General features: G+C 41.9%; 12 protein-coding genes, 3 long non-coding RNA genes and 1 other non-coding gene across 113 annotated transcripts; 9 read left to right on the top strand and 7 right to left on the bottom strand.

Annotated features, from left to right (window-relative positions):
* Nucleotides 1–295,936: 295,936 nt before the first annotated feature.
* MEX3C (mex-3 RNA binding family member C) lies at nucleotides 295,937–318,857 on the top strand. Its single transcript, XM_021093297.2, has 2 exons — nucleotides 295,937–297,041; nucleotides 315,826–318,857. Exons 1-2 carry the CDS (start codon nucleotides 296,300–296,302, stop codon nucleotides 317,049–317,051), a joined length of 1,968 nt encoding a protein of 655 aa, XP_020948956.1. The 5' UTR covers nucleotides 295,937–296,299; the 3' UTR covers nucleotides 317,052–318,857.
* Nucleotides 313,078–356,224, bottom strand: LOC106506676 (uncharacterized). Of its 2 annotated transcripts, none has more exons than XR_014808976.1 (4): nucleotides 355,974–356,224; nucleotides 331,214–331,435; nucleotides 319,923–320,022; nucleotides 313,078–316,978 (listed from the first exon to the last, which is right to left on the bottom strand). It is a non-coding gene; the product is annotated as an uncharacterized LOC106506676 (long non-coding RNA). The 2 variants fall into 2 exon arrangements; XR_014808977.1 differs by having other exon boundaries at nucleotides 331,214–331,439; nucleotides 355,974–356,175.
* Nucleotides 356,225–367,489: 11,265 nt separating this feature from the next.
* Nucleotides 367,490–1,018,564, bottom strand: SMAD4 (SMAD family member 4). Of its 6 annotated transcripts, none has more exons than XR_014836516.1 (13): nucleotides 420,676–420,794; nucleotides 405,300–405,677; nucleotides 404,037–404,211; nucleotides 403,287–403,316; nucleotides 397,852–398,064; nucleotides 393,982–394,101; nucleotides 393,769–393,885; nucleotides 392,284–392,334; nucleotides 383,507–383,690; nucleotides 382,345–382,513; nucleotides 370,527–370,665; nucleotides 369,865–370,032; nucleotides 367,490–369,019 (listed from the first exon to the last, which is right to left on the bottom strand). XR_014836516.1 is itself a non-coding variant. In XM_005654429.4 (12 exons), exons 2-12 carry the CDS (start codon nucleotides 405,546–405,548, stop codon nucleotides 368,808–368,810), a joined length of 1,659 nt encoding a protein of 552 aa, XP_005654486.1. In that variant the 5' UTR covers nucleotides 405,549–405,677; nucleotides 420,676–420,793; the 3' UTR covers nucleotides 367,490–368,807.
* LOC146406293 (uncharacterized) lies at nucleotides 398,490–403,134 on the top strand. The gene is made up of 2 exons (XR_014808981.1): nucleotides 398,490–399,245; nucleotides 400,330–403,134. It is a non-coding gene; the product is annotated as an uncharacterized LOC146406293 (long non-coding RNA).
* Nucleotides 421,000–456,663, top strand: LOC102159046 (uncharacterized). Its single transcript, XM_084966274.1, has 3 exons — nucleotides 421,000–421,453; nucleotides 453,718–453,848; nucleotides 456,325–456,663. Exons 1-3 carry the CDS (start codon nucleotides 421,009–421,011, stop codon nucleotides 456,379–456,381), a joined length of 633 nt encoding a protein of 210 aa, XP_084822400.1. The 5' UTR covers nucleotides 421,000–421,008; the 3' UTR covers nucleotides 456,382–456,663.
* LOC146406292 (U2 spliceosomal RNA) lies at nucleotides 434,999–435,180 on the bottom strand. The gene has a single exon (XR_014832728.1). It is a non-coding gene; the product is annotated as a U2 spliceosomal RNA (small nuclear RNA).
* On the bottom strand, nucleotides 435,695–480,748 carry ELAC1 (elaC ribonuclease Z 1). 5 transcript variants are annotated; one of them, XM_084966224.1, is made up of 5 exons: nucleotides 480,665–480,748; nucleotides 473,554–473,718; nucleotides 466,336–466,803; nucleotides 464,251–464,575; nucleotides 435,695–435,879 (listed from the first exon to the last, which is right to left on the bottom strand). In XM_084966224.1, the coding sequence occupies exons 2-5, from the start codon at nucleotides 473,708–473,710 to the stop codon at nucleotides 435,864–435,866; spliced, it is 966 nt and encodes a 321-aa protein (XP_084822350.1). In that variant the 5' UTR covers nucleotides 473,711–473,718; nucleotides 480,665–480,748; the 3' UTR covers nucleotides 435,695–435,863. The 5 variants fall into 5 exon arrangements, with proteins under 5 accessions (XP_084822350.1, XP_084822339.1, XP_084822372.1 ...); XM_084966213.1 differs by lacking the exon at nucleotides 435,695–435,879 and having other exon boundaries at nucleotides 463,028–464,575; nucleotides 473,554–476,301; nucleotides 479,976–480,748; XM_084966246.1 differs by lacking the exon at nucleotides 435,695–435,879 and having other exon boundaries at nucleotides 463,028–464,575; nucleotides 466,336–468,195.
* ME2 (malic enzyme 2) lies at nucleotides 519,794–575,803 on the bottom strand. 4 transcript variants are annotated; one of them, XM_021093292.2, is made up of 16 exons: nucleotides 575,225–575,803; nucleotides 568,259–568,378; nucleotides 557,710–557,843; nucleotides 553,636–553,785; nucleotides 551,425–551,500; nucleotides 549,617–549,778; nucleotides 548,948–549,051; nucleotides 545,734–545,843; nucleotides 545,545–545,642; nucleotides 545,137–545,250; nucleotides 541,123–541,237; nucleotides 538,747–538,889; nucleotides 532,602–532,704; nucleotides 525,433–525,503; nucleotides 524,828–524,926; nucleotides 519,794–520,647 (listed from the first exon to the last, which is right to left on the bottom strand). In XM_021093292.2, exons 2-16 carry the CDS (start codon nucleotides 568,367–568,369, stop codon nucleotides 520,480–520,482), a joined length of 1,758 nt encoding a protein of 585 aa, XP_020948951.1. In that variant the 5' UTR covers nucleotides 568,370–568,378; nucleotides 575,225–575,803; the 3' UTR covers nucleotides 519,794–520,479. The 4 variants fall into 4 exon arrangements, with proteins under 4 accessions (XP_020948951.1, XP_020948944.1, XP_084822315.1 ...); XM_021093285.2 differs by having other exon boundaries at nucleotides 575,619–575,803; XM_084966189.1 differs by lacking the exon at nucleotides 551,425–551,500 and having other exon boundaries at nucleotides 575,619–575,803.
* On the top strand, nucleotides 574,781–578,748 carry LOC146406291 (uncharacterized). The gene is made up of 2 exons (XM_084966282.1): nucleotides 574,781–576,635; nucleotides 577,717–578,748. Exon 1 carries the CDS (start codon nucleotides 575,250–575,252, stop codon nucleotides 575,703–575,705), a length of 456 nt encoding a protein of 151 aa, XP_084822408.1. The 5' UTR covers nucleotides 574,781–575,249; the 3' UTR covers nucleotides 575,706–576,635; nucleotides 577,717–578,748.
* Nucleotides 627,207–653,557, top strand: MRO (maestro). Of its 4 annotated transcripts, none has more exons than XM_021100314.1 (8): nucleotides 627,207–627,265; nucleotides 633,255–633,382; nucleotides 641,724–641,820; nucleotides 643,383–643,529; nucleotides 644,537–644,719; nucleotides 649,526–649,681; nucleotides 650,697–650,804; nucleotides 651,138–653,557. In XM_021100314.1, exons 3-8 carry the CDS (start codon nucleotides 641,728–641,730, stop codon nucleotides 651,189–651,191), a joined length of 741 nt encoding a protein of 246 aa, XP_020955973.1. In that variant the 5' UTR covers nucleotides 627,207–627,265; nucleotides 633,255–633,382; nucleotides 641,724–641,727; the 3' UTR covers nucleotides 651,192–653,557. The 4 variants fall into 4 exon arrangements, with proteins under 4 accessions (XP_020955973.1, XP_020955918.1, NP_001177103.1 ...); XM_021100259.2 differs by lacking the exon at nucleotides 627,207–627,265 and adding an exon at nucleotides 632,859–632,982; NM_001190174.1 differs by lacking the exons at nucleotides 627,207–627,265; nucleotides 633,255–633,382 and having other exon boundaries at nucleotides 651,138–651,375.
* MAPK4 (mitogen-activated protein kinase 4) lies at nucleotides 704,014–888,134 on the bottom strand. Of its 23 annotated transcripts, none has more exons than XM_084966107.1 (8): nucleotides 887,515–887,685; nucleotides 868,025–868,193; nucleotides 801,821–801,926; nucleotides 775,176–776,611; nucleotides 716,912–717,056; nucleotides 715,379–715,540; nucleotides 709,624–709,825; nucleotides 704,014–706,680 (listed from the first exon to the last, which is right to left on the bottom strand). In XM_084966107.1, exons 4-8 carry the CDS (start codon nucleotides 775,719–775,721, stop codon nucleotides 705,975–705,977), a joined length of 1,761 nt encoding a protein of 586 aa, XP_084822233.1. In that variant the 5' UTR covers nucleotides 775,722–776,611; nucleotides 801,821–801,926; nucleotides 868,025–868,193; nucleotides 887,515–887,685; the 3' UTR covers nucleotides 704,014–705,974. The 23 variants fall into 23 exon arrangements, with proteins under 23 accessions (XP_084822233.1, XP_084822231.1, XP_084822256.1 ...); XM_084966105.1 differs by lacking the exon at nucleotides 868,025–868,193 and adding an exon at nucleotides 808,708–808,852; XM_084966130.1 differs by lacking the exons at nucleotides 868,025–868,193; nucleotides 887,515–887,685 and adding exons at nucleotides 808,708–808,852; nucleotides 814,835–815,070.
* LOC146406290 (uncharacterized) lies at nucleotides 853,476–861,337 on the top strand. Its single transcript, XR_014808988.1, has 3 exons — nucleotides 853,476–859,396; nucleotides 860,365–860,872; nucleotides 861,160–861,337. It is a non-coding gene; the product is annotated as an uncharacterized LOC146406290 (long non-coding RNA).
* Nucleotides 1,002,143–1,019,180, bottom strand: SKA1 (spindle and kinetochore associated complex subunit 1). 4 transcript variants are annotated; one of them, XM_001926548.8, is made up of 7 exons: nucleotides 1,018,968–1,019,180; nucleotides 1,017,939–1,018,037; nucleotides 1,013,678–1,013,802; nucleotides 1,010,546–1,010,643; nucleotides 1,007,133–1,007,270; nucleotides 1,003,372–1,003,541; nucleotides 1,002,143–1,002,460 (listed from the first exon to the last, which is right to left on the bottom strand). In XM_001926548.8, exons 2-7 carry the CDS (start codon nucleotides 1,018,024–1,018,026, stop codon nucleotides 1,002,312–1,002,314), a joined length of 768 nt encoding a protein of 255 aa, XP_001926583.4. In that variant the 5' UTR covers nucleotides 1,018,027–1,018,037; nucleotides 1,018,968–1,019,180; the 3' UTR covers nucleotides 1,002,143–1,002,311. The 4 variants fall into 4 exon arrangements, with proteins under 4 accessions (XP_001926583.4, XP_005654482.1, XP_003480376.1 ...); XM_005654425.4 differs by having other exon boundaries at nucleotides 1,019,095–1,019,180; XM_003480328.5 differs by having other exon boundaries at nucleotides 1,019,125–1,019,180.
* A 36,461-nt stretch (nucleotides 1,019,181–1,055,641) lies between these two features.
* CXXC1 (CXXC finger protein 1) lies at nucleotides 1,055,642–1,061,127 on the top strand. Of its 4 annotated transcripts, none has more exons than XM_003121437.5 (15): nucleotides 1,055,642–1,055,731; nucleotides 1,056,530–1,056,648; nucleotides 1,056,753–1,056,853; nucleotides 1,057,165–1,057,400; nucleotides 1,057,492–1,057,686; nucleotides 1,058,075–1,058,101; nucleotides 1,058,178–1,058,423; nucleotides 1,058,592–1,058,699; nucleotides 1,058,832–1,059,016; nucleotides 1,059,322–1,059,529; nucleotides 1,059,609–1,059,719; nucleotides 1,059,848–1,059,897; nucleotides 1,060,040–1,060,136; nucleotides 1,060,450–1,060,602; nucleotides 1,060,685–1,061,127. In XM_003121437.5, the coding sequence occupies exons 1-15, from the start codon at nucleotides 1,055,729–1,055,731 to the stop codon at nucleotides 1,060,829–1,060,831; spliced, it is 1,986 nt and encodes a 661-aa protein (XP_003121485.1). In that variant the 5' UTR covers nucleotides 1,055,642–1,055,728; the 3' UTR covers nucleotides 1,060,832–1,061,127. The 4 variants fall into 4 exon arrangements, with proteins under 4 accessions (XP_003121485.1, XP_084822130.1, XP_005654484.1 ...); XM_084966004.1 differs by having other exon boundaries at nucleotides 1,058,178–1,058,507; XM_005654427.4 differs by lacking the exon at nucleotides 1,058,075–1,058,101.
* Nucleotides 1,061,128–1,078,316: 17,189 nt separating this feature from the next.
* Nucleotides 1,078,317–1,097,450, top strand: MBD1 (methyl-CpG binding domain protein 1). Of its 50 annotated transcripts, none has more exons than XM_084965781.1 (17): nucleotides 1,078,317–1,078,471; nucleotides 1,079,747–1,079,881; nucleotides 1,085,335–1,085,449; nucleotides 1,085,546–1,085,712; nucleotides 1,085,798–1,085,880; nucleotides 1,086,055–1,086,095; nucleotides 1,086,454–1,086,600; nucleotides 1,086,696–1,086,824; nucleotides 1,086,997–1,087,071; nucleotides 1,087,210–1,087,326; nucleotides 1,087,410–1,087,478; nucleotides 1,088,045–1,088,209; nucleotides 1,088,561–1,088,860; nucleotides 1,088,999–1,089,091; nucleotides 1,089,442–1,089,573; nucleotides 1,089,658–1,089,719; nucleotides 1,094,401–1,097,450. In XM_084965781.1, exons 2-17 carry the CDS (start codon nucleotides 1,079,772–1,079,774, stop codon nucleotides 1,094,471–1,094,473), a joined length of 1,878 nt encoding a protein of 625 aa, XP_084821907.1. In that variant the 5' UTR covers nucleotides 1,078,317–1,078,471; nucleotides 1,079,747–1,079,771; the 3' UTR covers nucleotides 1,094,474–1,097,450. The 50 variants fall into 50 exon arrangements, with proteins under 50 accessions (XP_084821907.1, XP_084821883.1, XP_020948767.1 ...); XM_084965757.1 differs by having other exon boundaries at nucleotides 1,088,954–1,089,091; XM_021093108.2 differs by having other exon boundaries at nucleotides 1,088,042–1,088,209.
* Nucleotides 1,095,642–1,147,460, top strand: CFAP53 (cilia and flagella associated protein 53). Of its 5 annotated transcripts, none has more exons than XR_014808891.1 (8): nucleotides 1,095,642–1,095,776; nucleotides 1,099,275–1,099,504; nucleotides 1,100,000–1,100,173; nucleotides 1,113,837–1,114,757; nucleotides 1,118,873–1,119,091; nucleotides 1,142,071–1,142,287; nucleotides 1,143,903–1,144,005; nucleotides 1,144,725–1,147,460. XR_014808891.1 is itself a non-coding variant. In XM_005654423.4 (8 exons), the coding sequence occupies exons 1-8, from the start codon at nucleotides 1,095,708–1,095,710 to the stop codon at nucleotides 1,144,951–1,144,953; spliced, it is 1,545 nt and encodes a 514-aa protein (XP_005654480.2). In that variant the 5' UTR covers nucleotides 1,095,642–1,095,707; the 3' UTR covers nucleotides 1,144,954–1,147,460. The 5 variants fall into 5 exon arrangements, 4 of the variants coding, with proteins under 4 accessions (XP_005654480.2, XP_084822149.1, XP_084822153.1 ...); XM_005654423.4 differs by having other exon boundaries at nucleotides 1,113,837–1,114,140; XM_084966023.1 differs by having other exon boundaries at nucleotides 1,095,642–1,097,004; nucleotides 1,113,837–1,114,140.
* Nucleotides 1,147,461–1,153,433: the final 5,973 nt, after the last annotated feature.

Below are 1,153,433 nucleotides of genomic sequence, written 5' to 3'. Positions count from 1 at the left end.
CTGCTTAATTGTAGCAAACCGGGAAGACATTTCCTTGCCCACCTCCGAGCCACAGAAACAATTTTATAAACCTTGTGCAGAGGAGATGGCAGTGGGGAGAGGAAAATGGTGGGCAGGAAGCATTGAACTGGGTGAGGATAACTCTCTGGGGAAGTCAGGGACTGAGAAAAGCTGTGAATGGGGTTGACAGAGGTGGCAGGGGAGAGAGGGAAGGAGAGAAGGAAGACGGGAAGAGGAGGGAGAGAAAGGGGTGGGGATGGAGAGAGAGAGGGAGGAAGGGAGGAAGAGAGTGGGAGGGAGGGAGACAAGAGGAGGGGAGAGGGAGAAAGAAGGTACACAGTATGCATAGGAAGGAGACCTACAGCAGTTCCTATCACTGCTGGGACCTCCCTCATCTGGTAGAATTGGCTCAGAAAATGGAGAAGATCCAGAAACATCCTAAGGGCGCCTGGAAATTATAGCCAGTGTCCATGACTGTTGATGAGACAGACAGACAGACGTGGATAGGAATGGGAGGGAAAGTAGAGTAAGATGCATATTCACCTCCTCTTTCTCCTGTGTGTCTGCTGCCCACACCTCCTGTGTGAGCACGTGTATCCTGTGCTGGCTCTTCTGCACCCATTTTGCTTCTCTGTCTCCCTCCCCCACAAGAGGGTCTCTTCTGTGCCTCAAGGCCTCAAAATTCAGACCCTTATCAAGTGGTCACTACTGTGGGAGATAAACATAAGGGATCCAATACCTGCCCTTAAAGAGCTCATGGTCTTGTGGTAGCAGCATTATAAAAAGAATAGCAGTTATATTACACATCACCCAGCATTCTTTCTGCTGCAAGGGGTAGAAACCCAACTCAAAATGGCCTAAATCTGGACTTCTAATACACAGAACTATGAGACAATAAATGTGTGTTATTTCAAGCTGTTAAACCTGTGGTCATTTATTATGGCAACAATAGGAAACTAATCCTTGCACCCAGCCAGCTCTAGAGGGGAAAAAAAATGGTAATTCCACAACGTCTTCAAGTTCTCTGAGGAACTGGGAGAAATTAAGGCACAACTAGGCTTATGGCTACAATAGTAGCTCCTGTCATTGATGGGGCCTCCAGGATCTGATCTAAACAGGCCCAAGAAGGAGAGACGTTCCAGAAAGGCAAGAGCTAATAGTCTAGGTGGTGCCTGGAGATTTTAGCCAGGTGCCCACTGCTGTTAGTTAAATCAGGAGATGGCAAACTACATGCCAAATTTGGCCTGCTCTCTACGTCCCAAGAGCTAAGTACTGTTTTTACATTTTTAAATAGCTTTTTTTAAAGCAAAAGATGAATATTTTATAACACATGGAAATTGCATGAAATTCAAATTTCTGGGCCCATAAATAAAGTTTTATGGGAACACGACCCCACTCATTCATTTACGTGTTCTCTAAGGCTGTCTTCATAAGACAATGACAGAGTTAAGCAGTTGCAACCGAGACCCTACAGCCTGCAAACCCTTTAAGAGAACAGCTTGCCGACCCCTATGCTAGCAAATACTACAACGTAAACACCCCTGGGAACCTTGACACACCTGAACATGCACCAGTTTTGCTTACAGGCATGGGAGGAGGTAGGGGGTTCAGGTACATTCCATTCCCAAGAAGGGTGCGGGCCTTGAGGTACCCAGGGACATATGACCAAGGTCTCGCTCTCCTGATGCCATAACTATGTCCAGGGCAGACCCACAGAGGGGGCCCACAAAGAGCTGTGCTCTCAGCTCCTGCCATGTGACGTCAGAGCTCTGAGAAAAGACCAGGAAGAGTGAACTTCCCCTTTTGGGTGGATGGGGGGTGGAGGGGGGGTCCTTCTGATTTCTGCCACATTATCCCCTGTGTTGAACTGAGTGGGCAGCCATGAGGCAACCTGGCTTTGCAGGGCTCAGGTGGGTCCAGATACAGTCCCTAAGCAGAGGGGCAAGAATGGCACCATTTAGAATAAATAAGCAGAGTGAAAGCAAGAAACACAGGGCTCAAGACCAAAGGCTGGGATGACAGAGAAGCACCAATGTCACCACCCAAAAGTAAGAGTTAGACGAGCCTAGGGAGGTTCTGAGTGCCATTGGGACAGGACAGAAATTTCCCCAGGCTGATGGCTTTTCTTCCTGGAGTGTGGTCCCGTTAGCCAGGGCAGCTCCAGCATGTTCAAGGCATTAACCCTATAATTAAGAATTCTGCCCTATTAAGAAACAGGTTTACCTTTACCTGGGAAGAGGCCTCTGGCATGTGTCAAATGGTGGAATTAAGACTGATATGAGGCAGGCAACAAGATAACTTATTAAGTGGAGCCCCTTAGAAATTCCCAGGGTTTCACAGGGTCAGGTTGTCTGCATGTGGTTTCACTTTCTACTATTTCTTCTTAATTTATTTTTTTAGGGGTGCAGGCTAGAGGCTGAATTAGAGCTGCAGCTACTGGGCTACACCACAGCCACAGCAATGCCCGATCCAAGCCGTGTTTGCAACCTACACACAGCTCACAGCAACACAGGATTCTTAACCGACTGAATGAGGCCAGGGATAGAACCCGCATCCTCATGGATACCAGTACAGTTCATTTCTGCTGAACCACAATGAAAACTATTGTTTCCTCTTCTCATTTCTCAGACTTTCTTTCCTTCTCTCCCCAAGCTAGAATGGGGACTAGCTCCTTGCCAGTCACCAAGAGGATTTGTTCTTTTAAAGCTTTGGAAGAGAGTAGACAGTTTGTCAAATTCACCCACAGCCCCGAAGCAGAACTACAGTCATTCCCAGCTGACCCAACCTCCTTATAAATATTAACGTGAAAACGATGGCCTCTGCACCACAGATCATCTTGTGCTACAACTGGTGCAAACAGAATACTTTAACTATAATCCAGCAGGCCACGTGGGGGGTAGGGAACACTTCAGAGAAGACGGTGTTATTGAAGAATAGCAGCCAGGTCAAAGAAAGTCTCACTGTACTCTCTCCCCCAGCCAAACTCCATCTGAAGGGTTTGATCAGTCCTGGTGTTTTAAGAGCAGAGGGTCTGGATCTAGAAAGAATAGCACGTGAAAAAGTTTAACCTATTCAGGAGAACACTATGGGGAGAGGTGGACACTGACTCCAATTTTTTTATTTTAATCGGTGATAAGAAAGACCAGAGTTTCACAGAAACCTGGACATGTGAGAGACGGAAAGATCATAGCATCTCACTGGGGCCCAGGAGGGGACATTTCCAGTGGTCTGGAAGAATCCGGGCCTCCAGATTCTCAGCCTGTGCTTCTTGCCAGATAATAAATACTTTAGGGTTTGCAGGCCATTGTGGAGAACCACAAGCGCCACGGTGGTTTCTCCCACTGAGCTTCTGAGCCTGTCCTGGGGCCCTGTCCTGGAGAGAAAAGCAGAGCTCCACTCTTGGCTGACTTCCATCAGCCCCAGCCGTCCGTGTCAAGCTGACCCAGCAACTCACCTTTCCAGGCCAACCTGTAGGTATTCCCCTGAGCAAGGCCCTTCACCACAGACAAGAACGAGGCTGACAAATTCAGGGTACAATTTTCCTAATGAACTCACAAATTCCTCCTTCAGCACTACAGGGAGGTCAAGTCAGATGACAATGATTCCACAGCTTAGCATTACACAACAACGCTCACAGTTTTTATTAGAAAAGAAAGTTTATGTCATTTCGTCCCAGAAAGTTGATGTCGCAGCTAGCGATTTTAAAAAGTAGAATTTCTTAGAGGAGTCCAGGAAAAGCAGGGCAAGATGTGGGGGATGGAGGTGGGCAGAGCTTTAGGAGGCATGGAAGACTTCAAAGCAGGGGCACCCTGGTTAAAATCCTGGCTCCTCTTATTAACAGTGTCCTCTATCCTTCTTCTAAGCCTCTGTCCTTACCTGCAAGACAGGGGCTAAGACCTGAGAGGGGCAATGTGTCTGAGAACACCACTCAGGGAAGGACTGCTAACTGCATATACACATGAAGTGTGTGGCCATCACTAGGCAACACAAGTGGCTCAGCAGTGTCAAAGGAATCTAGTGCTGTTTGCCCCTCTACTCAACATCAGCCACATCAGGAGCTGATCACTTTTGCCAAGTTGCTGTCTTCTCCCTTTTGGTTCTTCTGATGTAAGAACAGCTCTAGTTCTTGCAAGAATTATAGTCTAGTTCTTGCAAAACAGAACTAGACTCAGAAAGACAAGCATCATTGCTATCACTTCTATGTTGAATCTAATAAAAATGATACAAAAGAACGTATTCGTAAAACAGCGACAAACTCGGATTTCAAAATCAAACTTACGGTTACCAGAGGGAAAACTGTGAGTGGAGGGATAAATTGGGAGATGGAATTAACACATAAACACTACTGCATATAAAATAGATGTTAACAAAGACCTACTATAGGGCACAGGGAAAATCTACTCAATACTGTATAATAACCTATATGGGAAAAGAATCTGAAAAGGAATGGATGTATGCATATGTACAACCTATTCACTTTGCTGTATACATGAAATTCACAAAATGTTGTAAATAAACTATACTCCAATAAAATTTTTAAGAAGAAAGAAGGTCTTAGAGTTTCTGTTGTGGCTCAGTGGGTTATGAATTCGACTAGTATTCATGAGGATGTGGGTTCAATCCCCGGCCTCATTCAGTGGGTTAAGAATCCAGCATTACCGTAAACCTGTGGTATATGTCATAGACACAGCATGGATCCCACATTGCTGTGGCCATGGTGTAGGCTGGCAGCCTGGGAACTTCCAGATGCTGCAGGTGTAACCCTAAAAAGAAAAGAGAGAAAAAAAAAAAAAAAAGAGTGGGTCTGCTTAGAAAAGGGACATCAGCAAAACAGGCAGTATTCCAGTGAGTCAGCTGGGTAAACAGGCTTGACTCTGGAAGGGTTAAGTACTCGTCATTCACACAACCCAAGGAATTACTCCAGTCACAGAATCCACCCAATCATGCAGCTGAGAGCTGCTCATCTGGGGAAAAATAAAAGTTCTGACCCAAGACACAAGTTTCAGAGGAATAAATGGCATTTGGGCATCTAAAACTTGAAAGAAGTAAGGCTGGCCAGGTGGACACAGCCCCTGGGCATTCAGACCCTAGGGACAGTAGGAGGAAAGTGAGAGAGGGAACCAGATAATGATAAATGAAGCAAGGCTTGGAAAAAGCAAGACAAAGAGACCAAAGGAAATCATAGCCCAAATTTTTCCTTGGCTAAGGGCCCTGGTGACCATCCTTTGTAACCCAGCATTGGTGTGAGTGAAGGTTTAGATTGACTGTGAACCCCAAGATGCCCTGCAGAAGCCATCGTGAGGTCACTGCTGGACTGGATAACTTACGCTATGTCAAACCAGAAGACCCAGTTTTGACCACTGTTTTCACTTCTTGCTGGTTTTGGGACCCTGAGTAAGTCATGATTCTTCCTTTGCACCTTCATGTCTGTTTGTAAAAATGAAGGTTAGACCGGGTGAACTCAAAGTTTCCTTCAGGCTCTGATTCTAAAGTACATGTGACGAGAGAGAAAGCTTCCCTCCCACCCAGAGTCTGGGTGTCCTTTGTTTATATTTCTCTGGGGGAGGGGACAACGAATTTCTCTAAAATTCTCCCTGAGTCAAGAAAACGATGATGTACCTGAGTCCTGATGGCCAAGGAATTCAGGCCATGAATTTGGTCCAGAGACTGTTCTGTAACAGATTCTTCAGATTCTCAGTAGAACAGAATATTTGCTTCAGCTGCTCTGAGGTGTATGAGGAAGGCAGGAGAGTCAGGAGGGAGGGAGATAGCCAGCCTCCCAACACACGGTCTTGCAGTTCAGTGCATCTGTGTCCCCAGGCACCTCCAACATGTGCCTGTCCCATGCTTGCCAATTTCCATGCCTTTCAAGCACACGTTCTCAGTTCCTGGACTGTTTCATGTCCCAGCTGGTGTTCTTTTCTCCCACAGGCTGCCTCAGAACACACGGCCCTGCTGTCTGTCCACCCACCTCCCCCAAAGCTGCATTCTATCCCAAGAAGTGCCATGCCACCCAGCCCGGGGGAACCATGAGCCCACTGTCAGTGAGGACCAAAGAGCATGCAGCCAGCCAATCCTTTTTCCCTGGCTCTCCCTTTCATTTCCACACACACACACACAGATGGGTTCACACAGCCTCTATTACAGCCTTTCCTATTTCCTTGAAATACGTCTTTTTATGTGGATTCTCCTTCCGAATGGATTCAGTTGGTTGTAAAGCTGGAATGAAAGCCTGGATGTCTCCCTTCTATACAAATGGCAAGTCCGTGCATTCACTCAATGCAAATTTGTAATAAGCCCACCATGCCTCAGGCATCAGGCTGGATGAAATGAGTACAACAGTGAATCTGACACAGCCCAGAGTGTTAAGGAGCAAATCACTGATAAGTAAGTCATCCAGAAACTGCTCCTTTAACAATTAACCAATGCATTCAAAGTAATGATCTTCTCAAGGGAGTCTTGTCTTTAGCTCAATTCTGCTGCTGTCCGAATTGCAAACTTGCTCTCCATAGCATTTCTGCTAAATTCCCCTTCTGCTCACCATTCTGATACAGCAGGAAGTGTGTAATCTGAGGGTCAGCCTGTGGACTTACGGAAGGGGTACTGGGTGGACACCTGGAGCCTTACAACCTATCCCCAGCCATGCCACTTATGTCACCTCGGTACAGCTACGTGTCACTATATGACCCAGCATTTTCAGTGTCCCCATTATCTGCTGCATGCAGTTCAGTACAGAATGAGAGAAAGGCAAAGTTTGAAATCACGAAGAAGGGGAAATGACAGAGGAAGTGACTCTCATGGGGGAAGAGGGCCAAAGGGAGGTCTGTGCTATTCAAAGGGATCAAGGTAACTGTGGCTCCCTAGGGAGAGGAGTCTGCAGCCTCTCCCTAGGGAGAGGCTGCAGACAGGAGAAATTAACAGCAGAGAAACCCTGCCTGGGGACTTGGATTGACAGCAAGAATGACATCATCATCTTGCCCCAGGAAAAGCCTAATGAAAATATGGCTTCTAAAGACAACAGAGTCCTTCATTAAAGGGGTGTGGGTGTGGGTGTATGTGAGTGGGTGTGTATTTCTCCCCTGACTACTTGCAAGTGCAGGTTACTGCTCCTTATCCAGACCCAGATAATCCTCTTAAGGCTCTTGTCTTTGCTTTCTAATTGTCCTCCACTCTATGCTACCTTTCTTTCTTCTCCCTCCTTCCTCCCTTCCTTTTCCTTCCCTCTGTTCCTTCCTCCATCTTTTTCTCTCTCTTTGATAAGCATACATGATTTTTTTAATTTTTTTATTATGGTTGATTTACAACATTCTGTCAATTTCTGCTATACAGCAAAGTAACCCAGTCATACATACATACATATATATATGTATGTATATATATATACATTATATATATATTTTTTTCACATTATCTTCCATCATGCTCCCTCACAAGTAACTAGATATAGTTCCCAGTGCTATACAGCAGGATCTCGTTGCTTATCCACTCCAAATGCAACAGTTTGCATCTACTAACCCCAAACTCCCAGTCCATCCCAGTCCCTCCCCCTCACACATGATTTGTTTTTTAATTTAGCATAAAATAGTATAAAGTGCAATGTCTCCCTTTCTTCCATCCCCCTGACTTCTGCAGTCTCCCTTCTATAGAGACGGTCACTATTACCAATTTCTTAAATAAACTTCAAAAAGTGTTATCTGCACAGACCTATACTTATGTATTTACAGTGCCCCTTTCATAGGAAAGTTCTGCATCTTCATTTTTGTTTTTTCAGCCTCAGTATAACTAGTTTAAACAATTTACATGTCTCCGAAAGCTGTATAAATCAAATTTTATTGTGAAGGGTATAAATAGGAAAAAAAAAGTTATTAAAGTTATTTATAAAGAGGAGTTCCTGAAGTTCCCATTGTGGTGCAGCGGAGGCAAATCTAACTAACAACCATGAGGTTACAGGTTTGATCCCTGGCCTCGGTCAGTGGGTCAAGGATCCAGCGTTGCCATGAGCTGTGGTGTAGGTCACAGACACAGCTTGGATCTCATGTTGCTGTGGCTGTGGCATAGGCTGGCAGCTATAGCTCCAATTAGACCCCCAGCCTGGGAAGCTCCATATGCCGTGGGTGTGGCCCTAGAAAAGAAAAAAAAAAAAAGACAAAGAAAAAAGAGTTCCTACTGTGGCATAGTGGGTTAAGAATCCCACTGCAGTGGCTCGGGTCACTACAGAGGCGTGGGTTCAATCCCTGGTCTGGGAAATTACATATGTCATGAATGTGGCCATAAAAATCTTAAAAAGAAAAAAGAAAATTAAAAGAAAAATGTTCATTTAATCAGTTATGTGTGTACTTTGGTATTAAGGGATTTCTTTAAGTTAGGCATTCCTATATTTGAATTGTTCTCATAATGAAAAAAAATACATTGTGACTTTTTGGATGATGTGCATTTGATACTTTTCCATAATGAGCCGAGAAAGCCTATCAGCATTCAAACCCCAGCAGGACAGTGGTGCCCCAGAAAAGCTCACTGCTAGTGACCTAAATGAGGATCAAGTTTAGACACTGTTCCGTAACTGCCAGCAAGAGATTCACAAGCAGTGGGCGAGCGCCTGCCAGATGCCCTGCACAGCCTAAGGCAGTGTCAGAAAAGTAAGATGCTTACACCTCAGGTGAAGACAAATCTTGAATCAATATGAAGGAAATCATAAAACATATTGGAATTTAATGCTAAAATCATGCATAATTGTACCAGACTTCCAGTGTAGCTGGAATTCAGAGAACAGAGAACGAAGGCAGTGAAGGTCAGTGCTGCCAGGGAAAGGAAAGGCTTGCTGGAGACCCTGGGAGTTGAGTGGGGCTTTAAAGGATGGGGGCTTTAAAGAATGGGCAACCTTGGACCAGAGGGGAAGAATGCATAATAGTAGCATTCTAGGACTGTTGTAACAAAGCAGCCCCAACTAGGTGGCTTAAAACTATAGAAATTTACTCTCTCACAGCCCTGGAGGGTAACACCTGAAATCAAGGTGTCAGCAGGGCCATGCTCCCTCTGAAGCCTGTGGAGGGTGGGGGACTCCTTCTTGGCCTCTTCCAGTCCTGGTTGCAGTTAGCCATCTAGGTGTCCATTGTTTTGTGGATGCATCATAGTCTCTGCCTCTGTCATGTGGCCTTCTTCTTTCTCCCCACGTGTCTGTTTTCACATGGCATTTTCCTCTCTTATAAGGACAACAGTCATATTGGATTGAGGGCCCACCCTACTCCAGTATGACCTCACCTTAATATCTGCAGTGACCCTATTTCCAATAAGGTCACCTTCTGATATTCTGGGGGCTAGGGATTCAACAAACCTTTCATAAGGGGACAATTTGAACCCTAATAAATGACAAGAATTTGCCCTGTGATTCCATTTCTGGTCCACTTCACTTCCTTCCACCACCCAGACCAAGTCAACATGCACAGAATTCAGCCTCTTCTTCTCCAAGGATCTTTCCCTCTTCAAGTAGCCTATCCATACAACCTCATCTTGGAATTTCTCATCACCCAGAACTCCAGCTCCTGCAGAAGAGCAAACTCAGATGCTCTTGTGTTCGCTCAGTTTCCTGCCCTTTTGCTTTCTTAATCCTAACTCAGTGGACTTCAGAACATCTTAACCAGCACGTAGATGCTGCAGAACAGAGTCCTCCCCTCAGAAGGGCCCTCTGTAAGCACAAGGACCCCCAGCATTGAGGAATAAAATAAAAAGCTAGGGCAGAGAAGCAGAGGAAGATGGAGGAAGGGGAGATGAAGACACTTGCCAATTTAACTTCTTACCTGCTTGTGATGAAGGCTGGTGGGGACTGTGACCTGCTAAAATGGTTTCTTGAGGCTCAGTCATTCCACTTACTTTGCACCAGACCCAGAAGGATTGATTGGAATTGTCGTCCTTTGCAGACCTTTTTTAAAACAGAACCAGACTCAAAGACTCCCCAGTAAGAAATGGCACGTGGGTCAGTGGGAGTGTGTCACCAAATGGGTCACATGTCCTGCCCCAAATCATTCCAGCAGTTCAGTTCTAACCAAATATATGGGTTTGAAGCTGAGACAAATGAGATTTGGGCAGAAAAGCCAAAGAGACTCTGATCCCCCAGACTGCCCTATAGCATTTCTGACCCTAGGTGGATTACAGAAAAGTTCTAGGAAATACCTGGGCCTTCTTCAGCAGAAGCAGAGGTCCAGGCTGGTGACATGCAATTGTGTGGACTTCACCCTGGAAGCCAAGACATGAGGCAAGCAGCTGTCCACAAGTCATGGTTCTCCACAACAAAGAAATTAACTCATTCGAATGAACTTTCCACTCTCTGTGACAATACCCACTTCCTGCATGGCTACAGATATCTAGAAAGTACGTTGGCCACGGGGAGGGCTACATTCCAGTGTTTCTCAAAGTCTGGCACCCTAGCTACCTACATCAAAGTCAATCAGAAAGTGTGTTTAAAACGTGTGCTAAAAAAGCAGTCACACCCAGTCTAAGTAAATCAATCCCAATGTGATAAGGACCAAGTATCTGATTCTTTTCAATGACATTGTAGGCGATTCTTACCCACACTGATTTGAAGGCCAGACTGACCTAGGTTCAAACCCAGCCCTGTTACTTCTAGACAGTGTGATCTTAAGCAAGTTATTTAGCCTCTTCTACCTTGCCAAAATAGGGAAAATAAAGCCCACCTGATGGGGTTTGGTATGAGAATCAATATGATGACATGTAAAAAAGAGGCTGAGTCCACTGTATGTGTTCACACAGTATGAACTTAATAATTACAGGTGCTGTTGCTGTCACCATAGTTTTGTAGAATTTAGCCAAATGATCAAACCAGCTGCTAGTCCTTGGAGCAGGTGAATCTTTCTGGAAACTTCTAGCTACAGCTATACTTCTGCTGCAGATTACAACAGCCAAAACTGGGAGGTCTGTGTTATCTGGGATCACTGTTACCCTCCACTGGAAACTCTGAGGCCCCAGGAACCTAGAAGAACTTTTAACCCAGCAGAACTCTGGGAAGGAAAGCCAGATAGATGGCTGGGGAGAAAGCCCCTGCTAACCTATTCACTCCCATTTGTGTGTGTGTGTGTGTGTGTGTGTGTGTGTGTGTGTGTGTGTGTGTGTGTGTGTGTGTGTGTGTTTAGGGCCACACCTGAGGCATATGAAAGTTCCCAGGATAGGGGTCAAATAGAAGCTGCAGCTCCCAGCCTACACCACAGCCACAGCAACACTGGATCCAAGCCACATCTACAGCCTACACCACAGCTCACGGCAATGCTGGATCCCTGACCCACTGAGCAAGGCCAGGGATTGAACTCGCATCCTCATCTAGTGTGGTTCATTATCACTGAGCCATAACAGGAACTCCCCTATGCACTCCTTTTTAAACCCTCAAGCCCCAGGATTTCTAAACACCCTGATGTTGGCAACACACACATCACACTGAACCAGCCTTGCTGGCAACTCCACATGCCAGGGCGGAAGCACACAACACAACTGACAGGCACAGTGTGATAAGCAGGCTATTTTTCTGAGTCTGCACAAGGGATGTTTAATATTCCAGAGCTCGTACAAATCGAAGAGGCTGCTAAACAGCAGTGTCAGAGAGTTCTGCATAAGAGCATTATGCCTTTTGCAAGGAAATTATTTTTAAAAAGCTTTTCCCCTGACAGTTCCTTCGAAGAGAGACAATTGTTCCTTTCAGAATTCCCTGTGTTTTAACACAGAGGAGCAGCTCAGACCTACTTAGGGGGTGACTAAATGCTCCTGTACATTCTTATTTCTGCCCTGGGTTATTCCAAGCCCTCAGATTCAGAGAGAAATCACGTCCCCAGCTTGGGCACTTGGTAGGAAGTCTCCTGACTGCCAAGTTCTGAGATGAAAGAACAAGATTCTGTTTTAGAAAGATTTCTCCAGGTAGATATTCTTTGGACTAATCTTTATTTCACAGCTTTCTCACCCGTCACCATCCTCATTCACCCCCGGGGCCTGCAAGTGTTAAGGGGCTGATAGAGACTGAATGTCAGTGCCCCCATCCCGCAAACTCGTATGTTGAAACAATTTCTAATGACATGATATTGGGAGGTGGGGCCTTTGGAGGTGATGAGGTCATGAAGGTGGAGCCCACAATAATGTGATTAGCACCCTTATAAAAGAAACCCCAAAGGACTCCCTCACTTCTCACCATGTGAGGACACAGGAAGAAGACGGTCAGCTACCTATGAACCTGGAAGAAGGCCCTCCCTAGACACTGAACCTACAGGCACCTTGTTCTTGGACTTTCCCACTTCCAGAACTGCAAGAGATACATTTCTGTTGTTTATAAGCCACCCAGTCTACGGGTATTGTACAACAGCAGCCCAGACCAAGACAGGTCCAACAAGAAGTCTGCCCAGCTAGGATATTTTTATTTAAAGCCATCAAATCATTTTATTTTTATTATTATTATTTTTTTGGCTGTACCCACAGCATGCAGAAGATCCTGGGCCAGAGCTCAAACCCACACCATGTAAGTGACAATGTTGGATCCTTAACCAACAGGCCATCAGGGAACTCTCCCAGCTAGGATTTTAAAGATTTATTGAAATAACTCAGGAATTTCAAACATATAGGACTTCATCTGTGGTACTGATTTTTCTTTCTTAATTTGGGATATCCATGGATAGGCATTATTTCATCCTTTAAAAATTTTTATGTTTGAAATATTTCATTAAAAATAATGATTTCTAGAGTTCCTGTCATGGCTCGGTGGAAAGGAATCTGATTAGTATCCATGAGGATGCAGGTTCGATCCCTGGCATTGCTCAGTGGATTAAGAACCCAGTACTGCCATGAGCTGTGGTGTACGTCACAGACTCAGCTCAGATATGGCATTTCCATGGCTATGGTGTAGGCCAACGGCTACAGCTTGATTCAATGCCTAGACTGGGAACCTCCATATGCCACGAGTATGGCCCTAAAAAGACAAATAATAATAATAATAATTTCAGATATGCAGTGAATATGCCTTAGAAAATATCTTGCCAATAGTCCCTAATCAATCCAGGTAACACTCAGACTGCGACATATATTCTGGCTCCATCTCCACTGATCAACCCAGCACATGGTAGCCATGAACCTGTAACCGGGCAACATCTTTGGAGAACAGAGATCTTTGTTTTTGTGTTGGTTTTGTCCATACCCATGGAATGAAAAAGTTCCCAGGCCAGGAACTGCACCACAGTAGCAACCCAAGCCACAGCAATAACAACAACATATCCTTAACCCACTCAGCCACCAGGGAACTCTGACAGCAGAGATCTTTGAATTTCCAACATATTGCACAGCGATGGATACCTGGTAGGTATTGTTTTCTGAACTTTTTGTTCATTGAGAATTTTTTTTTTTTTTGTCTTTTTGTCCTTTTTGTTGTTGTTGTTGTTGTTGTTGCTGTTTCTTGGGCCGCTCCCACGGCATATGGAGGTTCCCAGGCTAGGGGTTGAATCAGAGCTGTAGCCACCGGCCTATGCCAGAGCCACAGCAACGCGGGATCCGAGCCGCGTCTGCAACCTACACCACAGCTCACGGCAACGCTGGATCGTTAACCCACTGAGCAAGGGCAGGGACCGAACCCACAACCTCATGGTTCCTAGTCGGATTCGTTAACCACTGTGCCACGACGGGAACTCCCATTGAGAATTTTTAAACCTCTTATAACTACACCTTTTCCTTTTCTCTCTTCTTCCCAAACAGATCCACCACATGATGTCTGAGGCCATTCCAGTATACATATAATTTATGACAGTGTGATGGAATCTTGAGTTTTACAAAATGAATTTTATAAATTGCATATATACATGCTCATATTAATTGAGTCAGTTTGCCATGAATTTAAAGCATAACTCATTTTCCAAAAGAGTTATTATTATTCTCATGTTCCCTTCAGTTATCCCTCTGGCTTTTTCTCTAGCCTAGACCTTTTAATAATACTTCTTTTTTCAAGGTCGCTCCACTTCCATCTTCCATTTCAAAAAGCACCCTTGAACTCTGATCAAAGAAATGTCCTGCCTGGCCTTCCTCCTGTTCATGGCTCACAGCATCCCCTCCCAATTTCCCTGAACAGACAATCTCACCCAAAGTTCCTGAATTACCCATTACTCCTTTTCTCTCCCTCCCTATTCTCAGCCCATGGATCCTTGCAAAGTCCAGGTTCCCTCCCAACGTCCTTCCCCAGCTCCACTGTCGAGGCTTTCCCACCCCAAGCCCTTCCTACTCCTATGCCTTCCTTCATCCAGAACTAGAGGCCACCTCTGGGATCATACCTCCTGGTCACTGCTCCTCCTTGTACTCTACTTCCTCCAGCTGTGACAATAAATGAGCTGAGCCAGAATTCTGCAGGCAAGAGGTTCTCCTGGACTTCAAAGACATCTCTACAAGTGGAGCCACAATGTTCCCACTGGTCTCCTCAAATCCAGGTATAGTCCATGATGCTCTTGACTATGCATAAGGACACTGCTCTTTCATCTGACTTATGGGTACTTAAAATGGGAAGTGGGGTATAGGCACAGAAGTCTTGCAGGAAAACCACAATGCTATCAACTTCCTTCATTCAACTTATACACAATGAGGGTCCATGGGCCCACAGGTACCATGAACGTAGCTGGATAGGGATGGCTTAACTGACATCCTGCCCTAACCAACCACTCTTCCTCTCTGACCCACAGGCTTTATTGCAGGCTCTGGCTTACCTGCCAGCACAGTTTCTTCCTTTAGTATAAATTTTCTCTAGAGGACACTGTATTTCCTTCCAGCCATCCTGTGTGTGCAACGCCCCTCCGCTTCCATGCCCCCATTCCCCTCCCACATCCAACAGAAGGGTCTATCTGTATCAACATCCCAAATTGTGGACAGAGCTTCTGTTATCATTGTTTATCCAGGAGGCTACTCAGTGAATTTAATCAGATATGTGGAACTAGGAAATGTCTCCTAGATCTGCAACCCACATATACCCAAGCCCAGCTGAGATACTGTATCATGCTATCATTGGCCTTGTTGAAAGTGATTGCACATCACTTCTCAATCACCTCTCACTCCCAGGACCTCAGCCAAGAAACTGTGTCCTCCAAATCCAAAGTCATCTAAGTAAATTGGTTTTCTTCTCAAGGGTGGATTAAAATAAACTTCAGAAAATAATATCCTTAATCATCTGACTCTTATTTGACCCTAGATTGGGTATTACTCTTCAAGGACTGGGAATCAGAGCCAAGCATTTTTCTGGAAATAAATTCACTTGTAGATTTTCCCAATTTTAAGCTAGAGTATCTCATGTTTGATCATTTTTCATCCCTGAGAGAGAAAGCAATCTCAGTAAGGGCTCAAGTCAATAGCTTCACATCCCCCTCCTCTCAAGGCCAGATGCTCATCACTAATACTGACTCTACATGGGAATACGTTCAACTCTATGAACAATAATCATCATTTCCCTAAGAGCTTTGTCACTGTCAAACTGATCTTTAACTGATGGCCACCCAGTCTTAAGAACCAGAGTCAAGGGATTAAGATGGCAGAACAGAAGGATTGGAGCTCACCTGCTCTCATAAAAACAACAAAACTACAACCAAATGCTGAACAACCTTCAACCAAATGGACTGGAAACTTTCAAAAAGATATCCTACTCCAGAAGACAAAGAGGAGGCCACATCAAGAGGTAGGAGAGGTGATTACATGAAATAAGCAACTCCATAACTCCTGGGTGGGAAGCCCCACAGACTGGAAAGTAACTATATCACAGAGAATCACATACAGGAGTGAGAGTTCTGAGCCCCACATCAAACTCTCACGTGTGGGGATCTGGCACTGGGAGAAAGAGCCCCTGGCACTTCTGGCATTGAAGGCCAGTGGGGCTTGGGTGCAGGAGCTCCAAAGGACTGGGGGAAATGGAGACCCCATTCTTGAATAATACAAACAGACATTCATGTGCACTGGGTCCCAGGGCAAAGCAAAGTCTCCATAGGAATCTGGGTCGGACTTGATTACAGTTTTTGGTGGACCTCCTGGGAAAACAGGGGGGGAAAGGGGCTTATTTTTGGGGAAAAACATTGAAGGAAAAGCTCTTGGGAATATTCATCAGTATGCATTTCTCCAGAGGTGGCCATTTTGGGAAAATCTGGCCCTACCCATCAGTCAGTGCTGAGAAGCCCCAGGGCAAACAACAATCCAGGTGGGATCAAAGCCCCACCCCTCAGTAAACAGGCTGCCTAAAGACCCCCCCCAGGCACAAGCCACCACTAATCTCACCCAGAGACAAAGCCCCACCCACCAGAGGGAAAGAAATCAACCCCAACTACCACTGCACAGGCACCAATCCCTCCCAACAGGAAGCCTACAGTAAGCCCCCATACCAACTTCAGCCACAAGGGGGGCAGACACCAGAACTAAGAGAGGCTACAACTCTATTGTCTGCAAAAAAGTCACCACACCAAAAGCCTATAAAAATGAAAAGACAGGGAACTATAACTCAGATAACAGAGAAAGAAAAAAAACAGAAAAACAGCTAAGTGATCAGGAGATTCTCAGCCTCCAGGAAAAAGACTTTAGACTGTTGATGCTGAAGATGATGCAAGACATTGGAAATAAACTGGAGGCAAAGATGGATAATTTACAGGAAAAAAAGAGATACAAGATATAAAACTTAAACAAGAAGAGATGCAAAATACAATAACTGAAGTAAAAAATTCATTAGAAGCAGCCAACAGCAGAATACAGGAGGCAGAACAAATAAGCAAGGTGGAGGACAGATTGGCGGAAATCATGGAAATCACGGATGTGGAACAGAAAAGAGAAAAAAGATTGAAAACAAATGAAGAGACTCTCAAAAAACTCTGGGACAACGTTAAATGCACCAACATCTGTATTATAGGGGTGCCAGAAGGAGGAGAGAGAGAGAAGGGGACAGAAAAAATATTCCAAGAGATAATAGCCGAAAACTTCCCTAATATGGGAAAGGAACCACTCACTCAAATCCAGGAAGAGCAACGAGTACCATATAAAATAAGCCCAAGGAGGAATACCCCGAGACACATATCAATCAAACTGACCAAAATTAAAGACAAAGAGAAAATAGTGAAAGCAGCTAGGGAAAAGAAACAAATAACATACAAGGGAACCCCGATAAGGTTGTCAGCAGATTTTTCAGCAGAAACTCTGCAGGCCAGAAGGGAGTGGCATGATATACTTAATGTGATGAAAGGAAAAAACCTCCAACCAAGATTACTGTACCCAGCAAGGTCTTCATTCAGATTTGAAGGAGAAATCTAAAGCTTCGCAGATAAGCAAAAGTTAAGAGGGTTCAGCAACACTAAACCAGTTTTACAACAAATGCTAAAGGAACTTCTCTAGGCAGAGAAGAAAAGGCCGCAACCAGAAATAAAAACACCACGAATGACAAGTCTCACCAGTGAAGGTATTATACAGTAAAGATACAAAATCATCCATGCACAATTATGCTACCAAAATCAGAAATTGTGAGAAGAGGAGGGTACACAAGCAGGACACCGGAGATGAGCTTGCAATTAAGAAACCACCAACTTAAAACAGTCTCTCATATATATATATATATATATATATATATATATATGCGTGTGTGTGTGTATATATATATACATATAGAGAGAGAGAGAGAGAGAGAGACTCTTATATCAAAACTTCAGAATAACTGCAAACCAAAAATCTGCAATTGATACACAAACAAATAAGAAAAATCAACTCAAATGCAACACTAAAGATAGTCATCAAAGCACAAGAGGAGTGAACAAGAGAAGAAGGGAAGAAAAAAGAGCAACAAAAACAAATCCAAAGCAATTAATAAAATGGCAATAAGAACATACATATCAATAATTACCTTAAATGTGAATGGACTAAATGCCCCAACCAAAAGATATAGACCAGCTGAATGGATCCAAAAACAAGACCCATATATATGCTGTCTTTGAGAGACCCACTTCACTTCTAGGGACACGTACAAATTGAAAGTGAGAGAATGGAAGAAAATATCCCATGCAAACGGGAATCAAAAGAAAGCTGGAATAGCAATACTCATATCAGACAGAATAGACCTTAAAATGAAGAATATTTTAAGAGACAAGGAAGGACACTACATAATGATAAGAGAATCAATCCAAGAAGAAGATATAACAATTTTAAATATCTACGCACCCAGCATAGGTTCACCACAATATATAAGGCAACTGCTAACAACCTTAAAAGGACAAATCGACAATAACACAATAATAGTCGGGGAATTTAATACCCCATTTATAAGCAATAGACAGGTCATCCAGACAGAAAATCAATAAGGAAACATAGGCCCTGAATGAAGAATTAGTCCAGATGGACTTAATAGATATTTATAGGACATTCCATCCAAAAGCAACAGAATACATATTCTTCTCAAGTGCACATGGAACATTCTCTAAGATTGATCACATCCTGGGCTACAAATACAACCTCAGTAACCTTAAGAAAATTGAAATCATATCAAGCATCTTTTCCTACCACAATGCTATATGACTGGAGATCAACAACAAGAAAAAAACTGCAAAAACACAAACACGTGGAGACTCAACAACACACTGCTAAACAACCAATGGATCACTGAAGAAATCAAAGAGGAAATTAAAAAATACCTAGAAGCAAATGGCAACAAAGATATAACACTCCAAAACTTATGGGATGTAGCAAAGGAGTTCTGAGGGAAGTTTATAGCAATACAAGCCCACCTCAGGAAACAAGAAAAAGCTCAAATAAACAAGCTAACTTTACATCTAAAGCAGCTCGAGAGAGAAGAACAGACAAGACCTAAATTTAGCAGGAGGAAAAAAATCATAAAGATCAGAGCAGAAATCAATGAAATAGAAATGAAGAAAACCATAGAAAAGATCAATGAAATGAAAAGCTTGTTCTTTGAAAAGATCCACAAAATTGATAAACCCTTAGCCAGACTTATCAAGTAAAAAAGAGAGGATACCAATCAATAAAATTAGAAATGAAAACGGAGAAGTAACAATGGACATCACAGAAATACAAAGGATCATAAGAGACTACTATATGCAACTATATACCAATAAAACGGAAAACCTAGAAGAAATGGACACATTCTTATAAAGGTACAATCTTCCAAGACTAAACCAAGATGAAATAGAAAAGATGAACAGACCAATCACAAGTACTGAAACTGAAACTGTGAGTAAAAAACTTCCAACAAACACAAGTCCAGGACCAGATGGCTTCACAGGCAAATTCTATCAAACATTCAGAGAACTTACACCTATCCTTCTGAAACTGCTCCAAAAAATTGCAGAGGAAGGAACATTCCCAAACTCATTTTATGAGGCCACCTTCACCCTCATACCAAAACCAGACAAAGATACCATAAAAAAAGAAAACTACATGCCAATTTCACTGATGAACATAGATGCAAAAATCCTCAACAAAATACTAGCAAACCAAATCCAGCAATACATTAAAAGGATTGTAAATCATGATCAAGTTGGATTTATCCCAGGGATGCAATGGTTCTTCAATATCTGCAAATCAATTAGTGTGATACACCACAATAACAAACTGAAGAACAAAAACCATAGGATCCTCTCAATAGATGCAGGAAAAGCCTCTGAGAATATCCAACACCCATTTCTGCTAAAAAAAAAAAAAAAAAAAAAAAAAAAAAAAAAAAAAAAAAAAAAAACCTTCAGAACATGGGCATAAAAGGAACCTACCTCAATACAACAAAGGCCATATATGACAAACCCACAGCTAACACTATTCTCAATGGTGAAAACCTAAAAGAATTCCCACTGAGATCAGGAACAAGACAAGGATGTCTGCTCTCACCACTACTCTTCAACATAGTTTTGGAAGTCCTAGCCACAGCAATCAGAGAGGTAAAAGAGATAAAAGGAATCCAAATTGGAAAGGAAGAAGTAAAACACTCTTTGCAAATGACATGACACTATACCTAGAGAAGCCTAAAGACTCTACCAGAAAACTGTTAGAGCTCATCCATGAATATGGCAAATTCACAGAATACAAAATTAATACACAGAAATTAACAGCATTTCTATATACTAATAATGAAAGATCAGAAAGATAAATTAGGGAAATAACCCCATTTGCCATCATATTAAAAATAATAAAATACTTAGAAATAAAGCTACCTAAAGTGACAAAAGACATGTATTCTGAAAATTATAAGATGCTCATAAAAGAAATCAAAGATGACACAAATAGATGGAAAGACATACCATGCTCTTGGATTGGAAGAGTCAATATTATCAAAATGACTATACTACCCAAGGCAATCTACATATTCATGGCACTCCCCATCAAATTACCAAGCACAGTCTTCACAGAACTCGAACAAAATATTTTAAAGTTTGTTTGGAAGCAAAAAGGACCCAGAATAGTCAAAGACATCCTGAATAAGAAAAATGGAGCTGGAGGAATCAGGCTCCCTGACTTCAGACTACACTACAAAGTCACAGTCATCAAAACCATATGGTACTAGCACAAAGACAGAAATATAGACCGGTGGAACAGGATAGAAAACCCAGAATTAAACCCACGCACCTACAGCCAACTTATCTATGACAAAGGAGGCAAGAATATACAATGGAGAAAAGACAGCCTGTTCAATAAGTGGTGCTGGGAAAACTGGACAACCACATGGAAAATGTTGGAGACCATGGAACAGCAGAACACTGCAGAAGGCAAATATCTTGGACTCAGATTTCTAAAGTACAGAGTTCCTTCAAAGATAAGATGAAGGACTTATGCATTACCTATATTATTCTATAAACAGCTGCACTATGTCCTAAGAATACCTACCCCCTTTGATATTACTAAGATGATAATCTCCTTACTGCCTATGCCTGTCCCTGCCCACTAATCCCATAAATAATAATCTCATCACCTTCCTTAATAAAAAGATATGGGCTAAAGCCTAGGGCCATTGTTCTACAGAACAGAGTATCTCCCGGTCCCCCACTTTCTAAGAGTCTTGTGTGTTCTGTTATACTGTGCCATCCTTCTTCCAGGATTCCCCATTTCCCTGAAGCCTGGTTGAGTCAGTAAAAGAATGAAATTAGATCATTTCCTAACACCACACACACAAATAAACTCAAAATGGATTAAAGACCTAGATATAAGACCAGACACTATAAAACTCTTAGAGGAAAACAGAGGCCAAACACTCTGACATAAATGACAGCAACATATTCTCAGATCCACCTCTTAGAGTAATGACAATAAAAACAAAAATAAACAAATGGGACTTAATTAAACTTAAAAGTTTCTGTACAGCAAAGGAAACCCTAAATAAAATGAAAAGACAACTCACAGAATGGGAGAAAATATTTGCAAATGAATTGACCTACAAGAGATTAATCTCCAAATTTTATAAACACTTCATATAGCTCAATACCAAAAAAACAAACAACCCCATCAAAAAATGGGCAGAACTGGAGTTCCCGCCATGGCACAGTAGTTAACGAATCCGACTAGGAATCATGAGGTTGCGGGTTTGATCCCTAGGGTTGCTCAAGGATCAATGTTGGTCAAGGATCTGGTGTTGCCGTGAGCTATGGTGTAGGTCACAGATGCGGCTTGGATCCGGTGTTGCTGCAGCTCTGGCATAGCCCAGTGGCTACAGCTCCAATTAGACCTCTAGCCTGGGAACCTCCATATGCCATGGGAGTGGCCCAAGAAAAGGCAAGAAGACAAAAAAAGAAAAAATGGGCAGAAGATATAAACAGACAATTCTCCAAAGAAGACATACAGATGGCCAAAAAAAAACATGAAAAGATGTTCGACATCACTCATTATTAGAGAAATGCAAATCAAAACCACTATGAGGTACCACCTTACACTAGCCAGAATGTCCATCATCAAAAAGTCTACAAACAGTAAGTGTTAGAGATGGTGTGGAGAAAAAGGAACCCTATTACACTGTTCGTGGGAATGTAAATTGGTACAACCACTGTGGAAAACAGTATGGAGATTCCTCAGAAAACTACAAATAAAACTACCATTTGATCCAGCAATTCCACTCCTGGGCATCCATCCAGAGAGAACCATGACTTGAAAAGACACATGTACTCCAGTGTTCATTGCAGCACTCTATGTAATAGCCAAGACATGGAAACAACCTAAATGTCCATCAACAGAGGAGTGGATCAAGAAGAGGTGGTATATATACACAATGGAATATTACTCAGCCATTAAAAGGAAAGAAATAATGGCATTTGTGGCAACATGGATGGACCTAGAAATTATCATGCTAAGTGAAGTCAGTCAGGCAATGAGACACCAACATCAAATGCTATCACTAACAAGTGGAATCTAAAAAAAGGACACAATGAACTTCTTGGCTGAACAGATATTGACTCACAGACTTTGAAAAACTTATGGTTTCCAAATGAGACAGGTTGGAGGATGGGGGGATGCACTGAGGGATTCAAATGGAAATGGTGTAAAATTTGGCTTTGATGATAGTTGTACACCTATAAATGTAATAAAATTCATTAAGTAATAAAAAAACAAAAAAACTTCTATTGTAAATAAGGAACAATCGTCTGTTAAAATGTGTTTCTGCTGTTAAATGATGAACTCTGGAAGGTCAGGGACTGTAATGTTTTATACAGAGATAAAATCTCCAGATGTATGATTAAGGTTCAATAAATGTGCTCAAGCCTCACCTATTGGTAGCAATATAAAACCAGCAAAAATGAATATTTCAAAAAATGAACCATGACACTAATGGTTAATTCTGTAACAAGCACTTATGGAATATCTGTCTTGTTCCAAGTATGTGCCAGACACTAGAGCAAAAATATAAAATGATGAACAATAGAGAAAAAAGATAGAATTAAGGTCTAATCTAGGATATCCAAAAATTTAATCCTAGAAATTATGAAGAGATGGAACAAAGAAAATAGAGAGGAGAAACTCATCAACAAAATAATTCAAGAAAATTTTCCAGAACTGAAAAGACACTGAATTATCTTATCAAAAAGTTTCAGTTTTTGAATTTTGAATTTCTAATGCAATAGATGAAACTAGACCATAGCACTGGGACAGAGGCAAAGATTCTACAAGCCTCCAGAGAGAAAAGCAAATTACATACAAAGTTTAAGAGATAAGCATGGCTTCAGGCTTTTCAGAAGAACACTAGAAGCAAGAAGATACTGGAGCAAAGTCTTCAAAATTATGAAAGAAAGTTATCTCCAACCTACAATTGTCTACTCAGCAAAACTATCAATGAGATAAACCATCAGTCATATATGAAGATATAAAATAAAAATATTGAGGAGAGGACAAGATGGCGGAGGAGTAGGGGGACACGCTCGCCCTCTCCCACAAACACAACAAAAAAAGCACATCTACAGAAGAAATGACTCGCACAGAACAACAACCAATCGCTGGCAGAGGAACCTAAACTCCAATAACGGCAAGAAATTCGTGACATTATTGGGCAGAACGGGAGAAAAGAGGAGAGTGAGAGAAGGTGAATCCGAGCGGGACGGGCGCTCCCGAAAGGGAACTGCGGAGGAGAAAGGGATCCCGCACCCTGGAAAGTCTCCTACCGGGGAAAGATCAAACCAACCGGAGGAATCTCCAGATGCAGAGAAGAGTGTAGCAGTAAGTCGGAGTACGGAAAAACGATCAAGAACCCAACGGACCATCTGAACTACGGGCACAGTCACCAAAAATTGAGACGCCTGGGTGGGGGCTGGGCACCGAATCCTCGGCTCCAGAGATTAGTCCCCGGGCTAGGGGGGCGGGGAAGAGCGGAAACTGCTTGGGAGGTCTCTAAACCATTTGACGGGGCAGAGACTGCCTGGGAGACTAGAAAACAAAGCTGTCGCAGAGGAAGGGAGCAATACTCTAGGGGCGGGGAAGTGGAAAGCCGCCTCAGAGGGAACCTGGGAGAAGAGCCTGGTCTGCGCCCGTGCTGGGGAGGGGAGAGAAGAAGGGGTGGGTCCCCATAGAATACCCCCCACGCCACAACAAGCTTACAGGCCCGCTAGCTAGCAGAAAGCTGTGCTTCCCAGTGCATTCCCTCCCCCCACCCCCGCCACCCCCTACGCTCTCGCCGAACCTGGGGCTGCCTGCCATCCAGGAGGGCTGGCCTCAACAATTGCCTGAAGCCTACCACCGCAGGGGCTCTCCCTGCACAGGCCTGCTTGCCCTTTGGAGGGGCTACACTTCCACAGAGCAGCACCAAACACCACCAGCCCCCTAAAAAAGGCCTGCAGCCCAGAAAAGCTAGAACAAGCCTAGCCAGGCCGTGAATAGATCGACCTAATTCTCCGACGGTTTTTCTGAGACGGGCTCCCCCGGGGAGGAGCCTCTTGAGTCTCCAAGGGCCTTGCTACACGCCCAAGACCCCAGGGGGTGCTAAGACCTAGTGGACCAGCTGCATAGGACTGCCAGCTCCAGGCAGGACCCCCTGCACCCCAGAAAAGCTGCAACAAGCCTGGCCGAATTGGGAAAAGATCTCAGACGGTCTTTCGGAGTCGGGCTGTCCTGGGGAGGAGCCTCTCGAGTCTCCAAGGGCCCTGCTACCCGCCCAAGACCCCAGGGGGTGCTGAGACCTAGTGGACCAGCTGCATAGGACTGCCAGCTCCAGGCAGGACCCCCTGCAGCCCAGAAAAGCTGCAACAAGCCTGGCCGACTTGGGAAAAGATCTCAGACGGTCTTTCTGAGTCGGGCTGTCCTGGGGAGGAGCCTCTTGAGCCTCCAAGGGCCCTGCTACCCGCCCAAGACCCCAGGGGGTGCTGAGACCTAGTGGACCAGCTGCATAGGACTGCCAGCTCCAGGCAGGACCCCCTGCAGCCCAGAAAAGCTGCAACAAGCCTGGCCGAATCGAGAAAAGATCTCAAACGGTCGTTCTGAATCGGGCTGCCCTGGGGAGGAGCCTCTTGAGCCTCCAAGGGCCCTGCTACCCGCCCAAGACCCCAAGGGGTGCTGAGACCTAGTGGACCAGCTGCATAGGACTGCCAGCTCCAGGCAGGACCCCCTGCAGCCCAGAAAAGCTGCAACAAGCCTGGCCGACTTGGGAAAAGATCTCAGACGGTCTTTCTGAGTCAGGCTGTCCTGGGGAGGAGCCTCTTGAGTCTCCAAGGGCCCTGCTACCCGCCCAAGACCCCAGGGGGTGCTGAGACCTAGTGGACCAGCTGCATAGGACTGCCAGCTCCAGGCAGGACCCCCTGCAGCCCAGAAAAGCTGCAACAAGCCTGGCCGACTTGGGAAAAGATCTCAGACGGTCTTTCTGAGTCGGGCTGTTCTGGGGAGGAGCCTCTCGAGTCTCCAAGGGCCCTGCTACCCGCCCAAGACCCCAGGGGGTGCTGAGACCTAGTGGACCAGCTGCATAGGACTGCCAGCTCCAGGCAGGACCCCCTGCACCCCAGAAAAGCTGCAACAAGCCTGGCCGACTTGGGAAAAGATCTCAGACGGTCTTTCTGAGTCGGGCTGTCCTGGGGAGGAGCCTCTTGAGCCTCCAAGGGCCCTGCTACCCGCCCAAGACCCCAGGGGGTGCTGAGACCTAGTGGACCAGCTGCATAGGACTGCCAGCTCCAGGCAGGACCCCCTGCAGCCCAGAAAAGCTGCAACAAGCCTGGCCGAATCGAGAAAAGATCTCAAACGGTCGTTCTGAATCGGGCTGCCCTGGGGAGGAGCCTCTTGAGCCTCCAAGGGCCCTGCTACCCGCCCAAGACCCCAAGGGGTGCTGAGACCTAGTGGACCAGCTGCATAGGACTGCCAGCTCCAGGCAGGACCCCCTGCAGCCCAGAAAAGCTGCAACAAGCCTGGCCGACTTGGGAAAAGATCTCAGACGGTCTTTCTGAGTCAGGCTGTCCTGGGGAGGAGCCTCTTGAGTCTCCAAGGGCCCTGCTACCCGCCCAAGACCCCAGGGGGTGCTGAGACCTAGTGGACCAGCTGCATAGGACTGCCAGCTCCAGGCAGGACCCCCTGCAGCCCAGAAAAGCTGCAACAAGCCTGGCCGACTTGGGAAAAGATCTCAGACGGTCTTTCTGAGTCGGGCTGTTCTGGGGAGGAGCCTCTTGAGTCTCCAAAGGCCCTGCTACCCGCCCAAGACCCCAGGGGGTGCTGAGAACCAAGTGAAATCTGCTACCATCGTGGGGTGGACCTCCCAGTCCTGTCTGCCCTCAGGAAGTCCTCCTTTGCTTCAAAGAAACACTGTTAGTCCCATCAACACTCCAGAAAAGCCACACTGTCTCAAAAAAAGATTGACCAACAACGACAGCCCTCAGGAAATATTCCAGGGCAGTGACAAGGCAAACACTACCCGATAACGGAGAGTACAACTCCCTCAGGAGAAAGAAGACAACAAGCAAGATGAAGAAGCTGAGAAACCACCCCCAGTCAAACCAACAGGAGAACTCACCTAAAACAGTCAACAATGAAACTGATCTCTGCAGTCTGACAGACCTGGAGTTCAAAAGAGAAATAGTGAAAATACTGAAGGAATTAAGAGAAGATATGAACAGCAATGCAGATACCCTCAGAAAGGAGCTAGAAAATATAAGGAGGAGCCAAGAAAAACTAGAACATTCATTTGCAGAGATGCAAACTGAACTAGGGGCAGTAAAAACCAGAATGAATAATGCAGAAGAACGAATCAGTGATATGGAAGATAGAATAATGGAAATCACTCAATCTGGTCAACAGACAGAAAACCGAATCAAAAAACTGGAAAGCAATATAAGAGACCTATGGGATAATATAAAGCGGGCCAATCTACGCATAATAGGAATTCCAGAAGGAGTAGAAAAAGATAAAGGAATGGAAAATATATTTGAAGAAATTATCGCTGGAAACTTCCCAAATCTAAAGGATACTGGATTCAAGATACAAGAAGCACAGAGGGCCCCAAACAAACTGAACCCAAACAGACCCACACCAAGACACATCATAATAAAAATGGCAAAAGTTAGTGATAAAGAGAGGATCCTAAAGGCAGCAAGAGAAAAACAGAATGTTACCTACAAGGGAACCCCCATAAGAATATCAGCTGATTTCTCTACAGAAACACTACAGGCCAGGAGGGAATGGCAAGAGATATTTAAAGTGCTCAAAGGAAAAAATATGCAACCTAGAATACTTTATCCAGCAAGAATATCATTTAAAATAGAAGGGGAAATAAAAATTTTTCCCAACAAACAAAAACTTAAAGAATACAGCAACACAAAACCCAGGTTAAAGGAAATATTGAAAGGGCTTCTCTAAACCAAAAAGAAAGGAAGGAAAGGGAAGAAAAAAGAAAAGAAAAAAAAAAAAAAAAAGAAGAAGAAGAAGAAGAGGAAGAACTAGGACTGAGGAAGATACAATCAGAGAGCAGTCACTCAAATAAGCCAGCATACAGATTTAATCATGAACATGCTTCAAACAAAATAAAATTAAAAAGAAAAAAATAAAAGAGTCATCAAAACCATAAAATGTGGGCAAGGGATGTTAGGAGGTAAATAATCCTTTTTGTTTGTATGTATGTCTCTCTTCTTAATTTTAATATAATAATGAAGTGTTTGAACTTACAGGACCATCAGGCTAAAACACACAATTATGGGAAGGGGTTAGCATACTTAAAAAACAGGGCAACCACAAGCCAAAACCAAATATTGCATTTGCAAAAAATGAAAAAAAAAAAAATACACTCAAGCAGATAATAACAGGAGACCATCCAACCAAAAAAAAAAAAAAAAAAAAAAAAAAAGAAGAATGGAGAACCATAGAATCAACTGGAACACGAGGATCAAATGGCAATAAATAATCATCTATCAATTATCACCTTAAATGTCAATGGACTGAATGCCCCAATCAAAAGACACAGAATGGCTGAGTGGATAAAACGGCAAAAACCTTCAATATGCTGCCTACAAGAAACTCACCTTAGGACAAAAGATACATATAGATTGAAAGTGAAAGGCTGGGGAAAAGTATTTCATGCCAATAGACATGACAGAAAAGCAGGAGTTGCAACGCTCATATCAGACAAAATAGACTTTAAAACAAAAGACATAAAGAAAGACAAAGAAGGACACTATTTAATGATTAAGGGATCCATCCAAGGAGAGGATGTTACTATCATCAACATATATGCCCCAAACATAGGAGCACCCAGATACATACAACAAATATTAACAGACATAAAGGGAGATATTGATGAGAATACAATCATAGTAGGAGACCTAAATACCCCCCTCACATCAATGGACAGATCCTCTAGACAGAAAACCAATAAAGCAACAGAGATCCTAAAGGAAACAATAGAAAAGTTAGACTTAATTGATATCTTCAGGACACTACATCCAAAAAAATCAGAATACACATTCTTCTCAAATGCTCATGGAACATTCTCAAGAATCGACCACATATTGGGACATAAAGCGAATCTCAATAAATTTAGGAGCATAGAAATTATCTCAAGTATCTTCTCTGACCACAATGCCATGAAATTAGAAATCAACCATGGGAAAAGCAAAGAGAAAAAACCTACTGCATGGAGACTAAACAACATGCTACTAAAAAACCAATGGGTCAATGAGGAAATCAAGAAGGAAATTAAAAACTATCTTGAAACAAATGATAATGAAGACACAACCTCTCAAAATCTATGGGATGCTGCGAAAGCAGTGCTCAGAGGGAAATTTATAGCAATCCAGGCCTTTCTCAAAAAAGAAGAAAGATCCCAAATTGACAACTTAACCCTCCACCTAAATGAATTAGAAAAAGAAGAACAAAGAAGTCCTAAAGTCAGCAGAAGGAAGGAAATTGTAAAGATCAAAGAAGAAATCAATAAAATAGAGACTCAAAAAACAATAGAGAAAATTAATAAAACCAAGAGCTGGTTCTTTGAAAAGGTGAACAAAATTGATAAACCCCTGGCCAGACTCACTAAAAAGAGGAGAGAAAGAACCCAAATCACCAAAATTATAAATGAAAAAGGAGAAATCACAACGGATACAGCAGAAATACAAAAAACCATAAGAGAATACTATGAACAACTATATGGCAATAAGTTTGACAATCTGGAAGAAATGGACAATTTTCTAGAATCTTACAGCCTGCCAAAACTGAATCAAGCAGAAACAGACCAACTGAACAGACCAATCACTAGAAATGAAATTGAAGAGGTCATAAAATCACTCCCTACAAATAAAAGCCCAGGACCAGATGGCTTCACAGGTGAATTCTATCAAACATATAAAGAGGAATTGGTGCCCATCCTCCTTAAACTCTTTCAAAAGGTTGAAGAAGAAGGAATACTCCCAAAGACATTCTATGAGGCCACCATCACCCTCATTCCAAAACCAGGCAGAGATACCACCAAAAAAGAAAACTATCGCCCAATATCATTGATGAATATAGATGCAAAACTTCTCAACAAAATCTTAGCCAACCGAATCCAACAACATATCAAAAAAATTATACACCATGACCAGGTTGGGTTCATCCCAGGTTCACAAGGATGGTTCAACATACGCAAATCAATCAACATCATACACCACATTAACAAAAAAAAAGTCAAAAATCATATGATCATCTCAATAGATGCAGAAAAAGCATTTGACAAAGTTCAACATCCATTCATGATCAAGACCCTCGCCAAAGTGGGTATAGAGGGAACATTCCTGAATATAATCAAAGCCATTTATGATAAACCCATAGCAAATATAATCCTCAATGGGGAAAAACTGAAAGCCTTCTCACTCAAATCTGGAACAAGACAGGGATGCCCACTCTCACCACTGCTCTTCAACATAGTTTTGGAAGTCTTAGCCACAGCAATTAGACAAACAAAAGAAATCAAAGGCATCCATATAGGAAGAGAAGAGATCAAACTGTCACTGTATGCAGATGACATGATTCTATACCTAGAAAACCCTAAGGACTCAACCCCAAAACTCCTTGAACTGATTAATAAATTCAGCAAAGTGGCAGGATATAAGATTAACATTCAGAAGTCAGTTGCATTTCTGTATACCAGCAATGAAGCATTAGAAAAGGAATCCAAAAATACGATACCTTTTAAAATTGTACCTCACAAAATCAAATACCTCGGAATACACCTAACCAAAGAGGTAAAGGACCTATATGCCGAGAACTATAAAACCTTAATCAAAGAAATCAAAGAAGATGTAAAAAAATGGAAAGATATTCCATGTTCCTGGATTGGAAAAATCAATATTGTGAAAATGGCCATCCTACCCAAAGCAATCTACAGATTCAATGCAATCCCTATCAAATTACCCAGGACATTTTTCACAGAACTAGAACAAACAATCCAAACATTTATATGGAACAACAAAAGACCCAGAATCGCCAAAGCAATCCTGAGAAACAAAAACCAAGCAGGAGGCATAACTCTCCCAGACTTCAAGAAATACTACAAAGCCACAGTCATCAAAACAGTGTGGTACTGGTATCAAAACAGACAGACAGACCAATGGAACAGAATAGAGAATCTGGAAATTAACCCTGACACCTATGGTCAATTAATCTTTGACAAGGGAGGCAAGAACATCAAATGGGAAAAGGAAAGTCTATTCAGCAAGCATTGCTGGGAAACCTGGACAGCTGTATGCAAAGCAATGAAACTAGAACACACCCTCACACCATGCACAAAAATAAACTCCAAATGGCTGAAAGACTTAAATATACGACAGGACACCATCAAACTCCTAGAAGAAAACATAGGCAAAACACTCTCTGACATCAACATCATGAATATTTGCTCAGGTCAGTCTCCCAAAGCAATAGAAACTAGAGCAAAAATAAACCCATGGGACCTCATCAAACTGAAAAGCTTTTGCACAGCAAAGGAAACCAAAAAGAAAACAAAAAGACAACTTACAGAATGGGAGAAAAGAGTTTCAAATGATGCAACTGACAAGGGCTTAATCTCTAGAATATACAAGCAACTTATACAACTCAACAGCAAAAAAACCAATCAATCAATGGAAAAATGGGCAAAAGACCTGAATAGACATTTCTCCAAGGAAGATATACAGATGGCCAACAAACACATGAAAAAATGCTCAACATCGCTGATTATAAGAGAAATGCAAATCAAAGCTACCATGAGATATCACCTCACACCAGTCAGAATGGCCATCATTAATAAATCCACAAATAACAAGTGCTGGAGGGGCTGTGGAGAAAAGGGAACCCTCCTGCACTGCTGGTGGGAATGTAAACTGGTACAGCCACTATGGAGAACAGTTTGGAGATACCTTAGAAATCTATACATAGAACTTCCATATGACCCTGCAATCCCACTCTTGGGCATCTATCCGGACAAAGCTCTACTTAAAAGAGACACATGCACCCGCATGTTCATTGCAGCACTATTCACAATAGCCAGGACATGGAAACAATCCAAATGTCCATCGACAGAGGATTGGATTCGGAAGATGTGGTATATATACACGATGGAATACTACTCAGCCATAAAAAAGGATGACATCATGCCATTTGCAGCAACATGGATGGAACTAGAGAATCTCATACTGAGTGAAATGAGCCAGAAAGACAAAGACAAATACCATATGACATCACTTATAACTGGAATCTAATATCCAGCACAAATGAACATCTCCTCAGAAAAGAAAATCAGTCATGGACTTGGAGAAGAGACTTGTGGTTGCCTGATGGGAGGGGGAGGGAGTGGGAGGGATCGGGAGCTTGGGCTTATCAGTCACAACGTAGAATAGATTTACAAGGAGATCCCGCTGAATAGCATTGAGAACTATGTCTAGATACTCATGTTGCAACAGAAGAAATGGTGGGGGAAAAACTGTAATTGTAATTTATACATGTAAGGATAACCTGACCCCCTTGCTGTACAGTGGGAAAATAAAATTTAATTAAAAAATAAAATAAAATAAAATAAAAAATATTTAGGAGTTTCCATCGTAGCTCAGTGGTTAATGAATCTGACTAGGAACCATGAGGTTGCGGGTTTGATCCCTGGACTTGCTCAGTGGGTTAAGAATCCGGTGTTGCCGTGAGCTGTGGTGTAGGTCGCAGATGTGGCTGATATCCCGCATTGCTGTGGCTCTGGTGTAGGCCGGCGGCTACAGCTCTGATTAGACCCCTAGCCTGGGAACCTCCATATGCCGCGGGTGCGGCCCTAGAAAAAACAACAACAAAAAAATTAAATACATGAAATGGAAGATCCCTTATGGCTCAGCAGGTTAAGAATCAAGGATTGCTACAGCTGCTGCATGGGTTTGATCCCTGGCCTGAGAGCTTCTGCATGCCAGGGGAAGGGCCAAAAAAAAACCATGAAATGTCTTAAAAACTTTATATCCTGTGCTCTTTCTCTCAAGATGTTACTAAAGGGTACCCATACAGTACCATAGAGTAAATCAAGAGAACATCAAATGCAATAAAGTAAAGGGAACTCCCAGGAAAACAATGAAGAAGCACCCCAGAATGACTGTTGTGTACTAGACAGAGAGGGCAACAAAGGCAGATCAGAGCAGAGGGATCACGAGATTAACCACAGAAGGATGCCCACTGCTATTGTTCTATGCTGTTAACTTAAGAGCAGAATGCCTCGGAGTTCCATCGCAGTGCAGCGGAAACGAATCCAACTAGGAACCTTGAGGTTGCGAGTTCGACCCCTGGCCTTGCTCAGTGGGTTAAGGATCTAGGGTTGCCATGAGCTATGGTGTAGGTTGCAGACACAGCTCAGATCTGGTGTGGCTGTGGCTGTGGCGTAGGCCAGCAGCTGTAGCTCCGATTAGACACCTAGCCTGGAAACCTCCATATGCCACAGGTGCGGCCGTAAAAAGACAAAAGACCAAAAAAAAAAAAAAAAAAAAAAAAAAAAAGAAGAAGAAGGAATAAGAACAGAATGCCTGAATAAGAACAGAATGCCATTCTACTCTGTACCTGTCTTATCTTGAACATATGCTGATGAAGTCCTTGCTAAACCCACCATACTTGCTGCCTGATCATCTGAGAACACTTATTTTTTCCCACAGAAATGTTCTGCTTTAACCTAGGCCTGAGATCTTAATATAGGCCATGGAGATCTTTGAATCAAAAAATACACAGCAGCCCACTTCACATGCCTATACTTCTGTGGGATACATAGGACCTGACACACACAAGAGCCCAACTAGGGTGAGCCTTGTGTTTCAAAGAATCTCTCATGACTTTGCTCCTTCACTCTCCCAAAAGGAGCACCTATCGACTCTTAGATATCTTAGGGAATCTCAGACTCTCTTCAGTCTGTCTTCTACTAAGAGGCTTCATGTGTTGCTTTTTCCTTGAACAATTGTGTTTGTTCTTGCTATTCAAAGTTTCAAAACTATATCATGTGTTAGTCAAAAATATTTAACTGGGTGATGCAACTATAAAGAAAAGCAAGGGAATGATTAACACAAAAATCAAGACAGTGGTTACCTTTTTGGGGCAGGGGGAAGAGGAAGAGGAATGCAGTAACAGAGGGGAGTTTCTAAGACAGTGGTAATGCTGTATTTCTTAACCTGAGTATTGGATTATTCCCTAAACCATTTATATACACTATATATTTTACACTATATTCTCCATGTATGGAACACTTCGTAATAAAGCAACAAAATTTTCAAGCAGGTGTATTTGAGAAACTTTAGACAAAATCAATAGATCGAAGCAGTTGAAGGCAAGGGGAGAGTCAAAGATGAAGCCAAATTCTCTGGCTCAGACACAGGATTAAATAGTGGTACCATTCACTGAAATGGGATACAACCACAAGAATAGACCCGAAAAAAAGGATTATACACACCATGGTGGAAGACTTATAGAACTTCAAGGAAGAGGATATCCAATAGACAATAGAAATACATGGATTTGGAACCCCATCAAGGAGAGTGGGCTGAAGTATAGATGTGGCAGTTTGAGGAGAGTTGGCAGTTAACGTTATGACACTAAATGAGATTATGTAAAGAATCAACTGAGAAGAAAAGGACCCTATGGAACATCAAGATGTGAGAAAAAATTGGAGAAAGACTTTGACTCAATGTTCTTAGAATTGACAGGGAAATTTTACAATTTACTAGTTGAGCTGTCTTGCTAAGGATACTAGTTTGCATCTGGATTTTGTTGTTTGGTTTGGTTTGGTATCTGGGAAGAAGAAAAAAAATGGTATCTGGACTCCCTTAAAAGAAATAATGTTTCCTAATTTTCAACCAGAAGTTCACCAGAATCAAATAACTAGTAGATATAAGATCAAATGGGAAGGTAGGATTGAGGAGTGAGCTGAGCAGAGGCTTGAGAAGAGAAAGCTTAGAGCTGGTATCCAAGCAGATAGATTGGGATGAGGAGATCAACAAAAACGGGGGGGGGGTGGTAAACCAGCATTGATTTGATACTAAAACCAGACAAGAAAGACATCATAAGGAAAATGAAACTGTAGATCAGTATCACTCATAAACATAGAAACAAAAATCTTTAATAAAATAGAGCAAATCAAAAACAATATATATTATTTTTCAGACTTTTAACCAATTACTGTGCTTTTATTTTATTTTATTTATTTTGGCTGGGCCCACAAGATGCAGAAGTTCCTAGGGTAGGGATCGAACCAGAGCCACAGCAGTGACGATGCTGAATCCTTAGCCAGAAGGCCACAAGGAAACTCCAACATATATATATATATATATATATATATATATATATATATATACACACACATGTATATATATATATACACATGTGTATATATATATATACACACACATGTATATATATATATACACATGTGTATATATATATATATACACACACATGTATATATATATATACACATGTGTATATATATATATATACACACACATGTATATATATATATACACATGTGTATATATATATATACACACACATGTATATATATGCATAATATGCCATGACCAAAAAGGATTTATCAAAGGAAGCAATAGTAAAGGAAAACTGTCTCTATTCGTAACATTACTGTTAGCAAATGTGTGGATTTTCCACACCAAGCTATTCTTCAGTTTTCTGCAGACATCAGCTGGATGATGGTGATAGATTTCATTCAGTTTTGACACTGATTACTCAGCATTAGCACGGACCCCACAGGTTTAGGGCTCAGTCCCACATGATTTTCCCCCACTTCAGATGCCAACTGCAAGTAGGGGATACCTAGATAACACACACTTGTGTTCAACTGGGCTGCAGATGGGAGATTCCCATAACCTTTCCTCAGATTTGACAACTTGCTATAACAAACCCCAGAACTCAAAGACACATTTCACATATGTTCATCAGTGTTTAATATAAAGGATTCAAATGAACAGTCAGATGAAGAGGTATACAGGGCAAGGTCCATGAGCAGAGGAGTTTCTTTTCCTGTGGACTTGGAGTGTGCCACCCTCTTGTCATATGGATGTGTCCACCAATCCAGAAGCTCTCCAAACCCTGTAGTTAAGAGTTGTTTTTGGTTTGGGTTTTTTTTTTTTTTGGTTTTTGTTATGTTTTGTTTTAATGGAGGCTTCAACTTGTAGGTATGATAAATTATCAACTAAATCTCTAGCTCTTCTCCCCTCCCTGGAGGATGGCGGTTGGGGCTGAAAGTTCCAAGCTTCTAATCATAACTTGGTCTTTTTTGTGATTAGCCTCTCTCCTGAAACTATCTAAAATCCCACCAAGAGTTCCCTCATTGGAACAAAAGATGCACCTATTACCTAGGAAATTCCAAGGAATTTGGAAGCCCTTGTAAGATACCCCTACACTCAGGAAATCACAAGGGAGCTCTGTATCAAGGTCCAAAGGCAGAGGCCCAGTATATATACAGATGGAGAGAGAGAGAGAGGGAATCATAAATGATGATGTGACATTCAAAAATCGATTGATGAAATTTACCATATCAAGAAAATAAAGCATTTGGAAGATTCAACATTCATTCATGGTAAAAAATAAAGAAAGAAAAGGAAGAAAGGGAGTGAAAAGGGGCTCAGCAAATTAGCAACTTGACAAATGTGCATTTAAAAGAAAATGCACAGCTAATATTATATGTAGTGTTGAAAGCTCAGTGCCCACAAATAACAAGAAAAGCAAGGATGTCCACTATCACCATTTCTACCAAACATTGTACTAGAAACCTTAGTACAGTAAAGAAAAGAAAAACATAGATTAGAAATGAGGAATTAAAAGTATCTATTTGTGGAGTTCCTGTTGTGGCTCTGCAGTTAACAAATCTGACTAGCATCCATGAAGATGCAGGTTCGATCCCTGGTCTTGCTCAGTGGGTTAAGGATCTGGTTTGCGGTGAGCTGTGGTATAGTTCGCAGATGTGGCTCAGATCCTGCATTGCTGTGGTTATGGTGTAGGCCATTGACTATAGCTCCTCTTCGACCCCTAGCCTGGGAACCTCTACATGCCTCAGGTGTGGCCCTAAAAAGCAAAAAAAAAAAAAAAAAAAAAAAGAAAGAAAGAAAGAAAGAAAAGAAAAGAAAATCTATTTGCAAACAGCATGATCATTTACACAGGCATTCTTAGGGAACCTAAAAAAAAAAAAAAAAAAAAACTATAACATGTGCCAAAAAGTGAATTTAGCAAGATCTCAGGTTATATGGTCAATACACAAAGTTCAATGTATTCTACATACCTAGCAATGAGAAACTGAAAATTGAAATTTAAAAAGAACAAAATGCCACTTGCAGCAACATGACTGGAACTAGAGACTCTCATACTGAGTGAAGTAAGTCAGAAACAGAAAGACAAATACCATACAACATCACTTAGATCTGGAATCTCATATATGGCACAAATGAACCTTTCCACAGAAAAGAACATCATGGACTTGGAGAATAGACTTATGGTTGCTAAGGGGAAGGGGGAGGGAGTGGGATGGATCAGCAACTTGGGGTTAATAGATGCAGACTATTGCCTTTGGAATGGATTAGCAATGAGATCCTGCTGTGTAGCCCTGGGAACTCTGTCTAGTCACTTATGATGGAGCATGATAATGTGAGAAAAAAGAATGTATACATGTAAGTGTAACTGGGTCACCATACTGTACAGTAGAAAATTGACAGATCACTGTAAAACAGCTATAATGGAAAAAGTAAAAATCATTATATATATATATATTTTAAAAAGATTACAGTTTAAACTACCAACAAAATCATATTTATCTCACAAAATAACCTGCTTATTAAAAAGGCATCTAATCTGTGATTTTAAAAAAAGGAAAATTGAAATTTAAAGCCACTCTAATACGCAGTATCCCCAAACACAAAATATTTATGAATTACAAATATGTATACGATCTGTAGCTAAAACAGATAAAGCATTGCTGAAAGAAACTAAAAAGCTTTAAATAAGTGGAAAGAGATGCCATACTTAGGGACTAGAAGATTCAATATTGTTAAAATGCCAATTATCCACAAATTAATATACAGATTCAATGTTATCGCAATTAAAATGCTAGCATTTTGTAGAAATTGACCAAGATGTTTTCAAAATGCAAAGAACCATAAATATAAAACAACGTTTTTTAAAGATTGGAGGATTTGCATTACCTAAGACATTACTTACTATAAATCCACTGTATTCAAGACACTGTGATAATGTCATAAGTCAGATCTGTAGATCAATAGACCAGAATAAAGAATCTAATAATATATATATTATACACACATGCACACACACACACACACACACACACACACACACACACACACACACACACACACACATATATGATTTGTGCTTTTTATATCCTAAGAAGTCTTGCCTTCCCTCAAGATCACAAAGCACACACATATATATTTGTGTGTGTGTGTGTGTGTGTGTGTATACACATGGCCCCATGATTTTCACAAAGGCACCAAGGAAATGCAGTGAAGTAAAGGATATCTATTCAACAACTGATGCCAAAATAATTGGATACTTATATGGATAAAAATCACTCTTAACCCTTACTTCACACCATACACAAGAGGTAATTCAAAACATACCATACATCTAAACACTAATGCAAAACATACCATACATCTAAACACAGAGTCTCAAACTTCTAGAAGAAAACATAGGAGAAATCTTTGTGATCTTGAGGGAAGGCAAGACTTCTTAGGATATAAAAAGCACAAATCACGAATGGAAAAAACTTGATAAATGAGACTTTTTCAAAATGAAGCACTTCGGTTTCCTGAAAGACAGCACTGATAAAATGAAAATGTAAGCCACAGACTGGGAGAGAATACTCACAACTTGTGTATATGCCAAAGGACTTGTACCCATAATATATTTCAAAACTCTCAATTTGATAGTAATAAGTCAAACAATAGAATGTAGAATGGGCAAATAACACTTCACAAAAGAAGTTATTTGAGTAGCCAAGGACCACATGAGAAAATGCTAAATATCAACAGTCATCTGGAAATGCAAAATAACTACGATGAAATAACTTTGTACACCCACTAGCACTAGAATGGTTAAAATTTAAAAGACTAATAATACCCAGCGTTGGCAACAATTTGGAGCAACTAAAATTCCCATCCATTGTAGGTGGGAGTATAAAATGAAACAACAACTTTGGAAGTTTAGCAGTTTCTCCCAAATTTAAACTATACGTATTATATGGTCTCTCAACTCCATTCCAAGGTATTTATTCACAAGAAATGAAAACACAATATTTTCCACATAAAGACTTGTACACATGTTCATAGTACTCATAATAGCCAAAAAAAAAAACTGTTAAAAATGGACATCTGATCATTTCAAGTCTGAATTTATTATTTTTCACTGACAGAGAAATGCAATCAATACTTTCCCCTTACAATTCTAATTCATTAGGAAATTTCTGTTCTCCCCAGTTTCTGGTTGGATAAGAAAAAAAAAAAAAAAAAACTTTGAAGACAGGGTCTCTGCCTTATTTAGTTTTGCCTCCTTAGTACCTAGTTTATGACTGGTACAGCATAAATATTGACCAAACGTTTGTTGGTTATGATATAATTCAGCAAAATTTTAGGTTCTTCAAAGGATATGATATTAGTTTAAATCACATTAACACAATTTATAATTGACATGTTTCTCCTTCATCCTTTTCACAGGAAGCTCTCAGCATCTTCCATATAGCTTGACATTGCCACTCTGCAATAGCTCTGGGAAGAAGTCTGGGGTCAGGATGGTGAAAACAGCTATTCCTATTTTTATTGCCCTGGACTAAGATTTTGCAGTAATAAATGAGGAAAACATGAAGCACTCTAATTATAAAATCCGAAGGTTTCTAGATAAAGTGTTAAAGGGAGCTGACAAGTCATTTTTTCCTCTGATTTAAGAGAAATTTTACTGCCAGATATGAGAGCCTTATGAAACAAGGAAAAAAACAATAATTTGTGCTAGTTTCCCCCAATCATATCATTAATGTCAAATTCAGTGGGATTCAATAACTAGTTTAACTTGGGTATGTTTCCAAGATGAATTCCCAACCACGACTGGGTAAGTAGATAATATAAAACTGAAGTGGCAATAGGAATTCTGTTTCACCCTGAATTTACATCATGATTCTCAAGCTCAGCTAAACTGAGGAAAATCAAAAGTACAACATTCTAAGCAGCTTCCAGGAAAATAATATTTTTTAAAAATCCTTACTCATAAATAACAGGGTTGGTTCACTCCTTTGTTTCTAAGCAAGAAGTGGTTTGGAATATCAGCAGGTAAACATAATTAATTGTTCCACTCATTGCAGCTAAGACAGCTTTCCTTTAATTATGACCGCCCTTGTAAAGGCAATGAATGAAGATGCCAAAGTTTAAAAAGTGTTTTAAGATAACATGTATGCTCCAAAAACCCAAGAAAGATTAAGGGTCATTATAAAATGGAAATACAAGATGGGCTGTGGTTTTTCCACGGCAATCACTACATTGTTTATTCCTTTTATTTTCTAGTCTCTTTTATCATAATCACTGTTTCTAGTCTTTGAGGAGATTTTGGAACTTGGCAAAAATCTCCAAAGGGCCCAGAAGTTCTTTCCTGCAGACTTTGCAAGTTTTAGCCACTGGTTTCTCAAATAATTGTATCTGTTATAAAAGAAGACAGTCATCTTAACTCCAGAGGTTGAAAAGTTTCAGGAACACTTAACTGACAAAAGAAAGCTGTGTTTTGAGGAAGTTGTATAGGCTGGATTTGGAAATATCAGACTGACTTAGGTTCCTCTTGGAGCTCTGCTCCTTGTTTTATGACTTTGGTCCAGTAACTTGGAATCACTGAGCCTCGGTTTCCTTCTCCATAAAAATATTGGAGAAGGAAATTAAATGAAGATCTAGGTAAAAAAAAAAAATGACTTATGCCTGGCACATAGTTAGCCCTCAATGAAGGTACCTATGAGAAGATGAGAAAAGTAAATTTGTCAACGAGTAGGGAAAGGTGGGGAAGGAGAGAAAATGGACAAAAATGAAAGAAGCCAGAGGAGGCTGAGGAGGAAGAGGTAAAACAAGGCCATTCCTCCATTAAGTTCTATAAATCAGCTGATGGGTCTGATCTATAGTGAGCTCATAAAGAGGGCACCGGTACCAGGATTTCACAAGTCATCCTTTACTTTGTAGGGGATCAATAAATTGACAACTTATATGATCTTTGCTTTTCCATCATCTTATAATCCATCAAAGATATTGGAGAGTACTTATTTAATGGGATAGCAGGGAAATTGGTAAATACTTAGGGCATCAGTTTTGAAAAACTATGAAATGTCCACTCCATCACGTGACAAATAGCCAGATATTTATTATATTTGCATGGCTGTTCTACCAAATGGACAGTACTCCTTAAGAGAAATTTTTGTCTTCATGTCTCCAGTATGTGGCACCCAGGAAGTCTCAACAGAGATTTCTCAAAATGGGTAAGTCCAACATTCCATAGGGCTCAGTGCTGAAAAACAAGAAAATCTTAAAACAGGTCTCCATCCTCTAGGAATCTGCACTCTAGAACAGAAAAAGGCAAGATCAGTGCAGACTGGATAAGTCTGAGAAGACTTTTCAAATCTCCTCAGCATGGACCACCTGCAGAAGAATCCTTGATGTAAGTGGAGGCACCTAAGAGTCTTAGTAGAAAGTAAAGTTACCTCCTAATACTGACTTTCAGGAGCCAGGCTCCTGAATGAAGCAGATGTGAAAAGAAGCTTGAAAAACCCTGACTTAGAGAATTCTAGGATGAGCCAAATAAAGCTTAACAGCATTCTTGTCCACCTCTTTCATTCTCAGATGAAGATGTTAAGACCTAGAAAGATGAAATGATTTCCCCTAGGGTGACAGAGAGGTTATTCAAACCTCAGGGTCCTTGACCTAGAGATTTTGCAATATATGCTATTCCATGGAGACTTCTGTCTGTTAAAAACATTCTAGTGGTTGCCTAAGTCTCAGCAACTCGGGTTCTACCAGTTCATCATGGTGCAGCTGCCCATGATTCAGTGCTCTATTTCCAAACACCTTATTTCTCTTCGCATTAGTATTGGCTCTTTCGGTCCATCTTTGGGAACAATGTTAATTCTATTGCCACATTAATAATTTCAGTGGCAAGAGAGAAAATGGAGGAATGAATATTACTTCTTACTTTGGAAAAGAGTGTCTTAATTTTTTGTTTTGTTTTGTTATCCCTCACATACCAAAGAGCAGTCCCTGACGTCCTCCCCAGCCTGCAGCCTTCCTCTCCCTCAACTTCTCATGCACTTTTTTTTTTAAGATTTTTTTTTAGGGGGAGGGGTTGTTTGTTCGTTTTGTTGCTTTTTAGGGCTGCACCCACAGCATATGGAGGTTCCCAGGTTAGGGGTCAAATCAGAGTTGTAGCTGTTGGCCTACACCACAGCTCAAAGTAATATGGGATCCTTAACCCACCAAGCAAGGCCAGGGATTGAACCTGTTGGGTTTGTTACCACTGAGCCATAATGGGCACTCCAAAAGTATTTTTTTATTATAGTTGATTTAGTGTTGTGCCAATTTCTGCTGTATAGCATAGTGACCCAGTCATACACACACACACACACACACATATATTCTTTTCTCATACTTTTTTCCCATCCTGTCCTACCCAAGAGATTTGGTATAATTCCCTGTGCTGTGCAGTAGGACCCCATTCTAAATGTAACAGTTTGCATCTACCAACCCCAAACTTCCTGTCCATCCCACTTCTTCCCCCTCCCCCCGCCAACCACACATCTGCTCGCCATGTCTGTGATACAAATAGCTCTCATGCACTTTTATCCATCAGCCTTTGTTCTAGCTCTTTCCTTAGCCTATGGTGGTCTTCTTCAACCCCCACCCCCTCTCTTTCTTCACCTACTCAACCATCAAGATTTCATGGAAAAGTTTCCTCTTATGAAAGGCCTTCCAGATTACTCAAAAATCATGTAAACTGTTCTGTTTGCTGAGACCCCAGACTCCCGAATTGTAGCTTCTGCCTCTACTTCAGTTGTAATTTCAATCACCTTCTAGATTTCAAACCTCCAAAAAGCAGGATAAGATGCATTCTTTTTCAGGGTTTCATAAAACATCACAGAAGAGACATTGAGGGCGTGACTGTTCAATGAAGAAACAAATGAAATATCTCTTCCTATTTTGATATTTCAAAATGTTAAGTACGTCTAAGGGACTATATATGTGATAATATTTTAATAATTTCATTAGTGAGGGAAGAGCTATAGAGTAATAACAGACCCCCACTCAAAAATAAATTGATTACTACTTTAGGAAATAATAATGATGAAGTTTTTTTTTAGGAAAATAATTTACCAAGAAAATTTAACTGGGCCAACAGAGCAGCTGGGATTTGAGGTTCTGTGGCAGTGTCCATGAACCCATGTGATAAAGGATAATGCAGGAAGATCATTCTGACAGCACTATTAAACTGTACAACATGGATCCAATGCATTAGAGAAGGAATAGAGGCAGGGAGATGACTAGAGGAAATTTTGTTGCAGATTATACAGATAAGTGCTTTGAGAATACTTTTCCTCAATACTTTTATCACCACTTCCAAATAAGGTTTAAGGACACTGAAAGTAATATCACCAGCAAGCAGGGCACATCACAGGGAAATAGCACTATTTTCCAAATTTGTCTTTGTATATGAAGGAAAAGAAAAAGTAGCACAATAGGCACCTTCCGCAGAAAGGTTTTTTGTAAAGACATGAGTATTAGAGGAAAAGTAACAGCATCCAAAATTAATCCCAGGCAACTATGACCACTACAAATAATTAGTAGTAGCTATGAATATGTTCCATCAGAAGTAAAATTCAACAGTTCCCTAAGGGTGATGAGCACCTAGAGACTTGGGGGAACATAAAGATAAATAGTCTCTCTGAAAAACTCAGGTGATGACAGATTATTCATTTAGCACATATTTATTAAGCATCAAATGAGTGTAAGGCACAAAAGGATGAACTACTAAAGGATTTGTCCTTAAAGACTTCACAGCCTACAAAGGAAAGAAAATATTCCTACACATACTCTATTACAACTCAACCACTGGAGGTTAAACATATAGTATGTATTAAAATTCTCCTAAATATTAAGGTTGGATACATAAAAGAAGATGATCTCTGTCCCCAAAGCACTTACAACCTAGGTATGGAAATAGACAATGTATAGGAGACAACTTGCAAACCACATAAAACATTTATAAGTAAGTATTTTAATCTGGCAGTACAGCCAATAAATGCCTTAAATTTTGAGAATAGAGACATTCTTATAGCCTAAGATAGTCAGGAGAGGCTTGAGGGAGTAGAGGAAACCAAGAAACTGAGGTAAGCCTTGAAGGATGATTTAGAATCAAGATCAGTGGGAAGATGGGGTGAGGGGGGTTCAGAGTCAAACACACAACATACAGAGAAGACAGTCATGTGACTGAGTTGAGAGTAAAAATCTGCTCATGATCATGTAATAAAACCTACATTTCAAGACAAGGTGAAGGAATATTTTTAAGTGTCTGGAATCCTGTTCCAGAACTGTGTGTCCTCAAAACGTGTTTGTTACCTGTTGGCATGTGGCACTGTATCACCCTTACACAAAACCAGTTTGAATCACTTAACCTTTGAGGCTAGATCCTACCACCTCAGAAATGACTACAAAGTAGGATGCGTGCCAAGCTCTTTCCTCCAAGCTAGTGTTTCAAATCCTTTATCTAATTCCAAAAATCTAGGATTCCAAGGACACAATGATCAAAACGGAGCAGAGGAAAATTTAAAATGTAAACATTAGCAGGCTACATAGATGCTGTAATCACAAGCAGCCCCATCCAAGGCATGCTTAGAAGTGACTCGGGAAAGCATTTTTCCCCGTCTCTTAGTAACTCTATATAGCTTTGAAAATGAGGTCTTTCTGCCTCATTTTTCACAATACAAAGAAGAGAAACATTCTACTCTTTTGCAAACTGGAAAAGGAATATGCTTACATTTCTTCCCATTCAGCGATAACTTAGAAGCAGCTAATGAGATTTTCTTTCCTTCCCTGTGCTCCCAGAAGCCATCTATTCTCTACCAGGCAGGGTCCAGCCATGAAAATTTCCACCCAATTTATGGTTTTTCAGACAGCTGGGAGAGAGATGAAAATGGTTTAGTAATGGGAGTTTCCATAAAACTTATAATTACAGAATTTGCTACAGTGAACACCATAATAGAGTGTTTGTATAAATCAAATATCCACTGATGCTCTTCGAAGATAAATGATGGATTATACATCCCATTTTCTCCAAATGTACTAAGAGAGTGTTTCTGCACAAGAGTGGTTCTTCTTTCTTCAGTACACCAGCTGTGCTGGCTGCAGCAAGTAACCTCTGCCTCACTCAGGAACCATAGGCTGAGCACAGCCCAATATCTAAGCCAGCACTAGCCAGTAACATAATCAATACATTCTCATAAGACCTTCAAGGTGACTGGGCATCTTACCCAACACAGACACCAAGGGCATGCCAAGGAACAAATCAGTCTTATGCTGTGCAACCTTGAGATAATCTGACTTTTCTCCACCTTAACCTTTGCATTTATAAAGTCAATTCATTGAATTACTGTATCTCCAAGTTCTGAATCCTCTAACAATCTATAATTCTACATCATAAGGAAACCTAGGGTTAGAATTTAGCTCATACTCAAGTCCTTAAACAAAGCTGGCTCCACAAAGCTTATCCCAGAAAGAACCTGCACCAAAGTCCTTGGTGGAGAACTTCATGAAGGTGGCAAGGAAATTTCCTCTCAAAATCTCTCCCCTCCCCTCTTCCCCAATTCTATATTCTAGCTAATGGTGGGAAACATGCTTTGAAGCTTGAAGACTCTTATGAAAAGAGCAACAATCATTTTCCTTCTCCATCCTTTCATGACCCAACTATTCATTGTCCCCACAGGACAAGGGCTTATTGAGAGGATTCATTAGTTAATCTTTGCAAAGCACTTTGCAGAGGAAGAATACTATGCATAGCATTAAGGAACATTAATACTGGACCAATTTCATAAAATCCCAGAATAACACATTTCAAGTTTCAAAAGACCTGAAAGCAGTGAATAAAAAGGGGCAGGGACAGAGCAGGGTGATTGTACTTTGCTTAGTTTGGAAAGAAGGGAAACCCAACCAGGAAAGATAGATGCTAATCAAAAAAATCCCAAACAAAACACTTGAAAGTACATGTGCTATGAAAGAGAAAATAGGAAAGGTAAGAAGTAAGGGGTCTGGAGCCTACACATGAAAAACTCCATCCTACGAGGGACAGACACCTGCTCTTTCATGGCGGCCATGAAAGTACAGCTCTGTGTTCCAATCTCCAAAGCATTCTGCAAATCTCTCTTTCAAAGAGCAATCTGGTCCCACAGACCAGCAATGTTGTAACCTGCAACAAAAAAGGGATATGTCCACCATGGGCTCACTACTCAAATCCTAGGAACCGAGAAACTCAGGCTGCTCCCTTCTGCCAAGAGAGGATGACTTCTGTACAGCAAAGAGTTAAGGCTTGGACAAAGAACAGCAGAGAACTGAGGTCTTTATCATACCAATTCAGAACAAAAGCCATAAAATATTGGCTTTCTTCCTGGAGATTTAGGAAAAAGCCTGGGGCTAGCACTGTTCCTTCCCACCTCTTCTGCACACCCTGACTGTCAAATACCCATACAACATAAGCTAAAGTTCTGGTCAAGACTGCCAATAAACCTGTAGAGAACATGGTGTTGGCAGCATACTCAGAATCACCCTGTGCAGCAGAATAGGCTCTGCTATACTGGATCCTTACATTGCAAAGGAGGCTGTAAATCTCTACTTCCTCGATGCATTTCATTGGGTAGGTGTGAACTATCTCCCCAGAGAGTTCCTAATTAGACACTGGGGAATGGCTGATGGTGTCAGTCAACCCAAGTTCTTCCATGATGAGCCATGATGAGACAAAAAAGAGTCTGTGTAGACACATCAACACGTAAGGTGAACTGGACAATTTAATGACTGGCTGTCCTCTATACAGGACACACATTGAAGGACTGTTGGTATTTGGGGTTGGAGGAAACAAAGCATAAACCCAAGTGCCCCCATCTTGACTTCTAGCTTTATAACCTTGGGGAACTTATTTAATCATCCTAAAACATAAGGTTCTCATCTACAGAGTGGTAATTATAATATTTACCTCATGGAGTTGTGATTAAATAGAATTAGGCATGAAAAAGCACTTAGCACAACACTTGCACTCAATAATGGCTGATTTCTTTTAGCAATTGGATTTTTAAAATTTATTATTAATTCTATATTAAGGACAAAATGTTATGAAAATTTAGTTACAATCCACTTAATGACATGTTTTTATTTTCCTATATTCTCATTTTTATCTTTGTACAGATGAGTATATACATCTTACACATCTATGATTATACTACAGATATAACTTTTTGTTTAACTTTGTAACTTAAATTATTCCATAAACATGTTGAACCCTCTTCCACAGTCTCTGTAGTTAGAATATGTAAAGCCTCCGTGATGTTCATTAAGTTGGCAAACCACACGTTAATTAAAAAGTCCCTCCACAGGGAATGCTGATGGTGTGGTAAAGAGAACACAGAACGTGGAGCTGAAGACCTAGATTGCCCTTTTCCTCTTCCAAAACATATGCACATCCAAGTGCCTTGTTGTGGATCTTTTTTGACTAGCATCCTATCTTCCTGGGTTAGGGTTCCCTGCTTTCCAATCCCAGCAAAACTTTCCAAACTCTACCTCTCGTTTTCACTGTGCAATCTTAAAGAAACCACACCATCTCTCTAAGGCTGTTCCCTCATTTCTAAAATGGGGAAGAAAAATATAACTACCTATCCTGGAGGGTTGTTATGAAAATGAAATAATAGGTATAAAAAGCACCTATACAGTGTAAGTGAATAAACTCCCATATGTTTTAAAAAGCAAGCAATTTATTTTATAACTTTTTTTTAAATTATTTCCTTAGTATCATTTCCCAAGAAGGAATTTATGTGCCCAAGAGTCTGTCCATTTTTATGACTCATGGTAATACTTATTATTATAAGCAAAATTGCTTAAATCAAAAGCAAATGGATAAATGTATGCTCAATCCATTACTCCAATACTCTAAAACAATAGTATCCCAAACACAGAGACATGTGCATATGTGCATAAAATACATGCATACATGTAAGTATATATATATGTATGTGTGTGTGTGTGCGTGTATGATATTATAACTATACATTATGTAATAGTATGTTTTGAGAAGTGTCAAGTCTGACACTAGAGAGCTGGAGATGAAAACAATAATGTAAACAAAAACCTTTACTATTTTATCAGCCTTATTAATATCCATCCAATATCATGACATTTAAAAAATTGAGGAAGACAAGTTTTTGCCACCCATGAAGAAAAGACTTTGAATGTGAAGTAAATACAAATACACTGGCTCCAGCCCATGCTCCTCCACCCTGTGGGCAGAACCTCCACAATGGATGGGTTAGGCACTCACAAGGGAAAAAGGAAAGCAGAAACTTCCAAGGACAAGCTTTGAAGTAGGATCTTTGGTCAGGGTCCCTTGGATAGAACAGAAATGAAGAAAAATGCACCTATGCCAGCCAAGCCCATCTCTGGCCAGATGTACTCCAGCTTAACATGTCTCTCATTCTATGCTTTTCTGTCTTTTAAAAATTCCCTGCCCTCTACCTTGGTGGAAATGTTCAGTCTCCACTCCAGGAATGGAGAGCCAAGCGGGAGCATGGCTATGTCCTCTGCCGGCCAGGCCAGGTCAGCGGGGTTGGTGCACCCCTAGTGGCCAAGTAAATAATTGTGGCCAAGGACCAGGATGTGAGAAGACCTAGTGGACATCCAGGAGGACACGTGAGGCCAATGTCCCCTGTGTGTTGGGAAGCAGTAACAGAGAGGCAGCATCCACATCCGCAGGAAGACTGAGCTCATGGATTCTCATCTAAACCACACCCATCACATGCACACACCAAATCAGGAGGGCACAATACCAACAACAAATCACAGTGATCTGGAGCCTCCAGGACAGTCTTTCGACCTGGGTCTTGTGTCTTTAGCTAGACAAACCCTATTTTACTCACTTTGTGCAGTTTAGCAGTCACTTAGGTCTTCTGCCTACATGAGAGCAAATGTCCATGGATCAGACAAGATACACTTTGAATCTCAGCTCCATTCGAGAAACTTTAGGCAAGTTCCTCAACTTCCTTGACCTTTGGTTTGCCTTGTTTATAAAAATGGGCTAATTCAAACCTCCGTCATCAGATGCTCAAAGTCCCCTTCAACAATCAGAATGATGTTGCCAAAGACATTTTCTAAAACCAGCACTTAGAGCCCAAGAATGCAGTGCCTGTTTTATATTACCACTTAAAAGATCTGCATGCTCAGACATATTAAGAAAATAGCAGAGTAACAGAATTTGGGCTTTTATTGTTCTTTCCATGAAATCCCTAATTTAATTTAGTTGCATTGTAGACCTGAAGAGTCAAGCTCTGGTCTCAATTACTGAAATACAACCCTCAAATGGAGAAGGATGATCTCCTGAAACATATTTGGGCTCCAGAGTGCAACAGCCCAGAATATCATCTCACCAGGTTTACAATAATAAACAGAGAGACTATAAAGCAATTGCTCTAAACTGATCACTTTCCAGAGAATGGCTGCAATGAAAATCACAAGAAAAGTTTTCATGACAAATTTACAGATGATTTCAGTTCAGTGGAGAGCTATCAGAATCCTCATCCCCTACTTCCTTTCTCTTGATCAAAGGCATACACGAGTATATAAGGACTCTGCAAATAAATATTGAGCTAAATTTCTGAGATTCATAGTCCGCCTTCACAGGTTAATGTCCTTGAACCATTTGCATGCTATCAAAAACTTTTTGTTCCCCTCTCTTGGTTCCTTTCATGTTATTATTAAAGCATTATACAACTGGCTTAGTCAAATTGTGTGGCCCAAAACTGCAAGTAGAAGAGAAAATTCTGGCCTGTGATACAAAGACAGACACTGGGAAGGCGTTTGAATTTCCTGAAAAACTTCATGTCATCCCTTCCAGTTTTCACTTCCCCTTCTCCATTCTTCCTTGAATACTGACATGCTGACTGGAGCTGCAGCAGCCCTCATGTGATCATGAGGCAAAAGGCAGGAAAACTGAAGACACTCAGCCCTAAGATGATAGAGGCACTGAACTAAAGATAGCAATCACTACCTCTCAAATTCTTGTTATGTGAAAAATAAATCTACATTTGCTTAAGTCTCCGTATTTGGGTGTCCTATTTTATTAAATTGGATGAAGGCCAAACAGATAAACCTGACATTTCTCTCCCTGAAGATGTTTTTAGAGCAGATGTCTTCCTTTACAGCTCCATGGGAGAGGATTCCACTCTGGCACAGTCTCCTAATTACACATCAGGCCTCAGAGAACAACAGCAACCACCTCTCAGTACCTCCCAGGTTCCTTGGGCCCTTACCATCTACAAACACATGTGACATAAACAACTGTAAACTCACCAGCTTATAACCAAGGTCTATTCAAGTTAAATTGAAACAAAGCAGTCAAAACAGTATCAGGAGCCTACTACATAGAGCATTCTTCAGAGTAAAACATATATTGACTTCTTAGACAAAAAGGCAAAGAAGAGAAAATGATAATGAGTATCAAAAATATCAAACATCTTTGTTTTCATAATTAATGGGGACCACAGCTGAATATGATCATGCTCTTTACTAAGTTCATTTCTGGGTCCAACAGGACAGCATTTAAAGATATACCTTCATAACTGCTTTCAGTTCTTTCTTTACTATATGAGTGCCCTCAGGACCACAAGCACTTCCTTCTACTACTTCTCTCTCCTATCCCTCCTGCTCCTCTTCCTTCCCCAACCTGGGAAATATCTCAAAACCTATCCTATCCCATCTTCTTTATGGTATTCATCAATATAGTATCCTAGAGCCTGAGTTGGGAAGAACTTTAGTGGTCTTGTAATCTAAACTTCAAGAATCCCCTGTAAAACCCTCTTGAAATGTGGTCACTCCACCTTTGTTTGAAGAACTCCTGCCCACGGTTCTCATGGCAGCCAAATTCCACCATTTTACAGCTCTCTTTGCTAGAAAAAAATTTCTGTAAGTCAAAGTCTCAAAGAGTTTCCTATAACTATCTCAAACCTCTCTTAACCACTGTTCCAACGCAGAATAAACTTAACCCATTTGTTGCATGACAAGTCTCCATAGGACCTTTGAAAATCAGCGCTTAATGTCCCATTCCCCTTCAGTTCAATAATGCATCAATATATAGCTTAAAATGAGGCCCTAGAAATTCAGATATGGCATGATCAAGGTACAAAAGAGAACTTTGTGCAAGTTCGCCCCAGGCACATTTTTATCTGGGAGATGTCATTCTTATAAAATCCTGAGCTGGATTTGTCTGAAATAGAAGAACAAATTTTTTTCTACAGATAAATCTTTTCTTACTTTACATACTAATTAAAAAACATTATGAATACATGAGTCTATATACATGATAAAATTTCACGGAACTACACACACACACACACATGAATATAAAAACTGGTGAAATAAAAAGTGTGTAAAGTATACAAATGTCTATTTTCTGCTTTTAGTATGTACTGTAGTTATAGATTCCAGTTACCACTGGAAAAATCTAGAGTAAAGTGCACATAGGACCTACTTGTATTCTTTTTGCAAATTTCTGTAAGTCTATTATTATTTCAAAATTTAGGGATTTTTTTAAAAATTGTTGAATAGGCCAGAAAGAATCAAGACCACACTGATCTTCTTGGTATTCCTAGTACGCCATTAACTCACACCAAGCTGTGTCACTGGTGTGATATTATTTGCATGAGTGTCTGGTATCTTGACCTTTCCCACCTGTCCTCGCATACTTGAACTTTTAGAGAAATACAAATCTTTATTCCTTTTAAATGTGTTGTGTTGGTTTTAAATGCATTGTTCTGGCCTGCCAAGATCTTCTTGAGTCTTAATTTTTGTTACCCAGGAAATTAAATATCCTATCTTGACCCTTCTTCTTTCTGAAATATGAGAATTATGTCTCCATCAAAGCCAAGGGAATCCATGCTGATATGGGTCCATTAATCAGCTCTCTTCATGTATATTCATTCAGTAAACTATAAAGGCACTTTGACATATACATCCAACTCTCATTTCTCCATCTTATCCACAAGGGTTTCATGACAAAGTTTATAGAACATGTGGATAAAGTCCTTATGAATAGATCTTTGAGATATTTCCCTAACCTACCAGTATAGAAAGCCCATTTAGATTTTATTTTTTTAATTTATTTTTATTAGGGTACAGGTAATTTAAAGTGTTAAGTCAATGCCTGCTGTATAGCATAGTGACCCAGTCATGCATATATATATACATTCTTTTTCTCATATTATCTTCCATTATGGTCTATCCCAAGAGACTGGATATAGTTCCCTGTGCTACACAGTAGAACTTCATTGCTTACTCATTCTAAATGAAATAATTTGCATCTGCAAACCCCCAACTCCCCATTCATCCCACTTCTTCTGAGAGACTGTAAAAGGACAATAAACTTGACTACATATTTTTTTAAAATCAGTGTGGCAAGACAAAAAGCCATTAGCAAAGTTAGAGGACAAATCAAAAACTGGAAAAATACTTGCAACATATGATGAACAAAGGATAATTTAATTTATAAATAGCATTCAAATCAGTAATAAAAAGTTAAGCAACACATTAAAAATGAACAAAGGCTATGAGGAGGAGTTCATAAAAAGAAAAATGTGAATGGTGAATAGAATTTTGAAACAATGCTTAAGCTTATTAATGAATAAATGCAAATCAAAACAACAAGAATATGGTGGGGTTTTTTGCTATTAGATTGGCAAAATGTTTAATGCTAAAACCTAGTAGTGGCAATGATGTGGGAAAAAAACCAGCATTCTCATGGCCTGTTATAGCGCATATAAAGTGACAGAATCATATTGGAGGCCATTTTACAATATTAAAATGCATGGACATTTTGATTGGGTAACTCTACTTATAGGAATTTACCTTATGGCTATAGCTGGAAATACATATAAAATATGTGCATAACATTATTCACTGTATTGTTGCTAGCAATGCCTAAGAAACAAAAATAATATCAATGTTTTTTAAATATCTATAAAGAGTAAAAGCTGTGAAAGAAAGCTATACAACCATTAAAAATAATGAGGTAATACTATGGGTGTTACCATGGAAATCTCTCTAAGATAACACAATTAATTTTTTTAAGGCAAAGTGCAGAACAGTGTACTTGCAGAAAGAGAGAGCAATTCTTTTACATGTAAATTTCCTTTTCCAGAAGAATACACAAAACTGTCAAGAAAGTCTTAATGGATGAGAGAGGGAAGTTCAGTTATCTTGCAGTGGAATTATAAGCCACTTTTGCTTTCTTCTTTACATTTTTCTATATTTAAACATAAGGAATATTCTTTAATACCAGAAATGAACCAGCACAAAGTCTATTTGGTATATTTTGGCTCTTGCTACTCAACAATTATCCCTGTTAATTGTTCACACCCCTGTCACCTAAGAAAGCATTATATATATTTCCAAAAATTAATGTCAAGTTAACCAAAGGATAGTTTTCAGGATCCATCTAATTCTGATTTTAAAAAACTAGGAAGACTTTATTTGCCAAATTATGATTCTCTATGGTTTCATGGTGTGCCATCAGCAGTTTTGTAATGACAGAAATAAGTTCTATCAATACACTAGAAGAATGATTCTGAAACTGTGGGTATCTCAAATCTTGTTGAAAATTACATAAAAGGCGTTCTCCTCCCCACCAAAAATGCACATCAGCAAAAATATTTGTGTGTTATATCAGAGAGTTAAGTCCATTCATGGAGTCCATCCACCGAGTCCAGGTTATATTTCCTTCATATCAGAATCACCTGGAAGCCTTGTTAAAGCATAGATTGCTGGGGAGTTCCCATCGTGGCTCAGCGGAAATGATTTCGACATGTACCCATGAGGATGCAGGTTCGATCCCTGGCCTCACTGAGTGGGTTGGGGATCTGGCATTGCCATGAACTGTGGTGTAGGTCACAGATGCAGCTCAGATCCCACATTGCTGTGGCTGTGGCATAGGCCAGGAGCTGCAGCTCCAATTCGACCCTTAGCCTGGGAATTTCCATATGCCAAAGGTGACACCCTAAAAAGCCAAAAAAAAAAAAAAAAAGACAAAAACGAAAAAAAGAGAGAGAGAATTTCTAATTCTGAGAAATTCCAGGAACTTCTGGTGTCTCTGGTCTGGGGACCACAGTTTAGGAACCACTGCTTGAGGATATAAGCCACCTGGCCCTGGAGGTTTGAATATAATTGAAAATTACTAGGAGGTCTCCTTGTCTTTCTCAATGCATTTAGTTTTCACTTTGCTTTTAATCATCATTTGTCCATCCCTTTACAGTTTGGCCACTATTCTGCATCATGGGGCAACACTGGCCTGTTGTAATATTACCTGGCCCAACACTTGGCCATCCTTGATTCATCATCATGCTCCACGAACAATAAGCTATTTTCCTTATTCTCAGGATTTTTCACAAACTTCCAGTTCATTTTCCTCACTACTTACCCTGACACTGTTCTCACACACCACTCTTTTGTACTTATTTTTGGTGGTCATTGACCTCCATATTTTATATATTTTGGGTTAAAGAGGGTGATATTTTTCCATCAAAACCCACCATACAGTTCCCTGTGTAGCCTCTTTTATTCTCACTAGAATACATGATTTTTTTTTTTTAACTTGAACCACCGCCATTTCAGAGTCTCAGGCCAGGTACTTATTTTTACCTTTCACCTTGAACCTTATTTCTCAAAATTCTGGTATATGTGTAGAGATAGCCCCAAAACTCATATCTTGGCAGCTGCTGGCTTCACAATGGCATCTCCCCCCACCCCCCCTCAGTTTCAAGCTATTTCACTAAGCAGCATGCCCCTCTCTCGTGAGAACTAGGTCAGTCCAGCAGTTTCTTCATTCTCTTCTTGGAGATGATGCTGCCCTTATGAGGCCCCATTAAAAACTGATTGTGGAGAACTCGGGGAAATGGTCTGATATCAATTCCCCATGATACCTCTGTGTCCCAGTCATGATTTTATGATCTGCTTTAGGAAAACATTACCACATCCTCTGGTGCCCACCATGGTCCATGTGTAAAATGCTTCAAACGATACCTCAAAGCAAAACCAGACCCTCATACATTTAAGAAAAGAGGAAGCTGGGAGAGAAAAGCATCACTCGGTGGGAAGAGCAAGTGGAGCAGGACCTGTGACATCAGCAGAGCAACCTGAGACTTTCAGGTCAGTCAGTCCAGAGAGTGTTGTAATTGGTATATTGTGTATTCACACACACACACACACACACACACACACACACACGAACACACACACGCACTTATGGGAAGGGGGTTGGGCTTTCTATCTGGGGAAGGGGGGAAACTTTGAGGATAATCCACGAGGTTAAAATGTGTTTACTGCAGCTTTGGAGACATAGGGACTGAAATGCTACAAAGTCTGAAGGTGTGACATTGTGGAAACGGTGCAAACAGGGCCATATTGGAATGTCTGAGCAGGAAGGCATGCACACACGCATGGACCAGAAGTGGTCTCTGGAAAAGGAAAACCAGAACATGTCTTCAGGAAAGAGATTCCTCTACAGAGGGGCAAAAGGCTTCCAACAGAGAACCACATCACCAGAACCCATGGAGCTGGCACCTGAGGGAGGAAGGAGTCAGAAAAAAAGGAATAACCAAAATGGAGCAGCTTAAAAGAACAAAGTCTATTATCTCACAGTTTCTGAGAGTCAGGAAACAGGGAGAGGCTTAACTGGATGGTTCTGGCTTAGAGTCTCTCACAAGGGTGGGGTTAAGAGGTCAACTGGGCTGTAGTCCCATCTGATGGCTTGACAAGGCTTGAGGATTCACTTCCAAGCTCACTCAGGAGGCTGTTGGAAAGAGCCTCCATTCCTCACTGGCTGTTGACCGAAAGCCCAGGTTCCTCAGCCTATGAGTCTTTCCACAGTGCTCTTCCCCACATGACAGCTCACTTCTTTCAGAGCTAATGAGATTGCGAAACAGAAGCCACTGTGGTTTGTTTGTTTTTTTTTTTTTTTAACCTCATCTCAAAAAATGACACCCTCACTTCTGCCATATTCTGTTGGTCATACAGACCAGTCAGGGTGCAATGGGTATAGGGAGAAGGTACCACATAAGAATGTCATGTGAGGGGGTAGGGGTTCTTGGAGACCCTCTTAAAGGCTGTATGGTGCCTCTTAGAGCTTCTGCTGGACATAGTACCCATTGTGTTCACTCTCAACACACTGGTCAAGTGAATCACATGGCCAGGTCCAACAGCCAGCATGTCTACTTCTCCACAAGTGTAGGGAGGGCACCACAAGTCACCGGCAACAGCAAGGACACACATCCTCACAAAAGGAAGGGAAGAGAGAATAATGAGGATGGTGATACAAGCTCCCACCATGTGTTAATCAGCTCAGGTGGCCACAACAAATTACCTCAGCTGGGATGGCCTGAACAGCACGGCTTTACTGTCTCATAGTTCTGGAGGCTGGAAATCTTAGATGGAGGCACGGTTGGTTTCTGTCCTTAACAGCAGGGTTGGTTTCTGTCCTTAACTTGCAGCTGGCCACCTTCTCACTGTGACCCCAGGTGATCTGTCTGTGCACACACACCCCTGGTTCTCTTTTTGTGTCCAAATTTCCTCTTCTTATAAGGACACTGGTCAGATTGCATTGGGATCCATTCTAAGCACCTTGTTTTAACCTAATTGCCTCTTTAAAAACCTTATCTTTACCTACAGTCATATTCTTTTTTTTTTTTTTTTTCCTCTTTAGAACTGCACCTGCTGTATATGGAAGTTCCCAGGCTACAAATCAAATCAGAGCTGAAGCTGCTGGCCTACACCACAGCCACAGCAACTCAGGATCCAAGCCATGTCTGTGACCTACACCATAGCTCATGGCAATGCGGGATCTTGGACCCACTGAGCAAGGCCAGGGGTCAAACCCGCATCCTCATGGATACTAGTCAGTCATTTCTGCTGGGCCACAACAGGAACTCCTACAGTCATATTCTGAGTAATGGGGGTGAGAGTTTCAACCTAGGAATTTGGACCTAACACAGCCGTAACTTACCATGAGCTCCAGAGGTCATCAAAGCGGGCTGAGAACACTAGGGCGCAGGGCCTGGAGAATGGCAGGCCAGGACACGGGTGGCGGTAGATGAGTGGAAGGGAAGGGAGGTGTTTGCAGCAAAGAGAAGTGACATGACCAGGGCCCCAAGCCGCAAGAAGTAGAATGAGCCTGCGGGCTAAGGAAATGGAGGGTTTTTTGTTTTGTTTTGTTTTTTGTTTTTTTAGGGCCATACCCACAGCATATGGAGGTTCCCAGGCCAGGGGCCAAATCAGCTGTAGCCACTGGCCTACACCACAGCCACAGCAACGTGGGATCTAAGCCTTGTCTGTGACCTACACCACAGCTCATGGCAATGCCAGATCCTTAACCCACTGAGCAAGGCCAGGGATCAAACCTGCATCCTCATGGATGCTAGTCATTCGTTAACCACTGAGCCATGATGGGAACTCCCTGAAATGGAGCTTTTAAAACCAAAAAGTAAAATATGAGGCTGAAGAGATGGAAGGGAAACAGATCCATAAAAGCTTAGAAACCCTGAGCTCTGAGGAGGCAGCCCCTGGGGGAAGTGGTGAAGAATTTCAGGAAAGGTGGTGATATGGTTGAAACTGCCAATTTGGAAAGATTCCTCTGGAATTCATGCTGAGGGTGGGGGCTGCAGTTCACAAAAAGGAACAGAGGGAAACACAAACATCTTTATCAACAAAGAAATCATGGACATTCCCATTGTGGCTCAGGGGTAACGAACCCCACTAGTATCCATAAGGTTGAGGGATCCATCCCTGGCCTCAATCAGAGGGTTAAGGATCCCGGCGTTGCTGTGAGCTTGTTGTAGATAACAGATGCAGCTTAGATCCAGAGTTGCTGTAGCTGTGGCGGAGGCCAGCAGCCTCAGCTCCCATTCGACCCCTGCCCTTGGAAAATCATATGCGGTGGGTGCGCCCCCCCCCAAAAAAAAGACAAAACAAACAAAAAAGAAATCATGACCTAAAGAAACAAGATAATTTGCTCTGGAGAAAACATGCAAACACCAAGATTCAGAGCACTGAAGTCTCTGACCCCCACCAGCCCACTCTCCCCCAAGACCATTTAGGCATATTTACCCTATCTCTGACAGACATAAATTCAAATTTAATGAATTTTGGTTTCCCCAGAGTTATGAAGTAATTACAAAAAAATGTTACCTATGAGGTCCAAATTCTGAGTGAAATCAATGTTATTGTGCATTGTTATTAAAAAAGAAAAATCATCCCAATCAGAAGGGAGAAATACTAGGGTCAATATCTGCTCCCCCCCCCAAAAAAAAAATCAGAGAAAAAATGAATTATATTTTTCTACATCACATAGCCCCTAGCACAACCATCCTAACCTCCTGTTGATGAGCAATCTCTAATTTAAATTGAGAGGCGACTGGGAGGAAAAAAAAAAAAAAAAAGTCTAATTCTGTTCTCTGACAACGCCTGCTGCTCTCAATGGCACACAATTGATGTTAAAAATAATGATGATAATAGTAATTATTCCTGCATGTCATGTTCAGTACAGGTCACACCACCCTCCAGAATGAGCTAATAAGCAGACACACAACCCTATACTGAAATATGCAATCATCAGAAAAGCTGCTTAGAGCCAGGAAAATGGAAGAGAATGTGGTCTCATGTTGGGCTCCTGAAACCTGCAGAGCCCTTACAAGCCCTGCTAAGAATGGCCTGTTGATGGCCTGCTAGGGAAAGGGGGTGAAGGGAAGCAGCTATCAGGTCCCCACCCTGTGCCCCTCACTGAGGGCACCATGAACAGGTGTAAAGCAATCATGTCACAGAAGCATCAAGGACAAGCCAATCTCCCAACACAATTTTGAATGAGGCTGCCAGATGATGGCAAAAGGCTCCGCCCATCCTCTCCAGGACAACAGCTGCCTTCTGAGTGGCAGCATTTAATTCAGTAGCTCCCAGGATGGTTTTGCAAGGTGATTCCTATAAGAATGGTCCATTGTCAGAGATGCATAGGGTGGTCTCACCTTTGCACGCTAGCTCTGATTACAGTGTGAAGAGAAAGCTGAAAGAAAGCGTGTATTCAGAGCTGCAGAGGTGTCAGTTACATGAAACTGAATGACCTATGCCAAGAACCACAGCAAGGTCAGAGCTAGCACATAAGGCTTCCTGCCCGGGGAGTATCTAGAAATATCTCTGCAACCCAGGTCAAAGGCAGTAGCCCTGCTAAGGACACTCTATATTCATGCTGCCTTAGTATTCCCACAGCCCTCCAGGAAAGCAAGATGGCACCGTGGTCAAACAGATGTGCTCTGCAGCCAGATGTCCTGAGTTCAAATCCTTGCTTGTTGTGTAGGAACTTGAGGGTGAGACTTGCATTGGTCTCAGTGGTTTGAATTTGCCCTTTTATGTAAGGTTGGCAGGCATCTTAAACAGCCTTGTGATTCTGGGCAGAGCACTTGATCTCTAAGTTGAGGATGATGCTGTGAGTTCATCAGTGCACTTAGCACTGGGATGTGATAACCTCTCAAAAGGCAAAAGAAATTTTTAAATTCCATTGTGGTTCTTATCACCTCATATTCCAATTTTATGGCATGTTTCTATTTTGCCCACAGTGTTCTTTTAAATAAAAATGTGAGATCCTCCAGTTCCCAGGGCTTTATTATGTTAGTGGATACATCCCAGGCCCAAGCCTGGTAGAAGGCTCTCAGCTGGCAAGAAAACATAGATCTGGTGATTGAATGAATGATCAAAGTAATTGGGCAGGATCAGTCTGGAAATGAGAAAACAGGCAGGAAATAATGATATGTTTCATGAATATAAAGGGAAGGCTCTTGTTTGGAGGGGAGAGTCAGCTAATTCTGGGGTGTCTGGAGTGAAAACCAAGGTTGGATGTGGCGGGTTACAAAGAAGCTAACATGGGGAGTTCTGGTTGTGGCTCAGTGGGTTAAGAACCCAGCACAGTCTCCATGAGGATGCAGGTTCAGTCCTTGGCCTTGCTCAGTGGGTTAAGGATCCAGTGTTGCCTCAAGTTGTGGTGTAAGTCACAAATGTGGCTTGGATCTGGCATTGTTGTGGCTGCAGCGTAGGCTAGCAGCTATAGCTCCGATTTGAACCCTAGCCTGGGAACTTCCATATACCGCAGGTGCAGCCCTAAAAAGAAAAAATAATATAAACTGGGTCGCTATGCTGTACAGTAGGAAAAAATAGTAATAAAAGATAAAAAAAGAAAAAGAAATAAAAATTAAAAAATAAAAATTAATTAATAATTAACATCTGGACCCAAACGCCAAGAATTTTCTTATGATTCCAGAGGCGGAGGGAGGAGGAGAAGGCTCTGCCTTGAATACCACTCATCAGGGCTCAAAGGAGGAAACGGAGGCTACCCAACGCTGGATTTAATGAGATGGGGACAGGATAGCACCAGGGGGACATTTGGGTTCGCTGTGGAAAAGTGAAGCAAAAACAGACTGTGCCCTCTATCTTTTCCCTCAAAAATTCCAATCTCACACACACACAAAGAAGAGAAGCCCTGGGGGAGGCTCCCTTACTATTTCACTGTAATGATTTCCCACATGGGAAATAAGCAGCAGGGCCAAAGATGGGCTGGCAAGGGGAAGAATAGCATGGATGTGCCAGAGCTTCAGAAAGACTCTCCCAGGAGACAGAGCCTTGGGAAAGCATTGCCCTCTGTGTCTGCCAAGGCGAGGCTCCCCTGTCTGCCAAGGCAGTGCCACTCCCACGGGCTGGGGCTGCCCCAGGAGCCAGCAAATGCCAGCCGTGAAGGACATCTGCCTGTGATAGTCCAGGAATTCTGGCCGCCTTTATCCTTAATTAGCCTTGCTGGTTCAAGGGCCGTGCCCAGGGCAACCAGCCTGCGGGGCTGTGCGCTTGGAGCCGAGGCAGCAAAGACACTGACTCAGAGGCAGCCTCCTGCAGAGTTTCCACAGGCATTTTGCAACCCTGCTGCTTTCATGTGCCGACCTCGGAGCAGGTCGCTTTCTAGGCTACCACCAGGTGCTAATTATAGCCAGGGCCCTGTCCCTGAACTTCCTTTCTCACAGGCCAGGAGCCCCGCTGGGCTGCGTCATTGCACCTGCAATGGTTACAGTGGTTTCCTGTGCCTCTGAAGTTGAGTTGGTTAAAGGGCAAGGCCCCAGGTGCCCTGGGCTGCCTCTGACACAACTGCTCACCTCTTTCTCCCTGCCTCCTCCTTCTTTTCTCTTTCGCCCTTTGTGCTTTTTTCCCTGTCCCCAGGTTCTGTCTTTCCCCTCCTTTTCCACTCTTCCCTCCTAGAAGTTTCCATCTCCCTTCCCTATGCCTCAGTCCTAGCAGCATCAGATCTCCCTGTAACATTTCACATTGGGAGGCAGCTGATCTCTATGTATGGGATCACATTTTGTTTAAAGAAAGGGACCATGCACCTGATGTGTGCCAGGCACTGTGCATCTCTCTACAGGGTGTGTGTGTGTGTGTGTGTGTGTGTGTGTGTGTGTGTGTGTGTGTACGAGCCAAGTTCTGCTAGAAGACTATGGTCCATAGATTTCACTTCCCTGAAGTAGTTTTTACTCTTATGCCCAGATTCTCTCAAAATGGACATAACCTCTTTTCTCCATCTTTCCAGAATAGCCTCTCAAAACACAGCACTGCATCTGTGGGCTGCATCTCTCACCCTCTTACCTTCTTAGGGACTTGGATCCTACAGTTATCGCCTCTCCCTCTTCTTGATTCTTCTTGTCAAATGACAAACATGTTTTAGGATTTTTTTTCTTCATCGAGCAAAGCAAAATAGCCCAGACCTCATGTCTGCCTTGAGCTTCCAGCCCACATCACTGCTGAACGTCACAGAAAACTCAAGAGGGTAGTCTACACTGGCTCCACTGCCTATCTCCCACTGGCCCATCTACCTATTCCCTTGGAATTCTCACACCCTTCACAACAGCCTTTACCAAATCACAAATGACTTCCACCATGCTACTTTCAGTGGTGCCTTCTCTGTCCTCATCTTAACTAATTCTTTCAGCAGCAGTTGATATAATGTTCACGCCTCCTACTAAAAACCCTTTCCTCCCTTAAATTCCATGAGCCCACATGCTGGGCTCCTCCACCCAACCTCTAAATATAGAAGCTTCTCACAGCTCAGTCCCATGTTTTCTTCTCTCTCTTTTAAGGGGATCTCATCTATTCTCATGTTTTTAAGTACCATTTTTTTTTCCTTTTAAGACTGCATCTGTGGCATATGGACATTCCCAGGTTAGGGGTTGACCTGGAGCTACAGCTGCAGGTCTATGCCACAGCCACAGCAATGCCCAATCTGAGCTGCATTTGCAACCTACACCACAGCTTGCAGCAATGCTGAAACCTTAGCACACTGAGTGAGGCCAGGGATCAAACCCACATCCTCACAGACACTTGGGTTCTTAATCCACTGAGTCACGACAGGAACTCCCTAAGTACCTTTTTAGACCAACTTCTAAGTAGATATATACAGCTCCAGTCTCTCTTTTGAACCCCATGTCAAGATCCAGTTTACATCTCAAAAGCATCATATCTAAATTTTGTTTGTCAAAATTCCTAAGTCGCTTCCCCCTGCCAATGTCCACCCTAGCAGAAAACCATAGCTCCACTCACCGCATTACTTGAGGCACAAACATATGCCTTCCTTTCCTTCACTGCCACCCATATCTAACCCATCATCAGGTCCTTTTTATCCAGCCTCAGATGTACAGTCCAAACCTCCTCACCAGATCCACTGCCTCCACCCCAACCTAAGCTGCCTTCTTCTCTATCAAGACACTGCAACATTCTCCTGTTGTTCATCGTTCCATCTTGCCAGCCTCTAAGCCATTCTTCACATAGCAAAGCATACTCAATTAAGGATGTTACTCCTCTTTTAACAACTCTCCAATGGCTTCCCATTGCTGCTAGAACCATACCTGACATAGAGGAAAAGTTCAATAAGTAGTTGTTGGGTGAATGAATAAATGAATGCTCAGCCAGGTTCATGGGACCAAATGGATAATTTTAAGTTGCCAAAGAGAAGTGCTTTTGTTATTCTTTGCACATGGTTTAGGTTTGATCATTGTTTGATGGATAAAGAACAGCTGCCACTTATTAAACATGTCCAGTACTAAACTGTGAAGATACGTTTATCTATCTCCCTTATTTCTATGACAGCATAGCTAGTGAATGACAGAGACAGGATTGATTTACATATTTTTAATTGAGGTATAGTTGATTTACAATGTTTCAGGTATACAGCAAAATAATTCCGTGTGTGCCAAAATAATTCCGTGTGTGCGTGTGTGTGTGTCTCTGTGTGTGTGTGTGTATTCTTTTTCAGATTATTTTCTATTATGAATTATTACAAGACATTGAATATAGCTTCCTGTGCTACAAGTCCTTGTTTATCTATTTTATATACAGTAGTATTTATCTGTTAATCCCAGATTCCCTCCCCTACTTTTCCCTTTTAGTAACCATAAGTTTGTTTTCTATGTCTGTGAAATCTATTTCTGCTTTGCAAATTAAGTTCATTTGTATCTTTTTAGGTACCACACATAAGTGATATATAATATTTGTCTATTTCTGACTCATTTCACTTATTATCATGCTAAGTTGCTGAAAATGGCATTAGTGCATTCTTTTTATGGCTGAGTAATATTCCATGGTATATATGTACCACATCTTTATGCATTCATCTGTCAATGAACATTTAGGTTGCTTCCATGTCTCAGCTGTTATTTATAACATTTATAACTATTTATAAATAACCATGTTATTTATAACTATTTATAGTGCTGCTGTGAACACTGGAGTTGCAGGTATCTTTTCAAATTAGAGTTTTCATCTTTTCCAGAATCCCATGAGTGGGCTTTCTGGATTCCATGTCAAATCTATTTCTAGTTTTTAAAGACACCTCCATACTGTTCTTCATAGGGGCTGCACAAATTTACATTCCCACTGACAGCACAGAAGGATTCCCTTTCAGAGATGAGATTCAAACACAGGACTGTCAAATTCCAAAGCCCACAGTTTCATCCTCTATTCAGTCAATCATTCAACAAATGTTTCCAAAGGATGAATTATATGTTCATATAGGTCCACCACAAAGGTTGATGGTGGACTTTGTATTCAGGGACTTTATATCTTGAGGACCATCAAGTTGATTTACTTACATAAGTTTTGAGTGTACAACATAGTGATTCACAATTTTAAAGGGTATACTTCACTTATAGTTATTATAAAATACTGGCTATATCCCCTATGTTGTACAACATACCCTTGTAGCTTATTTATTTGACACAGAGCAGTTTGTACCTTTTAATCCCCTATCTGTATCTTGCCCCTCCCCATCCCTCTTCCCACCAATAACTACTAGGTTGTTCTCTATATCAATGTGTCTGTTTCTTTGTTGTTATATTCAGTAGTTTGTTTTACTTTTTAGAGTCTTCATGAAAGTGATATATTGTATTTGTCTTTCACTATTCCACTAAGCTTAATACCATCCAAGTCCATCCATGCTGTTGTAAATGGCAAAATATCATTCTTTTTTATGGCTGAATAATATTCCACTGTACTATATATATCACATCTGTTGAGTGGCACTTGGGCTGCTTATATATAATGGCTGTTGTAAATAGCACTGTTATGAACATTGGAGTACGTAGATCTTTCCAAATTAATGTTTCGTTTTAGTTTTTTTAAAGAACATTCCTACTGTTTTCCACAGTGGCTGCACCAAATTATATTCTCATGAACAATGTACAAGGGTTTGCTTTTCTCCACATCCCTGCCAACATTTGTTATTTGTGGTCTTTTGTTTGTTTGCTTGCTTTTCAGGGCTGTACCTGCAGCATATGGAGGCTCCCAGGCTAGAGGTCTAATCAGAGCTATAGCTGCTGGCCTACCACAGCCACAGCCATGCCAGATCTGAGCCACATTTCCAACTTACACCACAGCTCACGGCAATGTCAGATCCTTAACCCACTTAGCGAGGCCAGGGATGAAACCCTCAACCTCATGGTTCCTAGTCGGATTCATTAACCACTGAGCCACAATAGAAACTCCTATTTGTGGTCTTTTTGATGTTAGCCATTCTGACAAGTGTGAGGTGATATCTCAATGTGGTTTAGACTTGCATTTCTCTGATGATTAGCCACATTGAGTATCTTTTCAGGTGTCTATTTGCAATTTGTATCCCTTCTCTGGAAAAACGAATACTCAGGTCTTCTGTCCATTTTTTAAGTTGGATTGTTTTTCTTTTTTTTTTTTTTTTTGAGGTTGAGTTATATGATCTGCTTGTATTTGTTGGATATTAATCTCTTATTGATCATATTATTTGCAAATATTTTCTCCCACCCAGTAGTTTTTCTTTTTGTTATGCAGATGTTTTCCTTTGTTATGCAAAAGCTTTTAAGTTTAATTAGGTCCCATTTATTTATTTTTTTGTTTGTTTCCTTTGCCTTAGGAGACAGATTCAAAAAATGTTGCCATGATTTATGTCAAAGAATGTTCTGCCTGTGTTTTCTTCTAGGAGTTTTATGGTTTCTAGCCTTTCCTTTAGGTCTTTAACCCATTTTGAGTTTATTTTTTATATGATGTTAGAATATGTTCTAATTTCAGAGTTCCCATTGTGGCTCAGCCAAAATGAACCCAATAGTATCCATAAGGATGCAGGTTTGATTCCTGGCCTCCCTCAGTGGTTAAAGATCTGTCGTTTTTGTGAGCTGCAGTGTTGTGAGCTGGCTTGGATCCTATACTACCATGGCTGAGGCATAGGCCAGCAGCTGCAGCTCCAGTTCAACCCCTAGCCTCGTGGTCTTAGAACTTCCATATGCCACAGGTACAGCCCCAAAAAGAAAAAGAAAAAAAAAATTCTAATTTAATTCTTGTACATGTAGCTGTCCAGCTTTCCCCACACCACTTATTAAAGAGAATGTCTTTTCTCCCATTGTATATTCTTGCCACCTTTGTTGCAGATTAACTGACCATCAGTGTGTGGGTTTAATTTTGAGCTCTCTGTTCTGTTCCATTGATCTATATGTCTGTTTTTGTGCCAGTACCATCTAGGTCAACAGTTTTAAATGGCCTACTATGCTAAGTGCTATAGAAGGCACCAGATATGGTGACTATACCAGGGATTCCCTGCCCTCAAGAGGTTCTACTAGCCAAACACTTAGTAAGTTCCCCTTGATCTACCCACTTCTGACCAATCACTTCATTTCTACCCTTCTCCCTTCAAATTATACTTGCAAATCACACCATCAAATTATAATACCAACACTGTTCAGTCCTTATGTTGTTCACAAAAAGCATCTTAATATCACATACCTATTGAAAATATGTGTCATCTCTGCCAAGACAGCATTGGTGTATAACCAGGGACTGTCTTAAACACTAAGAAGAGTCATACCCCAGCGACTGAGCAAATCCCTCTGGCACCACCGTGTCTAGCTGGAGCTCAGCCTTCTCTCCATTACCCACCTCCCTCCCCAAAGGCCCTTTTAAGCTCATCAGAAAGGGCAGCTGAGATGCGCTGAACAACCAGAATTTGTTTGTAATTCCAAGTGAGGCCTCTGGAATGTCATTTGATCTGGGCCTCCGTGAAAGGAAAAGATTCAAATGCAGAGCTGGGGTGATATTATTCCAGGTGACAGGAAATAAGAACTATGATCTTTGGGGAGTGATAAGATGAGGAGGAACCATGAGGGGAAATTTGTAAAAAATGTATAAGGTGTTGGACATAAGGTTCTTTTGGAGATTATAAAACTCTTTATCAGTCTGAGGGATTATTGTAATTTACTTAAACTACACCCTAAACTCACCCCTCTGAATTAATGTTTTGTTTCTTCAATGACCCACTCCCTGTAAAAGCAATGATCAGGAGGAAGAGCATTTCCTATGGGTTTCCAACAGCCTCTTTCCTAAGGCTTTTGTTTGTTTGTTTTGGGGTTTCTTTTTTTTTTTCTTTTTTGTTTGTTTTTTAGGGCCACACCTGGGGCATATGGAAGTTCCCGGGCTAGGGGTTGAATTGAAGCTGCAATCCTATGCCACAATCACAGCAAGGGGGGTCTGAGCTGCATCTGTGACCTACACCACAGCTCATGGCAACGTTGGATCCTTAACCCACTGATGGAGGCCATGACTCAAACCCACATCCTCATGGATATTAGTTGGGTTCTTAACCCACTGAGCCACAACTGGACCTCCCTTTGTTTTTCATTTTAAATTGAAGTTCACATGACATCAAATTGACCTTTCAAAATTCAGAGAGCTCCCATGTTGGATCAGCAATAATGAACCCGACTAGTATCCACGAGGACACAGGTTCAATCCCTGGCCTTGCTCAGCAGGCTAAGGATCCAGCATTGCCTTGAGCTGTGGTATAGGTCACAGACGTGGCTCAGATCTGGCGTTGCTGTGGCTGAGCTGTAGGCCAGCAGCTACAACTCCAGTTCAACCTTCAACCCCTTGCCTAGGAACTTCCATAAGTCACAGGTACAACCCTAAAAAAAAAAAAAAATTTTCCACAAAAATAAAGTGGAAAATTCAGTGACATTTAGTATATTCACAATGTTTTCAACCACCACCTCTAACTATTTCCAAAATATTTTTATCACTTGAAAATAAAACCCCAAGCTCATTAAGCAGTTACTGTCCATTTACCACTCACTCAACCCATGGCCTCTATCAATCTACCTTCTTTCTCTACAGACTTACCTATTCTGGATATTTCACATAAATGGAATCAATAATATGTGACCTTTGGGATCTGGCTTCTTAGACTTAACATAATGTTTCAAAGTTCATCTATATTACAGTAGGTCTTAGAATTTCATTCATTTGTATGGCTGAATAACATGCCATCATGTGGATACAACACAGTTTGTTTAACCATACATCTATTCTTGGGCATTTGGGTTGTTTCTACCTATTAGCTATTGTGAATAGTGCTACAGTGAACATTTATGTACAGGTATCTGTTCAGGTTCCTGTTTTCAATTCTTTGGGCTATACACCCAGGAGTAGGATTGCTGGCCCATATGGTAACTCCATAACTTTTTGAGGACCTGAAGGAGTTTATTGATCCTCTAACGAAGGGAGTTGGGAGCAAAGAATCAAGTTGCTGGGATGAATGAGAAGTGAAAATCCACAAAGCCCTGGAAAGATAGAAGGTGATGCTATCCTGAGTGGAGTCCAAAGGTATGGGAAAAAAGGAGGCTGGTATCCCAAAGGCCAGGGAGGAGAGGTAACCAACGCAAAACATGCATGTGAAGCACATGGGAGATGTTCGACAAGAACATGAATGAATGGGAGCTCGGTGGATAAAAAGTAGGAGAAAGGTGTACCCTAGCTCCCTAAAAAACTTTCCTTGAGCTGTGATGAGCTCTTTCAAGCTAGAAAGTCTAACCCTATTAGTTCAGAGCTGTTTAAGTCATTGCTTGACACTGAATAGAGCTTCATATTGTTAACTCTCATCTAGTCATTAAACTGGTCATGTATGTTTGCCTTATCTTCCCATATCCTTCCTACTTTTTTAAAGAGGTGGGCCCCTATTTTTTTTATTTATGTGCTTGTTTAAGTATTTATTTATTTATTTATTTATTTATTTTAGGGCCCCACTTGCAGCATATGGGAGTTCTCAGGCTAAGGGTCAAATTGGAGCTGCAACTGCCGGCCACGGCCACAGCAACGCGGGATCCGAGCCATATCTGGGAACTACACCACAGCTCACAGAAATGCCAGAACCACAACCCACTGAGCAAGGCCAAGGATTGAATCCTCATCTTCATAGATAATAGTCAGATTCATTTCCACTGTGCCACAACAGGAATTCCCTTTTTTACCCATTAATTACCTTCTACTCTGTCGAATAAGAGTGTCTCAGCAAGGCAGATCCTTAATAAATGCAAGTTTCTTGCTTGACTGATTTTTTTAAAATCCCATATATAGTCCATATCTGCTTAATACAGAGGCTAAAAAACTACTACCAAATTCAGTTTTCTGCCACTTAACTGTACAACTTGCCCTTGACATTTTTGCTAAAATCTACAAGATTATTCCTTATAAGCCTTTATCAAGTATCTTATTTTTAATGTGGGAAGTGTATTGCCAGTGCTTATCTCCTTGTAGTCAGAGGAAGGATGGAGATGACAATTGAGATAGTTGGGCCAAAATTCAGTTTTTATTTTGTATGCATAGGATTTATGCCCAGACACCAAAGCTTTCTGCCTTTATCTTCCAATTGTGTGTATAGTGCGGGGGAGGTGCTGAAAGACACAGATTTAAGTTTGAAGTTCTTGTGACATGTCCAAATAATCATATGCTACCAATGTTTAATTATCCCATGAAAATGACCAATATATATAATCTATTATTGATGTGGGAGATGATTAAATAGGCCTGCACATTCTAAGATTAAAAGTTTAGTATAAATGTACAATCATTTAGAGCAATCACTTCCCCAGAAGTAGCATAAATATGAAAAAAAAATCAAAGAAACTTTTAGAGTTCATCAGCCACCCACTCACTGTGAGTTAGAGTCCCTTCTAGCAGTGTGTACAAGGGCACTCCTAATCTCTGAGTCTAACAACCTGAAGGCCAACCACTTCCTCCCAGGATGCCTCACTCTGGATTCCCATGGGACAGAAATCTGAATGGAGGTAGAACACAGGGGGTATTCTTGGATCTTCTCAGGACGGAATTTCATCCACCCCAAATGCTTGCCTTTGTACCTTTAGAGAGAGCTGGAGCCTGGCTATCTATGACAATTATTGGGAAGTGAAGTAAAAGACTGGCCTCATTACAGCATGAGTGTGTGTGTGTGTGTGTGTGTGTGTGTGTGTGAGAGAGAGAGTGAGAGAGAGAGAGAGAGAGAGAGAGAGAGAGAGAGAGAGAGAGAGAGAGAAGGAGGCATGAAAATGCATCTCATACACTGCTGCTTGAAGTGAACATTGATAAAATTACAAATAAACACACCCTATGATCCAGTGATTCCATTTTAGGACCTGATCCTCCAGGTGTGTACTCACATGAAATAATGTATGTACACAGTTATTATAATGATATTTACAAAAGCAAAAAAAAAATGGAAACACCCTATATGTCCATCATTAATGGATTGGTCTTGGGCTTAGACCATAAGCTGAGACATTGCCAATGAAAGTCTACACTCCTTTGTCCAGATGAGCCCAACTCTTCCTGCTTCATCTCCCAGGTCTCTCCAGAGCAATTTTACCTCCATCTGAACTTTGAGCTCCTGGAAGACAGGACTCTGCCTGAGGCAGCTCCAGGTGTACCTGAGTGACACAGTGGTCTGATCAAAACCATCTTCAGGTGAATGGATGCCTGAAGACTGGTCCAGATGCCCTAAATGCATCATCCAGTCCTTGCTCCACTGTCTAGAATACCCTTACCCCTCCTCTGGTGAAACCCTATTCCCTCTTTAAACCCAGCTTAGTGACCCTTCCCCAAACCTGCACGCTTCTCTCTTTTTCTATTCCCAGAGCACCTTACCCCATCTCCATCACAGGACCATTCCCTCCATATCCCCATCAATGTATGTATTTGCTATCTTCTCAAAAGACAAAATCCTTGAAAGCAAAAGCCACTTCATGTTCATAGCCCCAAAGTCTGTCACATTTCCTGACACTTGTCAGGTACTCAATAAATATTCGTTGTGGAATACATTGTGAAGGAAAAAGAAGGAAATTGGCAACCCTTGACTTGTCATCTATTAGCTCAGAAATCTAAATCAGCATTCTAGCTCAATTCATTGCTACCTTGCACATCCACCCTGGCCTTTAGGACTAAGATAAAGAAGCAAAAAAAAAAAAAAAAAAAAAAAATGTTAACAGGATGGAGGACTCATGGAGCCATTTAAGTGTTTCCAAAATTCACTCATCTTTGAGATGGCCAGGAACACAGGTTTTTATCAGCTGAGCTTCCCAGAGTTCTTTTCTTTTCCTTTTTTGGCTTCCCCATAGCATATGGAGTTCCAGGGCCAGGGATCAGATCTTAGCTGCAATTGCAACCTACATCCACAGCTGTGGCCACACCAGATCCCTAACTCACTGTGCCAGGTCGGGATTAAACCTGCATCCCAGTGCTCCAGAGATACTGCTGATCCTGTAGCACTCCAGAGTTCTTTACTGATACATGACTTTTGAGCTCCCAGCCACAGTATCCCCCATAAGCAAACTTATCAAGTGGAGAAATCCGGGCCAAATAATAAAATTCAGTGATGGGTAGGGAAGGCCTGAACTGGGGACAGCTGCCCCAGATTACCACAATTACTGTGACTGAACAACAAGCTCTTTATGCCCTCTCCTCTTTGCGGGGGAAAGGTCCTCAAAAAGGCAGACACTGATGACAAGAAGCCCCAAGCTGTGCAGGGACACCGATACTGGGACAGTTTTCAGCAGTAATCAATATTCTAGTTAAGTGAACAGGAGAAATCCAAGTGAACAGTCAAGCCCTGCTTGACTGGTGAGTGGCAGTAATTTCATTGATTTATTTTCAAAGAGTCTATATGAATGTACTTCCGAAAGCAATGATTTACTAACTGCTAGCTACTCCAAGGTTGCTGCTTTAATGTTATCACTGCCCACTCAGCCAGGAAGACAGAAAGACTTCCCCATAACTCATGCAGCTCTCAGTGCCCAGTGATGCACATACTTTGACTTACAGCAGCCCCTATCCAGGAGGGAACACAGGTTCTAGTCCAATGGGTTCAGTGTTCATTCGTCCATCCTCTCCTTCCTCTGCTCAATGTAGCTTTCTTGAGTACCCACTGCTGGCAAACACTCTGCCAGCATTATGAGCCAACCAGAAAAAGACACAACTGCTGCCTTCAACCAGCTGCTGTTGTCCAGTAGGGAGGGGAAAACACATACCTAATTAACCTTAACTAATGGCAGGACTGTAGACCACAGACCCTTTGCACGGCTTAAAAAAATGCTAAGGGAAATTGGAGAATACAGAGTCCTCTTATGACTGGGTCCATCCATAAAAGCTTTGTGGGAGTTCCCGTTGTGGCTCAGCAGGTTAAGAATCCAATGTAGTCTCCTTGAGGATGTGGGATCGATCCCCGGCCTTGTTTGGTGGGTTAAGGATGCAGCATTGCCACAAGTTGCAGTGTAGATCAAAGATGTGGCTCAGATCCAGTGTTTCTGTGGCTGTGGCATAGGCCAGCAGTTGCAGCTCCCCTGTGACCCCTAGCCCAGGAGCTTCCATGTGCCACAGGAGCAACTGTAAAAAGAAAGAAAGAAAAAAAAAAAGAGCTTTGTGAAAGAGATGGCATTTGGACAAAGCAGTGAAGGAAATCAGGCTTTTCCTGCAGAGCATCTTAGAAGTCTCTGGGATTAAGAAAGTAACTCAAGGAGTTCCTGTCGTGGCGCAGCAGAAATGAATCCGACTAGGAACCATGAGGTTGCGGGTTCAGTCCCCAGCCTTGCTCAATGGCTTAAGGATCCAGCGTTGCCATGAGCTGTGGTATAGGTCACAGAGACGGCTCAGATCTGGTGTTGCTGCAGCTCTGGCATAGGCCAGCAGCCATAGCTCCAATTAGACCCCTAGCCTGGGAACTTCCATATGCCATGGGTGCAGCCCTAGAAAAAGTCAAAAAGACAAAAAAAAAATAAATAAATAATTAATTAAAAAATAAATAAATAAATAAATGGAGCTGTTAATTTTATTTTTAAAAAAAGAAAGAAAGAAACTCAAGTAAGCATAATGACGTAATGGAAAGGCTAACAGGTTGGGAAGGGATCTGGAACCTTGTCCCACAGCTGTCACTTGTAGACTGTGATCTCAGGCATGCTCTTTGGGAATCGGTTTCCTCATCTAGAAATGATGGGTGAGCCAGATCACCTCTAGAATCATTCAGTTTGCCCTCTGCCCGATCAGCCAGGCTCCCAGCATGGAGACAAAGATGGGGAACTAAAGCAAGGCGTTAGCCACTCTCAGCTGCAGGCGCCACCATCAATGAGCAACATTTCAGAGGCTGTGTGTTGATGTCCACACTTGGAGCCATGCCATTCAGACAGAGGTGTATATGGGCAGAGCAGGAAGGAAGAAGACCCACATATTCAAGCACATTTTAAAATAATTTCTCAGGCTAGACATCTCTGGAAAGGGTGATGTCTCAACTCTACTACTGCAGGGCAGAAGTGAAGGAGCATTGAGAGGACATTGGCTTTGGCCTTCTGCTCATCCTGAATTGACCCAGCTGTGTGAATCCAATACAAAAGGGAGGCCAGCAAACCATAGGTGCACCTGAGGGCTTGAGGTGAGAGGCATCATGGAGAAAGCATAGTCTGTAACTGACAGCAGGAGAGGGCAGGAGGGTGGTGAGGGGGAGAGAAGAAAATAAGGGCTGAGCAACAGATAAGAGAAAGTGCTAAAATAATTACCTTTCTTCAAAGAAAGTAAACCTCTTTAGTAATGCCCCCCATGCAGGGTGCTCACAACCCAAGAAACTAGTGGCCCTAGTTCCTGCTGTGGCACAATGAGAGCCAACGTGTCTCTGGAGCATTGAGACGCAGGTTCAATCCCCACCTTGGCACAGTGGGTTAAAAATTCTGCATTGCCACAGCTGCAGTGTAGGTCAAAACTGTGGCTCAGATCTGATCCCTGGCCCAGGAACTCCATGTGCTGTGGGGCAGCCAAAAAAAAAAAAACAACAAAAAACAAAACAAAAAAAAACAGTGGCCAATTCTTTCTCTTTCTTTTGAACAGCATGCTCTTATTTCTGGACCTTTACATAACGTGTAAGCAAGTTGATGACAATGGTAGGAGTCCTCCACTGGAAAGTCATTACCTGTCATCTACCCATTACCTTCCAGACTCCATGAAAGTCAGGTGATCAGCCATTCCTACCAACTCCTCCCCCAGACACTCAGGGAAGGAGGCAGCCACAAGTCCTAACATGGACAAGTGCATCTACTAACACGAAACACAGATATATACTTCACAATTTTAGAAAACTCTAGGTCATGGGCAGCAGGGTACCTAACTGGGGGAGTCTGTATTTTTAAGAGGTACACAGACAACATCAGTTTGATAGGAAAAATCATCTGTGCATGAATTTTAAAGGAAACAGCCCAAATGGAGAGTGTTTCGAAAGACAAGAAAATGGAGAAGGGAATAGCTAGTAAGCAAATTGGTTTCCTTGATACCTGAATGCAGGTAAATGACACTGTTTACCTAACATGGGTCGCCTCTGAAAACATTTTTACTTACACTCAGAGATGTTTACTGTTGACTTAGCTTCAGATGTAGCCTGCAATCCTGCATTAGGTCAGTCCCTACTGGGGACCACCTTTGACCAGTCATTGGATCCCACCTTCAGTCTCCATAAGACTGTCTTTTCAATAGACACACCTCATTTTTAAAGTGTTTAAATCTCTCGTAAAATGCAATTATACATTTTGTTTTTCACCCCTTAACATTATAATATTTTATAATGGTCAGCAATCACCTTTTTTTTTAAAATGATATAAGCAGTCATAAGTGGATGTGCTATATTTACCAAACTGTTTCCTTTGATTAATCAGTTAGGCAGCTTGTTCTGTGTTGTTTTTAAAAATAACATAGAAGGAGTTTCCATTGTGGCGCAGCATAAACGAATCTGACTAGGAACCATGAGGTTGTGGGTTTGATCCCTGGCTTCACTCAGTGGGTTAAGGATCTGGCATTGCCATGAGCTATGGTTTAGGTTGAAGACATGGCTTGGATCTAGTGTTGCTGTGGTTGTGGCATAGGCCAGCAGCTACAGCTCCAATTCGACCCCTAGCCTGGGAACCTCCATATGCCGTGGGTGCGGCCTTAAAAAAAGACAAAAGACAAAAAAAAAAAAAACAACAACAACAACAAAAAAAAAAAAAACGACAACACTGCACTGTGGAATATTGGACTAAGTGAAGGACCCCAGCATGGGAGGAAAACCTCCCATCTAACCATGAGTTCTTCTCTCCAAGTTAACTAGTATTTAACTGAGCATCTACTAAGTGCCACAAGAAGGTCTCCAGAACTTGCAGCCCTGAGCTTACAAAGAAAAAATTATATTGATCAAAATCTTCCCTGTCATTTTCTATCTGTCAACTTAAAAGTAGTTTCAGGGCTAAAGGTCTTTGGAAGGAATGAGATGTTTGCTGTATCTGTGAAGGTTTTCATCTTAGCTGTAAGATAACAATATATGGGATGTCATCTATAGCTCCTTGCATGATACATTTTTCCATCCTAAAGACAGCCAGGAGAACGTGAGAAAACTTCCAAAAACTTAAAATTGGCAAAATTTGATCCTGAACTCTCCAAAGCAGCAAAGTATATGAAACTGCTGGGTGTAGATAGTGCTGACAGGCAATCATGAAGAGCCAAGCAAACGAGCAGGACCTCGATAAAGAGGGGTGAGTGGAAAGCACGGAATTCAAAAATGACCTCGGAGCAGCCCAAGAAGCTCCATACTTTCCTTCTTAACAGATGAAACTGGGAAACACAGATTTAACTGCAAACAGGCTGATAAGGGAGAAAGCTTTTGCAATGAAATACAGACAGCCTTCAAAGGCTTTGAACCACTCACAGAAGAAATTCCAAACACCTGAGCAGAGCAAGCAAGCCTAGGGCACCCCCACACCTCTTCATACAGCTTTTCCTGCAACCCAGACTGTTCCTGCCCCGCCTTTCCCTGACCCCCCATTCTTGGCTCATCTGGTTTCCTCCACCTGGAAGACTCTGCCCCCTCTCCTTTGCATCTGATCTAAATCTTGCCTCATCCCTTAAACCCTGCCAGTCCAGTTCTAAAGTCACCCCCAGCTGAATTGTTTCCAAGCCCTCCCAGCTAGAAGCAATCACCCAGGCCCTGTCACCATGCCAGTGTCCCTCTCCTGCTGCACACCCACCCCCATGTTCACCAGGCTCAGCCTCTTTCCCTACATTTTGTCTCCTCGCTCATCCCTGTCCTGCTCAGCAGGAGACCCCCATGCCTGCCCATAGTAGTCTCTCCATAAATTTTTGCCTAATTTTCTTTTGTTGTTGTTGCTGTTGTTTTGGCTGTGCTTGCAGCAGACAGAAGTTCCCAGGGCAGGGATCAAACCCACATCACTGCAGTGACCCAAGCCACAGTACTGACAACACCACATCCTTAACCCACTAGGCCACCAGAAAACTCCTTTCTTAAGTCAAACCAAGGATCAAACAGGATAGCTATATGCTTTTTTCTTTTCTTCCTTTTTTTTTTTTTTTTTCTTTTTTGGCTGCCCCTCGGTATATGGCGTTCCCAGGCCAGGGATCAGGTCCGAGGTGCAGTCTCGACCTAAGCCATAGCTGTGGCAACATCAGATCCTGAACCCACCGTACCAGGCCAGGGATCAAACCCATGTCCCAGTGCTCCCAAGACACAGCTGATCCTGTTGTGCCACAGTGGGAACTCCCCATAGCTATATTCTTAATTAAGATGGATGTTGAATCACAGAGCCTGGAGAACTTTCACTGGTTAAGAGAAGGGAGAGATAGGATGAAGGGGAATAGAGACAAAATATGGGACCACAGCCCAAGGACACAGTGCCTTTGTAAGAAAATGACTTCATGGAAGTCATCACTTCATCGGGAAAGGGCACTGGAATTAGACAAACCACCTTGGCTCTCAGCTCTGCTTCCCCTGGCGTTCTCTCCGGGCCAAGTCCCAGCCCTGCTTCGAAGCCAGATAACAGACTACTGCCTGGAGCAGGCGTGATGATAATGCTGAAATTTTCTGATAAGGAGTATGTGGATAGAGATTTCTTTTGCTTTCCTCCTTTTTCTTTTCTTTCTCTCTTTTTTTTTTTTTTTCCCTATGTTTTGTTTCCAAGATCACAGAGTAAATTCAGAGGGGAGAATATGTAAAGCCAAAACGTGTGAGCTGTGTCTCAAGCAGGTTGCTTTTAGAAGGATGAAGTGGATCAGGGGAAAGATGAAAGGCTGAAATAATCTCCGGCTGCACCCTGCTGGGGAGGACCACCCTCACTCATGTGTGCCCGGAGGTGTCCAAGGCAAACACCAGAGTGTGCTGAGTACGGGGATGAGCTCCAGATAGGGCCCCCACCTGAGCCCTGAAATTTTTTTTTTTTTTTTTCTTTTTGGGAGCCGCATCTGAGGTTCCCAGGCTAGGGGTCAAATTGGAGCTATAGCTGCCAGCCTGCACCACAGCCACAGCAACAAGAATCCAAGACACATCTGCAAACTACACCACAGCTCATGGCAATGCCGGATCCTTAACCCAATGAGCAAGACCAGGGATTGAACCTGCATTCTCATGGATGCTGGTCAGATTGTTAACCACTGAACCATGATCGGAACTCCCCTGCACTTTTTAAAGTTTATAAAAAGGACATTTTTCCAAGGAAGATGTACAAATGGCCAATGAGCACATGAAAAAAATGCTCAACATCACTGATTATTAGAGAAATGCAAATCAAAACTACCACGAGATACAACCTCACACCAGTCAGAATGGTCATCATTATAAGTCCACAAATAACAAATGCTGGAGGGGGTGTGGAGAAAAGGCAACCCTCCTGCACTCTTGGTGGGAATGGAAGCTGGTACAACCACTATGGAGATCAGTATGGAGATACCTTAGAAATCTATACATAAAACTACCATATGACCCAGCAAATCCCACTCTTGGTCATCTATCTGGACAAAACTTTCCTTAAAAAAGACACATGCAACCACATGTTCATTTCAGTTCTATTCACAATAGCCAAGATGTGGAAACAACCCAAATGTCCATTGAAAGACAATTGGACTAGGAAGATGTGGCATATATACACTATGGAATACTACTCAGCCGTAAAAAGAATGACATAATGCCATTTGCAGCAACATGGATGGAACTAGAGACTCTCATACTGAGTGAAGTAAGTCAGAAAGAGAAAGACAAATACCATATGATATCACTTAGATCTGGAATCTCATATATGGCACAAATGAACCTTTCCACGGAAAAGAAAGTCATGGACTTGGAGAATAGACTTGTGGTTGCCAAGGGGGAGGGGGAGGGAGTGGGGTGGTTGGGGAGCTTGGGATTAATAGATACAAACTATTGCCTTTGGAATGGATTAGCAATGAGATCCTGCTGTGTAGCCCTGGGAACTATGTCTAGTCACTTATGATGGAGCATGATAATGTGTGAAAATAGAATGTGTTCATGTATGTGTAACTGGGTCACCATGCTGTACAGTAGAAAAAAAATTGTATTGGGAAAATAACTATTAAAAAAATAATAATAACAAAAAAAAAGGACCTAAAGAGCTGATTCCTCCACCCACACCACTGATACCACATCCCCCTCCTCTCCAGCACTTTTTCAGAAACACCTGAAGTGTATTAATATGGCTCCCTCCTCGTTCCACTGCACTCTTACAAACTTTGTATCCCCTGCTCAAATCTCTAGTCTAACCTCTCCCGGCATCTCAGGAAGATGATGGCCTTGCCTCCTCCAACATCCCTAAGATCAAGGTCATCTAGGAGAACTCTCTGAATTCTTTCCTCCAGAACTCCCAGTGTTTATCTTGCTGTCCTTATCTCTCCATTGTTGGAGGACAGAGTCTCAGGGTGCATCCTGGCTCTGCCCCCTCCTCTCCATCCTTCCGTCCCCTCCCTGTCTCTTGTTTCCACCTCTCCCTATCCCTCCTCTGATTAAACACCCCAAATTTGAGTTTTTTTCCATTTTTCTTGCTGTTCCTGCGTTTTTTTTTTTTTTCTTTTCAGAGCCAAATCTGTGGTATATGGAAGTTCCCAGGCTAGGGCTCTAATTGGAGCTATACTGCTGGCCTACACCACAGCAACTGTGGGATCCTTAACCCACTGACTGAAGCCAGGGATCGAGCCAACATTCACATGTATACTAGTTGGATTCTTAACCCACTGTACCACAAAGGGAACTCCTGTACCTGCTTTTTATTTGTTTAATTGTATGGTTCATTTAGACAGAGAATTCATGTGGACCGATCTACCTACAATCTCTTCCAATCTGCGTTTCTACTGGCCAAATATATTTCTTATGTCTGTTCAACATGTACTCCAATGCGTCACTCATTACAAAGCAGCCAGGGAAAGGGGCCGACCCCATTTTAAACTATGGGGCCAAACGCATAGATTAAAAACTATGATCTCACTGTTATTTAACAGAAAAAAATTAAACTGCAAGGTCACTCTTTCTACTTATCACCCATGTAATATTTTATAGTATTTTTCTTCATCTTAATGAAAAAAAATCCATCAAAATTGACCTAACACTATCAAGTTTACACTACATTTTCATTGTCTCTTTTCAAACTTATTTGCAGGGAGATAAATTTCACTTTCTACAACTTGTGCACCCCAAATTTGCTTTTATTGTCTTCTTTCACATTCTAAAACAACCAAACTTTTTCACTTTAAAACGAAACTGTTCTTTTTCTCCCTTTTTTAACTTATTAGCCTTCCCTTTTGCCTTTCAGACAATGCTAAACCTTTCAATGAATTTCTCAAGGCAGTTTCTTTCAGTCTAGATCCAGCAAGTCATGTCCTTTGTGTCTATCACTGAAACGCTACATTTTAAAAACTGCTGTTTTCTTAACTGGCTCAAAAACAGTATGGCTTTGTTTCATCTAGTAAAGTTGATGTGACTAAACACACACCCACTTTTCATCAGGAAAGAAAACTACTTTAAAAACATGCTGGGAGTTCCCGCCATTGGTGCAGCGGAAATGAATCTGACTAGGAATCATGAGGTTGCGGGTTTGATCCTTGGCCTTGCTCAGTGGGTTAAGGATCTGGCATTGCCATGAGCTATGGTGTAGGTTGCAAATGCACCTTGGATCCTGTGTTGCTGTGGCTGTGATATAGGCAGGCAGCTGTAGCTCCAACTGATCCCTAGCCTGGGAATCTCCATATGCCACAGGCGCGGCCCTAAAAAACTAAATAAATAAATAAATAAAATAAAATAAAAACATGCTAATTTGAAAAGGCACCAAAATTTAAAAAAAAAAAGCAAATACTAAAATCTATTTTACCATAAAAAATAACAACTGGAAGATTGTATTAACAAAAACTAAGAAATGTGCAATGAAAAACAAAAATAAAGTATTCCAGTTGATAAAGTGGAAACATCGATTATCTTTTACAGTCTGTTTCCCAAGGAAGTTATGTTTTCCAAACAAGTTGTATGAATTTTGAAATACTACAAACATACATCCCATGTATAATTTAGGTCCTGGTATTTAAAACATCAAATGTTGCATTCTACATTTATTCAAGAAACACTGATAATAATGTACTATTTGCAAAATTCTGAGGTGGGGCCAGTATTGTAAATATCATAATTAGTTGGTATCATAAAATCCTGGTACATCTAGAATTAGGAGAAAATCCATTTCATAAATATTTCATTTGCTTAAAAATACCAGACTTACATGTTCTAAATGAACTGAGAAATTACATCCTAAAAAAAAAAACCCATTAATTTAACACAGTCTATACACCGTCAGGTGCCATCAAAACAACTACAACAAAATGATAGAAAATTCTAAGGCTCCCAGCTTACATTACAAACACCAGGTGCTTCATGGGGTGGCTGTGGCTCTGTTTTCCCATTTTTAGAAAACTCTTCCCCCTCCAGTTCTTCTCCCATCCCCCTATTCTTTATTGCTAATCATCTCAAAAGAGGCCTCCATTCATCCTCCTCCCAGTCGCATCTCAATTCTCTGATACACCACAGGGACTGATCCTTAAATCAATTCTCTGATGTACCTCCTCCAGTGCATATAAATCATATTCTCAAAGGTTATGAACTTCTTAATAGTAATAACATTACTTAATCGCTTAATAGTAATTGTCGAAATCCAAAACATCCTTCAAACACCTAAACACCTGACTCTCTGCAACTTCAGAACAGAGCTGATCACATCCTCTCAGAAATTCTCTCCTCCACAGGCTATGAAGAGATGTTTATTACTCACTTCTATCCTGACCCCCGTTCCTCCTTTAAAAATACTTCTGAACAAAAAAGGGAACCCTCCTACACTATTAGTGGTAATGTAATCTGGTGTAACCACTATGGAGAACACTATGGAAGTTCCTTAAAAAACTAAATATAGAATGACCATATGATCCAGCAACCCCACTTCTGGGTATATATCAAGGCAAAAACCATAATTTGAAAAGATACAAGCACAATATTCATCACAGTAATATCTACAATAGCTAATACATGGAAACTAAATGCCCATCAACAAAGGATAAAGAAGTGGCACATATATAGAATGGAATATTACTCAGGCATAAAAAAGAATGAAATAATGCTATTTGCAGCAGCATGGATGCATGGAAATTATCATACTAAGTGAAGTCAGTCAGACAGAAGAAAACAAGTATCATATGTAATCAGTAATACTAATAAAAATCCTACAAAAGAATACTTACATAACAGTCTCAAAGATTTTGAAACCAAATATATGGTTACCAAAGGGGAAACTGGCGAGGGGGGGGGATAAATTAGAGGATTGGGATTGACATTTACACACTACTATATATAAAATAAATGGGTAACAAAGACCTATGGTATAGCACAGCATGAACTACTTAATACTATGTAATATAACCTATATGGGAAAAGAATCTGGAAAAGGACAGATAGATAGACAGATAGATATAACTGATTTACATTGCTATACACCTGAAACTAAATCACAACTTGTAAGTCAACTATACTCCAATCAAATGTATCTTAAAAAATACTCCTGAATAAGGAGTTCCCGTCGTGGCGCAGTGGTTAACGAATCCGACTAGGAACCATGAGGTTGCGGGTTCGGTCCCTGCCCTTGCTCAGTGGGTTAAGGATCCGGCGTTGCCGTGGGCTGTGGTGTAGGTTGCAGACGCGGCTCGGATCCCGCGTTGCTGTGGCTCTGGCGTAGGCCGGTGGCTACAGCTCCGATTCAACCCCTAGCCTGGGAACCTCCATATGCCGCGGGAGCAGCCCAAGAAATAGCAACAATAACAACAACAACAACAAAAAGACAAAAAAAAAAAAAAAAAAAAAAAAAAAAAAAAAAAAAAAAAAAAAAACTCCTGAATAAAAACAAAAGCAGAAAAAAATAGTCCTGAATGATCTGCCTTCATCATCACTCTCTTAATACTCTCTTCTCTACATACTCCACAGCCACGTTGTTTCCTTTTTCACCATAATAAAGACATTGTCCAAATCTGCATCAGTGCACCTGACTCTTCCCCTGAGTTACAACTTCACATGTCAGTCTCTTCTTAGGAAATACTACAGCAACACTTTAGTCTCAAGGTTTTCAAAACTGAACTCAATTTTTCATCACAAACTCGTTTCCATTCATGGATTACATGTTTCTGTTAGTAGGATCCCTCCACCTTCCCAATTCCCAAGACTCAAATTTTCAGAATCTTCCCTTACCCTTTCCTCTTTACATCCTTTTAATTATTAATATTCTCTTTACAGTATCACGCAAAATGACCTCCAAATGTCCTTTTCCTTCTACCACTGTCTTAGTCCACACCTTCATTATTACCCACTTTTACTATTGCAATAGCATCTCCAGCCATTCCCCTGCCTCGGAGACCTTCTTTCTCTAAACCGAAGCATGTAGGATACACAGAGGCATCTTCTTTAATCACAACTCTAGGATACTCTTAAAAACTTTATTAAGAGTTCTCTTCATGGCTCAGCAGTTAAAAAACCTGATTAGGATCCATAAGGATGTGGATTCGATTCCTGGCATTGCTCAATGGATTAAGGATCCAGCGATGCTGTGAGCTGTGGTGCAGGTTGCAGATGCGGCTTGGATCCTATGTTGCTGTGGCTGTGGCATAGGGTGGCAGTTGTAGGTCCAATTCAACCCCTAGCCTGGGAACTTCCATATGCCATGGGTGTTGTCCTAAAAAGACAAGAAAAAGAAAAAAAAAGTAAAGTAAACTTTATTAAGTCCCCATTAAATACTAAATGAATTCCCAACTCCTGACCATGGCAATCGAGGCTTCCAAAATCTGGTGTCTCTCTTTTTTTTAAAGTTAAGAACATGTTCCCTTTTTGCATAACTTAGGATTCAAACAAAAAAGACACATACTATGTTCTCCTTTGATGAGAGGTCCTTTCTTCCTCCCAAAGTCCTACTCATTCTTCAAATTTCCATTCTCCTCCATGAATCTCCTCTGTTAATTTTTATTTACAGTCAAAAAATAATAATTCTTTAATTTAATAACTATCCAATTAGTGTTCAAATTTTTCTGCATCCCCTCTATTCTGATTCACCTTTATAAGGATCTCTCTTAAGACTCTTCATTCCTTTGAAAATTGTGTTCCATTCTCTAAGTTTCCTCAGGAAGGGGTCTCTATTAATAAGTCCTTGAATTCATTTATCCAGCAAATATTTAAGGAATCCCTATGGGTGGAAGGATGTTCAGGTTGACAGAAAATTATGTTCCAGGCAGGAAAATGCTGATTTGATGGTGCAGGGAGAAAGGAGCCAATAAGACAATCTACTAAAAAGGGTGGAAGGGACCACTGTTGCTGATCTTTACAAAGATCCATGAACAACAATAGTCAGAGGCAGCAAAGAAGGCAAATCAGGAGGGCAGGTATAGTCAAGGTCTACTTTGTCAATCCAAGTGCAAGGTGAGATAAAAGACTGTGAACCACAGTGAAATACCACTTCACGCCCATTAAGAAGGCAATTATCAGAGTCTCAATCATGGCTCAGTAGAAACAAATCTAACTAGCATCCACGAGGATGCAGTTTCGACCCCTGGCCTCGCTCAGTGGTTTAAGGATATGGCGTTGCCATGAGCTGTGGTGTAGGTCGCAGACATGGCTCAGATCTCGCATTGCTGTGGCATAGGCAGGCAGCTACAACTCTGATTGGACCCCCAGCCTGGGAACCTCCATATGCCTAGGATCCTAAAAAGATTTAAAAAAAAAAAAAAGTATCATCAAAAAAAAATGAAAATAATAAGTATTGGTGGGGATGTAGATAATCCCTAGCATATCATGGTGTGAAAGTAAAATGGTACAGCCATCATGGAAAATATCTAGGCAGTTCTTCAAAAAGTTAAACATGGAAGTCCCATATGACCCAGCAATTCCACTCCCAGGTATGTATCAAAGAATTGAAGACAAGGACTCAGACACTTAGACACCAATGTTCACTGCAGCATTACTCACAATAACCAAGTGGTGAAAACAACCTGAATGGCTATCAACAGATGAATGAATTTTTTTGAAATCTAGTACATGCATACAGTGGAATGTCATTAAGCCATAAAGACATAAACTTTTGGCACATGCTGTGCTGTGAATGAAGATTAAAAATGTTATGCTAAGTCAAATAAGCCAGATACAAAAGGAAAAATACTGTATGATTCCACTTATATAAGGGACCTAGAATAAGTAAATTCATAAAGACAGAAAGTAGAATGGAAGCTAGCAGGGCAGGAGAGAAGGGGGGAAAGGGGTGTTGGTATGAGTGCAGAGCTTCAGTTTGGGAAGATGGAAAAGTTCTGGAAATGGATAGTGATAATAGTTACACAATCTTGTACATGTAATCAATGCCACTGAATTTCATACCAAAAATTGATTAAAATGATAAATTTCTTAAGTTTATTTTGCCACACTAGGCCATTTTTTATTGCCACACCCATAGCATATGGAAGTTCCCAGGCTAGGGGAACTCAAGTTCCCAGGGATTGAACTCAAGCCATAGCTGCAACTGGGCAGGGGATTGAACCTGCACCTCTGCAGTGACCTGAGCTGCTGCAGTCAGATTCGTAACCCCTGGCACCACAGTGGGAATTCTCACAATAAACAATTTTAGCCCTTGTCTGGCTCCTGGGAAATAACCTCAAGAGCCAAACTTTCTTTGAAATGTGTAAGGTTTGGACAACCCAGACCTGCTGAGATAATCCTTTACTACACAGAGGCCAGAGTGGTAATGATGAGAGCTGGACAGCTCTTGGGTGTAGTTTGCTAGTGTAGAGCCATCAAGGTTGGTTATTGGATTGGGTTAGTCTGTGAGAGAAAAAGAAGAGTCAGGGACAAGTCTAAGACTTTGGACCTAAGCAGTTAGAGACCTGGGGGAGGCCAAGAGGAACAGGTTTGGAGAAGCAGTGGCAGGAGTGGGGTGGGGGTGGGGTGCTGACTTGAACAAGTTTAATTAGCATAATTTCACATCTTAGTGGAGATGACCAGTCAGCAGTTATAAGTGAGAAGTTGGAGCTGGAGATAAATATACTGAGAGTTGGAGTTTCCATTACGGCTCAGGGGGTTAAGAATCCATTACAGTGTCTGTAAGGATGTAGGTTCAATCCCTGGTCTTGCTCAGTGGGTTAAGGATTCAGTGTTGCCATGGCTGTAGTGATGGCTGCAGCTGCAGCTCCAATTCGACCCCTAGCCTAAGAACTTCCATATGCTGCAGATGCAGCCTTACAAAGAAAACAAACAAATAAAACAAAACAAAAATATATACTGAGAGTCATCCATCCAGGGGTCGAGGAAAGGGAATGAACAGAAAATATCCAAGGACTGGGCCCTGGGTCACACCATTGTTGAGAAAGAATGACTGACAGATATTTAAAAGGAGACCTCAGTGAGGGAGCAAGAAAATCAGGACTGAATGCTGATCTAGGGAAGAGGTTTCCAACAAGCAAATGATCAACTGTGACAAATGCCTCTTGAGAGGTCAAAGGGGAGATCTTACAATTTAATCATTGAATTTGACAATTAGATGTTGCTGGAAATGTTGGCAAGAGCAGTTTTAACCATCATAGATAAAAATTTGTTTGGAATTGGTTAAAGACAAAATAAAAGCAGGAGTACGGACAGTGACAATTGACAGCTTTTGTCCTTTGTCCTTGTCACATTTCCCCTCCCAGCTGGGCTGTGGCTCAACTCACTGCTCCCAGGACCTCTGTACACTCCAGCCTGTAACTCATGCTGTTTGCACACGCTGGCCTCTGCAGCGGGTGGTTCCAGGGAGGCCATGCTTCCCTTTGCTGTTCATTTCCCCTATGACGCCATGTAAACTACATTTTATGTGTGTAACAGGCTTCACTGAAGTATGTAAGTTAACCAGGGAATAATTAAATCTGGACATCAAATATAACTCTGCCCAGGGTCCAAATGCAAAAGGAAATAAGAATTAAGCTCTCCATGGGGACACCCCTCATGGGCACACCTCAGTTTCTCCTCTTTCCTCCCCATCTCAAGATTTCCCCTCCTTCTCCCAGTGAGCAGTCATAGGTTGGCATTACCCTAAGATTCATCCCTTGTTATCAGTACAGCAATTTTTGAGACACAGTGACCTCCTGCAATACAACTTGTTGAGTCTTTGTCTGTCAGTCAAGAATAACACTACGGAGAGCATTATGGAGTCACATTGCTCCAGACATATAGCTTCACACCTGAGCCATTCCAGGCCTTAAAGCAATAGTTTTCAAAACTGCAAATGCCTGAGACTTATCCTGGGATGGTGTCAATGCACATTCCTGAGCTCTAGCCCAGAAATTCTCAATCAATAGATTTTAGGAGAGGCTTCAGGACTTGCTTTTTTTTTTTTTTTTTTTAAACACACTCAAGCAACTTTTATGCAGGTGGTCTTCTGACCTCCCCAGTGAGGGGTCTGCAGTCTTCTAAAGTTCATTGGGTAATCAGCAGTGCTTCATGTCTTCTTGTTGTGTATGACACCCCATGCAAGCTTGTTGGGCCTGTAGGACCCCTGGCAAGAGGTAAATGAGTAAGGACTGGGGGCGTGGCCCACAGAGGCACTCTTCTCTCCCCACCCGGAGACCATGTGTTCATCCACAGAGAATGGAAATATAATTTGAATCAGGCTACTGATTAAGCTTGATCAAGTTAACGACTCTGGTTTTTTTGGCTGAGGTCAAAATAAATTCATTTCTCTGTCTCAGGCCTGATCAATTTTTGGCAAGCCCTATGGACAAAAAGCTGAGTGAAATAAAATAAGCCCCCCCCCCTGCCCCCATCCAAACATCACTTAGATGGCATGAAAGACTCAAACTTGCTTATCTGCTTCTGTGACACTTGGCCTCAAACTGCTCTTGGGTTAGTGGTCAAATGGCATAACTGCAGCCTCTCCTTGAAGAGTATTTACCTACCAGGGAGTTCTCCTAATATCACTTCCTTTAACCTTACCTTTCTCCTCCTTGTACCTCTTCCCTGGCTCTTCATGACATCAGTGACCATTGACAACTGGAACAAAGTAACTTCCTTGAAAGACAGGGGGAGGCCCATCCATCCTCAGACACAAGGACATTCTGAGCACCCATCAGAGCAGCTTTCGGCTTCCTTGTAACGTCAGGCTGAAGAAATACCTTCCGAGGGAAGATTTCTGTTTAAGATTTTTGCAACAGAATACTTTTTCTCTCTCAACTCTTCTACAAACCCTCCTGCATACACTTGACTAAGTGTAAAACAATCAGATAAAAGTAATTTTTATGGTAGAAGCAGAGTTTAGAGCTCAGAGCTCAGCCAACTCTGCCTCCACCACCCCTGGGCAGTGCTCCAAGTGAAATGGTTTGAGAAATGCCTATTCCACATGATCTGTGCAGCTAAGAGGACCTTCACAGGCTCACCCTGGATCTTCCCAGCCTTCCATGTTACCTCAGCACAATGAATCCACCTGGGACCCCACATTCTATCTGAATGAGAAGACTTGCACATCTGGGAAGCCCCACACCTCCCATCTGACTGCAGTCTCCTAAGACTGGATGCAACTCCTGGTATAAACTCAGCTTTGGATAGAGCCCATGGCTCACCTCCCAGATCCAGGACCTCTCCTTCCTGCGACCTGTACACCTGCCTCTCGCACCTGCCCCAGAGATTATGCTCTCCAGCTTGTCAGAAATCTAGCTTGGATACCTCCTCTTTTTTTTTTTTTTTTTTTTTTTTTTTGCTGTTTTCAAGAAGAGATTTTTTTCCAGTTTTATTGAGAATTAATTGATATACATCACTGTATATGTTTAAGGTATACAGCAGGATGGTTTGATTTACATATCTTGCGAAATGGTTACTGCAAAAGTAAGTAGCCATTTACTTACTTGAAACGGTATACATACTGTGAAATGGTTATCTTCTCACATAAATATGATTAAAAGAAAAGAAAGAAAAATGGGAAAAGACCATTTCTCCTTGTGATGAGAACTCAGAGGATTTACTCTCCAAACAACTTTTCCATATACTGCATTGCAGTGTTAGCGATAGGCATCACAAGGTACATTACATTCCGAAGTGTATACCTTTGACCACCTTCCTCCAATTTCCCTCTCCCTGCCCTCTACCTCTGCTAACTGCAACTGACCTCTTTTTCTATGAGTTTAGGGGGTTTTTTTTGTTTGTTTGTTTGTTTGTTTGTTTGATTCCACATATAAGTGAGATCATACAATATGTGTCTTATTTCATTTAGCATAATGCCTTCAAGGTCCACACATGTTGTCACAAATGGTAGGATTTCCTGCGGTGTTTATGACTTAATAATATTCCTGTGTGTGTATGTGTATATATATGTGTGTGTGTGTGATATGTATACATATATATATATATATATATGTATACACACACACACACACATATATATATATATGTTGTGGATATATATATCACGACTTTATTCATTCATCCATTGATAGACATTTAGGTTGTTTCCATGTCTTGCTATTGCAAATAATGCTGCTATGGGAGTTCCTGGTGTGGCTCGGGGGTAACAAAACCAACCAGTATCCATGAGGATATGGGTTCAATCCCCAGCCTCGATCAGTGGGTCTGGGATCTAGCATTGCCATGAACTGTGGTGTAGATCACAGATGCAGCTTGGATCCTGCATTGCTGTGGCTGTGGTGTAGGTTGGCAGCTGCAGCTCCGCTTTGACCCCTAGCCTGAGAACTTCCATATGCCATGGGTGTGGCCCTAAAAATCAAATAATGATAATAATAACAATAATAATGATGACACTATGAATATCAGGGTGCAGACACCTTTTTGAATTAGTTCTGTGTTTTCATTTCCTTTGGACATGTTCCCAGAAATGAAAAGCTTGGATCGTATGGTACACCTATTTTTAATTTTTTGAGACTCCTCCATACTATTTTTCATAGTGGCTGTGCCAATTTACAATTCCATTAACAGAGCACAAGAATTCCCTTTTCTCCACATCCTCACCAGAATTTATTATCTCTTGTCTTCTAATGATCCACCCCTTTATCTTGACCCGTAATATTGTCCTCTTCCCCATCCTCATTTTTCAGACTTTTTTTTTTCTTATCTTGGTCCTTCAGAGCTTTGCCCAAGCGGCCATTTCATAAGTTAGTAAAAAGAATTGATGTTAAGGTTTGTCTGCAAATAGTGGTAAAATAGAACACTGAAGAGGAAAAAAACAATGCAGCATTAAAAAAAAGTCCAAGAATCTCCACTGAATATGTAGAATTATTATAAATGCCAAGACTTCCTTCCTACAACACACCTCCAGGCAGAAAGAGTAGTAGAAGGGAGCAGGATTTTTTTTCTTAGAGTTTGTCTTTTCTATGCATCTGAATAAACAACAAATTTATAATCTCATAAATTTTAAGGTATAAAGACCCAAATCTTTAAACTGCAATAGATATAATGTTACAAAGTAATAATATATTAACTCTGCATTTTAGGCTTTTTTTAAAGTACTTGGTGCACACAATGCTAAAATGTTTACTTAAAGTAGAAAAATGTTTTGCATGCCAGGGATTTCTTTGTGTCTTCTATTTTCAATTACTTATTTCATGATACTAAGCAAGTCCAAATAAGAGAGAACATCTATTTATTCAAACCAGTGAAATATAGAGGAAAAAATCTGTGTGTTCCATATAGGCATGTGCTGTGTAATACTTTTTTTTTTCTTTCAATGGCTGCACCTGTGGCATATGGAAGTTCTCAGGCTAGGGGTCAATTTGGAGCAGCAGCTGCAGGCCTACACCACAGTCATAGCAGCACCAGATCCAAGCCACATCTGTGACCTATGCTAAAGCTGGTTGCAATGCCGGATCCTTAACCCACTGAGCAAGACCAGGGATTGAACCCTTATCCTCACAGAGACTATGTCAGGTTCCTACCCCACTGAGCCACAATGAGAACTCCTGACGCATTTATTAATGATGAAAAAAAACCCACAAAATTTTGTAATATATTATTAATGTAAATTGAGGACCTAAATTTGCTAATAGAAGGCAGTTTCAGCTACTGTAAAATACCTAGGATGCTAAATATTAGTATCAATGAATCTAGGTTATGGTTATCCAGTAAAATTTGCCCCCACAAACAGCTAATCCATACTCTTGAATTCTTTCAAGATAATTGAGATGAAGCTATCATTCCCATATCTGAATTCTTGCCACAGAATATGTCACAAGGTAAAATAGTGTGCCCTATAGAGAGTATAGGAGGGTCAGGCATGCAGCTGAGCCTCAGAAATAAATGAAGTCAGAAGGGTGAATGCTGTCAGGTGTCCCAGCTGGCTCATCTCTTTGTGTGGGTTTTATTCTCTTCCATCACGTACCACCTTCTTCAACATAGCAGCAGACATCACCACTCATCCCCATCTCTCAAGAGGAAATGGTACCCCATGTCTTGATTCTTGGTTCTAAAATCCCAGGGAAGATCATCTGAGTTGGGTATTCATTTTTCACACTGGGGAGAAAAAGCTTGCATAAAAACCCCTCCAGGAGCTCTCCCAGAACCAGGAGTGGAAGTAGAAGCTCCCAGGCATACGAAACCACCAATGTCAAAACAGTCACTAAATGTTTGTGGTATATTTGGTGAGGCAATAGGTAGAAACACACATAGAATAACGAAATGCAGGAATTAGTCAAAGACAGTACGTGATCTCTTACCAAAAAGATGTCATAGAAACCTTGAAAACATTATGCCAAGTAAAAAGAGTAGATAGTATATGATTCCACTTATATGAACTGTCCAGATAGGGAAATCCCTAGAGACAGGGTGTAAATGAGTGGTCTGGAGCTGGGGTGGGGTACAAGAGACAGGGCTAGAGAAAAATGAGGAGTCACTGCAAAAAGTAGAGGGTTCTTTGGGGGGGATAAAGAAAATGTTTTAAAATAGCTTTTGGTAATGATTGCACATCTCTGAGAATATACTAAATGCCATTGAGTTGTACACTTTAAATGGGTAAAAGGTATGATATGTGAATTCATCTCAATAAAGCTGTTTAAAAAAACGGTTCACAAAAAGAAAATGTTCAACCTTAAAAAAATAGAATATTCATTTTAAAAATGGTGAAACTTCAAGCAAAGTGGTAGGGTGTTAACAATATTAACAAAGAATATAATTTAAAAACTAAAATATGTTCATAAAATAAAGGTCTATGCTGTAGGAAAGAAGGTAACTAAAATATTTTTTACATGAGTAAATATTAGAGTGGTAAGTTTGAGGATGAAAACTAATTTTGAAATAAATTTTAAGTCTGATCTTTCATTTTTACATGTTTCTCAAAGTAATAATTAGCAAACAGTATAGGTTTTTGAACCTTCAATTTCCTCCCCACATGCTGTTAACTTTCTGGCACACACTCTGATTATACTTATAAATGAATGAGAATGGAAGTGTAATTTGGAAAAAAGAAAAGAGAAAGGAACTAAAGATATATATAGATAGATAGATAGAAATAGAGAGATAGACAGATATATAGATATATTCTACAAGAGCTTAAAATATAAAAACCATTAGTAATTTCCCACAAAAGCATCTAATACCTAATTCCACTTGTGGAAAAAAATTGCAAACTCCTAGCCATTTGCTAAGGAACTCAATCATTGCTCCCTGCCTTTCTGAGAATAAAACTCCTCCCTGTGTTTGCATTTCTGTTTGTAAAGCAAGTTTTCAGCCATTTTCTTTCCCATGTTCCTCCCTTCAGCTAACTGACAAAAGCAGAGGAGATATTGTTTGTTCCACCGTATAGATGAATCAATGAAGGTCCAGCAAGGGACCAAGGGATACTGGCTGTAGAGAGGGAGCAGGCTTCAGGAAGCCCCCTGTTGTTCTGCACATAAACTCTTCAGTGGCTAGGTGGTAAGAAGAGACAGAAATCTCAGGGGAGGGTCTAAAGTGAAAGGGTTGGGAGGTTGGAGCAATGACTATTTGCCTATTATATATCATGATTTTAGCAAGTAGTATAGCCATCATGAAATATAGACTGAAAACACCTGATAGCAACAATTAATGTGATGACCTTTGAAGCTATGTACAGTTGGAAAATATAAGTACCTAGCTTTCCAGTAGCCTGAAATGTGCAAAGGAGTTAAGAAATGTTTGTGCCACTATTACTAATAAACAGCGGCATCTACTATATGCGGAATGAAAAAGGCCTTAAAAAGTGTGAGGAAGGGTAAGACAGGGTAGAGGATTAAAAGACACAAACTACTATGTATAAAATAGGTAAGAGACAAGGATGGAACATACAAAACAGGGAATAGAGCCAATATTTTATAATAACTTTAAGTGGAGAAGCTATAAAAATATTGAACCACTATGTTGTAGACCTGAAACTAACATAACATTGTTAATCAATTACATTTTAATTTAAAAAGTTAAAATAAATAAATAACAAATGGTGGCCATATACTCATTTAACGGACATCATCACATCAGCCAAGACAAACAGAGATTATCAGAGTTAATCATCCTTGTACAGCAAAAGTCTACTCAATCCTGAGACTCATGACTTTTCACAAATGCAATAGCAGAGAAGAGCTTAGCCTCTGAGTCAGACTGTCTGGGTTCAAACCACAGCCCAGTCTCTTAAGAGCTGTGCTTCACTTTCCTCACCTATAACATTAGAGTCCTATTATCCATCTCACAGGCTTTTCCTGAGAATTAAATGAGCGAGTGTATGTTAAATGTCTGAGACCCAGTAGGTGCTCAATAGACAGCTAGCACTATTAAAGCTAAGGGAAAATGCACCAGAATTGAGGAGTTTCTGGACAGAGAGTGAAAGAAAGGGAATTATATTAATCACCCAGATGATCTAGAGATAAAAATTCCAATTACTTCTCTATCTGAGATGAAGCTATCTCATCTCTAGTACTGATCTCTTTTTCTTCTACATCTCCTGAGGGTCAAAGAGACACTGGTGAATATCCAGGAAATCTAAATGATTAGGTATCTTCCCTAACTCATAAAATGAGATGATTTCCACATGTTTACCCTCAGGTTTGTTGATGGAATGGATACGTGCTACTTGGTACCAAGAAGAAAAACATCTAAAGAAGAGTTTGGAGGCAAGTAGCATTTCTGATATTAGAAGTGACATGGCGGGATGATGTGACAGATGGGGGCCATGGTATCATCTTCTGTAAATGTATAGATGCTTTTTTATGAGGCAAAATTGTTCCACATGAAAAAAAGAAAAAGTCTTTTTTATGACTGCTGAAGATGATATGCCCAAATGGATAATGTTTTAAAACTTCTGATGGATTATACAAAAGCTAAACTCTAAAATAAAATAGATCTTCTAAGTTCTAAACAAGAGCGTACCTTGTGTTTACCAGGAGAGGAGAATTCTTGATACGAGTTAGGCCTTGGCCACAGGCTCAGCACGTGGGACCAGTTGAAAACCACACACCCAACCCTTCCTTATGTGGTACTTCCCCTCCTTTGCTCTCACTAAAGTAATCCAACAGAATCAAGAAGAGAATAATGCCAAAAAAGGCCTGAGACTGCAAGACAATTTCCATCCCTATTTGTTTTGCACAGACTTGTTTTGATCATTAAAGTGTTATTCCTGCTCAGGCCTGCTCTGGTGGCCTGGAGGAGTTATCTCCCCAAACTCAGGAGAATCCAGGTATTTCCTCCCATATTTATGCAAATACAGAGACACTGCCCCTGAAGGAAGTGAAGTTAAATCTAACAAGCATCCGGGAAATGTGTCTTAAAGTGCTCTCAAGAAACTGGGGCACAATGAGGGCCTTTCTATACATATATAAAGATAACAAATTGTGGCCATACTCATCTAACAGACACCATCAAATCAGCCAAGACAAAATTATTACAGATTCTCATCAAAGTTAATCATCCTTGCACAGCAAAAGGCTTCTCAATCCTGAGACTCAGGATTTTTTGCATATACAATACAATGTATATACATGATATATATATACACATCATATATACGTGATATATATATATACATCATATATATATACATCATATATATATATATATATATATATATATATATATATCTCACATGTTTTTTTTAAGGTCATTCCAGCTGCATTAACAAATAAACCCCAAAAGGAGCAATGACTCCAACACCATATAAGTTTATTTTTCAAAGTTCCCTTTGTGGCCTCAGTAGAAATGAACCTGACTCGTATCCATGAGGATGCAGATTTGATCCCTGTTTTTTCAGTGGGTTAAGGATCAGTGTTGCCACCATATGGTAATTGTTTGTCTAACATCTCTATCTCCACTACAGTATAAGTTCTATGGGGACGAGAGACTATAATATTTGGTTTACCCGCTGTATACCCAGCATTAGAACAATACCTAACATATGGTAGGCTCAGGAATCAGGTCAAGACAATGAGCATCATTTATCCAGGAGCCCTGGTGCTTGAGGAATCATGAATATCTACATCATCTCTACATGCTACATTTACAAACAAATATTTGCAATATGTATATGTTGCATTTGCAAACATCTCATTCACCCTCAGTTTATTTTATGGGGATTTAATTTTACTTTAGTTCTTGAAAATCTTTGGAGATTCTGAGCCCAAATAATAAAACATACCTAGGTAAGTAAATTTTTAAATATACAATAAATTCTTGTCAGCCTTGAATTGATTCAAATGAATTTGAGAATATTTCCACTGATATGATGATCTTAATTGCCATTTCATTTTCATACATTATTTATCCACACAGTTATGAAATGAATAAAACACGAGTTAAGAAATTAAGTTGCAATGTGTTGCCTCTGGAGATTTCATGAATTATGAGAGCTATGCTTCCAAAGTGACTGAAAGTTGATATCTCTGAGGGCTTAAGAGTTTACAAGGAAATTAACACAAGCTTTGGGGGAATCTAGCTCTTTTTTTTTTTTAACCCATTTGTAGAAATTTCCGTGGAAAAAACAATCATAAAGAAGTACATAGAGAACTGGATTACAATACTGAACCAAAAATATCTCCTCTCTAACTCAAAACCCTTTGAAATGGGAAAGCTATATCATTTTAAAAGAAAACACATATAGTGCTAGAAAATCAAAAGGCATGGTGTTGAGATTAGATAAGAAATCCTGCAAAGTAGAAGCTTAAAAATCAGACTGGCAAAGAGGTCCACATCCAAAAATGTAGGTCAAGAGAAAGCTACCATAGAAATTAGAACAATTCCAGAGACCAAACCAGCTCAAAGTCTACAAATTTCAAGAGCAAGACTAGACATGGGAGGAATCAATCCAAAACTGTTTTTAGGACAACAAGCCTGAGAGGTGGCCAGTCATCTGGGAAGGTCTCCAGGTGCCAGGGCTGGAGGTAAAGGGAGAGAAACAGATCTGCAGATGTCCCTGGAAAACTGAAAGGAATGCAGCCAGAAGAAGAACAAACAGATCACAGCACATTCCAGTATTGGTTCTCTTGCTAAATCCATGCAAACAGCTCTGGAATGGGTCTTCCAACTCCGAGGACGCCCACAGTGTCCTGTAGCGAGTGAAGCAGGGTGGTGTCTCCAGCAGGTCTGCTAGCCCTGAGGGACAATAGCTCCTACACCCAGAAAACAGGTCATAGACCACACCCACTCAAATATGAGTTTTTTTCAAAAGTATTGGCCATCATATCAGTCAAAATCCAGACAGGATAGAGAAATCACCACACTTATTTGAAGAGAGGATTTGATAAGAAGAATTTCTAAATAAATAGAAACAATTGTCAACAGTAACTGAAAGTGTAAACACAGAACACTAACCCAAACCTCTATCCATAAAAGAATGGACAAACAAAATTTGGTGTCAACATACAAAATAGTATTTGTCTTCAAAAAAGCAAGTAGAATGCAAGTTAAGAGTCCAGCTTTGTCACAGCAGCGGCTCAGGTGGCTGCTGTGGCACAGGTTCGACGGAAATTCCACACGCCATGGCATAGCCAAAAATTAAAAATTGTTTTAAAAAGGAAATAAATTCTTTTTTAATTTATTTGATGGAAATACAGATTTACAATGCTGTGTTAGTATAAAGGAAGGAAATTCTGGCACATAGCATAAATTAGATGAAACATGAGGATACTATGTTAAGATAAGCCAATTACAAAAAGAGAAGTATTGTTTGATGCCTCTTATATGAAGTACCTAGAGGGGTCAAATTCATGGAGATGGAGAGTAGAATGGTGGTTGATGGGGGCTGAGAGAGGGAGAAGTCGGGAGTTGTTATTTAACAGGTACAAAGTTTCAGTTTTACCAAATGAAGATGTTCTGGAGGTTGGTTGCACAGACAATGTGGATGTACTTAAAGGTACTGACCTGTTTTTTAAATGGTTAAGATGGTAAATTTTATGTGTATGTTTTACCACAATTTTTTAATTGAATAAAGTTTGAATGTTTTTAAGAACCCTAAGTATCATGGAGGTAGCTAGTACATACGGGAAACAGCTACTGCCCCTAGGGCTTGAAGGAACTGAAGGAAGAGGTTGGGATTATTAAAATTTAGGAGTTTAAAGGAGGGCTCCATGGGCCTGGGACCTGATCCAGATTCCAAAGGAAGGAGCACCAGATGGTTGGTGGTAGCTGATCAGAAGTGGGACATTAGGGAAGTTAGTTCTATAAGTGGTGGAAAACTGCCAAGTGGCTTCAGGTTGAAGGCACTGCTGCCAGGTAGCATGAAGAAGCCTGGAATGCTCACAGGCAGAAGAAGCAACAGGCAGGAGCAAGTCCTTTTTTTCTTCCTCCAGCGCCCCCCTCCCCGTCTCCCTCTGACACTCCCCAATGGCCCAGATCAGCACAATAGAGCCAGCTGGAGAAGCAAAAAAGTGGTGTGAAGAGTTTCAGCTCCAGCATCACAAAGCCAAATACCAAAGAGAGATTTGGAGCTGAGAGCTTAATCACTGATCCAAACATTAAAGCAGTTCGGGAGGGAAACCTTTCGCTACAACTCTTAGGTTCTGTGCCTGGAACCTTCACAATCAACTGGAAGGAGACAGATGAATAAGAGAAAAGGCATGCACATTTTATTGGACATGCATGTTTTAATTCATATGTGCACAGAGCCCTTCATAGAAAAGAAGGGAAGACCCAGGGAAGCAGTTAAATTCGGGGTGGGGGCATGGTGCTTCTATTCCATTTTAATAAAGGGAAATAAATTATGGAGATGTGACAGGACAGAGGAAAGGGGTCTTGGGCTTCTTGGAGTGGGAAATTGTGGGAAAGTAAATACACAGGGGAACTTGTAAAAGCCAAGGGTTATTTGGGTAGTTTTTTCGTGCAGCCCCATCTTAGTGCTAACTCTGTCCCCACCAGGGATATGGGATATGGGTTGCTCTCCTCCAGGCATAGGACAGGCGAAAGGACTCACCTGCACAAAGGGAATCTCTGTACAGCTTTTAGGCAGATGGGGGATGAGGCCAAAGAGCTATTGCTGCATCTGCAGGTTCTTGATAGACTTCAGCTGAAAATAATCCTTGTGATAAAGTGGCATATTTGGGTGCAGTATATTCTGATCCCCTTCATCAGCAAGAAATAAAGTCACCAAATTGACTTGTATTAAGATTTCCATCATCTTTTAAAGCAATAGGCTATATGCCTACCAAATTTCTTTCTTTTTTTTTTTTTTTTTTTGTCTTTTTGCCATTTCTTGGCCCCCTCGCACGGCATATGGAGGTTCCCAGGCTAGGGGTCGAATCGGAGCTGTAGCTGCCGGCCTACGCCAGAGCCACAGCAACGCGGGATCCGAGCCACGTCTGCAACCTACACCACAGCTCACAGGCAACGCCGGATCGTTAACCCACTGAGCAAGGGCAGGGATCGAACCCTCAACCTCATGGTTCCTAGTCGGATTCGTTAACCACTGCACCACAACGGGAATTCCCCCTACCAAATCTCCACCTACCATATTTCTTAAGTTCTGCCAAGATTCACCAATGCTCAGATTTTATTTAAAAAAAGCTAAAATATGATTACATTATGACCATAGATATTACTCAATTTTTTCATATATATCTTCATTTGTGACTGTGCCTTTTCTATGATGCTCAGTGAACTGTCTTTTTAGAAGTTAGTTTCAACATTATTTAATACACTTTGTCCCTCGTAGTCATTAAAATGTTTTTTTCCTGTTTTAATTTGCTTATATTTATTGTAATATCATTTTGATGGCATGTTTCTCATATCATTTTGATTTAGAAAAACTGTTTTCTCTAAAAGCTTTTAAAATATTTTATTTTATTTTAAAATAGCTAAACTTAGATTCCTCTGCATCTCTTGCAACCTTTTGCAAACATCAGTTCATTTTAAATAGCGATCAGAGTACAAATTCAGTATTTATTTCTCTTCCTGCCAAAGCCTGTAATTCACTCTACTCAAGAATCTTCTGTAAATATCGAAAATACAAATATTACACAGTTATAGAGATGTTACATATGATATAAGATGTATTTACTAAAGCATTTTAAACAAATTTGTATTTTCGATATTTATATAATGAATATATTTGATTCTGTTCCCTTTTAGCTACATATTTGCTAGATCTGCCAACATCTTAAGAAAAAGCATGTTTTTCCTTTTTCTGTGGAGTATGTCACATTATTATATCATACATTGCTGAATTTATTAAAGCTCCTGGAAAATAATATAATGTTATTGGAATGCAATAGAATAGTTATAAGAATATAGAAGTCAACTTTCATTTCTTCTGTTGATGCAATGATTTAATCATCCATTTATTCATTTGTAATGTGTATTCAATTTTCAAATTGGATTAGATTGATTTGAAGTAATTTTAATAACCCTCAAATGTATTCTCCATTATTATTAATTATTTTTTCTCTCTTGAAAGAAATGTGCATGAAAAACCCATAATTATTTAGCATCCTTTGATACCAGGTGTATCTGGCAAACTGCACTCACTCCTGTGAGTTCCTGTAGCTTTCTCTTGTTTAACACGTGAATTCAGGTGATGGGATCACCTTAGGATTCAATACTAAATCTTAAAGACAATAGGCTATATTATGTTTGATGGCACTCGCCTATTATCATGTACGCTATTCTTTCCTCCTCAAATACCTTTCCTGTCATGTATCACTGTTATAACCTTCTCACTCTTATTTATGGAATAGCTCAGTGTACAATTGAAAGAAGCCTGCTGATGTTTTTGTTGTTGTTGTTCATTTATATTTGTACGTTAATAACAAGGAAATTATATAAATATTGATCTCTTTATCTATATAGATCACCACTCATGTTTTTAGCCTTTGGATGGAATGTAACCAAAGGGCAATTCACTGGTAGCTTGTGTGTGTGTGTCTGTGTCTGTATATGTTAAAATGTACATAAAATAAAATGTATCATTTTAACTAAAAAAAAAGAATCTTCTGCCATCCGGCCTAACTCTTCCACCACATTGTGTATCATATCTAAACTAAATCTAATTGCTTTCACATTTCCCAACCATGTTATCTGAGCATGGGTGCAAGATCAAATTTGATATGCATTTATTCAAAATATGCCATCTTTTCGCTGGTCCGGAGGTAATCACACCTAGTCTCTGAATTGTTCCCCCCAACATGCAGTTTGCTGCCAACACAGCCAAGGTCATGTCTGCTAGTAACCAGTTCATGGTTAGAATTTATTTAGGCAAAAAGAACAGTTCTGGATAGTTCAGTCAAAATCCTAGCCTGTGCATCTTTTGTTTTACCAACCATATGATTGCCATTGCCCTAGGCTGCCCTCCTCTGTTTAAGTTAATGCTGAATGTTTGAGGAAGATTTTTCAGTTTGATTAACTTTTTTTAAAGGTATGTTTTGCAACATGTATAAAATCAATGAAATACTCATTTCAGCTTCCTTGTTTTTGTCTTCCAGTTCAACGATATGTACAATAAATGTCAGTTAACACAACTTTTACCCCTGCCACAATCTAATTAAACTGAGTTTGATGGTTATGTGATTTTACATGTTTTTGTATGGTATCTTATGCCACTTAATTACCTATAAATCAATAATAGATTGAATTCTCCATCCTAATGATAATTTGTTTTATGATTTCTTTTCCATCTTACATGTGTGGCCATTATAGCACTCAATTTTGAAACTATTTCTAGTGAACTTAGACTTTTGTGGTGGTAAATATCATACCACAAAAAATCCTCTTAGGCTTTCTTTTTAAGAGCATCACATCCATGTTCTCAATCTCTGTCAATGTTCTGCATTTACTTGTCTTTGTGGAATCCTATAGGCTGTTTGCTATTTATTCAGTCTTTTTGTTCCCATCTAGTAGTTACATGTGAGCCTTTTTGTGTGCAAGTGACAGTTCATGGTCGTAATTAAATCTTCACTCAAGTTATGGATTTAATTGAAACAATTTTCTGACTCATGTTCTTTCAGTTATTTGACTAATAATTAAATCCTCAGTAAATAAAATTTTGTAATGCTTGTTTGCTGATGTCACATGAGTCAAGTTCACTGGAGATCCACTCGTATTTTTTGTTTTCAATCCTTAAAAACTCAGGCACACTTTCCTTGAAATTTTTTTCTTTTTTTCAGTTTTTCGCTTTTTCTGAGCTATACTTTTATTTTCTTTTATTTTTTCTTTTTTCGGCCACCCCCCAGCATATGGAATTCCTGAGCCAGGGATTAGATCCCAGCTGCAGTTGCAACCTGAGCTGCAGCTGTGGCAACACCAGATCTTTAACCTACTGCACCAGGCCAGGGAATGGAACCTGCGACCCAGCACTCCCAAGATGCTGCAGATCCCAATGCACCACCGCAGGAATTCCTGAGCTATACTTTTATATTGTCAATTTTAATTTCTATACAATCTCAACTTGTTTTAAATCTCAATGGTCTAGGAACTTCTGCCTCTCCAATCTTCCCTCTGCTGTGACGCAGTGTTCATCTCTGATGCCCCAAACCTGCATGGCTGCCTTTTTTTCCCAGCGTACCTCCTTGTTTTGCAATTTTACTGTAAAATACATATAAAATTTACAATTTAACCATTTTAAATGACTCAACTCAGTAGCATTACATACTTGCAAAGTGCTGTGTGACCAACACTATTTCCAGAGCTTTCTGGTCATCACAACTGAAATCTAGTACCCATTCCTCTAGTACAATAACTTCCCATTCCTCTTTGCTCCTCCAGCCTTTGGTAATCACCATTCTACTTTCCATCCCTGTAAATATGACCATTCTAGATACCTAATGTAAATGGAATTTTATAATATTTAGGTTTTTATGTGTGTGTGTGACTGGCTCATTCCATGCAGCATAATGCCTTCAGAGTTCATCTATATTGTGGCATGCCTTAGAATTTCCTTCCTTTTAAGGCTGAATAATGCTGTGTTGAACATATATACCACATTTTGTTATCCAGTTTTCTTTTCATGGACATTTGCGATGTTTCCTTTTTTGGTTATCGTGAATAATGCTGCTATGAATGCTGGTGTGCAAGTATCCGTTTACATCCCTCTTTTCAATTTTGGGGGGTATGCACCTATGAGTGGAATTTCTAGATCACTTGGTAATTAACTTTTCAAGGAACTCTTGATTGCTTCTTATACTTACATATTCTTCTACTGCTTTTATAGTGTGTGTCTTAAAATGAGAAGTTCAGAGTTCCCATGGTGGCTCAGCAGAAACGAATCTGACTAGCATCCATGAGGATGCAGGTTCAATCCCTGCCCTCCCTTAGCGGGTCAAAGATCTGGCGTTGCTGTGAGCTGTGATGCAGTTTGCAGAAATGGCTCGGATCTGGTGCTGTTGTGGCTGTGGTGTTGACTCCTAGCCTGGGAACCTCCATATGCCAGTGATGTGGCCCTAAAAAGACTAAATAAATAAATAAATAAAATGTGAAGTTCTTTCCACCTGGAATATCTTCCTGGGTCATACACATATGGGACAGAGCTAAATATACTTTATGTGATTGTCCCAGACCCATTTGTTATATCATTTGTTTTCTCCTACTACTTTAAAAATCTAGATTGATCATACACTAAATTTTTATATGAATGTAAGTCTCTTTTTCAATTCCTACTCTCTCCATTGAGCCAAGGTCCACAGTTGTTTGGGGGACTACATTGTTCTTTTTTTTTTTTTAAAACCATTCTTAGTTCTTCTCATGGATTTTTTTTCCTCTAGGTGAACTTTAGATTCAAGTTTGTGATGTTAAATTAAAATTTTCCAGGGACTTTAATTGGAAATTTATTGATTGATACTTGAATAGGAGAAGAAATGTCATTTTTACAATATTCAACTCTTGAATACAGGAACTTGGTATTTCTCTCCACTTATTCATGACATTCTTTCCATCCTTCACTGTAGATCTACATTCTCTTTATTTGTTTTGTTTCTAGTCTAAATGAAACATAAGAATGTCCATCTTTACAAAGATGCAACCTAAATGTCCATGAATGGATAAAGAATATTCAGCACAATGGACAATTACTCAGCCATTAAAAACTAATAATAATGGAATGATGCCATTTGCAACAACATGGATAGACCTAGAGATTATCATACAAAGTAAATCAAATAAAGACTAATAGCATATGATATCACTATATGTGGAATCTAAAAAAATGATACAAATAAACTTACAAAACAGAAACAAATTCACAGATATAGAAAACAAACTTAGGGTTACCAATAGGCAAAGGGAGGTAGGAGGGATAAATAAGGGGTTTGGGATTAACAGATACAAACTATCATATATAAAAGAGATAAACAATAAGATCCTACTGTGTATCACAGGGAACTATATTCAATATACTGTAATATCTTGTAATCATCTATAATGAAAAGGAATCTGAAAAGACTATATAAAGAACATATATGTATGTATTATTTGAATATATATATACATATATTCAGCTGAAGTTTTACTTAACATTCAGGGGAATGACGGAGGCTAGAAAAGGGAATAGCAGAGAGATACAGACCAAGGAGGAATTTCAATTTCACAGTCAGATCTATGAGGCAGATACATCGCTTTGGTGGAAACAGACACATCTGGCTATCACCACCACCTAATATGGAACTTTCTTTTCAATTCTAAGGTCTCAGTCTTCACTTCTAATTGTGACTCGTCTCGCCATGTTCCTTACCTAAGGGAAAGAACACACTTCCTAAAGTACATGAATAGCCAGTCTGTCTGTGTTACAAGTGTGAAAAGTGACATCCTAGTTTACACACCACTCTTTTTGTCTGTGGAAAAGCTGGTTCCCAGGAACCTGACTATTTCACTTACACTTAGGGTCAAATTTCAAAGCTAAAAGCCGGCTTAAAATTTTGAACCCAGTGCTGCTCCCCATTTGGACTTGCCTGGAAATCCCCATCATCTGCAGGTGACCCCTCTATATAGCTCAGTGCGTGACTGCTTCTAAGACCACTGCACTTCATGAATCCTTTGTGTTATCCTTGCAAGTGGAACATACTCACCTTCTAAATCAGTTCAATTTTAGTATTTGTGTTACCAAAGCAAGCATGCGGATTATATTTAAAGTCAAAGCAAGGGCCAGTGGGCCTTTTGCAAGCAGGTAAAATCCAGTCCATTGTCTGTGTTTAAAAAAAATGTTTTGTACAACAGGGGAGGGGAGGGATAGATTGGGAATTTGGGATCAACAGATGCAAACTATTACATTTAGAATGGATAAACAATAAGGTCCTACTGTATAGCACAGGGAACTATACTCAGTATCCTGTGATAAATCATAACAGAAGAATATGAAAAATCATATATATGTATGTATAACTGACTTTGCTGTAGAGCAGAAATTAACACACTATAAATAAACAATACTTCAATAAAATAAATTTTAAAAAATAATAAAGTTTTGTTGAAACACAGCCTTGTGCATTCACTTACATGTTTCTTCCGGCTGCTTTTACTGCACAACAGCAGAATGAGAAGTGGTCACTTTGCTGGAAACCTGAAGTTCATGCAACATTGGAAATCAACTATATACCACAATAATTTTTTTAAAAAGAGTAATTGAAACAAACAAAAAAAGACTGGGCAGTTGTAACAAAAACACCATGTGGCCTGAAAAACTGAAAATACATACTCTCTGGCCTTTTACAGAACAGGTTTGCTACACCCTGTCTTAGTGGCAGAGCAACAAGATAAGAGGAACCTGGATTCCCAGATGAGCTAGCTGAGTAGAGCCCAACCAGCAAGTATGGTTCATTTTCATCTGGACATTAGAAGGAAATATACTTCTATCTTATTTGTGCCCCCCTAGATTTTTATGGCTTCAGAATAATTATAATGTACCACAATTAACTACCATGTAACATTAGTTTGGGAATGATGGATCTACATCAGTCAGGTTAGGCTACATTATGTTGCACTAACCCTTAAAAATCTTAGGTGCTTCTAAGAAACAAGCTTATTTGTCACTCATGCTGTATGTTCTTCCATTGTGAGTGAGCTGCTCCTCTGCCCCACATCTTCTCACAGTGGGACCCAAGCTGAAGGACCTTCTATTATTCAAACCATCATTCAAACCATCACAGCTCCCCTGGCAGGGGAAGAAATATAGAAATTATAAACTGGTTCTTTCCTTTTTTTTTTTTGTTTTCTGCTTTATTTTTTAATTAATTAAATGTATTTTTTATTAGGGTATAGTTGGTTTACATTGTTGAGTCAATTTCTGCTGTGCAGTATAGTGACCCAAACATCTACATATACACACACACACACACATACACACACACACACACACACATACATACACATTCTTTTTCTCATATTATCTTCTGCATAGGACATCTTCGTCCTACTGTATAACACAAGGAACTATATTCAGTCTCGGGATAAACCATAATGAAATGTTTCTTAAAGTATCCTCCCACAAGTCACATCCATCACTTCTGCTCACATTCTCTTCACCAAAGTAGAGGATGTGCTGTAACAGACTCCCAAGGCCCTGCCCCATATCTCCTTGGTCACCTGGGTTCACCTGGAGCCACAGGTCCCAGCAAGCAGACAGCTTCCCACCTCAAATGCCTATTTCTTCTATTTGCAAGGGTTTTCTAGAGCTTTCCACACATGAGTGTGGTTCAGAAATACAAGGATGCTAATGTCACTGGGGCAACCTTCAACCACCAGAGGATGGCAGTTGATGATAAACGCCCCATTATTCCTTTCCTCTGACGGTGCAATGAGGAGTCACCAGCCACGTGGTTTTCTTGGGGTTCCCAACCAGTTGCCCATAGCTTTTCCCCCATTCCTGTCTCACTTGACCACTCTCTCACTTCTGCATACTGAGATCACTTCCCAAATATCCTGCACTATGCACAAGCCTCTGTTGTCTCAGGGTCCACCTTTATGGAAATTCAAATTAAGTCATGTGGCTATGCCTAATTTCAAGAAAATGGGGAAAAACAATCTCAGCACGATGCCAGGATGAGAATAGCTCTACTGACTCCCACTCTCCAAGGGAGTTTCCAGGTTTAGTTACAGAGATTCAAGTATCACAGGCTCCAGTCATACTGAACCATGTTCTGTCCCCTTAACATGCTGCCACTTTTCTGTCTCCTTGACATTTGTCCTGTTTCCTGCCTCAGTTACTCTTTCTAACGTGTTTTTAATAGCTATAGTCCAGATTACTCCTTAATTGAAGACCAAACCTAAATATTGCTCCCACACTGTTTTATCTGATTCTGCCCACCCCATCCTAACCATCCTAGAATGGGAAATAACACTTCCTTCCTCTAAACCTAATAGCCTTTTATACATCTCAACTCCTACTTTGCAATATAGTTATTGTTATGTTTTACCCACTTTAATCTAGCATAATCTCCTCAAATGACTTTTTTTTTTTTTTTTGGCTTTTTTAGGGCCACATCCTCAGCATATGGAAGTTCCTAGGCCAGGGGTCGAATCGGAGCAGCACCTGCCTGCCTACATCACAGCCACAGCAATGCCAGATCTGAGCCGTATCTTCAGCCTACACCACAACCAGACCCACTGATCGAGGCCACCGATCAAACCCACATCCTCATGGATACTAGTCAGGTTCGTTTCTGCTGAGCCACAACGGGAACTCTCAACAAATTTTTTTCTTAATCCATCTTTATCTTTTCCCCTGCCTAACACAGCACTGGAACATAATAAAGGCTGTTCGCCACTGAATGACTGAGAATGCCTGGTTTTCTTCATTTAGAAATGTATTCACTCCACACCCACTGCACTAACTAGAACACATTTCCCTATTAGAAGCTAATGCAAAAGCTAATGTACAGATTTGTTTACCAAATCTGGGACAATTCATTATAACCTCCTCCTCCTTTATAATAAGCGATTGATTTTAGGAGAAGTAAATATAATCTGACCGGCTATTTGCTATTGTCCAGAATACATGATAATTTTTTATTTAGTTCTTTTGTATTGCATGTAAACTTTACTGAAAATAGAAAGGAGAGCGTCTTCACCTCTGTATACAACTTGGGTCTCCTGGAGTTCCCATCCTGGCCAGTGGTTAAAGAACCCAACTAGGATCCATAAGGATGCAGATTCAATCCCTGGCTTCCCTTGGTGGGTTGGGGATCCCACGTTGCCATGAGCTGTGGTGTAGTTTGCAGACATGGCTCAGATCCTGCTTTGCTGTGGCTGTGGTGTAGGCCAACAGCTGTAGCTCCGATTCAACCCCTAGCCTGGGAACTTCCATGTGCCATGGATGCAGCCCTAAAAAGGAAAAAAAAAAAAAAAAATATATATATATATATATATATATATATATATAGGGGTCTCCTAATAGAGACTTCAATAACAAGAAAATCTTGCTATTTAAACTAACTTCAGACCATCTCAACAAGACTCTAGAATGACAACATTCTGAATGAATGTGAAATGCAATAGAACCTCAAAGGAAGTCAGCTCCCCTTGAGCTCCATGGCAAACTTCTCACAAGTCTGAGAAAGCTTTGTACTTGAAGAATTCGCCACCGCTACTGTGCTATACATTGTCACAGGTGGGAGAGACAACTACCATTGTGTAAAACCAACCATGGGGTAGAGAGATGGCCCACGGCCTTAGGAGACTTCCAGCGTTGCACTGATGATCTGATGTCCCCAGACTCAGAGAGACGTATTCACATAACAAATGTTGACTGAACTCCTGCTTTGTGCCAGGCCCCAAAGTAGGCCCTGAAGATATGATGTTTAGCAAAAAGCTCAGTTCTTACCTGCTCTCAAGGAATGGACAGTCCAGTAAGTGTGCTATTGGGTACAAAACTATCTTAACCTCACTATTTATTAGCTGTGGGATCTTGGGTAAGTCATTAGATGTATCCCAGACAACATTATTATTGTTTTTAAAGAAGAGGGGTAACATCCAATAGCCTTACCTTCTTGCTGAGGGACTCCAGTGCAATTGTTCAGGTGAATCCAGGCTTATATATCACTGAATGTGGATGCACTGACAGGGAATGAGTACAGGAATGGAGGTCAGGATGGGCCATCAGGGGCTACTGGAGTTTTTGGCACATTTTTTCCAATGCCGAGGGCAGGTAAATCCCTACTGGCCATACACACTAGGGAGAAAGGCAGCTGCCTCCAGAAACTGTCTTGCCTGGAAGGAATCATACAAACATTTTCAAAGGAGAGAAAAAAGAAAAAAAGAAAGAGAAATTTAGTTGGCCCAAATTAGAACTTGTTGGCACAAGGCCTGGCCCCTACTAGTCATGTGGGGAAAGCTGCCTTGTGGGAAAGACAAAAGATGTGGGGGACGTGATGGGGCACTCGGGCTAGAAAGTAGGAGGAAGGAGTTCCCACCATGGTTTAGTGGGTTACAAACCCAACCAGTATCCATGAGGATGCAAGTTTGATCCCTGGCCTCGCTCAGTGGGCTAAGAATCCCACATTGCCATGAGCTGTGATGTAGGTGGCAACTGCAGCTCAGATCCAGCATTGCTGTGGCTGTGGCACAGGCCAGCAGCAACAGCTCCAATTCATCCCTGAGCCTGGGAACTTCCATATGCAGCAGGTGTGGCCACAAAAGCAAAAAAATATACATATATATCGGGAGATTCAGAACTGGTGAAGTATTTGGTTGTCTGTCCCCAGCATCTCTAGAAGGTCCTTTCCACTCTTTTCCCAGAATTTCATTTTCAGAAGAGCCATGGTGGGGAATATTTTTAAAGTGTTGGTTTTAAATGAAGGAGAATACATGTTTGCTTATCACAGGAAGTTTCCAAAGCCACGGAGAAGGTGTAGGTGCTAAAGCAGTGTTTTTCAGCCTTTTTTCCCCCATTGTTTTCTCTCCAAGGAGAAAAAATTAATTTAAAATTAATTTAAATTAATGAATAAATTTTAACTTTAAATTTCTCCCTATTGAGAGACATTAAGTACTAAGTGCTACAATTATGTTAGCTTGGATTGAACTTTGGAGGGCCACAAACTATTGTAATATCTAAGGATTTTCTTATCCCCCATGGACCAATTTTTACCCCTCTTAGGATTGCATCACATCTGTTAAAAATGTATACTCTAGAAGAATGTTTCAACGGATTAAATAATATCCCACCAGATCCTCCCACTAGGTTTCCCAGATCCCGTGATACCTGGTGATGTAATACACCCTGAGCCTGTGGAGCTGATGAAGTGGCCGTATCAGTGCCAAATACCACTAGGATGCAGACATCTTTAAGACTGCCTCAAATACTTCCTGATCCGAAATCAAACTGTGAAAAGAGTAAAACAGCAGTAAAGTCAGCACATATAAAGAGCTTTCAGAAGACAATTTATGTTTAAATGCCAAACTGGTTATTTAATATTAATTTTACCCCTATTCTGTGCAACACCCTAGGATAAGATATTCAACCCGATTTGTTAGTCTTGACAACGCCAGGCTTTCATTGGATGTTTAGAGCTAAAATGTTTGGAAGCTCTACAAGCCTAAAGTTGCAGGTGGGAAAAGACCTCTGCAGTCATCACAAAAGAAGCGTTTTTCATCTTTATACACAGCCATTCAAAATAGATGCACCAATTCATTTCTACAAAACATCCTACATTGCAAACCTGAAGAAAGTCCTCAGGGAAACAAAGGTAGGGAGACACTACACCAAACTCATCTACATTCTAGAAGAGTCTAACAGGAAATATATCAGAAGGTGCAGCAGATCTTACTAATTTCTCTCATAGTCGGGGCATAGACTATTTTGTGAAGCTGGGCTAATAACATTCTGGTTTAAAGGACCCAATGTCCTCACTGATTACAATGATTTGTCTCAAAAGAAATTATTTCTGATTTGAAAGGTTGTTTCTTTGTCTTTGTGCCTTCGTCTCGCCATGAAGTTTTATACTTTTGCCAAAGATCTGATACTCAGGAGAGTTTTAAATCAACAGTGAAATTAATGGGCCAGATTCTTATGTAACTGTGGAACGCTGTAGGAGAATTCTTCTATGGAGAAAATTGAGCTCCTTGAGGATATAATTAAAGGGAATTCAAATCCAGATGTGAGGCAGTAAGGAAGATCCAGAGATGCTCAGTGCTCAATTTCATGATGGGGGGCGGAGAGGAAAGGAGGAAACAGGGAAACTTCAGGGAAGCAAGTTATTAAGATGATAATACTTAAATGTATTATGTCATTAAATTCACCTTAACCTCTATCAAGCCCACTGAACATCGCTGGGCAAAACAAACTTTAATTCACATGCAACAGAAACACTGGGTAAAACCAGACTGCTGGAATTATTCCGTATGGATCAAAACGTCAGCATTTAAGGATGAGGCAGGCAGCATTTCATTATCACAGTCAAGTGCATGTCAGAGGATAGATAACATCTTCTAGTTGAGATTTCAGCTATATTTTGTCAGGAACTGGGCAGAAATATTACTGCACAGACTTGAGAGTTGTTTGGCATCTGTAGCTAGTAGTTACACACAGTGCCAGAGGGGAAATCATCGGGTAGCTTTTCCAAAAGAGCAGACCAGCGCATTGGGATGTTGTGGGCATCTGTAGGCATGGGAAATCTCAAAAATGTAAATGAAGAAACAAATTCAAGTATGCCTTCATAGAGTATGGGGAAGCTGTAGGAAATAATTCACAGGTGTTTTGCAGATCCATTTATGATCTCTAAAGAGAAATAAATGTGATTTGACTGGCTTTTCACCATCATTAAGCAATCCAGACTTGTATGAAGCATTTGGGTGTGTTCTGCCTTGCATTCCTGGCACCTTCCGGTAACACCTTAGATTTCCTATGCAAGAGACCTTGAAATTATTTTATTTCATTGTTGGTGTTGCTTCTCTAGTTCCATCAATATTATCATTCATGTGGGAAAGCGAGATGGAAACCATCAGATCAAATTCAGGTTTGTAATACATACACTTAGAGTCATAAACAATTTACCAGACACTCTGCTGTTTTGACACACTACCAAGTGAAATGAATACTTGAAACAATTTGATTAGTGTAGAAAGTCTGTCTGAATAATACTTGAATCAGGAAGCATTTTTAAACTGAATATTTTCTGGTCTACTTGCTTCACATCAACGAGACATTAGGCCAAATCCCTGCTTGCTTTAACGTTACCTCTCCGGTGGGTCCATCCAAGGTGAAGTAAGGTGAAAATGTAACACCTAACACTCACCCACAACTATGAGTTTGGTATATCATAGGTTTGCAAGAAAACTTTTACAAACGATATACCCTAGATTTTCCAAAACGACTGGATTTTCAATCATTCTTTTTGTTAAAAGTGATCTCATAATGTATGTAACCAAATTGACTTTAACTTGATCCGTTTAATTTATAACTTAAAACATGTTTTGTAAATATGAATATATAAACTGAGGTGGGAAGTCCTTTATCAGACCAATGTCCTAGTTTTCAGTTCAAAAATAGCCGTTTTTTAAATATTATATAGATAGTTCAGGAAGTCACAACCTGGTAAATGTTAAGTAGCTTGGATTAGGGCATTGGGTCTCAATTAGAACATGTGGCAAAGTCTAGAGACATTTTGACTGTCACAACTGGGCGGGGATTTGAGGGTGCAACAGGCATCTAGTGGGTAGAAGCCAGGAAGATGTTAAACACCCTTCGATGCACAGGACAGCCCTGCCTACCCCCCGCCCCCAGGAAAAGAATTATCCAACCCAAAATATCAATAGTGCCAAAGGCAAGAAATCCTGAATTATGGCAAAGAAAACCTACTGGTTAAAAATTCCTTTGGATGTAACTGCTGCATCTCAGAGCATTTTTCCATACAATCAAGAGTTGCAGAGAAGGGAAAGCACTGAACAGGGAGTCATGAGGTATTTCTAGTCCTCGCTCTGTCAAGGTGGTAAATAAAGACTCAAGGATTCAAAATTTTTAATCAATGAAATTAAGTATTTACAAAGACCTGGTTTCCTCCTAAGTTAAATGAGGACTGCTAAGATCTGCATTTCCTTGAACCCTCAAATTATGCTTTTCCAATAAGATAGAACTCAATTTCTTATAGTATTTTGCTGCTTACAAAATTCTTTTATGTCTATCACTTCCTTCTTTGAGATAACATATTAATTATTTAATTAATAATATTTGCATAGTAAGTTTAAGTTGCTTTCTTTGAATCCCATCAATGCCTGGGATTCTCCAAGAGACAAGTTGCCTTTCCACCCATCAAGAGACAGAGGCTATATCCCATCCCTTTGAATCTGGGTTGGTCTTAAGACTTGTTTTGGCCAAGAGAATGAGTGTCACTGCTGTGCTAGCTCAAGGTTTAGGTCTAAATAGGCCTGAGAGCTTCCACTTTTACACACTTAGAGCCAGCTGTGACATCATAAGGAAGACCAGACTAGATTGCTGACATGTTAGAAGCCATGTGAGAAACATCCTAAAGGATGAGAAGCCATCATGGGTGGTCACTCCCAGCCAAGCTCCCACCTGAATGCAGCTGCATGAGTGATCCAGTCACACCATGTGGAACAGAAAAACCCCCACCAGCTAGGCCCTGCTCCAATTCCTGACCCACAGAATGTGTAAATAATACCTCATTATTTTATGTTTGAGGACTCTGTGTTTCACAGCAATTGATACCTGAAACAAAGCTTTGCTGGCAACTCAGAGAAATCTTCATGTCAACCTCTCATCTATCAGCGATTTTTTCTCTTTCAGGGACAAAAATCAAAGGCAAGACTCTGCTCCTAGACTGTTCAGTGTCCCATTACTTTCTCTTTTTTGTTCCTAACAAGAAAGGATTTCAGTTGCAACCAAGTTATTAAAAGCTCCCTCCAGAGCATCTGCTTAACTTCACTGAGGAGGTTAGTGTAACTTTACCAGAGAACTCAGGAAACGGTATGGTTTCTCTGTTTTCCCAATTCTGCCACAGAGTGAGCAGAGTTCTACCTGCTTCTTCTAGTGTATATAAAATTCAGTCAACTCACAAAACCCAATCAACTCAATACAATCAACTCAGAGAATGGCTGAGCCAAGCCTTATGAACCCTTGTTTGTTTCCACATAAAATACAGGCAACTGGAGTTCCCTTTGTGGTACAGCAGAAACGAATCTGACTAGGAACCATGAGGTTGCAGGTTTGATCCCTGGCCTTGCTCAGCAGGTCAAGGATCCGGCATTGCTGTGGCTGTGGTATAGGTCACAGATGCAGCTCAGATCTGGTGTTGCTGTGGCTGTGACGTAGGCTGGCAGCAACAGCTCTGATTCAACCCCTAGCCTGGGAACCTCCATATGCTGTGGGTGCGGCCCTAAAAAGACCGGAAAAAAAAAAAAAAAAAAAAAAAAACAAGAAGAAAATAAAATACAGGCAGCTAATTGTTGGACAGTCAGATCTCCACACTGTCTTCAATTTGGCTAATGCTGGGAAGGATTAAATCTCAGAAAGGACAAGAAAAGGAAAGGAAAGTGCAGGAGCAGGGGAGAGAAAGAAAAGAAAGGAAAGAAAGGAAAGGAAAGGAAAGGAAAGGAAAGGAAAGGAAAGGAAAGGAAAGGAAAGGAAAGGAAAGGAAAGGGAAGGGAAGGGAAGGGAAGGGAAGGGAAGGGAAGGGAAGGGAAGGGAAGGGAAGGGAAGGGAGGGGAGGGGAGGGAGGAAGGAAGGAAGGAAGGAAGGAAGGAAGGAAGGAAGGAAGGAAGGAAGGAAGGAAGAAAGGAAGAAAGAAAGAAAGAAAGAAAGAAAGAAAGAAAGAAAGAAAGAAAGAAAGAAAGAAAGAAAGAAAGAAAGAAAGAGAAAGAAAGACAGACGGAAGAGAAAAGAAAAGATAAGATTCCAGGTACACTTTTGTCTTGATTCAGGGGGTTTTATGTACCCTTAGTCTAGCTGGGCAGGGGGCAGGCCTTAAAGATGACTCACCAGGCCAGCCATGTTTTCACTATGATCTGCCTTTTGTTTTCCTGCTTCTCTAGGAAGAAAACTTTACTAGCCAGACCAGTGTTCAGCTACCCCTGAGCCCAGAGAGAATGAAAGAAGCCTCACCCCTGCTAGTCACATAGCTTTGTCCTTTCCTTCTCATTATTTTCTACTGGAAGTTTCTGGTGGGAAGATGAAATAGCTGGAACATTGGTAAAGAGAGGCATTAGTCCAATCAAAAACATCTTGTCTAATAAAGAACTCAGGGAGTTCCGTCATGGCTCAGCAGAAACAAATCTGACTAGGGACCATGAGGATGAAGGTTCAATCCCTGGCCTCGCTCAGTAGGTTAAGGTTGCGGCATTGCCGTGAGCTGTGGTGTAGGTCACAGAAGTGGCTTGGATCTGACATTGCTGTGGCTGTGGCGTAGGCCTGCAGCTACAACTCTGATTCAACACATAGCTTGGGAACCTCCATATGTCGTGGGTTCGGCCCTAAAAAGACAAAAAAAAAAAAGGACTCAGAGTTAAAGTTAAAAGCTCTAATCCTTCTCCTAGAGTCCACAATACCCCACCCCCAAGATCATAGAAAATATAAGTATTTGAATTAGCCCAGGGCTACAACATCCCACACCCCACCTCCCTATCTTTGTGTTCAAACAATTTTATTTTCATTTTCTGAACATTTTAAGTACATTCAAACAAAATATGATACACCTTGCATTTTTATTGTAAGAACACCCCTTTGGTATGACCAAATTGCTCTCTGAAAGAGGTATTCTGGGAGTTTCTGTGTGGTTCAGTGGGTTAAGGATTTGGTATTGTCATTGCTATAGCTCAAGTCACTACTGTAGACAAAAAAAAAAAAAAAAAAAATTACACTGCTACCAGTTTTACTAAAATCCTACCAAGACAGAAAATAACTATTTTAGGAGTTCCTATTTTGCCTCAGCAGTAATGAACCAAACTAGTATCCATGAGGACGTGGGTTTGATCCCTGCCTCATTCAGTGGGTTAAGGATCCAGTGTTGCTGTGAGCTCTGGTGTAGGTCTCAGACGAGGCTCAGATCTGGTGTGGCTGTGGCAGTGGTATAGGCCAGTGGCTACAGCTCCAATTCAACCCCTAGCCTGGGAACTTGCCTATGCAACAGGTACAGCCCTGAAAAGACAAAAAAAAAAAAAAAAAAAATTGTTTTCATTCTTAAGGCTGGTTTAACCAGTGAAAAATTATATTTTTAATTAGCCTTTTTATATAGGAATGCATATAGTATTTGCTTCACAAGAATTATCTCAGAACAAATTATCTAGACACTGAATATAGCCAGCAATTAAGACCAAAAGAAATCAAGATTCCCCCAAATTTCCATACATTTCACTTAATAATTCTTATGCCTTGTACTTGTAGAAATTTACACACATGAAATAATTAAAAGGAAAATGGAATAAGGGCAAAGAAGGATAATAAATCCAGGATACTGTTATTTAGTAAACACAGTCAAAATGTGAACAAGTTACTCTTCACTAAGTTCTTGAACATGACAAGAATTTTAAATGGACTATTTTAGCTAGTGGGCAACTGCAGTAATACCAGGCAGAGATAAGGAAACTGTATAAATACTGTATTTTTGGAATCCAAAATCATGAGAGCAAATGAGATTACATAAAAGATTACACAGATGGAAACCAGCCCAGGATTAAGCCAGCACTGACAATACAGTGTGGGCTGTCTTTTATAAGATGCTAAAAGCCCAAAAAAGAGGGCTACAAATAAGGCCAGGAGAGGACAGGGCCTTCCAAGCTCCAATGGAAGGAGACTGAGATAAGGTTTGGGGCAGCGAAGATTGTCCAAGCCTTTATAAGCAGAGACGTTAAGGAGCTTAAGGAGGAAGAGGAAGCTTTTGGGTTTGGACGTGAAAGGACATTACTAACAGTGAGAAGTAGGAGGTGACACAGTATTTGGAAGGCAGGTTTGGAAAACACAAAGCATGCATTACCCTGTCCTCAAATAATATACCATGTTTAAGAAATAATCCAGGCAATGCCAAGGTCTAGGACTCAGGGCAGTAAGTGGTCTAGAGAGGCATAGAAGCTCAGTGGGCACACCTTGGTTTGACTAAGTTAGAAAGCAGGTGTTGAAGAAAATGGGGAGGCAGCAGGGAATGGGGGGTGTCTCTAGACCAGATGGCAGGGGCCGAGTTCTGGTCCTGCCCTCCTGGTCCCACTTCTTGGAATGTCAGCAATTTCAGCCCTCCTGGAGGGAGGGGGCAAGGAGCCATCTCCAGGGTCAGCCCAGCTGCAAAGACCTGTGTCCTGAGGACAAAAGAAGTAGGGTGGGAAGGTGGGGAATGCCCTAGCAAACAAGTACATAAGCTTGTGAATGATCCGCTTTCCTTTTTAAAAAAGAGATAGTACATTAATAAGTCCACAAATAACAAATGCTAGAGAGAGTGTGAAGAAAAGGGAATCCTCCTACACTGTTGGTGGGAATGTAAACTGGCACAACCACTATGGAAAACTGTACAGAAATACCTCAGAAAACTAAATATAGAACTACCATATGACCCAACAATCCCACTCCTGGGCATATATTTGGACAAAACTTTCATCCAAAAAGATACATGCATCCCTATGTTCACTGTGACACTATTGACAATAACCAAGACATGGAAACAACCTAAATGTCCAACAATAGATGAATGGATTAAGAAGATATGGTGTGTGTGGGTGTGTGTGTGTGTGTATACACACACACAATGGAATACCACTCAGCCATAAAAAAAATGCCATTTGCAGCAATTTGGATGGAACTAGAGATTCTCATACTAAGTGAAGTAAGTCAGAAAGAGAAAGACAAATACTATATGTTATCACTTATATGTGGAATCTAATATATAGCACAAATGAACCTATCTACAGAAAAGAAACAAATTCATGGACATGGAGAACAGACTTGTAGTTGCCAAGGGGCAGGAGGAAGGAGTGTGATGGGCGGGGAGTTTGGGGTTATTAGATGCAAACTATTGCATTTGGAGTGGATAAGCAATGAGGTCCTGCTGTATAGCACAGGGAACTATATTCAATTACTTGTGATGGGACATGATGGAAGATAATATAAGAAAAAGAATATATGTGTGTGTGTGTGTGTGTGTGTGTGTGTAAACTGGGTCACTTTGATGCATAAGAGAAATTTACAGAATACTGTAAATCAACCATAGTAAAAAAGAATCTGGAGTTCCAGCCTGGGCTTGGGCGAAAATGAATCTGACTAGTATCCATGAGGATACAGGTTTGATACCTATTCTCACTCAGTGGGTTAAGGATCCATTGTTGCCGTGAGCTGTGGTGTAGGTCACAGACAAGGCTCAGACTCTGCGTTGCTGTGGCTGTGGTTTAGGCCAGCAGCAGTAGCTCCGATTTGACCCCTAGACTGGGAACCTCTGTATGCCACGGGTGTGGCCCTAAAAAGACCAAAAAAAAAAAAAAATTTAAAGCATAAAAAATAAAATAAAATAAAAAAGATATCATAAAGAATAGCTCGAACAACCGCTAAAAGTGCCCCTGTGTCACCCACCATGGTCATAAAAATAACCCCACCTTCCACATACATCTGCGGGTCTAAGGCAACACATGCAAGGATGGTGCTGTTGAGAACTAAAAACTAACCAATCCCCTAACCAGAGATTGCGAGCCAGGGCCCGTGCCCAATCCAGCCACCTTCTGTTTTGGTAAATAAAGTTTCCTCAGAACACAGCCACGCCCTTTCATTATATAGTGTCTGTGGCTGCTTTCCTGCTACCAGGCGAAGCTGAATAGTTGCAACAGAAACAACATGGCTCAAAAACACAAAAATATTTCTTAGGTGGCCATTTTCAGGAAAAGCGTGCCCTGCGCAACTCGAAAGCGGTGGTTCTCCAGGCAGACAGCACAGAATCACAGGAAGAAATTCAAATCCCCTCCCCCAGAGATGTTATTCAATTGGTCTGAGGAGAAGCCTGGGCCTCAGGGTTTCTGATTCAAAGGTTCAGCAGCCAGAGTTTAAAAATCATGGCTATGGGTTCCCTGAGGCAGAGCCCCCATTAGATCTTCAAAAGGCAACATACCCATGTTATATTTGTGTTCCCTGTGGAAACAAGTTAAAAGCTAATGTTAGTATTTATCTCTGTTTTTATAAAGAAAGAGTATCACAAGTGTCCACTTAAAAAGCATCTCTCTCTCTTTGAGCCACAGAAGCCAGGCATCAACTTCTCTGTTTCTCAGTGGCTCTGATGAAAGGACACATTCAATAAAGTCTTCCTAAAACTCAGTGTCAGGGGGGAAAAGTGACTCTTCAGATAAATTTGTAAATTTCCTTTTATTGAACAGCTAGAGCTCTAAAGACCAAATCCTGTGATGTTTTATCTTGCCTGTCAGGAAGTGAATACAGTACTTCATGGAAGGAGCTAGAATCATTCCAGGTGCCTGGCACATCTATGTCTTTCATCCTTTTTTTTTGTTTTGTTTTGTTTTAGCCTCATTTTTCACCGTACTGTTTGTTTTATCACTGATTAATTACTCAGATCCTTTATAAAAAAAGAAAAATGTTACTAAATGCAGGTATCTTTTTTATTTTTTATTTTTTATTTTGTCTTTTTAGGTCCACACCCACGGCATATGGAAGTTCCCAGGCTAGGGGTCAAATCAGAGCGGCAGCTGCCGGCCTATACCACAGCTACAGCAACACCAAATCCAAGCCATGTCTGTGACCTACACTACAGCTCATGGCAACACCACACCCTTAACCCACTGAGCAGGGCCAGGGACTGAACCCACATCCTCATGCATACTAGTTGGGTTCATTACCACTGAGCCACAACAGGAACTCCCAGGTCATACAACAAGGAAGCAGGTGGTGGAGCTTGGATGGGTACCCAGACATGACTGGTGGAAAATTCTGGAACTAACCATTGCCATGCAAGCCCTATTGACCTGAGGGGTGTGCCCAGCCACAGCCCTTCGTCCCCTGGGTGTCCTCTTGGACTTGAAAAAAGAGCAAAATTAGTAAATCAATAAAATACATGTACTTCATAAAACATAAGGAAGGGTTGTTTTGGTTTTTTTTTTTCCCTTTTTAGGCCCACAGCTGCAGCATAGGGAAGTTCCCAGGCTAGGAGGTCAAATCAGAGCTGCACCTGCAGGTCTACACCACAGCCACAGCTGCAGCAGATCCGAGAGGCATCTGCAACCTATGCCATACCTTGCAATGATGCCAGGTCCCTAACCCACTGAGCAAGGCCAGGGATCCAATCTGCATCCTCATATCCTCATGGATATTAGTAGTGTTCTTAACCCGCTAAGCCACAATAGGAACTCCAAAGTAAATGTTTTATTTTTTTTTATTTATTTTTTTTATTTTCCCACTGTACAGCAAGGGGGTCAGGTTATCCTTACATGTATACATTACAATTACAGTTTTTCCCCCACCCTTTCTTCTGTTGCAACATGAGTATCTAGACATAGTTCTCAATGCTATTCAGCAAGATCTCCTTGTAAATCTATTCTAAGTTATGTCTGCAAACATTTTGACACTTGCTGTGGAGAAGTGAGATCCATGTCCTTCCCACTGGAATCTGAGGCCACCTTTAATGGCTGGTCTACTTGGAGGTCTTCATGAAGTTATGTGACCTCCAAGGCCAACTTACACAAAGTGATGCTACATGCACTTCATTTGCTGGAACAATGTTGAATTCTGAGCCACTATGTGAAGAAATCCTACCACCCTGCGGCCACCTTGCTGTGAAGAAACCCAATGAGCCCACGCAGAACGACCACATGAAGAGGAAGAGATGTCTGACCAGCCCCACAACATAGTGTAAGTTCCTGCTTTTCCAACTGCAGTCCTGCCAAGGACAACCACCTGAGATACACCAAGTGGGAAGCCCCAAGCTATGCACTACCCAAATTCGTGACCCATAGAGGCCAGAAGAGATAATAAAAGAGCTGCTGCTGGAGTTTCCATTGTAGCATAGTGGAAACGAATCCAACTAGGAACCATGAGGTTGCAGGTTCAATCCATGGCCTCGCTCAGCGGGTTAAGGATCTGGTGTTGCTGTGAGCTGTGGTGTAGGTCACAGACTCGGCTCAGGTCTCATGTGCAGGCCAGCGGCTGCAGCTCCGATTCCACTTCTAGCCCAGGAACCTCGATATGCTGTGGGTGCAGTCCCACAAAGCAAAAAATAATAATAATAATAAATAAAGAGCTGCTGCTGTTTTAAGTCACTATATTTTGGCATGGTTTACTAGGTAACAGTAAGTCCACCTGTCTTAACAGTAATATGGATAATGACCTCCAATAAAGGAGACTTTGTGTCTCCTCTCCTCGGTTCCCCTTGTAACCTCATCTACCGTCAGAAAGCATCAGATGGTGAGAACACTTATCCATTCGGGAAAGGCTCAACAATGAATGCCAAGATTACTGGGGGAAAGGTTAATGGACACTGAATAGTATCACCCGTGGCTTATTTGCTAATCACAAAGGGGACTATCTTCCCTTGCAATAGAGAGATCTGGCTGTCACAGAGCAACCAGTGTGGCTTCACTAATAGTGGGACAGTTGGCCAGATGTGTGATGCCTCCTGATGTGATGTAATATGAAGTACACAGCATCACCGCACATAAGGTGCTATCAAAAGTTAGACCAAAATGGTCTAACTTGAATCCAGCTTAGCCTTTGAAGTTAACTTGCTTTGTATAGGAATTACAGGGAAGAGAAAAACTAGAGAAATAATACTAAGAGGAAACCACCAGACAAATCTAGAATGAAGGACATTCTACAAAATATCTGGCCTAATTTCTTCATTAAAAAAATAAAAGAGGAAGGCAATGGTCTGGATTGAGAGACCTAAATGTCAAAACAATCCAATGCAATGTCAACTTTGTTTATATCCTGGCTCGAAAACCTCTATAAAAGACATCGTAAGGACAACCGGGAATATTTCAATACAAGCAGATTTTTACTGATATTAAGAAAACAGTGTCACTATAGTTATATGTGATTATGGCACTGTGGGTATGTAGGAAAACATCCCCCTTTACGGATGGATGCTGAAGTTTAGGGTGATGTGTTATCTTTTCTGTAATTAAAAATGTTTCAGCAACCCAAATCAAATGAGGCAATTATGAAAATAATGTTAATAATTGTTGAATGTGCATGATAGATGGATAATGTTTATTCTATTATTCTTTCTACTTTGCTGTGTACTTGAAATTTTTCATAATAAAATGTTTTGAAGACTTATAGTCTTATTGGGACCATTCAGCTACTTCAACTTACATGACTCCTGCTACAGTTGAAATATATTGTGTATTCTCCAGACAGGAACATCACTGGGAACTACATGCTTCACTGTCACCTATTCTATTCAGGCTAATTTGGTGCAAAGAGACGGAGACCCCCCCTCCCTCAAGCTTAATCCAGAAAAATATGAAACGTGGGGTTTATTATTAGGCTCAAATGATCTCATGAGGATTCCAGAACAGGAATAGAAATTCCTGAAGACCCAGTGTTGGGGGGAAAAGGATTAGTTCAAGAGAACTCCACGAGAGAGTACTTCCAAAATCAGTAGGGCTCCAGAGACAGATATTCCGGCCACCTCTTTGCCAGAAGCATCCTTCTCACTCATTTTCTGGCTCATTCTCTTTTTGCTCCCCCTTCTCCATATTTCAGCTTCTCTTTGCCATCACAGCCCAACCCCCACTCCAGGCCTTCATGCTGCTTGTAGGATCTTTCTGCTGCAGCACCTACATCCAAATGGCAACTATCCCCTCTGTTTCTTGATTCCAATTCATCAGAGCAAGAATCAGACTGGCCCAGATTATCACTATACAGCCTCTTGATCAGTCCAATTACCTGTGGCCACAGAGGAATTGGATCAAGTGATTTAAAAAAAAATTTTTTTGATGGCTACTGAGGCATCAAAGGCTTGACATGAGTCAACTCCCTGGACAGGGTTCTGGGCAGGGCAGACAATGAGAACATCTCTAAAACATCTTTTCTATCCAGTAGAGATCTTTCTGAGCTGCACAGAGATTTTTGCAAGAATCTAAATTTATTCATAAGTTTTGACATCTCTGCCCAGGATCATCATGTGATATGAGGTCATTGTCTTGCTCAATAATGTAAAGCAGCGATGTCTGAGAACAACAGGGTTTGCCTGTGACTTTGCTCTGAACTGAACACTCATCTGAAAACAGGTGAAACAAGGAGATCAATCCTCTCCCCCGGGTTTGAACTATGGAAATCAATCCTGGAATTTCACAGAGATCTAGTATCACCTAGGTGGTAAATATTGATAGAGTGAGAATCTACCACGTGCATTACACTTTGCTGGGTAAACACGGGGACATACACAGAAGGCAAAGAAAGCCTCTGTCAGTAAGGATATGACAGTGTCATTGGGTGAGATGATGTATACACCCCAGAAAACATAAATAACAAAGTAATTTCACCAGACATAGAGCTGTCATGGGCCAATATATGTTAAGTGTCAAGTGAGCACTGTGAGGGCAGAGAGAGGTCAAGTAAGTAGAAAATTCAGATAAAAAGTTTTCTGGAGGGAGTTTGGTCTTGAAGGACACATTTCAAGGTAAGGAGAACGACAAGAAAAAAAATGCAAGAATTGTGAGCCAGGCAAGTCTGTAAAACAGAGAGTCAATAAACCTGGATAGACAAAAGGATTTAATTGTAGGAAAGTGGGGGTGGGGAGAGGTTGGTTTTGGAAAGGAAGATGGAGACTTGGCTGCAGAGAAAGGGCCCTGGATGTCAGGATAATGAGCCTCATTTTATGAGTAAGGTTTTGGAGTCAGGAAGGGACAGGATGAGATCAGTGTTTTAGGAAGTGCTGGTGTCAGGGGTGGGTTGTGAGGCCAGAGATCTTTGCAATTTACAAAGTATTTTCACATGTGAGTCATCTAATTCTCTCCTGGCAAACGGCTTCTTACAAGGCTTTTAGACACTGGTGCAGTGCAACATTCAGATGTCCACACTGCCAAGAGTTACAGCAATTAAAAAAAGTAAGTAACTGGCGCCAGAATGATCAGACGGATCAATGAAGCAGAGTAGAACATCTGGAAACAGACCCAAATATTTATATTTATATTTGTATTTAGAGAGTAACTTAATATTTTATCATGGTGGCGTTTTAAATGAGTGAAGAAAAGAGGACAATTCAACACATACTTTTAAGATGACTGCCTAAGCATTTAGGGAAAAAAATAGGTGGGAATCCTGCCGGACAACTTACATCAAAACTGTTTTTGATGGAGTTCCCATCGTGGTGCAGCAGAAATGAATCCAACTAGGAACCATGATGTTGTGGGTTCGATTCCTGACTTCGCTCAGTGGGTTAAGGATCCAGCCTTGCTGTGAGCTGTGGTGTAGGTCGCAGACATGGCTCAGATCTGGTGTTGCTGTGGCTCTGGCGTAGGCCGGTGGCTACAGCTCCAATTGGACTCCTAGCCTGGGAACCTCCACATGCTGCAGGTGAGACCCTAAAAAGACAAAAGACAAAAAAAAAAATGTTTTTGAATGGATAAAGCTACAGATCTCAGATGCTGGCATATATTTAATCACCTGGAGAGTTTGGCATAAAGGGAGACACCCAGAGATTGTGATTCAGCAGTTCTGTGGGGAGGGTGGGGGTGGCAGGGGGCAGAGACTGAGGTCTACAAGCCATCCTTTGATAAACACTCACTTAAAAGTTTTAAATGTAAGGAGTTCCCACTGTGGCACAGCAGGTTAAGGATCTGGCATTGTCTCTGAATCTGCTCAGGTCACTGCTGAGGCGAGGTTCAATTCCAATGCAAAGGCTTAAGGATCTGGCATTGCCGTAGCTGTGGTGTAGATCACAGCTGTGGCTCAGATGTGACCCCTTTCCCAGGAACTTCCATATGCAGGCAAAAACAAAAAAGATTTAAATGTAAGAGCTAAACATTAAAACCACTAAAAAGTAGATTAATATTTATATAATTTTAGGAAGGAGGATCAATGATATCAAAAGCAAAAATGGAATTCACTTATGATTCTTTATATCATGTTAACATCAGGAATGAGAGCTATGCCTCTGAAAAGATGAAGGAGATATAAGTTTACTATTTCTCCGTGTGCTCCGGACATTATCTATAAAGCAAACATAAGAAAACACTGAAAGATGGAGAAAAGAAGGCAGACTCACTAGGAACCTCAAGATCTATGTGTGTTCACAGGTTTTCCTTTTGCCTCCTGAATTCCAGACTAGGTGGTGACAGAAAAACTTAACAATCCAGAAAGGCCAATGAGTGCAGGCAAAAAAATTCAGAACAAGAGCCTGCTCACTCCAGCCAAAGAACCAGGAAAAGGGCAGCCTAGCAAGATGGAAATTTGTAGACAATAACACATCTACCATTGGGAAATAGCATAGAAGATGCTGCAGTCCCGACTCTGTCAGCAAAGGCCAAAGGGAGAGCCTAGACCTCATCCCCACTTGTGGAAAACATGGTCCCCCTTCCTTCCTGGCTATATGGGGTCAGAAATGGCCTGACCGAAAGTTGTAATGACTTGTAATGAGTTATCCCACTAGAGTGTCATTGGAGGACATGAAAAGAACATGACGAGGCACCTTTGCCCCTCTCAGCTAGGATGGAATCAGAAGGTTGAGTGGGGGCATTCCCGTTTTGGCTCAAAAGTAACAAACCTGACTAGTGTCCATGAGGATGTGGGTCCAATCCCTGGCTTGATCAGTGGGTTAAGGATCCAGCATTGCCATGAGCTGTGGTGTAGTTTGCAAATGCAGCTCTGATCCCACACTGCTGTGGCTGTGGTGTAGTTTGCAAATGCAGCTCTGATCCCACACTGCTGTGGCTATGGTGTAGGCTGGCAGCTGTAGCTCCAATTCCACCCCTAGCCTGGGACTTCCATGTGCCACAGGTGCATCCCTAAAAAACAAAACAAAACAAAGAAGAAGAAGAAGGTCGAGTGGGGACCCTGAATCCTGAATTTCTGCCTCAGCCAGCAATAACAAGGAGCCTCTCACACTAAGAGAGTCAAAGAAGGCCCATGGGGAGTTTAGACTTCTATCCACACCTGGCAGTAACAAGGCAGTACTCCACTTTCCCACCACAACACTGTCCAAAAAGTCCTGCTGCAAGAGAAGATTTAAATAAGATCCAGAGTCTCCTAAAGCAATATTGCAAATACCCAGGTTTCCACTGAAAAGCACATATTATAACAAGAACTGGGGCGATCCCAACTTGAACGAGAAAGGAAAATCAGAGCAAGATGAAAGAAAAGAAGTTTCCAGGCCTCATCCATCCCAGAAGAACACTGATCTAACAATAGATGAAAATACTTTTATGAGAGCTCCAGAATCCAACTGAGAGGTTCGGCACCCGAGCAGGGCACAAAATCCAAGAAGAGCTACAATGAAAAGAGCAGAAAGAATGGATGCACTTTACATGCCTCATCTCTCCCCTAAGGCAGCCCTCCTCAGCACCAAAACAGACCCCCTTGGCCCGTGATTTCTTCTATGGGGAAAGAGAGAGACTTTTGGGGTGCTGCCCAGGAGGCCAGCTTCTGTCTCCCCTCACCCATATTACTGAGGGAATCAGCATGGCTGGATTGGTGGGGGCAGCTAAGAACAAAGAAACCTGCTCACAGATCCCAACAACTGGCATGACCCCTCCAGAATACACATTCTTATCAAGCACCCAAGGAACATTCTCCAGGAGAGATTACAGGCTACGTTCCAAGACTTAACAAATTTTAAAAGATTGAAATCATGCCAACTATCTCTGTCAACTGCAATGGACTAAAACTAGAAATCAATAACCTAAGGAAAATGGGAAAATTCATAAACATATGGAAATTTGACAACACACTCCTAAACAAACACTGGGCCAAAAAAAAAATATCAAAATGGAATTCAAAAATACCTTGAGGGGGAGTTCCCGTCGTGGCGCAGTGGTTAACGAATCCGACTAGGAACCGTGAGGTTGCGGGTTCGGTCCCTGCCCCTGCTCAGTGGGTTAAGGATCCGGTGTTGCCGTGAGCTGTGGTGTAGGTTGCAGACATGGCTCGGATCCCGCGTTGCTGTGGCTCTGGCGTAGGCCGGTGGCTACAGCTCCGATTCGACCCCTAGCCTGGGAACCTCCATATGCCGTGGGAGCGGCCCAAAGAAATAACAAAAAGACAAAAAAAAAAAAAAAAAAAAATACCTTGAGGGAGTTCCTGTTGTGGTGCAGTGGTAAGAACCTGACTCGGATCCATGAGGTCACAGGTTCAAGCACTGGCCTTGCTCAGCAGGTTAAGGATCTGCCATTGCCATGAGCTGTTCAACCCCTAGCCTGGGAACCTCCAGCTGCTGAGGGTGCAGCCCTAAAAAAGCAAAAAAAAAACTTGAGGTAAAACACAAATGAAAATACAACATATTGAAATGTATAGGACTCAGTAAAAGCAGTGCTAAGTGAGAAGTTTACGGTAATAACGGCCTACATTAAAAAAGACCTATGGAGTTCCTATGGTGGCTCAGAGGGTTAAGCACCTGACATAGCCTCTGTGAGGATTCAAGTTCAATCCCTGGCCTTGCTCAGTGGGTTAAAGATCCAGCGCTGCCACAAGCTGAGGCATAAACTACAGACATAGCTCAGATATGGTATTGCCATGACTGTGGCTTGGCCTGCAGCTATAGCTCCAGTTCAGTCCCTGGCCCAGGAACGTCCATATGTTGCAGGTGTGGCCGTAAAAGAAAAAAACAGAATAAAATAAAATAAAAGATCTCAATTAAACAACCTAATTTTACACCTCAAGGAACTAGAAAAAGAAGAGCAAACTAAGCCCCAAGTTATTAGAAGGAAAGAAATAATAAGAATTAAAGCAGAAATAAATTAAATAGAAAATAGAAAGACAATAGAAAAAAAATCAATGAAACTAAGAGTTGGTTTTTGAAAAAATAAACAAAATTAACAAACCTTTACCCAGACTAAGAAAGAAAAAGTGAGTGAAGACTCAAATGAATAAAATGAGGAATGGAAGAGGAGAGATTACAATTGATGCCACAGAAATATATATATTATATAAAATTAAGAGGTTATTGTAAACAATTATACAACAAATTGGACAGCTTAGAAGAAATGGAAAAATTCCTTGAAACATATAACCTGCTAAATTATAAGGCAAATTTTTCACCTATTTTTTTCCCTAAATGCTTACCCAGTTGTCTTAAAACCATTTATTAAATTGTCGTCTTTTCTTCACTGATTTAAAGTGCCACCATGATAAAATACTACATTTATCTCTAAATTGGTATAGCCACTCTGGAAAACCATATGGAGGATCTTCAAAAAATTGCAAAAAGAACTACTAGGTTATCGAGCAATCCCACTTCTGGGAACATATCCCAAAGGAAACAAAAACAAACTCAAAAAGATATCTGCACCCCCATGTTCACAGCAGCATTATTTACAGTAACTAAGACATTGAGATGACCTAAGTGTTCACTGATGAATGAATGGATAAAGAATACACACACACACACACACACACACACACACACACACACACACACCATGGAATGTTATTCAGCCATAAAAAGAGGAAATCCTAACATTTGTAATAACATGGATGGACTTTGAAGGCATTATGCTAAGTGAAATAGGCCAGAGAAAAACAAACAATGTTATAATCTCAATCGTACATGGAATCAGAAAAGAAAATATACTCACAGTAAAAGGTAAGACTTGTACTATCAGAGGCAGAGGTGAGGAGAACAGGAAACAGAGAAAGATGGTCAAAAAATACAAACTTCCAGGGAGTTCCTGTCATGGCTCAGCAGTTAACAAATCTGATTAGCATCCATGAGGATACAGGTTCGATCCCTGGCCTTGCTCAGTGGGTTAAGGATTTGGCATTGCCATGAGCTATGGTGCAGTTCACAGACCCAGCTGGGATCCTGTGTTGCTGAGGCTTTGGTGTAGCCAGCAGCTACAGCTCTGATTTGACCACTAGCCTGGGAAGGTCCACATGCCGTGGGTTCGGCCCTAAAAAGCAAAAACAAACAAACAAACAAACAAACAAACAAAATTTAAAGAATAAAATTCAGGAGTTTCCGTCCTGGCTCAGTGGTTAACGAATCTGACTAGGAACCATGAGGTTGAGGGTTCGATCCCTGCCCTTGCTCAGTGGGTTAACGATCCGGCGTTGCCTGTGAACTGTGGTGTAGGTTGCAGACGCGGCTCGGATCCCGAGTTGCTATGGCTATGGTGTAGACTGGTGGCTACAGCTCCGATTCACCCCCTAGCCTGGGAACCTCCATATGCCTCGGGTGCAGCCCTAGAAAAACAAAAAGACAAAAAAAAAAAAAAAAAAAAAAAGATGCAAACTTCCAGTTGTAAGTAGTAGAGATTTAATGTACAACTTGATGACTACTGGTAACACTGCTGTACAATACACAGGAAAGTCAAGAGAGTAAATCCTAAGAATTTTTCTCACAGGGAGAAATTTGTTTTCCCTTTTTTTCTTTTCTTCTATCTTTTCTTTTTATGGTACGTATATGAGAAGATGAATGAATAGCTGAACCTATTGTGATAATCATATCACAATATAGGTAGGCCTTAAGTTTATTAGCAATGTATGTTAATTATTTTCATTAAAATTGGAAAAAGAGGGTAGTTCTTGTGTTTTATCATAAGACAAATAAAAGTACCCATGAGGACATGGGTTCGATCCCTTGCCTTGTTCAGGATCCAGCATTGCTGTGAGCTGCAGTGTGGGTCACAGATGCGGCTAGGATCCCATGTTGCTGTGGGTGTGAGTAGGGCAGTAGCTACGGCTCCAGTTGGACCCCTAGCCTGGGAATTTCCATACCCCACAGGTGTGGCCCTAAAAAGACCAAAAAAAAAAAAAAAAAAGGCAGTGGGAGGAAATTTTTGGAGGTGATAGATATGTTTACAGCATTGACTGTGGTGACGTCAGGTTTCACAGGGGTACACTTATCTCCAAACGCATCAAGTTGTACACCTAAAATATAGTTTTTTACATGTCAATCAAACCTCAATAAAGAGGTTTAAATAAAACAGACATTGTAGTAGGTTGAATGGTGGCCCTCAAAAAGACATTAACATTCTAGTGTCTTCTTTTCCAAATAAGGTAATCTTGTGAATATTACCTTATTTGGAAAATGAGTCTTTGCAGATGTAAATAAGGGTCTTCAAATAAGATCACCCTGGATTACTCAAGTGGGTCCTGGTTCCCCAGATGGGGGAGCTGCAGCTGCCGGCCTACACCACAGCCACAGTAACTCCAGATCTGAGCCCCATCTGCGACTTACACCACAGCTCAAGGGAACACTGCATCCCTGATCCACTAAGTGAGGTCTGAGATCAAACCCACATTCTCATGGATACTGGTTGGATTCATTTCCACTGCACCACAATGGGAATTCCCATAGGTGTTCTAATAAGAGGCAGAAAAGAGCAAATGAAACCAGTGGAGGAGAAGGCTATGTGAAGACAGAGGCAGAGATTGGAGCAATGCAGGAAAATGCCAAGGATGCCTGGAGTCAAGAAGAGGCAAGAATAGATTCCCTAGCATCTTCAAAGGTAGCCCCAGCTGTGCTAACAGCCTGATATCAGATTTCTGACCTCCAAGTGACAAGAAAATAAGTTTCTCATGTCTGGAGACACCGAGTTTGTGGTAATCTGCTGAAGCAGCCCTAAGAAACTAATATCCAGCAGCCAACACGGAAATGACACAGCTGTTAGAATTACCTAACAAGGAGCTTAAAGCAGCCATTGTGTAAATGTTTAAATGAGCAATTTACATATAGGCTGGAAACAAAGGAAAAAATAGAAAGGGTCAACAAAGAAACAGAAGATATCAGAACACATAAAATTTTTCTTTCTTTTTTTTTTTTTGCCTTTTAGGGCTGCACCTGAGGCATGTGGAGGTTCCCAGGCTAGGGATCCAGTCAGAGCTACAGCTGCTAGCCTACACTACAGCCACAGCAACGCAGGATCCTTAACCCACTGAGTGAGGCCGGGGATCAAACCCACAACCTCATGGTTCCTAGTCAGATTTGTTTCCGCTGTGCCATGGTGGGATCTCCTATATAGAAATTGTGAAATGAAGAATATAATGGCCATTAAATGAACCTAATGGATGAGCTTAACAGCATAATGGAGATGACAAAGGAGAGAATGAGTGAGCTTGAAAACAGAATGATAGAAATGGCCCAGTCTGACAAACAGAGAAAAAATAAATTGAAAAAGAATGAACAGAGAGAGACACAGGGATCTGTGGTACTACTATAAAAGACCTAACATTTGTGCCACTGGAGTCCCAGAAAGAGAGGAGAAAGAGGGTGGAGCTAAACGCCACCACAAATTTAAAGAAAAAATGGTGAAGGGGGGAATATTCACTACATTTTCTAAACAAAAAGTTACTGTTTCTATGCGAGATTTTTTTAGGATCCCTCTCTATCCACATTTCCTTCTAGGGCATCTTTCCTGCCTACCAAATCTCTTCTTAAGTGAATTACAGTTGGACAGAATGGCTACCTGGTGCCAGGAGAGTTTCTTCATAGGCAATTAGCGACCCATAACAAAACTCTCTGGAAAAAAAACAGTTATCTGCCAAGCCAATCAGTTTCTCTTTGAACTGCTTCTATAAACCATCGCTCTTAAAAGAATATGCTATTAATATTGTAAATCAACTATATCTCCATAAAAATTTTTAAATAAACAAAAAAATTTTTTTTTAATTATAAAAAAAAATACAGTTGGGGAAGAGGAGCATCATGACTGCCTTATGATCAAACTTGCACACCAACTGACAAGAAATAATATACTGGCAAGTATTAAAAATAAGGTATAAAAACAGAATGTATAATATAATCACATTTATATATCATTAAGAATGAAGCAGAATTAAATGAAAGGAAGAAATTACCAGAGAGTCTCTACCTCTTTTTATTTTTATTTTTTTGCTTATTTTCACCCTCTAATATTCTAACAAATATGGATTACTTGTATATTTTTAAAGTAAAAATAAGAACTTGAAAAATTGGAATGATTTCTGTTTTCCTTTGTTTGGGTTTGGTTTTCCTTTCAAATTCACATAACCTATAAATTCTAGTCTCCCATAAACTGAGACTAAACTCTTGTTCTTGGCAAAAACACCTTCCCCTACAAAGTGAGGTTGAAGCACCATTTTTCTTAAGCTACATTTCTTTCATGAGATTACTACTACCTGATAACATTATAAACAGGGAACAAAATGAAGATGAAATGCTTGGGAGAGTATCTGCTTGTGGAAAAGAAAATGGGAAGATTATTATATTTTTTTCCTTTGACTACATCCAAATAACAAATTATGATTAAACAGTAAGGGCGAAATTGACCTAGGTGTGCCCATGTGCTTACACACAAACGCACACCCAAGAGGCCCCAGTAAAATAGCCAGTGTAACATAGATGGATCCCCAAAAATAGGATGCTCCCGCCCAGAGCAATACCCAAGTGGCTCATGAGGCTCATGTAGATAAATTAAAGCAATTTAATCTATTAAGACTCAAGCTGTAGCTCCTACAGGAGTTTTATGAGGGATCTCCAGAAACACTTAAAACCTAAAAAAAGGAGTCCCAGTTTTGGCTCAGTGGAAATGAACCCAACTAGTATCCATGAGGATCCTGGCATCACTTAGAGGGTTAAGGATCTGGCGTTGCCATGGGCTGCAATATAGGCTGCAGACACGGCTCAGACCCCACATTGCTGTGGCTGTGGTATAGGCTGGCAGCTGCGGCTCCAATTCCATCCCTAGCCTGGGATGGTTGTCCTCAGGGCTCAGTGCTTCAAGCTATAGAAGAAGATAGAGGAGGTATAAAAGATGGTACTGAATCTGTACTGATACAGGAAGCCCTAGAAGAGTTTCTTTACCATGCAAAAATTCTGCAGTATCTACCTGTTTTTCTCTTACTTGCCTCTTTCTCGGGGCGGGGTGGGGGGGCGGGAGAAACTGTGAGAATTAGACTCTGCTTAGCTGGTTCACAAATTCATGAACTTACCTGTCATAAGCATCTCTCTGCTTACTTTCAGTCTAATGCACATTATATGTGATGGAACAGAATAGCTCTTATAGTTGTAAAACCAGAAAGGAGCTTGAAGAGACACACAAGGACCTGTGTGGTTCACATACACCCTCCCCAAAGCTTGTCACATCACTTAAATTTCTCCCACCAAAGTTGTCCCTTCATGTTAAGGCAGTTCTCCAGAGGGTTCCATTGGTTGCCAAAGAAAGAAATCTTTCAAGAGATTTGATCAACATGGGGGAAAAAGAATGGCTGTATATATGTATAACCAATTCACTCTGCTGGAAACCTAAAGCTGATACAACATTGTAAATCAACTATACGCCAATAAATTTTTTTTTAAAAAAAGGGATTTGGGAGTTCCCATTGTGGCACAGTGGAAACGAATATGACTAGGAACCATGAGGTTGCAGATTCGAACCCTGGCCTCACTCAGTGAGTTAAGGATCTGGCGTTGCTATGAGCTGTGGTGTAGGTCACAGTTGCAGCTCAGATCTGATGTTGCTGTGGCTGTGGTGTAGGCCGGCAGCTGTAGCTCCGATCTGACCCCCAGCCTGGGAACCTCCATATGCCATGGGTGTGACCCTAAAAAGAGAGAGAGGGAGAGATTTGATCAAAAATTAGTTTATAAGGGAGTTCTCATCATGGCTCAGCAGTAATGAATCTGGGACAAGTATCCATGAGGATGCAGGTTCAATCCCTGGCCCTGCTCAATGGGTTAAGGATCCAGCATTGCCATGAGCTGTGGTGTAGGTCACAAATCCAGCTCACACCCTGTGTTGTCACTGTGGCTGTGGTGTAGGCCGGCAGATTCAGCTCTAATTCAACCCCTAGCCTGGGGATGTCCATTTGCCATGGATACAGCCCTAAAAAAAGACAAAAAAAAAAAAAAGTTAGTTTATCAGATAACTAGCTCCTATTCAGGAGATGTCTTGGTTGCCTAGTCTCTCTTCAACCTACACACTATGTTAAAGCAGCCTCGTTCATGCCCACAAGTTCGATTACCAACCTCTAGCTCTGCCCCAAATCATTCCTCCAGACTTCACACCCAGACATCCAATGGCTTTAAACATCTCCATTCAGATGCCTTAAAAGCACTTCATGCTAATCAGGTCCACACTCATTCCACACCCACCCTACTCCAGGGTCTCCTGCCTCAACAACTGGTACCAATTGCCACCCAACCACGGATGCCAGAGACCTAAGACCATCCTTTATTAACACCTCTCCTTCACTGCCAAAACACTAAGTCCTGCTAATTTAATCTACTAAAGACCTTTTGAACTCATCGACCTCTCTGAACCTTCACTGCCATTCTTTAATCCAATCTAAAATGAGATTAATTCCTGCTTCTCCTCCATTTAGATCATTTTATGGCCTCTCACTGCTGTTAGTATAAGAGCCAAAGTCCTTAACATGGCACTTGAAGCCCTGCAGGATGGGGACCCCCTCCTGTCTCTCCAGCCCCATATCTCTTCACTCTGCCTCTCCTTTCCCTCAGCTACTCTGCCCGCTTTCAGTTTTACACACACACCATGTTCCCTCCCATTGAGAGTGCTTTGAAAAAGCTGTTCTCTTTGCTTGAAATGCTTTCCTCAATCCCATTTCTCTTCACGTCGTTAATTCCTAATCAGCCCCCAAATTCAGCTCAAACAGTAGCTTCCTTAGAAAATCTTCTCATGATCCCCAAAGATAATCGATAATCCATGAGTCAGTGCAGCGATGGGGCATACAGTCAATGGAGGATATATGAGAATCATCTGGAGGAGTTCCTGTTGTGTCTCATCAGTAATGAACCTGACTGCTATCCATGAGGATGAGGGTTTGATCCCAGGCCTCGCTCAGTGGGTTAAGGATCCAGCGTTGCTGTGAGCTGCAGCATAGGTTGCAGGCAAGGCTTGGATCCCACATAGTTGTGGCTGTGATGTGGTCTGGCAGCTACAACTCTGCTTCGACACCTAGCCTGGAAAATTCCATATGCCAAGGGTACAGCCCTAAAAAGACAAAAAAAGGAAAAAAAAAAAAAGAATGGCGTGGAGAACTTTTCAAAATATGTGCCTTCCTAACTATGCTCATTCTAAATGTCTGATTTCTGACTATAGATCTAAAATAACTCAAACCTTAGCATTTCCCTCAGAATACTTGCATTCTGCATGTTCATATGTAAGGGAAATTCTTTAAGGGGCAAAACTGAGAAATGTCTTCTCCACACTACATATGGAATGGATGAGTGACAAGGACCTACTATATAGCACAGAGACATCTACTCATTATTCTGTAGTGACCTATGGGGAAAAGAATCTGAAAAAGAATGGATATATGGAGTTCCTGTTGTGGAGCAGGATAAGTGAATCCAAATAGCATCCATTAGGATGAGGGTTCTATCCCTGGCCTGGATTATGACATTGCCATAAACTATGGTGTAGGTCACAAATATGGCTCAGAGCCTGCGCTGCTGTGGCTGTGGTGTAGGCCAGCAGCTGTAGCTCCATTCAACCCCAGTCCGGGAATTTCCATATGCTGAGGGTGTGGCCCTAAAAGGGAAAAAGTTAATTAAAAAAACATATGTGCTTTCCACTTCTGCCCTAATCTAAGAGCTTGTTCTATCTCTCAAACACACACACACACACACACACACACACACACAGTACCTCCATCACCGGGTTCCCATTTGATACTCACATATGCCCCAATGAGATATCATTAATTATTATTAGTCATTATTATGAGTGGAAGTGGGTTATGAGCCTCAGAAGCATGAACATGGAAATATGTTGAGAACTACTTTTCTAGATGGCCTTAAGGGGCCTTGCAATGACAGACATATAAGTCTCTGCTGTGCAAGGTTATGCTAGGACCCCACCCATACTTCCCAGAAGCAGTCTCTGGAAGTGCAGGGTTTTAACACCCAGGAAAGCTGGGGTTACCAGAAAAAATACAGGATTCCAGTTAAATCTTAATTTAAGATAAACATATAATTTTTCAATATAATTATGTCTATAATCTTGCATGGGGGGCACCCACAGCAGATTAAGGATCTGACTGCAGCAGCTCAGGTCTCTGCAGAGGCACAAATTCAATCCCTACCCCAGAGCAGTGAGTTAAAGGATCCAGGGTTGCTACAGCTGCAGGATAGGTTGCAGTTGTGGCTCACATTCAATCCCTGGCCTAGGAACTTCCATATGCCACAGGTGCAGCCATTAAAAAAAAAAAACAAATGTTTTTGCATGGGACATACTTATACTAAAAAATTATTTGTTGCTTCTCTGAAATTCAATTTTGAACTGGTATCCTATAATTTTATTTCTTAAATCTAACAGCCCTATATGGATTGATAGATGGGAAATAGATGGTAGTTAAACTCTTCTCCCTTCCCAAGACAGCCCTGAGACATAGTAAGTCCCTACAGTGTGATGGGTCCCACAAAATCACTACACAACAACAACAATCAGCAGCCCTGGACAAGAAGCAGTTGCCAGCATCCTCACATCAGCTTTCCAGTCTTTCCTGTCTCACCACCGTTTTCCACTCCTACTTTCCTAGGACCAATCTCCCTAAGAAGCTTTGGCTTCCATGTAAGCTTTGACCTTAGGTTCTTCTTCCTAGGAAACCCTATCCACCAAGAAGGAAAGGAAAAATAAACTGTGGTTTATTCACAGCGTTTAATTCTTTTTTTTTTTTTTTTTTTTTTTTTTTTTTTTTTTGGCCACTACCACACCATTTGGAAGTTCCTAGGCCAGGATCAAACCACAGCAGTGACAATGCTGAATTCTTAACCACTAGGCCACTAAGGAACTCCCATAGCATGGATTCTACATAATAGTTAGTATACATAAATTAGATTTCTATGCATCAACATGGATAGATTTCAAGATTTCCAAATTGATGTTAAGTAAAAATAACAAAATATGAAAGGATATATACAGTGTTTTACTACTATTGTCTCTTTTAATCCACAGAAAAATAGCTATATTGTTTGGAATATATAAATTTAGTAAAACATAAAATTATGGATGAGGCTCAAACAAGCCAACTTAAGGAGGTTGACTATATCTGCCGAGGGAAAAAAGGAAAGAAAAGGCTAAGGATGGGGGTCCAGGTAAAGAGATTTTAACCATGACATTGTATTTCTTCAAGAAAAAGCTATCTGAAACAAGTATTGCAAAAATGTTAATATCTGTTCATTGTAAATGGTGGATATAAGTTATATAAATCTCAATATATGATATGTAAATCTGTATTTTTCTCAATAGTTGACATATCATAATTTTTTAAAACCTAATGACATTTAAAACCAGCTGCTTCTTGATGGCCAAGAGGCACATGAAAGACACACAACATCACTAATCATCAGGGAAACCCAAATCCAAACCACAATGAGTTATCACATCACACTTGTCAGAATGGCTACCATCAAAAAGAATGCAAATAACGAATGTTAACAAGGATATGGAGAAATGGCAACCTCATACACTGTTGATGAAAACATAAACTGGTACAGCTGCTGTGGAAAATAGTACAGGTTTCTCAAAAAAATTAAAAATAGCACTACCACATAAGCCAATAATGCTACTCCTGGGCATATATCTGGAGAAAACTCTAATTTGAAAAGATCCATGTACGCCAATGTTCACAGCAGCATCATTTGCAGTAGCCAAGATATGGAATCATCTTAAGTGTCCATCAACACACAAATGGATAAAGATGTGGTATATCTATATATATATATGAAGCAGGAGGTAGATGGGTATCAGGACAGACATTTACAACTAGCCTCTTGTTTATACTTCTTGAGGCAGGAGAGAGGTGGGCTCCAGGATAAACATTTACAAAGAGTCACCTATCTATACTTCAAGATAGAAACATCTTGAATACAGGCACAAGGTAAATGATTGGTACTTGTATTCTGTGAACTTGTTAAACAATGAAAATGACAGGATCAAAAGAGGGCTAAGCCCTGCTTGGGCAAAAGACCAAGAGGTCACAAACTTCCCACTCTTGGAGTCAGGGAGACCCCGACTACACGTGTGCAGAGAGACCCCTCTGGGTCAGGAAGGGAGGGGCCGCCAGGTCATAATAAGTCTAGACAACCTTCCCACCATGCTTTGCTTTGGATTCCATCTTGGCCAAAAAATGCACAAGCAGATAGGGGAGGGTCCTGGGTCTGGTGGGGTGTGAAAAATACAACAAGATAATTCGCCAAAGAAAGACAAAGACCTGGAAGAACTGTCCTATATAAGTGACTTAAATCGCCTCTCTAGAGCTCTCCTCATTCAGGGGGATGCCCGCACCCCTGCTCCTTTGGGTGTCTATTACTGATTTGCTTCTGCCTTAGATAAACAGGCTATAAAAATTTTATACATGTTTTTACAGTCTTTGCCTCCTCAAAACCTTCTTATTTTCAACAGGGGCCAAGAATCCAGGCAATTCTGCTGTTAGCCCCTAGATACTCTGGTTTTTTCACCAGGTTCAGTTCCTAAGCAGAGAATTAAGATCTCACTCCAAGCCACAACTCACTGCTATCTCTCAGAAATCATTCATATGTATGCTTGTGTGTGTGTGTGTGTGTGTGTCTGTGTGTGTGTAATGGAATGTTACTTAGCCATCAAAAACAATAAAATTTTTCCATATGCAGCAACATGGATGGACATAGAGGGAATTATGCTAAGCGAAATGTCAGAGAGAGAAAGACAAATACTGAATGATCTCATCTATATGTGAAATTTTAGAAACACAACAACCTAGTGAATATAACAAAGAAGAAACAGACTCACAGATATAGAGAACAACTTAGCAGCTACCAGTGGGGAGAAGGAAAGGGTGGGGAGGGCAACATAGTGGTAGGGATTAAGAAATACAAACTGATGTATAAAATAAGCTACAAAGATATACTGTACAAGCCAGGGAATACCGTCAATACTTTATAAATGGAGCGTAATCTTTAAAAACTGTGAATCGCTATATTGTACACATGTAACATATAATACTGTACATCAACCACACTTCAATAGATAACTAATTAATGAAAGTATAATTTTCCGCAGAAAAATAAAAAGAGATGTGCTCAATTTTTTTTTTAAATCATCTGCTTCTCACTTAACAAAGGACAAAGCAAGTAGAAACTGATTTCAGCTGTACTACAGAAGACACAAGAAGCTGTGAAACACCAAATGTGAACTGCCCAGCGAAAAGGGGGAGCCTCCCTCTTTTCATCCAGGGAGCACTTTCTGTGTGTAAGGCATTGTAATAGGCACTTTGTTAAGAGAGATGACTGTGTGTAAAACAGCCCAGGACCCTGAAGAGTTTGTAAGTTGGTCAATCCTACTTACAGAAGAATTATATTCTAAGTATTTATTTATGTCTGTTGGTTAGAATTCAAGCCTCAAGGAAGATGTCCCCATAGAGAAGAAAAGTCATCAACTGTGATTAAGTTGTCCCTCAAAAGACCTATTTATTCTATCATATAAAATTATTAAATGCCAGGGTTGGAAGGGATCTTAAGGTAATTGAAATTCTGCACATTTGTAATGAATAATAGAAAACGAGTTTCAAAACTGGTAATGAAACAGCACAGGAAAACAAAAGAGTTGAATAAGAAATAGCTTTTTTCATTACCTTCAATGCTGAATTTTGAGGAAAAGAACTAATTAAAGGCAGGGTGGAAAGCAAGGGAAGCTTGTAGAAACTCTTGTCGGGTGGGGGTGGGATGGAGAGGAGGGTTGTGGGCATTCCAAGGGCTTTTGAGGTTGATGGTATTGACATTCTCATCATTTTTTATTTCTGCATTTGCTTTAAGCAAAGAGCTTTTTTTTATTATTAAAATATAGTTGATTTACAATGATGTGAGATATCTAGCAGGGTCAAGTTTATAGAGACTAAAACCAGAATGGTGGTTGCCAGGGCCTGAGGGAGAGGGCAATGGGGAGTTGTATTTAATGTTGTGCCAATTTATGCTGTACAGCAAAGCGACCCAGTCATACATATATATACATTCCCTTTCTTATCTTCCATCACTAAGCAAAGAGCTTTTAATTCCCTTGATATTCAAGTTATCAGTGATGGTCTTATATTCGCTTATCTGCAATTATTAGGGATCTATGACTCAATGAACTGAGACCGGAAAAGACAACGTGTATGTGCCTTAAAGAGATTGCCTTAAGGAGTCTTTGCTAAGTTCTCAGTGGATCAGAAAAGAAAAAAAGAACAAGCAAATGTGTGCCATGGTGTTGGAACAATCCTCCTAAGGGAGAAAAAGAAAAACAAATACAGATCATATATCCCCGAATTGGCCACAGGAAGATCCCTCGTGGTGCAACAGGTTAAGTAAGAATCCAGTATTGCCATAGCTATGGTGCAGGTTACAACTGTGGGGAACTTTCACATGCCAAGGGTGCAGCCAAAAAATAAAATATTTTTTTTTAATTGGAGTTCTCTTGTGGTACAGCAGGTTAATGATACAGTGTTGTCACTGGCCAGAGACAGCTGTGGCTATGTCAGAACAGAAACCAAGTACAAAATACCCACACCTACCTCAGAAAATGAAACAGAATTATCACATGATCCAGTCATTCCAGTTCTGGGTACATACCCAGAGGAATTTAAAGCAGAGTCTCAAAGAGATATTTGTACACTCATCTTCAGAGCAGCATTATGCACAATAGCCAAAAAGTAGAAGCAAATCAAATGTCCATCAACAGATAAACAAAAGGTGGTACCTACATGAATGGAATATTATGCAGCCTTTAAAAGAAAGGAAATTCTAACATGCTATACATGGACAAAACTTAAAGACACTATGCTAAATGAAATAAGACAGTTACAAAAAGACAAATACTGTATGATTCCACTGATGCGAGATACCTAGCAGAGTCAAGTTTATAGAGACTAAAACCAGAATGGTGGTTCCCAGAGGGTGAGGGGAGAGGGGAATGGGGAGTTGTATTTAATGAGTAGAGAGTTTTGCAAGATGAAAAGAGCTCTGAGGTTGGTTGGAGGTGGTGGTTGCCCACCACTGTGATGGTACTTAACGCTACTCTACACTTAAGCATGGTTAAGATGGAACATTTTAAGTCATGTGTACTTTATCACAATTAAAAATGAATAAAATAATTAAACTTTTAAAGTAAAAATACAGCACAGCAAGGGAGAGACGGCAGGGTGAATGGCGTGGCCTAAAGAAGAAGAAAGGTGAAATTTAAGACTACAATAACACCATCTGGTGAAATCACTTACAGGACAATTACCTCTTCTACTAACATAGCTCCTGGTGTTTTCTCTTAAGACTTTTCACTTAAGCAATTAGATATTCATTCACCTGGCAATGTTTTGAGGTCTCTCTCCTCTCAATCCCAAGATCAATGAAGGTGGGAGCCACATTTGCTGTGTCCACACTCTGTCTGATTCTGCAAAGGCCATCATACCTCGTGGGCCTTAATAATATTTATGGGATGAATGAACTTATAAGCACAGGAATAACCATCCCTTAAAAGTCAAATTGCAATGAAAGAAAGTTCAAAAAATAGAATATAATTGAAAAATAAATGCTGCAAATGATAAGATAAATGACATCATCTTGCCTTGGGACGTTAGCTTGGAGAAGGAGGGACGTGAGCTGAGCCCTAACCCTATCCCCACCCACTTTGCTGTGTGACACACAGCTCAACTGTGGACACTTCAGTGCCATTCCACATTGACTATGATCCACTTGCCAATATTAACTACAGATAGTTGTGGTTCCAAGGCCCTCTGATTTTATTTGCAAAGTTTCTCTTTAGTTCTGCGGGTCTGTGATTAAATAGGAGAAAACTAGTGTGATTAATAGGAACTTAAAGTTCTGATTCTGCAAATGCCAATTTCTCTGAGCTGCACCTACTGCCTCTTTAAAACTGACATGGCCTTAAGATTAAACTTCTTGGCATTCCAGGCATGATGAATTCCTAACAAAATCAATTAAAGCTCTCTGTAAAGATTTTATATATACACAGAGAAAGAGAGAAAACAAGATCTTGAATTTATGCAACAGCTTCAAAAAGGATGCCTCATTTATTTACCAAAAGAGAGAGAATGAGAGGGAAAAACTTTCTCTTTAAAATTGGTATGGCATAAACATTAAACTTCCTGGCATCCCAGGTCTGATGAATTCCTATTAAAATAAATTAAAGGCTCTTTGTAAATAAAAACATACATGCAGGATGAGAATTTATGCAACAACTTCCAAAAGGGTGACTCAAGTATCTATCAAAAGAGAGAGGACAAGAGAAGTAAAAATTCTCCTTGAGTAACAAATGGATAAATACAAGTAGTGTTGTTATCCTTGCCTAGAGAATGAATACAAGAAGCTAAGAAAGGTCAGGCAATCTGCCCAAGGTCACTCTGGAAGTTAGTGACGGGGCTGAGGCTAGAACCCAGGTTTCCAGGCTCCTGGCACAGTGCCTTTCTGTCAGGACCATAAATTACAAGACTGTTTGGGTCTCAAGTTTCTCCAGATGTTGCCGTCTCCTCAACGTCCTTGTGCCGCCACCCAACGCTTTCACATTTTTTACAGACCAAGATGAAAGCCTCCTCCTCCTGACAGCTTTATTACCCTGAGAAACCATTATCTCCCTCTAACTCAGAAAGTTATACTCAACTGTTGGTGCAGTAACTAAACAGGAGTCAAATACATCGCTATGATTGATGCACCCTTCAGTGGAAAACAGTTGAAAATATTACTGCTTAGATTCCCATTTTTTTCCAGGCCTAAGGGTTAATCAGTTGACAATGTTACACAGAAAGCCTTTTTTTTTTTTTTTTTTTTTAAAGTTCAACCTCAAGGAGACTAAGTTGGAGAACCTTTCCCCAAGCCAGGAAGGGGTGTTAATGCCCAGAAGAGAAGTCTGAATAAACGGGGCAATGTAAGCATTTTCAAGATCATGGGATGGTTTGATGCCACTTTTTGAAGGTCAGGGTCAGAATCTAGCGGCACATAGAGGGACTAAAATTACTTATGAGTGTGACTGACTGTCAGTCCTGGGGAAAGAAGAAAACATATACAAGAATGTAGGGAGACAAGAAATGACACAGAAAAAAAAAAGAAGAGAAAAGAGGAATAGAAAAAGGCTCAAAGACAAGAATGGTGTATGAATAATAATGAAGATAATATTTATAGCTCATAAAAGGTTTTCTTTTTTTTTTAATAATTTTTTTATTTTCCCACTGTACAGCAAGGGAGTCAGGTTATCCTTACATGTATACATTACAATTACATTTTTCCCCCACCCTTTCTTCTGTTGCAACGTGAGTATCTAGACAAAGTTCTCAATGCTATTCAGCAGGATCTCCTTGTAAATCTATTCTAAGTTGTATCTGATAAGCCCAAGCTCCCGATCCCTCTCACTCCCTCCCCCTCCCATTAGGCAGGTTTTCATACGTATCTATTCATGTAATGTCAAAACTCCTGCACAGTAGATAACATCATCCCAATTTGATTAATGAGATTCCTATACCAAACATTGGAATGCTAGTAAAAAGTGGATAAATAAAACTAAATAAATAGTATTACTATTTACTAACTAAATAAATAGTAGTTAGTAGAAACTCAGAATAAATTCCCTTTGCCATCTCCACCAAGGACCCAAGGAAGTGTCAACTGAGTCATATTAGGAGGCATTAAGACCTCACGGAATCACGTGGGGACTCTCAGCTCTGTCACGTAGTATGAAAGCCTCAAAAGCCTTCACTCCAGACTCTGCACAAGTTTTACCTCCTCCAACAACAACAACAAAAAAAGATGAAAGGATTGGCAAAGGAATCTACTTCTCTAAAAATGAATAGAATTCTGAATATTCTGCTTTTGATTTTTTTCTTTTTATGGCTGCACCAACAGCTTATGGAAGTTCCTGGACTAGGGGTGGAATCAGAGCTGAAGCTGCAGCCTACACCACAGCCACAGCAACATCGGATCTGAGCCACATCTGCAAACTATGCTGCAGCTTGCAGCAACACCGGATCCTTAACCCACTTAGCAAGGCCAGAGAGACAATGCTGGGTCCTTAGCCCACTGAGCCATGATGGGAACTCTCTAAATGTTCTGCTCTTAGAAAGAAGGACACAGGCAAAGATACTGTGGTACAAAACAACATTTGATATTAGAGAATGTGAAAAATGATGAGAATGAAAGAAGTGGAGGGTGAAAGGGCTAAAGTAGAAGATGACACTTGTTGAGTGACAGGTCCTGGAGGGCCTTATAAATAATATGAGGAGCTTAAAGTTTAGCCTATTGGCAATGAGGGGACTTCAAAGCTTTAAAGACAGGAGGCGGGGCTGCAAATGACATGATCAAATTTGTTTGGGAAAAATAACCCCAACAGCAATAAGGAAGAAGGGACAAGTGTCTACAAACCAAGACATGGGGTGAAATTCAAGCAAGGAAATAGGAACTAAGAAACTAAGAAAAGGGATGTGGTCTCAAGGTATTTTAGAAATAGAATCAACAGATGGAGACCAGGGAGTGGAAGCATCAAAGATGATTATTGGAATTCCAGCTTCCATAACTAGGTAAATTATAATGACATTAATCAAGTTTGTGAAGACAAAAATTTTGATTTGGGGCACATTGAATTTAAAGGATCTGTGAACACAGAATGGACAAGAAATAAGGTCCTATGACCTATAGCACAGGGAACTATATCCAATCTCCTGGGATAGACCAAAATGGAAGATAATATGAGAGAAAAAAAAATATATATATATATATGTATGACTAGGTCACTTTGCTGTAAGCAGAAATTGATAAAACACTGTAAGCAAGCTATACCTTAATTTAAAAACTTTAAGTAAGAAAAAATAAAATAAGGAGTTCCCATGATGGCACAGCAGAAACAAATCCAACTAGGAACCATGAAGTTGCAGGTTTGATCCATGGCCTTGCTCAGTGGGTTAAGGATCTGGTGTTGCGGTGAGCTCTGGTGTAGGTTGCAGCTCAGATCCCACATTGCTATGGCTGAGGCAAAGGCTGGCAGCTATAGCTCCAATTAGACCCCTAGCCTGGAAACCTCCATACGCCGCAGGTACAGCCCTAAAAAGCAAAACAAATTAAATTAAATTAAATTAAATTAAAAATAAGTAAAATAAAAAAGTATCCATGAACATACAGGTGTATGTGTCAACTAAGCTGATAGAAACATGGTTCCAGAACTCAAGAGAAAGTTCCTGCTAATGAGATCTATTTAGGAATTTTTAGTATATAAATGATGGTAGAAGTCATGATAATAGAAGCAAACATCAGTAACCAGCCTGGATTGAGCTCTTTAAAAACCCGGCCTTCAAAAGGACCCTAGGTCATGTAATAAAGAAATTAAAAATGTCCCCTAGATAATTGGATTTCGTGGAATTATTTCCCAACCGGCTGCCAGAATCCCCCATGTCTATTTTCACCCCTGCTCACTAACCACTCTCTCTCCTGCATGTTTACAGAGCATGTCACTGGGACATGATTCCCAGGCTCTAGATCCTCCTGCTTTGTTACCCAGATCCCAACTAACACTTCCCTCCAGTGGCAGCCTCTCCAAGGAGTGGGACCACCCACATTATCACTCGGCTCCAGGAATCTGCACATGTCCCATCTTCTGTGGCAGCAATGACCAACCATGGATACCCTGAAACTAAAGAAGAAAAATCTCAATAGTCAAAAGGGGGAGTTCCCATTGTGGCTCAGCAGTAACAAACCCAAATAGTATCCATGAGGATGCGCATTTGGTCCATGGCTGAGCTCAGTGGGTTAAGGATCCGTTGTTACCAAGAGCTATGGTGTAGGTCATAGACATGGTTCAGATCTGGTGTGGCTATGGCTGTGGCTGTGACTGACAGCTGCAGCTCCCATTGGACCCCTAGCCTGGGAACTTCCATATCCTGTAGGTGTGGTCCTAAAAAGAAAATAAATAAATAAACATAAATAAAATGCAAAAGAAGCAACGCAAAAAAAAAGATATCTAACGTAAGAATAACAGATTGTTTTGTGGTCTTAGAATAGAATTCAACAAACCATGAAAAGAACTATTGCTGCACACAAAGATATACAGCTCACATAGAGAATGTGGAGGACAAAGGACCAGGTACAAAATTGTCCATTCCATATAACTTGCAAGAATGGGCAAAACTAATTTGTGGTGATAGAAGTCAGAAAAGGGTTACCCTGGAGGAGCTGTACTGAATTGAAGGGGTCACAAGAGAGCATGTTGAGGGCTGGAAATGCCCCCATGTTGTGATCTGAGGAGTGTCTACACAGGAAAACATATCAGGCTGAACAACTAAGATGTGCCTTTTCTCTGCATAAGCTGTCTCAATATTTTTAAAAAAGATATCTTCAACAAAAAATTGTTTACATTTCCAAGTTGATTCAACAACTGGCTGAAATCAGCTGCAGCATATGAATGAGAATTCCAATTGTTAAGGAAAAGAAAGGAAAAATCTGGGGATCAGGGGCAGGAGAGAAGGCATATTACGTTTTAGAGGGACAAACACCAAAAAATTGCCATTGTGAGAGTTGGGGCGAAGTAGGAAGAGTGTGCAGGAGATACAGGGGTTACCATTCAGTTCGAAGTTCAGTTCAATAACATACAGTTAATAAATAACTATTGGACACTGAGTGCTAAACACAATGCAAAGTTCTAGGACAGTTTCTCAAAGTCAGCCCACCCCAACCACATCAGAATCATGTAAGTTGTTTATTTTAAAGGCAGATTTTTGGGTCCTGCCCCAGATCTACTGATTCAGAAACTTAGCAGGCTGAGCCCAGGAATCTTGTTTTCAACAGTTACTCCAGGTGATTGTACAAAAATGAATAATAGATACTTTGTTCTGCACTAACCTCTCTGCCCTCAAGGGTGTTGGGGATTAGAAATGAGACATACAAAGAGATAATTTCCATTTAATGTGGTAACTACAGTGACTGAGATATGCTGAGACTGCTAAACCATCCGAGGGTGGAGGAAGGAGGAAGAGTAGGTCAAGTCAAGCAGAGCAATGCCTTCGCTGAATCAAAAAGGCTGTGTAGCAATTAGCAGAGCAAATCTGGGTGATAGAGAGGTGATTGGTTATGCTAATTCTATTCCCCAGGGAATAGAATTAGCATCCTCTGGATACTTGTTGTCAGAACACCCTGAATCAGAATTTCTGCCAGTGGGCCTGGCAATCTGTTTTCAAGCCCTTGTGGGGATTCTGGTAGCTACTCAAGCTAGACAACCAGAACTGGCCCGGAGGCAGCAGAGTGGAGCAGTTACAGACACAGCTTCATAACCGGGCTCCAAATCCAGGCTCTGCAATTTCAGTAAACTGGGTGACCATAAGTGAATTACCTAATCTCTCTGGGCCCCAGTTTCTTCGTCTCTAGAATAATAGTACTTAATTCATAATTATTACATATCACAGGCCTGGCACATAATAAGCACTGTGTACGTGTTTGTTTTTATCAGCAGGATTGTTGCCCAAGGGACCAGCGGCTGGGAGCAATGGCAGGGCTGTTTTGCAAATAGCCTGTGTGTTTGAGCTTCAGGCATGAGGCAGGGCATGATGAAAAGGCTCACAAGGTCAGCAGAGATCAAGGCATTGCATGTCTAGAAAAGAAAAAGACCCTGGGACTTCTACTTATAAGATGGACTCTTTGTACTATTTCCTACTCCTCCTGCTAAGTACAACTAAAACCCTGAACATGAAAAAATAAGATGTTGAGAAGTGGAGAGGAAAAAGCACACTAGGGAAAACCTCAGGACCTGTGGAGTAACTAACAGTGATGAGTTCACTAGGGTTGGTTTGTTTGCTTGTTTTTGAGGGTTTTTTGTTTTTTGTGTTGTTTTTGTTTTGTTGGTTTGTTGTTTTGTTGCTTTGCCTATCCTCAGATTGGGAGCTTAAGTACCTGGCAACCCAGAAATGCCATGGGGAGCAGGCAAAAGAAGCCCAGGAGAAGCCTGCACTCTCTCACCAAAGGACCAGGAAAGGGACAATCGAGAAAGGCAAGACTTTTAGATGTTAACTGATGTACTCCAGCCCAACACCGTAGACAGCAGCTGTGACTCAAGCCCACCTGTGCCAGCAAAGACCAAGTGAGGGGCCTTGGTCCCACCCCTGCCAGGCTGTGGTCAGGCACCCCAAACTCCATGCCAGAGAGGGGCCAGAGAGACTGGGTGGGGATCGGGGACTTCGCTGCCCCTCAGGAAATAATGTCCCCCCCCTTCCTGGTGCCCATGGAGACTTTGGGGAGGCCAGAAGTCCCACCTCCACATAGCAGGAAGAAAGAGCACTTACCCTTCTTCTGCTGAAGACCTCACTCTCTCTGCATGGTGTCAGCATACAATGTGTGAACTGGTGCCCTGATTTTCCAAGAGTTACTATTAGGATCTTGAAAAAGTGTCCAGGGGCTCTGGATGTATTATATCTTAAAAACGGAGTGTGCTTCTACAATGATCTCAACATTTTTCATTTAATTTTTAAAAATGCAAAGAAAACTGAACCCAGTCCTATGGCAAAGGAGAGCTATGGGTTTTAAGCAAAGAATGACAGGTTAGATTTATACCATAATCAACCTTTGCTGAGTGCAGTTTCCAGAGGGCTCAAGTCATGACAACTTCCCAACATTGCTAAAATTCATCTGAGAGCCTTTGGCACAAGCAGTGCCTGCTCTGGAGAAAATCTTCTATTTGGCATCATCAGAGCACATGACTGGTCCCCCTTTACCTAACAACTACAGGAGACATCCCTGGAACCCAAAGGAAGTTTCCTGGTTGCTAGGGTGATGAGCCTAACCCTGGAGGATGATGGATGGATCTGCCCATGGAATTGCCTATGGAGAGCAAGATCTTGAATTGAGAGGCTCTTGTTCCTGACAAATATACTATGAACCCACTCTGTGAACTGCAGTAGGATCTAGAAACCTGAAAGGGTAAACACAAATCAGTATGATCAGTGACCAGATGAGGCTGTGAGACAATTTTTTAACAAGATCTTTTAGAATAAAAACTCTAAGTTGCTTCTTATGCAATCCATTTGTTTCCACTTGAACAGCTCTGGTTCCATCATTTCAAGGCCTGCGCCTGTGTGGGATGGAGTTGCCCTGGCTGGCAAGAGCTGGAGTGGGGAGAGGAAGAGAGGGACTTGGTGATTAACAAACACTTGTGGAAGCCCTGCCATGTAAATAAACGCAACCTAATAGGGAGTACTGAAGGGAAGGGAAGTCAGAGAGTACTTGAGCTCCAAGAAGAAGGAGCTTTGACTGGCAGGAGAGGTCAAGGTGGGCTTCTAGGAAGAGGTGTGCCTTGTGCTGAGTCCTGAGAACAGGCAGTACCCAGATAGAGCCTGAGGGAGGGAGGAAGGTACCTGGGGTAGAACAGGAATTCGCTGTTGGGCAAGGTGTCAACACAGGGCCATTGTCAAACAGGGGCTCATCAGCAGAGTAGCAAAAACATGAGACTAATACGGATAGAATTGTAGGATGAATCTCCAAGGTGATTTGTGCAAAAAGTAATAAAATTATTAAATAAATTTAAAAAAAAGAAAAAACCCATCTGTGGTCACAGGCTCTACACTGGAAGTGTTGCTGGCTCGGGACAAATCCAGACTTAATCCCAGCCCTGAAGGATGTCACATTCCACAGTGCATATGCACAAACAAGCAAGGAATAAGAGGTTTTCTCTTGGTGGTGAAGAACTTGCAACATTTTTATAGAAGGAGTCTAGAACAATGTGATTACATATATAATCTGTTTTAAAGTGTAGGATTTATTATTATGTAGGTATGGTGGGGCCAGTAGATGAGGAGACGATTGGCACTGAAGAGATTTGTTTCCCAAATCTCACAGATCCCAAGAGGAGGGGGAACCATTTGCAGGGGTCACACGAGGAAGCACCAGGGTCACTCAGGCTGCAGAAAGGGCAGGAGGAAAATATGGGCAACAGATTTTGTTGTGGTTTCCACAGGAAGAAACAGGTGAGGCAGGGTAGAAGGCTTAAGAGTGACTGGTTTCAGTAATTTCAGCAAGTGCTGGGGTATAGGGGCTGTCCCTAGGTGTTTGTATTTGGCCCTGGGGTGATCAGGGCAGATAGATAGTGGCCCAGAGAGTAACAGTAACAGAGGCAGTGAGGGGGGGGAGGGGTGGGCTCTGCCTTGTTTACGTTGCATATGAAAGGTATGCTGAAGGTGAGTTGACTGCCTACCCTGGGGAGAACAGTCCCTCCGGGGTCAGCAAAGCCCTGGATGTCAAAATGTCAAAAACAGAAAATAAAAACTCATGATTAATTAAAAAAAAAAGAGAGAGAGAAAAAAGAAACAAATGCTAAATAAAACAAAGTATTTTTTTAAGCCACGATTAATACATTCCTCAAGCATTTGTGCCCAGCATTGCCGTTGGACTTGTATTCTTAGAAAACTCAAACACATGCCCTTTATTCACCCTTAGAGAGCTCTACCTTCTTTAGAAGTAGTATGGATGGATGCACTCAAATGAAGTAACAACTCAAGAACAAGTCATTCAAAAAAATGTACCAGTATGAATATTGCAAATCAGTGTTTCTCAAACCCCATAATGTATGGACCCCTTTTAAAGAAAAATATTTTCCACAGATTCCCAGTGTTGACTAAAGTTATGCTTCATTATAATGTTACTGTACACAAAAGTTATGGTAAATTAGATCTGTACCACATAAAGTTAGTTATAAACTTCTCATGCATATAGCTCTTATGGGAAAATCAAATTTTTAAAATACAAATAGCAAAACATAAAGCCAAAGAAATTGAACTAATGTGATAATTGATGGTGTTTTACTTAAACTTGATTGATGCTACTGGGCACAATTATGGGAAAATATATTTCAACGTTTCCTATTTCTCTTGTTATCAAGATGAATCTTCTGATTTTGAACATGACGAATTATCATTTGAGTCACTGCTATTGAGTTCACTGCCATCATCGCTGTGCTTTATTTCAATAACCTCGCTTTTAACCACCGATCTTAAGACTGAGCAGTCAATTCATAGAGAATGCAAACCTGAGAAAAAGATCTACTAGTAGTGAAGTTATAAGAAGGTACATGGAAAGAAAGAATCCACACAACAAATCAGCTTCCAAAGCCAGTATGGTGCTGCCTTCTGCTGTTCAATCTTATATATTAGGTGCCCTCTAATCATTTCATTTCCTTTCACTCTTTTCTGCTCAAGCTTCTTCAGAACCTTTGAAGGTACACTAGTTCTACCAGACATCATTTAGCCTTCCATAGGCACAACCAAGGCACTGAAATCTTAAAATTAAACTGAAGCATAGCCTGAGCTTATGCTTTTTTAAAACTTATCATCAAAGTGAAAACATTGTTGAAAAATTTGAAGCTACCTCCCCAAGAATAAATCTGGAGGTGGGTTGCATATAATCTTGGGGGTTTGTTCTGAGAAATTGTTTGCCCTTCATTAGTAATAGTGATAAAAATAATAGCTTATATTTATTGAGTGATTACCATGTCCTAGGCACTATTCTAATGAGTTTATATACATCATCTTACATAATCCCCATTTGGGGATAACTAAAGCACAATTGAGAGAAAAAAGCTCAGTCCTGCATTACAGATTCCTGCAATCATCTCTACCCCTTTAACCGTGAGAGTGGATCCTCAAAACAGGAGAGATATTTATTGACCTGCCCTAAATGCTGTGTTTGCATCCATCTTACTTAATCTTCCTCACAACAACCTTCAGGATAAGCATTAATGTATTTCTCCCCTTGGCTGACAACCAATAACTTTTTAAAAGAAGATGTCATAAATTAAACATGGCCACACATTATTTGCCACTCCTCTCATCAAGAAGTGGGAACTTAGTACAACCACTATGGAAAACAGCATGGAGGTATCTCAGAAAACTAAATATAGAACTACCATTTGACCCAGCAATCCCACTCTTGGGCATATATCCGGACAAAACTTTCCTTGAAAAAGACACATGCTCACGTTATGTTCATTGCCACACTATTCACAATACCCGAGACATGGAAATAAACTAAATGTCCATCGACAGATGAATGGATTAAGAGGATGTGTTGTGTACACAATGGAATACTCAGCCATATCACTTATATCTGGAGTCTAATATACGGCACAAATGATTCTTTCCACAGAAAAAAAAAATCTTGGACATGGAGAACAGACTTGTGGTTGCCAAGGGAGAGGGGGAAGGAGTGGGCTAGACTGGGAACCTGGGGTTAATTGATGCAAACTATTGCTTTTGGAATGGGTAAGCCATGAGATCCTGCTGTATAGCACTGGGAACTATATCTAGTCACTTATGATGGAGCATGATGGAGGATAAATGAGAAAAAGAATGTATATGTACATGTCTGAGTAGGTCTCTTTGCCGTAATGTAGAAAATTGATGGAACACTGTAAACCAATGGAAATGGAAAAAAATAAAAATCATTTAAAAAAAAAGAAGAAGAAGTGGGAACTGCTTCCCTTTGCCTCAAGTCTAAGCTGACCCCATGACTTAATCTGACCAACCAAAGGTGACACAAGTTGCCCAGGGCCAGTTTTCAGCTCAGGCCTTGTCCCAGCAGCTTGCCCCTTTGCATTCTGGGAACCCAGCTGATGTGCTATAAGGAAGTCCAAGCTGACATTCTGGAGAGAAGGATCACATGGAGAAGCTCTGGAGGATGAGACTCGAGAGAACGAGAGGCGAGCGAGAGAACTGAGCCGTCGAATGGAGTGTTTCAGCCAACAATCAGCACCCAGGCCCCAGAAATATGAGTGAGGCCCTCTTAAATCTTATGGCCGGCTAATCCACCACCTGAGTGTAGCCTCATGGAACACCCCAAAGGAGACCAGACCAAGGAGAACATCTAGTCAACCCTCAAACTCATGAAAAAATAAGACAATAAATGATTGCTGTTTTAAGGCATGCATTGTAGGGTGGTTTGTGATACAGAATTATGTATGGGAAACAGGGACAAAAACTCTTTCTTACCTCCTCTCAGCTACACAAGTGCTTTGACCCAGTGAGAGCAATAAACGTCAGGAATATGTAAAGGAAACTGTTCTCCTACAGAGTACAATAGTGTTTAGCCTGGAGTCAAATGGCATCAGCCTTATGTCTTGCCTGCGCATGCAAACTAGACAGAGAGCAACCAAATGGGATGAGTAGATTTGGCCATCTCAACAAGGAAAGCAGACTGACACCCCACCAATTCAGCTGCTGTGGTCAGAATCACAAAGCGAGAAGAAACCGCCAGATTATCTCAGTCACCAGTCATCTGCATCCTTCTAGTCCATAAAAACCTCAGGGGTCCAGCATCCTTGGTCCCGCATGACTCTGGGTGAAAGACAGTGACCCTAACAACCCACGCACAGTTGGTATAGGGCAACCTAGGTATTTCCACCTTCTGGAATTATACTTAATACCTCAGACCCCCTGGATATAAGTCTTTTTGCCTGCTCTGACCTGCATTCTATGTGTGAATTTCCCTGACTTCTAGATTTTTTCAGGCTGTTCTGATCCCATCTATCTGACCTTTCAGGTTTAAAAAGAATATGCAGGCTTCCAGGTCAGGCCTGCTTAGCAGATGGTCCTCTGTCAAGGTTACAGCTACTTAGGGCCCTGCATAGGCCAGGTATCCCATGAGCAGCCTCTGAGCACCTACTACTAAGTGCGCCAAAGACAGAAGAAGCATTAGGCTTGACCCCTGTCCTGTCACCAGGAGCTCCCAAATTGAAAAAGTCCTGTTTTCCATCTCTCCCCAAAGACTACTAGGTTCCACCTTAATAAATACTCTGGTAAATAGAAAGTTATATCCCATACAAGGACATCCAATTTGCACTGAATCAGAAAACCATAAAATACACCTGACACTAAAATTATTCTGTGCAGAAGTCAATCATTCTTTGAGAATTCATGAGCCCCTTCAGGATCTCACAGAGCCTCTGGAATATCATTATGAGTATCAGTTATCGTTCTGCTTGCAAAGCAGAGAAACGCCAATTAGCAGCGATTTCCTACTGAAGGAAAGCCAGCTAAGCCAGCTAAGCCATCTCTCAATGGGGTGGGTGGGTGGGGGGAGACGTTAGCAAAAATAGAGAAAATGAGCAGAAATTAGAATGAGGAGAAAGCAGCCTTTTTTTTTTTTTTTTTTTTTTTTTTTTTTTTTTTAAATCCAGTGTACACTTTGAGAATTTCAGTGCCCAACTTTGGGCCAGGTCAGGAGCCAAAGAGTGGTTGGTGTTTCCAATAAATGATGTGTCCACCAGCAGACTCTTCTTTTGGTCTCAGAACTGGGGTCGGGCTGGGGGAGGGTTTCCTTACTTTCTTCTCTGGGAACAAAGGCTGCTGGTTGTTAGGAAAACTTGACATCTTTCTCCCATTCTAAAAGGGGAGCTGGGGAAGGTAATTACCAAAAGGAGATTTATACTGCGAAGTTAGGTACCCAGAAGTCACGCCAAAGAGGTGTTCCTAGATCACAATGCAACCAGAACCGCTGCATTGAGTTATTAACGGCACCCAGCTGAGTTCTGCAAATATGTTTCAGACAAATGTCCAAAAACCAGAGTGAGCAATTAGTCTTCCCACAGAATTATTTAAGGCCTCTAATTTGTTGAGAAAGGAATTACTGGCTCAAAACTTCACAAGGCTGCAGTAATTAAACTAACAAATTATAAGTACATTTATCTGGATAAAAGATATTCATCATCTAGAGGGTGTAACAGCCACAGCCCACTAGCACACCGTTCTCAATTTTTCCCATCAGGCACCTATTTGTATGCTCCGTGCTCTCACCCGCAATGCCCCTCACTCAGGTCCTAAGTCTTTCCCAATCCTGAGTGACAGCCACAGAGAAGGCTTCAGGTTGCAAGGGAGGGGGAAGCGGAGGAGGTTCTATTCGTTTTAATGCCTGCAGCAGCAGGAAATTAAATCTCTGCTGTGTAAAGCTCTGTGGCCAGCATAAGATATGAGAAGAAATGCTTAAGTGTGGTTATAAACGAGAAAGGTCAAAGAATTATTTTTCTCCTTCATCTTTATGCAATTTATTGGGAGACTGGCATATCATTACTCAAAAAGATAGAAATGAGACCATTACCATTTCTTTGACTTGGATGGCTGAGTCAAACTTTGCATTTCAGAGCAGTTCCTCAAGGCAAGGGTGAGGGCACTTTGCTGCCAGGTTTACCCCAAGGTGGGAATAAAAATGATGAAGTCTGGGCACCCTGTCTACACTCCTAGTTAATGATTCACATGCTATTTAATGGTGTTCACAGTGTCACCAGCAAACTCGACAGGCTGACTCGATAGTCTGTCACCCCAATCACTAAGAAAATACTAAATAAGACTTTCTACTTAATGTGTCTTTTAGGTTGACCCAGAGTATTAAAAAGCTTCTTCTCAGGTGCAAGCTTTCCAGCGTTGGTTCCCTGACTCGTGGCAGGGTATTCTGGGGCCTGATCTCTTTGGAACTAAAGAGATCTTTAGTTCTTTAGGGGAAGAGAACTCAATGTCCAGCTCTGCAATGGTCAACATTGGCTTACTCAGTCCTGAGTTAGCAGATTAATCTTAATTCTGGGCTTCAGCTAAGAGGGCCAGTTCCTCCACCTGAGTTCTCTTGCCCCGTGATTGCAGCCATTCCCCATCACAGCTACACACAGGTATAGACATGGATGTTTTCAGTTGGTTGTTTGGTTATGGACTGAATTGTATCCTCCCAAAATTTGTATGTCACTGTCTTAACCCCTGATATCTTAAAATGCAACTGTATTTGAAGATTGGGTTTTTAAAGAGGTAAAATGAAGTCGTTAGAATGAGCCCTACTCCAATATGACCAATGTCCTTATAAGAGAAGGTGATCAGGACACAGACATGCACAGGAAAATCCCTGTGAAGATACAAGTGGAAGACAGACATCTACAAAAAGAGAGGCTCTAGAGGAAAGCAACCCTGCCAGTACCTTGATCTTGGACTTATGGCTTTTCAGAACTTTGAGAAAATGAATGTCTGCTGTTTAAGCCCCCAGTTGATGGTATTTTGTTATGGAAGCCCAAGCAAATTAATACAGTTGGTCTCTCCTTCAATATGCCTGATTGAGATTATATTCCCATGGCTTACAAACTAAGTAAGAAGGTCATTCCTGGCTCCTGACTCTGAAGAGCAAGCTGAGTCAATTAAAGTGGACTGGAGAGACCCAGAACTGTAGTGACAGTCCAGGATGATTAAGGAACCTGGATCATTGGTTTCTGTTGCACATCACCACCTGCCAGGCTGATGGAGGGGATACTGGGAAAGTCAGCAGAACTGAGAGATGAGATATGATTGGATCCCCTAATTGAGCATCTCACACCACACACAACGAGCAAAGTTTGCAGGATAGTGTTTGCTAAGTGATTATTTCGAGACCTCATAGTTCTCATCAATATATACAGTGATATATGCGGTTATCAAAATATTCTAATGAAATCTTAAACTAAATTAATAAGTGTGTCATGTATGAAACCAGGGAGGTGAAACAGACTCAAATTACTTCAAAAATATTTCGTTCAGCTCAGTTCGAAGAATTTTGTTTTAACCAGATCATGAAAAACTAGAGGACAAGCATGACAAAGTGTTTGGAAAACACATCCTATGAGAAGCAGTTTTTGGAAATGAGTGTTTAGCCTCAAAGTGAGATGTTGCAAATGGCACAAGACAGCTGTCTTTAATGTTTGAGAGGGCAATCTTGTGGTTGTGGGAATAGACAAGTTGTATGACATCTGAGGGAAAAAACCAAGACCAAAAGGAAGACATCACCAAGAGGGAATTTAAGAAGTTTTAAGAGTAATATCCACTGATTCTGGGGTTTAGTTTATAATTTAAGAGTGAGTGGATTTTCCCCAAATTAAAAAGCAATTTTTTTTTTGGTTTTTTGTTTGTTTGTTTTTTAGGGCCACACCCACAGCACATGGAGTTTCCCAGGTCAAATAGAAGCTACAGCTGCTGGCCTACACCACAGCCATAGCAACACAGGATCTGGGCCTTGTCTGTGACCCACACCGCAGCTCACAGCAATGCCAGATTCTTAACCCACTGAGCAATGCCAGGGATCAAATCCACAACCTCATGGTTCCTAGTCAGATTCGTTTCCGTTGAGCCATGACAGGAACTCCATAAAAAGCAATTCTGAAGCTGAAAATCAAAAGTTCAATGAAGAAACATTTATCAGGCATCTAGTACAGGCAGAGTTCTGGACTGACATACAGAGAGAGATTCTGTGGTTTGTGTCTGCCCTGTTTGGGGCACCACCCCTATTTGGGGGTGAGAATGTCTCCTTCATATTTCCCCTGGTCATAGTGAGGTTATCAGATAATAGCGCCCTCACTCAAGCCCATGTACAGTTACAAAGTGGAGCATGTGACCCAGGCTGAGCCAATCATAGTACCTGGCACACATGGCAAAAATGAATGACAAAACGAATGAATAACCCAATAATCCAATCAGGCCCTTCCCTGAATTAGTTTACAGATGTGGGAAGACATAATGCAGATGTACAATCACCCTCATGTACCACGTACCTTTTCCTTAAAAGTCTGCTAAGCTAGGAAGATATATAACTGTAGCTTTGAGTAGTCATCCTTCTATCACAAAGACTTGAATTGTAAGGGAAGAAAAAAGACATTCTGATGATCTACTTTGAGTTTCTAAATGCCACCAACGTTTCCCCATGACCAACTCTTTTTTTTTTCTTTTCTCTATTTTCCTTTTACACTCTCTTGAACTAGATTTCTCTAACTTTTAACTAGAAACACAACTTGATATTTGTTGAATGAATAAACTGCTTTGGAGGAGTCTAAATAGTATGAATCGTGCTCCCCACATCAAAGATTTTATAAAACTAACTCAATAATCTTTTAAAACTGAATAGACAGGTGGATAAACAGACAACTGGGCAGATGGAGTAGTAGACAGTAGGTGTAATAAAGTTTCAGAGAAAAGAGAAATCTTTACCTGTTAGAGATGGTTTCAGGGAGGAGGGAGAATGTTAAGATCCCTAAGGACATACAGGAGCTGAAGAGGTCAGAAGAGAAGTTGGGGGGAAAGAAAGGAAGAAGAGGACAAAGTCCAAGAAAGCAGGTGGAACACGTACAACTCAGAAAATAGGAGTTCCCTTCATGGCTCAGCAGTTAACGAACCCAAATAGGATACATGAGGATGCAGGTTCGATCCCTGGCCTCGCTCAGTGGGTTAAGGATCCAGCATTGCCATGAGCTGTGGTATAGGTCGCAGACAAGGCTTGGATGCCACATTGCTGTGGCTGTGGAGTAGGCTGACAGCTGTAGCTCTGATTCAACCTCTAGCCTGGGAACTTCCATATGCAGCGAGAGCAGCCCTAAAAAGCAAAACAAAACAAAACAAAACAAAACAAAAAAACAGCTTCCTCTGAATTTGAGGATTCCTATGTCAGATAAATAGAAGACAATATCAGAAAGGGAAATTGAACCAGACACTAGAATCCATCAAACACTAGATTAAAGTGTTTGAATGGTCTCGAATCACTGAAGATGCTTGAACAGGGAACGGTGTGATGAAGGTAGAATCTGAAGATGATAAAAGCTCACAGTATAAATGTAGAAGCATGGTGTGGAAGAAGATGAGTGCTCAGTCCAAGGAAGTGATTCTGAAACCTCGAAGGTGGGAATGAAGGTGGCGGGGTGGGGAGACAGAGGCCTAAGAGCATATAAAAGAACTTAAACCTGAGCTCAGTCTCACAATGATTTTTTTTTTTTTTTGGTCTCTTTTTTTGCCTTTTTAGGGCCACACCCGCAGCATATGGAGGTTCCCAGGCTAGGGGTCTAATTGGAGCTGTAGCCGCCAGCCTACACCAGAGCCACAGCAATGTGGGATCCAAGCCGCGTCTTCTACCTACACCACAGCTCAGGGCAACACCGGATCCTTAACCCACTGAGAGAGGCCAGGGATCGAACCTGCAACCTCATGGTTCCTAGCAGGATTTGTTAACCACTGACCCACTCTTTACGATGCCTCTTTTAAAGACACATTGCTTTTAGTGACACACAGAGGCTCAAAGGACACACATGGGGAATTTAATTTTAGTTAATTCTGCCCAAGAATAGGTTGAATTTGGCTCATCTAGCTGCTTTATTTATTTATTTTTTTTGGCATGATAACTATTGGTTTTTTTGTTTTTTTGTTTTTTTTTTTCCCACTGTACAGCAAGGGGGTCAGGTTATCCTTACATGTATACATTACAATTACATTTTTCCCCCACCCTTTCTTCTGTTGCAACATGAGTATCTAGACATAGTTCTCAATGCTATTCAGCAGGATCTCCTTGTAAATCTATTCTAAGTTGTGTCTGATAAGCCCAAGCTCCCGATCCCTCCCACTCCCTCCCCCTCCCATCAGGCAGCCACAAGTCTCTTCTCCAAGTCCATGATTTTCTTTTCTGAGGAGATGTTCATTTGTGCTGGATATTAGATTCCAGTTATAAGTGATATCATATGGTATTTGTCTTTGTCTTTCTGGCTCATTTCACTCAGGATGAGATTCTCTAGTTCCATCCATGTTGCTACAAATGGCATTATGTCATTCTTTTTTATGGCTGAGTAGTATTCCATTGTGTATATATACCACCTCTTCCGAATCCAATCATCTGTCGATGGACATTTGGGTTGTTTCCATGTCCTGGCTATTGTGAATAGTGCTGCAATGAACATGCGGGTGCATGTGTCTCTTTTAAGTAGAGCTTTGTCCAGATAGATGCCCAAGAGTGGGATTGCAGGGTCATATGGAAGTTCTATGTATAGATTTCTAAGGTATCTCCAAACTGTTCTCCATAGTGGCTGTACCAGTTTACATTCCCACCAGCAGTGCAGGAGGGTTCCCTTTTCTTTAAAAGTCATGCCACCAGTAGGGCACAGCTTCCCAAATGTGTTCACAATTGGGGTGGTTGGGGCGATGTCTGAGGCATGTGGAAGTTCCCAGGCCAGGGACTGAACCTACACCACAGCAGTGACCTGAGCTGCAGCAGTGAAAATGCCAGGTCCTTAACCTGCTGAGCCACCAGGGAATTCTATGTGTCCATATTTTTAATTAGGAAAGGTCTATAAATTACATTGGCCCATTATGATGGGTCTTTTCTAAATAAATATCCAATAAGCTTCCTTGGGACTGTGGGAAAAAACTCAAATACCGATTTGGAGTTACTCTCTGAGAACAACAAGTGAACCATTATCAGCCAAAATCCAGAGAGAATACTGTCTGGACACGACTCCAAGGCTCAGGCGCTGATTCAGAAAGAAATGCTTCTGCATTCAATCATTTAATATGAAAACATTTGCTGAAGATTTATAGTGAGTTACTAAAATACTATGAAACATTTATAAAGTAAAATATAAATTCCAAAACCCATTCATATATTTCACCTGATTTTACCCTTTCAATAACATATTCCAGTAGGCAGAGCTGACAGTCTTATTTCAATGTTTAGGTGACAGAAATATGAGGCTCTGAGAAGTAAAATGATTTACCCAAGGACTCTCAGTAGGTAATGCTAAACCCAGGCTTGGTATTGAGTATATTGACTCCAAGTTCAAAGGGCTTTTTTTTTTTTTTTTTTTTTTTCATGGCCACACCTGCAGTACATGGAAGTTCCCAGGCCAGGGGTTGAATCAGAGCTGCAGCTACCGGCCTCCACCACAGCCACAGCAATGCCAGATCTGAGCTGCATCTGTGACCTACACCGCAGCTCAGGGCAACTCCAGATCCTTAAATCCCTGAGCGAGGCCAGGGATCGAACTCGCATCCTCATGAATGCTAGTCAGGTTCTTAACCCAGTGAGCCACAATGGGAACTCCCTAAGTCCAGAGGACTTGATGTTACAACATGACACACAGGAGGCAAGTAACGGCACACTCCCAGCACCAACTGCAAAGCTGGATGTATCCTCTGGGCACAGAGAATAGAAAGGATAACAGTGAACTAGACAAAGTCAAGGGCTAGCTCTGCCACAAGTCAGCTGTGTGATCTGGAGCAGGTCACTTCCTCTCTCCAGATGCCAGAACCCTACCTAGAAGAATATATAATAGCCACAGAATCACAAAACAGAAGACACAGCCCAGAAAGCTCTGCCCCACAAGTCCACTGGAAGAGTGGGGCTAGTGGGACTACAGTGTCCACTTGAGACTCACAGCAGTGTTTACCCTAAAATCACCAAGGAGCCCCATGAGTAACAATATCCTAAAACAGGAGAGCCGAGGTTCTGAGGAAAGTGTTGGAGGGAAGAGTTGATTTGGAGAATCACACAGTGTCTGTCTCTGAGCTAGTCAGTAAGCCAAGCTCAGCCTCCTCCAACCCATGCCTGAGTCTAAGGAGAAGATAATAAGTAATACTAAAAGCAAGAACAACGAGGAAGAGGAGAAAGAAAAGGAAGAAGAGCTGAGTCGAGCAAAAAAACTAGGACTATTTTATTCAAAGCTCTGTAAAACAATGAGTACTGGTATGTAAGTAACATTGGACAAGCCCCTCACCTCCATTTTCTCAGTGTAAATGGGTGGCTGCACTATGCACCTCCCAGGATTGCTGTAGGATTAAACATGGAATGCATAAAGCACTTGGAAGTGCCTGGTACGTGATTCTTACATTTTACCATGTTGTGGTTACTAATATGGCTTTCCTATTTCATACCCTGGTGACAAAGTACAGTACAAGTGATCGCTGTTTGGGGTTTCTAGCAGACAGCTCTTGTTTTGGCCTATCCACTATCTCTTTCTAATAACAGAACCTCTCTTTCCTGTGGGAAGTTCACTGTGGCAGAGGAATGAGACCATCATAACCACCTTCAGCAGCAGCAAAGACATACAGCCGTATCTGGCCAGTGAGAGCATCTTATTCTCCTGGCCAGAGCAACGGTTCTGGAATGGGCAGATGACCACAGCAAAGTCAGTGCAATCCCCTCCATGTGAATTGATATATGGATTTGGGGAGAGAGAGAAGGTCCTCATTTTTTCTGGGACTGAGAGCTGAAATTATAATATGAGCTTGGAGCAGCTCTGAGAGAAAAGCTTTGTAAGAAAGAAACCAAGGAGAGTTCAATCAGAGGCAAAAGAAAGAGAGCTCCTTGAGGAACCCCAAGGTCCAGCTGCATAGGAATCTGGCTCCATTCTTTGGGCTTCTCAGTTAGGTCAGCCAGTATAGTTTCTACTGGGCTAAAAGCAGCTGATGTTGGTTTCTGTCACTTGCAACCAAGAGTCCTAACTAACTCAGATTGGTTTTTTGTTTTTTGGAGGGGGTTTTTAGGCTGCACACACAGCATATGGAGGTTCTCAGGCTAGGGGTCTAATCAGATCTACAGCCGCCGGCCTACACCACAGCCACAGCCACATCAGATCCGATTGGAGTCTGTGACCTAGACCACAGCTCACAGCAATGCCAGATCCTTAACCCACTGATGGAGGCAAGGGATCGAACTGCAACCTCATGGTTCATAGTCGGATTCGCTTCCACTGAGCCATGATGGGAACTCCACTTTTATTGTTTTGTTTTGTTTTGTTTTGTTTGCTTTGTTTTAGGGCCGCACCTGCAGAATATGGAGGTTCCCAGGCTAGGGGTTGAATCAGGGCTGTAGCTGCTGGCCTACACCAATGCCACAGCAACACGGGATCTAAGCCACATCTGCAACCTATATCACAGCTCATGGCAGTAACAGATCCTTAACCCATTGAGCTGGGCCAGGGGTCAAACCCTCAACCTCATGGTTACTGGTTGAATTTGTTTCCACAGCACCACAATGGAAACTCCCTAACTAACTCAGATTGTTGTTGGGTTAGGTTGGAAATCAGAGCAGGCCTGCAGCCTAAGCACCCAGGCAGACCCTCTTATATCTGGAACAGAGAAGCCAAGGTGGAGGACCATGGAGGACCCAGCAACACAGCTGCATTCTGGCCAGCTCCATAGCCTATGTCACCGTAGCAAACAAGAGCAGAAGAGGAGGAACCAGGCCAAGCCTGGGAGTCATTTGAAAGGACTGCCTACTAGGAGCCAAATTAAAAGTACATTGAGTTTCTTTTATTGTATTTTTCCCATGAAATGCATCATACTCTATCCTTTCTAATTTTCTTTCCACATTAGAGGATACCATTTGATCCAGCCTTTACTGGGACTGATGTTAACTCAAAAGGAACAGATAAAAGTATTTTTCTCCCTCTTTTCCCTCCTACTCCCCATGTGAATGATGAAACTGTGTTACAGTATCTGAACCTTTCTTACCCTCTAAGAAGAAGAAACAAGTTTTTTGTCTGATGATTTAGAGCTCTATCTATGAAGCCATTATGATCTTCTATACCTCATCAAGAACCACATGATATGGAGTTCCCATTGTGGTGCAGCAGAAACGAATCCAACTAGTAACCACGAGGTTGTGGGTTCAATCTCTGGCCTCCATCAGTGGCTTAAAGATCCGGTATTACAATGAGCTGTGTTGTAGGCTGCAGACACTGCTTGGATCCTGCGTTGCTGTGGCTGTGGTGTAAGCCAGCAGCTGCAGCTTTGATTTGACCCCTCTATATACCACAGGTGTGGCCCTAAAAGCCAAAAAAAAAAAAAAAAAAAAAAAAAAGAGAGAAAGAGAGAATCATGTGATGGATTCTGCAATTTATAAATGTATCAAATCACATCATTTAGCAGACAAGGAGAGAAAGTGCTGGGAGGGACACGATCCAAATGCCTAAAGCCAGGCTGAGGCTGAGGCCTGACTCTGGACATAAATGAAATAAAAAAACAAGCTACTGGGTGGGAGGAAATACTTGCAAATGATGGGACCCACAAGGGCTTAACTTTCAAAATATACAAACATCTCATGCAATTCAACAACAAAATACCCAACAACCCAATCAAAAAAATGGGCAGAAGACCTAAATAGCCATTTCTCCAAAGACATAGAGATGGCCAATAGGCACATGAAAACATGCTCAACTTAACTAATTATTAGAGAAATGCAAATCAAAACTACAAGGACCACCACACTCTGGTCAGAATGGCCAGATTAAAAAGTCTACAGAGGGAGTTCCCATTGTGGCACAGCAGAAATGAATCCAACTGGGATCCACGAGGATGAGGGTCTTATCCCTGGCCTCACTCAGTGGGTCGGGCACCTAGTGCTCTGTGAGCTGTGGTATAGGTTGCAGACAAGGCTCAGATCCCACATTGCTGTGGCTGTGGTGTAGGCTGGCAGCTATAGCTCCAATTCGATCCCTAGCCTGAGAACTTCCATATGCCATGGGTGCAGCCCTAAAAAAAAAAAAGAGCTACAAATAACAAATGCTGAAGAGGATGTGAAGAAAAGGAAACCTGCCTACACTACTGATGGGAATGTAAAACTCCTGGTCATATACCCAGACAAAACAATAATCCAAAGGGATACATGCACCCCCATGTTCATTGCAGCACTGTTCACAATAGCCAAGATCTGGCAACAACCTAAATGTCCATTGACAGATGAATGGATCAAGAAGATGTGGTACATATATACAATGGAATATTACATGGCCATAAAAATGAATGAAATAATGCCACTTGCAGCAACATGGGTGGAACTAGAGATTATTGTATGAAGTGAAGTCAGAAAGATAAATACCATATGATAGCACTTATACGTAAAATCTAAAAAAAGATACAAATTAACTTTTATGAAACAGAAACGGACTTCACAGGCATAGAGACTATGGTGGCCAAGAGGCAGCAGGGATTGGAAAGGGATGGAGTAGAAATTTGGGATTAGCAGATGCAAACTATTACATATAATGGATAAATAACAAGGTGCTACTGTAGAACACAGGGAACCATATTCTGTGATAAACCATAATGGAAAGGAATATTTTTAAATATATATATATATGTAAATGAATCACTTTGCTGTACTGCATAAATTAACACAACACTATAAATCAACTATATGTCAATTAAAAAAGCAGTATTTAAAATTTTGTTGTTGAAAACCCACTCAGTAAAAAATTTGAACATGCAGTCCCTAATTTATATATATATATATATGTACTTACTTATGAATGATGTACATGTACCATTGTTCCAATAATATATATATTCTAAAACACACACCAAAAAAGGTATTTTTAACAGATACAATAGAAATGTAAATAATATTTCTACTAAATATCTTGCTGAGTATATTACTGGCAATATAGAGTCTAGGTTTGACATTAGTGACAGTAGCATCTATCAATTGATGTATTTTTGATAATCTTGATTTCAATTTGGGAGGCCAGTCTCTTACTGAATGATTACATTGTACCAATTTTCATCTCATACTGTGTTGGACAAAGAATTTGTGCTAAAAATAGAAGTGATGTTTCTACTCCCCCACCCCCCCACCCCCGCACTCTGCTTGTTGTGTGCACTGTTTCCACCACCTCAAGTCCAAATCTTCATTTCTGATCTCTTCAAGCCACTCATCTCTTTTCTGCATGTTAAATGAGATATATAACCAAAGAAAACAATCTGTAAATTCATTTAATCAAGCAAGTGTACAGAAAAATACACTAGAAACAGGCAAAGGACTGCATTCCCCATCGTCAGCACAAGCACCTCATCCTTCAGGTACCTGGAGTCCTGAGGCCACACACCATTCAATCCAAGTGAGACCAGGGCACGGTGGCCTTCCACAGACAAATGCCAGTGGATGTCTCATTTGTTTTTTAGGTTAAAATAACATAAAATAGAAACGCTACGATTTTTCCACAAGCCCAGTGGATCAGACCCCCACCCCCTCCACAGACCCCATTATAGAGATGACTGCCCTAGACCATGGCAGTGGCTATGCCCTGCTACAGCACTTCTCCCCCTTCTCATTCACCCTGCAGCTAAAAGAACATCTCCCATTCCCACACCAACCACATCAAGTCCAGACTCCTTAGCATGGCACAGAAACCTCTGTGCCAGTCCCCTGGACTTGCCCACCTTTATCCGGTCTTCCTCCTCCCACATAAACTGAATGATTCACACACCAGCAGTCACTTTCCTACCAAACCAGATTCTTTCAGGTCTTTGCAACAACTCTTTTCTCTGCCAGGAATATCTCCCTGTAACTTTATCTTCTACAAATCCCTCTCGCCTCCCTCCAGCTCCAAGTCATATGTCGCCCACTCTAGAGCACATGGAATAGCCTCCACCAACTCAAGAAACAAGGACAGTCCCATCTTTATTCTTTTTCCAGTAAATTAGTTAAGCATTCATCTGTCTCTAGGGATTTCCCCATATCCATTAACTTCTTTTTCTAACAAATCAAAGGGGCTTACCTCATCCAGAAGGGTCAATCCACTGCCAAAGCCCCACAGAGAAAACTGGAGACCTATCCCCACCACGACTGCCACCCCTCCTTGCCATGTTATGTCCTGGAAACCATGGACACTTGTTTACTCTGTACATCTCTCACACTCATCTTGTCCCCTGAACACAGCTCACAGACACATGTCCACTCTGCCGTGATGTTTCAGATGGTCCAAGTCCCTTCACAGATCCTGCACTTGGACTCCCGAGAACTTACTTTACGTGCATCCATCGCCCCCAAATCTAAAATCCTTTCAATGTGGTAGGTCCTAAAAAGCTTCTAGCTTCAGTAACACCCTGGGCCAAACAAGTACCCCATAAAGAAACACTTGGCCCTTTGCGTTTAAACCTAATCACAAAGGAGTTCCCTTCCTGGCTCAGCAGAAACAAGTCTGACTAGTAACCATGAGGACACAGGTTCGATCCCTGGCCTCACTCAGTGGGTTAAGGATCCAGTGTTGCCATAAGCTGTGGTGTAGGTCACAGACAAGGCTCAGATCCTGCATTGCTGTGGCTATGACACAGGTCAGCAGATACAGCTAGAATTTGACCCCTAGCCTGGGAACCTCCATATGCCGCGGGTGCAGCCCTAAAAGACACACACACACACACACGCACGCACGCACGCACGCATGCACACACACAAAAAAAAACCTAATCACAAATAGAGACAATACTTTTCTCCAAAGGAATTTTATTTTAGGGGCGTGTTACCCCTTCCTGTGTCTACCACTGATTTCCTGTCTACCTTTAGCAAGCTGATCATTGCTTCCTTGACCATGAACTCTGCATCCCTAGGCGTGAGGCAGCTTCTAAGCAACTCGAAAAAATACATGACTTCACCTTTAGTTCAGAGCATCTATGAAACAGAACAGAGCCCTCACTACCTGCATTTATTTCTACCTGTACTGAGAACAGCTGGCAGCTTTGCAGACTAAAGAAGAAAAGCTAACCTCTAAGAGCCCACCAGTCCCCACTTCTTACAGGTGGTCTTCCCTAATGATGCCCAGCCTGCGCAGACTCAGACACTGCATCGACCATGTGGCCATTGCCCTTGCTTTGTTGGTCATGTCTTGCACTGACGTGTGTCCTCCCCAAAACTCAGATGCTGAAGTGTTAATCCCAATACCTAGAATGTGATGGTATATGGGGACCATCTTTACAGAGGTGATTAAGTTAAATAAGGGCAGCATGGTGACCCTGATCCAATTTGCCTAGTGTGCTTTTGAGAAGAAGAAGTCTGGACACAGACACAGAGGGAAGACAACATGAAGAAACAGACAGAAGGCAGCCATCTATAAGCCAAGGAAAAAGGCCTCAGGAGAAACCAACACTGCCAACACCTTGACCTCTGATTTTTAGTCCAGAGGGAAAACTTTGTTTTTCAAGCCACCCAGTGTGTGGTACCTTGTTACTACAGTCCTAGCAAAGTAACATAGATTGATTTTTCCATCAAAGAGTGATGCCTTGTTACAGGGGCTTGTTTATCTTTATAATTCACAGGGCCTGGTGCAGTCTCTGGCCTGTTCTAAACGCTCCTAGCACATCTGCTGATGAGAGGAGGAAAGGATGCGGGGAGGGAGCAGGGAAGGGGGGCCTGAGCCCTGGAAGTTGCTGCTTTATAGACTGTCTTCTGAGTTTTTTAAGCTGTGTTCTGCTAATGCCAAAAGGAATCACTTGACAATTTATGTCATCATTTTCCCTCTTCTTTGGCCTCTCACCATGCTTATATAAATCACAAGTGAGTCGGGACATGTGGAAAGCTTACTACTATGGGCAGGGAACAGCAGTTAAACAACAGGGTCTAGCCGTACTCTCCAATAGGAATACAATGTGTGCCGAGTATAAAGGTCCCAAGCTGAGGGTCGAATCAAACTGAAGCTGCCAGGCTTTGCCAAAGCCACAGCCATACCAGACCTGAGCCACATCTGCAGCCTATGCAGCTCAGGGCAATGCCGGATCCTTAACCCTCTGAGGCCAGGGATGGAACCCACATCTTCATGGATACTAGTCAGGTTTGTTACTGCTGAGCCACACTGGGAACTCCCACGTACGCGATTTTAAATTTTCTAGTAGCCACGTTAAAAAAAATTAAAAGAGGCATTTCCGTCGTGGTGCAGCAGACACGAATCTGACTAGGAACCATGAGGTTGTGGGTTTGATCCCTGGCCTTGCTCAGTGGGTTGCGGATCTGGCATTGCTGTGAACTGTGGTATAGGTCACAGAAGCAGCTCAGATCTGACATTGCTGTGGCTCTGGTGTAGGCTGGTGGCTACAGCTCCGATTAGACCCCTAGCCTGGAAAACTCTATGTGCCTCGGGGTGCAACCCTAAAGAAAAAAAAAATTTAACAAAAACAAGCAAAATTAATCCTAAGACTACATTTTTATTTAACCCAGTATGTCCAAAATACTACCAGCTCAACATGTAGTTAGTTTTTTTATTCTAAGTCTTCAAAATCTGGTATGTATTTTACACTCACAGCAAACTCCGTGTTGATTCTCTGAGTAACCACATTTCAAGTGCTTACCACTCACAAGTGGCTAGTGGCTACTCTACTGAACAGCTGAGTCCATGGTTCATGACACAGACTTTGGAAACGGATGTAAATCTTCATCCTGACCCATCACTAACTCAACTTCTCTGTGCCTCTGTTTCTGCATCTTTCAAATGGGGGCTAAAGGAAGGATCTAACAAAGTAATTCAAGTAAAGCCCTCAGCACAGTGTCTGGCACAGCAGCACCATGTTCACCATGTGCTGTGATTTATGTGGTTATTATACAATAAACTGCAGTGGTTATCATGCCCAAGGACTAGTGCTAAGGTGACCAGGGCTTATTTCCCCATCAGATATCAGGTAAATAATCTACCCTCCAGCTCTCTTTTTCAACCTATAAAATGGGAATAGTGAATGAATCCACCACTAAAAGTAAAAATGGCCCACCTCTTTAAGTAGCATGCCTCAAAATATTCATGTTTGTCTGGGAGTCTTATCCAACAACATTGGACCATAGCAGTAAATACACAGGTTATGGCCATCTCTTCTCTGCATGTACTTTCTCATTAGTTCACTTCCATATACCCCTAGGCAGAGAAATGCTCTAGGCATTCAAATCCGTGTGCTGAGCTGAGTCCTATGGTGTACTTTTTTTTTTTTGAGAGAGAGAGCTTCTCCAAAATCCATTCAGCCACTATTTCTAAATTATGAGTGCATAAAAAGAGATATACCTTTTTTGTGAGGTCTCATAACTCACCCTCACATAACACAGGTGATAAATGCAAGCAGGCAGCTCCCTCTTAAAATATGTGTAATAGATATATTACTGTATCTACTGTATATTTTCATTTTGGGAGGCAATGAGCTCTCCTTCACCTTAAGATAATAAATTATATAACCCCAGTGATAAAATAACATTAAATAACAGGAAACAAATAAATCGTCATAATGGTATTGTGTGCTTTGTAACTGTTTTCAATTTTAGATCTCAGAGCCCTTTACAAACACAAATTAATTAGCTCTAGTATCACATGAGTTTTTTCCATCTCTCAGAGTGGTATATTGACCAATAAAAATTGTATATATTTAAGGTGTATAACATGATGCTCTAATATATGTATACATTGTGAATTGATTACCACAATCAAGCTAATTAACATACCTGTCATTTCAGATATTACGATTTTTTTTTCTTTTTGCAATGAGAACACTTCACCTACTCTCTTAGCAAATTTCATGTATACATTATCATCAGTTATAGTCACCATGCTGTGGAGAACCCATTCAACATACTCAAATCTTTGTACACTTTAATAAACCTCTCTCATTCCCCCCATGTCCCTGGTAACCACCATTCTAACTCTCTGCTTTCATGAGTTTGACTATTTTAGATTCCACACATGTTAGGTCATGTAGTATTTGTCTGTGTTTGCTTATTTCAATTAGTATAATGCCCTCCAGGTTCATCCACGATGTCACAAATGGCAGGATTTCCTCCTTTTTTAAGGCAGGTTTTTTTTGTTTGTTTGTTTTTTGTTTTTTGTTTTTTTGTCTTTTTAGGGCTGCATCTGCAGCATATGGAAGTTCCCAGGCTAGGGGTTGAATTGGAGCTGTAGCTGCCAGCCTACACCACAGCCACAGCAGCAAAGGATCCGAGCAGCCTCTGTGACCTACACCACAGCTCACAACAATGCCATATCCTTAACCCACTGAGTGAGGCTGGGAATCAAACCCACGTCCTCAGGGATACCAGTTGGGTTCATTACCACTGAGAACAAACGGGAACTCCTAAGGCTGAATAATATTCTTGCGTGTGTGTTTTTTAATCTGTTTATTTGTTGATGGACACTTAGGTTGTTTCCATACCTTAGCTATTGCACCTTAAAGCTAAAATAAGTCTCTTGTAAATATTGCTATATCTTTTTTTTAATCCATCAGTCACTCTGCTCATTTGATTGGTGAATTTAATCTATGTGCATTATTAATAGATAAGGACTAACTCTTCCTATTTTGTTAACTGCTTTCTGACCATTTTGTAGTTTCTTTGTTTCCTTGTTCCTTTCTTGCTGCTTTCTGTTGTGATTTGATGGTTTTTGTTTGTAGTGATATTTTCTGATTTGCCTGTCTTTTCATTTGGAGTATCTTCTAGAGGTTTTTTTAACTTGTGATTATAATGAGGGTTACTTACATAAAACGTAGCAGTCAATCTTAAGCTGCAAACAACTTCAAATGCCTACAAAAATTCTATGCCTTTTCTCCCTGACTAATTTTCTACTATTGGTGTCACAATTTATCTCTTTTGATATTGTATATCTGTTAACAATTATGGTAGCTATAGCTATTTTTGATATGTCTGTCTTTTTTTTTTTATGGCCACACCAGAGGCATATAGAAGTTCCCAAACTAGGGGTCAAATTGGAGCCGCAGCAGTCAGCCTACACCACAGCCACAGGCACGCCAGATCCAAGCCGGGTCTGCAAACTACACCACAGCTTGTAGCAATGCCAGAACCTTAACCCAATGGGAGAGGCCAGAGATCAAACCGGCATCCTCAAGGACGCTGCGTCAGGTTCTTAACCTGCTACACCACAATAGGAATTCCTGTCTTTTAACTTTCATACTCAAGTTAAAAGTGACTTAGGCACCACCATTACAGTATTAGATTATTCCAAATTTGACTATATATTTACTTTGACCAGTGAGTTTTGTACTTTCTATGCGTTCATGTTACTAATTTAGTATCCTTTAATTTCAACTTGAAAAACTCCCTTTAGCATTTCATATAAGGCTGGGCTAGTGTGATAAATACCTTCAACTTTCATTTGTCTGAGAAAGTCTTTCTCTTTCCTTCCTTTGTAAAGGACAGCCCCACGGAAAGTACCGCCATGGCCTCCAGTGGCCTTCTGGGTAAAAGACAGCTACTTCCCCACTGCAAACTCCACAAGCCTTTGCCATCTTACCCGCTCTCAGTGCTGCCATGGCTCCCCTGAAGCTTGCCCTGCAGAGGACCCCACAATGTTTGCTATCACAGACACTAGCAGCCTGCTCCACAAAAGACCCCAGGAGCTCTTCCCACTGAGGCACCCAATGGCCATCACAGCCAATAGGGACCCTCACTGCCACATTCTTCACTTTTGCAAACTACAGCTGCCTGAGCCACCACTCATCCCCATCCTAGTCAGCATCACCATGGTGCCCCAGCCCTGACCCCTGCTGCCACACAAATGCTCACTACTAGCCTCTACAACCATGCATATGCCTACACATGGCTAAACCCAACCCCACTGCTGGCATCCACCCCTGAACACCACACACCTCCTCTAACCCCAGCCCTGCTGTCATCTGCCCTGCCCTGCCCTGCTTATCCAGGCACACTTGCCACTGGACCCAAAAGTACCTTCAAAGAAAGTCATCACCGGCACCATGAACCCATCATAGCTTTTGCTGCCAAGAATCATATAGGACCTTCTTCAAATGAGACCCAGAACACAAACAACATGAAAGCCTAAGTCTCACCAGTAAAGATAAATATAGAGTGAAATACAGAATAATATAATACTAATTAACCATACTCTAATACAAAAATTCAAAGACGGAAGACTTAATAATTATAACCACAAAAATTTGGCAACAGACTCAACAAAAAAAAAAAGTAAACTCTGACTTCAAGAATAGAAAGTATGAGGAGAATAAAACTGTAGAGTCTTTATATGCAATTGAACTTCAGTTGTTATTAAACAAAAATAGATGGTCATAAATATAGGATGTATATGAGTCTCATGGCAATCACATAGAAAAAATTTAGTAGATACACAAAAGAGAAAAATAAAAGAATCAGGAGTTCCTGTCTTGGGGCAGCAGAAACGAATCTGACTAGGAAACATGAAGATAAGTGTTCGATCCCTGGCCTCACTCATTGGGTTAAGGATTCGGCATTGCCATGAGCTGTGGTGCAGGTCACAGACTTGGCTCGGATCTGGTGTTGCTGTGGCTATGGTGTAGGCCATCTAGCTCCGACTGGATCCCCAGCCTGGGAACCTCCACATGTGACAGGCGCAGCCCTAAAAAGTGAAAAAAAAAAAAAAAAATCAAACTGAATCACTACTTAAAAAAAAAAAAAAAACTAGTAAATAACAAAAGAAATATTTTCTTTGGAGAAATGTCTGTTAAAATCCTTTGTTCATTTAAAAAACTGTGTTGTTGCTCTTTTTATTATTAAGTTGTAACCATTCTCTTTAAAAACCTTTATTGAGATATCTTTTATATATAAATGCTATATATATTTTAGGTGTACAACCTGATGTTTTGATACATGTATACATTGTGAAAAGATGATCCCAACCAAGCTAATTAACATATCCACCACCTCTACACAGTTACTGTTTTGTGTGTCTGCGTATATGTTGAGAAGACCTAAAATCTATCTTAGCAAATTTCAAGATAATAATACAATGTTTACTACTATCGCCATGCTGTAGGTTGGATCTTTAGAGCTTATTTATCTTCTATAACTGAAACTCTGTACCCTTTGACCAATGCCACCTGTTTCTCCCTACCCCCAGCCCTGGCAACCACCATTTCATTCTCTGCTTCAATGCATTTGACCATGCAATTCAAAACTGTAATGAGACACCACTTCACAGGATGGCTATAATCAAAAAAGGCAGATAATAGCAAGTGTTTAGCAAGGATGTGAAGAAACTGGAATCCTCACACACTGCAGATGGGAACGTAAAATGGCGCAGCCACTTTGGAACAGTTGGGCGATTTCTCAAAATGTTAAACAAAGTGTTACTATATGGCCCAGCCATTCCATTTCTACCCATGTACTCAAGAAAATAAAAATATGTGTACACACGATTTTAATAGGAAATGTTTCTTTTGGGCATGGTGAAAATGTTCTAAAATTGATAGTGAATATACAAAAAATCATTGATTAAATCAGTGAATTGTATGGTATGTAAATTAGATCTAATAAAGCTGCTATTTTTGTTTAAGGAAGAGGTTAAATGCAATGAGCTTTACCATGAAAGAGAAAGGCAACGTTAGAAGAAAAATTATTAAAATGCAAATAAAGTCTATAGGTTCATTAATAGGAATGTAACAATGCTGGTTTATTAGTTTTAATAAAGGTACCAGGGCAATGTAAGTTGTTAACAAGGAGAAACTGGAAAAGGGGTATACAAGATTTTTGTACTATGTTTACAAACTTTCTGTAAATCTAAAATTATTACAAGATTTAAAACTTATTTTTAGAATGTTAAGCAAAACACACAGAGAGAACTATAATTTCATCATACTAGCATTCAAGTAACATGTGCAAACACAGGAAACTGCTATACATTGTTCAGAGACAAGTGTGTAACAGGATGTGGAAATATTCATGGGCATGATAAACATTCAATTCAGGACAACCATTGTCTCTTAAGCGGGAAGAGAATGGGACAGAAACTGGAAGACATGATAATACTTCCTTTGTTATTTAAAAAAATCTAAAACATTAAGAAAAGTTAAATTTGATGGTGTGCATCCAACATTTGTCAGATTATTCTTTACGCTTTGATGTGTTCCAAATATTTTCTTTTAGACAGTGTGAATCAGGCAACAGTTAAAGATACCTCATACATCACGTAGTAATATTTGTGGAGTAGAAAGGTGTGACAGGAGTTCCCATCGGGGCGCAGTGGAAACAAATCTGACTAGGAACGATGAGGTTGCAGGTTTGATCCCTGGCCTCATTCAGTGGGTTAAGGATCTGGCGTTGCCATGAGCTGTGGTGTAGGTCACAGACGAGGCTCAGATCTGGCATTGCTGTGACTGGGGTGTAGGCTGGCAGCTGTAGCTGAGATTAGACCCCTAGCCTGGGAACTTCCACATGCCACTGGTGCAACCCTAAAAAGCAAAAAAAAAAAAAAAAAAGTGTGAAAAATGATTGTTTATGATTAGGATTTTGGTACAGGAACAGGAGCATGTTACGGCTAAAAATGGCTATTTAGTCACAAGCAGAGCACACAAATTTATCATAATAGACCACTTGGTTTTGTGGTTAAGATACTTACTGCCCAAAATTGTATATGCTGTGACTTTGGACAAGCCATCCAACTTCCTCATCTTTCAGGTTTCCCCATGTTTTTAGGATTGCACCCAGGGCATATGGAAGTTCCCAGGCTAGGGGTCGAATCAGAGCTGCAGCTGCCAGCCTACACCATAGCCACAGCAAAGCCAGTTCCAAGCAGCATCTTGGGCAACCTACACTGCAGCTCATGGCCATGCTGAATCTTGAACCTACTGAGCAAGACCAGGAATCGAGCCCACATCCTCATAGATACCAGTCAGATTCCTAACCTGCTGAGCCACAATTTGAACGCCTCCTTTCACCTTTTTACAAGGTGTTTAAACTGGCCCAGACAGTCTGTACTGCAGGCAGGGATGACCAGCTCGGCCAAGCATGCCTTTGGAATATAAGAGGTGTTATCTTTTTCTCCTTTGCTTACAGCTCTGAGCTGTTCTTACCTTCCCCTCTGCTGTCATTTCTCATTTCCATTTTGTAGCTGCATTAATTAACCCTGGAAAGGGTTTGGGGCACCCATTGATAGGAAGGACATTTGCCTTCAAAGATAAAGCTGTATCATTATCTAGCCTTCACTGCACACCCGGGGAAGCAGCCTCTGGAAAGAGCTGCTCTGGACAACTGGTGGCAAATTATCCATTGTTAACCTTGGGCTGCCTTTTAAAAGAAAACATTTTGAAAGGAAAGAAAAGCAAAGACAAAACAAACAGTAGTCAGATAAGTTTTGGTCCCATTAGCGGGACACAAATTTAAGCTGCTGAGTTAGTACACAATAGGTCAATCAACAACCACATTGAAATGGTGGGGAAGTACAAGTCCCTAATCAGTTTGCCCCATTTTCTCTAAAGAGGTGCTTTTCTCTATAAAACAACAGCAGATCTTACAAAGTTGTCACCTTCTCAAAAGAAAAAGAGCATTTTAGACAATAAATAAAAATGAAGACCTTTATAATCTTAAGTGAATATTTCTTTTTCTTTCCATTTCCTGCTCTCTGCTTTTTTCCCTCATAAACCACAATAAAAAGTAGCTGGCAGGGCTGGTACCAGTGAATTTTGATTAGATAATTTTCCACTGAGATGGAGAGAAGTAGTAACACATCCTGGGTTTTAAATCCAAGCCATGGGATCACTTGAGTGTCAGCAACACTTTTAATTCTGTAACAAATGGCTTTTCTGTAGTGAGAGCTCCACACCTTCCTTCTTTTTTTATTTCTATCGGTGGATGTTAGCAGAGGGTACCTAGAAAAAGTCCAACTTCTCCCCTAATCACTAGGAAGAAAGGATTTCCCACAAGTTTCCCTATTTTTCCCCAGGGGAGGTATCTGACAAACCTGGAAAGAGGATCCCAGAAACTCATGTCATGATTGATAAATGTAAAGAGGGAATAGGAGAAGTACCTGAAAAAAAATGTGAGGCCAATCCCAAAGTGAGAAATTATCTCCTTAATTTGAGGAGATGTGCTTTCCTGTCAGAGCTGAGGGAACCCTGGTGAGAAAGGATGGGAGTCACAGTCAAGATGGTCACCAAAGGAATATAGGTTGATGCAGCCACTGTGGAAAATAGCATGGAGGGTCCTAAAACAACTCAGAATTACCATATGATCCAGAAGCCACTCCCAGGCATATTATTTGGAAAAACTTGTAATTCAAAAAGATACATGCACCCTATGTTCATAGCAGCACTAGTCACAATAGCCAAGATATGGAAACAACCTAAATGTCCATCAACAAATGAATGGATAAAGAAGGTACATATATTAAATGGAATACTACTCAGCCATAAAAAAGAATGAAATACCTCCATTCATAGCCACATGGATCCAACTAGAGATTATCATACAAAGTAAAGTAAGTCAGAAAGAGAAAGACAAATACCATATAATATCATTTATATGTGGAATCTAAAATATGACATAAATGAACCTTATGAACCTATCTAGAAAGCAAAAACAGACTCACATACATAGAGAACAGACCTGTGGTTGCCAAGGGGGAGGGGAATGGAAGAGGGATGGAGTGAGAGGTTGGGGTTAGCAGATGTAAACTACTATACATGGAGGGGATAAAAAACAAGGTCCTACTCAGAGAACTATATTCAATGGAAAAGATTTTTTTTTTTTTTTTTTTTTTTTTGCTTCTTAGGGCCATGCCTACAGCATATGGAAGTTCCCAGGCTGGAGTCAAATCAGAGCTGTGTCTGCTTGCCTATGCCATAGCTACAGCAATGCAGGATCCCTGACCTACTGAGTAAGGCCAGGGACCAAACCTGTGTCCTCATGGATACTAGTCAGATTTGGTTTTGGGTTTTTTTTAGGATTTTTATTTTTTTCATTATAGCTAGCTTACAGTGTTTTGTCAATTTTCTACAGTACAGCAAGGTGACTCAGTCACACATACATATATACATTCCAGATTTGTTTTCTGCTGCACCACAATGGGAATTCCAAGAATATTTTATATATATATACAGGTGCTTGTATACTGACCAATATTGTTCTCTGATTCTTCCTTATCAGTAAAACTCGTCTTCCCACACATTTCCAGATCAAGGATTATCTCTTCACTTTTTAGTTTTTATTTTCTAGGGTATAGTGTGAGCTAAAACATTTAATCAACATTTGGTGAAATGGATTGAAATAAATGATTCAGGGATCACATGGCCCAGATTTGTCCTTCATCATGCACTTATACTTGGCACATGTGTGGGCATCAGTACACACAGATGTGCTTTGTGGGGACACAGATAATTTTCCAACTGGTGCCACAAACCCAGAAACTGTCAGATTTCCATACCAAGAAGCTCTGCCATGAAAGCCCCTCCTCTGGAAAGAAGGAGATGTTGACTGGTTAGCAAAGTGAGACCAAGGACCCAGGAAAGAAGAAGATGAACTTCAAGCAAGTTGCCTCCCCTTCTTCTCTTTCTTGAGCTCCAACCTGCTGGGCATTTCTTTGCCATGACAGACAACACTAATAACCCCCAAAGATGCCCACATCCTAGCTCCAGAATCTATGACTATATTATACTACATGGCAAAGGAGAATTGAGGCTGTGGATGGAAGTGAGGTTGCTTTTCAGTTGACTTTAAAATAAGGAAATTATTCTGGATTATCTCATTGGACACAACATAATCACAGGGTCATTTAACGTGGACGAGGTGGGTGGAGGAGGAATCAAGCAGAAAGGGATTTGAAGAGCCTATGCGGCTGTTAGAAGAAGGGACCACAAAAATAAGGAGAAGGTAAGAAAACAGACTGTTCCTAAGAGACTCAGACATAAAATAAAATAACCCACAGCCCCACTTACACCTTGATTTTAACCCAGTGAAACCCATTTCAGACATCTGAGCTCCAGGATTATAAGATAATAACCTTTTACTGTTTTAAACCACTAAATACTTGGTAACTTGTGACAGCAGCAATACGATATTAACACATTTGCTGAGCCATAAAACTCACCATGTCTCTATCTGAATTCAAGAGGGAGGCTGGACACAAGGCAGTGGTTCTAAAACCAGGGCCCACTGGTCAGCAGCATCAGAACCCCTGGTACACTGGATTATAAAGATGGTCCTGGGCCCACTTCAGACCCACTTCTTCAGAATAACTCGAAGGTGGGACCACAGAATGTCCCCTAATGAGTCTTATGCTCATGGAAGACAGAAAACAGGACACACCTGGCAGGACAGGAGACTTCCCCTAAGTAGCTGTAGGATGTGGACAAGTTCCCTCACTGCTCGAGGTTTCAGTTCTGCTTCACAGCTCGAACGTGTTCATCCACAGTCTTTCCTGATTCTTTCTTTTTTTTTAAATGGCTGCACTTATGGCATATGGAATTTCCCAGGCCAGGGACTGAGTTTGAGCTGCAGCTGCAACCTACACCACAGCCACGGCAACACTGGATCCATTAACTAACTGCTCTAGGCTGGGAGATGAATCTGTACCTCCTCAGTGACCTGAGATGCTGCTGTTGAGTTCTTAACCCACAGCAGGAACTCCTCCTATTTCTTCTTAATACTCTCATTGTGTAAAGTTTCCATTGAAACCTCTGTTTTGCAGAAAGATGCTTGGGTATTTGTTTGCGAGGCCTTTTCCTGGTTACACTGTAAACTGTATATTCCAACCCTAGCAAAATGTAGACCACAAGCACATGAAAAGATGTTTAACATCACTAAGGAAACCAATGAGATGCTACCTCGTACCCCTTAGGATGACTACTATTGAAAGAAAAAGGAGAAGGGAAGGGAGGAGAAAAGGAAAGAAAGAAAGAAAGAGAGAGAAAGAAAAAGGAAAGAGAAAGAAAATGTCAGAAAGAAAGTATTAGAGAAATGCAAATCAAAACTACTATGAGGGGAGTTCCCATTGCATCTCAGAGGAAACAAATCTGACTAGCATCCATGAGGATACAGGTTTGATCTGTGGCCTTGCTCAGTGGGTTAAGGATCAGCATGACCATGAGCTGTGGTGTACGTTGCAGATGTGGCTCGGATCTGGGGTTGCTGTGGCTGTGGTGTAGGCTGGTGGCTATAGCTCCAATTCAACCCCTAGCCTGGAAACCTGCATGTGCCACAAGTACAGCTCTAAAAAGACAAAAAAAAAAAAAAAAACCACTATGAGGTACCACCTCACACTGGTCAGAGCGGTCATCATTAAAAAGTCTACAGGAGTTCCCATTGTGGTGCAGCAGAAACAAATGTAAGAGCCATGAGGTTGAAGGTTCGATCCCTGGCCTCGCTCAGTGGGTTGAGGATCCAGCGTTGCTGTAAGCTGTGGTGTAGCTCACAGACTCCACTCAGATCTGGTGTTGCTGTGGCTCTGGTATAGGCTGGCAGCAACAGCTCTGATCAAACCTCTAGCCTGGGAACCTCCATATGCCACAGGCGCAGCCCTAAAAAGACAAAAGACAAAAAATAAATAAAAAGTCTACAAATAACAAATGCTAAAGAGGGTGTGGAGAAAAGGGAACACTCCTATACTGCTGGTGAAAATATAAATTGGTACAACCACTATAGAAAACAGTATGGAGCTTCCTCAGAAAACTAAAAATAGAGCTGCCACATGATTTAGCAGTCCCACTCCTGGGCATATATATGGATAAGGCTATAATATGAAGAGATACATGCACCCCTATGTTCCTCACCTCCTTGGTTATTAGCAATAGCTGAGACATGAAAACAACCTAAATGTCCATCAACAGATCAAGGGATAAAGAAGATATGGTACATATAAACAATGGAATACATAAAAAAGAATGAAATAATGCCATTTTCAGCAACATAGATGGACCTAGAGATTATCGTACTAAGTGGAGTAACTCAGAAAGAGAAAGACAAATGTCATGATATCATCTATATGTGAATTCTAAAATATGACACAAATGAACTTATCCACAAAACAGAAAAGGTTCACAGACATAGAGAACAGACTTGTAGTTACTAAAAGAGGTGGGGATGGATAGGATGGGAGTTTAGGATCAGCACATGCAAGCTAATTTATACAAAATGGATAAGTAATAAGGTCCATTATAGCCAGGGAACTGTATATTCAAACTCCTGTGATAAATCATAATTAATAATATACATATGTGTGTATATATGTATCATATAACTGAATCACTTTGCTGTAAAGCAGAAACTAACACACTGTAAATCAAATATACTTCAAGAAAATAAAATTTTTTAAACGTTAGCAAGGATATGGAATAATTAGAATCCCTATATACTGTTCGTAGAAATGTAAAATAGTGTAGCCAGAATGGAAAACAGTAAGATACTTCCTCAAAAAATTAAAAATAGAATTACGATATGATCCAGAAATTCTACTTCTGAATATATTCCCCCCAAAAAATAAAAGTAGGGACTTGAAGAGATATTTGTCCACCCAAATTCATAGCAGCATTATTCACACTAGCCAAACATGAAATCAACCCAAGTGTCCATTAGCAGATGAATCAACAGAATGTGGTCTATACATACAGCAGAATATTGTTCGCCTTAAAAATGATGGAGAGAGTTCTCATCGTGGCTCAGTGGTAACAAACCTGACTAGTATCCATGAGGAAGTGGGTTCAATCCTTGGCCTTGTTCAGTGGGTGTAGGTTGCAGAAGTGACTCGATCCCGCGTTGCTGTGGCTGTGGTGTAGATGGGCAACCATAGCTCCAATTCGACCCCTACCCTGGGAACTTCCGTATGCCTCAGGTGTGACCCTAAAAAAATAAATAAAAAGGATGGATATTCCGATTCAGGCTACGACACAGATGAAAATTGAAGGTATGAAAATTGAAGGCATTAGGCTGAGTGAAATAAGCCAGACACAAAAAGACAAATACTGTATGATTCCAATCATATAAGGAAGCCACAAGAGACGAATTCATAGAGACAAAGTAGGATGAAGGTTGTCAGGAACTGGGGGGGGGAGGCGGGGGGGTGCAGGGAGAGGGGCAGAAGAAGCGGGTATTTAATGAGTACTGTTTTACAAGATGAAGAGTCCTGTACAGTGGTACAGACAATGGTGACAATAGCACAATAATGTGAATTACTTAATGCTACGGAACTGCACACTAAAAAATGGTTAAGATGGTAAATTCTATCTTATGCATATCTTACCACAATTTAAAAAAAAAAACATTAAATGTAGAGCACAAGAGAGGGTGTTAGTTGCTTGGAGGTGGGAAGAGGGAGGAGGAGCAATATTAGGGGTGAGTTTTCCCTTCTCCCAGAATTATGCAAAATGTGGCTGAACCCCACACACTGGTATCCGCATGTCACCATCACACCTGCAGATGTGGACAGACCTCCCTCCATGTTTCCTGCCACTCCTTTCATTCGGTGTTTGTGAGTTATCTTCATTCACAGGAAATAAATACTCATCATTCATATTTGTACACATGCTGTGTGTTGGGGGAGAGGGGGAAGGAGACACGGCTGACCCTCACTAGGCCTGTGTCCTACAAGAGCATCACACTGGGTAGAACCATCCCCCGCCCTCTCAAACTCAGACAAAGCGATGATCAGTGGGCACCCAGGTATAGCCACACCCCCACATTTTTTTTCTTTTTAGGGCCATACCCGCAGCACACATGAAGTTCCCAGGTTAGGGGTCGAACCAGAGTCACAACTGCCGGCATAAACCACAGCCACAGCAACTCCATATCTGAGCCATGTCAGTGACCCACACCACAGCTCATGGCAACACCGCATCCTTTACTAACCCACCGAGCAAGTCCAGGGATCGAACTTGCATCCTCATGGATACTAGATAGGTTCATTTCCGCTGAGCCATGATGGGAACTCCATACATACCCCCATTTCTTTAATTAACCTCTTAGCCCACCCAAGTTAAGAGGCAAATTTATTTAGACTCAGTGTAGACAGTGATACTACTGTTTAATTAGACATTTTCTCTATTACCTCCATTAAGGTTATCCCTGTTGGAAAGAGCTATTAATTTAACTGCTATTTCCCAATCACAACCCAGCAAGGACTTCAATTGCTATAGGCACTTAAGCCCACAGCAGAATAGGGAAAAATCTACAAATCTGTAATGGCCAATCCTGAGTGAGGTCGGTTAGCAAAGAAGGAATAGGATCCAACTAAATTAGGCAGGAGATTAATAAAGGTCAGTTGACTGATGCTAACGCTCTGGGTGACACCGAGACCCAACTGGGTTTTATTACAATTTGTCCTAGTATCTCCATTTCCTGGCCTCAGATGTCCACTCCTTGCTGTTTTATTTCCACGTGGTTTCTAAGCACTGGAGATAATGCTCAGAGCCTTAGTAAACATCAGTCCCCTACATCTGGAAGGGCCCCAACGAGATCACCTTGGAGATGGGGAAAGTAAGACCCACAGCCAGTGAGCAATTTGCCAAAATGCCAGACACTCAGTGACAGGGCGTGGCCTTCAGCCCGAAGCTCCTCCCACTGCATGGCACTCCTCCGCCTCTTGGCCACACCTCCTGCAAGTGAGCATCAGATATCAAACACTCCTCTACACATCAGTTAGGCACTTGCAGTGGGTGCCTTCACTCATCAGCTATTTTCCATGAGTCTTATGTACATTGCCGGCAGTCCAGCTGTATGCTTCTGGGTGTTTCCAGCAGAAGCTCACAGGCCATCTCTGAAGAAAGGATCCAGAGTCACCTTAGGAACCAGACCTCACAGAGGCAAGACCTTTCTACTTAGAAAACAGAAACAAGGATTTATTTTCCCACCGTGATCCAAGGGAAAGAAGGTTGCAGGAATAGAGTGCTCTTTGTTGTGGTTAAATACTAACCCATAAGGCAAGGAGCAGCGCCAGAACATTCAGGCTCCAACATCACTGAGCTGCAGGAACCAGGCATTAACGCATGAGGCATCTCCATGGGGAGCACAGAAGGCACCTGAAGGGAAGCCAGGGGTCCCAACACGCACCACCCATCAGCACCAAGTAATTGCTTTTCAAGGCTTCATTTCAAGAGTCAATTTCTTTAAATAGTAAGTAGTTTGAGAAATCCACTATCCCAGGAATAGCAAAGAAGAGAGAGGTGGGTTGGAGGAGTTAGACATTAACGTGGAGGTTAAGATTCTAACACCCACACACTTAGCGCTAACTCACTGGCCTGAACCAAATGCTGGCAATCAAAGGGAATGCCATTAATGACGCTAAGCTCACAGAGTTAATCAGAAATGGAGAACTTCAGATCCATATAATAGCCTTGGCTCCCCCACACATTTCATGCTGCATTTTCAATTACCCCTTAGGCAATTAACTGTGCAGCTTAAATTAAACGTGTGGAATTCAGGAGAGATTAAACCCAATACAGTTCACTAGCAAAACTTGAGCATTTAGAAGTTTAATGAGGTGATAATGGGGAAGAAAAAACCCTCACCCTTGCTAACCCAGGCTGCACCAAGTCCATTGTGCACTACTGTGCGCTGTCAAAAGCACCCAATAATCACAGAGTGACCAGGTCGCCTGGATACTTTTAGAAAGCCTGGGGCGCTTAGTTTTCTAGAAGGAGCTGGATCAACTTATTCTTGTCGTTTTTCCTCCCACATCCAGGTTTTCCAGTCCCTTCCAGGAATGACAGGAAAAAGTCAGGCTCTACAAATCTTCATGTTTGGTTTTCTGGTCGTTTTGGTTGAGCTGCTCACAAGATGGTTTTTTCCTCTCCCCAGCTGGTCAACGTTTTCTTACCCATGATTTTTTTTTTCCCTAAATTAACGAACATGCATCTTTAATGGAACAACTAACTTTTTATAAAGTGGGTCCTTTTTGAATTCACTTTAAGCAATACAGTCTTCTTGAAACAGAACAAAGCGTAGATGTCAAAGATGTGAATTCTCTTCCAACTGGGTCCATCAGAAAAGCCATGTTCTAACAAAAGTCACTTAACTGCATTTCAATCCTGGGGTCATTCATGCAGCAAATATTTATGACACATCCACCCTGGCAGAGAAAGCTGTGCTGGGAATCAGTAGAGCGGCACAAAGACATATAGAACAGGGTCCTGGTCCCTAGGGAGTTCCAAGTCTCTGTGTGAAACTCAGCATCTGCTAAGTGCTCAATGTCAAGCACAAAGACAATAGGAATTCAGAAGAAATCCCTTTGGTGGCAGATTTCAAAAGACTTAGTGGAGGCAGTCACACCCAAGATAGACTTTGACAGATAAGTGAAATTGAAAAGGCAGTAAAGGGCACAACGGGATTGGTGACATTTTGAGAGTGCTGGGACACAGGTTCAATCCCTGGCCAGGCACAGTGGGTTAAAGATCTGATGTCACAGCTGCCACTTAGGCTGCAACTTTCTGGCTCAGACTGATCCCTGACTGGGGAACTCCATATGCCATGGGGCAGCCAAAAAAAGGGGGGGCAGAAAAGGAGGAGGAAGATAGAGAGCAAAACCTGAGCAGGACAGGACAGTACATAATATGAAATGTATTCAGAAAGGAGAGGTCCATTTAGACTGAGCTGATAGAATAAAACCAAAGAGTCATTCAAGTCCAGGCTGAGGAGTTGAGACCCCCAACCTCTATCAAGCCTCTTATTTGGGGTAGAATAAAACAAAGGAGAGAAGAGAGGGGACCAGTTTGCTAACAAGCAAAACTGGACAAAGTCAGACGTACATGAACAAGACACCATCTAACATGAGACCAGTGGAAACTGGAAAAAAAAAAAAAAAACACACACATACACACACTGAAGCAAGAAGTGTAACAAGAAACTTCCAATTCCACAGTTCTTCTTGGGGATAAGGGGAATATGAAGATGTTTAAAGTTCCCAGGAAGGTGCTGAAGAAAACCATGGTAATGAATGACATTAAGAGTTGAAGGTAAGAATCTGAAAATATATTTATGTATAACTGAATCACTTTGCTGTACTCCTGAAATTTAACACAACTTCATAAATCAACTATACTCCAATAAAAATAATAAATAAGTAGTTTAGGCTGGTTGGAAAGGAACCATTTTCCATTTTTAAAATGTTTGAGATTTAGATATTGGCTAAACCTCCAGTGGGGGGTGGGGGGAGGGGGGAGGCCAACAAGACTTTAACTAAAGGACTGTGATTTGGGAGAAATCTGTCTCCAACTCCTCATCTGTAAATTTAATTTAGGCAAGATCAGTAAGTCCTCAACTCTGGATGTATATTAGCATCTCCTGGCACCTTCAGAAAGCACAGATGTCCAGGCCATACCCCAGACCAATTAGGGCAATACTGCTGGGGGCAGGGGGAGGAGGGCCAGGTCTTGGCGGGCAGCCACCAGGGTATGATACACACAAGGAAAATGCCGGCCCTTTGATGATTCTGCTTTTGCACTTGATTCTGAAAGAAACTGTTGGGGAGGGAGAAGGAAGTTCAATGATTTGTTCAAATTGACAGAAATATAAAAATATTTACCTCTGTTTGAGAATCCCTAACACTCAAGTAAATAATCCAAAGGGAAGGTTGGTTTTATGTTCCATACCCCTAACTGACAACATTTGTGTCCCCTCAAGAGAGAGCTGCAGAAAAGAAAGGGAAAGAAGCCTGAGAAAGTCAGTGGGTTGGGTTTAGTGGGAAGGGTGGAGGAAGGCTGGCTACAAATCTGGAATCTTGGAGCTGCTGCAAGTCAGGGCAAGTTGGGATTTATGCTGCCTGGACATATTTCTCCACTCTGGCCTTACTAATGATCCTACACACATTCCTTATTACTTCTGGCTTGGGAATCTTTTCCCATCTATCTTCTGATTTGATCCTACAATCATTCTGTGAGATAGACAGAACTGTCATTAATGATCACCTTTTTACAGATGGGGAAACACAGGCTTGGCGATGGGACATGGCTAGCAAAGCCAGGATTGGAAAGGACACAGGTCCTAGGCCAGCTTTTTTCCCACCACAGTCTGCTGCCTCCAAAGAATGGGGAATCTAGGAAACCCAAAGGAGATGAGGTTCAGAGGCAAAGGGTTCTTAATTTTTTTTTTTTTTTACTTGTTAGGCCCGCACCCGCAGCATATGGAAGTTGCAGGCTAGGGGTCGATTCGGAGCTACAGCTACCAGGCTCCTCCACAGCCACAGCAACATGGGATCCGAGCCGCGTCTGCGACCTACACCACAGCTCACGGCAACACTGAATCCTTAACCCACTAAGCAAGGCCAGAAATGGAACCCACATCCTCATGGATCCTAGTCAGGTTCATTAACCACTGAGCCACCAGGGCAACTCCAAGGGTTCTTAATCAAACATCCTTCTAAACAGTCTATAAACCTTGTCCTCCACCAAATTCAGAACTAGAACTCAAAGAATGGAGCAAGGAGTTCCTGATGTGGTGCAACAGAATCTGCGATGTCTTAGGAGCAGTGGGATACAGGTTCAATCTCCAGTTGGGCACAGTGGGTTAAGGATCCCATGTTAAGGATCTGGCATTGCCGCAGCTGTGGCCTAGGTCACAACCGCAGCTCAGATTTGATCCCTGACCCAGGAACTCCATACACCATAGGGTGGCCAAAAAAAAAAAAAAAAATCAAAGTATGAAGCAAGATTGGCTGTAATTAATTTAATGTTTTTTCCCTAAATCTCTTCTGTTCTTTCCTCTCACCAGTGTCCAAGGTACCAGTCAACCTGGAAGATGCAGTCAGAGCACAAAGATAGAGAAGCAAAAAATCTATATCCTCCAGAAGCTGAATGAACTTAACTCCTGATCAGGATTTATCTACAAAGAAAAGAATGAGGAACGCCTGTCTTGATGTAGTGCTAATGTGTCCACCCATATGATTCCCTTGGGGACGTGGTGGGTACTCAAATATTTGCCAAACAAAAATTGGAGATTCTACTCTGGGGACTTCACACTATCTTGTCACAGAAAACACAACTTCCTTTGACCAAAAAATGAACAAAAAACCAACTTTACATTGTATTTCATTTACATCAATTAACATGTCAACTATAAGCCAATATAAACTCCCATACTTCAAGAGAATCATATGGTTAAAACCACTCTCTCAAGAATCAGTGGGTTTCGAGGAACCAAGATCCACTCATGCAAAGAGAAAACCTGACTAGGTGCTGCACAGCCAGTGGTTTGCCTGGACCTTGGTCAGGTCCAATCAGGGGAAGGGAGGGTACCTGGTAACAACATGGCCTGCAGGACTCCACCTCTCTTTCAACTGAGGCTACTTGTTGTGGGATAAGCAGTTTTGAAAAGGAGGCTGTGGATAAGACAAGCATCCAAAAACCTGTCTACTAGGATCACTGTGTTATGTAATTGTGCTAAGAAGCCATTTTAGTTAAAATATCTAAAATAAAAGTATTGGCGTTCCTGTCGTGGCTCTGCGATTAACGTATCTGACTAGCATCCATGAGGATGCAAGTTCAATCCCTGGCCTTGCTCAGTGGGTTGAGGATCCAGCATTGCCGTGAGCTGTGGTGTAGGTTGCAGACACATCTTGGATCCTGCAATGCTGTGGCTATGGTGTAGTCCAGCAGCTGCAGCTCCAATTCGACCCCTAGCCTGGGAACCTCCATGTGCTGCAGGTGTGGCCCTAAAAAGCAAGAAATAAAAATTAAATTAAATTAAATTAAAATAAAATAAAATAATTTATTATTATCTGAAATAAAGACCAGTGTGTGGCTTCCTGTACCTCCATTAATCTCCATATTGTCTATCTGTGCATGAGCCTTATGCTCTATTGCTCAGTACAAATTAGAAAAATGAACCCCCTTTTAAAGCCGTTATGTGTTTCAGGTGAGTTGAACCTTGAGTGTTGATGATAGTAGTGGCTTTAACTTTTCAGTATTTTTTCTTTGAAATAAATCTGTTTATACTCACTATGTTAATTGCCATAAATGATACACAATTTAGAGATTTGCTTTTCTGTCCCAAAACAGCTGTTTTTCTTAATAACATAGCAGTGAGAAGAGAAGTGTCAAAAGAAGAACTCCTAAGTCTTATCCAGCAAATGTCTGGTTACCTACCACATTCTAGGCACCATGCTGGCCTCGGTATGACATCACCTCATCCTCATACCACCCCTACAAGGAAAGAGTCATGACCTCCACTGGGCAAAAAGGAATCATTGGATCAGAGAGGTTTTTGGTTTTTTGGGGTTTTTTTAAGGGCCGCACCCACAGCATCACGGCATATGGAAGTTCCCAGGTTAGGGGTCGAATCAGAGCTGTAGTTGCTGGCCTAACGCCACAGCCACAGCAACACCAGGTCTGAGCCGCATCTTTGACCTACACCACAGCTCATGGAAATGCCGGATCCTTAATTCACTAAACGAGGTCAGTGATCGAACCCACGTCCCCATGGATACCAGTCAGATTCATTATCACTGAGCCATGATGGGAACTCCAGGCTCAGAGAGTTTAAGTGATAGATCTGGGAGAGGAACAAAGTAGAAAACATGACCCCTGACTACAGGGAGTTTACACTTTAAAGAGTTTAGTGTGGTGATTCAGTGTGAGTCCTAGATTCCCTGGACTGTTCCCTGGTTCAGAGTCCCTGGGGCCATGTTCCTTTGGGCAAAGTGTTAATATCTCTGTGACTCAGTTTTCTAAATCTGTAACTGAGTGGTGATATTATTAGTCTCTATCTCATACAAGAGTTGCTATAAAAATTTAAAAAGTCACTAAATGAAAAAAAAAAACATTTAGAAGAGAGCCTGGAATGTAGTAAGTACTCAAAAACACATTAATATTATTATTACTGATATTAAATATGCAAATATTTAAGTGCTAAGTTAAGTGTCACATCAAAGGAGAGGGAAATGGGTAGCAGCTAATCAGCTTGGAAAGGCTTCACAGAAAAGTTGGGATTTAAGCTAAGCTAGCTCTTTTTTTTTCCAGTATTGAAAAAAAATTTTTTTTTACTGTGTGTAGATTATACTTCAATAGACCTTATTTAAAGAATAAACTGGCACAACATTGTAAACTAACTATTGCTAAGCTAGGTCTTAAAGGATGAGGGATATGCAGGTAGGTGAAGAAAAGAGGGTGTCCAGCCCACCATGAAGTCAGTGAAGTGCAACATATGGACAGAGACAAGGCAGGGTTGACCAGAACCAATCACCCTCTGAAGATTTCTGTGTGCCTGAGTTTCTGGGAAGGAGCAGGATGTAACAGTGGATGGGTGGGATGAGGCCAGACAGATAGTCAAAAGAAGAAGTTAAGCTTCCTGGAAGCCACCATAAATTCTAGAACAAATAAGAGGCTTGGTGAAGGAGATGTTTGAAGGGCAGAGTATAGAATTGATCAGAATGAAAGGAGGCAGAGCCCTCCTGCCTCTGGCATGGTTTCAGGTACTATCTCAAGGAGATAATATAGGGAAGGGCACTGTAAGACAATGCAATCTAAAGGCAGTATACCTCCCTTCCTTACACAGGTAAGCCAGTTCCCCATTCTGGGCCTCAGTTTTCTCATCTGTAAAATTGGACAGATGAGGACAGAGCAGGGGTGGACAACAAGATCTGGTGAGTTATGAGAAGTGGCATATTATTGTCTTCCTCTTTCCCTTACCTCCTTTCACCCAGTCTCAGAATCTACCTTGGCAAAAGTAAATAGTAGAGCTCAAGTTTCTAAAATCATCTGAAGGCCTTAGATGGAAGACTGTATAGATAAAATCACCTTTCTCTCCTCAACGTTTGCCATAATTTCTGTAAATTCTAAGTATTTTTTGGAAGTCCTTCCACTTAGCAACTTGAGGAATGTGAGCTTGTCCTCAAGCCTCTGGGCCTCAGTGCTGCCAACTATAAAGTGGGATAATAATTCATGAGCTGCTACTCACTGGAGGGCTGTTAGGATCACATGGAATTGAGGAATTCTGAAAACAAGGAAAATGTCACACACTATTATGAATATGTGTGAACTTTGGTGTTAGAAAAAGTGCAATGAAGTCAAAGCCAACATCCTGAGTTCAAGCTTCTCAATCACAAACAGTGTGAACTTGCAGCCCTAACCCCCAGCATCCCTGGTCCAGGCCCCATAGCCAGCCATCCAGAAACCCAGTTCTACCCATCAGCAGGCTGACAGCCATTGCACAATGCAGGGCCTGGCAGTCAACTGGCCAGGGGCCACCCCACCTACTAGTGTACCCACAGAAGTCAGCTCCACCACAACAGAAGATTCCAAATGTCTCACATAGAGGGCACTCATAGAGCATATAACTCTGGTGATCAGAGGGGTGTGCACTATTGGGCCCCATAGGAAGTCTCCTATATAAAGCCACTCCTCTAAGATCAGGAAACATAACCAACCCACCTAATACATAGAAATAGAGAGCTAGACAAAATGAGGCAATAGAAGACTATGTTCCAAACAAAGGACCAAGACAAAAATCCCAGATGAAGAAATAAACAAAGTAGAGATATGCAATCTACCCAATAGAGTTCAAGGTAAAAATCATAAATGTGCTCAAGAACTCAGGAGAAGTATGGATGAACATAGTGAGAAGTTTAACAAAAAGTGAGAAAATATAAAGAACCACAAAACAGAGCTGATACATACAATAACTGATTTTTTTAAAAAACTCACTAGAAGGAATCAACAGGAAATTAAATGATACAGAGGAATGGAACAGCAACCTAGAAGAGAGAGTAGTAGAAAGCACCCAAGTTGAACAGAAAAAAGAAAAGGAAATTTTTAAATGAGAGTAGTTTAAGAGAGCTTTGAGACAAGATCAAGCAATATTTGCATTTAAAGGGTCCCAGAAGAAGAGAGAGTGAATATTTGAGCAAGAATAAATTTGAAAAAAATAGCTGAAAATTTCCCTAACCTGGGAAAGCAAACAACATTCAGGTCCAGGAAGCAGAGAGTGTCACAAATAAGATGAACTCAAAAGAGGGCCAGACCAAGACACATTACAATTAAAATGGCAAAAATTAAAGATAAAGAAAGAATCCTAAAAACAGCAAAGCAAAGACAATTTGTTATATACAAGGGAATTTCCCTAAGACTGTCAGATGACATTTTAGCAGAAATTTTGCGGGTCAGAAGGGAGTGGCACAATATATTCTAAATAATGAAAGGAAAAAACCTAAAACTAAGACTAGTCTACCAGACTATAATTCTGATTTGAAAGTGAGATAAAGAGTTTTGCAGACAAGCAAAAGCTAAAAGAGTTTAACACCACTAAACTGACTTTATAAGAATATTTAGAGAGGTTTCTCTGAGCAGAAAAGAGAAGACCAAAACTAGAAATATGAAAATTATGAAAAGAAAACTCTCACTGGTAAAGGTAAACATATAGCAAAGGTAGTAGATCAATCACTTATAAATGTAGTATGAAATTTAAAGGGCAAAAGTAGTAAAATCATCTATATCCATAATGAGCAGTTAAGGGAAACACAAAAGAAAAATATGTAAAATATGTGATCAAAAATAGTAAACATGGTGAGGGGAGTAAAAATGCAGGGTTGTTAAGACTGTGCAAACTTAAGAGATCAATAACTTAGAATAATCACATACATATGTTGTTATGTATAAACCTCATGGTAACCACAACCCAAAAACCTTTGATTCACACACCAAAAGAAGGAAATGAATCCAAACATAAAATCTAGAAAATCATCAGATCACAAAGGAAAAAAGGGAAGGGAAAAAGGGACAAAAAGAACTATAAAAAAAAAAAAAACTGTCAGACCACAAATAAACCATGAGGTTTCGGGTTCGGTCCCTGCCCTTGCTCAGTGGATTAAGGATCTGGTGTTGCCATGAGCTGTGGTGTAGGTTGCAGACAAGGCTCGGATCCCACACTGCTGTGGTTCTGGCTTAGGCCGGTGGCTACAGCTCCAATTAGACCCCTAGCCTGGGAACCTCCACATTCTGTGGGTGTAGCCCTAGAAAAGGCAAAAAGAAAAAAAAGAAAAGACCAGAAATAACAAGTTTTGGCAAGGATGTGTAGAAAAGAGAATCCTTGCATACTGTTGGTAAGAATGTAAATTAGTGCAGCCACTATGGAAAATACAATGGAATACTACTCAGCCATAAAAAAATGAAATCTTGCTATTTGTGATATGGATGGACCTAGACGATATTATGCTAAGTGAAATAAGTCAGAGAAATGCCGGATGATTTCACTTATATGTGGGGTCCAAAAACAAAACAAATGAACAAACCAAGCAAAACAGAAACAGACTCTTAGATACAGAGAATAAACTGGTGGTTGCCACAGGGGAAATGGGGATGGTGCATGAAATAGGTGAGAGAGATTAAAAGGTACAAACTTTCAGTTATAAAATAAATAAGTCACCAGAGTTCCTATGGCTCAGCAGTAACGAACCTGACTAGAGTCCACAAGGACACAGGTTCAATCCCTAGCATTGCTCAGCAGGTTAAGGATCTGGCATTGCTGTGAGCTGTGGTGTAGTTCACAGATATGGCTGGATCCTGCATTGCTATGGCTATGGTGTAGCTGTAGCTAATTTGACCCCTAGCCTGGGAACTTCCATATGCTTGCAGATGCAGCCCTAAAAAGACATACATACATACATACACATATATACATAGTAAATTGCAATGGTATAACATGTAACAAAAAATGTTGTCTCTGAAAACTACGTAATGATATAAAAAATACTCCCAATAACAATGTAGAGTTAGACAATCAGGATATGAAAAAGTATAATAAATATGATCATGATTATGTAAACACTCTATATTAATCAAAGTGCTTGGAGTGCCTGAATTTTTTGGGTTTTTTTGGTCTTTTGTCTTTTCGGGCTGCACCCAAGGCATATGGAGATTCCCAGGCTAGGGGTCAAATCAGAGCTACAGCTGCCGACCTACGCCAGAGCCACAGCAATGGACACAGATCCAAGCCATGTCTGCAACCTACACCACAGCTCATTAAGATCCTTAACCTACTGAGCGGGAGGCCAGGGATCGAACCCACAACCTCATGGTTCCTAGTCAGATTCGTTTCTGCTGGGCCACAATGGGAACTCCAGGAGTGCCTGAGTTTTGGTGGAGCCTTTTTTATCCTATTTTTCATGTGTTTCACAGTGTGCTTATTATTTCTTTTATCATTAAAATGAATTTAACATGCAAAAATAAAAGGATTAGAATGAAAAAAATGGAAAAAACAATACCTATGTTATGTGTCTTATATATGTCTTATAAATGTCTTGTTTGTCTTATGAAGGTGATATGCACCAAAAAAAAAAAAAAAAAAAAAAAAAAAAAGCTGTGGGACCTTCAATAAGACACTATTATGCCTCAGTTTTCTGTAAAATGCAGAAAATACCTAAATCATAAGGCTATTCCACAATTCGAGAGGGGGAAACCTAATGGTTTCTAATTAAATGTGGAGTCTGAATGTAAAGCCTCAGCAATATTCATTCTTTAAAATATTCATTCAAGTTGGAAAAAAATATCTGAATTAGGATTCAGAGAGAATCTCAGAATGCCACTGCCACTTATTAATTCTCCAAAAATTCAAAGAGGAACAACATACCCAATTTAGGATTCAGAAAGAATCTCAGAATGCAGATAAAATGGAATCATGATTTCTTGGGTTCCCAGTGTGGCAATTTTTCTGCCCAACTCATGAGTTGGATAGTAGAAAAACAGCTCAGGAAGAAAAAGAAGAAGTCAGGCTTGGAGTTGTATGCGGCCTGGCAAGTGCTAAGGGCCCCAAGGCCCAAAGGCGGCCAGAGCCCTCAGGTGAAAAAGCCCTAACACGCAGTGCCCAGGAGGTTGGCTGTCATGACAGGCCTGGGTTGCTGTGCCTACCACATGGCTTTATGGAGTTCTTTAAGGAGCTAATCCCTACAACACAGTGCCTGGATCAGAGAAAGCACTCAATACACACCAGCTATTGCTGCTGGTTTAGTTCCATAAACATACTGAGCACTGTGCCCAGAGCTGGATAAAAAGATAAATAAATCCACTCCTGGCCCTTGAAAAAACATGCACCTGAGCACAAAACTACTCACAACCTCCTGGGTTTTGACTACCAGTCATAAGGGGAGTTGTCAGGCCGTCATAAATAGCAAGCTCCTAAAAAGTAGTTGTGTAAATGGAGGTTTTGTTCCTGCAAAGCCAGTGTATCACATGTACTTTATGCAACTACCAGTATATGTTTCGTCTGGGGAATTTTTTGTCTCTTTTTAAGGGCTGCACCCATGGCACATGGAAGTTCCCAGGCCAGGGGTCAAATCCGAGCTATAGCCACCAGCCTATACCACAGCCACAGCAATGCAAGATCCAAGCCGCATCTTTGACCTAAACCACAGCTCTGGGCAACCCTGGATCCTTAACCCACTGAGTGAGGCCAAGGATGGAACCCGCATCCCCATGGCCACTAGTTGTGTTTGTCACCTCTGAGCCATGATGGGAACTCCAGTATGTGTTTTATTAGATATCTGCTATGTATTACATGCAAATATTAAACCACATATTTAAAATACTCTTTAAAATGTTCTTTTGGGGAGAATGTTTCAACATGGACTGGACTGGCTGAAGTCTCTTAAAATAAGAATGCAAGGAAGGTTGAGTAAAGATGACCTCACTTCCTGGTTAATCTCCCTGAAGCAAGAAGCAGCTTTTTTTTTTTCCCATTGCTCCCAGAGTTTTCAAATTGCGTTCAAAATCATGAGTCACGTGTCTCAATGACTTTTCCTTGCCTATTTCATGTTCACGAACATCACTGAAAATGGGAAAGCTGTAGATGCGGGGGAAGGGGCATTTTCCCTGGAAAACTTTCTCAGTGATCTTCTTTCACAGATGTTAAATGATGTCTCTCGCCTCCAGATAATTCTAGCTCTTTTAAACTTTGTTTACTATGAACTCACTTGCTTCAGTTGAGCAACTTGCTAATGCACATGGTTACTTAATGCCCCCAAGTCCCTATTAGGTCATCTGTAAAATGGGGATAATTAATAGAAACTACCTCCAAGGACAATTTTAGGATTAATAGAGTTATCACATAATAAAGTGTTTAGAATATTACCTTGATAATAAATGCTTAGTATTAGTTATTATCCCCATTACTATCATGACTATTATAAATTCTTCAAAGTTTCTTTTTATATCTGAACATGTTGTTTCCATCAAATACTTCAAACAGGCCATGAGTTTTGTCTCTTAAACAAACTATCCTTTCTTTGCTTCTCTGGAAAGCATCTCTCCTTGATATCTTACCAATCTCCCCGTAAGCATTTTAAAGAGAAGTGTCTTTATGCCAAAGTATTTTCGTAGTAAAAATGCACATGAAATTTTCTCCCTCATGAAGCCATTCACTACATTTTATTGCTGAGGGTTACACTGAAAATCAGAGGCAATCTTACTGTGGTAAGATATGTAGGAAATCCGAAGGCATGGCCCAGGAGAGCAGAGCAGTTATGGGAAAGCAATGACTGAGAGGTCTGAAGGGGTCCTGTAAAAAAAGTACCTGCCTGGGGGCACTTTGGAACCATCCATGCCAGACCCTCGCTACTCAAAATGCAGTCATGGACCAAAAGCATCAGTGTCACCCGGGGACTTGTTAAAAATGCAGAATCTCAGGCCCCTTGTGACCTACTCAATCACTCAATGAGAATCTGCATTTTAACAAGATTCCCAGGGAATTTTGAGGACAGCATAAAGGTTGAGAAGCACCAGTTGAGGCAACCTTTTTTTTTTTTTTCAGTCACACCCACATAATGTCAAGTTCCCAGATCAGGGATCACACCACAGCTGCAACCCAAGTCACAGCAGTGACAACACCAGATCCTTAACCTACTGAACCACCAGGGAACTCCTGAGGCAACATTTTAAAAATACCAATTCCCAGAAATCCATCCACATGTCAATAAAATCAGATTCCCTGGGGGTGAGGCCTGGGTTTGGGTATTTTATTTAAATCCCCCCCACCCACCCTGGTGGTTCTAATGTGCAGCTGGGGTTGGATAACCTGCAGAACAGAAAAGCTGAACTAGGCATGGCATTTGGGCAGGCATCAACCTGGCAGAGAAGGAAAGAACACCATTCTAAACACAAGAATGGGCATGAGCCCACGTGCAGGGAGATGGAAAAGCCAGATGTCACAGGGTTTGCTGTAGCCGAAATACAGGAGAGTCATAGGAGATGCAGCTAGACCATCAGAAGACAGGTCATGAGAGGCATTTAAAGGACTTTTTATTTTTTCTTTTTCAGCCTTAACGTGGCACATGAAAGTTCCCGGGCCACAGATGGAACCTGAGCCACAAGTGCAGCCTGCACCATAGCTGTGGCAACACCAGATCTTTAACCCACTGCACTGGTGCTGCCACAGAAACAAGTCAGATCATTAACCCACTACCACAGCAGGAACTCCCTAAAGGACTTCAGAGCGTAACCTGCTCAGGGAGACTGTAAAGAGTTTACTGAGCAGTCTATTTTATTTGTCAGCAAGATCACCCCGTCTGCTGCAGAGAACAGATTTGAACTTGGGGACAAGACGCAGCACTGGAAGACCAGTACAAAGAGAATGGATCATTCTTGATAAAGACAAAGGGCCTGGATCAGGCTAATTGTAGCCAAATTGGAGAAACAGGGACACGTTCCAGAATTAGCAGAGGAGGCAAACAGGGCAGGACTGATGCGGGGAATAGGGGACTTTACTAAGAAAATTTAAAGAAAAATGGATAATCAGGGGGAAAAGATCAAAGGGGTCATGGGGAACAGAGAAGAGATTTTAGAGTCAGTATAGCATGACCTGAAGTTTGCCAGGGAATCTGGGGGTGGAGAAGGGGGAAGCAGGAGGTGAGAAAGCCAAGAAAGGACATGGCTCACCTAAGGGGACACAGGTATCTATCGCCCCATTGTTTACCTTGGTATACGCATGCTTTGTTCCCAGTAGATCATCAGCTGCTGAAGGGCCAGGGTTTTTCTTTTCAGGCTTGTGTCCCAGAGCCTAGCCTGGTACCTAGCACACAGTAAGCACTCAATCCATGTTTAGAGGCTGAAGACATCAAAGGAGGAACATGCCCAGAGAGAGATTTAGAGAACCAGGCTCTCCAAACTAAACTTAGCGCCAACCCATCTACTTCTCACACTACTGTCTGAGAAGCCTCTTCCTGAAGCTCTGATTCCCAATGAGTGAATAAGAAGACCAGTGCTTCTCAAAGTTCCACATGCATCTGAATCATTAGGTGAGGTGGAAGGGGGTGGTTCTTGGTAAAAAGAAGACTCTGACTCAGTAGGGCTGGAGTAGGGCTGAGATTCTGCATTTTACTAACGATGCTTTGGACACACTTTAAGTCTCAAAGAACTGCTTAAAAGGAGGACACCTGAGATCTGTAGATCAGGCAGTAGCAGCCAAGGTAACCCTGAAAATCCGCCCCCCCCAAATATGTATCTCTGTTCTTCTGGCTCATTTTTCTTAAAGATGACCTGTGTGCCAATCAAGAGATGGTGTCCCACGTTTGGGCAGTGAAATGCATAGAGGTGGGAAATCAGATTCCTGCATCTAAGGAGGGAAAAATCAAGGATTCACTGGCCTGCAGGAGCAGAAAATGGGTATGAGATTTCCCCTGAGGCAGGACTCTGGGGGAGGAGTGGGGCAACCAGCCCTATTTCTAAACCCCCTCCCCCTGGCTCCCTGCCTTTAACAATAGATTTTTTTAATCTTTCTGTCCTCTGAATTCCCCTTCATCTGTTGAAAACAGGACAAGTACAGCCTTTATCCCAGCCATTTCTGAAACCTCTAATCTTGTGTTGAATGCATTCATGTAACTAACTTCAGTCTGCCTTGTTGCCCCTAGAGACAGGGGTCTGAAAAGAGAGCTTCCCTAACTGCCTGCACATAGGAACGGGAACTTTTGGCAAGTATAAAGCATTAAGGATGCTCTGTTCAGCATAAGGCTCTGGCAGCAGTTCTCCAAGTAAATTTCTACTTGCAGCAGGGTGCAAAAGGATGGCTTCTGGCCAAAAGAATTTCAGAGGGCCCTGTAATCTGAGAACTTCTGTCTGCCTGTAAATTTCTTACTCTAACAAGGCTACAGATTCCTTAATTTTTTTATATTCTGCACAGAACCTGGTAGAGTGACAGGCCTGCGTCAGTGGCCAGTAGCATTCTCTCATTTACTCCATTATTCTCATCGACAGAGAACCTATTTTCAGGCAATGGATTTGGTTGCAGGGGGGTTTTAAGTGGCATGTGGGGTTTATGGTTTGCAAGGACCATGAGATACGCCGGCAAAAATTTAAGAGTTCAGCTCTAAACACAAGCTTATTTGTCAATTTTATGTCTCTTTATCGTATGTCTATCCCTTCATCCTTATACCCTAAATAAGAGCAGAATTAGGAGCAGGAGTAGTCATCAGAGCAGTAGCAGTAGTGGAAATAGTAGTAGTAGTAGTAATAATAGTAGTGCTAATAGTGATAGTAGTGGTAACAGTAGTAGTGGTGGTAGTAGTAGTGGTAGTGTTGGTAGTAGTGGTAATAGTAATATTAATAGTAGTGGTGGTAATAGCAATATTAATAGTAGTGGTGGTAATGGTAGTAGTGGTAGTATTAGTCATAGTAGTGGTAATCATATTGGTAGCAGTGGTAGTAGTGGTGGTAACAGTAATGGTAGCTGCAGTCACAGTAGTAGTGAGAGCAGCAGATCCTACCTGATCTGCCACCCTCCTTACCTTTCCGACCTGCCTCATCTATCATCCTCTCCCTTGCCCTTGACACTCCAAACCTTCCTGCTGTTCCTTGAACACCCAGTCATGCTTCTACCACAGGACCTTTGAGCTTGCTCTTCTCCAAATACACACATGGCTTACTCACTAGCATCTTTCAGGACTTTTCTCAGAGGTCACCTTCTTGGTGAGACCTTCTGGACCACTCGATTTAAAATTAAGAACCCTCCTACAATGTTGTTGGGAATAAAAATTGACATAGCCGCTATAGAGAACAGTATGGAGGCACCTCAAAAAACTAAAAATAGAGTTGTCATATGATCCTGCAATCCCACTCCTGGATTTATATCTGGAGAAAACTCTAATTCAGAAAGAAACATGCACCCCAGTGTTCACTATTTACCTATTTACAATAGCAAAGACATGGAAGCAACCTAAGCATCCTTCAACAGATGGATGGATGAAGAGGATATATATAAATTTCCATTACCCAGCAGTAAACAAGAATGAAATAATGCTATTTGTAGCAACATGAACGGACCTAGAGATTATCACCCTAAGTAAATCAGACAAGACGGATATACCACTTATATATGGAATCTGAAAAATGATACAAATGAACTTATTTACAAACCAAAAATAGACTAAGAGACATAGAAAACAAACATGGTTACCAAATAGGAAAGCACGGGAAGGGGAAGGGAATAAATTAGGAGTTTGGGATTAGCAGATACAAAATACCATATATAAATAGATAACCAACCAGGACCTGCTGTGTAACACAGGAAACTATATTCAATATCTTATACATATAGCATATAACTTTAATGGAAAATAATCTGAAAAACATTATTTTTTAGGAGTGTAATACATATATTTATAACTGAATCTATTATATATATACACACATACATATAACCGAATCACTTTCCTATATACCTGAAATATATTATAAATCAACTAAAGTTCAAGTAAAAAAAAGTTGCAATCCACCCACTTGCTCCCCTTTCAACACTATCTTTCTCCCCGTTTGATTTTTCACCATAACATACATCACTATTTCATGTACAATAAAATGCATTTCTTTATCCTGTTATCTGTCCCTCCTGGTTGAATGTAAGCTACATGATTACAGAAATCGTATTCTGAATTCACTTCTGTACCTCCATTGCCTACAACAGTGCCAATTACATAAAAGATGTTCAAAAGTATTTATTAAATGAGTAAAAAAAAGAACTTCCCAAAGTGTAATATGTGAACAATGGGATGATACTCTAGATGGCATTAGGAGACATATGGACCAATTTTTTTATAGTCGTATATTTAATAATATGTTTAAAAAATTAAACTAGAACATCAAAAACAGTTCCATGGATATGGTTTCTTAGTATGAGATTTAGTTTCTTAAATGAGTAAGTTTTGTTTATTTGTTTTTTTCTTTTTGGCTACACCTACAACATATGAAAGTTCCCGGGCAGGGATCAAACCCAGCCTCAGCAGCAACCCAGGCCACTGCAAAGACAATGCTGGATCCTTAACCCACTGAGCCATGAGGGAACTCCAAAGTGAGTAAATTTTAAATTGTAATGATAAATTGTAAGTTATTCTTCAAATAATTAAAATATAAGGTAAATAATAAAGAAAAAAAATAGAAATTTAAATTCCACCTAGGTGCTACAAAATCATTACAGGAATCTGCAAACTATCATTGACTCCTTCAGGGAGTCAGTAATAGGCTGATCATCTGATTGTGCTGATATTTTGACTTTTGCAAAAATTCTAATCTCTATGTTAACAGTAAAGCTGTTTGGTTTTTGATATCTCTGATATGAGGCAGTGTGGCATTTCCACCCATTGAATATACACTGGGCTCAGAATTGATTTCAATGTGGTGTTCTGTACAAACCTAGTATTTGATTAGTAATGAAAATAATAAATGGAAATGATAATAGGTAACATTTATAATAACTTTTATTGCTAAGATATTTATATTCATTACTGCATTTACTCCTTACAACCTTATAAGTACTGTTATAATCTCACCTCACAAATGAGAAAACAAAGGATTAGAATTCCCTGAATTGCTCAAGATATCACAGCTAGCAAATCAGCTAGAATTCAAAGCTAGGGACTCTGACTTCAAAACCTAGTATTTTTTTTTTTTTTGCTTTTTGCTTTTCAGACTATTATATTTATCATTTTTATTTATGAATTTTTGATAGAACTATATGGTAAAAAAAATCCAACTTAATTTTCTGTTTTTCAAGAACTCCACTGACTTCAAATTATAAATGAAGATGAAATTAATATAGCTCCTCCTACTACCCTTCTCTTCCTTCTGTTACCCAGTTTGGGTTGTTTTTTCTTTTATAGCCTTATATGTATTAATATCATGTTAATACATATAACAGGATACACATAACATTTGATTTAGCAGATTCAAACAGTATCTTTGGGTTACCCACTATGAAAAATGAGAAAATCCATAAATACTTACTCTTTTGCCTACCTTCTCTCCCTCTCTACCACCTAAGGTTTTTAATTACTTTTCTTTATAATGTTCACATTGTATTATGAGCCATAATTTCCATTGCTGTTAGTTTTGTTGCTGCCTTTTTTTTTTTTTTTTTTTTTCCTCATTTTTTTGGCTGCCCCACAGCTTATGGAGTTCCCAGGCCAGGGATCAGATCCCAGCTGCAGCTGGCAATGCCAGATCCTTTAACCTACCATGCCCTGCTGGGATCAAACCTGCAACCTGGCACTGCGGAGATGCTGATCCTGTTGCACCACAGCAGGAACTCCTTGTTGCTGCATTTAGACAGATTCGATCCCTACTACCGCCAGTTCTTTTGCTCTAGCTCCTCTATTGACCTTTTAGACACCCAAAATTTATCCTTCAGTAGTTTTTCAAGGTCTTATGGGCAATATACACAGGACTGCTATATACATTTATGCAGGTTGTGCGCTGAACATTTCCAGGGAGCACCATTCATAGTATAGTGTATGGAATGCCATGCATACATATGCGATATACGGCAGTCGTGACTACATTTTTTTTTTTTTTTTTTTTTTGTCTTTTTGCCCTGTCTTGGGCCGCTCCCTCGGCATATGGAGGTTCCCAGGCTAGAGGTCTAATTGGAGCTGTAGCCACTGGCCTACACCAGAGCCACAGCAACGCAGGATCCGAGTCGCGTCTGCAGCCTACACCACAGCTCACGGCAACACCAGATCCTTAACCCACTGAGCAAAGCCAGGATCAAACCTGCAACTTCATGGTTCCTAGTCAGATTCGTTAACCACTGAGCCACGATGGGAACTCCTACATTTTTTTTTTAATTAAAGTATTGTTTGGGGTTTTTTAGGGCCACAACAATGGCATATGGAAGTTTGCAGGCTAGGGTTCAATTCAGAGCTGCAGCTTCTGACATACACCACAGCCACAGCAACACCAGATCCAAGCCGCATCTGTGACCTACCTACACCACAGCTCATGGCAACACCAGATCCTTAACCCACTGAGCAGGGCAAAAGATTGAACTCATGTCCTCATGGATACTGGTCAGGCTGGTTACTGCTGAGCCACATCAGGAATTCCTATTAAAGTATTGGTGATTTACAATGTTGTATTATTTCTGGTGTACAGTAAAGTGAATCAGTTATAAAATAGGAATTCTTTTTCATATTCTTTTCTATCATGGTTTATCTCAGGATATTGAATATAGTTCCCTGTGCTATACAGTAGGACCTTACTGTTTTATCAATTTTATATACAGTAGTTTGTACCTGCCAATCCCAAACTCCAAAATGACTACATTCTTTTAAGTTCTGCCATATTTGAAAATATTGTCAGTTGCTTGTTAACCTTTGCATAATTTGTCTGGGTATAATTTTTTATTTCCCTGAGGACTTTATAATCATTGCTCTACTCATTACTGAAATGTTTCCTAAATAGTACCATGAAGAAGTGTGGCATGGGAAGCTAGCCTGTGCACCAAACTTGATCTTTATGGATTCTGAAAATTTAGAGGATTACGGTTTTCTGATCTGATAGGTTAGATATAACATCATGTTAGTAATAGCATTTATGGATATTTCCTTTATTGTCCTTTTATTATTTTATTATATATAAAAAATCATATAATACAGGTAATGTCTAATTATATATAATTAATATATGCTTACTATTAAAAGCAAAGCTGACCATCTTTTCATGGGTTAAGACCCTTTTAATTTACTTTTCTGTGAGATGGCTGTTCATGACCTTTGTCTATTTTTCTAGTTTTTGTAGGCCCTTCCCTTGATGACTTCTAGAAGTTCTTTATATATTAGAGAAATTAAACCTTTGCAGATCAGTCAGGCAATCAATTGATTGCAGGAAAACAATGCTTGCCTCCTCCAGAAAATTTCCCTTGAGTTACAGACTAAGATGCACTAACAGCGCCTGCAAAGTACAAGATAAAAAAGGGATTTGGATTGGAGAAGATAAGATGAGATAAACTATAGCAAAAGAATGAAAGGGTTAGCCATCCATATGCATGGTACTTTTAATATGGGGTACTTTTAATATGGTGAGGGTAGAATTCACCATGTGTCTTAAACGTGATGTTCTGAAACTTTCAGTCCCATAGCCCTTAAGAGGAATCAGCCAAAGCAATAATCTGCTTATAAAGGCAGATAAGACCCTCTACCTCCTGCAAAACTGGGCCCCTGACCAAAAACAGCTCTCTAAAGTCTGGCAAACTTGACCCAACAAGGATGGCTGATGCTGGCTGGTGACTAATTGAACCAATAAGATTCTCTTTCATATAAGTCTGCTCATGACCCACACAAACAAGGAGGCAGACACAGAGAAGTAGAGAAGTATATGGAGAGAAGGACAGCAGAAGAAAATAAGAGTAGAGCGTATAGCTGACATGTAAATATGGTGTTGATATTAGGGGTGAGAACAACCAAATTACCAGACCACGTGGGCAGTCTCTGAGCCATGGTCAGGAGAGCCGCTCTGGATCTCGAACTGTGTTCCCAATCTGTGGAGACAGGCTAAGTGGCAGATATTTGTTGCACCTTATAAAATGGTAAATTTAAGATTTATGTATTTCAGGGGAGATCCCATCATGGTACAGTGGAAACGAATCCAACTAGAAACCATGAGGTTGCGGTTCAATTCCTGGCCTCACTCAGTGGGTTAATGATCCAGTGTTGCCATGAGCTGTGGTATAGATTTCAGACATGGCTTGGATCTGGCGTTGCTGTGGCTATAGTATAGGCCAGCAGCTGTAGCTCCAATTAGACCCTAGCCTGGGAACCTCCATATGTCATGAGTATGGCCCTAAAAAAAAGCAAAATATATATGTATTTCAGAGTTCCCTAGTAGTCTAGTGGCTAACATAAGGTATTGGGACTACTGTGGCTCAGGTTCGAGCCCTGGCACAGGAAATTCCCCATGGTGAAAGCATGGCCAAAAACACAAAAGATTTATGTATTTCACTGTATATAAATCTAATCTCAAAAGAAAAAAAAAAGAACCATAAACAAATATTGAATGCTAACTAATACTACGCAGCCAAAATGTTTGGGGTGATGGGTTTTTATGCTTGCCATTCAATTTGAAACACATTCAATTTGAAGGTGGTGTGATAGATGGAAAAAGAGCAAATAAGTGGCTAGAGGGGATTAAGATGGCAGAATAGAAGGACTGAGAGCTCAACTTCTCTCCTAAAAATAACAAAATTCACAACCAAATACTGAGCAATCTTCAACCAAATGGACCAGAAACTTTCAAAAAGATATCCTACTCCAGAAGACAAAGAGGAGGCCATGACAAGAGGTAGGAGGGGTGATTACACTATATAAGCAACCACATACCTCCTGGGTGGGAAGCCCCACAGTCTGGAAAGTAATTGTATCACAGAGAATCACATACAGGAGTGAGAGTTCTGAGCCCCACATCAAACTCTCACGTGTGGGGATCTGGCACTGGGAGAAAGAGCCCCTGGAGCATCTGGCATTGAAGGCCAGTGAGGCTTCTGCACAGGAGTTCCACAGGATGGGGGTAAACGGAGACCCCATTCTTAAAAGGTGCACACAGACTTTCCCGTGCACTGGGTCCCAGGGCAAAGCAAAGACTCCATAGGAATCTGGGTCAAATCTGACTGCAGTTCTTGGAGGACCTCCTGGGAAAACAGGGGTGGATGTGGCTTGTTGTTGGGGAAGGACATTGGAAGCAAAGCTCATGGAATTATTCATCAGCATGCCTTTCTCTGGAGGTGGCCATTTTGGGAAAATCTGGCCCTACCCATCAGTCAGTGCTGAGAAGCCCCAGGGCAAACAACAATCCAGGTGGGATCAAAGCCCGGCCCCTCAGTAAACAGGCTGCCTAAAGACCCCTCAGGCACACAGCCCTCTAATCCCATCCAGAGACTAAGCCCCACCCACCAGAGGGATTAGAATTGGCTCCACCTACCAGTGGGCAGGCATCAGCCCCTCTCATCAGGAAGCCTACAGCAAGCCCCCCATACAAACTTCAGCCACAAGGGGGGCAGACACCAGAAGTAAGAGAGGCTACAGCTCTATTATCTATAAAAAGGTCACCACACCAAAAACCTATAAAAATGAAGACAGAGAACTATAACTCAGATGAGGGAGAAAGAAAAAACCCCAGAAAATCAGCTAAGCAATGAGGAAATTCTCAGCCTCCAGGAAAAAGACTTTAGACTGTCGATGCTGAAGATGATGCAAGACATTGGAAATAAACTGGAGGCAAAGATGTATAATTTACAGGAAACACTGAGCAAAGAGATATAAGATATAAAACTTAAACAAGAAGAGATGCAAAATACAATAACTGAAGTAAAAAAATTCATTAGAAGCAGCCAACAGCAGAATACAGGAGGCAGAAGAACAAATAAGCAAGGTGGAGGACAGATTGGCGGAAATCATGGAAATCACAGATGTGGAACAGAAAAGAGAAAAAAGATTGAAAACAAATGAAGAGACTCTCAAAAAAACTCTGGGACAACGTTAAATGCACCAACATCTGTATTATAGGGGTGCCAGAAGGAGGAGAGAGAGAGAAGGGGACAGAAAAAATATTCCAAGAGATAATAGCCAAAAACTTCCCTAATATGGGAAAGAAACCACTCACCTGAATCCAGGAAGAGCAACGAGTACCATATAAAATAAACCCAAGGAGGAATACCCCGAGACACATATCAATCAAACTGACCAAAATTAAAGACAAAGAGAAAATAGTGAAAGCAGCTAGGGAAAAGAAACAAATAACATACAAGGGAGCCCCGATAAGGTTGTCAGCAGATTTTTCAGCAGAAACTCTGCAGGCCAGAAGGGAGTGGCATGATATACTTAATGTGATGAAAGGAAAAAACCTCCAACCAAGATTACTGTACCCAGCAAGGCCTTCATTCAGATTTGAAGGAGAAATCTAAAGCTTCACAGATAAGCAAAAGCTAAGAGGATTCAGCAACACTAAACCAGTTTTACAACAAATGCTAAAGGAACTTCTCTAGGCAGAGAAGAAAAGGCCACAACCAGAACAAAAATACCACAAATGACAAGGCTCACCAGTAAATGTATATATATATACAGTAAAGATACAAAATCATCCACACACAATTTTGCTACCAAAATCAGAAATTGTGAGAAGAGGTGGGTACAAAGGCAGGACACTGGAGATGCACTTGCAATTAAGAAACCACCAACTTAAAACAGTCTCATATATAGAGAGAGAGAGAGACTGTTATATCAAAACTTCAGAATAACTGCAAATCAAAAATCTACAACTGATACACAAACAAGACATATCAACTCAAATACAACACTAAAGATAGTCATCAAACCACAAGAGAACAAGAGAAGAAGGGAAGAAAAAAGAGCAACAAAAACAAATCCAAAGCAATTAATAAAATGGCAATAAGAACATACATATCAATAATTACCTTAAATGTGAATGGACTAAACGCCACAACCAAAAGACACAGACTGGCCGAATAGATACGAAAACAAGATCCATATATATGCTGTCTTTGAGAGACCCAGTTCACTTCCAAGGACACATACAAATTGTAAGTGAGAGAATGGAAGAAAATATTCCATGCAAACAGGAATCAAAAGAAAGCTGGAGTAGCAATACTCCTATCAGACAGAATAAACCTTAAAATAAAGAATATTTTAAGGGACAAGGAAGGTCACTACCAAACAATCAAAGGATCAATCCAAGAAGAAGATGTAACAATTTTAAATATCTACACACCCAACATAGGTTCACCACAACATATACAGCAACTGCTAACAACCTTAAAAGGACAAATCGACAATAACACAATAATAGTGGGGGAATTTAACACCCCACCTATAGCAATAGACAGATCATCCAGACAGGAAATCAATAAGGAAACACAGGCCCTGAATGATGCATTAAACCAGATGGACTTAATAGATATTTATAGGACATTCCATCCAAAAGCAACAGAATACATATTCTTCTCAAGTGCACATGGAACATTCTCTAAGATTGACCACAACCTGGGCTACAAATCCAACCTCGGTAAACTTAAGAAAACTGAAATCAGGCACCTTTTCTGACCACAATGCTATATGACTGGAAATCAACAAGAAAAAAACTGCAAAAAAACACAAACATGTGGAGACTAAACAACATGCTACTGAACAACCAATGGATCACTGAAGAAATCAAAGAGGAAATTAAAAAATACCTAGAAGCAAATGGTAACAAAGATACAACACTCCAAAACCTATGGGATGAAGCAAAAGCCATTCTAAGAGGAAAGTTTATAGCAATACAAGCCCACCCCAGGAAACAAGAAAAAGCTCAAATGAACAAGCTAACTTTACATCTAAAGCAGCTAGAGAGAAGAACAGACAAGACCTAAAGTTAGTAGAAGGAAAGAAATCATAAAGATCAGAGCAGAAATCAATGAACTAGAAACAAAGAAAACCATAGGAAAGATCAATGAAACAAAAAGACGGTTCTTTGAAAAGATCCACAAAACTGATAAACCCTTAGACAGACTTATCAAGAAAAAAAGAGAGAGGATACCAATCAATGAAATTAGAAATGAAAACGGAGAAGTAACAGTGGACATCACAGAAATACAAAGGCTCGTAAGAGACTACTGTATGCAACTATATGCCAATAAAATTGAAAACCTAGAAGAAATGGACAAATTCTTAGAAAAGTACAACCTTCCAAGACTAAACCAAGATGAAATAGAAAAGATGAACAGACCAATCACAAGTACTGAAACTGTGATTAAAAAACTTTCAACAAACAAAAATCCAGGACCAGATGGCTTCACAGGCGAATTCTATCAAACATTCAGAGAAGAGGTAACACCTATCCTTCTGGAACTACTCCAAAAAAGTTTCAGAGGAAGGGACACTCCCAAACTCTTCTATGAGACCACCATCACCCTGATACCAAAACCAGACAAAGATACCATAAAAAAAGAAGACAACATGCCAATCTCACTGATGAACATAGATGCAAAAATCCTCAACAAAATACTAGCAAACTGAATCCAACAATACATTAAAAGAATTGTACATCATGATCAAGTGGAATTTATCCCAGGGATGCAATGGTTCTTCAATATCTGCAAATCAATCAGTGTAATACTCCACATTAACAAACTGAAAATAAAAACCATATGATCCTCTCAGTAGACATAGAAAAAGCCTTTGACAAAATCCAACACCCATTTCTGATAAAAACCCTTCAGAAAGTGGGCACAGCGGGAACCTACCTCAACATGATAAAGGCCATATATGACAAAACCACAGCGAACATCATTCTCAGTGGTGAAAAGCTGAAAGAATTCCCACTGAGATCAGGAACAAGACAAGGATGTCTGCTCTCACCACTACTCTTCAACATAGTTTTGGAAGTCTTAGCCACAGCAATCAGAGAGGTAAAAGAAATAAAAGGAATCCAAATTGGAAAGGAAGAAGTAAAACTATCACCATTTTCAGATGACATGACACTATAACTAGAGAATCCTAAAGACTCTACCGGAAAACTGTTAGAGCTCATTGATGAATTTGGCAAAGTCGCAGGATACAAAATTAATACACAGAAATCAACGGCATTTTGATATACTAATAATGAAAGATCAGAAAGAGAAATTAGGGAAACAATCCCATTTACCATCATATTAAAAAGAATAAAATACCTAGGAGTAAACCTACCTAAAGTGACAAAAGACCTGTACTCTGAAAATTATAAGATGCTGATAAAAGAAATCAAAGATGACACAAATAGATGGAAAGACATACCATGCTCTTGGATTGGAAGAGTCAATATTATCAAAATGACTATGCTACCCAAGGCAATCTACAGATTCATGGCACTCCCTATCAAATCACCAAGGACAGTTTTCACAGAACTCGAACAAAATATTTTAAAGTTTGTTTGGAAGCAAAAAAGACCCAGAATAGCCAAAGACATCCTGAATAAGAAAAATGGAGCTGGAGGAATCAGGCTCCCGGACTTCAGCCTATACTACAAAGCAACAGTCATCAAAACTGCATGGTACTGGCACAAAGACAGACATATAGATCAGTGGAACAGGATAGAAACCCCAGAATTAAACCCACGCATCTACAGCCAACTAATCTATGACAAGGAGGCAAGAATATACAATGGAGAAAAGACAGCCTGTTCAATCAGTGGTACTGGGAAAATTGGACAACCACATGTAAATGAATGAAATTAGAACACTCCCTAATACCATACACAAAAATAAAATTTTAAAATGGATTAAAGACATAGATATAAGACCAGAAACTCTAAAACTATTAGAGGAAAACATAGGCCAAACACTCTCTTACATAAATGACAGCAGCATCTTCTCAGATCCACCTCTTAGAGAAATGACAGCAAAAACAAAAATAAACAAATGGGACTTAATTAAACTTAAAAGTTTCTGCACAGTGAAGGAAACCCTAAACAAAATGAAAAGACAACCCACAGAATGGGAGAAAATCTGCAAATGGATCAACTGACAAGGGATTAACCTCTAAAATTTATAAACACCTCCTACAGCTCAATACCAAAAAATCAAACAACCCCATCAAAAAATGGGCAGAAGATCTAAACAGAAAATTCTCCAAAGACATACAGATGGCCAAAAAAAACACATGAAAAGATGTTCAATATCACTAATTATTAGAGAAATGCAAATCAAAACCACTCTGAGGTACTACCTTACGCCAGCCAGAATGGCCATCATCAAAAACTCTACAAACAATAAGTGCTGGAGAGGGTGTGGAGAAAAAGGAACCCTATTACACAGTTCGTGGGAATGTAAATTGGTGCAACCACTCTGGAAAACAGTATGGAGGTTCCTCAGAAAACTAAAAGTAGAACTACCATTTGATCCAGCAATCCCACTCCTGGGCATCTATCCAGAGAAAACCATGACTGGCAAAGACACATGTACTCCAATGTTCATTGCAGCACACTTTTCAATAGCCAAGCCATGGCAACAACCTAAACGCCCATCAACAGAGGAGTGGATCAAGAAGATGTGGTACATATACACAAAGGAATATTACTCAGCCATTAAAAGGAATGAAATACTGGCATTTTTAGCAACATGGGTGGACCTAGAAACCATCATGCTGAGTGAAGTCAGTCAGACAATGAGACCTACATCAAATGCTTTCACTGACAGGAGGAATCTGAAAAAAGGACACAATGAACTTCTTTGCAGAACAGATACTGACTCACAGACTGTAAAAAACTTATGGTTTCCAAAGGAGACAGTTTTGGGGGTGGAGGGATGCACTGGGGATGTGGGATGGAAATCCTATAAAATTGGATTATGATGATCATTGTACAACAATAAATGTAATAAATTCACTGAGTAATAAAAAAATAAATACATTAAAACCATAAGTGGCTATATGTGGGATAAAGTAAGTATACTAAAAATGTTAATGGTGGCATCTGAGTGGTAGGTATATCGATGTTCACTATAAAATTTTTTAAACATTTTTGTATTTCGAAAAATATTTGCCATAAAATCTCATGGACGAAATCTTTGGGACATGGCTAAATCATGGAAAAGAAAGGAATTGTCAATTACATCAGAATGAATCAAGAGAGGAGGAAAAGAAGACAGCACAGAAATTGAGAGCGAGCCAAAAAAAAAAAAAAAAAAAAAAATGCTGGTTTCAGAATGAATGGGCCTCAATCCTGAAAGAACAAAAATTGGGAGGCATGAGGAGAAAGCAATCAAAGGAAATTTTGTAGTTCTTAATAAAAATTACCTCTATATAGAAAAAGCACCATTTAGAATCACATTAAAGTAGTAAAATGAAAAACATTAAAGCCACAGTTGGTGTGGCCCTGAGAGAGAAGAAACTGGATGTGATTTTAGTACAAGAAATAAAGTTTAATACCTAGAGAGAGTTTTATTGTACATAAAGGGAGTGGGTTTTAGGCATCTTCCCACAAGTCAGTAATAGGGAAAGGGAATCACGTAGAGGTAGAATTTTGCTAAATATACAAAATGAGGATGTTTGAAAGAAAGAGAATTTCGGTTGCCAGATGTATGTTTAAAATTCTGCACATGAATGGGAGTCTGGGAATAATAAAATGTGTAACTACCTCCCAAAAGTAATCTTTTCTCCGTATAAGAATATTTCAACTGCATCTTTAAAAAAGATGGATAGACGAGAAGTCATTAAAAATCAATCTACAGGAGTTCCTGTTGTGGCTCAGTGGTTAACAACCCTGACTAGTATCCATGAGGACAAGGGTTCGATCCCTGGCCTTGATCAGAGGGTTAAGAATCCGGCATTGCCATGAGTTATGGTGTAGGTCGCAGATGCAGCTCAGATCCTGCGTTGTGACTGTGGTGTAAGCTGGCGGCTATAGCTCCAATTCAACCCCTAGCCTGGGAACCTCCATATGCCATGGGTGCAGCCCTAAAAAAAAGAAGACAAAGAAAAAATCTGTAATAGAACGTATGTATGTGTATGACTTAGTCACTTTGTTGTACAGAAGAAATTGGCACAATATTGTAAATCAACTATAATTTTTTTCAGTCACTATTAAAAAACCAACCTATAATGAATAGGGTCTCTGGGAAGAGTTTGGGGCGACTGACTGAAAAATTCATGACAACTGGGCTATCCATCAAGTCGGAAATTGTACATACTTCTGCTCTCTCTTTTCTAATGATAGATATTTAATAAATATTTGGGTAGAATAGGGATCTCTAAACCTACAAACATAATTCACAATAATGAATTTGGAGACTAAGTCTTTGTGTCCTGATTTATAAAATGGAAATAATTCACTGTGTCTGACACATTCTAAGTCCTCAGTAAGTGCTTCTACTGATTTGTGAGAACACATGAATTAAAGATCATTTGCTTACACATGCAAGCAGTACCAGAAAGGGAAGTGGATTGGTAGAATTGCCTGGATTGTGGGGGAGAAAGAAAAATTAGAGATTATGAAGCATGAGGGGTAGGATAAAGTTTTGTACAGCATCCCATAGTAATAGCTGGAATTCATTATTCAATATATAGTAAATTTGGCAGAATTTGGAATGAGCTAGATTTTATTAGACCCAGAAGGAATTCTTCCAGTGATCCAAGGAATGATGGAGGAAGAAGAGCTCCAAATGTTCTTTAAGATTTGAAAGAGTCTAGGACTTCCAAAACTATGTTGAAGAGTACTACAAATGTAATAAATTCATTGAGTAATTTAAAAAAAAAAAAGATCTGAAAGAGTCATGATACATGTTTAAATGGCCACCATTGATGGAAAGAATAAAACCGCATGTTTGCTTGCTAATTATCAGGTAACATAGGCTGGTTGGTAAAAATTCAAATCATGCCAAAATGTGTAATGCAGAAAGTCAAGGTCTCTACGTTCAATAAGGTAAATCAGAATTTTTAAATAAAACTAAGTATTTCTCCTTTAACCCCCTGGACAGCTTTTAATCCATGAGTAGGTCTATGAATTGGTCACAGCAATTTTAATCACGAATTGCATTTACCAATTCAATCTAGTTTCTGGGATGGGTCCCAAGCTTTGGCAGCTAAATCTCCCCAGGTGATTCCTATGTGCAGCCAAGGTAGAGAACCAGAGCTGGAGAAGGGAGGGCCTCAAATCAGCATCATGGGCAATACCTGGGGAACTTGGTAGACATGCAAATTCTTACCCCCATCCCTGACCTCAGACCCACTGTAATAGACATTCAAACAACAATTTCCAGCATTGGGGGGTGGGGGTGGGAGGGTACTGTACCCCCACCACAACCAAGGAGCAGTTCTCCCAACACCTGTTGGACATCCTAGCATTCAACTCCATTCTGACACTATCTACCCAGAGAAAGCACCCGATTCCACAAGCCAACGGCCCACAAGTCTCACCCCCCACCTCCACCACCCCAACACCCACCACCACTTCAGGGACCCAGTTACAAGTCCAGGTTATTACCCATTCTTCTGACTGACTGGCTATAACTCAGAGGTTCCCACACACCCCTCCTTAGGTCTGATTAATTTGCTAGGGCAACTCACAGAACTGAGAGAAACATTTTACTTACTAGATCACAGGTTTATCATAAGAGGATATAACTCAGGAACATCCAAATGGAAGAGAGGATGCCTAGGGAAGCACCGCCCTCCCCAAGTCACGTGTTCACCAGTGCAGAAGCTATCCAAATCCTCTCCCCTTTGGGGTTTTATGGAGGTTTTATTACACAGGCATGATTGACAGAGACTAAGACCAATAGCAATTGAAGCATCCTCCAGCCCTTCTATTCCCCAGCTGGGACTAAATGTTGCAACCATCTAATCAAAGGACTAGTTCTGCAGGAAATCAGCCCCCATCCTCGGGTTACCTGGAGGCTTTCTAAAAGTCACCTTATTAACATAACGAAAGATACTTGACCTCTCTCAACACTTAGGAGATTCCAAAGGTTGCCGGTGCTTTGAGCCAGAAACAAGGACAATGCATATATATGTTTCTTACTATAACTCACAATGCTACACATTCAATAAAAATTTGAACTTTATTTTTTTACTTTTTTTTTTTTTTTTTTTTTTTTAAGGCCACACCTGAGGCAAATGAGAGTTCCTGGGCTTGGGATTGCAGCTGCCAGCCTACACCACAGCCACAGCAACACTGGATCCAAGCATTTGCAACCTACACTGAGCTTGTGGCAACTGTGGCAATGCCAGATCCTTAACCCACTGAGCAAGCCCAGGGATCAAACCCGCATCACTCACAAACTCTAAGTCGGGTTCTTAACCCACTGAGCCACAACAGGAACTCCAGAAACTCAGACATTAACAAACCCTCCAGTCAATTTCATGCAGCTCAAAGTTGAGAACCCCCGTCTTAGCAGGAGAGAGGAAAAGTAAACGGTGTCCTGAACAGTCACTAAGATTCACATATTTACAGTTCAGGCGTGTAACATATGATAAGCATCACTTGTGATATCATTACAGTATAACTTTATCTTTCACTTTCCTTTTAAAATGTAGGAGTAGGGAGTTCCTGTCGTGGTGCAGCGGAAACGGATCCACCTAGGAACCACGAGGTTGCAGATTCGATCCCTGGCCTCATTCAGTGAGTTAAGGATCCACCGTTGCCTTAAGCTGTGGTGTAGGTCACAGACACTGCTCGGATCTGGCGTGGCTGTGGCTGTAGTGTAGGCCGGCAGCTACAGCTCCAATTTGACCCCTAGCCTGGGAACCTCCATATGCCCCATGTGAGTGTGCGGCCCTAAAAAGATAAAAGACAAAAAAAAAAAGTAGGAGTACAGTTCGCCTGTCCCTCAATGAGAACATGGTCAAATCCTATGACTTTTCTGCTCACACCGAGGCAAAATCTCCCAATTCAGAAATAATAAGGGAGTTCCCCTTCGTGGTGCAGTGGTTAACGAAAACGACTAGGAACCATGAGGTTGCCGGTTCCATCCCTGCCCTTGCTCAGTGGGTTAACGATCCGGCGTTGCCATGAGCTGTGGTGTAGGTTGCAGACACGGCTGGGATCCAGCGTTGCTGTGGCCCTGGTGTAGGCCAGCGGCTTCAGCTCCGATTGGACCCCTAGCCTGGGAACTTCCACATGCTGTGGGAGTGGCCCAAGAAATGGCAAAAAGACAAAAAAAAGAAAAGAAAAGAAAAAGAAATAATAAGACACCTTCAAGGTGAGACTTCTCCACTGCCCTCCCAAAGCCCTTGGAGGTGACACAATGTTCCTTAAGGACTGGCACATGGGGAAACAAGGGAGGAAGGTGAAGGAGGTTTCCTGTGACATAGCTTTTGCTCTCCTGGCCAACAGGTGGACATTTAGAGCCACTTCTTCCCCCAGGGTGCTTTTCTTGGAGCCACTGGAAGCCACTCTGCTGGCCTCTCTGGCCACCTCCCACAGTGACATGGCCCCTGCTTTCTGTTCCTCCAGGCACTGCTCCCCATCACCCCTGGCCCTGTGCAGTCCACTTGTTGCCAAAATATCAGCCGCCTCTGAGCACAGATGCCAAGAAGAAATGTGGAGACAGAGTTGGAAGAAACAGAAAAAGTAACTTTAATTGCCAGACAAAGAGGGAAAACAGCAGGCTAGCACCTCAAGGGCTATGCCCCACCCCCCGCCTCCTCCCACACGCACACACACACACACACACGCTTGGAGGGGGTAGTGAAGAGTCTTCTAGTGCTTGAGGAGCAGGGTGTGATCAGCTTGTGAACACTCTCCTGATTGGTGAGTGGTGAGGTAATTAGGAGTCAGTGTCATTAACCTTCTGGTACCAACCCGTCTGGGAGTCTACATGTTAGTGGGCAGCATACAGTTGACTTCTTCCACCCAGTGGGGGCTTCAGCACCTGCAAAAGAGTTCCAAGGACATGTTTCAGAATATTATCTACAGTCCTTGAGAAAGAACTGAAGGTTCTTGACTTTGTTTCATTATTCTGTCCTGTTTGACTTTTTCTTTCTGTACTTTCTCACTTCTCTGATTAAATTGATTCTTTGACTAAAGTTGTTCTATAGATAAAAAGGCAGGTGGTAGACATGAGTGGGGGTCCACTCTGGGAAGGCCTCACAGGATCCAGCTCAGTTACACACTCAGCATGGAGTGCGTCAAAGGCTACTGTGCTCTCTCCTTACTTTCTCTAAGGGTAGGGCAGGATGCTAAATGGCTTGGGGTCAACCAACCTCTGACCCCCAGGAAATCCCCCTGTACCCTTAGGCACCCCCCCCCAGTCTCTGGGACTGCAGGCCACCCACCCACCCTGCTATTCCAAGGCCTCTGTAGCTTCCTCAGTACGAATCAGGTTCCCCTAGGTCAGTTCTTCCTCCAGCTGTAGAGACACACATCCAGCTCTCTGAATGGCCCCTTGTAGTCACCCACCCCACTGGGCTTCAGAGGGTGTGGGTATTCACATTACGGCAAACTATCTCACTCAAGAAAATCCCCTGAAGTTAACACAATGTTGTGAATTATACTTCAATACAAAATATAAATAAAATATGCTAAAATTCCCTCCCACATTCTCTGCTCTCCCCTCTTTTTATTTTTCTCTCATTCTCTCTTTCTCTTTTTTCTTTCTTTTTAAGGCCGCACCTGGGTTATATGGAAGTTCCCAGGCTAGGAGTTGAATCAGAGCTACAGCTGCCAGCCTACACCACAGCCACAGCAACACCAGATCTGAGCCACGTCTGCAACCTACACCACAGTTTGTGGCAACGCCAGATCCTTAACCCACAGTGTGAGGCCAGGGATCAAACCTGCATCCTCACAGAGACTACATCAGGTTCTTAACCCACTGAACCACAAGGGGAACTTCTCTTTTTATTTTCTTAAAGCTGGTGAGGAGTTTAAAAGATCTTGAACAAGTTTGGGACATTTTCTTTGTAAACTGTCCACATGGTGATTTGGTTTTGGAAAAAATGTGCGTCATGGCTTGAGGTCTGCGTAGAAACTTGCACTGTAACATCCTGTTACAGAAGGAAGCTCTTGTGTGATCCAAAACACCCCAGTGAGGTGTGTAGTATGATTGTCATTAGCATCCAGGGTCATGCATCTAAAAAGAAGCAAAGCAGAGACATGGACTCAGATCTTCCAGTTTCAAATGGTGCTTTTTCAACTACCCCCATGAGATGGACAGAATTTGCTAAAAGAGAAACTAGAGATCGTAAAACAGAGTATGTGTAAATATCATTTATTAAAGCTGAGGTTCAGCGTGAACTGACAGCCCCAAGAGAATAGAACCAGAATGAGAGTGTTCCCCAAACACATTCAAGAACCAGAAAGCGTAAGTAAAATAGCTTAGTTAATAAAATGGCATCTTAGTTAACGCTTCCTTTGATTAGAAATCAACTTAAAACACTTAGTCTCATACACACACACACACACACACACACACACACACAAAACTACTTGAAATCAATGGATATGCTCACTCTTGGTTGTGGTGATGGTTTATATGTATGTCAAAACTTATGAAGTTATCGTTTTTAAATATGTACAGTATTCTATGTCAATTTTACCTCAATGAAATGGTTTTTAACAGCAAAAACAAACAAAAGGGATTAGCATGGGACATCAAAGACACAACATCAGAGATAAAGACACTCTAGGGTTGGAGTTTCCACCATGGCACAGTGGAAACAAATCCGACTAGGAATCATGAGGTTGTAGGTTCGATCCCTGGCCTCACTCAGTGGGTTAAGGATCCGGTGTCAGAGCGAGCTGTGGTGTACGTAGGTTGCAGACATAGCTTGGATCCCACGTTGCTGTGGCTGTGGTGTAGGCTGGCAGCTGTAGCTCCGATTGGACCCCTAGCCTGGGAAACTCCATGTGCTGTGGGAGGTAGCCCTAAAAAGAAAAAAAAAAAAAGACACTCTAGGGTTATAGAAATGTGAAAAGGTCAGAAAGAGAATTAGAAGTACAAAATGCTTATTCTAAAACAGGATCATGAGGAGTTCCCTGGTGGCCTAGTGGTGAAGGACTCGGCATTTTCACTACCGTGGTTTGGACCACTGCTGTGGCTCAGGTTCAGTCCTCAATCGGGAAATTTCTCATGCCCCAGGCTTAGCCAAAAATAAAATAAAATAGCATCAGGAGGCAAGTAAAAGGAGAAAGTGAAACACTTTGGGGTTAGTCTTCCTAGGATATTGATGTTCAGCATCTGCATAAGTTTTATTGCCTTCATTAGGTGGTAGAAAAAGAGTTATCAATATTTAAGTATGTAACATAAAATGCATTTTAAAATTCTTTAGAAAGATCCAATGAGAGCAAGTATATATCAGCACTTTGAAAGGTATAACCTGCTAGACAAACGTAAGTGGGTAAGAATAATATAAGCTGTTCATAGTTATTCCTGGTTCATTCAGCGTTTGTCCAGCACACACCTCCTCTTTTCCTGTGTCATCGAGTATCATGCACATCTTTCTCATCTACAGGTGGAGAACATTTCAAAACAGACTTGAGTTCCAGACATGGATATATGACTATACTATATCTATGCCATAAACCTCTTTAAATCTGGACTCCTCACTGGCTGACTCTCTGCATCCATCACCAGTGAGATGCCTGACTGATGGGAGCAGGAGCAGGGGGGAGGTCTCGTGCCACAGCTGTGTCGAGGAGATGTAACTCATCCAGCCATCTGCCACAGGGAAAACAGGCTTCCCACACACGTGCGCCAAGTCAACAGATGGACGGCTGGGGACGGCTTCCACTCTTTAGGGAGATGACAGCAACCTTTCAAAAGGTGTGCAGACTGTTCAAGAACATTTTCCAGAAATCACTTTCACTCTTCACAAGCCACAAGCACACATCCCTTGCCTGGCTCCTTCCAAGCTCACTAGAGAGCTACGATTCTTGTGAGGCATCCAGTGGCCACAGCTGGCATCTTGCTCAACAGAGAAGGGGGCGACGTCAGCTCATGTCCCTGTGTGCCTAGGACATTGTCTGACACAGATTAGGGACTTAAGAAGCATTTGTGGAAGGAAGGAAGGGGAGGAAGGGAGCAACACATTTGTGGAGGGAAGGAGAGAGCAAGGCAGAAGGCAGAAGGCAGAAGGCGGAAGTGAGTAAGTCTCCTTCAAGAAGCCAGGAACTCTGCAGAAGTGCCCTATGCAAATATGGACCAGTACTGTGGGGAATGTGGGAGTTCTGCAAGATGTTCTTCACCAATGGAGATTGAGTGCCTTGTGGGACTCTGGACAAAGGGAAGCTCCATGATTCAGGTACACTACTGAACCACACCTGACCTGAAGGAATGGGTTCCCATGGCTACCTATCCAGTAACCATCCTTGCTTCTCCTTTAACTAAGAGAATATTAATTTACTTAGCAATGTACCATCTTTTCTCTTTTAGATTCCCTTGCTGGTAGGGAAGTAGCAGTGTGATCTAGTTCTAGACAATAAGATGTAATTAGAAGCCCACAGCATGGAACCTCTAAGAAGTTTCTCATTCCAAAGAAAGAAAGCAAGGAAGCAAGGAAGCGAGGAAGGAAGAAGGAAAGAAAGAAAGAAAGAAAGAAAGAAAGAAAGAAAGAAAGAAAGAAAGAAAGAAAGAAAGAAAGAAAGAAAGAAAGAAAGAAAGAAAGAAAGAGAGGGAGGGAGGGAGGGAGGGAGGGAGGAAGGAAGGAAGGGAAACTTTCTCTTTTACTGTTCTTTGTTCTCCCCCTTCTTCCTGGAGCTAGAATGAAATGTGATTTCTCTAGGTGAAAGAGCCATCTTGCTCTCCTGAGGACAAAAGCCATACATGATGGAAGGCAAAACAGAAAGAATGACAGACTGAGTCCCTGTAGCATTGTGGCTACTTTGCATCAGTTCTAGACTGTCTTCCTCCAGACTTTTTTTTTTTCTTTTTGGTCTTTTTAGGGCCACACCCACAGCATGTGGAGGTTCCCAGGCTAGGGGTCAAATGGGAGCTGCAGCCACTGGCCCACGCCACAGCCACAGCAATGCTGGATCCAAGCCGCATCTGTGACTTACACCACAGCTCACGGCAACACCAGATCCTTAACCCACTGAGTAAGGCCAGGGATCGAACCCACGTCCTCATGGATACTAGTCAGGTTTGTTAAACACTGAGCCATGACGGGAACTCTCAGACTTCTTTTTATATGAGAAAAGTGCCATCAGTTTTGTGTTATAAGCTATTAGATGTACTTATAACTGATGACTCAAAAACACAACATGGACACACACTCTCCTGGAAACCAACCCACTGGGAGGAGAATCACAGCAATGCATGCCCATGAGTGCACTCCCATGAGTTAAAAATTGTGGACTCTGGAGTTCCCGTCATGGCTCAGTGGTTAACAAATCCGACTAGGAACCATGAGGTTTTGGATTTGATCCCTGGCCTTGCTCAGTGGGTTAAAGATCTGGCGTTGGAGTGAGCTGTGGTGTAGGTCGCAGATGTGGCTTGGATCCCACATTGCTGTGGCTCTGGCGTAGGCCGGTGGCTACAGCTCCAATTAGACCCCTAGCCCCAGAACCTCCATATGCCATGGGAGTGGCCCTAGAAAAGACAAAAAGACAAAAAATAAATATAAAAATAAAAATAAAAAAGAAATTGTGGACTCTCATACTCATACGTAAGGGGACTAAAGAAAGAACCAGACAAGGTGCTGGAGGTCCCCACGGAGGTTGCCCAATAAGGCTGTCTTGGAGTTGGTCACCCCCTGTCTGAAGGGGATTGGCTCTATTGATGGGGGATGGAACTGCCAGGATATTGAGGTGGTAGGAAGACACCTCTTCAAGGGGACAGTGAGAAGAGTGGAACAAGTGTTGAGGTCACTCAGACTGTCAGCAGACTGACACCAATGATTCATGTCTGTTCTGGTCAACATGGCAAGATGTTAAGAAATGGTGGCAGAAGATAGTGTGCTGTGGGCAAGAACCTGGACCTCCACATTCCAGCAACAGCTTCCAAACTAAAGAAGAAACAAGCTGTGACAGGTGAGTGGGAGTTATTGGTCTTTCGGATATTGCCATCATTGGCCCTGATCAGATATTTGGGGAGGCAGACACCAGGGAAATATGGCAGGTGCTCATAGCTGCCTACCCTACAAGCATCCGCTTAACACTTCTTCCTCACTGAACAGCCCATCACACACTGTAGAGCCAAAAATGCTGTTCACTCACTTACCCAGCTTCCCCTCCAGCTGGAGGATGAGCATATCACCTAAGCAAGGAACCTGAGTAGAAGCCCATTGAAGGGTTTCTCAGGAAACTTTTCCTCCTAAGTAATGCATTCTTCTTGACTCGACATGGGCTGGGATTGAGGCTGTGGCTCAAATTAGTCTTGAACTGGGTTATATGTGGGTTAACAGGTGAATATAATTTTAGCTCTCAGGACTTTGTCCATCTGTCAATCATCAACAAAAAAAAACCTCTTTTGGAGTTCCCGTCGTGGCGCAGTGGTTACGAATCCGACTGAGAACCATGAGATTGCGGGTTCGATCCCTGGCCTCGCTCAGTGGGTTGAGGATCCGGCTTTGCTGTGAGCTGTGGTGTGGGTCGCTGATGCAGCTTGGATCTGGTGTTGCTGTAGCTGTGGTATAGGCCAGCAGCTACAGCTCTGATTACACCCCCAGCCTGGGAACCTCCATATGCCTCGAGTGCAACCCTAGAAAAGACAAAAAAAAAGTTTTGCCTTTTCTGGGGCCGCTCCCTCGGCATATGGAGGTTCCCAGGCTAGGGGTCTAACCAGAGCTATAGCTGCCGGCCTACACCAGAGCCGCAGCAATGCGGGATCCAAGCCACATCTGCGACCTACACCACAGCTCACTCCAACGCCAGATCTTTAACCCACTAAGCAAGGCCAGGGATCCAACCCGCAACCTCATGGTTCCTAGTCGGATTTGTTAACCACTGAGCCACGAGGGGAACTCCAAAACAACTTTTTCAAGTTGCCATTTTGTAAAAAGACAGTCTTCTCTGGTATCTGGAAAGCAAGAAACATTCTAAAAACCTTCCCAGGAGCACCCAGGGGGTTCTGGTGGGCAGGATAGGACAAAGGGGAGCAGCAAAATGACTCCACTGCAGAACAAGCAGGATTCATCTCACTTCCAGAAGTTGAACAAGTGCAAGTGCAACTTCCTGATGGTCTGGAGTAAGTGTCCCTGTTGATAATATGCTCTCCAGGGACTAACTGAGGGAATGAGGTTAGGGACTACCACTGTCTCCTCTGAAATGCCCATCACATGGTCTCCACATCTAGTTACTCCTTTTAAGTGCCTGGGAACCATTCCTTACCAATAAGCCTTGATCGCTGCACACAGGAGCCACAAGGATGCTCTGGAGAGAGGGAAGGGGCATCCTCTGACCTACCAGCCTGGCTCTCTCCTCTCACTCCCAGCATCCCTCATGCTCCTCTACAGCATCCCCATCTCCCAGACCTCAGAACTATTATCACTGTCAACACTTCGGGCACTGAGGGAGGTAAGTCAGGGGACGGCAACTGCATTTCCATGTCAGAACCAGATTTTGACAAGACCCTAAGTAGTGCGGCCAGCTTGCTTTGTTTCTGGCTCGGTAATTGGAGGAACATTTTCTAAGAGTGACAGGGATTTAACTATAAAGGGTCCGTCAGTGATAATGATTCGCCATGCCATGTGGATCATAGAAACAGGAGGTTAGACATCATTTTCAGTAGGTGGGCGGCCTCCCAGGCAAGAAGCAAGTGAGTTTGTGTTATTTTATTGTATACATATTCCTGAATCCATTCTGAGGATAAAAAGGGAAGAATTTGTAAGCTCAGTTTAACTATGGTGAGTACCAAGTTACTCATAACAGCCCTCATTGTCTCTATGAAGAACAGTCTTAGGGGAAGACGCTCTTTAAATGGCCGTCTCTGAACCTTCCTCCAAACTGATAACATTAAGGAAAGAAGTGCCCCTACAGCTGCTTTAGTGGAACTCACGTTAGCTAAAGACCTACAGACTCACTGGATATCTCCCCTCTGCTGGGCACCGAGAAATCTGCTGAGGGAACTTCAGGAGAAGGGTCTGTCCCCAGGAACCTGAAGTTCCTTTTATGGCAAGACTTCCAAGCAGAAAATGGTAAAAGAATGATTACAGGTAGTACCCGAGGTCTAGACAAAAGATAATAAGTGTGAGTGTCTGCTGAGCTCCCTTGTCCACCAACATCTCTGAGAACCCAGGACTCAGCACCTACATCCTCAGGAACCTGGAGTTGACCGTCACCCACAGTGAAGCCATTCGCTTTTTGTCACTGGTGCTTCTCCCTCAGCACAGTGTGGCCTTCCTCTCCTCCTCCCTCCGTAGGACCCATTCCCTCAAGGGCCACCTCCTCCATGATGGTCCCAGATGCCCAGGTCAGAATGAATGGCTCCTTCCACCAGAACCTCCCTGCAGGGCCCTTACACCTCACATCAGGGGCTCCTTACTATGGTTTAGCAGGAAGAAGAAGCGGTAAGAGGTGCCTCTTAATATATATATATATATATATTAGTAGAATATATATTAGGTACCTCTTAATATATATATATATATATTAGGTGCCTCTTAATATATATATATATATATTAGTAGAAAGAAAGGGAGACAAAGAGGAAGGGAGGAAAGAAGGAAGGAAGTGGAGAAGAAAGAAAACAAGAAATACTAATAGACACAAAGAAAATTTTTACTGCACTTTCACTATCCAGAAATAACAGATGTCAATATTTTAGTAAACCGGAGTTCCCGTCGTGGCGCAGTGGTTAACGAATCCGACTAGGAACCATGAAGCTGCGGGTTCGATCCCTGCCCTTGCTCAGTGGGTTAACGATCCGGCGTTGCCGTGAGCTGTGGTGTAGGTTGCAGACGCGGCTCGGATCCCGCGTTGCTGTGGCTCTGGCGTAGGCCGGTGGCTCCAGCTCTGATTCAACCCCTAGCCTGGGAACCTCCATATGCCGCGGGAGCGGCCCAAGAAATAGCAACAACAACAACAACAAAAAAAAAAAAAAAGAAAAAGAAAAAAAAAATATTTTAGTAAACCTTCTTTCTAGATGTTTGTCAACACATCTATAGAAATGTAGATAAGTATAAATATAGAGATAAGTCTTCTATTAAAAAATGAAATAATGAACACTATGCAGTTCTGTGAACTGCTCATGTCACTTGGCAATGCATACTGAGCATCCTTCCGTGTCAAGCAGTATCCTTCTCATTTCAGACAGGTTGAAGTTTCAGCCTAACGTCCATCCATTTTCCCCATCGATTAGCTACAGAGAAAGAAGCCACTCAACATAAAGACCACCCTCCCTCCCAGGCTGTGTCCCTCCTGGGAGAGGCTTATCATATAGCATCCTGCACAGGCAGCCAGCCATCTCAGCACCTGTGCACAAGCCCAGCACCCAAAATGTGAGCTTGGGGGCTTCAGCCCCCACTCTTCCCTTCCACTAACTCTGGCCTCAGCAGGTTTGAATCCAGCAATCATGGAACAGTCTCCAAGGTAAAGGGATCTGTGCCTCATTTCTGGGGGGTGCACAGAGGAAGTACCTGCTGGAGACAGCATGACATCTTCATCAACCAGCCCCGAATCAGGGAGTAGCGTTTTAAAGAAATCTACCCCAAATCCTCCACATCATGTTTACTGACTTCAGACTATTCTGTGGTTAAAATCTATAATTATGTTTATTTATTGTTTATTTACCCAATTCCTATTATTATAAATATAGGATATTTTCTTATTATCCATATTAAAAATGAATCACTGTGCTGGAGTTACCATCATGGCACAGCAGAAACGAATCCAACTAGGAACCATGAGGTTGCAGGTTTGATCCCTGACTTCACTCAGCGGGTTAAGGATCTGGTGTTGCTGTGAGCTGTGATGTAGGTAGAATTGTTAGGTCAGAGAAGACGGCATTTTTAACGCTTTTAAAAGAGCCAAATTGGTCAAGGTTATATCAGTTTTAGACTTGGGCTTCAAGTGTTCAAGAGGAATGGCCTCTACCACATCCTCACCTTCACCACCACGGGGCAAAAATAAAAGACAGGAAGGGGCCAGCAACCCGCCTCTTGTCTTAATCCCTAGACCTTTGAGTGCTAGAGTGAGTGACTGTGTCTGCAAACAACTGTAAGTTATTTTCCTCTCTTCTTTTGTGAATGCTGAGTTCTTAACTTTGGCCCCCTGGTCCCCTTGTTGTCCCACCACAAGGCACTTCAGGATGTTACAAAGGAAACCTATTCTGGAGGCTTTACAAGAGTCAGAAAAGAAGTTCTCCATTCGTCAGGGTGCCACTGCCCCACCCCATCCCAACCCCGATCACAGTCCACACCCCTAGCCCACGCCCCAAATTTAATGGCAGAGGCAGAGACATGGTTCTGATCTGATGAAAAAGTGGTAGCTTGCTTAATTTCGAGCTCGAGGACTCTGAAGCCATTTCACTGGAAGACAAGTCTACTTCTACTGAGTTGTGGTGAAGTGCATCCCAGCCATTCATGTGCCCCCTCCTCTGCTCTCCAAGCTGAAGCTCAGCCTCAGCTTCCCCAATCATGACATCTTCTCTCCTTCTGCCACAACATTCCCAGATGTTATGAGGGGGGGTGTGTGTGTGTCTGTATGAATTCAGCAGATACTCACTAAGCATGCAGGGCCCTGTACATAATACTCTTAGAGACACAGATTTTTTTTTTAAGGCGTGGTCCTTGCCTTCAAGGAATTGCCATTTGAGCTCAGGAGATGGCCTATGTTCAGAGCACAGATAATAATGACAAATAGCAGCATTTGGAGTTCCCATTGTGGCTCAGTGGGTTACCAACACAACTAGTATCCATGAGGATGTGAGTTTGATCCCTGGCCTTGCTCAGTAGATTAAGGATCTGGTGTTGCTGTGGCTGTGGCATAGGCCAGCAGCCTCAGCTCCAATTTGACCTCTAACCTGGGAATTCCCATATGCTGAAGGTGAAGCCCTAAAAAGTGAAGGAAAAATATAGCAGCATTTTGTAGAAGCTACAGGAGATGACGCCAACATGCTCTGGAAGGCCAACTTCAGGTCTCAAAAATTGAGGAGGGCTTCACGGAGGAAGTGGAATTTAAGCCCAGTGGAGATGGGGAAAGTCAGGCCAGGAGAAACAACGGCCTAAGTAAGTTTAGGCGGGAGGTGGGAAAGCAGATCCAGGAGCAGCTGAGTTGTGTTTAGTGGAGGGTCAGCAGCAGAGGGGGAAGAACAGGAAATAAAGGCAGGGAAGAGGGCGGAGATGAAATTCTGAAGGCCTGAATGCCAAGCCAAGGAACAGGGAGTTTTATCAACCACATCTGAGCAAGGAAGACACATTCAGATGCGCTCAGCTATAAATTGCCCACAGATATGTTTATTCAGCAATTAGACAACTAACCATGAAAGACAAGAAAGACGTAAATTGCCTATTGTGCTTGAAAATAATAACACTAATTCTTACCATTGATGTGGGCAGATTTCTATTTATCTATGCACTGTGCAGCATAATAATCGATATGCATATGGTCCCACATGTGTCATTTTAACACAGAGATGTTATTTGCTTACAATCTAGAAAGATTTAGATGTTCTCCATCATTGTAGCGTATTGGTATAAATCTGTGAGCTGGTCTCCTCCAAAATTTCCAAGCAGAAGGAAGCATAGGTGTTCCTTCTGCGCCCAGATCCTCAAATACATCTAGGGAGTTTCTGCCCTCACTTCCATCCCCTGGTTTCAACCCCACAAGTGGGCCTAGACAAAGCCTCTCTCCTCCCTCCTCTCTTCATTTCCCAAGCTCCTCCTCACAGCCTAGGAAGGATTCTTACTGCCTTCCTCTATGATGGGAAATCACTTTATATCACATCCTACCTAGTTTCCTCTTCTATTATTCACGTTCATAAATTGTAAACTCTAGTCCTCCAGCATTGGTTCCCAGAGAACCCACAAAACTATCTCTCTCAAAGAAGCTGAATCTACACATAAAAACCTTTCAAACGAAAATCACAACTGTCATCTCTGAATTGTACTTCCCTCTCTTGGAAGTCAGGAACTGAAACTGGTCTCAACCTTTCAGCTAGGTTCTGCAAAGCCTCTTGTGTTGTAAGGAATTTAACTCTTCCCAAAGAGAGGTCTGGCTTTTGCCCTTGGCCCCTGAGGAGTTCATTTCTAAGATCTTGGAATGTACTGCCTTCTAGGGGTGTCCTTGCTTACATGGGGACATTGGACCACACCAGAAAGTCTAATAATGTGATTTGTGGTGGAGGCTTTGATGCAAGCACTGTCAGCTCAACTTCTGAAAGAGCTGGAGCCTGAAGTCAGCCACATGGGCCACTGACCATGGAACCCAAACAAAAACTCTGGACACTAAGACTCAGCTGAGCATCCTTGGTTGGCAATCCTCCAAATACATTATCACACATCCTTGCCAAGAAAGACACCCTATCCATGACAGTGGGAGATAGAGAATTGAACGCTCCACACTTGGTACTTTCCTAGTCTCTGCCCCATGCACCTCTTCCCATGGCTGATGTTAATCTATATCCTTTCCCTGTAATAAGTCATAACTGTGAGCATAACAGCTTTCAGTTAGCTCTGTGAGTACTAACGAAGTAGTAAACCTGAGAATGGTCTTGGGAACCCCCTGAAACAGCAACAGGTGTCAGAAGTGAGGGGGGTCTTGGGAATAGTTTGTCTAATTCTGCACCCCCTGATTCAGTAGATGCCTCAGCCTCACAGGGAAGAGAGGAACAAAAATCACCAGCAATGAGAATAATACCAGATAATATTTCAAAATATTATTCCATCACACAAATTTAAAAAGAAAATGGGGTGGCCTAGAAGTTGGGGACTTGGTGTTGTCATTGCTATGGCTCCTGTAGCTCAAGTTCAATCCCTGGCCTGGGACCTTCTATATGCTGTGGGAGGAGCCAAAAAAAAAGAAAGGAAGAAAATGAGCATTGTGTAGCAATACATGGTAGGTGCTAATAGGGATGTGCACACTCTGAAATCAGAAGAGAAAAGAGGCACCATTGGTAGAAATGGTTAAAGAAGGTTTTGTGCAGTTTGTGGGACTTGAGCTGGGATTTTGACAATGTAGAGAAATTAAACAGGCAGAGTGAAGAAGAGCATTCCAGGTAGGAAGGAATGATTTATATCAGCTTACCATATTGATGTAGCATTTAGAAGTCTGGGGAGGAAAAGCTACAACAGAAAATTAGGGAATTATTAGCCTTGAAAGATTCCTGACATTATTTATCTCTCTGAACAATCTCATTAGCTGATCACTGTAAAAATCTTTTCAAAATGCCAAGAATCACCTTACTAATATGGAATACAGAAGCAAGGATTCCATTCTTTTTTTTTTTTTTTAATATATTTTTTTCCATGGCATGTGGAAGTTCCCAGGCCAGGGATCAAACCTGCAACACAACAGTGACCAAAGCCACTGCAGTGACAACACCAGATCCTTGACCCTCTATGCCACAAGAGAACTCCAAGGGTGCTATTTGTGATTCTTCTTTCATCTTTTCCACGTAGCGCATGCTAAACATGTATACGAAAGAGCAACTTGGCCACGAGAAAATGGTGTCATTGAAGACCTTGGTGACATTCACACACAAAAGAACACACTGGCAATTAACAAGGGTGCCGCACTGCCATTGCAATGCACTGAATGCTCATGTCCCCTCAAAATTCATATGTTGAAATCCTAATCCTCCACGTGATGGTATTTAGAGGTGGACCTGTGGGAAGTGATTAGGTCATGAGAGCAGAGCCCTGAGTTTCTAAGAGCAGCTTGCATGTCTGGTTTTATCCTTGTGTATCTGTCAGAATTTTGTCAAAGATTTGCTTTCATTGTAATATCCCACCACTAGCCAGCCTGTGGGAGACTATATATATTCCCATCTAATTACCAGAGGCTGCTAGTCTTTTACCCAAGCTAAACAGGCCAGCTCTGCCTAAGCTACTCCCCAAGTTCAGAAGAAACTCAGGACTTGACTTCCAGCCAAGAATGCAGCAAAACAAACACTAGCTCAAGCCTCCACCCTGGCCCAGGAAAGCTGACAGCCGCCTGAGGGTTTCTACCGGGAGGGGAGAAAAACCACAGAAGGAAGAGGTCCTGTCATGTCTCTACCTGGAGTCAGGAAGGAAAATTAGAGCCGCATCAAGACGTTTTGGAAACAGCTGTAATATTTTACCAGCTGTTGAGGAATATGAAAAGAAAAAGGAAAAATGATATCTATTTAACTGAAGGAGGTGACCCAAGTATTCCTCAGGAAAGATAAATGCATGCTGTAATATGCAGATGTACATACTCTAGATATAAAATGTTGGACTACACCATAACTAAGCCGAAACTCATTAAAAGCAGAAAAGTGTTTATTCTCAAAAGTCAGCTGTATTGTATTTGAAAAGAACAAGGAGTGTAATTGTGAAGATCAACACAAGGTTGTACACAATCAAATATACTCCAGGTAACAATTAGTTTGCTCTTTCAGTTACCAGCAAATATTTATTGAGCTTGTGCAATATACTAGACAGTTCTGAGATAACATGCAAAGATGAGAATGGCATGGTCCTTCCCCCCCCACTCCCATAGGAGTTCATCGTTATTAAAGGGGAAGTATAAACATAAAATATAATTTAACAGTTGAAGAGTTTTTTTCCCCATGACAACAGTGCTGATAGCAAATGTGGCAATTTTCCACATCAACAACTGTTCTCTGACACCAACTGGGTGTCCTACAATTCCATTCAATACAGATGCCACCCACCTGGAGAGAGAATCAGACTCCCCAGATTGAAGGGCTCAGTCCCACTAGAATGCTCACAAGTGTGCAGTCCCCACATTACCCACACCTCTGACAAACCTGGCTACAAAGTTGAAGCTTCAGACAATCATTCCCAGATTTGATAATTCGCTAGAACGGCTCACCGAACTTAGGAAAGCGTTTAACTTACATTCACTGATTTATTACAGAGGATGCAGTTCGAGAACAGCCAAATGGAAGCAAGGCACAGGACAAGCGATGGAAGAAGGGATGTGACACTTCCATGCCCTCCCTGGCATGCTGCCTTCCCAGCATGTCATTTTGTTCACCAACCTAGAAACTCCCTGAATCTCCTCATTCAATAATTTTCAAAAAGCTTGTTCCCCAGCCTCCTTCACCTTCTTAGAGGTCAGTGGGTAGGGCTGAAAGTTCCAATCCTGTAATCATTGAGACTTTGGGGTGACCAACTCCATCCTAGACACCCCACCTAAGTCACCTCATTAGCATAAGCTCAGTGTGATGAAAGGAGCTCACCATGAAGAACAAAAGACACTCCCACCACTCGGGAATTCCGAGGTTTAGTTCCTCTTCACCAGGAACTAGGGACAAAGTCCAAATATATTTTTGTATTATACCACAGTGGTAAAATAAAATATTCAAAGTGGAATATTTCCCATGTGGCCATTGGGAAGGAAACGGATGATTTTACAGGAGGAATGAGTTAGGAAAAACCTCAGACAGAAGGCTGTGGGTGGAGTTTGATGACAGGTGACAGATTTTCCTGGTGGCTCAGTGGGTTAAGGATCCAGTATTATCACTGCTATGGTTCCGGTTACTGCTGTGGAACCTCTGCATGATGCAAGCATGGAAGAAAAAAAAAAAAAAAAAGACAGGTGTTCACTGGGTAGACAATGGAAGAAATGGCAGAGGGAACCAGGGGCTAAAAATGATCCAGTCCTGCCCAAGGGGACAGAGGAGGCTGACAGGACTCCTCCAGGAGCTCCCAACTGCTGTCCTGATTCTTCAGTGGCCCCCATTCTCCACCCAAAAGCCAGAGGAATCTTTTAAAAACATGCATCAAATCTTATAACTGTTCTTCTTTTCAATCCTCCAAGGACTTTCCATCCCACCTTAAATAAAACCCAACTCCCTGTCCTGGTCAGCAAGGCCCTACTTGATCTGGCCCCGCCCACCTCTCTCCTGAGGTAACATTCTCCCCACTCTATGGACTTCATCTAGCTGACAGACCCCCAACACTGCCCTCCTTTCCATCTGAGATGGTCAATTTATGCATCATCTTGACTAACCATGGGGTGCCCAGGATAAAAATTGTTTCTGGATTCTTTTTTTTTTTTTTTTTTGCTATTTAGGGCCCCACCTTCAGCATATGGAAGTTCCCAGGCAAGGAGTCGAATTCAAACTACAGCTGCCGACCTACACCACAGCCACAACGAGGGATCCAAGCCACGTCTGCAACCTGCACCACAGCTACAGCAACACCACAGCTCACAGCAACACCATGTCCTTAACCCACTGAGCAAGGTCAGGGATCAGACCTGCATCCTCATGGATACTAGTTGGATTCGCTTCTGTTTCCACTGTGCCACAGTGGGAACTCCAATGATTGTTTCTGGATGGGTCTGTGGGGTGCTTCCAGATGAGACTGGCATTTGAAATTGATGGGCTCAGTGAAATAACTGCCCTCCCTGTGTCATGGGCATCCTCCCAACCACTGGGGGCCTGGACAGAACAAAAGGTGGAAGAAGGAAGCATTCGCCTTTTTCCCACCTCCCTGCTGAGCTGTGATCTCTCATCTCATCTTCTCCTGCCATCAGAATGGGGTTTACACCACTGGTTCCCTCATTCTCAGGCCTTCAGATTTGGACTGCCTGACACCTCTGGCTCTCCTGGGCCTCCAGGTCACATCCACCCCATCATGGGACTTCTCAGCCTCCATAGTCACATGACCCCGTGCTTCCTAATAAATCTCCTTTTATTAGGATTTTATCCACATTATTATTTTATCTGCATTAATAAAAATACATAAATACATATAAACACAAAATAGATAGAAATACATATGCACACAAAAATAGAAACATATAGATCCTACTGGTTCTGTTTCTCTGAAGAACGCTAACACACCATCTCGGCATCTTTGTGGTTGTGGTAAACCTTGCTGACAGTGAAGAGTTTGGAAACAGGGCTAAGAAAGAAGTTCAGGAGCTAGCGCTGTGGCACATCAGAAGCAAATTCGACTAGTATGAATGAAGGTAAAGGTATTATCCCTGGTCTTGCTCAGTGCATTAAAGGATCTGGTATTGCCGTGAGCTGTGGCATAGGTTGCAGAGAGCTCAGATCCCACGTAGCTGTGGCTTTGGTGTAGGCCAGCAGCTATAGCTCTGATTCAACCCCCTAGCCTGGGAACTTCCATATGCCATGGGCGAGGCCCTAAAAAGCAAAAAAAAAAAAAAAGAAGAAGAAGTAGTTCAGAGGTAAAATAACAATGTGGTTCACAGTACAGGCTCTGATGTCAGAGGGCCTTGGTGTAAGCCTTTGCTCTTCCTCATCTTAACTGTGTGAAATTATTTAACCACTCCTTTCTTTTCTCATTTGTAGAAGGGAGATACTGAACAAAATTAGTGCCTACATCATAGAGTTACTGAAGGAATTAAATGAGTTCATCCTTGCAAAGCATTTACTATAGTGCCTGGTACATAGCATAGATGTTAGATTTCTTATTTTCCAAGGCTGAAGGTGGAAGGCATTGAAGGATTTTGAGCAAGAGAGTAATAAGATCGAGTTTATATTTATCTTGCCAGTCTGACTGTGGTTAAGGGTGGAGGAGGTAGATTTGACCAGCAAGGAGATTTTTACATTCCTTTATTCAGTAGACTTTGATTCTAGACAGGCAAGGGGCTAGATGCTGAAAGAGTTACTCTTACCATCACATGGCTTTGGATTCAGCATCAAGCCCCTAGCCTGAACTTTTCCAACATTCAGTAAGTCTGCCCTTTCGAAATTTGCCCCGGCAAATGGATAGGGTCTATTCTAGACCCGGGTCTTTCATTCTGTCTTTTTCTAAATATAGTCACAATTTATAATACTATATTAGTTTCAAGTGTATAGATCTGGGTCTTAATCACATGGCAAATGGAAAAGACATTGAACTGAAAGTTGAGACTAAATTCTGATCTTCCTCTGGAATAGCTGTGTACATAAAATAATTGACAGGGAAGCCTGAGGAAAGACTAAACTCCTACTCTAAGTTGGGAGAGTGGGCGGTTGTTAGTTTTTAAGTAAAAATACTATATCCATATGGACAAAAATTCAAAGAGTACAATAAGGTATAAAATTAGAAATGAAAGCCTTTGCTCTCTCCATGCTCAACCTATTTCTCTCTCCACAAAAGTTATTCGTTGTTAACACCTTTTTATTTATCCTCTCTGAAAATAATTTTTGTACGTACCGTTGTTTTACACATATATACTTTTTTTTTCTTTTTTTTTTTGTCTTTTTCCTATTCTTGGCCGCTCCCGCAGCATATGGAGGTTCCCAGGCCAGGGGTCGAATCGGAGCTGTAACCACCGGCCTACACCAGAGCCACAGCAATGCAGGATCCAAGCCACATCTGCAACCTACACCACAGCTCACGGCAATGCCGGGAACTCCCACATATATACTTTTAAAATTGTACACAAAGGGGACTGTGGAGGTTTTGAACCATAAACACTAAATTCTTTGACATTCATCCCATCCAAATGTAGATTCTAAATCCCCTCCCTTTGAATCTGGGCTCCTTGACTGCTTGACCAATAGAATGATACAAATGATGCTGTTCCAGGTTCTTGGCCCGAGACTCAAGAAACTGGCAGCTTCCACTTCCTATGTCTCAAGATGTTTTTCTTGGAACCCAGCCCCATGCCGCAAGGAGGCCCAGAAACCACAAAGAGAAGCTAAGTGTAGGTGTTTCAGGCGACAGGCAACATAGACTGCTGAAAGTGTGAATGAGAAAAAGTTCAGATGATTCCAGACCCCAAATGTCACATCACCTCCAGTTTTTAAGCCACCCCAGCTGACTCGTGGTAGAGCAGAAATAAGCTGTCACTGCCAAACTCTCCCTACTTGCAAATTTGTGAGCAAAATTAATGATTGTGGTAGTTTGAAGCCAGTATGTTTCGGGTGATTTTGATGTAGCAACAGAAAATTGGAGCAGGGATCATATTTTACCCACTGTTATAAATTACTTTTTTGCTTTTAATAAACTATCTTGGCAATCTTTCAACAATAAAACTTACAATGTTTATTTTAATGATCTAACCCTCTGTTGCATGGATGTTGTGGATTAAATCAATCAATACCATATTGATGGGCATTTAGGTTGTTTCCGATCTTTTTCCATTCAAAACAATAATGCCATGAACATTTTAGCATACTTTTGTGGTATATCTGTGGGGAAATTTTCTAACATTTAAATGTTGGGTCAAAGGAATCAACCTAGAGTTCCTTTTGGATCTGGCTTTGCCATAGCTGTGGCACAGGTTGCAACTACTGTGTGGGTTTGATCCCGGGCCCTGGAACTTCCACATGTCGTGGGTGTAGCCAAAAAAAAAGGAATCAGCATTTGAAATTTTGATAGACATCACCAAATTTCAGATCTCCTCTTCGCTAAAATAAAAGGCTGCATAAGTTTACACTCCTACCCAAATAAAATTGGGGTTCTCTGAGGAAAGAAGAGGAGTCCCCTGAGGCCATCCTACCTTCTTAAAGCCTCAAGTGGTATATAGCTATTTTTCCAAAATTAGCTAAAACTGAATTTGGCTTATACATTTTCAAGGGCTATAAACCAGAATGCTCTCAATCATAATTAAAAGAATGCAAACAAAAGAACAACTAAATTTTAAGTATTTCATTTAAAACAACAGTAATTAAACCACTGCATGTTAACACATTCTTATGAAAAACAATAAACAAATAAACCAAAAAATAGTGAAAACAGAGACATTGTTTTTATTTTTGCAAATTAATGTCTGGCTGAATTTGCTGGATTTTCATCTGTGCTTCTACACTTAACCTGCTGCAGTATGTGTTTTTTGTTGAGAAAAAACAATCCAGCATCACATAGATGTGTAGGTGAAAACAAAAGTATTTTAATAAATTTTTTCCAATAATTGTGGGTATCCTTCTCTGATACTACAGTAAAAGTTGACAAGTGATACTTACTTAAAAGTTAGCTACAATGTTGAATTTGAAATCAACCCACTAAACTTTTAATATTCTGTTACATTAAAACCCACTGATGAATCTTGAATTTTGAATGGCTCCTTTACTCACACATGATTTTGTAACATTGTGCATTCATCATTTAAGACATTAGTTTACTAAGCTAAGCAGATCTTCTACATGTTGACGTTTCACTATACAATACTCCCTCCTGAAAAAAATTACATTCATTTATATCACAACCGTTCCCCTCATAAAAGTCCTTAATAACTGGGAAGTTGTCAAGATCACAATGACCAGATAAAAGTTTTTTGAAATACTAATTTTTGCTCAAGATTCTAATTTTATCATTAGCAATAAATATTGTTAGTTGTTTTCCTTAAAGTAAAAGATTTGTCTTGTTCATGTTCAAGAAAGTATCTACCAAACACCCATGTCTGAAGAGCTATAGTTTGTCTAATAGTTAGTTGTTCCTTCAAGTAAAAATGATGTTCAATGGAGGCAGGGAGGAGCAGGGGGAAGCCTAGCTCTGCTTATAACTCAATACCAAAAGTGCTTTTCCTTGGGACAATCATACTTTGGTTTGCAGCAAAAATATTTTACACAAAATATTTAAAATACATGTGCTCAAGGATTGCAATTTAATAAAATTCAGAGTTTTTACCACTTTACTAATTCTTAACTGCAACTGGCTTTTTAAAAATTATTAACATAGTTTGATGACATTACTGTAATTCATGCTAAGTACTAGGAGTTTTATCCACCCACCGTTGATTTTGCACCACCACTGGAAAAGTCAACACAATGGAAAAAACAAATAATACCTTATTACTATTTTTTTTGAGGCCCATATGGCAGCATATGGAGGTTTCCAGGCTAGGGGTTGAATCGGAGCTGTAGCTGCCAGCCTACACCACAGCCACAGCAATGCCACATCTAAGCCACGTCTGCGACCTACACCACAGCTCATGGCAACACCGAGTGAGACCAGGGATCAAACCTGCATCCTCATGGATACAAGTCAGATTCGTTTCCACTGAGCCAAGAAGGGAACGCCAATATCTTATTATTATTATGAAAATAGTTTTGACCTTGCAAACCCCCTAAAATGATCTCAGGATCCACAGAGATAAGGGGACCATACTTTGAGAACACCTAGTCTAAACATCACAGTTAATCTATCTGCCTCGCTGTTCATTGGTGTAATTCCAGCCAATGAGATATGAGGAGAAGTCTTTTGGGGGATTCTGGTAAAGTTCTCCTTACTCTTAAAGGGGTTCCAAGACTGGAAGAGATATTTGCACATCCATGTTCATAGCAGCATTATTTGTAATAGCCAAGATGTGTGGGGAAAAAAAAAGTATCCATTGATGGATGAATGGATAAATAAAATGTGGTACATAGACACAATAGAGTATTATTCAGCCTTAAAAAGGAAAGAAATTCTGACACATGCTACAACATGGATGTCTCTTGAAGACATCACACTAAATGAAATAAGCCAGATACAAAAACAAATGTGGCTCAGTGGGTCAAGAGCACAACATAGTATGAGTGACAATGCAGGTTCAATCCTGGCCTTGCTCAGTGGGTTAAGGATCCAGCATTGCCACAAGCTGCGATATAGGTCACAGATGCTACTCAGATCCAGCATTGCTGTGACTGTGGTATAGACTGGCAGCTGCAACTCCAATTTGGTTCATAGCCCAGGAACTGCCCTATGCCCCAGGTGCAGCCATTTAAAAAAAAAAAGTGCTGTATCATTTCACTTATATGACTTATCTAGAGTAGCCAATAGAGTAGAAAGTAGAATGATGGTTGCCAGGAGCTGCAGGAAGGGGAAAATGGAAGACTGTCATTTAATGGGTATAGAGTTTTAGTTCTACGAGATGAGTACATTCTCGAGATTAGTTATACAACAATGTGAACTTAACTCCCCTGAGCTGTAGACATAAAAACAGTTATGATGGTAAATTTTTTGTTATGTGTATTTTACAGCTAAATTTTTTCTTAATTTTTAAATCAAATAAAAAATTCAAAAAGGCCTTCAAGAACGAGGGAGTGGGTTTCTTTTCTAGACTTTTGTTGGTGAGGTGTGGAGAAGTGATACTTAAGCCCTACTGTAATTGTGAGAGGTTAAACTCCAACATTTTGAGAATGACAGCAGTGGGATGAAATAATGGAAGAGCCTAAATCCTTGATCACAATGGAGACTCTAAGCAACCTTGGAAATTCTTACTGCCAACCTTACTATGCAAGATAATACATTTTTCTTTTTGCTTAAGAAATGTTTAAGCTAAAAATTACTGTTGCTTGTAGACAAAGCATTCTTAGTGGTACCAAGAGGAATATACCAGAAAGGCACACGATGACTGTGGCCAGTCCTCTGCCACACACTCATGGTGCAACCTCAGAAAAATCATTTGATCGCTTTCTGCTGTTCAAGCAGGAAGTTGAGTTAGACGATAGCAAAGGATCTTTTCTGTTACTTCTAATAGATTTGCTATTACATATGCTAAAAATGTAGCGTACTTTTTTCTTTTTTTTTTTTTTTTGTCTTTTTAAGGCTGCACCTGGGGCATATGGAAGTTCCCAGGTCAGGGGTCAAATTGGAGCTGCAGCTGCCAGCCTACACCACAGCCACAGCAATGCCAGATCCAAGCCACATCTGTGACCTACACCACAGCTTGTCAAACCTACATCCTCATGGATACTAGTCGGGTTTGTTGCTGCTGAGCCACGACGGGAACTCCTGTTGTATCTTTAAACTTGTTTATCCAAGTTGGCCTTTTATGGCTAAGTCAATAATGAGATTTATGAGGGTTCAAAAGAAGTACTTTCTCATCCTGCCACTGACTTTCCTTGAAACCAGTCTGAGAATCGACCTGTCTTAGGAAACTTGAGACAACAGGGGTGGCTACCCTGTGTTAGAGTGCAAGGTATGTTATCAAGAGACCTGCTATGTGGGCAGAAGTGATGAAGGCCTTCTCGCTACAAAAATTCTCAGAACCTGTGTGAGTTATAGCCCTTTATCTCCCTACTGGGAAGTTCTCAGACCTAACGTGTTGAGGGCTGTAACAAGTAGAGTGCTGGAAATGCGTGTTCAGGGAGGTCTGTGTGGGGGCTGAACAACAGTAAGACAGTTAAAGGCTGTGTAGAACTTAAAGAAAACAGTCCTTTATTGCTACATCAAACTACTCTGGCCAACTTCACCCTAAATCACTGTTGTTTTTCAGTGGGAAATAAAGTCACTCAGCAGTGATTGCCTTTTGGTTATTGTTATATAAACCATATATATATATATATATATATATATATATATATATATATATATATATATCACGTTTCAAGCAAGAGAGACTAGGGGAATTTTCAAATCGAATACTGAATTCCAGAAAATGGTATCTTCATGGCCAAGGTCACTGAAATTCCATATGAAGATACAGGACTGAGAATACTCTTTTTTTTTTTTTTTTTTTTTTTTTTTTTTGTCTTTTTGCTATTTCTTGGGCTGCTCCCGCAGCCTATGGAGGTTCCCAGGCTAGGAGTCCAATCGGAGCTGCAGCTGCCGGCCTACGCCAGAGCCACAGCAACGTGGGATCCAAGCCGCATCTGCAACCTACACCACAGCTCATGGCAACGCCAGATCATTAACCCACTGAGGAAGGTCAGGGACCGAACCCGCAACCTCATGGTTCCTAGTCGGATTCGTTAACCACTGCACCACAATGGGAACTCCGAGAATACTCTTAAGAAGTGAGATAGTTTAAACAGTTTCAGTGTTGTAAACACTTGATGTTTGATAAGATTAGCATAGACAAGTATTGCTAAGAAATTCTCTCAGGAGTTCCCAGCATGGCTCAGTAGGTGAAGAACCCAACATAGTGTCCGTGAGGAGGCAGGTTCAAACCATGACCTCGATCAGTGGGGTAAGGATGTGGCATTGCTGTGGCTATGGTGTAGGTCAGCAGCTACAGCTCCAAGTTGACCCCTAGCCCAGGAACTTCTATATGCTGCAGGTGCAGCCGGGAAAAAAAAGAAAGAAATTTCTCAGCAAACCGGAAAGGTATTAATTCTTACAGCTTTAGGCATAGGGGTTGACTCTCAAAGTCCAAGGGAGTTGATTAAGAGTTTTTCTTCATCAGAGAATCCTCGGAAATTCTGTAATCTCCCCTTACTGGCAGGACCCTTTGTCTGCATAGATGTTCAAGGTATCTTTGAGCTTCTTCCGTCCCATTCCCTCCACCTTACCCCAGGAGCAGCCAGGCAATTAATTAGCTTTGTCATGCCCGGAGTCAAAGGAATGAAGATGGTTCTCATTTTCCTTTGCAAATACCTAAGGAAAAAAAATTTTTTTTTTTTATCTTTTTGCCTTTTTTAGGGCCGATCCCGTGGCACATGGAGGTTCCGAGGCTAGAGTCTAATTGGATCTATAGCCACCGGCCTACGTCAGAGCCACAGCAACGCGGTATCCAAGCCGCATCTGCAACCTACACCACAGCTCACCACAACACCGGATCATTAACCCACTGAGCAAGGCCAGGGAGCGAACTCGCAACCTCATGGTTCCTAGTTGGATTTGTTAACCACTGCACCACGACAGGAACTCCCAGAAAAAAATTTTTTAATTTCTTGCAGTTGGGCTATTCTAATAGAATAAGCTCTTGGAAGCCGATACCTATTATAATTCTTTCCTTATCCATATCCTCCACCATATTAAGTTACTTGATAAAGGAAACTACCTTTTATTTCTGTGTCTGAGGGTATGTGGTCCTAACAGAATCATTAGGTATTTTTTTAACTGAACTAGTGTCTTGTATGAATTAATGAATGGAAAAAGCACACAGATTCCTTTTTAAAGGGGTATCTGTTGTTTTGTTGTGCTTGGCATTTCCCCCTCATTTCAGTAATAGCAATTTTCTTTCTTCCATCCATGTGGTTCTAGTGGGGCTGCCACTCATAGTCTCCACTCTCCAGCCCAGATGGCCAATCCAGCTAAGGGGTTCCTTATCAGGGTGGGTGTGTTTAGAGTGGTCAAAGGCAGACAGCTGTGGTCCAGGATGAGATGATAGGAACTTGTACTGGAGTTATCAGCAGAGGTGGCATTAAATTGTGGATTTGGAGGATACTGAGGAGGCCAAATTGACAGGACTTGGAGATGGATTAAGTCTGAGAGATGAGAGAGGGACAATTTTCAAAGATAACACCTAGATTTTGGGTTGTGTGTTTGTTTTGTTTTATCTTTTTAGGGCCGCACCTGTGGCATATGGAGGTTCCCAGGCTAGGGGTCAAGTCAGAACTGCAGCTGCTGGCCTACACCACAGCCACAGCAACACTGGATCTGAGCCACATCTGCAACCTACACCACAGCTCACGGCAACACTAGATCCTTAACCCACTGAGCAAGGCCAGGGATTGAACCTGCAACCTCCTGGATGCCAATCAGATTCGTTTCTACTGAGCCATGACAGGAACTCCAGTGGTTTGTGTGTTTGAAGAGTTAAGGTATTTCTAGCACCAAAGACATGCCAGAGATCATTAAAGATTGTGTCTTAAAGGTGAGGTTTACATACAAGGGATGTTATGGCTTTAGTTCTCTGGACTAAAGCCACAAAGGCAGGTATACTTATCATTTTACTTTTACACATTAAAATTCTGTGCAAGAGAGGGATTGTCAGGATAGGAAAACATAAAGAGCAAAATCTAACAGCAGGGGAAAACTAATCATCTTCTTTTTTTTTTCATCTTCTTTTAATACTAAATTATAGTGCCCCCCCCAGCCTGCATAACTGGGCAGGTGGGGGGGTGGGCACATATGGACTCCAAACATGAGAAGAAAGCAATGCAGCAGTAAAGGCAGAGGCCAATCAAATGTTTCTCTCTCTCAAGCCAGCCTGATGCCCCTTGGAGTTTATACTCTGTTCAAATGCATACATCTCTTAAACCCATCCCAGATCATGAGGAGATGTTGGAGGAAAAGGAAAGAGAATGAAAGCTTGAGAGGGAGAGGACACAAAAGAAGAAGAGAGACATCAGATAAAATCTCCTTCTTTACACTTCAGTTTTAGGCACAAGCCAATGAAGGGAAGATTGGAGCTGAATGAAGATTGGAGCCAATGAAGCTGAAAAGATGGAAGTGTCGTGGCATTTTAGAGATGGTAGCTACCAGCTAGCCCAGGATTTCTTAGCTTCAGCACTATTGATATTTGGGGCTGTATAGTTTGTTTTGGGGGAAGGAGGAGGACTGTGCAAAGCATCCCTGGCTTCTATTCAGTAGATTTCACCAATTCCCCTCCCCGGGTATGACAACCAAAAATGTCCTCAGACATTGCCAAATGTCCAATGCAGGGCAAAATGGACCTCAGTAAGGACCACTGATCTAGTCTCACCTCCCCATTTTACATATGAGGAAACTGAGGTCCACAGTGGGAAGAAGTTTGCCCAAGGCTGTGCAAAGTCAAGACAAGAATCTAGATTGTCCCCCAAAAATCTGATCGATTCATTTAAAAGGCTATGTTTGTAGATAAAGGCTTCTGTTTTGTATAAACGTAACTCTAATGAACAGTAGTAAAAAAATAAAACAAAACCACTAATCATGCAATACTGGGAATACATCAGAGGTAAAGAAAGCCATCCTTATATGTGAGTGGGTACTAGGCCAATCTGCCCCGAATTTTTTTGCACTGATAAGGCATCATGAATTACCAGCAGGAGCAGGAAAATGTGTTGAGACGAAATATGTGAGTTTTAATTTTATTTGTATAAAAGCCAGTAAAGATTCCAGTTTAGAATTCAAGTCAAGGAATATTACACAGCCTTTAAAAAGAAGGACGTTCTGGAGTTCCAGTTGTGGCACAGTGGAATTGAATCCAACCAGAATCCATGAGGATATGGGTTTTAACCCTGGCCTCGCTCAGTGGGTTAAGGACCCAGCATTGCCTTAAGTTGTGCTTGGATGCGGTATTGCTATGGCTGTGGCATAGGCTGGCTGTAGCTCCGATTCAAGCCCTAGCCTGGCAACTTCCATATGCCATGGGTGCAGCCTTTAAAAGCAAAAAAAAAAAAAAAAGAGGAAGAAGAAGAAGAGGGAAGTTCTGTCACGTGCTCCAACACGGTGAACAATATGGACATTATGCTAAGTGAAATAAGCCAACCACCAAAAAGCAAATACTGTAAAATCCTACTTACTTGAAGTATCTAAATTCCTACAGTCAATTAATCTACAACAAAAGAGGTAAGAATATACGATGGAGAAAAGACAGTCTCTTCAATAAGTGCTCCTGAGAAAACTGGACAGCTACACGTACAAGAATGAAATTAGAACATTCTCTAACACCATTCACAAAAATAAACTCAAAATGGGTTAAAGACCTAAATGTAAGGCCAGATACTGAAACACAGAGGAAAACATATGCAGAACACTCTTTGACATAAATCACAGCAATATCTTTTTTGATCCTTCTCCTAGAATAATGAAAATAAAAATAAAAATAAACAAATGGGACCTAATTAAACTTAAAAGCTTTTGTATAGCAAAGAAAACCATCAACAAATAGACAACCCACAGAATGGGAGAATATACTTGCAAACAAAGCAACCAACAAGGGATAAATATTCAAAATATATGAGTTCCCGTCATGGCACAGCAGAAGGGAATCTGACCAGGAACCATGAGGTTGCAGATTCGATCCCTGGCCTCGCTCAGTGGGTTAAGGATCTGGCATTGCTGTGAGCCCTGAGCTGTGGTGTAGATCACAGACGTGGCTCGGATCTGGTATTGCTGTGGCTGTGGCATAGGCTGGTGGCTACAGTTCCTATTAGACCCCTTTCCTGGGAACCTCCATATACTGAGGGTGCAGCCCTAAAAAGACCAAAAAAAAAAAAGCTACAACAAAGTATCACCTCACACCAGTCAAAACAGCCATCATCAAAAGGTCTACACACAGTAAATGCTGGAGAGAGTATGGTGAGAAGGTAACCATCCTACACTGTTGGTGGGACTGTAAATTGGTACAACTGGTATGGCAGACAGTATGGAGGTTCCTTAAAAAAATAAAAATACCATATGATCCAGCAATCCCACTCCTGGGCATATATGTAGGGAAAACCATAATTTGAAAAGATATATGCACCCCAAAGTTCTTGGCAGCACTATTCACAATATCCAAGACATGAAAGCAACCTAAATGTCCATCAACAGAGGAATGGATAAAGAAGATGTGGTATATAGGCACAATGGAATATTACTCAGCCATAAAAAGAACAAAATAATGCCATTTGCAGCAACATGTATAGACCTGGAGATTATTATACTAAGTAAAGTAAATCAGACAAAGATAAATATCATATGATATCACTTTCATGTGGAATCTAAAAAAAACGAGACAAATGAACTTATTTATAAAATAGAAATAGATACAAAGACTTCAAAAACAAACTTATGGTTACCAAAGAGGAAAGGTTGGAGGGGAGGGGATAAATTAGGAGTTTGGGATTAACGTATACACACTGCTACATACAAAATAATCAACAAGGGCCTACTGTATAGCACAGAGAAGTATAGCCAGTATTCTGTGATAACCTATATGGGCAAAGAATCTGAAAAAGAATGGATATATGTATAACCGAATCACTGTGCTATACACCTGAAACTAACACATTATAAATCAACTATAATATAAAATATAACTTTTTTAAAGTTAAAAAAAATAATAGGTGTTCCCACTGTGGCACAGTGGGTTAAGATTCCAACTACACCAGCTCAGGTTGCTGTGAAGGTGCAGGTTTTATCCCTGCCCTGGCGCAGTGGGTTAAAGGATCCAGCATCGTGGCAGCTGCTGTGTAGGTTGCTGCTGTGGCTCGGATTCAATCCCTGGACCCGAGAACTTCCATACACTGTGGGTGAGGCCACAAAAAAAATAAAAATAAAAAAATTAACAAACTCATAGAAGCAAAGAGTAGAATGGTGGTTACCAGGGGTTGGAGAGAGGAAGGGTATGAGGGCATTGCTGTCCAGTGAGTACAGAGATTCAATCATGTAAGATGAAAAAGTGCAGGGAGTCTGAGTACAACAATAGTTAACAATACTGTACTATACTCTTAAACATTTAATAGCATAGATTTTATATTATGTATCTTTACCGCAATTAAATACACACTCACACACAAATCAAGGACTATTACAATTCTATCTCCCTGTTTCTTTCAGAGTTGGCTCCTATCTGGAAAAGTTTCCAATGTTTGATTGATAACAACCTGGGAAATGCTGGTCCCAAATCCCAGCCCTCATTTACAAATCTCAAGTAACCACAAAGTTGCAAGATGCAAAACGACTTTTAAATCCAGTGCTAATTATCACCAAAGACCCATGTTTCCAAAGGCAAGTGCAAATCTCACTTCTTAAAGAAGCTGTTTTTTATAAAAGGCACAAAATGTTAACGGCTGGAGATCGTATTGGTCAAATCTTTCTTCTTAGAGATAAGGGCCCTAAGGCGCAAAGAAGTTGCAAGTTTGCCCAAGGTCATCCTGCTAGTTAGTGATCAAGTCTTGCATCAAATCCAGGCCTCCCCCATCCTAGTCGAGATTTCCTCTACTTGACCAAACTGCTCCCCTGCTACTCTGAGGACCCCAAATCTCTCCCCTCCACTAATAGGAATTATTCCCAGAAAGGAAGACCTAGAAAAGAAAGCCATATAGGGACATCAAAGAAGAGAGATGTGATAAAAAATAAATGAAAACTGCAAAATAAAAAAAAGAAAGAAAATTCAAAAGACTAGAGAAGAAAAAAATACTAGAGAATGAGAAACAGGCCCCAAAAAAGACATTCACAGAGATAAGCTTCTAGTTATTCTCGGTGCCCTGAAGAGAGTTTGAACTGCTGCCAAAATTGCTTCTGACCTAAATGGAGAATAAAAACTATTTTCTTTATCTATTGAGAGGAAAATCAAATTTCATGTTAGAATGCACTGGTTTGGATGGGTGAGTTGAAAATTTGAAGAAACAGAGTGTTATTAGCCAGCCCTAGCTTACCTGGGGCACTCGAGAAATGTTTATCGTTAAAAAGGATATCTAAGAGTTCCCATCATGGCTCAGTGGAAATGAATCTGCCTAGGAACCATGAGGTTGCTGGTTCGATCCCTTGCCTTGCTCAGTCGGTTAAGGATCTGGCATTGCTGTGAGCTGTGGTGTTGGTCACAGATGTGGCATTGATCCTGCATTGCTGTGGCTATGGCACAGTCCAGCAGCTGTAGCTCCGATTCAACCCCTAGCCTGGGAACCTCCATATGCCACAGGTGCAACCCTAAGAAAAAATTAAAAAAAAAAGGGATATCTAGATTTTAATAATCCATATTGGGGTAACTCTGTATATGGAGTTTATTATTTTAATCTGCTTCTAAATAATTGCCCTTCTCTCTCCCGCATTATCCCACATGTATAGATCCACTCTGTGGTTCCTTTGACTTTGTGCTTTTATACACATGTACACACTAGTGTACACACACACATACACCCCAACTCTTAACTCCCCCTTTCTCTGTCATTCCCCTTCACACATACCCCAAGTTAATATAAACTGTAGAAAAACTCTGTGTCCACCTCCACATCTGTTAACTTGGTTTATATATTAGTTATTGTGCTTTTGGCTACAAGGAGGCATGAACCCAAATAAAAGTAGTTTTGAATAACAATAAATATATTTATTTTTCCCCATACCAAGAAGTCCTGAGGTAGCACCACAAAGTACAATAAACATTTGTTGACTTGAACTGCCCTACAGCACATACTATGTGGAGAATTAATAACATACATAAACCATGGCCCTGGGGGCTTGTCATCCAACAGGGAGAGAATTGTTCCCAACCCCAGAACAAGGCGGTGTGATACACACCAAATGATTGATGTGAACTATATGTACTCCTGCAAATGCTAAGAGGCAGGAGAGCTTTGAGACCAGAAAGGACAAGGACTGCCTCTCAGAGGACATGAAGGTGAGTGAGGTTCTCAAGGATGGGAAGGATTCCAGTTAGTGGAGATTTTGACATGAAGAAGCATTCAAGGTGGAAGAAATTGCTGGCAGCAGAGACAGCTGATTCTCAGAGGCATGCAAGTAAACTGGTTTGGTTGGAGTAAAGAGTTTGTTCCTCCAGATGTAGAGGGAAGTGGGAGTGGAACTGGAGATGCACTTTCAATCATGAAGACTAGGGTCAAGGCAAGTGGGAATCCCTCAGTCCAGTGGAATTTGCAAGGCCATCCCCTCAAGTGGTCCAAGGAGGCCCAGTTAAGTGGAGAGGCAGAATGTTTCCAAGAGGAAGCTGAATTCCTTACTGTGGAGACCCTAGCTCCATCAAATATGAATTGCTAGGTTAAATGATTGGGCTGGATGGGACACTTTGGTGACTTCTGGGGGAATTAGGAAGCTATCCTGTACCTGGGAATATTTACCTAGGTTGTTTAGGAATAACCAGTGTACAAAGAGTTGGGAAACTAGATTGTAAGTCCAGCTTTTCCATTAGCTGGCTGCAGCACCTGAGAACATCACTACCCACCCCCAACCCTGAGCCTCAGTTTCCTCATCTCTAAAATGGGGTCACTAGACTAAATGCACACTACACCCCTCCCTCCTCCAAAAATCCAAGAATGGCCCTTTGTAAAGATGTTTACTTGGGCAAACGCCATCCACTCACCTTCTAAGCAAGAAAGCAAGGCTGATCAGGGCTGCATCATTCCCCACACTGCCACCAGCTGAGTATTGCTGTGTTTTTCTTCCCAAACATCTGCTCTGTCATTGGTAAGGTCTTTACTTCCAACACAATAGGGTTTATTATAATTAACGGCAATTATTATTGTTGAAGAACCAGAGAACTTTTATCTCATACTGGTATTTTGTTCCTGCCTCACATCAAATCTCTTCTTCCCAACACATTGCTAATTTTTTTTTTTTTTAGAAAGTAAAAGAAAGGACACGATTGAGGGTAAGGATATTGGGTCCTTAGTTTAATTCTGTATGATATTAGCTATGTCATTTCTTATCTCTGGCTTCAGAGTGGGCAGAAGAATAGATCAAGTGAAGTCCGTGGTTCTTAACTTTTGGATGAGCCTCAAAATCATATGGGACTTTACCAAAAGGCAGATCCATGAACCCCAGTCCAAACCTAGAGAGTTTACATGTCTAGGGGTGGATCTGGGGTGATACATATTTTTGAAAACTCTACCCAGGAAATTCTGATGGGCCACCTAAATTCTCTTTATTAATTTGATCAAAGGTGATTCATTTAGGACCTACTGTGGGCTAACCCTAAAAGGTCTAAACCGTATATAGATAGATGATTTTATTCTGTTCTTAAGAAGTTCAGCAGAGGGTGAGGAAAGATAAACATGAAAATAGACACAGACCAAATAAGATAAGCCTTCAAAGACAGAGACTGGTGTAATAAGAGCAAATGTGAGGGGCTCCAACTGAGCCTAAGGGGATAGAAAACTTCCCAGAGGATGTAGTCTTGAATTAAGCTTTAAAGGACAAAGGAAGTTTGAGGAAGTAGGGAAAGGGATGCTATAGGAAAGGCCCAGAGTTCAGAACAGTAGTTCTTACAAGTAAGGTACAGAGACTGGGTGGGAGGCAGGAGAGTGAATAAAACTTACAGAAAATACTGCTTCAGACACTCCTGGCACCCTTTCTGCAGACACCATTACCCCCACCTCCTCCTGACCTGCAATGTCAGACCTCATAAATCACAAACAGGACTGGCTACAGGTCTGGGGGTGGGGGGGAACTGGGGAGGAGGAGGAGATACTACACCAAGAACCAAATGGATGGGGCTGGGCTGGGGCTGTGAGCTTTTGCTGAAAATATATGAGGCGCCCTGTACAGAATCAGCAACTACAAGGGAAAGAGAAGGACTGGGCTTTGCAGCCAGGTGTCTATTTTCCCCACCAGCCTCCCCAACTCCCACCTCAGGCTTCACTTGAACTTGACCTTGACACAAAGTCTCCTCCCAGCCCTTTCTCTCTCAAGGCTGACCCTGGAAGTACAGCCTGATCAAAGATCTCTTGTCAGCCACACTGACTGTGGGGATGGGGTGGGGGGGTCAATCCCCCAATTTACCTGCATCCCATGAGAGTAGCACTTCTTGTAAACCCCTCATAAGCTGCATCTGTCTAAGTGGTGCTGAGCAACGTTTCATTCCGGAAGCAAACTGATTCAACCATCCACCCTACCTCCTCACTCATGGGTCTGTCCTCTGCAGTTACCTAGCTCTTCAGGTTAGTTTCACTGGCTTCCATTGTTGAACACAGCTTCAAAATCTTGCAGCTCTACCCCATCAAGTACACAGACCCCTTGAAGTGAACTCTTGCCTAGCTTGTCACAAGCAGCCCAGAGCAAAGATTAGAAGCTTTAGCATTTGACTAAGATAGGCTTCTTGGAGTCAATATACAGTTTCCTTGTTTCTCCAAAAAAAAAACAACTTTAGACTAAATATTGTTCGTATGGGCTAACATCCATTCCTCCCAAAGTTTCAAAGGACTCATCAGACACCACTGCTTGCCAGGTAGCCAGTGTAAAGATGTTTAAGACCAGGGCAAATACAGAGAAAGGGAAATAAGCTCACAGCTGCTAAACCTGCTATGGTCTGTGTCCATAACCCTCAGGTTACAAAGCACAGAGGGATGGGGTAGAAGCTTTTATGATCTATTGTCTGGCTTCCTTGGAAGGAAGATTTTAGTCCAGGAAGAGAATCTATACAACTTGCATAGGGAAGACCAGTGGTTCTCAGCTGGAGAGGATTTTATCCCAACTCCAGGGGATATCTGGCAATGTCTGAAGACATTTGTGGTTGTCACAGCTGGTGGTGAGGAGTCCTATTGGTATGGGTCAGGGGTGCTGTTACACCTCCTTCCATGCACAGGAATCCTAAACAATGAAGCATTATCTGGCCCAAAATATCAATAAGACCAAGATTGAGAACCTGGGATTGACTAGGTATGGGAAAGATGTGTGCTCTTTCCCTCAGAGGCCGGAAGCTGGTGCCCCTGGTAATTTTCCTGAGTGAAGGCAGACAATTGCCTGCCTCTCCTCACAAGTCCAGAGACAGGCTAGTCCAAACCCATCATTTATAGATGACCGGGGGAAAACTTGAGGCCCAGAAGGCAATGTGACTTTCCTGACATCACACAAGTTAGCACAGTAGAACCTGGGTACTGAGCCTTCAAGGCTATTGCCCCCAGACTGTGTGCCCCTACTAGGCTGAATTCTTCCATACCACCCCATTTTCAACAAAATTGTTAGTCTCACAAATTACAAAGGGCTTCTTTTCTTTTTCTAAAAACTTTAGAGGGCTTTTTATCTTTTTCTAAAAACCTTAGAGCTTTCAAATTTGTGTGTGTGTGTGTGACTGTGTGTGTGTCTGTGTGTGTGTGAGAAAGGCAGTTGGGAAGGAAGAATGTAAACTAAACTACTGAAATGAGAGTGTGAAGGAGCAGCTTGGCCTTGGCATCAAATGGACAAACAAGAGACAGTGTTGGACAGACCCAGAGAGGTTCGCACACAGTGAAGTAAGTCAGGCAGAGAAAGACAAATATCATATGATGTCACTTAGATGCGGAATCTAATTAAAAATGAGACACGTACACAGAAATAGACTGCATTTCTATATACTAACAATGAAAGAACAGAAGGAGAAATTAGGGAAACAATCCCATTTATCATCACATTAAAAAGAATACTTAGGAATACTTAGGAATAAACCTACCTAAAAAGACAAAAGACCTGTATTGCTGAAAACTATAAGATGCTGATGAAAGAAATCAAAGATGACACAAATAGATGGAAAGATATACCATGCTCTTGGATTGGAAGAGTCAATATTATCAAAATGACTATACTACCCAAGGCAATCTACAGATTCAATGAAATCCCTATCAAGGTACCAAGGACATTTTTCACAGAACTCGAACAAAATATTTTAAAGTTTGTTTGGAAGCAAAAAAAACCCAGAATAGTCAAAGACAGCCTGAATAAGAAAAATGGAGCTGGAGGAATCAGGCTCCCTGACTTCAGACTATACTACAAAGCAACAGTCATCAAAACCATATGGTACTGGCCCAGAGACAGACATATAGATCAGTGGAACAGGATAGAAAGCCCAGAATTAAACTCATGAACCTACAGCCAACTAATCTATGACAAAGGAAGCAAGAATATACAATGGGTATATATAATACAGCCTGTTCAATAAGTGGTACTGGGAAAACTGGACAGCCACATGTGAAAGAATGAAATTAGAACACTTCTTAACACCATACACAAAAATAAACTCAAAATGGATTAAAGACCTAGATATAAGACCAGAGACTATAAAACTCTTAGAGGAAAACATAGGCCAAATACTCTCTAACATAAACCATAGCAATATCTTCTCAGATCCACCTCCTAGAGTAATGACAATAAAAGCAAAAATAAACAAATGGGACTTAATTTAACTTAAAATTTTCTGCACAGCAAAGGAAACTCTAAATGAAACAAAAAGACAACCCGCAGAATGGGAGAAAATATTTGCAAATGAAGCAACTGGCAAGGGATTAATATCCAAAATTTATAAATACCTCCTACAGCTCAATACTAAAAAAACAAACAGGAGTTCCCTTCGTGGTGCAGTGGTTAACGAATCCGACTAGGAACCATGAGGTTGCGGGTTCGGTCCCTGCCCTTGCTCAGTGGGTTAAGGATCCGGCGTTGCCGTGAGCTGTGGTGTAGGTTGCAGACATGGCTCGGATCCTGTGTTGCTGTGGCTCCGGCGTAGGCCGGTGGCTACAGCTCCGATTCGACCCCTAGCCTGGGAACCTCCATATGCCGCGGGAGCGGCCCAAGAAATAGAAAAAAGACAAAAAATAAATAAATAAATAAAATAAAATAAAAAAACAAACAACCCCATCAAAAAATGGGCAAAAGATCTAAACAGATGATTCTCCAAAGAAGACATACAGATAGCAAAAAAACACATGAAAATATATTCAACATCACTCATTATTAGAAAAATGCAAATCAAAACTATGAGGTACCAACCTACACCAGCCAGAATGGCCATCATCAAAAAGTCTGCAAACAATAAATGCTGGAGAGGTGTGGAGAAAAGGGAAGCTATTACACTGTTGGTGGGAATGTAATTTGGTGCAACCACTGTGGAAAACAGTATGGAGATTCCTCAGAAAAGTAAAAATAGAATTACCATTTGATACAGCAATCCCACTCCTGGGTATCTATGCAGAGAAAACTATGACTCGAAAAGATATGTGCACTCCACTGCAGCACTCTATACAATAGCCAAGACATGGAAACAACCTAAATGTCCATTGACAGAGGAGTAGATAAAGAAGATATGGTACATTTACACAATGGAATATTACATGGCCATTAAAAGGAATGAAATAACAGCATTTGCAGCAACATGGATGGACCTAGAAATTACCATGTTAGCTGAAGTCAGTCAGACAGCAAGACACCAACATCATATGCTATCACTTATACATGGAATCTTAAAAAAAGGACACAATGAATTTCTTTGCAGAACAGATACTGACTCACATTCTTAGAAAAACTTATGGTTTCCAAAAAGTCAGGTTAGGGGGGTGGGGGGATGCACTGGGGCTTTGGGATGGAAATACTATGAAATTTGGTTGTGAAGATCATTGTACAACTATAAATGTAATAAAATTCATTGAGTAATTTAAAAATAAATAAATAAATATAAGAAAATAAAAATGAGACACATGAACTTACTTACAAAACAGACTTACGGACTTCGCAAAAACACTTATGGTTACCAAAGAGAAAGGGGGAGGGGGAGGGATAAATTAAGAGAGTGAGATTTATAGATAACACCACTATATAGAAAACAGACTAACAGTAAAGATTTACTGTATAGCACATGTATAGCATATTCAATATCTTGTAATAACCTATTGCAAATGAAGCAACTGACAAGGGATTAATCTCCAAAATTTATAAACACCTCTTACACCTCAATACCAAAGAAACAATCAACCCCAAAGTATTAGAAGCTATATACCTGAAACTAATGCAATATCGTAAATCAACGATAAAGTAAAAAAAAAAATTAAATAAGTAAAAAAAGAGAGAAAGTCGTACCAAAAGAATAAGGACAGAAATACGGAAGAAAGTGAATTGAACTTTAAGAGCCTGTTCAATCCACTGTCCTTCCTCCAGGCAAGACCACAGAGCACGACTTGGTGGGGGAGGGGAGGCTACAGGTTGTGTTAAGGGCTGGCCTGATGGAATCTGGGTTAAAGCCCAAGACTGTCTGTATGTGGCATTGCCCTTCCATATGTTCAGCGCGGTGTGAGCCTCTTGTCCACTGCAAGCTCCAGGGAGTTCTAAACAATGGTCTAGTGACAGTCTCTGATTTCCTAGACCCCGAGAGCCCCTTGAGGGATCTTTTGGGACCACATAGTATAAGGGAACCCCTTATGTGTGGCTCTGATGCCCTGGGTCACCTGGTAGAAGCCAGACTGCCAGGACAACAAAGAGGCTCCTGGGAGAAAAATCACCCTCGGGAAGGGAGGCATCTGGGACGGTGGTTTGGGCCAGCCTGTGTGGCCAAACCATGCAGCAAGCTACGTGCAGGATGGAGGGATGGGTTCTCTACAATGTATTCATTTTCTCCACTCCCTCCCTACCCCTCTGCCCCAGCACGTCTGTGCATTAGGAAGAGGAAATCTGAATGGCAAACCTCAAGACCTGAGTGGCTCAGGGCCGTCACTCCTATGCTGCAGGGCCCCTGACGTGGTTTCTCCCTTCCCACTCATCTCCCCTAAAATAGACCTGACCAATTTGAAGAGGAAGACGTTTTTTAAATAGGTTGAGAAAGAAAAAAAGATGCACATGAGCTGGAGCAAACTCCAAAACGCAACCAAGAGCAAACCTCCAGAAGTCAAGACCTGGTTCACATCACCACTAGGGCAATTTACAGCACAGACTTGGAGAGATGGAGTTCTAGCTCCTCCACCTACCACCTGTCTGCCCGCAGGAAGATGATGTAACCTCTCCGAGATCCAGTTTCCTTGTCCTTAAAATAGGGTTCTTGTAAAAGCTTAAAGAATTAATTCCAGGAGTTCCCATCATTGCTCAGCGGAAACAAACCAGACTGGTATCCATGAGGATGCAGGTGTGATCCCTGGCCTCGCTCAGTGGGTTAAGGATTTGGCATTGCCTTGAGCCTTGTAGGTCACAGACATGGCTTGGATCCCACATTGCAATAGCTGTGGCGTAGGTCAGCAGCTGATTAGACCCCTAGCCGGGAAACTTCCATATGCCACACCTATGACCCTAAAAAAAAAAAACATAATAATTCCTGCAAAGAACTTAGCACAGTCATTAATGTCTAAATATTTGTGTCCCTACCCCCACCCCAAAATTTGTATATTGGAACATAATTGCCAATGAGATGGTGTTAGTATGCTCAGCCTTTGGGAGGAGATGAGGTAATGAGGACAGAGCCCTCATAAATGAGATCAGTGCCCTTATAAAGACTTTGGAGGAGTTCCCATCGAAGAAATGAATCCAACTAGGAACCATGAGGTTGCGGGTTCAATCCCTGGCCTCGCCTCGCTCAGCGGATTAAGGATCCAGCGTTGTGATGAGCTGTGGTGTAGTTCACAGATGCGGCTCAGATCCTGCATTGCTGCGGCTGCGGTGCAGGCCGGCAGCTGTAGCTCCAATAAGACCCCTAGCCTGGGAACTTCCATATGCCACAGGTGCAGCCCTAAAAAAAAGAAAAAAAAAAAAAAAAGACTGCAGAGAGCTAGCTCCCTTACCCTTTACCATGAGAGGACATGGAGAAAAGCCAGCCATCTATGAACCAGGAAAAGGGCCTTCACCGGACACCAAATCAGCTGGTGCTTTCATCTTGAATTTTCTAGCCTCTAGAACTGTGAGAAATAAATTTCTGTTGTTTATAAGCTACCCAAGTTCCCTAGTGGCTCAGTGGGCTAAAGATCCAATGTTGTCACTGCTGTGGCTCAGGTCACTGCTATGGCACAAGTTCAAAACCCGGCTTGGGAACTTTTGCATGCCATGAGTGCAGTCAAAAATAAATAAATATAAGATATGATATTCTGTTACAGCAGCTCAAACTAAGACAATAGTGCGAGGTATATAGCATATTCTCAAACAAGGGGTAGAGGGAGTTCTCATTGTGGTTTGGCGGGTTAAGGACCCCATGTAGTCTCCAAGAGGATGCTGGTTCAATCCCTGGTCTTGCTCAATGGGTTAAGGATCCAGTGTCTCTGCCTATGGCATTGACTGGCAGCTGCAGTTTCCATTCAACCCCTAACCCAGGAACTTCCATATGCCACAGGTGTGGGCATAAAAAGAAAAAAGGGGGGGAGGGTACAGGTCATCATTATGGGTGGCTAAACAGAGCATCGGCAGCATTGAGATTAGGTGACCAGAGGCAGGCTAGGTAAGTACGGAACTCCAGCTGGACCCGGATGACAACAGACAGCCAGGAAAGTCAGAGGTAAAAGCTGGGTCAGTGCAGCAGACTGCTGGCCAGGACAGGACATCAACTGCAGCACCCACCCATGGGTGATCTAAAGCAGGTAACTTTAGTGAGGGAGGAGGAACAGCATGAGTAGAGGATGGGAGAGGGGCCAGCAGTGGCTAAGATGAGCTCTGTCCAGGGAGAACTCTGTCAGAGCCACGAGAAGAGGGAACTCCTGACCCAGCAATTCAATCAACATCTTCAAGAGGAAAGAAAGATAAGGTCCTGACCATTGGCAAGATGCAACTGACCCAGCTGACCTATGGGCAAAATGGACCTTGCCCAGGATTCATAAGGCCGGGGGAACATTAAGAATGCAAATTTAAAAAAAATGTCTCCTGAACATATGAAAAGGTGTTCAGTCACACTATAAAAAGTCACACTATAAAAAGACAAGCTCAAGAAGGACTATTTATTTATATTATATATATATTTATTTATTTATTTATTTATTTATGATATATTTTATTATATTATTTAGACTATTTATTAGAAGGACTAAATGTAAGTTTAAGAACACAACACTCTTTTACAACATGCGAGGCTAAATTGAGGTATATCTCTGTGGAATATTGATCGTAGTGTCTATCAAAACTACAAATGCTCATCCTCTGGTACCCAGCAATTCTTCCAAGAATGTATTCTCTAGTGGTACTTGTCACATATGTGTAAAAGGACTTACGCACAAAGTTATTCACTGCAGCATTGTTTGTCACAGAGTTTTTTTTGGTTTTTTTTTGGCCAGGCTGGCCACATGCCTTAGAAGTTCCTGGGCCTAGTAACCTGAGCTGCTGAAGTGACACCAGATCCTTAGCCCACTGTACCACAAGGGAACTCTGAAAAAGAATTTTTTTTTTTTTTTTTAGGGCCACATCCATGGCATATGGAAGTTCCCAGGTTAGGGGTCAAATTGGAGCTGCACCTGCCAGGCCTACACCACAGCCACAGCCACGCCAGATCTGAGCCGTATCTGTGACCTACACCACAGCTCATGGCAACACCAGGTCCTTAATCCACTGAGCGAGGCCAGGGATCAAACCCACATCCCCATGAATACTATCAGGTTTGTTTCTGATGCACCACAGTGGGAACTCTCGTCTAGCCAATGTTATGTTTGTAGTAATAAATACACTGTCTAGCCTGGTTGAGGACCAGAGCAACAAAAAACATTAAGATGATCAGGCTAATTTTCAGCAATCAGTCCTCAAATGGGAGTTAACCTTGCAGGAAACACCTGGATAATTGATATAATAGACAGTCACTCAAGGATCTTGACTACCAATGGAGTCAAGATACCTGGGAACTGCTCCTGCCTCCACTATTCTCACCTATAGCCCTGGTGAAAAATGTGGGCTTTTGAGGGAAAAAATCAAAAGAGGGAAAGAGAAGAGGCACTAAGAACTGCCCTCAGCCCTACATCTACTGCTTTACTCTTGCCACTTCTTTCCCCCAAAGAATTAGTCCACTGCTTTTTTGCCTGTCACTGCTAGCCCGCTGACTCCTAAAACCTTGGTCCTGTCTTCTTTCCTAAGCACACATCTGTGGTCAGGGAAGGTTGCCTGCCCTACCTTTCAACAAAGGATGTTGCGCCATCAAGCCTGCAGCCACTGCAGCCACCCCCAACTGTGCACCCTAAAGGGATACAGGATCCTGGCTTTGGATAGTTCAGGTGCAATCAAAGGAATGATTCCAAGAAGCCCAGACTCTTGCATCTTCCCCTTTAGAGACGTGCTCAATTCATTAACCTGAGATGTGTTTTCTTTAACAGAATCTTTTGGTGTTCCCGACCATCTGGTTTTTGTTGCAAAAACTCTTATATATCCAGATTTCCCATCGTGGCGCAGAGGAAATGAATCCAACTAAGAACCATGAGGTTGCAGGTTCAATCCCTGGCCTCGCTCAGTGGGTTAAGGATCGGGCGTTGCCGTGAGCTGTGGCGCAGGTCGCAGACACAGCCTGAATCTGGCATTGCTATGGCTGTGGTGTAGGCTGGCGGCTACAGCTCAGATTAGACCCCTAGCCAGGGAACATCCATATGCCACAGGTGGGGTCCTAAAAAGACAGAAAAAACAAAAAACAGCAGCAACAAAAAAAACTCCTATATATCCTGGCTCCTTCCTTACCTTTTTGGAGCCATCCCATTCCTCAGAGCCATCTGAGATGCTGCTTCCCAGGCTTAAATCCTCAGAAAATCTGCTAATTAAAACATGATTCTCAACTTTTAGGTTTGTGCTTTCTTTTTTTTTTTTTTTCCAGTCAACATATTTATCTGCATAGGTGATATTTCTGCATGAATTGTACTGTTACCTTAAAATGAATGTTTTCTTTTTAAAAAAAAACCCTCATTATCTTCTTCGAAAGTAGTTTCCTTTCTAAGCTTCTTATGTCCATCAATTTTCATTCTTTTACTCTTCAACTTCTCCCAAACATTTAGGCTTAACATTGGAGTCTGAACAGTTATAATAACCTGCTACACAACTCTTGGCCTCCAGTCCCACCTACCCTCCAGTGTACGGGGTAGGAGAAAAGACTTTCCCTCCACCCTGTTAGTTTCAATAGCTGGGTCTACTAAATAAACTGAAAACAGATAAAAGGAGAAAAGTATACAAATTTATCGATTCTTAATATTACGTGCATGAGGACATCACAGGGGCAAAAAGTGAATATCCAAAAAAGCAGTGAGATTCAAGAGCTTTAGATCATTCATCTTAATGGCAAAAGGAGAGGGGGACATAGGTAATTTTAGAGAGAGCAAATGGTGTTTAAGATAAATGGGAAGTTTCCATTATCAGTGGGTTAAGGATCTGGGATTGTCACTGCTATGGGTCTGGTTACAGCTGTGGTGCAGGTTTGATCCCTGGCCTGGGAACTTTCATATGCTGCAAGCATAGCCAAAAGATAAAAGGAAAAAAAGGAAGATAAATGGGGCCTTGGAAGAACAAATACGAGGGATGATAGTTTGTGATCAAGTTTGTCTCAGTACAGAGTCAACCTCCAGTTTCCTCTCCTGTGATAAGATTCAGTCCTCCTGGAGTTCCCATTGTGGCCCAGAGGAAACAAACCCGACTAGGAACCATGAGGTTGCGGGTTCAATCCCTGGCATCGCTCAGTAGGTTAAGGATTTGGCGTTGCCATGAGCTGTGGTGTAGGTTGCAAATGTGGCTCGGATCTGGTGTTGCTGTGACTGTGGTGTAGGCCAGCAGGTACAGCTCTGATTAGACCCCTAGCCTCGGAACTTCCATATGCCACTGGTGTGGCCCTAAAAGGACAAAAGACAAAAAAAAAAAAAAAAAAAAAAAAAAATGATTCAGTCCTCCCTGGTGGATACAACTCCACAGAGGTAATAGATACGAACCTGGCTTGTATCCATGAGGACGTGGGTTTGATCCTTGGCCTCGCTCAGTGGGTTAAGGACCTGGTGGTGCCGTGAGCTCTCTATAGTTGACAGACATGGCTTGGATCCTGAAATGCTGCGGTTGTGGCTGTGGCCATCAGCTGCAGCTCCGATTAGACCCCTAGCCTGGGAACCTCCATATTCCACGAGTGAGGCCCTAAAAAGACCAAAAAAAAAAAAAAAATTAAGTTCTTCTTGGAGGATCTGTTTTGGGATAGTTCAAAGGAAAGACTCTCCCTGCATTTAATGTTTTTCAAGAGACTTCTGCTCAAAATAATCAATATAGCAAAGGAGCCAATTTGAATGCAGTACATCCTGAACTTCAGTTCCCTATACAGAGATTAAGCCTCCAAAACCCAACTTTCACCATCACTCTCTACTCAGAAGCCTTCACTGGCTTCCAAATGGTCTGAACAATAAATTCCAACACACTTTTCACAACATTAAAGGTATGCACTACGGTGCTCACAACCACCTCCTCCAAGCTTATTTCTCAGATTTTTCACAGCAGGGTTTCTCAGGATCAGCACCTAATGACTTTTTGGACCTGATGGTTTTGTGCTTTTGTGGGCAGTCTTGTGTCTGTCCTGGAACTTTTAGCAACCTTCCTGGCTTCTACTATGTAGGTGCCAATAGCACATTGCCAGATGTCCCCAGGGAGGGCAGAATCATCCAGCTGAGAGCTGCCACTCCACAGGAACTTCCCGCTCCCAAAATTCATATCAAAGCATCCTTCTCCCATTAAAATAAGATTTTTTAAGGTATTTATTCTTTCACTCATCCATTCATTCATTCATGTGTATGTTTGTTTTACTGAAACAACTTCCCCTTCCAGAATACTTCAAAAGGCTTTAAACCTTGGGGAAATGGGGCTTTTAAATATCAGCAAGATAAGGATCAGATGATCTCTTATTCTGACAAGGGCTTCTACCATCTAGCCCCAGGCTTATCTGCCTCATCTCCCACCACATCTCCTTACACACCGTACTTTAGGCAAACAGTTCCCTTGACTAGCCACAGTATCTCAACTTCCCTACAGGTTACTCTCTCTGCCTTCACAGTGGGGACCATGGATTTTCCTGGTCCAGATCACTCAGGATTCTGGGCTCCCCTGAACACCAGTGGCCCCGTGCACACCTCCATCCACATTCCTAGGTGACTCCATTAGAACCACACGTTTGTTTCTCTGACTCCCATGTTGCGCTTCATGAGCAACTTAAAGGCTCATACTTGTGACTGGATATGATATTTATCATTGTTTCCACAAAAATCATGCACAGTACCCCTGGTAGACAGTCATATAAAGATAGCTAACATTGGAGTTCCCCGGTGGCTCAGTGGGGTAAGGATCCAGCATTGTCACTGCTGTGGCATGGGTTCAGTCTCTAGCCCAGGAACTTCCACATACTGTGGGCATGGACAAAAAATAAATAAATAAGTAGCTAACATATTGAGTGCTTATAGATTGCCAGGAGCTGTTCAAAGCTCTTATAATGTTTTTATTAACTCAGTTATTCTTCAAAACAACCATAAAATGTAGGTACCATTATTACCTTCATTTTACAGGTGAGAAACCTCACAATCTACTGGAAAATAAACCTAGATAGTTTGGTTTCAAAGCCTACATTCTTGATCCACCATACTAATAGATAACTAATAAAATTTTCCTGGAATGAATAAAGAAATGAATGAGATTGCATCTCAGGGGGAACATCTTCTTACCTTAAAGACCAAGCTGAAAGATGATGGAAATCTTTGGGCTTTGTATTAGTCAGGGTTCTTCAGAAAAATAAACCCAATAGATGCAGGTATAGGGAGAGAGATTCATTCTAAAGAATCACTCACACAATTGTGGGGACTGGCAAGTCCAAAATTTGCAGGCCAGGCTCACGAACTGGAGACCCAGGGAAGAACTGATATTTCAGAGTTGAGTCTGAAGGCAGTGTGGAGGCAGGGCTTCTGCTACTCAGGGAACTCAGTCTTGTCTTGTAAGGCTTTCAACTGACTGGATGAGACTCACCCACATCATGAAGTATAATCGGCTTTACTCAGTCTACTGATTTCAATGTCAACACCTAGACTTCACAGCAACACCTAGACTGATGTTTGACCACATAATTGGGTACCATAGCCTAGCCTTGACACATAAAATTCATCATAACAGGCTCGAAGATGGGCAAATCTGGGGAAAACATTCTACAGCAATCGCTCTTCTGCACTCAATGGTAATAAGTGTCCCACTTGAGATGTATTATACAATGACTTGCTTTATTATTTATCTTTGGTTTTCATTTGTCTTGTCTTCCTAACTAGACTGAAACCTCCTTTGGGCAATCAGGAACAAGACAATGTGGGGAACATGTATTCTAATTGTTTGTGTCTCACAATGCTGTATCCAGAGATAAGCACACAGCAGGCACTAAGGATGCATTAAATAAAATAATTAGTTCAGAAATGATGACAAGAGTAAATAAAATGAGGAAGTTCCTGTTGTGGCTCAGCGGTAAGGAGCCCTACTAGTATCCATGAGGATGCAGGTTTGATCCCTGGCCTCGATCAGTGGGTTAAGGATCTGGTGTTGCCGTGAGCTGCGGTGTAGGATACAGATGTGGCTTGGATCCCATGTTGCTGTGGCTGTGGCCGTGGCCGTGGCAAAGGCTGGCAGCTGTAGCTCAGATTCAACTCCTAGCCTGGGAACCTCCATATGCTACAGGTGTGGCCCTATAAAGCAAAAAGAAAAAAAATAAATAAAATAAAATTAATGAACTGAGAAATTCCTTGGGCTAGATAAATCAATTTTTTATTATTATTGAAGTATAGTTGATTTACAATGTTTTGTCAAGTTTTGCTGTACAACAAAGTGACCCAATCACACACATTTCCTTGTGCTGTACATACAGTAGAATCCCATTGACCATCCATTCTAAACATAACAGTTGGCATCCAAAAAACCCACAAAATGCCCATCCATCCCACTCCCTCCCCTTTCCTCCTTGAGAACCCTAAGTCTGCTCCTTTTGGCCATAATCTGTTTCTGGTTTTTGTTGTTGTTGTTGTTGTTGTTTGTTAGTTGTTTTTAGATAGGATCATCTGTTCCATATTTTAGATTCTACAAATTCATGATATTGTATGGTATTTATCTTTTTCTTTCTGACTTACTTCACTTAGTATGAGAGTCTCTAGATCCATTCATGTTGCTGCAAATGGCATTAGTTTGTTTTTATGGCTGAGTAATATTCCATTGTATCTATGTACCACATCTTAATCCATTCATCTGTCAATGGATATTTAGTTAAATCAGTTTTTAACCTCAATGTCCTAAGTGATCACGGTTTGACTGATGGCCAGAGGACCTTTGTTTTAAACACAAAAGGAAACGTTCATCTTCTGCCCCCTCAAGAATCAATTCCTGCCACCCATGAACGGCTGAAGGCTGTGAACATTACCAAAAGACAGTATTACCTAGAGGATCTGAGAGCAGAAGCCTGTAGAATGGAACTAAGGACTCCAAAGTGGTCTGGGGGTCAGTATTTATCAACAGAAAGGAAGAGTTATGGCGATCACAATACAGAGGACCCAGGACCTCAAACCACAGGGCTCTGTAGGCAGAAGCAGCTCCTCTGGAATGAGAATATTTTTAGATATATACAGTTCTTGATAGAACATTTGTTTTCAAGTAATAGCAAAAAACAGCAGACTCCTCCTTGTCAGGCCAAATCCAAGACTGTAATGCTTTCCTTAACTCTTCGGTCACATTTCTTGACCCCCTTCTGCTGTGCTTTCTGTCTATTTACATTTGATATATACCATTTTTCTTTTTGCTTTTTTTTTGGCTGCACAGGAGGCATATGGAGGTTCCCAGGCTAGGGGTCTAATCAGAGCTACAGCTGCCAGCCTACACCGCAGCTACAGCAACACCAGATCCGAACCATGTCACAACCTACACCACAGCTCGTGGCAATGTCAGATCCTTAACCTGCTAAGCAAGGCCAGGGATCAAACCTGAAAGCCCATGGTTCCTAGTCAGATTCATTCCCACTTCGCCACAACAGGAGCTCCAATATACACCATTTTTGACCATGCCCACAGCATGCAGAAGTTCCTGGGCCAGAGAATGAACCCAGACCACAGCAGCAACCTGAGCCACAGTAGTGACAATGCCAGATCCTTAATCTGCCAATCTACCAGGGAACTCCTGATGAACACCATATTTTATTGTATGACAAATGAGTTAAATTTTTTTATTTATTTTTCAGTCAATATTCAAGGGATAGATATAATTCCTTTTTTTTTTTTTTCTTTTTTGGTGCATTTTAGGGCCACACCTGCAGCATATGGAAGTTCCCAGGCTAGGGGTTAAATCCAAGCTGCAGCTGGCAGCCTATACCTCAGCCACAGCAACTCAGGATCTGAGCCCCGTCTGCAACCTACACCACAGCTCACAGCAACGCTGGAGACTTTACTCACTGAATGAGGCCAGAGATCGAACCCAAGTCCTCATGGATACTCTTTGGGTTTGTTATCACTGAGCCATGACAGAAACTCCTTTTTTTAATTGAGGTATAACTGACATCTAACATGAGTTTCAGATGTACAACATAATAATGATTTGATATCTGTACACACTGGAAATGATCATCATCGTAAGTGTAGGTAACATCTGTCACTATGAAACAGGCTGGGACCTGGGACCCTTTACTGCAGAGCCTGCACCTGGACAAAAGTCTCCCTGAGCAACAGAAGACAAAGAAACTACAAGGAACTAAAAATAACTGCATGCATGCATGTGCTGTTGGGGCAAATTACAAACAATGAGACAGAAAAAGGCCAAAACCCAAAGGCCACTTTTGAGGGGCCAGGAGCAAAAGCAGGGTACCAGGCATGAGCCCTGCACACAGCACCATCAAAAGGGTGAGCAGACCTCCTAAGCCATCTCTCCAGCCCAGTCTACCAATCCGCCCCCACCCACTCTCACCCCATATAAAGAACCAGCTCGCCGCCTCTCCTCAGGGAGTGATCCGGGAAAACTGTTATTTGATTTCCCTCCCTGGTGCTGCAGCAGGAGTCCCAGGAAAGCCTTGCCTGATTCCTCATCTGGCCTCTCATCAATTTCCATTGATTAAAGAGTCCAAGGACCCTGCTTGGTAACAATTATACATGGTTCAAAAAAAATTTTTTTTTCTTGTGATGAGAACTTTAAGGTCTGCAGCTTTCAAATACTCAATACAGGAGTACTAACTAGCCGTCAAACTGCACCTTACAACCCCATGATTTACTTATTTTATAACTGGGAGTTTACGTTTTTTGACCTCCTTTATATGCACCTACCTACATGTTGTATTGTAATTATCTGTTTATTTGCCTGAGTCCCTTGCTAAACTGGACATTTCTAGAAAACAGAGACTGCCTTGTTCATCTTCCTATTTCCTGACATCTTGAACAATGGCTTGAACATACTTGGTATTGAACATTTGTCTGTGGAAGGTAGAAGAAGTCTTGGAAGGAAGAACAGGAGACACACACATATACAGACACACACACAGAACCAAGTAAGAGGAGAAGAGCTGTAATGCAAAGGGCACTGGGGATCTGGGACCTAATTCTGGCTCTCCTGTGAGAATGAAAGTGGGCAGGACACCTGAACTTTCTGGGCCTCTGATTTATCATCTAGAAGACAAGGAATTTATAACTTTAGGGTGGTATGCACTTTCAAGTATGAAAATGCATAGTTTAGGGGTTGGGTTTGGGGTTTTTTTTGTTTTAGGGGGTGGCTTTTTTTGTTTGTTTTGTTTGCTTTTTAGGGTGGCACCAGCTGCATATGGAAGTTCCCAGACTAGGGATCGAATCAGAGCTGCAGCTTCCAGCCTACACCACAGCCACAGCAACAAGGGATCCAAGCTGCATCTGTGACCTACACCACAGTGCAAAGCAACACAGGATCCTTAACCCACTGAGCCAGGCCAGGGATCAAGCCTACGTCCTCATGGACACTAGTCAGGTTCGTAACCTGCTGAGCCACAATAGGAACTCCTGGCTTGGGTTTTTTTTTTTTTTTTTTTTTTCAATGTATCTATGCAAAAAATAAAGCTAAAATTGGAGCAAATTCTTGATCACTTCAAAAAAAGTGAAAGAGAAGGAAGGGAAGGAAACAGTGAGGAAAGGAGGAACGTAGATTTGTTGATAACAGCAGTGTGACACAAACTTTCCAATTAATTGAAACTTGGTTAAAAAGAACATGTGGTGTGAGATGATTTGTTTCTGAGACAATTAGATTAGTTAGATTAATTTTGTAGATTAATTTTGAATTTATAAGTGAAAATAATATAATTACCTTTATAAAATACTAAGCATAACCAAATAAAAAATTTGAGGACCCAGAGATTATATTCATAAGAATGCAGAAGTAACTATACATCAGAGAAAGGATAAAGTCCATATTACATGGACTATTCCCAAACATTTAAAAAAAAAAAAAGTGGCTTGGGGGATTCCGAATCATTTATTGAAGCTACCATAACGGTGACAACAAAGCCAAACAAATATGTCATAACCGTACCCACTAATCTCACTTTTAGTATCAACTCAAAAATCTAAATACAGTAAATATGATAGTAAACAAAATCAAGCAACTTATAAAAGAATAACGCATCATGACTAAGTGGGATTGACTCCAGAAATGCAAAGATATTCTACTATTAGGAAATGTAATATATAATTCCCATGTCTGGAATAAAAACAGAAAATAGTCATATGATTTTTCCGTGGATGCTAAAAAGACATTTTATATTTATAAAAATATAATGTCTATTCTTAATAAAAATCTGTTAGATAGACACCTTATTTAATTCAATTATATATTAATCAAACACTTCCTAAATGCCAGGCACAGTTTTAGGCACTGGGGATACAGCAGTGAATAAAATAGTATAGATCATAGTTGTGGCTCAGATCCTGTGTTACTGTGGCTGTGATGTAGGCCAGCAGCTGTAGCTCTGATTCGACCCCTAGCCTGGGAATTTCTATATGCTACACATGCACCCCTAAAAAAAAAAAAAATAGGAGAGCTGGGAGTGGAGGCAAGAGTGATTTTAAATTGAGTGGTCAGGGGAAGCTCAAGGGGGCATTGACATTTGCACAAACACTTGAGGCAGGTGAAAGAGCCGTGGAGCTATCTGAGATAAGGGAGTGTTCTGAGCAGGGCGAAAATATCATTGAGTTGAAGATACATTCCAGTACGGCTGGTATGTATTTTAGTATAAGCTGTGAGATAAAGTGTGTTGTTTGAAGGTGTGACAGCCACACCCTCACAAAGGCAGAAAGAATAGTACCTCTTATCATGCTTCTTTTTTTTTTTTTGTCTTTTTGCCTTTTCTAGGGCCGCTTCCCAGGGCACATGGAGGTTCCCAGACTAGGGGTCTAATCAGAACTGTAGCCGCTGGCCTATGCCACAGCCACAGCAACACCAGACCCGAGCCACGTCTGCGACCTACACCACAGCTCACAGCAATGCCGGATCCTTAACCCACTGGGCAAGGCCAGGGGTCCAACCTGCAAGCTCATGGTTCCTAGTCAGATTCGTTAACCACTGCACCACTACGGGAACTCCCTCATGCTTCCTTTTATCAAGGAGGAAAGTTGGTCCTGAAGATTTATAGCAGACTTCATAACACTGTCAAGTCTCCTCAAATTAATCCATAAATTTAACATGATCCCATTTTTAAAAACCAACATTTTTTTTAATGTGCAAGTTGAGTCTCAAGTTAATACAAGAGAAAAAACAAGCAAGAATAAACATGAAAATTCCAAAATTCCAAAACAGAAGCACAAATAGGGGAAACACACCTTCTCAGCTATTAAATTGACTGGATAGTCATCTGAAAGAAAATAAAGTTAGATGCCTCCACACAATTTATTTTATTTTCCTTTTTTTTTTTTTTTTTTTAGGGCTGCACCTGCAGCATATGGAAGTTCCCAGGTTAAAGGTCAAATTAGAGATGTAGCTGCCAGCTATGCCACAGCCACAGCAACACCAGATCTGGGAGCCATATGTGTGACCTATACCACAGCTCACAGCAATGCTGGATCCTTAACCCATTGAGTGAGGCCAGGGATCGAACCAAATTCTCATGGATACTAGACAGGTGCATTACCACTAAGCCACAACAGGAACTCCCCCTCCACACACTTTATACTAAAATGCCAGGCTGATCTAAAAGGGAGGAACTAAGTGGTTAGAGACAGTAATGAATAGGAGACTAAATTTTCACTGTAAACCCTTTGTCTTTTAAATTTTATACTGTGTGCATTGCATATTTAAAATTAATTAAATGAATTAAAAATACTCAAATCTTATAAAAGATTAACCAGATTTAAAATATATTCAGATTCTTTTTTTGGTGGAAGGGTGGAACAGGCGGGCATGCCCAGGGCATGCAGAAATTCCTAGGCCAGGGATTGAACCCACACCACAGCAGTGATAGCAGTGACAACACCAGATCTTTTACCACTAGACCACCAGGGAACTCCTATACTCAGATTCTTATGTAAGCAATAGATTATAGTAGAAAGAACACAGACTTGAGAATCTGATAGTATTTTCAAGTCTTGATTTTGCAATAATTTATAACCCTGGGCAAGTCATTTCATCTTCACTTTATCTTTATTAGATTAGATGGATTCCAGTCTCTCTTAATGCGAAATTTTCTAACACTTAAGTTTAAGCTTATAAACTGACCTAAGAGTACTTTGATCTGCTCTAACTAGTTTTGACAGCTCCTCTAATAAACAGCAGATGGTTAAGTGTGGAATTTAGCATCAAACATTATTCAGTGCCCACTCCATTCACACCATTACAATTGAATGAAAACAGCATGCGTGCACATTAGGGCTCAGTCAGGAGATTCTGGGCTGTTAGTCACGGAGGTAGGTGGCCCTCCCACACACCAAACAAATAGATGAGAAAAGAATGGCCTCATGGGACTGGATGCCCTGGCTGATGAGGCCAATGATTCGTACCAGAGGGCACCAAAAGTCCACAGCCCATCAGCTGTCCACAATTCAGAGGCTGTTGTCTGGTTGGGGGCTTATTTAGCTCTTTGATCTTTCCTATGCCCCACCTTTTGGCCATCCTACTAAATACCTCCATCAAAAAATAAAAAAGGGAAAGGATAAATCATAAATCAGTCTACTTGTTAACACTTTTCCTAAGTAAAAAGGATTATTGGCGAAAGTAGCCAGTAGGTAAATCATTTTATATTTTTCAAGAATATTAATTTCTTTATTTTCCTTATTTTCAAGGATATAGCTAAAGGCACCTTAGCCATGATCTAGTCTGAACCACAAATTTTACAGATGAGAAAAGTGAGGCTTAGAGGAGTCAAAATGACTTGTTTAATGTACACAGCAGTTTCCTGGCAAATTCAAGATAAAAATTCCAGTGTCCCCACTCTCAGTCTAAAGCTGTTTCTACCTGTTATCTTTTGACCTTAAATAATCTCCCAAACTGTGCTGTCATTTACTGCCTACCAAAAGTGTGTTTTATTTCTAACAATGGTTTGGCTTCCTCTGCCCTATCTGGACCCTGACATTCTTTGGACCTATGACCTTGGGAGTAGAGCTTCTGAGCAAGAAACTGAGGGAAGAGACTAAACAGAACATGGAAACTGTCCTTAAGAAACTCTTACCCCATGCTCCCTGCCATCGCCAGTCTCCACTCACTTCCCCAGGAACACTTGTGTCTAACACTCTTTTTTCACCCTTCAATTCCTTTTTTTCCACTTCCTTCCTCAGCCAAAATGATTCTTAGAGCTCATAAGCTTGTCTCAGACACATGACCAACCTAATTCTTACCCAGGAAACAGCTGTCAGCCAATCTCCTTGGGGGTTTGTATTTCCCTTTAACTTAAGTAGGTCATTGCTCTAAAGGAAATGTAAAGACGGAATGAATGAAAATAAGCTGCTGAGTTCGGCCCATCTGAGATCCGTGAAAAATGCAGGGAGCTGAGCAGAGCAGCCGGCTGGGCTCCCAGTGACTCAGAACTTAGCACATCACCAGTCAGACAGGCAGAGTGAACATTCAAGGGACCTTTATCATAAAGCTGTGAAATCACTACCTTGCCTGTGTCTGTATGTATTTCTTCTCAGAGAGAGGAAGTTTCGACAAGAGATAAGCTACCTGGGAGGATGACATTCTGCAAGTTGAAAAGAGGTGCTTGGGGCTAAAAAGATGGGGTTGTGTCACCCAAAATTCAGAAATCTGATATACATGGTTGATTTCCTTCCAACAAAAATCAGATGATCTAATTCTTGCCCCAACCAAATTGCCCCATTTCCCTTTTAAGGGTCCATTCAGAAGCCAGGAGTTCCCATTGTGGCTTAGCGGAAATGAACCCAACTAGTATCCATGAGGATGTGGGTTCAATCACTGGCCTCGCTCAGGGGGGTTAAGCATCTGGCATTGCTATGAGCTGTGGCTTAGGTCTCAGACTTAACTCAGATCTGACGTTGCTGTGGCTGTGGTGTAGGCTGGCAGCTGCAGAGCCAATTTGACCCCTAGCCTGGGAACCTCTATATGCCACACCTGCAGCCCTAAAAAGAGAGAGAGAGAGAAAAGCAAAAGCCTTCTGTCCACAAAATAAGCACCCCCAGTTGGATGGTGGGTCTTGGGAGATTAGGCTGAGAGAAACCAGAGTAACATGACAAGTATGACGTTCGCAGGGGAAAGGAGGAGAGAGTCGCAAAAAGGAAACATGGCCATTACAGGGAAGGGAGCACAGCTGGCAGGGAGCAGCCCTAGTTTATGCTCATATATGAGTGCCAGAAGACTTTTTGGTATAGCTGGCTCTCACCTCTTTTAAAATCACTTCGAAGTCTGCTTCCTGTCAAGTGCAGCAAAGTTTGCTCTACCACTACTAACACAATACTACCCCATCACTAGATAAGGTCTAGATTGCAGTTGCTAAAACACAGCTACTAGGCATATCAAGCTGTAGGCATCTTAGCTTCCATGAGATAGAAACAAGATAGGATCTCATTAACTGTATAGGGTTTTATCATTGTCGTCCCTAAAACTTTGGCTTTTAAAATACATAGTGGCGCAGCAGTTCCCACTGTGGTGCAACAAGATTGGCACCATCTCTGGAGCCCTGGGACTCGAGATTGATCCCCAGCCTGGCACACTGGGTTGGGGATCTGGTATTGCCGCAGCTGGGGCATGGTTTACCACTGGGCTTGGATCTGATCCCTGGCCGTCCCTGACATAGGAACTCCACGTGCCGCAGGGTAGCCAAAAAGGAAAAAAAAGAAAAAACATAATAATGCAGGCTAGAAATCCACTGATAGTCAAGGTGAGATGCTCCCTAAGGCAACTTTGCACTGTTAGACTAAACACACTTTTCCATTGGTTCACTCGTGTATAAATATTTGAGGAGTATCTTCTAAGAAGCATGAGGCAAGTATGCAAAGGGAAACAAGGGTGAGAAAACTGCTTTCTTGAACTTTATGCTCTAGGCTACAGAAGCATTTACCAAGAGAAATAGCAATGTGGGCCACATATGGAATTCTAAATTTTTTAGTTTAGAAACAGTAAAAAGCAAAAGTGACATTGGTTCTAATAGTATATCTTTATGGCTCAATAGAGCCATGTATTATCATTTCAACATGTAATCAATATTTTAAAATCATTAATGACACATTTTACTTTCTTTTTGTATTAAGACTTTGAAATTCAGTGTGTATTTTATACTTACAGCCCATCTTTATTCAGACACTAAATTTTCATCAGAAAATTATCTGGTTTTAGATTTCATAAATTGTTGTTGATAGAGTAGATTCATGTGCCTAAGCTGTTCCACGCATACTTAAAATTTTTCTGATAACTTTATTATTAGTTTTTAAATTTAAACAAAATGTAAAAGCCAATGTGTTGGTTAAGCTAGCCACATACCAAGTGCTCAATAGCCACATATGATTAGTGGCTACCATAGAGTATAATGCAGCTCTAGAAGGAAAGATAAACACTCATCAAATGAACTCATAAACAACTATAACTGATAAGGAGTATAGACACATTGTTTTATGGGATTATTTAACACCTAACTTCATCTGCCAGAAGGAAAGACTTGAGGAAGTGCTATTTTAGAATCTGAAGATCAGAGTTCCCGTTGTAGCTCAGTGGTTAATGAATCTGACTAGGAACCATGAGGTTGAGGGTTCGATCCCTGCCCTTGCTCAGTGGGTTAATGATCCGGCGTTGCCATGAGCTGTGGTGTAGGTTGCAGACCCGGCTCGGATCCTGCGTTGCTGTGGCTCTGGCGTAAGCCAGTGGCTACAGCTTCGATTGGACCCCTAGCCTGGGAACATCCATATGCCACGGGAGCGGCCCAAAGAAATAGCAAAAAGACAAAAATAAATAAATAAATAAATAATTAATTAAAAAAATAAGAATCTGAAGATCAATACAGGAAGAGAGCACAGATGGGAGAAAGGCTTTCCTGGCAAAGGCAGAAGCATGTACTAAGGCCCTGAGGCAGAAGGGAAGGAATGAGGTCTGTATTAGTCATCATCCTATGGGAAAATGGCTGCTTTGAACTGGGAAAATTTTTAAAAGTCTTTAATAAAGAGCTCATATAATAAGATGAGGCCAGGGTACAGGAAAAAATAGTACAGAATAGTGCAGTACCCTAGGCTAGCAGCCACAGGGAGTCATTGACCACATTACCGCCACTACCCCCACCAGCACAGCCCACCCACCCCGCCCCCAGCTTAGCAGCACAGGGGAAGAAAGTACTTATTGGAACATGGAACAGGTTGCTGTGTGGTAGGGCCATCTGATGGGAGCTGGGGCCTTCAGTAGAGGGAGTGCAACCAGCCCACAGAAACCCAAACAGCTGGATATAAATAGTCCACTTCACATTCCTTCTGTCCTCCAATCTCCTGTGGCCAAGCCCTAGCCAGGTCAGAAGGTAAGAGGTCTCATTGACATAGAACACACAGATCAGCCTTGGGGCACAGCGCAGCAGCACAATGAAGAGAGGAGAGTACATCTGGAAGGACAAACTGAAGATATACAGCTTGGGTATGTGCCTATTACTTCACTATTGGTGCTGTAACAAAGTATCAAAATGTAAATGACTTAAAATGAAACAAAGTTCTTCACTTACAGTTCTGAAATCTTAAAAGTGAGCTGTCAACAGGGCTGTATTCCTTCTGGAAGCTCCAGAGGAGGCTTTGTCTACAGCCTCTTCTAGCTGCCAGAGGCCACCAGTTTTCCTTGACTCACAATCCCTTCCTCCTATCACGCAGACCTCTGCTTCCATTGTCACACGTCCTCCTCTGCCTTCAGTTCTCCTGCTTTACTCTCATGAGGATGTTTGTGATTATATTGGGACCACCTGCATGATACAGAATACTCTCCCGTCTCAAGATCCCTAACTTTATCCCAGCTACAAAGTTCCTTTTGCCATGCACAGTCACATTCATTTGGTGAGAAGGATGTGCACATTTTTGGAGGGTCATTATTGTATCTACCATGGTGTGTCAAGAAGGTAAAATAAGACCATGAAGGTGGCATGCAAAGGGCAAGAGGGGAGTATGGAGTTATGGTGATGAGGTGATGGGAAAGAGTCATAGCAGCAAAGTTTTGTAGACCAGGTAGGGATTTAATTCTGTATCATCAATACAGAGAGTCATTGAATTTGCATTTTGAAAAAATGCACTCTAACTACAAAGTTAAAAAATAGATGGACGCTAATGCCTTGGCCTAAGAAGTTGGCAACAGAGGTGGAGAGAAGTGGAAAGATTTGAGAGATAATGAGGAAGCAAGATTTGTAGCACGTGGGGGATAGATGAGCTAAGCAATGGGGACTGAGTGTGAAAGCCCTGATAAAGGTGTACTTACATTTCTGACTTGCTGAACTGGATAGATTCAATTCACCACAGCAGAGAACACAACAGAAAACAATAAACCTGCTCAGAACTGGCTTATCTTGGGGATAGAGAATGTGGTTTTGAGCATATTGAGTTTGAAATGACTTTAAGAGAACCAAATAGAAAAGTCGGTGGGCAGCTGGACATAGATGTAGAGTACAAAATTTCCTCTGGATTTCAGAGGAATTTTTTTTCTTTTTTTTTTTTGTCTTTTTTTTTTTTTTGTCTTTTTGTCTTTTTGCCATTTCCTGGGCCACTCCCGTGGCATATAGAGGTTCCCAGGCTAGGGGTCCAATCGGAGCTGTAGCCGCCAGCCTACACCAGAGCCACAACAATGCAGGATCCCAGCCGCATCTGCAACCTACACCACAGCTCATGGCAACACCAGATCCTCAACCCGCTGAGCGAGGGCAGGGATCGAACCTGCAACCTCATGCATGGTTCCTAGTCGGATTCGTTAACCACTGAGCCACAATGGGAACTCCCAGAGGAAATTTTATTTTTTTTATTTGTTTTTGTCATTTTGCCATTTTCATGGGCCGCTCCCGCAGCATACGGAGGTTCCTAGGCTAGGGGTCGAATTGGAGCTGTAGCCACCAGCCTACACCAGAGCCACAGCAACACAGGATCCGAGCCATGTCTGCAACCTACACCACAGCTCATGGCAACGCCAGATCCTTAACCCACTGAGCAAGGCCAGGGACCGAACCCTCAACCTCATGGTTCCTAGTCGGATTCATTAACCACTGAGCCACAATGGGAACTCCCAGGGGAAATTTTAAATCCTACAGTTTTATGGGATCATTAAAGCCTTGAGTAGGAATGAAATCACCTAGAATAGAGGCCACTTAGAAGAGTGCCTATGGTGTTCCCACTGCGGTTCAGCAGGATAAGAACCTGACACAGTGTCCGTGAGGATGCAGGTTTGATCCCTGGCCTCGCTTAGTGGATTAAGGATCCAGCATTGCCATGAACTGTGGTGTAGGTCGCAGACACAGCTCGGATCCTGCGTTACTGTGGCCATGGTATAGGCTGGCAGCTACAGCTCCAATTCAACCCCTAGCTCAGAAACTTCCATATGCTGCAGGTGCAGCCCTAAAAAGAAGAAAAACTAAAAAAAAAAAAACAAAAAAAAAAAAGAAGAGTGCCTAGGACCTAGTCTTGAGAGGCTTAAATATTTAATGGTCAGAAAAAGGAGAGAGAGACAAGATAGAAGAACCAGGTAACCAGGAGACTAGGGTGTCACAAAATCCAAGGAAATGTATTATTGGGAGATGATGTGGTCAACAAGGTTGATGGCTCCTGACAGTTCAGTAGGCAGGTTTCTACAAAGTTGATGCCAATCCCCTCCCCCCACTGTTAGTCCATGAGATTCTGGTGGAGCAGTTTACACTCTTGGAAGGGGTGCCTATTGTGCCTCCCCATCATGTTCAAGTAAATCATGGCCATAGTGATTGGTTTATGTGTGGGCACAAAACCACCAAGAGCCAGTGAGGTCCATTGGCTGGGACTTCTAGGAAAGAGGATGTCACTCATTCCCACTATTTTGAAACTTAAGGCACTACAGGGCCTGAACTGTTGTTCCTATTTTGCTACTGCATGAAGCCTAGGACTAAAGGCAACACTTGACAGAAAAGAAAGATGGTAAGAAACCAAGCAGTTATGACATCTTTTTAGCTCTTCACCTGTGCCTGAAGCTTGATCTAGCCCTACACTTTCAACTTTGATGAGCCAATAAATGTTATTTACAATAGAAAGAATACTAAATTTTATGGGAGAATACCTAAACTGGAACTATACCTAAGACCTTTAGAAGAAAAATTGCTTATATGGCAAGATGATCAGGGCATTGACTAAAGTTCTCATTATAATCATAATAAAGCCATGGAAACAGATGAAAATCTTGAGAGCAGAAAAATAAAATATGGAGAAGTACCAGAAGAGTTTCTATGTTCATGAACTTCAATTTAAGGTTAAACACTCAAAAATAAATAAGTCATGTTGCAACAGAAGAAATGGGGGGGGAAAAACTGTAATTGTAATGTATACATGTAAGGATAACCTGACCCCCTTGCTGTACAGTGGGAAAATAAAAAAATAAAATTAAAAAAAAAAATAAAAAATAAATAAATAAATAAATAAGAATATATATAAAAAGAAAAATTATAATCCCAGACTATCTTAAAGTAACTTCTTTATCATGACCAGAAATCTAGTTCCAAGGTTTTCTTGTTCTCCTTTGTCTTGGGCTTGTATCTTTCATGAGCCTTGAAATGGCAATTTTACAGATGCATGAATTATAATATTCATGATTTCCACAGCATTGTAATTGTACTCAGTAATTATCATTTTCATTGACACAAAAGTTACAGACTCCTAGGACTTGCTCAGTAGAACTTAAGACTGTTGCTAGGCACCTCACAAAAGTAATTATCCCCTTTGTGGGAATTGAGGAATCTGAACTCTAATAACTTTTACATTTGGAAATTTAAATTTACTGACCTTGTCTTCTTTGAACACTTTCGCTGAAAGCTCACCAATATATGGGGCTGCTATAACTCAAGAGAATGGATCCAAGAGAAGGAAATCTACAAACATGTGCTAAGTACCCTCCATATACAAGATAACAGGCTAGGCGCAGCCAGAGGCTTGAAGTTTGGTCCTCAACCACATAGAGTTTGGAATCTTGTGACAGAGGTAGGATACACCCATGAAGAGTCAAATCAATATAAAGCAATATGTGATAAAGGATTTTTTTAAAAAAAAAAGACTTGTGCAAACAATTAGACATAGAGGCTGGAAGAGCAAGAAATCAGCAGGGGTTGGAATACCTTGAGGGTAGTTTCAAGTGAATGGACAAAAAAGAAGAGAAGGGTTCTGTAGGCAGAATGATCTGTGTAAACAAGTCACGAGAGGGGAAAGACATTTGCAGGTAACTGCATTATTGAATACTCTGGCTGAATCAGTAATAAATGACAACCTGCAATATTCAGGCTTCATCTTGCAGGAAATGAAGTGTTGAAGACTGTTGAAGACTAAATCAATGGAAACGGACCACCTCTCTTTCTCATTATCAAAGCTGTCATAGCTATTGACACAAGAGCCTAGACTTGGCTAGCGTGTGAAATAATAAGTTTTTGTTGATCAATGCAGTGGAAAAAGAAAAGTGAAAAACTGGAGACAATAGGGTCATGGGAAACTTAGGCATTGTACTGATAAAGCCAGGTTTGCATTTCAAATATCTTGGGTAGTTGCCATGTTGAGGATGGATTTAACAAGGATAAGACTGGAAGAAGCCCATGTAGAAGGCCACTGCAAAACCATAGGCAAAGGTTAATGAGGGTCTATACTAAGGTAGTGAGAGTAGAAATGGGGGAAAGGAGATGGATCCAAGTAATATTTAGAGATGACATCATTAGGTATTGGTGATGATCATTTAACTATCAAGGGTAGTGGGAAGAAAGGATTCTAGAATGACCTGAGGGACAAGGTGGTGTGTAGAACCATTAACCAGGAAACAGGAAGAGGTGCAGCTTTGGGAGAGGAAGATGATGGGTTCAGTGTTGAACATTGTATAAATGAAGACTCTGGCTGCAAGTCATGGAAACACAGGTCAAACTACCTTAGGCAAATACATAGGCTCATAAAACCAGATGATGGCAGGATGGGGGTAGCAAAGACTTCAAGACTAACTTCTAAAATCATCAGAACTTGCTCTCTGTCCTGCCCTGTCTCTCTCTTTCCTCTTCATGTCTCTCCTCCTCTACTTGGCTTCCAGCTATAGCTTGACATTCTCTCAAGGCCCTCCAAATTGCAAGGGACATGCCTGTCAGGAGTCCTAGAGTCCAAGAAGGAAGAGAGCTACTCCTTCCACTGCCAATTCGAAAAATATCAGAGACTCCATGGAAATTAAATAAATAAATAGATAAGAATGAAATAGTCTAAGTCTCTGCTCTTGAGGGATTATAGTCATAAAAGCACAGAAATTTAAAGCCATCTCCAGCATCTTCAGAGGGCTGACCACGGTCCTGACACATAATAAGAGCTCAATGAATGTTTGTTAAATCAGGGGATGATGAATGAGCACTTTTCATGAGTAAGATCATTTGGCATTTATGAAGTACTTTGGTTGCATACATTTTTGTCTATCACAGTCTACCTAGACTATAGGCAAGCTAGTCCTCAGTCATTGCCCTCAATTTATATACCAAATGTAACATGTAGGCTGAATCTGAGGGATAGATGGTCCAATTTCTATAGCCATATTCCACTCCTAACACCTGAGACAGCTCCTACCAGCTACAGGAGTCAATGGCCAAAATATACGTTACACCCCTCAGCAAAAATCCCTTTCTATCCAGCACCACCACCACCACCATCACCACTGAGTTCTGCCATCAACTTGTCCTTCACTTTATTATCTTTCACATTCTCAGTTAGGACAGAGGGCCTAGAGCCCTAGCAAACCACTTTCAAAGACCATAAAACAAATGTTAACTGTCACAGTAAAGGCTGGTTTCTCTTCCTAATTCTATTCAGTTCCTCCAAAGGCAAAGACCGGATAAGCACACTCAACAGTTATTATAATAAAAAGCAAAGGCTGAAATCAGCTTCTAAACCTACACAGTGTGTCTTCAGTCTTGTATCAATAAAACTTTTTGCCTTTTGCCTGAACCTCAAGATATTTATTTGGTTTTATTATATTAATTGTATTTAGTTTGTTTAGGTTGTCAGTGACATTTATTAAGGCTTATTTTACTATACATGATACTCTGCTAAACACCAAGGGGGTATATAAAAGCAGCCAGATTTCCCCAGGACACAATCAAAAGAGTCACCAGATCAGTAATTATGTGCCAAACCTGGGTAAGACCCCTCCATCTCAATCTCTGGACCCCAGTGCTCTTGATCCTCTCTTCCTTCTGACCCTATGCCCCCCCCACCATGATTCATCAATGACCATGAACATTCTTCCTCCTACTTTATGATGGCTTCATTCTTTCATCATTTCATATGGGTTCATGCTTTTGCTACTGGTACTGTAACCTTCTGTCATCACTAGGTTGGTGTAGCCTTGATTGTAGCTACAAATGTATTTTGTTCCAACTGAACAGCCTTAATTACACACACACACACACACACACACACACACCTGTAATGTACTCTGTTTATAGGCCACAGGATAACTACCCTTGATCTCCCATTTCTTAGAGAATGCTGAGGATACAATTCTTTGCTCCACTTGCTTTTTCACAATAACTCTCCCGCCAGTGACTCTGGCACAAGTCAATAGAAACAATATAAGGCAGTTACCATCCTTAGGGGCTGGTTCAAAAGACCTTCTGGAAACCTTCACCCACACCTTCCCTGAGCCTCCTGCCCTTCCTGCCCCAGCCGTGGTCCTTCCATTGAGTTCATGTGCATCCCCTCCCAACTCAGGCCTGTCATTTCTCTTTCTGGCGCTCACTCTAAGTTGTGTTCCTGGTTTTCTTAGAAGTCTTCAGAGACTCCCTAGAAGTCTCTATCCTTGGAGCAAGGATAGAGAGGGCTGAGCCCCTCAACAGGACTCAAACCTGTCTCAGGTCACAGTGGGCAAACAATTTAAGCCTACACCCCTCAGACTCCCTCTACACAAAGACAATTTATGGTCAGTTGTTTGGAAGTCAAAGCAATTTTCCTAAAAGAGCAGGGCAATGCCCAGGAAAACTCACACAAATCCATCTGACTCACATACCTCAACTGGAGTTCTAAGTGTAGTCTAGAACCTACCTAATAGTCCATCTCGGTTTCTATGGTTAAATGAGTTCTGAGTTCCAGCCATGAACATACCTCTGCCTCTGCCATCAGCATGAACAGCCCAGCTTTTACCTTCCACAGCCTGCCAACCCAATGGTAGGGAAACGCCGAAAGTTGAGAGAGTTGTTTTTAAGAAAGTGGTTGGGGAACAGGAAGGGTGTGACTCTGGGCAGTGAAACCAAGGCTATTCAGGGGGAAGAATTCCGAGGGGTTGGAGATGGAAAAGCTAAGGTGCCTCTGGGTTTTAGGGTCCTCCAGAAACTCAGGCTGCACCCCTGAATTTCAACACATCAGACAGGCTTGGTCTATAGCATTGTTGCTGCCAAGGTAAATGGAGTTGGGGATTCCAGTGGAAGAAGGGGTGGGGACTAAAGAAAATGTGTCAGTGGTTTCTACTGAGGTTAAATAAGGAATTTTTTTTAAATTAAAAAACCTAAGTAGATTAATACTGTGATCAGCACTGTGTTTGTTAATGAGGTTAAATCAAATTTAATACTCTATATCATGGCTTCTAAACTACTTGGCCCACAGAAATACTGTGTGTCAGTCCCATTGGACATGGCCCTTTTGTAGACTTCAGAGAAAAGTTGACCTTTGTCTATATCCAATCTCTCTCTCTCTCGTACTTTAATTATCCTTGGCTTGTGTTGAGTCAGGGTAAATTTACTTATAAATAAAATTTAAGTGTGGAGAAAACAAGTAGGAGCCTCTTTTTTCTTTTTTTTTTTTCCTCTTGGATCTGTTCAGAAAGGTCAAGAGAAAAATGCTTTGCTCAAATAGGGAAAACAGTGAAAGGGTTTTCTATATTTTTAGTAACTATTGTTAGGAGGCTCAAAAAAAAGTAATTTTTAAATGATAGCAGTAATACAAAAGCACAAATTCATTTTAAACTTCAAATACAAGTACAAATGGATTTAAATGAGTTGCTTTATTGAAGTCCACTCTCTTATTCTACATATTAGATATTACGACACCAAATTAGTTTCACATGATCACCCACCACAAATGAAAAGAAAGAAGATTAAAAGTTTACAAGATTCAGGAAAGGAACCCAGTGGGGCTATTTTAAATGGAAGAATCCTAGTTTGGGTCACGAATTAACAGATTAGTTTTGTGAAAACTATTTAGATTTGATCAATTCAGCAGTGTTTCCTGAGACTATTATGTGCTAAACAATGTTGTATGTGACATGAGGATATATACACAAAAGTATCCTGCATGGTCCCATCACTTGTAGAATTTGTAAGTTTTCAGATAAATTCAGTTTTACCTGTACAAAAAAGTAGAGAATTCTGTTTCACATGTAACCAACCTCCAAACGAAGTGCCTTTTGCCTTCTGAGATATGGGAACTGAGATGAGCTCCAGAAAATAGTTATAATTTGAATAGACTGAAAGCTCACTTTGGATGTTTGGAAATTGACAAGCGCCCATGTAGGGTTAAGCTTAGTCCTGATAAGAAACTGTAAAGTAACTGTCTTTGATTAAAGCTGGAGGGTTGTTTTGGAAAAATCAGGAAGCAATGAAAGACTCCAAAGAGAAGATGTTTAGAGATGATGGCCCCATCAGTGGTGTGGAGGTTGATAGGAGAAAAATACATCAATTATGATGTCACTGCAGTCTTCTAAGAGGGAAGGAGGAAGGCTCGGCACTAGAGTGGCAACATGAAAGTGAAAAGAGGGAGGGATATAAAGGCATTTCAACAGAAATCCAGATTTAACATGCTCATTAGGCTATTAGGAGATGGTTCATTTCCCTTTTAAAGTCTTGATCTTGGTTCTTCTCATTTCTTTTGAGCCATTTTCTCCCTATCTTTCTTTTTTATGTCTTTTATTATTCCAGAAAAGTGTACATTTTGGAAAATTTGAAAAATATGAAAATAAATGTAAAAAAAGCATTTAAAAAGCACCTCTACTCTCATCACTCAAAGAGGATGTCAGATAAGATTTTTAGGTATTTTTTTCCCAATGTTGATGAGTGTGTTTAGGAGTGGTGATTGAACAGGATGGTAAAGTTGAGCACAACAATGAAGCAGCTTGATTTTTCTTTCCTGCTCTTGCCGTCAAGCTTGCTTTATCAGTTCTCTGTTCTCTTGTCCTTACCAATGATCCAAGCACCCATGGCTTCCTTTTCTGCCACCTTCAGAGAGTGGAACTGTTTTTCTCTGCAGGAATGAAAAGTTCCATTTGATCTAGATTCTCTCTTCCCTGAGCCCAGGCCTTTCTGTAGTTCACTGACTTGGAGGGGAGAAGGTAATGAATGATCTTGTCTTGCATTCTCTTTGCCCCACCACATACACCCCATGGAAAAGGACATACACTCTCATCCCAAGGGTGAAAGTAAAGCCTGTGTTCCACTGCTACCTCCTCCCTCTTGGCCCAGCATTGTGGACCAGCCAAGCGCTCACCTTCAGGTGCATCCACGGCAGCATCCGGCACAGGTTCTTTGCTGAAAAGCACATTCTATTCCTGTAAATCTACTTCAGATAAGCCTTCCTGAGAAATCTCATATGGACCGTTCCTGATAGTAACGGTGACTGCTATACTTCCTTCCTTTTTCTTTTTTCTTTTTTTTTAATTTAAATACTGTGGAGCTGTGTCTAATCCCTTTCTTGAGAATGTAAGGATAGTTGTTATCAAATACTCAGTTCCAGACAGTAGAAAAAGTCCCATTTCATACCCTAGTACACATGTACATGTACACACACATAAAATAATAATAATTGGGACCATATTACATCATTTAGTATCCTCCTTGATTTCCATTAATATTATATAGTGAGCATTTCCCATGTCAAAAAATATTTTCCAAAAACAAGATTTATATTGGCTCATAATTTGTCATTATATGACTGCCTATTCCTCATTATTTATTCAATTATCACCCAATTTTACATTTGCAGTTAGGCTATTATAAATACCATTGCCATAAATAACCTTGGATATATATCTTTGTATACATCTTTGATTATACCCTTAGGATCATTCCTAGAAGAATATTTCAATCAAAAGCTATGGGAAGTCAGAGTTCCCATTGTGGGTTAAGAACCCAACTAGTATCCATGAGAATGTGGGTTTGATCCCTGGCCTTGCTTACTGGGTTAAAGATCTGGTGTTGCTGCAAGCTGCGGCTTAGGTTGCACATGTGGCTCGGATCTGGCACTTGCTGTGGCTGTGGTGTAGGCTGGCAGCTGCAGCAACAATTAGACCCCTAGCCCGGGAACTTCCACATGCCACAGATGCAGCCCTAAAAAGAAAAAAAGAAAAGAAAAAAGAAAGGAAGGAGGGAAGAAGGGAAGAAAGGAAGGAAGGAAGGAAGGAAGGGAGAAAGAAAGAAAGAAAGAAAGAAAGAAAGAAAGAAAGAAAGAAAGAAAGAAAGAAAGAAAGAAAGAAAGAAAGAAAGAAAGAAAGAAAGAAAGAAAATAAATTCATTGTGGGAAGTTCCCATGTGTCACAGTGCATTAAGGATCCAGAAGTGCCACAACCATAGCACAGGAACACAGATTCGATCTCTGGTTTGATCTCTAGCCCAGGAACTTCCACGTGCCATGGGCACGGCCAAAAACAAACAAACAAGCAAACAAAAAATATGCACAGGCGCAATCAAAAGTTGTGGACATTTTTAAAGCTCCTGATACATTAAGAAAAGTAGAACACACACATACATTTGATCGAAGCATTTTTATCATATTTTTCACCTTGCAATTTGATTAGTGAAGTATCATATCTTGCTGTTTTGATTTATATTTCTGTGATTGTTATTGAGGAAAATTCTTATTTATTGACTCTTTATTTCTTCTACTGCAAATGGTCTGTTCTGGCCTCTGCTCTTTTTTTTTTTTTTTTTTTTCCTTTGAATGTTAGTATTTTCTTGTTTTCTTTTTCTTTTTTTATTGCCACACCCATGGCAGGGATTGAAGCCACATCTCGCAGGTCCCTGAGCTGCTGCAGTCAGATTCTTAACCCACTGTGCCACAGCAGGAAACTCCAATATTTTCTTGTTGCTGTATAACCTCTCTCCCTGCAGTCAGAAGAGTTTCTTTTTTGTCATATTGTATTTGTTTCCAACGGGGAATGTTTCCCAGTTTATTCAACTTGGTTTTGTTCATAATACTTTGGCTTATAGGAAATTTAACTTTTCTGAAGTCAAATCTAGTGGTGTCTCTGTTGCATAACCTAGCTTAAACAGAAGAGGATTTGTTAGAGGGATCAAAGTTCACAGAAATTTCACAAGGAATCCTACAGAAATCAGGGCAATTCTGTGGATCTTGGGAAATGGAACTAATAACATCATCAACCTCTAAATCCATCCTTCTGCTTCTCCTCAACTCCCCTGTGGTCTCTGTTTGGCTTCACATACTCCTGCCATCAGTTTACTCTAGATATCCTTCTAGCTTCTATACCCAGAGAGGTCAAGAGGATTTGATTTATCTCAGGTAGGAAAATCCTGGGGAAGGACTCTGGCTGGCCCAGGCTTATGACAAGCTCACCTCCAGACCAGTCATTGTGCCAAGACAATAAAGGGCTCTGATTTGCCAGATACAGACATGTCATCAAAGGGAGAGAAGAGCTAACCCCAAGGAAAGGGGAGGATAGGGCACTGGGCAGACAGAGCAGAACAAAGCAGAAAGCACCCAAACACAAACGTCTGTTAGAAGTTTTTCAACCTTAATACTTTGTTCTACTGTTTGATACTTCTTTCTTCATCCTGGAGTCTGCTGATTTTTCCTCTGAATCTCACTTTTTTACATTTGGCTCTATCGTTACCAAATCCCTTCGGTCTTCCCTTCTGACAATCATTTTGTCACTTCCACTGGCTTGGCCGTGGCCAGTCTGGCTATTTGGGACCCTGGGTGTGGTCAAATAAACTTGTTTTCCTGAATCCGCTCACCTCCAACCCACGCATGCTCCCCTTCCTCAGTTCATCCTGCACACCATCACAAAATGAATAATCCTCTAATGCCACAGCCATCCCTTTAATGATGTCACTTTGCTCTTCACAAGCCCTTACTGTAGCTTCCCTGCCCCACCCATTTACTGGAGAGGAGGTGATAGATAATGTAACAATGAAGTGTTGTTTCATGTAGCCTTCACAACCCTGCTTGGTGGGTAGAATCTCCATTGGATAGAGGGCAGAGGGCAAATTGAAGTTCAAAGAAGTTAAATCACTAAATACCCTACAGTTCATAGGCGGTGGAGCTGGGACTTAATCTCTACTCTGCCTGAATCCTTATACAAGAAACGAACCTCCCCATAGTAGATGGGCCTCAGAGTAGGATCTAAATGCTTTAGGCTTTTGCACATTGATTACCAGGCTTTGCTTCCTCTCATTGCCATAAATCTATCCCTCTCTCTAAACTTATCACCTCCCAATCCTACCACCACTACCCCCAAGCCTCTGAGCTTCTCTTGCCTTCATCTTTTGGGGTATTTTTCATCAACACATTACCTACTCCCTCCTTTTCGCCTATCAAGAGTTCACCTCCCCTAATCTCTGCCTAATTCCACTTCTTCCATAAAATCTTTCCTGATTATCTCACAATATTTCCTTTCAAAATGCCTAAAATATGCTTCTCTGATATCCATTTAATTATGAGATTATTGTCTCCTATGTCCATGTATATTTTAACTTTGACCATCCTACTAACTAGATAATAAGCCCCTTGAGGTCAAGTCCACGATTTATGTTTCTCTGTATTTCCACATGCCTAGGCCAAGGCCTTATAACAAATTAGTCAATACTTGTTGATCCATGTCCTCCAACCTTCTGTATTAGGAGATATAATAATCCTTTATTTTTTTAATATTTTTATTTTTTTTGGCCATGCTCATGGCATTTGGATGTTCCCAGGCCAGGGATCAAACCTGCACCATAGCAGTGACCAGAGCTGCTGCAGTGACAATGCCAGAGGGAATTCCACTGTGTCACAAGGGAATTCCAATATAATAATTCTTAAAGAGTCTTTTCCCCTTGGCAAAATATCCCTTCAAGTTTAAGACTTTCAAATCTTTAGACTTTTCTGTTAGGATCAGTGATTTTCCGGAGTGAAGAGAATATCAATTGTAAAATTCTGAGATAAATAGATAAATATATTGGGAAATTGTCATTAGCATATATGTAGTTTACCTCCTAATATACATGGTAATAAACATGCACAGGGAACTTATTATTACCTTCCAGCACATGGAAGTTGTTATTGATATACTTTAATAATAGCTCACAGCATCTAGAGAGATAGGAAATCAATTTTAGAGGATATTACATTAAAATTTTTATCCTCTACACTTCACTTTCTAGTAGATTTTGCAATATTATTTGATATAATAAATAGAAGTTACTGAGAGACAAATTGTTTTGGGAGAATGTGGAGAAATCATCTAAAGATTGTTTTTTTGGGGGGGGGTTTAGAGCATCTGTTTCAACTGACATTGCTTTGAAAATGGCATGAAACTTTGAGATGATAAATGTTTATAATTTGCATCCACATTGTTACTAACACAATAGCCTGTTAAATCCCTTGCCATGAATATGAACAGACTGTAGGCCATCCACATTATTTATCAAGAGGGAAATAGACATCATTCACACATTTTAATTGCTCCTTTGGCACCAACAGTCTGAAAATGAAACATAAAAATGTAGCCTTGGGAGGTTTTGCTGTGCAATGACTTTAGTGCAAACTTGACCATGGGGACCAATGCCTCTATCACACTTATGCAGAGACCTGAATAAAATCAGTTTATAGTTTCAACCCAGGTCCTGGTGGCCAGTTGGCATATTTTAAAACTCATTCTGTCGGCTGTAAACCCAACAATCCCTACAGATGACCCAAAATAAAGAAGTAAGTGATAAGATTGATAGGGAAAGTACATTTCCTGCTCATCCTTAAGAGGAATTTTTCCTGCTCAAGGTTCAAACATTCTGATAAAACTAGAAGAAACATGTCCATGTTCTCCTTACCTAGAGAAATTAACCCTTAATGCTACAAAATGAGGATCAGTTTTGCTTCTAAAACTTAAATTATTATAATATATAATTTTAAGAAAAATTTATAAGAAAAAAATCAATCTTGGCGTTCCCTCTGTGCTACAACAGGATGGGTGGCATCTTTGCGGCACACAGTGAATTAAAGGATCCAATGTTGCCACAGCTGCGCCTCAGGTAGCAACTGGGGCTCAGATCTGACCCCTGGCCAGGGAACTCCACATACACCGTAGAGGGGCCAAAAAGGAAAAAAAGAAAAGAAAAGAAAAACGAAAAAAAATTACTCTTATGAAAAAAAAAGTAAAGAAAATATTGAAAGTACTAGGAAGGTTTTCTCCCCTCAACTAGGAGTCATTCATATTCACTCTAGGTCCAGTGTCCAGAGGGAAGACACTTAGCGGAGAGATTTACACCTAAGCACTGAGTAAGAGGAACCAGCGTATAGGCTGCCTGGCAAATGAGGCTACTCTTCCTCCCTAAAGCTAAGACTTGAAGGGCTGCAAAGCTAAAGAGGAGGACTGGCAATAAGGTTTGTGAGAAACACCAAGTCAGAGAAGAGGCTTTTGGATTCAAGCCACAACAGAGATCACCAAAGATCAAGAAACCCTAGAAATAATTTACCCTTGACTTGCTCTGTCTGCAACAAAACCTCCTGCAGGCATCACCATCACTCTGGATGCTTGCATCAAAATCTTGGTGTTGACTGGCCCCCTCTTCAAAATATGTCCCAAATCCTACAGGTCCTTATGACTCCGCTCCTATTCATGCTTCCTATGGTAAAGATTCTCCACAACTTTGAAAATACCAATGGCTTGCTAGAAATCCAGCAGTGGCTGCTCATTTCCCATAGAGCAAAACTGAAGTCTGTAACGCAGCCTGCATAGCTTTGCATGATCTGCTCCCAAATTTGACCTTTGCTCCAGATGTGATACTCTTCCTGGAACATGCTGCCCCCAGATTTCCACTTGGCTAAGTCCTTCACCTCGAAGTCTTTGCCCAGACACTTGGCAAAGACTCTCACTTGGCCTACCCTGACCACCCTATTTAAAACTGCACTATGCCTCAGGGACCTACAGTCTATCCCACCCCTACCTTTTCCACTCTTGCTTCCTTAGCATTACCACCTACTAACGTATTATTTACTCATCTCTTACATTTGATGTTTTTCTGTGTGTCCCCCTTAGAGAATGTATGAGTTCCACAGGAACATCAGCGGTCCTTCTTTTGTTCACTAACATATTCCAGATATATAGAATAGTGCCTAGGACATAGCAGAAGCTAAATAATTATCTGCTGAATGAAGAATTCAATGAATGAATGAATCTGTATTTTATTTGTGAAGCAGCTGAGGCACTCCAGGATAAACAATTTGACAAGCTGTAAACAAGCAGACCCCCTTCATTTGGTACACATTTCCCACTGTCTCCGGAAGGCATATCCTATGAAACTTGTTGGTAGAGATGCTTAATTCTGAATTGATGAATCTCAGAAGTTAGAAAAACCACCATTTCAGAATGATTAAATTTTAAAGACAGGCAGATAATCAGAAATGGAGACTAATCCACAGTCATGTTGATGGCATCCAAAATAAGAGCAGAAAGGAGTTGCCATCATGGCGCAGCGGAAACGAATCAGACTAGGAATCATGAGGTTGCAGGTTCCATCCCTGGCCTCACTCAATGGGTTAAGGATCCAGCGTTGCTGTGGCTGTGGCGTAGGTCACAGACTCGGCTCAGATCTGGCTTTGCTGTGGCTGTGGCTCTGGTGTAGGCAGGTGGCTACAGCTCCAATTGGACCCCTAGCCTGGGAACCTCCATATGCCGCGTGTACAGCCCTAAAAAGACAAAAGACAAAAATAAATAAATAAATAAAATAAGGGCAGAAACTTAAGGAAAAAGAATATAATTACTTCTGTGTTTCCTAATCAAATTTCTTTACATAGACTATCATTTATTAATCATAAACTTAAGATGTATTCAAATCATGTTGCTTATTTGCACTGTATTATCAAATTTCCTTTTTAATCTTATAAAGACTTTTTTTAACTTCTCTATCAACTAATATTCATTTACTTCTATTCCAGGGTCATTTTGTTATTTTTCTCTTTCCCTGTTTTCTACAACTTGCATTTCATTTTCATTAGTTTTTCAGTTATACTTTTTTAAATCAAGTTTTACTCTTTCATATATTTTATGTGGTATTTGCCATAGTTTATCCTTTTGTTCAATGGGCTTAACTCTTTATTTAGCCAATTAGATGTTTTTTCTACATTTCTCAACTTCTTAGTGCCTATATATTTACATATTGCTTTTCTTGACTGTACTTTTTTGTAATAACTACTCCTTTACATTGAGCTGTTTATTTTATTTTATTTCATTTTATTTTATTTTATTTGTCTTTTTGCCATTTTCTTGGGCCACTTCCACGGCCTATGGAGGTTCCCAGGCTAGGGATTGAATCAGAGCTAGAGCTGCCGGCCTGCACCAGAGCCACAGTGACGCAGGATCCGAGCCGCGTCTGCAACCTACACCACAGCTCACGGCAACGCTGGATCCTTAACCCACTGAGCAAGGCCAGGGATCAAACCCACAACCTCATGGTTCCTAGTCAGATTTGTTAGCCACTGAGCCACTATGGGAACTCCGACATTGAGCTGTTTAGAAACAGTTCCATATAATTTGGGAATTAATTCTACTGATAATTCTCCTTTTATTTTAAGACTTGAAATTTTTGACTGAGATTGTATCCCATTTTTTGTTTATATTTGATAATTCCATGTAAGTAAATATTAATTTTCTTTCCAATCTATATATCTTTTATCTCTTCTTCCTTTATTCCTCTGGTTAAAACTCCTAGTATTATGTCAACTAAGAGTGAGAAGAGGGACATCTTTGCCTTGTTCTTGATTTTAGGGAGAAAGTATCGTATTTTACCATTAATTATAATGGTAGTTAAAGGGTTTTTTTGTAGAGTATATCAAGGGAAGGAAGTTTTCCTCTATTCTTCATTTTCTAAGAGTTTTTATTATGACTGGGTATTGGATTTTGTGAGAAGGTTTTTCTGCACCAATAGGATAATATGATTTTTCCTCTTTAGACTGTTGATGTGGGAGATGACACTGATTGGCTTTTTAAGGTATAATTAACTTATAATATAATTCACACATTTAAAGAATATAATTTCATGGATTTTACTACAAAGTTTTGAATCATCACCACTAACTGCAACACATATTACTTACTCCAAAAATAAACTCTATGCCTTTCAACATTCGCACACTTTCTCCTCACTCCCTAGTCCCTGGAAGCCCCTAATCTGCTTTTCTGATTCTATGTATTTGCCTATTCTGGATATTAATATAAATAGAATTATATAATATGTAGCTTTTTGTGACTGACTTCTTTAGCTTAGCATGGTGTTTTCAAGCTTCATCTGTGTTGTAGCATATCTCAGTATGTCATTCTTTTTTATGGCTGACTTGTATGGATATACCACATTTTGTTTATCCATCCATCACTTGATAATTTGGGTTGCTTGAACTATTTGGCCATTATGAATAATGCTGCGACAAACATTCCTGTCCAAGTTTTTGTATGAACATATGTTTACCATTCATGGACTTCTAAGTATTGGAACAGCCTTAAATATATAAAAGAAACACCACTTGGTTGTGGTGTGTGATTCTTATCACATGTTGCTAAATTTGATCTGATAGTATTTTGAGGTGTTTTTAATGTATGTTCATGAGAGACTTTGTAGTTTTGTTTTCTTTGTATTGTCTTTGTTTGGTTTTAGCATTTCTACTGGCCTCATAAAATGACTGCAAGTATTCCCTCCTCTTCTATTTTCTGGAGGACATTGTATAATATTGGCCATAAATTCTTCTTTAAATATTTAGGGGAATTGCTAAACATCAGTGAAACCATCAGGTCCTAGAGATTTCTTTTTCAGGAGCCTTTCCTTTCCTTTTCAGGAGTTCAATTCCTTAATCATTATAGGACTATTTAGATTGTCTTGGTTGAATTTTGGTAGTTAGTGGGTTCTGAGGAACTGGTTCACTTCTAAGTGGTAAAATTTATGAACATGAAGTTGTTTGTAGTATTCTCCTCTTATCCTTTTAATGGGTGCAGGATTTGTAGTGCTATTGCCATTGGTGACATTGGTGATGTGTGTCTTCTATCATATTTGTCAAAGATTTATCAATTTTATTATTTTTGGAAAAATCAGGTTCTTGCATTGTTTTTCTCTTTTTGCATTGATTTCCTCTTTTCAATGTCACTGATTTCTCCTATTTATTAGTTCCTTCCTTCTACTTTCTTTGGGTTAATTTTGCCCTTCTCTCTCTCCCTCTCTCTCTGAGATAGGAATTTAGATTATTGATATGAGATTTTTCCTCTTTTCTAATATATAGCACAATAAATTACTGTCTTAGTTCTGCTTTAGCTGTGTCCCACAAATTCTGGTATGTTGTATTTTCATTTTCATTCAGTTCAACAAATTTTTTTATTTCCCTTAAAACTTCCTCATTGACCTATGAATTATTTAGAAGTCTACTGCATAATTTCCAGATATTTTGATATTTTCTAATTTTCCTTCTGTTATTGAATTCTAGTTGATTCTGTTATGGTCAGAGAGCATACTGTGATAGGATTTCAATTCTTGTAAATCTGCTGAAATTGATTTTATACCCAGGATATGGTCTATGTATGTGAATGTTGCATGGCACTTGAAAAGAATGTGTATTTTGTTGTTAAGTGGATCAATCTATAAAAATCAATTAGTTCCTGCTGGCTGATGGTGTTATGCAGTCCTTCTATATTTTTGCTGATTTTCTGTCTAACAACTCTATCAGTTGCTGGTAAGGGATATTGAAGGGCCCAACTATAATTATGAATTTGGCTATTTCTCCTTTCAGCTTTATCGGGCTTTTTGGTTTTGTTTTCCTTATATTTTGAAGCTCTGTGGTTTACTACATACACATTTAGAATTGCCATGCCATCTTGATGGATTAATCCTAGTGGAAATAAATATTATCAAGCTCTATGCTACAAACTGGGATAGTCCCAGGCATTTTGTGATCAGAGCAAATGAGCAGTTCAAACAAATTATAAATGTGTAAAATATTGATATATTTTTGTTTTTTCCCTTAAATAAATTTCACTTTTAAAAATAAGTTTTAGGGGTTCCAGTCGTGGCTCAGTGGTTAATAAACCTGACTAGTATCCATGAGGACGGTGGTTCGATCCCTGGCCTCACTCAGTAGGTCGGGGGTCCGGTGTTGTCACAAGCTGTGGTGTAGGTTGCAGACGTTACTCAAATACTGTGTTGCTGTGCCTGTGGTGTAGGCTGGCAGCTGTAGCTCCAGGTAGACCCCTAGCCTGGGAACCTCCATGTGCCATGGATATAGCCCTAAAAAAACAAAAAATAATAATAATAATAAAATAAAAAATAAAAATAAGTTTTAAGTTCACAGCAAAACTAAGCAGAAGGTACAAAGAGTTCCATACATGCCCTGGCTTCACACAGCACAGACTCCCCACTATCAACAACCTGTACTAGAATGAGACGTTTGTTACAATCTACAGCCTACATTGATACATCATCATCAACCAAAGCCAGTAGTTTACAATAGCTTGTTTCTTGGTACTGTATATTTTATGAATCTTGACAAAAGTATTATGACATGTATCCACCATTATAATGACCTACAGAATGATTTCACTGCCTTAAACATCCTCCGAGCTCCATTTACTTATCCCTGCTTCCCTCTTAACCCTTAACTGCTGATTGTTTTACTGTTTCCTTGAAAACCAGAGTTTTTTAACCTAGCACTGCTGGGGGGGGGGGGCGGGGAGGTGGCACCCATGTTATCATGGAAGTTCCCAGGCCAGGGAATGAACCAGTGACATAGCAGTGACCCAAGCCATAGCAATGGCAATACTGAATCCTTGCCAGGCCACCAGGGAACTTCTAACCCAGCATTTTATATTAGTTAAGTAAGATAGGTTAACTGATGTTAACATTCAGAAAATATATAATACTACAAACTCATTAAAAATATTTGTTTTTTCATATAAAGTCTAAAACAGCTATAACTAATTGGAGGGCATCTCTTCCATGCGGTGATGCACCTTTCATCTAATGGTTCTGCCTTTTTTTTTTTTTTTTTTTTTAACTTTTGCTTTTGCTTTTTAGGGCCACACCTGCGGCATGTGGAGGTTCCCAGGCTAGGGATCAAATCGGAGCTACAGCTGCCAGCCTATACCACAGCCACAGCAACACAGGATCCGAGTCACAGCTGCGACCTGCACCACAGCTCATGACAACACTGGATCCTTAACCTACTGAGCGAGGCCAGGGATGGAACTCGCAACCTCATGGTTCCTAGTCAGATTTATTTCCGCTGTGCCATGACGGGAACTCCTGGCTCTGCCTTTTTTAACATGTGGTCCTCATATTCATCTACATCACAGAGGGGGAAAGAATGTGGAAGATAATGTGTGAAAGATTTTTCAGGGCTAGGTCTCAATTGTTGCACACTTGGTAAAACTCAGTCTATGATTGCTTCCAGCTGCAGTCGAGGCCAGGAAATGTAGTCTGGTTGTGTGCTCAGGAAGAGAAGGAAATAGGTTAGTAAACATCTAGCCAGTGTGAGTCACAGGTCTATGGATCCTGAAAAGATCCATGGATAGACTTTAAAGGGGGTTGTTTAAACATTTAGAAGATACATATTAAATGTTGCCTTCATGTGCATTTTACCAGAATGAGAGAGAGAAGGACTTGCCCTGATTAAAAATATGTTGAAAGGAGTCAGATTTAAGCTGAGACCTTAACACAGGTAGAGGTGAGGAGGGGTGGGTATAGAAGGTGAGGGCAATCTGGGCAAAGGCCCTAAAGATGGGAGGTTGCAATACCTGCTTGCATAATGGTCAAAAGCTCAGACTAGTTCAAGTTTTGAGTTTATTTGGAAGAATACTCAAGTAGTCAGAAAGCACATACTGACCCCTCTTACATGCCAGGGACTATAGTAGGCACTGGCTGAAAACAGAGGAAGAGCGACAATTTTTAAAAGTATGTAGAGTGTGGCTAGGGACAGGCAGGATGCAATTGGAACCTACTACAAGGCCACCAAACCTTACCTAGAAGCTTAGAGGAGACATCCTAGAATAAGTGATATATAAACTGAGTTCTGAAAGACAAGCAGAAGTTAGCTAAGCTAAGAACAGACAGAGGAGGGTCATATTCCAGGCCTGGAGGCATAAGAGGAATATGGAGATTCTAAGAACTGCTGCTAGAAGGTCACTATGGCTGAGGCCCTTGCATTCCCCTTGAATGCAAGAGGAAGACAGGCATGAAAGGAGGCTAAAAGAAGAAAACAGGGCCCAGATGCAGAAGACCTTATAAGTAATGTTAAACTGGAGTATTATTCTCAGGACAACAACAGAGGTTTTAAGCAGGGAAGAAGAAGGGGTAAACTTGAATTAAGATCACTCCACAGAGTTCCCGTTGTGGTGCAGTGGTCAACGAATCTGACTAGGAACCATGAGGTTGCGGGTTAGATCCCTGGCCTTGCTCAGTGGGTTAAGGACCCGGCGTTGCCATGAGCTGTGGTGTAGGTTGCAGACGCAGCTCAGATCCCTAGCTGCTGTGGCTCTGGTGTAGGCCTGCGGCTACAGCTCCGATTCAACCCCTAGTCTGAGAACTTCCATATGCCATGGGCACGGCCCAAGAAATGGCAAAAAGACAAAAAAAAAAAAAAAATACCACTCCAGTTGCAGTGCAGAAAATGGATTGGAGGAAAGCAAGACTGGATGTAAGAATACTGTCCAGGGGCTATTGTAATAGTTCATGGCCTAAATGATAGTGGCCTAGGCCATGATCATGGTGGTAAAGACAGAGAAACTAGATAGATTTGAGAATTGAGAGGAATGAGCATCAGGATTTGGTCTTTACTGACTATGGAGATTGAAGGAGAAGTCAAGAATGGCTACCTGGCTCATAGCCAGAAAAACTGAGTAGAAGAGTAGTGCTATCTAATACTGAGCTAAAAAGCAGATTTTAGCTGAGATTTCAGTTTGGGAAGCTGAGAGGTTGAATTTTAATTACCAAGTGGAGACTTCCATAAAACAGTGGGATTCATGGGTCTGGCACTCAATGGAGGGATCAGGAACCACGATAGAGATTTGGGAACTGTCGACAAGGTAGCAGAAATCTTAGGAAAAGATGAGATGTTTAGGTGCAGAGTATGGAGTAAGTAGAAAGCAGGTCCAAGACAAATCCTTGAACATCTCAAGAGTGATAGGGACACTGAGCATGCAAAGGAGACTGAGGCATGACTATGGAAGCAGAAGGAAAGTGGAAGGAAGACGGTGCTTTGAGGAGCAGTCATAGGCGCCAAATCCTACCATGGAAAAGTGGAATAAGGATAAAAAGTGCTCCTTGGGTACAATGATGAAAATGAGGACAATTTCAATGAAGAAAGAGAGCCTACAGGGTCTCTGCAATGTGCACTAAAGAACAGACAGCTATTGGAGAAGTTGATGTGGAGTAGAAAAGAAAGAGCAGTCACAAAATGTCGATGCACCATCAAGGAAGCATTTCTGTGTGTTAATTCAGGAGTGATTTGAGTCTGTTGGTGAAACAATTTCATGCACTTGGAAGAATGTACCAGAGTGTGGAAGGCCTGGAATTCCAGGTAGGAGACTTTGTTCTTAGACAACTGGGAACCATAGCAAGCAGGAGAATGACTTGTCCCTTGAAAAAGACTGATCATGGAACTGGGTGTTGCTGCTCCCAGGGGATACCCTAACCTAAAGAAACTCACCCTGCCTTAAAACAAAGCAGATGTTTCCTTTGGGGTTCTAAGTGAGGGTGTCAGCCAAAGCTTTCACCATTCTTTGGTGGCTGTCTTTGCAGCATTGCCTCAAAGTTATTATCTAACTATCTTAGTTTTCATACTAGGACAAACATCTTTGTTAAGGTCTGTTTAGTTTGCAATGGTTCCAACCTTAATATCATTACAAATAGATTTTTTTTTTTTTTTTTTTTTTTTTTTTTTTGTCTTTTTCTAGAGCCGCTCCTGTGGCATATGGAGGTTCCCAGGCTAGGGGTCGAATTGGAGCTGTAGCCGCAGGCCTACACCACAGCCACAGCAACGCAGGATCTGAGCTGTGTCTGCAACCTACACCACAGCTCACGGCAACGCCAGGTCCTTAACCCACTGAGCAAGGCCAGCGATCGAACCCACAACCTCATGGTTCCTAGGTGGATTCGTTGACCACTGAGCCATGACAGGAACTCCACAAATAGAAAGATTTTTAAGCTAGCGGTCAGCTTGCCTGGTGATAAAATGTAGCCAACTCTTAAGTTTTCTTTTTGTCCTAAGACCCTTAAAGCAACTCTTCTGCCCCAGTGTATCAAGTTAGGCAATAAACAAGAGAAGAATGAAAGAGAAACTTTATTCAGGTGCAAATTAATGTATTCTGTGGCTAGGTGAGGGTGGAGGTGATTACTGAGTTTAGAGGATTTAAAGGAACAATCCCAGACATATATTTAGAGCAAAAGCCTATCTTAAATTTGCTTCATAAATGAGATTTAATACAAGACAATAAATTTAGACCCAAACAGGGAGGTCTCTGAGCTTCAATAACTCCTGCCTTGTTCATAAATCACAATATTGATCAAATATAAATTACTGCATGAATGTACATGCTTGTGTAGGGGAACTTATGAAACTTCATTTACTATATGAGAAAGAAGCAGAAAGCAATTTCTATATTATGAAAACTTAAACCATTTAGCATTTTTTAAAAAACTTAGCTGAATCAATCTTATCCACACAAATCAATTCTTTACATCTTCCTCTCTCAAAAGAAAAATATATGGGGAACTCTCATTCTGCTAGTTTTTGCTTTGAGTCCTTGGGAAGAGAACTTTAAGACCAAGGAGTGAGCATTAAACGATACTCTTGAAAAGAGGTGGAGAAAAGAACTTCCAAATTTAACTTGTTATTCTGTTATGCATCTTTTCCCAAAGATGAAAATATCCTGGGAGTGGCTACTGCATGTTTAATTTCACTTTCCCCTTGATGAGATTTGCTTTGCTAGAAAATCGATCCTTCCAATAATGGTTATTGTTTACCTGGAAATATCAGACAGCAAGTATTTGCATATCCTGTAAGTAAATGTCTACTTATATAAGCTATTCACTAGTTTAAAAAAAATGTTTTTTTTTTTTGGAGTTCCTGTTGTGGCGCAGTGGTTAACGAATCCGACTAGGAACCATGAGGTTGTGGGTTCGATCCCTGACCTTGCTCAGTGGGTTAAGGATCCTGCGTTGCCGTGAACTGTGGTGTAGGTTGCAGACGCGGCTCGGATCCCGCGTTGCTGTGGCTCTGGCGTAGGCCGGTGGCTACAGCTCCGATTCAACCCCTAGCCTGGGAACCTCCATATGCCGCGGGAGCGGCCCAAGAAATAGCAACAACAAAGACAAAAAGACCAAAAAAAAAAAAGTTTTTAAAAAGAGAGATTCAGTACCTTTATTAAGATGCTGTGAAATATTCTGTCCTTGGGATATATCACCAAAAGGATGTAAACATAATAAATCAGTGAAAATTGTATACCTAATTGGGAAAGTAGGGGAGTAAAAGTCACTTTTGAGTAAACAGTAAAATTCCTTCTGTAAATCCCAAACTCACACCCTGGATCAGTGTTCTCAACTCTGGCTGAGCTGTGCAGTGTTCCCATTCCAGATCTACTTAATCCCAATCCCAATATCCAGAGTTTGTCTTCTCCTGCTCTGCATGTACCTTTTTTTTTTTTTTTTTTTGCTTTTTACAGCCTTACTCTTGAATATAGAAGTTCTGGATACTTCACCCATTGAGCAAAGCCAGGGATCAAATCCAAATCCTCACGGATACTAGTAGGTTTTGTTACCACTGAGCCACTACAGGAACTCCTGAATTTACCATTTTTTAAAGCCTTTTTTTTTTTTTTTTTTTTTAATTTTTAGGGCCGAATCCATGGCATATGGAGGTTCCCAGGCTAGTGGTCGAATCCAAGCTACAGCTGCTGGCCCCCACCAGAACCACAGCAACGCAGGATCCCCAACCCACTGATCAAGGCCAGGGATCATAACCGCAACCTCATGGATACCTGCCGGATTCGTTTCTGCTGTGCCACAATGGGAACTCCTAAATACATTCTTGACTTTTGATGTACATACAGCCAGGGTTGAAATCACTGCTCCAGGTAGTTCCCATTGTGGCTCAGTGGAAATGAGCCCGAATAGCATCTGTAAGGATTTGGGTTCAATCCCTGGCCTTGCTCAGTGGGTTAAGGGTCCAGCGTTGCTACAAGCTGTAGTATGGGTTGCAGAGGCAGCTCCAATCCCACCTTGCTGTGGTGTAAGCCAGCAGCTACAGCTCTGATTCAACTCCTAGCCTGATAACTTCCATATGTTGAGGATGCAGCCCTAAAAAGCAAAAAACAACAACAAAAAATCACTGCTCCAGAGGCTACTGCTACAAGTGAGTTGTTAGAAAAGTGATTTACAGGCTTATAGGAGGACTAGGGAAACACTGGAGTAACAGAAAAGTTTACATTCGCTACAATTCTCTATGCCTTTGAAGTAGGATTGTGCACATGGCAGTAAAGGCACAAAATAAAGAAACAAAAGACATAGTTCAGCTTTCCTTGGGACTATTGTCTTGTAACATCTTAGACAATTCAGAAAAGCAGGCGCTCATTCAAGTTCAAACATAAGAAACGAGTTTCAGGGAGCAAGATATAAGATATCCAGTACAGAAAGGATCTCAAGTTATACTTCAAAAATCAAGAACTTCTAGTAGTTATTCTGTACTTGAAATATGGCTACTGCGAAGTGAACATATAGAGCTATCCTAGTGTAAAATACACACTATTTTCAAAGATAGCATAAAAAACTATAAAGCATATCAATAATTGTATGTTAATTCCATTTTAAATGGTATTTTGAATCTATTGAACTCAGTATACTTATTAAAACTGTTTCTTCTTACTTTCTGTAATGGGGACACTAGAAACCTTAAAATTACATTACGTCGCTCACATTCTATCTCCATGAGACAACGCAGGTGATTAAGACTAACCTGGGGAGGCTACTGGTACTAAAGGGGTGGAGGGAGGGGGGAGCAAGGGAAAGGTGTGTGTGACAGTAGTCTTAGCCCAAGATGAGGGAAAGCGATAAGGCTTTCTTTCTGACAAGTCATTTAAAAACCGGACAATACTGTGGGAAGAACGTCTTGAAAGAGGAAACGATGATTTAATTTCCTTGAAAAGCCCCGAAGAACTCAAGTTCAGCATTTAAGGCTCCTGATGTAACCGACCGGCCACGCACTGGGAGCCGGGCCAGATGGGCGTGGGAGGGCTCTGCCCCGCGGGAGGAGCCTGCCCGAGTTGTGCAGGGAAGGCCCAGGAGCCACGCGGTTCAGGAAACCACCCCCGCGGCTGGAGAGGGGAACACTTCACTGGCCCCTCCTTCGATGACTCTCCCTAGGCCCTTACCCTGAAAGAGGGAAATCTCTTCAACAACGCTTTCCCGGCCCAAGCCTACGCTACACTCCAAGGCCGCTCCCTCTGTGCGCTAACAGACCCCACCCAGGTGGGCCAGAGGGATGCGGAGAACCAGAGAAAACCAGGTGTATGCTTCCACTGCGTGCGCCTGCGCAAAAACCCCAATTCGGGCCCTAGCTTCAGCCTCTGCTGCCACGCCTTCGTCCCGCCTCCCTTCCCGCCCCCACCTGGGTACGTCACAAAGAGTGACATGTAAAGCGAACAATCACAGTCCCTCTCCTCGTGAGCCAGTAGGGAAAGGGGTGGGAGGGTGGGGGGAGGGCAGAGGACGGAAGGAGAAGGCTTGGGGGACTGGCTCGTCCTGGTCACCCAATCAGAGAGCTCTGGGGAAAAGCGGGGCGGGGCCCAAAAAGAGGGTGGGGGGGTGGGGCTAGGGAAAGGAGTTAGAAGGCTGAGGGGAGGAGAGGGCGGGCTCCCAAGGATTAAAAGCGGCCAATCAGAGCCCGCCGGCTTCATTCGGAGAGCAGCGTGGGGCGTCGCCGCCGCCGCCGCGCGCGCCGGGGGCTGGTTAAGGCCATGAAACAAAAGAAACCCTGAGAGGGGAGCCGCTGCCACCTCCACCAGCCCGCCCCGCCGCCGTCCCCACCCACCCACCTAGTTACCTACCTCTGCCTCCTTCCCCTGCCCCTCCACCCCGCCCTCTCCGGTCTCCGGGGGCCCTGGCGCTCCTCGGCCCGGGTCGCCAGCCCCGCCGCCTCTCCAGAGGAAAGGTGTTTGCGCGCTGAGCAGGGCCGGGGCCCTGTCCGCCATGGGGCTCGCCGCCCGCCGCGCCTGACCCGGCCGCCGCCGCCGCCGCCATTGACAGCGCGCCGCCGCGATGCCGAGCGGCAGCTCCGCGGCCCTGGCCCTGGCGGCGGCCCCGGCCCCCCTGCCGCAGCCGCCCCCGCCGCCGCCGCCGCCGCCACTGCCGCCGCCCGCGGCTGGCCCGGAGCTCGAGGGGGACGGGCTCCTGCTGAGGGAGCGCCTGGCCGCGCTAGGCCTCGACGACCCCAGCCCAGCGGAGCCCGGCGCCCCGGCTCTCCGGGCCGCGGCAGCGCAGAGCCAGGCCCGGCGGGCGGCGGGGCTGTCTCCGGAGGAGCGGGCTCCGCCCGGCCGGCCCGGGGTTTCGGAGTCGGCCGAGCTGGAGCTGGAGGAGGACGAGGAGGAGGGGGAGGAAGCGGAGCTGGACGGAGAGCTGCTGGAGGAGGAAGAGCTGGAGGAGGCAGAAGAGGAGGACCGGCCGTCTCTGCTATTGCTGTCGCCGCCCGCGGCCGCCGCCTCCCAGACCCAGCCGATCCCAGGCGGGTCCCTGGGGTCGGTGCTGCTGCCCGCCGCCGGCTTCGATGCTCGGGAAGCGGCCGCGGCGGCTGCGGCGGCTGGAGTACTTTACGGAGGGGACGATGCCCAGGGCATGATGGCGGCGATGCTGTCCCACGCCTACGGCCCCGGTGGCTGCGGGGCGGCGGCAGCCGCCCTGAACGGAGAGCAGGCGGCCCTGCTCCGGAGAAAGAGCGTCAACACCACCGAGTGCGTCCCGGTGCCCAGCTCTGAGCATGTCGCCGAGATTGTCGGTCGCCAGGGTGAGTACGGGTTGGGGGTAGTCCAGCTGGGCATGGCCCGGGGCGTGGGTGGGGAGACGAAAGAAAAGAGCTTGGGGCAGAAAAGACAAGCCCGGCGAGTTCCCCCACGTCTACCGCGACGGGGTTTGGGAGGAGCCGAGGAAATGAGAAGATGGGTCACCTTGCGAAAATCCCACGGTGTTCGGCTCCTATTCTGTTGCCTGACAAAAGGTGGTAAGTTTCTCGAGCCACCCAGTCCGGCGGTGTTCACTCTACTCGGGTTGAATTCCTGGAACATCCGGCTGGCGTGGCACCAAAAACCTCAGTGAGGTGGTAAAAGGTCGGGTCGGTTGTGGATTCGGTGTTGTGCACGGAAAGCTACGAGATGACAAGTTTGCGCAGCCCACTGTCTTGTAAAAAGGGCATGGCTTCCCTTACAAGCAGATTGTTCGGATGAAGAAATTGACAGAAATGAAGGCTTGTAGAAAGAGCTTGAGGGGGAAGGGGATGTTCATGCGGTCGTTCCAACCGCCACCCCCCCCCCACCCCTCCGCTATTCAGAAATTTAGTTTTTGAAGAACAGCCTAACTCTCTGTGGATCTTAGTGTATTCCTTTTGATACATTCTAACTCTCGAAAAGGCACATTGATTACCTTTTTGAACACTTTAGGGTACACGATGGAGAAAAATTGAACAGTAAAATAATTGAGTTAAGGAACTTTATTTGTTTATACAGTTTTCAGTAAATACTCTTCTTCATTTGCCAGCACACTAGTACTGCAGACAGACTCCTCCCACATTGTTCAGACAAAGGACCTATGTCTCAGATTCCAGGAGTAGATTTGTGAAGGTGGGGGAAGGGGATGCCCAGAGTACCTCTGTATCCGGCATTTTTAGAGAACGTCCTATGCTCTTTTAGTGTAGCTCCCCCCCCTCCTTTATAAAGGAGTAACTATTACCTGCAGCTGACTTACTACAATATGATTTAACCTGGTTGATGCATGTCTCTTTACTGTTAGGTTGAGAGCATTGTTGGGGTCAAATAAAGAGAAATGATGGCGCTGCTGCTTAAATGATCTCATCTTTCCCAAGTGGTCTAAAGTACACATAAATAAGAGGTCTGTCGAAATGGTGGTTTCAAATATCAGAGTTGGCTCATTTCTTAGGTCTAGGATTTTAATGAGAAAAGTCCCTCTGAAATCTGGATGGAGAATAGCTTATTTCAGAGACTGCCTGATGATTGGTACTTAGAGGTGGTGTTCAAAGCTGATGCCATTCCATTAAGAGTTTATTCCTATGTTTGGTAAATAATTTTGCATGCCTTTTTTGGTTGGGCATTGTTGTTTTGTTTTTGCAATGCTGAAGATACTAATTCAGGACAGAAATGTTTTCACCTCACACAGGATAAAATTATAACATCTCAAATTATAGATCCAGAGTTGGTTGGGAATTCAGTTAACAGTATCAAGGAATTGCTATATCAAGCTTTATTTTTGCCAGGCATTGGGTTTATGGTAGTTGGGAATGTGAGGTTGATTCAGACTAACTTGTTGCCTTTAGGAAGCTAACAGTCTAATAAACAGTGGAATGGCACTAATCTAATCTGTAGTTAATGGCATGAACTATAGAGTATGACAAAGTCATACATAAAAGAAAAAGAACTTCCACCCTGGAAGGCCTTGGAAAATGAATAGGACTTTAATAACAAACAGAGATGGAAGAAAGGCTGAGGGACAGTGTGAGGAAAGGTATGGAGAAATAATCTCTAGATATGATTGGAAAGTTGTGTTTTTTGTTTTTGTTTTTTTTGTTGTTGTTTTGGGTCTGATACTTAGGGGGTTGGTGAAAGGAGGCTGGGAAGGTGTGTTCAGGCCCAACTAGGATGCCACTTCCTCAGCCCAAGTTGCTTCATTGTGCTCATGGTGACAGTTTAGGATAACAAAGGAAAAGAACATGTACGGGCCAGTTTTACTAAGAGAAAAGATACTGGTATCTTTTGTATACTTACTTTAATACAAAATTTTGACCTCTGTATTATACACTTTGAAGCATGGAAAAATGGTCCTTAATTATGCAGGCTGTTACCTTTATATAGTTCCGTTATTTAAAAGTAAACTTAATTCATTTTAAGTTTTTATTTTGTACCAGATTACAGCAATAAAATTCCTTAGTTTTTCTTTTTAGGTCTGATCTTACTGGTTAATAAGGAAATGTAAACCTATTTATGTCTTAGGACATAGAGACAAAATTGCTGACTATTCCTTTTGCACTTAATAGTTTCCCAGAGTTGATAGTACTGTTAAAAGTATGTCATCATCCTCTATCTTATCTTAAGAGCAGAAAGTCTTACCCCTTTCCTGTTCTGAAATATACAACTAGTGGATCATTGACCCATTTACCACCCCCACCCCTCATCAGCACCATAATAAAACCTTTGAGTTATTTTCCCACTTGCACAGAAAATCAGGCAGCTTCTAATGTTTGCATCCTTTTATAGTGTGATAATTTCCCTTTTCTCTTAAGTGAATAAACAGAACAAATGATTTAATTTACTTTTTGCTTTGGATGAACTAAATTTTCCTCCTTAAGAATTATCTATTCCTGCTATTTTATTCACTACCTGAAGTCATAATTTTCCGTTTGATATCTCTTAATTGGTTTTGGAAGTAATTATGTCACAGATGGAGACATCTGTGACTTTAGCTCTGAAGCAAAGAGTAGGACAAATGGAATTCTGAGTCATATAGACTAGCAACTCATGTAGATGGCCTCTAGTTCCAGTGTCTTTCAAAATACAAACCACTGTTTTTGTTAGTGATGAAAGTTGGCAGATTGTTGAGCTCATATTTATACTCCCCAGTAGTATATGGTCATTTGCAAATGTTAATGTGGCCCCCTTTTTAAGCTTTGCATCTCATTTTGAAACCAACAATATTGTAAAATAAAGCTAGGAACTAAAGAGGATTATTTATAATCAAAGATTTAGAATATAGATATAAAATGTAAACCTGACAACAGATTTAAGACCTAACTTTTATTAAGTGTAGTACCAGCAAGACACATTCATAATGCTTAACAAGATGTTTAAGTCATTCCAATTTATACAGTCGTTGATAACCAGTTAGACTAAAAAGTGAATTAAAGTAGAAGTCTGTGCCCGTTTTTAACCGTGTTATAAATACATATTGAATGTCATAAATTCAGTTGTTTTAAAGACTTAAAACCCAAGGTTTTATATTATTGTTTAAGATTGAATGTACATCTTAACTATTTTCATTAGTGAGTTATTTAATGGTATATGTGTGTCCTCTAGCCTCATAGTTGAGAAAAGCTATTTCTAGCCTTTTTGTATTGTATATTCTGTCTAAAAAAAAATCTTTGAGCTTATACACTTATCTGAACATTTATGAATAATACATGTGCTGATATACATTATAAAACATGTAAATAGTTTCTAAAGGATGAGATAAAAATGGAAATTGAGTGTTTGAATATTTTTTTCCCCCTGCACTCCAGTGGATTTTCTTGCACCCTACTTTGGTTATCACTGAGCTGGACCTTTCTTAGAAATTTCTTTCTTTTCTTTTCTTTTTTTTTTTTTTTAAAGGCAGCGCTTGCAGCACATGGAGGTTCCTGGGCTAGAGGTTGAATTGGAGCTGTAGCCAATGACCTACACCACAGCCACACCAGATCTGAACCACATCTGTGACCTATACCACAGCTCAGGCCAACGCCAGATCCTTAACCAACTGAGCAAGGCCAGGGGTCAAACCTATTCCTCATGGATACTAGTCAGATTCGTTTCCACTGAGCCACAACAGGAACCCCAGAAATTTTTTTCTTCTTTTTTGAGCTCCACTGATGCCCAGTAGTTATGTATAAAATTGCCACTTTTTAAACAATTAATATGTTATATTGCCTCAGTTTGTCTTAAATACATCCTTGTGAAAAGTTTTCCGGGTTTCTTTGAGTGAAACAACTCTTCAGGTTCTAAAAAAGAGAAAGCTTGTTCTTGTACTTAATTTCCCTGGTTAGGAAGAATTTCATGAGGAGAAATAGTTTCTGAATAATGCTAAAGCACACTGTCTTTTTTCCTTTTGTAGAAGAAGGGGGATTGTTGGCATTCTCTTTCTGTCGGGTACTGTATTACCTACTATTTAACTCTGCTAAGTCATTATATCCATTTTACAAGTGTAGAAAAACAAGTTTTGGTAGGTAAGTTACTCAGATAGTGGAACTTGGATTTAGACCAGTTTCTAAAGCCCTCACTTTACATTCCCACCTCAGTATTAAAGCATCCTGCTCAGGAAGGTTAATCATATCTTGAGTTAATTTCTTCCCTAATCATGAGTTGAGATACTTTATTTCTAATATATGTAACTTATAATCACCATCCAAAATAATTTATGTTGTAAAATTTTGGGATCCCTGTTACCCAGAAGTCATGAGTCTCATAGTCTAGTTCTAATGTGTCTAACTAGAAACTCACCATCATTAGTAATTTACAAGGTTATTTTGTGTTTATATACATGCTAGCTTTAAAAATCAAATATTGTTATTGTTCTAGGCTTTAAAATCTAAATGAGATTATTAGCTCTGGGATCATTGGGGAAGGTTCAGTTATTATAATTGTTTTGCAAACGGATGGGGAGATATACTGCATTTTCTTAGTGAACCATTTTGATTCACTAAGGAGCAAATGGAAAATAAGTGGTATTTTCTGCCCTGCCCCCCGCCCCCCATAGAAGTATCAGCAACCTAAAAATGATCCAGGGAGTCAAGTATTTGGGAACTGTTAACTCTGCTAGAGATTTATATTGAAAAATTTCCTTCCAGGAGTTCCCATCATGGCGCAGTGGTTAGCAAATCTGACTAGGAACCATGAGGTTGCAGGTTCGATCCCTGGCATTGCTCAGTGGGTTAAGGATCCAGGCGTTGCCGTGAGCTGTGTGTGGTGTAGGTCGCAGACACGGCTTGAATCCTGCGTTGCTGTGACTCTGGCGTAGGCCAGCAGCTCTAGCTCCGATTGGACCCCTAGCCTGGGGACCTCCATATGCCCTAGAAAAAAAAAGGCAAAAAGACAAAAAAAAAAAAAAAAATTTCCTTCCAGCAATATCTGTACGTTCTAGGTTCTTAACATGTTTTCAAGGAAATGTAGCAGATATTGCTTAATATTTTGTAGATTTGGTTTTGCATATAGTATTTGTACACATTTTAAGAAGTCAGTGCTTTTGTCTTAAACTGAATGCAAAAATGTTTTAGAGTGTATGTCTTAATATAAAAGTATATATTGAAAACTGTCCCAAATTGCCTTTAGCAGTCTCTGCTCAACTGTGGTATATTGGAAGGAGCCAGCAATCAGAAATTAAAATTTCTAAATTCCGATTACTCTGTGCCAGTAACTCTTTGTGGTCTTACACAAATCACTTAAACTCCCTAGGCTTCAGATTCCTCTTCTTCAGCTTGGTATAATCGTATCTACAGTATCTCTACAGGGATTGTGAATTAGACACAAATAGATCGACATATATGAAACTAAGTGATAGGCACATACTACTCTTGTTAAGTTAAATCTGAAATTAATTTGAACCACTGTTTAATCTCATTCACCTTTTCTTAGCTTTAGCAGTTTCACACATTACTGTAATGTGATAGAACTAGAACCAACTGATGTCTGAAAGCCTGTTAGACACATAGCACTTCTATCCAGATAGGCTTAAATGATGCTGTGATAACAAAGAATCCCAGCATCTCAATATCATCAAAACAATGGTTTGTTTCTTATTCACAGAGGCGCTGATTATTTTAGTCTTTCAGGGACATAGGTCAGGAAAGCAGCCACCATCTCAGTGTGTTGGCTGGTCTTCCCCTGTGCCAGAGGGATGAGAGACAGTGGTATAGCACACATTGGTCTTTAACTGTTAGACCCAGAAGTAATAATGATCACATCCACTCCTGTTTCATTAATCAGAGTTAAGTCATCTGGCCACACCTAACTTCAAGTGGGCGAGAAATTGCATTACAATCCTGTGTCCGTAGGAGAGAGCCAAAATATTCATAAACAGCTGTGGTGACTACATAGTATTAATTTTAAAATCTACAGGATTGTTACAGAATTTTTTAAAATGTTATTTATGCCTTGTAGAATTTGTAATTTAACTCAAAGTAGGGAAAAAAATAGATGATCATGTTCATAAGATACTAAATAGATAAAAACTCTTTTAGGAAACTCCAAATATGGATGATCTATTTTAAAACCCCGTTGATCTTCAGGTGATTCTAAAGTGACATTTATTAAACTGCGTCTTAATCCTTCCCAAATGGCTTGTATACCATAATGCATGTTTACTTTTACCTTTTTTCCCACATGCTACCAGTTAGGCACCATATAGGCATTTATAAGGATTATATATGATATTTAAGCTTTTAAAATGATACTCCAATATTAGTAATACCAAGCCCAACTATACTAAATTAAATATGCACAGCTTAATGCTATTTGAATATTTTGAGTCTTTATTCCATAACTGACTTGGAGAATTTTAAGTTATACTGCATAATTAGAGCACTTCTTTCATGCTAGTGTTTGGGATTTAAGAACAATTCAGGTAGGTATGTTGGTTGCCTTTGTCCAGTAAACAAAAACTGCTGTTCATTGTATACTGGGAAGCCTGTTTTGACCACAAGTTGTATCATGAAACAGTAAGACTAGGCCTTGATAAAATTATTTAATGAACTGAAGATGTAGTTGAAGATAAGCATAAAGTCATTTTAAATGTAGCTAGAGGAGAGTGAGGAGGGAATATTCCAAACTACTAGAAAATCTCCTCAAAAGGTTAGCACTGTGAAGTGTTTGCCCTTTGGGCTGACCTTATTACCATCCCCCTTTCTGTACTGCTCTCTCTTCTCCTTGGGCTTATCTACTGCCTTTCCACCAGTACCTGCAGGAAAGGACATTGAACTTTGAGTTAGAAAACTCGTTAAAGACCTGGTTTTACCATTTGTTGCCTGTGACCATAGACGAATCACCTCACTGAGTCTCAGTTTCCTCTTTTGGAGGAAAAAAACTTGTTCCATCCACTTGTTGTTCCTGGCCTCTTCCCTATCCCCATTTGTTGTGAGGATCAAGTTTGAGAATGCATCATTAGTACAAATTAACTGTACAATTGAAAGCATAGAGGTAATAAATTATATATGAGATAGGGTAAGGTTTATAATTTTTTTTTTTTTTTTTTACTGCTAGATTTGTACTCTGAGCAAATGCTAGTTGAAACCAAAAATTATCATTTTAGTAAGTTTTTCCTAGGGTATATAGTATAGCACTAGTTAGTGATACACATGATATTTTTTTTTCAAGTTTACAGTATGTCTTAAAATTTATTTAAAATCAGAACTTTTGAAATGTATTTCCTGGTAAAGACCTAAGCTAGTCTGTAGTCTGGAAAAGAATCATTTACAAATGAACCTGATTCCATTATATGGTACCCAAATAGAGGTAATTCTGAGGTTTCTATTAACATCCTCTAAACGACATGAACCCAATTTTAAAATCCCCTGCTAGCAAAATTGTTCATCCTTTCATCTCTAATTTACACCCTTGTCTGTGTGTCACAGCTTTAGTGAAAGGCCAAATATGAGCCTTAAAAAAAAAATTTTTTTTCGATCCTTGTGTCTAAACTAAGTGAAAAGGGGGGGGGTTATACCTTTAACCTCTATTTTTAAAAATATATATACACAGGGAATTCTCCACTTTTAAGAGTCAACTAGGAAAATAAGGCAAGTGGAAAGAAGGGTGTATTTAGGGAATGGGGTACTTAGGAGTCATTAGTTTGTAACTTTGGGCAAGTCTCACCTTCAGTTTTCTTCACGTATAAAATGAGATTGAACTAGATTATTTCTTGTAGCTCTTATATTCTGAGTTTTGTCTAAAAAGAGTTCCTAAAATCATGTTAAAAGTAAGCCAGGTTTCAAATTACCAGTTAGATTGGCTTCAACGTATCTTCTCCCAGTTTTGTAAAGTTTATAATATTTTAACATGCTTTTCATAGTCTAAATATAAATTTTATTTTTAGGATAAAGATTTTAAATTTTGTTTATGGCCTTGGTGTGCAGGAGCTTGATGTGGGATCTCAGTTCTCAGGCCAGGGATTGAATCCAGACTATAGCAGTGAAAGTGCTAAATCCTAACCACTAGACCACCAGGGAACTCCATAATTATTTCCACCATACAGATAAGGAAATAGATCTGAGGAAATATTAGGAGCTTAGCCAAGGTCTCAAGCTAATAGAATGGAGCCTTCAGTCTCAGTAGACCTCCTATCTTAGTAGTTGGTAAACAAGCAGACAAAGCAACAAGGCTATACCATCACCAGCCAATGATATAAGAAAAGAAAATGACAGATCAATATCTGTACATGAACACATGTAGACACTAAATCCTTTTGGTGCTTGAAGTTTGATACAAGTCAATGAGGGCAGAATGAATCTCAGTTAGCTCTGCTTCCTTAATTTCGGTTTCAGTTATGTGAAAGAGGAGTTCTCATTGTGGCTCAGGAGGTTAAGGACCCAGTGTTGTCTCTGTGAGGATGGGGATTTGATTCCTGGACTTGCTCAGTGGGTTAAGGATTCCCAAAAGCTGCATGATGTGGCTCAATCTGGCATTGCTGTGGTTGTGGTGTAGGCCTACAGCTGCAGCTCTAATTCAGCCCTTGCCCTGGGAACTTCATTTGCTACAGGTGTGGCAGTAAAAAAATAAAAAAAGAAAAGTACCTGAAACAAAGCAGATGCTTGCTCTTTATTTTATTGAACTGAATTGTTGGATTAGAAACTTACCACTTTATTATTGTTTTAGTTTTCATATTGTGGTAACTTGGGTTTTCTTTTCTCTGTGCCATTATCCCTAACCCTTTACCTGAAGAGCTAGTCAACCTAAAGTTGTTTGGATCTGTTTGATATAGATGCTACATTAGATGGCTCTATGAATACTGGTAATAAAAACTAAAATCACATAAATGAAGCTGTTTAAGTATCACCATAATGATGCCTAAAGTAAAACTATTCTTACAGAAAATTTCAGAAAATTTCGTAAGCTATAAGGAGGAGCCTTGAACCCTGGAAAGGAAAGTTATTTCTACCGTGTGTTTTTAGGAATCCACTGCATTGCTGATCTGAACAGTTTATTTAAATATTGGATTAAGTTGTATGCATAAGAAACACTCTTACTGGGATTTAGCTGAATGATATTCCTCAGTCTTTGAAGCTAATACTGAAGAACTGGGTTCTTGTAAAATTAAAGGAGCTTTTGAATAGTCTGTCTAGACTATTCCAAGAGGAAAGGGATCTTATCTATATGTAAAATCATTAAATAATATGACCCCGCATTCTAATATATCATGCACTATACATATAAAATAAGGTGTTTTCTCTAATGTGTTTAGAGAAAGATAGTATGAGTAATGAGAGGAGTGTGGAATTATTAGACAATTTCTGAGATCTGACTTTCCAGCTGGGAAATCTAAGCTCTTTACTATCATTCCTAAAATACTCTTATGATGGTGATTAAATGAAAATATAGGAGAGTTTGGAAAACTGAAAAGTGTTCTACAAATTTTCATTATTTCAAAGCCAAGCCTGTTGGCTCAGTTAAGTCATGAAATACTTGAGGGGTTGGGGGAGTTGGCCTAAAAAGCTATCCCTTTACTGAGCACTTACTTGAGTAACAGGCATTGTAATAAATATTTTGAACATTATTTCACTTAATCCTTGCAACAACCAAGTAAGAAAATTCTATTAATATATTATTAATTATAGTTCCTCACCCATGAAGGAGAGATAGAGGTTTAGTGACCTGTTAGAGCTCACAGAGCTGGTTAGTGATGTTCTGTCCAAAATCTTGTGTTCCCCACTATTATTCAACCTACTTTTCATAAGGAAAGGAAGACTAGATATATGTATGTGAGATATGGTAGTATCTGATTGTCATCCCGAGTGCTCTTTAGACTTAAAGAAAGAGGAAGTGATTTTGTATTTTCTAGGAGAAGAGGATCTTGGTCAAAAAATAAAAGCATTGGAAAGGACCTAGAGGTTGAATGATCTAACATAAAAACCACAAGCAAACTGGTTGTAGATTAGAGCCTAATCCTGCAGATAATCAGATTTTTATTCTGTGCATTGTTTCCTTTAAACTGGACCTTGGAAGATTAACAAGTGGTAGCTGTGATAGTAAGAGTCATAGCTATACTTGTATTATTCTTGAGTTCATAGAGGCTTTCATATATACAGTCTCATCTTTTCCAAAGGGCCATGATTGTTACTCAGGAGAGTTTGTTATTCAGAAGATTGAGGGTGGGGTGAGGGGGTACTAGGAAGATTTTCCAGCTTATTTAGGAAAATACCTGAGCAGAGTTAGACGAGGAACAGGGCATGTGTAGGAGATGGTGAAGACTGGCAGAAGGTAGGTAATGGCCACTTAATTGGGAGAAGGATAGGGTAGGAGGTAGGGGTGATTTTAATATAAAACCAGGAGTTCTAATTTTCTTGAAGGTAAAAAGACGTACTTAAGGAGCTTCACTTCCTCTCCTTATTTTTATTAAAGTGTTGTATGTACATGTGTGTATACTGATTTCCCTTTTAAAATTAAATCTCTTAGAATTTGTAAAGAAAGGTATACCCCAAGGATGACCCAAAGTAAAAGTACACATAGTTTTAGTGTGTGTTATTAAAGTTTTAGCTTGCTTAAATCATCTTATATATGTAGTTAATTTATGAGATGATTGGAAAATATAATTAATTTCTGGGAAACAAAAACCTCTGAAAAAAAATCACCAACACCTCACATAACATTTGGGGCTTCCTTTTTTTTTTTTTTTTTTTTTTTGATCTTTTTGCCTCTTCTGGGGCCGCTCCCATGACATCTGGAGGTTTCCAGGCTAGGAGTCTAATTGGACCTGAATGAAGCCTCTGGCTTACACCACACACACAGCAATGCAAGATCTGAGCCATGTCTGCAACCTACACCACAGCTCACGGCAATGCTGGATCCTTAACCCACTGAGCAAGGCCAGGGATCAAACCCACAACCTCATGGTTCCTAGTCGGATTCATTAACTGCTGAGCCAAGACGGAACTCTCTGGGGCTTCTTTCTTTAAAAAACAAATTCTTTTGCATCTACAAGATAAGAGTTTAAACGCCCTTTGCTTGACATTGATACTAATCATCTCCCATCTAGCCTGCTCCCCTGACATTCTACTCTCCAGACACTTAAAGCTCCCACAATACTGAGCCAGATATGGTCTCCTGGCTGCCATCTTGTGCTGTTGATTCCTTCTTTGGCACTTGTATTTCCCTCTGCTCTCCTTCCCACTTGACAAAACCACTTCAAGCCTAAGTTCAAATGCCTTTGAAGCCTTCTTTCATTTACTGTAAGCAGTAAAGTCCTCTCCTTTTCTATGCCCTCGCTGCTTTGTATGTCTGTTTTCCTTGAAGCAATTATGTCTGTAATGTTTGCATGACTATTTCTTTATTCTATACTATGAGCTCCTTAAGAGCAGAAAAGATGATAGGACTTGGAAGAATGGGCAGATATTTGGAGGAAGGGCAAATGATAGTGCAGTAGGCATTATCTTCCCCCGAAGATGCCTATAACCTACATCCCTGGAAACTGAATGTTTACTACCTGGAGTATGGACCTTGAGAAGATCATCTGGGTGGGCCCATTGTAATAACATGAGTCCTTAAGAGCAGAAAAACTTCCCCAGCTGGGTCAGAGAAGAGGAGGGATAAGAGATAAGGGATTTGAGAAAGATTTAACCTCCATTGCTGGCTCAAAAGTTGGAAGGACAGGGTGGTAAGCCATGTTGGTGGCTTATAGGAGCTGGGAATGGCCTTCAACAGATAGTTAGCAAGGAAGCAGGAAGCTCAGTCCTATGACTGTAAGCAACTAAATCCTGCCAATAACCTGGATGAGCAACTAGATAGATTCTCTCCTGGGGCTTCCAAAAAGGAACACAGCCCTGCAAACACCTTGATTTTAGCCATGTTGACCCATGTTAGACTTCTGACTTCGAGAACTGTAAAATAAAAAACTTGTGACATTGAAGCCATTGTGTGGTTTAAGTTGTCATTAGAAAACTAAAGTAGGTAATAAGCAAAATCAAAGAAAAGGATTTCTGGATTGAGGACTCTGTTTTCTTTTTAGCTCTCAGCTCCTAGAGGCTGCCTGCAGTTCCCTGCCATGAGGTCTCCATGGGCAGGTCAAGCATAGATTATTGGCTTTCTTCCAGTCTAGCCAGAGCATATCTGACTACTTCTGAGACCAGCTGGAGAAAACTCTTTTAAAGGACTCCTGATTAGGTCAGGCCCACCCAGATAATCTGGATAAGCTTCCTATTTTAAGGTGAATTGATTTGGACTGTAATTATATCTACATTGCAGACTGTAATTCTACATCTGGTTCTTTTAAGTATATCATTCCACATGTTTCATGGAATTAAAAAGTGGCCTTAAAGATCTAGTCTAGTGGTTTTAAGCTTTTCCGACCGTGACACCACCGTCCCCCAGCAAAAGAACATTTTACATTGCAGCCCATTGTATACATACTTCACTGAAACATTTGGAACCTATTAAATTGATACTGCAAATCATGGTTTGAGAAACACTGAAGATACCGTTTCAATTCCTTTGCTTCAACTCCTCTCCAAGCAGCAGAGGACCTCTCCCTCTTAATTGCTCAGGTGGCTTGTGGGAGAGGCTCTCTTTACCCTGTAAGAAAGAGATCAAACCTCTTCTATACCAGGGAGTGAGAGGTCCAGAATTCTGGCTGCAGCTAAAGGGTTTTAAGGTGAAACACAGCCCCAGCCACCGTGATAAAGAAAGGGGAAATGAGTTCGTAAAGGAGGTAGGAGACCTTTTTTTGGCCATGACTGCAGCATGTGAAAGTTCCCAGGCCAGGGATTGAACCCACACCACAGCAGCTGCTGCAGTGACAGTGATGGGTCCTTAACCCACTGTGCCACAAGGGAACTCCTTAAGAAACTTTTTATTTGGGCTATTTACTTCCAAATCAAAATTACAGCTATGAAAGTCATTAGTGCTATCCTAGTTCTTAATCTCTATACAGTGTATACACAAGCTGTGTACTGTTCAACATATGTTGGTTTTTATTTGTAGCTATAGGAAAAAACTGTTAGTTCTTTGAACTTAAAAAGCCTTATTCAGCTTTGAGGTTATCAAATCATTTACCCAGCTGTTTATAGTTAAAAAAAAAAAAATCTTAGAACTAGCTAAAAGTCTGACTGATATGCTAAGTCTAGTAAAATGTATCATTTACTCATGTTTAAAATTTTTCTAATTATTTATTGGGGGGGGGGAACTAATGCACTACTTTGGTTCAAAATTAATAAAGGAGTTCCCATGGTGGTGTAGTGGAAAAGAATTCGACTAGGAACCATGAGGTTGCAGGTTCGATCCCTGGCCCTGCACAGGGGGTTAAGGATCTGGTGTTGCCTGAACTGTGGTGTAGGTCACAGGTGCGGCTCGGATCCTGCATTGCTATGGCTGTGGTGTCGGCCTGCAGCGATAGCTCTGATTCGACCCATAGTCTGGGAACCTCCATATGCTGCAAGTGCAGTCTTAAAAAGAAAAAAAAAATTATAAAAAATAAAGTGTACAAGAAAAATTAGTCTCCCTTCCACTCTGTCCTCAAGTTAACCAGTGTTAGACTGCAGTGTTCCCTTATATAGTTGTACCAGCCTCACACTAATAGTAACGGTAATATAACACAAAGGTCATTTTCACTTGTGCAGGTATTCCTGCAGACACAATTCTAAAAGTGGGGTTGTAGGGGCTTTGGATACATGGGGTTATAATTTTGATGGATATTGTGGAACTGCCTTCAAGCAGATTATACTCTCAGCAGCTGAAATGAGGGTCCTTTTCCCCATTCTTACCAGCACTGGTTTTGGTATTTGACAATCTTATAGGTGGAAAACAATACCTCTCTGTTCATATAAAAAATGGGAGCTTTGATGTTCAGAGCCATTTATACATTTCCTTTTCTGTGAGCTAGTTCTTTTACCTATTTTTTCTGTGGGGTTTGGGGGTTTTGATATATAGAGCAGGTGTATAGGCACATGTGTAAGAGAAATCAGCCATTTGTGATGTGAGTTGTAAGCAATTTTTTTACCTTGTTTATATAGTTTTGACATGTAAAAATTCTTTTAAAAGTTCAGTCTAGTTTATCAGTATCTTTATGCCTTCTAAATTTTGTGCCAGTCTGAGATTATAAATTTTTCCATGGTTTTTTAAAATATCTGCACTTTCAAATAAAAACTCAATCTAAAATATTTCAAAAAGCGGAGTTCCTTCGTGGCTCAGCGGAAACAAATCTGACTGGCATCCATGAGGATGCAGGTTCGATCCCTGGCTTTGTTCAGTGGGTTAAGGATCCGGTGTTGCTGTGAGCTGTGGATGGTGTAGGTCACAGATGCGGCTCGGATCTGGCATTGCTGTGGCTGTGGTGTAGGCTGTAGCTCCAGTTCCACTCCTAGCCTGGGAACCTCCATATGCCATGGTTGCAGCCCTAAAAAAATAAATATTCCAAAAGCTTTTTACCTCCTCAACCTGCAAAATAATAAAACAAGTTTGTTTTTTACTCGTTTAGTTTGTGTCATCTGTTCAAAACTCTGCCTATTCAAATTATCCCCAACTTTATACATTATGATTGATGAGACTTCTTATAGTGCTAACCTGAGTTTAGACTACTGTGTTAATTAAAACTGTCTTATAAAATTTAGAAGCAAAAAAGAAATACTTCTGGAGTTCCCATCGTGGCAAAGCAGCGGAAACGAATCCGGCTAGGAACCATGAGGTTGTGCGTTCATCCCTGGCATCGCTCAGTGGGTTAAGGATCTGGCATTGCTGTGAGCTGTGGTGTAGGTCACAGACACAGCTCAGATATGGCGTTGCTGTGGCTGTGGCGAAGGCCAGCAGCTGTAGCTCTGATTAGACCCCTAGCCTGGGAACCTCCATATGCAGTGGGTATGGCCCTAAAAAAAGACGAAAAAAAAGAAAAAAATTTCCATTGGCAGTGGTATAAAAGGGGTTGGCTTTGCCATTTTCCTGTTACTTCCTTCCCCTGATCAAATTCTAAGCACATGACTCTTTTGGGGAGGGTAGGCCTTTTTTACACCCCTATCTTAGAGATATTCCATGCTCCAGCCTTTTTGTCTTACGTCTTTCTTATAAGCCATGTATTAAACGCTGATTTATTAGTGCCATAGGCTGGATAGTGTCTGTGTACCTTGAGGCATATTTTCTTAGTTAATAATATACCTACTAGGTGTTAAATAAAAAGTACTCTACAGAGGTACAACTGACGTTGCTAGTAGTCTCAGAAGCATTTGGATAAGGTTTTTGTTCTTGTTTTTTGTCTTTTTAGGGTCGCACACATGGCACATGGAGGTTCCCAGGCTAGGGGCCAAATTGGAGCTGTAGCTGCCAGCCTCTACACCATAGCCACAGCCACACTAGATCTGAGCCATGTCTGTGACCCACACCACAGCTCACGGCAACACCAGATCCTTAACCTGCTGAGCGAGGCCAGGGATCAAACCTGCCTCCTCATGGATGCTGGACAGATTCGTTTCCACTGAGCCACGAAAAGAATTCCTGGAGAAGTTTCTTAAATCACTTTTCTAATGTTCACTGTAGTAAGGTTTGAGAGGGGACCAGCCAACCCTAGACCCTTAGGCTAACTCTCCCTTTGTCTTTAAAAGAAGTTGCCCAGTGTTTTTCTCCAGGACCCTTTTTGTTAGAAATGTTTGGTCTAGAAGACTGCCTTCTTGTTAAGTTGTAGCCCAGAGTATAAATTCATATCCAGATAATGATGGTAACTCCCTTGAGTGTACAGTACGAACAAGTCGCTCACACCACCCCAGTCAGACTTTCTTAGGCATCTCTCCATCAGTCACACATTAGCCAATGGAAAGTGATTGCAGGTCTCAGCCTCAAGCAACACCTACTCTACTGAATGAGGGTGTTTTCTAGAGATTCACTCTGTTTAAATAGGTAGATATGGAAGTTTTATTGTTCTGGTCTTCCAATTCACTTTCTATTTGGAACAAAAGCAGATACAGATTTTTCCTATACTCAGACATTACACTATCAGTTTAGTTTTGTAGTTCATGGCAGATAGAAACTTAATGCAGCACTCTAAAACTTTCATGTTTTACAGTAGCATAAATTTGACTCATCTTTAGTTTCCTTGATAGCACCTAAGCCACCTCCTCCACTCGGCTCTTCTTATCTCATCCAGTTACTGCACTAAGTGCTTTCCTTGCAATTTTGCTTTTAGGCTGCAACCCCCCCCCCCACACACACACACAAGGTCTTCCCAGATATAATCTTCAGGCTAGAGTAAATCTGACTCTAAAAATCTTTTCATGATAGATACCTACGATCCAGCAGTGAGAAAGCAGCCATTTCTTAAGTTCTGCAGTTGGTGAGAAGGGGGAAGAGGCTCTTCATTTGCAGTTTAGATCCACAAGTTCAGCGGCACATTGAGTAAAGCTGTATTGAATATGCTATAATTGAAATTAACATCATCAGTTCCTTTCAACAAGGTTAGATTAGCAGTATGGGGCCAGAATATGAAAGCCCAGGAAAGCTCAGGAAAAACAAACAAAACAAAACAAAACAAAAAAACCCTAGGTGCAAAGCAATATGACATATATATAAGAAAGGCCCAGTGTTCTTTCATAGAAAAAGTGATCTTTATTTCAGAAAATTTCATATGGCCACCCAGTGGCATATACTTACAGCCACTCAGCACTTGGAGAATGCTTAGGAAGGGCACACAAACCAGTCCTGAGAGAAAGGAAGCTTCATTGAGGGTGAAGCATCTAAACTAAAAACTGAAGGGCTAGGGGAGTTAAGCAGAGCTGGTAATAAAGGAGCAAGGACAAAGGGACATTCTGGTCATGGAAGCAAGGGAGCAAGGATTGGAGTTTAATATGGTGGAAGCACCCTGCACAGTTAAAGAAGTGAGGAAGGGGAAAGGGGAGTGGTCCAGAGATGAGTCTAGGGAGAGGTAATCAGGCACCAGGGAAAGAGGGACCTTGTGTGTGCCATTGTTAAGACCATATCTTTATGGTAGCACTTTAGCAAAGACCTAACCATGTGATCCGTGCTTTATTCAGAAAGCATCATCTGCCTAGGGTGAATATAGACTGGATTGGAGTGAGGCAAGCTTGGAGTTAAGGAGACCTATTTGGTTGGGGGTAGAAGGTACTGTTGCGATTAGGCATATTAGAAATGTCTAGAAAGAATTAGTTTTTGTACAATTATGAATTTGTTGAGGGCCAAAAAGGAAAATTAAGAAAAAGATCTGCCCAGATTGTAACATGTGTCTTCAGTAGCACCTAGCTTCTTTATTTTGAGGAACGAGGAATGGCATGATATATTCATGAGAAGAAATCTATTCTGGCAGGCTTCATGTTGAGATCTTTGAAAAGTATAACCTCAGAGTTGTATGCCTTAGTTATATGGTTGACATTTTTAAGTTATATTTTGAAACCCTCTAATCTTACACACTTGGCACTGGTAATGGGTGATTACTTCAAAAAGTTATGCATATGTGTCTTCGATATTTTAACTTAAATGTACTTAGAATTTAGAGCCCAAGCCTTTTATTTGAGAATGGGGCTGCCAGCCAGCGTGGTCCTTCAATAAAACCATGTCCAACGGCCATATTCTGTAGTTTCCAGTATGTTTCTTTTGAATTTCACAAGAACTTTACAGTGAGTGCAAAATTATTCTGTGTTAGTTTTTTTTACCCTAGGATTTTACAGTTGTCCCATCCAACAGCATCTTTTTTTTTTCTTTACTCATCCTTTATTGAAATTTCTAAAAATAATTTTCATACTAGTTCAGTGTCTTTTTGCATTCATATGTTACTGGTTCATGTAATAATTTAGCACATGAGTACAGTTAGTATAAACAGATTTGGGGAGAAAGAGCTGATTTTTAATAAGCCGGAAATCCAGCTGATGGAACAGAAGTGAGACAATCTACTAGCCTTGAGCACTTTGCTCTTATCATCAGTTGAACTGTACAGAGGGAAAGGTAATGATAAGGTAAAATGATAAGACAATTAAGTGGGAATCAGTTGAAGAACTTTTATCATATAGTGTAGTTGTGTGAAATTGGAGGTTCTTGAACTAACAAAACACTATAACTTTTAAAGTCAGACTAGATTTAACTCTGGATGTGCCTTTTACTAGCTGTGTGAACTTGGACAAGTTATATACATTTTTTTCTGTACTTCATTTTCCTTAGCAATAAAAGGAGTGCAGTAGTCTCATTCTTAGGGTTGTTGTGTAGGTTAAATAAGACAATAGATATTAAATGTCTCACATACACGTTACCGGTTTTTCTTTGCCACCAACACCCTGCAAGGTAGTAAACTGTTAGTATTCTGAAAGTCAGCCCACTCATAGTGTAGCTATCCTATATAGAGTATTCCTGCATCATTTGCAATGGTTAATAACGAGAGAGAGAAAACAATAATCCTCTTAGTTTAAAACCTCTAGTAGAGGGATCCCCAGAAGGGTGTAGTTCAGGATCTAGGCGTCTTAGTGAAGTTAGGAAAGTTTTATTATATAGTGATAAGTTTTTCTAATAAAGAAAAAAAACTCTAAAAGGGGGAAAACTGCAGACTCTTAGGTTAAAAGGATCTCTCTCTGATTTGCCTTTATCAATATTGTTGAAGTAGGTGTTGATTCTAATGAAATCTTTTCTTTCTAACAGGTTGTAAAATTAAAGCGCTGAGAGCCAAGACGAACACGTACATCAAGACGCCTGTTCGTGGTGAAGAGCCCATTTTTGTTGTCACTGGGCGGAAAGAAGATGTTGCCATGGCCAAAAGAGAAATCCTCTCAGCTGCAGAGCACTTCTCCATGATTCGTGCATCTCGAAACAAAAATGGCCCGGCCCTGGGAGGGTTGTCATGTAGTCCTAATCTGCCCGGTCAAACCACCGTTCAAGTCAGGGTCCCCTATCGTGTGGTAGGATTAGTAGTTGGACCCAAAGGAGCAACTATTAAAAGAATTCAGCAGCAGACCCACACCTACATAGTAACACCGAGCAGAGATAAGGAACCTGTCTTTGAAGTGACAGGGATGCCCGAGAATGTTGACCGAGCACGAGAAGAAATAGAAATGCATATTGCCATGCGTACAGGAAACTACATTGAGCTCAATGAAGAGAATGATTTCCATTATAACGGTACTGATGTAAGCTTTGAAGGTGGCACTCTTGGCTCTGCATGGCTTTCCTCCAATCCAGTTCCTCCCAGCCGCGCCAGAATGATATCCAATTATCGAAACGATAGTTCCAGTTCTCTGGGAAGTGGTTCCACAGATTCCTACTTTGGAAGCAATAGGCTGGCTGACTTTAGTCCAACAAGCCCATTTAGCACAGGAAACTTTTGGTTTGGAGATACACTACCTTCTGTAGGCTCAGAAGATCTCGCGGTTGATTCTCCTGCCTTTGACTCTTTACCAACACCCACTCAAACTATCTGGACTCCGTTTGAACCAGTTAATCCACTCTCTGGCTTTGGGAGTGATCCTCCTGGTAACATGAAGACTCAGCGTAGAGGAAGTCAGCCATCAACTCCTCGTCTGTCTCCTACATTTCCTGAGAGCATTGAACACCCACTTGCTCGGAGGGTTAGGAGCGACCCACCTAGTACAGGCAACCATGTTGGCCTTCCAATATACATCCCTGCTTTTTCTAATGGTACCAATAGTTACTCCTCTTCCAATGGTGGCTCCACCTCTAGCTCACCTCCAGAATCAAGACGAAAGCACGACTGTGTGATTTGCTTTGAGAATGAAGTTATTGCTGCCCTAGTTCCATGTGGCCACAACCTCTTCTGCATGGAATGTGCCAACAAGATCTGTGAAAAGAGAACGCCATCATGTCCAGTTTGCCAGACAGCTGTTACTCAGGCAATCCAAATTCACTCTTAACTATATATATATACATAAATACTATATCTATATGGACTCGTAAAGGCATGGGTATAATGGTACCCCCAGTAAACTTCCTAATGAATTCTTATGACTGTTATCAGGCTTTATTGGGATTAGGCTAAAGTTGTTAGTAAACTTATAAAAGGCTGCTATGGTAACACTAAACCTAAGTGGTCTCTTGTCTATTAGTTTGGTTTGAATTATTAATACTATCTTGTAGACGCAGAGACATAGCTTGTGTAAGAATTGCTAAAGCTGACGTTCAACTCGGCTGAGTGAAGATAATCATAGGTTGTGTGACCCTATGAGAAAAGTGTATACGTCTAAGATTTCAAAACGATGGGTCCCAAAGCCTAACCACATTAAGAGTTTATGGAGGGTACTTGGCATTACAGATGATTCAGACACTTCCAGTGCTGCCTTCTTTACACTGCCAGTTTTGACAAAACAGGTTTGTTTGTTTTTTATTTTACAACAACTTATGCCTAATTCTGCAGGATTGCAAGTAACTTTTTAATGCATTGTGATTAATTATTGGTAATAATAGGGCTGATGGCAGTTTACTCAATCACTGGTTATAATTTGGGACAAAAACTGCTACATTGACCTTCATCTCGCCCAGAGTGCTCACGGCTGGTGTGATCAGTGGATCAGGAATGCAATTGTGTCGATTGTGAATTCCTACCCATTGCCTCCCTCGGTGAATATGGAAATGGCCACCTGGGTTTTTCCATTGCAGGAAGGGCTTTGGGATGCACCTATATTGGCTAATCGAGGATGTGAACATTCCATTCATTAGTCTGATCAAGCTATTGATTAATTTTTAGACTCTAGATCAAAATGTGAAACATTTTATGTTCAATCCATATTTGTCTTGCACATTATAAATATATTTTTATTTTTTAGTAATTTTGGGGAGGGGGGAGAGAGGGGTAATAATGCCCTTAACATAATTCACAAAAGCAGCTGTGACGACCTCCAATCAGTTTACTTCATTTCAAAACTATTTCCAATCACAGGAAAGATTTATTTAAGATACACTTTTACATTTCACCTGTGGATGTCTGTGACTTCATCCTCAGTATGTTCCCAAATCTGTGCTGGCATTGAATGGACAAAACATTGTACTGGTGGGTTTTTCTACTAATTATTTTTTGAAGCGTTATTTTCCCAACACAAAAGAGCTTTTTTTCTCAGTATAACAAAAATTGAAATCCTATGTGTATTGAATAGTAAATAGACAAATTTTATTTTTTATTTCCACTTGAAGAGTTACATTTCGTATAAAAGTTTACAAATAACGGTTTTTATTTTGATTTTTTCAGTATAAAAAATTGCCTTGATGGCATATTATGATGTAATGCTAATTGCTAGTAGGATAGTTAAATGTCAGTATTGAAACCTAATCTTTAGCTGCCGTCTTGTAGATACAAACGAATGTTCACCAAGCATGTATTTTGTATTTTGTTGCATTGTACACTGCAACTAATAAGCCAAGGAATCAACATATATTAGGTGCGTGTACTGTTTCTAAAAACCACAAACTAAGAATGATAAATTATCAATATAGTTTAGTATTTGCTAATTTTACTACACTCTTTTGTTATGTATATGTAGGGAAGTCATAGGGATTATAAATTCAATTTGAGTAAAGTTTAAAACCATATATTTTATGATAAAGGGCCTTTAACTTAAGATGGCCAAAGCACTGATATTATATATTTGCTGTAAAGAGAATTATAAGAGTTTTATTTTTCTGATATTAAAAGTTACTTAATAAAGACTTGTTTCCATTAACTTGAATGTATTCTCCTTGGTGTTTTTCATGTAATCACTAATTTAGCCTGGAAGATTGCTTATTTGCCAGAATTGAAAATTTACTTTTACAAAGTTTCCCTCTCCCCAGACAGTGACCCGTGTTCGTTCTTTTAGAGATTTTTTTTTTGTGTGTTTTTAGTATTGAATGTGTTGTTTCTGCTGCTATCCAGATGTAGCTTTTTTCTTTAAATAAGAGTCATATTATAGCAAAATTAGAGATTTGGCTGGTTTTAGATGGTGTAGTTACATGTCTATAGAGTCGACCACAAATAAATCACTGTTAACCTAATTGTAAATAAAACAGTGAATGACTTTATACATGTTAATGTTAACTAAAATCCCAAATCCAGCTTAGACTCTACAGTTTCCATCCTTTGTTACGGATTTTTATCGTTTTATCACAAAGTCTACTAATTTTACTAAACTATTGACAATATTTAGACCGATATTTGTCTAATTTTCTAATATAAAGGTACAAGTTTTTAGCTTTTAGTTGCTAAGTACCTCCTGAAAGGTTTTGTGGTTGATAAAAAAAAAATTACTCCAGTAATGAAATTGACTTGATGCTTACTGGGATAAATTGTTGCCATTTGTTAAAAAGCAAGAATAAAGACATTTCTAGATTATTTTAATAAAACCAAAATTCTATTTTTAATACTTACAGGTATTACACAACCATAGTAAATCTTTTCATTGTAGGCTTTGGATCAATTCTCTGGCTGTGCTAGAAGACTCTGGACTATAATGATTTAATGATGGGCAAGCTATTGCCCTATAGAATTATTGTACTAGTTTTAGGATTAGCCTTCAGAAATATAAAAGTAAAATTGAGTGTGTATTTATTTATACAGTTCCTGCATAGATTGAACAGTGAATATGAATTTAACTTTACCTAATAAAAAGTCAAGATCTTTCAGAGGACCTTGAAAATAATCTACTTTGGAGGTTTTCCTTGCCAGAAGAAGCCAAAACTTTGTCTGAAACTAATGTTAGTAAAACTGATAAGCACTAATACAAGGTCTCCAACTGAATCTGCCTTTCCTCACATACCTTCATTAATTTTCTTATTTATAAAAGGACAGGAGGAGAGAGGCTCCAGGAACCCCATGGTCCTATGTTACCAGGGAATTTCTGCACCACACCAGACAACCTGCAGAGTGAATAATCAAGAATTAGGCAAACCTACTGAGAAAGACTTGACATTATTCCATTTATATAACCTTGGAGGCTAAACTGAAAACATTTGGATTGACGAGCAGCATAGTTCTTTCTATAAAGGAATTTATCAAAAGAATCCCCTTGTAAAGTAGGTTTTTAGCAAGAGTGAGAAAGACTAGAATTAGGTTTAGAAAATAGGTACAGAAGTGTTGTTATACTTGAAATTATTCTTACTAGTGGATCTGTTAGCATAAAAACATTCTCAATCTACTACCAACCTTCCCTCAAACTTCTATTCATTCCAAAATTTTTTATAAATAACATAGGTAAAGGATGTTATAATACAGGCATACCTCAGAAATATTGTGAATTTATTAAAGACCATGGCATATAAAAGTTATGTTTACCCTATACTGTGCTCTATTAAGAGTGCAATAACATTATGCCTAAAAAAAAAAAAAACAACAAGCACACCTTAATTAGCAAATACTTTGTTAAAAAAAAAAAGCTAACCAACTTCAAGTTAGTATCTTTTTGCTGATGGAGCATCTTGCCTGATGGGGACAGCTGCTGTGACCAATCAAGGTAGTGACTGCTGAAGGGTGGGGTGGCTGTGGCAATTTTTTAACATAAGACAACGGTGAAGTTTGCTGCATCAACTGACTCTTCCTTTCATGAATGGTTCCTCTGTAACATGCAGTGCTGTTTTGATAGCATTTATGCACAGGAGAACTTGTTTCAAAGTTGGAGTCGGTCCTCTCAAACCCCATGCTGCTTTATCAACTAAGTTTATTTCATCTTCTAATTCCTTTGTTGTCATCTTAGCAGCCTTCACAGCATCTTCACCAGCAGTAGATTCCATCTCAAGAAGTCACTTTTGCTCATCCATGAGAAGCACCTCCTCACCCATTCAAGTTTTATCATGAGATGGCAGCAATTCATGCTCCACTCTTAGTTCTATTTCTCTTGCTCTTTCCACATCTGCCAGTTATTTCCTTCACTGAAGTTTTGAACCCCTCAAAAGTCATCCATGAGAGTTAGAATCAACTTCTTCCAAACTCCTATTAAAGTTGATATTTTGACCTCTTCCCATGAATCATGAATGTTTTTTAATGGCATCTAAAATGGTGAGCGCTTTCCAGAAGGTTTTCAATTGACTTTGCCCAGATCCATTAGAGGAATCACTATCCATGGCAGCAATAGCCCTAAAATGTTTCTTAAAAAGTAGGGAGTTCTCTTGTGTCACAGTGGATTAAGGATCTGGCATTGTCACTGCAGTGGCTTGGGTTTGATCCTTGACCCAGGAACTTCCATATGCCATGGGCATGGCCAAAAAAAGTAAGACTTGAAAGCTGAAACTACTTGATGCAGAACAGATGCTGTGTTAATCTCGTGGTAAATCTCTATCAGAGATTGGGTGACCTGGTACATTGTCAATGAGCAATAATATTTTGAAAGGAATCTTTTCCTGGTTTAAAATATCATTAAACCATGTTGTAAATAGACATGCTGTCAGATACGCTTTGTTCCATTTATTGAGCAGATTTACATAATTCTCTGCTGTATGCAGCAACTGAGATCTCAATTCCCAGACCAGGGACTGAACTGGTCTTAGGCCTTAGAGGTGAAAGTGCTGAATCCTGAATGCTAGACCACCAGGAAACTTCTGATTTAGCATAACTCTTATTAAGGGCCCAGAATGGAGAATGAGCACTGACTTCAAGTCACTGGCTGCGTTCACCCCTAAGAGTCAGCCTCAAAAGGCATTGCCCTCTCCTCTGTAATGAAAGTCCTAGGTGGCATCTTCTTCCAATTTAGGGCTGTTTCATCTACATGGAAAATCTGTCATTTAGTATAACCACCTGCATTAGCTATCTTAGAATTTCTGGATAATCTGGCAGCAGCTTCTATATCAGCCCTTGCTGCTTCTCCTTGCACTTTGATGTCATTGAGATAGCTTTCCTTAAACTTCAACCTCTGCTAGCTTCAAACTTTTCTTCTGTAGCTTCCTTACCTCTCTCAGCCTACATAGAATTGAAGAGAGTCAGGGCCTTGCTCTGGATTAGGCTTTGGCTCATGGGTATGTTCTGGCTGGTTAGATTTCCTTCAAGAAATTTTCCCTCGAATTCATGACTTGGCTAACAGCCCTAAGAGGTCTAGCTTTCAGTCTCTGTTGGCTTTCAACAGGCCTTCTTCACTAAGTTTCATCATTTCTAGCTTTTGATTGAAAGTGAGACACGTGACTTCCTCTCACTTGAACACTTAGAGGCCACTGCGGGGGTTATAAAGTGGTCTAATTTCAACACTGTTTTATCAGAATAGGGAGGCTCAAGAAATGGGAGGAAGATGGGGGAACAGCCTGTTGATGGGAGCAATCAGAACACACATTGATGAATTAAGTCTGCTATCTTGTATGGGCACAGTTAATGACACCTCAGAACAATCACAATAGTAACATCAAGGATCACGGATGATCATAACAAATATAATGAAAAAGTTGGAAATACTGCAAGAATTACTAAAATGTGACACAAAGTGAGCAAATGCTGTTGGAAAAATGGCGCCGATAGGCCTGCTCAACCCAGGCCTTGATTTGTAAAAAGTACAATAAAGCAAAGCCCAATAAAGCAAGGTATGCCTGTATATTGTGAACATCTTTTTCCTGTCAGTATACTTCCTCCCATATTTTAGTGGTTGCAGTAATATTCTGTTTTATGGCTATTCCGTACTTAACCATTTTCCATTAATGATTAAATAACTAGCTATTGAAAGCACTCATGAAATAGGGAAGGACATGGAGAAACCTAATAAAGAGGTTCCCTTTTAATAAAGATTAAGCATAGCTGTTCTCTTTAAACTACCATCCCTTCCTACTTGAGTATCTCAGAGTAGTTATCCCTATAAGTGTCTTCAGCTGAGCATGTGAACGAAATTATGAATGTTAAGTTTCCTTGCCAATTGGGGATGTTTCTAGGCTGCATCCTCATTAATGTTTATGTGGTTTTATATTTTAAAAATCGCATTCCTCTGCCAGTGCAATAGAGCTTCTGTAGGGAGGGTAAGAAGTTAGCCTTCTTAAACGGTGAATAGTATTCAGTGATCAGAAATGGGTTGGAAGGCAAAAGAGGGAAAAAGCTGGAGAGAAACCACATCTCTTGGCCCTTGGGGTGTGTTTTAGAGGTCTTATGGGAAATGGAGATGTTTGTCACCTGATGCCTAAATGAGTTCCTGCTGCCTTTGTGTTTACAATTATGAATCATTTGTTTGCTTTATATAAGTGATAACACACAGTATGTGTCTTTTTCTGACTTGTTTTACAAAGTATAATACCCTCCAGATCCTTCCATGTTGTTTTGCCTTCATTTATATAAGATAGAAATATATCTTATATTTGAAAGGGGCTTTATGACTTCCTCGTTTTTTGCTTTTTAATAAATTTTATTATAGTTGACTTACAAAGTTGTATTGGTTTCAGGGGTACAACAAAGTAAACCAGTTGTACATATACATAAATCCATTCCTTTTCGGATTGTTGTCCCATATAGGTTATTACACACTATTGAATAGTTTATCTTATGCTATACAGTAGATCCTTGTTACCTATCTATTTTATATATAGTAGTGTGTATATGTCATTCCCAGCCCCCTAATTTATTCTGCCCCACACATGCCATGTTTCCCCTTTGGTAACCATGAATTTAGTTTCAAAAACAAAACAGAAACAGACTTAAAGAGAACAAACTAGTGGTTACTAGTGGGAAGAGGAGCAAGACAAAGGATTAAGAGATATAAATGACTATGTATAAAATAAATAAGCTATAAGGATATATTGTACGGCACAGAGAATATAGCTGTCTTATAACTTTAGAGGGAACATAATCTAAAAATTATTGAATCACTATGTTGTACACTTGAAACTAATATAATATTGTAAATGAACAAATTTCAATTAACAAATATTTTGAAAAGAAATTATGAGTTAATATTACTGTATCTCCTAACCTCCATATTTAGCCTATGAATCTGCTTTATAAATTCTATATTTATCAGCCTTTCAAAAGAAAGCTAATTTTTAATAATTTGAATTCAAAGGCAAAAATGGCAAGCAACCTTCAAAAAGGGTGCTATGCTTTTATATAATGCTTCTAATAAATTCCAGAGAGCAACTGTTTTTGCAAGTCAACTATGATAGCTCAGCCTTCTCCCCTTTATTTACCACTTCAAGTGACATATAATCGAATGAAAATGTCAAGTGTATATACTTGACAGTGTTTACATTCTTTTTTTGACAGTTTTTATTCCTTTTTTTTTTTTTTTATGGCTACACCTAGCGGCATATGGAAGTTTCTGGGCCAGGGATCAAACCCAAGCCTTCACAGTGACCCAAGCCGCTGCAGTAAGATTCTTAACCTAGGGTGGGGGAAAAAATGTAATTGTAATGTATACATGTAAGGATAACCTGACCCCCTTGCTGTACAGTGGGAAAATAAAAAAAAATATTAAAAATTAAAAAAAAAAAAAAAGATTCTTAACCCACTGTGATACAGCAGGAACTCCCACTCTGATTTTTAAATTAAGTATAGCTCAAATAGTTCAGAGTATTTGTCAGAGGTCCTATTGTACAGCACAGGGAATATAGTCAATATTTTATAATAACTATAAATGGGGAATAATCCTTAAAAATTGTGAATCACTATGTACACCTGGAACATATAATTTGTAAATCAACTAAAACTCAGTAAAAACATAAAAATTTTAAATAAAAGTAAATGTAAATATAAAAATTATAAATCTTCAGTCTTTGTGAGAGCTTACGCAAAAATACCTATTTAAATATGAAAGTCTGGGAGTTCCCTTCGTGGCTCAGTGGTTAACGAACCCAACTAGTATCCATGAAGATGAAGATTTGATCCCTGGCCTCACTCAGTGGGTTAAGGATCCAGCATTGCTGTGAGCTGTAGTGTGGATCACAGATGTAGATTCAGATCTGGCGTTGCTGTGGCTGTGGTATAGGCTGGCAGCTGCAGCTCTGATTTGACCCATACATAGCCTGGGAACTTCCATATGCTGCCAGTGTGGCCCTAAAAAGCAAAAAATAAATAAATAAATAAAAATTTAAAAATGTAAAAATAAATATGAAAGTCTTATGAAGGAGCTACAATATTCAGCTGAATACACAATAGAAAACTGAAAAAAAACTGGCTTAGTAATGAGCTTGCTCATTCAAGAAGAGATAGTATATTAACACAACACTGTAAATCAACTATACTTCAATAGAGACAGTAAATGAGGGACAAGATTATATAAATCTTGGTTCAGTGCCTAAAGCAACATTTCAGTGTTTACTAAAGACACTGGCTGTGTCATGCATAATTTACTGTGTCTATTAATTTTAAACACCAAGCTAGGAAAAATCAGTTTCACCAACTGAAAGACTGTATAAAACCTCAAATACAGAGATCACCAGAAACAAATACAGGTTCTGTTACATTGGAATATTCTTGGATAAGTCAACAATAGCTAGCTTCTATTCAAACTGAAAATTTGAGGGATTTTTTTAAATTATGTGATCCTGGAACTATCAGAATGTAATGATTATCTAAAATGAAAATAAATTATAGGTATTTCTCTATTTTAAAAAGAACCAAGGCTCTAATCTATTCCATGACATTACAGTGGAATTTTTTTTGCATGACCTGTTGCTGCAATTTCAAGGGAATTACCCAGGCATTTTAACAAAAGATTTACACAGGGTAGTGGTTTCAAGTCTACTTGAGTCATAGTTGTAAAATGCTAAAGTATGGAAACGAGGCCTTGTACTTGAAAGACCAATCTAAAACCAGAGAGCTAAGATTTCCACAAGGATTGAGGGAGTACTTGATAGCTTGTGGATTTTGCTAATGCTAAATATGTGTAAATCATCTAGATTAAAGTCTCTGAGGTTCACTATTTGGTGGCAAGTAAAAGAATATGATAATCAGGTTTATAAGAAATAGCCAAGCCCACTACAATTAAGGAAGACTACAAAGCTACAGAGAAAAACTGGAGAGATGGGCCAGTTCATTTCTTCCTCACTGGTGGAATCCACAGAAGAACTTGCTGGAAATTTTAAGAACTGTGTATGTGTGAAAGTAATTATGTGAGTTTCTCTTAAAGCTACTTAAAACAGGGAATTCCCGTCGTGGCGCAGTGGTTAACGAATCCGACCAGGAACCATGAGGTTGCGGGTTCGGTCCCTGCCCTTGCTCAGTGGGTTAACGATCCGGTGTTGCCGTGAGCTGTGGTGTAGGTTGCAGACGCGGCTCGGATCCCGCGTTGCTGTGGCTCTGGCGTAGGCCGGTGGCTACAGCTCCGATTCAACCCCTAGCCTGGGAACCTCCATATGCCCCGGGAACGGCCCAAGAAATAGCAACAACAACAAAAACAACAAAAGACAAAAGACAAAAAAAAAAAAAAAAAAGAAAAAAAAAAAAGCTACTTAAAACAGCCTAAACTACCTTCGATTAAGGACATTTTTTCCCTTTATCACTAAAAACCAAGAATGGACTATGAATGAACACTGGGTTGTATTTGGATTAAATAGCAACTTTCCTTGTTATTCTGCACATGGCTGAATGTGAACTTCTTGGAAACTGCACATTTTTTAAAGTCACCCAGTGGTATTGTTTAGGATGTTTCTTTTTAATTCTAGTAGTTCCAGTTATCTAGAGGCTAGACAGAGCTTTCTATGTTTGTCTTTTCAGCACACAGATGATGGTTCTCAGAAATTACGTTCTTAGAACCACCATCTCATTGGAAGTTAAAAGAACAAACCCCTAATGGGTCTAATTTTCCTGGCCTGTTCCCAGTGGCTTTTCTTGAGCCACATGAAAACCTGTGAGATCTTATTCTCCTACCCAGCAGCTTGTGAGGACTCTTGAGTCAGTCTCATATTTTATATTTCCTCTATCCAAGCAGGTGATAATTAGCACTTTTTGGAAAATATACTTTCATATCAAAGATTCTGTGATCAAGAAATACAGAAATGGTCTCCTACTCTTATTTTCCTTACTTGCAAACAAGTCTTTCTGAATGTTCTACTCCATTTTTTGAAGCTTCTCAGTGGCCTCCCTTCAATTGTCATCCTTATCTTTTTTCTTTTTTTTAACTTTCCCCAGGAACAGCAGCACCCTTTAGTGATCCCTTCCACCAGGCTGGTCATTTGGGCACCTTAGGTCAACCCTTCTAGATAAAATATGGAATCACCTGGACTGTCCCCGAGATCTTTAAATCCAGGTAGGGCACTGAAGGGAACTGGGTGTACCACCTTTTAGAGTACATCTGATTTCTCAGTCATTTCCCGTGTTTTCCTGGTTATTTAGTCTCTGAAACCACTCCTGGGCTAGCCCCCCCCCTCTCCGCCCCCGCTAGCTTTGGACTGTATTTCAAGTTTCCTTATTTTCTGGCTTCCGTAAAGGGCATCTAATGCCATACTTTGCAAATGATGTACTGGGAAGCTCATTTTCCTTATGTGTAAAATGGAAATGATCACCTACATGAAATTCCAGTAAGAAACTAAGACCTGGAGATGCTGTGAAACAATCTGCCTTCCTCGGCAGCAGCCCTCTTGTTCTGGTTCTTTGCAAAACCCAGCATGACGCTGAAAAAATGTTGAGGTGCTGCTGAGAGCAACGACAAGTAAAAGTAAAAAGATTTCCGATTTTAGAGTACGACCTTTAGTTTAGTTAGGTGACCCAGGTAGTGCAACATGAATTCAGGTGCGTAATTTTATTTCATCTTTCCCACAGCCCTAGGGGTAGAGGGACTATTATCTCCATTTTGCAGAGAGAAAAAGCTGAGGCTTAAGAGTTTAAGTGACTGGCTTAAGGTAATGATAAAAATCCCCCAATCGAAAAGCATTTTCAGGAAGATTTCATAGAAAATGTCAAGAAAGTTGCTTACAACTGAGGGGTGAGCATTTTTCATAGAATGCAGTGGTTTCCTAATTCCTGGACATGCCAATCAAAAGATTTCAGCAGCACTTCCTAATAACATAGGGTTCATTAGTATTCTCAAATTATCATGACCATAAGGGACTGAGGCTAGACTAAGGCACCAAGTTTTGTTTCAAAATTGATTTGTGGGCTCAAACTGGGCACTTAGAGTGCTCTGAGAAGCAAACGAAATGTCAAAACTGGTTGAAACTGAGGTCAAATCAGGATTTTTTTTTGTCTTTTTGTCTTTTGTTGTTGTTGTTGCTATTTCTTGGGCCGCTCCCACGGCATATGGAGGTTCCCAGGCTACGGGTTGAATCGGAGCTGTAGCCACCGGCCTACGCCAGAGCCACAGCAACGCGGGATCCGAGCCACGTCTGCAACCTACACCACAGCCCACCGCAACGCCGGATCGTTAACCCACTGAGCAAGGGCAGGGACCGAACCCACAACCTCATGGTTCCTAGTCGGATTCGTTAACCACTGCACCACGACGGGAATTCCCAAATCAGGATTTTGACATAGGTTTTTAACTTCATCTTTGAGGCCATATCATAAAAAGATACTGGCCCAGGCAGATAACTGTTAACTTTTTGGGGAATCGGTCTTTCCAGAATCATGGAAACTTTACCAATAGTCTCTTAGTATGTAATTTGCTTTCTCTTAGAAAAGAAAAAATGAGAGATGGGCCTCATCTATTTTACTACTGTGTTACTATGTGATGCCTTTTCCTTTTCCTAAACCACATTTCACCCTCCAGCTGCTTTCCTGGTCTGATCCTCTTATTGCTACTGCTTTTTCTCATCTTTCCAAAATGGTTTAAATCAGTCCACTGACTTATAATGAGTCTTAATTCTGAATCCAGTTTCTCTAACTTAACCCTGTGAGAGATAACTGCTGAAGGTGTCCAAATTGAGGGAAAAAAATTCCTCTTCCAGGATGTGTGTAATTTTCATTTGCTGCCAGATCCCAGATTTATAATAAGCCTGTTTGCTTCTCCCACCCCAACCCCTCCATCTCCTTATCTGAGGGGGCTGACCTCAGCTTCTCCCTTTACATAGGGGCTTTCAGCCTCAGCAATGGGGCTGGAGGGAGGCACTGTCCCGTGCCTTGTTCAGTGGCATCTCTGTCCTCCACCTACTAGACCTCAGTTGTACACACACACACAGTTGTGACGATCCAAAATGCCTTCACATGCTGCCAATTGTACCCTGGGGGGCAAAACTGCCCCCAGTTAAGATCCGGTGCTTTAGAAAAACGTTTGAGTTTATTTAAATAAACATTCCACCGAGCCCTCATTTAGCCAACTTGAGCGAGTTCAACATACTAGATGTTCTATGGGCAACTGACAGAAAAACATTTTTTTTCCCTTTTATGGAAGTTCCCAGGCTAGCGGTGGAATTGGAGCTACAGCTGCCGGCCTACACCACAGCCACAGCAACATGGGATCCAAGCCACATCTGCATCCTAGACCACAGCTCATAGCAACACCAGACCCTTAACCCATTGAGCAAGGCCATGGATCAAACCCGCAACCTCATGGTTCCTAGTCAGATTTGTTTCCACTGCACCACAATGGGAACTCCCAGAAAAACATTTTTAAATGGCTAAAATAACCACCATTTATGAGTACCCGAATTAAACATGCGACTAAATGTTTTATGTACAATCACATATATTTTGTGTGTCTTCTTTTGTATTTTTAGGGCCGCACCTGCGGCATATGGAGGTTCCCAGGCTAGGGGTCTAATCAGGGCTATAGCCGCTGACCTACACCACAGCCACAGCAACGCCAGATCCAAGCTGAGTCTGTGATCTACACCACAGCTCACGGCAACGCCAGATCCTTAACTCACCGAGCAAGGCCAGGGATCAAACCCGAAACCTCATGGTTCCTAATCAGATTCGTTTCCATTGTGCCACGACAGGAACTCCTATATACGGTCACATTTAATTCTTAACTCTGTGACAAGCAAGAGGTCCTCTTACAGACAAGAGAACCACCCCAAATGAATGAACCTGGCAAGGGTCACACAGTGAGGGGCAGAACTGGCATTCAGCCCAGGTTGGCGGGATTCTCACACCCCTGCTATGTTGTTTTCTTGGCCTTGGGCAGCTTATATGTTGATGCAGATGCCAAAGTCTGTACTCCTGAGCATTGGGCCCCCCTCCAAAAACTGTCTCTCACACTTTTCAGGTCCCCTAGAGATCCTGCTGCTGCCAGGCCCAGACCACTGCTCCCCAAGGGCTGGTTTTATAGATACCTAGGCCTTCCCTCTACTGCACCCACCACCTGGGACACACTGTCCATCACCTGGCAGTTCCATCAGGTTGCCTCAGAATCTGTTTGGTAAAAGATGCTGTGCTGTTTGCAGCACAATGAAGAACAAAGCTGCCTAAACATCCATGTTCTGGATGCCGAGATTTTATTTGAAAACACAGGAGGACATCTGCCCCTCTCTAAGAAATCTCATTTTTATGTGCTTTCCCCATCCGACCCTGGTTCCATGAAGGAAGCATGACCTCCAGGCCGCAGGAGGGGTTGGGAGAGGCTGTCTTTACAGGGCTTAGAGCATTTGCTCCGCATTCTCAAAAGATGGGAGAAGTCACCTACATGTGAGACCTTGGTCCTCCCTGGCAGATCTGCAACCATGCTGTGCGGCACCAGGGCTTCCTGGAACTAACACCCAGGGACTTCTGAATCTTCTAGGATGGGATACGAACTCGTTTGATCCAGCAAAGTTCCCCAACAGCTCTGTCACTGTATCACTTAGACTTTCAAAAAATCACGAGCTAATCTACAGAGACCAGAAACCAGCATGCTCCAGACCTCTCTACCACCTAACCTAAGCTTCGAGAACAAACGCCCTTGAGTTGGTGAGGCTAATTTTACCCGAACATTAGAGTCACCTGGGAGCACTTTGAGCCTCACCAGTGCTGGACCTCACCCGCAAGGCCTGATTCAGTTGGTGTGGGTGGGCCAGGCGAGGCTCTATGGAGGGGTGGCAGTGGTGGTGTCACACTCTCTAAAGCCAGCCTTGTTAAAAACCGCAAGCCCAAAATCTCTTGATTACCCTTGATCAATGAACAACGCGCATTTTCCAAACATCCATCTTTGGTATTAAAATACCTTAAATTACTAAACTTCCCGCATACACCTCCAAGAGCAAAATCAACGAGCCTGGGAGACATTAATCACGTATCACATACCCCTTGGGGTTACTGCTTTCATTTGAGGCAGGTGGGATCTCGGTCGTTAAGAGCCCTTCACGCTCTCACTGTCTGCAAAGCTACGTCAGGAGAGAAATCCGCCAGCTTCACATGCGTTGGTCCTTTTCCTTGTGCTTCTGGGAAGTCCTCTCTCATTTGAGCCAGTGCCTGGACTTCCCCACGGCCAGGTTCTTGAGGGCTTCAGAGGCTGCACAGTTGCAGCTGCCTCCAAGCACAGGTAAAAGAGGAACAAGAAGTTCTGCGTGAATAACAAACATCATCTTTTGACCAGGAAAGATGACACAAAGAGGGGAAACTCTGACAGTTACAGATGTGGATGCTGAGGCCCAAGCCAGGGAGAAGGCTTCTTACTCCAGAGTCCACACCCTGGGGGGCTCCCAACGCTCTTTCTTAAATGCCTTTCTTTTTATTTATTCCAGAATTCCTTTTATGATGATGTTTGACCTTTCCTTGGGTCTTAGAGGCAGGGCGGTTACAACGTTTGCAGAGGGGGAAGTGAGACTCCGTGAGGCTGCTAGAACTGGAAACCAGGAAGCTCTGAGGCCAGAGCAAGGCTTGGGGAAGCTGAGCTGCCCATTTGGCTGGAAACAACCTCCCATGGTGCCCACCTGGAGCCTTCCTTTCCTCAGAAAAAAAAAGTAGCTTTTTTTTTTTTTTTTTTTTTTAATTTGTTTTTGTCTTTTTAAAGGCCTGCGCCTGCGGCAAATGGCAGTTCCAAGGCTAGGGGTCCAATTGGAACTGCGGCTGCCAGCCTACACCCACAGCCACAGCAACACCAGATCTGAGCCAGGTCTGTGACCTACACCACAGTTCACAGCAAGGCCAGATCCCTAATCCACTGAGTGAGGCCAGGGATTGAATCCACATCCTCATGGATAACTAGTCAGGTTCGTTACTGCTGAGCCACAATGGGAGCTCCCTTTTGTAGTATTTAAAGCTTTCTGGATGCACAGCTCCTATTAATTATGGTAAATCACAGTCCTTGGATGGGAATTTCTATTCATAAAAAACAAACAAACGAAAAAAAACCACCTGTCGGGGAGTTCCCTGGTAGTCTAGCAGTCAGGACTTGGCACTTGCAACACCATGGCCCAGGTTCAATCCCTGGTCTGGGAAATGAGCTCTTACATCAAGGTGCTGCATGCTACAGCCAAACAAACAAAAAAACCTGTCTACTCGGCTGTGTTCATCATACGCAGACTCTCCGGACAACCGTGCATCTCCTACTCCATGTTACTGAGTTCCCAGCCCTCAGGGAAGGGGTGGGTTGCACACAGCATCCTGTTGTCTGCAACATCTGAAGGCCGGGCTGGCCCCCTTAGCAGGCACGAGCCACATGGGGCCTCTCTTAAGGTGGACTCCATCCCACATTGCTGCCCCCGCCCCACACCCCGCCGCCGCAACAAGACACCGTGTTTGGACATCCTGGAGGGCCCCCATCCGGTCTGGAGGCATCAGGACCGGCCTAAAGACAGCATTGATTCTAGTTGGGAAGCAGGCTGGCGATGGAGTCCTCACCTCCCAGAATGAAGCCAGCCAGGGGGCTGGCCCCAGGGGTGGGGGTGTTAGCACACAGGGCATCCAGCCCAAACCCTGAGTGTAGAGCAGATCCACGTGCCATTTCACTAAAGGGGAGGTGACAAGGAGAGGAAAAAACATGCATTCTGAGACTCCCAGAGAAAAAGGTGAGCTTCAGCCCAGCAGTCCAGATACTTGAGGGATGGAGTGTCCAATAAAGACAGCAGCCGGGTTCCATAAAGCTTCTGGCCCCAGAAAGAAGTTCTGGTCCCGCCTGCTTCCCGTTTGTGCTGGCGCCCTTTGGACCCATCCCCCGCTGCGGGGATGGCAGTGGAAAACTGGGCCAGGACAAGTCTTCAGGAAGTGCTTCCAGCACCTCCCCTTGCCCTTCCCTCTCCCAGACCTCTCCTCCCTACCCAGCTCCCATCCAGAGCTCCCTCCCACTAACATCTGTCTACTGGGCACAGCTCTCAGCCTGGCCTGGAGGGAGAGACCCAGGAAATGGGCTCTGTTCTGCTAGCCAGGTCTTCCCCTCCTGCTGAGATCTCCCCTAGAGTTTAGGAAATAGGACTTCAGTGCATCTTTCTAATGCTGATTGAATTTCTTCCTTCTGGGCAGGTTTGTTTGCCCTTGGCCCAAATGAAAAAAGGACCAGGAAGGGACTGACCAACATGCACCGCCAACAAGGGCTAGCTATTACCAACAAAAAAATCCAGGGGATGCAATTTGGTGCAACTGCCTGGCACGGATTCAGGTGTGGGGTGCATCTGGTTGCGATACAGACTGCAGTGCACGTTGGTGTCCAAGTAAGATAAGATGTGGCTGTGGTCCATTCCAGGCCTCAGGCCACACAGGGGACACATGGTCATTGGGTGCCACTGGAATCAGTGGTTTCTAGGAACCGGAAAGTTAGACTGCCACAAAAGGAAGCCACTTCCTGGGGTGGTTCATAAAGGCATGTTGGACAGCTTCGAGAAAAGGCTGTTCCATGCCAGTCTCCTGACTGCAAATAAACAATCTACTGGAAACCCGAGTTCCTCATGGAGAGTCTCTCCTGAACTTTTGAGAGGGCCAATGTTAGGAACACAGAGCAGTTATTTACAAAGAACATTTTAAATCACTTTATTAGTTACTACGTCTGTTATAATGAGAACAGTGAGTCAGCTCTGACAAGCATGCTGGACCATGCATGAGATTCCCTTGGCAGGGAGGGAGGGATTCAGATCTGTGCCTCCACAACCCGGCAGGTACACCAGTCAGGGACCTTCTGGGTGGCCTAAGAATGGCTAAAATGTCCATAACACAAAAACTTTAAGAGTCTTATCAAACCAAGTTCTCAACCAGGGATGAGAACAAGGTGGCTGTACCTGCAGACACCTTTGTGTCCCTTGCCTTGGAAGGAAGAAATGCAGCTTCTCAGGAGGCAGTGGAATTGACCCAACTTTGTATTTGAGTGATGCTTTGGGTATCAAAACATTTCACAGGTATCACCTTCCTGTTTGAGGTAAAGAGGGCAGATTTTGGGTGGATGAAAAAAGCAGCAGGGTGTGAAAAGAAAAGCCATTTTTCTCAAAATCACCTTAATCATTGGTTAGTTGAAGCTGGAATTAGGAACTCCAGTCTTGCATTTGACATCCTGTGGCCTTTTTGTCTGTCCCTTTGTTACCTGGCTCTAATTTCCCTCATAGCCTCCCCTGTCCAGTTCAGCCAAAGGAAGCCACCTGCCATAAATAGATGCTTAAATTCCACCATTAGAGTCTCATTTCCTTTGCTTAAGGCATACGTGTGAATCAAAGTGCAAATGATCCTGGAAAGGAGGTTTCTCTAAGCCAGAGATCATCAAACATTTTCTGCAAGGGGCCAGATAGTAAATATTTTCAGTCACAACTACTCAACTCCAGTAGCGTAGAAAGCAGACGTAGAATACATCGCAAGGAAACAAATGACTATTTATCAACACTGACATTTGAGTTTCATATGATTGTCACGTCACAGAATATTGTTCTTCTTTTGAGAATTTCGCACCATTTAAAAGTGTGAAAACCATGCTTAGCTTATAAGCATAGAAAAACAGCACCAGACCCATGCTCTAAGGTGTCCTCTGGTCAGGGAGGGCTGTGCTTTGTGAGTTGAAGCACTGCTAGAAGGGTTGGGGAAGAACAGTGAGCAGGAGACCAGTGAGTCCCCCAGGCAGACAGGTGGCTGCCATGTGTAGTCTACTGGGCCCACTAGAAGGGGACGGCCACCCACCAGCCTGTCTGAGCAGCCTCTGCATCTGGAGCACCACTGGATCTGCTGGGGCCTCTTGAGAGCTGCGGCTTTGGCACTTGCTGGCCATGGAGGGGGAGCCCCAACAGCTGCACCAATAAGAGTTCTTTTCTCTCCCCACATCCATCTGTGCAGCTCCGTGCCCACCATAAGGAGGCTGAAAGGTCAGATTGCTCCATGCTGCAGTTACGTTCACTTCTGTGACCGCTTTGTTGCTTGTGAAATAGAAGAGCCCATCAGAGGACGAGATGGTTGCTGTGCGCTAACACTTGGATTGGCCACACAGCAGATGTGGGGTGTGAGATGCTGTCATCCTGAAAGTGCTTCCTCTTACAACCCCATTTGGTTTTCATGAGCAGAGGGTATAAGGAGACGTCATTCTCACCATTTTACAGATGGAAAAACTGAGGCTCAGACCACTAAACTGACTTTCCCCGGGGTAGAGCAGGGGAGCAGCGTCTACATCCAGGTCTGAGTCCAAAGCCATGACTCGGAAGCTCTCAGGATTGGAGCAGGCATGTGTGTAGACCAACAGCCTCGCCCCCACCCAGATCAAGGCAGAGACCAGGCCAGCCCCCCACCTTGGCCTACCTCTGTCTCACCTGGGCCCTTAGGCCTAGCAGCCCCTCTGTGGTTCTGCTGCTGCTTTGCCTCCAGGAGGAAATGGGACAGTGCCTGCTGTTTGCCCCACCCCACTCCACCCAACAGCATAATCCCCAGGGAGGCTCAGCAGAGCCCTAAGCCCCTTCTGACGAATAGCCCTTTCACCACATTTTCTTCTTATACATTCATTAGTTTATGGTCTGACAAGCGGCCGGCATTTAATATTTACATGTGTGTGGATGAGAGAACGAGTTAATGCCCCAGGAACACCAGGATGAGAGTCTCCTGGTTAGTTCTCAGGAAAATGATGCACGGGGGATATTTGGGAATTTAGGCAAATTGGATCAGCACAGAATAAGGAGGATGCAAGGGAGCAGCCAAAAAGCCGGCACTTCACACACTTCACTTCATCCTAGGGACCATGTGCTGCCAGCACCCTCTTCACCCCATTTCACGGATCAAGGAACTGAGGCTCAGTGCAGGGCCCGGGGATCTGGACCCAGATCTCACTGATTGTCTTCACACTGGCCCCTTTTGGGCACTAAGTTATAGGGAAAGGAGGCTCCTTAATTCACCCTAAAGACAAAGCTCGGGGCCCTGGACGAGGAAGGCTGGAGAAGGAAAGAGCTCAGGGTCCTCTTAGCACCGGCAGAGCAGCACCAGCACAGGGAGCTGTGGGCTGGGCAGTAGCCACGCAGCCTGTTCCCTTCTCCCTGCAGGCTGCGTGCCTGGGGCTGGGATCCTAATGCTTTTCCTTGACAGCCAATGAAGGCAGGTGCAGAAAAGCCATAGTACAGCAGGCCTTCCCTTGGAAGGATATGGCATGTAGGTATGTGGAGGCGATTGGGGTCTGATATAAAAGACATTGACCCTTTACTGCCTAGTCTGGGCTGGAAATTCTGCCTTGATGTGTTTCTGCTTCTGGCTTTCAAGCATCTCCTAGGAAAATGCATACAAGGAGTTCCAGTCATGGCACAGCAGAAACGAATCCGACTAGGAACCCTGAGGTTGCAGGTTTGATCCCTGGCCTTGTTCAGTGAGTTAAGGATCCGGCATTGCCATGAGCTGTGGTCTAGGTCGCAGATGCCGCTTGGATCTGGCGTTGCTGCGGCTGTGGGGTAGGCTGGCAGCTGTAGCTCTGATTAGACCCCTAGCCTAGGAACCTCCATATGCTGTGGGTGTGGCCCTAAAAAGACAAAAAAAAAAAAAAAAGAAAGAAAGAAAGAAAAGTATAAAAAAATAAGATAGAAAAAAGAAAAGTGGATGTGACGATGGATGGGAGGGAGCTGCAGGGGAGAGGGAGCCACAAAGGCTCCACGCTGTGGCCAGGCCTTGCCACCAGATATGGGTGCTGGACTCTGCCTCCTGGCCCTGCTCTAAGGATGTGGAGGGGACAGAGCAGCAGTGTGTGGCCGCCCCCAGGGCTCACAGCCCCCTTCGCACGTCTCCCCTGTGCTGGGAGGCTCCTCCTTCCCTCTGCCACCACTGCTTCCCTCGCAGGGCAGCTTAGCTCACCCTCTCTCGGCTCACAGACCTCCTCCCCTCCCCCAATTCACAGAGGCAGCAACCAGAGCTTTCAGGCAGCAAGACCTACCCTTCATAGAAGGCAGCAGGAGAAGGACAAATAATAGCATTTTTTTGGCCCCACTGAACCGACGTTATCTTACTGATGGTTTGAGGTTAGCAGCAATAGCCGTGGCCACAAAGGGAATCCATCAGACCCTCTGTCATCACAGCCTGAGCATTTCTGAGCCACAGCAGTGACAACGCCAGATCCTTAACCTGCTGAGCCACCAGGGAACTCCCTGTGTCCCCCTTAGACTGTGGTCATTTCTATAGACCAGGGGGCCCCCAACAAGTTGCACCACCTGGGAACCTACAAATTCTCACGTCCTACCCCAGACCTCCTGAACCAGACCCTCTGGGGTGGACTCAGTGACCTGTGATTCTGAGGCTTCTGAAGTTTGAGATCAGGCAGCCTCCAGCCTGTGTGTGGCCCACCCTGCCCTGGAGGCGAAAAGCTGTTCATGTAGCCCTGTAGTTATCTTACTTTATAAATGATATCTAGGTTTGTTTGTTTTCTTTTCTTTTCTTTTTTTTTTTTTTTTTTGTCTTTTTTAGGGCCGTACCTGCGGTATATGGAAGTTCCCAGGCTAGGGGTCAAATCAGTCTACGCCACAGCCACTGCAACGTGGGATCTGAACCATGTCTGTGACCTACACCACAGCTCACAGCAGTGCCAGATCCTTAACCCCCTGCATAGGGCCAGGGATTGAACCTGCATCCTCATGGATACTAGCAAGGTTGGTTACCGCTGAGCCACAACAGGAACTCCCAGTATCTAGGTACTATTAACATACCACGTACTAGGAGTTCCCATTGCGGCTCAGTGGGTTAAGAACCCAACTAGTATCCATGAAGATGTGGATGCAATCCCTGGCCTTGCTCAACTGGTTAAAGGATCTGGCGTTGCCACAAGCTGTGGCGTAGGTCGCAGATCCAGCTCGGATCCCACGCTGCTGGCTGTGGCTGTGGCGCAGGCCAGCAGGTGCAGCTCTGATTCAACCCCTAGCCTGGGAACTAACTTCCATATGCCACAGGTGCAGCCCTAAAAAAAAAAAAAAAAAAAAAAAAAAAAAAAAAAAAAACCATGTACAAAGTAAAGTATCCAAAAAAGATTTTGAAAGACGAGAGATAAAGATGAAATTAATATTCTCTTGTGGTGAAACATACACTTCAGGAAACATTCCACATGAATGACTGCAGATGTAATTTCTGTCAGGGCTGCTTAAAGCATGGGGCTGACAGTGAGCTCAGGAGAGGGTCAGCTCTGCCCCTTGGCGCTGCCCCTGAGATTTCCATGTTAATGTTATCTTCCACCCAAGGTTCCTTTCAACGATCATTTAAAGCCACTTGTCCTTTTCATGAGCATTTACTTCAAAAGAGATTAACAGTATCTCTCAGGTCCCCTTGGTGGGGACATGAAGTTGCAAAGTGCTAAGATCCCCTCTCCCTTCTCCTACACAACCTCTCCCTTTCCCAGGGCCACACACACACACACACACACACACACACACACACAGTCTTTCAGTCTTACAGAACTCAGCATTGATAACGTTCATTGCCTAGCTTTCTCTTTCATTTTTGAAATAAACCACTCATCCAAATAGATGGGCTCTTATTTTCTTTCCTCCGCCCCATGGATCACCCTCCACATCTTCTGTGAAGCACACACCCCACCGTGGAGACAGTAGACTGAACACAGCGCCACCCCACCTCCCCTAAAGAGACTGCCAGGAGCTGCCCAGGCCACCAAGGGAAGGTGGCTCTGGGTGGTCTCTGGGACCAGCTCCCTGTTACCGCCCTGGAGCCAGGGGTTCCCTGGGGCCAGCCCGGCAGTACCCGCTGCTGGACAGCACCAGCCTGGGCAGCCACCACGCTTTCCCTGGGGATGGGCCCAGCTGGCGGCCAAAGATGGAGGAAATATGAGGGAGGGGCAGCTGCCTGCCTCCCCCAGCCTCACTGTGGCATTTCTGAAATCTCATTTCCTGTCACAATTCGAAGGCAGGTGTTTCTGTTTTTAAATCCGTCTCCAGCTGCTATTCCGGTCCTGTGAGTTGCTAGTTTTTTCCAAAGACCCAAGTGCTATTTTTTCCTCTGGGGGAGGCACAGTGAGCAGCCAGTCCTCCCCTCCCCCTGCAGGGTCTGCTTGTGGCAGAGGCCCCTCCCAGAGACCTGGGGACACTCCAGGGACAGCTGGGGGCCCAGCCCAGTGGGGATGATCCCTAGGGCCACTGAAGAGTCCTTTGTGTTTTGGTTGAATTGCAGATGTGCCAGGGCCTGGCTCCACCCAGGGAAGCATAACAAAAACAAGGCGGACCTGGCACCTTTGGGGGAACCTCAGCCCCGCAGGGCCAGAGAGTAGCTGGAGCCAACAAAGAGCTCCTCCCGTGACAGCCAGAACCTCAAACCCAGGGGTTTTTAAGACAGGGATCTGCAAACACCCCGTGAAGCACCCATCCCACGCAGGAGGCCCATGACCCCTCATGGGAATCTGAACTTTCATTTGGATGAAAATCTTGAAAAAATTAATGTTAAACCTGTTCCGTATCACATGAAACATCATCTCATAATTGTTTCTGGAGATTGCAGGGCCACATAGGATTTTTGAAGAAGAATAAAGGAAAGGGTTTCATTCATTCCCTTCAAGGTGTCCCATACAAGGGAAAGGTGTGCAGTCTCCCCAGGGAAGACAGGAAGGAACGGGGTCATTGCGCCCCCTAGGGGCCGTCATTGAGCCCAGGGATTAGTGTTGGGCTCAGAAAATTACCATCAGGTCACATTAAAGTAAGTGAGCTAAGTGGAGTTTCGATGGTCTAGGGACTTTGTATATTTCTTTTTCTTTTTTCAGGGGCCACGCCTATGGCATGTGAAAAATTCCAGGCCAGAGGTCGAACCCACACCACAGCAGCGACCTGAGCTGCTGCAGTGACAACACCAGATTCTTAACCCGCTGCATCACAAGGGAACTCTGGAACTTTCTGTATTTCGTTTGTACACTGGTTTCGGTTTTAGAGTTCTATAAGAGATATTAAGGATACAGAGTTTTGGGGGGTGGGGGTATGTCCTGGGGGTTTGGGATGGAAATGCTATAAAATTGGGTTGTGATGATCACTGTACAACTATAAATGTAATAAATTCATTGAGTAATATAAAAATAAAGATTAAAAAAAGGATACAGAGTTTAAATAATTTGGCGTCCAGACTTATTTAAGTAATATCATAAGCAAAATCAGTTAAACCAGCCATGGGGGAGGATAAGACTTGTCGTTTCCTTCATTTAAGAGGTTTGTACATGACTCAGATTTAAGAATCACCACTTCGGTGTTTGAATGGGAAATCCACAACTACCTAGACTGAGGGTTTATGCTGAGAGAACTACAGTCTCTGAGGGTTTGGGACCAGCAGAGAGGAGGAGCCTGTGGGAGGTATGTTATCACTGGCGTGCTCCTAGGAATTTAAGCAGGGGCTGTTTATCACCAGCATCATTACTTGGACTCGAAATCTTAGTTTCTCGTGCTTTGTGGTCAATTAGTAAAAAGTGAATTTCATGTCCGTGCTGCTGCCTAATGAAGCACATGAGATGTGATGTGAACACTCACGGCCTCCCGGGAGCAGCTGCAGGCAGGTGAGGTCACTGCCCCAGGTGAGGCTGGCACTCCTCTCTGGGGACTGAAGTTTCAAGGGCTCACTGACTCCACTGATGCTGGGTTAAGGGTCACTGGGCTTGGTCAGGGTTGTCACATCCATGAGGGCAAGGGCCACAGGTCATTCTCAGGCTTCCCAAGAGCACCAGGGTCCACAGGACCCAAAAAAGAAACGCTAAAGGTCTCCTGTGGCGCAGCAGGTTAAGGATCCGGTGCTGTCACTGCAGTAGCTCTGGTTACTGCTGTGGCTGGGGTTTGATCCCTGGTTTGGGAACTTCCACATGCTGCAGCCATGCACCCCCCCCCCCAAAAAAAAACCTCTTAAGAAACAAAGCAGTGCAGGTGGTAAAGTCTGAAATGGTACATTTGTGAACAAGCCCATGGGGCAGCTAAGTGTCACTGTCACTGTGGTGTGGGGACCTGGGATCAAGTCCAAACCACAGTCCTATTGTGCCCCCAGCACAGCCGGGAACTCAAGCGCCAGGTCCCCTGGGGACAGAAACCCCAGCCATCTGGGCTCTCAGCCTCTGAGGCAGCAATCTGCTAGATTCTTCTCACTGGGAAGCGGGTGAGGAAGACAAAATGAGCCCGGCGAACAGACCCAGACACAAATAGAGGGAACAAAGCCCAAGACCCCAGGACCAGGTGGGGTGGGGGTGTTTCCCAGGAGGACAGAGTTCCCACCATCACCTTCCCGTCAACTGAGAGAGGGTCTGACCCCAAGTACATTCGTTTGCCAGCGCTTCCATGTCCAAGTACCACAGCAGGAAGGGAGGGGGGCCCTCAAGCAGCAGGAATGCATTTTCTCACAGGCAAGATCTTGTGAAGAACAGAAACTCAGGTAGGAAAGGTAGGAGTCCAGAGCTTGGCTGCATTTTCTCACAGTCTGGAGGCTGCAAGTCCCAGATCAAGGTGTCAGCAGGGTTTTTTCTTCTGAGGCCTCTCTCCTTGATTTGCAGGTGGCTGCCTGCTTGCTGTGTCCTCACCTGGCCTTTCTTCCATGCATCTGCATTTCTGGTATCTCTCCCTCTTATAAAGATACCAGGCTTGTTGGATTTGGGGCCCCCTCATGACCTCATTAACTAAATCACTTTTTTTTTTTTTTTTTATGGCGACACTCACAGCATATGGAAGTTCCTGGGCCAGAGGTCGAATCAGAGCTGCAGCTGCTGGCCACAGCAACGACAGATCCGAGCCGTGTCTGCGATCTATACCCCAGTTCACAGCAATGCCAGATCATTAACCCACTAAGCAAGGCCAGGGATCAAACCCACATCCTCACAGACACTATGCTGGCTCCTTAGCTTGCTAAGCGACAACAGGAATGCCTACTAAATTACTTCTTTAAAGGCTCTGTCTTCAAATACAGTCACATTCTGAGGCATTGGGGGTAAGGACTCCAACATATGAATTTGGGGGCACACAATTCAGTCCCTAACACTAAGGAAGTAGCAGTATGTGAGGCTTGGAGGCAGACCCAAGCTGCACTCTGGCCAGTGAGGGTCATGCAGAGTCCCCACCTGCAATGGCAGTTTCATTCGGAGTCACAAGCAGACAAGGCAGCAGCTGCAGGGATGGCAGGTCTCTCACCTTTCCTTGGCCCCTGGCAAGGATGGGCTGACTCTGACCACTGGCCCTGGTCTTTGAACCTGCACTGAGCACTTGCTGTGTCCATCTTTGTGAAAGTGGAACAAAGAGTCTGTTTTCACATTGAGCTATAGAGGCCAGGGAGGCCTCCATGGCACAGGGCCCAGGCACTGATCCAGAATCTGCTCAGGGCAGCACAGGCCACATCGGGTGCCCTTTTGGATTGTGTTTATTCAGGCAGATAAGCAACATGTGCCGGTCCTAAGGCTGGCTGCCACATACCCCCACCCCAGAACAGTATCACCTGCTGGGTCGGCGGGTCCCCCTTCCCAGAGACCACAGACACTAAAGGGCTCTGGGATGTGGACGGCTCTATTAGTAGCAATACCTGCCCCACATCTGTTCAATTGCCTTCATCCAGTAGAATTACAGTCAATAGTACCAGACCTCCACTGACATCAATGACAGAATAGGTAAATAGGACCAATTGTAACACCAAAGATAGCTAGAAAAGCTAGACTAAATATAAAAATCATTGAAGGTACCATAGAGCTAACAGGAGAATGAAAACTCATTACTGGGCCAAGATCTTGTGAAGAACAGAAACCCAGGTAGGAAAGGTAGGAGTCCAGAGCTTGGCTGCATTTGCTGATCCACAGAGAGCAGATAAAAGACAGAGCACTACTTTTTAAAGCTTCATAGGCTACAGGGCAGGGGGCCATAACAATAGTCTACACATCAGAAATGGAGTAAATGGAGTTAAGATTTTTCTAAGTTACATTGTCTAAGAAGAGATACAAGTACTAGTTTCTTTTAGAACTTGATAGCTCCAAAAAAAAGTTGTAATCTCTAAGTTTGACAATAAAAATCACATTTAAAAAAAAGTTTAGGAATTCCTGTAGTGGCGCAGCAGAAACGAATCCAACTAGTAACCATGAGGTTGCAGTTTCGATCCCTGGTCTCGCTCAGTGGGTTAAGGATCTGGCGTTGCTGTGAGCTGTGGTGTAGGTCACAGATGCAGCTCAGATCCCGCATTGCTGTGGCTGTGGCCTGCAGCCATAACTGCAATTTGACCCCTAGCCTGGGAATTTCCATATGCTGAGTGTACAGCCCTAAAAAGCAAAGCAAACAAACCATACTTTTGTAAAAATACTGGACTTTAAAAATAAAAGGAGGAAAAAAGAGGGAGTAAAATATGTATTAACTATATGCTCCATAAAAGAAGAGGAGGAGGAGGTTGAATGGGGTGAGAATATACACACAAAGTAATCTTCTTAACTGCGTTCAGCAGCCAGATTTTGACAGTAGGGTTCTATTTCCCCCTGAAAGAAATAAGAGCTTCAGGGAGAAATGTCTGGGACAAGAAATGAATAATGAGCCTAGAGTATCCTCATCATAAGGGATAGAAAAGAAGCTACCAAAGACTCAGGAGCCAAGGAGAATCCCAATTGGCCAAATATGGGATAATGTGAGTATTAGAGATAATTAATGGATGAAACACATCAACCAGCTTTTGTTCTCTGGGTAGGACTAATATATATATGCAAATGAGCAGTCCCCAGATTTGGGGAAGTCTTGGTGAGCAGGTCCACAGGAGGCACCTGTGAGGAAGTTTTTGGAAACAGAAACCTTACCGCATACCCCAAAGTGCTGTTTGTGGGGGAAGGGGTGGGAGGTAGTAGGAAGGATTAGGAGATCTAAGGATAAGATCCTACCCAGGGACAAGATACACTTTCTGGGTTTGGGGTTTTTTTGCTTCCTTTGGTGTTTGTTTGATAATATATTGAGTTGATTCAGAGGGTTTAGGTTCCAGTTGAGGAGATGCCATTTATTTATGAATAAAAATCTGAGAATTCATCACTGATGGATGCATCTTAAAGATGTTACTGGCTGTAGAGTTAAGGAGGGAGGGTTCCTGGAGTGGAAAGACTTTGGACTCATAACAGAAAGTCTGGGCTCACATTGGCTCTGGGTGACCTTGGGGAAGCCCATTCCATCCTTCTGTGTCCTCATCAACAAGGAGGCACAGGAAGCCTTTGAAGCTTGCCCTGAAGCTCTTTGTCAACAGGAAAGCCTTATGGGTCCCTGGGTTAAGATAGCCAAGTTCCCAGCAGGCTGGTGGAGGGCAGGGGAGGGGGCAGAGGCCAAGGAGACATAGCAACAGAAGGGGAGAAAGGCAAAGAAAAAAAACCCTAGGAGAACTCTGAGAAACCAGACAGGAGCAGGAAGGGCTTATTGCCCTGGGTTCCCATTGGCCATGTGGGGTCAAGATGATGCAATGACTGGCAAGTCACGCACCCCTCTCCACCCCACCTGCCTCCCCACTTAGACCTTCCTCAGCCTTTAAGGAAGGAGTTGCAATGAATTCTATGTCCCTGTGATGGATCTGGTCCTCTGAGAAAATTCAAGTTTAATTAGTCCAAAATCATCATCCAGCCTGGCATTGTCCATGTTTATTGAAATCTGGACCCGGAAGCCTGCTCATCCAGACGTATGCTTGCACAGCCTGGTGAGTCCAGATATAATGCTGCCCTCATTTTCCAAGGTGACTGACAATAAAGGATTTGGTTTACTCATCAGTGTGAAGGATGGGAGGAGGGAGGGAAGGGATATGCGCTTAGCAAGAAAGCAGAAGAACTGGGCTTGAGAGAAATCCTCAAGACACCCAGGGTGGTTGTACAGAATCCCAGCAGACTGGCATCTCTTTTCCCTTTCCTTTTTTTTTTAATTGGAAAATCTAATTTTTTTTTTTCTGTCCTTTTAGGGCCACCCCCGTGGCATATGGAGGTTCCCAGGCTAGGGGTTGAATCGGAGCTGCAGCTGCTGGCCTACACCACAGTCACAGCAATGCAGGATCCAAGTCACATCTGTGACCTACACCACAGCTCACAGCAACACCAGACCCTTAACCCACTGAGCAAGGCCAGGCATCGAAACTGTGTCATCATGGATACTAGTCAGATTTGTTTCTGCTGAGCCACAGTGGGAACTCCGGAAAAATCTAATTTTGAATTTGTGATTTGAGCCCTGGCTGAGCTGCCAAGCAGTAGATCTGGCTGCCACAGGCAGGCTTCCTTTTCCTAATTTCTGCAGCGCGAGACTGAAAGGGCTGCCGCTGTATTATGGACAGAGAAGCAGGACAATGTAAGGAAAGCACTTTGTGAACTAACTCAAAAGTGCCAGACGCTCTTATTTCATGTCTCCAATGGCCTCTGCAGGACCAATGAAGGAAGGATGTGCTTAGATGAATGAAGGATGCAGCCACCTGGTCAGGGCAGTGGGAAGCAGCTAGAAAACCTGGAAAACCATTCTCTTGAACTTCAGAAGAAACATTTGACTTCATCACAAAGTATTCTTTTTTTTTTTTTTTTGCTTTTTAGGGCTGAATCCATGGCATATGGAGATTCCCAGGCTAGGGGTCTAATTGGAGCTACAGCGGCCAGCCTATACCACAGCCACAGCAACACAGCATCCGAGCTGCATCTGCAACCTACACCACACAGCTCACAGCAATGCTGGATCCTTAACCCACTGAGCAAAGCCAGGGATCAAACCCACATCCTCATGGGTTCTAGTTGGGTTTGTTAACCGCTGAGCCATGAAGGGAACTCCCATGAATTATTCTTAATCAGTTCTTCTCCCAGGTCACCCAAGAACCCCTGCTTGGCAGGGTCACTGTCACTGTGCAGGTATTGGAATGTCCCATTAGAAATATGATGCCATTGGCCTCTATGGGGACCTCTGCTGGGAGTCCCACCCCAGAGCCTTCCCAGGAGTCTGGCACTTTTTGATTTGTCTGTGTGATAAGCTGGGTTTCCCGACACTCCTTGGGAGGCGAGACCCACAGTGGTTGCTGGGTCATCTGGTCAGTCCTGGCTTCCTGTGTGTCCTTAAGAGCGTCTCTTAGCAGAAATCTCTGGGAGCTCCTGTTTCTCATCTGCACAGCAAGGAAGTGATACTCCCCTCTTTATAGCATCACTGTGCGGATTAAATCATTCACACAAAGCACTGGACAACGCCTAACACTCAGGAAGCCTTTACCAAAGTATTAGTTATCACACTCAGAACAAAACCCAAGCTCTAAGTAAACAGCTTGTTTCTCAGAGAGACAGAGAGGCCCATGGAGGCCCCAGTTGTGGGTTTCAGGGACAGATGCTCCAAATGGAGGGACCTTCATGCACCGTGCTGCTCACTTTACATGTGTGGAGGTTTACACACAATTCAACATTTCACCAAGTGTCCCACAGCACTTGAGCCAACTCCACCCCACCCCCGCCCCCGCCATGGCCACCCCACCCCAAACAGGATTCAGGGTTTGAGCTTATTGATGGGAGACCATGAGTTCATCTCAAAACATCAAATGCTCCTTGGGTCCCTGCTGTGCTCAATATCTTCATTGAGGTTGTCCTTCTGGACCCCAAGGGCCTCTGCACTCCAGAAACATCCATCTGACTATCTGTCATGAGGAGCTACTGTGTCACCAAACCACCCAAAAAAGTCAGGGAGCCCAGGCCCCTAGGGCAAGCACTGGGGGGGGGGATCTCAGCCAGAAGGGACATCCCCAAGACCAAGGAAACTGATGACTGGAGGATGAAAACCTATAAATTCACCACCCAGGAAAAAATAACTGGTGCATTGGACAAGTGGATCCCATGGATATGCCCAGAAAATAATTTTCTTATTTTACAATTTTTGCCCACAGGCTGGCTTGCTTTCTTTTTTCTTTCTTTCTTACAGCCGCACCCACAGCACATTGATGTTCCCCAGGCTAGAAGTTGAATCAGAGCTGCAGCTGCCAGCCCCCTGAGACAGCCACAGCAACACCAGATCCTTAACCCACAGAGTGAGGCCAGGGATCTAGCCCGCATCCTCATAGACACTATGTCGGGTTCTTAACATGCAGAATCACAACAGGAATGCCTGCCCACAATTTTTCATTTTATCTGCTCTCATCCCGTGGGTTCTGTGCCCGTCCTGTTCACTCCCAATTTCAAAAAGTCCTCTAGTCACTGTCTAAAAATTTATATTATGGAAATTTTCACACACTTCCAGAAATAAGTAAAATAGTAATAATGAACCCCCACATACCCCATCACCCAGCTTCAGCAATTATCAACAGTCCTGCTTGTTTTTATCAATTCCTATTTCCCTCCTCATCCGTCCCCCAACACACACACTTTGTCTTTGCTCGAATATTTGAAGCAAATCTTCTGATCACTTTCAGAAACAAAAATAGCCTTGGTTTAGGAATGGGTACCCAGCCCAGTGGAACAATCTAGGACTTCAAAACTTCAAGTTAAAGCTCACTCTCCCACCCAGGGCTGCTGCAGATGGAGAGTCTGCCTTGGGAAAGGAGGCATAGTGGGGGTCTTCTCTGCTCCCCACCTCAAGTTTCTTCTCCCATTCATAGGCACCTCTGGCTCTTTCAGGGTTGGCAGTGGTGGGTAAGGGCTGGAGGGGGATGCCTTCGCTGGCTCAGAACTGTTCCCGGAACTGACAGACAGTGAAAACAGACACCTGCCGGGGTTGGAGAGCAGTGCATGCTGGTAAACTGAACATGGTGTATGCATCAGTCACTGTGAAGACAAAAACCTGGTGGGAGGAGGGAAGGATAGGCACCCGCTTCACTCACTACCTTAGGTGACCTGGCATCTCAGTTGGGAGTGTGGGAAAAGTTGGCACTTCCTGCCTTTGCAGTTGCGCTGTCCAACATGGCAGCAGCACGTGACTCCTGAGCACGCAAGATGCACTGTTAAGTATGAAATACCTACTGAGACTTGGTATGAAAAATAATGTGAAATATTTCATTAATAGTTTTCCATGTTGATTACATATTGAATGGAAAATATTTTAATACACTGCATTAAATATAATGAAAACTAACTTCGATTTTTTTGAAAATTCTTTAACATAGCAACAAGGAATTTTTAAATTTTATCTGGGGCTCAAATCCTATTTATATTGGACAGTATGGGATTAAAGACCCAGGTAAAGCCATGAGTGAAATGGTTACATTTTAATTTCATTGTATGAAAACTCCTTCCCCTCCCATCAAAAAAAAAAAAAAAGCGGAGTTCCCGTTGCGGCGCAGTGGTTAACGAATCCAACTAGGAACCATGAGGTTGCAGGTTCGATCCCTGCCCTTGCTCAGTGGGTTGACGATCCGGCGTTGCCGTGAGCTGTGGTATGGGTTGCAGACACGGCTCGGATCCCGCGTTGCTGTGGCTCTGGTGTAGGCTGGTGGCCACAGCTCCGATTCGACGCCTGGCCTGGGAACCTCCATATGCCGTGAGAGCAGACCAAGAAAATAGCAAAAAGACCAAAAAAAAAATTTTTAAAAAATGCTCTTAAAGCCAACAAACATTGAACTAGATGAGTATCTAACTGGACTCCATTTTACAGATGATGAAACTGAGGCCTAGAGAGAAGTCACGGGCCTGGCTCAAGGTCCCTGAGTGTCACTGCAGAGCCCATGAGCCATTTCAGGTTGCTCCTGCAAAACACTGGGAAAGATGGGTACCAGACTTCCAGAAAATCTTTCATACATGTAAGCCTCAAAATGCAGTATTTCATAAGTCAGAGCAAGACAAATATTGTATGATATCACTTAAATATGGAATCTAAAAATACAACCTTGGAGTTCCCATTGTGGTGCAGCGGAAACGAATCTGACTAGGAACCATGAGGTTGCAGGTTCAATCCCTGGCCTCGCTCAGTGGGTTAAGGTTACAGCTCGGATCCAGTGTTGCTGTGGCTCTGGCGTAGGCCAGCGGTGACAGCTCTGATTCGCCCCCTAGCCTGGGAACCTCCATATGTCAGCAGTGTGGCGCTTAAAAGAGAGGAAGAGGAAGAGGAAGAGGAAGAAGAATACAACCTAAAGAATATAACCAAAAAGAAGTAGACTCACAGATACAGAGAACAAACTAGTGGTTACCAGTGGGGACAGGGAGGGGGAGGGGCAAGCTAGGGGTGAGGGATTAAGAGGTTCAAATTAATACATATCAAGTAAGCTACAAGGACACATTGTACAAATGCAGGGAACACAGCCAGGATTTTACCATGACTATAAATGGAGTATAACCTTTGAAAACTGTGAATCACTCTGTTGGACACCTGTAACTTACACAACACTGTACAGTAACTATATTTCAATTTAAAAATACATAGATAAAATGCAGTATTTCAGTGTCTAGTGGCTGAATGACAGCTCAGATGGGGGAGGGTAAGTCCGCAGGCCTTTCCCGCTGCCAGAGGGGCTGGCTGGGTGCCTGCCAGCAGACAGCTCAGGGCCTGAAGAGGTCTGGGTGTGAGGTCAACAAACTGGCAGTCTGAGGCCTACATCTGGCCCTCAGATTTGTTATGATTGGCCTGCGATGTTGGACAATTTTTTTTAAATCATTTGCCAACATTCCCACTTCAGGAAACTTCGATAGAAAAGCAGGTTCCAACTTCTCCTGAAAAATTACGGCAATACAGGGCTTGTTGTCCTGCCTGGCAGCAGCCTGCCAGCCCCAATGGCTGCCACCCTGGACCCCATAGCCCTCCCCTGGCCTTGCCCTTCCCTCCAAGAGCCCCAGGGGTAGTTGACAGCTATAATCAGCTAGAGCTCTACTTTTCCTCAGGGCAGAGGTAAGAGGAAAGTGAAGTCATTTTCATATCGTCAAACAGTAAAGAAATAAAAGCTAGGCTAAAAGGGCACCATCTTTCAGAGGGGATAAATTTTTCTTTTTTTTTTTTTTTAGGGCCACATCTGTGACATATGGAATTTCCCAGGCTAGGGGTCAAATTGGAACTACAGCTGCCAGAGACATCCACAGCAGCTTAGAATCTGAGCCACCTCCATGACCTACAAGGCAGCTTGTAGCAACGCTGGATCCTTAACCACTGAGCAGGACCAGGGATCAAGCACATGTTCTCATGGATACTAGTCAGGTTCATTACCACTGAGCCACAATGGGAACTCAGAAAAAAAACTTTAATTTTAATTTTTTATTTTATTTTATTTTTTGCTGTTTTAGGGCTACACCCATGGCATGTGGAGGTTCCCAGGCTAGGGGTCGAATCAGAGCTGCAGCTGCCAGCCTACACCATAGCCACAGCAATATAGGATCCAAGCCACGTCTGCGACTTATACCACAGCTCATGGCAACACCGGATCCTTAACCCACTGAGCGAGGCCAGGGATCAAACCCACGTCCTTATGGATCCTAGTTGGGTTTGTTAACCACTGAGCCACAAAGGGAACTCCTGAAAAAATAAATCTTTTTTTAACCAGCTGCTCCACCCATTATCTATCACCTCCCTCCTTAGCACAGACACTGGAGTTTGCCATATGATCTGATTTGTTTCTCCTGCCTCCCACGACAAAAGGGAAGGTGGTCATTTTACCCAAGTTCCATGAGGAAACAGAGGCACCCAGAGGTTTCCATCCACTGAATCTAAGGAGCTGCCTCTGGAGCTCCAGCCCTGAGGCCCAGGGTGTCCCACCGTCTGAGGCTTCCTTCCAGTTCACCAACATTCCAGGACCAAGTCCCCAGAATTTGTTGGCCAGGGTGGCAGGTGTTTCTGCCCTGAGGACAGATAATGTACTTCTGGGGGCAAAATTCCCCAAAGTCAGCCTCCCCAGGGTTTTCTCCCAAGAGCCACATCCAGACTCAGGAAAGGGAAAGACTCAGGTGTGTTGAGAGCAGCGAAGGACAGGAAGGGCCATCCCCGCTGGCACTGCTGCCCCTTTTCCTGACATCAGGCCCTCCTCTGTCCCTAACGGCATCCTACACTCGGAGCCTAGTCCTCCACCAGCCACCCAGACACCTCCAGCTTTCAGAGCCTGGTCCCAGACAAGGCCTGCCCTGTGGGGTTGGCACCCTGCCCAGAACAGGGCAGCCCCGGGGGGCCCTCTCACCTCCCCCACAGAAGGGCTTGGAAGCTCTTACTTGTCCCAGGAGACCTACAGATCGGGGACTGTTTCTTGTAGCCAAAGGAGAGGGCAGGCTGCCTTGTTAGGGCAGGAAAAGGGACAGAAGTGGGTTCTAGTTATAATTAAGGCTGCCTGTATGGCAAAATTATTTACTTTGGTGGGGGGGTTAGTGAGTGGCCAGGGCACAGCAGGTGTTTTTTTCCCATTTTTTCTGTATTTCTGATGCTTGGACATCTGGGTCCTTGCTGACCCTGACAAGACTGTCCCTCCCAGGGCTGGCCAGTTCCTAGAGATAATAAAGCAGTGTGCTTTTCACATGCAAATTAACCAGTCAGAGCCCACACCCCTCCACAGCCTCCTTCATTGGCTCTTACACTTGGGGTCACTCTCCCCCTGCCCTAATCACCCTTTGGCCAGGTGTCAGACAGCCAGGAGCAGCCCCTCTACCCCAGAGCCCAGTGAAATTTTTCAAAATAGCCAATCCTTGCTCTTCTGGCTTACCTAACTCACCCAGTCCTTCCCGCAAACACCAGAATAAAGGCTCCTTTCCTGCTGTGCCCTCTGCCTCCTGATGGACCCCGGTGCTTCTCCATGTGGCCCTGCATAGCACCGTGCACTCCTCTTGGGAACTGTGAGAAACAAACTAACTTTTCAATGGCCATTGTCTCTAATCTGTTGGCCTCCTCATATCGAATAGTAAAACCTCCAATTTTAAAGTGAGGACAAGGTGAGCTTAGAGTTGCAGGTGGTGGCCCTTATCCCTGAAGAGAAGAGCCTACCTGAGGATGAAGCCCACCTATAGAAACACAAAGGAGAGACACTGTCCTGATAGGATCACTTCAGGCCCCAGATCCACCTGGGCCTGAAAGCATCCTAGACATTCTAGTACAGCAGCAATTACCTTTTTTTTTTTAACCCCTTAAACTATTTTGAGTTGGGTTGTCCATGCCAAGCACCCTGACTGATGCACAGATATGCCATGGTGACCCTGCCCATGTGCTGTGCTATGGCAAGACCCAGACCCCCCAGAGTGCTATGGAAACAGCCCTGACAACTTGACAAAGAAGGAGCTTTGTGGGGAACAGGAGGTGCCAGCATCTGCTCAAGGGCTATGGGGAGAGCAGCTCTCTGGGCTCAGATGCCTCACTGGTAAGAGAAACAGGCCGGGTGTCCCCATGGACCCCTCTTGCCCATGCTCCCCAAATCTCTAAGTTTTCATTTCAAAGGAAAAATAACACCACTTAGTGCCCACTGAGCACTCACCACATGTCAGACACTGTGCTGAGTGATTTGGAAACGCAAATTCATATCATCCCTGTAACAGCCCTCCAAGGGGTATGACTATCCCCATTCTACAGATGAGGAAACTGAGGTGCAGATGGACAAAGGCTAAGCTCTTAAGTGCAAGAGCTGGGATGAGACAAGCAGTCTGGCTTCAGAGTTATGGCTGATGATCACCCTCAGCTTCCCTCTCCGGGGCTTCCATCTGCAGGAAAGTCTCCTGTTTTTGACTTGAATTCGCAATTTCTTTCTTCAGTTCTTTCTAGTCTCTTCCTTCCCAGCCTTAATCACCTAACTTTTCAGATGTCCCTCAAAAGTATTAGCTGCTATTAAATTTTTCTTTTCTCTCTAAATGGCTTCCCACTCCCCCCCACCCCCATTTGAGCCCATATGGGTTGGCAGGGGGTGCTTCGTTCTGGAACCAGGTCAGACAAATGCCTACAGCAATGGTGGGAATGGCACAGCACAGAGAGTGTCTGAGGCCAAGCAAAGGCCCTGGAGACCAGATGGCACAGGGGGAGGTGGGCCTTGAGGGGGCAGAACCTAAAATCTTGTTGGGGAACACACCACTAAAAAATTGGGTACCTGGATTGCCTCTGTCTCCCGTCTGTGAAACTCCCACTATGGGCGTTCTTTCCATTTTTCTACATCTCATAATATAGTTTTCATTCCCCACTATCACCACTGCCACTATTTACAGATATGGAAACGTGCCTTGATATTTTAGGTGATAAATGGTGTTAAGCTCATATTAACAACCAAGTCTGACTTCAAAGCCCATGTTCTTTCTACTATATTATTAAACATTTTCTTGCTTGCTTGCTTGCTTGCTTTATCTTTTTAGGGATGCACCCAAGGCATATGGATATTCCCAGGCTAGGGGTCCAATCAGAGCTGCAGCTGCCAGACTACACCACAGCCACAGCAATGCCAGATCCAAGCTGCATCTGTGACCTATGGCGCAACTTGCGGCAACGTCAAATCCTTAACCCATTGAGCAAGGCCAGGGATCGAACCCACATCCTCACAGAGACAACTCAGGTCCTTAACAAACTGAGTCACAACAAGAACTCCTATATCATTAAACATTTTAAAACACCACCAGTGTTTGACAAGCATTGTTTATGGCTCCCAGGGAAGGTGGGGTCTGGCCCCAAACAAAGGCAGCTTCTTTCTTTGAAAAGAAGTTGAAGCCAACTTGTGGTGGGTGAGAACCACACCAGGGAGTGTGGGAGTGTGCTCCCAACCATTCGAGCAGCAGCATGAGGTAGGATGCTTGTACACTGGAGCTGACAGTTGTACTGGGGGGCTGAGCTGTTCTGTGACATAAGCCTCGAATGTCCCTGCATCCTACTATGGGGGTATGTCATTCTTAAGGACAAATGGACCCAATAGCTATTTGAGGACCCAAAACGGTGGTGTGAGGACTCTTGTGATAGTGCTCCCACAGCCACAGCCACACCCAAGGCAGCAGCTGGTGGCGGTTTGAGATTTAACTGCAGAGGCAGTTCTGAAACAGGGCCAGCACCCTCCTCCAGCTACCGCAGGGATGGCCCCCACCCCCGCACCAGAAAATATCTGATGAGCTCATTTGTCCTGGGGCATTAGATTTCCCCCCACCCCCCGACCTGTGGAACCAGGGCTCTGAGTCTGGGAGGAAGTTAATGGGAGGCAGGCCTTGTCTCAGCACCAGGAAGAGTTTTCTAAATTTAAATGAGGGCCAAATTAGGACCCAGCCTTGTGCCACGACCTCTTCTCTCTGGTGATGGAATTTCTGACACTGTTAGCAGCTCAGGGACTGCTGTGGAGCTTCAAGCCACTGCTTACTAGCCCCCTCCAGTTCCACCTCTGCCAAGTGGCTCACAGGTCACAAATGCCCACACAGCCTCTGTCTAGCGGCCACTCAATGAGTGATTAGTTGGGACAGTGACTCAATGACTGTTCCTTCAAGTTTCATGTCTAGTGGCCAACCTGACCCTTTCCTACTACACTGAGAAGCTCCCACACTGAGGGCAAAAATGGGTATTTTCATCAACAGTCTGGGACCGCATCCTTTCCAGGATTGATCTCCAAGAAACTTTGCCAAGGCGGCGGTCTTGCCCTCCCTTCCCACCAGGGGGCGCTTTAAGAGAAAAATTCACGGCCATTCTCCCCCAGGTTCTTCAGTGATTTTACTAAGGCAATGGCCCCGCTGCAGCACATCCAGAAAACACATGCGCCTGGTCTCACCGCTATTCCTTGCCACTTTCTCACCATGAATTGGCTGCTATTTCAGTTAAACAATTTATGACTAACCTGGTGGGGCACTTTCCTTCGAAAGTGTTGAATTTTCAGGAAACTGAGACCCAGAGAGATTTAAGATCTCTGTGCTTCACTTTCCCCACCTGTAGCACAGTGATAATATTCCCTCATAAAATATGTGTGAGGATTTAAGTGAGTAATTACAGGTAATGAGCTCAGAACAGTGCCTGTCACATAATGCCTGCTTACTTGGTGTTAGCCATTGCTATTATTACTGTTGTCGTCGTTGTTATTTTCATGCTTCCTGGGCCCGGCCCTAAAATTTCCTCTTTGGCCTGTGCTTTCCAGGGCTCGGGGGGCTCCCCCCGCCTTTCAGTAACAGGGGCTCTTGGGTGGGGGTGGTACTGGTGAGTATGAACTTTTCTTCCGATGCTCCTAGAACAAGCCATTAGCACCAGGGGGAGGCTTCCAACTGGGCCCAGGAGGCCGGCCGACCTCCAAGGTGGCCAATGCTCCGCCAGCTCAGACCCCAGATTCTGGGCCAATGAGAGCCTAGCTCCTCCATAAGACCGAAGTTTTTGCGGACAAAAACGATACTGGTCCTAGGCGACTTCCCGGAGTCCTTGCAAAATCAAATTAAAGATCCCTAACATCCGAAATCTAGAGGCAGGAGCACTGGGGTTAGTTCGGTTCCCCGCGCCGGGGGCAGCGGCCGGGCACGCTTGGGTACCAAGGCAGAGGGACTGGGACCCAGCGCGCCCTCCTCGCAGGCTCGCGGCTCAGGCGGGAGGAGCCGGGAGCAGCCGGGCGGAGGGAAGGGGACCCGGAGGAGGGCCCTGCGCGGGGCGATGGCGACCCCTGGCGGTAAGCGTGGGAAGCGGAAAGTCCGAGCGCGCCTCCCGCTCCAACGCCCTGGTCTTGCGCGGTTCTCCCGGGTCTTCCGCGGCTTCCCGCGGCTTCGCTCCTCCTCCGCGCTGCTTTCCCCGACGACGCGTGCCCTGCTCCCTCCACCCCTCCTGGTCCGGGTCCCAGCCGCCCGCGGGCCCCTACTCGCTGCACCTCTGGCCCCAGTTAGCCCCCAATCCCCCCCAGCCCAAGGATTGCTGTCCCCGGCTACCTGTCAGCTCCCCGGTGCCTGCGACTCCCGGTGGCAGTTCCGCAGGAACGCAGAGAGGTGCTGAAGGAGAGCCTCTCCCCGGCTTCAGCCGTCACCTGGTCGAGGGCTTCCTCGGACCTGAAATCCGGCCGCTGGCGCCTAGAGTGTGGACTAGGAGCCCTGACCAGGCGGGGTCGGGGACTCCGGGACACCTAGAAGGGGCGGGGCGTGCGTGGGGGAGGACGGGAAGCCCCCTGCACCCAATGAGGAACTCCAGCAGCCCTCCTCCCCCAAGCATGTCAGGTCAGGCCCGCGCATTTCACTGGCACCTGGCAGCCCCCAAACACACTGGTTTTCCATTAAGGCGAGGATGATGATGAAATGATGGTGATGGCGGCTAAGCTTATCAACCGCTTCCTAGTAGCAGGCACATTTTAAAATAGGTCACATACATTTTTCTCAATTTATCCTCACATCAATCCAAGGACGTTAAGTAAGCCTGCGTTTTACAGATAGAGACTGAAGCGGAAAGAAGTTACCGAAGTTGCCTGCGGTTAATGAGTAACCGCAGGTCTGAGGATGCTGAGGCCCTCGAATCACGACCGCCAGGCCTCCAGGTGTCTGCCAGTCACAGGTGCAGAGGTTACCACTGCAGTAGTGATTTCACCCTTGATGGGAGGTTTTGCACATCACCCCCTTCCTGTCTGAGTAGTCCTGTTTGACCGTCCTCATCTCGTTGTGCCACAGCTGGAACTCCTCATCATGTCTTTTTGGAAGATGCAATTCAATCCGTAACAACTGTTAAGGGCATTTTGCTGGTAGTCTGGTTTTCAATTAAAACTGAAGCTCTGAGGGCTTGTCTTGTCATAACAAGCAAAAGGTCGGTAGTGTTTATGAGGTGGTACTGCCTTGGGAACTGCAAAGACGTATTTGTTTTGCCCATGACTCCTTTCCTTTTTATTAGTCCATCAGTGATGCTTTTGTGGTCAGGGTATGACTGTGTTTACTCCAGGCTTAAGTGCCTCTGTTTCACTATCAAATTAGGTGTTAAAATGGAATATTAACTTGGAACATAGCCTCTCTTTCCCAGGCAGTAGCAAGAAGCATTCTAATGTCAAAATAAATCAAGCTGACCTCGAATACTCACTGAAGTCTACACTCCTCTGCCTAGTCCTTAAAGCCTCATCACAGTCCGGCCCCGACTCTCCGTTCCTGCTGTTGCCCCTCTGTTCATGAACTTGTGGGGTTCCCTGTACATTGCTACTTGCCCTTCCCAGAAATGTCCCTCTGGGCTCCCACTTCCATGCCTTTGCTGTGTCATTCCTGGAATCTCTTTCCCATATGCAGCCCTTCTATTGACATTCTCCCGTCTTCAAGGCCAAATTTAAAGGCTATCTCCTCCAGGAAGCTTTCCTGACCCTCCAGCTTCCTCCTCAGAAGCATGGAGACCCGGGTTGGTCAGTGGTTAAAGCACTGACCATGTGCTGCTTTGGCCTAAAGCAAATTTATGTCTCCCCTTCATTCCTGTTTTATTAGATTACATGCTTCCAGTAGTTGAAAATAGTATTGTATTTTCAGTGTCCACATGTTCACTGCTTATAATAAAACTACAGCTGCCTTTTGCATGTAAATCTTGTATTCAGTGACCTCACTGGACTTATTAGTTCTAGGAGTTTGATACATTCCTTGGGATTTTCTACATAGACAATCATGTTATCTGCAAGTGAGAACTGTTTTACTTCTTCCTTTCCAATTTGTATGCCTTTTATTTCCTTTTCTTGCTTTATTACACTGGTGAAAACTTTCGGCACTGGGTTGAGTAGTGAGAGTAAACATTTTTGACTGGTTCCTGATCTTAGATGGAAAGCATTGTTTTTCAACATTATTATGTTAGATGTAGGCTTTTTGTAGATGTGCTTTATTAAGGAATTAATTCCTATTTTCTATCATGTTTTTTATCGTGAATGGATGTTGGATTTTGTCACATGCCTTGTCTTCATCAATTGCTAGAATGATGGGATTTCTTTTTTTAACTTTATTAGAGTTCCCGACGTGGTGCAGCGGAAATGAATCCGACTAGGAACCATGAGGTTGTGGGTTCGATCCCTGGTTTCACTCAGTGGGTTAAGGATCTGGCATTGCCCAGCAGCTGTGGCTGATTAGACCCCTAGTCTGGAAACCTCTATATGCCGCAGGTGCAGCCCTAAAAAGGCAAAAAGACAAAAAAAAAAAAAAAATTATTGAAGTATAGTTGATTCACAAAATTGTTTCTACTGAGAATGATGAGATTTTTTTCTTCTTTTAGTCTGATGATGTGGTTGTTAGATTGACTGATTTTCAAACACTGAACCAGCCTGGCACTCCTAGAATAAACTCCACTCGGTCATGGTATGTAATTTCTTATGTTGTCAAATTCCATTTGTTAATATTTTATTAAGTATTTTACATATAGTCCATAACAGATATTGGTCTGTTGTTTTTGTTTTTTGGTTTTTTTTGTATTGTCTTTGGTTTTGTATCAGGATAATAGTAGCTTCATAAAATGAATTGGGACATGTTCTCTTCTATTTTCTGCTAAGATTGTATTACTGGTATTAAATTTTCTTTGGTAGAATCTCCAGTGAAACCATCTAAGGACTGGAGATTTCTTTTGGGGTATTTTAAATTAATTTGATTTCCTTAATAGCTATAGAGCTATTCAAATAATCTATTTCATATTGGGTGAGTTCTGGTAATTTGTATTTTTCAAAACTTGGTCAATTTTATCTAAGTTGTCAAACTTATGTGTAAAGCTGTTTGTACTATTCCCTTATAATCCTTTCAATGTCTATAGTGGTGGCAATGATAACTCATTTTATCCCCCATAGTGGAAATTTGTGTCTTTTTTATCTTGCTAGAGGTTTGTTGATTTTACTGATCTTTCCAAACAACCAGCTCTTTGTTTCATTTTCTCTCTTGGTTTTGTTTCAATTTTATTGATTTCTGTTCCAGCTTTTATTTCCTTCCTTGTGTTTGTTTGGGGTTTTTCTAAGGTGTTTCAAGTGGAAGTTTTAGAGTATTGATTTTTTTTTCTTCTTCTTCTGAATGTTTACATTTAGTACTATAAATTTCCCTCTCAACACTGTTTTAACTGAACCCCAGATATTGTTTTTACCTCTCATTCATTTTAGTGTTATTTGGAAAAAAAAAAAAATCCCTTGAGAAATTTTAACCCATGGTTTAGAAATATATTATTTAGTTTCTAAGTGCTTAGAGATTTTCCTGTTATCTACTATCGATTTTTTTTTTTTTTTTTTCTATTTTTAAAGGCCACACCTGTGGCATATGTAAGTTCCCTGGCCAGGGGTTGAATTGGAGCTGCAGCTACAGGCCTATGCCCTAGCCACAGCAACAATGGATCAAGCCACATCTGCAACCTATACTGCAGCTTGTGGCAAAATCAGATTCTTAACCCACCAAGCAAGGCTAGGGATTGAATCTGCATCCTCACAGGGACAATGTTGGGTTCTTAACCCACCAAGCCACAATGGGAACTCCTATTACTGATTTCTAGTTTAATTCCATTGTGGTTGGAGAATGCTCTGCATTATTTCAGTTCTTTTAAAATTGTTGAATTTTGAGTCTTTTCAGGATATGGTCTATCTTGGTATGTGTTGTGTTTGCACTTGAAAATCATTACTATTTTGCTGTTGTTGGATGACTTGTTCTATAAATGTCAATTAGATCATATTGGTTGACGGTGTTGTTGAGTTCTATGTTCTCAATTTTAGTTTATTTTTTATTTATTTTTGCCTTTTTTAGGGCTGCACCTGCAGCATATGAAAGCACCTGAGGGCTAGGGGTTGAATCAGAGCTGCTGCTGCTGGCTTACACCACAGCCACAGCCACACGGGATCCGAGGCGGGTCTGTGACCCATGCCACAGCTCACAGCAATGCCAGATCCTCAACCCACTGAGCAAGAGCAGAGATTGAACCCACATCCTCATGGATACTAGTCAGGTTTGTAACCCACTGAGCCGCAGTGGGAACTCCTTAAGCATTTTATGTTTAGTTGTTCTATCATTTTTTAAAAAAACTATGTTGAAGACCCCAACTATGGCTGTGGATTTATTTCTCTATTCAGTTCTATCATTTTTTTTCTTCCTATCTTTTATTCTAGTGTTTGGTGTATACACATTTAGGACTAACTCTGTCTTCAAGAATTAACTTTTTTTTTTTATCATTATATAATATCCTTCTCTATCTCTGGCATTTTTCTTTGCTCTGAAATCTACTTTATCTGATATTAACATAGCCCTACTTTCCTTTGATTGTTTACCTAATATATATTTTCTCATATTTTTTCTTTCAGATTGCCTATATTATTATACTTGATGTAGTTGCTTCTAGACAGTATAGAGTTGGGTCATGTTTCTTAATACATTCTTTTTTCTCACTGTCTCTCTCTTTTTACAGCTGCACCTGCAGTGTATGGAAGTTTTCAGGCCAGGGGTCAAATGGGAACTGCAGCTGCCAGCCTATGCCAGAGCTGCAATGCTGGATCCAAGCTGCATCTGCCACAGCTTGTGGCAACAATGGATCCTCAACCCAATGGGTGAGGCCAGGATTGAACCCAAATCCTCCTGCACACTATGTCAGGTTCTTAACCCACTGAACCACAAGGGGAACTCCCTCTTAATACATTCTACCAATATCTGCCTTTTAACTGGTATACTTAGACCATTTACATTTAATGTAATTATTGATATGTTAACACAAAGTTCAAGTCTGGTGTTTTAGTCTTTTGTTCTGTTTTTTGCTTTTATTTTTTCACCAACCTCACTGTGCATTACTTGAACAGGTTTTAGAACTCCATTTTGACTTACCTATAGTATTTCTGAGTTTATCTCTTTGGATACCTTTTTTAGTAGCTTGAAATATTTATGAACTCCGTATATATTTAGAATCACCACAGGTAATGTTCTAAGTTTTGCTTCAACTATCAAACATAATTTAGAAAACTCAAGATGAGATTTATGTATTTATCCATATTTTTGATTACCACATTTTAAATTTTTTCTTGATAGTCCCACTTTCTTTTATCATTTCTTTTCTGTTTAGAGAAACTCCTGTAACCATTCTTTTAGGTTAGGTCTGCTGCTGGCAAATTCCCTAAACCCATCTTGTCCATCTCTCTGAGACCAAATGGCCCAAAAGACTACATCAAAATATAGAAGTGGATACTACCCCCAAAGGAGGGCCAGAACTAAAAGAATTGCTCTTTTATAACAGAAAGGCTTGAGGGTAAAGGGTATTGCAATTTATCACAGTGAGAAGACAGGGTGAGAAGGGTTTGAAGAGGAGTTGGGACATTTTAGGTTGTCATTTGTGGGAGCTGTGATATGGCAGGAGATGGAATACAGCACAAAGACTCAATGGTCAAAAGCAGAGGGCAGAAAAAGGTGAAGCATACATAAAACTGCCCTTTCTCCTGAAGTGCTCCACAAAGGAATTTTTTCCCCCTAATGGAATGTCAGTCGACAATCCTCTTCAAGTTCTAGCATAAAATATTATAAACTTTAGGTGAGGTGAAAGAGTTTCTCAGCCCAATTAACATCTCCAGAACTCATGTCAGCAAGACCAGAAAGAAAATAATGATTTTGCCATGCTTTTTTACAAGCCATCGCCAAAGAAGCACCTTACCTGACCACCCCCTGCCCCCAAATGACCCCTCAATTCAGAGGAGGCAGCTATGAGGAAAGAGCTTCCCTTAATCCCTAGATGGGCAATGGTAGCATCTCTAAATTTCCAATTTCTGTCTCTCATCTTGGTTCTCATAAATCCCTAGCAACTACCTCTTCTCCAACCACCATCACTCCACCCTCTCCTTTTAGAAATGAGAAAAGAATGGGGACTGTTCTCCCATGGTCATATCTGAAACACTGTATTTTCCATTTCATTGGTCACAAAACAATGAAGGAAAGTGTCATCCTCAAGTCTTAGAATTCTCTAAATGATTAGGAACTATTTCCAGATCTAAAACATCCACAAGCTTAAGAAAAAGAATGAGCACATAATGATTTAATTGGCTTCCTCTTTTAATCGAAAACATATTTTGTTACAGAATTCTCAGGAAAGGTTCAATTCTTCTTTAGCCACAGACTTCAACCAGGCAAAAGTATACAGAAAGCCACAAAGGAACTACCAGAGCTTTAGCTGACCAGTTTTCCCCAAAGCAGAAGCTAAGTGTGGCTCTTCTCTGAGTTTTGGCATAGCTGCATTCCTCTGACTTCAGGGGAAAAAACAAAGGGGAGGTGACCCTTAGTCACCTCCTCAAAATGGTTCTGCAGCCCACCAGGTCTTCATCATCTACAAACTTCCACAAGTTTGGCCAGAACCTAATACTTGGAAGAACTTTGCAACTCCGTGTTTAGCCTTTAAACCAATCCAAGCCCATGAGTCCTTCTATCAATGACAAGCAACCATAGCAAGAGCAACTGGTTTCCTCCCTTTCTTTCCAGCTATCACAGAGCTGGCCTCTACCAGGACTCCGCAACCCCCTACTCTTGACCTCCCCCTAAGAAGGCTCTCAAGGTCCTTGAAAAAGCCAAGTCCATTAATTATACTCATTCAAGGATAGGCTGGAAGAGAACTCTCAAAGGAATGCTCCAGCCAAAAGTCTTCTAATCAAAATGGACCTAAAAAGAGCCAAAAATAAAGTGAATAATCATCCACTGGTATTTTTTTTTTTTTTCTTGAGTCATATAAACCATTTTAATTGATAGAGTCCAAGGGAATTTCCCTGTTTTGAGCACGGAAGAGTTAAGAAACCAAAGACCCAAAGCAATGACCTCTAATATCATTAGGTATTTACAGTAAGTTTTCAGTCCATTTTAGTTAGAAAAAAATTTACCAGCACACAGCACTTAAGAGGATGGTGTCACACACATACCAACCCAAAAGGGAGAATATCATGACTCAAAAAAAGCCTTAATACACCTTGAATAGAGACAATAAGAAAATAAAATGAAGGCTTTTTTTAAAATTTTTCTTTAAAGTATTTATTGCAGCCCCCAAGGTGGTGCTAGGCCTTTGGCAGAATTTACCTCTTAAGGATATATTATGTAACTTCTTGTCCACAGAAGACTAATAAAATATCAAGCCCGGCCTCATTTGAATAATGCAGAAATAAGTAAAAAGCCCCCTCAAACAGCAGACCAAAGGTAAGGAAGAAATAAAAAACTGCTGCAAGGTAGGCAAGGTCACTTAAACTTCAGAGCTAGAAGAACTCATCTAGTCCAGCTCCTTCACTTTGCACATGAGGCAACTGAGGCCCAAAGAAGGTAAATGACTTGCCCAAGGTCACGTATCAAATTAGTGGCAGAGCACAAACTAGAAAGTACATCTGTCTGGCCCCAGCCCAGAGTCACTAATGTCAGACTGAACAAGTACACTGGTTCTGGAAGTTCTCGCTATTAATGGTACAGTGGGTTAGGAATCCCGACTGCAGCAGCTCAGGTCACTGTGGAGGCCAGGGTTCACAGGGTTCAATCCCCTGCCCAGCACAGTGGGTTAAAGTATCTAGTGTTGCCGCAGCTGTGGTTCAGATTCAATCCCTGGCCCAGGGACTTCCATATGTCATGGGTGTGGCCATAAGCAAACAAACAAACAAAAAAACACTGGTTCTGGAGTTCCCGTCGTGGCTCAGTGGTTAACGACTCCGACTAGGAACGCTGAGGCTGCGGGTTCGATCCCTGGCCTTGCTCAGTGGGCTAAGGATCCGGTGTTGCCGTGAGCTGTGGTGTAGGTCACAGACTTGGCTCAGATCCCACATTGCTGTGGCTCTGGTGTAGGCTAGCAGCTACAGCTCCGATTAGACCCCTAGCCTGGGAACCTCCATATGCCGTGGGAACAGCCCAAGAAATGGCAAAAAGACAAAAAAAAAAAAAAAAAACCAACAAAAACACTGGTTCTGTGACCTAGTGAGAAAGCATCTGAAATAAACTGTAAAAACTTTATCAATAAAGAGAAATGACTGTCTTCAATAGAGTTTTCTCCTTAGCTCTTCCTACATTAAAAAAAAAAAAAAAGATGAAAGGAGAAGAAAAAAAGATTCATTCACTCATTCAAGTCTGATGTCAAAATCCCTGAAAACATCAGCAATTACTTTAGCTACTCCTTGGGGCGGGATATCAGACCCTCAATTTTAATAAAGGCACCTATAGGTCAAAAATATAGGTCAAAAATATCCGTAGAGGAGGAAAGCCAGAAGACTCAAAAAGGGGACACCAAAACAAAACAAAAAACGACCCTTTCATTTTCCAAGGGTTTTTGTTTTTTTTGCAGTTGTTCTTTTTGTGTGTGTGCTGGTGTCCTCTAGGCAATGGGATGGCCTCTAGCTACTGACGCAAATTTAGCAACCAACCTTTGTAACCCCAGTTTTTATTTGAGCAGCATTCAGGTAGGAGCAACAAAACCTTTCAAAGGGGAAAAAATATGAATATGACTCATTTCACGCTATCTCAACTAACTGAAACTCAGCAAGAATCAGGAAGCACATTAAGCAGTCAAATTGAGATCAAATGATAAAGCATTGAGGTGTTTTTCAATATTTTACAGGGAAGTTTCTTGGGTCCTGTCCCAGTTTGCCCTTGTATTTTAAAGAAAGTTCTAATAAGTATGGTTATCTGGTTTCCTTGCCCAAGCAGTTGGGAAAATGAATGAGAAAGGAAAGAAGAAACTAAGAAGAGGTATGCTAATAACATAGGAAGTGGTTGCTGTTATTAAGGGGTGTGTGTGTGTGTGTGTGTGTGTGTGTGTGTGTGTGTGTGTGTGTGTGTGTGTGTGTGTGTGTGTGTATAACAAATTCAGATATTCCAAACCATTGCAGTCTGTGACCATTTAGTGAAGACAAAACAGTCCCACCTGTCTTAGCCCCTGAAGTCTATAAGACAGGAGGCATAAAAGAAAGTGTATCTAGTACATTCTGTACACATATTAAATAACTCCATCCCCAAAAATGGCCAATGTAAAAAAAGTTTTGCTGCTTAAATAAGGCAAGTTTGGATTATGCAGAAAAGTCCATTCCACAGTGATACCAGATAAATACGATAAACAACCTAGCAACAATAGGACAAGTGCTTAAAAACAAGACTGGGCCTGAGGATGCTATGAGTAAGGCCACTAACTTTTTACATCCTTCCTGATATATCTTAGGAGAAAAGAAATTATCTAGTTGTCATGGAAAAAAAATGAAAAGGTTGCACACAAGATTCTCATATCCTATTTTCTATAATCTTGCAAAGGACGATTTAGGCTATTATTTACAGATAGCTATCTGCAACAAGATGGGTTCTGCCTTTAGTAAGGAATAAAAAAAGCATTTCTTCATGCTATTATCTGCTAGTCTTAGCCAAACACACCTATGAAAGAGCTGTTAACTGACTTTACCAGTAACTGCTTTCATATACTCATTTACCTCAGCGACCTATAAAACTCACCATTTTCCCAATCTGCTATCATTAAATAAAATGCCAGTAAAATCACTCAATGATGGAGGGAGCAAACTATAGAAAAAAGGATTCTGTCTTAGAATAAAACTGCTTCTTCCAAAAGACTCTCAAAAGGGTTCTGAACTAATCTAATTTTGCATAATAGTTAGTAACTATTAACTAGTTACCATCAAATCAGGAATAGAAATACTTCACCATATAGTTCTTAACCTCCACATATACTTAAGGAGTACCATGGGAAAACATAAAAATTCCCTTCTCCAGATGGGCATGTCAAAAAGACAACTACAATAACTTTTAAAATATGTATCATCTGGAAGACAGGACATTTTGCCTTCAAATGTTCTTTTACAAATATCCCCTCTTTACACCACACCCTTCTTCATAAAAGTCGATTTTTAACTTTAAATACACCTAATATATGTTCAGTTTATTTGAGTATTTTGAGTATGGTTTTCCCTAAGCCAGGCCATCCAACTTATAAACCTACAATGTTCACAGGAGGAATGGGACAGACAACCTATTTAGTGCTTAGGTCAATACAAATGAGCCATGCTTCTGGAAAAACAAGGTTATATGGCAGTGATTTATTATCATTATCTTTGTATACCAGGGGTAGTATACTATAAAAAATGAGATATACGGTATCCCACAACAGAATCTACTCCCTGGAAAAGAAAGGCAACATTATTTTGGATTAAAGGATTTCCCTTTGATAATGCACTGAAAGGCACTAGACAAAAGTGGAATGGGCCTCATACTGGATCATCTCTTACTCAGCTTTCACTGAAATTCAAATTTTTGGGTCTCTGAGATATGAACTAGCTGGAGAAAAGCCAATGAAAACCATATCCTCACAATCAGATTCTAAGAACTGCAGAAATCATACTACCCTTAAAATAGCCATACAACCTTAAACCTAGTGGTTCTTTTAGTCTTACTGATCAAAGATTACTACCTCTAAGAAATGGAAGTACTGTTTAACAACTAAATCCTCAAAAGTAACAGATTATATACTAGATGTTTTCTCAAAACCATGTGACTGAATCCAGGCACAAATACAAGGTAATTAATAACTAGAAGTACTTCTATGTACTTGTAGTATTTTTATGGCTCTTTGTAGAAAGAAACCAAGGCGAGTAGCTTGGCCTCAAAGACAAAACTTCTTAGTAAATATTTTCCACAATACTTTCCCCAGATGATTAAACATGTAAACCTTCCTTAAAGTAGAAAAGGAGGCAATGGATTATAGCATAGCATGCTTATGGTTCTAATCAAATAACCTGGATTTTAAAAATCTGTTATTCTATAACTCTCTCCTCTCAATCCTATTCTTCATTCATTGTAAAATGAACCTAAATTCAAAAATTTCTAGAGAATGAAGATATCTTTAAAAAAAAAAGTCAATAAAACTTAGAATCACCAAATTTTTACCAATAAAAATTAAGTCTTTAACAGAAGAATCTGTAAGTACTTAAAGAATATAAATGAGTTGGTAGATGTGTTATTTTAAAAAACCAAAGACATGTAGCCTGGATCAAGATCTGTTTAAATCACAGCAATAAGCAAATTCAGTGGTTTCTAGAATGGTCTTACTAAGACCTAAGCAAGGCAGTAGATTTGCTCACTTAAGTCGATATAAGGATGACTATCATGCATTAAGTGTTTCTCATTTCTCAAACTTGTAACACATCTGAAATAATCTTACTACACTTAGAAAGGCCCGCCACGAAAAAAGAAAAAACATGTGAAAGATAATCCTTGACTTTATTTCATACTATTTATCCTGTAGACAAACTATCTTATAATCAGGCCTAGTTTTGCTACATTAACATAAAAGTTAAAAAAAAAAAAAAAAAACCAACCCTATACTTGATACGTAATGTCCATAGGGAAGTCCTGGTAGAGTGGGAGAAAAAAAAACCAATGCTGCCCAATAGTACTGGCTGTTGCCTGTCATTTAGTAGAAGGTGTCTCACCACTGAGGTTGGACTCAAAAGTGCAAAAGAAAAAAAAAAACTTAAAAATCAAACCTAGAATTCAACTTTGCATGTTGAGATTCAGTTTTATTTATGCTACTAGCTAAGTAAAAAGCATACATATTGTGTCTGTGGTACAGTCAATACACTTGCAATTTTTCTACTTATATTTTCTATACAAAGTCACTGCCAATTGATATGATCATTGATGGCAAAGGGCTTAGAATAACCAAAAGGTATAAAAAAGTTTGCAGTCTTGCCCCAAGATACAAAAACTGAATTTTAAACGATGTCATAACATACATGATTTAAACAGCATATGAAAAAAAAGTCACACATCAAATCAAGTACAAAAATATCCAAACTACCTATTATGAATGGTAATGTTTCCATTATTCTGCACAGTATTTAACATAGAATTTAGCAGTTTCCAAAATACTCATTACTTAGATTAAGCATTGCCACCTTTGCAGAATGGTGAGATATCAGGTGGAGTGACACTGCTTTTAGTGTTTTTAAAAATACAAAACCTTTCCCTATGTTAATGAAGGAAAGAAATTCTTCTTCTAGGCTTTTTAGTAACCAACCTTGTGCCTAGAAATACAGAATACACCTATTGTTTAATAGGGCAAAAGTATATTTCTTGATAAATAGTTATCCAACAAAGATAACAAATGTAATTTTAAATGATATTCCTTTGTCTGATAATTTTTAAGGAATTCTCAATATACACAAATTAGTGTTTTGCCTTGGCAAAAATAAAACTGAAGTTGCGAGACAATCTGAATTGAAATCATCTTCACTAGTTTAACTTGCAAAAAAATATTTTGGATAAAAGGTTATAATACATTACTATCTTATTTTTTAAACACAGAGTAAAGTTGCTCTTGGTAAAATTAACTCACCCACATGGCACAATATTTTGGAATAAAGTATGTTCAACAATAACAACTCACACACAAGATAACATAGGTGAATTAACTTTGAGAACTTCTCTGCCTTTAAAATCAGTAATATTGAATTTATTCTGTAGAGTAACACACATATCGATGTTCTGCATATAAATGGCTCTAAGACATTTTAAAGGGCTAAATTTTCCAGCACTGGAATGATTCCTTCATACATTACTGGTGAAGATTTAGTGAGAATGTGTTTTTCCTGATCTTCAAGCTATGAGCCATGCCCAAAAAGTTCTAAATAGGGAAAAAAAAATTGTCTTAATCCAGTTTCTGTCTGCTGGGAGCAAGGCAGCAAACACATTTTTTTAACCCTTTATGAAAAGATTAAGCAGAACAAAAGTGAAATATATCTTTAGATTACAAACAGGATTGTATTTTATAGTCCACCATCCTGATAATGTTAAGGCCCCACCAGTTAAAAGACCTCAGTCTAAAGGCTGTGGGTCGGCAATAGGCATGGTATGAAGTACTTCATCTAGGAGCTGGAGGGCCCGGTGTAAGTGAATCTCAATCCAGCAAGGTGTTTCCTTGATGCTCTGCCTTGGGTAATCAGGTCCCCAGCCTTTCACAAAACTCATCCTGAGTATGCATAAGCGACGAAGGTCATCAACACCGATTCCAGCAGCAGCAGATAAACCTAACAGAAAAGATGTGGACGACGTCAGAAGAAGAGGCGGATCTCTTCCCATCCTCCCTGAATCTTACATTAATAAGGTGAGCAGCTTTCTTTACTTCATTCTCCCCAGCATATAACTTTTCTGTCAAAGTGCCAAGAAGTAAGTATAGATCTATAATTTATCAACAAGGACTGAAAACTTTTGGTTAAAACAATCTACATTCCACATGGGTCTTCTAGCTACCATCCATTACAAACGACCACAGTCTACCAACACCCCACCTGTTTTTCTCTTTAGAAGTGGGGGTGAAGGGATAAGAAACAACTTGGTTTCAAGAGGTAGTACACATCTACAGGCTGGTTCTAAGAACCCTACTGTCTGTCTATAAACAGTGTAGTTCAGAGTAAGACAATAATGAGACAGTTAATAGTCCTAGTTTCACTATGATTTCTTGGATGACCCAGATGATGTCTGTCTCTCAATCTGACAAAGTAACAGAGATAATACATAATTATTCAATGGGGGGCAGTAGATGAGAATGAGAAATTTAATAGTAGTTCTGGATTCCTTAGTAAAATCATGTTTATGACATCAAAACTAGCAAAGTAATGGTTTAGATACCCAAATTTAAAAAAAAAAAAATCAAATTCTCTAAATAAGTATGCCTTATCTACCTCTATATTGTAAACTCCTGAACATAAGTCACAATGGAGACTCTGCATCTAATTTTCCAGTCAGAACATACAGTCATATAGTCAATCTGCATTCATCAATATTACAATGAAACTAATGGGAGGAATTTGCATGTACTGTAGAGAAACCTGCAGGGCCACTGCAGTTTTCTTAGCCAGTGTGATTTGCTTACCACACTGAAGAGGTTAAGAACAGGGGTTGAATGAATCACTAGTTATGCCTTCAGACGTGGAAGATGGGTGCCACGTGTTTCCATCATAAAAGTCTATAGTCAGGAGTTTAACTCTGCAGTAAAAAATTCCCCATCAGTGTGAACCCTGGCACACAGTTCAATTTTACCCTAAAATTAAAAAAAAGTCTACAAGTTATCAAAATACCACCCTCACTTAGTTTTCTCTCCATGCTTAGCATACGTTAAAAAAAAAAAAAAAATTGGAGAAGTGCCTAATTCTGAAATTGAAATATGCTTTCCTTCTAGAATAAAGCAAAGCACATTGGTGATTACAACCCACCCTGGCTGGTGAGGCAAGAATTAAGAGAATCAACAAAAAAAGAGGAGATCAATATCATATAACAGTAAGCCCCTTTCTCCTTTATCCCATACTCCCTTTTTTGATACAAAAAGAATGAATACAGGGTCCTAAACAAAGGGAAACTTACAGAGAACAGTTTTCGGTTTTTTTTTTTTTTTTTTTTTACAAATTAAAAAATGTTATCCCAGTAAAAAAAAACCTTTAATTTCTATTATTGCTTAAATTAACTAATGAACTGAGTCAATTAAGATAAAACACCAACTATCACACTTAAAAAAAAAAAAATCAAAAGCATACTTACTGATAGCTGGGGCTATTCCACCTACTGATCCTGGGCCAGGGATGTTTCCTGCCACGGCTGCTGCCTGGGCAGCTGCTGCAGCTTGTGCAGTAGCCGCCTGCTGCTGCATCTGACGATGACACTGACGCAAATCAAAGACCTTTAAAAAAAGTATATGTCTCATGCAATGAGTCCATCAGAAAATATTCCATATATCAATAACTAATGCACAATTTATTTAAAACTAAAAGCTTTATTTTGCTCTCATAAGAAAAGAATCACCTCAAAATTTTAATTCTTTTTTTTTTTTTTGGCTGCACCCATGGCATGTGGAAGTTCTCCACCCAGGGACTGAACTCATGCCACAGCAGCAACCTAAGCTGCTGTAGTGACAATGCCAGATCCTTAACCCACTGTGCCACAAGAAAACTCCCAAAGTTTTAATTCTTTATGTAGATTGTAATCGGTAGTTCTTAGGAAAGGTGGCTTGAAGTTCATCAAGAGGCACATTTCATTTCAGGACAGCTTTGGTTGACACAGGACTATGTATCCTTTAACTAGAGTTCTTTGTGGGTCAGCCATTATTGTCTTTGTGAAAAACTATCCATTTGAATAAAATAAAGAAATCACCCTACCCTTTCATAACCAAGTTGCTTAGAGTTTTCTTTAGGCTGAATAGATGGCCTAGGTCATAAGGTCAATTTCTTTTTATCACTCTATTTGGAGGAGTGATTAAAAGGCATTATCACTATATAAGAAAACTTCATTTCTCAGAGATGCCTACTTTAATCCACAGAAGCAAAATAAAATGATATTTAGGGCTTGTTTTAAAATATTTTAGAAACAAAGGGAATAGAACAAATCAAACAAGTGTAAAATCATTTTAACTACTAAATCTTGGTGTCAAATATACAGGATTTAATTAAGTAGTTTATGCTTGTGATTTAAAAAAAAAAACTAAGCACTGAATCCTATCAGGGATATCTGCTACTTAACATGGGTTAAATTTCTTAACATCTCTGGAGCATCAATTTTCTTATCTATAAAATGGGAATGAATACTAAGTGTGTATGCTTTTTTCACAGGGTTGTTGTAAACTTGGCATAGTACACAATACACTGTCAATAAATGTTATTTATTATTTTGTTTCTGGCCTCCCATGTAGCCATTTGCCTTTCAGGATGAGTTAAGGCGTTCATAAGTAATTTCAGTGTTCTTTTTCAGCCATGCCAAGGGCTGGCATAGTAAGGGAGGGGTTGTTAGTTTTATCCTTATCCTCATGAAAGTATTAAAATGTTCCTTCAATAAGCAACAAAGTAGGGATGGCAAATCACATCACCTTTTTTCTAGGGAAAAAAAAAAAAAAACCTTCCTAAAATAATGTATTTGCTGATATCTGCCTGTAAAAAAACACTGGAAGATTACATAAGCAGAGTGATCATCTTGAGAAGTTTTAGGAAAGGAAGACAGGACAGAGTAGAGGCAAGACTGCTCAATACACTTTTTTATATCACTTCAATTTCTGAACCATATGATTATACTCCTTGATAGAGTAAATAAACTTTTTAAAAAATCAGTATGCACAAAACCCAAATTTGAGCAATTATAATTATCCTTGGCAATAAAAGAAATCAAAGAATGCATAACATCATACTTTATCAGATAAACAAGTTTGAAATCCAAACCATTAGTTTTCAGATACCTAAAAAAATTGATTGTCATGGTATTTACATGAACCTTAAGAGCATACAACAATAAACAAAACAACCCTCTACAAACAGCAAATCCTATTCCTATTTACTTACTTCTCTACTCAATGCCTGTCTTCTAGCAGGTGCTGAGTAGAGACAAAGCTTAGACCATCCCATTCTCTGAAGAGATAAGAATTTGTTCAAATACAGATTCCTGTAATACCTAGCCAAACCATCAGTCCTAAAAGACTTTAGGACAGAAAGCACGGCAAAGTCAGGCCTGGAAATCAGAAATCCCACAATGCCCAGAAAAAAAAAAAAAAAAAAAAAACAGAAACCAACCAAAAAAACCCCACTATTTTTTCAAGATTTCCCAAGAGTCCATTACATTCCAAACTTTTCCAATGGACCAGTCTGACCTCTTGGAAGGCATTACCCAGTAGAATACAAGGCAGATACTCAACTATTTGAAAAGCCAAATAGTTCTATAACCACTTCCTTTTTTTTTTTTTTTGTTTTGCCACCCTGTGGCATATGGAGTTCCCCGGCTGGGCCAAGGATCAGATCTGAGCCACAGTTGTGACTTACACTGCACCTGTGGCAACACCAGATCCTTAACCCACTACGCCCAGCCGGGGACCAAACCTGCATCCCAGTGCTCCAGAGATACCACCAATACTGTTGCACCACAGCGGGAACTCCTATAACTACTTTTTTAAAAGAAGGAAATCAATGAACTTTATTTTTCAAAGCAATTTTAGGTTCATGATAAAATTGAGTAAAAAAAGTAAGAGTTCCCTATCCCCACTCAAGTTTGACATCGTACAACACAGTGGGTACACTTAGAGATGATGGACATACACTGATAGTATTATCATCAAAAGTCATAGTTTACATTGGGTTCCACTCTAGGTTTTATAAACCCTATGGGTTTAGACAAATGTATCCAACACTGTAGTACCACAGAGTATTTTCACTCTGCCCCAAATCCTCTGTTCACTGCCTATGCATTCTTCCCTCTTCTACCCCTGGAAACCACTGATTGTCTTACTATCTCCATAGTTTAAGCTTTTCCAGAATGTCACAGGGTTGTAATCATATAGCATGTAGCCTTTCAGATTGGCTTCTTTCACTGAGCATTATGCATTAAAGATTCCTCCATGTCTTTTCATGATTTAGTAGCTCATCTCTTTTTAGTGCTGAATAATATTCCACTGTATGGATATACCAGTTTATTTATTCATTCACCTACTGAAAGACAGACATCGCGGCTGCTTCTAAATTTTGGCAGTTGCAAATAAAGTTGCTATAGATATCTGTGCTCACGTTTTTGAGTAGACGTAAGTTTTCATTCCATTTGGATCAATATCAATGGTGGCTGTACCATTTTGCATTCCCACTAGTAATGAATGAGAGTTCCTGTTGTTTCTACATCCTGGTCAGCATTTGTTGTTGTCACTGTTTTGGATTTGGCCATTCTACTGGTATGCAGTGGTATCTGATTGTTTTAATTCCCTAATGACATATGACCTTGAACTCTATTCATATGCTTACTTGATATTAACATATCCTATTCAGTGAAGTATCTGTTCAGTAGATAATATATCAATATCTATCTACATATCAATAGATCTATTAATCTATTCTTTTGCCCATTTTTTAATCAGGCTTTTTTTTATTGTTGCATTTATAGCGTTTACTATATTTTCAATAACAGTCTTTCATAGATGTATATTTTGTAAATGTATTCTTCATATCTGTAGTTAATCTTTTCATTCTCTTGACACTTTAATAGAGCAGATGTTTTTCATTTTAATGAAGTCCAGCCTATCAACTGTTTCTTTCATGGATCACACCTTTGACACTGTATCTAAAAATGTCATTGCCAGAGTTCCCGCTGTGGGTCAGTGAGTTAAGAATCCGACTAGTATCCATGAGGATAGGAGTTCAATCCCTGGCCTCATTCACTGGGTTAAGGGATCCGGCATTGCCAAGAGCTGCAGCGCAGGTCACAGACCAGCAGCTGCAGCTCCAATTCAACCACTAGCCTGGGAACTTCTTTAGGGTGCAAGTGCAGCCATAAAAAGACAAAAGACCAAAAAAAAAAAAAAAAAAAAAAGTCACTGCCATATCCGAAGACATTTAGGTTTTCTCCTTTGTTATCCTCTAGGAGTTATATGTTTATATCTAGGTCTTCACAAATACTCTAAAAAAATTTTTTAGGAGTCCCATTGTGGTGGAGTGGGTTAAGGATCCAACTGGACTGGCTCAGGTCTCTGAGAAGGCTTGGGTTTAATCCCTCGGGTTTCCTGCCCTGGGAACTTCCATATGCCATGGGCGTGGCCAAAAAAATTTTTTAACCATTATAAACCAGGTATGGCCTATACACAATCTTATCATCTGAGAGGAGGAAATAAAACTTACTTACAAATTCCCAGGGTTCAAACATATTCTCAAATACCCCTATGAGTCATTAAAAATAATCAACAGGGAGTTCCCATCATGGCTCACCAGAAACGAATCCAACTAGGAAACATGAGGTTTTGAGTTCAATCCCTGGCCCCACTCAGTGGGTTAAGGACCACTCAGTGGTGTAGGCCGCAGACATGGCTTGGATCTGGCATTGCTGTGGCTATGGCATAGGCCTGCAGCTACAGCTCTGATTAGACCCCAACCTGGGAATCTCCATATGCCATGGAAGTGGCCCTAGAAAAGGCAGAAAGACAAAATAATAATAATAATAATAATAATAATAACCAAAATATCTTCACACATAAGTTCTTTACAGTGTTATAAACAATCACAATTATGGCTGTCTTAGCCTAGATCTATGCTAATATCAGAAGTAAATATTACAGGAGTTCCTGTCATGGCGCAGTGGTTAACGAATCTGACTAAGAACCATAAGGTTGCGGGTTCGATCCCTGCCCTTGCTCAGTGGGTTAACAATCTGGCGTTGCCTGTGAGCTGTGGTGTAGGTCGCAGACGCAGCTTGGATCCGGCGTTGCTGTGGGTCTGGTGTAGGCCGGCGGCTACAGCTCCGATTAGACCCCTAGCCTGGGAATCTCCATATGCCACAGGAGTGGCCCAAGAAATGGCAAAAAGACAAAAAAAAAAAAAAAAAAAAGTAGAAGAAGTAAATATTACAGTTAAACACAAAGATGAAATTTTAAAACATTACGACTTTTATCTGCAGATGTAGTAAAAATGATTCATTAAGCACCTTGGCAAATCTTCCTTCCACATGGGTTATTTATGTAATTATAGCACTCACCAAAAGACATAATTACTGACTACACTGATAACTGAAACCTGAACTGCCTCCTCATTGTACACTCTATCTGTCTATACCGTAATAGATTTCATCTGTTACAATGGATGGTAAAATTAAGGCTTTCGTTGAAAACCATCCTCCTTTCAGAATTTGAGTTAATGAAGGCAATTCAAAGTAACCAGAGATTTTAAATATTCTTTTTGGCTCAGATCAAAGGGCATTTCTGACAACCTACAAACTGGGAGAAAATATCTGCAAATGAAATGAGCAATAAGGACTTAATTTCCAAAATATACAAACGACTTACACAATTGAATAACAAAAACCCCCAAACGATCATAAAATGAGCAGAGACCTAAATAGAAATTTCTCCAAAGAAGGCATATAGATGGCCAAAAACCACATGAAAAGATGTTCATCATTGTTAGTTATTAGAGAAATGCAAATCAAAACTATAATAAGGTACCACCTCACACCGGTCAGAATGGCCATTTACAAGTCTACAAATAACAAATGCTGGGTGTGCAGAAAAGGGAACCCTCCTACACTGTTGGCAAGAATGTAAATTAATGTAGCCACTATGGAAAACAGTATGGAGATTCTTCAAAAAACTAAAAATGGAGTTGCCATATGATCCAGCAATCCCACTCCTGAGCATATATCCATATTTGAAACTATAATTCAAAAAGGTACATGCCACCCTATGTTCACAGCAGAACTATTAACAACAGCCAAGACATGGAACCAATCTAAATGTCCATCAACAGATGAATAGATAAAGGAGAAATAGTGTGTGTGTGTGTGTGATAGACATGTGTGCGATATATACAATATTCCATATATTTAATGGAATATTATTCAGCCATAAAATGAAAAATATCATACAATATCACTTACATATGGAATCTAAAATGACACAAATGAACATATCTATGAAACAGAAACGGACTCACAGATATAGAGAACAGACCTGTGGCTGCCAAGATGGAGAAGGGGTGAAAGTAAGAAGGATTGAGCGTATATGATTAGCACATACAAACTATTATATATATATAAAATGGATAAACAACAAGGTCCTACTGTATAACACAGGAAACTATATTCAATATCCTAATATAAACTATGATAGAAAAGACTATGAAAAAGAATATATATGTCTATCTAAATGACTTTGCTGTAGAGCAGACATTAACACAACATTGAAATCAACTATATGTCAAAAAATTTTTCTAACTTAAAAAAAAAAGGGAGTTTCCATTATGGCTCAGCAGTAACAAACCCAATTAGAATCCATGAGGACACAGGGTCAACCCCTGGCCCTGCTCGGTGGGTTAAGGTTCCAGTGTTGCTGTAGTATAGGTCGCAGGTGTGGCTTGGATCCCTTGTTGCTGTGGCTACGGTGTAGGCCGGCAGCTACAGCTCCAATTTGACCCCCAGCTTGGAAACTTTCATATGCCAAAGATATGGCCCTAAAAAGACAAAAAAAAAAAAAAAAAAAAAAAAAAAAAATTAAAAAGAAGCTATTTCTGATCATCATCCCCTGAGCTATTCAACAATTTACCTCTGCTTTCATTTAACTGTATTTCCTGTGGTTACTCTCACATAAATTTATTACAAATGTATTACTTAACGATAGTGAGTGTTTTATAAAGATCACTGTCAACATCTTCAGGATATTCTCTTTTAACCTGGAGTCAAATTTTGGCAGTTTTCTTTTGTAAGGCTTTATTATAGCATTCTGAATCAAAACCAAGAAATAGTAACCTGGAAAGGGAAATAGATGATTGTGTTGGTATACTGGGCAAGACTGCATTAAGGACTTGCTACTGACCTGGAGGTAAAAATCATGCTATATAGTAATTGGTAATACATTTAAGTGGGGATCGTAATAGCCTTCAACCCAGCACAACTGTGGTTTAGAAGCCCTGACTGCCCCGTCCCTAACATGTAAGTATTCAAAACAAACCTGACTCAACATCATCAAAGAAATGCAAATCAAAACCTACCACAATGAGATGCCACTTCATACCCACCAGGATGGTTAAAATGGAAAAGACAGGAGTTCCCATTGTGGCTCAGTGGTTAATGAATCTGATTAGGAACCATGAGATTGTGGGTTCGATCCCTGGCCTTGCTCAGTGGGTTAAGGATCCAGCGTTGCTGTGAGCTGTGGTGTAGGTTGCAGACGAGGCTCGGATCCTGTGTTGCTGTGCCTCTGGCATAGGCTGGCAGCTGTAGCTCCAATTCGACCCCTAGCCTGGGAACCTCCATATGCCGCAGGAGCGGCCCTAGAAAAGGCAAAAAGACAAAAAAAAAATTAAAAAAAAAAGGAAAAGACAGATAATAAACACTCATGGGCCTGTAGAGAAGTCAGAACCGTCATACAGTGCTACTGGTAATATACAATGGTACAGCCACTGTGGAAAAGTTTGGTTGTCATTTAAAAAGTTACACATAGAGTTACTTTATAATCCTGCAGTTCCACTCCTGGGTATACATTCCAGAGAAATGAAGACATGTGTTCACATAAAAACTTGTACAAGAACATTTACAGAGTATTATTCACAACATGGCCAAAAAGCAGAAATACGTATGTCCATCAACTAATGAACAGATAAACAAAATGTGATATATGGAATATCATTCAGCCCTAAAAGGAAGTACAGATATACGCTCTATGGATGAAGCTTGAAAGCACTATGTTTAGTGAAAGAAGCAACAGAAGACCACATGATATGATTCCATTTATACAAATTGTGATAAGTAGGCAAATCTATAGAGAGAAAAAGCAGATTAGTGGTTGTCTAGGGCTCGGGGAAATGGGGGTTTGGAGGATAATAGCTAAAGTGTACGAGGTTTCTTTCTAGATGATGAAAATGTTCTAAAATTGATTGTGGTGATGGTTGCACAACTCTAAACATACTAAAAAAACCCACTAAATTGTACCCTTTTAATGGGTGATTTATATCTCAGTATCTCAATAAAGCTGTTAAAAAACTTGTGTCTAGGGGCTTAAGCAACAAAAAACAGATCTTATTTGTGAAAGCAAAGAGCAATGCCACTTAGAATTCAAATATTTGCTCCACTTAAAGTTTGTAAAATGCATAATTTTCTTTAAATATAAGATGACCGCTATGTCATGAGAACAGCAGGGGGAAAAAAAAACATTATTGGAGAAGAAAAAAAAATTTAGTCCTAGCTTCTTGATTTACAAAATTAAAGAATGGCTCTCCAAGCCTATGTTTTCCTCATTTTAATTAAAAAGGGAAAAATGTGTTTGTGTGTATGTATGTGCGTTGAGCGTTGGAGTATATTCCTTCATGTGGATTCCCCAACGTATGGGCATTCCTTCCAGGGGTTCATATTATCTGCACACAATATACCCTAGGAATGACATCTCTGGTGAGAATCTATATGGTAATCTAAATAGGAATACACAGATCTTTAGTTACTGCCACCCAAAAAATTAGTAAATGAAGAAAATGCCAATGGTTAGATATAGGATATACTTGCAACTCTTTCTGCATAATAGGAAGACTTTTGAAGAATAACATACTTAGTAAACAGAAATAATTATTTTTAAATCTGTGTTAATACAACAAAAAACAGGATGTTTTTTACTTCACTAAAATGTCAGACAAGACAGTTATTTATTGTTCATGGCAAAAGTCTGAAGATTACTATAAAAATCTACTCATGATGGTGGCTTATCAAGTGATGACAAGACTCATACCATAGGGACTTTTTAAGAACCATTTGTACTAAAATAGAGAAAGTACATTATTTGACAATTCTCAAAATTAATCATATAAGATCTCACATTTTTTAAGCTTAAATATTTTAAATAATACCCCATATCTGGAAATTTTAAATCTACAGTCTGGCACAAAGTATATATTCAACACTCAAGTCCTCTGTCCATTCACTTCAAATTGCACAAGAGACTTCCAGTCAAGATGGATATGTGTATAATCACCTTCTCTCTCCTCTCCAAACACATGAAAAGGCTAGAAAAAACTATTAAAAGCACGTATCTTCCAAGCCAATCATAAAATTTATGTGGAAACCCAAGGGGCTAGCAATAGCCAAAATAATCCTGAAAAATAACTATGCTGGAGAGCTCATACTCTCCAATTTCAAAACTTCTATAGGAAGCTACAGTAATCAAGAGAGGGTAGTACTGTCACAAGGACAGATATATAGATCAACAAAACAGAACCAATGGTCAAGAAATAAACCTTTACCATTTAAAGGCAACTAAATTTCAACAAGAGTGTCAAGATAATTCAAGAAGGGAAAGAACAGTCTTTTGAACAAATGGTTGCTGGAACAACTGGTTATGCAAAAGAACAAAAAGGATCCTTTCCTTATACCATACACAAAAATTAACTTAAAATAGACCTAAATGTAAGAGCAAAAACTATAAAATCCTTAGAAAAATACACAGGAGTAAATCTTCATAACCTCAGATAAGGCAATGGTTTCTTAGATATGACACCAAAAGCACAAGCAACCAAATAGACTACATCAAAATTAAAAACTTCGGAGCTGTAAATCACTATAATGAAAAAAGTGAAAGACAAGCCAAAGAATGGAAGAAAATATTTGCAAATCATGTATCTGATAAAGGACTGACATATAATGAAGTCTTACAACAATAAAAAGACAAAAACACCCAATTAAAAACATGGGCAAAAGGTCTGAATAGACATTTCTCCAAAGATATACAAATGGCCAGTAAACACATGAAAAGAAGTTAAACATTATTCACCATTAGGGAAACGCAAATCAAACACATAATGAGATAGATACCACTTCATTTCCACAAGACGGACAAAAGCAAGTGCTGATGAGAATATAGAAAAATTAGGAGTTCCCGTTGTGGCGCAGTGGTTAACAAATCCGACTAGGAACCATGAGGTTGCGGGTTCGATCCCTGCCCTTGCTCAGTGGGTTAACGATCCGGCGTTGCCGTGAGCTGTGGTGTAGGTTGCAGACGTGGCTCGGATCCCGCGTTGCTCTGCCTCTGGCATAGGCCGGAGGCTACAGCTCCGATTTGACCCCTAGCCTGGGAACCTCCATATGCCATGAGAGCGGCCCAAGAAACAGCAAAAGACAAAAAAAAAAAAAAAAAGAAAAGAAAAATTAAAACACCCTCTCTCTATATATATCTGTGTGTGTGTGTGTGTGTATGTGTTGTAGAAATATATGTATATATATACCTGGTAGAAATATAAAATGGAACTGCCATTTTGGAAAACAGTCTGGCAGTCCCTCAAAAAGTTAAACATAGCATTATCTTATGATCCAGCAACTCCAGTCCTAGGTATATATCCAGAAAATGAAAAAAATACATCTACCTAAAAACTTGTACATGAATGTTTATAGCAGCATTTTTCATAATAGCCAAAAAGTAGAAACAACCCAGATGTCCATCAACTGATGATGGATAAACAAAATCCATAGTGGAGAGCAGGGACTAAAGACAGAAGGTACTTGGGGTACCAGCACCAAAAAGTTAAGGTATAGAGAACAGGAATTTGACTTCTCAGGGTTGATATGGAAAGAGGGAATGGACAGGCTCTCTGAGGGCTATACCTACCCATGAGTCAAGTGCTGGTAAAACAGTTTGACAATTCAGAAATGCATCTAAGAATAAAATTCTTGTCCATGGGACAGGTAAGCATCAGAGAAATCTATGCGAAAGGAATTAAGCCCTGAGCATACCTGGGAATTGGATCTCAATTTCCTCTAGGGACAAAATTCCTCTACCTCCTAAACATAAGAATGTGGCTCCTAAGGTGCCAGACTAAGGCAAAACCGGCCTTAGTTACAGGGAGAAGCAATGACAGGGAGGAAAAAATAAAAAATAAAATGAATTCTCTTGAGACAAACATGCCAAGAAGTGTACGCAGCATATAAGGAAATCCAGCACCATTTAAAAATAATAACAAAGCACAAACAACTAAAATTCCTTGTGGAAAAATTGGAAAACACAAATAAAGACAGTTGTATTTGTGTGCTAAGCAATTTCCTGGGCACAAGTGATGAAGTAAAGCTAATTCCATTAACAGTAGTTAACAATAAAGATATTTAGGATGACTGTGAAAAATCCAAAATTAGAGGACTTCCTTGGTGGCACAGTGGGTTAAGGATCCAGCATCCAGTTACTACTGTGGTGTTTTGACCCCTGGCCTAGGAACTTCTGCAGGTCATGGGTATGGCCAACAACAACAAAAAAAGAGGCAATTCTGTGGCCCTTATTATTAAAAAACAAAACAAAACTGAAATTAGAAATATTTAGGCTGTCTAATTACAACTATCTCTTTCAAAAATGTTGTATGTTTTAAACTAAAACTGAAATAGGCTGAACATATAATTAATGAAAAATACCTCAGGCTTAATTTGCAAAATGATATAGTAAATAAAACTCATTTAATGTACAAAATAATCTTTAAAAGCCTGGTGCTGGAGAATTTTTCATTTCTCAGTTCTTAATTTGAAAAGCTATTACTTTTAGAATTCCCTTCCATAAAATTCTGAAGATTGGCTAAGATGAAATTCCAGACCCTAATGTTTACATATTTTATATCAAAGGAATACAAGTTTGGAATTCACTCAATATTCTCAAGAGCCCGTATGTTACTCTAAAACATTTAACAAATTTCCCAATAAAACAACAGGGATAAATGCAACCACAAAATTAGGTAATCAATCATGCCAATATAAGTCTGCAGTAAATATATTTTCTATACAAACATAATTTCTGATCATTTAATACCCAAAAAATATTTTTACACTCTTGCCCACCTCCATTTCACATCTTTAAACAACAAATAGAGCTTCCCAAGTCTAAAATAAAATTGCAACTAACCTTTATATATGCACTTGGATAAATCTTATGAACAGCATCTCCAGGTGCACGCCCAGCTTCTCTGTCTAAGTAGTAGCTCTGTACAAAGACTGCATGGTCACTAAGGCACCTGACCCAAACATCACCTTCACCTTTACATTCCAGCTGCACACCTTTGCCTATGTGCAACCTTAGAAAGGAAAAAGGAATCACATTTCATTTTGATAAGTACTTTAAAAATAAATTTTGGCTCAGATTATATAGTATATCCAATAGTGAAAAAATTTAAAGAATAAATGACATTACATAATACCAAAACCAAAAGACAGCCACTGTTAATATTTTTATGTTTCTTTTTAAAAATATCTTATTTATATATATAATAATGATAAGCATGCATATAATGCTCATTATGCGTCAGGAACATGTAACATACATTCTCACTTACCCCTCACAATTCAATTAAAATTGATTTAAAAATTCAGTTAAAAAAACTTGTAAAAAAAATTCAGTTAATCACATGAACCAAATTTGAAGTGCTCAATAGCTACATGTGGCTAATAGCTGTTATACTGGATAGCACAGATATAAATCATTTCCTTCACTGCAGATAATTCTATTAGATAGCACTGGCTTGGAGAGTACATAATTTGCCAATGTCACACAGCTAGTAATAGAGCCAAGATTATGTGTGTATGCATACACATACATTTCCTTAAAGAGATGAGATGACACAGTACCTAAAATTGTGTATATTTTCCTGTAATACTTCATCTTATGTTTATATTTGATTATATAACATTTAACTAATATTTTAATGACTGTGAAAAATGAAAGTTTAAGATTTATGTAACTATTTCCCTTTTATTATCAGTCTTCCATTATAAATAATACTTGCAGAAACATGTCTTTATGCTATTTGAATAAATTTGTAGAAATATACAGAGGAAACAAAAACTATTCAAAACACAGAAAACTCATTAACTTGAAAAAAGACCGTATTTTATCATATTCTAAATAATAAACATCTACAATTAAAATGCTTACAAATTCTGAGTTTTCAAGATAATCTTTTTTCAATCTATATTTAAAAACATAATTTACATTGAAAAATATAACTCTGAATAAAAGATAATGTACTATGCTCAATTTTTAAAATAACTAATAACTGTCCAATCAATACCTTGCTCTCTCAATGGCTTCTGTCCTGTGGACATTGGAGAGTTGACCCAAGCAAAAGCGATCTCCTCCAGAAGGGTCTACATATCCATCGACAGTAACAATAGGACAGCTTGAAGGAACCTTAAACGTCTCTCCTACTTGAACATCCATTTCAAAGTAGGCAATGGAACACCAATACTCAGGAGCTATAGGAGATAAATGGGAGAGACAGCCACTCATGTGAGAAAGACATAAGCCTTTCACTTTCATTCCATATGGCAAAGGTTCTCCTAAAGATTGAAGGTATAAAGGAAAGCACCCAAAAAATTTTTATTAAAATGACAATGCATTATAAAGTAGGCATTTCCTTGTATTCTATTCTTCAGCTTAGTATGTAGCTTTTTGGGGGGGGGGGGGGATGGCGCTACACCAGCAGCATATGGAAGTTCCCGGGCCAGGGATTAAATCTGAGCTGCAGCTGCAACCTACACTAGCAGCAACATCAGATCCTTAACCCACTGTGCCACAGCAGGAACTCCAGTATCTAGCATTCTTGAAACTCTAACGTCATTTTGAAAATCTGGAATTTGGTTTTTACCTGAAAAGTACCCAATCAACAGGGAATTTAAGGAACACAAGTATGTTACATCCCCATTTTTTAAGAGGAAAAAAACATACTTTTGGTTACAACGTATGGAGATTTACTGCCATATTTATATGTTGAATCAAAATATTTTATATTAACAGAAAAGCATGTGTGAAGTAAAATCTTACGCATTTTCAACACCTGTAAACTATAAATCAGAATATTAAATATTTACTATAAAGAAGAAAATATGACCATAGCCCTTTTTGATACACTTATTAATAATGACTCTTAATCAGGTTTGTCGTAAGTTTGACATGCACAGCGTCTTAGAAAAATACTGTTTAACCTGAACACCTTTTTAAAAATGCCTACTTGATTTATATTTATCTAAAGGATGTTAGGTAATCATATTTGGAAAACTTTTTTTTGCTTTTTAAGGCCACACTCGCAGCATAGGGGTTGAATCACAGCTGTAGCCTGTAGCCACCAGCCACAGCCACAGCCATGTAGGATGTGAGTGTGTCTGTGACCTACATGACAGCTCACGGCAACACCAGATTCTTAACCCACTGATCGAGGCCAGGGACCGAACCTGAATCCTCATGGATACTAGTCGGATTCATTTCCACTGCACCACAATGGGAACTCCTGGAAAACATTTAATGCATTAATCTTAAACTGAAAACTCAGGTAGAGAGTCTTACAAAAAAAGACACTGCTTTATGTTATAGCAACAGCTTTGGTCCCATCTTTAATTGAAAAATATTTATTTGTATAAAACACATTTTTGGATAAATAAATATATCTATATTTGTATCTCTACAGAAAAGCTCTAAAAAACATTTGAATAAAATATCTGGTTCCCTTTTCTATAATTATCCTTTAAAATATTTATAGTTCTATTTGGGTTTTTGTTGTCTTTACAGAATGTGTATGACTCCTTTTTTGAGATTCATATCTTGCTCCCCACTTCTCACTTTGTCACGAGCTAATGTTTACACCATTTTTACTATAAAAGTTGCAGACCGGAGTTCCCGTCGTGGTGCAGTGGTTAACGAATCCGACTAGGAACCATGAGGTTGCGGGTTCGGTCCCTGCCCTTGCTCAGTGGGTTAACGATCCGGCGTTGCCGTGAGCTGTGGTGTAGGTTGCAGACGCGGCTCGGATCCCGCGTTGCTGTGGCTCTGGCGTAGACTGGTGGCTACAGCTCCGATTCGACCCCTAGCCTGGGAACCTCCATATGCTGCGGGAGCGGCCCAAGAAATAGCAAAAAGACAAAAAAAAAAAAAAAAAAAAAAAAAAAGTTGCAGACCTAGTACGTCTGCAGTTTAGTAAGTTACCATCCTGGTAGAAAGCTGTACTTTCTGTTTTCAGCTGTTTACCTACTTCTTGGAAAAAGTAGTAGCTCTCTGTAGCATCATGGAGTTTCAGTGGAACCAAATCTCTGCCATTAAAAACTGGCATTATATTGAACTACACATTGAGAAATCAATCGGAATAAAATTTTTACTTTCAAAAAAAAAGAACACAAGTAATTAGAATAATTTTACCAGGCTGTTTCATCTGACTGCTCGTAGTATTATCTATGTAGTTTGAACATTTTTTTTTTAGAACACAACGATCCTAATACACATTCCAGGAAAGTGTTTATAATTTTTTTATATACATAAAAGTATTTTTTTTTCCTTTTTTTGGGGGGGGGGTCTTTTTAAAGCTGAATCCACAGCACACGGAGGTTTCCAGGCTAGGGGTTGAATCAGAGCTGCAGCTGCTGGCCTGCGCCACAGCCACAGCAACATGGGATCTGAGCTGCATCTGCAACCTACTACACCACAGCCACCACAGTTCATGGCCAACGCCAGATCCTTAACCCACTGAGAGAGGTCAGGGACGAACCCGCAACCTCATAGTTACTAGCTGGATTTGTTTCTGCTGCGCCACAACAGGAACTCCTAAGAAGTATTAATAAGACAGACCATATTAAGACTGGGTGGTTCAAAAACTTAAATATTTTGCCACACAGAACAATCAACTAATAACAAAACTTCTTTAAATATTTTTTTATTATTACAGAAACTAGTGATATACTAGTCTTCTTAAAATGCTGGTTTTGAAATATTTATGAAGCTGTTCCTTACAGTAAAATTCTTTATTAAAGGCATCACATGCTACGGAAAAGAAGCTTCAGCAAACGTAACAGGCAGGTATACTGGTTGAAATTATAACTAAAGCGGCTGTCCAAGACAACAATTACCCAATGTTTTGGCAGTAAAAAACAGTAACAGCACTTTTTTTTTTTAAGTTCACCACATTTATTAATGAATGTAGTTTATTTTTAATTTTTTTTTTTTTTTTTTTTTTTTTTTTTGTCTTTTGTCTTAGGGACACACTCATGGCATGTGGAGGTTCCCAGGCTAGGGGTTGAATCAGAGCTTTAGCTGCCGGCCTACACCACAGCCATAGCAACTCCGGATCCGAGCTACATCTTCGACCTATACCACAGGTCATGGCAACGCCGGATCCTTAACCCACTGAACGAGGCCAGGGATTGAACCTGCATCCTCATGTATACTAGTCAGGTTCGTTAACCACTGAGCCACTATGGGAACTCTAGTAACAGCACTTTTAAAAATGCTCTTTAATACCCTAAAGTCATGAATTTTTTTTTCTTTTTTCTTTTTTTTTTGTCTTTTTGTCTTTTAGGGCCGCACCTGCGGCATGTGGAAGTTCCCAGGTTAGGAATCTATTCAGAGCTGTAGCCTCTGGCCTACGCCACAGCCACAGCAACGTGGGATCGGAGCCATGTCTGCGACCCACACCACAGCTCACGGCAACGCTGGATCCTGAATCCACGGAGCGAGGCCAGGGATCGAACCCACAACCTTATGGCTCCTAGTCATATTCGTTTCTGCTGCACCACAAAGGGAACTCCTGAATGTTTTCAATGCTGGTTAAAAAAAAATGAGGTCTAGGTACATACATTTCCTAGTTCATAGTGGAAAACACTAGAAGTAAAGTTCAACGGCAAGCAATCTTTTATCCATGAGAATCAACTGAGGGGGAAAAGGGAGTTGATAATATTCATGTTTAAATAAGAAAAATATACTTTTATCACTATAAACTACAACATCACAACTACACTTAACCTTACTTTATTATTTCCCAGTCACCAAAGAGGTTTTTTGGGGTTTTTTTTAGGGCCGTACTCATGGCATACAGAGATTTCCAGGCTAGGGGCTGAATCAGAGCTGCAGCTGCCAGACTACGCCACAGCCACAGCAATACCAGATCCAAGCCGAGTCTGAAACCTACACCACAGCTCATGGCAATGCCAGATCCTTAACCCACTGAGGGAGGCCAGGGATCAAACCTGTGTCCTCATGGATACTGGTCAGATTCGTTTCTGCTGAGCCACAATGGGAACTCCCACCAAAGAGGTTTTTGTTTGCCTAATATTTCAGACAACATATAACAATGATGGTTACATAAAGCTGCATCTCTGCAGCTTCGAAAATTAAAACTGGCATCAGAGCTGCACCACAGACCAGAGATGAAAAACAACCATCGAATTAACGATTAATAAGGCCCAGGAAAGCAGGAGGAAGAGGGTTACTATCTGTGAGGAAAGAGGGGGCTAGAGGTAACCTAAGAGGTAATCCAGAGAATTTGGTGGTATTGGGATACAAAATACCACATGAAAAACTTTTCTAGTCCATTCTGAGTCTGCTATACGGCCAGGAGGGAACATTCTTATTTTTAAAACAGAAGATAATAGGAAACACTCACTAAGCCTTTGTGGATCTCTCTTTGCTCTTTTGCTCCAACGACTATATGCCATGTAAGTGACCAGTCTGCAGCTTCTCCAAACCAGGATCAACAGCAAGACAGATCAGTTACAAGAGAGCTTTTTTAATGTCTCAACTTATTGGAAAAGGAATGGGATTGTTTTTGCTGACACTGCTATTTTTAGTTTCTTGTTCTTTAAATTAGTGAGGTTGAATTGGTCTCATGAAATCTATGGGCTGCTCATCACTTACCAAAGGAAAGATTTTAAATGAGTTAACAACATGAATCTTTTTTAAGAATGTAAAAACTCAGCTAAGTATTTTTTGTATTGGGGAAATGTATTACAAAACAGCTTTATCAAAAAACTTGTTCTATTATATTAGAAATATAAGTCTCCGAGATATTATCTTTAATTTGTGAAACAAAATCATTCAAGAAAAGTTAAAAATTTGGCAATATATCTAAATGACTCATTACAAATTATTTATTTTATTATTTAGATCTGAATGAGATGCCCTATGAAAATATTTTATGAACACCTAAAGGAACTCTCTTAAATGGTGGGTAGTTCAAAAGGACCACAACACAACCTGAGTCACTGAGAAAACTTCACTTGAATTTTCAGTCAGGGATCAAACCCAAATCCTCATGGATACTAGTCGGGTTCTTAACCTACTGAGCCACAAAAGGAACTCTGTATACTGATTATTTTCATTTCCAACAAATTATATTATCTATATTTCCTGGGGCATATACGCAACTATATTAAAAAATACTTCCTCAAAATAGATATATATTATTGATGACTTCTAGTTATTAAAAGTTTTACATACTCATAGGAATTCCCATCCTGGCTCAGTGGTTAACGAATCTGACTAGGAACCATGAGGTTGTGGGTTTGATCCCTGGACTTGCTCAGAGGGTTAAGGATCCAGCGTTGCCATGAGCTGTGGTGTAGTCTGCAGACGCAGCTCAGATCCCACATTGCTGTGGCTGTGGCATAGGCCAGCAGCTACAGTTTCGATTAGACCCCTAGCCTGGGAACCTCCATGTGCAATGAGTGCAGCTGTAGAAAAGACAAAAAAAAAAAAAAAAAAAAAAATTTACATACTCATAGATATATGTATATATCCTGTCTAAAATAGTCCTAGGTCAGTAGCAGAGTATTTTAGTTAACTCTTTTTTTTTTTTTTTTATTTGGCTATGCCTGTGGCCAGCACAAGTTCCCTAGTCAGGAATTGCATTTGAGCCACAGCAGTGACAAGTCCTTAACTGCTAGGCCACCAGGGAACTCCAGCATTTCTTAATCAAACCTTAAGGGGCTGCATTAACCACACACCTAATACAAAGTATTTTTACTTTGGTTTCCTCTTCTATTCATTCATAAAGCAAGGATAGTAAATATGTAAACAACTAACTAGGATTTAGACAGGAGAGGACACAAGGGATTAGGAAAGACTTTACCACAGTAGTATACTTGGGCTGGATTGTAAAAAGAGGATAGGGGTGGAAGGTATGGGCATCAGGCCCCAAAGATTCTCACCTCCTCATATTCACATCCGTGTACGGTCTCCTCTCCATAAAATAGGATTTTGCAAAAATAAAGATGTGACTTAAGATGTTAAGTCTTAAAAGACCCCAGGGCTCTGCCTTGCTTTCTCCTGATCACTCAACTTTGGAGAAAGCAAGCTTCATATGAAGACACTCAAAAAACTCTACTAGGAGGTCCATGCAGAGAGAACTGGCGCTTCCTGCCAATAATAACACTAAGTTGACAGGTATGTGGATAAGCCATCCTGAAAGTGAATTCTCCAATCCCAGAAAAGCTTTCAGATGATGGCAGCCTGAGCCAACAACTTGATTGCAATCTCATGAAACTTAGAGCCTGAAGAAACAGATAAGTAATACAGAGCATGTGACACATCTGGCAGAAAACACCATGTGCCAAAAAAAAAAAAAAAGCAGAAAGTGATGCTATAGTTGAACAGGCTTGGGTAGGCAGTTTAAGATGGTTAAAGAATGAAGAGATGAGGCTAGAGGAATATGCAGGGTCCAGGATTAGACTCTTTTCTGCTCAGCTAAGGAATTAGAACTTTAACCAAATAGGCTAAACAAAAGTATGGAAATCAATGCAAGTTCTTTAACAGAAAAATAACGTAACTATATTCAAATTTTAGAAGAAATACTGAGGAGCAGCAGAGAATAAAAGGTGGGAAGCAGGGCACCATGACTGGAAGCTGTCCTATTAGGGAGTTCAGTTAGAACATACTCTTAACTGTACAAGAGAAGAAATGAAGAACAGTCATGAGGTAAAACTCCTGGGGCCCATCAGTATTAACAGCCAGAATTCACATCCATCTGGGTTCCAAAAAGCTGACTCTGTTAAAGGTATATGCACAGAGCTGATCCCCTCCTACAGTCACTTGGACAAAGGTCTCCAGCATTAAATCACTTCCCATTCTACTCAAAGACAAAGGCTTTAATGTCAATGCAAAGTGCTACAGATACTTATCCTCATAATTAATTAATGCTACTCCCTAACCAGGAGGAGCTATTAGGTATCAACATCAGTTCTACCACAGAAAAAAGTAAATCCAAACTTGAGTCCAAATAATTAGCTAAATGCCACCATTCCCAAACCCACTCCACCAATTCATCCAGGTTAGGACTTCCTTCTGAGCCCTGATTATTCTCATTCCTGTAGACCACCTTCTACCAAACCAGAAGAACACTGAGCCCCACCTTGAATTTGCCAGGGGCCCCTACTGACTCTCAATGATGCTGCCTTGAAGCCAATAAAATTCATTCTTAAGACTCTAAGATTTCCCCCATCACAATATTTATTAACAGAAATTAAGATTGTGATAACAATTTCATTTATATAATTTCAAAAAACAATAAAACCAAACTACTAAACTGATTGTTTCGGATGTACTCATCATTTTCAAAGAACAAAACAACAAAATCCATAAAAAGCAAGATAGTGGTTACCTCTGAGGGAGGAGAAGAAAAGTTTTTGATTGGGACAAAATACATGGAGTAGAAAAGTTTCCAGGGATGCTGCAAAGTTTTAATTATAAGTCTGAATGGTGGTTATGCAGGTGTTGGCTTTGATGTTATTGATTATATTGTATGTATACTTGTTTTATGTACTTTCAGTTTGTTACATTACTCAGCAAGACCAACAAAAAATGTTTAAAACCACAAAAATATGCAAATAACATACAGAAAATCCCCCTAAAAAGAATAATTTAACTCATATACACGTATTGTAAAAACAAAATGTTTCTGTCCCACAGAATCATTTTTCTCCTTATCAAAACAAATACTTGCCTCCCAAATCAGCAAAAGTTAAAGTACCATATATACTGCTGGTGAGCATGGTGAAACCAGTTCTCACACTCTGATACGACTGATCACTAAAGCAATCTGGCCTAAGCTGAAATATGAGAATTACTGTAAGCATAAAGATCTTACCCTCGATGCTTTTTTATTTTTTTTATTTTTTCCTTTTGGGGGCCCCACCTGTGGCATATGAAGTTCCCAGGCTAGGGGTCAAATCAGAGCTACAGCTGCCAGGCTACGCCACAGTCATAGCAATGCGGGATCCAAGCCACGTCTGTGACCTACACCACAGCTCACAGCAATGCCAGATCCTTGACCTACTGAGCAAGCCCAGGGATCAAACCCACAACCTCATGGTTTCTAGTCGGTTCCACTGTGCCACAACGGGAACTCCAACAATTTTTTTAATTGGGGGGCTATTAAAGTGATGAATTGAAATTACATGTTTACATATTTTTAAGCTAAGAAAAACAGATATAAAAGGATGGTGGGAAGAAAAATAGGTCAAAATCCTATGTTTCTGTTGAGAAACCTTCAATATTTTCTTTTATTTCCAAATTTTGTTTTATTACTTCTATAGTTTAAATCCACCTAGCTATTTAATCTGCTCTTTGAACATAATGCAAATAGTTTCTCAATTCCAGTTAACCAGAGATTCCTGAATCTATCTTCTAAGACAGATACAGTGAATTATTTTTCTGTTCCGCATCTACTTCAGATTCTTCTCCAGCTTTTTAAGCTAAAGTTTTACAGCTATTCTATCTTGAAAGCTAGTTTTCATCTACTGCATATTTATGTATTAAACGAGTTTAAAACCGGCATATTGGTGCTTTATATTTCAGCTGAAAATATAGTTCTTATCTTTTCTTTCAGAGACAATGAAAAAGAATCAAATATAGACAGTTTATGTGTGACTATATTGTTTACTTGTAAGCTATTAAGTAATGTCATAATGAATATTATACTTATCTAAAAAGTTAAATTACCCTGCAATTGTATTAAAACTTCTGTGTGTATGTATGTTTCAATTACCACAAAGAAAAGTTATATACAGGGAATAAATTTTGAAATGTACTTACCAGGATGATTAGAAATTGGAGGCTGGAATGCAAGCTCATTGTGAACTGGCCCTAAAGAAAAGACAATAAAAATCCATTTTTATTTATTAAAAGTTTTCCAATGCTAAAACTTTTAATAAATCTTAATCATACTGTAGAAATTGTTTAGATCAAACTTATGCAACATTCAAAAACATAACAGCTTAATATACTTTATAATTATAAAAAGTAAATACTCTTGAATTACTTTTGCAGACAGTTAACAGCTAACATTATAGTGCTATATGCCAAGTGCTGTTAAACAATTTACAACAGTTGCACGTGCAAAACTTAATGTAAATTATAAGTGAATTATTTACGTAACATGTAATATAACATAATGTAATATATAATACTAATTCAAACTGTTAGGTCCACTTTAAAATAAGTATTCATGAGTTACCAAATTAGGAATATTTACATAATGGAACAGTAGCTAACATAATTGAGAGATTATAATGTGTTAAGACATTGTGCTCAACACTTCACATGAATTATTACATTTACTTCGTACAGCATCCCTTGAGATAGATATTACTATTATTACCCTTAAGGTTTAGGAAGGTTATATAACTTGCTAATTGTCACATAGCCAGTTAAGGGTCCAAACTCAGCACCCTTAACAACTATGCTGGCACAGGCAGCCATTAAAAATTACATTCTCTCAGACATGGAAAAATAGTAACATAACTGTAAAATAGCAGGATACAACAACATATACACAGTATGATCTCTTCTTCCCCCCAAATTTATATATACATATATACCCATTTATATGACTGGAAGGAAAAATGTGAAAAAAATATTGGAAGTGGCTATCTCTGGGTACTAGAATTCTGGGTAACTTTTATTTTGTTTACTATTTTGTGTATTTTCCAAGTTTCCCTTGGTGCTATTATTCTTACAATGGAGGAAAAGGAATTTAATATATATGAAAGATTTACACTCTTCATTTTACTAAGCCAAATGAACAATGTTCCTATTCTGCTTGAAACTACAAGGTATACTTATCAGTAGGGCATCCCTCACAATCAAGCCTGCACAGAGGAGTAATGACAGATTCCACATCTGAGCGTCTATGGTATGCTGAATACTATGGCAAGGGAAACCTTGAGATCTTATTAACACTCAAGGAGTTTCAATCCAGTTAGGGTGGATGTACAGATAAACATGAGATCTAAGAATATACACAAAGCAAACAAACAAATGAATGGCAATCCATGTGGAGATAATGAAACATCAGCAAGCAAAGGAAAGTATTTCATAAATAGCAATTCTCTAAAACAAAGGTATGATAACATAACTATGAAAAATACTGTTTACAAAAAATACTGAAAAGCACTAATCATTTAACAAAACTAAATTGTAAGATGAATAAAAGATGTAAAAATATTAAAAAAAAAAAAGAAAGAAAGAAAACAAAGTTCTCAAAAAGAAAAGGCCCTTACAACAAAAACAAGAGCTTACAGTAATGTCCGGGATGGGGCGGCATAGGTGGGTGGTGCTGAAGATGGCCGTTTTGGTGGTGAGGCAAATTAGGTGGGTATGGTGCAGTCCTACTTCCAGTCCAGGTGGTAGTGCTGTCTAAAAATTAAGGCCCACATGGATTAATTTGCTTTTATAAAATCTGCCTATTTTTTTTCTTAACTACTTAAAAGACTTTAAAAAGCATGTACATACTATGGTGGTAAGTAGCTGGCTGACCAGTAAATCCATTCTGCTGCTGTCCTGGCTGAGGCCCTGAAGCTATCTGCAACAATCCTTCACTATGGCTGCCTGCTAGTATACTGGCAGGCTGACCTAGAGGAACAAGAAAACATTAATATGGTACATTTATAGATGCAATCCTATGGTTTTAGACAGGAAATGAAGGATCAGTTATATCTGATAGTCGTAATTATAAAGATGAGCAAAAAATGTAACTCACCCATGGCCTATCAAATAAAAAACCCTAAAGTTATCTATAAAAGCAAAACTTAACAAAGTAGTTCAAAATTATTCTATCTTTAAGTAATATTTAGCTAATTTTAATGGCCCATTTCCTCACAAATATTCTTCAAATGCCAGCAAAATCCCACTAAAGGTCTAACATATCATAATAGCTTCTTCAGAAGCTCATCAGCTCACCCTTGGGCACTTCATCCAGAAAGCTCTGGACCTTTCTGATTAGGACTCCAAAAGTCCAGGCTCAAGAAAATGTTGAAAATGGGACAGTTCATTATATATATCAGCCCTGGTACTGGTAATGGCAGAATGCTAGGGTTTGGTAAAAGAAACACAGAGCAGGCAAATCTTTTAAATGGAATGTGATGAGTAAGGTGAGAAAGTTAAAAAAGAAAACAAGGAAAAAAAAAAAAAAAAAAGCTCCACTGTCCAATTAATACAGTAGCTCAAAAAAACCCAAACCAAAAAAATAAAAATTTTAAAAAAACCTATCAGTCTAATTTTGAAATTATTTCAGGTACTTTTAAAAATCAACAATTTCTGGGAGTTCCCATCATGGTGCAGTGGAAACAAATCCAACTAGGAACCATGAGGTTGCAGGTTCAATCCCTGTTCTTGCTCATTGGGTTGAGGATCGCATTGCCGTAAGTTGTGGTATAGGTCACAGACGTGGCTTGGAACTGGAATTGCTGCAGCTGTGGCATAGGCCAGCAGTTGTAGCTCCGATTAGACCCCCAGCCTCAGAACCTCAGAACCTCCATATGCTGCAGATGCAGCCCTTAAAAAAAGTGCAAAAATAAATAAATAAATAAATAAATATCAAAAATTGCCTCTAAGAACATATAATATTCCTGGATTTACAGGAAATCAGTTGCCCTGAATTTATAGGAAATTATTTGTATGTAATATACCAGGAGAACTAACTATTCCATTCAAAACCATTCTATGATATTGTTTACATTTTTAAGGCTTTACTTTTTGTGTGGAAAAGGCTTCATTTCTTCAAGTAGGTATTAATTAAGTCATCTGCTCAGCTCACTTGGAAAGCACTGGAATTCCATAATTGTTATATATTACTAGCATTACCTCAATCTTTTTTCATTTAAATGGGAGTATAATCAGACAGAATAAAGTAAATGACACCACTGCTCACATATGCAACAGACAGCTCAAAGTATCAAGGAAAAGGAACATTTTTTTCTCTACAAATCACATTTCCTTAAGGCTAAGATTATAAAAGTAAAAACTCAAGAGACTAATTTCAATACTCTCCAAATTATTTCTTTTTAAAGATGATGTTTACGGCAAACTCCCATCCTACTCATTCCCCCCAAATTTTTGCAGGTTATCTTTAAAGATTAATTACATTTTTATTCTTGCTTTTAACAACTGTGCATACTACATACTCTTAGCTATCTCATAAAAATTGTCACTAAACAGGAGATATTATTTTAACTTACTACAGTATTTAGAAATAAACCCTGAAAATATTCAGGCACCAAATGAACATAAAGCCCACTGCAGTTACCTGTCCTCAATTATTTCCATTACACAATTCCAAGTACATGAAATTAAACAACCAAATGAGCTCATGCAAAGCAGTCTTCCAATTTCCCTATTTTGGTCCAATTTCATTTCTTTCTTCTGATTTTATCAATATACTTTTTGAGATCTAAGGGAACATTCCACAACAAATTTTACAACTTATAGTAATCACAACTCATTGTGAACATATATCCAAAAAAAAAAACCAAGATAAAATTATCCTCAATTCATTCATACAGCATTTTCTGTCTTCAATCTCAACCCCAAGGAACATAACAATAACAGTTAAAATGAAGTCACTTTAGGAGTTTCCGTCGTGGCGCAGTGGTTAACGAATCCAACTAGGAACCACGAGGTTGCGGGTTCAATCCCTGGCCTTGCTCAGTGGGTTAAGGATCCGGCATTGCCGTGAGCTGTGGTGTGGGCCGCAGACGTGGCTCGGATCCCGCATTGCTGTGGCTGTGGTGTAGGCCGGTGGCTACAGCTCCGACTGGACCCCTAGACTGGGAACCTCCATATGCCACGGGAGCGGCTCAAGAAAAGGCAAAAAGACAAAAAAAAAAAAACACCAAAAAACAAAAAAATGAGGTCATTTTAGTAAGCAGCAACAGAGGCACACTAATTCAATCTCCAGGTAGTATCAACAGAGGTAAGTGGCACTATCCATGCTCATGTGGCTATAGTGCACCTTCTTTTTTAACTCTCCCTCTCCACCCACTGTTTGTCAACTACATTCCCACATTAGTAAATAAAGAATAGATAACAGAAACACCAAGTGATTAAAGGTTCAGGTTCTAAAGTATGTGTTTAACCTACATGACCCACTTAGAATATGCTATCCATAGTCAGACTGTCATCTCATGCTGTTTGAAGAGATAAAAGACATTATTTGCAGAGGTAAAATGAATTAAAGAGGGGAAAACTAAAAACTGAATTTTAGAAATCAGTCTTCCATTTATTCCAAAGATCAAATTTCTTTGTTGAATCTGACCTGATACTAAAGTTAAGAGAATGATGCTTCTTTTGATATCAACTAACAAAGTATCAGTCCAACAATTTACTGCTGACGTGGGCTTTGATAATCTCCTTAGCAACTAGGTGCAAATAACACCATACAAATACCAAGATCCTTTTCTGTGATTAATTTAAAAAAAAAAAGAGGCTGAACCTAAGAGGCCTCTATCTCCATGACATGGCAGGGAAGGTGGGTATCTCTATAATGCGAAGAACCTTTTGAAAATAGACTTTTTTGCTGTTGTTGTTTTTAGGGCTGCAGGTACGGCATATGGAAGTTCCCAGGCTAGCTGCCAGTCTACACCACAGAGACAGCAATGCCAGATCTGAGCCATGTCTGCTACCTACACCTCAGCTCATGGCAAAGCAGATCCTTAACCCACTGAGCAGGGGCCAGGGATTGAACCCACATCCTCATGGATACCAGTCAGGTTCATTTCCACTGAGCCACGATGAGAACTCCTAAAAACAGACTTTTTGGTGTGGGGGGAGATAGGTAGAATTTGGCTTTATTTCAAAACTAACATATTTAACATCTACCTTGAGGGTTGTGTTTTATAAACAAATTTGTCCAGATCCCTTTTTCTAAGTTTGCACAATGAGAGACTGAGATGACTATAATAGTAATATTCTGTCAGATAAAGCAAAATAAAAACACTGATTAGAGGAAAGTTGCAATTCCGTTAACACAGATTTTTCTAAACATCTTGGTCCAAAACTACTTTTGACAACTTAAATATTTCTCTCCTAAAATGTATCTGAAAGCTCAAGAGACTTCTGCATATAATAAATAAAGTATTAATTAGACCATTAATTTAAATCATTATTTAAATTCCAAGTGACTACACACCAACATAAGAACATTTAAATGAATTATAAACACCATTTTTTTCCAGGACAACTGAAAAAACCTATTTAACACTTGTTTACCTATGAAAGCTATCACAGTACTTTTAATTTACACTTACTTCCTCCAAGTGACTACCTATAAACACTCAATGGTTAGGAAAATTCATCTTGCTGACTACATGTGACTCTACAACTCACTTGTGGAAGCCACAGGAATGTTGGGAAAGTTGGTGGTGCTGGTCGCATTAGACTCAGATGGAGCTAACAGAGCTGGGGTGCTGTATGTCTCCGTCGATGCACGATTACTTGGTGGATGCTGGATGGTTTGAATTGAATGCCCTTCAGTGGCTAATGATGGCTGACCCTCAAAGTCATGAACATATTCATCCTTCACCAACATACCTGATGGAGCTATAACGGAAAAATAAACATATTTTAGTATCTTACAAATTTCTATTACAAAAGAAAAGTCTTTTAAGTAATATAACACATAAAATCAACTATAGTATAAATAAGTCTCAGAATTTTCTCAAACTATCTTAAAAGCATACTATTTTATCACAACAAAGTTATTTATCCAGAGATAATGGCATCAGATCAATCTGACAGATTCCTTGAAACATTGCCCACCTCCGGCAATGGTCCTGAAAAGGTATTCTTTAGTTTCTTGGTATTCTTATAATAATTTGTAAGTAATAATCATCTTAAATACATAATATAAAGTAGACAAGAATTAAATGGCTTTGGGAAAAGTTTACCTAGCTAAGATGACCAAATTGAGATAAAGTAATTACTCTTTATATTTTTGCTACTTGCAATATGAGTGGGCTCTGACAGCTATCCAATTCCGGGATCTACAATTATTAAGTAACATATTTTTGAATGTGAAGCATACTGAATGTCCCTTAAAACATTAGAACAAGAAAAATTCCAAAAGGTGAGTCAAAGAGAAATTTCTAGAAACTCAATCCAAATAACAGTGTTTGATAAAGCGTAGTGTGAAAAAACTCAGTAAAACATCTCTCACCTGTGTAGTTACACCTTAATAAGCAAAGCTAGACGCTAGCTGATATAATACCTTTCCTTGAACAAACCAGGGAACAATTAGTTGGTTTTGTCATGAGGAAAAAAAGAAAACTGAAACTGCATTTATAATATCAATGCGTCTCTGCCCATAACCTCCCCATTTCTTTTTAGGGTACAGTTTGAGGTTTACAACCCTTTACTGTGTCTGAACTAACATTACCCCAGAATTTTACAAACCACTGAACTCTAATACTAGGTCCTCTTTTTAAAGCAATTAATAGACCACAAAAAGACATTGTCTTTTCCATTAGCAATCAGCATATAGTGCCCCTTATAGTGCCCCGTAACTTTCCCTAGGTCAATCTTTGAAAAACTCTATTACACATAAATAAATGCCCGTTAGTTACAGGGCTATTTTTTTTTTTTTTATTATTAAACTGAGACTATTTCAAAGAGGTAAGAATAATCTGTTATTCAGATTTCTACATATAATCTCTTTTTTTTTTTTCGTCTTTTTGCTATTTCTTGGGCCGCTCCCGCAGCATATGGAGGTTCCCAGGCTAGGGGTCGAATCGGAGCTGTAGCCACTGGCCTACGCCAGAGCCACAGCAACGCGGGATCCGAGCCACGTCTGCAACCTACACCACAGCTCACGGCAACGCCGGATCGTTAACCCACTGAGCAGGGGCAGGGACCGAACCCGCAACCTCATGGTTCCTAGTCGGATTCGTTAACCACTGCACCACGATGGGAACTCCTACATATAATCTCTTAAAGGACTTTTTCATGAATCAAAAGTAATGAAGATATTGATATTTTTAAGATCATAAATTCCACTCTAAAGAGTTTCTCTTTAGAAAATTCTATGGAAACCAAAGATAACCAATAGGAGCTTAAGATATCATGTGTCAGTAAAAAAAAGCTGGATCTATCTACTCAATCACTAATGTTGGCCAAATTATAAAAATGCAAAGAAAAAATCATTTGGGACATAAAGTGAGTATGGCTGTATTTAATTTTTTTTAAATTATACTCTTCAATAAAGTCCTATGATTTTCTGCATATTGATCCTGACATCACTATTTAATTTCTGGAAATTTTAGGGTTTTTGTTGTTTATAGTGACTGGGATCTTTTTACCAAGACATTGGTATTTCTAGTACATAAGGAGAAAGTTATTGATTTGAGGATACAGATAGTCAACTTTTTTTTTTTGGCCACACTTGCTGCATGTGTAAGTTCCTAAGCGCCAGGGACCAAACCTGTGCCATATAAGTGACAACAGTAGATCCTTAACCTGCTGAGCCACCAGGGAACTCAATAGCTAGTCAACTTATTATACTCATGTTTTTGCTTTCCAGTTGACCCTGTGGCTTAATGTGTAATCATAACAACTGAATGAATTCTGCTCTTAAAGAGTTATGCCTCATAGGAGCTCCCATCGTGGCACAGCAGAAACAAAGCTGACTGGTATCCATGAGGTTGTGGGTTTGATCCCTGGCCTCACTCAGTTGTTAAGGATCCGGTGTTGCCATGAGCTGTGGTGTAGATCACAGACGGGACTTGGATCTAGCATTGCTGTGGCTGTGGTATAGGCCAGCAGCTATAGCTCCGATTAGACCCCTAGCCTGGGAAGCTCCATATGCCGTAGGTGTGGCCCTAAAAAGAGACAAAAAGACAAAAAATAAAGAGTTATGCCTCATAACTTTTTCTTGCCTAATATACTGGCTAAACCTTCCCAAATGCAAGTTTGGGACTCCTACTAGTGTACAGGTCTCTTTAATCAAATAACTAAAATATACGTTTCTTAGGTAAAACGGAGTATCAACAAGGATAGACGTTTGCAATACATTTTTGCCAAGAGAAAAAAAGGTTACAAAACACTATTGTACACTAAGATCATATGCATGTTTAAAAAAATCATATACTGAAAGTAAAAAAGCAAGGTCCAGAACAGTGCCCAATATGCTTTTTGTGTAAGAAAGAAGGGAAGTAATACATGTATTTCTGCATAAAGAAACCCTGGAAGGAAACACCAGAAACTAATAAAAGTGATTACCTGAGGTAGGGGGGAATGGGGGCAGGGGTGGGAGCACTTCTTTTCACTGTATACCTTTTTATAGTATTTTGATTTATGGACCATGTATTGCCTATTCAAAAAAATAAAATTAAAAAAACATATAGTATATATTTTTAAAGTCCAGAAAACAGATACCAACCTATTAAGTATTTCTCTTTATGGACTAGCATTCAACAAATTAATTCACTGAAAAAATATTTATTGAGCACCTATGTTCCAGGTACTGTTCTAGCACTTGGGATAAATCAATAAACAAAAGAAAAACCACTGCCCCCATGGAGTTTACAGTCTTTTATAATATTTGTCTATTGTTAAATATCTAACAGTGAGCACACATTACTCCAGTTTATCCTAGCTTTCTAATCTTGGACAAGTTCTTTGACCTCTCCAGACACCAGTCTCTACATCTGATAAAATGTGGATAATGCCACCTACCATGTAGGAGTATTATGAGAATGACAACATAATATTTATAAATCACTGACACAAAATGAGTACTTAGAAAGTGTTAGCTATTTTGATTTAACCTTTAGAGCAGTAATACATGTATGCAGTGATTGTAAAATGTTCTATGAGGAGTAAATGGGGACAGAAAAGCTGAAGACACTGAGCTCATCCTGGGTCTCTGCTCTTTATCACAACCAGCAAGCAGGTCACAGAGCTTGTCTGATGGCACTGTCACTGTCTTATTTACCTTTCCTTTCCTTCACTAGACTATGAGCTCCCTTGAGTAGAAAAAAAACATACTTTATTTATCCTACTGTCACTGGAAACTAACACAGTACCAGGCAATACATGCTCATTAAATATTTGTTAAAATGAACACACAAGTCAATGTGGTCATGAAAAGTTTCATAAAGGAGGTGAGCCAGGCTGGAAATGATTACAACAAAGATTCCAACTCAAAAGTGAAGAAATGGTCCCATTTTCGTAACTTTTAGCTACCATATTTCTCTGTCCAAATCTAGAGGGGCATCTTGTGAGAACTACCTGTTTTCTGAAGAAAGAAGCCACTAAAGCCAGCTTTTACATAACTACCACTAGGGGGATCCATAAGGCTGAATACTGTTAGGCGCAAAGCAACTAAAAAGAGGCTATCAACCCACACAAGCCCATCAATAACAGGTACACCTAACAGCAGTACTTTAGGACAGAGAGCAATGTAAAAGAAAGAGTCTTCAGAACTGGATCCTGTCACAACCACCTCCAAGGGAGATTCTGATATAGTTATTACTACAGTCACCCAATCCCTAACACTCACTGAGCAAAAAGCTTTCATTCTCCAAAAACATATGGAAAATGGTGAAGATCTGAAGAGTTTTTATTTTCAAGGAAAAGAGGTGACATATCAATGTTCGTGTGGTTGAAGAAGCTGGGCTTTACTCAATCAATCTTTTTTTGTTTTGTTTTGTTTTGTTCAGGGCCAGGGAATTGAACCCATGCCAGAGCAGCAACTCAAACCACAGCAATGACAATGCAGGATCCTTAATCCCCTGAGCCACCATGGAACTTCCCAATCAATCTTAAAATTGGCCTTTGCAGACCACAACAGCTTCTACCACTAACCTCCTGTTCTCAGAAACCAATTAACCCTTAACAAGTATCAAAGGCACTAGAGTCTTCCTTTATTATTATTCACACAGAAGAGAAGTAGAGAATAAAAACAAGCAGACGTTCATGCTCTTCCTAAATCTTAAGGTTAGATGATATTTCTGACCCATTTCTAAAATTCTCCAAAAAAAGAGGTGCTAAGCCACTAATTTCCCTCCAGAATAATGGCACACCTTTCTAAGACGATAGTGGCTGTTTTGTCAGAATTTCTCTGTGAGTTAATTAGTTCCTGAAGAAAATTTCATTAACATATTCTAAGAAAAAGCTAAAAGTTTTAACAGATTTCTGTTAAATATTCTCAAATATTATACAAAAACAAAACAAAAAACATCCCCTTCCCCCATTTATTCCATTTCCCCACCTCAAAACACTTAAAAATAGGATTAGAACATCTGTGATTGGCATATAAAGTAGCCTTGTTTTATTTACTCAAAATGTAAAACTGAAAAAAAAAATTAATACAGAATGCAGTCTTATGTCATTCGTAAAAACAAGTTAGGCTGAAATGAAGAAAAATTAGAATTTTGGTGTTTTTAAACATTACACATGATTCTAAATTATCAAACATAGGTTATATATATTTCAACAGGTTCTGTGAGATTTTCTTCCAAAATAGCCAGTTTTTAACCAATTTAAACATTATTCTTCCTTTTTATGTTTTATGTTCCCCTATCATATTGTTTAGGCTACTTTCAGTCATAAATAGCAGTTCAAATTCAAAGAGCCAACAGCCTATTTAATCCAGTTTTAAACGCTGGATACGTGCCCCCCCCCCCAAATAAATCTACATTTCCAAAGCTGTAAGTTTCTTCTTATAAGTGTTACCAGCATCCATACAAACCAGTTCTAAGGCAATAAAAAATAAAGAGGACAGGATTAAAGAAAAGAGAGAAAGTTACAAGAAACAGGTTACCTACCATTACTCTGCAGTGTTAATCCTGAGAGATCTTATATTTTTAAAGGAGAGAAGAAAATAAAATATTAATCATTATTACGAAAATAACTTTCTTTATATTTAAAATTACAGAATGTGTAAATTTAAGCCAGGGATTCAAAATTGCACGAACCATGTCAATTCAAGAACAGTAGTACAAATGTTATTCAACAATGTATAAACTAAGTATTCAATTCTATAATGCTTTCCATCTTATTTTTCGAGAACAATGTTCTAAATGGGCAAAATACCAACTATGTATACTTAGCTTCAACAGTCAAAATACAAATTTGTTCTGAATTCAAATTTAAATATTTAGGGAGTTCCCGTTGTGGCTGTGTGGTAACGAACCCAACTAGTATTCGTGAGGACTTGGATTCGATCCCTGGCTTTAAGGATCCAGCATTGCTGTGAGCTGTGGTATATAGGTTGCATATGCAGCTCAGATCTGGTGTTGCTGTGGCTGTGGTGTAGGCCAGCAGCTGCAGCTCCCATTCAATCCCTAGCCTGGGAACTTCCATATGCCTCAGTGCAGCCCTAGAAAGACACACACACAAAAAGTAAATACTTATATTTTGTTTAAAAGTCTGATTTTTTTAACTTTAGTTGAAGTACTAGGCTATCTCCAAATTTATAATTTAACTTAGAAAAATTAAAACAATGAAAAAAAATTAAAACACTGTTGAGGTCTTTTCTCTTTGTGCTTCTAAGCATAAAAGAAAAGTCTACTTACCAATTCCTGGTGATACAACTCGTTCATAGTGATATGGATTCACACAAACACTATCACATTTTAAGTCAAATGCATACTGACAATATTTAACATGTTTTAATTCATTTTTGTGAAGATCAGGCCACCTCCAGAGACGAGCATAAATCACATGAGGAAATCCTTTCCGACCAGCCACCTAGGAAAAATTAATGACCATTTATTGAGCATCAGTTATGCACCACACATTATTCAAAGCACTTTATACATTCTCACTTAATCCTTACAGTCCTACAAAGTCAGTATTATAATCCCCATTTCTTAAATGAGAAGACTAAAGCTCAAAATAACTCACTTGGCCACAGTCACAAAGCAATGAACACGGGTATGATTTCAAGATTTATGCTCAGGTTTTAAAAGACAGGAAAAAAAAGGTATGAGTTTGATGAAGAAACCATACCTAAAATCTAAAAATAATTTTTTTGTTTTTTTGGTCTTTTTAGGGCCGCACTTGTAGCTTATGAAAGTTCCCAGGCTAAGAGTCAAATTGGAGCTGCAGCTGCTGGCCACATCAACACCAGACCTGAGTCTCATCTATGACCTATGCTGCGGCTTATGGCAACACTGGATCCTTAACCCACTGAGCAAGGCCAGGGATCAAACCTGAATCTTCATGGATACTAGTCAGGTTCTTTACCAGCTAGGCAACAATGACAACGGCCTAGAAATAAAATTTTTAAATCTAACAATATAAGCTTTCTATAAGTTTCTTTAAAAATATTAAACACAGGTGATATATTATGTAGTCTTATATGAAAAATCTGATCCGTGAAAAGATAATTTGTAAATATAAGCTTTTAGCTCAAGTTTTAAAAACATATTTGAAATCTTCTGGATTGTTTTTCATATAAAAATACCAAACACACAGTATCAGATTTCTGTATTATCAAAGGACTGAGTATTAGCTTAGTTTTTTAAATGTGCATGTAACACCAAAAAAGAAAAAACGGCTACAAGGATGAATACCAAAGTGCTAAGATGTGGGTTTTCTTCTATTTTTATTTTTCAAATGTTCTACCCTGAACTTTTTTTTATTCAAAACATTTTAAAACTTTTAAGATATATTCTTCCATATACTCCCATAATATGTATCGGTACAGGATGTACTACAATATCTAAAGAAATGGAGCAAGCATTAAATTTCCCATAGTAACTTAAGAGGAAACAAGAATTTTTAAAACTCTGCCACTACAGAAGATATTAAAAAAACTCAAGCACAAGACTAACCTGAAGCCTCCCATCCAATGTTCTCTGTATGGTAACACATTTGCTAGGGTGAGCTCCATTTGTGGTTATAGCTGTTATTAAAGAATCCAATTCATCTTTTTTCTCCTTCAGCTTCTTTACCAAACTTTCAATTGCTCTTTTTGCAAATGTTTCACTCTCTCCACCTTGTCTATGGCACATCAAACTATGTACAATGCTCAGACAGGCATCATTACTTGTTGGTGTATTTGTAATAGACATATTGTCCATTTGTTAAAGTTATTCTTTTAAATCAAATATGTCTCCAATTTTCAGAGCAATTTTGATCTTTTGGAGGCAGTGAAAAACAACGGCTAATGTTGCAAGGGAAATTGTTAAACATGTGGTATTCAGGATAACCTAAAAAAAATGAGACAAAGATATCAGAAATCATTTCACAAAGTAGATTAGATTACTTGGGAAAAGATGAAATTGCTTCGGTTAAGTCAAAGACTCAATGAATGTAATTAAAATGTGATGCTTAGAGTTTTAAATGACAAAATGCTGCTGTTTTTGACATTACAAAAATATTAAGCTTAGCCTTCTCATTATTAGAGAGGCATGTTCAATCAATCAAGTCTTGTTGACTGTACCAAAAACCCTAAAGTAAAACCTTAGCAGAACTTTTTAAAAGGATTACTTATGAAGATCAGCACTTTAAAACATTCTTGATTAACAACTAGTTCATCCTAAAAGTCTAACATTAATACACATGAAAAATCCACCATCATTTGGTACCAGATGCTGTTTATGCGTTAACAACATCCAACTTTGTTATAAGAGACCACTAACAACAATAAAAAGATGAATAATTTTCAAATGGGCAAAGGATTCTAATACTCATTTCTCCAAAGAAGGGCCAAAAAGCACATAAAAGGTGCTCATTATCATTTGTCATTAGTGAATTGCAAATCAAAACTACAAAAAGATATCACTTCACACCCAGTAGGTTAGATAAATCAAAAGGATAGATAGTAAGCACTGGAGAGAAAGTGGAAAAAATGGAAGCTTGATACACTGCTGGTGAGATTGCAAAACAGTACAGTCACCTTGGAAAGTAGTCTGACAATTTCTCAAAATGTTAAACAGAGTAACCATACAACCCAGCAATTCCATCCAAGATAATGGAAAAGCTACGTCCACACAAAAATATGTACATAAATGTTAACAGCAGTATCATTCATAATAGGTAAAAAGTAAATACAACCCAAATGCCCATCAACTGATGAATGTATAAATGAGTATACCTATACAATGTAATATTATCAGTCATAAAAGGAATAAAGTACTGAAGATACACACTACAACATGGATGAACCTGGAAGACACGAGGTGAAAGACACCGGTCACAAAATACCACATGTTGTATATTCCTATTTATATGACATATCCAGAGCAGAAAAATCACTGCAATAAAAAGTAGTGGATGTGTCAGAAACTGGTAATGGGAAGGGGAATGAGGACTGACTGCTAATGGGTCTGGAGTTTCTTCAGGGGCAATGAAAATGTTCTAAAATTGATATGGTGATGATTGCATAACTCTGTCACTATAGTGAAAACCATCAAATCATACACTTTTTTAAAAGGGTGAATTTTACACTATGTGTATTACCAGTAACATTATTGTTTTTAAAAAAAGGAGACCACTGAATTCCTCAAAATATTTTACTCATAAGAGGATAAATTATTTTCCACAGAAATTAAACTCTAAAAAATAAGTATTAATTAAAACTCCTTTCAACACTGATAACACAAACTTACCTAACCCACACAGAATAAGACCATCAGCCTAAGAATAAATAAGATAAAGCAGGAGTGGAGGCTGAACTTCCTGTAAGGGTTTGTTTTTGTTTGTTTGTTTTTGTCTTTTTAGGGCCGCACCCACAGTATATGGAGGTTCCCAGGCTAGGGGTCAGACAATCGGAGCTGTAGCTGCCAGCCACAGCCACAGCAACGTGGGATCCGAGCTGCGTCTGCAATCTACACCACAGCTCACAGCAATGCTGGATCCTTAACCCACTGAGCAAGGCCAGGGATCAAACCTGAGTTCTCATGGATACTAGTTGGTTCGTTAACCACTGAGCCAAGATGGAAACTCCTTAAGGGGTTGTTTTTCAATTGTTTGTTGATTTTGTTGCATTCCATGCTTACTTTGCTCTTACCTTCTTTGGCCATTTACTTGAATCTTTAACAAGATACCTTCATCACTGTATTAATAAAACTAACTTATCAGTTTCTACCAAAATCTGTTCCTCTTCTGATGACCTTTACTTGTACAGCTTGAACTCCACTCAATTACCCAGCACTGGTAAGTCTGGTAAATTATCTTTGACTTACCTCTCACTTTGATTATCCCTACATTCTCTCACAAAGTTACATGATTCTTTAATCATTTCTACCAATTTCTATTCTACCAAACAGTGTTGTAGTTTGGGGCCACATTTAAATTCATATCACATAGTATTTAACACATACCCCCCTCAATTGTCACCAATTTTATATAAATGCCTGTCTCAACTACTATAAAACCCAGGGAGAGAAAAAGCAGTAGTTTTTCTTACACCTTTGAATACTTAACCACTTGCCCACATTCAGTAAATACATGCTAAACGAACACTTTCCAGATAACCAAAGATTACCTGTCTGGTGATTTTGGAGTTAGAGATCTGGATTAGAATCCCAGTTCTTAAACTAAGTAGTGGGACAAACTAAGTTACTTAAACTCTTTTTAAACCTGGACTGAAAGGAGTGTATACAGAGCTCAAAGTAGAAAGCTTACATGAAGCGCTTAGCACATAATGTTAAGTAAAAAGCAGCTAGCAGCTACTGTCTGAATACCAACATGGTTATCTTAATAGTTTTAAAAGGCGATTTTCCTGAAACACATTATGCATTTTTCTTCATTTTCTCCTATTAAAATTTGTCAATGAAAATTTAGGAGGGTGGGAATAGTAGTACACCACATCCAGGACTCACAACACAAAGGCATACAGGACTTGGGCAAATTATACAAATGAATAAAATGTGCCAGGTGTAAAGAAAAGTACTGAGGAGTACAAGTGCATGTCTATCTAAAGTGAGTAACAGTGGAATTCCCTCGTGGCGCAGTGGGTTAAGGATCTGGTATTGTCACTGCAGCAGCTTCAACTGCTGCTGTGGCATGGATTTGATTCCTAGCTGGTGCACTTCCACATGCTACCACCGCAGATAAAGAGAAAAAAAAAAAAGTAAGTAGCCGCCACTCACCGGCAGAAGTGGAATTTGAGCTGCCACATCTTCAATGCCCATTTGTAGTTAAAAGTAAATATACGCAACTTATGGTGAAGGGAGGAAAAGGAGCAAGAAAAACCACAGTGTATGCCAAACAAAACACATCTTCAACTCAAAGCCGGCCCAAGAGAATCACTACCATGAAATCTCAGAATACCAATGTCATGAAAATTTTAATTCCTAGACTTTGAAAGCTCTCAGGGACAGGAACTAGTCCTTTTCATCATTATATGTTCAATTTCTAGGACATGTAGGTGCTCCTTATTGTTAAATGAATGCGTTTCTTTTTTTTCTTTTACTTTTTTTGTCTTTTTAGGCTAAACTCACAGCAGGCATATGGAGGTTCCCAGGCCAGGTGTTGAACTGGAGCTGTAGCTGCTGGCCTACACCACAGCCATGGCAATGCCAGATTCAAGCTGCATCTGCGAGCTATACCACAGCTCGCGCTGGATCCTTAACCCACTGATTGAGACCAGGAATTGAACCTACATCCTCATGGATACTAGTCAGCTTTGTTTCTACTGAACCACGACGTGAACTCTAAATCAATGCATTTCTACATGTGCTTTCAGATTCATGCTGAGGTTATCCAGTCCCACTTTTGTCCACTTAGTAAAGTCCTAGCCATCCTTCAAAATACTTTTTTTTTTTTTTTGGCAGTGCCTGTTGCATGTGTAAGTTCCCCAAGAGTTTCCCCTAAGACAGTGTCTCCTCTCCCCAAAATCCTGAGAACTATTTCCCTGGTGTGTTTAGTGTGTGTTCTCTACTACATTATTTGACCCCTCCCTCAAAAAACACACCCCAATTATAACCCAACACATTATATTACGGTTATTTGATTGTTTCACACCCTGCTGCCACAAATTGAGAAGTTCAAGAAAACAGCAATACTTTCTCATCTTAGAAATTCCCAGAACCAGGAGTTCCTGTCGTGGCGCAGTGGTTAACAAATCCGACTGGGAACCATGAGGTTGCAGGTTTGATCCCTGGCCTTGCTCAGTGGGCTAAGGATCTGGCGTTGCCGTGAGCTGTGGTGTAGGTTGCAGACGCGGCTTGGATCCTGCGTTGCTGTGGCTTTGGTGTAGGCCGGTGGCTACAGCTCTGGTTAGACCCCTAGACTGGGAACCTCCATATGCCGCGGGAGTGGCCCTAGAAAAAAGACAAAAAGACAAACAAAAAAAAAGAAATTCCCAGTACCATGCACAGTTCCTGACAAATACCATGCAAATGTTAGTAGATTGAGTACAGATCATTTTCTTGCAATGAATTTTGAAGAATACAAATACTTATGCTGTTGAACTCATTTTCTAATATTACATTCCCAAAGATTTGTATAAATTTATAATGTGATTAAAGTGTTTGGGTCTAACTATGTCATCATAATCTCACTGCCAGATGTTCACATCTCTAAATCTTATTTTTGGCCCCAATAGTATCTCAGAAACTGTTTTAACTGTACATTTCTTTGAAAACTAGTGGAAGTGTCCTTGCTTTCTTAAACACAGCTTTCTCACATTTTTGTCTTGGTTGTATTCCTATGACAAGTAACTGAAACACAATTTAAAAGTTCCTTGCATAAAAAAAAATAATACCAACCAGGGTATATATAGGTGTTTTTCCATACTGAGTAACTTTAGATTATAATTTTTAAAGAGTGGTATGGAATAATAGTAGACAAGAGCACTTGACTGGTATAAGCAAAATTATTTACTCTAATCAAAGCTCTAGCAGCATGACTGGGCAAGTTAACATCCCTTTCAATTCTTTCATCTATAAAATGGGAACAATATCTGCCTTGCCAAGTTTATAGATTGGCTATGGTAATCAAATGCAACAGTATACATAAAAGCAATCTGGGAACCATAATCGATCAATCCTACAAATACTGCACCTGCTATTAGCAAAGCACTACAGATACAGAAAGAGCACAAAATCAGAAAGCAGTTCTCAACTCTACCATGAACATCCCATTTTTTGTAACAAAAAATTTATGTCACCCCATTAGCTATCCTTAAAGTTCTAACTTACATATAATTTTAAAATTTAACAATGCTCTAAGTATACAGGAGAAAAATATTAATATATAATAAAGCATGCATTTCAATAAAAATCCTCAGGGATATCAACAAAATAGGAAAGTATAATACAGAAACTAGAGGGAGTTCCTGTTGTGGTCCAGTGGGTTGAGAACTCAACTAGTGGGACTAATGGAACCCGACTAAGAACCCATTGTGGCTCAGTGGAAACAAATCTGACTAGTATCCATGAGGGTGTGGACATCCATAACGTTTGATCCCTGGCCCCATGCAGTGAGTTAAGGATCTGGAGGTGCTGCAAGCTGTGGTATAGGTCGCAAATGGGGCTTGGATCCCGCATTGCCATGACTGTGACGTAGGCCAGCAGTTGCAGCTCCAATTGGACCCCTACCCCCAGAACTTTTTCTATATGCCACAGGTGTGGCCCTAAATAGAAAAGGAAAAAAAGAAGCTAGCTGCTTGCACTAATATGTTGAATCACCATAGTATGATAGCTACAAATTCAGACCTTCCAAGTCAGGTGTGCTGTTCTGGCACAGTGGCACTGCAGTTGGTGGCATGAATTTTCCAAAATGGTTAACTCTTGATTAAGTTCCAAATTCAACAACTTCAAATAGGAAACTGTATTAGGAGAAAATTAATTTCCTCAAATTGAGCATACATTAAGATAGAGTTATGTTATAGGCTAATTATATGCTTTCCTCCTACAAGGCTTTTTGGGGGCATCTGAAAAGTGTTATGATATAGCAGAAACCGGCACAACATTGTAAATCAACTATAATTTTTAAAAAAAAAGTGTTGTGGGATGCAGAAAATCCTTCACAGTCTTTCATACTGCAGGATGGTTTTCCTGGCCCCAACTTACCAAAGCTCCTCCCACTAACTTCCACAACATCTCTTACCCCACTGACAACCACTGATCTAGAAAATTCAAACATATCATTACACAAAGTAATAGATGCCTAAAAGATGTAGGTATTAAAGTGGTTTGGAAATAAGAAAGCATGGTAAGTCTTATCGTGATGTATCAGTCAGGCTAGGTTAGTTTATGTCACAGTGACAACCAACCCCTCAAATATCACCAGTTTAAAACAATGGTTTGTTTTCTGCATAAACTATTTGTCAACCACAGATATATGCCCTAACAGCAATGCCTATCACTGCTCATTATCATCTCTCAGGGATTAGGCCCACAAAGGCTCCATCTCTAAATATGTCCTTAAATGGCAGAGAAGACAGGATAATACATGTACTGTCTTTTAAAGGCTATCATTTCTGCTCACATTGGATTGGCCAAGTCATATAGCTATGCCAGTAGTTCTCAATTAGGACAACTCTTTCCTCCTGGAACATCTGACAATGTCTAGAGACATTCTGGATTGCCACAACTGGAATGGGGAGGTGGAAGCTGTCTAGTAGGTAAAGGCCAGAGCTGCTGCTTAAACATCCTGCAATGCACAGAACAGCCTCCCTCAACAAAAATTTATCCAGTTCAAAATATCAATGGTGCCAAAGCTGAAAAACCCAGCACCATGCCTAATTTCAAGATCGGGAAGAGAGACAGAGAAGTACACTATTACCATGTGCCAGAAGAGAGCCATCAGGATACTGGTGGAATAGTACTAATAACTACCACATGTGAGTAAGAATTTGCCAGGCTGAAGGAAAATCATAGCAAAAAGCAGAGGGACAAGAATGCAGATGTTTTGTCTAGAGTAGGTTTATGGTAGGAAAGAAAGAGAGGAATAACAGCATTAGGTATGCATTAGAAAGAAAACTATGGTAAGAACACTGAGAATAGCCTTGCAAAGGGGAACAGAAAACTACTTAGGAGACAGTGATCAGAAGAGTGACAGGGCCTAGATTAGGGACACAGGCAATGGAAAGAAAAGGGGGAAACAGTAACATGTTTCTAGGCAGAACAGACTAGACTTTTTTAGTCAACTAAGTATAAGGGGTGAAAAGACAGTCAAAAGATAGTTTTGACTAGATAGGTCAACTGAATGATGAAGAAAAAAGATTTCAAAAAGAGGGTAGATAACAAATTCAGCTGTAAATAAGCTGAGTTTGAAAAGAGCTCATTACAGAAGTTAAGCCTACTTGAAAGTCTCTAACATAGAGATATTACAGATCACCACAATAGAATAAACCATCACATAGTGATGGGGTAATAGGACAGGAAGTCAGCAAAAGGGACAGAGGTTTGTTCTTGTGTCTACTTATTTTGTGCTTTGTCTCTAGGCTTGCTGTTAAACCCAAGTTGACACTTGATGTTGATCATAGGAGTAAGGCAAATCCACGGATTACAAAGCCAGGTAAACCAAGATAATTAAAATACTCTCTGAAATTAAAAAGGCTGAGTGCTGGTCTGAGAGGCTCTCATGGAAATTCATAAACTTTAGTTAATGAATGTTGACTTTTTTTCTTAGCTGTCTGTTTACTTCTGGATTATTGACTATATTATGTATGTGAAACAAACAGGTATATTTTCTAGAAGCTACAGATAATTTTAGTTATTGATCAAATATGGGAATATTCGAGAAAGTGCGTATGGGAAAAAAAAAAAAAAAAAAAAAAGCCTGACCTGGGGAAGTATCACTAGGAAGAAATTCTAAGCATAGTAAGGCTTACAGCAGGGGAGGTGGAGGCGGGGGAAGGGGGGGGTGTGAGGGCTTAGTTCAACTGCCCAGAGCACAAGTTACAGCCTAGAGTCTAAACAGAGGAACATCTGAGAATTGAAGTTTGTTAAAATGAGGGCATCTGGAGAAGAACCTCCAAGAGCACGAAGGACTATATACACAGGTATTAATGATTATAAAGATCTGAGATGGGAAGAGTACAATCAAAGCAACAAAAAGAACATCTTTGTGATAACTTTAAGATGAACTACAAGGAACAAAATTTAGAAATACGCTTCTTGTTTACTCATGGGGCTTAGACTTAAATGTCACATTAGTATACCGGTTTCACCTTAAATAATCTTATTTTGAAATTAACATTTTTCTGAATAAATGAGAGTCTGTTAAAAGGTGAATCATTAAGTCCTCTAGTTGACATCTGTTTTTGTCTGCCAACCTGTATTTCCTCTTCTAATTTTCCAAGGGGACTCTCCCCATCTGGGCAGATGGGACAATCCTACTCCTGACTAACCAAAGCCACCTCCTACCCACGTTAGCCGTTTCAAAGATGGGAGAGGACCCAAGTCAGGCTAGTGACACAGCTCCAGGACTTCTGCTGGAACTACAGAAAAAAAATTTTTAAAAACTCTTTGCTGGGCTTGAACTTGAAGCTGGGAATAGTCAGTCTGGAGCCGACCTGATACTAAAACTCACAGAAAGGAAAGCGAAGCTAAGAGAAATAATCCTGATGATACTGACTAGTTATGACCTGAATCCAGCAATCTAAGGCCAGTTCTGATTGCAGACCAAACCAAGGAATTAATTCCCTTTTTACTTAACGGCTACATGTTTCCCAGTATATACTAACTGAACAAAAACTGAGTTAATAACACCCTCGGAAACAGCAGCAATATAATACAAACTCACAAACAATGGAACCAATCAATAATCTTATCAATAATATAGATAAGTTATTTTTAAATAGTAATTGTCATATTCTCTAGTCTCTGGTCCACTTACTTACAGTAATTATTGAGAATTTCAAATAGGCTGTGTTTATGTGAGTTACATCTATTAACACTTACCATCACACAAATTAAAATGTTTATTCTATTAATCTAAAATAATAATAAACCCATTATATGTTAATTAAATGTGTTATGAAAAATACTATTTTCTAAAACAAGCAGAATCAGTAATCAGCATAACATTGTTTTCCATTTTTACAAATTTCTTTACTTTTTTTGTTTGTTTGTTTTTTAGGGCCGCACCTGCAGCACATCCAGGCTAGAGGTCTCGTCGGAGCTACAACTGCTGGCCTACAGCCACAGCCAAAGCAGCAGCAATGCAGGATCCGAGCCACATCTGTGACCTACACCACAGCTCCTGGCAACGCCAGATCCTTAACCCACTGAGTGAGGCCAGGGATTGAACCCAAAACCTCATGGTTCCTAGTCGGATTCATTTCTGCTGTGTCACAACAGGAATTCCCCATTTTTACAAATTTCTTTAACATCCAGCTTAAAAGAAGACAGATGGATTCTCATATCTGCTTCTGCATTCAATCTATTGTGATGTGATGTTTAAGTGTATGAACAAAATGTGCCTTACAAAGATAATTGGAAAAGACAGGACTATTTCAATGGCCTTTTTAGATAATATGGATATTCATCTTTTATTCAACACCAAAGCAAAACACAAATGGCAATTCCGAAAGATTAGTTGCAATGTGGAATCTGAAACTATATCAATGAACTTCTTGGCGCTGTTATATGAAAATCCACTGGTCTATATTGTGCTTTGAATGGATCGATTACCCATGCATGATTTTGTAACATCATGAACTGGTCAGTTGGAAAAATATCAGTTAGTGAGTTACACAGACCTTCCAAATGTTGACACATTTTGTTTTACGATACATATATTTTTAAAAATCACAATTCCTAAACATCATCACCAATCTCATCAGAAAAATCTGTTAAGCATTGGGAAGCTAGCCCCATAGTGGCAGATACAAATTTTCCAAAAATTTAATTTTCACTTGAAGATCAGATTTCATCATTGGCAGCAAATAGATATTTTCCTTGAGTGGCAGGCTTACTTTACTCATTTTTAAGAAATGTCTGCCAAATATCTAAGTCTATATAACTATGGTTTATCAATCATTCTTTTTTTTTTTTTTTTTTTTTTGGCTGCTCAGGTAACATATGGAGGTTCCCAGGTGAGGGATCAAACTTACACCACAGCAGTGATAACAACTGATCCTTAACCTAAGGCACCGAGGAACTCCATATCAGTCATTCTTTTAAGTGAAAATAAAAGCAGTGTTTCGTTAAAAAAGCAGCTAGTTTAGTTTGCAAACCAATCATACAAGTGCTTTTGCTACAGACGAACATTGAATACTAACATGCATACTTTACACACTTGCATTTAATCACACTGAATATGGAAAAGAATGCACTCCAGAGTAGAGATTTTAAAACTAAAACTTTTTACTGCTTCACCAAGAATATTCTTTTTGTTTGTTTGTTTGTTTTTGTCTTTTTGCTATTTCTTTGGGCCGCTCCTGCGGCATATGGAGGTTCCCAGGCTAGGGGTCCAATCGGAGCTGTAGCTGCCAGCCTACGCTGGAGCCACAGCAATGCAGGATCCGAGCCGCGTCTGCGACCTACACCACGGCTCACGGCAACGCCGGATTGTTAACCCACTGAGCAAGGGCAGGGATTGAACCCGCAACCTCATGGTTCCTAGTCGGATTCGTTAATCACTGTGCCACGACGGGAACTCCACCAAGAATATTCTTAAATGAAACTGGCATTTTTTTCAAAAGCTTAACGTGTGTGGCTCTGAAGAACACAATAAAAATTAATACAGTTTGGTGCCACTGTCTTGATTCATGCTAAGGTACCAGAGGTTTACCCACCACTGCTTCCTCGCCATCAGTGCAAATGTCAACACAGTAAAAAAGCATGTAACAACTGCTTTATTATGAGAATAATTCTGATTTCATGAACCCCTAGAAGATAATGGTCATGGGGACCCCCCCGGAGTCTGTGGACCACACTTTGGAAAACACTGTTTTAAAATTTTGTAAAGTAGGGTGAATTTTAATAGCTAATGACAGAAAAGTACATTTCATAAAATATTCTTTTTTTTTTTTTTCTGTGCTTTTTAGGGCCACACCCGTGGCATACGGAGATTCCCAGGCCAGGGGTGGAACTGGAACTGCAGCTGCTGGCCTACACCACAACAGGCAATGCAGGATCAGAGCCAAGTCTACTACCTACACCACAGCTCACGGCAATGCCAGATCCTCAACCCACTGATGGAGGCAAGGGATCAAACCCGTGTCCCCATCGATACTAGTGGGGTTCGTCAATCACTGAGTCATGACAGGAACTCCTCCTCATAAAATATTCTAAACAAAGGAGACCATCAAGTTACCTAGCTTATTCTTTCAAAAGGAGCTGTATCAGAACTTCCCCTGCAGGTTAGCCCAGGCCTACTAAATATACACTGAGTGGGGCCCTACCTTTTAAAGCACTCTAGGAGTCTGAGGTACTATTTTATAAAACATTGATATAGTCTATGCTAGCCTACACACTTCACTTGACAAATTACCAAAAAGACACTGAAACGAACTGTAATGTCACAGATATACGAAACTAACCAAAAAGACTAATTACACAGAAGTTATGTCATTTTTCTTACTATTGGCTAGCCACTTAATTTCAACATCTATATACGGAAAATTCTTTCTTCAATTAGTTTTTGTAGGAGATATCTAGGACAGACACATCTACCATGTTATGTTCAATAATTCCTGGTTTATCTCACCCTATTAAGCACTACTTCCAGTCATCCTTTTACCAGATGATTCAATTACTACAATGACTGCCCATCTACTAATAACAAATGTTTTAGAATTCATTAGTGAAACCACTAATAACCTTAATTCAGTCTTACATTTTGAAATAATTTTGACTTGAAAAAGACCTGAATTACATACATTCATTTACATTAAGACACAGAAATCATATCTTGGAGTTCCCGTCATGGCGCAGCAGAAATGAATCTGACTAGGAACCATGAGGTTGTGGGTTCGATCCCTGGCCTCACTCAGTGGGTTAAGGATCCAGTGTTGCCTCGACCTATGGTGCAGGTCAAAGACGAGGCTCAGATCTGGTGGAATATGGAGGTTCCCAGGCCAGGGGTAGAACTGGAACTTCCATCCATATGCCACAGGTGCGGCCCTTAAAAAAAAAGAAAAAGAAAAAAGAAAGAAAAGAAAAAGAAAAAGGTAGCTCAACCACTTTAGAACACTGATCTGCACTGAACCACAGTTTCTGAAGCTGGCATCCAGCCATCAGTATTTTGTAAAGCTCTCTGAGAGATTTCAAAGTGTAGAGGAGGTTGAGGACCACTGTCCTAAACTTTGGGAGTAAAAAAGCAATGAAACACCACACAGTTACAAGTTTTTCAAACTGAAATAATTCTCATTTAAAATATAAATGAAATATATTCCTTAAGCTTAAAGGTATTTACAATTATCACCATTTTTCAATTAAGATGTAAAAGTACACTCTTTACAGGCTGTATTAGCTATCTATCTGACCTATGATATAATTTGTAGTAGTAAATAAGCTGACTTTATAAAATTCTGAGGACCTATCATCTTAGTTTTATATATGTAAGTTTTTATCACTAGTTTTTATCCACTCTCATGGCTAAAAAAATTTTTCCTGGATGCCAGTTACACCACGTAATAGTGTCAAGGTGACACAACCTAAAATATCTTGTTCCTGAGAAACTGGAATTTAGCCGCATTCCCTATCACCAAAATTACACATTTTAGAATGATAAAAAAATCCAAAATTTCTAAATCTTAGTCACTATTAAGCAGTTTTTGGCATATTATTATGCAAAAAGTATCATACTAAAAGTTGTACAAATGAATAATATCTAAACATATTTGTCAACTGTTTGAATTTCTCTTTAACACAAGTGAATCTTCATCAACTACAGAGAAAAACCCTCAAAATTTGATAATTTAACAAATGGTATTAAATTCTATGTTATGCTAATCTAACTCTTTTAGCTTTAGCGTAGAAAATAACGAAATAAGGCAGAGCTTCCTTGCCTGCCTGCTTGCATGTCTCACAAGCGTCCTAGCCTAATAAATCTGTTTCTTGCCTAAAAAAAGAAAAAAAGAAAAAAATGAAATCAATCACAACCATTTTAGTTGGGTTAGTTTTATACATGACTGTCACCTCAGAGTCACCTTTAATCATCTCTTAAGCAAAACAAAAGTTTCTAACTACAAAATCTTCTAGGGGAAAAAAGGAAATCCAAACATGTACAATGAGCACTGAAATGGCTAACATGATGTTTAAAAAACCATTCACTCTAAAATCACTGAATAAAAAATGAAAAAAAAAATTAGGCACAAGCTGGGGGGAACAAAACAACTGAAATAAGTAAAGTTTAAACATAAGAAAACAGGCAAATTTTAGACAAGATTAAACACGCATTTTAAATATAAAGAATGAAGCAGATCCTGTAGGGTTAAGTGCCCTAGCAGAGGCCTCAGCAATTCACAGCTCAATTAGAATAGTGTCTAATGATGTTACTATAACACTGGCTCAATCAGAAAAAACAGCTCCAAGCCAGAGAGCTGGAGTGTGACCAGCAGCATAAATTAGTTTAGTACTTGCTCTTTGCTGGGGGGGGGGGGGGGAATCTGAAGGGGAATGCAGAAAAATGAATTCACACACAAATGGTGAAACAGCTCAATTAAAATGTAGCTTAAGAAAGTGAAGCATAGGTTTGTTTGGTGGGGGTTTTTTTGTTGTTTTTTTTTTTTGTTTTTTTGAAGTGAAGCATAGGTTTTTAGAAATAAGATTTGCTGCTTCCTAGTAAAAGCAGAATTGCTTCAAGCAGCAAAGCCAATGGAAAAGGTCAATGATTCATACAAAACTTATTCCGAAGAATTTCAAAGTGACTTTCCCAGCACAAGTTTTCATTAAATCTGAAACCAATTTGCAGTTTTTCTAAGCTCAAGATATATACGGAGGAATTTAGCCAAACGCAGAAGTTTCTACTTAGGCATTCCCACTTCAGAAATAAAAAATTAAGATGCAATACTTCTTTAAAGTAACCTCACCCCAAAACCTGGAAAGCAAAGAAAAAGCCACTTCTATCAACAGACTCACAAAATGTTCTATCAATTTTCTCTAGAAAGTTTTAATTCCAACAACTTACACCTACATAATTCATCACCGCCCTTAGAACTAAATCTTAAATGTTTGGCCTACCTGTATTACATTCTGTAAACAAAATCATGACATTGTGGAAGAAACATTAATTTTAAAATCATATTTTAAGATGTTAACTACCTCAATCATTTACAACTTGAAATCTCATGTACTAACCATGTCAGAACTTTGCAAAAGAGAAAATAACTCTTAAGCAGAAAAAGAATACACACTAGAAAACCTCATGCATTTCAGATGAAATAAATTTAGTCTAAGTACAACACGGCAAAGATAATTTATGAAAAGTGCAATAAAAATTATTTAAATACAATGCTCTAAATCTAATTACTCTGTAAAATTGTGCATTTCTGTATTTTCTAGTAGGACTAAATAGTTTCAGAAAAAAAGTACTGAACCTCCTTTTTAAACACCCAAATAATCAAACTGCTCCTGAGACTAAAAGGATGCTCATTCTTAAAAAAGTCAAAGGTTGTTAAAAAATTAGCCAAGACTACATGCTTTTAGAAAGTCGATTCAGGCTAAATAAAATTACTCTCCATTATCTTATATTTATTATTCCTAAATAACTGGCAGTTTCACCTTGAACTATGGTGCAGAAACTGAAGGCATTAAGAAACAAAATTAAAAATAAACTACTTAGAAATAAGTATATATATTTAATCTTACTGGGATTTGGGGAAGGAAATAACTATCATTTTTCAATAGTTTTTTTAAACTCCTCTATACCCTCCCACCCAAAAAACACAATCTAGTTAACTACATCCATTTCTTTGAAAAAAAATTTTAAATCTAGTTTAAGAAATCGTAATAGCAGTTTGGGGCATGGGATGGAGCCACCGCCCTACACATCCTACACCAATTTGATGCTCAGTAACTGTAGTCCTAGCAATAACATAAACTATAGCTTTTAGTTTTTTGTTAGGCTTGCGGGGGGAAGGCGGGTGTAAGGTGCTAAGAATGTTTCCTCCACACCGCTATCACCCACAATACTCAAAAAGTAAGTAAACAAATCAAAAGCAGAAATATAAACTGGAATACACAACCAGGAAGAGAAAATATGAGACAAAGAGAAAATAAAATTTTGCCCAAGAAAAGAAATTAGGACACACCATTTACAACTTTCATTTAGACCTAAGGCAATACACTCACTCCAGCCGACCTGATACGCTCGATTGGGAGGGACAGTATTACTCCAAGAACAACAAAGAGGAGAGGCGGCCGCCGCAGGAGTCCCTGTCCGAGTTTAACTAGATTCTGCGACAACTGAGAGCGGAGTTCGGGGCCGGAGGACCCGCTCCGGAGCCCCAGGCACGCTAGGCACCCGGCTCTGGCCGACCTGCTCAGGGGCAGCCGGCCCGGCGGGCCCGACAGGCGGCCGCGCTGGGCCCGCTGGCCTCCCGCGCGCTCCCCGCCGCCACCGCCGGGAGCCCGCCCCGGGGCGGGGAAGCCGCGGGCGGGGTGCGCGGGCCGGGCCGGGCGAAGGGGAGGGGACATGGCGCGTTACCTGGGCTCCAGCGACGGCGAGGGGCGTCCCTTCTCCCTCCGCGGCTCGTCAGCGGGAGCGCCAAGCCCGTCGCTCCCCCGGCGGCCCGGAGCGCTCCTCGGCCCCCGCCCCGGGGCGTCCGCGCCAGGCCGCCCCTCCTCGGCGCCGCGCCGCTGCCCGCGCGGGCCGGGCCGCCTCGAGCTCCCGCGCCGCCCCGCGGCAAGAGGCCTCTCTCGCTGGGCGGCCGGCTCCCCTCACCCGCACCGCCCCCTGGGCGGCCGCGGAGCCGAGGGGAGGGCGGGAAGGGCCTCCCGAGGAGAGCAGGCCGGAGCGAACGCGGGCTCCGCCACCCGAGCCGCTCCGTTACCGCAGCGGAGACGACGTCCACGGCCGTGTTGTTGCTGCCAACTTGTCGAGAAGACACTGAGCATGCGCGAGCGGAGACCACATCCGGGTAATTTCAGGGTTTGGCCCTTCTCCCCCGCAGCTTTCCTTTCTCTCCACTGCCCCCGCCTCCTGCCCCAGTGACGAGAGGGTCGCTCTGCGCAGGCGCCGGCGCAGCAGCATAGTCGGCGGGGAGTCCCGAGTCTCCGCCAGGTCTCCGGCCCTGGCGGAGGGTTCTGCCCTCAAGGGTGGGGGGAGAGGCTGCTTGGAGGGAGTGGTGATCTGACGAATGGGCACCCCTTTGTCAAAAAGTATCCAAGCAACGCAGGAGAGCTTGGCGTGTAGTGGGTGTCCAGTAAGTTTATAAAAAGCGATGAAGTGGGCCGTGTTTTTGAGGACCTGCGTGGGCATGAAAATTAACTTGCTCTAGGGAGTAGGTAGTTGTAGAGGTTTACTTTGAGAAGAAACTGGGATGGACTGCACCTTCCTTCCCTTTTCGCCAGCCCTGGGTCAACTAGATTTGAAGGTGTTTAAACTCTCAGGATGCCTTCCTGGGGTGAAGAGATGCGCAAAACAGTCATGGAACCATAGAATTGAGAACCTGGACAGGTGTTAGGAAAAATGAATGGTTTCTGTTGGAAAAGATTTAGGTGGAACCTCAGAGTTGGAAGGGACTTTAAAAGGTCCAACAATACACCTGTTAATTAAGTTACCTGTTGAGGAGTTCCCTTCGTGGCTCAGTGGTTAACGAATCCGACTAGGAACAATGAAATTGCGGTTCGGTCCCTGCCCTTGCTCAATGGGTTAAAGATCCGGCGTTGCCGGGAGCAGACGCGGCTTGGATCCCGCGTTGCTGTGGCTCTGGCATAGGCCGGCGGCTACAGCTCCGATTAGACCCCTAGCCTGGAAACCTCCATATGCTGTGGGATCGGCCCTAGAAATAGCAAAAAAAAAAAAAAAAAAAAAAAAAAAAAGTTACCTGTTGGATAGGGAATTGCATAAACCCTGCTTTTGACTTTATACTTCCTTTATTTGAAAATTTTACAAGATGAATGCAATTATTTGACATTTTTAAGGTTTCGGAAAATACGATGTACTAATTCTTCTAACAAACCAGTGAAATACTTCTGTTGGGGGTCCCACCAAGACTAATTACTACTAGAAAATTCTAAAGTCATTTCTTAAGTCTTGTCGCCCAGAAACTGTCCCACCTACTCTGTGCACACAGTGCCCTAACCCCATGCTGTGCTGGCTTGCCCAGTCTGGACACTTTTCTCTTCTGACTGACAGCCTCTGCATCTGTCCTCTTCAAACTGGTGTCCTCTGGGGTTTATGAAGACTTTTCAAGACTAGCTTTAAGGGAATTCATTTCCAGATGCCTAAATGCCATGTATACTATAGTCTAAAATTGCCCAGCCTGAGAAAGTACCTGAGGACACAACCTCCCCTTTCAAAACTGTTCTTCCCCTACCTTACAGAACAAAGTGCAAATTCTCACCCATTACTAAGGTGCATCGATGTGAAAAACCTCGAGGACAATTCAGGAGAACAATTCAGAAATTTGTTGTCTGTGCTGAAAAAGTGAATCAAACGAATGAGTTATAAGCTATAAGTTATTTTGCAAGTTAGGTTGTTTTCAAGTCTTTGCTATCGACAAAGTTGAAGGAAAATCTAAGGAGGTGATTTTATAATAGATCAACATGTGATTCTTTGCAATATACCTCAGAAGGAATTAAAAGCATTGAGTAACATTGCTATATTTAAACTTCTTCCTTTCCTATCTGTAGTAGTTATCTATACACATACATCTGGTCATCTCTGCCATATCCTGTTGGCCAGAAACAAATCACAAATCCCACCTCCACTCAAGAGAGGAGACCACAAAAGGGCAAGAACATCAGAGGTGGGATCATATGGGGCCACTTAGAGTCTATTTATTTATTTATGCAAAGGATAATTCCTATAAACTCTGCCTCTGCAGATTTCTTCACATTCCCTTTGCCTGCTTGCTTAAGGGAAACCTGACTTTCCCCTGGGGCACTGCTTCCCCTCCCCTTCTCAAGTAGTGGGTACTGTATTTTCAACCATAAGCCTTGTAGACTGAGCCTGGAGGTGAGGTAGGTGTCCTTCCTGCTCCTCAACACTGCTTTCAGACTCTCTCTCTCTCTCTCTCTCTCTCCCTCCCACTATTAACCTGCAGCTTTAAATCTTGCCAGCCAGTATCCCGCATCACTGCTCTTAGCCCCCTTCATTTTTCCATCATCTGCTTTTGTCAGCCTCTCCAATATCATTTCAGTCTTAATCCTAGGTGGTTGTAATACATACTTAGATGATCATCCCCATTCCCTGACTTCTGCTCCAAGGACCTTTTCCTACCCTAACACAGCCATTTATTCCCCTGGCATAATCATGGGAGCCTTATCAAACATGGCCACTTCAGCACCACAATTTCAAACACCCCACACTCTGAACACTACCTCATGTTTCCATATTGTCCTGTAGTACTCTAACTCCAACAATTCTGCAACCTGCTTATCCACTCTCTTAATCCAATGGCCAGTCATCACAATCACTCCCTTGCACACACTCTCAACCCCCTTCCCCTCTTCCTCCTTTGCCATGCTTACTGGGCAAAAGCACAAGCCAGTTCTCCATCTATTCCATGTCAGCACCCATGCATCAGAATGTGGCTTAAAAAAAATACACAATCACACTGACTAGTTTCACATTAATAATTGCATCACCCTGAACCTCAGAGCTGCCCAGGAATCCCTTCTACTTCTCTCCTCCATTCATCTAGATTTCATACTTTCTCTGTTCTCAAACCTATACCTCTTTCCTTCTCATCCTTATTGTTGATTCATAAACTTGCTTCCTATTCCACTGAGAAAGTTGAAGCAATAATATGAAAACTTCCTAGGAATCTCACCCTCTCATCTACCCATAGCCACTTACCAGCATCTGTAACCTCTTCCCCACCCTCCCTTCTGTTACATAGGTGAGTTTTCCATGCTCCAAGCTAAAGCCAATCCATCTGCTAAGACAACAGACCAAAATATTGTCTTATTTAATCAAGATCATCACCATCGCTCCACTACTTATGCCCCCTCCTCTATCTTATCAAAGTTTCCTTTTCTCCTGGGTGATTCCCACAAGCGTACGAGCAGGTATTATTTCTCCAGTCCTATAAAATCTTCTCTTTGACCCACTGCCACTGGCAGCTACTGCCCGATGTCTCTGTTTCCTTTGCAACAAAACTCCTAAAAGGGTTTTCTATGCTTACTATCTCGAGTTCATCTCCCATTCTAGAGCACCAAAACACATACCATATGATATAGTTAATGTAAAATTCAAAAGCATGCCAAATAACAACACAATGAGATTACATATGTGGCATATACCTAAGTCTTCAGCTGAGAGGGTCTCCCTTTCTTAAATCTATTGTCATGCTTTTTGTGCTTTCATCCTTATCACTCTATCAAAACTGTTCTTGTCAAGGTCAACAATGAACTTGACATTGCTTAAGTCCAGTGACCTATTCTCAATTATATCACCTTAATTGACCTGTTTGTAATAGCTAATACAGCAAATCACTTCATTAGCTTTTTTTTCCCTTGGTTTTCCTCTTCATCACTTCATCAGGTCTCTCCTGCCCTAACTTCTTTCTTCTTTATGGATTCTATCTCTTCTCCCAGGCCTCTAAACCTTGCCATGGCCCAGGGCTCATTCCTTGGATTGCTTCTCTTTTCTATCTCTACTCACATTTCATTAGTGATCTAATCAAGTCTCCTGACTTCCAGTACCATCTAAGATGCATGATATCATTGCATATGATGACAACTCCCAAATTTATATCTTCATCTCAGAAGAACTTCAGATCATGATACCCAGCAGCCTGCTACACATCTTCTCCCACCAATCCGTTCAGCCAGACATCTTTCTCTTCCAGTTGATAAGTCCATTCTCTACCTTGTTTAGACCAAAAGCCCCAGAGTCACACTAGATTTCCCTCTTTCATATACATCTCATGTCTGGCCCAGAGTCAGAGTATCGCTCACCACCTCCACTGCTGCCGCTGGTCTGATCCACTAAAATCGCATGCTCAGTGAGTCTTCTAAAAGCTCTCCCTACTCTCATGCTTGTCCCTTAGAATCCATCCTCAACGTAACAGCCAGGGTGATCCTCCTAAAACATGTCAGTTCATGTTACTCTTCTGCTTAAATCCCTGCAATGGCTCCTCATTTCAGAGTAAAAGTGTATATCCTTACAGTAGGCTACAGGGTGACCTATACCACCACCACACTCCTGATCATTAATCTAATCTCATTTCCGTTATGATTCCCTTCCTCAATGACTCTGCTACAGCCTTACTAACCTCCAGGTTGACCCCAGAAGATGCCAGCCGTGTTCCCAAGGTAGGACCTTTGCCTTGGCTCTTCTCTCTGCCTAGCACACATTTCCCCAGATATCTATGTTCTTAACTCCCTCACCTTCTTTAGTCAAATGTCCTTGTTCTCAATGAGGCCCACCCTGAGCTTTTTAAAATCCCAGCCCATTCTGAACCCCCACTCTGCACCCTTGATTCCCCTCACTCTGCTCTGTCTTTCCCCATAGCCCTTCTAACATACTGTCTAATTTACTTATGTGTTAGGCTTATTGTTGACTGAATGAACAAGGTGTTTCTTGCTTCTATCTGTAAAAGTGAAAACTAGGAATAGATAGGACTCTGAACCCTATTTTATTCTGGCAAAAATATTGTATACTTTAATTTTAATTGTTGATCAAAATTCATAATATGTAACTTAGATCAATTAGATATTCAAAAATTATATTGATAACACAATCAAGGTAAGTATTTTAAACTTAGAGACTCAAAAGGTTTTTTTTTAATTTTTACAGGGAAATATGATAGGCTGATCAATAAAAGTCTTTCCAGCCTAAAATATTATCTTAAAATGTTCAAGGCAAGTGAAATGGAAATACCAGATAAGGAGAAAAAGAATGATGTCAAATTTCTTTTGAAGAAAAGCTTGTTCATGTATTTTTTAAATGGATGATAGATGCATTATGATATTTAGCTTCCCTTGGATACACTCGAAGACTGATGTAACAATCTTATTTTAAAATGCCAATACCTATAATATGCCAGAAATAACAAACTTTGCCATTATTTAAACTTAAGATGAAACATTTTAGATGTGACCTTATAAGTACAAGAAGAAACATAGTTTCTCAAATTTCTTTTAAGGAGGTAAGCGAGAAATTTTGAAGACCGCAGTCCCAAAGTTCCCATTAAAATGTCCTAATTCCCGGTATCCAGCTCTGTCCTGGGCAGGCAAAGGCTTGAAAGCTTTCTCTTCCTTTGTTTTCTTTAATGGCTCCACCTCCTGTGAATTGGAGCTTCCTCGGGGGAGGAGAATATAGAGCTTTAACCTTTTCATCCTGGAGGTGGAGACAGACAGCTCTCACTTCCTGCATTGCCCACCTAGGAAGAAATAGACTAATACATTCTTGTGGAAATGATCTAGCAATTAACAGCTCCAGGCAGGAGTTAGTACATTGACCTTTTAGAGTTAATCTACTGTTTTTTAAAATTATCCGAGTTGCCTTTGAAGATCACTTAACATTGATTAACCTGAGCACTGTAAGTGTTTCTCACATTCCTAAAAGCACTGTGGTAAACTCCTTTGGCTTAAAGTGTGGGAAGTTATGTTTGAGGATGACTGATGTGTATCTGACTACCAAGTGATTTGTCCTTTTAGCTTTAGAGGAGGCCAAAGACTTGATGTGGAAGAGAGAAGATGGGTGGAACCAAGGCTCCATTCTCCCCCATCCTTCTTTCCTTCCTTCCCTCCTTCTTTTCTTCTCTCCTTTCCTTCTTTCCTTCGTTGCTTCTTTCTCTTTCCTTCTTCTTTCTTTCTCTCTCCCTTTTTCTTTCTCCCTCCCTTCCTTCCTTTCCTTTTTTCTTTCTCTCCCTTTGTCTCTCTCTCTCTCTCTCTCTCTCTCTCTCTCTCAATCTCTCTCTCTCTCTCTTTCTTTCCTTAATAAATCACTGTAATAGTCAGATCCAGCAAGGGCCATTAGGGCAGCTGTGGACAGAAACCCTAGGGTGGAAAGGGGTGGAGGCAGGAAGGAAGGAATTAGGTGGGAAAGGAAGGGAAATGACAGCCCACCTTTGGTATCAGTCCTCTAAGTATTCATAGAGGCTGAGAGGCAGCTGAAAGTGAGAGACAGAAGCAATACGTCCCCTCTTTGTCAGCCCTAACCATTCATGTAGTGAATGTTTTAATATCTACGAGGTACCAGGATTCAAAGATAAATTTACTATAGCACATGCCCTTGAGTAGCTCCCAGTCAAGTGGGGGAAGAGTGGAGTGTTAATAGACAGTTCAGTTTCTGTGGAAATGGAATATGTGACAGAAAAGAGAAGGAACAACCCAGTCCTGCCTGAGGACGTTCAAAAGGCTCCACAAGAGTGCCATTTGGGCTAGGTCTTGAGGTAAAGTAGGAGTTAAACAGTAGAAAAGGATTGAGTGGGGACTTTTAAGGCAGAGAAAACAGTCTCAAAGTGTGGAAGTGGTTGGAGTGTTTGTGAAAGTTTAGAAAAAAGTCAATATTGTGTAGCTTTTTTTTTTTTTTTTTTTTTAGCCATATACAAAATGAAACATATGGTTACTTATCACATCATTGTTTGCCTTAACAGACTATTGGAAATAACTAAAATGCTTACCAAAAGGAGGCTGGATAGACAAATTAGAGCACATCCATACTAAGGAATACTATAATAATTCTTGAAGTGAAGTTTTTCGCTATATTTACATGGAAAGATCTCAAATGACAAATGACAAAGCAAGGTCCAGAACAATGTATGTATTAATGCTATCTTTCTTTAAAAAGGAAGAAAAATAATGTCTTTTTTTTTTTTTGTCTTTTTTAGGGCCACACCCAAGGCATATGGAGGTTCCTGGGCTAGAGGCTGAATCAGAGCTGCAGCTGCCAACCTACCCACAGCCAAAGCAATGCGGGATCCTTAACCCACTGAGCGAGGCCAGGGATGGAACCTGCATCCTCATGGATATTAGTCAGATTCATTTCCACTGAGCCATGCCGCTGGGAACTCCAAAGTAATGTCTATTTATGACAATTATGGTTGTATGGAAAGGAGTAGAAATGGGCAGATGGGAGATGGGTGGGAGGAAATTTCGCATTATATACTTTTATCTATCTATCTATCTATCTATCTATTTATTTATTTATTTATTTATTCATTTTTATTTTTGGCCACCCTGCAGCCTATGGAGTTCCCCAGGCCAGGGATCAATACGAGCCGCAGCTGCAACCCACACCGGATTCTTAACCCACTCTTTCGGGCAGGGAAGTAAACCTGCGTCTCAGTGCTCCAGAGATGCTGCTGATCTGTTGTACCACAGTGGGAACTCCAACTTTCTTTTATTTTTGAGCCATGTAGATGGATTCCCCATTCAAAAAATTAAACTGAGGGAGTTCCTGTTGTGGCTCAGCGTTAACAAACCTGACTAGTATCCATGAGGATGCAGTTCAGTCCCCGGCCTCACTCAGTGGGTTAAGGATCCAGTGTTGCCCTGAGCTGTGGCATAGGTTGCAGGTGTGGCTCGGATCCCGCGTTGCTGTGGCTGTGGTATAGGCCAGTAGCTGCAGCTTCCCTTCGACCCCTAGCCTGGGAACTTCCATATGCCCCAGGTGCGGCCCTAAAAAAAAAGTTTCCTCAGAATTTCTAAAAAGAAATAACATAAACTGAAACTTGATTGAAACCTGAAATTCAAAGGGACCAAAATGTATATTCCTCCTCTCCTCCTCCAAGATTCAGTGGTCCTCTAGGATCTCTGATGTTTGCCAGGGTTGGGCTCCCTTTCTTTGTGCTCCTAGACTAGTGTGAGTTCCCTGAGGACAGAGGTTCTCTTTCCTCACTCTCTCCAGAGTGCCTGACACTGAGCTGTGCCTAGAATCTTGGAATGTTTGTTGAATGAATGCATGGAGATAGGAAATGAGACTGGGACTATAGATTTGGGGCCAGACTATAAAGGAAGACAGGCTGATAAGTTGAACTCCAATGGATGACAGATACTGGTTTTTTACAGTTTTATTGAGGTATACTTTACATTTATAAACATTTTTTTAAGGCCATACCTGCAGCATATGGAGGTTCCCAGGCTAGGGGTCGAATAGAGCTGCAGCTGCCAGCCTGTGCCACAGCTTGAGACAACGCTAGGTCCTTAACCCACTGAGCGAAGCTAGGGATCAAACCCGCGTCCTCACAGAGACTATGACAGGTTCTTAACCTGTTGAGCCACAGTGGGAACTCCACATTTATAAACTTTTTAAAGTAGAGAGATGAATTTGAATACATGTATACATCATGCACCCACCACTGCACTCCAGTTTTAGAATACCTGCATCACTCCAGAACATTCCCTTCTTCCTCTCTGCAGTCCTCTCCTCCTCTCCATACCCCAGACCCCAGGCAACCACTGACATGTTTCCTGTTGCTAAGGTTTTGGTTTTTCTAGAATTTCATGTAAATGAAATCTTAACAATGTGTTTTTGTATCTGGATTCTTTCACTTCCCTTTTTTTTTTTTTTTTTTTTTTTTGAGATCCAAAATGTTATTGTGTGTATCAGTAGTTAGTTCCTTTTTATTGTTCAGTAGTATTCCATTGTATGTATATGCAAATCCATAGAAACAGAAAGCAGATTAGTGATTGTCTGGGGATGGGGGCGGGAATTGAGAGATAGAAGTTTTCTTTTTGGGGTAATGGAAATGTTCTAGTTTTAGGTGATGCTGATGGTTGTACAAAATTATGACTAGACTAACAGCGAATTGTGCACTTTAAAAGTTAAAACTTTTAAAACAGAGAGTAGAGTGGTAGTTGCCAGAGGCTGGAAGGCAGAGGAAATGTTGGTCAAAGGATACAAATTTCTATTCATCTAGTTTTTAGATGAATAAATTCTCAGGATCTAATATATGGCCACATGACTATAGTTTTAACAATACTGTATTGTATACTTAAAAGTTGCTAAGAGAAAAGATCTTAAATGTTCTCACCATAGAAAATTGTAATTATGTGAGATGATAGATTTATTAACTAACGGTATAATGGTAACCATTTTGCAGTAGGTAAATGTATCAAATCATCAAGTTGCATACCTGAAATTTATATGATGTTATATGTTAGTGATATCTCAATGAAGGTGAGGGAAAATAAAAAGGTGAATTTTATGTTATATGAATTTAAGTAAGCATCACTAGAGTCCTTAGAGGCAGACTGACTTGGTTCAGGTCCCCATTTAACTCCTGACTAGTATGAGACCTTGGAAAAATTATTCCAAGTCTCAGTTTATTCATCTGTGAAATGGGATAAAAAGAGAACCTCTGTCACAGACCTGTAGGGAGGGCACAGTGAGATAATGTACATAAAACACCTAGCACGGCACCGACATGCTCCTAACCAGTGTTAGCCACTTTTTAATCCACCCATACCCGCCATATCTCAAAGTCTCAAGCTGCAGGTGGTTAAATTGAACCAACAAGAGATTTAAAAAAAACTTGTCCCTATGTTGAGTGATATTCTATAAAATAACTGGTCATTATTTTTCAAAAATGGCAATGTCATAACAGGCTAAAGAACAGTTCTGGATTGAAGGAGACTGGGCAGACATGACAATTACATGCTATGCATGATCCTGAATTGGGTATGAGGAAACAATTGCTATAGAGGGCATTACTGGGATAATTGACAAAATTGTAATACGGACAACAGATTAGAAATAGTATTGAATCAATGTCAGATTTCCTGATTTTGATAACTGTAGTTATCAGGGCCAGGGCAAGGCTGTGGCAAGCAAGGCTTCTGGGGTGCAAAATGTGAAGATGCCCTTTTGGGATCACTCACTCCCAGGCCTTGCTTGTCTGCCCCTGGATCTGGCCCTTGTGGTGATGTAAGAAATGTCCTTGTTTTTAGGAAATACACCTTAAAGTATTAAGGGGAAAGACATCCCATTGTATGCAACTAACCCTCTGAGAATTCAGAAATAATAATAATAATAATATAGGTAGAGAGAGAAAATACTAAGTCATATGTGGGACAATGTTAATAATTGGTGAATAGGGTATATAGAAGTTCTTCGTACTATTCTTGAAAGTTTTCTGTAAGATTGAATTTTTTAAGTCACTTGCCCATGTGATAAAGTTCCTTGAGCAGCAGAGCTGGAATGTGAACTCTCTATGGCCTCCAGCCATCCACCTCCAGCTGTGTGGTGTCAAGCTGTCCTGTGACCTAAATAGCTGTAAGCTGAAGCCAAGGCCTTTGAGGGCCTCCTGACCAGGTACCTCAGGAAGGAAGTGGCACAAGTGCCTCAGAGCCATGTTCCTCCAACATTTCACATGCACACACATTACCCGGGGATCTTGTTAAAATGAAGATTCTGATTCAGTGGATCCGAGGTGTGGCTGGAGTGTCTATGTTTCAAACCAGCTGATACTACCTGTCTTTGGATCAGAGTTCTAGAGGCCAGGCCCTAGAACTGTAGGGCCCGGAACGCTCAGGTTTAAAATGTAGAATTTATTAAGGAGAGGAATAAAGGAAAGGAACATTTAGGAGACAGGCCACAGTTGTGATTCTGTGCACTTCAAATGCTTTTCAACAATTGACAAAATTGACAAAAGTTCAGCTTTCTTTTTTCAAACAGTTAACATGCAGAATGAGCCTACTGGGTGCCATACTTTAGAGTAAGGAATTGAATGATGATAAATATTAACTGAAAGAGTTATAATTCATCCAGTCTTTCCCTTTCTCTTAGAGACACCAAATCATCCTTAAAACAAGACAGTTTTAATCCAACAAGTGAACTTGGCATCTAACATTTTCACATAATGTCACAGGCACTAGAGGGAACATTGCAGGCAAAGAGTGATATAAATGATGATTTCATCAAAGGCAAAAACAAACATTTTGTTAAAGTTGGCATTTGTGCTATTTTAATAATAAAAGAATTTTATAATGAATATTTGTGGCTTTCAGCACTCAGGGTAAAATATCTTACTTTAACATCACCAAAATCTTTTATTTTTAAATCATTTTTCTTAAAAAAAGAAATCATTTTTCTTGGAAGACAACCTTGAGGAAAATAATTAAATTTACCTTGGACCAACATTACAGTTAATTTTTTTTTTGGCCCCATCTATAGCATATGGAAGTTCCCAGGCCAGGAATTGAACCCGAGCCAGAGCAGCAACCCAAGCCACTGCAGTGACAATGCTGAGTCCTTAACATACCATACCACAAGAGAACTCCTACAGCTACATTTTTTTTTTAGAGACTTCAGGATAATCGAGTGCCACTGTTTTGTTTTGTTTCTTTTCTTTCCTTTATTTTTTTGGCCGTTCCTATGGCATGAGAGATTTCTCAGGCCAGGGACTGAACCTGAATCACAGCAGTGACCCAAAAGCTACAGAAGAGACAACACCGAGTCCTTAACAATGAGGCAACCAGGGAACCCTCAAGTGCCACCTTTTAGAGGGGAGATATTTGAAGGAGAAGGATGCTGTGAGCATCTGAGCAGCACATACCTCACATCTACTCCTCAGGAAAGAGCCATGTGAAAGATAAGGATGGCTGGTTCTGAGACTCAGCCTTTCAGTGTCCCCCTTCCAAGAAAAGGAGACCAGCAGAACCCTCACCTCTCTGAGGCTCCCAGAGCCCTTGCCACTGCTCTGAAAGCTTTCTTTCCCTTTTTCCTAGTGGCGGCTGCCTCTCTGCTTTTGCTTCTTCCCCTTTCCTTTGCCTGGCTGACTTTCACTTCCCTGGCACTTCTGATAAGCTGCACCCAGCTGATGCCTTTTAACTGTCCCCATACTTCCTGCCCTCTGCTCCCTCCCTGCCCATGGCTAACAGGAACCTTGCCTGAAAGGCAATCCTGGTGGAGGAGAACTGCAGGATCCAGGGTCCACTCCAAAGATGCTGAGGGCCCTTCCTCAGGCCAGACAGGCCAAGCAAGCCTCCTCCATGACTGGGGTACCTGTGCTTCCACACAAGCATGCATCTTTAATCAGCAACGAATGAGAAGGCCCGGAGGCCACTGGTGCAAGGCACTGTTTTCTCTCCAAACTCATTTTCAGGGAGGCTCGTTATCAGGGCTCCTATCTGGTTCAACAATAGCATCTATCCTCTCTAAAAAAGATGCCCTGGCTGGGAAGCCCCCTCCAGCCTGGACCACCCATCTGCTCTCCCTAGCATACAGTTAATTGACTTTTCAGGGGAGCTTTGAATTTGGCCTGAACTTGCCTAAGGCTATACCGGTTAGTTAGAATGAAGGTCCTAACTCCTGTCCTAACCACAGTCCACAAAGTCTCCTTGGAAAGGGTTCTTTGTTGGAGGGTTTGACCCAAACGTCCGGTATTGCAGGCTCATGCCCTCATCCCCTATAGCCTGCTCTCCATCCTCCTGAGAGCAAATCAGAACTGATTCTTTAGCCAAGAAAAAGGCCCCTGTGAACAGGCCTGGGTTTGCCCTTCCTCTCTTCCCCACCTTTCCAATTCTCAGTCATCCATAGGGCCCAACCCTCTGAGTACCAATGACTCCATCCCAGCAGATCTCACCCTGAAAACCACAAGCCCCCACTGGCACTTGATTTCCTGCTGTCTCATGTGTTTGCATTCTCTTTCATTAAGGGACAGTAACACAGAGGTAGGAATTATGAATGGGCTTTGATGTCAGAGAGACAAATGTTAAACTCCTGCCTCCATTGCTATATTCCTAGGCAAGTTACTGAAACTTCGCAGCTTTAGTTAATTCATCTGTAAAAATAGGTACCATCACACTAGTTTAAAGTTTTTGTTGTTGTTATGGATATACCTACAGCATGTGGAAATTCCCGGGCTAGGGACTGAATCCAAACCACAGCTGTGACTATGCTGCAGCTGCAGCAATCCTGGATCCTTTAACCCACTGCACTGGACTGGAGATGGAACCCCCACCTCTGCAGCAACCCAAGCCACTGCAGTCAGATTCTTAACCCACTGCACCACAGCAGGAATGCCCATGTTTAAGTTTTTTTCTTTGAGAATTAACTAAAAATTCTCTCTAACAAAAATACATCGAGTGTCTACTGTTTACCAGGCACAGTTCTAGATGAGGATGTAGTGTATAGGAGACAAATTATTTGTCTTTAAAGAGCTTATATTCTACAACAATAAACATGTAGCCAAACAAATAATATAATAAGTACTGACAACTTTTTTAAAAAGACAATTGAGAATGACTAGATTTTGAGATAAAGTAGAGTAGTATTTTAAATAGGGTCATTAGGGAAGGATTCTGAGGAAGTGACAACTGAGCACAGACCTGAATAATGTAAAGGAGTGGGCTCTGCTAAAGTCTGGAGAGCAGGTGTAAAGATCCTGAAGCAGAAATGTGCCTGGTGTGTTCACATAACAGTAAGATCAGTGTAGATAGGATGGGGTAAGAGAGGGGAGTAAGGTTGGAGATAAGATCAGAGAGGTAATATGTGTGGGAAAGATTTAGCATGTAATAAATAGTCTGTAAATTATTCTCTTTTTTTTTCTTTTTTTTTTTGTGGGGTGGGGTGCATCATGCCTGGAGGTACTGCAATACTGCATGGAATGGACAGAGCAAGCTCCCATTCCAACTTCTAGCTCCAAAAATCCACTTAATATATTATCCTCAGATAGAGGACATATCAGATATTAAACTGATAAGAACAGATGTACACTTGATCTTAGCCAAAAGGCTGAGAAGCGATAATATTCTATAAATTATTCTTAAAGGAGTTTCATTTTCCTAACAAGGCTGTAGGCTCTTTAAGGGCATTCATTCACTGAACAAATATTTACTGAGAGCCTACCAGCTGTCAGGTACAGTGCTACAAGATAGGGATGTAATAATGAATAAGACGGTCATGGAAGAGGAAACTAATAAGAAAATGAGTAGAGTGCAGTGTAGGATAAGAGACAGCTGAGGCTACCTACACAAACTTAGGAGCTGAACTTGGACTCTGGCATCCTGATGCTTGCCATGCTCTTGTGCAATACTGCCTTGGAAAGTGCCCAGTGAATATTAAGAGATGAAAAAAGAGATACCACCAGGTAAATATGAACCAAAAGAACTTGATTTAAGATCACTTAAAATAGACCTTAAAGCAGAAAACATCATAAGGGACAAAGAGAACTTCATATGCAATATAGACTGAGAAGTTATAAAGATTATAATCTCTAAGCACCTAACAATATCACTTCAAAATATATAAAGCAACAACATAGAGAAGCCTGAACAACTTTAATTGGATATTTGACATACAGATCTTTTTAAACTTATGATGGGGTTACATCCTAATAAAAAGTGGGAAATGCATTTGATACACCTAACATACTGAACATCATAGTTTAGTCTAGCTTACCTTAAGCATTAGCTGACAGTTGGGTAAAATCATCTAACACGAAGCCTATTTAAAAATAAAATGTTGAATAGCTCATGTAATTTATTGAATACTGTACTGAAAGTGAAAAACAAAGTGGTTATGTGGGTACAGAGTGGTTATAAATGTATCTTTTGTTCACCCTGGTGATTTTGTGGCTGACTGGGAACTAAAGGCACTGCTGCTGCCTTTAACCCACTGTGCCCGGCCAGGGATCAAACCCACACCTCTGCAGTGACCTGAGCTGCTGTAGTTGGATTCTTTTTTTGGGGGGGGAGGGGGCCACACCCACTGCATATGGAAGTTCCAGAATAGGGGTTGAACCAGAGATGTAGCCACTGCCCTATGCCACAGCCATAGCAGTGTGGGATCTGAGCTGTGTCTGCAACCTACACCACAGCTCACAGCAATGCCAGATCTCTAACCCACTGAGCGAGGCTAGGGATTGAACCCACATCCTCATGGATACCAGTCAGGTTCGTTACCACTGAGCCATAATAGGAACTCCCATGTAGTTGGATTCTTAACCCACTGCAGCACGGTGGGAAATCAATAATAAATTTGAAAGTCTAGATGAAAGGAATACATAGCTGGAAAAATAGAAAATACCTAATGACACAAGAAGAAACAGTTTAAATAGAAAAATAACCATTAAAATATTTGAAATCAGGGAGTTCCCATTGTGGCTCAGTGGTAATGAACCCAGACTAGTATCCATGAGGATGTGAATTCAATCCCTGGCCCCACTCAGTGGGTTAAGGATCTGGCATTGCCATGAGCTGTGGTGTAAGTCACAGACACTGCTTAGATCCTGTGTTGCTGTGGCTGTGGTGTAGGCCGGCAGCTGCAGCTCTGATTCGACCCCTAGCCTGGGAACTTCCATATGCTGCAGGTGAGGCCCTGAAAAGAAAAAAAAAAAAAAAAAATTGAAATCATAGATTCCCCAACCCCATCAGATATAAACATATGTACATATTTGTTTATATTTAAAAACAATGGGATTTCCCATCATGGCTTGGCGGTAACAAACCCAACTAGTATCCATGAGGACTCAGATTCAATCCCTGGCCTCTTTAGTGGGTTAAAAATCCAGCGTTCCATGAGCCATGATGTAGGTTGCAGATATGGCTCGGATCCTGTGTTGTTGTGGCTGTGGTGTAGACCAGCAGCTACAACTCCGATTGGATTCCTAACCTAGGATCTTCCATATGCTGTGGGTGCAGCCCTAAAAAGACAAAAAAAAAAAGGGGTGTGGAGGAGACTAAACCATAAACAATATTTAAAAGCTATCTAGGTTAAGAAAGAGACAATGATAGAGAAGTTAGAATTCTCAAAATATACATTGTTCTGTGGATTTTACTGTAAAACTGTGAAAATACTTAATTATGAAATAAAGATAAATTTACATTAAAAAACAATCCTGGAATTCCCATTGTGACTTAGCCGGTTAAGAATCCAGCTACTATCCATGAGGATATGGGTTCAATCCCTGGCCTTGTTCAGTGGGGTAAAGGATCCAGCATTGCCGTGTTTCCATGGCTGTGTGTAGGCTGGCAATTGCGGCTCTGATTCAGTCCCTAGCCTGGGAACTTCCAAATGCTGCAGATGCAGCACTGGGGAAAAAAAGAACAAAAAATGGAAACAATCCCTAAAAAGTGAAAACAAATTGAAAAAAACCTAACTGTATACCAGGTTGGTGGCACACAGAGAGGAGCTATTCCAAGTGACTTTATGTTGTGTTAATGTCTTTTTTTTTTTCCCTTTTGGCCGCACCCATAGCATCTGGAAGCTCCCAGACCAGGTATTGAACCTGTGCCACAGCAGTGACCTGACCAGAGTCACAGCAGGGACAATGTTGGATCCTTAACCCACTGAGCCAAAAGGGAACTCTCTGAGTGACTTTAAAGCAAATAATTTGATTTTACATCCTTAAGGGAACATACCCTAAGGACAAAAGAATGGCAACACACAGACATACACACACATAAAATCTTAAAAATCACTTTTGATAATCATATTGATGGTGGAGTTTTGGTATTCTTTTTCTGAGATTCTTAGTTTGTGCTGCAGGATAAAGCAAGTGAGCAATTATATTGGTGTTATTGAGAACTGAGATTTTGACATGGCAGAAAGGAGATATAGATGTAAGATAGGTGAGGTTACATAGTCCTGAATTTGAATTGAAACTATGTGATAGGCAGAATTCTAAGAAGATCTGCATTGAGAGGAGCCTTTGTATAATCTCTTTCCTTTTAAGTGTGGGTAGAACCTGTGACTGTGATGAGATATGACTTGTGTGATTAGGCTTTATTATACGCAAAGGGATATGATAGGAAAGGATTTTGCAGATATAATTAAAATTCCAAACCAGTTGATTTTAAATTAATCAAGAGAGATTATCCTGGGTAAGATTGACCGAATCAGGTAGCCTTTTAAAAGAGAATCTAGGAGTTCCCGTGGTGGCGCAGTGGCTAACGAATCTGACTAGGAACCATGAGGTTGTGGGTTCAGTCCCTGCCCTTGCTCAGTGGGTTAACGATCCGGCGTTACCGTGAGCTGTGGTGTAGGTTGCAGACGCGGCTCAGATCCCGCGTTGCTGTGGCTCTGGCGTAGGCCGGTGGCCACGGCTCCGATTCGACCCCTAGCCTGGGAACCTCCATATGCCGCGGGAGCGGCCCAAGAAATGGCAAAAAAAAAAAAGACAAAATAAAATAAAATAAAAGAGAATCTAAAAGTCAGAAACTCTAGATGGTAAACAGCTTAGACGATGGTAAACAGCTTAGAGGTGATCTCCTTTAATACAGAAACAAAGAGACTTGTTACCGCCACTGTTGTTTAACATAAAGATAGATGACTACCAAAGCATTGCCAAGAGAAAGAAGACTAAGGATTGGAGGGAAAGAAAGAAGCTGTTATTGTCATTTATGGGTCATTTCCATTTACATGGAAAACCCAAGAGAATTAACAAATTATTAAGTCTAACAAAAGTTCAGAAAGGTTTCCAGATATCAGAGCAACACACAAAAATCATCAGTATTCTCCTACACCCTCAAAACGTGGTAAATAAGATGCCATTTATAGTAGTCATAAAACTATAACATATGTAGAAATTAAACTACCAAAGAATGCACGTCAAATGTAGTCAGCCCTCCATATTCATGGGTTCCACATCCTCTGATCCAACCAACCCCAAGTCAAAAGTATTTTTTAAAAAAACAAAACTCCAGAGAGTTCCAAAAAACGAAACTTGAATTTGCTAAATACTGTCAACAATTTACATAGCATTTACATCGTTTTAGTTATTATAAGTAATTTGGAGAGAATTTAAAGTACACTGCATAGGTTATATGCAAATACTATGCCATTTGATACAAAGGAGTTGAGCCTCTACAGATTTGGCTATCTGATGGGGTCCTGAAACCAATCCCCCATGAATACTGAGGGACAGTTGTATCTGGAAAAAAAGGTAAAATTCTATTAAAACTCATAAAACAAAATCCAAATAAGTGAGAGCATATATTTTATGCTTATTGGTAGAAAAACTTAACATTGTAAAAATAGTAATTCTTCTGATATTAATCTATGAATTAAATATAATCGAATCAAAATCCTAGTTAAAGAGAATTTGACTCTAAAATATATATGGAAGACCACATCTATACATAGTTAAGACAGTTCTTAAAAGAAGAGCAAAGGTTGGGGGGGTTGTGCCCTCCCAAATAATGAGATATACTGCAAAGCTAGAATAATCAGGGCAGTGTGATATTGGCTCCAAATCAACACAGAGAGCAGTGACACAAAAGAAATTCAGAAGCAAATCCTTATTAATATGGAGAACTTGGAATACCGCACTACTCAGTAGGAAATCAGTGAATTCTTTAGTATAGAGTTAGGAATATTGTCTCATTTTAAGGAGAAAAATTAAATTGACTCTCACAGCATATGCATAAAAAAACCTCAAGGAGATCAAAGTCCTAAATCTGAAAGGCAATATTATAAAGCCAATACAAGGATATGCAGAAGAATATTGTTGGAGCTTTAGGAGTAGAATTTTTTTTTTTTTTTTAAAGAGGCCAAATGCACAAATTTTAAGGGGGAAAATATCCATAGATTTGACTACATAAAAATCAAATATTTCTGTCCTAGCAATATCATCATAAACAGAACTAATAGTTCAATTAGGAAAAATTATTTGTAGCATTCAAAATCAACACAAAATAAATTTTAAAAACTCCTTTAAGGAGTTCCTATTGTGGCACAGCGGTTAACAAATCTGACTAGGAACCATGAGGTTGCAGTTTGATCCCTGGCCTTGCTCAGTGGGTTAACGATCTGGCGTTGCCGTGAGCTCTGGTGTAGGTTGCAGACGCGGCTTGGATCCCGCGTTGCTGTGGCTCTGGCATAGGCTGGCGGCTACAGCTCCCATTAGACCCTTAGCCTGGGGACCTCCATATGCCGTGGGAAGTGGCCCTAGAAAAGGCAGAAAGACAAAACAAAACAAACAAACAAAAAAAACCAGCAAAAAAAAAAGAAACTCCTTTAAGTCAGCTTTAAGGAAGATAGGGGATCTGACAAAAAACCAAATGAGCAATTCACAGGAGAGAACTGAACAACGAAGAGGTGTTTAACCTCATTAGCAATCAGTGAAATGTAAATTCAAACTAAATACCATTTTACACCTCTCAGATTGAAGAAGAGAAAAAAGAAAATCAGATACTATTAACTGTGGACAGTGACTGGGGCAACAGGACATGCAGGCGAGAGCTTAAGTGACTGCATGTGGAGCAGCCATTCAGGAGAACTGTGGCCTTCCTGCATGAAGATGAGGCTGGTGGCCCTAAACCCCACCAGTTTCACTCCTGGGCTTATCCTCAAAAGAAACCTAAAGCTGTTGTGAGAATCAAACGAGTTACACTCAGGAATCAAATATTAGTTCTTCTGCCCCATCCCTTTTTGGTAAACTCTTATTTCCAAGTGGCTCTTAGACTTTCAACCAGACATACATAATGAAGTTGGCAAAAGGGATCTAGAAACTGAATACCCTTTCACAATCTGACTGATTGCCAGCACTAAGCCTCTTTGTCAGCCGTTTCCAAGTTAACAATTCTAGCAGCTATAACATTTTACACTCTTTGGTACCCAAGATTTTTTTTTTTTCTTTTTTTGGTCTTTTTTTAGGGTCTCACCCACAGCACATGGAAGTTCCCAGGCTAGGGGTCTAATTGGAGCTGCAGCTGCTGGCCTACACCACAGACACAGCAACAAGGGATCCAAGCTGCGTCTTCGACCTACACCAGAGCTCATGGCAATACCGGATCCTCAACCCACTGAGCAGGCCAGGGATTGAACCGGAGTCCTCCTGGATACTAGTCAGGTTTGTTACCACTGAGCCACAACAGGAACTCCTGGGTATCTAAGAATTTGATAAGCATTGTGCATATGTGAGCTCATTTCAGCTATTCAGTGATTCTGTGAGGACGGTGCCAATTAACTCTTTTTTTAAAATTAATTTATTTTAAAAAATTTCTGGTAATAGACTCCATCTGCTTTGTCATGTTTGGAGACATGACCAAGGATTGACGAATCCTGGCACTCAGTTGAGTGCTTAAGACTGGTCTATAGGAGGGACATATGGCCCACATTGGCCAATCACAATCCTTCTCTGTGAATTTATACATGGAAGCCATGCTTTTTCTTTGTGCTGGGATTGCTATGCTAGGCTGAATCATTGGCCTGCTGTTCCTGGCAACCATCACGGAGGAAGCCCATCTGCAGTAAGAAAGAGTATAATATACAGAGAGAAGAAGAGTTAAAAGTTAGGAGAAAAGAGGGAAAACCCAGATTCCTCTGAGCTCTGGATCTAGTTGCATCTCATGCTGGTACCATGCCTGTTCTTTGACTGATAAGAAATCAATAATTTCTCTTATTGTTCAAGCTCATTGAAGTGGTTCTCAATCCTTTGAAATATAAAAACTCCTAACTATCATACTGGGTGTTATGTGGAATAGATCCTTTACATTGCTGGCTTTCTCTTCGACCATTTCTACATCCTACATCAATGCTTCATACTTGTCTAGGCCAGTTTACTCTCATCTGGTCAGAATGTATATACTAGTTGCATGGAGACTTTAGGCATTCTATCTCTACCTCTCATGCTAACTCCTTTACATGATAAACCACATAGTCAGTCCCCATCAACTATATGTTCAGGCTACTTCTCATTCTTCTTCTACTCCTTCTCCCTGCCGTCTACTTGATGACAAGAAATTCTGGCGTGGTGGCTCTCTTCCAATGAAAATAGACCCTATAAAACTATGATTGATTTTGTTCAAAGTTCTGTCTACAAAAATATTTTCTGCTCCCACTTTATGTGGGGTTTTATAGGCATTTTTAGCTTGAAGTGAGGAGCAAAGGTTGAGTGTTGATTCTCCCCCATTAGTCAAGTTATTTCTTCAGTGATTGTTTTCAACCTTTCAATTTTGAAGTTTCTCAGTCCTAGCAGACGCAGTTAAATGCTGTTATCTGCAACATTTGCCTTGTATAAATCCTCATTGCCAAGAGGATGGGCCCATAGCATTACAAATGAAGACTGACCAAAGGAGGCCCAGCCTTTACCAAAGGAAGGCTCATGCACAGTGTTGGCAAGTACTGACAGGTCCTTCGTACAGTCTGGCTATAAAACCTCGTGGAAGATACTGGGAATTCCTAACTATTCCCTCTGCCAGCAGAGTGGAAAAGGGCACTGGCTAGTAGTCAGAAAACTGAGTATAGTCCTGGTTCTGCCATTTATTACCCTTTAGTAAACTTAGGCAAAGCAGTTAACACCTTTGGTTCTAATTTTTTTGTCTATAAAATGGGATTCATGATTGTCCCCCTACCTGCCTACCTCACTAAGTGGTTGTAAGCATTAAACAAAGTATTATACAGACATAAGGTATTATTAACTAAAGTTTAATCATGTGAGCCTATTCCTGGACATCTTTATTCAAACCTGAGATGGTAGAATTGTGACTGTTCTAAGATTGAAAAAGTGAAGTGCTTCTCATAAATCAATGTGTTTGGTATGCATACATTATAGCAAGTTAGAATTATGCAGGCTCATATACAGAGTAGCATCAAATTTGGAACATCCAGTTGGGATATTACTATATGCAAATGGTTAAAGATTCAAAGTGTGGATGCACATAACAGTGTAAATAGATGCTATAAATTTCTGCAAAACATGCCTAAAAACAGTCTTCAACAGATGCTTCTAAATTCTCTCTAGATTACAGCTTTCGAACAAAACAATAACCCAGTGGATTTGGACCAGTGATCTCTAAAACCTCCTCCACCCCACAACTATCTTTATTTAGTACTAAATATAGAGTAGATGGAGAAACCAGCAAGCAAGACAATGCCTGCATCTGCTAATAAATTAATACTGCTGAACCAAGCCAGTAGAAAAATCTTGAGTGGGCTCTACATGTTAGCTGAACTCCAAAGAATGTAAGGGCTCCTGCTTTCGAGGATTTTATAATCTCTATAATTCACATATGCTATTGTTCACTAACACTTTTTGAGGACTTACTATGTGCCAGGCACTATTCTTAATGTTTTACTCATATTAATTCATTTAATCTTCCCAACAAACCTGTGAGATACATACTGTTATATTATCCGGTTTACAGAGGAGGACACTGAATCTCACAGAAGTTAAGTGATTTTGACCAAGGTCACATGCAGGTGACAGCTAGGATTCCAAAAGCCACACATGCTAAACTGCTACTCTAGAAAGATAGGAAGGAATAGAACATCCTAAGGTTAAACTTCATATTTACTAAATATTCCTTATTTTTTTATTAGCACACCTTCCCCTCTTAGAATGCTCTGTAGGTCTATATCACAGTATGTAACACTGAGCTTGCACATAGTAGGTGCTCAGTTGGCATTTATTGTCTTGATTGTGGGCTATATTATCTTGGATCTTAGGTTTTGCTTTGAACATAAAATCATTGTAAGAACTTAAAGGAGCTGACCAATGTCATTAGAGATGTGTCCAAACCTTCAAATTCTGGCAAATTATTTTGCCTCCTTATCTCTTCCTGGAGGCTGTAAGCCCTTGGAGGGTAAGAATAGTGTCCAAGTCATTGTTGCATCCTCAACAACTAGTCTGGTGCCTGATGCATTGTATTTTTTTTTGGGGGGGGGGTCTTTTCTAGGGCCGCACCTGCAGCATATGGAGGTTTCCAGGCTAGGGGTCTAATCGGAGCTGTAGCCGCCGGCCTATGCCAGAGCCACAGCAGCACGGATTCTGAGATGCGTCTGTGACTTACACCACATCTCATGGCTACACTGGATCCCTAACCCACTGAGCAATGCCAGGGATTGAACCCACAACCTCATGGTTCATAGTTGGATTCGCTACCCACTGAGCCATGATGGGAACTCCGATGCATTGTATTCTTGAGGAGGTTTAGTTGTGAGTGACACAAGCCCGACTGGCATTTGCTAAAGCAGAAAGAACATGTTGGAAAGATGCTGGGGGAAGCTTGTGGGCTGAAGAAAGAGGAAAGCTACAACTGCAGGAAGCAGATGACTCCCCAGAGTTCCATGCAGCTGAGGCTCACTTTCTTTCAGTTCATCCTGTCTCTGCCTGGGGAAAATATAGCCCCAAGAGTTCTTATTTCACAGCCTTCTAGCTGAACTATGGGACATAGCAGTCTGGGGGCTACTTCCTCTCCTCCAGCTCCAAAAAGAACAGTCTTGAGGAGGATGCTGATTGGCTGAGTGTAGGTCCTGAACTCATCTCCAGCAAATCACTCTGGAGCACTCCCTTTGGCCAGACCTAGCATATATGCTTATCCCTGTGTGCTAGGAAGTAGGCTACCAAGCAGACGCTGAGTGTGGGCTTGGGGATAAGATGATGAGGCAGCATACCAGGTAGCCAAAAATAATAGCTTACCATATACCTAGTAGGTCCTAAGTAATGATGATTGAGAATATGGGCTGGGAATGCAGAGTGCATTATTTCCTTGAAGAAATGTTTCCATATTGAAAAAGGGTAGGGCCTCCCTGTCACTCAGTTCATATACATTCATTCAGTGAACAAATTTTTGAATGTCTATCAAGGACCAGGCACTCTTCTAGGTGCTGAGTATACCCATCAGAAATAAAAGAAAGTTCCTGTCCTCCTCAATTTTCCATTCTAAAGGAAGAAGACTGATAATCAACAAACAGGCAAATACATACTATGTCAGCTGATGATTGTATTTTAGAGACAAAGCTGGGTAAAGAGAATAGGAAGCGGGGAGAGGATGGTCAGGCCAGGCTGATCTGAGGAGATGGCATTTGAGCTGAGACGGGAAGGAAATGAGGGTGAGCTCTGAGGCTAGCTAGGGATGGAGTGCTTCAAGCTCAGGAAAGAGTACGTGGGAAAGCCCTAGGGAGGGCACACGCCTGGTGTGAGGAACAGCAGAGAGACAGAGGGAAAGGAGGAGGATGGGAGGTGAGACTAGAGCAGGGTGGGATTGACCTTGAAGTCAAGGACACTTGCCTGGGCCTCTGTTCCTGCGGGGAATTGGGGGAGTTGTGGAGATGTCTACGTGGTGTGGTGGAGCCAGGCTGCAATCTAAAAGCATTTCTCTGTAAGAATGTCTGGTAACTTGCCTAAACAGATATCAGAAGAAAGGGACCTAAATTAAATTGTGATGTACTTTCTCATTCTAAATTAACATTCAATTCTGTACTTAATTTTATATTTGTAATTTTTACTCTTTTTTTCTTAGCATGGACCTATGTACCTCCTTCCCTTCCCTCCTCACTTACAGTGTGAGCTTCAAGTTTGGCAAAATCTGGATCCTACCCTAGACTAGAGAGACTGGAGGTGGTACTGTGTAGGGCTGATCACATAGGACGTGGTAGATTTTTACTCTTGAGTGAGATGTGATATTCCTGGGGAATTTTGAGCCGAGTAGTGACGTGACCTGAACTGTACTTCTAAAGGATCACTCTGACTGCTGACGTTGAGGCAGACTGTATAAAGAAGCACTGTTCCACTGAAGTATAATGAGAGCTACATATTTTAAATTGTCTAGTGGGCACACTAAAAACAGTACATAGAGACAGGTGGTGAAATAAGCTTTTTTGTTGTCTTTTTAGGGCCGAACCCGCAATATGTGGAAGTTCCCAGGCTTGGGATTGAATCAGAGCTGTAGCTGCCGGCCTATGTCACAGCCAGCCACAGCAACGCCAGAGCCAAGCCTATACCACAGCCCAGGGCAATGCCAGATCCTTAACCCACTGAATGATGCCAGGGATCAAACCCACATCCTCATGGATACTATTTGGGTTCGTTACAATTGAGCCACAAGGGGAACTCTTGAAATTAATTTTGTTTTGTTTTGTCTTTTCAGGACCATTCCTGCAGTATATGGAAATCCCTGGGCTAGAGGTCAATTAAAGCTGAAGGTGCTGGCCTATGCCACAGCCACAGCAATGCAGGTTACGAGTCACATCTGTGACCCATTCAGCTTGCGGCAATGCTAGATCCTTAAATCACTGCGCAAGGGCAGGGATCAAACCCGCATCCTCACAGACTCTATGTCAGGTTCTTAACCATCTAAGCCACAACGGAAACTCCAAAATTAATTTTAATAATGTATTTTGTTAACCTAATATGCCTAAAATGTCATTTCAACACATAATCAATGTAAACTTTTTTTCTTTTTTTTTTTTTTTTTTTTTTGCTTTTTAGGGCCGCACCCATGGCATATAAAAATTCCCAGGCTAGTGGTCAAATCGGAGCTATAGCTATTGGCCTACACCACAGTTCCCGCCAACATCGGATCCCCGACCCAAATCAATGTTAACAGTTACTGAAATATTTTATATTATTTTTCTAATACTGTCTGAAATCCAGTGAATATTTTCCACTTACAGCACATCTTAATTTGGACTAGTCACATTTCAAATGCTCAATAGCTGGGGCGTTGTAGGCACTCCTTACCCACCCTCTGGGTTGGTGGAGTGCTCTGAAGGCAGTTTCCAAATTCCATGGGAGCTAAAGCTGAAGTGAATGATGAGGGAACACCCCAGGTTCAAATATGAGGGTTGTCAACGATAATGTCTAATTTGTAAATAGCACTTGCTGTTTTAATTGTTTATCTATGTTTAATCATTTATTCTTCATAAAAATTTCTTCACAGCAATCGTATTACTATTCCATATTCACAGATGGAGAAACTAAGGCAAAATAGAGATGAAATAATTTATCCAAGACAACGCCATAGTCTTACTTCAGTCTGTGCTCTCAATTACTATACCAGTGGTCCTCCTTGTATGATGAAATAGTTCATCATTCCTTTTTCTGCTTGTGCTTATTTCCATTCTATTCCTTTTATCAATAGTATTCTAATGCTTTTTTGCATACTTTTATTGATCACTCTATCATATTTTTATGCAACAAAAATATGAATATATTGAAAAAATTGTATTTCTTGTGACCACAAGAGTGCTTCAAAATTTCTTATGGATTGACTTATCATTAAAATCATAAAGAGCCATAATTGATCAAAATAACATAATTACAATTTCTAATATGAAAAGTTAAAGCCATTTTTTTCTTTTTTGGCCTCTATGTGGCATATGGAGTTCCTGGGCCAGGGGTCAGATCCAAGCCAAGGTTGCAGTCTACACCACAGCAGTAATGCTGGATCCTTAACCCACTGTGCTGGGCTGGGGATCAAACCTGTGTCCCAGTGCTCCAGAGAGGACACAATCCTGTTCTACCACAGCAAGGGACTCCTTTTTTTTCTTTTTTTTACAATTAGTTCTGTGTCCACTGATAAATATTACTTAATACTAAAATACAACCAGGTTCAACATCCATACTATCGCTAGTTTTCATTTTTACAGATGTGAGCCTTGAGAATCTTGTTTTATAAATAAGTAAATGGGGAAGAAAATAATCTTCTTTTCTTTTTTAGGGCCGTATCTGCAGCATATAAAAGTTCCAGGCTAGGGGTTGAATTGGAGCTGCAGCTGCCGGCCCTCGCCACAGCCACAGCAATTTGGGATCCAAGCTGCATCTTTGACCTATGCCACAGCTCACAGCAATGCCAAGTCCTTAACCCACAGAGTGAGGCCAGGGATCAAACCCGCATCCTCATCGATACCAGTCAGGTTCGTTACTGCTGAGCCACAATGGGAACTCCATGAAAATAATTTTCTAATAATAATGCTACTCAATTTTTTGAACCATGTCCAAGTTGTGTGCCAAAAATTACATAGTGTTTGGTGATTGCCAGGGGCTTGGGGGAAGGGAAAATGGGGAGTTGTGTTCAATGGGTATAAATAAAGTTTCAATCATACAAGATGAAAAAGTGCTCAAAACCAATCTTATGGTTATCATAGGTGAAACCACTGAAGGGAGGGTGGGGATGACATACACACACTACTGTATAAAATATATGATTAATGAGAAACTACTGTATAGCATAGGGAAATATATTCAATAGTTTGAAATAACCCATGTGGGAAAAAAGAATCTTTATATGTATGACTAATTCACTTTGCTGTACATCTGAAACGAATACAAAATTGTAAATCAACTATACTCCCAATAAAATTAAATTAAAAAAAATTTTAGGGAGTTCCCATTGTGGCTCAGCAATTAACAAGCCTGACTAGTATCCATGAGGACATGGGTTCGATCCCTGGCCTTGCTTAGTGGATTAAGGATCCAGCGTTGCCATGAACTGTGGTATACAGGTTGCAGACACCACTCAGATCTCGAGTTGCTATGGCTGTGGCTTAGGCTGGTGGCTATAGCTCCGAATGGCCCTAACCAAGGAACCTCCATATGCTGTGGATGTGGCTGTCAGAAGAGAAAAAAATAAAATAAAATAAATAAATAAAATTTTTGAAAAGATGAAAAAGAGTTTGAAGTCCATTGTACAATGACGTGTTAATAGTTAACAATGCTGTAATGTACACTTAAAAATTGTTAGGGTTTCTTTAGGGAGTGATGAAAATGTCCTGCAATTATTTTTTAAAATTACAATGTGACTGAATTAGTTTTTTATGGCCGAATAAGAAATATCACAGAATTAGCAGCTTAAAATAACATACATTTATCACCTCACCATTTTGTAGATGAGAAGTCTGTTGCGGGGAGGGAGTTAGTAGTTGTTGACTGAGTTTTCTGCTTAAGGTCTCATGAGTCCAAAATTAAGGTATTACAAGGCTCCTTTTATCTGGAGGCTCTAGAGAAGAATATGCCTCATTCTTGTTGGTAGAATTAAGCTCCTTGCAGTTGTAGGACTGAAGTCCAGTTTTCTAGCTGGATGTTGGCTTGGTACCACTCTCAGCTCCTTGAAGCTACTCTCAGGTCCTTGAATGTGGCCCCCTTCTGGCCAGCAATGAAATGTCAAATCCTTATGCTGCCGACCTCTCTAATTTATCCTTCTATTTCTAGACAGAAAGAATTCTCTGCTTCCAAATAGCATGATTGGGTCAGGTTCACCCAGATAATTTCCATAACTTTTTTTTTTCTTTTTTGGCTGCCCTGCAGCATATGGAGTTCCTGGGCCAGGGGTCAGGTCCAAGCTGCAGTTGTCACCTAAGCTACAGTTTCGACAATGCTGGATCCTTAACCCACTGTGCTGGGCCAGGGATTGAATCTGTGTCCCATTGCTCCCAAGTTGCTGACGATCCCATTGTTTCTCAACTTGAACTCCAATTTCGATATCTTAAGGGCAACAGACTTGGGATTTTAACTATATTTGCAAATCCATTTATAGCAGTAGTACCTAGATAGGTGCTTTACTGAATAGCCATAAAATAAGAATCTTTAGAATTCCACTTAGAAGTTTTCATCAAAAATTTCTTTTTTTAAAACCAGCCTTATTGGATATGTCAATTTTTCACTGATATATAACCTACATACAGAAAAATGCCCAAATCACTATTGAATAGCTCGATTATTTTCACACCAGGAAATACCCATATGACACTCCTCCAGGTCAAGACTTTTAAGAGTTTTTCTTTTCTTTTCTTTTCTTTCTTTTAATGTGTTATTGTGGTGGGCAGCCTCTAAGATGGCCCCCCACAATGACCTCTGCCTCCTGGTATTTATGTCCTTGTGTAACGGCTTTCCCTTGTGTATGAGCTGGACTTATTGATTCACTTCTAATGAATAGAATATGGAAAAAATAACAGGATGTCACTTTCCAGTTTAAGTTGTAAAAAGAACGGTGGCTTGACTCAAGTGCTCACTTTCTCTTGGGTTGCTTGTCCTCTAGGAAACCAGCTGCCATGTCATGAGGCAGCCCCACAAAGAGGTCCATGTGCCAAGGGACCAACAATACACAAAAATTTGACAGTGGACCCCCTTGGCACTAATGTCTTTAGACAAACCTGCACCTTGAACTGGCAGCTTGACTACAACCTCATGAGAGATGTAGACTCAGAAGCACCCACCTCAGCTGGGCTCAGATTCCTGACCTACCAAAACTGTAAGAAAATAAATAACAATAGGTGGGGGTAATTTGTCCTGTAGCAACAGATTACTGTTATTAAATCCTAGGTCTAAATCCTTTATCAGCTGTTAGGTATCAACAAATATGTTCTACCACTCTGTGGCTTTCCTTTTCACTCCTTTGATGGTATCTTTCAGAAATAGAAGTTCTTAAGTTAAATGTCCAACTTAACAATCTTTTCCTTTATTGTTAATGGTTGTATTCTGCTTAAGAAATTTTGTCTTTCCTAGGTCAAGGAGCTATAATATGTCATCTTTACATTTATAAAAAAAAATCCATCTGGAATTGATCTTTGTGTACTATTGTTTAAGTAGGCCCCAAGGTAACTATTTTTCATTAGGGACATCTGATTGACCCTCCACTTATTTATTTATTTTTGTCTTTTTGTCCTTTCAGGGTTGCACCCAGGGCATATGCAGGTTCCCAGGCTAGGGGTTGAATCAGAGCTGAAGCTACCGGCCTACACCACAGCCACAGCAATGCAAGATCTGAGCTGCGTCTGCGACCTACACCACAGCTTATGGCAACGTTGGATCCTGAACCCACTGAGGAAGGCCAGGGATCGAACCCACAATCCCATGATTCCTAGTCGGATTGTTTCCTGGGCCACGACAGGAATTCTGACTCTCCATTTATTAAAAGGAAACCCTTTCTCCGCTGCATAGGAATTCCATTTTTCATTAAAAAAAAAAAATGACCATATATGTGAGGAGCTTTTTTTTCTAAACTTCATCCTACTCCATTGGTTTATGTGTCCTCCTTACAACAATATCACATTGTCTTAATGATTGCAATTTTACAGTAAGACTTGATATCTGATACTGTTAAGTCTTCCAATTTTGTTCTTTCAAGATTTTCTTTCTTTCTTTCTTTTTTTAGGGCTGAACACAAAGCATATGGAGGTTCCCAGGCTAAGGGTCGAATCAGAGCTGTAGCCACCAGCCTATGCCACAGCCGCAGCAATGTCAGATCTGAACCAAGTCTGTGACCTATACCACAGCTCATGGCAATGTGGGATCCTTAACCCACTGAGCAAGGCCAGGGGTCAAAACTGCATCCTTGTGGATACTAGTCAGATTCATTTCCACTGAGCCATGATGGGAACTCCCTGTTCTTTCAAGATTTTCGTGGCTGAATTGAGGCTGGCCAAAGAGCACCAGAAAGGCAGAATCAAGAAACTTGCCAGTGGATGACTGTGGGGAGCAGGGCACCGAGGTGGAGCTAATGGGAGCGGTCAGAGGAACACGAGATAAAGGTCTGCAGTTTAGGATAGTGGGGACCGGTCTCGAAATCCCAGGGTGGCAGAAGGGAGTTCAACAAGACTTCTGAGATGCGGTGGAGCTCTCTTTTAACATCTAGGTCATGGGAGTTCCCATTGTAGCTCAGCGGAAACGAATCTGACCACTATACATGAGGATGTGGGTTCAATCCCTAACCTCACTTAGTGGGTTGGGGATCTGGCTTTGCCGTGGGCTTCAGCGTAGGTCGCAAATGCGGCTCAGATTCTGCGTTGCTGTGGCTGTGGTGTAGGCTGGCAGCGGTGGCTCCAATTTGACCCCTAGCCTGGGAACTTCCATTTGCTGCAGGTGCAGCCCTAAAAAGCAGAAGCAAAAACAAAAACACAAAAAACACCTGGGTGAGGAGAAACTAGTCTCAGAGCCACCCAAGTATAGGCTGGGCTTGTGAGGGACAATGAAAGAATTCATTACGCCTACTCCAACTTCCCCAGACCTGGACTGGAAAAGGAGGGATTGAATTAACTGTGGTTGTGTGGGGTCCCCTTTTCTTGGTCCTGAATCTGACCCTGGAGCCTCCCACAGGGTGAAGGTCATGGAACTGCAGCTGACGTTCTCTGAGCTCCATTTCCAGCCACAGCAGGAGATGATGGTACAAATCAGCAATGGCTCCTTTGGGGCTGAGCTTCCAGAGGCAGCTTCTCTACTGGTTCTAGTGAGGAACTGGAGTCCTCAGGGGAGTGGAGGGTGGATCAGAGGGTGGGGAGTTGTGGGCAAGCCCTTAGCCTTTCTGAGCCTCAGTTTCTTCATCTGTACAAATAGGGATAATCATACCTACTTCATAAGTGTTGACAGGATTTGGTAGAATGTCTAATAAACTGCAGAAGTAAATAAAAATAAAATTTTTTGTCCTTTTGCATGGCATATAAGCTTTAGAAATAGCTTATCAATGTTATCATATATATATATCCACACAAAATGCTGTAGAGCTTTTGATTGGGCTTGCTGCAGATAAAATTAGGGATAAATGACATCTTTCTAACATTGAATCTTCCAAATTTATTAACATGGTTACCATTCCATGTATTTGAGCCTTTTAAAATATATTTTAGCATTTTGTAGTTTTCTCTTCTTTTTTTTCTTTTTTGGCTATGCCTACTGTATACAGAAGTTCCTGGGCCAGGGATCAATCCGGGCCGCAGCTGCAACCTAAGCCACAGCTGTGGCAGCATCAACAACTCACTGTGCCACGATGGGAACTCCAGTTTTGTAGTTTTCAGTGAAGAAGTTTCACATACCTTTCTTTAGATTTATTCCTAGTTTTTTGATGGTTTTGACGCTCCTGTAAATGGTGTCATTTAAAGAAATTTCAATCTGTTTACTGTTGGAATGTAGAAATAAAATTGATTTTCTTTATACTGACTGAGTATCCAGTAACCTTGCTAAATTCACTAATTCAAACAGGTATTCTGCTCATTATTTTGGATTTTCTATGTTATATACATTATCATGTCATCTGCTAATAATGACAGTTTTATTTTTTCCTTTCCAATCCTTAGAACTTTCATTCATTTTTCTTGATACACTGGGCAAGACCTTCAAAACAATGTTGTATAGAGATGATATTAAGTGAGAACCCTTGTCTGTTTTTCATCCCATGGGGAAAATTTTCAATATTTTACACTAAATATATGTAATATTTACCGTATTTTTTGCAGATAACATTTATCAGATTAAGAGCATCCCCTCACATTCCTTTTTTTTTTTTTTGGCCTCACGTTGCCTGCTGCATGTGGAAGTTCTCAGGTCAGGGATCAAACCCAAGTCGCTGCAGTGACAATGCCAGATCCTCAATCTGATGTGCCACAGGAGAACTTCCCTCTCCTTTTCTTAATATACTAAGAATTCTTATCATACGTGAGTATTAAATTTTACCAAAAGAGTTTTGCTTCTATGTACATTATCTTACCACTTTCCCCTGTTTATTTTGTGGTGAATAATAATGATTTTCAAATGTTAAACAAATCTGCCATTCTTTTTTTTTTTTTTTTTCTCTCTTTCTCTTTATGGCCTCACTTGATGCATATGAAAATTCCTGGATCAACTCCAAGCTGTAGTTGTGACCTCTACCACAGCTGTGGCAATGCCAAATCCTTCAACCTCCTGCTTCCGGGCCAGGGATAGAACCCACACCTCCACAGCAACCCAAGCTGCTGTCAGATTCTTAACCCACTGCGCCAAGGTGGGAACTCCAAATCTGCCATTCTTTTTTTTTTTTTTTTTTTTTTTTTTTGTCTTTTTGCTATTTCTTGGGCCGCTCCTGCGGCATATGGAGGTTCCCAGGCTAGGGGTCGAATCGGAGCTGTAGCCACCGGCCTATGCCAGAGCCACAGCAACGCGAGATCCAAGCTGCGTCTGCAACCTACACCACAGCCCACGGCAACGCCAGATCGTTAACCCACTGAGCAAGGGCAGGGACTGAACCCACAACCTCATGGTTCCTAGTCGGATTCGTTAACCACTGCGCCACAACGGGAACTCCCAAATCTGCCATTCTTAAATAAACTCCCTTTGTCAAAATGTCTTATTGTTTTTATATGTCACTGGATTCTTTAGCTAATTATACTCTTTAGGGTTTTTGTGAGAGAAATTAGCCTGTAATTTTCCTGTTTGCTAATATCCTTAAGTTTTGGCATCAAGGTTATGCCGACTTCACAAAATAAATTGGGAAGAGTTCCCTCTTTTTCTATTTTCTGGAAATGTCTGTGGAAGAAAGGTATATTTCTTCCTTAATTGTTTAGAATTATACACTAATGAAACCATCTGGGCCTAGAGGTCTTTTTGTTTGGTTTTTTGGTAAGAAGGGTTTAATCAAAAACTCAATTTCTTCAGTAAACAGAAAATGTGAAGAGTCCTATATTTATTCTTGTGTCACTTCTAAGCAGATTGTGTTTTTTAAGGGAGCTGTTTTAGTAATTTTATTCAAAATAAAATTTATTCTTTGTTCTCTTATTAATATATGTAAGATTTGTAGCAATGTCTCCTTTTGTATCCTTGATATAGGTATATTGGAGAAAATATTTTTAATAATCTTTGGATCAATTGATGAATGGATAAATAAAATATGATATATCCATTCAATAAAATATTAATTGGCCATAAAAATAAATGAAGTAGTAATATAAGCTACAACCTGAATATATCTTGAGAACATCATGCTAAGTGAGAGAAGCCAGTCACAAAGGACCACATGTTTTACAATTCAATTCATATTAAATGCCCAGAATAGGCAAATGTATAGAGACAGAAAGTGTCTCAACTAGCTGTATGAAGTGGTTAAAAAGATTTGTGTTAGAAAGCAGCTTAGGGCTGTGGGGTTTGGAAGGAAAAGGGGTAGTGATGGCCAAAGGGTACGGAGTTTCTTTGGGTGATCATGAATATGTCCTAAAATCAATAGCGGTGATAGTTGAACAACTCTATGAATATATTAAAAGCCATTGGATTGTATGGTATGTGAATTACATCTCAATAAAACCATTAAAATCTATCATTGGACAGATTACTCCTTGATCTGAATTTAGTTAGCTCCTTCAGTTTAGTTCAAAGCAACACACTGGAAACTACCCAACTTGAAAATGAATTTGTTAAAAACAATCACTCATGTTTTTAACCCCAAACATGAAATATTGAAATATATTCCCATCTTTGGTATCCTGGAGCAATGTACAATGCAACCAGTAAGACACTTAGCCTACACTAGTTCTTAGGAAGATTGATTTTAGGAAATATTTCATATGAAAGCATGCCTTTATATCCTTAGAAAAGTCTTTGCATATCTCCAGGGGTACAAATATCCTAGTTTGAAGACCAGTGCAGGAGGCTATACCATAGGCAGCATAGGCAAGTGGGGGAGAAAATCGATCACATTCCAGTATCTACTAGCTGTATGAAGATGTGTTCCACAGCAAGACACTTTGTAAGCCAGTTAGGAACAGTGTTTGGGTTGCTGCCCCAGACATGGATATGTCTACAAGGTCAGCTCCGGTCCAGGATGTTTGATGGAGATATGGTGTCATTCAGACAAGCCTATGATCTGGAAGCCACAACAATGAGGAGAACAACCTAGACAAAATAACCTTGGTTTCACTTGGTTACACTGAGCTCAATGTTGCTTAGCTGTACCTGAGGCTGCCTGAACCATTTCTGGCAGTTACATGGGGATTTATACAGCTGGGAAACTTGATCCTTCGCCTTTCCCCTTCTACTTTTTTGTGAACAAATTTAATCTTTGTACCTGCCATGTCTGCTGAGTGTATAATTAGCATGCTGACATCAGAGCAACAGTGTTTCTCAGTTGGCTTTATTTAGGAGTGGAAATATTTTTTACTTTGGATAAACTTAGGCACCCTCATCACCTTCCTTATTATCCTGGATATGATAACATTTTGATCTTTAAAAATATGTCTGCAGAGGGCACAGAAATATCTGTGTCCTGATGTCGGCTAGCGTTACCCTGTCTTTTAAGATACCTATGAAAATGGCTCAACCCTCTATTACTGCCCATTCCATGGCTATGCAAAGGTCAGTGCCTCCTTACAACCTCCTGAAAATTTCTGGGAGGCTTAGGTTCTCGTGCTCACCTTTGACTCCACTCCTTCGAACTGTGTCAGTTTGGGATTGTCCCTTTTTCTCACTCCTGCTATCCGTTTTCCACCCAGGTCAACCCAGTCATGGAATTCAGAACACGTTCTCGTTTGGTGGTGCACAGGGGCTGAAAGAGATCCCCAAATCCTGTGTGTCCAGCAGACTTCAAAGAAAGTTTGAGAAAATAGAGGAATTTACTTTCAAGCAACGCAGCCATCATATGATTGACCGTCAGACACCTGTGTTCCCTCAGGTTCTCCCACCTATGGGTTCCCTCCCTACCCTGCATGGGGCTCCAGACTTCTGCATGGGGGTGACCTGCTCCCCTCATTCTTTACAACTTTGTTCTGACTTTCCTATGCATAGCAAAAGCCAGCATCCCACTTTCTTAGGCAGATAAACTCTGTTTTCCAGACCTTTTCTTTTTTTCTTTTTTTGGGCCATGCCCTGGGTAAAAGGAAGTTCCTGGTCTAGGGATGGAACCCATGCCACAGCAGCAACCAAAACTACTGCAGTGACAATCAGGATCCTTAACCCACTGTGCCACAAGAGAATCCCTCCAGCCCTTTTCTTGACTCTAGGTATCTGTCTGAATATCTTAGGACACCATGCTAAAGCTTTAGAATTAATATTTATAAGATTTGCCCCATTTTTTCCCCTGTGCCTGAGGCATGTGGAAGTTCTGGGCCAGGGATTGAACCAATACCACAACAGAGACCCGAGGCACAGCAGTGATGATGCTGGATCCTTAACCCACTGATCTACCAGGGAACTCCAAGATTTGCTTCATTTTAAGGTCATTAGACAACCATTCTCTTCCTTCCTATTTTTAGTTCAGAGATTAAGGGTGGGTTTTTTGCTTTTTTGTTTTAAATAGTAATCAGGAAAAATCCCTAGGAGGGCAAGGTGTTGCATCTTACAGAATAACAGGACCGCAAGGAAAACCGAACAAGTCACCACTATTTATTGAGTACCTCATATGTTCCCGGCACTGAGCTAGGAGGTAGGAAACAAAGAAGAACAAAATCAGACACAGTTCTCTCTTGTGAAGCTTACAGTGCTAGTGGGAAAGAGAAACATAAAATATTCACAGGAACAAAAGGAAAATATGAAGTGACAAGCAACAGGAAAGTGAGGTGCAAGTGCTGTGAGAGTAATATGCTACTTTGTGGGTTAGTCTGTGACTACAGACCTATGAGAAGGCCCAGTAAGTGTTAACTTGGGGAGAGGAGAAAGAGCTTCCCAGGCTGAGGGAGCAGGGTTCAGACCCAGAGAGCAGTCCATGCCAAGACTGTGCCATAACAGAAACCTCTGACAAAGAACTAAAAGGCCATGTGGCTAGTGAGTGGCATGAGAGTAAGATTAGCTTGGGCAGTGAGGGTAAGGCCAAGGCCATTAAAATTTGGGTGCTAGGCTCAGATTTGCATTTTTAAAAAGATCTCTTTGCTTTGCAAAATGGAGAATGGATTGGAATATTAAAAAGTCCTTTTTTTTTTTTTTTTTTTTTTTGCTTTTTAGGGTCATACCCATGGCATATGGAAGTTCCCAGGCTAGGGGTCAAACTGGAGCTATAGCTGCCAGCCTACACCACAGCCACAGAAGTGGAGGATCTGAGCCAGGTCTGCGACCTATGCCATAGATCACAGCAACGCTGGTTCCTCAACACACTGAGTGAGGCCAGGGATGGAACCCACATCTTCATGGATACTAGTGTGGTTTATTACCGTTGAGTCGTGATGGGAACTCCCTGTTAAAAAGTCTTGAAAGGAACTCTCAACTAGGAGTTCCCATTATGGCTCAGGGGAAATGAATCTGACTAGTATCCATGAGGACGCAGCTTTGAACCCTGACCTCACTCAGTGGGTTAAGGCATTGCTGTGAGCTGTGGTGTAGGTCGCAGACGTGGCTTGGGTCTGACGTTGCTGTGGCTGTGGCATAGGCCAAGCAGCTACAGCTCCGAGTCAACCCCTAGCCTGTGAACCTCCATATGCTGCAAGTGTGGCCCAAAAAAGACCACACACAAAAAAAGTACTATTTATTTTTTGGTTCTAAACACTGTTTACTTCCTACTATGGCAGAAAAAAATTTTTCGATCTCACCCTACATCTCACTGCACCCCACTTAAACTCCTTCCTTATCCTTCCAAAGGGAGGACACTACCAGCATTTCCTTTTTCTTCCCATGTTAAAAAAAAAACACTGACCCATTCATTACCTAAAGAAAATCTATCAATCAGCAAGGACAGAATCAATACATTTCACTGTAAATTTATAAGACAAGAGAACCTTTCCTGTACATCTGTCATGAACATATTCGAAACGGTAGTAAAATCTGCCAAATTTTTAAGGTGGCATCAGAATATTCAAGGAAATGACAGTTGAGTGAATTTTATGTGCTAGCTGAAAGACAAAGTTATTTTCACGAGTAGCAAAAATAATCTTTATAAGTCAAATATCTTGGAAGAGAAGTGTTAGAAAGGCCATTAATTGATGATATTCAGTATCATCTATCCCCAGAGCAGCCGAAACAGGCCTCTCTCATGATGCTGAAGTGTTAGCTTAGAAAACAAGTGGGAGTCCAAAAAAAAAAATATATATATATATATATATATATATATATATATGTTGGATGTTTTGACCTTCAAAGAAATCAATCTCAAAGGAACACACAGAGATACAAAGATTTATGCCCAAGAATATTCATGATAGTATTGCTTATAATACAAAACAATTTTAATGCCCCCAAAGTAAGAAAACAGTTCAATTACATTACATTTATAGAATGGAATAACATAAAGTCATTAAATTCATGCTTGCAAAGAAGAGTTAATGTTGTGGGGAAATGCACACAATGTTAAATGAGAACAGTTGAGGTCAACTTACATGTAAAAATACACATGTATGCATGTGTGTAATACACATACATCTGTAAACGTGTTTAAATATACATGAAGTATCGATATACACTTAAGTGTAAGTGTGTATATAAAGACAGTTTTTTTCTCCTGGTGTTGACCACCACCTACACACTTCAGAATCAGCTGGGGGACCTTAATAAGTATACAGATTTCAGACCTACTGAACTAGTGTCTTTGAAATTAAAGCCCAAGGATCTGTCTACCTGCACCCTGATTCACCTATGTATTACCTTAAGTAATACTGACTCACATCCCAGTTTGAGGACCACTGGACCAGAAGTAGCTTCTGGATGGCGAAGTTACTCATAATCATCTTTTCTTTCTTTCTTTTTCTTTTTTCTTTTTTTTTTTTTTTTTTTTTTTTGTCTTTTTAGGGCTGCATCTGTGACTAGGGGTCTAATCTAAACTACAGCTGTTGTCCTATGCCACAGCCCCAGAGCAATGCCGGATCTAAGCCGTGTCTGCTACTTTACAGCTCATGGCAACGCCGGATCCTTCACCCGCTGAGTGAGGCCAGGGATCGAACCTGCGTCCTCATGGATACTAGTCAGATTCGTTTCCACTGAGCCATGGCAGGAACTCCTTTTCTTGAATTATAAAAAAGTTAACTACTAAGCATATGCTGCTTTTATGATTTAAAGTTTATTACAAGTATATTAATGAGGCATGGGTATTTGAACACGGAACTGATTTGGGGTCTATTTGGGAAAGTCTAAATACCTTTTGAGAAATGGAAAATACAAACTTTAAAAAGTAAGCAAGAACCTATGAATTCTTGATAACTGAAAGTCAGTTTAAGACAAATAAAATACTTTAGTAGGTGTAGATATGGAAATTATTCCCTCAATAAATTGTGGGAATAATTGTGGGAAGGTAAAAAATATAAATATACTAATTTTCATAAGTATTAAGGGACAACATTTCTCAGTGTTCCATGATGTTGCCTGGCAAAAGAGGATTCAGTGATCAAATAAATTTGGGGTTCAAAACATATTCTAATCGCCTCTAGAGTCATACAACAATGAGCAGATTACAGGTTCTGGGAAGCCCAATTTAAGATTCATTCTTCATTCTGGCTCCACAAATGCTTAGAATGTGTTCTACCATTAAAAACACATTCTAAGCCAGAAGAGAGTCCAAGAAAGAATTTTCACCATGAACTGATACCCTACACTTGATCCAACATATCAATTCGTTCCACATTCCCATGCTCTCTGAGGGATTAGCACACATATATTAATAGACCCTAATTCTCAGGACACAGCTCAAGTTAGCTACCAAATAATGCCCAGGAACAGCAAAACTGAGTGACATACTACAAGATCAGAAACATTGGAAGATACAGTATATTTACTTTTGTTTTACCTATCAATCTCCACCACTTAGACAAGTGAGCCTGAGATTTTGTTTCTCTATTCATTTATGTATTCTCAGCACAAGAAAGCCTGGCACAGTGAATGGGGTACCACCAATCAGGCAGCTAAATTTTTTGGACAAATATTGTAATGAAATGGGCTAGGCACAGGTCTTAAACTTTAGATCTTAAGTTTTGCACATGCATAATATCAAGGCCTCATTTCTTTTTCTTTTTTTTTGTCTTTTTGCCTTTTCTTTTTTCCTTATAGGCCCACACCCATGGCATATGGAGGTTCCCAGGCTAGGGGTCCAATCGGAGCTGTAGCCGCGGGCCTACACCAAAGCCACAGCAACGCTGCATCCGAGCTGCATCTGCAACCTACGCCACAGCTCACAGCAACGCCGGATCCTTAACCCACTGAGCAAGGCCAGGGATCGAACCTGCAACCTCATGGTTCCTAGTCGTTAACCACTGAGCCGAGACGGGAACTCCCAAGGTCTCATTTCATTCAATAAACATTTCTGAATGCATCCTTTGGGTGGGTATTTCCAAGAATGTGCAGGTGACTAAGACAGTCTTTTTATCCACAAGTGCTCCAGGCACCAGAGGTACCGAAACTAGCCATTCCCTCTTGTACAGGTTTGGGCACACAGTAGGTATCAAATAAATGCTTGTCTGAATTGAGTTCAGATTGTTTTTTTTAATGGCCACACCCACAGCACATGGAAGTTCCCAGGCCAGAGATTGAATCTGAGCCCTTGAGGCAACCTGTGCCACAGCTGTGGCAATGCCAGATCTTTTAACCCACTGTGCCAGCTGGGGATTGAGCCTGAGCCTCTACAGCAACCCAGGCCACTGCAGTCAGATTCCCAACCTATGGTTCCACAGTGGGAACTCCTTAAGATACACTTTAAGTCTGGTTAAACTCTGATACTTAAACAGGCCAAGAGCCTAGAGCAGAGCAGAATCAGTCCATTGTGGACTACTCTAGAGACTTCAGAACCATCCAGGAGTCAATTTTTTTTTTTTTATACTAGAAAAGCCCTAGAACAAAAGGAATTTAATAGTATACACCATCACATCATAATATTTCTGAGTAAGTATTCTATTAAACTCTTTAGGTACTTTTTTTTTTTGTTTTTTAGGGCTACATGTGTAACATATGGACATTCCCAGGGTGGGGGTTAAATCTCAGCTGCCGGCCTGCACCACAGCCACAGCAACGCAGGCTCTGAGCCTGGTCTGTGACCTATGTCACAGTTTGCAGCAATGCTGGATCCTTAACCCACTGGTTGAGGTAAGGGATTGAACCCACATCCTCATGGATACTGGTCAGGTTCGTAACCTGCTGAGCCACAACAGGAACTTCAAAACCCTCTAGGTTCTTGAGACGTTGATAGTAAAACGTGAAATATGACTTAGCAACGGGTTCAAAAGAGTTGACAGGCCTCTCTGGCTTTTTTTTGTTTGTTTTCTGTTTTGTTTTGGACTTGCCGTTGGCTTGTGGAAGTTCCTGGGCCAGGGATTGAACCCATGACAGAACAGCGACCTGAGCCTCCGCAGTGACAATGATGGATCCTTAACCTACCGTACCACAAGAGAACTCCTACTTTAGCTCTTAATGCCTTTAAGCAATGTGCCATGCTCCTTTTATACAGCTATTTAATCATCACAGCAACCATAGAGGTAGGTCTGATTATTTTCCCCCCATTTTAGAGATGAGCAAGCTGAGAGTACGTAATCTGCTCCAGAGAACACAGGGACCACCATGAGATACAGAATGTGACTTCCTTTTTGGGGGGAGGCACACCCACAGCACATGGAAATCCTTAAGCCAGGGATTGAACCCATGCTGCAGCTGCAGCTGCAGCCGCAGCCTGTGCCACAGCTGTGGCAACTTTGAGTCCTTAGCCTGCTGAGCCACAAGGGGACTTCCCAGAATGGGACTTTATATATATATAAAACATTTTTTTTTTTTTTTAAGGGGCACACCTGCAGCATATGGAAGTTCCCAGGCTAGGGGTCAAATCAGAGCTATAGCTGCCAGCCTATACCACAGCCACAGCCACAGCAATGTGCAATCCGAGCTGCATCTTCAACTCATACCACAGCTCATGGCAATGCCGGATCCCTGACCCACTGAGCAAGGCCAGGGATCAAACCTGTATCCTCATGGATACTAGTCAGATTTGTTTCTGCTGCACCACAATGGGAACTCCCCAGAATGGGACTCTTAACTTAGGTCTTTCAGGCACCAAAGACTGGTGTGTGACCACTGAAGCAGTCCTGTTTTTAATACATCGGTAGGCACTGAACACTGCCAGAGGGGCACACAGCATACAGAGTTTCCCACACTGATCTGATTAGGGAATCCTTTTGAATGAATCAGTACATGAGACTACCTTTCCAAGTAACACATTTTGAGAAATACTGTGGGCAAATGAGTCAGAGATGCCCCATGGCAGACAAAAGGTAGGTGGAAGGCAACTCAGAAGGAAAGTTATTCTAGAATGAACATTTATTAAAACTGTGCTCAAAGAACTGTTCTCTGGAACATGTCACTTAAAGTCAAGTTGAAGAAATATCATTTTACCTCCAGATTCATAAGCTGCAGCTCATGGCTCATTTCTGACAAATAATATTTGATATGACATTCCGATTCCAACATATTCACTTCGTTAGATCTTTAGGATTTGTTTTAGAATTTGACTTACCTAGTAGTTCAACTCATTGTGTCACTAATAAAAGTATATTCACACTGAGAGTATAAGCTTTAACTTGCTGTGTATCTCAACAGGCCCTCAATATACATTTGGGATGAGATAATTCTTCATTGTTTAGAACTGACCAAAACTTTGTAGGATCTAGCATCTTGGCCCTTACTGACTGAATACCAGTAGAAACCACCCTTCTAGTTTTGACAAGAAGCATCCCCACAATTTTAAAACTCCACCTAATGGAGTAGTTTCACCTCTGAGAACCACGGGTTTAGAGCAAACTGGAAAGTTCAATAAAATATTAATTGAAGGATAAACACCCAGCCTGACCCTGCATTCAGTATTCCAGCAAAGAATTCAAGATTTAACATGCCAGCTTCAATCCTGCATATCCAATGTCTCATTACATTTCTCCCTATTCTGTTAGTAACATGAACAGATTCAATTCAAACTGCCAAAATACCATTTTTAGCCAGGAGGGCTAAGCCCTGTGTATTTTGCCAACAACAGCAGTAAAGCTGGGCAGGAACTAAGCCCAGGACTGCACGGCATATTGGCTGATATCTGAGACAGCAGCCACAAAACAAGATGTATACCCGAATAGTCTCATTCTGTCAAATGTGGACTTTAAGAAGGATGCTGTTTTTTGTTTTGTTTTGTTTTCTTTTCTTTTTAAAGTGATTTATTATCAAAAAGCTTGCTCCCTCTCAATGCTGAGTTAGTTCAGCAACGCAGCGCCATCCTTTTTAGGGTTATGAGGACCCAAATAATTTTAGACCTATGTAACAACAATAATAACAATGAACCTGACTGTTGGTTCGGTAACATATTCACAGACACATCAGAATGCATTCAGGTACACTGGTTTCATTTCTTGATCGGAATGCTAATCACCATAAAATCTTCTGCTAGAGTCACTTCTTGGAGATCTAATACTGATTCTGCTTGCTTTTTAAGTTCTACAATCCCATCTGTTTCTCCTTCTCTAGCCAAGGCAACTGGTTTGTACCTCTGACTGAAGTGAGTCAGAACCAGCCTCTTTGCTTGGCACAGCTTTGCAAATGTTGCTGCCATCTGTGGTGTGCTGTGGCCATGCTCCTTTGCTTTGTCCATCTGGGTGTCATCCAAGGTCGCTTCGTGGATCAGCAGGTCTGCTTCAAAGCACAACTTCACTCCTCCATCATCCACAACCCCAGAACAGTCACCCAAAATGCAGATTTTTCTTCCAACAATAGGTTTTTTTAAGACATCTTGGGGAGAAATTATAACTCCATTTTCCAGAACAACAGAAATTCCATTTTTTAGCTTCCCATAGGCAGGACCTGGCGGAACACCTAATGATGGAGGCAGATAACATCACATCATGGGAATGGAATTTACGACTTGTTAAGAGAGTCTGTTTCAACGGCACAGCAAATAGCAAATGGAAAAGGCATCCAATGCTTTTCATAATTGTTATAAATATTTTATTACTTGTGGAAAACTGGAATATTTATACATCTGAAAAAGTTCAGTGTTGGCTATGGATACTAGCAATGCCCAAGTACTTAAAACATTTCCTAAGCACAAGTGTCAGATGAGTTTAAGCTCTTAAATCCCACTAAAACCTTAAATTACAGTCACGATAACAATCTTGATTCTCTGTTGTGCATGAAAATAACAGCTTTTGAGAGTGCTATATTTAATAAGATCATCTTTGGGTAAAATTAAAGAGTCATTTAAATGACAAGGTACCAACAAACTAGCACAACAAAAAAAAATCGTTAGACGGGATCATTTGGATCACAAGATCTAGGAGGATTTCAGGCAGTTATACATAATCAATCTTCTTTGTAGACAGGGGGAGTTCCTTGTTTATTAAACTGGGCTTGAATCCCATATTAATTTAAAATAACACCTAAGCATCACTCTGGAGAATACCTATAAACAAACAGAATGTATTAACTAATTCTAACATAGATCATGTTTAAAGTTTTCCAATATAATGATATTTTCACAAATTTTTAGACAATAAAAATATCTTTGGCCTAAGTCATTTTTCTTCATCACTCAGCATTTTGTTTTAGTTGGGAAAGAAAGAAGAGACTGAGAGACTGAGTAAATAAAGATAAGAACACACAAAAAACCCATCTACAGCAGAGCCTGGGAAAGGCATGTAGTCATGGCAAGGGAGGCGGTTTTGCTGGAGGAATGATGTGCCTGGACACTACTTTGACACAGATGCTGAAAACCCCTACACATGATGGCCTAGCCTGGAGAAGGTATGGACCATTAGCTGGGCCCTAAGCCAATCTTTGCATGCTTGCTTCCAAGTGTGATGAACCCAGGTACATAACACTAGTTGAGGAAGTGTTCTCAACACCAAATTAACTTAATCAAAGTTGACTGAATAGGTACAGTCAATAGAGAAGGAAAACCTGGAAAGCAGTTGGTTGCAGTTGCAAGGTTAAGAACTATGGTGAAAAGTCTCAGGCCAAAGGTATCACTGAAAACATATTCAAAACGATGACATGAAAAAAAATAAAAGCCTAGACCTGAGACAACCACCGCTACCTCACTAACCAAGACAGTGTAAGCTGAAGAAAAGACAGACCAAGAACAGGCATCCAGGGAGCTGAATCAAGAAGTCAAACATATATTTGGTTTTTGCTCTGAATAGCATCTTTTTTTTTTTGCTTTTTTAGGGCTGCACCCTCGGCATATGGAAGTTCCCAGGCTAGGGATCAAATCAGAGCTACAGCTGCCTACATCACAGACAAAGCAACACAGGATCCAAGCCACGTCTGCAACCTACGCCACAGCTCACGGCAACACCAGAGCCTTAACCCACTGAGAGAGGCCAGGGATTGAACCCGCAACCTCATGGTGCCTAGTCGGATGTGTTTCCGCTATGCCACAATGGGAACTCCTGAATTGCATCTTTTGACCCTTAAGGATTTCTCTTAGTAAACAAACTTTGGGCAAAGGAAGTAAGAGGAGAAATTGTCAGTGTTAAGCCTGGGAGACAGGAAAGGAAGGTTACTATGACACTGCTAGCTGCTTCATTTAACAACCACTCTATTGATGAGAAAGGAAACAAAAACAAAAAACTTACCGAGATCTTTCAGTTTCTGTGCATTGAGTTTACCTGGGCGTTTCTTCTCCACGACTGAAAATCCAAAGGAAGGTATTCGATGAAAGAGGCGAAATGCTTTTACAACAAACTGTTCGTCATCAACTAGGAGGTATGAATTTTCTTCTGAGTCTAACAGGATAGTTCTTCCTTGTCCCTCTTTGGGAGGGCTGTCTACTTTATTCGCGTGTGCAAATTCTTTTAGTTCTTCTGTAGGACACTGATCCGCTGTAGGCACCAGCTCATGGACCACGTAGGGGAAGACCAGCTCTGTGTGAGAGAGTTCCATGGTTCGCCAGATAAAGTCCCGAAGCCCTGCAGGGCCATAGATTTCGATAGGCTGTTTGGTGACCATGGAGCCACTCTGCAGGCTGATTGTGCAGAGGAGGCCAGGAAGGCCAAAGAAATGGTCTCCATGAAGATGTGTGATGAAGATCTTGGTAATTCTCCCTTTTGATTGAGGCAGAGAAATAAATTTGGGAATCTTTCAGAAATAAACCCATACAAAGCTACTTGAAATATGCACAACAACTTACTTGGAAAGCAATAAAATGAAATTCAGAAGTTCTACTTATCACCATAAACTTATTTATTTTTTCTACATGATTCCAGAAGCAAGAAAGACAGGCTTTCTTTCACTTTTTTTTTTTCATAAAATATCTTCAAATTACACAGTACTATAGTTTTAGGAATATTTTCCTACACATCTTCTTACTAAAAAAAGAAAAAAAAAAAAAGTGTACCAAAATGATTCGGTTACGAAACTAGTAGGCCTCAAGTGTTAAAAGCATCTGGCAGTTGAACTGCCCCCTACTGCTCCCTCTGAGAACAGCAAATACATACTTCCAGGAAAACAAATGTTCCCCTGGCTCCAAAGAACTGGACTGGTGCCTGAACCCAAAACTGCCTTTTAAGGACTCCACAATGGACAGAGATTAGCTAATAAGCAAGCCAGAGACTACTTGTCTGTGAAAGGCTGAAGGAGAAAGAGAAAAATTAAGGGGGGATGAGGGACAGGAAAGGGAGGAAGGAAAAAGGGGGAGGTAGGAAGGGAGTAGGGTGAAGACCTGGGTGGGGAGGAGGTGAGCAGTGGATGCCAGATGCTAGAGAGCAGATCAGAGGGGAAGGTCCCCCGTGGTGCTCTGTAAAGGCACATGGACCTATCCCTTCCTTTCAGTCTGAACTAACACTACAGCTTCTCCAGTGCATCCTGGCTTCAGTGATAAATCGATTTAGCCAATGGTAAACTGAACTTACTCCCGGAATGTGGCAGGATGCCACAGCAACCTTTTTCTGAGATGTACCACATGACCTTTCAAAAGTAACAATCAAAATTCACATACTTTTAGTATAACAGTGGCTTCCAGGCCTAGCTCATGGCCCACCTACTTCAAACATTTGATATCATAAAAGAGCAGGAACAGTTTATTGATACCATGAAAGAACAGGAATAGTTTGTTGTAATGGGATTTGTCCTGTGATATCTAGGTAACAGTGTTCTCCAAGCGAGTCTTCCCAGCGTTGCTACACCAAGCCCAGGTAGCTGTGGCAGAGAACAATAGATTGGGCAGAGGCTGATCTTCAACCTTGAAAATCCCCAGGAGTCTTTCTAGAAGTTTCCTCAACATGCTTTTTGTTTTCTCTTTTTAGTCCTTGTTTTTGCTGTTTTTTGACTTCTGGAACCCTTTCATTTCTCCCTTTCCTGCTGTCTGGGCTGCCAATGCACCCCTCAAGTGTGACCTAAGAACTCTGCAGACGAAAGAACTACAGCAGTTGTTGAGTCCTGGTCTCACGTTGACCTCAAAAGTGCCAAGTCAGACTCTCTGGGCCTCTCCCTATCTCCTGTAAAACACAGCCAAAACTGAACACCAAAACAATGTGCAAACCCAAAGCAAGCAAGACAAATTAAGTAAGTAAAGGTACTTCCCAGAGTTATCACAGTTTCATGGAAGACAAACATTTCATTTTTCAAGAAACTTGATCTCAGAGGGGAACGGGATGGCAACCACAATTATCAGAGGTAAGAGGAAGCTATCAAATGAAGAAAGAAAAATGCAGGAATTTCCTTTTACTTAAGAATAAGAAAGTTACCAGGAGAAACATCATCCATATAGAAGAGGGATACTAAGCATCCTCTAAGTGATAATGCAGTGGTACTTACGGCCACAGGAAAATGTCTGCAATACATTGTTTGTATATACTATTCAGCTGAAAAAAAGCAGGTCACACCAAGGATAGTTTGATTCTATTTATGCAAAATTACACACACACACACACACCTATACCATTACCAAATCTACATGCATAGAAAATTCACTAAAGAGAGGGGGATTTAAGCTTTTCTTAATTATACTTTTCTGCTTTGTTTGAAATTTTACAATGATCATGCGTACTTGTTAAAATCATTGTTTAAATTATACTTTTATAGGAGTTCCCTTCCGGGCGCAGCCGAGACAAATCCAAATAGGAACCATGAGGTTGCGGGTTTGATCCCTGGCCTCGTTCAGTGGGTTAAGAATCAGGTGTTGCTGTGAGCTGTGGCGTTGGTCAAAGACACGGGTCGGATCCTGCGTTGCTGTGGCTGTGGTGTAGGCTGGCAGCTGTAGCTGATTCGACTTCTAGCTTGGGAACCTCCTTATGCTGAGATGCAGCCCAAAAAGGCTTAAAAAAAATTATACTTTTATAATACTTTCTATAATCATTTTTGAGGGACAAGAGGCTTAAGCTCTCTCTTTAAAATTATGAAAAAAAAGATACGGCAAACCTACACTTTTTAATTGGATGCTTGCATATTAGGACCATAGGAACTTGAAAGAGCTTTAGATAAATAGAAAACACTTCCTTATGAAACCCATAAAATATTACTACTCCGGGAGGTGGTATAAGCTAAAAGGGGTTTAATGACTCCAATAATGATAGGTCCGCATTGGGTTATTGAGAGAAACCAAGATGTACTGAGGGTGCAGCATACAGACTGAGACTGAGGCTTCTGAAGTGCTACAGCATCTTAGATAATGTCCTGGGACTACCACATTACATTTCTTTCTGAGGCCAGAAATTATTTTCTTTTTTTCTTTCTGGCCACGACTGCAGCATGTGGAAGTTCCTGGGCCAGGAACTGAACCCAATCCGCAACAGTGATAACGCACGATCCCCCAACCACTAGGCCACCAGGGAACTCCAGGAATTTTTTTCTTAAATCAATAAAAATCCAATAAAATTCAGTTCCCTTAAGGTTTTATTTTATTATTTTTTCCAAACTTTTCATTTTAATAAGGTCAAGCTTTATGAACTGTTTGTTTTAAAAAACATGATTAGAGAAAGGTATTGTGGCAGATATATATAAGGTGGTACATATGGCCCCTGCCTCCTGCCATTCACTTCTACTATAATTCCTTCCCCTTGAGTAGGGGTGGGACTTGGGACTTGCTTACAACCAGTAAAGTATGGCACAAAGATGCAACGTGATTATGTTATTTAGAAGACTCCTGAGTCTCTTTTCTCCCTCGCTAGCAGTAAGGAAGCCAGCTACCTTGAGGCAGAACCCCCCCATGACCAGGAACTACAGGAGGCCTCTAAGCTGCTGCAGGCAGCCTCAGTCCTACAACTACAAGGATTCTGCCAACAACCTGAGTGAGACCTGAAACAGATTCTTCCACTCGTGGAGCCTCTGATGGGACCACAACCCTAGCCATTAGCAGGATTATAGTCTAGTGAGATCTTGAAGTAGAGAATCTAGTGAAGCCAGACTCAAATTCCCTGACTCACAAATTCCCTGACTATGAGATGATAAAGGCAAACAAGCTAGTAGATTTATAATATGCTTGCAGCATTAGATAACTGATACAGGTACTAAGTAAAAAGTAAAGACTTAGCCCCACACCAAAACCTCTTTTTTTTTTTTTTGTCTTTTCTACAGCCACACCCGTGGCATAAGGAGGTTCCCAGGCTAGGGGTCTAATCAGAGTTGTAGCCGCCAGCTTACGCCAGAGCCACAGCAACGCCAGATCTAAGCCACGTCTGCGACCTACATCACATGGCAATGCCATATCCTTAACCCACTGAGCAAGGCCAGGGATCAAACCCGCAACTTCATGGTTCCTAGTTGGATTCATTAACCACTGAGCCATGACGGGAACTGCCCAGACCTCTTAACACTTAACAGTTGCCTATTTCTATTTTAATCACCTTTCCACTTCAACCCCTATTCTTTAAAATGTTAAGTATTACAGTCTCCATCCACTGTGGCATGTGCCTAACCCGAAGGTTCTCATGGAAGGAACCCCTGTGCGAGCCAAAGGAGGTAAACCATAGTACCTGCTGACCTCAGGGTTCCAACATAAGACAGGGCTGAACTGTGTATACCTCAAGGCCACACGTGCCAAGTAATATGCATTAGTTTCTTCCTCCAAAACATCTTTCTCTAACTTCCAATCTAGGTCTGGGAAACCACCTATAACTTGTAATAACTCTTCAATTCTTTACATCTTAGACTTTCAATCAGATGCCACCTCCTGTGGGCTCTTTGGTTGAGTCTCTTATCTTTATCCTTATCCCTACTTCCTGCTTCAACATTTTCATCTCTCTCTCAGATAAATGCAACTGCCTTAGAACTGGGCTCCTGATGCTATTCTCTCTCTCCCAATATATTTTCCATTGGAAAATTGTCCTAAAACACAAATCGGACCATGTCATACCTCTGCTTAAAAAGTTTTAATGAAGCATGAGGTTGCGGGTTTGATCCCTGGCTTGCCAGTGGGTTAAGGATCTGACATTGCTGTGAGCTGTGGTGTAGGTTGCAGACACAGCTCGGATCTGGCGTTGCTGTGGCTGTGGCACAGGCCGGCAGCTGTAGCTCCGATTCTACCCCTAGCCTGGGAACCTCCATATGCCACATAGTCTATGTCCCATAGTCTGCCCTCATGTCCTCACTTTTTTTTTTGTTATACACTCATGCATTTTTTATTTAATTGAATTAATTTAAAAAATGGTAGTAGAGTTGATTTTTCAATGTTATGGTAGTTTCTGGTGCACAGCAAAGTGATCTGGTTATACATATATAGGTATTCTTCTTCATATTCTTTTCCATTATGGTGTATTACAGGATCCTGAATATGGTTCCCTGTGCTATACAGTAGGCCCTTGGTTTACCTATTTTATATATAGTAGTTTGTATATGTTAATCTCAAAGTCCTAATTTATCTTCACCCTCACTCTCTTTCCTCTTTGGTAACCATAAGTTTGTTTTCTGTGTCTGTGAGTCTGTTTCTGTTCCATTAATAAATTCTTACGTGTCATATTTTAGATTCCACATACAAGTTATCTTTCTGGCTTGCTTCACTTGGTATGATAATCTCTAGTCCATTCATACTGCTGCACATGGCACTATTTCATTCTTTTAATGGCTGGATAATATTTCATTGTATATATGTACCACATCTTCTTTATCCATTCCTCTGTTGATGGGCATTTAGGTTGCTTCCTTGTCTTGGCTATTGTACCTAGGGCTGCAATGAACACTGGGGTACATGTAGCGTTTTTTTGTTTTGTTTCGTTTTTTGTGGCTGGGCCAGGCATTGAATCCCTGCCACAGCAGTGACAACATCTGATCCTTAACCCACTGTACCACCAGGGAACTCCTGCATGTATCTTTTTGAATGAGAGTTTTCTCTGGATATATGGCCAGGCTCTCACTTACTCTTTTTTTCCTTTTCAGTACTCTTATCTCTCCTCTATCCTAGCCAGGTACTCAAAGTTCTGGAAGGCTTAATATTCCCTAAGTATGTCATTTCTCTCCTGGAAACTCCCTTGTTGCTCACTTTGTTGTCTGTTCATTGACTGTTCATTTCTACTTCTCTCCCCAAAGGAACTTTTATTCATCTCTTAGATCCTAGATCTACTGTTACCATCTCTGGGATGCTTTCCCTGATCACTCAGATACAGTTACTGTCCCCCTCTTTTGTGCTTCAAAAGTAGTTAGAAAACACCTCCATTATTCTTACTTATCACATTACACCATGACTATCTGCATGATGTTTCCAATTTCCACCACTAGACTAAGAGATCTTTGGATGCCAGAACTAGCTTTTCTTTAGACATAAAATGCCATGCACTGTGACAAGTTATAGGAATAATTTCAGTAACTACCATTTATCAAGACCTAACAAATGAGAGGCAGTGTACTAAGTGTTGAACATCTTATTCATGCATTAACTGAGCTGATATTACCAGGCATCTACTAGGTACATAAGTGATCACTGTATTTATTGCACAGGGAAATGCACAGTGAACACAGAAAGAGCTATTTAAATAACGTAATTTTAGATAGTGATGATACTGACAAGTCAATAAAAATAGCACAAAGCAGTAAAATGTCTGCGGTGAGGGAGCTATTGCTTTACCCCGGAGGTAGAAGGAAAACCTTTGAAGAGATAGCATTTACGCTAAGATTTAACTGATGAGAAGGAGACAGCCACACAGAGAAGGGATTATTACATACAATTCTCACAACACCCCTTCTAAGGTGAATTTTTAACCCCATTTTAGAGATGAGGAAAGTAAAGCTGAAGTTTGCTGATCTGTTAAGGTAATAAGCCAAGACGCAGCGGGGACTGGAATCCTGGTCTGCCTGACTCTGGGCCAAGGCTCTGGTGAACACTGTACTCTTTGGTCTGCCTGGTTCGAGGCCCACTCTGCTCCTTCTGGCCAGAAGGCCCTTCTCCTCCCTAGCCCAGGGAACCCTTCCTCTTCCTTCAGTGACTCAAGGGTCACCTTCTCTGAGATGCCAACCCTGATAACCTCAAGTGGAAAAGAATACCTCACTTCCCAGGACATCTACCGCCCTGTGTATCCTCTCATGATACGTACACCTGTTTCCTGTTGAAAATAAGTATATCTAATATGTCTGATGTATCCTGCTGCATCCTCCACCCTCTAAGTCTTTATGAATCCCTGCTATCAACATTTACAGGAAGAATGAAAAGCAAGTAAGTAAATGGAAAGAAAGGGAAGGGAAGGGAAGAAAAGTTAGTCCAGTGGGTGTGGCAAGATGCCTTAGTGCCGTCCAAGTCTTGCCAGGGCCCCAGAACTGAAATTCGATGCAACTGTCAGGACTGTTTCTGGGCAAAAGGCCCAAGAAGAGCCAAGAAAATGAAGCAGAACAAGAGACAGCCTTAATGAGATAGCCGAATGCGCACTCACCTGCTTTAAGCTGGCTTTTCATAAGCTGTGTCTGGGTTCCCTCCCCACAGTCAAAGAGCCAGCATTCACCTTCACACCGAAGGACCAGAGCAGAGGCACCTCGGGTTGGCGATGGGTATGCTGCACCTGTCCCCAGAAATGTCACATCCATAGACATCTTTCACCCTGCAACAAGATCACTTATCAGTTATCATACATCACTGTTCAAAATCACCAAAAATCAGTTCGTGTGTGTCTTCACTGTTACCTATGTTTTGGTAATTCAGAACACTTTGGATTCCTGTTCTGTAATAATTTTCCACAGAAATCCAAAGAAAGATCTTTGTTATCGTAGTAATTCTTTTTTTAAATATTTTTAATTTATTTTACCTTTTATTTTTTTCCTACTGTACAGCATGGTGACCCAGTTACACATACATGAATACATTCTTTTTTCTCACATTATCATGCTCCATCATAAATGTATCCTAGTAATTCTTTATTAGTTCAAATCACAAGTTAGCAAAAACAGAAATAAATCAATTTTTAAAAAGCCAAACTCAGTCAACTAAAAACCTTGTTTGATTGCTCACACACCAAGAAATAAACCAATTTTTAAAAAGCCAAACCCAGTCAATTAAAAACTATAGTTGAATTCCAACTATCTGACATTCTGGAAAAGGCAAAACTATGAGGATAGTAGAAAGATAGTGGTTTGCGGGAAGGGACAGAGGGATGAATAGGTGGAGCATATGGGATTTTTAGGGCAGCAAGACTATTCTGTATGATATAGTAAATCAGACACTCAGTCACTGTACATTGGTCAAAACCCACAGAATGGACAACACAAAGAGTGAATCAACCCTATGTAAACTTAGTGTTTTTTTTGTCTTTTAGGGCCGTGCCCTCGGCATATGGAGTTTCCCAGGCTAGGAATCCAATCAGAACTGCAGCTGCTGGCCTACGCCAGAGCCACAACAACGCAGAATCCGAGCTCCGTCTACGACCTACACCATAGCTCACAGCAATGCCAGATCCTTAACCCACTGAACAAGGCCAGGGATCAAACCCGCGTCCTCATGGAAGCTAGCTGGGTTTGATAACTGCTGAGCCACAACAGGAACTCCATAAACTTAGCTAATTATAATGTATCAATATTGGCTCATCAATATAGTACCACACTAACGCAGGATGTTTTTTGGGGTTTCTCTCTTTTTTTGGGGGGAGAGCCACATCTGTGCCATCCCAAACTTCCCAGACCAGGGATTGAACCCATGCCACAGCAGTAACAAAGCCAGACCCTTAACCCACTGAGCCACTAGGGAACTCCACAAGACATTAATATTAGGGGAAGTTGGGTAGGAGTGAGCATGTGAGAACTCTGTACTTTCTGCTTATTCATTTTTAAACAAGTCTTTCCAATAAACAATAAACAACCCTAGGGAGGTTCTGGGCAAGAACTTAATGATGCTAAGTGCTATCTCTGGTGCCCATGGTGATAGGCCCATGCATAGGCCAGCAGCTAGAGCTCCTATTTGACCCCTAGACTGGGAACCTCTATATGCTGAGGGTGCAGCCTTAAAAAAAAAAAAAAAAAGAAAGAAAAAAGAAAAAAAAACCAAAAAAAGAAAAGAAAGAAGCATAAACCAATTATCCAGATTATCTACACTGACAGCACAGAAGAAAACAAACATAATTTTAAGAAAACTAGTAAAACAGAAAATTTGAGAGAGCTGGATAAATACATTATCAATGGGGGGAAAACCAATCAAAAACTTTTCTCAGTCCTAGCAATAACCAGATAAAAATAAAAATCAGGGGAAAAAAAACTTAGTCACAAGAGGAAAAAAAAAGAGCCTTATAAAACAACAAGAAATAAAGTTCACAGGAAAGATCCCGAAAGATCCAAAAAGAGATACACGTTAGCTAGCTTTACAGGAAAATTCGATATCACAGAAATGTCTATCTTTTCATAATTAATGTACATACATTTAATGGAAATTCTATCAGATTTCTAGCGAGATTTATCTTGAAACATAAGCAACCCAAAGATCGCATAGAAGAAAAAACACGTCAATACATGAAAAGTACATGTACATGCTAAGTGAAGTCAGCCATACAATGAGACACCAACATCAAATGCTTTCACTGACATGTGGAATCTGAAAAAAAGGACAGACGGAACTTCTTTGCAGAACAGATACTGACTCACAGACATTGAAAAACTTATGGTCTCCGGAGGAGACAGTTTGGGGGGTGGGGGGATGTGCTTGGGCTGTGGGATGGAAATCCTGTGAAATCAGATTGTTATGATCATTATACAACTACAGATGTGATAAATTCATTTGAGTAATAAAAAAAATGAAAAAAAAGTACATATACACAAAGTATACAAAGTAGTGAGTAGTGACTTTTCTTTCTAGATATTAACACTTCCTATACTAATCAGGCATCATGAAAAAAGAATACTGGCACAAATATACTGGCATTAAAAAAAAGAGGTGATAGAGAAGGGTTAGTCCAGAAATAAACCTAGATATGTAAGGAAGTCAAAATACAGCAAAAGTGTAAAAAGGATGGCGAATTTAATGAACAGCACTGACATAATAGGCTACTCTGCAGAAAAAGGTAAAAAGCGAGAGTCATGTTTTGCATTGTATATAAAAATACATTCCATGTTGTTTAGAAATGTAAAAGTTCCAAAAAAATATGTTCAAAAATATAGGAGAACATGGAGTTCCCGTCATGGATCAGTGGAAATGAATCCAACTAGGAACCATGAGGTTTCAGGCTCTATCCCTGGCCTTGCTCAGTGGGTTAAGGATCCAGTGTTGCCATGAGCTGTGGTGTAGCTTGCAGATGTGGCTCAGATCTGGCACCGCTGTGGCTGTGGCATAGGCCGGCAGCTGTAGCTGTAATTCGACCCCTAGCCTGGGGAACCTCCATTTGCTGTGGGTGCAGCCCTCAAAAGCAAAAATAAATAAATAAATTAATTAATTAAATAAAAATGAAGGCTTGTGGGGGAGAAAACAATTAGGAGAATATGTATGTAACTTTGGGGATGAGAAAGCCCTTACTGGCAAACACAAACCACCCCCCCAAATTTTTAAAAACAGACATTTTTACTACATAAAAACTTTCATATATCCCTGAAAGACTCTTTAAGTCAAGGAAACAAAGAAACACCTGCAGAAAACTCTTTACACTATATGATAGTAATGCCCCTTAGACAGGTTTCTGCAAATACGTTCAAAACCAAAAATAATAATTGATACAATAGAAAAATAAGACTGGGAAAATACATAGGAAATTCACAGAAGAAATCCAAACAGTCAATAGGCATGAAAAGTGCTCAGTCCAGCAGTAGTTAGAGGAAATGCAAATTAAAGAAACAAAGAGGCATCATTTTCCACACATCAGCCGGCAAATAGTAGTAGTATCCAGTACTAACCAGGACAAGGGAAAATGACACTGCCAACAACAATATAATTTAACCCAGCAATCTCATTTTTGGAATCTACCCTATAGAAATAAAAGGTCTATGTACAATGTTTATTGTGGTACTTTTAAGGTGTTTAAAGTTTGTAAGACATATGAATATATGTATATATCTAACAGAGAAACAATTGAATATTCTTTGTATATTCATATCATTAACTATTTATTCTGCAGCTAGGTCAGGTCTATAATTCTTGTCCTGGAGGGATGACAATGAGAAAAGTTACAGATGGTTATGATATAATGTCATTTTTTAATAACAATGCCCAAACCCCTACATTATGCAAGACAGAAAAAGTCTGGAGAGGAAGGATACACACCATATTGCTGATACTGGTTATCTCAGGAATGACTAAAATGATGGTGTGATGGGGAGGATTACTAATTTTTATTTAAGTCTTTGAATTGTTTGTTACAATAAATAGCATTTGATTTTAATTTTTTTTTTTTTTGGTCTTTTGTCTTTTTTTGTTGTTGTTGTTGTTGTTATTGTTGCTATTTCTTGGGCCGCTCCCGCGGCATATGGAGGTTCCCAGTCTAGGGGATGAATCGGAGCTGTAGCCACCGGCCTACGCCAGAGCCACAGCAACGCGGGATCCGAGCCGCGTCTGCAACCTACACCACAGCTCACGGCAACACCGGATCGTTAACCCACTGAGCAAGGGCAGGGACCGAACCCGCAACCTCATGGTTCCTAGTCGGATTCGTTAACCACTGCGCCACGACGGGAACTCCTGATTTTAATTTTTTTAATTTAATACTGATCTTTAAAAAATGTATCATAATCCTAAATATGCTTTTCTAACTATACATCATCTAATCTTCCTTTCTATTGGGGGATATAGTCAGCTCCTCACAAACACACCTTACCCCACAACCATACAACAGGAGGGTGGTGCATCTCTGCACCCCACAGACAAGTCTTTATTACTGCTAGTGTCCTTTCCATTTATTCCACATTTTCACTCCCAAGATCAAGACTTCCTCAGATAATTAAGTAGTTTATTTACAGAGGCTTTCTTATTGAAGTTTGCAAGAAATGTGAAAATAAACAGAATGTAGAAAGTTAAAAAAATTAAGGTAGGAGCTCCTGCTGTGGCACAACAGGATAGGCAGTGTCTGGGGAGTGTTGTCGCGTGGGTTCCATCCCCAGCCCTGCACAGTGGGTTAAGGATTCGGTGTTGCTATGGCTGCAGTTTAGTTCTCAGCTGTAGCTCAGATCTGATCCCTGGCCAGTGCTGAGGAGTGGCCAAAAAAAAAAAAAAAAAAAAAAAAAAATTAAGGTACTAAGTGCAGAAGATATAACAGAATTTAATCACTTTGCAATCTGTAACAAATAATAGATCTAGGCCAGTGGTACAGAACCCTGGAGAGTATTAGAATCACCTGGAGAGCTTCTAAAACATAAAAATGATTGGGCTCCATCCCAGAACAATTAAACAGGAAATTCTGCAAGTGAGATATGCATTTTAGCATTTAAAAAATTCTTCTCCTATGAGTCTAACACGCAGTCAGTTTTGAGAACCACCTAGCAAAAGGCTAATGGAGAACTAAATGGATGGGTCAGGTTGACCTGAACTCACACAGGCCAACCAGTCTATCTTTAAAAATAAAAACTTCGCCATGAGACATATCCAACACATACAAAAGCAGAGAGATTAGTATAATGCACTGTCGCATTCCCTCCCATCACTGAGCTTCAATAATTATCGACTCATGGTCAATCTTGTTTCATCTATATCACCCACCATCATCTAAGTATACTTGATAAGTGGTATTGGTTACTTCCATCAGTAAGTACATGCTGTCTGGCTCTCTCTTTTTCTGATGTTAACAGCCATTAATGATAATCGCCAGGATCCATTATTTCATTGGGGGTTGCAAAAAGGTGATATTCTGTCATTCCTTCTGGAGGTAGTAGCTGACATCCTTCTGTACTTCCTTGGGCAATTAGTTACCCAGCAGTACAATTTGTACAGAAAATGTCCACTGATAGATCGTTCTTTTTTTTTTTTTTTTCGCTATTTCTTTGGGCTGCTCCCGCGGCATATGGAGGTTCCCAGGCTAGGGGTCGAATCGGAGCTGTAGCCACTGGCCCACGCCAGAGCCACAACAATGCGGGATCCGAGCCGCGTCTGCAACCTACACCACAGCTCACGGCAACGCCGGATCCCACTGAGCAAGGGCAGGGACAGAACCCGAAACCTCATGGTTCCTAGTCGGATTCGTTAACCACTGCGCCACGACGGGAACTCCGATAGATCGTTCTTAACACGACAGAGACAAGACCTAATCCAACTCCTGATGAGATGAAGTACACAGTAACTTAGGTTTTCTTGCCATAAAGTAGAACCTTTAAAGGCTTAAATCTATATACCAGTTGATTAAAGGAATGTGCATGGAAAAAGCAAAATACAGTATGTGGGAAACACTATAGGACAAATGATTTGGCTTCTTCAACAAGTACAATGCAAGGAAAAATTTAGTAAAGAGGGAGGTGATAAAGAGATTAAAAGACAGGAGCCCATGTGTAGCTTGTCAGAATTCTGATGTGTACTACTAACTGATAATGGGAGGAAAAAGCAACTGGGAAAATGTAAATGTTCACTGGATAGATGGTAATGTGAAATTCTTGTAACTTTGATAATGGTTTTAAGAAGGAGTTACTGTTTTCTAAACAAACACAAGCATTTTATGGGTGAAATAGTACATTTGGAATTGCTTCAAAATAATCCAGTGGGGGTGAGGATAAGAGATGAAATAAGATCGATCATGAGTTGGGAATTCAATACACGATTCTCTTTTCGTATATATTTTAAAGTTTCCATAATAAAAGTTTAAAAACAAGCCAAATGATCAAAACTCTTCCACTAAGTCGGGAAGTAGTCAGAGATTAATTTATTTAACAGGGGTGCATGTTTTGTGACATGCACCATTCTAAGCACTAGGAAGCAAATAACCAAACAAGATTTTGGTCCCTGTTTTCTAGAACAAGAAAAACAGCCGCCTGTTTTCTGATGACTATATCCATTTTGGAGGACGTGCACATTCCGGGTCGGAACACCGCACATCATCACCGTACTGTCATTTGACATTGGGTCAGTGGTTCTCCATCCTGGCTGTATATCACCTGGTGATTCTGGGGGCTCAGCATTTGGAAGGCAGCCCAAGTGATTCTAAAGGCTGCCAGACTGAGAACGAGTTTCCAAGCAGGTAGCGCCAACCCTGCCATCACTCAGTGGTGCACGTAGGGCAGATACTGCCATCCTCCGTTTTAGAGATGAAAGAACCGTGGCCCGCGAGATAGAGTGAGCGGCCAAGGCCGAGTCCGGTCCAGAGGCTAGGTCTAAGACCGCTAGCCAGCCCTGCCTCTCCTCCAAGTTGGCATCACCTCGCAAAGTAGGGATGAGCGGCGGCAGGAGCGCAGGACCGCTGAGGCCCCCGCCCGGGGCGAGGGGGTGGGGATTTCGGGGGTAGACAAGGCGCATCCTTGCTCCCTTGCGCTCCGGGCCCAGCCCGCGAGTACGTAGGAAGCGCGCCCGCCCGCTCACTCAGCCAATTCGGCAGACGCGGGGGAGGCCGCGGCGGCGCAGACCCCCGCCCGCCCCCCGCCGGCACGCCTTGCCCCACTCACCCACTGCCCGAAGCCCGCGGCAAAAGCCGAGGGAGGCGCAGGCCCGCAGCGAGGCCGAGCCGTCCACGGGGCTGCAACGTTCGCGGGCGGAAGTCCGCCGCCGCCTGTGTCCGCGTGCAGCCGCTCTAGGACGCAGCGGAGGTCCGCGCTCGGTGGTTCCCGCCAGAGCTCCAATTTGCCCCGGGAGGCTGGGTGCTAGCCCCAGGCGTCTGCTGTGTCCCGCAGTGGGTTCCTCCCCTTCACTGGCCAGTACCAGCTCTCTGGGTAAGATGGTGGCGGTAACCCGTGAGGACCAGAGCGCGCCAAATGAGAACCGTGTACTCTTCGGCTTTTTATTTTTCCGTGTAAAAGTTTTCAAACAGGCGTGTTTTCCCAGATGGTTTGATCTTGCATATCTTTGCATAATGCCCGTTGTTTCGTGGAAATGAATCTTTCTTAATCACTGAATCTAAAAGCTTGAGCTTCCGGTGCCTTAGAATCAGAGTTGGTAGCAGCATTACTATAGATCTCGAATCTTTCTCGATTCCACTTTGCTATTCCTGGGATGCACCAGAATGTTTGCTGAAAATCTGCAGCTCCTGTACTGTGCTCGCACAAGCGTCGCAGGTGTATTCTCTTAGTGTACAGCATAGCCTGCTGGACACGTGAAGGAAAAGCCCAGGCCCCAGCTGTATGTGGTGGTTACAACCTCGAGGGGAAAAAACTCATTTGGTTTAAATCCCAACTTTAAGAATTTCACGTTTCTATGCAGTGCCAGATGCAGTGCTTTTTGCTTACATGCTGGAAGTGGTAAAATATTCAGCAGCTTCATAATAGGAATAGAAAAAGGACTGTTGTGTGTGTAGTTTTTGAAACTACCAGGAGAGATGGATCAAAGAACTCTTCCACCCCCTGCCCTGGCTGCTTTGCTTAGTAAACCATTAGATCATGTACTTTGGGGCTTCTTCAGAGCTTTTATTTATTCAAGTAGTAACTGAGCTGCGACTTTGTGGATAGTATTTTTTTTTTTTTTTACTATTTCTTTGGGCCGCTCCCGCGGCATATGGAGGTTCCCAGGCTAGGGGTCCAATCAGAGCCATAGCCACTGGCCTACGCCAGAGCCACAGCAACGCGGGATCCGAGCCGCGTCTGCAACCTACACCACAGCTCACGGCAACGCCGGATCGTCAACCCACTGAGCAAGGGCAGGCACCGAACCCGAAACCTCATGGTTCCTAGTCGGATTCGTTAACCACTGCGCCACGACGGGAACTCCAATAGTATTATTTTTGATCCTGAGATAATTTATAAAATATGTCATGACCCCTAGTTTTAGGAGCATTCACTGAAGTTGGGAAACGAGGTATCAGGAAGCCACTAACAATATTCGGGAACAAATAGGAAGCCAAAAGGAGTCATAAAAATATGGAAATAGGGAGATCATTACGTTAAGAAGGGGCCAAGACTTGAGTTGGGTCTTGTAGAATGGTTAAGACTTGGATTAATGTGGACATGGAAAAATAAGGTAGATTTTGTCACATGGGGTCTGGCTTAACAATGTGTTAAAAACCTGGCCTTGAAGTTTACTCTGCCACTTGCTTAGCTAAGAAGTGCTCAAGAAGATAAGGAATACACAAGGTCTTGATCACAGCTCAGCTGCTGGTCCCCTACAGCAGTACTCTCCATAGACCTCCCCATTCCAGAGGTTCCTGCCTTGTTCCTGCTCTTCTCCCCTCCGCCCCCATCAAGGCTTCTTACAACTCCTCAGAGATTATTATATCTTTAGAGAGTACTGAATAGTGCTTTTTTGTTCATTTTTAAAACTTTACATTATAGGAACTTTTTAACATACACAAAAGTCAAGAAAATGTTTAATGAACCTTTAGGCATAATCATCACTCATCTTCAGCAGTTAGTAACTTCTGGTCCAGTTTGTTTTACCTAAAACCCCTGCCCCTGCAAAAGTAACAAAAAGCCTGGATTATTTTAAAGTAAATTCCAGGCATAGTATCATTTTTTCCATAAAGACTTCAGAAAACATTTAAGTATCCTTTTCTTTTTAAAATCTAATTGCTGTATAATGATGGTGGGCAGTTCAGTATAGAAATATAAAAGATAAGGACTTTAAAAATACAACCATAATATTATATCATACAAAGACATTAATTCCTTAATATCATCAAATATGCAGTCACTGATCAAGTTTTCCTGATCATCTCATAACTTTTTGAAGCTCATTTGTTCGTCAGAAAATCAAAATACAAAATACAAAAATTTAAAGCTCTCTTAAAAATTTTAATTACAATATAATTGTCTTACCTGAAAAAGTTCTAGTTCTTTAATATACAATTGACCCTTAAGCAACAGGGGTTTGACCTGTGTTGGTTCACTTATAGGTGAATTTTTTTCCACTACTAGGTACTACATGATCAGTGGTTGGTTGTATCTGCAGATGCAGAACAGTGGACAAGAAGGAACCCTGCATGTGAAGGAACCCAGTTTACAAAGAGCATCTGTAAGTTACAGGCTGATGACCCATGCTGTTTAACTATAATTTGTTATACCATCCAATTACTTATTAATGTCATCTAATAACTGCTCAGTATTCACACTTCCCTAATTATTCCCAGAGTACCTCATATGTCATTGGTTTGTTTGAATCAAGATCCAGAAACCGCTTGCATTTGGTATAAGTCTCTAAAATTTCTTTAAACTTTTGCTATTTATTGTGCCTCATTTTTCTTGTGGAAGAAGTTGGGTCATTTGTCCTCTAGCATTTCCCGAATTCTAGACTTGGCTGACTGTATCTCCATGGTATCATTTAACATGTTCTTCTGTTCCCTGCATGGCCTACATATTGAGTTAGTATATCTAAGCTTATTCTAAGTCTTTTTAGTGGACTGAGCTAAGGTATATGTTTTATATATATATATGTGTGTGTGTGTGTGTGTGTGTGTGTGTATAAATATATATCTTAAAATATGAAATACAAAATATTTATATAAATATAAAACATTTATTTATATAATAAATAAGTAAAATAAATAAATATAACTGTATTTACATTATATATTATACACATATTTTATATAAGTAAAAGTAATTATACATTATATAATATATAATTGTATATTTTATTTATATAAATAGATAAAATTAAACATACATTTTATTTATATAAATAAAATTAAAAATAAGTAAAATATATTTATATACATAAGTATAAAATAAATATATTTATGTATTTATACAAATATGTCAAATATTTATATTTATATCATATTTATATTTATAAATATGAAATAAATATATATTTATTTCAAATTTGATTGGTCTTTGGAGTAATTTATGCCCTAGGACATTGTTGAGAACAATAGAGTGGTCATAGTCTAATAGCTGGTTATAGACAGGGAAAGAGACAAAGAGAGTCCTGCCAAAGCCACTGTCATCCCAGGATGATGGTGGGCAGACCCAAGGTGGATGTCCTGAGGAGAAATATCAGAGGCTTAACTCTAGGATAAGGAGGGATAGGCTCCACTAAAATAATCCAGTCACTAGACAAATAAACAGTCCTGCAGGTGGAAGCAGTACCCAGAGTTGCTACAATATATTTTCTAAAATGTGCAGTTTCTTCCCAAAATTATAAGACATGTAAAGAAACGGTAAAGTATCCCCTTCACATTGGAAAAAAAAGCAGGCAGAAACTGCCTGTGAGAGTGATCAGATTTTGGATTTAACTGACAAAACTTTCAAAGTAGCCATTATAAATGTTCAAAGAACTAAAGGAGATCGTGATTAAATAAGCAAAGGAAGGTATGATGACAATGCCACATCAACTAAGGAGTATTAACAAAGAACTAGAAATTACTTAGGAAGAACCAAATAGAAATTCTGGAGTTGAAAGTATAGTCACTGAAATGAAAAATTCGTAGAGGGATTCTACAGTAACTTAGAGGAAAGAATCAGCAAACTTGAAGATCGATTGACAGAAAATTTGTAATCCAAAGAACAGAGACCAAAGAAGAGACCAATGTGCAAAAACATTAAGCACATTGACATTCAAGTGGTAGATGTACCAGAAAGACAGGGGAGAAGGAGCAGAAAAAATATTCAAAAAAATAATGGATAACGGCTTCCCCAATTTAATGAAACGCTAATAATCCCCACATTAAGAAAGTTTAACAAACTCCAAACAGGATAAACACAAGGAAATTCAGAAACAGATATGTCATAGTAAAAATGCTGATAGCAGACAAGGATGAAAGCTTGACGGCAGCAAGAGGAAAATGACTAGTTACAAGGGAACTGCAATGAGATTAACAACTACTTTTCAGCAGAAGCAATGAAGAGCCAGAAGGCTGTGGGATAGTACATTCAAAGTGCTCGAATTAAAAAAAAAAAAAAAACCTGTCCAGGAGTTCGTGGCTCAGCGGTTAACGAATGCTCTGAGGTGTAGTGTAGGTTGCAGATGGGCTTGGATCTGGCATTTCTACAGTTGTGGTGTAGGATGGGCAGCTGTAGCTGCGATTGGACCCCTAGCCTGGGAACCTCCATATGCTGCAGGTGCAGCACTAAAAAGTAAAAACAAAAAACAAACAAACAAACAAAACAAAAAACAGAAGACAAAAAACAAAACTGTCCGGCAAAGCTGTCTTTTAATAATGAAAATGAAATAAAAATATTCCCAAATAAAAATGAGAGACTTTGTTGCTAGTAGACCTGCCTTACAAGAAATACTAGAAGTTCTTCAGGCTGAAAGCAGATGATGCCCAGATGGCAATTTAAATCCATGTGAAAAAACAAAAAGCATCAGTAAAAGTATACTCCTTGCACCTTAATAGCAAATTATTTTTGGAAGCAAGTTCCAAGTAGCCTGCCTTTTTGGCTGCCATGACCCTGTATCAGCATACGAATTTCTTCCTCATTCCTTCAATACTGAATGATTTACCATAGTTTATTCAGTCAGTCTTCTGGGTTGTTTCCAGTCTTAAGCTGTTGCAGTATAGTAACAATAGTCTTGTGCATAAGTTATTTTTTATTTTTGAAAGCATATCTTTGGCGTATATTCCTACAAGTGGGATTGATGGCTCATTGGGTAAATACATGTAAAATTTTGCTAGAGATTGCTAAAATTCCCTCCATGGGGGTTGTACCATTTTGCTGTCCATTAGCAATTTTTGAAGAGTACCTTTTTCATCACAGCCTTACTTTATCCTACCAGTGTTGTCAAACTTTTGGATTTTTGCCAATCTGACATTCACATTTGCATTTATCTTTCATAAATAAGCTATATTGAGTATCTTTTAATAAGTTTGAGAGTCATTTGCATTACTTTTTCTGTGAACTTTCTGTACATATCTTTGCTTAGTTTATTGTGTTGTGGTCTTTTTCTCCTTAATTTTTAGGTATTTTCTATAAAGTGTGATACAGGTTGCAGCTGTTTTCCCAGTTCGTCTTTTGTCTTTTCACATTGATTAACAATATGAGCTTTTGAATCAAGACAGTTTGAGTCTTGATTTTGCCCTTTTGTATTTGGGTGACCTTGGTAAAATGAAGATGATTGCTCTTCTTCAAATTTTTATTGTAAAGACTAAATAGTGTTTGTTGAAAATGCTTTGTAAAATGTTATTTAAATGAGTCATTCCAAAGTGATAGCTAGTACATCTAATAATATAATTTATAGAGACTTAATTTAAAAGTACCTTTTTTTTTTCTGTCATTCTCTGATTAGAGGTAACCTATATGTAATATAATTGTAGTCCTCTCCAATCAGTAAATGAACCTATCACTTATCAGTAAACTGGGAACGGGGAAGGGTAAAGCCTCTGATGACAAATTAGCAAAAATCAGTGAGCAAGTTTCAGAGCCAATGAGGTTTTCACATGGCTGACTCTATGGCTTTATTTTTCTCATTCAAATTATACTCGGAAACTTGTTGCTCATTTGCTTATGAAAAATCGAGCACTGCTTAAACCTATATAGAAAAAGAGTCTTGAACTGGGTAAGAAAGAGATTTTGAGACTTTACAAAATAAACAAAAGATATGACCCAAACTTGCATTTGCACATAGTCTAGTTGGATGGGCTAATGCACACATACTTGTAAATAGTTGACATCTTAATTTGATGTCAATCAGAATTATTGGTTGTAAGTATAGAAACCAATTTTGGTTATTTTAAGGAGATTGGAGAGTCCACAGAATTGACAGAAAGTGTGAACTAATGGAGGGAGCAGAAAGGAACATAGCCAAGGTTTTTCCCAGTGCTTTCTTAGGGCACTGCCGTTGACACACCACCACTAGGTACTTGCCATTGCTCTTGGCTGCTGTGAGGTAGGGAGGAAGATTACTCCTACTAGCTTTGACTTCCAGAGAGGAAGGCAGTATATTCTATCCCCTGCAATGCTAAATATAGTGGAGAATCACTCCAAAATAATAGTGTTGGATATTGAGTGTCACCCAAAGTATGTCTACCATGTTCCTCAAACTTAATTGACCAACACAGAACTTTTATTTTCTTCATCCAAACCTCCTTCATATTCAGTTCATTCCTCAAATATATTGTGTTTCTTTTTGCAGTGTAGCACTTGGATTTCACTCAAATTAACTACTAGTTTACCCTCCTTGATAGCATTTTTAAACACCATTCTTATCCTCTCAAATCTGTGGTGGCCATGCTCTATATCTATATCTGCTACAATGGCTGTAACTTGCTTTTATTTTTTTTATTTTTATTTTTTAAAATTTTTATTTATTTTTGCCATTTCTTGGGCTGCTCCCATGGCATATGGAGGTTCCCAGGCTAGGGGTCGAATCAGAGCTGTAGCCGCCAGCCTACACCAGAGCCACAGTAATGCGGGATCCAAGCTGCGTCTCGACCTACACCACAGCTCACGGCAACACCGGATCCTTAACCCACTGAGCAAGGCCAGGGATCGAACCTGCAACCTCATGGTTCCTAGTTGGATTCGTTAACAACTGAGCCACGACAGGAACTCCGTAACTTGCTTTTAAACATTTCATTATATTAAGTATTTGTCAATTAATTTAAGCTTGAATTTTAGTGATGGTCATCCAGGGTGTTATCAAGAGTCATGGAGTGAGACTCTTATATGAAGAAGGGCTACAGTGCAAAAGTAGCTACTGCAAGATTTTATGATATCATTTTGATAAAAAATCATGCTTTGCTTGTTAGCATATTGAATGTCAAAGATAGATTTTTTTTTTTTGGTGATTTTAGTGACTTGTTAGCATCATGGATGTTAGAAGTGGGCACTCATTGTAGAGTTTAAGGTATTTAATATAGGTGGATTTGCTAAAACAATTCAAAAATCCTCTCCACCCTGCTATGGAGAGATTAAAGAATCCAGTGAGACAAGTTACAATATGGTCTGGAGTTGGGACAGTATTGCTAGAAAAACCCTGTCAGAAAATCCAGAAAGTCTAATTTCCTTACCATTAGGTCTAATAGTTTTCAGTGTGTCTAACCTACAAACCTACATTCTGAATCATCTGCTACATTAGTCTGGATTCTCCAAGAGGTAGACACCAAGACAGGATTAAACATACAAATAATTGAATAGGGGAAATACCTGTGAAAGTGGAGAGGGAGCTGGGCAGGTTGTGAGAGCCTTCAGACCAGGATGCAAGTCTGATACCAAGAAAAGGAGGAGAAAGAAGAAAGGATGGGTATACAACCACTTTGGAAAACTCTATGGAGGTACCTCAGAAATTTAAATATAGAACTACCATATGATCAAGCAATCCCACTCCTAAGTATATATCTAGACAAAATTTTCATTCAAAAAGATACATGCACCCCTATGTTAATTGCAGCACTGTTCACAATAGCCAAGACAGAAAAACAACCTAAATGTCCATTGACAGATGACTAGATTAAGGAGGTGTGGTATATATACAGAGTGGAATACTATGCAGCCATAAAAAAGAACAAAATGATGCCATTTGCAGCAACATGGATGGAACTAGAGACTTTCATACTAAGTTAAGTCAGAAAGAGAAAAACAGATACCATATGATATCATTTATATCTGGAATCTAATATACGGCAGAAATGAACCTATCTGCAGAAAAGAAACAAACTCATGGACATGGAGAACAGACTTGTTACCAAGGGGGAGGGAGAGGGAGTGGGATGGACTGGGAGTTTGGGGTTAGTAGATGCAAACTACAGCATCTGGAGTGGATAAACAATGAGATCCTATTGTACAGAACTATGTCTAATCCCTTGGGATGGAACATGATGGAGGATAATGTGAGAAAAAGAATGTATATGTATGTATGTCTGGCTCACATGCTGTACAGCAGAAATTGACAGAACATTGTAATTCGACTATAATAAAAAAATTTAAAAAGAAAAGAAAAGAAAGAATTGGTGGGAAAGGTACCATAGATGGAAGTGCAGTTCTGAACTTGGCAAGATCGTGGGAGAAGGGCTTGAGTTAGTCACTTATCAGAGTCCCCTATCTCCCAGAAATGGACCTGGCTTACTATCACTGCTGTGCTAAGTTATTGGTTGAAAACAGCCTTCAGGATGCTTCCATGTGAATGCAGAGATGGATTTCAGAGTATAGCAACTGGAGCTATTTTTTTATTTGTTTGTTTGTTTGTTTGTCTTTTTGCCATTTCTAGGCTGCTCCTGCAGCATATGGAGGTTCCCAGGCTAGGGGTCTAATCGGAGCTGTAGCCACCAGCCTATACCACAGCCACAGCAACACAGGATCTGAGCCGTGTCTCTGAGCTAGACTACAGCTCACGGCAACGCTGGATCCTTAACCCACTGAGCAAGGGCAGGGATCGAACCCATAACCTCATGGTTCCTAGTCGGATTCGTTAACCACTGTGCCACCAAGGGAACTCCAACTGAGGCTATTAATCAGCTATACTCCATAAGTTTGAGATCTGAGAGGCACATTCTCATGGTTACTATACCTGCAGTGTCTTAAGTGGAATTTTTAGAACAACTTAAGAAAAAAAAATTAATTAATTTTTTATTGAGGTGTAGTTGATATACAATCATATATTTCAGGTGTACAACATAGTGATTCATAATTTTTAAATATTATAGTTGGTTAATGGTTATTAAAAATATTGACTACGTTCCCTGTATTGTCCAGTATATTCTTATTTGTTTTGTACATATTAATTTGTACCTCTTACTCTCTTACCCCTAGTTTGTTCTTCCCCTATTCCCTCTCTCCACTAGTAACCATTAATTTCTTCTCTACATCTGTGAATGTTTCTTTTTTGTTATATTCACTAGTTTGTTTTCTTTTTTAGACTCTGTACATAAGTGATATCATACAGTATTTGTCTTTCTCTGACTGATATTTTCATTAAGCCTGATACCCTCCAGGTCCATCCCTGTTGCAAATGGCAACATTTCATTCTTTTTTATGCCTAATATATTATTGTGTGTGTGTGTGTGTGTGTGTGTGTGTGTGTGTGTGTGTGTGTATGTGTATGTATATCTCCCACATCTTCTCTACCCATTTATCTGTTAATGGACACTTAGTTTGCCTACTATCTTGGCAAGTGTAAATAATGCTGCTGTGAACACTGGGATACATGTATCTTTTCTAATTAATATTTTCATTTTCTTTGAATGTATACCCAGTAGTGGAATTGCTGGGTCATATGATAGTTCTTTCTTTAGTTTTTTGAGGACCCTCCATACTGTTTTCCACAGTGGCTGCACCAATTTACATTCCCATCAACAGTGTTGGAGGGTTCCCTTTTCTCCACGTCTTTGTTAATATTTGCTATTTGTGGTCTTTTTGATGATAGCCATTCTGAAAGGTATAAGGTAATACCTCATTGTGGTTTTAACTTGCATTTCTCTGATGATTAGTGATATTGAATGTCTTTTCACATGCCTGTTGGCCATCTACCATTTCCTCTTTGGAAAGATGTCTGTTCAGGTCTTCTCATTTGAAAAAACTGGTTTTTTTTGCTGTTGATTTTATGAGCTGTTTATATATTTTGGATATTACCCATTATCCGTATATCATTTTCAAATACTTTCTCCCATTCAGTAGGTTGTCTTCTCAAGGTTGTTTTTTTTTTTTTTTTTTTTAACTGGCCATGGCATGATGTGGGTTCTCAGTTCCCAGACCAGGGATTAAACCCAGGCTGCAGTGGTGAAATTGCTGAATCCTAACCACTAGACCACCAGGAAACTCTGTTCTTGCTTTGTTGATGGTTTCCTTTGCTGTGCAAAAGCTTTTTAGTTTACTTAGGTCTCATTTGTTTATTTTTGCTTTTATTTTCTTTGCTTTAGAAGACAGATTAAAAAAAATATAGCTGCAACATGTGTCAAAGAGTGTTCTGCTTATGTTTTCTTTTAGGAGATTTATGGTTTCTGGTCTTACATTTAGGTCTTTAATTCATTTTTAGTATATTTTTATGAATGGTATTAGAAAAAGTTCTGATTTCACTCTTTTATAGGTCACTGTTTAGTTTTGCCAGTACCAGTTATTGAAGAGACTATCTCTTCTGCCTTATATATTCTTGCCTCCTTTGTAGTAGATTAATTGATCATAAGTATATAGATTTCTGGACTTTTTCTATTCTGTTCCATTGAACTGTATGTCTGTTTTTGTGCCAGTACCATACTGTTTTTATTACTTTAGTTTTGTGGTATGGTCTGAAGGCTGGAAGGGTTACATCTCCAGCTTTGTTCTTTTTTTTCAGGGATTGTTTTGTGTTTCCATATAAATGTTAGGATTATTTGTTCTATTATTTCACAGATTATTATTTTTTAAAATAGGTATAAACTTTTACTTTATTTATTTATTTAGTCTTTTTATGGTTGGACCCATGACACATGGAGGTTCCTGGGCTAGGGGTCCAATTGGAGCTGTAGCCACTGGCCTACTCCACAGCCACCGCAATGCCAGATCTGAGCCATGTTTGCAACCTGCAGCACAGTTCATGGCAACCCTGGATCCTTAACCCACTGAACAAGGCCAGGAATCAAACATGCATCCTCATGGGTACCAGTCAGATTTGTTTCTGCTGAGACATGACAGGAACGCCTCACAGATTATTTGATCTGTGAAAAATGTCATGGGTATTTTGATAGAGATCACATTAAATCTCTAGGTTGCCTTGGGTAGTATAGCCATTTTAATAGTATTAATTCTTCCAATCCAAGAGCATGAGCTGTCTTGCCATTTCTTTGAATCATCTTCAGTTTCTTTTATCAGTGTTTTATAGTTTTCAGCATGTAGATCTTTCACCTCCTTGGTCAAGTTTATTTCTTTTTTCTTTTTTTTTGACTTGATTTCAAACAGGATTTTTTTTTCAAACTTTAAATTTCTGATATTTCACTCTTAGTGTAAAGAAACAGCAGATATATGCACATTAATATTGTATCCTGCTACCCTGCTGAATTCATTAATAATATGGAGACCATAGGGTTCTCAGAGTATCAAGCGATCTACATATAATGACAATTTTACTTTTTCCCTTCCAATTTGGATATTTTTAATTTCTTCTTCTTGTCTGATTGCTATGGTTATGACTTCCAATATTATGTAGAATAGAAGTGGTGAGAATGGTCATCCTTGTCCTGTTCCTGAATTTAATAGGAAGGCTTTCAGGTTTTCACCATTGAATATCGTGCTGGCTGTGATTTTTTTGTAAATGACCTTTATTTTGTTGAGATGTGTTCCCTCTATACCTACTTTGGTGAGAGTTTTTTTTATCATGAATGGATGTTGAATTTTGTCAAAGGCTTTTTTGCCTGTCTACTGAGGTGATCATGTGGTTTTTGTCTTTCCTATTGTTAATGTAGGAAATCACATTGATTGATTTGCATATGTTGAACCATCCTTGTGACCATGGAATGTATCTAATCTGATGATGGTGTATGACCCATTTTATGTGTTGTTGGATTCAGTTTGCTAATGTTTTTATTGAGGATTTTTAAATCTATATTCATCAGAGTTATTGGCCTATAATTTTCTTTTATTGTAGTGTATCTGGCATTGGTATCAGGTTGGTGGTGGCCTGATAGAATGAATTTGGGAGTGGTCCCTCCTCTTCAGTTTTTCAGAATGGTTTGAGGAGGATAGGTATAAAGTTCTTTGTTTGTCTGACAGAATTCCCTAGTTAAGCTGTCCAGTTCTAGACTCTTGTTTGCAGGGACCTTTAAATTTGAGGTTCTGTCTCACTTCTAGTGAAATTATCTATTAATTTCTATTATCTGTTTCACTTCTAATGAAATTAGCTGTTTCTCTCTGACTCTTGATTTATGGAAGGCTGTATATTTCTAGAAACTTGTCCATTTCTTCTAGGTTGTCCAAAATGTTGACATAAAACTCTTCATATTATTCTCTTTTAATTTTCTGTATTTCTGTGGTATTGGTTGTTATTTATCCATTTAATTTTTTATTTTTTAAAATGTGGGCCCTTTTTTTCTTCTTGGTGAGCCTGGCTAGAGGTTTGTCGATTATTGTTTAGCTTTTCAAAAGACCAGCTCTTGGTTCTATTGATTGTTTCTCTTGTTTTTTAAATCTCTATTTTATTTTCTTCTTCTATGACCTTTATTATTGCCTTCCTTTGGTGACTTTGGGTTTTGTTTGCTCCTTGTGTAATTCCAGTGGTAGGTTAGGTTGTTTGAGATTTTTCTTGTTTCTTGAGGAAGACCTGTATCACTGTGCACTTCCTCTTAGAACTGCTTTTTCTACATTGCATAGATTTTGCAAGATTTTATTTTCATTTTTGTTTGTCTTGAGGTATTTTCTGATTTCATTGTTGACCACTTGGGATTTTTTTTAGTAGTATCTTGTTTAATCTCCACATGTTTGTTCTTTTTCCATTTTTTCTTTCTGTAATTTATTTCTAGTTCCATGCCATTGTGGTTAGAAAAGATGCTTGAAATAATTTCCGTCCTCTTTAATTTGTTGGGGCTTTTTTTGTGGCCCAGTACATGGGCTATCCCAGAGAACATTCCATGCCTGCATGAAAAGAATGTGTATTCTGTGTTTTTTTGTGGGGGCAGGGAGGGGAATTGTCCTGTCCTGTATATATCAATTAAGTCTAACTGGTCTATTTTGTCATTTAGAAGTTCTGTTGCCTTACTGATGATCTGTCCATTGATGTCAGTGGGGTGTTGAACTCTCCCACTGTTATTGTATTATTGTCATTTTCTCCCATTATGTCTATTAGTATTTGTTTTATATATTTAGGTGCTTCTATATTGGGTGCATATAGATTAACTTGTATAATATCCTCTGCTTCTAGCATTACATACTTTAGCATTGATCCCTTTAGCATTACATAGTTTCCTTCTTTCTCTTTCTTTATGATTTTTGATCTAATATTTTGTCTGATATGCGTATAGTTGCCTCTGGCTTTCTTGTTTCCATTTGCCTGAAAGAACTTTTTCTGTCCCCACACTTTCAGTCTGTCTGTGTCTTTTGCCCTGAGTTGAGTGTTGGTAGGTAGTATATTGTAGGCTCTTGTTTTTTTGTTTGTTTTTATCCAGTATGCCATTCTGTTTCTTTTGATTAGGGCATTTAGTCCATTGAAATTTAGAGTATTTATTGAGAGGTATTGGCATTTTAATCCTTGTTTCCCAGTTGCTTTCGTAGTTCTTCTTTGTTCATTTTTCTTTTTCCCTTTACAATTTGATGTTTTTCTTTTGTAGTATGCTTGAGTCCCTTTATATATTGTTTAACTCTAATATCATATATTTTTTATTTGTGGCTATCATAGGATTCAAGTATGTTGACACAATAACTGTGTCTACTTGCTCTAAATTTATAGTCATTCAAATTCAGACACATTCCAAAAGATCTACAATTTTATTCTCCCCTACCCCAGATTTTGTGTTTTTAATGTGTTATTTTATATCTTCATGTTTATCCTTTTACTGTTTGTTGTATTTATAATGCTTTTATAATTTTGGGAGGTTTTTTTTAATGTATGTACTGGCTTATCTAAGTGATCTTCAGTCTCTTTGTAGATTTGTCTTTCCTATTGTGGTTTTCCCTTTCCTATAGATTTTTGCTTCTTTTCATTTAGAGAAGACCCTTCATATTTCTTTTAGGGTAGGTTTACTATTACTGAATTACTTTTTTTTTTTTTTGCTTGTCTGTTCAGTTCTTTATTTCTTTCTATTTGCAATGATAATCTTGTTGGGTGAAGTATCCTATGTTGTAGATTTCTCCCTTTCAGGACTTTGACTATATCATGCCACTCCCTTCTGGCCTGCAGAATTTCTGCAGAGAAAACAGCTGATGGTCTTATAAGAGTTCCCTTGTAACTGACTCTTTTTTTTCCCTCTTGCTGCTTTTAGAATCCTCTCTTCATTTTTCACTTATGCCATTTTAATTATGTCTTGATGTGGGTCTGTTTGGGTTCATCTCGTTTAGGGCCCTCTTTGCTTTTTGTACGTGGGTATCTGTTTCCTCCTTTTTGTTTGGGAAGTTTTCAGCCATGATTTCTTCAAATACATTTTTTTTTTTTACTGCACCCATGGTATGCAGAAGTTCTGGGGCCAGGGATTGAACCTGTGCCAGAGAAGTAACCTGAGCCACAGCAGTGACAATGCTGGATCCTTAACCCACTGAGCCACCAGGGAACTTCTTCAAATACATTTTTAAAATTTTATAATAATTTTTATTTTTTCCATTACAGCTGGTTTGCAGTGTTTTGTCAATTTTCAACTGTACAGCAAGGTGACCCAGTTACACATATATGTATACATTCTTTTTGCTCATATTATCATGCTCCATCATAAGTGACTAAATATAGTTCCCAATGCTGTACAGCAGGATCTCATTGATTATCTATGCCAAAGGCAATAGTTTGCATCTTTTAACCCCAAATTCCCAATCCCTCTCATTCCTTCCTCCTCCCCCTTGGCAAGCACAAGTCTGTTCTCCAAATCCAGAGTTTTTTTTTTTTTTTTTTCAGATGGAAAGGTTCATTTGTGCCATATATTAGATTCCAGATATAAATGATAGCATATAGTATTTGTCTTTCTCTGACTTACTTCACTTAATATCAGAGTGTCTGGTTCCATCCATGTTGCTTCAAATGGCATTATTTTGTTCCTTTTATGGCTGAGTAGTATTCCATTGTGTATATATACCACATTTTCTTAATTCAGTCATCTGTCAATGGACATTTAGGTTGTTTCCATGTCTTGACTTGTGTGAATAGTGCTGCAATGAACATGTGGTGCATGTATCTTTTTCAAGAAAAGTTTTGTCCAGATAGATGCCCAAGAGTGGGATCACTGGGTCATATGGTGGTTCTATATATAGTTTTCTAAGGTATCTCCATACTGTTTTCATAGTGGTTATACCAATTTACATTCCCACCAACAATGCAGGAGGGTTCCCTTTTCTCCACACTCTCTCCAGTGTTTGTTATTTGTGGATTTATTAATGATGGCATTCTGACTGGTGTGAGGTGGTAGCTCATGGTAGTTTAGATTTGCATTTCTCTAATAATCAGTCCTGTTAAGCATTTTCCATGTGCTTGTGGCCATCTGTATATCTTCTTTGGAAAAATGACTATTCAGGTCTTTTGCCCATTTTTCAATTGGGTTGTTGGCTTTTTTGCTGTTGAGTTGTATAAGTTGTTTGTATGTTTTAGAGATTAAGCCCTTGTCAGTTGCATTGTTTGAAACCATTTTGTCCCATTCTGTAAGTTGTCTTTTTTTTTAATATGGTTTCTTTTGCTGTGCAAAAGCTTGTCAGTTTGATTAGGTCCCATTAGTTTATTTTTGCTTTTATTTCTGTTGCTTTGGGAGACTGATCTGAGAAAACATTTGTAAGGTTGATGTCAGAGAATGTTTTGCCTATGTTCTCTTCTAGGAGTTTGATGGTGTCTTGTCTTACATTCAAGTCTTTCAGCCATTTTGAGTTTATTTTTGTGCATGGTATGAGGGTTTGTTCCAGTTTCATTGATTTACATGCAGCTGTCCAGTTTTCCCAGCACTGCTTGCTGAAAAGACTGTCTTTTTCCCATGTTATATTCTTGCCTCCTTTGTTGAAGATTAATTGACTGTAGGTGTCTGGGTTTATTTCTGGGTTCTCTCTTCTGTTCCATTGGTCTGTCTGTCTGTTTTGGTACCAGTACTACACTCTCTTGATGACTGTGGCTTTGTAATATTGCCTGAAGTGTAGGAGAGGCATGCCTCCTGCTTTGGCAATTCTGGGTCTTTTTTGGCTCCATATACATTTTTGGATTGTTTGTTCCAGTTCTGTGAAAAATATCATGAGTAATTTGGTAGGGATTGCATTGAATCTGTAGATTGCTTTGGGTAGTATGGTCATTTTTACAATATTAATTTTTCCAACCCAGGAGCATGGAATATCTTTTCATTTCTTTGAATCCTCTTTAATTTCCTTGATGAATGTTTTATAGTTCTCAGCATATAAGTCACCTCCTTGGTCAGGTTTATTTCCAGGTATTTGATTTTTTTTTGGTGCAGTTTTAAAAGGCAAATACTTTTTTTGGCGAATACATTTTTTGATCCCCTTCTCTCTTCTTCTGGAACCCTTCTTATACATAGATTGGCATGTTTTATAATATCCTGTAGACCTTGTTACGTTGCTTTCATTTTTCTTTATTTGTCTTTCTGTCTGATGTTCTAATTGGGTGATTTCCATTATTCTGTCTTTCAGATCACTTTTTTATTCTTCTGTATTATTTAGTCTGCTCTTCATTGCTTCTAGATTTCTTTTATCTTGGCAATTAAATTGTCAATTTTTGATTTGTTTATCTTTTTAGTTTTCCAGTTCCTTGTTACAGTGATCTGCATTTGTATCTGTAATCTTTCTTGGAAATTCCCATTGTGGCTCAGTGGGTTACAAACCTGACTAGTATCCATGAGGATGAGGGTTTGATCCACAGCAGGAACTCCATAGTTTTTGTATTTTTGACTTGCATTTTGAGCAGTAAATACCTTCAGGGTTTGATCCCTGGCCTAGCTCAATGGGTTAAGGATCTGGCAATGCCGTGAGCTGTGGTGTAGGTCATGGATGCCCTTGGATCCTTCCTTGCTGTGGCTCTGGTGTAGGCCAGCAGCTACAGCTCTGATTCGACCCCTAGCCTGGGAACTTACATATGTTGCAGGTTTGGCCCTAAGATAAAAAACCCAAACAAACAAACAAAAAGCTTTTTTAATTCTTTTAGTGTTTTTATTACCTCCTTTCTGAATTTAGGGTCTAGTACTGGTGAACTCTGTTTCATTATCCTTTCAGAATATTTATCTTATTATTTTAATTGGGAGTAGTTCCTCTGTTTTTTCATTTTACTTAACTTTCTCTGCCTCTGTGAATTTAAGAGAAACAGTTATTTACTGTGGTCTGGAAGTGGTCTTTTTATGTGGAAGTATCCCTGTATTGGCTGTGTGTGTCCAGTGTTCTTGGGTGAGGGCTGATTTCAGTATGGTTGCTAGCCACCTTTTTTCTCAGGATGTGCTGGCCATTATCCTCTTGCTAGGTGGTGTGGTTGGTGTTGGGAGATCTGAAGTCTGTGCAAGGTGTAAGGCAGTGTTTCCTTTTTGTTCCATGGTTGTCACAGCATGTCAGGGGTAGGATCTCCTTGCCAGTATTGGAGTAGAAGCCCTGCAGGTTGAGTTTGATCAGCCTCCATTGCCCTTGAGTGCATGTCCTGCCCCAAAGGAGGTGATGGCTGAAGCAAGTGGGGCCCACAGAGGACCTTTGCATAGCCTGTGTAGACGTCCACTGTAATGCTCAGAAGCAGCTCAGGGTCTCATTTTTTCTCTGTTGTGTTCATCCACAATCTAGTGCAAGGCTGTTGTATGGAATAGGATGGGGCTGGCAAGCAGGCATTGTTGCTGTAGGAATTGAGGTGGCTGTGCTGCTGCCTGAGATCTGGGCTGTGTCTATAGCAGGCTTCTCCCAAGACCTGTCTACCTCAGATCTAGTGCTAAGCTTGATGTGGAGTGGGCGGAGCCAGGGCACTCTTGCAGGGAGATGAACTGCTATACACTCCTGAGTGTGCTGCCAGTGGCTATCACTGCCTCATCTAGACTACACACCAGGCCCTCTGGGTTATCTCTGCTGAGCTGGATGAGACCTTTCCCAGGGCCTGTCTGCCTGAGATTCAACATTTAGCCACTGCATGTTCTTGTGGTACCACCCTATGTACTCAATAACAGTGTCCCAGCAGCTCTACCTGCTGCCTCATGTGCATGTTGACAGTGAGTTCTGCGGCTCCCCCTGGACCACATCCCAGGCTCTCCAGTCTTTCTCTGCACAGCTAGACAGTCCCTGACCAGATCTCATGCCAGGCTGTGGGGTGGAGTGAGCAGGGCTGGGATGGTCTGCCCTTCAGATTGGGAAGTGTGGCGAGGCTACAGCTACCAGTGCAAGGCTTTCTCTGCCCTGATTGTCAGCAAGCTAGCATATGCACACTCCTCGCCAGAGTCCAGGCTTCTTCAGCCCTTTTCTGTCTCAGCAGATTTCCTAGCAGTTAAGGGGCTCGCCTCCTCCATGCAGGACCCCAGGATTGTTAGTTTTCCATGAGAATTTCCACATGTAGATGTATTTTTGATGTGTTCGTGTGGGGAGATGATGTCATGTTCTCCTAGTCTGCTATCTTGATCTGTTTTTCTGTTTATTAATTTTTTATATGTCTTCCTTTTGATCAGGATCTTTCTCTGAAAGCCTCACTTATCAAGGGTCAGGTTTTTTGGTTTCAGTGGCATTTTCTCTGTCAGCACCAGAAAAGACCTTTCCCAGGTGCAGTGTTGCACATAAGAGGGAAAGTGCACAGATTAGAAATCTATTAAGGCCACATTTGAGCAACAAGGAGGGATGGGAAGGGAGAGCTCTCAGGTACTTTTAATCTGAACCTTATATGTTATCAAGATCATAAACATTGGTGATCATATCATCAAAGGTTTGGCAACAAATGCTCAACAGAGTTCTATACTTCCTTAAGTGTATTCATGTGAACTGAAGAGTCTGTTCCTTGTGGCTTGGTGCCACAAAGATTGGAAAGCATTGTCCAATAGATGGACCTTTCCGGCAAGGTTGAAGAGAGTTCTTTGGGAGCTATCTTTTCTAATAGATGAAATCCACAGGTTGCAGGGTGTGATGCTTAAGTCTTTTATCTCCTGCAGGTACACTGTGAAAAGATTGCTCTACCAAAGTATGATGATTTTTTTTTTGGCTAACCTAGAGGCATGAAGTTCTTAGGCCAGGGTTCAAACCTGTGCGAGAGCAGTGACCCAAGCTGCTGTATTGACAATGCCCGATCCTTAACTGACTGTGCTACAGGAGAACTCCAAGTATGATTATTTTTGATAGAAGCAGTTAGGCCTTCATGATATTTGAATATCTCTCATTTTATCAGTTGTGGTTCAAAAAAAGCAAGAGCCAAGTTTCTGTGACTGTCTTAAAAGGTAAGTTTTTTGTTTTGTTTTGTTTTTGTCTTTTTGCCTTTTCTAGGGCTGCTCCCACGGCATATGGAGATTCCCAGGCTAGGAGTTGAATCGGAGCTGTAGCCACCGGCCTACGCCAGAGCCACAGCAACTTGGGATCTGAGCCGCGTCTGCAACCTACACCACAGCTCACAGCAACACCGGATCCTTAACCCACTGAGCAAGGCCAGGGATCAAAGGTGCAACCTCATGATTCCTAGTTGGATTCGTTAACCACTGAGCCATGACAGGAACTCCCAAAAAGTAAGAGTTTTTAAGTTCCAAAAGAGGTAGGTCTGATTTTTGCGAAGGAACAAAGGCTTTCTTGGCCATGGTACTTGACCCCTACAAATTTCGCCAGCTGAATCTTCATAATGTTACTGCGTTCAACTAAACCAGAGGACTGAGGGTGGTAATAAGCACAGTAGAAGTGTAAAACCAGCCGTAGATTTGTGGAGGTAGATGGCCATTAAAATAGGTTCCTCGGTCACTATGAAGTTTGAAAGGAGTTGCCCAGATAGAAGTAATATGTAACAAAAAGGACTTTAGCCACAGAAGAGGAGTCACCTGTCTGCAAGGTAAGCCTTCAATCCAGTGTGAAAACACACAGATCATGATGAAAACATATTTATCTCCATGAAATGGAGAAAGTTGTATGAAATCCGTTTGCCAAACTTCAAATGGTCCATTAGGCAATTTAAAGTGTCCAGGACCAGCCTGAACAGGCTTCCATGGGTTGTACTTCAGACCAGTGGGACAAGTGAGGTAGGCAGTTTAAGGGGTCTTGTTAATGTTTTCCCACCAACATTGATTCATGAATGATGTCATTTTGTCAGTAGACCAATGATTTAATGTGTGTGCAGGAGTGATGAGTGGGAATTTTAGAGTCTCTGGTAGGACTGGATTTTTATTTGGTCCAATGCAGAACTTTCTCTTTGTATCAAACCAACAATTGTCGAATTTACCATCTTTTTTTTTTTTTCCTTTTCTGAGGCCAGTTTTGGGGCTTCTCAGTTTTTCCAAGTTATCGTTGGGGGAAATATGCCTTTGGACTGTGGCAGAGGTTTGGCTACTGTTGGTTCCCTTAAGGGCAACATTTCTTGTGGAAATGTCAGCAAGGTGATTTTCCTTAGCTTCCAGTGAGTGAAGTTTTTAGAATGCCCCAGAATCTTAATTACAGCTAAAGTGTGAAAGTAAAAGTGTTGCATTCAGTAGCTCCAGAACCTAGGGGCCATTTACAATTTTATTCCTGCTGGACATAAGGAAGACCTATGTTGCTTCTACAACATTCCAAAATCATGGCTCTGAAAGCATATCTGCCATCAGTATAGATATTGGCTGTTTTGTCCATGGCTGAAGTACAAGCCTGTGTAAGAACATATAAGTCAGCCTGTTGGTCTTAAGTAGCCATCAGTAATAATGCTGCCTTAACAACATCAAAAAGAGTTATAATATCATACCCTGCACAATATTTGCCATTGTCACCTTTTAAATAAAGACCATCAGTGCACCACTGAGAGGTCAATGTTACCAAAGGAATTCCCTGCAGATCATCATGAAGAGTCTGGAGGTACCATCAGTGTTAGTTCTGTTTACACATAATAGTGATTCAATATTTCTATACATTTCAAAATGACCACCACAGTAAGTCTAGTTATGATCTGTTACCATACAAAGATATTACAAAATTATTGACAAAGATGTTACAAAATTATTGACTCTTATTGTGCTTTTCATACCATGACTTACTTACTTTGTAACTGGAGGTTTGTATCTATGAATCTCCCTCCCTATTTCTTTACATCCCTGACTCCCTCCCCTCTTGCAGCCACCTGTTTGTTCTCTGTATCTATGACTCTGTTTCTGTTTTGTTAGGTTCATTTTTTTTTAAATGTGAGTTTGCTTTTATTATTTATTTATTTTTATTATTAAAGTATAGTTGATTTATAATGTTTCCTCAATCATTTGTTTTGTTTTTTGGTTTCACATGTAAGTGAAATCATGCGGTGTTTGTCTTTCTCTTTCTGCCTTATTTCAATTGGCATAATGCCCTCTAGGTCCATTCATGTTGTCACAAGTGGCAAGATGTGATTCTTTTTTATGTGTTGTTGGATTCATTTTACCAATATTTTGTTGAGGATGTTTTGCATCCCAGTTCATCAGTGATATTGGCCTTTAATTTTCTTTTTTTGTGATATCTTTGGTTTTCTTATCAGGGTGATTCTGGCCTTACAGAATGAGTTCGGAAATATTCCTTCCTCTGCAATTTTTTGGAATAGGTTGAGAAGGATAAGTATTAACTGTTTTCTAAATGTTTGGTAGAATTCACCTGTGAAGCCATCTGGTCCTGGCTTTTTGTTTTGTTTTGTTTTGTTTGTCTTTTTTTAGGGCCCCACCTATGGCACATGGAGTTTCCCAGGCTAGGGGTCGAATTGGAGCTGCAGCTGCTGTCCTATGCCACAGCCACAGCAACTTGGGGTCTGAGCTGCATCTGCAACCTACACCATGGCTCACAGCAATGCTGGATCCCTAACCCACTGAGCAAGGCCAGGGATTGAACTGAATCCTCATGAATGCTAGTCAGACTTGTTTCCACTGAGCCACAATGGGAACTCCCTGTTTGTTGGGAGTTTTTAAATTTTTATTATTGACTCATTTTCATTACTGGTGATTGGTCTGTTCATATTTTTATATCTTCCTTTTTCAGTCTAGGGAGATTTTATCTTTCTAAGAATTTGTCCATTTCTTCTTGGTTTTTCATTTTATTGGCATATAGTTGTTTGTAGTAGTCTCTTATGATCTTTTGTATTTCTGTGGTGTCAGTTGTAACTTTTTTCATTTTTTATTTTATTGATTTGGGCCCTCTCTCTTTTTTTCTTGATGAGTTTGGCTAATGGTTTATTGTTTTGTTTATTTTTTCAAAAAGACAGCTCTTAGTTTCATTGATTTTTTTTCTTTTTTTCTTTCAGTCTTTGTTTCTGCTCTGACCTTTTTTTTTTTTTTTTTTTTTTTAAATGCTTTTTAGGGCCTCACACATGGCATATGGAGGTTCCCAGGCTAGGGGTACAGCTGCTGGCCTATACCACAGCCATAGCAATGCCAGATCCCAGCCATGTCTGCGACCTACACCATAGCTCATGGCAACACCAGATCCTTAACCCACTGAACGTGGCCAGGGATCAAACCTGCAATCTCATGGTTCCTAGTCGGATTAGTTTCCGGTATGCCATAACAGGAACTCCTGCTCTGGTCTTTATTTGTTTCCTTATATTAACTTTGGGTTTTGTTTTCTCTTCTTTTTCTGATTCTTTTAGGTTCAAGGTTAGGCTTTTTATTTGAGATTTTTCTTGTTTCCTGAAGTAGCTTGTATTGCTATAAACTTGCCTCTTAGAATTGCTTTTGCTGTGTGCCATAGATTTTGGATCATTGTTTCCATTTTCATTTGTATCTGGGTATTTTTCAATTTCTTCTTTGATTTCTTTGATGATCCATTGTTTGTTTAGTAGCATTTAAAAAATTTTATTGGCGTACAGTTGACCTCAATGTTGTATTAGTTTCAGGTGTACAACAAAGTGAATCAGTTATCAGTAGCATATTTTTAAACTTCTACGTGTTTGTGCCTTTTTGCAAATTTTTTTTTCTTGTAGTTGATTTATAGTCTCGTATATTTGTGGTCAGAAAACATACCTGAAGAGTTCCTGTTGTGGCTCGGTATACTAAGGACCTGACATCTCTGTAAGGATGCAGGTTTGATCCCTGACCTGGCTCGGGGAGTTAAGGATCCATCATTGCCATAAGCTGCAGTGTAGGTCAAAGACGAAGCTCAGATGGTGTAGCTGTGGCTGTGGCATAGCCTGCAGCTGCAGCTCCAATTCAGCCTCTGACCTGGGAATTTGTATATGCTCAGGTTCAGCTGTAAAAAGAAAAAAAGAAAAGACACTTGATATGATTTCAGTCTTCTTAAGTTTAGTGAGACTTGTTTCAAAGTGGCCTAGCATGTCAACCATACTGGAGAACATTCCATGTGTGTTTGTAAAGAATGTGTCTTTTGCTACTTTGGGGTGGAATGTTTTATATATACATATATATATGTGTGTGTGTGTGTGTGTGTGTGTGTATACATATATATATAATTAATCTGACCTAAAGCATCATTTAAGGCCAGAGTTTCCTTATTGATTTTCTGTCTAGATAATCTGTTCACTGGTGTAAATGGGGTGTTAAAGTCCCCTGCTCTTATTTTGTTACTGTTAACTTCTCCCTTTATGGCTATATGTATGTAGGTGGTTTTATGTTGTATACATATAAATTTATGATTGTTATATCTTCTTTTTGAATTGATGCCTTGATCATTATGTAATTCCTTCTTTGTCTCTTATAACTGCTTTTGTTTTATAATCTGTTATGTCTGATATAAATATTGCTATCCCAGCTTTCTTTTTGTTTTTGTTTGCATGGAATACTTTTTCCATTCCCTCATTTTCAGTCTTCGTGTGTCTTAAGATCTGAAGTGAGTCTCATGTAGATAGCATGTATATGGATCCTGTTTTAGTATCCATTCAGCCACTCTGTGTCTTTTGATTAGAGCATATGGTCCATTTATATTTAAAGTAATTATTGATGACTAGGTACTTATTGTCTTTTCTTAATTGTTTGGTGTTAGTTTTTGTAGTTCTCTTTTGTTCTTTTCTTCTTTCACTCTCTTCCCTTGCTATTTGGTGACTCTCTTTATTGTTATGTTTAGATTCCTGAAACTTTTTGGTATGGATCTTTTTTTTGGCTATATTCGCAGCATGTGGAAGTTTCTGGGCCAGGGATCAAACCTGCACCACAGCAGCGACCTGAGCAGCTGCAGTGACAATGCTTGGATCATTAACCTCCTGAGCTACAAGGGAACTCCTATTATAGATTTTTGGGTTGTGGTTACCATAATGTTTAGATGTAGATGCAGATGATTATTTTAAATTGCTGATCTCTTACATCCAAATGCATTTTAACTGCCTTGTTCTCCACATTTACTGCTTTTGGCATCATATTTTACATGTTTTTGTTTTGTGTATCTCTTAACTGCTTATTAAGGATTTAAAAGATTTTACTTGTAAGCTTTCTACTAACTTTTAAAGTGGTTGATCTACTGCCTTTATTGTATATTTGCCTTTTTAGGGAGATTTTTTTCCTTTCATAATTTCCATGTTTCTAGTTGTGTCCTTTCATTTTCTGTTTAGAAAAGCCTCTTTAACATTTCTTGTAATTCTGGTTTTGTGTTGATCTTTCCTTCAAATCTGAATGAATGCCTTGCCAGGTAGAGTATTCTTGGCTGTATGTTTTTTCCTTTCATCGCTTTAAATATAATGTGCTACTCCCTTGTGGCCTGCAGAGTTTATGCTGAAAAGTCAGTTGATAGCCTTATGAAGTTCTCTTGTATGTAACTTGTTGTTTTTAACATTTTCCCTTCATCTTTAATTTTTGCCATTTTAGTTACATGTGTCTTGATGTGGTCCTCTTGGGCTGATTCTTTTTGGGACTCTGTGCTTCCTGGGCCTGGATATCTGTTTTCTTCCCCAGGTTCAGGAATTTTTCAGCTAATGTGTCTTCAAACATGTTCTCTGTCTTTCTCTTCTCCTTCTGGGACACCTACAATGTGAATGTTAGTATGTTTGATGTTGTCTCATTTTGTTGTTGCTTTTGGTTTCTGTTTGTAACAGTCTCTTTTCCATCATCCTGACTCTTTGCAATAATAGCAGAAATGCAGAGTTTTGGTTAGTTTAGGAGGCTTCATTTGCTGGTGTTGAAGATTAAGAATTTTGGTGGTTTTTCCTTCAAGTGACTCATCTAAAATGTGAGAAAGCTGGTTTGCCAGATTACCTAAATCTGGAGGGGACATAGTTTCCCATTCTTGGTCCTTTTTGCTAAAGGGAAAGGTTCTGGTTCAGTCCTTTAGTAAGCGTAGGGTTAAGAGCTACTCCAGGTGGAAACAGCATTTGAAGTATGACCAGGATTTTCTATCTCTCTCTTTTTTTTTTTTTTTTTTTTGCCACCCCACGACATATGGAGTTCCAGGGCCAGGGATCAGATCCAAGCTTCAGTGTGACCCATGCTGAAGCTGTGGCAATGCTGGATCCTTAAGCCACTGTGCCGAGCTGGGGATCAAACATGCATCCCAGCACTCCACAGACACTGCTGATCCCATTGCACCACAGCAGGAACTCCCAGAATTTTCTTTAAAAAAAAAAATGAAATCAGTTGTGATGGTCATGAACAGATTCATCAGATTTTATGTGCAAGCCCAAATTTTGTTCCACTCAACAGGCTTTGGAAAGTCCTGGGAATTGCTTAATGAAGTCACCTAGCAATTGCTTTAGCCTGATCATATAGGTTAGTAGGCTGGTTTCCCAGTTTTAGTTCTAAAGACCTATCAAGATTTTCCCAGGTAGTGGTTTTCATCCAGTGCTGGGCCCAACCTTCACTGACAAGCACATGAACCAGCTGATATGTCAGAGAGCCCAGGTTGATAAGTTTGAATGACTATATTAAATTCCTTATCAAATCTGTAAGAATCTTTGGTTACTTTTGAAAAATCTTTTTTTTTTTTTTTTTTTTTTTGGTCTTTTTGCCTTTTCTAGGGCCGCTTCCGCGGCATATGGAGATTCCCAGGCTAGGGGTCTAATCAGAGCCATAGCCACCAGCCTATGCCAGAGCCACAGCAACACGGGATCCCAGCTGTGTCTGCAACCTACACCACAGCTCACGGCAAAGCCGGATCCTTAACCCACTGAGCAAGGCCAGGGATCGAACCCGCAACCTCATGGTTCCTAGTCAGATACGTTTCCTCTGTGCCATGATGGGAATTACTGGGAAAATCTTTGATTATGGCTTGCAGTTCAGCTTTAGTCCAGGGAATATAAGAAATTAAGAGTTTAGCTCCCGGATCCCCAGAAGAATTAATTTTAAAGAGACAGGATCTGACAACTTTGGAGGAAAAGGGAGTGGAGTTATAAAGGGGGACGTTTGGCAAGAGTACTAGTATGTGTGTGTGTTGGGGGGGTTGTGGGTATAGAGGAAGTGTAGGTGGTATAGAAAGGAAGAAGAAAGAAGGCACCAAAGGCTCTGCCTGAAAAAAGTCAAGAAGGAAGAGCCTGAGGTTTTAGGAGCCATTTTCTCTCTTTCTTTAATCATTTGTTTCAGCTAATCTTTAAATCTTTTTTCTGTAGAAAGTCAATTTTAGATTCCTGGTAATGTTGGGAAGCCTCAAAATACCAATCAAAAATGAGCATTCCACTCAGTTCTGGAAACTTTGGAGCTATTGTAGTTCAGTTTAATTTGAAGCAAATTAAGTTTGGGGATTTCATAAGTTCCCTCTATGTCTATTAATAGTCTAAATTACCTTTGGTCAGGTCAGTCCATTTATTTAGAAATACACATTAGGCGGGACCACAGTTTTTACACATAAAATCACGGAGTTCCCATTGTGGCTCAGCGGTAACGAACCTGACTAGTATCCATGAGGACAATCGTTCGATCCCTGGCCTCGCTCAGTGGGTTAAGGACCTGGCGTTTCGGCAAGCTGTGGTGAGGTCACAGATGCACCTCAGATTGCAGGTTGCTGTGGCTGTGGTGTAGGCCAGAAGCTGAAGCTCCGATTTGACCTCTAGCCCCAGGAATTTCCATATGCCCTGGGTATGGCCCTAAAAAGACTAAATAAATAAATAAATAAATAAAATTATTTTAAAAATATAAAATCACACATCCAAAAGAATAAAATACCTAGGAGTAAACCTACCTAAAGAAACAAAAGACCTATACTCTGAAAACTACAAGCCACTGATGAAAGAAATCAAAGATGACACAAATAGATGGAAAGATATACCATGCTCCTGGATTGGAAGAGTTAGTACGATCAAAATGACTATACTACCTAAGGCAATCTACAGATTTAATGCAATTCCTATCAAATTACCAAGGACATTTTTCACAGAACTTGAATAAAATATTTTAAAGTTTGTTTGGAAGCACAAACGACCCAGAATAGCCAAAGACATCCTGAAAAAGAAAAATGGAGCTGGAGGAATCAGGCTCCCTGGCTTCAGACTATACTACAAAGCAACAGTCATCAAAACTGCATGGTACTGGCACAAAGACAGACATATAGATCAGTGGAACAGGATAGAAAGCCCAGAATTAAACCCACGCACCTACAGCCAACTAATCTATGACAAAGGAGGCAAGAATATACAATGGAGAAAGGACAGCTTGTTCAATAAGTGGTGCTGGAAAAACTGGATAGCCACATGGAAAAGAATGAAATTAGAACACTTCCTAACACCATACACAAAAATAAACTCAAAATGGATTAAAGACCTAGATATAAGACCAGACACTATCAAACTCCTAGAGGAAAACGTAGGCCAAACACTCTCTGATATAAATGACAGCAACATCTTCTCAGGTCCATCTATCAGAGTATTGACAGTAAAAAGAAAAATAAACAAATGGGGTCTAATAAAACTTAAAAGTTTCTGCACAGCAAAGGAAACCCTAAACAACACAAAAAGACAACCCACAGAATGGGAGAAAATTTTTGCAAGTGAATCAACTGACAAGGGATTAATCTCCAAAATTTATAAACAACTTCTGCAGCTCCATACCAAAAAAACAAACAAGCCTATCAAAAAATGGGCAGAAGATCTAAACAGACAATTCTCCAAAGACATACATATGGCCAAGAAACACATGAAAAGATGTTCAACATCACTCATTATTAGAGAAAAGCAAATCAAAACCACTCTGAGGTACCACCTTACACCAGCCAGAATGGCCATCATCCAAAAGTCTACAAACAAGAAGTGCTGGAGAGAGTGTGGAGAAAAAGGAACCCTAGTACACTGTTGGTGGGATTGTAAATTGGTGCAACCACTGTGGAAAGCAGAATGGAGATTCCTCAGAAAACTAAACATAGAACTACCATTTGATCCAGCAATCCCACTCCTGGACATCTATCCAGAGAAGACCACAACTCGCAAAGACACATGTACTCCAATGTTCATTTCAGCACTATCTACAACAGCCAAGACATGGAAACAACCTAAATGTCCATCGACAGAGGAGTAGATGAAGAAGAGGTGGTACATATACGCAATGGAATATTACTCAGCCATTAAAAAGAACGAAATACCAGCATTTTTTGCAACATGGATGGACCTAGAAACTATCATGCTAAGTGAAGTCAGCCATACAATGAGACACCAACATCAAATGCTTTCACTGACATGTGGAATCTGAAAAAAGGACAGACTGAACTTCTTTGCAGAACAGATGCTGACTCACAGACATTGAAAAACTTACGGTCTCTGGAGGAGACCGTTTGGGGGAGTGGGGTGATGCGCCTGGGCTGTGGGATGGAAATCCTGTGAAATCAGATTGTTATGATCATCATACATCTACAGATGTGATAAATTCATTTGAGTAATAGAAAAAATGGAAAAAAATAAAATAATGAAAAAAAAATAAAATCAGCTGCAATATCTTTGGGAGGCATACCCTCAAAATATTTAAATAACTTGGATCCTGTTTCTTAGAGGTATTTCTCTGGAGTAAAAGAACATTCTTTTTCAAAGAGTTCAATCAGCTTACAGCATAAATATTTCAGTTCAAACACCTTGTAAGCTAATCCCAGCCAGTTCTAAGGTGACAGCGTGGTCCTGGAACAGCCAGGCCAATGGCTTTTTCAGCCACTTTCCAGAGATCAGGAATGGGCTGAAGGCTGAAAATCCAGCACAGTTTCCTAAAGGAATGGGCCAAGAGTGTCTCAGCCAGCTCTGATTAAAACAGTCTCATTTCAAAATCAGAACAAGGCCTTAACCAGAAGATAAAGGAGTTCCCATCAGCGCAGTGATTAACGAATCCAACTAAGAACCATGAGGTTGCAGGTTGGATCCCTGCCCTTGCTCAGTGGATTAAGGATCTGGCATTGCTGTGAGCTGTGGTGTAGGTCGCAGACGTGGCTCAGATCCCACGTTGCTGTGGCTCTGGTGTAGGCTGGGGGCTATAGCTCCGATTGGACCCCTAGCCTGGGGACCTCCATATGCCATGGGAGCGGCCCTAGAAAGGGCCAAAAAAAAAAAAAAAAAAAAAAAAAAAAAAACCCAGAAGATAAAACCTGAAAAGGGATCCCAAATAAAAGCTGGGAGCCTCAGATGTAAAAAGGGGAAGGATGTGCCTTCAAACCCCAGGATCAGTGAGCACAATGGGCTCAGTGGGGGGTACTGTACCTGCTTCCTCACTAGCTCTGGAGCCTTCGGGGATCTTTCTGGTCCCTGTACAGGCCACCACAGTGTTGACCTGAAATGAATAGCCAGATATTTCTCCAGCAAAGATGGGTTTACTCAGGATCAGCAGAGACTTGCAATTTCAGGTCTGCAACCACAGTGAGCCATATACAAGTCCCCACATAGAAAGGGAAGAAGAGCCGTTTTATAGAAAAAAGAAGGAAGCTAAGAAGCCTGTAGTCTACAAGGTCCATGGCTTTTCATTGCCTGAGTCCTTGTCAGGAGAGAAGAGGTACCTTTCTCCTTACTGGACTCTTCTATCATCATAGAGTATAAGAACTCCCCTTTCTGGTTTTCCAACTCCACTTAATTAAGGTTTCTGTTTATTAGTTTTTTACAAAACTAATAGTCTTGGCTGAGAATACACTATAGGCAGTAAGGGTGGGAGACCAGTTAGGAAGGCATTGCAAATAACCCAGATGAATGTGATCATGGCTGTCAGGAGAGATGATGGAAGAAGTGGTCAGGTTCTGAATATATACAAGATAGAGCCAACAGGAACTGCTGATGAATTTGATGTGAGGTTTGAAAGAGGTGGAGCCAGGGGATGACTCCAAGGTTTTTGGCCTGAGGCATTTATGTAAAAAGAGACACTGGGAGGAGAAGGTTTGGGGGGAGGAAGAACAGAAGTTCTCTTCTAGATGTTAGCTTTCAGATGTTTATTAAATACCCCAGTGGAGATGGTGAGCAAGGTGGTAGGATATGAAAGTCTGGCATTCAGGGTAAGGCCCAGACTAGGTACATATCTACTGGGGAATCATCAGCCTAATTAATAGTTTCAGAAACAGAAGGTCAAAAGAGTGAGTGTAAATAGAAAAGTAATCCAAAGGCGGATCACTCCCACAGTGTTAGAGGAGGAGGTTATCAGCAAAGAAGAATTGAGAGAGGAAGACAGAGCAGTGAGGTTGACTTGGATGCCAAGAGTTGGGATTATTTTAAAAGGAGGAGGGATCTTTAGAGGAAAAAAAAAAAAGCCTGATTCCAGAGTTGGGAAAAGGAAAGTATAAGATGAGCTTGGAACAGCTTGCTGTATCAGAAAATAAGAAAATACTCAAATAATTGTGGGACACAAAAGGACACAGGAGCCAGGTCAAAGAGGCTCCCCCTGGTCAAATCGTAGACCATCTGAGCATCAAAATAAATGATAGCAATGGATTATAACCCATGGAATAAAATAAGAACCCATGAGTCCTTATCAGGATAAATAAATGAACAAAATATTGGAAAAGAAGGAAAAGTTCTTCCTTAAAATGTCAACTAATAAATATAGAAAAAATTATAGAGTTATAAAGTCATCAATGGATGCTAAAACTTGGTGAAAATTTGATAAGGAAGAGATTACTTACATAGTCTCAGAACATCTCCCTACAGCTTACCTATTTACAAAGGAAAAGTAACTTTAGAGTTGGAGAAGTAATATTAGATTAGATAATAGTATTGGGTCACCATTAAATTTTCTGGTTTGGTAATGAGAGCTACTGTGATAATGTAAGAGAATATTACTGGTCTTATAAAATGCACACAGAAATACTTAGGAGTAAAGGAGCAGCGTGTTTGCAATGTATTCTTAGGTCATTCAGAAAAGTAAGGTTTATATAGTGAGAAAGAGAGAATGATGGAACAAATGGAGCCAAATATAAACAATTGGTGAATCTGGGTAAAGGCACTTGGAGTGCTTTGTACCGTTCTTGCGCCTTTTCTGTAAGTTTGAAATTGTATCTACATAAAAAATAATAACTTAAGAAGGGAGTGATCAACTGTGACAAATGATGCTTATGGATCTAGTAAAATAAAAATTTGACCTTTGAATTTGGCAACATGTAGGTTTCCATGGAGGCTGGGTGTGAGGGCCTGAATGGAGTGGTTCAAGAGGGAGCAGAAGGAAGAGTAGAAGTCAAGAAGTAGAGAGGAAATACTGATGCCCTTTTGAGGAGTTTTGGGTTAAAGAGTCCTGACTTGGGGCAATAGTGGGAGGAGAAGAGGAGTCACAAGTCCACCAGCCCCGGTCCCATGACAATGATCCAATAGAGGGAAAATTGACAGTGCAGAGAAGGGAGAGTTGATGAGCAAGGCCCTTATGTGGGTGAGGGGAAGTGTACCTGATGCCCAAGAGAAGAGCTGGTCCTGGTTGACAGGAGTGAGGCTGGTTCTTAGGCGGAGGTACGGGTGTAGATAGCCACTGCCCTCCATCCAAAGGCCACCAGGAGCACGCCTGTAATTGTGACCAAGTGGGATTTATCACAGTAAGAGAGAGCACACAAACGGGGAACCCAGGGGTGTCAGTGGGAGTGTGTTAGAAAGCACCTGTTGTGAGATTTGGGTTTGGGGGGGGTAATTTTGCAGAGGCCCAGTAGAAGCCAGGGTTCGCCCTGGATTGGATGCTCTCAGGAAGTGGGGTCGAATCTCTGATTGGTTTTCTCAGTCCATCTTTTCTATAGGGAAATGCAGACTAGAGTGAGGCTGAAACTATAACTGATAAAGTCATGTAATCAAGCATATTAGCCAGGATGGAGGGAGGGGGTCGTTTCTGTGGTGTGGACCGTGCTCAGGTTTTCCTGATCCATTGGGGCCAGTGTGGCCTTGTCTGAGGCTGACATTCAACAGGAGACCAGGGGCTGAGGCCCAGCTGTGAGTTCCTGGTATCAAGCCAGCTCCTGGAAGTGAGAGGCTAGGGATATGGGAGGAAGGAGAGCTCTCTTCTGATCACCCTGTTACTCTGTGAAATAGGAAGCCTGGCTGCCTTGAGAGTGAGGGTGCGGGAGAACACAGGGAGGGCATCAGTCACTGGGCGGGAAAGCCCAGGCACATTGGGGGTGTCTTAAAGTCAGTGGTTCTGACTGAGTGAGACAGCAGGACTGTGATTTTCTGTGGCCGTGTTGTGCTGCATGGGCTGTGCTCAGAGGAGATGGAGGGTATAGTTTAAACAGGATGAGAGTTTTATTGAAACAGAAGTGAGACAAAATAAAGCTCTGAATTGTGGCTCTGCCAATTTTTAGTAGCTACATGACCCTAAGGGTTCTTCGCCTCAGATCTTCCATCTGTAAAAACAGGGGAAATTTGGGGGGAGGATACCTACACCTCATGGGGGCTGTTGTGAAGTTTAAGTGAGCAAATAGGTATTAGCTACCTACAACAGGGCCTGGCTGGAAGGAAGCATTCAGTATGAGCAATTAAATACCATTTTCTCCCCTTTATCGCAAAATACTTTAGTATTCTAACTTTAGGGTCTTAGATTGTGTCTGTGGTGGGGTGAAGAGGTGAGAAATAATTCCTTTACTGCTGGGATTAAACTCAAAGGAGAAAAAGGGAGTAGGAAGCCAAACAGAAGGAAATGGAAAGATGGGGAGCATGATTAGCTCCACATGTGAATTTGTTTTGTTTTGTCTTTTTTTGTCTTTTTAGGGCCACACCCGTGGCATATGGAGGTTCCTGGCTAGGGTCAAATCGGAGCTGTAGCTGCTGGCCTACACCACAGCCTGCATGTGAATTTAATAGCATATTCTTATGGGATCAAGTATTCTGGACTCTGTGTGTGTGTGTGTGTGAGAGAGAGAGAGGGAGAGAGAGGGAGAGAGAGAGAAAGTTTAAGATAATACCAACTTTTGAAGGTGCTCTCTATATAATACAGCAGCCCTTAAAAACAAGGTCATAACACATTTTTGATGCATGGGAAAAATTTATTAAGAAAATACACACATAGTAGAGGTTGAGATTAACATATACACACTACTGTATATAAAATACATAACCAACAAGGACCTGCTGTATAGCACAGGTAACTAACTATACCCAATATTTTTAATAGCCTATAAAGGAAAAGAATCTGAAAAAGAGTATGTGGGTATAAGAATATATATGTGTGAGTGTGTGTATATACATATATATGAATGACTTAATCACTGTGCTGTACACCAGAAACGTAACACAACATTGTAAATAAACTATACTTTAATTAAAAAAATACACATCTCTTTAGAATTTATATATCACAAATGAGAAAAAAATGGTTCAGCTCATTAGGAAGTTTTTAGACTGACTCCTAGAACCATCTGGAGGAGTCAGTCTCCCATAATGCACTCTATACAATGCATTCCCCTTAAACGATTATTCCCATAAACTATTACCACAAGACTACTTACTCCATCTCTTTATCTTAATTACAAAGGTGAGAAGGGCTTAGCAATGACTTTTGCTATGCATGGCTTCCTTCAAGATAATAGTGAATGTTTGGGATGTTATCAAAGGAAACACAGTACCAATTGCAAAAACATGGTTTGAATTTCAGTAATTTTCAAGATCATTAGGCCAAGTACAGGCAGTATTAGGCAGAAATTTTACTTTGTCAAATATTTAGCTAAAATAGGTCTCAGAAATTCTTTATTCTACACATTTTCTATGACTACCTTCTGTTCCTTTTTGTTTTGTTTTGTTTGCTTTTTAGGGCTGCACTCACGGCATATGGAAGTTCCCAGGCTAGGGGTCGAATTGGAGCTGTAGCTGCCATCCTACACCACAGCCACAGCAACTCTGGATCTGAGCCAAGTCTGTGATCTACACCACAGCTTATGGCAGAGCTGGATTCTTAACCCACTGAGCAGGGCCAGGGATCTAACCCAGATTCTCATAGATCCTAATTGGGCTTGTTAACCACTGAGCCATGAAGGGAACTCCTACCTTCCATTCTTTTTAATGGAAGAAGTTATAGATATGCACATAACACAATAGACATCATTTAAAATGTATTTTACAATTCAATTTATATTGACATTGGCCTCTGTCAAGATACAAAGTGCCAAGGCACTATTGAAACTAATTTTCACAGAGCGATCACAGTTGGTGGTTTGGTGAAGATTTACCATATCAAAAGATTTTAGTGAGCTGGAAATTTTGGTGTGATTTATCAGATTCAAAATCAAATCTTTTGTGTTTACATCCGGTACTTAAAATGCTTAAGACTGACACATAGGTTTATATTGTGTTTCAGTTATAAGTGGGAATAACGTAAAAATCAAATGAATTGGTAAAGTGCATTCAAAAGGACTGAAGATTAACCTTATAAGAATGGGTAAAATTTTTTCATCTGAAAAAACAATTCTTGAAGATAAGGTATTTAAGATCCAGATAAAATCACCTGTCACAGAGGCCCTTCTTCCCCAAGAAGCTCTGAGAGGGGACACAGCTCTGTTTCTCATCAGCAGAGAACTTGGGTGAATCTTTTAACCTCTCTGTGCATTTGTGTCCTCTGTAAAGAGGCACAGTGACAGAAAGTGATGTTGAGGATTAAATATGCTGACACATGTAAGATGCTTAGAACAGTGCCCAGCACAGAGTAGGTGCTGTATAAAATTTAGTTTATCATTATTCGCTAACTGAACATACCTACCATGTTAGTGATAATTCATTGACTGTGTTGGAACCAACTATCTGCTAGAATATACACTTATAATTAGGAAAATAAGAGGGGGACAGTTTTCCTAGAACAAAAGAGGACATAATGAAAACTGAGGAATATATAAATTTCCGCTTCCTCTTAAAACTTAAAAGTTTGCAGAACATAGGAGTAAGTTCCCAAAGAGCAAAGGGGGCAGGTAAGTTTTTATTTTGGGAAAAACAAGATTCATTAAATAGCCATATGAAAGAGTCAGTTTATTGGCAAAAAGCTGTTACACAGATACAAAGCATCCAAGTCGTTTGACTTAATTTGTGTATTTTATACAACTGTGCATACATTTCCAGACCCTGACTTTTCTGAGAGACACTTTTTTCCTTATCTAAGTAAGGAAAATAAAGTCCAGTCACTGGTTTATCTGAATAACTCCTGGCAAGGATTAAGGGAATTAGGACATGTCCTAATTTATAAAATTTTGAATGAAGTATGGAGCTTTTTCTCTGCTTATATTAAAACATCTTGATTTTAGATGAGAGGTATGTTTTCTGTAGTCAAATTATCTTGAATATTTTAAATATTACGTAGGTTACTTTATTTAGCTTGTCTGTGGAGGATTTAACATTTAGATATACATCAGAATGCAAATCATAAATTGGTTGAGAGCCAAGGTAGATAATGAATATCTCTGCCTGTACCTGTCTTGGGTAGAAATACGATCTCGGTGCTTTTCTTTAGGATGGTCCTGTTAAATGGAATTCTGATAGAGAGATTCAAGCTTCATATTAATGTTCTCAAGTGTTAATGTATGCACAACCGAGCTGATTCTATTTCAGTGAACTCGGCAGAACCCTGGAGCTGTTGTAAGTTTGAAAATGTTATTTTTGAGGGATACTGAATGGGCTTGAGAAAAGCAACAGGCACATTCGGATGCAGTATATTTTCTAAGGCAAGACTTTTCCAGCTCCCCTACTATCCGCTTTGGGCTTTCTCAGTTATCTGAGAGTAAATAATGCTCCACACCCCTTAATAGTTATTATGCTTTGCTCTTAATTCATTAGCAACTCCTTTGCAAAGGAGAATGCAGAATCTCTCTTCTCTAGAGGCTAATTTAGAGAAAGAAGAGGCAAAGGATGGGGTTAGTCCTATCATAAGACACCTAATAATAGAGAACAGATATCCATCTCATAGCTAATTTTTTATAAATGAAAACTGGTTGCTAGGTTTTACTTAACAAGTACATTAAAAAATCTAATTTAGAATTTAGCAGTATTCTAGTTACGTATTTTCAGAAAAGTTGTTTAAAAGTTCTGTGTTTTTGTTCTCATAAACATCCTATACAAGTTACATGTAACAAAAATAGATGAAATAGGAGTTCCCGTTGTGGCACAGTGGAAACGAATCCGACTAGGAACCATGAGGTTTGTGGGTTCAATCCCTGGCCTCGCTCAGTGGGTTAAGGATCCAGCGTTGCCATGAGCTGTGGTATAGGTTGGCAGCTGTAGCTCAGATTAGACCCCTTGCCTGGGGTCTAATCCATATGCTGTGAGTGTGGCCCTGAAAAAAGCAAAAAAAAAGAAAAGAAACAAATTCCATGTTAAGAACTTGGCTTCAGTTATCTTTTTCATAGAGAGAGAGTGTATACTATCTGAGCACTAGACTTAAATGCACACCACACTTAGTGCGCTGGAGCAGAGCCCCTCAGTGCATGCATCCTTTGAACCAGCAGCACAGGCATCAGAAATGCAGACTCTTGGGCCCCACGCAGACCCACTGCATCAGCAGGAAGAATCGGTCAGCTCTCAAAATGGTCTGAATGTCCACTTGAGGGCAGTGACTGGGAGGGCAGAAGTATGTGCATCAGAATCTCCTGGGGACCCCTGAAAATACATCTGCCACCGCCCTGCTCCTGGCTGTCCCGGGGACCTGCAAGGAGGGGGCAGAGGCATCTGCATTTTAAAGCTTCACAGTGATTTGGTGGCATCTTCCTAGTTAAGAATCCATCCCTTTAAAAGATTTTAACCAAAATCTTTAACACTTTCTGCATTATAGTCAATAAACCTCACCCTCACTAGTTATCCAGTTTGTTTCACAGTACAAGTGGTGGTCTCAGATTAGAAAAACATTTTCACTTTTCCCTAAGTAATTTGACAGACTAATACACAGAATTTCTTCTCTCTGCAAAAGAATGAAAATGACTGTCCATTGCTATTTTTCAAAAGTAATTACCTTCTGGCTAGGTAAAATTTTGCATAGGAGGTCCAATTGTTGTAGTTTCTTTTCCAATTTGCTGCCATTATACCACCCCTCCCACCATACTGACAGTTCTTGGTAAAATACTGGTTAGGAAATAACACATAATGAGAACAGGTAGCTCTCAAATAACATATATATATATGTTATTTCTTATTTAAATGGCTATATGTCATTTAGTCCTGCTTTTTTCCTTAAAATATTATTTCCATGAATACTGTATTTGACATATTTAGTAAGCAAACATCTTAGTAAAATTAATTCTGTATTTTCCTGCCTTCAATAAGCATTACGTGAAAAATAGGTTTGTAATTATTATATTTGCAATGTTAAAATCAAGATTGAAAAGACTTTTTGTGGATGATTTTGTTTTGACAAAATGAACATGAAAAACATCAACTTTCACTTTTAATTGAAAGAAACAAATTGTGACCTGACTGCTTATTTTACAAAACAGATTGATGTAACAGACCTCTGACTTTACTCATCTGTTAAGTGGATTTATTAACCAACTGCATTTTGCTATAGTCTGAATAGCAGTGCTGTTTTTAACATTCTCAAAACACTGAATTATATTAAAAATTATGACTCAGTCTCTACCTATAGATAAAAGGAAAGATGAACATAAAATGAAGCCCTTTCATCCCTCTGCAGAATGTCAAATTTAACATATCAAGGACTGTGGAGGGAAGTATCAAATAATGGGCATGCTGATATGTAGCTATAATTTTTTGTGGTAAATATTCTAGAATGGGCATTTAAAAAAAAAATTTTTTTTTTTTTTTTTGTGGTCTTTTACAGGGCCACATCTGCAGCATATGGAGATTTCCAGGCTAGAGGTGTAACTGGAGCTGTAGCCGCCGGCCTATGCCACAGCCACAGCAACGCCAGATCCTTAACCCACTGAGTAAGGTCAGGGGTCGAACCCACAACCTCATGGTTCCTAGTTGGATTTGTTAACCACTGAGCCACGACGGGAACTCCCTTCAAATTTTTGTTTGTTCCCCCAAAGCAACTGTGTTAGGCTCAGGTGTAGTAATACTGCTTCTCAAAAATGTGTTTGAATTTTCCCTTTGCACTCTCCAACATGTAAGCCACATAAGAAAAGTGGTCTCACTGTCTCACTAGCCAGTTATTACTCATTTACTGGGATTAAAAATAACATTTACTGGTCTGAACACTTTATTCATTCGCACTTAGCTCTCAATTAATTTTGGTTGTTTCAAAAAATTAAATGTATTTACTAATGATATTCAAAGCAATATATAAACATTCCAAAATTATCTCAGGAGTTCCCTTGTGGCTCAACGGTAATGAACCCGACTGACATCCTTGAGGATGTGGGTTCAATCCCTGGCCTCACTCAGTGGGTTAAGTATCTGGCATTGCCGTTGAGCTGTGGTGTAGGTTGTAGACGTGGCTTGGGTCCTATGTTCCTGTGGCTCTGGCATAGGCCAGCAGCTGCAACTCCTATTCAACCCCTAGCCTGGGAACTTCCATTATGCCACAGGTATGGTCCTAAAAAAAAAAAAAATCCTCAAGTAATGAAGAGCATCACTACTGGAATAGGATGTATCAGATGTGAAACATTATGACTCATTTGTTAAAAGTCACACATCAAAATCATAATTACACATTAGGTATCCTATACCTTCTTACTCATAATCATCTAGAAGAAAATGAAAATACCTGCTTTTCATAATAAGCAAACCTAAATTTCTAGTTGGGCAATAAAATTGCATAATTGAAGCAATTAAATTTAAGATATTACCTTTATTTAAAAAGTTACACTGTGATTTTTATACACTGTTGAAAACAATGACTAGTTGGTCTAAAGGCATCAGTAGTTCCCATTTCTCTCAACATTACAGTTAAGCCTCAGTTTAATTCCAGAAAAGAAATAATAGATTTTTCTTATTTTTCCAGATCTGTTTACTGGAAAGCAATTTCAGAGCATGAAGATAAATGAAGCAGAAATAAAAGGACATTTTTAGATACTGATAATTTATCTGTAGAATTTGGTTGAATTTATTAGCTTCTCAAAATTCTATATTCATATCCACAGAAGTATTAATTTCTATCTTAGCCCTAAAAAAATTGGGTGAGAGATTATTAGGTATAATAGTAAATACTTTGGCAAGGGTGAACAAGAGCACAAGACATTCATAAGTACATTTTTAATATCTCTTTGATGTGGTGTAATCTACAAATCAGACTGAGAGCATTATGGTCACTTGATTGCAGGTTGCACGTGGGGATTAACAATGCAGTTAACACATCTGCCCTGTACAGAACGGCAGATTCATGGGGAAATATAAGCAAAGTGGTGAGGGAGAATAACATACACAAAAAACATGAATTTGAGAAGATTCTCTCTTTGTCTAGAAAAGGAGGAGTTCCCTGAAGCAGGGAAGGCATTTATTTATCAGTGGTGTGCTTTTATTCCGTTATCTGGGGAGGGTGAGATGCAGACTCTGGCCATTCATACACATCTGGCAGCAGGGAATCATATTCACTTCGCCATATTCTTTCTCTAATGTATCTGGCCTTGTCCTCAGGTTCTGGGTATCGGAAAGCCATTTTATTAGCATATAGGTATTCTGTAACCTGAAAAACATAAGATGACTATGTAGGCTCTGAATAGTAAATTAAATATTTAAATATTTAAAACACAATGAATTTAGAAGTACAGCATTTGTTTTTCAGAATGAATAATAACATTACTTTGACTCACTTCAAAACATTCATAAAGATAAAATAAAAAACCTGCAATCTCACCATAAGTTCAGTATCTTTTAAAGTGACTTTAAAGTTACCCTTGACCCCAAGAATTATCAGCATTTCCTTAATACATAAATCCAAGAACTTTCAACTGTGTATTGGTCCAGCAGACCTATTTGGGAAGCCTGCCCTGCCTGTGTCCTTCCCCACAGCCCTGATGAGACTGTGTGTAGGAGACTCGACTTCCTGGTCAGAGCTGACTGAACTAGGGTAGAAACCTAACCCAAAGTGAGCCAGATGTTTTTGCTCTAGAATTTGGATTAAGAGATGTAGAAATTATTATAAATCAGGTGTTGGACCCCAGAACTCTAAGGTCAAGAAAAGTTAGGGTTAGAACTTGTACACGGCAACTCACCATCATCACTGAGTGCCAGGCATGTTCAATGTGCTCTATGTGGGTATCTTAATCATCCCATGAACTCTATGAGCTAGGTACTGTTGTTATTCTCATTTTATATATGAGAAACCAAAGTTTGAGGAGGTTAAATAACTTGCCCAAGATATTTAAAGTAAGAACTCTGTTTCAAACCCAAAGCATTCTAATTCTAGATCCCAGGCCCCAAAGAGTTGAAGCTAGATTACCTTCCGCCTAAACTGGTTTGAATGAATTTCTGATCTTTGTACCACGTCACACCAATGACTGGGGGTGAAGGTAAGCCCTTTGTGCCTGGGTTTTGATGTAAAATGAGGTAGTATGAAAAGCATCCTCACAGGGTAACACAGTGTCTGTCATACTAAGTTCTCAAGTTATGGTTTAATGTTTTTTAAGTTTTATTAAAGTATAGCTAATTTACAAGGTTGTGATAATTTTTGCTATACAACAAAATTACCCAGTCATGCATATACACATATCCAGTTATGGTTTAATTTAAACTTTTAAAAAATGTAGTGACACATGGTAAAAAAAATTTCAAACAATTATGTCTTTTTCCTCCTCCTCCAATTCCCATTCCAAATGGTGATTATTGTTAAAGTTTATTTCAATTTTCTAAAAGAAAAAATTAAGGAAAAATGATGTTTAATCTTTGGTCTCAGGATCTCAATCTCACTGTATTTTGTGATGGAAAATGTGTTTGTTTCACTTGATCCTTGAACAACACAGGCCCAACTGTGCAGGTCCACTTATACGTTAATTTCTTTCACTAAATATGTCCTATACATAATTCCCCAGTTGAATCTGTGGATGGGGAACCTTGGAAATGGAAGGCTAACAGTAAAGTTGTAAAGTTACATGTAGATTTTTGACTGTGCAGAGGGTCAGCTGCTAACTTCTGCACTGTTCAAGGGTCAACGGTATTATCTAGTCTGTTGTAGGAAACATATCTGTACCCACAGGAGAGACTGGGGCAAGGCCTGAAGTCAGAGTGAGCTCTCCTTGGTTGTGGAGGCATGTGGTAGGTGACCAGTGGCTACAAGGAGATGCTTAGTGCCCTGGGTAGTGTTGGGGACAGACAAAAAGCACTGTCCACCCTCCTGATCCCTTGGGTCCTAAAAAGGAAATCCTTAGGATACTGAGGGGAGAGACATGATCCTGGGGGCTCTGCTCTGATACCAACCCCAAGCACAGACCTCCTTCTCTTTCCTCATGTATTACTTTTCCTGTGACACATCACTAATCTGATATCTTCCCAATCTGTCCCACATGTAATATTCTACAAGTTCTAAAGCTGAATTCTATCATCCTAATTCTGGGCTCTAAATTCTTCAGCTGTATTATAATAGTAAGGTTTTCTGATTCCTTAGTCTGGTATTTGTGTATCTGTATAAGCTGGCCTTAACTCTTACCTAATACCTTTTTCCTATTTAAACCCTAGACTCCAGATCAATTGAATTGGTTATTTCCTAAACATATCTTCTTTCACTAAATCCCCAATATTTGCTTAATTTATGAGTATTAAAATGATACAATAATAACATTAATAGCTAGAAGGATAAAATCTTATGATCATCAGTATACAAGTTGAAAATGTGGTTGATAAATGCCACATCTAATCCTGATATTTAAAAAAATCTTTGTAAATAGTAGGAATAGAAGCCTACTTCTTCAAACAGTCTAAAAAGAACACTTATTTCAAGCATAAACTAGCATTACTTTTAATATTAAAATATAAGGATGTCCCTATCAACTCAATCATTTGAAATTGCTTTAAGTAGCAATTAATTTAGTAAGATAAGGGAAAAATGACCAATACAGATTTTTTTTAAAAAGATCATGTGCAAATGATTCACAACTCAACAAGTCCAAAAGAATTAACTGAGAAACAATGAAAAGAATTAAGATTGTTTAACCAAGAAACCTGTTATTGGAGTTCCCGTCATGGCTCAGTGGTTAACAAATGAGACTAGGAACCCATGAGGTTGCAGGTTTGATCCCTGGTCTTGCTCAGTGGGTTAAGGATCCGGCGTTGCTGTGAGCTGTGGTGTGGGTCGCAGACACGCTTGGATCCTTCGTTGCTGTGGCTCTGGCATAGGCCAGCGGCTACAGCTCTAATTAGACCCCTAGCCTGGGAATCTCCATATGCCACAGGAGCGGCCATCAAAAAGGCAAAAAGACAAAAAAAAAAAAAAAAAAAAGACTAAACACTTGAGAACAGACACAAAAAACACTGAAAAACCACAATGATGGTTTTAGAATGTGTAGTATCAAATAGTTCACATTATTAAACAGTGCCTAATAACAGGCAAATATGGTCAGGAACAGACTCTTTGTAAAGGAGTCAAGGTTTTTTTGTTAACAAAAGGAGCATTCTCAATCAGTCCTGGGGCAACGTTAACTACTCAGGCAATGTTTCTCTGTCTCACATCATATACTAAAATCTCAGAGGGATTAAAAAATTTTAAGTTATTAGAAAATGCAGGCAGATATTTATGATTTTGGAGTGGGAGAAAGCATTAATATTTTCAGGAGGTAAGGGAACAATCCATAAAATAAACAGATTATTCAAATTAAAAAAACTTGTGAAAATACCATGTCAAACAAGTGGGAAAATACCTTCACCATAGGAAACAGAAGGATCAGTATTAGAAAGTAGAAGTATTAGAAAGAAGACAAATATGGAAGGAATGCTATTGTTCAATCAACACAAAAATTCTTCAATTTAATAAAATAAGTGCTTTAAATAAAAAGATACAATTTTCACCTGTTAAATATGCAACATTTTAAAAAGTAATTCTAAGTATTGGCAGAGATATGGGAAAACAGATTCACTCAACATCTAACAGGTGCAATGTAAATGTACTTTTTTTCTGAAGAATCATTTGGCAATAGGTATCAGAAACCTTAGCATGTTAATCCTTTTGTTCTTATGATTAGAAACATATCTTCAGGAAAAAATCACAAATGCACATAAAAATTTATCTAAGAATGTTCACTACAATATTATTCCTAGCAAAACAAAAGATGCTTGAATATCCCCCTAAATAGAGAAATGATTAAACAAATTATAATGTAATAAAGATAATTCCCCAAAGCATTAGTGATCATGAGAATTACTGATTTATGTGGGGAAAAGGCTTACAATATATTAAGTGGGAAAAAAAAGTACAGTGAGAAACCAATTTTAAAAATAGGCACATGGAGTTCCCGTTGTGGTTAACGAACCCAACTATGTTGCGGGTTTGATCCCTGGCCTCGCTGAATGGGTTAAGGATCTGTCGTTGCTGTGGCTGTGGTGTAGGCCAGCAGGTGCAGCTCCAATTCGACCCCTCGTCTGGGAACCTCCATATGCCATGGGTGCAGCCCTAAAAAGACAAAAGACAAAAAAATAAAATAACAGGCATAGGTGACTGCATGTTTGTGTATATTTATATACTGGGGAAGAAAAAAGACTAGAAGGCAACAAACGCAAATTAATAATGTGGGTTATATCTGATAGTGAGAATATGAGTGACCTAAATTTTCTTCTTTGTACTTTCTAAATGTTTCCAATAGTTCTCTAATAAACTTATTAACTGCATAAGAAAATGGCATTAAAATGTATGTGAAGAGGTATAACTGATTACTTACTTTAATAGCAATGTTAATAGAAACTTCCTGAATATTAGCAAGTGGTGGGTAAAGTCTCCCCTGAGCTAGCTCTTTATCCGTCAATTGACTTGTCAGAGCCTGAAGGGAAAAAAAAGAATTTCACTTTTGTCTGCTTAAATAACAGAATAATAAGGACCTAATAAAATGGGAAAAGGGTTATGGAAGCAGAGACTTATACAGGAAACATAATTCTTATTTTGAGCAGGAATACATTTAAAACACTGCAGAAATTAAAACTATTTATCACTAAACAATAAAGAAATAACCAGATTTCAAGACTGTTTAATCAGATCTAGACATTTTATCTATGCTGTCACATTTATGTTACCTTCAGATATATGTAATACAGGGACAGTACATCTCTTATAAATATGAAAGGATTCTTAGCTTATAATCAAACACTGTGAAAAAGTGTTGGATAAAGTTAATTTTATGTAACAGTAAAAGGTTAAAAAAAAAAACAATGAGTAACTTCCTTTCCATTCATAAAACAGATTTAATCCATTTCCTCTCTGTTTTTAAGATCCACTTATCTTTGGTTATTTTATATAGGATGAAATATAAACAATATTTAAAACATTTACCTTTGCAGCCTCCAGGAAAACATGGTCACTTATATGCCGGGTGTTACAGAGAATAACAGCTAAAGCTACACCTGGAATACATTTTAAATAGTTTATTTAGTAAGGTCACTTCAAATTATCAAAGGAGCCAAATAAATTCCTAGCTAATTAATAATAACATAACCCTGCCCCAAACAGCCCCTCCAAAAAAAAGAAGCAGCCAAGAGAAAACAGTTATGTGAGCATTAAAAGCAGATGTTCAGTGTTATACTTATTTACTAGAAGAAATAATTTTAGAAATATCATATGGTTTTTCTCAATTTACTTCTCACATTTATCAAAATTACAAATGCATACAATTCATCAACAGTTGTTACAAAAACATCAATTCCCAGTACACCTCTAAATCTCCCATTTCTTGTTCTACAGAGGCAACTACTTTTCATTCTTTTATTCATTTATTTTTCAGTCTTTTTTAGGGCCACATCCACGGCATATGGAGATTCCCAGGCTAGGGGTCTAATCGGAGCTGTAGCCACCAGCTTATGCCAGAGCCACAGCAACGCGGGATCCAAGCCGCGTCTGCAACCTACACCACAGCTCACAACAACGCTGGATCCTTAACCCACTGAGCAAGGCCAGAGGTCGAACCCGCAACCTCATGGTTCCTAGTCGGATTCGTTAACCACTGCGCCACCACAGGAACTCCCACTTTTCATTCTTTTAGCTGATTATTTTGATATCTCCTTTTTTTTTTTTTTTTTTTTTTTTTTGTCTTTTTGCTATTTCTTGAGCCGCTCCCACGGCATATGGAGATTCCCAGGCTAGGGGTCGAATCGGAGCTGTAGCCACCGGCCTACGCCAGAGCCACAGCAACGCAGGATCCGAGCCGCGTCTGCAACCTACACCACAGCTCACGGCAACGCCGGATCGTTAACCCACTGAGCAAGGGCAGGGACCGAACCCGCAACCTCATGGTTCCTAGTCGGATTCGTTAACCACTGCGCCACGACGGGAACTCCTGATATCTCCTTTAAACAGCTTACTTCTCTTTCTTCTGATTGACTTTTAGTTTTGGAGATCACTTACTCCTTCCTGTGGGAAATAAGTATTTAGCTTTCTTATTAATCATTTCCACTACTCTTGCCAATATAGTCAGAGCATAATTCTGGCTGGATCAACATTCAATATTTGTATTATTAAGACTTCATAAGTGTTACTTAAAGCTAAGCCACACACTAACAGTATATTTTAACTTTTCCTCTTTTGTATAACTATTTGTTTTCTCTAAAGTTACTGTCGTTTTTCCTTTGCTTTGATTTTTTGGAACCTAAAAATTATCTAATGCTGAGATATTCATTTAGTTGTCTAAAATCATATAGTAACTTCAGCTACCTCATATTTCTAATTCCGCTCTCTAGAATAAATCTCTGCAGAGGCTCCCATCTGGCCCCACTGCTCTCTCCTCCAGATACAGAGCTATCATTCTGGAAACTCTTCATCTTCATTGGGATTCCCTTTGCTTCTAAATTGAGTCCATTTCCTAAATTTCACTTTTCCCTAGTACTTTTGTTATACCTTTTTGGGGGTAGGCTATATTCTCCAGTAGTTTTCTGAAAAACAATGCATGGGAGATACTTTTTGAAATAATTGCTTTTTCTTTTCTTTTTTTTTTTTTTTTTGGCTGCACACATGGCATGTAGAAGTTCCCAGGCCAGGGATGGAACCCATCTTGCAGTTGCAACTTGTGCCATAGCTGCAGCAACACAGCTGTACTACAAGGGAACTTCCAAAAATCTTCCATTTTGAACACACACTGTTTTTTTACTAGCTTCCACTTATTTAATAGTTTGTCTGGGTATAGAATTCTAGTATGGAAATAATTTTCCTTCTGAATTATTACGCATTAGTACCTTCTAGCTTCCAGTGCTACTGGTGAGCAGTCTGGTGCCACTTTGATTCCAGATCCTTTTCAGTGATTATTATTATTTTTGTATCTCTGGAATTATGTAGGATCATTTTTTTCTTTTTCTTGGCCACACCCACAGCAGGTGTAAGTTGCCTGGGCAGGGACTGAACCCATACCACAGATGCAGCAATGCTGGATCCTTAACCCACTGCACCACAAGGGAACTTCCAGTAGGATCCTTTTTTGTACCTAATGTTCTGTAAACTCATAATGATGTGCCTTGAGGTGCATTACTTTTGCTCACCATATTTGGCACTTGGTAGGTGGGCCCTTCCTATCTGGAAATTTGGGTCTTTCCACTTGGAAGATGTTGAGAAAGTCTTTGAATTTCTAATTTTTCACATTAATTAATTTTATTACATTTATAGGTGTGCAACAATCATCACAACCCAATTTTATAGCATTATCATTTAAAAAAATAAAATTCTGGGAGTTCCCATCGTGGCGCAGTGGTTAACGAATCCGACTAGGAACCATGAGGTTGCGGGTTCGGTCCCTGCCCTTGCTCAGTGGGTTGACAATCCGGCGTTGCCGTGAGCTGTCATGTAGGTTGCAGATGTGGCTTGGATCCTGAGTTGCTGTGGCTGTGGCGTAGGCTGGTGGTTACAGCTCCAATTCGACCCCTAGCCTGGGAACCTCCATATGCTGCGGCAGTGGCCCAAGAAATAGCAAAAAAAAACAAAATAAATAAATAAATAAAATAAGATAATAAAATAAAATAAAATTCTTGGAGTTCCCGTCGTGGAGCAGTGGTTAACAAATATGACCAGGAACCATGAAGTTGTGAGTTCAATCCCTGGCCTTACTCAGTGGGTTAAGGATCCAGCATTGCCGTGAGCTGTGGTGTGGGTCGCAGACACGGCTTGGAACCCACATTGCTGTGGCTCTGGCGTAGGCTGGTAGCTACAGCTCCGATTAGACCCCTGGCCTAGGAACCTCCATGTGCCATGGGAGTGGCCCTAGAAAAGGCAAAAAAATAAAAATAAAATAAAATAAAATTCTGTCGTGTTTCTGGAATACAGTATTTTGTTTCCATGATGATATTGATAGTTTTTTAAAGATCCCATCTTCCTCCCTAATCCTTGTTTCTTAAATTTTCCATTTTGTCTATTTAGTTTCTTTTATGAGATAAACTGTTCATTGAAGATTTTTCTTAAATGACGAGTAATCTTTGAGTGTTTCTCATATATAAGAGTTAGTAACTAAAAAAACTACTGATCACTATGAGTAAGAGGATGGCAAACCCCATTTTGGGTTTCACACTATTCAAAGAGCATCCCAACAGTCTCTGGCCACAGTGAGGAAGTATGGTCACTCAATTACTCAGGGGTATAAGAAGATTAATGGTTTCCTTATTTTAATACAGCCTTCAGATAGTTGAGTATTTGTTCCAGCTACATTTAGTGTAGTTACTTAAATGTCTGGGGCAAAATCCATTGTCTCCTTATACTTGTTTTGTCTATTCCATGTTCCCTTTCCTATTCCTTCTTGCCTTTTGGATTTTATCATCTTAGGACTTCCCTTACAGCGCAGGAGGTTAAGGATCCAGCATTGCCACTGCAGCAGCTCAGGTCTCTGCTATGGTACAGTTTGATCCCTGCCCTGGGAATTTCCACATGCTGTGGGCATGGCCAAAAAAAAAAAAAAAAAAAAAAAAAAAAAAAATCATTTAATTTCCTCCCCAAATATTTTCTTTTCTTATCATTATTTGGAAGTTTTCTAGTCTTCTAGTAGTTATCCTAAAATTTGTAACATGCATCCTGATCAAAGTTTCATGTTAATTTTTAATTTACTCTCCTTCTAGACAATGCAGGTTTCTCCTAACACTTTAACTCTATGTAACCAATAAGCTATTAGCATGCATTTTGTCTCTATATATCTTTCAAAATCTCACATCATAATTGTTTTTCCCTACATATACAGCATTCACTTTGTTTAATTCAAATATTCATAACTTTCTTTGCTCTTCATTCTTTCCTACATCTCTGAGCTTCTGGCTGGGATTATTTCTCATCTGCCTAATACTCATTAGAATTTATTTTCCTTTCTTACTGGTCTGCAGATGGTGAATCCTTTTTTTTTTTCCCCTTCTTCTGAAAATGTCTTCATTTTGCCTTAATCCTTGGAAGATATTTTCACTGTGTAATGAATTCTAGCTTAACAAGTATTTCACATAAGCCACCTACATAGATCACCGTGCCACTGCCTTTTGACATCCTGTTGCCATTGAGGAGTCAGTTGCTGGTCTAACAATTGCTCCTTTGAAGGAATCTTTTTTTCTTTTTTATGCTTTCTAGGGCCACACCTGCAGCATATGGAAGTTCCCTGGATAGGGCTCGAATCAGAGCAGTAGCTGCCAGCCTACGCTGTATCCACAGCAATGTGGGATCCGAGCCACATCTATGACCTACACCATAGCTCAGGGCAACGCCGGATCCTTAACACTGAGCAGGGACAGGGATTGAACCTGAATCCTCATGGATACAAGTTGGATTTGTTTCTGCTGAGCCACGATGGGAACTCCCTGAAGGAATCTTTTTACTTTGACTAGGTTCATAGTGTTCCCTTTGCTGTTTTCTGAAGCTTTACAATAATGTTCCTCATATAGACTTTTTATTTATCCCATGTGGATTTCACTGAGCTTCCTGAATATTATGTATTGATGTCACTTGTCAGTTTTAAGAAATTCTCAGCCACAAGGCCTGCAGATATTGCCTCTGCTTCATTCTTATTCTCATCTTCCTCTGGAGCCTCATAACTGATAAATGTATATCAATTAAAGATATATATCCTACATGTTTTTCTCTATTTTCCTTTTTTTTTTTTTTTTTTTTGGTCTCTGGATGTCTCTAGCTTTATTCATTTTCTTTGATCTAATCTGCTATAAGGAAGGCTCCTTCCTTCACTGAGTTCTTAGTTTATTGTATTTTTCAATTCTAGAATTTAGTGTTACTTGACTGAATGGTTCAAGCTTGCTTTTATATCTCCATAAACATAATAAGCATATTTGCTTCATAGCACTTGTCTGCTAGAGTTCCAGAGTTCTCTTTTTGTTTTGTATGCTTTTGGCTTGTGTTGTCTTATCTCTTTATGTGCCTCTTTATCTTTTATGTTTTTAACTGGGGCTGTATTTGGAAAATTATTTGTAAAAGTAACTTGAGGATTAGGACAGTGTTATCTTGTCCCAGAGAAGACAAGTCTGGAACAGAAGCCTGTTTGCTTCTGCCAGGCACTTGTGGGCACTGGTAGACCAAAACAAAGGCTTGAGGTTTTCCAGATAACCTCAGGAGCAAACTATATCCATATTACAAGGTACAGCCTTTAGGGCTACAGCTCAGAGTAGAGGGTGGTTCACTAGAATCCCATCCTTCGTAAGTGCTAGACTCCAACTTTTGTCCTTCCTCCATGAAAAGCACAGCTTTAACTCTTAGCCACTTCTTCCTGATTAGGAAGCCTCTGATCCTTTTAAGGTTGTATCCAGTTATAACTGCAGGAGTAGGTAATTAAATATTACGAGAGCCTTAAGTTTTTAATTGCTTTATGAACAGAGTTTTGGCCATTCCTGTTTTTAAGCCCATTTTAACCTCTGCTACCAAGTCACTTTTATGTCTATATTTATGGTGCTAATAACTGTTAATCATAAAGTTAGAACTTTGAAATATTATATAAAAGTAATCAACTGCCAAATTCTTTATTAGTCAAATCTGACATAAACATGGCTTTGTTAAAAATCAGCAGAAAAGTACTGATAAATGGACATAAAGCCCAAACCTGGATGGATCCCTCTAATCTTTCAGGCACCTAAAGCAAACATTTAAACATTTTTAGGGAGATAAGCTCTTATGTTTAAAGGAATGAGAATCTCACTGACATCAGATTTCTCATCAGCAACACTGGGCACTAATGGTGAATGGAGAAATGTTTTCAAAAGTCTGACGAAAATGACTTTGGAATCTACAAATCTCTACCCAACCAAACCATCAAGCAAGAGAACAAAATGAAGACATTTTCAGACATGCAAAAACTCAGTTTTCATCCATGCTTTCTAAAAAAGCTTATCCAATATGTATTTCAGAAAAATGAGACCAAGAGAGGAAAAATAGTGTACATGGGCAAGAGAGAATCACTCCAGAAATGGTTTGCCATGGAGTAGGATCAGGATGAAATGAAGAAAGCTGGTAAAAAATTAAAGGCGGATTCATTATACTTCATGACACTTAAAAGACTTCGGGTGTCAAAAACTTTGTGATATAGAATTGCATACTCTATATATTTATCACACTCTTATTTATTTACATCTTTTAATTTTTTTTTTTTTTTTGCCGTGCCTGAGGCATGAAGAAGTTCCTAGGCCAGGAATCAAACCAGCACCACAGCAGCGACCCAAGCCACAGCAGTGACAATGCCAGATCCTTAACCCACTGCTCCATATGGAAACTCCCTATCACACTCTTATTTAGACATGAACATATAATCATGTAATTTTAGAATCAATCCATAGATAAAATATGGAAAACAACAGAACACAATGTAAGTTTTGAAAAAACTTCTCTACAAGGTAGAAATATTAACTAGCCATAGTTGAGAAATGAAATAAGAAGAGAAAAGAAAGCTAAATGCTAGATTTTTTTTTTCATTTTTTACTGTGGCAAGCTAATAAAAATTGTCTTTAATTGCTTATAAAGCTCTTTAAGTATATTATATAAGATAAAGGTAACTACTAGAACAACTAAAAGCAGTAACAAATTGAGAGGTAGAGTGAGGAAGCAAGGTATTAGGAGGTATGTATGGACCATTATTTATACTTCACGGTTAGAAGTTCATACATATAGTTTAGGGTTGGAAGAATCAAGATATAGGGAGATAAGTGTGCCAGTCATTCTGGTCACCATCAGAAAAACTCAGAGGAAACCACTGTGGTTATACCTGGTAAGTGTAATAAAGAGAATTAATTTTTTAACATTGTTCCTTTTCCATTTTTATGAACCATGTACTACTTTATTTCTATAATAGAAATAAATTTAATGAAAAACATGAGTAAATAAATGTTGAGGGGAAATAGAGCAAGATAGATTTGCTGAATTCCTTGAGTTTTCCTGTAAATTCACACCAAAATCCTGTAAATACCATGTTTTTTTTTCTAACCCTAAATTCTAAAGAATTTCATAAGGAATTTTAATATAATTAATGACTACTCTGTAACATAAATGGTGGCATTTACCTGGAAAAATATATACATTGTTTCCTTGACCTGGTGTAAAGACCTGCCCATCACTGAGTTTCACTGGCCCAAATGGACTGCCACTGGCAAATAAACACCGTCCCTGTTGAGAAATGAAATGTCAATTTTGTTACTTTATGTGGACTAGAAAACTGAGGTAATTTGAAAGAAAAATTCTGTAGTAAAATAGGCCAATATATTACTTGAAAAGAGGCATAATTTACTATATAAAGTAATCCTTTCATTAAAATCCTTATTAGAGTGAGGTTTGTTTTATGCTTGGCATACATTCACATAAAGCTGAAAAATGTCATTAAGAAATTTTTTTAACACTGAGAACTATGTCTAGTCACTTATGATGGAGCATGATAATGTGAGAAAAAAAAATGTATACATGTATGTGTAACTGGGTCACCTTGCTGTATAGCAGAAAATTGACAGAACACTGTAAACCAGCTATAATAGAAAGAAATAAAAATCATTATATATATAAAAAAATTTGTTTAAAACCTGACATTTCTATATCATTTAAAACTTTAAAAATGTGGATGGCCAAAAAAAAAAAAATACCATCCCTAATAAAGATTGCTATACATATCTATGGATGAGGGAAAAACATCAAAAATTAAACTGCTACCATTTACTGTACATCTGTTGTTTTTGGCTCTATACCAGGTGCTTTTATCTGTTAATTTATTAGCCCACATACTAGGCTTATGAGATTGTCATCTCCATTTCACTGATAGGTGTTTTAAAAAATCTTAGAAAGCTAATGCCTACATATTTCCAAGTACTTTGTAAAAAAATCACACATCACACTTGTAGCAGTTAAACTTGAATCCAGATTTTTATAACTTTAAAACCCATGGCTTTTCTATTACACTAGAATGCCTCCCAGTTTGGCGGTTTATAAAACAAGTATATAGTGTAACCACACTAGTACCCCAGAAAGATATGGCATGTTGTCTTGTTAAAGAAAAAGAAATCTCCAAATTGGCTGTATCCATTGATTTTAGTTCAGTGATCTATAATGGCATATAATAAATGTTACTAGCACTTTCAGTATTTCTAAGGGAATTAGGTGCCATGGATTGAACAGGACCTGAAGGTTAATTTCTAAATCTTTATAAATGATATATATATTTTTCCCTACAAATTTCATCTACCCCATACCTACCCAACAAAAAAAGACAAGGAGCAAGAAAACGACAGTTTTCAAACAGGTTGACTGGGAATACTTGAGGAAGTCATGTTTAAACAACTACCTGGATGAAGTTAACAGGTGATTTACAGAAAGCTGAACTATCTCCACATGGTATGATGGGCAAACTGACATGACACCTAAACATTTGACAAGAGTTATTTTGTGTTGAGATAATGCTTTCTCTTCTTTTCCCTGGATCTAAAGATGTACATTATACCAAAAGTAATTATTCTTTGAACTATAGTCAACTCTTGGCATTAGTGGATTTAGCACTCATGAATTTGACCCTTTGGACAATCTGAAGTCTACCACATACAGTAATTTTGTTTTTTTTTTTTTTGTTTGTTTGTTTGTTTTTGCTTTTTAGGACCTCACTCGTGGCATATGGAGGTTCCTGGCTAGGGGTCCAATTGGAGCTGCAGCTGCCGGCCTGTGCCATAACCACAGCAACGCGGGATCCAAGCCATGTCTTCGACCTACACCATAGCTCATGGCAACACCAGATCCTTAACCCACTGAGTGAACCCAGGGATCAAACCCACAACCTCGTGGTTATCAGTTAGATTCACTTCTCCTGCGCCACAATGGGAACTCCTATATATAGTAATTATTACTTTTTACAAGACATACTTCAGCTTCAAAATGATCTAAGATTTATGTTTAGAAGCAAGTCAGCTGTGCTAGTGGTGGACCCAGGTGACTACCTTGGACCTATGATTCCAGACAGCTACAGCATTTTCTACAGATAGCTATTACCATTCTCTACCTGTTCTAAGCATAGCTTAGATTTCAATAATTATTAAAAGTTTGAGTAATTATTATAACTATTGGAAGCCAGTAGTCAAGAGAATTTATTTTGACTAACACAGAGTGGAAATATAAAATCAGAAGGAATTTTGAGGGAATATATGTGTCAAAATAAAATTTATAACAATGAGAAAAGATAATGCTAAATATATCAAGAGCATGAACATTAAGTTCAGAAAGTTCTGAGAAAGGGTTCTGCTTTGACAGTAGTCTTCTAGGTTGTTTTGCACCAATTCTCCTGGTAACAATGAGAAAAACTGGATGAAATATATTAAAAATGTTTTAAGAAAACAGGAGTGTTACCAAGATATAGAGCTTGGAGGTAGGAGACAGTCAAGATGCAAAAAAAAAAAAAAAAAAAAAAAAAAGAGGAAAGCACAATATTTGAGCCTAGCATTCGAAGCTTTCCTTCTTCAGGTGACTGATTTCAAAAAGAAAATCTGTGGCTGAGATCCTGAACAGCAAAGCTATCAGGAGTCTCATGATGTCAGAGAGAGAAAAAGTAAAGTTCGGGGACCCCTAGGGGTGAGGAGTGCTGATAAACGACCCAGGGTTTTTGATTCATATCCAAGAAAAAACATGAACTGTGGAGACAGAAGAGGCCTCCCACATTACATCCTGATGAATTATTAAGGAGAGCTACCCCAGAGTAACAGCCTGCAGAAGGAAAGGCAGAGCCCCTCTGGAGGAAAATAACTTCTTCATGAGCCTCAAATTATTGCTACAATTCTTCATCAGCACTATCTAGCAGGCAATAAGTAAGAAAAAACAAAACTAGGTTTACAAAAAGACAAGAACTGGGTAATTATGAAAAAGAAAGACGTTATAGAAAAGGACTCATAGTGAGATATTTGTTATCAGACATTATCTTTAATTACGATCCATATATTTAAGAAATTAAACAAGACAGAAAATTTTGTATAACTAAAAGCTATACGAAAGAATCAAATAAGTATTTAAAAATTGGTGGGAGCTTCCATTGTGGCTCAGTGGTTAATGAACCCAACTAGTATCCATGAGGATATGGGTTCAATCCTGGGCCTCATTCACTGGGTTAAGGATCTGGCATTGCTGTGACTTCTGGTGTAGTTCGCAAATGTGGCTTAGATCCCAAGTTGCTGTGGCTGTGGTGCAGGCCGGCAGCTACAGCTCTGCATCTACCCCTAGCCTGGGAACCTCCATATGCTGTGGGTGCGGCCCTAAAAAGACAAAAAAAAAAAATTGTAGTTAAAATTGTGAGGTATGATAAATTATACTGATTTTATATATATATGTGTGTGTGTGTATATATATATATATATATATATATATATACACACTTTTTTTTTTTTTTTTTTTTTGCTATTTTAGGGCTGCACCTGTGGCCTATGGAGGTTCCCAGCCTAGGGGTCAAATTGGAGCTGTAGCTGCTGGCCTACACCACAGTTCACAGCAATGCCAGATCCTTAACCCACTGAGAGAGACAAGGGATCGAACCCACATCCTCATGGATCCTAGTCAGGTTCGTTAACCACTAAGCCATGAAGGGAACTCCCTGATTATATTTTTAAAAGAATCCTTAATTTTGGGGAGATATAAAATGATATGATGTCTAAGATTGGCTTCCAAATCTAAAGTGAGTAGAATGTAGAAGAAACATGCCTAGAAATAAGTTAATCAGTTTTGAAGCAGGGTATCGGTACACAGAAGTTAATTATACTGTTCTGTTCTTTCTACTTTTTTTCTTTTTTTTTTTGCTTTTTAGGGCCATACCCGTGGCATATGGAGGTTCCCAGACTAGGGGTCTAATTGGAGTTAACAGCTGCCGGCCACAGCCATAGCCACAGACACACCAGATCCAAGCCACGTCTGTGGCCTACACCACAGCTCATGGCAATGCCAGATCCTTAACTCACTGAGCAAGGCCAGGAATTGAACTCGCAACTTCATGGTTCCTAGTCGGATTTGTTTCCATTGTGCTATGACAGGAACTTTTTTTTTTTTTTTTTTTTTTTTTTTTTTTTGTCTTTTTAGGTCCACACACATGGCATATGGAGGTCCCCAAACTAGGGGTCGAATCAGAGTTATAGCTGCCGGCCTATGCTACAGCTACAGCAACTCAGGATCCGAGCTGAATCTTTGACCTATACCACAGCTCACAGCAATGCTGGATGCCTAACCCACTGAGCAAGGCCAGGGATCAAACCCGTGTCCTCATGGATACTAGTTGGGTTTGTTAACCACTGAGGCACAACGGGAACTCCCTGTTCTTTCTACTTTTGTATATGCTTGAAATTTTCCATAAAAAAGCTTTTAATAGAGGTAAAAACATACATAAGACTTATCAATTATTCTCAAGGGCATGACCTAACAGTTATTATTACTATATATCATTGTAAACTAAGCTTTAAAAATTACTTCCTAAACAAGAATTTACTGTATAGCACAGGGATCTATATTCAATACCTTATAATAACCTATAATGTAAAATAACCTAAAAAGATGGAAAAAAAAAGAATCACTTTGTTGTATACCTGAAACTAACAATATCATAATCAACTAAGAAAGAAATTCCCTTCCTAGAGCCACTTAAAGATCACTTGCAAGAACAATACAGAAAGTGATTACATGTGGAGATTACAAATATATCTTTACAGAACAGTAGGGAAAAAACCCAACTGTCCTAATAATATATAAGCAGATACTTATAACTGGGACATAACCAAGTGGCAGTGTCAAAGAATTCAAAACAATTAAATTTTAAACAATTTAGATGAAAGCAAAAATTTGTTCCAGATAGCTATCAGATTGACTCAAAAAAAAAAAAAAAAGCTCTTGATCAGTGAAGACACACTTGAAGTAGATAAAAACAATTATTTCATGACATGTGAGGGCAAGAAAGTAGTATTTATAAAATGATCATTTCTATAATATGTGATTTTAAGTCTGTCACTAATTTAATAATTATTATGAAAAGAATCAAAGAGAATTTCCACAAATGAAAAACACAGTAAAATTAAGAACCTAACAAAAGATTAGTACAACTAAAGAGAGAACATGCAAACTGGAAGCTAAGTCCAAAGAAAATCACAAGATATGAAACACAGAAAACAAAATGGTATAAATATAAAATAGTTTAAGAAATATATTAGATATGATGAAAAAGTCTGACATTCACATTAATTATTGTCCCACAGGAGAATAGAGAGGATGAATCTAAAAAGATAGTAAGCCACAGACTCAGGAGTTCTACAATCCCCAGATGGAATAAATACAAAGAAAACCATACCAACTGTCCACACAGGAGTAAAACTGTTTAAAACTCAAGACAAAATGGTGTGTGAAAAAGAAAATAGAAGTCAAAAAACAATAGGATGATATATTCAAAGTTCTGAAATAATCTACTTTTACTTTTACACACAGTGAAAACAATTATCATTCAAAATGAAGGATAAAATAAAGAAATTATCAAAAAAGTCACCAGACCCCTTTCTCTTAAGGAAAGTTCCTCTCATAGGAGAAAATAATCCCAGATGAAAGCACAGATATGCATGAAGGGCAGACTGGGAATAGAAAAATATTAAAATGTAGGTAAATCTAAATGAATTTACTTTTTTTTTTTTTGTCTTTTTAGGGTCACACCTACAGCATATGGAGTTTCCCAGGCTAGAGGTCCAACTGGAGCTGTAGCCACCAGCCTAAGCCACAGCCACAGTAATGCAGGATCCAAGCCGCATCTGCAACCCACACCACAGCTCACAGCAATGCTGGATCCTTAGCCCACTTAGCAAGGCCAGGGATTGAACTTGAGTCCTCATGGATACTAGTCAGATTGGTTTCCGCTGAGCCACAATGGGAACTCCTAAATGAATTTACTTTTTAAAATTTATTTTTAAAACAAAAATAATGTCTTTTGGGATTTATAATATAGAGAATTAAAATGCACAACAGCACAAAAGGTATGAGATGTTAAAATGGATATATAAAGTAATTGCGTTCAGAACTGATACAAGTAATAATTAAGATCAGAATTTTTTTATGCATGTTGTAATCACCAGAGCAACCATGAAAAGAATTATTCAAGAATGTATAACTAACAGGCTAATGGAGGGAAAATAACAGACATGACCAATTCATCTTATTATTGATTGATACCTCTGTAAGTGTATATGCTTCTTCGGCTGTACACTCAGCCTGTGCTGTAGGATTACTTAATGCAAATATTATAGGCCTTTCATTGATATCAGCCATGGCTTTGATTACATTATGAGTAAAAAGTCGGCCAGCTCCTGCAACTCCTATAATAAATAAGGTGGGGAAAAAGCAATTTCATTATAGGTAAAATACAGCATTCTCATCAATAACATTTCTACACTAGGTTTAACATAACAAAAGCACAGGTAAACTCCCATTAAAAGATAAGGTTTTACATTGCTGAGATAATTCCAATCTTAAATCTAAGAAGAGACAATAAAATGCTAAAATTTTTTCACTTAACTATTACTCTGGACATGGTAAATAGTGAGTATAAGACCACCTCCATCTGTAGTTGTTGTCCAGCAGGCACAGACCTTCAGTTTTACAAGGTGAAGAGTTCTGGAGATTGGTTGCACAACAATGTGAATCCACTTAACACTAACAGTACACTTATAAATGGTTATGATGGCAAATTTTATGTTATCTGTATTTCACCATTACAATTTTTTTAAATTAAAACCTTGTACCTCAAATGTTAAATAGTTAGACTCTGTGGTACTCACGATAAAATAATAGGAATTCAGAAGGGATAAAAGATCTTGACTAAAACAATCCTCTTTCTTGATACTGAATTCAGCTTAATGACCTTTCAGTAAGCCCCTACAATGTCTCAGACATTATTAGGCCATTAGGATGTAAAAATGAATATAGTGCAGAGAGCTTATGGTTGAGAGAAAAACAACAAAGTAAATAGGAAATCAGAAAACCTGTAACAGGTGCTAAGTATGTAGTGTATAGAAGCAGATCATGAGGAAAGAATACTTGGTCCCTGGTAGGAATTTGGGGATGACCATGCAGTACCTCAGCTGAGTGCTCATACAGTTCATCCAGTAAGAACAGATATTTGATAGTCAAAATAATTTTAAATTCTGTTTTATAAACAGCCATGTAATAAAGAAAAATACTGATCTGGAAACCAGAGTGTTGGTGCCTCCTCTATCACGTCTGGCTGTATGAAATAGTCACAAATCTTGGGCAAGTTACTTAACATCTCTGTGCTTGTTTTTCTCACATAAACATTTCCACTCAATGTTTCCACGTGCGGAGGTATGTGGACATATTTTTTGGAATCCATGAGTTCTAAAAGAATTAAATACCTTTTTCTTTTTTTTACAGCCATACCTGCCACAGATGGAAGTTTCTAGGCTAGTGGTCGAATCAGCTGCAGCTGAGACCCATACCACAGCCACAGCAACACCAGACCTGAGCCACATCTACAAGCTATACCGCAACTTATGCCAGTGCCAGATCCTCAACCCACTAAGTGAGGCCAGATATTGAACCCGCATCCTCACAGAGACTATGCTGGTGCTTAACCAGCTAAGCCACAATGGGAATGCCAAACATTTTTTCTTTTTGTTTCCTTGACCCTCCAGGGACAGAGTCAACGGACAGATTCTTAGGTTACCATGCTGAGTTTTTCTTTCTTTTCTTTTTTTTTGCCATGCCCGAAGCATATAGAAGCTCCCTGGCCAGGGATTGAACCTGTGCCACAGCAGTGACCTGAGCGGCTGCAATGACAACACAGGATCCTTAACCCACTTCCGTACTGAGTTTTGAGAGAAACAGACTGGGCAATCTTTAAGATTACTTTGCACTCTAAAAAATTATGAATTTTCATAATTAACATTTAATAGGGCTCTTTAAGGCATTGCTAAAATTAAAGAAAAATAGATTCAAATTTTAGAGCTATATAGGAAATGAAACAGCCCCTCCTTTAAAAAACTTTTGCATTTTCTGCTGTGAACTTAATGCCATGTTGCATAGTCTGATGTCAGGTATGCAATGCCTGACTCTTAAAACATACCAAAAGCTTTCAGCTTTGTTGCCAATGAAAATCTTTGATTCTGCATAGGATTTTCTTGGTACAGTCTGTCAAATAACTTTGGTCTTTTTCAGGTTTTGAGCCAACCAGTCATACCAACTCTAAAAGCAAAGCATGATCGATCACAGTTTCTAGAAGTTAAAAGTACAGGCAAGCATCCCTTAACAACTTTATACACGTTGTATCTAAAAGCTATCATATACAACACTTTGTGCCAATATTTTAAAACTATCAATGCAGTATAACCTTTAAAAATTGTGAATCACTACACATCTGTCAGTCACCTGTGTAATACTGCACAAATATACTTAAATTAAAAAAAAATCTATCTCAGAAAACATCATACATGCTGAAAGCTAGGTAAAATCTGTCATTTCATGTTTAGTAATCCTTCAAGGAAGTTATCACTGGCAAAGTACAGGAAATAAGAGAATGATTTGAAAACTTACCAATTATTGCTGAAGGCTTAAGTATATTTACTGCATCTTCAAAATTATCAGGAATGTTGTCTGGGGCTGGGTGAGCAAACGGTTCCTGATGACTGTCTATTTTAGCTTTCCGCCCCTGAATTTTTGGATAAAACATAGTTTTTTAGTAAACACTTACTGAGGATTAATTGAAAAGACATCATTAAAAGTCACATACTGTTTCTACAAGAATGACTGGGAGTTCCCGTCGTGGCACAGTGGTTAACGAATCCGACTAGGAACCATGAGGTTGAGGGTTCGGTCCCTGCCCTTGCTCAGTGGGTTGACAATCCGGCGTTGCCGTGAGCTGTGGTGTAGGCTGCAGACGCGGCTCGGATCCTGCGTTGCTGTGGCTCCTGCATAGGCCGGAGACTACAGCTCCGATTCGACCCCTAGCCTGGGAACCTCCAGATGCCGCCAGAGCGGCCCAAAGAAATAGCAAAAAAAAAAAAAAAAAAAAAAAAAAAAGAATGACTTTCCTTTTTTTTTGTCTTTTTGCCATTTCTTGGGCCGCTCCGATGGCATATGGAGTTTTCCCAGGCTAGGGGTCTAATCGGAGCTGTAGCTGCCAGCCTACTCCAGAGCCACAGCAACGCGGGATCCGAGCTGTGTCTGCGACCTACACCACAGCTCACGGCAAAGCCGGATCCTTAACCCACTGAGCAAGGGCAGGGATCGAACCCGCAACCTCATGCTTCCTAGTCAGATTCGTTAACCACTGCGCCACGACGGGAACTCCAAGAATGACTTTTCATTTTCATTTACTTTTCTCTTCAACCCCTGTCTTCCAATTCTATTTTCATATCACCTATAGACCCAAATATAAAATACAAATTATGAGTTCCTGTTGTGGCACAGCAGAAATGAATCCAACTAGGAACCATGAGGTTGTGGGTTCAATCCCTGGCTTTGCTCAGTGGGTTAAGGATCCGGAGTTGCTGTGAGCTGTGGTGTAGGTCGCAGATGCAACTCAGATCCTGTATGGCTGTGGAGCAGGCTGGCAGCTATAGCTCCGATTGGACCCTTAGCCTGGGAACCTCCATGTGCTGCAGGTGTAGCCCTAAAAAGCAAAAAACAAAAAAAAGAAAAAACACAAAAACAAAAAACAAACTAAAAACCCTCCACAAGTTAAATTCCAATATAATGGAGTTCCTGTCATGGCTCAGCAGAAATGAATCTGACTAGTATCCATGAAGACACAAGGTTCAATCCCTGGCCTCGCTCAGTGGGTTAAGGATCCAGCATTGCCGTGAGCTGTGGTACAGGTTGCAGATGCAGCTTGAATGTGGCACTGCTGTGACTGTGGTATTGGCCGGCAGCTATAGCTCTGAATTGACTCCTAGCCTGGGAACCTCCTTATGCCATGGGTGTGGCCCTAACAAGACAAAAAAAAATTTTAAATTCCAATATAACCTGAAACTTCCTAATCCCTCTCAAAAACTCATTTACTCTAAGTCCTCCTAAATATGGCACAAAGATCTATAATCCCTTATGTGGGCTAGCTGCATTTTTATTTTAGAATTTCATATTTTAGAAATGACCTTTGATAATATATCACAAATACCCTCCCAGTAAGCACTCCACAACCAAGCAGAAATTATGAATAGTCACACCAAGGACAAAAGGTGAAGATCAGAAATACCCTCTTTGGGCTTGCTACCAGATAAGTTCAGGTCTATCAGATTTATTACCAAGTAAATTTCAGGGAAAACTCTTGAGATTTCAGAGCTTTTAGGATTTCAGGATTGCAATTAGATATCATGGACTTGTACCACCAAGAGTTCAGAAACAAGAGGAAAGGGACAAAATAGCTGAATGAAGAAATAACACTTTCCTCACCAAATCCCAGGTTAAAGACTAAAAAGCAAATCCTTAGTAGTATCACACGGGGAGGAGACACACTAAACAATGAAGAATTTTTCAACAATTTAAAGCAGACAAAAACATGTTGAATGCAAAAACCAACCAGTCTGAGAATTCCACATTCTCATCTTGGCAGAAAAGAAGATTCCCCTCTGCAAAGGTGACTGCTTCCATCAGAATTCCAGAATAACCCAAGGTAAGAACCAGCAAGGGCTGGGAAAAGCATCACGCCACCATCACTTGGCTGGGAAGTTAACTAAAAGACTAAAATACAGCCTCAACAGATCCAAGTTCTCACAACAGCAGCTCTACAGGCTTGCTCCCAGGAAGACCACACTCTCCTATGAAGGCCTCAACAAGGGAAGCCTCAAAAAAGAGGGCAGTGTTTTGGGTCCCCAGGAGAGATACAAAGTCTAAAACTCATCCTAAAAGAAAAATATACCATCAGAGTTCCCTTGTGGCACAGCAGGTTAAGGATATGGTGTTGTCTCTGCAGCGACTTGGGTCGCTGCTGAGGCAAAGGCTTGATCCCTGGCCTGGCACAGTGGGTTAAGGATCCAGCATTGCCTCAGCTGTGGCACAGGTCACAGCTGTGGCTTGGATTCAGTCCCTGGCCTGGGAACTTCCATATGCCACGGGTGCAGCCAAAAAACAAAACAAAAACTAAACCCTAAACTTGTAGGTGAACAGAGATTTTCACTTGTATTCATTCCAGACTGGACTTGTTATGGAGATGATAAAGAATCACAAAACCTTTTTAAAAACCAGTATCACAAAAAGAAGCACCAAACTAATTGTGTACTAGTAAAAAAATATATATATATATATTTTATATATATATATATATATATATCCCCAATAGCCTTCCAATGTGTTATTATCTTTGCATCCTATAGACAAGGAAGTATGGCAGACACAACTCTGGGAGGCAACACAGCTGAATGATTAAGAGCATACGATTTACAGAAAGGCTACTTGGGTGTGAGGCCTACCTCTATCAGTTATAAGCTGATGATCTTAGAAAAGTGACCTGACCTTCTTAAACCTCTTTCTTCATTTGTAAAATTTCACAGAATTTTTGATAAGATTTTTGATATTAAAAAAAGATCATGAGATAACACTTGTAAAGTCTTACCACAATGGTACAGTTTAAACCACTTTTAAAAATTAAAATAATTTAAGCATTCAAGTTTTTCATTCACATGCTTTCATTTAATCATTTCATTTTTTGTACTAATAGAATACTAGCACTAATTAAGAAGAAAAGATTTCAGAACTGGAACAAAATATATTGACAAAAGCTTGCTCCAAAGACATAAATGACATGTAACTGCTGCATCATTATATATGGCAAAAATACAACAGCACTGTGTACTGGATAGGTTCAACTATGAAATAGTTTATCTCTATTTCAGTGTGCTACACCATATAAGACATAAGGCATTTCTTGAGCTACAGAAAAGGCCATCAATCCTAGGAATACAGGCAGGTCCCAAGAATACCAAGTTAATCTGGGACAGAAACTCTTTTGTTATCCATAAATGGACTTTAGCAATATGTACCCTTTTTCTGAGGAAAAGGTCCATAGATTTCTATCAGATTGCTTCAGGGATTATGATCTCTAAAGGGTTAAAGAATTTCTGCTCAAATATCAGGTATCCTGCTAACAATATAATTAGAAACTTCTGAGTTCCCATTAAAAACCACTAGGTTTTAGCAGTGTCAGTCAGAGAACAAAGAAAGAAAGAATAAGTCTGGTGTCAACATAGGATTGTGATTTGAATATGAAAAAAAATAAAATCATTGTAACAACATTCTTTTGCTTCAAGTTTTTTGTTTTGTTTTGTTTTTTGCTTTTTAGGGCTGCACCGGAGGCATAATGGGAAGTTCCCAGGCTAGGGGTCGAATTGGAGATGCAGCATCCGGCCTACGCCACAGCCACAGCAACACCAGATATAAGCCAGATTTGAGCTTCGTCTGCGACCTACACCACAGCTCACTCCAACGCCAGATCCTTAACCCACTGAGCGAGGCCAGGGATCAAACCCACATTCTCATGGATCCTAATCAGGTTTGTTAGCCTCTGAGACACAAAGGGAACTCCCATGCTTCTTCAAGTTTTAAATACCTTACCTTAAATAATAAACCAAACTTGTCAACCATCCAAATTTTCTTTTGAGCTTCTTCTTCCGAGAGGCCATTTTCTACCATAGCCATAACTATAAGATTTGCAATTCCAAGAGCAGCCTGTCCAATAAAACATACATTTAAAAAACAAAGACTAGAGTATGATGCAGCACTAATTACTTTTTATATGATAATTATATGTTATGAGCAATATATAGTCTATTCTTCCCTCACAAAGCATGCAAAACTTGATTCTTTGTGATACTCTTTCCAAACGTATTTTAAATTACCTATTTCCCAGAGACCTCAAATTTATACCCGCTATCTCAACCAAGTTATAAGTTCATTATACCCCATTTTCCAATTCCCAAGGAGAGGGCTGGTTTTAAATCCTAAAAGCTTACAAAAACTTACCTCTCCCGCTCCAAGAAATAAGATTTTGTGTTCTGAGATGGATTTACCAATAACTTTTTGGGCTGCAAGCAGACCAGCTAGAGCTACTGCAGCTGTCCCTACAAGAAAAATAAAGTTAAAGTAAAAAATGGGGACATTAAAAAAATTTTTTAAATAGCAATCAAAAACCTAAACTTCTTTTTGCTTTACCTTGAATATCGTCATTGAAGGTACAATATTTTTCTCGGTATTTTCTCAAGAACCTGAATGCATTATGATTTCCAAAGTCTTCAAACTGAATAAGTATGTTCCGTCCATATCTAAAAATAGCAAAAGCCATAATGGTTGTGTTGAAAATACAACTTTTAAACTGATTTCCTGTCTAATATTCCTCATGATCACATTTAAAAACAATGTACTAAGTTCATTTAAAGCCATCTGGCAATTTTTGGAGTCTGTGAAAGACTGGACTAGAAGTGTAGAAAAATGTATTATTTATTCAGAAAAATTTGTGAGATGCTTAAAATAAAATGGAGTACCATGATGGACCTAAGGGATATTACTATATAAACCATTTCCAAGTGCCTAAGAGGGTGCTTGGCATACACATGCAAAAATAACTTCCTAAAAACAAATTTTTTCTCTGGGTTTCAAAAAGAATGTATTTGATATAAAATGATACATTTTCATTACATTCACAGTTAATCAGCAACACAGGACAGTATATATTAAATAAAAGGTTAAAAAATAACCACTGTATGAGTTCACTGGTAGTCAGAAAAATGCTAATCAATCATCTTGGTGAGATGGAGTAAGGGAAGGCTTGAAAAGGAGATGGGATTTGACTTGGTCCCTGAAAGAACAAAAAGTAAAGCAGTAGGAAGAAAAACAAGATGTATTTTGCTAACCCTGAATCGTCAACAGTCTGGCTATATATTTCAAGGTTTTTATGAAAGTATAAGGGATAAGTTGGTAAAGGTAGCTTGGAGCCAGATAAGGGAGAATCTTAAATGCAAAATTATAGAATGGGGACTTTATTCTGTATCTAATGTAGAATCACTGAAGGCTAGAGAAGGGAAGAATTCATCTAAGATGCCCTTTAGGAAGGATAAACCTGCCAGTGACGTGAGCACATACCAACATGGGGAGAGATGAAACAGGAAGGACAGCCAGGAAGCTACTATGAGATTAGGACAAGAAGAGATATTTAGCCACAGAAGTGAAAGGAACAATTAGGAGATATTAGAATGAGCAAACAGGAGTCCTCTTGTGGTGCAGCAGGTTAAGGATCCAGCATCACTGCAGTGGCTTCGGTTGCTGCTATGGCATGGGTTTGAACCCTGGCCCAGGAACTTCTGCATGTCATGGGCAGGGCCAAAAAAAAAAAAAAAAAAAAAAGAATGAACAAATAGAACTTGACAAGGATCACCTGCTAAGTGAGGGAAACATTAAAGTGAAAAGCAACGTGGATAACTAGGAAGATACTATCTGATTTTCCAAGGCAGGGAAGTGGGGGATGGGGGAAAGTTCTAGGACGATGAAAAGTTTATATTTATTTATTTATTGCTTTTTGGGCCACAGGCTAGTGGGTCGAATCAGAACCATAGCTTCCGGCCTACAACATAACAGGCAATGCAGGACTGGAGCCAAGTCTGCGAGCTACACCACAGCTCATGGCAATGCCAAATCCTTAACCCACTGAGTGAGGCCAGGGATCAAACCTGCATCTTCATGGACACTAGTCATGTTTGTAACCCACTGAGCCACAATGAGAACTCCCAAAAGTTTTAGGTATGTCAACTCTTACTCTGAAAAGGAGTTAATTTTTTAGTCTCTTCCATGTACCAGTAATCTAAAAGGTAGGGCACGCTAGATCATAAAGAACTTGGACTTTACCCTATGGCAGTAAGAAACCGCTGATAGATTTCAAGCAAAAGAATGATATAATGAGGTGCACGATTTTAAAAGACTAAAATGGTGGAGAGGAAATGGACAGGAGAAAAGTTAGAGTGAGGTTTTAAAGAATCCAAAAAAGAGATAAGGATATGCAAGAAGCCTGTGGCAATGGAAAAGAGAAGATATATTTCTGAGGTATTTAAGAGGTAGTAATAACTGGATTTGAGGACTGAGTGACACTGTGGGGTTGATGGAGGAGGAGGAGGAAGAGTCAAAGATTAGACCAAGATCAATGGTTTGGCAATAGGGTGCGTGTTAATGCCATTAACAGAGGCTGGATTTATAAAAGGTGGCAATTTAGAAAGGTAAGTTTTGGACATGAATATAAAGGAGCAAAAAAATGTCTTGTTGGACGATTCCAGCTGTTGGAAGTGCAAGAGGGAAGTGGGACAACAGAGACGGGTTTTCATAGACTTAGGAGTCACATGCATAAAAGTCATAGCTTACACAACTCAAAGAGAAGAGATACATCTGCGTTTAATAAGAGAGAGCAAGAAGAACCCAGTGGAGATGTCAAAGGAAAGAAAAAAAGGTGGGAGAAAGAGCAAGATAGGAAGGTCTTTTAGTGGTCAAAAGAAGAGAGAATTTCAAGGAGGTAGGAGTGGAAAACCTGGTTAGAGGCTGCAGAGAGGAGGAGAGAGACAAAGACCAAGTTGTCAGCAAATTTAAAACATGGAAGCTGCACAAGAATTTCTCTGGAATGGTGGAGCGTGCCTGTATGCCAGGGGCTGAAAGAATCACACAGTGAGGGTACTTGAAAAGCAGCAGGCGCAGACTTCAAGATTTCAGTGTGCTCAAGATGTCAGATAACTCAGGACATTCCATATCAGCACATCTAATCAAGCAGGAAAGAAACGAAGGTCTCAAAAATCTTATCTCCTTTTACCTATATTCACAAGAGATAAAATAAAATGGTGGTTCTTTTTTATTTTAAAAAAGAACCTGTGGCATGCGGAAGGAAGTTCCCAGGCCAGGGACTGAATCTAAGCCACAGCTGTGACCTATGTTGCAGCTGCAGCAATGCCAGATCCTTTAACCCACTGTGCCAGGCCATGGATCGAACCTGCACCTCTGCAGCAACCCAAGCCACTGAAGTTGGATTTTTTTTTTTTTCCGTCTTTTTGCCATTTCTTGGGCCGCTCCGGTGGCATATGGAGGTTCTCAGGCTAGAGGTCTAATTGGAGCTGTGGCTGCCAGCCTACGCCAGAGCCAGAGCAACACAGGATCTGAGCCACGTCTGCAACCTACACCACAGCTCATGGCAACGCCATATCCTTAACCCACTGGGCAAGGCCAGGGATTGAACCCACAACCTCATGGTTCCTAGTCGGATTCGTTAATCGCTGCGCCACGATGGGAACTCCTGCAGTTGGATTCTTAACATACTGTGCCACAGTAGGAACTCTTGTGGTTCTTCTTTAAAAAAAAAAATTAAGGATGCTTCATATGTTCAAATTTTTAAAAATACCTGTCAGTAATGGCCTTCATAAATTCATCAATTAGATCATCATAACGCTGTGATCGATCTCTTTTCTGATATAAGCCCATGTAAAATGGGTCTTTTAAGAGTGCCTATAAAACAGACCAAATGAAAAAATTGTGTTATAGAACCAGTTTAAACATATTCTATAAAACTAAAACTGTAAAATAAAAAATTGATAAGTTTTAAAACTTTATTGCCCTTCTTAAAAAACTTAACAGGCTTAATTTACTACTATTTGTACAAATATTACAAGAAGTTTAAGACAAAGGCTAAAATCTAATCACAGAATTTTTGTTTTGTCTTTTTGCCTTTTCTAGGGCAGCACCCAAGGCATGTGGAGGTTCCCAGGCTAGGGGTGGAATCGGAGCTATAGCTGCCAGCCTACACCCAGAGCCACAGCCACGCAGGATCTGAGCCGTGTCTGCGACCTACACCACAGCTCACGTAACATCAGATCCTTAACCCACTAAGCAAGGCCAGGGATCAAACCTGCAACTTCACAGTTCCTAGTTGGATTCGTTAACCACTGAGCCACAATGGGAACTCCTAAGCACAGAATTTTTTTTAATATTATCTTCAAAAGAAGAATATAATACAAGCATTTTTTTTTTTAATATGGAAGAAGGATCAAAGGGGGAAAATGATTTTACTCACTGGATTATCGGTTCCTACATCAATACACACAGGCAGACATCTATCAGGCCGTATTCCTGCACAAGCTGTATACAAACATAGTTTTCCTACTGGAATTCCCATTCCATAGACACCCAGATCTCCAAGACCCAGAATTCTCTCTCCATCAGTCACCACAACAGCCTTAATCACAAAAAAAAGTATAAATTAAAAGTTGTCCAAAATGGAGCACTAAAGAAAAGCATTTAAAAATTATCTTCATCACAAAATAGCACGTACTATATTATTCCATTCACATGAATACGAAAATCTACAGAGAAAGAAAGTAAATTAGTGGTTGTTTAGGGATAGAGAGGAGTGACTCCTGGGGATACAGGGCTTTTGTAGTGGGATGGGGATGAGGAAGTCATGATGAAAATGTTCTAGATTTTATGATGGTTGAACGACTCTGAATATACTACAAGTTAATTTACATTTTAAGCAGGTATGAATTGCATTATTTGTGAATTAAATCTCAGAAAAGCTACTATTAAAAACAAAACAAAAAACCTCAAAAAGATTTCCTTCACATATTTTTACTCACGCTTAAAAGTAAAATTGTTTAACTGACTTTCAAAGGAAACCCATGAAGAATACTTAAAATTCTAAGATTTCTAGAGTCTAGATATAAAAAGGAGAATGAACTAGATTTGATTTCCCGCTGTCTTTGGTTTAGGAATAGAATGCTTCTGATTAGAGGATCAACTTGAGTGTGTTCACAATGACTAAAAAGGGGAGAGATGAATAAACTTTTGATAGAAATTAACCCTAAGAGAAAAACAGTTTAAAAATAACATGCTACTCCAAATAATAACTGAACCCAAAGAAGAAAAACCTTAGCAATGGTGAAAAAAACCCAAAATAAAAAAAATATACGTATGTACAAGTTTTTAAGAGGATACTGTGAATTTAATTATCTGACCGATTTTTTCCTAGATTATTAGAACTAATGGTAATTCATCAGACTATTTTGTTGAAGACATGTAATAAAGGCAAGTAAGATTACTGCTTATAATAAACACTAAAGCCTACCAAAAGATCTTAAACAAGTCATTAGTTTTTGTTTTATGAACGACAGCCAGATTAACAAATGTTTATATATGTTAAATTTGAAATGCTAAATAAGAGTTTTTATACTTGCTTAAGGATCTAAATTGATTTTAGATTTAGAAGGAAAAGACAATGAATCCTTTCCATCGCCCCCCCAGAATAAAAAAATATATATAGCATTTTAATGTATTTTCTTTATATATAATAATATTAATTGTTATTACCATTATTTTTTGCTTTTTAGGGCCGCACCTGCGGCATATGGAAGTTCCCAGGCTAGGGGCTGAATCAGAGCTACAGCGGCCGGCTGTATGTGGGATCCAAGCTATGTCTGTGACCTATACCACAGCTCACGGCAACGCCGGATCCCTGACCCAATGAGTAAGGCCAGGGATTGAACCTGTATCGTAATGGACACTAGTCAGATTTGCTTCCACTGTGCCACAATGGGAACTCCTAGAATACTAGTTGAAATAGAAAAGGAATATAGAGGAGGCAAGCGATACCAGTGGTACTGAAGTGAGCATGCTCACCTTACTAGCTCCAATTGCTTTCCAGGTCAAACTATACAAGACATTTTGTCATTATTACTGTCTTGATTTCCTTGGAGCACTAAATCTGCATGTATGTAAGTACAAAATAAATCAGAGCAACAATGAAAAAAACTATTCTTGGTTAATTTAGAGGTAACTTACATAGAAAGAAAAAACATTGTGAAAGGAAGGTTATGCTCTTAGTACCTTAACATGATTTTCTGGCCAGTTATCCACAATTGATCTAACATGACCTCTGTCTGAGATTGAAATAAATAATCCCCTGCAACAGAACAAAAACACCTTTGCATTTCACAACAGTTTTTGGTTTTTTTCTAAGTTTTTGTTCATAACTGGAATATTTAGATATTTTAATAAAACGTAAAGACTGTAATTTCCAAGCAGATTTAGCTAAGTCACACCGGTTTATTTTCAAATATATTCAACCACTTCAAACACTGTTCATGTAGTAGCTACAACAAAGATTATTATTAAATGATGTGACCATTTTACCAAAGAAGAAATATATCCACATCTGTTGTTCAAATAAACTCAATATACCTCCAGAAAAAAGCAGTATAAAGATAAACCACCAATGCAGGAAAGCATGATAAGCCTAAGTAAACTACTGTTAAAACTCACTGAAACTGAAAATCTGAAATCTGAAGGAGCAGGTAGGGACAGAAGAAAACTATAGCAACTTCACATAAAAATACATCCTTGAAGTGCTAGGAAAAAATGAAAAGTTGTATTAAACATAGTATACTGTTATCCATCGAGATAATTCAGATTTCAAAAAAGGACTAGGGGAAGGAAAGGAAAGAAGAGAGGGAAGAAAGAAACATAGGTTCTAGGAAACAGGTCAGATAGAGATGAGGGCCAAGAGGCAGGCCTTCAGTGCCTTCAAACTGATTCTTAACTTTCTCACTGATATCTTAACTTGGCATTACTATCCCATCTCAAATCAGTTTAAACAACTTCTTGACCACAGCTGCACAGCAGAATCATCTGACGAGCTTTTTAAAAATGCCAGGGTCCTACCCCCAGAGATTCTGATTGAACTGACCTGGAGTTCAGATCAACTAACCAAGACTTACCATCTTCTATGTAAAAAACAAGACAAACAAAAAACCACTGCCACTGCATAAATGATACACAGTATCTGCCGTCATTCAAAATCTCTTTACGTTTTACAAGAGTTCTCAACTCTGCACATCAGAATCACATCTGGGACTTTTACGAAATAGCAACACATGGGTTCAACTCTAGACTGACTGAATCAATCTCTGTGGTTGGGGCCCAGGCATCAGTATCTTTTTGTTTCCCTCTGTCCTTTAATCTGAGTTGAGAAACACACTTCTAAGTGAAAATGAAACTACAGAAGAGCTGATCAGCTGGGTTATATCACAGAAATGTTTACACACATTAACTGATGGCAGCACATAGGGTAGAATAGACAGTGTTCTCAAAGTGTCTTCAGGGGAATACCTGCAACACCATCACCGACGGTGTTCATTAAAATCCGGACCTCCAGACCTTTCTTTTTTTCATCAGAATCTTGGGAATAGGAAGGAGAGGAAAGTTGGCAAGGATCAACATTTTAAGTAAGTCCCACAGGTGTGTCATATGCACATTAAAGTTTGAAAGCCACTAGACTAGATCAGAGGAGACTGAAGAGAAATGCTATTATTACACAGTGTTAAAATTTCTACTTTTGAATCAGTATGTAAGTAGAACACGGGAAAGCTATAAGGATTGAGGAAAATGACAACAGGTTAGAGTGACAAGAAAACTCAAAATAAGTAAAAATAGCAATTATACAATGCCTATAAGTTTACAAAGAACCACATCAGTTTCCTCATCTGACCTTCTCAGAAGATCTTTAAAAGGTACAGGTATCCCTACTTTATGATAAACAGATTCAGAGGGATAAAGTTACTTATTCAGAGACTTCAGCCAATGCTCACTGCAGTACTCTTTCCACTTAAAATATCTGGAGGTGCTTAAACTCTTTGAAATTAAAATTTGTGTAAGTTCATAAAAAAGAACAGAAAATAGAATTAAAGCTGATAAAAATAATAATCTTATCTGGCCAGATTATGAGAAAGTGTTATGATTATTCTGGAGAATATGCCACCAAAATTAAGAACATCTTTTTTTTGGCACAAAAATGCACAATTCCTCTAATAATCAAAATATCTTAAAGAAGGTTAGGAATAAATGATGCTATTTCCATAAAATAAAAGATATGAAAATGTTAGATTTTTATTAATCCCTTTTTTGCCCAAATTACACTTTGTGAGGTAATAAATGTGGTTAGACTGCAACACATAAAACAGAAATGTAATAAGTGTTATGAAGTGTTTTTTTTCCTACACAATAGTCATTTGCAAATATATTTTTTAAAAGAAGCCTTACTTGGGTCTTCTAAAGATGTGTCCATACTGGGAACAGGCAAGACCAACTGTTGGTGTATATACAATTGGCATTAGAGTTTCAATATCATCTTGCAGTATTCTATAAAACAACTTCTCATTTCTTTCTTGAATTCCCATTATATAGATGTATCTGAAATTAAGCACAGTAAATAATGTCTACATCAGCCAGCATTACATTGAAGATTTTGGCTTTTGACATTAAATAAAAATGTCTAAAATTGAGGACTCCTTCCCCCTGGAAAACAAAACCCTATGTTATCATTACGTAATACCTAGGACTAAAAATTAACAAAAATATAAAAATGTACTTATGGGAGTTCCCATCATGGCTCAGTGGTAATGAACCTGACTAGTATCCATGAGGATGTGGATTTGATCCCTGGCTTCACTTAGTGGGTTACGGATCCGGCATTGCTGTGAGCTATGGTATAGGTCGTGGACGTGGCTAGGATCCCACATGGCTGTGGCTGTGGTGGAGGCTGGCAGCTTCAATTTGACCCTGAGCCTGGGAACTTCCATATGCCATGTGTGCGGCTCTCAAAAGACCAAAAAAAAAAGGACTTAAATGACAGTTAATGATGATGAAAATAATAACAACAGAGGCAACAGCTAACACTAACTGAGACATTACTGTCAGTCAAGCTTTGTACTGGGCACTGGAAATGCAAAAATTCCCTAAGGCCCCAACCTTAAGGAGCTAATCCTCAAGGTGACCAACAACAAAAACAAAGAAACAAAATAAAATGGCATTCATTCAAATATTTACTAAATATTATGTGCCAGGCACCATTCTCAACTCCAGGGATTTAAGAAGTGACCCCTGTCCTCATGGAGTTTATAATACAGGAGGCTTACAGGCATTTTAAGGTCTATACAGAGTACAGAGGTAGCACAAAGGAGGCAATGAGCAGTTCATATAAATATATAAATAACAGCTTTTAAAGAATAAAGTTTAGAAAATAAGGAGATGTCGGCCTTAATAACCAGTAATCATCTTCATTTAAGTATGTCTAAAACTGACTCACTGTCTATTCTCCATATTTGTTTCTCCTCCTGTTATCATCTGACCAAATGGGACTCCACCCAGAGTCCATTCTTGATTTCTTCCCCTCCCACACTCCCCCACCCCAATCTAATAAATCAACAAGTCCTACAGAGCCTACCTGCTAAGTATCTTTCAATTATTTGTTTCCTCCCTCCATTCCCACCCAGTCCAAGCTGTCATCACTTCTCATATGGGCTACCTCAATAACTTTCTAACTAGTCTTAACACATACAATCTTTGTTCTCCTTCTCCAATCTATTCTTCTCTTAAAAACACACCTCTGATCATTTCTGTTCTCCTTGAATGGCTTCCAGATGCTAGTTTAATAGACTTAAAGCTCCTAAAATAGTTAACTAGACCTCTCTGCTTTCTTTCCAGCCTCATCTTCATAGTTAACTCACTTCATATTCATTTACAAATGCAGTACAACTCTTACCTCAGAGTAACTACATATGATGATGTGCCCTTTGCCTGGAACACCCTCTCTCCACGTATAGTCCTCTACTCCTGCTCCCTGAAAGCAGCTCAGGTGTCACACTCCCTGGGCTCCTTTTCTGTCCATTTCCCTCCCCCACCACATATATATACACTTAGGTTTTCCTGTTTTCATGTCCCATAACATCCTACTATTCCCTCTTCTGTAACTCTCACTCCAGTTCTTAACTTTGTCTTCCCTCCATGATAGTGAGTTAGAGACTAACACCTTATAACACTTCTCTATTTCCAGGAACTAGCAAAGTGTGCGGAATTGGTGTACAAATATTTGGTGACTAAATAAGGAAAAGTGATTCATTTAGAAGAGGAATAATATTTTCTATATGGCTACCACGGGCAGAAATATCAACAGGTAGAAATTAAAGGAAAGGAAATATCACCTCAACATAGGGAAGAAAACTAACAACTGGGTTATTAAGACTTTGTAGGTTTGTGAAATAGACAGCAGAATGTTAAGAACAGATGACCTATCAGGAATATGACAGAGGGAAGGTGTGGGGTTCCTAGACCTTCCTCCTGTCATCACTTTTGCTCTCTCCCTCATGTTATTACTTTTACTCTTCCCTCATGTCATCACACCGGACCTCGTCCTCACCTAGGATTCTTACAGCTCAAAAATCTGGCCATTATTTCATTCCCTGATCACAATGCTGTACCCTTTGGCTAGCTGTACAACCACCTCACAGTTCTCCAGGTGTCTCTAGGTCCTTGATTTCTTCCTTTTCTCCCATTCTATTAGCATATTTCTGACCCCTCTTCTTTCCCCATCCTGGATCCTATGATCAAGTCTCTCTGAACAAATCTCTCACCATTGTTACCATTTAGGAGTGCCCATATAGCTTGATCACTGCATTGCCCTTCCACAGTGTCTGCCTTTTCCCTCCTTGAACTCCATAAAAGCCAGGGCTGGAAGTTTTCATTTTTGTAGCTCCAGAGCTTAGAACAATGCCTAGCACATGAGAGCCCTGAACAAATAACAGCTGAATGAACTGAAGTAGCATCTTCGCCAGCCCAGCAAACTCAATCAATGTTACATTTCACCTTTCCTGTGGAAAAATAGCACTGCTGTGCAGAATAGCATCAATACAAATAAGATCATGCTACTATGTATTCAGGGCCTACTTTCATGCCTTTAACCTGTTCTTCTTCATCTTATGGCTAAATGCCTCTTCGAAACATTTATCACTCTCCTGCACCAAATCTATTCAACCTTAGCCCTTTTAAATCTTAGCCACGACCTCCACATTCTATAGCATAAAGAAAATCAAGGTCATCTGGTGATCTTGTGTGATGAGATCTTACAACCTCTGCTCCATCACCTGTATAGTTTACCCTTATTTATACCTGTATTTATCTTCTTTGCTCTTGCCTCAGAGAATAAGCTGTTCTTATTTCTTGTTCAAGGCCAGCCTCTGTACCTCTGCATTTGACCCTATGCCCTTTTCTTTCTCCAAGATCAATTATCCTTTATCCTGGGGACATTCCTCATAGCTATGAATGCACTCAATTTCCTTCCAGTCTGGAATACACCCCTTAAACACAAGTCCTACTTTACTTACTGTTCAACATCTTCCCTCCCCCTCTTATCTAAACATCCTGGTGCATTTCCCTCCCCGTCATTCATTTCAACCTACTGCAATCTCCCTTTTGCCCCATAATGTCAAAGAAACCACTCTCACTACTAACCAATATCCAATAATCCCCAATATTTTACAAAGCCAATAAATATTTTTTAATCCTATAGTCAGACTGATCCCTCTACCCAGAAGGCCCTGCCCTTCTTTCTCATTTTGCCTGCTCCCTGTAACATACTGTTTCAAATTCAGCTCAGGCATCACTTCCTCCAGGAAGTAACTCCCCAAGCTGGGTCTGGTGCCCCTCTTCATGATTCCAGAATGTATTCTGCATGTCCTTTTCACTCACTGTTCTGTACACTGTAGCTCAGACTACAACAAGAGTCATAATACAATGACTGATGAGCTCCTAGAATCTAGGCAGGCTGTGAATTACTGGGAAGGCCATACATTCTATTTTGCCTAAGACAGCTTCAGTTACTTTTTTACTCCCCAAAGTGTCCTGGACTGGATGATATATTATATGATCACCCTATCTATTATCCGTTTTATATCCTTAGTGGCTAGCAATGGCACACAAAAAGTAGGCAATCAATAAAAGCTGTTATGGGTAAAAACTGGATGATGCCTCTGCTTCTAACATCCGATTCTGTGATTTTAGTCATAAAAAATTGATTTCTGGAGTTCCCGTTGTGGCTCAGCAGGTTAAGAACCCAACATAGTGTCCATGAGGATATGGGTTTCATCCCTGGCCTTACTCAGTGGGTTAAGAATTCAGTGTTGCCCTAAGCTGCAGTGTAAGCTGGTAGCTAAAGCTCCAATTCAAACCCTAAGCCTGGGAACTTCCATATGCTGCGGGAGCAGCTCAAAGAAAAAAAAAAAAAAAAGAAAGAAAAAAAAAAAAAAAACCCCAAAAACTAAACACCTAATCAACTCTTACTTTTCCAAAGGGCCATTCAGCTTTTTCACGTTTCTATGGAATCGTAAAGCTTGAATATCTTGTGTCTCTATTTTGGGAGGGAGAAGTCCTTGAAGACCCAGCATTTGTCGTTCCTGTAATGTAAATGCCATTCCCTGAAAAGGAAAAATAAAAGGATTAAAAATTATTACTTATGAGGACAGCAGTGGTGTTGACTTACCAAATGTAATTTAAACATAAACTTAAAAAGATCAACAAGATATTTTTGCACAAACTTTCAAAAATTTATAAGATTTATCATACTAGTATTGGTGAGGGTATGGTAAAAGGATTACTCTCACATACTGTTACTGGGGATATAAACCAGTTTAGGCTTTTTGAAGACAATTTTAACATCAGATTTTTAAAATGCATATAATTTATTTTTTAATTGATTTATAATATTAGCTTCAGGTGTACAACAATGATTCAATATATTTATAGATTAAACTCCATTTAAAATGATTATAAAATAATGGCTATATTTCTCTGTCTTTGTGGTTTATTTATTCTATATAAAATAGTTTGTACCTCTTAATCATCTACCCTTATCATTCCCCTTCCCTGTCTCCCTCTCCTCAATGTTAACCACTAGTTTGTTCTCTATTATCTGTGAGTCTGTTTCTATTTCATTATATCCATTTATGTTTTATTTTTCAGATTCCACATGTAAGTGATATTATACAGCATTTGTCTTTGACTTCTTTCCCTACTAAGCATTAATACTCTCTAGGTCCACCCATATTGGTGCAAATGGCAGAATTTCAGTCTTGTTTATGGCTGAGTGATATTCCATTGTGTATTTATACACTGTGCCTTCTTTACCCATTCATCTGGGACACTTAGGTCACTTCCCTATCTTGAATGTGCATACTTACTTCTACTTAGTTATCTTTGAGAAATATTCATATATAAAGAGGCATACATGAAGAGATTAATTGTAGCACTGTTTCTAGTTCTCTTGTCCAATACAAACTAAAAGTTCATCAATTGTGGAAGCATAAGGAACCTGTGGTATTCCATACAAACAGTTATACATTTCTAAGGGTGTAGTAGAAAGATCTCCCAGACACACAGGAAAAAAAATCAAGTTGAAAATCAAAACAAAGTGTTAATTGCTATGTTTAGAAAACTCCCATAAAGTTCATATAATACACAAATGCATGCATGTATTAAAAATGAAATCAGGAATTCCTGCCATGGCACAGTGGGTTCAGATTTCGACCGCAGCAGCTCAGGTTGATGCAGAGGTGGGTGGGTTTGATCCCCAGCCCAGTGCAGTAGATTAAAGGATCTGGCCTTGGAAAAGCTGCAGCATAAGTTGCAGCTGTGGCTTGGATTCAACCCCTGGAACTTTCGTATGCCATGGGTGTGGCCATAAAATTAAAAAAAAAAAAAGAAAGAAAGAAAGAAAGAAAGAAATCAACAGAATACACTCTGAAAGAACACAAACCAAACCAAGAGGCTACCCTTACTAGAAAAGAGTGAGGCTGAAAAGAAGGGGGAAGAAATGATACTTAAGAAAAAATTAACTGGGGTTTCTGTTGTGGCTCAGTGGTAATGAACCCAACTAGTATCTATGAGGATGTGGGTTCAATCCCTGGCCCCACTCAGTGGGTTAAGGATCCAGTGTTGCCATGAACTGCAGTGTAGGTTGCAGACATGGCTCGGATCTAACATTGCTGTGGCTGTGGTATAGGCTGGCAACTGCAGCTCTGACTTGACCCCTAGCCTGGGAACTTCCATATGCTACAGGTTCGGGCCTAAAAAGAAAAAAAAAAAAAAAGAAAAAGAAAAAGAAAAAGAAAAAAATTAACCCATGTAATAAACTTTTATAATTTCTGGTATTCAGCTATGGGTTAAATAATTTGTATCAAAATTATGTCAGTAAAAATGCCAGAGTAAGGACTTCGAAAAATAAGTAACTTACTTCCAAAAGTAAGAACCCTGGCCAGATGATCAGAATCAACTTTTAAAGAATACTGTAAATTAACCAAAGGCTTCAGCAATTGTGGAGCATTTATTCAGGAAAACCTGCTGGATTTCAGTAAGAACAGCAAGCTTCATGGCATTTTTAACTTGCCTTATTCCTATTTTCTCCTCCCCAGCTCAACAGCAACCTTGAAAACAACAATCACTGTGAAACAATCACTTTGAAAATTAGAGCCTAGCAGTCACCAGAGAAGGTAGGAGGAGTTGGAGATTCTTCTAAAGCCCCACTTGCAGGCAACTGTCATTATTTGACCTGGAAGATCCCACTTGCTAGTCTGTCTTTATTTGACCTGCCTTAGAGCTCAGGAATTGTGAACAGCCTTTCCCCAAGAAGACCTTAATAAAGGCAATTATTTAACACAGCAGCTCTCCAAGGCAGATGGGACAAACAACAGGCTAACCAAAAAGCTGAAAAGGAAAAGGTGAGAAACGAGATGCCCATGGAGGGCTTTGAAAAACCAGGATATATTCCTGAGAATCCAGAAGGTCATATGCACAGCTGTAGGTATGTCGAAGAAAGACTTGAGAAAGCCCTAAGCTCCCACCTCTGGCTAACCTTGAGGCTGTTAGCAGGAAGTGAGGCTTGATGTGTAGCTGTCAACTGCCTGAGTACTGAAGGCACACCCCAAAAGGTACACAGAGCCCTTTGGCAAAGAATGGGAGACCTATGGTTCTAGGTATTTTAGGTTTCCATCTAATCATTAGCTGATCACAAAGCTCACAAAGCTGAGACTTCCATGGATATGTACAACAAAAATAATGAATTGGTTGAGAAACAGCACTAAATAGACAATTGCAATATAACAAACCCTGGGAGCAATGAATATCTGGTTTCAAGGGCAGCCACATTATTTAAAACGTTTTGTTTTCAGAGTTCCTGCTGCGGCAAAGTGGGTTAAGAATCTGACTGCAGTGGCTCAGGTCACTGTGGAGGTGCAGGTTCAATCCCCAGCCTGGTGCACTGGGTTAACAAATCTAGCATTGCTGCACCTGCAGCGCATGTTGCACCTTAGGCTCAGATTCAATCTCTGGCCTGGGAACTTCCCTATGTCATGGGTGTGGTTAAAAAAAAATAACCAAAAATAAAAAGTCTAGTTTTCAACAGAAAATCATAAGGCATGCAAAAAAACAAACAAAACCACACAAAGTCTGACTCATACATAGGAAAAAGGGCTATTAACTGAAATCATCCTTGGGGAAGCTCAAACTCTGTACTTACTAGATAACGACTTTAGTTATTCCAGGAAAGGGATAAATCAGGAATTTGGGATTAACACACTACTATATATAAAACAGATAAACAATAAGGACCTACTATATAGCACAAGGAACTATATTCAATATCTCATAATAGGCTATAATGGAAAAAATCTGAAAAATAATATATATCTGTGTGTATATATATTCTTTACATATACATAAACTGAATCACTTTGCTGTTCATCTGAAATACTGTAAATCAACTATACTTCTATTTTAAAAAGAAAAAAATTATTCTAAATATATTCAAAGAACTAAAGCACACCATTGTCTAACAAACTAAAAGTATGAGAATGACATTCCACTAAATAGAGAAATGTCAATAAATAGAGAAACTATAAAAAGTAACCAAATAGAAATTCTGGAATTCAAACTAAACAATTGAAATTTAAAATTCACCAAAGGGGCTCAATGGCAGAGTCCAGTGGTGAAAGAAAAAAAAAAATCATCAGATTTAAAAGATGGGTCAGCTGAGATAATCCAGCTTGAGAAACAGAAAGGAAAAATAAAGAATTAATATGAACAGACCTAAGAGATAGCATCAGGAATGCCAACATATGCATAACAGGAGTCCCAGTGGTGGGAAGAGAAAAGGATAAAGAATATTTGAAAAAAATAATGGCTAAAAACTTTCCAAATTTGATGAGAAGCATTATTCTACACACAAGCTCAATAGCTCTAATCAAGAAAGACCTGAAGCTTTGAAGAGCTCTACCCCTAGACATATCATAATCAAACTGTCAAAAGCCAAAGACAAAAGGAGAACTCTGAGAGCAAAGAGAAGTGACTCATCACACAGAGGGGATCCTTAAAAAGAGTAACAACTAATTTCTTATCATAAACCATGGAGGCCATGCTCCAAACAGTGCTCAAAGAAAAATAAACTGCCAACCAAGAACTTCTAAATACTACAAAACTATTCCTCAAAAATGGAGAAATTAAGACATTCCCAGATAAACAAAAACAGAGAATTCATAGCTAGCAGACATGTCTCACAAGAAATACTAGAGGAAGTTCTTCAGGCCTAAGTGAGAGACACTAGACAGTAACAACTCTACACAAAGAAATAACATGGATAAGATGACTACATAATATAAAAGACAGTATAAATGTAGTTTTCTGTAGCTCTTCTCCTTGATTTTAAAGACAGTTTTACAAAGCAATCATTATAAATCTATGTTGATAGCCACACAATGTATAAAATGTAACCTGAATGACAAATCAGCACAAAGGAGGAAACAGACCTTTTCACGAGCAAAGTTTTGGTATGCTATTTAAATTGGTAACCAACTGAACTAGATTGTTATAAAGATGGTAATTGTGATCCCCAGGGGAAAACCACAAGAAAATAACTCAGAAATAGGCAGTAAAAAACAAGGTAATTTAAAATGGTATAAAAAATATTTAACACAAATGAAGGGAACAGTGGTGGAAAGTGGAACAAAAACAACATAAGACGTTTAAAACAAATAGCAAATAGACATAAATCATAAACCACAAGCCATTACATTAATGTAGATGGATTAAACACTATAATTAAAAGGCAGGGATTGGCAGAATGGATAAAATAACATGATCCAATTATATGCTGACTACAGGAGACACACATTCAAAGACACAAATAGGTAGAAAGTAAAAGGATGGATAGAGATATACCATGCCAATAGTAACCAAAAGAGAGCTGAAGTAGCTATATTAATAACAGACAAAATAGACTTTGGAACAAATACTGTTACTAAAGGAGGGCATTTTGCTGAAAGGGCCAATCCACTAAAAAGATACCACAGTTATAAACATATTTTGTAACATAACAAAAAAGGACCAAAATACAAAGCAAAAACTGACAGAGTTAGGAAGAAAGATAACAAGCTGAAAGTCGGTATCTCACTCTCAATAATGGAGAAAACAACTAGACAGAAAACCAACAATAGAAGACTGGAACAACACTATAAAACAACTAGACCTAGCAGACACATCACTCAAAGGAGGCAAGATACACTTTCTTCTCAAGTGCACAAGGAATATTCTCCAGAACATACCGCTCATCAGGCCATAAAACAAGTCTCAATAAATTTAACAGGATTTAAATCATCCAAAATATGATCTCCAACCACAATGCAATGAGATTAGAAATCAACAACAGAAGGAAATCTGGGAAATTCACAAGTATTTTGACCTTAAACAACACACTCTTTAAAAAACCCAACTGGTCAGAGAAGCACCAGGGAAATAAAAAGATAGTTTAAGACCAAGTAAAACATACATAACCAAAACTTTAGGACACAATGAAAATAATAATAATTAAAATGTAGCTGAAAATGTAGCTTAAAAAAGTAGAATGATCTGAAATCAATCACATAACCTTCCACCTTAAGAAACCAAGGGGAGGAAAAAGAGCGAACTAAAACTTGAGCAAGAAAGGAGGAAATAATAAAGATCAGAGTGAAAATAAAAAACCAAAAAAATTGAAAAAAATAAAAAGTTAAAAGTTGGTTCTTCAGAAAGAACTACAAAAATGACAAACCTTTAACTAGAACAAAAAAAAAAAAAAAAAAAAAGAGAAGACTCAAATCACTAAATCCTCCCTGTCTCATGTTTCTCCTTGGAAGATTTTATCTAAGGCTGGAAAATATAAAAGGGTTAAAACCCCTGTATTTTTATATAGTTATAAACAAACTGTGCAATTCATTTAAAAGTGTTTTACCTATTCTATTGCCAAAGATAAATGAGTTGACTACACAAGGTTTCACTGCCTATTTAGATTTAAGGGACACTCAAAAGTGTTTTATTTATAATGCACAGTAGAAATTAAAAGATTATTATTTTTATATTATTACTATTACTTTAGGGCAGCACCCATGGCATATAGAGGTTCCCAGGCTAGGAGGTCGAACTGGAGGTGAAGCTGCCAGCCTAAGCCATAGCAATGCAGGATCCCATGACCTACACCACAGCTCAGTTCAATGCAGGATCCTTAATCCACTGAGCAAGGCCAGGGATCAAACCCGCATCCTCATGGATACTAGTTAGGCTCTTAACTCTCTGAGCCACAACAGGAACTCCCAAAAGATTATTAAAGAAATAATTTTATGTATTAAGTATTTATGTTAGTAGTTGATAAAAATTTTAAATTTGCTAGCCTTCACTTAATAAGTGAAGATGACATAGTCTAAAATAGATGCCTTGATTAGTTTTTTAACAGCAGAAGCAATCTTCCTCTCACCTGCCCTTCTCCCTCTCTCTTCTGTCTTCCAATGCCACTTGTTCCACCAAATCTGTCTTTTGTTCATCTATACAACAGCCATGCCCTCCCAATTTACATAGAAGTATACCACCTTCAGCTGATCCTGGGCTATTTTCTTTTAGACACATGCCATTTCTCCAAATAAGTCAATATTGATAAAAATCCCTTAACTAGACACTTCAGTGTGCAGGTAAGCATACAAAGGGGAAATAAAAAGCCATTTCTATTTTTCCCTCCCAAATGCAGCTAGAATAATTTGTCAGGATAAAAAATTACCCATTTATTTATAAAAATGATAATATGACTAGTGTCTGATGATTTATGATGTCAAAACTGGAAACAGTATACAATAGGGTCATGACTAAATGATAAAATGAAGAAAATAACTCAAATTTACAGTGCCTAAAGTAGCTTCAGAATTCTTTTTTTTTTTCACAGCAATTTAGATACGGAAATTGGGATCCATAGTTTTTATCTACACAGAACATTACATAGCCAGGAAGGGGTCAAGCTGGGACTCTTATCAATCTTTGAATCAGTAGACAGATTCCAAAACTGAACTATTATACAGCCATATATCATAAGGCTTATGAAACATCATGAAGATTATTTATAATATACTTTTCCCAGTGGTAAAATGGCATATAAAATTGTATACTACAATCTTAAAAGTAATTACTATATACTTTCAATGACTTTTATTTTTCTTTTTTTTTAGGGCTGCACCTGCAGCATATGGAAGTTCCCATGCTAGGGGTCAAATTGGAGCTGTAGCTGCTAGCCTATGCCACAGCCACTGCAATGGGGGATCCAAGCCAAGTCTGTGACCACAGCTCAGCTCATGGCAACATAGGATCCTTAACCCATTGAGCATGGCCAGGGATCGAACCCAAGTCCTCACGGATACTAGTTGGGTTTGTTAACCACTGAGCCACAACGGGAACTCTAAAAGTAATTACTATATACTTTTAAGGGGGTCATGGCAAAATAAAAGTAGATGATATGTTGGGGTGGTAGGAGTGTGATTCTTTCTTTTCTTAGTCATAATACTATTTGTATACATAATAAGAGTCACAAGAAAAATGTGACTTTGTTTATCTATTAGAGAACTAGCCAGGGGAAGTTAAATTCGAAACAAATGAACACACGAAAACCCCCATAGAACTAAGAATCATAAAACCAGAGCTCCAGATACAAACCAGGAAGTGAAAACATCCTAGAGGAAAGGATGCAGAACTGAGTTTCATTTTTGTTTTTTTTTTTCTTGTCTTTTCAGGGCTGCACCCATGGCATATGGAGGTTCCCAGGCTAGGGGTCAAATCAGAGCTGCAGGTGCTGGTCTACACCACAGCCACACCAAAGCCAGATCTGAGTGGAATCTGCAACCCACACCACAGCTCATGGAAGAGCTGAGTTTCACAAAAGTTATTAGAAAAGTAGCCAAGTGAGCATGGGTAAAAAAAAGAGAAATCCAATCTTACACATGTATAGCCCGGTGAATGTTTCAAAATGCTATTACTCACATTTTTTAAGTGAAAAAACTGAGATCTAAAAGGTTCAGTGATGTGTCAGTTTCATGGCTAGTAAATGGCAGAGTTCAAATTAGCACTTAAACTCCTAATCATAATCTGGCATAATGATACTCAATCCTTTCAAGTACGTAAAAAAATTCATAAAAATTTTATTCTTACCGTAATAGGTAAATCCATAGAAACAAAAAAAAATCTCAGTTGCCAGGGCTGAGGAGGGGAAGGGGGAAATGGGGAGTGACTGCTTAAAGGACAATGGGTTTCCACTTAGGGTGATGAAAAGTTCTGGACCAGGTGGTGGCGATGGATGCACAATACTGAATGTACCTAATGTCACCCAACTGCACACTTTCAAGTCGCTAAAATTATATACATCAAACATTTATGTTTACCACAGTAAGTAAGAAAGTATCAAAGACATAATAACCATTACCATTATACCTTTAGTAGACACTAATTACAGACATAACTTTGAAAGGATTAAGAATTCAGTACTGCCTTTAATTACTATTTCAATCAGCAGCAATATACTCTTAAAACATTATTGATAAATATGTGAAAATTATTTAGTTTACAGTGTTTGAAGCACAAACCTGATTTATTTACATAGTAAGTCCTCCAGGAGTTCATGAATAATCCTCAAATTGGGAATCACTAGTCTGTGTTCCTTCTTAAACAAACAAACACATCAAAAAACTCTTCCCAATTCTTAAGGGAATTCCAGAAGCTATCCTTCAATTAGGTAACCAGAGAAATGCTATACAACCTTAGAGATTTTAGAGGGCCAGAACATTAAATTTTATGTATATATTTTTTCTTTTTTGGGTGCACCTGTGGCACACCCAGGCCAAGGAATGAATCAGAGCCACAGCAGTGGCAATGCCAAATCTGCTGCACTGGGCCAAGGATCAAACCCATGCCTCAGCAGCAACCCAAGCAGCTGCAGAGACAACAATGGATCCTTAACCCACTGTACCACAGTGGGAAATCCCTAAATTTTATATTCTTTATAGAAGTACTATAGTGCATTTACACTATTCTCCTCCTCAAAGTTCACTTGCCACTTAATGTACTTAAAAAATTTCTTATAACTGCCTCAAAGTATATTTTAAATAGTTTTTATAAGGATAAAAATAAAATAAAACTAGCATATTTATCAAATGTTTCTATATCCGTGGCATTGTAAAAGATACAAAAAATTCTGAATGGTCCCTAACCAAAAGACATCTGAAATATAATTAAAAATATTAATTCATGAAGATGTAAATAATATCAGTTATTTCAATGACAGCTTAAGACATGAAAAGAAGCACAAAGCAATGTATAAATTATTTGCCATAGGAACAGGAAGATATAAATTGTTACAGGGTTTCAGAGAAGTGAGAGATTATTATAGTCTGTGATGGTATGAAAAGGCTCTATAGAAGAACCATATTTTGCATGAGCTGCATCTTGAACAGTAAGCAAGATTGCGGGCGGGGGGGTGAGGAAAAAAACAAGAGAGGATTAGGTTATTTCTCATTAAGCTTCATGTAATTCATTAACTGCTTGCTGAATTCTCATTTTGTGCCAGATATCAATAAAGCAAAGATAAAGCACTCTGTATGATCCTTGGTCAAATTTCTTTTTGAAAGCCTGAAATGCCTCAAAACATACCATATTTTACAATTACCACCCACCCCCCATGAGAAACAAAAGGGATTGGTGAATTTTTGATGATTATTATTTTTAAATAAATCATACCTTAACTTTAATGCACCTTTCTCAAAAGCTAAATTTCACACACTACAATAAATCGAATGTACCCTCATATAAGCTTTCTATAAGAAATCTCTTCCCAGAATTATATTTACTTACTATTTAATATGGCCATCAAAAAATAGAGAGGGACTTGCCCACTGAACCCAGCTTGAATAAGGAATTAAGGCAAGACTAGACTTCGATATTGCCCATCATTTCTGCTCTAAGAGTAAAAAAAAAAAAATAAACAAAAATAAAGGATCAGAGTTCTCTCCTTTGAATTAGTGTGATTAATGGCAAAATCACTTTGTGTACAATGATTTGTGTCCAAAAAGCTGGGTGAAGGTGGGTTAAGGGGTGACATTCGATAAAATTTGATTTTATAATTTGATCCCATCTTCCAAGGGCCCAGAATAAGTACCTGACCTGAGCTGGGTAAATCTAAATATACTGCATCAGGCCAAAAGTCAATCCTGGCCAATCTGCTTTCATGGGGATATTTTTTTTTTTTTTTTTTAGCTAGAACTAGGAAATAAAGTAAATCCTTTTCTGGTGTAGAAATTGTGAGGGCAAAACTTGGGAGGTATAAAGCAGCCATGATTCTTGCAACATGGAGAAAAAAGTTTATGCAGAAATAATAAATACTTGTGAACAGTTTTAGTATAAAGCTACAAAATACAGAAATTTCATACTTTTATCAGTCTGAAAAATATCAAACCTTCACCAGGAAGAGAGAAAAATGTATGTTAGTTTTAATGTTACTAACCTTGTTTGTTCTTGGGTTCAACATAAGTGGCTTGCCTTTCTCTTTTATGTGCAAATGACGACATGCTAGAGTACAAGGAGTGGCAACTATTTTAAATCTGGACAACATCATTTCTCTCACCTGGGAAAAATAAAGCAAATAAAGATGAGAAACATATACCGCATGTATATCAGGTATCAATTGTCAAAAGCAGATTTGGAAAACTTCTCACAAGCAAAAAAGTTTTTTCAAAATACATTTATGTTTCTACAGGTTGTAAGGGATTATAAAAGATTAACAATAAAGTGAAGGCAAAGATTTACTTTTCCTGACACTCCAAATCCTTAGATAATAATCATTGCTACTCTTTATGTATCACCTACTACAGTGTGCCAAATGCTTACCCTTTTTCTAATCCACAGAAGGGTGGCAAGGTATGAATTTCCTATTTATGAGTCATGAGAAACCAACCAAAAGGTTAAGAAAAGAGATAACATCTAACAGTGAGTGTTTACATGGAAGTGAGTTCAATGACAGGTGTGGGAGAGTTTAGGCTGAAGAGTAAACAACAGAAAAGCCTGGAGCCCACACATTCAAAGGAAGAGAAGCTGTCCAGATTCTTAATTTAGACTTTCAATTTTAAAATACTAATATATTCAATATACTAAAATTTTTTTGTTTTTAGAAAACCTGTTAATATTAATTTAAAAATAATGCAAATTGGCTAAAAAACACATTTTTGTCCTTTCACATTCACCACAAACATGAGAATTTTTCAAAATAGAACACTAATACATTAAACCTTAAATATTTACTGATGGGAATAAAATAGGTTGTTCAGTATTTCAAATCACCACCAAAAATCAATTTGCAATGCTCATTTATTTCTTTAACCATTATAAGCCATTGTAATTATTGTGCAGTAGTTTTTTTTTTTGTTTTGTTTTTTTGTTTTTGGTCTTTTTGCCTTTTCTAGGGCCACTCCCGCAATGGCATATGGAGGTTCTCAGGCTAGGGGTCAAATCAGAGCTGTAGCTGCTGGCCTACGCCTGAGCCACAGCAACGCGGGATCCAAGCCGCGTCTGCAACCTTCACCACAGCTCACGGCAACGCCGGATCCTTAACCCACTGAGCAAGGCCAGGGATCGAACCCACAACCTCATGGTTCCTAGTCGGATTCGTTAACCACTGTGCCACGACGGGAACTCCTGTGCAGTAGTTTTTTAATGGAATTTTCTATTTGCTAAGAAATCCATGGGCTGTAAATGGAGGTGCAGCAAATGATTTACACTGGGATTTTTTTTTAAAGGTTAATTGTTATGGAGCTGAAATTCACATAACATAAAATTAACTGTTTTAAAGTAAACACTTCAGAGGGATTTAGAAAATTCATGACAGTGAACAACCAGTTCCACCTAGTTCCAAAACATTTTCATCATCCCAGAAGGAATGATACACACATCCCATACACATGTAGCAGTTTTCCCCACCCCCCCACTGCTTGCAACCACCAGTCTTCTTTCTGTCTTTATGAATTTACTTATTCTGTATATTTCATATAAACGTGATACCTAAATATGGTCACAAAAACAAGAAGTCTATATGACCATAAGCACATCAAAAATCACAAAAGAGGAGAATTGAGGGGAGGGAGAGATATAGCAGATGTTGTTTAAAGGTACAAACTTTCAACATGAGTCCTAAGAGATAATAAGTTCTAGAGCTCTAATGCAAAGTGAATACAGACAACAATACTGTATTATAATCATCAAACTTGCGAAGAGACTAGAACTTAATTATTTCAACCACTAAAAAGAAATTATAATTATGTAACATGCAGAGGTGCTATCAGTACTACAGTATACAAATGTGTCAAATTAACAGGTTGTACAGCTTAAATTTACAAAATGTTTTATGCCAAATATATTTTAATAATGATAATAAAAAAGAATCATGAGAGAAATACCACAAAATAACTTGTTTTACTAAAAAAATGTTATGTCATAAAAAACACTAACAAACGATTACAATTTAAAGAAGACACTAAATGCAAAACCTGTTCTCAACATCTCAATCAGTACTTGGATATAATAAGAAATGTCTTTGGTCATGGTCCCCCATTCTTGGTACAGAGCTCCTAAAAATTGCCAGAATTTCTTGAGTGACAAGAGTATCTTTTGCTATTCATAGGAGCCCTTTTGATCACACCTGAGTTTATGCTAATGAGGTGACGCAACTATATAACCTCAGAACAGAGGTGGTTGCTAGAAAGGCCAAGTGATTATTAGAGAGTGGGAACTTTCACCCCACTCCAGGACCCCTGGCAAAGGGGGTGGGAGCAACGGAGATTAAGATCTACAAAAACTTTTGAACAGGGAGAGTTGATGAGCTTTCAGGAGGGTGAACACATCTAGATGCTGGCGGGTGGAGAGCCCAGAGGGCAAGGATGCACCATGCCCACCCCACCTCCAATATTTAGTCCTATGTGTCTTTTCCACCTGATTATTGTATCCTTTTATAACAAAGGGATAAATCTAAGTAAAGTGTCTTCCTGGGTCCCATGAAACATTTATAGCAAATTACCTAACCCCAGGAGGGGATTGTGGGAAGCCCTAATTTACAGCCAGTTGGTCAGAAGTATAGGTCAAAACCTGGGACTTGTCACTGGCATCTGAAGTAGGGGCAGTCTTTCAAGACAGAGTCCTTGACTTTGAGATCTGAAGCTCTTTCTGGATAGACAGTGTTAGAATTAAGTTGTAGGCACTCAGTCAATGCCTGCCTAGAAGTGGACAACATTAGATGGAGGGGAAAAAAACTTCACATTTGATGGCCAGAAGAACTGAGTCTGTGAGTAGGAAGAAACAGTTTTCCCTTTCAGTAGTTAACTTAAGATCAGCACTCTGACACATGAAACCTTCCATTTTCAGCTCCTGTTAAAATTTTGCTTCTTATCAAATACTGAACTGCTACATGTGTATGGGATGTGTGTATCATTCCTTCTGGGATGATGAAAGATTATTACCTGTTAAATCTACCTCAGATTACCTGTAATGATCAAATGAGAACAGATGCAAAAAAGTATTAAAGACAAAGAGTGAAATATTATGGCACTCAAGTTATTATTAAGTGTTAGTAAAATAAAATATGAAAGTAATTTAATAATGCCTCTAAAACAAGTAGGCATAAGTTAAAAAACTACTTAAAGAGAAAAACCAATCTCAGCCAAAATTAGAATGAAGGACTAAAGAGAGACAGACAGTAGGCTTAATACCAACTGGAGGCAACAAGATAAAATGGGAAAAACCCACACCCAATTCCTCATCTTAGACAGATAGGATGGAGGAACTGTAAAAATAAGTGAAGTAAAAACAGGAAACAAAAGAAGGCGGGGTTTCCTGTTCTGAATAAATATGAAAAGGCAAGCTGCTTACTTGAGTTTCCTGGATTGAGATATGCCTGTGGTTTCTGCCCCTGATGCATCATTTACACCACCTTGCCCTGGGTAGGGGGCAGTGAATTTACTCTCTGGGTGGTGTTTATAAACTGGACTGGGACTGAAATTACTAGGCCACTGGCTGCTAGAGATTACTCTCCCTGGCCCTCTAGCTAGGGGTAGAAAGCAGAGATTCAATGCAGTGGAAACCAAAATGAGATCAGTCCTGACCAGGTGCAATGAGCACAAGCCCTGCAGTCAGTCTGAATCTGGATTCAGCTAATTACCAGTGTGGAATCAGTTGTGTCACCCAGGCTTTCCCAAATGGCCTCTGAATTGGTGTCAGTCTGGGACATGGGCTTCACTCCTCCGTAACAAATGAGAAAAACTATGACAATGTAATACAGTTTTTCATAATACTAAATTTATTGTCTTTGTTTTCATGTTGTAATTATTATCTTCCCTCCTTTTTGGTGATAAAAATTTCCTTTATCTTTTGGAAGGATAGGGATGGTAGGTTGTAGTAGTTTTTAAAAAGGTCCATAGGAGTTCCCTGGTCACCCAGCAGTTAAGAATTCACTGCTGTGACTCAGGTTCATTCCTTGGTCTGGGAACTTTAGTATGCTGCCAGCACCGCCAAAAGGAACCTCCATAACCTTGACATAATTGCTGATCTTCCATCTGGTCCCAACTGTCCATCCACCCACCCCCGCCCCGCCCAACACACGCACACAAATACACAAACACACATTTTGTCTTTTTAGGGCCACCCCCTTGGCATATGGAGACTCCCAGGCTAGGGGTCTAATCAGAGCTACAGCCGATGGCCTATGCCACAGCCACAGGAACACCAGATCCGAGCCATGTCTGCGACCTACACCACAGCTCACAGCAACCCCGGATCCTTAACCCACTGAGTGAGGCCAGGGATCGAACCTGTGTTCTCATGGATGCTAATCAGATTCATTTCCACTGAACCATGATAGGAACCCCACATATTTTTTTTTCTTTTTTAACTCGCTCATGAAGTCCAAAAGCCTGGGAACCCCTAACTCAAAAGCCTCACTTTTCTCAATAAAATAGGGATGGGAAACTCTATTTTGCAGTTGTGTATAGTAATGACAATATTTAAATAAAGTATCAGCCCCTTAGAGCTTTATCATCAACATAAAGAGCTTGACTTCACTTGAAGGTTTAGGTTTATTCAATAAAAACCATATTCAGTCATTCCAACAGAGTGGTCAAAGGAAGCTCTGGAATCAAACCATTGGACTTAAATCCTAGCTTTGCCACTGCTTCACTGTTAGCTCCAAGATCTCAAGTCAGTTAAAGTCACAATCTCCTTGAGTTGTAGTTATCTTAGCACTCAACTGGGGATGATAAACAACAGGACCTACTAAATAGGGCCACTTAAGGATTAAAATTAGATAAACCATGTAAGATGCTTATCACAGTGCCCTTTAAATACTCTATAAATGTTAGTTATTTAAGCTTATTGTTATTAGTAATAATAAACTAAGGCAGTTGGAAGGTGCCTTCTAAATACCTGTTTCTGCATCAACACCTTCCAATGACAAATCCATACTAAAAGGCTATGAGGTTGTAAAATAAACTATATTTCAATAAAAAGTTGTTTTAGAAAAGAAAAAGAATCCCTATATAACTTAAAAAAAAAGCCTATGAGGATAATCATGGTTAAATTTATTTAAACTATTTTCAATTAAATCTCTAGGTCAAGAATGAGAATGTGGATGGCATACAGATCCAGGCAAACATCAAGTGCCATCCTAAACAGTATCTACTAGAAGAATCAAAATATTTTTCATAACTTTTGAAATTTGGACATATTAATCAGGGCAGGTATAATATGCAGCCATATAATCAAATGGTGACCTTCAAATACAATAGTTAACTTTTAATAAATTGGTTATCTTTTTATTAAATCAAATGTGGAGTAATTTTGATATTTAGTATGAATTTTATCCTCTAAATTGACCCTCAGGTAATAGCTGCACTTTTTAGTGTTACTTATGTTTTAAAATACAGCTATTAAGGTCTGAAGTTCACCATCAATTATAATTAATTTTAGTTTATCTTAATATAAAATGTAACATAGTTTAGAACAGCTTAGTTTTTTAAATAAAATTAAACACAATATATGCACAAACAGCATGATAGTAGGAGTTAATTTACAAAAGAAATTCTCAACAGGTAAATTAGTTTTTCCTTTATGAATTTTTAATGTGTTTTCATAACAAATATATTAAAAGTCAAAAACATTATGCATAAACACCTTCTAAGAGTGAAACCTGTAAGCAGTTCTTTCTCAGGAATAACTACTGATCAAGAATAAGTTTTTCATTCTCAACAGAATGAAAAACTTTTACAAAAGCATAGCCCAACATCCCTATTAACATATGGTAAAGGTATATCAGCATTTCTGGCCTCTATGCCTAACTTTCAATTAAGTCTTTATAATTACCATAAAAGAATCAGATACAGGTTACAAATCACTGCTCAAAGCTCATTATTTAAAGGTTCACTATTAGAAGATAAGAACTTTTTCCTTCATTTCTGCAAACCATGTAACCTAATATGTAACTCAACAGGTTATAGTCGTTACACAGTGTATCTTTATATATCATTTGTGTGACGACTATAGTGTGTGTATATACATATGTTTATGAATATGTATATATACAACATGTACAGGTGTGTATATGGGGGAGGGCGGTATGGGCTGTTAAGGAAACGACTGTTTCTTATCTAATTTCTAGAATGCTTGGCAACAAAAGATCAAAACTTTTAAGTACTACATTGCAATTAGCTTTCCAACATGAACAATTTTAATGGAGCACTAAGAGGGGGCTGGAGCTATTAAGTTAGACTGCCTTACTTCGAATCCAGGCTTTGCTACTTAAAACCTGTTGATCTTGGGGAAGTTACTTAACCTTCATTTGTAAATTAGAGACAGTAACAGTATCGACCTCAGGGCCTTATTTCGAGATAATTCTTGTAGAGAGAAGCGCCCGCCCATGATTAACAGTTAATACAGCTTCTATGGTTATCAATTGCAACTCTAAAAGAAGTAACAATGCTATCACCTGTTTTGGTTTGACGTGCCTGCCATAAACTTTAAGAAGGTAAATCACACAGATATGAGATAACACGTTTTTGTAAGGAAGCATGTCTGTTGAGAATTGTTTTGATTACGCTTCTTCACTCCAAAAGGCAACGTAAATTTTCTAGAATTATCTTCGGAAACAAAAAAAGTCAAATCCAGGATCTCAATGTAATACCATACAAGCAGAAATGGTTATCACCAGCGTGGGGAAAAAACACAACAACCTGCCAATCATAGTCCACAGATGTCATTTCATATCAATGAACAGAACGGTTCCATTCTTAGAACTTTCTAGCCCGCAACAAACTTCCTTTAAAGTGAGAACAATCGCAACATACAAACAAAATGCCCAATCCTGCCATTAATTCATCCCTGCAGAAGAAGAGATCTATTTGATAAAGGAATATGGAGCCACAAAAACGGTCTTTACCGAGCGCGGGAGTAAAGGGTAAAAGATGCTCCTGTTACGGAGTCCTCAGGGCCTTACTACGAGTCGGAAGGAGGGCGCCCTGGACTGGGAAGTCGCGTCCCTAAGCGCCAGGGAAGAGCCGCCGACAGCCGAAGAGAGGGTCGCCGCCATCCGACCCGCTGCCCCCGTTCTCAGCCGGGACTCGGTGAGCCTCTTCCGTTCCCGTCCGTTCACCCCACCTTCCCACCCTCTAAGCGGAGACCTTGAGGGCCTCACGCGCGGAAGCCGACAGCGGGTCCGCAATCTGCTCCCCTGGCCCGGCGAGAGGAGGCCGGCGCCCGCTCCCATCCCGGAACTCCCGCCCGGGCCCCGCCGCTCCAGGCCGCCCGCAGCTGCGCGCCGCGCAGAGCCTTACCACAAGTCTCGCCCCGCGACAGGTGGTGCTTCGAACGGAGAGGCCACGGCCTCTCAGCCCACCCGGACGATGCTCAGCTCCAGCTGAGTCCGCCCCTCCCCTTCTCTAGGCTTCCCGGAGCCGGCGCCAGCTAAGGGTCCACCCGGCCGGGTCGGCTGGATACCGGGGAGGCCACCAGTAAATCCGCGTAGTGAGGAGAGGAGCTGAGAAGACTGCCGGCACGGCCCCATGGGCGGAGACTGACGGGCGGGCGGGCCAATGCGGAGGCAGGAAGCAGCCTTAAGAGGCGGGGCTCCGCCGGGAGGTTTCGCAGCCTGAGCACCCACGTCCCAGCCTGTCAGGACCTTCATCTGTCCGGTTGCTTGAGGTTACTGTTTGGAGGCCGGATTCATTCCCTTAAGAGCCCGACCCCGAGGAGTGAGAGAGGGGTCGCGTAGAGTGGAAGGAATCCTGATATACAGAAAAAAACCGTAGCCCCATGAAAACAGCTGGGGACCTCACATCTCCGCAGCTAGCGGGAAGGTCGGAGGTGATTGCTGAGCGTTCGCGCGAGAAGAGGTTCTGCGCAGGCGCGGGCGAGGCCGGGGATCGGGTGGAGCAGGTCTGCGGGTACCAGTCGCGGAACCTGAGAGGAAGGCTAAGGGTTCGGGTCCGTCCTGGACAGCCAGTGGAGGCCGGGAGAGGATGGGCGAGATTTAGGAACTAGATACAAGCCAGGAGACTGGAGAAGCTGCAGAAGGAGGACCCAGGAAATGCAAAGCCTCCTCACTTTAGGAACGCTTTGTTTCTCAGCAATTTTTGTTTGTCGAAGCGTCGCTATTTTGCAGAATTCTTTGCCCCTCTCTACCCTTGCTGGCACAGTTATTGGCCCGCAGGGAATTTACTAATGATCCTTATCATTACAGTCACCACCAATAGATATTCAGTATTCCCTTTCAGAAAAGCCCTGGAACCCTAAATTGTTGTCTTCAAAGCATCGGGAAATAGATGAATAATCTGTTCCCATCCACAGTTGCGGTGTTGAAGGATATTTCTTCACTCTTGTTTCATAAAATGTTATCACCAGAAAGTCCTCACTATAATCGAGTTTTTGTGCTTTTAAATATAGTAGGAGTTCCCGTCATGGCGCAGTGGTTAACGAATCCGGCTAGGAACCATGAGGTTGCGGGTTCGGTCCCTGGCCTTGCTCAATGGGTTAACGATCTGGCGTTGCTGTGAGCTGTGGTGTTGGTTACAGACGCGGCTGGGATCTGGCCTTGCTGTGGCTCTGGTGTAGGTCAGTGGCTACAGCTCTGATTAGACCCCTAGTCTGGGAATCTCCATATGCCACAGGAGTGGCCCTAGAAAAGGCAAAATAAATAAATAAATAAAAATAAGAAAATAAAATATAGTAAAAATAATTTTTAAGTAAAGATGTAAAGGATAAAGAGGCAACGATGAAATGAGAAAATTAAAAGTGATGGAAATGTAGGATAGGGAAGATTGAGCAGAAGTAGAGAAAAATGAACTCTCCCCTTCTAAACTCGTTTACAATTATGTAAAATTTGGAGCAACCATGCCACATTGGGCATGTTGGGGAAAGAGTAGAGGATAAATGATGGGCATGGCTGCTATAGTAACCACAGCTGTGAAAGAGGGACTATGAAAAAGCATGACCTAAAAAAGCCCTGCTTGCCAGATAACTGTCAAGATGCAGCAAGTTGAATGGGAGAAAATTTAAAAATTACAGGTGCCATTCATCTTGGGCGGTCTCTTCTCTGTCCTAATTCTTTCCATCAGCAGCCTCATTCTTTTCCTGTCAACAGCATGTATCTCTCCTTTTTTTAGTTTAAAACCAATGTCACCAATCATTGGCATTTAATCAAATATCTAGAGTATTCTAGGATAGGCTCTATAAAAGAAAATCAGAAAATCATTTCTATTAATGCATCTTCCTTAGTAGTCTTACTTTTTTTGGCGGGGGGGGGGTCTTTTTAGGGCCGCACCCGTGGCATATGGAGGTTCCCAGGCTAGGGGTCCAGTCGGAACTACAGCTGCTAGCCTATGCCACAGCCACAGCAAAGCAGGATCCGAGGCTCGTCTGTGACCTACACCACAGCTCACTGCAATGCCGGATCTTTAGCCACTGAGTGAGGCTAAGGATCTAGCCCATATCCTCATGGATCCTAGTTGGGTTCATTAACTGCTAAGCCACGGAGGGAACTCCCTAAAAATTTTTTTGATGCCTACCCTGTACCAATTAAATAAGAAACTTCTGATATGCGTCTCCAATACCTGTGTTTCTTCATGGTTCTCATGTTTGTATTTTTTTTATGTATTTTCCTGTATAAGTTCCATAAAAATGGGGATTTATAAAAATTGTCTCCCTGTATTCCTAAGTCCTTACATATGATTAACGTTTGAATAATTAATGGGCAGGTTTAGAATGTTGATGTCTTCTTTGTTCTAAAGGAAACATTCTCAAAGTGTGGTCCTGGATCATCACCTCATCCTTCTCCTCCTCCTCCTCATCATCATCATCACCTGGGAACTTGTTAGACATGCAAATACTTGAGCCCCATCCCAGACCCACTGAATCAAAAACTCTGTGGTTGGCCCCCATCAGTCTGTGTTTTGACAAGTTCTTCAGGTGATTTAGATACTGGCTCAAGTTTAAGAACAACTGTCTGAAACCATGCATTGATTAAGCAATCCTCAGAGTGTAGTTTATTTTTTTGTATGACATTTTCTACTGAGATGAACTAATTGGGAAATGGGAATGAGAAAGATAACAATACTTGCCCTCAGGAATCTACATTGTGATGTCGAAATAAAGCATTTATTCATATAGGTATACTTCAAAATGCAGTGTGTTATTAAGCATGTATTTAGAGATGAAATGACAATCATGATGTCTTGAGTTTGGTTTATATTACTCTAGGGAGAAAAAATGGGGATGGATGAAAAACTGAACAATGTCAGTTTTTTTTTTTTTCTTCTTTTTTATAGCTGCACCTTCGGTATGGGTTAGGGGTTGAATCTGCGCTGCAGCTTGTGGCTACACTGGATCCTTAACCCACTGAGCGAGGCCAGGGATGGAACACGCATTCTTAGGGAGACAATGCAGGGTCCTTAACCCACTGAGCCACAATGGGAACTCCCAAAATGTCATTATTTGTTAAGCCTAGGTGCTGTCTTTAAGGGGACTTATACTATATTCTCTACTTTTGTATATAATTGAACATTTCATTATAAAAAAAATTAAAGGCAATATATCAAGAATAAACGCAAAGCATTGTAGTTTACAAGAAACAATTACAGGAGTTCCCGCTGTAGTGCAGCAGGTTAAGGATCCAGTGTTGCCACAGCTGCGTCTCTGATTTGATCCCTGGCCAGGTAACTTACATATGCCACAAATGTGTCTGAAGAACAAAAAAAATAATAAAAATAAAAAAATAAAAAAGCAATTACATATATTTTAATCTCATTATTTACACATTTATGACATCTTGAATTGAGATGTTAACATGTTAAATTGAACATTTAAAAATTCTTGTCCTGCTCAACTGGGTTTCTCAAAATATAAAACCCCAGCAGACTTTGTTTTTGCAATGGCAATCTGTTTTCCCTTCTGAAGAAGTTTATAATAAATTTAAACAAAAGTACTTCCACTATTTTCTGGATCTAAACACAATGCATAGATTTAAAAAATCATTTATTTTTATTATGGAAGAATATTCACATTGAGTATGGGAAAGTCATTCTGGCTTAAACATGATTTAGCTTAAACCTTATGCTACCTAGAACAGCCTATTTTGTGGCTTATTAAACATGTGTTGTATATCTGCTTTAACCACTAAAAAAAATTCATTTCAAAAATCAAAATGAGGTAACTGTGGTTCAGGCATTCAAAATGGAGCCAGGTGGCCATTGTGGATGTGGTTTCAGAAATGTGCCTACATTAATGAGAACTTGAATTTTCTTTTTTTCTTTCTTTCTTTTCTTTTATTATTATTTTGGCTTTTTACGGCTGCACCTGTGGCATATGGAGGTTCCCAGGCTAAGGGTCAAATCAGAGCTAGAGCTTCCAACCTACACCACAGTTCACAACACCAGATTCTTAACCCAGGAGCAAGACCAGGGGTCAAACTTGAGTCCTCATGGATACTAGTCGGGTTCGTTACTGCTGAGCCACAACAGGAACTCCATAGAACTTGAATTTTCTGAACTATAATCAGACTCAAGGACACCACCAGCCTTTCTTAAAACAATACCTGCTAGCAGCACGGCCAGCTGAAACCTTATGGTCTCAACATCTCCCCCTGTTAACTATACAACCATTTCAAATCCCAACCAACCCTTGCTTAATAAGCACCCTAACTTGCCAGCTCCGATCCTAATTATTGGCAAACAACTTATGAATATTGTGGGTTTTTGCCTTTATAAGCCTCCCCCGTTTTGCAGTCCAGCAGAACACAATTCAAGTGTCTCTTGAATCTGTGTCTCTGGGCTAGAATCCTCAGCCTGGCTCAAATAAAACTCTTCTATGGATTGTTTATTGATTATTTCCACTGACCTTGCCGTGATAACACCTGAATTGGCCATGGTCTGAAAGTTGTAATATGGCTCTAGAGCAGGCATCGTCAAGCATGAGATCTCCTGCACCTCAATTCCCTCTGTGTCCATGTGGTTGGGCAGAAGTCCTGGGTGTGGGGATGGCTTTGTGTGATGGTGGGAGAAGTAGACAAGTTGCTAGGGTGAGACGCTTCTGGGCATAACCATCACACCTCTCCACACAGCCTCTCTCCCCTGCTGTTGCTCTCTGACCCAGCTTCCTCTATACTGTTGTCATTCAGTGACCCATAGAAATGGTGAGAAAGACAATGAATTCAAAGAGTTCTTGGGTGCCATACCTGTGTTTCTCATTGCCGCTGAATTCCACTGGCAGTTTGTTTCGAAGCCTGTCACTAACTACAACCTGTTTTTTGTTTTGTTTTGTTTTGCTTTGCTTTCTAGGGCCGCACTCGCAGCATATGGAGGTTCCCAGGCTAAGGGTCCAATCGGAGCTGCAGCTGCCGGCCTACACCACAGCCATAGCAACGCCAGATCCTAGTACCACAGCTCACGGCAATGCCAGATCCTTAACCCACTGAGTGAGGCCAGGGATAGAACCTGCAACCTCATGGTTCCTAGTCAGATTTATTTCTGCTGTGCCGTGATGGAAACTCCCGCCAATCTATTAAAAAACAAAATTTAACTGAGTGAGTTTGAATATCTGATTGGCTTTATTCATGAATCAGGCAGCATCTCATCTGGCAAACAGAGATACTCTCGGAAACAATTACTTCTTTAACTTGCGTTTCCTAGAAAGATTTTGGAGAACAAGACATAAGGACAAACCTTGATTTCAATAGAAAAGTACCTTAAATAATATATAGCCTACAAGTTCACTCACTCATATCCATAATTTCAGACTTCAAAAGGTTTTTTCTCCATAATTCTGTAAATTTGGTGATGCCAGAATTTATTTGGTGACAAATAAGAATTTCTCACAAAGCTATCTATAGTATTTATTTCCCCAACATAATGTAAATATTCATATATTTCTGTTCAGTAATATGAATGTTTTTATGGCACTATCATCCAGATCCCACTGAGGATAATATAAAACATACAGTATATGCTCTTTATAATATTTTCCCAAACCACCAAGTTTCCCTTTTTTTAAATTTTCATTTTATTCATTTATTTGATAATGATTTTTATGTTTTCTGTTATAGCTGATTTACAGTGTCCTGTCAATTTTCTACTGCACAGCAAGGTGATCCAGTCACACATACATGTACTCATTCTTTTTTCTCACATTATCATGCTTCATCACAAGTGACCAGACATAGTTCCCATTGCTATACTCCAGGATCCTATTGCTTATCCATTCCAAAGGCAATAGTTTGCATCTATTAACCCCAAATTCCCAGTCCTTCCCCCTCCCTCTTGGCAACCACAAGTCTGTTCTCCACGTCCATGATTTTCTTTACTGTGGAAAGATTTCTTTATTATGGAAAGGTTCATATATTAGGTTCCAGATATAAGTAAAATCATATGGTATTTGTCTTTCTCTTTCTTACTTACTTCACTCAGTATAAGAGTCTCTAGTTCCATCCACGTTGCTTAAAATGGCATTATTTTGTTCTTCCAGACCACTAGGTTTCTAAATTCTGAGGGCCAGCTGGGCTTCAAGCAGTTAATACATTTGTATGATCCAAAAGTGCAATCCTTCTTATTTCACAAGAAATTAGGAAAAAGCTGTGTATACTTCTTAATTTCAATTTTGCTGGGATTGAGCAGATAATTTTTTACTTAAATACTGCTTGTTACAATACTTAAAATCCTAAATTTATTGTGAGTGAGAAACCATCATGACATTTTACTTGGTGCTGTGAACATCAAAACAATTGACTGAGTTATAAGAACTTAGATTTTAAGAAATTTTAAATGATAGATATCAGGTTAGTTAGTTTGGGGGGGTTGACTCAAAAGAGACACAAGGGAAGATTCTATGTCTCAGTCTAGGTACTAGCTACACAAGTGTATGTTTGTAAAAATTCGACTTTTTTTTTTTTTTTTTTTTTTTTTTTTTTTTGTCTTTTTAGGGCTTCACCTGTGGCATATGGAGGTTCCTAGGCTAGGGGTATAATCAGAGCTCCAGCTGCCAGCCTACACCACGGCCACAGCAACACCAGATCCAAGCTGTAACCTACATCACAGCTCCCGGCAGCGTCGGATCCTTAACCCACTGAGCAAGTGCAGGGATCAAATCTGCATACTCATGGATACCAGTCAGATTCATTTCCACTGAGCCATGACGGAAACTCCCCAAATTTGTCATGTTTGGGTGAAGTAATTTACACACCTTACTGCATAAATTTTATATCCAATAAATACATAAAATAAACCATTTACATAGTGTATTACTCTTTCTTTCCTCCCACCTGGAAACTATTGTGGAACTAATGCCTTTCTTCTAGGCTTCCTCCCTGGCCTCCCTTGGACCCTCTGAGAAAAAGGGGCAGAGGGGCATTCTTGGCTGCCCAGAATGTAGCTCACCAGGCCTTACAAACTGTCAAAATGGCCATGCAGAAAATACCCCAAAATGCTGAGACTAGATAGAGGGCACAAGCTCTTCCTGGAAGGATGGATTACAAGGCAGGTGATCAGGTAAAACAAGGTGACAAGGCCCAAATCAACAGGAAACTGGGAAGAGGAAATAGGTATCAGGCTAAGTCACTGAACAAACAGAGAAGGATGTGGGTATGGATAGGTTTGTGTGAATCCAGTGCGGTTGAGAGTTGAGGCCACCATCTCTGGGCTTGTCTTTGGTATGGCTGGTTCACCTGTAAAGTGAAAGGAGATGTAAAGGGGCAAGCTGCTGGTGCACACCTGGCTAATGCCTTCCCTGTAAAACTCTTCAATAGGCAGTGTTTAGAGGTGTGTAGACAGTTGCCTCAAGATGAATAGACAGAATTTCCATTGTGGCACATTGGAAGCGAATCTGACTAGTGCCCATGAGTATGCAGGTTCAGTCCCGGGCCTTGCTCAGTGGGTCAGGGATTCGGAATTGTGGTGAGTTGTGGTGTAAGTCGCAGACTCAATTCTGATCCAGCGTTGCTGTGGCTGTGGTGTAGGCTGGCAGCTGTAGCTCTGATTCGACCCCTAGCCTGGGAACTTCCATATGGCTGTGGGTGTGGCCCTAAAAAAAGCAAAAGCAAAAAAAAGATGAATAGGTATTTGCCCACTTTCTCAAAATCAAAAAAGATGGTTGGAAAAACTTTTGTATCAATTGCCATGAAAATAGCCCAGCTTGATTTCATCCAAACCACTACAATGTGTTTCCTTAAGGGAAATCCATGTTATTGAGGTTTCAGAAATTATGGAAAGTCATTCTTTCTGTAATGAAAATATCTATGCATAGGATCATTGGTTTTAGGTTGGCATGCCATTTATAGCATATAGATTAGGCCATGCTAATCATGTGTTTAGATTTGCACAACTCCATCTGCCTTAGAATAGGAAATATTAGTAATGAATGCCGATTGCACTACTGGGAATTATCCTTCAATAAATTAGGGTTATTAAAAATACAAAATCTTTAAAAAGTAAACACTATGTCTAAAGACATTTGTGCTAAACAATCCCAAAACAAAGTTTCTATCAGTCTAGTCTGGAAATGACATATAAAAACATTTGGTGTAGGTAAGTACTATTTTTAAGAAACAATAATGTTTTCATTATTACCAAAATACAATGAAGTGCTAATGATAATTACCTCCAAAAAAAGTACTAAAAGTTCTTTATGTAATTTGTGTGTGTGTCTTTTCTAGGGCTGCACCTGCGGCATATGGAGGTTCCCAGGCTAGGGGTCTAATCGGCGCTGTAGCCGCTGGCCTACACCACAGCCACAGCAATGCAGGATCCCAGCCTAGTCTGCGACCTACACCACAGCTCATGGCAATGCCAGATCCTTAACCCACTGGGTGAGGCCAGGGATTGAACCTGCATCCTCATGGATGCTGTTCAGATTCGTTAACCCCTGAGCCACAACGGGAACTCCTAAAAGTTCTTTATATAATTAAAATAAATATAACTTGGATGCTCTCTGAAAGAGTAAAATAATACCATAATAAGCAGCATCTTTATTACCAAAATATTTTAAGGCAAGTTCTAGAAAATTTTTGTGAAAAAGAGGTTAATATCATAGGCTTATAATAATAGAAGAACATGAGTTCACATTGTGGCTCAGTAGGTTAGGGACCCCATGTAATCTTGAGGATGCAAGTTTGATCCCTGGCCTTGGTCAATGGGTTAAGGATCCAGCATTTCAACAAGCTGAGGCACAGTTGGCAGATATGGCTCCAATCCAGTGTTGCCGGTGTCATAAGCTTTCAGCTGCAGCTCCATTTCAACCCCTAGGCTGGGAATTTCCATATGCTATGGGTGCGGTAGCAAAAAGAATAAAAATAATAGAAGAAACTTTACCCCTCAAGGAAAAATAGCACTTTGATGTTTATGCATAATATTTTATCATACTTGATTTTTCTCTTGGGTTTTCAAGTAACCTGTAAAATGTAAAGCAAAAATTTACTACAGTCATGTCATTGCAGAAATAACCTCTTTCTTTATTGATGGAAAGTAATCCTGTCTTGCTAAGGCTGTCCTTAAGTTCTTCCTGAGCCATAGGCTGTTTGGTGTTACTTATTTTATTTATTCATTTTTTTAGGGCCATACCTGTGGCATACAGAAGTTTTCAGGCTAAGGGTTGAATTGAAATTATAGCTGCCAGCCCCTGCCACAGCCACAGCAACACCAGGTAGGAGCTGTGTCTGCAACCTACACCACTACTCACCACAACTCCAGTTCCTTAACTCACTGAATGAGGCCAGGGATCAAACCCTCGACCTCATGGATAGTAGTTGGATTTGTTACCGATGAGTGACAAAGGCAACTCCTGGTGTCTCTCATTTGAAATCCTAGTCCTGGCTCCGTCATTATCTATAAGCGCTGAAGGGAAGACTCCAGGAGTAAAAAATGTTGGTGTCATGGGAGCTCGTTAGAAAAATGCAGTCTGGATCCCCACTCCAGACCTGCAGCATCGGCATCCAACACATTCAGGTGTTTAATGTTTGAGAAGCATGGAGGACTTCTGAAGTTCTAGATTCTGTGAACTCATTGATGTTCTGAATGGATTTTTATTTTCAGATATGGGATAATAAGAAACCCATGATACTTTCTCTACCTTTGAAAATCCCTGTGCTAAGGCAAACAGAGTTGTTCTTTTTCTCACACTGAGAATATGTTATGCTTAAATCATAAGCAGTACAATTTTATTGTTAGTTCACCAGATGTGAAATTACAAAGGAGGCACCAGTTGAAAGCGCTTGCACAAAATAGGATGCATGCAAAGTCTCAGCATGATGGTGAGGCAAAGATTCTCAGAAATGTCTGCCTAGATCACCCAAAAAGTGTTCCTGGTATCTTGAGCATAACTCTGTAAAAAGGTCCTAAATGGATCCAGCAGGCTTCATGACACTCTTACTATATGGAATGAAAAGCTACCACTGAGATTCTATCTCTTGGGGGCAGCACAGGGACATTCTTCCTTAAAGTGTTCAAAATTTCTCTGGCCAAGAAAGTAGCTACAGATAATAAAGTAATTTAAGGGAAACTGAATTGATAAACTGGGTTTGATTATCCAATATATTTTCCTGCTGAGCAGTAAATGGTGGGCTCTTAGTACATGGAATATCGGAACCCTAAAACAGCTCAGACATTGAATGAGTTGAATATTTCATATTTGTTACAGCAACAAGATGTGGTCTAACCACGAAGGGAACCTGGTATGCCTCTCCTCCCAATGCTGTTTGACTCTAGACTTGCTAGCATTCTGAAATGCCTCCCAACGTGAACCACCTCCCATGCCAAGCTTCACTCCTGGCCTGGGAATTCTTCCAGGTGTTCTTCCTGTGACTATTGGTTACCTCAGGAATGTCTGGGGGGAACCCGAGGACCTCTCCGGAGATTTGATTCAATTTTGATGATTTATGTTCGGGTCTGCACCAGCTCCAGCAATTAATTGGGAGCATTCTGTCTTGACAGGTATCCAAAGGGAAGTAGTATATCTTTCCTTTCCTACAACTGAATGAAAATTAAATTGCACAAAATAACATGGAATAAATGATTATTCCTAAACTATATAACCTTGCAAAAATTTCCCCTGGATACCAACTTATTAAGGGCACTAAATGGTGCAATCAGAATCAGTTGTTTATAATTAGAAAAATTAGTGCATATAATTAGAAATGATGAACCATAAATTTTATTCATAAATATCAAATCAAGGGTTCTTAATCTTTCTTGTACAATGGACACTACTGATAGTCTGCTGAAGCCTACAGACTCCTCAGAATGGTTTTTAAATGTTATGTATTTTGTTAAATACATAGAATAAACAGACTCCAATTACAATGAAATAAAGTTATCAAAATATTTTTAAACCCCACATTTCTAGTGTAATAATTCAGATGCCAACTTATAATGCATTAAATCAAAATTTAATGTGGGTTTAATGACTAGTAATGATAAACGTAAGTGATATCATACAGGATCTGCCACAACAGAAGGCAATGTGAACAATCTCTGGTTTGTGTTAATCCTAGCAGTGTGTTACCCACATCCATAATTGAAGAAAATGTTAAATTCCAGGTAGAGGTTACTGAAAATAAATGTCCTTCTCAGTCCAAGTTCACATACTACCTGTGGTTAAGAACCCCCTGTACAAGGCTATCTGTTTCTAAGTTCAGCTAATGAACCTCTTTCTACCTGTTGGCAGTTTATAAGGTCAACTTTTGATACTGGAAAATAGTTTTCCTGTAGCAATCTCTTTTGTCACATCTCCAATTTCAAGGTTTCATTCTCTGTCAACAGGTCTTTGGTGACTTTCAATAAATTTTACTCCATTTTAATTTGTTAAGCATTTGTTGGGACAATGTTACCCCGGCTTTCCTGTAGTCTGGTGAGTCAGTGTTATGACACAAATGCAGGTTTACCTGGTTAGTGTGGCAGAGATTGCTTTCAAGTTGAAACTTGGCCCAATTTCCCAGCCTCCAAGGTCTGTAATTTAGGAAACTTCTATTAGTCATCTCTGTCTGTGGTAAGAGGAATTTGTTCATGTCTCTCCCTGTGACAGGGGCACATATTGTTAGACATGTTAAGAAAGTAATTTATTCCTGATGGTCTTTCTCTTAGAGTAATTGCCCTGGAATATATTTTTGAAAGCCTCCCATGAAGATTTTCTAAAAAGCACTTTCAATTTTCTTTTCTTGGTAGAAAAATCTATTTCAACATCTTTCATGAAGAAAAATGATTTGTTTATAATTTTAGATTTCATTCACATTTTCTGAATAGACATGAAAAGCAACAGTAGTCCTGTGTATATTTGGGGGAAGGAATAGAATTTTATTTCATGCCAGCTGTGAACATAACATTCAATACACATTATGCCAATGAGGAGAAAAGAGAACTTGAACTCTTTGTCATGAATTCAGCCCACTCCGTATTTATTAGGGCAGAAATGAGAAGTGAGAAGAAAATATGAGAAGAAACATTCTGGAGCTCATTTTATTCTATCCAAACAGGGAGCTCATTTATTCTTTCCTCCCTGCTGCCAAGCCCTTTCAACAAAGAGCCTATGGCTCAGGTCTCTCCTGTGGAACTGGCTTTCATCTCCACAATGTTTTTAAAAACTGTGCAAAACATACTCTTTTTTTCAGTAAAATTCAAATCTTTCATTTTTCTTTTTCTTTTTTTTTCTTTTTCTTTTTATGGCTGTACCTGCAGCACATGCAAGTTCCCAGGCTAGAGGTCAAATCAGAGCTGCAGCTACCAGTCTATGCCTCAGCCATAGCAACTCGGGATCTGAGCTACAGCTGTGACCTATACTGCAGCACACGCCAACGATGGATCCTTAACCCACTGAGCCACAATGGGAGCTCCTCAAATCTTTTTTTCGTCCCCAACTTCCTTCTTATTTCAGCAAAATTTGACCCTATCATGCTTCTCTTCATTCTTGAAACTCTTCTTCTGGTGCCCCTGACACAATGCTAATTGCGATTTCCAGCCTCACCATTGCCTTCTTCTCTTCCTCTTGCCCCATAATGAAGGGTGACCCCCAAGGTTCAATTCTAAATGTAATCCATTGAGATAACTCACAGATCTGGGCCCTATGCTGGGCGTTCACCTTCGATCCTGTCCCCCCCTCCCCCGCCCTCCCCACCCCCCCAAAAGGCTCCATTCAGTAAATATTTTTTGAGTGCTTACTTGGTTTCAAACAGATATTGGGTAGTTCCTACCTTCAAGAATGGTTCAGGTTGAGGAGGGGGTGGCAGGTGGACTGCAGACTGAAGATAGTTGGGAAGCAGACATATCTGCAGATAGTTATGTCAGTGCAATAATAGAGATGGGTATTATAATTTATAACAGGATACAGAGAGGACATGCCTAACTCATCTAGGATAGAGGTAAGAAAATATTAATTTAATTGTATTGCATTGTTTTTTTTTCTTCCAGTTTTATAAGTGACATACGGCAATGCATAAGTTGAAAGTATATGGCATAATGACTTACATGAAATGATTGACACAATAATTTTAATGAACATCCATCATCTCATATAGAGACAAAATTAAAGGAAAACTCATTAATTTTCATTCAAATGTTAATTAACATTAATTCAATTCAAATTTAAACAGTAGCAGGGACCTACTATGTGCCAGTTATCAGGCCAGGCACTAAGACTGCAAGACAAGTCTAGTCCTTGCCTTCATGGTGCTTATACCCTACTAAGTGGGAGAAACAGATATTAAATGAATTACATAATTTTATAATTGAGATAAGTTTCCTAAAAGGATAAGCAGAAAGTGCCAGAGAGTGTTTAATAGGGAGAGTTAATCTGGCTTAGGAATCAGTGAAGGCTTTCCTGAGGAAATGACATTCAAGCTGAGGCTTTAAGCTGAGTAGAAAATAAACAAATTGAAGAAAGAGTGTTCAGGGTATCTGATGACTCAAAGGGAGGAGACTTTGACAAAGGACTGTTTGACACAAAATGATGAGGTGAGAAGGACAGGCACAAGATGATTTGCAGGAACTTGTAGTTAGATAATTTGGCCTTTACATTATTTAATAAAGACAAATTATTACTAAAAAATAAAGTCCAGTCATCCAACAGTTTTTAAACAAGTAGATGCCAAGATCAGATTTCCATTCAGAAAAGGTCAGTCTGACTAACAGGTTGGGTAATACTTCAAAGGAGGCAGGAACCAGTACAGCTACTGCAATTTTCTAGATGAAAGAATGGCTTGATCTTGGAGAAGTGAACAGATTTGAGACATACGTAGGAGGGAGAAACTATAGGGCCTGGGGGTTTGATATTGGTGGTGAGAGAGAGGTATAGATAGAAGACCTCAGAGGGGAATCTGCTTTTACAAGAAAGTAAAGGCACAGTGATCTAGAAGAGCTGGGATGTTAGGAGGCAGAATGATATGTGGACAGGCAGCAGGACTGGGCCACCAGGGAGTCTAGTCGTGGCTGTGGCTATGACCATGGAGGTGGAACACCTCAGGGGCCAGTGGCTGGAGGGGTAGAGACTTCTCTTCAGGCCTTGCTACTTGTCACCTCTCATTCATGACTTGAGTATCTTTTTTCTTTTCTTTTCTTTTTGGCTATGGTAGGTTTTCTTTTTTGCATATTTTCTTATATTTATTTAAAAAATTTTTATTATAGTTGATTTACCATGTTCCATCAATTTCTGCTGTACAGAAAAGCGACCTAGTCATACATATATGTACATTCCTTTTCTCATACCTTCCATCATGTTTTTTATCACAGGTGATAGGATAAAGTTCCCTATGCTATATAGCAGGACCTCATTGCTTATTCACTCCAAATTCAGTAGCTTGCATATACTAACCCCAAATTCCCAGACCATCCCACTCCCTCCCTGTCCCCTTGGCAACCACAAGTCTATTCCCTATGTCCATGAGTTTGTGTCTGTTCTATAGATAGATTCATTTGTGCCATATTTTAGATTCCACATATAAGTGATACCATATGGTGTTTGTCTTTCTCTTTCTGACTTACTTCACTTAGTGTGAGAATCATCAGTTCCATCCATGTTGTTGCAAATGGCATTATTTCGTCCTTTTTTATGGCTAAGTAGTAGTCCATTGTGTATATGTACCACAACTTTTTTTTTCTTTTTAGGGCTGTACCTGCGCATATGGAAGTTCCAAGGCTAGGGGTCGAATTGGAGTTACAGCTGCTGGCCTAGCCACAGCCATGTGGGATCTGAGCTGTGTCCACAACCCACACCACAGCTCACAGCAACACCAGATCCCTGACCCACTGAGAGAGGCCAGGGATTAAACCCACAACTCATAGACCCTATTCAGGTTTGTTATTGTTGTATCACAATGGGAACTCCCTGTAGCACATCTTCTTAATACATTCACCTGCCAGTGGACATTTAGGTTGTTTCCATGTCTTGGCTATTGGGAGTAGTGCTGTGATGAACATAGAGGTGATGTATATTTTTGAATTGCAGTATTGTCCTGGTATATACCCAGGAGTGAGATGGCTAGATCATATGGTAATCCTATATTCACTTTTCTGAGGAAACCTCATACTGTTTTCCATAGTGGTGAAAATGGGCATCCTTGTCTTGTTCCAAATTTTAGTGTGAAGGGTTTCAGCTTTTCTCCGTTGTGTATTATATTGGCTTTGGGTTTGTCATAAGTGGTTTAGATATATTATCTCTATACTCATTTTGGTAAGAGGTTTTGTCATAAATGAATACTGAATTTTGTCAAATGCTTTTTCTGCAACTACTGAGATGATCATGTGATTTTGGACTTTTGTTAATGTGGTGTGTGACATTGATTTGTATAGCTGAACCATCCTTGTGAACTTGGGATAAATCTCACTATATCTACTATAGTGTTGAAGGGTTATTTATATGCAGGAGCATTCCTGGGTAGCTTGTGAGGGCTTCTTCTTCTTCTTCCTCTCCTTTTCCTTTTCCTTCTTCTTCTTCTTCTTATTTTGTGTGAGGGCCGCTTTTGGTTTGGAGCTTGCTGTCTCTTTCCTCAGTGTATGCTGGCCTTCATCCCCTTGATAGGAGATGTGCAGGTGTAGGGCTTGCATGTGCTTCCAGGGAGGTGGGGCCAATGGGCAGTGCCTGAAGGTGGTGCCTAGTCATGGGGCCCCTGGCAGTGGTGAAGACCCACAGGGAGGTGGAGGTGGCAAGCTGCTCCTAGTTGCAGGGCCCTGGGAAGTGGCAGTGATGGTCAGGGAGGTGGGAGTAGTGCCCAGAGCCTTTGGCAGCGGCAAGGGTAGAGCATGTGCATTCAGGGGCCGGGCAGGGATGTGGCGAGGGCGATGGGTAGTGCTTGGTTGCAAGGCCCTCTGCAGCGGGGGAAGCAACCCCCAAGGTGATCTGCGCTGCAGGTCCTGTTTTTTGGACCCTCGGTGCAGGGTGCACTCACCTCAGGAGTTCAAAACGGCCTTGGTGGTTTCCACCAGCAACCCCGCCGCCGGCTCCCAGCAGCCAGAGCAAGAGGCACTGAACAACTGACAGCCTGCGCATGCGCACAGAAAGATGTTCGTCTGGTGGCTCCGCCCTTCCTCCTCTCACCCTCCCTAACAATGGCGACCTCCCTCCACCTACCTTTGGGGGCACAGGCTTCCTCCATAGCTTCTTAGGCTGTGGTGCATTACTCACAGCCCATGGGTTTCGTGGCTCTCTAAGCCCCCACAGGCTGTTTCCACACAGCTAACCCTAGTCCTCTCCCTGGAACTGACCTCCCAGGCCTGAGACTCAGAACCCAGACCCTATGTGAATGTCTCAGGCTATGGCGAGTGGGGGCAGTAGTCCATGTGGCTCTCTCTCTGCTTTGTCCTCCTCTGACGTGCTGCAGTGCTTTTCTCCAAGGCTTTGACCTTCTCCCTCCATACCTGTCAGTTAGGTGGCCTCTTAGCGTGCAAATTCCTTTCCTCTTTCACAGCTCCCTCTCTGGAGTGCTGGTCCCATCCTGATTACTTTTTTCCTACTTTCTCTTTTTTCTTTTGTTCTACCTAGTTATATGATGGGTTTCTTACCCTTTTTGGAAGACTGAGGTCTTCTCCCAGTGTTCAATAGATGTTTAGTGTAAATCATTCTACATATAGATCAGTTTTTTTGATGTGTTTGTGGAAGAAACTATCTTGATCCCACTTTACTCTTGAGTATCTTTTATCTGAGTGTTGGGGAAGATTTTGGGGGGAGGCATCTACCCTTTTTGGGGGGGGGGGCTGCACATGTGGCCTCTGGAAATTCCTGGGCCAGGAATCAAACCCACACTGCAGCAGTGACCTGAGACATTGCAGTGACAATGCTGGGTCCTTAACCCACTGCACCACAAGGGAACTCCAGTCCTGATTTTTAAAGGATGAGTTTGCTCAGAGAGGCTGTGGAGGAGGAAAGGTCTTCTGGGCAGAGGAAACAGAATGTGGGAAAGAGCACATCTTGAGCAAGTTAGACTTCCTGAAGCAGGGGACAGGGTGGGGAGGGGCAAGAAATGACATTGGAGAGGAAGGGTCAGATGAGGAAAGGACAATAGGGAGCCACTGAAGGGTTTAATTTAAGAGGGGGAAAGACACGGATTTTGAATTTTGAGTTTTGGATTTTGAAGAGATGACTTAGACAGCTGTGTGAGTTTAAGAAGAAACAGAACTTTGAGGAGGTGATGGAATCCAAGGGAAGGGGGTACTGAGTGGAGGCCTGAACCGGGACCATGGAGCAGAGGGCTAGAGAGATATTTGGGAGGCGGAGAAGCCAGTGAAGTGAGGAGGACTTCTCTCCTCAGCCTTCTGGATTAGCTAATTGGCTTAAGTGGGGCCCCAGCTGAGACAGAGAATGCAAGATTAGAAGTAGGCTGAGGAGGGGAGATGATCTGCCAGTTTGTAGCCTGTTTAATTCATGAGCCACCGGGTAGAGATTTCCAGCAGGCAACTGAAGGAAATAAAAATGCATCCATGGTTCCCCTTATTTTTTTTTCTTTTTTTTTAGGGCTGCACCCACAGCATTTGGAGGTTCCCAGGCTAGGGGCCTAATCAGAGCTACAACTGCCAGCCTACACCACAGCCACAGCAATGCCAGATCCAGGCTGCATCTGCGACCTATACCACAGCTCATGGCAATGCTGGATCCTTAACCCACTGAGCAAGGCTAGGGATTGAACCTACAACCTCATGGTTCCTAGTCAGATTCGTTTCCACTGTGCCACAACGGGAACTCCAAAAGTGTATCCAATGTGGAGTAGAGAAGTTTTCATTGGGTAGGTGAATTTAGATGTCACCGCAAGAGTTTATGCCTAGAAAACTGAGACCTCTCCTGGAAAGTGAGAATAGTGGACCTGGCCCGGAGCCCCCGGCTGGGCCTCCCAGCTCCATGTCCACCCTTCTGGACTCTGCTCATTAGGCTGCCCCTGGGCTTTACAAACTGCCTTCCCCAGCCTTGATTATCAGCTAGATTCCTGTTGACTTTTGCCAACGAGAGCCACTAAAGGGAGACGGGAAGTCATGAAGAGGACTTCTAATTGTTATCGTTGTCACCTAAGTCACAGAAAACTTGTGCTTCTTCATCTACTTTGAGCACTAACCAGGTTAGTCCCTCAGAGCCACTGCATCAGCTGGCTGAGCATCCTGGTTGAGGGTCCAGGTACCAGCTAGGCTGCATGGGGAGGGGCTCTCTGAGAATGGTCAGAAGGGGAACTGAAATGCAACCCCCGTTAAAATTTGTAGCAACCCCTGGTGGTGTTGGGAGGGAAAATTTCCCCCTTACCCTTGTGTTCTTTTGGCTGGTCCAATAATTAAATTGAAATAAGACAGTTTAACAGGGAGAAAAAAAGTCAGATTTAATTTACACATGGAGATCTTATGGAAATGAGACCGAGGATGTGGCCACATCACTTTTGTACTTTTTAGACAAAGAAACAATAAATTTATGAGGAATTGACAGGACAAAGAAACAGGCTTTTGATGTGTATTTAGTGAAGAATCTAAATTTGGGCTTGGGGTAGTAAATTAAGGTAACAAGACTTGTTTACACAAGCCTCTCTGCCCAAATCCCCAACTCTGGCAATAATTGTGGGCACCTTTCATGTGGAGGATTTATTTCCTCCTTTTGGGGAGACAGGAGAATCAAAGTGTCCCTCTTTCATTGGCCTGCCCGTCTGTCTGTCTTTCTTTCTTTCTTTCTCTTGCCACCCTTTGGCATGTGGAGTTCTCACACCAGGGATCAGATCCAAGCCACAGTTGCAACCTTTGCCACAGCAGCTGTGGCAACAATGGAGCCTTAACACACTGGGCAGGGCCAGGAATTGAACTTACATTCCAGTGCTCCAGAGACACTGCTGATCCTCTTGCACCACAGGGGGAAATCCTTTCATAGGCCATTTCTTAAATAATTCAAAATAATCCATATGCTATTTTGATATATTCTGGGGGTGGTCCACCCTGAGCCCCAACAGTGATGAGAGTTCACCCTCCCTCTTCCTTTGTTCCACAGCCCTGGGGGTGGGAGGAGCTTCTCACAGTTATTGACATTCCCCTTCATGTTCTTTCAACTTTCCATTTTCTGTATAACTAACTTTCTGCAATGAAAACCCTCTCTTTGAAAAGCAGTTTCCATTTTTTCTGATTGCACTCTGACTGGTGCAGACTAGTTAGAGCCAGAAAGGAGATGGAGAAGAAAGGGTACAAGGAGAGCTGGGAGTAAGCATGAGGACAGTATCTGATGAACACTTCCTGTAGAAGACAGCTTCAGAAGGGAGGAAATGATGGCCTGGGAACCTCCATGTGCCGAGGTTGCGGCCCTAGAAAAGGACAAAAAAAAAGAAATTTTTTTCCCTGGAAATTAAGTAATCTGGAAGGTAGGTTGTAACACTGAGCCAGGCTTGAAGTATAGTTTGAGATGCCACAAAGGGACAGGGTGCAAGGGAATAAAAGATTCTGGTAGGAACAAGATCTAAATGATTAGCCAAGGAGTCTGGGGTCATTTGGGGAGATGGAGAAACCTAGGAGAATGAAGGGTTAGAATAAAATTCAAAGCTCAAGGGACCAATGTCTCCAAAAAGCCAAAGGCGTGTATAATGGGAATGAGAGAATTAGAAATCTGGGAGGCTGGGTGGCCCTAGGCGGCAAGAGGGCTTCTGGGTGGAACAGTTGCCTGAGATCCCATGTGATCCAGAGGGAGAAATGCAGCAAGTCTCTACAGAGGGGCTGTGTTTAGGTGAGTTGAGATGGAAAGTAAGACTCTGAGCCAGGTCAGTACAGACCGTCTACAACTGGACGTCTTTTCACAGCTCACATTCATGGTTCCCAAATCAAATCCAGCATATTTTCCCTCATGTGGGGCACTCCTTTGGGCTGTGCCATTTCTGTAAATGCCACTTCTTTAGATCCATAATATCTTGAAGAGAACATGGGACTGGGAGCTAAGACACCTAGATTTCAAATTCTGCTCTATCATTTCCCAGCCATGGAGCATGGCAATTCTCCGAATACACCATAAAGCTTATCTCTGTATGGTTGTTATGAAGACCAAACTAAATGGACATGTGAAAGCACTCAAGTGTGTAAGCAGAAATATAATAAATGCTAACAGCAGGATCTGTATATGAATTTTCCTTCATCTCCTACAATGACTTTATCACTGAGACCCAATTCCTGCTCTTTGCCTTCCCTAGCCCTTGTGATCAGCTACGACTCCTAACCGGTCACATTTCTGTCTCCCTTTTCTTCTGAATCTCATCCATCTTACAAGTGACTGCCTAATTTATCTTTCAGAAATAGCATTTTTATTGTATCATGCCCCCATGTCATGGTAGTAGGAAGAAGCAGTGAACTTCAAGTCAGAAGTCCAGTAAACCTTTTATTTCTCTCATTTTAGGTTCTTCATCCCTTTTTGAATGGTCCAGTGTGAAGCCAGCACCAGCAAGAAATTACAGTAGCCTAATGGTCAGAAGGGGAACTGAAATGCAACCCCCATTAAAATTTGTAGCAAGAATATTATCCTTGGGGGCCCTGAAATGTTTTATTCACTTGTGCACTGTCCCTGTATCTCACATACTCTTAAGAGTACTTACTGTGAGGATCAGATAAGAGAGGTTTTGTAAAAGTCTCAAGTCCAGCATTCTCTGCCCTCTTCCCCTCTCCTATATCAAGGTCAGACTTTATAGCCCAACTTCCCAGACTCACCATGGATTGGCCTCATTTGAGTTCTTCCCTATTCTGTTCCCCACACAGTTCTTACTTTTTTTCAAGTGTGTTAGTGTTGCTCTCCTTTGTACTTCCCAGAGATGCAACAAAGTTGCTCACTCAAAATGTCTAATTGAGTGAATGAACTTCTCCAGATCACAGCATTAGAGCCAGAAAGGGGACCACGGTTCTCTCAATCCTGTGTTGTCCTGCTCTGGGGATGCAATGAAGCTCAGACAGGTGAGTAAATGTGTCCGCTGAAGACCTTAAGTGGGTAAGGACCAGCTGACACCCAGCTCCCCTGACAGCCTGGCCAGAACTCGCCTAGAACATACCACACTGATGGGACAGTTGTCTGTCCACAAGATGCTTTCTTTAGGTCGTGTGAGATACTGGCCAAATCTCATTGTTTATCAATCAGCTCCTTCATGGATGACTCCTGAGCTGCTCACGGGGAGCCCAGCACAAACCTTTCCCTCCACATTGCAAAGTTCTAAATCTAATCTCAGCGCTGATTTGCTTCCTTTCCTCCCCTGACTCCTAGGGAATACAAAAGAGTTCTTGTGGAAAGAGCCAGGTAAGCACCACAGTTATCTGGAATAGAACTCACTGGATTTATATTTAAAGTTCATCTCTGTATAGATTAACCTTTGGACTGAGAGTAGGACTATATGAGAAATGATTAACATAATTCCTGGCAAAATGTACCCATATTCAAAAAGTTTGTAGGTTGCAGCAGAACCTGTTTATCTGTATACAAACATTGCTGACTCAACAGTAGTGTATTAAAGGATTTAACATAGTTTATTAAGGAATTTTATGTAAGGAAATGTGTTTGGTATTGAAAGGCATATATAAAAATCAATGATATTTTATTTGACCTTATAGAGTTTGTGATTTAGAAGGGGAAACAGAATGTACACATGTTACTGTAATACAAAGTAACAGGTGAGTGCCCTGGAGAAGATGTGTGGAAGTACTGTGAGCATACAGCCTAGGCAGAAAGCATTGCAGGTAGTGAAAATCAAGGAAGGTTTGCATAGCAGGTGTCATTTTATATGAGCCTTGACGGATAGCTAGGGTTTTTTTTTAATAGACTTTTATTTTTTAGAGTAGTTTCACAACAAAATTGAGAGGAAGGTACAGAGAGTTCCCACATATTCTCTGCCCCACAAAAGTACAACCTCTCCCAGTATCAACATACCACACTGGAATGGTCCATTTTTTGCAACTGATGAACCAATATCATTATTACCACTCCATAGTTTACATTAGGGTGTACTCTTGTTTTTATCCATTCTACAGGTTTGGACAAAAGCATAGCATATATCTACCACTGTGGTATTATACAGGGTAGCTTTGTTACTGAACTGAACTTGCGTCCACTCATTCATGGGGCAGCAAAGACAGTTTACTAGGTTGTGGTGAAGGAAAGTACAGCATTTATGGCATGTGCCAAGCAAGAAGAAAAGGGCAGATCATACTCAAAAGACCTGAATTTCCCGATGGCTTTCAGAGAAGGGCTTTTAAAAGAAACATTTGGGATGAAGGCTGCTTCATGCATGGCTTTCTTCTGATGGTTAATGGCAGGTAACAGGATGTTGTTTCAGTAGTTTTTGTTTTTGTTTTTTGCTTATGAACAGCAATTTTATTGCTCACAGTTCTGAGAGGCTTGGAAGTACAAAAATCAAGGTGACAGCATTGTAGCATTCTGGTGAGAACACCCTGGCTTATAGCATGCTCCTTCTCACTGTGTCCTCACATGATGGAAGGAGCCAGGGAGCTCTTTAGGGTCTCTTTTATTTATTTTTAAAAATTGTATTGAAGTATCATTGACTTACAATGTTGTATTTTTTCAGATGTACAGCAAAGCCTGTATGTTGTGTGTGTGTGTATATATATATATATATATATATATATATATCCACTCTTTATCAAATTCTTATCTATATCGCTGTCTCCACTTTTTGTCGAATTCTTTTCCCATCTAGGTTATTACAGAATTTGAGCAGAGTTCCCTGTGCAATACAGTCAGTCCTTGTTAGTTATCTATTCTATATATAGTAGATATATCAATCCCAAACTCCCAGTTTATTCCTACCTCCAAGTCTCCCTCTTGGCAATCATAAGTTTGACTTTGAAATCTCTGAGTCTTTTTCTGTTCTGAAAATGAGTTCATTTGTATCATTTTAAAAATTACATCCCATATAGAAGCGATATCATATGATATTTGTCTTTTTCTGTCTTACTTAGTATGACAATCTATAGGTTCATCCTATAGATTGTTCCTATAAATGGCATTATTTTGTTCTTTTTTATGGCTGAGTAATATTCCATTGCATATATATATATATATATACCACATCTTCTTTATCCATTTCTCTGTTGATGGACATCCAGGTTGCTTCTATGTCTTGTTTCAGGAATCTTAACCATTAACCTTCTTATTCTAACCAGTCTGGCGTCTACATGCTTGTGGTCAGCATGTAGTTACCATCTTCCACCTGGGTGGTGGTCTTAGTTCTGCAGAACAACTCACATATATGTATCTCAGATGCTATGTATATCCCTTGAGGAGGACATTTGACTCCAGCTTCTTTCACTAAACTATTGTTTCTTGACTGCTTCTCCTTTGTTTTTGCATTCCTTCACTTCCCTAATTAGTAACTACTTGAATCTGCTCTTTGGAGCTCAGGAAAGGCCTAGGAGACTAAAGCCTTTATCTATAAGTAAAGAATGAAGGACATAAAGGGGCTTTTGTAACCTGGAGGGCACCATAAGACCTTGTTCTGTTTCACTTCTCCCTTTCCTTGATGCTTCTCAGTCCTGAGGGGAACAGGGGGTGGGACAAGAAACAATAAAATTTTAGATAGAGAGGTTAATCATAAATGATTTTAGGGGGACTTGGTTTCAATCTCCACTCTGGTTTTAACCTTCTCCACATATTTGAGGGAATGGGATAATGACCACTCTGACTACTTCCTGCTGAAATGGGGTGTAGGCCTGCTGTAACTTGGGGAATGAACACTGAATTGGAACTATTCCTGAGTTTCAAGTCTTGGATTCGAGTCTTATATGATTAAGATCTTAGTCCCTTGGTCTGCCATTCTGGTGCAGCAGACCCAATTAGAAGTAGAAGGAAAAAGGGAAACCCAAACTTTAATGAACTTTGGAAAAATAGATCTCATTTCCTGAGGAATTCAGGAGAATAATTCTGGAAACCAGTCTTAATCTAGTATTTCTGGGCAGATTTGTTGTATCCAGGTAACCAATTGCCTAATTTTATCTAAGTAGGTTTTAACTTCTGATGTGGCATTAACATATACATAACAGGAGCTACTGGCCACTACATATAGGTTTCCTTCTTCTGATAAAATCTAATCTAAATCAATTTTATTGTCTAAAAATTTGATAATTAAAAGAGGAGACCTTGAGACCGTAAGGTTGCAGCTGCCAGCTGCCAGTGTACACTGGTTTGAGAACAGCTGGTAGCATCCTTGAGTCCAACACCATTCTGAAAATCCAAGTTTCCAGCAACATAATGTGCCTGAAATCTTATCTGCAGTGGCCACCAAGCTCCACCTTGGATGCCTGAACCACAGCCACTCCATTTCAAATGCATTCCCCTCCTCAATGGCTGAAGCATATGTATAAAGCATGTTCATTGGCCACAAAACCAGCTGTTCTGGTCAATATTAAGTTCAAGTTAAATCAGAATGACTTCCCCAAACCTCAGAATGTGAATATTTCTTCTACCCTTTCTGCTTTTGTTTGCAAATCTTTTGCTAGAACAAAATATTTGTCCCTTTATGCCAGGGTGGATATTTCCTGTCCTGGGTCCATCATGTCCTTGGTGTTAGGTCTCAGTTTTGTTTACATATGTGTTTGCCTAGTTATCTGTGATGAAGGAACACTAATCAGACATTGTAAAAAAGCTCTGAGATATGCTAATGGGGAAATATTTACAGGCTATGCATTTTATTAATTATACCTGATTATAACACAAACATTTTACCCATGCTTTTGTCAGTGGACTTAAAGCAGTGATACATGTCCTGAGTGGTTATACTCTGTGACAACTTCACTAGAGAATTTTCTTTTCATCCTAAGCATTGGGGACAACAGTTATGGTTAGAAGTGAAACAATACATTTTAATGTTATAGGGAGACAAACATTTGGTAAACAGTTCAAATGAATTAGGAGGATGAGTCTTAAAGCTGTGATCTGGAATCTTGGGTCAGCTGCCTACCACTACCATCGTCTTCTTGTATTGGTGTGGGTGGGTGTCGTTTGAGGTCAACAGTCCTTTCTACAGACCAGTCCAGTGCAGAGGCCCTTCCTAAGTAAGAATTATGAGTTCAAGAATTAATTCCCTTTAGGGAGTTCTCGTCATGGCTCAGCGGTTAACGAACCTGACTAGCATCCATGAGGATGTGGATTCAATCCCTGGCCTTGCTCAGTGGGTTAAGGATCCTGTGTTGCCATGAGCTGTGGTGTAGGCTGCAGACACAGCTCAGATCCCCGCATTGCTTTGGCTGTGGTGTAGGTGGGCAGCTACACCTCTGATTCAGCCCCTAGCCTGGGAATCTCTGTATGCCGTGGGTGTGGCCCTAAAAAGACAAAAGACAAAAAAAGAAAAAAAAAAATCAATTCTCTCCAGTTTTACTTCCCATGAACTAGTTAAGAGTATCCTGATAAGAGTCCTTTTATCTAGGATAGAGAGAGTCCTTTAAATGATGGCTTTACCAGGATGCATAATCTCTTGGTTGCAGGTCATGAGGCATCTGATCTTTATCCAAAGAGAGCTCACTATGATAGGCTTTGGAAAGAAAATTTGAGTTTGAGGGTGTTCTTTTGATAATTTAATTAAAATTTACAATTATGTAATATAACAACAAGAACCTATCTGGAAGGTGAGTCATAGTAAATATAGTCCTCAATTAATAAAACTAGAATTTAATATCCACTGAAACATAATCTTTTTCTCTGTAAAATTACTCCTATTTTTCTCTCTAAAATTACTCTCATGCTTACCAAAGACAGGCACTTTAACACTAATTTGTTTGCAAAATAAGTCTGGTTTAATCTCAGATTGTACGTTTAAAAGGCCCCTCAAGGATGGGAAAGCCATGACAGGGCCTTGCCATCAGTTTCTATACATATGGATAAATTCCTCTCTTCTTAATGTCCCCGGAATCTCTTGAGGTTCTTGGGCCTGTCAGGAGGTGACCTTGCTTATTCCCATATAAGGCTGCTGGGAACAAACTTAAGTTTCCAATTTCTGCAGGGACTGGGTACAGAGAAAAGATAACTGTCTTAATTCTACCTACAAAATTACAATTTACCAAGTTGCTGTAAGTCATAATTAGCTTGAAGGGAAAAGTTTCCTTATATCTGGAAAATTTAGATTAAAAGCCAGTAATATTCAGACAAATTAAGCTACCAGGACCCCAGTGGCAGGAGAGAAAGGAGCCCATAGTGAGGGCCCAAGCCAGGATTCCCTGGTTATGAATAAAACTGCTCTGGACACCTGTGTGCAGATTTTTGTGTGGATGATTGCTAGGGTTTTGATAGGTATAAATGTATTCCAGATAGAGAGGTAGATTTGAAACCTTAAATCTTGCTCCACTAGGCAGAATTAGAGTATGAGAATGTAAGACTAGATTGGCAGATTGGGGCTCAAATGTGGAAGGCTTGAATACCAAGCTAAGTAATCTTGTCCTTATTCTGCAAGCAGTGGAGTTACTAAAAATTTTTTGAGGGTTCCCTCAGGGATGGAGTGACAGTAGTCACATAATCAAAATGTGCTTTAGTATTCTGGAGTGATATCAGAAATTAGGTGATTGATTAAGGAGGGTAGAGTGATACCCTGGACAAGTTAACCTATTAAGAGAGTCTATGAATCTGATGGTGCAGTGGGTTAAGGACCCAGCATTGTCACTGCTATGGTGCTGGTTGGTTTGCCCAGGAACTTCTGCAAAAAAAAAAGAAAAGAAAAAACAAAACAAAGCAAAACAAAAAAACCCCAAATGATCTAAACCAGGACAATGGGAATGGAATAGGATGGAAAGGAAGGGATAGAGGATAGAGCTTATAGGTTTGTTTTTGCTTTTGTTTTGGCTGCGCCTGTGTCATATAAAAATTCCAGGGCCAAGGACTGAACTTACACCACAGCAGCAAACCGAGGAACTATAGTGACAATGCCAGGTCCTTAACCTGCTGCACCACAAGGGACCTCCCTATAGTTTTGGGGAAGATGGAGGGATTATCCCAAAGTTTTAAGACTAGTTGTTTTAAAAAAAAATGTAAGAAGATGAAAAATGATCATTCTCTGGTCAGAGACTAGGAACAGGAGAGTCTTAATGCAAATCACTTGCTTGATAGATACCAGCTCAACTGTTCTGTGAGCCTTGTCCACACCTGGGGTGAAGGTCCAGCCAGAGGAGGAGGCATAGTGAGCTTTGATAAAACTTTGCCTGCGGATATAGAGCCCAGAAGCCCCTAAACCTATGACCTTTTGAACTCTGTAAACTCTGCCTCATTTATTTATAACGAACTAATGTTTCCTGTGCCATGGGAGAGGCTATAAAACCTTTCCAAGGAAAAGTGATTAAGTTTTTATTTACTTAATTTTAGCTTTGGTGGCAGTCTTTGGGTAAAGAGAGGAACTCTGGCTTCATTCCTGGAGTTTGCTGCAAAGCTGGGTGGAGATCCTGGCATCTGATTAGGCCCAGGAGAGAAAGAGATTTTGGGGCTGTTTAGCAGAAAGATCTGGAGGCTTCCTAACCTGGGAGATAGATGCTTATCAAGTGTTGAGGAATCAGAAAGAAAAGCAGGCTTGACATGTAGTAGGCAAAGGGTACTATTTTGGATACTTGAGTTTGAGGCTCTGGCTCTATGAAGACATCTAGTCATGGGGGGGCCAGACCTGGACTGGTGGGGCTCAATGGTTGGAACGAAGCTGATGTCAAATGAAAATAAGCTCTCAGTTGGTAAGGATGGTCACACAGACAGTATGTGGGTGATAGGACCTCTTATCTAAGACAGAGCGTTCTGCCCCATGCTCCTGCTGACTCAGGCTAAGTTGACTCCTCAAGAGAGTGTTCCTAGTGAGGGAGGAACAGCCTGGCATTGTGAGCCCTGGTGCTGGCTTTGTTGAAGAAGAAAGGATTTGGCTGAACAAGATGTTCTAATGATTTCTTTGTTGCAAAGAATCTGTTCATTTGCAGTAGAGAAAAGTTTCTAACTGAGTCAGTCAGCTGATTGGTCTCAGAGGGATAGTGTTTCCATTCTAGGGAAGGAATAATTTGGCTTAGAGTTCAAGCCTGCCTGTGGTTATTGCGTGTATATGCCTCCCTCTGTCTTCTTTTGGGTAGCAAGTAAACATATTCAGCAAGTGGACCTGAAAAGCAGCAGATGAGAGAAGAAGGAAAGGCTATGAAATGAAACATCTCCCATAAAGAAAACATGTTCCCAAGCACATCCCTCCCTCTTCTGTGTGCCCCTTGGTTTTAGACCTAAGCCCTTTCTTCATTAGTTGGCTTTTTTTTTTTTTTTTGGTCTTTTTGCCATTTCTTGGGCCGCCCCCACGGCATATGGAGGTTCCCAGGCTAGGGGTTGAATTGGAGCTGTAGCCACCGGCCTACGCCAGAGCCACAGCAAGGTGGGATCCGAGCCGCAGCCACAGCTCACGGCAATGCCGGATTGTTAACCCACTGAGCAAAGCCAGGGATTGAACCTGCATATCCTCATGTTTCCTAGTCCTATTCGTTAACCACTGAGCCATGATGGGAACTCCCCATTAGTTGGCTTTTTAACCCAACTCTCTTTTCCTTTCTGCTTCTTCACTTTCTCTTGAATACTGCCTTCAAGGACTTCTCCAGGTAGGAACTCCTCTCTTTTTTTCCCCCCTTCTTTCCTTGCTTCATTCTTTCCTCAGTTTACTGAGAACCCATTTCCTGTAGGTTCGTCTGCTCAATGTGTCAAAGACTTCCCTCCTGACACCAAGGACATTACAATTGAGTAGAAGAAATAAGATTTTTTTTACTCTTTTGTAACATATAAGTGGAAGAAACTGGAATGTGAGATAAAATAGGGTGAAACAAGATTAAGGAAGTTCAAAAGAGGGCAGACTGTTTCTGGCTGGAAGGATGGGGAAGACTTGCTGGAAGGGTCGGGAGACATTTCCATTAAACCTTGCAAATTGGATACAATTTAAACATGTAGAAATGGTCATTTTATCTCTATTACATAAAATGCATACATCTAACCACGTTTATGTCTCTCAGTCTCCTTTCAGAATGCAGAAAGCACAGATGTGGGATTTGTAAAAGGGATGCTGGTGGTAAATAAGCATTTTGAACACTTGCCTGTTGTTATTGTTCCGTCCTCACGTTCAGATTCAGAGAACGGCCCAGCTGTCAGCTCTCAGTTTGGGTAACTGGTGGTGGTGTAGCAGAAAGAATGCAAATATCCTCTGTTGGATGGATGGATCCAAGTACCCTTACTTTTTTTTTTTAATTGAAGTTTGGTTGATTTACAATATTATACTAATTCCAGGTGTGCAGTGTAGTGATTCAGTATTTTTACAGATTATATACCCTTAAAAAGCTGTTACAAGATATAATGGCTATAATTTCCTATCCTGTACAATATATCCTTGTTGCTTATCTATTTTATACATAGTAGTTTGTATCTCTTAATCTCATGCTCCTAATTTGCCCCTCCTTCCTACTTCCTACCCTTTGGTAACCGCTAGTTGTTTGTTTTTTCTGCTACGTCTGTGAGTCAGTTTCTGTTTTGCATTTACATTCATGTGTATTATTTTTTAGATTCCACATATAAATGATAGCATACAGTATTTTATTTCACCAAGCATAATATTCTTAGGTCCTCCACATTGCCTCAAATGACAGAATTTTTCATTGGCTGAGTAATATTCCATTGTGTATATATACCACATCTTTATCCATTTGTCTATTGATAGGCATTTGGGTTGCTTCCATATCTTGGCTACTATAAATAGTGCAGCTATGAACACTGGGGTGTGTATATCTTTTCATTACTTCTATTTAATATATCTTCTGATGCTGAAATTTTAGATTTTATATTTATAGATGATAAAACAGATTTATTCATATCCCTATGTTGCAGATGGGGAAGCTGGATTTAATATGTCCTAGGTCACACAGAGGAAGAGAAGGGATGTCAGAATGACAACACATAATCTGTGACAAAGTTTTTACTAGTCTGTGGTGAAATTAGAAAAATAAGGAGGCTGAAATGAGGTTGATTTTTTTTTAATAAACCAAATGTATTAAACACAAGGATTATCTTTTGTCCACAGATTAAATTTTGGTCTTAAAATGTCTTGTTAAAATGATACACAATGGTAATGGTTGGTAGAATGGTGGTGCTAGAAATTAAAAGGAAGAAAACTCCTTCTTTATCAAAATAAAAGGTTTCTAACCCTCTGAAGATTCCACAGAATACACTGGAGAGAAGAGAATTTATTGACCTGTGTACTATTAAAACTAAATGCTCCAACAAATAAACTTTCTGATTTGAGGAGCAGAGGACAGTTTTCTACCATGCAGAACAAAATAATGCCAGAAATGAAAGGAACACAGAGATTATCTGGTTTGGGCAACCTCCTCATTATACAGATAAGGAATCTGAAGCCCAGAAATATCACGTGACTTGTCCAAAGTTATGTGTCCCTTTACCTTCATATTTTCAAGGGGCCCTATTTATAGAGTATCTGATTTGCATGTAAGTGCATGTGATCAAAAAAAAAAATCAGTGTGCTTTTTTCAGACAGGGTATTTATTCTAACCCCAATTGTGTACAGTAAATGAAAAGGGTTCCTGGACCCAGTTCCCCACATCAACAAGCCATTCTCAGATGCCAGCAGGGTGTCCTACAGTTCAACTTGATTCCGACACAGTCTACCTGGAGAGAGAATCAGATTTCCCAGGTTAAGGGCTCAGTTCCACACGACCACCCTCCACTTCAGAGGCCAGGAGCCAGTCTAGGTTGTTACCTGTGCTTCTGACCAACTGGCTATGAATCAGAGGATCCCATGATCCCTCTTTTTGGTTTGATTAATTTGCTAAAATGGCTTTCAAAACTCAGAAAAACATTTTACTTGCCAGATTATCAGTTTATTATAAAAGGATATTAAAGGGCATGAATCAAGAGCCATATGAAGAGAAACAGAGGGCAAAGTCCTGAACAAAGGAGCTCTGTCTTTGAGGAACTTGGGGCCTGGCTCAGGGGCACATGGAAGTATTCTGGTTTCCCATTGCGAAAGCTCTCCAAAAAGGATAATGAAGCTTTCCTTTTTGGTTTTTATGGAGGCTTCTTTACATAGTCATGATCGACTAAATCACTGGCCAAGGGCAACTGATTCAACTTCGAGCCTCTCTACCGTCCCCAGAAAATGAGGGTACTGTGGGGTGGGGTGGGAGAATGGGACTGAAAGTTCCAACCAGCACATCATCTATCCTCCTGGCAATCAGCTCTGGCCTTGAGTGGGATCTAAAAGTCACCTTCCCTAAGCATTTTCAGGGATTGAGGACAAGAGGCCAAACATCCCATTGCTCTTACAGCTGAGAAACTCCAAAAGTTTTGGGAGCTGTGAGCCAGGAACTGTGGATGATGATCAAATATATATTTTTTCCTAAAAATCACAATATCACAGTCAACTTTCAGAAATGTTTGACATCAGTTCTTCTGAGTCTAATTACTATTTATAAGTATTCATGAAACAACTGTGTTTTATTATTCTGCAGTCAAGAAGGATCTCAAGAGCTTACAAGACCAGGCAAAGCACTTACCTGTCAAAATGCCCTTCCTTTGCTTTCTCACCTGTGCAAAAGCAAAATATCCACACTACTCATTAACGTCTTTGGTCTAGTAGTTATAATTAAATGAGTGTTTTGACCTGCTCCTTGGGCTTCACAATTTGTTGTTGGTTCGTTTGGTTGGTATTTATTCCCTGCCTACCCTATGTAATGGGGAAGGGGTGGGGGTGGGGGATTATTAAGACCAGCCTTGCCATCCAGGAATTAAAAGTCTGGTGGAGGAATCTCATTTATGAAGAACCTCAAAAACCTGGTAGTGGGTTATAGACTGATGTGGCGGTGTCGGGGGACTGCCATTCTGTGTATTTATGCTAAGGAATGGCTTAATGAAGATGGCATTTCAGGGATGTCTGGCATGGATATACCCAGCAGATGGGATGGAGAGAAGCCTAGAGTAAGACCTGTAATGATCAGTGTGCAGTTCCTGAGGACCTGCCCTGGCTGAGGACTGAAGAAGTGAGGGTGTGAGACTTTTCAAGGAAATAATGCTGACAAATTGATGACTAAAGGGATAAGGGAGGCACAAAAGAAGAATGAGTCAAAGCTGCTTCGAGTTTTGGAAATTTAAGAGACTGAGAAATTGATTGCATTAGACAAAGCTATGGGCATTGGGAAAGAAGCCTTTTCCCTAAGTTGAGGGGAAGAGACTCTGGGTCCTAGTACTTCTTGTTTTTCCTTGTTGACCTGAATCTATCTATACTTTTAGGATGCTGTATTTCAGTGGGTTCATCTGAAAGCTAAATAATGCTATGAATGGTAGTTTCTCATTTTGTTATTAATAGATGATTACATCATAGAGAAGCAAAACATTTAATCTTATGTAAATTCTGGATTCTCTTTTTTGACTGCTGTCAAAAAGAGACAAGGTCTGCCTTCGTTTTGGCTGTGGGAGAGGTATACGCCTGGGCAGAAGTGTGTATTTGTAGCATCTCTGTTTTTTTCTACAACAAGGGTGGCACACCTCTTTGGTCTATTCTTGGACCTGAAGTGCTGGAAATTTGAGTGTGAACTGGCTTGAGTTGGAACAGGATTGTAACAGCAACTTTGACCATGCTCTGACTTTTGATTCAAGTACTATTGGGCCAGTTCCCAGATTTTAGGACTGGAATATCTTCACACTGCAAAGTAAAGTCCAAGCAGGTGGCTATAAGCCTATCTCCCTGGAATTTGACCTCTAGCAGTGGGCTGTATTCAGCTGTCAAACCATAGATGAATCTGGGTTTATGATGCTATTTTGCAACCCAGCATCTATCCCACCCCACTGAGCTGTGAACTGTGTCTCCTCAAACTCTTATAATTTGTTTCCCACCATGCTTTCTCTTGTGGGAAGACCCACCAGCCTAGAATAATTTTATTTATTTGTTTTTGTCTTATAAAACAGTGGGAATTTTCAAAGTGCACAATGATAATGCTTGAAATTTGTGGGACTAGAAGTATGAGGGTGGTTGCTGAATGCTGTGCTTGAAGTCACTTTAGTAAGTAAAAGTAGCTAAAAATATAAAGTAACCGGCATCTTAGGGATGCACATAATGAGAAAGGAAGTCCCATCTTGTATTTCATTTTGTTTTTCAACCAAAAACCCAAGTAACACATGACATAATTTAGCTCAGCATTTCCCATTGTCCTTTCTAAAGAATGTAAAGAAAACTAATTGGTTTATCTCTTCCAGCTAGAGATATTGTAGAAGCACTTCTGAGTAATTTATATAAATATATATAAAATATTTATGTATTTGCTGACATTCATGTTAGGAGCTAAACCCTAGCCACATTTTTATATATTAATATATAAAAATGTGGCTAAGATATATTTGTCTTTTTTTTTTTTTTTGTCTTTTTTTTTTTTTTTTTTTTTTTTTTTGCTATTTCTTGGGCCGCTCCTGCGGCATATGGAGGTTCCCAGGCTAGGGGTCGAATTGGAGCTGTAGCCACCGGCCTACGCCAGAGCCACAGCAACGCGGGATCCGAGCCGCGTCTGCAACCTACACCACAGCTCACGGCAACGCCGGATCGTTAACCCACTGAGCAAGGGCAGGGACCGAACCCACAACCTCATGGTTCCTAGTCGGATTCGTTAACCACTGCGCCACGACGGGAACTCCAGATATATTAATATATAAAAATATATGAACATATGTATCTAACATATATATATATTTGCTGACATTCATGTTAGGAGCTAAACCCTAGGTATGTGAGTAAAAAACTAGTGCTTTTGATTTAGTTCTTTACTCCCTGAGGAGGGTGCTTTGTACCTACCTCTGAGGGAGAATAACAGGATGCTTAAGCAGAAGGCTGTAATGCTGAAGAACCAGAGTACAAAAAGCAAATATCTAGATGCACAATCAAACAGTTGGGATAGTTATGGGATTTATTGACAGATGGAAAAATTCTTTGAAATATTAATGATTACAAGGATACTTTAAAAAATTAGTGTAACTGAGCAACTGGCTATCTATCTGTATCTCAAATTTCTCCCTGGAGAAAGCCCTGTGGTTTTTCTCAGCTAGATTCTAGCCCTGGACTAATCTCTAGGCCTTAGTTTTCTTAATTAGGAACAAAGCTTTAGATCCTTCCTCTGCTAGGGGTGGGAAATAGGGAGTGACTATTAATGGATATGGGAATTCTTTGGGGGGGTGATAAAAATATTCTATATTTGATGGTGGTGATGGTTGTAAAACCAGGTAGGACCTTGTGGGGCTTTCTCATGTACAAAAGCCCCTCTGTTTCTTGTTTGTAGCAAAAAGGCTTTAGTCTCCTAGGCCTTCCTCCAGTTCCAAAGAGCAGGCACATCACTTATTAATTAGGTACATGAGGGAATCCAGAAATAAAGCAAAAGCAGTTAAGGAAAAAAAAAGTAATCACAACAGTTTAGCAATAAGAGTCCTACTTCTTCCTCAAGGGGTAGACATAACAATCTGATGCATATCTTTGAGCTGCTGTGCTGAAACTATGACCCCCTCCCACCCAAATGGAGGATGATGACTACCCTGCTGAACAGAAGCACATAGACCCCAGGCCAGTTGGAAGCAGAAAGTTGATGGCTAAGATTCCCCAACATCACCCTGTTGTCTCACTACCAACCAATCAGAAGAAAGTCTGTGAGCTGTAACTCTCACCCCAAATGTTGTCTTTGAAAAACCCCTCTGAAAGCTATAGGAGAATCTAGGCCTTTTGAACATAAGCTGCCTATTCTCCTTGCTTTGTGTCTTACAAATAAATGCTGTGCTTTCCTTCACCACAGCCTGGGGTGAGTAGACTGGCTTTGCTGCTCAGGCGATGGACCCAAGTTCAGTTGTCCAAATCTGTGAATATTTAAAAATATTAAATTTTACACTTTAAATAGATGAAGGAAATTGTTGCCAAACCCAGGTTCATGTGCCTGATGCAATATGAGGCCAAGAAAACCAAAACGTTGAAGTTTGAAGTAGAGAAAGATTTATTGCTGGGCCAAGCAAGGAGAACAAATGGCTCATGCTCGAAAAACTTAAACTCCTGGATAGTTTTGGGGAAGAGTTTTTATAGGCAAAATTTGGGGGGAGGGTTGCAGGACTGTGACTTTCTTCAGATGTTTGGTGGTGAGGTAGCAGGGTGGTGTTCTAGGAATGCCAATCATCAGCCTTCTGGCTCCAACTGGTCTGAGGTCTCAGCATGTACTTACTATCCTCCACCTGAGTAGGGGCCTTAGTTTCTATAGAAGAACTTGTAGGTACAGCATATATTTCTTGAGAAGGAACTAGGACTCTGCTTTATTGTTGCCTGGCTACTCTTCCTTTTGTCTCTGAATTCCCTCACTTCCCTGACTAGTAATGGTTCAAATCTGCTATTTGGTACTCAGGGAAGGTCTAGGAGGCTGAAACCTTTTCTGTGCAAACAAGAAACGGGGGATACAGAAAGCCTTTGTACTGGGAGGGGCCCAGAAGGTCCTGCTCAGTTTCAGAATGGTACTGTTATGGGCTGAATTATGTCACCGTCCAAGTCCATTTGTTGAGGTTTTAATCCCCAGTATTTCATAATATGACTGTATTTAGGGAAAGAATCTCTAAAGAGGCCAATAAGTTAAAATGAGGGCATTAGGATGGACTCTAATCCAGTATGATTGGTATCTTCTTAAGAAGAAGAAATTAAGACACAGATACACAGAGGAAAGACCATGTGGCGACACAGGGAGAAGATAGTCATTTACAAGCCAAGGAGCAAGGCCTCAGAAGAAACCAGCCCTGCTAACTCCTTAATCTTGGACTTGTATCCTCCAGAGTTGTGAGAAAGTGTTCCTGTTGTTTAAGGGACGCAGTCTGTGGTATTTTGTCATGGCAGCCTGCAATAGTTAATTTTAAATGTTTACTTGGCTGGACCACAGATGCCTATATATGTGATCAAATATTTTGGACATTCTGTGAAAGTGTTTTTGAATGAGATTAACATCTGGATCATAGACTTTGAGTAAGGCTATTTCCCCTGAGCAAGAAGGCGTTCTGCCAGAAGACTGCCTTGGGCAGCAATTCTTCCAGGGGCTATAGCCTGCTGGTCTACCTTGCAGATATTGGCCTTGCACCTACACAATCATGTGAGACAGTTCCTTAAAATTAATCTCTCTCTCTCTCACACACACACACTCATTCACCATTGATTCTGTTCTCTGGAGAACCCTAATATCTTGCCCTAGTAAACTAATACAAAATGCAATATGTGAATTATATCTCAAAAAGTCTCTGTTAAAAAAAAATCTTAGAAGGCTATGTCCAACATGTTAACAATAATTAGTTGGTGGAAGAATTTAAGGTGTTTTAGGTTTATTTTTAATTTAGCTTATCCAGACTTGTGATTTTTTTGTGACCATGTGTTATTTGAGCAGTGATAATTTAAGAAAAGGTTTCCGTCCAGAGGAATGTTTAGAAGCAAGGTCAAATAACACAGAACTCCTAGCTCACAGGGATATAGAGGGATGTATTGTAATACCACTTATTGTGAAGATCTGGATGAAACACAAATCAAATTACATCTTAGTGAGAAAATCTTAGCTTACAAAACAACTTATGTTATAGCTGTTGTGGTTGTTTCCTGGAATATGGGTAATAAAGGAATTTCATTTTTCCTATCCAGCTCTATTTTTTCTGCCCTTTTCAGTGATTCTTTCATTCACTAAGCTAGCAAGTTTTTACTGAACACTAACTATGTCCAAGGACTTCATGAAATACCAGAGATGGGAAGACAAACAAAATAGAACTCATTCAATCAAGAAATTTACACTATATTTGGGGGTGGTGGTGCAATATGGTACTTTGTGATAAGGGCTCCCATAGAGTAAGAATTGCTTGTGCAGGGAGTTCCCATCATGGCTCAGTGGAAACGAATCTGACTAGTATCCATGAAGATGTAGGTTCCATCTCTGGCCTCACTCAGTGGGTTAAGGATCCGGTGTTCCTGTTAGCTGTAGTGAAAGTAGGTCACAGACGCTGCTCGGATCTGATGTTGCTGTAGCTGTGGCTTAGGCCAGCAGCTGTAGCGCCAATTTGATCCCTAGCCTGGGAGCCTCTGTATGCCATGGGTGTGCCCCTAAAAATCAAGAGAAAAAAAAAAAAAAGGAAGTGTTTGTGCACAGGGGAGGGGCTGCCAGCCTTGGAGGGATGGTGTGAAAAGAAGCATTTTAAATCTTTAGCACTCTGCAAGTTAATTATTATGATTCCATTTTGCAGAGGAGTAAACTGAGGCTCAGGGAGGTGAGATAATTTGCCCAAATCTCTCAGGAAGTAGAAGACATGAACAGTCTGACTCTGAGGTCCATGTTCTTTCCTGTACTTTGTGCTGTGTCTCTAATGCGTGGTCATGTGAGCAAACAAGTAGGAGACATTGAAATATAATCAATCTAATTTTTACTTTAAAGTAAGGACACTGCTCTATAAACTCTCTATAATTTGTCTTCATCTTAATTACCCTATCCTATCTTTCACCAATTCTCATAATTGCTAACAACAATAATTAACATTTATGGTTTCCTGTGTACCAGATACCATATACTCAGTTCTTAAGAGTTTCTCTCGATCAATCCTCATAACAACCTCCTGCGGTAGGCTATGATGTTATCCCTATTTTATAGATAGAGAAACTAAGGCTTAGAGTGTTAAGTGATGTTAAGTGGCAAAACTGGGATTTGATCCCAGATCTAGATTTAGTCACTTTGCTGCAGTGCCAGAAACCAGACAACTGGCAGCTTAAAAGCTCCTTTCTGGTTGCTGGATTTTTAATTAGAAGAAAATTCTGGACTGTAACTGATCTTCCAGATCACAGAGGAATGATCAAGAATTTCCCTTCAGTTTCTGAGGAGCTTCTTAAGTGAGTTTCAGTGATTCTGTTTCATCTAGAATATTTTTGTGTTGCAGCATTCATGAAATTCCCATATGGAGATGTTGGGGTTCTGGGTTGCTCTGAGAGACAGGCAGTGTTTAGATTTGGGAACAAGGGCCTACAAATGGACTCCTTCACAGATTCTGTCTGGGTATCAGGCTCTGGCATTTCATCCCACTGGAGCCATGTCCATGCTCTTCGCAGAAATCGAGAGGCCCCTTGAAGGCCTCCTGCACTCTGCACAAAACCAAACAGGCAGCGTCCACAATGATGAGACACTGGGAGAATTTGTAAGATACGGAAGAAAGGACTGCTTCCCTGGCAGCCTGTTGACTGAGATGCTCTTTTCCTGACTCCCAAAGGAAATAAGCTTACAGGAGAGGGAGGCAACAGAGGGAACAGAGGTTCCTAGGATCTGGGGCTTGGGGAAGTCTTGGCAGAGAGGAAGGAGAACCAGCTCACGGCTGGGAGTTTGATGGGGAACAGGGCTGAGACACACTCACAAACCCACTCACTTTTAGCATGAGGTAGATCTGGTTCAGGACAAAGGCAAAGAGCACTCTCAGACTGTTGATTGCTTATTGAGAAAGCATCCACTTTTGCCTGTTCGCCAGGGAGTTCAGAAAGCTTGAAAACATAGCCAAGGTGCTTCACACCTAGCTGACCAGGCAGCAATTTTATAGGGGTTATCCAAGTTTTGGAGCTTAGGTGATAGGCCAGGCCTGACCTTCAAGGGAGGGGACAGGGGAACAGGTTATGCCCCTGCTCCAGGAAGCACTTGCACATGCGCTGTGGCAGCAGCTGTGAACCCTTAGAGCCCTAGTCCCCCTAGTCCCTGCTAATGGTGCAAGGTAGTGCACTCTGTTTCAGACTAGGGAGAGAGAGAGGAGGGGGCCTCTGAGAGTCTTGCCCAACCCCATGGTTGCTCACGTTATCTGTGGACTATTATGATGTCATGCCCTCCACAGCAGGCAAGCAGGTCAGAGGCTGAGTCTTAGTGATCATCTATATTCTTAATCCCTTAACTGGATGCCCCTGCCACAGCTCCCCTTACCCTACCCCAGCAGGCAGGGAACTCTGGAATTTGTAGGAGGATCTACCCTCCAAGCACAGGAAGATGGAAGATCAGAAGAGCAGATGATGCAGGCACCCTCGGGCTTGGCCCAGATCTGGCAAGCTGCAGTCTCCTGGGTATAAGTGGGTGGCCCTCCTGGGTACCGAGAATCTTAATAGTTCTGGACAGTGGAGGCTCTGCCAACAGAGGGACAGTGAGAATGTGGCTTCAAGGAAGAGCAAAGCCTCTGGTGGCAGTTCTGGTGGGGGTGGAGTGTCATCACAGCCAGGAAAGATCAGCAGTCTAATCTGAGGACAGGGACAGACACCTGTGACATCATCTATGCTAGGGGCAAGGACATTGTGGAGACCTGCTCGGATTGACTGAGAGGGAGTGGTTTGGACCAGTATAGGACTGATAAGGATCTGAAGGCTCTTATTGCTTTCCATAAGATTTTGTTTCTAGGCATAGTTTAGAGACCTTGGGGTCTATTTTAAACATCAGGGGGGTTAAGCCAGATTAAAGATTATAAAGCAGTCCTGGTAAGTGGAATGATTTACCCCTAGAAAAGAGCATTTAGTGTATCTAACTGAAAGCCTACTGTTATCCTTCATTTCCCAAAAGTTTAAATGAGGCATTGTAACAGTCACTTCAGTATACACATATAGACTGAGTAAGTATTTGTTGAGTAAATCCACAAACACACAGACAAATTAGGTCAATTCAACAAATATTTGCTAGATGGCTAATAAGTGCCTTTATGAGGATTAGAGTCTAGTTCAGTGGCTTAACTTTCTCCTTGTGACACAGTAAGAAATATATTTTATGTTATGACTACACACACACTCACACAACTGCAATAAATTTTCACCAAACGATTTTTATCTTACTGAATGAAATGCATTCGGATTTTTATAATCTTTTTTTTTTTTTTTTTTTGTCTTTTTAGGGCCACACCTGCGACATATGGAGGTTCCCGGTTTAGGGATCAAATTGGAGCTTTCCATTGGAGCTTCCACCGCAGTCACAGCAATATGGGATCCAAGCCACATCTTCGACCTACACCACAGCTCACGGCAATGCCGGATCCTTAACCCAATGAGAAAGGCCAGGGATGGAACCAGCATCCTCATGCATTATAGTTGGGTTCATTAATGCTGAGCCACCATGGGAATGACTACTTTTTTTTTCTTTTCTCCTTTTAAAAAAAGCTGATCAATACCTATTGACTTGATTTCATGACCTGTTAATGAGTCATGCATCTGCAGTTTGGAAAATACTAGTTGATCCATGAAGTCACTGAATTTCTAATTTAGCTAAAATTTGCTAATTTATATTTAGCTAAAAGTTGGGAGAGTGAATTGAGAAGCTGGTAATCATGAATAGATGCCTGCTTACTTGCTAGTGTTGTGTTCAAACATGTGTTGGGTAGCCCAGGAGCCAAAAGACAAACAAGTGAGTGATTTCCTATTGACCCTGAAGGAAACTGGGAGATGAAATTTCTCCTTTGACTATCTTCCCACAAACCAGAAGTCATCATGATAGACGATGACAAACAAATCTGTCATCTTTGAAAACACAAAGACTTTCCCCTACTAATACATCTTTTTTTTTTAATTTAATTAAAGAGCTTATGACCTACACAATTATTAATAAAGGGAAGATACACATCAGAATGACTCCCGTGAAGATACAATCAATCCAGAAAATGCTATTTCTGGAGAAGTTCTCTTATGTTAATGACTCAGATTCTCACAATTCTGACTCTGTCACCTCCAGAACTGAACACTCCTGCTTTTCTTTCCCCTTCACCTTTGTAATTCTCTTGTAGCACCTATAATATCCTGTTTCTTCTATGTTCTTGGTTTATAAATCTGTCTCTCTCCTAGATTATATACTGCTCGAGACAAAAAAAAAATGATTTCTTCTCCATCTTTATATTCCCAGAATGCAGCACAAAATAAGGGCTTTGTAAGTGTTTGTAGAATGATTGAATGATATTGGTTCAAATTGTTTGGAAAGGTATTAACAGGGAAAATACAGTGAGAGAAAATAAACTGAAAAAAGAAAAAGTGACCTTTCTGAAAAAGATCTTAAAATTCTAACATGTCTTGAATAAGGTCCAGATAAGGGCATAATACAAGATATTCTTATGCTAATATAAGAAATATACACAAATATATTTATTTATTTATTTTTGTCTTTTTAGAGCTACACCGGCAGCATATGGAGGTTCCCAGGCTAGGGGTCGAATTGGAGCTGTAGCTGCCAGCCTATGCCACAGCCACAGCAACATGGGATCCAAGCCACGTCTGTGATCTATACCACAGCTCACGGCAACGCCGCATCCTGAATCCACTGAGCAAGGCCAGGGATCGAACCTGCAACCTCATGGTTCCTAGTTGGATTCGTCTCCACTGTGTCACAACTGGAACTCCTACACAAAATTTATGATTACCAAAGGAGAAAAAGGGGCAGAGGGAGGGATAAATCCGGAGTTTGGAATTAACAGATACACACTACTATGTATAAAATAGGTAAACAACAAGGACCTACTGTATAGCACAGGGAACTATATTCAATATCTTCTGCTAACCTATAATTGACAATAATATGAAATATTATATATATTATATGTATGTAAACTGAATCACTTTGCTGAGCACCTGAAATTAATACAACATTGTCAATCAACTATATTTCAAAAAAAAAAAAAGAAGTATACACAGTACACTTATGGTTCTTATACTGAATTTTAAATCATAGGTCTCAGATCTGTGGGAAAGCTCAAGAAATCTCAGAAATCCAGATTTTGACTTTAAAGAGTTTTTTTTTTCTCTCTTTTTAGAGCCCCACTCTCAGCATATGGAGGTTTCCAGGGTAGGCGTCAAATTGGAGCTACGGCTGCTGGCCTCTGCCAAAGCATAGCTATGCGGGGTCTGAGCCTCATCTGTGACCTACACCACAGCTCATGGCAATCCTGGATCCCCAACCCACTGAGTGAGGTCAGGGATCGAACCCTCATCCTCAGGGATACTAGTTGGATTCATCTCCACTGTGCCACAACAGGAATTCCTAACAGTTCTTAAATAGCTAAGGCAAATATAACAAAATTTTGAGATTTTAAAAAAATTCTAATTAAAGATAGTTGATTTACAGTGTTCTGTCAATTTCTGCCGTACAGCAAATTGATCCAGTCATATATATATATATACATTCTTTAATTTTGAGATTTATATGTTTAGTCTTAATTACTGTGATGCATCTGAGGGTTTAATAACTGGTGAAAGATGTGAGTAACAGACAAGGGTGGAGAGAGCAATGCTTCATAACCCTGCAGATGACTTTTGCTGAGTAGGAGTTCTGTTTGTCAGAACTTATTACCAATGTCTTGTCTACCCTTCTATTTCATTCTTGCTAAAAAAAAATTCTTGATTTTGTTCCTGGTGATAATGTATCTTGGTCCAGTTGATGAGTCAATATTAGCCTAGAAAATTATGACAATCCATCTATCTTTTACCAGTTACTTGATTTTCTTGCATCTCTTCCAATTGGAAGGAAATGTCTATGTGGCTAGTTCTAATAAAAATTTACTAGAGGAAATGTGCTGAGTGACTCCTGGTAAGAATTTTGCTTTTCTGATAAAAGAAAAGGATGTGGCTAGTTCTGCCCTTGAATTTTTATCTTTGATCAGAAAAGCAAAATTCTTATCAGAAGTCTCTCTGACCTTGAATGCAGAATGATAGCTGGAGATGTGGTTACATCTCCACATCTCAGACAAGCAGAAGGAGCATGGATATAATGACAATTCCAGATTAAGTTAATAGATGAAAAGAACAGAGGCCCTCGATGGCAGCCCTAGGCAGCTGCACCCCTATGCTAAGAACTCCATCTCCAGGTTTTTGTGTTATGTAAAACAGAATAGATCAAAAATAACTCTTGTTTGTTTTAGACACTATAGGTTGTATATCCTGTTACTCATATATGGCCTATTGACATGGGAGTGCCATTTTGGCAATCTTTTATAAGCCATGACAAGGACACTGAGCTAAACAAATGATACTAGAGGGACAGGGAGACCTCTGGGGTGCCCCAAGGGGGCAGATGGAATGGGTGCAGAAAACAGGCCAGGGGAGATAAGCTGGGGAGGGAAAATGGTCCAGAGCCTATAAAGCTTTGGAGATTGATATGAGGGGCCTGAACTTGATCTCGAAAAGTTCCCGAAGGTTCTAAAAGATAACTTGGAATCTTGTTTTGGGATCATGTGATATGCCCAGAGAATGGAGTTGGAGAAATTCATTTTGATTATCTATAGTCTTCGTATCCTTGTGTGTATAAACAACGTTATGTTTGAGATATGCATTCCAACATTATTCCTCATCATTTTTCACTCAACCCCTAGCCAAAGTGACAGTATTACAAAGAAACATATGCTCAAGTTTGAAGCAATGGGACTCTGGAATGATTGCACATCTTCTTTCTAGGAGATCTCCAAGAACAAATTAGCAACAGTTGGGATGGTGACTTAGTGGTAGTTTATGTGCCTGGAACTCAATCTGACAACATCGTGTTAACCCTAAACTGGGTGCTGGATCCACTAAGCAAAAAGTAAAACAAGGAGTTCCCGTCGTGGCGCAGTGGTTAACGAATCCGACTAGGAACCATGAGGTTGCGGGTTTGGTCCCTGCCCTTGCTCAGTGGGTTGGTGATCCGGCGTTGCCGTGAGCTGTGGTGTAGGTTGCAGACATGGCTCGGATCCCACGTTGCTGTGGCTCTGGCGTAGGCCAGTAGCTACAGCTCCGATTGGACCCCTAGCCTGGCAACCTTCATATGCCGCAGGAGCGGCCCAAAGAAATAGCAAAAAGACAAAAAAAAAAAAAAAAAAGGAAAGTAAAACAAGTCCCCATTGGGTTCGCTCAGCGGTAATGAACCCAGCTGTAACAAACCCTTGAGAATGCAGGTTCCACCCTGGCCTCGCTCAGTGAGTTAAATATCTGGCGTTGCCATGAGCTGTGGTGTAAGTTGAAGACCCAGTTTGGATCATGAGTTTTGGTGCTGTGGTGTAGACTGGTAGCTGCAGCTCCAATTTGACCCCTAGCCTGGGAACTTCCATATGCCACAAGTGCAGCCCTAAAAAAACCAAGCAAATAAACAGAGTAATAGAACATGTGGTAGTAGAGACAGATCCAAGACAGAGGGCAGGGCATTCTTGCTCTCCCCAATTACCCATGGACTAGAAAAACCCTGTACTGTTCTGCAGTCAGCATGTGGTGCTCATTTTGGTTTTTACATATTTTAGATGGAAGAGGAATGACCTGGGTGTGAAGGGAGAAAGGAGGAAAAACACAAAGATAAGATCTTCCAAGAAAGATAAGAAGTTTTCATTCAGTATTTTGAATTTGCTTGCCTGATATATTTTAGCAAAACTGCTGTAACTCTAAGCTGCATTGTCAAGCCATACCATGAACACAGAAATCTCACCCAGCAGGTCCTTGTAAGGAAATGACAAGAAGAGGGAATGGCCACCCCCAAGTTCGTGACTGAGCTGATGAAAGCTTTGGCCGTGAAGTTAATTCCAGGATGGATTTCACAAAAGCTCAGGTGGGATCAATCCCAAAATGATTGTGACAGATCAAATGCCATTGTATAGAGCAAATGCCAGTAGTAAACTTATGCTAAGGGTCCCAGGCCACTAACTCCTCCAGGACATCATCTTGAGACGGACTCTAACTGTAGACGTAGATGACCATTTGTGGCATGTGTGTGGTGTTCCCTACACTAAGGAAGTGGTGTGTCTTTGTAATACACGGGGAATGCTGCTTATAAAACTGGCTGCATCCAATTCTGTTCCATACCACGTTATCATCATTGGTAAAGAGAAGACCTTGCTGTTGTTGCCTGATTTGAAGAGGGTCACCAGTGTGATTCCTTATTAGAAGTCACTCAGTAGTGGTCTTACCCCAAAAAGTGGCCATGGAGACTTTTACTCAGTGGCCAACTTTTATGCAATAAAGAGAAAACCTATTGTTATTAACAACTTACTCCCTCTCCCCGCCCATGAAATTAGTGCTCAACAAAATGTCCATTTGCTTAATCTGTTATTATATTGAAATAAGAAAATGCATTTTTTAGCAAGCTAACTCATTACAATGCCTATTCTGCTTCTGTAGAATTCACATGTTGCGAATGCCCCAAACCAGTGTTTGCTTTTCTTAAAGCAAAAAGAAACACTGAAAGTGGGCTGAAGGTTGTAAACATTCAGTTCAGTGGAGGAATCATTTTCTAAAAACCCACTCTATGGGCTGAATGTCTGGGTGCCTTCTTGAATCCCTATGTTGAAACTTAATTCCCAGTGTGATGGTATTTGGAGGTGGAGCCTTTGGGACATGGTTAGGTTGGGAGAGTGGAGCCCTCAAGAAAGGGATTAGAGACCTTGCAAGAAGGACTGGGAGGACACAGCAACGTGGTCATGGGCAAACCAGGAAGCCAGCGCTTGCCAGACCCTGCATGTGCTGGCACTTTGAGCTTAGACTTCATTGCCTCCAGGACCATGAGAAACAAATGTGTGTTGTTAACCCACCCAGTCTGTGGTAATCTGTTTAACAGCCTGAATAGACTAAGACACACACATGTGAAAATCACTGTGCTAGGTCCTGCAGTTTGGAATGAGGTTGCAAAGACGGGAACATAGACCTTGATATCTCCCCAACCCAGACTCCTGAGCCTGGGTTGGGGAGATAGGTTCTTATGTAATAACTTAAATACACGAGTTCCCGTGGTGGCTCAGCAGTAATGAACCCAACTAGTATGCATGAAGATGCGGGTTCCATGCCTGGTCTTGCTCAGTGGGTTAAGGTTCCTGCGTTGGCATGAGCTGCGGTATAGGTCGCATACATGGCATGGATCCTGCATTGCTGGGGCTGTGGCGTAGGCCGGCAGCTGCAGATCCCATTCGACCCCTAGCCTGGGAACTTCCATATGCCACAGGTGTGGCCCTAAAGACAAAGTAATAATAATAATAATAATAATGATTTGAATACAGATTGGCTAGTGATAATCTTGTAAAATCTAAAATGGAAAAGAATCTGAAAAGTATAAATATATATTATGTATACATACATAAAATATATACATATACACACACGTGAACACATATATGTAACTGAATCACTTTGCTATACACCTAAAACATTGTAAATCAACTATATTTCAATAAAAAATTGGTTATTTAAAAAATTGGCTAGCAATAAAAAACCACCACAGGAGTACAAGTGCTTGGGGAGAAACTGACCAGGCTGTTAGGCCTGGGGAAGACTTTTAGGGTGGGGTTTGAACAAGGTTAAATAAGGGGTGGTTACAGGGAAGTTTGCACACCCCTGGGCATGAGAAGTAGACAGTGCGTGTGGACACTTGGGGGGGAAGTGACTGAGATGAGTGTGTCACTGAATTGGCAGGAGAGCCGCAGAAAGGAAGAGGAGGCCATGGTAGGGGTGGGACAGGAAGCCAGGTGGCCAGGGAAGGATGCTGGCTGGACCAGGGCAAAGAGGGGAGCTCCAGAGCTCAACATTTACTGAGACTCTCGTTCTCAGATGCCTGTCTGCATTTGCACACCCCTGAGACTGAGTGTCTCCTGGAATTTTTTCCCAGGTATCTCTCTTGCCTTACTTTTGTCCTGGCACTGATTGTACAGAATAAACATCTGAGTGGACATTGGATGGAAGCACCCGTAGCCTGCCAGCCTGTGACCTCTCAGAGGGCAGAAGGTATTTTTATCTGGATATTTATCTCTATGTTCCCTATGCCCTATCTTTGGGCAGAGAGCCTGGGACTGAGGAGACTGTCAATAAATGTTTATTGAATGAATAAATATTGGTTTAATGACACAGCCAAGGCAACCAAGGCAAATGTGGTCAGCAAATAAATACTGGACCTCTAAAGAATTGGTCTCCAGATAGGAATTCAGCCAAGGTAGAAACAATATTTGTTACATTAAGGTGTGGAGGAAAGACTTTGCCCTGGAATGAGTTCAGTATTTAAAACTTATTTTCAATGTGTAGAAGAACAGAATGTGTATAACTTGTAACCAAAATCAAGGTCTGATACCTTGATGCTGGAACAAATGCATGATTCAAAATACAAAACTGCAAAGTAGAAAAATGTTCTGTAAAATTCATTGCATTCAGTACTTGCCTCCCACATCTGTTCTTGGAGGGAATCTTTTTTTTTTTTTTTTAAATACACAGTTCTTTTTAAGAAAATATAAATGTCACTCTATTGTTAGATTTGGGGTTGCTATGTTAATTATATTGAATGTCACTTCTGCTCATCCAAAAACAATCTTTCTTCTCTCTCCTTTTTTTTTTTGGAATAATGTATCTTGAGCCTTAATAAATATTCATTTAGGAGAGTGACTTCTTAGCATAAAATTTGTAATAATGAATTCAGCTTTGCCTTTTATTCTAACAGAGTTTTAAATTCAGGAGCAAATAGAAAGGAACAATAGAATTCTCTTTTCTCTAAGGATCAAAATCAAAGGGAGAAGACAGCTAATCTCATTCTTCTACACCCACCTTGTACTGTAAAATGAAGTAACACAATTTTAGTAGCTTTCTCCCAGATCCCTGGGGTTTAAATGACAGGCAACTCTGGAAGCACAGAGTTTACACCCAACTCGAACTGAATTAATAAAAGAGAGATTAATGATACTTTGGTCCTATGATTAGATATATTAGTTGTCTAACAGATAGATGGATTTATTTTTTCTTTCTTTTTAGTATAGCTTCTTTATTACCAAATTCTTCATTTCATTCATATCTTAATGATGTGGATTTATTTATTTTTTATTTTTGGTGAAGTTTTTTTTTTTTTTTTTTTGGTCTTTTTTATGGCCATCCCCTCAGCATTTGGAGGTTCCCAGGCTAGGGGTCAAATCGGAACTGTAGCTTCTGGCCTGTAATACCTCAGCCACAGCAACGCAGGATCTGAGCCGCATCTTCGATGCTACACCACAACTCATGGCAGCACTGGATCCTTAACCCACTGATCGAGGCCAGGGACCAAACCTGCATCCTCATGGATGCCAGTAAGATTTGTTTCCGCTGAGCCATGAGGGGAACTCCTAGTGAAGCAGTTTTTGAAGAAGGGCTTGTGTGTATTGAGTTCTTTCATGTTGAAAATTTGAATAGTTATATCCTCTAGATTTAATCTTCTTTTGGTCAGATAAATGAATTTAGTATTTGTTTGTTTTCAGAAGCACAAATTAAAAGGTGAAAATGCCTTAAGAAGTACAGAGAGCTCTATCTTCCAGCTTCTCCACTAGCCTTCCTCCCCCTTCTCCTCCTCAGCCCCACTGTTAGAAGAAACAGAACAAAACCCTGTAGTTTATTTTGCAATGCATTCTGTTGGGGGATATACACAGCAATCATAAGTATTTTTGGAATTTTTTCAATGCTTGAAAGTGTAAGAAATAAAAAAGACCTGTAACTTTCTAGTGTGATAATACCTGTTTTTTTTTTTTAATTGAAAGTAATAAATGGGTTTGGTAAGAAAAATTCAAACTACACAAAAAGGTATACATTTGAACTAAAAGCTTTCTTCATCACCCAATTACTCTCCTCCTAGGAGACTCTCTTTAATGATCTCTTAAGTGTCTTTTCAGAAAAAGAAAATGGCTACATCAGCAAATATTTCTTTTTAAAAATTTACTTGTATAGAATTATAATATATTCTCCTCTGCACCTTGCTTTTCTCCCCTTAATAATATGCCTTTAATATTTCTTGATATTAGCTACATAGATCTACTCTATTCTTTTTATAATGCTCCTTAGTATTCCATTGTATAAAGGTACCCAAATTTATTTATTTAAACTGTCCCCTGCTGTCATTGCAACAATTGTTGGACATTGCAACAGTTTTTTTTTTTTTTTTGCTATTACAAATAATGTTTCAAAAAAACCCCAAATAATGCTTAATGAGCACCTTTTAAAATACATCCTGATGTCGTCCTTCATATGTACTCATATGTTAACTGGGGATAATGTGTACAGTTGCATAGGCTGTACACTGCGCAAGGTGCCTCATCTGTGTCATCACCACTACTTTGTAGATATCATAACTTTAGATATTTATTAAGACAATTTCCTGCTAGATAAACATAAAATGTCTTGAGGAAGGTGTCCTTTTTTTTCTAATTTGCACAAAAATTAGTACAGCTCTGGGTAAACGACTCTCAACGGAACTGCTGAGTCAAAGGGCACATGCACATGGACTTTTGATAGATATTATCAACTTCCCCTCCAAAATGGCTGCACCTCTGGACATCAGTTTTTATAAATACAGAGGTTATTTTAAGAGCTAAAACTTATTGTGTTGTTTTGAGCAAGATCGACTTTCATTTCCCTGAGGTTGTAAGATTATTTACAGTATTATTTAAGAGCTACAAAAAAAGAAAAAATTGGAGTTCCTGTTGTGGCTCAGTGGTAATGACCTTGACTAGTATCTATCGGGTTTGATCCCTGGCCTCACTCAGTGGGTTAAGCATCTCATGTTGTTTTGAGCTGTGGCATAGCTCGCAGATGCAGCTTGGATGCCAAGTTGCTGTGGCTCAGGCTGTGGCCAGCAGCTGCAACTGGCATTTGACCCTTAGCCTGGGAACTTCCATATGCTGCTTGTGTGGCACTAAAAAACAAAAACAAACAAATTCCTACTGTGTAAAATTGGTTGATTTCCTTGTTACTTTCTTTCCTTTCCTTCCTAGGGACTATCTGATGTATAGTTTCTTGAAGGAATAGAGACCAGCAAGAGGGAGAAGCCTCTGCTCCAGGCTTAGAGCATGTAAAGCCTGCAGACTTCATTCCTGAACAGATGTGTTGATAAAATTGACTTTTTTGTTCTTTTCTGGAGGAATTAAATGAACAATAGTGAGAAAGGTGTAGGAATGCTGTGATGGAGCTTTGGTGGGAGGTCAGTATTGTAGGATCAAAGATGGAATTGCTGAAATACATCTATTGTGGGTTCTATGAAAGAATACTCTGCTAGGGTAGTTTTCTCCAGTCCCTCAAGGAAGAGTTAATTATCCCAGTCAAAGCCTGGATTTCTTTTCTTTTCTTTTTTTTTAGGGCTACACCTGTAGCCTGTGGAAGTTCCCAGGAGGGGTTGAATCAAAGCTGCAGCTGCAGGCCTACATCATAGCCATAGCCATGCAGGATCCAAACAACATCTGTGGCCTCTACCAGCTCACGGCAATGCCGGATCCTTAACCACTGAGTGAAGCCAGGGATTGAACCTGTTTCCTCATAGATGCTAGTTGGGTTTCTAACCCATTGAGCCACGATGGGAACTCCATAGTCTGGATTTCTAATGCGACACCATAAAGCACTTTTGGACATGGGTGTCTTGTTCTCTTGGTTAAATGGTGCTTGACATCATTTTCATGGTCATACAATGCCCACACACTTGTCACTCAGTGGGATTCTATTGGATTCCCCTGTAAACGCAAACTGGAAGGAAAAGTAAATGCAATCCTGGGACTGATTCGTTGAGGAGGAAGGAACATGTGAAGCAATGTCCACGGCAAACTGAAAATGAAATAAGGAGGGTGGCGGGGTAGGGGGGAGAAGCCAAGGTGAGGAAAGGGCAGAGGTGGGAGACAGGAAGACCACAGAGAGTCAGCACAGCCAGAAGAGTGGTGGAATCCACCTAGGACACCTGGCTGGTCAGTGCAGGAGAGGAAGAAGTTCCCATTGTGGCTCAGTGGGTTAAGGACCTGACATGGTCTCCATGAGGATTCAGGTTCAATCTCTGGTCTTGCTTGATGGGTTAAGGATCTGCCATTGCTGAAAGCTGTGGTGTAGGTCACAGATGCAGCTCGGATCCGAGGATGTTGTGGTTGTGGAGTAGGCCCCAGCTGCAGCTCCCATTTGACCGCTATCCTGGGAACTTCCTTATGCTGCAGGTGTGACCATAAAAAAAATAAAAATAAAAAATAAATAAAAAGCAAGGTAGGAAGCCCAGTCCCATCAACCAGCTTTGACACTCTGGGCAAGTCCCCAGTTCACTCTGTCTGCCCCTCAGTTTCCCTACTTGTCAAAGAAGCATGAGAATGACCCCCTTCCTAGGACTTCAGGGGACAGTCGGACAAAGAGCATGAAAATGCTTGGGGATGTTAAAAGCAGGGACAAGATGACATGTGGCCCTGGCCGTGGGCTCAATCTGCCCCTCATGGTGCCGACTATAGATCCATTACTCTTCCATGGCAAAGCATGTGTAGCTTTCTCCCTGGGCCCTTGCAGAGACAGGAAACTAACACGAGAATCTTCAAAGTTTGCAAAACGGCATGGCCTGTAATGAATCTCTAGCAATTATCAGGAGCAGATAGCCTAAAAAGGTCTTATTATGTATTTCCCTTACTAATCTGTTCTATGTTTCATGTTCAAGGACAAAATGCAACTTACAGCCGGCCCCACGCTTGTATAAAGGACAGTGACATTCCTGGGGGGTAATCACTTTGCCTTTCATCAGGATGAGTCCTGAGGCAGAAGCCTCCTCGCCTAGCTCGGGTAAGACAGCACAGAACATTCTCTGGGCTCAACATTCTATTAAACATTGTAGCTCAACACAATTCATTGATTGCTATAGATTATGCCAGTTGGGCTAGAAAATGTTTATGTAAGTTTATGATTAATTTTTGGAAGTAGAGGTATTGGTGATGGTGTGGGGGTAATGTCTCAGATAGGAAAGGTGTTTAAACTCGAACTTTAAAAAAAAACTTGTTTGCATTTATTTATTATTATTATTTTTTGGCTATGGCATGGAACAGCTTAATGTGAGATCTTGTTCCCAGACCAGGGATTGAGCCTGGAGTGTAGCAGTGAAAGTGCCAAATCCTAACCATTAGACCACCAGGGAACTATCCACTTGCATTTTTTGTTAGTCTCACCCGCAGCACATGGAAGTTCCCAGGCTAGGGGTCAGATTGGAGCTTTAGCTGCCAGCCTATGCCACAACCACAGCAATTGCCTGCAGCTCGCGGCAATGCCGGATCCTTAACCCACTGATTGAGGCTAGAGATCAATCCTGCATCCTCATGGATACCTGTTGGGTTCTAAACCTTCTGAGCCACAATGGGAACTCCCCTATTTGCATTTATTTTATGCTGAATTTACTTCTGCGCCACAAGTTTTTGTTTCTTCAGTTTCTTCTGGGATATCTTTTTCTTCTGTGCAACCATCTGCCGTTTTTCAGTAGGCCTCACTGGAAGGTGGTAGAGAGAATCACAGCAGAGCTCACGACCATGAGCTTTATCAATCCAGAGGCACATCTCAGGGGCTTTGTTCTCCTGGATGAGCTCAATGACCAGAGAGAATTGACATCAGAACAGCTCAGTTCAGTATTTCTCTCTGTATTTTTAAGCATTTGCAGCAAAAACTCACCACTCTTTTGGGGCCGCCGACCCTGGGTGAGCCCCACTGTTTGGTTTGGGCATTCTGCCATTGTGAGCATGGAGGGGCACGCATAGCTTCTGCAAAATGACATCTTTCGAGACATGGTGGCTTTTCAGATGTACATACTTTGACGGTCTGGGCAGTGAACATACAGATTTAAGCCTCTTGATTTGCATGATTTTGTGGGCTTGCTGGGTCAAATGAATAGCAGACTATTTTCAGAGATCATCTTGGGAAGAATTTGAACATACTCTTGCATCTCAGTACTAATAATGATTGTCAAGTAATAAAGTCAGGAAAACAGAAAATAGGACAGCCGGGGCTTGTGGGCTTGACAAGGAAATGGTTGGGAGCAGCTTTCTGATGATAGTTTGTAGAACTGAAGACATTTCGATCTGTTTCCCCATCCGGGCATCAGGACGCGCCTGCTTCCATGTGCCTGAGGGTATATGAGGATGAGGAATAAACCTGGTGCCTCTCCCTGTGGCATCTACTTAATTCAATAACATGAATAAAGTCTCAAATATTATTTGAGACAAAAAACACCATTGCTTTGTGTTGAAATAAATCAGATAGGTAGGAGAGTGAGGGGCCAACAGGGGCTGACATTTGAGAAGAACCTCCCAGAGGATGTCCACCTGCTGTCAGTGCCAGGGGGTCGGGGGTGGCGGTTGGTGGTGGTGGGGATGGTTCGTGGAGGACTTTGGGGAGCACAAGATTACCTGGCTCATCCAATGTCCTCCAGCTGGGCCCCCACACCCACTGTCCACCTATTTCCTAGAATGCCTTTCTTCTCTGTCTCTCCTGGCTAAATTGTTTCCCAGTTTAAACTAAGCCCAGGTGCAGATGCGCCTTCCTTGATGAAGGATGTCCCGATGGACTGCTCTTTGTCACCCCCTCGCTATGGCCCTTAGCGACTCCTATGGACACAAAAGACCAGGTCTCACATTCTCTCCCAGTGGTCTCCGGAGGGCACAGCGCCCCCTGTGGGATCTCCATAAACATGTGAAAGATGAGGAATGAATGAATGAGAAATTGACATTCCTAATCTGTGGCCAAGCAGGCAGCCAATTTTATTTGTTAGAAGTGAAAATCAAGAGAGGGTTTGCCCTGACCTGGGGGGTATTTCCTAAAAGAATATGAGAGGGAAAAAACTAAAAACCACCCCTTTGAAAGAAGTTTCTTGAAGAGCAAGGAAAGAGTATCTTGGAGTTCCCTGGTGGCTGAGCAGTTAAGGATTTGGTGTTGTCACTGCTGTGGCATGGGTTTGATTCCTGGTCCAGGAACATCCACATGGCATGGATGCAGCCAAAAGAAGAAGGATCTTCTGAAAACCAGACCTATCTTGATCAGTGACTACTATTTGTCATTTCCCAAGTCTAAATTGAAAGTGAATTGCTGATTGATTGAGTTCTGCCTGTTGCTTTTTTGGTCAGTAGTGCAGATTACATAATTGCCCTCTTTGATTTTCCCAGAGGCATCAGCCCAGTGTACCTCTGACAATAAGGAAATAATAATTGAAAGTGAAAATAGAGTTGTTAAACAATAAACTTAAGTAACTACAGTATGTGAAGGACATCAACTCATTACTATATCAATCTGTTGCAATCTGATTATCAAAGATCATGACTCAGCCATAAAAAAGAACAAAACAGTGCCATTTTCAACTGGGTAGACCCAGAGATTATTATACTAAGTGAAGTTAGTAAGACAGAGGAAGACAAATCATAGGATATCACTTATATGAGGACTTGAATTAAAATGCTACAAATGAACTTATTTATAAAACTTATTTATAAATTTCAAAATCAAAATTATGGTTACCAAGGAAGAAACTGTGGAGGTGAGAAGGATAAATTAGGAGGATGAGATTAACAGATATACACTACCATATAAAGAATAGATAACTAACAAGAACCTACTGTATAGCACAGGGAAATCTACTCAATATTCTGTAATAACCTATATGGGAAAAAAGAATGGATATGTTTAACTAATTCACTTTGTTATACACCTGAAACCAATACAACTTTGTAAGTCAACTATATCCCAGTAAAATTTAACAAACAAACAAAAGACCTTATCAAAGAAACTTCCTCTCTAATTCCCAGAACTGTGTTGTGTTTTAAGGCCGTGTTAGGAGGACCTTAGTTCTTTTGGTATCACATCCTTGTCTGGATGCTTCCCTAGTTTGTGCTGTGTCTGGGAATCTGGGGCCGTTTGCTATATCCATTCCCTTGATGGGAAGTGTTTAACAGGGCTGAATTTGAATCGTAAGTTTCCTGGGTACCAGTTCTGCTGGTACCCTGATTTTCTCTGCAGCTTTAAGCCAAAGAGGAAAACGTGTCTGCTCTTTGGTCTTCCCCTTTGGCAAATGAAGAAGATTTGCTTTCTCTGCCAAAAGTCTCAACACATGAATACAAAGAAACGTTACACCTGAGGGGTCATTAATAGCTCATCTGTTGTGTTTCTGTGCCCGTGGGAGGGATACAGTTCAGTCCTGGGTCACCAGTGAGACTTGACAGAGAATCCTTATCCTTGTAGCACAGATTTTATTTCTCCAGCTGCCTCTGTGCCCTGGTTTAATTTTATCTGCTCTTTGGTCATCCTGAGTACTACATGGATTGTTCAGTTCAAGGATATGACCTGTCCAGTCTCATTCCCACTGTTGGCAGATAAACTGACTCTGGTCTTCCTGAGAAGATGAAGGCTGACTGGGATGAACTGAACCTGCTCATCGTTGTCAGTTCATGTTGACAGATCCTCATCTCTGCAGTTGTCTCCCAGGTTCAGGCACAAAGAGGGGGCATCTCTCTGCCTCCTCCCCAGAGCTAATCTTGTCCCCTGTCCCCTTGACCCCTCCTTTAACTGCTTCCTAACCCACTTTTCAGTCTTTGCACTACTCATCTCTTAGGTCTCCCTTGCAACTGCTTTCCAATGTGCCCAAGCTCTATTCTATTTAAAAATCACACAACAAAACCAAAATGCCTTTCTGGACCTTGTGTCCCTTCTAGTCCATTTATTGCCGTCCTTTTGCAGCAAGATGTCTCCATGTCCTCTTTCCACATAGCCGCTGAGTTCTGCAGTACAGCTTCTTTGTTGAATTGCATTCTCAGAGGTTGCCTGGGTGCTCTTGTGTGCCCAAAGAGGCTCTTGTTTTAGCCTCATTTTTATTTTCTCAAGGTATCGGTTTTCTCTCCCTCTGCTTTTTTCTTCCGAACTTCCACTTGTTTCTGGTTTGTATTTGTCCACCTGTCTCCTGGTTAGAGTTCCCAAACTTGCCCAATGCTGAGCAGCGTAGCCAAGTGTCTAAGCTCTGATAGGAGCCTGGCTATGGTTGAATGCTAACTCTGCCACTAACCACATGACCTTTGGCAATGTCATCGCTGTGCTTCAGTCTCCCTATTCTGAAAATGAGGATCATAAACTAACAAGCAAGATAGTCTCTTATTTTTGCCCCAATATTTGGCACATAGAACTACTTAATAAACACTACCTATTACCATAACAATAAGCTCCTAGAGCTTTGAAAACAGAACTTTTTCTTTTCATGACATATGACCAGCCGTTATGGTGCAGTGGGTTAAAAATCTGCTGCAGAAATGAGGGTTCCGTCCCCAGCCCCCACACAGTGAGTTAAAGCATCTGGCATTGTCACAGCTGTGGTGTAGGTCACAGCTGAAGCTTGGATTCAATCCCTGGCCCAGGAACTTCCATATGTCATGAGACGCGACCATTAAAAAAACCTAAAAGACAAAAAAATACACATTGCCTAAGTTACCCAACAATTGTTATTATTATTACTATTATTTTGTCTTTTTAGGGCCACACCTGTGGCACATGGAGGTTCCCAGGCTGGGGGCCAAATTGGAGCTGCAGCTGCCAGCCTGCACCACAGGCACAGTAACGCCAACCTACACCACAGCTCAAGGCAACATCAGATCCTTAACCCACTGAACGAGGCCATGGATCGAACCTGGATCCTCATGGATACTAGTCAGATTTGTTCCCACTGAGCCATGAGGGGAACCCCCAACAATTACTTTTTATTGATAAATAGATTTATGCGCTTGAGTGGAGGGTCCAGGGAAGAAGGCATGATGGGGGAAGGGAGGCCCCCAAGTTCTGTAAGTACTGTTATAACCAGGTTTTTTGTCTTTTTGTCTTTTTTTTTGTTGTTGTTGTTGTTGTTGTTATTGTTGCCATTTCTTGGGCCGCTCCCGCGGCATATGGAGGTTCCCAGGGTAGGGGTCCAATCAGAGCTGTAGCCACCGGCCTACACCAGAGCCACAGCAACGCGGGATCCGAGCCACGTCTGCAACCTACACCACAGCTCACGGCAACGCCGGATCGTTAACCCACTGAGCAAGGGCAGGGACCGAACCCGCAACCTCATGGTTCCTAGTCGGATTCGTTAACCGCTGCGCCACGACGGGAACTCCATAACCAGGTTTTTTTTTGTTTGGTTTTCACAATAAATCATTTAAACTGTTGAGCATTTAAATCAGTTGTTTCAGGTGTTTCGGCTCAATTTTCCCAGCCCTGAATTCCACCTATGGTATTTGCTGGGCAGGAAGACGCATCAATGGTTAAAGCTCTGGCTGGTGGTGCACCTACCAGTCACAAGGAGGCTGTCTGGCCTGGAACACAGTGTCCCCTCCAGAAATTAAATGCTGCCCTAACCCGCAGGGCTGCAGGCGGAGGCTGACTGGAACCCGTCCATTGAGTGATGCCGCCATCTAGTGGTCGTATGGGGAGCGGTGCTGGGCAGAGCCCTTTCATTTGGTGTAGGGGAGAGAGCCTCAGAACTGCAGTTTCTTTAGCAACTATGGGTAGGACTCGGAATGAAGGACGAATAAAGGGAACACAGCAAAGAGGAGGGAAAACACCTCAGCACTGTTTGGGGAAGTAAAGAGCACAAGTGATGCTAGTGCTCACCTAGAACAACCTTCCGGGAATCAGAGGACAATCCCCTCCCCCACTTTAACACATCTAAACTTTTTTTCTTCCCCCTCGTATGAGTCTCACTTTTCAACACTCTGTGTTGACCCGCTGTCCTGAATAGACCCTGTTTCACCTTCTCATATCCCTTCTTCTATGTTAGGAATTCAGGGCTGGGAAAATTGAGTCGAGTCATCCCATCTGGCTGCTACCCCGGAACTGCATATCTCCGCGTCGCCCAGGACCTGTGCTCCGGCCACACCCACCGCACTCATCACGTGACCGCCGCAGGTAAGGGCGGGCTGCGGCTGGGCCAAGGTCCACCTGGGTTTCCCAGTCCTTCCTGGAATGTCGCTGTGGTCGCTGCATCAGAGTTGATACTCTCTTTGTAAAAGGGTAGTGCGCAATGGCGATGAAGCCGTTTTTTTCCTCTCCCCAAACTATGTGAATCCATATATGATCAATAGATGGATAATAGATCATTATATTAAGATCGTAATATTAAGAGGTTTAGATGGGAGGGGTCTGAAGGGAAGATATTGGTGTTTCAAACTGAGGTGTCTATGCAGTGTGTCCTTACTTGGTCAGCAGGCAGGACACCGTCTAGGAGTTGGATATATTTTAGAACATAGTGATGCAAAATACAGACTTTGGGGTCTACAACTCTGATCTGCCACTACTAGATATTTTGCTTTCCTTGAGTTGTTTATATTACTCTAAGCCCCAGTTTCTCCTTCTCTAAAACAGACATAATTAAACCTACTTCTCAAGATTATTGTATAGATTAAAAAAAATACAGGAAAGGACTTTTCATTGAGAGATTGGGGCTGGATTATAGAGTTTATGGAAGAAGTTGGTTAAAGCAGAGGATTATAAAACATGACACATCCCTCAAATATTTTACCTCAAATATAGAATGTCCCCATCTTTAATGTAGGACCATGCCCTTTTCTTTGAACAAAGGTCCTCTCATTCACCTTTTTTGAGTTATCTTTCTTGTATAAGCCACATGCATATTTCATCTATGAGTTCTGGGTTTGGTTTCTCTCAGTGTAGTGAGAACTTAAAGACATCTGGGAAGACACGTGTAAAATCACTTTCTGCTCAGTTGTTCCAATTCCAGTAGATCACTCCAGATTATTAAGACTGTTTCCAAACCTCTGTCCACACAAATTCTAATTTGGATAACATTTTTTTTTTTTTAGCAGCTTCTCATTGTTGAATCCTTCCAAAATATTCAATTTTGCTTTCATAGAAGCAACTTCCTTTCTTTGTGTACTCCTATTTCATCAGTTTCTGTAGTATTTGTTTCACAGTTATGACAATAAATACAGCCGTTGTAAACTGAAGCATGTGAAATCTGGTGGAGCAGAAGTTAGCAGTGATTAATGCCATTCACAGAGGGCCTGTGGAATATGGTTAACCTGACAAGTTGGGTGAAGCAGAGGTCAAGTGAAAGAGCTTTTCCTGCAGTGTATACTGAGTACTAATTGTAGTGGTTCAATAATGGTAGCTGTTAACATTACTATTATCATTAATAAGTTTGGTGTTGGAAGGATTGTTAGAAATCTAACAGTTTCTTTCCCTTACTTTATGGATGAGGTCAAAGTATTCTGTACTTTCAGCCTTCAGGATATAGCTTTTGGTTTCAATCAGTAAAAGGGTTATTGACTATAAAGCCAATATTTTGAGTCAAGAGGATTTAAATTTGCACAGGCATCTAGGAGTCAGCATAAAGTACAGAACTCACCTAAGCCACCCCAAATCCATGTCTGTTCAGGAAGACCAGGTAGAACCACAACGTGGCAAAGAAGCCAAGCTGCAGGGCTGCAGGGACAGAAAAACTCACCACTGGGGGCAGGGCTTTAGCACAGAAGGAAGGACTTCCCAGAGGGAGAAGGATTTGTTGAAGAACATGCACAGGGATGAATGAGACTACAAGCGGAGACTTCCTTGGGCTCAAGGTGTCCAGGTGGCCTCCTGGACTCAGTCACACTAGACGGGGCACCTGGGAAGACCAGAGCAACTCACCAGAAAAATCAGCAAGTGGGCTTGTAGGTTGAGTTATGAACATCTAAGAAATCTTTGAATCCATACCCTCTGTTTCTTTGGAGTTTGTTTACACCGTTCCTCTCTGATATCCTGTATTAACAGCTGGAAACAACCCTGCTGTCTGATTGGGTTGGGGTAAAGGACTTAATTTGCTGGAAGAGAAGGATGGAGGGAGAACGCTGCAGGCGGGCAGCAGAGCGTGTTGGGGAGGGGGGCTCTAAGAAGCTGCCATCTCAGGAGAGACAAAGCTCAGGTGAGGGGCTCTGCAGATGTGAATTAACTTGAAATTATTCTTTCAAGCAAACTTTTAAGAATAATATCCAAGAGGTGTGTACAGCTCAATGTGACTTTGATTTTAAAAGAGAAATTCCGTGTACTTACAAATAAATGCCCTCCATTCCCCAATCTCTGCAAAAACCCTGACCTTCCCCCTCTTGTGCCCTCTGACCCCTGATGTCGTCACTTCCAGGCTGACTCCTGCCATGTGGCCTCAGGTAAGTGGAGCATGCCATTTCTGGAGTTAGTTAATTTCCTGCGGCATATTCTAGAGGTTCCTCTACACCAGCGCATGTGCTGATACCAGGGACCTTGTGAAAAAGGGCAGAGCTTGGACCCTGCACTCCCTGAGGTTCTGACTCTGAAGTTATGGGGCAGGCCTGGCGCTTATAACAAGCTCTCCAGGGGATTCCAGTTCAGAGGCCCAGCTGTAGAGGTGAGAAATGCTTTGCTTTCCCTGTTCCAAAGGTGGAGATGAGCCCTGACAACTCGAGGTTGAACTAGATCAGTTTTTATCTTGTGATGGGGAGGTGAGAGGCAGTAGCGGAGCCCTGTGTTTTTCTAACCACACGCTAAATCTTCCATGCAGGGTGCTTAGTCCTCATTTATTTTGCTCTGCTTGAGAGCCTTCCAGTGATCTAAAAATTCTAGGTATGCCTTTTTTTTTTTTTTTTTTTTTTTTTTGTCTTTTTTGCCATTTCTTGGGCCGCTCCTGTGGCATATGGAGGTTCCCAGGCTAGGGGTCGAATCGGAGCTGTAGCCACCAGCCTACGCCAGAGCCACAGCAACGCAGGATCCGAGCCGCGTCTGCGACCTACACCACAGCTCACGGCAACGCCGGAACCTTGACCCACTGAGCAAAGCCAGGGATCGAACCCACAACCTCATGGTTTCTAGTCGGATTCATTAACCACTGCACCACGACGGGAACTCCTAGGTATGCCTTTTAAGAAGTGACAAGGCAAGGAAGTCCCCCTTGTGGCTCAGTGGTAACAAGCCCTACTAGTATCCATGAGGATGTGGGTTTGATCCCTGGCCTTGCTCAGTGGGTCAAGGATCTGGTGTTGCTGTGAGCTGTGGTGTAGGTCACAGATGTGGCCGGGATCTTGCCGTGGCTGTGGCTGGCAGCTGCAGCTCTGATTGAACTCCTAGCCTGGGAATTTCCATATGCCGAAAGTGCGGCCCTAAAAAACAAACAAACAAAAAAAAGTGACAAGGCAGGATGCCTGGCTTCTGAGGCCTGGACAAGGGGATGTGGGTGGCCAAAGCCCTCAGCTGCTATGCTAATCCTGCAGGAGAAGATCAGTGCCCAGTGCAAAGGACAGGGATCTTTTGCTTCCCAATGGAGAGAAGCTTCAGGCATGATTTTCTTATGCCTCAAAACAGGCACTCTAGCTGCTTTTTCAGGAGGCCTGTGCCCTCCTTGCGGAGCCACCCTCAGCTCAAGGGAGCTTTGCTGCTTCTCAGCTTCCCATACGCATTGTCTGGCACCTGTCAGCTCAGATCCAGAGCATTCCACTTGAGAGGCAGGTTCCATTGTGTCCAGAAATGCCCCCAAAGAAACAACCAAATGTGGTTTTTGCCTTGGTGTGAATTTTTAAACCCTTCATTCTGGAGAGGAATTGCATAGTAATACTGTGCTTTCTTTCTCCTGATGCTGGTTCTCAAAGTGTGGTTCCCAGACCTGCAGCATCCCATCATCACCTGGGAGCTTGTTGCAAAGATAGATTATTGGGTCCTGCTTGAGGTGTAGAGAATCAGAAACTCGAGGGAGTGGGTCTGGTAGTTTGTGGTCTGACAAGTCCCGCAGGTGATTCTGATGTGCTCTCAGTGTGAGAACCACTGTCTTACTATTAAGCTTATAGGAACACCCTTTTTACTCAAAAAAAACCTTGCTAGTTTGTAAGGGTACAATTTCCCGGGTTTTATTTGAGTACCTCAATGCAGTGGTGAGGGGATGACTGCTGGCCAGAGATGAAGAAGAGAGACGGGGTGAAGCGGTGTTTTAATGGATCTCTTGAGTGTCTTCTGACAGACCATTGCTGACACAAGCTGTGGAGGGGGGGATGTGTGGCAAAGATGACAGAGAAACCTCTTCATGTACCTCCAGGTCAAACAGAGTCATGTTCCAAAGCACAGCTGTTTTATCAGAACTGGGTTCTGTCAGTCACCTGCATTTAAATAAGTTCGAAACTCCAAAAGAATAGCCAACTTGTCCTGGTTTTCCCAGGACTTCCCTGGTTTTAGCACTGTGAGTCCCATGTCCCCGAAACTCCTCAAGGCCAAGCTCCAAAGGTGTGTTTTTTGCCCAGCACCAATCAAGTCTCTAGTTCTCACTGGATACTGACTAGGTGTCCTATGATTCAATTCAACTCAACTCAGTTCAATTCAATTCAGACACTATCTTGGAGACAGCGTGAGACCCCACAGGTTAAGGGTTCATCCTCCAAGACAGCCCCTCCCCTCCTCAAATTTTAGAGCCCAATTGTAGGTCCAGATTGTCACCTGTGTTTGTGATCAACCAGCTAAAAATTGAAGGTCCACACACACCCCTCCTTTGGTTTAATTAATTTGCTAGAGCCGCTCATAAAACTCAGAGAAATATTTTCCTTACCGAATCACCAGTTTATTATAAAAGGCTGTATAACTCAGGAACAGCCAGTTGGAAAAGATGCAAATGGTGAGACATGAAGAAAGGGTAAGGAGCTGCCATGCTCTTTCTGAGTAATAACTCTCCCTACATCTCCATGTGGTCACCAATCTAGAGCTCTCCATCCTTTTACTTCTGGGAGGAGGCTTCATTAACTATGCACAATTGATTCCATCATTCGCTACGGATTACTGAACACAGTCCCTAGCCCTTCTTTCCCTCCAGGAGAAGAGGGGGTGAGACTGAAAGTTCCAACCCTCTAATCACTGGATTGTTTCCCCTGGCAACCAGCCCCAACCTCAGGTGACCTAGGGTCACCTAATTAACATAACAGAAGATGCCTTTATGGCTCTAATCCTTAAGAAATTCCAAGGGTTTTAGGAGATCTGTGTCAGGAATGGGGACCTAGGCCAAATATGTTACCTCTTATAAGTCACAATGTCACTGGGCAAACCAAGATGACTGGTCATCCTATTGGAATTACTCAGGGAGTTTTAAAAATGACTGATGCCTGGGCCCACCTCCAGAGATGATGAGAGACTTGGTCTGGGGTGTAGACAGGGCATTAAAGTGCTTAAAACTGGAGTGTCTGTTGTGGCTCAGTGGTTAACGAATCTGACTAGGAACCATGAGGTTGTGGGTTTGATCCCTGGCCTCCCTCAGTCGGTTAAGGATCTGGCATTGCCATGAGCTGTGGTGTAGGTTGCAGCATTGCTGTGGTTGTGGCATAGGCCAGTGGCTACAGCTCTGATTAGACCCCTACCCTGGGAACCTCCATATGAAGCAGCTGCGGCCCTAGAAAAGACAAAAAAAGAAAAAGTGTTTAAAATTTCTGTAGGTGATTCTGAACCAGTTGAGAACCACTGCAGCTACTTGTCTGTCATTTCTCCTACTAAAAAAATTAAAAAAAAAAAACATAACAGCAAATAAAAGTCAATGGTATGGATGAAGTTGGAGCCCTCTACACACCATACACAAAGATTGACTCAAAATGGATTAACAATCTCAGTATAAGAGCCAAAATTATCAAAATCTTAGAAGAAAACATGGGGTCAATCTTCCTGACTTTGGATCTGGCAGTGGATTCTTAGATATAACACTAAAAGCTTGAGCAATAATAACAACAAGGAGAATAAATTAGACTTTGTCAAAACTAAAAACTATTGTGCATGAAAAGACATTATCAAGAAAGTGAAAATACAGCCTATAGAATGGGGGAAAATAATGTAAATCATACATCTGATAAAGGTCTAGCATCCAGAATATGTGAAGAACTCTACAAAAAAACAAAAAGATAAACAACCCAATTTAAAAATGAGCAAAGGATTTGAATAGACATTTCTTTGAAAAAGGCATACAAACCACAAACAAGCACACAAAAGAGACTGGTGGACGTGCTAAGCAAATCCACGATGACACAACACTTCACACCCACTGGGATGGATGTCATAAGAATAATTTTGAAAACTGGAAAATAACTACCATTGGTGATATGGACAAACCGGAACCCTTGCACATTGCTAGTGGAGATGTAAAAACCACTGTGGAAAACAGTTTCCAGCCACCACGGAAAACAGTTTGGCAGTATCTCAAAAGTTAAACATAGAATTACTTCATGACTCAGCAATTCTGCTCCTGGATATATACCAAAAGAATTGAAAGCAGATACTCAAACAAACACTTGTATAGCATTGTTCATGGAAGCATTATTCACAGTAACCAGAGGTGAAAACCACCCAAATGTCTATAAACAGATGAATAGATAAATGCATGTGGCAGTTCCAAATAATCACACATTATCCAGACATGAGAAGGAATGAAGTAGAAGTACTAATACATACTATGAGATGGACAAACCTCAAAAACATCACAACAAGAGAAAGCAGCTAGAAGGTCCTAAAGACAGAAAGCAGATTAATAGTTGCCAGGGATGTAGGGTTGGGGGGGCAGAATGTGGCGTGATTTCTGTTTTTTTTTCTTTTTACAGCCACACCTACGGCATATGGAAGTTCCCAGGCTAGGGGTCAAATTATAGCTGCAGCTGCAAGTCTACACCACAGCCACACCAGATCCAAGCCGTGTCTGTAACATAGACCACAGCTCAAGGCAATGCTGGATCCTTAACCCACTGATTGAGACCAGGGATTGAACCTGTGTCCTCATGGATACTAGTCAGATTCGTTTCTTCTAAGCCATGACAGGAACTCTATTGGGAGTGATTTCTTATTGGGTCTGTGGTTTTCTTTTGAAGTGATGATAAAGTTTTAGGACCAGACAGAGGTGGTGATGGCACAATGTTGTTAAAATAATTGTTACATGGATTTCATCTCAAAAACAAAAATCACTCGTTCACTTTTATCTACAAAATTCAATTAAAACTAAACTCTTTAGCAGTTAGTCCTTCACAGCTGGCCTTTGATACTTCTTGTAGCCTTATTTTTCAATTAAAAAATAAGGGGAAATAGGCTTCTCCCTCTCCTTTAAAGCTCACCCACTCTCAGTAGAACATCTCCACCAGCTCCTCCAGCCCACTGTTCCCTCTTATCTCTAGTCGCTCCCAACATTCTTGCCCTCAAAGTATGGTACTCGGTGTCACCTGGGCAGAATCTCCCCTGACTCCAGACCTACTGAGTCCGAATCTGTATTTTAACAAGATTCTCAGGTGATTCAAGGGCGCATTAAAGTCTGAGAAGCCCTGATTTACACTAGTGGGTCTCCAATCAAGCTGCAGATCTGAATCACTTTGCAAGCTGTATTTACTTATATATTTTAAATAATATATACATATGGTACAGTGCAAACTGTATATATTGTAAACAAAGAAGAGCAAAGAGAATTGCTCACCACGCAGTTCTTCAAAGAATAAGTCCTAACTCGCTGCAGTCTTTGACTGACCGTGCACTTTGTGAGGTGATACTTCATTGAGGGGTTTTGTTTTCCAGCCACACCTGCAGCATATGGAAGTTCCCCGGCTAGGGGTCGAATTGGAGCTGCAGCTGCCAGCTTATGCCACAGCAACACTGGATCCGAAATGCATCTGTGATCTACATTGCAGCTTGCAGCAATGCCCAATTCTCAACCCATTGAGTGAGGCCAGGGATTGAACCCACATCCTCTTAGACACTATGTCGGGTTATTTATCTGCTGAGCCACAGTGTTAACTCCCCTCATTGTGGTTTTGATTTGCGTTTCCCTGATGATGAGTGATGTTGGTATTGCTCTTTTTTTTTTTTTTTTTTTGGTCTCTTTTTGCCATTTCTTGGACCGCTCCCAAGGCATATGGAGGTTCCCAGGCCAGGGGTCGAATTGGAGCTGCAGCTGCCGGCCTACACCAGAGCCACAGCAACTCAGGATCCGAGTCGCATCTGCAACCTACACCACAGCTCACGGCAACGCCGGATCCCACTGAGCAAGGGCAGGGAGCGAACCTGAACCCTCATGGTTTCTAGTTGGATTCATTAACCACTGAGCCATGACAAGAACTCTGGTATTGCTCTTTATCTTTTGATAAAGGTGGCAGGTTCTGGAGGACAGGCCTCAGGGATGCTGTTTCTTTATATTCTTACCCTGGCACAGGGCTCTGTGTGACAATGCTTGTCAATGATGAGGCTTCAGAGCGTATTTGTGGCTCATATGATTTTTGTTTTGTTTTAGTTCCATGGACCAAACACAGAGAAGAATGTTGGGCCAGCCCCTTTCCATCCCCACTGCCCAGCCTAAGAAGAAATCAATGATGTCTTTCTTTTCCAAGGTCTGAGACAAATTATTAGGAACACATGTCCCTTATCAGCAGCCACTTCATAATACATGTGCTTGCTTGTCTGCCTTAGTTCTGCTGGCTCCACTGAGGTTCCTTCTTCTGGAAAAAGTTTGATGACATTTCTTTTAACACAGAAAGTATGTTTAAAGAGTAACAAGAAGATGAGTGCGGAAGAATTTGGCTTGCTGTAAACTTAATAATAAAAATATAGAATGAACTGCAGTGAATATTCAGAAATACTGATGACACTTGCTAATCACCAAACACCAAATAGGGCTGTGGGTCTCATCTCCAGCAAGCCCTGTCCACCTCCCCCAACTACTAAGGATGGCGAGGAGGTGGGTTTTTCTTGGATCTTGTCTGGATCTTGCATCCTCTTGGTTCTGACTCCAGCACATATTGCTATGTCCTGTGATGGACAAAACACTAGGGCTTTCATGGTATCAGGGTTCAAATGCTCTAATAGCCCATCTGTTGCCCTGCAGTTAGAGTTTAGTCTCTAAAGTACAGATTTCTGCATCAGCCACACAGTGCTTCCCAATTTGCACTATTTATGCATTTCTTTTCCTAATCTCAATTGCTCAGATGCTTGCATTCTGGGATAGAACATCCTTCAGGTGCCCTGAAATGTTTACAGATGTGCTTTGCTAATTGTGTCAAATGCTGAGATGTTGAGCAAGAGGAGCAGTGAGGATGACCCTGGGATTTAGTTACACTTCGGGCAGGGAGTGGGGGTTGGATGACATCATCTTGATTGCAGAAGGTTCAAGAGAGACTGGAGGAGAGGAGTTGGAGTGAACAAGCATAGACACATCTGTCCAGGTTTACACAGAAAGTACAGCAGAAACCTGGGGAAGAGCTGGGGAGGAAGAGGGTCAAGGAAACTCTTTGGGATGGAGGGACAGAGCTTACCCTGTCCTGTTTAAAATCCCTGTTCTCAGATCACAGTGACACTTCTTTTTTTTTTCATTTTTTTTTTTGTTTGTTTTTTCTAGGGCTGCACCCATGGTATATAGAAGTTCCCAGGCTAGGGGCCAAATCAGAGCTGTAGCCACCAGCCTACACCACAGACACAGCAATGCCAGATCTGAACCTTGTCTGCGAGCTACACCATAGCTCATGGCAACATCGGATCCTTAACCCACTGAGTGAGGCCGCGGATCGAACCTGCATCCTCATGCCTACTAGTTGGGTTCTTTACTGCTGAGCCACAATGGGAACTGTGACAGTAACACTTCTAAAGCTCCCTTTTCTCAGCTCTGTCATACCCACAGCTGCCCTAGGGCACCTCTCTCCATAATCCTCCCAAACCTATCTCAACATTAGTTCTGCATTATTTTCTCCACCCCTTTCCTCTTCTTCATCCACTTCTTCATTATGTAGATCAAACTAATATATTTCCAGCACAAGTCAGGGGTCTTTAAGTGGGGGAGGACAGAGTAAAATTAAGCAGACAACACAGGATTTTCTTTGGAGGGAGGGATTAGGGTTGTTGGTGGGTATGAGTGACTCTGAACACTCCTAAATCAATACAATTTTGACTTGCCACCCAGGTCTCTTGGAAACTGAAGCTCCAGAAGCGGGAGCCTCTGAAGAATGGTGTTTTGGTCTTGGCAGAGAGAGCCCGGGACCCCAGTGTTAAAAAGCGTCATATGGCCATGAGAGGCCTGGGAGCCCTGGCCTGTGAAACCCCGGACAAGGTAGGCTGGCCTGGGGTCCCCAGCACTGGGAAGTGGTGCTTCAATATTAGTCGCCTCTGCTCTGTGATCCCCACGGGCCTGGCTTTTATTAGATTGCAGTTTTGCTGTGTCAGGGGTCCAGGTATGGCTTAGCTGGGTCCTCTGCTCAGGGTCTCATAAGGCCACCATCCAGGTGTGGGCCAGACTGCAATCCTTTCTGAAGTTCAAGGTCCTCTCCCAAGCTTGGAGGGCTGTTGGAAGAATTCAGTTCCTTCTGGTTGTAGGACTAAAATCCTCTTTCTTTGCCGACTGGCCTCCCTCAGCTCCTGGGAGCTTCCCTCTCACAACATGGCAGCAACTTCTTCAAGGCCAGCAGATGAGGTCCCCCACTTCTGTCTTGTATAAAGTGAAGGAACCATGGAATGACAGCCATCACCACTGTCATCTTTGCTGGGCCAGAAGCAGCTCACTGGCCCCTTCTGCACTCAGGGGAAGACGGTTGTACAAAAGTGCGCGTGACTCATCTGGGGTTATCTTAGGGTCATCCTGCCTGGTATCCTTAGCCATGGGCAACAGCTGCAGGCAGGATGAACACATGGCTGGACACCAGCCTCTGGTGGATTTAATTTTTCTAACAATTTATGTTTGTTTAGTAAAAGATGTTCTTCCCACTTCTTCCTTCAGCATCTGTCAACATCAGTGACCATTTCGTCTTATCCCTGTAAAGGTCCCCAATATGCCCCCAATCCATGGATCATCCAGATCCACCACCCTCCATGATGTGCCCTCCCCACCTCATCCACCCACAGGCTATGTTCTAGGTGCTCCTTCCAAAGACCAAGTTGGGCTCTTGGGTCAGGTTCATGGTAGCATTTGTATTCTGATGGGAGTTGTTGCAGCAGGTGCTGAAGAAAGCCACCGTCTCTTAGTCCAAGTCCTAGGTTCCTGGACGATGAGAAGACTAGTTGCTTTTTGACTCATGAGGAACAATTCCTGTGCTACTAATGCTTTCCACACCTTGATCACAGGTGAGAAAGTACAAGAAGATTGTCCTAGACCTGCTGGTGCATGGACTGTACGACCCTGTGAGTTCTGACGTCGTCCATGAGAGCTTGAAGACCCTGACCATCATCCTGGGCAAGATCCAGGGGAAAGGCTTGGGGCCCTTCTTCATAGACGTCACCCTTCAGACCAGGACTTTGCTAGATGATGTATGTGAGACAACACAGGAAGGTTTCAAGTTCTCAAAGTCACATGTGGGCCTTGGGTGGTGGGTTGCTCAGAAAATAAGGCCTCTCTTACTTGCTTATTTATTAAAAAATCTTGTTGGGAGACTAGTTCTGTGCTGGGGGTTGTGGAAGATGCAAAAGAAGTATAGGATCCCATCACCACCCCTCAAGGAGGTTTCCTTGTAGTAGGGAAGCGAGTATGGATACCTAGTGCTGATGCCCACATGTAGTCAGTGCTCTCTTAGAAATGTGACATCAGAGTCATCTGCACTTAGTGAGCCCTGACTGTGTGCCAGGCACAGTGCTAGGTGATTTACATGGATGTGCTCAGCTAACCCTCACAATAACCCTGTGAGGCAGGCCTTGTCACCATCACTTTATAGATGTGGAAACCAGGGCATAGAAAGGCTGGGTGACTTGCCTAGGTTCACATGGAGTGAAACCAGGCCCTCTGAGCAGGGCCCCCACTCTTAACTGCCAGCAGACAAGGCAGGCTGAGCCAAAGGGTGCTGGTACAGAGAGTGTGAGGTCTCTGAGACACCTTCCTTTCACACTCAGCAGTTGCAGCCCAGTTACACACAGAAAGACCAGACCTGTGGAACAGGGAGTGGACCTTGCTCTTACTCACAGAGCATCTCACGTGATCGCCCACACCTAAGTCCCCGGAAGTAACTCTGAGTGAGCCAGGTGTGTAGGAGGAAGGGAAACCCTGAAATCCTGACACTAGGTGCTTGTAGAGGAGCATAGGGCACACTAGGCTCTCCTCTCACTCCTAGAGACTGAGCACCTTTGCCCTGGGATGACAGTCTTCCCTGGGGCGGCAGAGGGAGGGTTGCCCCCCTTCCCTGGGATATAAGCAGTGTCTCTCAGAAGTGTCTACACGTCCCTCTGGACTCACAGTCTTAATGTCCAGTGCTTGCTTGCCATGCAATTATTTTATTTAATTTAATTTAATTTAATTTAATTTAATTTAATTTAATTTAATTTTATATTTTGCGTTTTAGGGCCATACCCACGGCATATGGAGGTTCCCAGGGTAGGGGTCAAATTGGAGCTATGGCTGCCAGCTTACACCAGAGCCACAGCAATGCAGGATCGGAGCCACCTCTGTGACCTATACCACAGCTCAAGACAACACCAGATCCTTAACCCACTGAGCAAGGCCAGGGATCGAACCCGCAACCTCATGGTTCCTAGTTGGATTTGTTTCCACTGCACCACGATGGGAACTCCAGAATCATTCTTTAAACTTAGGTTGACTATAATTTTTGATCAGAAAGCCTTTGGCTTGTAGAAACCTGGGAACACTCATGGGGAGCCGTTTTTGATGTTTTCTCCCTGTCCCAGCACTCGTCACTCCCCATCTGTGTTGTATCCCCATCAGAAGATTGTCAGACACCCCAGGGATGGCACCACCTCACACATCTCTGTCCATCTCCCAGACTTAGGTGGTGCTTTGGAGAATCAGGTCTTAGGAAGCATTAGTTGAACTGAATCACTCAGACACAGGCACACATGCACACACACAGCACTGGTAGCACAACGAAGAAAGTGCAACACTGAAGCAGTTTCTGTATGTATCACATATGCTTAAATTTTTTTTTTTAATTTTATGTTTTTTTCCCCATTATAGCTGGTTTGCAGTGTTCTGTCAATTTTCTACTGCACTGCAAGGTGACCCAGTCACACATACATGTATACATTCTTTTTTCTCACATTATCATGCTCCATCATAAGTAACTAGATATAGTTTCTGGTGCTACACAGCAGTATCTCATTGCTTATTCATTCCAAAGGCAATAATTTGCATCTCTTAATCCCAAATTCCCAATCCATCCCAATCCCTCCCCCTTGGAAACCACAAGTCTATTCTCCAAGTCCATGAGTTTCTTTTCTGTGGAAAGGTTCATTTGTGCCATGTACTAGGTTCCAGATATAAGTTATATCATATGGTATTTGTCTTTCTCTTTCTGACTTACTTCATTTAGTATGGGAGTCTCTAGTTCCATCCATGTTGCTGCAAAATGGCACCATTTTGTTCTTTTTTATGGCCGAGTAGTATTCCATTGTGTGTATATACCACATCTTCTTAATCCAGTCATCTGTCAATGGACATTTAGGTTGTTTCCATGTCTTGGCTATTGTGAATAGAGCTGCAATGAACATGTGGGTGAATGTGTCTTTTTCAAGGAAAGTTTTGTTTGGATATATGCCCATGAGTAGGATTGCTGGGTCATATGGTAGTTCTGTGTGTAGTTTTCTAAGGTACCTCCATACTGTTTTCCATAGTGGTTGTACCAGCTTACATTCCCACCAACAGTGTAGGAGGGTTCCCTTTTCTGCACACCCTCTCTAGCATTTGTTATTTGCGGACTTATTAATGATGGCCATTCTGATTGGTGTGAGGTGGTACCTCATGGTAGTTTTGATTTGCGTCTCTCTAATTATCAGGGATATTGAGCATTTTTTCATGTGCTTGTTAGCTATCTGTATATTTTCTTTGGCGAAATGTCTATTCAGGTCTTCTGCCCATTATTCAATTGGGTTGTTGGCTTTTTTGCTGTTGAGTTGTATAAGTTGTTTGTATGTTTTAGAGATTAAGCCCTTGTCAGTTGCATCATTTGAAACTATTTTCTCCCATTCTGTAAGTTGTCTTTTTGTTTTTATATTTCCTTTGCTGTGCAAAACTCGTCAGTTTGATTAGGTCCCATTAGTTTATTTTTGCTTTTATTTCTGTTGCTTTGGGAGACTGATCTGAGAAAACATTTGTAAGGTTGATGTCAGAGAATGTTTTGCCTATGTTCTCTTCTAGGAGTTTGATGGTGTCTTGCCTTATATTTGTCTTTAAGCCATTTTGAGTTTATTTTCATGCATGGTATGAGGGTGTGTTCTAGTTTCATTGATTTGCATGCAGCTGTCCAGTTTTCTCAGCACCATTTAATGAAAAGACTGTCCTTTTCCCATGTTATATTCTTGCCTCCTTTGTTGAAGATTAATTGACTGTAGGTGTCTGGGTTTATTTCTGGGTTCTCTCTTCTGTTCCATTGGTCTGTCTGTCTGTTTTGGTACCAGTACCACACTGTCTTGATGACTGTGGCTTTGTAATATTGCCTGAAGTCTGGGAGAGGTATGCCTCCTGCTTGGTTTTTGTTCCTCAGGATTGCTTTGGCAATTCTGGGTCTTTTGTGGTTCCATATACATTTTTGGATTGTTTGTTCCAATTCTGTGAAAAATGTCATGGGTAAGTTGATAGGGATTGCATTGAATCTATAGATTGCTTTGGGTAGTATGGTCATTTTTACAATATTAATTTTTCCAACCCAGGAGCATGGAATATCTTTCCATTTCTTTGAATCCTCTAATTTCATTGATTAATGTTTTATAATTCTTAGCATATAAATCTTTTACCTACCTTGGTATTCCCAGGTATTTGATTCTTTGGGGTACAATTTTAAAAGGTATTGTATTTTTATATTCTTTTTCTAATATTTCATTGTTAGTATACAGAAATGTGACTGATTTCTGAATCTTAGTCTTATATCCTGCTACTTTGCTGAATTTGTTGATCAGTTCGAGTAGTTTTTGGGTTGAGTCCTTAGGATTTTCGATATATTGTGTGTCATCTACATACAGTTACCATTTTACCTCTTCTCTTCCAATTTGGATACCTTTTATTTCTTTTGTTTGTCTGATTGCTGTGGCTAGGACTTCCAATACTATGTTGATAGAAACTTGTTTTAAGTCCTTCATAAAATGATTTGTGGTCTTCAGTCTTGCTGAGTGTCTGTGACCCCCCAGGTCTAGGTGAGGAGGCCCGGTCTAATTCCTTCTGGTTCACCTGGAGCTGGACAGGATCAAGAAACATGGACGTGAAAATCCTTTCACATGACTAGAAGACTGGGTCAAGACCCTGGTTGTCTGCTTCCTGCCGTGTGACTCTGGGAAAATAACTGAAATGCCCTGGGCCTCTGGCTCCTCGCCTGGGCAGGGAGATCCTTAGACCAGGTCTTACCTGGTCTCACCTGAAAGGGAGGAAGAGCAGAGCCACTGCCATGCAGTTGGGGGACAAACTTGTGAGTCAGACCCAAAGCAGGCAGGTATCAGGGAGGACACAGACCTGTTATTTCTGCTGCAGGTGAGAGAAACTCAGACCAAAATAAGGAGAAATGGCCTCGCCAAAATGCTGGGAGTAATCAGCAGGGGATGGGTTGAGTGAATTATGATACAGCCAAAAAAAAAAAAAAATCCCTTTATTATTGATAAGGAAAAGGCTCCCAGATAGATGGCTGGAAGAAAAGTCAATGTGCATAATGGTGGGATGGTTCCCTTCCATTTGTGTAAAAGGTGAGAAAGGGCCATGTAATGTAATGTATGTATATATATTTCTTAATTTTCTGGAGGCCTACACATAAAATTTATGACTTTATGGGGAGGGAAATTTGATGGGAAGTGGAGAGAAGTAGGAAGGAGACTTATGATTTTATAAAGCTTTTTGAGTATTTTGAATTTGGAAGCATATAAATGTACTCGGTCTCCAAAACATTAAATAAGGGAGAAAGCTGAGAGGCTGGGAGTGGCACTATGGCCCCCAGGCTACCCTCTTTTCTGCTGGGGGAGAGTCACTGCAGACTCATTGTGTCCCCCAACCCCTGCCAGCTCAGTGCCTTGGACTAGCTCTGAGGGCCCCCCTGTAATCCAAAGTAAGGAACCAGGGCTGTGCTCTTCTCTGAGACACTTGACTTTCCGTAATGACCTGGCTTTGTTGTTTTGTTCTTGGGGGACCCACAGGAAAATGACAGCCTGAGGTACTCAGCCTTTGTCTTGTTTGGGCAACTGGCGGCCTTTGCTGGGAGGAAGTGGAAGAGATTTTTCACCCGTCAGGTGCAGCAGACTCAAGATTCCCTCCTGACCCACTTACAGGATCGGAATCCCCAGGTTGCCAAGGTAAGTCTGCGACTCTCTAGCCAACTGCTGAAACCTCTGGGCGGTTCCTAAAGGGAGTGGCGATGCCAGGCCCTAGGGTCCTGCCAGTTCCATTATGGATGCTCAGGGGAGTGTCCATGTGAATCCAGGAGAAGAGGCCTCCTCTGCAGATAGTTTCTCTCCCTCTCTGAGCAGGAGTGTTATTTTCCATTTGCTCTGGCCCCACCTGCCCAGTCCCAGCTCCTGTCAGTGCTCCACACACTCAGGGTAATGGGGGCAGGGGGTGTGCTGGGGTGCTGGGTTAATCTGTGGGCAGGAGTGCCTGTAAGAGGATGGATAGCTGTTCACATGCAGTTAGCTCTTGGCACTATGCCTGATACAGATTCCCCGGTCTAGGCTTCTTAGTGTCCTATGAAACTCTTGTTTTATTCGTGGAGAAAATGTGTCCTAACAGGGTTGGATCAACCTCAGGGCTGCTTTGGAGCAGGTGAGGGTTTCAAAATCATCAGGATCAAAGGGTTCTACCAAGTCACCTGTCTTCTTTAAGGTGGTGTGGGAGGAAGGGAGGGAGGCTGAGGTTGAGATTGAATTTAGGAATCTAGTTCCATTTTTTTTCTTTTTAGGTCTTCCCCTGCGGCATATGGAGGTTCCCAGGCTAGGAGCTGGCTGCCTGCACAGCCACAGCAATGCAGGATCCTTAACCCACTGAGAAAAATCAAAGATCGAATCCCGCATCCTCATGGACACTATGTTAGGTCCTTAACCTGCTGAACTATAAGGGGAGCTCCTCCAGTTCTACTTTTGATGAAATGATGACAAGGGCTGTGGGCTGTGTTAAACTGTAAAGCTTTGCCTCCCCCCCACCCTCCCGCTGCCATTTATAGGCATGGTCATCTTATAAACATAAATCCTTTAAGGCTCAAGTGTTCAAACTTCCCGGAAGTTACTGTCACACTCTCAATGGCCCCCCACCACAGATAGTGTGCAACCCTTTTCCTTGAGATTATAAAACATAAGAGAGTAATATTTCTCTCAGGCTTGCAAAACAACTTTTCAAGCCTGTTCTCCGTATCTGAGACCAAGGAAGGAATACAGCTTCTGGAGCGAAGAGGATCAAGTGAACCCTAAACTCTGCTGGCAGCTGGTGAGTGAGCACAGGCAGAAGGGCTCCCAGGGATTCACGCAGAAGGTGGTTGGGTACCCCAGGGCGTGGACCCCACAAAAGGACTTGGGCCAGTGATGTTTCCATTGACCCGTAATGCACTGTAAATGGCAGAGCGCCCAGAGACTTTTGCACAAACTACAGCGGCAGTTCCAGGTTAGCTCATTAGCTAAAGCAGGTGACCATGCCACCTCCTCTGAGAATCTGAAGGTTGTTTAGGCTCCTGCTCTGTATTTGACAGCTGCCCACACCGTCCATAGTTAGAGGGGTTTGTTGAATCCCTCCCTTACATGTACCTTTATACCTTTCTTTCAGATCCACTGTCATCCAGAGCTCCTGCAGTTCTTCTATGCAAATAAAATTCTCTAAACACAGGGTTGCTGGGAGATGGCTCTGTGTGCGCCCATTTGGGGAGGGGGACTGATACCCCCCTCTTTTAACTCTTCAGATGCTTCCGTTTGCCTCTTGTGATTGTGATGGAAAAGGGTTGTTGGGAGAGCAATTGATAGCAAAGATAACACTGTGGAGTTAATATAATCTTATCCAAAGTAAATTCTAAATAGCTTTTCTGTGTCTTGTTTTCTTCCCATGCAAATTTAATGGAAAGGTACACCCTGTCTTTAAAACATTTAAAGTACATGTTTTTAAAGTGCTGATTTGTCAGCTTTATTCTCCTTGAGTTTTTATCTGTCACCTATTTTAAATTTTATTTTTAATTTCTAAGGCTTAGGAGAATAACTGTTTTCTAAAGCTTTTTTTTTGTTTGTTTTGTTTAAATCTGCCATTGGTATTTTGCTATTTGCTATCAATACCTTTTCTTGGCAAGACCTATTTAAAGTTGGCCAGGGAACTGAGAAGGTGGTGTGGAGGGGGATCTTTAGCTTCTCATTGTCTTCAGCAGTCATTGCCTCCAAGATTATTCCAAACAAGAATTAACAAAGAGAAAGAAATTGATGAAACGTTTTGGAAAACCTCAAGCTGATGGTAATGTCTGGAGTAATAATAATGAGTGACATATATTGAGCATGTTTGTAATTTACTGAGCGCTCTCTAAGCACTTTGCAAGTATTATTTAATATTCATAACAATGCTAGGAGAATGATACTATTACTATCCTCATTTTGTAGACGAGAAAACTAAGGCATAGGGAAATTGAGTAACTTGCCCAAGATGACCCAGTAATTGAGGTAGCCAGAATTCAAACCCTGACTTTTGGAGCCTACAGTCAATCATGGTGTGATACTGCCTTGTTTTGGAATAATTAACCAATGGTTAGAAATGTAAAAATAAATTAAAAAAACCTGCCACCTCTCTTTTTGACTCAGTTGACTTTTGCTTTTATATGTACTAAGTGCATGTTTTTATTTCCTTTATGAGCTAAGCATAAATTTTTATTAATCAAGATTACATCAAATTTTTGGTGATCATTCCTAGTTAAAGTGGGGTCATACTACTCTTATAAAAAGTTTCAAGAAAAATCTCATACATAGTCCTTCTAACCAGATTGCTTCCCAGACTTCTCCTAGAAATTCTAATACTACTACTGTACTTGGCATTGGGGTCATATCTAGACTGTGTCCAGTATTGAAAAGGAAAACACAAGAGGGTCATAAATGCTTCAGAAGGATTTTAGTGTCAGTGTGAGAACTAGGAATTCAGTTTTTCACCCTGGCTCTCCAGAGACAGGACCATGTGACACAGATAGGGTGTGAGCTGTGGCCTAGGAGAGATAGGATGTGGGAGGTGGCAGACGGGACAGCTGGAGCCAGGCATGAATGTGGTTTCTTCCTGTTTTGAAATTTGGGTACTTGATGGCAGAAGCTCTTGGGAGTGACACAAGCTCAGGTGCAGGTGGGATGGTTCTGAGCTAATAGCCTTCTTCCTTTCCACAGGTTGGCCTGTTTGAAACTATGTTGCAAGACAGGTACAGAATCTGATGCAGTTCTGTTGAGAGATCAGTGATAGGCATGAGAAATGACTGCATTCCACTAGCTTTTAGAAAGGTGGTGGTATAGAGTGGGGCAGGCAGGTTAAATGCTCTAGAGTACAAACATTGGTGCACTTAGTGCTCCTTGGTTGATTACAATTGTGGAAGACGCTGTTTATCTGACTTTGAGACTCTGAGACTGTTGACTTTAAGACGGTTGCTTTGGCAGCCCCCCATGAATCATGGTCTTGTGTAAACCTCTCCTGCTTTAACCATTAGCATGTTCTGGAAGTGCATGTGCCAGTTCTACGTTATGCTTTAAGAGCCCTGTCAGCATTCTCTTTTGTACTCTGGGTGAAGCCAGCTGCCATGATGACCAGGAATGAAGAAGAATGACTGAAGCTCTGACCAGAAGCTAGATGACCAGGAATGAAGAAGAATGACTGAAGTCTCCATTTTGGAAGGAAGACCAAGCTTAGCACACGGAGATATCGTGTAGAGGAGAACTGAGGAGCCCAACTGTATGGTCAGGCCACTGAAGATGGCTGTCCTCTTGCACTCTGTGTGTGCCCTGCTCAACTAGCCCCTGCCTCACTCACAGGACCATCCAATCCTCTTAATTTTAAGGCTCACTTAGCCCCCGGTAGCTGATGAGCCCTCCTGACCTCAGTTCACCCTATTAATAGGAGCCTCCTTCTCCCCTGAGTAGTGAAGGTTGCTGGCCTTTTGGACTGTTGGCCACACACAGGGTGTTGCTCCAGGACTTTTATGTATGATCCTCTGTTCAGTAAACCATTGCTGTCTCTGTCACCGTCTCTGGGCTCTTTCTTTATTCTTAAGGCTGGGCAGCTACAAGGCTTACTTACAGGCCTGTGGGGTGCAGCCCAACACCAACCCACTGTGAGGTCTGAGACCTGGACGTGTGACACAAGTTGCCTGTTCCAGCCAGACCCCATTTGTTTGAGCTACCTCCACTGGGGTGCAGCCCAACACCAACCCACTGTGAGGTCTGAGACCTGGACGTGTGACACAAGTTGCCTGTTCCAGCCAGACCCCATTTGTTTGAGCTACCTCCACTGGCACCACGTGAAAAAGAGATAAATTATCTCCATCATGCCCACCTCAAAATGCAGAATTGTAAGTAATCATGTGAGTGTTAAGTCACTCACTTTTGGTATAGTTTGTCACTTGCAGTAAGTAATCAAAAAAAAAAAAATTCCTTGTGACTAGTGTTGTCTTTTGGAAAGTTTGTTTTGCTCTTAGTATGTTTGAGTTTACACTGCTGGAAAGTTACATTGTCATGGAATTCCTGAGAGCACAAGCCCATGCCTTGTTTTTCTTTTGGTATCTCACTATACCTATCACAGCGCCTGCAGATGGTAAGGAAACATTTGTTGAATGACTGAATAGCTCCCAACTGTAATGGGAATAGAGTCCAAACACTAGCTTGCCATCTGGGCTCTCAGCCATGGACTCACACTCTTCCTTTCCAGCTTTTTCTTCTGTTTCTCTTTGCTTCAGTCAAGTTGGTTCCTCTCTTCCCTAAACACTCCTTGATCTCTTAGGTTTCCTGCCTTGGCTCAGTCTGTTCTCTCTGCTTTGAATCCCACCCCCAGGCATGCTCACAGGTATACATACACACACACACACACACACACACCCCTCACATCTCTCTCTTGTCCCTACTCCAAAACTGGGTCAAATGCCTGATCCCCACAATTGAGGAGAACTCCCATCTCTGAATGCCCCAAACATTTTAGCAATCTTATTAACATGTTTTATCTCATTTGAAAGTTTTTTTTAGCCTACAAGTATTCCCTCTGTTAAACTGAAGCTGCTAAAGGTTGTACCCTACCTTGTATATTTTTATATCTCCCATATGATCTCGGAGGTATTTGGTAGGTGCTCAGTAAATGACTCTTGGTTGGGGGAAATATTAGAAAGTCATCTGAAGCTGTTGCCCCTTGGGAGGAGCCCATCTTGACAAATGAGGGTGATCATTCCTCTCCTTATAACTGACCTAGAGGTTAGTTTTATGCTTATGTATTTAAATTTTTTCTTTCCCCATGAGATGCCTGTTAATTTGAATACCAACCTAAGATAATGCTTTAACATTTCTACTTTTAAATGCTAGTCATATAGCACTTGAATAAATGAAAGATAAAGGAACGTTCAAGTGCAACCCTGCTAAGTGGTAAGGGCAGGCATGTGCATAAAACATAGTCACTGCTTTCAGGTTGCTCTTGAGATGAGCTTTAAAGCGAGAGGAGAAGGGAGAGAAAAAGACAGAAATTGAGAATCTAACAAGTGCAATCAATACTGGTATCATGTGTGAACAAAATCCTGGGGAGTAATTGAGGTAATTCTTCACAGGTTAAAAAAACACTAGAGAGTGTTTTGTAAAGAGAGAAACTGCAAAGGGCAGAAAGAGAGAAACTGCAAAGGACAGCCAGCAGGTAGTGTTGTAAATAAGGCAAACACATATTTGTGCTTTTGTGTATTTTCCAAGTTTTCTGCAATAAGCATGTACTACTTTTATAATCATAAAACACACGCAAAAATGCTCTTTTAAAGTAAAAATTAGATGCTTCCTGTTGTGTAAACTAACATGATTTGGAACCCCCGGGATGGTTATTGCTCACTCTCAGTAGTGTGTGTTTGTTTTGGTCTTTCTGTGATATTTTTGTTTTAACCTGTTGATGACATAATTTGCTGAAAAATGAAGAGGCTTATGGTTGATTATCAGTGTACTCATGTTATTGAATTTATATTCTTCCAGTATGACCATAGTAGAATAAGTCCTTTGTTTCTGTATTTATTTTTTAAAATTTTACATATTTTTAATTCAGTGAATTTTATTATATTTATAATTGTACAATCATCATCACAACCTAATTTTAGATCATTTCCATCCCAAACTCCCAGTCCATCCCCTCCACCCAACCTGTCTCCTTTGGTAACCCTAAGTTTTTCAAATTCTATGAGTCTGTTTCTGTTCTGCAACTAAGTTCATTTTACTCTTTTTTTATATTCCATATATATGTGATCGCATGTGACGTTTGTCTCTCACTGTCTAACTTCACTTAGCATAATAATTTCTAGGTCCATCTGTCGCTGCAAATGCCATTATTTTATTCCTTTTTATGCCTGAGTAATATTCCATTGTGTACATGTACAACATCTTCTTTATCCACACCTCTGTTGATGGACATTTAGGTTGCTTACATGTCTTGGCTATTGTATATAGTGCTGCAATGAACATTGGGGTACATATATATTTTTGGGGTCATGATTTTCTCCAGATAGATGCCGAGGAGTGGGATTGCTGAATCATATGGTAATTCTATTTTGATTTTTTTTGAGGAATCTCCATACTGTTTTCCATAGGGGTTGCACCAATTTACATTCCCACCAGCAGTGTAAAAGGGTTCCCTTTTCTCCATACCCTCTCCAGGATTTATTGTTTGTAGACTTTTTGATGATGACCATTCTGGCTGGTACAAATCAATAGTTTTGATTTGCATTTCTCTAATAACTAGTGAACATCTTTTCATTTATTTATTTATTTTTTGAACATCTTTTCATTTATTTATTTATTTTTTGTCATCTGTATGTCTTCTTTGGAGAATTGTTTAGATCTTCTGCCCATTTTTTTTTGATGTGATTGTTTGTTTTTTTGGTAATGAGCTGCAGGACATGTTTATATGTTTTGGAGATTAGTCCCTTGCCAGTTGCTTTATTTGCAAATATTTTCTCCCATTCTGTGGGTTTTTTTTTTTTCATTTTGTTTAGTGTTTCCTTTGCTGTGCAATAACTTTTAAATTTAATTAGGTCCCATATGTTTATTTTTGTTTTATTGTCATTACTCTAAGAGGGGGATCTGAGAAGATATTACTGTGGTTTATGTCAGAGAGTGTTTGGCCTATGTTTTCCTCCAAGAGTTTTATAGTATCTGGTTTATATTTAGGTCTTTAATCCACTTTGAGTTTATTTTTGTGTATGGTGTTAGGAAGTGTTCTAATTTCATTCTTTTACATATGGCTGTCCAGTTTCCCCAGCACCACTTATTGAAGGGATTGTCTTTTCTCCATTGTATATTCTTTCTTCCTTTGTCATAGATTAGTTGACCATAGGTGTGTGGGTTTAATTCTGGGCTTTCTATCCTGTTCCAATGATCTGTATTTCTGGTTTTGTGCCAATATCATACTATTGTGATGACTATAGTTTGGTAGGACAGTCTGAAGTCAGGAAGCCTGATTCCTCCATCTCCATTTTTCTTTCTCAAGATGGCTTTGACATCTGGGTCTTTCGTGCTTCCAAACAAACTTTAAAAATATATTGTTCTAGGAGTTCCCATCGTGGCTCAGTGGTTAACGAATCTGATTAGGAACCATGAGGTTGCGGGTTCGATCCCTGGCCTTGCTCAGTGGGTTAAGGATCCGGTGTTGCCATGAGCTGTGGTGTAGGTTGCAAATGCAGCTCCGATCCAGCGTTGCTGTGGCTCTGGCGTAGGCTGGTGGCTACAGCTCTGATTTGACCCCTAGCCTGGGAACCTCCATGTGCCACGAGAGCGGCCCTAGAAAAGGCAAAAAGACAAAAAAAAAATATATATATATATATACACACACACACACACACACACACATATATATATACACACACACACACACATATATATAGTTCTGTGAAAAATGTCATTGGTAATTTGACAGAGATTGCATTGAATCTGTAGATTGCTTTGGGTAGTATAGTCATTTTAACAATATTGATTCTTTGAATCCAAGAGCATGGTATATCTTTCCATCTGTTTGTGTCATCTTTGATTTCTTTCATCAGCATCTTGTAGTTTTCAGAGTACAGGTCTTTTGTCTCCTTAGGTAGGTTTATTCCTAGGGATTTTTTTTTATGTGATGGTAAATGGGATTATTTGCCTAATTTCTCTTTATGATCTTTCATTATTAGTATATAGAAATGCAATTGATTTCTCTGGATTAATTTTGTATCCTGCAACTTTACCAAATTCATTGATGAGCTCTAACAGTTTCTAGTAGCATTTTTAGGATTCTCTAGGTATAGTATCGTGTCATCTGCAAACAGTGGTAGTTTTACTTCTTCCTTTCTAATTTGGATTCCTTTTATTTCTTCTCTGATTGCCATGGCTAGGACTTCCAGACCTATGTTGAGTAGTTGTGGTGAGAGCAGACATACTTGTCTTGTCCCTGATCTTAGTGGGAATTCTTTCAGCTTTTCGCCATTGAGAATGATGTTAGCTGTGGGTTTGTCATATACGGCCTTTATTATGTTGAGGTAGTTTCCCTCTGTGCCCACTTTCTGGAGGTTTTTTTTTTTTTAAATCAGAAATGGATGTTAGTTTTGTTAAAAGCTTTTTCTGCATCTATTGAGAGGATCATATAGTTTTTATTCTTCAGTTTGTTAATGTGTTGTTATCACACTGATTGACTCACAGATATTGAAAAATCCTTGCATCCCTGGGGTAAATCCCTCTTAATCATGGTGTACAATCCTTTTAATGTATTGCTGGATTCGGTTTGCTAGTATTTTGTTGAGGATTTTAGCTTTTGTGTTCCTCAGCGATAGTGGCCTGTAATTTTCTTTTTTTTGTGGTATCTTTGTTTGGTTTTGGTATCAGAGTGATGGTGACCTCATAGAATGAGTTTGGGAATGTTCCTTCCTCTGCATTTTTTTTTTTTTTTTGTAATAGTTTCAGAAGGATAGGTATTAGCTCTTCTCTAAATGTTTGATAGAATTCACCTGTGAAGACATCTGGTCTTGGAGTTTTGTTGGAAGTTTTAAAATCACAGTTTTAATTTCAGTACTTGTGATTAGTCTGTTCAAATTTGTATTTCTTCTTGGTTTAGTCTTGGAAGATTGTACTTTTCTAAGAATTTGTCCATTTCTTCTAAGTAATACATTTTATTGACATATAGTTGCTTGTAGTAGTCCCTGATGATCCTTTGTATTTCTGTGATGTTCACTGCAACTTCTCCTTTTTGATTTCTAATTTTAGTGATTTGAGTCCTCTTTCTTTTTTTCTTGATAAGTCTGGCTAAGGGTTTATCAATTTTGTTGATCTTTTCAATGAACCAGCTTTTAGCTTCATTGATCTTTTCTATGGTTTTCTTCATTTCTATATCATTTATTTCTGCTTTGATCTTTATGCTTTCTTTCCTTCTGCTAACTTTAGGTTTTATTTGTTCTTCTTTCTCTAGTTGCTTCAGAAGTAAATTTAGGTTGTTTGAGATTTTTCTTGTTTCCTGAGGTAGGCTTGTATTGCTGTAAAATTCCCTCTTAGAACTGCTTTTGGTGCATTCCATAGGTTTTGGATTATTGTGACTTTGTTGTCATTTGCTTCTGAGTATTTTTTAATTTCCTCTTTGATTTCTCAGTGATCCATTGATTAGTAGATGTTATTTAGTCTCCATGTGTTTGTGGGTTTTTTGCAATTTTTTTTCTTGTTGATTTTTTGTATTATAGCCTTGTGGTTAGAAGAGATGCTTGACATGATTTTAATTTTCTTAAATTTACTGAGGCTTGATTTGTGGCCCAGAATGTGATCTATCCTAGAGAATGTTTCATATGCAGTTAAGAAAAATGTGTGTTCTAATGCTTTTGAATGGAATATTCTATAAATGTCTATTAATTCTATCTGGTCTAATGCATCATTTAAGGCCTGTGTTTCCTTATTGATTTTCTGTGTGGATGATCTGTCCATTGCTATAAGTGGAATGTTAAAGTCCCCTGCTATTATTGTCTATTATTGATTTCTCCTTTTAAGGCTGTTAGCAGTTGCCTTGTATATTGAAGTGATCCTATGTTGGATGCATATATATTTACAATTTTAATATCTTATTGGATTGATCTTTTGATCATTGTGTAATACCCTTCTTTGTATTAAGACATTCTTTTTTTTAAGGTCTATTTTTTTTTTCTGATAGGAGCATTGCTACTCCAGCTTCCTTTTGATTTTGTTTGCATGGATTACTTTCTTCCATCCTCTCACTTTCAATTTGTATGTGTCCCTAGAACTGAAATGGGTCTCTCAGTGACAGAATATATATGGGTCTTGTGTTTGTATCCATTCAGCCAGTCTATGTCTTTTGATTGGGGAATTTAGTCCATTTACATTTAAGGTAATTATTAATATGTATGTTCTTATTGCCATTTTAGTAATTGTTTTGGATTTGTCTTTTTTCTTCCCTTCTTCTCTTGTTGTCTTCTCTTATGGTTTGATGACCATCATTAATGTTGTGTTTGGATTGCTTTTTCTTATTTGTGTGTGTATCTATTGTAGATTTTTGGTTCACAGTTACCATGAAGTTTTGATACAGGAGTCTATATGTATACAAAATTGTTTTAAGTTGTTGTCCTCTTAATTGCAATTGCATCTCCAGTATCCTGCATTTGTACTCTCCTCCTCATGATTTCTGGTTTTGGTAGCATATTTATGTGTGGATGATTTCCTACCTTTACTATATGTATGCCTTTACTGGTGAGCCTTGTCATTTGTAATATTTTTGTTTCTGGTTGTGGCCCTTTTTTTTTTTTTTTCCACCTAGAGAAATTCCTTTAGTATTTCTTGTAAAACTGGTTTAGTGGTGCTGAATTCTCTTAGCTTTTGTTTATCTGTGAAGCTTTTGATTTCTCCTTCAAATCTGAATGAGAGCCTTGCTGGGTAAAGTAATCTTGTTTGGAGGTTTTTTCCCTTTCATCACATGAAGTATATCATGCCACTTCCTTCTGGCCTGCAGAGTTTCTGCTGAAAAATCTGCCGATAACCTTATTGGGGTTCCCTTGTATGTTATTTGTTTCTTTTCCCTAGCTGCTTTCAATATTTTCTCTTCATTTTTTATTTTGGTCAGTTTGATTAATGTGTCTTGGGTTTTCCTCCTTGGTTTATTTAATATGGTATTTGTTGTGGTTCCTGGATTTAAGCGAGTGATTCCTTTCCCATGTTGTGGAAGTTTTTGGCTATTATCTCTTCAAATATTTTCTCTGGTCCTTTCTCTTTTTCTTCTCCTTCTGGCACTGCTTAATACTGATGTTGGTGTGTTTAACATTGTCCGGGTGTTCTCTTAGATTGTCTCCATTCCTTTTCAATATTTGTTCTCTTTTCTGTTCCCTGTTGGTGATTTCCACCAGTCTGTCTCCCACCTCACTCATTTGTTCTTCTGCCTCCTGTATTCTGCTATTGGTTGCTTCTAGTGAATTTTTTTATTTCAGTTATTGTATTTTGCTTGCTTAATCCTTAAATCTTCTATTTCTTTGCTCAGTGTTTCTTGTAATCTATCAATCTTTGCTTCCAGTTTATGTCCAAGATCTTGAATCATTTTTACTGTCGTTAGCCTAAAGTCTTTCTCATGGAAGTTGGTAATCTCCAGATCACTTAGCTGTTTTTCTGTTTTGTTTTGTTTTTTCTTGTTCCCTTATCTGAGTCATAATTCTCTGCCTTTTCATTTCATATAGGTTTTTTGGAGTGGTCTCCTTTTTGTAGACAATAAGTTATAGACTCTCTGCTTATGATGTCTGCCCCCCTTGTGACTGAAGTTGGTATGGGGGTTTGCTGCAGGCTTCCTGATGGGAGGGACTGGAGCCTGCCTGCTGGAAGGTAGGTGAACTGATTCTATCCCTCTAGTGGGTGGGGCTTTGCCTCTGTGTGTGATTAGAGATGACTCTCTGCCTTGGAGGTATTTAGTTAGCCTGTTTGCTGATGGGTGGGGCTGTGCTCCCACCTATATTATTGTCTGGCCTGGGGCTTCTCAGCCTTAATGGTTGGAGGCAGATTTTCTTCAAAATGTCCACCTACAGGAGAGTTCACATTGATTATTATTCCCGAGGCCTTTGCCTCCAATGTCTTTCCCCAACAACGAGCCACAGTCCCCAGGAGGTCCTCCATGAACTGTAGGCAAGTCTGACACAGATTCCTATGGAGTCTCTGCCTTGCCCTGGGACCCACTGCACATGGAAGCCTGTGTGCACCCTCCAAAACTTGGATCTCTGTTTCCCCAAGTCCTATGCACAAGCCCCTGGGGCATCAACATCCAATGCCTCAGGGGCTCCTCCTCCCAATGCTAGACTCCCAGGTGCAGGGCTCAGAACTCTCATTCCTGTGGGTGAGCCTCTTTCAATATAGCTACTTGTCCATCGTGGGCTGCCCACCTGGCAGTTATGCATTTGCTTATATTGCATAATCGCCCCTCCTACCATCTTGATATGGCCTCCTCTTTGTCTTTTGTCTTTTTTCTTTTGGGGTAGGATATCTTTTTTAGTAGTTTCCAGTGTATTTTGTTGATGACTGTTCAGCAGTTGGCTGTTATTTTGTTGTTTCCATGAGAGGAGGTGTGCTCCAGTCCTTCTATTTCACCATCTTAATCCTGTCTTCCTGTTTCTGTATTTATGTGTTACATGTTCTTAGAAAAACCTTGGGATCTAGATAAACCCAATACCTCTAACTTTATTGAGAAGAGATGGTTTGATATGCAAAGGTCTGTTGTTATTATTATTATTATTATTATTATTATTATTATTATTATTAGTCTTTTTGCCTTTTCTAGGGCTGCTCCCATGGCATATGGAGATTCCCAGGCTAGGGGTCTAATCGGAGCTGTAGCCACTGGCCTATGCCACAGCCACAGCAATGTGGGATCCAAGCTACATCTGCAACCTACACCACAGCTCATGGCAAGCCAGATCCTTAACCCACTGAGCAAGGACAGGGATTGAACCCACAACCTCATGGTTCCTAGTCAGATTTGTTAACCACTGAGCCATGATGGGAACTCCAAAGGTCTCTATTATTCACCAAGTTAAGCACAGACTCCAAGGCCTGACACCTGACATGTAAAATTCTTGATAGGCACAAACCTGTAATTTCCCTTAGCTCTTCAATTCCTATTTCCTATGTGCTTCACCCTCTATGTCCTTGTTTCCAACTACGATTTCCTGGGCTGATTCTACATGCCCTTCTTCAGAGGGAAAGAGGAGCAGTTAGGAGGATGGGGCCTGAAATTAGGTTCCCTGAGTGTGAACCTGGATCTGCCACGTACCCATGTGAACTTGGGTCAGTCAGTGCACCAAGCGTCGGTTTGCTGATCTCTGAAATGGACACAGTAGAGTTGATGGGCCACAGAGATTCAATTAGAAAACACTGAGCCCTTCATACAATGCTTGGTGCATAAAAGGTGCTCAGGAAATATTAATTTTGCTCCTCACCCCTAATCAGCTCTCCAGAAATTATTTCTTCTCTTCCTGAAGCCACCCACATCTTCAGGGAGGTCCATTCTAGCCTGCAGTATTGGGATATTCATCATATCTTGATCCTCTCCAGTGAATGAATGGTTGGAGACTTAGAGGCAGCTGCACATCAAGTCTCTTACACTGTAGCTTTAAGCTTGTCCCACCACATGTGTTCAATGAAGGTGGTTGGGTTTATTTCATTGCAAATGCTGCGGTGCCTTGACCAAGCCTGAATCTATCACCTTTTAGGCATTAGAATGGCTTAATGCATTTTTAAAAGTTTTTTTATTACAGTTGATTTACAGTGTTCTATCAATTTCTGCTGTACAGCAAATTTACCCAGTTATACATATATGTACATTCGTTTTTCTCATAATATCTTCCCTTATGTTCCATCACAAGTGATTGGATATAGTTCTCTGTGAAATGCATTTTAATGAGAATGAGAATCATAACTGAATGAGAATGACAAGCTGTTCTTTCCCACCCAGCTCTTGCTGGGGTGTTGTGAATGCTCAGAGCAGGAGCTGGGCCTTTCCCTGCTCTGGAGATGGCTTTAGTGGCTCTATTCATTCCATCCTAATGGTCTTAACAGTTCCGTTAATCATTCTGTGTTGTATCTTTGGGGTTATCTCATATTAATAATTAACATCCCACCTTCTGTTTCCGAATGTGGCTGTAGTAATTGTGTCCTTTCAAGCTAATGACTTTCCTGTAGCACTTTGCAAATGTTAACCAGGTGATGGCCCAATTGTCTCTGCAAGAAGAAATGTTTCCAGAAATGTAGATCAGGGAGTTAAATGCCATTTCCTAAGCCCTGGTACTAGAGGCACAGGCCTCTTCCTTAGCAAACATGTGATCAGGAGCCTGAAGCTTTCTACTTTCTTGTGGTGACTATATCTGCAGATATGGCCTACACCATATGCCAAATGTGGCATCATGCATGCCAGAAGGACACAGGACTTGACATTAAACTGGCACCCTGACTTTGTCACTTACTGGCTGGTTATTTTCAGCAAGTCATATAACCTCTCAAGAGCCTCAATTCCCTTATCTGTAAAATGGGAGGAAAGCCCACGACACAAGATATTCTGGTGATCAAATGAGACAATCTGTGCAGACTGTAAAACATAATCCCAATTTGAGGTGGTACTTACAGGGTAGTCATTCATTATTGGAGCCTCTTTGTTTGAGGGTAAAGGGTAGGAAGAATGAAATGCAATATTAACACAGACCTCCATTTAAAAATAATAATTGATGTGTCAAAATCTTAAAAATAATAAAATTAGGTATATTGGAGTTCTTGTTGTGCTTTATGGGAAATAAATCTGACTAGTATCCATGAGGATGTGGGTTGGATACCTGGCCTCACTCACTGGGTCAGGGATCCGGTGTTGCCATGAGCTATGATGTAGGTCACAGATGTGGCTTGGATCCAATGTGGCTGTGGCTGTGGTGTAGGCAGGCAGCTGTAGCTCTGATTCAACCCCTAGCCTGAGAACTTTAGGGAGGTCCTAAAGAAGCAAAAAAAAAAAAAAAAAAAAAATTAGGTATAATACCTTGTTTTACCTCTGGATGCTTTGCCAACTATTCACTACCCCTATTACTACGTGAAATAGGATTCACTGTACAAGTTTAAGATGGATCTATTTTGTACAATTTACTTACACCTGTACTTTTCCTGTATGAGAGGAAGAGTACTGTTCAGAAATCATTACATTTTTCTTTTGGATCACTCAAATATTGGGATCAAATTTAACTCAAAACATTTATGACTCAGAGTTCCCTTCATGGCTCAATGGTTAATGAACCCGACTAGAATCCACAACGATGTGGGTTTGATCCCTGGCCTTGCTCATTGGGTTAAGGATCTGGTGTTGCCATGAGCTGTGGTGTGGGTTACAGACGCAGCTCGGATCCCATGTTGCTGTTGCTGTGGCTGTGGTGTAGTCCAGCAACTGTAGCTCCAATTCAACCCCTCAGCTGGGAACTTCCATATGCCATGGGTGCGGCCCTAAAAAGAAAAAAAAAATTATGACTCTGTTCGGGAAAAATAGAAGTTTTAATCTGTTTGGATTTAAAACAGCTAGAGTGACCATTTATTTATTAGACCCTTACAAGCCCGAGAATAACAAACCCAGGAGTCTGAGATTTTCTGGCTAGCAAGAAAATCTACACCATGTGTAGAATACTGGATTAATTAATTCACTGGTGAGCTCATTTTACAATTTAAGCAAACAAATTCAATTTCCTAAACAAAAATTTTATGACTTAGGGGTACAAATCCAATTTCCTGTATGAAACACAGTATACTGTTTAGATGGTTAACCTTTTTTATTTATGTGTTGCTTCTTATTAATGACCAGTAAACAAAGAAAGGATATTTTCTTGAAGATAATGGAATATGCACAGTTAGGTCTGTTTACAGGTGGACCTCATTTTATTGTGCTTCATTTTATTGCTGTTCCCAGATATTGCATTTCTTACAAATTCAAGATTCGTGGCAACCTTGCATTGAACAAATCTATCAGTGCTATTTCCTCAGGAGCACTTATTCACTCTGTGTTCCTGTCACATTTTGGTAATTCTTGCAACATTTCAAATTTTTCACGATTACATGTGTTAACAGTGATCTGTGGTGAGTGATCTTTGATGTTACTATCGTAATTGTTTTGAGGGGGCACAAACATGTCCATGTAAGATGGCAAACTTAATCGATAAATGTGTGTGTTCTGACTGCTCCACTGACTGGCGGTTCCCCTCTCCTTGGGCTCCCTATTCCCTGAGACACAACAGTATTGGAATTAGGCCAATTAATAGCCCTACCATGGCCTCTAAATGTTCAAGTGAAAGGAAGAGTCACATGTCTCTCACTTTACATCAAAAGCCAGGCATGATGAAGCTTAGTGAGGAAGGCACATGTGAAACTGAGTCAGGCTGAAATCTAGGCCTTTTGTACCAAACAGCAAAGGTGTGGATGCAAAGGACAAGTTCTTGAAGAAATTGAGTGCTGCTGTAATGAATACATGAATGATAGAAAGCGAAACAGCCTTATTGCTAATATGGAGAAAGTTTTCATGGTCTGGATATATCAAACCAGCCCCAACATTCCCTTAATCCAAAGCCTAATCCAGGGAAAGGCCCTGACTCTCTTCAATTCTGTCAAGGCTGAGAGAGGTGAAGAAGCTGCAGAAGAAGTTTGAAGCTAGCAGAGGTTTGTCCATGGGGTTTAAGGAAGGAAGATGTCTTTATAACATCAAAGTGCAAGGTGAAGCAGGAGTTCCCATTATGGCTCAGTGGGTTAAGAACCCAACTAGTATCCATGAGGGTGTGGGTTCGATCCCTGGCCTTTCTCATTGGGTTAAGGACCCAGTGTTGCCATGAGATGTTGTGTATGCCACAGATGCGGCTTGGATCTCAAGTTGCTATATCTGTGGTGTAGGCTGGCAGTTAAAACTCCAATTCAACCCCTAGCATAGGAACTTCCATAAGCCAGGAGTGAGGCCTTAAAAAAAAAAAAAAATTACAAGGTGAAGCAAGTGCTAATGTAGAAGCTATCCAGAGGATGTAGCTCAGACAACTAATGAACAGATAACTAATGGCTCCATTAAACAACAGATTTTCAAGGTAGATGAAACAGCCCTATCTTGGAAGATGCCATCTAGGACTTTCATAGCTCAAGAGAAGTCAGTGCCTGGCTTCAAAGCTTCAAGGGACAGGCTGACCCTCTTGTTAGGGGCTAATGCAGCCAGTGACTTTAAGTTGGGCTCATTTACCCTTCTGAAAATCCTAAGGCTCTTAAGAATTATGCTTATTCTACTCTGCCTGTGCTCTATAAATGGAACAACAAAGCCTGGATGATACCACCTCTGTTTCCAATGTGGTTTACAAAATATTTTAAGCCCATGGTTGAGATCTACTGTTCAGGGGAAAAAAGGTTCTTTTCAAAGTATTACTGCTCATTGACAATGTATCTGGTCACCCAAGAGCTCTGATGCTCCATGTAAAATGAAATTAATGTTGTTTTAATTCCAGCTAATAAAACATTAATTCTGCAGCCCACAGGTCAAGGAGTAATTTTGACTTTCAAGTCTTATTCTGTAAGGAATACATTTTTAAAAAGGCTGTACCTACCATAGATAGTGAATCCTCTGATGGATCTCAGTAGAGAAAATTGAGTATCTTCTGGAAAGGATTCATCATGTTGGATGCCATTAAGAACATTATCAAGGGATTGGGAGAAACTGATTCCAACCCTCATAGGTGACTTTGAGAGTTTCAAGACTTCTGTCGACATGGTGGAAATACCAGTACAACTAGAATTAGAATCTGAGCCTGGGAGTTCCCACTGTGGTGCAGGTGGTTAACGATCTGGCATTGTCTCTGTAGTGTTTCTCTGGTGGCCCTGCTGAGGTATGTGTTTGATCCTCAGCCTGGCACACTAGGTTCATGATCTAGTGTTGCCATAGCTGTGGTGTAGGCCTGCATCTGCAACTCAGATTTGTTTTGATCCCTGGCCCAGGAACTTCCATATGCTGCAGGTGCAGCCAGAAAGAAAAAAAGAAGTGGAGCCCTTAAGATGTGACTGAATTGCTGCCATCTCATGATAAAACTTGAATGGAGGAGGAGTTGCTTCTTACAGAAGAGCAATAATGAGGTTTCTTGAGAAGGAATCTACTCCTGGTGAAGAGGCTGTGAAGATTGTTGAAAGGACAACAAAGGATATGACCTAAGTTTCTTTGATAAAGCAGTGGCAGGGTTTGACTCCAGTTTTTAAAGAAGTTCCATCATGAGTAAAATGCTGTCATATGGCACGGAATGCTATGGAGAACTCGTTTGTGAAAGGAAGAATTAATTGATATGGAAAACTCCATTGTTGTCTTATTTTAAGAAATTACCACAGCCGCCCCAGCCTTCAGCAACTTTGATCAGTCAGCAGCATCAACACCTTTCACCAGCAAAAGGGCTATGACCCTCTGAAGGCTTGGATGATTGTTAGCATTTTTTAAATAAGAAAACATTTTAAGGAGTTCCCGTCGTGGCGCAGTGGTTAACGAATCCGACTAGGAACCATGAGGTTGCGGGTTCGGTCCCTGCCCTTGCTCAGTGGGTTGGTGATCCGGCGTTGCCGTGAGCTGTGGTGTAGGTTGCAGACGTGGCTCGGATCCCGCGTTGCTGTGGCTCTGGCGTAGGCCGGTGGCTACAGCTCTGATTGGACCCCTAGCCTGGGAACCTCCATATGCCGCGGGAGCGGCCCAAGAAATAGCAACAACAACAACAAAAGACAAAAAAAAAAAAAAAAAAAGAAAACATTTTAAAATTAAGGTATGTACAGGTTTCTTTGATACAATGCTATTGCACACTTAAAAGACTACAGTGTAGTGGAAACAGAACTTTCATATGCACTGGGAAACCAAAAAAATTCATGTGACTCTCGTTATTACAGTGTTTGCTTTATTGCAATGGTCTGTACCCGCAATAACTCTGAGGTATGCCTGTAATCTTCAAAGACCTTCGCCCTACTTGGATCTGTGTTTATTTCTGGACCTAACTATTGCTTAACCTCTTCTCTCTTACCTTTCCAAAGAAAAGTAATGGCTGGCCTAGAATTTTAGATTTCACAAGGCTTTTTTTTTTTTTTTTTTTTTTTTTTTTTCATTTTATTACTTTTTTTTTTTTTCTTTTTAGGGCCACACCCATGGCATATGGAAGTTCCCAGCTGAGGGGTCAAATCGGAGCTACAGCTGCTGGCCTATGCCACAGCCACAGCAATGCAGGATCCAAGCTGTGTCTGCAACCTGCAAGTGGCAATGCCGGATCCTTAACCCAGTGAGCGAGGCCAGGGATGGAATCCACATCCTCATGGATAGTAGTTGGGCTCTTTACCACTGAGCCACAACAGGAACTTCTGAGGTTATACCCTCTTTAAGGAGGCATCCAAATCTCTTCATGCTTCTAAATGTTTCTAGAGCTGGAGACTATGGTGTGGCAAACAGCCCACAGTCCACAGCAGAAGACTGAGCTTTGGGGCTTCTTCCACTTACAACATCTTAAAAGGAGCAGTAAATGGTGATTGCTCAACCAATGAAGCCAACAGGCAATGATTTCTTTCCCATGGGTGGGTGTGAAACAACCATTCAGAATAAAAAAAACCAACTGGCAACCCCCTTGCCTCTTCCTCTGTCACTCCTCCACTCTCCTCTGGCCCTCCACTGGCTCCCCTGGGCTGCATAAATGTAGTCTCTGGGCAGTGTGATGTCTTGCACAATGGGGTGGCGGGCAAAACGTCCCAGGTGACTTATCATCAGAGAGGGTCTGGCTAGGATGGGATTTGCCTGCTGGGTCTGTGGAGTGAGGGCATGGATTTCTGACCTCAAAACTCAACCCCTCCCTCCACATTATGAACAGAGCCACCCCCAGGGGCCCATCAGACCCGTTTCCTTGTTCTTTTGAGACAGCTCTTTTCCTTAAGGTCAGCTCAGTAGTAAACACATATTCATTTTAGGCTTTATACTCTTCTGCTGGGTTATTAACTGTAGACCTACCTGTTATGGCAGGTTTGAAGGTTGCCTGAAGAGCACCAAGTACCTCACATTGCTCTACCCTTTCTCGGACTATTTAACAGGTCAACTTAAATAACAGTGCAGAATCTTCAAGGAAGGCAGGCAAGGTCAATTAGATTGCTGTATGCGCCCCCTCCTGCATCAGATTGTCATTTCTTACTAAAGCTAAGCGTGTTTCTTTTCTTTCTTCCTTTCTTTCTTTTTTCTTTTTTTTTTTTTTTTTTTTTTTTGTCTTTTTAGGGCTGCACCTGTGGCACATGGAGGTTCCTAGGCCAGGGGTCCAATTGGAGCTATAGCCGCTAGCCTACACCAGAGCCACAGCAATGCAGGATCTGAGCCACGCCTGCAACCTACACCACAGCTCATGGCAATGCTGGATCCTTAACCCACGGAGCGAGGCCAGGGATTGAACCTACAACCTCATGGTTCCTAGTCAGATTCATTCCTGCTGTGCCACGGCAGGAACTCCAACCATATTTCTTTGGGTGGTATTAATTCCAGAAATCAGTGGGACATGAATATGTGTATGTGTGTGTACAAAGTATGTCTGGATAACTGCAGAGGGAAGAACTCTTCCAAATATACACTAATTAATATAAGCAAACTGTATTTCGAAGAGTGCTAGAAACTTCAGTGGAGCTGCTTTAAAACCACCTCCATTGCACCACAACAGAGAGCCCAGTCTAACTGGGCTCCTCTTTTTGTCTTCTCTTTTTCTGAGGCACTTAGCATTAAAAAAAAATTTTATTATAGTTGACTTACAATGTTCTGTCAATTTCTGCTGTATAGCAAAGTGACTGAGTTATACATACATTCTTTCTCTTGTTATCTTCCACCATGTTCTATAACAAGAGATTAGGTGTAGTCCCCTGTGCAGTACAGTGGGACCTCATTGTTTATCCATTCTAAATGTAAGAGTTTGCACCTACTAACCCCAAAGTCCCAATCCATCCCACTCCTCCCCCTTGGCAATCACAAGTCTGTTCTCCATATCTAAGTGTTTGTTTCTTTTCTGTAGATAGGTTCATTTGTGCCATGTATTAGATTCCAGATATAAGTGAATCGTCTGGTATTTGTCTTTCTGACTTCACAGTATGAACGTCTCTAGTTCCATCTATGTTGCTTCAAATGGCATTATAGTGTTCTTTTTTATGGCTGAGCAGTATTCCATTGGGCACTAGGGATAAATTCCTGCTCTGATCCATCATTATGTTCTTAATAATTCAGGGCCCTTAGAGACCAGCTGAGACCTTGGCACTCTAAGGTCTTAGAAAGGCATTCTATGTTAAGAACTGCTGATCTTTCTCTGGGACCCCACCTGGAAGGGATCCTGCATGATTCTACTTATATTGCTGGCTTGGCACGAACTAAAGTCTCTGCTTGGGCGGCATGGAATGTTCCTGGGAAGAGAGGGGCTCTGTGTGGGTCAGAGCTAATGGTGATGTCAGGCAGAGGCAGCCTACCCGGTTTGGGATGGAGGCACAAGACCCCTCCTCATTTCTCTGTACAGCCCTGCAACATCTCTTCTCACCTCCTCTTCTGGAAGTCTTGGTCCCCAGAGCCCTCAGGCCTGGGTGTATCTACCCCTTGTAGCCCCTTAGCCAGCTATCTTAGACCACGGGTCCAGGCAGAGAACAACTAGTGAAGTGGTGACAGTAGCCCCAGGTGAACCTGCACTTCTTGCCCTGGCTTTTCTCTGCTACAATCAATACTCCATAATTCCATATCCTATTTCACAAAGGCCCTGTTCCCTCTGACCTCCAAGGAGACAGAGCTGTTGGATTATTACACATGAAGCATGGCTGTGCAGTAGTGTGCTTCTCAGGGATATTGGCATCGTGTTCTGGGCCTCTAGTATGTGCTGCCCAACATGGTAGCCACCAGCCACACGTGACCGTGGACTGCTTTCAATATGGTTGGTCTGAATTAAGACGTGCTATGAGGATAAAATACATACTGATTTCATACTCTCATATGAAAAAAAGAATGTAAAAATATCTCAATAATGTTTTACATTGATTATATTTGCAATGAGAATATTTTAGATGTATTGGCTTAAATAAAATATATTCCAAGTTAATTTCATCTGCTTCTTTTGCTCTTACTTAATATAGCCTCTAGGATATTTAAAACAATGTATGTGGGGAGTTCCCATTGTGGTGCAGGTTCGATCCCTGGCCTCGCTCAGTGGGTCAGGGATCCGGTGTTACTGTGAGCTGTGGTGTAGGTTGAAGACAAGTCTCAGAACCTACCAGTGGCTGCAGCTCTGGTTCGACCCCTAGCCTGGGAATTTCCATCTGCCACACTTTCAGCCTTAAAAAGCAAAACACAAACAAAAAACCAAAACAATAACAACAACAAAATCAATGTACGTGGCTTGCATTGGTAGCTCACATTCCTTTTTCTTGTTTTTCTTACAACTGCATTTGCAGCATACGGAAGTTCCCAGGTTAAGGGTCAAATTGGAGCTACAGCTTCCAGCCCACACCACAGCCATAGCAACATGGGATCAGAGCCGCATCTGCAACCTACACTGCAGCTCACGGCAACACCAGTTCCTTAACCCACTGATTGAGGCCAGGGATCGAACCCACATCCTCACAGATACTATGTTGGGTTCTTAACCTGCTGAGCTACAATGGGAACTTCTCACATTCTATTTCTCTTGGGCAATGCTGCTATAGTATATGCTTAAAAAGCCAGGCAGGTGGAGAAGGTTTTTGAGCCAGGAATTACCCATAAAGCAATTTTTGTGTGTGTGTGATGCTCACTTGTTACTTTAAGAATAAGGGTCAGGTCTTGAGTGGGTTTGAGCTAACTCAGCAGTGTCCTGAGTGGTAAGGAGAGGGGGGAGGTGAAGGGGGAGGGAGGAGGTAAAAAAGAAAGCAGGCCATTAGCTCCTGCACCTGGAGGAGCCAGTCAGCGTCCTGGTCCATGGTGGCCCTCATCAGCTGGGAGTTGAGGCTGGAAGGGGCCTCAAAGCTCAATTACTTTGTCCCTCTGCCGCTGGAGAAACACCAGCTAAGTATTTATTTGGGAGGATAGAACCAGTCTGGAGCATTTGCACCCTTGACAACCTCTCTGTGACCTTGGGTGGATCACTGGGGCTTCATCTGATCACTGGGCTGATCTTAAATCCAGGGAAGTGTATTAGAAACAGGATCCCTTCTGATTCTGCATCCAGTATGCCCTCACCTCTCACAAAGTTTCACACTCTTGATCATGACACCCTTCAGGCAGAATGACCTATTACCCAGTTTGCCTGGGACTTGGGGGTTTCCTGAGTCACAGGATTTTCTGGGACAGCTGGGGTAAATCAGGACAGTTGGTCACCTCACCTCTAGGGGCTGAGCTGGGATTAGAAACCAGATAGCTGCTGAGGTGTGTGTGTGGGGGGGTGCTTGTGTGGGAGAGCATTCGTGGGAAAGCTGAGGATTGAGACCCACGTTTTTTGTCTTCCCAGGCCTCCCTGGGAACAGCAGCTGTCCCCGGTATGAGCGAGGGGCACAGGAGTGGGGAGAGCTTGTATAGTTTAAAAGGGCATATACCTGGAATAGGCAGTGCCCCTCTTAGTCCTCAGTGCAGATGGGAGCCCAAGTGGGGGGAACCTCCCCAGGGCTGCTAGAATCTGTCAGATGCTCCCACAGCCCTGCTACCTACTCCATAGGAGGACATTACAAGAAATTGTATATCTGCCCCTCTAACTGTCCTCCCTAAATGGGATTTCTAGAATCTAGACTATCTTAGGCAAGTGCAGAAATGGTCATGAGCACTATAAAAAACCAGAAAATTCCCCTCTCAGCTCTCTCTCCTTAAATAGCGCCTTTTTCTATCCTATTTCCACAGCACCCAGTGGGGACAGCCTCCCATGCATGTCAGTTGCTGCAGCTGCAGACAGGCTTCGTGCTGTGCTCCCAGCATCACAGCCAGACTGTTACCTAGTAATGTTTCCTGGAGGCTTCTTAGAATCCGGCTGGCACCTGGCTGCTTAGCACACAGTTGGTTAAAATGGCATATCCCTGTATAGCAAAGTGATTCAGTTATACATGTATGTATGTATGTATATACGTAGTATCTATCTATCTATCTATCTATCTATCTATCTATCATCTATCTATCTATCTATCTGCCTGTCTATCCATCCATTCATCCATCTGTCCATCTATCTACCTTCTTACTTCTCTATTCTTTTTCAGATTCTTTGCCATACTCCTGAAACAGACACATTGTAAATTACATGTAAATTATACATCAGTTAAAAAATAGTTTAAAAGGGCATATACCTGAACATTCTGAAGGAGTAGGTCAGAGGTGTGGCCTGGGAGTCCAGGAGCACCCTAGGTGAGTCTGATGTGCAGCCTGGTTTGGGAATGTGCTCAGTCGGATTGAACATTAGAATCACCTGGAGGGTCTTAAAAACCCAGGTGCCCAGCTATACTGTATGACATCAGACTTTCTAAGGGAAAGACCAGGCATTGGTAAGTTTTACAGTGCTCCTCTGGTGCTTTGAAAGATAGAATAGAAGATTGATAAAGACAATATTTCACTTATGCAAAGTGGAATAAGCCAAAGGACAACTGCTGTATAATCTCACTTATGTGAGGTACCTAGAGTAGTGCCACCCGTAGGGGTTTTCAGGGTCTGAGGGCAGAAGGGAAATGGGGAGCTAGTGATTAATGGGTACAGAGTTTCTGTTTGGGGAAGATGAAAAAAATCCTGGAGATGGATGGTGGTGATACCACTCAACAATGTGAATAAACTTAATATCACTGAACTTTATACTTAAAATGGTAAATGTCATGTGATGTGCATTTTACCACAATAAAAAAAAGGGGATATTGGGTAAAAAGTCTTTCCCTTCCTTATCCGCTAGTTCTCCTTCCCATGTTAATCACATTATCAGTTCATTGAGTATCCTTCCAGACATATTCTATCCATTTAAAAACACATACACATATGTGTGTTTTTTCCACTCAAAGGGCAACATTACACTCTTCTACATGTTACCTTTTCTACTTAACAATAAACCTTGGAGATATTTTTCTATTAGAACAAAGAAGACAGCCTTGTTGAAAAAATTAATTCACAGTGTTCCACTGAGGGGTTATGTTGTGATTTATCAAAGCCATCTCCCGTCAATGCACCTTGAGGATTTCCCCATCTTTTGTTATTCCAAACTGTCATTACATGCTTGTCATTTCATCCACGTAGAAGGATATATACTTGATGATACTTGAAAGTTGAATTGTTGAGGGAAAGCATCTGTGCAATTAAAATTTTGACAGCCTTGGAGTTCCCATTGTGGCTCAGTGGAAACGAACCCGACTAGTATCCATGAGGATGCAGGTCTGATCCCTGGACTCGCTCAGTAGGTTAAGGATCCAGCCTTGCTGTGAGCTGTGGTGTAGGTCGCAGATACGGCTCGGACTCAGCATTGCTGTGGCTGTGGTGTAGGCTGGCATCTGTAGCTCTGTTTCGACCCTTAGCCTGGGAAGTTCTATATGCCACACCCGCGGCCCTATAAAGCAAATAAATAAATAAAATTTTGACAGTCATTACCAAGTGGTTCTCCATAGAGTCTGCACTAATTTTTACCCCCACGTGCAATGAATAGGAATGTCATGTGTTTGCCTACTTACTCGCTAATGTGGTGAATAATCAGACTTTTGGATCTCTGCCAATCTGGTAAAAAAAAAAAAAATGGCAACCCCCTGCAGTTTTATGGTGCATTTCTCTTAACAGGTGTGAGACTGAGCATCTTTCTATTGGTTTACGGCTAGCTAGTAAAGATAATACCTTTGGGTGGGCAAGTTAGTTGGAATCTTTCCTGTTACCCTGGGTGGGCAACTCTTTATCAACATTAAAGGTCAGGCCAACTCAGGTCCAGGAGGTAGGGAGGAAATTCTTGTGGTCTGGACAGCATTAGGTCTTCAGAGATGAAATGAGACCACCTGGGACAATGGAGCCATTTTTGCCCAGTCTGATCTTTGTTCCTGGACTGGGAAGAAGAGCCTTCTTGGTGAGGAGTCACTCTGGCATTCACTGTGTCTGGGCAGATGGAAGGAGAGGATGTAGCAGAGTTCCCTCCTCAGGAATGGGAGTTGGGGGAGGAGTTCCCATTGTGGTTCAGCGGTAACGAACCCAACTAGAATCCATAAGGATGATGTTTTGATCCCTGGCCTCACTCAGTGTGGTGTAGGTTGCAGACAGAGCTTGGATCTTGCGTTGCTGGTGTAGGCTGGCAGCTGTAGCTCTGAGTTGACCCCTAGCCTGGGAACTTCATATGACACAGTGTGGCTGTAAAAAGAAAAAAAAAAAAGAAAGAAAAAAGAAAGCTGAGGCAGCTCCCCAGCGATCACCCCACAAAGGGTGAGGAATTATATCTTTGTAATTTCACCAGATTCTAGGAAGAGATTAGCCATGAACTTGGAAGAGGGCATGAACTTGTCTTTCGAGCAGGGGCAGAGGGATTTGGGTGTCTGCAGGGTCATGGGAGAGAAGGGCAGGGGGGTATCCAGGGGCCTGCTCTGTGGGAGGATTGAGGACATAGGACCTGCGTGTGTGTGTGTAGGGGCGTGAGGGGACAGTAAAGAATGTGCTGCCTTCATGACCTTGGTCCCTCAGCCTCCTGAACATCTCAACACCCTGGTCCGCAAACAAGGCGAAGTTAGTCTGAGGGAGAAAAATCAAAAGCTGCTCAGTGGCCAGAGGAGGGCGACAATGCCCTGCCTTTTGCCTTCTATGCGCCATTCTTCAGGTGGGAGGGGAAAAGGATGGTTTGGGATTTCCAGGGCACATTCAGAATTCTCAGGGGGAGAAAGGATACGTTCTGTTGCAGGTGTGGGGAGGAGAAGGTACTATTCTTTACTGCAAAGGCAGAAAGTTTCTTTCATTTCTGTCTCCATCCCTTCAATAGGAATTTGTTGATGTCTTTGTATATGTTTAGTTGGCAGCTGCCTAAGGGTCACCCTGCCTTGTTACGTGGGACCTGCAGGTGCATTTTGAGATGGCCCTGCCCTGCAGCTCCCATTGTTTCCTGGGGCTGGCTAATCTCCCCTCACTCCATGCCAACCCCTTTCCTTGTGTTTTTTGTTTTGCTTTTTTTCTTTTTCATGGCAATATCCACATAACATAAAACTCAGCATTCCAATCTCTTGAAGTGTACAATTCAGTGGCATTTGGTACATTCACAATGTTATGCAATCCTCACCACTGTCCAGTTCCAGAACTTTCTCATCACTCCCAAGGAAAACTATACCCTTTAAGCAGTCACTCCTATTTCCCATCCCCGTCTCCCCACAACCCCCCACCCCACACCCTTGACAACCACTAATCTACTTTCTGTCTCTAGGGAGTCACCTATTGTGGATATTTCTTATAAATGGAATTGTACAATATATGATCTTTTGTACCTGGCTTCTTTTGTTTAGCATAGTGTTTTTAACGTTCATTGTGTTATGACTGTGAAATTAACATTTGTTAAGTGAAGCACAGGGTGCTAATGGTGAGTCCCCTGTTTCAACACATCACAAAGGAATTGAAATAGAGAAGTCTATTTAGCAATATAATTGATCTTCATTTACCCACAGTTGAAAACATCCTAATTTGTGTATGAGTGTAATTAGCCTGTTTTATACATAAGTAAACTGACGTTAAGAGAGATTCGTTGCTTTTAGATCCATCACCTACTTGTTCAAGATCACATGGCAATAGAAAACTAATCCACTATTCCTTGCATGAACCATATTTTGATTCTCCATAATTAGCTAAGTTGTGTTTTACAAATCTCCACATTGATACAAATATTAGTCTTACATTTTGGATGGGTAAACAATGATTCTGCAATGAAATAATTGGCCAGCTATAGTTCTTCTTTTCTGTTTTGAACTGTAGAGAAAAACAAAAGAAATGTATGTCATTTGAACAGAGCATAATTAAATTGTCTTTCTTGAGACTTTGTATCAATCTGATTAACAAGCAAATTGTTTTTTCTTTTGGTTCCCTGGGTTGTAAATATTCTCTATCTCCTAAATCTTTTTTTCCAGAAGGGATTTATGACATAACAAAGTACTTTCAGGTCCAAATGATTTGTTTCAGAGCTGTTCTTTTAATGAAAAGCTTGTCCCATTTTAAAGAGACGCGTGCATCTGATTTTACATTTCTCTTTCTAAAACAGAGACTTAAATACATTATGTTGACCTCATGTAAGCAATTCCTGTTAACAGCCCCTCTACCAGACACAAGATAAAGTCTGTTTTAGCATCCAGATGTTGCTGAGAAGCAGTCTGGAGGGAAGGATAAGATTTCCTAGGCTGGTCACCCCAGCTAACAGGTTTGACATGCAAAAGTGGAATGCCATCAAACTGAGGGCTGAGAGTAGAGAGATCTCCAGGGCCAAGTGAAACAGCTGGGAACTGGGACCCTTTGCTGCAGTGGCTGTAGTGCTTGAACTTAGACAAACATCTCCTCAAGCAACAAAACACATGTACAGGTGGGACAAATCATGGGCAAGAAGATACAAAAAAGGCTGAAAACCCAACTGTCACTTCCGAGAGCAAAATCAGGGTGTTGGAAGCAAAAGCAGGGTACTCTCCATGCCCCCTGCAAAAAACAGCACCAAAAGGGTGGGCAGACCAAGTAAGCCACCACTTTAGCCTGACCCCTGGACCTGTCCCTACCCATTTTCTGTATAAGGAACCAGCCCCCCACCCCCTTGTCCCATAGGTTCCTGAGCAAGGGAACCTGTTGTTTGTTTTCCCTCCCTCCTGCTGCAGCAAGGGCCCCCATAAAATCTTGCCCGAATTTCTTGCCTGACCTCTTACCAATTTCTATTGATTAAGAAAAGCCAAGAATCCAGGCTGGTAATACAAGTATTGGTCTAATTCTAGACTGTAACATTAAAACTAGCCAAGTAGTCTGGTTTTGAGTTACGAGCATGTGGGATTGACTAGAAACAGACTGGAAGTCTATTAAATGTTAAGGAAGCTTTATCACCAAAGAAGTTTTGGAGCAGACAATAACTAGGTTTCAGACCTCAAGTTGCTCACAAAGAAAGGTCTGCCAAATCTGTAGGCTCCTTGGAAAGGACATTCTTTTCAATGCCCACCTGAGAAGTGGCCATGGAAGATAAGCTTCCCCTTCAGGGCAGAGAACCATGGGCAGCCACTGTGCTGACACCAGGATAGGGAGCCCGTGCTATTTCTATTCCAGTGAACCCAGGTAAAGGTCACCTTTCTTTTCTTTTCCAAGTGGGAGTTTGTATTTGCAGTTATCCTTTCCTCTTCATCACTGGATTTGGGGCGTGATGGTCATTGACCTGGTCCACCAAGGCCTCTCCAGGGATCATTAATCTCTTAGTGATCCTGGATTTAGAAATGGATGAAGCAACTAGCTTGCCCTTTAGGTGTTCCCTCTTGGGGAGGGACTGAGCGTATAGCATAAGGCTTGAGCTTTTGGAAAGTGTACTTACAAGAAGAAGGACATAAATGGAAGTCAGGTAGCCAAGGGTGAGTGATATTAGATACTTTCTGGTTGTCTTTTTACCCTCCATTTCCTCCTCACTTTTCCCAAGAGTTCATATTTCCACTGAGGGTCCAGATAGTTCTGGGCTAAGCTCTTCTGAAGGTTCCTCCCCACCAGGCCAGAGGAGTTGCTTTTGAGTGGTTAAGCCATTATAATTTGAATGCTTCTTCTTAAGACTTTTGTGGAGAGTCCTGGATACAGAAGACCTTTTTTTTTTTTTTTTTTTTTTGCTTTCAAACATGTGGTATACACATGTGAAGCACCAAATGGCAGCTGCCAGTTCATTTTCATAAAAGCAGCCAGTCTGCAGTCAATGAAACTGACACATCAAGCAGAACATGGCTGGGGGAATCACAGACATCTGGATCACACCATGCCTGAAATCCTTCTACCTTGGTATTTTCTAGTTATACGAGTTTATATATTGCCTAGAGTTTAAGAGAGTTTGCATTGCATTTTCCTTTCCAGTAGAAAGCATCCTCATTGTTACACAGGGTCCGGCTGGTACCACAGATCTGGGAGGAAAGTCCAGGTTTCAGAAGACCAATGAAACTGTAAGGGCATTTTAAGTGGTTTTATAAGCAGAAGGTCAAGTCTAAGAAAGGGAGATGAGGCAGATAGTCATAGAGAATCCAAGAGATGAGAGGTTTGGTCACACTTCCATTAGAGAGAAGATGTCTTTCCAGAGATGTAGTCTGGGTCTACTTTCAGTGGGAACAAGCTGGTGGGGACTGAGTGAGGGCCCTGAGCTGAGAGGTGTAGCCCTCACCTTAGTGATCAGAGGTAGGTGAGAAAATGGGCTGCCCTTCTCTAAATGTGTCAAGTCCTTATTTTCACAACAGTTCCTCTGAAGTCGGTACAATGTAATCTTAAAAATAAAACGGCCAGTAACTTTACCTGCAAAAATGGGATAGTTGGGAATAATGGAGAATTGCAATTCAGGACAAGCGTGCTATGACAAAAGCTATAGGCAAGTCCAGCAAACAAAGGAGAGGGAAGTTACTTTATAGAAGAAAAGGAGGAAGTTGGGAAGGGGTGCTTTGGAGGAAAGCAAGAGTTCAGGGGTGATGGCTTCCCATTGGTTAAGTTGAGACGGCTCTCAATGGCTGTGCTTATTGACCATAAATCCTCCTTCCTGCTGCTGAGGTAGCAAAGTAGAGACATCTTCCTGCCTGGGAATGGAAGGAAAACCTGTGGTTAGTGATGTTACTGTTATGATTATCTTCCTATTCACTAAGTATGGTTCACAAGGAAGGATGCAGGGACCCAGAGAGTCAGGAAAAGATGGTAAGGGTTCCTCCATCTTTTGGCTACACATGAGCATGGTTGGGTTAAAACTCACAAGGCTATGAATTTTTGTGGTATTTTACAGTTGAAAGGAATGAGAACCTATTCTTCCATTTCAAAACTTGAGATGCCCTTAGAGCAGAATGAAAATCCTCAGGGATAACATTTTTTGAGCAGAACTGAAACCCAGGGGTAAATTGATCATTAAAGACTGTCCATTCTGACACTTGTGGGCCATGGGAATGTACGTGAGTTAACCTAGACAGCAGAGCAGAAACCAAGACAGTGAGACTCCTGTAAAGAAGGCCGACAATGTGTAACTCCCATCGTGCCTCGAAAGGGCTGGGATGAGCCCCTGCAAGCGGATACTAATGCATTAGCCTTGAACCCATGGCCTGCCATCAACACTAGTGGAGCTGAAAAAGCAGGAGAGATTTTTAGTTGTGCTGGAAGGAGCAGAATTAGGATGTGGCTGGAAGGGACAATGACAGTTCTCCTGGGTCCAGAACTGCCACCAGGATTCGGATAGTTTGGAGTAGGAGACCTTGGGTAGCTTGAGAGCCAATGGCAGATCAGTTGAGGGCTGTTTCACTTGAACATCCGGCTGGTTGGTTTGGAGGCTGAAATCCAAGTGCTCTGAGAAGCCTTCAGAACCAACCAGATTGGTAGGTGGTCTGTGCCAAACTCATGAATGTGGTTCCCATTCTCAGGTCTGGAGCCACGGGGACGTGCCCATCCGACTCCACCTCCAGACAGCCATTGCAGGGTGTGGTCCCCAGCTTTATGCACTGAAGGCAGGATAGGAAAGGGTGAGACAGATGATGGAACCAGGGGAGCAGAAGCCCTCCAGGGAGGCATCAGCTTCCCTTGGCCTCCCGGCACTTTCCTCTGTCTGTATTTGTTTGTATAGACTCATGGTTCCAAAGAAATCAAGGTAGATTTATTATCTTTACTGCCCACCTGCTTCATTCCCATCCTCCTCCATCCAGCCCTGGACATCTCTTTGTGGTTTATCAGTTTGTGTCTTAAAAGTGCCCACTTTTTTTCCTGCTTGATCTTTTGACTAATTTGGATTCAAGTCCGAAACAAAGAGGTATTTTGTTGTTGAAGAGTAAAACAGAGGCTGGGGGGTGGGGGTGGGGGGCTTCTCCAGAGGTATTACTTTGATCAGAGGGCTGGGTGGAGCAGCCCAGACAACTCACTGTATTTCAGCAATGATTTGCACAGCTCAGCCAGAATCAAGCATGTTCCATCACTTCCCAAAGACCAGAGAGAGGGTCCTTTGGTTCAAGTGATTTAGAAAGCATGGAGCCCTCTGATGCTTTTAATGTAATTTATTCTGACATAATTTAATATATGATTTCCTTTTAATATAAATAAAACTGAATACGCAATGTTTGCTAAAGATCTACCGATTTTCTTTAAGGGGTTTTAACTATTCATTGTAAGGATCAGATATGTCAGTTTGTTACTTTTCACCTGGAAATTCCTTATGGCAATAGTACAAGTGCGAGCCCATCCGATAATATTTTTTTGAGAAGTCAACTGCTCTCCTGTCATTTGCATGACCCTGGGGGTTATGACTAGGTAAAGTCAGAGAGCTCTGTAGAATCCAGTCAAATGTCATTTCGATGGATTCAAATGGATTCACGGATTGTAGGAGAGTATGAAAAGATCCCATAAGAGAAAAAAGTAAGTAATCCAATTCCACCAAGTGGCTGCCAGCATTGTTTTGAGTTAGTTGCACAATCATTAGATTTAAGAATGAGATAACGTGTAACTTGAATTCAAGCAAATTAATCAGTAGGACTACTCCGTCAAATTATGGTTAAGATTAATCCCTTAGAACTACTTTAGTGAATTTAGCATGCTGCAAGTAGAAATATCCCTTTACCTCCATGCCTAATGTTAAGAAATCTGGTTCAGTCCTTTTATATGGGTTAATTTGAGCCAGGCAAGTGCTATCAAAGTGAATTAATTTGTCACCAAGATCTTTGGGAAAAATCAACCTCCTATGACAAATGTAGCTTATAACCCCAAGTAAACAAATACCACTTTCTCCAATAAATATTCTCTCAAATGTAGTTACATAAAACAAAAATATTAGTCTTAGGACTACAAGTCAAAATCCTTGGAACTGTCAGAATAAAACTTTCAATAGTACAGCAAAGCTCTTTGCACTTTTCAGCAAATTAGACAGGATTTCAACTCTGATGACAAGATATAGAATGTGGATAGAATTAGATGACAGTATTTGTTCACAGGTGTATTAATATTCACTATTATTTCCTTTTCTCCCTAATAAGATTTAGTGGCTACACCAGGATTTGTTTTTGCAGAGCACCTGTGTCAACATTCTCTCATATTTCTTCTTTATCCACAGCTGAGTCTTGAAGATGCTGCTTCCTCCCACATTTTCCAGCCAAAGCTGAGTGAAAGAACTCGCAGGTTGTTTTCTCCTTTTCCACAATTCCATTCAGAAATCATGGACTTAGAGTCCCACTGTTTATGGTGATGATGGAAAATGGCTCTCTTTCTCCTCGTCCTGGAGACCCACACTTTCTGTTCTCACATCCTGCCAGAATCTCTGGTCAATTTGTAAAATGGCCAGTTGAAAGGAAACCTTAAAGTTTGCTTCGAAAGCCACTTATTGATTAGAATTGCTTAATGGTTCCCTTAGTGGGTGTTATGGATTGAATCCAATCGTCCAAGAAAGATACATTGGTGTCCTCATTTCCAGCATCTCAGAATGTGATTTGGTTTGAGAATAGGGTCTTTGCAGATTTATTAAGGTTAAGAGGAATTAGGGGAGACCCTAATCCAATATGAGGGGGTAATTTGGTCAGAGACACACATGGGCCAGCTCCCGTTGTGGCTCAGTGGAAACGAATCCGACTAGTATCCTTGAGGATGCGGGTTCAATCCCTGGCCTCACTCAATGGGTTAAGGATCTGGCATTGCCTTGAGCTGCGTTGTAAGTAGCACATTCAGCTGGGATCTTTTGTGGCTGTGGCTGTGGCTGGCAGCTGCAGCTCCGAATCGACCTCTTACCTGGCAAATTCATATGCTGTGGGCGAAGACCAGATAGAGAGAGAGAGAGAAAGAGAGAGAGAGAGAGAGAGAGAGAGAGAGAGAGAGAGAGAGAGAGAGAGAGAGAGAGAAAGAGAGAGAAAGAAAGAAAAAGAGAAAGAAAGAAAGACAGATAGACACACACACATAAAGAGGGAAGAACATCTAAAGAACACCAGGTAAAGAAGAGGTGGAGATTGGAGAGATGTGACTGCAAGTCACAGGACTCCAAGGATTGCTGGCTGCCACCAGATGCTGGAAGAGGTAAGAAAGGATTCTACCCAGAGTCTCAGAGGGAGGGCGGCCCTGCTGACACCTTGATTCAGACTTCTAGGCTCCAGAACTGTGAGAATACATGTCAATTATTTTAAGCCACTTCATTTGTGGGACTCTATTATGGCAATTCTCATGGGGCTTTTAACCCAGGGATCATTTAGGATGGAGAACAGAGAGGATGAGGCAAACCAAACCCATGGTATCAGTGTGTGAAATCTGGGAATAATTCGTGCACTCGGTATTTGTGTTAGCCTGCATCCCCCTGCAGAAAGCAAGGCTGCTATGATGGCATTTGGGCAGGCAGTTTATTTTGATCAGGAATCCCAAGGAATCGGAGTAAGACAATGAAATGGGGTCCAGAATTGAGTTGATTATTGTTGGGGGCTACTGAGGCTTCATCCTTGAGGAATCTTGTGGAACAGGCCATAGAATTGTCGGCTCAAGAAACAGTAGAGGAGAACGTTGAAAGAAGTGCTGGATTTCCTCTGCATGGAGTCGGTACCGTCGCACTTCTGGGTCTGTGTGTGTATGAATGTGGAGCAGTTCTCAAGAGGTCCTTTGCCTTGTGGCTGAGAAGCAAGGCGAGGGTTAAGGGTAAGGGTGAGAGATGCTGTCAGGCCTCACCTGTGAGAAGCCAGCGACCTCAGCAGTGACTAGTGTGTGCAAAGGGTGGGCTGAGAGGATGCCCAGTGGGACACCAGAGTTACCCAGAAGGATTTGGAGAATTTGGCTTATTAGAGTAGTGAGCAATCGATTTAGCTCTGAAGCTGAAAAGTGCAAGAGCTATAAATAGCACGGGAACATTTAGAAGAACTTAACCATTATATTTGATGAGCTTTATTAGCTGTGTCAGAATTACTTAAGTACCTGGAAAAGTTGTTTGGTTGCCAGCTGCTTTAAAAAGGAAATTGAGTGTGTTGGCTTCATCACTACACTTAAAATATTTAAAGGCATTTAAGTTATATATATAAAAAAACTCCTTAAAAATTTTTGGTGGAAATTTGAAAGATTTATAAGTAGAACTTCTTTCTTTTTTTTCTTTTTTTGGTCTTCTTCTAGGGCCACATCCGCGGCATATGGAAGTTCTCAGGCTAGGGGTCTAATTGGAGCTGTAGCTGCCAGCCTATACCACAGCCACAACAACGTGGGATCCGAGCCGCATCTGCAACCTACACCACAGCTCAAGGCAGTGTGGGATCTTTAACCCACTGAGCGAGGCCAGGGATTGAACCTGCAATCTCATGGTTCCCTGCTGGATTTGTTAACCACTGAGCCAGGACGGGAATTCCAGAACTTATTTCTAACTTGAACTTAAAAACTTAAAAAGCAGGTCTTTGAATGATTTGAGTATTAACTTTAAATACCAAAGTAGTTCCTGAATGGCCTTTTCTGTACAAAAAAGCCACTTCTAAGGACAAAAAAAAAAAAAAAAAAAGTAATAATAATAATTCAGGAAATGGAGGACTAGAGGGAGGAGAGGCCTGACCTGGGCTTGGAGGGACAGATGGAGTTTCAGACGTTTACTTGCTGAGTTGACGATTGTCCCAACCTCCAGATGTCCTCATTTCCTATTGTCTGTATCAGTTGGAACAATGAGGCCTGGAAGATCGAATTCAAACCATGGCTGCAAGAGAGCTCAACCTTTGTAAACTCATCATCTCTTTCTCCTCAATGTAATCGGTTCCTGCTCATTTATTTCATTTTGTTCCTGTTTCAGAGGGAAGTGTGGCTCCAGAGGCCTGGTTTGCAAGTCAGAGGGGCTCAGGGACAGAGTGTGGGTATTCCTGGTCTAATAGTACAGAAATGGGCAGAGACCCACCTGCTAGGAGTAAGAGGTGATGGGTGCAGGGGCCTCTTTCCAGGGGGTGTGAGAGGCTCATTCTCATCTTTCCTGTGTCCTGCGGTTTTCCCACTTAGTGGGTGCATTTTGTGTATGTCCAGTTAGACATTTGTTCTTGGCCTCCAGAAGGGCAGGTTGTGAATTAGGGGAGCTGGCAGGGAGTGTGCGAGTGTGCTGCTGGAGACACTGATTAGAACAAATAGCTCTTGGGGGTAAAGACACAAAAAGCAAATTGAGTAACAATCTTATTCATATGAAAACAAGCCCCTGGATAGCTGGTGCCAGATGAGGTAAGTGGAAAACATGGTGTCATTATTCAGGCAGAAGTCTCTCTCTCTCTCTGGTGCCCCTCCCTCCCTTCTTCTCTGCATCTTTTTCCATCACTTTTTTTTCTATTTATTGGCATTATTTTTATTTCCAAATAATGTACCATTATAATTTTACCATTATTATAAACAAATATACCGTATTTGTTTATCACTCATCATGTGTTAGATAATTGGGAACAATGTTCAAACACTGTCCAAACAATGTCCAAAGCATTTCCATCACTTCTTGCCTCCCTCCCTTTCCCACTCCTTTAATCTCAGGATAAGCTCCTTGCTCTCTTTCTACCACTCTTGGGGGCATCTTCTCTTCTCCCCCAGGGCCTTTCTGACAAGACCCCTACAGCGCATCTCCCCTCTTTTAAGATAAACTCAGTAGCAGGTGTTCCCACTGTGGCTCAGCAGTAACGAGACTGACTAGCATCCATGACGACACAGGTTCAATCCCTGGCCTTGCTTGGTAGGTTAAGGATCCGGTGTTGCCGTGAGCTGTGGTGTAGGTCAAAGACGTGGCTCAGATCCCACACTGCTGTGGCTGTGGCATAGGCCGGCAGCTGCAGCTTGGATTCGACCCCTAGCCTGGGAACTTCTGTATGCCGCATGAGTGAAGCCCTAAAATCACACACACACACAAAAGATAAACTCAGTAACAATGAGGTGCCAGTGACAGATAAGGCATGAAATCTGTTGGTTTCCAGGAGCACCACTGTATTAGCCTTTTGAGAGGTGACAAGCATCCTAAAGGCCCATCCCCAAAGGGGAAGGGGTCTCTAATCATGGCACTTCTTTCCCCATCCTAGGAGTGAGAGGGCTGCTTTTTTTGTGATTGGTTCTATTTTGGAGTCCTTGTAATCATATCCTGCAGATGCCACCTAGGAGGCTGGCAAATTCAGAATTCAGCTGAGTAGAAGCATTGGGGGAGGTGGGAAAGGAAGGGACGAGGTTGACTCAGCCCCAGAGCAAGTCTGGTCCACATTGCAGGCCCGCGGGACTGCCCACATCCCCTCCAGCCTGGAGCAGGTGGTCGGCAGACCCAGGACAGGAGACTGGTCCTGCCTGTCCCTTTGTCTTCGCTCGGTCAAGTCAGACCTCATTTTCCTCTCCTCCAGGCCTTTGCAGCAGCTGCTGTCTGCTTTCTCCTCAGCAATTCCCCCCTCCTGGCCTGCTGCCCATGATTCTCCCCCTCCCAACACCCCCAAATCTCCTCGCACTTCCTAGTAATTCCATCATCCGGCATTTGATCCAATTTTGGGTGTACAGCTTCCCAGGAGTGGCAGATGGAAGGCACCAGAGTCCCCAAGTGAAGAGCTGGCTTGGGACTGCCTGAGTCAGGCTGGAAATGCTCGAAGCCCAGGAGCAGCCAAGCCATAGTGAGTAGACCAGTTTCTAACTCCTTTCACTGGCTGTGAAGTCCTTTTTGGGCAGAAGTGGATTCATTTTGTTCATGCTGCATCCCAGCTCTAGGCACCATTGAAGGTGCTTCATCAGCATTTTTTAGTGTAAATCCTGTCCTATCCTGCCTGGGGCTCTCATTGCCCTGGAGACTTGCCTAGAGGAAACGTCTTGGCACTAGAGCCATCCGTCCAGGTGTGTGTCCACCTTAGCTCCGTCTTGTTAAGAAATCTTTCTTTCTTGGGAGTTCCCATCATGGCTCAGCAGAAATGAACCTGACTAGCATCCATGAGGACACAGGTTCAATCTCTGGCCTCGCTCAGTGGGTTGAGGATCCAGCACTGCCCTGAGCTATTGTGTAACACGGCTTGGATCTGGCATTGCTGTGGTGTAGGCTGGCAGCTCTAGCTCCGATTCGACCCCTAGACTGGGAACCTCCATAGGCTGCAGGTATGACCCTAAAACTAAAAAAAATACATAAATAAAATAAATAAATCTTTCTTTTGTTTTTGTTTTTGTTTTCCTTTTTATAGCCACACTGGCAGCATATGGAAGTTCCAGAACTAGGGGTGGAATTGAAGCTGCAGCTGCCAGCCTATGTCACAGCCACAGCAATGCTGGATCCTTAACCCACTGACCCAGGCCAAGGATGGAACCCGCATCCTCACAGATACTATATCAGGTTCTTAATCTGCTGAGCCACAGTGGGAACTCCTGTTTCTTTGTTTCCTTTGTTAAGTAATCTTTTGAACTACACACGTGTGCAGGTCTTCCTAAGATGGTACACTTCGGGACCCATCATCTCCTGGGCTTATCTCAATGGTGCGATGGACACAGGGTCGTGTCCACACTCCCAAAGATGCAGGAGAGCAGGTAAAGGCCACAGAACTCCTGTCTTCCTGGCCTCTAGGTCTTCTCGCTGCTGTCAACACATGTGCCCCAAATCTTCACGTCTGCCCTCTGCAGTCCACCTCAGTGAGAGTGAATCCACTCTCCTTTTCTCTAGGGACCAGCCCCGCCAGGTTTGAACTTGGGCGTAGTCTGGTCTCAAGTGTCACCGCCAGAACCCTGCCTCCCACACCCAGGCCTTCTGCTGGCCCCCATCTGAGAATTGGCCCTCTCCTTCACACACCCCCCAATGCTCACTTTTGACAACGATTCTGTGGGTATTTTCTAACAAGTTCCTAGCTTCTCGAGATATCTAAAAATAGGACACCTCCTCCCACTATTTTGAACTATTAATCCCTCTGCTATAGTGTGTGGGGTTTGCATTTCAAAGCCCTTATTAAAACTGCTTAATTTTCCTTCATAGCTGGCCACTCCCCCACCCCACTTCCCAGGCCGGCTTGGAACAAAACAGCCGCAAAGCCAAAGCTGCGGGTCCTTTAATAGTGGTCATTACTTCTTCCTCGTACCCTGCTTTTCCCCCCAACCTAGCAGAAGGGAGCTGGGAGCCATGGGAGAGGGGGTTACAGGAAGATGAATGCTGCTCTGGGCAGGTGGGTGTATGGGGGCCTGGTGGAAACCCCTGCAGTGCTGCTGGCTCTGTGGGGCCGCTTCATCCTGGGGCGTGGGGAGTAGGGGTGAGGGGGAGTCACTGAAAACTGTCCCCTCTCAGCTGTGAAGGAGATCAGAACACACACACACCCCTGCCCTCAAACACACCACTTTAGCATAAAGATTATTTTGAGCTGAAGGCAACTGAGAATCAAAAGCCCTAAGAAGCCTTCTTCCCTCACCTGATTAAAAGCAACAAATTCTGGGGAACTAAGGATGCCATAGATGCCTTCCACAGGACAGCTCTACCCCCCAGAAGGGAGAATGAGAAGAAAAGCTTTCCCAATCCCTCCCCCAGGGGGGTTTGAGGCCCTGAAGAGGTGGAAAGTTTACCCATACTTGAACAAATATTATCACAAACTTCATTTCTTGACTGTTCTCCTAGAAACTCATTTACGTTTTTCCAATTCCATAAAAGCCACTTCTTCCTTTCTCTTTCTTCCTTTCTTCCCTTTTCTTTCTCTTTCTCTCTTTTTCTTTTTCTTTCTTTCTTTCTTTCTTTCTTTCTTTCTTTCTTTCTTTCTTTCTTTCTTTCTCTCTCTCTCTCTTTCCTTCCTTCCTTCCTTCCTTCCTTCCTTCCTTCCTTCCTTCCTTCTTTCCTCCCTGTCTGTTTTTTAGAGCTCTACCTGCAGCATATGGAGATTCGTAGGCTAGGGGTCAAATCAGAGCTGCAGCCACCGGCCTATGCCACAGCAACACCAGATCCAAGCTGCATCAGAAACCTATACCACAGCTTATGGCAATGCCAGATCCTTAACCCACTGAGTGAGGTCAGGGATTGAACCCACATCCTCACGGTTACTAGTCGGGTCTGTTACCACTGAGCCACAATGGGAACTCCTAAAAGGCATTTCTTTCCCCTCCCTTTTCCTCCCAGAGGTATATAATCCTCTAACTTCAACTATAGTTGACTCTTGAGCGACACAGGGGTTAATCTGCCTATAATTGAGAGTTGGCCCTTCACATCCTCAGATCCTCTACGTCCATGCATTTGACCAACCCTGGACTGACTAGCATTGTAGTATTTACCACTGGAACAAATTGAAACAAATCCATGAATAAGTGGACCCTTCCTGTTCAAACCTGCACTATTCAAGGGTCAACTTAATTAACAAGCCAGTTACTTCTTTTGTTGGCTCCCGTAAGAACATAAAGAAAATTTTTCCTCTGTTTTTTTGGTTGCACCTGTAGAAGTTGCTGGGCCATGGATCGAACCCTTGCCACAGCAGTGACCCGAGCTACTGCTTGGGGAGGCTGAGATGCTGAGCACAGCTGCCTTCCAAATCTTTCCTCTCTGGCCATCCTCTTGTTTTTGGCTCCAGGAAGACCATGAACAGTACAAATCAGGGGCCCAGGAGGTGGAATTGCCTTGGGGTTACTCCAGGGCTAGTTACCTAAGAAAAAAATTCCCTCAGATGGAAACCCCTTCAGGGTATCTGGATTCTGAAACACTCCTGGAGGGGTCCTCCTTGGTCCTTGCTCTCATTATAATATGTTACTATATCAGATGGTGGAAGCTCTGGTCTCATCTGGGCACTAGCCGGAATTTGCAGCGGAGGCTGAGCTCACTTTGACAGATAATAGGACTGAGCTGGTGCTTAGAGAATTCTGACCTTATTCTGATCTGTCAGCCCTGCCTACCCAAGAATGCTCCCCCTGGCAGAGTCAATTACTGGAATTTCGGGCTGTGAATATTGATGGCTCCTCTGGCATCCTGATGGTTGGTGCAAAAGAAAAGACTCCTCTGGACTGGATTGCAGCAGGTGAGGGCATAAGTAATGGGGAGACACCGAGGAGATTGATTTCAGCCAGTGGCCCCCTCGGGGTGAGGTGGGGGTAACAAGAGAAGGGAAAACAAAAATTACATAAAGCAACTAGGAGGTTTTCCCAGAAAGCCGCTGGAGGTGTTAACAGTTAGTGTGCCCTGCTGGGAACTGTTCTGGGCATGGAGGCTGGGCTCCTGCCTTTCCAGGCAGAGTGGCCTGGGGGAGGCTGAGGTGGATGGGAACAGCTGCGCCATGGTCTTGCCACAGCCAGGCCAGGCTATTCCTAAACTTCATGAAGCCCAGTCCCCTAACCTAGCAGGATGTCCCCTCTCTATCTTTGAGGTCCATAGACTTTCTTCCTAGAACAGAAGAGCCAAGGAAATGACCTAATTCTCACTTGCACAGCAGGGATTCTGGCTTGAGTCCCAGGGAGCAGACAGGGCTGCATGCTCAGAGGCAGGTGGGAGTCCCTGCTGGGGACAGAGCCATCCCCCTCCCTTTGTCCAAGGGAAGGGAACCTCAAAGCCATAGGAAGAGGCAGGAAAAGGTAGAATGGCTCTATTTATGGAATTCACAAGAAGCTCTGACAGCCACAGGAAGGGGATCTCTGGGTAGGGCTTCATGATAACACCCCTGCAGCTACTGCTGCTGGAACACGAGTTCCAGGGGCCTCACAGAAAACACAGCCTCTAGAGCCTGAGCTGAACAGGGGGGACATGGTAGTGTCACAGGGTGGCCAAGATGACTTCTTCAGTGCATACATGGGGAAGAAACTGGCTTAGGCTGGAAGGCATGCACGATCAAGCTAGAGAAGAGACAAGAAACACTGTTCCATTGCTCCTGCTACCACAGGACTACCTTAGCTGCCTGACCACCAGCCTGGGAAACATGGCAACATTCTTTCTAGAAGGAGAAATGGTCAACTTGGGCTTCACTACCAGGGAAAGCTATGACAGGGCTTCATATTTAGTAACCAGGCCAACTGAGGAAAATACTAAAGGCTCCCAGTGTGGAAGAAATGAAAGTCAAGCTCTTCAGACCCATATTTTCCAGGGTTTCTGATCTGAATGCTCCCCCATCATCCCCAACCTTTCATCTTCTCTCCTGGTCTGACCTGACTCTCCTTCTCCTGGAACAGATTTCAGAGTCTATGTCCAGAAATATTTTCTGCTCAGAAGCCCTTTCCCACCTCTCCTTGTGGAAATTTTCCTTTCATTCTCAACACAGCTCATCCTCCTTCATGGCCAGTGATTTTTCCATCTGTTCTCATAGAGGAGGCAAAACTTCACCTCTACTCATCTTGTTTTTTTTTTTTTTTTTTTTTTTTTTTAATTGAGGCATATGGAGGTTCCCAGGCTAAGGGTCAAATCGGACCTGCAACAGATGACCTACACCACAGTCACAGCAACACCATATCTGAGCCACGTCTGTGACCTACACCACAGCTCACAGCAATGCCAGATCCTTAATCCACTGAGCAAGGCCAGGGATTGAACCTGCGTCCTCATGGATGCTAGTCAGATTCATTTCTGCTGAGCCATGACTGGAACTCCTCATCTTAGGTTTTCAGGTGGGAATCTAACAAAAAGATTCACAAAAGAAAAATAATTTATTAACATGCAGTTTCACATGGGAGAAACCCAAAATGAAGAGTAACTCAAAATAGTGGCTTGGAACTCTGGCTTAAATAGCATCATCAACAAAGGACAATGCTTCAGTTGAAGAATGATGGGACAAAGGATAGGAAAGCAGGTTCAGGCTTCCAAGGGTGGCAAATGGCAAGAAGGTAAATGAGTGGGAGGAAACCAAGGGAAGTTTGTTTACAGTTTTGTCCAGTACCTTCTCTGGGTTGATAAGAGTCTGTCTCCAGTAAAAGGAAAATTTATATCCTCCCTTTAGGCAGAAAAGAGGACAAGTAGGGAGAGCCCTCTTGGCCTTGCTGCCTATTAATTGCCTTCAGCTCAAAATAATTTTCAGGTCAAAGTGGTTTATTTAGAGGTGGCGTATTCTGCTATACCCTTCATTTCGTTGCAGGCTCACACTTGTCCTGCTCAACTCACCCAAACTGTTCTGACCTCTGACCCTTTCTCTTGGGTCTTGCTCTCAATCTAGCTGGTGAAGGATCTCATGCTAATGCAATGTGTGGTTCCTTCCAGGTAACATGGTTCCTTGCAAGGACAGAAAGACTGGGCTGTAAGAGGTGTTGGCTCTGGTACAGACTGGAGCAGGAGGGGATCAGTGAGGGGGTCTTCTCTGCCGAGTTTGTTCAGCCTATTTGAGGAGTATCTACCATTCTCATGAGAGATCTAGCCTAGGCCACTTTTTTTTTTTTTTTTTTTTTTTTTTTTTTTTTTTTAATCTGAGCAAGTCTCATTAGAGTTTTAAGGAATGAAGTTTTGTTTCTACAATCCTACAGATAGGCAGATCTTTGCAATAATGAGTTATCTCAATGAGTTCCCTCCCTTTCGGCCTAATCTTGGAAGCATCCTGATGGTGAGGAGGCCCATCCCCTACCTCTCTTTACATCAGTGGCCATCCTTTGTACAACTCCTTCTGCTTTCTGATTCAGACTGAAATTTCCTCTATGTGTACCAGGCAGTCTCCTCTCATTGTCAAGTCTAATAAATAAATCACAGCTCAGAGCGATGGGATCTAAATGTAAAATACAGTGTCTGGCACCGCTGGAGATAAAATAAATCACCTGTAATCTGATAAGCAGGTCATCTTGATCCTTCACTCTATTCTGGTGACTTCAGTGATTGATTTTGCTAAACTCAGATGAAGCATAAGGACGTTCAGGTTCAGGGCTTTGAGTGAAATGCAAGTGATTGGGCCAAGAAGTGAGATAATAAAACCCTCAGCAAAGGGAGGTGAAGAGAAGAACTCTGATTCTTGCTTCCTCAGAGCTTCTGTTTAGTCCCTCGTGATTCTGCTTCTGGTCTTCAGATTTTGAGGGGCACTATAGGATCTGTCTAATAAAATGCCACTTTTTTGGTTTAAGGTGATTTAAGTGGGTTTGCAAACAGTCTTTTAAGACAAGAGGCCAACTCTTTTATGATTTGATTTGTTTTGAAAGAGACCTGCCCCACATGGACTGCACAGGACCTGGAGTTCAGCTATGGGGTCACTCCTTTAGTTTGGGAAGATGAAGACCTCACTGAAATTAAATATTATTTATTGCCAAAAGATTAAGGCCATAATCAGCCCATAGCATTCCATAACTGTGCTGGCTGACAGAAGTATAATATGGGGCACCATATGTAATTTGAAACTTTTATATTAGCCAAGCACATTTTAAAAAACAAAAAGAGGAATTTCTATTGTGGCTCAGCAGGTTAAGGACCCAATGTTGTCTCCATGAGGAGGTAGGTTCGATGCCTGGCCTTGCTCAGTGGGTTAAGGATCTGGCGTTGCCATGTGCTGTGGTGTAGGTCACAGATGTGGCTGGGGTCCAGCATTGCTATGGCTGTGGGGTAGGATGGCAGCTGCAGCCCCGATTTGATCCCTAACCTGGGAATTTCTAAATGCCATGGGTGTGACCATAACAAGGGGAGGGGGGGAAGAACGTAAAAGGAGACAGGTAAATTTAGTTTTAATACATTTTATTTAGTACAGTTTCAAAAATGTAATTTTAATATGTTATTGATTTAAATGATTCTGAATGAGAAATTCTAGTCTTTTGTGGAGGGGAGGGAGAGACTAAGTCTTTGAAATCTGGTGTGTATTTAACACCCAGAGCACATCTCAATTGGCCACTGAATTGGCCAGTGGTTGGAAATCATGAGGGAATGGGGCTGGATAGATGTCTATCTTTTCCCAGCAAATGCAAAGGTGAGAAGTAGGAGCAGAAATGAAAGCCAGGGAGGAGGACTTGTAAAGGGAGGGAGCTGAGGCTATTTATGAGAGGAGCTAAGTGTCCAGTAAACATCTCAGGAAATAGGCTGGAGAGACAGGATGGCTAGAGAACTATAGGTTGAGGACACAATAAATAATGCAAGAAGATCTCCCTGGATGGTAGGAGGGGGTGAGACTACAAGAGAGTTGAAACACTCATTGTGGTTTGGAACTTTAGTTCATGTGTTCTAGGAAAAACCAGGTTCTTTGCTTCTAATAAAAGGTATAACTCTGAGCAGAAATATGCCCCTGAAGTCAGCAAAGAGTTTACTAAGCTTTAGGAGTCTGGATTGCAACAGTGAAGCAGAATATGATATTAGAGGAATCAGGGAACTTCAAATAAGTCTTTATTCACTAGGATACTTTCAGCTGTAAGTAAAAGAAAACTTGTAAACTTGTAACTGAAGATTAACTGGCTTAATCATAAAGATATTCTTTATTAACAAAAAATCTAAATGTAGGCAGTTCTAGAGCTGGTTCAATAGCTTACATCATTATGAACTTGGGGCTCTTTCTATCCCTTTTTTTTTTTTTTTAATCTCCACAGTTTGTTTGACTTTTTTGTCTTTTGGATTGTTGCCTCATGATCTCAGGATGGCTGCTGCAGTTCCAGGATTGCATCCAAATTAAAAAAAACAAAAACAAAAACAAAAACAGGTAAAAGATTTTCTTCTCGTGAGTATTGAGATGTTTCCTATTTTCTTACAAAACATCTCTTTATATCTCATTGACCAGAACTAGGTCACATGGCTGTGGACTGCTTCCAGGAAGTTTGGAAAAACATGGTTTTCAGCCTCTAGGGACATTAGACTAAAGGAAAGGTTGCTGGAAATGACTTTTGGATAGCCACCCACAGTGAATGCCTTAAGCCCCAAGATGAGGCAACAAGGGCTGTAGCAGGAAGAGCAGGAGATTATGAGCCAGGAGTCACCAGCTTGCTCTATGTACTTACTCTGATCACTGAGCCTCCCTGAATCTACAACTTTATCTCTAGGTTAAGATTCAGTAGATGGTCTCTTTCTGCTCTAACCCTGCTGATCTTATTAAAACTCCTTGAGGGCATTGAATGAGCTGTCCAGTGGTAATGTAATTAACTTAATGAGATCCATTTAGTAAAAACAGCTGTGGCTCTTCTCCTTCCTATAGTTGGAGGACATTTGTTGGCTGGATAAACTCTCCTGCTTACAGATTTTGATGGAAGTTTAATTGTACCAACAGCCTGATGTCCTTGGTCTTTTGAAGTTTGTTCCCAGTGAAAGTGACAGAGTTCTGTCCAATAGAAGTCATATTGTGGGGCACTTATATAATTTAAAACTTTTGTATTAGTCATATTGAAAAAAGTAAAAAAGGACAGGTAAACTTAGTTTTAATATATTTAAAAATACAATATTAAAAGTTATATAAATAAATATGAATATTATAAATTAATTGATATTGATTGATATAGCAATCAATGTAAATAAATATGAATGAGATATTTTACATTCTTTTGGGTGGGGTGTTAAGTCTTTGAGACCTGGTGTGTATTTGACTCTTACAGCACATCTTAATTCGGACCAGCCACTCTTCAACGTCTCAGTCGCCACACGTGGCCAGTGGCTACCGAATTAGGGGTTGAAAACCATGAGGGAATCTGGTTTGCAATGGAGAATCTCTTGCCCTTAACTGACTTCTGCCCAGCTCAGGTCAGCTCAGCCCTTGACAGAATTTCCGAGGAGATGAATTTGCCCTTGAGGTCCCGCCACATTTTTCCCTCCCACCTGGCATTCATTACTCCTCTCCCATTGTTGAGGTCACCCAATTTGGATCCAGGTGAGGCTTTATCTAAATCCTTCACCTGATGGAAGTACCTTGCAGTTTCTTCCCTTTTCGCAAAGCACCGCTCCCGGAGCTGCTGTGATGAGCTACTTATGTCAACGTGTGAACGCATGTTGGGGAATAAGGCTCTGCCACATCCAGGTCTGGCGTGGGGGTTCACTGCAGGGATGGGATGGGAGGGAAGGCAGCTGAGTCAAGGCTCTTCTCAGCTGCAAGTAAAGAGTCCACTCCAGGGAGAGGCTCATAAAGAGGTGATATTCTGAAGTCATAAGATAACTGATGGGAAACTGGGGCAGGAGATGCAGTCAGGTCCCCATTAGAACTGAAACTGGGAGAAACCTGACCAGCATGAGGGCAGTTTCTCTGTCTCACTCTCTGCCTTTCTTCCTGCTTTATTCCTCTCCCTCTAATTAAAAGTATACAGTGAATTGGTCACCCCACAGTTCTGAGGTTGGTTTGTCCTCAGTTCAAGCAACAGAAAACCCTGACAAATGTCTCTGCATCTTTTTCCTTTTTTTTTTTTTCCTTTTTCTTTTTTCTTTTTTTATGTTTCAGAGCCACATGTGGTGGCATATGGAAGTTTCCTGGCTAGGGGTTGAATTGGAGCCATAGTTGCTGCCTACACCACAGCCACAGCAACACAGGATCTGAGCCGCATCTGTGACCTACACCACAGCTCACCGAAACGCCGGATCCTTAACTCACTGAGCAAGGCCAGGGATCAAACTCACACCTCATGGATACCGGTTGGGTTCATTATTGCTGAGCCACAATGGGAACTCCTGTCTCTGCATCCTAAAACTAAATTCCCAGGACAGAGAATATGATTGGCCCAGTTTGGGTCAGGCGTGTGCTCTGATCCACTCACTGGGGCGGGGGTGAGAGGGGGTGAGGGAGGAAGGTCGCCTCAGTGCAAACCTGGATGCAGAGGCCTCCTCTGTGAACAGAGGAGAGTATATGTCTCATAGAATGGAGGTCATGGGCTGGGCAAATACTCCAAAGAATGGAGTTTTGTTGTTGATTTTTTTCCCCCTAAGGCTGCAGCCACCGCTTAGGAAATTTTCTGGGCCAGGGGTTGAATCTGAGCCGTAACTGTGGCCCGAGCTGCAGCTGTGGAACGCTGGATCCTTTAACCCATTGCTCAGGGCTGGGGATGAACCGAGCTGATGCAATCAGGTTCTTAATCCACTGTGCTATGATAGGAACTCCAGTTGATTTTTGCTTTTAATGGAGATGTGGCTTTTCCACATGTTTGATGTAGAGTAATGTTAAAAACCTCAGGTATGGAGTTCTCATCGTGGATCAGTGGAAACGGATCTGACTAGTATCCATGAGGATGCAGGTTCGATCCCTGGTCTCACTCAGTGGGTTAAGGCTCCAGCATTGCTATGAGCTGTGGTGTAGATCGCAAACGTGGTCAGATCCTGCATTGCTGTGATTGTGATGTAGGCTGGAAGCTACAGCTCCATTTCAACCCCTAGCCTGGAAACCTCCATATGCCGAAGGTGTAGCCCTAAAAAGACCCCCCCAAAAATTAAAAATTATGTGAAAAAATAAAACCCTCAGGTATGAATTTTGGATCCACCACTTACTATTGGTATCATCTTGTTTATTTCAATTACTTATCAAATACTTATAAAATACTTTCTACATGTCAAAAACTGTAATGTATAGTTGAAAGCTTTACACATTTTTACTTCTTTAATCTTTGCAATGATTCTATGAGGTGGGTATTGTTATTATTATCCCCATTTTGCAGATGAGGAAACTAAGACACAGATAGGTTAAGTAACTTGCCTCAGGTCACACAGGAGTAAGTGGTAAGAGTGAGAATTCTAGTACAGGCTGTCTGTCTCCATTATTCCTGCTCTGAAATCCTATGTTATACTGACCTTGGATAAGTTATTTAACATCTCTGTGCTTTAGTTTCCTCATTTGAAAAATGGGTTTAGGGAGTTTCTGTTGTGGCTCAGTGGTAACTGAGGATGCAGGTATCCAGGAGGATGTGGGTTCAATCCCTGGCCCCACTCAGTGGATTAAGGATCTGGCATTGCTGTGAGCTGTGGTGTAGGTTGTAGATGCAGCTCGAATCCCATGTCGCTGTGACATAGGCCAGCAGTTGCAGCTCCAATTTGACCTCTAGCCTGGGAACTTTCATATGCCATGGGTGTGACCCTAAAAAAAAAAAAAAAAAAAAAAGCAAAAAAATTGGGTTTAATGATATCTGCCTCCTCAGTTGTGGTGAGGATTAAAATGGATGTAAAAGTAAAGTCTTGCCCCTCTTTATTAGTAGGATTCTCCAGAGAAACAGGACCAATAAGGGGTATATATGTGTGTGTGTGAGAGAGAGAGAGAGAGAGAGAGTGCAGAGAGATAGAGGGAAGGAGGGGGGAGAGAGAGAGAGATTTATTTTAAAGAATTGTCTCACACAGTTATGGAGAATGACAAACCTGAAATCTGTAGGGTGGGTCAGCAGGTTGGAAACCCAGGGAAGATCTGACATTACAGTTTAATCCTGGAGCTGTCTGCTGGCAGATTTCCTTCCTGCTTGAGGAGGCCAGTTTTTTGGCTCTATTCAGGCCTTCAACTCATTGGATGGGGCCCATCCACATTAAGAAGGGCAATCTGTCTTATTCAAAGCCCATGGATTTCAGTGTTAATTTCATTCCAAAACACTTTTAAAGGAACATTGAGTATAATGTTTGACCATCACCATGGCCCAATCAGGTTGGCACATGCAATTAGTCATCACACTCTCTAATCACACCTGGTAGAAACCTGTAGGAGAAGAGCCTGACCTTTCCCATCCTTCTCCCCTGCAGAGTGCCCAGAGCACCATCCTCCAAGGACTGGACCTGGCCGTGGCTCAGCCTGACTGTTGCATCCTCAGTCTCAGCCCTGCCTCTTGTTTTCATGTGGTCATGGTTCCCCTGGCTGCACAGCCAGAGAGCTTCTTCAGCCACAGAACTTGGAAACCCTCAGTGTGGTGTTCCAGTACGGCTCTGATGTCACTGAAAATGAATGCTTCCCAAAGCAATCCGTCACGCATATGGCACGATTGCCTGCATAGTAATAACCACGCCTGACAGAATGAGTGATGAGCTTGCTTGCAAATTTGGTGACAGCCTGGGCATTCCTAAGCAGACTGTGCTTTAATGAGAAAAGTCCTCTCAGGTGTTAGATTGCCTAACACCTGCCTCAGGATGCATATTATTTTTATTATTATATTTTAATAATGCTGTATATTCTTAAAGATATGCTGGCATAGTTTACCCAATAAGATCTCTATTATGAACTGCCATATTGCCTCAGCTTGGCTGTATTTTGCACATTAGACAGACTCTCACACAACTTTAAACTTGCAGGAGATACACATATGGTCAATGTCACTATGGAGTAGAGGATTAACTCAGCAGGCCCTGGTACAGTTGAGCATGAACAACAATGGAGTGTAGGGGCACTGACCCCCACACAGAGGAAAATCTGCATATAACTTTATGGTCAGTTGTTCCAGATAAGCAGATCCAACCAACTGTGGTTCATGTAGTACAGTAGTATACACTTACTGAAAAAATTCACATCTAAGTAGACCGATGCAGTTCAAGCTCCTGTTGCTCAAGGGTTAACTGTACATTCCCATGGGAATTAGCTCCTGGGTGGCTAAGAGGTATCAAGGCATAGTGTTAACATATCTGGTGGTTGTGAATGTGCAGAGCAAGAAAGAGACATCAGTAGAGCCTGAGTAACTTGAACTCTGAGATCTTGGATGTCAAAAGCTGAAAGGGTTTTTCATGGTTGTGGCGAGGGTCTTAGTGTACAAAGCACAATTCGAGTGTCAGGGATCAAAATGGGCAAGAACACAGCTCTTGCACTCACACCACAGGCTTGCCCTTAGGTTCTGATGCAGTGACTCCCATTGGTTTGACACCAAAGCTTCTCAGCCATGACCAGGATTGCTGACCCCAGAGCTGGATTAATGGGACTAGTGATACTGGACACAGCCCTTTGAGGCTTCTGGGCACCAGAGCCTTTCTGTGTCCCTCATTTGTTGCTCTTAGGAAATGGGCCTCGTTCAGCCACCATGACCTTCCCCAAGTTCCTAGGGACAGGTTCAGACAGCTGCTGATGGGGGAAGGGAGGAAGAGTCAAGCAAGAATAGTACAGCCTTGGGGCAGGATCTGGGTTCTTTCTCAAGGGATACACATAATATAGGCATCTTATACACCTAAGAGAAAAGTGATATTCCTTCTACTTCCTTTAGAAGTGAATACTTTGAGATTGAACACCTTGGAGTCCTTCCTTGTCTTTCTCCCTGACTTATTTGCACCTTAAATACAATCATCCATAAACTAAAGATTAGGCACCCTGAGCAGAATTGCCTGTGGGTTAAAGATTATTAGCACATGATGTTTTTCAGGAATTTTGCTAGTTTGTTCTAATCTCTGATCAATATGCCCTTTTCGCAAGTACTGTCATTCTAGGCAATAACCCAGAAGGCCACCATCATGCATGTCTCCTGACTCCAGCTTTGATGACTAAGATTCCCCGAAAGAAGGAAGAATGCATGTTTACCCCAATCCTGATTCCTATCTGAAAACCTGTTTTTCTCCTTTTTACTATAAAACTCCTTGCAATTCTTTCTAAGGAGGCCACAGTCTTTGCCTGCTGTGACTCTCCTTTTTCTAGTAAAGCAGTAAAGTTATTTTTTCCTTCTTTACCAAAACTCTGTCTCTGCATTTCAATTTGGCACTGGCAGACAGAGGCTGAATTCAGGCAACACTAGGGCTGGAAACGCTGATGGTGAGCTTGGGATATTAAGGAGACTGAAAGGAAAAGCCACAACTCATCTTAGGTTGTACTGTTACTGACCCAGGCCCTTAGACTTTTTATTCAACAGAAATTGAGACGAGGCCAGATGAGAATTTCAGGCAAGGCTTTATTGGGGCTCACACTGCAGCACAAAGGAATCAAATGCAGGAAACAGTCGCCCTTTGAGTTCCCATTGTGGTGCAGTGGGTTAAGAATCTGACTGCAGTTGGCTCAGCTCACTGTGGAGACACAGGTTCGATCCCGCTCGCAGTGCAGTGGTTAAAAGTTTTGGCACTGCCAGAGCTGTGGTATAGTTTGCAGCTGTGCTTGGATTCAGTCCCTGGTCCAGGAACTTCCACATGATGCCGGTGCAGCCATAAAGAAAGACAGAAGGAAGGAAGGGGGAGAGAAAGAAAGAAAAAGAGAGAAAGGAAGGAAGGAAAGAAGGAAGGAAGATAAACAGGTGTCCTTGCTCATTCTCTGAGAGGAGCTGCTTGGATCCTTAAATGAGGTAACAGCAGGGGCAGATTCAAGGAGGTATAGCCCACACCCTTGGGGTGGTGCTTTGTGCAGCGATCACGTATAGTATTCTGCTTTCGCTCTCAGCACCTTGGAAATGGTGGTTTGTTTGTAACCTTTTTTATCCTAATGCTCATAATTGCCTTAACTTGAGCATGCCTGTGGTTATTTTTTAGTCACTTTAGTTTCTTCTGTTTTTAAAATTGTAGTTGATTTACAATGTTTTGGGTGTATAGCAAAGTGATTCAGTTACATATTCTTTTTCAGATTCTTTTTCATTAGGTTATTACGAGACATTGAATATACAGTAGGTCCTTGTTTATCTTTTTTTTTTTTTGGTTCTCTTTAGGGCACACTTGTGGCATATGGTAGTTCCTAGGCTAGGGGTTGAACTGGAACTATAGCCTGGTTTATGCCACAGACACAGAAACACCATATCTGAGCCTCGTTACATAACCCATGCAGGATCCTTAACCCAGTGAGTGAAGCCAGGGACTGAACCTGTATCCTTGTGGACGCTGGTCAGGTTCATTACTGCTGAGCCACAATAGGAGCTCCATTTATCTATTTTATATATAGTAGTGGATATTTGTTAATGCCAAATCCCTAATTTATCCATCTCCCTACTTTCCCCTTTGGTAACCATAAGTTTATTTTCTATGTTTGTGAGTCTATTTCTACTTTGTAAAAAAGTTCCCTTGTATCCTTTTTTTTTGATTCCCCATAGAAGTGATATCACATAATATTTGTCTTTGTCTGAATTAATTCACTTTGTATGATCATCTCTAGGTTCATAGATGTTGCTGCAAATGACATTCTTTCATTCTTTTTTATGGGTGAATAGTATTCCATTGTATATATGTACCACATCTTCTTTATCCATTCCTGTTGATGGACGTTTAGATTGCTTCCATGTCTTGGTTACTATAAGTAGTGCATATACCTTTTTGGATTAGAGTTTTCATTCATTTTTTCTGGATATATGGCTAAGAGTGGGATTACTGGATCATATTGTAACTATTTTTAATTTTATCTTTTTCTCTTTTTTTGCTTTTCAGGGCCACACTAGGGGCATATGGAGGTTCCCAGGTTAGGGGTCCAATGGGAGCTACAGCTGCTGGCCTACACCATAGCCACAGCCACATCATATCTGAGCCTTATCTGTGACCCACACCACAACTCAGTGGTAACACTGGATCCTTAACCCATTGAGCGAGGCCAGGGATAGAATAAGCAACCTCGTGGTTCCTAGTCAAAATGGTTTCCACTGCACCATGACGGCAACTCATATTTTTAATTTTCAAAGGAACTTCCATATTGTTTTCCATAGTGGCTGCCCTTGCAATTTCTTTGTATCCTATCACTCAAGAGGACATCTGTTCAGGGCCAGCACTCTGACAGAGGATCCCAGGTCCTAGCCTGTCTTACTACCTGCAGCTTCTTTCACCTCTTTTTACTGGAGATTAACCTGCAGCTTCTTGCCCTGTGACAAGTTTCCATTCTTGAAGGCAGGAAGAAGAGAGGATGGGTTGAGAAAACCCCATTGCCAACATTAGCAGGTGTTCTCAGCCTGTGTCCTGAACTCTTGGCACATTAAATCCCACTGTGGACAACTGTGGGTGTTGGTCTTTTACCAGGATCCTTTTGGTCCTTATTTTTCTGTTCATGAGTCCAACTTCCACCTGTTGGCACCTGTGTCCTTTTGCCTGTGGCCCTTCTCTGGCCACTGGAGCCTGTTCTACTGCAGTGCAGGACAGGCTAGTGGTTCTAGGGAAGTAACAGGCTGGGAGCTTGGTTATTGGTCAAGAATGGGCATGGTGGGAATGCCCTGAGGTGGGTGTTCTGCTTCCACTAATGGAGCTTCCCACCAGGATTCAGCTGCTTTGCCCAAAGTGCTGACATGCACACCTTGCTGGCTTCCTTCTCCTCCCTAGCACTTCCCCATCATCCCACCAGTGTCTCCTGAGGTCATTCCTCTCACTCCCAAATTACTTGTCTCAGGGTTTCCTTCTGAAGGAAACTAAGCCTGTGCCCCATCTGATTTTCCTTACTGTACAGATAAGGCCCCAAGTAGGCAGAAGTTGTTGGACTAAGAACCAGCCTTGGTCAGAAGGTCTGGTGTTGGCTCTAAGAGATGGTTTGAAATCTACAATAAGGACACCAGGCCTGACCCAGGTGATTCTGGAATGACTTCCCTGGTTACCAATCTGTAGATTCTCCTCTCTCCTCCCCTCCAACCCCAACCCCTCAAAACTCTGGCCTTCATGAATGCAGGGAGAAGCCAGGCAGGCTCCAATGACTTAACCACTGTCAAAGACAGGATCAGATAATATGTAAATGAATGAGATAATACATAAATGAACAAACAAATCTATGTTCCAATAAAACTTTATTTGGCCCATCCCAATCAAGTTTAATAATGTTTAATAGATTTTTTTTTTTTAAAACACGAGTAGTAATAGCAATTCCTCTGTAATAACAATTATGTATGAACTCCTGGTCAAGGTCAGCAGCTTGTTCCTTTACCAAAAAAGTAAAGCCGCCCTCTGAGGACAAATGGCACATGAGGAGCGGTGTACACTTCCTTTTCTTTAAAAAAAAGAAAAAAGAAACCCGAATACTTCATATTTACATATTTTCCATTTAAAAATTGGTCAGTATGATGAATTGCTTTTAAATATAAGTTTCTAACGTGTTGCAGGTTTTGATGTACAGATCCTAGATAGCTGTTTAGATTTAAGGTGCTGTTGAGGTGAGGGTGAACACAGCCTAAGATAAACACTGGGGAATTCTCTGTTTACAGACTGGCTAGATTTCCCATGGGCCTCTTTAGGGGGAGCTGAATGCTAGTGGTGGAAATGGCAGAGCATGTGCAGGACACTAGATTGCATGCTTCTGCTGAGGGCCTGCCGTGCCCACATACTGGGCCCCTCGGCTCTGTGTGCAAGAGCACTTCTGGTTTTGCATGGTCCAAACTCATCCTGGCCTAAGCCAGGAAGGACATGGTGGCCTTGAGTCCTTTCTTTGGTTGTAGGGTCCCCACTCTGATTCTGATCCCTGAGGGCCCTCACTGTTGGCACACCATCTTTCATACCTTCCCACCTTTCTGCATGCCTTGTCCCCAGGGTCCCTCGCTTTCCAATGCCTTTCTTCAGGGCCTGCTCTTTGCCAGGGCTAAATGGGTGATCAAAATCAGACAGTATTAATGAAGCCAAATGGGTCCTGTGCGAAATCTCTCTTCATGCATTTGCTCTAGGGCAGGCACCTTGTTCTTGGGATGAGAACATTAGTTCCCCAGGTAGGCTTGGGGAAGCGCTGTGTCTGTGGGGGTGGAGGGTGGGGCAGGCTGGAGGGATTCTTGGAATTGCTGTCTTCAAACTCACCCATGTATGACATTCCCTTGGGAACTAGAGCTGCATCTTTTTGTCCATGCAGGTGTCAGGAAAGTGCATAGGAAGTTCTGGAGAAGGTGGGTGCCCAGGCCTAGGAGAATGAGTTCTTTACCCACAGACCCCAATCTGGCCTGATCTGAAACCAAGTTTTCAGAGCACGCAGGGGTAAGGCAGGAGCGGGGGTGGAAGGCAGATGGGAATATTTAAGTACTTGAGGAGCCAGAAAAAAAAAATATACTTGGTGGAGTAGGGGGAGAAGCTAGCTCCATTTCCAATTTCAGAATTCAAGGGACATGGCTCTGAGTAAAAGCACACAGAATGGATTAGATGGGAACAGCCAAGGAAGGAACATCTTGAACCAAGTTTTCTGAGCGAAAAGACAGAGTAACCCCAGTAGAGGAAGACATTGGTTAGTGGACAGACACAGCCAGAGGGCCAGGAGACTGGGATCGGAGGCTTGCCCTGACACTGACTAGGCCTTGATTGCCTAAGCAAGTCATTGGGCTTCTCTGGGCCTCACTGGCCTTCCTCATCAGTCACTGGAGGCTAATTGGGCCAGAATGGTTTCAACACTATGCCCCCAAGATTCCTCTCTGCATGAGGCCACGCAGGTGGGGCCTGCAGGCCGTCTGAGACGTGTTTCTTCCCTGTGCACCACCACTTAGGAAAACGCAAGGGCCTTCTCTTCGCTGTGAAAGTGATCAACCCCCACACTAGGCTCCTGTTCAAACCCGCTCCCAGAGGTTAAAGGCTAGTTATTAAGGCAGTTTAAGGAAAGGACATTCCTCTCGCTCCTCGGATCCTTTCTGTGTTCTGCTAACCCCAAGGCAGCAGAGAGGGGCAGAAGGGGTGGGGGAGGTGCCGGGGAGGCCGCCCCCCCTCCTGCCAGGCCCGGCTTCCCCAGGGTGTTCTCCCGGTGTCCTGGAGCGACTCCTCCACCCTTACCACCTTTCTTTGGAGAAGGCCTCGGTCTGCACGAGATCGCCAGGGTGCTCGGAGATGCACGCGCCGTTGAGGTCGCCCAGTTTGTTGTCCGGCAGGTCCTCAGGCTTGGTGCAGAGCTTCAGAGCTCGGGAGATGAACACGTCCAGGTCGAACTGGGGGCTAGCGCCCCCGTCCATGGGGGCTGGGCGACCCGGTGGGGTGGCCGACAGGCGGCGCTCAGGGACGTCGGGGGGCGGGCTGGAGCGCTCTTGGCCGCCCTGCGTGCTCTTGACCCACTGCGCGATCTCCAGGAAGAGGCTGGCTGGCTCGTCGTCGCGCGGCCCGGCGTCTGCCGCCACAGCGGACACCGCGGCACTGGGGGGCGCCCCGGCCGCCTGCTTCCAGTGCGACAGGTCCAGGATGAGCTTGGGCTCCGAGTAGTGGTGTGGCTTATTGTCGCGCCACAGCAGCTTGTCCAGGTAGGACGGCGACCCCACCTTGTAGTCGCAGGAGCGCCCATAGTCGGCCTCGAAGGCGCGCTCCATGGACGAGTGCGAATGCTCCAGGAAGCGCTCCGAGCTGCTCTGTGAGTCCTTGCGCGGGTCCACCTGCACATCCTCCACCAGCGGCGCCGAGCCCGCGCGCGGGTCGCGCTGCACCTCGCTCGCGTCCTGGCATCGGTCGGGCCGCCACTCCAGGTCCGATGACAGGCTCACGGGGTACCTGCAAAGGTAAGATGGGACGGCAATGGGACCCCGTCAGCTGACGAATGGCTTTGCGGAGGGAGCCTAATTTCTTAATCCCTGTCTGCCACCCATAGGCAGGTTTTCAGTTCCTTTCCAGTCCGGCCAGCTCCTGTTCCCACCTCCCAAGATGGGAGGGTGATGGGACAAAGTAAGGGTGAGCCCCCAGGGCCCAGGTAGAGGAGCTGATTGTTCGGCTTCACTCTTGTATTCATTTGTATTTATTCAATACGCTATACTCATTTCTTGAGCATCTTCTATGTGCCAGGCACTGTTCTGGGCATTAGCAGATTCGACAGGGAACAAAAGAAAATCCCTGGACTCACAGAACTTACTTTCTAGTGGATCCACCTATGCAGTGCTCCTCAAACTGAGGCGCACACACATCACCTGGGACCTTGTTAAGATGCAGATCTTGATCCTCAGTAGATCCGAGGTGGAGTCTGAGATCCTGCATTTCTAACAGGCTCCCAGGTGATGCTGATACTGCTGGTCCTTGGCTCACACTGAGTAGTAGTAGTGAGTACTTCACAGCACTGGCTCAAATTAGAATCACCTGCTGTGGTCAGTCCAGGAGTTAAAAATTCCACGCCTGCCCCACACCCTAATTCTGATTGGGTAGGTCTAGGGCGGAGCCCTGCATCTGCAAGGTTTTCAGACCTTCTGGGATGTTTCTAAGTTCCACCCGGGGCTCAGAACCCCTGCCCTAGTGGATCTAGTTGGAGGCCCGGTGGCACCTTGCCTAGATGCAAAGTGGGTGGGGCAGACCAAAAACTTACAGACACCCTCCAGAGAGGCCAAAGATCTTGGGTGTTCTCCCCTCTGTTGACTGTCCTGCAGCCTTGGAGAGCAGTCAGCTAGCCAAGAGCAAATGAAGGGCAGGGAGGCAGGCCATCAGCTTGGGCTGAGCCCCCCCTCCCTGTGCCAGGTGCTCTGAGCAGAACTGTTGGCGGGGGCAGGGAGACAAGGGCGCACCAAGGAGGCGTCAGTCAGCAGCCACCTGCTCTCAGAACAGGAGGCCTCGTGCTCACCAAGGACAGGCAGGTTTGGCTGCATGAAGGGGCAGCCGAGCAGTGCCAGTCCACACCATGTGGCTGGTGAGACTCTGGGAAGGCCCCAGCACTGCCTGCCCTCCCAGTGATGCCATTAGGCCAGGAGTCACTCCTAAAAGTGAACCCTGCCCCCTCTCCCATGAGGGCCCCTGACATTGCAGAGATTTCTAGAAGGAGGAATTGGTGATGACCCTCACTTTGGCTGCTACATGCTGAGGGCCAAATGTAAGTGGTCCGCAGTGTTCAGAGCAACTCTGTGGAGTGTTGTTTACCTGCCTCCTAGGTGAGGACACTAGTGTTCAGAGGTAAGCAGCTGCCCATAGCAGCAGAGGCTACAGGAAGGGGCTTGTAACTGCCTTTGTCATCTGCCTTCCTCAAGCAGGTAGAATGGGAAAGTTTGGGAGCAGAGGAGCACCGGGTTTAGAAGTGGTCAGAATTGATAGGCAGGGGCCAAAGAAACCCTGCTACAGTTTTCCTGGCCCCAACCCCATACCACAGACATAATAAACACAGGATGAACCCCGCTAAGCCAATGCTATGGGCCCCCAGTTGCTGTGGAAGGGACTGGGCTGCACAGTCAAGGGCAGGCCTAGCATGAGGGTGGCAAAAGGGTCTTCATCAATCTCTATTTGCTGGCAACTTTTGATAACAACAATTGACAACAGCAAAGCAACGAACCTGTCCCAAAATAGCAACGTTGCCCCAATCCTCCCTTTGAGCCTCCTTAGTCTGAAACCTATCATCTGTCAAACAACTGAAAAGGAAAAACTGCCCATCTGTCACTTATGTAACTAGCCGTCATATTCTCACAACAGCAGGGCTCCCACTTAGGCTCCCTCGGAGTCCTAGCTGCTAAACCCTCGACTTTTATTTCTAAATCCAGCAGCTACCAGTGCTTGCTCCCTGAATTAGCAGATGCTGATGCCCAAACATCTAGCTTCCTGATCAAGGAACATCCAAACAGGAAGGGACCTGGGAGTTCCCTGGTGGCTCAGTGGGTTAAGGATCCATTGTCATGACTGCTGTGGTTCTGGTAACTGCTGTTGCATGGGTTCCATCCCTAGCTTGGGAACAACTTCTGCATGCTGCAGGTGCAGCAAAAAAAAGTGAGAGAGAGAGAGAGAACAGGAAGGGACCTAAGAGATCATTGTGTGCTTATGAGGATATTGTCAAAAAATGTGTTTTCTACCCAGCCCTGATTCATTGGTAGTGACTTCTGGGCATACTGTGTTGAGAAGGATTCTGACGCCCAGCAGTTTAGCAGGAAAAGAGTTCTGTGATTGCTTAGCAGTGTCTGATATGGATGCAGACTGGGAGCGGCCCACCTGGACCAGGTATTAGCCATGTGACATGACACCAATCTTTAACCTCTCTGAGCTGTGGCTTCCACATGTATCAATGGGCAATAATAATAATGGTGCCTCCTTTACATTTGGAGAGGCAGATGATGTGAACTGGCATGAAGGTGTTGTGTGGTGGTCAATTTCACATAGTTTTCTTGTCTCATATTGCTACGTTTTGCTTTTCTGGGGCAAATTCCCAGCCTGCTGGAAGTGAGCTCCAGCCATGGGTGCTCACTAAATGTTTGCCCAACACTGTATTGAGCCCTTGTGCAGTATGCTCGGGTGGGTTGAAAGCTGGTGGTGGCTGGTCTTGCACAAGGGCAGGCCCCTGACCACACAGGGGCTGGTCATCTACTGGGAGCATCTGTGGACAGGAGAGAAAGGCAGGAAGCTGAGCTGGGGAAAGCACCCACAGGCTATAGAACTTGGGAGGTAGGAGGAAAGGTCATGGAGGATCAGGGGCAAACAGAAATGGGACGACGGGAATATGGGCTCCAGACTTCAGGGCTGAAGCCCTTGGAACTGCACCTGTCCCAGTTGGAGAGCTGGCTTTGGTTGTCAGCCATCAGCAGGATGTCATCAATCTCGTCCTCAATGCGGAAGGGGTGCTGTGAGGTGGGCTCATCCTCGGGGCAAGAGTACGGGCTCATGTAGGGGTGCTGCAGCCCCATCTCGGCGGTCAGGCGATCCATGGGATTAAAGGTCAGGATCTTCTCCAGAAAGTCGATGGCTGTGGGGAGCAGAGCAGGACAGGAGGGTCATTCGGCACCTCTGCCAAGCCCAGAATAAGACTCCCCAGCATGGGGATGCCCCCTAGTGTTTTCCATTTGCAAAAAGGCTTCTAGCTGGTTTCTTTCTTACTGTCCTCATAACAATCCAGGGATAAATTGAGAGCAGATGCTGCCTTTTGATTTCCCGTGAATTAACGGAGGTCCAGAGGGGTACAGTGACTTGATTGAAGTCACCGTTGGTTTTAGGAGGCCCAGAGCTAGAACTCTGCCTGTGGCGGGATTTTGTAAGCAACGAGGAATGGGGTACAGGTGGTTTATGTGACAGTGACTCCAGGAAACACAGGCAGGGGGATGGGGAAGAAGCCAGTCCAGGATGTGCCAGTAAGCAGTTCCTCCTAAGGGCCCTGGGGACTCTGTCCCACTGGGTCCTCTGTGAGATAGCGTGGGTCACTCCTCAAAGATGGTTCCACCTGGCAGGGAGGCTCGGGTATCACCATCCCGACTCTCATTTTTGTGGGTTGAGTGCTGCTGGGCTGCATGGAGGAGCCTGTTCCTGTCAGGACCCAGCAGTAAAGAGCCTCAGTGAGCATATGGTTATGGGGAAGGCAGGTGGTTGGGGACAGAGCCTGACAGCCCAGGGCTCCTAAGTCCGGGGCTCTTTCTACCATATGTTGCCCCTGGAGGTTTGACAAATAAAAGCCATCTTCAAGATATTTATCCACCTGGGCTGAAGCCCCCATGCCTTGCCAAGCAGTAATCATTCAGTGGCTAGGTCAAGACACTCAGGAGCCCTGGGCATTGGCTATTTGCTCATCTACATAAAAGTACATCAAGATGTCATCAGCCACTAGAGCGCTGTGGGTGTGCATCAGCTCTGTGCACGGGTGCCCTGGCCCTTTGTCCTGAGTGGGGGGTGGGTTAGGGACACCCATCTGCCCTGTGAGCATGGTTATCTCAGGGCAGGGTCCAGCCTGGAGGTTTGTATTCCTTCTCAGCCCTGGAGGCACCACTTAAGTCATGACTTGGCTAATCGTGTGATAGCCTGCGTGGAAGGGAGGAAAGCAGCTGAGCTCAGGCCCAGGCTGCTGTTTCCCTCTGAGGGGGTTCCCGGGTGGGCCCCAGCCCGCGCCATGGTTCTGCCCCTCACGCAGGCCCTGGACCTCTCTGCAGAAAAATTCATCAATGATTCAGGAAATCAATGGATTCTGGAGGTCACTGGCCTTCCAGGAGGATGTGGTTCAGCTCCACAATCCTAGATCATGAGATCAATTAAGCAGCAGTAACTCTGACCACTCCACAGTGCTTTGGTGGTGCCTCCGGGCCCAGGGCTGCAGACCCCAGAGAGAATCAGCTTCACAGATCCCATGACTGGGAAGAATCGGGTAGTACAGGACCCAGCTCTGCCACTGCCTAGCTCCAGTCTCGGCAAGTCTTTCCTTCTTTGGGCTCCCAGCCCCTCCCCCAGCCCCACCTATTCCACTGGACCTTTTGACAAAGAAATGAGAGCAGGCGTCATCACCATTATCAGCATGATCATCCTCACTACCTGACTGCTTCCACTGTACAACCAGCAGGGAGTGGACCAAGGTCACTGCCTTTGCCAGGCCTGTGCCAGAGCAGACCCCTCCACCCTGACTGACTGGCATCTAGCCTTCCTATCCCGCAGGGGCCCCTGGGGCTCTCAGTGGATGGAGAGAGACTCATTCACCACAGCTCCCAGTGGGCCTGGCGGCCTCTCCAGAGTCAGCCAAGCAGAGTGAGATGGGAGCTGGGGCCGTGAGGTCCATCCCCCTAGAGAAATGGTGGGTTGGGGGGAGGCAGAGAGACTCAGGAAAAAAATGCATGTTCCCCCTAGGCGAGCACATCACACCAGTGGGCAGCCTCAGAGGTGAGCGTTTTCAGATATGTTCAGGGTCATGGGGTTTGGCTGTTGGATGGAGGGATGGGGTTGGTCCCCCAGCTGGTCCTCAGGTGGTCAGAGACAGAGACAAAGACCATTACCACCTCAACAAAGTAAGCAAGTACACACATCTATGGACCCCTTCTGCCTCTCCCAGAGCCTTTCCTGGGCTCAACCCAACCCTCTGTGCCTATCCTCTCTGCACAGATGACAGAGGCTCACTTGTATGCGACCACAGAAGCTGTCATTGCTCCCGGGCAAACCCAGAAGTTGGAAAGTGCCAGACCCTAAGTCCACTCCACTGACAGGATGACAATCGTCTCTTTCTTCTCCCTGATAGCTGGTCTTCCAGCAGGTGTCCAGATGCTTCCAGGAAGCCCAAATGTTAGAAAATCCTTCCTTGTAGCAAACCTAAATCTGCCCCTTTAACTCTTGTCCTTGGGCCTAGCTCTGCCTTTGGGGTGCCTCATGGCCATTCCTCACACATTTCAGGGCAGCAGTCATGTCCCACGCAAGCCCCCTCTCCTCCTGACACACAATTGGCCTACATCTCCTAGTCCCCCTAACCCCCGAAGTTAGGTAGGGCTGTGTGACTGAGGCCCATGGAAAGGGGGTGGAAGTGAGGTGTGCACCCCACTTCCAGGCCAGAACCATTAAAAACCTCTTGCAGGAGTGTCTGCTCTCTCTCCCCCGGACTTTGGCTGGAAGTTGGTGCCCTGGGGAGCCCTTAAAAGCTCTGATTGAAGATGGCAGATGGCCCGAGGTCCAGGCACAGCCCCAAGGCTCCCCTACCTTATCTGGGCTTGAGGTGAACAGTGAATACACTTCTGGCAGGTAAACCATGGAGATTTCAAGTTTATCTGCCACAGCACTGGCTTCACCTTGACTTATGATCTCCCTCCCAACCAAACTCCTTTTCTCTAAGTTCAACACCTCCCCACAGGTTTTTTTGGTTTTTGGTTTTTTTTTTTTTTTTCTTCTAATGTAATGAGGCTTCTGTACAATCTTGTCACCTTTTTGTGACCTCAATGAATTCCTAGCTGGGGTTCTCAGAGCCTCAGGGGTTCTGGAAGGGTTTTCAGGTGCATCTCTGGAGATTAAGAGGCAGGTGGGCAGGACCCTGAGCCCCTCACCTCTGCTGCAGCCAGAGCCTTCCTTTTCCTCTTTTGTATATTGGGTTTCCTCAGCAGAGCGGTCCCTTGTGGTATAGTTACTTCTTACTATAAGTGGAGCCCAGAATGCTCCAAGCATGGTCTCTGGCCTACTCCCTTGATGTGAGGTTTCGCTGCTGAGGGATACAGCCACCAAATGATGTCCTTTGAGCCTCTATGGGTGATAGCTAGAGAGACACCCCCACACACACCTCTTCCCAGGCCTGCAGGGCCTCTGATGTATAGCACAGGGAGGAACTGAGGGTCACCAACTGTCCCTTCTGGGCAGGTGGGCATGATGCCCTTTCTCCCATCAAAGTTTCATTTCAGCCATAGCTCATTACCCTAAGGCTAGGCTGACTGGGGCCACTTTTCAAGCCTGGGGGCAGACAAGGGAATTCTGGTGGAAGCCAGCACATTGGGAAGGTAAAGAAAGCCTGGCTTTCATGAACATCTGTTCAGCTCCAGATCAAGAATATACGCATCAACTGGGCATTCAGGGCCCTGGGGCCTCTTGGCCCTTCTCAACACACCTCTAGCTTCATTTCCTACAGTCAGTTTCCTGGTGATCTAAACCCCTCACCAGTCCTCCAGGCCAGCTCTCTGTCCCTCTCGGTGCTTGGTGTCTCTCTTCCCCGTCCCCAAATACCCAGAGCTCTTGATGCCCCCTAGGAAGTGCTCCTTCATCTGCATACTCGTCTTTGATAGGTACACCCACCCACCCACCCACCCCTGACTTCCCAGTTAGGCTGTCTCTTATGTCTCTGAATTTCCATCTCTGGCACAGCTCCCCAGCCACAGTGCATTAATAAATGTTGGCTGGTGCTGGTGATGACAGTGAGAAGCTTTATCCCACCATTGGGCTCAACTCTGATTTCTCTGAGGCAGGTCCACCCACCACCCTCAGAGCCAAGTCACTAAGGAGCTTCTATGGGGGCGGGGCAGGGGGACATATCCCTGACCCAGAATTCCTGAGAATTCGGAATCACTTATCAAATAATGGGATTTCTACAGAGGAATCAAAATAAATACATAAGGGCTGAATCTGAATGTGTTGGGAATCAAATTGCCCCCTCCATTTTAATGATGGGTAAACTGAATTTATTGATTGAATGTGGATCACAACCAAAGACATTGTTGGTCCAAATTCCTGGTTTTCTTGTTGGGAAGAGTGTGGCAGAGATGGCTAGTTTGTATCCCATGTCTTTTCTCCTCTTTTATAGTAGCAGACACAAAGCAGCAATAGACTAAATATCCCTTTCACAGCCTCACTGCAGCAAGGTGGGGCTGCGTGACTAAGTTCTGGCCAATAGGACATGAATGGAGGTGAAATGTACAAAATCTGGCTCATGATGTTAAAGGCAAGGGGACTCCCTTCTTCTCCACCCTCCTCCAGGTGGTAAGGATACCAGCCTAAGGTGGCAGAAACATAAGACAGAAGAGGCTCCTGGATGATGGCAGAGCAGGTCTACCAGATGGCCCTGGACTGTCTGCTTTTGGATTATTATATGAGAGAGAAATAAACTTCTTAATTCAAGTAAGAAACAAATGGTATTTAAATCATTGAGAATATGGGTTTCTTTTACAACTGGCTAAACCTATATTCTACCTGATACAGGGATTTCCTAAGGAAGCCTTTAGCAGGTATGAGGCTGGTGATAATGTAACATCTGAGACAGTGCAGAAATTCTCCTATGCCAAAGGCTTTACCAATTCTTTTTTTTTTTTTTCATGGTTTTTTTTTTTTAGGGCTGCACCCTGGCATATGGAGGTTTCCAGGCTAGGGGTTAAAATGGAATTGTAGCTGCTGGCCTATACTACAGCCATAGCAATGCCAGATCTGAGCCACGTCTGTGACATACACCACAGCTCACAGCAACACTGGTTCCTTAACCCACTGAGCGAGGCCAGGGATTGAACCTGCGTCCTCATGGGTGCTAGTCAGATTCATTTCTGCTGAGCTGCTATGGGAACTCCCAAGACTTTACCAATTCTATTTTACTTCTTTGCCACAATAACCCCATGTGTCATGTCTTATGCCCATTTTACAGTCAAGGAAACTGAGATGCAGAGAAGTTAAGAAGCTTGTCCAAGGCCAAATAGCTAGTCACTGGTGGAACTGGGAACTGAGCCTGGGTCTGGCTTGGATGCTGATGAAACCATACCATGCCTTCCAGAGAGAAAAAAGTAAAGGGAGATGATGGAGGAGAGGGAGGGAGGCAAGTGAGAAAAATGAGAAGGAAAAGGAAGCAAAATCAGAGGTAGAGAGTGGAGGACCAGCAGTGGGTGCCTGAGAGTAGCCTGATGGCCAACCTCAGTCTGAAGGTAGCGACTGGCAAATGCCGACTGCCTGGGGTCCTCAGCTTGTGTCTGGGGACTCTATTTGGTCCTTTTGGAAGAGACTGCCTGCCCCGCCCCCTACCACCCACCCCCACCACTAAGTGAAAATAGGGTGCAAAGTGCAGCCTCCAGCTGCCAGCCCTGCTGTCAGGCTCTGGTACCTTCGCTGTTGACCTCAGGGAGCAGCTTACGCAGCGGCCTCTTCACCTCCCAGGTGCTGCTGACGAAGGAAGGCATCACTTTGAGCAGCTCGTCCTTGTCCTCCTCCCGGATTACAGGGATGGTCTCCAGGATGAGCTGCATCTGCTCCAGCTCATGAGCCCCTGGGGAGGCCAACACCAAATGGTGAACATGCTGCCTGCATGGCTGGCATGTGCCAAAGCTCCAGCCTAGCTCCAGGAGCCTTGGAGGGGCAACACGGAACACGGAGGGCAGTGCCAGGCTGGGAGCCAGGGGACCTGGGTTCACTTTGCCACTAACTTGCTGTGTGACTATGGACAAGTTGCTTGCCATCTCTGGGGCTTGGCTTTGTAAAATGTAGAAAGAAGGAGCAGTCTCTCGAGCCCTGTCTGTTCCCCTGGCATTCTGTGTCTCTGGAATGGACCATTCTCATAGAGCCTAAGTCAGCCAGTGCTAAAGTGGCCCGAGGCTCCTTCCCTAGGACTCTGCAAGTGTCCTTTACTAGGCTGGCAAAGGAAGGGATTGTAAGACCAGGAACAAGTCTTACCTTTTGGATTTCCATTAGGGGGGAAAAATCAGGAATAACAGATTAAGTTTGGGACCTGTCATGAGCACATGGCCTCTGTGCTCCTTCTGGCAGGGGGAGGAAGAGCAGCGGTGCCAGGTAGGTGGGACATGCTGGAGTCAAGCTTCCAAGTGCTCGCTCTTCAGCCATTCTTTCAACATAAGCAGCTTCAGGCTTCTTTTACACCCAGGCCCCCTGGGACGCTGTTTCACAGCACTGACACTGCTGGGATGGGTCAGGTCTGAATCCTTGCTGCCCCCTCTGACCTCCAGGCTGTTCCCTTCCTTTCATTTTCCCTTTGGGCATGAGTAGCCTTGCCACTTACCTCTATCAGGTTAAATCTAATCAAGCCCCTGTCTTGTTTAAGTGCCCCTGACTCATCCAGCTGCACAGAGCGCACCCCCTTTATCGCTGATTCCCATAGAGTCCCTGTCTTCTAGAAGGTGGTGGCTAAGGGTGCGGCTCTCCCCCCATGCCCTATGTGGCACTAAGGACACATAAATGTGGTGAATACCAACCCAGAAGGTACTGACAGCATCGGGCTGCTCTCAGTGAATCCCTTGGCCTCTCCCTGAAGCAGGCTCAGGGAGGTTCAGTTCAGGGACTCTGGGAGCCCCTTGTGGGGTTCCTTCTCCACATAAACAATCCAGACCAACCTCTCACAGTGGAAGGGAGTGGGGAGAAGGGACTGAAAATGTAGGATGAATGTTTTCAAGGGTCGAGCTGTAGGCATCTGAATATAAGCAATTACTTGATTTTGGAAGTTTAGTGCTCCAAAGGCTATTTTTAGCCTCTCCAGTGTTTTGCCTGAAATGGTTGATAATAAGGTGCCTCCAAGCAGCGTTGTAAAAGGCTCAGAGTGAAGTCAAAGAGAAAGACTAGCCTGTTTTGTGATGGGCATATTGAGCCACAGCAGAGGAGAAGGAAGGTGGCTTGGGTAGCAGCTTACCAGCAAAGAGCATCCTCCCCGTAAGCATCTCGGCTAGGATGCAGCCGGCGGCCCACATGTCGATGGCTTTGGTGTAGTTGTTGGGGGAGAGGAGCAGGCGTGGTGAGCGGTACCACTTTGTTACCAAGCCTTCTGACAGGTAACCCTGGAAGACAAAAATCCCAGGTTCCATTGATCAGTCATTTCCAGACACCCTCCCTCCCACACCTTCTCATTTCTCTTCCCAGGAGCAGGACCCCTTTCACTCCTTTGCCATCGATGGTCTGGTTAGAGGGATTCAGACTGGTTTGTGGGAACAACCAAAGGCTTTACTGGGAGAACCTTAGGAGGCCCTGGAGTTTTGTTCTGTAGAAAGGGACCCAGGATCCCCTACTATTTTAGAAGGAATGCTTTCCCAGCCCATCTTTTTTTCTGACTGCACCTGCAGCATATGGAAGTTCCCAGGCTAGAGGTTGAATTGGAGCTGCAGCTGCTGGCCTGCCCCATAGCCCCAGCAACACTGGATCCAAGTGGCATCTGCAGCCTATGCTGCAGCTGGCAGCAATGCTGGATCCTTAACCCACTGAGCGAGGCCAGGGATCAAACCTGAATCCTCAAGGACTCTATGTTGGGTTCTTAACCCAGTGAGCCACAATAGAAACTCCTTCCCACCCCATCTTGATGTGACAATGCCTAACACTCTGTCCTCATCTAGTAAGAAGATGGATAAACAGGAGCCAAACTCAAGCTCATTATCACCAACCACAGAGTAATGATGAGACACTGGAAATTCATTTATTTGGGTCCTAAAATTGAGAAATAGCTGTAAAATGGAAATCAAACCAATTGCTTTGGTGCAGATGATTAAATTATTTCTGCTATGATGCCAGACTCCCAGCCTCTGCTGGGAGTGGATGAGGCTGGCTTCATAATGGGTGCAGGTTGAAGGGCTTTTGGAAGCAGCCCTATAAGGCTGGGCAGACGCAGCTTTGGTTGGTCCAGAGGATTCTGGGAGTTCTACAGATTGTCCTTTGGGGGATAGATGTTCTGGCTTCTTTCAGCCACTGCTCAGTGTGTGGTCTGGGGATGGAATCCCTCACTATGGGATAGAGTGATGACATAGGTGTTTTAGCATAGATTTGAAAATAGAGCCAGGCAATTTGGAAATTGTTCTCTGTGTAATTCGGAAAGCTGGCCCGACAGGGAAACCTGAGAATGTCTATTTGGATTATTTGGAACGGTCTCTCTAAAGTGAAAAAATAGACCTATTTGGTTGGACAGCACCAGGGTTGCGGGGGATCCAGTTGCTTTGTTGTTGAAATTTCCAATTTAGCATTGAATTTTCCTTTTTGCTGATGTAAAAAGTATCAGGAACCTAGGTTAAAAGAGATGAAAAGCTGGGAAGCCAAGTTCCCAGGAGCTTCGGATCAAGGAATCTGAAGGCTCTTCATTTGTTGAGCAAAGATTTACCGTGTTTAAAACTTTCTGCACATCCTGAGTCACAGTAGTTTTCTCTCCTCTGTGCACATATTTCCTCAGAGCAAGGTGAGTTTCTTCAGACTGGCAGAAGGAAGGAGGAAAACACTAAAACATACCTACTCCCTGGCCTTGGTGCTTCCAAATGAGCTCCTTACATTTTTTTTGTTTCTTTTTTTGGCCGGGCCATAGTGGGCCAGGGATCAGATCTGAGCCACAGTTGTGACCTAAGCTTCAGCTGTGGCAACACCAGATCCTTAACCAACTGTGCTGGGCCAAGGATCAAACCTGCACCCCAGCATTCCCAAGATGCTGCTGATCCTGCTGTGCCACAGTTGGGAGCTCCTCCTTACAATTTTTTAGAGTGGCCCCCTTTCTCTCTCCTTTGGGCCTTTGCAAGTATACCTTTCAGGGATGGGTGTCCTCATACCCACTGCCCTTCCCGTCTGACTCACATGTAGGCCTGCTTCCTCTCAGATGCTTTCTGACTCCCTAGGATAAGATAGGATGCCCCTCCCAGGCCTAGCATGGTCCCTGTTTTGTTACTATTTCTTACCTCTCTGCAGTCACCCACCCCCAGGACCACTAGACTATTTGCCGCTCCTGGGCTGCCCGTGTATCGTGTTTCACAGCTGTTTCTGTATTGCTTAGTCTCAAGACGGCCTCCTAGGAAGAGTGTAGCAAACACTATTAAATGAATGGATGGATGGATGAGTGAATGAATAAGGAACAGCTCATATGAAGTGAGCCCCTTCAAAATGGGGCACCTTCTGGAGGAACTGCTGATCCCCTCCTTTGACAGACCTGACTTCATGGAAAGTTTTAATTCCCACGTTCAACAGGTGAGGAATTTGCAAAAGTTGATAGTTTTGCCTTATGCCTTGCCTTGTTCCGAAAAGGACTGGCGAGTGTAAATAATATTTTTGTTTTTTATTTTTTTACTTTCTTTTTAGGGCCACACCTGCAGCATATGGATGTTCCCAGGCTAGGGGTTGAATCAGAGCTGCAGCTGCCAGCCTACGCCACAGCCACACCAGATATAAGCCACATCTACGACCTTCACTGCAGCTTGAGGCAAAGCAGGATCCTTAACATACTGAGCAAGGCCAGGGATTGAACCCTCATCCTCACGGATACTATTTCGGGTTCTTAACCTCCTGAGTCCCACCGGGAACTTCAGGATATATATTTTGTCTTTTTGCCTTTTTTAGGGCCACTCCCGCAGCATATGGAGGTTTCCAGGCTAGGAGTCTAATCGGAGCTGTAGCCACCGGCCTACGCCAGAGCCACAGCAGCGTGGGATCCGAGCCTCATCTGTGACCCACACCACAGCTCATGGCAACGCCAGATCCTTAACCCACTGAGCAAGGCCAGGGATTGAACCTGCAACCTCATGGTTCCTAGTCGGATCTGTTAACCACTGCGACATGACAGGAACTCCATATTCACTTTTTTAGTGTACATTTCTATGAGTTTTGAAAAAAAGCGTAGCGTCATGTAACCACCATCACAATCAAGGTCTATAACAATTCTGTCATCTCACACAATCCCTCTTGCCCACATCTGGTCACCTCCAAGCCTCCTAGGAACCACTGTTTTCCATCCCTCTAGTTTTGTATAAATGTAGTCTGCATTCCTCAACTTAGCATAATGCGTTCAGACTCAACCATGTTGTTATATGGACAGTGGTTTGTTAGTAGTTTGATTCTGAAAACGAAGGAGACAAGCCAACGTGTAGAAGCTCACATCTGGGTGGATGGGTTATGACTAAAGAATGGTCTGTTTAATTTTCTAGTCAGAGGGTGAGGCTGTCAGAGGAAGTCTAAAGCAGAGTCCCCAGAGGGGCAGTGTCTTAAGGTGAGTTTACTCTGATAGGTAAATGAGCAGTCTTTTATGGAATGGAATTCCCTATAATTAACACGTGCCTCTCCTGCAGAGTCTGGGGCAGAAGTGGGATGCTAGGGGGCTCTCTTCTGAAATACCTGCTTTGAATGTAAAAGAGGGATGTTTGTGGGGGGACCAGGTCATGACAGCAGCTGAGAAGGTTCACACCTGGCTCTTCCTTACCTTTGAATGGAAACCAGGAACCTGCCGGATTTTTGTCAACTACTAGCTGCTTTCCTCTGGTTACTTGTTCCTCAAATCAGGGGATTTACTGATGTGCTTCAGAAGCCACAGGACCGAGGAGCATTTGGGAAGGTGCAGTGTCTTCTGCCAGGCTCTGAAGCAAGAAGAGCCCTGAGGAAGAGGGGCTGGGAACAAAGGGTGGGGCTCCATTCCTGGGTCTGTGGGGGTGGGGGTCCTGCCCTCGGCTGAGACAAACCCTGGGTGACTGAGTGGGAGAGGTGCTAAAGCCCCACCACATGATGTTGGTGGTCTGAATTCAGGAGAGGAGTTTCTCTTGAGTGGATGGAGCAAAAGTCAGAATTTTCTAGAACGAAAAAAAAAAAATCTTTAAAGAATATTTAGGGGTGGAGACTCAATTTTGTCAGAAGGGCCCATAATTAGTGTGTGGCTCAATAGACAGCTTTAAATGGGCTTTCCTGCCTGAGCCTAGAGGGAGGATAATTTCAGCTCCACTTAGATGCAGAGGAAGTCATCCATGGTGATCAGACCTGGTCCCCCTGGGGCTCGCCCATCAGCAGACTGACCAGTGGGTGGGATGGGGACATGGGAAGGGCACATTGTCGTGTGTGCTGTAACATATCACTGTGCTGAGGAGACAGCAAGCCCATTCTCCCCGGGTCTCCATGGCCACCCTCAAGTGCGAGTGGCAAGATCGGAACCGTCCTTCACCTAGTGTCCCTTTCCTCCTGTCACCCTGTCCCTTCGTGTTCCTGGTGAAAAGCCAACTCTGTTGGCACCATTGGGAGTGGCGGACCTGGTCCCCTGGCTAGGCTGCACATGTGGCATGTGGAAGTTCCCAGGCTAGGAGTCTAATCAGAGCTACAAATGCTGGCCTACGCCACAGCCACAGCAACATGGGATCTGAGCTGCATCTGTGACATACACCATGGCTCACAGTAACGCCAGATCCCTGGCTCACTGAGCGAGGCCAGGGATCAAACCTGCATCTTCATGGATACCAGTCGGGTTTGTTACCACTGAGCCACAAAGGGAACTCCGGTTTTGACTTTGAAAGCCTCAAAGTTGTTGGGGAATCATCTGGTAGCAGCTCTCTTGGGAGGAGGGTGATTAGGCAACCCACCCCCACCCCCCACCCCTGCATTGGCCCCAGATCTAGAGAGGGTGATATGAAAGCTCTGCGCGTTCTCTGTGTGGTGGGAGCAGAGGGAGCAAGGAAGCCACATTCAGACCCAGCTTCCCACCAGGGAATTCACAACAGCCTCCATCAAACTTCCCCCAGAAGGGTGGGCACTCCCTGCTGCTCTGGTGAGCCTGTATGGGGCGGGGGCTTCAGCTCTGTTCGGCTTGCCCTCTCTGTGCCTCCACTCGCCTGAACCTCATCTCTTGGGTCCAAAAGTCGGAAGGCTGAGGGCAAAGGCTTGAGCTCATATACTTTCTACTTCACCCTTTAATGATAATGTGCCTCTGGTTCCTCACACAGAGACAGGGCAAATTTAAACGAGGACAAGTTTCTCCCAGGAATAAAAGCCCAGCCATCTGTAGCTCTGTGCCTGTGGTGGGGGTGGGAGGGATGACAGGACTGGGAGGGTTGTTCCTCAGCTTATACAGAAAGACTGTTGAGGGCTGCCCCTGCTTCCAGGTCAGGACGGAGCGGGCTCTGACAGCTTTGCCTTCCCAACCAGAAGTCTCTGGCATGTGTCCTGGGAGCCCAACCTGTGTCATCCATGTGTAGCAGAAACGAAGATGACTAGATCATCCTTGTCTTCAGAGGGTGTAATGTGGTTAAAGAGATGAAACGTTCAACATGCAAAGATGATCAGAGGTACCAGGAAGTGATCTTGGCCAACATTTACATAGGACTTGCTCTGTGCTCGGCGTGTTGTTAGCATTTTACCCAAATGTATTGAGCGATCCCTCCATCGGCCTCTAGATGCAGGCTCTTCACGGAGTAGTAACACAACTTGCCCAAGGTCATGTGGCTGGGAAGTGGTCCAGGGTGTTTGGCTCTAACCTGTATGCCGCTGGCCCTCCACCCTGCATAGAGTCAATGGTAAACAGCAAAGGAAAGGCATGCTCAGAGCTCAGAGGAGGGGCAGTAAAGGCTTCATGGAAATAACTTTTGTGTTGGTCTTGATGTATGGGGACACCTTGGGTAGGTGATGGGGAGCCAATGCGAGTAAAGGTGAGGAGGGTGGGAAGACCTAGAATGTGCTCAGAGGACAGACATCTGGCCATTTGGACAAATGGGACATGGGGGAGGGGCCAAAGAAAATGACCTTTGCTATAAAGGTCAGTGGTCCCCAAAGACCCCCTCCATGAGAATCAGGGGAAGTGCCTGTGAGATGTGTAGAGTGGTCATAGCTGCTGACTTGGCCTCCTCCTATCTCCATCTATAGTGTGCTCCCCAAGGAACCCTTATGCCCCCTCCCACTTTGAGAACCCTGGGAGGATGCAGGGAGCTGTGGAGGGTTGCAGAGTGGGGAGGGAGGGAGGGATGGTCAGTAGGACGGGGCTTCAGCATAGGCTGGGCAGGCCTGTGTCTTCGGTGGAGCCCTTGCTGATTCTGACTAGTGGGAGGGGCGTTTGCGGAGCTCTCACTAAGGTGGCAGGCTTGGTACTCCCCTCCCTGGGAGCCTGGAGAGGCTTTGCTGGCGGCAAAGATGCTGCTCTCTGGATAGCAGGGGGTTAAGAGGCTCAGAAAGGCCCCTTCCCTGTCTTCCCCACCCCCGGGCACCACACTTCCTTTGAAGGGGATAGGAAGCACAGGCACATGCTCTTGTCTGATGTAGAAGAAACTGGGTCAAGGGAAAAAGGAATCAGGCTATAGAGAAGTAAAAACTTTTAGCTTTAGGGAGTCAGTGGGGGCTGTTGCACAGATGCTGTGATTCTTATGGAGGTGCAAGTTCCCGGAAGACCTCCCAGTGGTGATTCTGTGGAAATCAAAAGCATGTCACCCAAGGAATGGGAAAGACTGGGCATTTTGAGCTTGGGGAACATTGCGGGGGCTGCCTGGGAGCTGGCTTCAGACACATGCAAGACTGTCATATGGATAAGGAGTTAAGCTCATTCTGTGAGGCTCTGGGGACTGACGTGGACCAAAGAGGCAGAAACCCATGGCATGTGATGATAAGATCTAACATTTACTGAGATCCTTAAACTGTTCTCATGCTTCATATGGACTAACTCATCTCATCCTTGCAACAACCCATGAGGTAGGGACTCTCATTATAGTCATCTGATAGGGAGGATCAGGGGCACAGAGAGGGTCACACAGGCTGTAAGTGGCACAGCCAGGATTCTACCCCAGGTGTGCCGATTGATGTACCACCTTTGATCTCATCTACTGCCTTTCACGTAGAGTCCTCTAAAGGCCACCAGGCTGTGCAAGGAGGCCTGGGCTCCCGGACAGGCAGAGGCTGGCAAGCACAGACGGGGCAAGCTCATGGGGAGACTTGCCAACACCACCCTCCAGAGCGCAGCTTCTCGGGCTACAGGATGCAACCTGGGCTGAACAAATGCAGATGCCATTTCATCAGGCAAACAAGGTGATATTGATGCTGCAGGTCAGAGGACCATACTTGGACCAGTAAAGCCCTGGGTATTTTTTTTAAATGAAATACTCTGATTTAATGATACCAAAACCAGATAATGGCCATATTTATAAATTATCAACTCTAGTCCCAATATATCTTTTTCCTTAAACCCCTTTCTAAATTTTGAAAATTGTTTTATTGAAGGTTTTGGAGAGTCTGGTTGGATTTGAAATGATTTAAAAGACTTAAAGTAAAAACAAAAACCCATTATGACCTGGATGATCTTTAATATCCTGCTGTGCCCGAGGAATTTATGACTTACTTGCCTTGCTCACAGGCCAGGCAGACTTCTCTGAGGTGCAGACTGCCCTGTAATAGGGTTAATTCTTTGTGTTACAGACACTCATCAAAAGATTACTTAGAAAAACACCATCCTCCCAGAGGCCCAGTTTAACCAGAAATATATGGTCTCCCTCTCCACAGGCTCCTCCTCTGAAGGTATAATTCTTATTTGTGCCAGTATCCACATGGCATGTTAGAAGCCTTTTAAAAAAGAACACCACAGTGAAATCGCCTTATTGCTGACTCCAGACTCATTCTACTAAACTCATTTCCGTGAAAATAGGCAGCAGAGACTCTCAAGCTCAGTGAAGGAACACACAATTTTTTTTTTTTTTAGCTTTTTAGGCCTGCACCCACAGCATATGGAGGTTCCCAGGCTCGGGGCTGAATTGAAGTTGTAGCCACCAGCCCACGCCATAGCCACAGTAATAGCAATGCCAGATCCGAGCCACGTCTGCAACCTACACCCACTGCTCACAGCAACACCGGATCCTTAACCCGCTGAGGAAGGCAGGGATTGAACTGCATCCTCATGGATACTAGTTGGGTTTGTAACTGCTGAGCCACAACAGAAACACCCTGAACACACAGTCTTAACAGCCCAGCCTACAACACCATCATTGGTAAGTCACCTGGTACACCCTGCAGATAAAATATACAGGGTGAAGAAATGGTATGGTTAAATCAGTGGTGCTGAGTTTTCATTAACTTCCAAGATGCCCTTAATTGCTGATCTCCTGCCCTTCTTTCTCAGGACTGCCCCTTCCCCACTCCATGCTCTGGGGAATCTTGACAAAGTGAAATTCATCTCTTCCTTCCCTGGTTTCCATGGAAATCAACCAAAAGCCCAATTAACTTCCTATAGGCCTGTAGCCCCCATGTGGTTCCCTTCTGTTTACTTTTTTTTTAATTATGAGAGAATTGCTTTAAAAAAATAACTTTTTTGGGGGGCACACCCACGGCATATGGAGGTTCCCAGACTAGGGGTCAAATCGGAGCTACAGCTGCCTATGCCACAGCCACAGGAATGCAGGATCTGAGCTGCGTCTGTGACCTACACCATAGCTCACAGCAACGCCAGATCCTTAACCCACTGAGCGAGGCCAGGGATCGAACCCACAAACTCATGTTTCCTAGTCAGATTCGTTTCTGTTGTGCCACAATGGGAACTCTTAAAAAATTTTTTTTTTAATTGTGGTAAAATCCACATGAAATTTACCATCTTAAGAGTTTTTAAGTGTACTTAATTCAGTATCAAGTACATTCACCTTGTTGTGCCACCATCACCACCATGGGCAAAACCGAGTCCTTCCCCATTAAAAACAGCTTCCTGTCCTCCTTCCTCCAAAGCCCCTGGTGATCACCACTCTAGTTCCTGGCTCTGTGAATCTGACTGCTCACTTAAGTGGAATCATACAGTATCTGTCCTTTTTTGTGACTGGCTTTTTTCACTTAGCATAATGTACTTCTCCTTACTTTTAAGTAGCAGGAAAGTGGGAGTGATGGAGTTGGGCTTCTTTTTCAAAAGCACTTTCTTGAAATGTGGTTGTCTTCTACTTCAGCTAGAGCTCACCATCACAGATAAAAGCACATTATCCTAGAGGGCGTGACAACACATTTTGTTTGGAGATGTGTCACCATCCGTGCCATGACAAGGCCTGGGCTGGGAGGATGGAAGGCTCGGTGCTTCTGCTTCAGCCTCAGTTTCCCCATCTGCTTGCACTGCTGGTCTCCAAGCTTTCCTGGGATGGGGGTGGGGGGCGCTAGAGTCCTAGGATTCTGCATCACAGTCACCAGCAATCTCTAAGTGAGAGGCCCTGCTGGGCCAAAGTGATTAATTTTTAATGGGCCAGTTTGTGAGCAAATGGCTCCTTTTAGGAAGATGCATTAACCACCAGGCCATAATTAGACATTTGTCTCACCGACTTTCAAGGGGAAATCTGGCAGCACCCTGGAACGATGGCTCTCAAACCCGACATGCATTAGAAGTACCTGGGGAACTCAGGAAACTCTCAGTGCTCAGGCCAACTGCCATACCGAGTACATCAGAATCTCTGGGGGAAGACCCCAGCATCAGTAATTTTGAAAACTCCCTCCGGTGACCCAAAATGCAGCCATCTTTGAGAACCAGTGTCTGAGGGATCCTTAGCTCATCAGCTTGGGAAAGGTAAGCAATATTTTTTACAGTCCCCCAATTAGTGCAGGCTTCTATTTCTGGCTTCACTCCAGATGAATCCTTAAGTAGCCACAGCGGTCTTCTGCAGACGGCTGACCCACAGGAAGTAAAAATTTACTGGAGAATAACCAAGAATAACAGCTGCCATTTATTGAGAACTTAGGATACGCTCAGCATGGTGCCAAGTGCTGCTCTATTATCGGTGCATTTAATCAATGACCCTATGAAGAAAGGATAGAGAGGTGAATAACTTAACCAAGGCCAAATTAGCTAATCATTGTCTGATTCCACTCCAGCAGTGAAACAAAACAAAGTCACCGTAATCATGGAGCATACACTTTGGTAGGAAAGAGAGCTGAACAAACGGATGTATAATGTGTCTGCTGGAGAAAGTCCTGGGAATAAAACATGAAGCAGGAGATAGAGTGATGGATTGGGTGGATGGTCCAGGAAGGCTTCCATGACAGGGAAAAATGGGAGCAGAGACCAGAGTGAATCAAAGAGGTGGCCTCATGGGGGGAGAGCATCAGAGAAGTTGATCTCTGAGCCCCATTGCCTCTCTCTCTCTCTCTCTCTTTTTTTTCTTTTTACTTTTATAGATTTTTTACTTTGATGCTTTTTTGGACAGTAAATCTCACAGAACAATCCAGTACAATGGATATCTTTATACAGGGGGAATACCACTAAAAACTCTCAACCTTAGACTCTACTCTTGGCTTAAAATTGATGAATTCTTTCTCATTGTTTTTCTCATTTATTCCAGATTGCTCAGGTTTTGGAGCTAGAAAGATTTAGTAATAACAATTAATTGGAACTTTAAATAATGAGTTCATAGTATAGGTCAAGATAGTTTTACAATGGTTGTAATTTGGAAGCAGGCAAAAACAAATATCCCTAACTGTGGGATAGTTGAGCTGAGAACACTTTGTGTCTAAACAGCCTTTCCACACCATAGGAACAGCATGAGTCACCATCCCCTCCTTTTTGTGACAATAAATGACTTTGTACACATGTTAATCAGCCCCCTGATAGTTCAAGTTTCCTTTAAGTTTTTTTCACAATTATTTCTAATGCTAAACTCTTCTTTTAAAAACATTTGTATAATAATAGTAAGTATCCCCACACTTCTGGAGGATATAATGTGTAAAGACATACTCTTTACATCATGAACTCCTTGAAATATTAATCCCAAACAGTTACAGTTACTATAGCAACCTCACATTTGAAAAAAATCAAGACTTAGGAATGCTAATAACTAGTGCAAGGTCAGCCATCTAGTATGTTCCATCGCCTTTCCTTCTGTCCCCCATTCCTCTCCCCAAGTGAGGGCATACACTCATCTGCCCCTTTGCACCCTGCAATCTCTCCTCAAGCCCTCGCCAGTCCCCAGGTGTAAATAACTGAGGTCAGATTGGAAGCAGAAGGGAACTAGTATTTGGCCTCCTTTTTTTTTTGCCACAGCCACAGCACGTGAAAGTTCCTGGGCCAGGGGTCCAACCGGCGCCACAGCAGCAACCCTAGCCCTTGTAGTAACAATGCTGGGTCCTTAACCCACTGTGCCACAAAGAACTCCAGAACCAGTTTTTTTGTTTGTTTTTGTTTTTTAGGGCCGCACCTGTGGCATATGAAGTTCCAGGCTAGGGGTCGAATCAAAGCCACAGCTATGCCACAGCTCACAGCAATCCCAGATCCTTAACCCACTGAGCCAGGCCAGGAATCAAACCTGCATCCTCATGGATACTATTTGGGTTTGTAACCCACTGCACCACACTGGGAACTCTCGGAACCAGTATTTGTTGAGTGTCCATCATGCACCAGGGATTTTGCCAGCCTCAACTCAGCGGGCATCCTGACAACCCAGTAAGCTAAGTGTTTCTTTTTTCATTTGCTAGCTGGGCAAATTCCTGCAGGCCCCTCCCCTCTGCCTGGCTTGGCAGGTAAGCCTCTGGGTTCCTGGACCCCTTCATTTCCAGATTTACAACTCCCAGGGATGGGAGGCCCTGAGGGCAGGGACTGGGTGCTTTATCTTTCTTTGTCGAGCAAGCCAGGTAGGTACTCACCTTAAGTGCGATGAATGAATTGTATAAACAACCTAAACCAAAGGAATGATTGATTGGCCAGAGGTATAATTTCAAACACTGCCACCAATCAAGATGAGATTATGTTGAAGTTTTTTGGCCGTGTTTGGATCGCAGGAGAGAGGTGGCTGCCACATTTCAAATCCAGTGCTCTGAAAGTGCTCCCTCAGGTGTGGGGTGTGGCTGGGGATCTGTTTGACCTGACCTTGAGGCTGCACTGTGGTAGCCAGGCCCTTGGGGCTGCTAATCTTGTCTGGGGCCAAGCTAGAGGTCAGACTCAGGGTTTTATTACATCCCTTAAAACTCCCCTCTCAAAAAGAAAGAGAATATGACGAAGGTTCTATCTCTGGCTTTGCACAGTGGCTTAAAGAATCTGGCATTGCTGCAGCTGCTGTGTAGATCGCAACTGTGGCTTGGATCTGACCCCTGGCCCAGGAACTCCATATGTTGTGGGGTACCCAAAAATGGGAAAAAAAAAGAGCGAGGAGAGAATATTCATCCCAGAGCACTACTAAGTGAGTGATGCATACAATAATAAGGAATGCTGGCTACATCCTGGGTACCACCTGAGCTCTGAGTGCTTTCATTTGTTTATAAGTCTCACCAGGTGGGCACTGTTATTTTTCCCGATGGGAGGGGGTGCAGCGTCGAGGCAGAAGGTCAGTGACACAGTGCCAAGGTCCTCAAGTCCCCCAGCAGACAGTTCAGTCCCCAAAGTTCCTCTCCTGCTACCAGCTACCCTGTTTCTGCCCACACACCGTCCCCACCAGAGGGTTGGAGTCGGTCCCCTACCCCACCTTTACTGAAGGTAACAAAGATGGAATTAAATAGGAGAGAGAGAGACCCTAAATTGTCTTGCCTTTTTTTTTTTTTCTTTTTAGGGTCATACCCAAGGCATATGGAAATTCCCAGGCTAGGGGTCGAATCCCAGCTGTAGCCACCAGCCTATGCCACAGCCACACCAGATCCTTAACCCACTGAGAGAGGACAGGGATGTTACCATTGAGCCACAACAGGAACTCCCCTAAATTGCCTTGCTTTTTGCCATCCAGGATCAGGTGGAACTTAGACAGGCAGAGTTTAAAACCCCCAGGTGGCTTCATTACACAGGTGGCTTTGGGCGGGGACTGGCATTGGGCTGAGAAAGCTTACTTAAGGGTGTTAGGAGTACTTCTCTCCCAGGGTCTCAAGAGGGGCAGAAGTCTGGGGAAGGAGGCAGTGCTGTTTCAAGGATCTTGACCAGGGCCCAGCTTATAGGGAGGAAGGAAGTAACTGCCTGCAGAACTTGGTAGAAGGGGCCAGAAAAGCTGCTGCTACTGAACTTGACTGCCTGCCTGTCCTGGTGAAAGTCTGTCCCACAGTCACCGAAGGCACTGATTCCACATCCTGAAGATGCTAACAGAGGGAAGACAAACACCTGCAGGACAGGCTGGCAGCAAACAGCAAGTTCATTTATAGTCTCAGGGATTTAGGCTGCGGTACTTGCCACTCCTCTCTGTCCACCTAACCACTTCTTTTCTGGGTGCGTCTCGGGGACCAATCTTTCATGGGAAGTGCTGGGTAAAGTGCTTGTTAACACGATTACCTTGGAGAGAAAACATACTACCTGTTCACCCACTGTCTTCTATCACACCGGCAAAGACTACTATCATCCTGCCGAGTGTGCTCTGAGTGGATTGAAACTCACTGCCTCCTCCCACCCCCTGCAACTTATCAGTGAGCCTCTGATGGCAGGGACCATTGGACTGGCTGTGTCTTCTGGAGCTGCAGGCAGACAGGGCTCAAGGCAGGGTGGCTGCATGTTACAAAGGCCATTAGAAATGTTGGGGTGGCTGGGTGAGTAGCACTGAGGCCACCCCATGCCACTCCCCAGGGCACAGAAGAAGCACAGGCTGCAGGGCTGGAGAGGAGGGCAGCAGAAAGGCCGTGAGACCAAATCCAACCCTTCTTTGATGTTGTTTCTGTCAGGGTCTGAACCCAGGCTCCAAAACCCTGCCCAACCTTGACCTTGAGAAGGGTCTTCTCTCCTTGGTGACCAGGCAGCCAGCTGGATCCCATTACCAACCATGGGCCACACACTCCCTCTGTGGAAACATTCTTTTTCTAGAAAAACTGCAGGTTCCTGGGACACTCCCACTTTTCTTTTTCTTTCCTTTTTTGCAGGTGCACCTGTGGCATATGGAAGTTCCTAGCCTAGGGGTTGAATCAGAGCTGCAGTTGTCGGCCTATACCACAGCTACAGCAATGCCAGGTCTGAGCTGCATCTGTGACCTATACCATAGCTCATGGCAACTCTGGATCCTTAACCCACTGAGTGAGGCCAGTGATGGACCCTGCATCCTCATGGACACTATGTCTGGTTCTTAACTCTCTGAGCCACAGTGGGAACTCCCACAGTCCTACCTTTGAAGTGCTCCAGTGGTGAAAGGATGCCCAGGTCACCTTCTCCAGAGAACACTAGTTCCATTTCATACAGGCTTTTTTTTTTTTTTTTTTTTTTTTGGTCTTTTTGCTATTTCTTGGGCCGCTCCCGCGGCATATGGAGGTTCCCAGGGTAGGGGTCTAATCGGAGCTGTGGCCGCCAGCCTATGCCAGAGCCACAGCAACGCAGGATCCGAGCCACGTCTGCAACCTGCACCACAGCTCACGGCAACGCCAGATCATTAACCCACTGAGCAAGGGCAGGGACCGAACCCGCAACCTCATGGTTCCTAGTCGGATTCGTTAACCACTGCGCCACGACGGGAACTCCCATACAGGCATTTTGACAGACATTTATCAAACGTTTCTGGTAGGGCTGGCCCTATCTATGGTAGTGCTGAGTCAGGAGACTGTCCTCAGGGAGCTTACAACCCAAATTCCGGGCAGTGAATTTGCTGGTTCAACTGCAAAGACAATCATTAAACCAGAGACAGTCACCACTGGTTGACTGAGAGAAGATGGAGTAGTCACTGCATGAGGAGCAAAGCAGAAAGGGGGCCAGGCTGGATCCAGGCTGGGGCCCTTAAAATTAGGAAATTATGAAGACAGAATTAGATCTGAAAATGTTTATTTTTGAATCAGAAAAATTCAGCAAATTAAAAATTATAAAAAGCTGGCAAATACCACAAACATGGCAACTTTCATAAAAATAACATTTTTGCTAATTAGCTGCTTGGCAAACTGTGGGTAGCAAACATGTGAATGGATTGCATAATCTCTGATCATCTCTTCTATGACAGTTTTGCAATATTTTTTTTTTTTTGGTATTTTTAGGGCTGCACCTGCAGGATATGGAGGTTCCCAGGCTAGGGGTCTAATCGGAGCTGTAGCTGCCAGCCTATGCCACAGCCACAGTAATGCAGGATCTGAGCCATGTCTGTGACCTATGCCACAGCTCACAGCAACGCCAGATCCTTTGACCCACTGAGCAAGGCCAGGGGTCAAACCTGCATACTCATGGATGTCAGATTTGTTTCCACTGAGCCATGATGGGAACTCCTGTAATATAATTTTTTACAGAGAGAATTTAAAGCTAATTCAGTACTTGAAAGATAATTGAAAAGATAACTCAGGTTTTCCTCCTAATATGGTCAATCCTTTAGTACAGCTGATATTCTACAAGTTTCTTTCACCATCAAAACTAGTTATCAGTCATACAAATTTTCAGGATTGTTGTCGCATTTTGGAAAAACCTTATTCGGTATCCTTTTGTTTATGAGCTGTAAGATTTGGGGGGCATTTCCAGTTTCTTATGTGGTGCCTAAACGTCTCTACTTTGAATCGATGATACTTATCAACCAGGCTGTCCCTAATGTTCTAGTTGTTGTCATGTACTGTGAGTTGTAGGGCGGGCCCTGCTGCTTTATTATGACATTCTGTGAGTTGATTTGTTGGGCTGCAGAGGGATTCCTAGAAGTTATTCCTATACCAAGATGCTGATACTAACTTAACTCTACATAGAAGTAGCTGCAAACCATATGAATATATCCTATTAATACCAAACTGAATGCATCCCTACCTACCCTTAATCCAAAGCCTGGTCAAACCAGCACCATCCAACACAAGAGAAAGTGTCAGGGAGGCAAGTCAGACTGGAAATAGACCACTTCCTAACAAATTGCTGCCAAAGTATCTTACTTTGCAAAAATTACAAAAGTAGACGACCATGGACCACATCGTTAGGGCCCCTCCCAGGGCCTTGGTCAGGGATGGGTCGGCAAGTAAGAAGTTTGAGTTGAGTCATGAGCTCCACAATAAATTTGACCCCCACCAGGAATAAAACAGGTCAAAGAAGGGGTCAGTAGCCAAGGAGGACAGGAGGGCATCTCAGCAGGATTTTCAAGAAAGGAAAAGCAGGTACACATTCTAGGAAACTTCCTTGAAGTAAACCATGGCAGGGCCCATTTTCTCACTGGCTGAGGCAAACGTCTGGAGAGCTGGTCGCTTGGTGAGTGTGTGAAGAGGCCAAAGGAGGAATGTGGCTGTAGGGAATGACTACAGGGGGAGCTCGTGGGTTTTGAAGGACGTTTCTTTCCCTCCTCATGCAAATAAGCTGGTAGGGTTTGTAGCCACTGGAAATGGTCTGTCTGATTACTGGCCATTTAAAAACGTTCCTTCACCATCTCATTCCCTTAAATTCCTTCATCAAGGGCCCAAACCTCTTGGTTTTACTTTTAGAGGAACAGCTAGAAAAGCCAATTTCCTTGCCTCTTGGAAGAGAATATGCAAGGATTTTATTCTCCACTCTCAGGAGTGCCTCTGGAAGGTTTTGGAGAGCTAAGGGAGGTAGGGTTCTGTGGAAGGGAAGGGGCACAGGAGGTGGGAGTGGGTCCCAAAGAGAAAGTCCTTCTTCCTCCCAATTCTCCATCACCCCACTGGGTGGGTCCTGCCTACCCTTGGCAGATGGTTCTGCCGAAGAATAGTGATCTTTGTTTATGACAAAGCACTGCTAGTGAATTTGGTTTTTGAAACGGTGATCATACCACTGTTAATCTGTGAACCTGTAGTTCATTCATTTTCACAGCTGTATGGTATTCCAGTGTCTTTGTAGAGGGAGTTTGTGAAGAGGTACAAGGTATTCTTTTGTTAGATTTACTTTCAGCTAGCTGCTATATACTAAAGAATTTGTCTGGTCTTTATTCCTGGTTCCAGGGAGGGAGCCTCTAAACCCTCTGGAATTTCCTGAGTCATAGGAGTGTCTTTGTTATTCATGGTGGACCCCTAAGCAATTCCAGGATGAGTCTGGCCCCAAATACCAGCCTTGTGATTAGAGGATTGGGGGGCTGGATACAAGTTCATTCAGAAGGTCAATGATTCAATCAACCATGCCCAGGTAATGAAAACCACAATAAAAAGGCTGGACACTAAAGGCTGAATGAGCGTCCCTGGTTGCTGACACACATCATTTTGCCAAGAGGGTGGTGAAGAAGCTTCACATTTGAGACCCTCCTAGACGTTGCCCTATGGGTCTGTTCTTTCAGCTGGTTGTGTTCTCTATGCTTTATAATCCATACTGTAATTGTAAGTATAGGGCTTTCCTAGATTCTGTGAATCATTCAAGCGAGGGGGTATGGGAACCCCTCAATTTGTAGCCAGTTGGTTCAGACATGCAGATGGCCCTGAACTCGTCATTGGAGTGAAGGTAGCCCTATGAGAGGAATGCTCTTAACCTGGGAAGTTTGTCCTCATTCCATGTAAGAATTGAATTGCCAAATATTATTTGTTTGCTATAATAAATGGCATATTATTTAATATTATGTTTTCTGCTTTCAGCCAGTGTACAGAAATGAAGTTGATTTTTTTTGTGTGTGTGTGTCTTTTTGTCTTTTTAGGGCTGCATCCATGGCATATGGAGGTTCCCAGGTTAGGAGTAAAATCGGAGCTACAACTGCCGGCCTATACCACAGCCACACAGCAACGCCAGATCCAAGCCACATCTGTAAGCTACACCACAGCTCATGGCAATGCCAAATCCTTAACCCAATGAGGGAGGCTAGGGATCTAACCCAAAACTTCATGGTTCCTAGTTGTATTTGATTCTGCTGTGCCACAGCGGGAACTCCAGAAATGAAGTTGATTTTTGTATACTGATCTTATAGTCAGCAACACTACTAAATTCCTTTTATTAAATCAACTTGTTTGTAAATTGAAGTTTTATTTAGACAGTCAAATCATCTGTGAATAATAACAATTTTGTTCTTTTGCTTGCCAGGACTATTGCAATGATGAATAGAAGTGACAACCTTAGCATGTTCTTAGTTAAAATAAAAAATGTTTAGGAGTTCCCATCTTGGCTCAGCAGAAACACATCTGTCTAGCATCCACAAGGACACAGGTTTGATCCCTGGCCTCACTTAGTGCGTTAAGGATGTGGCGTTGCCAAGAGCTGTGGTGTAGGTCAAAGATGTGGCTCAGATTCCATGTTTCTGTGGCTGTGGTGTAGGCCAGCAGCTACAGCTTCAATTTGATCCCTAGCCTGAGAACCTCCATATGCCATGGGTATGGCCCTAAAAAGACAAAAACAAAACAAACACACACAAAAAAAACTGTTACATTTCATTGCTAAGTATAACATTGTTAATTTTTGATAGAAACCATTTTTTTTTTTTTTAGATGAAGGAAATTCTCTTATCCTAGTTAGTATGAGTTTTTATCATTTACAGGTAATTGAATTTTCTGGAATGTTTTCCTGCATCTATATTGAAATGATCATGTGGGTCCCCACCCCTTTAATTTTTCCTGGTTTTGGTAGCAAGGTTTTAATGTAGCAGGGTCTTTCTTTCTTTCTTTCTTTTTTTTTTTTTTGTCTTTTTAGGGCCGTACCCATGGCATATGGAGGTTCTCAGGCTAGGGGTCGAATCATAGCTACAGCTGCTGGCCTACACCACAGCCACAGCAATGCCAGATCCGAGCCTTGTCTGCGACCTACAACACAGCTCATGGCAACGCTGGATCCTTAACTCACTGAGTGAGGTCAGGGATCAAACTCGCAACGTCATGGTTCCTAGTCAGATTTGTTTCCACTGCACTATGACGGGAACTCTGGTATTTCTTCTTTGTCTATATTATATGAGAATTTGCTAAGATAAGACATGTTATTTAAAAGTTTGGTTGAACTTGCCTGTAAAATGTTAGGCCTGAGGTTTTCATTGTGAGAAGAGTTTTAACTACTGATGCAGTTTCTTTAATGTTTATTGCATTGTTGAGGTTTCTGAGTCACATTTGATAAAATTATATTTTTCAAAGACTTATTAACGTCATGTAATTATTTAATAAACATTTATTTAATAGATGATATGGGAGTAGGGCTCACAGTATTCTCTTAGTTTTGAGTCTGTTGCATCTGTGGTTATGTTCTTTGCTACTTTAGGGACATAGTTTGGTTGGATCCTTGAGGCCACTGGGCTCTCCTTGGGAGGCTGACACTGAAGTTTGCCAACTTGCTGCCTGATTTGATTTTGTTTCATGTTGATCAAAGCTGTATCACATATAGCAGTGTTTGGGGGCAGGACCCAAGAAATGGAACCTAGGCCCTGACTGGGTATCTTCATGCCTTCCTTTTGGAGAATGAAAACCATGATCAGCTGTCATTGTGATTCCCAGAGGGAAAGAGCATTGATGTCATTTAAGGAACTCATGGTTGTGGTCTTACTATGGCTTAGTAATTTTTAGAGTGACAGAGGAATGTGGGTGATCTCTTCTAATGGAGTTAAGAGGCCTTAACAAGCCATCCCAGCTCTGAGAACCTGCTCACTAGGCTGGCCCCTGAGCCCCTGTACGTGTAGGCTGTCTGGCCCCAAGGGGCCTGTGGTTGCAGATTTAGGACTCAGACTCAGCTAATAGGAATGACTCGGGCCAGTGAAACATCCAAGCTATGCAGGGGAACTTGAGAACTCTCTTGATGGCTGAGGGTGCTCTGTACCTGATGGGCCCAAGACCCAGAGGTGACTGATGTCGTCCTGCTTTCCTCTCTTCCTCTCTGTGATGAAATGACAACCTACCTCCTTTCTCCTTCCCATTTAGATATTTTTATGCACAATAAGAAACCTCAGAGGCTGTGGGTCTGGTCTTCTGACTCATCCTCTGGAAGAAGTATTAGAGGTGATTTCAGCCAAGCCTCTCATTTTGCAGAAGAGGAACTTCTAACCATCATCACCATCATTACCAATAATAGCCATGATTATGAAGCACTTACTCTATGCCTGCCAAGCACTGTATCAATACTTTTCATAAAGAACTTCAACACATTCTTTACCATAGTCTTGCTAATTCATCAATAAACAAATATCTACTGAGCTGCTGTGTTCCAGCTACTTTTCCTGAGTGCTACAGAGCAGTGAACAGATCAGATAAGCTGGCCATATGCTCCTCCTGTAGGGGAGGTGTTTTTATTCCCCTTTTACAGATGAGTCAAGTAAGGCTCAGAAAAAGATAAGGTGTCGAGGTGGTGAATAAGCCAGATTTTGTTTTGAAGCTGCTGTGTTCTACAGCAGCAGTTCTCAAACAGAAGCTGGCATCGGAATCATCTGGAGGGCTTGTTAAACGCAGATCCCTGGGCTCCACCCCCAGAGGGTTTCTGATTCAGTGAGTCTGGAGCAGGGCCAGAGAATGTGCATGTCGGAAAAGCTCCCAGGTGATGCTAATGTTCGTGGTTGGGGGAACCACACTCTGGGAGGCACTGCTCTGTCTACAGAACCAGGACTCTGAGTTCCTCACGGCTTCTTTGACACCCTGCCTCATCCTCTCCTCACCACGTCTGTCGTCAGAGCACGCATGTGCAAGAGCTGACTCCCTGCATGTCCCTAGGACCTCAGCCCCATTGCTGCCAGCCAGCGTTGGTGGCGCTGCTGTCATCATCTGTGTCTCTGTGTATCATTACCCTAATTAAACATGTTTTCACTCATACTCCATGTAAACAAGTTGCACTGGGAAAAGGGCCGTTCCTGCACCTGATTTCTCAGGCTGTCTTATGGGCAACACAACTCATGGCAGCTGATTGATGCTGGCTGCTTTGGCCCTCAGCCAGATGAGGAGGAGGGTCTCTGGATCCAGAAAAGACCCTTGATTGGAACCACACAGCCTCTCAGGATGCAGGGTTGGGCCAATCGAGATGGCTGTTCTCTTGTTGTCTGTGCACCCTGCTTGGCCAGGCCCTGCTTCACTCACGGGATCATCCAATCATCTTAATGATAAGGATCAGCCCCTGGTCACTGATGAGCACAGCTGACATCAATTCCCCCCATAAATGGGTGCCTCCTTTCCCCTGAACATTGGGAGTTGCTGCCACTTCCTGCCTGTTGCTCACGGTGCTGTGTCGCTCCAGGACCATTTGACTCTGACTTGTAAGATCCCATCTCTGTCATAAGGCATCCTAAGATCCATGTCTCGGTCGCTATCTCTGGGCTCTTTCTTATTTTATTGTTGCCTTTTAAGGGCCAAACCCATGGCACATGGAAGTTCCCAGGCTCAGGGTCAAATTGGAGCTACAGACGCTGGCCTATGCCACAGCCACAGCAACGCCAGATCCAAGCTGTGTGTGCAACCTACACCACAGCTCACAGCGACACCAGATTTTTAACCCTTCAGGGCCAGGGATAGAAACCTCATCCTCATGGTTACTTGTTGGGTTTGTTACTGACCCACAACAGGAACTCCCCCGGCTCTTTCTGTGGTTTCGAAGCTGGGCTTACAGGCCTGTGGGGTACAGCCCAACACAGGGTCAGTGTTGCCAAGTTCTGTTTTCAGATCTACAGTTTCTGCAAGAATGACTTCTGCTTCTTCCCAAGGAGGTCCACACTGTCCTGAGGTGGCCCCTGTGGTCGGATGGTGAGGTTCAAGGCCAGGGCACCGTCTCAAGCTCTCTCCAGGCTCTCAAGGGTCCGAGCCTCATCCCACCTTTTGGTTGGACCTCCTTATTCTGTACTCTGCCCTCTGCTCAGTGGGTTCTGGAGGGCAGGAGAAGCTCTTTCAAGGCCCTCGGGACTGATCTATCATGGTGTCCCCGGATGTAATTCAAATAAAATCCACACAAACCCGCTTTAAATTGTGTCCTTCAAAATTCAGATCTTGATAGTCTTAACCTCCAGTATCTCAGAATGCGATCTTATTTGGAAATAGAGTCATTGCAGATGAATTTGTTAAGATGAGTCATTAGGGTAGGTCCTAATCCAGGATGGCTGGTATCTTTTTTTAATTTTTTTATCTTTTTATTTTTAGGGCCACACTTGCAGCATATGGAAGTCCCTAGGCTAGGGGCTGAATCGGAGCTGTAGCTGAGGCCTAAGCCACAGCCACAGCAACTCAGGATATAAGCCACATCTGTGACCTATGCTGCAGCTTGCGGCAAGGCTGGTTTTTTTTTTAACCCATGGAGCGAGGCCAGGGATCGAACTTACATCATCACGGACATTAGTCGGATTCTTAACCTGCTGAACCACAGTGGAAATTCCATGGCTGGTGTCTTTCTAAAAAGGGAGAATTTGGACACAAATATGCATGCTGGGGGATGAGGCAGACATCGGCATGATGCTTCCATATGCCAAAAAAAGACTAAACATTGCCAGCAAACCACCAGAAGCTAGGAGTGGCCCCAGAAAGATTCTGCCTCACAGCCCTCAGAAGAAACCAAACCTGATGTCGCCTCGATCTTGGACTTCCAGCCTCCAGAACTGTGAGACAGTAGATTTTTTAAGTCACTCAGTTTGTGGTGCTTTGTTACAGAAGCCCTGGCAAACTAATCTAATATCCAGCAAAGGTCTCATTTCTTCCCACAATGATTACTTTGATTTTTTTTTTTTTTTGTTCATTTTTAATAGCAACAAATTCCTTACAAATCGTTCTGGGCGTCCCTGCTCTGCTGGGGACCTGACTCTTGGGTACAGGGCCCTGAAACATCATCAGGTTGTCTCAGGAGGAGGAGCAGGAGGCCTGCCTCTGGCCTCATGCAGTTCAGCCTGCGCTGCTCGCCAGACAAAGATTTCTCAGATGCTGGGTGTCTTTGGAGAATGTAAGCTTTGGATCTGGGGTTCAAATCCTGGGCCGGCAACTTACTTCCTGATGACTCACATTAAGTTTCTTAACCTCTCTGAACCTCTGATTCTTCATCTGCAAAACAGAATACTTCCCAAGGTGTTGTCAGGGCTCAGTGGGAATGAATGAGAAACACCTGGTCCTCTGCCCTGTCTTTCTCAATCTCTGTTGCTAGAGATTTCAGTGGTTCTTTTTCTGCTCGATATTTTATCTTCTAGCTCCGTGGCCAGCTCTCTCCCAACCTTTTTACTCTCCAGCACCCCCACCCCTGTCAAGCCCCTGCTGTGTGTGAGATGCCTGCCCCCTTTGCTCTGCCAGTAGCCCTCACCTGGAATGGCTCCTCCTTCCCTTCCTATTTTGATCCTAACAACCCACAAGGCTCACTTTACCTTCCACCTCCTCAGGACATCCTTTTTGACCCCTCCAGCTCCAAATGACCACTATCTTACAGGAAAAATGGGGCCAGAAAAGGAGGTGGGGAAAGGAATGTTTTTGACAAAGGATCCCATCTGTGTCACTCAATTCTACACTGGCTAGATGCTCCTTGCCTGTTTTTTTTTTTTGTTTGTGTTTTTAAATTTTATGGCTGCACCTTTGGCATATGGAAGTTCCTGGGCCAGGGACTGAATCTGAGCCACAGCTGCAACCTACACCTTAGCTCCAATAATGCCAGATCCTTGAACCCACTGGGCTGGACTGGGGATAGAATCCATACCTCTGCAGTGGGAACTCCTAGATGTATCTATCTTGTCTGATTTGCTAAGATTTCATGTTCCCTCTTTCCCATCGGATCATCTACCCCTAACAGGTGGGGAGCAGCAGTAAAGTCAACACTGCTATTTATCAAGCGCTGAGAATGGACTGATTTCTTAGAGTGGCCAGGGGAGGGAGAAGCAGTGTAATTTCCCTCTTATAAATACCCAGCACAGACTTTTGACATTAGCATGTGTCTGCTGGTGATGACAGTGGTGACATGTTAATGACTGATATCTGGTTGTCACGCCCACACTCTTTGCTCCTTTCAGTGAGGGTGGTGTGGGTACAGAGTGACAAAGTGAGCAGGGCCAGATCTGGGTAAACTAGTGGCCACCAAGGTGGCGTCACCCAAGCCTGCTCTATGCAGATGACTGTGGGGGCCCTGCTGTGGGACCCGACAGTCCCACTTTCAGAGAAACTACATGGAGTAATAGTCTGGGTGTGCAGGAGGCCTCTGTTAAAATGCAGAAAGGTAGTTGTCAACAACAGGTATTCACAGTGGGGGAGATGCCTACAGATGTGAGCCTGCGTTACAGTTCACCACGGGCTCTGTTGGGTAGAAAGGATGCCACATGAATGCTTTTTAGGTGAGTATCGTGCATGATTCTGAGGGACTAGGATGCCAGAGGTGAGGAGGAGAGACCATTTGGCCCCTGAAACGGAGGCTGTAAAGGGCATGAGTGGCTCTGGGTGGCCTAAGGACCCTGAACGCATGCACTGGGCGTGGAGAACTGAGGCTGAGAGCTTTCCTTCTGGGGCCAGTGGCTAAGCCTACCTGGGGCAGCCCTCAGGGCACCTGCAGCCAGCAGGACTGGGCATCCCTGGAGGAAGTCCCTCTGGCTGGCTGAGATTGCCAGAGAGCAGAAGGTCTGCCCTGTTGCACACAGCCCCACGACTTTCTTTTGATTTTAATAGTCTTGAATAGAAATGTTCTCCAGTAGCTTTGCAGTTCTCTTTCTTCCTCTCCCCCCCTCCCCTGATCCCCACCCCCAGACAGCAGTATCTTTTTAATTTTTTTTTCCCCACCCAAAGACTTGCAGACAAATACCAACCACTCCTCACTGAATCTGAGGTGGGATGTCCAGGCTCCGCTTGGGGCCACCCCTGCATCCCTGTGGCAGCCCCTGGACAGAACCCTGGGGCTCCAAGGAACACAATTTGAAAGTGACTGTGGAGAAAACAGCGCGGGACCTTGAGTCAGAAGGTCCTGGAAGGAAGCCAAGCTCTACCCCGTATTAGTCACATAAGCCTGTCTCTCAGCCCCCACTGAGACTTTGCCTCATTTTTCAAATGGGAGATGATAACATGAGCCCTGCCTTTACCCCAGGATTATCATGTGAATCATGTGATAATCAAATAGGTGGAAAGTGATCCCCATCCAAGCTTCCATTGTCCTTCACGTTATACCCACCACTGGCTGCTTAAAATCCACTGACCGTGACTTCGCACCCTCCTGCAGGGTCAAGAATGTGAACATCATGATTCTGAGCCATCACTTACTGCAGCCCTTGGAAATCAGAGGGAGGCAGAAACTCCTTTCAAGAGCCTGATGACTATGCCTCTTTGTTAATTCTGATGTATGCCTTTCTATTTTTTCCATCTCCTTCCTTGTCAGACTCCTGGCTGTCACTTCTCTCCGCGCTAAGGGTGCCTGTCGAATCCCCAGTTGGCTGCCTCTTATCCATTGTGGAGTTGACAAGTGGATAATGAAGTTGATGAGAACCCTGTGTAAAGTTAGGTACACAGCTCAGGTGAAGTGTATCATCGTGTACCTCTATGTACCATCTGTTCAGCAGCTAAGGATATTTCTAACTTCCATCTTGCCTGTGTCTCAGATGAAGGCAGCTGCAAAACAGAGGGATTGCCCTTTACACTCATGACTTCAAAACCTGTATTGAGTTTGGGAGCCACCAGCCAACCCTCACGCATGCTCCTCTGCTGCCAGACCCATAGGAGGACCCTGGGTCAAGGTTGAATTGACAGAAACAGGTGTCTTTATGCCAAGTTCTCTGACACCAGGTTCTGGCTGCCTTGGGTCCTTTGGTTTTCTTTCCTTCCCTGGGCCGCTGTGTTCCACCAGGTAACACAGGTAGCTCACATTTCCCTAGGGCTTCTACCCTTTCAGGCCCCACGGTGAGTACTTTGCATTATTATTATTATTTTTGTCTTTTTGTCCTTTTAGGGCCACACTCGCAGCATATGGAGGTTCCCAGGCTAGGGGGTGAATCACAGCAACGCCAGATCTGAGTCGCATCTGCGACCTACACCACAGCTCATGTCAATGCCAGATCCTTAACCCACTGAGCAAGGCCAAGGATCAAACCCCCAACCTCATGGTTCCTAGTCGGATTCATTTCCCCTGTGCCACAATGGGAACTCCCTGAATTCTTATTCTCAATTCATCCTCAAAACAACCTGAGAATATAGATGCTGTTCTTTCCTTCTTAAAGATAAGAAAACTGAGCAAAGAGAGGTTGAAGAGCTTGCTTAAGGTCACAGATTTTTAAGAAACAGAATCAGAGTTGGAACCCTGCCTGATGTAGTACAGATTCTTCCTTCTGAGTTCTCAACAGTGAATCCAAGGCCCTGCTGCATCCTGGGTGTCCACGTTTTTTCCTCCAAAAGGTGAGTGGTCTGCACTGGAAATCTCACATGCACCATTCAGTCCACTGAGAACAAGGAAAGATGTCCTCCAGGGAGCAGAGGGGTGCCCCCCCCACATGAGGTTCTGTGGGGGTGGGGGGATGGGGCTACAGGTAGACAAGAGTCAGGTGGTATGAGTTCTGAAGGAGTAGGAAGGTTGCTTGAAAAGTACTGCCTCCACCTGCTGGTTGATGCCTGAAAATTCCTTTCCCTGGGATTCAACCTTTCCTATCATGGTCACGAGTCAGACTTAACATATGGCCAGAGTTAGGAGATATTTATATTTTAATATTCATAGTAAAGTGTAAATGACTGATACCGGCTCCCTTTTAAAGATCCATGGAGGGTTTTGAGAGAAGGAAGAAGCATCCAGTGGTGCTCCTGTGTGTGTAAAGAAGGATGGGAAAGAAGAGAGGGGACAACAAACTGAGGATGGATGCTCTAATGTGGGAAAAGGGATGCAGAAAGGGGAGGCTGAGAGATTAGACTCTACCAGCTCTGCACTTTTGTCTAAAACCAGACCTGGCTCCAGATACTCTCATTCTCTTATACCATCAGAGATGTTCGTTGCATAAAGGTGAGCTGCCTGCTGAAAATATTTAAGGAAAACTTAATTTGCAAAGGAATTCACCAAGCTTTTCTTTTTATTTTTATTTATTTTATTTTTTTCTAATGCTCTGACTTGAAGATGATTGGTTTTTGAAAACTGCCTCTACTTGGATACCACATGGGCATTGAAATGACCGTGTGTGTGTATGTGTGTGTAGGAAATCTTATATGTACCTAGAGTAGGCTCTTACACATAATATGCCTCAGGATATACTGATTTCAGTGGTACAGGCCTTCATAATTTTTTTTCCCATCAGAAAACAAAAAATGTTTAAGTTTCAACTGAATAGGAATCCTTCCTTTATGAATAAAGTGAAGTCAAATTCTTATTCCTTCACTATCTCTCTAGGGCCATGCCCATCCTGGATATGCTTTGTCTTCCTGGTGGGTTTATTCCTGGAGCTTTTATGTTGCTGCCTCTTTTTGGCCATGCCCATAGCATGTGAAAGTTCTGGGTCAGAGATAGAACCCAAGCCAGTAACCTCAGCCACAGCAGTGATAATGCCAAGTCCTTAACCACCAGGCCACCAGGGAACTCTCATTCTTTTGTCTTGAAAGACAGATTTATATTTAATTTTTAATTGCAAACGTGGTAGAGGTTCACTTAAAAAATTTGAGCCATTAAAGGAATAGTGTTTAAAATGAAAGTCATTCCTTGATTCTCAAGATACCCCCACCCTCCCTCCCTAAAGGGAATCACAATTTAGCACAATTCCTGTTTTTCCTTCCCTGTATCCACACTCCCAATAAACTTTCAAAAAATGAAATAATTCTGTTATATTTTACCTTAACCTGCTTTCTTCACCTCAATTACAGATGACTTCTCATTTAGGATGAAAAGAGCCTTTTTAAAATGGTCACACGGTGGTGCAGAGTCCCTTCGTCATTTACAATCTCTGTTCAAAATTCTTTATTATTTTTGGCTGTGTCCACAGCATGTGGAAGTTCCCTGGCCAGGGGCAGAAACCATGCAACAGCAGGGACCCGAGCCGTAGCAGTGACCCTGCCAGATCCTTAACTGGTAGGGCATCAGAACTCCCAAAACTCTTTAAATTTTGGTGCCAAAACTCTTGTTCTCTCTGTGAGTTTGAGTGCTCTGAAATATAACCGCATAGGTTAATTCACTGCGTCAAGCTGTTGTGAGCAGTGAGATGCTCTTCTGGAAGGAAATGAATACAGTTTACATACTGACACACACCTGGATCTGAAAAAGTAGGAGTGGGTTAGAAATTGGAAGCCTAACCTGAACAGTATCACTTAAAAATAGGAGCAGAGTCACCGTTTTGCTTTTCTGCTATTAAGATGAGGCCCTGGAGAGTCTGAGCATTGTCAGAGCTGCCAACAGCAGATGTCACTGTTAAGAGCTAAAGCAGCCAAGGCAGGTGAAGCAGAAGATCAGGCATGGGAGAGATGAGCCTTCTGGGGCTGTCCCTCTGGCCTGGTGTCCCCTCTTCCCCCATCCTTCCGGGCTGCCCCTGTCCAGGCTTCGTGGAGAGGTTTGGGGGGCAGAGTCTAAGGTGGGTTTGCCAGGGTCCTCAGATCCATCCTGTCCTGCCTCCTTGGTCTTGCCACTCACAATCTGAAACCTCAGTTGTGACTCTGCTCCCCTTGAAGTAAGAGTTTTAAGTAAAGAATACCGCCCCCCCCCCGCCCCCACTGGCTGAGGAGGCAGCTATGTGTCTGACAGCAGCTTTGCTCACCCGGTACCACCCTTCTTGTAATCTTGTAGCGCCTACATGCCTTATGTCCTTGCTAGCAGCTCTGCTAGCCGTGCTCCAAACATTGCTTATCAGTTTCGTTTTTTGTAATCGTTTACTTAGCGTCTTAGGCAGGAACGCTGTCTGCTCCTGGAAGGGGGAGGGCTGGGCTGCTTGAACAGGAAAAACAAGACCCAGAAGTCTGTACTGTATAAAAGCTACTGGGAACAAAGACCTGGTGCTCAGACTCTGGAGGCGACTCCTCTGAGCCCACACCCATGCTGAATAAACCTGGCTATTCCACATTTCCAAATGCCATTTTCTCTTTGCACTGCCACGGATTCTGCAACACCCTCTCCTCCAGTTGGCCAAAGTGGAGCTGAGAAAAGTGGTACCCTTTTCTTGTATGGCCTTAGGGACATATGCCACTAAATAACTGAGACAAATTTGGGGAAAGTCTTATTGCATCTAGCAGATATGTCCCTGAAAACTCAAGCCCATGATGGATGGAGGAAGATCTCTATCTGCTCAGCAAGCACAAGATTCAAGGGAAGTGCATCTGCAGAATACACTTTGGTTTTGTAATGTAAACAAACACACCCTTATCTAGCTCTCCAGCAAGCCCAGAGTTGGGTAGTTTGGTTTGCTTAAATCAGGAGCCATATCTGAGAAGAAAATTCACCATTCAAGAAGGAAGCAGACTGTTAAAAAGAATATGGTGTAGACAAAGTTGTAGTGCTATGGAGGAGGCAGTCTGGTATTCTGGCTAAATGAGGGTTAAGCAGAAAAGGCTTTTTGTTTCAATCCCTGTGGTTGGAAATATCTCTGAAATGTCCCCATTCGATTTCCTGCCTTAGTGCAAAGCAACCAGGGAACAGAATTCAATTTTTGATGACTTGAATGACTTTGTTAGCTTCTGGGTCTTTCTGAATTTTAGTTAATTATGGCACCAGGCACCACAGAGGAGCATAAAAAACATAGAAGACATTTGGCATTTGATCTACAGAGTGTCCAGATTCAGAAGCAATTTGAAGCAAAAAACCAAAGAATGATGGAATTGCTGGTGAGACTTGTATTTGCTTTCTCATTCGTCTGCTCCTCAAAGCCAAGTCTAGATCTTACTGTCATCTTAGCCAAGTCACTTTTGGGGGTGGGGGGTACTGCTCCAGGTAGTGAGATGAGCTGATTTCATTTCTTTTCCTTTTCTCAGGGCTTCACCCATGGCATATGGAAGTTCCCAGGCTAGGGGTCGAATTGGAGCTACAGCTGCCAGCCTACACCACAGCCATGCCAGATCCAAGTCAGGTCTGCGGCCTGCACTGCAGTTCATGGCAACACTGCATCCTTAACCCACTGAGTAGGGCCAGGGATCTAACTTCTGTCCTCATGGGTACTAGCTGGGTTCGTTATGCTGAGCCACAATGGGAACTCCGAGATGAGCTGATTTTTAGGCCCTTACTTGGCCCTCACATTCCAAGAACCATGCTGCTCTGTCTGGTAAGTTGGGCCTTCCTATTAATTGCTACTTTGCTCACTGCCATGTGTGCCTGGCTCATCAGGAAACTTCTCAAGTGCTGATAGGCTGGCTCCTGTGGCAGGATGCACCATGGAGGCTGCAGACACTTGTCACTGTCAAAACAGAGCCCTTCAGGGGAACTGGACAGGCCTAAGGCCATTAACTGGCACCACTCAGGAAGACGATGATAGTCTTTAAACCTGGCTGTTTCTCCTGCACACAGACTCTGAGGGTGATGCGAACAGAATTGGCCTTCCCTGGGGAGCTGGAGGTGCATGTAGGGCAGAGACCAGATGTTCAAGGAGGAAAGCTGCTTTGATTTCGCACTGTTTCAAATCTAGAAATCTGGGGTCTCTGTCTTGAGAAGAACTAAGGGTAGGTGGCTGGGACAGGAGTCCTTGACGGCCTTGATAATCAGCACTGGAGTTGGCTGTCTGAGGTCCTAGTGCCTTCCTACACATGCGCAGCACATGTGCACCTGAATATGTTCTCTTTGAACTCAGCGAGTGGGATGTAGGTGCACATTCTCTTTCATTTGCCAGGGAGGAGGCTGAGCCCCACAGGGTAGGGTGACTTGCTCAGGGTCATGCAGGTCATATATAGGATGCAGGGTTGGAACCCAGGCCTCTGATGCCAGCCCCTTGGTCTTTCTTCTATTCTGAAAAGATTCCACATTGCTTTAATTTCTAATCCCAATTCTATGCCCTCAGGGGGAAGAAAAGCAGCTATTGTTCCTGTTTCCAGATGGAGATACCAAGGCACAGAGCGGTGATAATTTGCTTCTGGTCACTTCGTGCGTTGGGAGTGGAATGGAGATGGTCTGAATCCCAGGCCAGAGTTCCCCAATGAGCAATTTATTTAGTCCTGTGCATTCCTGGTGGGCTGTGAACTGCCCACTGTCCATGTCCTGAGCAAGAAGGCTCAGATGAGGAAACAGGAAAGCATGGAGGGAGCGGGGACGAGAGGGAGGAACAGAAGCAAGCAAAGTTGGGCTGGTACCCACTCCTGGGAGCCAAGCCTGCAGTGTGATGATGCCTGCAGGTCACCCCACATGCTGCTCTTGGTCCTTTGGTCCCAGTCCTGACAGGCCTGCCTAGAACCTACTTCTTTATCTCTGTAACAGCCTCCATCTTATTCAGCCTCATCCCAGTACCTTTCCACGGATGGTCTCTAAGCCCCCATGGGGGAGTTCAGACAGGCCTGCCTTCATTTGTACTCCTTGGAATAGACATCCTTCCCTTCCACGTGGCTGCTCTGAGGACAGTGGGAACTGCTCTCAGGAATTGATCCAACCCATACCCATATGATGCTGAGGGTAGAGGGTCCCCGCGCCCCCCAGTCTTCCAAAGTCAGAGGCCACCAAGGCAATAAAGGGAGTGAGGGCTCCTTTTTGTTGCAAAGAGGAGCTTAAGCAAAAAACAAATAAAAAAAAAACCTCCTCGGGGGTATTTGATGGAGGTTAGGGGGAGTCAAGTTCCCAAAGGACTGAAAACATTAACCAGAGGGTGTTCTCTCTCTCTCTCTCTCTGCAGGTTTCCTGACCCCCAACTTCCCTCCTCACTTGTCACCCTCTATCTGCACGTGTGTACTGCTGTCTGCTCTGCTCTCAGACAAGAGGGACCACCACGCCTTACCCTCTGCCTGTTGGTCAGGGTGGAAGCATGGATGGTGAGTCAGGTGCCTAAAGGGGGATCCTGAGAGAGAAAGGAGAAAAGCAAACCACTGTTCTTCTGGGGCTGAGCCCCAGCTCCATGCAGCCCTGTATCCAGCTCTGTGGCCAGCTCTCCTGGCTGGGAACTACATCTGGGGCTAAAGAGCTGTGTGGGTAAACTCTGGGACTGTTAAAGTATTTTAGTCTACATAAGTTTCCCACTTAAACACAGACTCCATGAAGGCAGGGACCTTGTCTACAGCCTTGTGTTTCAGTTTTGTATCCCAGCACCTAGACCATAGTTGGTATTCAAATATTTGTTGATGGAATATTTCGTATTTTAGTTTTAAAAATTGCATAGTTGATGTGCAATATTATATGTTACAGGTGTACAATATAGTGATTCACAATTTTTCAAGGTTATAAAATATTGGCTATATTCCCAATGCTGTACAATATATCCATTAGCTTATTTATTTTATGTTTAGTAGTTTGTACCTCTTAATTCCCTACCTCTATCTTGCCCCTTTCCTATTCCTTCTCCCCAGTGGTAACCCCTAGTTTGTTCTCTATATCTGTGAGTCTGTTTTTCTGTTACACTCGCTAGTTTACTTTTTAGATTCCACATTTAAATGATATCATACAGTATTTGTCTTTCTCTGTCTGACTTAGACTACTACTCTCCAAATCCATCCATGTTGTTACAAATGGCAAAATTTCCTTCTTTGTTATGCCTGAGTAGTATTTTAATGCTTAGTGTGTATATATGTGTGTGTATCTAATTTAATATATACATATATATCACATCTTTACCCATTCATCTGTTGATGCACACTTAGATTGCTTCTATATCTTGGCTATTGTAAATAATGCTGCTATGAACATTGGGTGTTTATGGGTCTTTTTGAATTAGTGTTTTCGTTTTTCCAGATATATACCTGGGAGTGGAAATGATGGGGTATATGGTAGCTCTCGTTTTAGTTTTCTGAGAAACCACCATATTGTTTTTCAGAGTGGGAGCAGTAAGGTCCATTCTCAACAATGGGTTCCCTTTTTCTACATCCTCGCCAACATTTATTATTGGCGTTCTTTTTGATGATAGCAATTCTAACAGATGTGAAGCGATATCTTATTGTGGTTTTAATTTGCATTTCTCTGATGATTAATGATGTTGAACATCTTTTTATGTGCCTGTTGGCTATTTGTATGTCTTCTCCAGAAAAATGTCTATTCAGGTCTTCTGCCCATTTAAAAAAATTTTTTTCTGTTCAATTGTATTAGCTGTTTGTATATTTTGGTTATTAAACCCTTATTGGTCATATATTTTCTTCCATTCAGTAGGTTGTCTTTGTTTTGGCAATTGCTTCTTTTAAGTTTATGTGCCATTTGTTTATTTTTGCTTTTGTTTCCTTTGCTTTAGGGGACAGATTAAAAAATATTGCTAAGATTTATGTCAAAGAGTGTTCCACCTATGTTTTCGTCTAGGAGCTTTATGGTTTCTGGTCTCATTTAGGTCTCTAATCCATTTAAATTTTATTTATGGTGTTAAAGAATTTTCTTTCATTCTTTTACATGTAGTTGTCCAGTTACCCCAGTGCTTACTGAAGAGACTGTCTTTTTCACTATATTCTTGCCTACTTTCTCATAGAATCATTAATCATAAGTGTCAGGGTTAACTTCTGGGTTCTCAGTTCTGCTCCACTGATCTATGTGTCTGTTTTTGTGCCAATACCACACTACTTTAATGACTATAGCTTTGTAGAATAGCCTGAAGTCAGAGCAGATGATACCTCCAGCTATGTTCTTTTTTCTCAAGATTATTTTAGCTATTTGGGGTCTTTTATGTTTTAAAATACAAATTTTAAAATTTCTGTATTCTAGTTCTGTGAAAAGTGCCCGTGGTATTTTGATAAGGATTGCACTGAATCTGTAGATTGACTAGGGAAATATGGTCATTTTAACAATATTAATCCTTCTAGTTCATGAACATGGTACATCTTTCTATCTGTTTGTGTCATCTTCAATTTCTTTCATAAGTGGTTTACAGTTTTCCAAGTATAGGTCTTTTACTTCTTTAGGTAGGTTTAGTCCTAGGTATTTTATTTTTTTGATGAGATGGGTTATTTCATCTAATTTCTTTCTGATAGTTCATTGTTAATATACAGAAATCTGTAGCATTTCTATATACTAACTATTATCCTGCAACTTTACCAAATTCATTGATGAGTTCTAATAGTTTTCTAGTGGTGTTTTTAGGATTTTCTATGTATAGTATCACATCATCTACAAAGAGTGACAGTTTTGCTTCTTCCTTTCCAATTTGGATTCCTTTTCCTCTTTTTCTTCTCTCATTGCTGTGGCTAGGGCTTCTAATACTTCGTTGAATAAAAGTGGTGAAAGTGCGCATATTAGTCTTTTGCTTGATCTTAGAAGAAATGCTTTCACCTTTTCATTGTTGAATATATTATCTGTGGGTTTGTCATATATGGTCTTTATTATGTTGAGGTAGCTTCTCTCTGGAGAAGGTTTTTTTTGTTGTTGTTATAAATGTTGAATTTTTTCAAAAGATTTTTCTGCATCTATGGAGATGGTCATATGGTATTTATTCTTCAGTTAATGTGGTGTATCACATTGATTGATTTGTAGATACTGAAAAATCCTTGCATCTCTGAGATAAATCCCACTTGATCAGGATTTATGATCCTTTTTTTGTATCATCTGATTCAGTTTGCTAATATTCTGTTGAGGATTTTTGTATCTATGTTCATCAGTGACATTGGCCTATAATTTTCTTTTTTGTGATATCTTTGTCTTGCTTGATATCAGGGTAAAGTTGGCCTTGTAGAATGAGTTTGGAAATTTTCCTTCCTCTGTAACTTTTTTCGAATAGTATGAGAAGGATAGATGTTAACTCTTCTCTAAATGGGAGAATTCACCTGTGAAGCCATCTGGTCCTGGACTTTTGTTTGTTGGGATTTTTTATTTTTATTATTCATTCAATTTCATTACTGGTGATTGGTCTGTTTATATTTTCTATTTCTTCCTGGTTCAGTCTTGGGAAAATGTACATTTCTAAGAATTTGTCCATTTCTTCTAGATTGTCCATTTCATTGGCATGTAGTTGTTCATAGTAGTCTCTTATGATCTTTGCTATTTCTGTGGTGTCAGTTGTAACTTCTTTTTCATTTTTGATTTTGATTCAGGTCCTCTCTTTTTTTGAGGAGTCTAGCTAAAGTTTTTTAAATTTTTTAATAATTGATTTACAATGTCCTGTCAGTTTATGCTATACAGCAAAGTGACCCAGTCATACATATACATACATTCTTTTTCTCATATTATGTTCTATCATGTTCTGTCACAAATGACTGGATATAGTTCCCTGTGCTATATTTCTGGACTTCATTGCTTATCCATTTTAAATGTAATAGTTTGCAGGCAACCACAAGTATGTTCTCCATGTCTGTGAGTCTGCTTCTGTTCTTTGAATAGGTTCATCTGTGCCATATTTTAGATGCCATATATGAATAATACGATATGGTATTGGTCTTTCTCTGACTTACTTCACTTGGTATAAGAATCTCTAGTTGCATCTATGTTGCTTAAAATGGCATTATTTTTGTTCTTTTTTATGGCTGAGCAGTATTTCATTGTGTATATGTGCCACGTCTTCTTAATCCATTCATCTATTGATGGATATTTAGGTTGTCTCCATGTCTCAGGTATTGTGAATAGTGCTGTAGTGAACATAGAGGTGCATGTATCTTTTTGAATGAAAGTTTTGTCTGGATATATGTCCAGGAGTGGGACTGCTGTATCATGTGGTAGTTCTATATTTAGTTTTTTGAGGAACCTCCATACTATTTTGCATAGTGGTTGTACCAAGTTACATTCCCACCAACAGCATAGGAGGGTTCACTTTTCTCCATACCCTCTCCAGCATTTGTTATTTGTAGACCATTCTGACTGGTGTGAAGTGGTACCTTACTGTAGTTTTGATTTGCATTTCTCTAATAATTAGTGATGTTGAGTACTTTTTTTAATGTGCCTATTGGCCATCTGTATGTCTTCTTTGGAGAACTGTCTACTTAGGTCTCTTTCAACTGGGCTTTTTGTTTGTTTGTTTTGTTTTTGCTGTCGAATTGCATGAGTTGATGGTATATTTTGGAGATTAAGCCCTTGTCAGTAGCATCATTTGCAACTATTTTCTCGCATTCATTAGGTTTTTTTTTTTTTTTTTTTTTTTAATGGTTTCCTTTGCTGTGAAAAAGCTTGTAAGTTTGTTTAGGTCTCAGTGATTTTTTTGTTTTGTTTTGTTTTCATTTCTATTGCCTTGGGAGAGTGACCTAAGAAAACATTTGCACAGCTGATATTAGAGAATGTTTTGCCTATGTTCTCTTCTAGGAGTTTTATGGTGTCATGTCTTATGTTTAAATCTTTAAGCCATTTTGAATTTATTTTTGTGCATTGTGTGAAGGTATGTTTTAGTTTCATTGATTTACATACAGCTATCCAGTTTTCCCAGCACCATCTGTGGAAGAGACTTTTTCCCATTTTATAGTCTTACCTCCTTTGTCAAAGATTAATTGACCATAAGTGTCTGGGTTTATTTCTGGGCTCTCTACTGTTTTTTTTTTTTTTTTTTTTTGGTCTGTATGTCTGTTTTTTTGTGCCAGTACCACACACTGTCTTGATTACTGTAGCTTTGTAATATCGTCTGAAGACTGGGAGAGTTATGCCTCCTGTTTGTTTTTCCCCCTCAGGATTGCATTGGCAATTCTGGGTCTTTTATGGTTCAATATAAATTTTTGGTTATTTGTTCTAGTTCTGTGAAAAATGTCATGGGTAATTTGATGGGGACTGCATTAAATCTGTAGATTGGTTTGGGTAGTATGGCCATTTTAATGATATTAACTCTTCCAACCCAGGGGTATGGCATATCTTTTCATTTCTTTGAATCCTCTTAAATTTCATAGATTAATGTTTTATAGTTCTCAGCATATAAGTCTTTCACCTCCTTTGTCAGGTTTATTCCTAGGTATTTAATTTTGGGGAAGTGCAATTTTAAATGTACTATATTTTTATATTCCTTTTCTAATATTTCATTGTTAGTATACAGAAATGCAACTGATTTCTGGGGTTAGTCTTGTATCATGTGACTTTGGTGAATTTGTTGATCAGTTTGAGTAGTTTTTGTGTGCAGTCACTAAGGTTTTCTGTATATAGTGTCATGTCATCTGCATAGTTAGAATTTTACCTCTTCTCTTCCAATTTGGATACCTTTTATTTCTTTTGTTTGTCTGATTCCTGTGGCTAGCACTTCTAATAGTATGTTGAATAAAAGTGGTGAGAGTGGTCATTCTTGTCTTGTTCCAGATTTTAATGGGAAGGCTTTCAGCTTTTCTCTGTTGAATATTACATTGGCTTTGGGTTTGTCATAAATGGCTATTATAATGTTGAGATATGTTTCCTCTATACCCACTTTGTTAAGAGTTTTTATCATGAATTGGATTTTGTCAAATGCTTTTTTTGCAGTTATTGAGATGTTCATGTGTTTTTTGACTTTCCTTCTGTTAATGTGGTGTATGACATTGATTGATTTGCATATGTTGAACCATCCTTGTGAACCTGAGATGAATCCCACTTGGTTGTGGTATATGGTCTTTATGTGATATTGGATTCAGTTAGCTAAAATTTTGTTGAGAATTTTTGCATCTATATTCCTCTAAGATAGTGGCCTCTAACTATCTTTTTTGGTGGTATTTTTGTCTTGTATCAGTATTAGGGTGATGGTGGCTTCATAGAATGTCTTTGGGAGTGTTCCTTCTTCAATCTTTTGGAAAAATTTATGAAGTATGGGTATAAGTTCTTCTTGGGGTATTTGGTAGAATTTTCCTGTGAAGCCATATGGTCCTGGACTTTTGTTTGTAGGGAATGTTTTTATTACATATCCACTTCATTTCTAGCCATCAGTTTGTTCAAATGGTCTATTTATTTTTGATTCAGTTTTGGTGGGCTGTATGTCTCTAGAAAGTTGTCTGTTTTTTTCAGGTTGTTAAATTTGTTGGCTTTTTTTTTTTTTTGTCTTTTTTGCCATTTCTTGGGCTGCTCCCACAGCATATGGAGGTTCCCAGGCTAGGGGTCTAATCGGAGCTGTAGCCACCAGCTTACACCAGAGCCACAGCAATGGGGAATCCGAGCCGCATCTGCAACCTACACCACTGCTCACGGCAATGCTGGATCCCCAACCTACTGGACAAGGCCATGGATCGAACCCGCAACCTCATGGTTCCTAGTCAGATTCGTTAACCACTAAGTCATGACGGGAACTCCTGTTGGCATATAATTGTTCATAGTATTCTCTTAAGGTTTTTTTGTATTTCTGCAGTATCCATTGAGATTTCTCTTTTTTTCATTTCTTATTTGACTTATTTGGGTTCTCTTTCTCTGATGAGTCTGGACAGAGGTTTGTTTACTCATGGTATTTCTACTACACTATCCTGGCCAATGTCCTGATACTTCTTATTTTAAAAAAGCTTTGTTTATTGAAGTATAGTTGATATACAATGTTGTGTTAATTTCTGCTGTACAGCAAAATAGTTATATGTATATATACATTTTATGTTCTTTTCCATCATGGTTTATCACAGGATATTGAATATAGTTCCTATGTAATGCTATACACTAGGGCTGTGTTGTTTATCCATTCTATATATAATAGTTTGCATCTGCTAATCCCAAACTCCCTGTCCATCCTTCCCCTGTCTCTCCTCCCCCTTGGCAACCCCAAGTCTGTTCTCTGTGTCTGTGAGTCTGTTACTGTTTCACAGATAGGTTCATTTGTGTCATATTTTCGATTCTGAATATAACTGGTATGGTGTGTCTTTCTCTTTCTGACTCATTTAATATGATGATCTATAGTTGCATCCATGTTGCTGCAAATGGCATGATTTCATTCTTTTTTTATGACTGTTATTCCACTGTATATATGTGCCATGTCTTTATCCATTCTTCTGTCAATGGACATTTGGATTGTTTCCTGGGAACCTCCATATGCTGTGGGAGCGGCCCAAGAAATGGCAATGGAAATGTCAATGGACATTTGGATTGTTTCACAATTGTGAATTGTGCTGCTATGAACAAAGGGATGCATGTCTTTTTTGGATTGATTGATGGATCATATGGTAATTCTATTTTTAGTTTTTTGAGGAAGCTGCAATAACTTACATCCCCACTAGCAATGTAGATGGTTCCCTTTTCTCCACACCCTCTCCAGCATTTTTTACCTGTAGACTTTTTAATGATGGCCATTCTGACCAGTGTGAGGCTAATACCTCGTTGTAGCTTTGATTTGCATTTCTGTAATAATCAGCAATGTTAAACGCATTTTCATGTTCCTTGTGGTCATCTGAAGTCTTCTTTGGAGAAATGTCTATTTAGGTCTATGTTTTGATTGGGTTGTCTTTTTGTTGAGTTGTCTGAGCTGTTTGTATATTTTGGAAATTAAGCTCAGTTACATCACTTGCAAATATTTTCTCCCAGTCTGTAAGTTATCTTGTTTTGCTTATAGTTTCCTTTGCTGTACAAAAGCCCTTAAGTTTTATTAGGTTCCATTTGTTTATTTAGCTTTAATTTCTATTGCCTTGGGAAGCTGACCTAAGAAAACATTGGTATGATTTATGTCAGAATGTTTTGTCTATGTTGTTCTAGGACTTTTATGGTATCCTGTCTTATATTTAAGTCTTTTAAAAGCCATTTTAAGTTTATTTTTGTGTATGGTGTGAGAATGAATTCTAATTTTATTGACTGACCTATGGCTGTCCAACTTTCCCAATAACCACTTGCTGAAGAAACTTTTTTCCATTGTATAGTCCTATCTCCTTAGTTTAAAATTAATTGACCATAAGTGTATGGGGTTTATTTCTGGGCTCTCTATTCTGTTCCATTTGATCCATATGTCTGTTTCTGTGCCAATACCATGCTGTGTAAAACAGCTTTATGGAGGTATAAATGAAATAAAACTGTGCATATTTAAAGTGCACAATTTGGTAAGTTTATATATTTTAATATTACCATATATTTTGAAATCACCAATCAAAATAATGAACATATATGCATCACCTACAAAAGTTTCCTCATGCCCCTTTACAATCTCTCCCTATTTGTGGGCAACCATTCATCTGTTTTCTGTTACTATAGTTACAACACTGTTATATTTTCTAGAATTCTATATGAATGGAATCTTTTAGTATTTTATAGTGTTTACTTCATTATTTTGATCTGGCTTCTTTTGCTCAGCATTCTTTTGCTCAGCATAACTATTTTGAGATCCATCCATACTGTAAGTTGTTCATTGCCTGCTGTTGTTTAATAATTCCATTGTATGGATATACCACAGTTTGTTCACCTGGATGTTGATGGACATCTGGGTAGCTTCTAGTTTTTCTCTATGAAAAAGCAAGCTGCTATGAACATTTATACACAAGTCTTTGTATGGACATAGGCTTTCATTTCTCTTGGGTAAATACATAGAAGTAGAATGTGTGAATCATATGGTATATGTAAGTTTAACTTTTAGAGAGACTGCCAAATTAAATTCCAAAATGGTTATAACATTGACTTTTCAAATACTAAGCCAAACTTGCATTCCTGAGATAAAGCATGATTGATGTGAATTTACTTTAGCAAATTCAATTTATCAGTATATAAAGTTTTATTTAGAAAACTTGCATCTGCATTAATGGGAGATATTAATCTATTTTCTTGTAGTGTCTTTTTGTAAAGTTTTGTGTCACAGTAATGCTTAGAATAAGTTGGGAAGTAGTCCCTTCTCTTCAGTTTTTTGAAAGAGTTTATAGAATTGGTACTTTGTAGAATTGTTACTTTTCCTCTCTTAAAACATCTGGTAGAATTCACCTATGAGGCTATTTTGGCCTAGAGTTTTCTTTGTGGGAAAATTTTTAACTACAAATTTAATTTCTTTAGTAGATATATTGATATTCAAATTATTATTTTTTGAGATAATTTACATATCATAAAATTCACTAAGAATCTAGTGAAATCTCCAAAATTTATACAAACAGCTCATACAGCTCATTATAAAGAAAGAAACCAAACAACCCAAAAACTGGGCAGAGAAGATCTTTAAACAGACTTTTCTCCAACGACATACAGATTGCCGAAAGACACGAGAAAAGTTGCTCAACATCACTAATTATTAGAGAAACGTAACTCAAAAACTATGATGAGGGATCACCTCATACCAGTCGGATGGACCATCATCAAAAAGTCTACAAACAATAGATGCTGGAGAGGGTATAGAGAAAAAGAAAAATTCCTACACTCTTGGGAATGTAAATTAGTGCACCCACTGTGAAATAAAGTACCATACGATCCTGCAATCCCACTACTTGGCATATATTATGTGAAAAGATACATGCATCCCACTGTTCACTGGGACACTATTCACAATAGCCAAGGCATGGAAGCAACCTAAATGTCCATTGACAGATGAATGGATAAAGAATATGTGCTATACATATGTGTGAATATGTGCTATTCATATGTATGTATGTGTGTATGTACATGTGTGTATACATGAGTGTGTGTGGAATACACACAGTGGAATACTACTTACCTATAAAAAAGGATGAAATAATGCCATTTGCAGCAACATGGAGGGACCTAGACATTATCACACTAAGTAAGCCAGACAAAGACAAATAAGATATCACTTATATGTGGAATCTAAAAAAAAAATGGTATAAATGAACTTATTTACAAAACAGAAATAGACCCTCAGCCATAGAAAACAGATTTATGGTTACCAAAGGGGGAGGGATAAATTAGAAATTTAGGAATAACATAAACACATTACTATATATAAAACAGATAACCAACAAGGACCTACTATATAGTGTAGAGACCTGTATTTTGTAATAACTTAGAAAGGAAAAGAATCTGAAAAAGAATAGATTTATATGTATGTATAACTGAATCACTTTGCTATATGCCTGAACAACATTGTAAATCAACTATACTTCAGTTAAAAAAAAGATTAAAGTTAGTAAATAAATGTGACCAATACATTCGAATGGGCAGTTTTCACACAATGCCCCCCAAAAATCTAGTAGATTTTAATATATTGGCAAAGTTGTAAAATCATCATTATTATCTAATTCCAGAACATTTTAATCACCCCAACATAAAACTTATTGGAAATCATAGTCCACTTTTTTCCCAGCACCACAAATTTATTTCCTGCATCTATGACTTTCCTTATTCTGTGTATGTCTTATGAATGGACTCATACAATATTCAGCCTTTTGCGACTGGCCGCTTTCACTTAGCATAATGGTTTAAGATTGATCCATGTTAGGAGTTCCCATTGTGGCTCAGTTGAAATGAACCTGACTAGTATCCATGAGGATGCAGGTTTGATCCCTGGCCTCTCTCAGTGGGTTAAGGATCTGGTGTTGCTGTGGCTCTGGTGTAGGCCAGCAGCTGTAGCTCCAATTAGACCCCTAGACTGGGAACTTCCATATGCCATGGGTATGGCCCTGAAAAAAGAGGAAAAAAAAAAAAAAAAGATTGATCCATGTTATAGAATGTATTAGCATTTTATTCCTTTTTATGACCTGAATAGCCAAAAAAACTTGAATAATTTTATCATACTCATACGATTTCAAAACTTACTACAAAATGTCAATAATCAAGAGTATTGTACTGACATAAGGAGAAACATAAAAAAGAAGTTGGACCTCTGTCTCACACCTTATACAAAAATTAACTCAAAGTGCATTAAAGACCTAAATGTAAGAGCTAAAACTATACAACTTGAAGAAATCATAGGTTAAATCATGACCTTGGATTAGGCAATGGTTTCTTAATTTTGACACTAAAGGCCTTAGCAAGAAACAAATATAAACTGACTAATGTTAAGATGAAAACCTTTTGTGCTTCAAAGGGTAACACCGAGAAAGTAAAAAGATAACCCAAAGAATGGAAGAAATTTTTTTTGCAAATCATTTACATGATAAGGGACTTAGATCTAGAATATATAAATAACTTTTATGATTCCATAAAAAACCCAATTGAAAATGACAGAGTTCCTTTGTGGCACAGAAGATTAAGGGTCTGGTGTTGTCGCTGCAACAGCTCAGGTAGCTGCTGTGGCATGGGTTCAATCCCTGGACCAGGAACTTCCACATGCCACAGGCATGGCCAAAATAAATGGGCAAAGCATATGAATAGACAGTCCCCCAAAGAAAATATACAAATGGCCAGTAAGCACATGAAATGATGTTTAACATTATTAGCCATCAGGGAAACAAATCAAAACCACAACGAATACCACTTCATATTCACTAGGATGGCTAAAAAAATACCACTAGATATTTTCAAACAAATACTGAAAATCTCACATGTGGGTGAAAATTTGGAGAAACCGAACCCTTATACATTGCTGATGAGAATGTAAAACAGTGCTACAGTTTTGGAAAATGTCCTGGTAGTTCCTCAAAGAGTACCCCATGACCCACTAATTCCACTCCTGTGTATATATCCGAAAGAAATGAAGACCTCTGTAAACATAAAAATCTGTACATGAATGTTCATAGCAGCATCATTCCTGAGAGCCCCAAAGTGGAAACAACCCAAATATCCACTAACTGAGGAATAGATAAACAAAATTGTTGTCTAGTCCATACAATGGGAAGTTATTTGGTAATAAAAAGAAATGAGGTACTGAAATATTTCGCTACATAGGTCAACCTTGAAAACACAATGGATAAATCACATAATGTGCAGTTCTATTTCTATGAACAGAAGAGGCAAATCTATAAAGAAAATAGATTTCTTGGTTGCCTAGGGTTGTGGGGGATGGAGACTTTGGGGGATGATGGGTGGGGAGCAAGGTTCTTTTTTGGGATAATGAGGATGTTTTACAATTGATTGTGGTGATTCTGACTCTGTGAATAAACTAAAATCCATTGGCTTGTACACTTTAAAGAAATGAATTGTATGATATGTTGATTATACCTCAAATGTGTTTTAAAAAGAGTTTTGAGGCAAATGTAAACCAGTGTTGTATTCAAAGAGATACAACTAAGGGTACCCTAGTGGTACCCTTTTTCTACCTGGCTCAATGCTGGGGTAGTGAGCTCTGGGTCCCTGAGTGGGAACCTGTGTTCCGAAGAAGAAGGCCCTGGACCTTAGTAAGTTTCCAGTGGGGAGATGGAAGGAGAAGGTGCATGAGAGTGCTAGGGGACAGTAGGAGGGGTGTGGGATGGTGGGAGACTGTGTGGGGACCCACAGGGAGAAGGAAGGGCCAAGGACACAGGGATTGTCATTTCCTGTCCTTTTCCATCTCTGCTTACCTTGGGCACAGGGAAGGTGACCTGCTCTGTTCTCCACATGTCCTGTTGGGAGAGCAGAAGCAAGTGCCCCCTCTTTCATGTCTTTTCCCTCTTCTCATCACAAAAGGTAGCAGGGGAGTTCTCATGTTCTGAAGCCGAGCCCAGTTGCATTAGCTGCTTTTGGTCCCTGGAGGCAGGTCTTCTCCAGCTCTGATTCTTATTAGCAGAGGGTCAGGCCCAGGGGCTCCCTAGTCCTCAGCTATCAAGTAAGAACAATAATTAATGTGACCCGCCTTCCTCAAAGCATTGGTGTGAGGATTTAGCATTATCATTGATGAGAAAAAACTCCCAGGGTGCACTGCTGTGAACTGCAGGAAAATTTTCAGGGTAGACAGGATGATATTGATCCCCTAGCTGTGGTAGCCATTGGCTGTTCATACTCTCATTAGCTTCTGACCCACACAGTGTAAGCAAATTGGTTGGGGTCAGGGTTGAGGGCAGCCAGTGACCACAGAACAGAGCTCACACAAAGAGCCAAAGAGAACCTGACGCACCAACTCCATCTTTCTGGCTCCAGACTCCTTCCTCTGTGTTCATCACGTCATCTACAGACAACCTCCTTTCTCCATGGTGATTCCTCAGCCTTGTGAAGCTAGGCCAGGCAGGTCATTCTGCACTCCTGGGCTTGTCCTGAACAGGGAACAGTGACTCCAATTCCAGAAAAAACAGTGTAGGGATTAAAATGGGAAAAAAATCATCCCCAAGGAGATGAGCCCTACAGATCACTGCTGCTTAAAGGAGCTCACCGCCAGCAGGATGTGTGGTCTCTGCAGAGGGTGATCGTTCTATGTAGAAGATGCCACAGTAAAATCTTCACAGCTGTACTCTAGAGGCTGTGACATCCTGCTGTCCAGGTCATCTGGGGACACAGGAAGGGCTAGCACAGCACAGCAGGGAGACTAAGGAATGGCTCCTCTTTCCCTGCTGTCAGGTGTGTGGTGGAGAGCAGAGGGCAGACATGGTGTCATGGACGAGAAGAGGAAGCAAGGATAAGAGCCCCCCAGGCAGCTCTGGGACAGGGGCCTGGCTCGTGGTTGCTGCTCTGTGTGCCTGGAGGTGGTGTCCATGGCAGACATTTAACTGAGCATCTCTGGGAGGCTCTGCTCTCCAGGCTTTCTAAGGTGAGGGGTGGGGTTTGGGCACTTACAACCAAGATTCACTCTACTTGGTCACTGCCAAGGTCTATTCTTACTGGTTGGTTCCAAACTTCAGCAATTATTAAGTATTTTGAATATCACTCTTAGTGTATAACCTCAGTACTAGAATCAGTTTGGGACTAATTTCCAAAGTATCAAAATTAAGTGGGGGCACCTATTCTGGTCTCTTCTTGAGTTAAACACACTCCCCCAGGGCAGTGCTTCCTAATTCATCCAGTTTGACAAGTTCATACAAATAACGTCTTTCTGCCTTGTTATCCCTCTTCTTCACTCCTTTTATAACTTAAAGGAGAAACAAATACATGGTCAACAGCCTCAGCAAAATTTAGTTAGTGGTAGAATTTCAGATCTCAGAACTCCCTCCAATGGTGATTCATAATCATATTAAAAAAGCTAATATTTACCGAGTGCTTCCCAGATGGCTGACCCAGAGCTAAGCATTTCACACACATCATTTCCTCTACTCCTCACACAGTCCTGTGAGGTGGAATCTGTTATTAAGGAGGTGTCAGCCAGAGGCAGGTTAAGTAACTTGCTCAGGGCCACATGGTACCAGTCAGCCTCTGTCCACTCCCCCTTTGAGGAGGGTGCCCTGCTCTCCAGGGGCATGGCACACCCAGAGGAGTCTCTCCATGTTCCCAGCTAAGGCAGGGCTGCCACCCTGGATGGGGAGGTAAGATCCATGGGTACCTAAAAGCAAAATGCAGCTGAGGGTCAGTGGGCACAGGGCCAGATGTCACTGTGCTTTACCCTGCTTTCTAAGGAACCAAATAATTTCAGTTTACCCCTTTTTACAACCAACATCTTTTTGGTAAACTTACTCTTGCTGCAAACTTCCCCCAATTCCACCCAAAAAAGGTTACTGTGATAAAACTATGCATATTCTTGTTGCACTCTGTCTGGAATTATAAAAGAAAAGACCAATGGTTAGCATTTTGGAGTTTTGACTTCTAGTGTATTTCCTATATGTCATTTTTCTCCCTGTTTTAAACTGTTATGATCATACCATCTATCTAATTCTGTACCTTACTATTTATTTATTTGTTCAATTTTTTTAGGACCTCACCTGCATCATATGGAAATTCCTGGGCTAAGAGCTGAATCGGAGCTGCAGCTGCAGGCCTATCCCACAGCCACAGCAACCCCAGATCCGAGCAGCACCTGCAACCTACACTGCAGCTTGCAGCAATGCCAGATCCTTAACCTGCTGAGCAAGGCCAGGCATTGAATCTGCATCCTCACAGACATGATGTCAGGTTCTTAACCTGGCAAGCTACAATGGGAACTCCTATATATTGCTTTTTAAACCTAATCATCATTACATAAGCAGTTTCTACGTTATTGTAAACTCCTCAAAATCACCATTGAGAATGGTTGTATAACTTTCTATTTAGTGGATGAATGTGGTTTCCTTAACCATGCCCTAACCTCTAACATGAATTTGTTTAGGTTTTTATGTATCACGTTTTCTCTAAGTAAAGAGGTGGTGTTTGCCCACATCTGAGTTCTGTGTAACTAGGAATCAAAGTGTCACATCTGGTCACGCAGCTTAGATTTTTTTTTGGGGGGGGGGCTTTGGATGAGTTTAAAATTGCATTAAGGGAGAATAAGAGGATCCTATAGACAGTGTCCCCGAATATCCCTGAATCTCAATAAGGCCATTTAGCTCAATCTCTCAGGACATCTTTGTGGACAATGAAGAAACATGGGTCAGACCAATGCGTAATTCTGTAAATTCACAACTGGTTGGACAACGAAACCCAAAGAATGGGTCACCCTGGAGGGAGGTGGCCATGAGGCTAAGCCTTTCACCTAATCCCTTCACACATTTGACATCAGTGATATGCATGAAGTCCTAGAAGACAGGCTTGTAAATTGTGAAGCTGTATGGGATAAGATTATGGGATAGAACAAAGATCCAAGAAGATCTCGTCAGGTTGGGATATTTGCCTGAAGCCAAGAAGATGAAACTTATCAGGGAAAAGGGTAAAGTCTTGTACTTGGGCTAAAAAATCAACCATATGAATCTAAACTAGGGACTACCAAACTTAATAGAAGTTAGTCAGCTACAATCTCAATGGGAGCCAATAATGTGACATGGCTGCCCCCCAAAGTACCAGCAGCCTAAATGTAATTTATACAGCAGAGTTGTCACCCTCCTACCAACTCCATGTAGTATCTGGTTCTGGAAGATTTTAGGAAAGGGTCTGACAAGTAGGAGGAAGTCAGTGGTAGGACAGTCAGGATAGTGTGACTGCTGCAAACACTGCCATCTAAATAGCCCAAAAGGCAGTAAGCTCTGTGGATAAAGCATGAACCCTGAAGCCACTATTAGGTGGCTATTCTATTGAGCTTTGAAACCCAATTCTGCCATTTACTAGCTGGGGGACCTTGGACAAAGTACTCTCTGTGCCTCAGTATTCTCATCTGCAAAATGAGAACAACATCAGCAACTTATTATATTGCTCTTGTTTGAGGACTAAATAGGTTTACACCTATCAACCACTTAGAACAGTACTTAAATATTACTGTGTAAAGATGGAGGAGTTCTAGGCTCCAGAGCTTTGGTGGGGCATGGCAGATGACTTCAAATATCTGAAAACTGCCCTGAGAAAGAGAAATTATACATTTTCCTGAGAAGCTCTTGAAACCATGCTTGATTCAGTGGAAAGGCAATTAGTCAATAAACACTTAATAATCACATATATCAGATACTGTGCTAATTGCTAGGAATACAGAGATGACTGAAATGCATTCTCTTTCTTTAGGGTCCTACTATCTATTGAGGGAAGAAGCCTAATCATTAACATATTAGATCATAAACAAGTAATCACAATAGTGTGGGGGTAACTGCTCTAGACACCAGTGGAAGGTATCTCTCCTCTGGGGAGCTGGGCAAGTTTTACAGAGGTGGGGCTTTTGAGTAGAGTCTGCAGAGATAAGTAGGAGTTTATATGGGAGCAGAAGGAACAGTGTGGGACCCCAAAGCTGACACCAGGTATGGTATTTTCCAGAGAATGGTGACAAGTCAGTGATGTTACAGCACAAGATGAGGGGTAATAGCAAATGAGGCTAGAGATAAAGGTTTTTCTCCCAGCTCAAAGAAATGTGGTACTGATGTAGAAGGTGGCCATGAAAGTGAAGATAAACTTAGCAATGGGATATCCTCCCCCCAGCCTTCTATTTACATACTGCTGTCTTCTCAATAGGCCACCACAATAAAGGATGAAGAAAGAAATCACATTTCAGGAGATTTTAGGAGAAAACTGGAAAGGATTTGATTCAAATTTCTAATCCTTCTTCTTCACTAAAAACACAAGAATATCTTCCTATAGAATAAGGCAGTGTCATGTTTCTGAGATATTTACAACCTTGGAGTCCCCATGTAGAGAGATTCTAGCAAGGACAGGATCCTTCCCTCCAAGACCGAAGGTGCTATCTGAAAGGAGTTCCCCTCCCAGCACATCTCCTAGGTATAAAGGGAAGTAGGAGCACCTTATTCAACAGTTATCCCCCAGGGTTGCCACTTAATTCTATTTAATAATATTCATTAAGCGTGCTACAGGGATGGAAGACAAGTCAGCCATCAACACTTCTTTCATGGTGCTTACAAGCGGTCATTAAAAGATGTTCAGTCACACAAAGCCTTACATCTTTAAATGTTAGAGCTGGCCATTTCTGTCATGATGGAGTGACAGGTACTGAATTTGCCCTCTTGTAAGCAACTATAAAACTGAACAAATATACATAGTAGTTTTTAGGCATTGGGTAATAGGCTGTGTAGGACCCCTGAGAAAAGTGAAGGAAACACATAGGTGAGTTTCATGTTCACCCCCACACTGCCTGGGTAGATTTCCCAACTATAGTTGAGGGAGGTGGAGCAAAGCAGAACATGGTGGTCCTACTGAGTTGAGGAAGTAGAGACTAGAGTCTGGGGCTGATGATGCATTTGGAACCAGTGAGGCAGGATACTGAAGAGGAGGGAACTTCATAGGGTAGGGGGCCCAGAGGTTTGTAGAGGGGTTGAGGACTCTGAATCCTTTGGCTGACAGCTGTGCTGCATGTCCCCAGGGTAAGGTGGAGCAGAAAGCAGTTATTTTGGAACTAATAGCAGAGTAGGAATAGTAGAGGCTACAGAAACACTGGATACTTAAGAGCTTCCGTCCAACCAGAGGAGAATTACTTTGTTAAAATTTCAGACACTCAAGTGAGATAAAAGAAAGGTCATACCATAGGAGTAAGGATCACGCTCTGGAGGAAGGTCTACTCCAGGCCTGCCCTGTCAAGCATAAAATCAAGCCCTAACAGGATCAAGAATAACCATCAGCAAATTAACTCCCTGTCTGGACAAAATTCAAAACTTATCAAAGGAAGACAATGCAATTCAGGCTCCTTTCAGAGTACCAATTCTAATGTTGACAAAGCCCCAGAAATTACTAGAAATGTGGAAGAGCACGAAAAGTGACCAAAATTCAAGGGAAAAAACTGATGAATAGAAAACATCTGAATGTCCCAGATGTTCAAATTAGCAAGGACTTTAAAGCAGTTGATATAAATATGTTCAAGAATATAAAGAAAAATACAATCTAAATGAGTGAAAAGATGGGGAATTTCAGCATACAAACTATAAAAAAGATCCAAATGCAAATTTTAGAAAAGTACAGTATTCAAAATGAGAAATTCGCCAAATGAGCTTAACATCAAATTAGAGATGGCAGAAGAAAGGCTCAATGAATTTGAAAACAACCATAGAAATTATACAGCTTCTTGAAAAAGAGAAAAAAGATTGGACCGTATTTTGGGACAATTCCAGGCTGAGTAACATACATGTAATCAGAGTCCAGACAGAGAATAGAAAGTGGAGTAGGGAGTTCCCATCATGGCTCAGTGGTTAACAAACCTGACTAGCATCCATTAGGACATGGGTTTGATCCCTGGCCTTGCTCAGTAGGTTGAAGGATCCAGAAATGCTGTGAGCCATGGTGTAGGCCACAGATGCAGCTCAGATCCTGCATTGCTGTGGCTGTGGTGTAGGCCAGCCACTACAGCTCCACTTGGACCCCTAGCCTGGGAACCTCCCTATGCCGTGACTGCAGCCCTAAAAGTGGAGTAGAAAAGAAATAGTTGAAAATATCCCAAATATAGTGAAGGGGGAAAAAAAAACAATTTACAGATGTGAGAAGCTCAATGAATTACCTAAATATGGTAAAAGAAGACCATACGTAGGCACATCACAGTCAGCTGTTGAAAGTTAAAGATCAAGAGAAAATCTTGAAGGCAGTTAGAGAAAAAAAAGACATGACATATAGAGAATGAAGACCTTTTGAGAAACAATAGGGATAGAAAATAAAGCAATGACATTTTTAAGTACTGAAGGAGAAAAACATTAACAGATGCAGAATCTTATATCCTAGAAAAACAAACTTAAAATGAGAAAATAAAGGCACTTTCTAGATAAACAGATAATTTGTCCCCAGCAAGCCTGTACCACATGAAATACTAACCATCTGTAGCCTTATTAGCAGGAAGGCTCACTTCCTGCTTCTTGAATTCTTCTGGAGCTTTGGAGATTTTGCATAGGAGGTGGCAGCTCTAACTGTGAGTAGGTGAGTGAGGAAGCTGGTGTTGACAGTAAGGAGGGAGCTACTGATCTCATTGCACCATTAAATCAACCATTCACCCCCAGTGGAGAACCAGACCCACAGGCACATGGGAAAGGGTGAGCTCTGATACGAAGAGGAAGGCAGCAAAGCACTGCTGGTATGCATCAGTACAGCGAGGCCAGTTGTTAGGCTCATGAAATACTCGCAAACTGGTTGGAAAATAGCCACTACTGCAAGCCTCTGAGTCCCTCGCTCATCATCTTGGCCTTATTCCCAGATACTCCCAAACCTCCCTATGATCCAGTAATAAAGGGTCAATTCCTGGCAAGCAGGGCACCTCAGGACCCACCTTAGAACTCTGCCGGCTTTCTTTCTAATTAGTTGGTGCCTGAGCCATGCCAGTTATTAGAGGTTTATAACATCACCCCTGGAGCTAAGTGGGGTTGCTTCCCAGGAAGGGAAGCCTGGGTATAGTGTTCTGGGAGTAGATAGAAGAGGACCCCAGGAGGCTCAGGGATGAGTGAAGACCCTGCCCCTTGGGGTAAGGCTGCAGTAGGAAGAGGGGAGGCAGGGGAGGCATTGAAAGCTGAGAAAATTAGCTTTTTCTACTCAGCCTGGGTGTTCAGGGACATTTGACTCTCTAGCACAACCTCTGTTCTAATCCCCTAGGTCATATTTTTCCCTTTTAAAAAGGGATATTTCATAGCCTTTTAAATAAATCTTTTCAGCTCCACTGATTTGGAATAATGTTCTTAGTGGCTTAAGAACTTCTAGCTGGGCCCTCAGCAAGTTGTCCCTCAACGAGCCCACTTTCTCATGAAACCTTGGGCCTCTCCCAGTGCCAGCACTGTGGACCCCAGTTTCCTTCTGGGGAAACTAGCTCCCAGGCTAGGCTTTCCTCACTTCCTGCACATAGGGACCTGTATCTGCACAGTGGAGTCCATCCAAAATAGAAGCGCATAGAACACCAAATGGACCTTCTTTTGATCAACAGCAAAGGCTCTATTTCAGCCACAAAAATGGGCATTCCTCTACCTAGGTTAAGTTTTGAGAGAATCTGTGCTTTAGGGGAGTTTTTGTATGTCTGCTTGGGCAGAGGGAGGATAACTTGGCCTAAACAGACAAGAAGCCATCAAAGGAAGGCAGAGTGACCAGGAGAGAGGGGAGATGCGGTCAATCAACATGACCGAAGCAGCAAAAACGTAGCTGATTAAAGCTCTGTGCAAAGCCTTTGGAAGTTGGCTGATGTGTTTTCCATCATGTACCTCTTTGCCTCCTTTGGGACCTTGAACTGAACCACACGCCTGAACAAAGTGCAGTAATTTGCTGAGCCCTCAATCACTCGGTCTCACTGAAGTGTGAAAGCAATGTCTTGTTTTGAAATAACATCTAGTGAAGACGTTAACACCAGGATGAAAAGTATGTTTTCTAAAATCCTTGTTCACATCACCTAACTCTTGTTAAAGTCAAACCTAAGCAGAACAAACACTCCTTTTGATGGAGTTCCTGGTTTGTGCAGCTTTCTGCCATGCTTGAGTGATGGGGGACCAGGCCGTTTCCAAGTGATGTGACTGAGGCCCTAAAAGTCAAACTGCATAAAGCAATCCTTGCAATTCCCTGTCACAGTGCCTGGTATCCGCACCATTAACTACGCCTTTGGTTAAGGAACCTTCATCAAACATACCCATGTTATCTGGGAGGAGTTCTTCGCCTTCTTCATTGCACTCACGTTTGAGAACCTCAGCTGCAAGCATCAGCAAACACAAGAGTGTTTGCTTCCTGTCCACATATAAGCAACTCCAGGCCTTCAGATCAGTGGTGCTTAAAAGTTCAAAAACACCAGAATCACCTGGTGGGTTGTTAAACCACACCTTTCTGGGTCACACCCTGAGTTTCTGATTCAGTTGGCCTGAGATGGGACCGGAGAATATGTACCTCTCATGAGTTCCAAGTAAAGCTGATGCTGCTGGTCCAGGACCACACTTTGAGGACCACTGTACTAGCTGATTTCTACAGAATCTTCATGAGATAAGGAGGCAGAGTGTGAGAGCATTTGAGCATTCTGATCATGGATCATGAGGTAAGAAGTTCTGAAGTAGAAAGTGGTCTGGGCCTGAAGGCAGGCCAGCCTAGCACAAGACTTGCTCAAATGATCCACTAAAACATTTTCTATGGGCTTCTTCCTCTTGCTTTCTTTCCTGGGTATTTTCTTTTCTTCCTTTCATGGCCACACCTGTAGTATATGGAAGTTCCCAGGCCAGGGATTGAATAGGAGCTGCAGCTGAGGCCTATGCCACAACCACAGCCACAGCCACACCAGATCTGAGTCATATCTGACGCCTACGCCGCAGCTTGCGGCAATGCTGAGCAAGGCCAGGGATCAAACCCACATCTTTCTAGAGACCAGGGATCAAACCAGAATCCTCAGAGACAATGCCAGGTCCTTAACCCACTGAGCCATGACAGGAATTCCGCCAGGCTATTTCCTGCCTACTGCCGCCAGGAAAGGTAAGTCTGTTGGCAGCCGCAGTAAGAACAAGAGGTGGTTCCCTCTCCTGGCCCCTTCCTGGAGGGACGTGTCCACACAGCTAATCCGACTGTCAATGCTCTGCCCAGCCCTCTGCTCCCTCTTATGGGGGCTCCCAACATTTCTTGGAATTTACTTAGGACTTAGTGAAGTCTTTAAACAACATTTTTTTAAATCTCTTTTGAGATCATCTATTTCCTAATAGAATAAATTCAAAGGGAAACACTCTCGGATCCTTTGGCCGTCTCTTCTTGACACAAACACAAGGAACGAATTAGTGGGCTGCCGAGGAGGTGGGCAGAAAGTGGTTCACGACAGGAGGACAGGCTGGGCAGCCACCCTTGGGTAGGGCTTCATGACTCACCCTTTGGCCATCATGTCAGGAGATGGTTCCATATATTAGTGGAGGGGAAAATAGCATCTGGGTGTCTGCCTGGTGTCACCATGGAATCTACTGGGCAAGTAGTTCTGTTAGTGAATTAGCCCTTTGAACATCTGAAAGTCCTCACCTTTGTTTGACTCTAAAAAGAATCCTGTGAAATAAGAAGAATGGGAATGATGACCCATTTGGCAGAGAAGACAACTGAGAAGGGGTCGACATGTGTGCACTATACTCCTGGCTCAGCCCTGAGTGGGTCTCTTCCCCCTTCTAGGCCTCAGTTTTACCGTCTGTGAAATGGAAGGAATGGACAAGGTGATTGTGAGGTCTCCTTACAGGTTTTTTTTTTTTTTCTTTTCTTTTTCTGCTGCTTCTGTGGCATGTGGAAGTTCCCAGGCCAGAGCTGCGATTGAATCTAAGCCAGAGTTGTGATCTATGTCACAGCTGTAGCAACATTAGATCCTTAACCCACTGTGCCCGCCCAGGGATCAAACCAGTGCCTCCACAGAGACAAGCCAGATCATTAACCCACTGTGCCACAGCGGGAACTCCTCCTTACAGGTCTCTTATTCTGGGGATGCGCTACACAAGGAAAAGGATTTGCCTGAGGTCATGCAATTGATGACCCAGAGAAACTAGGAGCCTCCATGCCACCTCTGTTGAGTGAGAGCCATCAGGGCACCCCATTGCTACCCACCACCATCTCCAGCTGGGGCCTCTAGCTGCCCTCTGCCTTGCAAAGACCAAGACCCCTGGGAGGGTGTGGTAGGGGGACATGTGCCCAGAATGCTCGATGACTGTGACTTGAAGCTCCAGTGCTGCCAGCTGCTCATTGGAGAAGAGGAGGTCATTTCCTTTGGCACCTCCTTTCCCTGAGAAACACAATGGACACCTGCCCCATTCCAGGCCCTGTGCTAGAGCAGGGGATGTGGAGGTGAAAGAAGCTTGGAGTCCACCCATGAGAAGGTCATGATGAGGAGACTGAGCATCAGCTGCTGCCTCTGAGTCCATCCCCCAGTTGGCTCCCAAAGCCCGTCCCTGGTACTGGGCTGTAACCCACACAAAAGCACTGGCTGCAGCCCAGGTGAGCACCGTTTCTGCAAGGCAAGATCAGTACCCATAAAACTCTAGGAGGGGTCGAGTTTAGAGCTATTCACATGTAGGCATTGTCCTCTGAACACACCAGGGAGAGCAGATGCACATGGCTGACCCCAGCCAACCCATTGGCTGGAAGAATTCTATTCTCTCTTTCTGAGAGTTACACCTTCTAAGCACATGGAATCAGTGAGCCCACCCAGCATCCTAGCTGTTATGTGCTGGTCAATGACAGTTCTGCTGTATGTTCAAGACAGTCAACACAATCAACTGGGCCATGTCTCAGGCACAGGACTAAACTCCCTGGAGGAAACCAAGATGAACATGACACAGCCATCAAGAACCAAGGAGCCTTCAGCCTAAGAGAACATAAAAGAACCACTGGCACAAATACCATAAGACAGAGCAGAGAAGGGTGGATGCTAGAAGATCCAGGTTAGGGGGTGGAGAAATGTAAAGAAAGCAAAGACTCATTCCAGCTGGAGACCAGAAAGCCTTCATGAAGGAGATGGCTCGGGAAAAGATAATCCATCAAGACTCAAGAAGGACAAGTTCTCATGTCCCCTCTGCCACTGTCAGCCGAGTAATCTTGAGAAAGTCAGTTCTCTCCATTTTAATACGGACCATTTTCAGAGTTCCCAGCATGGCTCAGTGGTAACAAACCTGACTAGTACCCACGAGAATTCGGGTTTGATCCCTGGCCCAGCTCAGTGGGTGGAGGATCCGGTGTTGCTGTGAGCTGTAGTGTGGGTTGCAAATGTAGCTCAGATTCTGAGTTGCTATTGCTGTGTGATGTAGGCTGGCGGCTGCAGCTCCAGTTTAACCCCTAGCCTGGGACCCTCCATATGCCACAGGTGTGGCCCTAAAAAGCAATAAATAAAAATAAATAAATAAATAAATAAAGCAAAATGGACCATTTGCCTTATGTGCCTCACAGCATTATGAGAATTCAATGAGAACTGATTTAAATTCACATCAGATAAATAATGGCACCAAATATAAAGCTTTCGTCATCACTTGGGCAAGAGTAGGGAGGAAGCTAAAAGCAGAAAGTATGTGAGGGAGGAGGCAGGTGGGGGTGGGGGAGGCCTGCCAAATGCAGAGCTGATGTGAACACCTACTGGGCTTGTAATTGGCTCCAGTTATCTTTTTTTTTTTAAACTTCTCACAGCTAATTTTATTGACGAGAGCCCACAAAGAGTAAGTCACAGCATCTAAATTCCTCTGCCTCAGGAAAATCAAAGTCTCAACCAGAGATGGCTTCCCACCCCTGAGTGACAGTAGCACAGCCACCTATGGTGGTCAGTGAACCTGGGGTTCCTCTCCAGATCCCAGCACAGAGTCTGGGGCCTGGCGCGCTCAGCAAACACTCATTAGATGAAGGGGTAAGGTCTTTACTACTTTCCAAGGGGCTCTGCTATCATGCTCCACTTTTTTTTTTTTTTTTTTGGTCTTTTTGTCTTTTTAGGGCTGCACCCATGGCATGTGGAGAGTCCCAGGCTAGGGTTCTAATCGGAGTTGTTGTAGCTGCCAGCTACAGCCCCAGCCACAGACACACCAGATCCGAGCTGCTTCTGTGACCTATACCACAGCTCACGGCAATGCCAGATCCTTGACCCGCTGAGTGATGCCAGGGATCGAACCTGTATCCTCATGATTCCTAGTCAGATTCATTTCCACTGCACCACGATGAGAACTCCTCATGTTCCATTTTGTCAAGGATGGAGAAACGAGGCTTGGCTCTCGGAGGGCGACTGTCCATGTCCCAGGCAGCACCGTCAGAAGGGAGCCCAGGCCTCTGCCTCCTCACACAGCATCACCTCCTCACCTCACACACCTCCTAAGAATTGCTGCCACAGCCAATCTTTGCCCCAACAATCAGCTTCCCTGAGTTTCCCGAAGACCAGCCGCAGGCTGTTCTGAGCACGTTCCCTTCAATACTTCACTTCACCAGACCCTTCCTTCAAGGACAGTCCTATTGTTATTCCCACATGAACTGGTTTATTCCACTTCAGAAGGCGGTTTTGTGCATCCTGGAAATACAAATGTCATGGATTCTCTGGTCCTTTTACCAAATAAGAACAGTTTTGGGTTATAACCTTTGGTTCAATTGTTTGGAGTCATTGTTCCTTAGAAGAAAGAGAAAGAGCATGAGGAGTCAGGAAGACAGAAGGGCATTTCTTCTTTTCTTTTATCATTTTTTTTTTTTTTTTTTGACCATGGACATTACTTTGCAGAGAATCGTCTGTCAGTTTTGACAGATGGCCTGGCAGCAGGAGGGGGCATAGAGGGCAAGCTCATGGCTAAGGCAGTACCGAGGAGCTGGAGCCAGCTGGGCTGATTCCGGGTCTGAAATCTGGGCTGGAGCCCAAGTTCTAGCCGGTGAGGGTGGGACATGGAGCCCTGCCCCCATCCCCATTCCCCAGACACCTTCCTGCCGAATCTGCCCTAGGCAGGTCAGCACCTTTCTCAGTGTCTGCGACCTTCTGGCTGCAGGAACACAGGATGGCAGGGGAGAGCAGAGGTATGAGGCCTCAGAAAGAAAGCTGAAGCATATGCAAGGTCAGAGCTATCCTCCCCTTTCTGGACATACCCCAGCCCCTCAGCTGGCAACAGTTTATGGTGTGCCTCCTTCCTGAGGACTGGATTCATTCTAGAAAAAAAACTCATCATATAAATGTTTGGGCCAGAGACTGGAAATCACAGGGAAGCCAAAGCTCTGTGGAGGGGGTGCCTGCCTGAGGTGCTCAGAGGATCCCCTGAAGTGGAAGGAGCTGGGAGAAGGGGAATAGAATTTCAGAGGACTCCCAGCTCCTGAAGGGTATAGTGGATTAGGTAAGAAGAGGTCTCAGAATGAGTGTCAGTGTCTTGACCAGTGTGGCTGTGTCAGCCCTGATCTCTGCAGCTGCTGGAGCATTGAGCCACCCACCATGGTGTGAGGGTGGAGGGGTCTCAGCACCATCCAGACACCCAGGGCTTTAGCATCACACAGTGGTGGGTGGGGCATCATGGGACCTGGGAGAGCTGAGCCATTAGCTGGATAGTGTACACCCAGAATTAGTTCATCAGATTAGCCAGTGGTGCCTCTATCCACAGACAGAATGAATGGAAAACAGAGCTGGGCAGCTTTGATGGGAAGAGGAGGCGAGATGAACTCAAGTGGTGGGAAGGCTCCCTGGGGCTCCTGTGCAGGGAGCAGGGAGAGGAGGTGGTTAGGTGGACAGCAGAGAGAAAAGGATGCTAGAGGCAAGTTCACCAACCACACGATTATGAAGGCACAGAGTTTAGTGCTGGATCCATTAATCCACCCCCCTCTTGTAGAGCCTTGAGTTATTGGTCACAGCCATGGCAGAGGCAAGACTAAGCACCAGAACTCCCTTCTCCCCCAACAGCTTTTCAGGCCAGTGATCTTTCTTGGGCCCTCCAGCTTCCCCAAGCACATACCCTGGTCCTCCAGTTCCACTGGAGTTAGGGATACCCTGAACATTCTTGAGGATTCCATTGACCACCTGCATCAGCAACCCAGCCAGACGTACCTTGTGTGAGTAATGCTGATCAACGATCCTTGCCAACCCAAAATCCCCGATCTTGAGCACGAGGTCTTCCGTGCTGATGAAGATGTTGGCGGGCTTCAGGTCCCTGTGCAGCACGTTGGCGGAGTGGATGTACTTGAGCCCTCGGAGCAGCTGGTACATGAACAGCTTGGCGTGCTCCTCTGTCAGGGTGCCCTGCTCCAGCAGGCGTGCCAGGTCAGTCTCCATGTACTCCTGGACGATGTAGGCCACGCTGAACTTGAACAGTTCACCCTGCAGGTCGGTGCCCTTGGGCCCCAGCACCTCGTACACCTTCACGATGTTGTCATGGTCTAGGCGCCGGATGATCTTGATCTCCCGGAGCGCGTGCTTCATGCTGCGGGTGTCACTCAGGGTGATCTTCTTCACAGCCACCTTCCGGCGGGCCCTGCTGTCCACGGCGGACAGTACCAGCCCATTGACGCCAAAGCCCAGGGGTTGCAAGTCAATGAAACGCCCACCAAGGTCATAACCATAGACACTGGCGATGCAGTCACCCTTTTCAGCCATTGTTGGCTTAGTGGTCAGGGGCTGCCCGTGGGATGAAAGGGCAGTCAGAAAAGGCCAAGTCCCAGCTAGTGGCTTCTCCAGCACACCTCATTCTGTCAAGTCCCAAGGCTGAGGGATGCTTTTTTTTCTAGTGATGTCACTGCCACCAGCTCTCTGGAGACAAGAGTGGCATAAGTCCATACTTGCTGAGCTGTACAAGTTGGAGGCTCAGACTGTTTCCTTAACCTGCACTGGGAAGGCTGTCCACCAATTCCTGAGCCTTCTTGGAAGCTTAGAATGGCTCATGATTCTTTCAAATATAGCATCTTGGAAGGAAAAAACCAGTTTTATTCACTATGTGAACATAAAGTTTCCTGTCATGATGGGCCACATAGTAAAGACGCAGCAACTCTCCCCTTAAAATCCTTTGTTAACAGAGGTTCCTTCTGGCTGAAATGCAGAGCTGCTGCTGAGCTGTGTTCCTCTACTTTCGGTGGTCCGAAGCTAGCTGTATGGCAGCCTCTGTCAGCTAGGGGGCTGCCCTCTGGGTCTGGAGCAATATGAAGAGATTCCAACAATGGATTGTAGAGGCTTCCAGGGATTTCTTTCTACCTCCGCCAGCTCTCCTTTCTACCAGTTCCTCTTAGATTCTGAAACCCAAACCAGTTTGTTGAGTGATGGTGAAGAAAACTGGAGAAATCCAAGCACCTTTCATGAGCTCTACACCCAGTTACACCTCAAGGCCCAAACCTGAGGGCAGCTCAGCTGGCCTGCCAGGATCCTCCAGAGGCTTCAGAAGTGGGCAGCATTCTCCGTCACACCCTCATTCATGCCACCTTGAATGACACTGTGTTCTGCTGGACCCAGAAAGCCTGCAGGAACTCGGCATCTTTCAGGCAGAGTCTCCTATCCTGCCAAAGAAACAATGTTGGGTAAATTTCCACACTTCGGCTTCCAACACCTTCCCACTTGTGCATGTCTTTTGTTAACCAGCCCAAGTGTTATTTGATCTGTCCAGCCAGCTGAAACACTGCTTGCTCAGGGGATTCCAGGCTTTGCACCGCCCAGCCACCCTCCTGCTGTGTGCAGCGTGCCCCTGGAAGAGAGAGAAGATGGACTGACATGCCTTTTATGTAAAAGCTTGCTCCCCAAAGGTTAACATGCAGAAACTGTGGGTGGCAACCTCTCTGCCCTTTGCAAAAATCATCCCTTATGCTCTCTAAATACACACATCAGAACTCACTAAGGAGCGTGAGAGTAAAAAGTGCTCTCTAAATACACACATCAGAACTCACTAAGGAGCGTGAGAGTAAAAAGTAACGCATTGCAGACAGAAAATAGAGGATCAGTAATTTTGTTTTTATACTCAGACCCCCTTTCTTCCTACTTCTGCAAACATCTTTGAAGATTTTGAGAGAATTTGCCAGGCACTGAGATTTAATTACTTTGTATCTCTTGCTTTCCATGGAGGTAGCATAAGCATACATACTGCATTACAAGGAAATTTTATTGCCACCCTGGAAAAGGGACTCTCTGTGAAGCAAACAAGGACACAGACTTCTTGGTGTGACAGTAGGACTAGCATGATAAACTGTATTGTTTTTGATGATGGGGATCTAGCTCTTCAAAGCAATAGGTCAAATTGTAGCCTAACCGCCCCCTGATGGCTGCTGACTTAAATTACAGGCATCAGAACTAAGTGGGGAGAAAAAAACAAAAACAAAAAAACGACTAAGCCCTGTAAATTCAGAACTCCTAAGAAAAGGTAATATCATAGCTTCTAAGAGAGTGCCAGACTTTTTAAGTTTATTAAGTTCACAGACACATAGAGAACAAACACTATATCCTGTGCAAAAGAGTGAATTTGCCAAGACTGCTTCTTAATTTTCATCATTCTGTACGGCCCCCTGTAGGGATACTTTCACATCTGAACTCTGGAATGATAAATGAAGCAAAACAGCAGTCAAATCCATGCTCTAAAACTAAGGGGGCAAGTTAGGGGACACAGATGATCTGAAATAGTAAATAATCGTGTGCTCTCTAAAGACTTCTAGTGAACAGAATTTAGCAAGAGTCTGGAACGTAGTAACAGATGTTACCTGCTGTTGCTATTGATGGAAATTCCCTTACATTGGAATAAGAGGTACCTACTGTTCTGATGTTTCATCAACCTTCAGCAATTCTTCTCTGCATGTTTTTATTGGGCTCAGTTACAAAATAATCAAAATTTCAGACTGAAAAGCAATCATAGCAAACAGTGGTCCTTAATTGGGGTGGTCCTGCCCTCCTTGGCTGCTCTGATAAGGAATCACTACAGACCTTTAACAGTCTGTAGGGCCAGAGTTGCTAACCATCCTGCAGAGCATTTCCAGTGAATAACTGACACCCCCCAACCCACCCAAATGCCAGCATATCCACTGAGAAACTACGGTTCTTGTCTGAGTTCTCACTTTGCAGATAAGGGTACTGAGGCTCAGAGAACACTAGCTCAGTGCTTCTAACATAGACAAGGTCAATAAACATTTGATGAATTGATGAAAGAATACCATTCATTCTAACAATTTCTAGTATATGGCCTGGGCTGGGGAAGTCCACCTGGACACCTAAGTCAGGGAAAAAAAAGAGCCCCCTGGAGACCCATACCATCCCTCCACCCACTCCTGATGCCCAAATCACGTCAGAGATAACTAAATTGGAGTGCCTTTCACTTTTTAAAAATAATTTGTTTATTTATCTATTTATTTATATTTGCTTTTTTTAGAGCCATACCCATGGCTTATGGATGTTCCCAGGCTAGAGCTACAGCTGTCAGCCTACACCACAGCCCATGCCAATGCCAGATCTCTGACTCACTGAGTGAGGCCAGGGATCAAACCTGCATTCTCCTGGACACCAGTTGGATTTGTTTCTGCTGTGCCACAACTGGAACTCCTCCTTTCACTTTATACCCATATGCCTGGCTTGGTTCCCAAGGGCACGGCAAACAGAGGCAACTATATATTTTGCTTGATGAGGGGAGATGCTGAAGCCTTCTCCCCTTTCTAGCTCCCATGGGCTGTAAACAGAGAGGGGGGATGAGCACCTAAGCAGGGAGATGAAATCGCCCACAAGTTGAAGGCAGGATTTGTTCCAGATGAGCTGCAATGCAGATAATCTGTGGATAATTAAGAGGAGCTCTACTTATTTTAAAAACTCTTCTTTCTCTCACTGGGGGAGGGACTGTGCGCTGTGTGTGTGTGTGTGTGTGTGTCTCAGTGGCCTGCCCAAAACACTGTCGGCAGTTACCTCAATCCTTTGGGAAGACCCAATTCTAGCCACTCCACTGTTCTCATGGCCCTAAATATACTCTCTGAATTCCTGTCTTGCTTCTTTGCTTCCATCTTCCCAGATCCTGACATGTTCTGCTTCCTTCCCACTTGCTGTTGAAATCCTGCCCATCATTCTGAATCCAGATGAAGTCTTACTTCCCCTCGGAAGGGTCCTCAGTGACATTCCTCCCTCTTCTGATATATTTGACATTGACCATATACTAATCTGGGCTGTTACTTAACTTTTTAGACATGTCCATCTCTCAACTAGACTTTAAGCTTCTCAAGCCCAGGATACAAAGTGGTGCTTAGAATGAAACCAGGGCTTGGAGTTACCTGAGGCCCACCTGTTATGTCTACAAAACTGCAATGTCCACTTTCCCCAGACAGTCAACCCCCTCTACCTCTCATCACTGCTTCAGTGCAATACATTCAACCCAACAAGGCTCTTCACATAACGAGCCCTGACCACTCAGACAAATCAGTATTTCTGAACTTCAGTGTCATTTTCTACTTAGATTCTGCCTCTTTTATTTTTATTTTTTCTTTTTAGGGCCTCACCTTCGGCATACGGAAGTTCCCAGGCTAGGGGTCGAATTGGAGCTGAAGCTGCCGGCCTACACTACAGTCATAGCAACACCAGATCTGAGCCACCTCCACCACCTACACTACAGCTTGTGGCAATGCCGGATCCTGAACCCACTGAGTGAGTCCAGGGATACTAGTCGGGTTCTTAATCTGCTGAGCTACAGCAGGAACTCCAGATGCTGCCTCTTTCTGTATTTCAACATGAACCAGACAGACTTCCACTCACCATTTCTCTTTTCCCACTTGAGTTGACAGTTACTCATCTCTTCTCATACTTCTTCATTTTCTAAAGTTTTCCCTATCATTCCTCTATAATTTCTACATAAACCCTTTGCCTTTCTCCATGGGTGGACTGATCATGAAATACCTATTACCTAAGAAGTCTCAGATTAGTGGTTCATTTCTTACATGGCAGACCCAGGGCCGTGGGCCTCTTGGCCCTAGAGAGGGGCATACCTGACATATCGAACTGCCCACCTGGGCAGAGGATTGAGGATGGCAGCTCTTGGTGTGATGTGACTTATCAGGGCAGAGTACAGTCATTCTCTACTTGGAGGTGATGGCTCAGAGTGGCTCTGAATCACAGGTGTGATTTTAAACCAGGGAACTTGCATGAGATATGCGAAGGTCATGAATTCAGCTGTGCTCAAATGACACACAAGTGAAAAGAGCGCATATAACTCTTCCAAGGGCAGTAAGGCTCCCACGACTCCATGCTGAACATTATAATAAAATATAGGAGTGGAGGGAGTTCCCTAGGCTCAGTGAGTTAAGGATCTGGTGTGGTCACTGCTCTGGTTCAGGTTTGATCCCTGGCCCAGGAACTTCTGCATGCTGCAGGCATGGCCAAAATAAAACAAAAACAAATAAACAAGAACCCCACAGAATTAGAAATCTTACCCCAGAAAACTAGCAATGGAGCCTACTCATTTCTCACTGACCTTCCATCCATCTCTTATTTGAGGCCAGTCAATTGACACATCCAGTCTTTTAATATGTGGAGGCAAATCAGCGATGAGATGCTCTCTGCCAATTGTCCCTTTCTGGGATTCCTGGGGCTCTGGTTTACAAGGCAGCTTTGGAAAGTCTAAATTTAGACTCACCTCCTCTGCCTGCTTTGATCCTCCCAAACCTCATGCTGGCGGCTTTCAGCAGGAACTGTGGCCTCCAGCGAGGTGCTGACATTACCCAGGCACTGCTTTCTTCCCTCTCCTGAGCACCCGAAAACTGGCAGGAAAACCTTCCCCCGCAGGGCTGATGTTTACAGCCAAACAGGCTGCACACTGCACCATTCCAGGTGTTACTAATCATATCATGGTCAAGTCTGTCTGACTCGAAGTTTCGTGGTGATCCTAATCACTATGAAGTGCCCTAGACCAAAGACTAGCAAGTTTTTCCTATAAAGAGCCAGAGAATAATTATCTTAGGCTTTGTAGGACATATAGTCTCTGTTGCAACCATTCAACACACAAGAGCAGCTACAAATAATACCCAAAGGAGGGGCACAGCTGCATTTCCATAGATCTTTATCTACAAAAAATAGGTGGGGGGCTGGATTTGGCTGGGGGTGAGCTGACGACCCCGGGTTTAGACTGTGTAGCAACACTCTCTAGCTGGTTCCCAAGGAGGCACTGAAGTGTGCGGTAACCAGGCCCCTTTCCAGCCGTTCTTGCACCGTCTCCTCCTGCAGGACTCACTTCCCTGGGGGGCCCCCTCCCAGTGGCACTATCCTGGGCCTGCCCTCCTGGGGAGCTGCCCTGGGCTCATGATCCCACCAAAGCTTAGCCCAGCTCATCTGTAGGTTTCATGCCCTCAGGAGTCAGCTTTCTGCCTTCCTGCTCTGCCTTTCTGTGGTGCTGTCCCTATGCCTTGCTCCCAGATCCCACATGCACTAGCAGAGGCTTCTGGGAATGTGGTGAAGATGACATGATGCAGATGAGGTAGGAATTCCCATTGTGGCTCAGTGGATTAAGGACCTGATGTCTCTGTGAGGATGCAGGTTGGATCCCTGGCCTTACTCAGTGGATTAAGGATCCAGCATGGCTGCAAGCTAAAGCATAGGAAGCACATGTAGCTCAGATCCAGTACTGCCATGGCTGTGGCTCAGACCTCAGCTGCAGTTCTGATTTGACCCTTAGCCTGGAACTTCTATATGCCACAGATGTGGCCGTGAAAAGAAAAGGAAAAAAAAAAAAAAAAAAAAAAGACGGGGTAACTACACTTATGGAGGGTTCATTCTCAACCAAGGGACAGATTAGCTGGGTCTCACAAAAACCCCATGATGTGGATCATTCTCCCATGATGCCCCCAGAGGGAAATAACTCACCCAAAGTCACACCACTAGCCGGTGATGAATCTGGCATATAAACACAGATCTGTCTGACTCTGAAGCCCATACTTCTCATCATCATCACACACTAGCTGAGCCCAAGTAAGGGATTCCCACCAAGAACCACCTAGGCCCAGTGTGACATCCCAGCCCAGTGAGGGATGAATCTTCCCCAATTAAAACACAAGGCAGCCACCTTTTCAGCCTGTGCTCAGCTCCAGTGTGGAGGCCATGGTGAACTAGCTCGCTTGGTGGAGAGATAATTTAAGAAAGAAAACATTAAAATGAGATTTAGAGGTGAGAAAAACCAAACCAATCCAAACTAAACAAACCAAAAAAACCCTAAAACAACCAGGGAGTTCCTGTCGTGGCTCAGTGGTAACGAACCTGACTGGTATCCAGGAAGACGTGAGTTCAATCCCTGACCTCACTCAGAGGGTTAAAGACCTGGCATTGCCATGAGCTATTTTGTAGGTCACAGATGCGGCTTGGATCTGGTGTGGCTGTGGCTGTGGCCAGCACTACTGCTCCAATTCGACCCCTCACTTGGGAGATTCCATATGCTGTGGGTTTGGCCCTAAAAAGCCAAAAACAAAAACCAATACAACCAAAAAACTGAAACCTCCACTAAGTGAAACAATAATAATCCTGCCTTCTATATAGTTCTTGACCTCTTTTCTAATGTTAAACTTCAGATGCTGGAGCCCCTGGCTGCAGGGCCAGGCCATCCCAGAGTAGAGCCGAGCTGAGCATCCTCCCAGCTGGTCCTGGAGCTGACACTGGCCACCTGCCCAGGAACCATTCCCCTTTTTCTCTCAAGGAAGAGAAATCAGGTCGGGAAGAGCCATTGAGCAGCTGAGCCCAACTCAGGGATGACTCATGGTTACCTTATGGGTCTAAACCATGGCTTATCAACCTGCACAGCATTGAAGTTTTGAGCCAGGTCATTCTTGGCTGCAGGGCTGTCCTGTGCCCTGTAGAATGTTTCACAGCATCTCTGGCCTCCACCCACAAGATGCCAGTAGCTCTGCCACGGTTGTGACAACCAAACCCCTGTAGGACAATAGAGAGGAAGACTCTTCTTCCCCCTACCAGCTGTCCTGGGAACTGTTTGCTTTCCTGTAATAAAGACTTTGCTTGATGAAATAGAAAAGATGAACAGACCAATCACAAGTAATGAAATTTAAACTGTGATTTAAAAACTTCCAACAAACAAAAGTCCAGGAACAGATGGCTTCACAGGCAAAGTCTATCAAACATTTAGAGAAGAGCTAACACCTATACTTCTGAAACTGTTCTGAAAAATTGCAGAGGAAGGAACACTTCCATACTCATTCTATGAGGCCACCCTGATACCAAAACCAGAGAAAGTGCTTTGGTGGTATAGTGGTGAGCATAGCTGCCTTCCAAAACCACACACACAAAAAAAAAAGAAAGAAAATTACAGGCCAATTTCACTGATGAACATAGATGCAAAAATCCTCAACAAAATACTAGCAAACTGAATCCAACAATACATTAAAAGGATTGTACATCATGATCAAGTGGGATTTATCCCAGGGATGCAAGTGTTCTTCAATATCTGCAAATCAATCAGTGTGATGCACCACATTAACAAACTGAAGAATAAAAACCATATGATCCTTTCAATAGACACAGAAAAAGCCTTTGACAAAATCCAACACCCATTTCTGATAAAAAAAAAAACCCTTCAGAAAGTGGGCATAGAGGGAACCTACCTCAACATAATAAAGGCCACATATGACAAACCTAGAGCTAACATCATCTTCAATGGTGAAAAGCTGAAAGAATTCCTGTTGAGATCAGGAATAAGACAAGGATGTCTGCTCTCACCACTACTCTTCAACATAGTTTTGGAAGTCCTAGCTGCAGCAATCAGAGAAGTAAAAGAAATAAAAGGAATCCAAATTGGAAAGGAAGAAGTAAAACTATCACTATTTGCAGATGACATGATACTATACCTAGAGAATCCTAAAGACTCTACCAGAAAACTGTTAGAGCTCATCCATGAATTTGGCAAAGTCACAGGATACAAAATTAATATACAGAAATTGACTGCATTTCTACATACTAACAATGAAAGAGCAGAAAGAGAAATTAGGAAGCAATCCCATTTACCATCGCATCCAAAAGAATAAAATACCTAGGAGTAAACCTACCTAAAGAGACAAATTATAAGACACTCTGAAAATTATAAGACACTGATGAAAGAAATCAAGGATGGCACAAATAGATGGAAAGACGTATACCTTGCTCTTGGATTGGAAGAGTCAATATTATCAAAATGACTATACTATCCAAGGCAATCTACAGATTCAATGCAATCCCTATCAAATTACCAATCACATTTTTCACAGAACTTGAACAAAATACTTTAAAGTTTTTTTGGAAGCACAAAAGACCCAGAATAGCCAAAGACATCCTGAAAAAGAAAAATGCAGATGGAGGAATCAGGCTCCCTGACTTCAGACTATACTACAAAGCAACAATCATCAAAACCACATGGTACTGGCACAACAACAGAAATATAGATCAGTGGAACAGGATAGAAAGTCCAGAATTAAACCCAGGCACCTACAGCCAACTAACCTATGAAAAAGGAGGCAAGAATATCCAATGGAGAAAAGACAGCCAGTTCAATAAGTGGTGCTGGAAAAACTGGACAGCCACATGTAAAAGGATGAAATTAGAACACTCCCTAACACCATACACAAAAATAAACTCCAAGTGGATTAAAAGCCTAGATATAAGACCAGATACTATAAAACTCTTAGAGGAAAACAGAGGCCAAACACTCTCTGACATAAACAACAGCAACATCTTCTCAGATCCACCTCTTAAGAGTAATGACAGTAAAAACAAAAACAAAACAAACAAAAAAAAGGACTTAATTAAACTTAAAAGTTTCTGCACAGCAAAGGAAACCCTAAACAAAATGAAGAGACAACCCACAGAATGGGAGAAAATCTTTGCAAATGAATCAACTGACAAGGGATTAATCTCCAAAATTTATAAACACCTACCGCTCAATACCAAAAAAACAAACAACTCTATCAAAAAATGGGCAGAAGATCTAAACAGATGATTTTGTCAAAGAAGAATGGCCAAAAAAAAACACATGAAAAGATGTTCAACATCACTCATTATTAGAGAAATGCACATCAAAACCACTATGAGGTATCACCTTACACCAGCCAGAATGGCCATCATCAAAAAGTCTACAAACAATAAGTGCTGGAGAGGGTGTGGAGAAAAAGGAACCTTATTACACTGTTGGTGGGAATGTAATTTGGTGCAAAACAGTATGGAGATTCCTCAGAAAACTAAAAATAGAATTACCATTTGATCCAGCAATCCCACTCCTGGGCATCTATCCAGAAAAAACCATGACTCGAAAAGATACATGTACTCCACTGTTCAAAGCAGCACTATTTTCAATAGCCAAGACATGGAAACAACCTAAATGTGCATCGACAGAGGAGTGGATCAAGAAGAGGTCGTACATATCCACAATGGAATATTACTCAGCCATTAAAAGGAACAAAATATGGGCATTTTTAGCAACATGGATGGACCTAGAAATTATCATGCTAAGTGAAGTCAGACAATGAGACACCAACATCAAATGCTTTCACTGACGTGTGGAATCTGAAAAAAGGACATAATGAACTTCTTTGCAGAACAGAAAAACTATGGTTTCCAAAGGAGACAGTTTGGGGGATGGGGGGATGCACTGGGGGTGTGGGATGGAAATCCTATAAAGCTGGATTGTGATGATCATTGTATGACTGTAAATGTAATAAATTCATTGAGTAATTAAAAAAGACTTTGCTTGCCTGGAAAAAAAATGTCTCTAAACTTTGAAAACTATCAATAGTGGAAGAGGCACAGAATCACTCCCAGTTAAGAACCACTGGTCCAAAGCAGCAGTTTACAGCAGAGACAGTATTGGCCACTGCACAGAACAGTTATTTGTTTGGTGGAGCTCTACAGTACAGTATTGCTGAAAGTTTAGCAACAATGGCCCCAGGGCTCACTGAAGATTTATATTCATCATTGCTGTTTGTTATGGTGAAAGGACACAGGCAAAATCAGCAGAGGGCAGAAGTAGGTCCATAAGATTTGGCCACCTAAGGAAGCTTGCCTGAATCCTGGCGTGCCAATTGAGAACATACACAATCTCCTGGAGAAACTGACCCCAACTCTGCCATGTCCTGCCACCTAGCTGGCCTGTAATAGAGTTACCAAAAGGTTTTGTTCTTTCCTTGATTCTTAATTCCTTTAGAATTCAATTATTTACTCTCATAAATGCTGAGTGTCCTTGTACTACATATTTTTTAAAAATCCGCTAAATGACAACAGCACCCCCTGGTTCCTGTGACAGCCTCACAAGTTGCCAGAATCCTAGAGGACAAGGACCTCCCCGACACCCTCCCCCTGCTGAGGGCCATGAAGCTAGGTTCATCAAGCTAATCCAACTCCCCTTTGGCAACCAGATGATTAAAGGTGGTCACATGATCCAGTTCTGGGTAATAAGCCTTAAAGGAAAGTCCACTGGAGCGAACTCATGAGAAAAATTTCCTTCCCCTACGCCTTGTCTTTAGATGCAGTGTGGGAGGAGGTGGTATTGGTGCCACAGTAGCCATCTTCAGACCACATGGGGACGAGCTTGGGGACAAAGCCAGCACACTGGAGTTGGCAGATGTGTGCCGGGCCTTGCAGGCATTGCTGAGTAGCTGAGCCAAGCCTGGAAATGCCCACCTCCAGCTTTTTAGCCATGTGAGATGGTTAAGCTCTATTTTTGTTCAAGACATTTGTACTCTTTCTCTTTTAACCTGAAGCTGTAATTGTCCACCTGATAGTAACCTGCTAGGTACACGGTTGGTCTAAGTGGGAAATAAAAAGACGTGAAACATATGGTTCCTGACCTCAAGGAGCTTATTATGTTCCCATAGGGGGAGAGGAACCATAGAACAATTACAGAAACGGTGCAAGAGTATTCTGCTGCAGATGTAGCTGGGCCGAGTAGTCAGGAAAGCCTCCTTTGAAGAGGGCTACCCATGGTCTCCACCTCCTGGCTTCAATCCCTGTGTGGATCCCCTCCCCTAAGAGTGTGTGGACTTAACAGACTCACTTCTTTTTTGGCCGCATTAGCACTTGTGGAAGTTCCCAGGCCAGGGATTGAACCTGCACCACAGCAGTGACCCAAGCCACTGCAGAGACAACATCATATCCTTAACCCATTGTGCCACAAGGGAACTCCAGGACTCACTTCTAAGGAACAGAATATGGCAGGAGAAATGGGGTGTCACTTCTGAGATCGGGATATAAGAAGACTGTGGCTTCCATCCCAGGTGACAGCTCTCAGGGAGGCCGGGGCCATGTCATGAGGTGCCCCTGAGGGGAGACCCTGAGGCCCACTGGCCACTGAATGAGTGAGCCAGGAAGTAGATCATCCCCAAGATGAGCCTTGAGAGGACCACAGCCCTGGCCATGGCCCCAGTGATGTCTCACAAGAGACCTTGTGCCACAGGCATGCAGCCATACCCAGGTTCCTGACCCACAGAAATTCTGACAGCAAATGCTGTTTAAGCCACTAACTCTGGAGGTGCCTGTTACAAGCAGTAGGTAACTAACAGAGAAGAGGGACCTGGAGACCTCAGTTCTGGACATTTCCAAGAAGGAAAAGAGGCAAACGTGGCCTGAGACCATTTGGGCAGAGGGTTCTGGGTCTTAGCTGGCTTAGACCCATCAGATTCGAGAGCCAGACTGAACCTTGGGAAGCTGTGGCAGCTGATGGGGGAAGGGGGAACTTACCTCTTTTTATTTCGATGATGTAACCCCAGGGGTGAGTTCTGTGTCTAGCATGCAGTAAGGATTCCAGAAATAAATACCCGTCAACACAGGAATGGCTACACGTTTGCACTAAGATTATGGTTATGACAAAGTATAACTGAAATAGAAAGACAAATAAAAAAAATGTGCCTCTGAGGCCCAGATGGGCTTTTGGAATCCCTCCAAGGTGAGTGGGGGAATAAAGGTAGGGCTTCAAGCAAGGATGCTCCACTGGCCCCAGAAGAGAGGTGACCAGAAGGCGTTGCCTTACCAATCAAGGGACTTCTGGTCTCAGTGCAGTGATCGGAGTGTTACCTCTGATTTTTAGCACTGAAACTCCACTGGGTTTTGCCCTCAGTGACAGCAGTGGGGCTCCCAGGAATCAGGAGAAACAAGCCTTTCTGGTCTTTTAGCTCTTGAAGGGCCGCCTCCTCCACCCAGCAGAACAGACTGCAGGAATTCACGGGCAGTAAGATGCCCGAGCCTGGAAGCCCCTTTCTCTTTGTGGAAACCCAGGTGCACAGGCTGATGGCTGCTCCAAGGGTGTCACCTGCCATGTCCCCTGCCCTGTGCCCCTCTCACCCCCAGGACCCCTCCAGCCAAGGTTCTGCAATAAATCTTTAAACACCAGTTGGCAGGCAGGATGGCAACCAACCCAGGCCCATCGCACTGCTTGGTTTAAAATATCTATGTCTCTAGCAGGGAGCACCGAGGGCACTGATCCCCAGGCCAGGCCCCAGCGAGCATCCTCCTTGAGATGTACAGATGCCTGAATGTCCCTGGGAGGTAGTGAGGCCACAGCTCCGGCTCGTTTCCCTTATACAGTTTTCCTGGAGAACGTGCCAGTGAGGTCTCCAGGAGGGGAAGCTGTTTTGTCTTCATCTCCCTTGGGGGGGCTGGGTGGGGGATAGCTACAGAGGACTCAGGAGGAAAAATGAGCTGAGGGAACATCAGACTCTGGGAGGCCCCCAAAAGCAAACTTGGGGAGCCTTCGCTCCAGTCTTTGCTTTGCCTTTTTCTCTCGAAAATTATGTAACATAACAAGCCAGAGAGCACAAAGACTTTTCAAGCCTTGCAACAATACTGAAATAGCATGGAGAGAAATTCTGGCGGCCTCATTGGCATTCCAGGCCCACCCAGCATAGTGTTGGGGGCGCACAGCCTGGGCTCCCATGTGTAGGTTGTGGGTGCTGGTCCCCACAGGAACAGCAGTGGCTGCAGGGCTGCACCTGCTCAGGCTGGAGGCTGGGAGTCTGACTTTGAGATCACAAGTGTGTGAGGGCGTGTGTGTGTGCCAGCATTTAAATCCTTCTGATCTGAGACAACACCTACATTTGACCTTTGTAAGATGCAAAGAGAAACTTCTCATTTTTCTTTTCTTTTCTTTTTTTTTAAGGAAGGAAGCCTGGGATCACAAAAGATGTTGGCCTCTTTCAAAACCTAAATCAGGACAGTTATGACAGCAGTGGCTAAAAGAACGTGAGCCCATTTGGAGCTCGCTTTGTTTGGACTGTATTCCATAGGGCAGAAATTCCCAGCCAGGGTCCATGCTTCTCATAAAACAGAGTTGGCATCTTTCCTTTCTCCCACACTGGCTTTAGCATCCATTGTGCAGTGCCCTCCGGCCACTATGCCTTCTTGAAATTGGAGGTTACTCTTGAGCCCAGATTTCATGAGCCATTGTGTTCCTTGGCAGAGTTAAGTGTTCAAATCTGATGATTCCCGCCAAACTTTGGGGCTCATCCAGGAGACCACTGGCTCCCTGGCCACAGGGTCAGGCCATGGCAGAGATGCTGAAAGATCCCCCAGTTTGTAGCTAAAGGATACGGCATTAAGTTATCTCGCTACAGGTTGGAAATGGAAAATACGTGTCATACGTACCATTCTCAACCCATTCTGCAGATGCTAACAATCAATGACCACTCTTTCTTTTCTGATGAGCTAGAAAGATGAAAACTCTTCTCCATCAGTACCCCAAGAACCCTGCCAATGGTCCACAGCTGGCTCTCAGGGGAGAGCCTACCTGCGTGGACGGCCATGGCTTTCTCTGACCTCCTGCTCCCATTGCTACAACCCAGCTCTTGCCTTGTTCTTGGGACCAAGCCCCTGCTGTGTTCCCCAGGCACACCATCCAGCTCAGCCAGCATTTATTGAGGACCTACTATGTTTTGCGCACAGTCACACACGTTCAACAATGTTTGAATTTTCACAGCACACTGCAAGGAAGGCATGACTATTTCCCGACGTGAGCAACATGGCACCAATGACTTGTGCACAGTAGGTACCAGTTTCTTCCTCTTCCGTTTTGACAGCTAAGAGTTAAGATCACACACTGGAATGGGGTAAAGCCCACTTTCCTAACCCAGGCTTGCTTACAACTCCACTGCACTCCGTCAATGCCCGTGGGGGCTCCTGTCATGGAGAGTCCTACCCCCATCCCTCTCACATTTGTGGGCTCTTTTGTTCTTCTAGTTTCCCTAGTTCCTTGGAAAAGAGGCATTTGCCTTCCTCCTTCAAGCCATCTTGGAAACTGGCATCCCTTCTAAACGTCTCAGCCTCTGATCTCGGAGTTTCTTTGACTCTACTCACCAGCCATTCAAAATGTCTTTATGGAGTTCCCATTGTGGCTCACACTAACAAACCTAACTAGTATTCATGAAGTTGCGGATTTGATCTCTGGCCTCACTTAGTGGGTTAAGGATCTGGTGTTGCCGGGAGCTGTGGTGTGGTTGACAGACACGGCTCAGATCCTCTGTTGTTGTGGCTGTGGTGTAGGCCGGCAGCTGCAACTCCAATTTAACCCCTAGCCTGGGAACCTCCATATGCTTCAGATGTGGCCCTAAAAAAAAGACAAAAACACAAAAACAAAACATCTTTTTAGGCCCATTGACATGTTATCCTCTCTCTTGCCTCTGGGCCTCCACACTTGCTGTTCCTTCTCCTCTCCCTCTGACTGGTTCTCACTCATCTTTTGGGTCTAAGTCTTGTCTTTGTTTTTGTTTGTTTGTTTGTTTTTTTAGGGCTGCACTTGAAGCATATAGAACTTCCCGGGCTAGGGGTTGAATTTCAGCTATAGCTGCTGGCCTATGCCACAGCCATGGCAATGCCAGATCTGAGCCATGTCTGTGACCTACAACATAACCCATGGCAACGCGAGATCTTTAACCCACTGAGCAGGGCCAGGGATCAAAGCCACATCCTCAGGAACACTATGTCAGGTTCTTAACCCACTGGGCCACAACGGGCACTCTGGGTCTAAGTTTAAATGTTCCTTCATCCAAGAAACCTTCCCTGATGTTCTCTTTCCTCCTGAGACTAGCTTATCCATCATGCTGTGTCCCTGCCACACCCTCTCATGTTACTTTCTCCTTTTTTGTTTCAGATTTACTTGTCCTCAACATTTGACTGTAAGCTTGGTGAGGGCAGGGACCCCTTCATGGGCATCATTCTAACACCAGTGTCTAATTCCTAACCTACTCGACAAGCATTAATATTTGGGCAGAACAAATGCCTTCTGAGGAGCTCCACACGCCAGAGCCATCATCACAAATTAAAATTTATGATACTCACTTCCTTCCTCCTTATAAGAGAGGCTGACGAGATGTGAGAATTTCACAATTTTTTTTTTTCTGACTCAAATCCTGCATGCAGTGCCGTCCCTTTAATAAATTTCATAGAGTTCTTGACTTCCTGTCACTGGCCTGCTTCTCACCCAGTCACCTGGCCCATTATCCTGTGACTATGTCAGACACTACCCATTATTATTCCCATGGAGGCTAATCATTTACAGGGGTTGTGCTCAGAGGTACAAATAAATTGTTCATAAAGCAGGAAAAAAATATTCCCTCTCCTGGCAATTGCATCTCTCTGTTCACAAGTGCGGAAGAAGTGTTCTGACAGCTCAGGTGACAGCAACAATTCCTGGGCCACTCAGAGCTATGGAGGAGATGAGGAGGAAAGTCACAGGCTGGGAGCCAGGAGGCTTGGGTTCGAGTCCTACTACTGCCTGGGAGCTCTCCAGCAGGGAGCTTCAAATCTGTGAAGTGGGAATAACCACATTACCCGCCCCCTGCCAAACACACTTCCTCATGGGGATCAGAACAAAGTGGTGATGTGAATATACTTCCAAAAGTATAACACACAAATTGGAGGTAAGTCATGACCACAACCCAATTATACTAAAATCAGCAACTTCTACAGTGATACCAGGTGGGTTCAAGAGGGTTAGCAGCGCTGGCCTTTCTCATCCCTTCACACTTAGAGTGAGTGGCCTCTGTGTGGGAAGAAGCGGGTATTGGCCCATTAACCATTGCACATGCATTAGCCACTGCACATGCGTTTTTGGGTCATTTCGCGTGGCGGGGGGGCAGAAGGCAGGATGGGCAAACTTGAGGCTAAATTATCCTTGTCTTCTTGCATAACCTAGAATATACTGACACATCCAGCCCAGGAGGGAGTATTTTGGAATGAATTTACAATGAATCACTGCAATGGAATGCATGTTTGTATCCCCCTCACAACTCATATTCTGCAATCCTTACCCCCAATGTGAGGGTATTGGGAAGTGGGGCCTTCGGGAGGTGATCAGGTTATGAGGATAGAGTCCTCACGAATGATAAAGGGACCCCAGAGAGCTCCCTCGTTCTCCTTCCACCAGGTAAGGATACAGTGAAGAGTCAGCCATCACAAGCCAGAAGGTGGCTCTCCCCAGAAGCTGACCTTGCTGACACCCTGATCTTAGACTTCCCAACCTCCAGACCTTAAGAAATAAATTTTAGGAGTTCCCATTGTGGCTCAGAGGAAATGAATCCGACTGGTATCCATGAGGACACAGTTTCAATCCCTGAGCTTGCTCAGTGAGTTAAGGATCTGGAATTGCTGTGAGCTGTGGTGTAGGTCACAGATGCGGCTCAGATCCCTCTTGCTGTGGCTGTGGCATAGGCCAGCAGCTACAGCTTCGATTCGACCCCTGGCCTGGGAACCGCCATTTCTGCAGGTGTGGCCTTAAAAAGACAGACAGGCAGACAGAAAGAAATTTCAGCTATTTATAAGCCACTCGGTCTACTGTATTTTGTTACAGCAGCCTGAGCAGACAAAGACACCCACCAAGTGGTTACCCAAGTCCATCATGGTGATGCCATTTGCTCTCACTTGCTGAATTCTTGTCTCTACTGCCCTACCTTCTGCTCTCCTTGTGAGCACCTCCTTCACTGAAAGGTGATCAGACCCCAAGAGTTAGAACCCCATACCAGAGAGATCACATTGTAGGAACCTGACCCACTGAAGAGCAAACATGCACTGGCTCCTTCATTTTACTCTTCCTCCAGCAGGAGAGAAGCCAGGGAGGGTCACCAATCTCTTGGGAGCAATGACTCCCCGCACACCTGTGAGAGATTCCACGTGCATATAAACCTCTTACGTTTGATGGTCAGGGCCCCGTGGGAGGCTGTCCATCTCTACTGGACGTGGAAGGTGGGGAGAAGGAAGTGACCAGCCTTCATGTTTTGAGCTCCCTGGAGGAGAAGACAGATGGCTCCACTGCCTGGGAGGGGAGGGGAGGAAGTTTGGGAAAGAAAGCAATGGAAGGGACAGAGCAAGAGAAAGCAGAGAGGTGGGCAGTGGATCCTTGAACCTGCCCCTCCCCCATCCCAGGGCACTTACATAAATGAGGCAAAGGACAGGAGTCCAGATGGTGACACTGGATTTTCTGCCAGCTGGCATGTGTGTTCTTAGCTGGTGTTGATTTCATTTGGAAAAAAAGTGACCATTCTGGCCTTGGGGTGTCAGATCAGAGCTAGAACGGGTCCTAGTTCATACCAGTGGCTCCCTCCTCGGCCAGATGAGGAGACTGAGACCCAGAAAAGGCAAATGATTCTTGCAAGGTCACTCAGAGAGGCAGGACCAGGCTTTGCAGAGTTCCCATGCTGCCATTTTTTGGAGCAGGCCCTTTCAAGCATTTCTCGGGTCCTGGCACGACCTTGTGGGTCACCAGGACTCCCTCCATTAATGAGGAAGAAGGTCCTGATCAGTTGGCCAAGAGCCGTGCTTGTCAAGGACTGGCTGGCTGGAAAGGAGAAGATTTACCTCCTCAAAGAACTAAGTAAGTGTTCTGTATCAGGGAGAAAAAAGGTCACATATGGACTATGTGGCAGCAGCTGTCAACCTTCCAAGCCTGAATCCTCTCCCCTCTCTGGGAGCAGGCTGCCCTGGATGGGGGTGGGGGCGGGGGGAGGGGATGGTGACAAACATAATGGTGCCGGCAGCCCTCCATAGCTCTCCCAGGTACAGGGAGTCCTGGGGCAGGAACTGGATTTTACCTGCACAGTGTCATTAGCTGGAAACCTGGATCAGGCTAGTACCCCGGCCAATGCCATGTGAGTGCCTGGCCGGGAGAGTGACGCAGGGAAGCTTTCCTTTGCCTCTCCCTTTCTCTATGGGCTCCAGATAAGTGAACCTCAGGATTTAATGAGTTCTGAAAAACCAGCACAAACCAGGCTCTCTGTGTCCTCATATGCTGGAGTTCTCGTGTACCAGGAACAAGAGGGAAGCGAGTGGCTATGGGCAAGGGGCTGCCAGGGCAGGGTGCGAGGGCTCAGTCACTCCCAGGCTTAAAGATAGATCCAGCCTCCGAGCCACCCATTTGGGAGGAAGGCTACTGGGAAGACATTGCCCTTAATAACTATCAATGCTGTGGGACAAATTGGGACTCAAAGGAGTAGCAAAGGCTGTTGACTGGGACTGCACCATGGGAGCTGCTTTCTAGAACATGAAGGAAGAGGTAAAGGCTGGCTAGTAAGAAGGGATGGCTGGAAGGAGCTGCCTCCTCCAGCACTGGTCACCTCTCACTTGGAGTAGGCAGAAAGAGATGACAGTTATCCCCAGTATCCCTGGAGATTGGTTCCAGGAGCCCCCGTGGATACCCATATTGGAGGATACTCATATAACATGGCACAGTATTTGCATATAATCTACATACACGTTCCTGTACACTTTAAATCACCTCTAGAGTATGTATACTATCCAATACAATATAAATGCTGTGTTAATATAGTTGCTGAAGCATGCCAAATTCATGCTTTACTTTCTAGAACTTTCTGGAATCTTTTCCAAATATTTTTGACTTGTGATTGGTGCAATCTGCAGATACGGAACCCACAGATACAGAGCACCGACTCTCCTGCTGATTGACGGTGGTAGGAAGAAGCCTCTAGGTGGGATGAAGCTTTTATTTTATTATCATTTTTTTTTTTTATGGCCTCACTTGCAACATATGGGAGTTTCTGGGTCAGGGACTGAATCTGAGCCCACAGCTGCGACCCATGCCACAGGTGCAGCAATGCTGGATCCTTTAACCCACTGCACTGCACTGGATATCGAACCTCTGCCTGGACAGCAAACCAAGCCACTGTAGATGGTTTCTTTTCTTTTTTTTTTTTTTTTGTCTTTTTTTGCTATTTCTTGGGCTGCTCCCGCAGCATATGGAGGTTCCCAGGCTAGGGATCTAATCGGAGCTGTAGCCGCCGGCCTACGCCAAAGCCACAGCAACGCAGGATCTGAGCCTTGTCTGCGACCTACACCACAGCTCACGGCAACGCCGGATCATTAACCCACTGAGCAAGGGCAGGGACCGAACCCGCAACCTCATGGTTCCTAGTCGGATTCGTTAACCACTGCGCCATGACGGGAACTCCTGTAGATGGTTTCTTAATGCACTGAGCCACAGCAGGAACTCTGAAGGTTGCTTTTAGAGTAAGGCTTTGTATTACCAATGACATAATCATTTTCTTTTTTCAAGCAACAATGTAAATTGTTTTTAGTTCAGGATGTTTCAGCCATCAACAGTGCAAATCAGGATACCAGGTGTGGGCAGGCAGAGACTTGGGGCACAGCGTCTGTGCTCACAAAGCTTTAGTAAGCTTGGAGAGAAGTACGGGTCTCATCAGCATGGAGCAAGCGGTCCTGCAAGAGGACCCAAGATCCACTGGGTCTTGGGATCCAAGATCCATTCCTTTGTTCAGTTTTGTAAGGCAAGTTTTCCTTTTGAAATAAAGGAAAAAGCAAACCAAACAGTGATATTGAGAGTCATCTCTTTAACCTATGGGTCAACTTTTGTCTTTCTTTGATGCAAATGCAGTAAGGGATGGAGTGCCAGCTCCCACATTATGCTCACCAGGCTCTGAGGAGCAACAACTGGCTCTGATTTCTTCTGACTGGTCAGAAAATGTTACTTGGACATAGGCCAAGAAATATCTTAGAGACCTTTGACCCCTGTATCTGGTTCAGGGTGTCCTACAAACATGGACTCACTCTTTCTCTTGCTGCTCCCTGCTGAGGTATCCTATGGGATTGCCTCCCAGGGGAAGCTGGTCATGGCTGTGACCAAAGCGACAGGGTTACGGTGGTATGGGAATCACATGACATCTGTTCCCTTTTCTTCAGCCGCTCTGCCTTAGTTTAGGTCCTGGATACCCCAACACGTGCAGGTTCTGCATCCTACCACCTCCAGCTTTTGCACCCTCTGTACAAGCAGGGTGCCAGAACTATTCACATTTGCTTCCCTGCAGCTGAGAGCACTGTGCATCTGTGGCATCCCTCTGTGAACTTTAGAATGAGCGAACCAGTGAGTGAACAAGTGAGTGAATGCATGAAGTCCCTCCTGGCAGCCCCCAAATGCCCTCTCCACCACCTTCCTGCCTCCTCTCCTATCCATCCTCTTTTCTGCTTCCAATTATCTCTAAAACACATCTGATCATTTCGTTCTCCTGTTTCACAAAAGATTTTTAAGAGCTCCCCACTGCCCAGAGATTAAAGCCCAGGCTCCTCACCCAGCCCCCACATCATACCTGATCCATCTTCCCACCTCATGGCCAACCACTCCCTAAACTGCACCCCACTCTACAGCCACACAACTGGGGCAATCGCCCCTGACTCACCATGTTCCCAGCACATGCACAAATGTATTTTGATGACACTGTCCTTTTTGGGTCTCCGGTGCAATGCTACCCATGCTGTACTCAGATGTCACCCTGCCATCCACAGGGTAAACTTCCCCTTCTCCAGGGTCACAAAGCACAACACCTACAACTACAGCAGTAATCTCATGAGGTCTTTCTTCTCACTACTGGGAATCCCAAGAGCAAAAGCACAGTAGCAGTTTCATCCTTATATCCCCAACCTCATACAGTTCCTGGCATAGAGTAGGTGCTCAATAAAAAGCTGATGAGCAAATAGAGCTGGGTGGGAATGGAGCTTAGGGACTGGAGAGTGAAAAATGTTTGGAAGAGGTATTTGGGAGAAGTGATTCATATAGGGGCATCCACTGGAGGGGTGACCTGCTGATGGAAGTGCATCTGGCTTTCTGGGACAAGAGCAGGGTATTCAGAGGGAAGAAGCAGCAGTTGAATGGCAAGCACCAAAGACTGGGCTGGGCTTATAGATCTCATGGGGGTAGCAGCCAGGAACAGTGGCCAAGATGTGGGTGACAGTGAGGTCTGGGCTGGCGGGAGCTGAGCAGAGGTGTGGAAACAGGTGGTAGATTTAGTAGGAGTGTTGCAGAGGGAATGGAACTGAAAGGAACTGGGATTGGAGAAGGGGTTGTGCTGCTAGATTGCTTGTAACTGCTCGCTCTTGGGATCACAGCGAAGGACAGGTGTCATCAACGTGGTATAAACAGACCAGCCTAAGCAAAAACAAACCCAGCGAGTGACTGCATGCCATTCCCTTGTGTGTTCATGCCTTTCTTTTTTTTTCTTCTCCCAGGTTTTAGATCACCCCAGTGACAAACTCAGGATGCTATATTCAGGCTGTTCACCAAAACTCCCTCCTCAGGCGCGCTTGTCTACTTCCCTTCTTCAGAAACAGACACGCTGAAAGATTGCATAACTGAGACTTCTCAGGAACTGTCTTGCCTGATGCTTCTGGAAGCCTCAGCTGCAGCAGACTTTTCTTTTATTGTTTGGTAGCCTCGTGGATAGCAACAAAATTAAGACGAAAACCCACGTGTAAAGCAACTTTCCACTGTCCAAAGCATCTGCATGTATTTTTAATACTGAACACTCTCATGTAATATTGATTGAGCATCTTTTTGTTCTGGGCAGGGCCAGAACCGGGGCAAATCAAGCAGACAGGGTTCCGGCCCCAACGAACTTACAGTCTGGGGTTAGAGAGGCAGATGTGAAACCAATACCGGCACAAATAGCAAGGGCGTATGATTTCAATTGTTAACAATGTGATGGGGAAGTGTAGGATGCTATGAGGAGGGGTGACAAGTAGACGATTACTTTCGGGGGGAAAACAGCAGATTCCCTGAAGAAGCAACTTTTAAATTGAGACTTGAGGAGGGAGTTGAGGCTCCCCAGCAGGTGGAGGGAAGAGACGGGAGCACTCTGAGCTGGACGTCCTGGAAGAGTGGCTGGTGCAGGTCCTTTGACAGTCCTGGCACAAGCCCAGGGCCCTTAGGTCCATCCTGACTGTGCTCAGATGGTCTGGATGGGGATGGGGCTTCCTGAGGTGCCCCCTGCTCCATCCTATGCTCCCAGTGGCCCCATGCTCTGACCAGCCAGCTCCAGGTGCAAAGAATATAGGTCAACAGCCAAGAGTGAATGACCCATGCAATGTCCCACTTTTTTTTTCTTCTGGGCTGCACCCATGCCACATGGAAGTTCCTGGGCCAGGGATCATACCTGCGCCACAGCAGTGACCTGAGCTGCTGCTGTGACAATGCTGGATCCTTAACCTGCTGTGCCACCAGAGAACTCCTCCCACTTAGTTGTATGAAGAGCTTCACATGATTTTTTGGAAACTACCTGGAGGAGGCTGCATCTCCTGAAGGTCACCATCAGGTGCAGAGGAGTGGAGACCCTCTGGCTTACAGAAGAACTCAGGGTTCAAGTCTGACCTCAGCCACTCATAGATTACATGACTTTGAGCCTCAGTTTCCACATCTATTCCATCTATTAAATATAGAATATTAATGCCTTCTATACTTATCTCACAGGGTTTTGTGAGCATTAAAAGCAATAGCCATGAAAGAGTATGAAAAGTATCACATAAAAGGCTGCTGGAATAATCATCAGGTAGGCACTATAGGTGTACTATTCCCCTTCTCATGGTAAATGATAACAGGGACCAATGTACTCCATCTGATTTCACTTCACAATGATATTTCTAGGAATTCATCAATATTGCCTAACCTTACAAATGGGGAAACCCAGGCAGAGATTGGCAAGGAAATTGCTCAAGCATATCCAGCTGGGAAGTGGCAGAGCAGGGCTTCAAACCCCAGCAGTCTGCCTCTAGACCCCATGCCCTTGCCATTAGGTTACACTGCTGGAGTGAATTAAATGCCCCAGAACACTGAGTGCTAAGAACTGTCCCAGTAGTCAGATGTAGAGCAGGGTGTGCTAAGTGACACCACTAAACTGCCTTTAGCTTGCTATGAGTCTTGACAAGGTACTGTTCCTCTCTTGCTTCCCTTTCCTTTTGTGACCAGGGATAGCAATCAGATTAATGGGCTCTTTGTAGGAAAGCCCAAGAAAGGTAATGAGCTAGAGCTCCCGTTGCTAGGATCAAATGACTATATATGTGTTTAATAATCACACAGCAGCAAGATCTTACACAGATCCTACGAGCCCTTGATCCTCCAGCCACAACACAGCAAACTAGTTAGTCTTTGGCCACTTCAAAAGCTTGTAGTGCTCTGCCAAATTCTAGGGCCATTTTGGACAGCACGTCAATAGTCATCTTACTCTTTAATCCCATAGGTTTAAATATTCAGCAGAAAGCTCTCTCACCTTCCACCATCCCTCTCTCCACTCTTTCTGAGCCACCCCATCTCCTCGGTGAGCACCTTTCTCTCCCACTGCCCCATCTTCCCTCTCTAGATGGTCCTCCCCCGCTAATTCTCATCCCATCCCATATTCTCCACTGCAACTCTGAACGTCCCCTCAGAATGGCCACTTGGGAATTTAGAAAAGAGGATTTGGGGGTGGTAGGGGAGAGTGGGTGGGAGGATGGGGGAACAGCCCAATGTAGAAAAAATGGTGAGGAAACATCTATCTGGAAGGTTCCAAGTCACCTTCTGTTCCTTTTCTTCCTCTGCAGTGCCCTGTTTACTGTCTTTTCAAATACTCATACTGACCCCCAAGTACTACCCACAGAAGAATTTGAGTCAAGCCATCCATACTTCTGTATGGCTAAGATACCAAGTTCCCTCTCCCAGGGCATCAATATTTTAAGCTTTATCTCTAACCACGGAAGGAAAACCTGTATCTTGGTTGAAGCTTAGGCATCACCTTGGCTATTCAGGGGAATGGTAAATGGATACGATGAAGGTCATTTCCTGGGCTGCCAAGAAAAAGTAGAAGAGAGGGTCAAGGAGCCCCTCTGAGCAGAAGGGTAAAAGAGAATGTACCCAGCCTCCAAAGTATTACTTCCCTTTCTCCTTGCTTAAACAACTCCTGAGTCTTTTGCTTGCATGACTGAACAGGTCTGGATAGCAGTGACAGGTGTGACTGTCCCCAGCCATCTAGCTAATCTAGCCACTGTGGAATTCCAATCTGGTGATTCCCTTCCCTTCTCCCACCCCCATAAATCCCACTGCCAGACCAGCTGACATCAGCTCTCTCCTGCTCCCTCAACCTCCCAGGTGTTATTTACAGAGGGAGGCAGTTACCAGGGCAACTTCATGTGGACATTATTTTATACTATCATATTCTGTTCTCCCCTTCCCTCTTCCTCTACCCAAATGAGAAGTTATCTAGGCCAGGTCTCCTCTCAAATGCAGAAATCTCAAATCTTCTCACACTCAAGTCCTGCTGGGAGGCAGCTACAGAGAGGGAGGCAACTCAGGTGCTGTACTAGGTTGTGGATCAAGCAGGCATCCATTTCCCTGTCCATGTAGATGGCATTAAAATGATAGGAAAGAGGTCTTTAAATCAATACAAACCCATAAAAGTAAACAGAACAGGAGCAGAAAAAAGGAAGACGAGGGATTTCAACACCTATTTGAAGGTTGAAAACTTAGAGGTCTTAGCTCAGAATTTGAGGGCAGGGCAGGAATGGGGATGCTGAGGAGGATGAGCACCAGCTCCACGGACACCTGGAAAGGCCCCAGGGTAAGGTTAACAAGCAGATGGGAAGTAATTCCCAAAGCTAGAGTTACATGAAGGTTTGCATGCGAAGCCACTGGACGCCCTTCCCCACCACCCCAACTTCTGCAGTTCCTGCCTCCCTCCCTTTCCCATCCTCTTCTTAAACGCCAAGTTCTAAGGGGATGTTGCGGTCACTTGCAATGGAAGATAAGGACAGGATGAGAGTTAATTTTCTCATAAATTCATAATGCAAATGAATTTTACATTTACTGATTTTCAACTTTCACAATCAATCTATAGGTGAATATGTCACCGACAAAATGTAAAAGTCATCAACTCTGACAAGTAAAATAAAAACATCAGTAGAAAAAAAAAAAGTTGGGGAGGTGGAAGGGAAGAAGGAGGGAAGAAAAATATAATCTCATACTGAGAGTGACTGCTGAAATTTGATGGAAAGAGAAAAGAAGATAATGAATATAAGCACTCAAAGTTAAAGGGTAAATATAAGCTCTCTAAAAGTGATAATTACTGTCAAAATCAAGTAAAGACACTGACCACAATGCTTACTTTCTAGTGAAAGAAATTAAGTACTCACCAAAAAAAAAAAAAAAAAAATACATAACATAATATCAGATTGTTTCATGGGCAGGCAAGCAGATTTTCAGTTCCTATTTAAATCACTTTCTCTGTCTTATTCTTTTTTTCTTAAACAACAACAAAAAATAAGCAAAACCAAACAAAAACACACAAAAAAGCAGATAAAGTATATTACCTAAAGATACGAAACTAAAGAAAGAAATGCTTTTAAGTTTGCAGTCAGGGATGGGAAAGATGATGGTAACTTTTTACTATGAATCCCTTTTGAACTTTAAAACAAAACAAAACAAAACAAAAAAACCACGATTTGCACTGAGTAAAGTGAGAAAGACCTGGGAATCATCTACTTACTGTCAATGTCATGGTCACCAAGGCAAAGCTGGAAGGATGCTCCAAAAATGAAGGCTGTCTCGGTCCCATGGGACAAAATGTTGGGAGGGACCCTGGTCTAGTCTTGCTGTTGGGGAGAAAAGAGGGTTGTGAGAGCTTCTTGGGGAACCAGCTTTGGAGAGCTCTGGCCTCTCATCAATGAGTGGGCTTTTCCCTCACTGCCTAGCCCATCTTCGTCCTCATCTTCATCAGCTGCCTTGACATTTTAACCCATTGATTCTCAAACTCAGCAGCATATTAGAATCACCTGAGAAGGTTTTAAAATCCTGATGCCTCAAGGCAATGAGAAGATAAGCCACAGACAGGGAAAAAATATTTGCAAAAGACCTATCTGTTAAAGGACTGTTATCTGAAATAGTCAAAGAACACTTCAAATTCAACAATAAGAAAACAAACAACCCGATTCAAAAATGGGCCAAAGACCTTAAGGGACATTTCACCTAAGAAGATCTACAGATGGCAAATAAGCATATGAAAAGATGCTCCACATCCTATGTCATCAATGCAAATTAAACCATCTATTACACACTAAACAGAATGGCCCAAATCTGGAACACTGATGACATCAAGTGCTGATGAGGATGTGGAGCAATAGGAACTCTCATATATTGCAGATGGGAATGCAAAATGGCACAGCCACTTTGGAAGACAGTTTGGTAGTTTCTTACAAAATTAAACATTATCTTATCATATGATCCAGCAGTTGTGCTCCTTAGCACCCATCCAAAAAAGTTAAAAACACACATCCACACAAAAACCTGCACAAGGATATTTGTAACAGCTAATTCATGATGGCCAAAACTTGAAAGCAACCAAGATGTCCTTCAGTAAGTGAATTGCTAAACTGTGGTACATCCACAAATGGAATATTATTCAGGGTTAAAAAGAAATGAGCTACCGAGTCATGAAAAGACACAGAGGAACCTTAAATGCATATTGCTAAGTGAAAGAAGCCAATATGAAAAGACTATATACTGTATGATTCCAACTATATGACCTTCTGTAAATAGCAAAATTATGCAGACAGTAAAAAGACCAGCAGCTGTCTGGCATTGGGGTAGTGAGGGAGGAATGAACAGGCAGAGCACAGATAATTTTTAAATGCAGTGAAAATACTCTGTATGATACCATCATGATGGATACATGTCATTATACATTTGTTCAAGCCCAAAGGATGTAGAGTGTCAAGAGTGAACTATGATAATATGATGGTATTTGGAGGTAGGTCTTTGGGAGGTAATTAGGTCATGAAGGTGGAGCCTTTATGATGGGATTACTGTCCTTCGAAGAGAAACCAGAGAGTTTCCTTCCTCTCTCTGCTCTCCACCACATGAGGATACAGTGAGAAGACAGACATCTACAAGCCAGGAAGCAATGCCTCACCAGACATTGCTGATCTTGGACTTGGACTTCCCAGCCTCTAGAACTGTAAGAAAGAAACATTGGTTGTTTAAAAAATAAAAAAGGTAAACTTTAATGAAAACTATAGGCTTTAGGTGATTATGATGTGTCACTGAAGGTGCATTAATTTCAACAAACCTCTCTGGTGGAGGAGGCTGGTAATGAGGGGACTCTGTGTGCATGTGTGGAAGCAGGGGTAGATGGGAAATCTCTGTACCTCTTAATTTTTCTGTGAACCTAAAACTGCTCTAAAAAAATAAGATCTTAGTTAAAAAAATACCCAGGTCACACTCTGACCATTATATAAGAATTTCTGGGGGGTGGGGTGGTCCTAGGTGATTTCAATGTGCAGACATGGTTGAGGACCACAGCAGAAGATGAAGACTGATGTGCAAAGTGACGACCTTCCCAAAAGGCACAGAGCTGGGAGGAACTAGTCTTTCACTACTATAGGCAATCATATAGGGCCGTGGTAGATGTGTGTATGTCTGTGTGTCTGTGTGTGTGTGTGCGTCTATGTGTGTTAAAGCCAAGGGAAGGGTGGAAAGCAGCCACCATTCCTGCTCCTTCCAGAAGACTACCTATATTATCTTTTGTAAGCAAGAAGAGGACTATCTGGAACCAGAGCCAAATGAAGTTAGGGTATAGGTCCTAGCTTCCTCACAGGTCAGTTAGTATGACCTCAACAGAAGTCCCCAGACCTGACTCCTGAATGGCCACCATGCCCATGTGAACCATGAACCAGAGCAGTGGTGAGCATCAGAATCACATGCAAAGATCCTGCAGACACAGACTGGCTCTGTCCCCACAGTGTCTCATTCAGGAAGTCTGCGGGGAGACTGGAGAATCTACTTTTCTAACAAGTTCCCAGGTAATGCCAAGATACTGGTTCCAAGACCAGACTTTTGAGAATGCTGACTTGGGGGGAGGTGGAGGAGGGAGGATAGGTGTAGAAACACCTTTCTCAAGACAAGAGGGAGCCATTCAGAGGATGATGGCACAGGAACCTCTCTAGTCTCACTTTGAAGGCTCAAGACTGAGTTTGGTTGATTACCAACAACCCTCTTGCAGGGTATTAATCATGGAAGAAGCATTTGAACTTTGGAAACTATGATGAACCTGGTTACAATGTTCTCTGTTCAGATATGCCACATTAGATCACACACCCAGCATCATCTAACCCCTTTAAAAAACAATCAGATGAGGGGTGTCCATTCTGTCCTGTGACACCAATCTTAAAAAGGAATTCTAGGGAGTTCCCGTTGTGGCTCAGTGAGTTAAGAGCCCGGCTAGTACCCACGAGGATGCGGGTTCCAACTCTGGCCTCGCTCAGTGGATAAAGGAATTGGTATGGTAAATGCAACTTGGATCTGGTGTTGCTGTGGCTGTGGTGTAGCCCGGCAGGTGCAGCTCTGATTGGACCCCTAGCCTGTGAACCTCCATATGTTTCAGGTGGACATAGGAATTCTATTTAATGCTGCACTGAATCTATATTATAAGGCAAAGCTGATTCTGAAAACAGCTTTCCCATAGTCCTGACAACTCGAGTTTAGGCAATTTCTTGGAGTATTTCTTCACTTATATAAAATAAGGGGAGGAAGACAAAAAGTCCTCTACCAGCAATGTTTCTCTAAACCAGATGTGGATTCAGTACTTAGTAATTTAATTTAGAATGATCAACTGAGCAATTGCCCAAAACCTATTCTCTAAAATCCCCGGGGGTGAAATCCTTTAACTCTTGCGCATAGGCCAGTCATAGCAATCTTGAAGCAAATTTCCTCTTCCCAAACATACAATAATGTGTTTCAGCTGACAACCAAACAGAAGCCAAGCAGTGGGGAAAATAATCAGCAAATTCAATAATTAGGATACGGCTTACACTTCTTTTCTAGTAGTTATCATTTACTTATTTTAATTAGTTATCTTAATCCTCTGCCTTCCACTAAAACCATTATTGGTCATTAGTATTTATTATTATGTTCGGAGAGCCGCAAATACATTTTGTTTTACATGTAAAAATGTAATTTACATAGAATGTTAGGTCTGAGGGGTTCTCAGAGGTAATGTTTCAGAACATTAAAAAGCAAGATCTTATAGGAAACCAAATGCAGAACAATGGAGAACTGCTAACATTCTAACTGCTAACAATACCTACTACAAGGTAGTAGTAGGACTGGACTATGCTATTTACTCCATTTTCAGTATAAATTCTAATCATTTAATTATAAAGACTGTCAGTGAGAACATTGAGTCTGATTCTTATGTAACACTTATCCAGTTTATTTCTAAATTTTGTTAAATGTATATACATATATAAACTTCTATATGAATTTCTTTTTTCACAGATGAGGAAATCAGGACCAAGAAAGTCAGGGAGATTTGTCCAAAAGCCAGAGGGGTTTAGTGATAGGATGAGACAGAACAAACTTCTCCTGACAGTATGTCCGGGCCACTTTTTATATTCCATGTTTCAGAGAGGGAGCACTTCAAAGAGATTATATTATGGAAAGCAGCTCCTCCAGGGTCTTCAGTGAACTAGAGAAAAGAAAGAAAATAGAGGGAATTCCTGATGTGGTGCTGCAGATTGATGATCTGGCATTGCCACAGCTGTGGCATGGGTCACAGCTGCTGCTCAGATTCAATCCCCTGGCCCAGGAACTTCCCTGGTACAGTTAGGAAAAAAAAGAGAGAGAAAAAAGAAAAAAAAAAATGGACCTTGATCTTATGTCACAAACTGGACTTCTCACTCAACCAACATTTTTTTTTTTTTTTTTTTTTTTCAGGCGGCAGCTCAGATAATGCTCCTGAAATTGACAAACAAAAGTCCTGGGCAATAGCAAAGTGAAAAAACACTGATTCATGAATTGGCAAATAGCTTTTTGTAAATTGTTTGTAAATTGTCCCCTCTTCTCCTCCTCTGGCTGTTCAGCCACTAACACATAGGTCTGTATATGTGTCTGTGTGAAGGCCAATGGAAGGGTTGAGAGCAGTTGCAATTCCTGTTCCTATGGCAAGGCCATTCATATGACTTTTTTGTAAGAAAAGAGGAATGTCCTGGGAACCAGAACCATTTGAGACTGGGGTAGAAACCCGAGTTTCCCCAGGTGGCAGAGCATGACTTCTGAATGGCCACACTGCTGGTGTGGACCCCAGGAGGTTTGTAAAAAGCCTGTTCTGTAGTATGTCTCTGACTGTCAGTTTCCTTTAAAACATCTCATTATAGCAACTTTTCTATTCCCAATGTGGTGGTCTTTACCACTTGCCCATTGCTTTTCTATACGTGTATCTATAAAGATTGTGTATATGAGTGGATGTCTATAAATAACCTTGGGTTGTGCCCACACCTCCCAAGGTGAATCATCGTTCTCTAATATTCACTTCCAGAATAAAAGGTTTGTGACACTTTGAACTGTTTCTATTTGGAGGACAAAAAAAATGTGAGGTGGCTGTAAATACTGGATACAGACACAAGCTTAGACCTCTGTTAGTTGATCTTATAGATAACTAGGAACAGAGTGAACTGTATAAAAATAGCATAGATCTCCCAAAACAGACACTCTGTTCTGCTCTTGGGAGCTCCCTAATGGTCACCTACCAGGTGAGCTAATCAAGAGAAGAAACTCAACCAAGAAGGAAAGACTACTTAGTTTATGGTTCATCACCCATTGTGGGAAGAAAACTTCAGTTCAAAAAAAACATTTAAAGACATGGGAAAATGTGCATGATATTGCACTAGGTGATAAAAGTTTACTAAATGATGCAAAGTATGATTTCTTTTTCTGTTGATTTAAAATTGGATAGGAAAGAGACTGAATGGCAGTCTTCGATTTTTTTTTTTTTTTCCCTGCACTCAAGGCATATGAAGTTCCTGGGCTGAGGATCAAATCCTATGCCAGATCCTTTTAACCCACTGTTCCAGACTGGGCATCAAACCCGTGCCTCTATGGCAAACCGAGCTGCTGCAGTCAGGTTCATAACCCACTGTGCCACAGTGGGGACTCCAGTAGTTTTAAAATTTTTTGATGGTTATCTGCAAGTGGTAGATTACAGAAATTTTTTCCTTTATAATTTCCTGTGTTTGGAGTTCCCATTGTGGCTCAGCGGAAATGAATCCTAGTATCCATGAGGATGCAGGTTCAATCCCTGGCCTCGCTCAATGGGCTAAGGATCAGGCATTGCCGTGGTGGTGTAGGTCGCAGATGCGGCTTGGATCCTGAGTTTCTGTGCTGTGGCATAGGCCAGCAGCTATAGCTCTGCTTTGACCCCTAGTGTAGGAACTTCCATACACCACAGGTGCGGCCCTAAAAAGCAAAAAAAAAAAACCAAAAACAAACAAACAAAAAACAACAAAAAAAACCACTTTCCCGTGTTTTTCTCCCTAATTTCCCACAATAGCCATAATTTTATAGACAGAATAAAAAATAATAAAGAAAAAGTGGTTTGACATTGAGATTACAGCTTTTTCTCATGCCCTCCCAACCTCTCCTAATAGAACACCAAAGTCTGAGAGCTCACTCAAATCAACAACTAGGGAATAGGGTCCTCTTGGGGTGCAAACTGTCCTTCCATATTGTCAGGTTGTGCATCCGCAGATACCAAGAACTGACTACTGGACTTGAGCCTCCGCGGACTTGGGTATCTGCTGGGATCCTGGGACCCAACCACCACACAAACCAAGGGATGAATGTACACACAGAAAAGGCAGATGACAAATTGCTATCTTAGAATTTAGCTAATTTGGCTCAAGTGTAAGAATGTCTGCTTTCCAGGTTCACTCCCATTTCCAGTCATCAAGCTTGGCACCAGCCCCGAAAGAATTTCTTTAGTTTCTTCGAGGCTGCTTGCTTACTCTCCCCACAGGCTGAGGCTGAGCTGTGTTTTTCTGCATCCCCAGCATATCCCAAAGAGACAAGGTCATTTCAGCTCTGGGCACCAGGTACTTCGAAGGCAGCTGTCCTGCCCCTTCCACCTCGAAGGCAGCTGTCCTGCCCCATCCATCCGGTCACCCACATGACCCATTCCCAGATTGTGCCCTCTGGAGCCCCTGAGTAAAATTTCTACCTCTGCTGAGTTCTGCAGAGAAGCAGGCTTGGCTTTGGACCCTGACTCTGCTGGTTACAAGCTGTGGCCCCTTGGGGGGTGAGTTGCTTAGGCTTCCCAAGCCTCAGTTACTTGTCTGAAGAAAGGGGATCATTAAACCTACTCTGAGGGCAGAGACACTGCACCTAAAGAGCATTGCTTGGTTTGGCACATAATAGCACTCGGTGTGTCCACAGCGGCTGCTGTTTTTTACAACGCTGCTGCTGCTCCTCAGTTCTTCCAGAACTTTCTCTCTAAAAGCTCCTGCATCTCTTTTCATGATCGCTTCACCATGCTACAGCATCTTCATTAACTCAGCAGTGCTAAATTGATGTTTCTACTCTCCTGGCTCCTCTCAGGCAACTCACCTCTAACCTGGGACTTCGGAAAAGTGGGTTCCCAGGAGGACGAGGCAGCCAGAAGCAAACACAGGGACCGCCAGGGCACAGCAAACGCAGCTCCTCGATGCCTGTTGTTGTTTGTAGGAAAAGCGCTAAAGCCTCGGCTATTCAACTGCAAGGGAGGGAGATGTCGCCTTACTGGGAGCAGAAGGAGAAATTCACATTTGAAAGGCAAGTTGCCATCCTTGGAAAAAGTTATGTCACACAAGTTTGACGTCTTGGGATTTATCACAATATTTTTCTAAGACTTCAAAGCCTCCAGAGTTACTTCGAGGACTGTAAACTCCACCATAAGTGATCTAAAATGAAGGTGAGATTTTTTCCACTCTAGAAACAGCTGCCAAAGAGATTCCACCCAGAGCTCACATCCATGTTGCCAGCCATGCATCACATCTCATCATTACCCAGGAATTAAGGGATGGAGGTAGAGTCAGAACTGGTACAGAGAGGACAAGGGAAGGAATGGCATTAATGGAGTGTCTACACTGTGTCAGGCACTCTACTCAACACCATATCCTAGAAGGTGCACAAAACTCTCTCATTTGGGGCTGGACTGTATAACCCCCTAAATTCAGATGTGGAACCCCTAACCCCCATGATCTCAGACTGTCACTGTATCTTAAGACAGGACCTTTAAAGAGCTGATTAAAGCAAAAGGAGAGCAAATGGGTGAGTCCTAATCCACTGTGACTGGGGTCCTTATTAAAAGAGATTAGGACACAGACATGCATGAGCAGAGTGAAGACCACGTGAGGACACGGTAAGAAGCACCACCTGCAAGCCAAGGGGAGAGGCCTCCAGAGAAACTAATGCTGTGGACACCTTGATCTTGGACTTCTAGCCTCCAGGATGGTGAGAAAATAAATGTCTATAGTCCCTTGTTATGGCAACTGAAGCCACCTGGTACATATGCTGCAGGTATTATCCCTATTTTACATACTGGAAAACAGGTGTACAAAGTGGCCTGGCTGGGATCGTGCAGCTGATAAATGGCAGAGTCAGCGCTCAAACCAGATCTGTTTGACCCCAAAGCCTGGTCTCTGCCTTGAACTCTAGCTGGTGAAGAATGGGGGCTTTGGAGCCAGTGATCCTGGATTTGAATCCCAGCTCTGTCATTTTCTGGCTCTGTGGCTTTGAGTGAGTTGTTTAATTTCACTGTTCCTGAGTTTCAACATTTGTAATATTGAGCCATAGAAATCCCTACTTGGATGCTTGTAGAGGGGATTAAATAATTTAAATTTTAGCTATATGTGTATATGAGAATATATATATGTTCTTCGTTCCTGCTAATATTTGGTCTTTGATCCTGGATCCTGACACGGAGCTCCTATATCGCTTATAATTTCCTGAGTGATGGGAGTGTCTGACACAGAGCTTCTAAATCCTTTGGAATTTCTTGAGTGGTAAGAGCATCTTTTGTTCTGCTGAAGTGATTCTTGGTGGGCTTCTGGATGGGGGCTGATCACCAGCAAGACTAAGCCAAGATTAAAAGCTTAGACTTTCAGCTCCACTTCCCATTCTCCAAAGAGGAGAGAGGGGCCAGAATTTATGATTATGTCTGCATGGTGAAGCCTCCATAAATCCCAGAAGTATGGGTTTGGAAGGCTTCCGGGTTGATGAATAAGGATGTAACCACGTGCTGGAAAGTTTCACACCCCAAACTCCACAGGGACAGAAGTCTGTTTTGAGGACCCTTCTGGACCTCATCATGTGTACCATTTAATTGGGCTATTTATTAATATCCTTTAACATCCTTTGTAATAGACCAGAAATCTAGTACATAAACTGTTATTCCTGAGTTCTGCAAGCTGTTCTGTCAAATTAACTGAATCTAAGTAGAGAGTCATGGGAACTTCTGGTTGACAGCCAACTGGTTGGAAGCACAGGTGACAACCTGGACTTGGAATTGAATCTGAGGTGGGTGCAGTTTCATAGGACTGAGCCCTTCACCTGTAGAATCTGATGCTATCTCCAGGTAGATAGCGTCAGAACTGAACTGAAGTGTCAGACACCCAGCTGGTGTCACCTAATTGGTTGGTGTCAGAGAACTCCCCACTTCCCACATCTGGTTTCAGAAGTGTCATAGTGAGACTAAAGGAAAAACACAGCATTTTCCTAGACAATGTAAAATACTTAGTGCTTGATACATGGTAAGTGCCCAATTAAATATTAGCTAATATTATTATTACTGTAAATATTATTATTATTATTATTACCAGTATTACTACTGAAAGATCCTTAATAGTCTAGTCCAAACACTCTCATTTTACAAAATCAGTAAAATGAGGTCCAGAGATGGGAAATACCTTAGAAGGTCACAATACCAGGTAATTAAGGTCTAGCCTAATGTTCTATACTATTTGGGGGAGGTTCAAAGAAATAAGGATTTAGATGTAGGGTTTAGTTTCTAGTGGCTTTTAAAATGAGGGGAGAGAAAACTAAATATAGAACTACCATATGACCCAGAAATACCACTCTTGGGCATATATGTGGACAAAGCTTTCATTGAAAAAGATACATAAACCCCTATGTTCATTGTAGCACTATTCATAATAGCCAAGAGATGGAAACAACCTAAATATCCATCACCAGATGAATGGATTAAGAAGAGGTGGTACATAAACACAATGGACTACTACTCAGCCATAAAAAGAAAAACTAATGCTATTTGCATCAACATGGATGGAACTACAGATTCTCATACTACGTGTTGTAAGTCATAAAGAGAAAGACAAATACCACATAATATCACATATCTGGAATCTAATATATGGCACAGATGAATCTTTCTACAGAAAAGAAACTCATGGACTTAGAGAACAGACTTGTGATTGCCAAGGGGGAGGGAAAGAGAGTGGGATGGACTGGGTGTGTGCGGTTAGCAGATGCAAACTATTGCATTTGGAGTGGATAAGCAATGAGATCCTGCTGTATAGCACAGGGAACTATATCTATTTACTTGTGATGGAACATGATGGAGGATAATGTGAGAAAAAGAATAGAAATTTCCAGCAGAAATTGACAGAACATTGTAAATCAACTATAATGGAAAAATAAAATAAAACGAGGGGAGAGTGTGCGGTGAATTAAAGGCAATTAGGAGACCGTGATGGGAACTGGGAGATGGTGGTCCTGAATCTCATGTTCTCATCTAAAAAAGAGAGGTCCTCTCACATTCCCCCAAGCCGCCCAGCATCACTGTGAGGCCACAGTGGGAAAGCACCTAGATGACATACCACCAAGGCATGGGATTCAAAACAAAAAAGAGCAACTCCTGAAAACGCTTGTGGGCCCAAGAGAAGAACAGAGGATATACCTTAAACCCTAAAAACTAAGATTTGGGAAAGTTCTAAGGAGATTTAAAAAATAGCAAAAGAGGAGTTCTCGTTGTGGCTCAATGGGTTAAGGACCTAATGTTGTCTCTGTGAGGATGCAGCTTGAATCCCTGGCCTCATTCAGTGGGTTAAGAATCCAGTGTTGTCACAGATGTGGCTCAGATCCAGTGCTGCCATGCTGTGGCATAGGATGGCAGCTGCAGCTCAGATTTGACTCCTAGCGTAGGAACTTTCATACACTACAGGTGCGGCTGTAAAAAGAAAAAAAAGAAAAAGAAATAGCAAAAGATTCCCAAAGAAAAGCAATTGATGGGCATGAATATTAATAGATCTTTAGGAGGTTGCAGAAAATAGAGCAAAGCAGATGTGTCACCTGGTATCTTTCATAGACCTGTGTTGTTAGGAACCACCATGAGGTCTCAGGCAGGAGAGGCAGCCCCTGCCTCAGAAAAAAGGTGACAAGAGAAGCCAGCTGCTACACCTGGTCACAGAGCTCAAGGACCCAAGAGACCTGGGGCTGTTCTGCAAGTAAATCCTTGCATTCAGTCAGCAAAAACTTAGCATGTTCTAGGTATTCTGTCTTTTGCTCAGTCTGGGGATAAAATGAGCAAAATGAGATCAGCCTCTGCTCTCTGGGGTAGCAGTCAGGTGGAGCAGAGAGTCAAAAAAAATGACTCTCTGGGTCAAAAAAATCAGCCTGTTGGAAGGTGAGCTACAAATTGAGGTAACCAATATGGAGAAGCAGGCCTGAGGCTACAAGACCAGGCGACAGAGGAATTTTTGGCTAGGGCCTGAGAAGGTGTCACTGGGGTAAGGGCTCTGAAGGATCAGCAGCGGTTAGTGAGGCAGGGACAGAGAGGGAGTGAGGGGTTAGTGTTCCAGATGGACGGAAATGCATGTGCAAAGGCCCTAAGGCTGGAGGGAGTGCGGGATTCAAGGAAGTGAAAGCGAGAGTGGCTGGAGGGCAAGGATGTGGCAGAGAGCAAAGTGGATTCCCATGGAGAAGGTAAATCAGAACCTGGGGTCTAGTGGACCGGATGAGGGGGACCTGAGGACCAGGCCACGTGGCCTTGTCAACAAGATTAAGGAATTTAGTCCCCAACGCAGTGGAAAGTCACGGAAGGGCTTTAATCAATAGACCACAAGATCACACTTGTGTTTTGTAAGCTGAATCTGACTGTGGTGTGGAAGGTGGACGGTGGGGCTATAGGCACACAGGTGGCCTGACTAGGAAGCATCTGAGGTGGTTCAGGGGTTGCTGATAGGACCTCGGATGAGGATGTGCTGGTGCTATGGGAACAAATGCACAGTTGTGTTGGAGACTTTGTGTGTAAAACCCCACAGTGAAGGGCTGGGATGGAGGGGAGGGGCATCAAAGACGAAGTCCAAGCTTCTGGCTTACACTTTATTTTATTTATTTATTTTGTCTTTTTTTTTTTTTTTTTTTTTAGGGCTGCACCCATAGCATATGGCGGTTCCCAGGCTAGGGGTCTAATCGGAGCTGCAGCTACCTGTCTACACCACATCATAGCAATGCGGGATCTGAGCTACGTCTGTGACCTACACCACAGCTCGTAGCAATGCTGGATCCTTAACCCACTGAGCGAGGCCAGGGATCGAACCTGAAACCTCATGGTTCCTAGTCGCATTCGTTTCTGCTGCACCACAACAGGAACTCCCTAGCTTGCACTTTAGACAGACAGGGATGCAAATCCTGAGGTGGGGAGCCCTGGAAGAGGGAAAGGCTTGGTCTGAGGATCACATCATTTGACATCCTGGAGTACGTATGTGACATCCATGAGGAGATAGTAACAGGAGGCACTGACATTTGTTGAATACTCTGTGCCAAGCACTCTAGGAGGCCCTGGAGATAAAGTGATTAATAAAACAGATTCCCTGCCCTCAAATAGCTCGCGCTCAGCCTTGGCTGCTCACTGGAATCACCTGGGAGTCTGACAGCTCTGAAGCCTGGATCTCACCCAGGGAGCCTCAGATCATGCCATCAGGGTTGAGAACCACCACCCTGGGGCGCTCGAGACCCGGCATGGCCCTCGTCTAATCACGCAGGAAGGGGAAATAGGAAAATGACTCAGAATCTTCAGCATTAAGGATTTAGAAGAGAAAGACTAAAGCATATGGCTGTAATAGGGATAATATTATTTGCACGTTGAACCAATATATTTTCATCTTTAGTAATTCCTGGTTCGCAGTTGTTCCCCGGCTCCCTTATTAAGAACCAAGCCTGGCCGTCTCAGGTGATGGAGTTTCCTCCATGCCACACACAAACACACATGGGGGAATGAGAGACAGATAACAGATTATTATCACTTCTCCAAAAGAGCTAATGCTGGAGTTCCCGTGGCGGCTCAGCAGTAATGAACATGACTAGTATCCATGGGGATACAGGTTCAATCCCTGGTCTTGCTCAGTGGGTTAAGGATCTGGCGTTGCTACAAGCTGTGGCATAGGTCACAGATGAGCTCTGACCCTGAGATGGCTGTGACTGTGGTGCAGGCCTCCTGGGAACTTCAATATGCCACAAGTGTGGCCCTGAAAGCGAAAAGAAAAAAAAAAAAGCAAAAATGCTGGTGCTCTAACACAAGATGTTAAGTCAAATACAGCATATGACATGATGCAGGGTGTGACCCATGCCAACAGCTGGGAACAAAATAAATGCCAGCGAATATCAGACGTGTTGTCCTCTTTCCAAGTCACTCCAACAAACCACTTAGATTTCTCACTCCTAGAACTGAACTCACCTTGCCCTTGAACTCAACTCTGAAAGCACACATTCCTTAATTTTCCTGGAAAGAAGAAATGCTGACAGCCAGGCTGAAAAGACACTGCATGTGCCAGCAAAGCTCACGTCAATGATGGTGCCAGGAGCTCGCATCCCGTCCGCTCCAGGAGCAGCACCCAGCACTGCTCAAAACATTCCTGCTCATCTTTGCTACAGGCTGATGGGAAGGGAGGTTCCAGTTTTCATTAGGCCTGTCTGCAAAGGAGAGAAATGATGTACCTGGGAGATATGAAAAGCCGGGAGTGGCGGGGACCCAGACAAAACAAACCTGAATTTCAACTGCCAAGGAAACTGCTGTTTCCCACCCTCCACCCTGACTTGCACTGGATGCTTAGTGCCGGTCCTCTCTGAACTCTTTCTAATGCCCCCACCTGACTATACATAAAGCAATGCCCACAGTGAAACTCTGACCCTGCTGGATGGCGCTTTCTTTCTTTTTCATAATTTTTATTTAAAAAATTTTTTTTCTTTTTATGGTTTCACCTGCAGCATATGGAAGTTCCCCTGCTAGGGGTCGAATTGGAGCTGCAGCTGCCAGCCTAATGCCACAGCCATGGCAACACCGGATCCGAGCTGCATCTGTGACTGTACACCGCAGCTTGCAGCAACACCAGATCTTTAACCTACTGATCAGGGCAAGGGATCCAACCCACATCCTGAAGGACACTGTGTTGGGTTCTTAACCCACTGAACCAGAGCGGGAACTCCTGGACTGTGCTTTCTAAGGATGGAGAGTCAGCTGACTGGCAGAACATTCTATAGTCCCACCATTCTCCAGAAGTGACTAAAGGTAAAATCAAAGTGACACGCAGCATTTCATCACTGGCCATATCCACTGTCCTGAGGACACTGGTCAGGAGTATCAGAGGGAGGTCCTGACCTTAAGGATTTTAGAGGAGTTAGGATTTTATCCCTCCGTCGAGGTGAGGTCACTGAGGGCTTCTGAGCAATTGGGTCAAGGGTGGTTTAGTGAAATTAGTCTGGCAGCATCATGCCCAAGTGGCTTGGCCTGGTCACCCTAAAGAAAGGGAGGTAGCTGATAAGAATCAAACCCTCAGAAGCCCATGTGTTATCAACCATCCTAGAGATGCATTAGAACATTCTCTGATCCACTGCATCTTATGGTACTTAAGTGGACTAGGGCAGCTGCTCACTGCTCCAGGAAGCAGGACCTCCGGGACCCTCCTGCCACAATAGCGCAGGGCATTGGGCCGAGCCATGGCTGCCTGGGACCAGCTGTCCCTTCCCAGGCAGGCCCGTTTCCAGGCAAACATTCCAGACAGATGTATGTCACCCTCTCCTGAAGATTTCTCGTGAAAGGGATTCCCCAGTGCCCTTGAGGATCTTCTAGACTCGACAGGGACTTCCTAGTGTCCCTTCCACCTCTTTCATGTCACAACCAGCCTCTCCCTCACCACAGAGTAGAGAAGAGCTAAGCTGAAGCCTCTCTGTCACACAGACCCTTGGGACAGATGAGGATCGTGAGCTGGTCCTTTTCCTTGTTGCCCCAGGGACCCAGGTATAAGACCTTAAACTTTGTTGACTTTCATTAAACAACTCCATCAGTTCAATACATAATAATAATAAATCTATGACCTTCTCCATATTATACTAGGCATGGTGGTACCTAAAAAAACAAACAAACAAACAAAAAAAACAAACAAAAAAAAAAACCCCAGGACTTCCCATTCTGGCTCAGCAGGTTAAGAATGTGACTAATATTTATGAGGATGTGGGTTCGATCCTTGGCTTCACTCAGTGGGTCAAGGATCCAGCATTGCTGCAAACTGTGGTGTAGCTCACAGATGTGGCTCAGGCTGCAGACATGGCTCGGATCTGGTGTTGCTGTGGCTGTTGTATAGACCGGCAGCTGCAGCTCCCGCTCCCATTCAACCTCTAGCCTGGGAACTTCCATATGCTGCAGGGGCAGCTATAAAAAAAATTTAAAAAAAGCAGACCCACACTCTGTCCTCAAGGAATGATAAAGCTGGAAGTCACTTAATATTATCCACAAATACCGAGAATGAGAGATAGACTCTGAGAGAATGTGAAAGAATCCTAGAGAACTAGCTGGGGGAAATCACAGCAGAGGGCACACCGACGTGGTTCCTGCTAAAGGAGAGCAGATTCCAACAAAACACAGAGGAAAACACCTCACAAATCTAATCATGTGGAAACCGAAGGACAAGTAGAAAAACAAACCTCCCCAGTGAAGAGAAGAAGAAAAGAAACACAGGTGTATGTGCAACCCCACGGCACTTACAGACTCCAAAGAAGCCCTGCTGGGACCGAGTAGCCGAGGCCCCATCGGTCACCACTCCTGGCCACATGAAGATGGACAGGAAAATAGGTGGCTTTTGCCACAGAGAAGGTGGCGGTTCCAGCAGGTAGCAGCCCAAGGACGATACCTTGTGATAACTCACCTTCTCCTCTGGGCAGCTCAATTGATTTTGAGCTTGGCAGCTTAACACGGTGGGGCCTGGCTGGAAAAGCACTGAGTCAGCCTCTCCAGGCCACATGGGTGCCCCGTTGTCATGGAGATCACAGGCAGCCCCCACAGTGATCCCTTCCCCATGGCCACCCACAGATGTCAACAGCAGAGAACACTGACATGGCACTTTCAAAGTTCACTCTGTGCTTTTACAAACACCTCTGCTTCTCACACATCTCTGGGGTGGGGGGAGTGTAGGGTAGGCGCTCTAAGGTTTTTCTTGAGGATAGAGCTTCTGTTGTATTACTTGCCGCTGTGTCTAGTAGCTCTCTGCAAGCACTTTCCACTCTAACAATTTCTCTGCCTTAGGCTTCAGCTCATCTTCATTGTCTACCTCCCTAGGAAGGACACTGTGAGGGCCAATGGTTTTTTTTTTTTTTTCCCTCAAGGCACTTATTGTCCCTGTAGGGGCCACACCTGGAGAGTTAAAGTAACAATTGTGGGGCCATCAGAAGGCAGGGTTTGAATGAGTATCAAATAAAATTGACAGACATCAGTGTAGAATCAGAGAAGACATTTGTCTGATAGTAGAAACTTAGCTTTTTTTTTTTTGTACAGCTGATTCCCATTATTCCTGGCAGTTATGTTCTATAAAGTCTCCACAAACACAGAACACTGAATTAGTGACTACTGAACCATTGTTCCCAGAGGATATACAGGGTCAGGTCCCTTGGAGCCTCTGGTCAAAACAATGAAGCAGCTTCATATACATTTTAGTGAATTTCCTCTCCCTTTTCCTGGATGTACCATATTGTAGATTCATCAACACTGAACTCAAGGTCAGTAGCACCATAACCACCATAATGCCAGGTTGAAGGATGCTCATCATACATGTGCTATGGGTATTTTCTCCAAAGAGCATATCACAATCTTCCTGCCCTTAGGGACATGAGATAGCCCTTAAGGTCTATTCTTAGAGGCATTTCAAACAGTGACATCAACAAAAAGTACCAAATGCACAAAAGTGGCATTAAGTAGGCACAGAAAGAAAGCTTGTTTACAATCTGAGAGCTGAAATATGAACGCACTATTACCTTGTTGGATCTCAGCTGGGAAACATGCATGGGGGGGCAACTCGAATTTTTGGCCTTTCTGCTCTGCACATGACCGTGAATAGCAGTGAAAGCACCAGGAGTATTGCATTGAGGGTTACAAATAGACATTTGTGGGGAGGTGAATTGGCAAAAGCAGGATCCGTGAATGATGAGGCTCAATTGTATTCTGTTACAGAAGGGCTATAAGGAGAGGCACTTGGAATTGAATTTGACTGCAAACCCAGGTGAGACTCTCGGGTAGAGAAAATACTGAAGCTGATGAAATAAGGGTGAGAAGCTGGTTCTGCATAATGGAGTGATGGGAGGGGGCATGGCCAGCAAGGCAGGTGTAGTCAGAAGGGGGCGTGCTCTGAGTATTAGGATAGGGAATATAACTTTACCCAGCAGGTCATGGAAAACCTGGCAAGGGGGGGATTGAAAAAGAGCATAATTTCAGGACCTTCAAGAGTGGGTCAGGAGAGGATGCTGTGAACACAGAGGCCAGCTTAGGTCAGTACTGGGGCATTCTTGGATCCCTAGGATGGCAATGAGAGGCCAGTCTGGAGGGAGTGAGAGGAGGGAATAGCTTTGTGATATAAGACTCCCACCTTGCCCCTCAAGTCTCAGTATCCATTTAAAAGGAACAAGCCAGGATCCAGACAAGTTGAATGCCCCAAAGAGTGGCATTCCTCAACCTCATCTTCCAGCTCCCTCCCATCACTATCACACAGCAGGCAGTTTACATGCCTGTCTTCTTTGCTGACCTTCATTAAAGCCCTTGATGTGTCCGGACACTTGTACGTGATAACAGGTAATGTGCTTTTAGTCCTTACAACAGAGGTGGGCCTTACTATCATTCAGCCAATTTACAGATAGGAAACAGACAAGGTTAGTAATTCTCGAAACTCTCTGAGCTGATGGTCTGATGCCCCTTGGCAGCTCTTGCTCTCGCGTGGCTGAATCCTTGTAGCTTGGAATCTAGTTGGGGCATCCGAGTGACTCCAGAAACCTAAGCTGAATGACTTTCATCCCTGACCTTCCAGACAGTGCCATTTGGTGCACAAAGAACCCACTAGCCCCAGGCTCATGACCTCTCTCCTCCAGTGGCTTCAAAGGCTTCTGACCTATACACCCTCTGTGCTCAGAGGGACCTTGCACTTGGTTTAACACTCTGCTGTGGCCATCTTGAAATTCTTAATTTTCAAACAAGAGGTCCACATCTTCCTTTTGCAGTAGGCACCTCAAATTCCATAGCTGGCACTGCTCCCGACTCCCCCATCTCCTCTGCCTCAAGTCTGTGCAAGCAGCCAGGGCTCTGTTGAAAACTTTCCATCCCCAAGTAACAAGTACGTTTCTATTCTGGTTATGAAGCCAGCTAAAGCGTGTAACTTAATCACACTGTTGTTTGCTTGATCTGGCTGTAAACCATGTAAACTCCATCCCCCCTGGGAGCTTTCGAAGCCGTTCAGGGAATTAACAACACACGTCAAGCTCGTTACATGACTCTCTCAGGGTTCTGCTCCGATTTCTGCTCTCAGAATTTCTAACGCTGAGCAGGGCTGCATTTCAGCCCTGAGCCATGTCCTCCCTTGAATCACTGAGTGTGAACACCTACTCTTAAAGCCCCCACGGTCAGAAAGATCAAGGCCAAACAAAGAAACTCTCATCGCATATTCTCATCACATATATATTTCTAATCCTTCTCACCAGGTACATGACAAGACTTAAGGCCTGAAATCTCTTCCCATAAAGTGTTTCCAAAAAGACAAGAACAATGTATCCTTTTCTTCTCCCCAGTCTAATCTGGATATAAAATGAAATGAAAATCAACAAATAGCTAACAGCCTGAGCCTCAGTTTATTAATCAAGCAAATGGGTTGAACCATGGCCTAACAGAACAGCCGTTGGCTGCCATGAGACTTGTGAGATACAAACATCTAAAACACCACTGAGACATGGCAGGGTCCAAAGGAAGAATGTGGGTGGCAGAGGAAGAGGGTGGAGGGATTTTCAGGAGACCCTGATTCTGCTACTAGTTAGTTCTTAGAATTAGGTTCATATCACTTTACTCTCTGGGCCTTAGTTTCCGCCTCAGAAAAAAAACACTGACATAAAAATATCTGGTGATGGTGAGATTAAATAAAACCATTGATCCAAAAAAACACTCTACAAAACTTTAAAGTTTTATTATAAAGTACAAGATGCTACTGGGATAAGATCTTGCATGGGCTTTCCAAAGGTCCACATTTGATTTAGGCGGGTTCGAGGGCAACTGCCAAGACCCCCAAAGGGTTTCGAGAAACCCAGGCTCCAAGGAGGCAGGATCAGAAGGCAATGGAAAGAATTTCTCCTCCCCCGGCCTGCCAGCCCTCGGCCTCCTAAAGCGATCAGATGCTGGATTTGGAAACAGCCAACCCGATAGAATTCTTCACACTTCTAATTACTTCATGATTTGTACACATTTTGGCGGCTGCTTCAAGGCTGTTTTTATTAATTCACAGATTTTCACTATTTTTGCTTCTCCTCTTGCCAGTAAGCTGAGCTGGCTGCAACTTGGCATCTGGGGAGAGCTACAATGGGAACCAGCCCTCCCTCCTCCCGAGCCCCCACCCGGCCTGGGGACTGTCCCCCAGCATGAGAGTTACAAGCCACCATGGGACAGATGGGTGGGGATGAACTGGTGGGAGTTTGTTCCCCGGTGACTAAACCTGGGTTTTGAGAGAATAACCTGTGTCACCTCTTACACTGTCTGAGGCTGATACCTTGCCCACTCCAGGGCCCTGAGGCTTACAGTCTGAATATCTAACATCTCAGGGGGAACTCTGCTGTCACCAGACTCCTTTCACTGGCCTCAGGAAGATTTCTTTTTTTTTTTTTTTTTTTTTTTTTTTTTGTCGTTTTTGGGCCACAGCCTCAGCACACGGGAGGTTCCTGGGCTGGGGGATGGAATTGGAGATGCAGCTGCCAGCCCCCGCCATAGCCACAGCCACGCCAGATCTGAGCCACATCTGAGACCTATGGCTCAGCATGACACAACGCTGGATCCTTAACACACTGAGAGAGGCCAGAGATCGAACCCACATCCTCATGAATACTAGTCAGGTTCTTAACCTGCTGAGGCACAGTGGGAACTCTAAGACTCTTCCCCCCGCCCCCCCGTCCATGTTTCCTACTGCCTCTTTGATCAGGTCTTTGTTCAAAATTAGCTGTCCAAATGATGGGAATTTGTGGAACAAACCATTTTAAGTTTAGGCAGCAGCCTTTTCTTCTGTGGGTGGGCTTCTTTTTGCAAGCTTCTTTTCAGCCATTGGTTTCTTGGTCACTAAAGCCTTTTTTTTTTTTTTCCCCCAACAAGGCTTCTTCTGCTTCTTAATGCCAACAGCTTTCTTTCCTTTCTTCTCTACCACAGGCTTCTTCCATCCGGCCCCAAGAAATTGGGAGATAGCACCCTATGCAGCTGGGTCTCTGGAGTGACTTGTAAACAACACCTAAAGTCATGGCTAAGGGAGACCCTGCCCTTTGCGTCATTTCTGGGCAGGCAGTAGTGGGCATGTGGTCTGGTTCAAGTTCTGGCCCTCAAGGGCCTCTCCTTACCTCCCTTACCTCCCTGGTCAGGGTGCTGTGAGGAAGAGTGCTGAAAGCTATGAGTGCAAAAGACAGGCAAGGAACCATTACCCCCAGGCCATGTTGGTTCAGGAAACCATTAGGACAGATGACCCTGCTTTGAATGCATCCTAGTGGTAGAGTGTTTTTGCTCCACTTTCAAATCAGAAGGATCTCAAGGCTGGGCTTTGGGAGAAGGAAGAAATGTGGTTGAAGCCTCTCCTTCCTCCAGCTCCCAGGCTGACTCTGAAGCTGGTGGCAAGGAGCAGGGAGGAATATTCCAGAAGAGAGTGCCTGTGGCCCCACTGGGCCATCGCTGTTCACTGTACCCTCCTCAGATGACATTCTGTCAGCTTTTTGCTTCTAGAACCTCCCCGCCCCGCCAGAGGGAGGTCCAGTTGAGGAAACACAACAGGAGCTGAAATGGAAGCCACGGGCCAAGACTAGAGGGGGAATGCAAAAGTGCTGAGCTCTAATGCTTTGCCCTCCTATCCCTCTGGTAGGTAAAGGCTTAACTGAAACACACATGTACGTGTCTTGCAGATGGATGGGGGTGCTGGGGAGAGCCAGGAGGCTGGGTTCCCTGTGCAGGTATTTCATAGGGGTTCCCTTAAATTATACCTATGAATGAGTGACACACCGATTCACATCAGAAGGGAGTTACTTGGGCACCAGATGGGGGCACCAATGAAGCCTTTTTCTGAACATCACGGAGACCCAGGTGCATGAGTGACACTACAGACCAATGCTGGGGTCATTCTGAGGATTTGCAATGAAGCTCATTTTCTAGAGCCTGTGGTGAACCAGACAGGGCTTGTCTGTTCCAAGGTTTAACCTGAGGGAGGAGGGCAAAGACAGGTAGAAAAGGTGAGGAGGATAAAAGGGAGCAGAAAGAGGACAACGAAAAGGAAAAATAGACTCTTGTGGTGGGACAGTGTGTGGGCCACAAGGAAACAGCCTTGATGACCACATGAGCCAAAGGCCACCAGCCCCTTTAGTCATCCCTGAATCTTTCCAACCATTGGTCATGGTGCCCAGACCCCTGAGTCCACCCTATGGCTTAATACACAAGGAGAGCAGGCACCATGGAGCCAATCTGTCCATCAAGGCTGGCTGGAGTCCGCCTCTCCCCAGAAGCCTTCTCCAACCACTTAGCCCACAGCATGCCTTCCCTCTGCTGACCTCACCTTCAGAGACGGATTTACCAGGTGTGACGGGTGATTTTATATGTTAACTTGGCTGAGCCGTGGTACCCAGATATTAGGTCAAACACTATTCTGGAAGTTTCTGTGAGGGTGTTTTTGAATGAGATTTCCATTAAAAAATCAGTGGACTCTGAGTAAGGCAGATTACCCTCCATAACGTGGGTGGGTCTCATCCCACATAAAAAAATGGTGACATTGAGCGAGAGGATATTCCACCAGCAGTTGGCCTTTGGACTTCACTGCAACATCGGCTCTTCCTGGGCCTCCAGCCTGCCAGCTCACCTGCTGATTGCTAGCCTCCACAATTAAGTGAGCCAGTCCTTAAACTAAATATTTACGTGTATATATTCGCACTCTCTCCCTCCCTCTTTATATCCACATATGTATATATACATAATATGTATATGTATAGATATAAATATATACATACGTGTGTGTATATGTGTATATATATGAATATGCGTGCACATACGCACATCCTATTGGTTCTGCTTCTCTGAAGAACCCTGACAATCACACCAGGAAGCTAACAGAGCTTAAGCCAAGAACTCCTCACTTGAAAGGGCCCCTTTCAGAATCCTGGGAGGGGCTAGCAGTTCATCTCTCTTCTTCTTGCAAAGACCTCCAATGTGGTATAAGCTGCAGCCTCCCCAGTGCTGGGTACAGCCTGACCTCTGATACGGTCATTCACTGCTTAATGTCTACGCTGGTGTCCAGGCCTCACACTCTGTCTTGCCAGCACAAGCACATCTGCCTTCTCTCCTTCAAGTGGAAGCTCCATGACAAAGGGACAGGTTCTGCCCCTCGGCCTCTCCTGCTGTCTGTGTCACAGCCCTCGCACCTGCCAAGTGCCTGACGCACACTGATTCCCAGAATGTTGGTTCTCAACTCCTGTGGGTCTGTGGCAGGAGGAGGCCAGGTGGGGGTTCTCAGAGAATGAGGCCAGGGGACCCAGGAAAGGAGAAAGATTAAGATTGGAGGCGAGGGTGAAGGGAGGAAGGAGAAAAATCTCTTCACTTTTCATGTCTGGCACATTTTCTCTCCCTTAGCGTCCCAGGACTCAGGTCACCTGAGGCTCCATCTCTTGAGGTCACAGAAGCCAGCCCTCCAGATGCAGACCGGGCCTTTCCAGTCTGGGTTCCGCCTGACCTGCACCCCGAGTCCATTCAAGGAAGCACAAAGCTGGCTGAGTGTTCAGGGTGGCCTGGCCTTCAGCCTCTCATGCGGCTGGGCTAGAGTGAGCACAAGTCAGTGGATGTGAGTTTGTTTCCAGATATTTCCTATCTTCCAGGTACCCCAGAGAAGGAATCAGAATGGAATTCATAGCCACGGGCTGAGAGAGGGGCTGTGTGCTTTGACAAAACTGATGCTTCAGCACTCCACGGGGTGCTCTCAAGAGGCATCTTTGAACTCAAGAGGCATCTTCTGAATACAACAGGTTCTCTGGAGACCTCAAGGCAGCCACAGCTTTCCACGGGGCTGTGCCAGGACAGTGTATGGAGACCTCAAGGCAGCCACAGCTTTCCATGGGGCTGTGCCAGGACAGTGTACCCAACAGGGCCCTCCAGGAAGGAACTGCATTTCTTAAAAGGGACTTTTCTTAAAACAACACTGTCACCAATGACACCACCACCACCTCTATAGAACTCCTACATAAACCAAGGTAGGAAAAGTTGGACTTAAGAAAAAAGATAAATATGATGCTTATTCTTTTTTTCTTTTCTTTTTTTTTTTTTGTCTTTTTAGGGCTGCACTAGCGGCATATGGAGGTTCCCAGGCTAGGGGTCTAATCGGAACTGTAGCCACTGGCCTACGCCACAGCCACAGCAACTCGGGATCCAATCCACGTCTTCAATCTACACCACAGCTCAAGGCAATGCCAGATCCTTAACCCAATGAGCAAAGGCCAGGGATCGAACCCGCAACATCATGGTTCCTAGTCGGATTTGTTTCCGCTGTGCCACAATGGGAACTCCTGATGCTTATTCTTTCCTAGAGGATTTGCCATCAGTATATTGAAAAAGAAAAGCAACAAAAAATGCTGCTTTTTAAAAAACTACAAATTCACTATGTAAAAGTCAAATAATAAAGATAAGAACAACAAAACAACGAATAACCGTAACACTCTAGATAATCCTGGCCAATACTTTGGTAACATGCAGACTTTGCTGTATAGATACAACATATTTTTAAAGGAAAGTAGGATCATACAGTATGTACTGTTTTATAAGCAACATACTATAAAAATTATCGAAGGGGGAGTTCCTATCATGACTCAATGGAAACAAATCTGACTAGCATCCATGAAGACGCACGGTCGATCCCTGGCCTTACTCAGTGGGTTAAGAATCTGGTGTTGCCCTGAACTGTGGTGTATGTCACAGATGCAGCTCAGATCCCGAGTTGCTGTGGCTGTGGCATAGGCCAGAAGCTATAGCTCCGATTTGACCCCTAGCCTGGGAACCTCCATATGGTGCAGGTGCGGCCCTAAAAAGACCAAAAAAAAAATGATCAAAGAGGAGATCACTGCATCCTTTAATAGCTCCGTGGTATCATATGCAGTACTACAATTTACTCATGTGTTACTTTCCTTTAGATAGTGTACTCCTTTAGAGCCTTAAATAGAATACTTGCAAATTAAAACTCAATGTACAAACCTCTAGGAATGTAATTAGGAAATTATAATTTGGCTGGTGCTCTTGTATTCTGCTTCCATTTGTCCAACAGACCCTAAAAACCTCATATATTTTATATGTTCATTCATTCTTTCACCATATGCCGACCACCTGCCTACTATGTTCCCTCTAGTGTTAGCAATGAGATACACAGTAAACTAGGAAACAGATCTCTGCTCTGGTGGAACTTACAATGCAGTGAGAGAAGACAGAAAACACACAAGGGAATGGCGATTTCAAAAAAAAAAAAAAATCACAGAGCAGTGCACAAGATAGTACCTGTCACACATGAAAAGATGCTGAACATCACCAACCATCAGGGAAATGTGAATCAAAACCACAATGAGATGTTACTTCATACCTGTCACGATGGCACTATCAAAAAGACAAGTAACAACTGTTGGTGAGGATATGGAGAAAAGGGAAGCCTCATTCACTGTTGGCAGGAAATGCAAATTGGTGCAGCCACTACAGAAAACAGTATGGAGGATCCTCAAAATATTAAAAATACTACACAATCCAGAAATTCCACTTCTCGGTATTTTTCAGAAGAAAACAAAAACACTAATTTGAAAAGATATATGTATCCCTGTGTTAACTGCAGCATGATTTACAATAACCAAGATGTGGAAAAAAGTTAAGTGTCTACTGACAGATGAATGGGTAAAGAAGATGCGGTTCATTTAAGAGAACAAAATCTTGGAGTTCCCATGGTGGCTCAACAGTAACAAATCCAAATAGTATCCATAAGGACTCGCGGTTTGATCCACGGCCATGCCTAGTGGGTTAAGGATCCGGCATTGTTGTGAACTGTGGCATAGGCTGGCAGCTATAGCTCTGATTTGACACCTAGCCTGGGAAAACTCCATACGTTGCAGGTACAAGCCTAAAAGAAAAAAAAAAAAATCTTGCCATTTGTGACAACATAGATGGACCTAGAGGGTATTATGCTAGTAAAATAAGTCAAAGACAAATACTGTATGATCTCACTTATTACGGAATCTAAAAAACAAAACAAACATAACAAAACAGAAACAGGCTCACAAGTACAGAGGATGCCAGAGTGGAGGTGGGTGGGTCAAGGAGTGAAATAGGTGACGGGAACTGAGTTACAAACTTCCAGTTACAAACTAAATGAGTCACAGGGATGAAATATACAGCAAAGGAACTAGAGTCAATAATAATGTAATGGTGTTGCCACACGGTAACTAGATTTATTACAGTGATCATTTTGTCATATATAAAAGTATCGAATCATTATGTTGCACACCTGAAACTAATATAATATTGTAGGTGAATTATACTTCAATTTTTTTTAAAAGATCGTAAACATCTGTTGACATCATTGGCGATGATGAGTAGCATAGGAAATGATGGCATGTCTGATGTTAAAGCCAAATGAAAGCCTACTTGGAGAAGAGAGAGACGGAATAAACTCCAGGGAAATCATAAGAAAAAGCTTTTATAGTAACTAACTCACTAGGGACCATGGAGATTTCATTTAGGGGAAAAATTTTGCTCCCGGTAGCACCTATGCCCTGAATTATTAAGAGTTTAATCCTCCAGCTTGTCATCCCTTTTCCCTCCTATTTGGGGTCCTATATGTGCTGATTAACAGCTCTATAGAGAGAGAGAGAGAGAAAAAAAAAAGAGAGAGAGAGAGACAACTCTCAAACCTTTAGTGGCTCTGGCAAAGGGTCTATTTGGGGCATCAGTCAAAATGGATGGCTTCCCTCTGTGACTTTTCATTTTACTGAGTCACATCTTGGCTCCCAACCCTATAATAGCAGTCTTTGCCATTAGGATAAAGTACGATTTTCCTCCCTTGCAGTCAAAGCTTCCAGTTCAGTAGATGTTTTCCTACTACATATATCTTTAGCAGGCATTTCAGCACTCGGGGATACTTGTTATTTTTGTCCTCTGGCGGTTTTCTGTTTAGGAATGTTTCCTTTCCTCATGGAGATGATGACTTGAAGTTCAGGCCTCTCTGTCTTTTGTCTGCATGTCTGGAAAGCAGTGAGGTGAGGAAGAGCATAGACTGTGGAGTTGGAGTGTTTGCATCTCAGCTTTATTAATTCCTCACCAGAAAAAGTGGTACAAGCTACTCAGCCTTTCTAAGCCTCAGTTTCCTTATCAGGAAAATGGGGATAATAGTAATTTCTTCATAAGTCGATGTGATTAAACGAATGAATGTGTGTAAAACACTGAATACAGGAGTTCCGTTATGGTCCAGCAGGTAAGGATCTGGCGTTGTCACTGCAGCCGCCTCAGTTGTTGCTGTGGTGTGGGTTCAATCCCTGGCCCCGGGAACTTCCTCAAGCCATGGGCATGGCCAAAAAAATAAAAATAAAACACTGAGCACGGTGCTCGTAATGTAGTATATGCTCAATAAAATTAATCCTATTCTTTCATTTTAATAGCTTTCATGGGCCCTGTTTCCTAGCAAGTCAAATCACAAAGAGGCTACTTGGCTCAAAAGAAGTAAAAATAAGATAAGTAAATATAATTAAAAATATCTTTAAAATATCTTAATATTTTAATCTTAAAAATAAAATTTAAAAATATCTTAAAAGATAATATAATTATTAGGTTGATAGATAACCTCTTCAAAGATGGAAGGGACAGTAAATAAATGGACTGATGGGGAACTGGGCTATGGGTGGATTTTTTTTTTCACTCTCTGCAAGTTATTCTAATTTTTTTTTAATCATGTTCTCTGTGCTGCATTTTAAAAATGAATCACGGTATACGACAATCTTCATATTTAACAGTGTAGCCTCATAGGCTGAATGCAAGCAGAAGGTAAACTCTGAGAAGCCAGTGACCTATTGCAAGCAAAGGCATCTCAGATCATGGAGATGTGGGTTCAACAGGCAGATTTCATGTCAGAATTTCTTTTTTTATTTTCTTTTTTAGGGCTGCACCTGTGGCATATGGAAGTTCTCAGTCTAGGGATCGAATTAGAGCTACAGCTGCCAGCCTACGCCACAACCACAGCAATGCCAGATCTAAGCTGTGTCTGTGACCTACACCACAGCTCACAGCAATGCCAGATCCTTAACCCACTGAGTGACGCCAGGGATCAAACCTGCATCCTCATGGATACTAGTCGGATTCATTTCCGCTGCACCAAAATGGGAATTCCTCGGAATTTCTAAGGAGGGATTTAAGAACTGCATTTTATTACATAAGTTCCTCAGGCACTTATATGCTCTACAAAGTTTGAGACATTCTAGAAAGCACTCTGGATTTGGGATCAGAAGTTCCAAATTCTAGTCTCAGCCCTGCTGCTGTCTCTTAGCAAACCATGGGCCCTCCTGTGTCCCCTTGGGCTTTTCTACTATAATGCTTTCAACGCAAGGAGCATTAAGGCCCCTTCTGAAAGGAGAAGGGGTCAATCACACTGTCCACCGGGAACCCATGCCAAAGGAGGAAAGCTGGCTGGACAGCCTGTATTCCTGAGGATAACTAAATAATCTGTGGGACAAATAAATATTCAGCAAGTGATCAGGCCTCAGCAAAAGCGAGGCACATGACTCCTGCTGCCAACCCAAACAAGAGAAGTTGCATGGCCTGCAACTTCCTCGGGAAGTTTCCTTGGGAGAGGTAGCCCCCCAGCTGTGTCTCATGACTGGTAATTCTGCAGCACAGTCCAGCATTCCTACTCAGGCCAAGCTCCCTGTGGACCGGCCTGAGGCTGTGCTTCCTCTCTCCCTAGCAGAGCAGAGAGAAAGAAAGCGGCACAGAAATAACGACTTGGCTTGGTGGTTTTCGGTATTGGTGAAAGGATGAGGTGGTTGAAAATCACGCCTAAAAGGAGATTTCCATTAGTGTAAGTGTGCTTGGAGAAGGAAGGATTACTCAAAAGACTCGGCAGAAAAGGGGCAATCACGGATGATAATTAAGATTTGTCTCATTGCCTGAGTCAAGGATTCCAAGTCCAGTTGAATGTTTTACTCCTGCATTCTGATGAGGCAGTTCATGTGGCTGGGTAAATACAATGACTCATTGAAAAACACATCATGGCTGATCATTTCATTTTTCTTCTGATTAATATTTTCATCATTTTTTTCAGATACTATAATGGCAGACTAATGGGTATATAAATAAGATCTCATACGCCTCTGACTGGGTCATGTTAATCCAGGTTTACAGAAATACAAGTCTTCACAAAAGACCCTTGACATAGTTCTTTCTTCACGGGGATGTCCCAATTAAAATGATCCATTTTGCATTTCTCAGTTTCCATTCACCTTTTTTATTTTTTTTTTTTAACACATAATGACTTTAACCCACTTTAGTCATAGAAAAATGTGCTATAGAAAGGCAGTTCCCCAAGCTAGGAGCCCAAATCTTGTAAGGGTCAAATGTCCAATGCACTGACTTTCAGACAATATTTTGTAGAGCATAGTATTTGCATTTTCTCTCCAGGTTTAGGATGGTCTTATTTTCCCCAATCTATCCCTTCAAACACTTGTCTCACTTGGGGCTCACGCCACTATGATGTTGACATTGTTATCAATGGAGCAAATGCCTTCTCATCAGGCTTGTAGAAGGTATCTCATTGCTTTGTGGTCTCAAATGCCTCTAAAGATAGAAATTGATTTTTAAAGGACCTTAATATATTTTGTTTAATTTTTTCATTCACATTAAGTTTTAGTCTTTTTCGTAGTTTATTTTTATTTTTTTAATTTTTATCATAGTTGATTTACAATGTTCTGTCCATTTCTGCTGTCCAGCAAAGTGACCCAGTTATACATATAAATACATTCTTTTTTCTCACATTACCCTCCATCATGTCCCATCACAAGTGATTAGATACAGTTCCCTGTGGTATACATCAGGATCTAAAGTATCTTAGTACATTTTAGAGGTAATTTAAAAACATAGCAGGAGCATCCTCAAAGCTAAGGGAAATGTGGTAAGGATAAATAACAGAGGCAGCATGTCCCTTCAGGTTTATTATAAAGATCTGAAGTACAGGAATGGCCACTTCAAAAGGCCTGAGGAATTCGGAGGACCCCAGATTTACATTTGAATTATTACAGCAAAACTATTTTTAGAAGTTGTCTTGATATAGAAATGTATGCAGAGAAATAGAACTTAAGAGCCTGTCTATATTCTTCCTCTTATTTTCCCCAACATTGAACAAGCCATTATTGGGGGTATCACATACAGCTTATAAAGTGAAGTGGGGAAGAAATGGAAAAAGAACAATGAGAGTAGGTATGGGGTATAACTAGTTTGGTTCACTCACTTCAACAAACACATTTTCATCAAAACCAAGGACGCCCAGAGAGAATGACCAGGTGGGCAACAGGCGTCGGGACCCATGAGAGATGCTGAGAAAATGGAGCAGGTTAAGGCTGGAGAAGGAGGTGGGCTGGCTTCAAATATTTGAAACCACCTGCAAAGAGGGATCAAATTTATATGGGGTTGATGTGGAAGGTAAAAAAAAAAAAAAGGCTGTCGGGTATGTACATCCATACATGCTACACATATATCAGAAAAATACATTTCAGGGCAAAAGAAGAAGGTTTTCAACTAAGTTGGTGCTCTCCTCTAATGCCAGCTCTCTGCCTCATGACGAAGCTGTGTGCTCCCTGTCATGGGACATGGCTGGGAAGGAGCGGTGACAATTTGTCAAGGATGACGTGAAGAAGACTCTGGCACTGCAAAGACTCTGAGCATCACACCAGTGCTAAGTAACTGGGGTTCTATCAACAAGGACAGTTAGAGAGCTAGGAAGCAAGACGGATGGGGTGTAGTCAAAGGTCTAAGGGTCACAAGTCGGAGTGAAGATTTCACAGGAATGTCCTAGAGAGGATTTGAAATCATAAGACAGGTAGATGGATCTGAAAGCCCATTACATCTCTTCCGTTTGATACTTGGTGGAACATTGATCGGCCTACAAGGATGGTGGCAATCCATGATCTCCAAGCCTCTCAGCTCCAGGATCACACAGTCCTGCACTGTCGCTCCATTGACTCTGTGATGTGGAGGCTATAATGTGACCCCCTCATGGGGAACTACTGAGTGGAACACACTGGAGTTTCTCAAGGGTTTAACAAACTGGAATAAGCAGGTTTAACTCAAAAGCAGCTTTAATCCCTGGAAAGTCAAGTTTGACAAAAAGTCATACATGGGATTTTCCTGCTTATCCTTCTCATTAACTATTTAAAGTGCAAGCAACTTGCATTTATTTCCTCCCATGTGTAGCATTAAAAAACTGAATCATTTTCTCCTTGAATTAAAAGACTGAAAATGTTTTCCCTGTTGAAAAAGTTATTTTAATATTGCCTCTGAATAACTGAAAAGTTTTTTTAATATTGTCTACATCTTACCTCATGGGGGGGAGGATGCTGCACCTGCAGCATGTGGAAGTTCCCGAGCCAGGGATTGAGACCCACGCCACAGCAGTGACCCCAGCTGCTGCAGTGACAATGCCAGATCCTTAACCGGCTGTGCCACTAGAGAACTCCCCTACATCTTACTTACGTTTAAATTGTTTTACCCAGGATGGGCTAACTCTAGTGTGCCTCGTCTTGAGAAAATCTGCAAAAACCCAGGAGTAAAGAGAAGAACCTACTGATAGTTATTCATTTTATAAAAAGAGTCTTCACTTTGCACAGCAATTCATAGAAACACAAAGCCTTAGAACCCAAAGCTCGAGCCTTAGAAATCAAGTTGGTGATAATGATAATAACAGTTCCAATTTACTAAACATGTCTGTTAAACCAGACCCTCAAAAATAAGCCCTCTCAAATACACTATCTCATTTAAGTCTCAAGACATTTCCAAGAAGTAAATAATAGTAACAATACATACATTTTTTTGGCCATGTCCAAGGCATGTGGAAGTTCCTGGGCCAGGGATCAAATCTGAGCCACAGCTACAACCAGAGCCATAGCAGTGACAATTCTAGGTCCCTAACCCACTGAGCCACCAGGGAACTCTAGTAACAATATTTTAAAGATAAGGCTTAAGAAAGGAAAATACCTCAGCCAGAGGTGTCATAGAGGGTGAGTGGCAGGGCTGGTGTTTAAGTGCAGGCTGTCTGACCCCATAGCCTGCCGCCTCCACTAGGCAACTTAGTGTCCAGGCATTTTCAAACTGTCACTCTAGCAATAAAAGCCCTCCTCCCTTCTTTTTTTCCCCTTTTTTCACAAAACCAATAAAAATGGAGTTGTTCGGACTAGCACACTGGGAAGAAAATTTCACAGCCAACCTCTAGCACCTGAAGCAACAGTGAGGAACCCACAGGCTCCTTGGAACCCCATTTGCATGACTAACATCATGCAGTAGTCTACCTTTTTTGTTTGTTTTTGGCCACACTCACAGCATATGGATGTTCCTGGGCCAGGGATCGAACCTGTGCCTCATCACAGTTGCAGCAAGGCCAGATCCATTGTACCACAAGGGAACTTCCTATGAACCAACAGTTTAATCCAAAGCCCTCATTTTACTGAAAAGCAAACTTAGTCCAAGAGAAGTAATGTCACTGCATCAAGGTCACTTTACTAGTTTATGGCTGGTTGTGGATCTGACCCCAATTCAGTTTTTCAGCTTAGCATTTCAGGTAGCACCCAGCCTGCACTGTGCTTAAAACCATCCAAAGCTCATTCCTCTAGGTGTGTTATTTTAATGAAATACAACAGAACTTGTATCTGTGACTCTAAATTATCATCCTTCCTTCCAAACTTATCTTAAAAAAAGCCCCTGCACCTGTGACAGAGATTACCAGCTATCACCCAACTTGTGTTTTCCCCTTTTCTCAGAGAAACATGGTTTTTAGCTAGACACAAGGATCTCCGGTGGAAGACTGCATTTCTCAGCCTATCCGTGGACAGGGGAACTGGGCAGAACTGGTGTGTGCAACTTCAGGGTTAGACCCTTTAAAAAGAGGGGCATGCCCTGCTTCTCATCCTTTTTTCTTCCTTCTGGCTGAATGGTAGATAGAGTGGGAGCCATCCTGAGCCATTCAGATAAGGACAACATCTTAGGGAAAGGGGAACCCGGAGTGAGGCTGAGTCCTTGGGACTGTGGGCTGCCATCCCATCAAGGACCACTAAGCTTACAAGGTTATGTGAGAAAGAAATCAACTGCTGAGTTGTTTAAAAAACTAATACTTGGAGCAGCAACCACCCCCTTGGACCTGGGCATGTGCAATTTGAGCATGCAGCCCAACACTTCCAAAAGCCCTTGGTCACATGTGTCTGCATGTGCATACCCCCCCCCCCCTTTTAGGGCCACATTCTGTGGCATATGGAAGTTCCCAGGCTCGGAGTTGAACTGGAGCTGCAGCTGAGGCTGATGCCACAGCTCACAGCAACGCCAGATCCTTAACCCACTGAGAGAAGCCAGGGTTCAAACCTGTATCCTCATGATGTCGGGTTCTTAACCCACTGAGCCACAATGGGAACTTCCATACACTTATTAAAGAACTGCTCCAATTACTCAGGACCCAGTGCTGACACAGCATGACCAGCACCTTTAATATCCGCTTGCACAAGTAACATCATTCAAGCCCCATGGAATCGTTTCTCCACATCTCTTGCCCTGGTCCTCAAAACAAAAGGCCACTGTATCCAAATATTGTGAAGGATTGGGGACTTTGCCATTGCTGAGATGAGGGACAGATGCAGCCTCAGAGTATGTGGAGAATTTGGGCAGTGCCAGCACTGGGGTATTAACTCATTAAATCCTCCTTCTCAGAAGACATCGATGTGACAGATTTCTGCATAATGAAAAAGTACTGTTTCCCAGAAGAGTAGAATATCTTTTTTTTTTCAGCTTCTCTTCACCCTGTGGTGTTTGGTCCCAGCAGCCCCATTGGCTGAGTGTAGTATTTGTTAAATTTTATTTTTTGCTTTTTAGGGCCTCACCTGTGGCACAGGGGTCAAATTGGAGCTATAGCTGCCAGCCTACACCACAGTCACAGCAACAGAGGATTCGAGCCATGTTTGCAACCTACACCACAGCTCACAGCAATGCCGGATCCTTAACCCACTGATCGAGGCCAGGGATCGAACCTTCAACCTCGTGGTTCCTAGTTGGATTTGTTAACCACTGAGCCATGATGGGAACTCCGGAAAAAAGCTTTTTGAAAACTTTCACTTAAATTTAAAATTTTTTGACTACTTTAAATTGATATTTTAATGAAAATACACTCAAGTTTGGCACACATTTTATTTTTAATCCTTTAGATTTTTACTGTCAGCTGAACACCTGCCACATTAAACAAAATAATTAGTGATTTTTTTGAAAGCAAGAAAATGTATTTTACAGATATATAATAATATGTGAATTATCTTTTACTACTTCTATTCAAACATTTTCCATCAGCAGAATACCCAAGCATGCAAAATAATAATTATATTCCATTGTATTTAATGTTTTGCCATTTTTCAGTGATATAAAGACTTTTATATATACATGGTTATTATAAAATATACTTGTCAACATAGCAGAACATATTACATGTAACAATGATTCATAACTTTTCATTCTTTAGACATATGGCATATCATCAATTTGTATTCTTGCCACAGGCTCTCCAAATGTTAGAAAAGGGGCTGGGAGTTCCCATTGTGGCTCAGGGGAAACGAATCTAACTAGTATCCATGAGGATGTGGGTTCAATCCCTGGCTTTGCTCAGTGGGTTAAGGATTTAGCACTGCTGTGAGCTATGGTGTAGGTCGCAGATGAGACTCAGATCTCGAGTTGCTGTGGCTCTGGTGTAGGCCAGCAGCTGTGGCTCTGATTCAATCCCTAGCCTGGGAACTTCCATAAGTTGCAGGTGTAGCCCTAAATTGGAAAAGAAAAGAAAAGAAAAGAAAGAAGGAAGGAAGAAAGGAAGGGGCTGATTTAGGGTCTCACTCAGAACAACTAAACTTATCTCCTAATTTTTTTTTTTTCGTCTTTTTGTCTTTTTAGGACCACACCCTCGTCATATGGAGGTTCCCAGGCTAGGGGTCTAATCGGAGCTGTAGCCGCCGGCCTACACCACAGCCACAGCAATGCCAGATCCAAGCCAAGTCTGTGACCTACACCACAGGTCACGGCAATGCCGGATCCTCAACCCACTGAGTGAGGCCAGGGATCGAACTTGTAACCTCGTAGTTCCTAGTCATATTTGTCTCTGCTGCGCCATGACAGGACCTCCTTATTTCCTAATTAATGCAGTGCCCTTGTTGACTTCTTATGTAAGTCAGAGCCCACAATAGTGTGAAAATGAAATGCTAAATGGCAGTTCTTAAGGAATTCATTGGCTACTTTTACATCTCACATATAGAATATACTGCAGAGCCAGGTGTCATTGAGAAGTTATTTTGACACAACCAATGTTTGCAGATAAGTATGTGTATCAGTTATCTATTGCAGTGTAACAAACTGCCACAGGTTAGCACCTTAAAGTAACATACATTTATCATCTTATGGTTTTGTGGGTCAGGCGTCTAGAGACAGTCTAGCTGGGTCTTCTACTCAGGGTCTCAAGGCTATGATCAAGGTGTTGACTGGGCTGCATTTTCATCTGGAAGTTTGGCTGGGGAAGAACCCAAGCTCATTCAGGATATTATAGAATTCATCTCCTTGCAGATGTAGGTCTTAGGGCCCCAGTTTCTTACCAGCTGTTGGCTGGAGGCCACTCAGGTCCTAAAGGCCACCTACAGTTTCCCACAGCCCTTCTCCCAGGCCCTCTCACCATACGGCTGTGTGCTTTTTTTAAGGCTAATAAGAGACAGACAGACTCTCTCTCCCTCTCTCTCTCTCTCTTCAATCTGCTAAGGCAGAATTTTATATAACATAATTTATTATAGACTGACATCCTATTGTCTTTGCCATATAATGTAGCCTAATCAAGGGAATGACTCCAGTCACCGTTGCCACATTCTGTTGGTTAAAAGCAAGTCATACATTCTACGGTGCTCAAGAGGAGGTGGTTACACAGGGATATTACAAAGAGATTATACTCACTGGGGGTCACCTTACCACATATGTATTCTCACATTCTGACAGAAGGAAGAGTTCTTGGAAAAAGTCCCTACTTACCTAGAAAAGCAAGTTGATGTATGTAATTTTCAGAAATTCATACAAGACCTTATGTTTCCTTGAGTTAGAAAGTGCCACCCCAGGAACTCTGCTGAAACTGTTTTCCATAGATCTTTCTAGGTGTCTAAACAAATCAAGAAGGTAATCCATCACTGTCTTCCCTCTGCCTAGTTAGAGAATTCTAGGTGTATGACCCATGCTCTTAGAGAAGATATTTTGTAATGTTTGTGGGTTGTGGGTCATGAAGGCCCGCTAGCTCCATGAGTGCAAGGTCCTATAGGATATACACAGAAGATGACCCCAACCCTACTTATCTTTTAAATTTTGCAGCTCTGTTGACAAGACAACAAAAATGAAATTTTGTTCTAATACCATTTCCTTCTTCCCGAGCCCTCAAGTCATAGCCACTACCTCTGCTCTTTCTCCTCTTCCTCCTCTTCCTCCTCTAGGCATCCACATATATACACAGTTTCTTATACAGAGGTCCATACCCACCACTCTTTAATTATTCCCCTAAAATATTTCTCACCCAGTACACTGGGAGATCTTTGAAGACAAGGTGATTTACTCATATCTACATATCCAGCACCTGGAAACATCCCTCACAAAGAGTCATCTTTCAACATGGGTTTGGAAGGATGGATGGATGGATACATGCATGGTAATGAGCTGTGCAATGGCAAAACCTGGACTGTAGGTATCAAACTGTAGGTATCAAACCTTGTTCTAGCTATGCCCCTTCTCTGAACTTGTTTCTAGTTGTCCCTTGAGCAAAAGGAATTGTACAACATTCAGCAAAAGAAACAAACATAATTCAAGATTTTTTTCTGATTCCATTTTTATGAGGTTCAAAGTTAGACAAAGCTAATGTTTAATGAAGAGAATTGCCTGGGAAGGGCATGAAGAAGACTTTGAGGAATTCCCATTGTGGTTCAGCTGGTTAAGAGCCTGACACTGTCCATCTGAGGATGCGGGTTTGACCCCTGGCCTTGCTTGGTGGGTTAAAGACCTGGCACCAACAAGTTTCAGTGTAGGTTGCAGATGAGGCTCAGATATGGGGTTGTTATGGCTGTGGCATAGGCCGGCAGCTGCAGCTTCAATTCAAACTCCATCCTGAGAACTTCCATATGCCACAGGTATGGCCATCAAAAGGAAAAAAAAGGCTTTGAAGGTACTAGAAATAGCCTATAATCTTACCTGCTCACATAATGCATACACATGTAAAAAAAGTCATCAAACTCTAAGTTTCATGAGCTTGACTTTATGCAGCATACATAATCTTTTTAAAAAAATCTAAATTAAAAAGAGAGGGGAGTGTACCTGAGGGCTCCATGTAAAGAGCACATCCACATTCCTGCATCAGGAGTTGCTGAAAGTGGTAACAACAGTGTGATCATCTGGAAGGGACCCAGCATCAGAGCCCTCCTCATTGTTTAATTGATTCAGGGTTCCTTCCCACATCTTGCTGACGTCGACAGGGGCCGCTGAAGGCATGCCACCATTTCCACTGGGCCACTTTATCCTTCTCTGTAGACCTTGAAGATCAAGTGCTGCTTCATTAAATGATTCCCTGAAGCTCTCCCTTGAGGCCAGGGAACAATGTCCCAGCAGTCAGGGAGGTGTGCAGCTCTCCCTGGGGTGACATCTGCAAGGTTATACTCTGGCCCAAGGCCTGGATGAGGAGCTCTGTGACACCTCCTGGCAAACGGACCACTCTGCTCGCTTATTTGCTGGAGGTAGGTGAGGATACACCCAGGGCTGCTCTGAGGGGATTTCTCTGTTGCAGATTTTCTGCAGCTGTGAACAAGTCACTATGCTGGATGTTCTCTTCATAACTTGAACATTCCCTTTTTTTCTTTTTTTTCTTTTTATGGCCACACCTGAAGCATATGGAAGTTCCCAGGCAGGGACCAATAGGAGCTGCAGCTGCTGGCCTGCACCACAGCCACAGCAACACCAGATCCAAGCTGTATCTACAACCTGTGCCATAGTTTATAGCAATGCTGGATCCTTAACCCACTGAGCAAGGCCAGGGGTCAAACTTATATCTTCATGGATGGATACTAGTTGGGTTCTTAACCCACTGAGCCACAATAGGAACTCCTTTTTGGGGTTTTTTTTTTTTTGGTTTTTCTTTTGGGTTTTTTTTTTTTTTTTTTTCGGACCAAACCTGCAGCATATGGAAGTTCTTGGGCTAGGGGTCAAATTGGAGCTGCAGCTGCCAGTCTACACCACAGCCATAGCAACGTGGAATCTGAGCTGCTCTGTGACCTATACCAAAGCTCATGGCAAAGCTGGACCCCTGAGTGAGGCCAGGGATTGAAACCGCATCCTCAAGGATACTAGTCAGATTTGTGTTCACTGTGCCACAATAGGAACGCCCTCTTTTTTTTTTTTTTTTTTTTTTTAATGTAGGAAGTTGTACACTATTGGGCTGATGGGAAGATGATGCTGAGGAAAAGCACATTAATAATGCCTGATGACAGAGACAAAAGAATCAATAGCTTCTCCCAAGTGCACATGTTTTTGGAGAAACTGTGTCTCCAAGTTAGTACATGGGAGATTGGTAAGAAACTTCACCCTTTTGAAACCCTCCAACTCCAAGCAACGTGGATCTCTTTCCCTTCCCTGAACTCTACCCCAATTCTACCTGAACCTACTAAAATTTGAGACTGCTCACCACATGTGTCAAAAACTTGCTCTGCTTACTGGGCTTATCTCACCTTATACCAAGTCTGTAAGGTCATTCACAGCCAGCCCATGCCTCATGCATGGCCTGCTTCCCCACAGTCCCTGGTCCCCGGCTGGGTACACTGTGATCACTGAATACTTGATGACTTACATACCTGTGAAAATGCAATAATTAAATATTTCAAGCATATAATGAGTGTCCCCGCAAGCGCTGTCCTTGGCACTGGACAAGTAATGGCGGGGGGAAGACCTATGAGGCCTCCAAATATTCACTGCTGATTGGGGGTGGGGGGCAGGCGGGGAGGATGAACTTGATTAGCTACATCTTTCGCTGTAACTGGAGCCCAGGGAGGGGTCATCGGATTGCCATCCGCTCCCCTGCACACTATGTGTTCAATCTCATCACTTTGTAAATAAAGAAGCAGGCAGAGAGGGGGTACCTGTTGTGAGGCTCTCCTCCCTAGGCTCTAAACCATCTGTCAATATTCTGCTCAGCAGTGGGGGCTGGGAATGGGCAAAGTGCAAATCCCAAGGCTCCTTTGATAGTAGGCGCCCTGTCAGTTTCCGCCAAGAGGGAGCACTAGAGGGAAACCACAAGGCGGGCAGAGGGCTATTCCCGGCAGGCAGGCCCCAGCAAGGGCCTTTCACTGGGGAAATGGAAATTGGTTCTAGTCTCCCACTGATCCACACTCCCAGCGCCAGCCTCGCCACACCCCTCAGAGGTACCAGTAGCATCTAGGCAGGGCTCCCTTCTCCAAGGTCAGAGTCAGCCCTGAGATGCCTTCTTCCAAAGACCTCGGATACCCACACTGTGGACTGATGGTCCCTTCCGGAAGTCTGAGCTGCAGTTCCACGAGGCCCCCTTCCCAAGCCACTTTCCTTTGCTCCCACAGTGCTGGGGGCAGGGCTGCTTCCTGCTGTTACCTCTGTGTATTCCTCCAGGTTCCCTTTGCCTTTGCAGGCCTCCAACACCTGTGTAACCAATTCCTTCTAGGAAACTCTGCTAAAATAACTGATGGGATTCTGCTCTTCTACTGTGATGTTGGCTGGTACAAAAGGGGCGTCACCTCTCCAATATCTCTTGGCTACTCAGGGGCACAACTGGCACCAGGAGTCAGGCCTCATGACCCCAAAGCCTAATTTTCTCCCCACAGAATCCACCACATCTATAGAACAATAGCATCAAAGAGAGTACAGCATAATCAAGTGGGCTTTAAAGCTAAAACTTCCCAGATTCAAATCCTGCCTCCAATGACTAGTTATGTGACCTATGGCAAGTTACTTCTCTGTGCCTCAGTTTCCCCATCAGTAAAACATAAATGGCAACAGAACCTATCATAGGGATACTGTGATACATTAATGGATACCAAGCATTTAGAAGAGTATCTGGCACGTAGGAGAACAGTACTTGGCGTCACCATCAGCATCACCAAGAGGCAGCACAGCAGAAAGTGTGCAGTTTTTTTTTTCACAACCATACCCATGTCATATGGAAGTTCCCAAGCTAGGGAATGAATTGGAGCTGCAGCTGCTGGCCTACGCCACAGCCATAGCAACATAGGATCCGAGCCGCATCTGCAACCTATGCATGCTGCAACTTGTAGCAAGGCTGGATCCTTAACTTGCTAAGCAAGACCAGGAATCAAACCTGAATCTACACAGACACTATTTTGTGTTCTTAACCCACTGAGCCACAATGGGAACTCCAAGAGTGTAGTTCTTTTTGTTTTTGTTTTTAGGGCCACACCTTAGGCATATGGAAGTTCCAGGCTAGGGGTCTAATCAGAGCTACAGCTGCTGGCCTATGCCATAGCCACAGCCATACCAGATCCAAGCCACAACTCACAGCAACGCCAGATCCTTAACCCACTGAGCAGGGCCAGGGATTGAACCCACATCCTCATGGATACCAGTCAGATGTGTTTCCACTGTGCCACAATGGGAACTCCTGAAGTTTTAATTATAATTTACATCTCATCTACTTCCAGGAAGGATTTTCAGTAACCTATAGCAGAATGTTATATGATTTAAAATGTAAAGTCAGAAACAGAGATTTGAACCTAGAGGTGAAGGAGCAGGGGGAAATGTGTAGATAATCTATTCTGATCCTGAATTCAAACAGGTATTACCTCCAAGTAGCAAATAAATCCTGTTACCCAACAGCCAAGGTAAAAAGGGAAACATAATCGCTTACGTAATTCTCATTTTTGATTAGGAGAAGGGATCATTTTAACAAGAGAAAATTTTCCATGACACTACATAGAGAAATTTAATAAAGTGAGACTTGTAATAAGAAATACCAAACCATACAACGGATAGTATCTTCAGCAGTAGCTCTTCAGAAATTACAAGGATTCATTACGTGGCTTCTTATCACTTGATCAAATAGAGCTGGGCCTTTGCGACCCCAGATTGGTGAATTATCTGCGAAACCATCAAAGATGACAGTCATAGCTCGATAGCTTGTTCAGTGCTTTGTCAGGCCAGGAAGGGGAGTGACACACTTTCTCAAGACCATTCCATAATATAAATTATTTTTTCCTTTCAGACAAAGATAAGGACAGGTCTGAGACTAGAAGGCTGACAGTGTGCCTTGGAGATGACTGGTGGAAATGGAGGAACGCACGACTGAGAGCGATTCCTCAGATCAGCCAGTCTCCAAAGTGGTCATCTTCCGGTGTGTGTCTGGGCTGCCAACCCAACTTGTGGCTCTGGCTATTTCCATTTACCTCCCCCCACTGCTCAGATCTGCACTTGTCTGCAAGCAAGTCTCTTCCTTTTCAGCCGGCAGAGTCACTGTGGCTCCTGTCAAAACAGCGCACGCTGCCAAAAGCAGTGATCAAAGAGGTGAAGGGATAAGAGAAAAAAAGAAAAATCCCACAGACCTGAACCCCAGGCAGGACACGTAGAAGTTAAGAACCTAGGATTCTGCATCAAAAGACCTGGGCTCAATGTGAGCTGTGGTGTGGGTCACACACGTGGCTTGGATCTCGTGTTGCTGTGGCTGTGGTGTAGGCCTGCAGCTGAACTCCAATTATACCCCGAGCCTGGGAACTTCCATATACCACAGGCGCAGCCCTGAAAAGACAAAAGAAGAAGAAGAAGTTGATGGCTGGTGCTCAAGTCCCACTTCTTGCACTTAACCATTTGTGAGATCGTGGGCAAGTTATTTCACCTCTCTAAACTTCCCTTTCGTGTTTCTGGAAAAATAGGTATAATTACAGTACCCACGGTTGCATAGTTATGGGGGGGGGGGGGTTTGTTTTCTTTTTCGGTTGCTCCTCAGCCTATGGAGCTCCCGGGCCAGGGATCAGGTCTAAGTGGAAATTTTAACCTAAGCCAAAGCCTCGGCAATGCCAGACCCCCCACCCACTGGGCCAGGCCAGGGACTGAACCCGAGTCCCAGCGCTCCCAAGACACTGCCAATTCTGTTGCACCACAGCAGGAGCTCCTGGAAGGAATTATTGAGACAAGGTTGGTAAAGGCCTCCACTCAGTGCTTGGCACATAATAAATATTTAGTACATATTAGCTGTGACAGTGAGACCCAGGAGAATCGTGTTGATGGTACTTTGTAAGCAAAGATCATAGGTGTCACTCAGCAGAGGCAGGTATGCTACCGTAAGTAATGGACATTGAATCTCCATGGCCTCACATGGCCAAGTTTGTGTCTCCTTCACACCATGTGCTCACTGAGGGTCCCAGGCTGCAGGGACTCCCCTTCCACATGTGCCTCCATGCTCACCGCATGCAGTGATCAGAGTGTCTGTCCAAAAGTGTCACTCCCGCTCACAACACATAGGTCCAGAAGCGGCAAACTATAGCCCTCAGGCCAACTGCCTGTTTTTCTACATGAAGTTTCACTGGAACACGGCTGCACTTGCTCCTCTGCATATTCTCTATGGCCCCTTCCACATGACAGCAGAGCTGAGCAGTGGCAACAGAGGCTGTAGGGCTGATAACCAACCTCCATCCCTCCCTTTCTTCCCTTCTTTCCTTTCCTTCCTCCCTTTTTTCTTTTTTCTTGGACCCATGAGAAACATAAGCCCTCATTTCCTGCCACGGCCCCAAATTCCCAGTGTTTCAGGATGCCTCGCAGCCCTGGGGTGAAATGATGATCTGGCCACACCTCTCATTCCCTCGGAGATCATGGTCCTAATCCCCTCTCTGACCGTCACTCACCTAACAAGGATGATCCAGAGAAAGTGGGGCCAGGCTGAGGCAATGCACAGACACTGCCACGTCCCTGTGTAAGCAGAGCAGCAGCCGAGTCAGCCAGACAGGAGAGGAATGGAGGGCCCAGGCCTCCCAGGAGGACAGGCATCCTGCCTTGATGGCCCAGCCTGTGGAAGGAGCTTGGGCTGCTGGTCCTGTTCGTCTCCACATCCTGAGAGACATCCCATGTGAACACAATGTGAAGCCTGAACTGAAAATCTAAGGAGATCAGCAGTGAAACTGCCTAGTTAGAGGGGACCCCAAACAAGTCCCTGGGTAAGGACACACTGGCTATGGGACCAGGGGCACAGACTGCTTCCCTCTCGAGGTATCAGGGGACACTCCTGGTGCTATGATGCTTTGTTCAGGCTCCTAGCACAGAGGGCCCATTCCAGGAGGAGTGATACAACCAGGTTGTGTCCCACCAAGGCCCATCCAAAGGGATCTGCATCTCTGTCCCCAGCATTTTTGCTTCAGAGTAGTCCTTGCATACCCCTGGGAGCCCTCTTGTGGCTCCTTCCTCTCTACAGAGATCAATGTCGGGCTGGTGCCAGGGGGAAGCAGATGTCCCCAAGTGCTCACCTCATAATTAGAAGGGTGGCCCTTGGAGGCAGACAGATCTAGGTTTCAATCTCAGTTCCTTCTCTAGTTAGCTGTGTGACCTTGGATAAGTCACTTAACTTCTCTGAGCCTCCATCTTCTCATTCTACAAAGTATCTACCTTGGAGGATTGAGAGCATCTGAGCTGAAGCACTGGTTTGTGCATGGTGCCTAGTACACAGTAAGGGCTTACTAAAGAGCAACGGCTTTGGCAGTACCGACAAGCTATAATTACCATCCTCCTCCTTAATGAGGAAGCATGTTCAGTAATTTAAGGTTCTGTCTTTTGCTATATTGTTTGTCACAGACCTTCTAATCACTTACCTATTTACCAACTTATGTACCTCTGTAGGAGACATGAGTCAGAATCCAGACTGGGTCATGTCTGAGTCACTGGCGGGGCAAAACCGCTGCTCCAAGCACTCTACCCTTGAGACCAGCGGTTCCCAAAAGGCCAAGGCAAACTTCAGCATGGTGACTAGGAAACAGTCTTTGCAGCCCAAAGCAAAATATTCCACAAGCCCTTTCCTGGTACCTCTAAAAAATATCTGTTCTCAACTTAGCAAAAACATAACAGTGGATGAGGCCTTCTAGGGCAAGACAAAAAGCGGAAGTTAAAAATAGAAGTTAGAAAAGGACTGCTTTATTTACAGGCATCACTCTCTCCCTCAGATCCGTTATCCTCCACGCTCTGTGTGTTCACACGTGGGTCCGTAAAACTCCTTCGGACCTAGCAGGACTGGGATTTGGGACTTGTCTAATAGAGTAACTGAGCTTGTGTCTCCTGAATTAGAGGATATTTTACTAACATTAACTGCCGTAACTATGTAAAGTGATGCCTCATTTACCCAGCATGATCCAGGCACCGGATGTGTTATGTAAACTGCCTTAACAAATAAGAGGATGATTTATCACTTTCGGCATCAAAACTAACATTTATCACTTGGTTGGACATTCTAAAGCTTGTCACATACTTTCTGGCCTCATTAAACAAGGCATGCTAAAAAGCATTTAATTATCTCAATAACTCAGGGCCATCATGATAAGCATCAACCATTCCAGTGGGCTTTAAAACAATGACACTGTGTAAGGACTCCTGGGGCTATTTTGCCTTTTTCCTACCCCTAAAGATCCTAGGATTTAGAAGTTCTTTCACCTGATTTTTATATTAATACGCCTCTTCCTTCACTACCAGCAGTCACTTCTTGCTGCTTTGAGTATGCCTGCCGCAAATTCCTTCTAATGTGCTTTTCTAATCCTCTGTGAAGTTGGAAAGCAATCAAACTTAGGAGAACACCATGTAAACCAAGAGCAAATAAGCTCTAAGTCAGGGCCGAAAGGATTCTTTTCTGAGTAAAGAACTGAATGTTAGTACCAGGTCTTTGCAACACGTACCTTGGTTAACAGAAGGCTGATACAAACTTCCACAGGGGAATAAAGTTCATTCATGCCTCACTAATGAGCCCTCTTGTTAAGAAAAAGTTTTGTTTGTTTGTTTGTTTGTTTGTTTTTTGGTCTTTTGAGGGCCACACTCATGGCATATGGAAGTTCCCAGGCTAGGAGTCTAATCGGGCTGCAGCTGCCAGTTGACACCATAGCGGGATCCAAGCTGAGTCTTCAACCTACACTGTAGCACACAGCAACACCGGATCCTTAACCCACTGAGTGAGACCAGGGATGGAACCTGCATCCTCATGGATAATAGTCGGGTTCATTACCACTGAGCCACAATGGGAACTCCCAGAAAGTTATATGATTAAGAAAGAAGGAAGAAAGGAAGGGAGGGAGGGAGGATGGAAAGAGGGAAGAAAGGAGGGAGGGATGGAGGGAAAGGAAAGGAAGAATGAACTAGTGTACGAGGTGCTGGGCAGTGTTCTGGGACCTTTGCATATACAAGCTAGTTCCCCCCATAACAGGCCCATGAAGGGGATGCTGTTAGTTATTATACTCATTTTGCAGGTACAGACTCTGAAGCACAGAGAAGGTAAGACTGAACTCAAGGGGCTGAGAGGAAGACTGGGCTCTGGAGGAGGGACAGTGTGCCATTTGCTGGCACAGGCTCCTACAAGAGAGCCAGTTACGTGGGGGTGGAAATAGGATGATAGGAGGGCAGAACCCTGGCAGGGAACAGGTGTGAGGCTGCTTAGCGCAAAGGTCTCCCTTTGTGATGGTCGCAGGGGGAGGGGCGATGCAGGTGTCCCTTTAATGAGCACCTTAGCCATTCAGAGGTCCCTAATGCAGCCACTTTTACTCCGTGGGACAAAGAAGAGAAGGAAAATGAAAGCCCCTTGAGCAGGCAGAACCCTGGGTGGCTGATGACTCCCTGCCCTGCTCAGGATCACCTTGAGCACTGCACACCACCTGTGGGGACCCCTCTGTGGATTGGCCAGACTGTCTGCAAGGCTCTTCCGGCAACCACAGCAGCCTCTGATTTAACCTAGGGCTCGAGGGCCCCTCTCCACTATCAGGTAGTATGTTCTGGTTCAAGCAAGTCTTAGATGATGTGCAGCCAAGTGTTTAATATTTCTTAGCCACCCGCTGCAAACACAGGCACCACATGAACAGTTCCGGTCGCTCAGCAAAGTCCCCATCTTCCCTTTGACATCTCAGCTAGCATCCTGCTTCTAAGGTGACTGTTTTGAACATGGGCAGCAGGGGTCTTCCATAAAGAAGGGACCTCAGGACCCCCTGCCCACTGGCTGGGCTGGAAGATGGTACCTCTTTTCACGCAAGATTCGGGGCCTGAACAACCTAACTAGTCACTGACCTCAACACCCTTATAACACCAAGGAAAAATCATCTGCTAATTAACCCTCGGGTACTGACATTAGAGGTGGCTAGAAGGCAAATCCTGATTAGGGTGTCTCAAACACCAAGCATTTACCCCTAGGATGTGGACTTGAGTGAAACTGTCCACCTGCCTACTGAAACTTTTATTATTATTTTTATTATTATTTTTTGCTTTTTAGGGCCACATCCAAGGCATATGGAAGTTCCCAGACTGCTGGCCTACACCACAGCTCCAGCAATGCAGGATCCAAGTCACATCTTCCACAGCTCATGGCAATGCCGGATACCCAACCCACTGAGCAAGGCCAGGGATGGAATCTGCATCCTCATGGATACTAGTCAGATTCGTTTCTGCTGAGTCACAATGGAACTCCGTGCTGCAACTTTGATATGGAAATATTTTAGGGTTAACAGTCACAGGGCCATCAAGTGCACTAGGCTCAGGGGCCAGACTGGCCATCCAGATACAAGGACAGGCAGTGAGGATGTCCCAGGCAAAGGACCCCCAAAGGAGAGGCCTGGAGGTAGCAAAACGAAATCGAGCTCAGGGAATTCTAAGATCCACAGGCTACTCAACAGACCTTGGGGAGGGAGATGAAACACAGAGGTGAGGAGAGTTAAGGTCAAGGAAGTTAACCAGTTGTGTTTTGTCTTTATGCAGATGATCTTAAAGTGCTAATATGCACAAGAAGTCTCTGGGGAGATCTGTAACATTTCTCAAATGACTTAGACTATAGAACTACTTTTCTACAGAGCATCTTAAGACACTATATCCTGAGGAAGATAATTTCAGGAACACGCTATAGAAAATATAGGGGTGAGAGCTGGACCATACCAGCTGGGAAATATGGGACTGCTGGCTGAAGAGAAAAAAAGAAATTTAGTTACTGGGCTAAGGTTTAAGACACCAAAATAATAGGCCTTTTCCTTAGGATGGGGGTTAAACAAAGTGATGTGTCCCTGAAGATTGAGAGACACATAAACCCTCGCTGAATTGCTGTGAAGCAGCAGACTTGGCAAAGGAAGATGATTAGAATGGAGAATGTGCCTGGTGATCAAGCAAATACAGGAAAAGGTGTGAAATAATATTCCTGAGCTTGAATTCCTAGAGGTGTCAGCTTGCAGGACCTCGATAAGTAAAAAGCCATAAGCAGGAGTTCTCGTTGTGGCTCAGCGGTAACGAACCCAACTAGTATCCATGAGGATGCGGGTTCAATCCCTGGCCCCATGCAGTGGGTTAAAGATCTGGCATTGCCATAAGCTGTGGTGTAGGTCTCAGATGCAGCTTGGATCTGGTGTTGCTGTGGCTGTGGTGTAGGCTGGCAGCCACAGCTCTGATTGGACCCCTAGCCTGGGAACTTCCATATGCTGTGGGTTCCACCCTAAAAAGACTGACTAAATAAATAAATAAATGCCATAAGTTGATGCCGTGAAGCAGCAAACAGGATCTCTGAGAACTTGTGGAGGTAGGGCAGGGATGCAGGGTACATCCTAGTCCCAAGTCAGAGGGGCAGAGGCTAACCCTGCAAAACTGGCAGACGGCTCTGTGGACATGTACTCACGTGAGGAAGGCCAGAAGAAAGGGAAAAAGAAGGGATGCCACAGGGAAAGGAAGAAGGAATGGAGGCAAAACAACTCTTAAAGGACAGAGCTGCATGTGTTTCAGAGGGGGCAACAATCAGGGCAGCTTCAGGACCCCGGATCCATGCTTCTGGCTCCTTAGCACAAAACAGATCACTCCATGCCAATGATTTCATTTTATATCTTCGAACCATGAACAACACCAAGTTTAAAACATCATGCACTGCATAAGTTTATGAAAAGGAATGGATAGGAATGAAAACTACATATTACAATTTTTCCAACTGGTATGAAATTACTTTCCCAAAGTGAACTAGTGCTGCTTGTTCAATCTTAATCTCTTCTTCCAAAGAGGACCTGTGGCACTAAAATCAATCAAATACTAATATTCATGGATAATTCTGTATCATTCAGGATGCCTTTGGCTGCAAGTAACGGGAAATTGATCTTCAAATGACTTAAATAGAAGTACATTTTATTGTTTTGGAAAATGAGAAGCTGCAGCATGGCACGGGCCCCAGCCCTTTCCCTGAGATTCCCCTGGCTTCATGCTCCCACCTGAGGTGGGTGGTTCCTACAGCTCTGACCATCATAGTTACAAATGACAGTGTTCACATGCAGAGGGACCACCTCATGGTTTCCCTGTAGTTTTTTCTTGAGGAAACTTTTATCCAAAGCCCCCAGCAAGCCCTTCTTACGTCTATCTGGGATCATGTACACATCCTAAGATACTTATGAGGCAGGAGGATGCATATCTTTAAACCAATCAGATCCACCCCTGGAGCTAAGGGTAAGTCAGTTTCTCCTGAGATACCCGGTTGAGAAGGAGAGAAGTTTCCTGAATAAACTGGGACTGTGTTATATAGAAAGAAAGGCACAAATGGATGCTGAGTAGACAATGAACAGCATCTACTGCAAATGCCACAGGCTAGTCGCCGTGGGAGAGAAAGCTATAAGTCACAAACTATTCTCTTGAAACATTCAGAGGGTGGTTACAGAAAAGTATAGATGCATATAAAAGGAAAATGATTATAATACATAAGGCGATGTAAAGTACCAAATACAAAGCATTCTACTGGACAGAATCCAAGAGAGACTCATCCTAAACCAAATGCTGTTTTATTAGAAACCAAGTCATAAGGAGACCAGATTTTTTTTGAGTGCAGCTATTACCTAATTATATATCATAATCGGCTTTGTGCTCCTTAGAGAAAGGTGTTCCATGTAGAGGTTTTAATGTACTAAACAGATTAAAATCCAAGGTTCTTTTCACAAACATATTCTTTTAAGGGGCTTAGGGTAACGCTCCACAGGAAAGCAGAAAATAACAAGTAAAATATTTGTGGAAAGTTATTCATGCTGAGCCTCTGTAGATAAGCTCTTTAGAAAGACATTCATAGATACAGATTTCATTGATACCGCCACTTTTAGCTATATAAATCTCAGCCTGGAAGTGAAGTTTGGCTTTAAAAAAAAAAAACTGTTCTATTTACAGATGAGTGAAGTGAGAATTAGTGAGATTCTGCTATACTGTCTAATTAGGATTAATTAGCTAATGTTCTCAAAGCACAAAGGAAGGAAGATATGTAGCACAAGGTTGAAATGTACTGTCATAGAGAGGCTGAATATTAATTCTGTTCAAGAAACCCTCACCCAAAGAACATGTGCAGATACTGTCTGCTCTAGGAGGTGAAGCTTAAGAATGTGATAGATTCAGTGGCCCACTTCCAAAGAAGAGAATAAGAAAAGGGAAAAAGAGTAGCTTTAGGGTGGGAAAATGTGGAAAATACCTCCTTAACCAAATGATCGAGGTTAACTTCATCAGTGATGTCTGTGGATGTCATGGACCCCGAGATGATATGACGAGAAGGTCAGGTGCTCTTTCCAAAAACCCTAGTATGATCATGAGAAGAACACCAGACAAATCCAGATTGGGGACATGGTACTGAACTAGCACTCCTCAAGACCGCCAAGGTCATGAACAAACAAAGAAAGGCTGAGAAATTATCAGAGAGGAGAGGAGGCTGGGGAGACATGACTACTGTGATGTTTTAGTCTGAACTGGCTCCTGCAACAGGAAGAGGGAATTAATGGGAAAGCTGGTGAAATCCAAATAAAGTGTGGCATTTAGTTTAAAAAAAAAGGGGGGGGGGAGTTCCTGTTATGGCTCAGTGGGTTAAGAAAGAATCCAACTAGTATCCATGAGGATGTGGGTTCAATCCCTGGCAGTGATCAGTGAGTTAAGGATCCGGTGTTGCAATGAACTGGGATGTAGGCCACAGATGTGGCTCAGATCTGGTGTTGCTGTGGCTGTGGTACAGGCCGGCAGCTGTAGCTCCAATTCGACCCCTAGCCTAGGAATATCCATATGCCGTGGGTAAGGCCCTGATAACAATAATAATAATAATAACAATAATAATAATACAGAGTCATTAAGACATGAATTATGAAGATAAAAGTATACGAAAATGTCTAAAATAAAAACCATCCATAAACTGAGAACATAATAATATCAAGTTTACTTATATCTCTTACAGAAGATAATTATTGATTTTTTTATTTTTGGTCTTAAAAGTTCAGGAAAGGATTTTTCTTGGTTAGGCCATTACTTACTGTGGAAAGGAAACTCAGGAATTATTTTATATGTGAAAAAGGAGCTATGCAGACAAATCAAGACAAACTAGTAAGAAGACCAGTGGAGTTGGTTAGTGAATAAAACAGAAAGGCATGATTTGTCTGGGATTCTTCTCCTGATGGAATGGATGTAACCAAGCTGGGAATTCTTGAAGGGCAGGAGCTATTCTTTACTCATTTTTTTAAAAAAATGTATCAAGTACATTTATTTATTTATTTATTTACCACCATACCTGTGGCACATGGAAGTTCCCAGGCTAAAGGTCGAATCAGAGCCACAGCTGCTAGCCTACACCACAGTCACAGCAACACTGAATCTGTGACCTACATCACAGCTTTGGGCAAAGCCAGATCCTTAACCCACGGAGCAAGGCCAGGGATCAAACCCACATTCTCACAGAGACTATGTCGGGTCCTTAGGCCACTGAGCTACAATGGGAACTCCACCTCCCTCATTTTTATAATCTTCACAGCACGGGGCATGCAGTAGACATTTAATATTAAAGTCAATTGACTCAATTATAAGAGAGGAGGAGGAGATCAAGTTTCAGAGACTAACATTTCTCGGAAGGTTTTAGTTGGGAGGGGAGAGAGGCTGGAAGGATGAATGACTAAGTGAATTTTCAAACACAGAGGGACTGAAAAAGTTGCTTTATGGTCCCAAGCCCCACAACCATATTGTTTTGTTTTGCTTTGCCATTAACTCAGCTTCTTTAAGGAGCCATAGCGATGGCTTTGACAAGAAATTGCTACCTAATGTCATACCACTTTTAAACATTTTCAGAACTCTTAACTGCTTCACATCTCATTTAACCTTTACTGATAATCTTGAGATGGAGAAACCACATTAATCTCAATTTTCAGTTGAGGACTTGGCAGCCCAAAGAAGGTAAGTGTGTATGCAAAGCTGCACTACGATGGAACCTAGGCATGCCTTTTCAATCAAGTATATGCACAGGGCATCTTTCCCAAAACATACCACTACCCTGTGTCTACTGGTCTAACATTTTCTTTTTTGTTTGTTTGGTTTGGTTTTTAGGACTACACCTACTGCATGTGGAAGTTCCCAGGGTAGAGGTTGAATCGGAGCTGCAGCTGCCAGCCTATACCACAGCCACAACCACAGCAACATGGGATCTGAGCCACATCTGCACCCTACACCACATCTCATGGCAACGCTGGATCCTTAACCCACTGAGCGAGGCCAGGGATTGAATTCACATCTTCATGGATATTAGTCAGGTTCAGAACCCAATGAGTGATCCTTGTTCCAACATTTTCCCATGTCTTCTTTCTGCTGACTTTAAGTCCAATCTGACACAGACTATTATGAAAGGAGATCGTTAAAAGGTCTAAATAAGACTACTAACTCACCACCTGGAACCTTCTAGTTAATTAAATGCTCCATGACAGCATCCTTTGTGATGTGAAACAAGAAACCTATGCTTTGATCTAGCAAGACTCCCAGGAACCACTGGTCTAGAAAGAAAATGAGCAAGGGGCAGTCATGATTTTAGCACAGGTGAGCATCCTCTGGGACTAGCCTTGAGTGTAGACCTCAGTGTTCCCAGTTGATAAGATCAAATCTGCCTCTGCAACAAGCTATTTCCAGCCCATGCCGCCCACTTCCAAGGGACTCTTCCTCTGAGTTTGTGACAAGTGCAAAATGCCGTATAAAGTCTGGTACACAAAAATCCCAGTCTGGTCCAGAAGACCTCTTCTCTCTGAATCAAAATATATTTCTGGTGAGGGTGGATGGGGATTGATTAGAAGGGGGTAATGAAACTTTAGGGGGTAATAGAAACATCTAGTTATCTTGACTGGGGTGATGGTTATATGGGTAGACAGCCGTTAAACTAAACACTTAGGATCTGTGTGATATCTACCTAAATGTTAAAAAATAATAATAATGACATCTGAAATTGAACATGTTAAGCATGTCTAAACTGTGACAAGTGCTTTGGGGCTATTATTCCATAATCGAAACATTCCACTTCTTTATTAATGTGGCTGAAGTTTGTACTCACTAGTTTTTTGTTTTTTTGTTTTTTTTAAGCATCATCATCACACTCTTGCCATTTATGGAATGTGTGGCTAATGATAACTGCCAAGTCTTTCCTTTTAGGCATGAGTTGCTACCAGGCAGCACGTCCCTGATTTGACTCAATGTAACTGATGACCATTTGGCTAGATACCTAGAACAGTGGCATGTACCTCAAGGCTAATTGATGGTATTTAAGGAATTCTTCAAACTCTGGTGTGTGGAGAGAGACCTTGAAGGCTGAGTTTGGAATAAGGTCTGGAGATCACAAGAGACATTTCCCCTTACTGTGCCCAGCAGCTCGTTCACAGACAGGCTCTCCACAAGAGTCATGTAAAGAATTGATGAAGTGCTCTGGGTATGATGTTCTAGAGGGGAGTGGTCTAGCTTGAGCTATTCTAAGAGAATTAGAATAACTTGAGTGAGACAGAACAAGACAATGAGCAGCAAACAAGGGATCAGGTATAATGTAGCACAGGAACTAAGAGTACATTTTTGGGGATCAGATCTGCCACGATTTGAATTCCAGCTCCACCCTTTTTTTGTTTGTTTTGTCTTTTGTCTTCTTAAGGCTGCACCCGCGGCCAGGGATTGAACCCGCAACCTCATGGTTCCTAGACAGATTTGTTTCCACTGTGCCATGATGGGAACTCCCTAGCTCCATCCTTTACTGACCATGTGACCTTGGTCAAAAAGTTGTTTATTTTCACTGTGCCTGAGATCAGCTCATCCATGGAATGGGCCTGACAATAGTGCCTGTCCCATGGAGTTGTTCTGAGGACCAAACTGGCAAATACACATGAAGCCCCAGAATAGTGCCCAGCATTAAGCACTACTTCATTTGAAGCTATCCTTGGCTTATCTAAGTTCTTTGTTTATCTAAGTTCTATTCATTCCTTCAAGGGCTACATATAGACCCACTTAGATAAACAAAGGAAGTATTTCAGAAAGGAGTGTTGCTTGGTAGCAATGCATGCTTAAAAGGAAGAGAGACTTGGCAGTTTTCATTAGCTACAAATTTCATAAATGGCAAGTATGCAATGAAGTTGCTGCTTTAAAAAAACAAAACAAAACAAGAATGCACTCTCCAGGCCACATTAACAAAAATAGAAAGATTAAATCACAGAAATAACAGCCTGAATGCACCTGTTACTATTTAGTGTAAATCATAGCGTATTCAATTTGATACCATTATTGATTTTTAACATTTACGTAGAATTTACATAGATCTTAAGTATTTAACATAACAAGCTATGATGACCATGTCCACCCATACACCCATCACTCCAATCAAGACACAAAATGTTTCCGTTACCCAAGAAATTTTCCACATAACCCCTTTTGGTCCCACCCATTCCTGACAAAGGCAACCACTGTTCTGATTTCTAGTACCATATATAAGTGTTGTCTGTTTTTGAACTTGATGTAAAGAAATCACCTAAGAAGTACTCTTTTTTCTGGCTTTTTCCCCCCACTCATTATTTTGTTTTTGAGATTCTGTTGCATGTATCAGTATGTCAGTCTTTTTTTATTGCTGAGTATTATTCCCCTTTCCATGATCACAGCCACAGTTTATTTATCCATTTCCAGTTGATGAGCTCTTGGATCAGTTCCAGTGTGGGACTACTATGAATAAAGCTGCTACAAACATTCTCATATGAGTCTTTTTATGGAAATATGTTTTCATTTCTCTGTGTAAGGGCCTAAGAGTGAACTAGCTGGGCCATAGGGTGTATTTCACTCTATAAGAAACAGTTCTCCAAGATGGCTGTATCATTTACACACCAACAAATACTGTACCAGCATCCCATTTATCCCATATTCTGGCAACATTTGATATTGCTGATCTTTCTGATTCCAGTTATTATGGCAGTAGTGAATAGCGTCTCATTTAATTTGCATTTCCCTTATGACAAAAGATGTAAACTCCTTACTGGCCTTTTGCCTATGTTTTCCACTGGGTTGTTTGTCTTCCTATCGATTTGTAGGAGTACTTCATTACAGTTTTAGTAGGTCCTCCTTATTTACATGTATTGCAAATATTTTCTCCCAGACTGTTGACTACCTATTTTCTTAATAGCATTTCTTCGTGAACAGAAATATCCAATTTTGATAAAATTCAATATATCCTTTTTTTATTTCGTGGTTAGTGGTTTTTGTGTCCCAATCTCTGATTAACTGAAAAATCTTAAAGATAACATCCTACATTACGCTTAGCTTTCACATTAAGTCGGTGATCTAACTTTGGTTTTGCTGTGTACAGTGGCGTGAGGGTCAAGGTTCATTTTATCTACAGAAAGATAACTTTTTTTTTTTTCAGCACCATCTGTTAAAAAGCCCTTCTTGACTTTGCAACTTTGTAAAAAATCAATTAATTGTAGATGTGTGGGTCTATTTCTAGACTCTACTCTGTTTCATCGATCTATTTGTTTTTCCTACATCAGAATGACGCTCTCTTTGTTACTATAGCTTTATAGGACCTCCTGAAATCAGGTGGAATCCTCCAACTTTGTTCTTCCTTTTCAATATTGTTTTGCTATTTTAGATCTTTTGCATGTTTATATAAATTTTAAATTGGCTTGTTAATTTCTTCAAATTAGCCTGCTAAGGGTTTGATGGAGATTGTCTGAAGCAATATTGGGGAAATGAATATAGATGTCATTAGAGCTACATAGTTATAACAAAGTAATTGATACTCTTTATGGAGCTCACACCATGAATCCTACCCTTTGCTCATCTTTACAATGACCCAGGAAGCTTGGAATTGCTCCATTTTCACAAATTGAGGGCCCTCTGCTCAGAAAAACTAAGCATCTGCTCGAGCATATATAGCTCGCAAGTAAGAAGACTGAGATTCCAGCCTGAGTCTGGTCTTAAACCTCAGGTGCCATTCACTAGGCTATGCAAAATTGCATGCATCCACAGGAGACACAAGGAGCATGCAAAACATATGAAAGACCCTGGAACAGAAATCACAAGGGGCCAATTTTGATGGAGAATAAGAAAAAACAACAATTACTCAAGATATCTTATCAGCAAGACATCAAAGTTACATTTACTAAATCCCCTGACTTACATAGCAGGTGCTATGTCAGGGTTAAAAAACCTAGAAATGGAATGGGCAGTGTCCTGAGACAATACACGCACACACTGGAGATATTGTGGGTTCCAGTTCCAGACCATAGCAATAAAGTGTATACTGTAATAAAGTATCGATTTTTTTTTGTTTTCCCATGCATATAAAAGTTATGTTTACATTATACTGTAGTCTATTAAGTGTGCAATATCATTTTGACTTAAAAAACAATGTTCAGGAGTTCCTACAGCAGCTGGGGTTGCTTCAGAGGCATGGGTTCAATCCCTGGCCTGGCACAGTGGGTTAAAGGATCCAGCATCACTGCAGCTTCGGCACAGGTCAAAGCCGTGGCTCAGATTCTGTTCCTGACCTGGGAACTTCCATATGCTCCAGATGCACCCATAAAAAATGTTTTTTTTTAAAGTACAAACCTTAATTTAAAAATATTTTATTGCTAAAAAATACTGTCATCTGACAACACAGGGTTACAACAAACCTTCAATTTGTAAAAACAAAAACAATAATAAAATAAAATAAGCACAGTATCTGCAAAGCACAATAAAGCGAAATGAAAGTAAAATAAGGTCTGCCTATAAATTCTTACTCTTTGAAAAGTGTTCCAAAAATGCCTGAATTGCCACCTATCAATGTAGCTGCAGAAAAGACTCCTGCATTAGATGGAAGTTGAAGCACACGGTCCCTAGGGATCTTTTTTGGGTTCTAACATCCCGTGACTCTAAGTCAACTGCTTCAAAAGTCACAAAGGGAAGACTACGCATGACTTCCCTCTTGCCTCAACCAATCAGTTCCTTCTCCCTTCAATCAATAAATTCCCAACATGCTTGGAAACAAAAGCCTCTAACTGAGGAAATCTAAGTCCACCTCTGCCCTTAGTTAACAAGGGAGACAAAAAATAAAATAGAAAGAAAAGTCGGCCACCAAGAGGAGGAGTTAAAATTAAATTGCTCACAACAGGAGCTGGTTGCATCCTCTGGTCTGAGGGCCAGTGTCTTTGCATCTCTTACTGAGATCTTCCAAAGTCCACGGCAAGGAGGGATGACATTATTCTAACTCACAGGAAGTAAGTATTTTGGTCCTCAGTTCCACACTGGGGACAGTTTCTTCTTCTCCAGCTCTGGTCCTTATAGATTTGTATTTGTCTAAAATTCCTTGCCCCTCAAGTCCTCCCTGATCAAAGTGAGGAACCAAATACCACTTCCTGGAGCCAATGGCCTGTCTGTAAAGGCTATCTCAGGCCTTTTTTATCTTCTTCCACCTTTGGGGGCCTCTAGGCAGTTTCCCAACCCCATTCTTCACTCATGACAGGCAGGGCCTGAAAGCCTTTAAAATACTCTCCTTGAACAGACTTGTGGTTGCCAAGGGGGAGGGGGAGGAAATGGAATGAACGGGGAGTTTGGGGTTAGCAGATGCAAACTATTACATTGAGAACAGATAAGCAATGTGGTCCTGCCATATAGCACAGGGAACTATATCCAGTCTCTTGGGATAGACCATGATGGAAGATCATATGAAAAAAAGAATGTATACATATATGTATGATTGGGTCACTGTGGTATACAGCAGAAACGGACAGAACACTGTAAATCAACTATAATAAAAAACATTTAAAAAAGAAGAGTTCCCGTTGTGGTGCAGGGGAAACGAACTTGACTAGGAACCATGAGGTTGAGGGTTTGATCCCTGCCCTCACTCATTGGGTTAAGGATCTGGCACAGCCATGAGTTGTGGTGTAGGTTGCAGATGCAGCTCAGATCTGGCATTGCTGTGGCAGTGGCATAAGCTGGCAGCTGTAGCTCCAATTCAACTCCTAGCCTGGGAACCTCCATATCCTGCAGGTGCAGCCCTAAAAAGACAAAAGACAAAAAACAAACAAAAAAACCAACTCTCCTTCCCAAGTCCTTTGCTCTTCTCTGATTGCTTTCTATCTATGTGGCTCCATCTGAAGATGAGCTGCTTAATTAACTGCCCAGACCTTTTTGGTTGATTACAATTACCCAATGCCCTGGGAGACGGCTGCCGTGTTTCTCACCACTGCAGCATCAAAGACCACACTTGTCCCTGTTCTTACAAGAGTCAACCGCAGCCTTTCTCAAGGGGCTCATTCTGAGCCCTGCAGCCTTGAATCAAACCATCTCTCCCAAGTTTAATAACATGCTGGAGAAGCTCCTTGAAATCAGGACTGAGGGAGCAGAGGAGGGTCAACTGTCAGAAAGACTTGAGCTCTGAGCCAGGCACTGCCATTTCCTTGGTGTGTCACCTTGAGCAATTCACTTCATCTTTCTGAGACTCTTCCCTCTTCCATTTTGGAAAAACGGTGACAGCAAGACCTCTAATATTCACCTGTGCCTTATGCTTCTAATACATCAAACAGGTGCTACAAACAGACACTACAGGAAAAATGCCTTGTAAACCACAAAAGGACTAAACAAATAGAAGGCTTGTTTAATGACGGTCCCCCTTGGCCACACTAGCAACAATGCATGTTGTAGAGTGACCAAATTCTGCCCTGGCACCTAGGTCGGCATGCTACCCCTTTTCACTGGAGTCCTAGGTTTTATGGGGTGTTAAGAAAAATGTCTTAAGTCAAGGTGGCTACAGCCAAATATAGCTGTCAGAATGTCTGCAAGAGGCAGGATTAAAGGAAGGATGCAAAGCAGGAGACAGATGGGTCCCAGGCTGAGCAGCTGTAATCTGTTCCCTGTGGACAGATAACTTCAAGATAAAAGCTGCATCCTGCTTGGACAAAAGATAGACACCACCTATTTCTCATTCTTGCGGTCAAGGAGACCTCTGGAATTCCACACTCCAGAAAGGTTCCTCAGGATCAGAGAAAGGAGGGCACCAGATCATAGCACTTCCTGTCAACTGTCCAGAGACCCTTGTGCTAAAATCCCTCCTGAGGGCAGGGCCCTGAGTCAGGCCGATAAAACAAGACAACTGGCCAGAGGAAGCTGGAAGGACGACCCCCATCCAAGTGAATTAAAGGACCTCCAAAGCATGCATTACTCCTCTTCTCTTTTTCTCTCTGTGTCTCCTTCTCTCTTCCTTTCCACCACCCTGCCCAATCTGTGCCTGTATTTTTTTCACACATATCCTCTCTCTCACTTCTCTCTTCTCTCTTCAAATAAACACTTCATTGCCTCAGTACCCTCAGTCTCTTTGCTGAATTCTTTCTCCAAAGGGAAAAAGTTCCAGGGAACTCTATCAAGAGATTAGAGTTCAGCATTCTCACCCAACAGCCACCTGACAACATTTTTTGGTGCTGAATCCCAGGAATTCAAGGTAAACCACAGGCCTCATCCAGTTGTAACTTGAGGACCCTGACTTTTACTCTTGCTCTCTTTCTCTAGCTCTCTGCTTCTCTTTCTTTTCAAGCCCTCCAGGGCATAATCTCCAAGTATGGACAAGGTGCTTCCACCTTGGTTGCCCCCCCAAACACACATACACAGCACCCCCCAACGCCCCCACATGCGATCCTGCCACCTGCTGACAGAGTGCACACGTGGGAAAGGGTCGAGGGAGGGTCGAGCTAAGGCCCTGAATTGCGACGCACAAAAGGGAAAGGCAAGGAGAGATTTTTCCACTAACCAGCTCCCTTTCTGGCCAATGCCTGTTTTCAGAAAGAAAGCTTGGGTTTAAGTGGGTTCCAGAACTATGAGGATTTCCATTCCAGGAACACACCCCAGAACACACACCGGAACACAGGGATTAATCTACAGAATTTATAAAGGAACCTTTCTGCAAGTGTGGAGTTCCAGCGGTTTCCTTGACCTCCAGAAAGAGAATAGATGGTCTCTATCTTTTCTCCAGGCAGGATGCTGCTTTTGTCTTGAAGTTATTTGTCCACAAGGAATGGATTATAGTTGCTTAGCCTGGGACCCACCTTTCTCCTGCTTCAGACGTAGAATCAAAAGGTGGGAGAAGCCTCAGTTCCAGTCTTTCTGGTATTATTAATTAGTCATGAGGTCCTCTCTGTATCTCTAGTTTCACTGAAAAGGGCTGCTGTGAAATACAGTCATGCATGAAAAATCATTTACTGAGTTATAAAAACAGTGGCCAATATAATTATGAGGATGTTACAGATTCATGAAGAACGAGAGATGCCTTTTCCTATGCGCTCAACCAAATCCAAAGCCAGCAGAAGTCAGGCCAATGATTGTGCCAATGTGAATTTGAACAAGTATTATCACTTTAAAAAAAAGAGCCCGAGGAGTTCCCGTTGTGGTGCAGTGGTTAACGAATCCAACTAGGAACCATGAGGTTGCAGGTTCGATCCCTGGCCTTGCTCAGTGGGTTAACGATCCAGCGTTGCCGTGAGCTGTGGTGTAGTTTGCATACTCTGCTTGGATCCTGCATTGCTGTGGCTGTGGTGTAGGCCAGCGGCTACAGCTCCGATTCAACCCCTAGCCTGGGAACCTCCATATACCATGGGAAGTGGCCCTAGAAAAGGAAAAAAAAAAAAAAAAAAAAAAAAGAGAGAGAGAGAGAGAGAGACCAAGTTCCTGTCACGGCTCAGTGGTTAATGAACCCAACTAGTACCCATGAGGACCCGGGTTTAATCCCTGGCCTCGCTCAGTGAGTTAAAGATCCAGCATTGCTGTGGGCTGTGGCGTAGTTTGCAGACGAAACTTGGATCCTGCTTTGCTGTGGCTGTGGCGTAGGCCGCAGCTACAGCCCCAATTCGACCCCTACCCTGGGAACCTCCATATGCCACAGGTGGCGGCCCTAGAAAAAAGACAAAATAAATAAATAAATGTCCAATCAAAGGAAAACACCTGATTTCAACCTCTAGTGTCAAGAAGAATAGGTTCATTAAAAGCACAAAATACACAGTTTGTGTGGGGTTACTTTCCTGCAGATGTTACTGGCCTGTCAAGGATAGGGACTAACCTCTGAGCACCTACTCAGGACTGAGCTCCATGCTTCGGGGACCACAAAACTTATTACCCAAACCTGAACACTTCTGAGTAAAAGGAAACATACCCCACTATAATTATGCAAAGATAAGAAACTGTACTGAGACTGTCCCCAACAAACCAGAATGCATTGTCCCCTACCTCTGCACAGCTCATAGCAAAGTTTTCAAGAACTCCAAGGACAACAGAATAACTCATCCACACTAGGTTTCCCATATGGCATATGACATTATTATTCCACTCCAATGATATATCTGTGTTTATCTTTCAGCTCTAATTTTAGCACAGTAGGAAAACCCATTCATTGCTATAGAGAAAGTTTCCTCATTAATTTGCATGCAGCACTCTGAGCTGACTGACAGCTCCACAGGAGTGCTGATGGGGCCCTAAACTGCCCACATCGTGAGCAGCTTTGATCCGAGGCAGCACCGTGGAAGGGCTTCAGCAGCTGACGCAAGCACTGTGTGATTCTCAGGTCCACGAGGGAATGAGCTCAAACTGCCTTCCAAAGAGAAAGCCAGCATCAGGGGTGGGTAAAAACATGTTTTCTGGTGGTCTCTCCACTGGCTGCCAAAAGCAAGTTTTTACACCACTAACTGGAATTCAAGTTAAAGATGCCTATCTTTGCATCCTCACTTCATGACCAAGGCTGTTATTAAGCTCCTACCAGGTGCTCCTTCCCAGGCTGCCCTGGGTATTTCGAGAGGCATATTGTAAGCTGGAAATGCAGGATACAGGGGAAAACACTGAAAATAAGGGCATAAGTCTGGCTTTGCCACTCCTTGACCAAATTCTTAACATTCCTGGACTTCTGTCTCCTTTCTACAAAGGAGCAATCTTATTGCTGTTACCTTATGGAGTTTGCCACAAAAATTAAACGTAATAATGCACCAAGAGTTCCTTGAAGAGAAATAAAAAACTCTACAAATATATTGGCAATGCAGATTTGCAGGTAAGAGGACAACCACAAGGAACAATAGAAGCTCCAGCTGTGAATTCTGTGTTAATTGCAATTTGAACCCCTGTACCCCACTCTATCAGTGCAATCAGGAGTTAACATAAGCTTGCTCAGGAAGCAACAATGTGGTTGGATGGACGGCAGGACTGAAACTAAAAGAGAGGACCATCTTCTAGACATAAGAGATTGGAGAAGTGCATACGTCAGCATATTATTTGAATGTGAACCGTAATTCAAATCCAAATAAAAGACTCTGGGTTTAGCATTATCATGACATTTAGAGCTCCTGTTTCTCTACCATCTAATGGGCTAACTTTGAGGCCATTTCTCCAGATTTTTTTCCCCTCTTCATAAATATCTGTCTGAACTGAGTTTGGGTTAGATGCATAATCTTTAAAGGCAAGGCCATGATTCTAGGAGCTACAGAGAAAAAGAGGAGACAGAGCCCAAAATGGGGGTCCAGACTGTTAATAGGCAGAGAGCACGTGCATCCCAGGGCTATTCCTCCATCCTGTCTTCACAATGGGCTGAACCTGCTGTTCCTGAATTTTCACAAGTACCTTATGCATAAGTGGTAGATTTAACAGTCCTCTTTGTACTTATGGATAGCTCATAGTAGTGAAAATATATGAGTTTCTCTTAGCTAGTAGACACATGAATGTTATTACAGTAGATAGATTCCTAATTTGGCCACCAATATCTCCTCCCATCACTGTATGTGGGTACTACCCTGCACATCAAGAGGTGGAGTCTAATTTCTCCAAAGAAGACATGCAGATGGCCAACAGGCACATGAAAATATGCTCAACATTGCTGCTTATTAGAGAAATGCAAATAAAAACTACAATAAGGTACCACCTCACACTGCTCAGAATGGCCATCATTAAAAAGTCCACATATAACAAATGCTGAAGAGGGTATGGGGAAAAGGGAACCCTAACACATTGTTGGTAGGAATGTAAATTGGTGTAGCCACTACAGAAGATAGTACAGAGGTTTCTGAAAAACCTAAAAATAGACTTGCTATATGATCCAACAATCCCACTCCTGGGCATATATCTGGATGAAACTATAATTCAAAAAGATACATGGACCACTATGTTCATAGCAACACTATTCACAATAGCCAGGACATGGAAACAACCTAAATGTCCATCAACAGATGAATGATGAAGGTATGGTACATAAATACAAGGAAATACTGCTCAGTCATAAAAAAGAATGAAATGCTATTTGTAGCATCATGGATGGACCTAGAGATTATCGTATTAAGTGAAGTAAGTCAGAAAGGGAAAGACAAACACCATTTGATTATCACTTACATGTGTAATCTAAAACACAACACAGATGAACTTATCTATGAAACAGAAGCAGACTCACAGACATAGAAAACAGACTTATGGTTGCCAATGGTTGCGGGGCAGCAGAGTGATAGACTGGGAGTTTAGGATTAGCAGATTCAAACTATTACATATAGAATGAATAAACTTCTGTGCAGCATAGGGGACTGTATTTGATATACTGTGGCAAACCATAATAGAAAAGAATATGAAAGACAATGTGTATATATGTATAACTGAATCACTTTGCTGCACAGCAGAAATTAACACATTGCAAATCAACTATACTCCAATGAAATAATTTTTTTTTTTTTTTTGTCTTGTCTTTTTGTTGTTGTTGTTGTTGCTATTTCTTGGGCCGCTCCCGCGGCATATGGAGGTTCCCAGGCTAGGGGTTGAATCGGAGCTGTAGCCACCGGCCTACGCCAGAGCCACAGCAATGCAGGATCCGAGCCGCATCTGCAACCTACACCACAGCTCACGGCAACGCCGGATCGTTAACCCACTGAGCAAGGGCAGGGACCGAACCCGCAACCTCATGGTTCCTAGTTGGATTCGTTAACCACTGCGCCACGACGGGAACTCCCAATGAAATAAATTTTTTTTTTTTTTTTTTTTTTTTACCTTCATCAGTAAATTCTTTTTTTTTTTATTTTCTTTTTTTTTTCTTTTTATTATTATTTTCCCACTGTACAGCAAGGGGGTCAAGTCATCCTTAGATGTATACATTGCAGTTACAGTTTTTTTTCCCCCACCCTTTCTTCTGTTGCGACATGAGTATCTAGACATAGAAATAAATTTTTAAAAAATAAGTAGAATCTATTTCTCCTCCCTGTGAGTCTAGGCTGGCCCTGTGACTTGCTTTGAATAACCGAAGGTGATAAAATGATGCTCCTTCTGTCTGGGACTTTGGAGCGTGGGTTTTTGTTGTTGTTGTTGTTTTTGTCTTTTTAGGGCTATGCCCACAGCATATGGAGGTTCTCAGGCTAGGGGTCAAACTGGAGCTACAGCTGCTGGCCTATGCCACAGTCACAGCAACTTGAGATCCGAGCAGCACCTGTGACCTACACCACAGCTCATGGCAACACCGGATCCTTAACCTACTGAGCAAGGGCAGGGATTGAACCCACATCCTCATGGATACTAGTTAGGTTCGTTAACCACTGAGCCACAAAGGGAACTCCTGGAGCCTAGGTCTTAGAGAACCAGAAATGTCTGTCTACTCCCTCAGAGGCCAGCCTCTACATAAGAAATGCAGCTACCCTGAGACCACCATGCTGTGAGGAAGCCCAAGCCAAACACAGAGACAGATCACACAGAGAAGTATGAAGTATGAGACATGTGAAGGAAGCCTTCTTGGATCTTCTGGCCCAATCCAACCCAGTCAGCAGCTAACAGCAGCCAAGTGAGTAATCCCATTTGATGCCACATGGAGCAGAACCATCACCCAGCCTAGCACTGCTCAATTGATACAATTATGAGATTATGAGAAATAATAAGTCACTGCTGTGTTAAGATACCAAGTATGGGGGTGGTATGTTATACAGCAAAAATAACAAAAATAGCAATGTCTCTTCATTCTACCACACAAAAAAAGAGCACTCAGAAATACTAACACAAACGGTAGCATCAGCTATGTAGACAAAGAATTCCAGACCCTTCTGTGCAGCACACAGCTAAAGTCTCAAATTCAGTAGCAGTCTTGGGGAGTTAAATGTCTTTCATGTGCCCCCACTTCCCACTTCACATGATAAACACTCCTTGGAAGGATCTACCTCCTTCATGCAGGGGCTACACCTGATGGGATGGCAGGAAGTCTCTGGTGGTATAGACATGGAGCTTAAGTTCCAGCTCACATGCTTGCCCTCTGGACTTACTCCAAACTCTGGACAAGGCATTCAGTCTCTTCTGCCCATTTCCCATTTATAACCTGGAAATAATAACCCCTGTTCCATTTACTCTACAGACTTCTTGAGGGAGAGTACGTTGAATGAGCTTTGAAAGTCATGATGAAAATTTTCTATCAGCTTTCATTCCATAACTTTATCTTTTAAAATTGAAAATTTTGGAGCAAGTTCCCATCGTGGTGCAGCGGAAATGAATCTGACTAGTAACCATGAAGTTGCAGGTTCAATCCTTGGCCTTGCTCAGAGGGTTAAGGATCCGGTGTTGCCGTGAGTTGTGGTGGAGGTCACAGATGTGGCTCGGATCCTGCATTGCTGTGGCTGTGGTGTAGGCCAGCAGCTGTAGCTCCGATTTGACCCCTAGCCTAGGAAGCTCCATATGCCACAGGTGCAGCCCTAAAAAGCAAAAAAGAAGAAAAAAGAAGAAAAGAAAAAGAAAATTTTAAAAAAGGTATATGCATTTCTTAAAAAAAAAAAAAAAACCTGCAATTGAGGGTGTCACCACTAGGTGGCAACGGTATATACACAGAGCCTCCCCAACCCCAAAAGTAAAGATTAAATCCAAAAAGGAAGAATGAATTTCAAATTCCCAACAATCTACAGAAGTACTCCCCTGCACTGACTATACCGAAGACACTTTGAGGGATGTACATATATCTCCTAGTCAATGACTTCCATCAGAGTAACTCTAAATTCTCTAACTGGGTATCCTAACCATTTTCCACCTCATGGAGTTCCCCAGAGCAGGCTCCAAGCCACCCATGCAGAAAAGTGAGTTCTTAGAGGAGGATGGATTCAGCTCTCTCTGCTCATCCATTTGGTCAGACCCAGGAGCCACACTATATGTGATGGCGTATAATATGCTCCCAAACTACCTGACACTCCCTTCAAAAAAGTAGAGCATAATTCCCCTTCCCTCTGAGTGTGGGCTGGACCTAGTGACTTACCTTTAATGAATAGAAAGAAAATGGAAATGACAGAATGAAGTTTTAGAGTCTAGGTCATAAAAGACACTACACCTTCCCAGCTGCTCTCTCTTGAATCACTCGCCTGGGGGAGCCAGCTGCCATGCTGTGTGACTCTCTGGAGAGGTCCCCACAGAGAGGAACTGAGGCCTCCAGCCGACAGCCAGGAGTAAACATTAAAGCAGACCCTCCTGGGCAAGGCCAACCTTCAGATGTCTACAGCCCCAGCCAATATCTTGAGTGCAACCTCATGAGAGATCCTAAACTATCCGAGAACCATCCAGCCAAACTGCTTGCAAACTCCTGACCCACAGTAACTACAGGATAATGTTTACTGTTTTAAGCTTTCACAGTTTGTTAATTAGATAATTAATACACCTCGTTTCCTCACTTTTTAGGTAAAAACACTACTGCATTTTGAGATGTTGAGGGGACTCAGAATGAATACGCAAACTATAATCCCTATTGCTCACAGAGTGAAGAATGAATAAACGCAGCAAGCATTCCTACCAGGCCAGTGTAAGGCAAAAGGCCCCACAAGCAGCATTCAAGGGACATTGGAAGGATGGACCTGTGCAGATAATGAGCTGACTCAGAGCCAAGGGGAATTCAGGCACCTCGGTCCAGCACCCAGTGACACAACAGCTCCCGCATGATGATGGCCAAAATGGAAAATAAGAGGGTGGTATCAAAGAAGCTGTGTAATGGGTTTATGTTCCTGCCTTGAAGATTTACTAAGCTCTGACTAGCACAATCAACGTCACTAGAGAATAAAACTTGTATTCTAGTGCTGGTCCACTGGGAAAGGCTGACAGTAAACACCCTGCAAGAGAAAGAGAAGGCAGAGCTCCCTCAAAGGGTACCCACCACACGGCGAGCCCCATTCAGAGACAAAGGGCAGATGGAATAAGAATCAAAGCAGCTTTGCCTTAACTAGCTGAAGGTCAAGGAAAATCCCTTTGGATTTTTAGGCCAAACCTTTTGAACAACCCTCTAGGCAAAAGAATCCTAGTGGGACATGTCCTTAGACAAATGCCTGGGACAGTCCTCGGTGAGATATTCAGGTTGTGTCTCTTGGACAATATCCAGCGACCAGGGCAAACATCAATATTGGATCATGTCCCTGACCTTCTGCTCATACCCAGGCTTGCAATCTGAGGTAGGCTGCCAGCAACCCCTTCTGCAGTCTCACATCTCCTGCACTGGTCAGAAGCAGTGAGGCCACCTTGGCATCAGTGACCCATAAATCTTGATGCCATGACCTCAGAACACAGACCGCTCACTGATGCCAGCCATCCATCTATGTAGTGTGACCTTCCCCAACAGCAGCCCACTCAAACCTTTGACTTGGCCCCTACCTCGGCCACTTGTGAAACCCCACAGCTGGCAGGAGGAAGGGGTACAACAGGGGAGATGGAGTCGCCAACATCCCTGGGAGGCTCTCTGGGTTCTGATGAGACCTGTCAGCATCGATTTCCTCAAGAGCCACTCACTAGAGATGTATCAATTACGCTGTGATGAAGAGCCCTAGGAGAGGAAACCACAAATCAAATTTTCATTACTAGATGAAATGTGAAGTACCACAAGTGGAATCCATCACTGTTGACTTTAAGATGGGTCAGGGACAGATGAGGACTTGCTCTCCCCAACCCCTTCTGCCCTTGACTCTACCCAATGACTGGCTCACTGCAGTCCTCTTCACGGTGTCCTTCATGCATAACTCATTCCCAACCGATGTGAGCATGGAGTGGGTCTTATCTATTCAGGATCTCTCCTGTCCCTCCAGAATGCCCAGCACTCCAGCCATCTTGAGGGTACTAGGAATTTAGGAGACAGCCCTGGGTAGGCCCCCAAATGGGAGGGCTGGGAGGTGGGGGATGGTGGCTGCCAGTAGGTAGCTGGACCATGACTCAGATTTGTAATCTGTTCTCAAGGAGAACAGGAGAGGGAAGTGTCACTCCTAGTTTAAAACCAAAAAGGAAAAAGGCAGAGCTCCCCAAAGACACCCAGCATGCTCCCTGTCTTTGTCCCTCCCTGACTTTATCCAGGCTAAAGAGGTGGACCTGCCTGCTCCCTTCCACACAGGCCCCTCCAGGCAGTTGCATTTTTTTTTTCTTTTTACAGCTGCACCTGTGGCCTATAGAAGATCCCTGCCTAGGAGTCAAATCAGAGCTGCTGGCCTACACCACAGCCACAGCAACACTGGCTCTGAGCTAGAGCTGCAGCAATGCCAGATCCTTAATCTACTGAGCCAGGCCAGGGATCGAACCTGCATCCTCATGAAGACTAGTGGGATTCTTAACCTGCTGAGCCACAACGGGAACTTTAGGTTCCATTTTTCAAGCTTCCTTGTTCCAAGGTTGCCTTGATGTTCATTTTAACTCAATTTTCCTTGAAACACAGTACCAATATAAGGGGAGCACAAGACTGAGAGCCTGGTTCTATTCTAAAAGCACACACAGCAGATGCTCAAAAAACCAGTAATACACCCATTGGAATTGGCTTTGAAAAGTCTGAAATACTGAACAAAGGCTGAGCATGATGCAAGGACAAGGTGATGTAAAGGTCACCTCCCCTGAAGCCTCATCACTTCCCCAGGGGACTCCCATCACAGTCTTATAGGCGCATGCTCCCTCTAGCCCAGCCTCCTGAAAATCCTTCAATTGAAAACAAAACCAAAAAAACAAAACCTTCAATGACCTCCTTGGCTTTCAGATCAGCCCAGGCTCCTCCACAAAGAGGACAGGGCCCTGGAATCCAGCCTCAGCCTACTAGTCCAGACCAAGCTCTCTCTCCCCATCAATCACCCTGTACCACGTGTGGCTCCCCACTCCAGGCCTGCTTATCTTCACTCCTGCTGGCCCTGGAACACAGCCCCACCTTCTTCACCTGGCAAACCCCTCATCATCCCCTAAGGTTCCACCTTGGAATCACCTCCTCCTGGAAGCTGCCTTTGGGCCACACTCCTGCCCACGAATGTCCCAGAGAAGCCCAGGCACTCTGTCTTACAGGGGGATGGTAACATGGCTACCCCGTGACTGACACATCGCCCACCCCCAAGACTAGCTGTTTAGTGAGTAACCACATCTTCTTCTTCCTTACAGCAATAGGCTTTCATCATGGAGTAGGTGTTTCCTCATTTTAAAAAATCAATTAATCTATCAATCTTATAGTTGGAGGTCATTTCAGTTCTTGATCTTGTGACCATCAGTACATTTTGCTGCAATCAAGTGATGTCCTTTTGCTGAACAACACAGGTGCCATCTGTGTCCTTCTTCCTAGAGGAGTGGTTTGCAATGGGGTAATCCCCAGACTAGCCAGTCAGTACTGCCTGGAAAGGATTAGACAGGAAAGTTCTTGGGCCCCACCCCGGTCCTACTGAATCAGCAAATCAGGGGGCTGCCCCAGCTATCTGTAGTTTAACACGACTTTAGGCAATTCTGATGCACCCTCAAGTTTTAGAACCAGTGCCCTAGAGTCTTCAAAGGCCAATGGGAGCAGTTCAGATTTTGCCCAGTAAGCAGCTGCAGTGAATTCTCTGCCTGGCCATTTCCCCCTTTCCAGGGTGGTGGAGCCTCTCCACAGCTGAAAGCAGCTGCGTTCACTGGGGCCAGATGCGGAAATACTTCCCCTCTCTGTACCCCTTGGACTCATCAAGAATCACCTAGGGAACAAAGGAAACCAGGCAACTCTGTGCTCTGGGCTCCAGGGAGCTCTCTCTAACAGGGGACAGGAGAAGGGGCGGACTCTGGCTGCACCAGACAGAGTTCACCTCAGGCTAAACCCAGGGCTGGAGCACCCCAATCTCACAGAATCCAGTTTGTGGTGATTTTTCTTCCAAACACAATGCTAGACACATCAGGAATATGACAGGCAGATCTGCCAGTGCCCATCACAAGCAGGTATAATGGAATAGAGCAATTAGGAAGAGCTTAGCTGTCCATTTCAGCTGAAGGTTCCACTGGTAGCCACAACAAAAGCCATGGTCTGGATTGATTAGGTTTTGACACCCACTCCAGCCCCAAGTCACTGCATAACATTCAGGCCTACGGAAATGCCCAAAGAACCAGGAACGTACTTTTTTTTTTTTTTAGCACTGACTTTTCTTATAAATTCTTCTATCTAGTTTTCATTTCAGAGTCAGTCATTTTTACTGAGCACCTGCTATGCACAAGGTAGCCAGGTCTTGCTCTCTAACTCAGTGGAGAACAATCTTAGCTGCATATTAGAATCATGCGAGGAGCTTTGAAAAGATTCTGATGCCTAGACCAGACCCCAGACTAATTAAATCAAAACAGCTAGGGTGCAACCTGTGCATAAGCACTTTTAAAACTCCAATTTGGGGAACTATAGCTTTAAATAATATTGATGTCTGGACCCCATCCCAAATCGTGTACATTAGAGTCTCTAGGGCTGGAGCCTGAGGCATGTATGTATGTGCATATGTATATTATGCATGTGGGTATATACATGTGTATTTGTATACACCTATGTACATGTGCATATACATATCTTTACATATATAGTCTGGGTAATTCTAATATAGCCAAGGTTGAAAACCACTCCATACACCACTGGTTCCCAAATTTGCACTTTAGAATTATCTCTATTTTTTATACTTGGAACTCATTATTTTATTTATTTTTATTTTATTTTTGGCTGCACCTGCAGCATGAGGAAGTTTCCAGGCCAGGGATCAAACTCAGCCCATAGCAGTAACCAGAACCACAGCAGTGACATAGCTGGATCCTGAACCTCCTGAGCTACCATGAAACTCCTAGAACTATCTTTTAAAATATTCCATTGTGGCACAGTGGGTTAATGATCTGACTTGTCTCTGTGGCATTATAAGTTTGATCCCTGGCCTGGATCCTGGATCCAGTGTTGCAGATGTGGCTCAGATTTCCTGGCCCAGGAAATTCTATATGCCACAGGTGTGGCTGAAAAAGGAAAAAAAGAAAAATAAAGACATTGACAAATTGCAACATGTGGCCTAAAATAAAATAAAATATTCCAAACCTCAGGCCACATCCCAAACCAATTGGATCATAAGCTGGAGCTGGTGGGCTGGGCACAGACATCAGTGTTTTTTGAGGGTCCCTAGATGATTCCAACATGCAGAAAAGTTTGGAAAGCACAGCACAGACTCCAAGCTCAACAAGAGCTGAGCCTGTGTTCCCTATTTTTACTGTAACTCTCTCCTACAGCACCCACCTTAAATATTGGTTGAACTGAATTTTTAGAGAGATCCATTACCACAACGTTCTTTACAACTATGCCTAGAGGAGCTAGCGGCTTCTAGGACTGCATGAACCCAACAGGGGGTGTCACAAAAAGAACATAGCTGGATCATAAAAATGGCACTCTGCCTCCTTATTCGTGAATCTGATGCTCAGGGGTCCCACAGCCCTCATACTTTCAGCACTGTCTTCCTCCTTGAAATGTCTCCTTCGCTTTCTCCTTTGGGTGGCTTCAGACATAAACATCTTTCCAGTTCCCTTCTCAGCACATTTGAAAACCAGGAATGGCTAAGAATGGCTTCTGGGTGTGCAGGTGCCCAGCGGCAAACTGAAGAATTGGAGGGCTCTTTGCTACTTGCTGTAGAGGGAGATAGGAGGCTTATTCGTCAGGCTAGACATGGCTGAGGTGTTTTAAAAAACCAGCAGGTAAGACAGAAAACACTATGAATTCCTCATTTCATAACTTCGATGCTATGCACCTACATTTGCCCAACAAGACAGAGTGATTGGACTCTATCTCAAATGCTCCCGGTTGGGATACCTATCTAAAAGATTCCTACTGTGATTCCTTTTGTGGAAATGTATGTTTATTCAGCAAGTTTGCTTTAAGAAGAAGTAAATCTGCAGAATTGCTCATTAAAACTTAGAAAAGTCAGCTCCATACCTTCCTCTTCATTTTGAGATTACCTCTTCACAGTTTCTGTTTTAATTGAATATGATCTCTCTTTTGCCAACATCGACTATTCATCTAAATGCCTGATGACCAAAAGGGATTATTGTAATGACTGTTGCAGCAGGAAGACGGGTGGACTGGAAAGAGAAGAGGCTCTGAGTGTCAAGTCCCCTCTAATTCCCTGTGCCCTCTTGAGTAAGTTGTTTGATTCAGGTGCCTTATTTCTAAAACAAGAGAATAAACATGCACAAAGATGGTTTTCTTCCAGTTCCAATGTTATACGGTTTTAAATTCTCTTGTGGATGATGATATTAGTCTTGTGGCTAAGTTTATTCCTCTGTTTCCCTAAAAACGATTATTTGAGAGAAAGTACCTTGAGTATCCAATTCCATAAAACCAAGATGAAGGGGAGTTCCCATTGTGGCTCAGTGGTAATGAACCCGACTAGGATCCATGAGGATACTGGTTTGATCTCTGGCCTTGCTCAGTGGGTTAAGGATCTGGTGTTGCTATGAGCTGTGGTGTAGGCTCAGATCTGGCATTGCTGTGGCTGTGGTGTAGGCCGGCAGCTGTAGTTCTGATTCAATCCCTAGTCTGGGAACTTCCATCTACTGCTGTGGGTTTGCTTCCCACCTCAAAAAGCAAAAACAAAAAAACAAACAAAAACAAACAAACAAACAACAAGATTAAGGAACTAATATATGCACCATAATGTACTAGACACAGTAGGGTTACAAAAAGAAGAGAGCCAGCTGATGGTGATAAAATTTACGAGGAAACTAATTATACATCTAACCATGATTTAACACAGAATGAAATAGGTTCTATGTCATGAAACCAGAGAGGAAGCAGCTAGGAGTGTTTTAAAAAGAACGTCCAAAACAGATGATAAAATTCTTTCTATCAGGGTTAAAGGCACACGGAACTTGTCTTCTAGTTCTGAACATCCCAGGTAGTGCATGTGTCATCTCAGACAAGCCACCCTATCTTCCTCAAGCTTAAGTTTCCCCATCTGCAAAATGGGAATCATTATAATACCAACCCAACATCCTGGACAGCGCCACTGGGAGGCTCAAAGAAGACACGGGCATGGGAGGGATTTATAAAATGCAGCGTAATGTAAGTTACACAAAACCATGGAGGATATCCTGTGTTCCTATAGATTTTGATCTAATGATTTACAAAAACCAGAATCTCCACTCGGAACGGAATCCAGAGGTTAGATTCCGAGCTACAAGAGCTCATCCAGAGTGGCTTCTTTTCTTTTTTTTTTTCCCCCTACTTCTTAATTTTTCCCCTTATTTACTTACCAAATAAAAATATGTGCTTATTTTAAAAATTAATGAGTGTGGAAGAGAACTATGTCTAGATACTCATGTTGCAACAGAAGAAAGGGTGGGGGAAAAAACTGTAATTGCAATGTATACATGTAAGGATAACCTGACCCCCTTGCTGTACAGTGGGAAAATTAAAAAAAAAAAAAAAAAGAATTTCTCATCCGAAAAAAAAAAAAATTAATGAGTGTGGAAAGATATAAAATAAAAAACCCTTTCCCTCACCTCAATAACCAGTTGTTCCTTACTTTACCATGACTAACAATGTCTTATGCATCCTCCCAGAAACAAAGCTTATGATAACCCCATAATCACAACTGCATGTGTATATGTTCCCATATCTGCCCCCTGTATCTAAACTATACACCTCCTTTTCTAGGTATCCATTACTGGAGAGGAAAGATCTTATTTCAAATAATCTCAGTTTAAGGCAATATAGTTTTGGATTACTGAAATCTGACATTGCTTCTAGTGATGATAATTAAATAATAATGCTCTTATTATGTCTTACCAGTAGGAAAGGTGGAATAGAAGACAAGAAGGTTATTTAATATATCATGGACACCAAATCCTCAATTCAGGAGTACAGAGAAAAACGGTGTGTTTGTTGGTTAAATAAAAGAAAAGTCAGCCGTTAAAGAACCTATAGATGGATCTTTGATTCTGGGGATCAGCTTCTGAATAAAGTGAAGAGAGAAGCCAAAGGATTTTTTTTTAACCTCCTCTTGTTCCATAAATGCATTTCAGGTTCATTGTCAGAGGCTGTTCATAAAAAGGGGGTTTTCAGGATTAACGAATTCATGGAACAACTTTGGAAGAATGAAAGCATGCACAAAAATGTAGAAACAAGACATTAAGCTTTTAAAATACTTTTAAAAACCAAGGGCATTTTCATGTTGGACTCAAACTCCCCATCATCCTTCATCCTGAAGCCCAACAAAATTAATAAGGACCTAAGCCTTTTATTGGTCTTTAATCTCCACTCAGCTCAGGAAAACGGTAAAATATAGGAAAACGACAGTTACTTAAGCCACAACATGCCCAGAAATATTTACCAGACATATTATCACTCACAGTATTAAAAAAAACCTGTCTCTCTCCTTACTCTGTATACCCTAAAGCTCTCTCTGTCATTTTGATAGCCCGTATTTCACCGGCTTTATTACATAGCAGATGGGTGGGTTGCTCTAGTAATTGGTCAAGACATTTTTCATTTTCTCTCCTCCAGCCTGGAAAGCTCAAAGCAGTCACTGCAGTTAACTCCATTGTTATATAGTTCTCACCTCCTCTTCCTAAATGGTTTCCTGCAATCATGCTGCTTATTCTTCTCTTGCACATAAAAGCATTTCAGATTTCTGAATTTCCCTGTCTCTTTTATTTCTGTTGAAAGAGCTATCATACTTGACTGTTCTGAGTCTTCTGAAAAAGTTCTGACTATGTGGTAAAAAGTACCATTGCCATCACATCCTGAAGGCAATGTCCTGGCATCTATGACAATCACAGGAATTTGCTCAGCTAACTTCAAACTCCCTGTGGCTCTCTTACACGTTACTGAAACTATAGCATATTATAGTTAGCACACAAAACAGGCTCCAAGTGGCTGGAAAAAACCTCAAATACAAGTAAATGGAAAATTTGACAACAGAAATATAGAAAATGGCCTTGATGTCCAAATAATTATACCTCTTTAGCGAAATCAGCTTAAGAGCCTAAGTTACAGATAAATAAAGGAATATGGCTTGTACCTAAAGTGACTCATGCCAGAGGAATTAATTTACTTCCTTTCAGGCTGAAGAGTTTTCAGATGTCATGGTTCATAAGCTCTTATGGCTGGTGGGGCTTTATAGTAATTCCACCTCCAAAGATAATCATGGAAGGGTACATTTTCTGGGAGAATAGAAAATTTGCTTCTTCAAAATTAATTAAGCCATCTATCATCTCTTCCAAAGGGATCGGTCACAATCTAGAATTACCTAGGAGTGGAATGACAAGATTTGTTCCTTTAAGGACAGTTATTAAAACCTAATTGGAGGATTTCCATTTCTAGCAATAGATGGATGGAAGTTATTATATTGTTGTCCCTTTGTGTGAAATACCTACATAAAATTAAATAAAATACCTACATAAAATTAAATAAAAATATGCTGGATAAGTCATCATGGAATCCACAAAAGGTATGAAGGAATCTCCAAAAAGATGGTAGGGATAATTCCTCCAAAACAAGCGCTTTCTAGATAGATCCCTGTTATCATACCTATGAATGTTATCATATCATTCACTTCACCCAACGGCCCAAGTCTATCAAAGGGTGACACTGGATCTGCGGTTCCCTGGGCAGACAGCAATTTTCTGAAATGACAGCCTTGAGATTTCCAGGGAGAAAATAAAAATAAAGTAAGAGCCCCAAATAAAAATAAGAGCCCCCTCAAAACAGCCAATGGAGGCTCTCTTTCTCCACCCCTTTGCCCAACCTCTTCAAACCCAACACATAACATTTTATCACTGGAAACTTCTCTGGCTTCGTGAGGGGGGAAACATCTATGAGAACTTGAGCAAGGCAGGGGGAAAATACCCTTGGCTGCTGATTTTGAGGACACATAGGTAAGCATGTGCCTTTGAAAAGCCAAAAAGGAACACAGAGCTTCTTTTGAAAAATACAATTCAAGAAGAGTTCCCTGGAAAGACCACCTTGACCCCTGAGCCTAGACACAACAGTTCAGTCTCCACAAGGAACAGCCTTGGCCATGGATGAGAAATTCTGCCCTCCAAATGGAAATGGTGGGGGCCCATGCTGAATGGATGAAATCTTACCTAGCTGAAATACGGTCTACTTTTTTTTTTTTTTAACTTCTCAACAGTTGCTGGACTAGAAGTCATTTTCCTCCTTCATCTTGTTCCTTGGTTCTAACATCCCAGCTTTCTGCAGGACAGTACAGATGAGAAGGAAGAGGCCAGATGGAGGCTGATGATGGATGGGGCTCCAGACGCCACTCCAGACACCACTCCTGCCACTGCGTCCTCTGCCCAGTCACCCGCCTTTCTAGGAAGAGCCTGAGGAATTGGTCTCTTTTATGCAGGGAAATATATCTACACCTAGCTGTGTCTAGTTCATGGAAATTTATTCATCCCAACCTCCACTTTCCGGCTGTGACTGAGATGACATATTAGGAGTGGACAGAGCAAGGTCTCTAGTCATGAGCTGGCAAAGAGTAGCTGGTATTTCATGTTCTTCTGTCAGTCTCTAAGATAGATCAGATTCACTGCTGCCTCCTTTTAGCAGTGATGAACTGCATAATCAAAACCAACTTCCCAGCAAACACAACAAAGAAACCCAGATGAAATGTTTTTTAAAAATTCTCCCTAAAAGCACCAAAGAGCTTACAAGAGCTTTCAAGAGATCTTAAGCACCAAACTTAAGATCTAGGAGAAGGAGATCCCAAGCTGTGGCCATGGGTCCTAGGGTATGTGTCAACCTGGAAAAGAAAGATTAAGGCCTGATAAGCCACTTCACACTTACGGTTGGGACCTCAAAGAAATAGGTTCCATGAGTAAGAGAAAACAAAAAATAGTCTGGCTTCCTGTCATCTGGAAGGTCTAGAAAATCTCTGGTCCCAAAATTGATCTGGGATTATTGGTATCCCAACAAGCCTCTAGAGACTATTTAAAAGCCTCTCTAGAACACTTGTCATGTTCATCATCATCATTCAAAGCCTCAAATTATTTCATCAATCTTCAGTATTGCTAATTATATGATGCACTACTATTTTAGGTAGGTACCAGTGAAAAGGGGAAAATGCTACCAACTATAAAGGTATGTCTCCATCATACCTTTTTGAATTTCAGAGTTTTTTTATGATAGCATAGTTGATTTACAGTATTGTGTCAATTTCTGCTGTAGAGCATAGTGACCTGGTCTCATATATATATATACACATATATTCTTTTTCTCATACTATCTTCCATCATGTTCTTCCTCTAAGAGACTGGATATAGTTCCCTGTGCTGTACAGTAGGACCTCATTGCTTATCCAGAGGTTAAAACGTTAAAAAAAAAAAATTGATGTACTTAAAATTGATGAGACATGGTATTTACATAATTTCTTTTCAAAAAAATATCTAACATATATTCACAGATAACAAGGCGCACAACAACATAAATATGAACTAACATGAGAATCAGAACAAAAAACAAATAGAAGAAACAGACACATTCCAGGTAGAAAATTACCAGACACAGAATGTAATACAACTATACTTACTATGCTCATGGAAATAGAAATTAAGCTTAAATTTTTCAAAGCAAGGAACCAGGACTATATAAAGTAACATTAAAGATTTGAAAAAGAGCTAAAAATCCTAGAACTGAAATTCAGTAGCTGAAATTAAGAATGCAACAGATGGATTTAACTGCAGATTAGATACAGCTGAAGAGACAGGGTGTGATTTAGAAGATGGGTCAGAAAAACTACCAGCTGTAGCTAGGAGATATAAAAAGGATGGAAAAAAAACAGAAGAGAGGCTGAGAGATATAAAAGAAGAAGTTTAAGGTAGCAAAACTACCTTACTCCACAAAGTTCTCCTAGCAATAGGCAATGGAGTGCAGAGGAAGGTCCTGATTTTCCTAAGCGCAGCCTGCTCAAAGACCAACAACACAAGGGAGGCAGGTCACTTCAGCAAAGATCCAGAGAAAGTACGACAGTGGTCAAAAATTACAATACTGTGATTTATAAGAAATATGTATTTGGACATTCAGATGAACAAAGTATATTTCTCATATCTATGGTCTTCATCCACATCCAATTCTTAGTTCACAGCTTCCAAAACCCTTGGAATTTTTTGAGCAATAAGTGCAATGGGAGTATCTTTTACTATAATATTTGGTCTCTTATCCTCCATTCCTGATATTGTTTCAGAGCCAAAAAAAGGTGAAATAGGTGTCTTATTACTCAAAAGCCCCATTCTACCATACCTGGGTTTATATTAATAAGGTGGCTTTTGGAAAGTACCTAGGGATGAGGGCTGGTTGCCAAGGGAACCAACCTGGCAACCAGCCAGGAAAGAGAGACGGAAATTTCAGTCCCACCCTGGGACTGTGTTGGGGCCAAGAGCTGGAGGTCGAATCAATCACCAACGGCTAGTGATTTGATCAACCAGACCTTAGGAATGAAGCCTCCATAAAATTCCAAAAGAAGGTGTTCAGAGAACTTCCAGGTTGGGGAACAAGAACACTTCCAGGTGCCACTGCGCTCAGCCCCAGACTCCAAGACAGAAAGAATATCCTTTGTTCAGGTCTTTGCCCTGGGTATCTCTTCACCTGGCTGCTAATTTGTATCCTTTAACATCCTTTGTAATAGACCAGGAATCTAGTGAGTAAATGGGTTTTCCTGAGTCTGTGACCACTCTAGCAAATTAACTGAACCCAATGAGAGAGTCGGGGAAACTTTGATGTATAGCCACTTGGTCAGAAGCACAGGGGACAACCTGGCTTGTGACTGAACTAGAGGGCAGTCTTATGGGACTGAGCCCTTAAGCCAAAGGATCTGATGCTGCCTCAGGTAGAAAGTGTCAGAACTGAGTTGTAGGACACTCCACTGGTGTCACAGAGAACTGCTTGGATGTGTGAGGAAAATTCCACACACTGGAACTGGTGATCAGAATCCTTCTAAAGGTATATGTGACTACAGTTATTTTACCTTTCTGTACATCACTCTCCTCCTATGTAAATGATTAGAGTAAAACAGTATCCACTTCACAAGCAGTTGTAAGAATTGAGAAGTAGTGGTAGGGAAGCACCCAGTAAGTGCTCACGGCGTGCTGGCCAACAGCAAGGAGATGGAGCTCTCTGTCCACCCAAGCTTGCTTTAGGAACTGTACAGGCAGCGCCATCACTGTGACAAAGAGTTCAGTCTGAAACACAGCTGTTGGAATGTGGTACATCAGGGTTGGATGGAACTCCAGGTAATCAGAGATTTATAATTTTTCCTGTTAAAAAATTGATTTTCTACATGCAGATCAATTTTTTTTAAACTCTAAACTCAAACAGAAAAACAAAGAATTAACAAATATACAAACAGGTAACTATCCCACAGAGAAATGTTAGACCATGTTGGTAACCAAAATGCAAACGAATTTTCGCCTCATCAAATAAATAATTTTTTTAAAAAAGACCCTGCATTATCAGTGGTATGGTGAAATCAGTTCCAGTTCCAGCAATTTATTAATATGGTGCATTCCACCCTTGGTTGAATAATTTCTCTATCTGGGAATGTATACTAAGAAAATAATCCAAATTGTAGAAAAGTATGGGCACAAAGTTGCTCACTGACATGACACAGTGGTCAGAAATTGGGAACAATATTGTAATAAGTTAATGGGCTTCCAAAGTACTGAATTATGTAGTCATTAAATATTATGCTACAAAAGAGTTCATAATAACATGGAAATTTTTATAATATTAACTGATAAAAAGCAAGAAAAAAATTAGAAGTATATGTATGGTATGATCTCAACTGTGTTCAAAAATGAGCAGAGAAATGGAGTTCCCTTGTGGCATAGCATGTTAAGGATCCAGCATTGTCACTACAGAGGTTTGGGTCACAGCTGTGGCACAGATTCAACACCTGGCCCAGGAACTCCATATGCATTGCACGGCCAAAAAAAAAAAAAAAAAAAAAAGGCAGAGGAAAAAACACTAAAAAATAAAATAATCATAGCACAATATGATCAGATCAATTAATCACAGGTAGAATGATTATTTTCATTCATCTTGCTACTTTCTGTAATGAAAATGTATTACATACCCAAACAAGGAAAGTTTCATTCCAATTATTTACTGTAGAAACAATATAAAAGAACACTAAAGGAAGCTTAAAAAAGTTTTTTTCAACATTTTTACCAAGATATAATGGACATGTTAGTTTCAGGTGTACAACACAATGATTCAATATTTATATATATCATGAAATGATCACCACAGTAAGTCTAGTCATCCCCACACAGTTATACATTTTTTTCTTGTGATGAGAACTTTTAAGACCTAATCCCTTAGAAACTCTCATATATATAATACAGTATTGTTAACGAGGGCCATGATGCTGTATATAGGATGCTTTATAAAATAATCTCATTCCACTAATTCAATTGTTCCTGTTCTCCCTCGCCAGCTACCTGTTTGCACACACACCTTTGACATAGATATAATCAGTCTAAATCAACAATTATTTCTATCAGGATTAGATGACCTGGAAATGAGATAAGTTATCAAATTATTTTCCTTCCTGGCCCTTCCTCTATCAGCGTGGCACCTGGCAAGATACCCCATGGCATTTGAGTGTCAAAGGGAATAGGACAAACCCCTGACTCCTAGCCCAGCCTTGGCACTGAACTTTGTGTGACCTTGGCAAACCACATACCTTCTCCTGGCCTCAGTTTTCCCAATGGGGCAAGGAGAGCTGATCACTAATCCCCAAGATCCCTTGCAGGCCTAAGCTCTATGGTTACGTGTAAATTTGACCCCCAAATGTCAAACTGATCTTGACTCTTGAAAAGTTTTATACAAATCCAATCACTTTAAACACAAATGAAAAACTACTATTTAATTAGCAAAAACAAAAAACAAAAAACAAACCCTCCTACAGCAAATCTGCCAGTAGAGAGTCTTTTGTTAAATCTAGACAATGACATATTGGTAGATCAGTTTTACTCACAGCCAGACAAATTTAGATACTGATTGTAGCACCTTCTCATCCTCCTTGAAAATTGGTCGATTTAGATTAAGGAAAAAGATTGTAAATGAATGAAAACTCTGAAAGAGAGAGATTTTGTTTTATTATTTTAAGTTTTTAAATGGTGGAATTACTTGTGCACCTTGCCTTCCAAAAATGTTTTTCTATCTGGCCTGTTTCAATGCAAGGAAAATTCTCATCCCAGGCTTGGGTATTCCAAAATAGAAGGTTAGTTAGTTAGGTACTTAGTTTTATTAAAGCATAGTTGATTTACAACATTCCTTCAATTTCTGCTGTACAGCAAAGTGACCCAGTCATACATATATGTATATTCTTTTTTTATATACTATCATGTTCTAACCTAAGAGATTGGACATAGTTCCCTGTGCTGTACAGTAGGACCCCACTGCTTACCCATTCTAAATGTATCAGTCTGAATCCTCATACTATGTTAAATTAGTCAGAAAGAGAAAGACAAATACCATGTGATATCACTTATATGTGGAGTCTAAAATATGGCATAAATGATCCTATCTACAAAACAGAAATAGATCACGGATATGGAGAACAGACTTGTGTTTGCCAGGGGGGAGGGGGGAGGGAGTGGGATACAGGCAGTTTGGGGTTGGTATATGCAAAATAGAAGTTTAATCAAACTGTAAACTTTTCAAATATCATTATAGTGACCTGAAAAAGAGTTTGATTCATGTTCTGAAGCAATAACTTGGGCACTAGGCCAACCTCACTTACAAGGTCCATTATGTTACTTCTATCCACTAGAAGAACTCAAGGATCCTGCTGTTAAACCTGAAGTAACCTTTCCCCTTCTTCCATCCTACAAAGATGCTGCTGATGCTGCCACTATGAAAGTTCTACCTTTGGAGGGCAGATATTAACAGAAGTACCAGCTACCCAGTATTTAACAATTCTCTTTTGATCCCTGCTCTCTACTAAAATTAAGTCTTTGAGAAGCTTCCCATAGCTCTAGCTAGTCATGGGTGGAAGAAAATTTCTACTTTCCTGTTCCTGCAGCCAGAGCTGTCCTGTTACTCCTCAAAATGTTGCCTAGAGGCAGCTTCACTTACAGCTAATGAAACTGAAAACATAGAGCCCCTTCCAAGGCCAGAAGGGGCCCTAGGAACACATTCACCTGGTTATTTTGTCTTTTTCTTAAAGAAGACTCTTCAGATTATATAAGCATCCTGTCCCACGGGAACTGGATCCTATCATTTCCTCCTCCAATGCTGCCCACCAGCCAATGTCTGCGATATCCCTGTGGACAACAGTGGTTGCCAACGGTGGCTCTACCACCTGTATTTCTGGTACATAAATCAGCCACGTGCTAGGGGAAGAATATGAGAGGTGTTTGGATTTTTTGTTTACTTGTTGTTGGTGCTATTTTGCCTTGAAAGACTAACTTAATGTGATGATCTCACAAAGGATGTTTATTCTGATTTATGAAATTATTCATTTGGAAAGTTCCACATGCATGTTAGACATGTATCAAGTCACCTGTCTTTAGGGCTGCACCTCCAGCACATGGAGGTTCCCAGGCTAGCAGTCGAGTCAGAACCACAGCTGCCAACCTACACCACAGCCACAGCAACTCGGGATCCAAGCCTCATCTGCAACCTATACCACAGCTCACGGCAATGCAGGATCCTTAACCCAATGAGTGGGGCCAGGGATTGAACCCACATTCTCATGGATACTAGTTGCACTCATTACCACTGAGCCACAATAGGAATTTCCCCAAATCACCTGTCTTGACCCAATTAAATACAAGCCTCACGCAGAAAAGTGGGGATAGTCTTGCAGCACGCTGCAGAATAACCAATACTTCTTAGCACAGCTGTCCACAATCAAGGGTGATTCTACACCCCATGGAACATTTGGCAATAACTGGGGCCACTTTGGGTGGTCGCAACTCCGGCAGGGGGAGTGAGGGGGCTACTGGTATCAAGTGGATGGAGGCCAGGGCTGCTGTTAAACATTCTACGATGCACAGGATGGTCCCCTATGATGAAGAATTATCCAGCCCACAACATCAAGTGTGCCCAGGTTGAGAATCCCAGCCTTAAAATAATGGCACATGTAGGTAAGGAAGCAAAGATTTCATGTGGGGAATGGCTAACCTTTAAGAATAGAAAAGGCAAAAGCCAGGTTGACAGGGAGCTTGTGCAGAGCTGCTATCTGACCTCAACCACCACACAATGAAGGCTCCAGGCTTTTGACCCATGGGGCTGCAAGAACCTTTGTCAAGAGTGGCTACATGAGAAGGTGGGAGCACCAGGAAAGTCACTTCACCTCTCCGATTACCTCCAGCACCCACCTGTCTATGCTTGAAATCTTCTCATGGTGGACAAACTCTTTCATTCCATAATGAATCTTAAAGTGTAAAGGTCCCTGGAAGAGAGAACTGTAACCTACATTCATATCCAAGAAAAAGTGACTGATGACAGATTGTTTATCTCCTGAGTTTTTATATGTGAGAGGCTCAGACAGCAGCGAGTAGTGGAGGAAGAGAGGCCAGGCCCTGAGGAGGCAGGGAAAGGGTGAAGGAGGAGGCAATCCAGGGCTCTGAAATAAATGTCACCTACTCCACAGACTATGCCTGAGCCTGCAGGGACAGAAGAAGGCAGAGGAAAAAAACTCACATTCTTGGTCTTGAAGAAGATTACAATCAAGTTCAGCTCAGGTGAAAAAACTCTAGGAATGTCTGAAAGAATGGCAGGGATGTGGGGCTATCCTTGCAGCTGGAACAGGAGATAAGGGTCCTTACCAGCTGGGGGATCACAGTGGATCCCAAACTGTGCTAGGCGAAGCCCCTCCACCCACCCCTCAACACCTAGCAACATTATGAACAGAGTAAAAGGCTCCGGTAAGTGTTTTTTTGTTGAAGAAATGGAAACTATTCTAGTGAAGAGCTGTCAAATTCCTAAAAAGCTCTAAAGATGCTAAAGATAGTTTGTTTTCCTTCACACATTTGCTTACACCCTTTTCCTCCACTTGGGGAGGGAGGTCTTTTGTTTTTTTTTGGTTTTTTTTTTCAGCACCTTCAGTATGTGGAAACATCCCCAGGCCAGGGATGGAACCCTCACTTCAGCAGTAACCAGAGCCATAGCAGTGACAACACCGTGTCCTTAACCTGCTGAACCACCAGGGAACCATGGCAGGGACGACTTTGTTCATCTTTTTAACCTATCCAAATCCTATTCCATCTTGCAAGACCAATTTACATTTTCTCTATTCATTCCTGATTGGGGTCTTTTTTTTTTTTCCTTACTCTTCTTATAAATACAAGGCCTCCAAGTCATTCATCTAGTGCTTATCATATGTCCTACATATCTTTCATAATGGGCCTACTTCCAGAAAGGATCTGAGGGGGGCTTTCAGTTCAAAACAAAACAAAATATCCTGTAGTTTTAAAAACTTCTTTGAAGTATAGTTGATTTACAATGTTGTGTCAATTTCTGCTGTACAGAATACACATTCCCTTTCCATCATGGTCTGTCCCAAGAGACTGGATATAGTTCCCTGTAGGATCTCATTGCTTATCCATTCGAAAGGTAACATTTTGTATCTACTAACCCCAAACTCCCAGTCCATCCCACTCCCTCCCCCCTTAAAAGCAATTTTAAGGGAAATCAGAAATACTTTGGGAAGGAAAAGATCATTGTACCAAGAAGCTAGGATAAAGCAGTTACCAGGAATTACTGGAAGCTAAGTTAAAAAGATAAGCATACTAGACCTAGAGCAAGTTCTCGCTATCTGACTGAAATGAAAGTACTATTGCGTGAGGACAGAATTTTGTTTTCAACATTAAATTCTAGCAGAAACTTGCTCCTGGCTTTTCACAGATGCTGCCCAAACAGTTATTTTATGTGTTTATGTCAAAACTCTAGTAAGTCCTTTAGGACAAAGCCTACTGACTAGACAACATTTCCCTGATAACAGCATATACATGTATATATATAAAACAACTATTGGCCAATAGGCAGAGGACCAGAGGACAATCTGGATAGTCTGGTGTTTCTCAGGATCCCAAGACCATCAGAATAATTGAGTCATCTAATCTCTTAGTAGGTAGGACTGTCAGACCACTGGTTTAACTGACTGTCTTCTGTCTTTCTGTCCCCACCACAGACTCCTCATTAACCTTTGATTCCCTGCAATAACTAGCACTGTGTTTTGCACAAAAGAACTGCCCCCCCCCTTTTTCTTTTCAATGTGAGGAAACTGAAATAGAAAGAGATCCAGGGTAGCCTTTTCATTATTCTGCCCTGCTACCCTCTGACAAAGCCTCAAGTTGTGGTGTAGAAGGCCAGCTCTTCCTACACTGCACAACAAGCAGTGCAGAGGGTTAAAATGCAGGTTACTAAAAGCACTGAAGGATCCAAAGGCATATTCCTCCTCCCTTGCCTCCATACTCCTCCCAAAGGTACAGTGGGCAACCCTTCAGAAAAAAAAAACAAAAGAAAAAAACTTTGCATACGGTAGGTTCTCAGTGAATATCGAAATAAGGTCAAAGCACAAGTACCTTGAACACAGTAAGTATTCAAGAAAAATCTGTTAAACTGAAAATTTTGTAACGCATTTATTTGGGGCATAGTAGGTGCTCCATAAATAGCTTTTAAATTAAGATAATCGTAGGGCTGCTGCTTTGCACATAGTAGGCCTCTATAAATGGCTATTAAATTGAATAGAAGCAGACACTAGCTCCTTAGAGAACCTGGGCAGAGGTGACATTAATCAAGTCCCAGGCACAGATCCATGAATGGAAATTCGCGTCTCGTGGTAGCGCTTTCAAGAGTGCGGGAGAGGCGCGTGACAGAGGGAGGCCGAGGCGGACACTAAGCTCTTCGCCCGCCGCCGACCCACCGCCGACTCCCAGAGCATTGATTAGCGATTGGGATCCATTTCCCACCAGGGGTGGGAAACAACAGCCGCCTCCAATTGTCACTTTGGGGCTGCACCTGGAACTCCCGCCTGGGTCCCCTTCCCCAGGCATTCGCCGACCCGGGCTTCTACCCGGATTCCAGAGTTACAGGCAGAACAAAAGCAAAATTGCCAGCCGGGCTTCCGATTGCTTTTCTGATGGAGAGCTGCTGGGGAAGAGGCTGGAGGAGCCCGCCTGGGACCGCGCTGTGATGTCAAACCCTATTCTCCGCCCGAAGCCGCCCGCCCGCCCTCCCCAGCAGATTCGGGCTCAGGATTGCCAAACCTGGAAAACCGCGGAGCTCCTTCCCTCCCCTCTCTTCCGGGCGCCCCGAGCCCCCGCCCAGGGGCCTCGAAGTGGCAAAGTGGGCGCCTCGACTGGGTGGGGCGTAGGGGGCGCTGTATTAACCCTTAAACGGGAAAGGAAGGAGGCTGGAGGGGAGGATGCTAGGCGGCTAGGTCAGACCCCACAACCCAAATCCGAATCTGAACTCGCATTGAGAACCACCCTTCCGCGCCCCTAAACGCGCCGAACTGTCCCTGGGGATGGAGTACCCTAGCTGCGACCGGTCCCTAAAGCCTCCCCCCCATACCTCGTCTCCCTACCCGGGGGAGCCCAGAGGCAAGCTTCACGTCCAAACCGAAGATCCAGGGTCAAAACCGGCGCGCACAGTCCGCGGAGCAATGGGGTCACAGAGGGTGACCGCGTCGATCCCGCGGGAGACGTCCCACTGCTCAGAAACTCGCTAGTGTGGAATTTGCTGGGGGGTTCGTTTGGTTTTTGTTTTTGTTTTTTGTTTTTTTAAGGTGAGGTGGGGGCTGCAGAGAGAGCGAGGAAGTATCATTTCTTCCTTTCTCTCCGGCTTCTCTGGAGCCGGCTGAACTCCGAGAGGAGCGGGCATCCTGGAGAAGAAAGAAAGCGAAGGGGGAGCCACTTACCCAAGGCAGAGCCCGAGAGCGCGGCGGGCCGGGAGCGAGCGGGGCCTTTGTCTGTGGTCGCGGCGCCGGCGCGCTCGGCCCAGCGGGTCCCAGCCCAAGCGCGCGGCGAGCTCCCGCAGGCGCCCGGACTGCCCGGCTCGCGGCTCCCGCTCAGGCTTCGGCTACGGCTTCAGCCCCGGCCCCCGCCGCCCCGCGCTCGCCGCCGCCGCGGCTCCGCCCCGAGCCCGGCCCCGCCCCCAGCCCGCCGGGCCCCCACCTGCTGCGACGGCCCGCGGCAGGGAGCGCAGTGCCGCCGGCCGCTGCCTACCCCGCGCGCCCGGTTCCGCCTCCCGCAGCCCCAGGGCTGCTGGGCCACACTGTTGCAGGGCGGAGCGCGCGCTGTATAGACTGGCCTTCGAACCATCCCCCTCGGAGTCAACCTCACCTCGGGGGCCCGGCGCCAGTATTTTCTGAGTCGAGCCCGCATCTCGGGGTAGCCGGACGCACGCTCCCCAGAGTCCTCTATCATCTTTGAAGCTCGTCCTCACTCCTGCCCGGGGGAGGGAACCACTCAGGCTCGGTCTGGGAGGCTCTCCGCTGAGTCTGCCCCGCTCTGCTGCAGTGGCCGGGGGTGGAGGCGCGAGAAAGGAGAAAGAGCCGGCAGGGACTGGGTGGCTGGCTGGCACCCGTCAGGGGGAGACCGGAGGGGTGGCGGGGGCGGGGGGCGGGGAGCCAGCCAAGGGGACGCAGAGCGCACGTGCATCGGTCCAGAGCTGACCGGCTGGGCTGTGAATCTGCGCTCATTTGCACAGCAGAAATAAAACTAACAGAAGGGAACCAACACGTATGGAGCCAGAGAAGAGGAAAGCAGAAGCCTCCAGACCCATAACACTGGTAATAATTAGAGTTTAGGCGGTGCCTTCCGGCTAATCCAAAATGGTCCGCGCGGATTAGGGGCATCACGTAAAGCGTGCACCTCAGCGGAATGGTTGGGAAACTGCTTTTCGAGGCAGAGAAAAATATAACCTAAATATTGTATAATGAGGTCACCAGTGGCTTTAGCTGCCCACGAGCCCTCCCTTCTCGCAAATCCCAAAGCATTCAGAGCGAGAACCTCACTTTGACACTTCTTAGGATCTGCTATGTATTCTGGTTATTTCTGCTTCGCACCCACCACTTCCTCCAGGGTCTCATACAATTCTGGGTGTGTAATAGGTACTCAATAACTGTTGAAAGAATTGATGTATGAACCATATAACTGTGCTGATTGTAACGTGAGCAAAAACAAAAATTTTAAGTTGTGGGCTCACATTGGAAAATGCATTAAGTGGTTAAAACAATGATGTCCATAGGAAGGGCAGTAAATGGTAGCTGAAGTTACTCTGTAGATACAATTGCTATTAATTGTATGTATATAGGTAATAGGTTTAGGATTAGATGCTAAATTAGAGGCAACAGTAATCTGGACCTTCATTAACCTAAAGAATACATAGGGATAAAGAGAGAGCATGTAACAAACAGATGTGTACACATTGGTGATAAGACATTCCAATGTATCTTCGGCAAAGAGAACATTTTAACATTTTCCTTCTTTAATGTTCATTACAAATAAGTATTACCAATTCAGTGGGCATGCATAAATATGAAATGTTCTGTGTTGATTTATTCATTTTTATAACACCTTTTCTAGGAAGGAAGAGTAAGAGGCCTCGAGAATGCTCATTTTATATCCAAAAAAGCTGGAAAGGCAAATGTCCCACCACAGTAAGCCCACTAGGGTGAGGAGCTGGTGGGCCTGAAGAAGAGACTAATCAGCTTGACCCCAGGAAAGCTCAGTCTCCCAACTGGGTGTTTTAGATCAGCGTCTTGGGTCTGAGAAACTGCTCTGGGAGCAATGTGCTTGTCCATGTAAGATAATTTATCTCTTCCATTTGGCAACTGGGAAAATGTAATTTTCTCTGTGTGATGAGCATGAGTGAATGGCTCATGCATAGTGAATGGCCATCCTCCAAATCGTGGGACAAGGGTGTGAAATATGCATTTTAATATTGGAGCCCATTACCACACAATGCTCAGGCGGGGGTGGAGGGTGCAGTGAATAGGAACCAGGCACCCTCCATAACATATATTACATGGTGTCACTCCCCTGTGGATGCTGCTTTCAGGAAACAGGTTGTTCCTTATTTTTACCCCAAGGGAAGACACTTAAACAGCTGACCTGCATAGGGGTAAAACAGCAGAAAATAACCACACAAAGCATAGGGATTGGGAAGGTCACCAGATCATCTTAGCACTTTTTTTTTTTCAGGGGGAAAAATGTACCAGCATTTTCCCACTGCCTAGGACTGGGTACCACAGGGGGATGGTAACATGGCTACCCCGTGACTGACACATCGCCCACCCCCAAGGTGGGCTAAGCCAGGGTGCCAATGTCTGCAGTGGTCCTGGAGGACAGAGGGGCAGGGAGTCAATGTATCGGGCAGCAAAGTGCCATGTTTTTAGGGTGTATAGATATAGTTTTTAAAAATATCATTGCTAAAACTGAATGTATTTCCCCAAATATCATATGTTGAAACCTAATCTCCAATGTGATGGTATTTTGGGGTCTTTGGGAGGTGATTAGGACATGAGGGTAGAGTCCTCAGGAACAGGATTAATGCCTTTATAAAAGGGCATAGGTGAAGACAATGGTCTAAGAATCAGGAAGTTGGCTCTCACCAGATGCCAGATCTGCCAGTACCATGATTTTGGGCTTGCCAGCCTCCAGAACTGTGAGAAATAAATGTTTGCATAAACCACCCAGTCTATGGTATTTCTGTTACAGTAGCCCAATCAGACCGTGACAATAGCACTAGACAAATTAATCTCTCGTGACACCTGTTTTTGATTTGGGCCTAGGTGGAGGAGGGGAGGCAATTTAGATTTATTAAATAGTTCATGCCCACCTGACTCCTTCCACTCCCAGGAGGCTTGGCATCAGGGCCTATGACTTTGCATGCGGCCTCTCTCCTGGTGGTAAGAATTGATCATGTTCAAGAATCAACTAGACCATGGACTCCCACTAGCAAGGGCATATCAATAAGCCTGTGAGGTGCTAGATCTCCTACTTCCTCTTAGGGTGCTTCCTTTTGGAAGAGATCTGATCTATATTCTTTCTTTCTCCCTCCCTTTCCTTCCTTGCTTTCATTCTTCCTTCCTTCCTTCCTATCTATCTATCTATCCATCCATCTATCCCCTATTTCTTTCCTCACATGTGCAATGTGTCCAGCTAGAAAGGCAAGACAGGCCTGAGGCTGTTCATCAAATTAGAGACAACTAACTCCCTCTTCACCATCACCTCAGGCTGCTCTGGAAACATCTTTTCTCAACAATAGAAAAAAATGAGCCTCAGGCATAGACTTGGAGGAGGAAAGCAAAAGGCCCTTTGAGTTGCTTGGGTTTTTTGTTTTTGTTTTTTTTGTGGGTTTTGTTTTTTTTTTTTTTTTTTTTTTTTGTCTTTTTGCCTTTTCTAGGGCCACTCCTGCGGCATATGGAGGTTCCCAGGCTAGGGGTCTAACTGGAGCTGTAGCCACTGGCTTACACCAGAGCCACAGCAATGCGGGATCCGAGCTGAGTCTGCGACCTACACCACAGCTCCCGGCAAGGCCGGATCCTTAACCCACTGAGCAAGGCCAGGGATTGAACCCGAAACCTCACGGTTTCTAGTCGGAGTCGTTAACCACTGCACCACTACAGGAGCTCCGAGTTGCTTGGTTTTCACACTAGGCCAGTGATTCCAAACCCACATGTTCATAGAATCACCTGGAAAATGTTTAAATACACTGAGAATAAGAAGCAATAGGTGACTACAATGAGCCACTTACCAATGTCCCCATTTGTTATATTCTGCCTTCCCTCCTCTTATTGTAAATAAACTAACCCTGCTCTATCTGAAGTCACCTTCCTTATGTACAAGACCCATTCTCTCACTGATTCAAGGACATCACTCTATAAATGCTCCCTTCTCTCCTTGATCATTAGTTTTTCCTCATTACAAGATCACAAACAGCAGCTTTCCAATATGGTGTAATGTCTTTAATCGTAAAAAACAAAATACAAAACAAAAACTCTTTTGACTCTCATCCTCTTTAGTGGCTCTCCCCAATTTTTTCTCTCCTTTATAACAAATCTGAGCAAAATAAAACTCACCTCTGCTCAGTGTCTCCAGTTTTCCTCCATTCTTTCTTTAACCCATTCCAGTCACTATTTTATGGAAATTGCTCTTGTCAAGTCACCAGTGACCTCCATGATTTGAAATCTAATGATCAATTCTCAGGCTTTATCTTATTTTACCTATCCAGCATTTGACATAGTTAATCACTCCTGTCTTCTTGAAATACTTTTTATTTTCACTTGGCTGCCAGGCTACTTCTGGTTTTCATTCAACCATACTGGCCCCTCAGGGAACAATAAATGCTAGCTACCCAAAACAACACAACAAACAGCATTAATAAATGGAAAAGTACTAAAACCATTTCCACCAAATTCAGGAACAAGACAGAAATGTCTGCTATCATCACTGTTATTAACATTGTTTAAGTGGCTAAGATAAAGCAATAAGACATGAAAATGAAACAGTTACAACTCTTTAAAAGAAAGGCACAAAAAAGTATTTGTAAATGCTATAGCTATATGACTGAAAAACCTTAGGACTCTAGTCTTTTTCTTAAAATAAAATAAGTAAAACTACTAGAATTTAAACTACTAAAATTAGGTGTGGTGGCTAGAAATAGTAGAAACAATAATTAAAACCAAAAACTGTTTCTTTGAGAAGAGCAATAAAAATATGTAACCTCTTCAGAAGATTTGGGGGAAAAAAAGAAAAAAATCAATAATATTTCAATGAAAAAGGTAATACAAGCACAGATTCAAGAGATAGTTTTTAAATGATTAAAGAAAATTAAGGGCAATTCTCTAGTAAGACATTTAAATTCATTGTTTTAACTTTTTAAAATCAGACACTGTTCTTGCTTTCATGCAGCTCACAGTCTAATGAGGAGATTATATATTAAATACATGCTTACAAATAATTGAATTTTCTTGTATGAAAGGTCTAACTGGCAGATTTGATCTTATTTCAGGGGAAGAGGAGGTCAGGAAAGGCTTCATGGGGGACCAAAAATTAGATTGTATGCAGATCTGAAGAAAAGTGGCTTGAGTAGAGGGAACAGTGTGAGGAAAGGTCAAAGAAAAGCTGTGTGCATTTGAAAGTGTCAGATGCTGCAGGGCAGGGTCAGTGGAATAAAGAGCAGTCAGAGAGAGGGTCGGGGCACAAATCAAGGCTGTGTGGCCCATAGCAAAAATGCTGGCCCTAATCCTAAGTGTCATGGGAAGTCTTTCTGGCTTTTTTTTTTTTTTTTTTTTTTTGTCTTTTTGCCTTTTTTAGGGCCACTCCCACGGCATATGGAGCTTCCCAGGATAGGATAGGGGTCTAATTGGAGCTGTACCCAGCCGCCTACACTAGAGCCACAGCAATGCCAAATCTGAGCTGTGTCTGCAACCTATACCACAGCTCACAGCAATGCTGGATCCTTAACCCACTGAGCGAAGCCAGGGATCGAACCTGCAACCTCATGGTTCCTGGTCGGATTTGTTAACCACTGAGCCACGACGGACATTCCCCTTTCTGGCATTTTAAAAACTGAAGAGTTGGGTCCCTTCTCTGCAAATTGCTTCATCCATAAGGTTGCAAAGATTATAACCATGCAGCAAGGCAGCACTTTCCATGATCTCCTGGTCACTAGCATCACTCAGTTTTACTGGCCACCAACATCCCCTGTCTTAGTGCTCCCTATCCTGAAGGTTTCCTGGAAATCATGCAATGCCTTCAAGTCAAGTCAGCCCAGGTATTAAGTATCAAGTGATTTGGGCAGATCTTGACACTGGCCTCATTCCCACAGGCAGGGCTGACCTCTCAGCCTTCTAGTTTCCCAGAAGTTTCTTGACTGGGCTTGGACCATCCCAGCATTCTCTTCTTTCAACCTGTGATAAGACCTCACTGAAATTCAAACTGCATGTTTCCTGCTCTGTCCTTACTTCACCCAGTCATGTGGTTTTCAAACGATGGAGCATAACCCAGTAATTATGAGCCAAGAGATCAATTTAGCAGATCTCATCAGCATTTTTGAAACAATGAAATAGAAAAAACATCGCAGTTCACTCTAAGTGATAAGAGTATCACTTGACATTTAATTTCAAATATATGTGTGTGGGAGGGATGATGATGTGTGAGCACACACCATAGTTCACACCATTAAATAGTTTTCTCAGTTATGGGTCATGCTCATAAAAAGTTGGAGTTTCACTACTCTACGTCCTTCTTCTGCTCTGTGTAGAAATGTGAACTCAGATTTGACTCTTCTGCCTCACCTCCCTTCATCTCTCCAAGTTGTTTTTATTGATCTCCTGACCTGTTAAAATATCCTGTTTCTGTCATACAAATAATCCACTTTTAATAGAATATTTTGGAATTTCCCTCCTAATTATGGTGCTAAAGTTTTTCTCCTCCTCACCAACAGTGGCTTATGCTTATCAAAGTGACCCATGGATTTAATTTTTTTAAAGTGACCCATGGTTTGATGAGTAGCTCATATCCACAAGGGCAGAAAACACATCATTTGTGCCTTGTTGGTACCTAATGGTGCCTGACATCCCCAGCATGGTCCATGAACTTCATCTTTTCAATCCCAAAAGCCTTCATGGGGCATACATAACTGTGCTAAGTTCCTGAACAGACATTATGCAAAGATGGTAAGGTTGCTGGCATCCATGAGCCTAGAAGACAATTGCCTTAATATTTGCCTGGGTCAGTCAATTATTGAGTGCTTACAACATGATTAGTAGTGCATATATGTTTAAATTCTGATAGTTATAAGCCACTGGACGAAGACTGTGAGTTGTCTAGCTTTTAAAACATGACATCTTTGTTCCTTTCCTGACTCACCTCCAGGTTGGTATTATCATGATCCCAGATTTTCTGAACATGAAAGAAGACTTGACAAACTCGGGGTGGGAAGGGAGCCTCTCACCACCTCAGTAAACTGTAAGTGTGGAATTGGATCTTTACTTGCCAGGTCCCCATGGCCAGGAAGAGATACACATGACTATATTTGCAAATGAGCCCTCACTGGTTTTATAGTTGTTGTTGTCATTTATGTGAATGAAAAAAATCTCAAGGGATATTTAGGAAGTTTTTTTTCTTATGGCCCCACCTGTGCCGTATGGAATTTCCTGGGCTAGGAGTCAAACTGGAACTACAGCTGCTGGCCTACACCACAGCCACAGCAATGCCAGATCCAAGCCAAGTCCATGACCTATACCACAGCTTGTGGCAATGCCAGATCCTTAACCCACTGGGCAAGGCAAGGGATTGAACCTGCATCCTCACGGAGAGTATATCAGGTTCTTGATTTGCTGAGCCACAAGAAGAACTCCTAGAAAGCTTCTTTTTTTAAGTGCTAAAATAATTTTTGTTTCATCAGAAACTGTCTCTGGCTCTATGAAGCCCATTATAAAATGTATAGCCAAGAAGAGTTTCTATGACCCCAGCACACATCCAAGCCAGCCTTTGTCCTAGGAATCAGAAGTTTTACTACTATTGATGGATACTATGAGCAGCCTAGTTATGTGAGTAATTTTCATAGAAAAAGAAAATTGTGGCTGAGTAGATTAAACACAAATGTGTTTTTAATACTCATAATATAAATAACGCACACAGATGTACAAGTCTCCAGTGAAAGCGTAATGAATTCCAGTTATTTCTCTAGGGCAATCAGTCAACTATCAAAGACCAGAACACAGATTTTATTCAACTAAGTCAAGAATATAACAGTTTAGGTGTTTCCGTCGTGGCGCAATGGAAATGAACCCGACTAGGAACCATGAGGTTGCAGGTTCAATCCTTGGCCTCGCTCAATGGGTTAAGGATCTGGCGTTGCCGTGAGCTGTGGTATAGGTTGCAGATGTGGCTTGGATCTGGCGTTGCTGTGGCTCTGGCACAGGCTGGCAGCTGTAGCTCCAATTAGACCCCAAGCCTGGGAACCTCCATATGCTGCGGATATGGTCCTAAAAAGACAAAAAGGCAAAAAAAAAAAAAAAAAAAGAATATAACTTTCAGGGAGTGCCATTACTTTGGGAAAAGAATTTGCAGCACAACCCTGAGTCTACGTAAAGGGTATCTCATGGCCAGGATATATATTTACCAGGAAGGAAAGCAAAGATTAATGAATCTATTGGGAATGTGTGCTTGCATATTGGTAACAACTGTCCTTCATTTTTACTGAGTGTCAGTTACTTGGTGCCTGTCTGTTAGTGGGATTGTGCTTGAATTCTCTGAGAATGAGTGAATGGCTTAAGTGTCATTTCCTAGGAGGCCCTCAACCTCAAGAAATCATTTCATGGATATTACAGACTGAATGTTTTTGTCCCTCTTATGTTCATATGTTGAAGCTTAGTTCTCCGAAAGCGATGGTATTAGGAGGTGGGGCCTTCAAGAGGTGATGAGGTCATGAAGGCGGAGCCCTCAGGAATGGGATTAGGGCCCCTATAAAAGAAGCCCCAGAGAGCGCCCTCATCCATCCCACATGTGCAGATACAGAAGACAGCCACCTGTAAATCAGGGAGCAGATTTCACCAGACAGCAAATCTGCCAGTGTTTTGTTCTTGGACTTCCCAGCCTCTGGAACGTGAAGTATAAATTTCTGTTGTTTACAAGCTACCTAGTCTCTGATGTTCTGTTAGAGTAGCCTGAACAGACTTGGACAACAGAAGAATAGTTCTCAGGAAGGTCCAGGATCTCAAATGAGGTAGCAAATGACCATCTTTCTCTACAGAACTAAAAGTAGGACTTATTTACTGAAGTATACTAAGAAATATTTGGTCTTTGTCCCCATTCCCGGCACAAAGCTCCTCAAGCCCTCAGAATTTCCGGGGAGACAGGAGTGTCTTTTGTTCTGCATAAGGAGCCCCTTTCACCACACCTGAGTTAATGCTAATGCAGAGACTCAAGGTGAGGCCCCTATATAACTGATGATGAGGCTGGTCAACAGAAAGACCAAGTGAATTAGAGGTCAGAATTTTCGGCCCCAACCACTACCTCTGGGAATGGGAGGAGGGGGTAGTGGTAGTGGTAGTGGCTACAGATTAAACTCTATAAAAGCTCAAGAATGATGAGATTTAATGAGCTGCTGGGAGGTGACCACATCCACATGCCAAGAGGATGGCAGACCCCAGGTCTATGGGACAGAAGTCCCTGTGCTCAGAACCCTTCTGGACCTTGCCCTTCTGGACCTCTTGGTCTGGCTATTCATCAGTATCCTAATAAATTGGCAAATGTAAGTTTCTCTGAGTTTCACTGAGTTCTGTGAGCCACTCTAGCAAATGAATCAAACCTGAGGAGGGCATCATGGGAAACTCTGATCCATAGCTGTTCTGTCATAAGCACAAGTGACAACCTGGACCTATAACTGGCATCCAGAGGGGCCAGTAGGGGATGCATTTTTGTAAGACTGAGCCCTTAACATGTCAGGGGCTCTGATACTATCTCCAGTGTCAAGATTGAGCTAAGTTGTAGGACACCTGGTCAGTGTCTGCTGAGAATTGGAGGACTGCTTAATGGAGTTGAAAAAAGCACACACAGTGGGTTTATGATTTTTTTTTCTTTTTTTTCTTTTTAGGGCTGCACCCGTGCCATATGGTGGTTCCCAGGCTAGGGGTCATGTTGGAGCTACAGTTGCTGGCCTACACCACAGCCACAGCAACGGAGGATCCAAGCCGTGTCTGCAACCTACACCACAGCTCGAGGCATTGCTGGAGCCTTAACCCACTGAGTGGGGTCAGGGATCGAACCTTCCTCCTCATGAATCCTGGTCAGGTTCGTTAACCACTGAGCCACAAAGGGAACTCCAGGATTTATGAATTATTAATGCCTGCTCCCCAGTTTGGTTTTTATCTTCTGGAGGAAAACCTATTTATGATTATTATGGTTATGCCTGATGTATAACCTGTTTATTACAGAACGGGATCTAAGGCATTTGCAATATTAAAAAGCACATGAAACTATAAAGCACTCTTTTGGTTTTGGGTACGTCAGTATTGGTTTACAATTATTCTCAATACTTTACTAAATAAAGACGGCTGCTATCCTATTCTGGCAAAGATGAGGAAAGCTCCTGCCTAATACTGGCAGCTGTGGCTGATAACAATAGACTTCCCCTGAGGTTTTACAGGGTCCCTTTCTCCTAACTATAAAGAAAACTGGCTGACAAAAAGAAAAATAGTGTTTCAATTAAGATGTGCACACAGTCTGTGATGGATGGAGTTGGTGCTAGAATCACTTAGGAAACTCAATTGAGAAGGGTCAGGGCTTTGATTACACTTTCTTGAGTCACCGAGAGGAAAAGGAGTCCCTAAAATCCACGCAGTGACACAGATGATGATAAAAGGACTGGATTGGGAGTCTGGTGTACAGCTTCTGCCACTAACTAGGCAAGGCTTCTCCCCTCTCTGGGTTGTAGTTTTCTCACTGTAAAATGGGAGTGTTCACCCACCCATCAAACACTCCTTGGGCACCACCTCAGATCCTTGTGGCCTCATCTTATTTTGGCTGGTCATGTCAGGGACTATCCTTGCTCAGCTCCTCACTTGCCCTGGGGCTCACTTGCTGCCTCTGAGGTGTGAGATGCCACAAGACCTGCTGGGTACCCTTGCATATAACAGATGGAAGATGCTAAGACACTTGGGTGAAGCTTTCACCAGTGGCTGCCGGGAGCCAGCAAATAAATTCTTTTCACCTTCTCCCCAAGACAGAGCATTCTGAGATGCAACGGCTCATGTGGCCTCTCACAAGGGGGTCCAGTAAGATCAGGCAATCAGTTGCACTTGATCATGAGTGGCAGCTGGCTCCTGAATATATTTGCTTCTTTTCTCTCCTTCCCTCTTCGCTCTGCTCCTCTTACACTCACTCCAGCTTCCCAGGCAGGATTGCACTTCCTATTAAATGGTGACCAATAAGCTTTTGTCTTAGAATCTGCTTTGGGGACCCCAAGCTAAAACACCAAGAAAAACTCTTCCTCAGTGTCCTAAAGATTCCCAAAGGAGCTTAGCCCCCAATCCTACCTGCCCTATGAGGCAGAGGAGGGTGACAGGGCAAGTATGACGAGTTTCTGATGGAGGGTGCTGAATGCACCTGCAGGGAGCTCTACTGGAATCTAAAGAGAGAAACAACAAGGGTAACTGGACTCTGGGTAGGAGAGACAGGATTTGAATGTGTCATCACAACACAGGTACGAAAGAATCTGTATTTGTGTTTTAAGTTCCCAGGAAGCAAGTCAAGTGGGCAGAGAGGGTCACAGAGAAAACCTAAAATCACCAACAGCAGCCATCCTCTCAAAGCCATTCTCTACATCTTTCTGTCTCCCTTTTTCCCACTAAAACAAGACTGATTTTGTTCAGATAGGGGGTTAAGACCCCTTGATCTCAGCAGATTAATACCTTCCCAGGCCTCCAGAGGATGAATCATGATTCCAATATGTGACCCAGTTCTGGCTAATGAAACAGAGCAGGAAGTCTGCTAAAGAGAATTCCCTTCCTCATTTAAAAGACTGCAAAGAGACAGAGGTTGCCTCATTCTTCCTGTGTTGAATATGGATGTGATGCCTGGTTCTACAGCAGCCAAATTGTGATCTTGAGGCAACAAGTATGAGAAGAAGACCAAGAGAATCTCAGGCATGCATCATTAAGTTACTAAACCAATTTTAGCAGCTGTACTTCATCTTCTTGTGTGTAAGAAAAATAAGTCCTTATTTATTTCAGCCACTGTTAGGGTTTTCTGTTATAGCAAAAATCATTCCTAGGCCCAAGAAGATGTGATGGAGAAACCATAAAGACAGAGATTCAGAAGTCAAGGACATAGTTTTGTTTGTTTGTTTGTTTGTTTGTTTTCTTTTTGCTATTTCTTTGGGCTGCTCCCGCGGCATATGGAGGTTCCCAGGCTAGGGGTCGAATCGGAGCTGTAGCCACCGGCCTACGCCAGAGCCACAGCAACGCAGTATCCGAGCCGCGTCTGCAACCTACATCACAGCTCACGGCAACGCCGGATCGTTAACCCACTGAGCAAGGGCAGGGACCGAACCCGCAACCTCATGATTCCTAATCGGATTTGCTAACCACTGCGCCACGATGGGAACTCCAAGGACATAGTTTTGAGGAGCATGGAATGGCTGACAGTAAAATGCTACAGAGGGATCAAAAGGAGGATGAGATTGGATTGCATTTTAAATGAGAAGTCAGTGGTGAACTACATGAGAGCCATTTCTGAAAAAGCCGGATTTCAGTGGAAAAGGGAGAAAAGGATGCAAGGATGGAGACACCAAATGTGGACAGATCATTCTATGAAGAAGTTTTGACTGTGTATGTACACACAAGTGCCTTCAAATGTTGCTGAGCTTTGACCTAGATTTTCCACTTCTAGAGATCTATTCAAAGGAAACAGAGATATGGCAAAGATTTAAGCATAAGGATAATTGCAATTTTATCTGTGATAGAGAGATGTTGGCAACAATGTAAATATCACACAATTGGAAAGCTGTTAAATAAATGATGGTATGTCTTCATTTTGGAATATTGCTCCCGCCAATATATGTGATATTTTGTAAGAATTTTTTAACAGCATGGACTAATATTCATAATGAATCAAGTAAAAGAGCAGGCTATAAAAATATGATTATAAATTTGTTATGTGTAATATATTATTTATATGCAAAGGGAAAGTCAGGAAAGAAATCCCTTAAAGTATGAAAAGTTATAGGAGAACCTCTTAAATTTATACTTTCTTCTATGTTTCAAAATTAGCATTTATTTGTTATGCAGTGCTTGTGGCCCACCTTCCTAGCAGCCCCCCAAGCCCAGGTTCTGATGTTTTAGGTTAAGTTATTTGGGTCCTCAAGGCTCACGAGTGGTAAAAGTTACTTTCCTCTGGATAGATTTCATTACAGACATTCTCTGGCTTTCCTTATGAATAAATGAGGAACACAGTTATTAGGCTATCAGCCATCCTGGTTTTTTTTTAAATTGCTTTTTTAAATTTATTTTTCTTTTATTTTCTTTTTGGCCCCCCTGCAGCATATGTAGTTCCCTTGCCAGGGACCAAATCGAGCCAAAATCTCGACCAAAGTGGCAGCTGCAGCAATGCCAGATCCTTAACCATTGTGCCAGGCCAGGGATCCAACCTATATCCCAGCGCTCCCAAGATGCAGCCAATCTTGTTGTGCCATAGTGGGAACTCCAGCCATCCTTTGTTTATATCCAATTCTTCTACAGGCATACATGGGCCATGTTGCCAGATTCCATGCATCAAGCGAAAGCATCCAGGACCAGACCTAAAGGTCTCCCCACTTCCTCCTGTGACAAACATTTCCAGGTATATGTCACAGCATGGTTATAGGAGTCAAATGAAGTTATTAATATGCAGTGTTTGTGAACCATGAGAAGCTGTATGAATGTAAGTCACTGTTGTTATTACTGTTCTATGGGGAAGTCAAAGTCTACAGTGGGAGTTCCCATTGTGGCTCAGTGGATTATGAACCCAACTAGTGTCCATGAGGATGCAGGCTCAATCCCTGGCCTCACTCAGTGGGTTAAGGATCTGGTGTTGCCGTGAGCTGTAATTCAGGTAGCAGATGTAGCTCAGATCCAGCGTTGCTGTGGCTGTGGCATAGGGCTGCAGCTATAGCTCCAATTCGACCCTTAGCCTGGGAACTTCCATATGCCATAGGTGCAGCACCTTCCTCCAACAACAACAAAAAAAGCAAAGCCTACAGTGAATACTCTGTCCCATATTTCACTTTTCTTGACTCCAAGCCATAGAGAAACTCTTCCAGTAAAGAACTAATCCTGGAACCTGGGTATCTGAGAGGAGAACCCAGGAGAGTGAGCCACTCTGGACTTCGGCAGGCTGTTGCAGCTGAGGGCAGGAACAACAGTGCCATCCGAGAGCTGCCATTGCCAGAAGGCAGATGGTTAATGAAAAGGGGCAAATGGGCTCCAAATGCTGCTAGGACCTGAATGAATCTGGGATACCCTGAAGGCACGGGGTGAGGAAACAATGCTTAAAAGCCTTGTCTGGAGTCAAAACTGTGTGAGAGTGACCTTCTGTGTTCACTGAAATAATCCTGAGACGAGCAAGAGTTTGTTGCTCATTCATTTGGCAGGTGTTTCCTGGACACTTGCTCTGTACATAGTAAATCTGAGACATGGGGTGAAAATAATTAAACGATCTTTCATTCATGGTTTCACCCTGAAGGCACATGTAAGTCGGTAGGAAAGTTAAATGGTTTGATACATGGGGTCACAAGGCAGTTAGGAGACAAGTGGCAGAAGAGATCTCAACAAAAGTGCCAGATGTTGAAAGTGGGAGAGATGATTCGGGACTAGAGGTCAAAGGAAGCTTTTGTTCAGGGGACGCAAGCTGACCTTGAACTTGAAAAATGCATGGAGACTGAACAATCAGATGAGAGGGATCATCCAGGTTAGAGCTGAGGGCAGGGAGCAGCTCGAGCAAAGGCAAAGAAGCAGGAATGAATATGGGCTGCAGAGGCAGCCAAAGGGGTAAACTTACTCTAGGAAAGGCCTCGAGAAGGGGAACAATGGAGGTCAAGGTTAGAGAAATAACTGAGGTTTTACTGCCTCCTGGAAAGGGTTGTGAAATGCCAGGGAGGCGAATCCTGTGCATTCTCACATGTGGAGCGTGGATATCATGCCTGCCTCTGAGCCACCGCATTGCTTCTATAGACCACATGTGAGAAAAAACACACGATGCAGCTGTGGTTGGTGGCAACAGCCAACACCCCATGAGCAACTGCTGGCAGGGACCCGAGGGAGGTTTTCAGGGCAAGGGACTTACAAAACACCCAACAGTGCTTTCTGGGAGGAGTTTGGCTGAGGGCCCTGAAATAAGAAATCTGAACAAACTCCCTCGTGGTCTCTGGACTCGCAACCTTAGCAGATGGGGAAATAATTGCAGGTTGAAAGGAAGCAGTGGCAAATGTGTGTCTTCTTTTCCCTGGAAGTCTTGCTGTACAGCTTCCAGTGGGGAGGAGATGGGCGTGGCCCAGCATGGAGAGATGCTGATTTCAGAGTCATGAACGATTAGCTTTTCAGAGACGGTTTACTGTGGTTGTGGTGGATATAGGTTCCTCCATCCTCTGTTTACCTCTTAATCCACTCTCACTTTGGCAATAACAGGGGTGTTTTTTCTTTCTTCTGAGCCCAAAGGAGATTTCAAGCTGGTTCTATTTAGTTCCACACAAATATAAGCGTGAGTGTGGGGATAAGGGTGGGGCATCTTCCCCTCCATCAGTGGCCCAAGACAAGCACAATATCCACCCTATACCATCTCTGTCCTGGCAGCTGGTTGAAGAGGTGGGAGGTAAGTGAAGTCACCTGCTGAAGGGAATCCTTCCTGGACCAAAGCTGGAAAGACAGCCACCCCCCAGCTCAGGCAGTACAGCAGACCCCCAAAAGGACACCCACTCATCTGCAACTGTGTGCTGTTTCCACATGAATCCTGAGCAGTTAATGCCAAGATGCAATTTCTCACCTATTGCTGTGAAAATATGCAAATATTTAATAAACTTTTGTTGGCAAGGCTTTGAGAAAAGTGACTCCCATGTGACTGAGGGAGTAGAAAGGGGTACAAGACTATGGAAGAAAATGAGGCAATACCTGACAAAATTACATATGCATATATGCTTTGCCCCACTAATTCCACTTCTGGGAACTTATCAAAAGTTTTTTCTTTTCTTTTTTCTTTTTCTTCTTTTTTTTTTTTTTTTTTTTTGGCCATGCCCACAGCATGCACAAGTTCCTGGGTAAAGGATTAAACCCAAACCACAGAAGTAATCAGAGCCACAGCAATGACAATGCTGGATCCTTAACCTGCTGAGCCACCAGGGAACTTCTAAAGTTAATCTTATACACATATAAAAGCGTGGTTATCAAAGGGGCTCATTGCAGCCTAGCTTGTGAGAGCAAAAGATTGGAAACAACCTAAATCCACCCAAAAGTCACTGGATAAATAAACTAGGATACATCTATCCCCATGGGGAAGCATGGAACTTTACAAAAAGGAATGAGAGGAAGTTCTATGTACTGATGTGGAAATATTGCCAAAATGTGTTAAATAAAAAAAAAAGAACCAGGTGCAAACAAGGTAGAGCTACTCTATTTCCAAAAATGACCTGATAGAAACAGTAACTCCCCATTTCAATAGCCAAGACACAACCAGAAGCAAAGGCATCTTTCAATGAACATGTATTTTGACTGTATAGATGGAGAATCCAAAGACATCAGGAAAACCTATGAGAAATAGTAAAAGTAAATTGAGCAAGGTTGCAGAATACAAGATCAATGTGAAAACTCAATTGTTTCTCTATAGTAGCAAAAAACATTTGGTGAATAAATAAAATGACTAAAAACTACCATTTGCCATATCATCAAAAAGCGTAAAACACTTAGGAATAAGTTTAGCAAAAGGATACACAGAACCTTTACATTAGAAACTACAAAATACTGCTAAATAAATGGAGAAAGAACATCTTCAGTGACTGGAAGACTCAGTATTGCTGAGCTTCAGTTCTCATCACTGCCAAGGATCCCGGTGTATCCCAGGGACGTGAGCAGAAAGATCTGTCTCCATTTGGTCCTCATACGCCTTTCTCTCCAAGGCTTGCTTGTGAGGCTAGGAGACTTAGGAGGACAAAGCTGAGGGGCAGACTCTTGGAAAACCCAGAATCGTCTCTCCTCTTCAAGAAGCACTGTTACTGAGCCAGATGTATGCCTGATCCTGACATTCAGGAAGAGTTCTTCCCCAGATGACAGCTCCATCTCCCATGCAAATTTTGAGGAAGACTTTCAGGGAGTCCATGTCATCATTGCCTAAAGACATAGATCTTGACCCAACAGTGCAAACTTTGAATGCTGGCCTTTTTTTGTTCATGGCTGCAGCATATGGTTTTGTTCAAGGAATTTTAAGTTTCTCAAAGTAGGAAACAACATTCTGAGGAGGTTTTCCACACCCCAGCCCAATGCTGTCCAATTGAACTTCCTTCAATGATAGCTATGTTGCTGATACAGTAGCCACTGGCCATAGGGAGCAACTGAACACTTGATCATGTGGCAGGTGGAGCTGAAAAACTGAGTTTCAAATTGTATTTCATTTTTTGCATGGCTGCACTCATGACCTATGGAAGTTCCCAGGCTAACTTCGAATTGGAGCTGCAGCTGCCAGTCTATGCCACAGCCACAGCAATGATAGATCCTTAACCTAGGCCAGGGATCGAACCCACATTCTCATGGATACTAGTCAGGTTCTTAATCTGCTGAGCCATAGTGGGAACTCCTAAATTGTGTTTCATTTTAACTAATCAAAATTTAAATTTAAAGAGCCACATGTAGGAGTTTCCAGGTGGCTCAGTATGTTAAGGATCTGGCATTGTCACTGCTATGGCTCTGATTCAATCCCTGGCCCTGGCATACTGTGGGAATGGCCAAAAAAATTTTTTTAATTTTAATAAATAAAATTAAATCTTAAAAATCCATGTGTAGCTGGTGGCTCCCATATTGGACAGCACAGGTCCTTTCAAATCCTAAAGAAGCCCCTCCAAAGCCTACTGTTAATCACATAACAGCAACCTATGTTCACCTCCCTTACATCAGTTCCAGAACTGTTTAAGGCAAATGAATGACATCTCATCAGCAAAATTAAACATGTCCTATGAGCCCAGATATAGCTTCATCTTTCTTCGGTCTCCTAAAAAATGTCAAATACAAGAGTTAGCCACATAATATTTAACAATTATTATTTATTAATGTGGATGATGTGAGGGAAAAGTGAAGGGAAACACTTGATCAAAGTTGGGTATTCCTACCCTCATCTTCTTCACCCCATCCATCATGTCTGTCCTCAGTGAGTCTGCTCCTCCCATGTCCTGGTCACACCCCAAAGATATTGCCAGTCCTAAGTAAGCTAATGATGATATTTAGCTTCTCTGCATCTGTGTTTCTCATCAACCATCAGCAAACCTCCAACATTCAAAGTATGTCATTCTTTTAGGCAAAGACACACTGTTAGGATGCCTGTGAAATGGTGACATGGGAAAATCCAAGAGACCATCCCTCTACAAAAATAATAAAAAAAAAAAAACTGGGAAAAACTGTCAAAATAAATTTTAGTGGGACTCTGGAGACTAGCCAAAGGTTTACAACAGCCAGCTGAATGCTTAATCAGGAAAAAGGAGGCTGGATCTTGGTAGGAAATTTTTGTGACAGTTTAGTTTATCCTGGCTCCACCCCCCGCCCCGGATCAGCTGCAGTCTTGAAGATGGAGTCCAATTACCCATGTGGGTTCCCAGTGCCGGATGATACAGAGCAGACCTTGTGGTCACATAATTGTGGTTGTTTGGTTTGACCTGTCCGGTGCCTCCCTGAACTGGCACAAAAGGCTTGCTTTTATTTTGCCTAGGTTGGAACTCTCGTAGAGTAAAGAGGCTGCTGCCTGAAGGGGCATTTGTCAGAAACACTTAAAGGCAAATGTATTAGCCACTTTTGCCAGAGGAAGGGAGAACAGTTGGAGCACACAATACACATACCAAAAGCTTGGGAGGAAAGAATGGAGAGTGAGATACTTTAGAAAAAAGGGCTTTGTAAGTCTTCCACATATTCCTGGGAATCTAGAAGGCCATGCACATGCCTAGGGCAGGGTATATGCTCAGAAAAGATCTCAGAAGACTTTAGGCTTTCACCTCTAGTTGACCTTCAAACACTGCAGAAGCAGGAAGTGAAGACTAAGGCAGAGTTGTAAACCGCCCAATGCACAATGGATGACATGTCCCAGCACACGCACACGCACACATGCACATACACACATATCTGCAAAGACCTGGATATTTTCTGTGTTTAATTCCAGACATTTCAGGAAATCTGTTGAGTCACTAGCTGACAATTAAGCTACACAGACTTAAGTGGCCACACATGACAAAGAACAGAGATTTTTAAAAATTTGTTCAGAAAAGTCACAAACAAACAGTAATCACAAGTATCAACAAGAAACCCTGAGGAAGGAGGAGAATCTGATTTTCAGAGTCAGACATTATAATGTCTCAAGATGTCTAATATTCAATAAAAACTTATGAAGCAGGCATAGAAACACAGGCAAGAGGAAATAGGGAGTGACTACTTAAAGGGCACAGGGTTTCTTTTAGGGATGATGAAATGTTCTATAATTAGATAGGTGGTGATGGTTGCACAACATTATGTATATACTGGAAACTACTGTATTGTACACGTTGAAATGGTTAAAATGGTGAATGTTATGTGAATTTTACCTCAAAAAAAAAAAAGGCTCACAGAAAAATGGATTTTTAAGCAGCTTGCTGGGGCTTTGCTTTGATGCAGTTCAATGCTGTCATTTCTGCAAATTTCCTCAGCAATTCCCCTTTTGTCTTTAGACACACACACCTCAACAATCCCAGGTTAGCCGGAATCACCACATAAGCTAGTCTACAGTTGAAGACCTATTTCTGGGTACCATTTGCCATGGGTCATGGTGGTGGGTTCAGACTGTCATATGGTATGCTTTGTTTTTTTCCAGTGTCTCCCAAATGTACATGTTCAAAAATCAACCCTGATTTCTTCCCATACTTGGCATACATCAACAAAGGGCTCCTCTTCTAATATACATCTTACTCTTATCATTCCTGGGACCAAGTGCTCAGTAGCTGACACCCCACTAAACATGAGATCCAAGAGGACAGTTACTGTCTAATTCAGTGCCATAGCCCCAGTACCAATCACAGTGCCATATGTATGGCAGAGGGTTCATATTTGTGGATGTAATATTATGGAATGCAATGAGGTCTCACAGGTAGCATCTTACTAATCAGTTGGCACCTTAGTCAGAATGAGTTGACAGCTTGCCAGAGAAAGAATGCAGCGCAGATGTGCAGCTAGCTCTATGCTACTTATCACAGGGGCAGGGCGGGGTCATGGGAGTGGGGTGGTCCATCCATCACCAAGGAGCTCTATTCTTTTTTTTTTTTTTTTTTTGGCTGTACTCGCCACATATGGAAATACCTAGGCCAGGGATCGAATCCAAATTTGAAACACAGTGGCAACCTACATCTCAGCTGCCACCAGATCCTTAACCCACTGCGTGGGGTGGGGATTGAACCTGTGCCACCTCAAAGACAATACCAGATCCTTAACCCGCTGTGCCACAACAGGAACTCCTAAGAAGCCCTATTCTGAGCCAGCCAAGCATATTCTGGGATCCCAGAAAAATGCATGTGTGAGCAGTGCTTCATTCCTTGTTTCATTTCAGTATCCTATTAAAACACAACAGCCTTCCCAGGACAATGGAATTTAGGGAGTGGATGATCCATTCTGTTCAACTTGACCTCTCAGACTGTTCAATCAATTCAGAGTCTTTTCTCTAGACTCTCAGGTTCCCTAAGTGGCCACCCCCTTGGGTGGGGGTGGGGGGGGCAGAGAAACATCTGGCCCTGGAATCCTCCCTGTTTCTCTCTTACCTCCTTTCCCACAGCCTCTGAGTCATTTTTAATCCTTTTTACTTCTCACAGTCTCCTCCATCCCCAGTCCACTCTGGAGACCCTTGTCTTCTTGTGGTAGGTCGCCAGCATCATTTGTCAATCATTCAACTTCATCCACTATCACTACCAGGTTGAGTCCCGTAATGGGGAAAGGTGAATGGTGGAGGGGAGAGGTGATAGACCCGCATCATGATCTAACCACAGGGAGAGATATAGGTAAGCAATCAGATCTTCCATCCTACCAGTGTTGACTCCTGGCCAATTTATTTCATGGACATTGACATGCTAAAGAGAATTCTGTTTTCTACCCTGCAAGAAATAAAATATTGCCTGCCATATAAGTAAACAAAAGATGTCACAGTCATCTGTGATTGCAGCCACTTCCAAGGGTGAGCTGGTAAGCCCTGAGGGAACTCACTAAGGAAAAAAAGAATACCTGCCATCTAGCAGCCATCAGACTGCAACCACACCCAAGGGTGCAGCTTGAGGAAACTCAGGATGTGAAAACACAGGGTACTAGCCCCAGATAGCTGAGGTACCTATCAAAGGAATTATTCCAGTGAGCCCAGACTCTTGCATCTTCCAATATATAGAAAACCACTCAATACCTTAACTTGAGATGTCTAGCTTTTTGTTATTAGTAGTAATTTTGTTCCTACTACCTGCCCTTTGTTACAAAACTACCATATTCTAGCTCCCCCCTTGCCTCCTCAGAGCAGTTTTCTCAGGGTTCCTGGAAATGCTGCCTCCTGGGCTTAAGTCCTCATTTTTGCCCCAAATAAAACATAACTCTCAACTTATAGATTGTGCATGTATTTTTTTAGTTGACACTGGCCTTGTCTATCACCAAAGAATTATTTTATCTTCAGTATGTGCCAAGAAGGACCCCCCAAAAGTGGAACAGAAAGCCTACAGAGACCAGGCCCCAGCAGGGGAGAAGTAGGAGCTGATACAGGAGATGGAGGTGGCTACAGACAAACTTCATCAACCTCACAGGTTTTCTGAGTCTGACGTAATTCCAGCTGTCTTGAATAAAATAGGTATCAAAGAGGAAAAATGCAGAACTGCTTTCAATTGTCTGAAAGAAAAAATGATTCAGGGATGACACTGAGCAAACAGACTCTTAATCCTTTCTCCTGTGCTTCAGCTTTCCCCATCAAGGGGAACAAGCCTCAGACTGCAAAGGGCAGAACAAACACGGGGGAGGCCAGGCCTGGTCAGAGATGAGTAAAGAGCATGTCTGAAAAGTGATGAGCTGATCCAGGTTTCTTGATTCTCCTAGCCCAGGTAGACTGCCTCCTGGGGAAATGAGAGGACCCATGAATGAGATGGATCAACCCACACCTTAAGTGCTAAGAAGGGAAGAATTTCTGTAACCTAGCAGGGCTCTATAGGGCTCCTGGGCACAAAAGCCTTTCTGTGTCTCCCACTTCTTGTTTTTAGGAAATGGGATTCATTCAGCCTCCATGGGCTTCCCTAAGGCAATTGCCTGTGGGTTAAAAATTCCTAGCACATGATGTTTTTCAAAGTCCTAGAGCCCTTTTCACAAGTACTATTATTCTAGGCAATAACCCAGAGGACCACCACCAGGATCATGCCAAGATCTCCTGACGGCTTCGAAGACTAAGATTCCCCCAGAGAAAGAAGAATACACGTTTGCCCCAATTCTTTCGGAAACCCCATTTTTCTCCTTTTAGACTGTAAAACTCCCTGCAATTCTTCCCCAAAGAAGGGTACAGCCTTTAAGGCATTAGCCTGCTGTGGCCTCCTTTGCCGGGCAAAGCAATAAAAAACTATTTTTTTTTTCTTCTTCACCCAAAACCTTGTCTCGCATTTCTAGTTGGCACCTGTGGACAGAAGCCGAGTTTCGGCATCAGTGCCAGAAGACTAGAAACAGGCTGAGTTTGATGCCAGTGCAAATGATTAAGGTCATGGTTTGTGGGCACTGAGTGTAAAGGAAGGAGTGGCCATAAGACCTGCATGGAAGCCCTAACCTCGTTTCCTTCCTTAGCAGGGATTCCCAACTGGAAAACAAGATTACACAGCTGGTGATGCGTCTACGTTTCTGCAAAGTATTGAACACTATGAACACCCAAGAGCATCCACACAGAAACATCTTCACCATCACCACCTGGAAATGGAGTTCCACAGACATTCCTCAGAAGGCTTGCTTCAGCCTGCTCCTGTTCCCAGACTGTTACCAAGAAATTTAGCTATCTTTGCACTGAACCCATATTTGTCTATATTTCCCAAAGGACAAAATTTAATAAAATTAAACAGTGACAAATATAAGGTCCTATACTTCTGTCCAAAATATTAGCTGCACATCTATAACACAATGAAGATGTGATTTAGCTAAAGTGGCACTTGAAACCTCTTGAGAGTTAATGATGATTTGCCTCATTCTGAAAGGATCTTCATAGCAAGTGCTACTTACTGTTGGGTGACTTCTTAATGTTGCATGACCTTTGTTCCCCCTTCAATAAGAGTCTATTAAATTTATTGTTGAGTATCAAGGGATCTGCAACCTGCTCTCAGTTCATGTACTTACTAAGTGTTTCCCTGAAGAACTTCAAAGAGAGTTGGTTTCCCTTCTCAAAGGCAGGGCAGGAGTAGGTCTGTCTTTTGAATTTGTCATCCAATAGCTGGATCAAAGTTAAAGAGCCAAGAATTCACACAAGAGAGATCAGTGAAGAAGTCATATCTAATTAAACCCCTTGTATTTGTACCTTTCCAAGTACTCTTCACCATCTCACTCGAGCCTCCTCTGTACATTCCTATGAGATAAGCCTGGCAGGTATCTCCAGCTGGCTGATGGGAGATCAAGTAACCTGAGAGAGGCAAAGACTCCCCAGCTTCTCAGCATCGGAGGTGAGCCCAGAACCATATTGCAATGTCAAGTTCGACTCACCTACATGAAACTGCACCACATGTACATGTTCAGAACTTAATTACAAAACAGAAACAGACTCAGAGAGATAGAAAACAATATTAAGGTTACCAAAGGGGAAGTGGGGGAGGTATAAACTAGGAAATTGGGATTAGCAGATACATACTACTATATATAAAATAGATAAACAAATAAGGACCTACTGTACAGCACAGGGAAATATATTCAGTATTTTGTAGCAACCTGTAATGGAAATGAACCTAAAAAAGAATATATATATACACATATATAGATATGTATGTATGTGTGTGTGTGTATATATATATATATATATATATATAACTGAATCACTTTGCTCTACACCTGAAACTAACACAATATTGTAAATCAGCTATGCTTCAATTTTTTTAAATACCGTAAAAATAAAAATAAATAAATAGTGCTTTTTTTTTCCTATGGCCCACAGAAGTTCCCAGGTGAGGGATGGACCTGTGCCACAGCAGTGACCCAAGCCATAGCAGTGACAACTCTAGATTTCTAACCTTCTAGGCCACCAGGGAACTCCAATCGTTTAAAATCAGATCATCTTATGAAAGTACTCTCTGTGTATTTGTTTAACTTGAAAACTATTAATTATTCATATTTTAAAACTGTTAACTATTTAAAAGAACCTATTATAAGTAAATCACTGCTTCCATGATGGGGAAGGTGCACAAAGTAGGAAGATTGGAAAGAACAGGCTCGAAAGCCCTCAGGAGTCAGGGCTGTTGCCTGACTGTTACCAACAGTGCAGGGTCCTAAGCTGAGGCTGTGAGCTGGGGGAGGGCATAGCATGCCCAGCACACAACTGGGGTCAGACAAGAATTTAGACTCTGTCTATTCCAGCTGAATTCTTTACAAGCTCAGAGGGAAGTGCCCGGAGGCTTTGTTGTTGTTTTGGGTGGGACCTCAATACTGGCATTTCAGAAAGCTCTCACAAGGCAATGGAAGAAATCTCTGGTTTAAGCGGCCCTTTCTTGAGTGTCCTGTCGACTGAAAAAAAACCTGCATAACCTTAAACCTGAGAGTTATAGGTTTTATTCTGCAGATACTCTTAGGACTTCAAGCCTGGAGGCAGCATCTCAAAGAACCCTGAGAAAACTGTTCTGAAGAGGTGACGGGGGAGCCAGGATAAACAGGAGTTTTGCAACAAAGAACAGGTACAAAAGATTACTGTTCATAAAAATAAAACTAGATCTCAATGAATTTACGGCTTTTCTATTTATGGGAAGATGCAAGAGTCTGGGCTTGATAAAATCATTCCTTTGATATGCATCTCAGCTATCTGAGGGCAGTACCCTGAGTTTTCACATCCTGAGTTTCCTCAAGCTGCACCCTTGGGGGTGGTTGCAGTCCGATGGTTGCTAGATGGCAGGTGGTCTTTGTTTCCTTCCTGAACTCCCTCAGGGCTCACCATCCTGGGTGGCTGCCATCGCTGATGACTGCAACATCCTTTGTTTACTGCTATGGCAGGCAATATTTTATTTCTCAGTCCCCTGACTCCAAATGCATAAGCAGATCCTCTGCTACTGTCTGGTCTCCCTGGCCAACCAAGTGGCAGGTGTAGGTGTCCTCCCTCTGCTTCTTTTTTTTTTTTTTTTTTTTTTGTCTTTTTGCCATTTCTTGGGCCGCTCCCGCGGCATATGGAGGTTCCCAGGCTAGGGGTCGAATCGGAGCTGTAGCTGCCAGCCTACGCCAGAGCCACAGCAACTCAGGATCCGAGCCATGTCTTCGACCTACACCACAGCTCACGGCAGCACCGGATCGTTAACCCACTGAGCAAGGGCAGGGATTGAACCTGCAACCTCATGGTTTCTAGTCAGATTCGTTAACCACTGTGCCACGACGGGAACTCCCCCTCTGCTTCTTGAGTCACTTTGTGCTTGGTACTCTTGGTGCCTTTCTCCCCTAAAACCATCCTGGTGTGATCTTTTCTTATTCCTATCCCTGTCTAAGCCAAATTCTGGTCTTTCTGAAGGGCACTGATGCACCACGTTAGCAAAATCAAACTTCAAACTCTTCCTCACCATCGTTTTAGATCAGTGGTCCTAAAAGTGTGGTCCCCAGACCAGCGACATCATTGTCATCTGAGAAGAGGCTAGAAATGCAAATTCTCAGGCCCCATCCCTGATCTACTAAACCAAAAGCTCTGGGTTTGGAGCCCAGAAATCTGTTTCAACAATTCCTCCAGGTGATTCTGATGCATGTTCAAGCTTGAGACCCAGGGGTTTAGAGAACTAAAATGTCAAGCAGAGCGACATTCTTCTCTTTGCCCATTTTCTTGTCCCTTCCTTCAGAAGTAGTTTCCTCTTGCCTCTTGTCCAGCTTGCATCCCTTGGCCTAACCCTCCATGTACCACTCACTGGATCTGATCCTGCTTTGTATTGTCTTTTCTCCTTTATCTATGGGTTTGTCTGTCTTGGGTCTCATGGTCAAAGCTATATGGCTGGGCACAGGTGCTTTAGTGTCAAAATCCAATGTCCAGCATCCAGAACAACCAGCAGAAGTACACATCACACACACACACATGGCTCTTTCCTGTGACATCATCTGGTCACAGCACACTATGCTTTGCCAAAGCCAGAGACACACCATCTGCCCTGAGACTGCTGTTTTCAACTGCAGAGACCCCTGGGAATTCTTACTTGCCTCCTCCTCTGAATTGTCCTCTTTCCTCCCAAGGAAATGCTTACCATTCTTCTGCAGATCACAGCCTTGACAGGAAGCCCATCTTCCAGCTCTGTTTAAGGCACATATTATTCCTGATCCTGCTGGGGGCCTCTTCTCAGTGTATTACCTGGCCACCCCTGGCCACATGCCCCAACCACATATTCTAACTACTTCCCCAATGACATTCTTTTCTTATCCAGCTGACACCATGTTCATGTTTTATTCTATCTCTTGCCTCTAAAGGAATTCGGGACATGTGTCCCGAATGGATATGTATTTCATTCTTGTAAGCCAAATCCCTCCTTTCCATCAGTTCGTAGCCTTCCACACACTTCACTGACAGAATGCCCTTGATGGCTTTCACTGGGCTCTCCCTTTCTCATCACCCTGGCAAACCACTGATACTTATGCAGACATGTGATTAGCTACAGTTGGTCCATCCAGTTTCCATTTGTTATGTTCATCAAGTCAAATACAGTCATCTACAGACCTAAGGGACTTAGGAAATGATGCTACCTGAGAGATTTACTTGTTGAAAGTACATATTCTAGCCAAAACACTACTGTAAGAGCTTTTCACAAAATATTTTAATGCTACATATGAAAATAAATCTTACCAATATAGATTTTTAAAGGGTAATACTTGCCTGTTTTATCTACTCCAAACACAGAACTGTGCCTGTAATAGAGTTCACCAAGTCCAGACAGCTACACAGAACATTCCAGGACATTTTGAGGTATGACATCAAAAGGATTAAGCATCATACTCTTTGAAGAGTAAAGATTTATGATAGATACGTAGCTTTTGATATGGCTGCATACAAAGGGACTATGAAGAGAACCATGAGTTCTAGTATCACCTTGCAGCTTTCTTACAAGGCACTGTTGATACGCCTTGATCAGTGCAGCCAAGACCATGTCCTGTTGGGCCAGTCTGAGACAACTGCTTTACATGTGTTGTCTGCTCAACTGTTCTATGGAGATGTCTATTCATGCTTTAGGCTAAGCCCTTGGTAGGAAGACACATGAGTCAACTTCATTTTAATCAGCCTTTACTAGGTAGCTTCTGCAAAGGCTATACCTTCTGGGAGATGCTGGCTGCCTGCTTCCATTATAAGCAAAATAGTGCCTCTCTGATTGTTGAAAATGGATGATTTGGGTCTCTGTGTTCTTTGCTGGCTGCTTCCTCTCCACAGGGCCAGCATTTTTTCTGCATGTGGTAGTAACAGGATGAATGCTTGAAATCTCTCTTGGGGAAAAGAATTTCCTGGATTGGAGAGGGATCCAAAATTCGATCCCCAGTTATTCAATTCCAAGACACTTTCTGTGAAACACCATTAAATATCCCTAGGAGTAGCAACAGGCCAATATTGCTTAAAAACTACTGTCTAATATTATAAGGGTTCCACTGGATTCTTCGCTAAAATAAAAAATTCAAGTCTAAAAATATTATGTGACTTGTCCAAGATGACCCAGCTCACATGGGGCAGAGCAGGGTCCAAATCCATGTTTCTTCTACTCAGACACATGGGCTCCAAGCCTTGGTTAAGGGGAGGCATCACTCTGCTCATCCTGCACTGCTACTCTTTGATAGTCAGTCTCACCTGGGCCGTTTTTACCTGCTCATGAAACTCAGTGTTCCTTCCATGCCCATGGTATTCCCAGAGCTGACTTAATTACTGGGGACGGCTGGGGTAGCAAAGAAGTAAGTGTACATGGGGTGGACCCAAACTCCATAGGATCAAACACAAACTCTTCCATTTACTGGCAGTGTAACTGAGCAAGGTGATCTTGGGCAAGCTAACTGCCTCCTCTGTGCTTTGGTTTCCCCATTTGTAAAATGACAATAATAATTGGCCACCTACTTACCTCACAGGATTATGACCTGTAAATACTTTGTGTAGGTAAAGCACTTAGAAGAATGCCTGCCACATAGTATGTGTGTGCACATACACATACATTTGCTATGATTTTTACTCATCATTTCTCCCATTTGCCTTCCTACCCTCTGTACCTTCTCTTCTGTTTTAAGCCACTCTATTTCCTCCTTCTTGTGCTCTTTCATTTGCCTGCTCTATCTACAGTACCTTCAACCCAACTACAGTTGGAAGGACTTGATTCTGTTTCTCTTCAAGTATGGTAAACACAAGGATGAACTCCCTTTTCTTGCTTATTTTTTTTAATGGCCACACATGCAGCATATGGAAGTTCCTTGACCAGGGATTGAATTTGAGCTGCAGCTGTGACCTACACCACATCTGGGGCAATGTCGGATCCTTTAACACACTGCACCAGGCTGGGGATCTAACCCTCACCTCCAGTGACCCAAGCTACTACAGTCAGATTCTTCACCCACTGCACCACAGTGGAAAATCATTGCCTAATTTTTTCTGTATCTACCTACACTTCCTAAATGAGAATAGACTCTCATAGATGGGATGGGGAGACAGAAGGTCACAGTTCAGGTCTGAATTCTGCCACTTAGAGCTGCTGGATCTTGAGTAAATTATTTAATACCATTAGCCTCAACTCAAGAAAAATTAAACATGTCTCATTACCACACGATGGAGGGTTGATCAGCCTTTCTGTTCCAAGGCAGTTCATTCTTGTAGATCATTTGACCAACAATTAATAGTGGCTTTCAGGATAGCAAGCCTGGGCCCAACCCCTCCCCAAGAATGCACCCGCTCAGCTCCCTGAAGGATCTGAAACATGGCAATGAGAAGGTGTGGGGGACAACTTAACCTAGCATTTCACTGCTGTAATCCTGTGCACCAACGCTGCTTCCACTGTGGTCTCATTTATTAGGATATATTACAAGTCTTTATCTTTGACCTCCACTGGGCTCTCTGCAGGAAGTCACAGGCATGGTATTTGAGAGGCAGAGAGGAAACCAGAATCCTGTGTTAAATTGCCTACCACCCTGCTGTCCCTAAAGGAGTTCATTCAAATTTCTGTTTCCTCAACATCCAACTAAAACTTGAAATCAGCTTTTACTGCACTTTCCATGGAGGTAAGGTACACTTCTTGCTAGCTGGGAGGGCTGCTGGGCTGCAGTTACATTTAAGGAACCATTTGCCTTTGTTTTTAGCTCCCAACTTCATGAGATCACAGCCTCTGCCTTCAGGGGAGTTGGGGATAGGTCCCCACGATCCACAAGCTTTGAGAGGTGCCACTCTCTACCTCCGCTGTGGGCTACTAGGGCTATTCCCCCTTTGCTCTTTATTTATTGCCATGAATATTTTCCAACTAAGTTTCATCCATGGAATTCCACTGTGGCCACTTTAGTTTCCCAGAAAAGATTGCTCTTTCCACCAGAATGTGTCTATCATATCCCTCAGTTTGGAGATACAACATGATTTGTGGGGGCTATGTCCATGGCATTTAGAAGTTCCCTGGCCAGGGAGCCAACTGGAGCCACAGCAGCAACACAAGATCCTTAACCCACTGAGCCACCAGGGAACTCCAAAATCTGATTTTTTTTTAAGGCATTCTCTAGTGATTTTTTTTTCTTTTTACAGCCACACCTGCATCATATGGATGTTCCCAGGCCAGAGGTCAAATTGGAACTGCAGCCACTGGCCTATGCCACAGCCACAGCAACTCAGGATCCAATCCTTGCCTGTAATCTATGCTTCAGCTTGGGCAATACCAGATCCTTAACCCACTGAGCAAGGCCAGGGATTGAACCCACATCCTCACAGAGACATCGTCAGGGCCTTAACCTGCTGAGTCACAATGCAAACTCCCTCTAGTGATTTTAGAACTGAGCCACGCCATTTGGTGCAAGGTCAGATAATCATTATATATGTGCCTTAGTACATGCAGAGGGATGAGACAAGATGCTCACCACGGACTTGACTTCGCAGGCTTGGAGCTCAGGTAGGGCCCGTGGAAGGATAAGGATGAGAAGGAGCTATTTGGAAACTGGTTTGATTGTTTCTTTCAGTAGCCAAGAGGGGTGTGACAGTGTGGTCATTGTTCAGGGGCAGTCCAGGAGGCCCCACGATGGGCGAGGAGTAGGAAGTGTGAGGAAGAAATTGCACCAGAGGCTCCAGCTTGGGTGAGTGGAAATAGGGCACTGAGTTCCCACAAAAGTGATTGAACAAAGCCCTCAAAACTTTGGCCCAAGTAATCTTTGTAAAATGTTTCATTCAGTGGCAATTAGTCACGTAATTGGATAGCTAAGTTTGGGGGAAAAAACAAAAGGTATGAAATAGTCACAGAACATTTTGTCTGCAATGCATTTTCACATTGTTCACGTGGTTCCTCATTCCTGAAACTAATTATTGTTCCCTATTCCCTCTTTCCGTTGCCAGCTAAATTTGTCTCATAATCGTGTAATTCATTGCTGTAGTCCAACCTTACTGGTCTCAGCTCAGCGAACTACTTTAGACCGGTTTTGCCCCTAAAAACAAATGTCTTTCATAACACACAGGGTAAGATTTTATATGGCTGACATTCAGTATTACCCAACACAGGATTTTATTTTTTCAGAGAATCCATGTATAATAAGCATAATTGTATCAGCTGAATCAGTGACTCGCCGCTCTGGTTCCTGGACCAGCAGGATCAGCATCACCTGTTCTGTTGGCAGTGCAAAGTCTAGGGCCCCACCCCAGACCTACAGCATGAGAAGCGGTGGAGGTGGGACCAGGCAATCTTGGAAACCCTCCCAGTTATTCTTCATGCTAGAGACTGAGAACCACTATTCTTTCTTTCTTTTTTTTTTTTTTTTTTTTTTTTTTTTTTTTTTTAATGGCATATGGAAGTTCTGGGACCAGTGACAGAGCCCATACCACAGCAGTGACACTGCCTGATCCTTAACCTGCTGAGGCACCAGGGAACTCCTGAGATCTGTTCTAAAAGATCTTCCCAGCATGCTCTGCTGGACTAAGTTGTGTTGGCAACATGGAAGACTCTCACTGTGAGGCTGTAGCCTAAAAGAGGGGTGGAGAGGGTCTGACTGAATATGAGACCATCGCTTCAGATTTTTTTTTTTTTTTTTGTCTTTTTAGGGCCGCACTCACAGCATATGGAAGCTCCCAAACTAGGGGTTGAATCAGAGCTGTAGCTGTTGGCCTACACCAGAGCCAGAGCAACACGGGATCTGAGCCATGTCTGTGACCTACACCACAGCTCACAGCAATTCCAGATCCTTAACCCACTGAGCGAGGCCAGGGATCAAACCTGCGACCTCATGGATACTAGTCAGGATAGTCACTGCTGAGTCAAGACAGGAACTGCTTTACTCTTCTTTGATCATAGAGTTGCTAGATTTAGCAAATAAAAATGTCTAATTTTTTAAACATATATTTCCAATAAAATTTGAATGTTAGATAAAGAATTTTTAGTATAGGAGTTCCTATTGTGGCTCAGTGGGTTAAGAACCCAACTAGTATTCATGAGGACGTGGGTTCTATCCCTGGCCTTGCTTAGTGGGTTAAGGATCCAGTGTTGCCATGAGCTGTGGTTTAGGTTGTAGATGCAGCTCAGATCCCATGTTGCTATGGCTTTGGTGTAGTCCAGCAGCTGTAGCTCCTATTCGACTCTAGCCTAGAAACATCACTATCCCACCTGTGTGGCCCTAAAAAGCAAAAAAAAACCCAAAACCCAAAAAACAAACAAACAAACACAAAAAAACCCAACAAATAAACTATGTATTAAAAAAGAATTTTTAGTATACATATACTAAATATATGTTTATGTACTAACATAGATGTTTATAAGCATATAAAAACAAATGCATTTTTAGTATATTTGTATATGTATTTATCTATAGACACATATGCATGCAATAGTTACACTAAAAAAAACTTTTATTGTTTATCTGATATTTGAATTTTACTGGGTATCCTGTATTCCTATTTGCTGAATTGAACAACTCTATTTGGATGCCAAATTTCATTAGCGGTTATGGCAATTGGAAGGGTCTGATCCAGCTCTCTCCCAGAATGCAGAGGGCCTTGCAGCTTTGAAGGGGCAGCAGAAGGAGCCCAGGTTGGCAGCAAGTCCAAGAAACAGGATTCTCATCCTGAGCCCATCTCAAGGAAGTCATGTCCCCTCACTGGGACTTGGTTTTATCATCTGCACAATGAGATGTATTGGACTAAATTATCTTGAAAGTCCTGTCCAGCTCCAAATGTCTGTATTATTTTTGGATCTGTGAAAGGCATTTCACTGTCTTTTTCTGAAGTTTTACTTGTGGGGAAAATGGATTAATCATGTGAAATTTAAAAAAATAAGCATTCTTGGGCTATGGGTGGAACTCCTTGGAAATGGCTTTGACATCAGAAAATGGCTTTGATAGGGTGAGGGACCCTGACTTTGACATGTCAGGTCTGCCTTTAAGAGCCTCATAATTTAGCTGTCATAATTTATTTAACACTTAACAACTGAATTACTTTAAATATCAGGAGTAAGCCTAGAATGGCCAGTCGTACAGCTAATGGGTTTCACATGTACCTGATTATTTTCTTAGATACAGTCCCCGGAGTGGGGTTATAGGGTTGGAGGTAAAGGTCTCTGGGAGAAGACTACCTCTCCCCACCTCTACCCCATTCTCTCCTCATCCCACCCCAGGGAGGTCAACATGATCTGCATCCGCCAGAATCTGGGTCACCAAGGGCCTTGTTGTCTGGGCCAGCACAGGTGGCCCGGTGGGGGGGATGCTGCCAGGAAATCTTCACCTACAGCTGGGCCCAGTGGAGGTGGCCTCCATCCTGACTTCTCTCTCCCCTCGGCTCCAATAAGGCCAGCTGTTCTTCCCCTTGGGCTCAGGATTAGAGGCCCCAGATGGAGCAGCTAATAGTCTGCTTTGTTTCAAAGCCATTAAAACCCAATTATTTTCAGAAAAAGGAGCATTCCAAGTGATCTAGCACAGATCTAGTATCGGACTTGGATCCAGAACCCCTCCTAAGAGGAAGGTGTCACCCTTCCTGGCCGTGCTTCCTTTGTGCATTTTCCTCCTGTGGGTACCATGTAAAGTGGAAGATGTTCTAGGCTGAGACAACATTTATCTATATCTGGGTCCCATGACCATTTGGACACAGACATTTCCAACAAAAGGGTTTCAAGGCTATTAGTGTTTTGCCAAGTTCTATAATGAACATTTATGATTTTATAAAAAGGCAAAGTCATTTTTTAAAAGCCCTCTAATTATTCCCAACTGTTCATTTTCCCAACTACACATTTTTGGAGTAACAAGAATGCAACCCATTGCCCCTTGATCAGCTTGCTTTGATTGTAACACATGATTAATAACTGGGCCGATGATGTTTAGATGATAAAGAAATGTATAAACAGGTCACACTTACTCTTCTTAGGAATGGAAAGAAGAGGAGAAAAAAGATAAGCCTGAGGATAGTACATATTTAAGAAAAAATTTAAGGAGGAACAGAGTAGGGCTTGGTTCTCAGGGAGTTCATGGCCATAACCGTCAGGCTCTAACTGTGGGATATTTAAGAATGAGAGACTCAAACCAAGGTGGAGCCAAGAGCCAGCACGTGGCCCCCAGACTCAGCCATTCATGCAGAACTAGTGAGTGCCTTGACAGGGGGGGTAAGGATCTTGCTCTGTAATTACTTTGTGTGTGTATGTGTGTATGTGAGAGATGTATTAAGAACTTTAAGGTTTAGATGGAAAGGATATATTAATACCTAGCATTTAGAGTATATTTGTTCAGATTATTGTTGTTTTGTTGTATTTCTTTTGTAAAGACTCATTTTTTTTTTTTTGTCTTTTGTTGTTGTTGTTGTTGTTGTTGCTATTTCTTGGGCCGCTCCCGCGGCATGTGGAGGTTCCCAGGCTAGGGGTCGAATTGGAGCTGTAGCCACCAGCCTATGCCAGAGCCACAGCAACGCGGGATCCGAGCCGCATCTGCAACCTACACCACAGCTCACGGCAACGCCGGATCATTAACCCACTGAGCAAGGGCAGGGACCGAACCCACAACCTCATGGTTCCTAGTCGGATTCGTTAACCACTGCGCCACGACGGGAACTCCAGACTCATTTTTTTTTAACCACACCCTCAGCATGCAGAAGTTCCTGGGTCAGGGATTGAACCCGAGCCACAGCAATGACCCTAGGAGTGACAATGCAGGCTCCTTATCCTGCTAGGCCACCAGGGAACTGCTGACTCTAATTTTTAAGAGCAGTTCTAGATTCACAGAAGAACCTGAGAGGAAGCTACAAAGATTTCCCACATACCTTCTGCCCTTTACCCATGCAAAGCCTCCCCCACTATCAATGTCCTGCCATAATGGTGCATTTGTAACAAGTGATGAACTTACGGTGACACATCCTAATCCATCAAAGCCCATAGTCTACCATAGGGTTCACCCATTTTATGGGTTTGCATAAATGTAGAACATACATCATGATTATCTCATACCTAGTATTTTCACTATCCTAATTAGTTTCTATTTTTACTGTCACAATAGCGACTTTCTCCATTCTACCATAAAAAGATCTGCCCCAGTTATGAAGTCTGGAAAACACATGCATGTCTGAGACCTGGAGGTTTTTCAATCTTGTTCCCTGGAAGAGAATTCAACCGAGTGACGACAGCAGAGAATGGTAACTGAAGGGGTGTGAAGCAGAACGGCAGCCAGAAGACGCTATTGAGGAAGGTATTTCTCTCACTCTGTTGAAGCATTTCAGCCCTGAGGCTGTGTCACTGGGCCTGGCCCTCTCTAAAGACCTGTTTCTTGGCTTACAGAAAAAGTCCTCAGTAACATGAAGAGCCTCGGGGTAGTAACCACTAATGTAAATTTGGCTCCAGTTCTCTGTGCAGAGTTTGTTCACAGGAGAGAAACTGGAAGGTTGTTGGGTTGTTGGCCAGCTTGAACACTTGAAGGAAAATTAACAACTAGAAAGGCTGAAAAGAGTTCTCAATTTTGTGTTTGTTTAGACCGTCGCCAGATCACCCATTGAGAAATAAAGAACATTCAGGGTTCAGTAATCCTTTTCTCAGGTACATTGCTAAATCAAGGAGTCCTTCACAAAGGCAATACGTGTGTCTTTATTAACTAAACATCATCAGCTTAATTATTAACCCTTGTTTATTCATAAGATCACTGATATAAATTATCTCTTTTAATTTTTTCAGTGGTCTTATGAGGTGAGCAGAGAAGGTCTGTCATCCTGTTTTTCATATAAGGAAATTGAAGGCTCAGTGTCACACCATGAGTTAAGTGGCAGTGCTAAGACTGGAGTCCTCTGAATTACTGAGATGATCAAATCCAGGGCCCACTCAGCCCTCTTAATGTCAGTGGTAAGGGCGGAAGCATTGAACTGGGATAACTTTTTTTTTAAAACACACTTACATAAGAAATACATAACAGAAATGACTCGGAGCAGTTCCACCAAAATGCTTATGGAGATTGAACCACTTTGGCTCAAAGACAGGCTGAAATGATTACAATGACTTGGGCTCAGTGGGAGCAGATTGAAGAGGACTGATACAAGGAACTTAGCTTTCATTTCAACATTCAAAACTAGAAATGACTTCCTTGAAGTTTGGACAATATTGTTTGAGGATGAATACAAACAATAAGGGCTGTGGTTCACTGTCAGCTGAGATTGCCCTACTTCTTAAGAGCTATTGAAGGTTTGCTCAAATGCTCACTCCACAGCCTGTAAAAAGTCTAAGCCCTTACCCCCAATTTCTGCAAATTCTCAGAGGGCTGGGTTTTCATGATCATATCTGGCTCTAATTTCTTTCTTCTGATGAATCATTTTGAGTTTATGAACTTCACATTATTTTATGCTAGATTCATCCTGATAGGGAACTTAACTTGTTTCCTTGGGTTTTTTTTTTTTTTCCACCCTTCTCCTACCAAGAAAACAATAATCTATGCAACAGTTTGGAATAACCTATATGGGAAAAAAGAAAGGATATATTTCTATGTCTGACTGACTCACTTTCCTGAACACCTGAAACCAATACAACATTGTTAAGCCAATAACATTAAATTTTAAAAAAATTAAAAAGAGAAAACAACAAGAAATAAACAGAGTCCAATCATAAAGGCCTTTGTTTGTATAGCAATGTTTGGAGAAACTACAGGTATTGACATTGCAGAAACACAAACAGTTTTAAATTGTATATTAGACCTCCATCTTCCTAAAGGTCATTTTAGCTACTGGGCCACTTGATGTTTCACTGGCTGGACTTGCTACATTGAAGGCTTAGGCCAATTATCTGATTCCTTCTTTGCCTTACCCCTCAGTCTCTTTTCCTTAACCCCTCTTCCCCCAGTACTGTCTTGAGAAACAACAAATTCTTATTATTGATTAAGACCTGCACTTCACGGAGTTGTGGCTCAGTGGGTTAAGAACCTGACATAGTGTCTGTGAGGATGTGGGTTCCATCCCTGGCCTCACTCAGTGGGTTAAGGATCCAGCACTGCCATGAGCTGTCCAGTAGGCTGGCAGCTGCAACTCTGTTTCAACCTCTAGCCTGGGAACTTCCATATGCCCCAGGGGCAGCCCAGAAAAAGAAGACGACTCACGCTTCAATTTTCTTCAGCCCCTAGTCCTCAACCCAGCACCAGGCCCATATGCACAACAGCCAAGACATGGAAACAACCTAAATGTCCATTGACGTATATATATGTATGACTGGGTCACATTGCTGTACAGCAGAAATTGACACAACATTATAAATCAACTATACATTAATTAAAAAATAAATTAGAAAAAAGTCATCATTAGCATGGGCTCATTAGCATATAAGTACAGAAGTCTGGCAAAGACTCTGCTATGTATGACCTTCAAGGCATCTACACTCCTTGAAAGCAGTTGTGATTTCGAAAAGCATTTTCCCCTTCCTTACAATATTCTTTCCCAAAATATCAAGGAATACCAGAAGGCTTTGGACTCAAAAAGCCAGATGGAGTTCCCATTATGGCACAGAGGAAATGAATCTGACTAGGAACCATGAAGTTGCGGGTTAGATCCCTGGCCTGGCTCACTGGGTTAAGGACCTGGTGTTGCTACAGCTCCGATCCAACCCCTAGCCTGAGAACCTACATATGCCACAGGAAGTGGCCCTAGGAAAGGTAAAAAGACAAAAGACAAAAGACAAAAAAAAAAAAAAAAAAACCTAGAATTTAATGATTATCCTGAACCTCTCAAAGTTTGTCAGATACACATACGGCCCCAGGACAAGGCAAATGGAAGGTATTTGCAGAGACTGCCTCTGGGATCGTTGGACCACAGAGTTATCTCAACATGGCTTCTGTATCCTTACCTTGCTATAGGACCTACACAGGAGGAGGAAAAACTCAGGGCAGCGTCTTTTTGCCTAGTTGACAAATGGTCCTCAAAAATGTAATAAGTCCTCCCAAACTATTAGGGACTAATCAGAATTTACTTGGGTTAATTGGACATTGAGAGAGTATGGGTGAAAGGAGCCCAAAAGATTAAAAAAAAAAATTAGACCTATCTATTTATCACACAAGGCATTTTGCTTCTTATCTCATAAATGTAACTTGAGAAGAAAACTCCTGTTAACTTTCTCTGTGCTGAGTTTTGAAAGTGTGAGAATATTAATGAGACAAAGGAAGAAATTATTTAAGCAGGAAATGCCAAGAATAACTGTCATCTAGAAATATTAAACCAAGAAAATGTAAACTGCTAACCAAGAATTTTATTTTTTTAAGTTTCTTAATCATGGACCAAGAACTTATTTATATGCAGTATTGGAGACATTACATAAATACATTAAATTGGGAGCCAGGGCCGTTACTTAGTCCTGTTTCTCCCAGTTAAAATATACATTAATACAAATCACATCAATGTTATCAACTTCAATGTCTTTTATTAACCTTGTCATAAAAATTGGTAGAATATCTTCTAATGTTCCATGCTTGTGGTTATTGTGATTTTAACATGTCTGAGTGCTTCCTAGGAGTAGAGGTGGATGCTTTACAAAGGCTGCTTTATTTTTTAACTTTTCATTATGAAAAATTTCAAACACACATAAAAGTTGAACACCGCCTTATACCAAATCATCAAATTTCTGTTATTCTTTTTTCATGCATTCCCTCCAGCCTTTCTAGGGAGTGATTTTCACGTAGATCCCAGACATCATATGACTTCATCTCTAAATACTTTAATGTGTGTCTCTAGGAGGGAAAGACATTTGAAAAGACCTCAAAACCATGTCACAACCAATGAAATTCTAGAAGATAACAGCATCAGTGGGCATGTGTAAGGTTGCAGGGCACCAGAGGAGCAGTGGGGAGTAAAAGTATACTAATATTCTTGTCCTGCCCCAGGAGAAAAATATATATTGATTAGTTTGGGAGTTTTTAAGAAAAATGTAAATTAAGTATGCATGTGACAACTCTATGGGTAATCACATCTACCATATTGGTTAAAATATAAAAGTCTGACAATACCAAGCGTTGGAAATGATATGGAAGAGCAAGAATGCTCAACCACTTTTTAGGAGTAGTGTACATTACTACAATCACTGTGAAAAACTGCTTGGTTCTATCCACTGAAGATAAGACTCTCACACCCTGTGACTGAACACTTTTACTCCTACATGTGTATATATAAGAGAAACTCAAGTGCATATGCACCAAACTACATACACAAGAAGGTTCGTAGTAGCAATGTGCTTCATATTCGGAAGCTAGGCACACCGAAACAATCAATAGTGAAACAGAAAATACACTGCATTACATTTAAATCATGAGAGGCTAAAGGTTAAATACAGCCTGGATGAATCTTAAAAACAATTTTGAGGAGTTCCCATCATGGCACAGTGGAAACGAATCCAACTAGGAACCATGAGGTTGCAGGTTCAATCCCTGGCCTTGCTCAGCAGGTCAAGGATCCAGCATTGCTGTGAGCTATGGTGTAGATTGCAGATGTGGCTCAGATCTGGAGTTGCTGTGGCTGTGGTGTAGGCCGGCAGCTGTTGCTCCGATTAGACCCCTAGCCTGGGATACTCCATATGTCATGCGTGTGGCCCTAAAAAGACAAAAAAAAAAAAAAAAAAAAAACACACACACACACACAAAAAATAATTTTGAACAAAAGAAGCCAGACATTTTAAAATATGCTATGTCGTTCCATTTATATTAAGTTCAAAAACAGGCAAAACTAAGCTATCTTATTCAGATATACAATCTAAATGCTAGGAAGTGATTATTATATATAAAAGTCTGGATAATGGCTTCATCTGGGGAGAGGAAGGAGGTTGTGATTGGGAAGGCATTAAAAAAAATGTAAAACATAATACATTATTATAGAGCAAATGGCCTTGTACCAGTGAAAAATAATAGAAACTGTTTATATTGGTCTCTGCTTTTGCTCCTGGCACAGAGCTGCTAAAACCCTTATGATTTTCTAAGTGCTAAGAACACTAGGAGTATCTTTTGTTCTAATGTTTGGTCTTTGACCCCAGTTCCTGACACAGAGCTTCTAAGTCCCTTGGAATTTCCAGGGTGTTTGGGGTATGTTTTGTTCTCATGAGGTGACTCTTAGTGGGTTCATGTGTGGGGGCTGGTCACCAGAGACACCAAGCCATGATTAGAAGCTTGGAACTTTCAGCTCGACCCCACTATCCACCAGGAAGAGAAGAGGGGCTGGAGATTGTGTTTGTGTCTATGTGATGAACCCTCCATAAAAATTCCTGGAGTGTAAGGATAAGAGAGCTTTTGGGTTGGCGAACAAATTCAGATGCTCAGAGGGCAGGCAGCACACCCCGAATGCACTGGTACAAGAGCTCCTGCCCTTGGGACACTTCCAGCTCTTGCCTTATGTATCTCTTCATCTGGCTGTTCATCTGTATCCTTTATTATATAATAAAACAGTAAACTTAAGAATTCCCCTGAGTTCTATACTCTAGCAAAGTATCAAACCCAAGAGGGAGTCATGGGAACCTGATTTATAACCAGTCAGGCAGAAGTACAGCCAATAATCTGAAACCTGCAATTGGCATCTGAAGATGGAGGCAGGGCCCGTGGGACCAAGGCCTTCACATGTAAGACCTGAAGCTCTCCTCAGGTTGATGGTTATCAGAATTAAGTGAAATTGTGGAGTTCCCATTGTGGCTCAGGGGTTAAGAACCTGCCTAGTATCCATGGGGATGCAGGTTCGATACCTGGCCTCACTCAGTGGGTTAAGAATCTGGCATTGCTGCAAGTTGTGATGTAGGTCACAGATGTGGCTCAGATCCTGTGTTACTAGGGCTGTGGTATCGGCCAGCAGCTGCAGCTCCAATTCAACCATTGGGAATTTTCATATGCCACAGATGTGCCCCTAAAAAGAAAAAAAATTTTAAGTTAAATTGTAGGATACCCAGCTGGTGTTGGTGAATTGCTTCATGTGTGGGAAACCCACACATCTGGGATCAGAAATGAAGTATTGGTAGTGGTGTGAATGTAAAGGAGAAATACAGGGTTTTTTTTCCTTTATACAGCACCAACCAAATCTATATACAGAACATTGCCAGTACCCTGGAAGCTCCCACATGCTCCCTCCTAATTAAAAGAGCCAGGATAAGAATTTCAAACAAATCAGTAATTCCCCAAAATATAAATGAGTTGAACTCATTTAAAATATATATCAACTGAGGGAGTATTGACATTATTGCCTTCATGTGTTAGAATTTGCTATAGTTTTCCTTTAATCAAGTATTCCTTTATGACCCTCAGTCGAGTTTTAAAGTTTTCTTGGAGTTCCCATCATGGTTCAGTTTAAACGAATCTGACTAGGATCCGCAAGGATGCAAGTTAAATCCCTGGCCTCGTTCAGTGGGTTTAGGATCTGGCATTGTCGTGAGCTATGGTATAGGTCGCAGAAGCAGCTCAGATCTGGCATTGCTGCAGCCTTGGTATAGGCCAGAGGCTACAGCTCTGATTCCACCCCTAGCCTGGGAACCACCATATGCTGCAGGTAGAGCCCTAAAGAAAAAAATAAAAAATAAAGTTTTCTTCATTCCCTCATGTCATTTACCACGAGATTTCTCTTCCTGTAGTTGATATTTGCTTGTTTATGTTTTTAAAGAGGTGTAAGTAGAAGAGTTGGCATTTATTACTGTTAAATTTCAAGCTTTTGGTTTTTAATCTGTAATTCCAGTCTGTTCTTACTTCACTCTCATGTCTTTCTTCACACAAATCACTGATATAAAAGGGTGACCTGAATAGAGCTTTATCTCTGTGGCATGCTGTAAAAGATTCCCTTCTAGAATGACACATGACCTATTAGTCAAAAATATTTAAGAATAGCTGATAGGAGAGGATTAAGATGGCAGAATAGAAGGACTGGAGCTCAACTTCTCTCCTAAAAACAACAAAATTCACAACTAAAACCTGAGCAGTCTCCACCCAAGTGGACCGGAAACCTTAAAAAAGATACCTTACTCCAGAAGAAAAAGAGGAGGCCACATAAAGAGGTAGGAGGGGTGATTTCATGATATAAACAACCCCATACCTCCTGGTTGGGAAGCTCCATAGATTGAAAACTAACTGGTTCACAGAGACTCACCTACAAGAGTGAGAGTTCTGAGCCCCACATCAAACCCTCACATGCAAGGATCTGGCACTGGGAGATAGAGCCCCTGGAGCATCTGGCATTGAAGGCCAGTGGGGCTTGTGCACAGGAGCTCCACAGGATTGGGGGAAATGGAGACCCCATTCTTAAAAGGCGCATACAGACTTTCAGGTGCACTGGATCCCAGGGCAGAGCGAGGTCTCCATAGGAATCTGGGTCAAACCTGACTGCAGTTCTTGGAGGACATCCTGGGAAAACACGGGTGAATGTGGCTTGTTGTGAGGGAAGGGCATTGGAAGCTTCCTGGAAAGCTCTCAGGAATATTCAACAGCTTGCCTTTCTTTGGAAGTGGCCATTTTGGGAAAACCTGGCCCTACCCATCAGTCAGTTCTGAGAAGCCCCAGGGCAAACAACAATCCAGGTGGGATCACAGCCCTGCCCCTCAGTAAACAGGCTACCTAAAGACCCCTCAGGCACACAGCTGCCTCTAATCCCATCCACCCAGCTGATTCTACTCCCACCCACCAGAGGGAGTAGAATCAGCTCCACCTACCAGTGGGCAGGCATCAGCTCCTCCAATCAGGAAGCTTACAGCAAGCCCCCATACTGACTTCAGCCACAAAGGGGGCAGACACCAGAAATAAGAGAAACTACAACCCTATTATCTGTAAAAAGGCCACCACACCAAAAACCTATAAAAATGAAAAGACAGAGAACTATAACTCAGATGAGAGAGAAAGGAAAAACCCCAGAAAATCAGCTAAGTGATGAGGAGATTCTTAGCCTCCAGGAAAAGCACTTTAGATTGTTGATGCTGAAGATGATGCAAGACATTGGAAATAAACTGGAGGCAAAGATGGATAACTTACAGGAAACAGTGAGCAAAGAGATACAAGATATAAAACTTAAGCAAGAAGAGATGCAAAATACAATAACAAATAAAAAATTCACTAGAGGCAGCTAACAGCAGAATACAGGAGGCAGAAGAACGAATAAGCAAATAAGCGAGGTGGAGGACAGATGAGTGGAAATTACAGATGCAGAACAGAAAAGAGAAAAAAGATTAAAAAGAAATGAAGAGAGTCTCAGAGAACTCTGGGACAACGTGAAACACACCAACATCCATATTATAGGGGTGCCAGAAGGAGAAGAGAGAGAAGGGGACAGAAAAAAATATTCCAAGAGATAATAGCCGAAAACTTCCCTAACATGGGAAAGGAACCACTCACTCAAATCCAGCAAGCACAACGAGTACCATATAAAATAAACCCAAGGAGGAACACACCGAGACACATATTAATCAAACTGACCAAAATTAAAGACAAAGAGAAAATCTTGAAAGCAGCTAGGGAAAAGAAACAAATAACATACAAGGAAACCCCAATAAGGTTATCAGCAGATTTTTCAGCAAAAACTCTGTGGGCCAGAAGGGAGTGACATGATATACTTAATGTGATGAAAGGAAAAAAACTCCAACCAAGGTTATTTTACCCAGCAAGGCTCTCATTCAGATTTGAAGGAGAAATCAAAACCTTCAGAGATAAGCAAAAGCTGAGAGAATTCAGCAACACTAAACCAGACTTACGACAAATACTAAAGGAACTTCTCTAGGCAGAAAAGAAAAGACCACAACAGGAAACAAAAATTCCACAAATGACAAGGCCCACCAGTAAAGGTATATATACAGTAAAGATACAAAATCATCCATGCACAATTACACCACGAAAATCAGATATCATGAGAAGAGGTGGGTACAAATGCAGGACACTGGAGATGCACTTGCAATCAAGAGACCAACAACTTAAAACAATCTCATATACATATAGACTCTTATATCAAAACTTCAGAGTAACTGCAAACCAAAAATCTACAGTTGATACACAAGCAAGGAATCTCTGGAGAAGAAATATATCTCATAGTAAATAAGTGCATAATCCACCATGAAGGGGGTCATTTGACATCATTCTTGGAATGCTGAAGTCTTCTTAGATCTGATTCTGATTTCCTCTCCATCAAAGTATTTATGATAATTATAATTAAATAATGCAACTGTACAATTATATAATACAGTTCTATAATTGTATTATTAATAACCATTTCTCTGCATGGTACAATGTAAGGTCTATAATGTCTTGTTTATCACATCACCTAGAATGGTGTAATGCCTATATTGAAGAATTGATAAGATGTAACAAATGGTGAGGACATATTTATATAGTTACACTGTTTTTTAACCAATTTATGCATTTTATATTTTACTTATTTTCAGAGGGTGTACTAGTTTTGTTATTCTTACCAGTTAGGTTATTCTTTTTTTTTTTTTTTTTTTTTTTTTGTCTTTTTGCCTTTTCTAGGGCCGCAGCCGTGGCATGTGGAGGTTCCCAGGCTAGGGGTCTAATAGGAGCTGTATCTGCCAGCCTACGCCACAGCCACAGCAACGCAGGATCTGAGACGTGTCTGCAACCTACACCACAGCTCACAGCAAACCTGGATCCTTAACCCACTGACCGAGGCCAGGGATTGAACCCGCAACCTCATGGTTATTAGTCGGATTCGTTAACCACTGCACCACGATGGGAACTCCAACTTATTCTTTTTGTTCGTTTGTTTTTGTCTTTTTGCCTTTTCTAGGGCCACTCCTGCAGCATATGGAGGTTCCCAGGCTAGGGGTCTAATCGGAGCTGTAGCCAATGGCCTTTGCCAGAGCCACAGCAACGCAGGATCCAAGCCATGTCTGCAATGTACACCACAGCTCATGGCAATGCCAGATCCGTAACCCACTGAGCAAGGCCAGGGATCAAACCTGCAACCTCATGGTTCCTAGTCAGATTCACTAACCACTGTGCTATGACAGGAACTCCCCAAGTTATTCTTTTTACTATGCTATATAAAGTATTTAATGGTATATAAGGCTTCCTTCTTTATAAATTTTAGTTGCATAATATATACAATTTTAATATAATGCTAATATTTGAAGAAAAATTGAAATGTGATAGATAATAATAAATAGTAAAGATGAAAGCCATACAAAATGGGATAAAGTATAGAATAAATTTCCTATTTGTTTCAGCATATTTTCCATTCCACTTCTCCAGAGGGAGTCACTTAATCTGTTTCTTAAGATCCATGATGTAATAATCTGTGTGAATGTAATTGTATTTAAATATATGTATTTTATTTTGTAAAAAATAAAATTTCACACACACACACAAAAGGAATATCTGATAAATGTCTATAGCTTTGTCTAACCATACTATTATATAATCTGTATGCCTCCCTTTTATTTTCAAGAATGTTATGGAAAAATTGAGTACCTATCTAAAATCTAAATAAAGTGCAACTGCCAGTTGAAGACAACACAAACAGAAAGATATACCATGTTCTTGGATTGAATCAATATTGTTAAAACAACCATACTGCCCAAGGCAAATTATAGATTCAATGCAATCCCTATCAAAATATCAATGGAATTTTTCAAAGAACAAGAAAAATGACTTAAAATTTTGTATGGAAACACAAAAGACTCTGAACATCCAAAACAACCTTGAGAAAGAATAACAGAGATGGATGAATCACACTCCCTGACTTCAGACTATACTGCAAAATGGTGGGGGAAAAACTGTAATTGTAATGTATACATGTAAGGATAACCTAACCCCCTTGCTGTACAGTGGGAAAATAAAATTAAAAAAAAAAAAAAAAAGACTATACTGCAAAGATACAGTAATCAAAATAGTATGGTACTGGCACAAAAACAGACACATAGATCAATGGAACAGAATAAAAGCCAGAAATAAACACACACATTTATGGTCAATTAATCTATGGCAAAGGAGGCAAAATATAAAATGGAGGAAAGACAGTCTCTTCAATAAGTGGTGCTGGGAAAACTGGACAGCTACATGTAAAAAAATGAAATTGGAACATTCTCTAACACCACATACAAAAATAAACTCAAAATAGATTAGAGACATAAATGTAAGACCAGATATTATAAAACTCCTAGAGAAAAATATAGGCAGAACACTCTTTGACATAAATCACAGTAATATTTTTTTGGATCCATTTCCCAAAGCAAGGAAATAAAAGCAAAAATAAACAAATGGGACCTAATTAAACTTAAAAGCTTTTGCACAGCAAAATAAACCATCCACAAAACAAAAATACAACCTACTAAGTGGGAGAAAATATTGCAAATTATATGACTGATAAAGGATTAATATCTTAAATAGCTCATACAATTTAACATAAAAAATTGGCACACTGTAAATCAACTATAGTTTAATTTTAAAATTTTTTTTAAAAAAGAAAACAAACAACTCTATTAAAACCGGGCAGAAGAATTGAAGACATTTTCAAAGAGGAAATGCAGATGGACAACAGGCACATGAAAAGATACTCAACATTGCTATTTATCAGGGAAATGCAAATAAAAACCACAATGAGATACCTCCTCACACCTGTCAGAATAGCTATCATCAAAAAGAATACAAATAACAAATGCTGGGGGAGGGTGTGGAGAAAGGGGAACCTTCATACACAGTTAATGGGGTATGTAAATTGGTGCAGCCACAGGGGAAAACTGTAGGGAGGTTTCTCAAAAGACTAAAAATAGAACTATCATATGACACAGCAATCCCACCCCTGGGTGCATATCTGGATAAAATGAAAACACCAATTTGAAAAGATACATACACCTCAATGTTCATATCAGCATTGTTTACAATTGCCAAGATATGAAAGCAACCTAAGTATCCACCAACAAATAAATGGATAAAGAAGATGTGGGTGGGTGTGTGTGGGTACACACTAGAAAAGTACTCAGCTGTAGAAAAGGACGAAATTTTGCCTTTTGCAGCAACATGGATGGACTTGCAGGGCATTACACTAAGGGAAATGTGTCAAAGACAAATACTGTATGATATCACTTATCTGTGGAATCTAAAAAATACAACTAGTAAGTGTAACAAAAAAGAAGCAGACTCACAGATAAAGCAAACTAATGTTTACCAGTTGGGGGGAGAGGGGCAATATAGTGATGGAGGAATGAGAGGTACAAACTACTTGGTGTAAGACAGCCCACGGGGGAGTTCCTGTCATGGCACAGTGGTTGGTGAAACTGACTAGCATCCATGAGGACACAGGTTCAATCCAATCCATGACCTCACTCAGTGGGTTAAGGATTTGGGGTTGCCATGAGCTGTGGTGTAGGTCGCAGATGTGGCTCAGATCCCGAGTTGCTGTGGCTGTGATGTAGGCTGGCAGCTGCAGCTCTGATTCAATTCCTAGTCTGGGAACCTCCATATGCCACTGGCGCAGCCCTAAAAGACAAAGAGATCAAAAAAAAAAAAAAAAAAAAAGATAGGGATATATTGTACAACAAGAGGAATATAACCAAAAAATTGAGTGACTTTCTAAAATCCAAATAAAGTATAACTACCACATTCCCCCTGATCTGGTTATAAAGCAAAATCTAAGGGAGAAAAAAGATCTGAAACTAGATTGACCTGATTTATTCTTAATGAAATTGTGCTGAATCCTTATAGCCATCATTCTCTTCTAAAGTACCCAAGTAACTATGGAAGTTCCCAGGCTGGGGGTCAAATCGTAGCTACAGCTGCCAACCTACACCCAGCCACAGCAACTCGGGATCCAAGATGCGTCTGCGACCTACACCAGAGCTCACAGCAACACTGGATCCTTAAGCCACTTAGCAGAGCCAGGGATCAAACTCCCATCCCCATGGATACTAGTGGAGTTTTTAATCCACTGAGCCACAACAGAAACTCCTGAAAACATTCTACATCTTGATTTATGGTGGCAGTTCTACAACTGCGTCTATTTGTCAAAACCCAATGAACTCAAAAGGGTGAATGTTACTCTATGCAACTCTCAATAAATTCGGTTTTAAAAAAAAGAAAAAAGAAAAGAAAATGAGTGGAATTCTGACACATGTCACATCATGGATAAACCCAGAAGCCACTTAACCCTGAGTGTACAATTTAAAATGGTTAAAATTGCAAATGTTATGCTATGCATTTTTTTAAAACCACAATTTTAAAAAATTACATAGTGGAGCCTTAGTTTGGGCTCCTAGAAAAGCAGATTTTGAGACAAGGACTTGGGTTTAGGTTGTTTGGGAAGTGAAGACAGGAAGCTCAAGTGAGGAAATGGGGAAAGTAAGACAGGGAAACCAAAACACCCTGCAAGGAAGGATGAAAGAGCAACCTCCATCCGTGGGCAACTGTTACCTGATCCTAAATGACCAGGTGGACCATGACCTAGAGCATCTCCCTGGAGGACAGGAAGTTTGCAGCATCCATCACTGACTCTTGGTTCCCATTATTTGAGACTTGCCTCTGGAGGCATTAACCCCACTCCTGCTTTCACGGTTGTGCCTGGGAGCAGTCAAACAATGTCCAGTGGTCACAGAAAAAGCCATCACACAGAGAGGAGAGTCTTGGATGCTTGAGGTGAGAGGCAGGCAGAATCCTGGAACTGTTCACCTTAGCTACAAAGCAGGTGGGTCCCAGAGATATGGGACAAGGCACCAAAGTATCTGCTAAGGGGGTATGTCCTGCCTGTGAGTTAATTCATGTGGGCAGCTGGGAGGCCTCTTAACGTCTTCTCACCCATCCTGGGCTTTAGGCACAAAGCTATTGTTTATTCCATTTGTTTTGATTTGATTTTTTCATCTCCTTGATAAAAACGGTGAAAAAAAGAGTAGTGTCGGCATCCCCATTGTGGCCCAGCATATTAAGAACCCACCTCTCTAAGTGTCCATGAGAATATATGTTCGATCCCTGTCCTCACTCAATGGGTTAAGGATCTTCATTGCCATGAGCTGCGATGTAGGTTGCAGATGTGGCTTGGATCCAGTGTTGCTGTGGCTGTGGTGTAGACTGGCAGCTGTAACTCTAATTCAACCCCTAGCCTAGGAACTTCCATATGTTGCAGGTACGGCCCTAAAAAGAAAAGAAAAAAAAAAGGTGCATTATGTCTTATTCCTATGATTTGTCATCCACCTCAAGTAACTGGATCCTCTTCTCCCCCCTAAACTCATAACTAGGAAGTTCAAGGTGACTCATTTTTTGTGGCTTTTCTTATTCCTCTCAATTTCACCACCCCACCACTGCTTCTTGTTTCTATAAGCAAAAGAGACCATTTAGAAAGTCTAAGTTGCTAATCCCAGTCTGTTTTGACAGCAATGGTCCAGGCCTGGTGTTGTTGATGCCAGAAAATACTCAGTGTTCCTGAGACTCCTCAACTCATTATCATTCGTTAGACCTGATTTCATAGAATTTTTCAGTTTTGAACTTGGGATCTATTAGGTGAAGGAAAAGTCCTCACTTTGGAAGACTCTTCTGAGTTTGTACACTCTTCTGGGGATTCATTTTGTGTGTTGGTCACTCATGAGGAAGGGGGTGGACTGAACATTTTATAATTAACTTCCCACAAGAACAACTTGTTCCTTAAATTCAGAAGCCAAGAAACTTTGAATAGAATCAGTTGAGAGAGACTGGGTTGTTTTTAAAAAAAAAAAAAAAATTCAAGTGGAGCAATTCTTATTCAGTCAGAACCAAAATCCTGTCTAACTTTATTTGCATCACACTTGTTGGCACAAATCGCCTGATGATGAAAATAAAAGAGCCTGTGTAAAGGTCTGCAAATAAAAACAACAGTCATAAGAGAAAAGGAAAAGGAAGAGTGAAAGGAGACAGAACAGGGGAAAGAGGGCAAGAGGGGGGAGTGGTGGAGGAATGGCAAAGGGGAAGGAGAGGGGGTGCTCAGAGAGTATTTGCATTGGAAGTTGGTTTAAAGAACACCTAACTTAATCCTTAGCTTAATGGTGAGATCATGAAGGCACAGAGAACTTGACTTGCATTGTGTCACCCAAATAACTAGTGACAAAACCTTTAGCCATGGTCTCCCAATGCTTGTTTGATTTTCTTTTCTTCCACCCCCTTTCCCATGCAGGCTCATCCATTAATTTTTTTTAGTACTCATTAATCTTTTAATTGGGTGAACTCGTAAGGAGAGAACCAATCGTCTCCTAGAAAAGTTCAAGGAAAGGTCTGGATGTATTTAGAAGACTAGGAAAAACCCAGGAAATGTTCAGTCAAGCATCTGACATAGATATTTGTCCAAATATAGTTACTTGCTGAACTGAAAATTGAACTTTAAGTTTTCTTCTGGCTGGAAGTCAGTCCTTCCCCCCCAGCACTGCCCTGGCTTATGTGTCCTGCACAAAAACTCTTTCAGGGCAGAATCTAAAGCTCCATCTAGTTGCTCTAGAAACTGGTTACTGTCCTTAGCCACTTTGCCGTGATCCATCCCCAGTCTGGACCCAGAGGTGTGCTGAGATTTCCAGAAGGGAAAAGAGTGAAGCTGGAAGGGGCTGCCATTCTGATCTTCTAATCTCGCATCAAGGTGTATGTGGGTCAACATCACACACACACTCACACACACACAAACACACACATACACACACACAGTCACATGAAACACAACTAACTTGCTCAAAGATTTTAGCCCTCTTCACCCATATCCACCATTGTACCAGTAGTTACATGGCTGTAGCAGGGAATAAGTGCCATTCTAAGTCACAAAAAGTCAGTGAAATAAAGGTTTGTTTCCCAGAACTACTGTAATTGGATATTCTGATCATCTCTGACACCCCATGACAGGTATTCAGAATCCACTTGTATCTAACAAACTGATGGAGCAGTGATGCCCAGACATCCTTTTGCACCAGTTGATATGCTTGGAGGCAATTTTTAGTCTATGGAAAAGAAGTTAGAAGTATAAGCTCAAGGGAGGAAATGTTAGAGGAGAAAAGACCTTGGGGTGCTCTTTGCCTGAAGGAAAGCATGAAATCTGGGCACAGACATTGTTGCTGAAGAGGCTGGGAACCAAAGCCAACAAAGGTCTGGGTTGGAGATGTCCTCCTGGGATGCAGTGATGGACAGAGTCAGAAGGGAAGACAGAGGGGAGTGTTAGCATCTGAAGTGTTCTGCTGTTCTTTGCCCAAGAAGCTGTGGCCTAAACAGGGAGAGCAGGCTGGGCAGCAGCTGCAGTGGTGAGACACTGCTCTCAAGTGGTTGGAGGGCTGGGGCCCTCGATGAAGAGGAAAGAGCCAACTTGGTGGGGGGGGGGAGTACATGAGGCCAGAATTCACCGGGGGACATTGAAAATCCTGCAGTTGTAAAGGTGGCAACTGTGAGAGAGCAAATTGCTGTATTGAGGTTAGCATCATGTGCCCACATGGTGGAGAGACCTGAGAAGGGGCCATCCTCTCATTCTTCCTCCTACAACCCTGCTCCTTCTGTCTCCAGCATCCTCAGATTCCAGCTCCACATGTCAAGCAGATCATTTCCCTGTAGCACACCTGCTCCTTACAAGTTGCACACCACTCATGGCTGGCGCAAGTGTTTATTACACAGCAGTGGTGAACCATCCACCTCATAGACATCATAGAGTTGTATCATTATTGGGAACATTTTGTGACTAATGGCTATGAAGTGACTTCATGTTCAGGAAATTTTTCTAATTTGCACAAAGTTACCTTATTGGCTAGTAGAGGGCTTCCCAGAGTTCCTGTGGGGTAGTCCTCTGTGCTAGGAGTGGTAGCCAAGGAGACACCTAGATGGATGGCCTCAGAAGAGACCCATCACAAGGATTGAAGCTAAAATGGAAGAACTATTAGATTTCCTGACATTATCTCTTAGCAGTATGGGTTAGGGAAAGTGTGGGGAAAAAAAAATTGGATTCTTAGCAACTGAACTTGAAATTATGAGATGATCTAAAAGATAAACAACTTATCTCATACAGGTATTGTTCTGGAATAATAGCTCTGAGAGTAGAAATTGTGTTCTATTGTGTTCTATTCATCTCCGTGTATGAGATCTCGATATTATACCTATCACCTAGATGTTTATTGAGTTGAATTTCCCTTTCAATAAGAGTTATATCAATAAGCATGTCAATAGCAGACAAATTGGGAGCTTTACAATCTCCCATTAGAACAAGGATCCAGAGTATAATACCAATACAATAGTTTGAGTCTCTCCTCTATGTCACTTCTTGAGTGGGGAGGGAAGGCTATATAGGATAGAGGAACATGACAGCAGGAAAAATTAACATTTATTGAGTACCAACTATATACTAAATGCTCTGTTTTCATTTTCTCTGCCATGAGTTAGGTGTAGGATTTAAGAGTTCTAATCTATCTTTTATTCCTCTTCCTCCCTTATAATTATAAACAGGAAAATTTATTCATTAGGTGCAAGGACCAAATGGAAAATAAAGAAAGAAACATTTTATAAATAGCAATCTCTATTTTACCCCAGTACTGAATGAGAGATTGGAGTACTGAACTTAAGAAGAGGCCTCTTCGGTCTTCCTTTCCTGAATCTAAGATGGTCAGTTCCCCAGAGCAGATCCAACTTGATTTGCCACTCAATTCTTGGTAGAGATGCTGGAGCACATAGAGAATATGTGAAGTGGGGTCCTTTCTAGGCCTCCTACCTCATGGAGACAGAAAATAAAGAGAAAGAAATAGCTAGCCCATCCATGGACCTAGGCCCTCCTTCTGAACCAACTACATTGTATGAGTTATCTGTCTCTGTATAACCCAAAATTTAGCGGCTTAAAAACAACATTTATTATTTCACAGTTTCTATGAGTCAGGCATGCATTGGCTGGGTCATCTGACTCAGTTCCTTGTGGACTGCTGGACTCTGGCTTATTGACCAGAGGCTGCCCTCAGTTCTTGACAGATGGGCCTCTCTAGCAGTACATAACATGGCAGCTTGCTTAACTAGATAAGGCAAGAAGGAAGAGCCAAAAAGTTTTTGTGCAAACAAAATGGAAATCCCAGTCTTAAAAATCTAATCCCAGCAGCAGTAACTTCTCAATTTTGCCATATTCTATTCATTAGAATACGAGAGACTTTAGGAAATTCAAAAATATGTGGAAAAAAACACATACTCCTAAATATACAATTGGTAAAAAAGAAAGAAAAAGAAAGAAAGAAAGGAAGAAAGAAAGAAAGAAAGAAAAGAAAGAAAGAAAGAAAGAAAGAAAGAAAGAAAGAAAGAAAGAAAAAAAGAAAAAAAGAAAGAAAGAAAGAAAGAAAGAAAGAAAGAAAGAAAGAAAGAAAAAAACAGGTCAAAAGGGAAATCAGAAAATACTTTGGAGATGAATGAAAATAAAAATACAACACACCAAAACAGGGGGTGCAGTGCATAGATGGAAATTTATAAGTCTAAATGCCTATATTAAGAAGAAAGTCCTCAAAACAACAATTTAATCTTCCAACTTAAGATACTGGGAAAAACCTAGCGCCAGCAGAAGACAGGAAATCATTTAAAAAATTAACGTGAAAATTAGTGAAATAGGAAATAGAAAAACAATAGACAAAAACAATGAAACCAAAAGTAGGTTCTTTGAAAAAAATCCATAAAATTAACAAACCTTTAGCAAGACTGACAAAGAAGAATAGAGAGAAAACTCATATTATTAGAATTATAAGTTAAAGAGACATTATTACCAAACTTATTACAAAAATGATATTGATTCTAAAGGAAATGTATACAAAATGGATGAAATTATAGTCAAAAAATAATAAACTGAATGAAGTGGATAAGTTCCTGGAAAGACACAAACAAACAAAATTGACTCAAGAATAAATAGACCATATGAATAAAAAAATGAAGGGATTGAATAAGTAATAACAAATATTTTTTAAATTGCCCACAAAAAACGACAGGAACAGATGGCTTCTCTGATGAATTTTACCAAACATTTAAGGATGAATTAATTCCAATTCATCACAAACTCTTACAAAAAGTGAAAGAAAACAAAACACTTTTCAACTCATTCTATGAAACTATCAAAACAAGGCAAACACATAAAAGAATGAATATGTATGCAAAAATCAAAAAAATACTAATAAAGCAAATCTAGCAATACACAAAAAGAATTTTAAATTGTGAACCAGTGTGATTAATCCCAGGAATGCAAGGATGGCTCAACACAAGAAATTCAATCAATGTAATACATATTAATGTGATGAAGGGGGGAAAACCGCATGATCATTTTGATTAATGCAGAAAAAGCATTTGACAAAAGCCAATGCTTTTTCATGGTAAAAATATTCAACAAACTAGGAATAGGAAAGAACTTCCTCAACTTCATAAAGGGCATCTAGGAAAAGCCCATGGCTGATATCACAAGTAATGGTGGAAGAGTGGATACTTTCCCTCTAAGATTTAGTAACAAAGTGCCCACTTTCACCACATTCATTCAACAGGGTACTGGAGGTTGTAGCTAGGGTAATTAGGCAAGAAACTCTCCCACTTAATCTCACTGGGTCACAAGTTCACCACTAGCTTCAGGAAGGCTGAGAAAGTATCTGGGAAGAGATATGGGATTACCACATCTCAACAATCATGAGTCATCCCTGGGGGTGAAGGAGAGATCTCCCTTACTGAGTTTACCATGCAATTGAGTAAATCAAGAATAAGGTGAGTGAGATAGCTATTGGGTAGGTAACCAACCATGTTCACAAGGCTGTGCTATCTCTGGGAAAATATAGTTGAATAATATGGCCCCACATGACTCAGTGTAGACCTTCCTCTCATGCAGTTGTAGGCTCTCCCCTCTGCTTCTCTGCTCCAGTAGGACAAGACAAGGCCAACACCACAATCCTGAACAGCCCCACCATGGGCCACTACAAATTTCCAAAAAGGGAAAATACTCTGAAGTGGACTGTGGTCATACTTCTGCTGCTGTGTAGCTCCCTCCTCAGGTCCACACTTCCTGTCCTTTAGCACATCATGCAGTAGGCTAGAAAAGAGTGCTTTTCTATAACTATAGGAGGGTAATAATATAACCATACACTCTGCTCAAACCCTTCAATGGATGGCCTTTGTTTTAGGATAAAGACCAAAATCCAAAATTCTTGACATGGAATAAGGCCCTGCATGGTTGACCTTTGTCTACTTCTTCCAGCCCCATTACATACTTCCTAGGACATGAATTCCCCCAAGAGTAGGCCAGGCCCTTTAATTATATATTCCAGAACCAGTGAAATTTTCCAGTGAAATTTTCTTTACCTCTCTGATAACAATGTGCAATTTTATAGTTATTTTTATGACTGTTTGGTTAATGTCTAATCCTCCTACTAGAGTATCAGCATCATAAGGACAAGGACTCTCTGTTTTGGCTACTAAATATAGCAGAAATTGTTAATAGCCTCCCAATATCTGGTATCCATTTTTTTTTTAATTAGAAAAATAATCCTAGGCGTTCCCAATGTGGCTCAGGGGAAACAAATCCAACTAGTATCTTATTATCCAACTAGGATGTGGGTTCAATCCCCAGCCTCGCTCAGCATTGCCATGAGCTGTGGTGTAGGTCATAGACACGGCTCAGATCCCACGTTGCTGTGGCTGTGGTGTAGGCTGGCAGCTGTAGCTCCATTTCAACCCCTAGCCTGGGAACTTCCGCATGCCATGGGTGCAGCCCTAAAAAGCAAGAAAGCAAGAAAGGAAGGAATAGAAGTTGGGGGTGCGGGGGGAGAGAGGAAGGAAGGAAGCTGATGGAATAGCCCAGGATGATGCAATAGCAAGCTAGAAGCAGCCTGGGTTCCTGATGACTCCGGAGCTACCATACAGGTCCTGGAATGCTTGCCTCTGGACTCTCTTAAAAGTGTAAGAGAAATAAAAACTTCTGTTTATTTAAGCCACTATTTAAGTTTTTTTCTGTTACATTCAGCCAAACTTGATCATAATGTAATAATGAATTATCTGCCTTGCACATAATAGAATCTCAATCAACATCTTTGGAAGGAAGGAGGGAGGGAGGGAAGGAAGGAAAAAAGGAGGCACTGATTAAGAAGATAAGTGCCATGTATGACAAATATCTAAGCCAAAGCCTATGAGAGTCCAGAAAACAGAAAAAATTGATCCCAGTTAAGGTGATTAAGAAAATTCCTAAGTTTGGATCTGGTGACTTGTTTCATTGCTTCCATTACTTGATGTATAGATCTCTTTGGTGGCACTGCCACACCACAGTGTTGTTGTTGTTTCATTATGTAAGCTATGTATGCTTATTATTAAAAAAAAATGTTGGAGTTCCCGTCGTGGCACAGTGGTTAACGAATCCGACTAGGAACCATGAGGTTGCAGGTTCGGTCCCTGCCCTTGCTCAGTGGGTTAACGATCCGGCGTTGCCCTGAGCTGTGGTGTAGTTTGCAGACGCGGCTCAGATCCAGCGTTGCCGTGGCTCTGGCGTAGGCTGGTGGCTGCAGCTCCGATTCAACTCCTAGCCTGGGAACCTCCATATGCTGCGGGAGTGGCCCAAGAAATAGCAAAAAAAGACCAAAAAAAAATGTTTTTTGAATATATGGAGGGGTATAAAGTGAAAAGTTAAAATCTGTCTCCTTGCCTATTTCCCCAAAGCCAAACTTCCAGAAAAAATTAGTTATTCTCTATGGTTCCAGAAATGTTCTCTGCATATGTAAGCATATATGTCTTATATCTCTCTATACATATAAATAACTCCATTACTCATACGGGAGTAGGTATTACTCACTGCCCCTGTCTGCATCTTTTTTTTTCTTAATCATGGGTCTTTGGCCACTTCCAGGCTGCTTACAGCAGTCTGTTTTGGTGTTTATTGTGTACTGGAGAGGAAGCCTCGAGAGAAGTGAGTTCTGTGCTTGCTCATCTTTGAAGTTCTGGAACCTAAAACAGGCACTTAATAGAAGTGTTGCTGCGTGTTGTTGGGGAAGCTGGGCAGCAGCCCATAAATCAATGAAGTTAGAACATTCCTTCACACCATACACAAAAATAAACTCAAAATGGCTTAAAGACTTAAATATAAAACATATCACCATAAAACTCCTAGAAAAGAACATAGGCAAACATTTTCTGACATAAATCATAGCAATGTTTTTTTAGGTCAGTGTCCCAAGGCAATAGAAATAAAAGCAAAAATAAACAAATGGGACTTAATTGAACTTCTAAGCTTTTGCACAGCAAAGGAAACCATTTAAAAAAATGAAAAGGCAACCCACAGAATGGAAGGAAATATTTGCAAACAATACCAACTGACAAGGGCATAATTTCCAGGATATACAAGTAGCTCATAAAACTCAGTAATAAAAACAAACAAACAATCCATTAAAAAAATAGGCAGAAGATTTAAATAGATATTTCTTCAAAGAAGAATGTAAGTTGGTGCAGCCACTATGGAGAACAATATGGAGATTCCTTTAGAAACTAAAAGTAGAGTTACTGTGTGATCCAGTAATCCTACACCTGAGCATATATCCACAGAAAACTCTAAAAGATACATGTACCCCCCTATATTCACAGCAGCACTGTTTACAATAGCCAAGACATAGAAACAGCCTAAATGTCCATCAACAGAGGATTGGATAAAGAAGATGTGGTATATACACACAATGGAATATTACTTGGCCATAAAAAAGAATGAAATAATACCATTTGCAGTAACATGGATGGACCTGGAGATTATCATACTAAGTTAAGTAAGTCAGAGAGAGAAAAACATATATAAGATATCACTTACATGTGGAATCTATATTATGATACAAATGAGCTTATTTATAAAACAGAAACAGACTCAACCAGACACAGAAAACAAACTTATGATTACCAAAGAGGAAAGGGTGGGGAGGGATAAATTATGAGTTTGGGATTAAGAGATACAAATGATCATATATAAAATAGATAAATAGCAAGGTCCTATTATATAACACAGGAACTATATTCAATATCTCATAATAAGCTATAATGAAAAAGAATATGAAAAAGTATATATATATATGTATCACTTTGCTGTATAATGAAAACTAACATCGCAAACCAACTATACTTCAACAGAAAAAAATTAAAAAAAAGAAACAAGAGTGTTGCCAAATGAATACTTGAATACTTGAATGGGCCTTGAAGTTGAAAATGGCAAGTGGCAAAGGTGAAATTTTCCTCACTGGCAAGTTTTTCTTTTAAAGATAGCATTATAGTCACTGGACACACATCACTCTCATGTCCAGGAGTCTTATTCGGACTTTTCAATAAGCCACAGCAGTGATGCTTCAGAATAGGGAGCTCAGCGCCTCAGCGGGAGCACTCGGCACTGCCCAAGATCCAGAAGGAAAAAAATAAAATTAAAGGAGCCAGTCTCTTAAATTAAACTGAGTGTGGGCTCCCTGCATCCCCAAAGCTGTACCTTGGGGTCTCATTCAAATGCAGCTCCAATGAAGGAGGAAGGGGGAGACCTCTTCCAGGCTAGTCTGAGAAAAACAACCCAGATTTTTTTTTTTTTTCACATGAAAAAACTCTAAAAAGAGATTCATGGCCAGTCTCAAACCTTTGAGCTATGAGCACTTCCACTGAGAAAATTTGAGTCTGGAAATAAAACTGAGATGCAATAAAAGGGAAAATAGAGCTACTTCTAATCCCCGTCCACAAAATCCTGTATCATTTTTAAGTTTCCCACTTTCAGTTTTAATTTATTGATTAAAACCCAGTTTTAACAAATCTAACAAGGACATTAAATTTGCTTCATGAAATTCAAATGGGTTTGAATAGAAACCCATGACTACCACCTACAATGGGCATGTTTGTAATAAATTCACTGGTTCTCTCCCCTCCTTTGCCCTCTCCTTCCTTCCTCAGTGCCCTCAACACCTTGATTTCCCCAGCCCCCAAACCAGCTGGGCTCTGAGTCAGGAAGGAGTGAAGGCAACTCTCCTCTAGTTGAACATGAAATCAACCCTGCCCTTGCATGTTCCCCAATATTTTGCCCAATCCTAGTAGTAGTGCTCTAAGAGGCAGGTGGAATTGATTAAAGTGTTTGCCTAGTGCTGAAGGGGGAAATGAGCTTCGGTGGAAAACTGTACCTTATCTCGATTCTACAGGACATCTCTAGGGTCCTCTGATTCTATGGAAGTGATTTTACCTCCTGCAAAATTATAAATAACAGATAGCAACCCAAAGTAATTTTTGTCAATAGGCATGTAAATTGTGTCCTGTCTGACAGAGATTCAACTGAGATTTAAGTGAACCCACCATTTTGTCACAAGCAGTAATCAAGACTGCTCTTTGTCCAGGAGGAAGATATTCTCAAGGTTGCTTGCTACCAACACCATCCCTAGAAATGGCCCTGCATTATCGGAAAGAGCATAAAAGTCCCATTTAGGAGCACAAGTGACCCATGGAGAACACTCTCTTCACAATGACATATGATTGAGTGAAGAGAGCAGGACATAGAACTGCATGTAAGGTAAATCTTATGTTTTGTTTTTTTTTTCTTTTTAGGGCCGCACCTGCAGCGTATGGAAGTCCCCGGGCTAGTGGTCGAATCAGAGCTGCATATGCAACCTACATCACAGCTTGCAGTAACACTGAGCAAGGCCAGGAACCAAATTTGCATCCTCATAGATGCTAGCTGGGTTCTTAACCTGCTGAGGCACAACAGGAAATCCTAAATCCCATTTTTATAAAATCATATACAGATGCCTGAAAGGTGTCTACCAAGAGGTTAACACCATTTACCTCTGGGTGGTAGAAGATCAGGTGATTTTTAAACTTCTTTTTTGGTCCCTTCTTGTATTGTATGGATTCATTTAAATGAGAATGTATAATTTTTACAGAAATCACAAAGCTATTCTTAAAGAAAAAACTGGGTGGGATCAGAGTTCAGAGTGAATTGCAAGATTAATTCACACTCAGGAACCTAGGTTGATAAAATCCAGAAGCAATCCAGAGAAAACGGATTGGGCATCATCAGAAATGTGGAAGTGGGAGGTGACCAGGAAGCTGGGAGCTGACACACATTGGCTGGTTGTTTTGCCAAAGATAAGGGAACAGCCAAGGCTATGATCAAATTCTTTTTGATATTTGGGGAGCCTGAGTCTGCAGTGAAAATCCAGGAATAACCAGGTCCGTGTGGACCATGGCTCGGACGTCATCTTAGCAGATCCTCTCCCTTCAAAATGACAAGTCCAAATTAAGCAGAGACAGGAAAAACCAGGGTTTTCCCAATTAAGTCAGTGTCTGTCTCTGTCTCTGGGCTAAGTGAAGTCATTTTTCAAATATAGCACCACTCTGTTAAAATACAGCTGGTTAAGATATGTAATGAGTTAAAACGTGAACCATGAGATATAACAGAAAAAGCATCATGATTCCAGACAAATTTAGGAGTTTCACCGTCCTGATACCTTTAAAATGATACCAGGTTTACTAGCAAAAAGACATCTAAACTATAATCATTTCGATTGCTAATGATTAAATTCACCTGCTTTGAAAATAACAGATTAGGGAGTTCCCATGGTGGCTCAGTGGTAACAAACCTGACTAGTATCCATGAGGACTCGGGTTTGATCCCTGGCCTTGATCAGTGGGTTAAGGATCTGGCATTGCTGTGGCTGCGGTGCAGGCCAGCAGCTGTAGCTTCCATTCAACCCCTAGCCTGGAACTTCTAGGGATGGGTGCAGCCCTAAAAAGCCAAATAAATAAATTAATAACAGATTAAAGCAGTGACAGTCTCTTTTTGGCATCCTAGCTTTGGAGGAGGGGGATTAAAGCTGTTTTTCACTGGTTGTTCCTGACAGTGGCTATTGTTCATATCAAGTTGCCAGAAGGTTCAGTCTGGCCTCATCCCAGAAAAGTGACTGCTAATAACTCCGGGCTGGGGCACAAAAGGAATCATTTGTGGGACTGGGGGACTAGAGTCTGCCCTCGATGTCTTTTGGGGTTTTTTTGTTTATTTATTTATTTATTTTTTTGGTCTTTCTGTCTTTTCTAGGGCTGCACCCGTGGCATGTGGAGGTCCCCAGGCTAGGGATCTTAATTGGAGCTGTAGCCACCAGCCTACACCACAGCCACAGCAATGCGGGATCCAAACCATGTCTAAGACCTACACCACAGCTCGCAGCAACACCAGATCCTTAACCCACTGAGCAAGGCCAGGGATCGAATCCACAACCTCATGGTTCCTAGTCAGATTTGTTAACCACTGAGCCATGATGAGAATTCCTCCATGTTTTCTAGTTACAAGATTTGGAAAAGGAAAAACTGGGGTTAGAGTTGTCAGGAGGGTTGTGTGTGGCGAGCTGGAAGGTAATCCAGCAGACTGGGAGCCAGAGGAAGGAAGAAAATCAGAAAGGAGCACAGGCTCCTCTGGCAGCCAAGAGACACGGGTGGGTACAAAGCACAGTCTGCCAGCAGCCGGAAGCCACGGTCTCTGCCAGGTACTGTGCCAGCCCAGGGCTCTTCCAGCAGTCACACACCTGGCGGGGCCGGCTCCAGCAGCTCCTAATCTGGTGCAGCTTCTCAGAGAGGGCTGGGACCAGAGGATGTCCTTTTTTTAAAATTTTATTATAGTTGATTTACAATGTTCTGTCAATTTCTGCTGTACAGCAAAGTGACCCAGTCGTACATATATATATATGTATATATATATATATATATATATATATATATATATATATATATATCTTTTTCTCATATTCCATCATGTTCCATCACAAGTGACTGGATATAGTTCCCTGTGCTATATATACAGCAGGACCTCATTGCTGATCCACTCCAAATGCGATAGCTTGCATCTACTAACCCCAAACTCCCAGTCCATCCCACTCCCTTCCCCTCCCCCTTGGCAACCATGAGTCTGTTCTTGAAAACCCTCTTGGCACTTACATGCACCTGCTTGTCCTCGAGGCTCTCTCTGTGAGCAGAGTCCTGGAGCATCCCCAGGCTGGGGGCTGTGGAGCAGGGCAGAGCCCTGGCAGATGCTGATCCGTGACCCAGCACACATATGACACACCCAGTTCTCCAGGGAAAGAATCTGAAAACATCAGCTTCATCACTGTTTCTGCTTCATTAAGGGATGGCTAATAACGTCATTCCATGGTTAACAGAAAATGCAAGATGTCAGATTTTTAAAAATCAAAGAAGTTTTAGTTTGCTATCTTCACAGTTTTAGTTTATTTTTATAGTTTATTTTTATCATGAGTGCTACACATACATGAATTCTCACTATTACCCTGCCCTTGGAGGCATTTAACAAATGTCTTCTCTGTGGGAAAATCTCATCTCAGACAAAACCCATGTAGGAACACATGGCACCTTCTCCCTTGATACCTGTTTTCTGAAATGAACAGATGAAACGTCCAGTGTGTGTCAGTAAGAATGGTCCATTCCCCCACAGTGTGGCCAGAGGATTCTAAATCTTCAGATAATCCTTTCCCTGTAAAGGGGATACTCTGCTCAATAAATAATCTTTGCCTAAAAGCTTCAATTTCAAAAGAAAGGAATGGACACATATCAAGTACTTGCATGTGTTTTAGGTAACTGGAGGCATCTGACAGGGATGGATGGTTCTGTCTGACAACACCCTGAAGTGACCCTCATTTCTTAACACTGAACCCCTGCCCATTGTCTATAAGCTGGAAAGAAAACAGTAATACTGCTCTGCGTAGTAACAGAAAAGGCATGATGGGAAGGAGGGTTAGGACAGCTTATGGTATATTCACCAAAAGCAAGTTTCTCTTTCCTAAAGTGGCTTAATCCTATGCAGTCTCTAATAATTATGGTTTGTTCACTGAAAGCACACACGTGTATGCATGCATGCTTGTGTGTGTGTGCACGTGTGTTTTGTGCACACATGCATTTTTCTTAGTGCATCAGAAACCTTTTCCAAGTTTTTGTAATTGCATTTTATGTAACTTTTCTGAAAACTAGATGGTAGGAACCCTGAGAGCAGGATTAAAATTACATCTCTGCACCTCTGCAGTCAGGTGGACAGAAACAAATCATATGGCAAATTAATTCCCCAAACACGTCTTTTTTCATGCACTAGCTACTCCGAAGAAGGCAACAGTTCAACTTATCAGAGCAAAAAGATGTCTTTGTCAGGAAAGCTGGACTAAGAAATGGACTTCAGCAACATTCAGCTTGCTATTCACTGCAGCCCAGTGGGTCTAGGACGCAAAAGAAAAGATGACCCGAAGCCCCACTCAGAGTCACTACATGCTAGGACAACTCAGAGAGACGGATAGATTTTTTTCCCTAAACTTTCTGATTAAAAAGCCTTCTTTTATTTTTTCTTTATTTTTTTCTTTTCTTTTTACAGCTGTACCTGCGGCATATGGAAATTCCAGGCAGGGCGTTGAATCGAAGATGCAGATGCAGCCTGCACCACAGCCACAGCAATGCCTGGATCCAAGCTGCATCTGCGACCTACACCACAGCTCATGGCAATGCCAGAGCCTTAAACCACTGAGTGAGGCCAAGGATCAAACTTGCATCCTCACGGACACTATGTCAGGTTCTTAACCTGCTGAGCCACAATGAAACTCCAAAAGAGCCTATATTAATCAATCCTCTCTCATTTCTTTGCTCTGTGCTTAAGAGCGCACATGTTCCCACTGTCTGGGATTGTCAGTATAGTAGATACATTAAGAGAACAGTAGGAGGTGGCATTGCCCTCTGCAGTGAAAATTGCCCTGGACAAGGGTCAGGAGAACCTTACCATCTGCCAGCTATGGGACCTTGAGTAAGTCACGATGCACATTTGCTATTGAGTGATCCAAGGAGTGGCCCAGTAAGTCAACAGAGTCCCTGAGGATCTCTGAATGTGGAATCCTAAACCAGAGGTTGGCAAAATAGAGCCCACAGACCAAATCCAGCCCACCACCTGCTTTTGTAAGTAAGTTCTGTTGGAACATAGCCATGCCCATCACTAACATATTATTTCATGTTACAATGGCAGAATTGAGCAGTTGCTACAGAGACCATGTGGCCCAGGGTCTCTATTTAGCCAGAAATATTTACTATTTGGCCTTTTATAAACAAAGGTTAGTTTGCCCTATTCTAGATTCAGGCACTGACTCCAGTCCACCTCAGAATTCCAGCCCCCACATATCACTTCCTTATGAGCAAAGCCTGGGGTACCCCAGATAGTAACTAATCAAGTGCTTTTGAAATAGGACCTCTTTGCCATGGAGAGCTAAGGAGCTTCTTTCTGTAGAACCCCTGCACTCCCTCAGCCTCGGAGAACAGAGAATAGGCACTTGCCTGCAATGGTGTACTCTTTTTGGGTTTTTTGTTTTTGTTTTTGTTTTTGTTTTTTTTTTGGCTGCACCCATGGCATATGGAAGTTCCCAAGCTAGGGGTCGAATCGGAGCTACAGCTGCTAGCTAGCCTACACCACAGCCACAGCAATGCCAGATCCAAGCCGTATCTGCGACCTACACCACAGCTCATGGCAACGACATGTCATTGACCCACTGAGTGATGCCAGGGATCAAACTAGCATCCTCATGGTTACTAGTTGGGTTCATTTCTGCTGTGCCACAACAGGAACCCCTCATTTACTTTTTTTAAAATTGAAGTATAATTGATTTACAATGTTGTGGTAGTTTCTGGTATACAGCAAAGTGATTCATTTATACATATATATGCATTATTTTCATATTCTTTTCCATTATGGTTTACCACAGGATATTTATTTATTTATTTTTAAATTTTTATTGCCCCAGTAAATTTTTTTTCTTCTGTACAGCATGGTGACCCAGTTACACATACATGTACACATTCTATTTTCTCACATTATCATTCTCCATCATTAGTGACTAGGCATAGTTCCCAGTGCTACATGGCAGGATCTCATTGCTAATTCATTTCAAAGGCAATAGTTTGCATCTGTTAACCCCAAGCTCCCAATCCACCCCACTCCCTCCCCCTCTACCTTGGCAACCACAAGTCTGTTCTCCAAGTCCATGATTTTCTTTTCTGTGGAAAGGTTCATTTGTGCCATATATTAGATTCCAGATATAAGTATCATAGGATATTTAATATAGTTTCCTGTACTATACAGTAGGACCTTGTTGTTTATCTATCTTATATATAGCAGCTGGTATCTGCTAATCCCAAACTCCTAACTTATCCCTTCCCTAGCCCCTTTCCCCTTAGGTAATCATAAGGCTTTTTTCTATATCTGTGAGTCTGTTTCTGTTTCATGGATATTTTAGATTCCACATACAACTGACATCATATGACATTTGTCTTTGTCTCACTTCATTTAGAATGATCATCTCTCGATCCATCCATGTTGCTGCAGATGGCATTATTTCATTCTTTTTTATTGGGTGAATAGTATTCCATTGTGTTTTTGTGTGTGTGTATCACATCTTTTTCCATTCCTCTGTTGATGAACATTTAGGTTGTTTCAATGTCTTGGCTATTGTGAATACTGCTGCTGTGAACACTGGGGTGCATATATCTTTTTGAATTAGAGTCTTCTCTGGATATATGCCCAGGAGTGGGATTGGTCCTCATTTACTCTCTTCTTTTTCTTCTTGGCTGCACCTGCAGCATGCAGAAGTTCTCGGGCCAAGGATCGAACTCTCACCACAGGAGTAACAACACCGAATCCTTAACAAACTGTGCCACCAGGGGAAATCCCTCTCCTTATTTACTCTTGCACTGGGGTACAAACAGCACAGCGCCACCCTAGCCAGCACCACAGTGGTCTCTGCCACCTTGCATTTTTTCCTATTTTATTTCTCTGTATCTAAAAAAAATCAATCAATGTGAAAATGTGGCTGAAAGGCAGCAGGTGTGCAAGGGTCCCTCTTACATGTATGGGAATAAGACATATTCTCTGTGGGACCTAAACAATGGGAAAAACTTTCTCTTTTTTTTTTTTTCCTGTCTTTTCTAGGGTCACACCCGTGGCATATGGAGTTTCCCAGGTTAGGGGTCTAATTGGAGCTGTAGCTGCTGGCCTACACCACAGCCACAGCAATGCCAGATCCGAGCTGCATCTGTACCACAGTTCACAGCAAAACTGGATCCTTAACCCACTGAGCGAGGCCAGGGATCGAAGCCACGACTTCATGATTCCTAGTCAGATGTGTTAACCAGAAACTTTCTTAACTCACTCAGGGCCTCTTCTTAAAAGCTAGAAGAAACCATGGGACACTTCCAGGTACAGTGCTCTCATTTTATAGATGAGGAGTCCAGGAAAGCCAAGGGTTGGGCTCAGGTCCCCTGTTTGGTTAAGGAATGAGCCAGATTAGAGTCCCCATCTCAGTGTCTGGGCCAGTGCTCTTTCCTCTCATTCACAGAATCAGTAGCCATTTATGAAGTGTCTGCTGTGGACGAGGAACTATGGTGGCTGCTGGTTAGACGTCATGACAAGGCAGATATCATAGGACTTCCAGTAAACAGCCAGATCTTAGATGAATAATACAACTATAATAAAACATATTATTAAAATTTTGGATATGTGCTGCGAGAGAGTGAAAAAGGCAAAATGGTAAAGAATAACAGTAAAAACCTACTGGCTATATTTCATTGATTCTAGACATGTTTTTTTTAATTTAACATTTTGATATTTCTGAAATCAAGATGCACCTTATCATAGACACAATCTTAGATGATAATGAGGGGTGTTTTTACTTTCTGAGCACTAATGGTGTGTCTCACAATCGATGGTATCTTAGGTTCAATGGTACAGAGTGGATAAGGCAGTCGGGAAAGATTTCATTTCAGGGTGGGGAGGAGCAGTGGCTATGCTGAGACCAGGAGAAAGAACATTCCAGCCCATGGTATTAGCCTGTGCAAAATCCCAAAGGCTAGGTGCCCTTGAGGAACAGAGTGAAGGGCAGTGTGGCAGGAGTGAGGAGGAATGTCCCAGGAGTGTCTGGAACTGTGCTGCCAGGTCATTGCCAGGGTTGGAAACTGCAGTCTAGATTTTGGGACTTAAACAGGACAGTGACACAAACAGCTTTGTCATTCTAACAGCTTGTCCTTGCAGAGGGGAAATATAAAATCCAGGTTCTTTGTTTATGGGGCAAGATTACAATCAGGAAGCCCAAGCAAGGGGCAGTGCAGGTAGAAGAAGGCCATGGCCTCCATCAGGGCAGGCAACAGTGGTGGAGAAGAAAGGGCTGGTTTGCCAGGTGCTTAGAAGGTGCCCCAGACAAGATACCCCCTCCACCCTGATCGAAGGCCGTGGAAATGATTGCAGTGGCAGTTGGGGAGGTAGTCAAAGGACACAAGCCTTCTAATAGGTTTGCTCCAGGAGGTGGGTGTGGCTCTCCTGGTATTCTGTAGTTACCTCCTCTGAGGATATTCTGCACTCTCCCTAAGTTTTCTTGTTATGATGTGACCTCATTGGCATTATGATCCCCACTCATCTTATGGGAAACTTACAGGATTTAAGCTATGTTAAGGCTTGGTAAACCATTCAAAGTGGAGTCCCAGAAGCCAATGTGAACTTCCATATTAGTTGTTTTGAAATATCTGCTGTAGAACTTCGAATGTCTTAGATGAATAAATTGAGTGTTCGTTAAGAAATGTGATGGTCCACGTATGTCACTGGAACAGAAGGAACAACTGACAGAGCCAAGACCCCCTCCCTGAGCTGAATGACTTGAAGGCTCTTTGCTGGAGGACCCCACTCCACACTGCTGAGAGCTGTGAGAGCCCTTCGGAGCAGAAGGGGACTTTCCACTCATACTGGATGTGAAACTCGTCACTGGACCACCGCTCAGGCTGAGACACCTCCTTCCTGGACTTCTTGAAGTGGTCCATTACTGCCCTCTCTCTACTCTGACTAACCTGTATTGTGTGCTAATTGTGTGTAATGAAATAAGTGATTCTTGAATTGAATATTGGCTACTGTTTAGTGTATCTCCTATGCTGTGATTCTTACCTGCCCTTCCTGCTGGGGTCTATGAGAAACCATCTTCCAAGCTTTGCACCAAGGAGCCCCCTTGGGGGGAAGGAGGGGATGCCCCAGGTGAAGAGGTGGGATTGCCTCTTTCCACTTCTTAGCATGTCTTCTTCAGCCCATCTTTCCTTCGGTTCCTATTTGCCTGATTAACCACTAGATATAAATATTGTGAGGAGGTAGAATTGTACATGATATGATTCACTTCAGGCTCTTTGCATCTTTGTCTTTCTTTCCAAAATGATCTTGGTCCATACTGGCCAGGGGAAAATCCTTAGGATTCCTGGACTCCATGAAAAGCCAAGCCTGCTCCTGTCTCAAGGCCCCATGGAGGCAAGGCATTGGGCAACTCCTAGGAAGTAGTAAGAGAATGATGCATATCTGTTCAGATCCCAATCCCAAAAAGAGTCCATGGTTGGAAATAGTCCATGTATATGAAGAAGGGCCCCCTGCTCCTGATGCCCCAGCCCCTCGTCCTTCTCCATTGTTCTAAGCCTACATGCACCAGCTTCTGTGAAGCCACTGAGAAACCTCACAGGGCATGTGCCAGCCTCCTCCACCCAGAAATGGCTCCTCTGCCTGCTGCCTCCCCAGGGATTTCGGGGCTCTGTGGGTGTAGATGAGTTTAGTTCAGATAATGACAGGGAACTGCGTGAATGTTCCTGGTGACTGGCGTTCCCTCTGCTCGCCCACTCCTGCCTGCCTCCTGCAACCTCTGCCAGTGCCAGGAGGCATTACCAAAACCCCGTGGGCCCAGCAAAGCTGGCAGGGCACCACCTCCTCTTGCCTGCTCATTCCACAGCACCTGGCTTTGCCTCCCCATCATCTGGCACTTGTGGGACCAGTACCAGGGACTAAGTGATGAATCAGGCGTAGAGAGAGCCCTGTATGCTGTCTCCGAAAATATCTGCTCCTGTGTGTTTTCAATTCCTCTGGCCCTTGTCATCCTTTGCACATTTAGCTCATGATGCTTGGCTTCATGACATGGTTCTAGGTACCCTATCATATGTCTCCAGCCAGTATCACATGGGTGCAGAGGATTGCACCCAGTGCTGTGAAGAAGGTGGGTCTTCTCTACATATTGGCTGATCAAAAGTTTTATTGGTCCTCCAAAGATTTCCAAATTCCCAGGAGCATGGCCTGTCTCCATAATTCTTATCTTGGAATTGTTGTGGCTCAGGTAGACTTGGCCTCAAGACACCCAAGTTGAAGAGAGAAGCCAGGAGAATGTGCGTCAAAGACAGATGTGGTCCCAGACATGCCAATAACTCAAACCAGAAGATGATGGTGAAGTGGAATTCATCCTGGATAGTACACTGACATCCAAAGGGCAGGCCCTCCACCAAGAATGACAAATGGCTTTCATCTCAATGGCCAATGCCACAGCTTGAGTGGCTGCATGGAGTACTATGTAGAAAAAGATCTTGAAGCTTCATCCACAACCATGGGAAAGATTTATGGGCTTACTGGCACTGCCTGCACAGGCCCAGGGAAGGGGAGAGAACATATATTAGCTGTTCTCCTCTGGACAGTGCTGGGAGTGTGGAGTTGGGTGAATGACAGAATTCATGGTTCTGTGAGGATTAGAATCATGTCCAGAAGTGAAGATGAGGAAGGACGTTCTAGCCTTGATGCCAGAGTGAGTGTGCCAACTCCAGGCAGCTGGTCACACAGCGGAGAGCTCACCTTTAGGCACCTGGAACACATGCCTTGAAATAGAGGTGAGTACAATCACAGAGACAAAGCAAAGAAAAAAAAAAAGCACCCAAAGGAAGGTTTGGGCTTTCTGGGATCACCTTACATAACCCCATACACTACGCTCTTGGTAACTAGACCAATTTCAGACCTCACTCATTGGTGGAGCTGAGTACCTTAATATAATGGCGGCCAGTTCAGATTTGCATGTGAGGCTGGGCCTCAGTAGAGAGCAGTGCTACCAGGGGCAGAAATTAACAAGCATTGAGTCTGCTTGTGTCTTTAACCTAGGTAAGTACAATAGCCTCCCAGCGTCCAGGTTTATTCCACCCCAATTCTTCATTACCCATGCGCCAGAATGTTCTGTCTATGGCACACATCTTTTTCTCATAGCCCCTTTGTTAAGAGACTTTAATAAATCTCCATCTACAGAATAACATCTAAGTTCCCTAGTGTGGCATGGGCCCTGTTAGACATCTTCTGTCTAACTGTGATTGATAGTTGGGGGTTCTCAGTATCAGCTTGACCTCTGGAGGGTCTGAAGACTAAAGTCAGCCAGACAGGTGGTCACCCTGGTCGAGGTGACAAAGCCCCAGTAAAATCTCTGGACACGAAGGCTCAGGCAAACTTCCTTGGTTGGCAGTAGGCCATGCATATTGTCACACACTGCTGCTGGGAGAAATTGGTGTTTTCTGCACAATGCCACTGATATGTCAGGAGGAAGCATCTGGAAACTGTGCTTGGTGTCTTCTGGAAGCTGCCCCATGTGCCCCATATGCTTTTTCCCTTGGCTGATTTTTTTTTTTCTTTTTCTTTTCTTTTTCTTTTTCTTTTTTTTTTTGTCTTTATAGGGCTGCACCCATGGCATGTGTAGTTTCCCAGGCTAGGGGTCGAATCAGAACTACAGCTGCCGGCCTCACCACAGCCACAGTAATTCGGGATCTGAGCCGTGTATGCGACCTACACCACAGCTTACAACGCCAGATCCTTAACACACTAAGTGAGGCCAGGGATTGAACTTGTGTCCTCATGGATACTAGTCAGATTCATTTCCACAGAGCAAGGATGGGAACTGCACCCCCCACCCCCGGGCTGATTTTAATCTGTGTTCCTATGCTATGATAAATATAACTGTTAGTGCAATGGCTTTGCTGAGTTTTGCAGATCCTTCCAGCACATTATTGAAACTGAAAGTGGTCTTTGAGCCGCTTAAACATACAGTTGGTATTAGATCAGAGGGTGGACTTGGGGACTCCTAAATGTGCAATTTTGTCCTCTAATAAACACTATCATAAGGAGTATACTTATTTATACATGTTTGGACAGTGGTATGTTTCTTTCAGATAAATTCCTAGAAGTTAGTTGCCAAGTCAATGTTTTTGACCATTTCCAATTATAACAGATAACACTACACTGTCCGCTTGCCCCAAGTGACACTTCGCCCTGCAGGTTGAGAAAGTCTATTTTCTTGCATTATCAATCTTTCCCCTCCCCTCTGATCTGATAGGTAAAAAAAAAAAAAAAAAAAAAAAAAAAAAAAAAAAAACAAACCACAAATAACATCCATTGCTTTGATTTTTTAAATTATAAGTAAGGTTGAGTTTCTTTTCATAACACGTGTTGATCATTTATACTTTCTGGGGAATTGTTAATTCTTGTCTTTTTCCTGTTTTTCTATTTCATTTCCATTTTTATCTTACTAGGAAAAGCTCTATGGCTATCAGAGATTTTTAATCTTTTTCTTTGACCTGAAATGTTTGAAATCAGAATTCCTACTTCCTTTTGGAGAAGTGTTCTTTTCAAGTGGCACAGGAGTGTTTCTGCAAGGGTGTAAAGCGACAAACACATTTCTCCAAAGATAAAACCAAATTTCTGTTAAGTCTTGAAAGCTCAAACCTGTATTGCCTAATAGAGTTAAAATACACAGACAAGAAAAGTCAATCGTTCTGCATGAATTTAGGGGTAAGTAATTTCATGTTAAATGGTAATTTAAAAACTGAATTATTATAGCAAAAATAAGGTAAAATCACAGAGTTCAATTTTAAGTTTTATTGTGGCCTCATTTAAATTCATCACCCCAAACTCACAGCAAATTGTCCTTTGTAAAGAGGGTGCTGTTTGAGTCATGTTTTCCAGTCAAAGAGTTAGATTTATGCTAGACCATTCCTGACATCCCTTGAGGCCAGTACCACCCTTGGACAAGGACAAGAGGGACCCCAGCCTTAGGCCCATGCTTCCAAGGACCCACATTGCACATTGCAATCAAAATTGTGTGTCTAATAACTTGACTTAGTCATTAAAAGATAAAGCTTTATACATTGTGGGATGTTTTCTGATACCACTTCTTTTTAAAAAAATTTTAATCTGTCATTTATTTATTTTTTTTCCTTCTTTGGCCACACCCTGGTATATAGAAATTCCCAGGCCAGAGATTGAATCTGAACCACAACTGCAACCTACACCATAGCCGCAGCAATGCCAGATCCTTAACCCACTGTTCTGGGCCAGGGGTCAGACCAGCAACGCCACAGAGAGAAGCTGGATCATTAACCCACTGCACCACAGTGGGAACTCTTTTCTGACACCACTTCTGACACAAAATGTGTGTGGTTTTTTCCCAACACCAAGAACCAATTCTCCAAGTCTCCAAGAACAACCAGATTCCATTCCATCCTGTCACTAACTATCCTGAATTAGTACAGACCTCACAAGTTAAGGGCTCAGTCCCATAACTGATTGAATCATTGGCCACTAGTAACTGAACTCCAAGTTCCAGTTCCCTTCCACTCCCTGGAAGTCAGGGGATGAGGCTAAAAGTTTCCATTCTCTAATTACGGTGTGGTCTTTATGACCTGGTGACCAGTCCCTATCCTAAAGTACCTAGTACCCCTCTACCCCTCATCTCTGGAGCCAGCTCATTAACAAACAAAAGACAGTAAATTCCAATGCTTTCAGGGGCTCTATGCCAGGAACTGGGAACAAAAACCAAATAGTTTTTATTATACCACACATGTATTATTCAGTTTCAGGATTATGAACATATATTTGTCAAGGCAGAAACAAAATGTTTTGGACATAAATTGTAGCAATATTTGTTTGGGTCTATCTCCTAAGGCAAAATAAATAAAAGCAGAAAATAAACAAATGGAACCTAATTAAACTTAAAAGCTTTTGCACAGCAAAGAGAACCATCAATAAAACAAAAATACAACTTACCGACTGAGAGAAAACATATACAAATGATTTGACCAATAAGGGGTTAACATTCAAAATAAACAAACACCTCATACAACTCGATATCAAAAAAACAAAGAGCCCAATTTTTAAAATGGGTATGATATTTAAATAGACATTTTTCCAAAAACGACGTATAGATGGCCAACAGGCATAAGAAAAAATACTCAATACTGCCAGTCATGAGAGAAATGCAAATCAAAACCAGAATGAAATATCAACTCATACCTGTCAGAATGGCTATCATCAAAAAGACTATGAATAACAAATATTATGAAGATGTGGAGAAAAAGGAACACTTGTGCACTGTTGGTGGGATATAAATTTGTGTATCTACTATGAAGGACAGTGTGGAGTTTCCTTAAAAAACTAAAAATAGGACTATCATATGATCCAGCAATTCCACTCCACTCCCAATGTTCACAGCAGCATTATGTACAATTTCCAAGGTATGGAAGCAACCTAAGTGCTCATCAACAGTTGAATGGATAAAGAAGGTGTAACAATGTGGATGGACTTAGAAACTATGACACTTAGTGAAATAAGTCAAAAACAAATATTCCATGTTATACATGGAGTCGAAAAAATGGAACAAATGCAATAAAACAGAAACAGACTCACAGATATAGAGATCAAATTAATGGTTACCGGTGGGAAGGGATAAGACAGGGGTAGGGGATAAAAAGATATAAACTATTATATATAAAATAGATAAGCAACAGGATATATTACACAGCAGAGGAAAATATAGCCATTACTTTGTAATAACTTTAAATGTAATACAATCTTCAAAAATATTGAACCAATATGTTGTACACCTGAAATGAATATTGTAAATATTAACTATACTTCATAAATAAATAAATAAATAGGAGTTCCTGTCGTGGCGCAGTGGTTAACGAATCTGACTAGGAACCATGAGGTTGTGGGTTCCATCCCTGGCCTTGCTCAGTGGGTTAAGGATCCGGCGTTGCCGTGAGCTGTGGTGAAAGTTGCAGACGCAGCTCAGATCCTGCATTGCTGGGGCTCTGGTGTAGGCCAGCACCTACAGCTCCGATTAGACCCCTAGCCTGGGAACCTCCATATGCCGCAGGAGCGGCCCAAGAAATGGCAAAAAGACAAAAAAATAACAATAATAATAATAAATAAATAACATTTTATTTAGCAGTTTGGTAACTGGATTTATAACTTTAAAATATTTAGACATTTAGTCATGTGGGCCACCACTTTCGACCTGCACTACCTTGCTCAAATAGCCTGCCTGAGGCTAATCAGTTAGCTGGCCAGATTAAGGGGAGATAGAGTTTGTGCCTATGAGTCTTTCCTACTGCTTTCCAAGGATTGGTCTTGAATCTCTAAATTAGAACACTTGGAAGCAGCAGAAAGTAGTGGCCAAGTAACTTCAGAGTGAGACAGACTAATTTCTATCTTAGCTTTGTCCTTCACTTTGTATGGCCTTGAGCAAATTATTTCCCCCCTCTGAGTTTCAAGTTCCTCACCTATAAAAGAAGGATAATATCCACCTCACTGGATTGTTGTAAGAATCAAGGAAGAAAGACTATGAAATGCTTAACATAGTTCTAAGCACTTAGTAAGCATTCAATAATTGGCTTCTATGATGTTGTTGGTATTCCGCTATAATACTCTCTGATCGAGCCAACTCCCACCACTTGGAGAATTTTAGAATACACACTTTAATAAATGATCCCAGCAGTTCCCCAACTAAATACAATCCTGGAAACCTCCCACCAAAGATCTGTTAAGAAAGGATGCTCCCTGGAGTTGATCCCCTTCTCTCAGATCCTAGGGACTCTCCTTATCCATTTTAGAATGTGAGGAAGTTCCAGATGACTGGGGACAGGAAAGTAGAGCATCCCACGTGAGTCCACAGGATCCCAGGCAGTGAGACTCCAGCTCAGTGGATGGAGGCAGTAGGTTTCTGAGAGAAGTGACCTCTTGGATCTGACCTCACCAAGTGTCCTCAGCTGCCTTATGGAGGGAAGAAGTTCTCGGAACTAATCCATGGACTTAAATTTTCACACCAAGAGTCCATTTCATTGCCACAAACAGCTTGTACTATTTACCACTCTGGCCTTGAACTCAAGACTAGGTTAAAAGCACAATATTGTCACCATCTGCTAGAATGTCTGTCTCCTCATCCAAATTCGTATGTTGAAATCTTAATGCCCAATGTAAGGGCAGTAGGAGTTGAGGCCTTTGGAAGGTGCTTATGTCATGAGGGTAGAGAATTCATGAATAGGATTAGTGTTCTTTTAGTAAAGACCCCACAGCGCTCCCTAGCCCTCTCCACCATGTGAGAATACAGCAAGAAGTCTGCACCCACAAGCCCTCACCCTGATCTCAGGCTTCTAGCCTCCAGAACTATGAGAAATTAATTCCTGCTGTTCATAAGCCACCCAATCTATGATATTTTATTATGGGACCCAAATGGACTAAGACATCATCTCATGGGACACAGAGATGGACACTAGGTAATGATGATGATGATAGACCTTGACACTTGAAAAGCATTTGGACCTAAATTTCAAACTATTATCATTGTTTTTAATAATATTACCATAAATAAAGACAGAGCTTAATTTCAGGGATGCAAATGGACCAGCAGCATTTCCTCCAAAAAAGCCTCTTGACAGTGTTCTTTCTTCCAACCTCAATAAACAAGTGTTATGTGTGTTTTCTTTTCTGCAGAGTAAGAAAGAGCAGGCTACTGACTTATTAGCATTCAATCTGTTTCAAGTTGTTCTCCATCTTCACGTATGAGTGAACCTTTTCACTGATGTATAAACCTACGTGATTTCTTTCCAGCTTAACCTCTGACATATTTAATGGAAGGGGAGAAATCACCACTGAAGTAATTAGCTTTTAGGGGAAATAGGACTCTGAATCTTGTATAATTGATTAATGGGAAAGTGCATTAATTCCACATTTCATTCAGCTACACAATCCATTTGACACCTGCCAATTTTGTCAGTTGGCAAGAGCAGAGCCTGGCTTCTAAAGAAAGTAAATGTGTAAAAACAGCTATGACACTGGACTGGTCCTTGGCCTTAGGCTTGACCAACTCTCTCTTTGCAAAGGGAGAAACAGGCCCAAAGGGGTAACAGCAACTACCCAGCATCATAGAAGGGTAGGGCCAGTCTGATGCCCTGCCCTCAAGCCCAGCATGTCCCTTCAGAGGGAGGAAGGGCGCCCAAAGGTCCAGAGGCTTTGACAGGACATATAAACCCAAGGTCTTCTTTTTTTTTTTTAGGGCCACACCCACAGCATATGGAGGTTTCAGGCTAGGCATCCAATTGGAGCTGTAGCCACCTGCCTACACCACACACAGCAATACGGGATCCAAGCCATGTCTGTGAGATACACCACAGCTCACAGAAACACTGGATCCTTAACCCACTGAACAAGGCCAGGTATTAAACCTGCATCTTCACGGATACTAGTTGGGTTCATTAACCATTGAGCCATGATGGGAATGTCCCAAGATCTTCTTTAGTGATGAAAACATCTACCTTTATAAGTAAAAGCCTACCCTGAAGGCTGCATAGGGAAGATTCTAGGAGAAAACATGACATTATTTCCCATAATGGAAGCTCACTTTATTATGTAAAAGTTCAGGGAATATAATGAGCACATGCATTATACGCATTTGAAAAATCTCCTCTTAAGACTGGAAGTAGAAAAAACGGAGAGGTAGAAGAAACCATCACCAAGCACTACCCAGTTTCTTAAAATGGTACAATGAAGGGAGGCCTGGGTAAAAGCTGGTGGAGCTGAATTTTGTCACTTACTTACTGTGTAGGATGTGGGCAAGTCACATCACCTTCATAGGCTTCCATTTCTTTTCTTGTAAAATAATGGTTTTCAACAACATAATTCCTAAGGACTCCTACAGCCATCAAAAGTTCTGTGCAAAGTTACTTCCACAAATCCTCACCAGTTTCTTCTGAGCTTATGAGAGCCTTGTTGGTAACGATCACTTGAGAGAGTGCACTGAGCCTTTTTCCATTTCCATTTAAACTCTAGCCTGCCTGAAAAGGATTTCTATCAAACCAGGGACCAGAAGGCTATGTGGATTAACATGGATTGGCACTGTCAACATCCTTCATCACATCATATTTTATTTTCCACCTTACAGACTGGTATTTTTCAACTTCTTATTTCTGAGCTGTTTTTAATGTTTGGCACACTTCTGGGTGGATATGATGCAAGACTTGTACCCCCTTCCAGATCATTTAAGTTAAAAACAATGGGGCCAAAGTGTAATTTTTCAGTACTCTGCCGGATGCCACCAACCAAGCTGCCATATGGTCTTTTGCCCTGAGTGTGGCCTTTCAGGCAGACATTCTGTTTGAAATTAACAGATTCTGAATGTCAAGTCTCTGTAATACTGACCCTTGTATTTTTCTGACTGCGTTCCTGATTTAACTAGAAACTGTAATTTATATCTTCAACCTGCATCCTAGGAATCTTCTCACTCGAAAGAGGGAGAGCTCAACTCAGGAAGGTAAATGTGATATTGATGGTGAGAAGTAACATTTACTGAGGGCTGATGACACACCAGGCACTAGGCTAAGTATGACTGTGGTATAATGAGAAATAGATTTCTCTCCAGTGCCTGGCACAGAGGTTCTAAAACCCTTGGGAATTCCTGATAGGAGTCTTTTTTTTTTTTTTTTTTTTTTGGCTCCACCCATGGCATGAAGTTCCAGGGCCAGGGACTGAACCTGTGCCACAACTGTGATACCACTGGATCATTAACCCATTGAGCCACCAGGGAACTCCTGATAGGCGTGTTATTGTTCTTCATAAGGAAGCCCTTTCATCACACCTGAGTTTATGCTAATGAGGGGTCTGAGGTTAGAGCCACTACCTAACCTCAGGATGGTGCTGGTCACCAGAATGATGAGGCTATCTGAGAGTAGGAAATCTCAGCCCCACTCTCTGATCTCTGAGAAGGGGGAGGGGGCTGGAGACTGAGCTCTAGAAAAACTCTTAAACAAGATTCAGAGAGCTTCCTGGTTGGTGACTACATGGAGATGCTGGCAGGGTGGTGTATATCCAGAGAAGGCACAGAAACCCCCGCCACCACCCCCACCTCATCCAGTACTCAGCCCTAGGCATCTCTTCCATTTGGCCATTTCTTCACTGCTTCTTTTAAAATAAACTAATAAACATAAGGATTTCCTGAGTTCCGTCAGCCATTCTAGGAAATTACTGGACCTAAGGAGTGTGTTGTGGGAACCCCTCATTTACAGCCAGTTGGTCAGAAGTACAGATGCCCTGGGACTTACAAATGGTGTTTGAGTGGGAGGCGGTCTTATGGGACTGCACTCTTAAATCAGAGGCTGTTAGTGTCAGAATTGAATGGAATTACTGGGCACCCCATTGGCGTCCAGAGAATAGGTTATTGGTGATGAATGACCCACATATCCCATACTGAAATTTCAAAACAGTGTTATGAGGTAAGTACTATTATTATGCCCATTGGACAGATGTGGATCCTGAAGCTCAATGAAGTGGCCTTGAGTAACTTCTCAAGGTCATACCATATGTGTAGAGGCAGGATTCAAACCCCATTGTCTGACCCCTGACTTATTCAACACCTCAGAGGAGGAAAGGAGAATGGTATGGTCCCTGTGCCTCAGCATAGCAGCAGCAGAAGGGAAAAAAACTCAGTAGTTGAGTCAGTTGGCCTGCACTTGTTTTAGCAACAAGTATTTATGAAAAGCCTACCATGTACTTAACTGTGTGAGGCATCATGAGCGCCTATGGTGACCCTGTCCCTGCGCTCAAAGAGCTTGCTGTCTATTAACAGGAGCAACTAAATGTGCAAGACTATTACAAAGGAGGAACAGAACATGATGAGTGCATGGAAGGTACAGAAAATGGGGGATTCAAGGCAGATCAAGCGTTTCAAGCTGAAGGGACCAAGAAAAAAACTGCAGACTCAGGAAACAACTTTTCTTCTCTGGCTTATCTGAAAAAAACTGACATCACCCCACCTCAGTGCTTTATTTTTTTGTCTTTATTTGTGTCCGTTTTAATAAAAATGCATGGAGGAGTTCCTGTTCTGGCTCAGCAGGAAGAATCCAACAGTGGGAATTCCCATCATGGCTCAGTGGTAAAGAAGCCAACTAGTATCCATGAGGACATGGGTTTGATCCCTGGCCTCGCTCAGTGAGTTAAGGATCTGGAGTTGCTGTGAACTGTGGTGTTGGTCACAGACAGTGGCTCAGATCTGGCATTGCTGTGCCTGTGGTGTAGGCCAGCGGCTATAGCTCAGATTCAAATCCTAGCCTGGGAACTTCCATATGCCATGGGTACAGCCCTAAAAAAAGACCAAAAAAAACCAAAAAAAAAATCCAACCAGTATCCATGAGGATGCAAGTTCAATCCCTGGCCTTGCTCGGTGGGTTGCAGATATGGCTGGGATCCTGCATTGCTATGGCTGTGGCATGGGCCTGCAGCTGCAGCTCCAATTCAACCCATAGCCCAGGAACTACCATATGCCACATGTGTGGTGCAATCCTTAAAAAAAAAAAAAAAAAAAAAAAAAAAAAAAGTCTGATGCCCATGCTCTATTTTAGATGAACCAGCTGCTTTATGCATTTTATGCATTCTTTTTTTGGGTGGAGCCCAGCAAGTTTTACCCCCAGAAATAAGCAGGGGGCTCTTCCTCTGGAGTTCAGGGTCTACTGCCACCATAGCATCTAGGCCAGTTATAGTATCTCCTCCTGGTGATAAAGGAGGCTCTCTGCCATTAGCCCTGCTCACCAAGACTGCTCTCTCTCTCTTTTTTTAAATAAAAGTTCCTGGGCCAGAGATCCACCCTGCATCTGAGCAGTGACCTGAGCTTCGGCGGAGGCAAGGCCAGATCTTTAACCCACTGTGCCACAGAGGGAACTCCAGGACTGCCCTCTTAAGAGTAGATCTTAACAGGCAACTATATCAATTTTTTTTCTTCTTTTCATGGTTGCACCTATGGCATATGGCAGTTCCCAGGCTAGAGGTAGAGTCGGAGATGCAGCTGAGGCCTACACCATAGCCACAGCAATGCCAGATCCGAGCCACTTCTGTGAGCTATGCTTCAGCTTGAGGCAACACCATATCCTTAACCCACTGGGTGAGGCCAGGGATCGAACCCACATCCTCATGAAGACTACATCAGGCTCTTAACCCATGGAACCACAATGAGAACATCTATGTCAGCTTTATGCAGAGCTGTGAGTCTCTTTCCAGGGTGATTCTGGTCTAGAATGCTATCCTGCTATCCTATGGTGCTCTCTTCCTAGTTAGACATGTCCTAATTTTAATTGTATGCCATGTGGTCACTGGAAACTTGATGAAGGATACTCTGAAACAGGCATCAGGAATCTTGGGCCCTGGACTAATCCCTATGATCTTGGACAAGAGAATTCCTATCCTGGAGCCTCAGCTTCCTCATCTGTAAAATGTGGCAGTTGGTCTAAAGTGCACACTCCTGATGAATTTCTAGTTGGGATGATTCTTCCTGGGTAGAACTGCTCACTGTGGCAGGAGGTTTAAGGTCCCTGAATTCCAGAGCTCTAACTGCCCACCCCCAGTCATTATGAAAACCAAAATGCATTTCCTCCAAGCATTTCCAGATGGATGCCCTGTGGCTGGGGGCTGGGGGAGGGTAGGGAAGAATGGGGTAACCCTACTCCAGTTAAGAATCACTGAGCTGTAGTTCCCATTATGGCTCAAGGGGTTAAGAACCTGACTAGTATCCATGAGGATGTGGGATCGATCCCTGGCCTCGCTCAGTGGGTTAAGGATCCGGTGTCATCCTGAGCTGCTATGTAGGTCACAGACATAGCTCGGATCCCTTGTTGCTGTGGCTATGGCGTAGGCCAGCAGCTGTAGCTCCAATTTGACCCCTAGCCCAGGAACTTCCATAGGTTGCTAAGTGATTTCCAAAAGGGCCTTCCAGACTTATGATTCTAGTCGATAAATATCAGGATAAAGTGTTGTCCCCAGGCTATCTCCCTGGAGAATTTGAAGTGTGCTGTGCCAACAAGGACTTGCAAGAACTTTATCAAAAAAAGACCTACTTGGTTGTCAGGTGTGCTAGAGCATTCTATGTTTTAATGTTGATGTTTTGTTCTATCTAAATGCCTATCGTTGTATGGAATGCTGAAATGAAAAATTGAGGCCTCGGGAAAAGGTTCGTCTTGACAGCCAGCTCTTCATTCTGGTCAGACAGAACAGTCATTCGTGAGATAATGACTCTGCTGCTTCTTCATCTTCTCTGGTAGGTTTGCTATTTCTAATTTATGCCTCTTCTTAGCTACCAAGCAAAGCTCCAATACTAAGACTTTCTGGTTTATCACTACAAATTACCCCAAATTAAGAAAAACCCATAAACGGTCCAAAATGTCTTTCTTGTGGCTAAATCAGTGTTTCGTCTACTCAGTTTGGTCCCTGGAACTATGGGCTTGACAGCTAGCCGCCTCCTCTCAGGAGCTCTACACCAGCTGCTGGCAGAATTTGTGCTGCAAATGGCACCACTTTGCTGTTAATTGAAGTGAAGTGGCATACTGTGTTTAAGGGACCTGAATCCCTGTGTGTATTTATGAAGCATGAATAAGTTATGACTTTCTGTCTAAGAATCTCCTTTGAAAGTGGCTACTCTGGGCATCCGGCCTGGCCCTGAGCTTTGTGGCTATTCCTAGGTTGTAGCCTTGCTTAGCCAACACCTGTGACGTGCAGCTAATTGTTCTGTCTTTTGAAATCTCGTCTCCAAGCAAAGGCAATGAATGCTTGTCACTTTCACTTTGTGATCCTCTCTCCTGAGCCACAAGTGGAGGACCCCATGGCTGAAATTAACCTGCCCTGATGAGGCCCTCCGCCAGCATGCAGGGAAACAGAAAGGACTTCACTGTCTCCGGTCCCCTCTACTCAGGCTGGCAGCCCCAGAGGGCTTCTCCCCAGTGGTAAAAAACCAGATGAGCCAACTCAGAAGGAAACCAGCCTGGAGCAGGAGCCAGGACCTCAAACATTCCCCAGGCTACAGAGCACCAGCCAGGCACAAAATGCACTGTCTGAGCCAAGGCCAAAGCTGGCCTTCAAAGCAAGTAGAGAAGTGGCACTCTTGAAATATTCAATATTCTGCTCTGTGGAGAATCAATCTTAAAATGTCCACTGTCCAGAAAATAGAAGTATTTTCATTTTGCTCTCCTCAGCAAGATCATTAAGCTCTGTTCTTTATTTGTTCAGAGAGTTTCCACTCTTTCCCCGGCTCCGGCCAACACTCTGGTCCAGACTCTCCTTGATGCACCCTTTGATTACTGTTGTAAGCCCAAGGAGAGAAATCAAAGAGGAGGACAAATGTTCCTCTTACCACAGATCAAACACCTTACAGGCTCCCAGCAAAGACCATTTAATTCACTGATAGTCACTGTAGAATAAGACAAAAGCTCTGGTTATCTAGGATTATTCAAACATGCTCTGTGGAAAAGACATGGGAGGGACCCCCACTGGCGACTGAAAAAATGCACAACCTAAATGTAGAGAATTACATTTAATTTGGTGGACCTGCTGAGGATTTAAGCCTAGGAGGCAGCTTCTCAGATGGCTCTGAGGGGGCTCCAAAGACGTAAGGGAGGAGCTAGGATACACAGGAGTTTTTGCAACAAGCAGGTGGTAGGAACATCAAAAGATCACTCGAGTTAATGAATTTAGCACTCTGCTTTGTATGGGATAAGGCAAAAGTCTGGGCTTATTGAAATCATTCCTTTGATATGCAGCTTAACTATCTAGGGCCAGTATCCTGTTTTTCTCCATCCTGAACCCCCTCAGGGTGGACAGTCAGGATGCTGCAGTGGCTGATGGCTTGATTACTGCAGCATCCTTAGTTTACTGATACGGCCTGGTGACATTTTTGGTCCACACACTTCTAACAGACTTCCCTACCTCCACTTCTAAACCACACCTACAGTGCCCTGTGCAATAAGCACTCTAATTAGTGTCCATTCAAGTTGCTGCCTTTGGGGGATGGGGAGGAAGCAACAGATGAGAAAGACAACCTCACCTCCCAGAATTCTCAGACAGGCACCACATCCACTCAGCCTCCCCAGCTGTCTCTGCAAATCCTTTCGGGCACTTGGTCATAACCCTTCATTTGCAAACCGTGCTTACTCACTCGGTATTTAGAATTTAACTCACATTATGATGATCCAAATCCTGCAATTGACAATTGTAGATACGAACTTCGGGAAAATGCAATACAGGACTTGGCTATGTGTTCAAATTTCTCATTTTGCTGCACTTAAATTAGATTCAGTCAATGTTTCATATAATGACACTGGCAATTAAAACATAGGATCTGATTCCAGAATTTTTCAACCTTTTACTCCATGTACAAGGATGGGCAGGAGTTTCCTCTGTAGCTCAGTGGGTTAAGGACCCAACATAATCTCTGTGAGAATGCGAGTTCAATCCCTGGCCTTGCTCAGTGGGTTAAGGATCTGGCATTGCTGCAAGCAATGGCATGGGTTGCAGATGCAGCTTGGATCTGGTATTGCCATGGCTATGGTGTAGGCCGGCCACTGTAGCTTTGATTCGAACCCTAGCTTGGAATATCCATACGCTATGAGTGAGGCCATAAAAAAAGAAAGAAAAAAAAAAGGATGGGCAAACTACAAGCTTATAGGCCCACTGCTAGTTTCGGTAAACAAAGATGTATTGTCCACACATCCACAGGCACTCATTTGCATATTGCCTACGCCGCCTTTGCTACAATGGCAGGGTTGAGTACTTGAGACGGAGACCACATGGCCCACAATGCCTAAAAATCTTTACTATCTGGCCCTTGCCATCGTCTGCCCTAAATCTATCAAGAGATGACTAACGAGAATCCAGATGTCCCTTCTGTGGGTAGGGCCACAGTCCTAGAGCATGGGCTTTGCCTTCAGACCAACTTAAATCCTGGGCCTTCTCTTATTAGCTGATCTGGTTTAAATAGGCACTCTTGTCCTCCTCTGCCCAGACTCTAGCCACAGTAACAAATATCCCAACTCAAATAAGCTAAAAAGTTTGTGGACAACTGTCATCTCACATAACAGGCAGCACAGAAGTAAAACAGCCCCCAGGGTTCATGGACTCAAAGATTCAGCACTGTCTCTCAGGCCCCAGGTTCCTGGCATCTCTCTTTTCTCTGTCACTCTCAGGGATGTCTACATGCTCAGGCTGATCACAGGTGATCCACAGCAGTGCCAGGTAACACATCTAGACTCAGATTTCCAGAGGAAGAACAGAAACCATCTTTCCCTTTGGTGCTCTCTTAGGAGTAAGGACAAACTTCCAAAGCCCAATAGCTGATCTTCTCTCATCCCTCGTTGGCAGATATCAGATCACATGACCTATGGCTATGGGCTGTTGAATAACAGCATTGGTTTAATTTATGGACTCACTCATTCTTATGTAAGAAAGTGCACATTAATCAGGAAATGGTGGGTCAGATGAAATGGATATAATAGGAGGATTTGAATGCCTCAGAAGCATCAAACCCAGCAGAAGGAGCCTTTCCTTCCCTTCTGATGAGATTACTCTTTCCTTGCTTGAGCACCCCCAAAGATTGCAGCTGAGGTGGGTACCTTGTTAAGGGAGTCCTTAAGATTTAGTTCTGCCACACCTTTTTGTTTCCAGGCTTTTGACTAGATTCCAGTTTCCGGTACCTGCAAACCCTGGGATGTAAAGACAAACCCAGAAGGAGTGAACACACCAAAATTATATGTAGGATAGTGCTAATTTTTATTTTCAAAAACTAGCAAAATAGGGGTCTAGACAATGGAGAGAGATACATAATGTTAGAGCAGGCTGAATTTGCTGGTATTTGTATGTACCCGAAACTCTGAATTCAATATGCCAGGTTGAGCAGGTGGAAGGGATTTTCGTAGTGTTTTCAATTAGGTGACTGATACTTGAGCTCAGGGGTGGCCTAACTGCAAGATGCTGAGATGCCAGAAGTTTGCTGGCATAACTGCAGGTCTGCGCTTCTCAAGCTTTAATGTACACATGAAGAGCATGGAGGTCCTGTTAAAATTCTGACTCTGTAAGGTCTGGGAAAGAGTCCAAGATCCTGGATTACTAACAGGCTCCAAGTAGGAGCCTGTCCTCATGCACTTTGAGCTGTAAGGACACAGGGAAAGGATCCAGTGCCTTGGAATACAGGAGTTTTGAGGTGGAGTTGAAACTGACAGCATTAACAGCCTGAACCTAGCCAGAACACAGATTGGGACTTGAACCCACATGCCAGGATTCAAACCCAGCCTAAACCCAGATTGGGACTTGAACCCATGGTTTTAAATTAGAATCACTCACCCTGTGTCTGGACTCACTGAAGTTCAGCTTCTTCATGTCTCCACGCAGAAGGAATTCAGTGAGAGACAAAGTGATGGGCAAGAAATAGATTTATTAAGATAGGATGCTCGTCAGAGATGCAAGTGGGCAGGCACAGAAGCTCTGCCTGAGGATCTGAGGATCTGGTGGGCTACAGTTTTTATCATCCAAGGGAAGTTGGGGTTGGAAAAGACCACCTCTTCCTTTCTGGGAGTACTAGCTCCTCCTTGGTATCCAGTAAGGTGTGTATTCAAATCCCAGAAGGGTGGTCCTCGAACTCTTGCCCTTGGTCTGAATCTGAATGCAGGCTTAATCCCATCCGCCACCCAACAACATGAGGCAATTCTCAAGGCTCCACTAATGAAGCAAGCCTGCTTTGTGCCGATAGTTTTCTTGAGCAATTTATTAACTTACAGTGATCTCCCAATGCCCTCTGTTTCCCTCTTTAAATATGGTCCTTTATCGGGACTTCTACAATTGCCTGTGACTACTCCATCCCTATCAGAGTTATCATGGCCATCTCACTCACGCATTTCCTATGTACCCCAAGGGAACCCAGAATCTACTTCCTTTGTTAAGGTCTTGAGAATTACATTGGTGAAAATGTTGTCATTATCCTCAAAAGTAATGGTAGGGCCTATTCTCTACAGGCTGAGGATGCTGGTGGGAGACCCTGATTTCAATGACAACATTGGGATTCCAGGGGTAGATAAAATCTAGAAGCAGCATTTAGCTTCCAGAGACAAGATGGAGATAAGGTCACTCAATAGGATGTGAGACTGAAGCAACAGAATAGTCTGACCCATGGGGACCTTTAGCAATGGTCACTGATCATGAGCTCTTTAGTGTTAGGGCCTACATGGGGGCTCATTGTTAAAATGGCCCTTTACGCTGATCCACAGCACTGACCACCTTGCTCAAGTGACATCCTATCTTCACCACTGGTGCCGACTTTCCCAAGACCACCCCTACTGTGAGACACCTCCAACTTTCTGATGACTACATGACTAACAGAGTCCAGCTGCAGGCAAAAGATAAACTCCCCTCCCCTGCTTCAGTGAATCCAATTCCCCCTCCTTAGAGTATAAGAAAGACCCGCCAGAAGGGTGGGGTCTGCTTCTCAAAGGTCAGTCACCCTCTCCCTTTCCCTTCCAATAAATTTTCTTCTCTTTGCCTGAACACCTGCCTCATTCTCTTTTTCTCCGCAATCTCTTTTCATTCTGGTGCCAAACCCAGGGAGAGGAAGTCTCGCCCCATGGCTTGGCAGGGTTTACATCCAAATCTTCTCCTGGTAGACTCCGCTTCCCAAACCTCCCAGGAAACAGAGACAAACGAGCCTCCAGGACTCTCCACTTGCCTTGCTGGATGGACAGCCACACACCAGCTCACATTTTGTCCACCGATTGCAAAGGTGAGTGAAACCCCGTCCCACCGGATCCTCTCTTTCTCTCATCTTGTTGTCAAGTCCTAGCGCTAGGTGGGGAGGATCCCCCATGGTGTTTGGGCCCTCGGCCTTGTGCCCACCTGCTCTGCCCTTGAAATAGGGGATGCCCATTTCAAGGCAGACAATCCTCCCTCTGAGAAGGCCTTGAAAACAGGGATGCATTTTCTCTTGGACCTTTCTCCTCGCTTTTTTGTTCACCTTGTCTACATTCCCTGTTCTGCCACAATGGGAAATTCTCAATCCCAACCTTCAAAATCAACTCCTCTAGGATGCCTCCTCTGAAACCTACAAGCCCTAGGTCTCTGAGGGGAGATCATACCAAAAAAGACTGATTTATTACTGTAACACTCTCTGGCCCCAATACAGACTTGATAATGGGTCCCAATGGCCAGAAAACGGAACTCTTGTCTACAATACTGAGACAGAATTCTAACTCAGGTAGTTAGTGTAGGAGCATGGGCTCCTATACATTCTTTTGATATGGATATTGATTAACCTTTGTGGTTTAAGGGCTCCAGGGAATAACACCTTCTCAGGCCTTGTTTTATTATAGGAAATGCACACTCCCTACAGGCTTTGTTTACTATAGGAAGTGCGAATCTCTAGCCCACTCCTCAATTGATAAAAAGGGAATGAGAGGAATAGTGACTTAATCTAAGGAAAGAAAAGGACAAAGAAACCATAAAACTTTGGGGACATTTCCAACTCTAAACGCCCTGTTGGACAAGGACTGATACAGGTAATTGAGCAAGGCCAATGGGAGAAAATCACATCTTTCTGGACCCCATGTTGTCACCTCCCCATCTTTAAGGAATAAAAACCTCTAAAGGACAATAGAAAAAGGGGGTTCTTCTCCCCCCCTCCCCCAGCTGTCCTGGAAGCTATTTGCTTTTCTTTAATAAAGATTTTGCTTGCTTGCTGCCTGTGTGTTCGCGGAGTTCATTCTTCCACTGCCGTGAATAAGAACCCAGATTCCAGTGTCATCTTTCCAGTATCAGTACCTTAGGGGACCTAGATAACTTTGCCGTTGCAACGGAAAGTGGTGAGAAATTCCCTATGTTCAGGCTTTCTTCCCTCTTCGCTCTAGCCCCTCTCTCTATAAATCTTGTTCTACCTCTTAAATACTCTTAGCCCACTCTGGACCACCCCCTCCTAATACAACATCTCCTGACCACTGTTCAGGTTTTCCTTTCTCTTCTCCTTTGACACTTCTGACCACAGCCCACCCCCACCACTCCTAATCCCATTGCAGCTGCTCCAGATCCAATTCCAGTTCCACAGCCTCCACCTTATGATCTCTCTCAACCCGACTCCCCTCCTATACCTGTTCCAGGAACTCGCTCAAAGCCTCGGCTCCACCCTCTACCCTGAGGGTCTCAAGGACCTACCCCAACTTCCCTAAATTCCCTCCCCATACCCAGTCCCAAACGACCTTAAAGCAGGAAGCTTCACAACAGGACCCTGCTCCTTTCTCTTGCTCCCCTTCTCCCTTTAAGGGAAGTAGCTGGAACAGAAGGCATTGCCTGGGTTCATGTCCCATTCTCCCTTTCCAATCTATCTCAAATCAAAAAGTGTCTTGGCTCCTTCTCCTCAAACCCCTCAATAAGACCTTTTTAATTTGGCCTTTAAGATTTTCAATAACTGGGAAGAGCAGGCAAAGTTAGAGAGGGCCCAATAAGATCAGGCCAAATACCACCTTTTAGCCACTGCCCAATATGGCTCCAAACTTTCATCAGTCAACAAAGACAAGAAGCCATCTGGGCCCTGCTTCAAATGTGGCAAAGAAGGCCACTGGGCTCACTCATACCCAAAGCTGAGGCCCCCTCCAGGTCCATGTCCCAGCTGTGGCATAAAGGGACATTGAAATGTCGATTGCCCAAATCCCCCTCTAGGGATCCGGACGTCTCCTCCTGGTCCCGAGCAGGAGTCCTCCAACCCAGCTCTGCCCAGCCTCCTCGGACTCACTGCTAAAGACTGAAGATGCCCAGGGCCCCAGGCCCCAACTCTCATCACCTCTATGGAGCCCAGGGTAACTCTCACAGTGGGAGATTATGCAACTGAAAATAAATCACAACCCATTTGCAAAAGGTGATTATGACACGCTTACTACTATGAATGATGCTAAGATGAATATTCTTGTATATGTACATGGGATTCTACTGAATACAAATCTATGAGAAGATTCTCCAGATGAAGGTGCACCAGAACTCCCAACGGGACTTGGAGGTGGCCATCAACAGCCAGACCAACCTCGAGCTCTATGCTTCCTACCTCTGCCTGTCCATATCATACTAATTTGACTGCAATGATGTAGCTTTGAAGAACTTTGCCAAATACTTTTTCACCAATCTCCTGAGGAAAGGGAACATGCTCAGGAATTGATGAAGCTGCAGAACCAAGGAGGTGGTGAAATCTTCTTTCAGGATATTGAGAAACCAGACCATGATGACTGGGAAAATGGGTTGAATGCAATGGAATGTGTGCTACACTTAGAAAAAAGCATGAATCAGTCACTACTAGAACTGCACAAACTAGCCACTGACAAAAATGAGCTCCCATGTAGCCCCTAACATTTAGAACTGAATTGAGTGGCCATTCCATTTAGTTCCTTCTTGATCAATATAACAAAAAAACAAACAAAGAAACAAAATCTAAGTCTGATGAACAAAGTCCTGACCCACCACAACTTTTATGACTGCTGTGTTAGGTCAAGTTCTTTGGAAGCACACCTTGAAATGAGGATTTCTATGCAAGCTACTTGTGAAGGAAGTACTCCCCAAAGAAACTGGTAAGGACAGAGGAAGCATGATAGGAAAGGGAAAGAAACCAGCCAAGGTGCAATCTCAGGCAATGTCTCAGCCAGCATCTGCCTGATCCCAGCCTCAAGTGGACAATTTCAGCCACAGTTCTGAAGGGTTTTGAAGTTAAACCACCCCTTCTTTAAAGAGGAAATTCTTCTTTTGAGAAACATGAGAAACAGTTCCTGGATGGCTGCTAGACACTGGTAGTGACTGACTACTTAGTCACCATGTGACATAGAATGTGAGTTTCTCAGAGTTCCCAAACCTGTCATGGCTCAGCAGAAATAAGCCTGACTAGTAGCTGTGGCCTAGGCTGGCAACTGTAGCTCTGACTTGATCCCTAGCCTGGGAACTTCCAGATGCCACAAGTGTGGCCCTAAAAAGCAAAAAACAAACAAACAAAAAAAACAAAAACAGAGAGTGTGAGTTTCTCCTCCTAATGGAGGATTTCTGAAACACCAAGCAATAAATTCACATGTGCCCTGGTAGCAGTCCATCTACAAGAAGTAGTATTATGTAGTACTTAGTCTCGCCCCAAGTGTTCCACCTCTGGTCTGATCCCAATGAGTCCACCTCTGGTATGCGTGTCTTGTGTAATCCTCTCCCACATGGTGTCAAGGTTGGTCTGTCTGGCCGCCAGAATACAGCAGAAGTGATAGAATGTAACTTCTGAAGCCAGCTTATAGAGACATAATGTTGATGCCTTGTTTCCTCTCTTGGATCACTAGTTCTGGGACAACTTAGCTGCCATATCATGAAGACATTCAAGCAGCCCATTAAGAAGTCCATATGGCATGCAAATGAAGCCTCCTGCCAGCAGCTGGGGAGGAACTGAGACCCTGACCTCTGCTGTGTGAGGCAGCCACCATGGAAGTGTGTTCTCCAGCCCCAGTCAAGCCTTCAGATGACTGCAACCCCAAATGACACCTTGATTACAGCTTTATGAGAAACTCTGAGCCAGAACCACCCAGCTAAGATGATCCCAGATTCCTGATCCTCAAAAACTATGTATGATGATACATGTTTGTTGTTTTAAACTGCCATGTTTTAGTGTAGTTTGCTATGCAACTGATAACTGATATACAGCATAGTATATTTGAACAGGTCTTAAATTCACACATAAGTGTCATGAGGAAGTTCACACTCCAAGGGGCTATATCCATCACTGTGACACCCCTCCCTCAACTAATGGGGATTGTTCTAGAGAGTTTGAGTTTTCAGAACACTCTGTAGTTTATGTAGGCACCAGTGGAAATGATATAATGGGCTTTAAAGTCAATGCAGAAGGAAATTCCTCCTAACAGGGAGAACTTGAAGCTGTGTATCTCATTGTCTACTTTGCTTTCAAGCCTGCTTTGTGGCTGGGGTATGAAAACTAGGCTGGGCCAATTAGACACACTAGATGGGATATTACTCAACAACTTATGCCAAAAAAGCAGGAATTTATTCTTGTGAAGGTGGTGTCAATAGAAATAGCTATGAACCATTTCCAGTGATTGCAACAAAGTCCAGGTCTCAGAGGTTTTTTTTTTTTTTTTTTTTTTTGGTCTTTTTAGGGCTGCACACATGGCATATGGAATTTCCCAGGCTAGGGGCTGAATCGGAGCTGTAGCTGCCGGCCTGCACCACAGCCACAGCAACGCCAGATCTGAGCCACATCTGCAAACTACACCAAACTCGTGGCAACACTGGATTCTTAACCCACTGAGTGAGTGAGGCCAGGGGTCGAACCTGAGTCCTCATCAATAATAGTCAGATTCATTTCTGCTGAGCCATGATGGGAACTCCCAGGGTCCAGTATTGATGGTATCAGTGATAACCAGTATAAGTGGTATCTTCATGGCACAGGCGCCACAGAATCATTTTGGACATTTTTACTAGCCTTATTTTTATAGCACTCTAGGATATTCTGTAAGCTATCCAATCATTTAATAAATTCCTTCTATCAAAAACTGGCCAGAATTGATCTCTATTATTTTCAATTGAGAACTCTGAGTATGGGACCCAATTAAGTTTAAAAGCTTTTGTACAGCAGAGGAAACTGTCAACAAAGTGAAAAGGTAACTTACAGAACTGGAGAAAATATTTGCAAATGATATGACCAATAAGGGGTTAATATCCAAAATATATACACAGCTCATAGAAATCAATATCAAAAACAACAACAACAGATCAGAAAAATAGGCAGAAGACCTGGATAGACATTTTTCCAAAGAAGACATACAGAGAGACAATAGGCACATGAAAAGATGTTCAACATGGCTAATCAAAGAAATGCAAATCAAAATCATAATATCATCTCACACCTATCAGAATAGCTATTATCAAAAAGATGACAAATAACAAATATCGGTAAGGATGTAGAGAAAAGGGATCACTTGTACACTATTGGTGGGAATGTAAATTGGTGCAGCCACTGTGGAAAACAGTATGGAGGTTTCTCAAAAAACTAAAAATAGAACTACTATAAGTCCACTCCCAGGTGTATATCAGAAGAAAACAAAGACACTGATTTGAAAAGATATGTACATTCCAACGTTCATAGCAGCTATTATTTACAATAGCCAAGATATGGCCACAATCTAAATGTCCATACAACAGATGAATGGATAAAGATGTGGTACATGCAATGAAATACTATGTAGCCATAAAGAGAATGAAATTTTGCCTTTCGCAATAAGGATGGACTTGGAGGGTATTATACTTAGTGAAATAAGCCATACAGAGAAAGATAAAAAGTGTATGATATCAGTTATATGTGGAACCTAAAAAACACAATAAACTTGTGAATATAACAAAAAAGAAACAGACTCACAGATATAAAGAACAAACTAGGAGTTCCCGTCATTGCACAGTGGAAAGAAATCTGACTAGGAACCATGAGGTTGTGGATTCGATCCCTGGCCTCGCTCAGTGGGTTAAGGATCTAGCATTGCCGTGAGCTGTGGTGTAGGTTGCAGACGTGGCTTGGATCCTGCGTTGCTGTGGCTCTGGCATAGGCCAGCAGCTATAGCTCCAATTCAACCCCTAGCCTAGGAACCTTCATATGCCGAAAGCACAGTCAAAAAAAAAAGAAGAACAAACTAGTGGTTACCAGTAGGGAGAGGAAAGGGGGGAAGGGCAATGTAATGTAGGGGTGAGGGATTCAGAAGCACAAACTGCTATGTATAAAATAAATAAGCTACAAGGACGTATTGTACAGTATAGGGAATATAGTCAATATAAGTGAAGTATAACCTTTAAAAAATGTGAATCACTATATAGTATACCTGAAACATATATTATAGTATACCTGAAACATATATTATAAAGCAAGTATACCCCAATAAATTAATAAATTTTTAAAAAGAAATGTTAATAAAAGAACCCGCACAGATGAACTTATTTTCAGAACAGAAACAGACTCACAGACTTTGATAAAGTTATGGTTACCAAAGGGGACAGGTTGGGGGGGAAGGAGGGATGGACTTGGGGTTTGGGATTGTTATATGCACACAGAGGTATATGGAATGATTGGCCAACAGGGACCTGCTGTATAGCACAGAGAACGCTAGCCAATATTCTGTGTTAATCTATGTGGGAAAAGAATCTGAAAGAGAATGGTTGTGTGTCCAAGTAAAACTGAATCACTTTGTGGTACAGCAGAAGTGATCACAACCTTGTACATCAACTATACTTCAATGAACTTTTAAAAATGGGGGGAAAAAAAGAACCCTGAGTAACAGATTTGCTATCATTTATTCCCTCATATGACTATACTTCTTTCTGCCACCGGACTTTTGCACATTTTCCTCCATCTGTCTGCAATGGCTTTCTTCTCACTTCAGTTATTTCCTATTCAGTTTTAGGAACTCAGACAATTATACTTATTAAGGAAGACTTCTCTGATTCACCGCTAAATATTCTCATAGTATCACTGACCTGTCCTTCCCACGATCACCTTTGCATGGTGATTTGGTTAATATGCATGTTCCCTCTAGCATATACACTCCCTGAGAGGAAGGACTATTTCTGTTTGGGTCAACATATTTCCAGGGACTAGTCCTGCACTCAGCATGTAATAAGCACCCAATAGATATGTGTGGAATGAATAACTGAAAGAAAGAAAGAAATCAAAGATGTTTCTCCAACCATTCAAAGCATTAACATGAAGAATAAAATGAGCACATATGCAAAGCAGACATCAGAGGTTCTTGCATAGAGAAATAGATGTGGCTCAGATCTGGCTTGGCTGTGGCTATGGCTGCCGCTCTGGTGTCAGCTGGCAGCTGTACCTCTGATTCAACCCCTAACCTGGGAACTTCCATATGCTATAGGTGCAGCCCTAAAAAAGGCTAACAAACAAGCAAAAAAAACCACCTACATCTCTAGCAATTCCCTTGTGGTACATTGGGTTAAGGATCCAGTGTTTTCACTGTAGCAACTCTGGTTGCTGCTGGGGTATGGGTTTGATACCTGGCCCAGGGAATTCCACAGCCAAAAGCAAAAAAACAAAAAACCTATATCACTAAACTGAAAAGGACTTTTCGATTTTGTTCTACCTGTGGAAGGAATCAAATCACCCTCAGAATCCCAGCTTGTTATAGTGACAACTGTTCTTGATTCCTCCACATGAGTTCCATGCCTGTAAGAGCTCTCAAAGCTAAGAAATGCTTTTCTGTTCTTAGATTCATTCATACAGCGTAGGCTTGTGTGCAGACTTTCCCGTCCCCCTCACTGATAAATTTATTCAGTTTCACTCCTTGTTCCTAGCTTGAAGTACCAATTAGAAGCTGCTCCGAGGGAGCTGATATAAGCATATGTGACTGATTATACATAGTGACATGAGGATTTTCAAGGGAGGGTGAGGCATGTGAAACACAGGAGCACCCATAGAGTGAACTTGCATTTGGCACAGTCCCATCCGCCCACACACAGCTTCGAGGAGAGGTTGCCATGGCATTTCTTTGACAATGAGAAAGACTCCCTGCCTGAATGCTATTGTTCTTCTAGAGATTCTTCCAGCACCTGCAAGGCCTGTTTAAATGTCAGACCCCCAAAACAAGGCCCTTAACCACTTTGTTATTCACTTTGGCCCTTAGCAAACACAAAGCCACCAGTTACAGGACCTGACCCAGGCTCATCAAAGACATCAGGGCGAGATGCTTTCCATTCAGAAGGTCTTTAATAGCTAAATTTTATTCATTCACTTACTCTTTCATTAATTCAAAAAGGGCAAAAAGCTATTTTTTTAATCCATTAATTGCTACTTCTTCATTCTGTTTCATTTTGAAGGCGAAGATAAGGCAAAGGGTCTAAGTTACCTTTGCAAGAAGGCTGCTCAGTCCAAATTACATTTTATGTAACTCACCCTAATTAGGCTGCAAAACTGCTCAGCAAGGAATCCAGCTGTTTATTGTAGTGAAGTCTTCTCTCCTCCTGATGAAATGAGAGCAGCCACCCTTTTTTTTTTTTTGGTCAGAAAAAGCAGACCTGTAACACTAGGTAAATTATTCTTCCTACCAGTGTAGGAGGAAAATATAATAAAAGGAAGTCATTTATGCAGTAAAGGACAATCTAGCAGCACTAAGATAACACTCATCTAGATGAATTTTTTTTTTTTTTTTAAGGGCCGCACCTGCAGCATATGGAAGTTCCCAGGCTAGGGGTCTAATCAGAGCTGCAGCTGCTGGCCTACACCACAGCTGCAGTAAGGCCAGGTCAAAGCCACATCTGCAACCTACACCGAAGCTCAGGGCAACACTGGATTCTTGACCCATTGAGGAAGGCCGGGGATCAAACCCACATCTTCATGGATCCTAGTCTAGTTTGATAACCACTGAGCCATGACGGGAACTCACCTAGGTGAATCTTAATTCAGTTTCTTTATCTGGGAAAAATCATTGAGCAGCATCAGGGTCTTTCCCCACTACTTATAGGTCCAGGGAGCTCCTGGCAGTAGATTGAGGGCCTGCCTCAAAGATAGCATCATAAAACTGTTGGCTATCAGCCTCTCTGAGATGCAGTCCTGAAGTTTTATGAGGTGTATGAGTTTTTCTTTTTATATCCACTTCATCTGTGATTTTATTTGCAGCTGTAGGCCAAACAACCAGGACCTTCCTGAACTGAGACCTGAAAACAGCAATTTAATCTCTTTGCTTCCAAGAACACAAAACACTTGTGTGTTGTAAGGCTGGGTGATAGGGGTGGGGGTGGGGGGGTGTTGAGGATGGGGTGGAGGAGGATTTCTTTTTATTAAAACAGGAGAGTAAGCTGAATTTGTAAACTTGAGTTATATCACAGGTGCATCCACTTTCTAGCTGGGTCCTTTATCTAAATTACTTTCTCAGTTGCAAAATCAGAGTTAGATTGATAGTCTCTAACTATTGGAAATCAGAATGGAATTCTTTTAAACCAAACCTAAGCTATTTTAGTAAAACTGTTATTCATCAAAGACACAACTTCAGGGGAAAAAAAAGTAAATAACAGAGATGTTATGTCCTTTGCCAACAGATCAACAAATACTTAGTGACCACCTGCTTTATGCTAGGCACTTTCATAAGTTGGTTTGCTCCAGCTTGTTTTCTAGGTGGCTTCAGGAAAAGGACTCTAGGGACTTATTACTGTCAAGCTATGCAGACCTGGCCTCTCTAGGAAGTCTTAGTACTGAAACCCAGCAGGCACTGTGGGGCTCCTGGGCACAAAAGCCTAGGTCCCCCATTGCTTTTTAGGAAAAACAACTTTTTAGGCTTCATTCATCCTCCTGGATCTTCACGGAGTTCAAAACTGTTGCTAATCAGGGAAGGGAGGGTATACAGAAACTAGGGAGGAGGAGTAAAGAGACAACAGTGCAGCCTTGGGGCAGGGTCCTGGTCCCTTCTCAAAGAATATAGATGGGAGTTCCCATCATGGCTCAGTGGAAATGAATCTGACTAGCATCCATGAGGATGCCAGTTCAATCCCTGGCCTCACTCAGTGGCTTACGGATCCAGCACTGCTGGGAGCTGTGGTGTAGGTCACAGACACGGCTCTGGTGTAGGTCACAGACACGGCTCCGATCTGGCATTGCTGTGGCTGTGGCATAGGCCGGCGACTACAGCTATGATTCGACCCCTAGCCTGGGAACCTCCATATGCTCGGTGCGGCCCTAAAAAGACAAAAAAAAAAAAAAAGGAACATAGATAATAATATCTTTTGAGTTGTTCTGCAGCACTAAACCCAACAAATGGACAATGTTAATAATGGGTTCATTCTGGAAAGAAGGACCACCAGAACCAGTTCTGGGACCACTTAATACCAGCTCTGAAAAACAATGAAAGCTTGCATCTACCCTGATCCTTATCTGTGGCCCTATCTGTCACTCCAAAAATATAAAACCACCTCCTATTCTCTCCCAATGTAGTCTGTAGGGCATTAGCCGGCTGTGAGCCTCCTTCGCCTGGCAAAGCAATAAAGCTATTTTTTAATCCTTCACCCAACACTGTCTCTGCATCTCTATTCAGCACCGGTGGACAGAGACCGAGTTTCAGCAACGGTACCAAGTGGCTTAGTATGGAGTGGCTCTCAGCCTTATATGTAATATGAACAAGAGTGTCTGGGCTCAAGTGTCTTTCCTCTGGCTCATGTTTCTAGTTGGGCCCAAATGTACAACAGCCTAGCTGCCTGAGGCTAGCTAGCCTAAGGGCATTCAGTGGAGATAACTTAAAAATCTTTAACAATTGGTAAGGCCCTTGCTCTCATCAATCAAAATGAATACTGCCCATCTTGAAGGTCTCACTAGCGCAAACAGCTGAATATCAGTCCTGAGTTTAGGCTAACAGTGATATAGCACAATGCCACAGGGCCTTTGCGCATACTGTTCACCCTACCTGAAATGATTTCTCTCCCTTCTTCACTAAACTATGGCCCACTGACTCAGATAATTCCAATCCATCTGTGCATGAAGGTGCCCCAGAAACACGAATTTTCTATGCACACCCAACAGTCCTTGGTCTTGCTACTTCAGCAAGCAGCACTGATTAAATGCTAGCAGTATGTATGTCATTGAAATATTTATATCTGTAGTTCTCTATGTGACAGAAGTAGTTTAGCAAAATTTCCCAAGGATTCTCACCCCCTCCCCCATCTCCAAGACAGTTACTCATTTGGCTAGGCATGATCTCTTATGTCAATGAATTATATGCATAAACTAATATATGCTTTTGAAATCAGGTATGCTTCATGTAATAACATTGGCCTGCTCTTGAAAGTGGTTTGTAAGACAAAAATTTCTACCAGGAGTCATTACTTCCCATTGGTTTTCATTAGTATTTCAAAGCTAATGTTGCCACTGAGAAAACATTTGTCTTAAAGAACAGCTAGAAATACTATTCAACAATGAAAAGGCCACAAAGTGTCTGATTCCATTTGCATGACATGGACAAGACAAAACTTCAGGTACAGAAAACAGATGAGTGATATCTAGGGACTGGGGAAGAGGGAGGGAGATTGACTGCAAAGGGGCAGGAGGAAATTTTTCAGGGTGATAGAAGTGTATTCTATCTTGATTATGGTGGAGGTTACATGACTGCGTCAAAATTCAAAGAAGTACACATCTTTAAAGGGAGAATTTTATCATATTTAATTTTTATCTCAATAAACCTGACTTACAACAACAGCAAAAATTACAAGTGAAATAAATTTCCAAAACTTCGCATGCCAGAGTATGTACGACTTTCTAGACAGAACAATAGCGGGCTGGGATGAAATCTCCCTTTTTTATGGTACAAGTGTCCCTCAGTTTAAAAAGCAAGACATTTTATGTGACACCCCTGCCTGGGTCATGTCTAGGAAAGGAGGTTGGGGAAGGGCCTGGGATTGAGAGACATGTCCCCAAGGCCAAGTTGAAGGCCACATTGCTCTGTTGTCAGGCCATATGTGCAGGGCAGAGATGAGCTCAGAATAAATTCTGAGCTGAACAGTGGGAAGCAAAGTAGTAGACCAGACTGGACAGAAGCACAGAGAAATCTGGATGCTAGCATAAGGGGGAGAACATACCAAACTGGTGGAATAAACTGAGAGGCCAGCATGGAACCAGGCCCTAAAATGGTGGAAACCAGGGAATCTTGTCACTCAGAGCAAATCCTTGCCCCTTTTCATTCTCGATTTCATTAGATTCACACAAACACACATTCCAATAAGGGCAGTATTCACTGCTGTATTTTTGTCACCAAGAATAAGTCTCTGGCATATGTTAGCATCTCAATATATATTTCTTCTTTGTGTGTGTGTGTGTGTGTGTGTGTTTTAGGGCCAGTCCTGCAGCATATGGAAGTTCCCAGCCCAGGGGTTGAATCTGAGCTGCAGCTGCCGGCCTACACCACAGGCGCAGCAACTCGAGATCTGAGCCGAAACTGCAAACTACACCACAGCTCAAAGCAATGCTGGATCCTTATCCCATTAATCAAGGCCAGGGATCAAACCCACATCTATGGATACTAGTCAAGTTTGTAACCCACTGAGCCATGGTATATAAGATCCATTCCATTAAGAAAAAAATATAGGAGTTCCCTTCGTGGCTCAGTGGTTAACAAATCCGACTAGGAACCATGAGGTTTCAGGTTCGATCCCTGGCCTCACTCAGTGGGTTAAGGATCCGGCATTGCCATGAGCTGTGGTGTAGACGGCAGACGTGGCTCAGATCCCATGTTGCTGTGGCTCTACCATAGGCCAGCGGCTACAGCTCGCATTAGACCACTAGCCTGGGAACCTCCATATGCCGTGGGAAGCACCGCTAGAAAAGGCAAAAAGACAAAAAAAAAAAAAAAAAATATATATATATATATATATATATATATATATATATATGAAGTTCCTGCTGTGGCTCAATGGGTTACGAACCTGACTAGTATCCACGACCAGTACCCATGAACATAGGAGTTAAAAACTATGGGTTTTAAGTTAGCAAGGGCTAGATTCAAATCCCAGCCATGTGACCTTGTGCAATTTATGTCACTTCTTTGCGCCTGATAGTCATCTATGTAAAGGGGAGCTAATGCATCCTGGGGTCATATTGTAGACTGAAGTGGGAACCTGTACAAAAGGCTTAGCACAGTGCCAAGCTGGCAATAAGCACCAATAAACCAAAGGTCACAAATGAGCAGGTATTGATTATTGTAGCCGAAATCTACCTCACCAAAGTGTTATGGCCTACACAGAGATTTTTTTTTTTTAAGTTAATTGCCTGCACTTAAAAATTGGGAACTTTTACATACATAGCTGAATCTGGGGCTTCTCTTTAACCACTGGAGACTGGGCAACCAGAGACTAGAATTCACTGGAAGCCTCTATCTTTAGACAGGACAAGTGCTGTCCACTTTCGTGTTGGCCAAGCCCACATTCCCAGGACATCACCCATCTGGTCACTGCGGACCTGTGTGTTTATGCACCAGCAGTAAACGGTAGTGGCATGATTCATGCTTTTATGATGACATGGCTGCTATTCCACTCACTATTCCATTCCTTTTTTAAATGTTCACAGCCAATGGAGGGCAATACAGGTGCAATTTAAAATACAAAACAGCAGAGTTAATATTTAATAAACATTACACATGAGAGAAGCTTCTTTAAAATGAACACAATGCTGATAGATGACATGCTACTTTTACTGTTGGCATCATCCAATGTAAAGAGCAGGAGAGGAGTTCCCATTGTGGCTCCGTGGGTTAAGAACTTGACATAGTGTCTGTGAGGATGTGGGTTTGATCCCTGGCCTCAGTCAGTGGGCTGAGGATCTGGCATTGCCACAAGCTGCAGCATAGGGTGCAGATGTAGCTCAGATCTGGTGTTGCTGTGGCTGTGGCACAGGCCGGCGGCTGTACCTTTATTCCATCCCAAGCCCAGGAACTTCCATGTGGCCAGGTGCAGCCCTAAAAAGAAAAAAATAAAATAAGAGAGTAGGTGAGATGTCTTCAGCAGAGCCTAGGGACCCAGGTACCTGAGATTCACCACCTAAGCTGCAAAGACGCAGGAAAAGCACAAAGAAATGTCTTCTTTGGGAGTTACTGTTGTGGCTCAGCAGTTAACAAACCCAACCAGTATTCACAAGGACTTGGGTTTGATCCCCGGCCTCACTCAGTGGGTTAAGGATCCATTGTTGCCGTGAGCTCTGGTGTAGGTCGCAGACGCAGCTCCGATCCCACGTTGCTGTGGCTGTGATGTAGGCCAGTGGCACAGCTCCAACTTGACCCCTAGCCTGAGAACTTCCATGTGGCACGGGTGAGGCCCTAAAGAAAGAAAAAAAAGAAGAAGAAGAAGAAAGAAAGAAAAGAAAGAAATGGCTTCTTTCCCTGTGCTTCCAACCTCCCAGAGTATGAAGCCTGGCCTTGACTGACATACCACCGGAGGTGGTCCAGCTAAGAGTTAAGAGCGGAAACTACAGGGATAAATCACCCAAGTTCAAATCCCAGCTCCATGATATCTGGCTGCTAACTCTGCCTGTCAGTTCGGTGTTTTCCATATCCGTAAAAGGAAGATGAAATGAATCTATGTGTTCAGGGCCAACCTTACGGGTTTACGACAGACCCCCACCCCTCTCCCTAGAAAGGCCTCCTTCTTGGGGTTTAATGCCTACTCCCTCCCCCATCACCATTCTGAAGTTCTTAATGATTTTTATATTTGATTTTCTTGTGTTTTGTACTCAAAGTCTGATTGGACAATGGAGCACGTGCTAGGGACCTAGAGCCTCAGCCCGTGTGGTCCTGCTTCCCACTGGTAACCCAGGTTGGATCCTTGGCCACCTGCTCCCTGGGGCAGTGACAACAGTGAGGTAAGTGGGAAGATGTCCTGTGGGAACACAAATCGCTGATAACCAGCCCAGCCTTCAGGGGATGGGGAGGCAGCCTCCATGCTAAGTCTGAATGGCATACAGAGGAGGCTCACCATATCTGGAGGTGAGATGAGATGGCAGAGAGAGAGAGAGGCAAGTCTGGAAAGTTAAGTCAGAGAGGAAAGCAGAGGCTGGCCCGGAACCAACCTGTTCTAAGCCAGCTATGACTGCCAAACAGTCCTATTAACTCCAGCAAGAAAAACTCTGGACCTGGATGGAATTACAAAAGGTTTAGCACCTCCTTCCAGATTAAGTATGTTTATATGGCTTCTTGGTGAATGTTTCTAGATGATCAAATACCTGTGTTGCAAGAAATTTTCTTTCATCTAAATACTGAGGATCTCAAGGTGGCATAAACCATATTGATTCTTAGGGAAATAGAGACAAGAGAAATTCAAAATCAGATGGACATTAACAAGATAATGATACTTCAGCTTCTTTAACATTTTAAAGGATTCATAAATCCCTATGACTCAACAGAGAAGTCTCCATCTACAAACTCGAGTTATCATTGACAGCATGATAAGGAAAGCAGTAATAAGTTTATTGTAGCTTTAAATAACTAACTTGAACTTGAAAGGAATTCAAGTTTCCCCTCCCCCTGAATTATATGAAGTATTAATTTTCTACCGAATTCAACTACCAATTATGAAAAGTTTCCTTTAATTACCTTCTTCTGTTTTTGATAGTAAAGATTTTAAGAAAACATTCTGATTTTAACTATATGGCTAAACCTAATATCCATGGCTTTTTATTTTATTTTTCAAAGTTCTATAGAAACTTGGTAAATAATATCAACAAATGATAAAATAATATCAACAAATATCAAAATAAAAAATAATATCAACAAATATCATGGAAACATATATTGAAAACCTTATCTAGATGTATAAAAAAGAAAACCGTAATGCCTCTTCCTACTCTTGCTGCTTTCATAACCAATTTTTCTCAAATAACCAGGAAAAAAACTCTTCTTTTTGTATCACTTACTCCAACCTCAAATTCAGCTTAAGGAAGAACCCACTTTAGAGAAGTTCTAAAGCTAGAAAGAATTATCTATGTAGCTTGAAGACTTTTTTGAGATACTGTAATGCTGTTTATAAAAAATCTGGATGTCCCCAAATGCCAAACAATAACGAACTAATTAAATAAATACATCATATGAGAAAGCATGCAGCTATTTAAATGTTGTTATAGAATAGTATCTATAGCATGGGAAAATTTTTATGAGCTATTAAGTTAAAATAATCGGTTATACATATATTGCGCGAGCCTCTTTTATACCTGTAACAATATGCAGCTGGAAAGAAAACAGACTAGAAGAATGTAACCCCACTTTTAACGCTGGTTACCTTTGGGAGGGAGAGCATTTTCTAATGACTTTTTTTTTTTAAATGCTATGTGTAAGGCACCACATCTGGTACATTAAACCATGTCTGGTATTCATTTCTTAACTATGGCTCATACCTAGACTCTTGGTTGGTAGACAATTTGGAAATAACTTACGACTTTTTTTAAAAAAAAAGAGTGGATTCATATTTATCCTCACAATGACTTTACTGCTCACTTTACAGTCTATATACTCTTTTATTTTTTGGCCCAACCCACAGTATGTGGCACATGGAGATCCCAGGCCAAGGGTTGAATCTGAGCCTCAGCTGTGACCTACGCTGCAGGTGCAGTGGGGCCAGGGATTGAACACAAACCCCGGCAATGACTAAGCTGTTGTAGTCAGATGCTTAACCCACTGTGCCATGGCAGTGATAGTGATGGAGTAGACACAGGTAGCTGTAGAAATCCCAATAAGGGACCATAGATAGGGAGGGAAACCTAGGGGACTTTGGGAGATCACCGTAAGTTAATAATTGCTCAATAAAGCCATCAGAACAAGGCAGGTTTGCTTGACTAGTGGAGGTGCAAGAATTGTCTCAGGTGGTTGGGTGGGGGATGGGATGAGGCCTGCATTCAGGTTCAGCCCCAGGGAAGGAGTTTAAAGACCGCCCTTCTGCTGATTTGAATGCTGGATACCAAGGAAGGGCTAAACCTAGGAAAGGAAGAGGGGAGTTTTTTCCCACCCCCACTCTCCTTGGATGATAAAACTGTAGCCCACCTGATCCTCAGGCAGAGCCTCCTTTGCCTGCCCCCTTGCACTTCTCGCAGGCGTCTTATCTTAATAAATCTATTTCTTGCTTATCACTTTGTCTCTCACTGAATTCCTTCTGCACGGAGGCATAAAGAACCTGAACCTCAGTAAGTCCAGACACCAGGATTCTAATTTAAAACTGTGGGTTCAAATCCCAGTCTTGGTTTGGCCTAGGTTCAGGCCATTAATGCTGTCAGTTTCCACAGGAACTCCTACATATTCTTGTAAGCAGGAGAGTCAAGGGTGGGTAGAGACGTAGCTGGAGGTTGGGCATAATCCCGGATCTTTCCTGGGCGTGAGTCATCATGGGGATGTTAGAGACTGATGCTTCTGCTTGGAGCCCTCATCTAAGCACCCTCAGGCCTTGGCCTAGATATCACTTCCCCAGAACCCTTCATCGATCCCTTATTTATGTTAGGTGTTTCTGTATGTCCCTACAATATCCTGTACACGCACACCAAAGCATGCATTGCACTAGTATTTTTTACTTGGCTGTAATCCCTTCTAGAATATAAACTTCCTGGAAGCAAAACCTCTTATTTTTTTTTTAATTTTATTTTACTGATCCATTGATCCCCAGTTCTAACACAGCTAAGTCAAAGTGGATATTCAATAAACTTTGGTCAACTGGAGAAAGAGACCTATCTTGTTTCCCAGAGTGGAAAAAAGATGGAGGACCATGGTGTTAAAGGTCCCCCAGGATCTTCCACGGAAGCCAAGCGGGCTGAAAGGGTGTGAGGGAGCATGTCTCAGACCACATGTAGCCAGAACAAGAATAAGGTTGAATTTAGGAACAGATGCAGGATGAGCCAAAGGGGAGATAGAAAAGGTCATTCAGAGGTGGCCAAACTAGGAGGTTCAGTCAGATAAGGAAATAGTAACTAAGAAACTGGGGTGTTTCCGTCGTGGCCAAGTGGCAATGAGTCTGACTAGGAACCACGAGGTTGCCGGTTCGATCCCTGGCCTCGCTCAGTGGGTTAAGGATCAGGCGTTGCCGTGAGCTGTGGTGTAGGTTGCAGACACGGCTCAGATCTGATGTTGCTGTGGCTGTGGTGTAGGCCGGCAGCTGTAGCTCTGATTAGACCTCTAGACTGGGAACCTCCATATGCTGTGGGTGCGGCCATAAAAAGACAAAAGAAAGGAAAAGAAACTGGGTAGTCTCTTTCCATCCTTATCAAATAATCCCACACAATCCCTTATGGCAAGGAATAGACATTTCACCATCTAAGATTATAGCCTCCTAGAGGAGGCTCTGTCAAAATAACATGAGATTTAACCTTTTATAAAAAGAAACATTATACCCCTCCAAGGTTCTTAGGGCCCAATCTCTTAATATTGCAAATAAACTTTTTTTCGGCCCTACCTGTGACATATGGAAGTTCCTGGGCCAAGGGCTCGAATCAAAGCACAGCTGCAGCAGTGCTGGATCCTTAACCCACAACCCTGCATGCCACAGCAGGAGCTCCTTAACCCTGCATGCCACAGCAGGAACTCCACAAATATTTTAAAAGCAGGATTGCTTTTATCATTGTGTCTCTGCCCCAGTGGTATACACAAGCAGAAAATCACATCTCACACACATGAATTCCCACCCTGTGGGGTCAGAACACTGCTGTTTTCTGATCTCGACAGGGCACTCTGGGCTCCAGAACCAGGGACTATGACAGGTCACATGGCACAGAGTCTCTTCCAACTCAGAGCAGCTCAAGGCAGCAGAAAGAGTCAATATCCACCTCACGCCTCCCCCAAGACTGAAGTCAGGTTCACACTCACAAAGGGCAAAGGTATTTGGGAACACGCCTCTCTAAATCCAACCCCAACTCCCAGCAGACCCTCGGAATAGAAGAGAACCACCCACCTCCATGCCTTGCCCACACACAACCCCCAGGCTTGGGTGTTCCCATTTCAGGAACAAATGACAGTAGGATCTATCATCATCTCTAACTTGGAAAGGATTACCAGAAGTGAATCATTACTTCAAGCTTATTAATGCTGACAGCTGCCTCTATTAACGGGTCAGACCAGAGAAGAGAGAGATGAAGAGTGCTTTTCTCAATTATTCGCTTTGATAATAAAAGTATAAAGAGAAGCACAATTCTCTTACTGTTCTTCCAAGCCGAACAAACAGCCAGGATTAAGTCTATGTATACGTGTGTCCTGCTGAAAGAAATTCCTAGATCTATACAAATGTCTAAACAGAAAATTGTGGCTCTCATTTCTCTTTCCTCCCAGTAGGAAAATATTTATGAACTCTTCAGAGCACAGAGCAGGTGCATGACATTTTTTATCACTAGTGCTCCAGGGAAATAAGGGGTAATGGGGTTACCTTGCTGTTCTCATCAAAAAAAGTCTAGAGATAGCTTCCTAGGTTCCAGTTCTGGTAATGGAAAAATAAAATGAACTAATTCTCCTACAGATAACAATAGTAAACTCTATTCAAAGTATTTGCAAAAAAAAAAAAAACTATTTGAAGGCTCTAGAAAATGACCAAAAGCAGACAGAACTGGAAGGAATATGCTTCTTGAAGAAAATGTGAATTACACTAGGTAATTCCCACATTCAGAGAGGTTTCTCCCTAAAGGTATTATTCTGATGCAACCGGAATTCCCATCGTGGTTCAGCAGAAATGAACATGACTAGTATCCATAAGGACGCAGGTTCGATCCCTGGCCTCACTCAGTGGGTTAAGGATCCGGTGTTGCCATGAGCTGTGGTGTAGGTTGCTGACGCAGCTCGGATCCAGCATGGCTGTGGTGTAGGCCGGCAGCTGTAGCTCCAATTTGACCCCTAGCCTGGGAACCTCCACATGCCAAGGATGCAGCCCTAAAAAAAGAAAAAAGAAAGAAAGCTGCAAACTTACCTTGGTTTGCGGTATTAGAGGAAGGATGGTAGGAATGCCAGAGTGGCTAGGAAGAGCAGGGTGAAATCTTGGAAATGGAGGAGCCGCAGCAGGGAAAGTCTACTCATACATTTCACTCAAACCCTTGCCATGTGCTGAGGGAAGGAGAGTCTGTGAGAAGCACGTGCAAAGCAACAGCTGAAAGGATGCAAAAGCTGAGTAAAGCTATCAGCTGCTGCCCATGAAGGGGAAACAAAGTTGGATATTGAATCCTCCTGAGTGAGACGGGTTTACTAAACATTGCTGGCTCTCCATGGAAAGAAGGGCCTTAGGAGAAAGCAACCTGGGTCCCAGGACCGATGAGTAAACAGATGGGGAACATACACATGGTGGGATACCAGATGGGGAAGAAAGAAAGGAGAAGAACTATTTGAAGGAATAATGCATCAGGATTTTCCAAAATTAACAACAGATACCAAACCACAGGATCCAAGAATCTCAGAGACCATTGAGCAGGGTAAAATATTCCAAAATCGACACCCAGGCATATTACATTCAAATAGCAGAAAATCAGAGTTCTTGTTTTGACTCAGCAGGTTAAGAACCCAACATTGTCCCTGCGAGGATGCAGGTTTGATCCCTGGCCTGGCTCTGTGGGTTTGGGGATCTGGTGTTGCTGCAAGCTGGGTGGTCACAGATGCGGCTTGGATCCTATGTTGCTGTGGCTGTGACATAGGCTAGGAGCTCCCACATGCCGCAGGTGTGGCTGTAAAAAAGAGAGAGAAAAAACACACACACACAGAGAAAACCAAAGAAAATGAGAAATTCTTGGAAGGAGGCAGGGAAAAAAAAAAAAAAACAAAAAAAAAACCTTACTTACAGAGGGACAAGGATAAGAATTACACTGGACTTCTCAGAAACCAAGCAAACAAGAAGAGACTGGAGTGAAATATGTATGGTACATGGGGATTAAAAAAAAAAAAAAAAAGGGAGGAGTTCCCATTGTGGTTCAGTGGTTAACGAATCCGACTAGGAGCCATGAGGTTGCAGGTTTGATCCCTGGCCTTGCTCAGTGGGTTAAGGATCTGGCGTTTCTGTGAGCTGTGGTGTAGGTTGCAGACACTGCTTGGATCTGGTGTTGCTGTGGCTGTGGCTTTGATTCAATCCCTGGCCTGGGAACCTTCATATGCTGTGGGTGCAGCCGTAAAAAGACAAAAGGAAGTATCATTTACAAGCCAAGAAGAAAAGTGGAATCATAAAACACTCAGAATCAGATAAACTAGGAAAAAAAGGAAAGATTTTTAAAAAAGAAATGAAGGACAAACGTAACAAATAGAAAATAGTAACAAGTATGGCAGATGTTAGTCCAAATATGCCAATAACCACTTTAAATGTGAATTATCTAAATATACCAATTAAAAGATAGAGACTGACAGAATGAATTAAAGAAAATCAAGGGAGTTCCCGTCGTGGCGCAGTGGTTAACGAATCCGACTAGGAACCATGAGGTTGGGGTTTGGTCCCTGCTCTTGCTCAGTGGGTTAAAGATCCGGCGTTGCCGTGAGCTGTGGTGTAGGTTGCAGACGCGGCTCGGGTCTGGCGTTGCTGTGGCTCTGGCGTAGGCCAGTGGCTACAGCTCCGATTCAACCCCTAGCCTGGGAACCTCCATATGCCGCGGGAGCGGCCCAAGAAATAGCAAAAAGACAAAAAAAAAAAAAAAAAAAAAGAAAATCAAGACTCAACTATATGTTGTCTACAGGAGACCCACTTTATTATAAAGACACAGATAAATTAAAAGTAAAGGACTAGAGAGATGTGCCTTGTTAATAATAATCAAAACAAAGGTAGAGAAGTTATATTAATTACAGACAAATCCAACTTCAGAATAAGGAAAATTACTGGTGATAAAGAAGGGTGTTAATGATTAAGGGGTCAGTTCTCCAAGAAGATATAAAATTTTTTGTTGTTGTTTTGTTTTTTTAGGGCCGCACCTGTGGCATATGGAAGTTCCCAGGCTAGGGGTTGAATCAGAGCTACAGCTTCCAGCCTACACCACAGCCACAGCAACACAGGATCCGAGCCACGTCTATGACCTCCATCACAGCTCATGGCAACACCAAATCCTTAATCCACTGAGCGAGGCCAGGGATCGAACCCGCATCCTCATGGATACGAGTCGAATTCATTTCCACTGAGCCACAACAGGAAATCCAAAGATATAACAATCCTTAATGTGTATACACCCAATAACAGCAGTAAAATACATGAGGCAAAAAAAAAAAGGAACTGCAAGGAGAAATAGACAAAGCCACTGTCATAGTTAAAGACTTCAATACCCCTCTCTCAATAATCAATGGATGCAGCAGGCAAGAAATCAGTAAGGACATAGTTGAGTTGAACAGCACCATCAATCAACTGATCTAACTGACTTTTATAGTATACTCTATCAAAAAAAAAAAAAGAATGCTTCATCCAACAAAGGCAGACTATACATTCTTCTCAAGCTCACATGGAATAAACGCCAGGATAGACCACATCCCCTGGCCATGAATAACACTTAACAAACTTATAAAATAGAAATAATACAAAGTATGTCCTCAGATCAATGTGGAATTAAAGTAAAAATCAATAACAGAAAGATAGTTGGAAAATCACAAAATATTTGGAGATTAAATGACATTTCTAAATAACACATGGGTAAAAAAGGAGTCTCAAGAGAAATTTTGATAAGTTTTGAATTATTTTGAAGGAAGCAAAATGAAACTACAGTTTAGCAATATTTGTGGGATGCAGGAAAAGCAGTGCTCAGAGGGAAATTTGAAAGAGTACAGCCGCTTTGGGAAACAATTTGTCAGTTAAAACAAAACAAAAAAACTAATCATATAGCTATCTCAGGATCTAGCAATTGAACTCCTGGGAATTGCACTCCCAGATAAATGAAGACTTATGTTCCCACAAAAACCTGTACTTGAATGTTGATAGCAGATGAATTCATGAGAGCCACAAACTGGAAACAACTCAGCTGTACTTCAGCAGGTTGAATGATTAACTATGGTACAGCTACACACCAGGCCACACTACTCAGCAATAAAAAAGGAACAACCACCTGGGACTGAATTTCCAGAGAATTATGCTGCATGAAAATAGCCATTCTCAAATGGTATCATACTGTGTCATTCCATTTATACAACATTCTTGAAATGAAAAAATTATGGAAATGGAGTTCCCGTCGTGGCGCAGTGGTTAATGAATCCGACTAGGAACCATGAGGTTGCGGGTTCGGTCCCTGCCCTTGCTTAGTGGGTTAACGATCCAGCGTTGCCGTGAGCTGTGGTGTAGGTTGCAGACGCGGCTAGGATCCCGTGTTGCTGTGGCTCTGGCGTAGGCCAGTGGCTACAGCTCTGATTCAACCCCTAGCCTGGGAACCTCCATATGCTGCAGGAGCGGCCCAAAGAAATAGCCAAAAAAAAAAGACAAAAAAAAAAAAAAAGAAAAAATTATGGAAATGGAGAATGGATGAGTTGTTGTCAGGGGGCTAAGGGGAGTGGTGATGGTGGGCAGGGAGTAGGTGTGACTATAAAGGGACAATGTGAGGGATCCTTGGGGTGATGGATATCCTTCATATCTCAACTGTGTCAATGTCAGCATCCTGGCTATGATACTGCACTATGATTGTGCAAGATGTTAGTATTCAGGTAAAGAGTAAAGGGTACAGGGCTCCCTCTGTAACATTTTTTACAATTGCGCGTGAACTTATAATTATCTTAAAAAATTTAAGAAAAAGACCAGGGAGTTCCCACTGTGGCTCAGTGGGTTAAGAACTGACTAGTATCCGTGAGGATGTGGGTTTGATCTCTGGCCTTGTTCAGTGGGTTAAGGATCCAGCCTTGCCGTGAGCTGTGGTGTAGGTCACAGATCTGGTGTTGCCATGGCCACGGCGAAGGCCAGCAGCTGCAGCTCCAATTTGACCCCTAGCCCAGGAACTTCCATATACCACAGGTACAGCCCTAAAAAAAAAAAAAAAAAAAAAGACAGGGATGAGGGTTACATAGTTATATGCATATTCATTGACCTGTAACTTTAAGATCTGTGCATTTCCCTCTAAGTAAATTTAATCTCAATTTAAAAAAATAAACTATGTAGCCTCCTAGCTGCCTAATTTACTACTTTTCAATATGACAGGGCAAAAGAGCACTCAGAATAAAGAATTTGAGGTATAACTTGCCAAACACCATAATTTCTTATAAATTTCTCAGAATAAAGAATTTGAGGTATAACTTGCCAAACACCATAATTTCTTCTTCTCTTACCTGTTCCTTAGAGACTTGTCTTGAGTCAATTTAACTTGAACAAAATTCAAATGATATTAAATTATTTCTACTTTTTAATCATGTATGTAGTCTTGGCACCAGTCTGAGTAACACTGTTTGAAATACATCCAGGAAGAGTCCTCAATATCTTGAGTAACCCTCTTTTAGGCCACTTGTGTTAGTAGATATATTTATGGAATAATGGCAATGGTTTATTAGGAGATGAAATGTTTTGTAAAAGAAATAATTTAATATTATGAAACAAAACATAGCCCTATTCAGTATAGCACCATCGTTTGTTTTATGATTAAGCATAACATTTACAAATTGTGAAATCTTAAAACTATTTCTAGTAAGCAAAATTAATTAGAAAACTAAAGATTTTGGCTGAAAAAAATATTTTCATAAATGCCTTTAGTCAATGGAAGCTTATTTTTATTACTTAATAACTTAGAATTTCAGTATTTTTTTTGGTAAATTTCAACTTTCATTTTATTTATTTTTTGGCCATGCCCGCAATATGCATGTGTTCCTGGGCCAGGAATGGAACCTGAGCCACAGCAGTGACAATGCCGGATCCTTAACCACTAGGCCACCAGGGAACTCCCAGATATCAGTATTTCTTGATGCTTAATACTTTACAGATTCTTTGGTTAAAAGATGAGAGTTCCAGGTAATTATCAGCAGAGGGTTTTTTTTTTTTTTTAATAATTTGTTATAATCCTGCCAGAGAGAATATCCTTTAATTTCAACATAAGAATATTTTCCAGAAGTAACTGGGGATATTCAAATTATAGAATATTAAAATCAGAAGGTCCTGAGAGAAAGTTTCGTTCAACCATCTCAATACATACAGAAGAAAACCAGCGGCTGGAAAAGTGAAGTCACTTGCCTACTGTCTCAAATTTGTCAGTTAATGTGCATTCAGTAGATGTTTATTTAGCGCCCTCTGCTGGAAAGCCCAGTTAGGAGTGGCTGGAGACACCATTGTAAATAAAAGGTATAAAACACCTAGTTTCGGAAGTTTACATTGCAGTGGGGAGAAAGACAAATAAATAGTAAAATAAATAAATCATCAGAGGGACATATGTGCTAGGAATGAAAATAAAGCAAAGAAGGAGAGAAAGTGTTGCAGCGGGAGCCGTAAATTTAAATGTAAGGTGGTCCAAGAGGGTCTAAGGGATCAAACGACATTTGGGCAGATATAAAGGAGGTAAGGGGGAAGGTCACATGGGTGAAGGAAGAACTATCTGGGCAGAGGAAACAGCCAGTGCAAAGGTCTAGGGGACTTATGCTGGACCTGTTCCGGAGAGAGTGGCAGCCCAAGTGTGTAGAGCAGAGCTGGGAGATGGAGGAGTGGGAGATGGTACCACTGAGCTGATGAAGGACCCACCAAGGACCTCGCAGGCTTTTGTAAGGATTTAGCCTTCACTCAGTAAGAAACAGGGAACTATGGAAGGTTTCTGAGTAGCGGAGTGACCAACTCTACCTTTGGTTCATGTGGAAAATGGAAGTGGGGAGGGCAAGAAAAAACCCAGAGACCAGTTAGGAAGCTTTGAATTAATCCAGGAGTGGTTTGGGACCAGGGCAGTAGCTTATGAGAAGTGATCAAATTTTTGAAGGTAGAACCAAGAGAGTAAATAGCAGAGGTAGAACTAGAATCTGGTTTCTGATGCTTTAATTTTCTTTTTGATGTACCATGTGGCTGAATTATTTATTTATGGCCACACCCAGAGTCTATGGAAGTTCCCAGGCCAGGGACTGAATCTGAGCCACAGCTGCAACCTACACCGCAGCTGCAGCAGTGGCAAATCCTTTAACCCACTGTGTGGGGCCAGGTATCAAAATCCTTGCCTCAGCATCCAATGAAGCCATTGCAATCAGATTCTTAACCCACTGTGCCATAGTGGGAACTCGAATTATTTTTTAAAGTTGAAGAGAGTGTTCTCAAGAAATTGATTTCTGAGACACAAGTAAGGATGAGAGTTTCAATCTTTCGTATGCAGCAGAGGCATAGCTCACAATCACTAGCAAGAAAACTTGTGTAATTAGAATACCCACATTTGTCATGTTGACCCATTAGAAGGAAGGGAATTTTAATTACCTGAGTTTTGTGAGTTGCTGCATTGATCCTAGATTTAAAATATTAGTCTGAAATTGAAATAGTTGTTTAAAAGAAAAGGCAGGCAAATCAGCTCATCATTAAGTTAATCCTGCATTAGAAATGAACATCTGGACATCACCTGCAGGGCATACATTCTGCCCAAGCTTATTTGATAACATGGTTCTTTACAAGTGACACATTTTTCAGATATCAAGCGTAATACACTGTGTATCATTTCTCCATGTAAAAATTAGATGCCCTAATACCTTGCTTTGTGTGTAAACATAATGATATTTGCATCGAGCATAATTCAAGAAATTTCATCCAATGTATCAAGTTCAAACCCCAGCCCAGGCTCAGTGAGCAGTGCTGGGAAGCATGGATGCAGCAGCCTGAATTTCACAAGTGCCAAGTGACAGACAAGCCCATAAATGATGGCTAACAACCCTTCCTTCCTTCCCAGCTTCACGTCACCAGCCCACAAGTTCTGATCTATTTTCACGAAATGCAAATATCTAATCAATATGCGTGGTGCACATTCTAAATTTTTATTAGGAAAAATAACACTCATAAAATTAGAAAGAATACAATGAATGGTGTTCTAATCATCAGCTAGATGGAACATTTATTAACCCTTTGCCCTATATACTCTATGCATGTATGTATCTGGTCATATTGCTTGGCCATTTTAAAGCACATTACTTTATCCCTACATACCTCAAAATAAATCTCCAGAAAATGAGGATATTCTCCTACATAACCACAGGACTATTATCATACATAAGAAAATTGGTACTAACTCTTTCACAACCTCTAATATACAACCTATATTAAAATTTCCACAATTGTCCCTAAATCTTTTTTCAGATGGAATCAAAGTCCATGGTTTATATTTGACTATGCTTTGTCTCTTAATCTAGAACAGGACCCCTTTACTTTTTTCTGTTACTAGTTTTTTAAGAGACCAAGTTATATCTGGATTGGTCTGGTTGTTTCTTAACGATGACATTCAGCTTGTTCCTACAAACTAGATGATAGAGCTGAAGTCTTCAACAGATTCAGATTTAATTTTTTTGACAGTATTTCACAGGCAGTGCTATTTCTTATGGTGTCACATTAGGAGGCATGTAATGTCAAGATGTTCCACTATTGGGGATACTATGTTTGAGTAGTGTTTTCATTATCTCTTGTTGTATGGTGAATTACGCAAAAACATAGTGTCTTTAAACTACAATATTCATTTATTTTTAATGATGTCTGCAGGTCCTGAACTCAGAGCACAGCAGGGGCAGCCTGTCTTTGCTCCTTGATGTCTGGGGCTTCAGCAAGAGCAATTGAAGTTTGGGTACTGGAATAATTTGCTCATATGACTGGTAGTTGGTGGCAGTTAATGTGACCTCTCCATGGCACCTGGGTTACAGGGTTCCAAAGGCAAGCATCTGAAGGAAGAGACCAGATGGAATTCATATCCTCTTTAATAGCCAGCTTGTAAATCAGTCAGTGGCATTTCCTCTCCATTCTATTGGCTGAAGTAGTTACAAAGATACACCGAGATTCAAAGACAGAAAACAAAGATCCTGCCTCTTAATGGAAAAGTGTTGACATCACACTGAAAGAGCAGATGGGATGGAATATGGAATTCTCCCATCCATCCATCTTTGGAAAATACAATCTGCCACCAGTAGTGGCAGTCAGATCCCTTAAAGTTACTTTTTCCCACCGCAAATCAAAACTACAATGATGTACCATCCCATACTGGTCAGAATGGCCATTATAAAAAGTTTGCGTGGGAGTTCCTGTTGTGGCTCAGTGGAAATGAACCTAATATTCATGAGGACGTGGGTTCGATCCCTGGCCTCACTCAGTGGGTTAAGGATCCAGCATTGCCGCCAGTGGTGGTGTCACAGACTCAGCTCAGATCCTGAGTTGCTGTTGCTCTAGGCCAACAGCTGCAGCTCTGATTAGATCACTTCCCTGGGAACTTCCATATGCTGCAGATGCAGCCATAATGATAAGAAAAAAGAAGGGTTCAAGATGAGAAGATACAGATATCCAGGTTCTTTGAAAGTAAAGTTCATTAGTGTCTAAATTCTATTAATCATATTTCCATCTATAGGCAAAGTTGGATTAGTGCGATAATTTAGTTCCATCCATGTTGCTGCAGGTTGCATTATTTCGTTCTTTTTTATGGCTGTGTTGTATTCCATTGTGTATATGTATCACATCTTCTTAATCCATTCATCTGTTGATTGTCATTTAGGTTATTTCCGAGTTTTGGCTATAAGGTTATTTTAGTAAATATAAATATTTACTGCAAGGAAGTGGATTTTAAAATATACATACTTTATTTTTTTTAAGTTTTATTTTCTTACAAGAAACAAAAAAGAAAATGAAAAAGCTAAAGAAATTATATAAAGAAATTACATATAAGACAATTCTAGGAATAACCTCTATACCCTACTGTTGGCTGGTTCAAAAGCTCACAAGAGCCTCATGTTATAACGTATCGGGTAAGTCCTCCCCCTCGGACCTCTGAGAGCCTCCGGCAGTGTCGTAAAATATTCAGTATCACATGAAACCTCTTGTCAACTTTCAAAGCTGTGAACTCCTTTATGTCAGCCTCCACTATAAAATAATGGCCTGAAAATAAAGATATTAGTGCTAGTTTTTATCAGGACAACTTTCAAGATGAGCCTTTAATTCATGACATTGTAAATATGGATGGCATTCATCATTTTTACTAATATCATCCAACCAAAGTGACAGCCGGCAGAATATATTTATGACCAGGTCACTTTGCTGTATAGCAGAAATTGACAGAACACTGTAAATCAACTATGATAAAAAATTTTTTTAATAGTAATATTCTTTCAGCTGAAGTTGCATATGTTTACTGTAGCATTCCAAAAATACATCCCTGATTATTATATCACTGGTTATCTGGTGGTACCTTTGGGACAATTCTCTTTTCAAGAGGCAACGTGGTATAGCGGTTAACAGAATGATACCCACAGGAGCTTTATCACTGAACTGAATAACCTTAGGCAAGTAACTTACGCCCTCTTCACCTAGTCTGCGAAACAGGGGTCATAATAGTGCACAATTCATAAGGATGCCAGGAGGACTAAAGCCTTTAGTATATTATCTGGCACCAAGTCAGTGCTATATAAGTATGGCCAACTGTTATCATTACTACTCTAATTCTGAAAATACTGCTTATAGTTAGTTCCATGATAGACGCTGATGCAGTGTTTCTCAGCCTTGGCATTTGGGGCTAGTTAATTCTTTTTCGAGAAGTTGTCATGTGCACTGAAGGGTAATTTAACAGCATCCCTGGTCTCTAGTCACTAGATGCAGGTAGCACCCCGCCCCAACTGTTAACAACCAAAAATATCTCCAGAGTTGGCCAAATGTTCCCTGGTGGGGAAATCACCCCTGGCTGAGAACTCTCTAGAATTAGAATTTCCTAGAATTAATTTCATTTCTCATAATTTAGTTACACTGCAACCAGCTGACGTGTACACATATGTACACATCAACTCTCATTTTACCTTTGGTTTCCTTTGTTTCTTCATCGATAAATCTGTGATAGAGGTTTCTAGCCACAGAATTCATAGACTTTTTTGGTTGATGGAGGATCTTATATTTACCAACTACTGCCTTGTTGATTTCTTTAATAACATCATTAATTTGACAATAGGTTAACCGGGATTTCATGTACCTGTAAAAAAGAAAGTAATTAGTTTTTTAAAAGAATCATTATACAAAATCATTTTCTTTGAAAAACATTGACAGGAGTTCCTGCTGTGGCACAGCAGGATCAAACCTGTGTCCCGGGATGCAAGTTAGATCCCTGGTTGGCACAGTTGGTTAAGGATCCAGCGTTGCCGAAGTTGTGGCACAGGTCACAAACTGCAGCTTGGATCTGATCCCTGGCCAGGAAACTCCATATGCTGCAGGGGAACCAAAAAAAAAAAAAAAAAGAAAGAAAGAAAAGAAAACATTTTGATAGGATGACTTCATACAGTAGCAATGTTATTAGTACTCTTTATAAAAATTTTATCAACCAGACACATCTCAACTGCTGAGAAATTAAACAGACCATAGCAGATGAGTGTTTTTTTCCCTTAGTTATATCTGGATGCATAAATACCTGTCTCCCACCTACAGAATTAACGTTACAATCTAAAATTGGCTTAGAGTTCCCTGGTGACCTAGTGGTTAAGGATTTGGTGTTGTCACTATTGTGGCTCAGGTGTGATCCCTGGCCTGGGAACTTCTGCATACCATGGTCATGGCCAAGAAAAAAATAAAATAAAATAGGCTCTCAAACTCTGACTCAAAAGGACTGATTAATATGGAAAAACATTTTAACATGTTTATGAGCAAGAGAAAGAAATTAGTAAATAGTAGTAATATTATATATATAATAGTAGTATTTACAGTAGTATTTATTTAGTATTAATAAATTATACAACTCACACCATTCTAGTTTTCTGCAAAAATGTATCTATTCAGAAAGAAGAAGAAAAGGAGGGAGGGAAGATGAAGGATGACAAATATGACAACAAAGATGATAATGCTGATTGAGACAAAAAAGAACAGATGGTGCAGGGGTTGTAAAGGAAGTCAAGCTGCAGAGCTGCCCAAAAGAGGACGACGATGGACTGCCTTGCTCTTCATTTGGAGCTCAAATGCCCTTTGAGCACTGTCTCTTTCACTTTACAGCCCACTCTTCCCTTCCTGCCCACCCTGCCAGTCCCTGGAGTCTCAGAATCTAATAGGAGATAGGGTCACATACCAAAAACAAAATTTTAAATGATCTGCTTCAATTTTTCCCTTCAATACATCACAGATTCATTACCTCTATTCAAGGAGGCGGTTTTCTTTTCTTTTCTTGGCCACACCCATAGCACACAGAAGTTCCAGAGCCAGGGATCAAACCCATGCCACAGCAGCAATCCAAGCCACAGCAATGACAATGCCGGATCCTTAACCCGCTACACCACCAAGGTAACTCCTCAAAGGGGCAGTTTTCTAACTGAAACTTCCATAGTATAAAGTAGGGAGTTCCTGCTGTGGCTTGGCAGGTTACGAACCTGACTAGTATCCATGAGGATATGGGTTTGATCCCTGCCCTTGATCAGTAGGTTAAAGATCTGGCATTGCTGTGGCTGTGATGTAGGCTGGCAGCTGCAGCTCTGATTTGACCCCTTGCCTGGGAACTTCCATATGTCACAGGTACAGCCCTAAAAAGCAAAAAAATAAATAAAAATAAAAATAAATATATATATATAAAGCAAAATGTTCATATTCACCAAAACCTATTTGTTTTTATTATTCCCTTTTCTAAATTCATTTAGTTAATTGTGTCTAGACTGGTTTATCAATGCTAGCAAATATACCACACTAATGCAAGATGTTAATAATAGGGGAAATTGTTTGCAGGTAGGAAAACACTGTACTATCTGTTCAATGTTTCTGTAAATTTTGAAAGTGTTCAAACAAAGTGTATTAGTTAAAAAAAAAAAAAAAACACAACAACAAAATCCTAATGGACAACTCCTAAGCAAGTAAAATAATCATGCCCTTTGCCCCAGGGAGTCTCCTCCTAAGACTCCAGTTCAAGGAATAAAGAAATTATAAAATAGAGTTGTCTAAAAGAAATTTCATCGTACCATTTTTCATAACAATGCAACCAACCCAAATATTTAATAAAGTCATGCTTAAATAACTTATAGTGTAGCCATATGATAAAATATTATACAACTACCAAAACCCAAGTTAATGATAGCTAATGATGGGATAATGCTCATGACCAAAAAACAAGCAATTGTAGGAATTCCCATCATGGCACAGTGGAAATGAATCCAACCAGGAACCATGAGATTGCAGTTTGATCCCTGACCTTGCTCAGGGGGTTAAGGATCCAGTGTTGCTGTGAGCTGTGCATGGATCAGCTCTGATGTGGTGTTGCTGTGGCTGTGATGTAGGCCAGCAAGCAGCTGTAGCTCTGATTAGACTCCTAGCCTGGGAACCTCCATATGCTACAGGTGTGGCCCTAAAAGCAAAAAAAAAAAAAAAAAAAACAAAAGCAATTGTATTTGTAGAATAACTGCATTATTGTATTAAGAATCAGAAACAACCTGTTAAATAGGTGAAATTAAATAAAATATGGAAGGAAATACTCTCTCTTGCCTTAGCAGTGGAATTACAGGTGAGTTTTCTTCTGAAAACAAACATTTTGTAACAATGTGCATTATTTATATAATAAGAAAGTATACAAATTAACAATATAAAGCCAAGAAATTAAGTAAAGCCCTGGAATTATGAGTTTAAAAACATGGATTTACAGGAGTTCCTGCTGTGGCACAGCAGGTTACAGATCCAGCATCTCAGGTTCGATTCCCTGGCCCAGTGTAGTGGGTTAAGGATCCCGCATTGCCATAGCCATGGCAAAGGTCGAAGCTGTGGCTCAGTTTGAGTCCTGGCCTGGGAAATTCCATAGGCCGCAGGTATGGCTGGGGAAAAACAAAAACAAAAACATGGATTTCCACAATTGGTTCCCCCTTAATGTCATCCGAAAAGAACAAAGAAGTCCTCTCTTGGGGAGGCACCATGGCATATTCATCCCTGTACTCTTCTCCTCAGTGACCCAGGGCCTGGAATAGAGCACAGACCCAAACAAGTATGTGGCATAAGTTAATGGATAACTGGAAGCCAAACACGACACTCTCTGTTCTAATCTCAAAACGATGCAACACTTTCCTTAAAACTATAGCAAAACCGAGGCTACTTCTAAAATGTAATTGGATAAATCTGTATCACAAAACGACCCTGAGAAGACTCGCCAAAAAACTGACCTATCTCTAGATCTCTCTATGAAAAGGCTTTACAACTAAATAAAAAACATAATTTTAAGCATCTTCAACAAAAGGTTTCCTGCATTTTCACAGTACGATGTAAAATTATTTTAGAAAACATCAGTGTTGGAACATAGCATAATATAATTAACATCATCAAGGTTTATACTTTAAGCAATCATGTTCGTTTACTATTAAAAAGCTGACTGTGGAGTTCCTGCTGTAGTTCAGCAGTTAACGAACCCGACTAGTATCCGTGAGGATGCGGATTTGATCCCTGGCCTCACTCTGTGGGTTAAGGACCCGGTGTTGCTATGGCTGTGGTGTAGGCCAGCAGCTTTAGCTCCGATTTGACTCCTCCTAGCCTGCTAATTTTCATGTGCCTTGGGTGCAGCCATAAAAAGACCATAAATAAATAAATAACTGAATGTTAAAATTTAAATACTTACGCAGGAATGCCATTAAACTCGTCAGAAGTTATAAATAGCATTTCTTTAATATTTCTTTGTTCTTTGGGGGGCTTCTTTGGGGGTGCAGATTCCTCAACCTTGGCTGGTTCTTCAGGGTCAAGATCTGATCCATTAACACTATAGAACCGAGATTCACAGATATACAGGTAAACATCAGAATTGTGCAGCATACCAGAAAGCTTTGCAGCTGAAAATGATCAGTATCAAACCTGATTCATCTTGTTATAATTTTATAGCCAACATTATTTTCGATTCCTACCCCTAAAACTCATGAAGATCTCGAGAGAGAAAAATTAAGTCCCTAAATATTCAGTAATAAAGTTCTGTTTACACACCAAAAATATGGTGCGAGGAGTACACGTGCCAAACAACTTCATCAGTTTACACATATTGACTTTGAAGAGTCAGTGGGAAAATTTGAACTTCACTTCTTAACAGATTCTCTTCCTGACTTCCCTATTTCTGGACATGGAAACACTGATCATCTTATACTTCTATTTTTGTAATTTATCCCCTTGGTTGCTACTGTCAGTCCCCACCTGATGAAGACTCATTTTAGTTGCCAGCAAGGTGCATGGGTCACCCTTGGATCAATCTGACCCAATTTCTGGAGTTCGTGAAAAGCCTAATATAGAGCCCCTACCCATTAGCAAATGGAGTCTACAAACTGCCAAGGAGGCAAACAGACCCCTGCTGCCAGCAGCAAGTCAAGTGATACCGGCTCAACTGTTCCAAAAATGAAATGGGACACAGGAAAGAACAGATTCAACCCAGGACCAAGCGAAGGGAATCCCAATAAAGTCAGGGAAGTGAGATCCCAAGATGACAGCTGAGTACCAGACACAGGACGAGGCCTTACTGAGTCGGTGGGATGAGGAGAAGGCCAGGTGGTGGCTGGTCAAGATGAAGAAACTCAATGTTATGATACCATCAGCCTTGTATGAATACTAATATGAGACTCCATGGTGAGCCTGGCTGATTCTTACCTGTACTTGCTTGTCTTCAGGCCCTGCTGTGACCTGGCCCTGAAAGTGAAGCTAGGCCATAGTGAGTTTAGAAGAAAATTCCTCCTACTCCTTGGGACATACCTGCTGGGTGTCCAAAGTCCAGCCCAACAGCCCTGGCAGATATCCTACTACAATGACCTCTGATCCTAGCATTCATGTATGACTCTGCCCAAATTCCAAAGTACCCTGACATGCCAAGGACTCATGTTGAGTTTATCTCCTCCTGGAGACCTTCAATCAGCAGCAGCAATGTGGCTCTTTTCCTACTCAGCAAAGCACTGCCTTCCTTTCAGTTTTTCTTTTTTCTTTTTTATTTATTTATTTATTTTTTTGTATTTTTAGGGCCACACCCTTGGCATATGGAGGTTCCCAGGCTAGGGGTCGAATCAGAGCTGTAGCCGATGGCCTACACCACAGCCACAGCAACTTGGGATCTGAGCCATGTCTGTGACCTACACCAGAGCTCTGAGCAATGCCAGATTCTTAACCCACTGAGTAAGGCCAGGGATCGAACCTGCAACCTCATCATTCCTAGTCAGATTCGTTTCTGCTGCGCCACAACGGAACTCCCCTTTCAGTTTTTTGAATCTAGACAGTATTACTGCTTAGACGAACACATATGCACAGCTGTGATTACCATAAATGACACGATAATTATCCCTTTGATGGAGGGTCTACAAGAGAAATGCCATAAGTACTGGTGATGTCCTACTTCTTAATCTGACTGGTGGATGCACTGATGTTTATTTTTCTTCTTTGATTTGCACTAATATTTTTGGGGGGGGCCACACCCATGCATATGGAAGTTTCCAGGCCAGGATCCAAACAGCAGCTGTAACCTGCACCACAGCTGTGGCAACACCAGGCCCTTAACCCAATGTGCCACAGCAGGAACTCCTATACTAATAATACTTTCTTTAATTACTCTTCTGCACATATGATGCATTTTAAAAGCCAAAAAAGTTAAGTTAGCCATAGAATGTTTTCATACACTTGGAGCCCCTTTTTAGAAATACAATTGTGATGGCAGAGAACTGGAGAGATGGGAGTAGAGAAATACTGGAAAGATAAAACACGGGAGCCCCCAAATCATAAAGACAAAAGATGATGGAGGATCTCATGGAGCCGGACAATGAGAGGGAGGGCAGGGCCGAAACCCCACAGTGGCAGGACAGCTGAGGCTACGAGAAGTGAGACAGGTTGAAGATGCCGAGTTCCTGTCTAGGTGACAGGTGGGTGACAAGGAGACAGTTTTGTCTTGGACACACCAAGGTGGAGAGAGAACAGCTCACTCATAAGATTCCCAGTAAGCAATGAAACAGCAGAACTAGATGCTATGTCAAGACTAGAATTGGACATTTGAGAGCATTAATAGTGGTGTTAAGTCAGCAAGAGTGAAACAGAGCTTTAGGAGATACTTGGAGGGCAGAGAAAAGGAGGCAGCCTAGCCAAGGATGAAAGACGACAACTAAGAAAGCAGTGGAAGTGCAGATAACAGAATTTCAAAAACAACAAGATGGGCAGCAAAGTAAAATCTGAAAAGAATCAGGGCTGAAGAGAAATTTTTTTACCTCTCTGTGGTCTTCAAGCAATTATAAATATGGTAGTAATAACAGCCAAAAACTAGGTTTTCAGAGCTTGGAGAAAAAGGGCAGGTATGAACATACACTGCCAGTGTACAGAAATAGGACAACAGTATGAGAGTGAAAACAGAGCTAAGTGTTTGTTTGTTTGTTTTGCTTAACAGGTGGCATGTGGAAGTTCTGAGGCCAGGGATGGAACCTGTATCACAGCAGTGACGGTGCTGGACCCATCAGGGAATCTCAGAGATTAGTTTTAAATTTCTTTGGTTGTTTTTAAGATCAGAAGCTCATTAAGTTTATTTTTTCCCTAAGGCAGTGGTTCTCAAGGGTCAGGGGAAATTTTGTCCCTCAAATGGCAATGTCTGAGACCATTTTTCCTGGTCACACCTGGGTGCAGGAGTGGAGTGGAAGGGGGTACAGGGGTGCTACTGATATTTAGTCAGGGGAGATAAGGAAAGCTACTATAACATCCTGTTTTCACAAAAAAGAATGATCTGACCTAGAATGTCAATAGAACCGAGGTTGACAAACTCTGCTCTAAAAAAAAGGAAATGAGAAAAAGCAGAAAAAGAGCTTAGAGGAGACTCACCTCTGAGAAAGGGGGAGGGGGAGGCATTTTCTCCACAGACAGCAGGATAAGAAAACTGGTAAAGATGGGGGAAAAATTATTTCTTGCATAAGTGACTACCCAGGGTTTTTATTTTTTTGTCACTAAAATTGCAAGTATATGAAAAAGCATAAACATCTGAAGTGTTCGCAGTTTTATAAATGCGAAAGCAAGAATGATTATAAACATACTTACACGTTCTGGGTTACTGTTACTTGAGGCAAATGGGGAGGAATATTTTCTTTGAGATGTTCCACATCTTTATAATCTTCTTCGAGAGATTCACAGAGTTCCTAAAATTAAAAATAAAAAAAAAAAAAAGGAGTTCCTGTCGTGGTCCAGCCATTAACAAACCTGACTAGTATCCACGAGGATGCAGGTTTGATCTCTGGCCTTGTTCAGTGGGTGAAGGATCCAGAGTTACCATGAGCTGTGGTGTAGGCTGCAGATGTAGCTCGGATCCCACGTTGCTGTGGCTATGGTATAGGCTGGCAGCTACAGCTCTGATTGGACCCCTAGCCTGGGAATCTCCATATGCCGTGGGTACAGCCCTAAAAATAAAAATAAAAATAAGCTTACAAATAATCATCTGTCCTGCCTGTATGTGTTATGTTAGAAGAAGCATGAGAGACTGAACCATCACAATGATTCTGAGTATTCAGAAAGTAGAAGGGCTGAAAAGCAGCAAATGCAGCAATATTAAAAAAAGAGATATTTGGTTTCCAGAGCTGATTGTGGATGGCAATATATTGTTTTTCTCTACTGGATTTTTTTCAGAGAACAACTGTTAGAATCACATTATAACAGGCAGGGTTGACATTTATGTCTTTCTAAAATACTTCAACATTGGGAAGCAACTACAAAGTCTATGAAAGATTTATGACTGTCATTCTGGTAAAGTGCTTTTGTTGACTTAGCAAACACTCTCCAGCACCAGAGTGATAATGCTTTCCTGGAGCGCAAGGATGAGATGCTGTCTGAAACGGCTTTCATATATTCTAGCTTAATGAAAATGTCTACTTGATCATAACTGCTTTCGTTTTGTGTTGTCTTTATTTAAACTTCTCCTAGAACCTGAGGCTATGAATGCATGCAAATTTAATAAGAAAAATACTCTGTACCTTTAGATCTCTGTCATCTTTTTTTTTTTTTTTCTTTTTTCTTTTCAGGGCAGCACCTGAAGCATATGGATGTTCTCAGGCTAGGGGTCAAATCAGAGCTATAGTGCTGGCCTATGCCACAGCCACAGCACAGGATCCGAGCCGTCTGAAAACTACACCACAGCTCATGGCAGTGCTGGATCCTTAACTCGCTGAGGCCAGGGATTGAATCCCAATCCTCACAGATATTAGATGGGTTTGTAACCTGCTGGGCCACAACAGGAACTCCCTGATTTCCAATCATAATATAAACAAAAATTTCAAATAGCCTTTAATCCTGAGTTGAACATTCTGTAAACCCACACCTAATCCTGGGCGTTCTAGGGCAGCATTAAAGTGAAACCACTATTGGTTTCTGTTTTGAATTTGTATAACACCTTTCTTTTAAAGAGTTGAATGGGAGTTCCCTTGCGGCATAGTGGGTTAAGGATCCAGCATTGTCAGTGCAGTGGCTCAGGTCACTTCTGTGGCTCAAGTTCAGTTTCTGGCCTGGGAAAGTTCATGCACCATGGGCATGGCAGCAAGAAAGAAATACAGGGAGGGAGGGAGGAAATGAGGAGTTCCCATTGTGGCTCATTGGGTTAGGAACAGAATATAGTGTCCGTGAGGATTTGTGTTCCTTCTCTGGCCTCACTCAAGGGGTTAAGGATCCGGCGTTGCTGTGAGCAATGGTGTAGGTCGAAGATGCAGCTCAAATCTGGCATTGCAGTGGCTGTGGTGTAGGCCAGCAGCTGCGGCTTCGATTCATCCCCTGGCCCAGGAACTTCCCTATGCAGCAGGTGCAAACCTTAAAAAAAAAAAAAAAAAAAAAAAAAAAAAGCTGAAGGATGTTCAGAGATACTAATTTCATTTAATAGCAATTAGACATAATCATGCCAGTTCCTACAGCTGAAAAATTCTTACCAATATCAAGGATTACAAGGCTGAAAGGGATCATAGAGGTCACTTTGTTCAATCCCATTGAACATATCAATGTCATGAGGTAGTTATGGTACAGACTGAGTATTCTCCCATCAGGAAGTACACAAGCACTTTTACTAGAGTAAAATGTTTTTTTTTTAGAACAAAATGTGTGTGTGAATGAGGTTCAAGTTTTTCTTTACTTGAGAGTCCTTATATTACATTTTTTTGATAGATAAGAAATTGATTTATTAAGATAGGATGCTTGTGAGAGATGCAAGCAGGCAGGCAAGGAGGCTCTCATTACATTTTATAGAAATAGAGAAATGCAGACTAGAAGGGACCCAATAAATGCTTCACTAGGACCCTTATTCCAAATGAGGACTCCGAGACCTCAAGAGGAAAAATGACCTTCTCAGGGTGGCAGAGGGTGCTCCGGGCAGCCAGGGTGGGAATCCACATTTCCTCACCCTGGGGTGGGCACTCCTCCAACACCACATTCCCAGGAGATCACTTATTTAAATTAAACATACCAAGAATTACTTAGAAAATCTCCCTTTTTAGAAAAGGTCAAGTCCATTGGCTACCAGCATGAAGACAGAAATACCTGTGGAACTCTGGAGCCCTTTATACTGGGAAAATAAAATGCAAATTGCACTCTATACCATTAATAATAACTTATGAAGCTAGGAACATCATAAACTTAAAGCATCCTTGAGAATTCCCTGGTGAGGAGTTCCCGTCATGGCGCAGTGGTTAACGAATCTGACTAGGAACCATGAGGTTGCAGGTTCAGTTCCTGCCCTTGCTCAGTGGGTTAACGATCCGGCGTTGCCGTGAGCTGTGGTGTAGGTTGCAGAGGCGGCTTGGATCCTGCATTGCTGTGGCTCTGGTGTAGGCTGGTGGCTGCAGCTCTGATTTGACCCCTAGCCTGGGAACCCAAGAAAATGGCAAAAAGACAAAAAAAAAAAAAAAAAAAAAAAAAAAATTCCCTGGTGATTAGGGAGTTTCTAAGGACTGCCTTTTTTTTTTGGACTTTTTACCCACCTGCAGCATATGGAGGTTCCCAGGCTAGGGATCTAATCAGAGCTGTAGCTGCAGGCCTACACCACAGCTCATGGCAACACCGGATCCTTATCCCACTGAGCGAGGCCAGGGATGGAACACAACCTCATGGTTTCTAGTCGGATTCGTTTCCACTGCACCACAACAGGGGAACTCCTATCAACTGCCTTTTAATTTTGTTTCTTCACTAGAAAATCATTACCTGGAGTGAACTGTTGGTTTGTTCTTGATACTCAATTTCCAATTCCAATTTATTTAGAAGTTCATTTACTACAATGATCTCATCTCCTATTTTATTTAATATAGTCTTCAAGGTAGGTTCTTGACCTGTTAACAAAAATAAAATGGAAAATATAGTGTAGTGAAAAAGCAAAAAACACATATGTACCCCACTGAATTCTTGGAACAGAGCTTTACCTTAAAGAAACACTGAGGGTGGAGAAAGAACTGCTGTTTCAGCCCCTAGGACCTGTCCCCATGGATAATCTTAGGAACTCAACTCTAAGTAGTATGAAAGAAAAAGAAAGGAGAGATAAGAACAAAGTCTCTCTGGAATCTTTCATTTCTGGCAAATTCTTCCTCTGTAACAAAACACTAGAAATGCTAGAAAAAATAAACACCTTTTTCCATACATAGTTGATCTCTTAAGACAATAAGGTAAATCTCCAAGGGGTCGAACATGAAGAGAGAACCACAGACCAGCCAGTGTGTGTGACCTGATACTGCAGCAGCCATAATCTGAGGGATACAGACGAATGCTGGAGGGAGGAGGCTATTAGTCTCAGTAACCTAGTATATTTGGTTTTAGTGGGCTAAGAGCCAAGGCTTTGAGACTTCAAAGCACAGGATGCTGGAAGTGAGAATCCCAGAGGAGGTTAGGACCCCTCTTCATGGGCTGTACCTTCAGTCAATGTGTAAATCTGAAATAATGCTAATCACTGGCCAGGGAGATAAGCTTATGCTTTGGACCAGCCCTCAAGTGTACATAGGAGGTTGGGGAGAGTAGCAAGCGCCATACTCCCAACTCCACCTCCCAGCCCCTCTTTCTAGCTTCACAGCCACAAGGATGGGAAAACCAGAGTCCCCTCCTCCCTAGAAATAAAAGTAGTATTAAAAAAAATTTTTTTTAAAGGTAAATCAAAAAGCACCCAAGAAAAACTATCCCCATAATCAACTTTTTCCATCTTCACTACTAGCAACCAAGTCATAAAATACACATAAGTGAAAACATAATCTGACCACATCTGTAGATTAACCACATCTGTAGATTATGGATGCAGCAGAGTGAAACAGCTAAAGGCTCCAGGGCTGAAGCCAGAGACACCAGTACCTGCCCTCAGAGGGTTACTGAGAAGATAAGCAGCAAAGTACTAGATGGGTGAGCACTGAGAACCTCAGTCAAGTATTCAGTAAAGGCAAAGTGTTATTTATCAACATAATCTAATAAAGCAATGCTAATTGCATCTAACAGTAGGTTCCCAACAACTAAAAGAAATTAATAAGTAAACGAGAGTGCTGTTGTCTCTAATGAGACTAATTTCAGGGGTGAAACAACTAGTCAGATATACTGGTATCTCAAAAAATTTAGTCACTTAAATTTTAGAGCCATGAAGTTCCCATAGTGGCTCAGCAGAAAGGAATCTGACTAGCATCCATGAGGACACAGGTTCGATTCCTGGCCTCACTCAGCTGGTTAAGGATCCAGCATTGCCATGAGCTCTGGAGTACATCGAAAACACGGCTTGGATCCTGCATTGCCATGGCTGTGGTGTGGGCCAGCAGCTGCAGCTCCAATTCCACCCCTAGCCTAGGAACTTCCATATGTCACAGGTACAGCTCAAATAGACCAAAAAAAAAAAAAAAAGTTTTACAGCTTTGTTTGCTGACTTGTAGTAGAATAATCAACTAAGCAAATTCACCACTTTTTTTAATTACCTATTTTTAAATTCACTTTAATTTTATTATCTCATTTTTAATTTTTATTACTCAATGAATTTTATTAAATTCATAGTCATACAAAGCTTATTACAATCAAATTTTATAGTGTTTCCATCCCATACCCCTAGTGCATCCCCTAAACTGTCTAATTTTGAAACCATAAATATTTCAAGGTCTGTAATTCACTATTTTTAAACTTTTGTTTTATCTTTTTTCAGGGCCGCACCCACGGCATATGGGAGTTCCCAGGCTAGGGGTCGAATCAGAGCTGCAGCCACCAGCCTACGCCACAGCAGTGCCAGATCCAAGCCATGTCTGCTACCTACATCACAGCCCTCGGCAACACTGGATCTTTAGCCCACTAAGCCACGCCAGGGATCAAACCTGCATCCTCAAATCCTCATGGATACTAGTCAGGTTCATTACCACTGAGCCACAACAGGAACTCCTAATTCACTCCTTTTTTTTTTTTTTCCCGTTTGTCTATTTAGGGCCACACCTGTGGCACATGGAGGTTCCCAGGCTAGGGGTCTAATCGAGAGCTGTAGCTGCCAGCCTATGCCACAGCCCCAACAACTAAGGATCCGAGCCTCATCTGCAACTTGGATCACAGCTCACGGCAATGCCGGATCCTTAACCCACTGAACAAGGCTAGGGATCAAACCCACATCCTCATGGATACTAGTTGGTTTCATTAACCACTGAGCCATGACAGTAACTCCTAATTCACTACTTTTGATAGTAGTAATCTAGCATGTGACAGCAGTGAAAGTGGCAAACAAATTACTTCACTTTCCTAAACAGGCTTTGGAAACAAAGTATTCTCCCCAAGTACAAATGATGGCTACCCAGTATTCAGTAATCTAATAGGTTAGATTCCTTTGCCAGGCCTCATGCTTTGATGGGGTGATTTGGATTCAGGGTTTGATAGTTTCATAGATCTCTAAATTATATCTATCGAACAGTAATCTTGTCTTCAGTAAGAGAATCTAAACAAGACTACTTATTAAAAATCTAAATGTCCTATTTAGGTTATTCAGTCAAAGTGGCATAGCAGTAGCCAAGTTCTACACTGGGAATCCGAATACAAAAACCACAGTCCCAACCAACTACCCATCAGCTGGGGGAACCTGGACAAGTCACCTGACTTCTAAGCCTCCGTTTCCTCATTTACACACCAGGTGCCTTGAAAAGATGAACCCACCACCCTTTGGGCTTTTTATTGACTCCCTCAGCCCCAAACTGTAAAACAGATGATGCTCTTTATTAGTGGTTCACAACAAGAGAAGGAAAATATCAAAGTCTCAGGAGGACATCTAAAATTTGAAAGGACATACCAACATTATAATTTCATATTGGAATTTTTTAATATTATCAATTCTTAATACAAACTACAATAAAAGTTCAACAGCATCTTCCCAGCAGATGGAATTCCACTGATCAATAAATCTTTTTTTTTTTTTTAGGGTCGCACCCTCCACATACAGAAATTCCCCAACCAGGGGTTGAATTAGAGCTGCAGCGGCCAGCCTATACCACAGCTCACAGCAACATGAGATCCTTAACCCACTTAGCAAGGCCAGGGATTGAACCTGCATTCTCATGGATATATTCAGGCTCATTACCACTGAGCCACAATGGGAACTACCGAATCAATAAATCTTTAGCTCTCCTAGGTAGGGTTATAGCATTTTTGTAAATGCTATTTTTCTAGATTTTACAAGTATTCTCTATTTTTTTTTTTTTTCGTCTTTTTAGGGCTGTACCCGCAGCATATGGAGGTTCCAGGATAGGGGTCAAATCAGAGCTGCAGCCACCGACCTATGCCACAGCCACAGCAGTACCAGATCTGAGCCATGTCTGCTATCTACACCATAGCCCTTGGCAACACTGGATTCTTAACCCACTGAGCAAGGCCAGGGATCGAACCTGCGTCCTCATGGATCCTAGTCAGATTTGCCTCTGCCGAGCCATGACGTCAACTTGTGGATCCTCTATTTTTCTGCACTTCCATGACCTTATCCACTTTCAGCTCTTCAAAATATTTTGGGATATGGTTACAACCTCCAGATTTCTGGATGTGTAAAAAACTGATTTCATTTTCATTTAGTTATTTCTTAGGGATATAAATTGCTAAGTTTCCTCCAAAGCAGGCTGTAAGATGGGCTATGGGCTAATTCTACCTCTGTGGGTCTTTCCTACTTTTGATTTTCTTTGCCTTTTAGTAGCTCTATTTGCCTCCAGAACTAGAAAAATGCTACAGAACCTTCAAATCTTACTATTCTGCCTTGTGTGTGTCTCAGAAAAGCATTAAGTAAATAAATGTAATTAATAGAAAATTCACTGTTCAATGGAACCTGCATTTTAGTATCCACTGTAATATTCACAATACCAATGCTGGAGTGTTTTAAAAATCATTATTAGAAACTTAAAATCACCTAACATATCAGGTATATCACTCAAAGTGGCACAATAATCAAAATGCATTTATTATGTACAAAGCCAGTGGAATCTGTTTTACTTACCACAATTTCTTAACGACAGAGTTTTTTTAATATTGCCAATTTTTTCATTAATATGTGAGCACAGTTGTTCCAGATCTGACAAGGCCATCCTTTAAGCCGCTGAAGAAAAAAAACATATTTATTAAAAAAAAAAAAAAAAAAAAAAAGCCAGACAAATTTCAGTTCACTTTCAAAAAAATCCAAGAATGGGAGTTCCCTTTGTGGCGCAGTAGAAACGAATCCGACTAGGAACCATGAGGTTCAGGTATGATCCCTGGCACTGCTCAGTGGGTTGAAGATCCCGCGTTGCTTGGGCTGTGGTGAAGCCCGGCAGCTGTAGCTCCCATTAGACCCCTAGCATGGGAACCTCCATATGCTGTGGGTACGGCCCTAAAAAGACCAAAAAAAAAAAGAGAGAGAGAGAGAGAGAAACTCCAAGAATGGTAAATATCCAGTAAGATACTTCTCGGAAAGAATATAGGAATTCCTGATGTGGTGCAGTGAGTTAAGGATCCAGCTGCGGCTGAGTGGATCCCTGGCCCAGGAAATTCCATATGACACTGGAGCGGCCAAAAAAGGGGGGTTGGGGGGGAGAAAGTACAAAAACTCAACAGCAATTTCTTTGTTGTGAGCCACACGGGAAGTCCAACAGCAATTTCTTTCAATTCTATAAAATTCAGTTTCTAACCAAAGTCCAGTATTGACTTGTCCTAGAACCTTCTGTAGTTAATGTCCTACAAATCGGGGTCCAGGCGATAAGCGTGCATCATTTCCTTAAGGATTTAGAGGAACAAATGCACTATGTATATATAAAGTATTGGTAATTTATTTTTTTTAATGTTTTCTGTAAAAACTCAAAATACATAAAAATCTTAAAGAATTCTAAGTTCAAAGAAACAGGTCCAAGTAAACATTTCTGCTATGCTGTGGGGGTGGGAACTTTACTATTTAGGGTAAAGAGACGAGGGAGGGGAAGGAAAGAAATCAGGTACTATCTATCCGCTCACTCCGAGGATAGCTGACAAGTCTGCAGCATCCCCCCCAGCTCACCCAGCGAGGTAAAGTGAAGCTCTGCTCCTCCGCCCAACCCGGTCCGGCCCCGCGCGCCCCCCCCTCCGTCCGAACAATGCCTTCCGCCCGCTTTCCGAGGGCAAGATCTTCAACTCTAGGCTCCAACCTAGCGCGGGTCCCGCAGCGAAGAGCCCACCTACAGCGGTCGCGAAGCGTGTAGACCACTCCAGTCTCGGCCGGAAGTCCAGAATCGCGAGACTCAACTCCCGGAGCGAAATTCAAACTACCCGCCGGGACCCGGAGTCGCGCAAGCGCACTTCAGGGCTCTCGGACAGCGAGCTGAGGCGCGCCAAGCATTTCCGTGTTTATCCTGGGCCAAAGCTGGGCGGCGGCGGGGGCGAAGCGGGCAAAAGCTCAGCTGAGTCCGCTTTGGCGAGAAACAGAGCTAGGACGCCTGCCCTTCCTACTCCGTGCGGTAGCAGGTGATCTCAGTTGATCACCCACTCCTGACCTTGCTCCAGCCAGGAGTCAGTCGTTGTGGGAATCAAATCGCGAGCTGAAACAGCGGGTCTCCAAATTGGCTGCAAGTTAGAATCACCGGGGCAGTTTTTACAAATTCCAGTGCCTAAGCCGTACCCCAAATCAGTGAATTCACTCTGTTAGTGGGGTCCAAACCTTAATATTAAAAACAAACAAACAAAAACCCCAGCTAATTCCAAAAAGCAGCCAAGTTTGTGAGCTATAAGGCAGAGAGACTCTCTGCCTTCGTGGAGTTTACAGCTTCCGTAAGGGCGAATGCAAATTTAAAACGAGAAAAAAGTTTAGTTCTCCCTGTTGAAAAAAAGGGGAAATCATCCCAGGCCTGGTGTGGCAGTTCCACCATCATCAAGGATCCAGGATCCTTCCTTCTTTAGGCGCCACGGTCCCTGACATCACGCATTCTGGCGTTATGGTTGCTTGTGGTGCAAGATAATTGCCAGTTCCTTTCTCAGTTTTTTTTGTTTTGTTTTGTTTTTTGTCTTTTCTTGGGCCACTCCTGAGGCAGATGGAGGTTCCCAGGTTAGGGGTCTAATCGGAGCTGTAGCTGCCAGCCTACGCCAGAGCCACGTCTGCGACCTACACCACAGCTCACGGAAACGCCGGATGGTTAACCCACTGAGCAAGGGCAGGGATCGAACAGCAACCTCATGCTTCCTAGTCGGATTCGTTAACCACTGCGCCACGATGGGAACTCCCTTTCTCAGTTCTTTAAGAGGCAATGGTAACAAACAGGCTCACTTACTACCTGAAACAGCAACTTTAAAGAATTTTCTTGGAAACCACACCCAACGGCTTCTTTCCGCTTTCTACTGGTCACTCACATTTGCAAGTGAGACTAGAAAAAAAAAATGATTAAACTTTTTTTGGATCTGGACAGTTACATTGCATCCTCAACAACATAGGAGTTCTTTTGGAAAGGGAGAATGAGAGAGCATAGGTGAATAGCTCCCTTGGCCATTTCTCCTTGTTTTTACGTTTCTTATTATGAGAGTTCTCCTGTGGCGCAACGGATCGCTGGAAGCGCTAGTTTCGGACCTGCACCTTGAAGGGCACCAGGCACAGGAGGTTAAGGATCTGGAGTTGCAGCAGTTGTGGCCCTAACCCTGGAAACTCCATAAGTTGCAGGGCTGCCAAAAACAAACAAACCTCTTTTATTATGGAAAATTTCAAACATTTGGTGTTAGAATTGTCCAAAGAACCCCCTCCTCAACTCATCATCCAGCTTTAACCATTGTTAATTTATCACAATGTTGTTTCATCTATTCCTCCTCTCATCACACCCCTTGCATACTGGAGTATCTTGAAGCAAATCTCAAACAGCATACTTTTTTCTTTTCTGTTCTTTTTTGTTTTGTTGTTCTTTGTTTTTTGGCCTCACCCAAGGCATGGGGAAGTTCCCGGGCCAGGGATCCAATCTGTGCCACTGCAGTGACCTGAGCCACAGCAGCGGCAACCCCAGATCCTTAACCACTAGGCCACCAGGGAATACCCTCAAACATTTTATCTTTTCATCCAAAAACCTTCCCATATCTACCTCCTAAAGATAGAAACTTTTTTAAAGTTGTTTATTTTAAAAACTGTTGGTTTGTTTGAATTAGAATCCAAACAAGATTTACACATTGTTATTTGGTTGATACATTTTTTAAATCTCTTTCAATCTCAACACAAAGCCTTTCATTGTAGGACTAAATGTCAGGCTTAAAATGTCAATATTCTATGAAAAACAATGTAACAGAAATTCACCCTGCAGCATCCAGGACAAACATTATCAGCTTATCTCCCAGGAGAAAATAAGTAGGGAGAAGAAAGTATAAAGGCACTGAATACAAGAGGAGAGGTGGGGAAATGGAGAAAAAATATGAATTGAGCAATTGGATCACACTGCTACTTCTTTCTGGAACTGGTTTACTTGGCAGGACTCCTTGAGTTGCAATGACAGAAATTCAATCCAAACTGATTTAAGCAAGAAAAAAAAAAAGACTATTTGGCTTATAAAACTGTATAATTGTGTGTGTGTGTGTGTGTGTGTGTGTGTGTGTGTGTGTGTTTGGTTATAGCTGAACCCAGGTACTCAAACACACTGTTAAGAAAGCCATCTCCATCTCTCAGTTATGTGTTTTCTGTGTTGCTTCCATCCTCAGGCAGCCTTTCCCCTATGGTTGTCTCTTCAGAGGTGTACATTCAGTCTCCAGCCTTTCACAGTGGGTTTTAAGGATCCAGAGTTGCCACAGTTGCAGCATAGATCGCAGCTATGGCTAGGATTCCATCCCTGGCCTGGGAAATTCCACATGCTGTGATGTGGGAAAAAAGAAAAAGGAGGTAAGATAAGAGAACTGGCTGCCTAGTGAGGGGGAGAGACCAGGACAGGAATGAAAAAGAAGAGAGGTATTAATAGAGCAGATTTGTAAGACACAATATCTCCAGTTTTTCCAATTAGACATGGTGTTTTAGCACTTTTTTTTTTTTTTTTTTTTGCCATATGCTTAGTTCACACCAAGGAAAAGAATAACCATACTGTATCATTCAAGATTCCAGCAAGAATCAGAAGGAAAACTCAAACTGGATAATTGGGGAATTTAATAAAAGGGCTACCTGCAGTGTGTAGGCTGATTGTGAAGGGAACACGTGATGGTGAGTTTCCTCAGGGTTCATGACCTCAGGGTGCAGTTATTATCTCTAAGCTCAAAAACTTATGGTCATGGGAGCCTAGGGATGCAGCTCTGTGGGAGGGGCCACCTGGCAGGAGCTGTGGCCTCTGGTTAGGGTCAGAGCAGGAAGGAAGCCGAGAGAATAAATACCTCCATTCTCCTCAAACCTACATCTTCCTACTCCCATTGGCCACATCCATTTTGAAGCCAGAAGGCCCAGGAGCCCTTGAAAAGTATAAATCTGGCTCAATGGAGAGTGGATTCCTGAGGAGCAAGTGAAAAGCAGCCAGGACGCACAAATTATGGCATTCATGTATTGACATATTTTGTGAATTTGGTAAAATATTTCTTAAAACAGCTGTCAATGTTTATACATAAATATTTGAAATCAAGTACTGTAATAAGTTAACAAGCTGTATCTTTTATTTGATAGATACTTTTCTCAAAGCATTTAAAACACTTAAAAGATTGGTGTTACGGAGTTCCCGTCATGGCACAGTGGTTAACAAATCTGACTAGGAACCATGAGGTTGCGGGTTTGATCCCTGGCCTTGCTCAGTGGGCCGATGATCCGGTGTTGCCGTGAGCTGTGGTGTAGGTCACAGACTTGGCTCGGATCCCAAGTTGCTGTGGCTGTGGTGTAGGCCGGTGGCTACAGCTCCAATTAGACCCCTAGCCTGGGAACCTCCATGTGCCGAGGGAGTGGCCCTAGAAAAAAGACAAAAAAAAGACAAAAAAAAAAAAAAAAAAAAAGATTGGTGTTATATTGATATTTACAAAGTGGTCAATTGTCGATATCTTAAAACAGAAAAGACGAAAACTTGCCAAATTTTCTGGAATCAATTAATTGTGGAAGAGCCTGCCAATGGAGTATCTAGTAACAGATCACAGGAAAGCCAGAAAAGACAGTTTGGGCATCATTTCTATCAATGTGTTCATGAAAAACTTAGCAATAACTAGGAAAATTAAGTTACAATTTCATTTTCTTAATGGTCATTATGTGTCCAATGCCTATGACGAAGTAATTTCCATGTTTTGGAAAACTTCTCTCTGCATAGATGCAACTGAACATCCTGAAGTACATTTTATACAACAAGTATTTGGAAATCTTGTGTAAGCCTTATATTAAGCTAAATTAATAATAACTCATGCATATCAGAGATGCTTAAATCGACTGCAAGATTTTCAATCTCTACATCAAAGATTTAATCACCTGAACATTCCTAGGATTTACTGTGTCCCTGAAATCTCTAGATAAACTTCCCAGATCATCTAGACAGTGGTCAAATTACGTCAGGAATCTCTCACCATGCATCGTAATACTATTGAGGGAGAGGGAGCAAACCCAAGAACAGCACAGTTGCTGTTGATGTGTGAGAGACGCTGAGGTTGCTCTGGAGTCTGGGCTGCAGAGGAGGGCTCCCCAGCAGTACTCACGGGGCACAGCACAGTCATGCCAGCCCACATGTGCTTGTGGCACGCTGATACCCAGAGCAGCAAAGCTCAACCCTCTGCCATCCACAGCTCAGGAATCATGCACATTTTGATGTCACTGTATTGAGTGGCTTAGTTCCAGTTACCACACCCCATAGAAGCTGCCTCTAGGGCCTTCATTAGCCTAGACTTTCCCCCTGGCCTCTTCCCTTGTAGACAGCATGGGTCCTCATACCAGGCTGCCAAACCATGTCCTTCACCTCGATGCCTGGGCCCAGCTGTTCGCCTTCCCTCCCCTTTCCACACGGTGCATTTCTGCACTATCCACCCCATTATTTGTCTGGGTCCAGATCTCCCCACCATCCATTATGCTCCAGAACTCTTGTCCAGCTGTTACCCTGCCCCTTCTACTCTAGCCTGACTCACCGTCATCCATGGCAGCTTCGGATTTGGTAACACCATTCTTCTTCCTATCACTCGACTCACACTTGCCATTGTTTGCAAAAGTAGAATCAAAATGGTGATTCAACTGACACAAGGGCAGCCAAATCAGGGAACCTGGGACAGGATAGTTGGGGTGAGCGCAATGATCACAGTAGGTCTCAAAGTTCCCTTTCTGAAATGATAAAGTTGATGCACAGGTACACCCTCAACCTGGCCCCTGCCTGCCTCCTCAGCTTCAGCTCTAGCACCTCTTGCTGGTGGGGATGCCTCCTTGCCCTTGTGTGTGGTCTCTGCCAAGACACACGCACACTTTGCCAGCACATCCCACGTTGTTGTCACTTCTCTCTTTGCTCATGATGTTCTTCTGTCTATGATCCTCTTTATTTTCTATCTCTATCATTTCCATTCATTTTCTTCAAAATTCAGCAAGTAAACCCTCGTCTATCTGAAGCCTTCCTTGATCCTTTCTTTTAGGTTGGGTTTCCTTGCAAATTTTCTTTGGCAATTCTGATTCAATTGGTTTATGGGTAGGGTTCATGATTAGAATTTTAAAAAATTCCTTGGATAATCCTAACGTGCCTCAGGGTTAAAAAATCATTGAGAGGCAGAAAACTAAAAACAGAACTACCACATTATCCAGCAATCCCACTCCTGGGCATCTATCTGAAGAAAACCATGACTCAAAAAAATATGGGTACCCCAATGTTCATTACAGCACTATATGCAATAGCCAAGACATGGAAGTAACCTAAATGTCCATCAACAGAGGAGTGGATAAAGAAGATGTGGTACATTTTTGCAATGGAATACTACTCAGCCATAAAAAAGAATTAACTAATGACATTTGTAGAAACATGGATGGACCTAGAAATTATTACACTAAGTGAAGTTAGACAGAGAGACAAACATCATTTGATATCACTTATATATGGAATCTTAAACAAAAGGATAAAAATGAAATTATTTTCAGAATAGAAACAGACTTTGAAACTCTTATGGTTACCAAAGGGGATTCAGTGGGAGGGGAGAACTGGAGGTTTGGGATGGAAATGTTCTAAAATGGGGTTGTGATGATGATTGTACAACTATAAATATAATAAAATTCATTTAATTATTTTTAAAAAAACATTGAGAGGGAAGAAAAGGGAGATGGGAAGAAACAAGGAGGTGGGGATTTGCAGGTACCAATCTGAGGCTGACTGGTCTCCTACTGAAACATAACACCAAGAAGTGCATGGGTTGAATTGTTCACCCTACCCCTCAATTCATGTGTTGAAGTCTTAACCCCACTACCTCAGCATGTAAATTTGGAGACAGGGTCCTACAGATGTAATAGAATTAACTGAGGTCACTGAGTGAGCACAAATCCATTATGACTGGTGTCTTGATTAAAGGGAGAGATTTGGACACAGAGACACATATAAAGGGAAGATGAAATAAAGAGACACAGGGAGAAGGTGGCCAGCCACAGCCAAGGAGAGAAGTGTGGAATGGATCCTTTCCTCACAGCCCTCAGAAGGAAGAAACCTGCCCACACTTTATTTTATTTTATTTTACTTAATTAATTTTTCTTATTTTTATTTGTTTATTTATTTATTTACGCTTTGCTTTGTAGGGCTGCACCCAGGGCATATGGAGGGTCCCAGGTTAGGGGTCAAATTGGAGCTGTAGCCGCCGGCCTACACCACAGCCACAGCAACACCAGATCCGAGCTGAGTCTGCGGCCTACAACACTGCTCACAGCAAGGCCAGATCCTTAACTCACTGAGCGAGGCCAGGGATCAAACCCACAACCTCATGGTTCCTAGTGGGATTCATTTCCTCTGCGCCATGTAGGGAACTCCCCACAATTGATTTTAAACTTACAGCCTCCAGAACTTGAGGCAACAGATCTCTGTAGTTTAAGCCACCCAGTCTGGCATTTGTTATGGCAATCCTGGCAAACCAATACAGGGCATACTGTAAGAAACAGATATATCATGCCCTAGAGTTAGGGAGCCTGGGCTCTTGCTCATGACAGAGCTATTTTAAAAAACATGAGCTCTAAAAGTTAGGTTGTTGTGTCTAATACATTCATTTTAAGAATCAAGTGAAGATGTTCATTTAATTTTTATGTAATTCTTTTATTTTTTTAATTTTTATGCCTGCAACCATGGCATATGGAAGTTCTTAGGCTAGGGACACCAGGAATCAAAAACAAGCTGCTGTAACCTATACAACCTGTCACAGCTGTGGCAACATCAGATCCTTTTAACCCATTGTGCCAGGCTGAGGATTGGCCAGGTATGGAACATGTACCTCTGCAGAGATCCAAGCCATTGAAGTCTGATTCTTAACCCACTGGGCCACAGTGGGAACCCCAATTTTTATGTAATTCTTCGAGAATTAAGCTTTGAGTGGGAAACTGAATTCCAAGAAAATGCCAAAAGGTTGAGATATTACCATGCAACAGAATAGTTTATGTGTTCGGTTTCAATAAGGTTTCAACTAAATCAAACTTTTACCTAGAACACAGTGTATTTGCTGCCTTCACATTGTTGAAATGCTGGTTGGAAGGCACCCTTGCCACATGGCCACTAGAGGGCAGGGAAGCATCATTCTTCTTGAGGGCACTAGCAAAACAAAATGTCAACCAAATGTGTGGTCACAGATACAGTCTACCTGCTATAAAAATGTTTGAAAATAAACTTTTAGAACTTGCTTTTTCTATCATATAATAAGCACATGTTTTTAACTGAAAACTTGAACATCACAGAAAAGTATAAAAAACAAAACAAAGGAGTTCCCTGGTGGCTCAGTGGGTTAAGGATTCAGTGCTTTTCACTGTTGGGGCTCAAGTTGCTACTGTGGCGCAGGCTCCATCCCTGGCCCAGAAATTCCTGCATGCTGTGGGAACAGCCAATAAAAAAGAATACAGTGAAAACTCTCATTATTCTACCTGTTAGAAACAAACATAGGAGTTCCCGTCGTGGCACAGTGGTTAACGAATCCGACTAGGAACCATGAGGTTGCGGGTTCGGTCCCTGCCCTTGCTCAGTGGGTTAACGATCCGGCGTTGCCGTGAGCTGTGGTGTAGGTTGCAGACGCGGCTCGGATCTGGCGTTGCTGTGGCTCTGGCGTAGGCTGGTGGCTACAGCTCCGATTCGACCCCTAGCCTGGGAACCTCCATATGCCGCGGGAGCGGCCCAAGAAATAGCAACAACAACAAAAAGACAAAAGACAAAAAAAAAAAAAAAAAAGAAACAAACATAGAGTCCTGGGCTACTCCTAGGATAAAATGGATAAATGTGGACCATTCCTAGAATTCTCTGTAAACATCCTCTGCTCAGGCCTTCCTTCTCTCTCACTATCTATGATATCACCCAAACCTAACCATAATGCCACTTCCAATCCAACATCAAACCATAAGCCCCCTTTTAAATGTAGAATGGCTATTTTTTTGAAATTTGTTAGCACTGTGGGTGAAAGGTTTCATTTACCACTGACATCACTCACCATGGATACCAAATCGTGTGACAACTGCAGCAGCAGGTATCCATCTAAGTAAAACTGATAAAATGTCGTTTTTGGATATATATATATATATATATATAGCACTGACATCTGAAGAGATTTCACAGAACAACTAGGCTTTGATAAAATGTCCATTTCAATCTACTGCATATATTTTAAGATTGGATTGTTGAGCTTTTCTTATTATTGAATTTTGAAAGTTCTCTCTATATTTTAGATAGCTGTCTTGTGTTGGATGTGTGTTTTTCAAATATATTTTCCTAGCCTTTGTCTTTTCGTTCTCTGAACAATATCATTCATAGAGCAAAAAAGTTTTGAATTTTTTCTTTTCCCTTTCTTTCTTTCCTTCTTTCTTTCTTTCTTTCTTTCTTTCTTTCTTTCTTTCTTTCTTTCTTTCTTTCTTTCTTTCTTTCTTTCTTTCTTAACTTTGGCTACACTCATGGCATATGGAAATTCCTGGGTGAGGGATCCAATCCAACCTGCAGCTGTGACTTATGGTACCTACAGCTGTGGAAACACCAGATCCTTAACTCACTGGGCCACAGTAGCAACTCTTAAAAGTTTTGAATTTTAATGAAGTCCAGCTTATCTACTTTTTTGTATTTACTTGGCCATACTTTGATGTCATGTCTAAGAACTCTGCATAACTTTGGGTCATGAGGATTTTTCTCCTATGTTTCCTTCTAGAAGCTTTATATATCCATGCTTTACATTTAGATGTATTTTCAGTAACTTTTTGTGTAACATGTGAGGTTTGGGTTGAAGTTCCTCTCTCCTCTGTCTCTTTGCATGTGAAAGTCCAACTGTTTCTACATTATTTATTGAAAAATACTACCTTTTTTCCCATTAAATTGCCTTTGCGCCTTTGCAAACAATCTATTGGCTATATTTGAGCGAATCTAGTTCTCGACTTTTCTATTCTGTTGCATTAATATCGTTCCCTTCACAAATACCATCCCACCTTAATCTCCTTAGTTTCATGTCTTAAAACCACGTTGTGTGAGTCCATCAAATTTCTTCTTTTAAAAATTGTTTTGGCTATTCTAGCTCCTTTGTTTTTATGTAAATTTTAATATCAGCTTATGTTTATATACACCAAAAAATCCTACTGATATTTCACCTGGATTGTGTTGGATCTGTAGCTCAACCTGGGGATGATTGACATCTTAAATTTATTGTCATCTAATCCATGTACTTGGCCTGTTTCTCCATTTAATTACGTGTTCTTTGATTTTTTTCTTATTAGCATTCTGTAAATTTCAGCATACTGATATAGCACATATTTTGTTAAATGTATACCTATGAGTTTCATTATTTTGGAATTATTATAAATGGTATTATTTTAAAATTTTTGGTTTCAAGTTGGTATGATGTCCATATGGATACATGATTAATGTGTCTGTTGACATTTTATCTTGTAGCATTGCTCGACTACTTATGTTCTAGGAGTTTTTTTAAAGAAATTTTCAAAATTTTCAATGCAGAAAATCATGTTTGAGAATAAGGGAAGTTTTATTTCTTCCTTTCCAATCTGTATGCCTTTAGTGTTTTTATTGTCTCATTTTCCTGACTATGGTGTTTAACAGGAGTGGTGAAAGAAGATATCAGGCAAGGGACATCTGTTGCATAACAGTGATAGTCCCAGAGTGTCAACCCTGTGTGGTTTGGAGGTGTCAGAGTAGTAGAGAAAGACATGACTTGCATAGATGGTGAATGGAACAAGGCATTCCTCATGCAGAGAAGAGACAGACCAAGATCAGCTTCAATGGTGAGTACCTGCCCCTCCCCACCAGCAGGGCTTATCCCACAGCTGACACAGGGAAAGATACTTCCAAAGAGATACGCCTAGCACTGGCCACGAGGGCTCTTTATCTCTTTGCCAGGATTTGTTCCAGGCCCATAGGCCACTCATATACCACTGTGCAAGGAGCAAGAAGCTGCACATGACTGCCTTTCTCAACAGCAGATATCCTTTCATTGTTTCCAATCTTAAGGAAAAAGCTTTCAGCATTTAATTTTTTTTTCTTTCTCTCTCTCTCTTTTTTTTTTTTTTTTTTTTTTTTTTGGTCTTTTTCCCTTTTCTAGGGCCACTCCCACGGCATATGGAAGTTCCCAAGCTAGGGGGTCTAATCAGAGCTGTAGCCGCCAGTCTACACCATAGCCACAGACGGCAACGCAGGATCTGAGCCGAGTCTGCGACCTACACCACAGCTCACGGCAAGGCTGGATCTTTAACCCACAGAGCAAGGCCAGGGATTTGAACCCAGAACCTCATGGTTGCTAGTCGGATTCATTAACCACTGAGGCATGATGGAAACTCCTTTTTTTTTTCCTCACTATTTTTTAAGTGTGATAGAGTTTTTACGGATGCATTTTATCAGGTTAAAAAATTGACCTTGTACCTTGTACCTTGCAATTTTGTTTAATTTGTTTATTAGTTCTCTCTCATAGCTTATTTTTTGTGTATTATTTGGGATTTTCTTTCTTTCTTTCTTTCTTTCTTTCTTTTTTTTTTTTTTTTTTTTTTTTTTGTCTTTTCTAGGGCCACACCCGCAGCATATGGAGGTTCCCAAACCAGGGGTCTAATTGGAGATGTAACCGCTGGCCTAAGCCAGAGCCACAGCAACGCAGGATCCAAGCCACATCTTCGACCTACACCACAGCGCATGGCAACGCCAGATCCTTAACCCACTGAGCCAGGCCAGGGATCAAACCCACAACTTCACAATTGCTAGTTGGATTCGTTAACCACTGAGCCACAATGGGAACTCCTTTTTCCCATCTTTTCTAAGGACTAACTTTTGTTTTTGTTGATTTTCTATATTATTTTTCTCTTCTCTGTTTCACTTATCTCCCCTCTAATCTTGATGACATCCTTCCTTCTGCTAACTGTGGGTTTAGTTTGCTCTTCTTTTTCTAGTTTAAAATGTAAAGTTATTGATTAGAGATCTTATTTATTAATGTAGGCATTTATAGATATACATTTTTCTCTGAGCATACCACAAGTTTTGGTGTGGTGTGTCTTCATTTTTACCTTACCTAAAGAGAAGCAAGGGTAAGAATTTACTTGGACTGCTCTTCAGAAACTGTAAGCAAGAAGACTAGGGTGGGAGTTCCCGTCGTGGCACAGTGGTTAACGAATCCGACTAAGAACCATGAGGTTGCCGGTTCGGTCCCTGCCCTTGCTCAGTGGGTTAATGATCCGGCGTTGCCGTGAGCTGTGGTGTAGGTTGCAGACGCGGCTCGGATCTGGCGTTGCTGTGGCTCTGGCGTAGGCTGGTGGCTACAGCTCCGATTCGACCCCTAGCCTGGGAACCTCCATATGCCGCGGGAGCGGCCCAAGAAATAGCAACAACAACAACAACAACAAAAAAAAAAAAGACAAAAGACAAAAAAAAAAAAAAAAGAAGAAGACTAGGGTGAAATACTTAGGGTGTTGAAAGAAAAAAAATCACCAATCTAGAATTCTGTGTCTAGTGAAATTGTTATTCAATGTGAAGGAGAAACAGAGACTTTCTCAAACAAAATTTGAGGAAATGTGTCGCCAGTAGAGCTGCCTTACAAGGAATGATAAAATAAGTTGTTTAGAAAGAAGGGAAATGATACAGGGCAGAAATTCAGATCTATGTAAAGAAAGGAAGAACATTAGAAAAGGCAGAAATGAGGGTAAAATAAAACCTTCTATTTTTCTTATTCTTAATTGATCTAACAGATAATTTGTTCAAAATAATAATGATAGCAACAATGTTTTTGGTAATTATAGCTTCTTGATAAGTGAAATGAATGATATAGGAACTTTCATATGCGGCATGTAAATATGTATGTGCTCAACAACTGAAATGCACATTTATAATTAAGCACACCTGGCTGTTCTCCACGGAGACTGAGCAGACCTTCAGATCTACAACTCTTTTTTTTGTGTGTCTTTTTTTTTTTTTTTTTTTTTGTCTTTTTGTCTTTTTGCCTTTTCTAGAGCCACTCCCGCGGCATATGGAGGTTCCCAGGCGAGGGGTCTAATCGGAGCTGTAGCTGCTAAGCCTATGCAGCCACAGCAATGCCAGATCTGAGCTGCATCTACAACCTACACCACAACTCACGGCCTTGCCAGATCCTTAACCCAATGAGCAAGGCCAGGGATGGAACCTGCAACCTCATGGTTCCTAGTTGGATTCGTTAACTACTGAGCCATGACGGGAACTCCCAGGTCTGCAACTCTACTTGTCAGAATTTATACAAGGCAACAGAGCTTTCTATGTGGTTTTCAGGTTGTTCACTGAGATGGGTAATCTCAGGTAGCAGGGCTGGGATGGTGTAGCCTGACTCCTTCTCTCCTTGTCCTCAAGGCCCCCAGGACAATGGGGACTACTACAACCACAGAAGATTCTCTAGGAAGTGGATGTTCCAGGTGTTCTCAGGTGGCCTGACCTAGAGGACTGGTGACACAGACCCTGTGCTCCAGCTTGGCCATGAAAAGGATTTTTTCAACTTTGCACTCCTGGTTGTGTCACAGTCTCCTGAGGCCCTTGATGCCCTTCCTCGATTCTGAGAGGTCAACCCTGTTCCCACCTGGGGCTGCTCCTCATTGCACCTGTGTCCAGACTGGAGCCAGCTAGGCCCTACTGCGATCTGCCTCTCCTGAGGAGGAGCTGAAGTTGAGTCCTTCAAGGAGGACCCAGGTTTGAGCGTGAATGAAGAATTCAAGTGGTGGCTACAGACCCTGCAGAGGAAGGTATCCCACCCCACCCTACCCCCTACCCCACCTGTCCTGGGTCCCAGGGGCTGGGCTGAGAGCCACCCCGGGAATGGGAAGCATCTGGAGGAGTCTCCTTGGGAGAGTGCCTGGCTTGGGACGGCCTGGGTCTCTGGGTCTCCCGTTGCGGTGCAGAGACCCTCCAGCTCTGGGTGCCTGCTGAGCATCAGGGAATGAGGATTCTTTCTTTCTTTCTTTCTTTCTTTCTTTCTTTCTTTCTTTCTTTCTTTCTTTCTTTCTTTCTTTCTTTTCCTTTCTTTTCCTTTCTTTGTCCCTCCCTCCCTCCCTTCCTTTTCTTTCTTTTTTTCAGCTGTGCCTGGGGAAGGTGCAAGTTCCCAGGTGCAGCAGCCACAGCCTCTGGAAATGCATCTTTCCCAGGAGTGGGTTCAAAATGGACAGTTGCCACTCTGCTGGTAGGAGGATTCCTGGCAGTGCATTGTGCCCCTATGGCCCCCAAGATCTCCATTTGTGGCCCCTCCCGCCTATGCCCTGGGGTGGAGCTGCATGAGGAGGGCTTCTGAGTGGGCAGGGAGGGGAGGGGAAGCTGCAGCCACTGCAGGAGGGAGGGGGACGGTAACCCAGGGAGAGCGTGATAACAACAATCTTCCCCACGTACTGTGAAAGCCCCAGCTCAGCATGAAATGGGATCCTCTCTGCCCTTTCTACTTTGGGTATTCTCTTCTCTTTCAGCATCTCTGGCCGAAACCCCCAAGGGGACTCCAGGATGCAGAGCTGAGTTCACCGCTGCTTGGAAGAGAGAAAAATCACAAGTTTTCCATTCCCGTGGTGAGGGGTCCAGTCCCCACCCCACCCCCACCTCCCCACACCCTTCTCTGCATGGTGCTGCCTAGGCAACCAAACTTCCTGTTACTGAAGGACCAGTAAATTGTCCAGGCAGCCACTTGGCACCTTGCAGTGAGAGATGAAAAGTCCCACTCCAAAGGCTATCATCATGGTAAATGTTGCTGTGTTGGGGATACATGTGGGACCTCAGGCCTGGCCCAGAACAGTGGACCCAAAATCAGGCCTCCCCTTAAAGGGAGAAGGGAATCCAGTGTGTCTTGCTATTTAAAAACTCAGGAGAGCTCCCGCAGTGGCACAGCAGGTTAAGGATCCAGCAGTTGCCTCTTTGGCCATGTGGGTTGGATCCCCCACCAATGCAGTGGGTTAAGGATCCAGTGTTGCTGCAGCTATGGCTGTATGTCTGCAGTTGCAGCTCCGATTGGATCCCTGGCCTGCCAACTTCCATATGCTGCCAATGCAGCCATACAACCAACAATCAAAAAAAGTTCAGGAAAACCTTTTCCTACCCACAACCAGCATGGGCTCATTTTATACAACCTGCCTATTTGGAGAACTGTCATCATCTGGAGTGTTGAAAGGCTTTCACACTCTTAGACAACCCTGGGAGATGGTAAAAAATGTCCTAAAATCCTTTGGTGATGGTTGCACAACTCTGAATATCCTACAACCATTAAAAGTTATACTCTAAGTGGGTGGATTTTATGGTACGTGAATTATATTTTGATGTAGGTGTTTAAAAAGCCTCAACAGTAATACTCAAAACTCATCACTTTGTTATCACTCAACTACGTTTTACTCTTATTTGGTTCTTTTTTTTTTTTTTTTTTTGTCTTTTGTCTTTTTTCTTTATAGGGCCGCATCTGCTGCATATGGAGGTTCCCAGGCTAGAGGTCTAACCAGAGCTGTAGCTGCCAGCCTACGACACAGCCACAGCAACGCCAGATCCGAGCCATGTCTGCAACCTACACCACAGCTCACGGCAAGGCCGGATCCTTAACCCACTGAGCGAGGCCAGGGATTGAACCCAGAACCTCATGGTTCCTAGTCAGAGTCATTTCTGGTGCACCACGACGGGAACTCCTCTTATTTGGTTCTTGATGTTACTTTGTTGTATCTATGGTGGAAATGTTCTACAATGCTGCTACTGCCCATCTCTTCCAATTCTGCTTTCAGTCACATTGGGTTGGAGGCTTTCACTTTGCCATGGTTGATGTATTAACCGAGGAAAACAGTAAATGTTACAAACCCAGTCTCCTTTTATTTCCCCAGAGAGCAAAGTTTTAAATATTTTCCAGCAAACCACTGATTAGGGGTCATCAGTCTCTGGAATACTCTTCTGCGTTTTTGCCACATCTGGCTCCTAACTCAAATAGCTCTGCCACACTTCTGTGCCCACCTCCCCCCTCAACACTGCTTTCCCCTGTTCAGCCAGAGTCTAGGCAGCTATGTGTGCAGCCAGAATGCTGAATCCCCCACTCAAAACTGCTGCTTTTGATTTGTGAACTGTAGTAAGTTTTTAATTTCACCTATATATATTCAAAAACACAATCCATCCAAACCAAATAGTTCTGAGTACATTAAAAAAATAAAGAATGGGGAATTCCCATCATGGCTCAGCGGTAATGAACCCAGCTAGTATCCATGAGGACATGGGTTCAATCCCTGGCCACTCTCAGTGGGTTAAGGATCTGCTGTTGCCATGAGCTATGGTTTAGGTTGAAGACGCAACTTGGATCTCCTGTTGCTGTGGCTGCGGCATAGGCTGGAGCTGTAACTCCAATTAGATCCCTAGCCTGGGAACTTCCCATTACCCTCAGCAGGTCCTGGCCTTCCATTCAAAGACTGGGAGCCAGCCTCCTCAGACTTCCAAGGACAAACCTGGAAATACCTGTTTCACCAAGTGTCCCCCCAAAAGGAGCTTGCACTCCTCTAAAAGACCAATCTGTTCTCTTGAGCCAAATCCCCACTCTGTTTTTTTTCTTTTTCTTTCTTGCAGAAATTCCCCAAGCCAGGAATCAAACCCACACCACAACAGCAGTGACAACACCTGATCCTTAACCCATTGAGCCACCAGGGAACTCCCCTACTCTGATTTTATATAGGAGTTTGCCCCTTAGAGTCTCCCCTCTCTTTTCTGAATAATTATCCACTTCTTCATCAGGGAGTCTTTTTCTCCCATTTCAGTAGAGATGCTCCCACTCTGTCAATCAGCCAATGGGCTAGTCAAAAAAATACTACAAAATCTCTCACATGGAAGGTGTTCTTAGAACTCCATGGAAGGGGTCCGTATTGTCTATCATTCCTTACCCTGTCTGCCAGGCCAAGGAGGGGCTGCCCTTTGGGGCCTCAGTATCCTGTCTTCTGAGAAGGGAACAGGAAGGACATTCTGGGCCACCTGATTTTCAAGAAGGTTTTTTTTTTTTTTTTCCCCCTACTCACTACTCGGGTAGCTCAGAGTGTCATAGCTCAGTACCAGTTATGACCAGTATGGCAAGAGCCTGGCCTTTCCAGTGGCCCCTAATGGCTCTGTTCTAGTCAAGCTCCTTCCCTCTCACCAGACTCCAACCTTCTCACCGAGCCACGACTATGACTATAACCTTGCCCCTGGACCAGAGCACACAGAATCTGTCATCAGAATGGAGTGTCCTCACCAGCCTCTACCCTCTATAAAGTGGTCCTTGTGCTTGGGAATATTGGAACCTGGTAGGAGGCCCCATCGTGCTGTGTTGGCCCTTTCTCATTGAACTTGCCTCTCCCGTGGAGGAGTTTGTGTCAAGAGTCCCAGATAAATAAACCACCCACAGAACCCCCTTTTGAAAACCCCAACTACAGTTTAATTTTGTTGTTTCTTGCAGGGCATGTGAACTCCCAGAAGGAAGTGAGTATTTTGCCAAATTCAATTGAAAGAACAAACAACTAAAGAGGGGGGAAAAAACAAGAGAATGTCAAAATATTATAAGAAAATAAAGTAACAGATACAGATTTTGTGGCTGAAAACTAGACAAGCAATTTGGGTAGGGTAATCTACATCTAGAAAAATATACATACAGAATCCAAGGTATATGGATTAAAAAGGATTTCAAAATGGTTATTTATAGTAACAGCCTTAAGAGGGTATATTAATCAGTGAATGACACTACTACTGGTGTTGTCTGTCTTTTGTGAAGGGGGCTGACCTTCAAATTAGAAGGGAAGTTCCAAAGCATGCTAGCATCTAACCTTGGCTTTGCTGTTGGCAGGAAGTGCTGGAAGTACTTTTTTTTTTTTTTTTTTTTTTTTTTTTAAGCTGGAGGAAAAGGGAACCCTGTTGTGTACTGGTAAAGCAAAATAGTCATCCACCATCATATGAAAAATAGAAATTTTTATCTAATGCAATGGATGATCTAGCTCAAGATGAGACAGGAGACAGTGTGCTAAAATCTGATGGCAAACAAAGGTAAGATTAAGAAATGGCTTCTAGGAATTCCCTTTGTGGCTCAGTGGAAATGAACCCGACTAGTATTCATGAGGACATGGGTTCAATCCCTGGCCTCGCTCAGTGGGTTAAGGATCCCCAGTTGCCACGAGCTGCAGTGTAGGTTGCAGATGCGGCTGGGATCCTGAGTTGCTATTGCTGTAGGGTTAGGCCAGCAGCTGTAGCTCTGATTTGACCCCTAGCCCAGGAACTTCCATATGCCGCACTTGTGGCCCTAAAAAGCAAAAGGAAGGAAGGAAGGAAGGAAGGAAGGAAGGAAGGAAGGAAGGAAGGAAGGAAAGAAGGAAGGAAGGAAGGAAGGAAGAAAGGAAAGGAAAGAAATACCTTCCATGCATACATCAAATCCATGGCACTGTCAGAAAAAAGCTGGTCTAAAGTTGAACCCAGGTGTATGATTGTTGTAAACCCCTTTCTTGTGACCTGGAAGATTTAAGCTGATCTGCCAAAGAGACGAACTTTTTAAGGGGTTGTATGAGTGTGATTTTCAGGTCCTCTCTATTAACATTAGGTTTCTAAGAATGGCAAGGGCACTGCCCCAGAGCAGACTTAAATGAAGCCCACAGTGGAGTGGGCTTAAGTCTTGCTTATCTGACAAGATTTGTGTGTGGCTTTTTTCCAATGGAAGGAAGCTGAAAAAACAAACAAACAAACAAAAAAACACCTCGGGGTAGCTGAATATATAATAATGATAATTTCCATTTGTAAAAGCAGTTAAAGTTAGTTTCTAGTCTTGTAACCAGAAACAGGCTCCTTTGTCTGACATGCAGCAAGCCAAATGCTGAAATGCTCAGGTTGATAGCAAAGAAAGAGATTATTCATGAGGCAGCCAAGCAAGAGGATGGAAGAGCAAGTCTCAAATCCACCTCTGTGAAGGTAGGGAGCTCAGGATATTTACGAGTGAAGAGTATGGGATGATCGGAGGTGGAGGAGAAGACTGGAGGCAGAAAAAAAAAATGAGGTTATTCGCTGCTCTGCACAGTTGCATCTGAGTTACATGGTTCTGGGACACATGTTTAGAAAAACACAGCGTTAGCATGATCTGATGGTGGAGTTTCTGGTCCTCTGACCAAAAGTTCATCCATCAGACATTCTTAAATGGTTGGTGATCTCAACCAGTTTGAGCTGGGAAAGAGCTAGCTCCAAGTACCTGAAAAACAATTGAGGTAACTGTGGCTATAGTGACCCAGACATCAGAGGTGTTATCTATAGAGGGCAGATAAAGGAGTCTTGTGACATATCAAGATGCATGAAGATTGGAGTTTGCAAGAACAATTAAAGTGAGCTTGATCAGTGAAGGCAGGTTACAATTTACTATTTATTAGGCAAGCAAATTATAACTTAATGGACCTAATTCTTGGTTTCAGTATGAAGAAATACCACTTAAAGAACTATAAATCTTTAATAAAGATTTTTGCATTTCATGTAGTGAACCATTAAAATATTATACACTTGTAAATTCAATCAAATGCTATAATTTCTCCTTAAGATAATGTAATTTTTCTTAAACAGGTATGCATAATCCTCAGAAGTTTTGGTTTTGGTTTGGTTTGGTGTTTTGCATTTTAGGGCCAAATATGCAGCATATGGAAGTTCCCAAGCTAGGACTCGAATCCGAGCTACAGTTGCCAGCCTATGCCGCAGCCACAGCAGCACTAGATCCAAGCTGCATCAGCAACCTACACCATAGTTCATGGCAACACCAGATCTTTAACCCAATGAGCCAGGCCAGGGGTCAAACCTGCATCCTCATAAATATTAGTCGGGTTCACTACTGCTGAGCCACAGTGAGAACTCGTTCAGAAGTTTTAAAAACCAGATCCAGATGTAGATTTGTTATTCCTGATGACTCATCCTGAGTTCCTAGAGAAGAGCTACAAGGTGAATCTTTCTGCACACACAGAAGCACCTTCTTTGATTTTTCTGGTTACATTTTTCCCAACTCCCCTTGGCTCATTGGCATGTAGGTCTCCATGCTATTTATGAAAGGGAGGGCAGTGGCTTGTTGTAGGAATCTCTAAGTTTCCCCTTGGAATATTCTTTCTTTCTTTCTTTCTTTCTTTCTTTCTTTCTTTCTTTCTTTCTTTCTTTCTTTCTTTCTTTCTTTCTTTCTTTCTTTCCTTTTTTGGCTGCCCCATGGCATATGGAGTTCCCTGGTCAGGGATCAGATCCGAGCTGCACATTGGATCCTTAACCACTGAGTGATACCAGGGATTGAACCCATGTCCTCATGGATAACAGTCGGGCTCGTTACCACTGAGTCACAACAGGAACTCCATCTTTCTTTCTTTTTTTGTTTTGTTTTGTTTGGCCACACTTGTAGCATATGGAAGTTCCTGGGCCCAGGATTGAATCTGAGCCACAGCTTCGACCTACACCAACACTGGATCCTTAACCCACTGTGTTACAGTAGGAACACTGAGCAAATTCTGTATCTTGAGTGTGGTGGCTGTTATATGATTGTATTTGCTCAAATTCATGGACCCATGAAGTAAAAGGAGTAAATTTTATTTTCTGTAAATGAAAATAAACGTAAAAAATATATTTAATTCTGACTAATTTAATTCTGTTCCCATCTTTGTAAGTGAAGGGCACAGTTTTAGGACTGCAACAAGCATTTCCATTGTTACTTTCAGTGTAAACACAGCTCATATACTATGTACAGGCAAGATTAGCAAAGAGCTAGGAAAATGAAGTGTGGATTGAGGTCCATTTGGGAAAGCGTCCGCCATCTCAGAAAGTGATCAGTTAGGAGAACCTGGGGCAGGAGTTCCCTTTGTGGCTCAGTGGTTGACGTGTCTGCCTGGGAACCCTGAGGTTTTGGGTTCGATCCCTGGCCTTGCTCAATGGGTTAAGGATCCGGCATTGCCATGAGCTGTGGTGTAGTAGGTTGCAGACGCGGCTCGGATCTGGTGTTGCTGTGGCTCAGTCGTAGGCTGGCATCTACAGCTCCGATTAGACTCCTAGCCTGGGAACCTCCATATGCTGTGGGAGCAGCCCTAGAAAAGGCAAAAAGACCAAAAAGAAAAAAAAAAAAAGAAGAAGAAGAAGAACCTGGGGGCATCTGAGGGACCAAGAAGTATTCTTGTTGGCACAGGTGCTGCAACTAGAGAGGTGGTGTTGTCACTGCATAAAAAGCTGATCTTTTCAGAAATAAGTAAGGAAGAATGAGCCTATGGAAAAATAATCGCAGGAAAGACAAAGGATGTATTTTAAAAATCCAATTTATGAAGTACAGAGAAACGGATTGCAGGGGCCCAGACAAGAAGAAAAGGTCAAATTCCAGCTCTCCTCCCACCAAGAATCACCTCTGTCCTGATTGCCAAACTGAAGGCCATAACCAAAGGTAATTAGCAAAGGGCCTGTATGTGTTCAGTGACTAGATTTCAGAGTGTGTTCAGTGACTAGATCTAGCTTTTAGCAATAGACACATCAATGCTGTTTTCCTCAGCAATTGGATAAAGCTTTTCATGTCTGCAATCCTCATTTGTGTCATTTTACACCATGCAAGTTTTAACATGGCATTTCTTGTGTCACTCACTCTCATAAACAGTGTAATTATGTAACATGTAACAACAAAGGAGTTTCAAACATCATAAAAAGAAGGGCTCAGCCCAAAGATTCTTCCTGATAATACATGTATGTGTGACTGGGTCACCTTGCAGTACAGTAGAAAATTGACAGAACACTGTAAACCAGCCATAATGGAAAAAATAAAAATCATTATTAAAAAAAAAAAAAGATTCTTCCTAATGGATTGAAGCAGCTGCTTGTACAGGGCTGAGATTAAAATCACCTACATTATTTCTTTTTATTTCTTTTTTTATGTTTTTACTTTTTAGGGCCGAACCTGGGGCATATGGAAGTTCTCAGGCTAGGGGTGGAATCAGAGCTGTGTCAGCCTACGCCACAGCCACAGCAACACAGGATCCAAGCCATGTCTGTGACCTACACCACAGCTTGTGGCTATGCTGGATCCTTAACCCATTGAACAAGGCCAGGGATCCAACCTGCGTCCTCATAGATACTAGTCGGGTTCGTTACCGCTGAGCCACAGTGGAAACTCCAAAATCACTTACATTATTAAAGAAGAGTTGCAAGTAATCTTAAAGTACTATAATGATAGAAAAAAATCAGTGACTTCCCTCTTCTTATTCTTGTTAGATTAAAGGAAAACATTTATGAAATGAAACAGCAACCTTTGAATTTGAATTCTTTTTGCAGTATTACAAATGATTTCTCAAAAAATCTTTTATATAATGAAGAAATATAAGCAAATATATTGTAAATTTATAAAGATGACATCAAATAATACAGTTAAGAAAAACAATACAAAATTTTATAGCTGCATTTGTTTTGTTTGTTTTTTTGTCTTTTTGCCTTTTCTAGGGCCGCTTCCCAAGGCACATGAAGGTTCCCAGGCTAGGGGTCGAATCAGAGCTGTAGCCGCCGGCCTATGCCAGAGCCACAGCAATGCAGGATCTGAGCTGCGTCTGCAACTTACACCGCAGCTCGCGGCAACACCGGATCTTTAACCCACTGAGCAAGGCCATGGATCGAATCCACAACCTCGTGGTTTCTAGTCAGATTCGTTAACCACTGTGCCACGACAGGAACTCCTGCTTTTGTTTTTTGAAATGCAAACAAAAACACGTCCATGTTAAGTTAAAACACTAAAAACTATTCCAAACTATTTCAAAGAAATTACACTAGAGTGATTTTTTGTTGTTGTTGTTTTTGTTATCAAAAGAATACTGGGGCAATGACAGTTTTTAAAATAGGCACAAAGCAAAGACATAAAATGATAGCCTACCATAAATAGTCTGAAAATTGCAAACAATTTGTTTTATGTTCCTAAATAATCAGGAGAAGAAAGTAAGTCAGCAGACAAAGGAGGGAAACAAAGCCACATCCCAAAACTAAAACAGACAACTTGGCAAGTGGTGATAACTTCAATTCAGTCAGGGTATGAAAGGCTTTGCCTGGGAGAGATTAACAATTGTCACACAGTGGCTTCCAGCAGATGCCTCTTCCTCTCCTAGTACTCAAAGCCCCCTGAAGGTAAAGAGGATGGAAGTTGATGCAGGTCCCCTGTCCAGGACACCTGAAGGGATGCAGGTTTTCTCAGGCTCCTGCTCCTTTGTGTGTTGCAGCCTCCTGAGGCCCATGATGCACTTCCTGGCTGCATGTTGTCAACTTCGTTCCCACTAGGTGCACTTTTGGTGCCACTTGTCACCAGACCTGAGCTGGGTGGGGCTGGGTTGGGACTCCGTGATCTGGCTTTCCCTAGGTAGGGTCAGAGGGTTGAGTTCTTGAGAGGGATGGGAGCGGCTTGGCCCAGGGCTCCTGTTTTACGTCCCTGTTGTTAAATTAACATCTATTAAGTAGAGCTTAGGGCACAGGATGGTGAGCTGCTGGTTCAATGATAGACCACAAGAGTAATTGGAATGGAGAAGTTTATTACTCACAGGTCCTGGAGAAAGTGCTACCAAACCAAACTTGAGTCCGCTTGCCCATGTGCTGTAAAGCCAATCTAGGAGTTCCTGTTGTGGCGCAGCGGAAAGGAATCTGAATAGGAACCATGAGGTTGTGGGTTCGATCCCTGGCCTGGCTCAGCGGGTTAAGGATCCGGCACTGCCGTGAGCTGTGGTGTATGTCACAGATTTGGCTCAGATCTGACGTTGCTGTGGTTCTGGCATAGGCTGGCAGCAACAGCTCTGATTAGACCCCTAGCCTGGGAACCTCCATATGCCATTGGTGTGGCCCTAAAAAGATAAAAGGCAAAAAAAAAAAAAAAAAAAAAAAAAAAAGCCAATCTACTGACACAGGGTTATGGTGAAGGAAAGTTCAGCGTTTACTACAGGGCACCCAGCAAGGAGTCCAGTGTCAGTGCTTAAAGGCCTGAACCCCCAAAGCCTCCCAGGAAAAGGTTTTTAAAGACAGGGTGAGGGAGGGAGTTTGTGCATGTGTGATCAGCTCCTGGACATCCTTCTGATTGGTTGGTGATTAGGTAACCAGGGGTCAACATCATCAACCTTCTGGTTCCAATTGGTCTGGAGTCTATATGCTTAAGGGCAGCATAAAGTTAAGTTGTTCCACCTAGAGGGCCTTTTGTTTTCTACAAAATATCAACCTTCTGGTTTCCAACCTGTTTGCAGTCTGCATGCTTGTACGTAGCATAAAGTTAACTTCCTCTACCTAGTGGGAGCTCAGAATATTATCTCTACTCCTTGAGGAATAACTAAAGGTCCTTGACTTTGTTTAATGGCTTGACTTGTTTAACAGTCTTGCTTGACTGTTTTCCCTTCTCTCTACATTTTCTCACTTTTGTGATTACATTTACTCTTTGACTCAAGTTTCTCTACAGACAAAAGGCAGGCTGAGGACATGGGGGCAGTTGAGGGGATGGGGAGTCTGTTTTGGGAAAGCCTGGTAGGGACCTGCTCTACAAAAGCACACTGCATTTATTCAGTGGCAAGCAGGTCAAGGCAGAGTGCAGAGAGGTACAGGCCTTTATCAGGGTCTCTGGGTGGAGTGCTCTGGGGTTCCCAGGCTTGGGCCAGATTGGTCAATTCAAACTAGAGTGGGGGTTTGGTAAGTCACAAGAGGTCTGTCTAAGGGGTGCATAAGGCACACAGGTGCTGTTAGGAGTAGGGGTGGTGGGGACTGTTGATCAAAAGAGCTGTTGAGGAAGTCATATCAGGGAACTTAGGTTTGCTTGTGACTCTGGCTGCCATCTAGGCTGTGTGCTTGCATGAGGGGGACTTGGGTCAGTTTAAGGCCTCTGCAAGCCACTTGGCCAAACAAAATGAATGAGGAGGCAGCAATACCTGAGAATAGTTTAGTTAAATTCTCCACATGTGACTTGGGAGTGAAGGACATCCAACAGCAGGCTGCAGACCAGCTGTGGACTGGGCCAGGAAGACACAGGCCCCCACTCAGTGCCCAGGGAACTGACTGAGAGCCACCCTGGTCATGGCAGCAGCTGGAGTCTTTTCCCCAGGACAGTTCAGGGCTCTGGGACAGCTTGGGCCTCCTGTCACTGAGTGGAGACCCCTCCTGTTCTACGTGCAGGCTGATGGCTGAAGGGTACAGGATTTCCTTTAAGAAACCCAACCCCCCAGGACCGGGTTCACAGTTTGGACAAATCTGCACAGGGCAGATGGATCCCACGCAGGACTCAACTTCCTGGGGCTCTTCTGGCCATTGCGGGACTCTTGGAGCACCCAGGGCTGCGACTGCTGAGTGAAGAGGGGGAAGGACACGGTGGCCACAACTACGATCTTAGCTCTCCTCCACCTGATCTGAGAGGGGCGCTCCTGACCGCCCACCCCCATTTTAAGCCAGTATAATAAGAGCAAAATAAGAACAATCTTTTTGACGTGCTAAGAAAGCCGGAACTGTGCCCTCTTGGAAACAGGTTATCTAACCAGGCCTTTATACCCATTATAAGATACAATTAGCTGTATAAATTAGAGCTGTATTTAGACCTTCGACTTCTCTAAGATGAAAGATGTGCTAAAACATAGTTTGCCTTTCGGGCAAAATCCGGGAAAATATCCAGCAAGGCTGGCCTAGGTGGAGGAGTGAAACTTGAAGACACAGAACCAAGCGGAAGTAGCTTGTTTCCGCGTCCCAGATTCCCACGGTCACGCTGCCTACTTCTGGCCAGATGTAAACAGGCAGTAAAGGCTAGGCGGGGTGTGGGTATCCCGGAGCAATCAGAATGCGGCACTTTGAAACACTCCTCACTGGTCCATGCGATTTATTGCGTCCTGCAAAGTCCAGTGGCTCTGAAAATATAAAGGCAACTTTCTGGTTTCGTGGGGCACAGGAAGGTGAAAGACCTGACATTCCCTACTTGAGGACCCAGCAACTGAGGAGCTGGAGAGGAGGGAGCTGGACCTGGGGGAAGTAGTGGGGGAGAAGGGAGTAATGACCTGCGCCCTAGACCCTAGAAACTTGTTCCACTGCTTCCAATATTTAGTTCCAGCCTAGCCCAGCTAAGAGTAAAAAAATGCTAGAAGACAACACAGGCAAAACATTCTCTGATATCAACCTTACAAATGTTCTCTTGGGTCACTCTCCCAAAGCAACAGAAATAAAGGCAAAAAATAAACCAATGGGACCTAATCAAACTGACAGGCTTTTGCACAGCAAAGGAAACCATTAAAAAAAAAAAAAGACAACTTACAGAATGGGAGAACATAGTTTCAAACAATGCAACTGACAAGAGCTTAATCTCTAAAATACACAAACAACTTATTCAACTCAACAGCAAAAAAGCCAACATCCCAATGGGAAAATGGGCAAAAGACCTGAATAGACATATAACACATCTATTTTATTACATAATTGGCAGAGTAAGCTATCACAATAGTAGATTAACTGTCCCAGAGGCCTCACCCATAGGAGTCACTTTCATTCCCCCACCCCTTCACTGTGAGTTTTGTCCAAAGGCTATCAGGACATAGTGTTACATTCTAATGAGGAGCTTGAGTTGCTGGAGGATGGTGGAGGCTGGTTGGATGGTTGGAGCAGTTGGGGAGCCTTTTTTTTTTTTTTCCTGTATAGCTGGTTTACAGTGTTCTGTCAATTTTCTACTGTACAGCAAAGTGATCCAGTCACAAATACATGTATACATTCTTTTTCTCACATTATCATGCTGCATCATAAGTGACTAGACATAGTTTCCAGTGCTATACAGCAGAATCTCATTGATTCTCCATTCCAAAGGCAATAGTTTGCATCTATTAACCCCAAATTCCCAATCCATCCCCTCCGTCCCCTTCCCCCTTGGCAACCACAAGTCTGTTCTCCAAGTCCATGAGTTTCTTTTCTGTGGAAAGGTTCATTCACCCTGAATATTAGATTACAGATAAAAGTGATATCATATGGTATTTTGCTTTCTCTTTCTGACTTAACTTCACTTAGTATGAGAGTCTCTAGATCTATCCATGTCGCTGCAAATGGCATTATTTTGTTCTTTTTATGTCTGAGTAGTATTCCATTGTGTATATATACCACATCTTCTTAATCCATTCATCTGTCCATGGACATTTAGGTTGTTTCCATGTCTTGGCTATTGTGAATAGTGCTACAGTGAACATACAGGTGCATGTGTCTTTTTCAAGGAAAGATTTGTCCGGATATATGCCCAAGAGTGGGATTGCTGGGTCACATGGTAGTTCTCTGGTTAGTGTCCTGAGGTACCTCCATACTGTTTTCCATAGTGGTTGTACCAATTTACATTCCCACCAACAGTGTAGGAGGGTTCCCTTTTCTCCACACCCTCTCCAGAATTTGTTATTTGTGGACTTATTTGTGATGGTCATTCTGACTGGTGGGAGGTGGTATCTCATGGTAGTTTTGATTTGCATTTCTCTAATCATCAGTGATGTTGAGTATTTTTTCATGTGCTTGTTGGCCATCTGTATATCTTCTTTGGAGAAATGTCTATTCAGGTCTTTTGCCCATTTTCCCATTGGGATGTTGGCTTTTTTGCTGTTGAGTTGAATAAGTTGTTTGTGTATTTTAGAGATTAAGCTCTTGTCAGTTGCATTGTTTGAAACTATGTTCTCCCATTCTGTAAGTTGTCTTTTTTTTTTTTTAATGGTTTCCTTTGCTGTGCAAAAGCCTGTCAGTTTGATTAGGTCCCATTGGTTTATTTTTTGCCTTTATTTCTGTTGCTTTGGGAGAGTGACCCAAGAGAACATTTGTAAGGTTGATATCAGAGAATGTTTTGCCTATGGAGAGTCTTTTTAATCCTTAGGCTCTTTGTCTACAAGATGCCTCCTCTACCCCTGTGCATCTTCCAGTGTCTGGAGAACACCTGAGTTCTGAGGCTTGCTCTTTCTTCCTCCTCACATGCTACAGCTTAGCCCTGCAGTCCTTGGTGCAGTTAGCTACCCCCATGCCCAAAACACCACCTACCTCCATCTACCTTGGGAGAATGATGACGTGGGTATCTGTATTCAACAAAACTATAAAAAGTTGATTCTTTCCTCTCCCTGGAGTTCCCTAGTATTCTTGGTTTTTTCCTTTTAAAGCAGTTAAGGTCAGATTGAGGCAGAGATAAGAGAGAGAGAGGGAGAGGGCAAGAGAGCGCAAGCTCAGAACCAGTAAGCAAGGCTTTCATATACTTGAAGTTACTCGCAGCTGCCCACTCAGGCTCAGCATACAAATTCATAAAGTTTTTAGTCTGCCCAAAGCTCTATATCCTCATTGCTGACATAATTTATTTTCAGTTTTTTGATCCCCTGATTCAACACCCATAGCTCACATTGCCTTTTGACCTAGGTGGAAGGGTCTTCTGTTCCTTATCCTGATAACATTGCTTTCTTCTCTTTCACTGAAGGTGAGTAAACTACCACCAAAGCACCATTCAGTTGGTTTCTTTCAAACCTACTTCTTGCTGCCCAACCTATAAACATCCATTAACAGGCTGGATGATGGGGGACACTTAATCACCCATCATCCACCCCTCAGGCAAGAGCATTTGTTACTGGATCCCAGGAAATCTTAGTGCTCACTGTTCAAACTGTCAAGTGGTCAAGCATTCCCTAACGTAGTGTGGTGGCCAATAAAGCTATATGTATCACTACTACAGCTGTTTAGTTGCTTAGCATGCTTCCATAGACTCAGCTGGTAAGGAGACAACAAGCCCAAATACATTCAGACAATTTATTACATTTAGCAAAAGCAAAATCACCCTAGTATCAATTTCCTGCACCCCTAGTCTCATGGAAAACACTGAAACAGAGGAGCCATATGGTTGGTAGTAAAAATGGTGGTGACTCTTTCGTTGAAAAGTCAGCTCTAAACTGCACCCAAGTGCTTACTGCAGCCACATCCAAAGAGGAGGCAAAATGAATCTGCTACTGAAAAGGAAGATGACAAATGGTCTTTTGGCTATTTCTCTTAAGGCTGCTTGTATGCCTTAGTTTGGGGGAAATCCAGGGCATTCTACCAAGACTCAGCTACATTGCAATTAAACTTTGCCTACGTAGCCTATTTGGAGATGTATAAGGTAAACAGGGTGCTGTGTTGTAACTATTCCCCTGAAGTGCTTCAAATGTTAAATCAATCTTGGATTCCTGGGATCATTCCTGGCATAAATACAGTAGTATATGGTGTATTAACATTTTTATGAATTGCTGGATTCAATTTTCTTATATTTTGTTAATGACTTTTGCATCTATGTAGTATAGAATTTAACCTTGCCCAAAGAGAGGTCTGGCCTTTGCCCTCCCTGGTTTTGGGTGGTATTATATAAGCCCTTCAATGTTATTCCTCACAGGAGTGTCTTTTTTTCCCCCCTGGGTGTCTTTAGTCACTTGATAGTCAAACAATATGATTTAGGGTTGGGGCTGGCCATGCCACAAAGTCTAACAAAGTGATTTAGGGTGGGGACTATGGGTCACCAGGAATCAGCCCTGAGGAGCTAAAAACTGAGATCAGGCACATGGGCAGGCAACAGTGCCTATGTAATGGAACTCCAATAAAGAGTCTGGACACCAAGGCTCAGGAGAGCTTCCCTGGTTGACAATTCTCCATGCATATCGTCATACATTGTTCGTGGGAGGAGCTAACCCTGTCCATGGTTCCTCAGGGAGAGGATAACTGGGAGATCTGCATTTAGAAATCTTCTGGACTCTACTCTGTCCTATGACTGATTTTAATCTGTATCCTCTTCCTGGGCCAACTGTGGGTATAACAACTTTCAGTGAGTTCTGTAAGTCCTTCTAGCAAATTAGTTGGAGACCCCCAGACTTGCAAATGGTGTTAGAAGTAAGCACGGTCATGGGGACCCTTAAACTCTGTGGTGATGTCCAAAATAAAGGTGGTCTCTTGGAGACTGTTCCTCAAACTTTGCAACATTTATGCTTATGGGATACATTATTTTCTTTTCTTGTAATGTCACTGTCTGGTTTGGTATCAGGGAGATGATTCTCAAAAGGAATTGGGGAGTATCCTTCCTCCTTTATTTCCTCAAAGATTTTTATATAGGATTGCTATTTTTTCTTCCTTAAATATTTGACAGAATTTACTAGTGAAGTAGTATGGGCTTCAAGTTTCCTCTGTGGGCTGGTTTTTAATTAGAAATTCAAATAATGTGATATCTATATGGCTACTCAAAGTTTCTATTTCTTCATATCTTAGTTTGGTAAGTTGCCTTACTAAAGACAAGGGATTTGTCCATTTTATCTAAGTACTCAAATATATTACATTAAGTTGTTATAAAATGTGTGAATAATGTTGTTTTTAATATCTGTAGGATTTGTACTGACGGATCTTTTTTCATTCATGGTGTGGGTAATTTGCATTTTCTTCCTTTTTTTCATTAAATAAATCACACTTAATTTAATAAATCATATTTTTAAAATATGGTAACTGACTATAAATTTAGTTGATTGAATGTAATTAATTACATGATATTAAATTTTAGTTTAACGAATTAAAGTGAATTTGAGTTAAAATTTAAATGTGTAAAATTAAATTGAATTAATAAAATGTAAAGCAATAAATTAAACCAAAATTAAATTGAAATTAAATGATACACAAGGCATTGAATTTAATACATTAAATTAATATTACATTAATTTAAACCAAATTAAATTTAATAAATCCAAATTCAATTATGTTAAATTTAATTTGAGTAATTAAAGTTGAATTATATTTTTTAGGTGAGAAATGAAACACAGCCCAAAGGACAGAAAATCAGTATTGTAGTGGGGAGGGGGAAGGGCCCTCCCACAAGAGGGACGACAATATGCAACAGGAGCATCTGTGAGTGCATGCGCAGTTCTGCAACAGTGTAGCATAAGCTGTATCCATGAGTTTAGGCGTTTCTCTAACTGTCTGCTCAAAATTTATAGAACACCTTATATAAGGGGGACGAAGGAATTTAGACGTAGCCGGAAAACTAACAGAATATACAAGGTGACGCCCCACTGCATTCGGGCTCAGCCTTTGGATATGAATCTGCTGAGCCAGTGCCAACATGAATAAACGCTGCTTCCTGCCAAAAAGGATTCTCTGTACGAGAATCCTACAACAGTATAACCCAGACTTACAGACCCCTTCTTAGTGAACAGGCCCATGTAACGAATGAGTTCCCAAAGACAAAGAGAGACCCAAGGCCACAGACTACAAGGCTCAACAAAACAACCCCTGTCTTTAAAAAACCAAGCACTCCCCTGTGGGGGGAGCCTGAGTCTTGCTTGCTCAGAGCTCCCTACTGCTCAGTTGGTCAATAAAGCCTGCTCGCAATCTCATTGCTGCACCCCCTGCCTCCTTCTTCCCCACCGTTCTAACATACTTGGTGCTGGCCCTTTTTAATCCCTAGGCCTCCACAAACACTCCAGGCTTGAAGGGACAATTGAAGACGCCAGCTAGGGCTACTCTCTGGGGTATTCTGAAGGCCCCTCTAAGTGCTAGGGCAAGTAGTTTCAGCCTGAAAGGGTGGAAGCCTCTCTGACCCACCCCCTGCAACCTCTTCTCCCTCCCCATCCTAAGAGTGCCTGTGTGTAAATGAGATATGTCCCAGATCCAAAAGGAATGTGGAGCCCCAATCCACAGTTCTGTTACTATCCCTTGATGACTTTTGGCCCAGCTGAGCCAAAAGACCTAGTTGGGAGTTTATATCGACCTGTAAGAAGCACCTATCCTGGGATTTCCTGCAAGGGAGATGGCTGGAGATGGATGAAATGAAAATACTCTCTCGCCCTAACCCAGTCTTCCAGAACTCATTTTTCCTTGCTTTTGGCTGACTGAGCTCTGAAATTGCAAGCACCCTCTGACGATTCTTGCCATACCATGCCCCACACCAGCCTCCAACTCACAATGCGTGGAAGGCGAGTAGAGGATTGGGGTTCTCTCTCTCTCTCTCTCTCTTCTCTCTCTCTCATTCGCATACCCGGTCTGATCTCATTTCCCATTTTTCCTCTCCTCACCAACAAATCTAGGCACCTAGTCATCTGGGTCTCATCTGGCCTCAGGGGCCATTTGCATGCTCCCCCTCCTCTGGAAAGACTTTTCCTGATCAGGGGCAATCCTCATTCACGTTCAGACCCTGGACTTCACAGGGCAACACCCCTCTGAATGTCTTGGTGGTTTTTCTCCTTCAGATCCTAAGCCCTCTCAGGAGAATGCTTCTCAGAGGGCCTAGGTGGGCTTTTAACCCCTTACTCCAAAACCTGTACTCCCAAATTAATGCTATGGGCACCAACTCCTCTCAGCCCCCACAAGATACACTTCTCAGGCATCTTCTCCACCACCTTTCAATGCTGGGACTTTGCCCAGACGTTAAACCCAAGCACCTCATATTTTTCTGCAATGTGGCCTGGCATCAATATAAACTAGATAACAGAAGCCAATGGCCTGGTACATTTGATTTCCAAATTTAATGCAATCTTGAAAATTTTCTCCAACAAAATGGGAAATGGTTGGAGGTTCTATATCTTCAATCCTTTATTTATCTAAGATCCTGACCCTCTTTTTGTTCCACTTGCAGCTCATGCCAGGTTCTTTACTAAACAAACAACCTCCTCCTCTCATCTCACCCTCCCCACAAACTAAGACAGAAACACCCCCTCATCTGTCTTCTACCTCAGACTCTGACCCTATAGACATACCTTAGCTCCCCTGATCAACTCTTATCAGGAAGCTCCCTCCCTTCCCCCTGCTCCCACAGCTCCCCTTACCCCTTATCCACCTGCCCCTGTAGCCCCTACACCTTCTTTGTCCCCCTCTGTTAATCCTCCCTCTATTTATCCTCCCCTTCCCTGCCCCCAGAGTCCCAATTCTCACCCCAAAAAGTGGTGGCTCTTCTCAAAATAACAAACTCTTTTATCCCCCTTTAAATATAAATGAGTCCTACTAAATTAAGCACATATGTAAATTCTCAAAATATAAAAGGGAACTAACTGGCCAGAATTAATTTTAGGTTCATGCGAACTGGGAAATACTCAGTATTAAATTAATATATTGTGTTAAAGCTAGTTTGTTGATCTAATTAATACAGACATGTTTTTAGAGTTATCAACATTAAGTATAATACCTTATTGTGGAGTTCCCATCGTGGCGCAGTGGTTAACGAATCTGACTAGGAACCATGAGGTTTCGGGTTTGATCCCTGGCCTTGCTCAGTGGGTTAAGGATCCGGCATTGCCGTGAGCTGTGGTGCAGGTTGCAGACGCAGCTTGGATCCTGCGTTGCTGTGGCTCTGGCGTAGGCCGGTGGCTACAGCTCTGATTAGACCCCTAGCCTGGGAATCTCCACATGCCGCGGGAGTGGGTCTAGAAAAGGCAAGAAGGCAAAAAGGCAAAAAAAAATTTAAAAATAAAAAATAAAATAAAGGTCTGTCTCCAGCCTAGATAAAAGGTTTCTTACCAGGAATTCTTAGTGCCATATACACAAAGAAAGAAAAAAAAAATTAACTCTTAAATTCACATTTCTCACTTAAGGGCCTCTACATTGAACTGGCTTATAGAGAGAACTACTGACTTCAAACGCACTCTAAAACAAGGCTCAAAAAAAACCCAAAAAACAAAAACCAAAAACACCAAGGCCTGGACAAAAAGAAGGTGGGATTTGTGAAGCCTTAAAAGAAAGTTGCTGCTTTTATAAAAATATGTCAGGACTAGTCAGAGAAGACATAAAACGTTTAAGAAAACAAGCAATTTGGTTCCAGCAACAAGGAACTCAAAATTTCTGGCCTTCTACCTCCTCCCTACTCTCCTGGCTAGATCCTTTTCCTACAAATCTCGTCTTTATTTTTCTTCTCCTAATAGGTGGACACCTCTGTTTCATATATTTTCTTTTTTACAGAAAACCATTGAATCGATCACAGACAAATGGGTCAACTCCATGCTGGCCTTAAGGACCTACAGGTACCACCAAATTCCTTGCATCTCCTCCACCCCCTAAGTGACAACAGGAAGAAGCTACAGAAGAAAAGAACATCACCCATTTTCCTATTAAGAACAGGGAGGAATCTTATGTGGGAAATGAAACAAGGCCTAAAAGAACAAAAAAATCAGCAAAACCCAGCCAAATCCAGACTTGCAGCCTCCTTCTTATTGAACAGGCCCATGTAACAAATGAACTCCCAAAGACAAAGATAGCCCCAAGGCCAAAGACTACATGGCTCAACAAAACAACCCTTGTCTATAAAAAACCCAGCACTCTCTGAGTCTTGCTAGTCAGAGCTCCCGACTGCTCTGTTGGTCAATAAACCCTGCTTGCAATCTCATTGCCTCCTTTTTCCCCCCGCTGTTCTAACAATATTCCCTTAAGCTTACTTTCATACAACAAATTGTAATTAAGTTAAAATTAAATTATATAATATTCATTAATTGATGTTAAAGTAAATTTATCTTGAGAGTTTTCTTATGGTGTAGTGGGTTAAGGATTGGTGTTGTCACTGCAGCGGCGTGTGTTTAATCCCTGACCTGGGAACTTCCACATGCCATGTCTGTGGCCAAATAAATAAATAAATTTATCTAAGTACCTTCCAACACATATTCAATTATACAAATGTTAATACATTAAATGAAAAACTAAATTAAAAATTAAATGATATTAATTAAGTTACAATCAATTAAGATTAATTCAATGTTAATACATAAAAATAAGGCAAGTCTTATGCTGGATGTGAAAGTCTCTGTTTAGTGGGTTAAAAACCCGTTTTGGGAGGAGGAGAGGGTCACAGATACCCATGTTGTAGCCCCTGTGTCTTTGTGTCTGCGACTGTGTTGAGGGGACCACAAGTAAAAACTCTTAGGAAAGGTGAAAAAAAATCAGATCTAAATGAGTACCAAACAAGTTGCTGTAAGTTACTATGTCCAGAGTCAAGAAATCCAGAAAAAAAATTCTCAGCCAAGCTTAAAAAAAATCTAATTTTTCCCAGACCTCTCTCTCCTCAACCCAAAACCAACAAAGTCACTTTTGACTTTGAATGTGAACATGTGGCCATTTACAATGACCACAACTTTCCCATCCAGTGGTGGGGTAAGGGGAGGGTGTACTGACATTTTTTTAATCTCACTTGATTTCCATGGTTGCCCAGGTTAGATCATTACATCATTACCCTGAGGAGATGCCTAGCTCTCTGATCTGCAGATTTTTTTTATTATACACACTTCCATTTTTTAAAAAATTAAAAATTAACTTTATAGGAGAGAACACTGTATCATATATGAAACAAGAGAACTGAAGTGGACATCACCAGGAATTGGGCAAATCTACACTCTGGTGGTCACCAGTGTTAGCTATGCAGCAGTAGGGAAAGGATAGAGTTAAACCCAAGTGTGTTTGGTTTGCAGAAACTAACCATTAAGTTTCAGAAAGTTCCAGACACCAGATGTTCCAAGAAGGCTAGGATGCATTCTAGTAAACAAGATACTACAGTGAGAACAAGTAATCAAGAACAGACTTGCTTGAAGCTTTGGGCAACCTAGAGCAACCTCTGCCTATTACAAGGATCATGCCTACTCCTAGGCTTAAAAATCCCCCATGGAGACAGAGCTTTGAGGGCTATCTCCTGTCTCCTTACTTGTCATAAGTAATAAGAAATAAATGCTTCCGGTTTAACTGAAAGTTCTTGGTGTGTTCATCAGTGAAGCACCCCAAGTGACAAACTCATTGTGTCTGGTCACACAGGGTCAGGGGAAGACTTGATGAAGCCTTTAAAATTTTTGGTCCATCCATTCTCACCACACATGGTCAGGTCATCATCATTTACTGCCAGTCTGTGGTTTCTCTGGACTAATTCTGAGGGATGAGGGCTGCTGCAGAGGCCCAGAGGCTTAATCTTGCTAAGCCTGGCTAACATCTGATAGGAGGAGTGACAGCTGGAAAGAGTGGTGGGAAGAGTCAACAGAGATAATCAATAAACTATACTAAGGAACAGAAGAGCTGTTGTTATGATTGTGGCACGTGGAAGTTCCCTGGCCAGGGAGTGAATCTGTGCCGCTACAGCGACTCAGGGCAGCTGCTGTGACAACACCAGATCCTTAACCCTCTGAGCCAGCAGGGAACGCTGAAGAGAGTTTTATTTGAGCCAAGCTGCGGACTGGGGCAGGAGTGCAGCCTCCACCAAGGAAGTAAGGGCTCCAGAGAAGCATGGTTTTCAGCACAGTTTCATACCCTGTCAGAACAAAGAGAATACATCAAACACGACAGGGGTACCTTTCTTCAAGGTTTCAACAGACCCTAGTTACAAATTAGCATATAGACAGACAGCGAGCGTTACCTTGACATCTGGAACAGGTACTTTAATCTCCAAGAAGATCTAGCATTGGTGTCATAGGAAGGGAGGCATTTCTCCCTACTGTAAAAGTGGACATTCTTTATATAATGGTTAAAGCAAAATACAAGGTATGTTTGACTGTTCTAGTTCACATAAAGTTCAGGACAAATCAGGTATAAGCCCGGCTGGCTTCATTAGTCCCCAATATGCGAAATTTTCTTCCATCAGAGGTGATATGGGAGGCGTAACAACAGGACTGATTTCCTTCCCAAAGCAAAGCACAGCATGCCTGGAGCCCATTATTAAAATACATGTGGAAGGGAAAAATGACTGAATAAGAGCGTCTCAATCGGGTAACGTTGCCAAAGCTGCCCCTTCGCCTGCGAACATCTAGACAGTACCAGCTGCTGGCATCGTAATCGACCGCCAAGATGGCGGCGCCCTCTCAGAAGCCGTTTAGGACGCTGCCATGTGTTGCCTATGAACGGAGGGACTCTGCCACCTTACGGAATCGGATTTCAAGATGACGGCGTCTGCTTGGAAATCGCTCAGTAGGCGCGACCATATTGCCTAAACGTCTGGGCCGTACAAACAGTCCTGTACGGACAGGACCCGCAGACAAGGTGGCGGCGCCCTCGGTAGAGCGAAATATAGGCGTGGCCATGTTGCTTGCGAACTTATGGACGCGGCCACCGTACGGTCTCAGTAGTCAAGATGGCGGCGCCTGAGAGACAGTCCGGGCTTTTAGGCGTGCTACTTGCTTGTTTGTCGCGGAGCGGACGCACTGGGCCTGCGCAATAGGAGTACCTTGCTTGGGAGGCGCGTCTAAAAGCGGAAGTGCTTGTGGGCGCCTTTGCAACGGCCGCGGACGCCGCCGAGCGGTCTGTGTAGGTTCGCGGGTCTCTGGCGGGGTTTGTGAGGGGCTTCGCCAGGAGCGGAGAAATGGTGAGTGCGAGGTCCCAGGATGGGTCGGCGGTCGAGGTCAGTGGGGTTGGAAGCGGCGGGTTCCATGGGCAAACGCATAGGGGGTCTTTGGTGAACCGTAAGAAGAGTCTCTGGGCAGAATGGAGGGGGCCCGTGGTAAGCCTTAACAGGAGTCTGTGGGTAGAATGATGGGGGGCTGATGGTCAGATTTTTTATTTATGCGTAAGCCACATGGGAGTTCTGTGATGAGGGTCCGTAATGGAAGTTTAGGGGGGATCCGTGGTGGTAGTTCCTTGGGGGTCCGGATGGGGGATTCTTTGTGCGGAGTGATGATAAGCTTGCGAAGAGTTGTCTTGGGCAGTCTGGAGTGAGCAGTGTGAGTCCGTGTGGAGGGACCCAGGGGGCGGGGCTGTCTCCGAGGTTAATAACCGGGCATCTGAGGGGAACCCAGGTGGGAAGGCTGAGGAATAAATCATATGGTGTCTGTGAGACCCTGTGGTGGGGATTTGTGGGGAGCCATGTCGGAGGGCAAAATATGGTGAGTGGTAGGTTGTTTGTAACTAGCCGTCAAGAGTGGGAGAGTGGAGTAATGGGCTATCAGTGGGATGAGTGATTGGAAGTCTGGGGCAGAGTAGTGGGTGTCAGAAGTGAGTCATGGGGGTGATCTGTGGGGACTATGGTGGAGAGGTTGATGAGGAGCCATGATGAGACTATTGGCAGAGTGTTGGGGTCTGTGGTGAACCTTGATGGAACTGTACTGGAGGGATGAGGTGCCATGATGGGGGTTCTCTAAGAAGCCATGGTGGGGATATCCCACAGGAGGGGGATGCTTCAGACCCAGAACCTCCAGATGCTGGGGAGGACAGCAAGTCAGAGAATGGGGAGAATGCGCCCATCTACTGCATCTGCCGCAAACCAGACATCAACTGCTTCATGATGTGAGCTGGGGGAGAGGTGGGCAGGATTGACACCTGGCCAGGTTGCGGGGAGGCCGATGGGGCAGGACCCCTCACATCTCCATCACTCACCCTGTTTTCTGCAGCGGGTGTGACAACTGCAATGAGTGGTTTCATGGGGACTGCATCCGGATCACTGAGAAGATGGCCAAGGCCATCCGGGAGTGGTATTGTCGCGAGTGCCGAGGTGAGGGAGTGGAATGGACAGGGCAGGCAAGTGGGGCTTCGAGGGAGGAGGAGGAGCCTTTATGGGAAGGTGAGTCCTGGGGAGCGGTGATATGTGTCTGGGGACAGAGTGATTATTGGTTGTGCTGAGCTGGAACGGAGGCTTCATTGTGAGCTGTGATAGAAAGTCCCACTGGCAGGGGCAGCTCTTCTGGGGGTATGAAGACAGAGCAGGTGGGTGGGACAGAAGAGGAGAGAAGGGGAAGAAAGACTTCTGGGACCATCCATATCTCCCAGTGCCAACACATGCTGGCTGTATCCTCTGTCCCACAGAGAAGGATCCCAAGCTGGAGATCCGCTATCGGCACAAGAAGTCACGGGAGCGGGACAGTAACGAGCGAGATGGCAGTGAGCCCCGGGACGAGGGTGGAGGGCGCAAGAGGCCTGTCCCGGAAGCGGACCTGCAGCGCCGGGCAGGGACGGGGACAGGGGTTGGGGCCATGCTTGCCCGGGGCTCCGCCTCGCCCCACAAATCCTCTCCACAGCCCCTGGTGGCCCCACCCAGCCAGGTGAGTGGCTTTGATGTCTGGAATAGGTGAGGGGATCCTATCTCAGGCCCTGCTCTGGTTCCTAATTTCTGTTCTGGGCACCTCGTCCTAGCATCACCAGCAGCAGCAGCAGCAGCAGCAACAACAGCAGATCAAACGGTCAGCCCGCATGTGTGGCGAGTGTGAGGCCTGCCGGCGCACTGAGGACTGTGGCCACTGTGACTTCTGCCGAGACATGAAAAAGTTCGGGGGTCCCAACAAGATCCGGCAGAAGTGCCGGCTGCGTCAGTGCCAGCTTCGGGCCCGGGTGAGCATGGGCAGGGCTGGGCAGGGTCTGGGGGGGCCATTGTCTTCAGAAAGAGATGATTAAGGCTAGGGCGGGTGGGCTGGGTGGGGTGGGGCATAATTGTATACAGATAGCTGGGGAGGAGCCCGGCCTGTCCTGATGAATGGGGTGCAACCAGGTGTGCTGGGCTAGCAGGGGAGCCCCCAACCTCAGCTGGGCAGGGTAGGACCAGATGTTTCCAGGTGGTCAAGCATGTCAAGGCAGGTGGGGCAGGGCTGAGCATGTCCTAGTGATGGGGGGGCAGGTGTGTTTAGGGAGTTGGTGGGGTCAAGCACTTGTGGAAAGGGTAAGGGCAGGGCCACCCTCCATCCACCTGGGGCTGACCTGGGCCTTCCTCCTGCCGGCACAGGAATCGTACAAGTACTTCCCTTCCTCGGTGAGTCCAGCCCCCCAGGGCGGGCGGGGCATGCGGGCAGGGCGGTCAGGGCCAGTCCTGAGATTCTGCCCCGCAGCTCTCGCCAGTGACGCCCTCAGAGTCCCTGCCAAGGCCTCGCCGGCCACTGCCCACCCAGCAGCAGCCACAGCCATCGCAGAAGCTGGGGCGCATCCGTGAGGACGAGGGGGCAGTGGCATCTTCGGCAGTCAAGGAGCCACCAGAGGCTACGGCTACGCCCGAGCCGCTCTCGGACGAGGATCTCCCACTGGACCCTGACCTGTACCAGGACTTCTGTGCAGGGGCCTTTGATGACCATGGCCTGGTGAGCAGGCAGAGCGTCCCATGGTGGAAGGGTAGAGGTTACAGAAGCAGAGAATGTCCATAATGAGGAGAGAGGAGGCAGAGGGTATGGAAAGCTGATTTGGGGACCGAGTGGGTGGTGGGGAAGTTAGGAGTGGAGCAGGCGAATCAGTGCCTGCCTCACTTGCAGCCCTGGATGAGTGACACGGAGGAGTCCCCATTCCTGGACCCCGCGCTTCGGAAGAGGGCCGTGAAAGTGAAGCATGTGAAGCGTCGGGAGAAAAAGTCTGACAAGAAGGTGATGGAGGCAATGGAATTGGGGTGGGGAGGGAGGCCGAGAACCAGGAAGCGGGGTGGGTGGGGGTGTAGGGGGAGACAGGACCTGGGGTTGACTTCAGCTCTGCCCTGACCCGACCAGTCTTCTCCACAGAAAGAAGAAAGATACAAGCGGCATCGGCAGAAGCAGAAGCACAAGGACAAATGGAAACACCCTGAGCGCGCTGATGCCAAGGACCCAGCATCGCTACCGCAGTGCCTGGGGCCTGGCTGTGTGCGCCCTGCCCAGCCCGGCTCCAAGTATTGCTCAGACGACTGTGGCATGAAGCTGGCAGCCAAGTGAGTCATTCCTGGAGGGCTTAGGGGGTCAGCGAGCACAGAGTAGGGCATGACCAGAGCCCCCTTTATGCCGACCAGTCAGTCACCTCACCTGGCCACCTGCCACCATTCAGTCAACCAGGCACCCACCTGTCCATCCAGTGACTTACCCATCCATCCATTTGCTCATCCACCCAGCTATCTCCCATTCAGTCACCCATTTACTTGTCCCTTCCCCATTGCATCACCCACCCATTGGGTGTCCACTTCCTCACCTTGTCGCTGGCCTTCTCCCCTGCCTGCACCGATGCTCTGCCTCCCTGCAGCCGCATCTATGAGATCCTCCCCCAGCGCATCCAGCAGTGGCAGCAGAGCCCCTGCATAGCTGAGGAGCATGGCAAGAAGCTGCTTGAGCGCATTCGCCGGGAGCAGCAGAGCGCCCGCACCCGCCTTCAGGAGATGGAGCGCCGATTCCATGAGCTTGAGGCCATTATCCTGCGTGCCAAGCAGCAGGCTGTGCGTGAAGATGAGGAGGTAAGCAAGCACGGGCACAGCAGCTCGGGGCCTGGTACCAGGTCCTGCCTGGCCTCACCGTCCCTTCTCCCCGGTGCAGAGCAATGAGGGTGACAGTGATGACACAGACCTGCAGATCTTCTGCGTCTCTTGCGGGCACCCCATCAACCCACGAGTTGCCTTGCGCCACATGGAGCGCTGCTATGCCAAGGTCAGGGTGTCGGCCTGAGGGGGCGGACGGTGTGGGGACAGCATTGGGTCCCTGGGGACAGATGTGCCGTCTCGCAGGGGCACACGGCATACATCCACAGTTCCCTCCGTTTGTGCTCACCCCTCCAGTATGAGAGCCAGACGTCCTTTGGGTCCATGTACCCCACACGCATCGAGGGGTAAGTGTGGGCGCTGCTGGAGGGTGGGGCTTGGAGCAGGGGGTGTTAGGGCTGGGGTCAGAAGTGGAACGTTGTGGGGCTTGGGCAAGGAGGTTGTGCCCCCTCTGCTCCCACAATTCCCTTCTCTGCTCCACACCACCAGGGCCACCCGCCTCTTCTGTGACGTCTATAATCCTCAAAGCAAGACGTACTGTAAGCGGCTCCAAGTGCTGTGCCCTGAGCACTCACGGGACCCCAAAGTAAGGGTTTCTCTCAACTCTCCCATCTGCTTCTTCCTCCCTCCCTCCCTGCCCCATAGTCACCCCTTCCTCGCCCTCCTTCCTTCCCTGTAGCCTGCCTCCCCACTCACAGCTCCCTGTCCTCTTCACCCTCATTCCTCTCCTCTGCCTGTTGCATCACCTCCTATTCCTCCCTTTATCCTGCCTCTTCATCCTTGTCCTCCCCTTTGCATTCCTTCCCACCTTCCCCCGAACTCACCACTCCCTCTTCCTCCTCCCTGACCACTCCCCACTCCTGCCTCCTTCCCACCTCCCCACCCCCATCTCCCCGCAGGTGCCAGCTGATGAGGTATGTGGTTGTCCCCTGGTTCGGGACGTCTTTGAGCTCACAGGTGACTTCTGCCGCCTGCCCAAGCGCCAGTGCAACCGCCACTACTGCTGGGAGAAGCTGCGGCGGGCCGAGGTGGACCTGGAGCGCGTGCGTGTGGTAGGTTCTGATGCTGGTTGTGGCCAGGGTCAGGCAGAGGTCACCAGAGCCCCTTCTCACGGCTCCTTCTGCTCCCCGGCAGTGGTATAAGCTAGACGAGCTGTTTGAGCAGGAACGTAATGTACGCACAGCGATGACCAACCGAGCAGGCTTGCTGGCCCTGATGCTACACCAAACCATCCAGCATGACCCGCTCACAACCGACCTGCGCTCCAGTGCCGACCGCTGAGCCCCAGTGGCCCAGATGTCCTCTTTCCCTGCACTCCTGGCGGGAAGGGCCCTGGATCCTCGTTTGTCTGTTCTGCCATTCATGTTTCTCCGGTGGCCCCTGAGTTTCTCCTGGTGCACATCCACCGTCTGACTGCCTGTTTGCCCTCACCACAGGGCCTCGGAATTTTCTCACGTTCTTGTGTATCCCTCTGTTTCTCCATTCTCTGTGCCTGGGAGGGACTGTGGAGTCTGCTCACCCTGGCCTCCCCCAATTCTGGTTTTGTTAATAAAATTTTGATGAACCAAGAAAGTCAACTACTGATGGTCTCCAAGCTTTATTTAGTTGCAGCTGCGTTCCCACGCCCCTGGAGTAGAGTGGCACACTGGGACTCAGGAGGGGCTGCAGTACAGGTATAGGCTGTAAGTATCTGGTTGCCACCCACTCCGGTCTGCAGGCCCCCCTTGGGCCGTGGGGATATGACCTGCTGAGGGAGAGCCCAATGACCTGTATTCTCAGCCTGTCATTGTGGGACAATGTGTATACAGTTGGCGCTCATAACATGTATGATTGATTTATCATTCCTGTGTAAACAGGAATGTTCTTTTGTTTGTTTTGTTTTGTTTTGTTTTTAGGGCTGCACTAACGGCTTATGGAAGTTCCGAGGCTAGGGGTCTAATCGAGCTGCAGCTGCCAACCTACACCACAACCACAGCAACCTGATCCTTAACCCACTGAGGCGGGGCCAGGGATTGCACCCGCCTCCTCATGGATACTAGTCAGGTTTATTAATCACTGAGCCACAGGGGGATCCCCCAGGAATATTCTTGTTTACTCCAATTAATATTTTCCAGACTAGGAGACCCCATCGTGGCACAAAGGAAACAAATCTGACTGGGAACCATGAGGTTGCAGGTTCGATCCCTGGCCTCGCTCAGCAGATCAAGGATCCATCATTGCTGTGAGCTGTGGTGTAGGTTGCAGATGTGGCTCGGATCCAGCATTGCTGTGGCTGTGGCGTATGCTGGCGCCTGTAGCTTTGATTCGACCCCTAGCCTGGGAACCTCCACGTGCTGCGGATGCAGCCCTGAAAAGCAAAAAAAAAAAAAAAAAAAATTTCCATCCTAGAGTTGTATTAAGTGATGGACACAAGGTCCATGTCTTTCCCCACAAACCCCTCTTTTGGGATGTGTAAACATCAGGAGCCACTGAGTTTGTGCTCAGAACCCTAGCCCGCCCTCTTGTTGGGTCCAGTAGATCCACAGCGCTCCCTTTCCAGGATGGACCTGCCTTCATGGGTTGTAGGGACCCGCCCTTCTGTTTACCTGCAGCGCAGCACTGTCCCCTCCCCAGCCCCTGCAGAAAGAGGTGTGGCCATTGTGGGGACTGACTTGTCTCTGCACCTCTAGGAACTATTCAGCAGGGAAGAGAGTTATGTTTAAGGCAGGACATGGAAACAAATAGGAAATATTCCCTGCTTCTATTAGGTCCTCCTTAACAGGCAGCGTGCATCTGCATTATACATTAACCAGACCTCCTCAAAGGCAGGAATGTCTGCTCAACCATAAAGATCACTGTCTTTTTTTCTCCCTTCTCTTTACGCCAGCACTGGAACTCCTTAGACGGTAACATTCGTGATCCTTTCCTAATTTTGTAAGGGGTCATGGTGACCTGCTTCTGCTGCCTAAGTGCAGGTCTGGACTATGTATCTTTGGTGAACTTAATGTAAGATGTCAGTGTGTTATTTTAGTATATATATTTTTTTGTCTCAAAAATGTATATTAACTGTGCCTTCAACTTACTAACAGGCAAAATAGTCCTCAGAATTTTCCGAAAGAATGTTTCTGGGGTTATAATCCTCGAATTGGCTCAAATAAAACTATTTCTCCTTTACACTGACTATTGATTACTTTTTCTTCAACCTAAGTCTAATTCTGTTCAATGCCTTTTGTTTAAGTGGATATTGTTGAATACGAGGCAGAGGCCTGGAATTGTGAATGGTTTTTTGTTTGTTTGCGATCTGAGCCTCAATTGCGGCAACACAGGATCCTAAACTCACTATGCCAGGCTGTGGATCGAACCTGTGTCCCAGAGCTCCAGGGACACTGCCAATCCCGTTGTACCACGCAGGAACTCCAACAGTCACTTTAATAGGAGCGGCTGACACAGGTATATGCTGACAGGGAAAGATCTTACAGGTTTACATTTTATAGGTCAGATTGACTTGTTACACAATCATTGGACATGTGCTTTTAGCAAGAGAATTAAAGCAAGTAGTGATACATACACTACTGGGTAGGAAAAAGTAATATCTATAATAAAAATAATGATCATTTGTAAAACAGTGAAAAAAAGACCTAGTCCTGAAGGGAGCCATCTAAACAGGTCCTTAAAAGGGTTTGTTTTTCTTTCTTTCTTTTTTTGTTTTACTTTTTAGAACCACACTCGAGGCATATGGAAGTTCCCAGACTAGGGGTCAAATTGGAGCTACAGCTGCCCACCTACACCACAGCCAAAGCAACTCCAGATCTAAGCCACGTCTGCGATCTACAGCACAGCTCACAGCAATGCAGGATCCCCGACCCACTGTGAGAGGACAGTGATCGAACCCACATCCTCATGGATACCAGTCAGTTTTCTGCTACGCCACAAGGAGAACTCCTTTCTCTCTTTTTTTCTCTCTTTTTTTTTCTTTCTTTCTTTCTTTCTTTCTTTCTTTCTTTCTTTCTTTCTTTCTTTCTTTCTTTCTTTCTTTCTGTCTCTCTCTCTCTTTCGTTTTTTTTTTTCTTTCTTTTTCCTTTTATGGCCTCACTTGTGGCCTATGGAAGTTCCAAGGCTAGGGGTCTAATTGGAGCTACAGCTCCCAGCCTACACAGCCATGGCAGTGCTGGATCTGAGCCCCATCTGTGACCCATGCCGCAGCTTGCCACAATGCTGGATTCTTAACCCATGGAGCGAGGCCAGGATTGAATCCACATCTTCACGGACACTGTGTCAGGCTCTTAATCCACTGAGCCACAATGGGAAGTCCAAGAGTTCATTTTTCTTACATCTTATAACCATTTTACCTTTTGGAGAATTTTTTCTGGACACATCTGTACTTCTCCAGAGGTATTGATATAAGTGCAACAAGTAGCATGAGCAATAGCACAAACAAATCCTTGTTTAGCTAGTAGAAAATCCAGGATAACTATTATCCAATACTGCTGGGGCTAAGGAATTTAGGGTTATCTGCTGTACTACAGTGCTTTTTGTAGACTTTTTGACTCTTTGACCAACAGTGGCTGATAGATTTATGAGCACATCTCTGTTTGCATATACTCTAGGAATCAAGATTACCAAACCACTCTGTCACCAGGTATCTTGGTATCCTGATAACATGGATCTCTTGATTTTATAATGGTGAGAGAAAGGAGGTCCATTCGTCTTTTTTATATAGACAATGGGATAACATAACATTCCAATAAGCGTAAACCTTCTACCTGCCAGCTCTCAAGATATCTATGTGCTCATTCTGGGAAGGCGGGTCAATTCCAGTACCACATTTGAAGACAAAACCTGAGAGTGTGACTGCCCAGAGAGCTCTGCTTCATAGCCTCATCAAATGGAAGTTTTGCTAACATGGCATTAAATCACAGGTGCCTTCTCTTGCAGGCTTTTCAAGAGCCATCTGTATGGTATTTGACATAAGGAATTGCTGGCACCAGTTACTTGTGTTTTTCTCTTCAAGACATTTGTTAAGTAAGGGAGGGAGCAAAGGGGTCCTAGGGTATGTTGTGTTTATATGCTGGGGAATTTGATCCTACCAAGTTAAGCCAGAGGAAGGTCCATCCAGTAAGTGATAACATTAGGAACATTTGAAAAGTTAGTGACCAGAATTATGAAGGGTCTTGTTGTGACTGAGGAATTTGATGGCAAACCCAACTGTTGATTAAATTGCCCCCAGTAGCTATTCTATGTGGCAAATTTACTAAAGAATTTTCCTTCTAACCTAAATACTGGGTCAAAAGTGTAGCTGGAAGTAAAATAATAACTCTCAGTGTTGACAGAGAGATAGACAGTTGGTAAACAGTACAATCGAACTAGTAGGAGGGGTCTTACAGGCCTAGTCTAGACTTGGATTAGCCATCTGTTACTGTTGTCGACTTCTCGTTCTAGCTTGGCGATGTTTGTCTTAGTTGCAGCCAAGTGTTTCAGAAACCAGATCACAGTCCATTGAGGAGAAAAACCCATTTTAAAAATGTTAAACATGAACCCAGAAGTTCACTCCTTTGAGCCTTGCAGCACAGAGGTTAGTTAATAAAACCTGGGAGTTCCTATTGTGGTCCAGTGGGTTAAGAACCTGACTAGTATCCATGAGGATGCAGGTTCGATCCCTGGCCTTGCTCAGTGAATTAATGATCCACTGTTATGGTGAGCTGCAATGTAGGTTGCAGATATGGCTCAGATCCTGCATTGTTGAGGCTGTGGTGCAGGCCGGAGCTGCAACTCTGATTTTGACCCCTAGCCTGGACACTTCCATATGCCACATGTGCAGCCCTGAAAAGAAAAAAAAGTGATAATAATAATAATACCTGATATGACCCTTTCCAATGCAGCTGCAAAGAATCTTGTATTTGATGCCATTTCCAATTGTCGAAATCTCCAAGTTGCAATCCGAAATCCTTAAGGTCTTCATCTCCCTGGAGCTCACTGTGAAAGGAATTAGTTACCAGTTTTTTATTTTCTCTAAGTGCCTTAACAAATCCCTGATAAAAATGCAAGACAGCACCCTTAAGCAACGCTGATTCGTACATGCCTTCATCTGGGTGCGTAGGTCGTCCCTGGCTAGAGGTCAAATCAAACCTGCAGCTGCTGGCCTATGCCACAGCCACAGCAATGCCAGATCCTTAACCCACTGAGCGAGGCCAGGGATCAAACCCGTATCCTCACCAACACTATGTTGGGTTCTTTACCTGCTGAGCCGCAACAGGAACCCTGCTGAGCCGCAACGGGAACTCTGCAAGTACATCTTTATAATCCACTGTGGGAAAATGTTGCCAAAACTATTGTTTTCCTCAAAAAACTATCTTTCAGCTACCTGATTAGTTAAAGATGGTACATGCTGGAGTATACCATTGTGCTCTTTCAGGTACTATAGTTTTGTTTTTTTTTAATCGGTTCAAACCATATTTGTGTGATAGGGTCAAAAATTCTCCCCTTTTGTTGCCACCTCTATTTCTCTTCTTTAGTGGCAATTTCTTGAGCCTGTTGAAGGAAATTTTTTACTGGGTTAGCAGGGTGAAGTTTTAAATTTGTTTGGCTGCAGCATCAGGAAGTTTATCTCCTCAAGCTTCCTTAGTGTCAGATTTGGAATATCCTGGTGTTTTAACAATTGCCAAATGTTTTGGTAGTTGTATAGCACTTAATAACACTGCAACCTATTTACCACTCTTTATAGACTCTCCTGAAGAGGTTAAAAACCCTTGTTTTTAGAGCATTCCAAAGTTGTGTGCTCCTCCAAAGACAAAATGACTGCCAATGTATATATTTGCTATCTGGTCTTTAGCTAGTTGACAAGCTCACTTAAGGCAATTAATTCAGCTTGCCACATTGACTTTGTTTCCAGTAAATCAGAGGTTTCAATTAGGTCCACTGTGAATATTATTGTGTAATCCAGCTTGCTAATGTCCCTGTGTTCATTCTTTATGTAGCATCCTTCTGTAAACCAAATTAAGTCAGCATTATCGATAGGAATTTCTCATAAGTCGTACCTGGAGCAAGAAGATGATCTGTTAATATAATGCAGCCACAATTGTTTTCCTGTGGTGCTGGAAGCAAAGTAGCAGTGTTAAGATTATTGCATTGAACAAAAGTACTACTAGGTACATAAAGCAACAATACTTCGTAAGAAGCTAGTCAGCTTACAGAATAGTGCTGAGGGAGGTGAGAGTTTAGAAGAAACTCAACTGAGTGTGAGACATAAACAGTTAAAGGAGATCCTATTATTATTTCTTCAGTAGCCTTACACAAGAAAGACTTTGCTGGAGTTCCCATTGTGGCTCAGTGGTTAATGAACCCGACTAGTATCCATGAGGACTTGGATTTGATCCCTGGCCTCACTCAGTGGGTTAAGGATCCAGTGTTGCTGTGAGCTGTGATGTAGGTCACAGACACGGCTCAGATGCCGAGTGCTGTGGCAGTGGTGTAGGCCGGCAGCTACATCTCTGATTTGATCCCTAGCCTTGGAACCTCTATATGCTGCGGGTGCAGCCCTCAAAAGACAAAAAGAAAAAAAAGCCTTGCTGAAATAACCCTCATTCAAGGTGAAAGTCCTTTGGATACAAAGTCTGACTGCTAAACATAATATTCTATGGGTTGATAGTGATCACCACGTTTTTGAGTAATATACCTAAAGCAATTCTTTATCTTCAAGCACAAAGGGAAAAAAATGGCAAGTTATAATTAGTGTGACCCAGAGCCAGTGTCTGAATTAAGATGGATTTTAAGGTGTTTATGGCCTCTTTTCCTTTCGCATTCATTCAGTCAGATCAGGCTGGTCACACCTAAGTAATGCATTTGAAGGATGAGCAATAAGTGAAAAATTAGGTACCTAATTCCTACAATATCTAGTCAGACCCCCAAATCCCCTTGATTTTTTGTTTGTAGAAGTGAGAAAGCTAATACTCCTTTCAATTTTTTTTTTGGGAATCAATCAAGAGTCCTTCCTAGATATTAGACAGTCCAAATGTTTTACAACAAAAGAGCAAGATTGGACTTTATCATTGGACAATTTGTATCCCTTGGAATCTCGTTGCTGTAACAGATGGAAGGTGTCTTTTTGAGAATCTAATTCAGTTCTAGAACATGAAAGCAAATCATCTACATACTGAATTAAAGTAAAGCCACCAGGGAAGTTGACACCAGCTAAATCAGCTTTAAGAATTTGGGAAAAGTAAGTGGGGCTTTCACTATAGTCCCATCACTTGGTCATGCAGGTGTATTGATGATTTTTGCACACGAAGGCAAAAAGGTATTGACTGTCCTCTACCAGAATACTAAGGAAGGCACTGCATTAATCAAGTCCTGAAGCATAGCAGCAATCAGCTGGAATGGCTGAGAGCAGAGTGTGCAGATTTGGGACCACAGGATATCGTGTGAATCATAATATTATTTACAGATCTCAGCTCTTTAACTCCAACCTTTCCCATTTACCTTTTCTCAGGAGTAAGATAGGTATGCTACAAGGACTAGTACAGGAAATGATAAGTCCCTCAAGACACTTGTGAATAATAGATCTTATTTCATTTAATTTTTTTTTTTTAAGAGCCCTACCCCCAGCATATGGAGGTTCCTAGGCTAGGGGTCGAATCGGAGCTACAGCTGCTGGCCTACACCACAGACACAGCAACGAAGGATCCGAGCAAGCTGTGTTTACAACCTACACAACAGCTCACGGCAACGCCAGATCCTTAACCCACTGAGCAAGGCCAGAGGTCCATCCTGCAACATCATTGTTCCTAATTGTATTTGTTTCCACTGTGCCCCGGCAGGAACTCCCCATTTAATGCTTCTGGTTTAAGTGATATTGTCAAATATTAGATAGAGGCTTGGAGTTGTCAACTATCACCTTAATAGGAGAAGCCAGTTTAATTTTCCCAATATTTGAAGAGGAAGATGACAATAATTTTTTAGGCTCTTGCTAGAACAGGTCATTAATTTTTTCTTGGTCTGTTTGAACTACTGATTTCATAACCACCTATTTTTCAGTAATTAGATTTTGATCAGCATTAAATTTTCTAAATCTAGAAGTATCTTACCTTTTTATGAAAAGGGAGTATGAGCAGCGCAGGCTTCTAAAGGGTCTCTTCCTTATCGAATGAATCAGGACACATTTTACTAGGAGAAATACAAGTCTCCCTGTGATAGTTCCTAATTGAAAAGTTATCAACTCTGATTTAAAATTTTGCATAAGTAAATTAGAAAGCCCTACCATTCAGATTTACTGTTTTCCCTGAGTAGAAGGTGATGTATAAATGCAGGGTAAAGAACAGAGATTGTAGCCCCAGTATCTAAAAGAGCCTTTGAAGTTTTCTCTCTGATTGATATTCCAATTTCCCCTAACTTATTCTTGCCAAGGAGGGGAAATATCCTCTTATAATCCCGGGAGCACCCTGATCCCTTTTTAGTTTTGTCATGTTCCAAATCCTGTTTAAATTTATGGCACTCTCACTTGAAGCGACCAGGACTTTTGCAATAAAAACAAATGCAGTTATTTTGATTTTGGCCAGAGTTAGAAAAAGGTGATTTAATAGGACCACTAAGTTGTTGTAGTTGTCCATTAATACTTTAGTGACTCCTTTTCTTTCTTTGGAAGGTCTGAGAAGGTTTCTGCAATAATGACAAGCACATTAGCATATATTTTGGCTCAGTCATGTCTTTTAATTAGCTTTGCTATTGTTTAATCTAATCCTTTTCAGAATTCCCTTGTGGCACAGCAGGTTAAGGAACCAGCCTTGTCACTGCAGCAGCTCAGGTTGCTGCTTTGACCCAGGTTCAGTTCCTGGCCCAGGAAATTCCACACACCTTGGGTGTGGCCCCCCCAAAAGGTAAATAATCCTTTTTAAAGATTGAATCTAGAATTTGATCATTTTGATGATTTTGAAAACTTTCAAGAGCTGTTTTCTGGAGTGCTGTTTGAAGGTTTTCTCAAACCTCTCAAAATGATCAAAAATAGTTTCTCCAGACTTTTGATTATATTGGTGGACCATTGTGGAATCTATTTTCTCAGGTAAAATTTGGGGGATTGCTTGGTACAAGTTATTAGCAAGTTCTCTACACCTCTGGAGATGTGTCTGCTAGTGCTTCTGAAAATCTTCCATAAGTACCTTCCATTCTGCCATTTGTAGTCTTTCCTTGGCTTTACATATGGACACCAGCAAACACACAAGCTATAACAAATCTGAGTATCCTGGCTCTTGTGTCCTAACAGATTGAATCCTCTAGCAAACCCTAAAAGATCTTGTAAAGGGTCTGGGAAATCTTTAGTTAAATTTTTAAGTTCATCCATGTTGCTGCAAGTGGCACTATTTATGAAATAATGCCATTTTCAGGAACATGGATGGAACTAGAGACTCTCATACTGAGTGAAGTCAGAAAGATAAAGACAAATACCATATGATATCACTTATATCTGGTATCTAATATACAGCACAAATGAACTTTTCCACAGAAAAGAAAATCATGGCCTTGGAGAATAGTCTTGTGGTTGCTGGGGTGGCAGGAGCCCGGGGAGGGGGCGGGGGAGGTGGGAAGGGAGTGGGATGGATTGGGAGCTTGGGGTTAACGGATGCAAACTATTGTTTTTGGAATGGATTAACAATGAGATCCTACTGTGTAGCGCTGAGAACTATGTCTAGTTACTAACGATGGAGCATGATAATGGGAGAAAAAAGTATGTATACAGGTATGTGTAACTGGGTCCCCATGCTGTACAGTGGGAAAAAAATTGTGTTGGTGATATAACAATAAAAAATTTAAGTTCAGTTGTAGTCCAGGGAGTATGCATTACTGTAGGCTCATCTCTTCCTGTAGGTCACTATTTAAAGGGAGCTGCAATGACTTTAGTGCTCTCAGCATTTATCCCCTGGGGTTTAGTTAATTTCTCCTTTGGAGGTGGAGGAGGAGGTCAAGCAGACAAGTTGAGGTATGGAGGTTCAGAAAGGAGAGGATATAAAGGTGTCAAAGGAGGATAAGGAGGGGAAGGAGGAGGAGGAAAGAATAGGTTACCTTCTGACCTTTTCTCCAATTTAGCAAAAGTTTCTAATAATTTTCAATTAGTTTCATGCCAAGATGACATTATATCATTACCATGCTTCAAAGCTGCTAAGTACCAATTGAAATATGCTTCCCAGCCTGTCTATATAATTTTATTACTGGCTTTTTCCAGTGGTGCACACAAGCAAACTATTTTGGTAAGATGAATGTTCCCCACTTTGGCCACTTAAGAGTTATCTTTAATTAGATCATCCAATTTACCAAGCTCTTGCAAGTTTCAGCTCCATACATATTGTACACAAAGCCAGCCAGAGTTCCATGGATGGCTGCCCCCCTGGGAGCTGGTTGGCTTTAGAAGCACAATTTACTATTTCTTTTTTGTTTTGTTTTTTATTATAGTCACAGTTTCTAAGGGCAGTGCAGTCGGCCAGAAGCTTAGCACCTCAAGGAGTCACCCTTGAGTCAGTTCAGATCTTTTGTGTCTCAGTTTCTTTCCTGTCAGCTGTCTAAAGCCACCAATAGTGGCTTGGACCACTGAATGACCAATTCCTTCTCCTTTTTTGCTGTTTTTTTTTTTTTTTTTTTTTTTTTTTTTTTTAATAGGGCCGCACCTGCAACATATGGAAGTTCCCAGGCCAGGGGTTGAATCAGAGCTACAGCTGCTGGCCTATGTCACAGCCACAGCCACACGGGATCTGAGCCACATCTTTGACCTACACCAAAGCTCACCACATTGTTGGATCCTTAACCCACTGAGCAAGGCCAGTGATTGAACCCACATCCTCATGGATCCTGATAGGGTTCGTTAACTGCTGAGCCACGAAGGTAATTCTTGACCAATTCATTCATAAATGCATCCCCAGTTGAATTGTAAATTACCTAGAGTGTTATAAGGGTGTTTCTTATATGATAGCTACTCATTATAAAGATGAATCCTCAGACACTTATGCTAGGTTCTCAGTCACCGGAGAAGGTCTTATGGCTGGAAGGAGGGAAAGTCCCTTTTCTTCAGAGCCGAATAGTCCCTCATTTCACTGTTAAACAGTTTGTTCAAGCCATCTATACACAATCTTTCCAACTTGAGCCAAATTAAAAAGTCCAGCCAACCAAGTTCACTCCAAAGTTCCTTCTTGACTTTCTCTGCTAAAGAACTTCTAAGTCATCACCTAGGAAGTTTCCCCTTGGTTCCTTTCACCTGAAAATGTACTGGTACCCCTTAAGGTTATAAGTCTTAAGATTTTGACAGACATCATGCAGATATCAGGAGACCTCACCAAAGCAAGTGAGGAATACAAAAAACTAGTGGGGCTCAAAGGGCCAGGGCTGGTACCAAGTGCTGGTTTGGGATAGACTCCAGATGTCCTCTGGTGGGTGTCTTTTTTTTTTTTTTTTTTTTCACTTTTGGCTGCCCTGTGATATATGGAGTTACCAGGCTAGGGATCAGATCCAAGTTGCAGTCACCATCTAAGCTGCAGCTGCAGCAATGCCAGATCTTCAATCCACTGCACCTGGCTGGGGAGAGAACTTGCAACCTAGTGCTAAGACACTGCTGATCCCGTTGCACCACAGCAGGAACTCCTGGGTGTCTCTTATACCCTATTAACTACACCAAGCAAGTGTAGACAAAAAATGGATCAATAGCGATCTAAAGGAGAAATAGAGAATTTTAGCTGAGCCAATCTGAGGATTATAAGCCAGAGACAGTCTTTCAGAAAATGCTAAAGATTGTTCCACCTGTTAGAAGTTGAAGGCATAGTTTTATACATTTTTAAGACAAAGGATTGTATATAAAATGAAAACTGACTGGAGTTCTCTGATGGCTCAATGGGTTAAGGACCCAGCATTGTTACTGCTGTGGCTCTGGTTACAGTGGTGATGAGGATTCAATCCCTGACCCAGGAACTTCTGCATGCCACAGGTGTGACAAAAAAGAAAAATGATACATTGACATTTTATGTAAAGTTCACCAAATTTTTTCACTGCACTCAGAAAATATGTGCTCTGTTTATTATCGTGATTATTGTGGGTATTATTATCCTTTTTCTGGCAATCAAGCTACTCATGGTATGTATCCCTGTTTGCTTTAATTTCACTGCTAAAAGTACAAGTACATTGTGGCTCAGCAGTATGGAACCCAACTAGTATCCATGAGGATGTGGGTTCAATCCCTGGCCCCTCTCAGTGGGTTAAGGATCCAGTATTGCCATGATCTGCAGTGTAGTTTGCAGACATGTCTTGGATCTGGCATTGCTGTGGCTGTGGCATAGGTTGGCAGCTGCAGCTCCTATGGAACCCCTAACCTGGGAAATTTCATATGCCACAGGTGTGGCCCTAAAATAATAATAAAAAAAAGTACTGTACAATGACTTTGTAATAAGTTAATATGACTGATAAAATATAAGCCTATAAAATGTTTCCCTGTTAGCATATATCTCTGAGTTGGTCACTATGTTCAATTAATTAATTTCTCCTTTAGTTTGCTTAATTCTGAAATTTTTATGATAAGGAAAGCAGTGTTGCAAAACCAATTGTGTTTTGACATTTTAACTGCTTGGTAAAGAACCTATACTATAGTCCAGTGTAACTGTTGTTTTTCTTACTTAGATGAGTCCTCTAATATAACATCTATATGAATCACACGAAAAATTGAATTTTTGCATTAAGAGATTCCCTTCTTAGTCTATTTCTCTGTACATGGGTCAGCTCTGGGGGCTCATACCTTAAATCTCTTCCTATGACTTTATTATTTTTGTTGGTTATATTTATTATGTTCTGTAATATTTATAAAAGTAATAATCTATTGTGTCTTTGGTGCATATCCAAACCTGCAATTAAAATAATGACTTGAAATTATTGATCATATTTATAATTCTATATAAAGTCCTGAACATGAACAAAGTGCATAGGAGGGTAATTGGACAATAATTGGCATGAGTTCTATTGAACAGCCTGAGATTGACAATGAGTCCTTGCCTTGTATTTTACTGGTACTAAACCCCTGAATGATGGAAAGAAGTGGGCTAATGGGACCTGCTATTGAGGGATAGGATGGATCCAGGACAGGGAAGCAACCACCCTGGTGTTGAGGGACCAAGCAGTTGCTCACCTAATACTTTCTATTGAAAGATTAATGATCAAAAGGGGAGAATGATGGAATAAAATTTATGTTTTTTTCTTTGTTTTGTTTGTTTTTTACTTTTTTTTTTGTCTTTTTGTCTTTTTCAGGCGGCACCAGTGGCATATGGAAGTTCCCAGGCTAGGGGTCTAATCATATCTGTAGCTGCCGGCCTATGCCAGAGCCACAGCAACACCAGATCTGAGCTGCGTCTGTGACATACACAATAGCTCATGGCAATGCCAGATCCTTAACCCACTGAGTGAGGCCAGGGATTGAACCCACAACCTCAAGTTTCCTAGTTGGATTCATTTCCGATGCAACAGGATGGGAACCCCTTAAATTTATGTTTTGAGGCAGGCCAAGAAAATTTAAGCATAATGTACTCTGTGCTTATACTGGTCCCTCCCTAATGGGCAATGTCTATCTGCATTACACATTAACAAAACCTCCTCAATGGAAGGAATGTCTGCTCAAACATGAAGATCATTTTTCCTTCTTCTGTTGCCAGCAATGTAACTTTTTAGAAGATTAGTTTTTCTTTTCCTAATCCTGTAAGTGATAATAATGACCTACCAATCTTGGTGCATTCATAGTTGCATTCTGCACAGCTGAAAAGAGTTTAAAGTGGCCAAAGTTAAAGATAAAATCATAATACTAAGGGAAAAGCATGTTGACACAATTGAAACTGGGGCTTTTCCTCTCCCTGAGGGTCTCATGACCATTATTCCTCATCGTTGGAGAGCACTGAACTGCTGAGCTCTGCAGAAGGCAAACTTGGTGTATGTGCAAAAGCACAATAAGCCAAGGAATGCTCATGGTGGCAAAGCCAGATAAGCACTTCTGCTGACATAGAGTTCTAAAGTACAAGGTCTCCTGCTAAGATAAGATAAGGAACTTATATGATCACTTTGTTGTTCTGTAAGCATCTGCATTATGTCCTAGATGTATGCACCAGTGACTTTGTTGCTAGTAGTTTTCTTTTCTTTTCTTTGTCCCTTTTTGTCTTTTTATCCTTTCTAGGGTTGCACTGGCAGCTTATGGAGGTTCCCAGGGCAGGCATCTAATCGGAGCTACAGCTGCTGGCCTATGCCAGAGCCACAGCCATGCCAGATCCAAGCCGTGTCTCCAACCTACACCAGAGCCCATGGGAACGCCAGATCCTTAACCCACTGAGTGAGGTCAGGGATCAAACCTGCAACCCCATGGTTCCTAGTCAGATTCGTTAACCACTGATACATGACAGGAACTCAAGCTAGTAGTTTTCTTTAATCTCACAAGGAGGTAACTTTGAAACTGCCTGTGCCTGTTTCTGTCCACTAACCTAAATACATCATCTTCTCTAATAAAAGTCATGTGGGCTAAAGCCTAGGGGCCTTTGTTATACAGAATGGAATGCTTCCTGGTCCCCCACTTTCTAACTGTAAAAGAGTCTCATGTGTTTTGTTATACTGCACCATTCCTCTTTCAGGATCTCCCATTGCCCTGCTGCACAGGATGCAGCACCTCATGGCCTGTTAACCATCTGTGTCAGCAAACAAACAAAACACCATTCTTTTAGTTTTCATATAAGATATATGGGTATATACATGCATATATACAAGGGTAAAAGTTAATAGGGAATTTATCTGGCTTGGCCATATTCCCTGTGAGTAGGCTAAAGCTCAGGTACACAGAAAGTCACGGGGTTAGGACTGCAGGCCTAAGATTGACCTGAAAAAATGGAATCAATGTGGTTTAGCCACACATTCTACCCCTGACACCTATATGGCCCACAAAATCTTATCTGCCATTCTTCCTTGAATATCCTAGGGCCAGATATTGGGAGGTAGCCTGAATGCCTATTCTGCAACAGCAATATAAAGAACAGCAAACACAATAAATCCCTGCTAAGACAATGGAGACTGCCTAACACAGCCATGCCCCATTTGCCTGGTAAGGAGTTTCTCTTTACTTACTGCTTTGATTAGAATGTCCAGCAACACTATGGCATTTTGGGTGTGTCATCATACTCATGCATCAGTTGAAAGTGTCCCAAAAACTTGGCTAGATCTTCCTATGTGGCCATCCTAGGATTTCCCCCACTGACAACACAGTCTCTTTACCCATGCCTGTTTCATTTTTTGGTCTTCTGGCTGGCTCACCAATTGTTCAAATGCGGAGATATTGAACATCTTCCAAAATGAGGAGATATTTTGAGGCTGAAAAAAAAAAAAAAACAGCAGGCAACTCCATAAAGTACACTTATGAACTTTATTGTGGGTAACTTATATACAGGTAAGGTTGGTGAGATTTTGACCCAGAATCATTCATAGCTGTACTACACACTGCTGGAAAAGGTATAGAATTTAAAAGTGTCAAACCTAAAGATAGACTCTGATTACTGTTACCAGGCCAGGTTCATTTGCCCGATATGTAGCAAGCCAAATGCTGAGATGATGAGGTTTGTAGCAGAGAAAAGTTTTATTCATGAGGCAGTCAAGAAAGAAGATGAATCTCAAATGCACCTCCTAAAGATAGGATTTGGGAATATCTATGGTATAAAGAGGTGGGATGGTCTGAGACATGGGAAAGGTGATGGGAAGTAAGAAAAGTGAGGTAATCAGCGGTCTGTACAAGTGTAGTTGCGCTTCATGGCTTTTCATAGGACATGTGTTCAGAAAATGGCAGTGTTACTATGTTCTGAGGGTGGAGTTTTTGGCCTTCTACTGTTACAAGATTGTCCATCTGACACTCAGGCCCAATTGGATAGTCTGTGGTTTCAACTGGTCTGAAAAAGGGAACCTAATTTCCTGAAAAACAACATAAGCAAACATTATTACAGTGACCCTTATGTCTGGAAACTAGGGGGAATTTAGTTTAAAATCAGCTAACATGAGTTCCCATTGTGGCTCAGCAGGTTAAGACTAGTATCCATGAGGATGTGGGTTCAATCCCTGGTCTTGCTCAGTGGGTCAAGGATCCAGCATTGCCATGAGCTGTGACCTAGTGTTGCTGTGGCTGTGACCTAGGCCAGTAGCTGCAGCTCCCTTCCACCCCTAGCCTGGGAAATTCCGTATGTCATTGGTGCGACCACAAAAAAAAAAAAAAAAAAAAAAATCTGCTAACAGCATGGAACTAAAAGCAAGCAAGGCAGGTTAGATTTGGTGGGCCTACTCAAGTTAGCTTTCAGTTTCCCTACGAAAGGAGAAGAACGTTCATGCTCAGAACTGAGTTTTTTTCCTCCCCTCAGGGGTCTTATGAGCATTATTACTCACAGATCATTAACCATCTGCGTCAGCAACACGTGGTCTCCCAATTTTCATATCAGATGAAGGCAAGTGTAGAAGTTGGTCAGGAAACTTCTGTGGCTCTGGTACATTCCTTGTGAGTAGGCTAGAGCTCAGTCATGCAGAAAGGGGAGGGGTTAGGACTGTGAGTTTGCAATGGAGCTGAAAAAACGGAGTCAATGTGGTTCAGCCACAGTACCTTCGCTTTATGTAAGGTGCTGGTCATTCTGATTTTTTTCTTTTTTTGGTCTTTTTGCCCTAGAAAGGGCTGCTCCCGTGACATATGGAGGTTCCCAGGCTAGGGGTCGAATCAGAGCTGTAGCTGCTGGCCTACGCCACAGCCAGAAAAACGCCGGATCCTTAACCTACTGAGCAAGGCCAGGGATCGAACCCACAACCTCATGGTTTCTAGTCAGATTCGTTAACCACTGCGCCATGACGGAAACTCCTGGTCATTCTGATTTTTCATCCTTTGTCTCAAATATATATGTGTATATATACATAAACGGTGTATTCGGGAGTTCCCATGCAGTGGTTAACGAATCCGACTAGGAACCATGAGATTGCAGGTTCGATCCCTGGCCTTGCTTAGTGGGTTAAGGATCCCGCGTAGCTGTGATCTGTGGTGTAGGTTGCAGACGAGGCTCGGATCCCGCATTGCTGTGGCTCTGGCATAGGCCAGCGGCTACAGCTCCGAATCCACCCCTAGCCTAGGAACCTCCATATCCCACAGAAGCGGCCCAAGAAAAATGGCAAAAAGACCAAAAACAAACAAACAAAAAAAAGCCGGTGTCTTCGACTTCTAATAGGCGTAATAGGTCTCGGAGTTTTCTGATAGACTATCTCCTGGTTTATAATTCTCAGCTTGGCTCAAATAAAATTTTCTATTTCTCCTTTAGATCGACTATTGATTATTTTTTCCTTGACAGGAGGAACTTGAGAGCACAAACGCGACAGAGGCAACAGGTGGGAGAAGAGAGCTCCGGCTCAATCCCGGCCTTCTTCTCCGCTCCCTCCCATTACTCCAGTTGGAGGCCGCCAGCAAAACAGACGGCAAGACCAACCCCAGTCTTCCTTGTCCTCTTGGGCTGGGACTGGAGAGAGCAAGCGAAAACGAGTCGTGCAAAGTAGGGCAAAGCAGGTGCGCATGCCTAGCAGGTCTCGAAAGAGGCGGGAGCTGGGGATAGATGCCAATACGCAAGCGCAGCAGGTCCCCTTAAAATAGGCGCGCGCTGCGCTAGGACTCAACACGCAGGCGCAGAGGCATCCCATAGAAGGGCCAGCGCCAGAGGGCATTAGCGCGCAGGCGTCCCGCCAGGGGGGGCGGAGCCCGAGATGTGGGCAGCGGATTTCCGGTTCCTGGAGCAACGAACGGTCGCGGCGGCGACAGCTACCGCTTCGGAGGAAGCGGCTGTGGAGAAGGAAGAAGGGAAGCTGGACGGGGCGGGAGTCAAAACCGGGACCCTCGTCATGGGTCCGCGAACCTAGAGCGGCGGAAGGTACCGGCCGGGAGCCGAGCTGGTGAGACAGTGGTGGGGGTGGAAATGAAGATCGCTCAGGCGGGGAATGGGGAAGAATTGAGGCTCAGAACGCTGATCGAGAGCAATGAAGGGCCCTCAGGCCGATGTGTAGGAGGAATGGCGGCGTCGGAATATTGAAAGGGAGTAATGGGGAGATTTAGGCGGAGGACGGGGAGGAATGGGGCTCAGAAGGCTGACAGGTGGAAGTGTCGGATCTTGGACGAGGACGGAGAGGAAAAGGGGAGGATCCGAACGCTGAGCGGGACATATCGGGGCCTCTCAGGTTAAGGAAAGAGAAATGGGGGTTTAGAACGCTGAAGGGGAGAAAAGAGGGATCTTCAGGCTAATAACGAGGGAAAATGGGGCTTTGGAATGCTGAAAGGGAGGGACGGGGTTCTCCTATAGAGGATGATGAGAGATAGGGGGTCAGAACACTGACAGTTAGGGATGGCATGATCTGGACCAAGAGGAAGAGGGGTGGGGAGTTCAGAATGCTGAAGGGAGAAATCAGGGTTTCTCAGGCTGATGAGAGGAATAGAGGATGAGGACGCTGAAGGGAACTTTTTAGCTTTGGAAGATGGAAATAGGGAGGTTTGGGGGCTTGGGAAGGACTTGAGTCTCAGAACACTGACAAAGGGAAAGTAAGGTGGGGAAGTCTTTCAGTTTGAGGAACAGAAGGAATGAAGGGTTATTCAGGTCAAAAATGTGGAGAATTTGGGGGACTCTCTGGCATAGGACACAGAAGAAATTGAGGCAATAACACCAAGGCAGCAGGATAAGAGGACAGCATAGAGGGAAGGAATGGGAAGGATAAAGGATTGCAAGAGAGAAATTAGTGACTCTTGGGTCAAGGAAGGGAATAAATGGGAGGTCAGGACACCGAGGTAGAGTACTGGGACTTTAGTCTGAGGAGGAGTCCTGTGGGGGCCTCTTGGACTGAGAATGGGAGGAATGAGGTCTCTCAGGCTGAGGATGGGGAGGGATGGGGATTAGGACCCTGAAAGTGAGGAATGCATTGAGGGTAGGGACCCTTGAGTTGAGGATGGGGCTACCAGATCAAGAAGGGGGATGAATGACACAAGCTGCTGGGCCCAGGACAGGAAAGAATGGAGTGGCGATGGGGGTTTTTCTCTTCCTTATATTGTCCAGTTGCTTGTGACAGGTCTTAGGTTTTAAACAAGCATTAATTGATGCCACCACACATTTGTGTGTCCTGGGGCACAGCATGTCCCTTCCTAGAGCCTCAGTTTCTCCCACTGCCCCCTCCATGTTGCAGGCCGCCGTTCCTTCCTGTGGCCCCCATGGCTGAGGACTGGCTGGACTGCCCGGCCCTGGGCCCTGGCTGGAAGCGCCGTGAGGTCTTTCGAAAGTCAGGTGCCACCTGCGGACGCTCAGACACCTATTACCAGAGGTACTGGGTGGGTTGTGGACAGAATCAGGGGTTAGAGCTGAGCCCGATTAGGCAGGGTAAAATCAGGGGGTGTGGTTAAATTTATGGGCAGGATTAAATTATGCATGTACAGTTGATCCTTATTATTTGCAGATTCCATATTTGCAAATTTGTTTACTCATTAAAATTTGTTTGTACCCCCAGAGTCATACTCACTGCTTTCATGGTCATTTGTGGATGTGCACAGAGCAGCAAAAAATAAGTTGCCTGATGCATGTGTTCCCAGCCGAGGTTGAATTAGGCTTTCTTCTTTTCAGCCCTTGTATTGTAAACAAGTATTCTTTTTGAGGTCTACTTAGCGTCTTGTTTTTTTTTTTTTTTTTTTTTTTTTTGCATTTTTTTTGTGGTTTTTAATGGTTATTTTTGCTGTTTATAGTTGTCCCCAAGTGTAGTGTTGATGTGCTGCCTAGTGTTCTAAGTGTAAGAAATCTGATGTGGTATAGGAGAAAATACATGTTAAATAAGCTTTGTTCAAGAATGAGTTGCAGTGCTGTTGGCAGTGAGTTCAATATTAATGAGTCAAAAAGGCAGTATACCTAGAAAAAGAAGAGGAAGTTTGCCAGTTAGTACATGAGACTGCTCTAGAAAGTGCTAAATTAACATCTATAGTATGTGATGAAGCTAAGGAAAAGGTGGGAGTTCTCTTGTGGATCAGCAGGTTAAGGATCCAGTGTTATCACTAGTGGCTTGGGTCACTGCTGTGGCACAGGTTTGATTTCTGGCCTGGGAACTTCCTCATGCCATGCATGTGGCCAAAAAAGGGGGGGGGAGAAGTGGATAAATGTATTGATCCATGAGATGATGACCAAAGTGTAGTAGATAGTGTTGTGAGGCTGAAAGCAAAGGACATTAATGATCATGTTACCTAGGGTTAGGAAAATGTTAAGCCTGTCTCAGCTAGTTCAGGCTGGCTCACACATTTTACAAGTTGATACATCGTGAAAAGTGTTAAATTTGCAAGGGAGTCAGGTTCTGCAGATCAGAGTCTGGAAGAATTTTAAAAACACCTGTTAAGTGTTATATGGATAAAGGGTTATCTAGAAGGGTAGCTAGCTTTTCAATGCTGATGAGATTAGCTTGTTTTAGAAGGACATTGACAAAGGAACCTATATAACACAGATGACTTCCAAAGCTCCTGGCTTTATGTCATTCAGAGGCCATGCAATTAATTATTTGTAAGAATAATATATTAAGCAGAGTGTCTTTAAACATAAATACACAGTATAAACAAGGTTATATACTGATCAATTGACAAAAATGTGACCAGAGGCTTGCAGGACCCTAACCTGTAGTTCCATTAGGCGTATTAGTTCTGTACTCACTAATTCAGTGTTCAAGATGATTTTATAGGACAGAATTACTGTGAATAATGAGAATTGACTATAAATACATGTACATGCATGTTTATAAACAAGCTACATTTAAAGGTTTAAGATCTTTTAGAATATATTATTGGTAGAGTTATTACATTTTCTGAACTTCTTTGTATATAAGTTGCTGGGGAAACCTGGAGAAATAAAGTTGTAAATACAGTTACATTTATTTATAGTTAGTTATATGCTTATTCACATATTTATAATTTGTATAAAACTTTCCAAATTTGTAAATATAAGTGCAATGATCAAGAACTGAAAAGGATCAGAGATTTTACCTTATTAGGGCAAGATAACAAGTGAACAGGTTGCAGTTTTGTGGATGCTGGTGGGAGACATGAGACTCCATCAGAAATGAAAGACAGTTTACTACTCACAGCAATAGCAGTATCCAGTATGTCATCATTATTGTGCCAGTTCCTCAAATGCCAATTCCCACAGGGTAACGTGAAGACGTCTGATTAGCACCTGCCCATGCCCTGGGTTGTGTTGTTGCAAAGGAACCCAGAGCTTAAGGAATCTCATCTTCTATAACGTTAGGACGGTAAGGGTGCCTTCCATTTGCTTTGGAAGGACACCCTATATCTTATCTTCCAAGGCTGATACTGTACACACATCCTTGAAAGGATAGTTCATAACAAAGGATTGTCAGTACTGCTCTTCTAAGGGCATGCAGAAATGCTAGAGACCTGTGGAATATTGTCTCCTGACATCAGTTATTTATACTTTGTATTGTATGTAGTTGCCTTTATTTATTTACAAATGTATGTACATTTACATGTATGCTTGTTTGTATACAGTTGACCCTTGAACAATGCTGGGATCTGGGGTGCCATTCCCCTGTGCAGTGGAAAATCCACGTATAATTTTTGACTCCTTAAAAACTTGATTAGTAGTAGCCTAATGTTGAGCTGCTAATGAATGAATTTTTATAATTTTTTTATGGCATAAAGTGTTGTAATCCTGTTCATAATACAGTATTGGAAACATTGTTACATTTTTAACAATACCACTTACCTGTGATGATAGGCAATTTCTCTAATTACCAGAGAGAGAAGCATACTGTACGGTAATGTAATTCTTTGAAAACAAAGTTGTAAGACAGTAAGAAAACTAATACATTAATTTTGTATTAAATATTACTCACCTCATGCCTCTAAAAGGATAAGCTATCCACTTCAAGTCTTGCACAGATGAATACATGATGATGATGACACAAAAACATCTCATACAGTTCTTGCTGTATAGTTGTTAGATTTTTCACATGAAGATACATGCAAACACGATAAATAAATATTAACTGTACAGCCTGATGATTATTTACTATTCATTAAGTGGAAGTGGATCATCATAAAGGTCTTCATCTTTGTTGTCTTCATGTTGAGTAGGCTGAGGAGGAGGAGGAAGGGAGGGATATGGTCTTGCTGAGGAGGGGTGGCAGAGGCAGAAGGAGGAGGAGGAGGAGGTGAGGAGGAGAGGCAAGCGCATTTGGTATAACCTTACAGAAATACATCATAATTTCTATTTGACTTTTTTTGCTTTTTGATTTCTCCAAAAATGTTTCTACACAGTACCAATCTTTCTTCTACCGTTTGCTTTAGTTTCAGTGTATATCATAGAAGGGTCCATGTTGTAAAAGAAATCAAATCCTTCTGCTAGATTGTCTCATGTCAGTTTTTTCTGGCACTATTTTTCCTTCATCTTCTTCCTCATCATCTGGTACTGGTTCAGCAGCATTTATCTCCATCAAATCATCTAGTGTTAGTTCCTCTGGTGTGGTGTCTCTTAGCTCTTGAATCCAAGATCCATTTCTTGAAACCCTTCATCCCCTCCCTTCTTTTTGCTGAATCTGTAATCTCTTTCATGATTTCCTTGATTGACTTGGTCATAAATCCCATGAAGTCATGCACAACATCTGGACATAGTTTTCTCCAGCAGGAATTTACTGTTTGGGGCTTGATAACGTTCATGATGTTCCCTTTATCAGAATTCTTTTCCATAGTGTTGACAATTCTTTTCATTGAGTACCATGTGTAAAGAGCCTTAAAGTTCCTTGTGACCACCCAATCTAGAGGCTGAATGTTTGAGGGCATATAGACTACTTCATTGCCTTTGGTATTGAACTCATGGTACTCTGGATGTCCAAGGACATTGTCCAAAAGAACTTTAAAAGCTGACTTTTAAAGTTCTTCTTGACTTCAGGGATATAGCATTGATGGAACCAATCCAGAGAAAGGGTTCTCACTGTCCAGGCCTTCTTGTACAATGAAAGACTGGCAGCTGGTGTTTATCTATTCCCTCTAAGGCTCAAGGGTTATCAGTTTTATAGATAAGGACAGTCCTGATCATGAACTTGACTGCATTTGCACAAAACAGTAGAGTTAGCCTATCTCTTCCTGCTTCAAATCCTGTTGCTCACTTCTCTTCCTTACAAATATCCAGGTATCCTTTGCAGTATTTCCCCCCCCCCCCCCGAATGTGGCACTTTTGTTTGCATTAAAAACCTATTCAGGCAAATATCCTTTCTCCTCAATGATTTTCTTAATGGCATCTGGGAACTTGTCTGCTGCCTCTTGGTTAACAGAGGCACTTTTTCTTTATCTTGATATTTTCTAAGCCAAACCTCTTTGTAAAATTATCAAACCATCCTTTGCTGGTATTAAATTCTTCAGCTTTAGAGCCTTCACCTTCCTGTGGCTTTAAGTTGTCATGTAACGACTTTGTCTGGAATCCTGTTGAAATGTATAGGTATAGCTTTCTTATAGCAATCCTGCACCCACATTAAAGTTGCATTTTCAGTACAAGATTAAAAGGTATATTGCAAAAAGTGCGTTTTCACGCCTGCTGGCGTAGCTGCAGTGACAGCTTCATGAATTTCCTTTTTTTTTTTTACAATAGTCCTTACGCTGGATTCATTAATCTTGAATTGGCGGGCAACCACAGCTGCAGACCTCAATCTACGGTACATATCAAGCAATTCAACTTTTTCTTGTAATGTCATGACTTTTCTTTCCTTCTTGGGAGCATTTTTAGCATCCATAGCCACACTTTGTGTGGTTCCCATAGTGTTATTCAAGGCTTACAGTATTGCAATAAAGATGATGAAAATGACGCAAGGACTGCAAGGGGTCACTTTCTACTGTGATGCGCAATTTACTGGAGAAACAAACTGCTTACTTGGAGATGATTTGCCTTCTGTGGCATTTTAAGCAGATTCTCGCAACACTTGAACTCACTTCAATAGCAACAGGAGGTAGCTATGGGATGATTACAGTGGTACGACATGTACTACAGTTAATTTTATGCAGTTATGATGTAATACTGCATTTTTATGTTTGTTTACATTTCTCTTGACTGTGAATGGTGCCATGTAGTCTTTAAGTATTTGTGTCCATACGTTTTGAAAAATTTTAACTTTTTATGATAGATTTAGGTATATTTTATGGTAGTAAATGATAAAATAGACTTTTATGCATTTATGACATACCTAACTTTATCTTAATTTTTTCAATATGTCTAGGCTACATGGTTCATCACAAATCTCCAAAAATAATTTTCCAATATAGTTACTGAAAAAAATCCATGCATAAGTGGACCCGTGTAATTCAAACCTGTGTTGTTCAAGGGCCAGCTGTTTAAAACATTTGTTTGTTTCTTTCATAAGCTTTCTTTGTTTACGTATTTAGTATGTAATGCTAACACAGTTACATATTATTTAATATATTTGTGTTCCTGTTTGTGTTTATTTTCACTTACATGGAATACCACTAGTAGCACATGTTATAAATAGGTGCATATCTGCACCTATATGTTTATGTTATTCATTAATGTTTGTACACATGTTGATATTTATACACCTTTTTTATTCCTACTGTTTAGGGTTATTTGGGGTAGGGCCTGGATGGGGCTCGTAGGCTCATCTCAGTCTGCCTCCTGTATTCCACCAGCTCTGCAGACCTATTCACCAGCCCAGTGGGAGGGTTGAGAGGGTGGAGTGGCAGTGGCTCCACCTGGGTACCAACCCATCCTGGCTACCCTCAGCCCCACAGGAGACAGGATCCGAAGCAAAGTTGAGCTCACCCGATACCTGGGCCCTGCGTGTGACCTCTCCCTCTTTGACTTCAAACAAGGCATCTTGTGCTATCCAGCCCCTAAGGTACAAGACACTGTGCGGTACCCAGGCTGGGGTGGCTGAGCTACCTAATACCCACCCACTGACATGTGTTCTTCCTGCCCTTGCTCTTATCTCCAGGCCCATTCCTTGGCTGTCCCCAGCAGGAAGCGGAAGAAGCCTTCAAAGCCAGCCAAGGCTCGGAAACGTCAGGTTGGCCCCCAAAAGAGTGAGGTCAGGAAGGAGACCCCAAGGGATGAGACCAAGGCTGACGCTAACCCAGCCCCAGCTTCACTTCCTGCACCTGGGTGAGTGTTGGTCTAGTGAGCCAAATCCATGAGGGTTGTGTTTGGGGGTACATTCAGGGCCCCACACCCATGTCTTCCATCCCAGGTGCTGTGAGAACTGTGGAATCAGCTTCTCAGGGGATGGTACCCGAAGGCAGAGGCTCAAGACTTTGTGCAAGGACTGCCGAGGTGAGTGGCCCCTGGGGCACTGGGAGGTAGAGCTGGAGCAGGCCTGGAGCTCTAAGGCTAGGAAACGGGTGTCTGGCTAGAGGTTGAATGGTAGATGTTAGGGCAGAGGCAGTGGTGAGGTCAGATATCTGATGCTCCCTTTACATTTCTCTTCTACTCTCTCCCTCCCTGAAGCACAGAGAATTGCTTTCAACCGGGAGCAGAGGATGTTTAAGGTAAGCACGACCTGCCTCCTCCTCACAGGTGTGCGGTGGGAGCAGGATGTGATGGGGGCTGGTGAGGGTCTGAAGGAGCAGTGATGAATCCGCAGGGTGTCAGGGTCATTTTGTGGGTAGCAAGCTGAAGTCAGCCGACTAAAGGGAGTGAATGGGCTGTCAGTGGATACAGGGAAATAGTAGACATTGTTACAGCCTCAGTGACGGTGGCTAATCAGTAATTTTCAGACAGTGAGGAGGCAAATGATTAGCAGACATGGTGATGGGGGCTAATATGGAGTCAGCAGACACGTGAGAGGCAGTGCTCCCAGAGCCAGTCTGCGTGGACCTGTGACCTTGCCCCACCCATTCCCGGCAGCGTGTGGGCTGTGGGGAGTGCACAGCCTGCCAGGTAACAGAAGACTGTGGGGCCTGCTCCACCTGCCTTCTGCAGTTGCCCCATGACGTGGCATCGGGGCTGTTCTGCAAGTGTGAGCAAAGACGGTGCCTCCGGATTGTGGAAAGGGTGAGTTGGGCAGGTGGGGTGGGCCCAAGGCTCACATGAGCTCCTGGTCCTCATAATCCTGGCCCCATGCATCATATCTCTGGCTCCCCCTACAGAGCCGAGGATGTGGAGTATGCCGGGGCTGTCAGACCCGAGAGGACTGTGGGCGTTGTCGAGTCTGCCTTCGCCCTCCCCGCCCTGGTCTCAGGCGCCAGTGGAAGTGCGTCCAGCGGCGTTGCTTACGGGTGAGTCAGGCTGGAGGGGCCAGTGTTGGTGGGCTGGGGCAGAGCTCATTCTGCTGTTAAAGCTGCTGCCGCTGCTACTTTCTTCCAACTTGGACTTGCCAACCTCATGTCTTCTTTTTTCTCCCACCTGTGCTCACCTCTCTGGCCCCACCTACCTGCCCCTGTCTGCCAGCACCTTGCCCATCGCCTCCGTCGCCACCATCAGCGATGTCAACGACGCCCTTCCCTAGCTGTGGCTCCCCCTGCTGTGAGTGCCCCCCCCACCACACACACTCTGCCTGCCTGTCCCACACGCATGCTTTTTCTGCACATCTTGGGGAAGGAAGGTAGTCCTGTGTCTGCCTGGTGCCGCCAAGCCTAAACTATCCTTTCTGTTTTCTCTTAGGGTAAACATGGCCGCCGCAGGGGAGGCTGTGACTCCAAGGTAGCTCCACGGCGGCGGTCCCGAGCACAGCCACTGCCTCCGCTTCTCCCGTCACAGCCTCCAGAGTCTCCAGAGCTGGTGAGGCCCTAGTAGGCAGGGGGAAGGCACAACTGTAACCCGACCCAGTACCTGCCCTGACCCCACCCCATTTGCCTCTGCAGCACCCCAGAACCCTGGCCCCCTTGCCACGTGCCGAATTCATCTATTACTGTGTAGACGAGGACGAGCTAGTGAGTGGCTTCACCCTACTTGGACAACCCTAGACTCCAGGGCATTTGGTTAACGCCAAAGACACAGATGTTGCAATGGGCCTAATAAGGGAATAGTAAGGCACAGTGATGGATACCAGTATGGGAGGAGCAGACAATGGGGGAGGAACAGCAGGTGTAGTGATAGTACCTAATGTCAGGTGAACCAATACTCTGGCAGGGCTAATAAAGGAAAAGCTGGTACAGTGACTCAAGTTCATGTAGAATGAGCACACATTGCAGGCACAATGATGTGAGCTAACAGAATGTCAGCAAAATCCTGCCGGAAGCAGGCATCAGGGATATTGTCTTGGTGACTAGTAGGGGACTAGCAGGTAGAATGATGGATACTGTACTGGAGCAGCCACAGTCCTCATGGTACTGAGGGCCATCTGGTGCAGTGATGGTGCCCACTATTGGACTAGTGGGGAGTCAGGCTAAGACTAATGTGCCACCAGTTCCCTCCAGTGGGGCTAGTGGAGGAGTGACAGGAGGAACATTGTAATTGTCCTAGTGGCAGCACCCACCATCTCCCTGTTCCCCAGCAGCCTTATACGAACCGCCGGCAGAATCGCAAGTGTGGGGCCTGTACAGCCTGCCTGCGGCGGATGGACTGTGGCCACTGTGACTTCTGCTGTGACAAGCCCAAATTTGGGGGCAGCAACCAGAAGCGCCAGAAATGTCGTTGGCGCCAATGCCTGCAGTTTGCTATGGTGGGTACAGCAGGAAGGGTCATGTGGGTGGGATGAATACAGCCAGGTCTTCCAGTGCCTGGGAGGGGTGGGCAGGACTGGTAGGGGGATGGGAACAGGCCAGATGGGAACTGCAGTTTTAGAGCAGTGAATGGGGCAATGGGTTTGGCTAAGATTTGCAGACATTAGGCTGGGGTAAATGAAGAATCTGGGGGACAATGGCCTTATTAACAGGCTCGATGATGAGGGCCTCATATATAAGCAGATTCTGTGCTGGGACTAATGGGGGGATTTGCCGGCATATTGATTGGGGCAGGGTAGTGTGATTGGTCATTGTACCAGATAGCCATAACACCCCATCTCTCTTCACAGAAGCGGCTGCTGCCAAGTGTCTGGGCAGGGTCTGAGGATGGGTCAGAGCCGCCCCCACCTTACCCTCGTCGAAAAAGGCCTTGCTCTACTCGAAGGCCTCGTCTGGGTCAGACCCTGAAGCCTCCCTTGGCCACACCTACAGCCCGACGAGACCATACCCAGACTTCAATGAAGCAGGAAACGGGCGGTGGCTTTGTGCTGCCCCCACCTGGCACTGACCTTGTGTTCTTACGGGAGGGTGCAAGCAGTCCTGTGCAGGTGCCTGGCCCAGCTCCAGCTTCCACAGAAGCTTTGTTGCAGGTGAGGATCCCATGATATCCTGCCTTTCTCAACCCCACCCAGCCTCGTGCCAGGAAGCTGGGACCAAGTCTGCTGCAATCCTCCTTCACACAGGAGGCCCAGTGCCCTGGCCTGAGTTGGGTTGTGGCCTTACCCCAGGTGAAGCAAGAGAAGGCGGATGCCCAGGAAGACTGGACACCGGGCACAGCCATCCTGACTTCTCCTGTATTGCTGCCGGGCTGCCCCAGCAAGGTGGGGGCCAGTGATGGGTGGTCTGTGAGCAGAATGATGGGGAGCCATGATGGTGGTTCTTTGAGCAAAGTAACAGGCATGCTGATTACAGCCTCTCACAGAATTATCCCGCCTGTCTGATAGATGCCGCACCCTCCTCAGGCAACTAGTTTTGCCTGCTTTGCTGCCCAGCTTACAGAAAATGGAAGTCTAAGAGGAGTGGGAAAGGTTTGTAGGCAGAGAGATGGTTTTTCTGTGCTCAGGTGTGACAAAAGTGGGATTGTCAGCACAGTGACAGGTTGGCTGATAGGAACACTTTCTTCAGGCCAGCTCTGTTCTTCTGACAGCTGTCCATTTCCCACCTCTCCCAGACAGTAGATCCAGGCCTTCCAGCTGTGAAGCAAGAGCCACCTGACCCTGAGGAGGACAAGGAGGAGAACAAGGATGACTCTGCCTCTGACTTGGCCCCAGAGGAGGAGGCAGGAGGGGCTGGCACGCCCGTGGTCAGTGCTGGGGGACACCTCACCCTGCCCTGACTCTGCTTTAGCCCAGCGGCTGTGTTGACCCTGATGTTAATTCTTCCCTAGATCACGGAGATTTTCAGCCTGGGTGGAACCCGCCTCCGGGACACAGCAGTCTGGTTGCCAAGGTGTGCCCCGCACAGTGAGGGGTGGGGTGGGGCGGGTGCTGGTCAGGTGCGGGCCCTGAGTTTTGAAAGTAATAGCCAGCGTTTTGGCATGGTGTAGTGTGAGTTAAAGGCCCCACGCCACTGCTTTGATCACATTTAGTGAAGGGGTATGTACAGGACGCTAGAAATTTCTCCTGAGGTCTAGATCAGGGCTCTCTTTGAGAAGGGTTATGGGAAGTGACTGGGGGGAGAGGACTTGGTACCCTGTGAGGAGATTTTAAAGAGAAAGGAAGATAAGGAAAGCCTATCCCCTATCTAAGAAAATCCACAGGGATTAAACTTAATATATAATTTCTTACAAAGAATCATTATTTGGGGTGTTGAAGGCCTGTGGAGCCTCCAACAGATGAATGAGTGGGCTGAGCAGTGGTGGGAAGGTAGGAGATCTGGGTTCTAAGATGGCTTTGTGACCTGGATCCACACAACTCTATGATCTGGGACTAGTCCTGCCTCTCCTAGAGTATTCTCTGTGGAGGGGGTTTGGCTGTGTTTCTTGAGCCTTTCTGAAACTGTTCCAATTGCTGCACAGAACTATCCCTACAGGCATGGCAGTAGAAGGAAGGATAGGTGCCTTTAAGTACTGGGACAGTGGGAGGAGAACAAGGGAATACTGCCTCCTGCAGAACACAGACAGCCTTGCACAGAGCCTCAGACCCAGGCACATAAACTGTTGGCCTAAGCACCTGGACTCCATTTTTCTTGCAAACTAGTATCTGCAGGCCGGGCTCCTCCACCTGCACTTGGGCAAGTACTGAGGTACTGATTGAGGACCTGCTGTGTACACTGCAGTGTGGCGGGTACAGTGGTGAATCAGTGACTCTGGAAGGCTTATCCTTCAGGAGACACAGGATTCCTGCCTTCAGGAAGCTTATAATCCAACAGGGAAACAGTTTCTCCTCTGCATGAAATCATTACATGTTAATGGAGAAGGTAACAATTTGCTTGTGGGCTATGTTGTTGGTAATGGAAGATTTTCAGAGAGAGAGAAAAGGGATAATTAAGGGGAATTGGATGGCAGATACAGAAGAGTAGGAAATGGTTTTGTAATGCTCCATTGTGCATATAGGGAACTTCATTCAACATACAGACCTGCTCCCTCTTCTCTAGGTCCAAGGACCTTAAAAAACCTGGAGCTAGAAAGCAGTAGACTGGAGGCTTCTGCAGACTGTAGGACTCAAGGTGATATTTACAGACCGACTCTATGAGAGACAACACTGATCTGCTCAGAGGCCGGACCATAGATGGATTGCCAGGGCTTGTGTGGGAATCAATAGGAACTGGGAAAACCTACCACCAAATACGAGGAGCAGGCCTGCTCAGTACTTTGAGCTTATAGAGGAAGTAAGCAGAAAAGGAAAAAAAGAGTAGAAAGTTGTTCTGTCTGCTCCAATCGGTGCAAATCCCAGGAGTCTGAGTGCTAAGAAGTGTGGATATTAAGGAGGGGGGGAGTTGGGGTGGGGGAGGGGATGTAATTTAAAGCCACCTTCAGCCTAAACAAGCCATCATCATAAATAATTTTAAGTGGCTTTGGATGAGACCTGGCAGTGTCTCTAAACATTTCCTCAGGGAGACAGCAGTTGAGAATGTAATGTAAATAAGTGAGGAAAGGAACTGCTCTTTGGTGAGTTCCTCTTATGGACCTAATTTATTTAATACTCAATATAGTCTTTGTAGGAAGGCATTGATTTGGCCCCTTTTTGCAGACAGTAAAACTGAGACTCAAATTAAATAACTTGTCCAGTGTCAAACAGCTAGTGTTGATAGAGCCTAGAATCAAACCTAGGATTGTAAAAGCCTTGTTCTAAGTTAAGCCACTAAACTGTAAACTATAACCTATATCCAATAGTGTATAATAATGTTATAGTAACAGAAGTTTCCAGTGACCTTGAAAACAAGATGGATTTCTCTAAGCATTAAAACAAATCCCTTACATTGCTGCCCCGGGGATGGTTTTAGGGAGTGCCAAGGCAGCGTGGATGTGGATGGTGTCACCTTAGCAGAGCATCTGTGCCTCCCGAGACTGGGTTCTTCCCAGGACTTGGGTGCTGCATAGAATTTCTCAAACACTAAAGGGCATCCTTTCCCACAGGCTGCTGCTTGTTATAGTCACTTCCTATCCTCAGCCAAAGCAATCTTCAGAAGTAAAGCTCCTGACCTGGCTCATCTTTCCTCACAAATTGCGTCCCCTGTTCCTTGGTGACCTTTGTGCTTGGTTTCTGCTCTCAGCCCCTATCTGCTAGGAATCTGAGATCCTGCTTCAAGTCCTGCCTAAGGGCTAGTCTTGGAGCTCAGCCCTGCCTCACTTTTTATTCTTCATAAAGTGCCAAAAAGATTAGACCTGTGATTCATTACTTAGTTAGCTTTACAGGGCTGGAGCTGAGTGCATGCCTCCATAAATTTGGTAGCCTCTCTGCCTCCCTTGCCTTACTCTAGTCCCAGCCCTGTAGCTTTAGATAATTCAGATGTAGATGAAACATTTCTTCTAATTCATACAGTCCTCTGCTGCCCGCCTCTGCTCCTTCTTTTGCCTCACCCTACTTACTTCAGCCAGAGTCAAGACTGGATAATTGTTTTGCTGCCCCCAGGGTCCAGCCACCCAACCCCTAGTATCCTGGTAATTTTAACAGTAGTGTCCTAAGTGAAAGTTATTTGAGTAGCATTCTGACTCGAGAGATAAAAGAGTGTGGTTACTGTGTGAATCAGGATACAATCAGAAAAGCAGCACCACTAATATAAAGATTATACATATGTGTGTGTATTTGTATATATAAAGATGTATTATTTTAAGGGATTTATTATAGGGATTGACCTTATGCAGTGGTGGGAGCATTGAACAGTCTCTTAAGGCTGTCGTCTTTGCATCTAATGCTGGAGCTTGAAGTCTGCAGGACAGGCAATCGAGAAGGGAAGAAGGATGTAAAGTGTGGGAGACCAAGGACACACTGGCGCCCATGAGCACGAGCTGGAACCCACGAGGATGGCCTGGAACCCATGTCAGCCTCTCCCCACCTCCAACTTCGATGATATGGGTGTCCTGCAGAAGAAGCTGGTGCCCTTCATCACAGAGTTAAATATGCATCTGGCCTAGGAATTAGAGAAGCTGAAGGAAGATCCTGGGGAAGGTGGAGTAGCTACAGGCCTGGCTGCAGGTCTGCCTGCTGCCCCATACCAACGAGGTGAGCCAGCAGATAAATGACAACATGTGTGAACTGCAACAGTGCCTGGTGCCCCTGCACCAACCTTCCAAGTAAAAACAATGTGCTGCTGCTTCACTTCTGCCCTCCAGTTATGATGCTAAATGTTTCTTGTGGCCCGTCCTAACCGGAAGCATACGGGGAAGGGAGTACTGGGAAACGTAGCCTAGTCAAGGTGACACATTACAAAGCTACCCTGCCGTGAATCAGCTCCCAAGGGTCTCACTACTCACCTGAGGATTACTTGATAACGCTACGTTGCTGAAAATGCAGAGCTGAAGACCATGGATTTCATGGTGATCCCAGCAAGATCAGAAATTCTGTCAAGCCCAACCAGAAAAAATCTTGCTGGTCTCGGTATTTTTGTGTCAGTCAAGTCTTGAGAACCTGGCCTATGTAGGGACTGTACTTAATACTGGGGTTCAGGAATGAACAAGATAAAGTCCATGCATTTTTATTAAATACATCCGTATGTATTTACAAATGGTGAATGGATTTCCAGCTTTATCATGGAACTTAATGGTGAAAATACAGAATTCGGGAAGCTGTTGGGAGGACCTCCCTTGTGTGAACCTTGTTGGGGCCCAATAGGCATTGGGAATAATATAAATAGTTTTTATCTTTATGCTGTTCTATTTTAAAATTATTTTTAAATGATTTTATTGTCCCATGTACTGATTTATACACTTAGTGTTTCTTTTGAGAATGTCTTGATGGTGCTTAAGTGTTGATTGACTGCCTCTGAGAAAGTGGTATAGTGGTTCACAAGCAGGATCAAGGTCAGGTTCTATCCAAGGACCTTAGATGAATCACTTCTCTTAGGCCTGCAGGGGGACTTGGTCCCACCAGGCTTGGCACCTGGCCTGGCTCCTCCACTCTCTGAATGTGCCCGCCAGGGGCCACTGGGATTTCGGTCTTACCACCAGGGCTTGAAAGACGCTGTCCGTCATCCCTGGCTTGGGCAGCCCTGGGGCGTGACCTCCACCTGGCAAGACTTTCTGTCCCTGAGCTGGCTTGGAGGGGGAAGCCAACTCTCCTCTTCGCAAAAACTCAGCAGGCAAAACCAAACTGGAACTAAATTATGGGGCGCGCCAGGGTGAGGGCACGGCACGTGCTCAGGACTGATGCTGGGATGTTCCAGGGCAGCCAGGTGTCGCCAAGGGTCTTCTTCTGATGCTGAAAATTCAATGGGATCCTCTGAGCTGTAGGACCTTGGAGGTTCCTGATGAGTGCCTGAATCTCAGTGGCTTTTACCAAACCCTTACCCCCTGTTGAGGGCATTTTCATTGCCTCCCATTTACCCCAAGGCTGTGGTGTCAAGGGTGGTTCCATCCAGACCAGCCAGCTGGCCAGGTACTCCTGGGACACGAAGATCAAGGAACCGGCCCTCAGGCCCCCCACCAGGAAACAGACGACCATCTAATTTCTTTCTTTTTTGTTTGTTTCAGGCTACGTAAACTCTTAGCAGTAAATGAAAATGAGTATTTTACTGAACTGCAATTGAAAGAAGAAGCATTATAGGAGATTAAAGACAAAATGAGAATTTTTAAAAGATTGTAAAAGAGAAGAGAGACACTATTTTGTGGCTGAGAAAGGCTGAACCAGCAATTCAGGAAATGGAGTCCAAACCTAGAAACGTACCGCATACAAAATCTGAAGTAGGCGGATTATAAATGATTAAGGAATGCCAGTCTATAGTAAATTGCGGTGTTAAAATGGGATGCACAGTATTAGTTGTATTTTGGTTATTACACGTTAGTGACCGACTAGGTGCTGATTTTTTTTCTGTGCTGTAATAATAGTTTTATGTTCGCCATCACTTTAGAATGAGAGGACCAAAGTGTCATTCTTATTTGGCTTTTAGGTAATTAACTGCCACCTTGCTCTTGACCAGAATTACAGCTGTGGTCTCCGTTTGTGCTGAGGGCCCCTTCTGGGTTTCCTGACCTGTGTTTGTTTTCCTGCCTGGGATCCGGAATCTCAGAGCCTGATTACTTTCCATTCTGATCCACATACTAGCCCTGGCCCTGGTTTTTTCTGCTTCTGGCCAGGTTGTATCACTGCACTGCCAGCCCCTCTGATCTGCCCCTCCCATTCCTAGGGTACTGTCAAGTCTAAACCCTTGTTTCCTGATGTTATTAACACATTTTTTGGTTACCGGTTGGGTTGGCCGACAAAGCAGTTGGGCACGCTCAGCTTTAATCGTTTTAACTGTAAAATCAGGATAAAACCTGCTGTCCCATCAACCTTTTATTTGTGAGGCTCAAAGTTTTTATGTGTGAAAATACCTTGCAAATTCCTGTAAAGAACTAGGCAAATAAGGATGTCCTCCAAATTTAACCCGCCCACAAAATGCCCATTAACCTTTCTCATGCTTTTAGACTGATTACGGAATATAAATAGCAAAGTCAATTTTAATGAAATTAGATCTTCGACTTCACTTCGGGTTAAGGAGGCCTCTTTTTTTCCTGCTATTCGATGAACCTTATGCGAAGGGAACGAGGTCGGCGGGAGGCCTGGCCAAGGGCGGGGTGAAGACTGAGCCGACTCAGCTCTTCCGCTCCAAGAGGAAGTCGCGAGTGCTGGCGTCTCTGGTCACCATGGTGACGGGACCAACTTCCGTCCCACTCACCTGCCTCTAGCCCCGCGAGGCGCACCATGGCAACCAGGCTTGTGCGTCGCGGAAGCTGGTCACCCGGTTTGCAGTGGTTGGGGAAACGGCGGACGCCGTCCCCCATCCCTAAGGGACTCGAAAATGTACAGTCAGCGGTTTGGCATCGTACAGCGGGAAGTTAAGGGCCCCACTCCCAAAGTGGTGATCATGGTAAGCACGGGGTGTGTATGCGGGACCCTACCGCTTTCTGCATCTTCCCCCAGCTCAGCCCACCCTGGACTCTCACGGGAACAGGTGTCTGATGCTGCAGCTTGAATTTTGGAAGAGGGCAGGGTAAGGTCTCTTGCCTAGCTCTCCTGCTCTATCTCTCCCTATCTCCCCAAACCCCGTGTCAGTTAAAATATTTAGTTTCTGTATTTGGAGAATCACCGCTTGAGATCTTGAGGATTTTCAGTCTTACAAGACTTCTGAAAGAGATTGTCCTCTTGAGGTGAGAAGTGTGTGTCAAGGAAAGGGGGCTGGGCCAGGTGACAGGAAATCTGGGGTCTGGGCTGCCAGTGATTCAGCTGTTTGATCCTGGGCTATGTGTAGACCCCTTGGAAAATTGTGGAAGGAGGATTGGGCTGTGAGGGGTTGTGTGTGGTTGTAGAGCCTTTCCTTTGTTGACTCAAGGGTAACAGAAGTATCCCTGCAGGCCTGGAAATAGGAGGTTGCTTGCCTTTGCCTTTAAGGCTGGGGTGGTGGTAGGAGGGCAGGGGAATGCTGCATGCTGCAGGATTTGATGGGTCTAGCTCAGAACCCCAAACACTTGGCCCCTGCACCCACATCCCTTTGTTCCTACACACTACAGGCTGGAAAACCTCCATGTGTAGTTAGGCAATTGTAGCGGTATTACTTGAGTCCCTGCTGTATGCACAGCTCTGTGGGAGATAGAGGGGTGGATACAGGGGAAGTCTGCTCCCTCTTCTCTAGGTCCAAGGACTATAGGATCCGGAAATCAGTTGCCTGTAGTCTATTACAGTCTACAGGGTTCAAGGTGATCATTATAGACAAATTTTATTAGGGACAGAAATTGATGTACTTTGGCTTCTGTATCCAAACACAGAGCTTAGGGACTGGGCTGTTTGTCAGGTCTTATTACCTGTGTTGGGACCCAATAAGGATTTCTGTTCTACCAACTTATTACCAACCAGAGAAGCAGGTCTGTTGAATACTTTGAGTTATAGAAGAATAAAAAGGAAAAGGAAAAAGTCAGAGCTAGTATGTCTCAGATGCCAGAGTTGATAAGAAGTGTGAGTGGTAGTGGTTGCAAAGTTGTGGTGGGAGAAGAATTAAAGCCACCAGACATGAGACTCGGATGCTAAACAATTCCTCCAGGAGAAGGTGGTGAAAGATGTATTGCATGAAGTAATGGAGAAGCAAAAGGAGCAGCTGTTTGGTGAGTGCCTCCTAGGACCCAATCATTTACTTCTCAAAATAATTTTTTGGGAGAACATTTATTTTGCTCATTTTGACAGATGAGAAAACAGACTCAAAAGAGATTAAGTAACTTTCTCCAGATCACACAATTAGTCATCAGTAGAGTCCAGAATCAAACCTAGAATCTGTAAGACTTCATTCTTTAAGACATTAAACTATAAACTAATAATAGAAACTAATCTGAGATGTTATAGTTACAGAAGCCTTCAGTGACCTTAAAAGTACAGGGTAGTTATTTAACCCTTTTTTTCTGATTTTAGCATGGTTTAAGAATTTTGCAGTGTACAATACGGTGGCCACTAGCCACAAATGGCTTTTTAGCACTTGAAATATGCCTAGAGTCACATGTTGAGATGATAATATTTTGGATAAACTGGATTAATAAAAATCTATGATTAAAATTAATTTCCCCGGTTTCTTTTTACTTTTTAAAATACAGCTACTAGAAAATGTTAAATTATAGATCTGGTTTATATTATATTTCCGTTAAACAGTACAGGTTTTGAGTACATAATGCCAAGACCGTGCATGGATTGGCACCACCCTGATGTTAGAGAACTCCCAAATCATACCTTATTCATCCTGGTACAGGATCCTTCCTAACCACAGAGTCCTACACAGGATGCCCAACCTTAGTGGGCTTCCTAATCCCCTGTTACTGCTCAGGGTGTTTCTCATCACCTTCCACCCCTATTCTTCTCTTCAGTCAAAATGTACTTAGGCCTGGTTCTTGCCCTGACAACTTAAAACAATTGGTTTCTGATGACCTTGGTGCTTTGTTCCTATTCTCAGCCCATATGTCTATTGGGAGCCTGAGTTCCTGTATGTATCCTGCCCAGAGTGCAGTCTTTACCCTGTTCTGCTTTGTTGTCACTGAATCTGCATTCATAAAATGCCATGCATATTGGAGAATGGTAGTTTGTTAACTAAATCTAGGCTCTAAATAATTTGGATAAATTTGCTATTTCCTGTGATGTAATCCTCAACATCATCTTCTGTCTCCAACCCACCTCTGCCTTGCATTATTTTGTTCAACTAAATCTAGGTGCTTATATGTATACCCTGAACCCTGAATCTTTTCATGAAGCTATCTTCAAATATTGATTTTCTTTCCCTAGGAGACTCCTTTAAGTCCCAATGCCAGTGTCCTTTTAATCCTGACAGTGATGTTCTAAGTGTAAATGATCAGATTGATTCTCTACCACATGGGTTAAAAGCTTTGTTGCTGTAAATCAGCACACTAGAATCACACTACTCACCTAAGGACGATTTGATAAAACTGGCTGAAAATTCAGAGTCCAAGACCATAAATTCCTTGCTGGCCCCAAGGGAAGCAGGAATCACATCATGCCTAGTCATAAACATTGTTTCATTCATTCATCTTTCTCATTCATTGATTCACATTGAGACTCTCATGCTGATAGGCATGCAATGCTAGGAATACAGAAATGAAAAAGATAAATTCCATATGATTTTACTAAATGTGTCACTATACATTCACAATGGTGTATGCATTTCCAATTTTTTGGTGGAAGTTTGTGTAAAATGAATATGTTTACAGAAATTCAAGTTACCTAAAAATGTCAGGAGCACAGCTGTTGCATTAAACTTCTGGGCACAAGAGAAATAGGAATAAAGTTCTTCCATTAGTCCCCCCCCTTTTTTCCTTTTCCTTCTTTACCTCTCTCTCTTTGTATCTTCCTACTTCCTTTTCAGTGAACGGCTTTTCATTGTCACAACTCATGTATATCCTATATAACTAGAGAGTAGTATCTTAACTGAAAGAGTTTTTGATGGTGATAATTATGCTGTCTGCTGCTGAGAAATCATGTGGGATAGTGGGTGGCAAGATCAAGGTCAGGAATTAGAAGACCCCTCATTCTTCTATACAGGTCTGCCCTACCAGTCTAAAGCACTTTGGGCAATAACTTAATGTTTCTGGTTTGACTAGATAATCTCTGAGTACCATTCAAATTTTTAACTTTATAATTCTATGAGCTTTTACTCAAATGGCATTTGAGAAATACTTGAGACTGATTTGATAACATCTTAGGTATGGGTTTAAAGAATTAAGTTACATCTTAAGCAACTGTTTGCAGTTGTAACAGGATATATTAGTTTTATATACCAAGTTTTATTTAATATGAGAATTTGTGGAGGTCACGATTAATTGAAAATATGCAGTTGATTTTGGATCTATCATAAGTGATAGTTGCTATTTGTTTTCAGAGAGCCAAGCCTCCTAAAGGCCAAGGGGCAGAGCAACATCTGGAAAGAATCCGACACAGCCATCAGAAACATCATGTTATTTTGGCTTCCACCAAGTCAAATGAGCGGGATCGCTTGAAAGCTGAGTGGGACCAGCACAATGACCGCAAGTTTGTAGACAGTCTTGTGAAAGCAAGAATCAAGGATGCCATGCAAGGGTTTATCATCAACACTGAAGAAAGACGAAATAAGTAAGGCTCACAAACCAGCTGACCCAGACTATGAAACATTCCTAAAACCACAGTCAGAGATTGACCTATCGAAAATCATGTGAATTTTTATAGTAAGGATCATAGCTAGGCTATTCATATTCCTACCGAACCAATAGCTATTGGTTATTTTAATTTTCACTTGTGATAACCGATGTTTGATAGAAAGCAAAATAACATATTGTTTCATATTTTATTTTCATTTTAATCTCAATTTACTTTTTGGTTGAATATATCCATTACATAATCTTATCTGTATGTAATCAAATAAAGTATGGCACAGATTAGTCTCTTTATTGTTTTAAATGGAAACTAGTCTTATTTTATGGAATACTATAATGACCTTTTGCTTCCTAGAAAATTTATGACTAAACATGTACTTCTGAAATCGAATTTAACAAAATAAAAATCAGTTAGAGAAATGGTGCATGTAGCATGACAGTTTTAATTTCTTTTTTTGTTGTTTTGTGAACTTAGGTTACGTGAACTTTTAGCATCAGAAGAAAATGAGTATTTTACTGAAATGCGATTGAAAGAAGAAACAATTGAGGAGAAAAAAGATAGAATGAAAGATAAAACCAGATTATTAAGAGAGAAGAAAGAGAAAGAGAGACAGGATTTTGTGGCTGAAAAGCTAGACCAGCAATTCAGGTAATGATGTCAGAAAAACACACACAATCTGAAGTTGGTGTATTAAAAATGATTTAGGAAAGTTAATTTACAGTAGAGTATAGCCTTAAGAGACTATATGCAATAGTTATATCTTTAAGTCTTGGTAATTATATATACATCATTGCATAATTCAGGCATTGAGGAGTTTTGTTTTGTGGTAAGAATGCGTAAGATTTACTCTCAGTACATTTCAAATACACAATATATTACTGCCTGTATATGTACATACTGTACATTAGATCCATCCCCAGAACTTATTTATTCATCTTATAATCAAAAATTTATATTCTTTGATCAATATCTTTCCCTTTATCCCAGTCGTAGGCCCTGAGAACAGCATCCTACTCTCTGTTTCTGTATGTTCATCTTATTTTTTTTCCCCTAGATTTCCACATTTAGTGGGATCACACAGTATTTTTCTTTGTCTGGCTTATTTCACATAGTATTATTTTCTCCAGTTTTCTCAAATGGCAAAATTTTCTTTTTTTATACTGAATAATACTCCATTACGCCACACCTTCTTTATATATTCATATATCATATATCAATGGGCACTTAATTTGTTTCCATATGGTAGTTTTAGTTTTAATTTTTTGAGGGATCTCCACACAGTTTTTCGTAAATGCTATACCAATCAATATTCCCACCAAGAGTATACAAAGGTTTCCCTTTCTCTACTCTTTCTACAATTTCTCAACTCTTGTCATTTCCTGTTTTTTTTTTTTTCAATAATAGCCATTCTAACAGGTGTGAGGTGATATCTCATTGTGGTTTTGATTTACATTTTTTTTTTTTTTTTGGTGATTAGTGATGTTGAGTATCTTTTCATGTATTTGTTGGCCATTTGTATGTCTTCTTGGAAAGATATCAATTCAGGACTTTTGCTCATTTTTTAGTTAGATAATTTGTTTTTTGCTATTGAGTTATGTGAGTTTCTTATATATTTTAGCTATTAACCCTTTCACAGATATGTGGTTTGAAAATATCCTCTCCTGTGCTGTAGTTTCTCCTTTTATTTTGTTGATTGTTTCCATTGCTGTGTGGAAGCTTTAGTTCAATATAGTCCCACTTGTTTATTTGGACTATAGAATTATTGCCGTATCCAAAAAATCATTGTCAAGACCAATGTCAAGGAGCTTTTTCCCTATGTTTTCTTGTATGTGTTTTACAGTTACAGGTCTTTGTTTTGAATCCATTTCGAGTTAATTTTTGTGAATTGTGTATGGATCCAATTTCATTCTTTTGCATTTGGATATCCAATTTTACCAAGACTGTTTATTGAAAAGACTATCCTTTTACCATTGTGTGTTCTTGGTCTTCTTGTAAAAGATTAGTGGGCCACATATGCATGGATTTATTTTTGGACCCTCTATTCGGTTCCACTGGTCTATGTGTCTGTTTTTTTTAATGCCACTACCATACTGTTTTAATTACTGTAGCTTTGTGATGTAGTTTGAAATCATGTGTGTGATGCCTCCAGCTTTGTTCTTTCTCAAGATTGCCTTGGCTATTCAGGATATTTTTGCAATTCAATCCAAATTTTAGGATTTTTTTTCTATTTTTACAAAAATGCCATTGGAATTTTGACAGGGATTGCATTGAATCTGTAGTTCACTTTGGTGGGCATATGGACATTTTAACTATTAATTCTTCCAATCCAAGGACAAAGTATATCTTTCCAATTATCTGAGTCTACAATTTCTTTTGTCAGTGTCTTACACTTTTCAGATCTTTAACCTCTATTACAAATGGGGTTGTTTTCTAAGTTCTCTTTCAGATATTTTGATTTTAGTATATAAAAATGCAACTGAGGAGTTCCTGCTGTAGTGCAGTGGGGTCAACAGTGTCTCTGCAATGGCATGGATTTGGGTTTGATCCCTGATCCAGCACAGTGGGTCGAGGATCTGGCATTGCTGCAGCTGTGGCATAGGTTGCAACTCCACCTCGGATTTGATCCTTGGCCTGAACTCCATATGCCACAGGGTGGCCAAAAAAGAAAAAAAAAGTGCAACTGATTTCCATTTGTTGTTTTCAAATCCTATAACTTTATTGAATTGATTGATTAGTTTTAACAGTTTGCGATGGAGTCTTTAGGGTTTTCTATATATATATATATGATCATGTCATCTGCAGATGACTATTTTGCGTCTTCCTTTTCATTTTGGATGTGTTTCATTTATTTTTCTTGCATAATTGCTTTGGCTAGGATTCACAGTACTATGTTGAATAAAAGCGGCAAAAGCAAACTCCTGTGTCTTATTCCTGATTTTAGAGGAAAAGTCTTTAATTTTCTACTTTTGAGCATGATGTTAGGTGTACACTCATTATATATGGCCTTTATTGTGTTGAGCTACATTCCTTCTATACCTAATTTGTTGAGAGTTTTTATTATAAATTTTTGAAACTTTTTTCTGTTTCTATTAAGGTATCTATCTAATAATATCTATATTATTATATATATTTATCCTTCATTCTGTTAATGTGTGTATTACATTTATTAATTTGCCTATGTTGAACTATCCTTGCATCCAAGGATAAAGGATAAATCCTACATGGTCATGGTATATGATCCCTTTAATGTGCTATTAAATTTGATGTTCTGGTATCATATTGAGAATTTTTACATCTGTGTTCATCAAGGATATTGGAAGTGTTCTCTTTTCCAGTATTTTGGGATTGAGAAAGATTAAGATTAATTATTCTTTAAATGTTTGGTCAAAAACACCAGTGAAAACATCTGGCCGCTGGGGCTCTTCTTTATTTGGAGATTTTTTTTTTTTTTTTGTCTTTTTTCCATTTCTAGGATTGCTTCTGTGGCATATGGAGATTCCCAGGCTAGGGGTCGAATTGGAGCTGTAGCCACTGGCCTACACCAGAGCCACAGCAGTGCGGATCCGAGCCGCGTCTGCAACCTACACCACAGCTTACAGCAACACTGGATCCTTAACCCACTGAGCAAGGCCAGGGATCGAACCCACAACCTCATGGTTCCTAGTTGGATTTGTTAACCACTGAGCCACGACGGGAACTCCTATTTGGAGATTTTTGATTGCTGATTCAATCTTCTTACTCTTTGGCCTTTTCATATTTTTTATTTTGTTAAGATTTAGCCTTGGTGGGTTATATAGTCTAGGAATCTATCCACTTCTTTTAGATGGCCTAATTTGTTTGCGTGTAATTGTTCATAATAGTCTCTCATGATCTCTTGTATTTCCACATTATCAGTTGTAATGTTTCTTCTTTCACTGTGATTTTATTTATTTTAGTCTTTTTTCTTTATTTCTTAACTAGTCCAACTATACGTTGTCAGTTTTGTTTGTCTTTTCAAAAAACCAGCTCTTAGTTTACACATTGTTATTTTTTATTATGTTTCTAGTCTCTTTTCCATTTATTTCTTCCCTGCTCTTTGTTATTTCCTTCTTCTTTTTTTTGCATATTTTGGACTTAATTTGTTTTTTTATGGCTCCTTGAGGTTTAAAGTCAGGGTTTTTTTTTGAGATCTTTATTTTTTCTTTTATCTTAATATAGGTGTTAATGCTATAAACTTCCTTCATAAAGCTGCTCTTGCTGCATCCCATAACTTTGTGTATGCTGTATTTGCATTTCCATTTAACCTTATTTTTTAATTTCCCTTATTTCTTCTTTGGCCCAGTAGTTGTTTGGGAGTATGTTGTTTAATTTAGACATATTTGTTAATTTTACAGTTTTGTCCCTGTTAAGGGTTTCTAGTTTCATATCACTGTGGTTAGAAAAGATGCTTATATGATTTCAATCTTCTTAAATTTGTTATGTTTTGTGACCTAGCATGTGATCTATCCTGGAGAATGTTCCATGTATATTCTGCTGCTGTTAGATGGAATTTTCTATGTACATCTGTTAGGTTCATTTGATCAAAAGTGTAGTTTAACTCACTGTTTCCCTATTGATTTTTTGTCTGGATGATCTGTGCACTGTTGAAAGTACAGCATTGAAGTCCCATACACTTACTGAATTGCTGTCTGTTTTTCCCTTCATATATGTTAACATTTGCTTAACATATTTAGGTGCTCTGATATTGGGTGCATATACAGTTGATTCCTTGAACAATATAGATTTGAACTCTTCTGGTCCATTTTAATGTGTTTTTTTTTCAATAAACACAGTATGATATGACTCAGTATTAGTTGAATTTGCAGGTGTGGAACCCTGGATATAGAGGGCCGACCAGAGAACTTGAGAATTCATGGATTTTGGTATCTGTGGCAGGTCCTTAAATCCAATACCACAGATACTAAGGGATGACTCTATACTTAAAAATGATATATCCTCTTTATGAACTGACCCTTTATCAGTATATAATGACCTTCTTTGTCTCTTATTAACAGCTTTTGAGTTAAAGTCTATTTTGTCTAATATATGTATAGCTATCCTTGTTCTCTTTTGGTTTCTGCTTGCCTGGGATATCTTTTTCCAGCCCTTAACTTAAAAGATATATGTATCCTTAAAGCTGAAGTGAGTATCTTGTAAGCGATATATTGTTGGATCTTATTTTTATCCATTTAGACATTCTGACTGGATAATTTTAAATTACCTGTTTTTGAGTTCTCAGATTTTTTTTTCCTCTACTTGTTCATGTCTGATGTCAATGTCATCTCTTGGATTTTTCCTTTCATTCATTGTATTCTTCAGCTCCAGAATTTGTTTGGTTCTTTTAAAATTATTATCATTTAAGTACAGTTGATTTATAATGTTGTGCCAATTTCTGCTGTACAGCAAAGTGACCCAATCATATATATATATATAACATAATATTGTTATATATAATATATACATTATTTTTCTCATATTAACTTCCATCATGTTCTATACCAAGAGGTTAGATATAGTTCTCTGTGCTATACAGTAGGACCTCATTGCTTATTCATTCTAAATGTAATAATTTGCATCTACTAACCCCAAACTCCCAGTCCATCCCATCCCCTCACCCCCACCTTGGGAACCACAAGTCTGTTCTCTGTGAGTCTGTTTCTGTTTCACAGATAGATTCATTTTAGATTCCACATATAAGTGATATCATAAGGTCATTTGTCTTTTTCTTTTTGACTTACTTCACTTAGTATGGTAATTTAGTTGCAACCATTTTCCTACAAATGCCATTATTTCATTCTTTTTTATGGCTGAGTAGTGTTCCACTTTGTTTATGTACCACATGTTCTTAATATATTCCTCTGTCAGTGGACACTTACGTTGTTTCCACATCTTGGCTATTGTGAATAGTGCTGCTAGGAACATGGGGTATGTGTATCTTTTTCAATGAAAGTTTTGGATATATGCCCAGCAGTGGAATTGCTGGATAATACAGTAATTTTGTTTTTATTTTTCTGATGAACCTCCATACTGATATTCATAGTGGTTCCACCAATTTGCATTCCCACCAGCAGTTTAGTAGGATTCCATTTTTGCCACACCCTCTCCAGCATGTCTTATTTGTGGACTTTTTAGTGATGGCTGGTGTGAGGTGGGTACCTCATTGTGGTTTTGATTTGCATTTCTCTAATATTAATTAGTGATGTTGAGCATCTTTTCATGAGCATAGTGGCCATCTGTATGTCTTCTTTGGGAAAATGTCTATTTAGGTATTCTGCCCATTTTGTTGTTGTTGTTGAGTTGTATGAGTTGTTTGTATATTTTGGAGATTTATCCCTTGTCATTTGCATAGTTTGCAAGTATTTTCTCCCATTCCCCAAGTTGCCTTTTCTTTTTTTTTTTTTTTTTGTATGGTTTCCTTTGCTGTGCAAAAGCTTGTAAGTTTGATTAGGTCCCATTGGTTTATTTAAAAAAAATTTCTTTTTGCTTTTTTTTTTTAGGGCTGTACCCATGGCATATGGCAGTTCCCAGGCTAGGGGTCAAATCGGAGCTACAGCTGCCATCCTACACCCCAGTCACAGCAACACCAGATCCGAGCCTCATCTGTGGCCTATATCACAGCTCACAGCAACACCAGATCCTTAACCCATTGAATGAGGCCAGGGATCAAACCCACAACTTCATGGTTCCTAGTCAGATTCATTTCCACTGTGCCAGGATGGGAACTCTGGTTTATTTTTGTTTTTATCTCTGTTGCCTTGGGAGACTGACCTAATAAAGCATTTGAATAATTTATGCCAGAGAATGTTTTGCCTATGTTCCCTTCTAGGAATTTTATGGTATCATGTCCAATGTTTAAGTCTTTCAAGTCATTTTGAGTTTATTTTTTGTCTATGCTGTGAGAACATATTCTAATTTCATAGACTTATATGTAGCTGTCCAATTTTCCCAGCACCACTTGCTGAAGAGACTTATTCCCATTTTATCTTTCTTCCTTTGTCGAAGACTAATAGACCACAGGTGCATGGGTTTATTTCTAGGCTTTCTATTCTTTTCCAATGATCCGTTGGTTTTTTTTGTTTGTTTGTTTGTTTGTTTTTTGCTGCTTCTGTGGCACGTGGAAATTCCTGGGCCAGGGATTGAACCTGCACCACAGCAGCAATCCAAGCCACTGCAGAGACAACATCAGATCCTTAGCTTACTGTGCCACAAGGGAATTCCAGTACCATACTGTTTTGATTACTTTAACTTTGTAGAATTGTCTAAAGTCTGGGAGAGTTATGCCTCCAGCTTTTTTTTTTCCCCTCAGGATCACTTTGGCAATTCTTGGTCTTTTATGGTTCCATATACATTTTTGGATTATTAGTGCTAGTTCTGTGAAAAATGTCATGGATAATTTGATAGGGATCATCTGAAATCTGTAAATTACTTTGGGTCGTGTGGCCATTTAAAATTTTTTTTGATTTTTATTTTTTGTATTTTTAGGGCTGTATGCACAATATATACAGGTTTCTAGGCTAGGGGTTGAACTGGAGCTACAGCTGTCTGCCTCCGCCACAGCCACAGCAACGCAGGATCTGAGCCATGTCTGTGACTCGGATACACCACAGCCCATGGCAATACCGGATCCTTAACCCACTGAGCAAGGCCAGGGATCAAACCTGTGTCCTCATGGATGCTGGTCAGATTCATTTATGCTGAGCCACAATGGGTACTCCCATTTTAAAATTATTAATTTTTCCAATCCAAGAGCATAGGATATCTTTCCATTTCTTTGAATCCTCTTTAATTTTCTTTATTAATGTTTTATAGTTCTCAGTGTATAAATCTTTCACCTCCTTGGTCAGGTTTATTTCTAGGGTTTTTTTTTTGGGGGGGGTGCTATTTTAGAAGGCTTTTTTTTTTACATTCTCTTTCTTATATTTTATTGTTAGTCTACAGAAATCCAACTGATTTCTGAATTTTAATTTTGTATTTTGCTACTTTGCTGAATTCCTTTATCAAATCTAGTGGTCTTTATGTGAAGTTTTTAGGGTTCTTTCTCTGTCTTATATCATGTCATGTGCATATATTGATAATTTCACCTCTTCTCTTCCAATTTGGATACTTTTTATTGCTTTTTCTTGCCAGCTTGCTGTGGCTAGGACTTTCAATACTGTGTCGAATAGAAGTGGTGAGAGTGGGCATCTTTGACTTGTTGCAGACTTTAGCAGGACAGCTTTCAGCTTTTCTCCACTGAGTATTATATTGGTTGTGGGTTTGTCATAAACGGCTTTTATGATGTTGAAAAAGTTCCGTCTATAACCACGTTGGTTGTCATGAATGAATGTTGAATTTCGTCAAATGCTTTTTCTGCAAATATTGAGATGATCATCTACTTTTTTTGTTAATATGGTGTATTATATTGATTGATTTGCATGTGTTGAATGATCCTTATGAACTTGGGATGAATCCCACTTGGTTGTGGTATATGATCTTTTTTTGTGTTGTTGGATTCAGTTTGCTAGAATTTTGTTAAGAATTTTTGTATCTCTTTTCATTGAAGATATTTGCCTATAATTTTCTTTTTCGGTGGTATCTTTGTCTAGTTTTAATAGCTATTTATGTTCTTTTTGATGATATTCATTTGGACAGGTACAAGGTGATATCTCATTGTGGTTTTGATTTTCATTTCCCTAATGATTAATGATGTTGAGCATCTTTTCATGTGCCTGTTGGCCATTTGAATGTCCTCTTTGGAAAAATGTCTATTCAGCTCTTCTGCCCATTTTCTAGTCTTTTTTTTTTTGTTATTGAGTTGTATGAGCTGTTCAAATATGTTGGATATTAACCTCTTATCAGTCATATCCTTTGCGAATACTTTCTCACATTCACTAGGTTATTTCATTTTGTAGGTGATTTCCTTTGCTGTGCAAAAGCTTTTAAATTTAATTAGGTTGCAGTTGTTTATTTTTGCTTTTATTTTCTTTGTTTTAGGAGACAGATCAAAAAATATTGCCATGATATATATAAAAATTTTCTATGTTTTCCTCCAGGATTGTTATGATATCCAGTCTTACATTTATGTCTTTTTTTAAAATGACTTTTATTTTTTTCCATTATAGCTGGTTTACAGTGTTCTGTTGATTTTCTACCATTACAGCAAAGTGACCCAGTCACACATGCATGTATACATTTTTCTCACATTATCCTCCATCATGCTTGATATAAGTGACTAGATATAGTTCCAGGGCTATACAGCAGGATCTCATTGCTTATCCATTTCAGAGGTAATAGTTTGCATCTATTAATCCCAGATTCCCAGTCCATCACACTCCCTACCCTTCCCCCTTGGCAACCCCAGGTTTCTTCTCCAAGTCCATGAGTTTTTTTTCCTGTGGAAAGGTTCATTTGTGCTATATATTAGATTCCAGATATAAGTGATATCATATGGTATCTTTCTCTTTCTGGCTTACTTTACTTAGTGTGGGAGTCTCTAGATCCATCCATGTTGCTGCAAATGTCATTTTGTTGTTTTTTATGGCCGAATAGTATTCCATTGTGCATATTTACCACATCTTCTTAATCCATTCATCTGTCAATGGGTATTTAGGTTGTTTCCATGTCTTGGCTATTGTGAATAGTGCTGCAATGAACATGTGGGTGCATGTGTCTTTTTCAAGGAAAGTTTTGTCTGGATATATGCCCAAGAGTGGGATTGCTGGGTCATATGGTTAGTGTCCTGAGGTATCTCCATACTGTTTTCCATAGTGGTTGTACCAATTTACTTTCCTACCAAAAGAGCAGGAGGGTTCCCTTTCCTCCACACCCTCTCCAGAATTAGTTATTTATGGACTTATTTGTGATGGCCATTCTGACTGGTATGAGGTGGAACCTCATGGTAGTTTTGATTTGCATTTCTCTAATAATTAGTGATGTTGAGCATTTTTTCATGTGCTTGTTGGCCATCTGTATATCTTCTTTGGAGAAATGTCTATTCAGGTCTTTTGCCCATTTTTCCATTGGAATGTTGGCTTTTTTGCTGTTGAGTTGTATAAGTTGTTTGTATATTTTAGAGATTAAGCCCTTGTCAGTTGCATTGTTTGACACTATTTTTTCCCATCCTATAAGTTGTCTTTTTGTGTTTTTTATGGTTTCCTTTAATTCATTTTGAGTTTAGTTTTATGTATGGTGTTAGAGGATGTTCTGATTTTATTCTTTTACATGTAGCTGTCTAGTTTTCCCTACACTACTTATTGAAGAGACTATTTTCTCCATTGTATATATTCTTGCTCCTTTCTCTTAGATTAATTGACTGTAAGTGCATGGGTTTGTTTCTGGGCTGTCTAATCTATTCTGTTCCATTGATCTATGTGTCTGTTTTTATACCAGTACTGTACTGTTTTAATTATTGCAGCTTTGTAGTATAGTTTCTAATCTATTCTGTTCCATTGATCTATGTGTCTGTTTTTATACCAGTACTGTACTGTTTTAATTATTGCAGCTTTGTAGTATAGTTTGAAGTTGGGGAGCATGATTCCTCTAGCTCTGTTCTTCTTTCTCAAGACTGTTTTGGCTCTTTGGTTTTTGTGTGTGTGTGTTTCCATAGAAATTTTAAAATTGTTTGTTCTATTTCTGTGAAAAATGCCATTGGTATTTTTATAGGGATTGCATTGAATCTGTAGATTGTCTTGGTAGTAGTATGGTCATGTTAACAATATTAATTCCTTCAATCTAAGAACATGAATCTAAGAACTTTAATCTAAAAACATATCCTTTCATCTGATTGTGTTGTCTTCATTCATTAGTGTCTTATAGTTTTCAAAGTGCAGGATTTATAGCTCCTTAGGTAAGTTTATTCCTAGGTAATTTTTCTTTTTGATGAGGTGGTAAATGGGACTGTTTCCTTAATTTCTCTTTCTGATAGTTCACTGTTAGTATATAGAAATGAAACGTATTTCTGTATACTAATTTTGTGTCCTGCCACTTTACCAAATTCATCAATAAGCTCTAGTCATTTTTCTGGTAGCATCTTTAGGATTTTCTTTGTGTAGTATCATGTCATCTACAAACAGTGAGTTTTACTTTTTTTCTGATTTGGATTCCTTTCATTTCTTTTTGTTCTCTGATTTCTTTGGCTAGGACTTCCAAAACTATGTTGAATTAAAGTGGTGAGAGTGGGCATCCTTGTCTTGTTCCTGAACTTTGTCAAAATGCTTTCAGCTTTTTCGCTGTTGAGTATGAAGTTAGCTGTTTGTCATATTACATTGAAGTGTGTGCCCTCTATGCACCAAACTTCTTTTTAAAGGTCTTATATTTGAACATATTTAGTGATTGGGCCCCAGATTAAGGAAGGCATTTTTGGCTTTGTTTTGTTTTGGGGTGTTTTTATAAAGTGAATACCCTAGGATTTGTGGTCAGATATCACTTGATGATATAATGAAGCACCAAAGAACTCCAGGTCCAGACTGCCAGGTCTTCAGTCCCAGCTCCACTGCATATTGAATGCCTTAAATTACTTAAGATACTTAACTGCTCTGTGCTTTCATTTCCTGATCTGTAAACTGGGGATAAAATAATACTAATAATGAACTTGTAATAGTGTTTGTTGCAACATTGGTTGTTATGAATATCATAAGAACAGTGCCTGGCAAATAATAAGCACTTAGTAACTGTTGCTGATATTATTACTACACCTGGCTCTGTGAATTGGGAAGATACTTAGGCTCCCTGAATTTCAATTTCTTTAACTCTTCTTTAACTCAAGGGTTAATACTTGCTGCCCTATCTAAGTTATAAGGCACTTATATAATAATATTTTATATGTGAAAGTACTATCTGAAGCACTGATAAAATGTTTTTCTCGTATCAGTGATTATCATCACTAAAATAGATATTCTAGTTGATATTTTTATCTCATCTTTAATTTTTGCCTATAAATAATTTATATGATATAGTTATAGAATAATAACATAATACAATTTATAAATAATTTTTTGTGGGTGCATAGAACATTTTTACTGAAAGATACACATAATCAAAAGAATTTGAAGACCTACTGATCTGAAGATATATTTATATATGAGCTCCTTCATGCAGTGTTAATTCTGGCATTCTTGGCAACATGCATCATCAACTAACTTAAGAATGTTTTTGTACTCTTTAATTTTACATTAAGGAAGGAATTACCTTAAGAAACTCTTTTTTTTTTTTTTTTTTTGTCTTTTTGTCTTTTTTTTTTGTTGTTGTTGTTGCTATTTCTTGGGCCGCTCCCGCGGCATATGGAGGTTCCCAGGCTAGGGGTTGAATCGGAGCTGTAGCCACCGGCCTACGCCAGAGCCACAGCAACGTGGGATCCGAGCCGCGTCTGCAACCTACACCACAGCTCACGGCAACGCCGGATCGTTAACCCACTGAGCAGGGACCGAACCCGCAACCTCATGGTTCCTAGTCGGATTCATTAACCACTGCGCCACGACGGGAACTCCAAGAAACTCTTTAGTAATAAACAGAAAGAGCCACATTTAAGAATGTTCCTTGCAACATTATAATAAAAGTCAGAAGTAACCTATATGTTTATCAAATAGGGAAATGTTTAAATAAGCTGTGATATATTTATTGACTCTAGCCTATGTTATGCAGCTTAGTAAACTATAATAAAATTTTGAAATTATAAATTATTTTAAGGAATATTTCATGAGGAAACATTCCTAATATAGTGATAGGTGGAGAAATTAAGATATAAGGAGACATAGATATGTAAAATGATCCCAACTCTAGAGAAAATGCACATGTATAAGACTGGAAAGAAATTTATCAACATACTAATAGTGATTATCTCTTGATAGTAGGAATAAGTGCTATTTTTAGTGTCTTCATACTTTTCTATATTTTCTAATTTTTATGCAATGAAATATACTTTTTTACTTTATATTTACAGAGAAAGAATTTTTCTTAAAAATTTAAAAATATAAGCCATACTTCTTATTATTCCTAGGCTTTATATTTTCATTAATTGAATAACTTTGTTGTTAGAGTATGACTCATAGGATTAGAAAAGACATTAATAAATTATCATGATCAATTCTGAGAATTTCACTGATGAATTTCAGACGTATGAAGGTGGCTCAGTGAGTTAAAGATCTGGCATTGTCACTACTGTGGCTCAGGCCTCTGTTCTGGTGTGGGTTTGATCCCTGCCCTGAGAGATTCTGTATACCATGGACACAGCCAAAACAACAACAACAACAACAACAACAACAACCACCATAGGAATTTCTAACTGCAACTGCAACTTCCCTAAATTAAATTTAAAATAAGCAAATGATGTGCCTATTGAAACAAAAGAAAAACATTGTCTTCCATCAGAAGTTTTCAGACTTGCCTATATGTCAGAACCCCCTGGGGATCTCTGAAAAAAATACAGATGGGTCCTGTCCCTTTATATTCTGATTTAACGAGTCTGGTCTGAGATGGGGAGAGAGAGGGAGGAAGAGGAGAGTGGAATTTTGAAAATATTGCTAAATAATTCTCAAGTGCAGCCAGTGTTGAATATCATAGCTCTTAAGTTAAAAAAGGATTCAATGAAGAACATGTGAAGAAATTTAAATTACTAAGACTGAAAGGAAGGTTGCGGTCTAAACAGTTATTGAAATAGCATTTCTTCTTGAATGGGGACTTAAGCCCGGGTGTGAAAAGGCAACAATAGGGCTGTTTTCTCAACTCTGGCAGAAACCCTTTCAGTCAATGTATGTCCTACCAGGAATCTAGAGACAGTGAAGACACTTCACTATGATATGCTGATGCTATCTGTGGATCTTTTCTTGGGTGTACACGTAGGGTCTCTTCCTACCAAAGCCTTAATCTACTGGTAGTGTTGCAGAGACTTGTCCCTCTTCTATTTCCTCTATAGTGATAAGAGTAGTTATCATTTACTGAGTTCTTATTATCTACCAGGTGTTTATATCTACTTAGCTCTGATCCTTACCAGAACCTTGAGAAACAGTTGTGTTTTTTTGTGTTGTTTTTTTTTGTTGTTGTTGTTGTTGTTTGCAAATACAGAAATAGGCTCAGATAGATTGAGTTTTTGATCCAAGGTTACACAGGAAATGTCAAAGCCAGGATTCAAAGCCTGCTCTGCTTGACTCTTGCCTGTTACATCATGGTGCCTGCCTCCCTATTGCTCCCTAATGTTTTTCTCCCGCTCAGATGTCCTACGTCCAGGTCTTTAACTTTCCTCAGTGTCTGTGCAGATTTGTGCCTAAAGAGAGCAATGTCTTATGAAAGGCTGGGTTTCTTTTTTAAATTGTCCTTTCAGGGAATGCTGTGAAGAGCTCCGTGTTGAGTTGTTTTGTATCCATCAGAAGGCAGTGTGTGAAGAGCGGAAAGCTCAGATAGCATTTAATGAGGAGCTGAAAAGACAGAAACTGGTGGAAGAGCAGATGTTCTTAAAGCTCTGGGAGGAAGACCGACTGGCGAAGGAGAAGCGAGAAGTGGAAGAAGCAAGGAGACAGAAAGAACTGGTGGAGAATACACGCCTGGGGCTGAATGCTCAGATCACCAGCATCCAGGCACAAAGGCAGGCAGCACGGCAGCTGAAAGAGGAGGAGGCCCGCCTCGTGGTGGGTCTTGTGAAATGCTTGTGATAGGGTGATCAAATCAGTGGGTATAATACACAGTTCACAGGCCTGCTGTTGTACAGTTTGCCTGATAGCCATGGCTGGTTCACAGAGCAACAGGCCATTATCAAAGTCTTAGATTTCAAGGCCCAGCTGATAGTGCCCTCTCATTCTATAGGGCAAGTTATTTCACTACTGTGACTCAGTTTCTTCATCTGCAAAATGAGGCAAAAGGCACTTGTCTCTGTTGTGAGGTTGAAATGGGATAATCAGTGGCAGTGCCATGGAAGGCTAGTGGCACTTTTGCAACATCCCTCCCCTTCTTTGATATGGATAATTGACAGTTTCTCAATCCTGTATAAAGCACTATACAGTAGCTACAGTGAGCCCACCAGACCACCGACCTCAATACCTTTGTTCCTCTAAGATCATTGTCACTGCTGTATAGAAATTAGCAGTGTCACTGGAAATGTGTGAAAGCACTTGAAAAAAATAGCAATTTTATGTGTGTATAAAGCTTTCGACAACTGATACTTTAATACTATAAAATATAGGAAGAAGGTAATATTTTCCTGGGAAATCCCAAGTATTGAAATTTGAAACCATAGGAAACTTCAAAGGTAAGCTATTTGTAGAGCCTCAGGAATCTTCTCTGGGTTTAAGACTATTTTATTTTGAAGATAAAAGATCTTATCTAAATAGAAGATCTCTAAGAAAATCAAAATAGTGGCCCCCAAACTGCCATATATATATATATCCCCTCCTCTGGTATAAGATACTTAGTGAACTGTTTTTACTTACAACAATTCTGACCCCAAATGTGTGGGGTTTTTTTCTTACTCCAAACAAGTCTCTGAAGACACTGGTTAGGTGTCCTACAATTTGATTCAATTCTGATACTGTCTGGAGTTAGCATCAGACTCCATGGGTTGAAGGGCTCAGTTCCACAAGACTTTCCTCACTTCAGATGCCACTCACAGGTATAGGTTACCCACAGGTATGTCTAACTTGGCTACAAAGTCCAAGATTCTTATGATTACAAGTCACTAAAACAACTCAAAAAACTTAGGATAAGTGCTTTACTTACCATTACCAGCTTATTGTAAAGTATACAACCCAGGGATGGTCAGATGGAAGAGATGCATAGGGGAAGGTATGAGGAGTGGAACAGAGAGCTTACATGCCCTCTCTGGGCACACCACACTGCCACCACCTTCATGTGCTTACCAACCCAGAAGCTCTCTGAACCTTGTCATTTGAAGGGTTTATGGAGGTTTCATCACATAGGCACATTTGATTAAATCCTTGGCCTTTGGTGATTGAACTCAGTCTCTGGCCCCTCTTCCCTCCCTGGAGGTCAAGGGGTGGAGTTAAATGTTCCAACCTGATCATATGGTTTGGTCTTTCTAGTTATCAGCTTCAGTCCTGCAGCTGTTTAGGGGCTCCAGCCACTGATCATCTCATTAGGCTGCAAAAGATAATCTTACCACCTTGCAGATTCTAAGGGTTTTAGAATCTTTGTGCCAGAAACCAGGGACATAAAATAATTTTTATTATAATGCATTGTTTCTGCCTCCTTTAAAAATTTTTTTGGGGGATAGTTCCTGATGTGGTACAGTGGGTTAAGGATCTGGAATTGTCTATGTGGCAGCAGGGATCACTGCTGAAGGCATGAGTTTAAACCCAGACCTGGCACAGTGGGTTAAGGCTCTGACTTTGTTGCAGATGTGGTGTGGGTCACAGCTGCTGCTCGAATTCCATCCTTGACCTGGGAACTTTCACATGCCGTGGGTGTGGCCAAAAAATACATATTTTTGGAAATAACTTTAGACTAATAAGAAATTGCTTGGGGGGGGGGTGTTCCTGTTGTGGCCCAGCAGAAATGAATCTGACTAGGATCCATGAGGTTGCGGATTCAATCCCTGGCCTCTCTCAGTGGGTTAAGGATCCGGCGTTGCCATGAGCTGTGGTGTAGGTCGTAGATGGGCTTGGATCTGGTGTTGCCATGGCTGTGGCATATGTAGGCCGGCAGCTACAGTTCCATGAGACCCCTACTCTGGGAACCTCCACATGCCGCATGTGCAGTCCTAAAAAAAGGCAAAAAAAGAAAGAAAGAAATTGAGTGTGTGCGTATGCGCGCGCGCGCGCACACACACACACACACACACACACTGCCAAAAATATTAAGAGAGTTGCTATGTTCTCTCTCTATATATAATATATATATTTATAAAACACAAGAATTAATATTGGTATAATACTTTCAACTAAAGTTATTCCTTTAACTAAAAACTGTCTTTGGATTTACACTCTTTGAAAGAAGACATATAGTTGTATGAAATTTTATAACCTGTGTGGATTTATGTAACCACTGCCAAAATCATAGTATAGAACCATTCCATCATTCAAAGAAAAACTCCTTCCAGATACTCCATTATAGTTATAACTTCTGTCAATGAAAACTCAGTTAACAATCAAGTTAGGAGGAAAAAAATTTTATTCAAGCCAAACTAAAGATCATAATATGGGAGACAGACTCTCAGAAGCTCTGAGTATTGTTCTGCCTGTTAGTAGTTGGAGGCACAGTCATATACATTTTCAAGACAAAGGATTTTACATCAGAATGACACACATTTTATATAAAGTTCACCAAAAGATACATAGGCCAGATAAGTTTGTACAAAGCAAACAGTAAGTCACCATGACCCCTTACAGAGTTGGGCAAGAATACTAATCTTCTAAGAAGTTATACTGCCGGCATCAGAAGAAAGAAAAAAAATTGATCTTTATGGTTGAGCAGGCATTCCAGTCTCTGAGGAGATCTGGTTAATGTATAATGAAGATGCACATTACACAATAAAGGGGGAGAGAAGATGCCCAAATGGACAGAAAGAGAGTTTTATGTTTACAGTTTTTTGTGCTGCCTTAAAATATACATTTTATTTCATTACCACCCTCAACCCTAACCTCTGGCAACCACTGATATGTTCTTTATCATTATTTTGAAATTTCAAGAATGTTATATAAATTCCACCTTTTAAAATGTTATAATGGAGTTTCTGTCATGGCTCAGCAGAAATGAATCTGACTAGTATCCATGAGGACGCAGGTTCAATCCCTGGCCTCTCTCAGAGGGTTAGGGATCCAGTATTGCTGTGAGCTGTGGTGTAGGTCACAGATGCAGCTTGGATGTGGTGTTGCTGTGGCTGTAGCATAGGCCAATGGCTACAGCTCCGATTCGACCCCTAGCCTGGGAACCTCCATATGCTGCAAGTGCAGCCCTAAAAAAGACCAATAAAATAAAATAAATATCATAGCAATAACATTTGTTATAACAATACTGTTGTATTAAATAATGATATGAACATTTTCTTTTTTTATATTTTTATTTTTTGTTATGTTGATTTACATTGTTCTGTTAATTTCTGCTGTACAGCAAAATGACCCAGTTATATATATAGTTATATATATACACACACATATATATATACTTATACATATACACATTCTTTTTCTCACATTATCCTCTATCATGGTCATTCTGACTGGTGTTAGGTGGTACCTCACAGTAGTTTTGATTTGGATTTCTCTAAAAATCAGTGATGTGAAGCATTTTTTCATGTGCTTGATGGCCATTTGTATATCTTCTTTGGAGAAATGGCTATTTAGGTCTTCTGCCCATTTTTCAATTGGGTTGTTGGTTCCATCACAAGTGATTAGCTATAGTTCCCCGTGCTATACAGGAGGATCTCATTGCTTACCCACTCCAAATGCAATAGTTTGCATCTACTAACCCCAGACTCCCCATCCATCCCACTCCTTCCTCCCCACCCCTAGGCAACCTCAAGTCTGTTCTCCAAGTCCATGAGTTTGTTTCCTTTCTGTAAAATAGGTTTGTTTGTGCTATATATTAGATTCCAGATATAAGTGATACCATATGGTATTTTGGCTTTCTATTTCTGACTTACTTCACTTAGTATGAGAGTCTGTAGTTCCAGATGAGAGTCTATAGTTCCATGTTGCTGCAAATGGCATTATTTTGTTCTTTTTTATGGCTGAGTAGTATTCCATTGTGTATGTATACCACATCTTCTTAATCCATTTATCTGTTCATGGACATTTACTCAAAGGCAGATGAACTCTTCTGGAGAGACAAGCCCTTGGACTAATGCCTCAGTTTATACCATGATCAGATTTTCTACCAAACTCACAACACCCAACAGTGTTGATGCCCCAGTTAAAATTGCTTGGTTGGCCAGGCAATTTAGCCAGTTAGGAGGGTCTAATAGATAAGAAAATGAGAGTACTTATAATGAACAAAATTCTTAATTTAGCTGATGTGCACATTTCCATTTTTGGACTCATTGCTGTGTAATAATGTATCCAAATCTAGATGTGCTGAAGTGCATGGAAGACTAGTCTGGAAGGTCAGTGCTCTGAAATTTTTAAAATTGGTAGTGGGTGAATGGGTTCTATGATTAAAACTTTATATTTTTCTGCATTTTCAACTCCACAACTGTTTATTACTTTATAATCATTCACACACACAGTAATTTCACAAAGCCCTCATACCTATTCAGCAATGAAAAGGCAAGTTTTATTTCTTATACTCCATTTATATCCAGGAGTGTATGTTTCCAAGAAACCCTGTATTCTTATCTCTTAAATGAAATGTATTGACATCTTTATTTTGTCCAACTGTGCTAATGCATTATCTCTTATTTTTCTACCATAGGAAAACAACAAAGCACAGGTGAAACTTGAGAATGAACAGGATAAGCTAAAGAAACAGAAGACAAAACAGGAAATAAGGGCTGTTTTGCAAAAAGCCCTCCAAGAGAAAATGGAGCAAATTCAGCAGGAATACAGAGAAGAGCAGGACTTGAACATGAAACTCACACAAAACGCCCTTCAAAACCTACAGGAAGAGGCTGATAAAAAGAAGCAAAAAAGAGTAAGATATTTGTTTAGTGTTGTGTGCCTTGCAAAGTTCCTCGTTGAGCTTTCAGTCTCGGCCAGCTACACGTAGAATAAACTGTAACAGTGCTCTGTTAAGTATGGTCCATGAACCAATAGCATCATCATCATCTGGGAGGATGTTAGAAATAGAAATTCAGGAGTTCCCGCCGTGGCGCAGTGGTTAACGAATCCGACTAGGAACCATGAGGTTGCGGGTTCGGTCCCTGCCCTTGCTCAGTGGGTTAAGGATCCGGCGTTGCCGTGAGCTGTGGTGTAGGTTGCAGACGCGGCTTGGATCCCGCGTTGCTGTGGCTCTGGCGTAGGCCGGCGGCTACAGCTCCGATTGGACCCCTAGCCTGGGAACCTCCATATGCCACGGGAGCGGCCCAAGAAATAGCAAAAAAAAAAAAAAAAAAAAAAAAGAAATAGAAATTCATAGGCTCCAGTATCAGAATCCACAAATCCACATCCTGGCAGGGACAATAAATCTGTGTTTTAAAAAGCTCCCCCAGGTAATTCTGATGCTCGCTAACTTGAGAACTCCTATCACATGTTGTTAGTACAGGATGGGATCTCAGGAAGTGGAGTGACTAGGGGTGTCTGGAAGTTGGAGAAGACATCACTGAGAAAGTGGTGTTCAAGTTGGACTTTGAAGGATATGTAGTCTTGACAGGCAAAGAGAGTAGAGAAAATCATACCAGTATTTACTCAGCTGTTCCTTTGAAATTTGTAAACTCTTTATGGGGTTGTGCTTTTCCTAAAGATACTCTGATTTGCTTTGGTAGACTTTATTTTTAGAGCAGTTTTAGGTTCACAGCAAAATTGACCAGCAGGTAGAGAAACACCTGCAGCCTTCCCCATTCTCAACATCCACCATTAGAGTGGTTCATTTGTACAGTCGATGAACCTACTTTGACACATCATTATCACCCAAAGTCCATAGTTTACATTGGAGTCTGCTCCGTGGTGTTGCAAATATATAGGTTAGGACAAACATATCATGACACGTATACAACATGAAAGTATCATGCAGAGTAATTACACTGGTCTAAAAATCCTCTGAGCTCCACCTATTCATCCCCCACTCCCCTCTACCCAAACCCCTGGAAATCACTGGTATTTTTACTGTCTCCATAATTTCACCTTTTCTAGAGTGTTCTATCATTGGAATCATACAGTATGTAGGCTTTTCAGATTGGTTTCTTTCACTAACTAATGTGTTAGTTCACTCCATATCTTTTCGTGGCTTGATAGCTCATTTCCTTTTTAGCACTTGAATATATTCCATTGTGTGAATGGCTATACCACAGTGTATCCATTCATCTTCTGAAAGATGTCTTTGGTTGCTTCCAAGTTTTGGTGGTTGTAAATAAAGTTGCTATTCACATTGTTGTGCAAGTTTTTGTGTGGACAATAAATTTTCAACTCATATGGGTAACTACTGGATTGGTGGAATGTGATTGCTGGATCATATGGTAAGAGTATGTGCAGTTTAATAAGAACTGCCAAACTGTCTTCCAAAGTGTCTATACTATTTTGCATCCCACCAGATGAGAGTTCCTGGTGCTCAGTGTCCTCGTCAGTATTTGGTGTTGTCAGTGTCCTGGACTTTGGCCATTCTAATAGGTGTGCGGTGGTATCTCATTGTTGCTTTAATTTTAATTTCCCTAATGTCATGTGATGTGGAACATTAAAGGCTCTGAATCCAATTCCATTGTGTGGAGTGGGAGTTAGCCCTCCACATCACCAAACGATGCTCAGCACATCAGCTGGGCGTCCTGTAATTCGACTCAATTCTGGCACTATCTACCTGGAGATAGAATCAGATTCCATAGGTAAGGGCCTGGTCCTGTAAGACTGCCCTTTACTTTGGATGCCAGTCGCAAGCCCAGATTGTGACCTGTGCTTCTGACCAACTGGCTACAAACTGGAAGTTCCTGTGACCCTCCTCTAACTCAGGATGCCAACTGTGAATCCAAGTTGTTACATAACAGACCAGCTATAAATCAGATGTTCCCACAACCCCCTCCTTGGGTTCAGTTAATTGGCTAGAGTGGCTCACAGAACGCAGGAAACCAGTTTACTCACTAGATTACCAGTTTATTACAAAGTATATTAAGGATACCAACAGCCAGATGAAAAGACATAGGATGAGGTCCTGAACAAAGAGCTTCTGTCCTTGTGGAGTATGGGGTCTGGCACAGAGAGAGTGTTCTGGTTCCCCAACATGAAGCTTTCTGAGCCCTCTCCTGTGGTTTTTTTTTTTTTTTTTGTCTTTTTACCTTTTCCAGCGCTGCTCCCGTGGCATATGGAGTTCCCAGGCTAGGGATCTAATCGGAGTTGTAGCCGCCAGTCTACACCAGAGCCACAGCAATGCAGGATCCGAGCCGCGTCCGTGACCACACCACAGCTCATGGCAACACCAGATCATTAACCCATTGAGCAAGGCCAGGGATCAAACCCGCAACCTCATGGTTCCTAGTCGGATTTGTTAACCACTGCGCCACGACGGGAAATCCTCCTTTGGGATTTTTATGTGGACTTCATTACATGGACATGAGTCATTGGTTATTGGTGATTGATTCAGCCCCCAAACCCTCTGTCCTCTGCAGAGGTCAGGGAAGTGGGACTGAAAGTTCCAACCCTCTAATTCACAGGGTTGGTTGGTTCCCCTGACACCCAGCCCCCAAACTTAGACATAGTCCCAAAGTCACCCCAATAACAAAACAAAAGACAATTTTGTTGCTCTCATCACTCAAGAAATTCTAAGAGTTTTATGAGCTCTGTGCCAGAAAGCCCAAATATGTATTTCTTACTATAAATCACATTATCACAAGCATCTTTTCATATGTTTGTCATTTGTATATTTTTGGTGAGGTGTCTTTTGTGTGTGTTTGTGGTTCAAGTAACATTTTAATTTATTTGGCCTAAGCCCTTTAACATTATTTGAAAACACAAAGAGAATGGCTACAAGGTAGTGACAGAGCCCTGATTGCACAGCCTGGTCTGCAGTGCTCTGAGGGGTTCATAAAACATCAAACAGGAATCCTCCATGCTGCTTTTCCTCTTTCTGTACATTTGCTCTAAATGCATTGTATCCTCTTTCCTGCCCATTCTTTGAAACTATGTAAAGTTTTTGTTTTTGTTTTTTTAAATATTTCCCAGGAGTTCCTGTTGCGGAGTAGTGGAAATGAATCTGACTAGGAACCATGAGGTTGTGGGTTCAATTCCTGGCCTCGCTCAGTGGGTTAAGAATCTGATGTTGCTGTGAGCTGTGGTGTAGGCCAGCAGCTACAGCTCTGATTAGTCCCCTAGCCTGGGAACCTCCGTATGCCACAGGTGTGGCCCTCAAAAGCAAAAAAAAAAGTAAAACATTTCCCAATGATTCATTCAGACCTCAAATAACTGTATGTGGGCTTTGTTGGGACAGGTGACCGATCTGAACAGCTCTTCCACCAGAGGAAGCTGGGTGGGTGGAGGGACATCTGCAGCTCAGGAGCTGCTCTTTGCAGGCTGAGCTGAGGTTGGTGGTATCTTCTATGTACCGGCTGCCAGTGTCGCTCAGGCTGAGGACTTTGGAGGGGATGCAGGAGGGGCACCTCTCTGCCCTCTTCATGATGCTGTACTTGTCCTCATCATTGTAGGACTAGATAATGGGGTTCATGTTGGAGCTGAGCAGCACCAGCAGCAGGAACCACCTTTCCACAGGCTGCACATTGAATTGTGTGCAGTTTAGGACTTTGAGCAGCAGAACCACCAGGCTTGGGGTTCAGCACATGATGAAGGCTCCTTTTATTTTGAAAGAATAACAAAAGGCAAGTCTCTGACAGACTGGCCCAAACACACTGCACTATTGAACTGGAATGGCTGCTTTAGCAGTGTTGTCCAAAGTGAGGACTACACTTGGCTTTGGCTTGTTTTTTGGAAGTTTTTGTTTTCTTGTTGAGTTTTAAGAGTTGTTTGTATATTTATCAGTGCTTTATCAGATAAGTTTTTACCAATTATTTTCTCCTGTCTGTGACTTGTCTTTCATCTTCTTGATAGGAAATTTCACAGAACAAAAGTTTTCAATTTTAATTAAGTCCAGTTTATCAGTTCTTTCTTTCATGGATTATACCTTTGGTGTTGTATCTAAAAACTTATCACTAAACCCAAGGTCATCTAGATTTTCTCCTTTGTTATCTTCTAGGAGTTTTATAGTTTTATATTTTACATTTAGATCTTTGGTCCACTCAAAAAATTAAATTTTAAGATATTTAAAATTAAGAGGCTAGGGGTCGAATCGGAGCTGCAGCTTCTGGCCACCACCACAGCAACAGCAACGCCAGATCCAAGCTGTATCTTCTACCTACACTGCAGATAGCAACAATGCTGGATCCTTAACCTACTGGGCAAGGCCAGGGATCAAACCCTCGTTCTCATGGACACTATGTTGGGTTCTTAACTTGATGAGCCAGAGGAAGTCCTGGGTTAATTTTTTTCTTTTTTTTTTTTTCTCTTTTTGCCTTTTCTAGGCCCGCTCCTGCAGCATATGGAGGTTCCCAGGCTAGGGGTCAAATCGGAGCTGTAGCCACCAGCCTACGCCAGAGCCACAGCAACGCGGGATCTGAGCCACATCTACGGCCTATACGACAGCTCACGGCAACGCTGGATCCTTAACCCACTGAGCAAGGCCAGGGATCGAACCCACAACCTCATGGTTCCTAATCGGAGTCGTTAACCACTGCGCTACCATGGGTTAATTTTTGTTACGGTGTAAGATCTGTGTCTAGATTCTTTTTTTTTTTTTTTTTTTTTTTTTTTTTTTTTTTTTTGTGGCATGTGGGTGTCCAGTTGTTCCAGCACCATTTGTTAAGAAACTCTCTTAACTCCTTCGTATGGCCTTTGCTTCCTTATCAAAGATGAGTTGACTATATGTGAGTTTGTTTTGGTTTTGGCACTCTGGGTTCTTTTCTATTGATCTGTTCTTTAACCACTTCCATACTGTGTTGACTGCTGTAGCTTTATAGTAAGTGTTAAAGTTAGGTGGGGTCAGTCCTCTGACTTTGTTCTTATTTTACATACTGAGTTAGCCAATCTTACACCTCTTAAGGATCAGTTTGTTGATTTCCATGAAATAACTTGCTGGGATTTTGATTAAGATTATATTGAATCCATAGATCAATTTGGGAAAAACTGACGTCTTGACAATATTGAGACTTCCTATACATTAACATGGAATATGTCTCTATTTAGTTCCCCTTTGATTTTTTGCATCAGTTTTGTACTTTTCCTCATATAGGTCTTATACTTATTTTGTTAGATTTATACCTATGTATTTCATTTTTGGGGCACTGATGTAAATGGTATTGTGTTTTTAATTTCAAATTCTACTTGTTCGTTGCTGACATATAGGAAAACAACTGACCTTTGTATATTAATCTTATATCCTGCAACTTTGCTTAAATTGCTTATTAGCCCCAGGGGTTTTTTATTGATTCTTTGAGATTTTCTGCACAGGCAACCATGTTATCTGTGAACAAAGATGTTTCTTTCTTTCTTACCTTTTTCTTTTCTTTTTGGCCACACGCATGGCATGTAGAAGTTCCTGGGCCAGGGATCAGACCTGTGCCACAGTAGTGACCCAAGCCACAGAAGCGGCAACTCCAGGTCCTTAACCTGCTGAGCCACAAGGGAACTCCTAATTTTCTTTTCTCATTTAATAAGCTAGAACTTTCAGGATAATGTGAAAAGGTGTGCTGAGTGGGGACAGCCTTGCCTTGTACCTGATATTAATAGGAAAGCTTCTAGTTTCTCAGCATTAAATATGATGTTGGTTGTAGGTCTTTTATAGATATGCTGTATCAAATTGAGAAAGTCTCCCTTTATTCCTGGTTTATGGAGTTTCTTTTTAACATGAATGTGTGTTGGATTCTGTCACATGTTTTTTTCTGCATTTATTAGTATGATCATATGGTTTTTCTTGTTTAGCCTGGTGAAGTGATGGATTATATTACTGATTTTTGAATGTTGAACCAGCCTTGTTACCTAAGATAAATCTTACTTGGTCATGTTATATAACTCTTTTATACATTGTTGGATTTAATTTACTAATATTTTGTTGAGGATTTTTGCATCTATGTTCATGAGAGAGATTAGTGTATAGTTTTCTCATGTCTTTGTCTGCTTCTGCTATTAGGGTAATTCTGCCTTCATAGAATGAGTTAGGAATTATTCCTTCTGCTTCTATCTTGTGAAAGAGATTGTAAACAGTATTTCTTCCTTAAATGTTGATAGAATTCACTAGTGAACTCATGTGAGACTGGTGCTTTCTATTTTAGAAGTTTATTAATTATTAATTCAATTTGTTTAATAATATATATAGGCCTATTCAGGATTGTCCTTTTCTTCTTAAGAGGGTGAATTTTGGCATATTATATCTTTCAAAGAACTGCTTCATTTCCTTTAGGGTATCAAATTTATGGACATAAAGTTGTTCATAGGATTTCTTTCATATCCTTTTAATGTCCATGGGATTTACACATGAAGTGATGTCCCCTTTTTCATTTCTAATATTATTAATTTTGTCCTCTCTTCTTTCTTAGTCTCGCTAGAGACCTATCAGTTTTACTGATCTTTTCAAAGAGCTTTTGTCTTTTGTTGTTGTTGTTGTTGTTGTTGTTGCTATTTCTTGGGCCGCTCCCACGGCATATGGAAGTTCCCAGGCTAGGGGTCGAATTGGAGCTGTAGCCACCAGCCTACACCAGAGCCACAGCAACTCGGGATCCGAGCCGCGTCTGCAACCTACACCACAGCTCACGGCAACGCCGGATCCTTAACCCACTGAGCAAGGGCAGGGACCGAACCCGCAACCTCATGGTTCCTAGTCGGATTCGTTAACCACTGTGCCACGACGGGAACTCCCTCAAAGAGCTTTTGAAAAGCTTTTGCTTTCATTGGTTTTTCTTTTTGATTTCCTATTTTTTATTTTATTCATTTCTAGTTTTTATTTCTTTTCTTCTGCTTACTTTTGCATTTTTTTTGTTTGTTTTGCTTTTTTAAGGGCTGCACCTGTGGCATATGGAAGTTCCCAGGCTAGAGGTTGAATTGAAGCTATAGCTGCCAGCCTACACCACAGCCACAGCAATGCAGGACCTAAGCTGTGTCTGAAACCTACACTACAGCTCATGGCAACACCGGATCCTTAACCCACTGAGTGAACCCAGGACCCATGAAGATGCTGATGCTGGGATTGTACCAGCATCAGCATCTTCATGGATATGAGTCAGGTTTGTTAACCAGTGAGCCACGACGGGAACTCCTTACTTTGCATTTAATCTGTCCTTGTTTTCTAGTTTAGATTCTCGATTTTAGATCTTTTTTCTTTTTCTTTCTTTTTCTTTTTTCTTTTTTTTTTGGATTTTTAGGGCCACACCCCACAGCAACACTGGATCCTTACCCCACTGAGCGAGGCCAGGGATTGAACCTGTGTCCTCATGAATGCTAGTCAGATTTGTTTCTGCTGAGCCACGATGGGAACTCCTAGATCTTTTTTCTGTCATAATATATGTGTATATAATATATACATAATGTATTTGCTGCTATAAATTTTCTTCTAAGCATTGCTTTTGGTGCATATGTTATGAATTTGTCAAGTTAACACTTATTAAGTGTAGCACAGGGTGATGAATGGTGAGCTATGTTTCAACAACAGATCTATTTAAATAGAGAAGTTTATTATTCTCAGGTTCTGGAGGAAGTACATGGCATGCCTCCAGGGACCACATGGGGTGGTCAAAGCAGAGTACAGACAGAAAGACGCAGGACCCGGGGCATATGCCATTATTAGGATCCATGGGTGGAGTGTTTTGAGGTTCCTGTACTGAGGCTGAATTGGTCAACTCAAATCAAAAGTGTGCGGTTTTGGTTAGCCCCATAGGGGTCTCTTTAAGGGGAAGGCATCAGGAGATGGGGAGACTTTTGACTACAGAGCCTGATGGGGAAGTTATATCAGGAGGTTACTCTGTGGGCTGCTATCTAGAGTGTGCATATTCATGAGGGGTTTATTTTGGTTTAAGGTCCCTGTAGGACACTTAGCCAAACAAAATGGATATAGAGGCAGTGATGTAACAGAGTAGCTTAGCAATCTATCCTGTGATGCCTTGGCATCAGGAATAACAATCACTTGTATAGTGGATATGTTAAAGAACCTAGATACTATTTTCTGAATCCACTGTAAGGCACATTTAACCAAGTCAATAATGATGAGGCAAATGATAAATAGACCTGCTGTTGTTTGGAATACCATTCTTAGCCATTGCCCCCAGGTGGCTGCTGAGAGCCATGAGAATTTTTTCAAATATTTTAGTTGTATTAGGCATGACCTATATCTCTTGACATCTTCTGGAAGTTGACCTGTACCTGTTCTGAATCATTTTTTTTATCTTTTATTTATTTATTTATTTATTTATTTATTTATTTATTCCACTATGCATCATGGTGACCCAGTAACACATACATGCATACATTCTTTTTTCTCACATTACATGTTCCATCATAAGTGACTAGACAGAGTTCCCAGTACTACACAGCAGGATCCCATTGCTAAACCATCCTGAAGGCAACAGTCTGCATATATTTACCTCAAGCTCCCAGTCCCTCCCCTTCCCCCTTGGCAACCACAAGTCTATTTTCCAAATCCAAGATTTTCTTTTTTGTGGAAAGTTTCCTTTGTGCTGTATATTATATTGCAGATATAAGTGATATCATATGGTATTTGTCTTTCTCTTTCTGACTTACTTCACTCAGTATGAGGGTCTTTAGTTCCATCCATGTTGCTGCAAATGGCATTATTTTGTTTTTTTTTATGGCTGAGTAGTATTCCACTGTGTATATATACCACATCGTCTAATCCAATCATTTGTCAGTGGACAGCTGGGTTGATTCCATGTCTTGGCTATTGTGAATAGAGCTGCAGTGAACATGTGGATGCATGTGTCTTTTTCAAGGAAAATTTGTCCAGATATATGCCCAAGAGTGGGACTGGTGGGTCATATGGTAGTTCTATGTATAGTTTTCTAAGGTACCTCCACACTGTTCTCCATAGTGGTTGTACCAGCTTACATTCCCACCAAAAGAGCAGGAGGGTTCCCTTTTCTGCACACCCCCTCCAGCATTTGTTATTTGTGGACTTATTAATGATGGCCATTCTGACTGGTATGAGGTGGTATCTCATGGTAGTTTTGATTTGCATTTCTCTAATAATCAAGGATGTTGAGCATTGTTTCAAGTGCTTGTTGGCCATCTGTATATCTTCCTTGGAGAATTGTCTATTCAGGTGTTTTGCCCATTTTTCAATTGGGTTGTTGGCTTTTTTGCTGTTGAGTTGTATAAGTTGTTTGTATATTTTAGAGATTAGGCCCTTGTCAGTTGCATCATTTGACACTATTTTCTTTCATTCTGTAAGTTGTCTTTTTGTTTTCTTTTTGGTTTCCTTTGCCATGCAAAAGCTTGTCAGTCTGATTAGGTCCCATTGGTTTATTTTTGCCTTTATTTCTGTTGCTTTGGGAGAGTGACCTGAGCAAACATTTGTAAGGTTGATGTCAGAGAATGTTTTGCCTATGTTCTCTTCCAGGAGTTTGATGGTGTCTTGTCTTATATTTAAGTCTTTAAGCCATTTTGAGTTTTGTGCATAGTGTGAGGATGTGTTCTAGTTTCATTGCTTTGCATGCAGCTGTCCAGGTTTCCCAGCAATTCTTGCTGAAAAGACTGTCTTTTTCCCATTTTATATTCTTGCCTCCTTTGTCAAAGATTAATTGACCAAAGGTGTCTGGGTTTATTTCTGGGTTCTCTATTCTGTTCCATTGGTCTGTCTGTCTGTTTTGGTACCAGTACCACACTGTCTTGATTACTGTGGCTTTGTAATATTGCCTGAAGTCTGGGAGAGTGATGCTTCCTGCTTGGTTTTTGTTTCTCAGAATTGCTTTGTCAATTCTGGGTCTTTTGTTGTTCCATATAAATGTTTGGATTGTTTGTGCTAGTTCTGTGAAAAATGTCATGGGTAATTTGATAGGGATCGCATTGAATCAGTATTAAGTTGAATAACAGTGGTGAGAGTGGGCATCCTTGTCTTGTTCCAGATTTTAGTGGGAAGGCTTTCAGCTTTTCTCCATTGAGTATTGTATTTGCTGTGGGTTTGTCATAAATGGCTTTGATTCTGTTCAGGAATCTTCCCTCTATACCCACTTTGGTAAGAGTTTTTATCATGAAGGGATGTTGGACTTTGTCAAATGCTTTTTCCGCATCTATTGAGATGATCATGTGGTTTTTGACTTTTCTTTTGTTAATGTGCTCTATGACGTTGACTGATTTGCATATGTTGAACCATCCTTGTGAATCTGGGATGAATCCCACCTGGTCGTGGTGTACGATCTTTTTGATATGTTGTTGGATTCAGTTGGCTAAAATTTTGTTGAGAATTTTGGCGTCTAAATTCATCAAAGATATTGGTCAATAGTTGTCTTTTTTGGTGGTATCTTTGGCTTTGGAATTAGGGTGATGGTGGCATCATAGAATGTCTTTGGGAGTGTTCCTTCTTCTTCAACCTTTTGAAAAAGTTTAAAGAGGATGGGTATAAGTTCCTCTTTATATGTTTTGTAGAATTCGTCTGTAAGCCATCTGGTCCTAGGCTTTCATTTGTAGGGATTGTTTCTATGACATATTCAATTTTGTTTCTAGTGATTGGTCTGTTCATTTCATCTATTTCTTCTTGATTCAGTTTTGGCAAGCTGTAAGTCTCTAGAAAGATGTCCATTTCATCTAGGTTGTCAAATTTGTTAGCATATAATTGTTGATAGCATTCTCTTCATGGTTTTTGTATTTCTGTGGTATCCATTGTGACTTCTCCTTTTTCATTTCTTATGTTATTTATTTGGATTTTCTCTCTCCTTTTCTTGGTGAGTCCAGGCAGAAGTTTGTCAATTTTGCTTACCTTTTCAAAGAACCAGCTCTTGGTTTGATTGATTTTTACCTATTGTTTTTTGAGTCTCTACTTCATTGATTTCCTCTTTGATCTTTATGATTTCCTTCCCTTTGCTGACTTTAGGTTCTGCTTGTTCTTCTTTTTCTAATTCATTTAGGTGGTGGGTTAAGTTGTCGATTTGAGATTTTTCTTCTTTTTTGAGGAAGAACTATGAACTTCCCTCTGAGCACTGCTTTTGTGGCATCCCATAGATTTTGAGTGCTTGTGTCTTCATTATCATTTGTCTCAAGGTATTTTTTAATTTCCTTCTTGATTTCCTCATTGACCAATTGGTTTTTTTAGTAGCATGTTGTTTAGTCTCCATGTAGTAGGTTTTTTCTCACTTCTTTTCCTGTGGTTGATTTCCAGTTTCATGCCATTGTGGTCAGGAAGATACATGAAATAATTTCTATACTCTTAAATTTGTTGAGGTTAGTTTTGTGCCCCAGTATGTGATCAATTCTTGAGAATGTTCCATGTGCACTTGAGAAGAATGTGTATTCCAATTTTTTTGTATGTAATCTCCTGAAAATGTCAATTAAGTCTAACTTTTCTATTGTTTCCTTTAGGGTCTCTGTTGCTTTATTGATTTTTGTCTAGAGGATCTGTCCATTGGTGTGAGTGGGGTATTAAATTCTTCTACTATGATTGTATTCCCATCAATTTCTCCTTTTATGTCTGTTAGTATTTGTTGTAGGTATCTGGGTGATCCTATATTGGGGGCATATATATTGATGATTGTAATATCCTCTTCTTAAATGGATCCTTTAACCATTAATTAGTGTCCTTCTTTGTCTTTCTTTATGGGCTTCATTTTAAAGTCTATTTTTTCTGATATGAGTATTGCAACTCCTGCTTTCCTCTCTTGTCCATTGGCATGAAATATCTTTTCCTATCCTCTCACTTTCAGTCTATAAGTGTCCTTTGCCCTAAGGTGAGTATCTTGTAGGCAGCAGATTGAAGGTTTTTGCTTTTTTATCCAATCTGCCACTCTGTGTCTTTGATTGGAGCATTCAGTCCATTGACATTTAAGGTGATTATTAATAGATATGTATTTATGGCCATTTTAAACCTTGTTTTCCAGCTGATTCTGTTTCTCTTTTCTACCTTTTCTTTTTTTGGTTGAATGGTTTCCATTTATTTTATGCTTGAATACTTTTCTTTTCAGTTTTTGTGGATGTAATGTTTGGTTTTGATTTGCAGTTGCCCTGTTTTTTAAGTATGTTAACCCCTTCCTATATCTGCTTGCTTTAGCCTGATAGTCATATAGGCTCAAACACATCATTAAAAAAATTAAAAAAGAATCTATTTTTTCTTACTTCCATTGCCCATATTGTATGATTTTGATGTCTTATTTTTTTTTTTTTAACATCTTCATGTTAGGTCTGTATGCTGGCTTATTTAAGTGACTGCTTTCCAATTGTGGTTTCCTCCATCCTAGAACTTCCTCTTTTTTTTTTTTTTTTAATTTAGAGAAGCCCTTTCAGTATTTCTTTTAGAATGGGTTTCATATTGCTGTAGTCTTTTAGCTTTTGTTTGTTGGAGAAATTCTTTATTTTCCCATCTATTTTAAATGATACTCTTGCAGGATAGAGCATTCTAGGTTGCGGATTTTTTCCTTTCAGTGCTTTAAGTATACCACTCCCTCCTGACCTGTAGTGTTTCTGTAGAGAAATCAGCTGATAGCCTTATGGGGGTTCCCTTATAATTAACGCTTTGCTTTTCTCTTGCTACCTTTAGAATCCTCTTTTTATCTTTAACTTTTGCCATTTTTATTATAATATGTCTTGGTGTGGGCCTGTTTGGGTTCAACTTGTTTGGGGCCCTCTGTTCTTCCTGTATCTTTTTTTTTTTTTTTTTTCTGTCTTTTTGCCTTTCCTAGGGCTGCTCCTTCGGCATATGGAAGTTCCCAGGCTAGGGGTCTTATTAGAGCTGTAGCTACCGGCCTACGCCAGAGCCACAGCAACGCGGGATCCGAGCCGCGTCTGCGACTTACACCACAGCTCACGGCAACGCTGGATCCTTAACCTGCTGAGCAAGCCAGGGACCGAACCCGCAACCTCATGGTTCCTAGTCGGATTCGTTAACCACTGCACCACGACGGTAACTCCCTCTTCCTTATCTTGATAATCAGTATCCTTTAGATTTGGAAAGTTTTCGGCCATAATTTCTTCAAATATATTTTCAATCCCCTTTTCTTTTTCTTTTCCTTCTGGAATTCCTATTATGTGTAGATTGGCCCGCTTTATATTATCCCATAGGTCTCTTATATTGCTTTCATGTTTTTTATTTGGTTTTCTGTCTGCTGTCCTGTTCGGGTGATTTCCATTATTCTATCTTCCACATCACTGTTTTGTTCCTCTGTATTACTCATTCTGGTCTTTATTGCCTTTAGGTCAGTTTGTATCTCTGCAAATGAATTTTCTAGTTTTTCTTGGCTCTTCCTTATATTTTCTAGTTCCTTTCTGAGGGAATCTGCATTACTGTTCATATCCTCGCTTAATTCCTTCAGTATTTTCACTATCTCACTTTTGAACTCAAAGTCTGTCAGACTGCAGAGGTCTGTTTTACCATTTGCTGCTTCAGGTGACTTCTCCTGTTCTTTTAACTGGGAATGGTTTCTGAGCTTCTTCATCTTGCTTGTGTTTTTCTTTTTCTGTGAATTTGGGGAAGCCAAAGTGTAGTCTTGTAAGTCTATTTCTATGCAAGAATACCCCTTTGTATTTTTGGGGGGGTATTATATTTATACTATTTATATTTATATTTAGTGTGGGAGTTTGAATCTTTGCTGTCTCTTTCTTTGGTGTGAGCAGTCGGTTATCCCCAGGATGCTCAGTGTGTTTTCAGGGAGAAGGAGGCAATGGGTAGGGCCAGCATTCAATGCCTGGTCGTTGGGATCTCAGTAGCAGCAAGGACCTGCAGGGAGATGGCACAGGTTACTCCTATTTGCAGGGCCCTGGGAAACGGTAATGAGCTCTAGAAAGATCTGTAAAGTGACCACAAAATTTGGCTGTAGTTGCAGCAGGGTCCATGAGTTCCCAGGGGGGTGAGAGCAACAACAGCTTGTGTTGGATTGCAATGCCCTCCTCTGAGGTGATTGGAACCATAGGTGGTGCCTGGTCAGAGACCTCTAGTGGGAGTGGGCCGTGACTGTCTCTAGCTTCAGTGATAACTGTGGTGGTTTGCCTCCACCACCTGTAGACCATGCATTTGTGAACTGTCTTACTTAGCCTACATAGGAGGTGCTGCACAGGCTGTTCCTAGGTGTAGGATCCTGGGAAGTGACAGAGATCCGGCATATGGGTACTGCCCTGAACATTTAGCAGTGGCAGCAACAGGCCCAGTGTGTTCCCAAGGGTGCAAGAGCACCAATAGTTAATTCGGTCACAATGCCTTCTTCTGTGATGCCCTTTAGGTGAATGGGGCTGCAAGCGGTGCCTGTTCACTAACCCCTAGTGGTGTCGGGCCACTGCCACCTCTGGAGCCAGAGATAACTGTGGTGGTTTGCCCCCGCCACCTGTAAATCGTGGAAGAAGCACCTGGTCCTGCTTAGCCCCCACAGGATGTGCTGAACAAGGCACTCTTAGTTGCAGGTTAGTAGGAAGGGACAGTGATAAAGCATCTGGGCACCTCCCTGAATGTTTGGCAGTGGCAACTGCAGTGCGGGTATGCTCCCCAAGGAGCAAGAGCAATATCAGGTGGTGTTCCATTGTAGTGTCCTTCTCTGTGATGCCCTCTGAAGTGGTTGGGGCTGCAAGTGACTTTTGTTTAGATATCCCCAGCTGTTGTGGGCCATGCCCACCTCTGGAGTCAGGGATAATTGTGGTGGTTTGCTCCCGCCACCTACAGGTCTGGTCCGACGTGGGCTAGCAAGTGGCTTCCCACTGCTGGAGACACCAGGTCTATGGTGGGCTAGCAAGTGACTTTTGACCATGAGGGGCTGCGCCTGAGATGCACTGTCCACGGTGGTGCAGCGCGTGGCTTCCTGAGGGTGGGGCGGCCCCAGCGTGGTGGCCACCTAGGGGCTTCTGGCCTCGGGCATGGGGGGTTGCCGCGCTGGGGGTGCTCCACCCTCTGTGAGCCCTCAGGCAAGCACTCACGCTGGGGTGCAATGGTGCCTTAACTACTCTGGGTCTGGACCTTCTCCCGGGTTCCCTCTGCCATGGCTTTTTACTCTCCAGCTCTTTATGTACCACTTCCCCTGCCCCAGAGTACCGCTCCCTAGCCCTTTGGCTATCTCCTCACCATGGACCCCAGCCCGCTCCCATGGACTGACCACCAGAGCCTAAGTCTTAGCACCCAGCCCCCACCTGAGCATCACAGGCTGTGGTGTCTGTGCCAGTGGTTCAGATGATCTGTCCTCTCACTCTGCTTTTCAGTTTTCAGACCTGCTGCTGTACTTTCCTTGGCATCTTGGAGATCCCTCTGACTCAGCTGATCTTTCTGTCGGTTAGGTGGCTTTCCAGGGTGTGGGTTCCTTTTCTCCTTCACAGCTCCCTCTCGGGAATGCTAGTCCCATCCTGATTCCTTTTCTCTCTCTCTCTCTTTTTTATTTTGTTCTACCCAGTTATGTCAAGAGTTTCTTGTCCTTTTTGGTGGTTTAGGTTCTTCTGCCAGCATTCAGTTGATGTCCTGTGCGAATTGTTTTACACGTAGATGTGTTTTCTTTTTTTTCTTTTTCTCTTTTTCTTTTTTTGTCTTTTTAGAGCCACACCCATTGCATGTGGAAGTTCACAGGCTAGGGGTCCAATCAGAGTTGTAGCTGCCGGCCTACCCCACAGCCCCAGCAATGATAGATCTTAGCCACATCTGCGACTTACACCACAGCTCATGGCAACGCCAGATCCTTAACCCACTGAGTGAGGCCAGGGATTGAACCTGCAACCTCATGGTTCCTAGTCGGATTCGTTTCTGATGCGCCACAACAGGAACTCCTAGATGTGTTTTTTTGATGTGTTTGTGGGAGAGGGTGAGCGAGTCCTCTTACTCCTCTGCCATCTTGCCTCCTCTGTTCTGAACTGTTAACGTACATTCAGCAGTGGTGCCCTGTATAGAACAGATTCCACCTCATTCTGCCAGTAGGAAATCTAATACCAGTCAGTTATCTATCATCATTTTTGCTAGTGAATCTTGCTAGCACATATTGTTGCATCAGACTCAGAGTGTGGTACAGTGTCTGTATGCGGTTTGTTAGGGGGACCGATAGTTGCTGCATGGCTTTTTTTGTTTGCTTGTTTGTTTTTTAGGGCTGCACTCATGGCATATGGAGGTTCCAGGGTAGGGGTCGAATCAGAGCTGTAGCTGGTGGCCTACGCCACAGCCACAGCAACTCGGGATCTGAGCCACGTCTGCAGTCTACACCACAGCTCACGGCAGTGCTGGATCCTTAACCCACTGAGTGAGGCCAGGGATGGAACCCGCGTCCTCATGGGTGCTAGTGAGATTTGTTAATCACCGAGCCACAACAGGAACTCCCTGCATGGCTTTTTAATATTTGATCTTTTGGGGCTAGGGTAGCAGCACCTGTTCCTTTACCTGCCAGTCTGATGGTGATGGCCAATACCAAAAGGATAGGGATAAGAATAGACTTTTTGGCATAGGAGCGTGATATCTCTAGCAGACATTGCCAGGAAGGTGAGCATGGCAGGAGTATTAAAGTTAACAGTGTTGTGATAATAGGGGTCATCTCCATGGACAGCTTGCAGACTGGGAAGTCAAGTACACCTCCTCTTGGAGGAGGAGTGCACAACAGACTATGAATGAGGTACTATTTATCATTAAGAGGCAATGAGTGTATAGGGTGAGGTCTAGTCTTTGTGTTTGAGCATAGCTGGTAGCCCTCAAAAAGTACTGCCATGGGAGTTTGGTTACCTCGATGCCTACTCCCTGGGTGCCATATGTAGGGTCTAGATTAGGGGTTTGGTCCAGCCTAAATGAGGTTCAGGGTATTTTGGAGGGAATTAGCACAAGTGGCTGCTCACTAGGGAGAGAATGACATGGGGCTATAGGTCTTGCCCTCAGTGCTGACAGACTCAACATCTTTTTACTTGCAAGGTCTGGGCTGCTACCGTGCAGGTTTGTGTGAATATATTTGTCATGTAGGATCTGGAGTTGTCGTGTTGGGCAGGGTTGTGGCATGTAACAGGAAGGGAGTTAGAGATAAGATGTAGAGCAGTGTGGAGGTGGCTTTTTGGGTATGGAAGAGGTGCTGGCAATTGTAACGGTGCTGGGAATAATGAGAGGTGTGGCCGGTCCTGGGATTTTATGTGAGGCAAGAGCCCATCTTTTCTGCTGTAATGTGTTACAAGGTATTCTTTCCAGATGGCATCCTCAAAGGACCCCTGTAATAGAATGCCATCCATATAATGCCAGAGGTGGCAGTGGGTTAGATTTGAGTTAATTTATATCTTGTCAGCATAAGTTTTGTGCTATGGCAGGACTATTTAGATAACCCTTGGACAGTTAAGTAAAAGTATACTGGGTGCCCTTTAAAGTACATACAAGTTGAGATTGTGAGTCTTTAGTTTTCAGGACTGAATGAAACATATTGGCTAAGTCTAGTACAGCAAAGAAGGGGTCCTGAGCCTTTTGGATATCATAAACATCAATATAATTTTGGGGATGGGTGCCTCATGGCGGGAACCTGTGCATTTAAGTTTTAGTCATCAGTTGTTCATCTCCATTCATTGGTGTCTTGTTTTAACACCAGCCAGATCAGGCTATTAAAGGGGGAGATAGTGGGTCTAATGACGCCAGTGTCAAACATATGTCTAATAATGCACCAAAGGCTCTCTATACATTATATCAGCTGATTTTGTGGTAAATTTACTGTTTTCACTGAAGGAAGCAATTGAACAGCTTCCCATTTGGCAGCTCCTGAAAGAATTACCAGGAATTTGGATTTGTTCTACCAGGTATGTCTCTAGGTGAGAGCATCCATACCAATAATAGGAAAAGAGAGAGCCAGGAAGGGCGCCACCATTGGCAACTGTTTTAGAAATATGGTGCCAAAAGGCACATCCAGCTTAATTTGTAATCCATTTACAGTTTTACCTGCTATGCCTTATAGGCTGTTTTACGTCACCTTGGGGAATTTAGGAGGTTTGCTTGGAATTACCATGACTTGGGCTTCTTTGTGTAATAGATCCAGGAATGTCTGATTATGTTGCCTTTGTCCCAGTTGACCATCAGGGTTATAAATGGGTATCTGAGGAGGTGAGACAAGCCCCAAGGAGCTGCCAAGTCCCTAGGGTAATTCTGTGGGGAGCTGCCAGGCCCACAGGTCAGGGAAGTTGTTTGAGGTAGGGGGAGTCTCAGGACTCTCAAGTCTGCTGGATTGTTAAGATTGGACTCTGTAATGAGGTAATCACTTGTTAAAGAGAGGAGCTCGCTCCAGGGCTGTCCAAATATAACATTTCTGGGGACCCCCAGTCAGTGAAGCTGCCAGTGCAAGGCCTCTGCTGTTTAGAATCATCCCAGCATTTCTTCCTGATGGTTTGGCACGAGAGCTCCAGGGCCAGGAGTTAGGAAGCGGGTATACAGGGCCCGGCACCTGAAGCCTGGCCTTGGGGTTGTGGGCTACCTTGGTACTGTAAAACCTGGGTGTCTGAGTGAGAATCTCCTTCATGGCAGGCTACTGTGTCTTCTCCTTTCAAGTTTTTACCTCAGAGTTATACACACTGAGCCTCCAACCAACAGATTCAATCTTTCTACCCCAGCACTGGTTCCCACAGAAGTTTCTTTTCATGGGTTTCTAGTATGGCTTAATTTTTTTTTTTAGGGTCACACCCATGGCATATGAAAGTTCCCAGGCTATGGGTCAAATCATAGCTGTAGCTGCTGGCCACAGCCATAGCCACAGCAACACGGGATCCAAGCTGCGTCTATGACTTACACCACACCTCATGACATGGGACCCCTAACCTACTGAGCAAGGCCAGGGATCAAACCTGTGTCCTCAGGAATACTAGTCAGGTTCATTACCACTGAGCCACTACAGGAACTCCTGCTATGATTAATTTATGATTCTCTGTATTCACCTTTCTGTCTCTCCAGTTTGGGGGGTGGTGGTTTGCCCTGTGACCTCACTTCTCTTATGGATATAAGTTGCTGATTTTTCAGTTTGTTCAGCTTTTTACTTGTCGTTAGGACAGAGTGGCACTTCTAAGCTCTTTATATTCCAGACTGGAAGCCAAAAGTCTGTTGCTATGTTCTTTAAACTTTTTATTTTGGGATAATTGCAGATTCAAGTGCAATTATGAGAAATAGTACCAAGAGATCCCATGTACCCTTTACTCAATTTCTCTCAATGATAACTTCTTGCAAAACTATAGTACAATATCACAGAATATTGACATTGATACAGGCAAGATAGAGAACATTCCGTCAACACAAGGATCTTCTCCTCCATGTTTTCCTTTTATAGCATACCAACTTCCTCTTGTCCCCACCTTCTTCTTAACCCTAGGAAACCACTAATCATTTTCCATGTCTATAATTTTGTCATTTAAAAAATGTTATATAAATGGAATCATGTAGTATGTAACCTTTTGGGATTAACATTTCTCATTCAGCATTTCTCTGGAGATTTATCCAGGTTGTTGCTTGGATAGGTAGTTCATTTCTCCTTATTGTTGAGTGGTATTCATGGTGTGACTGTACCACAGTCTGTTTTTACTATTTACCTTTTGAAGGTCATCTGGCTTGTTTCCAGTTTATGGCTGTTATGAGTAAAGCTGCTATAATCATTCACGTACTGAGTTTTGTGTGAACACAAATTTTTGTTTCTCTGGGAGAAATACTCAGAAGAGCAATTGCTAGGTCATTGTACTTGCATGTTTAGTTTTTTGAAGAAATGACAAAATTGTTTTTCAGAGTAGCCATATCATCCCACTGATAGGTACATTCCCACCAACAGTAAATGAATGAGCCAGTTTCTCCACATCCTTGTGAGCATTTGATGTTGTCACTGTTTTTATTTTAGCCATTTGGATAGTTGTATTGTGACATTTCATTGTATTTTCAATTTCCATTTCTATAATAGCTAAGGATGTTGGCCATTTTTCATGTGCTTATTTGCCATCTGTATATCCTCTTCAATGAAACATCTCCTGATGTCTTTCACCCATTTCCTAATTGGATTATTTAATTTCTTTCCTTCCTCCTTTCCTTCCTTCCTCCCTTCTTTTCTTTCTTTCTTTCTTCCTGTTTTTCTTTCTTTCTTACTATTTTTGCTATGAGCTTTTTGTTCTCAATTGGATAATTTTATTTTTTTAACAGCTTCATTAAGGTATCATTCACAAAACATACAATTTACCCACTTAAAATGTACATTTCAGAGTCCCCTGGGGGTGCAGCAGGTTAAGAATCCATGCTGTCACTGCCGTGTTATGGGTTCAATCCCTGGCCTGGGAAATTCAGCATGCTGCGGGCATGGCCAAAAAACCAAAATGAACCAAAACAAAAAGAAAAAAAAGTGTACATTTCAGTGGATTTTAGCGAAACCATCACCACAGTTGATTTTAGAACTTTTCCATCATTCCACATTCCCTCTTCCTCACTTTCTACCCCCAGTCCAAAGCATCTACTATATACCTTCTATCTCTATTGATTCCCTGTTCTGGTCTTTCATATGAATGAGATCATATATTATGCAACGTTCTGACTGGCTTCTTTTACTTAGCATAATGTTTTCAAGGCTTATTCATGTTGTAGCTTGTATGAGTACTTCATTCCTTAATATGGCTGAATAATATTTCATTGTGTGGATATGCCACATTTTATTTATACATTTGTCAGTTGATAGACATTTGAGTTTTTTCCACTTTTCACTATTATAAGTAATGCTAATGTGACATTCATACGTGAATTTTTGTTTGGACATATGTTTTTGTTTCTCTTGAGCATATACCTAAGAGTGGATTTACTGATTCTATGCTTAACCTTGTGAGTAACTGCCAAATTGTTTTCCAAAATGGCTTTACTATTTTACATTCTCATATACTTAGGAGGGTTCTGATTTTTTCTACACACTCATTAACGTTTGTTATTGTCTATCATTTTTATTTTAACTATCCTAGTTTGTCTAAAGTGGTACGTCATTGTGGTTTTCATTTGCATTTTTGTAATGACTAATGGTGTTGAGTCTCTTTTTCTTTGTATATTGGCCATTTATATATCTTATTGGAGTAATCTATTTAAAGGCTACCAAAGGCTTGAAGAAGTTGACATTCAAGTTTTGGGGCCAGTTTTCAATTGGGTTGTTTTTTTTTTGTTGTTGTTATTGAGTTGTAGGAGTTTTTTATATGTTCTAGACACAATCCCTTATCACATAAGTAATCTATAAATATTTTTCTCATTATTTTGGTTGTCTTTTCACTCTTGAGGATGTTCCTCGAAGTACAGAAGTTTTAGGTTTTGATGATGTGAAATTTTTGATGATGTCTATATTTTCTTTTGTTGCTTGAGTTTTTAGTGTCATATATGAAAAACATTCTTCTTACCCTAAGGTTATGAGTTTGTCCTGTGTTTTCTTAAGTTTTATAGTTTTAGCTCTTACATTTAGGTGTTTGACCCATTTTGAATTAAATTTTGTATATAACATGAGGTAGAGGCCCAACTTCATTCTTTTGCTTGTGGATATCCAGTTGTCCCAGGACCACATTGAAGAGACTATTCTTCTATTGCATTGTCTTCATACTCTTGTTAAAAATCAGTTGGCAGTAAATGTGAGGATTTATTTTGGACTCTCAGTTCTATTCTGTTAATCTGTATATCAATTCCTATGTCAATACCATGTATCTATATGTCTTGATCACTATAGCTTTATAGTAAGTTTGAAATCAGGAAATGTGAATTCTCCAAATTTGTTTTTCTTTTTCAAATTGTTTGGGCTATTCAAGCTCCCTTGCATTTCCATATAAATTTAGGATCAGCTTGTCAATTTCTCGAAGAAACAAATTGGAATTTTGATAAGGATTATTTTGAATTTGTAGATCAATTTGGGGACAGTTGCCATTTTAACAATATTGTCTTCTGATCCATGAACATTGGATGCCTTTCCACTTATTTAGGTCTTCTTTAATTTCTTTTCAGTAGTATTTCTTAGTTTTCAGAGTATATGTTTTGCATTTCTTTTGTTAAGTTATTCCTAAGAGTATGAGACTATGTATACAAGCTATTCTGAGCTTGCAGTTATACCCTCAGTCTTTGCTAGTTGTAACTCAGATCTATGATATTCTCTAAAGAGGTCAGTTCAGAAGTTGGATAGACAGCAAGATTATAATACCATGAAAGATGGAAGCCAACTGAAAACAATATGTAATAAAGTCTCGTTTAGAGCCTTAACTGCACATTCAAATCACCTGGTAAACTTAGAATTACCCATTAGTTAGTAATCTCTGGGGATGAGACTTAGCCCTTAGTAAAAAAACTATTCTCATGATTCCAATTGTAGCTAAGATTGAGATTTGCTGTTGTAGAGTATCAGGTAACTCATCTTCTAGTCAGAGACAGTGCTATAATAGTAGTAGTGCCTTATTTTTTTAGAATAATACTTAATCTACCTAAGTTAAAATAAGTGAAAATAAAGTATGATTGAAAATTATTTGGAAACTTCTTTGAGAAACACTTTGAGAGAGTGTTTGAATGATTACTATTTGAACTGTTTTAAAATGTGTTACAAAACATTTCAAACAGAAAGAATAGTACAATGAATCCCCATGTGTCCATTACCTAGCTTCAGGAACCATCAACCAGTGACCATTCTGGTTTCATTTATTCCTCCCATGCATTCCCAACTCTGGCCTCTGAATATTTTTAAGTAAGCCCGAGAGATAATATTTCATTTATAAATGTTTCAGTATATAATTCTAAAAGATCGGAATTGTAGCTCTAAAAGATGGTTTTAAAACTTGCCTTCTGTATCATCACACCTAAAAGTTTTAACAGCATGAGGTAATTTTTATGTTATGTAGGAAGATATGATAAGAGAACAGAAGATATATCATCAATATTTGGCACAGCGGCATGAGGAAGAAAAAGCTCAGGAGAAAGAATTGGACAGAATATTAGAGAAAGAGAAGGAAAAGAAATTTGCTGAGAAGGACAAGGAGCTGAGACTTCAAAAGGAGGCAAGAAAACAACTTGTGAATGAGGTCATGTGTACAAGAAAACTTCAAGTTCAAGAAAAGTGTAAGGAAATTAATTATATTTGGGCCTTAGTTCAATTTAAGTAGTAATCAAAATATGTATGAAATAGCTATTATATGTGAGATACTCTGAGGAATGTAAAAAGGATTAAGGCAAGATCCCTGCTTTGTGGACCTTACCTAATTGTGTATACTGAATATCTTCCTGTAGGTGTCTCCATACTTGCATACCTGCATACATTTGCTTGGGTAGTTTTTTCATTCTTGAAAGATCCTGGACATCCTTCAAGGCCAGCTTAAATATCTCATTCCTTGAGAGGCCCCACTGTGTTCCCCTATTCATAATGAATCTTTCTGTGGTTCTCATTGCGTGGTCACCTCTCTGTCTTAGCAAACCATTTTATTCCCTCAGCATGCTTGGTCACAAAAGGAAATATTTGTTGACAGGATTTCCACCATTCCATGTCTAACCTAGTGAGCCAGAAAGGCAATAGTTGAACAGATTTACTAGTAGGGTACCATTGGACTTTAGACTAGTTGCCTTTGCAAGAGAAAGCTCATCTGGGTTCATTGACTAATTTTTCACTCTAGGAATTATAATGATAGTTGAAAATTACTAAGCCGGTATTAGATGGAGTTTTAAGAAATGAGAAGAAAGCTCTATGCTAAAAAGATTTCTGTATTCACTCATGATAAATGTTTTAGAATATATTTAGAAAACATGGAAAATTTAAGTATTTGGCACCATTTATAATAAGGAAATAAAATCAACCGTAATTCCACTAACCCAAGAATAGCTACTGTTCTCAATTTTGTGTATTTCCTTCCAGTATTTTTACCATGTATGTCATTTCCCCTCACAAATTAGGGTCTTGTTGTATATGTTGTTTTACAGCCTGTATTTCCCACTTGTCATAAACATTTTTCCAGGTCATTTTTCTTCAGTTATAAGATTTATAATGCTGCCTAGAAATCCATTATAAAAATGCACCATAATTTATTTTACCTAAATACAACTAATGGACCTTCAGCTTGTTTTGAATCTTTTTGCTGCTGTTTTAGCATTGCAGGTTACTACTTCTGTAAGTAGGTGGTTTTTTTTTTTTTCTTTTTTTTTTTTTTGACTCACCTATGATTAAGGTAAATTCATGTAAATGGATTTGGAGACCAAAGATACGTACATTTCAGATGTATATTGCCCAGTTATGTTTATTCTTTTGTGAACTCTGTTTTGTCTTTTTTTCCCCACTGTGATGCTTAAATTTTCCTTATTTAATTTATAAGAGCCTTATATACCATTTCCAATATTTATTTTGTAATGTATTATCTCCCTTATTAATATAAATGGCAATAGAACTGTTTGTCCTCAAGAAGAAAAAGGTGAGACATGTTCTAACAATGATAATCTAGTATGAAAAGACTGATCATAGATTTCAGTAGAAAATGATTAACATAAAATCTCTGCAGGTCTCAGCACATATGAACTTAAACATATCCTTTCCTCAACAGAGATGACTATTTCTTAGTGAATTAAGATCGAGCCCAGTGATTCTAAGCTCTGCCTTTCTAAAGATAACATGGCATCGATGCCCAGAAAGATGTTAGCAAGTCTTTTCTGAGAAAAATTGTTTAGCAAAAATTACTTTTGTCTTTCTCAGTGCAACGAAAAGCAAAAGAACAGGAGGAACGTGCTATGGAACAGGAACGCATAAATGAAGGTCTTAAAGAGCTTAACCGTGAAGAGCAGGAGAATTTTGCAAGGTGTGATTTTATTTTCTTGATTATTACTAACTGCCTAAAAAAAAGATTTTTAGCATTGAGGACAATGCGTGATAATTCATATATTACCGATGTTAGATTACATCAGTATTACATTTGTGCTAAAAGCTCAACTCAGTTTATAAAATTTCATATATAAAAAAAGCACTAACATTGTAAATCAACTATAATTTTATTTTATTTATTGTTTTTCTTTTTAGGATCGTACCTGTGGCATATGGAAGTTCCCAGGCTAGGGGTCTAATTGGAGCTACAGCTGCGGGCCCACACCACAGCCATAGCAACACGGGATCCGAGCCATGTCTGCAACCTACAGCACAGCTCATGGCAACGCCAGATCCTTAACCCACTGAGCGAGGCCAGGGATTGAACCTGCAACCTCATGACTTTTTCTTTTTCTTTTTTTTTTTTGTTTTGTTTTTGTTTTTGTTTTTTAGGGCCGTACCTGTGGCATAGGGAGGTTCCCAGGCTAGGGGTCAAATTAGAGCTACAGCTGCCAGCCTGCGCCACAGCCACAGCAATACAGGATCCACGCTGTATCTGCGACCTACACCATAGCCCATGGCAGCACCGGATCGTTAGCCCACTGAGCAAGGCCAGGGATTGAACCTGCACCTCATGGTTCCTAGTCAGATTTGTTTCCACTGCTCCAAGATAGGAACTCCCATAATTTTATAACTTTGACATTTCTAATATTTTAGGCGCTCCAGTTTAGCCCAGGAATACAGGAAGCAACTTCAGATGCAAATATGCTCTCGGCAGCAGGCCCGGGAAGCAGAGAAAGAAGAGGAACGCCGAGAGTTTGAAGCGGGGATAGCAGCAGAAAAGAATTTCCAGGACAAGATTGAGAAGATCCTGTCCACCCATCAAGTGCTACCCCGAAACATTCACCCCATGCGGAGGGCATGCCCTAGTAAGCTTCCACCGTAGTTTCATAAATATCAATCTGTATTTTTTCCAGTCTTTTATTATTTTACACTACTCATATGTCTCTTTTAACTCATGGGTAAACTGTTCTTTTATTCTCTGAGTTTACGTAATTATATGCATAATTATTACATAAATTAGACTTTGCTCTTTTTTTTTTTAGATTTTATAGATTGACAAATCTGAATGATCTACTTCAGATCACATTGTTATTTTACTGACTTAGCTCCATGCCTCCCGTTCTTGTTCATTTATTAATAGCTTCTCTTTCTTCCATCCACCTGTCCATATGCCCATTTCCTATTGCCTCCCTTCTCTTCTCTCTCATAGACCTGATTCACAATACTAGCAGGACATCTTTCAGGCAGAACTGGGACTATTCAGCCAACTTTCATTAACCCACATATTCAATCATTAAACAAATATTTACTGAGTGCTTGTCATGTGCCAGCACTACTTGGGATCCTGAAACTTCATCAAACTTCCCTTGCTCTTATGGAGATTATATCCTAGTGGAAGAAATCAGGTGATAAGTGTTAAGTGCTATAGGCAGGAAATGGTAGGAGTGCTATTTTATTTATATGTATGGTCAGAGGAGCTGATATTTGAATGAACTAGCCATGTGGTTGTCTGGGGGGAAAACATCCCAGGGAGAGGAAGGAGCCAGTGCAAGGGCCCTGGGGCAGAAGTCAGCTTAGTGCATATGAGGCATAGCCATTGTGCTAGAGTAGAGTGAGTGAGGAAAGAGTGGTAGAAGATTCATCAGAAAAGTGGTCAGGGACAGATGGTGTAAGGCCTTGGAACTGTAATAAAGGCCAGCTTTTACTTAGCAATAGGAAGCTATTACAGGGCTTTGAGCAGAGGAGCAAAATGGTGTTATGTTAGAGGGTTGCTGGCTCCCACGAAGAGAGACAGAAATAGGGATTCAGTTAAGAAGTGATCACAATAACCCACTCAAGTGAGGGGTGTTGGTAGTGTGATAGCCAGCCTCCAAGATGGCCCCTAATGATTCTCTCCTTCTGTGTTTATGTCCTTGGGACCCCCTTCCACCCCGAATCTTGGGAACTATGTAAAATATGTGCATTTACTCATTTAAAAAAAAGGTAGAAAGAAATCAACATGCTCATTTTTGCTTCTTTGTGTTCCCTCCTAGGCTTTGTTTATATGGATACTCATTTTTACATTACGAACACACTGCTCACCTATCATATTTACAAACGGCTTCATAATAGTCTACTGAGTTAGTGTACTATAATTTATTAAACATTAGACCTTGAATTTGTTTCAAAATTGTCACTATTATAAATTATTCTGTAACAATAATAATCATTTGAATTATTTCCTTAGAATCAAGTAGTTCCCTGGAGTGGGATTTCTGGGTCAAAGGGAATGAACATTTAGGTACTTTCAAGCACCACATTTGCAAAAACAGTTTTTAAGAGTTGTAGACTTTTTTCGGGAAGTATTTTCAAGGCCACTTGGTATTCTCCCTGAAGATTTAAAATATATTTAAGCAAATTGTCTGCTAGAATGTCTGGGAGGTTCTTATCTTCTTTTTTTCTTTTTTTTTTTTCTTTAAACTTTCTACCCATTCATTCACTCTTGGCCCCAAACAAAACAAAACAAATACTATCCTTTAAGTTTTGTTGAAAATCAACTGACCATTATGTAAATGTTTATTTCCAGACACACTACCCTGTTCCATTAATTCGTTTATCCTTACAATAACACAACACTGTAGTGATTATTATGTAGCCTTTTAAGTCTTGAAATTGGTGATGTAAGACATCCAACATTGTTCTCTCTCTCTCTTTTTTCCCCAAAATCGTTTTGTCTATTCTAGGACCTTTAAATTCTCATGTAATTATTAGGATCGACTTGTAAATTTATACAAAAATTCCTACTAGGATTTTGATAGAGATTGCATTGAATCTATAGATGAATTTGAGGAGAACTGCCGTCTTAGCAATAATGAGCTTTCCAATTCATGAAGGCCTCCCCGTTCACTTAGGTGATTTTTTTTTTTTTTTTGCTTTTTTTTTTTTAAAGAGCCACACCTGTAGCATATGGAAATTCTCAGACTACAGCCACAGCCACACCAGATCCTTAACCCAATGAGTGAGGCCAGGGATCGAATCATGGATACTAGTTGGGTTTGTTAAAGCTGAGCTACAGTGGAAACACTCATCTTAACTTTAGCAGTGTTTTATAGTTTTCATTCTGCAGGACTTTTGCTTCTTTTGTTAAACTTATTTCTAAGTATGTCTTTTTGAGGCCATTGTGAATGGAATTGTTTTCTTAATTTCATTTTTGGACTATTTGTTGTTAATGTGTAACAGTATAATTGACTTTAGTATATTGAGCTTGTATCTTGTATCCTGTGACCTTGCTAAACTCAGTTCTAGAAAGTTTTTGTTGCTGTTGCTGTTGTTTTTTAGATTCTTTAGAATTTTTTACATTCAGGATTGTGTCACTTGCAAATAAAGACAGTTTTATTTATTTATTTCCAATCTGGATATTTATTTTTTCTTTTTCTTGCCTTATTGCAATGTCAGTTGACTAGAGATAGAAAGAATAGACATTCTTAACTAGTTCCCAGTTTTAAGGGAAAACATTGATTTCTGACCATTAAGTAGGACATTGTCTGTAGGGTTTTCCATAGATGCCCTTTAGTAGGGTGGGAATGTTTCTTTTTCTTCCTGTTATTGAGAGTTTGTATATAAAAAGGTGTTGGATTTTATCAAATTGCTTTTTCTGTGCCTATTGACTTGAACATGTAATTTTTGTTCTTTGTTCTATTATTATGGTATATTAATTTATTTTCAGATACTAAACGAACCTTGCATATCTGGGATAAATGCTACTAAGTCATGGTTTAATTTTGTATAAGTTGCTGTATTTCATGTGCTAATTTTTTTTTTTTTTTACTATATTCATCTTGATCTGTTGTGTATCTTAGATCTAGGTCTATTGTGATGCCTTCTCTGGGTCTGGTATCAGGATATCCTTGGCCACATGAAATAAGTTGGAAAGTATTGTTTGTCCTTTATTTTTGGAAAGAGTTTGTGAACAATTGCTATTATTTCTTCCTTAGATGTGATAGAATTCACCAGGATGCTTCCTGGACTTTCTTTATGAGAGGATTATTTTTTATTGCTAATTTAATATTTTTACTGAGTTGGCTCTAATCAGATGTTCTATTTCTTTTTGAGTCAGTTTTGGTAATTTGTGATTTTTTTATGAATTTGTATACTTCATCTAAGGTGTCTAATTTTAAACACAAAAAGTAGTTCATAAAATTTTCTTATGATTATTTTAACTTCTAAAGGTCCATAGTAATGTACCCATTTTCATTTTTCTTAGAATTTGGGGGCATTTTGGTACTCTGACCAGAAAATAGATGGAAAGTATGGCCTCTCTCTATCCTTATTACTGAAGGATACTTTCCAGTATCCTTCCCTGCCCCCAACCCAGAATATCTCTATTAAAGAGCATGGTATTTGGATAATTAAAGCAATTTTTAAAAACAAAAAGTAAAAATGATTTATTGTTAAATTATGCTGCTTATCTTTTTCTTATTTTTATGTAAGGGAAATTAGCCTTTCATTATATGAATGCAAACTTTTTTTTTCTAGTTTTTTTTCTTTATTGATGGCAGAGCAGAAAGCTGTAAAGGGCCTGAATGCCTGACATTTTATTATCTCACAGGGTTGATTTAAACTTCTTTGGCCTCCTTTAAAAATTTTTTCAGAGCTATCATATAGGTTTTTTTTTTGTCGGATCAGTACTAGTTTCATTTGGTTATCTCAGTAGTATTTTCATTCATATTGCCTTGGGTTTATAGATTAGTTCAAGGATGCTGTCAACTTTATATTTATTTTTCCCATCCATAAATCACAATGTGGCACTATTTAGATTGTTCATTGCCCCCAAATTTCCATTTCCTCTTCTCACTCAAATTAACAGGACCTCAGTTTTTGTGAATGTGTGTGAGTTTGGCTGGGCATTCTGTTGTGCAAATAAAAACTACATTTCTTGCATTCTGGACATAGTGTTTGTCCAGAAGCCTAAAATCTGGCCAAAGTGATGTAAGTAAAAATATTATATGAGTCTTCCAGGAGCAAGGGAGGAGAGGAAAATTTTGGAATGGCTAGGTAAGGAGCTCTGCAAATTCACTCCCCATGAGGCAGTGATAAAATGGGAAGAAACATCATCAAAAACTACAATTTCAGGATACTGGAAATTGACCAAAGTCATGCAATAAATTGAGAAACATTTATTCAAAATATCTACTAAACCTTGGTAAGAATAGGGTGAGTCAGTGGAATTTTGGCCTGGATCTACTTCCAGATCCCCCTCAACTGCATGAAGCAATAATAGTTTTTTGGGGGCAGGGCAAGTTGTGAGGACCTGCAGCCTCACTGCCAGAGGAGGGCTTACTTGATTGGAAACAAAATTTGGAAAAATCCTTGTGTGAGACATTGCAATCTTGATGGCAGCTAATCAGGGCACTCCTGAGGTTGTGATACTAGTTGGGGCAAGCAACAGACAGACTAGCCAGAAAGTTCACAGGAAGATCCAAGGAACATGACAGCCATTATGGGCTTTGATAAGCTCCCATATGTTCTTGGTGGTGGGTAGCCATATAGACATAAAACTACATGCATGCTTATGAGAGACCCAGCAGGCCATAGTAGATCATTGGCCAAATGTGGGGTTTTGCACAGACAAAAAGTGAAGGCTGAGGCAGATTTCCTAGTGGTCTAGACTGTGAATGTGTTCCCCATCCCTCACACAGATGGATCAGCAAAAAGGTGGAAGCCTTACTGGCTCAATCACTCACTGACCACTAAGCTTTGGTGACCCAGGGCAATCCCTAGGAAGCCATACTTAAAAGTAAAAATAGGAATTTTAAAAATGAGCAGCGATACCAATGTTATTTTGTCAAGTAATATAAAGGATCAAATGAAGTCAAGTATGTGTAAATAACTTGATCTATATATATAATGTTATACGTATATGGGCATTATTATCTGGTCCATCCACCTAGAGCAGGGATTCACTCCTCAATATCCCAAATTTGTAGCCAACTATTCTCCAACACCCTCCCCCAACACCTTCCTTTTAATTCATTCTCAAGCTATTAACGTCTTTTTTTTTTAATTTATTTTTTGTCATGCCTGCAGACTATAGTGACAATGCAGGATCCTTAACCTGCTGTGTCACCAGAGACCCTCAGCTATTCGCTGTTTGAACTAGTTCAGTGATAGGGAAGTTCTTTGAAACTGACTGAAATCTGTCTTCTGGAGAAAATGTCTACAAAACATACATTCAACAAGGGACTCATATACAGAGTATGCAACAAACTGCTGCAATTGACAATAGAAAGAACTCAGTAGAAAAATGGACCAAAAACTCTTGCAGACACCTTGCAAAAGAAAATAGGAAAATGGCCAACGAACAGATGAAGAGATGCTCAAAAGTATTACTAATCATGGAAATGAAATTAAAACCATCATGTGTACAGAAGGGGGATATTTCCCCCTTTACCCTTCTTGAATTCTTGTGGTGGAGTAATAATAAATTGACACAAGACAGATTAACAGAAGAAAAAGAAAAATTTTAACTCATGTGCATGAAGGTCTCGTAGAAATGGGGCTTAAGAAATGACCAAAGCAGGAAGCTTTTATACCTTTTAGGCAAAGAAACAGTAAATTTGTGAGGAATTTTTTTTTTTTTAATTTTAGGGCTGCACCCACAGCATATGGAGGTTCCCAGGCTAGGCATCTAATCTGAGCTAAAACCACTGGCCTATGCCACAGCCACAGCAACACCAGATCCGAGCCGCATCTGTGACCTACAGCTCACGGCAACTCTGGATCCTTAACCCACTGATCGAGGCCAGGGATCACCTGCGTCCTCACGGATGTTAGATTCCTTTCTGCTAAGCTATGATGGGAACTCCAAATTTGTGAGGAATTGACAGCATGAAGAAACTTAGGCTTTGGATGCTTAATTAGTAAACACCATAAACAAGAGTTTGGGCTTGGGGTAGTAAAGCAGTAACAAGGGTTGTTTATACTGAATTCCCAACTCTGATGATAATGGTGTCCTTTTACCACCAGATGAGTGAACTCCAGGGAGTGTACCTTTTGCATGAGAGATTTATTTCTTCTCTTTGGGGAGACAAAGAGAAGGGTGAGTTGTTTCTCAAGTAACTAATTCAAAATGATCAATATACCATTAAGGTATAATACTTGGAGTGACCTGCCCTGGATCCCAACAGTTCCTGCCTCTGAACTTCCCTGTAAAGTTCACATAACTAAAAAATTGAATTGGTAGATTGTTACATCTCATTGAATTATTCTCTTAGTATTAACAATGGGTAAGTTCAGTTAAACTCATTTTAGGAGGTGGTGATGCAGGTGGTCAAGATTTCCAGATATTAGGGTCAAAGTATCTTTTGTAGTTTGAAGTGTCTCTGCTAATGTCATCGGGTTTTCAGGTAAACTTTCTGAGGGGCTCATGTAGCAACAGACGTGAAGATTATTTAAATATAAGCTATTCTGACAATTTCTCTAAAGTTTATATCAAGTCATCTAGCTTTAGTTTGCAGTGCTTCAGGAAAAGGATAGTTTTAGTTGTCAGTGATTTCAAGTCAAAAGGGAGGTGGTAAACTTGAAACGTTAGTTTAGAGAGTTGTGGCCAGCTATTGGAGAAAACGGGAAAAATTCAGAATTCAGTCTGATTTTCAGGTAAATGATAAAGCCTCAAAGAAAATTAATAGCATTAGAATCTAATATCCACAAACATGCATTGTAGTTTCTACTGAAACATAGTTTTTCTCTTTAAAATCATTCTCATTTCTACCAAAAATAGCCAAATTAAGACTTAACTTGAAAAATAAGTCTAGATTTAATAAACTTGACCTGGTTATTTATATAAGTATAGCAAGAATGGCAGTTGACCAAACAGGCTTTTCTAAATTTGCTTTACTGACACTTTTTATAAGAAATCTCAGATTGAACTTTTAAACTTTTGAGGCAGGAAAGTTAAGCCAAGGATGTGCCATCAGAATTCACCTGCAAAACCTATACATTCGGGTGAATTCTTGTCTTCTTGAGGTCCCAAGAATATTCTGAAGTTCCTGGGTCTGTCAGGAAGTGACCTTTCTTACTCACCTGGTAAAGCTTCTGGGATCCCTTTAAGCAAGATACTAGGCTCTTTTTTTCAAGTTTTATTGGCTCCGCAGGGTCAGTCTTAGTTCCTTAAAGTTGTCTGGTTATATCTGATTCTTTGTATGTCTCTCTCAAATATGATATGCCCAGTCAAAGCTTTGGTAATAAAATTAATGTTTCCAACTGTGTCCTGTTATAAAGAAAACAGATTCTTATTTAACTTATGCAAATAACTATATTCCCAAGAAAATAAGAATACATCACTGAGAGTTTGTGAATTCTGCAGAGATCAAGTAGGGAGAAAAAGATAAATGTTTCAATTCTGCCTACAAGGTATAATGTACCAAATTGTTCTAAGTTATAACTTAAGAGAAAAGAGAGAAAGTTTTCTTTAAATATGAAGAAACAAAACATTTTTAAAAATTAAGCTATGTTTTAAGGTAAAAAAAATCATAATTTATAATCATCTTCCTCAGTTCATTTAGTCCCATGTAATTAATTCTTGTTTTGATTGATTTTTTTTTTTTTTTTTTTTGGTTGCACTAAGAACATGTGGGTATTCCTGGGCCAGTGATCAATCCTCTCCACAGCAGCAGCCTGAGCCACTGCAATGGCTCTTTAACACTCCTTAACCCACTGTGCCACAAAGGAACTCCCTGCTTGATCTTTTGTTAGAAGTTTTATGAAACCATCAGTTTCCCCATTAAGGTCCATTATCCAGTGCAGTGTTATAGCTTGAAAGCCATCAGAAACTTATTTCTAGAATACTTGTTAGATTCTTTTTCATGAATTTCTCTAAAGATGAAACACATTTGCAGGAAGCTTTTGTAAAAGCATCTGAGTAAAATAATAACGGAACATAAAAAATAAAATTCTTTGAAATACCTGGTATTAAAGATCTGAGTAATTATAATGGAATTGAAAAGGAAACTTGGTTAACTCTGTGACGCAACATTTTAAGATAATAACTAGAGTTATGACTAGGACATTATACAATTAGAATTATACAAGGACCTATCCAAATTTTAGGATTTCATTTAATTTCTAGAACATTTATATAAATAGCATTTACCATTAAGTCCACAAATAACAAATGCTGGAGTGGGTGCGGAGAAAAGGGAACCCTCCTACACTGTTGGCAGGAATGTAAATTGGTACAACCACCATGGAAAACAGTATGGAGGTACCTCAGAAAACTAAATAGAGAACTACCATATGACCCAGAAATCCCACTCTTGGGCATATATCCAGACGAAATTTTCCTTGAAAAAGACACATGCACCTGTATGTTAACTGCAGCACTAT

The sequence above is a fragment of the Sus scrofa genome, chromosome 1 (assembly GCF_054392235.1).
Source record: "Sus scrofa isolate SSC_HxYL_T2T_F1_AM1 chromosome 1, Sscrofa_HxYL_maternal_Yorkshire_Landrace_v2.0, whole genome shotgun sequence".
NCBI lineage: Eukaryota > Metazoa > Chordata > Mammalia > Artiodactyla > Suidae > Sus > Sus scrofa.
This window is presented reverse-complemented; position numbering and strand designations above follow the sequence as displayed.

Coding starts and splice junctions, on each gene's coding strand:
- MEX3C (XM_021093297.2), top strand. CDS start 296,300: ATGCCGAGCGGCAGCTCCGCGGCCCTGGCCCTGGCGGCGGCCCCGGCC. Junction 297,042..315,825: donor CGAGATTGTCGGTCGCCAGG/GTGAGTACGGGT, acceptor TCTTTCTAACAG/GTTGTAAAATTAAAGCGCTG.
- SMAD4 (XM_005654429.4), bottom strand. CDS start 405,548: ATGGACAATATGTCTATTACAAATACACCAACAAGTAATGATGCCTGT. Junction 393,886..393,981: donor GCCAGCTACTTACCACCATA/GTATGTACATGC, acceptor CTTAATTTTTAG/ACAGCACTACCACCTGGACT. Junction 369,020..370,526: donor TGGAATAGCCCCAGCTATCA/GTAAGTATGCTT, acceptor CTTTTCTGTTAG/GTTTATCTGCTGCTGCTGGA.
- LOC102159046 (XM_084966274.1), top strand. CDS start 421,009: ATGGCGCGTTACCTGGGCTCCAGCGACGGCGAGGGGCGTCCCTTCTCC. Junction 421,454..453,717: donor CGAGCGGAGACCACATCCGG/GTAATTTCAGGG, acceptor ATCAACTCCAAG/CTGTAGTTGTGACCTCTACC. Junction 453,849..456,324: donor TCTTAACCCACTGCGCCAAG/GTGGGAACTCCA, acceptor TTTTCCACCCAG/GTCAACCCAGTCATGGAATT.
- ELAC1 (XM_084966213.1), bottom strand. CDS start 473,710: ATGTCTATGGATGTGACATTTCTGGGGACAGGTGCAGCATACCCATCG. Junction 466,804..473,553: donor GAAAAGCCAGCTTAAAGCAG/GTGAGTGCGCAT, acceptor CTCAATCAAAAG/GGAGAATTACCAAGATCTTC. Junction 464,576..466,335: donor ACAGAAACTGAAAGATCTCG/GTAAGTTTTTTG, acceptor CTCCATCATTAG/GTGTTCCGCCAGGTCCTGCC.
- ME2 (XM_021093292.2), bottom strand. CDS start 568,369: ATGATGTTGTCCAGATTTAAAATAGTTGCCACTCCTTGTACTCTAGCA. Junction 545,251..545,544: donor TATTTCTTGGAGCGGGAGAG/GTAAGTTTTTGT, acceptor TTTATTGGACAG/GCTGCTCTTGGAATTGCAAA. Junction 541,238..545,136: donor AGTTTGGTTTATTATTTAAG/GTAAGGTATTTA, acceptor CCAAAAATTCAG/GGGCGGAAAGCTAAAATAGA.
- LOC146406291 (XM_084966282.1), top strand. CDS start 575,250: ATGCTCCTGTTACGGAGTCCTCAGGGCCTTACTACGAGTCGGAAGGAG.
- MRO (XM_084969298.1), top strand. CDS start 642,042: ATGAACTGCAGTGAATATTCAGAAATACTGATGACACTTGCTAATCAC. Junction 642,168..643,382: donor CTACTAAGGATGGCGAGGAG/GTGGGTTTTTCT, acceptor CTTGCCACCCAG/GTCTCTTGGAAACTGAAGCT. Junction 649,682..650,696: donor GGAATCCCCAGGTTGCCAAG/GTAAGTCTGCGA, acceptor TATTTCTCTCAG/GCTTGCAAAACAACTTTTCA.
- MAPK4 (XM_084966100.1), bottom strand. CDS start 775,721: ATGGCTGAAAAGGGTGACTGCATCGCCAGTGTCTATGGTTATGACCTT. Junction 717,057..775,175: donor ATCAGCATTACTCACACAAG/GTACGTCTGGCT, acceptor TTTGTCTTCCAG/GGTTACCTGTCAGAAGGCTT. Junction 709,826..715,378: donor CCCTGAGGTCAACAGCGAAG/GTACCAGAGCCT, acceptor TGCTCCCCACAG/CCATCGACTTTCTGGAGAAG.
- SKA1 (XM_001926548.8), bottom strand. CDS start 1,018,026: ATGGCCTTGTCAGATCTGGAACAACTGTGCTCACATATTAATGAAAAA. Junction 1,013,803..1,017,938: donor TCTGTCGTTAAGAAATTGTG/GTAAGTAAAACA, acceptor TTTTGTTAACAG/GTCAAGAACCTACCTTGAAG. Junction 1,002,461..1,003,371: donor AGAAACAAAGGAAACCAAAG/GTAAAATGAGAG, acceptor CTTTATTTTCAG/GCCATTATTTTATAGTGGAG.
- CXXC1 (XM_003121437.5), top strand. Junction 1,058,700..1,058,831: donor AGAAAAAGTCTGACAAGAAG/GTGATGGAGGCA, acceptor TCTTCTCCACAG/AAAGAAGAAAGATACAAGCG. Junction 1,059,530..1,059,608: donor CTGTGCGTGAAGATGAGGAG/GTAAGCAAGCAC, acceptor TCCCCGGTGCAG/AGCAATGAGGGTGACAGTGA.
- MBD1 (XM_005654404.3), top strand. CDS start 1,079,772: ATGGCTGAGGACTGGCTGGACTGCCCGGCCCTGGGCCCTGGCTGGAAG. Junction 1,085,450..1,085,545: donor TGTGCTATCCAGCCCCTAAG/GTACAAGACACT, acceptor TCTTATCTCCAG/GCCCATTCCTTGGCTGTCCC. Junction 1,089,092..1,089,441: donor TGCCGGGCTGCCCCAGCAAG/GTGGGGGCCAGT, acceptor CACCTCTCCCAG/ACAGTAGATCCAGGCCTTCC.
- CFAP53 (XM_005654423.4), top strand. CDS start 1,095,708: ATGTACAGTCAGCGGTTTGGCATCGTACAGCGGGAAGTTAAGGGCCCC. Junction 1,100,174..1,113,836: donor AAGCTAGACCAGCAATTCAG/GTAATGATGTCA, acceptor TTGTCCTTTCAG/GGAATGCTGTGAAGAGCTCC. Junction 1,144,006..1,144,724: donor GAGCAGGAGAATTTTGCAAG/GTGTGATTTTAT, acceptor CTAATATTTTAG/GCGCTCCAGTTTAGCCCAGG.